The sequence below is a fragment of the Manis javanica genome, chromosome 12, assembly GCF_040802235.1.
Source record: "Manis javanica isolate MJ-LG chromosome 12, MJ_LKY, whole genome shotgun sequence".
Lineage (NCBI taxonomy): Eukaryota > Metazoa > Chordata > Mammalia > Pholidota > Manidae > Manis > Manis javanica.
Genome location: NC_133167.1, coordinates 105545859 through 106699291, shown reverse-complemented (window position 1 = coordinate 106699291; position 1153433 = coordinate 105545859). Strand labels below are relative to the sequence as shown.

Here is a 1153433-nt window from a genome sequence, read left to right as displayed (position 1 = left end):
TTAATGTGGCTTCTCCCTGTGAGTCTTCAGCTTTCTCATTGACCTTTCAGCCTGAATCCAAAAATAGGAGACTTTACCCTAGGATTAGCCTGTAGGCCTATTTTTAGACATATAGCGTCATGACCTAAACTTAATAAAATCAAACACAAAGGGATGAAAGTGGGAACCTTCTTTGCAGAAATTCCTTTGGAGTTATATCCTGCCTTAATTCTACCAGAAGAATTCCCAGAGAAATCAATAGGAGATTAAAATAAATATCAATGGTAGGATACAGTCCAAATTATGAGCTAAAATTTTTTAAACATGACAGGTTAATTGTTTCACAGGATGATTGGAATTTTGGGGCAGTATTTTCATGAGGGAAAAACCAACATTTTAGCTGTAGATAAATTAGTACATAGCACTTATCTATGGGAATTACATCCACCCGTTGTTTTATGACATTGGTTTCTGCCATTTTAAAGGGACATTTTCAGACCAGGCATCCTGATTTTGCATTAGTGGGTCAAGTTTCTAGTATGCTTTTATTTTAATTAGGATAAACAATATATAAAGTGAAAAAGGTTTTTTCTAACACTCCTTGCTTAACCACATTATTCAAAAATTATTAAGAAAAAATTATATTACAAATGAGAAGATTCAAAGGTAAGATTGAGTAATGAATGACTTGAAACCCACTGGCTATAAAATGTTACAGCTAGTACATAGGTATAGATAGTGTTCAGGTTGCCAAACTTATCATCTAGAATACTTTGAATAGAGTTTTGTGTAAAAGTCAGATTTTGCATTCATTAGTGAACTTTGCCACAATGCCATATAACAAATGCCCAGCCTTTGACACTTCAGCTTCTCTGAATCACCTTTTCTTTTTCTGAGAAGTGGATTAACAATGAATTTCTGAAAATAAGAATGAGATTAAAAAAAAAGGCAACATAATCTACAAGGGTTTAGTGTTCTAGTAACTAAAAGTCAGGAGTTAGGCACCCATGGGCAATGATTCAGCATTCCGGTGATGGTAAGACTAGTTGCCCTCAGAATCATGTTTCTTTTCCTCATCATCACAAGGTGGCTGCCACAGTTCCAGATATGTCTTTATTCAAGGCTGGTTGTGGGATAAAGGAATGATGTCATTGATGCCTGTCCCTTTTACCAAAAAATTAAATAAATTAATGAAAGATTTTCCAGAAGCTCCCGTGCATCTATCAACTTACGTTTCCTGTCTAGAGCTGTACCATGTGACCAAGCCTAGCTGCAAAGGAGTCTGGGAAATAGGGTAGAATATTTCTGGCAGAAGCACAATTGGATTGTATGGCCCCTTATATAATTTCTTTTAATTATCTTAAAGATATTTATCAGAGCTACAATAATATTTTGGGTAAAGAGGGGCACAGAATAGATATCCACTAATCCTCGATGAGACCAGTATCCTTGCTTGTTTTGTTTAGTCCTGTAACTCCACTGTCAGAGCACTACATCTGTAGGAACATCGTTATATGGTACAGTGGTTGACACATATGTGGCCAATAAATATACGTGGCTGAATCAGTAATATTAATTTTAAAGATGATATTCAATTCGGTTAACATTAAATAAGTGCCTATTATATTCCAATTATAGATGATAAATGTAGTGATTCTAATAACGCCCACACACTAAAGGGGACTGTGACCTGACGTGCAGGTAAGCTTGAATCTGACCATGTTGCCAAGTCTTGTGTGTTAGGAGCATAATTAGAGATTTAAAAAAAAGCATCCTGAAAATATAAAGCAATAGCAATTATTTTCCACTGGAAATTAATTGGAGAATTAAGTGGAAGATTGAAGAAGAATACTGGGAGGGGAAAATATAAGAGGAAAGGATCAACTTGGGCAGCGCCAAAGATTAAAATGACAGTGAGAAAACTTCCCAAAGTGGTTCACAGTCATTTGGAAGAGAAAGAACAGTCCTGTGAGTGAATCTTCTTGAAACAGGACAAGATTAGTTTTGATTATTTAACAATTAAAAGGAAGTAAAAGTACTTCTTATATAAAGTTAAAGGATTCTAATATGAAGATAACAGAAAAGAAATACATGGAAATTAAATGAGAAGTGTAGTCCACAAGGAAGACTAGTTGGTTGAAATGGAAGCATTTTTTTTCCTGTGAGAACCAAGACCTTAAGCAGTAAAAACAGTAAAAATTAAAAATTAAGTACTAGTGGAAAAATGATGTTTGCCCTTATTAACTTTAAAAGCTCAGCACAGACTGAATTTGTTATCAAGGAAAGTGTAAGAGAACTCCAAAGTAAGCTAAAATGGCCCCAAGTTTATCTTAGGTTGCAATTGGTCTAATCGAAATTTTTTTCCTGTACTATGTGGAAAGAAAATCTCCATCTAAAGCATGTTAATGTTGCGATATTAGTTTTCTTTAATATTAGTTTCAGCAGGTATTTTTAAATGATTCAGGCATGAAAATCTGCCTGAGATTAAAAACCTGCTGTTAGCCCAAGGAATGTAATAGTAAATGAAATGTCAGAAAGAATTCAGTGTGCATGTTTGAGCTGTTAAACAACAGTGTTCAAAGGAAATTAAACTGAGAAAAACTTCTGTTTCAATATAGCCAATACATGACTTTATTGGACGGCTTGTAAAGCTCCTGCTCAGTGTCTGCATCATAAATGCTCACTGTATAAGTGTGCATTCCCTTTCTGTGATGCTAAGAGCTAATGTTTATTGAGCACTTACTATACACCAGCTATGTGCTAATTATGTTACACATTTTCTTATTTAATTTTCACAGCAACCTAATGAGACAGAAGCTATTCTTAATTCTCTTTTAGTAATGAGAAAACTGAGAAACTGCAGTCTGATGTGGTCATATAGCTGTTAAACAGAAGGCAAGACTTGGGCCCATGAATCTTTCCCACCCTTAGCCACACTCTCACATGCTATTCCTGTTTGGATTCACCAGGTATGCTTAAAAAAAAAAAAGACATTGGAAGACTAACATACTCTTGATATTAATATCCAGAACTTTATCTTATTCTTGTTACTAAATTCAAAGTGCCAGTATTCTCAGATCTATAAAGAAAGGCTTCCTTTAAACATTAGATATAATTGTTTGGCCAGTTCCCACCAAGGAATATGTTTATCTCTGGTAATGAGTCATTCTCAATGTTTGAAAAGATTTTATTTTTTGTGCTAGGGAAATATAAAATCTGTTTTATGTTATAGTTAGTAAGAGTTTAAGAAATGTATTAAAACTGTAGTATTCAAGTGTGTTCCTGTTTACATATGCTCTTTAATGTTTAATTAGGAAATCTTTGGTTTGATTTTCCTTCTTTAAAAGGAGGATGTTCTTATCCTAAAGCTATACATTTAACTATTATATTCCACATAACAGTCGTTTTTGAAAGTAAAAAAATACAAACTCAAATAAGCTAGTCCAATAAAATGTAGCCTACATATGAATACTACAATCATTTTAATGACATTGTATTGAAAATATGTTGATAGAAATACAATCTTCTTAATTAAATAACTGCTGCTGTGGTTATTGTAAGCACTTCCTCTCCCACCCTGAGTGTGGCACTGGGGAGCGGCTATGTGAAAGGGACTTGGGGGTGGTGTCTGCTGTGGCAGGATTGGGGGCATAGAACCAAGGGGAATGGAGATTTGAGGAAGGAAGGAAGCAAGGAATGTCTGCAAACTTAAGTCTATAAATCAGACAGTGTGCAAACAGGACCCAAGTCCAGTATCTTACAGAGGGTCTATCAAAATTCTTTCAGTTCCTTGAATTTTGGCAGAAGTTTTGGTTTCTGGTTTCTGTGGTAGAGGACGTAACCCCCTTTGTCCTTTTCCAGTTCAAGACAAACTGATAAATAAAGTGAAGAGTAAGGTTTATGGAAAATTTAAATGTTGCTTTAAAAACTGCAATAAAGAGGGAAATGGGCCCAGTCACTGAATCCTAGAATTAGTCAGACTGACCCACTCGGTCAAGGAATCAGGGGGAAAGCCTGCCCCCCGGAGCAATAGAGAAAGTTTTACAGCTGGGAGCCCCAAGCTCTCAAGAAGGAAAACGGTCGGGCTGGCCCTGCGTGCCCAGGTCTCTTTTGAAATCTGTCAGTCAGATAAATTATTCCATCCCCCAGAGCAGAGTAAAGGGCCAGAGGCGGGTGGGCTTCCCAGTAGCAGAACTGCCCTCAGAGGAAGAAGACATCATCGTCCCTGCAGACATGTCCCGTTCTGCTTGCCTCCTCCCGCTCATGGGGCGGCCTCCTGGCCCCTGTGTAGCTGGCTGGGGGCTCCCTGTCCTGGACGTCAGCAGTCCCAGGCGGGCCGCCACGTTCTCCACCCACCTCACCTGTCTCTCAAAGACCAGCTACTGCTCCATGAACATCTTTTTGGGACCACTCGCAGGCAATGTGCGTTTTGCCCTGAGAAGCCTCCAAAATGGGTCTTCTACTCAAATACTTAATCTACTCCAGGGCTCCTCTATTTAAGGTTGAAAATTTGGTCCCCACTTGACTTCCCATCCCAAATTATGTCCAACCGTACTTTGTAATGTAACATATCACTGGCTTTGCAATGAGATTTAATGTCATTATCACACGATTTAATAAAATACATAAATTCTGCAATAATAAAATTCCAGTAAGCTTCAATAGATGCCCTCTTCTTCTGTCAAAGTCATGGAGAAACAAAGGTTATACCTGCTAAACTTTAAGGAAATTAATGTTTCACAGTTGATTTTGTTGACAATATGAGTTAAAAGTAAGAAAGTAAAGTAATTACCAACTTATGTTCTGCTCAAACTACATGAGGTTTTCTCAGTTTATCTGGATACCTGAGAATGGGACCTCATACATTTTATTAATTTAACACAGCCAGTGACCTGACGAGAGTAGCATTGCACTGCCCCTTACGGCCTAGTTTGAGCCATACACTGTCCTCTGTCTTATTCTATTCCTTAGAAATGAGTCACTGAGTCCAGTAATACCTCAACAGAGGGTATTACACAGGGTTTAAATACCAGGAGCCAGGAAACGCCAGGGCCCTCTGGGGACTGGCCCCCAAAAAAGGTGGTGGGAAAAAAGGCTTAATTTTTGTTCTCACCATGATGCCAGCAGTCAGTCAAAACAAATCAAGTAGACTGTAGGACTTGTTAATCTAAAGTGCGTGGGGTGAATCTCTAGCATAAGGGTTCAGTGCAATGTACCTTCCCCTTCTGGGGGAGACATCTCCCCCTGCAGAGCTGCTTCATGGGCACCCCTCCTTTGATCCTGGTGCCCCGGGTGCCTGAGCGCTGCATGGACAGCAGGGTCTGTGGGTCATAAGGCTCCTGTGGATCTTGGAGACGTACCTTTGAACCCTGTGCCCTAGTCTAATGCCTCTGTCTCTTGTTGTGAAATTACTTAGGCCCAAGAAATTTGCTTCCAGTGATGGTTTTCATCTTGTCCTCATATTTATTTCAGTCAGAAAAGCATTTGCAACATTTTCTTGAAATGAAACTATTCTAGATGCTTCTGAAGCCTGTGCTCTTGGGCTCTGCTGAGACCCAAGACGTGCGCCATCGCACACAGGACACGCAGCTGCCTTGTAGTTTAAAAGCAAGTATAACAAGGTCAGCAGGTTTACAGAAAAACTCCAATTAGCTCCATGACTTAATTCTTGCTTCAGCTGCCCTTGAGCACCCAGACCTCTGCAGCCTCTGGCATCTGTTGTGGTTTTTGCCGTCTATGCATCATGTGCAAGTGTATTTCAAGGTCACAAAGCAACAGCGTAAGCTCTGAGCTGTCAGTGCTGCTGAAGGCTTTTTTTTCCCCCAAGCATCTTTGTCAAGGCCCTTCTAGACTTGCCTCCATAAACAGTTGCCTTCCCTTAAAGAAATATGCCATAATCTGCATTCATAGACCCACATTGAAACACCAGGTGCCCTGAGTTGTAAAGGTGCTGGCCCATGCCAGGAGAGCTAGAGTCGGTCCAGTATAAACCTCAAAGTATTTGCTGCAAACCTTAGGGTGAAGACTCCGTAGGGGTCACCGTGCTCTAGAGTGAGTGGGTTGCGCCTGCCTTCAGTCCTGGCTGTGGGATCTTGAGCAAAAGCTACTAAACTCTTCTCCTCCTCAGTTCCAGCATCCGTGAACAGGCACGATCAACATAACGAAGGTGCCTCGCAGGGCCATGAGGAGGATTCAGTGAGAATAGTGCCCGGAGTGCTTCACAGAGACGGCCCCGAGCAGCCAGCCCGCATGCATCCCACTACTTTGCGTGTGCTGGTGCTGCCTCCGGGCTGTCTCCCGATTGTGGCCCTTTTATCCCTGCTGCCACTGCCTTCCTTATTTCCTCTTCTGTTCTCACGCAGGGTATGGCCTCTGACCGGCCTCCTTGTTTATACTTTCTCACCCTGTAAATCCACCCCTCATACTGTCACAGCAGCTTTTCTTACAAAACTGCAGAATTGCTCGTGCCACACTGTTGCTTTAATGCTCTGGTGGCTCCCCATGGTCTACGAGATGATGTTCAGTCCCTAGCATGACATCTGGGCTCAATAATCTGCTTACGGCCTGCATTCCTCATCACACACAGACGGCAGTCATGCCGGATTCCTCACTGTGCCCGAGTTCACTTTCATAAACCCAGGACTTCCCTGCAAAAAAAAAAAAAAAAAATCCACCAGCCTGAAATTCTCTGTACTGTTCATGCTTCAGATAAGAGCTAAAAGTTCTTCCCTTTCTGCTGGATTAGCGGCTATTCCTCCTATTGTCCTCGCCATTTTTCAGCCTCATCACAGTGGCTTAACTGTTCATTTCTGCAGCAACACTGTCCGCTCCTTGGGAAGAGGGGCCGTGTGCCGATTCTTTGGACACAGTTCTCAGCCAGCAGCGCACAGCAGATGACGAGGAAACACTTATGTAAATGAACTGGCAACCAGTGACACTCTAGGCTGGGATTTTTTAATTGTGAATTCTGCTCCTTTGCCAAATTAATTTGTTTATGTTTTGATAATTATTGGCCTCTTTTCTATTTTGGTGTTCCTGTGCAAGGAAACACATGGCCTCTTCCCGGCAGCGTGCCGTTTGCTTGCCTGGGAAGAACAGAGGGAAGGTGGGAGGCAGGATGTTCACAGTAGGGTAATTAAGTTGTTGAAAATTAAATCTGAGATAGAATTGCTAGTTATGATAAGTAAACAAATCAATATAAATTTTTAAAATTAAAATAGCAAGAACATTAGCAGCAGGAGCCCAGATGGAAGGTGTTTTCTGAAATTACTGTTGGTCTCTCACACTCTGAGAATCATCAGTTCTAACTTTTCTTAGAAATAGTTTCAGGTAAAAGAAATTCTGCTTTCACTGTAGAATTCAGCATATGCCTTTCCAGCGTTCATGCAGTTTTATGTCGCAGTCTCATTTATTTCTTGGTTTTATTGAAGTTCTAGGCGCAATGTGAGCCCTGTGGAGTGAATGAGCAGAAGCCTCCTTTTCTACCTCTGCTAACACTGGACTGCAGGCTGTATCACAGTGAACACACCTCAGATTCTTAAGCACGCTGCCCATGTGCCCTTCACTCCTTTTAGAGAAAATGAGGAAAGGCACCTCAGTGTCATGTATGGGAACCGTTCCAGGTCCCCGAGTGCCTGCTACTGCAGTCTACTCACTTTCAGAATATATGAAAACCCCTCTCACTTGGCTGAAACATAATTTGTCTGTTTAAGCCTCTTCTTTTAATCATTTATCCCACCTCATAATTCCTGTGTGGTTCTGGTGTCCTAAATGCATATAAATATATAAGCAATTCTTTGTCTCTATTTCAAGTAAAATCTTCACTGTTCTCTAAATATAAAATCCATATGCATTACAAAAAATAGAAAAAAATACAAAAACAGAAGGGATATATTTTACCCTCCAAATATATCTAGTCTTTGTATTATAACCTTTCTAGATGTTTTCTCAAGTGTTTTACAGCCTTGCATATAGTTACAATCTGCTCAATCGATCTTGTAGAGTTGTGTCCTTATTTTGTCATTTAACATTATAACACATTTTCCACATTAATAAAACTATGTAAAATTTAATGATCATCTGAATATATCATCATTTACTAACCATTCCCTTATTATTGGGTATTGTAGTGTGTTTTAAAGTTTTAGTCATTATATGTAATGACTCTGTAAACAGTTTTGTGTCATAAAGCTTTTCTTCACGAGTGGGATAGACAGAAAATCTGTTTTTATAACCCGCAGGTCTTCTGACTTCATAGAAACAAAAGCCCATTTCCTGTGGGGTATCAGTTTCATCACCCCCTTGACATCAGTGGCAGCCGTACATGAGCACACGTGGGCCTGGGCTTCAGAACCCCAGCCCACTGTCCTTGGCACTGGGGTTGGTTCAGGGTTGAGAGGCATGTGATGCAGGCCTGGACAGAGTTTTTCCAGGACTCGTTGGCTGGGCTTTTCATTCAGGCTGCCAAGTTGGGAGGCAGCTTTGCTCATTGTTAGGAGGGAATCTGCCTGAATGATGGAGAAAAAGATAGAGCTTTGAACTATATCATTTAAGCTTTGCTTGCTTGAAAAGCCCTATGCCACTAATTTTCAGTGTTTTGTACCAGTTACTCAGTTATTTTAGCTTAAGCTAGTTTCACTTTGAATACTACTAGAAGCCTGAAATAGTGCTGACTAATAAAAACTGGATCTTTGCAGAAGTTAGCAAGATAGCTGAATATGAAGCCCCGAACTCTGCCTCCCACAGAGATGCCTTTACCTTTGTGAGAAATCCGGAAACCAGCTACGAGACCAATGAAAGACAACAAATAAATAGTAGGTCCTGCTCTATTTGTAGTTCTTTTAAATGTACATGGATTAAACTCCCCATGAAAAGATACAGAGTAGCTGAAAGAATTAAAAAATAAGATCCAACTCTGTACTATCCTTATTCCATTCTCAAGGTAGTAGAATTGAGAGCCCAGAAGTGAACTTATGCATATATACAGTCAACAGGTCTTTGACAAGGGTGCCAAGAATGCACAACAGGGAGAAGATACTCTCTTCAACAATGGTGTTGGGGAAACTGGATATCCACACACAAAAGAATTAAATCTGACCCTTATCTTACACCAGACACAACAGTCAACCCAAAATGGAGTACACATGTGTCAGACTGCAACTGTAAGATCCCTCAAAGAAAATAGGGGGAAAGCTGCTTGACACTGGTCCTGGCAGTCATTTCTTGGATATGACACCAAAAACACAAGCAACAGAAGCAAAAACAGTCAAGGGCGACTGCGTCAAACAAAAAAGCTTCTGCACAGCGAGGGAAGCAATCAACAGAGTGAACAGACAGCCTATAAAATGGGAGAAAATGTTTGTGCATCATTTATCTGATAAGCAATAAGTATCCAAAATATATAAGGTACTCCTACAACTCAACAGCAAAAAAGCCAAATATGGGTAAAGGATTTGGACAGATATTTCTCCAAAGAAGACATACCAGTGGTGAACAGGTAATATGAAAGAGTCTCAACCTTACTAATCATCAAGGAAATGCAAATCAAAACCACAATGAAAAACTACCTTTTACCTTTTAGGATGGTCATTAAAAAAAGGTGTTGGCAAAGATGTGTGGAAATTGGAAAGCTTGTGCACTCTTGGTGGGACTGTAAATTGGTGTAACCACTGTAGAAAACGTTATGAAGGTTCCTTAAAAAAGTAAAAATGGAACTATCATGAGATCCAGCAATTCCACTTCTGGCTACTTATTCAAAGAATTTAAATCAGGATCTTGAGGAGTTGTCTGCACTCCCTTGTTCATTAGAGCCTTATTCACAATAGCCAAGGGGTGGAAGTAACCTGAATGTCCAGTGGTGAATAAATGGATACAGAAAATACATACATACAATGGAATATTATTCAGTCAGTAAGAACAAGAAAATCCTGACAGATGCTACATCACGGATGGACTTTAAAGTCATTATGTTATGTGAAATAAGCTGGTACCCCAAAAAAAGAAATTCCACCTATAGATGTATCTTAGTACTCATCAAAGCAGAGGCTGGAATGGTGGTTTCCAGGGGCTGGGGTTAGGGGGAAATGGGGAGTTGCTGTTCAATGGGTATAAAGTTTCAGTCATGCAGTGTGAAAAGTTCTAGAGATGGGCTGTACAACATAGGTACTCACAGTGAACGATACTGTACTGTACTTGTAAAAATTTGTTAAAAGGGTACATCTCATGTCGTATATTTTTAACTATTGTAAATAGTTAAAAATATACATCTCACCAGTAGCATTATTGAATCAGAGATACGAATATTTTTGTGTCTTGCTAAGAGTCATGAAGTTGCTTTCCAAAAGTCTCCTATCAAATTGTATTTCTATAGCATATAAGACAAGAGTCCCTTTTAATGCATTAGTGTTGAAATTAGGTATTCTCCTTTTCAAGTGCTGGTTATATTTTATTGGCCAGAAATGGTGTACCCGTTCATTTCTGTATCTTCGATATCCTGAAGGTCTTCGTGGTACATTAGTTGCTCACTGTTGCCCCCTTGTGGAGGGGTTGGGGTGGCCTGTAGGCAAGAGAGAGTAAAGAGGCAATTCATTCTGAAACTTCCTATTTTAACCCTGTAAGTTTAAAAATTCAGATGGTCAGTCTTTAGAATGCTTCCTTTCTGATTTCTTCTCCTTTCTACTAACACACTGGATAGCATTCTGGGAAACAACCTGTATTTGAAATCTACAGTTGATTCTCTTAATTTTCAGGAAGCCCAACCCGCCATTGTGCTGACCCCCCGCAGGAACATCTCTCGAGGACGCTGGGAGACTGACAGGTCCGTAAGCGCTGAGGTTCTGCTTTCTGTACTTCTGGTTGGCCTGTTCTTCGGAAGAGAAGTTTATGACATAAAGCTGGCCATAGCTGTTCCTGTGATTCCCTCTATTCTGATGCAGACGAAGGTCCACACATTTCTTGAAGGTGGGGATCTTGTCTTTGTCCACAGTGCATCTCAAGTGCCCATATGTTTATTATGTATAATTTATACTCCTAACTCAGATAACACTGAAACACTCGACTTCAGAAAGATACTGGGGTGGCACGAATGAGTAAGTATTGTGTAGCCATACATCCAAGTAGAGCCTTAAGTACTGCACCTTATGAAAAGGCATGTAAGAGAATTGTGAGGACACTGAGATTTTTGTGTGTGGTGAAGCCAAGTGAAGGCACATAATCTTCTGCATGTAAATTTGTATATATGTAAATTGAGGTCACATTTCAAGAGCTGAAAAACAACTATAGCGTAGTAATACCAATGATTGAAGGTTTTACATGCATAACTTTTATATGCATCTATGTGTTTAACAGATCCAGGTATATAAAATTTTCGATCATTGGTCTTACTACTGTGTAGTTGCTTTTCACTATTGAATTGTGATTCTCATTTTCTAAAATAAACAACATTGATACAGTTCATGTTTAAGGAAATAACCTTTGCAAATCTTTTTCTTTCATAGGTAGAACATTTTCCCAATGTGCTCGTAATCAAGAAGTATTAAAAATAGATTAAAAATCTTTTATCCCACCTGCTTTTATAGGATACATATCCTAAATGTTAATGTTTTCCCCATGAGTTTTGTTTAATGATTTCAGAAGGAAAATAATTAAAATGTCAAAATGCTAAACTTATTCATCATGAAATTACTAATTTTATCTTTTCTTGCTCTGAGTTGATTAGTATTGATAACTTTAAGCTCTACAGTGATTGTTCAGCATAGATGCTTATGAATTTCACTGGTGACTATAGCATATTTTTCTGTACCAGTATAAAGAATTATATGGGAAACATATCTTCATTTCAGATGTATGTTTTTGCAGTCAGAGTGTAAAAGTGATAAATAAATAATGGAGTCCACGTTTTTGCCACTTTGGGGTCTACATATGCTCTCGAGAGCTCTCTCCACTCATTTCTGATACATCTCTTGTCCTAAGAAACGCTGAAGAATTCTGGGGCTCCTATAACTGGCTGGGCAACGAGGAAAACTGTGTGATAAATTTTATCCCCAAATAGCAACAGTTCTATGTAGTTTTGTTTTCTAGACATGAAAGAGAACAAGCATCTCCAGGAACACCAGATCAGTATTTTGGAGCAAGGGATTTATAGCTGATGCCTCTACATTCTCTGCCACTTCACACATATTTTTATTTAATTCAAATATATATTCTTTTTAATTAGTAGATTAAGAAACAAGGAACTGTTTTCAGATAAAAGATGTTGAAGCAAAATGAGGATTTGGGTATTTTTACTATTGAAATTCTTGTTATTAATTCATAATGCTTCAAACTGTTACTTCAGTACAGCATTTACCTTGCTCCAGGTTTCAAGATGGCCACATGCGTAGCACTGCTTGCACATCTAATCATGAAACACTTACTGACTGTTTACAGACAGTTTTGGACAGTCTACCCTGGGCTAGGTCCTGGATTATCAAATGAATAAGAAACCATCCTCTAAAAGGGCTTACTTCATGGTTGGTAGAGAGAGACATGTAAACCAACAGGTGCCATTCAACTTTATGTGTGTCCAGGGCTCAGCAGAAGGAACAGGGTGGTAGTGGTCAGTTCTTCCTAATGGAGCTCATGAAAGAATTCACGAGAAGTGACATTCGATCTGTGTCTTGAAAGATGTGTTGCATTTTGCTGGGCAGATGAGTGTGAGGAGAAAGAGGCAGAAACAGAGACACAGGAATGAAGTAAGACTTAAGAACAGATGAATGCTAATTGTTCTTGGTGATTGGACTGTAGTGAGACTTCTAGTAGGAGAAAAATGAAAGAGTCTATCTTGTAGGAGTATGTAGTGTACCCTGGATAAAATATTTTATGTCTTTGGTAAAACCTTACTGAATTTTTAGTAAAAAAGTTATGGATTCAGAGTTTTGAATGGAAGGTTCCAGATTCTGAAACTGAGTTCTTAGAGCAAGTATACCACCAACTGCAAGAATTACAGTTGCTAAAGATTATGCAATATTAATCTATCAAAATGTGGCCTCCTGTTCAGAGGGCAAACAACAGTGGTTATGTGGACTTCTATTGGTCAAGAAAAAACAACCCCATGGGGATCCACGTTGTTTTCCTAAAAGCGTATTTTCAGTAGTCCACCTCAGAATCACCTGGCATGCCTGTTGAACATACTGAATCCTGGGTCTTTCACCACGAGACTGACTCGGTGGGTCTGAACGTGAGGCTGTGGACTCCGCATTTCTAATGAATTCCCCATGGATCGGTGTGTCCACTGAGGCATAAGAACCAGACCCCCTCCAGGGAAAATGTTTTCAGTACTAGTTTTTGTGAACTTTAAAGCATAGTCATGTTCTTCAAATATATTTGACTGAGAAAGTGGGAATTATCTTCCAGTTAGATCAGCCTGCCCGTAACAAGACGTGGCTGTGTGAGGCCATTCCCCAGAGAAAGCATTTTCCACATGGGCAGCAGCTTACTGTGATTGAAGGCAAACTCCTGTTGATACCAGTGGTCCTGAAACCATAGATTATGAAGCAATGGGAAATACAGCTTCTGTGCATTTGCTCTTTGCAAACATTCAATTTACATGTTCACCACATGAAATATTCCAGTCAGAAAATGCTGGATTGGTTTTCCTTTGAGCTAGGATCGCTCTTTTCAGATGTATCAACAGGCAAAAAGTTAAAGAGTTAGGAGAATGGCTTAATTGCTGAGACACCAAAGAGCAAGCCATGATCTCTCTTTCCGGGGGTCTGGTCACACTGTAGAACACCTGGTAGAGGCGTGGGCATTGTACCCTGCTGCACAGTATTTGCTTAGGCAGATCTGTTTTGGTTATGTTATATTTTTAACGATGATAAGGAAATTATTGGCTTCGTTTAAAAACATTGGGGGTGTTGCAGATCTGATATTGAAATGTAAACTTCGAAATGATGGGGAATGGGGAGATCAAATGGCTCTCATTCTTTGCTCCCTGAATCCCTGCTGCCCTTCAGCACCTTCCCTTTGTGTTATCTTCTCATCTATGGCTGGTTTGCTCCACTGGCCCATCATTCCCTTTGCCTGCTGTTCAAACAGGGAACAGCATGGCAAACACACTGAGATTCTCTTGAACGTCGGTGTTCATGTTTCATGATCTGATTATTTTCCAGAGTGAGTTTATGATGGATGACTCAAAGTTTGCCCTCATATTCCAACTACTACAGTAAATAATCCTTACAGCTTATCTGTTAAGTTTCACATTATATATTTAAGTGGTGATCATTGATAGTTAATGTGTAAAGATAATGCATTTTTTAATTTACATGTTCAAAATTGTACTTAGAAATAAGATTGTTATTTGTTCTTCTCTGAAGAAGAATCAATATTGTTTTTTATATTTTAGTTGCCAGATTGGGCAAACCAAGAAATGGCAAGAAACTACTTTTTAGACTTCCGTCATCTCAGGTACTGATTTGGTGTGGCGGTTTTCCCTCAGGGGGTTTCCTTAGCAATACCACAAACCCCAGCGCATTTCAGTCTATTAAATTGCAAGTTGTAGAGGGTTTTACCGTGGTGCTTGTTTTATTTTTGTTTTGGTACCTTTGTGATTATTCTAATAATATTAGAAATGGATCAGAAGCCCTGGAACTTAATGTAAGACTGGATCACACTAGATGGTGCTGTTACCCTGACAGCCATCGAGCACTGGAAACAGTGCTGGAATAGTTAGAATAAAGCTGGAACAGAGGGCATACTACTCGGGGTGCATACTGGATTTTGTCTTGCGCCAGAGGACACACTACCATCAGATTATATAATTCATTCCCACAGCATTTGCATTTCACTCAGAAATAACTTGCTAAAGTTTTGGCCTAGCACAGTCTTGTTTTAATAAATATATGTGGTTGTGTGTACATGTGAACACATGTGTACTTGGGATGGGGCAGGTGTTCAGGTTTTATCTGCTTTCATTTCCGGTTTTTATCTCCCACGTCTTCCTTAACGGAGCACTGTGTTCCACTCAGACTACCCCAGACGTGGTTACATCTTCCCACCTCCTTGTCTCCCCATTTCCCATCACTTTTTCCTCCGTGCGGGCCATCTCCATCACCTGTTTCTATGTCTTGCGTATCCTACAAGACCGATGTCAAATGCAAAGCCGTTCCTGGTTGCCTCATTCATTCTCTCTTTGCTCTGAGTTTTCATAACACTTCCTTGTGCCTCCCTCACCCTGCCTTGGCTATTTGTGTTTTCTAACTCCTTAAGAACATGGACAATTTCTTATGCAATGTTTGTCTCTGCCTTCTTCCTTATCAGCTTTTATGTAAAGTACTATATCTTGAATGCAATTGGTGCTCACAAGTGTGCATGCGATGATGGAATGAACTACTGAATCAGTGAATTGCTGTTAGAAAAGCATTTGTTCTGGATATACTTCTGGCTGCTTTGGATGCTGAGAAGTTGACCTGTATGAGGGGCAGCATAAGAAATATGAAGGTAAGAGAGAAGAAAAGTAGAAGAATTTATTCTGTCAGCAACTCCTGAGCCAGGCCCCGGGCCGGCCGCGGTTGGCCCGCTCTCCGTAAGGCCTCCACAGGTAGCCCGCAGCCACTTCCTTCCTTCGCCTCTTCAAGCCAAGGGGTGGTAGCTCGCTGTCCCTTATTTACCTGAACTCTGTCTCTTCGTTAGACTCTGCCTTCACCTGTTCTGAGCATGCCCATCTGTGACCCATATGTGAACTATGACCCATGAGAGATCCTTAGAAAATGAGTTGGCCTATAAGAATTTATTTTTTCTGATAATGAGACCAGAGTATCACATCTTAAAGGATTATTCATGTAACTGAGGCTGGATTTCACCTTCGCTCTCAGGTCAGAAGACAGCTTCCTCTGACGCACACACACATTCTTACTCTTTGCTTTTTGAGCATATTTACCATGGCCTAGAAAAGAAGAAATGATCTACAGTGATATTAATGAGAGCTTTCCTTGTACACAGCTTAGGTGCCATTTACCCATTTTCTCATTTTAAAGCATTCCGTCTCTTATTTTTCTGCTAAGACACAGAATCACTGACTCAAAAAACTAAAACAGGGGTTTTCAAACCATCCTCTGAGAGACCTAGGATTCCCACCTTAAATTTTAGCTTCAACATAAAAAAAAAAAATGCAGTTGCTTTTTAAGGTTTTAGTGAACATCTGACCAAGATAGGCATCAAGGTATCATAAATTATCTTAAAGTGACAATTTTAAACAAGTCATGTAATAGGATTCAGATGAAAATCTTTTCTGCTTCCCAAGAAAAGGGTTATACTGGCTGAGAAATCTGGTCATTGATTCTCTTCCAAAACAGGCAATAGCTCTGTGAAATTTTTCCAGCTATAAAGTAGTAGTGATTTATGTAACTCACAGAAGCTTTAAGGCAATTAAATGGCATAACATATATACAGCATCCTGCTCAGGGCTGACAGAATGTGCTCCATGTATAATGGTTTTCTTTTCCTCAGAGTCACACAATTACTTACTGGTCACTTCAAAGCCCAGGCCTTCTGACCTCAAGCTCAGGGCTGGTCCTGCCCTACTGATGCTGCCCCAGCTGCTTTACATACGTTAATTTATTTCTTTGATTTTGGTTCTCTTTTTTGCAGGTATGTAGAATATAGCATATCAGGAAAACATAGGCTACAATATAGATTTTACTCTATATTGGAACTTCTATGATTATTTTGTTATACATTCATCATTTTAGACATATGTTCATTTCCCTTCTGACACTTGGAAACCATGGAATAAGAAAGCCATAGCTTGTGTGATTAGAGCCTTTGATCTTTCATTCATAATTTGCTATCTTTTTTGATTGTGAATTAAATGACTCCTTTGACTGCGTTTGTGTTTCTGGCCTATGCCTTACAGACACTACTGACCAGTTTCCTAACATGGGCCACCAGAACTCTGGAAGGATGGCATGGGATGGCATGGGATGGCATGGGATGGCATGGGATGGCTTATCTCCCACAATTGCAGGCATGCCAGCTTTCAAGATGCCTCTTCCTTCTAATCTGACCCCTTCCTTGGATAACTAAGTCATAGGTCTGACATTGGGAGATAAAGCAATTCTGGGGAAGATGAGGGTCTGAATTTGTTTCAAATGTAGGAATTTGAGTCAAATTATATTGCTGATAAGAGGAAATCTGTAGTTCTTGGTTAAATATTCAGCCCTGCTTGAGTTGAAACCTGTCTGATATTTTCACTCTTTGGATATTCAGAAAGGGACAGCAACCACACAGAATTAAGGGAGAAATGTGAACACACCATATAAAATCTGAATTTTAGTCCCTGAGTAATAGAATATGGCACAGTTGTGATTATAAGAGCATGTTTTACGTGTGTGGATCTATGTAGATATAGAGAAATAGGTAGATGATACAAAGATATTTTCTCACACATACTAATTTTAAAATCCTTCTTATGTTTTCTAGCCCTGATTTCTAGATTTTCATGGAGAAAAATTTGTCTTGGTGATAAGGCATCTTGGTTGACATTGGCATATGCGACGAGTAAAAGGCAATGACCATTTTCAGTGTAGAAACCCTCAAGAGATGATTTCATCTGATGCATAAATTACTTTCCCAGAAGTGCTGTTACTTACAAGGTGAGTCATAAAGTACAAGCCCTCCTTTGAGAGCACACCCAGACAGCTAAGGATGGGATGTACTTGGACACATCTTGTTGTACTAACATGTCCTTGGATGACTGCTTAAGGCCCAATAGCTACTTTCAATGAGACAGAGATAAGAAAGACGATGTCCGAATCATCTTGCACCTTTATCACACCAAGGTTACTTGAGGAAAACTAGGAGAACCAAGCTCAAAATGAACCCTGTAGTATGAGACAGCGGAAGGGAAAGGACCTGCACTGAAATAAAAGGTGATGCTCTTGCCATGCACACTGCAAATATGATGTCTACCTGTATGTGAAGGATCATTGTACACATGAAGGAGGGTTCTGGCTGACGTGGGATTCTTTTCCCCTGAAAGGAGAGTGTTTTTCTGTTCAGTGATAAGACCGATTGGGCCAACATTTCTCTCAGAATATGCAAATGGTCATTTGAAAATAATAATTGCTAACATTTTTGAGAATTTGCCACATGCTAAGTGTTTTGTATTTTCACTTAAACACTCACTACCACCCAATGATGAAGGCATTTTAATTTCTTCTGTTTTACTCAGAAGGCCTAAGGAGGGCAGGACACTAAGCAGGTCAGACATCATTAATGGTGGGCCAAGAGTGTAAATGGCTATCGAGTAACTGTGCATAATCCTAAAATGAAACGATCCTAAAATGAGACTACCAGTAACACATACACTTCCCACTTACAACTGAAGATACTCATGAGCTAGAAAATAATTCTTGAAACCAAGATGCTTATCAAAGCAATCTTTCCACACCAATTGGCAATAAGGATAAAACAGGAAGGTCCCACAGAAGCATATTAAATGGCAATGACTAATTTCGACTTTTTAAAAATTAACATGTTTTGTCCTTGCTGAGTACAAAAACGACCTTGACTCTTGTCTACAGAAAACAACATGAGCTTGAAGCTAGCAGTCACTAAATGATGCTTCATATCTGGTTGTGCACACATGGGGGCTGAGATCCTGATGGTGAGATCACTGTTCTTTGAGTGATCTTTGCAGGTGCAATTGAAGAGCAAATGTAGATCCTAGAGATATGTTCAATACAGTTGCATGCCATTTAAATGTCAGAATAAAACATGAGGTCAGCCAGATAGGGTAAACATGAATTAGTTGAATCCAATCCAGTTGTGTAGTGATTTATGCAAGGACCTTGCAGATTCAAATCAGACTGGAAGATTAGGTAACGTATTGCCAGCACCCAGAGACAAAGTCTTCCAGAGCACCCATGTACAAGGCATGAACTTTGAGTCCCTGTCAGCACTGCAGCTAAGAGGCTTGGCTTCTTATTTAAGAACATACAAAAAATTGAATATATACACATTTTTTTGACCCAGAAAAAAAAAGTCTCTCTAGTCAGTATGAAACTGAATTATCTAAGATAACCCCGATTTTCTTGGGATAACAGTCCCAGTTATTGAGAAAATAGAATTACTTCATTAATGGGTATTACAGATTTCCCTGGGTAACCAAAATATCCATTTCCTCCTTCTTTGATAACTGGATTGGCTCAGCTTTAGCTGGGTTCACAGCAGCCATCTAGACTTGTCTAACTCCCTTACCATTGTAACCATATCACTAAATGTGCATGTGGAAAACATGATGCAAACAGCAGTGAGTTACACTCTTTCCTGGCCTTTCCATCAAAATACTGGTGTACTCCCTTGCTATACCAGTTGCTATACACAAAATACTGTGTGCTCCATGGCTCTTTTACCCTCTTCCTATTGGGCAGGGGATAGTTGTACCTGCCTTGGACTTAAGTAGAAAACAGATTTTGGAGATGGAAAATTCAGTGCAGCCGGCCTATAATGGAGGAGCCACCCCACTTCCCATCTCCTTCTAAACTCTTGTGTGAGAAAATAAGACTATACCTTGTTTAAGCAAATTAACTCTAAACAGCTTTGTTGAGATATATTTACCGTAAAGTTCACCTGTTTTAAGTGTACAATTCAATGGTTTTTTAGTATATTTTTAGAGTCATGCAACCAATTCCATGATTTTAGATCATTTCTACGATTAAGAAAATTTAATTTTAGAACATTTTTGTGAGCCCCAAGAGAAAGCTACCAATGGTAAGTTAACCTTATAACCCCCAGGCCCTCAAGACCCCTCTTTCCCTAGGCAACCATAAACCTACTTTCTGTCTCTATAGATTTTCCTATTTTGGACATAAATGTACACGATATAGATAGACACAGATAGCATGTGGACTTTTGTGGCTGACTTTCATTCAGCACAGTGGTTTTGAGGTTCATCCATTTTGTAGCATTATCAATACTTCATTCCTTTTTATGGCCAAATAATAATCCATTGTATGGGTCTACCTCTATGGTTAGGCCCTCCACTTTTTGGCTGTTAAGAACCATGGACATTAGTTTACAAGTTTTTTATGTGCACCTGGTTTTCTGTTCTCTTGGGTATATGAATGATAGGGGTAGAATTGCTGTGTCGTATGGTAACACTATGGTTAACGTTTTGAGGAATTGCCAAGCTATTTTCCGAAGTAGCTGTAGCATTTTGCATTCCTGCTAATTATATATTTTTATAACAAATGTCTTTTCAAATTTCTTGGTTCTACCCAGAAGTGATACTCAAAATATTTAAAAACTAATGCCACATATACAACAGACCAGTGTCGTGGGGCAGCCTACTTAAACTGGCTCATGAGAGCCAGCTGTTAAATATTCAGGAATTCGATGAGCCAGTTATTAAATCTGTGGCAGTTTGCAAGGGCCTGCTGGTCAGTATTTTCACCACAGAACTTGGCAAGCGCCACAGATGAGGGCTTTTGGTTCTGGAGACCTGGTTTACCACACCGCTGGGACCAGCCAATCAGAAGGGATGCTGATACGGTGAGAACAGATGCCAGCTGAAGATGACACTTCCCGCATCAGTGAATTCCGCTCAACTCTGTTTATTCCCTGATTAGTATATTGGGTTTATGGCTGAACTCCATATAGAAATGATAAGATACATTTAAATAAAAATTAATAATTTTGTAAGTTTAGAAATTATCTTGATATATGTGGTATTTAAGTATTTATAACAGAATTTGGCACTTAGGAGAATGTAGGGTATTTGACTTATGGTATAGTTTATAATGTAATTGAGCAATTGATTTAGACTCATGATTTTAAATTAGAAAGCATGAGACAATTTTATCATTCATAAACAATGTCAAAAGTTTAGGATTACCTCATGCTCACTGTATTTGTAAATCAAACTTATTAGATTTATAAGCCTTAAAAGGCTTTGTTTATAAGTGGCATTTGAAGTCTTTCAAAAGAAAATCAAACACAATAAACTGAGAGATGCAATTAAACATTTTTACTAAAATATCTCTCTGGATGCTTGTGAAAATTTACTAGATTACTGAATAGACTAAAACAATTTACTGGTTGAACTGCAAGGATCTAGGAAAATATATATTTAATATTTGATTTAATAATCAACATTAATTTTTAAAAATTGAAGTCTTTCCTTGTTATTAAAGATGCTCTCAAGAACATAAAGGACATCTGTGACATGCAGAATCTATTGGGGCAGGTATTTCTAAGTTCCTGACTCAAGCACTATAGAAAAATATTTAAGGAGATTTGCTGAGAACGAGTCTCTCTGCTAGAAAGAGAACCAAGTGCCTACACCATGTAATTCTGAGTTGTTCCATTTCTGTTTCCTCTTCAGTGGGCATTAGAGTGACACTCGTCTTCGTGACCGGGAGGCTGAGCCTGCCCAGGCCTGGCGCCTCCCCTGCCGTTCTGAGACTTGGCTGTACTCCCAGTTGAAATATTGATCTCCGAGCATCTAGTGTCCTTAAAACTATTTTCAGATTCTCCATTCTGTTGATATGCAATTGCTCAAAGTATGCCTCAAATATTAAACATTTATAAATAACTTCTCATACAAATTTAGAGTGCTCTGGAGGTCTCTGTTTGCCAAGTCGGGAATGTCGTCATGGGAATGGCTGTCTTCCCAGGGTCGGCCTCTGCGCCACGAGCTAAATCCGCAGCCCCTTCTGAACTGCCTGTCTCGCTGCAGCTAACAGGCTGTATTCCACATTTTCTCATGAGGAGAGTTCCCTCTGGGCTTGAAGTGCAATTTGTAAAGAATAAATCCAGCATTAAGATTCTTCTTCTTTTACACAATTTAGCATCCCTCTTGGTAACAATGGTTCAGGGAAACTCCGGTTTGTATCTTTATTTTTTTACGGAGTTTTTGGCTCATTATAGTGAGGATTGCTGTTATCCCGTAGGTTGAACCTTGATATCACATAAATGACAAGAACAGTGCTTGGCTGTGGGACCTAATTCAGCATCCTCTGTTGATGCTTCCAAGTTTTAAATGTATGTTTTTTTTCTGTTTGTTTGTTCTTTTAGGTTTTTTTTTTCTTTTTTTTCCTTCACAAGCAACTTCCAATCTCACATTCATGGAAGGGTATCTGTAATGGACACCACTCTGTGGTTTTCACCCCATCTATGCTTCAGTGTATGACCCTTGATGTTCCTAGATTCAGTATACTATTCTCAGAACTCCTTGAGTCATTTTCAGAATCTGTTAATATGCTAATATTTCATGTCTAAGAAGATAGATAGTAAAATATTTTAAATGTATTTATTAACTGGAGAAATCAGTCACAATACTGGTTTGTCACAAGAGAAACTAGACCCAACTCCGTCATCAAAGTCTGTTAAAATCCTGTTTTAGTAAGCTAGAAAGTAGAAAGACACGTCATGGATTCCAAATGCCTTATTGGGTGCTTGAGATATTGGCATCGATTTCCCAGACAACTGAAGGTCTACTAATCCTGGACATATTTAAGCTGTTAAGTGGCTGCATAGTTTTGATTGACAAAGTCCCAAATTAAAACATTTCTGGAAGTGGTTTTATTTGGTTTGGCATTAACAGTTGCTGACTACTATTGCACTGCAAGACAAGACCGTTCAAGCTTCACCAAAGGCAGCTTTGTCCTGTGCTTTTTCGCCTGGCAGGACACCTGCAAAAGATGATGCATGTGGGTTGTTCCGGAGCACTGCAGTGTGCTAAGAAATGGAATGACTGCAAGCCAGGTATGGGGAAGAAATGCTTTCAGATTCCCCTAAAATTTGCCCTCAGCGATATTGAATGGGAGTGAATTACTAAGAAAGAACAATAGCATGTAACAGTTAGCCTGGAATAGAGAAATCAGGGGTAGATGACTTCTTCATGAGTATGTTTAGACATGAATCTAAGGGACAGAGGCAAACAATTGTTAAAAAATATTCTGAGAGTGGTTTGCTGCCCAAAGAGTGCATTACTTTGTATATAATGGAAAATACCATTAGCTTTCCTACTGGAACCATGCATATATATAGTGGCATACTTCAATAGGATCACTGCTGTAATTTAAGGATCTTAATAATTGTAGTTGGTGAGTTAAATCAAAGCAGGTTTCTATGAAACCGTGTAATCAAGTTTTTGAAATAAATTGCACTTGGATCCATTACTTTAGCTCATATCCCAAACTCTAAGCTCTTGGGTTTTTGTTACTTTTTTTAAATGTAAGGCTTCCATTTCCTATGGAGACATATGGCTGTAATAGCCTCCTTCTTCACCTCTCTCCAGAAAGCCTGTTGGTCTAAAACCTGCCCTCTCGATTCTTCTGGACTTATGTCCTATACAAACTGATAATAATGCAAACACATTACAGTTAAATTAACACTACAATAAAATTCTAAGTGATATGATTCGGTATCCTCTACATTGCATATAATTCTATGAATCTACCATGACAGAGTGAGAGAAATATCACCTTTAATTGGTACATAAAAAAGTTATGATACATGAAAGTTAAGATGTTTTGGAAAAATAGAAGATACTGACAAATGGCTGTGTGCAGACATGGGCCTTCCAAAGCGTGCACATGTCAGCCTCCTGAGAGCTCTGCGCTGCCTCGGCACATCAGAGTTAAGTCGGGATGGGAGGGGAAGGCTGTGCAGCAACCACACTGTGTCTCACTCCTACTCGTATCTGCCTTCTCCGGCTCCCTGCTGCCCCCCACCCCCCCACTCTCTTACTATCTTTTGCTCAAGCCTAAACCTTAACATTATTGCAATAACGTGGTTTTCTTGTACCAATAACTTTCTCTTCAGGAGACATCTGTTCTGTTATGAAAAGCCTCTCCTACCAAAGCATCAATCATTTCTCACTTGTAAAGCAAAACACATTTTTTCAGTCCCAAGGTAGCAAAATACTGCTGAGAAAACAAACTGTGCAGAAACACTAACTGTGGCATATTAATACATGTATTCTGAGCATTCTTTATTTGTTTATTCTTGGTGCCATGTGATTCTGACAGTGTGGGCTGGTGGCCCCTTGTCTTTAAAACCACAGAGGACTCATGAAATGTCCCCCAGAAAGCTTTATTAATGGTCTGGTTGCCACAGAGATCCACGCAATGAGAAGATGATGCGGTATATTAGGCCCTTTCCTCTTATATGTTAAAAACGCAACTTAAAACTGTTGCATCTGAGTGTCTTCCATGTGGCTGCATAATGTCAAGTGACTTGGAAAGTTTAAGTCAATCATCTAGGCTTTGCGTCATGGGCATAAAACATCTGCATGATGCTTTGCTCTCCTGCTTTATTCTTGCATTTATTGATATGCTCGCTGTTAGCATTTATAGAATAGGATTCTCTGCTTTGAGGCCCAGATCATTACTTTCCAAGTTCCACTCAGCCTCCTGCGTTGCAGTGAATTGAGAAACATACTGCGCCTCACCTGCATCAAGGCGTGAAGTGGGGGTACAGAAGATCAATTAATATAGTTCGGGTCAATACTTCTATACCAAAAACTGCATTGGATGTTAGAGCTAAAAGTAACCTGTCAGTTAGTGTCCCAGCAGGAAAACGAAGCCATTCTAAGTGTTACAAGCAGAGGAGAGTTGGACACAAAGGACTGGTAAGGACTGGAGGGGCAAAAGGGAGAAAGAAGGGGAGGAAATAGGGAGGAGTGATGTGCGCAGGTCAGGAACATGCAGATCCCCCGTCCTGCACCTGAGCTTTCCCTGCAGGTTCTGCCTTTGCTGCCGAGGGGCTGCTGAGCCCACTGCAGCCTGTCTCCGACACCCCGACAGTGACAGTCAGTAGCCGCCAGCAATGCCCACTGCTGTGGGAGCCAGGAGCAGACACTCTTCTGTCCTCCTGACCACGCTTTCAAATGCCAGGCAGAACGGAAGCCAGGTGACACTGGGGTGTGGGAGATGTGGTCTGCAGACCGGCAACTCCCAAAGCCCCAAGCAGGCTACCGAGGGGCAGGCAGGAACCAGAGACGCCAGGTAAGCAAGCCACGCGAATGCCCAGGGACGGCAGTGGCATGGTGCCTGGTCAACACTGTACACATCAGATCAGATTATAATTAACATCCAACACAAGATACAAATGTTGGGTGTAAAGGGAGATTCAGCAAAGGGATGGTTGTCACAAAAGCACAGCAGCGATCTGTGGGGCCGTGAAAGGAGGACAGATCCTTTTCTAAAGAGCCTGTTGGCCTGCCTTTTTTTTGTTGTTGTTGTTATCATTAATCTACAATTACATGAAGAACATTATGTTTACTAGGCTCTCCCCTTCACCAAGTCCCCCCCACATACCCCTTCACAGTCACTGTCCATCTGCGTAGTAAGATGCTGTAGAATCACTACTTGTCTTCTCTGTGTTACACAGCCCTCCCCGTGCCCCCCACGCAGTATACATGCTAATCGTAATGCTCCCTTTCTTCTTCCCCCCCCTTATCCCTCCCCTCCCACCCGTCCTCCCCAGTCCCTTTCCCTTTGGTAACTGTTAGTCCATTCTTGGGTTCTGTGCTTCTGCTGCTGTTTTGTTCCTTCAGTTTTTCTTTGTTCTTATACTCCACATATGAGTGAAATCTGTTGGCCTGTCTTTTTATGTAAATTTAGGCACCTGAGTTTGAAAAGAATTAGTACTTCTAAGTTTCTGAATATATTCTCCTCATAAGACATTAAAATTCATAGGTGCAGGTTAATGCTCGTTTGATTACCAAGCCAATCCTAGTTCCTTTCCCAGAAATAACTGTCAGTTTGATATGTACACAAAAAGGCTGAAATATCATTCAGTAGGAAAAATGACTGAAGAAATGTAGCATCCTTACTCTATAGAATATTTACACTGCTTTTTAAGAGAACAAAGCAGATGCATGAAGTTTTCATGAATAGCAAGTGAAAAATTTAATTTGCAGGGTATACTACAACGGTATGTTTTTTGTGAGTTTTCTAAAGAAATACAAGGTCAAGTATTATTTCCGCTCTAGCGCGTGGCTCTAACACGGTCTCCGCCCTCCTTGCCCCTTGGTGTGAATTAGGTCATGGCTCAGATGGGCCCCGCGCCAGCCCCTCCCCCGGCCCCGGCTCCGTTCCTCTGCTGTATCCCCGTCGCACAGCGAGCAGGGAGAAGAGTGGTAGGAACTGGGAGCGAGAAAATGAAAGGAAATGGAAACAAATAAAACATAGTTATAGTTAACATCTTGGAATTCTTTGTTATCACAAAAACAGAGTCATAGAGAATGGTTTCTCAAAAATGCCATGGATTCTCCGAATCTGTCAAGGAATCAACATATCTGTTTTGACTCTGTCCTCCCCTCCCTCCCACGTTCGCCCCCTTACTTCCCCTTCCCTCCCTCCTTCCTTCCTTCTTTCATTCTTTCCTTCCTTCCTTCCTTTATTCTTTGGTCCGTGCTCAGATCTAGCTCCATGTAAATAATGAAGGTGTCAGTAAATGGAGATACTTTATAAAATATACTGATCAATCTTTGAGTGAAATGTTTGCTAAGTTCCTAAAATAACGCCTAGGGAAAATATCCCTGAAAAAAATGAAAACGTTTCAGTTGTGTTGAGCATCTTTAAACACCCAGGTGATGCAGGCACTGAATAGTTTTACCCCAGGTCTCCCCAAGGCAGCCCTGAGATAAAGCTTGTTTCCGGGGAGCATGCTTCCGGGGAGCAGGGCCGAGGGACTGGCAGAGTGAAAACCTGGACAACTAGGAGGGAGAGACCGCGAGTCGGCACCATTCTGGGAGCAGGACAGGAGCCAGAACAGGCTAGGCGCTTTGCGGGTCACGGGCCCTGCCCCCCGTGTTCGGGGTTCACTCCAGGCAGTCTCTCCCTCCTAGTTTTCCTGGCAAAGTCTGCCCATGGGTCTCACTGATTTGTCTTTTTCATGTCTACCCTGTTCAGCTCAAATCTTTGAATCATAGCATGAAAATGGTTGCGAAAGTTGAATGGGGCCGAGCTAGCGGTTATGCAGTGGCGTCTGGAACTTGCTATGGGCCACCCGGAATTCACTGTTATCCTGCCACTGGCTTCTCAGTAAATGGGCCAGAATTCAGAAAAAGTAATCATTTAAATGAGAACAGTCCAGTGCAATGCTCAATCAGCTAAGACTGTGTCTGCTGCTTTGGAGAGCCCCATCTGAGAAGGATGCTGGCTTCCGCTGTTGGTCTGTTTACACCGAACCGACTTGATATTTTTATCTGTTTATGAAGTGGTGCAAATTGTTTACATAGTAGTGACCTGGTTTCTGGGGATCTGGGAGTGCTGTTTGCAGTAGAATGTTTTCTAATCTTCTGCAAAGCTCTAATCGTTGGCATTTAGGGAGGCCTCAGATCCCATTGATGGGAGCTGTTTGGAGAATGGCTCCACTTCCAAACCACTCTTGTTTTCTTGGTTTCAGAAGAGATCCCCATGTAGCAGACTGCTTGTCTTTTACTTCAGATATGATTCAAATTAAACACTTCGGATTTCTGGAAATGTGTGTATTTTTAGCCACTAGGAGTTTGGAATCCTGCCTGTACTGTGCAATAGCAGAAAATAAACTAATAGGGCTTCTGGTTTGCCCCGATTTTCTCTGCACCAAACTTTCCACTGAAGAGTAGCAACCTTATCTTTGGTCCATATAAATTGTTTCTGGGCCTGTCCCTGGAAAGCTGCACTGTTTCTCTCCATTTGCCCAAGGCCCCATCTCACAGGGACAGGAAACTTCCCACTTCGGGATAGGTTGTATATCTTGTTAAGAAGGAAGCGAGGCCAGCCTGGCTCACCTTGCAGGGCACACGGGCCTGTCAAAGGTGGTAAAGACTATGACAGCGCTTCCGAGGCAGCGTGAAACTGCGCTGGAATCGGGATCCTATCAGTGTGCGCGGACTGGGGGCCCGCCCGGAACTCTATCACCTGACTTAAAATTCATTAGCAGGAAGTGGAATGCAGGAAAAGCTCTGAAGATGGAAGTCACAAGCCTTGTGTTTTCAACCACTCTAAGAATATGAATAATATTTGATAAGTCACGTATCTTCTCTGGGCCTCCAAATCTTCCCTGGCAAAATTTAGTGGCTGAGTTAAGTGATCTCCAAACCCCTTTCAGCGCTGTAATTCCCTGTCGCTGTAGTAGACGTGGCTGATAAGGTAGGAAAGCCTGATGTCACACTGCCTAATTATGAAACAGGATCCTAATTCATTTTATTTTCAGATAACTGCCGTGATCAAATCCCATTTTAAGTGACTTCAAGGCACTTCCTTTGCCAGCTATTTCTTAGAGCAAAATTATAATGTTGTTTTGGTTCTGTGATATGTTATAAAAAAGGTATAGCAGATTTTTTTTAAAAAGTGAGGGACAACTTCTTTACCTAAACCAATCTAGGTTAAATGATTTTGAGTAAATATGGGCTTTATTTGGGATTCTACAAATTAACACACACCTCCCCACTCTGCTCTCCCCCTTCGCTCCCAGCCCAGCCCCAGCTTGAGCCACTGGGGCTGGGGAGGATTGGGGACTGGGGAACGGGGGGATGTTCTGATGCTCTTAACTACCCTTCTGACCACTGTTCCCCAAAGCTTGTTTCACAGAACACTAGTTTCATGAAGTATTATACATAAGGCATGAAAAAATGTTGTATGATTAAATGAGTTTGTGAAATATTAGACACATATAAACAGATTTGCTTACTCTGGGACCTTCTCAGAACTAACTGTTAATATGCTAACGTGAGCTCTCCATCTCCAACAGAGAGACGATCAGCACAGTGCACATACCTGCTTGACGAGGAAACTCTTTCACCTGAGGAAGTGTCCCAGGACTGGGTTCCCTAGAACATACGCCAGGGATTTGGTTCGTGTTTGTAAGGAGCCTAAATTAACTGAAGAAAGTAAATATCCACTAAGATCCTCAAGAAAGGGAAACTTTACGGCTAAGGTAATTCACTAACATGTGCTGCTGTGATGACAGAATTGCATCAAATGGAACAATATTAGGTATTAGTTACTGTTTTCTATCTTCCTAGAACACACTACACCGGTTGTATTAGTTTGCCTGTATGGTGCCCAGTGAACCACAAAAGGCACGGAGACATTTCATAAATGCTTTGGATGGTGAAGGTAAAAAAAAAAGTTTGGGCTGTGTTTGTAATTTGTTAGTAAAAATTTTGTGGCTGCCCAATTCCTTATCTCCTTCCCTCCTCCCTTAGGCGAACATTGACCAAGTGCCTAGTCCAAAGCATTTCCCAAGCTGTAGCGCTACGTCATCGGCCACTAAGACACAGATCCTGCCTTTATCAACAAGCCATGATTTAACAGGAGGAGCAAATGTGTATTTTAAAATTGGAATACAATGTGACAGATGTAACACTGAAGCAAATACAAAGCAGACAGGAGGAGAGAGAACTGGGAGAATGCAAAGGAATGTGTCTAGAGAGACATCTACCTGCGTCTTGAAAGCAGGAGAGAAGTTTGCTAGATGCAACATGTCATTTGATTGTAGCATTAAGATTCACAATATCAAAGGCAAGGAGCTGAGAAACAATTTGATGAGTGTGGGAAAGTATAAGCAATCGGTATTATTGGAACACGAAGTACAAAGCAGAGTAGAAAGCTACAAGGCTTAAGAGCTTCGCAAGGGTCAGATTATTAAAACTTCATGTGCTTTGTAAAAGCTCAGAGTCCGACCCATGTGATAAAAAATGGTGAGAGGTTTTTAGAAAGCGGAAAGCCATGATAAAGCAACGACTTGAAAGCTGACCTTTGGAGCAGAGCAGAGGGGCTAGAGGTAGGGAAATCAATTAGTAGGTCTAAAAATTTTCCAAGTGAGAGATGATAGGATCCTAAACCAAGGCGTTAGCAAGCAACATATTTGGATAGGACATATTTGAGGTAGTGATAGGTGTTGATTTAACAATACATGTACTAATTGGAGTGTATGGAGTGATGGAGGAGTCGTGGATGGCTTCCAGGTGTGTGGCTTCCTGCCTGGCAGATTGGTTAGATAATAATGTTTGCAATGAGATAGGAAATACAGAAAAAGGGACCTTATTTTCGAGTGTAAAAATATTTCTTAATGCATATCTTGTCATATATACAAATTGAAGACCCTTAGGGATATATAATCAGGATGAGATGCTTAACAGATGAGTGGGTTATAAATATAGTAGATGTTTGCCTTGAATTACACAAAAGGATTTTGTTTAAAGTTAAATATTCACATGAAATCAGCTTTTAGGTGGTAGATACCTAAATATTTAAAAATATACACAGCAAGCACCTTGGAAGGCATCAAATGATTAAAATAGAACATATAGTCTTAAAAGATGGTATGCCAAGATCTAAGAATGTAATGTGTGACAACATAGAATAATAAAATTTTAGAGGGCATTATCCAAGAAAAAAAAACAGAGGCCAAATGCCTCAGAGAAGTATTCTGAGATAAGGCTGAGACTTCTCTTCAGATTTGGCAACACTGAGTCATCAGTGACCTTTGCCGGAATGATTTTTGTAAAGGTAGATCGCCTTAAGCGGTTGAGTTATAAACATGTGAGAACAACAAGTTTTGGTCATTTTTTTCAAAAAGTTTGGTTGAGAGAAAAGGAAGAGAAAGATAAGACTATCTAGAGGGAGATGATGGGTCAGGGAAAAATAGGTTTAAAATGTAGTTCTCTGTGTGTGTGAGAGAGACAGAGAGAGAGAGAGGGAGGCAGAGGAAGGAATCATCACACATGTCCACAGGCTGCAGGTCTTTCAGCCTTGATGCTGCTGTGGCCGAGGTGACACGTTACCATGTGCGGTTCAGCTGTGGGGCGCGGAGGGCCTCGAGCACTGCGGGATATTCAGCAGCATCTGTGGCCCCCATGTGCTGGGTGCCAGGAACACCCCACTGTGGCAGTCACAAACATTATCAGTGTCTCCAGACATGCCAGATATCCTGGGCAGGGAATCCTTTGACACCGAAATGAAGGAGAAAAGGAACGTAGGGATTCTTGGAAATTTGCATTTGGGGATGGAACAGTGATCAGGGAGTCAAGGGATGACTTCTGTTTCTTCTGTGTGTTAAAGAGATTCAGTCATCTGGTAAAAATGACCAAGCAGCAAGCTGAACAGGAGGAATAAGGAAGTGGACATCACTCAGGATGATAAAGCTGGAGTGAGTGCAAGGGGAAAGCCCAAAGCAAAGACAGGCTTGAAGAATGTAATCAAGGCCACAGAATTGGAAATCTTGACTCTGAATGGGTCCCGATTCCAATACACCAGTGTTTCTCCCCCTAGCCACATCTGCCCTCCGTTAAAGAAATGAGGAGGGCTGCCCGTATGATTGCTACAGTGTCGGATGTTTGCAGGCCAGAGGGTGTAGGTGTGGTGGCAGGTGAAATAGGCTGGATCACAAAGACAAGGTAATCGCCCAGAACTTCAGAAATTAAAGGATTTTAGGCAATTTCTAGTTCAGTGGGTTTCAGCCTACAATCGATGAAATTTCTTTTAGAAAATAAAAAGAACCAACGGACAGTGCTTTGATCCTTATCTTTAGAAGTGATGTCTGAACATTTGAGTAAGGTTGAGTATATTTCAGATTTTACAAGCTGTTTGTGTTGTCTTTTCTGTGTACAGTATCTTCATATTTAACTACTTAACAGTAATAGACTTAACTTTTACTGACTGATTTGTAAGATAGCTTTACATGTTAAAGAAATTAACCCTATGAGATAAGTACTGCAAATATTTATCTCAGTCATCTGTTTGCCTTCTGGCTTTATCTGTGGTTTTATTCAGGAATTCCTAAATTATTATGTATCAAATGCATCAGTATGTCTTTTTGTAAAACCACGGAAGTTTTGTGATAAACTTATAAAAGGGTTCCCATTCAGATATGATAAAAATCTATGTTTTTTTCCCTAGAATTTTATGGTTTCATGGTTTTCTTATATTTACATTTGTGGGTCAACTGGAAATTTATTTTGCCTTAATAAGTAGGTAGGGGATACAATTAACTCATTTTTTAAGAGGTCATCAGTCACCCAAACATAACTTTTTAAATACAGTCTTTTCCCCATTGTTATGCAATGCAACTTTTTTCATAAAATAAATGCATGTAGTTATTTGGGTCTGCTTATATACCTTCTATGTACTCCATTGATCTGTTTGTTTATTTTTGCATTACATATATTTAAAAGCTCATGAGTAATATGCACATGATGGTAGAGTCACTGATTGTTTGATGGGGCCCAGAGTATTTAAGCGGCTTATCAGAGATTGTCCAAGTAGTTAGTGGGGAAGCCTACTAGAATCCAAGACGCATGTTTCTCTGTTGAGTTCGGATCACACACTAAAACCTCACTAGCTTCTTACAGACTAAAGAGTTATACTATTGCGTAGCCATTGACTGGATCTGAGATGAGTCAATCACTTTGAATGCATGTGCCTTTAATCATTATGGTGATCGGATTAGGGTGTTCCGCAGATGGCTGATGGGAAGAAAATGTTTGGGGAAAATGACTGTTCACTAGTCATGAAAGTGCCCTATTTTTCATATTATGTTGCAACTGAGGGCAGAGTATTATGACTTTTGGAGATATTGAGCTGAGAATGTGTGGCCTTGAAACTGGAATTTGGAGATGTACCCAAAGAAGAACAGATAGATATTTAACATAAACCGTGAACAAATTTTCAATGACTTGTGTGAAAGTGTATCTTGACAAAAATATGCATTAGTTTCAGTTCATGGAAAACTTTCTCCTTTGTGCTAGTATGAAGATAGAAAAAAGCATTCTGGTGGTTAGTTGTGCTTTTGTGGCTTTTACTTCAAAATTACAACATCAATTTGACTTTGAGTTTTCTCAATTTACAACGTATTAATATTATTGAACAGATAGATATTGGATGTATAGTTCTTGATATATAGTTACTTTTCAAGTTTAGGAAAAGTAAGTGAACCACACAATTTTTAGAACCATCCTGAAAGATAGATTATTTACAAGTTTGTATATGATTAACAAAGTACCACAGGGGTCTTTGGATAAATGAAATGCTAGTTACAGATGTACTCTGTCAATCAAAGTAGGAGATAAAGAAGTGGTTCAAATCCTGTAAAACTAAACAAAGATATTGGCTGATTCCCAGCGAACATGTACAGATACATGGGGAATAGTAGAAAGATGAGCTGTGTAGACTTTACCCTTCTGGATAGGAACTATCACTGTTACATTTAAATTAAGTGTTGGTTGAATCAGCCTCACATAGTGGAATTTTCAGGGGAGATATTATTTAGTCCAGGTCTTTGCTCTCCTTACTTAACAGAAAGCAAGTAGAGTAAAAACTACAATGCAGAGACAAGAAATGCATTTTGAGCATAGACTCCATCAACAAATCTATATTAAACATGGTAATGTTTGAAACTTGAGCCAGCTTAACAATTTGATGCCCTCTGATTTGCAAATTGCTTTAGTGCTTCCAAAAAAAGTGTGCAGATAACTGCAGGAGTAGATTGAACCTCTTTCAACCATGGGACATTTATTTTAATTCTCTGTAGGAGTCTTAGGATTCAAATTAAATCCTAAAATGATAGAAGTTAGATGTTCCTTGTGGACTATGAGTTATCACAGAAGTATTGCATTTCAGTTTTAGATGCATCCTTTTTTGGGCAAAGAGGACAATTTGGGGAACCTCCTGATTAACAGTTCTATAGCTGGAACTTTGAGTAAAGAATTAAAGATACTGGAATCAATGTGTTATTTAAGCCTGGAGCAGCTGAGTCATAAGTGTACCAGGATGTAATATATGGCGAATATTATGTAACTGCTGAAGACTTAAAAGACAGGGTTCTTTTCCTTTCTTGGAGGATACTTACTAGATAGTTCTTACCTACTTGGAGTCGAATTTAGTGAAACTTTTGTTGTGTGATTGTAGCCAATAGTAGTGGCATTTCAGAGTGACATCAGCTATGTATGTAAATTTGTGGACACTATCAGTCTCTGAGTAAGGAAGGCAATACTTATTGACAGAGTCTTAACTTACCACATGTAGTGATGTCGTCAGGATCTGCAATGCACCAGAATCTTTTCTTTCCAGACACCTAGAGTTAATGCCACTGTGGATAAAACCACTGGCTCCATGTGGCAGCTCGAGTCTGCAGCAGAAGTTCTTTGGATAAAAACACACCCTCCTAGTTTCCACGTGCTATTCACTTCCCATATCAAAGACCTCAGCCTCTCCCACATCCTCTGCCTTTCCGTATTAATACATGTCCTCTGGAAGGATCTAAGACCAGCCATTTATAAGTTAACAAGACATTACTAAACTATTGTTTTCCATGTTAGTTGCATTTAAAGTACTTTTGAAATTACAGGTTCAGAGTATATATTATCTCCTAAAAATCATCAATACTCACATGACACAGGCATCCTTATGATTGAATTTATGATTTATGACTTATTTTGGGAGTTTTGAATAGTTTCTTGAGAACCTTATGAGTGTGTGTCTGTGGTTTTGTTTTGTCAGATATAGATATTAAATCTAATTTCCCTTATATTTGAATTAATGTATTATAGTACGCAAATATACATAAAAGAAAGCCTTTCATCTATAAGCTAATTATTTCCTCAAAACTGTCCCCTATGGAGGCAAGCAAGAGGTATAATTAATATCCTTTCTTTATATGAAGACCCTGGAGCCCACATCAAGACAAATCTAGGCCTAGGTTGTAGTGTTTCTAGTGGAGTTTCTTCCTCAGTTTTCCTAAGAGTTATTAGAATAAAAATTCTAAGGGAATAACTATTTGTGATTTCCATTAAAAACTCTTCTGTACCCATTTGCTGAAAGGAGGTCCAGTCAGAAAATTAGGCTATCGAGTTACGGAAAGTACCGTTATTAAAAATGAGCTGTGTTGAGATCTTGTGAATGCTTCCTTCACTTTTCATGTACCCACAGAATTTCAGGGGTAGCCACAAAATGATGACTCTTGCAAGCTATGCTGGAAATACTCACGTTGAAATCTTAGTCACAGCCAACATCACTAAAAAAAGATAGTGAATTGTGGCAAAATCATGAATCACAAAGGAGGTCCATGACTAAGCTTATAGAATAATTTCAGGCTGGGTATGCTGGGTAGTAGAGGGGAGGAAGGGGCAGGGACAAGTCATTACAGGCAAAACAGCTCTTTTTAAAAACATTTGGCAAATGTAATTGTCAAAACCAGCAGAAGAAAATGTAGCTGACTGTAGTTTAGCACGTGCAAGAGCTATACAGTCTGTGTAAGGAGAGACCCCCTGGATGGGGCCGGTGGTAGCACTGCAGGGCAGGATTGTGATTTGCAGGGACCTCTACTTGTTTATAACATCACCTAACCAGATACCAAGTGTCAGTTTCACCTTTCCCCAGAGTATGGATACATTTTAATTTGAGGTTGAGCAAAGTGAAACAAGACGCCATCGCATTAAGAAGCATTACATTGCAGTAGACATTGAACAGCACCCTGGAAGTCTGGAGTAAGGGCCGCCCCCTAACAAATGGACATCAACCAGAAAGCGCATGGCACTGTCAATAGATTGCAAGATCATATGTCTTCTATGGAAAGTATCATTTTTAGACAAAGTAAAAATCAACTACAAAGGAATTAAATGGGACAAAGAGGATTATTTAAATGTTAACCTTAATAAAACTCTGTCTATTGGTATCTCATCAAAAAGACATTTAAGTACCATTCTAAAAATAAATGAGAAACAGAAAACATGAAAAATAACGGTCTTTATTCAGTCGTTTGAAAAGGAGGAATTATATCCTGAACAGTCTAAAGATCCCCATAATCAAAAGTTTCCTTATCATGGTAACTGTCTCCCTTCTTTTTATTTCCAAAAATATCCAATATCCCGTTATCCAATCTCCTCCTTTCCCCTCCTTCCTCCCCCCAAAACAGGAGGATTCTGGGCAAAGTAGTAGAACTTAAACATCGAGAACAAACTCGATGTGGCCTCCCTAATAAAACATCAATGCTGGTTAATCAGAATGGACTGGCTTGAAGAAATTTTTGATTGTGGCTAATTTACATGGGATTACTATGTCTGAAGTTTATACAGCATTTTTCTACCCTAAAAATCCCTAACTCTAATGAGCAGAAGCCCAGGATAAGTCACCATGAACATGACTGAAACACTTGATTTCCACGTCTGAACTGGTTCACAGACCAGACCTGAATGGAGGGGAATCATAATAAAATTGCTTATCAGTTATTGAGTACTTCCTGTTTTGTTAGCACTCAGCTAATTCCTTAGTGGTCATTAAGTCACTTCATCTTCAAAACCATGCTCTGAGATCAGCATTCCTCAGTGGTGAGTTGTGGCTATCAAAATAACCAATTCAACATAACATGTCTTAATTGAGAACCAGTAGCTGAAATTAGGCAGATAAGAGTCTGGCATTACATTGTACAAACCTGTTATCATGTCCAGGCAACTATGATTATTGAACATCTCTGATATTGATGCTCACACTGGGTGCATTCAAAGGAAAATGAACAGGTCTGCAAGCCAGGCCATTCTAGGCCTCCATTTGTTGAATTCTTATGTTGAAATTAAGAGTAGAGTTATTTTTGTATTTCCAGAGAAGAACTGGGAAGAGCTAAGAAGTTATAGGGAAGAAAATTGCAACCATTATAAGGACATTTTTTTCAATAATTAGCATGGTTTAGCCATGGAAGAATCTATCTCTACAATGAGGGGTCTTGCTGTCCTTCCAAAGTCCTATAGTGGCAGCCAGATGTGATAGGAAATTTGTAGTAAAAGTTCCAATAGTGGGATGTTGTTGGGCTGAACAATTTCCCAGATTCTTTTTGACTCATAGACTCTGTTTCTGTGCATTTTTGGCATTAATTGCAACAAGGAAAAGGTGGCAGTGATATAAGGAGGCTGGTGGTAACAAAATTCAAAAAAGCAAGTTTGTTTTGTGGCTTCACAAGATTCCTCAATGATCCAAAAGAAAGTGAGATGAATTAAATAATTTTCATAACAGATGTAGACATAGGCTTAGCAAGGCATGAGCTGAATGGTGATGAATGGAAACAGTGTACATTAATGTTGCCTATCTTCTCTGTGCCTCTGTTCCCTTACCTGTAAGATGAGAGTGATAATATTAACTTATTATAAATAATTTATGTGAAACACTGTGCTTTGTACACATAATAAATGTTATTATCCAAATATACACTGTATAAGAATGCAGAAACATGTAATTCCACAGCTAACATTTGGGTGAATGACCTATTGCATTCTGACGGTTGTTACACATGCCATGAGAAGCACATTGTGTACTTAGGTGAACACACCATGCTCCAATGCATCTCTAAGAAGTTTCCAGGCATTTCTTCAAGCCAGGAAAGAAAGAAGACAACAGGAATAATGTTTTCTCTTTTTTTTATTTCAATATATCTGGTAAATCTACTCAGAGATTCACTAATTTACTGGTGTGAAAGAAAATACTGATATAATATTGAGTTTATGAGGTGAAAAGATAGGATTTGTGAAATGAAGAGAACAATTTGCAGTCCAAAGACACAGAGCTAAATTTCTGCTCTACTATTTACCTGTGGCCTTGGGCTGGCATAGAGCCAGCTGAAAGCCTGGTTGTCTGTTCCATAATACAGGAACAAAAATGTCTGGTGTGCCCATTTCACAGAAGAATGCATATACTAAGTCCCTTACAAGAGGAAAGCCCAGCATCAGAATTTAGAGGTCTTCTGATAATGTTGTGGGGTTGAACTAGCTAATTTCACTAAACAAAAATTAAATTTCTGGTTCTCTTCACAATAACACATATATGTTGCTACCTTAACTAATGTGAACGGAGTACTAGTCTATAGGGATTCAGGCAGCAACATCTATTGTTGGCAGACACCATCACCCCACTTAGGTTACCTGTGCCCAATTTGGAGTTTTCAGAATGAGCAGAAATGTTTGGGGCAGAGAAGAATGAAGAGGGAGAGAGAGAGAGAGAGAAAAAGACATTGTTCCCTCACACTTCCTGTGCTTGAGTCAGACCTGAATTTGTGTGTGTGTGTGTGTGTGTGTGTGTGTGTGTGTGTGTTGGGGGTGTGGAGGACAGGGGAGAGTTAGATAGGCGAGAGAGACGTTTCTAGTTTTAAATCAAGATATAAGACTAAACATTTTAATACCTAAAAATGGGACTGTTCTTTAATATGTTTTGAAGGACATAGGATGCTATGGCATCTTTTTGAGGTATTTCCTAGGGACCAGCACAAGGAAGCCTTCAGACTGAACATGAGGGGCGGCAGGAAGGAGGCAGAAGTGTTTTGTTCTGTGCAGTCCTGAATGCAAAGCTCATCATTTGGTTGCTAATCTAGCCAGGTATAGAACTCTCAGTTCAAAATCATTTTCCTTCAGAATATTGAAGGCATTTCAACAGTATCTTCAAGGATTCTGGGCTGTGGATAAGAATTAGGAAGCCAATGAGATGTTTGCTTTTTTGTAATTTTTTTTCTCTTTGCAATCTCCTAGGATCTTTGCTTTATCTTTGATGTGCTAAAATTTCACAGAGAGATGCTCAACTGTTTTTCACCTAGTGGAGTTTAAGCTCCATAAAATCAGGGACTTTGTTCACTTCTGATTCTTAGCTCCTTGTACTGTCATGCCTGACACATGATGGGAATTCAATAAATAGTCCCGTATGGGACACCTGAAAGATGCATTTAATTGGAATACTCTGTCCTTTACTGAAGAAATCCCAAAGTTCATTTACATAAACTCCCCTCTCTTTCATTCACCTTTCTTTGAGGGCAGTATTGAGGTCAAGTCTCTCAGTTTGTTGAGACCCTATGGTTATCTCAGCAATCCAGATAACTGAAATAACATTTGTCCACATGAGTACTTTTGTTTTTCCTTTTAGTCAGCTAGCTTCATTTAATCAAATAAGCGGCTTTTGGCATCTATTCATGCAGAATAACTGGGTCTTAGGGTAGCTATCAGTTGGTGGTCCCCAGTCTGCTTTGTTATCAGCCATGGAATCTCTTGCTCAAGTAAAGCAAAAGGAAAAAATATGTAAAAGTGATTTCTTCAGCAAGGATCCAGAAAAATCAACTCACTAATGACAGTCATGTGATTTTCTGAATTTCAAAAATATTCACCTTAAAAAAAGTGAATGACCTGTGGGGACTGTATAATTTCTAAGTTTTCATTTTTCCAGGAAATGATATTTTAGAATGCCATTACAATCTAGGATTGCCTCGAGTTCACTTAAAATAGTAAATTTCAATCCCTAAATTTAGAACATAATCTGAAAGAAGGGAAAAAGTCATAGCATTAAAAACATTTGTACTTTTTTTTTACATATTCCTCTTTCTTTATTCATTCATTGATTGACTCAGCCATTCATTCACTCATTTCATTTCCTGAAATCTTTTCCTGTGAATAAGAGTGTGTCTGTGTTGATCACTGACATTAAAATAAACACAAACAAATGAACAAACAAAATAGCTCCCAGTGGATTCAGCTCAGAATTTTGTGGCTTGCTGGTTTCCATTTACAGTCTTTTGCTGTTAATTCAACCTCAGGAGATGTAAAACACATCCACACTCTCAGAAGATTAGCTCCATGATGACTCTATTAAAGTACCAGCATTAATCCAAGACATGGAATTGGAGTTAGAGATGACATTTTCCTACCTTTATTTTAAAAGACTCCCTATTTCTTGGCTGAGGAAGAGAAAAAGGCAAAAGTAACATGGAGAGTGATGAAAGCAAAGTGAAGCCGTAGCTGATTCTCCTGGGATATTTTTCAAGAACATTTTATCCTTTAAAACATGTTGCTCTTGTATCATTGCCAAGTTTAGTGATAACTCGGATAATCCTCGAGGTATGCGCTGTTTAAATGTGACCTGGCAAGTAATCACTCCTTCTGTGCTAAGTTAAAAAGTATTTGCAACATTTCTCATTCACGATAAGTAAAAATGCATTTTACCACACTTGTTCAGTTTTTCCTTCTCTTTTATGTTCCAGAAAAAGACAGTAGATACATTTTTCTCTTTGAAACTGGGACAGCACAAATGTACTTTGGAGGCTGTGAGGAGGAACTTTACACTTAAATTTGTCTAAAACGTAGACAGAGGAGTGGGTGGATTTGAAATGATTCTCCAGCAAAGAAAAAGCAACAGCATTTTCAAGAAAAATATGCAGAAGGAGTTAAAAAGAACTAAAGAACTACAGAATTTGAAAAAAACTTAAAAAATGCAAGTAATTGGCGTGGAGACTAAAAACAAGCAATTGTGCATGTTGCAGAGTGACTGCCCTAGTAGCAAAGGATTTTTAGATGGTTTGGGGAATCTTAGACTGTTCTCCTATGTCCTTAACTGAGTGGCTTTATTAAAGGTATCATTCCTTCGATCCCACCCACCGTCCACTCCGCTTCAGTGGAGGAAAGAATGGCCCCAAAGCAGGATGATAAATCTCACACTGCAGTAGGTGCCGGGGCCATTAGATGGCTCAGGGTGAGTAGGGTGAGTGACCCTAAGCGAAGCCCCGTGTAGCGAGGGCGACGGCTCTCCCGAGACTCCGCGGCGGCTTCCGGACGGCCTGGGCCAGGGCAGCGGGTGGACGGCCGCCAGGGCCGGGTGCCCCAGGCCTGGGCCCCGCGAGGGGCCGCCGAGAGGTGGCGCTCTGCGTCCTCTCCGGCCGCAACCCGCCGGCCGCCCCGCCACGAGCGGAAGCGGAAGCGGAAGCGGAAGCGAAGGGGGCCGCCCGCGCTCCCGGCGTTCCGCGCGAGGACGACGCCCAGGCCCGCCGAGGGGCGCGAGGGCCGGCGGCGGAGCGCGCGGGAGAGCTGAGCTTGCCGGCTGGCCGCCCCGCGCCGGCCCGGGTGGCGGAGGGGTTTGCAGGCCGGCCTGGCCCTGCCGCCCAAGGAGAGCCGCGCGTCCGGACGGAGGAGGGACCCCGGTGTCGCCAGCACAGCGCCCGGGGCCCGAGGGTCGCAACGGCACGAGGCCCGTGAGGGGCCGCAGGGCGCGTCGCAGGGCCCGCGAGCCCGGCGGACACGAGGACAGACGCCCCGCGAGCAGCGCCTCGTGCCTGCTGGGAGGCCGGGGGCGCCCAGGCCGAGGCGCGGCGGCCCTTGGCTCTCAAGTTCCCACCGCCTTATGCTCCTGCCTCTTCCGGGCAGCTCGTCTTCTGCAGAAGCTTCGAGACGCGCACAGAATTGTGTTCCTGTGGTTGCAGCTCGGCACGAGCGAAGCCTAAGAGACACTCCTTGGTGTTCAGCTGATGGAAAAAACAACAGCCAGAACGCCAGTGTTTCAGCCTGAAACCGCCCGTCCTAGTTGGGGGTTGTTAGGGGTTCACCCGTGTCTCCCCAGAAGATACGCTGCGGTCTAACCCGTGGGCTGCAGTGAGAATGGGGTCGTTGCAGATGTAGGTAGTTAGGGTGAGGACATGGTGGAGCAGGGTGGGCCCCCTTAATCCACTATGACTAGTGTCCTTGTAAAAAGGAGGAAATTGGGACTCAGACGAAGACAGAAGGCCGCGTGGAGATGGAGTGAAGCTGCCACAGCCAGGGAGCACCTGGGACTGCCGGAAGCTGGAGAGAGACAGAAAGGATCCTGCCCTAGAGGTCGCAGATGCCATTGATTTCAGACTTCAGTGGGAAAATGCTATTTTGTTGTTTTAAAATACTCATTTTGTGGTTCTGTGTTACGGCAGGGGTAGGAAACAAATGCAGGGATGTTTTAGATGAATTTAATAAAAAAAAAAAAAATGACCTCTTCAAAACCTCCAGTGTCAAGGACCCTAGGAATCCAAGTATGGCTCCTGCTTTTCAGATAATTTCAGATACTCACCCTGGATAAGGGAACAACAGAGCAGGAAAAATGAGGCTCCCTGGCCCAGCTGCTGTGTGCATTGCCAGCTCGAAAGCTGGTGACCTTTGAGGCTGCTCCTGGCAAGCAGCTGTTCTTCCTTGGAGCTGATGTGTACCCGCCTCTTACTGCAGCATGCACCCTGAAGGAAAGATGTTTCTGCAAATGGTGAGAGATTTCCGTCTGCGAAAGGAAAAAGGGAGTCAAATGTCTCGTATATTTAAGAAAACCTGTGTTTCTAGACACTAATTACATACAAGGTAATCCCATAATATTTGCTGTGAAATTCAAGCATAGCAGCTGTTTTCTGTGATTCAAGATGAATCAAACCTCACTTAAGACATTCAGCACATTAAATGGCATAACAAATCACCATAAAAAGAAAGTTCACATTAAATAGATCAGATACACGGTCTCTTAATAAAATGTATTTCAAAAGGAAAGATGCACTAGTCAGCTAATGGTTTTGAAGTGGACATTGACAACCACAAGATTTCAAGAGAAACTATTTTCTTGCTTTAAACGATTCTTTAGCCTCTTCCTACTATAGAGAGCATATTCCCTAGACAAACCTGGTTACACAAAGCAGAGATCATTTTGAACTCTGTTTATGGAATTCTCTTTCCTATAGAGATCTAAGTCAAGCCTAAGTTAAGGCTACTTTTTAGAGAATATTATCATCTCAGCAGTGTCCTTCATGGTAAAGACCTTCTGCTAAGTAACAAAGACCCCAAATTGTCTGGGTTTGCTTAAAAGGTCTGTTCCTGATCTCTGCAGCTACACATATTTGAGGTCTTAAAACTGTATTTTTGGTTGCATCTTTCAACTTCTATCGAAACTTTATGTTACTATTATTGTTCCTTTTTGGAACTTTACTTTTGGGGTCATTATGTGAAAACCTTTTTTAGGATTTGTTCACTCATCCCCAACTCCCACCCAAAAGTATATTGCTTACTATGTACTGTGCCCTGAGCCTTGTAAGAATTATAGGATAAGTAGGCTGGACCAGGAGTAGTTTACTCCATCAAGAAGTTAAAAGCTGTTTTGGGAGATAAGGAACAAACATAAATATCAAAGTGTCACATTAAATTGGTGTCTGGACTCCACAGTCACTGGTAATTCAGACACATCCAGGCTCGTCTGGAGAGTCAGGGAGGCTGGTGAGCGGAATGCCTGAGGACAGACTGCTTTGAGGCCCGCAGGGACCTCCTGTGATCAGACATCCTGACAGTCTGCGAACAAGTGGTCCTTCTGTCTGTAGAGTAACTCTGCTTTTGACTTGATCGCGGTGTGTTGCACATTAATGCAGAAGTGAACTATTACAGGTAACATTTCAGATAACCATTGGGCCTGTAATTTCTGGGTATAACTAAAGCCAAAATTGCTCCATCAAGAGGTGAGACAGAAAGACAACATGGCCGTTCTTAATTTCTAATGAGAAGGGGAAGTGTAACCCTCTCATGTGCTGGAAGCAGGACAGATCGAAACGGGGAGGCCTGTAGGAATGCTCACCAGCCCGAGTGAGCACAGTTATTTTATAGTCTGTGTCAGGTTATCCAAACATGTTGAGTTTCTGTTCTGTTACTTTGATAGCATTATGTCACGGGGATTTGTTTACTTACGCATCAGGCGGTTTTTGATGGAGTGATGGTCACTGTAGTTGAAAAATTACTTCTAAGAAATTTTGAGGCCTAATGAAACTGTACCATATTGAAGAGACAATTTTCATTAGCTTCTGCCAAGCACCTCTAGGTACTACTAGTCTAACAAACAGTAAGTAAAAATTACAGCGTAAGAAAATACAAATTTGGGTCTGAGGTCTGCACAAAGGCTGATTAATGTCTAGTTCAGAGCACCCCTCGCTGTACAGCCCTTGCTTCCCAGATTACATTGGAAGAGGATGCACACTAATTTTCTATGTTATTTCTATGTTTCTGTTTCTATGTTTCTATTATTACAGAGATTTGTTCCCTTCTTCCTGAAAAGCCACCCAAACCAGAGTGTAGTTTGATAGTGGTTTTTTCTGAAGAGAGATTGCCGTTGAGGCAAAACAGTTCTGTGTGCTAGGCTAGAGTATTGCCCTTGTTGAGGTCATTGCCTGTTTCCCATAATTCTTCACTATCTTTTCAGTATTTTGAAAAATATTGCCTGATATTGCATTGACTTATAAATTTGTTGTCAGTGGGAAGGTGAGTTAAACTGTATCATTTGCCATGAAGCAGAAGCTCCTCGATCAGGGTTTTTCAGTCACTGTCCTGTGCATTGTAAGCCACTCAGCAGTATCACTAACTTCTGCCAACTAGAGGCTTGTAGCTGTAGCAACACCCGCTTCCCCTTAGTCATGACGTCAAAATGCCTCTGCACATTGACAGATAGCCCCTAGGGAGCAAAATTGTCCTTGAGAACCAATGCCATAGAGTATTGATATTCAAAAATAAAGATTCCTGAAACTATTTGCAGTATATTATGAGTTAAGAATAATCGTATTTTGTGCATTTGCTTCAGATTTCAGCTTTGTGATACTGAGGAAGAGGGCCTTGAAAATCCAGTGGGAGAGTGCTGAACAGTGTATGTAGTAGAAAGAACTTCAAAGTCAGACAGAACTGGATTCTAAACCTGCCTCAGCTACTTACTCTGACTGACTACTAATGGTATGGCCTCAGGCAAGTTACTTAACCTCTTCACCCTTACTTTCTGCTTCGGTAAATTATGATCCTTAAAGGATTGTTTGTAATTTCCTTCTCATTTGGTTTGATTATTCAATCAGAGCACATAGAATATGTAATGTTAACTTTTTTTTTTCAGGTACTGTCTGAATTATAGCTTCTTTCACCAAAGCCTATATTGTTAAGTTGAAAAAAAAAAAGCCCATTGAATTAAATATGTTAGTGCACAAAATATTTTACTTAACTTGGATTATCAAAGAGTCTTTGAGGAAAGCCTCAGTTGCAATCTTTAAAAACTTTTTATGGGTTCGGAAAAAAAAGGCAGAAACATTTTACCTAAGGTTAAAAGTCATGTTTGAAAATTTGTACTTTTTGTTGAGGTGTGTTTTGCCATACTGCGTACAGATTGAAGAAGATTTTTTATTTCCTCATGAAATACTTCCCACGAAATAATGTTTCTTGATGCAAGACAAGTAACACAACTTTTATTAGTTTCCACATCAACTGAATAAGAGAACTCAACATTTTCTTGATAGTTATGCAAAGAAAAGTTATTGAGCACCAGTTGCCAGGCACCACAGTTGTGTTTTTTATGTTTTACTGCATTTCATGTTCATTTAAGCATATGAGGTCAGTGCTATTCCCATTTTACAGATTCAGAAAGCTCACATACACTGAAGTTATATATCCACGTACATCCGGCTTAGAGTGAATCACCCCAGCTCTCACCGCCTCAGATCCAGTGCTCTTGAATGCATCGTGCTGCCCCTGATAACCAAATGCAAGAGCAGAAATAAAGGTGTGTGGCGACCAGCGGATCGCGTCCTATTGGAGGAAGCATGAATTCCACGAAGTACAATGGGAAGAGTTCTTGAAGAAAGCCAGAGGTTCAGGATATAAAAAATATAAAGCAGAAATAAACATGGGAAAGGGGGTGAAGGGTGGGACCAGAGGCATGGGTTTATAGAAAACTGCTAACATTTATCAGGTTAAAGGAAACATCTTTGTTTTTAGTTAAACAGAAAGTCCCACAACATCTATTCAATTTTGTGTGTTTAAATGTAGGATTATAAATGATACCCTCCTGCCCACCAAGAGTTTACTTACGGGAAATGAACCTCCCTTTGACAAAGAGACAGACATCTCAATCATCAGATAATTCTAGCATTTGGACATTTTTGGGACCAGAGAACTATATTTCAGAGCTTCTGCTGAGTGCAGGAGTGCTCAATGGGCATTTTGTTTCATGAGAGGCAGAGATCTCGGCCAATAGATCTTGGATAAAAAAGACCTCGAAGGTCTCAGGTGGGTTTTCCTGCCGGGCAGAAGCAGGAAGGAATGCCGCTACGCAGAGCCCCCAAAGAGCCCACGCAGCCCAGCTGCTCTGCAGCCCCAGCACTTCACATGGTATTTGTCAGGTGAAGATTAAGTAGATCCTAAGCCTGCAGAATCCTGCTCCCATTTAATGGTTAGATCTTTGTTTAAAGCAGATGCTTTCTCCATGAATGACGATGAAAGTGACAATGGACAAAGAAAACTGTGAGCATATGTTTAGTGTAGTTTTTCCTGGCTGGCAGCTACATGTTTCTGAATAGTCTGGTTCCATATTCACAGTCTGGTAATAGATGGAGTTTAGGGTCAGATGCGTGGACTTTCATAGTAGCTTCTTTTATAGTCTATGAATGCGTGTAGGATGTCTTCAAGAGAAGCCGAAAGTTGATATTTTGATGTGATATTTACCTGTTTTACTTATTTGTAAGTAGTTCCAATATTTGTAACTACTATAGTTCACCGTCATTCTATCATCTGAGTAGATTTAAGGGCTACCCAGTTTGACACCTGAGGCCAACAGAAATTCAGATGAGACTGAGTTCACTTGAGCATTCTGTCTGACTGTTATACTGGAAAGAGAAGAAAGAATAAGATTTGGAGCCATACTGTTTGGGGAATTAATGGCTATGTACCCTTGGGCTAGGTACTTGATCTTTCTTGTTCTCTTTTTCATTATTGGAAAAACAGGGTAATGAACCTGTCTCACTGGCTTGTTATAAAGAATGACTAGTACAGCTCACACATGTAGCTCAGTATGTGAGCTGTGTTAGTCTAAATGAGCATTGGCTCACTCACATTTCAGTTCTTCAGTAGGTTCCAGAGATGACCTATTCATTCAAAGACTGAGCAAATCTTATTTTGGCAACTCAAGTAATTTGATATCTACAGAAGTGTATGCAGAGAGTAAGAAAGAAATGTTATGTGAGAATATGAAAAATTGGGGATAATGTCCCCATTTCTGAATTAGAAGACAGTTCTATCTGAATTCAGACTGTTTCCCCATTCCCTGGTGGCCTCAGTGAGCTCAGCTTCCCAAATCATTGCCTTAGTACCTGTCATCTTTGGGGGGTTGGGGTCTGATGACTGGCACTTCAGGACCCTGCTGGTCACCTTTGTTCTGACGGCAGCCTCAAGCTCCTCCCCAGCCAGGGCAGCACTGCCCTCTACGCAGCACTGCGGCCTTGGTGCTGGGTGCTGAAAGGGAGGACGTGGGAAAAGCACTGCCAGACTCTGCGGCACTTGAGGAGCCAGGAAGCTGAGAAAGCTGGTTCCCAGCAGCAGAGTCACCTCCCTCTGCAGGACCGTCACGTGGCTGTGTTGGAGACCACTAAGGACCCGGTGCCTTTCTTAGTTCTTAGTAATTTCCGAGAGATGTGGGGAACTGTGAAGGGAAAGCCACTCGTGAACAGGGGGCAGACTTTTTTCCAAGCTAGGGTCTAATGCTGAAAACAGTGTCTTTGGAGTGGAAAACAGAATGAAGTACGAATGATGCTCTTTAAAGAAGCAGATTGGTCTCATGAGACCTTAATACTTTAAGATAACATGAAAGCATGAATTTTAAAGTTTATTTTAAGAGAGTGTGTGTGTCTATACATAACCACCTACACAACCACCTACACATTTTACTGCCAAATTATAAAATTCTGGCATGCTATAGAATATCTAGAAAGTCCATACACTACTTGAAAAAAAAAAATCCTCTTAAATGTAGGTACTATGTGGAATCCAAATCTATTTCAGGAAGGTGAAACAGATGGCAACTGAAAAACACCCAACTGTAACTCTAATTAGTATCAGAGTTCAGTTTGCTGCAAAGCATACAGGTAGTTTGTTTCCCATTTGAAAAAGCAAGTTTAAAATAAATTTGAAAGTAAAATGATACAGATTTGAAATATTTTTCAAGCAGTTTTCCTGATGTGCTAAACCTTGTCATTGATCAAACTCCTTGCTTTTAATTCATCCTGTGCTACACTTCCTCCAGAACTTCCTCCAACTCTGTATTTTGATGCTTCATTCATACTGTTATGTTTTTGGTATTTGCTGGATCCTGTTAGGCTAACAAGTGTCTATTGGCTCACTGAATTTCAAGTAAATTTTACTTTGTTACTTTTCAGTTTCCTGTGCCTTAGTTCCAGAATGTTCTCAGCTGGAGGCTCTGTCAGTTGCAATGTGTTGGATATTGGGTTTCAGTCAGGAGCGCTGCTTAACCATGAAAAAACCTCTGTGTGGCTCTCCAAGAACAGGTCATTATTGTGAACCAAAGGTGAAAAGCAACTCTTTCAGCAGACATTTGAGGTAAGCATTTTCTTATAAATACAACTCTTATACACAGAAGTAAATTTGAGCAAACATTGAAAAGATGCCTTTATCATGTAATGAGGGAATTAACTTATTTCTCTAATATACCTCTTTTAATGATTGGGAAAGGGGTGTGACAATAGTTTAATAATACATGTTGGAGGGGAATTTGGAAACATTTCTAGTTACAAGACCCATGAGACAGCAAAACAAAAGCAGTTTCATTTTTATAAGCTATTTGCATTTTCTGTACCTCACTAAGTCATAATTTTAAGAAGTGAAGTCTGGTGTGAACTTGAACTTGTATGTTTAAGTTAAAAATCTTAGCCAGTGACACATTGCAGAAGATAAGACTCCAGCTTCCTCTTCCAAAACATGTATGCACCTCACCCCACTCCTCTGGCTGCTTGTCCCATTTCATGGTAGAGTTGAGATATTTCAAGCTAAGATAACAAATTCAAATTCAAAGTCTCCCTAGTACAACTTGGGAAAATGCCAAACATAGCAGCATGTTGTTCTTGACAGGTATGACTCGGTCAGTTTCTTAAGGGAGAGAAAGATTTGCAGGACATTCCGTAGGGAAAAAGAGCAAATGCCTTGTTGAGCTACAATTACTGAATTATGTTCCTTGGCACAGTGTGTTTATATATCTTTTAGAGAGCCACAAAAAAAGATAATGGGACTGAATATGAAAGCATATTTTAGGAGAAAGGCTGCTACCTGGTCCATCAGTATTATGAGAGATTAGAAGATGGGTGGGACTTAACCCCAGAATGATTATTTTCTTTGAGTTCTTACTAGCATGTCAGAAAAACACAACTGTGAATGTAAAGAATACTGCTGGACTTTTCTTGTTGCAACTAACAGACTTAACAGACTGGAAATACCTTTAAGGATATTTCCAGTGTGCTTGGTCATGTGTCACCGTCAGAGTCCAAGGCCATCCTAGGAGTGGGCTAGTTATTTCTGAATTGGTCGTACAAAGTGTTTTTAGTCTGTGTCATCTGCAGGTAAAGGGTAGGAGCTTCTCCAGGGATATAGGCTCAAACATTTGTCAGTCAAACCTCAATTTATCTGAAGTTTTAAAGTGAAAACTCACAGTGAAAAGATCAGTATTGCTTTTTCTTGCTATAGCTGTCTTAGTCTACACTGCCCAAGAAAGCAAAAAATTTGGGGAAATATCCATTTGCACTAGTAGAGTGTTATTATATTTAAAACAGGGGAAATATGTTTAAGGAAGAAAAAGTTGCTTTCTTGTATTATTTTTAGGCATTCTAGGCAGCTTCTAGGAAACTGCTGGGCAGATGGGAAACTAGGCTATAAAGAATTATCTGCTGAGAAACACACTTCACAGCTGCCCATTTACCTAATGTGGTTTATTTATAATGTCATATTTAATGTATTGGTTATTACTTTGCACAGACAGTGCCAAATGCAAGCCCACGATCATAATAATATATAATTATCTAGGAGAAATATTTTTAACGTAAACAGTCATCCCCAGGATCTATTTTTAAACAATTAAGTGAATGTATACCCATGAACATTTGAACAGTAGGTTGAAATATTTAAAATTATTATTAAAGCAACCTACCCAATAAGAGAAATTCTAGGAGAAATTATGCACGATGAAATGTAGGCACAGGTGTGTAGGGACAGTGTTGGCAGGTGTCCTGCTCAGTGCGTGGGGCTTGGCTGGAAGCGATGTTGGCATCTGCTTCATTTTGCTAATCCAGTGGATCAAGCCCATGACCTCAGTAGTACTTGAGGCAATGCGCACAAAAGGCTGTGTTATTCCTGTTCAAGGGGCCTTGAAAGCATGTGTGGGTGGACTCAGAATTCCCGCTTGCTTGGCTGGGTTCACAAGCTTAGCCCTCTCCACTCCCGAAAGCAAAATTCTAGAAATACCAAGAACAGTGAGACGGGTTTCAGCTAATGACGGCCCTTGTTAAACTGCCACAGGCGACTTCTCAGTCTTTACATAGTTAAAGCTGGATGCTCAGCGATTCGGGACTAGGTCTTCATTCACTGTTTGGTGATCCTACACAGTTGGGTTTAATCACCGAAAAAATGTCTTGAGCTATAAATATGTGGCTAGAATTAGTCATTCCAAATGATGAACTTTTGCCATCAAAAATTATTAAAGCAGAGGGAAGTGAGAAATACAAAACTGTTTTTGCATAAAAGTCATACTTAATCCAACTTCATTGCTCCATACATTTTGTATAGAAAAAATAAGACCTAACTGAAATTCCATGACCCTGATTACGCCGTAACTGCGAGATTATATTCCATCTGTGACTGGGGACTTTGCTTCAGAGTTGGGTGGACCCACTTGGATTCGATCCCCAAGGAGGAGATAGATGAGGAATATCAGGAAAAGGCTTCGCTTAGGGATCAAGCAGGTCTGGTTTGAGAAATTGTTTCTCCCACTTACTTGCATTACAGCCTTGACATTTGCTTCATCAGTTAACCCCAGTATCTTCACTTTGTAATTCCATTTTCCTCATGTGATAATTCTGACTTGCAGAGTCACAATTAGAGAGAGAGCATATGGAAACAGCTGGCACACAGTTCACCCTCTGAGAAGCAGTTTAATGCACTAGCTAAGAGCACAGATTCTAAAGCAAAATGCGTGCGTGTGGGTCCTGATCTGCCGCTTACCTCCTGGAAGAGACAGTGAGGAGCAGCGACAGGGCGTGCCCTTTCCCTAGATGGCTGCTGTCATTCAGCTCTCTCTTTCATGCGGTTTGACTTCTGTAAGGAGCATTTCTTTTTCACACAATGCCCAGAATAGATCAGCGACCACCACTGCCTCCTTGTAATCATGACATTTTTTTCTTTAATCACAGTGTAAATAATTAAAATTCTTAAGGGAAAAGACTTTTTTCTATTTTTTTTTTGGCATTATATCTCTGGGATCTAGCAGAGTATCTGGTACATCATTCCAGCTCAATGCATATTTATCGAATGAGTGAAAGAAATGATTACTGTATAATCTTCTGGGCCAGAGAGAAAAAGTCCCAATTTCCAGAGAGATTATAGGAAATGGAAAGAGTAGAGAATAAGAAACTCTGAATATGTTGTTCAAATTTGGTTGAAACAGAAATTCTAGGAATATTAAGTGGATTAAGTCATCTGGAATCAATAGAGCTCACACATCCTCTGGACTCACTCCCCAGCCAAGCCCCCATCCTGTCACGAACAGTCCAAAACACAAATGTCTTAACTAGTGAAACATTCTTTGGTTCTGCACCACTTGTGGAACGTTAAAGTCTTCGAGATCAGAAGGTGGAGTCCTGTTGGGAGCATTCACATCCTCATTTCCCTCTGTCTGCGTCTCCTTGGTGCACCCGCGCTGGTTAGCATTGTGCATTTACATCTGCCAGGGATGCACCCTGGCGGGGAAGCTGCGAGGTCTGCTTCAGATTCTGGGGAGGATTGTTGAAGAAGAAACGGGACGTTGCTACTGCTCAGTGCTGTGAAACACAGGAGGACGTTTTTGTCGTTTTGTGCCAGCTGTGTGTTCTTGATTTGGTCACTTCAGGCTGGGGATGAATCTCTGCGACAGTCAGGAGCAGGGAGTCTTAAGGGGTAGAAGTCCTTTTCTGTCAGCTTCTTACTCATTCACTGTCAACTTCTCATCTGAGAGTGAGAGACAGCCTCAAGCCTACCACTGCTGGGGGTTTGTGGGCTTTCGTGTGCAGTGCTTGCACTCATTTGATGGGTTAGTTCCAATAATTTGTGTAAGTAATTTACTTTTCCACTGAGTTAACCAGTAGTTTAAATTAGGCAAAACTGGCTTGTAGTTTTGGTGTTCTGTAAACAGAGACTGTTCGTGGATTCAAGATCAATAGTCAGTTTGATAGATCACCTAGATTGAAATATGTATCTCATAAGCCTGGATGGGAAGAATATGTGTAAAGAGCATTGGGTCATCTTCCTTTCCTGAAAGCAGTGAGGACTCTGAGCCCATTGGGAACATCCTGTAGAGTGGAAAAGAGACACACAAGACTGTATAAAAGTCAGAACTGGTCTCCTTGAATGACTCAGTGTTCTGCAGGAGAGCGGATGAATGACCTGGCATGTTCACATAGAACTGCAGCACAGTCGGCAAGGCACTGAATGGAGTGTGATGTTAGGGCTGAGTCTTAGCCATATAACACCAACGTAGAAACATAAAGACTGGTAGAATTTTAAAATAACCCTTTTAGGGGTGTATATCTTAAAACATCATAAAAATGCGTGTAAGGCATCTGGATGATGACTCCCTTAGGCTGCACGCAGGCAGAGTGATAGGGTGGGGCGAGGGGACTCACAAATTTAGATGTGTGCTGTCACTTTAAAATCGTCATTTTAGTGCCCAGGGCCATGCATGTGTCTGCTCATATAGTTCAGGCATTGCCACCAAATCGAAGGTGAGGGTCAGGGCTCACGTAGAGGCCATGGTAGCACTGCTGCTTGTGGCCAGCAGCCCCGCAGGTCCTGTCCTTGCACTAGACCCAGGTACTGGGAACAAGACCCCATGTCTACCCCTGGGGCAAGTAGGCCAGGTACAGGTAGATGGGGCGTCTGCTGGGCTGCCCACCTGGCCAGCTGACCTCTGATCTGGGTAGTCTCGGGAACTGGAGACTTTCTTGACAGGGTCATCTGACCTCCCTGTCACCAGTTCGCTTGCTCTGGATGCTGAATGGCCCTCCAGCTACCCCCCGGTTCTGGCAGCGGTCACCGGGTGGCCCTGAGGGTGCAGAGCTGGGTCGGAGTGGGCCAGGCACTCCAGGGAAGATGAGGCCCTCTGGCAGCTGCACCTGCTCTGGATGGGGTGTGCCTGGGGCCCACCACACAGATACTAAGCCAGGTGGGCAGCAGTGGGGGCAGCTGGAGGGGGTTGGCAGCAGGTCGATGCAAGGAACTCCAGTCTTCCATGTCCTCGTTCAAGTCTCTGGTGCTGGGGGTGGTGGGTGGGGGCCCAAGTGGGCCAGGGGTGTCTCTGGGGCCCCCGGAGGCCTGTCTGCCCTTTTGACCTGGCGCTGTGTCCTTGACACTGTGGAGGATGTGGGTGGTGGTGCAGGGGCTCAGCTTTGTGGCACTGAAACTCACAGGGTGACCTGAGGCTCAGGTCCACACGGCCTGAGGAAGCTCGTGGTGGGGGCAGTGGTAGGAGCACCTCTCAGAGAATATTGGGGTGTGGTGTCACATACCATGGCAGCATTTTCCAGGGTTCCCCAGGGAGACCCCTGGATTCGACTCTTGTCTCAAATGTTCAGTCACCACCAGCAGAGCAACTTCTGCAGGGCCCAGCGAGGGAGGCATTTTGGTGACCGTCAGTAGGCCCTCCTTGGCTCCAGAGGGCACTGCAGTTCTGCCTCTGATTGCCAGTATACTGGGACCAGAGCTGTGCACAGAGCCTGTGGAATGTTCTGTCGCTAAGGAAAACAAGTGCCTGGCGAGCTGGGCTGGGTGAGGGAGGGCAGCCAAGGCTGTAAAACTGTTTCGCTTTGCTCTGCTTGCTGCACACAAGGAGATGATGTTACTTGTATAGGCATTTGAGAAAATGTGAAGCGCAGGTTGCAGCCAGACCCCGGCCTGGAACTCTGGCCTAGAACCGGGTCCCCAGGAATCCCTCTGTTCACCTTCAACCTGGAGTCAGAAAAGGGCCTATGAATGTCTGTGGGTAGGGCTCACCCTCTTGGTTTCTCCTGGGGTGGGAGCATGGCTGCCAGCGTCTGTGGGCACAAACCTACGCTGACTTCCCACTGCTGGCTCAGAAGGCGCCCCAGAAGGACATGGCACCACCCAGCTGTAGAGGAGGGTGCAGAGCAGGGCCAGGATGACCCTCTTCCATGGCCTCCCAGCAGCCGGACCTCAGGGTGCCATGCGCGGTCATGGTGCAAACAGGGAGTTCCTGGGCCCCGAGGGTGAAGGTGGTTGACCAGCAGAGCTGCGGGGAGGGGCCTCCGGAGCTCAGGGCCTGTTACTCACACCCTTGTGGGAACCATGTAGCCCACGGTGTGGAGCTGATGATGACCGTGTGGTTTGGCAAGTCTGAAATCCATATTTTTTCATGTATAATTTTACTTCAGATACACCAGAAAGGAGGAAGACTTTCAAAAGAGGACCGAGAATATCGACTATAACAGGAAAGCATAGGTAGAGTAAATTGGAAGAAAATAATCTATTTCGGGGTTGACAGAGATTTACAATTCACAGATACCACCCACTGCAACTCGGAAGGATAAAAGAAAGAGACAGGCGCCCCCAACAGACCTGCCTCGGAAGCACAGTGTGGATAAGGGATGGCCTTCCTCCGCCCCAGGGCTCCTGTGCAGAGGCCCCCGGGCAGAGCTCTGCCTCTGGCAAGGTCCAGACTTGCCCCCATGGTCATCGTCTGCCCCAGGCCTGGGCTACATGGTTCCCACAAGGGTGTGAGTAACGGGCCCTGGGCTCCGGAGGCCCCTCCCCGCAGCTCTGCTGGTCTAAGCACCCTCGGTGCTCAGGAACCTCCCCTGTGTACCATGGCTGTGCATGGCACCCTGATTCAAATGTTCAGTCCTTAGCTTTCTGGCAGGCTTGAGAAATGAAGCTTGCCATCGGCTCTGGTCTGGGGGAGTAACTGCTCCCACCGCAGGTCTTTTTTTGGCTTTTTAAACTGGAGTTATAGGGGTTTCCCAGCAGAGCGGAGTTGTGACAGAGCATTCGTGCTGACGCAGGAGCTGTTGACCTGGCTGGCGCCAAGGCCTCCTTGGAGCAGATTTCCTGCAACGTGTTGGGTCAAGGAAAGCTTTTCATTGATGCTTAATTTATTTTGTATGATCACATTGCCTGCTTCCTTCTTGGGGAGTGCCGTTAACAAAATACTCCGTAGCACTTGCCTGAATGGTGCTGACTGCCCCAATGTGAGAATATTCTCAGCTTCTTTGTGTAGCCCTGGTTTGCATGTTGAGAAGGATGTTTTGTTATTTCAGCAGCCTTCAAACAGGTAATAAATAAATTTCCACTGGGTTGGCACTTCCTCTCATTTCCTGAAGGAGGGGCTGATTGTTCTGACAGTTCCCTGGGGGTATTCCAGGCTCTCTCAAAATGTGACCACTGCATCCTTCCCTTCTGTGCACTGTCACATAGAAAATCCAGGGATGGTCATTTATAATAGCATCAAGGCTGGGAGTATCTGCATTGGAATTTCTCTGAAACTAAAGAAACCACCAGGTGGAGTTACTGTCGAAAATGGTAGAAGAGGCTTAAAACTTGTTGAGGTGTGTTTTAGAATACGTGGCTTGCCCAGTGTCATCTAGGAAAATCAAAAAGCGTAGTTACTTCTGAAGAACCTGAGGACAGTATGACTTCTGACTGAAGCACAGGCAGTCCTGCCTGACACAAGACAAGAAACTATTAAATAAGTCTTGCAAAGATAACAGTTTTCTGGAAGAGGACTGGTTCTCTGCAGCACTATGCATTGCCGTTGGATTTGAGTGCATGTAAATAAGAAGTGAGCAAAGGCACAAAAGCTATACTGCTGCCCATCAAAATGGTTACATGATTGTGCAGAGGAAGGTTCCTCAGAAGTGTGGGATGTGCAGAATTTGACTACTTCCAGACTTGAAATAAGGACTATAATTTGTCAGTCATGTAAATTGACATCTTTTTGAATAGTAATGCATTGCTCATTTTGTAAATGAACCCCGAATTGTCAGTCCTAGTAACTCACTAAATTTTCCAAACACCCTAATATCAGGGATTTAATCATATAATTAAGAAGTGATCAAGGTAACACTAAAAAAATTGAACATAAATAATCTTGAGGGTTCAGTGGGTCTATCTAAAATGGTGACATTGTTGGAATTATTATTAACATGAGTTTATGAAATATTCATTTCTGTATGTGCTCCAAATCAAGATTCTCTTCTAAGCTTTTCTCTAAGGATAGGAAGACAAAAGAAAAGGTCCAGACAAAAACAGCTCTTTTTATGTCTTTCCTGTCCAAAATTAAAGCTGATTTGGTCACTTGGTAAATGCTGTATTTTCTCATTTTTCACTTCAAACAAAAGTTATTTACTCCTTCTCTATTACCAGATTTCTCAAGGATATTCTAGAATACTTAGAAAATACAGATAAAGTAAAAAAGTAAAATATCCTGAAATTCCAATCCAAACTGTCGAACTTTAATTTTATCATGAAAGTAAGTCCCAGTCCAATTATATTAAATTCCACAGATACTCACTGCAATATAGCGGTGGCAAACCTTAGCACATTAAAGGTATTATTCCATGTTCTCAGTGAAGTAGGCTGAAAGTGAGGACTGGGGAAGAAGTAGTAGAGGTTTGAAGGTAGAGTAAGCGGACAGTGGTTGTCTAGGAGACAGAGAGGTGCACGTGTGCAGATGAAGAAGAGAGGGTTGAGTTTAACCCCATTTGGAGTTTTGCCAAGAGACCATAATGGGGAATAAGGATTGATCATAATTGTTCCTTATTTGCAGTCACAAAACATAAATGTGAGTAAAATTCTTCTTTTATGATGTTTTCTTAATTGATTATAATTATGGACCATGAAAATTGAATCAGAAGGGACATGATCTCCCATGATAGGAGGTGCTCGGGTCAATGGATGGGAACTCTCAGTGGTGCTGAAGTATACTTTTAATCAGAATCCTGGAGGAAATACCTGGAAGGATTTCAGAGAATAGGATGTGTCAAGTTGCACTTAGAGAAGGATTATAGACATTTATAATAACAAGGCCTAGGATATGCAGATGGGAATGAGAGAATGGAATAGGAAGGGGTATGATATCCTTCTTTAATTTATTAGCAAATGTTTATTGTAAATAAGATCAAAGAACTGAGAAGACAAAGTGTTAGGTAATTCATGTGAATATGGGGGTTGAATATAGGGTTAGAAAGACAGAGAGTCATCCAAGAAATACAGATAAAAACAATTAAAAAATGTTCCCAGGTTTATTGAGATATAATGAACTTAGAAAACTGTGTAAGTTCAAGGTGTACAATATGATGATTTCATATACATGTATATTGTGAAATGATTCCACATTTTTTAGTTAACGTATACATCACCTCACACAACTACCTTTTTGTGTGTGTGTGTGTATGGTGAGAACTTTTAAAATTTACTTTCAACAAATTTCAGATATAAATACATTAGTATTAACTGCAGTCACCATGATGCACATTACTTTTCAGAACTTACTCATCTTGTAACTGGAAGTTTGGGTCTTTGACCACCTTCACCCATCTTCCCCACCTTCCTTGCCCCTGGCAGCTGTCAGTCTACTGGGTTTCTACGAGTACTTTGTTTTTTGGTACAAGTGAGATCATAGAGTACTTGCCTTTCTCTGTCTGACTTATTTGACTTAGCATAATGTCCTCAAGGTTCATTCATGTTGTTGAAAATGGCAGAATTAATTTCTTTTTTATGGCTGAATAACATCCCATGTCTGTGCTGTCAGTTGTAATGGCTCTCTTTTCATTTATGATTTTAGCTAAGTGGTCTTTCTTTTTCTTTGTAAGTCTAGCTAATGTGTCAATTTGCTTATCTTTTCAATGAACTGTCCTTCATTGTTACTGAGGGATAGTAACAATGAGAGTTCATAATTGCTCTTTGTTATTTATTGTTTTCCTATTTTCTATTTCTTTTATTTCTGCTCTAGTCTTTATTATTTGCTTTCTTCTAGTTTTGGGATTAGATTGTTCTTCTTTTTCTAGTAATGTTAGGTTGCTTATTTGAGATCCTTCTTTTTTCTTAATGTGTGCATTTATAGCTATACACTTGCTTCTTAGAACTGATTTTGCTGTGTCCTATAAGTTTTGGTATGTTGTGTCTCCATTATCATTTGTTTCAAGATAGTTTTTGCTATCCCTTTTGATTTCTTCTTTGATCCATTGGTTATTCAGGAGTATGTTGTTTAACTTCCACATATTTGTGAGTTTTCCAGCTTTTCTCCTGCTAATTCTAGCTTCATGCCATCATGGTCAAAAGAAGATACTTAATATTGTTTCTGCCTTCTTTAATTTGTTAAGACTTGTTTTGTGGCCTAATATATGATCTACCCTGGAGAATGTTGAGTGTGTACTTGAGAACAGTGTGATTCTGCTGCTGGGTACAATGTTCTATATATATACCTGCTAGGCCTGCTTGTCTGAGGGGTTCCTTACTGATGACATCACTTTCTTTATGATGCTGCCTCCTAAAAATCCTTACTGAGAGTTTAGTAGATGACCACCATGTGGAGGGAAATGCATGGAGTGTTTGGTGATATGTAAGCCCAAGCTGGGGAATGTGGGGTAGTAGGAAAGAGAATGGTCTGAAGAGCATTGTCAGTCTTGGTTTGCAGGTATTTCAAGGGATGTGGGAGAGGAACAATTTCTTCTTAAGAGATCTGCTAAGGAAGCTATGTTTTCTTGAGAAAGTCACATTTTTATTAGAATAAAATTTGAAGATATAGGGGATTTCTCTTATTACTGACTTTAAATTCTAATGTTCAGTGGAAGAAGGAGTTTAGGTGTTATTGAAGAATGGAAAGTGTTCAGGAAGATAGATTAGAGTCTGGGGAGTAAGGGATGACCCAGGAGTCCTTGAATTCTTGTAGAGAGCAAGGACAAAGGGCGTAATGAGATGATTCCTAGTAATCTGAAGGCAAAATCTGGTAGGAAGGCCAGGATTGTTTGGGGAGAAAATTGAAGTCCTTGTTAAGAGGGCATGGAGTCCTGTAGTGTCCTTTTCACTCTTAACAATCATGATGTGGAAGCCAAGGAATGAATTTTCAAATGCAGAAGACAGAGCTCTTGAGATTCCTCTGGGCTCAGTCGATGTAACACGGCTCCCAGGAGAACTGGCTGTTGTAATATAGGGAAGACAAGGCAGAGCCGGCGTACAGCCACATCCTTATTGGTTGAGAGCCCGGTCAGGTCTGACCCTCACGGCGACTTAATTTAGACCAAGGCTTCTCCATCTTCTCACTAACAGTTTTGCTGAGTAACATAGTGTCCTGGGGGTATTTTTGTGAGTCGTGAAATATTTAGCATTATCCCTGGCCCGTACCTGCTGGTTTCTAGTCCACTGCTGCAGTCGTAACAGCCCGTGGTGTCCCCACATATTACCACATGTTCCCTAGGGACAGAGCAGAGTCCCCACATGATACCACACATTCCCTGGGTATAGAGCAGTGTCCCCACATATTATCATGTGTTCTGTGGGGACAGAGCAGAGTCCCCACATGATACCACATGTTCCCTGGGGACAGAGCAGAGTCCCCACATGATACCACTTGTTCCCTGGGGCAGAGCAGTGTCCCCACATTACCATGTGTTCCCTGGGGACAGATCAGTGTCCCCACATGATACCACATGTTTCCTGGGGACAGATCAGTGTCCCCACATATTACCACGTGTTCCCTGGGGATAGAGCAATGTCCCCATATATTGCCATGTGTTCCCTGGGACAGAGCATGAGAATGGTCCTGTTCATTGTTGACAGTACATATTCCAAAGCATATACAATCTTCAGCAACTGTTAGATTCTCAATTATACTTTTAGAAAATATTTGAGCTCTTTTAATACTGTGCCTTCCCATCTTGTTTTTATTTTGCTAATATGTCAGTGCATTTTTATGTATAGTGTATTGCATACCAAAATTGGTTTTAAACTCAAGACCATGCTTATATAAAGACAAAATCAAGATGGTACATGTACTATCATGTAGAACCACATGATTGACTGTACAGCTTTTTTTCACCCAGAATCTTGGCCTGAAGTGGATATAACACAAAATGGGATCTTCAGACAGAGTATTCAGACTTCTTAAATTCTGCTATTCAGACTACTAAATACCAGAGCCTATGCAATGGACTGCTCTTCTTATCATTCAGAACGTTTTTATTTTTGTGACCAATTATCACTTAGTTTTCAATGTCTATTGTTTTATGTTCTGAAGTAAGTGAGAGTAGCATGATTTAAAGTTATTTTCACACCTGGAATGCAAATAGTTCCTTCTGAGTCTCAGGCACCGCTCAGCCTCTTTATTCCCCAAGGCGGCTCTCTGGGTGGCCTTCATCTTGATATCTGGGGTGACTTAGTCAGGTGATGATCACAAACTGAGCAAACTGGGGGAAAGTCACTTCGTCAGGCTCATGATGCAGAGGCATCCCTCATGTCACGTGGTTTCCTCCTTTTCCATCCAAAAGATTAGAGAGTGGTCGTTTGGAGCAGTCTGCCAACAGTGTTCTGCTCCTGAAGTACATTTTAGGCAATTGGAAATACACGAGGGTACGGTGTTACTACGTATGGTAGTGTGCCTTTAATCACAGCAGATTACTTAATAGTATTTTCTATGCATAGGTTCCCCATAGGAATTTCTCATGAAGGCTCTCCAGTAGTGCTTTCAGCTTAGGGCTAACAGTGTGTTGTAAAATCACGAATACTATGAATTTTTCCCACTTATGCCTGTGAGACAGCACCATTTAAAAATCACACTCTAGGACTTAGCTTTTGGGGAGAAGGAATGGATACACTTTTTTGTCTCTCTGAAGACAACTAAAAATCACAACCCTTATATACAGAACAAACTCTGAAAAGTGGAAGGAAGAAGGAAGACTGGCTAGGAACCTTCGGGCCCAAGGATTAGCACAGGTGTGTGTTCCCTGTGGGTTTTCTTTTAGCCTCTTGTATCAGACTTGGAGATGAGCAAGTCAGCAATCCAGACCTGCCAATGGGTGCAGACCAAAAAAGCCCAACAAAAGCCTTTTCTCTGCCACCAGAGGACCAGGAAAGGGGCAGCCTTGCAAGAAAACCTCTAGACAATAACTGTACTACTCTAACCAAATGCCACAGAAAACACCGTGGCCTCCACTCCCTCTCATGCCAATAAAGGTTGAGGGAGTAGCCCAGGCTGCCACTCTGAGCAGACTGTAATGCCGTACCCAGCCCACCTGCCAGGGTGGTGTCCGAGAAGGTCAAGTAGGGAGCTCGGACTTCATCTCTACCAGGTGGTAAGGATGCTCGGGGCGGGGGTGGTTGAGGTTCTGGGGCTTCCTATTCCATCTGTCGGTACTGGGGCATCCCTTCTACCTCCTGAGGAGATGATGTCAGTGGAGGATTTTCACCAGGGCCCAGGGGCAATAAGACACCATTCTAGGTTGTCACTGGGTGACATATGGGGATCAGTAAAGGAGGAATTCCTACCCCTCCCATCCATGCTGATTATCAGTGGAGATCTAGAGGGAAGACCGAACTTCCACCCTCTTCCAGGAGTAATAAGGAACCTCTGCCTCTCAACCCCGACCATGGCCCAGTGGTGTCAGTGGAAGCTCGGTGGGGAACCTGGATTTTTACCCCCACGGTAGTAACCAGGTGACACTATTTGTACCGCTGAGGCAGTGTCAGAGGAAACCAGCTAACATGGAAGGTTTAGGTAAGATCCGGAGTCTCATAACTTCATACACAAATTGTTCAGGTTTTACTTGAAAACCACTTGTCATACCAAGATCCAGGAAGACTACAATTTAAATAAAAAACAACCAATAGACAACAACTGAGATGGCAGACATGTAGATAATCTGACAAATATTTTAATGCTGCCACCAGAAAAGTGCTTCAGTGAATAACTATGAACATACTTAAATGAAAAACAAGAAGCCTCAGCACAAAATTCAAAGTATCAGCAAATAAATAGAAAATATGAAGAACCCAGTGGAAATTTTGAAAGTGAATAATATAAAAACTGAAGTGAAAAGCTCAGTAGGTGGGATTAAGAGTAGAACAGAGGCAGAATCAGTGACCTGGGAGATAAAACAAGACAAAACCCGGTCTGAAAAACAGAAAGTAGAGGCTAGGGACTGTGACAAAATAGCTAACATTTGCATCATAGACGTCCTGGAAGGACGTAGGAAAGAGGGAGCAGCTGACAAGAACTGGAACAAATAATGGCTGAAAACATTTTACATATAGCAAGACATACAGAGAGCAAACGGGGTGGAGTCACGCTGCCCGATTTCAAGGCATAAAGTTATCGCAGTCAAGACTGTGTTGTGCTGAAGATACACAGATCCGTGGGTCCCAGGTATACACACAAACAAATAAGCCCAACTGATTTCTGACAAACATATAAAAGCAATTAAATAGAGGAAGGATAGACTTGTCAACAAATGGTGCTGGAGCTATTGGACATTCATAGGCAAAAGATTGAACCTCTCGTCAAATCTCACACTCCATGAAAAAATTAACTCAAAATGAAACAAGGAGTTAAGTGTGAAAGATTTACCAAAAAAATGGGAGAAAATCTTTGGGACCTAGGGCAAGGCAAAGAACTCTTGGATTTGACCACCAAAAACACAATCCATAAAAGGGAACTTTGAAAAACTGTACTTATCAAAATTGCACTATGAATACCCATGTGAAGAGAATTGAAAGCCAAGAGCCAGAGATGAAGTAAATATTTGCAGATGACATATCTGACAAAGTACTCATACCTAGAATGTATAAAGAACTCTTAACATTCAACAGAAAAAAAAACACAAACAGTCCCATTAGAAAATGACTATAATCCATGAAGAGATAGACAAGGAGATACAGATAGCAAATAGGCACATGAAAAGATACTCAGCATCATTTGTCACTAGGGAAATGAAAATTAAAACCACGTGAGATAACACTATACACCTATTATGATAGCTAAAATAAAAAATGATGGCACCACCGAAGGTAGGCAAGGATGCAGAGACCCTGAATCACTCACACCTTGATGATGTACAGAATTTACATTAGTATAGCTACCTTGGAAAACAGTTTGGTATTTTCTTAAAAAGAAAACATCTGGACTACTGAGCTCAAGGACACTGATCCCAGGGAAACAAAAACATGTTTGCACCAAAACCCTGTACACCAGTGTTCACTGCAGTTTTATTCTCAATAGTCCCAAAGTGTAGGCAACCCAGGTGATCTTCAGGGAGAGAGTCATTTAACAGCTGGTACATCCACACCGTGGAACACTATGCAGCAATAAAAAGGAGTGAACTGTTGATACACACAGACACTTGGATGCATCTCCAGAGAACTATGCTGAATGGAAAAATCCAGTCTCAAAAGGTTATATACTATGTGATTTCATTTAGCTAATATTATTAAAATGACGATGTTACAGAAATGGAGAACAGATTAGTTGTTACCGGGGGTTCTGTATGGAGGGGACAAAGGGGTAGAGGGTAGGAGAACCAAAGGGAAGTGGGTGTGGCTATAAAAGGTCAACACGGGAATCCTTATGGTGATGGACATGTTCTGTATATTCACTGTATTAATGTCAGTATTCTGGTTGTGATATTATACTCTGCTTTTTGGGAGAAAGTGGTAAAAGGTGCTTAGGATCTCTTTGTTTTATTTCGTACGGTTGCATGCGCATCTAAAATTCTCTCAAAAATGTTTTAAAAAATCATGATTGGTTTTTGTAGTTCCTATTCATCATATTTTCTGTCTGCTCAGCTCAGTTTAAGTACTTTTGCTAATTTAAGGGTATTTTCCATCTTATGAATCCTGCCTCCTCAAATAGAAGACAGAAAACTTAACTTTCTCAAGCTCTTTATCAAAACCATAGGCATTAGATAATGTACCTGCATGAGAGTTTAAGTAGGAATTGTGTAAATTGAACAAAAAGGTCCATGCACACTCCATTTTGCTGGTGGGAATGAGGATGTAGATTGGGATAGAGGCATTTGTTTTTCAGGGCAAAATTGATTATACTGTCAGGTTTCTGACCCACATGTAGCATTGGCACATGTGAGGGTGGCAGTAAGCCCATTTCACTTGAGAGCAAGCTCAGTGTATCTGAAGTTTGGTGGCAGTGACTAGGCTGTCCTTCATGCAGCCACGGAGGCATCAGAGCGCTCGAGGCTCAGCTTTAGGCCTGCATTTCAATTCCTTCTAACAGTTTTGTCAGCTGCTTGATCAGTGGTGTGCTGGGGCGAGCTCAGGGCCTCTCAAGAGAGCAGGAGAGCCGGTTGTACATGTCTCTTCCCAACTGTGCTTTCATAGATGCACTAATTTGGCCAATTTAAAGGAAAAAAAACCTCAAATTTATTTTTAATGATTTCCCCCCAAAATTTTAAATCTCAGTAGTCACACTATATATATATACATGTGCCTAAAATCACTATGACATGTAAGTGAAGTCCAAAATATTTCTATTTTTTCCTCAAAAAAATAAAAAAGAAGTATTGGGTATAAACTACACCAGATGAAGTAGAACAAAAAAGGCTTTTCCTGTATTTGGCAAATCCACTAGGTTTAACAGAAGTCATTAGCTCCTGAATCATCAGCATGTTTTCAAAGCTGATTTGAAACCTTTCCTTAAAAGAGCACCGCATAGAAAATTGAATGCTGTGCTTCTCGGGCTGTTGTGGAACATCTGACATGTTAGGACACATGGTCTCTCAGAATTCAAAAGACTTTCTCATGGATACAAGGTAGCAATCTTAGAAAGTCTTTTATTGCTGGGCAGTTATAATACAAACACAGATAAAAAGGTTATTTTACATTTGTATGTCTATGGATTTCTCTTACTTATCAGTAATGTTATATTAAACATTATAGAGGAAATAATTAATTTCTTAAATGTTCTTTTTTTTGAGCAGAATAGAATTTATTCTAATAAGATGAGAAGGAAAGAAAAAAAAGATGAGTTGGGTTTTTGTCATTTAGACAAAAGCTCATTGTTAAATTAATCCTCCAGTTTTTTTCTCACTGACATTTTCTGTCCTTATGAAAAGGAATTGTACAGTGCATTATATATATGCTGACCAAGTTTTCAGCAAGTTGGGAACTTGATGTTTTTTGCTGCCTATTTTGTCCATTTTGAATTGGATATTGCTTTGTGATCTGTAAAAATCACTGTGAATCAGTGTAAAAATCTACTTACCAACCTCACTTATTACATTTTTTCTTGGCCTTTAAAAAATGGTATCAGGAAACTCTACTGAGTAAACAAAATGTCTAAAAGTTGGCCTCACAATTTGTTTAGCAAACAATATTATCACACTCTTTCTTTAATTGCTTTAGTCTTCATCCTGAAAGTTGATTTGGGGACAAATTGTATCAGCATACACTTTCTCTCTTTTTCACATTCACACCCTTACCAAACTCAAGACCCTTCCAAGTCCTGTTTTCATAGACATATGGAGTTACATAGAAATATCTATAAAACGTGTACAAAGATTGCCAAAGCATTACTCCTCTGCAGCCTACTGAAATGCCGAGAGCTTCCGTACATTTGTACATTCAGAGGATGTATATGTTCTGCAGCAGAGAAATCCATTTTCAAGTGGACACAGTGTTAGGGAAAGGCTAATAAGTTGCAGAACATCTCAAAAGTGGTATTTTTATCTTAGACCTGTTGAATTTTTATTCAAATGAAGGCAGATTTATGAACTGCTGAATTGGCACTCATGAAGAACAAATTAATCTACTATCTCTCACCTTAAACCATCTGTCCAAGGCCACACAGTGTTCTGGAAGGGAAACAGAGAGGTATCAGGGGCTTGGTTTCAGTGTGCTCTCCCACTTGTTAGCCACTAAGCACACCTTAATATTTTAATTTCCTTATCTTGTAAACTTGATAATATATGCTCTGCTAGTGCCCTACAGATTTAAAATAAATCAGTGCTTATTATGTAGTTGGCACTGTTCTGAGTACTTCACGTGTGTGGTAGAATAAAATTGTAAAGACTGAATGCATTGTTCACGTCTGGCATTCCCAGCTCCCTCTGTCATTTCCCCATGCACTTCTCCACTTCAGGGAGCAGTGGGGGTATGGTGTCCGTACTGCCCTCAGAGGAGAGTTGTTGTTTTAAAATAGACTCTGGAACCTCAAGGCAGATCACATGTCATTGAGAAAAAGCTTTTTTTTGGAAGGGTAATCTCTATCTCTAGAATAGCAAAAGCCAAGTTTCCCCATCTAAATAATAAAGAATATGCACTAAGATCTGGGTTTTTCTCCTCAACCGCTGAGGTCATATTTAAGATTCCATAGCCAGGAAAAGGAAGAAACATGGGAGTGGAAAGAAGAGCACCGGGAGTGACGTGCACAGGGACCATGGCTGCTCTTCACTCCGCCTCCTGGGAAGTGGTCAGTGGCCTAACCTTCAATTGAGAAAATGTGCCACAGAGAGATGCTTTCAGCTTCTTCAAGAAAGTGAGCAAGCAGGGCCTGAGGTGTGCCAGGCTCTTGCAGCAGCGGAAGTTTAGGGATGTCAGCATGACTTGTTGAGAGAGAAAAGGCTTGATAAAAACTCGTTGTCTCTGGATTTTTCAAAATCGTATCTGTGCTTCTCAACATCGCCAAAAAGACTTGTGGCTGGCTGACAATGAGGTCCTGCAGAGTCAAGCCAAGGAAAATGTAGATCGCATTGACGCGCAAGCAGAGAGTACCAGGACAGCAGAAATCTCAGCACATGCCCGGTGGTTGTGGACCGTATCCAAGGCTTGGAAAGCACAGTGACTCGCAGAGGTTTCAGTGTGAACAGATGTCAGTATCTAGGAACAGGTGTACCCTCTTAATGCAAGAGGTTATGTACATGTTAGCAAGATGGACGGCTAAGATGCTTAGTTGAATTTAAAGTGTGGGATGACTTAGTTTTTCCATAGTTGGCCAATATTTATTTATTTTTGTTTCAGGCACATATTGCTTCAAAAGAGAGAGAAAATCGTATTACAGAAAAATATTACATTTTTTTGTATTACTGAATAAATGGAATGAAATTCATGCCAGTTATACATGCATTACTTTAATGTCCACAACAGTTATGTGAAGAACAAATTATTATTTTCCCATTTTTTAAATGGGGAATCTGGGTCTTTGGTTAAGAAACTTGCCCAAGATCATGTATACCATATATGGCAAAATTGGGAATCCAAATTAAATAAGTCTGATTATGGATAGAAGCTAAATTCCTATTCAAAAGAAATAGTGAATGTATTACAATTTTCAAATAATGTCCAACAATATAATGGAAGTTAATGTCCCATATTTATTTCAAAGTTATTTTTGTCATCTGTGCATCGAAGGACACAAACAGCAGAGTGAAGAGTAGGATGACATCAGTCGGCTGGGCTGTCGCGACAAGATACTGCAGACGGGGTGGCTTAAACGATAGGGGTTTGTTTTCTCGGAGTCCTTTTCTGAGGTTAGAGGTCCAAGACCAAAGTGTTTGCAGGTTTTGTGGATCATCAACAAACTGATTCCAAACTTAATAAGAGGTGAAAGATCCAGAATAGCCAAATATGGAAGAAGAATTGCAGCACTGACACTATTCGACTTTAAGGATTAAGCTACAGTAATCAACACAGTGCGATATTGGCAAAAATAGATAAAAGGATCAGTGGAACAAAATGGGCCAGAAATAGACCCCCCTAAATACAGTTACCTGATCTTTGACAAAGGAGCAAAGGCAATGCAGTGAAGCAAAGAGAGTTTTCAGCAGTGGTGCAGGGACATCAGAAAAGAGAATCTAGACCCCAAATGACACCTTACAAACATTAAACATTACTAATCTCAAAATGCATCATAGACCTAAATGTAAAATGCAGAACTATAAAACTCCTAGAAGACAAATGAGCTTGGGTAAGTCAGTGACTTTTTTGAAACAATGAAAAAGGCACAATACATGAAAGAAATAATGGATAAAATGTACTTCATTAAAATTAAAAACTGCTCTGTAAAAGACAGTATCAAGAGAATGAGAAGACAAGTGATAGATTGGGAGAAAATGTTTGCCTTTAAAGTACACATCTGATAAAGGACTTTATCTAAAACATACAAAAAATTCTTAAAACTCAGCAGTAAGAAAACAAACAACCCAATTTAAAAAAAGGCCATGTAACTTAACAGACACCTCACCAAGCAAGATACACAGATGGCAAATGGACATATGAAAAGATGCTGTATGTACATCATGTCATAAGGGAAATGCAAATTGAAACAGCAATGAGATGTCACTGTACATTTATTTGAATGGGCAAAATTCAGGACACTGACATCAAATGCTGGCAAGGATGTGGAGCAATAGGAACTCTTACTCTTTGTTGGTGGGACTGCAAAATGGTACAACCACTCTGGAAGATGGTTTGGTTAGGTGATTTCTTAAAAAACTAAACATACTCATACCCTGTGATCCAGCAATCATGCGCCTTGGTATTTACCCAGCTCCAGAGAAACAACCAAGGAATGGGGGGTAAAAAGATACATTGTAGAATATTTATAATGTACCTGCTAATGAAAATACAGCTTATGAGTTATGTGTGATATGACATTTTAAGAGAATATACCACAGGACAGTGAAAAGGTCTTCCAGAATAGTGCATCAAAATGATAACTGTGAATATCTCCTGATGATAGAATGGGAATGAATTTAAAATTCATTTGTATGTTGATTTTCTTGGTGTTTTACATGAAGTTATATTTCTCTGGGTTGATTTGAAAAAGATTTCGAGAGAAGGTGGTATTACTGGTAAATGTATCAATAAGGTGAACAGGAATGGGATAAGTGTCCTGAAAGGGAAATAGCACCAAGAAAGCAGAGGGTAGAGAAAATAAAGAGATTTTCAGGGGAGTGAAGGGTCAATTTCATACTTAATCTTAAGGTCTGGATAGTACTGGAAAAATCCTCCTGGGGTTTTTGTGGAGTGCTTTGAAATGTAAAGGGAAGGTTCTGCTTATGATCTAAAGGTAATATTGTAAATGCTGAGGCAAGTAATACAATCAGAGTTGTGTCTTAGGAATATTACTGTATTTGTGGTACTTAATTTGAAATATAGTAGAACATGGGGGAGAGGAGACTGGATAAAATAGTGTTCAACTATTCTTTACTTACAAGAATAAATGATACTTGGTCCTTTACATGGTCTGATTTGAGAGTCAAGCCAGCTTTACTGAGGATAAGGAAGAAAAATAATATAATAAATGACATCTAACCATACTATTTTCTTTCTGAATAAAAGACTTGGATGTGTCTCTGTAGATCCTATAAAAACAGCATTAATTACAAAGGATTTAGTTTCTATATTCCAGGTTTTCCTTAAATAAAGTCCTTGTCACATAAATTAGTTTTAAGAATTAATAAAGCTTCCATAGTAACTTATTAATTGATGCATATCTTCTGTGATTGGTACTTTGGAATACTGGTGATTTGGCAATCGAAATACAGAACTCATTTCAGCAGGAGAGTTAGTTATGTGACTTAAGTTCTTCTACTGCAAGTTCATTGGACAATTGAAAGAAATAAGCAAAGCATCAAAGAGAATTTGGACAAAATATCCAAATAGGAAAAGAATTTGCATTTACCTCTTGACAGCTAATTTTAAACTTTACCTTAATAAATGTGACTTCTTCAATCTAAAAACAGGCATTTGTTTATTAAGAATCATAATTCTAATTTTTAAGTTTGCCTACATTAAAAAAAATTAGAAGATTTCCAAGAATTTGAAAAACTTATCTTTAATTGGGGAAAAAAATTTAGAGTTCTCCTCAGTAATGTATTTCTAAAGTCCTCCTAGCTATTTTTCCTTTCCAATTCATGATAGAATCCAGCTATGTGCTTCCAAATTTCTGGAATAGCTGCAGATGATTCAATGTAAATGCCAGCTTTCTCTTCTGATTGAGTGTGATTATTTTGGTGGTAGTTTCTGATACCTGGTGCTTTTGAATCCTTTGTAGGAGAAATGCAGTTTTTTACACTTCTGATTTTTTTGGGGAAAATGCACTTAAGGCATGTTTTTCAAAGGTGTGTGTGTGTGTGTGTGTGTGTGTGTGTTTTAAGTATCAGTGGAAAAAACCCCAGAAACATCTGTTTTCCTTCAAGTCTTGTGACTTTCCATGTCCATTCCTTAGTTATTACCAACAACTGATTGTGAAGTGAGTGTTTTTTCTAGGATGCTCTGTGCAGAAGGACAGGAATAAATAAACTCGGGAATATGATATTTTTGAACCCATAAGATATGCACTTTGGATTGTCAAGTACTTCTCAGTTCTTAACGAAGGATACTATGACCTGGATTAACTTGGTATTTGAATCTGGTTTGTGCTTATCTCAATTCATCAAGCTGTCTGCATGCATTTTGAGGGTAGAAACATTTGGAAGATGTGGGAAAGACTCTGAAGGCAGTATAGCTCACAGGTTTGTGTAAGACTTCAGGATTGCTCAGCAATAGGAGACATTGTTCTGAAATTTTCCTGATCCTGCCATGAACTTATTTAATGATCCTGGAGGAACTTCTTAGTTATTCTCAAATTTCATCAGCAAAAGGGGAGTAAGTAAGCTTACTTACATCATTGGAATTTCTGAGCCATGACAAATAGACACTAGTAACTTTATAAATTAACACAGAAAGAGATCTGATTAATACCAGAGTCTACTCTCCTGAAAAATAAGATTGTTATAATAGTAATAAAACATGTCCAGGGCTTATTGGCATTACCCTTGAAATCAAATTTACCAGACATCTATTATTTTTTTCTTTCTTGCATGTCAAATTTTCCCATTAAATGTACATTGATATTAACTGGTGTAACCCAACAACATAAATACTGACATACCCCAAATTCATTTTCAGCATTGATCTGCTGGTGATTTATTGCACTGCTGTGATCTGAGTATTACTTGCCATGCAGTGGATTCTCAGTAAAAGATGCAGACTACCTGCCATGAAGGGGGTGAAGTGAACTTGTAGCCCACCTGCAGTTTTATGTAAGAAGGGCAGACAGAGCTTGGGGATTTATTTTGAGTGCCCCACTATGTAGAAAGCATAGAGCTCTATATTTTTTACATTTATTATCTCAATTAATTCTTACAAAAACCCTATGGGATGTGTATTATTTCCTCCTCTTTCTTTCCAGATGTAGAATTTGAGGTTCAGTGTGATGAACGGATAGGTCTTTTATCACAGAGCTGGTCAGAGACAGAGGTGGGACTCAGGGTGCCTTCTGGCTCTGAAACCCCGGCTGCACTGATACGCTGCAGCTCCTAAGAGTTGAAATTGGCTGTCTAAATAGGAAGGAATGAAGGAAATTAGTGGATTTTGTTGTTCTAACAATGTGGTTCCATTGATGTCCCAACCTAATCACATGAACTTTTAAAACGTTTCTCCAGCTGATTGCAGAAGAGCAAGTAACGTTGATTCTAAGTGTGAGGAGGGTTCCACATCAGGGAAGCTAAGGCTGAGATGGAGTCACTGGGACAAGGACCTAGGGTGGCCTCCAGAGGAACTGAATTCTGCCAAACAGCACAGATGAGCTTAGAAGCAGGTTCTTCCCCAGAGCCTCCATATTAACTTATTTAATAGCCATTAAGGAGTCTAGTCCAGCCAACACCATGAACTCAGCCATGTAAGTCTTTAAGCAGAGGAGTCAGCCCTTCTGGACTTTTGACCTATAGGAATAAAAACTAATAAATAGGTATTATTTTAAGCTGCTTAGTTTCTGGTAATTTATTGTGTGGTAATGGAGAATTAATACGTTGAGTAAACAGTCACATTCACATTGCTTGCACTTGGTAATATATGCCAGTATCAGTGTGCACACAATTTTCAGTCATGAACGTCTTTGCCTACTTGGCTACTTGCACCAATTTGTTATTGTTCTGGTGAGATTTGCTCACATTGTTCTCCTTTATTTGAGCAGGTTGATTTGTGCCAAATCAGATTATTGTATCAATTCTGTCACCTTTCATTTTTTTCTGTTTTTAAACATTGTTTAAAAAGGGGAAGGAGTTTGGTCTAAAACCCAATATTTCTTATATCCGCAAAAAGTGGGCCATGTTTTCAATAAGAGATGGAATGACCCTACCTGGTGGTAGAATGCTGCCTATAAAATGCATGCCTGAGTTTATTGAGGAAACAAATTATTACAGAAAAAGCAACGTGTATACTGTTAAGAATTAAAAATGCTTTGAATTCATTGGAATATCTGGCAACTTTGCTATAAAGTCTTGTTTTCGTTAAAATGGTTTGGGCTGAACCTGAACCTTTCTTTGATGATTAAAAATTCCTTTCCTCTCCATCCTTCTTCCCTCCAGGCCCCGTGCTTAAAACATCATTGGTATTTTGGCAAATCAGGTGGGCTTAAAAACAAACTACTTGCTTCTGTCCTGTCCAGCATCTGTCCCTAACAGTCACACAGAGCCACGTTGATGGGCTCGCTGTCCGGCGCTGCTCCTGTGCACGTATTGGTCGCGCCGTTACAGCCCCTGAGCTGGGGATGGTGCAGGTAGCACGGACTGGCCTCATCAGTGCTTCCCAGGGGCTTCTATCCCATGAAAAGCCTAATTGCTGAAACTGTTGAGCACGTAAACAAAAGCATTTGTGGAGCTGGTGTCTGCTCATCATTCCAGTGTTTCCTTAGTCACTTCTTTGCTTTTTTCCTCTTTGATCTCTCCTTGTTTTGGTTACCAGTGCTATGTAACAAACCATCTGTATTTATTACTTTAAAATTGCAATAATTAGCCTGTGTTCACTGATTCTGTGGGTCAGGAATTCAGCCAGGGCACAGCCTGGATGGCTTTTGTCTGCCGCATAATGTCTGGGGCCTCAGCAGGGAGTTCAGATATCTGAGGGCTGGAATCATCTGGAGGCTTCTTCACCCACATGTGTGCTATCTGGGTTGGTATGACTCCAAGGCTAGACTCAGCCGGGATGTGCATCTACCCATGGCCACTCCATGTGGGTAATGACACAGACGGTATGGTGGCTGTTCTGGGAGGGAACATACCAGTAGGCAGTGTCCAAAGAGTGACGGTCTCAGTGACCTGGATGGCGAAAGCAGCATGGGATTTATGGCTCAGACCCAGAGTCACAGGGGAGCCTTGCACGGCGCTGTATTGATTGAAACAGCCGTGGGCCCACCCAGGCTTAAGGGGAGGGTGGAAGACTGCTCCTCTTGGTGGTAGAGTAGGAAAGCACATTTCAGAAAAGCATTTGGGAGGGCAACTGTTTGGTGGCCATCTTTAGGATACAATATGCTACAGTTTGCTCTCTGGCCACAGTTCATTTCGCGCAGCATGCACAGTATGGTCACTCTGTCAGGATCCCACAGTCTCATCCTGTTCAGGCTTCCTTCTCAGGCATGTCATCATCTTGTCATCTAAATCGGCCAATATGTAGGTAAGATACCTTAAATGTCGGTCCTCAGGTATTATTTCTCTCAGTCTGACCTGTGAAAGAAGAGACTGGTTATCTGTCCCCCAAATAGCCGTCTACAATGTACAAACAGATTTAGGATCACCATAATTGACTCTCCTATTCAAAAATAGAATTATTTTCCCTGGCAATTCTGAAATCCAGCAGGGAATGTGTTAGCAGTTCCTCGATGAAGGCTCAGACCTCCACTCTGGGAGAGGTTCCTGCGGCGCTCAGACCTGTTTGGGCTTTGTTCCACCCTTGAGTTTTTCTTCCTTTTTTATAACCTGTAGCCTATCTTTATAGCTGAGCAGGTTTGTTTTTTTTTGGTTTTGTGTTATATCTTGTCTGTAGAAGTTTAGGGATTCAGGGAAACTTTGTTCATTTTGTACTATCTCTGTCCCTTTTAGTCTCAGTGAATGGCAGTTTCTTTCTAAACTTTGTGGATTGGTTATATGCCAATTAATGAACCTAATCCTTCAGACAGAATCTGTATTCACCAATCTCTTAGAGACAAGCCCATTTCTACTTTGGGCTCCTTGTGGGATTTCTGTGGAATAACAGCCATAGGATTTTTAGAAAACCTAATTTTTTTTTCATAACAGAAACATGTCCTGAAGACCATTAGAAAGCTTTTGTCACTTTGAATGTGTCTGTAGGTCATAAATGCAAATCTCCTGAGGTCTTCGGGAAGGGTTTCACAGTCATACCTAAGGTCTCATCTTTACTCTGAGGCAACGTTTTTCTGCTGGTCCTCTGGGCTTAATATTTGAACTAAAGATCCTTTCTTATTTGAGAAACTTTCTCTGTCTAGAAACACTTTCCTAAGCCCTGTACAGTTGCTCTTGAAAAACTGACTATAGCTTTCTTTTTATTACTCTCTGCTCTCCTCTTGGGCCAGAGCCAGCTGAAGAAGCCATGCTCACCTCGGCCCCTTACCCAGCTTTTTGAGCTCCTTTGTCTATTTCTTATTTCCCACATGGCCACAGGGGACGGTGTCGCCAAGCTTTCCACCACTACCTGTTAGTGTCCTTTCCTCTGGCTTCCAGAACCAGTCCCCTCCCTCAGGTTCAACCTTCACTGGCTCTTTTAGAGGTTGTATCACTCTCCTCTGGCTGCTCTAACAGTTTACCACAAGCTGTGATTTTTAAAACCACATGAATTTATTCTCTCACAGTTCTGTAGACCAGTCTAAAATTAATTTTACTGGGCAAAATCAAGGTGTGGCTAGGACTGTGTTCCCTGGAAAACTCTAGTGGAGAAAGCATTCCTTGCTACTCCCGCTCCTGTGGTCGTGGCCACATCATCCCACTTTCTGCCTGTTTCACGTTTGCCTTCTCTGTGTCAAACCTCTCTTGGATAAGCACACTTGTGATGACATTGAAGACCCACCTGGATAATCCAGGGTAATCTCCCCATCAAAAGATCTTTAATCATGTCTACAAAGAACTTTAAATAAGGTATAAGTCCCAGGTTCGAGGAGTGAGGATGTGGATATCTTTTGGGGGTAGTTTTTCAGCTTTTCACAAAGCCTTTCAGACTTCTACCCGACACATAGTCCAAAAAACAAATGCTGCCTGTGAAGGTTTTGTTTTGGCAGTGCCTCATTTCCAGACACCCAATTCTATTTTACATACTACTGCTGCACAGCCAAAGCGCCTCAGACTTTGGGAAAAAAAATTCCCAATCATCTTATTTTCCTCACAGATTCTGTGGTCCAGGAATTCAGACTGGGTATAGCCAGATCTCTGCTCCATAATATCCAGAGCCTCTGCTGGGGTCCATTTGAATGACAGCCATTTAAGATTACATGGAGGCTTCTTCTCACATCTGTCTGGCTGGGATGGATTGAAGTGGGACTCAGCAGGGAGTGCTGACGAGGGTGTCACGTGTGGCTTCTCTGTGTTGCTCAGGCTTCTGGGAGCATGGAAACCCATCTATGCAAGGCTGCTTCCTGAGAGAGCATGTAGAGAGCCCTTGACTCCTTTGTGCTCCGTGGTTGGACCAGTCACGGCCCACCCAGGGATGGGACTCTTGATGGGCAGTTGCAAAGTGCTTTGTAGAGCATGTGAGATGGAAATACTACTGTGGCCATCTTTGGAAAATGCAACCTGCCACATCCCTTCTTTGTGATGTGCTTAATTGTAGGTGTTTATAATGTAAACTGAGTTGAGTGGTTTTCTTGTTTTTGTTTTTACTCTTTTTCTGTTTGTAGGCCCCTCCCTAAAGTATATCTTCCCTCTTTAGGATGAAGGGCAGGAGAACCCAGGATTCAGCATTCACAGTGAACAACTGTTTACCCCCATTTGTATGGGGAATCCAGAAACCAGTATCATGTGCAAACAGCCCTTGAGCTGAGATTTGAGTCTGCATTTAAGGAGACCAAAGTACAGTGTAAATGCTTTTGCACTCAGTGGCAAGGCAGTTCAAAGAGCGAGCTTGGGAGCCAGGTGCCGTGGATCATATCCCAGGGATAGCATTCGTGAGCTGTATAGTTTACGGAAATTCATTGTGCCTCAGTGTGCTCATTTCTAAAATGCAAATGATAGTCCCTACACCACATGGTGTTATGGGGATTAAATTATTATCTATATGCAAAGCACACAGAACAATATAAAAAATAGCAAGTACTCAATGAATAGTTTGTATTAAAAACAACTTTAAACTCACCATTCCTACCAACTGGCTAAGAACAGATACATATGCAGATCCCCTCCCCCACAGCACAGACATAGGCACATACATAACCCTTGCAGTTCCTTGCAAAGCAAATAGTTAAGGAAAAGCTTGCAACTCTCTTAAGTTATGAGACTTGAGCATTCATCAAGGGATTACTTGTCACAAAATTTGAAAAGCCACTGAGGAAAGGGAAATTCTTTAAAATGCTGGAATCGCATCCTTCTTTCTTGCCTTAATAATTCTGCAGAAGCTGGACTTGTTGGGAGGCCTGAATAACTGCCCCAAGGCACCTGGAGGAATTTCCAGTATCATCTGTTCCTCAGAATCCATTTTTTTAATGACTTTGATTAGTGAAATTATCTCAGCTTTGTGTTTTTGAACTGCAACATTTAAAGAGGGATTGAAGAGTGTACTATATGGTTATTTCACAGTTTGTGCCTGTGGGAAATACATTGAGAGGTTACAGTGAAATGGGATTTAATCATAGATAGATGGTAATTATTTACTTGGCATATTGTTTTTCATTGAAAATTTGAAAGAATTCTCTTTTTATGGACCCAAACTAAACTGTTTAAAGAAAACTCACAACCCTTTTGAAAATGAAGAGTAAACATTATGATGGCAGAATATTATTACCATAATGGAGTTGAAAAAAATGTACGGGAGGGAAACACAGTAAATGGCAAGGCCAAGAATTTCCAAAGGCAGTGGTTTACTCTCTGAGTACTTTGATTACATTTTTTCTCTTATAGAAAGTTGGTCTCAAACTTATCTGGGTGTAGTTTTGGACTGTCAAGACTGGGGTGGGTAAGTTTTGGTTTTCTCATGATCTTTGACCTTTGGTAGCACAGGTTTCCTTAGACTCCTGCATTTCCAAAATCACATGCTAATGTCATCCATGTTCTTTCAGGAGGACTGCTTCTCCCTTTCTCAACTTCCCCCTGCCTCTGACCTCAGTATGGAGGCACCTTTCAGTTTGGAAGTCTTCCAGTTACTCCCCAGGACCAGTGGGCTGCTTTGTCACTCTTAAAGTGAATTGTTACGAAAGAGGTAATTTTGAAACTTATCACATCATCATCATTATTTTCATTTTTGTCCAGTCTAGGATGGTTGGAGTTCTGTAGCAGCAAGAGGTCTGGCCGCTTGAGTCTCATCTGGGGTTGCTTTGCTGCGGGCCAGCTCCCAGGCACCTGTACGTGTTCTTGATTGGTGGGATATATCTCTGCCAACACTTTGGTTTATTTTCTTCTGTTGACATGTATGAGTCTCATTATAGCTGTGAGTTTGTTTGGTGGTATGCGACCCTTGAAATGCTCTTTGTGTGCTTTGCGGTCAAAAATCTAGGGTGGAAACCGAACATTGTTCTCTGTGATTTGTAATGACATGGGAGTAAGATTAGATCTCTCACATAATTATTCAGGATTTGAAAGATTCTTGAACTGAATTTTAGTGACTAGAAGGAAAAACGCCTTTTTGAGCAAAAAATACTGCTTCATCTTCTTTATTTTAGAGAGTTTTTGCGCTCAAGCAGCTACAATATGTATGTGAATGTATGAATGTAGTCAGTGTTGCTAAGCAGTTAGAAACTGCCTCTTATTTCTCTTCAGCTTTGTTAGGAGAGTGTTCCAGGGGATGTTCATCTTGCCACCTTGAGACAAAACCCTAACACTGGAAATACTTTGTGCACTCCACAGTATTCTCTTTATCTCCACGGGCAACTGTGGTTTCTTGGCCTCCACCCTGAATTTTTACTGTAATCCTAGACTCAGGCACTAGTGGTGTCTCCATCTCGCTGATGAAAAAACTAAGGCTTAGAAAGGTGAAAAATGAGTTATTTTGTCTTCAGAACATATGATTTTAATCACTAGCTTCTTATTCTCCAAATGGGAACAATTACAATTAAAACAGGATTTCTGAAGAATTTTTTAAATTGTGTAAAGCACCTAGTGTAATGCCTAAGATATAGTAGGTTACTTTAGTTTGCAAAAAGTAGCTAAAAGGGACTTTGAGATGAAACGTTGCCTGGATTGTGTATGTTTCCGTATCATTTTAAGTGCAATCGTTAATTTGCCCCTTACATACTAAGCTTTGAAAAGACAACAAAATTCTGATTCTGATCTTAACTCAGCTACTTTCATCAGGAATTAGCATTTTCTTTATGTCAGGTTGTATGATACAGTAGACTAGGGCCTTTCACTGAGCAGTGTTTTGTGTATGTTATGACTTTCTGTTTCTAAGACTGAAAGTTCAATAGTCAAATACGGTATTTCTCTAAAATTTGGTTGTGAAAGTGATGACCTAAAATCACTTTTTTTTTCTGCTTATTTCTAACACCAAGCTTTTTGCCTCTGCTGGGCTATAAAACATAATCTATATGAAGTAGAATATAAGTAAGGCTTTTGGGGTTCTGACAGAGACATGGAGCAGGCTTTCCACTCTGTTGGCTACTCAAGAGACTGGGCAGTAGCATCTCAATTTGGGGACAAAGACGGAAAAGCAGAGTATATTGAAAATGGCTGGCTTTCTGAGATCTGTGGAGATGTATGGGAAAGGCTGTCCCACTTTACTAATCTGACTCTCTCTCAAAAGCCAGAGAAGGAGTGTAATCTTCCTTGTCTTAAGTGTAGGGAAGGTAGAATTCTTCCAGGTGTTTCTGCAGAAACACAACTTCCCACCTAACGGCAATGAGCCATAGGAATTAAAAAAAAAAAAACCCTGTGATTTCCCAACTAGATAATTCTGTAGATAAATTGCAAGAGAGAATGATTACCTTTGAAGCATAAATTATTTGACTGCAAGATCAAGTGCAAAGGTACTTCAAAACTCAGAACAAGAATATTAAACTCTTGAAAATCATGATGCAAAAGAAAACACATTTGGAAGGATTTAAGAAATGTATGACTAATGGGACAAATCTAAGGAAGAAAACATAAAATGGTGAAGATAAAATAAATAAGTAATACTGTGTTAAACTATTTCTTTAAATTAGTTACAACTGATTACCCTAAAACTAAGTGGCTTAAAATCATACACATTTATGATCTCATAGTTTCTATGGGAAAGGAATCCCAGAGAGGCTTAGAGTGTGGTTCTGACCTGGGGTCCCTCATGAGATTTTAGTCAGCTGTGTGCCAGGGCTACGGTGTTTGGACCTGACTGTTGCTGAAACATCCACTGTAAGCAAACTCATGGCCTCAGAGAAATGACAGTAAGTAAGCAAGGATGCTCGCACGTAAGCAGAGTCTTGTAAGTCAGTTTCCGAAGCGGCACCCCACTGCTTCTGTTGTGAGCTGCGGCGGGCCAGTATCAGCACAGTGTTCGAGCGACCTCCACAACAGTGTGTGTGAATGCCTGGGGGCAGGGATTGCTGGGGAAGACCACCTTCAAGACTTCCTCAACAAATGCAAAAGGAACACCTGTAGAGTTAAGGAAAACCTGAATCTGAAATTTCGAAGAGCTCACTCCATTCCAGGCTGACCAAGGAGGAAACCTGCATACATAGTCTGCATAAAAGTCTTGAACGGTAAACAGCAAGTGCAAATCAAATAAGCTACACTGTTAAACTCATTTGTTACTACAAAAAAAATTAAAAAATGAAAAATAAGCATGAGACTTATTGCTGCAAGAACACAGACCAGAAGACAGTGGGCTAGTACCCACAGTCTAATGAGAGAAAAGGACAGCAGTTCAGAATTGCAGGTCAAGCCAAGAGAACATAATACCTAAATAAAATACAAACAGGAGTTTAGAATGCACAGCATTCATCTATCCCAGGAGAAAAGCAGTTGAGAAAATACATTAACCAGTCGCCACATAAGCTGTTACACAGAGTTCAGGGAAGGAGAACATGCAGAGAGGGAAGGACAGAGCACTAGTGTGCATGATCATGAGAAAACAAGATGCAAATGGCAAAGAAGGGCCCTTCAAAGAGAGGCATCGAATAGGCTATATTTTGGTAACAAACAGCCCCCAAATATCTGTGGTTTTGTATAACAGAAACTTACTTCTCGCTTGTTTTAATCTTCTTTACCTTGGGCAACTCTCCCAGACTGCAGACCTCTAACAAGGCCTTTCAAATTTGAAGCCACTTAAATTTTGTGGCCCTACCATCTTAAGGAAAGTGCTTCTCTACGATTTTCCTGGGAGAGGAAGAAAGGGCTTGCAAAAAGTGCACCAAGCTGATTGAGGGTAGATTAAAGATGGCGGCATGAGAGGAGAGACAGAGGCTTCCTCCTAAAACTGGATACAATTAGAAAATTGAATTGGTGCACCTAGTCCTGAGAGAGCAACAGGAAAGAGCACGGCATCACACTGCACACACCTGGAGAAAAGAGCAGACCTCAGCGAACGGGGTAACATACCGGAGCTGTGGCTCTGCGGGACCCGAGCCCCTCCCCCACCCCAGCTCACCCGCGGGAGGAAGAGAAACAGAGCAGGGAGGGAGTGGAAGGCCTGGGACTGCTGAATATGTAGCTCCGGAGATCTGCGCTGGGAGCACAAACCTACATTTCATGGTGCTTTCATGAGCCTCACATGACTACCAGGTTGGACAGTTAATACAGACAGAGTTCCTGGGGAGACTGGAATCCCGGCTGCTTGTGGAAAGCAGGGATCCATATCCGGCTGCTCTGGGACAAAAGCTTATACCTGTGTGCCCGGCCCACTAGCTCAGGCAGTGGAGACAGGCACAGCAGCCAGGAGGCGGGGAACAGCTCTTTCCTCGCCCCAGGCACCAGTACCTCTCCCCTGCAACCCCCGACATTGCTTCAGGGGATCAGCAGCTCCAGAATAGAGCTTCTGGACACTAGAGGGCGCCATATACAAACATGAAACGCCAAAGGAACCTGGTCCAGGGTAAAATTGTTAATATAACTCCCGAGAAAGATTTAAATGATATGGACCTTGTGACTCTTCCTGAAAGGGAATTCAAAATAAAAATCATCAACATCCTAATGGAGGTACGGAAAGACATCCAAGAACTCAGGATAGAATTCAGGTCAGAGATCCAGTCGTTAAAGAACATGATGGAGGGTATTAAAAGCAGGTTGGATACAGTGGAGGAGACAATAAATGAAATAGAAACTAGAGAAGAGGAATACAAAGAAGCTGAGGCACAGAGAGAAAAAAGGATCTCTAAAAATGAAAAAATATTGAGAGAACTCTGTGACCAATCGAAGTGGAACAATATTCGCATTATAGGGATACCAGAAGAAGAAGAGAGAGAGAAAGGGATAGAAAGTGTCTTTGAGGAGGTAGTTGCTGAAAACTTCCCCAATCTGGGGAAGGAGATAGTCTGTCAGGCCATGGAGATCCAGAGATCCCCCAACACAAGGGACCCAAGGAAGACAACAGCAAGACACATAGTAATTAAAATGGGAAAGATCAAGGATAAGGACAGACTGTTAAAAGCAGCCAGAGGCAGAAATAAGATCACATACAAAGGAAAGCCCATCAGACTAACATCAGACTTCTCAGCAGAAACCTTACAGGCTAGAAGGGAGTGGCATGATGTATTTAATGCCATGAAGCAGAAGGGCCTGGAACCAAGATTACTTTATCCAGCAAGATTATCATTCGAATTTGAAGGAGGGATTAAACAATTTCCAGATAAGCAAAAGCTGAGAGAGTTTACCTCCCACAGACCATCTCTGCAGTCTTATGGAGGGACTGCTATAGATGGAAGTGTTCCTAGGGTTGGATAGCTGTCACCAGAGGTAGTAAAATCATGGTAGGGAGGGTGGAGCAGCTGATTGCGAGGCAAATGCAAAATTTAATTGATTATCCCCAAAGTCAATCAAGGGATAGACAAAAAGTACAGAATTTGATACCTAATATATAAAGAATGAAGGAGGAAGAAAAAGGAGGAGAAATAGAAAAGAACCTTTAGATTGTGTTTGTAGCAGCATACTAAGTGAGTTAAGTTAGACTCTTAGATAGTAAGGAAAGTAACCTGGAACCTTTGGTAACCATGAATCTAAAGCCTGAAATGGCAATAAATACATACCTATCGATAATCACCCTAAATGTAAATGGACTGAATGCACCAATCAAAAAGACATAGAGTCACTGAATGAATAAAAAAATAAGACCCATCTATATGCTGCTTACAAGAGACTCACCTCAAACCCAAAGACATGCACAGACTAAAAGTCAAGGGATGGAAAAAGATATTTCATGCAAACAATAGGGAGAAAAAAACAAGTGTTGCAGTACTAGTATCAGACAAAATAGACTTCAAAACAAAGAAAGTAAGAAGAGATAAAGAAGGACACTACATAATGATAAAGGGCTCAGTCCAACAAGAGGATATAACCATTATAAATATATATGCACCCAACACAGGAGCACCAGCATACTAACAGGACTAAAGGAGGAAATAGAATGTAATGCATTCATTCTGTGAGACATCCACACATCACTCACTCCAAAGGACAGATCCACCAGACAGAAAATAAGTAAGGACACAGAGGCACTGAACAACACACTAGAACAGATGGACCTAATAGACATCTATAGCACTCTACACCCAAAAGCAACAGGATACACATTCTTCTCAAGTGCACATGAAACATTCTCCAGAATAGACCACATACTAGGCCACAAAAAGAGCCTCAGTAAATTCAAAAAGATTGAAATCCTACCAACCAACTTTTCAGACCACAAAGGTATAAAACTAGAAATAAATTGTACTGAGAAAGCAAAAAGGCTCACAAACACATGGAGGCTTAACAACACGCTCCTAAATAGTCAGTGGATCAATGACCAAATTAAAATGGAGATCCAGAAATATATGGAAATAGATGACAACAACAACACAAAGCCCCAACTTCTGTGGGACGCAGCAAAAGCAGTCTTAAGAGGAAACTATATAGCAATCCAGGCATATTTAAAGAAGGAAGAACAAACCCAAATGAATAGTCTAATGTCACAATTATGAAAATTGGAAAAAGAAGAACAAATGAGGTCTAAACTCAGCAGACAGAGGGACATAATAAAGATCAGAGAAGAAATAAACAAAATTGAGAAGAATAAAACAATAGAAAAAATCAGTGAAACCAAGAGCTGATTATTTGAGAAAATAAACAGAATAGATAAGCCTCTAGCCAGACTTATGAGAAAAAGAGAATCGACACACATCAACAGAATCAGAAATGAGAAAGGAAACATTACGATGGACCCAACAGAAATACAAAGAATTATTAGAGAGTACTATGAAAACCTATATGCTAACAAGCTGGAAAACCTAGAAGAAATGGACAACTTCTTAGAAAAATACAACCTTCCAAAACTGACCAAGGAAGAAACACAAAATCTAAACAAACCAATTACCGGCAAAGAAATTGAAGCAGTAATCAAAAAACTACCCAAGAGGAAAACATCCGGGCCAGATGGATTTACCTCAGAATTTTATCGGACATACAGAGAAGATATAGTACCCATTCTCCTCAAAGTTTTCCCAATAAAAGAAGAGGAGGGAATACTCCCAAACTCATTCTATGAAGTCAACATAACCCTAATACCAAAACCAGGCAAAGACCCCACCAAAAAAGAAAATTACAGACCCAATATCCCTGATGAACGTAGATGCAAAAATACTCAATAAAATATTAGCAAACCAAATTCAAAAATACATCAAAAGGATCATACACCACGACCAAGTGGGATTTATCCCTGGAATGCAAGGATGGTACAACATTCGAAAATCCATCAACATCATCCACCACATCAACAAAAAGAAGGGCAAAAACCACATGATCATCTCCATAGATGCTGAAAAAACATTCAACAAAATTCAACATCCATTCATGATAAAAACTCAGCAAAATGGGAATAGAGGGCAAGTACCTCAACATAATAAAGGCCATATATGATAAACCCACAGCCAACATCATACTGAACAGTGAGAAGCTGAAAGCTTTTCCTCTGAGATTGGGAACAAGACAGGGATGCCCACTCTCCCCACTGTTATTTAACATAGTACTGGAGGTCCTAACCACGGCAATCAGACAAAACAAAGAAATACAAGGAATCCAGATTGGTAAAGAAGAAGTTAAACTGTCACTATTTGCAGATGACATGATATTGTACATAAAAAACCCTAAAGACTCCACTCCAAAACTACTAGAACTGATACCGGAATACAGTAAAGTTGCAGGATACAAAATTAACACACAGAGATCTGTGGCTTTCCTATACACTAACAATGAGCCAACAGAAAGAGAAATCAGGAAAACAATTCCATTCACAATTGCATCAAAAAGAATAAAATACCTAGGAATAAACCTAACCAAAGAAGTGAAAGACCTATACCCTGAAAACTATAAGACACTCTTAAGAGAAATTAAAGAGGACACTAACAAAAGGAAACTCATCCCATGCTCGTGGCTAGGAAGAATGAATATTGTCAAAATGGCCATCCTGCCCAAAGCAATGTACAGATTTAATGGAATCCCTATCAAATTATCAACAACATTCTTCAACGAACCGGAACAAATAGTTCAAAATTCATATGGAAACACCAAAGACCCCGAATATCCAAAGCAATCCTGAGAAAGAATAATAAAGTGGCGGGGATCTCACTCCCCAACTTCAAGCTCTACTACAAAGCCACAGTAATCAAGACAGTTTGGTACTGGCACAAGAACAGAGCCAGAGACCAGTGGAACAGATTAGAGACTCCAGACATTAACCCAAACATAGATGGTCAATTAATATTCAATAATTGAGCCATGGACATACAATGGGGAAATGACAGTCTCTTCAACAGATGGTGCTGGCAAAACTGGATAGCTACATGTAAGAGAATGAAACTGGATCACTGTCTAACCCCATACACAAAAGTAAATTCAAAATGGATCAAAGGCCTGAATGTAAGTCATGAAACCATAAAACTCTTAGAAAAAAACATAGACAAAAATCTCTTGGACATAAACATGAGTGACTTCTTCATGAATATATCTCCCCGGGCAAGGAAAACAAAAGCAAAAATGAACAAGTGGGACTATATCAAGCTGAAAAGCTTCTGTACAGCAAAGGACACCAGCAATAGAACAAAAAGGTACCCTACAGTATGGGAGAATATATTCGTAAATGACAGATCTGATAGAGGCTTCACATCCAAAATATATAAAGAGCTCACGTACCTCAACAAACAAAAAGCAAATAATCCAATTAAAAAATGGGCAGAGGAGCGGAACAGACAGTTCTTCAAAGAAGAAATTCAGATGGCGAACAGACACATGAAAAGATGCTCCACATCGCTAGTTATCAGAGAAATGCAAATTAAAACCACAATGAGATATCACCTCACACCAGTAAGGATGGCTACCATCCAAAAGACAAACAACAACAAATGTTGGCGAGGTTGTGGAGAAAGGGGAACCCTCCTCCACTGCTGGTGGGAATGTAAATTAGTTCAACCATTGTGGAAAGCAATATGGAGGTTCCTCAAAATGCTCAAAATAGACTTACCATTAGACCCAGGAATTCCACTTGTAGGAATTTACCCTAAGGATGCAGCACTCCAGTTTGAAAAAGACAGATGCACCCCTATGTTTATCACAGCACTATTTACAGTAGCCAAGAAATGGAAGCAACCTAAGTGTCCATCAGTAGATGAATGGATAAAGAAGATGTGGTACATATACACAATGGAATACTACTCAGCCATAAGAAAAGGGCAAATCCTACCATTTGCAGCAACATGGATGGACCTGGAGGGTATTATGCTCAGTGAAACAAGCCAAGCGGAGAAAGAGAAATACCAAATGATTTCACTCATCTGTGGAGTATAAGAACAAAGGAAAAACTGAAGGAACAAAACAGCAGCAGAATCACAGAACCCAAGAATGGACTAACAGTTACCAAAGGGAAAGGGACTGGGGAGGATGGGTGGGTAGGGAGGGATAAGGGCAGGGAAGAAGAAAGGGTGTATTATGATTAGCATGTATAATGTGGGGGGTGGGGGAAAGGGGAGGGCTGTAAAACACAGAGAAGACAAGTTGTGATGCTACATCTTACTATGCTGATGGACAGTGACTGTAATGGGGTTTGTGGGGGGGGGGGACTTGGGGTAGGGGAGAGCCTAGTAAACATAATGTTCTTCATGTAATTGTAGGTTAATAATAACAAAATAAAAAAAAATCAAAAAAAAAGTAAGAACATTGTGCAGTTCTAAATGTACTAAAGTATAAAGCTTTTTACCTTCTCCTGTGTTCAACTTTCCATGATGGCATTTACTTGCTATGTAATGTTGTTATAAGTAAAGAAATACTAAAATTTAAATTTTAACATGAATTTTCCTCTTTACTTCTTTATTGTGCAATGATAATTTTAAATGCAAATATGAGCAGTTATTTCATGTGTTAAATCACATGATTGCACTGAAATAAATTCTTATTTCATAAGTCAAAAAAAAAAAGTGCACCAAGGTTGTCACTGATCAGCCATTGGGGACCTGTATGACTTCCACTTATATTTCTTTGGCCAAGACCTTACATGGCCTCAAGGGAGTGAATGGGAGCTAGGAAGCAAAATACAGAAAATAAAGGGGAACCTCACAGTGATGAGCACTATGGGTATTCACATACCATTAAATGATTTTAGCAAACTAAGAAATGGGAGGGACTGCTATTGTGGGGGAAGGCAGGGGGAGGCAGGTAGGAGAGGTTAGGACTAAATTTATTTTAAGTTTGTCATCTAATGCATATGTGCAGGAGGATTATGGATCTTATTAAAGGTGGTAGTTTTTAGCTTGCCTTTATGCAATAGTAGGATATACATCTGTGTATGGCAAAATAGAATGTGAAACTAATAATAAAAGGAGTGGACATTTGAAATGAATTTTGTTGATCATACCAAAAAAAAAAAAAAAGGAAAAGGAAATAACAGTATAAAATAAATTATAAAATAAGGTGGAAAAATAAAATCAATTATGTTGGACATTAGATGTGAACTAAATGTGAGCAATCAAACTCTTCTATTGAAGACAAAAATTACATGCTATTTTCACAAAACAAGCCTAAAAGAAGTAGGTCAAGAAATACTAAAAATAGAGATCGTTGCAGGAAATTGTAAACCAAATGAAAAGAGTGGAGATACTAATATCAGATAATGTAGTTCTTTAAGGTTAAAAAATGCTTAATAGAAGAAAGGGGATATTGTGTAAAATATTTCCATAATAGACTTAAAAGCACATCTCTATAGTGGTCAAAAATATATTCCTCATACTTAAGCAAGTAGTTGAGATCAGAGTAATTAACTTGGTATCTTGACCATGTATACAAATTGGTGCTAGATGACATCAGTTCAAGTTGTATTCAGCTTGGAAATTTTCTGGTCTCAAGCAGTCTGATACTCTGATGCCATGTTCTTCAGGTTGGTAGGTGGCTTTGGGTATAGTATTTCCAATATAGAAATAGATCAATAGTGATGACCGATATTTCAATATATTTAATGATGTAAATGAGAAAACATATACTGAATTTCCTCATTTGTCAATTGTTTGCGTTTTGAGCAGTGCCTTAAACCAAGTCGCCAGTCCAGTGACAAAGGTGCTGTTGATCAGCAGAGCAAACAACACATTTGAACCTCCCAAATAATGATGGCATTGAACCTCTCTTCCAGTAGTTCAATTTTCTTATTCTTCCTATGGCTTGAGCTGAAGTTCAGTGGTGACAATTTAGTTTCTAATTAAATCAGACTTTGTGTTACACACAATAGTTCTATCAGTCAATATATTGAAAACAGGAAGCATTTAAATGAAACCCATTCCTTTAGTCAGAGGCAGCTGAGGTTTTCTTTTTAGATATTATCTCCAAAGTTAAGTTGTTGAGTTTACTTCACTATGGAGATAACATTGCAGAGAATATGAAATTACATGGAAATGTCTAGTTTAATATAAATAGAACTGTGTGACTCAGAAGCTCATGAGGCCACAGGACATTTAAAGTTATTTTGTTGTTGAACAGCAGACCAGGTCAACAGGCTACACACAGAAAAGAACAAAGTCAGTCAGGAAAATATGAGGATTGGCACCCTGGCAGTATCCTCATAGGGCTCGCAGAACACAAGATGAAAGGTGCTGTCTGAAGTACTGAAACCATTGTCATTCATAATAAACTTAGGGGCAGAACAATAATCAGATTCCTTTGGTGATAAAAAATTGGTAGACTGCATTAAATGTTTTTAAATTAAGTAGTTGAATTAACCTTTGAATAGTTCAGTCTAAGGGACACACACACACACACACACAAATAATCATTTATTAAAAATTATATGTAAGATAGAGCTTGACAGTTTTAAGACTATGTTTAAGGAAAGGGCTCCACAGTCAACGGGTGCAATCTGAGGGCTCTGGAGGTCTCAGAACTTTCCCCCATGAGATAAAATACTAAAAGAGGAAAACAATAGGGCAAAATAGAAAAGTAAAATTTGAGATTATTTTTCTTCTGTGGTCTTTCCTTTCCAATATGACTATTGTTCATAACATTTTGTGGACAAAAATACATGGAAGGTTGCCAGGTATCATGTTTTAAATGTACTGTGTTACCTACAGCTTGCTTGTCTTCTGTTTGGAAAATGCAAATGAAATTGTAACTGAACAGGCCGTCTTGTGGTTCAGAGGTCAGAGGTTGTGTTACTGTTCATTAATTTTATCCTGAGTAGATAAAGCTTCTAACAGACATTATTCAGCTTTTAAACAGACACATTATTTTGAAGTCCCGTATGGATAAGCTTGGAGCTGCCACTTAGGAGTTGAAGTGTGGAGAGGGTGGGGGCAGGAAATGTAAAAATGACCAGTGAAGTAAAAGTTTCAGAGAAAGGAAGCACATTAATCTCAAGCATTTCCTGGGTACTGCAAAGTCACTGGAAGGATATAGTGAGAAGATGCAGAAAGACCACCAGTGCTTTCAAACTTAGACTATTAAATTCCATATTCTCTATTTTCGAACTTTTGGATTGATTTTTAAAAAAAATACATACTTAGATGCAGTCTTCTTGAAAAGTGAAAGAGCGACTTTGAAATATCATAGTCCATAGTTTGAAACCTTTTAGTAACACACATGTCTGTATTAGTTACAAAAATGGTTGCTTTTATCAAGCTAATGGATTTTTATGATTCAAACTTGGTTGGCTCAACATTGTAAATTACTATATGAATTTAATGGATGCATATTTATTTATCCAGTGTTTTCCATTAAAGTTATCATAATACATGGAAAAATCAATATGAACTCTAAGAAAATTGAATGTTTTAGAAAGATTTAGTCAAGGAGAGTCACTTTAAACAAAGATTGTTCAGTTAGGTTTGGGCAAGGTTGCTATCAACAACAGTGTTTGCGATGAATGTAACAAAAAATCATTTTTCAGATTGCTTTGCAAGTGACTTTAATTTCTCAACCCCTGTTAACGAAATAAAATCTCTAAAACAGACAAAGCACTGCAAGGATTATATAGGCAAGAAAACCAATATCCAACTCAAAGGCAAGGGCTTGTTCCTATAACGAAAGTCTAGTGAATCAGTATGCATGCATCTAAAAATCATACTTAAAGCATCATTATATTATGCTTAATTCTCTTCACTTTAACTTCTTAATCAACCACCACAACTAGAAGTTTGTGGTAAGAGCCTTCCATTCCAATAGATTTCAATCTTCAGTCATCTGTTACACCACAAGCAGAGTCTAAAGACCCGTATTATTTTAATATCCTTAATTTTGGGAAGTGAAATTTAAGCACCTCCTACATATCATAGTTATTGCCAAAGTTAATGCCAAGGAACATGTGTAATTTGGCAAAGAAACTCGGTTGGGGTTCTGTGAGACTTCATTCAGAGGATGCCCTTTTCCTCTCCCACCCAAATTATTTTTGAGTTTAAGAGGCCATTAAAAAGGAAGAAGTAATCTTAGATTGTTCTTAGTAGAAAACATCTTCACAAGGATTTGTGAACCTTTCCCTGGGTGGTGACTGACAGTGCTGGTGTCTGTCCTGTAACTATCGCTCAGTGTCCCTCTCATACAGGAAGTGGTAAAGGCCATTTCCAAGTTCATGCGTGCTCATCCTCAGCATGTTGAAAAGACAGATTGTAAGATCTGACTGCTTCCAGTAACTGTGTTCCATAAACATCACATTCTTAAGAAGCAGTGGGATTTGGGGATAAAATTCCACCTGCCCCACGAGTAGACCATCACTTCTCTTGACTGTGACAATATTCTTATGTAAACCATCAAAAACTGACACATGATAGATAGTATCTGGGAGGATATTTACCTAAACCAGAGGTTGAAACAGTTATAGAAAAAAAAAATCTGGTCTTTAAAATGCAGTCTTTTGACTCTGAAAAAGAGCAGTTGGGTGAACCTGAATGAAACAGAAAGTCACAGCGTGATTCTCCCTTAGTGTGACAGCTGGCTCACAAGGTCACCAAGGGACAGGCAGCCCTCCTCTTCCAAATTGGTGCTAATTTTGAGGTGATTCGGCTAGTACTCTCCCCTTCCTCCATCTTTATACATTGTTTAGAGATTATAATTTCCAGAAGATGCTGGTCAGGGAGGTAGTAGGGTGATTGATAGTATGTTTTAAGAGAGAATCTCTGTGACTTTGAGGAGCTAAGAAAATTAGGCAAAGAAAGGAAATGAGGGGCACTTGCTGGACCTACTGAAAATTAAAAATGGTTCAAGCTAAAATATTACAGCACTAATGAAAGGATCAAAAAACAGATGGATAAAAAAGGAATAGATGGCTTTGGAAGCAACCAGGAAATACCAAAGAAAATATATAACAACAGATATATAGAACAGTAACATCACACACACACACACACACACACACACACACACACACACACACACACACACACAGGAAATACCAAAGAAAATATATAACAACAGATATATAGAACAGTAACATCACACACACACCAAACCCACAAGAGGAAATAATTATTCCAAAATACTGCTAGGCCAATTAAATAATTTGGGAAAAAGTTAAACTGAAAAAGTTAAATATTGTCAATGCTACCATTAAGGAACCATTTAGGTGTTTTATAATATAGTTTTTTCTAAGATGAAATAATTGACATTTTATGTCATAGATTCTCTTATTTGTAAGTTTGTTTTGTCCTCTGGATGGTTTTACTTCCTTACACTGTATATTCTACTACTGTAGCAATTTCATAATCTAGGAACAAAGAATGTCTAGTGAGATGATCATCAGTGTGAGCCAGTCGGAGGAACATCAGAATATGCCTGCCAGGAAAATCAGATGCCATTCTCGTAGAACCATGGAAGGAAAAGGGGCATGAACCACTTGCCAGGCTCACACTGAGAAGAGAGATTCCATTCACATCCCAGCTGCAGTCTCACTGCTGCCTTGTAGAAACACCTTCCGACTACTGCAAGGGAAGCACGCTAAGCATGAAATGAATGAGAACTAGGAAATAGAAAAAAATGGTTTGACCCCATAAAATGTTTAAATGTCAAAAAATTTTAAGTTAAAAAAAATGGTAAGTAGAAAGTCAAAATTTAAATAGTGTTATTTAAAAACCTCATGAAATTTATTAATTATAGCAACCCAATAAAAATTGAAAAAGAATGAATAGAATTGTCTCAGAGAAATAATTTGTTAATAATATATGAAAGCATATGGTTCCTCACTCTTAATCAAAAGAATTACAAACTAAATCAAGCTATCTTTTTCACTTACAAATTAGCTGAGATTCTTTTAAAGATAATATAAGTAAAGTTGCAGGGCAACTTAAAGCTCTCAAAATGTTAGTGAGAGGGCCGACAGCCAGAGTCCTAGGTAAGGCAACATTGGGACTAGCTATCAAGATCCCTAGAAGAACTGTTAACCCGTAGTTTTCAGTAGGAACTAGCCTAAGGAAATAGACAAAATGCATAAAGAATTACAGATATAATCATTGTAACAGGGTAAAAATTATAAGCCAGTTAAATGTCCAGATATAATAGAATCATGAAAGAAATTTTTGTTCAGCTCTGATAATTATGTGGTTATGCAAAATCGAAATATAAGAAAAAGGTGTACACAAAAATCAGTGCTAAATGCATGAAACATCTGTATAAATCATGTCCCAGTTTTGTATATCCATGAAAGTAGTCATAAAAATATACATAACATATGATTGTGTGTGGATAGTAAAACAGGCCACTGTAATTTTCTTACAAATATGTACATTTTTAAGTTTTCTATAAACATGCATTTTTTTCTAGAAATACTACTTTTAAAAAGAGACAGTAGATAAATAATAGAGCGTATTTTTTTTGCATTTAGTTTTATTTTAATAACCTAAGAAATACATAATTTCTTTGCCAGTCAAAAAATATGTAATGTATTAACAAATAACTGTATTCATTTCATTCATTTTAATTAAGTAATACCTTTTATAGGCATTTATTTACATATGTAGATTTTCATTTAATGTGCTATTTAATTAGAACTGTTCCTGTTATTATGCAACATACTTCTTTTTTTAACCTAAAAATATGTCCTGAATATTTTAACAGTAAATTTAGGTCTACCTCATTTTTTAAAATGCTGGCTTGCATTCAAACCCTAGCTTAGCCACTTAATATGTCTGTGGCCTCCCACAAGATACTTTATCTCCTCTTTAAAGTGGAGACAGTAAGTGAAGACAATTGTTGTGAAGATTAACAGAGTGTATGAAAAATAGAGCATAATATTTTTAAGTGAATTCTTATTTCATGTTATCTGTAGTATCTTCTATCCTGCAAAGTAAGATTTGCTCCTCAAAATCTAGAATTTGATATTTTTCTCTTCTGCCCTTCTTCCCTTCCCACTTTGTATGTACCGGAAGCAAGTACAGACTGATCTAAATGGAAAGACCTGTGGAATTTGATTAATGGAATCGATATTTATGCAAAAGAGTGATCAAATCTGGAGAAAAATGAAATAGATATCAGTTTATGCTATGCATACACACATAATGCCTGAAGTTTTGAGTAAATGTTTACAGGTCATTCTTTACATGAAAATCTTCTGTACGGCCTTTACATACACTGAGGCACTGACTCAGGTACAAGAACGCTGATATCAGTGCGGATTAAGGGATTGAGGTTTAAAGAAGTCAAGTGTTCCTACAGCTTTTGAGGAGAGTCAGAATTCAAACTGTCCTGTCCTACCATATCAAATGACTTCCGTTATAACGGATGATTTTGGTTAATCTGTTCTTTGCATTTCGTAGTAAAAAAATGAGGTGTGTGTAACTGATTGTGTGGGAATTATTTAATCATAGGTTAAAAATACTGTTACTCGTACATGTAGGTATTTTTCCCAAATGATAAGATTGCCTAGAATTTTGCATACCCAGCTACCTTCAAAGTTTGAAATATAGTCTGTGAGGTTTTGGGGATTGTCTAATCAAAATTCGTATGGATGAGTGTGTTATTTCAAGACCAGCGTGTTTCCCTAATGTGCGCAGAGTAAGTCGTCATGGAAGAGGTTCGTGTGGTGAGAGTAATAAAAGTACCACCTAAAAGTTGAATTCTGTTAACATGTAGGATTTCTTGGGATTTGTAGTAGATGGAGGATGGTCCTTATTTTTTATTAACAGTAGAGTGCTGTTCTAATTTGCCTATTAGAATTTTTACACTCTATGGTCTGATGTTCTTTGTAGTTTTATTTTAAAATTCTTACCTACCCTTTTCCAAACTCTCACAATTCTACACTTTAACCTTTAACCTTTTTCAACAAACTATGCTTTGAACCCTATTGATTGAGCCTTCTGTTGTTCATCTTTTAGAAGAGGTACTCTGAATTTCAGTAGATCTCCATAAATTTCTTTTGAGGCAGGGAGGAGTAGAAAATTGAATTCATACCTGCTAGAAATGGATGAGAATTCTCAACATAACTATTTCTGAGTTATGGTATTTTTTTCTTGAACAGCTGTTTAATGCCTACATGTAATGTTCAAGTTCTATATTAAGGATGTAATGTCGCCTCCTTTGTTCGGTTAGGGCACAGGAATATTATGCATTGCTCACCTGATATTTTCCAGATCATATTGCCTTTAAAAAATGCAGTAAGAATTCTCTCATAGTTCATGTTTGAAAGTGCTGATTTAAACTGAATTTCTAAGGTTTATAAGTAAGATGCATTTTCTTAGAAATGAAAGAAGTTCCTACAAAAATTATATGAGAAATTCCTACTCAAGTAGAAATTTGAATACAAAGTATATTTCTAACCTAATGTCATTAATGTTCAGTTGTTTTAAAATTATTTTGCACATTTGTTTCCTTTTTCTTTCTATCTGCATTTTTTACAAAAATGGTTTTTTTTCCAGTTAAGTTAAAATCCCCCTTCTCCCCATTCTGGGAATATTTATCTTGATTTTTCATAGCTACCAGCCTCCAGTATTTGTGTGCCTTTTTACATATTAAAGGACAAAGTTGGAATTGATATATTTAAAGCGCAAAGTTTTATGACCTAATTTGACAAAAAGTATGATTGAATTCCAAAATGTATTACAGCATTGTTTTATATAATGACAAGTGATGATAAATTCAGATTCTTAACTGTGGTACTTGGCTGAATATTGACATTTTCTCAAGATTTTGCTCTCTCAAAACTTTGTTGAAATTTGTATATGCGGCTGAATTTGTGGACACTTTAATTCAGTTAGTCAGAGGCTTTGGCATTTGAGGCTACCAAAGATTATGGAAATTACTGAGGGCTTATTGTAGATCAAGCACCAGCCTGAACACGAACATATTTGCCAGTTTTGCGAGCAGCAAACAAGGAACTGGACAATTTCTCTGCCTCAACAACTGTGGCTTTGAGCCTTGGACACCTGTGGGATCCCTGTGCTGAAGGGGGTCATCAGCTCGTTTCTTGCTGGGAAAATCACTTACAGGTTGGCACAGTTCTCTCTTGAGTACCTTCTGCCAGTTTGATAACTGTGGTGGTAACGTGTGAGAACACCAGGCAGTTTGTTCAATACAAGCTTATTTCAGTACCAGGCATCTTGAGGTACCAACTGTATAGGCAGATATATTTAAGACCCAAGTTGGGAGCAAAATCTAGTTTACACATGCAGGTATTTTATCATTTTTACTCACAACTCAGTTGGGCTTTTATTAAAAAACTCAGGTGGAGTTTCAGGTATGACCTGAATGTTGTTGACTTATTCACTCTGCAGATCTTATTGTGCTTTTCTCTTGTACCAGCACCCAACACCATTCAGACACTCTGTTCTCTTGGATTCCTAACTTTGGTAGCAAAATGTTTGATTCTTATTCAACTCTTTCTTGCCAGTTAAGATTTGCACATAGAGAAGGGCTATGTCCTTTCCAAATGCTTATGTTGAAGCCCTAACCTGCAATGTGACTATCTGGCAACAGAGCCTTTGGGGAGGTAATTACGGTTACATGAAGTTGTAATGGTGGGGCTCTGATCTGATAGGGCAGGTGTCCTCGTAAGGAGGTGAGTCACTAGAGATCTTGTTCTGTCCACACATGGGAGGATGTGGGGAAAGGAGGCACAACAGTTGTCTGCAAGCCAGGAAGAGGTCTCACCAGAAATTGATGCTGATGGCCCATTATCTGGGACTTCTAACCTCCAGAACTGTGAGAAAATAAATTTCTGTTGTTTAAGCCCCTGAGTCTGTTATTCTGTTTTGGCAGTTGACCAAATTATGACAGGGCAAAATGTTTAAAAATGAGATGAGTTCATATCAGCCTTCTGACAAAAGTTAGGCATGTCTAGATGAGGAAGGCTTCTACTTGCAGATTTGAAGTCCTTGGTAAAACAGCTCTTCATAAGGGAAGAGAGAATGATGGCGTATGAGTTTGGTCCAAGAATCCTGCCTTGTGGCTGAAGGGGAGGGATTCATTATAACCCAGCGCAGAGGATGTTCCAGCCCAGCCCATGTTTGTGCTTTAGTCAAAGCTGTCAAATCAGTATAAGTTTTTTAGAACCTGAATTAAAACCTATTTATGTTTTCCTGTACATTCTGTTTTACATGTTATTAAGGCAGGGGCACTTTTCATGAGGGTTCAGAACCCTTCCCTGATGAGAGCGTAGTGACCTTGTTTGGTGTCAGCAACACGTTGGTCCTTGGTCAAGGAGAGGCACTTTAATGCTGAAGGATTTTGGCACATCTCCAGTCCAGCCATGACCACACCTATGGGAGATGGTGGCTTTGGCAAAGAGCAAGAGGTGGTTACAGTAATTCAGTAAAGGTCATTTTTTAGAGCAGTAATTTGAAAAAGGAATTTGTAAAGTGCATTTGAAAAAAATAGAATCCTTTCCCCTCCTATATCTGGACAGATAAAGCCTGGCTGCTCTGGTGTAAGGAGTGGAGGAGGTCTGGTGCCACAGCAGGACTCCAGAACACACACTGATTGTCATTATAGGAGTGACACGAATATTACACTAACCATTATTTGCCCTGTGTTTCCATACACACTCTGCCCCTCAGCTGTCTGTCCCAAGAGAAATCTTCGGCAGTTCAGAACTACAGATACTTTATTTGTAAAAGTGAGGTGGACTTACGTAATTTCTTAAAAACCTGCTCTAGGTCTAACTCAAATCCCTGGAATTGTATCAGATGCAAAGAGACTGGATTGTTAAAGGGAACTCTGCATCTGCTCATTGAAGCTCTAGATTCCCAGAGCACAGGGAATGTATGCACCCACACGTATGGATCAATGGATCAAGTTTGTGTCCTGTAGGGTGTATCATGGCAGCACACCCAAAGGCGGCAGGGAGAATAGAGCTCGTCATTTTCTCACACAGAGCAGACCAATCATGTAACTTGTTAGGAAAAAAATCACATTGAACTTCCTATGTGATCTGACATTGCATGCAGAAATATGAGCTTTACATCCAGAGATGAGGAAATGATTTGTTACCTTGTATCGTTTTCAAAAGCAGTTCACCGCTAGGTGAATGATCGTGAATGATGTGGCATTCAGAGTGCCCATATGCGCAGGTAAAGATTGCTGTTTCATGCCAAAGATCTTTTCATGTTTAACTTCAGACTTTTCCAATTGATTTTTTTCAAATAACTATCATGGTATTTACCACATTTACTTAGTAAATACCAAAATCCAATTCCAGAACTACTCAACAGACAATTGTAATTTCATGCCATTCTTGTTCATAAGTGGCAGAAACTTTTCCTATGCAGTTCAGGAGATTATCACACCTTCCCTGCCCTGTTTCAACAGGTCATGATAAATCTTTACTTTTTTCAAAAAAAAAATTCTAGTGTGCCTGCTTTTTCTCTTTCATTTCCCTTTCTGAACCTTTTCTTTTTTTTTCTGTTCTTCCTTCCTGTTTTTGCCTTTTCTTCATTGCCTTCTTCCCTCTTACTAGCAATTCTAAATGCCAGTCTATGATCCTTTATTTACTGTGTGCTCTGTGAAGAACATGAGCTTCCAAATATCATCAAAATTAAGAGACAGTATCTTAAAATGGAGGTCAGTCTATCAGTCCAAAGCCTGGGGCGGAACCACGGAAGCTGGGGGCGTCCAGCGTGACATGTCCCCAGCAGTCGGACTCCTCGTGTTTGCTCCTTCCCGTCAGACCAGCGGCAGTGACAGAGGGTGGGGACAAGCGGAGAGACAACCAGGGTCTAAACGCCTTTGTTTAAGCTGCATAGGAGATAGAACAAGGTAGTGCCTTGAAAAATGGGAGATAGCACTGTGAGGAATGGGCACATTAGTCATTTGTCACGCTTTAGGAAGGGTTCTGTGAATTCGCCATGGCACCTATTTAAAGATACAACACACCTGTATTGAAGAAAAGAGTTTTTAAACTCAGTGAACATATCAGCCACATAGATTTGCTGAGGTGTAACAATCTCAAAATTTTATACTGAGTTTAAATATATACATTTGTTTGCAAGGAAAATTAATTTTCAATAAGATCAAGAATATGTGCAGCTGCCCTAAAATGATGAAAAAATTCCATGACTTTAACAACACACTACAAATATAAAGTCATAGAAAGTTGTGTGTATTGAATGTACATGAAACATTTTTTCTTCTCTTAAAAGTATTTATAACTTTTATTTGTAAAATTAAGTATTTCTCATGGAGATAATTTTAAATTCTTTTTTATCCAGCTAGTTATTGTTTAGTAGATTTAAAAGACGTTTTTAATGGGGTCTCACAATTATTTCTATCCAATCAAAACAGTTATTGCTGTGTGGACAGTCATGTCTCACCAAGCCTGATACATAATCATCCCTGGTGGGTGAGTCCATGGCAGCATCTGGGCATTTTGACCTGTATAGTTGCAGATGATATAGATGCACGGTCCCAGTGGTACAAGCCCGATAACTAATGAAATCCTCTCATCATAATTCCAGATGGTAACAAGTCCATTTCTGGTTCAGTGGTCTTGCCTGGATGAAATACAGTATATGTGCATCTCTCTAAGGTCTGGAAACAGAGCATGGGGAGTTTAATTTTTGCTTCCTTGTGAAAGTGGCTTGCTTTGGATTTTAAGGTTATTGCTTATTCCAAGAATTGAAGGAAATTTCCCAGTGTCTCCATGTGTGACCACCTTTGATATGAAGAAATCAGTAAGAACAATGCACTGAGCTGTCGAAATTAATTTGAATTTAAGTAGAATTAGAATTACAGTACAAGGGAGACAAGTTTTTCATTTATAATTTCTTACATGAAATAAAAGATTAATATTTCTTCTTGTTGGGGTCACTGACCTGAAGAACGGAGCTTCCCTGAAGTCCTTAAAATTTTTTTTCAGATTTTCAAACTATCAGACCCCATTTACACTCTCATAAAGGATGTTTCTCAATTTTTTGAGAATATTATTACACCTCAACAAATGTAACTATGTGGCTGACATTTCATTCATTAAAAAAAATGCTTTTCTTAAGTACATGTGTCATATCTTTAAGTACTTGCCATTGGGATTTCACTGAGCCCTTCCTTATGTGTAACAGATTCATCTGCTAATTTGTTGTGGTTGTTTTTCTGTATGTAGTTTAGTACAAACTTCATAATTTTAGAGGCAGGACTCATATTTTAGAAATCTATATAAAAATTAGACACGTCAGCACTTGCTCTTCTACTGCAGCAGAGTGAAATAGTATTTTTATGTCATTCTCATTTTCAGTTCAAAAGGTAAACTCCCCTAAAAAGCATCCTTTGAAAAAATCTGAATATAAGCTTAGATCTTGGGGGCAGCACAATACTGTAGATCAAGTGTGAACCTTTGTTGAGCTCTTACCCCAGCATTTCCCAGGTGGATGAACATGGGAATCTACCCTCGTGAGGAGCTGCAGAGATTGGCAATATGCCGAAGCAGCTGCCGCAGTGTGAACTCTCTCGCCCGCTGAGTGGAGCTTCCTCAGAGCGGGGTACCCCCTGGGAACGACGAGAGTGCATGGAGGAAGTGAGTGGCCCTTCCTCCGCCTCTCAGAGAGGTGCCTTCTGGGTACGCCACCGAGTGCCGCCTGTTGTCACACTCACACCTCCGTTCCAGTGCTGTGCGTAGGGAGGACAGAGGTTAGTTTTAGAAGTTCCAATAATGCAATGAATTGCACTTAAGCAGTTAGCAGATGTCAAAACCCACTTCCAAAAAAATATCTAGACATTAAATCTTATACAACTGCTTACCAAGCATTTTTTTCCTTGAGTCATTTAAACTGAATAGACAGCATTAAGTTTCTACACATAAAATTCTGTGTATAAATTTCCTAAGATTTGGATATATTAGCTGTTGGTGTAAGTTTTCAATGTTTTCTCATCTTTATCCTTTAGGTTTATCTGGATTGGTATCTTGGGACTCTTGGAGAGTTTATGAACATGGCTGAATCATATTTGCTAATATTCTAAATAATCGTTTAGCTTTATCTCCAGTCCATCTTAACTGGCACAATGAAATCCCATTTATTATAATGTAGTGAAATGAGAATTTTATGGTCCATAAAATTGTTTGCGAGTATCTCTGTGAGGCATTGTCTTTGTCCTCGCCACTCTTGCTTTTGATCAAAATTAGTCCATCTTCAGGGACAATGTCATGTTTTACTGGCATGTGTCACACTGGAATTTTTGATCTAGTGATCTTTTTTGGCTTACCCATGTATTCTGAGAAACTGATTGTCAACACATAGTTTAGATTTTTGTAAGCTGTTAACATGCATTTTATCAGCTATTTTTAATATTTTTTACATAGTTTTAGGGGGCTCAGTTGAAACTTAGGATGGATTTTTTTTCTAAATTAGCTAAAAAAAAGAATATATTTCAAATGTGTCGAAGCTAAAAATGACTGACCAGATCGGCAGAACAGATTAAACATATATATATATGTTTGCTTACATTTTTGATTGACACACATGTGATGAAAAATGATTTGAGTTGAATCTCAGCTGAATTTCACAGATGGTTACCATTTTATTTTATGCACAAGGGATTGTACTTCCCCATGAGGCGGAAAGATGTTTTTTATTTTTATTGCATTTTTTCCTTTTGTAGTCACCCATTAATTTTGTTCTGTTAGAGAACTTTTCATGAAACTGTAGCTGTTGCTAAACTAATCTTTTTCCTTTGTTTTACTATTAATATTACTATTGGTTTTTGCTGTTCTTAAGTGGGAAAATTACCTAGACCTTAGCTGGTACACAGAATGTACAATGCATGTATTTTCTGTCTAAAGGCTTCAGAGTTATCTTTACTAAAAAACAGGAGGATGGTCCAGAGAGAATTTCAAAAGATGATTTTTTTCCCCCAGTACATGAAAAATCTTTCTTGATGAACTACATGTTAAAGTTATGCCGAGCATATAATTGGAACTGAGTAAACATTGTTTTTTTAAAGTCAGTAGTGAAAACACTCAGAATGTTTAAGGAATCAATTTTCTAATTAAATATTTTCAAAGAAAATAAGTTATTTTATATAGCAAAACATGATGACACTGGCATTTTGTATTATACTGAGTAGATACCATTTTTAAAAAGTTGCTATATGAAATTTGCAGTCTTACAAAACGTATCTTTACATAACTGTATAGAATTTTTTTTTCTTGTCAGGACTAATTATTTTTATGTATTTGTTAGTGGCTATATTTTTTTATGTATTTGCCAGTAGCTGTTTTCATTTCCTAGTAGCTTTGTCATATCAGCAAATAATCAATTCTCTGTCAACAAGCAAACCACTTACTTGGTTGCATTTATGTAGGTAAAATATTTGCTCCTAGATAAAAGTATTTTAGTGATGCCTTTTAAAAAATGAAACAAGCATTTCAGTTGTGTGACTGAAATGTTTTCTTCTTAACATATATGAGCATTTAAATGTTATTTCCAGTTTGTTTTATATGTGTTGGATAGAAACACTGCAGCTAACAAAAATATTTTAGCTGGTCGGAAGTTAAATATTTAGAAGATTCTTTCTGAGTAAAATATTTTAAAGCCATTCAAATACATTCTGAGGGATATTATACCAAGAGTCTGAATCCTCCAGTACACTGAATAACTTTTAGTCACATGGACACGCTAAGCAGACTATCTGATAAGATGATAAGTTCTGTATTGTTTCATTTGGCTATAAAATGAAAGCATCATGTGCTAAAATATTTATAATCATTAAATAATTAAGAGATGGGTTTAACTAAAAGATAATAGCAACTGTTGTCCCTGTGAAACTTTCTTGTACAGAATCACACATTTTCATAACAGTCAAAATCTGACATCTTGTTAGAGCATAAGGACAGGAGGATATCAATGTTTTCATAAAACCAGGTTTTGCTTATAGTGTAAGATGGTATGGACTGAACTTACCAGCTTGTAATACAACTTTCATTTTATTTTAGACATATTTTGCATGATACAAAAATATTGATCACAGTGAGCTTTACCAATTGTTATTGCTATAAAAATGAATGCAGAAACAATATTTTTAGTGGAAATAAATTATATAGTCATTATTTCTTTTTAAATCAGAAGAGAAACACCTCGATTGTATGGTCGTTGGCAGAAAACCAGTCTTTAAAAGAGGTCTTTGGCAGAGGAGCCCCAGTCCGTATCTGTAAAGTTACCCACGTGTTTCAGAAAGCACTGCCCCTTGTCTTTGTTACCGTGGTCCCACAAAGGCCTCTCTGCGCATAGACAGTTCTAAATAGTGGCAACAGTTCTCCGTGACAGAAAAATGACGAGCTGGAAAATAGTACAGTCTTAGTTCATATGCGGTCTTTTCCAGTATGAGGGGACACAGCGGCAAACTTCTTCACTAAATGAAAGCCCCTGCTCACAATGCTTCAGCCGGTTTGTACACGGTCTCCTGTAACAACTAGGAAAATGAAGAGGGATACACTTTGTTCAAGAACAAGGCTGTGCACATTTATTATACTGCAAATGCAGATACGTGATTTTCTAAATTTAAACCTAGAACAGAGCTACTCATTTTATCATAAAATTGCTCTTAGCTTTATATATTGTTGAAGTTTGTGCTTAGAATTACAAAATTTAGGAGCAATAGAAAAACCTTAAGTCTAGCTTGCTTTTATAGCAAATGGGAGAATGAGATGCTTATAAGCATTAGTTCTTTTGAAGTGCTGTCTGCTTTGGGGATAAAAGTAAAAAACAGATTTGAAAAGTGAATGTTTAAGGTCTGCCAGTTTAGTATGTTTGCAGCGCATGGCAGACTTCACAGCCTGGGACCTGTACGGAACCCACACTTGGCGGCGGTGAAGCCCGGCCGTTTGGCAGGGCTGTGGTCCTCAGTGAAGAGCCCACCCTCGCTCTTGTCTCTCTGCTGGGCTCCATGTGAAAAAAATGGGGTCTGGGGAAAGGGAGGAGGGGGACTGCTCACTGTGGGGCTCCCTCTCCTCCCACCCTGGACTTTAGTTTCTAGTAGTGGTGAACGGACAAAAGATGAAGCAGGCAATGGTGCCGGCAGCCCTGTCGCCCCCATGAATCGGAGCCCCCTTTGAGGGGTTTGGAGTATGAGTGCCTAATGTGTGAATGGGTGTCCAGGAGAAATGCAAGGTGACCTGGCGTGGAAATCAAAAGAGCACTACAGAGGGGCTCCAAATATAATTTTGGAACTCCATTTCTTGTCCTCTAGAAAAGAAAGCTCATCTAGTTAAAACAGTTTTTTACTTCTAAATGCAAATGCATTGTTATGACCACTGGTATTCCTGTACAAAGAAGATACGGTTCTCATTGATCAATGGAAGTTGCTGATTAAGGCACTGAACCAAAGAATATGTATTTTGCCTCCCACACTTTGGGAATAAATATTAAGACAAAATGAGGAGTACATATTTTTTCAAAGTATTAACCTATCTTTTTTTGCTTTAATATATGCATAAAGCCTGGAATATGTACACTTAGAAAAATGAACATAGGCAGAGTTTCAGTAAATGGAAAGTCTACATGAAATGATATATACTATTAGATATAAATGATAGGAACTGTTACTACTAAGTTAATAATAAGAATTCTGTAGACAATTATGATGACTGGTTAGTCTTATATAAATATAAACATTTCAGGTTTTTCAGTATATACAAGGTTCATCCAGAGGTATTCAATTTAAAAATGGTTTAGTAATATTTAATACAGTTTAGTATCTATATATTATTTTGTACTTTCAAAATATCTTTCTTGTAATTAGGGACATACAAGTAAAATTGGAATATAGTTATTGCTGAAAATAATTTAAAGAGGAAACAAAAGGATTCCTATAAGTTATTCTGAAACAATAATGGAAGAAAAAATATTTTCATCAGCGAGATACTTGAGTCACTGACATTTTCTTACAACGTAGCTAAAATATTAGTGCGGATGGATCATCAGAAATATAAAATAAAAGGGGAACATAAAACTCTAGAGAATCAAAAAGATGAACACCTTTAGTGAGAAAAAAATAATGATGAACATTAATGCAAATACAAAATTGTAAATAAATGAAATGTAAGTTTTAAGTCATGGGAATACTAGTCTTGTTGAAAAGGCCTTATCACCATCCTTACATAGCGGGCTGGAAAAGAGGAGCCCGTGAAGGTGAGGAAGAACAAATGTCTGACAACGACAAGGACAACCACGAGAGTACGGCCAAAAAACAGAGGAGCACTTAAAAAAGACAGAGGAAGGACCAGACCCACGGAGACCACCTTGTCCACTGGATTTGGCGACTAAGAGCCTGCTGATACCTTATGCGCACTTTTTCATGAGTTTGTGGGCATTACCCAGATACAGGAGGTTGAATCAATGAGAGAGGAGAGGTGAACACAAATGCCAAACACCTAGCGTCGGAAAACGTGGAAGACAAGGACAGAGCGTGGTTGCCCAAGTATGCTCAGCATCACAGTACAATGCTAAGAAAACAGAAGAAATTGGGGAAATTTTATAAATTGAGGGAAAAGGAAGATAGAGTTGCAGATGCCAAGGACATGGAAGAGAGAAGGCAGAACTGGGACAATGCTGAACATATATGGGAAGAAATGTCAGAAGCTCAGATCTGTCTTAATTGTAGACCACCTCATTCTCAGATTAAAGAAGTTTAGGGATTACCACTGAAAGTGAGTCTAACGGCTTTGTTTTTTTTTCTTGGTGAACAAGGGGGCAAAATCAAGGTTTAAGGAATCAGTCTCGAATAATCTTTAACAACATACTAATTTACTTCTCTAATTCTATTAAATGCTTATTTTTTATTTCCAGATATAATCCTACAATAAATGGTACTACCCTATGCTATGTAAATTTAGCACAGAATTTTCTGCACTTAGAATTGGTGTCCTAATTTCATCCGATGGTATCATACTTTTTGGTGGGGGGCAGTTGTGCATTGCCTGGATGTATTTTGAAAATCCTTCACAGGCGACTTCTGTCTCCCAACTTGTGTTAAGCACCACTACCTTAGCCTCTGGGACTGGGATTTAGAGTGCATTCTGAGCTTAGATCTGATTTTGGGGCACCTCTCCTGCCTTTTGGGGGAGCACACACAGCCTCATGAAAGGTTCTTATCAGTTAAAAAAATATCAGAATTCTGTCTTCCAGAATTTACTAGTCTCCTAACAAGCAAAGGCTATTTTGGTTGAGAAAACTGCTTTTGGTTTAGAAACTATTTCCAGTAACAGAAATGAATACTATTTATGAAGATTTCTTACCTGCATGTTTGATGTTGAAACTTCTTTCCTTTTAGGAAGCATTTCTGTGAATTTTCTGTACATTCACAGACACATTTTCCGGGGTTCAGGGGTTGATTTCTTGGGCAGGTTCGTTTACATATGCACTGGCATGTGTTTTCATCAAATTCTCTGTTGGCCCCACATGACTTCGGGAAAAGTTTGTTTTTACAGACACACTGGCATGAGTTTCTGTCTAGTTCTTTGTGGGGTCCACAGCTGGAGGGCTGAAGTCCTCTTCTGCAGACACATTGACAGGTGTCTTCATCCAGCTCCTTGCTGGGTCCACAGATGTCAGGGAATCCATCTGCAGAGTCTAGACAGGCAGACATCTTTATGGCAACTTACTGGGTTCTGGGTGTGGTATGAAACTTAGAAGCATTTATAGTGTTTTTCTGTTTATGTTTTTCATTAAAGGGATGTGTATAAACAGGGACATGTCTTCCTTTACAAAGAAATGCCAAATAATACCAATGCAAAGTATGACCTGTTTTGTAGTCACTTATTTCAAAGTCAATGATATGAATATTGTACATGTGATTTTAATATTAAAATACTTGTTAATCAAATAGAGACACTTGGCATTTAGTCTTTAAAATGCCATTCTGCTTACCATCTCCAGCACTAGAAGAAAAAATAAGATCTTGCTGAGCCAGGCACCTGCAGATGTGATCATTCCATATGTAATCCGTGGGACAGGTCTTGTTTGCAGGCTGGCACCTTTGGAGAGACAGACAGGTTAAGCAATAATATAACGGGTAGAAGCGATCATCTTTTTTCTCCCCATGTAGTATAAAATCAGTATATGTGTGTAAAAAGCTTCAAAATGATGTAACGGTATATGAAATGTGACAGTTCCCTCTTAAACCACCCCACCCACATGTGCTGTCAAATTTTGAATCCCAGAGGTGAACACTGTTAGTGATACGGGTCTGACCTCACTCCAGACTTTTAGCTTTTTAAGGCAAATCCATCTACTTGTATAGTCACATAGTGTTTTAGTTTGTGCAAAAATGGGATAAACCTTTTATATTATTCTGAAATTTCCTTTTTCCACTAAACAGTATATTATGGACATGTGTATATGTCATTTCATCAAGTTCTCCATTCTTTTTAGTGGTTGTAGCGTAGTTCATAAAGTGGATGTACTATAATTTATTTTATTAAGCTATTGAAGTTCCTTCCAATTTTTGGCTTTTCAGACAATTCTACAGGAAACATCCTTGTACATGTACCTTCACTGACTTATTTCTGAAGCACAGACCCCATAACTGTAAAGGATCCAATAATACAAAATTCACACTCACACTCCACGGTCAAGGAATATGAGTTTTTGTTTTTCTTCCCTCCTTCCCTCCCTTTCTTCCTCATTCCGCTTCTCCCATCCTCGCATCTTCCTTATTTATCTTAGTAAAAATGATAAACATATGGGCTTCAGTCAGGTTCACCAATGTTCCTTTGATGTTCCAGTCATGTCCCACTGTTGTCTAATTAGGACCCTTCCTGTTGGCGTCTGTACAGCACGACCCCTTCATTTAGACTGTTTCTCTGCTTTCTGGAGTGAATTGATATCACAGGATCATCTTGTCCATTTCTCCTTCACACCAGAATCAGCCATTCCTTCCAGGACCCCTAATTCTTTTTGTTGGAAGATGGCATTTAAACGCTACCATTTGGAATTAGGTGTGTTCTATGCCATCAGAAAACATTACCTCTAGACCTTTTTAGGGGGAGAGCTAGATAATGTGGGTATACCCCACCGAATGTGTCCCTGGTTAATGTTTACTTGTTAGAAGGATTGGTAGCTTTTCATATCCTAACTTACACAATATACAGAAACCTCTCACTATCTCATTTCCCAGCTGATGTTAATAATGTAAGGCCAGTATCTATTTACATCCTTCACACTCCATATAATATTGTAAACAACATTAGAAGTCTTCACAAGTGCACTGAGTGTAAACTGATAGGCCATGAGCTTTGGACATTGCTGAGAAAAATTCAGTCATACTCAGTGTGGTGACACAATGTTACACCTTTCTTTCAAAAATAGCCTGATTTCTCTTACAGCATCAGAGTAAGGAATTTTTAAAATTAAGGTATTATTGATGTACACTCTTACGAAGGTTTCACACAAAAAAACAATGTGGTTACTACATTCACCCATATTATCATGTCCCACCCATAACCATTGCAGTCACTGCCCATCAGTGTGGTAAGATGCCACAGAGTCACTATTCATAGCAAGGAATTTTTGAACAGAAGTATAAGCACATCTCCATTTTGTAACCATTTATTCCTTGACCTCCACTTCTGGGAATTTGTTAAAGCTTTACCATCTACAAGTCTCTACAGCAGCTCTAGGACTCAGAAAATTTCTATTCATTCCTTTCCCTAGACTGTCCCTGGTCTCTCACCCACACCATTATCTCTCAATGACTGCCTTCATCTCATGCCATTCTCCCTTCATAATTTTCTTCAAATGTCATGGTCATGTGTCCTTCAGCTTGGTGAAAATAGTCTATTATGGGACATTTCCTTGAATTTACTTTGATTTTTTAACAAGTTTTTGATTGTTGTGTATTATTTGCTATACCATATCATAAGCTAATAATTTTTCATACAGGTTTCAAATAGTCCATGTAACCACATACAAAACAATCCTGTATAAATACCATCATACCTGATTATCAAGGAATTTTGCATCCTATTATGATAGTGTTACTTTTCTACAGCATTACTGTCTTTTAAGTTATTTTTAGAAAATTGGTTATGTTTGGGGCTTACCTACAATATTTTGTGAAGTATTTGTGACGTTTCAAAGACTGTGAAGTTTCATTTTGATTTTGTCAAGTTCAACCAAATCACACTGATGATTATTTTTAATAAATGTCCACATTGTTATTCCAAATCCACCAGTTATTTTCTAAAAAATTTTACTAGACTTTTGTTTTTTTAATCAGTGTTAGGTTTACAGAAAAACTGACCAGAGAGTACCAAGAGTTCCCATATAGCCCTTTACCCACTCTCCTAGTTGGCTCGGTTATTAACATCTTGCATTAGTGTGGTGCATTGGTTACACCTGATGAGCCGATATTGGTATGTTATTAACTAAAATGCACAGCTTATATTAGGGTCTTTTTCTTGTATATTGTATGGATTTGGACAAATACTTAATGACATGCATCCATCATTATAGTATAATATGAATGTCTCACTGCCCCCAAAGTCCCCCATGCTCCCCCTCTGCAGCCCTACCTCCTTCCCTGGCACCAGCCAGTCATTTTGGTGTCACATCAATACTCTGATGCCCTCAACACATGTTCTTTTGTTGTCATTGTCTTGTTTTTGTTTTCCTCTCAATGAAATATGGCTGTGGTAAGATAATGAGACCAGTGGGTATTGTTGAGGGACAATTTTACTACATTTCTTGTTACTTACCTTTATTGATTCTTTGTTCTAATTCTGTTCATTTGAACTGCATATAGAAATAACCAATAAGCTGATACAGTAACTACTAGATTTCCATGGTTTCAACCTACCCTACTTCTGTCAACCTTGTGTATCCAAGCATATTAGAAAAAAAAGAGAAGAACACAGGCTTCTAGACTTATCCCGCCCTCATCCCATGCTGCAGTGCCCCAGTTCTGGTGGTCATCCGACTCAAAAATAAGCAGGCCTGTACTTGGCTAGCCAGTTGGTGACCACAGAGTGTGGCTCATGTTTTATGTCCAGGACCCAGACAGTGGCTAGGCTTTTGTATATGACAGGTTACTGCTTTACAACAATCACTTATATTTATACAAAAAGAAAAATTAGATTTGTAAGCCTAATTTTTTATATGAATGTAACTATTTCATCAGCAATTAAATTATTGAGTCTGGAAATGTAGGAAAAACCATGGAATTTTCAATTATCAGTCCTAATTACTATCTACTCCTTTTATATCCTAACAAACCCCAACTCTTGTCATTGTTTTTCCTGTCGGTAGCCTAACAGAACACAAGCAAACAGTAACATAAAAAGGTAGAAGCACAAATTAATGTGAAATCAATAAAAATACATACAAGGGAAGATAAGCATATGCATTTTATTTAGATATATTTCTGTTAAACATGTTCCTTTTTAAGGTAACGTATATATAGCCTTAAAATGAATATAATTCTGATTTGTATCCATAGTATTGAAGAAGTTAAACTTACTTAAGAACATTGATATGCAGTTTTTTCCTTAACCTCTGTCTATCCAATATTAGCCACTATTGCAAAAATGTAAGCAATCAACAACTGTGCAGATAGTCAGGTGTATTCAAGGACCATGTGTGATGAACTCAAGATGAACACAATAATCAAGGACTTTTTGGAATAGAACTATTGAAACATTTTACCCAAAGCTCTGGGGCCCTGAGAAGGAAAAGATACAGTTACTAATTCAAAATTATAGTTCATAAAAGGGGTCTTTTTCTTGGCTTTTCAAAAACTGTTTTTGTTGAGGAATAATTTACATACAATAAAATGCTCCTATTTTAATTTCATTGCCTTTTTACAAATTTATGCACCCAGTAACTGCCACCACGATCAAAGGACAGAACATTTCCATCACTCCCAAAGGCTCCCTGTGCCCCTTCCCAGTCAGTGCCCACTGCCTGCATTTTCAGGCAGCTACTGAATTGCTCCCTTTCAATCTAGATTGTTTGTCTTTTCTAGAGGTTCATGTAAATTGAATTGCATAATATATTTTTCCATCTAGTTTCTTTCACTCAGCTTAATATTTCTGAGATGCATTCATGTTGTTTGTAGCCACAGTTCATTCTTTTCATATTGCTCAGTAAAGTGTCACTGTATGGGTACATTACAATCTGTTTATGCATTCACCTCTGTTGCATGTTTGTGGGGAGGGGTTATAATATAAATGGTGGGTAGCGCTATGATAAAGGGAAATATTTCAAAATAATACTTGGTTTTACAGTTATATATGGGTTTATAACTACATGTAAAGTTACATAGTTATCTACTTTAAAACTATATATACTTTATACACACACATGAATATTACATGTACACATTCTTATGTTTGTACTGGCTTGGAATATAAAATACATTTCTTATTGTAATTAATGGTAAAAACACTAAAAACAGAGAGACAAGGAGATGAATTAGACATGAACCTTAGGGATAATAGTAAATCTGCCTTTCATGTCTATCTCTTGGAAGCCAGACCCTGTACGGAGCCCCACATAAGCATTCAGTGTTGTGCTCAATCCTCTTTACATCTTTACATGTCTATACTGCTGAAGCAGCTGAGGTCCAGGGATGTGAAATACCCAATCTTAGAGGGCTGAGTGGCAGCACACCTGGATTCAGGTCCAGAACTGCTTGCCCTGTGGTCCCGGCTCTTTTTGCTCTCATTTTTTGTCTTGTCTTGGCTTCCATGTTGTATACTTGTATGAATATGTCATGATGAAAATATGAGTAAAACATGCAAATGCTACAAGATACCTATGGATAACTGAGTTCCCTTACATCACGAGCATTAGTTGATCACTGCAGCGTATTGTTAGCCCCCACTTCTGGAGTGTGATTTCCCTCTCATCTGTAAATCAGGCTGATACTGTGACCAACTTAGCAGATGATCATTTTGAGGCTTAAAGGTGACAATGTATATAAAGGGCAGAAAGTACATTAAGGGCTCAATTACTTTCAAGTACTATTAGCTGGATATTACAGAGAAAATAAACCTACTTGAAATGTTCTCACACTCCAGTTTCACTGACCTAGCCCTGTAAACCCATGCAAAGACCAAGTCAATACAGTAATAGCTGTGGGCTTTCAAGAAGCAAAGGTAGCCAAGGTATTAAGGTAAGAAAATGCAAGAGAAAGACCTTTATGTGAACTCTGAGAAGTGGATAGGGCTTTGGAAAGACAGAAGAGAAAGGAAGTCTATTTTAATCAGGGCCAGAATAGAAACAAGATACAGAACAGGAAATGAGCTTGGTGTTGAGGAAATCAGACTTTGTGAATAATCGGAAGCAAACAAGAGAGGAAGCTGACACCAGTACAGGGAGGTGAGAAATTTGTGGTCAGTTCTGCAAGTGATTGTAAGCCACTGACAGTTTCTGGGCAGGTGAATGAAGTGATGCCTTGTAAGTTTACTTGTGACCATATACAAGAGTTGAGAAAGAATCGAGACAAGAAAACTAGTACTGACACCATGAATTAAATCAGACGTGAATGCAGAGTGAACTGGATGGAAATTAAATACAAGTTTAGGTTACAGCATTTTATGTACCCTCTCTCCCAAAATATCAGAAACAGAAGTAATTAATGACAACTATGTGATTTCAAGGCCTCAAAGGGTACCAGAGAATATTGCTGTGGACAATGTATAAGTATGGGATTTAAAATGTCTTAATAAAGGGATTTGGTTTTGTACCTATTATATCTAATACAGTTATAAACAGCAATATAAAGTAGATTTTGTTATAATATTATAAGTCAGTCTTGAATTATAACTTTGGAAAGCACAGAGATAACTTTAGAAGCACAGAGATATGGCTGAAATATTCAGGATGGGTGAGTTGCCGAGGGAGGCAGGTGAGCACAGCCCTCGAGCTGCATGGAACACATAGAAACATCTGGTGGGGGTGTCTCCACACGTATTAGCATGAATTTATTCACAGATGCCTGTGATCTTTTCATTCTCACATCAAGGAGAACAGAACTCTGTTAAATTTGGCTATCCTTGAGTTTTTCCTAAAGTGTCCCTGGAAAGAAAGATAAGACCTCCTATCTGACACGCTAATAAGTAAAGTGGCACAGAGAATCGATTAGGAAAACTGCTATTAGCATATCATATTTATTGTCAAGTTCCCTAAAATGCAAGGTTTAAAAATTTTTTTGGCAATATATATGTGTATTTGTATTTCTGCCCATCTGTTTATTTATATTATTGTTACAAATGTTGGAGTTATGCAAGTTTTATTCATATGCATATTCCACAAACCCTGGATACCCTGAAGAACAAAGACCTGCGTCCTCGTTCTGGGCTGAAAGTAACAGTTCCTAGGGCTTAGATGGCAGTGCGTAACCAGTCATTATAAACTATTGAGAGTCAACGCTTGGGGTTCTCTGCAGGTCCTTCTGTATGGAGGAATAAAGCATATGTGGCCATATACCAAACTAAAAATCTGGATGGGAAGAAAATTTGAATAACAAATGTTACTTTGAATGTTAAATTGAAGGTAAATTAAGAGAAAATATTATCAAGAAATTAGTATTTCAAAATTCAATCCTTGCTGAAATAAAAAATATCAGTAGATATAAAAAGAAAAAGTAATTGAGATTGAAGAAAGGCAACTGAATGCTGACAGATACAAAAATTATTTCTATGTACTTTCTGTTCTGGAGCATAAGTCTTATTAAGGCTTAAATATTTTTAGCTGTAACATCATTTTTAGTCTCCACAGCTGACTTCATGAATGTCATATCCATTTTAGGCTGTTACTGTTAGTGTGAATACGGGAAGGATATGTATTATATGCCACAGCAATATTTCTTTTAGATTGTGAACTACTTTGTCTATAAAATGGGCTTCCCTGTTCAGTTTAATTTTATTTTCATGGTGCACTATTAAATTTGTCTTCTCTTTTGATGCAAAGTATATTACAGCAAATTTCACAATTCTTTTAATGAACTATGTTTCCTTGAAAATTTGTATTAGATGTAGAATATGTAGAAAAAAACAGATTGAATTCATACTCACTGTGGTAGTGTTGCTGGCAGGGAACGTCTAATAATTGAATGAACTTGTCTGTAAACATCCAATTTAGACATGCATCGGCAGGAAGTGTGATTGGCAAAACTGATTGTTACTGGTTTGGGGCCTTGAGAGAGAGGCACTGTAATTTCAAACAACTACAAAGGAAGGGACAAAAAGAAGAAAAAATTATACAGATGCTAGAAAGCATTTTTATGGCAAATGTTGGAGTCCGAAAAAGAGTGGGGTTAACTCTGTATGATAGGCAGTGCTGCAGAGTATGTGCTGGACATTGAGGTTTTTGTGATTACAATGTAAAAACTATTTTGTTTCTAATCAGTATCCTTTATCAGAATAATAATAGACCATATGCTTGTCTCATGTCACTATAATAAAGCATATTAGAACTTTGATAACCAACTAATGATTACAGAGCAGAGATGTACTTGATCGATGTGTTCCAGGGAAAATAACTATTTCGGAGTCTTAGATTATCCCAGGGGTTTAAAAAGTGGCCCAGCTATAAATACATTTTTGATATAAGAGCAAAGCTTATGGCCACACACAATGTAGGTATGTTTGGTTAAGTCCTGTTTTATGTAAACTGAATTCATAGACATAAAATACTTAGATGTAAAATTGACTTCTATTCCGAATTACATTTCCACCTCAAAATAGCTTTACATTGGTCGAGATACCTTATGAATTTGATATGTTTGAAAGAAAAACACACACATTCATTACTTAATAAAGCTTTGCTTCTGCTATTTTGACAAAGGCATTATGAAAATAATAAGCTTAAAATACGATATGATACGTGATTATGAGTTAGTCTCAAATTTAGCTTATAAAGTCTCATTCTGAATGCCTTATTTATGGAGAACTTCAGTTATTCTCTTCCTTCTCCAAAACAGTTTTAAATTAAAATATACAAATAAGTTAGTGATTAAGTAGACCCTAAGTGGATTTAAGTGCCTCAAGTTCTTGAAATCTAATTATCAGTAATAATGGTAGAAGTGAAATACTGGCCATTACCAGATTGATAAGATCACTTTGTAGTAATTTAACTGTAGTTGGACCTTGTGTTATTTGTGTCTTTTGGCAATCTGAGCAGTGCTGAAAAAGATAGATACTCTAGAGCCTTGTGATTCCGCCCCTTGGTATTATTTCATGCCAAAAGATGAAGATCATTAAAAATATTTAGGAAGTACAATTAGTTGCCAATTTCGCCTCTACTTACAGGGGGTTTTATTGAACTGAATTTTGAAGAATGAAATACAGACATATCTAAATTATAAAATGTACATTTTGTTCATTTGAAATGTATTCATTATATATTCATTTACAAATTCAGAAACTTTCTTAGCGTAAGTGCCTTGGGAGGAAAGGGCGCAGGATCACACCCAGACAGGGCACTTTTATTAGCAACCCTTGTAAGTTGTGTGAACTAAGAAGTCATTTTACTTCTTTAAGCTGTATATTTCTTTAGAAATCAGTAAACTGAGGATAACATTTGATCCATTACTTCATGGCACTGTTATAAAAATTATAGAAGCTAACATACATAAATGTGATACATAAATTGAGTATGGATGTATTTATTAGTAGTTGCATATAGTACCAAACTTGCAGATTTTCTCTAGAATACTAACCATTCTAGATATAAAATGTCAACATATGGCTTCAGTGAATCCCAGTATTATGTTTTTAATCAGTTTCTTTTTTAAAGACATTTGTTTTTACAGTTTGGATGGAACCTTTTATTAGGTGAAATGTCATACTAGTAGAAATCCTTTGCACTATGTATGACTATTTTAAGAGGATTAATTCTGCAGTGTCTCTGTACACTACAGTTTTTCAACTTCTTATGACATCTTTGGGCCCTACATTAAGATCTAACATTATGGAAGAAATGTAAAATAGCTTAGAAAATACACAATTTATAATAAATAGCTTAATTTTTTATTTACATAATTTATGAATTATTTATTTAAACTAACAGTGAAAATGGCAGGAAGATGTACAGGTCAGCTCACAAAACTCTTTGAAGAATTTGTCTAATAGGCAGTTAGATATGTGTGTGTGTAGAGTTTAGAAGAGTCATTTAAAAATCACCAATATTAAAGTTACAATTGAAGTCTTGGACACTGATGAGGTTACGTGGTGAGATCATCCTTTATGACAAGATAAAGTGTCTAATAAAGACACTTGGGAGCAAATACACTTAAGCGGTGAAAAAAAGACTGATAGAGTAGTAAGTATGTCTGGGGAGAATCCTGGGTGTCTTGGAGATGGAGAACAGAGGGGTATTGTTAAACCAAGGGAAGCCAGAGAGAGGAGAGCTTTCAAAGGTGTGCGGGGTCACAGGGTCAGATGTCTCAGGGCAATCCTGTATGGTAAGGATGGAGTGGGGACAGCTGGGTACCCGTGGCCGGGTGGGAGCTGGAGGGCCGAGCTGCGGGGAGACGGGAGACTGGAGGAAGAAGGGTCAGGGGCTGAGGCCGCAGGACCATTTTAATCACTGTGGCTTTGGCATTGTCGCAGTGACAAGGCAGAGCAGAGCCTGGCAGGGAAGGAAAGGCTCTCTGAGATGCCAGCTCCTGCACAGGAGGTGCAGACGTGTTCCCACCCTCACCCCCTCAGCAGCCGCCCCGCTCTCAGTGGTGGCTGCTGTTCCAGATCCCCCCTTGGCACGTTTCCCGAGGGGAAGAAGCACCGGGAGCTGCCCTGGGTGGGTGATGCACCGGGAGCTGCCCTGGGTGGGTGATGCACCGGGAGCTGCCCTGGGTGGGTGATGCACCGGGAGCTGCCCTGGGTGGGTGATGCACCGGGAGCTGCCCTGGGTGGGTGATGCACCGGGAGCTGCCCTGGGTGGGTGATGTCCATCATCAGGATTTGCCATAAGCACCGGATGTATCTTTAGGAACAGGGGCTTTGCAAAATGTTCTAGGGACATGGAGAACAGCCCAATGCACATTAAGAAAGCATCTTCCTGGACAAATAAGCCCAGCTCTATACTTTTAAAGGGTGGAAGAGATTTGTGTTGGTGAATACACCAACCGAAGGAGTAAAGGGATAGGTGTAGAAAGGCATCAAAAGAAATCACTTCTTAGAAACTTTCTTCCTGTAAGTTTGAGTCTTTCATATGTCCCCCCTCCCCAAATAAATATATTTCAAATAACTGACAACTTCCCTCTTCTACTAGAGATAGAAGAATAACCAAAAACTTAGTCTTAGAAATAGACAGACATTAATTAGAGTTCTGTGCCTACAATTTATTCCTTCTATGACTTGGAAAAATCACCTAATTTTCCTTAGTCTCCATTTCTTCATCTATAACATAGATGGTAGTGTTGTTTGGGTGATGATGGTGATTCTTCAAAGTTGAGTTGAATCTTTGACACAAGAATTACAAAACTTTTTCTTTGTTCAAAATTTTTCCTTGTTTAGTTTTCAGTAATTTATTTATTGAGAACCTGTAAGATGCAGAATGCCTTTCTAGACTCTCAAGATAACAGTCACAGATCACTGGCTCTAGCCCTTACGCAACTTACAGTTAAACAAAATGAACAATGAGAGTGAATTAGAAAAAACTATGTATATATTATGTATACACACACATATATAATGATACTATGTTAGAATTTTTTAAATATCAAATAGTTTAACACAAATGCTATAGTGAGCAAGAACTTGCAGCTTAACTCTTACTGAAACCTGTGCTTGTCATAATACAAAGATTTGAACCAACATAGTTCATTTTCTCTCAAGAGTCAAGGTCTACCCAAACACATCAGTATTGAATACATAAGTAGTTTCTTTATATTTTAATAACAGAATCCTTGTACTATCATCAGCCTATTTTGTCCTTTATTGTACACACAGAAGGATTTAAGCTCATATAGTGAAAAATTTATGTACTATGTTCAGCATTAGCTAATTAATAATTCCATATATATGTGTGTACTTAGTCAATACTAATTGAAGATGGCAATTAAAATTTGGTATTTTGAACATGATAGTTCTAAAACAGTTTTATGCTATAAAGAGAATTGTTCTTGAACAATGTATCTAGGATCTAAATACTAATAAAATTCATTATGGAGACTGATGCTATACAGTATATGCCTATTAAAAGAGTTGCTGGTTTTGGAGAACATTAAAATGACTTATATAAAATTTATACTTAAACAAGGCTGGAAATTAAAAAAAAATCTAATTGTGTATTCTGTAAACCCGTAATAAAAAAGAGGAAATGACAAGCATTTCCAATGGAGAGGTTCCCAGTTGTTATCTACTGGCATTCTTTGATAAGGATATTTAATAGTCATTTCTCACCAACAAGAATGGAGTTCAAAAAGCCACGTTGTGAAACAATAGGTTGTTTACACCAGTATAGCAACAGTTGTAAAGCAATAATTCTTATTTCTACTTACATTATAGGCTATTCAAGAATAAGGTGTAGAAAGTCCTTACTTAGAAGATCCTAGATTATAGGTCAGTACTAAATTTTAAAGGGGTGTTTGTGTAGGTGCAAATATGAAACAAAATGATTTTTTTACAACATCTTTATGCCCCAAAATATAATCAGTTTCTCTTCAGAGCTTAATATCTCACTACCATACATAATTTAAATATTTCAACCTTGAGTCCATTCAATTAAGTATAGAAACAATCTGTGGCCTCTGGAAAGTGTGGTGAATAATTGTAAAATCAGATGGAAAAACCACACATTTAAAGAAATAATCCCTAAAAATGGGAAAAGGAAAAAATTGATGGTTTATTGTTGGCATATCAGCTGAGTATCTGCCAGCTATCAAGGGCCAATGGAAGTTAAACTGGGCCTGGGAAGAACACAGGAGAGCAGACCCTAACAGATTTACATCTTGTACTGAATTGGTTTTAATATACTTTTCTACATAAACTATCTATACAGAGCTACAATTAAAATAAAAATGCCAATTCAGGAGTTTTAGAAATACTGAATACAATTTTCCAACTCAGTCAGTACCTTGGGTTGGAAAAAAGTAGCATTTTAAATAGATGCATTAGTTTTTCTCTTAGGGCAAACATTATTCCTAAAGAAACTTCTGATAATTGGTATTGGTGTAGAGTTCTTTTTCCACATCTGGATAAAACCTGATTTCCATCAACTGTGCTTGTCAAACATTAATTAGCTAAAGATTCCAAACAAATCACATTCCATTTGTTGAATACATATGAATGTAATAAATTAAACTTTCAGACTGCCAGTGTTCTGTTTAATTAATGGAAGAACTATCTCTGTCCACAGTGCAAAATAATACTTCTATGTTCATTCCAGAGTTGCACATCTTACTTAGGCTTTGATAAATTTGGTGTAAAAGAACTTTTTAGGAAAAACACTCGGTTTAACTCAGATATTATCTGGAATGTTTTTGCTAACATATATGCTCATATTATTTCTTTATAAAATAATTAAAAAACAGGATAGTTGTTTCTTGTTTAGATGGCAACATAGAATTTTAAATAATGCTGTGCATATATACCACAGTGACATGGAGACCCTGCCTCCAGACAGACGGAGCAGGCGCCCTCGGCGGGCACTAAGGACACAGCCGGCAAACTCTGCAGTTTCTTCAGCTCCGACCCCAAGATGTCCAAGGAAGCCCCATGGACTTGTGTTCTTCTTTTGCTCATTCCTACCTTCAGCAGAACTATATAAGGTAAATATTAACATTTAAATAACTTTTTAATCCAAATGTTTGGCTCAAAAACAAACATTTGGATTTTCTTCTCCTACTTTTGTCAACAAATAGTTTACATTCTGCAAAATTGACTTTCTACTTTCTGGTTATACCTCTTAAATATACAGTTTCTCATTAGAAAATATACTGAAAGCTTATGTTTATGAAAGAGGTCAAAAAGACATCCAATGTACTTAACTTCTCAAAGTCACTTGGCTATTAGTTGGGGAGGGCTTTGAGGCAGTTGTTATCGATTCCTTCACTGGAATGCCTAGGGCATCTGGTTTTACTTCTCAGCTAATGGGTGGTTTCCTCACATGTTCTGATAACCTGCCCTTTACTAAGCCCCATTATAAAAATTCTGGGAAGTTTCTGTAACAAACTTGGGTTTTACTTAAGGTACATTGTCCTTCGATTCATATGATTCTAGTTGGTGAATTTTGTTGCTGAAAGATGTGTCTGAGACTCCTTTAACAAAACAGAAACTCCTTTTTTCCTTAAGAAAATAGAGCAGTAGGAAACTGCCTTTTACATTTGAAAGAAATCATCACATGCTCCATTTCGATTACACTGAAAATAAAAAAATAAATGAACTCAGGTGTTACTTAAGTACAAGGTTTTACAAGCTGCAGTATTAGTAAAAATGTTAAACACACGTGAAAACATTGCCTTCAGGAGTTTCATGCCCTCTTGGTTTGTAAACCTTGATAGTCATTTCGATAAGTCTTTGCACTTCTCTTTCACAACACAGTCTCTTTTTAATTACGTGGTGTTTTTCCCTGCTCTGTCAGTGCAGGGTCCATACATCACTGTGTAGCCGTGGTTCTTCGGAGTATGAAGCACCACAGAGTAGGTGCTTCACCACGCTTGCTTAATTGAATTTAAAGTGAAATTATGCCTCTTACTATAAAGAAAATCTGAGTGGACTCTTTGAGTCGAAAAGGCCATCATATTACGAAATCACGGAGACCCTTGGTGATTGAAGAGTGGTTTTCCCAGCTTTTGCTTTTCTCTCCTGATAACACAAATTTTCTAAGTAATGACAACCACACCAGGGCTTCAAACAACATTTATCAATATGTTGTTTAGTCCCAAATCTATGCTAAAGATCCAGTGACTGCTACAGAATGCTAGAATTATGTGCCCAATCTTCTTCTGGTATCTTCACTAAATACCACTCAGATTCTTCAAAATCAGCATATTCAAACTCTACCTTTGACTCCAAATCCGTTCCCTTTTATTTATGTATTCAATCCAGTTAGCGCCTAGTATTTACTATGTGCCAAATACTCCTTGTAACTCAGGATAATAACCAAACACAGTCGTTGTTTTTCATGGAGTTTAGAGCCTAGGGAATAAAATAACCTGACACATAAGGTGGTGATGGTAGAATATGGGCAATAAAGGCTGCCGTTGGAGCATACAACAGGATACCTTGGCCTAGGGATGAACAGACATTAGCTAGGTAAGCGGGGCTTGGGAATGGTGTGCAGGAGATGTTTCAACACAGGGCTCAGCCCTGTAATGATTCGGAAGTAAGAGATACTGACATAATGAGTAAAAGAACTTGGGTACTTGTGGAAAGTACCATGTGAGGGAACCCGTGGTACGGCTGAGGTTGCAGATTTAGGAGCAGCTAGACAACAGCAGGCCCAGTAAACCATGTCACAGGATTTAACCTAAGGAAAGCACCTAAATGAGAGTGCCCTTCAAAATACTCAACAACTTAGAACATTTGCATCAACCAATCAGAACCAATGCCAGCCTGAGTATCCAATCAGAAATGACTTGCTTATCTATAGCCTGGTGCTGACTCAGTCTCAGTAATGAAGTCCTGCTCAAGAATTTTGAGCAGTATCTCATTTATCATTTAGAAAAGAAAAAACTCACTGCTGCAAATGTGGCAAATGGATTGAAGGGAAATAAGAATGGTGTGTGCCAAAGCTCTGGGCAGCAGTGCGTGGTGACCCCAGCAACTGAAGGAAGCCTAGAGCATTGGAATCCCCAAAAATAAGTCCAAGGGATAGTTATGTGAAACAATGCTGTGTAGGAAGGCAGAGGCACTTTAAGTTGTGATAAAGATTTTCATCTTACTCTGAGAGCACCAGACTTATGTTTTTAAAAATATCACACTTGGGGGCAATTTACAGACTAAATTAGGAAGGGGGTCATGGAAGCAGGGGTGCAGAGAGGATGTTATTTTGTTAGTGGGAAAGAGCATCAAAAATGTCTTGGACTTCACTATGATGGTAGTAGTCATTAGGATTCAAGATATTAAGAGAGAAAATTAACCTTTGATTTGGTGATAGACTGGATTTGTGATAAGAGAGATTGGCAAATATGACCCGTTTCTGACTAGAGATGAAGTCATGAAATGAGAGGTAAAATTGGAGACCAGGTGCTTTTCTAGTGTTGCTGTTTGGGGTGGGTTTGATGTTGGGGAGAAAAAGCCTGTCTGAGGAGCTATTATACACAATATTTGGGCATCAGTATCTAAAGGAGATATATTTCAAAATATTTAATTTAAATATTAGAGTAATAATGAATAAATATTCGCTATAAAGCTTGAGATTTTTATTACAGAAGATTCACTTTAAAACAGTTTCTCTATAATAAGACAATAGAAGAATTTGTGGGAGAAATTAGTAATGAAAAATAGCTTTGGATATTGTCAGTTGGCAAATAATTTTCACCAAGAAAATAGACTAAACATTAAAAAAAACCCAGGAATCTGAAGAAATGAGCAAACAGAACAAGAAAAAGCTCAACACTACTAGAGTTTTTATTCAACTCCACATTTTTACAGTATGAGCACTTTGGAAATAAAAGCTCATTTAACAACTAATTCCAATATGACATATTTGAAATAACAACTAACGAGCTTTAATGATTATATTTGTTGATTAAATAATTCTTCAGAATCTTGTCTTTGAGTCTATTCCATGGCATTCCATTTTTAAAGGAGACACAGCCCTTTGATCTTTGGAGAATGCAGTTGGTTACTAGGCGTTTTGAGGGTCAGCCAAACTGATACTTGATTTAAATCAAACCATAATAATAAATAGTATGATATAGATACATATCAGATTGCTTAACAGAATTATTTAAAAATATACACTACTAAAGGTATTCCAAAAATTTAATTCCTAAATCACCCATATTTATTTTCTCTCTAAAAACAAAAAGACTTTTTTTTTTAAAGAGTTTAAGGAGGCCAAAAATACTTTTATGGAGTTTGGCTTGAATATAAAAGCAGCAAAATTTTTAATATTAGTATCTTTTTGAAATCAGTGTTACTTTTTAGAGAATGTCCTACTGGCATCTGTATTTCTATGTATTTACTAAAGGATTTATATATTTTTAAGAGATTTACTTATTAAGATGCTTATTAAGAAGTTTTTTCAAAAAACAGTTTTACTTCAAGGTTATAAGATAAACACGTAATATTCAGTAATACCTGTTCAGTTAGTACTGTTCTATTCAGTATAATACACAATATAAATTATAATTTCTTAGCTAACAAATTCATGATTACTGGTAGCTTTGGGAGAAGAGGGGGATGAACAAAGGAGCTGTTTTATTGTCCCTCAGCACTACAATTATATGTTTGTTTTCTACTGAAGTATAGTTGATATACAGCCTTACATTGGTTTCAGTGTATACAACACAGTGGTTCAGCAGTTTCCCATATTATTAAATCCTCACCCCCACCAATGCAGTTACTATCTGTCAGCACAGGAAGATGTTATAGAATCATTGGCTATATTCTTCATTCAATTATATATTATTCCATTAAAATATTAGAATTTTGTCTACTACTGAAACATTACCACCTTACTTGCAAACATGTTCTACTGATGACATTTCTAAATGCACGAATGGAGCCCCAGTGCTTTTCTTGTCAGCACATGCACGAATGAATCCTGTATTATTTGGCATACTTAAAGGAAATTATAGAGAATAAACCACTTCTGGCTATGCTTAATTAACTGTACTAATAATAGGAATGATGAAAGATCCCAAAACATCACCTTTTTACTTTTTTTTAATATTTAGAATTTAGGCAGATGCAAGTTGAACAGAAAATTCAGGTTTATAATTTATTTTTTGTTTGCTCTTATAGGTTTTAGTATCTAAAATGGCTTGTTCCTTAAGTGTGTGAGCAATATAAAGAAATACAGTTTTTTTCAAAAAAGTAATTTGGATTGAGTAACAGTATCTCCAAACTCAGAGACCAAATGATTGTTACAGTAAAAGTTTTAGAAAGTTTCAAGCAGACGGGAAAATGCAATTGAACAAACTGAAGTAGTAATCTTTTATTTTCACTTAATTATATAAAATACGAATAGATTTTATTGATGGGAACCATGTAGATAAGCTAAAGTTTGTATAAGATGAAACTTTTATTATGTGTTCTAAGTATAGACATTATTTAAATAAAATGCTAACTTGCCTTTATTTCTCATTCTACATATCAAATCTGATATCCCATTTTAAAAATAATTTCATGTTTCTTTCTAAAGGCCAAAGGACAGTTTTGAATATAGCCAGATTACCTATGATACTCCAGCTCTCACAACGGATTGGAAAGGCCTTTGAGCAACCCAGTTTTGTCTTTCAGGAAGAAATCTGCATCAGCCCAGCCCACAGCCTGGGCTTCTCCAACATTTCTGTGCAGAGACCAGTGGCACTTGCCATGTTAGACAACATTGAATGACTGTCATAAGCACATAAACCTGCCCTCGGACAGTCAGCGTCCTCTTCCCGTGCAGATTTGTGCTTCTGCTCTGAAAATCACAGATCCAGTCTGAACCACAAGATAATTTTCTTGGTTATTTATAGATTCTTAACACTGAAAGTGATGGGACTTTACAGGTTATTCAAAATATTTGAGATTTAGTGTCAGAATATTTCCTTTGCTTTCTAAATGAGCATACTGAATATGCTCAGACTCAGGGCTTATTTCAACAGCACACCACTATTTCACAGAACACATATATGCAATTATGTATTTTGAATATATAATTTGTGCTGTATTTCTATAATCAGGAAACTTAACTATTTAAAAGTAATTTATTGCCAAATGACCATGTTTACCTTTAGAAGTCAACGTGTTGTCATTCCATTTTTAAAAGAGATACAGCATTTTTTAAAGAGATATAGCCTGTGTGTATATGTACATACACACACATTCATATATATATTTATTTTCTTCACATGGCTTTAATAACACTGTGTGAATACGGTTCATAAAGCATCAGTTACTTTCTATATGATATTATATTATCAAAACCACAAAATATTGAAAAAGTAACTTTATCCCCCAAAGAAGATAAAAGAAACTCTGAATTGAAGTAAGTTGCTTTAAAGGGATCAGAGTTTAAGGGTTCTGACCAAGAGGGCACCCAGGTGGGGCTGAAAGACCTACCGTCTTGCTGAGGTAGCCTGTGCTGGTGTTCATGCACTGTAGCCCCTCGCTGTTACAGCAGCCTCCACATCTGTAGACGGACACACATGGAGGTTTAAAGAAGGTGTTTGTGGCTGCTCCAAACTCCTTCCCCACATCTATACACACCTCACGTGGCATGCATTGAGTCTTTCTCCACTCATTATCAATACCTGTCGGGTCATAGGGAAGGCTATGAGTTATACAGAAGACACCAAGGGGGAAAAGCCCACAGTAGTTGGAAGTCACTCACATTTGATTTCAGATTTCAGATTTAAGATAACACATAACTTTAAAGAAAGATATGACGGGACTCTAAATTGCCTTGTGAACTGGAATACAATATAATATGTAACAGTGGCTAAGGATATTTTCTTTGAATTTCTATAGCCATGTAACAAACAAAATCAGGGCTGTACTTTCTTGAAATTACACCAGTATTCTATAGCACTTATGTTTGATTTTCTAAAGAAAATGAAAATTCAGTCATGCTCATTTGCTGTATGGTATGTAGTATTTTTGTGGTCTCAAAGCAAATATAAACAACAAAATTTAATTTTTCTTTTTAAACTGAGATGTAAATGAGAAGATGGCTATGATTTTGGACTCAATTCAAACATCATTTTCAAGCAGGCTGTCTGGCAACTTTGGGTAATATCATGGTGGTAGCTACTTGAAAGGCAAGGGCATTTTCCAGCAGCTGACGTGTATCCTGAACTAAGTGTTTTTCAGGGAAGTCAAATTTTCCTGTTCCTTTTACTCTCACTCTTGGGATTCTGTTTCCAGTGAACTTTTTACCTATACCACTGTTGACTCTTCAAATACTACATTACAAATGATGAACTTCTTAAATATTCTAGTTTCTTTTCCTCATATCACCCTAACATAAAATTTTTAGAAAAAAAGGAGATAAACTTTTGGTTATTCAATATGAAGCCATTTTGTTTGTATTTACTCTCAAAATAATTTGCAATCTTTATTTAAACTTTATAGCAGTTAATATCTAACAACTGAAGGGACTTGATTTTTAAAAGCAATCCACCAATTTTATACTATTCCATTGTATGCAACAGCATAATTTTTTGTGACATTCTTTGCTAGATATCTCAGTAGTTTTATGAAAGTTCAGCTTACAAGCTGTTTACCTATGAAGGCAACAAGTAGTATTTGAAAAGATGATTTTGGGTGACAGAAATCAAGCATTTCTAAATCCAAATCAAGAAAAACAATATTGTACAATTATTTTGTAAGATCCAGAATACTGAAGTGATTAAACTGATATAGTGTATAAAATACATCTGTATGTTTTTGAAATTCTACAAAGGGATATCACCTTGATTAAAAAATTGAAGGTGTGTTGATGTACATGCACCTTTCTGTCTTTAAATTTCAAGAAGTTAGAAGTTAGTCACTTAGAGTGAAATTATAAAACGCTTATTTTGAAAGTCTTTTGTTTTCCATTTTCTTTACTTAGGGCCCTGCCTTAAAGGTGTTCAGTGTGCAAATGCTGATATTCAAGGAGCAAGCTGGCAAATTTCAGTGGCCTGACATATAATTATATATTTTCTTTGCCATACTTACTTTTCAGGATCTCTGCATTGTAATGTGCTGCAGCGAATTTTACAGTCTCTTCTGTTCTTGTATTGATGTTGGGCTGTTCTTCATTATGCTGCCAGTCCCCTTTCCTTAACTGACACTTGTACATTTTCCAGTATTCTGGGTAGAGTACTGTCATGAGTTCATCTACACTGGACACTGACCGCAACTGCTCCTCCAGATCTTTGTCTGCATAAGCCTGTCAAAGAAACATGCGAGATTAGTTACTTATCAGATTAACAGATTTAGAAACATGCACTAAAAAACCCTTAGGTTTAGTGGTATATTTTCTAGATCCCTATTAAAAATATTAATTATCCCTGAATTACTTAACTTTTCTTGGTAAAATTATATTCATATCTTAATTTAAATCAATACCACAATTAAAATAGAATTAAATATTACAGTTAAAATGTAAAATATATATTTGGCTTTTAAATTTTGTGATATATACTTTTTAAGATAATTTCTGACATCTTGTTTTAGCTATACTTGTTTTACATAACTAGTGAATTTACATGTTTGAAAATTTATACGAGCTTGTATTATCCTTCAGTATAGAAAAAAATTGAATTGAAATCCACTCTAGTGCTGTGCTTCATTTTTAGTTGTTAGCGTCAACAAAATATAATTAAGCAGGATGGTTGTGATCAGCAATCTCAGCTGACAGAAGATATTTTAGGGTAAAAAATCACATCAAGAATGGGATTTTAACAAGAGAATCACAGTGTTTATATTTTGGCAGAACCTGTCAGTATTTCCAAAAAATTTGATCAACATTTATTCTGCTAATGAAAAAGACATAAAATAGTTCAGAGAAGATCTATTCATTCTTACAAATAATTGTCTATATTACTGTGTCCAATTAAGTAGAATAATCCCAGTATTTTCAAGGTGTTTACCATATCTAAGAAAAAACACAATTGTTTTATCCATTATACTTTGAAATTATGGGAAATGGGACATTGTTTAACTTTATCAGCAAAGTGAAATACAACATCAAATGTTTATTTTATATTGTCATGATTATCCCAGCTTTTAGGTCTAAATGTATAAGTAAATACTTTGAACATTGTTCTCAAAGTTTAGTATGCCCAAGAATTACAAATGCAGTTAACTACCCCCCACCTTCACCACCACACCCCCAAGCCAGGTTTCTTGGATGGAGATCAGGAGTCTACATTCTAAAAGGGTATTTATCCCTTTCTAATTTTTGAAGTAAAAAAATTAATGTATTGGCTTTGATAATTAAAATATTATTTCATGTGGGATCAACATATAAATCAAGTACAAAAATCAAATGAATATTCATATTTGACCTGATGGTTTATAGGTCATATTGCATGATCAAAACCGAAAGTTTCTGTGATGACTGCCCTTGTACTGTTCACCATGTAAGAATTTATTCACTCTGTAAGAATTCGTTCACCATGTAAGAACTTGTTCGTTATGCTTCAGAAGATTGGAGACTGACGAGAATTAGGCTTGAGATGGATTAATGATTGTACATTGAGCATTGACCCCCCTATACTGAATTTTATTGTTGTTAACAACCATTTGATCAATAAATATGAGAGATGCCCTCTCAAAAAAAAAAAAAAAAAAAAAAAAAAAAAAAAAAAAATATTATTTCATTGACATTCTTCTCACCTATATTTTGAATAATGCAAATTATTCTGATGTAGGTGATTTTTGTATATATTTTTAGAAACATAATCTAACATTGTTTTCTTATATTATTACAGCACCTCCTAGGCAGTAGATTGTGACATGTGCTCCTTCCTACTAGATGATAAAATTGGCTATGAATTTTAGAGTCTCTCCTTTCTTCATTTATTGTGTGAATTGGGTATATCATGTAATCTCTTTAGGACTATGTTATAAAGTACTGATATTAATCCATTACTTCCTGGAATATATAGGATGACAATATGCCATTTAGCTATACAAATATAATTCTATTGAACTGATGGAGGGTAGGGGTGGAGAGGAACTTAGCTTGAATGAAAGCGACAAAATATCCTCACACTGTTACCCAGTTAATTTTTCAACACAACATGTACTTTACCCCGCCCAGTTAAATGTTTAGGAAATATTTGTCTCAGAAAAATCTCACAGATGACACAAAATTTACGAATCAAAAATGTTTTACAATCTAAAAGGACTGCAACTGGAGAGGAAGATTACGGAAGGGTGCAGGTGTATTGTGGTCGCTGCCGCTGGCAGGGTAATGTCACGCGTTTTGTTTGCCTACGCTTGCTTGAATAGCCCATGAACACAATCAGCAATGTGGGACCATATGACCACTGGGTCCCTGGGATTCTTTTCACCATAACACAGCCAGAATTACAGTCAAGTTGCACTAAGCTGATCACACAAATCTTACAAAACAGGTGTGAGTGTTCACTCTACCAAGAGGAGCTGCAACTCAACAAGACAGTGTTACATGACACAGTGAAAGATACACAAACTGTTAAGAGAAAGGGTAGTGGTGAAGAGGTACTTTCAATTAAGTATTCAAAGTCTGAAGGCAAAACTTCAGTGCTTCAAAATTTAGAAATGGAAAATAAGTAGAACATAAGTATATCTATAACAGAAAACATTGTAGCCAACAGATCAACAGAAGAAAAATATAAGCATTCGGTTCATAATAGAATGTAATTTGAAAAAAATGAAAAAAACATACTCGTAGAAAATGAAAGTTAGGCTGAAAAAAAAAGGGCCTTCTAAACGTGAATATAAAAATAAAATGTAAACTATTGTTATGGAAGAAAATATTATAAACAAAATAAAAGACATTAAAGTAAGAAAACTATTTGCAATATACATGACCGATGGAAAGGACTAGCATTAAAGTACTGCATGAACATGTCAGGGAGAAAACAAACAGGTACTTCAGAAGAAAAATGGTCAAAGAACTTGAGCTGAATGTTCACGAAGAATAAATACAATTAATATATATTCTGGGATGGCAAAAGTGGAGGAAACTGTAATTATTTTCAGTCCCGGTGTGAGTGTAAATTTGTACAGCTATTCAAGGCAAATGTGCTATTTCAAGTTGGAGGGGCTTAACAAGCTCCATTTTAGACAGCAAATTCACTCTGGAATTAAATTTGCTATTCAACAGAAGTGGTAATGTAATTATGTCACATACATGTGCAGATTCATTGTGAAGTTGTCTATAATGGTGTATATAAAAAACCTATCAAGACAATAATAAAGAATTGATTAGATAATATACAACAAAGAGAAATTAGCACAGAAAGTAATGTAATGACACTGATAAAGATGTGAGAAAGGGTTTGTAATATGTTCTATGCACAATTTATACACAGTATACACATACAATATTCATATATATTGAATAGCACAACCTTTTCACAAAATAAAATTTATAGATTGCATATGTGTGCATAACTTATAAAGAGTAAAATATATGCAACAAAAAGGTTATCTTCTCCAAATTGCAGGGTTAAAGTAGTTATTATGTTCTGTTTTTTTATTAGAAGAATTACTTTCTTCTAATAAAGAAATTAGTTCTGTATCTTAAAATACAAAAATACATTTCTGTATTTAAAATTTTCAATAATGAACATAAAAAATTTTTATTATTAGAATAAAACTTTAAGAGGAACCATCTCTCTGCATAGTGGCCAGCCGTGGTATGTACCCTCAGTCAACCTTTATTTACTTTACAGTTCATATTTCCGCATGGAGCACACCTTTGATATGCTATTTAATTTATAACAACCAGTGGCAAAAGCAGAAGCTTTAATGGCCAAAATGGTATAAAAATAGCTTGATTCTGAGCAGTCATTTACTTATTCCCGCTAGACTATTATTATATATGTGTGGCAAAAAAGCAGATGGTACTAACAAAAGACCTATATTTCTATCTTGGCTACAGATCTTATTTGAGTAACTTAGATTTCATTTCTTTGAACTTCATTTTACTTTTTAAGATGGGAATAGGCATACCTTCCTTAGAGTTTTTTTTTTTGGCATAGTTAATGTACAATTACTTGAACAACATTATGGTTACTAGACTCCCCCTGTTATTAAGTCCCCCCCCACATATGCCATTACAGTCACTGTCCATCAGTGTAATAAGATGCTATAGAATCATTACTTGTCTTCTCTGTATATACTGCCTTTCCCAGGTCCCCCCACCCTGCTACATTATATGTGCTAATCCTAATGCCCCCTTTTCCCCTTCTCCCTCCCTTCTCAGCCATCCTCCCCAGTCCCTTTCCCTTTGGTAACTGTTAGTCCATTCTTGGGTTCTGTGATTCTGCTGCTGTTTTGTTCCTTCAGTTTTTGCTTTGTTCTTATGCTCCACAGATGAGTGAAATCATTTGATTTTTGTCTTTTTCTGCCTGGTTTATTTCACTTTACATAATACCCTCTAGCTCCATCCATGTTGTTGCAAATGGTAGGATTTGTTTTGTTCTTATGGCTGAATAATATTCCATTGTGCATATGTACCACATCTTCTTTATCCATTCACCTACTGATGGACACTTAGGTTGCTTCCATTTCTTAGCTATTGCAAATAGTACTGCAATAAACATAGGGGTGCATATGTCTTTTTCAAACTGGGCTGCTGCATTTTTAGGGTAAATTCCTAAGAGTGGAATTCCTGGGTCAAATGGTATTTCTATTTTTAGTTTTTTGAGGAACCTCCATACTGCTTTCCACAATGGTTGAACTAGTTTACATTCCCACCAGCAGTGTAGGAGGGTTCCCCTTTCTCCACATCCTCACCAACATTTGTTGTTGTTTGTCTTTTGGATGTTGGCCATCCTAACTGGTGTGAGGTGATATCTCATTGTGGTTTTAATTTGCATTTCTCTGATGATTAGCGATATGGAGCATCTTTTCATGTGCCTGTTGGCCATCTGAATTTCTTCTTTGGAGAAGTGTCTGTTCAGCTCCTCTGCCCATTTTTTAATTGACTTCTTTGCTTTTTTTTGTTTTTTGAGGTGCATAAGCTCTTTACATAATTTGGATGTCAACCCCTTATCGGATATGTCATTTATGAATATATTCCCCCATACTGTAGGATGTCTTTTTGTTCTACTAATGGTGTCCTTTGCTGTACAGAAGCTTTTTAGTTTGATATAGTCCCACTTGTTCGTTTTTGCTTTTGTTTCCCTTGCCTGGGGAGATATGTTCATAAAGAAGTCGATCATGTTTATGTCCAAGAGATTTTTGCCTACATTTTTTTCTAAGAGTTTTATGGTTTCATGACTTACATTGAGGTCTTTGATCCATTTTGAGTTTACTGTTGTGTATGGGGTTTGACAATATTCCAGTTTCATTCTCTTACATGTAGCTGTCCAGTTTTGCCAATACCAGCTGTTGAAGAGGCTGTCATTTCCCCATTGTATATCCATGGCCTCTTTCAAAGAAGAAAAGAGGATCAGATCCAATAATCAGAAGAAATGATTGCTGAAGTTATTCTTCCCTTAAAATAGCAAAGGAACTTACTTATTCATTCCTTCTTACTTAACAATGGCAGTTGTATGATAGGTAAATTTGTGGATCGTTTTTTTTCTTTCAGCTAACTCTCCATGCTATGCAAATTTAAAGTTTTAAAAGTATATTTTAAAGCAAACTTTGGGCTAGGTCAGTATGGAGAGGGTTTTGGATTTGAGAAATCTTTCAATACATAATTATAAAATTCATTTTTAAAATCATACTTTGGTAGAGAGTCATAAAAATGGAAAATTAAATGGTATCCTTCTAAGGAGAAGAAATTTGTAAATGTGTTTTACACAACGTTAGCAAATCATTTTACCTAATGTTTCAGTGAAGGTGTCAGTCAGAATTCTTTAATCTACAGGTCACGCCATCATTCATTTCTATACCAACCTGAGTGCCACTGATGGGTAACCCTGGAGGCAGATATTTAAATTTTACTTTAATATTGGAAGTAATCAGAAATTTTAAGTTTTAAGTGAATTTCTGCCTAATCCTCTGAAATCTTTATTGTAAAATTTGAAAACAATGCCATAATAATGGACTCATAATTCTTATATCTATTACTGATAGCATAAGTTGTCTATTTTTTAAAAAGTCAGTTTTTTGCTTTATCACTATATGAATTAAAATAAAATATTTACTTCATCAAAATCTAAGACTCAAAATATTTTAAACACTCATTTTTAATTGTTATTTTTGAGACAACTTTCTAATTTAATGCCAAAGTAGACAGTTGCTCTCATTTTCATAATTAACACAGTGCACAACAAGGTACTTTGATATACAGTAATTTCTTGCACTCAACACTGAAAAACCACCTGCTTGTCTCTTATTCATTCATGGGATTGATCTTGCTTCCTTATAGCCTGGCAGAATGATCTCAAGAAATACTAACTCCAGCCTTTGTCCAGATAGGATAACAGAAATAGCATCAGGTCGATGGAACCAAAAAGTACGCATGTGTGCACTGACTACTAAGGGAACGCCAACAATCTAAGACTTGTTACTCAGATATTCCAGCATGTATATGGTAGAGCAGTGGCTATCAGCCAGGGATGATTTTTCCCCCGGGGGACATTTGGCAATATCTGCAGACATTTTTGGTTTTCAGAAATGTGGAGATGATCCTTCTGGCACACGAGGCCAATAAGTTGCTACATAGTCTAAGATGCACTAGGTAGTCCCTGTGCATTAACAAGAGAAAAAGAATTTTCCAGGCCAGCATGTCAGTAGTGCTGCTGTTGGGAAACCCTGCAGCCGAGTATGAGTGGGCTTTGTCATATTAGCCTCTTAAGAACATCTCAGAAGGCTGACAGTTTGCGTGAATTTCACTTTATAAAATACCTGGAGACATGTGGATGAATAAATGAATGGATCTAAAACACCACCACCAGCAGGTGGACTTGGTAATTGTAACATTCTTAGGGAGATTTATCTATTGGCCAGGGTAACTTCTCATTTTTCTTTTTATATAATCATTTCTTAACAGCATTCCTTTGTTTCATAATGTGAAGAGAATGTAGCAGTTCAGACACAGCCTTCCTAGGTAAGTAAATTAAAAATGTTTCCCCATTTTCCTTTGATTGCTTATAATTTTGTTTTAGTGACGATTCAAAAACAAGTTTTACATATTTTTCAAAAATGCCTTTTAAGAAAATTATTTTGAAATTATTAAATATAATCGTTATAATTCTTTTAGTAAAATTTTTCTTTGGTATTTTAAAGACCACTTTATGTTAGTAGTATTTAATACTCGAAGTAATATTAATAATACTTTAACAAATCTTTAATAATATTCACACAGCAAAGTAAACAGATTACAAGGCCATAGTTGGATGAGTTTTTTACAAATTGAACAAACCCTTGTAATCATACCCAGTGATTAGAGCATTGACCACATTCCAGAACTTTCTTTGTTCTTCTTAGTTGTAATTCTCCACCAAATGTTAGCATTTGTTACATTCCTGCTTTTCTCTTTTCTACCAATATAGTTTTCACTTTTTTAAAGTTTACATAAATGATATTCTGCAGCATAAAGTATTTAGTTGGTTCTTTTTTCTCAACCTTATGTTTGTGACATTCATCTTTGTTGTGTGAAGTAGTTCGTTTTACTGCTGTCTCGTTTTCCGTTGTCTCAACTTCTGCAATTTATTGATCTAGTCTACACTCTACATGTCTTTTGATGGACATAGTATGATTTTGGGGGATATTTAACCGGAAGTAGACTTGATGGCTTATGAAGTGTGCATATACTTAGTTACTGATATGGCCAAACCATTTTTGAAACAGTTGAACAAATTTACACACCTGAGGCCTGTGTAAGAAGTCCCCTGGCTCCATATCTTTGCCAGTGACTGCTAGTGTTTTTACATTATAGTCATTCTGATGGGTGCATGATAACATTTCATTGTGGTTTTAATCTGTAGTCCCTGGATGACTAATGATATTGAACACTCTTTCCTGTCATTTGGACATTAGGTTATCTTCTTACAACAAGTGCCAACTAAAAGCTTTTTATTCATTTCCGTTGGCTTTCTTATTTGTTATTGGTTTGTAAGGGTTATTAATGTATTCTGGATATAAGTTCTTTGTCGAATATGTGCATTGCAAACATCTTCTTTCACTAAGAAAGTTGTATTTTCTCTCTTGATTTGTGTTTTTTGATGAGTTAAAGCTAATATTATTAATATTAATGATGTCTGAATTTTCCCTTATGGCTAGTGCTTTTGGTGTTTTCTTTTGAAAATTTTACCTACCACAAAGTCAGGAAAATATTATCCTGTGTTATCTTCTAGAATCTTTATTATTTTACTCTTCACATTTTTACCTATAATTAACTTATAATTGATTTTTGAGTGTAATGTGAGGTACAGGTCAAGATTCTATTTTTTTCTTGTATCTGATTGATCCAGCACCATTTATTGAAAAGCCCATACTTTCGCCACAGCACTGCCCTGGGCTCTTTGCTGTGAATCATGTGGCTATATATGTTGGGTCTGCTTCTGGACTCTTGGATTTGTTTCATTGGTCACTTTGTCCTTATGCTAGTACCACACTGTATAATAGGTTTATAATTAATCATGGTATTAAGTATATTATTTGGTTTATACCTGTGATGTCACAAATTTTAATATCATTGATAATACAAAAATTATTTGCAGTTTCATTCCTCTTCTGTGATGCATTTCAATTATAGTTTCTGCAGTAAGCTTAAGGTACTTGATTGCATTAAATAATATACATCAAATACATAGCTAAGTGTCTTGTATATATGAAGGACTCAAGGATGGCTACAGGTAGTAATAGTAGTAAATATGTGGGCAACAGTTATATTAAAGGCTATTCATTAAGCTACATAAAGGTTCAAGTCTCAAAGCATTCGTTAATATTCTTATTCACTTAAAATGTAAAATCTCATTTGCCCAATCTAGGTATTACGTAGAGTGACATGTGTACACAAGAATCCTTTTCTGACAAAAGTATCTAACTTAATTCTGAATTTTCTAGGAGGGATCATGTTTTGGAGAGACTACACATGTATAGTACAGCATGTTACTAAGAACATGTGTTTGGGGCACAGATATACCTGCATTTGAATCCCAGCTTCTCCACTTACCATGTATATGACCTGTGAGGCCCATTTCCCCAAATGAAATATGAGGATTGCTGTAACAGTGAAGTGAGCTACTTTGAATTAAGGTATGTAAATAGGCCAGTGGTTGTTTATAGCAAGTTTTTAGTAATGTAGATGATGATAATCATAATGCCTCCAAGCCTGTGGTTTCATATATAAAATACTGATAATCAGATGTTATCTTGTAAAGCTGCTGTGTATGTAAATAAAATAATATCTGTAAGGCACACAGGCAGAAAGCTGTACACTAGGAAGTCACGTGTTTCTAATAAGATACCTCAGATACTTGAAGTTTTTATGACTTTTATTGAATGATTACTGTGTGCCAAGAACTGTTCTAGGTGTTCTAGGCATGCTGGCTGTAAACAAGATCTCTCCTTTCATTGAGTTTACATGCTAGAAATGATATGTATTTATTTTAAGAGCTGAGAATATTAATTATAAGGTCCTTAAATTTGTTCTTTGCCAGGAATTTGCTAATTTCAAGGCATACCTATCTTGTATATTGCAATTAATTCCACATGAATTTATTGTTGCTTATGTGCTTCTGTGTCTAAGAGATTCCAGATTATTTACTCAAGTAGCAGGGAGAGGAATTTGTTGGTGTTAAGCATTCTTGAGTAAAACAAAGTTGAATTATTTAACCAGAAGTACTGTGTATCTGAAAACATAAAAATTCCATTTTGTGCTTTTCTATTTTAAAGTTCAAAAAGAATAAATGTTATATATGCTTTTATTTGTAAATTCATTTACTCATCTCCTTATTTTCTGTTACTGATTTTGGACCATAGTTGTATACTGTGTTTCTGGAAGGGGTGTGTGTGTGTGAGTGGTGGTGGTGGGTGGCTGTAGTATGCTGAAGATACACACTCAGCAAAGCAAGCTAGAAAAATGACTGAAGGTTATCGCCATACCTAATTCACCATTAAGGATTTGTAAAATTTTCTGAGGTCAGCCCTGACAAAGTCCCAAAGCATAGTTTTCCTTAGCATTTTAACAAGTGTCAGAATAATTTTTTCTTTAACGATGTTCACCACCAGCTCATTCATTTTATGCTAATTTATTCCCATGCTAAGCCATTCAAACCATGCCCACTTCCTTCCCTCATGCCTGTGTTCAGTGGACACACTTGCCTCATACCTTATAAAGAAAACAGGTACTCGCTCATATACATGCACTCTCCCAGTCCTTTATCCTCCCAATCTTTTATTCATTTCAGGAGACGAGTAAAATGCCTCTCTTCATTGTCTCCAAAGCTGGTGTCTCTTCAGGTGCTGGCTCCTTTCTGTTCTTGGAGTAGCAACACAGCTTGTCTTGCTACTTCCCTCTCTTCAGCGTCTGTCTTTCTCTCTTCCCAACGTGTAGTGTTCCTGTTAGCACGGGAGCCTCCTGCTCCCGTATTAAACAATAAACTCAAACATATGAAGAGGGAACATCAACAGCAGAAGAGAACTCTAAGTCCACATCCCTGTGGAGCTACTGCTGTTTTTCTGCTTCAGTTTTCGAAAGTCAGTTTGCACTATTCCTCACTTCCCAGTCACTTGTCAACACTCCAGTTTGATTTCTGTCCCATTCCTCCGCTGGAACCAAGTCCGCCAGCTTCCACGGGAGCTCTTCTTTGTCCCGTCACACCTCACCTCTCTCCTGGGTGAGCCTGCCGTGATTCCGTCAAAACCATGGGCTTGTTGTGGCCCTGAGACCATGTTCCTCTGCTGTTTCTTCTCCCCAGTAGCTATTACTGTCACTAACCTTTGCTGGCTTCTCTTATACGTAATTCCAAGTGTTTGAGTTCTCAGGGCTCTGAAATAGTTCCACTTACATCCTTCTCATACTCCTTTCTGGGTACCCTCATCTGTCCCCAACAGCAAAAAATCACCTGGGTTTGCTAGAATGTGTACATCCAGACCAGACTTTTCCTTAAAGTTACCTGCCGTTGCAAGATCTCATTCTCAATGTATCTAAAATGAAATCTATGAATTTCCTCTCCAAATCTATTTCCTTCCCAATGTTTCCCACTTTATTAAATCTTACTGACCTGTCACTCATTCAAGAGTCTGAAAATTATACTTGCTATCTCTCTGTTTCTCCTAATTATAATCGGTCATCAAGTACTAAAAATCTTACTCTAAAATACGGCAATTTTTGTCCCTTTCCACTGCCAATCTCGTAGTTGAAGCAGCCAGTACCCCTTGCCTGATGTACGCCATTACATTCATGAATGATCTTCGCAGCCGCTCTCCTAACCCCTCCAGCTGACTGTTCACACACATCAGAAGAATCCTTTAAACGCCTACTGAATTAGGCCACCCATCCATTCAATCTGCCTCAGTCGCTTAGCATTATACGACCAATAACATCCAACTACCCACTCAGCTGGGTGATCTGCTCCTGTTAATGTCATCTCATACTGTTCAAGCCCTCACTCACAGGAGTTTGGTATCTTCAAAACTTCAAGCTTTTTCCAAGTTTAAGACCTTAGAAAAAGCTGTTCCCATTCCTATTATACTGTCCTGGCAGTATACGTGGCTGGTGCTTTTTCTCCATTAAGAGTTGGACTGGAATGCCACATAATTCCTGCAGCTTTCTGTCACTGTAACTGAAAAACCCGACTCCCATAATCTGTTTCAGCACCTTGCTTGTTCCCTTCGTGCCGTTGCAGACGCTGTGAACACTAGCTTGTACTCCTCTTTCCCTCTGACGCACCTGCTTAGGTGCGTGCAGCATCCTCTCCCCGGCAGGTGGGGTTCAGCGAAGGTGTGTGGATGTGAGAGAGCAGGACGATACCAAGTTTGCTGTCACTTTTCATGTCATGGAATAACTCTAAAAATAGTGCTTTCCTAAAACCAAAGAGAAACCTTAGAAGAATATCTAAAGGTAATTTAACTCAAATCTTGTTAAAATTGCCAAAAAGTAATTACTGAAAATGATGTATTTTCTTAAGTTGACTAAGGTTTTGTTTAGGAGGTTGTTCCCTGATTAGTCTGAATCAAGAAATAAGAAAATAAACAGAATTTTCCATTTCAAAACAACACTGAAAAACCAATATAACATTTGTACTTTAACTGTTTCATCATGCTAGTATTCAAATTCTTTGCCTAGGTTAAGTCAGGGGTAACTAGGAAACAGGAAATTCATATCCCTATAATCTGAATATTTTTCTCTATTTTATTTTAACACATAAAATCAAGTGTGAATAGTCATCTCAGGAAAAGTTTAAAAACAGAATGCAGGAAAGACAAAAAGAAGGAAAGAAAGAAGAAAAAAATATGCTAATCCAAACAGACTCATAAAAAGTAAGAAGTGTATATTCATGAGTAAATTAATGAATGAAAGTTGTATTAAAGAAGATCCCATATATATTGTAAGTGGAAATTTTCCACTTAATTGCATTTTTTCCCTTCATATAATGCAGTTTATTAAAGCACATGGTCTCAAAAATGCATTCTGAAAGTCAACAGTTTTCAATGGGCATGAACAGGAAAGACAATTATATGTCACTGAAACGTTACCCCTCCAAGCTCCTCCTTTTCCCGTACCACACAAGATATCAAATTGATCATAGAGCTCTATAAGGCTGCCACTGATTTATTATCTTTTTGCTTAAGCTCTGGAATCTAAGGCCAGAGAATCATCTTCTTTTTACTGCCTAGAAAGTCAGGTCCTGCCTTTTTTTACTGCCTCTGTATCTCTAGGTCATCACTTACCCTGTCTGGCCCTAACCTCCTATTAGATAAAAAAAAAAAAGAATTTACAGCTGTCCCCATTTCATCTGAATGGAAGTCCTTCCACATAACAAAATGAAGGGGAAGGGGATTTAGGGACAGAGGTGGTGGCAAAAGACCCAAAGCAAAGTCAACCACCATAAAGTCTACAGCAAATTTGGGTTAAGAACCATGAGTTCAGTGTCAGTATTAAATATTTAATTTGTATTTCCTTCCCTTTGTGATGATAAAACATCACAGACAACATTTTTCTAAACATAAATTCTTTTTTTTATTACAGTACAATTGATAAACAATCTTACATGGGTTTCAAGTATACAACACAGTGGTTCACCAGTTATCCACATTGTTAAATCCTCACCCCCACTAGTGCAGTAACTATCTGTCAACATAGGAATATGTTAGAGTGAGTGGCTATACTCTCCCTGCTGTACTGTCATCCCCGTGACCAACTTATATTATGATTGGGAATTTTTGTGCCCCTGTATCCTCTTCATCACGCACCCACCTACCCCATCCCCTCACCCATGGTAACCACTAGTCACTTTTCAGTGTCTATGAGTCTACTGTTATTTTGTTCACTTTGTTTTAGATTCCACAAATAAGTAAAAGCATATGGTATTTTTCATTCTCCTCCTGGCTTATTTCGCTGAGCATAATAATATCTAGGTTCATCCATGCTGTTGCAAATGGCAGGATTTCTTTTTTTAATGGCTGAGCAATATTCCATTGTCTTACACATCAATTTTTATATCAGTTAATGAGCAACAGCAGTCATGAGTCATGACAGATACATAATGAAGTAATATAAAACCTCTTCATCTAGCTGGTCTTTTTCCTAGATAATGATGTTTTTACACATTGTGTCAGGTTTTTAAATAATATTTACTGTACTGGAGTTAGTTAGAACCAAGTCAATCATAAATGGAAAATTAATCTTTCAATTACTAGTTAAATTTTGCAGATGTACAGCTCTGCTCCCTCCCCAAACTTTACTAAAATAAAGTAAATGTATGTATATGTACTTTTAGAGGTAAAAATAACAGAAAAGGATCTAATGGTAGAGGAAAGATATTGATGTATTTTTTAATATGAGAAATACATAGAGGTTATTAGGAGACAGAGCTGAAAAGCATGGGCCTATAATCCCAGGTAACATCATTAAGTTGCTAAAGCAAATTATGCAAATTAAAATGCAAGTTATCATTACATACACCTCTAGAATGGCTGTAATCCAAAAGAACAACAGTACCAAGTTTTGGTGCAGATCTGAAAAAAATGCAATACTCACATATTATTTACCTAAATGTAAAATATATACAATTTTGGAACTTAGTTTGACAGCTTCTTAAAAAATTAAACATTTATCATGTGGCCCAGTAATTCCACTGCTAGTAAAATGTCCTTCCAGACACTCGTGTGTGAATATTCATAGCCATATATAATGAATAATGATTCATTATAGTCCAAACTGGAAAAAATTTAGTAATCTGCTAACTGGCTAAAGGAATAAGCAAAATGTGTTGTATCAATACGATGGAACACTAGCAAGTCAAAGGAATAAACTGATAGAGGCTGCAACATGGGTGAACCTCAGAAATATTACGCTAATTGACAAAAACCATACACAAAAGACTATGTACTACATAATCTCACTTATAAGAGATTTCTGGAAAATGTAACACTATAGGAAATGAATATAGGAGGTTGCCTGAGCCTGGGGATGAGAGCAGGGATTGAACACAAGGAACTTTTTGGGGGTAGTAAAGATATAAAACGACTGATATTTGCAACAATATGCAACTGCTTTATGAGTAGAAGAAGTCAGACTCAAAAGACTACATATGTATGACTCTGTTCATACAACCTTCTGGAATAAGCATATCTGTAGGGAGAGTCACTGAGCAGTTAAAGGCTGGAGGAGGAGAAAGAAGTTGACTCCAAAGTGGTACAGGGAATTGCTTTGCAGAAGGGCAGTGATCAAACCATTCCGTATCTTGACTGTGGTAGAGGTTACACAGAAGTATATAATCCATCAAAACTCACTAAAAAGGGTGCATTTTTATGTATGTAATTAGAACAATTAAAAAAATGGATCCTAAATCTAACAAGAATTTATATATAAACTAAAGCCTAAATAAAAATTTAAATTTCATCTAAATATTTGCACAAATAGAAATTACAAGGTCAATTTAAAGAGGAAACACAACCTTAGCACTATCAATTTTTTCAGCAGTAAAAAAGAATTTAAACAAAAAAAATACAGTTTTGCTTTTTCTTCTAGAAATGAATTGCTTGGTACACATAGGACTTGATGAGATTTCTCTTCATATGGCATGGTGTTACCCTCTTAGTTGACAGCAATATTGTATTATGGTGAAGGAGTTGAGAAAAGTAGTAATCTGTGGTCAAATTTGTGCTTTGTTACTAGCTAAGCAACTTTGGAAGAGTTAATAAAATTCTCTGCATCTCAGTTTTCCTATTAAAAAGATACTATTTTTAATACTGTGTAAAATGTTCTATTTATGTTTTTATAGACATAAGCAAAATACAATAACTAGAAGATTGAATAAGAAAGTGTAATCTACTTCAAGTTTAGGTGGCATCTACTTGATGGTCTGCTATGTTATCATCTGTGATTTTAGCACATATTTTTCAATTAAAAACACATTTAACAGTTACTGTAATAAATGAGTTACATAAGTGCTCAGTCAGTAGAAGTAACTGTCACATTTTTATGTTAGAAAACTCATCTCTGTAGACTGATAGAAAAAACACACAAGATTTTCTGAAACAAACGTTTATATTTTTTGACCAAAATAAAACCTTATGGGTTATTAAAGTCTAATGTGAATTCAGCATTGACAAATTGTTCTTAAGAAAACTGAGTGAAAGGAATTTGTAGACTATAAGAAACTGGTAAAAATTGCAAACATTAAGTAAAACTTTAGAAAGCTAAAAGTATAAAATTATTTGAAAGGACAATGTTTAGAATGTATATAATATTTGTATTTATATATACATATTACATACTCATTATATACTGATATGCAAAGTGCAGGACTTCATTCATAAAGTGGCTGTGGAGAAATGTTCACCCAATTTGTATGTATGTGATTTTGCAATAATTTAAGAAAATATTTAAAATACTGATAATTTTATTACTTTGTATGAAAGTAGAAATACAGTTGAGAACATTCAGTCAATTTGATGATTGGGAAGGCAACTATATAGATCTGTGCTGAAGACATAGTCTCATAGTTGAAGGGGCCATTGTCTGCTTTGAAAGAAAATATTTCCAGTGGATTCCTCTGTAATGGAATTTTGCTGATTGTTCTCAATCTATTGGGAATCTTTTTTCCTGCACTACACAGTCCTCGCTTCTCTGGGAGCTCCTTCCTACATCACTTACTAACTGTAAATAGATTCACATATGCCTTTTAAATTCCCAAGTTCTGTTAACATTTCTCAAAACTAGTCTGTCAGTACAAATGAAAATTTCTATTCTTTATTGTCCTTCAGATATTTTTTGAATACCATCCTTCTTTATCCAGCACTTGTACTGATATTTTTAGGATCAAATATAAGATAGTTTTGTAATCTTGTTACTTCATTATGATAAGATTAAACAATTTAAATTGACAGTATAAAATTACTTTTATTATACAGAACAGTGCAAATCTGTCTACCCTTTGGATGTAAAAATCTAGAATTCTGACTCACAGGTCTTTGGTCTTTGATCCAGTTCTAGTCTTTACATATTATGAAATAGGAAAGAAAAAGAAAGAAAATATTAGTAGATAATATACCATCACTTCCTTTTCTTTTTCAGCACTGGGTGCTTGGACAGAGGCTTTTAGGGGAAATCTTCCCAGAATTTCATTCTTTTTTGACTATTTTGGTGTGCAGGAAGAGTTCAGTGGAGCAAGAGATTGTGAAATGTCACATTTAAGAGCTTGCAAATGCACAGTTCTGAATAGTGACATTTAAAATAGAACAGTGCAAGGTTTAATCTTGGAGGACCTACATTTTCCTGTAAGTATGAGTGGGCATTGGCCCAAGTAGCATCACGCCTACTGCTTCAGAGGTGCCTGCCATTTAGATCACTTTCAAAATTACTATTTTGAAAGGACTATGAAATTGTTTCAGTGAGGTATGTAAAATTCTCTTATAATCTTTTGAAATCTTTCTTACATAGATTGTCACATTGAAGTAGCCTTCGGTGATATCTAAAATAACAAAGGCTTTGGAAAACGAATTGGCCTTAATTGAAATAGATGTTCATTAAAAAATGGACAAAAATCCATCATTTACTTAGAGAAAAATGCCTCATCTCCACTGTGGAGACTCATGCCTTAATTTTTGTAAGCAGAGAAATTCTGTAAGGGCTTTAGGCCTGAAAACTATTTTTTGAATAAGAAGGAAATATTGGAATAATTCGCACCCAAATCACTAATATAAAAATAAAAGGTTGTATGCTCTTGGACAACAATAGCTTTGAATTTCACTATTGGTTAAAGTTCACCCATTTTTCAAACAAGCTTTCATAATGAAGCAGCCATATTTTGTGTAGTTATTCCATAGTTAAAATTTGCAGTGCTTTCTTTGGATTTACAACTTTAAATAACTGTAAGTCTGTCTATGCATTCAGTATAGAAGTTAAGAGCACGGTTTTTAGATATAGCCTCAGAAGTTAAAAACTGCTGTATATACATTATTTTGTCTCTTTGTGCCTCAATTCTACTGTAAATAAGATGTAATAAATGCATCTGCCTCATGACTTATGATTAAAAGAGATTATGTGTATATAGAATTCAGTATAATTATGGGTATATATAATGAACATTGCATAAGTGTAAAACTGTTTTCTCTGCTGCTCTGAGAGAAGTTTGCATCTTGAAGTTAAATTTATATAAGGGATGAAAAGACTTCATCTTGGATATAAATATTTATTTCAATGAGTATCTTTTCTGGTGATTTTTAAGATGTTTCCTTTTTGCAAAATTTAAAGTATTTAATAATTGCTTTAACATTTTTCATATTCCTAATAGGGTACTGTTCACCAAGTTGGTAATGACTTTTAGCTAAACACAGAGATAGAAGAGAACTATAGACTAAATATTTACCAATGAGCTATCCATTGAAGCATAACATTTTATTTTTAAGGATGCATTTTAAACTAATGATCTTTCTAATTCAACAAATGATGACAATTGTTTTTTAAAATCTATTCTTAAACAATAATATCCAATGTATCAGGCTATAAATTTTAAGTGGTTATACAAAATATGTACTCTTTACAAACCTGAGTGTTAATACTGATTAAAAGAACACCCACTTTGTCACATTAATAAACACCCTAAAATAAAATATATACGAACATTGAAAGAGAAATGTAAATTACCATAAAATTCATTAATTAAGGGAAGGAATTATTATGAAAGAGGCCTGTTGGAGAGCAATCTAAAAATATTCTGTAATTGTTAATTTAACACAGAAATGTTAAATTTGAGACTTTTTCAGATCAACAAGATACAGGTTAATCCAGAATTTATTCAGTATTTCTTAAGAAATTTGTCTTTTAGTGTTCATATAATTCATGTAATGCTCATAACATTTGAAAACTTATTTGAAAAGAAGGAATACCTTTCTTCACTTGATAAAAAAGGCTCCAAATAAGAATATAATTTAGTTCTAAAACAGTCAAAAAGACAGTCAAGTTAATAAAATTTTGTAGTTTCCCAATAAGATTATCCTTGGGAAATCATATCAATTCTTTGTACCTTATCTTATCATCTTTTATTCCTGAATGATTATTTAAAAATAATCAATGATTCTCATTATATATGATTACCAAATTTAAAATATAATTCTTCATAATCTTCAGATTTACTAATCAGAAAATAAGAATATGCTTTGCAAACTCTGAGAGATATTTTTCTGCATTCTTTGGTTGCTGAATAAAAGTTTGTTGGACATGAACATAATAAATTGAACAATAGCCTCTCTAACGTCCATCTGACAAAAATAGATACTACACACAGGCAAAGGTGGAAATAAACTACAGCTTGAAATCTTGACAGGAAGGTTTTGAAATCTGTTAAGAAATAAAACTACATACATAATGGGCTGAAGCTTTTGAGTCTAGATGCCAGGCTAATGTGATGGTATGTTTTATAATTTTAATACCTTATGATAAACAGGTAATCATGGACAGGCAACCCAGGAGAGATTTTGCCCGGTCTGTTCTGGTCCAGAGAGCCTCCCTGTAGCTGGAATCAAGCTCAAGTCAGTTTGTGGATCACCCCATCAGAAGAAATTGGAAACTGGAGTTTTGGTAAATGCCACATTTAAATTACATGACTTAGTAGTTCCTGCACTGATTCATGGCACTGACCATTTGTTTAAAGGTTGATGACGGTAAGGCTGGTTCTCAAAGAAAGCAACCTGAAGCCTACTTAATCCAGTGCAGAGAGATCCAAGTGAGCCCTAGGGAAGAACCAGTGTTGCTTTGCTTGTAAACTGTTTGGGGGTTTGTCCGAGAGGCTGTTAAGAGATCTAGGAACACACCAAGCCCACAGGTTTGAAACTGATTACAGAACACAAAAGAAAAGATTGTGTTATCATTTTATGTGGTTAAATAGATACTTTAATCAAAAACAACCTTCCTTAATAATTGGATACTCAAATTATTTACAAGACTTAGCCCCAAATGACTTTGTCTGTGATTCTATTTGGTATCATTTAGATTATTCAGAAGAAAAAAATTGGTACAGGTTATGGAGACATTTTCAAAAGTAAATATTCCAAAAATGTCTTAAAGCAAACTTTTCACTTGTCCCAAGTTCAGGTGATTTTTTTCATTGTACCATAAACAGTTCTTTACGTGAAGTAGGACCTCAGTGAATATGTATTGAGTGAAATAAATAAGGAAATGAATAGCAAATACCAAATGTTTGGCATATAAAGTTATTAATCTGTTAATTAAAGAGATTTATGAACACTCTGAATTTGAGAGATAAACCTAAAAAAAGGGAAGCTAAATAATTAACATTTAGCTTTACATTCTGTTCTGTTTTTCTAAATGAGAATCTTTTTCTTTTTTTTTAATTGAAGTATAGTTGATACACAGTATTATATTTGTTTCAGGTGTACAACATAGTGATTCAAATTATGTACATTCTAAATGCTCACCACGGTAAGTATAGTTACCATCTGTCACCATACAAAGATATTATGTACTGACTATGTTCTTATCAGTATGATATGTTGGATCTTTTTTGCCACATGGAAGAGTCCTAAGCACTCATTTTAAACCAAAAGCTCCATTTTGATGGTTTATCTTTATGCAAAATCATCATCTTACAGTAAACTGTTAAGTTACAGAACACAGCAAAGGTCGTGCTTATTTCACTCAGATCTAACACTGTAGCATGGAAGCATTCTTAATCTGTGCAACAGAAAAAGATGCTTATGCTAATTCCAGTTGATTTAATTGTTAGAATAATGACTTAGTTTATGTAAGTCACGTTAGAACCCAGGGCTGTGCCAGTTGGACAATCAACATTGATGAAGATTGTACTGGGACACTCTGGGGGCACAGTAAAACGTGAGAAATCCAGGCCAGAGTCTACTTTGGGCCTTGATTTATCTGGTCTGTTTCTGTTCAGTGTCATAGCAATTGGGAAACTGCCAGTTGCTACTGAATTGTACAGTGTCTGTGATGCCTTAGACCTCTAGTCCCTGATTCTAAACTAATAGAGTGTGCAGTGTCCCATATAGCCTAAAGCATACCATGCTGTGAAAAGTCAAAAAGATAAAGTGTAATCTTTACTTGAAAAACCATTTATTGTACATTTTAAGTTGAAATGTTTGGGGCAACTGTTACTGATTAAATGCTGCTCATTAGAAAAGAATTGTGGACTATATATACCCAAGATCTGCATAAGGGGAAGAAAAGGGGAGCTACAGTTACCATTATTTTTCCTGGGCTGTAACATTTAGGATGAAAAGCTATGAATGATGGAGTATCAAATTAATTCTCTTCGTTAAGTGCCCTCTCTTTCTGTCTTTCTCCATATCTTTTAAGTGCATGGCTTAAGGGAACATGATGAGTTTGGGGTTCAGATAGACCTTGGTTCAAACCTTACTTCTTCCACTTACTTTTGAGTTATCAAGTAATTATTAATAATCGTTCTAAGTTTTATTATGTTCAAAGTGTTTCATAGTAACTATCTTCAGTGTTCTGAAGATTAAAAGGCTCACTGTGGTCCATGACTGTGTATCACTATCTTCATGCATTCTGTTGGCACTTTTTCTTGTAAAATTCTAAAAACAACTCTACTCTAAATCAGTTCTTTTCTCCCATGATTGGTGGTGTGAGTCTTGCCATAATGATGTGAAAGGCCAAGTATTAAATTTATTCCAAATATTTATTTGGCAAGAAGTGGGCCTGGTGCTGGAGATGGCAAGTAGACTGTCTGCTCAGCTGAGAAAGCAGTGGTGCTGGTATCAAAGCAACCTGGGTCAGCTAACTACGGAAGGGAGCCCAGATGGGTGTCAGATAAGGGAAGGAGAAAGAACCAGATTCTTACGGCCAGAATAAAGGATAGTCAATAAAGGATCGGTAACTCAGGGAAAGGAGAGGAGTCGGAAGGTGCACATGGCCACAGGCACACAGCCGGCCGAGCACTGCTGCCTGTCCGCACTTGGCGTCCTCCTCCTCCGGCCTGGAAAGCCCCTGGAACTCAGAGGACCGAGGACACAGCAGACGATTAGAGCTTGTTTTTAAAGTAGCTTTTTTTCATATTAATAAAATACACATGCTTAAGATTTCTGAGATAAAATCTGTAATAGTGTGTCTGTAGGTAGGTATTTGATATGCCCTGCTTAATTAGCAAAAAAATGATATTCAATGAAAAGTTACACAATAGAATCATGAAATAAGGTTAAGTGACTGAAAGACTTTGGATGACAATAGACTAGAACAGATGGAGCATGCACAATTAATTACATAGTCATTATGAATTCTATATTATATATATATAAATAATATATGTAAAGCAATGTTACAATGATATAGTATATTAATAATACATAAAAATAAATATATATTAAAAATAATAAATATAGTGCTCCTGGGTTGAGAATCCTTGTTAAATCTTTCCAGCAGTAATGGACTGTTATTTTGTATTTCTCTTTCTATTGTTTCATTAATTTGAATTACAAGTATGTGTGCACATTTAATATGTTATTCAGTGATTTTAAAACATTTACTCTGCAAGCTAAGTAAATGTCACCTTTCTAAATGCTTCATTATACCACAGCAATGCAAATGTGCAACTAATACTGGTTCTGACTGATGATTCCAAATGTCTACGTGTACTTAAGTCACTTACCAAAATTTCGATTTTCAAAAATGTTGACATCCAGAAAGAAAAAAATAGCCAGAGTTTCAAGAAACCTTTGTTACTCTATTTTACAAGTTTAGTCATCCATTCTCAAAGTCAATACCTACTCAAAACTGTTCAGGGTTAGGGCACTAATAAAATCTGAATGTAGAAAAAATTCCATCATAAGAAAGAAAAATTACTTTATGTTGAAAATGTTTGACAGTGATTAACCATGGGTATTTATTCCTATGAATTCATTATCTCTGGTCATAAAGTCACTGGTTCTATAAGTATTTTAGTGGACTAAATTGTATAATACCAGCCTCTGGTTTATAAACATACCTAATTTATGGTGAATGGAATCTGATGAGTGAGCTTTTGAGCTAAACTACAGAGGGCTCCGAGCATCTAGAGAATCCAGGGCAGCAGGTACACATTTTAAAGAGAAAAAAATCCTGTTTTTCTAGAAAGCGTAAAGCCCTCCATAGCTAACATTTCCTTATGAAAAAGCAAGATCATTTTCTAAATGAAAAGTAACTTCCATTCCCTTTACTACTTAGTGTCCAAACGTAACAGGCCTGCAGGTACAGAGTTCAGTAAGGTAAGGCCTCTTTCTTCAAGGCCATGGGATCAGATACGGTACTCAGCAGGAGAGATGGCAGCATCTCCGACCCAGTATTTTGGTAACACGTAATAATGAAGTTGTTGATGAGGAAAGGGATACTTAACAAGCATAAGCTTATCACAATAGTACGTATGTGTGTGTGTACATAGATAGTAGCAATATATATAACCTTATAATAGTAATAATGATTAGTATTTTCATTGTTGGTGATCATAGTCTATGCTAGCTTTAAAAAATGTTACTTTTCCAGTGTTTTAGAAGTTTTTGTTATAAAATATATATCTACTTCCTTTCGAGAAAAATATAAATTCCTAGGTCTTCCTCCTGTAGACCCTGATTTCTGAGTTCTTCATCGCCGGACAGGCATTGCACATGACTCGGATCTCTGGGCCACTCTCCCAACAGCATTCCCTGTGCAGTGTGTTCTGGGCGTATCTGCCAGGAACTGTGAGGCTATTTGTTCTCCCCACTGCCGGCCTGTAGAAATAGACAGACCTTGGTTGGGGACTATCACGTTAGACCACATCCTCAAATAATGGAGCAGACATCTTGGCCTAACAGTTCAGGTGAAGAAGTCTGGGCATTTGAGGTATTTACATGTTCAACCAAAGCCAAAAATGTGGTGTTCTGGGAAAGCTGCGCTGAGACCTGCCTGGGTCTGTCCTGGGGAGATCACAGATGGAGCAGTTTGTTCAATTTTAGGTGCCTCATTTTAGGACAGAAGAGAATGATCCAGAGGACAACATTAACAGTAAGAACAGTGAAAGTCACACTGTGTAAAGTGTTAAGAGCACTAGAGATGTATAGCATGGGAAATAACAATTCAGAGGAAGATACATGTTTTTGTAAGTAGTTACTGTGTTGAGATATGGAAGGTACTTTCTTTTACTCATGGGACAGAACTAGAACCAGTGTGCAGAAGGCAAACTGGGTTCATTCCAAGACATACTTTTCTAAGATACAGGGCTTTCCAAATAATGTAAAGTAGTGAGGCCAGCTTCGTACAGAAGCAAAGTAATTTGGGCTGAGGTGGTGTAGAGAATATTAACACCAAAGATGGTACCGTAGGGCATTCGCCTACCACTTCATAAGCAGACAAGCAGCATGTCTCTTTAGCTCAGAAGAACAGAGTCCCTTGCACAGGTAAGTCTGTGCCACCCTTCTGCTCTGGGCCCAGAGAAACTCGGTCCTTGCTGGACTAGTAAAGTTCACTCCTCTGGGGGTCCAAACTTAGAAAACACAGAGGTGGTTGCTCTTCAGAACCAAACACTCTGAATGGAAATATGTTAGAGAGAAAGATGTGAAGTTTTACTGCTGAGATCTAGGACCAGACAGGAAGCTCCCAGAATTTAGCTGTGCAGTTTTTACTTGGTTCTCTGCACTATAGTATCAATATATTCTTAAGGGGAAAAAAAATCCCTTTTAACTTAAGCTAGGTGTTAGTAAGAGTCTGTTTTTGTTAGTTGCTGAATAATACACTTTTGGATATGTTCCACTCCCTTTCAAAAATATAATTCTTATATTTCATTGCCTTCTTTTCTCTCTTGGTCCTTGGACTTCGGAAAGTTGTGCTAGTTTGGATCTGTGTGAAGGAGCTAAAGGCTGTGTGGACTGTGGTTGATTGATGCGGTGATTGATGTATGAGTAAAGCAACCAAGAGGAACTTAGTTTCAATATTAAAATGTATGCACAACAGCACACGGTGTTAAACCACTACTAAAATTCCAAGTAACCACGAGAATTATGAAAGGTCACCCGGCATCCGTTATTCATATAAAGCCACTAAAAGCAGATGCCAGATGTTGATAAATTGTTGTTTGCTTAATTTATTAACCAGATGCAGAAATTTGCTTATTGCATGAGTGCTTAGATCCCACTGAGACGTCCACTTTAGGAATATGTAGCCTGGGAGATAAACAGCATCATTTGGCCATGCATCATGCTTCATGACAATGCATGAACATGTGGCATACTTCTGCTTTCTGGTTCCCATTTCATAACTCGGAGCTTTGACATCATGAAAATGTATCATGGGATTGTATCCTGTGGCATCATGTGTAAAATTTAACAGCATGGTTACATAGCTTTGAAATTAGAAGCATAGGGAAATGAGATGCACTTAAAAGCTAATCAAAGTGGATACAGATTGAAGATATAAACTGAATATATTCTTCTGTACTAGGGTGCTGTGTTAAAGTGATTTGAATTATTTATACATAAATGAAGAGGCCAATCTTGTTTTGAATAATTAATAACAGTAAAAATAGAAGCAGAAACAAATTAGATAAAAACAAACCCACTAGTAAAGAAATATTACAGAGTTCATATCACAGAGAATGAACTAAAAAGTTATAAAGAATGTGTTTGCAAGCCCTGAGTCCGAAGGAAAAAAGACTAGACTATTTAAGTACACCATACAAATAATGACCAAGTTCTGCTTTAGAAAGCAGTTTATAAGGACGGAGGGTGAAATGAGGGTCAGGAGGAAGGAAGAATCTGCATTGGACTAAAGAACATTCACTTGGCTTTGACACACCTTGAGTTTAACCTCATTTTTAAAAATATTGAAACAGTTCCTTTGGGACTGGCAAAGGCTTCTTACATACATATTGAGGCATTTAATATGTAAGCCCCAAATCCTGGGAGGGTTAGAGCATGGTAAGCCTGCCTCAGATTGGTTTTGTATAGATCCCATTATCGTGTGAGGAGACACATGCAATTTGTTCTAAAATAAGAGGTTTTCTGTATTTTAAACATAGCTCAGAGATAACTGTTGATATAAAAAATTATTAATTTAGTGTAAGAAAATAACAAGGCAAGTCAACATAGTAAATAGGACATGGCTTTGGAATAACCCTGAATCTACATTTGAGCTTTACAGGGTTATATGCTGTAAAATCTACTACACCTTGAGGCTGTTCCTAACTTCATTAAATCTCAGTTTCTTAACCTATAAAATGAGAACAATAATACCCATATATTTGGGTGATCTGTGAATTAAATATGAAACAATTTGTTGAGTGTGTTTGGGTATTTAGGTAGCAGGTAAATGGCATAAGGTCAGTGTGAAAGAAAAAAAAGAAAAGAGGGAGACAGGGAGAGAAAGGGGAGGAGAGAGAAGTGGTAACTAGATGAATGAATTTCACATTTCATTTTATGTCTTCTGCCTCAGTATCCTCACCTATAAAATATGACTCACCTATTTAATAACTTATATTCTGTAAAGTTCAGTAGAAATTATTATTAAACATGAAATTATTTTTGAAATGTCCACTAAATTGTGTTAAAACTTTTCAACTGGATCTTTCCTGTGAGGTGCTGGAAAAATATAGAGCACAATTGATATGGAAAATAGAAGCTAGAAAATTAAATCCTCTTTGAGGGGTGTGGTGTGGGTTTTACATAGCTTATCCTGGCACTTATAATGGCCTTCTGACTTCCATAATCAAGTATAATAGAGGCAAGATCTTCTGGCCCTAAAGATACTAATGACACTGCCAAAAAAACTTCTGTCACTTCATGACAGTATAAAGTCATTTGAATTCAGGAAGGGATGAGATGCAGAGAATCACTCATTCTACTCACTATTTAAATGGAAAGTTCCTCTGAGTCTTTCGTCAGTTCAGTAGGCTTGGAAAGATGACAACATCCTCTTACAACAGTTTTCCACATAAGACGTAAATGTGCACATGTTGTAAACCAAAAAGGGTGCTTCTCAGACATACCTAAGAAACTGAAACTTCCCACAGAAGAACTGGAACTTGGCTAATGGTGAGAAGGTAGAACAAAATACCTTGGACTTCTGAGTCCATCAGGTATGCCACTTACTAGCTAGATTGTTACCTTTGAAGTCTTGGCTTCCTCGTTTGTGAAATAATACCTGTGGGCTGATGTTATTTTAAGAGCCAAAACTACAGTGCATGCACACAGTTTGTTCAATGAATGGGTTACATTACAATTTACTGATGGCGGGCAGGGACTAAATGCACAGAAATAGGTCCAAAACAGCTAGCTGGCACTGACAGCAGTGAACTAAAATCCATAAGGAGGGGACATTTTGATACCCTGGCTTGTCCTTCTACCTCCGGGCCTGATCCTGCTGAAACACTGAGAGAATGCAGCTGTGGCATTCTTTAGGGCTGTTCGATGGTTGTGCTGTATAAAAATCAGACAGCAAATTGTTTATTATTGTTTTGATTGGGGCTTATTTTTGGAAGGAATGGGAAAGGGCACGGAGTGTCAAAGAATGATGTATAGCCTGTGGGATAAAAACCTGAGCACCAGTGGTTTATGTCTAGGGCAGAAGAAGAAAGCAGCCTGAAACCACACCTCATGGGATCCATTAGCTGCGTGGGTTCCTCCCCCCTGAGTCGGGGGCAGCCTGGAGCACAGCCGCCCGGCTGCTCGGCGAGCCTTTCATCAGAGATGGCTTCTTGTCTTCTGTGCCCCAAAGAATCTTTGCGAACATTAAGGCAGATGCAAAGGAAGGCTCAGAACACTATTTTGCCAAAGTTTAGAAAAGCTAGAATCAGAACACAGCTTTTTGTAATGCCTCTGAAGTGAATGATGCAGTTCTATATCTGACAGTCCACTGAATGTTTTTATTCCTACATAAATGAACTGTTTAAAAAAATTTTTAAAGGGTAGAAAAATGCAATTTAAAAATTATGATAGAGAAGTAACAATGATATTTTTCACTCAGTAAGTAGTCAATCTTCTAACATAGTTATGACTTGTTCATTGTAAATAACTGTATACTTCCTAATTTGGTTCAGAAACACTAAGAAATGTACAAACTGACTAGAATTATGTGGCTTAATTTGTATCTTTTGAGTTTTTGATTTCTAAGATTGTTTTTGGCACTACTATTTGCTAGAAAAGCCAAAAAAGATCGCATGTATTATGTAGTCTAGAATGTACTTTCATATGATTATGCAAATTGATACTACAACAAACTCCTGAGAGAAGCAAGACAATTGTTATTGTCACTACATTCTAGATGATGAACTTAAAGCTAACAAATTAAATGATAACTGAGATCAAATAAGAGTGATTAGGCAGAATTCCAAACTAGTGCAGCTTCCGCAAATTTCACATTCTTTCTGATGTTCAAAACACAGCATCTGTCAGTTCACATAATCTAGAATATGAAAATTGCTATATATTTTTTTAAAAAGTCAAATTTTTTTGCTTGAGGCAACCTTTCATCTGTGTTTTTGATTAGGTAGCATATTAGTTTTTTTCTGTTGCTGCTGGAGTAAATTATCACAAACTTAGTTGCTTAAAACAATGCAATTGTATTACTTTGTAGTTCTGGAGGTAGGCAGTCTGAAGGGGTTCTCACTGGGTTAAAATCAAGGGCTCTGTATATTTACAGAGGCTCTACAAGAGGGAATCCATTTTCTTGCCTTTTCCAGCTTCTAGAAGCTGCCCACATGCATTGGCTAGTGTCCCCATTCCATCTTCAAAGCCAGCAGTGGCCAGCTGTGTCCTCTTCACATCACATCACCCTGAATATGACTCCCCTGCCTCCTCCTCTCCCTCTGTGGCAACACTGGGCCCATTCAGGTCATTCAGGATAATGACCTCCCATCTCAGAGCCTTCATCCCATCTGCAGAGTCCCCTCTGCCATGTAAGGTGACATAGTCACACATTCCAGGAATTAGGACCTGGGCATCTTTGGGGGCCATTTTTCTGCTACCACAGGTCTGTCTGAATTACCAAAAAATGATGTGCTTATACCAGCAGGGTTAGGGGTTGATAAAAATAAAGAGAAATATGGGATAGTTTGTTAGGCTATCTACTGATTGATATCTTGTCCTAAAGAGGACTTTTATATATTAGATAAGTATATAATTTTCTCAAAAATACCTAAAATTCCTGAAATACAGAATGTCACATGGTTTACAATGTATACACTCTGAGAAAAGCCAGTTAAGAGTATTATCTGTGTATTCTATCTCTTCTATTACATCTAAGTAAATCCTACATTTTAGTCTTCATTTAGCTACTTTTCATTTGTTGGTCCCAATTCATACAGATTTATACATGTACAAATGCACATAACATCATATACTGTGGACAGTGTATGAGACCCTGTCAGCATCCTGTCTGTATATCCATGTCCTCACTATTTCAGTGAATACCAGTCCAACTTCCAGCTGCAATTGCATTTTATTGCGAGGTGCCCACCTTTACTGCCAGAGCACATTCAGGCCCCTTATGGCAGGACATTCTGGGAATCATCTTCAACAGAAATCCTTAGCCGAAGATTAACAGGAGCTCATGTGCCATTGGGTGTACCCCAGCTCCCATGCCCCTTGGTTAGGATAACTCTAAGGTGCACATTCTACACTGATTCCCAGAGTCCAAGAGGAAATAAACTCCAGACACTCACAGTGATAGGCCTCCTGAATAATGCACCGTTTACTGGGTCCTCTCCTAACCTGTCTCCTTACCAGTGTACCCTGGGATCAGCTCTCAAAAAAAACTCCTTGCCTCAAACTCCCATCTCAAAGACTACTTCTAGGAAAACCCAAACTATGATAGAAATAACATGGTCCCACTGAAACACATGTAGTCATAGTCCTGTAACTATGAATTCCAAATCCATAAGTTAGTATCTCTATGATGAATGAGTTACTGCATGATTGTATAGCCAGTCTTGATAATTTTAGGTAATTCAACTACCCAGATGAATTATGTATCCAGTTAATTTAAGCTGAGTTTTTATATAAAGACTATTATTTGTAGATGCCTTCTCTAATATTGTAACTTAAGGTGGTATAGAGTATAGGAACAGCTACAATGTAAGGTGCTTTAGAGATTAAAGACTATAGGTACAGTTCTATTGTCTGACAGAGCTGACTTCAAATTCTGCCACTGAACTCAGTAGATAACCCTGGTCAAGGAACTTACCTCCCATATCCTTGAGTTTTAAATCTGTTAATGACAATAGCAGCATTAAACTTACAATAATACTCTGAGAATTATAGGAGATAATATTTTTTTATTTACTAAAATGTACTAACTGCTTATAAACATTTTTGAACATGGGGTATTATTCTAGGTTCTGAGCATTCAGCTATGAAAAGCCCCTCGAGTTTTTAGTAGAGAGATGGAATTAAGACATAAAACAATAAAGGAAAAAGAAAGGGAAGTGGTGATGACAGTATACGGAAGGTCGTGATAGGAACTGGGTGGCTGCTCTCGAACGGCCCGCTAAGGAAGGGAGGTCCCCTAAGAGTTGGTCTTGAAGCTGGAACCTCAAAAAAAAAAAAAAGAAAAGGAGCCAGCAGTGCTCATCTATGCAAGAACATTCCAAGTTCTATTGAAAGACTATGTTTACGTGGTACCAAAAAAGGAGGGAAGGGATATAGTCTTTCGAAAAGAGATGGCATGGCAGGTGTAGTGGGGAGGAAGTCAGAGGTGGGAGCCAGATCGTGCTGGGTCTTAACTATATAGTCCATGGTAGGGAATTTGGATTTTACTCAAAATGTGGTAGGAAAAAGCCATTTGTGGCTTGAGATTGAAGAATGATATTACCTCATTGACAATTTTGAAAACGCTCTTGCTTTCATGGGTAGGTTAGATTCAAAGGGTGTAAAGAATGGCAACAGGACAATTAAGTTCTATTACAATCATCAAAGCAAGGGGTGAAAAGTTAGGAGGGTAGCTACTGAAATGCTGTGAAATCTGAATCTGACTCAGGATCCATTTTAGAGGAAGAGAAGCCTGATTTATTAATAGAATGCTGGAGGTTTAGACAATAAGGTAAAATGAACAATCCAGGATGTTTCCTAGATTCATTATATAAATGATACATAAAGTACCAGTTCAAAGCCTGGCACTCTTAAGCACTCAGTAAATGGTAGCTAGATGGTAAGGACGGTGGATAGACAAGTGAATTTTTAAATGTAGACTGATATTTAAATGGGCAGAGTATGGTAATAGGCAGTGGAAATAGCTACGTGATAGAACAATGAATCATTAACAATACTTTTTTTTGTCTGACTACAATTTATCATTCACAGCCACATAACCAGATTGTGAATGTTAAGGGTTCTAAAAGGACATAAACTGATACCAGTCTTGATGGCAACACATATTAAATGCTAGGCAATAATGGGCACACAGGTATTCAGTAGACAGAGGATCTCTGCATCTGTGATAGATTTAGAATATCAACACAAACATTTTTTGCTTCTAATCTAAGTCACACTATGCCATGCACAGGACATTCAACTGTAATGGACAGTTTGATCTGTTAACAACTATTTTAAATAGACAAGAATGAAACACAAGATTATCTGCTAACATAATAACCTTAGTGAAATCAGATAATTAAATTCTAAATTCTAAAGTGTATATTACCAACACTAAACGACTTGGAGTATCAAGCAAACAAAATTTTTTATTTTATGTTTTATATTTTATTTAATTTATATCTTGTGATCTTTATTAACATTTTTTTATGATTATTCATCATTTTAAGCTCACTTTTTAAATTCTCTCCTCCTAGTTGAACATAACCTTCTGCTTGCTTTCTTCAGTATTTTTATCAGGTTCCAATTCTTTTTTTCATGTTTCATTCTCACATACTTATTCCTACGTTTAAAGAGCAGCAGTACTCTTTAATCTACCTGAAAATTAACCCGATTATAGATTCAGTATCTTTTTAGGAAAAAATATTTCATTGTGTTTAATATATTGCTTTTTCCTTAATATTCATAAAAGTGAAAGCATAATTTCACTGGACATTTTCTATATTTCACAAACCTGAAATTACTATGTATTCTGTGTCTTGTCACTATTTGTTATAAATTATTCATTCAGTAACACATATTTGTTGATCATCTGATTATGTGCAAAAATTCTTTATTTTAACCTGTAGGAGGGATTAGGAGTAAATGATTTGACAAAGTCCATTAGAATGATAAATAAAAAGTATTTTCAAATAATACATACTAGTAGAAGGAAAGCAAGATTTGCTACCAGAGCAAATAATATACCATCTATTTGAGATCTCACTTTTAAAGGAGAAATAAGCTTACTTGCTATACAGTTTTTCTTATTAAGGCTTATTCCTCATCATTCTGAGGCGCCACACTTTAATCACCTTGCTGTTCTGAAATAACTGAATATCCAGAAGTTCAGGGCATTTCCCGGTAGTGAGCTTGTGTTTGGATGAACAAGTGCCAAGAAGCATCAGCCATACCAGACATTGGCCGGGGCTGGGACACGCACCCTTCAAGTCTAGAAGACGTCCTCTTGCTGAATAAAATCGAATTAAATGTGGTTATCATGCTTGACCCATGTCAGGGAGGTTATAGGCACAGTAGTAAGAGGTCTCCCTGATAGGCAACATCCCAGACTTGGTGGTGCTTCTTGCTTTGGGTAACTTGTCCCCAGAAAATGGGCTGTAATTTTGTATCCAGTCTGAAGTTTTTCCATGATGTCCACTGCTCGCCACACCCAGGTCGCATTCCAATACCAGACTTCATTTATATCCAGGCTTTTCTCCTTAGACGCTCAGTTTCTAACTCCTCTGCAACTATCCTATCACATGGCCTTTCCTACAACAGTCCCCTGGTTTCTTCCATGTATGTTATTTCATCTTCCGTGTATTTATTTAGGCATTGCTGGGCGCTACCCCAGCCTTCCTGAGCTCATGCCACTGCTGTCTGGCCCATCTTCATGTCCAGTGTCACTGAGTTACTTTAATGCCGTAGGGGAGTTTCCTACTGGAAGGACTAGGAGACTCTCTGAAACACTAGGAAACTTCCTCTAGGAGGACAATATTCATTGTCATTAAAATTACCTACCTTCCCAAAAGACAACCAGTGAAAAGTCATAAATGAAGAGTAAAAATTCATAAGTACACAAGAAGCTAAAAATAGCATCTTACCAAAGTAAAAACTCAATAACTACACTGTCAGGATAAATTTTGCTTCATTTATATTTAGAAATAAATTAATAGGTTTCACTTTGAAAAGACTTTTTTGACCTGGCATTTTTGGGGTTGAGCCCACTCATTGAAGAGAGTGGGGGAGAAAAAGAGGTACTTATGGAAAAAACTATTAGGGAATTTTTAGCATTATTTAAAAATGAGTGAAGCATACTGAAACAGTTCATATATATCAATATCTGGTGTTTTGCTTTGTTTTGTTTTACAGTCTTGTATATTACATATATAAGTGGTAACTTGGGTGTTTATAACTCCATTCCTCCAAGATTCTCATTGAATGTGAATATATAGAGCTTTAATTGCAAAAAGCAAGGATAGAATTAAAAACTCTACTAACTTTATTTTGGATCTAAGATGTTTTAGCCAACAGAAACTTACAAATTTTCCAACAAAATCTACCTCAAAGCATGGTCAGCACTGACAGTAAAGTAACAGATAATTATTTCAATGTATTTCTGCTTTTTAAAAATTACCTACAAAGATCTTACGTATTTTCTATATTTAGGAAAAAATTCAAAATAAAGACTATTTTAATTGAATTTATGCATACATTTCAACTAGGTTACTGAGTAGATAGGCTTTTCACTAATAGCTGCCCCCAAAGAATAAAAAATTTTTCCAGGCAAAACCATCTTTTAGTGATTGGTAGGTTTAACCTGATTCATGACTAGGTGAATTGTCTTCAGATGCTTTTAGGCTATATTGTGTATATATTTTTAATTAATATATATCAGCCTTCTTAACTGAAGACTCCACAGAGTAGCAGGTAAGGACAAACTATAAGAAGAATGTCAGACTGTAACAAGCTTGTACTGTTTCTGTTCTGTGTCCAACACACCCCGTTATATGTCCATTCCAGAACTGTCGTCTACAACCTAAAGTTGCTCTGTGAAACATGGAGTCAAATAATTAGTCTTTTCTCAGGCATGGGGTTTGAAAAAGTCCTATTTGTTTCTCAGAAATATACCATTCATTAATAATCTGATCTCCAAAACAAAGTATTATTTTTTAATGAATTGAACAAATACCATAATTGAGGCTGTTCCGAATGGTATCAGTCTCAGTTAGGATGTTGTCAAAGCTTATTATTACTCACAGTACCAGCAGTAGTTGTTTTGCACATGGTAAAATCACTCAAAGTCTATACAATGAAGTTTGGCATACAAGTGCGGCCTGGATAAGCAAGGTCAGGGATTTGTTCCCTCAAGTGGAAAAGCTCTCTATTTTCCTGGTATTGATCTACCAAAAACAAGTGACAATTTTTGAAAAAAATTAAATAGTATTGTGATTACTTATGCTCTAATGGAATTATTCTAAAATTGTTAGGAAATTTAGTAATACAATTCATAAGCAAGTATATTTACTTGCCACGATCAATACCTTTTTCCTCAAGTATCACTGAACATTCTAAGTATCTTTAACCTAGTATCAGTGAATATAACAACAATTAATATCATATAAACTCTTTAATGACTAAATGCACATGTGAGTTTTCTGGGGAACAAATGTGTAGTTTTATAGGTAGTCCCTAAAAAACAAAAGCAAAAAAATTACGTGATAGATTTTTAAGATTTAGGAATTGCCAATGTTGAATATTGCATCAAAGATAGCAATAAATTAATGTGTGTGTATCTCCATATACAATGAGGCTCTAAAAATAAAAGACTCCTAGGAAGCCAAAAATAAAGTGAAAGAGAGAAACTGCATACTAAGCAAGCATTCAAGTGCTGTTCACCCTGGGAACAGGTGCTCTGGTTGGTGAACTCCGGGTTTGAAAATTGATCATGTCACACAGAGGCAGAGCCCAGAGCCTACTAGACGGGGAAGTCTAGTAGAAAATGCCTGCCTTAAACTAGAACCGCCCACATCTGCAGTGTCCTCTCAGTACATGGCAAATGAGAAAACACTGACATCACAGGAGACAGCAGGGACATTTGCAATCGCAACGTTTGTTCTGGATTGAGGGAGGGAAAAAATCTGCTTGTGACATAAACACAAGAAAGCTCTCATCCTGGTCTGTGTTCTCAAATGATCTACCTGTGTGGTTCAAGCAGCCTTAAGCCAAAAATACCTCTGAGAGCGCTCTGTATTTGTGGTATCTGCGGGTGCCGAACAGCAAAAACATGTCTGCTCTGGAGCAACTTGTCTTCAACCCATTCAAATACAGTTCCAAGGAAAAAGAGCCTAAAGTGAAAAATCAGAAAATATACCATTCCATTCATAGGAAAATACATACTTGGGGGATATTTTTATAATGTAATCTCACTATATTGAAAAATGAGTGACTATGAAGGAATTACAGCTACAAAATATCAACCTGGATGAATTACAGTGAGTTGATGTCAAGCTGCAAAGGAAGCCCTATAACATCACTCCATTTATATGAAGTTCCAAAGCAAGTAAAATCAATTAATATTTATAAGGAATATATATATTCAAAACTCTTAAGAAACTGGTAATATTCTACTTTTAACTTGAGTGGTGGTACATTGCTATTTATTGTTATAAATCTTAAATATACAGTATTAATATTTCTAATCAATATTTAATAGAAACATCTTCAAGTGAATTAGTTAATATTCATGGGGAGTAAACCAAATATTTTTAATTTCAGAAATGCATGATTTAATTTTACAGATTTCATAAGGTTTCTGTATCATGTTAGCATGTTTATTAAATTTGCTATGTGATGATTACTGTAATAATTTCTTTATGTTCATTTTTTCCAATTATGTAAATCTTGTGAAAAGTCCGATTTTCTGATTATAGATGACAAAATAGAGTTTTCAATGGCTAATCTTCTCAAACACAGTGAGCGGCAGTTAAACCATGAGCCCATCCAAACCCTTTGTCCCCTTAGCTAATGAGCCACCCTATTCCTGGGATAAGGTGGCTTATCAAGGGAGCCCCACTTCTGACCATGAGGAGCAGCATGCTCCTGCTGAGAATGAGAGAATGTGAGATAGAATTATGAACAAAAACAGAAATACCTATTTGAAGATATAACTAGAGAAGCCAAGGCTTCAGTGACCATTATCTTGTGTAGAAAAGAAAATTCAGAAAATTCAGAATGGTGAGCTGATGCATTTTGAGGTCTCCTAACCTTGGGTAAATATGCCAGTCCTTGGAACAGGTAAGAGGCTGGAGATCCAAGCAAAGAAAAGCAAAGAGATTAAAAAAAAAAAGGGACTCTGGCCTTCTGTTGGGCTGTGAGGACAAAGCACTGAAGTTTGGGGCTGCAGAGGAAGTCGGACTTGAGGGGCTCAGATCCTGGAGAGAAGGCCAGACAGAGGGGCAGTTCTAACAAGGTTCCCTCCCGAGGCACTGGTTAAATCCTCAAACTGTCCCAGGGAAAAATCTGACAAGTACAAGGACGTCTGTGCCGTCACAGCAAGCAGACCACAGCTGGGGTTCAGGACTCGCCGAGAAGAAAGGATCCCAGAGCTCTCACATGCTCTCCTGAGTGACAGCTGCCGAGGAGTGGGGTGAACCAGAGCAGACCGACCCCCACAAAGACTGCAGACACGCCTCGAGCTCTGTCACACTCTGACTGAATAGGGGTGATCTGTCCCCATTTAAGACGGTAAACCCTCTCTGGAAGATAACAGCATCATTCTGACAGTTACAATTTTTCATATACAATGTCAGACGATCAAAAATTTTCAACCATACTTACAAGTAAGACTAAAAAAAACAGAAAAAGTAGATGTTAAAAATAAACCACAAATGAGCAGCTAAGGAATATTATCAGATAAGTGGAATTTATTTAAAAAAATTTAAGAACTCTAAAATGTGACAAAATCGATCTCAGTAGACTGGGTTAGCAGGATCAGAGCAAAGGAAGTGTGTGTCGGGGAAGAGGGATGCTCAGATGCTGCTGAATCGCGTAGTGGGATGTATGTATTTGTACATATTTTACATTTTTTTGGTGCACATTTATATGTGTACATTTCTTCTTTTCTGTATATTATGGTTTCACATCCTAAAACTAACCTTTCTCTCTCCTGAGGAGAGACTGTGCCTCTGAGCCCAGCCAGTTCTTAAGAGACCCTGAAGAGCTCAGCTGGGAGCAAGCCTCCGACACACGAATGAACTGAATCCAGAGCCACACCTCTTCTCTATCACCGCTGCACCACAGAAGCGGTATCGCCCTGATCATGCCAAGGTGCCAGTCAGTTTAGGGACTACCCCCTTAGCTCAGAGCCCACCAAACTGAATTCAGTCCAGCCAGCCCTGAACTGCTCACCCTGCCCTGCCTTTCCTTTCCTTTAGGAAACCCCAGTAAAGGTACCAGTCAGGTTCCCTGCTCCTGCTTTCCGCCTCCTCATCACAACTGGTGCAGCCACTATGGCGGTTCCTCAAAAAACTAAAAGTAGAAATACCATACAACCCTGTAACTCCACTTCTAGGAATTTACCCAAAGAAAACAAAATCTGACTTGAAAAGATATCTGCACCCCTATGTTTATTGCTGCATTATTTATAATACCCAAGATAGGGAAGCAGCCAGTGTCTACCAATATATGAATGGATAAAGCAGATGTGGTACATATACACAGTGGAATACTATTCAGCTATAAAAAATAAAGAAATCCTGCCATTTGCAACAACATGGATGGATCTAAGGGTATTATGCTAAGTGAAATAAGCCAGGTGGAGAAAAAGAAATACCATATTACTTCTCTGATACATGGAATCCAAAAACAAAACAAAGTGAACAAGGAGCAGTAGACGCGTGGACACTGAGAAGTGACTGGTGGTTTCCATGGGGAAGGGGTGGGGGTGGACAAGGGGACTAGAAAGGCACAAAAATCCCACCCATGATATAAGTCGGTCACTGGGCTCGAAGAGCAGCATGGAGTACACAGTCAGTGGTTCTGTAACGTCTTTCTATGTTGACAAATAGTAACTGCACTAGTTGGGGTGAGGATTTAACAATGTGTGTAGCTGTTCAATCTCTGTGACGTGTACTCGACACCAATATAATGTATATCAACTATACTAAAAAAAAAAATGCACTTGAAAAAAGAACAACCCAAACCTGTGACCCTGTGTGGCATGTGGTAACCCCATCCTGTGCATATAACAGACTGGCTCTTCTTGTGGCCACACCAGACTGACCATCAGTCACATAAAAAAACAGAATAAGGGGTTCTGATCATTGTGCAGTGGATTTGGCAACATGGGTGTCATTGCTGTCTTGAAAAAAAAAAGCAATGTGTTATTTATATTTAATATGTTTTTAGCTAGCAGATATGACATTAATAAATGTATACTGGGGTAAACTTTATTCCATATGTGAGCCTTTGATCACAACTTAAGGACTGTGAAGGCAAGATTGTGAACTGCACTGAAGGAGTCAATGATTTTGACAGGCCCTGGAGAGGCAACTAGTGCTTTTTTGGTGGCTAACAGGAGGCTGTGCTTTAAAAGAGCTCTAATAGTGCTTAGGACCTACTCTGTGCCCCTCAGTTTACAGTTGAGACCCTCACTCAAAGGCACTAAGATCATACAGCTCCGAAGGTACAGTGCTCAATTCAGATCCAGCTCTGACCACAAAGTTGGTGCTGTTTCAGCTGCCCTATGCTCTCCAACAACAAAATAACATAGAACGAGTAAGGCAAGCAGGCTTGAATTACTGGGGAATAAAACCTGGGCCAATGTACTCCCTGAAAATTTCCTGGTAACCCATGCTAAAAAAAATAGTAAAACATTTCTCTTATAGGGCTTGGGGAGAAATGTCTATGTACTAGTAAGAACTTTTCAGGCAACTTAAAAAATGTCTGATAGTTATATATGATTTTGAAAATAGTAAATCTGAAAGCCAAAATACAAGTAGGTTAAATATTCAATCTCCCAATTGTAGCTGGATCTTATTCCCCTTCTCTCATTCAACTAAAAATATTTGTAAAAGTTAAACTAACAAAAACTAGGTTAACTTCTCTCCCCAGCTTCCTAATAACTTCAGTACCATTGCTTAAAATTAATAGGCTATATTAAAAAAACTTTATATTGGTAAAAATCTTTTCTTCACACATTTAGCAAGTATATTTGGTTACCCATAAAGTCTTTTTTCAGATGGGACAAGTCATTTCCAAAGCAAAAGGGTAAATCCTAATATTACCAACATTGTTACTGCAGGAACAGTTTAAGATATCAATCTGTAGAATGATTTTCTAAATATATTTAGCAGGTTTATTTTGTTACATGTGAAGTCTCTTTTCAGATCTGACATGTTTTTTCCAGTGACCTGAAAGGGTATTTCCCTAAGAAGTCAGAATGGAATAAAGTCTCAAGGAAGACTTTCCGAGAATGAAAATAGCATCTAATATATTTTAAACTTTGAAATGATCTATTTGTTACAGTGTTCTCTGGATGACTGCCTCTGAAAAATTGACCTAGGCTCTCTTTTAGCAACAGACACTCTTGAGTTGGTTTAAAATGGTTAGGATGTAAGGTTCAGTGAAAGCTATGAGAATTCTCCTGCAGCTGGCATACGTTCAGGCCTGTATATAATTTTGCTTTTCCTGTGATGAGTACCTGTTCATTGCCCCTCCACTGGGGCAGTCGATTCTGACTTCACTTCTGAGGTGCCTTCTAAGGATACCCATTCCTTCTCTCCCTCTGCCTTCATACAAGATGCATACTCTCATTTTTCATTCAGATGAAAGTGCAAATAACCAATAAACATGCAAACTTTACTTCTCTCAAGGAAATGTACTTAAAACAACAAGAATCAATGTTTGAAACCAAATGATTCTAATGTGGATAATTTTGAAACATGAGCATATATGACAATTGCCCATAGGGCACATCAAGAGGAATCATTCAAAACATTAAGGACAAATAATCAAGTTGCAGGGGAAAAATTTAAAACACACTGGTCATGTCTTAACAGTGTGTCAGATGATCTGTGGTAATTAAGGTAAATACTCAAAGTTCAAATGCTCTTATAATAAGCAGTTTTCTTCCCTCTGCAATGTCTTTTCATGTCAAATTACCATTACTTTTGATACATGGTCTACTTACTGGGAAAAATATGTTTAACATTTATGCAATTATAAATTTGAGTAATAAAATCAGTAAGGTGAAATACTGAGGAACTAAGCGAGAAACGTACCCAAGGTGTCAATTAGCTTCAGAAATGCACTAAGTACATTTTTATGAGCTTATAGTTCTCCTTTTTCTTTCTCAGTGGGTAAATGTATGAGGCAAGAAGAGCGGCAGCACTGTGGGCGCGTGTGAGGCTTCTCTAACCAGTAGTGATGCTGTGGACACTCCACCCAGAAGCAGTGAGCGCCGCCTCCCCTCCGATCGGAGTCTGAACCAGGTATTTCTTTTCGTAGAGTGACGAAGTTCTGATTACCCGTCTCCCTCTCACACTTAGCTTTTGTCATTATCACCCAGTGTGTGATCCCTGAATCGACACAGTGAGGTCAGGATTATGGTATTTTCTGTCGGAGTAAACCGTGATCAGATCAGGGCCTCAGGGAGACCCTTGGGTGAGGAAAAGACAGACTGGAAATCCCCACCGACACCAGGTTGGTCTTGGAAAAGTCACAGCTCACTGGGGGGGAGAGAATGAGCTGCTGAGGAGCGCCTTGCTACGGTTCATGCATCACGCAGTGGCGGGGAATCCATTAGAAAGACGTGACATCGGAAAAGGGCCTATTTCTAACTTCACAGAAAATAGAGTACAAGTAAGATCAACACCAATATATTAAGAGAAAACATAAAACTTTGAAAATGTTGTATTTACTTAATTTGGTGTTATTTATCTTATACTGAAATAAGAAATAAGTAAGAAATTTGGGGATAAAAAGCTAAAAATCATATTGACACAATGTTATAAACACTGCTACTCAAAATACATTCTCCTTTTCTTCCTTAAGAGGAGAGCCCCAGTATCATTTGAAACTGCATGTACTTTATTTCTCAGCTTCTCGCGCAGCTGGAGATGGTCCAAAGACAGTTCTGTCCAATACGTGTAAGTGCGAATCTAGGGATTTCTCAGGAAGCTGCTGCTTCCCCGTTAAGACCCCACTCTGTTTCCTTATTCTCCCTTCCTTGAGATCGGACATCATGCTGAAGAGGAGTCAGCCTTGTAACAACCATGAGGGAAGAAAAGCATGGGAGTCTGGGACTGGCCACAGGACGGGCGTCCCCGCTATGCCAGCGCTCGGCTGCCCCTGGCGGGGAGAGATGAGCTCGGACGTGCTTGAGCCCGCACAGCCGGGCCGGCGCTACCTGCAGCCAGGTCGCATGTTGACCGATACTCTCAGGAATGACATTCTTCTCTGGGATGGCCGTAGCCATAAAAAACAAAAAGACACCTCGGAAGCATCAAAGAACAGAAGTATAGGAGAAGTCTTATGGAAATAAGACAAAAGAGAGAATAAAAGCAAAGTTTTATCAAGAGCAAAAAGGCAACTGCAAATAGTGAAAAAGTAGTAAAAAACGGTGGCAGAAGGAGCAGTGGGAGCTGAGTCACCAAGACGAGTAATGTTCAATATACTTCAGTCAACCCCGTAAACATTTTACCTATTATACTTAAAAATCTCAACAGTCCAGAAAATTCACTTACAAAACAACTTCCTTCCTTTAGCACACTGAATAAATGACAAGTGTATGTACTCTGCTTGTGGAATTTCCATGTTCCAAGCACACTGCTAGGAAATAAGATAAAAATAAAATTGGTAATACATATTATACAGCTGATGATTTATGACATGCCATTACTTTCAATTCTTAAGTAAATTATGTTACAGGACTACTTAATATATAATTTAGCATATGATTTTTAATAGAATGAAACTGTCAAATAAAAATTCTTATTATTTTGAATGGTTAAACCCAGTAATAATTGTGAAAATTAACATTATGAGTGTTAGGTTTTAAGTGTGATAGAAAGTGATATGTAGTTAATAACGTCAGAAGCCAAAGTCAAACAATCACTTTCGCTTGTGACTCAGCAACAGTATTCACTTATGCCAGGTGGTCTGCACATGCGGAGCTTGTCAAACATTTGTTTTTGTGGCAAAGAAGCTATCTTTGCATATTTAAAATGGCTAAAGCATATAAAACAGAGGGATGTGAAACTGAAAATTTCAATATCAAAGAATCAAGAAATGGGAAAATATGACTAGTTGTAGAAAAGTGATCTCCCTACATAAACTCAGTAAGTAAAAATACACTTCTTGGTCCAGATAATGTCTTAAAGGAATACATTAGAACACACATTTTACTTAATGTTACTTCTTGGACATGACATATCTTGATTTATATTCTCTAACTTGTCAGGTAAGAACATCCTAGACACCAACTGGTCCAGCCTCAGACCAGAACCACAATTGATTGCATTTTAATAACTGATGTGGTTAAAGCGCCTGTAGGGAGTGTGCTGCATGAATGCTGCTAATTCACAACTGATCTAGTAGCACCAGATGGGAAGGAACATCGAAGAAGTGAATTGAAGACATTTACCTGGGAGTGGAAGGTAATAAATCCATAGCTCCAGGGGGAGGCAAGTGACCTTCAAGGAGAAGGCTTGTCAAATATGGAGTCTTTAATCATTGCACATTACTATGTGTTGGCCTGTGGGCTCCAGCTCCTAAACCTTACTGCTGAGAAAAAAAATCTGACTGAAAGGGACATACGTCGTTTGTAAATAAAACTACAATTAGAAAAACTAAACTAAGGTCATGTATCTCTTACATATTATTTGATAGTGAATTTTTCCCTATGCTTTAACCTGAAACTCTTCATCAGTACAAAAGGGATTGTACAGAATTTGTTTTGGACAGAGCATTTCTTGAGTACCCTGTATGTTAGCCAATCATATTTTTGGAATCACCTCTAAACATTCCACTGAGTTTTATAATTGTAGTTAAAACAGTTCATGTGGCATCTGTAAGTACTTGTTGACAGATGAGAAGAGAGGCATATATGCCATATACTGTATTTCCATCTGTTTTAAATTTAAATTAGCATTCTTCCTAATTTCCCATCTTGATGCTATGACGACAAATTCAGGCTTGTAAAAGCCTAGAGTCAAAGTTTTTGAATAGTCCACCTGTTTAATTATTCATTAATGTGAATGAAGGTCTGAAAATATTTTTTCATTTGCACATTTTTTTCCCGTCAGTTCTGAGACTTCCCCAGCTTTCCCCCTCTCTCTCTCTCTATCAATCCTACCATAATTTGCTTTCTCTGTTCTCTCTAGATAGCATTTTCTAAACAATTAAGAGTTTATAAGGGTCACTCCTAAGCTGTTAACACTTCTCACAGTGGAGGGACAAAAGAAGGGACACAAGAAACAGCCCTCCTAATAGAACTTTTATTTATTTGAAATGAGGCTACTGCATAAGGCTTCTTAAAGTACTTTTACATAATATAAACACAACACTTACACGAATTCATCAGCCAGACAAAGAATGCAGGCTATAAAGATATAAATTATTCTGGTTCTAGGGGCAACAGATTGAGAACTAGAACAAATTTCGAAAGGCCCTCCATAGTCATGGCTCACATTCATAATTGTGAACATGTTAGTCCACGTAAGTCTAAAATAGGTCTTTGGATAGGACATAAGGTAACTTTTAAATTACACAGGATTTTCTGATTTCCAAGGAAGAAAATACAACAGGAAAAAAGGTAGTGCCTTATCATCCAAGTGAAAGTTTTCCCACAGATCTCGCCTGGATTCTGTCTTGTATTTCATTGGCCAGAAGAAATCTCCTGTGGTGACGCTAGAGGCAGAGAAAGCAGAGAAATGTCTTTTCTTTAAATTGAGTACACAAGACCCCAATACAGTTGGGCCCTATTACTTTTACAGTTTCTAGTTAACCCTTTGAATCACACTAAGATAATGAATAGGAGCCGGCAGAGCCAAGGCCTGATACACAACACATGACCGTGTCTGTGATGAGAGAAAAATTGGTACTTCCGTGAGCTGTGTGCTATTTCATGGATTTTTGTCAAGATCCCCTACAGACTAGCCTTACAAAATCTGCAGCAAGGATGGGGCATGGAAGGACAGAGAAGAATCATCTCTGCCTGAACCTGACCTGTGGCCCAAACTCTAGACCCAGGGCTGTCTTTTCTTAAGTAAAGCATGATGCTGATCCAAAGATTATGGCAAAAACAAAAATTTTACCATTCATACAAGTTTAGGATTTTCTTTTATTTTGTTTGGTTTTGCCTTTTTGTGTATATCAAAATGAACAGCTTGAATTTGTTATAAAAGTTTCAGAAAGTATTAGTTTTTATAGTTATTAGATTTTTTTGTCTTTAATGTTTTAAATTATGAGTAACCCAGTTACTGTTGTTCATTTCGTTAAAACGTATTTCATACTTTGATACTTATTATTTGGCATCACTGGACAGGAGATGTTTTAAATTCACCAAATTTTTAAAAAGAGCTGAATGGGCTTTCAAGTAGCTTTTTCACTGGCCTAGATAACTGCTTGTTGCTTTTTGCTGTCGTTTAAGTTCTTGTCTGTATGTCTCATAAAAACTGAATTACTATTATAAATATGAAACTTTTAAGTACATAATGCAGTTTACATCTTGGAATCTTATCAAATTATTTTACTCAGATGTTATTTAAACACTGGCATGCAGGAGGCAATAATTTCTTGGTGAACAAATTAAATGTTCTGAAGAGACAGAAACAGATACAAAAATTACTTTTGGTATATGTAAGGTATCCATTTTACAGTCAGAATGTGCCTAGAAATTTAGTTCTTTAGGTTTCTGTGCTCAGCGTTACAAATTCTAAATAATTCTTCAGATCTAAGAACTTGATGTCTTTTCTGTTTATAATTCAAAATGAAACAGCTTGCCCATAATGATAATCAAATACTGAACTACGATCAGAATAATACATAAATGGGAACAAGACAATAGGGAGAGAGGCCAACAGACTTCCCCTGCTGATGCTCTGGCTGTGGCCAACTCAGTCTTCTCATGGAGGACATACTCCTGGGGGGCACTGGTGGACCAAACCACGCTGGACGTTACAGAGAACTTCTGATATTTGCTCGCAATTATAATTGGAAGCAAGAAAGATAATGCCAAAAGCAGGGGAAAAAAACATATTGAGAAAAAGCAAACAGGACGCTTTTCTAGAAAAGAATGCCACTAGAGGGAAAATTGTTCTATATGGTGCCCAAAAATCAAAGAAAAAAGGTATTCTTCCTCCAGTGATCAACGCTGGTAATCCGAAATTATTTAGCATTATGACATCTATTATAATCAAACGTTGATTCAAGTAGGAATTACCTAATTAAATAGTTTTGACCAAATCATCGCCCTGAGAGCAAGTTATTTTGTTGAACAACTAAAGACATAGGGCTACTGTACATTATATTCATCTCTTAATTAGCACCTCACTGATAGAAGTCAAGTTCTGCTGACTAAACTGACCCAGATGCGTTTTGGCCATGCCTCATCGCCCTGCTGCAAAACATTTGCTTTGATCCAAGACACCCTCTCTTCTACAAGCAAAGAACTTGACCTGCTCAGTTTCCTGAGACTGCCTCATTTTCAAATAGTCTTTCTGTCCTTATAACCTCCAGATATATCCCAGAAAATTGTCTGACTTCAAATTGTAGCAATGGGATGAATCAGTTTAACAGAATATTATAAATTTATATGTTGCTGAAGACAAAGAATTCAAAGGAGAACATGATCCTGGATTTACTGCACATTTTTCATACAGCATAAAGGACACCAGCTCATGGCAGTGTGAAAGCAAAGTAACCAGACAGAAAAAATGGATTTAACTAAACTGGTAATAGCTTAGGCTTAGAAAACCAGAAACTGTTCTGGACAAGACTGAACAAACATGGTCAGAAATCAGTGTTCCAACGTACTACTGGTTGAAAGCATGCAGTTTCACAGATTGATGTACCATTCGATCCAAAGAAAACCCAGAGTGACATGTATTGAAATCCATGTTTATGATACCTTAGTGACATTTTATTAAAAATCTGAAGGTTTTAAACTTACTCATATTTAACTTGAACTCTTTGAAGTTCAGACTAATGGCAACTGAGTGCCGGGCACTTTGCAGAGGGGTCTACGAGAACTCGTTTATGACTCATTCACTAATTAGGCAGGGATTTTTACTTATGTGCAACTCAGTGCATATAGTTCATCTGAATATCACAGACTTAGTTTTAGCACATAAATATCTCAGTTCACAAATTACCAATCGGTTTTTGAACAGCAAGCCAAATTTGTATTAGTCTAGGTCAGTCCCGACTGGAGGAACCTGTGTCCAGCCCTAAGAGGGGAAGAGCATTTATCTCAGGCAAATCAAGCAGATGAGCTCTCATCACATGACAGACACTTTACGGAGGTGTCAAAAGTTAAAACCAACACCAAGGTCACCTTTAATTAAAAAAAAATTGGTGTACAAGGCAAAATTTGACTTTGAGGTGCTTTGTGCTGCAGGAAGCTGGAGAGTCCTTGCTGTGTCTGGTGGCATTCATGCTAACATTGTCCCCAGTTCAGGACTGCAGAAGAGCCTGTGCTGTCAAGTAAGCATGACACAAAAGTGACACAGATTTTAAATATTTTCATCTTTAATTCACTAAGTTACGTGTCACCACGTGCTGTATTACAGTAATGTAACTATGCTGTGCCCCTGTGGCTATGGCACAAAGATGTGTTTTTCTAAAGCAGGACAGAATCAGTCTCCAACAGAGCGGCTTCACTGCCACCAGAGCTCAGGAGGAAAAAAAAAATCATTTGAACTAAAATTTATGACATCATTATTTGCTTAATGTGTGTATCTAGAGCCATTTCAAATTACCCAATTTTAAGTGTAATAGTCATGACTCATGAATAACTTTGGCCTTAGTAAAATTCTGATTTGGCATGGATGGACACCAAATTTAAAAGACAGACCTGCAATTCAAAGGGCACAGACAGTGAATCACCAGCATCTCCAAAACTAAAATTTGGCTCTGAGACAAAAGGATTAGCTTGCTTTTCAGAGACATCATGAGTGTCATGACCCATAAGCAAATATGAATCTAAGTAAGTGTTCCATTTTTTCAAACATAAACTTGGAAGAGGACTTTAAAAAGAATTAACTAAATACACACAACCAATGTGAAAAAAAAAATAAGTAAAAATATTCCACGTAGGCAATGACACTAGTAAAGTAAAGCATAGTGCTTTAAAACAGCCTCACATCTGGTATTTAATACTAACTCGCTATTTCCAAGCAACTCTGAGTGAGAGGAAATAACAATCCCTTTTACAGATTATAGGAATTCAAACAGCATTCATGGCAGCTGTGTGCTCACTCCAGTGAAAAGATCAAGACCAATTTTCTTTTATGATTTAATTTGCCAAATTTACTCTTTGGGGGGAAGGGAGAAAAGACTCCATTTAAGTGTAAACAAAGAAAAGAAAAAAATGTACTATTGAGGAAAAGTTATAGGGCTTTTACCAAAACATCTTTTTGAGTAAGGTAATTATTTTTGTCATATCAGAAAATGACATGAAAATTTGAATACAGTTGGCTGGGGAGGTGATGAGCAGTAAGCTCCCCTACTCCCAGCCAGTCCCGGGAGAAGCGTTATCTGTCGCCCAGTGGCATTCACTCAGCGATGCAAAAAATCTTTCCAAACAGCCACACTGCCAAAGCCCACTCTCTGTTTCTGGAAACTTCTCATCCATTTCAAGTATTTTAGCAAGTTGGAAGAAAACCTATTAGCTTCATGAACATTTCCTGTACAAATAAAATAGTATTAAGTAAGCCATGCTAATCCAGTTTCTGACCAAAAACTAATAATAAGCACAGAACTTTTATTAGAAAAAAAGAAATTAGTGTGAGAATGAAAATTATTGTGAAGAAAATTACTTTAAAATTTAAATATGAAAATGTAACTGGGGAAATACAATAGCACTTGAGTATAGAGCTTCATTTTATAGAATCACATACAGTTCTAATCCTGGAATGGAGATAAGATCACTTTAAAAAAAGATTTAAAAAATAACAAAAATTAAAAAAGATCATACCAATATCCACATATAGGTTCATACAGATCATGGATATACATGGATATGTGTAGATTTGTATAGATAATATATTACCTCTCTATTCATTACACACTATCTCCTTGGTGTTCAATCCTTTGTTCCAGATGCACCAGGAAAAATTTCTGTTCAGAAATATGGTATCTGATCAAAAGTTCCTAAAATACTCCCAACTATCACCTGTAATGGAATCCTAAGGAAGTGAATGCTTTCAAGATGTTATTGAGTAAAAAGTACACGGTTAACTCCTGAAGAGCTGGAACTCATGGCTCTTATTTTGCCTCCTCAGGTCTGCTTGCACACCTCCAACACTGTCCCCTCGCTGTCTAGTGTTCAGCACCAAGACATGCATAGTGTTTACTGACTGTCTAGCAAACCAGCAAATAGAACCATCCATCTGTGAGCAAATTAGGGCAGACACATGAACTAGACTTACCCAGGGGAAGGCAAGTATCTACTCCATGATTGAGCTCAGTGCCAGCACAGACAGCACAGACCCTGTGGGGGCCATTCTGGAAGAGCACCCCAAAGGAGCAGTGCTATCACATTTTTTCTGAACAAATTTATACAAGTTTAACTCGTGGTGTCACATTCTATTCTTCTATTTTCTTTGGTTGAAAATATTTTAACTCTTTTAGATCTTCTGGGATGGTTTCACTGTAAATTTAGAATGCATATTTATATTTCTCCTTGCCAATTAATAATATAAGGACTTGAGCTGTTTACACATTACAGGGGGCAACATTAGTTTGTTTCTTTAATAGAGATTTAAACTTTAAAGTCTTTGAGCTTGGAAAGTATTCAGGATGCGTTCATGTAAAGTCATATAACATTACAACAATCTTGTGTACACCAAAGACCAATGAGTTAGTAGGGAGCATGTCATCCCCTATTCCTTTACTTGGTGGCCTGTGGGCAAGGGCTGCCACCCTCAAGGAAAGACACAAAGCCAGGCACACAGGAGAGGTGGAAATGTATTATAAGTAGATCTCCAATACATAGCTACACACTGAATGATTAAACATCCCAAATCTCCCCCAACTGTCCCAAAGACAAACATCATATTACATATCTTGTTTCCATATTTTAGAAATCAGGAAAATTGTCTGGAAGCTTATAATAAAAAACATGTAACACATTAGGTGGAAGGTGCTGGAGAGTCACTCAGACAATGAGTCGCTTCCTATACCTGTGACATAGTGCTTAGGCTTCATCACCAGGAAATACTCCAGCCGTACCTATTTAATGGAAGTTTACAGAATGCCTGCTGTGCACCAGTCATGGTTCTGAGGGAGATCTTGCACCATGTATGTGCATATGTACAATATATGTGTGACTTTACAATTCGTATGTGCCTTTAATCCTCAGAATAACCTTATGGGGTAATCATTAACTGTCTTCTTTTTACATAGAAGGAAGCACAGAGGAGCATTTCGGTAGCTAGCCTAAGGTCACGGGCAGGGTGTGAATTCACATAGCTGAGGTGATTGCTGCAAGTCATGGAGACTTCCATGGCTCCCACTGCGCTGTGTGTCCGTCTAAAGAGCTCTGTGACTGGAACAAGCAGGTGTACCGACAGTGAGTTCTTCTAGGCAAGACCAGGAGTAAGCAAAGTGTACAGGTTCTGCAGTCAGAAAAAGAGCTAGCTGTGTTTCAGGCTTCACTACTCCAAAATTAGTACTGCACAAAAGGTGGAGAAAGTGGTAATTTGGGAACTGAGTTTTAAGGTAAAATAAATGGCTAATTAAAACCTTTACAAGTATAGAAATCACAAGCCACATCTTTCTAACTTATTCCAAAATAAATGTCTACTTCCCTCCCACCTGTCCAGGCAAGGGCAGTGTTGAAGCTGAACTTGCTGAGAAGTCTGCCTTTTAAACTCTGAGGTATTGTTATTTACCTGAGGCTGCACATGTGAATATTTCCTCTTTTGTTACGTCCATTTTCTGATAGGTGTCTTTTAAGTTCAAGTTAAATTTTTCTGCCCAATTAAAGAAAACTTTTATAATAGTGATTACAAAGTAATTATACTGTTTATGTGATAGCTCATTTCTGCCCTCTTTTCCAGTCTCACTCTTAGTAGGAATACCTGTAAGCATATGTTTTAAAAGAAGGAATTGCTCAGAAACTTTGTTATCTCTCTCTCTTTAATTGCCAGCTGACCAACCAATAACTATATAAACTGTAGAGAATCTAGTTCATACACTGTGATATTTCTTTATATTCTCTTTCAGTGGACTGTCTAGAAATATTTGGCTAGGCAGAGAACACATGAGTCACGGCTGGCAGTTTGAAGAACCATGAAGAGGAGAGTGAGGGTGAGTGAGTGTGTGTGTGTGTCCAAGCATGACTGCACTGACATGACCCCCTCTGACCTTTGCTCTCATACTTCAACATAGAACCGCTCCTCCCGCCTCGTTCTGTGACCTGCATTCCCTTCTTCTGCACAGAGGAGCTAACATCAGCCCACCTTTCCCATGCCTGCCTGCGTGACCTCCGGAGCCTAGCCAGCAGCTTCTGGTAAATCAGGAGGCTCTCTTACAAAATCTCTTATACTATCTGCATTTGGAGTTTAACTCACTTCTGGTTTTTTTAATAAGTTTCTTGTTCTTCAAAAGATTACATGCTGGTTACAGACGGGAATCACTCACTCTGCATTCTCTGCATCCCTCACTGCACTCTCATTTCCTGCTTAGAACTGAAGCTGCTGCTCGTGAGAATTAATTAAAATACCTCTGAACTGAAGTAGATTTAAATATGAGAATTTGAAGCAAAGAGTACACAAACCTGATGCCAGTGGACAAAGTGGAATTAGCAGTGTCCATAGGGCCTCCTTCCCGGGTGCCCCGATTTCCTCTCCCTTTGCCACCCACACAGGTGGTCGCATGACTGAGGAAGACCTTTGGAGAAGAAAAATCCAATCTCATACCTTAGCCCTGTGGGGCTGCATGACTGCAGATTGCAGAGTCTTTCAGGGAACCTGGTGCACATACATTTTAATATTCAGCCCCCACCCCAGCAAGTCCATGCAGCATTTCATAACTATATATATATACACAGAATATGAAGTTTAGAAATATTCTAACTTAGAGGATGAATAGACTATAAATAACCTTATGTCAGGTCAGATCAGGATTATAGTACAAATAATTCATGAAAGTGAGCTTTTGGGTTTCAGAACTACGAAGAGGAATTGTGGATTGCTTCTAACACTGGGAAGCCCCTGGGGCGCTGTCAGAGCAAGGAAACAGTAGGAATCTACCAGTGGAAAGCATTTAAGGTATCTGACTTGATTGATTTTAGGATGGATGCACAATAAAGGAAATGAAATAATCGCAATCTCTTCTCTCACAGTTAAACTACAATTGAGAATAGGAACCACCTGAATAATTTACATGTGTAAATTTTGGAAGAACAATTACACGGACAAATCTAAATTTTTCTGTAAATTTTAGAATTACATCATAAATCAAAGGAACTATCATTCCCTTGTTTAAAGTTCTCTACTACATCTGGTTTTTATAATATGAAAAATCAATGAATCCTTAATTCACAATTTATACAAATCTGATTTACAGATTTGTATTCTGCAACAAAAGGTAGGCCTGGTGATTTTTACAGAAAGTGTATCTCCCAGTAGTGTTGACTGACTGGTGCAAGGTACGACAACATATGCTTAGAAGTTGGAGGAGGTGTAATACTTCTGCCCACTGAAGTGTGTTCTTTTCCAGATCCAGTTATTCCTGAAAGGCCATTTAGCTTAGGTAAGATCACAATCTTTCACTGAAGTTACATCGGTGCAACTTAGAAACACTGTTTAATTATTGTCAGGAGTTCTTGTTAGGCCTCCAGCTAGGCAGTCATTCTTACAATAGTCTAGAATGGATTAGGCCATTTATGATATGTCTTCAGTCAGAGGGGCACCATGTGGTAAAGGCCTGGAAGGAAGTCCAAGTTTATTTCAGATTTGTCCCACTGTGGGGAACTGGGATCTAAGCAAAGGTAACATGGGGCCCTAACTGCAGCGCACCCCCTCTCTGCCCCCTTACACGCAGCTGTGCCCTGCCAGAGGACGGGAGCAAGATCATGGGTCTTGTGCAAAACTGTAAGTCCCAAACCCATCACCACCCTTTTCTAAAATCCATGGTGCAAAAACTTTGGAAAAGAGAAAAACTTCTATTTTTGCTACTGGTTAAATCACTTGAGTTTTAGGTTCATCATCATTAGTGAAGTATAGTAACATCCATCTCACGGAGGGATGGTGAAAAACAACAAACTAAGGCTCTGAGCGCCGTGCACAGCACACACAGGTGGTCAGGGTGCTGCAGATACAACCTGCGAGGCAAAGGCCTACTCTTAATATAGAAGGTCGTGTGTGGGGTCTGGAGGGTGACCTGAGCCTCTGAAGTGCTAAGGGCACAGGAAACTCTCCTTCCTCTCCCGGTAGCTCCCGTGTCCCAAAACATCCCAGGGACAAGCAGAACTCCAGGTCGGGCCATGCTGGAAACAGGAGGCCAAGACCAGCTCCCTCGCTGAAGCCCCAGGATTGGTGGGCCAGAAAGAAATTTTCCAAATCCACCACCCTCCACCCTTCACAGATCAACTCAGGACAGGAAGGAGAGACCCGCTGGTCCTACTGCCAGGGCACTGACATCAGTGACGAGCTGCGTTCTCTGTGACAGTGTTGATGATAAGCGTCTTGTCTTGTGAACAAATGACTACCAATCAGGTGCTCACAGTGCAGAAGGAAGACTACGACGTAGGAGAAACCAACTGAAAGATGATTTGAGCTCCGTGTGTCCAAAGCCATCTATCCCAGCGCCATTCAGACTGTGTGAGAAATCTCTTAAAAGACAGGAGGTCGGCAAAACACTTGCTCATACGCTCCACAGCAAACTGGCACCAGAACAGCTGTGGACTTGCCATGGAAGAACCCGATACGTGGGTGGCTAACGGGGACACGCGTCCAGCCCGTCGGTCATGTCTTTCACTCCAGTTCGAATGGGGCTCCGAGGAGTCAGACTGAGCTCTGACAGAGGCTGATGGAGAGAGGAGAGGTCAAAGCTCTGCACCTTCACAAACACCTCACCCCCAGTCCTGAGCCTCCTGGTAGGACTGGCAGTTGGCTGCTGACTGTATGTATGGGAATCCGGAGTTAAGTCAGTGAAACGTCCTGGTAGTGCACCACAAAGCCCAGAGAAGGCTACAAGTACATACTACGTATCACAGCCACGTGCAGGGCTTGTTTCACTTGAGTACAATCTATCTTTTCATTTTTAATGCAGGATAATAGGACATGCATTCTGTTCACTTTCTTTAGGGATTGTAACACTTGTCAAATGCTCAGGCTCAAGTATATCTCACGGCTTAAGTCCTGTTAATCCTAAACAGTTATTTTCCTTTAATGGGATATAAATTTGTAAAGCTTATTTTGCTTCTCTAGAAGATTCCTATGTCTAGTAAAATCTTAAGTGATTTATGGAATAATGCCTTCATCGTCCATCATGCTCGCATGAAAACCAGTCTCCTCTACTCACTGCAATGCCCTAATCCTACAGGTAGGACCAACATTTTCTGATTAAAACAGTGATGCCAGGTTCATTCCTCCCACTCCCTAATCTTTCACATTCATTGGTCACTGGATCTAGGGGTTCTTCCTCTGGAACAACTTTGCCCTCTGTTTCCACTGCCATCACTGCTCTAGTCACCACTTCCTTCCTAGACCATTCCTGCTGCTGCTTGGACCATGCCAGCAAAGTCCCTCTGACCTCTCATCAGTCACACAGATGACCAGTAGTCTTACCTGTGTCTCTCAGGAGCTCAGAGCATGAATAACCCTCTGTGACCCACAGCACGACATTCAGATTCCTTAAACTGGCTCAGGCCATGTACAGTGCGACTGCAGCCCCTCTACCAACTGCCCTTCCTCTGGAGTGCTCACTCTGACCCTGCGTAACCCCTCGGCCCCATCACACCGCTGTTTGCCTTCTCACCTTCTCACCCCACTGCAGACAAGGGATTCCTGGTCTTGGTTTAATCATCTACTGGCAACTCTCATCCAAGTGACAAGGCAAGTTCTGCTCTATGTCAAGGCGCCCAGAGGGGCAAGGCTAAGGGGCGGACACTCCCATGACCTTCAGGGCACAGGCGGTGCTCTGGGACCACTCCCCATACCTCACAGTATTTCTGTGCTTTAAGCCTTTTTCTACCTGAATTGTACGCTCCCTGAAAACCAGAGAAATGGCTTATGTTTTTTAAAATGCCCCATGTCTAACAGGTTAACATGCAAACTCAACAATAATGATGAAATCCATTGCCACACACCATAGATCACTGAGTGTAAAGCTGTCATTGTGCAAGAGAAAGACTTAGGATGCTAATTTAAAAAATGTATATTCCAAAAAAAAAAAGTATATTCCTAGACCCAAGCCCAGAGGTTTGGTTGGTTTCAGAAAAGAGAGAGAAAAAAAAAAAAAAGAATTAAAGGCCTCTAGGGAATTCTGATGCAGTTAGCACACAGGTGGAATTCAGAAAAACATGTCCATTGACTAATTTGAAACAGTAAATAAAAAATAAGTACAAAAGAATGCAGAATTATGAACGATGAAAAGACAAAATCATTTAAACATAAATGTAGAGGATATTTAAAGTTATGTAAACAGAAAATACTTTGTTTACTTAATATTTAATCTAGATTATTCAATTCATTGACACAAGACTGTCAATATTTAAGCTTTCTTAAGTTGAATTTGATCTGTAATAAAGGCATTTACAGTATAAAATATTCTCCCCTTGCATTTATTACTTTAAAAATATTTAAGGATTAGGTATTTATACCCCAGTCTAACCCACTTTTTCAAATAAAAGTATGCCTCATGATACTAAGTTATTCTTCCTTTTTAAAAAAACCATAAACCGGCTTTACTCTTAAAAATCAAACTCCTCAACTACAACCAGAGTGAACTCAATCTCATATTGGCAAATAACTATAGGTAGCAGTCTAGCATTCTTTCTAGGTTTTGCGGTCTTTAGTTTGATGATAACTTAAATCATTTCCTTTTCCGCATCATATTCAGTTAATTCTAACGCTGTAATAGGCGACACTTTGCTTGCCTCACTTTCCTGATGCTGACTTGCCCATACAAACATCCTATAGAGAAATAACTCAGGATTGTTTATTGAGTCATACAGCCACAAACAAGTGCAAAGAGGAACCTAACAGATGCAAGTAGAAGTTGAGGGACAAGACCATCCTGTTTCCATTTGTGATTTTACCTCCAATTTTTTGTATGGCTTTAGGGGTGGGGTGGAGTGGATGGCTAACCTAGATGCATGCCCTGTGAACTATTTTGTGTTTTTTTAATAGTAAACCTTCCTAAGTGTAAATAATGAAAAATTTGTATTATGGAGGATTATGTATATTTAGTGTTTTCATTGACCTTCTAAAGTCTCTTTTTGGGGTTTGTGTAGTTCACAGAAAATTAGGTCAGTTCCTCTCTAGGGCTTCCATCTAAATGAGGTGCTTGTTTAGGCCACTAGAGAGAGACATGGAGTCACTGGACCGTGTCTCTTGGCAGTTTCAGGGCAAGGACATAGTTTCAGTGGAGGCATTAATGACACATGCTCAACCCCTGAGGACATTGTAGTGCAGGAATAAAATACACTGCCTTGTGGTCTATTGAACTCAAGAGACTTAAAATGGTATTTCATCACATAGAAAAGAGCCCTTATCATATAAGACTATCAACCCATATTCATTATACAGAATATAAAACACAGTTAAATATGAAAAGCAAAAACTGCATAAAGATTTTCATGGCAAAGGGAAAATCTGATAACATCACCAATACAATTTTGAAAATCAATAAGTAACAACCTCCAGCTGCACATCTATGCATAAGACACATAGACACACACGCATGTACAAGCACTGATACATTCACTCAGGACAGACCCAGCAGTGAATGACTCTCATACCAGCTCTGGGCTTATCAGGAAAGTCTTCTGATTTTACTCTCTACCTCACATCTTACTGTAAACTAAAGTACCTTATCATAGGCAATAGAGAGGTGTTGCCTAAAGTCATACTTTCAATAGCTTGATTTTGTATAAACAAAGTGAGTAGATATTGTGAAATTCAAGGCATTCAAAATACAGGAAGTGTTAGTGGGTCCAATGTTACATTTTTGTGGCATTTAAAGACAGGAAGACATTCTTGTGACGATAGTGTTACCAACGTAACTATTTGCATTGAAATTTTGCAATTCACATAATGCACTGTTCTGCAATTTAACACAGTTCTTTACTCAAAAGGTTCTTTTCCTTGACCCCCTACACTGAGTCACAAATTGACACTAAAAAAAAAAAATTCCCCAAATTTAACGGCAGATATAATGTGGTTTCTAAAAAATTAGTCTTCTCAATTTTAAAATGTATTTCAGTATATAACTGGGAAGGCGATTTAACTTCTACACATTCTGATTAATCAGTAAAGTGAGTCAAAGTCAACTCAGAGTTGACAGTCACACACCACTGGCACTTCTCCACTTATCAGTTGGAATAAAGCGCTGCAGTCTCGTTCCAGCCAAGGGCACTGCAAGCGTCTGAACTGACACCTCCCATAGTATGTTCCATATAAGACAACTTCAGGAGTTCAGGAAAGCCATCCAGCCTGCCATGTGTCAGGTCCGAACTGACTTTTTAGGAAAGCAAGTAAAAGCAGGCACAAACACGGTAGCTCCTTTTTGATCATCAGAATGTCTCAAAAGTAGGCAACATTGTTAGGCAAAGAGTTAAACATCTGTTACTTTAGAAGCAAAACAAAAATCCACCTTTTCCGAATTTTACCACCAGAATTCAGGAGTAAAATGCAGAGCATGCAGTTTATGGAACTGAAAAGCCATGCATGCCTGATGCGATGCACGCGAGATCCCGCTGCATCTCAAGTTTGACCAACTTCTCCAAGTGGCTGAAGCGGTGAAGCCCTCAGTTGCTAAACTGCTTTACACTTTCTCTGAAATCGCGTACAGCGCCCAGCGCTCCGCATAAAGGGGACCCCGAGGAAAGGCAGCTCGCGGTTGGCGGGTCGTCCTCGGCCCCGGAGCTGCCCCCATCCGCTGGGGAAGGACACGAGCACGGCCGCCCGGCACCGACCGCCGCTCCCGGCGGGGTCGCTGCTCCGCCACCCGCCACCTCCCGGGCCCTCCGCTCGAGCAACTTGCTTTCTACTCAGTTCACAACTTTTCGCGCAAAAGAGGAGGAAACCGTCCCCCAGGACGCGCGCCCGCAGCCCGGTCGCCGCGGAGGCAGCACACAGCCGGCGCAGCAGCCCCGCGCGCCCCGCGCAGGTTCCGGGGGCGCAGCCCGCAGCCCCGCGCGCCGTCCGCACCCACCTTGGCCTCGCCCGCGTCCGGGAGGCCGGGTCCCGGCTCGAAGGCGGCGGCGGCGGCGGGCGGCTCGCGCGGACCCGGCAGGAGCGCAGCGGCGAGCAGGGAACACGCCAGGGCGAAGGAGCCCAGCAAGTGCATGGTGGACGGGCGGCGGCGGCGCGGGCGGGCGGGCCCCCTCCCCGGGGTCTCCGTGGGCCCGGCGAGCCCCGGCGGCGCAAGCGGGTCCGGCCGGCGCTGCCCACGCCGCGCGTCGCGCTGCAGCCCGGGCCCGGCGGGCGCGCGTCAGGTGGCGCCTCACAGGAAGCCGGACGTCCGAGCGCCCCTCATGCGGAGCCGCGAGGTGAGGCGCGGGCGCGGGCGGACGCTCCTCGGGCCGCGCTCCCGCTCGCGCTCCGGAAAGGGGGGCCCCGCCGCGACGCCCCGCGCTGCGCGGCCCTCCGGCCCCCCCGACCCGCGTCGCCTCCCCGCCCCCTCCCCGAGGCGCGGCGGCCGGGCGGCGGGCGCGGGCGGCGGGGCCTGCGGAGCGGGGCGGCGGCGGCGGCGCGGGGCGGGCATGGCGGACGCGCCCTCCGCCGCGCGGCTGCGAGGGAGAGCGGCGCGGAGGGAGCGCGCGGCCCGGCCGCCCCCCTCCCCGGCCCTCGGACGCGGCCCCGCGGCGCCCGCGCCTCCCCCGCCCCACCCCCCGCCTCCCCGCCCTCCGCGCGGCCGCCGGGGGTACGCGGGCCGGGGCCGGGGCCGGGGAGCAGCCCCGAGGCCCGCGAGGTCCGCGGGAGTCGCCGCCATGGCGGAGACCCCTCCTCCGTCCGGAGCGTGGGCCGCCGGCGCGGCCGCAGCCGCAGCCACAGGGGACCCCGCCGCGGGGCCGGGGAGCCCCCACCTTGTGGCCGCGGGGGAGGCCGAGCCCGAGGCCTCGGAGGGTAAAGGGACGGCGGCAGCTGCCGCCAGAAGAGGGGTGGGGGCGAGCCGGGCGGCGGCGGGCACGGGGGGCAGGGCGCGGGCGGCGCGGGGCGGCGGCGCCCCTCGGGAGACCCCGGCGCCCCTCGGCCCGCGGCGCGCAGACCGCGCGAGCCCCGCTGCTGACCGTAAGCCCCGGGCAGAGGCTCCCCTGACCGGCGACTCCCCTCCAGGTCGGAGCCCCCGCCCCGGCCCCCAGCACCCCGCAGCCGCCGCTTCCGCGAGGGCTACAGACCGCCCGGCACTGGGCGCCGCTGCCCGGGGTGGCGCCGGCCCCTCTTTGATGGTCAGCGTTGCTGAAAAGCGTTTCCTCCTTTCTAGCCATTGCTTTCGACTTCTGGACTTCACACAATAAATCTAACTGCCAGATGCGAGCTCTTCACATACTTGAAAACCATCTGCCACGTTCTCCCAATGGCAGCTAAACGCCCCCCGCCCCACTTTTTTTGTACAGAACAGCTCCAAGCCCCCTCATGGGCCGTGGCCGAGTTTCCCCATCCCATGCCCTTGGCCTAGTCTACTGCCCGGAACACGACCCGGGACCGCGAGGGCGCCAGCGCCGAGCGGCCCGCCCGCCGGCCCGGCCGTCGGCTCCGTGGCGCGGCCTTGCGTCGGGCTAGTTTCCCGGCAGCCGCATCGCGGTGTCTGGTCGCACTCCGCCTGCGCTGACTGGGCTCCTCGAGAGGTTTTCATGTGGCCTGCGGTTTAGTCGCGTCTGCAGGGCCCGGCATCTCCTGGGCCCGGGGTGTGAGCTTTGTTCCTTAGCCTTAGGACGGTCCATCCCCTCGTGAGCCCATCATCGCAGCTTGTTGACATGTTTTGGATGCTGCTGCCCTCAGTGTATTACTCATCTTGCTGTTTTCCTGCTATGTGCGTGTTGGATCAATTTGCCACATTTCTGTTCAGATACTACTGATAAAGCTGCAAAAAAGGAAGCTCTAAGGACAGTCTGTAGAACTTAAATAGAAACTGAAGCTTCCTTTTAACCATTCCTTGGTCCGGTGATTCACAACTTTGCACCCGGAATACCAAAAGGAGATTGCACACACACACACATGCTTGTGTGCCCCATCTAAGATTCTGCTTTAATTGGTCTGGGGTAAAACGTGCACTGCAGGATCCTCATAGGCAACCGAGTCGAGAATCGCTGGCATTTCCAGTACTCATAGGGCCTAAGCGTAGTGTGAAGACTGCAAAATAGACAAAATCAAAACATATACAAAATGCAGCCTATTAGCTATATATATTTCATTTGAAATACAGTACTAGGTGCATACAGAATTTCTTTTTTTCCCTCTCAAAAGTATCTTCCTACTGTTGTTATTGTTTTAAGTAAAGGAAATGCTGGCAAAAAGTATATTTGAGAAATAAAAAACAACAGTCTCAGAAGACAATCCTGCAATAGTTGTTTAAGGGTGTTGTGAAGTTAAAAAAGGAGAGTGGCCCTACTGTACCTATATTTGGCACTTTGGGCCTGTCCTGCTTTGTTTGGCAAGCAGCTGTAAATTTATTTTAATTTCCTTATAATTTTTTTCTGTAACTGAAAAGTTATTATTTTTTGGTTTACAGGCATATGGAATTTTTTATTTCAAATTTTATTTAGTTCTATAGATGATGTTGATTTTTGAAATGCATTGAGATTTCCTTTGTGATTTTGTACATAGTTGATTTTTGGAACTAATTCTGTGTGCTTTCCTTGTTGAGATTACATTTGAGCTCATTAACTCCAGTATCAAATTGTGTGGGAGTGACTTGTTAAAGTTTTGAGTTATAACTGTTGACTTTTTTTCTGGTTCTGATTATTTCAGTTATACCTTTGTATAACTTGATGCTGTATTGCTACTCTGAAATGTTCATGATGATTATATTTTAATCTAGTTTTCATTTTAGTCATATACACGTTTTTGTAACTTCTGATGTTTTTACTTGAAGCTGTACTTTTTCTGATATTAAAATGATAGTCTTTGAGAATTGAGACCGTCTGTGAACATGACTTAGACAAAATGATAGACCACTATGTTAACATGATTTAGTTGTTCCTTCTAGGAAACTTTAGCTTGGGAAAGATAAGATTGCAAGGTAATAATTAAATGTGCTCTTTGCTTCAGGGAATGCCCCAGATCAATATATTAAAGACAGTAATCTTTGGCAAACAGCCTGCTTATCAATATCAGCTTACTTATCAAGAGCTTTTACCTATCTGTGTCAACCAATCCTAAACTCCCACATCATGAACTTTGCCCAGTCCTACTGAATTCCCCACCTTGAAACACCCACCATGACCTATTCGAGTCCAGATCCCAAAGTCCTACAGTTATTCTACTCTGACTGGCTGGTTCTGAGACACTGATAAAACTGTCAAAATGTTCTCCCTTACTGCAGTAAGTTCTACTAAATGTGACTTTTGTTTAAAGGTCGTCTGATGTTTTGGGGAGTCCAACAACCTGGAAGTCCCATTGCAATCCTCTTGCTGCTGAAGTCCAAGACCCTCAATTCAGAACAGGAACCACTGCAACCTACGATGATGGGGTAAGTCTCCCACGAGATCTCAGTTCCAGCTTCTTTTCATCAAGCTACCAAATGCAAAGGGTATTTTGTCTCCTAAAATTCCCATTCAGGAATTCTTTGATCAATTTGAAAATGTATCCCTGGTAGAAAGCTGCCTGGTTACTGGCAACATTGCTTGTTGTCACTACACTTTTTGGTATTTTCTGTTGGTAGTTGGCAGCAGGAAGCTCTCGTCCAAACTTAGGTCTTCCAAGTTTTTCAAGTTTGCCGTTGGAGACTGCCTCCCCATTAGGCTGGGGAGCCAGGGATGTAGGGCAGACAAACCACTCATTGGACTGAGCGTCGCCAGATTGTCTTGTGTGTCTCAGACTCCACTCCACTTCGTCTCCTGCAGGCCTCTTCAGTGTCTTTACGCTTAGAACTAATAAGTAGGAGTCTCTTTCTAAATGGTGTAATTTTACCAATAACAGTTGAGAATTGCAGTGGCCATCTAGGGAGGCTTTTCGTAAGAACAAAACTGGTCATTTGAGAAGTGTCTTAGAATGGAAAGGGAGTAAAATTGTGAACATTTTATAATCTGTATTTTTTGATTGGTATGAGAAACCGTGCCAAGAAAAATTCAGATTCCGTAATTGTCTCTCTAAACATTCTGCAGAAGAGACAAATAAAAAATGCGAGACTTTCTCTCTTTTAGATCTGCCCAAGTCACAATTGAACTTAAAGGCTTTTATCTTACAATTCCTCTTGTCCCGTCTTGTGGCCCTCTATCATCCCCTGATCCAACACTCTTTCTGACTGGCTCCCCTTCCCTTCTGGCCAGCCAGAAACACTGGATTGGCTCTTAAGGGTAACTAGATCATACAGGCCCCTTATGGTAGAAATTTAGCTGTGGTTATGGTCTGAGCTGAGAGTGATTTTCAGTGATGTTCCCAAGCCTATGCAGGGTAGGTAGAAATATAGAGAGCAATTTCCAATAGTTCTAAAACATGTAATTTAGTGTCCTTTGATCTGTATCCTTTGATTATATGTTACTAGGAACCTCATTTGCAACACAATTCAATGGAAAAGGTGCTGTGAATACCCTGAGTACGACTTAGGAGACCCCAAATTCCATAATTTAGGAAAATTATAAATCCTGGACAAAATTTTGGATATCACGCACCCAAAGAAGCACACACACGAACAAGATGGAATACATTGGAGGCTTCAGGGTAGGCTCTTTTAACACCTTTGGGAAACTTTGAGGTGCAGTATCCTGGAGCAGATGTGACCATGGCTCTCTCCTCACTTTCTCTGAATGGCCTCAAGTTAGAAATAGGCAAGGTAATATACAAGCAAAAATCAGAATGGGAAACAGCCCTGTTGCTAGGCCTTCAAACCTTCACGGGGCAAAACCAAAGGGAAGAGAAGAGGTGGGAAACGAGTGAAGTGCTGCAGTCACGTATCAGCACTTGGTTCCCCTGAGCCTTACACTCCCAAGGACTCTTACTGAGGAATATCCTTTGTGACACAATACCTGCTTTAAAGTAGAGAAGAGTTACCGAGAAAAAAATGCATGAGGATAACCTTTGTCACCTTCAAATGGCTGCTTGGCGTCACCAGAAGCCTTCAGTGGGAATCTTGCAAACATTATACACAAAATACCCACCCCCCAGGAAGGCAAATTGATCGCTGTACTTCATCTGTGTTGGTGAAAAAAAATTGATTAAGGTTGCTGAGGATGTTTCTGGTTGCATGTCTCTCTGCATGAAATTAATCCTGGTGCAACTGTAAAGATGGAGCAGGGACAAGAGCCCAAGTTTCAGGCTGCCTTTGAGCACTTACAAGTGGGTGCATACATTTACACCTTGCCATAGAGTTTGAATATTTGCTTATTTTAAACATGGAACATAAAATGGCCAGTTTCTACTCAAGACTTATAGAAATAGAATTAGATGATGGTGGCCGTGCTTGAATCTGCATGCTTTTTAAAAAAATCTCCTTAGTTGTATTCTTTCATGATTATAGGCTTAAGATTGTGGCTACATAACCAATGATTGTTATTTCTTAGCCAGTGAAAAGTCAAGGTCTCTAACTTGAATATTGCTTTCTCTGTCTTTAGTCCCTCCTTGCTGTGACTAAAATACTGGGAGAAATGTGTGCATGATTTGTCAAAAAAAAAAAAAAACCATAAAACCTCTGTGTTTTGTACACATTTCCCTGTGAGTGCCAATCAGCTGGTGCCAATCCTTTATTATGAAATACTTGGTTTCATCCGTAATTGAACTCATTTTCAAATTGACTTTTTATGTGGAAGAGAATGCAACAGGACAGGTAACCAAAATTAAAAACTCCTTAAAACCATATTCAAGGACCATTTCTCAGAGATACTGTCTGTAAACAAGCTTTCATGGAAGAAAGAGTCAGAAAGGGAAAAAGAACAGATGGTTCGTGTTTAAGACCTGTCTCACATTTACAAACCTTGAAAAGGAGGCTTCCTAGGAGGTGACCCTTGATGGCCTATTAGATCTACCCCGAGTGACCTTTGGTGAACCTCTTCGCCACATGGAGTTTATGTGAATACTACATTATTTAATATATATAAAGAACTTAAAATAATACTTGGTATTTAATAGTTGCAATAAATTTTGGATAGAGCATACATATCGATGATGACTTAATGTATAATTGTATGTTATTAATATCATGTCCGATAATTTTAATCTTTTTTCCCTTATATTTATAGTTTTATTCCAACCTGTATTTAAATAATTATTCAAGTGAATATAAAATTCTACCATTGGCTATCTTTTCTTAAGCACTTTGAGAATGTTCTTCCATCATATTCCTCCATCAAATATTGCTACCAAGAAATCTGAGAACAATACTAGTTTACAGCTGTTACCCTGCCTAATATGGGTCTGGCTGTATTTTTATGGATTCTATCTATTCTAATGAATTTAGAATACACATATTTTAATGTGTACTCCCAACAAATTTTTATGATCTGTATTATGTAAGTGAGTAAAATGAGGTATGGAGAAGTAAAATATTTTGTTTAATGTTAGAACTAGAGCTAGTGTTTGACTAGGCCCTGGATTCAAAGTGGGCCCCCACATCCAGGAAGATTAAGCATTGCCCCCTGCCTCCTGCTAAAGAATGTTGATGTGATGTTTTTCCTGAGAGGTTGTTGTGGATACTTAACGTGATTAGTATAAGGGAAGGGAAAGAAAGTATAGAGGGAGGAAAACTGTTTCTTGACTTTTATTGGCCTGATGGTCTACCCACCGTACTCTCTGAACTAACTCTCTTTGGCTATTCAGGTTCTTTTGAAACCCCCTTATACCTGTTAGGATATTACTCCTGCAATTTGCTTGGACTGTATGGATTCATTACTTTTTCAGCTGATGGCTTGTGACTTATTTCTCAGCTAGATCACATAATGCCCTGTAGGACTTCATAATAATGTACTGACATCATCAGGCTTCTACTTTTAACCAATACCATTACTACAGTGCTGAAAATGTAAGAGTTTATGAGCAATAAGAGTCTAGGTACAATTATAGTTCAATCAAGAGAGAACCTGAAAGTCTAACCAGGATCATGGCAGTCAAATGGAAATAGGTGGATCGATTCAAGAGAGTTAAAGTTTACAGATCTTTGTGTTTATTAGTCATAGGAATGAACAAGAAGAGAGTTTTAGGGCTAAATCTCAGGTTTGGCTTTCACTGTTGGGTTGATGGTGGTGTCATTCAGCATGAATGCTGAGTAGGACCCGGTGTTACAGGAAGATTGTGAGTTCCATGTTATCCGTGTGCATTTTCAGTCACCAGTGATTCATACACATGGAAATGTTGAAAACAGTTGATATAAATACGGGAGCCCAGAAAAGAAGCCTGGGCGGAAGATAGAAGTTTGTGAGTTCTCAATGCATGCGGATTACAGCTGTCAGAGTGATCACCTTAGAGAAAGTATTGAGTGAGAATGCTAAAGTCTGGGACCAAGCCTTGGTGAACACTGTCATAAAAGTTAACTAGAAGAGGACGGGCCTATAAAGGAGCATGGGGTGTAGCCCGTGAATTAGTAGGAGAGCTTGGAGGGAGACTGGTGGTCTGAGAGAGGTCAGGAGAGGTGAGCACAGTAAAGTGGAGGTATCTGCTAAGTGTCAGATTCTGCCGAGCAAGTCAGTCGGATGCGCACCGAGGAACAGTCAGCGGAGCGCTCCGCCGACCCGATCGAAATGTTTTGGTGTAACTAATGTAAGAGGTCAAAGTCCTATTTCAGTGGGGTGAGAAGAGAAGGGAAAGCCAGGAAATAGTATGGAAAGTGCTTTAGGAAAATGTGGAAAGGAAGGAGAAGAGAGTGTTCAGGGGTAGTTAGATGGCGATGTGTATAGAAGGAAAGAGAGATTAAATAGTAGAATAGTGGGAGGGGAGCCAAATTAAAGTTGATTGAAACTGAAAAGATGCTTTAGATGAATGTAAATTTGGTTATTCCCCTGATTGCAGTGGCCTCCCTTGATAGGTTTTAAACAGAGATGTGACATGATGAGAAGAGTGTTTTGGAACAACACATTTTTATCACTATTTAAGGTAGAATGAAAGTGTGTTGAGAGAAAGAGAAAATGGGATTGAAGGTAGAAAACAGAATAAAACCTTTTTCCAGCAACCTAGGGAACAGGTGGCAAGAACCAAATTAGATTGTGTTGATTTTAAGAGCGAGTAAGGATTCTTTTATTTACTGAACATCCACTATGTGAAAGGTAGGAAAATAGAGTGTTCACCAGTATCACTCATTTCATCCCAGCAATCCAGTGAAGCGATGGATTATTATCCTCTTTTCTATGAATACAGAAACAGGATGAGAAATATTAATTTGCCTGGGTTCACACTGTTCTTCAAAATTCATGACTGTCTGCAAAATATTTCTTACTATTCTAATCATCATGTGATAGAAGACAAAGTGAAGATAAAAGAACCAGATGAAAAAATAGAGAAGTAGGAAAGGTGAATTTTGGACCTGCCGAAACTGAGGTGGCAGCAGGACACAGAGGGGACACAGCCGCGCGCCGGTTCTTGCTCAGGTTTGTGTGTTTGTGTTTTGCACCAATACACCAAGGTACTAACAGACACAACTCAGTAAATTTTAAAATGGCATTTTCTGAATCCAGTCCTAAGTTTTTATTACCCACAGTTATTGATGGAAATTCTCTCTTTCCTCGCGTCCTCCCTCTTTCTCCTCCGTGCTGTCGTCCTGCCCTTCCTTGCTTCTCGCCCCTCTGCTCCCTCCCTCCTGTGCCATCTCCACCTCTTACCTGTCTGTCTGTGCGACCACCCATATGGGCAGACATCAAGCTATCCGCCTGTTACCTATTTTTATCACTTTTGTCCAACAGAATGTGTTAGTTTACTATATATATAAACAGTATATAAATTAAGGTCAATTAATGAGAAGATAAGGTGAAGAATGAACCAGGAGAGAATGTCACATAGACAGTATGTGAAATGTCACATAGGACTGAGTGAATTACTTTTTCAATGATCGTTATTTGTACTTGGGCAAATGGTTATATGTGTTTAAATACAACCTTACGTTCATGACAGAATACGTTTAATCATTTTTAACAGGTTGTTTTTGAGATTTTAGTTTTTAAAAAAACAGGCATATATAGTAATTTCATTGTAACAAAATGGCATACCTTTAAATACAGTTGTTTTAAAATTAGAATGATTTCATCTGTAGCTATTATATTTTAGGATACAGATAAGCTGCAAAAGAAATAACAGGAAGTGACTCTTTTCTGAAAGAATACCATAAAATGCTATAGTTGACATGACCTGCTATTTGTGTTGAATAGGTCCTTAAGAGTTGACAGCATACATGAATAATTGCAGTTTATCTTGTATTATTCTACAGTAATCTATTGTTTATCAAAATAATATTTATTTTGAGAGAAATTCACATTTTGAATGTTGTAGTATTAAAAAATAATCCAATCTAATAAGGCATTAATAATTCTGGATGTCTATAAATTAGTTCAACAAGAAGTCAAGCTGGTAAATAAAAATTCCTTTAAAGTTACTGAGTGGCAGAAAAGTATGGCATGAATTTTATAATTTTGAATTAAATTTTCTGAGCTTGCACCATCTCCCTCCTTTTCCCTCTGTAATCTGAGCTCCTGAATTCGCACAGATGTAACCAAAGAGCGGACAGTAGGCAAACGTGCAGGTGGGAAATGCACATGTCACACACATGGATTCTGGGGAAAAGTCTGTATTCAGACCACTCTGGAGTTAGGATATATAAATACCCGACCTCAGAAACAACCTTGGTAAGCTTCATATAATAACTATCCTTGGGAAGAATTATTTCTTACATTTGTCTATATCTTTTCTTCAGCATTTCAAAATAAATTTCACCTTGAATTAATTACTCTTTGCAGAAGGTAAAAGAATATCATTGTTTTTAAAGATCATTTACTCAGCCCTCTCTTAGTCATCTGGGTAGCTTACCTTTAGCTTTTTCTTAATTTTCATGGTCCTTTGCACTTTTTAAAATAAATCCTACATCTTTATTGGCCTTTATTTTTTTGTCCTTAATAGCTTATATCACTTAAACCTTTACAAACTGAACTTGAAATTGGTTGTTTCTATTTTCATGTTAATCAAAGCAACCTTTATTTCTAATATTATGGAACTTATAGTGCTACTCAGTTTTAACTGCCCGGTGGGACTTTCAGTGGGGACTTTTCTCTCTAGAACAGTGTGCTCCTCAGGGTCTGGTTCCCAGGTCAACAGCACCAGTAGCACCTGAGAACTTGCTAGAAACACACATTCTCAGGTCCTGCTCTAAGCCTACTGACGCAGAAACTCTGTTGTGGGGCATAGCAATCTTCACTTCAACAAGTCTCCCAGATAATTCTGATGCAGAGTAAAGTTTGAGAACCCCTCGTTTAAAAATCCCAACACCAAAGCTGAACCCCAGATTGATTACTTGAGAATCTTTGGGTGGTATCTCTTAGATATCAGTATTTTTAATAACTCCTCCGATGTTTATCAACATGTTTATCAAGCAACCATGATTAAGAACCACTACTGGAGGGAAAATTCCTGATATCTGATATGCTGAGTTTTGATCCATTGTGATGTCTGTGTCCCTACTAGCTTGGTATCCTCGGCACACAGCAGATGACAGGAGCTCTTGTTATACATGTCAAGGAAATGCACTAGCCTGTTTAGACAGCTGTAGCAGTAAAGCTTAGAGGAAACAAATATTCAGAACTTAAGTTCACCTTTTAACAGTCAAACTTCCATCAGATCACGTTTGTTTATTTTCAGCAACCAAATCAGTCTGCAAATTTTACCTCTTGTTGCTCTAATTTCCTCTCCTCTCCAAACCACATGAATTCTACATAGTCTAGCTTATCTTTTTACCAACAGGCTATAAATTTCTTCGTCCATGCCACTGGTCTTTCAAATACCCAGAGCCACTTATGTTTCTCTTTTGCTTAAATCCTTTCAACAACTCCTTATCATCTACAAGATGAAATACACGCATGTTTGTGTGGATATTTGCTCTCCACTCTCCTCAGCATGCTCTATCTCCTAATGATATTGAATCATTTGAAATTCTTTAAATAAGTTTTTCCTTAGTTAATGTTGAGCACATTTTTAAGTCCTAATAAGTGTTACTTTAATGAATGCAAGTGACTACTACTTAGTGTGTTAAAATATAAACAGTGGGGATTTCTCCTTTTGCTAATGGTGGAGGGCCTTGGTCAGATTAAGCCAGCTGTAGATAACAGTTATAAAGTCCATTCTATCCCCTAACTCCCTGAAAATCCCCAACTATTTAAAGTCAGTGAGAGAGTTGCCAAAATCAGACAGAAATTAGAGGAGTATCTCCTCTTGAACGACAAACTGAAACAGACCTACACTTTAAGAAATGCTAATAGAAGCTTGTTAGGCTGGAAGGAAATTACATATGAGATAGTAGCTTGAAACTGTAGGAAGGGATGAAGATCATCAGAAACCTAAGGTAGTCAAATATTTAAAGATTTAAAAATATGCAAATACACATCTATCTTCTCTATTTCCTTAACAGACAAAGCAGTAACTGTAACATATTGGGGGATTTATAATATGAACGGTTATAGCATATATGACGAGCAGCACAAAGAATGAATGTAAATCAAGCTATACTGCAACAAGTTTCCTTTATGTGAAGTAGTATAATATTAACACTAAGTAGATTGTGTTAATTTAAAGACGTATATTGTAAACTGGAGTAACACTTAAAATAACATAAAGCACTCAAGTACTAACAGATAAATGAATGTGAAATACTAAAAAGAATTGAATTATCCCAAAAGAAATCAGAAGGTGAGGAACAAAGGAGTAAAAAAAAGTTAGACACCTCACCAAAAAAGCAATATTTAAATCATATTAATAATTACATTAAATGTAAATGACTAAACACTGAAGTTAAAAGACAAAGATTTTCAAACTGATTCAAAGAAAGAATATAAGTTTTATGTTGTATGTAAGTAACATACATTAATTGCACAAACAGGTTTAAAGACACAAACAGGTTGAAATTTAGAATTTGGAAAAAAAATATGCTATGTAGACTCTAATAATTAAAAGCTGGAGTGGCTTTTAATTGGAAAAATTGACTTCAACACATTTTACCAAGGTAAAGAAGGACATTGAAAAATGATAAAAGTGTCAGTTCATCAGGAGAACATAAATGTTATAAATATGTATGATCCTAGTAAGAGAGCTTCAAAATACATGAAGGAAGATCTGTCAGGATGAAGTAAAAATAGAAAAATCCACAGTTATTGTCGGAGACTCCAGTACCATCTTTTCAATAGAACAAGTAGAAAAAATAATCAGTAATGATATACAAGATGTGAATGACATCATTAGTTGTGGTGGAACACACCCACACCCACACAGACCATTTCTAATAACTGCAGAATGAAATTCTTTAAGTGAACATGAAACATTCACCAAAATGGACCATATGCTGTGCCCTAAAAAATGTCTCAATACATAAATTTCAAAAGATTAAAATCTTACACAAGGTATGTTCTTTGACTATAATGGAATTGGATTAGAAATCATTAACAACTGATATAAAAAAGTAGAGAAGTTCAAAATTTGATGAATGATTGTCTCAGACATTCTTTGAGTGAAGAAAGGTGGTATAAAATAACTCTGAAAAAGTAAATCCTGTGATTCCATTTATATGAAATTCTAGAACAGGCAAAACTAAGGAGAAAAATCAAAACAGTGGTCTTTGGGGTATGGGGCCTTTGGGAATAGAAAAAAGGACATTTTCTGGGGAGACAGAAATGTTCTGTATCATGATAGGTTTGGGTTACATAGCTGTATCCATTTGTCAGTATTTTTCTGCTAAGATTTCAAAACTTTCTAGTGTAATTAACTTACACTTAAAGATTTATAATAGCAGTAGTCATTATTCGTATCCATAATGAATTGTCATTATCATTATTGTTAATGTTATTGAGTGTAAGTGGAAAGTCAGTTAAGGTATAGATATAAGAATGGCAGAATGTTTATAATTATTTGAAACTGAGTAATGGTGAGTGGAGAGTCTTTATATTATTCTGTTTATTTTGTGTATGATATTTTCTATAATTAGGAGAACATATAAACAGTGACCATCTCATACTTTTCTTTTTAACATTTTTCAGTAATTGGATCATATGAAGGATATTGTCAAATTAACACATGGGAACATTAATGGCCCTTTTCCCCTCAATTCCTTCTGTGGGTTGAGTTACCTTTTTGTTTCAGGAAGCTTTTTTTTGTTGCTGGTGATTTGAGGTTTAAGTCTCAACAATTACTACAATAAAAACGAGACTAATAGTCTAAGGATTAACCAGCCAGAATTATGTTGAGATATCCCAGAAGAGACCACATACACATTGTATACAAATTCACTGTGCTCCACCAATATTTCATAACACTTCTCTGACCCTTGGAAAGGTTCTGGAATAAGCTGTTTTTATTACATATTTTTCCATTTTACAGAGACCAGTATATGATATAGAAATATCACCTTTGTGAATGGTTATGTCAAGAATTAATAAATTTACCACTGTTGTTCAAGCCCACTGGGTGCTTCATTCTATTATAAAAGTGAATTAGATTAACACTGACTTTCTTGTTCCTTACAATTCATAGTAATTGCTGCCCAGTGTATAATTCTGTTAAAGGTAATGTCAAATTGAATCTGTAATTTCATTTTGTAAAACTTAAGAGTATATTTTATGGTCTTTTTATTTCTCTACATGATACCTTATGACAACTAGGGATTGCACTGTACAGTTACCAATCCAATATTTATTTATTTTAAATACAATAGTAGAGGCACAGGATAAAGTGAGAAAATACACTGTCATATATCAAAACCAGAAAAAAATAATGGGTCATCACTTCCACAATACATCGCGACTCATGGTCATTCATAACTTCCTTCTCTCTGCATTTCACGTTTGCTTTGTCTTCAGGTAGCACCCCAGCTAGTCGGGGTTTGTTAGCAGATGTTATGACCCAACCATTCATCCCAGCAAATTCTGAGCACTTTTTGGTCCTCTTTGTGTGAAGTTGTGATAGTCTTCAATAAACTTTTACCTTTCCTAAAGAAAGAATGTATCTTTTAGTTTTAAGCTTAAAATAAAATTGGAGGCAGGTAAGAGATTTCCCATGTACACCTCACCCCAACACAAGCACAGCCCTCCCCCTCCCCCATTATCAGCATCACTCATCAGAATAGCACATTTTTCATTAAGGCTGAACCCACGCCAATGCATCATCACCCGCAAAGTCCACAGTTTACCTTTGGGTTTACTCTCTGGTGTTGCACATTCTATGGATTTGAACAAATGTGTAATGACATACATCCAGCATTATAATATACTAAGTGTTTTCACTGCCCTGGAAATCTCTGTGCTCCACCTGTTCATCCTCCACAACCCCCAGCAACGACTGGTCTTTTGTCTCTGTAATTTTGCTTTTTCCAGAATGTCATACAGTTGTCATCATACAGTATGTAGCCTTCTCAGACTAGCTTCTTTTACTTAGTAGTATGTATTTAAGGCTCTTTCATGCCTTTGTGGCTTGATAACTCATTTCTTTTTAGTGCTGAGTAATATCCCATTGTCTGGATATCCCATGGTTGCATTATATATTCACCTATTGAAGGGTATCTGAGTTGCTTCCAACTTTTAGCAACTATGAATAAAGTTGGTATAGGCATCTGTGTGCAGATTTTTGTGTGGATGTACATTTTTAGCTCCTTTGAGTAAGTACCAAGGAGCATGATTGCCAGGTTTTAAGCTGAGTATGTGTTCCTGTGAGCCTCTTACCATCAGATAAGGTATTAGTAGGAGGTGCTCAGAACCTCATTAGTTCAAAGGGAGGTCCTCCAACCAATGGCCTGAGCGTCATCTAGGAGCTTGCTAGAAATCTGGGATTTGAGCTTCATCCCAGACCCACTCCTAAATCTGCATTTTAACCAGATTCCCCAGGTGATTCATGCATTGACTGTTTCTTAAACATTGCCCCTAGAGAATCATCTGAGTCCTTGGAGTTCCCTGCCTTTGTTATATAGTAGCAGCCCTATTTCCCCTCAGGAAGCCTTATACACTCTCACTGACATGGTGTCTCCTTGAGGTCACATTATATTTCTGAGACAGTTTATCCAACATGGAAGTCAGGGGCGCTCCTAGTCAGAGCAGAGCAGCAGCTCTCTAGGTGGAGAGAACTGAGGGTTGATGCCCCACTACTACAGGAGTCTGCAGCGGTGGTGAGTCCTGCTGTGCAGAGAGCTGGCGTGCTACCAGGGTGTGCTACTCAGCAGTCACTGTGGAGGGTCAAAGGCATCACTGAGGCAAGGATAGCATTAGTTATTATTGTTAGTTTATGCCAAGTAACAGAAAAAGGCAGGTAACCAGGAGCCATTAAATAACGTGCAGTTTTCAGGAGAGGTAATAGATTAACCCCTTGTCATTTATCACTTCCAGGAACTAGTTTATTAATTACTTAGAGAGACCGGAGTGCTGAGAAGTTAGTTTAGAAAGTGAATTTTTAGTGGGAAAAGGTGAATAAGACTGACCCAACTTTAATCTGTAATAGGGAAACCTGGACAATTGAAGAATTATTTGCAGGGCCAGATACGTGTAAGAATATTATTACTTAAGGGGGCCATGTTTGTAAATATATAGATATTAAAGATTTTTTAAAAACTAAATGTCCTCTTGGATAAACAATATCATGATGGTGTGTTCTTTTAAAAGAACCACAGAAGGAATTTTTTTCAGTCTCACTATTAGAAAACAAACATAGTTTGCTGAAGTAATTGGTTTATTCTTCTCTCAACGTCACTTTGAATATTTCATCAGTGTGTTTCCCTCTTCTCTCTCTTTGTTATAAACAAATACTTTGGCCTATCTCTATTAACATGAAACAATTATTGTTTTATTGGCCGGGCTTTCCCTTAGCGTCATATTGTTTGACTACAGTTATTTTCTCTTTGGCTCCTTGCTCTGCTTTTACCTGATGCTACATATCACTTTATATTTTTAGTTTGCCTTATTTTATCAATATTTTTCTCTAATGATTAATTATGACACCACAAAGAAAAAGGTGTCTACTTCAAAGAGAATATTCTATGAAATTTTTATTTTTAGGAACAGTACTTCTGTTTTTAATGTGGAAAAGGGCATAAAAAAACAACTATTTTAAAAAAGGGGCACTGTTCCATCCTTTGGGAATGTGAACCGTGACTAGTGATTGTGGGAGTTGTGTTAAAAGACTGGTTGTATTGGAGGTTGCAGCTTAAAATCAGCTGATGTCTAAAATTAGATGCACACATTCTATTAGGGCAGATTAATTAGGGGCTATGTGTATAGAAATACATATTACTTCAAAGTTTAGATTTTTATTTAGAACCTCAAATAAATGCATAAAATTATCTGCAACATGGTTCACGACCCATCTTGACATCCTCATCCCAGGTGTAAATGAATCTAAGTAGGAACTTGTTTGGGGGTGCAGAAGCGGGAAGAGGGGTCAGTAGAGTACTGTTAATTATAGTTTCACTCCCCAAGTTTATAATCCCATACTGATCCCAACACAGGATCCGGGAGGGGGGGAGGGCTGAAGCTTATGTTCTTCTCTGGCCAGCACACATCTCCTTGTAATAATTTCATGTTTTCTTACTATATCATAAGGCCACATAGCAAATCATGAAAATAAACTAGCCCTGGCTTTTTTATGTATCAAGAGTCAGTAGGAAGAACGGACATAGGGATTTTCTGAAATCATTTAAACTTTTAGACTACTCAACAAAGAAATATAATGTAAGCCCCAAATGTGAGGCACAAAGGTAGTTTTAGATTTTCCTGCAGCCATCTCAGGACAAAATTAAAGAAGCAAGTGAAATTAATTTCAGTAATACTTTTGATTTTACTCATATATCCGAAATAGACTCCTTTCATCCTGAAATCAATATAAAATTATTAATTGGATGCTTATTTTATAGTCTTTTTACTGTACTAAATCCTCAATATCTGGTGTGTATTTTACAGTGACAGCATATCTCGAACTAACTACATTTCAAGTTTTCTTGAAGCCAGTGGCTGCCGTAATGGACAGCACAGTTCTAGGCCATTATCCTTTGCCCCAGTGGTGACTCCTGTGTCATCCAGCCACATCTATTTTGCTCACTGCCATATACTACTCCTTAGAGTGGTCCACGTTACTTAGTGACTTTGCATCCCCTATTCTTCACATCAAATGAATTCCATGTCCTTTCACAGGACACAGCAAGGACTACATTCAAATGGAGCCATAACACCTCTGAAATCTTTTGATATGCTTCTTTCTGCCCATGACCCCCCATTCTTCCCACTTGGCCAGTCCCTCATCTTTGCTTTTCGGTGACTTTGAAGGCACAGCCCCTCAAACCATCTATTTTCTCCCTTTAGCCCCTCTCTTCTGCCAGGTGACATTTATTTACTCAGCATGGATGGCATTAAGTTCACAGAGCCAGGTCTGAGGATGGTCTGAGGAACAGGTGTCTTATAGAACAAAAAGTCATTCCTAGTAATGTGGCATTGCCTCCCAGTGGGTGCTTTGCCTGCACCCTCTTTACTGGTAGACCTCTGATTGACCTGTTCAGCACTATTTAACCTCAAAGGTTCTTAGACATATCTGCATGGTAGGAAAAGCTCAACTTAGTCTCAAGCTGCCCCACGCCTGTACATCCGCTTCCTGGGTGCTTTTATTGGCCCTGCGCCTTAAGTTTCCTGCACCCTGCTAGCAACAGGATCTGCACTTCCTATTCTGCCTTGTCTCTTTGGTTCACATGTTTCTTGTGTCTTACTTGATTCCTACAGTTGTTGTCTTCTCCCTGCTCTTCTGGCATTTTCTTCCTTGTTTGATGTCTTGTTCTATCATACTCACCAAATAGAAAACTGGGAGTCACCGTTTGATGATTTTATCCCTTTCAACTCCCTGTCTGTCAGGATGAGATCCCCCATGAGAAAAACTTCATGATCTCTCCTGCCTTGTAATGTCTGTGTACCAATCTTCCTTAAGAGAGAAAATGGGATCTTGATCCCTTCTTTCTTTGCTCTTTTGCAAAGCTTCCCGGGAGATACTGGAGTGGGGCAGTCAGCCGCCCTCATCAGCGCCAAGAGCTTGCTCCCTCCGGCTGACTGCTGTCAGGAGGGGGTCTGAGTCAGTATTCCCGAAGGCAGAAATCTCTCTGGAGCCAGTCTTAATCCACTTGGCTAATGTGAAGAACATGGTTTGTGTTTAATAGCCAGGCACAAATCATTTTTTTCGATATGAAGGTAGGAATCCAGACATCTAGAAGTATCAGTGGTCACAGATGAGTGTTACTGGACGAGGGAAGAGCAAGAACAACTGCTCCCCTTTACCTTCTCCCAAGGGTGCCTTCCAGAGGTCATGTTAGATCAGCAGTGAGATGACCAGACTCGCACAGCGGTGAGTGGGAGCCACATGCAGCACTCTGCGCCTGCAGTGGTGACTCTTGTTCTAGATGTTTCTCCATGCGATATGCGCAACCAGTACCGACCTGTGTGTCTCGTTTCCATGGCAATGTCAGGACAGCTCTCTGATGCCCATGCTGTGGGTAGTGGTACATAAAGCTGGACTTCCCAGTAATCATCCTTGTAGTCTCTAGCTTGGCAGCACCTTTTCCAGCGTGACCTATGAGCGCCTGTGCTTCTCTGACATCCCCAGCAGCAAGGTGGTGGTCCTGAATTCTGGGAAAGCCTCTAATTCCGCAGCAGCAATGTCTGAGTTACGTGACTAACACTCCCGAGTAAGTGGGGTTGTCTTACAAAGTCGATCACATTACTTTTATTAATGAAAAAAATGTGGTCTTACTGATCTCTCACCTAATGAAGCAGCATGTAAGGGTTGTGCACATATTCTCATAAATTGGATTTCATAATTGTATAGGACCATGATACTTATCATAGATTTATCCAGTAAGAGAGAATATGCTTGATTCAATAGGATATTTTAAAGGAATACACCACATGTACTTTCTTGCTTAACTTGGACAAATTATATCTAAACTTGAATTGACAAATATAATAATAAAGTCTGTAATAAGTTTAATGACAAATATATTTATGTTAGAGAATGACATAGAAATTTTAGCAAATCTGTTTACCTACCAATCTTTTACATGCAGTTGATTAAGAATTTTACCCTGTGCTTGGAAACTATATACTATATAGTATACACTGTAAGGGTATCTGAGTTGCTTCCAACTTTTGGAATTTATCTATTTAAAAACATTTAGTATTTTGACATTTGATTTTTCTTAATGATTTTAAATAAATGTTCTAAACTAAGATAAGTAATCTTCTCTCAAAGAAAATGAATTTAAACAAAAGCACCAACTGCACCTTGTCCTTGAAGGCAGCCACTGGTCTGCTAAAGCAGCAGTAGTTGTACTGTTGGCCCTTAAGTGTTCCTGTAGCTGTTTGGAAACATTGTATCTGCCATCAGTATCCTTGCTATGGTGTATTTCAAACTGCAAAATACTTGAAAGTGATGTTCCTGCCTTCTAAATGACTATTACATTTTATAGTGTGGAAGTGAATAAAATTTCTCTTGTAGTTAATCATCAGGATACATTTTATCTAGCAGCTCTAGGAATGAATCTGGGGTATTTCCCCTTGAACCTGGAGCAGGTTCCTTTGGTGGTGCTCAGACCCACCAGTTACCCTCACATTAGGTCTCTTCCCACGTGTGTGTGTCTTCCCACGTGTGTGGCGATACAATAGAGGTTTAGGCAAAAGAGCAGAAATCCCTCCAGCCTTTGCTCCTAGAGTTTGTAAAGGCAAAGAAAAGTCAGAGCTCTCCAAAGCTGTCAGTGCCGAAGCATCTCAGCTCAATTCTCTTTATCCAAGATCAAGTAAGGAAGGCTAATCTTTTTTTCTAGACACTTGATTCATTTTCCTAGGCATCTTTACTTCCCATTTTGCTTGAGAGTCTCTTAAAGAGAAAATCTTATTTTAAAGTGACTAATGATACAAACACAATAGTCCTGAATATATCGGTGTCACAGTAATTGTGTTCAGAAGTTAAGATAAGCTCTGAACTCTGCAAAGAATGCGTTCCTCCCAAGTGGCATTAAATTCAAAAGGCACACAATTTTAGTGACATATTCACTGATATTTTTATCTAGGGGAATGGTCACAGGACAGCCATGTTAAATTGGGATTTGAAAAAAAATATATCAATAATAGCAATAGGAAACACATTATTTTCTTCAGTACTTATGGGCATTAGAGATGTTCCAGAAAAATACAAATTTAGCCCCCTTTTGCTTATAGTTAAAATCAGCTCAGTGGGATAAGGGTTTCATTGCGGACTAGAGGATTTTTAGATCGTAGATCAGTGGCTCCCGCTTCCACAGCTGCCAGGTTCACACATGCCACTAGACTTCCTGCAATACCCTGGAGCCCACACTCATTGAGCACACTTTCTCCTCTGAGTTATGTGTCTCTCTACACAGTGTGGATACAGAGCATTTTAATGGTATTATAAGATAAAGTCCATTTTTACCTTAAAAGTTGACTAAGCAATTGATTAGTCAACTAATGGAATAACTAGTGGAATAAGCAATTGACTTAAGAGAGTGGCAAGATTTATTTTATCATGATCAGATGCTTTGCAATAAGTATACCTGAACTTGGATCAGAGCTCTGCCTGTGACTTGTTTGGTGAATTTAAGGGTGTTACTTGTTTCTACTCTTCAGAAAGTGGAGAGAAAACACTGAACTTTGAGGCCAGTTTAAATGACAGTGCTGTGGACTGAATGTGTCCCATCAGAAGTCACATATTGAATTACTACCCCCAAGATGATGGTATGAGGAGGTAGGGCTTTTGGACAGAGATCTCTGGCCTCTTCTGGCATCTGGGGATACAGAGAGAAGCAGCCATCTGTGAACTAGAAAGCTGTCCCTAACGGACACCAAATGTGCCTGCATGTTGACCTGGCACTTCCCAGCCCCCCGAACTGTGAGAAGTGTTTGTTGTTTATAAGCAACTCGGGCTGTGGATTCTGTTAAAGCAATCTGGACAGTCTAAGACAACCACTGAAGCCAAGGTGCTTTTTGAAAATGAAGAAGAGATTGATATTGGCTTGTGTAAAACACATCATTGAGTTCCCAGAACACCTAGAGAAAGGTCTAGACCATGTCTCCTCCTCCCCAGAACCCTGTGACCTGATCTAGTTCCTTCCACACTCCTCACCCGCCGCTCTCCCTTTCCGTGACCATGCCCAGAATTCCTACGTCTTCCCCACCGATCAGCCACTCCAGGAGGCTCACACCTGCCTTGGGCTGGTTGTGGAGTGCTTTTTACATGGTCCCTGCCTGCCTGGCATCCTCTCATGTTCCCCTTTGCGAGTCCTCCTAGTGACCCATGTCTAGTCCGAGCTTGACAGCCCCATGGTGACTCTGTCTGCCACTGCCTGGTTTCAAATTCAGGTTCCATTACATATTAACATAAAGATTATTTGCACGCATTCTGCACTAAAATGTAAGCTGCATGAGAGCTGGGAGTTTTTAAAATCAATTGACTGATTCCCGGTGCCTAGTGGTATCCAGTACAAGGTTGGTCCTCAATAAAGATAAGTTCTTTCCTCTCATATCATGGAATAAGTATGTACTATGAACAAAATGCAGTGTTAGTTCGGGGAACTAAAAGATCTAGTGTCAAGTCCCTGTCTAATTTGCAGTCAATGAGGGAGTCAACAGCAGTTACAGGGATAGTAACAGGACTTATCTCCTAGGACTGCCTTGGTGGTCACCAGATAGACACAGGTGGGGCACTTAGAGTGGCTCCTACTGGGTGTTACTTCCCAGTAAATGATCAGACATTGTATCATCTAGTCGTCTCCTTCATTTCAGAGTCTAGGAGAAAGGAAACACATTATTTCTCTATCAAGAAATCTAGAAAAGGTGAAAGTCTTCTCTTTACATGGGAGAATATCAAGAAAACCTTCAGGTTCTACAACAAACTCTAGATACGAGTGTGAGAAATAATTAATTAAAGACTGTTTCTCTCCAAGCTCCCCCAAAGTGGAAACGTCTTCCTTTATGAGTATAGAAGAGACATTATTGGGTCACCAGACACTCCTACTTATGCCGCAGCCCGCAGCGCCCCAGCGCACAGTGAGAAACAAAAGGACTTCTGAGCCACTCTAGAATTTAGTTTTTAAAAATTTTGTCAAATTCTTTGCAAAGATGTTTTTAAACCTTTGCTAAAAGTGCTTATATTGAAAGGTGAAAAAAAAAATACAGGCAGAGAATTAGTTACCAAAGTATCACATTGCACACACAAAAAAGTACACTGGCTCTAATCATAGTTTTAACTTCTTTATGCTAATATGTTTATAACTTAGTGTATAATGAGACAATGGGGAAACAAGTACTGTATTACTGGAACTATAAAATTGACTTGAGGATCATTTTTATATGTTTATACCAGCATATGATATTTACTTGCTTTCCCATAAAGACTGTCAACAATGAACTACTGTAGTCAGCAATATGGGCCGGAAATTTATATTTATCATGTTTCTGATATAAGAGGCTGTCGCATACTTTATATACATCCATGCTAAAATTATTTATTTTATGTCAAGTGTTTTTAATAATTTTCAGAACATCAGTGACTAATTTTAGGGAAAAGAGACATACTGTGTGGTACATTGCTATTGTCCATAAAGTGTTCTAGAAATTTAATTCAACAGCTTCTCTTGACTTAAAATACCAAACAAAATAATAGAATGTCAGCAAAAAAAAAAAAATTCCCAAGTAGCTCACAAAAACCTTTGGTTGGTTCAGACATGGATAAAGTTTACTTAGAGAATGTCAGAGAAAATGTTGGAGTAAGGAATTCAAAAGTCAATCCTTCCATAAAAGCAACAAAAATCCTGGAAAAAACTATCAAATTCAATATTCTCAGAAATCTGGAAGCTAACCAATAGCTTGTAGCAACCCATTGAATGTTTACTCAGGAAAAGAAAAAATAGACCAAATCTCAATAAGAACATAGAGCATTGTGATATTTTACCCTAGTCCCATTTCCTACTGACCACTTTGGTGGTGGCGTTGGAGATAACAGCCACATTCCTGGTAACAGATGCCAGTACTGGAGGGAACAGAAAGGATCTCATTTGCAAAGAATTGTGGTTGTTTGCTTCAACTTGGGTGGTGACTCCCTGGAGAGCTGGCTAAAAGGGCTCTGTTTGTTCAAAAGCATTTACAGGCCTATATATTAGTTTTTGCTGCCCTGGGGCAGTGAATGAAAGCAAAACACACAGACACACACACACACACACAAACAAAAAAACTGAAGGGCTTAGGAGGAAAGTCGGGGGAATAAGGACTTTAAAACTCTCTGACATATTCCTGAATCTACAAGGCCATGTACGTGTCCAGGGCAGTGCACTTGCTCAGAAAGACCTGAGAAGGCCCTAAACTCTTGCCTCTAGCTCTTAAAGTCACTCTTGAAATTGCTGTAGATACTAAATTTTAAGACCTTCGTGCTCTGCATGAGCAGGAAGTGAGGCTAAGGCAGAGTTCCAGCTGCCTAAGTGAGTGCTAAAGATGTGCTCAACACACGCAGGAAGTGGATCTGCTGACACTGTCCCATTACTGGCTGACCACTACACTAACAGAAGAGAGACTGCAGTGGCCCAAAATGACAAAGATGACAGACTTTACAAAAATCAGTTTGGAAAAATTACCAACCAAAGAAAGAGCAACTACAGTAAGTAGCAGAAAACAAACCCTGGGGATGGGAGAGAATCATATTTTCAGAGTTGTTGCATAATAATATTGTAAGTGTTCAGTTTTCAAAAAAAATATGTGGCATACAAAGAAAGAAGAAAGTATGGACAACACACAGGAGGAAAGCATTAAAGACTTTAAGTCACCTATTTTTAATTTGTTCAAGTAGATAAAGGAAACCATGGCCAAAGAACTAATAGGAGACCATGAGAGTTATGTCTCACCATGCAGAGAACATCAATGGAGAGATGGAAATTACAGAAAGGAACCAAACATCTGGAGTTGAAAAGTACAATAACTGAAATGAAAACTTCACTAGGAAGACTCAACAGCAGAATGAAGCAGGCTAAGGGAAGAAACAGCGAACTTGAAGACAGGGTAATGAGACTGTCCAGTCTGAGTAATGAATATAAAAAAAAAAAGTGAAGAAAAATGAGCAGAGCCTAAGAAACCATCAGATACATCAACATGCATGTAATGGGAGTCCCAGAAGAACAGTAAGAGAAAGGAGGCAAAGACAATATATGAAGAACTAATGGTGAAAAGCAAAGATACATTTTACTCCAATGTTGAAAACCAAAGGCAAAAAAGAGAATCTTGGAAATGGCAAGAGAGAAGCAACTTACCACCACGTCCAAAGGAAGAATCCTCAACAGAGTAATATCCGGTTCTGTCTCAGAAGCCATGGAAGCGGTGGCATGACATATTCAAGTGTTGAAAAAAAAAATAATAACCTGTCAGCCAGGAATTCTGTATCCAGTAAAATTATCCTTTAAAACTGAAGGTGAAATTAGACATTTCCAGATAAACAACAGCAACAAAGTGACAGAGTTCATCGCTATGAGACCTGACCTACAGAGGGCTAAAAGTAGTCTTTCAGGATGAAGTAGAAAGATGCTACACAATAACTTGGATCCACCTGAGGAAATAATGAACACCAGTGAAGGTAACTGCTTAGGGGAATATTAGAGTCGGTCTTAATGTATTTTAGGTTTGTCACTCCTATTTTCTCCTTTCTAATTAAAAAAGAAACTGTGTAAAGCAATGGTTATAAATCTATGTTAATGGACACACTGTGTATAAAGTTGTAATTTGGGACAGTAACAAATAAAGGAAGAGATCAGACTATACAGGAACAAAATTTTCATGCTATTGAAGATAAGTTGGTATTAACTTGAACTAGTTATAAATTAAGATGTTAATTATAATCCCAGGTCAACCTCTAAGAAAGCAATTCACAAATATTTAGTAAAAGAAATGACGAAGGAATTAAAATGGTACACAAGAAAATATCTACTCGATGTAAACAAGTCAATAATGGAATAATCAAAGAAAAAAGAAGATATAAGAAATAGAAAATAAGCAATGAAATGGCAGAAGTAAATCCTCCTTTATTGATAATTACATTAAATGTAAATGGATTTTACTCTCTAGTTAAAAAGATAAGATTGGCACAATGGATAAATAAAGATTATCCAACTGTATGCTGTCAACAAGAGACTCAATTTCAATTCAAGACACAAGTGTGGGATAAGCAAAAATATGGTAAAAGGTATTCTATACAAACAACTGGCACAAAACATAGTGGCTGTGCTAATAATATATAGACTTCAAGGCAAACATTTTAATGAGACACAGGAGGACATTATGTAATGATAAAAGGATCAATCTAACAAGGAAATATAACAATTATATATGTTTATACACCTAACAGAGCCCCAAATATAAAAGCAAAAACTGACAGAGTGAAGGGAGAAATAATTCAATAATAATAGTTGAAGACTTCAATACTCTACTTTAAACAATGGGTAGAAAAACTAGAGAGAAGATTGGCAAGGATAAAGATGGAATGGCATTATAAACAAACAAAACAACAGAAATTGATAGAATATTCCACCACTGAAAGCAGAATACACTTTCTTTTCAAGTGCTCATAGAATATTCTCTAGGATAAACCATATGTTAGGCCACCAGACAAATTTCAATACGCTTAAAATGATTATAATTATTCAGGGTATGTCCCCTGACCACAGTGAAATGAAATTTGAAATCAGTTAAAGAAGGAATTTTGGAAACTTCACAAATATGTGGAAACTAAACAGTGCACTCTGATATGACCAATGGGTCCAAGAAATGATCACAAGAGACATTAAGAAACATCTTAGTTTAGTGAAAGTTTATCAGGACTTATGGAATGTACCGAAAGCTGTGCTCAGCAGGCATCTATTCCAGTAAACTCCTATATATAACCTGAGAAAGATCTTATCTCAATAACCTATTCTTCCATCTTAAGAAATTACAAAAAGGAAAGCAAACTAAACCTAAGACAAGCAGAAAGAAGAAAGTAAAAAAGATTAGAATGGAGATAAATGAAATAGGGAACGGAAAAGCCACAGAGAAAAATCAAAATTTGGTTCTTTGAAATGATCAACAAAATTGATAAACCTTAGCGAGACTGACCAGGAAAAAGAGGGAGAACATGCATATGATTGAATTCAGGACAGATGCCAAAGACACACAAGACATCATAAAAGAAAATGACTACTAATACCCCTTATGGATATACTTGCAAAAAATCTTTACCAAAGTACTAGCAAAGTGAATCCAGCAGTGTATTAAAAGAATTGTACATTACAGCCAAGTGCTATCTCCTGAATTCAAACGATATTCCACATAAGAAAATCAATCAATATAATATGCCGTATTAGAATAAAGGAAAAAAATTATCATCTCAACAGACACACAAACTAAAAGGATTTGACAAAATTCAATACTCTTTTATGATAAAAATATGGAATAGAATGAACTTTCCTGAACCTGATAAAAGGACCTACATCCACGATAGGCCTACAGCTAAAATGTAATGGTAGAACTGAAAACTTTCCCCTGTGGCCAGGAATAAGACAAAGACGACTGTATTTGCCACTTTTAGTCAACATTATACTGGAGGCTTTAGCCAGGGTAAAAAGTAAAAAAAGAAAGAAGTCCAGATTGGAAAGAAAGAAGTAAAACTATGTGTGTTCCTAGATGACATGATCTTATATGTAGAAAGCCCTGAAGAAGATACACACACACACAGACACACACACACACACACACACACACAAGACACACACAGACACACACACAGCTAAGAAATGAGTTCAAGGTTTAGGACACAAGTTCAACTACAAAACTCAGTTGTATTACTACACACTAGCAATAGACAATCTAAAAATGAAATTAAGAAAACAGTTCTATTTATACTAGCATTGAAAAGAATAAATTACCTAAGGAGTAAATTTAAATGAGGAATTGTGGACTTGTAATATGCTGAAAACTACAAAGTACAATTGAAAGACATTAAAAAGACCTAAAAAATAGAAATATCTCGTTTTCATGAGTGAAATACTTACTATTACAAAATGGCAATACTTCACAAACTTATCTACAGACCCAATACAATCCTGATCAAAATTCCAACAGCATTTTTTGGTAGAAATAGGCAAGCTAATCCTGAAATTCATATGGAATTTCAAGAACCGTGATAGTTAAAACAATTTTGAAAAAGAATGAACTAGGAGAACTCACACTTCCCAATTTCAAACTCTCCATTTTATAATGGGAGAAAATATTTGCAAATCATTTGTCTTCTAAGGATTTAGTATCCAGAGTACATAAAGAACTCTTGCAGCTGAGTAACGAAAAGACAACCCAATTACAAAATGAGCAAAGCGCCTGAAGGGGCAGTTCTCCTGAGAAGCTTTACAAATGGCCAGTAGTACATGACAAGTTGCCCAATATCATTAGTTTATTAGGAAAATGCAAATCAAAACCTCATTGAGCTACCATTTCATACACAATAGGATGGGTATAATAAAAAAATCCAGAAAATAAGTAAGTGTTGGTGAGGATATAGAGAAATTGAAAGCCTCATAAATCGCTGGTGGGAATATATAATGGTGCCACCCCTGTGGGGAACAGTTCGGCCGTTCCTCGGAAAGTTAGACATGGAGTTACCGAGTGACCCAGCAATGTCATTCCTACGCAGATACCCAAGAGAACTGAGAACAGGTTTTCAAACAAATACTTGTATATGAATGTTTGTAGCAGCGCTATTCACAACAGCCGAAAGGTAGACACAACCCAAGCATTAATCAACTGAGAAGTGAAGTGTGTTGTATATACATAGCGGGGTGTATTCAGCCGTAGAAAAGAAGAAGTACTGATGCAAGCTGCGACACGGATGGGCCTTGAAGACTTACTCATGGTGACTGAAAGAAGCTACACAAAAGGTCATCTGTTGTTAGATTTTGTTTTTATGAAACATCTCGAATAGGCCAATTCAGAGAAAAACCAAATTCAAAGAGGCAGAAAGTAGTTGCCAGGGGCCAGGGGGAGGAGGGAATGGGGAGTGTATGTGGTTTCCTTATGGGGTAATGGAAATTATCTGGAATTAGTGGTGATTGTTGCACAACATTTTGAATGTACAATAAACCACCGAAATGTTACACCTTAAAAAATGGTTAAAATCATCAATTTAAGTTATGTGAATTTTACCTCAATTTCTAAACTCTTCTACTTGAAGAAAGACCTTTGCTCTCGGCATTCCATCTTCTATTTTTGGTCCAAGGCCCACCCTTCTCTCCAACATTTCACCTTTCCTACTGATAACTTATGGGAAACAAACTGCTTTTCCAAACATTCTGCTAAAATTCAAGGAAGTGAGAGTTTCATGGTTTCTTTGAATCAGTTTAAAGCATGTTATGAAGATGAAGCAAATTTGAGTAATTCTGAATAAATAACTGTGAAATAACGACCTTTTTGTTGGTTAAGTGCAGGGAAAATAGCACACTACTAAATTTGGATCCATTTAACCTGTTCTTTGTGATAGTTGCCAGACTAGCTATTTATGTACCATAACTTCCTCAAAGTTTCTTCATTTTAGTGAAAGATTTTTTTTTCCATCTTCTGATCAAAGCGCTCAGCCTGACAGGCATTCACAAAATACGTGTGTCTGTGCCTTCTCCAAAACGCCTTCGTCTGCAATGTCGGTGGGGCCTTGTCATCCTCTAGTGGCTGCTCTCAAAAGCTGCATCCCACATCAGTGGTCACTCGAGCTCTAGCCGACAGAAGCCCCCCCAGTATTCACCGCAGCGCTCTGAGCAGTGCAGCCCGGATGACTTCCAGATGAGCACATTTCATGTTCAGGGAGCTGTTTTAACTTCGTTCTGATGTAAGGAATTACTCTGTTCATTTTTCTTTTCTTTCACCTGTTTATCTATGATCTTTATACCCTGTCAAATGCCAAAATATTCTATAATTTTCTATTCTTTCTTGAGATACAACTTGTCATTATTTGATGTGGAATTATATAATAGTGTAGATTCATGATATATTTTTCTTAATAGCTAGAAACAGTAATGTTTATAAAGCAACCTAAAATATTCCAGTTATCATATATATGAACTTCTTCATTACACCAAAAAGCCATAGCAGATTCTTTTACTCCAACTGCAGTCCTCTCAAAAAGCATGTATGTTTTGGATCCTACAGAGAAATTTATTGAGACATCAAGAAATAGGTTATATTTATAAAATTTTGAACTTGGACTTTGTTTTTGTTACAAAAAAAATAAAGATGTAGAGGCAAATTCCTTCAAAAAATCATTTTATGAAAACAGAAATTAGCCTTTTTGAAGGGCCCCCACCCATAAGATGGCGAACTTCCTGCTTCTCTGCTGGGTCCTCAGTTCCCGCCGGCGCCACCTGAAGCCCAATCACCCCTTGCCCCCCTCCCAATCCCAGCACCTAGCCAACAGCCCCCAGCCCCGTAGAAGTGACACCTCAATCAGCTCATGCCCCTTCCTATATAACCCAGCAGCTTTCCCTAAGAAAGCGAATTCTCCGGTGAATTGCTGCTGTGTGTCGCTCCTTCCTTTCACTTTTGATTTGAAATTTAATTTGCATGTAGTAATAAGAATAACGAACTTAAATGTCGTATGAAAAATGTGGGGATAGCATGTAATCTTAAGCAGCTAATGAACTGTTTGGAAATAAATAATATTTTTGGATTAAAGATTCTCTTTTGGAACTAGTTCAGTATCATCTTTTAATACCAGAGAGGTCCTAGAATATCACTGAAGACATCTGGAGCTAGACTTTTGCTCAATACTAACACAGTAATAAAAATAAATTCTTTAAGAAATTCTTTTTATTTTTTTTTTTACTCAAAGGAACTGCATTTGCATACTTATTTCCAGTATTCTATACTACTGCTGTTACAGGACCATTACTGTAAACAGTTACACATAAACCCAGGAAGAGCAAGATCTGTATGTGCTAATCTAAGTAATATTCTACTGGCTTTTTGTCAAATGCCGCATTCCCAGTTACTTACATGTAAGTCATCTATGTGTTTTGCTCAGTGTCTCACTCTTGCTGGACTCACAGCCTTGGCAGACTGGGACTGTGCCAGTGAAATTGCCTCCGTGAAAGGAAGATAGCTTAGATGCTACAGCGTGCCTTAAGAGGTGGGAGTAGGTATTCCCTTGCTTTTGATGATCGATTTTGCTTGCTAAGACATTTGAGGATTTAAAATGGTGTTCAGAACAAGACTCTACCTTCGTGACCCAAAAAGTTGCACAGTCTGCTTTTTAAAGACTGTATTAATGAGCCAATATTCTGCTTCATGTCACAGATGAGCACTCAGATACCCCCCATTAGGTTAATGCCTCTGTTGATTCCCTGACAAGCTTCCCAAGGAAAGGGGGATTGTTTACATTTGGGCCTGTGCTGTAAACACACTCCTGTTTATTCCAGCTAATGAGAAACAGGCTGTCTGGAAATGTGTCTTTGAGGAAAATACTGAGCAAGTCTTTAGGAAGTAAAGCTCTCTAGATTGATTGAAAAGACAACATTTGGTAACATGTTGTAAGCAAAACATAGTAGCAAGTTGAAAAGAAGGCAAATCAAATATAAAATTTCCTTGGTCGTGAAAACTTGGGCTTCAGACCTAGAGGGGGACGAAGTAATGATCTGAGCTTTTCGCAGATACCTGGTTGGCCCCCTTGTCCCCCCGCTCCCCACCCCAGGTTTGTGCTCCTGCTGGGAGTCCTCCGGTTGTCTTATCTCTCCTTGGGATCAGCCGGGCTGTCTCTTCTCTTTCACTTCTGTTATAAGCTGTCTAATAGTTTATAGCCTTTTAATCTTACGGCTCTTCCTATAGACAGTTTCGAAAAGCTTCTGTAGCTGCTTTAGCTCCTCTAATTTGAAAAGCTACTAACTTTTGAATAGTAGGCTTCATTATTGGAAAGTTTTGCGATGTGATGCCTTACTGAGCATTGATTTTTGTCCTGGGTGAATACTTCTATCTGAAATAAAAATTATTTTGCTTAGGGCAGAATATTTGAAAGTAAACAAGTGACAAGGCTTATTTATTTTTCTATGGCTTCTCTTCAGACTTTGTATCTCTTCACTCACTCTTGTGTATATTCTTCACCTCCTTGAGAAGACATGAACTCCTGACTGGCCGTTAACTTACATATGAATGTAAGTTGGACTCCCACTTCAGTACATTCACTAATTCTTTCTAAGAAGTAAATTTGTTTTACTCATCAACTCCTTTCCGTCATTTGCCATCACTGTTTGGTGGTTTTCCTGAAGCTAAGTCTCTCTCTTTTGTGTATGTTTATCCTTTTATCACTAACATACATCACATGCCCAAGGAAGTCTTTTCAACTCCTTTCTCATTCTTTCCACTTCCTACATTCAGTTGATCAAATAATGCTGTTAATTCTATCACAAAAATGTCTTTCATATTTTACTTCTCCTTATTCCCATTGCTACTGCATTTGTACAAGTCCTCATTGTGAACTGAATTGTGTCCTCACAAAATTCATATATTGAAGTTTTAGTTACCAGTGTGACTGACTGGGAGGCAGGGCCTTTAGAGAGACAATTACATTTAAACGATGTCATGAAACCCTGTTGGTCTAATCCAGTCGGATCAGTGTCCTTACAAGAGGAAGAGATGCCAGGGACACAGATGCACCAGGAAGAGGTCCCGGGAGGACACAGTGAGAAGACTGCCATCTGCAAGCCACAGAGAGAGGCCTCAAGAGAGCTGAGCATGCCATCGGAGAAACTGAACTTTGACCAAATACATTTCTGTTGTTTAAGCTGCTCAGTCTGTGGTACCTCGTTATGGCTGCCCTAGCAAATGAATATAGTGCTCACAATTTATCATCAAGGAAATTGAAATTGTTCTCTAATTTTTCCATTCCCCCTATCTTATAATTGGGAGGGAACCTCCAACTCCCTGTCTCAGGGTTTGACGAGGTGACTTCCCAGTGAGGAGCACAGCTAGCTGGACGTTGTCTGGTTAGCAGGCCTCCCTTCTCGTTTCTGTTTAAGGAAGGTCTCAGGCATTCGGAAGAAGTTGACTCTGGGAGATGTCCAGGAGTCCCTTAGCTAGGCGTTTGCATCAAGCTCCTCCTCCTAAGTCTTTTATTATTGTATCTTTTATTGACACAAATTACATTTTAAAAGACATTTGTATACAATTGTCTCATATGACTTAGTCCTCAAAACAAATCTGTAAGGTATATCATAAAAACCTCCAGTGCAAAGCTGAAGAAACAGACTTAGGGGTGAGTAAATCGCTCCATGTCTGACGGGCACTGAGTGGCAGGAGCAGCCTAAAATGCAGTGTTTCTGATTGAAAGCTCATTGTTCTTTCTACTCTATCACATTTAAGAATAACACATAGATTATATTCATTTACCGTGCAAAGTGGAGTTGCAACAAACATGTATTCAATTTATTTGAATTAAACTGCAAAGAGAAGGCCCAAGTTAGAACTCATTTAAATTAAACATAGACTCTCGTGTCAGACACCTTACTCAGCAAGCATATGCCCTGGGCAATGGAGTCAGTCAAGCTTGAAAAAGTCATTTGCATTTGGTGAATCCTGTGAACAAAAATGTTTGATTCATTTCAAAGGTTTTCAACCCTTTAAAAGAAGAAAAATGTGCTGTTCAACCTTAAGTAAATTGATGATGATAGAGAAATTGAATAGATTAATTTAGGGCCATAGAGAATCATTTGTTAAGGAAAAGATGTTTTGATATATAATTGGTAGAGTTATTCCCTCTTTGTAAATTTCCTTTGGAAAATTAATAAATTGACCATTCTAGCCTCTGTATCCTTTGAGTGAGATGGTTTGAATAATGTGAATGGGTCTCCCAGTGCTTGATCACCTCCCATTAAACCGAAGTAACTTAAGTAATCAAATTCTAGCTTGTAAACTGAAGAACAGGAAATGGATCCTGGCTCTGTGTTAACTTACCAAGACACACATGTACCACTTGGTCATGCTGGTTTCCTCTGTCTTCTCTACAGTAATCAGCAAGTCTTGCAAGTAAAGAAGTTTCCCACCAATTTTCCCTCACAATTGTGATGATTAATTTTATGTGTCAGTGTGAGTGGACTACACAGCTGGTAAAACATCATTTCTGGGTGTGCATGCATGAGTGTTTCCAGAAGAGTCAGCATTCGAATCAGTAGCCGGAGTAAGGATCCTCCCTCAGCAGTGAGGGTGGGCATCGTCCGGTGCGTCGAGGATGCAACACAGCAAAAAGGCAGGCAGGGCAAGTTCTCTTGATCCTAGAGAGCTCCACCTTCTAAGGCCCTTGGAGATAGGAGCTCCCGGTTCTCCAGACTTCAGACTCAGAATAAATTCTAGCCCCGGCCTGCTGGTTCCACAGTAGCAGACAGCAGGCTGTGGGACTTCACAGCCTCAGCAATGCCTGAGCTACTTCCTGTAACGAATCTCCTCTCAAATGGGCCCCTTTCTGCCTGTCCTGTTGATTTTCTCTGGAGAAGCCAGACTAGTTCACAACCATTCTGCTTGTTAAAGCCAGAACTATTGCCTAACGCATGGTGCCTGTCCACTCTACAGTCTAGCCCTTGGATTTCTGATCTTGAAATTTTAAGATGACTGTTTTAGTAAATAATGAATCAGAGCAGAAGTAGAAGGCAAAGCCGTTTTATGAATTGATGCATACTTTGATATGTTTAAACTCGTCACAAACCACCGAAACGGCATTCGTAAGGAGCCAGCGCTTCCTCCTTTCCACATGTCGTATGGTCTCCCATCTGCTCTTTGATCTTTCCGATTTGTTCTTGTACTTAAGGATACAGTTAAATAAAGGACAATGACAAATCTCTGTCTCAGTCTACTTGGAAAATATTTTACCGTATGTCCACCTTGCCTCCCTTTTCTCAGCTACCCAATTGCTATACATTGTGATCAAATTGAAAGGAAATGAAATGCTGGTTCATCTGCTTTTATTTGATTCCGGTCTCTTTATTTTTATCTTCAGCCAGAGAAAAGACAAATTGTCATTTTCCAATTTCCTCTTGGAAATATTTTTTTCTAAAATAATAAAATATTTTTGATATTGCTGTGTGTTTTAATGTTCTGATGTGTTTATGATGCCTTTTCTGGATATATTTCATTTCCTGTGCCTGAGTATCATAATGGGCAGTATAAATATGCATTTTTATACATGTGAGCTATACGTAAGAGTAATGTGAAGGGCACACATATCTAAAACCAATGAAATAGTTTCTCTGTAAATACTAATTTTTTTATATTATAAATCAAAGTATTATCACTTAGTACTATTCCTAAATAGACTACAGCATTTATTTGAGTCCATAAATGGCCATGAGTATATTATGTTAGAATACTGAACAACTTTCGGAGAATATTAGGCATTTTTTGGTAGCAGTTGTTCTGTTTATTAGAAGAGGAGTCAAAGGAAAATCATGCTAAGTGGTGTGGGTACTGTGACATTGTTTATGAGAGAATGCTTCCAATGATTTGTGACTGAAGTAATTTTGCTGGCACATTAAAAAAAATTCCACTGAATCCCAGGAATGATTCTACTTTAGAAGTTTGAATCATTAATACAAGTAGAGGATTGTTTATTTTCATTTCAAACCATGGTGGAGATTTTTCATTCTAAATATACCAAGGTACTATATTTTTAGGCCAACATAATGAGTATACTGCAAATGGCTTTACAAAAGACCAAAGGTAGAGTCTAAATGATTGATTTCTTTACTTTTTCTTAATTTAACAATTCTCTCATCTAGATAAACTCAGTTTTAGGTTATCTTTGCATAGTTTCTAACTGTAACTTTCTATTTAAGAAAAGGAAAGTAGGCATGATATGCTTGGTATCTTTTAAACTGTATGATAACTACTACCATTTTGAGTACTGGTCACAAAAATGTTACAATTCTAACAGCTTTATTCTTTGAGTGACCAGAATTTGTTAGTTAAGACTTAAATATGGTTAATTAAAAGTTGTTCTTGAAATTATTAGAATACTAATCATCCTGTTAAATTTGCGGATATGATAAAAATTTCTTGCCAAATCTTTAATTTGACTGTAATGTATAATTTTATATGAACTTATAATATGGCTTCTGATTAACTGAGGATGGCAGCAAAGGAGTAAACATTTTTTAAGAACCCCTTACTTAGAACGTATGGCATGAATTGCATGTAAGCTCCCTGAATACAGTAATGAGAGTGTTAACTTATTTCCAGTTTAAAGCATTCCACTTGAATTACTCTCTGTTTCTTTGTTTGTGGTACAATCATGGGAAGTTCACCTAAGGGTAGAGTGGTAAGTGTAGAAAATTCTGTCTGATTGCGACACATGGGGACTAAATTTGGCCTTCCAATAAAGGATTACTTGGTCCAGAAGTTTTAGCATGCAGCATCTGGTATTCAGGATAACATCATGTTTTTCTAAAAACCCTAGTCAAACTTCTGGCTGAATAGCACCTCAGAGTATTTGCAGTACCTCTGCCAGCTTTTCATGCCCAGGCAAAACTTCACTGTCTTCAAGCTCGTGGTATCAGATTAATACCTGTTAACAGCCTGGACGCTCTTACAGGCCTGCAAGGATGAGGCCTTTATGGGATGGGAATGGTCATGAGCCTAAACCATAATTAATAAACAGCCCACATGAATGCCATGAAAATAATGGCTTCGTGAGTCCTTCACATCTAATCTAGCATCAAACGTTCAGTGTCAGAGCAACAGCTTGACAGCCAGTTGAGTTAATTTTAAATTAGATAAGGAAAACACAGAAGCTTTCCTTTTATTGAATATAAATTAACTTCTAAAACATGGAAAAATGACCTTCTCATGATTTTGTGATTGATGATCACAATAGAAAACTGTTCACAAGTATTGGAAGTACTGATTCGATGATGGAAAATCTTTGAAAGCTTTTATTTTTCATGTCCCTTGGATAACCCAATTCTCAGTTATTCTTAAAGAATATAAATGCATACGTTGTCATGTGGATTCAGTAAGAGCGACAGCAGAAAAGGTCTCTGCATCAAGATAGGCGTGGGTTTAAATTCTGGTCCTTGACTTGTAGTAATCACTCTAATGCCAACGTCCTCCTCCTGACATTGGGTTAATAAACATGTACTGTCTCTTATTCACATTTATGAGATATAAAAACCACTGAAAACGATTTTTTTCTTAGTTGGCAGCAAAATCTGGTCTGACCTGAACCCATTGTCAGCAAACCTGGCCAGAACTGCTGTGCGGTTCTTCATAGCCTTTACTTACTCCGTTCTGTATGGGTGTTCATACATTTCGCTGAGGAAATATTAATGCTCTTGATCGCAGGAAGATGCTTCAGACCCTAAAACTGGAAGGTGTCTGAATTCTAAGAAATATTTAGCCTGAGAGATTTCCCGTAAGGGATCACGGGCCTGTTGTACCAACTGTCAGTGTTGATTTGTAGAGTGAGAAAGCAATGAGTATGAATGCACAGTGCCCGGCACACAGTAGGTATGCCGCAAATACTGTCTTCTCTGTTCCTTCACAGAGAAATGTCTTATGCGAAATTACATTCATGTTAGACAATTCATTTCCCTCTTGTCGGCCCCCATGAAAGTGTGAGGTCATGATTATAAAAGAATACTTCAGTCTCAATCTGCGAGATACAATAAGCAAACTGTAGTCCGTCACGGTATTGCAGCGCTTCTAAAGGCTGTGCCAGGGACCATTTCTAATTGCCTTATGTCCTTGGACACTCAGAAAATGTGCAGGATATTGTGACCAACACATGCTGGTAGATTACTCAGCCCCTAAAATGCTAGAAATAACTCCAAAGAAAAGAAACAGTAAGAAGTTAGACAATGGAGGAAATTATTTAGAAAGAATGCCTAAATTTTTCAACTGTCTGTTTGACAAAAAGGATAAATAGAACAGTCTAAAGAGCACATACTTGGTAAACAACTAAGCTAATGTCAGTGAGAGAACCACTTACATAATACTAGCATGGATCACCTTCGACACGTTACTCTCATCCATCAATTCAGAGTGACAGGAGGACCAGGTTGTCATTAGTGCCCACCAATTCTTTGACGTGGTGACTCACAAGCCCCTAAGATGTTTCCTTATATACTCCTAGGGATGTCTTAACATGAACTTGGAGAAATATTGTGCAGTATCAGTGTGATGGTTAGTTTTATGTGTCAAGTCATCTGGGCTAGAGTATCCAGTGATTTAATCAAACCTGTATCTGGATGTTGCTGTGAAGGTACTTTGTGCGTGTTGTTAACATATACAATCAGGTGACTGTAGTAAAGAGGATGACTAGATGATTTGTATGGGCCTTATCTAAACAGTTAAAACTCTTTCTAATAAAAATTGAGGTTTCTTGGGGAAGATGAAACTCCACCTCATTACTGTAACATTAACTCGTGGTTGAGTTTCCAGCTTACCCTTCCGCCTTACACATTTCAGTTTTGCAAGCTTTCACTATCATGCAAGCCAATTCCTTAATTCTGTTTCTCTGGAGAATGCTGACTCATATGACTTTCAATCACTTTATTATATTTCATACTTAGGAAATGTATAGATGGGAATCATAGAAATTTTCAAATGCCTGACAGTAGAGCCATTTTCAATCTTTTGTTGTTGTAGATTACCTTAAATTTGTACTGAAAAGACAGGGACCTACATAAAAGAAGATAGGTGCATTAGACTGATTTGACTGGTCTCTGAATAAGATTTGAAGACTTTATCAATGAAAATTTGTCTTTCAAATACATCAGAAAATTTATTCAATTACACATGGTCCTTTGTATTTTTTTTAATAGTAACAAAAGTTGGAAACTCAAGCTATGTTTATGTAACACCAAATATCTGCAAGAAAAATGAAACAGTGCAGGTACATGGCACTGGTCCAGCATCCAAATAATATAAACGTTGCTGTAATCATTTAAGAGACATTAAATACTAACACATTTAAAAAAGTCATTTAGGTTTCCAAAAGTCCTCTTATTTAACTTCACTGCTATTTTGAGTTCAGTACAAATCATGAAACAGCGTACAGGCCACCTTTCTTGGTGTCGCTGTGTAAATGAGCGTGAGAGAAAGCTTTGGAGTTGAGCAGGCTGGGGGGTCCCGGTCGCTGCTGTCCATCTGGGGAAGCCAGGGTGAGTCAGTCACTCCTCGTAAATGGGGATGAGGGCCCCCACCTCAAAGCATGGTTGTGAGGACGGCTGAGATGAAGTGATGTCACAAGTACTTAGTAGTGACAGCTTTAATCTAGAGTCTTACTGTCCATTGTAACCTGCCAGTCCTACAGCATCTCTAAGATGGGTAGAAGCAAGGCCCGCGAGCATGCGGGAGCACCGTCCCCGGAGCGGGAGCACGTCTGAGCCGCCTTGGGGCCTCGCTGCCTGTCCTGGCTCCCTCACTGCCTTCTGGCCCGCTTCCCCTGGCCTTGGTTCCTTCGTGTGGTGTGGTTCCCATGCTGGGTTGTCTCCAGGTCTCCTTTCGGTCCCCCGGTGGGCTTTGACATCTGAACTAGGTTCTCACGTCAGGTTTTTTTCCTGCCCTGGTTTTGTTTCATTGATTTGTTACTATTTTTCCTGATATAATGCGGTTAAAATGTAGCTCAAGATGCAAAGCATTTTAAATTACATTTCCATTCAAATTATTAAATTAAAGCTTAATATCATAACTTCCCCTTGCTTTACGTTTCATTATAAAAAGGGCCTAGATTTTTAATATTTGAAATAAATGGAAAACCTACATGAGCTGAGCAAAAATCACATGTGTGTACTAATGAGTAGAGTACATTCTGTGTAACTTCTACAGTGGTCATGTACCATATATACACAGGTGTTCTAATATTTAATGTTTAAACTATATATGTGCATGTGAATATATATCAAAAGCATTATTCTTCTTAACAACTACAAAACAACATTGTTAATCATTTCAACAATGGCAGTATTCAATTTTTTTCCTGGAAAATGGTATTTTGCTTAGTATGACTAAAATAATACTAATAAACAATTTTTCTTAAGATATGTAACAGCCAAAATATTCATGGAGTGCCTCATCATCATTTCCTGTTCATTCTTTCTCCTTATATATTCTTCTATCGTTAATTTTTTACCAATTCAGTCCTACTTAGATTCAAACTTTCCCAGCCACCTGTCCCTCATATTCCTTGGCACACTAGCCAAAATTAGATAAGTAAAATTTTCCTTTGGTGAAGGGATTCTAGTTCTTAAACCAAAAACATTATATTTAATAAATTTTTAGCATTAAATCTTTAACAATTCTTTTAAGAGGTAAAAAATAACCAAGAAGTTCTTTTTTAAGGGAAATAAAAATATCAGGGGTAATGTGAAGTAAATATAGAAACAGAGCTGAAATCGTTGTTTGATAACTAAAATTCATTGAAGAGATTATATTTTTGTCTTAAAAAAAAGGAGAACATTTCTTTTTTCTGGGTTAAATGCTATCAGAGCCCTTAGCCTCTATGCAATAGATAGCTTCCTCAGGCAAATGACTTAGAGTGGCAACTCTCTAAATAACAGAAGCTTTAAAAGTTCCACCAGGCATTACGAGTAAGGTTGGGTGACATCATTCTGGTTTGATCTGAATGGAATTGAGCTTCTCAGGGAAGCCTGTTTCACCAGTTCAGAAAATGCTTGATAAGTCACCTTACATGGGATGTGCCTATGCTACAGTACAAAAGAATGTCTACAGTACTTTAGTGAGACTCCTTTCTAAAAAAGTACTCCCTTGCTGACTTGAGAGCTCTTTCATTAACATGCAGAGAATACACAATTCTCAGTGACAAAAGCATGGAAACTCTTACACCTAAAATTTCAGTATCAAGCTGCTCTGCTTTTAATTGAATGGGAACTAGTATTCTTTCAACTCTTAAAGGCGGCATTGTTGATGCAAAATTAGAGAAAACTATTGGAGAAAAAAAAGGTTTTCCTTTGTTGTCGTTTTTCCTCATTGCATCAAAAGAAAAGGCTTTAACTTAAAAATAAGCTGAGTGGGTAGAGGAACAATCAGGAGAACAGTATACTTTAATGTATTTAGGGAGGGTGAAGGGTGAAGGTAAAAAGAAAAAACGTCAACTATTTTTAATGTCTCATCTTACACATCTTCCCCACTCAACCTGTGTCAGCTGAATATCCCATAAGCTTTTATGTGAGAATAGCATCACAATGATGAGTCAGTGGAGGCAACCCGATTTAAAGTGGTTTATTCTAAGTTGCACAGTGAATAAATAGATATTTATTGGCTGGAAACAAGCACCCCATTACACAGACTCCCAGCATATCTGAAAGTAAGATGATTTTGTTAAAATGTCAGAAAATTGTGTGAGAACTAGATTACTTGTTTCAACCAAAAATCACTACAAAGAAACCATAACATAACAGAAGGAAAGAGGATGATTTTAATTAATTATTACAGAAAAGTAGAGGTATTTTAAATAGCAAATAATTTATGCAATTTGGTTCATTTGCAAATAACATTTCTTTCTCTAGAATAGGAAAGAACATTTTAAGTGACAAGAGGTCTCAAGGTCCTATGGTCTTAGATAGGAAGAAAGCATGAGGTGTGTCTACTGACACTCTCTTAGTACTTGACCCGTCAGTACACAGACTGAGCCCTTTTCTTCGTTGGCCAGGATCTGTTCGCTTCAAAACCATCAACCAACAATGTAGCTTTTTTCTTTTTCTAAAAAAGATGTCAATGAAAGGACAAAAAAGGTTTTCACAGTTCTCTTTATCAAAACTCACTTCAAGACCCTCACCTCATTGCCTCCACCAATTCTAAACTTTTATATAATGGATTTGCCCTGTCTTAGTCAGGTTTTGCATTGAAAGCCCCTTCTTGGGCTACTTGACCCTCAGTTTCCCAAACCCATTATGACCCATCTCTGCCCTCCTCTTTTGAGACTGTCTAGGTGACCCTCTTCCTTACTGCAGAAGGTCCATGAACAAAGCTGTGTTCAGCCACAGGCTCTTCTGGTAGTCTTTTTGGACAGTGAACAGTTAACATTCATAAACAAGCACTCTAACCACCTGGCCACCCACACTTGGCACAGTGGAGTCCAGTGTACGCGAGGCACATTCAGATTAGGCACACTGAATGGACCACTGCAGTTGGCCAAGGGCGCCCACCAGGTGATTTCTTTTCATTGTTAAGGTGTGTGTGAGCACAAATGTGCCTGCCTCGTCCCAGAGAAAAGGACTGTCCCTAATTTGCTTTTTATATCAGGCTGACCTGCTTCTGGGACATGAGGCCACCAATAACATACATAGCTTAGCTGTCAGCCATGAAGACAGATGTCACTTGTGTCAACGAACTACCATTTGTTCTGGGAAATAGTTTATAAATAGCTTCTCTGTTTGACTCATAAAATTCTTGAAAACTGGTTTTTTTGAAACATAGGACTCTAAACAACCCCTTCCTCAGGATAGTAGGTTCCTCACCAGAGCTAAAAGTGAGAAGTGAATTTGGGTAGGGAGATTTCTAATCAAAGGTGGGCACCCACTTATCCTTACTTTCCATTTGCTGTCTCTTCTCTCCAGAATCTTGGTCCCTTTGCCAACCAGGAAACCCTTCTTAGTCATCGTATAGTAGAAAAACCAAATTCCTTGACCGTCACTTGCTAAATATTCCCTTCTTACTTGGTGAGTGAGAGCAGTATACAGTGATGTACTGCATGGGCTCAAGTGACAGACTTGCCAGCATTCTTGTGACGATTGATTCAATGAATGAGTGTATGTAAAGCAGTTGGAAGATGGGCACCAATAAAAAGCATTTGCTATTAAAATTATGTGTAGCTAACTGATGTATTTCAGCTCTTTTCAGTTTGCATAATTCCACCCAGAAGTCAGTGCAGCAGGGAGCAGTGGGATGTTTCAAATTAAAGGAGGCAAATATTCTTGTATTTTAGAATTAATTAAGATAAAGTATATGAATGTACTTAGCATATAACATGTTTTCATACTATGGAAAATAGGATTTAGAATCAGAGAACCTGACTCTGAATTCCTGAATGTTGAGACCTTACACACAAAAAATTAATCTCTCAACTTCATGTACATTTTATGAAAATGGGTAAAGTAACACCAAATTCATAGACTTGGTTCCAGGGTTGAGTGAAATAACGCATACAAGGAATATGACTGTTAAAAAAATTTACTTCCTTTCTCTTCCTTTTACTTCTCTAGGCCTTGTTTTACTTTTCTGTAAAAGCAGAAAGTCAAGTTAGAGTATCTCTAAGCCCTAAAATTTCCTGATTCTGTACTTACAGTCATAATGCTCTTTCCTTTCTCTGAAATTTTAGAGAAGCACTTTAGATATATGTAACCTTCAGTTACTTAGCTCTTAAATATATGTGGTCTGGGATCATTCTCAAGAGGTGCTACATGAGTCTATCATATCTTTCTTGAAAGGTAGGCAGTACGTTTTAGGTTTCTCTTGCGCAGTTTGCTGTGCCAAATAGTGCTGAGCATACACTTGTCACTACGTACTTACTGACTGACTTAGTATCATAAACCCATTGCCCAGTGAGAAAACACCCACTGAAAGGCACATGCTCTGAGGGGTTGTTAGTGCTGCGTAGGTGAGAGATTGATTTCGTTCTGTTCCAGACATTCTTGAACACTTTCTTTGAGTCACTGAACGGATTTAATGTGTTCATTTAAGAGCCGAGCAAGCCCCTTTCAAGGTCCAAGTGATCGATTTTAAGCAGGAGTACAGTGGAGGGGTCTGTAGGGCTGAGCTCCGAGCAGGAGGTAAAAGGTCGCAGCTGAATGCATGAAAGCATGACTTCTGGGTCTTCAAACCTTCTGGCTTAAATGATACTTTATCATTTTACTCTTTCTCCAGCTTTGTTAGAAATTTATCATTTTAAAAGTGACTGAGTTTGGTATTTTTGATGAAATTGTATATTATCTCTTGTTTCCTAATCTCCTTCCTAGGCTCAAAAATATGAAAATATAATAGATAAAGGATCAGGCTTGCTAATATAGATGTAAATAGATATACATGCTATACACGTAGAGAACTGTTTCAGTGATTTAGAACAGGGGAAGTAGAGCTGGGGGATGTGGGGGACTCCAGATTTATTACCTTTTAAGTTTGTACAGATACTTTTCTTCTCCTGATTTTTCAATGCTTAAATTCTAAAGTTGGATCTTTACATCATAAATGATAATCTAACTGGTGTAGTGAATCTTACTATATAACAACTAAATTTTTACAAGAGTAATTATTATTTTAAAATAAAATAGACCTAATTTTTAAAATGATTTGTTTACAAAATTAGTGCAAAAATGGTAGGTTTGGTGTAAAGCTATTATATTTTCCAAAGAATATCTTGCTTTGATATCAAACAACCATGAAAATGATCTTACATCAAACATTCCCCTGGATGTTGAAAATACTTCGCATTCATGTTCCAAAGCTAATGAGTCTTTCTAGAACCTTTAATTTCATTCTTGTGAACACAAAGAAATAGAGTAACTACAGTGGCCAGAAAAAAGACAACCGAAGCAGACTGAGGGTTCAGCGCAGGATTTCCGGAAGAGGCGAGCTGTGGGTCCCGATGAATGTCAGTAAGTTTGAAGGCGTGGGAAGAGGAGAAGATTTCCATATAAAGATAAGTTACCTGCATGAAGGCCTGAAGAGCAAGGCCAGCGCGGCACAGGTGAGCGGCTGAGGGAGCCTCGGGGAATCAGCGCCGCAGGTGTCAGTGGGTGTCAGTCCAGAGAGTCAGCAGGGAACAGGTGACCATATGCCCGTTGTGTGAAGAAACAACTGTTAGGAGGCATTTAGGCTTTGAGCAGGGGAGTGAGATGATATCAAATGTAATTTAGGAAGATCACTTTGTGTGGATGGTGGAACGTGGGGCAGAGGTGGGCAGGCTGGGCAGGCTGCCCAGGTACAGGGCCATTGAGTGACCCAGGAGAGGTGATGAGGGCCTGTTCCAGAGAAGTGTCAGTGGGTTCAGGGAGAGTACCTAGGGCCTGGGACACCGGTGTGGCCACACTGGCAACCTAGATATGGAGTCCAGGTGCAGCTTGAGGGAGACAGAGGAATGAGGAGGGGGCCAGATCTCTGGCCCGGGGACCAAGCGTGGGCCGAGTCTTTCCCTGAGACAGCTGTCATAGTAGGAGGTTTGGGCAAGAAGATACGGTTTCAGGTTTGGACACGTTTCACTTGCTATGCCTCTGAGGTGTGGAAATGGGATTAGCGAGCCAGGTGTAGATGCCAAAAAAAATCTGTGTGTAAGAGTGAGAAAATAAGAGGGCATGTGACAGACCCCTGGACAATACCACATTAGAAGGGAGGCAAGTCTGGGGAGACTTTGAGGAGCCTCCCGGAAAAGAACGCAGAGGTGGGAGGCAGAAGAGGCCGAGGAGCACGTGAAAGAGCAGCCGGGGGACTGTGAGCCTGTCTTGCCGGATCACATGAGACGGGCGTCAAGAAACATTCTTGGTGGGCTGGGAAGGTCGAGTGGTGGGAACAGAAGATAGACAGCAGGGGATAAAAGAGGGACAGCTTGTATTTTCTCTTTAAATTAGGCAGGAAAATTACTGACTGATAGGGCTCCTAGAACGGAAATTTAAAATAGCCCTTCTGAAGACCCAGAAATACTGCTGAGAAGAGAAAGGAGGGGTCAGGATTGCTGTGCAGTACCCGACACCCATGTGAACTGAGAGTCCACAGTCTCATTCTAACAACTTTTCAGTCATCCTGTGCCTACTGCATTCTTTTCTTCTGTAAGTTTAGTACATCAGAGAAATTTCCATCAGGAACATAGAACCTATCTTCTTCTATAAAGCATTCCCTAATTAATTGGAAGAAAGGCATAGTTCAAAATAAAAGAGACATACAGCATGTGTTTGTAGTTGCGCAGCAACAGACCGAAGTGTGGGAGCTCCACCATCCATCTGGGAATGTTTTGCTAGTGTTGTTTCATTTTGTTTTCCATCACAAAGTCTGCTGTTGATCCCAGAGCTGGTCCTTCCATGACCGTCCGACCTGGGGCCACACTGTCAGTCAGGTCGGCACTCAGTCCTTCAGCTCTGAGACATGTCTTGGTGAAGGAGACCAGGCTGCTGGGGAAGCCCAGAGTTTGAGTTTGTCTTAAGTGGACCCCTGATTAAGGAGGTTCAAATGTAGTTTGAAAGAGAATGCCGTATGGTGATGCAGATAACTTTTTACAAATCTTCAAACATTGTAAAAAAAATTGGTGTCTACAATAAAGTCCATTGTGCTTGTTATTATAAAACAATTAGCAGAGACTTGTTTGAGGCAAGGAATAAACTGAAATTGGTCTGCATTTGCAATCCTCCAGGGTCAATTCATCCAGAAGATTGGAGGAAGATCCTAGTTCCCTGAGATGTTAAAATCACGGTTTCCTGTTCGTTTGAACAGGAAAACAAAATCAGTGTCCTTAAGTAACATGCCAGGTCTATAGATTTAAGATAGATAATAAATTTCCACTCCTTGTGATTTTTTTCAGAAAGAATAGTTTATCAGGGAAAGACGAAACAAAAACAACTCTGCTCAGAGTCCCCTTTCAGTGACAGACTGCGTGAGCTCCTCCGCCTTCTGTCAGGCGGGGCATAAACTGGTTGTTGCTTTGGCACGGCTCTTCCCGGGGTTTATAAAGTCAGTGAATGTAAGATGACGTAAAGGCAAGCTGCACAGCCCTGGAAGCTCGTTTTAAATAAGGTTGTTTGAAAGACTATTTTTATTAGCTAAAAGAGAAAGACCTTTTCACAGGGAGATCTAATTTCTTTTAATCTCTCTTGTTTGGTCCTTCCTCATGAGTTTTTCTAGAATTACTGATTGTCAGTTCAGGTTCTGTTTGTCTTGTACTCCTTTCCCTAGTCTCTCTTTTGATTTTTCCATCTAAATAATTAGATCTTAAACTACAATAAATCCATTTTAACCAAACTTTTTTTTGAACGTTTTCATCAACAGTGTAAAAAAGAATTGACTGAACTTGTAACTTTAGCAGTAGCACTTTTTAGATAATAAACTAGGAAAAGACCTAAAAGGTAACTTCAGAGTGTAAATTAGGCTTTTTTTATCCACTGCCCAGTAGACTGAACTGAAAAACCTGAGCACCTCTCTCCCCTTAGCGCTCTGCTGTGTGACCCTCCCCAGCCTGCGCAGTGAGCCTAAGAATCTCATTTGCAGCTTCTTTCCATATTCAGATTATAAATATGTGTTGTCTCCACTGGGCCCATACTTGGTAAACTTTACAGCCAAAGGCTGTTTGTTTCAGTCCTTGTTCTGTCTTAACAACTTTTCAGTCATCCTTATGCCTGCTGCAGTTTTTTTCTTAGCTAAGTTTAGTATATCAGAGAAGTTTCCATCAGAAAATTAAAACCTGTCTTCTTCTCTAAAGCATTGCCTGATTGAATGGAAGAAAGACATAGTTCAAAATAAAAACCATGTACAGCATGTACCCATAGTTCCTAAACAACAGGTTGAAGTGTGGGAGCTCTACCAATCCATTTGGAAATTTTTTGTTAGTGTTGTCTCATTTTGTATTTGTGGAGTTGACTAATTTGGCAAATTATTGTATGGTCTAGCCAAGGCTGTGTTGCATATTGCCAACCAACTGGTCAATACATTAGCAAATCATTCTGATGGATTTTTTCCTGTTATGAAGACAATGCGATTCGTTGATGAGCCTTTTCATTTTTAACTCAAGATAATAGGCGTCCTATTGAAGATATGTGGAATCTTTGCTTTTACTATAACAAAAACTTTTAAGCAGTGTTCTGACTGTCACTTTTTTAGATGTTAGACAATTGTTTGCTTGTAGTATTTCCACTTCTTATAGCTATTTGTTTACAAATAACTTAGCATATAGTAGATGCTTCCTAAATATTTATTAGGGTGAAAATGACATGCCTTTTCTTGCTCTTCTTAGACTTTAAATTGCTAGATTGCATCTGTTAAAATTGCTTTCCAGATTCCCAAAGAATAGGAAAATTATTAGTCTTCTCTCTCCTTTACAGAGACATTTCATTTTACATATTATATGAATGATTCATCCAGAAAGTCTTCAACAAGTGCTGATTACATGAATGGAAACTTTGCCTGGACTATAATTTACTAATCTTTACAATCCTCACATTTTACAGATTTACAAACTGAGAATCAGAGAGATTAAATGGATTGCCCATGGTCGTGTAATTTTTAACTGACAAAATGTGTGTAAGCCTGGATTTTTTCATAGTAAGTTTATAGTAACCTGGAATAATAAAACCACAATGTTACTTGATTTCAAAGAAGCAAGGGAACATTTTGTAGTGCATCTGTGAGGGAAAGTTTCATGAGGAAAGTGGCATTATTTAAATGGATGGGCAGGACTCAGGAGGCAGGAATAGTGTGTGTGTGTGTGTGTGTGTGTGTGTTAGTGGGAGCACAGTCAAACTAGAATGAACAGCATAAGCAAAAGTGTAGAGATGGGAATGCATGTGGCAAATTTACACAACCTATCATGTATATTAGATTATACTGGAGAGTTGGGCCTTAAAGAAAAATTGGTTTTAGACTCCAAATTCCATATACCAGATGGTACATTTCTTACTGAGACTAAAACTACATTGACATGTCACAGTCACCCAAAGTCCATAGCTTACCTCAGGGTTCACTCTTGGCATGTCCATTCTATGGGTTTGGGCAAATGTATAATGACATAGATCCATTCTTACATCATAAAGGGTGTTTTCACTGTACTAAAAATCCTTTATGCCCTTTGTTCATCATTTATATGAGTCAGTGTTTATGGAATTCCTTGGAAAATCAGATAAAGTATTGAATTCTAGGACTGGAAGAGATAATGACATTTCATATTTTGCTAGTACATTTTCTTTCTCATTTCCTAGAAAGAAAAACATTTGCTTTATCTCCCCCAATAGCATCTGTTTGCCCCTAATTCTGAGCTGATAAGCACACTTCATATTTTCCTGGGCAAATAGAAGCTATTTGCTATTATTATTTAATTATTATTAGATATTTATTATTATATTATCTAATTCTCCCACTATCAAATCCACTGGCCAGCCTGCATCTACCTTCAGCTTTGTCAAGACAGAGAAATTAATTCTCTCTTTTTGACCCTGTTACAACCCCTTCTTCAGACAGTTTTTTCCCCTAGTTTCTGGGGAATCGCCTCCTGCTCCCTGGCCACTCTCTTTGCTCCTTGGCTGCCTTGCCCTCCACCATCCTGTCTATAAACCTCGGATCGTACCAAGGCCCTTCGTGCTCCTCTTTCTCTATAGACACTCATTTCTTAGCAAGTCTCCCAAGTATGTGGATTTATACCCAATGAAGTCCCTCTCCAGCCCTTGGAGTTCCTTAAATCCTACATTATTTGACATTTCTACTTTCATATCTGAAATATCCAAAACAGGACTAGCGATACCCACGTCGACAGATGCCTTCCTCTGTTTTTGCCCTTCTCCATCTATGGGGTCGCCGCCCACACACTCACGACAGTCATGAACCTGGGAAGCAGCTGAGATTCCTTTTCTTCCTTCTACTTCTAAATCCAATTTACCAGAAAATGCAGTTGATGCTACTTTAACCACACATCTTAAATATAGGCAATTATCCCATTTCCCCTGCTGCCATGCAGTCCAAGTGGCTATTACCTATCACCTGTATCACCATAACTTCCATCCATTTCTTGTGCTTTCACTTCCCTAAATTACATTCTCCACCCCAAACCCAAAGTTACGCCATCATTAAACTATTTACTGATAATCTACCAGACATGTAATATTGTCCTGAGCATTGGAGAGAAAGTGATAAGCAAAGCAAAGTCAGCTCCGGATTTCTGCTGTCTGTCCATTTATATGTTTTTGGGGGGATCTCAGACAGTAAACACACATATAAACATATATAGTATTTCATATGGTGATTAAAAGATAAAGCAAGATAGAGAAAATAGTGCAGGGTGAGGTGGAAAACCATGATTTTGGGCAGGGCTACAAGGAAAGGATTTGCTTGTGAGGTTGTATTTTTATCTAAGACCTGAAGGAAAGGAGGAGCAAGCCATGCAAATATCTGTTGAAGGAGCCATCCGGGCAGGACCAATGCTGAAAGCAGAGGCCCTTCTGCGGAAGCATCACGGTGTGTTTCAGGAGCACGGAGGAGGTGGCTGTGGCTGGAACTGGGAGGGTAGGAGGGCGCAGTAGTTGGAGTGTAGAAGGTGGAGTCAGAAGCACCAGGGGGCCACATCATTTAGGCTCTTGAAAGTCATTTTAATACCTTTGATTTTTGCATTAATCCAGTGGAGGGTTTTGAACAAACAAACTTTTTTAAGATTTAAAGTATAGCTCAGTCTACTATGTGAAGAATAGCGGGCATGGAAAGAGACAGCTGGTTGAGAAACTTTGTCCCACCACAATCAGATGCCAGGTCCTGGTGGTTTGGGCCTGGTTGCTAGTGCTGTTGGAAGCCGATTGGTCAGAATTTGTATATATTTCATAGGTAAAGCCTACAGGGTTTTTCTGGTGAATGTCCTAAGACACCAGGGTCTTGGCCTTAGCAACTGGAAATGCTTTTTTACCGAGATGGGAAACCCTTGGATGAACAGGTGTTGAGAGTGTGGACTTCAGACAAGCGCCTTTAGATGTTTAAATGGAGAAGTCTAGTAGATACTTAACACGAGTCTGGAGTTCCAAACAGAGGAGGGACTGCAGACAATGATTTAAGAGGAGCCAAAGTACGGGTAGCATTTATAATTGAAACTGGATACAGTTACTTAGGGCCTAAATATGGAAGGATAAGAGAAGAAGTGGAAGGCATGACTTTTGAGCACTCCATCATCTGGAGGTGCAAAGATGAGGGGTGATCTACATGGACATTATTTCCTTATCTCTTTTGACATATTTATTGATATATCTTATTTTCTAATTTTGTCATGGGTGTGATGAATGTCCTTCTTGGCCTCTGTTTCTTCCGCTTCCCGATAAATAATCAAAATGAGTCAACCTTACATTCACATAAGGGTTTATTGCCTTCAATCAATTTATGATTAATATGCTTTATTAAATCACTTTCAAATGACTATTAATGATGTAATTAAAAATGAACACATGATTGAATAATTTAAAATAAGCAAACTTGAGAGACAAATCCTAAATCTTCAATACTGGGAAAAAATAGTGTAAATGAAATAGGTTTTCATGCAGCAATCAATAGTTAATTCCCAGTTTGTACACTTCATAGAAGGTACAAGTTGTAGATTGGTAGAAATGTATGCCCCTGAGAGTAACAGAACTAGTGAGTTTTTTGACCTGAGATCTATCATTGGGAAATAAAACCATAACTGCTAAAATATTATGAGCCACTTTAAACATAGAGCTTTAAAATAAATTCCACATTTCTTCCAAGTAAAGACCACTGGTAACTTTAAAAAGTAAAATTTATATTGAGAAGACATTGGGAATAAGGGAACAAGAGGAATAAGAATTCAGTTCTTACTAAATTTGAACACTGATACATTTTTCTCCCCTTATCCACAGGGGATATGAATCAAGATCCCTAGTGGATGCCTGAAAGTATGGGTAGTACTGAACCCTAAATATAGCTTTGTTTTTCCCACACATACATACCTTCGATAAAGTTTAGTTTATAAATTAGGCAAAGTAAGAGATGAATAACAATAGCTAACAATAAAATAGAACGGTTGTAACAATATACTATAATAAAACTGTGAGTGTTATCTCTATTTCTCAGAATATCTTGTACTGTAACCGCCCTTTTCTTGTGATGATAGATGATAAAATCCCTACATAATGAGGTGAATGACATGACATGGCATTAGGCTGCCTCGACCTTCAGTGGGGCTACTGTACATTCTGAAAGAAGCATGGTCAGCATTGTCACTTCAGGAGTAAATGATGAGATTCCCCGGGAAGCTGGGCACTATGTCAACTCTGGTGTTCTCTGTGTTACCATTTCAGCTTTCATTTTCCATTTTGAAAAAGGACTTAAGTTTTCTTTGGTTAATTTTAGGAGAACATCTCCAGTAAATATGGTAGAATGTGAGAATTTAATTTTAAATATAATAAACTCTACAAAATCCTGCAAGATCTGACAACCTTGCCTGTCTCCTCAACAATTTACACACTGGAGTGGCACGTTGGGACAAATGGAAAGTTTAAATCTTGACAGAAAGATCAAGAAGTAAATAGCAAAACTGTAATGCCTGGGTCTCTGCACAATTGATCTCTCCTGTATTGCGACAAGCATGTGTTCTGTGCTGTGCACTCAGGGGAGTATTTTGCTGCATAGATATTTATAGCCAATGTTTTCAGAATTACATTAAAAATACAGGTGTTAAGGACACCTTCAGATATTTTTTATTTTGGAAACTAAGTTCTTACTTTATGCCATTTTGCTCTTTTGGGACAGATTTATATCTGACTTTGCATCATGTTAAAAGAACATTCCTAGTTTCACAAATCTCTGTTCTATCACAGTTGTGATAGCACTGATATTAATATTTGTCAAAGCAACATAAAAAACACCCGCTCCTGAGTTGCTGTTTCTTAAGTTTTATGATCATATTTCAGTCATTTCAGCAGATGGTCTTTAAATCTGTCTTTGGGGACCAACTTTGTTTCCATTCTTATTTTTTTAATGAAGTACCTTAACAATCCCTTTTTTTAAAGAAGGTAATTTGATTACATTTTTGGAAGTTCTCTAAAATGTTTAAATTTGACTTAGATAACTTCTATTGAAATTTAATACTATATTTTATCTTGGTTTCTTAAAGGTTTTTAAAACTCAAAACTCCATAAATAAATTTGTCTGTGGAAATTCTAAATTTTCTTGACTGCTGTAATTCATGGATATTCTGGCATGAAAGTAAAACAGAATGTAAAGAAAAACTATTTAAAGCACCAAAGAAGTCTTAAATTAGAATGGTGTCTTAAACTTTTAAGGTGATCTTGGAGTATACACTAGTCTAATGTTAATTTGTTTAATATGAATGGCAGTCTTATTACACAATGGAAATTATTGGAAAAATAAAATCCACCCTCCTGTGGCTAATGTCTTGAAGTCACCCATAATGATGAGCTCTTGCAAGTCTTTTTCTGAATGTTCTCTAATGGGCTTCCATTCAGAAATAAATGATATGACAGGTGGAATATTTCCACTCTTGATTTAATATACTGTATTTCAGAATTTTTGTTGCCATGTTTTCTTTTGTCATTTTCAGTAGATAGCAGCTGTAGAATTAATGTGCACTTTAACTTTTGAGCCAGTATAACATTAAAAAATGGAAATGATAAAATCTATACAGTTATTTAGCCAAATGGAACATCTAGAAGTTACTACACTTATTTAGCCATCTAGAACAATGCCAAAAATGGAAGTTGAACAGAAAGAGAAAAAAAAAGATTAGAAGTTCTCTGAGCAGCTGAAATATTCATGAAAGGCCATTATATTATGTCTTTCTGCTTTTCTCTGAGAACCATTTGGACAAATAGTCTGGATAATTGTACATGCTTAGTAGCAGGGGCTAAATGGATGACACTTTATACCTAATACTAAAGGACACTTTAGCTGACTTCCTGGTCCACAGAAAATAAATAGCAAAGGTGTCTAAGAGATGAAGGAAGAAGGACCTGCTACAGAAACATGTCTACAATGGGGCTGGGAAAGGGAGAAAAATAAGTTCATAGTCTGGGAACAAGGGGGAAAATTAAAAAAAAAATTTTTTTTAATAAATTGATCTAAGAACTATAAAACCAAAACAGCTTTGGACCTAGTATTGGTGGAAATGACCAACTTGGGTGACAAAAGACTAGATTTTATTCTAAGTCAGCCGTATTCTATGCCAGTGCTGTCCAGTATAAGTACAATGTGAGCCATATACGTAATTCAAATTTTTTTGGTAGTCACATTAAGCAAATTAAGTGAAATTATTTTTATAATGTATTTTGTTGAATCCATATGTCCAAAATATCATCATTTCAATATATAATTAAAATTAAAAATCGATGAAATATTTTATAAACTTTTTGGTATTGAATCTTTGAATTCAGTGTGTATTTTATAGTTACATCAAAAATATCTCAATTCAGCTGAGAAATATTCACCTGAAATATTTGATCTCTAGACTATAAAGCATGCAGTTGAGAAAGTAGACTTACACACCGAAATTGTTGTAAACACACTTAAATGTTTTTTAATAATTGTGTATCAGTTTTTAAACTTAATTAAAATTAACTAAAATTAATATTTCAGTTCTTCAGTTTCTCTAGCCATGTTTCAGGTGCTCAGTAGCCACATGTATGTGACTAGTGGTCACAGTCGTGGGCTGTATGGTCCTATAGGAATGTCTTTGGAAAGTTTACAAAGCTGAGGTTTTCCCCACAATTTCTAAAGAGTCAAACTGCAGAGTATTCTTAGTATTTCCACTCACTCCATGTCATTTAGAGCCAACAAATAATGATGTATGTAATGCGATAAAACAGTGTATTTTACAGAGAGGACATGGGGCTTAGATAGTTTTGGAGAAACAACAAAATCTCTTACATTGACCTAATTATTTTAGCTTCTTTCTAGAAAACTTTTCTACATGTATTGTTTTTCCTGACCGCTTGCTTATATAGCCCTAATGAGTTTATCTTCAGGGCAGCAGTGTAGCTTTGAGCGTATGTAGCCTTTAGAATCTGGCAGCCATCACCACGCTCACACCTGGTAACAGGGGTACTTGCTCAGGACCCCAGGCTTTTGTGGTCAAAATGCGACTAGAGTGTGAGAAGCACTGCTGTAGAAGGCCCCTCTCTCTGGTCCTCCTCTAGCTGGGGGGCTCCTCCTCGACAGGGTCACCACAGCTTCAAGGAAGGAGCCGGACCAGTTCCCGTCCTCTCTCACAGAGCACGCCCCAGGCACCTGGACTCGAAACTCCCCAGCAACTCTTGGTCGGCTTCCAGGACCCGGACTGGCGGCGTCTCCGAACCTGTCCTTCCTGCACGGGTCACGGCACCGATAAGATTTCTTAAGTGCGACTGTGCGTGGTATGTGTGAGTGAGCGTGGATTTGACAGCTGGGACGCCCGCGTGGGTGTGCTTGTGGCCACTGTGGGGCAGGACACATGTCTGACTGGGAGGAGAACAGGCTTTGCTCCTGGGAGTACAAGAGTCTGAAAGATCTAAATTTGAACCTGGCCTTCTAGGTCTTTATGAAGCAGTAGTTATTATGGTAAAAGTATATGAGATGTTTAATCGAAAACTTGATTAGTCGATTTATTTAAAAATTTAGATGTATGTTATATAGCCTCCATTTGTACCTTCAATCTGACTCTCTTAAAGTGTGAAAGGCAGGTCCTGCATGCAGAAGAGAATTTGTATTCTAGTTCAACAATTCAAGTAACTTCATAACCTTAAGCTAATGCTCTCTACAATTTGCTGCTGCTTCTGGCGTAGAACAGGGGTAGTGATAGCATTGGCCTCGGAGGTTTGGTGACCAGAATCACGGTGGGGGTGTCTAGTGCTTAGAGCGTTAAGTGTTTTCTTACCTAGACATGAACAACTATTATCAATTTTTCCTTCTCATGAGTTTAATGCTGATTTTTTGGCGCTATGATCATTGTTATAGATATAAAGAAGGCAAAGCAGATTCCAATTAGTTTAGAGTGGAATATTTCTGGGCTACAAATGACATGTTAGCTGACAGTCTTAACCTCTAGTTACCTGAGCATATCTTCATTGGTGACTGAGTGATAGGACCAGAGTGGATGATGGAGCAACGTTTTTGAGTTTCCTTCCTATTTCTGTGAGAAAGAAATCCATTTAAAGCAGGAGTGAATGCAAGATGCGGGAAGTTCTTTTTCAGGCACTGGCTATGAAGGGCTGTTACATCCATCAGAGTCTCCGCACTTCCTTCTCTTTCCAAGCAGGGAATGTGGGCGATCCTGGAGCCCAGGTGAGATCCAGGAATCACAAGGACGAGGAATGGTGTTCCTAGGGAGATGGGTATTGAGGGAAATATCCAAAAGGAGAAGAGTAAACAGACTTAAGGAAAACAAGAGGTGAGGTCCGGGCAATGAATCATCTGTTGGGCTAAGCTGAGGAAAGGGGATGTACAGCTGTCAAGTAACCTCTGGCAAAAAGTGACACTGCCTCTCTGAGGGAGTGTGGGGTGTGTGTGTGCGTGTGGTACGTGCCCTTTCTCTTTGTGTATGTCTGCAGAGGCTGCCAAGTGTGGTTAGCATTGTGGTGTGGGCAATAGCTATTTAACATTCGTGAGCCCCTGGAGGAGCTTTAAAAAATGTAAATTTAGCACAAAATTCTTTACAAGGAAAGGCTTTATTTTTCATTTTATAAAGAAATGTTAAATGCTAATGAAAAAACTAAGTCTGTTTCTAGATATTCCCATATAACTTTCTCCAAAAATATTTTAATAAACCTTTTATTTCTGACATCTTAGAATTTTTCTCATACCGAATTAAACTGTAATTTCAAGGAACACTTGTAGCTTGAAAAAAGATTGTCCCTGTGTGACTACAGCATTAATCAATGCCGTATATTAAGGTGTTAACTGACATTTTAAGCATGATCTTTGGAGTGCAGATTTCTGTGACAGCCCACTTGGGTTTGAGGTAAACTTGCTTAGCATTACATCTGGAATCTGAACTTGGAATTTTTATTTAATTGGGCATTAATTCAAGGTGCTTATTATTTAGAGGATGTTTTCCCCCACATCTGGTATACCATATATACGAAATTCGGTTCAGGACGTAGGCCCCGCTTCCCGACTACCCGAAGCATATCATCAGGTAGCGTATCGATGAGCTTATCGGTCATGTGACAATGATCAATGTTAAAATGCTTTTTCCTCATAAATTTGAAGGAGACCTCCTTACTGTCCGTACCCACGGAGAGCCTCACCCCTAGCCCTGCCCAGGCACAACACTGTAGAGCTGAAACCCCGGAGAGAGTCGCAGTGACGCTCACTGATGGCCGAGTCAAGGAGAACTGCAGCCACGCTGCTGTGAAATTGTTACATTAAGCAATGAACATGCTGATGTTTTATCCCATTTTCAGTGGGCCTTTCTGGAGCCTGAAGCAATGTGCCTCATAAAGCTCTCAGGAAGGAATGAGGTAGTATGTGTCACCACATCATTTCTAAATGTTTATTTTTCTTATACATTATAACAAATGTTAATAATTTTAGTAAGTATTACTAAAGCAATCTACTAAAATGTGTTACCAATGATACTGTTTTCTAATGACTGTTATATTTAATACTTTTCTTATTAATACATTTCTTTTGTTGACTTACTTATTCTGTCAAACTCCTTCTAGTGTGATTTTGCCACTGGGCTTTCACAACCAAGGTACCCGGATGGCTGGTAAACACAGGGAACAGTACCGACGAGTGTTCAGGGAAGTGCAAAGTAAAATACAGCAAGATACTGCTGCACTCAAGAATGATAAAAATTTGAAAAAATTATCAGTACCAGGTGTAAGGATTCTTACCGCAGATTAGTGTGTAAATTTGTACAAATATTTTAGAGAGTTGTTTGTCATTATGTACAAAGATTGTCAATGTGTGTACTCAGTGACTCAGCGATTCCACTTCCAGTTATTAAATAACCAACAGAAATGGGTGAACATGTGCATCAAAGACGTGCACAAGCAGGTTTAGGGCCGTGTTATTTATAATAGCACCAAATTACAAGTGATGCCAAATATCCATCAAGGATAAATGAATGCATAAATTGTAGTATATACATGTGGAATTTTAGGAGCATAATACTGGGAGAAAGAAACTGTACCCCCAAGAATGCATACTGTCTGGTTCCCTTAATAAACAAATGCACAACAGCAGAAACTAGAGCATTAGAAGTCATGGGAAGAGTCACCTCTGGGAACGAGCAGAGAGATGCGGACTGGGAAAAGTCGTAAGGGCAGCTTCTGTGGTGGCCCTAGAGGTGCCTGCTTTCCACTCATCCAGTGGGCTGTGCATTTCTGTTTTTATGCTTTTCTGAATGTGTTACCCTTGGATCAGCTTCCTAGGGCAGCCATACAAAGTACACAAACGGGGTGGTTTAAAAAAGCAGAAACTGGTCATTTCCCAGTTCCGGAGGGTGAAAGCCGGAAATCAAGGTGTTAATAAAGCCCTTCTTCCTCTGAGACTCGGGGCTGAATCCTTCCGTCGTCCTAGCTTGGTGGTAGCTGCTGACCCGTGGCGTCGTGGTGTTGGCTGGCTCGCATCGCTCCAATCTCTGCCTCTGTTCACATGGTGTTCCCATCTTCATATCATCTCCAAGGCACCAGCTGCACTGGACGGAGCCCATCCTACCCCAGCATGATGTCCTGATAACTAATTATGCCTGGAATGACTGTGTTTCCAAATAAGGTCACATCTGAGGTGTTTGGGGCTAGGACACAAACCTATCTTTTGGGGGAACACAATTCAACCCATAATTATTAGGTCACCCAGAAGAAAGAGAAGAAAAGTTTTAATCTCATCACCAAGCTGTTAATTTTATTTATACTTTCAGGTCTCTCTTTCCCCCCACCTCGCCCTTGTCTGTTCATAAACCATGCTAAAGACACTATTTTGGATCTGTTTTTTATTTTATTTTATTTAACAATACATTGTAATCTTTCAGAACTGTCACATTTTAGCACCATATTAATGCTACATAATTTTTTTCTAACCAGTTCCCTATTCTCATACACTGGAGTATTTTCCAATCTTTTTAGTAATTTGAACACTTCCAAGAAGAGCCTCCTGAATACTCAGTCCCTGACTATGGGTGTAAATATAACCTTACTTCAAAAAAATTTTTCGAGGCAAATTCCTGTATGAAGGAATTTTCAGGGAAGTAAAGCATATTTCTATGTTTTTGACAGCCATTAACAAGCAGGAGCCTCATATGTTTGTTGTCAGTAACCATCGCTCTCAGCGGCGTGTGGCGAGGCCTGTTTCTCACGCCCACCACTCCACACCCAGTGTTAGTACCCTTTTCATTTTCACCAGTTTTGACAACGAAAATGTCATCTCACTGTTTTAGTTCACATAATGCTTCCTTTTCAAATCTTTCTTGCAAATATGTATGCAACTTTTCCAGTTTGTGAAGGTTCATTGTTCTTCTTTGCACATTGCTTCCTATACTTAATTTGGAAAGTTTGAAAGGCCAAATTTCTGTCACTAGGTTGATCATTTGAAATAGTTCCTAGGCTTTTTAATTTTATGACTATCAAAGGAAAATCAGAAATGACAGTACATTGTCAATTAACTCATCCCCCCGTGGTCCAGTAAAGACACGAAATGCCAACCAACTTAAAAATATATATTTTTACTATTGTTTTTTTAAGTGAACTGTTTTAAACACAAAAATATAATGATGTAGTTTCAAATTTAAAAATCGTTCATTGCATTGAATATTTATTAGCTTTAATGAATCTTACTGTAATTGTTCTTGTTTTTCTTATATTTTGACAGATAATTGAAAATATCATTGTGGACTAGCCATGTTTTTTAGATTAGTATAGTAATCTTACAGCAATTATACCACTGCACAGCCAGCCATGTGAAAAGTCTGTTAAGGTGACGTTTTGAAGGCAACTGGCAGTTTTTCCTTTAGTTCTTGTAAGAAAGACACAGTGATGTGTTTGGAGTTGGGATACTATCAGTCTTGGCAATGTATGACTATGCATATGTGTTCCTAGCATTATGATTATGGCCTTTTATCTGTAAGGAAAGCCTAACTGTCACTGGGACCTGCCGTTAGATCTCTGAATAGCAGCCAGTGCGGCTAAGAGAGCAGCCTCAGCGTGGAGGGAAGGTCCCTCGCGAGGCCGCGCTCGTTGACTCCCTTGGAAAGCCCTCTAAAAAGCATTTTTCCTCCCCAGGCAGTTATCAGAGGCCATGAAGATTCTGTACTGTAGGTGTCCCCGGCGCTGAAGGAGCTGCCTAGTTGAACTTATTTCCATTATTGCTTTCAAATTTCAGTGTGTGAACTTGTGTTAGCACGTCACGTGTCCTCTTTCTTTCCCTGCATTTTTCCAGCTTTTGTTACCTATTAGGAGAGAGTATTTTTTTCTAGTGGAAATTGCCTTTTGCTGTCTGATTGGCAAAGCCTCTGTAGACAAAAGTAAACAGTTCTGGCTGCTGGTTTTTATCCTTAGCTTTTATTTGGCCCATTGCCAACACACATTCTCCTATTACATTTTTCAAAATAATTCAAGTGTATTGTGGTTAATGCCAAAATCAACATGAAAATAAGGCACAGCATATTCCATTTGGGTTGATAGAGAAATAATATATTGTTGTCTTTTTTTTCTGTCTGTACACAGCCTTGTCTTTATGCACTTTATCTCTTGCACGTCCCCCTAAATCATGCTTCCTGGTACAGGCTTTGTGCTTCTCTGGGTCCCTTTGGCATTAAAACATGTATTCTGAGGAGCTGCTGTAGGTTCTTCTTAAGCATTTATTCAAATACAAAACACATTTTCCCCACAAGTCATTGTGCGTCAAGCTCAGTGATGGCCAGTGGCAGGCCCGTGCGAAATGCACAGTAGATAATTGCTGATAAATCTGTTTTACAGATTCACAGGAAATGAGTTAATTTGCTCAGTAATATCTTATAAAGTAGTTTTAACCCCATTCAAAAAGATACCCTAAATATCTATAACCAAGAAATTTTATAACATCTCACACTTAGGCCATTGTTTTGCCTAAAATGTGCTAAGCCTGTAAAAAAGCATTTAGGAAAGGTTTTACCTTACATGAAATCATGTCAGTTTATGGTACTTGAACAACAAGCGTGTTAAAAAGTCAGTCTTTACATTTGGAGTAACTTCTTCCAGGATGTGTGTCCCTTTCCTGAAAATCCACAAAAGAAGTTGTTAAGTTGCTGTAAGTGAATTTATAATGTTTAACAAATACTAGAATATTTTTAAACTTGAAGACTCTAATGATTTAATGATTAATAATTCAGAGAGGATGAAGAATTCCATCCTCTGACCTGGAAGAGGGAAGGTAGCAATTTAACAAACAGCCCCTTGAAGAGAGAAATCCAGGAATTACTGTTATTTCTGATTCCCTTCACTTGCTCTCGAGGGAGTGTGACACCCATGGCATTCAGAACTTATTTTGTGTCCCAGGACTAGGACACAGCAGGAAGGGCTGGCCGCTGCAGCGCCACTCATCAGTGTACCCCTAAGTCAGCGCGTGGGGACAGTCAGGGTGCCTTAGCAACCTTCATACTGCCATATTTAAGCCAACGCGCCCACCATTTGCAAGTGGAGCATTGTATTTAGGACATAATGGGGAATTTAGGCTGGTGCTTAGATTTGTTTATCTGTGTACTACTTATTAGATTTGTTTAGTTACATGATATGGAAATTGATCTGACATTCCCCACAAGCTGGAGTCTGTATATGGTATCTGGTTAAGTGAACTTTCTTTCCAGTTCTATTTCATATCCATCCTTTGAACACATCTGATCTAGAAACAGAAAATATCATCTCACGAAAATAGCTATGTACTTTAGCTAAAATGAAGTTTGTAATTGTATGCTTTTCTCTTATTTATAATATGTGTTCTTGTAGAAAATAATGACAACAAAATCTATTTCTGGTACACGTCGGAATGAGATAGCTGTAATCCCTGTCTTTAGCAGTTTGTAATTTCTGGAATCTGTCTTTTCATTTGCTAAAATCTTTTAAACCAGTTCCCAGTTGGTAAGGATTTATGATGTGTTAAACTGATTTTGTTATTTTGTAATTAAATGATTTAATTAGTTTGTGTGCAGAGTTAATGAATATCTAAGAGAAACTATCCGGTTCGCCTACTCTGGATGGCGTCAGGTGCTAGGCAGCAAAATTGGTCCTGACACATCAAACGTAAATTTGATTTTGATGGTAGAAAGGCCACTCCCTATCCAAGCAAGAGTGAACTTCAGGGAATTTCTGCCTCAGTTTGAATATTGGCTCTGAAACACACTCCTGTGGGGGGGAGAAGTCCTTCGGCCGCTTCATCCTTCGGCTTTTCCATCTGCCGCAGGAGGGACTGATGATAGCATCTCTCAGGGTTGTCGGGCAGGCTGGGACAGTGAACGGGAAGCCCTGCGTCACGTCTGACTCAGCTCCTGGGTCGGCGCTCCGCCATTCTTATATGATGCTGCGCGTTGAGACAGTTGTCTTGAAATAAGGTAAAAGGGAAAATTGAGTACAGGAGGATGAAAATGGGGTGTATTCAATTGTCGTTTGTCAAAAATGTATTTTTGTACCATCTAGATTTCAGACTCTGCTGAAAACTGGAATATAAAAAGTAGAAATCTGCTATTCAAAGGGGAATAGAGGAAACATATTAAACAAGTACTTGGATAAAAATCATAAGTACTCTAGAGGAAGGAAATACAGATATACTTTCTTTTGCTTCATCTTAAATTATTGAAATTTATACCCCTTTAGTTTACCAGAAGTCATGAAGATCTACTCCAGGTTATTTCTGGACAAAAGTATTTACCTAATCATATGCCCATTGCTACCATAGAAACCACAAAGATAATGGGCTCCAGCACATAAACATTTTGGAGATGATTTAAGAGAAGATACTGTCAAAGACATGAGTTTCCAGTCTCAGCTCTACCGACTTGAGACTCAAAATGCTTCATCTTGTAAGATCCACATTGGAAGAAAATACAATTGTATTTCCTGCTTTATGATTCTATTGATTATAATTCTCCTTCTTGAAGTGCATCTAATAATGACTTTTAGAAATTTTTAAACCCCCCATGCCTCAGGACATAAATATATGCTATGGAATTAAGCTGTATTCTTTCCTATGTGAGTCTTGCACATGAGAACAAATTATTTTATTTAGTTCATTTCCCTGGAGTAAGAACATTTTAGATCCTGATTCTACAAGAAAGGACAGTTTTATGTAATATGTGGAAAAGATTAGTTTAACTATGATTACCCCCAAATTCTTGTTATTTGTGGTGGAAATACCTCTCCTCTGATCAACGATGAATGGAACAAGATCCAGGCTGTCCCCTGGCTTTTCTCTTTTTACATATAAAACAAACCAGCACATCTTTAATATTGGATTTGACTGACAGACTCAGGGAGCAGAGCTAAACTGCAAAAGCAATTTGATTTCAATGAAAAAGAATTGTCAGGCTCGGAAAAACCACAACCCTATTACTGTCCTTTAAAGCCCTGCTTTTACTCAATGATAACCCAGCTTCATTAAGAGAACGTTAATTATCCTGCCTGAATTAATTCTTATTATCCCAAAATATGCACTGAACTCCTTACTGATTGTTTTTTTCATATTTTATTAAATTTTAAAAATATATGTGTATTATAACATTTGTTTTATAAAATCAATGAGTTTATACAAGCAACTTGAAAAATTATTTGGGTTTGTACTACCAACTCCTTACAAATATTCATTTACTCCAGTAAGTTAAATCCCATTACAAGTATACACAGAGAGAATTTTTATGATAGGAAAACTGAAAGATACAGCGCAGGCCCTCAGCAACTCATCATGTCATCAAGTTCATCACTATAGCTCTAGGCTCTCCTTGTACCCAGACCCTCCTGGGAGTCTCCATCCGTGGTTACAGCGGCAAATTTATAGAAAAGGATTCAGCCCTTCTGTCTTAGTGAGAATATGTTTGTCAACATTGCTGTCTGTCCTGGGCAAAAGAAGAAGCAAATTATGTTACATATTTCTATGTCAGTAAGTTTTCTTTCCATTTTTTTGGATTTAAAGAAACTACTTTAAAGGAAGGGTTCTGATTCATAGTACTCAAATTTAAACAGACTTGACTTTTTTTAACTTTAAGCCCAATTGTAAATTAATCCTCTTTTTTGCTCTTGAAGGCAACATAAATTTAATAAAATAGACACTGGTTCTCTCTCTTAATATCTATATGATCCAAAGGAAATCACCATCTTGAGCTTGATTTCTCTTGTATTTGAATAATATATCTAGTAATATATAATAATAATGTGTGCATTTAATATTTAACTACAGAATGATTGGCAGAAAGAAACTAAGTTATTTAAGCAAAGTTGTTTTGATTACATTTTATATTGTATAAGTCTATGCATTTAAAGCATCATAATTGTCACTAACAATAAGGGGCAGAAGTTTTTATTTTTATTTTTCTTGTATTTCTGTAATTTTCAAAACAAAACTGGGAACTTCAGGAGATTCTCACTGAGATCAATCTAGTGATAACAAATGATTAACATGAAATTGTATCTGAAAATACTAGAGATAAGTCTGGAAAGAGGTTATAATAAATGAATAATTAGGGAAGAACTATAACATAGTTGATAATTTTAAAATAATTTTAAAAATTAATATTGAATAGCCTGGCCTCCTCTACCCTTTTCTAAGACATGATTTATCAAAAGTGTTCAAATGAAGTTGTTTCTGAGATCAGTGATCTCAATATTGACCTGTAAAATAATAGACTATTGATCTTAAGGTAAATAACTATTGAATTTTAATCACTTCAATAGTGATATTTGATGATAATTTGAACTGAGACTTTTATAGTGTTAGATTTCGGCTGTATTTCCAAGAACTGCATTCCTAAACTATTTTCTAGGGAAATCTGGTGGACTTGCTTGTCTGTAATATACTAAATCCCAGAGTAATGCTAAGAGATATCACATTTTCTACCAAGTCCTTTTTCAGATATACTGTGTCATAAAGCTTTAATTTTCCTATATTTAGTCCTATTAGGCACCTAAACAAAAATCTGAGCTTGAGGCTGGGAAAGAGTATTATTGAGTATATCTGATTCATAGCCACAAGGCACAGAATTAATCTAAGACTCAAATGCTTTGGGGAGAGATATAAATCATTCACAACATATATGCCAGCTAATCGGGATCGGGTTCGGCAGATGTCCAGAAAGCTCTTCCCCGACCGCGGCTCAGCCTTCCCAGCATCGCAGACCTCTTTTGCTTTCTCAGCCGATTTTATATGCGTTTATGCATGTGTGTTATATACGATATGTAGTCAGTACGTGTCATATCACGTGCTATTATAATATGTCTAAAAATAATCAAGGAAAAGTTCCATCACACACACATAGACACAATTTTTGACTTCTTTATGAGCAGGCACCCCTCTACTTTTCTGCTCTTGTTAAATTTTTCTCTCCTAGCCTCTGTAAGTATTGGTTCATCTTCCTTCACCTGGAGAGCCTGTTTTGTGCCGCGCAATATCGGGTTGGTGATGGTACAGAGGGAGGAGGAAGAGAGGAGGGGACAGGAGGAAGGTGCCTTTCTGTCATCATAGGGTCCCTGTTGTTCCCTCTGTCCTTCCCATCATGAGTTCTCTTCAGTGCTGAAGAGTTTGTATCCTACAGCGTTTGTCTGTGGGTAAAAATATTCATCAGCCTTCCCTTTATCATCTATTTCTTATTCATCTACCTATCTGCCACCTCTTTAAAAGGAGATTTAAGGCAAGTTATCAAAATTACACAACAGAATTCAAGTCAGAAAGATGAAAAAACTGGTTAAAGGGAAAATTTGAGTTAGGGAAATAAAATGTGGATGATGACATTTTAAGTTCAAAGCATTGCTACCTTTTTGCTGAAAGTGGGCTATGATTTTGCCTCAGGTTTCCTAACAACCATATAAAGAGAAAACCCCACCTTATGAGATTGGCAGCATCTGAAATACGCCAGGTAAGGATGAAGAGGGAAAACAGGAATAAAAGAGAAGGCCTAGAAAGCGGAGTGGAAGGCTTCCCTGTGCTGCTCCTCCACCCCCATCGTCCTCAACGCCCACACCGAGGGAGGAGCTTGGCTTGCTGGAGGCAGGGAGCACGGGGATGGCGCGTGTGCCCACCCTCCTTTCCACAGACACTGGCCGGAAACCCCAGTTCCATCCTCTTCCTTTTCTCTCCCACAGAATCCGTCCGTATTTATCGTCCCAGCAGCCATGCATTCTCTGCCGTACTGCCCCCATACCAGCTCCTCTCACCCGGTTTCTTGTTTCCTGACGTGAGTCTCTCACCTCCCTACATCATCTCTTCCCTTTCCTATGTCAACACAAAAATCTGTCACATCAACCCACGTGGTCACACTGCCAGCAACATGGATCAGGGGAGGTCCCCGGGCCCAGGGTCACGGTGGTAGCTAGGTGTGGAGATATTTTTTCTAAGATCACAAGTTGAAATTGTGTAAATATGTTTGTTCTGCCTGGCCAGGGAAAATGATACCATCTGTACATTGCCAGAAGTCTAGGGTATGTGCAGAGGAATTCTTTGGCATTCAGCTGACTACTTTGAGACTTCGTGGTTTGTCCTCCAATTATGTTACATGAAGTGCTGCATGGATATTTTGCAAAGCACGAAGGGTATGGCTACGAGCATAGTTTCCCAAGGGCCTGAGTTGCTCTGTATCAGCAAGAACTGAAAACCCAACAGCCTCTCTGAGTTGCTTTGGCATAAGTACTATTACTTTTCTCCCTCCTGCAAAACATAGATTGTGGTGTCTCTGAAGACTTAACTAAAAAATAAAAGAAGAAAACAAAAAAAGAGGAGAAAAATAAATGATAAACTATCTTCTCTCTGGCTTTACTCCTGACTTTCTCAATAACCTAATGAAGGAAAATATATAAGTATTATTCACATATTTTACCACAAAGTTTGTGCTTCCTGAAATATCTAGATGATTATCATAGCAGTAAAATTTTCCTTGAGGTATTGCAAATTTACTTTCTCTATTTCTTCCTGTTAAAACACACAGACTCAAATTGTATAGAATAATACTTTATAATTTATGATGAAATAATTTTTAAAATTAAAATGAGAACTTTTTTTCTCATCAACTACTCAACTCTTGCTTTCTTCATCCTCAAAGAATTGCTTTTTCCTTCAGCAAAACAACTGAAGCAGTTTATCTTTAACCAGTCCTGTGCTCGGCCATTACCACCATCATCACCACCGAACCCAGCTGTGTCAGCTATGTCCATATTCACCCTCACTTCTTCCCGTCAGAGGCGGAGAGAAAGCACCCGTCTGCTCACCGATGCACCTGTCACTCCATCCCTTCCTCGCCTCCCTTCTCCAGAGCCTCGTTCATCCACACCCCTTCTCTCATCTGTATCTCCTGTATATTCTCTTCGCCTGTCCTAGCTCCTTTCTGTCAGCATGGAAGAGGCCAAGAAAATGTGAGCCTTTAAACTATTAAAATAGGAGCTAGTTTAAATAGCTTTAAAGGTTCACATTTTCTTGAACGCGTACGTGCTGACAGAAAGGAGCTAGGACAGGCGAAGAGACTGTGTAGAAGATACGGATGAGAGAAGGAAGTTGTTGAATGAAATCCTACCATTTGCAACAACATGGATGGAGCTGGAGGGTCTTATGCTCAGTGAAATAAGCCAGGCAGAGAAAGACAAGTGCCAAATGATTTCTCCCATTTGTGGAGCATAACAACAAAGCAAAACTGTAGGAACAAAGCAGCAGCAGACTCACAGACTCCAAGAAGGGACTAGCGGTTACCAAAGGGAAAGGGGATGGGGGGAGGGGGAGGGGGTTAAGGGGCATTATAATTAGCACACATAATGTAGGGGGGGCACGGGGAAGGCAGTACGGAGAAGACAAGTAGTGACTCTACAGCATCTTACTACGCTGATGGACAGTGACTGTAATGGGGTGTGTGAGGGGAATCTGATAATATGGGTGAATGTAGTAGCCACAATGTTGCTCATATGAAACCTTTATAAGATTGTATATCAATGATACCTTAATAAAAAATAGTTAATATTATCAGTGTTCTACAGTACTGTAATCCTGCAGTACTATAATCCTATAGTGTTTATAATATAATGCCAATAGAAATTAAGATAGGAGAAATAAACTTTGTGCATTATCCTGGCATCAAGAAATCAACCTATTCTAACATTTTTTGTGTGTTTTCATTCAGTCGTTCCCCACAGACTTCATAATTTATACAGAGTTAAAATCAAGGGCTAAGAATTTTGAGAAGCAGCATGGTCATTTTCCTATTCCATAAATGGGTGATATTAAAAGATTAAAAATCTTATTACATGGTTAATTTATGAAGTAAATGTTTTAGTCTCAAGGAAATACTTATAGATTGTAAAGAAGGAATGGTTTTCTAGTAATGCTTAATAAACAAGAGATCCAGGACTGCACAAAAATGCTATGTGATTTTATTTCTTAAAGTTCGGGCTACAGACTTTTGAAACTTATTTTCCATCACTCTTGTTCATATATTTGTCATATGCATGTCAGGACTTCACAAGAACTAAGAAAGCCAATTACTATAATTTTGTTTCCTTGAGTTTATTGATTGTGCAACATATTCATTAACTCTTACTTGTTCAATTATATTTCTAATTGAAATGTGTTTTAGCAAATTTTAGTAAATATTTTGTAGATTATAGGAAAAATATTCGCAAATGCATAATAAAGAAAGTCTACATATTTTAAAAAAAAGCTTGACTAGGTTATGGTGGGAGAAATAAGCTGGTATTGCAAGTATATATGGTTGCTATCCCTTGCATGCTATCCGTCTATGTGTTACCAGAATCAGAGGACCCTGAATTATCTGGAGTTGGAGGCATCAGGGATGATGGGTGAAGAGAAGGGGTCATGGGGGGCAGTCGACGAAGTTCTGTGCATGTGTGTGTGTGCGTGTGTGTGTGTGTGTGTGTGTGTTTTCTTGTGGTGTCTTTACTATGATAGGTTTATAGATAGGCTTTTTAAATAAATTTTTTACCAGAAAGTTAGTTTACCTCTTTGTACTCGTGTATGAGAATTTCTCAATATGCCAAAATGAGGTATGTTTTATACATGCAAGGGAAATAGCTGATAGAGAAGAAAACAAAAGAGCTGACGGATGAAACTGGGTGTGCATCACATGTCTCTGGAACAAGATGAATCTGTCTCCCGGAAGTATCGACTATCGTAGGTACGTAAGAAGTTCTAGAAATAAAGCCGAAGAGTTACAGACCAGGGAGAACTGATGGCTGTTATGTTTTCCACTGAAGTTTCATGTTATGTATGAATATCAGTGACTATGTGGGTAGACACAATTCAGTATAATTATTTAGTTATTACAAGGTCAAAGTTTTGACCTTCTTGAATTCAAGGTGACTAGTGGTTTTAATTAATAATGATAGTGAAATTATCATAATAATTCTAATAACTACCAATTATCCCTTGTTTCTTCGGCCCAGGTACTTTGCTGTATATGTTTTCATTTAATATGGTGATAGTACACTGAAGCAGACGTTTTTACCTTTGAGGTAGACATGAAAAACCTAAGGCTTAGCAAATTCACGTGACTGGTAAGCGGTGGGTCCGATGACGCCGGGAGCCTCTGGTACGAACCGCACAGAGAGGACACAGCAGGGTGATTGCTTGGTTCCAGCCTTGTGTGCTTGTCAGTGAAGTTCTCAGAGGCTGCAAGGGTGAAGGCATGTGGAATAAACTTACATTCTTAGATTAAGGGATAATAATAGCCAGAAAAATAAAGATTAAACTAGAATTTAAAAATTTATAAACATTATTGTTTTAAAATTCCAGCTTATATCTGTCTTTTTATGACCTCTAGGTAGTTATTAATATTTTAGCTGTATTAATAATTATAAATTTTATGTGAGTTTTAATTGCCTCCTCATAAAAATAAAGATTTAGATGATCTCTACCAAGGGTAACAAATACCATCTATACCAAGATTTTACCCAGGAAGGACCATAATGGCATGATGGCTTCATGATGACTTCAAAATACGAATTTTTGAAGTTTAATATAAAATTTTTAAGTTTACTATAAACACATTTTTTAAGTGTCTGTTATGTTACTGACTGCCATGCTGTCTCTGATTTTAAAAGATCTCCAAGAGGGACAAAATGTCTTTTAGTCATTAAGTGCCTTCTGCTTGTTTGTTATACTTCTTTTCCTGCTTGATCAGGTTCTCTCATTTTTTTGAGATCTGTCAGATTCCAGTGATACCAAATATTGATATTTGCCCCTAGATTTATATGTGTGTGTATGTGTGTGTATGTATAAATACCTTACAAAAATCAAATGCTTGTTAATAAGTGTTTATCCAGTTAACACCTTTAATTCTTTTATCAACATAAATTTAAAAAAGCTTTTGGTCCCAAATTACGAGATCTTAACATTGTTTGTCCCAAGTAGGCCCTGGAAACATCTTTCTTTTCACTGGTACATTTGTCTTTCATAGAGTCTGGAAAAGGGAACTTTCCAGAGAGTCTATTTCCCTTACATGGCAGTTCATGGATCAAATACGTAAAGCTAAGCTTCATTCGGTACACATTGTCTGGCGTCATGATCTACTGTTGGTAACTTAAGTTTTATGCTGAACTTCTTATAAGTCGTCACAAACAAACATCTTTTTAATTTTTTTTAGGACTGAGGTGGTTTTTTCCAGAATATGTAGGCATAATTCATATTTGGCTAAAGTGTTTGGCTTAGTGTTGTAAAATTATGACAAATCATCCGTTATATAGAAAAATACATTTTTTGTATATGTGGCATATAGAAAAAGAAAACTTAGCTAACTCCTTCTGAAAGCCATAATGAGGGTGTCTCTACTTAGTCCATTTGTTTGACGTTTCTTGACCTTTGGTATCATGATGAGCGCCACCTGTTTTAAACATCTACGATAAGAGACATTTGAACATCAGAGTAAGTGCACATAAATGGTATTCCTGCCAAAATCATACATGACCTTAAGTAAAACTGGGAGTATGCATCGTCTTACATTTCACAGTATAGAATCCAAGAGTCACATTAACATGAGGCTGAGTGGGACAAAGCCCTGCTTAGGCAAACAGTTCAGTTGAGTGATGAGTTTGACCCATCACCTATGAATCTTGGAACACAGAATAGAAAAATTCAGGACATTTGCTATTGTGCATTTGCAAAAAAAAAAAATACTTCAAATATATATTTTGAACTCATTGTTTTTCAACTTATTTATATTTGACATAGAGATGACTAATAAAAACTGTATATTTTTTAATGTGCCACATGTACAGAGTTTAGTTATTGACCAAAGCATAAAATTAGAAGGGAGTAGAAGAGATTGGTTCAGATCATCTCCAGGCAGGCCTTGTTTCAACATATAGAAGCTACTTGAAAAAAAAACAAAAAACAAAGTGCCTGCAGTCGATGCTTTGCTGGGGTATTGCTGTGGCCTTATAATGCAGTTCTGGAACTTGAGCTTCACACTACTGTTAGTTCACATGATGCGCACAAATACTACCAAGCACAAATATTATCAATTGAGGTACTGGAGGTTCAGGAGAAAATAGCTAGTGGCGGGAGTATCACTTATGCTTATATTTTACAAATTTAAAAGACATTTTATTACAATTAAACAGTAAGTTACTGCTAATGAGTAAGATACAGTACAATCAACAACCATATAACCTTACTTCACTGTAGTTCAATGTAAAATAAAACACATTTCTTGCCTGATTCCTAATTGCTGTCTTCCCTTTCATTTACCTCCAATTCTCAGTACATTTTGTTAAGCTGATACCATTTACTTCCTTGATTTAGATAGCCTACTATTGCTAGTTGAGTCCCTTGACACTTCTAAAAGAAATAGACAAAACACAATCTCTCCAGGAAATTCCTAAGCTCCAACCTTTCAGGGTCATAGAGAGCAGCAGTTTGTTGTTTTGGAAAGTGATCTCAGTTCAGCTCTTCTCCAAACAAATCTTGGGATGTTCTCTGTGTCTTGTCTCAGGAGGCTCACAGAGGTCAACAGTAGCAGTGCTTTATCACCTCCCAACTTTCTGTGAGTGGTGTTCACAGGGCAGGGACATACACATCATGTAGAACCTAGAGATTCTTGGGGACTTTTCCAAAGTTACACAATTGTTAATAGAAACCTATAAGAAATCATAAAAATGAAATATCAAACTCAAGGTTTTGACTTTGAATTTCTAACAAAATCTATGCATTTACAGTACTTGAATTCAGTGATTAACATTTCTCCCAGTAGCTGTTCTGAAAGACAAAAGTTGCAAAAAAAAAAAAAAATCTTCCAGTGTTTTAAGTTGAGAAGATGTGTTAGGGTATTCTAAAATTGGGGAATAACTTCAGTGTCTGCAGATTTTTATAGATAATTAATTTTAGAAGTTTTGCAAAATAAATTTTTAAAAATTTCACATAGCATGAGATAGGCAGTTTGAGAAGATTTATTTCCTCCTTTGTGAAGTTTAATGACATAATCGCTCATAAAGTCAACATGGCTTATTGAGGTTGAGGGGAAGCTGCCGCGATTTTTAGAAGTGTGTTAAGAAAACATTTTGACTTCTCTCTGTCTGTGCTTACAAAGCAACTTCACAAAGGTACTTGCTGTTTTATGCATCATTTTCCTCCAAAAGGCCCAAACATGAAGATTTAAATCTGGCCCCAGCTGTAAAAGCACATCTGCTAGTTTAAATTAGATTGACAGGTTCCTACAGTTGAGGAGCAAGCTTCCAGCCTCAAGAAAGTCACATTCCAAATTAAACTGAAAATTTTAGGTTTAAATCCGTATCTAAAAATTTAGGACACTTTATCAAATATATTGTTGGTGCATAACTTTAATATATATTATTTCTATTTTCTCCATCATACAGTGTGATTTGTTTTTAGTTTATTGACTATATATAAGTTCCATTTAGATAATTTTTAACACATTAAGTTATATTATTATTTGGAATATGATGAAATTTGGTAATCGGTAACCAACAATTAATTTTGTGCGCTGTCAAAGAAAACTTGAGTTATATAATTTACATTTTCAGTCTAGTATGCTATTCTGTGGCAAACACAGATGTGCCAAAGATGTGACGGCATAATTTGTATATGTTTTGTAAACAAATTATCTAAAACTCTCTAAAATTAGACATCAGGCTGCAGAACCATCTGGCTTTTTACCAGAAACAGTTGCCAGATGATCCTGCGTCCTTCACCCACTTACCACGACTCCTGCCTCATTAAGGCGTCCTTGGTGACAATCTTACAGGCTGACTGATTTGAAAACTGCGGTGGTGTTTAGGTATAATAACATGAAGCAATACAGTGTAACCGTAACAATATATAACTATTTTTAGTAGTAAATTCTATGAAAAACCCTCTAATTGTTTTTAATGTAGTGATTTCTTACATTGCTGAATAAAGAGCACATTTTGAACTTCTGTTCTTTGAATCAGCAGCCTAATTTCATCACCATGTTTTTTTGCCTGGTTTTTTTTTTTCAAGTTTCCCTTTATTCTTCTCACTTTGAATGGACACAGTGTGTTCCGTGCATGCTTCCTACCTCTTGGTGCAGCACTACTCTCAAATGGTAAAGACTTAATTTTTTCTCAAAAATATATTTTTTTCAGGAATAAAACTGTTCTTTGCTTTTTCTCTTGGGAACTGTAACCTTGACAGGACAAACTGAGCTTAAAATTTAAGAATTTCACTTAAGGAACTTCTTTTAATGCACCACTAAACCAAATTAGCTTTTGAGGCAGAGGTTTTCAGTTGTATTATTGATACGACAGTGTCTTGGTGTCAGTGGTGGAGGGCAATGCAAGTGATTTCTTATTAATGATAAGGAGTAGGACTTTGTGACTTGGTTTCCGGTCTCTGTCACAATGATGGCACACTTTATCAAATACATCCCGGAGTGTGCTTCAATAGAGAGTTAGTGTAAGTGTGCTGGGAATTGTGTATTACATAGAAACCACCTTCTCCATTTGGAGGCTGGAGTGAGTAACCAGACTGGAGAGTAGCATTAATGGTTGATGAAATTATGACTATTGTAGGCCTTTGATGTCCTTTAATAATTTATTCTGCTTTTTAAAAAAATTGTTTATGGATAAGATACTAATAAAGGACAAGACACGAAGAAAACAAGAATAATATCAAAATTTCCCTGGAGTTCCCACAAAAATCTCATGCATGCTAAGGTGTTCTAACAATAGTTGAAGACCGCAAATTGTCATCAGGGACTGCTTGAATGATTTGTAACCATCATCCTTGAATAAGTGAAAGAGAACATGGGGAACTTTGAAAGTTAATTATAACAATTTGAATGTATAAAAACATTGTGGTTATTTCCTATGAAGTAAGTGATACCAAGAATGATAGCAAAATTCACTAATTCAGAAGAAAAGTAATGATGTAATTAAGTATTTACTGTTTCTATTCATAGTAAACATGTTAAAAAGCTTATAAAAATGTTGGTTTTCTTATAAAGAGTGACATATAATTAACTTACTCTCATTTTGCAAAATTGCATTTGCTTTATTAATTATAGACTGAATTAAAGGCCTAAATGAAATTATTTTTAACTTTCAGTATGGAAAATGCCAAACATAAACCAAAATAGAATAGAGTTACAAAGGTACATACTCTACTCAGCTTCAACAATTATTGATTCATGGTCAGTCTTATTTTATCTATTCCAGCAACCAGTTCCCCATATCTATATTATTTGAAGCAAAGCCCAGATTATATCATCCCATCCATGACTATTTCCATATGCAACCCCAAAAGATAAGAATTCTTTTCTCATGTAATCACAATGCAGTTCATGTACCTAAAATCATAATAATTGCCCATTATTAAATATCAGGTCAATCCAGTCTTTAAATTTCTAATAATCTCATGAATATTTTCCATATTTGGAAAACGATTTAGATACATGAACATTTTGCATTGGTTCAATGTCTCGTAAATCTCTTTTAATCTATAATTCATCCTTCATCTCTCTCTATCTCCTTTTTTTTCTTTTCCCATATGCAATTATTGTCGGAGAGGCCAGGGAGGAGGTTGTCCTGCAAAGCTTCCCACAGTCGGACGTTACAGATTTATATCTCTGTGGCATAGCTTCATATGTCTCTCTGTCTTCTGACGTAGAGACATGATTACATGTGGATTTGATTTTTCCACACATAAGTAAGACTGGGTTCACAGGTGGTACTGCGAGATTTTCATCAAGCTGCCTATGATACCTGGATGTTGCCTGTTTTGTGATGTTAGCAGCATTTTTGTTCAATGCCAAGATTGTTCAGTGGGTATTAACACTGTATAATAAGGCTGTTTGCATTCTATTATTCCTTCTTTATTTATTAATTGAAAAACTCTAAAAAAAGATATCTATCTACTATTTGTTTATCCAGTGGCACAGTATGTTTGGGAAAAGGCTGGATAAATGTTTGATTTCTTCCCTTTAGATACCAGGTCTTCATAGGAATAACTCAGTTCCTGGTCCTCCAGGGGAGACCAATTAGTTTGTTGTTGTTGTTGTTGTTGTTGTTGTTGCTATAGTATCTCTACAGACATTTGAACATAAGCATTAGTTTATTCATCTATCTATACTTAAATTTTCCATAATGGGCCAGAGGAGCCTGTTCAGGACAGCTGCTGAGCCCTTTTGGCCTTATACTTTTAATCATTTATAATTTTCTTGATAACAATCCTGAAAGATCGTCTAGGATATTCTTGACCATTTCTTTACTAACACCTGGAATAAGCCATTTTATTACAAGGATCTTAGCCCTTTTAGTAGAAACGGATCTTAAAACTTAGTAGTAAATCTGGATCATATCAGGGCTTCTTGTTCTTGGGTTGGTCATTGTTTCTAGACTACTTCTGTGGAAGGATCTAGGAAATAAAATTTTAAGATAAAAATGCATCACTAGTTTATATTGACCCTTACAATTCAAAACCAAGACTGTGGAGTTTGTTTAGCCTCTTTTACATTGCATTTTTTTCTTCTTTCTCCCGAACAGAGAATTCTGATTCTTAACTCTTGTATCCTTCCTCAAACGTGATATCCCTTAAGTAAAAATAAAAAAGTATGCTGTGGTGTGTTTCTTTTAAGGTACTCTCAATTAAGTTAATTTGATGCAGTTCAACTGCACATGCTATTAAGCAAGAAGGAAACTTTTCTGCAAATAAGCAATAATTAAGTTAAGAACTTAAAAACACAATCAAAAGTGCCCTCACACCAACCCTTTGGCAAAAAGTAAATAAAATGACTAAGCCAACTACTTAGACAATAGAATATTTACTTGAAAATGTAGCATGTACAGAAAATAAAAAAGAAAGTATAATTTCAAATTACCTGGATTCATATTTCACACCACTAGAGTTCATATCTCAGTGTTACAGAGAAATTACAGTGATTTGCACATCATTAATAGGTGGTCTAGATTGAAAAAAATTCTTATGTGTTTGATTATGACCCATCAATAGAATTCCAGGGACCTGCTATTTCTCAATTGGAATGGACATTTTATAGTAATAATTACATGTGTTTTACAGGAACATTAAATTTTGTTATGCACACACATATACAAAGTCTACAATTCACCAACAATTTAAGATTACAAAATTTTTTAAATCTTTTTTTTTATAAAGTAGCAAGACCGGAATTAACATTTCTATTTCTTGCCATGAGGACACTATTTACAATAAATTTGAGATGTTCTCTAACGTCCTGATTCATGCCTCACATCAATGCAAACTCTTTTTCAGACAGTCAGAAAAGATGTGAATCAGATTTATGAGTATTTTTGTAATTGTCTCTTCTTGAAATGAGGTTGAGGAATAGGGAGGGCAAGATAAGAATATTTATCAAATGTATTAGTTGGAAGGAGAATGTAAAGAGAACCTAAATATTTTATGTACTCAAAATGTTTTCTGCTTAGAATCACAATTTGTCTTAATTCTTTCTTTTGTTTTCTCTCCTTTCCCCCCCTTGTTTATGTACTTTATCTTACACAAACTGAAAAACAGATTGTGTAGAGAGAATTCAAATTCCAAAATATTAGTAACCAACTTCAATTGAGAATATACAGTAGATTACTGGTTTGTTCATATTTCAGGAAATCTGTTTAGCTAATTGTTTAAAGAAACTGAAATACATCATGACTAGTTTATCGTGACATCTTGAATATTATAAAGATCTTTACCCCAGTTATCTTAAATGCTTCTTAACCTTTTCAAAATATCTCCTGTCTTTTCCCTTCCCACAAATATTAAAGCAGGAAATAAAAATCAAAAGGTTTTAATATCATGCATAATTCTTGGTTTAATAAAAAAGCTTTTAATGTGATGAAAAGTAGTCAAATAATAAAACTATTAACTCAAATTTTAAAATAAATGTATCTATCATATATGTGTACACTGAGTAAAGATATAAGCAGATCAATGCAATGTTTCTAATTTAATGTCATTATGCTTTTTAATAAAAACTAAAGTTTCATTTTTCAAGATAAACTGCATTTTTACAGTAAAAATAATTAACATGTTCACATTTTAGTTTTTAATGTAGACATAAGTAAGCTTAAATGGATTTAAACTTTATTAATATTACATTTAAAATATATTACAATATTTTTATATAAAATCATGCAAATTACTCTGCAGTGTCAAAAAGACTTTGCTATTTAGCATCTGTTTTCTGTTTTTATTTCATGTTCAAACTTTGATTATTTTTCTATAGGCTGCTCCAATTTACTTCTTCTTAAACAACATCTATCTCTAAACAAAACTTCAACATTCTAATCAGTGATCACTTGGTAGATTTTAAATGATCAACCACTTTTAGACCATTACATATATTTTAAAATGCACTGTCATCTCACTTACCTTTAAAGAAATCTAGTTTAGTTATGTCTAACATACAGATTTGTTTTGATTGCTCTTAGAAATCCCCAAGTTTTGTGCTTGCTTAAAAAATGGAATGCAAATGCTTTAGTATGTACATAAACAATATTATTATCATCCCTAATATTGCCTTCAGGACATATTTAATCATTCTTCAATGTTGTTCATTTATTAATTTATCTTTTAAATATTTGTATAGGGAATTGACTCTTCTCAATGAAGTAATGGCAGCTGTCTGATAAGAGGAGGAACAATCTCTGTCCAGTGCATGAAGAAGGGGATGGAAAGGATCACAGATCTACTAAGGCAAGCCATTGGTGTTCCTTTATCATGGTCTGCTTTTCCCATTCAAGTCTTATTTCAGTTTTATCTTTTCAAGGCAAAGTGCTTAGTCTCTTTTCTTTCCTTTGATTATTGAATTGTGATCCTTGAAGTTCTGTAATTCTATGACTCAGTTCCTCAGTTATGAGAATGAAGTAATGACTAGGTTTTGTGACTGTTTTACCTGGTTTTTGAAGCCAATTAATCTTAGTGGTTTTAGGAAAGAGGAAATCCATTGAGATCCTCAGGCTCTAATCCTAAATTTCAGTAGCTCAAGTGTGATCTCAGGCTAGTCAGCCAACCTCCCTGTACCTCAGTCAACCTTCTGAGAATTTGCAGGACAAATGCACAGGTTCATGCGAGTCCAAGACATGCCCAAAACATTCCATGAGATTTGAAAATGAAAAAAAGTTAGATTATAAATGAGATAGAAAAGGCTAAGAAATAAATGATTAAATAAAATGTATTGTATGTTAACTAGTAAGAACTGACATGATTCTTCTGTGCTATTCACCCTCATCTTTCTAAATCTTTAGAAAAACATTTTACCTTTTCTCAACAATCTTATTGCCATCAATATTGGGAAAAATTAGGGAAATGTGAGGACATAAAATACATCAGGAAACATATTTGCTATTTAGAGAAAACTTTCCTGTCTTCTAATACAGTCATAGTGAAAGATTCAAAGGTATCATTCATTCACTGACTTCTTCAAGACCTAGTGGTAGCATTGTTGCTCTTGCTCTTGTGATCGTATCCGGTATGTTAATCTTTTTTCTTCATTGGTAAACTGAGAATTATAATTGGCAGCAACCTTGTAAATCTGTTATACAAATTGTGCTTGAATGCATGCAATGCAGTTTAGAAAGTACATATATTTAAAAATAAGTGTTAGGAGAGATAAGAGGGTTTAAATAATTACAGGCGAAGGAAGCATTGTGGGCATTCAAAAGAGGAAATGATTTCTTCCAAATTTCATCTGGTGCCTGCCTCCTTCTACTGTCTTTGCTTTTCCTCTTGTCACCTGAGGATGTAGCCTGAGGATGGGGAAAGGAAAGGAGTTCCCATTCACACAGACCTTGGCTAAAGTCCACTCCATGAGGATGCTTCAGCAGGGTCCTCGATCTCTCCAAGACCCGCTTCTTGCTAGATGTGTAAAATGTCTGATGCAGAGTCGGTCATCCGTGCCTGGGCACTTGTAATTAAGAGGCCCAGGTATAATGTAAGATTGAGTGATTGGTGTTTTGCGATGTTAAGACAAAGAAGGTTTTGAAAATCAGAGAGAATTCCCTAAGATGAAAATGACTCAGTTGATTTTATTAAAGCATAAAGAATAAATTTAAGAAAATAAGGATTATTTAAAACTTATCACATTGAATCACTCAACAAGAGCTATATGTATAATACATGGTGAGAAAAAATCGTGAATGTTCTTGTTAAATACTTTTTAAGATATTCAAAGAGGCTAGATGATCTCCTTTCTCAAGTCCTGCTGCGGCTGCGGCGTGGGTCGCATGAAGCCAGGTGAAATCAGTGCTCCTGGGCGCACGAGATCGAGATCTAAGGCTTCTGATCGGTTTGAACCACACCGTGTCTGAACTAGTCTCGCCTGGCATCTCTGCCAATATTTGGCCAAGCTTTATTGTAATACCTGGTAAAGGAAAGGAAATATTTCTTTAGCAACTTCTGTCATTTCCTTAAATATCCCTGGTTGCATGAATGTTATCTGAATTACTAATTTCATTCTCAAGAATGATGGTGATATTCAGTGTCAGATTTTGACATCTTGACTACTCTTACGATCATTCTGATTTTCATTTATAAAATTATCTCAGTATGTGTGTGCGCTCTGTCAGAATGTGGGGGCATCCCACAGATACTGGAATTTATAATTATTTTTGTTTATAATTGTTAAGAATGGAAATGACTATTTCAGGCCAGGAAAATCAACCAAGTTCATGATGACTTGTGACTATACATTGCATTTTATACAGTGTATATGTGTATCTAAATCTTATCTGGAATAAGACAGAGAGACATAATGAAATATACAGTAACTTACTAGAATTTTTTTTTAATTACAAGAAAAGTAGGCTTTTAAAAATTCAGTGATGGCACAATAAAGTTCTTAAAAATTAATTTAACATTGAAGCTTAGGGAAATGATAAAATATATTAGCCAAAGAATATTTGTAGTTAAATATAAATATTTTCCAAGGACAAATATATTTCCAGTATTGTTGTTCTTCTCTATCTAGGCACATCATAGGATTGTAATATTTTTAAGTGTGATTTTTTTTATTGAAGTATAGTTGATACACTGTGTTGTGTACTTGAAACCAGGATTGTAATTTTCTAGCCTCTGTGGCTGGATATGGGCAAATGTAAGTCGAAGAAGAGCAGCTTTCGTGTGATGCTCAGTCAGGTGCAGACACAAGACGGAGCACAGGAGCGGCTCAGGAAAACCGAGTTCACTATGCCCACAGGTCCCCGAGGGTCAGTGCCGACCGAGAAGGGGCCGCATGGGGGGGGCGCCAAGTGTACTCAGCCCAGCAGGTGGGGAGCTAGCTGAAAGAGACGAGCGGGCGGACTAGGGCGGAGGGAGTAGGGGGAGACCGAGGTAGGTGCCTGTACTGGGGATCAGGGTGGAGTACACAAGCCAGAGGCATGAGGGCATTTCCTGGGCAGATCTGAGGATGCTGGATCACAGGTAGGGCCAAAAGGGTTACTTGTGTCAGGGACCACCCTTATCGCACTGGTGCTCCCAGTGGTCTGTGTGGGGTTCTCACAGCCTGTTTATGGGATACTGAGATAGCAAGCAACTGGGAAGTTTTAAAATTTGCAGTGCACAAGCATGTAATCAGTTTTCATTTTCTAAATTGGTGACATGTAGCAGATTTTACCTACTCTGTATTTGCAACATTCCACTATGTTTAATAATAATGGTACAAAAGTAATATCTGCAAAAGTAAAATGAGTTTTACTTTCAATGATTCCTTTTTTTACTTCTTCAAGTCCTGTTTAGATCTTTTCTCAAATACGTTTATTCTTATTGTACTATCTTTTTCCATTATGATTTCTGTCGTTAATCTATCTGAACACTCTTTTGGACACTTGGAGATTGTTGTGTCATCTTAATCTTAAATCCATGGAGCTGTAATCCGTGACCGGGTTAAATTTACTGACTCCTGACTCCAGTGGCAGGTAGTCTAGGTTTCCATTCTGCATTGGCCGCTTGCAACCTGTATGACCTTGGGCAAGTTGTGTACCACCCTGCATCTCCATTTCACATTTGTAAACTGGGATAAGGATAGTGCCTGCCTCAGAGGCTTGTCATCAAGATTAAAACAGTTTTTGTAGTAAGCGCAGAGGACCTGCATGAACCTGTGGCATGTCAGCCCTATTGAAGAGTCTGCAATGATCACTAAGTCTTCAATCCCCTGCGACTGGCTTCTCCTACCTCCCTGTTCAGGGTACCTGAGCATTTCTCTCTTCTTACTTTAGCAAAGCCATTCATTAAGCATGTAGTATTTTATCTAGAATTGTTAGGTGTTTGTGGTTAGAGGGCTCAGGGTAGCCAGGCCATGGTGCTGGATGTACAATTCATTCATTTGGATATTTCTTAAAATTATCTGCCAGGTTCTACTAAGATATCTGTACCAGGATAAAACTATATAGGTCCAAACAGCAAAAGAGAAGAATTTAAACTAACATAATTGAGGCAACCCCTTTTGTATTTTCCAGGATTATGTAATTGGTTCTTTCAATTTAAAGAAATTAAGTGTTTTTATGAAAATAATATCTGCTCTGGATATATATTTTTATAGAAACAAAATAAAATTACCAAAGATATTTACAGCTTATATTTTTAAAAACTCTCATCACACTCAGTCTATTTTATGCATATACTCAAAAACAGATTTTTTTTTGGTGAAATTCATTTTTAGAGAAATTAAGGTAAAATTAAGGTCAAAATACTTGCAATAATAAAATAATTTAACAGAGACTTTACAATCACTATTTATCCTAATTGTCTTACAAATTTGTCAATAACCTGTTTTAATAAACTACAAGAGATTTTATTCCTCACTTTATCTTCCTTTCAAAAAAAATTAAGTCCATCCATTTCTGCCATTGTAAGAACTATTGTGATTAAGTGTTCTCATCAAGTCTGGCCAACTCTGGTAATATAAACCATATAGTTTACGTACTAAGGCATTTCCTAGTGATGAAAGTTTCTCTTCTGAGATTTGAACTGTAGAAAAAAATCATGAGGATGCTAACTAGAGAACACAGCATGATTAGAGACCGATCCTCCTTAAAAACAAAAGCTTAATTTTTCACATGGTGCAACTTTAAACCATTAAATCGGCTTCAGTGTTTCACCTTATATCCCAAAGAGTTTATGAATGATTCAGCCACACCAAGGGGCAGTATCTAAGAAACAGCAAATAATAGAAGCACCTTTTTCTCAAGTATAATAAGTAATATTCCATTTTATTTTATGTGTGTATGTGTATATAAATAGATATAGATGTACTATCTATTATATATATTTTATTCATCTGGGTTAGTTCAAATTCGTGTTGTATCCTGCAGTTTATTATTTGTCTGTGAATGATTGCCTGTGTGCACTTAACAGACCTACTATACTGCATTTATCCTTAGGAATAACACCAGTTAATTTATCATGTGCAGAATAAAAATGACATCCATAAAGATGTCATACTATTAGGAGTAAAATAAAATATATTTTATGGGTTTGTGTGGGGAGTCAGCAAACCCTAAACTCCTGTTCTAAATTCACCTCACAAGTGAAGTCCTCAGATGCGGAATCCGAATCATTATCACATCCGCACCCCCTCTCCCTGCTGCCCCACGTCCAGGCAAGTTGTAAGAGACCCCACATCCCCCCTCCCTTAGTGCCGCTGGGGAGTCAGGCCACTCAAGTCCTGGCCCCAAAAAGGGAACAGTCACCCCAACCCGAGCCCTTAACCACATTAGAAGCCCAGGCAATAAATACCATGAGCAGAAAAGAGGACCAAGGAGGCCAAGGAGATGATTCACTGCTCCTGCTTTTTATCGTGTCTCCTTGAGACATTATTTTCAATAATGAATTCAACCTTTGTTGAGAATGACTTAACTTCTACCTAACTTGTAGTCACAGATCAACTTTTATTTTTACATAAAAATAGCAATTTTACATCAGCAGATAGAGACTGATGTAAAATATTTAGCTAGGCTAAAGTTATCATTGTGTCTGTAAGATACGAAGGAATCATTCACTTGGATTTGGGAGGGGCTGACAGTCACTTGGGAATATGTGACAAGCTAGACCTTCCGAGTGGAACTGTGCAGCTGTGTTTAAGGCTGTCGAAGTCTCCTGCTTCTTGATGAAGTTTTACAGTACATGTTATTCAAGAAGAGCTGGGATAAAGTCTCGTAATTGATCTTTATCTTTTAGATCAATGTCTGAAAATCCTGGTATCCACATCATAACGAAGACAATTAAATAAAAGTCGAAGAGCTGGGTTCCAGGCATCAGTAATTTTTAAAACTCTCTCTGTGATCCCATTGTGCATCCTAGGAAGTCCAGATGTATCACTACGGGTGAAATGAGAGTAGTAGAGAATAAGCAGTATTTAGGTTTTAATTTTAAATGTATCAAACCTTGTTTCTGAATGGATTTAAAGTATTGTATATGGCTCTGCTGATTAAAACATAATTGCTTATCTTAACTAATTGGAACTTTATAAAATAAAATATAATAATAGCCTTAAAATATCTCCATTTTAGTTATAAAAACTGAGGCTTAAAAGGATCAAGTCACTTTCCCCCAAATGCACAACTAATGAATAATGGAGAAGTAATTTTAAAGCAAGTTTTTTCTGATAACTTTCATGAGTTAATTACCTAGGCAGCACGGCTCAATGAGCTGCATGTTAGGAATCCACAATTTTGAATATTCTGTTCATAAGGTACCCCTGAAAATTTGCTATACTGTTTCCCCTTCTCTCAAAATATATGTAAGGTAATATTAAATTGTGGAATTTTTAATAAGACATGATTCAATAAACCCTTTAAATGTTTAGAGGTGTCTGTGAAGAGGTGACCAATAGCCTAGGAATTTTATTATTAGGGTAACTATCTTTATATTCAAGTAAAAGTTCTAGTATTTTTGCCAAACAAGCATGAGCATTTTAAAATCTGTTCTGTTTCCCATATTCATAGCTTCTCCTTCTGAGAAACAATCATAACTTTAGACAACTTCAGATATAATATCTGACCTCTTACAACAATAGGTTTGACATTTTAGTTATTCTTCACTTACTAGGAGGAAATCCCCCGAGTTTCTTTTTTATGAAACAGATAAAAAATATTTAGCTCAACTGCCTTCAAAACATCATCTGTTAAATTTTTGTTACTCAACTACAAGGCCCTTACATTCTCTGAAACCAGGGATCACATTCTATGAAGGAAAAGTCAAGCCCTTCCTGGAAAGTTTTCAAAGGAGAATTAGCCTTAATGCCTTAGTATAACTAATGTGATGATTCATGTGCTAAATTGGATTTACAACTTTGTATCACCATAGAAGTTTTATTTAGGTTACAAAATTTCTTGGAAAACAGTAAAAATATACTTACTGAAAAAAATACTAAAATCATATCTTCTAAATAATTAGATTTTGGCTGAAATTTCTGACTTAAATATCAGCTATTACTGATATGAATAATGACTCAAATTTAGCGGCATATATTCCTTTAACATATGTAATAAATGTATTGTAAATAATTTTTATTTCAGATAACTTCTTATTCGACAGTGAAGTATGAGAGGCAAAGCTGATACCCAAAAGTGTTTGGAACTCTTGAAATGAAATAAGAGAAAGAAAATTTTTCTTGAAGTGTTTCAAATACTGTTTTTCAAAATTCTTTCTGAGTCTTTAAAATATCTTCATCTTTCCTCCACTAAGATGTAAAAGCTAAGAATATTAATACTAGAGGTTATATTGGGTGAAGAGTCTTATCATAGTTTTAGTCAAATGTATCATAGAAGTGATAATGGAATACTCTAAATTACGAAGTCAGTGCTTATACTGCAAAATCCTGGTTTGAGGGGTTATCCTTACTGGTCTAAGAGTAGTTCCATCCGTTTGCCAGTGATTGGTCCAGGAACCCGGTCCTAAGCCAGTCCGTGCACAGCATCACTGATGTGTTGGTTCAGATGCTTAGAAGAGTACCTGGAAGAGAGTAAGTTGTCCAGACGTGTCTGTTTAAATGAATGCGTATGATAAGGCACGTCAGTCAGTACTTACACACATGCACACGCACGCACTTTCAGAACACCGCAGGAAATACCCAGCTCTGTGGTCCTCACTTGAAACTGCTCAAATGGTCATAATTGATGATCATAAGCCTCCTTTTTGCATTGCTCATTCCCTATTCCTCTTGCTCTCCTGACCTGATAAGGTGGAGCAAACTTTTATTTCTCATAAACTGGTCTGTGCTTCATAGTTTTTTTCTGGGCTTTTGTCATAAGACATGGGAATATTAAGTCAGTCCTTAGGAGATCTCCTAAATTCCAGACAGACTCCCCTTGCTCATTATGTAGTGATGCCCAGTTTCTCCATGTCCCTCATGCTCAGGTTCCATTACCCTTGCCTCCTTTGCTTGTCGGTCCTGCGGCCCAGAGGAGGGGACCAAAGTGGCCAGGTGGCGCTCTCAGTTCCACATTATCAGAGTCATTGCTGTGTCCATTATTGGACGCATTCCTCCTTTGGGGATCAAGACTTCTAGAGAAGCTGAGCCCAAAGCTGAGGGTACAAGGAGCAAAACTCCATCAAAGGAGTCACTCTGACTTCTATCTTTTGATTCTTGGACCTGTGGTTCCCAAAACAGCACCAATATATTGGTCACTGATTCAAAGTATATATTACATCCTGGCAAAATCTCTTTACCCCTATAAAGTATTGCCACCCAAAAAAGTCCCTTCCACCATTATATAATGCTAACTGTTCCGGGGCAAAGGGAAACAGAATAAAACCAGTGAATTCCATAAGCATGTGCCTGTTGACATACTTGAGTTGCTGGGAAATGAGATCCCTAGTTAGATGTAATGCCATGCAGTCTGTGAGAGTGAAGAAAACGTTTGGTAAATCCACAGATGGTAGTTTGAGCAGAGGAATTCATATAGAGGAGGAGAATCCAAATTCAGAGCAAGTATATATTGTGAAAATAAACCACTGCCTTCCATAACAAAAATACATGGGCGTGACTAACGTGCTGTGCGGTGGCTTGGGTGGTCCTCTGTGAAGGGTGCCTTCCTGGGGTCAGTGCGGCTTTTGCTGTTGGCAGGGTGGGTGCTCAGTAGTGTCTGGAGCAGAGGGACCTTGGTAAAAATGGAAGTCATGTTGATGAGGCTACGCCTAATGGCCTTCAACTGTGACAGTTTTGTTTATGAGCTGAATGAGAGTTCTATTTCCATCCATACCCACACATAGGCACATACACACACAAACACACAACCACAACTTTAGGAAACATATTTTACTTACCTATATATTTTGAATATTTGTATTATAAAAATTATAATTATGAAACAGTTTTTAATTATTGCATAGTGTTCCATTAACTGTTTGTAGTAGATTTTATCTAATTCTAGTTTTCGAATATCTAAGATGCATCCATTTACTGCAGCAAAGAATATCATTGTAGTTAAATATTCATATTTATCTTCAATTATTTCTAGAGATGAATTTTTCCATTTCTAGAAATGGAAAACTCAAAGTCCCTTATTTTTTTTAAATTATGAAATACTGTATTCTAAAGAAAAAGAAAATAACGGAGTATATACCTTGATTTCCACTTTTTTACTTGCTGTTCATACAAGATGATAATAGCCATCGTATATAGGTATATGCATTTTTTCTTATTAACATAATGATCTTAACATAACTGGAGTTATATTTAATTTTCATTTCTAATTAAATAATTCCATTTTCCTTAATAGTGGTTTAATAATGGCCCTTCAGGTTAACATAATATACATGATGATATCACTTTATGCTCTTTATATTTAAGTTTTATAATTATCTTGAACTTCTAGCCTCCAGAACTGTGAGAAAATAAATACCTGTTGTTTAAACTGCCCAGTCTATGGTACTTTGTCATGGCACTTCATAGTCTATTAAAACTAGTAAGTACACAAAGTATATATAAAGAGGCAAAATAAACAGCCAAGTCTTTATTTAGAGAAGAACAACAATGTAGGAGGGCTTGCTCTATCCAATATCAAGATTTATTATAAAGCTAGGATTATGAAATTAGTAGTTATTTCTATACTATGAAGGTAAGGCCCTCAAAAGGGCAGTGATAATCTGTTAGAGAATGACAAGGTTTCAGAATTTTCTAGCTGTCTCCCCAGGTCACTTAAGCAAAAACGTTAAATGGGTTAAAACACCAAGAAAACAATAGCAGATTCTTTGAATCAGCACCATTGAACACTCTTTAGACTTTAGTATTAACATTATTAGAAAAATGTTTTCAGCATTAGAATTTACATTCATCTCCCTAGATTCCCTTTTACTGAACTAATCGCCCTCTGTTGTAAATCCTTTAAAGACTTTTGACAATTTTGGTCTCTCCAGAAGTCTTTAGCCAAGGATTGCATATTTTATTTCTTCCCTCTTACTATATAAATCAGTCCCTCTAGACTCTTAATTGTATTTGCTGTTCTTTTTTGAATTCCGTCCAGCTCCTCTGAGCTCTTCAGTATAGAAAAACAGAAAATGAATGCCATTTCACAGTGAAGTCTAGTTCAGTTGTTCTTTCTTGTTTGGTAACATCATGTGGCCACCAAAATGATTTTAATTTTTTTTTCTCAGCTTGTCACAGCATTTCAGTCTCATCTAATTTATTGTCTAGTATCCTCTCTCCTCTGTCCTGTTTGCTTTGACTGCTTTCCAATTGTACCCCTTCCACTGAATATCTGTTTCTGATTATTTTTCTACAGACATGCCCCTTCACGTTATTTCAAGTTGAATCTCATTTTCTTATTTTTTTTCCACAATACTTCAATCTTCTCTAGGCCTTCTCTCCCTCATATTCCATCTGTGTGAGCGCTTAGCTCACCCCTACATTGAAAAACCTCTGCATGTCTTATTAACGCTTCATCAATTCTAGATATCCTATGAAAGCATTTACATAAGACAGGACTTGAAGCAGATTCCCACATGCACAGTCATTCTCAGTAATAATCTTTCTCAGTATCTGCTGTTTGCCAGCATTCTATCATTCCATTATTTCAAGTCATTCTGCAGTAACCTAGGAAGAAAACAAGACTCTCATATTCTCACTGCCCTCCTGTTTGCTAATATGTTTGTTTACCCCCAGATTTCTTTCTATCTGTGAATATTGTGGTTAATCCAAATAAAGTTGGGTCCATTATGGTTTGTTTAATAAATATCACTAAGCTTCTGATTACATTTCTGAATATTAAGCTATGTTCCACTGGAGCCTGAGTAGATTTAGGCAGGACTAAAATAGAAAACATTCCATAGATAGTTAAGGTGTTCAGAGGGAAATATCAGTCTCCTGTACCAATAATTCCCCATGATCCATCTCGCAGATCATGAAATTAATCTGAGAGCATTGAGATATTTTTCCCATAAAAATCTGGGAGTGCTCCTTTTTTAAACAGAAAATAATGTTTTGGATATATAAAGGTTAAATATATAGACTGTATCACTGTTCTGGACAGTATATCAAACAGTATGCAGTCCAGCTCACTCTCTTGAGACAGAACCTTACCTTTTTGATTCAATCATGGCTATTCTGATAGAATTTACCATTACTAGGCACAGCATTTCTGGAGACTTAAAAGAAAACAACAAGAAAAAGATGCTGTTCTCTAAGAACTCAAAATCCACCCTGAGGACCACCATCTAAGTCACAGTCCGCAGGAAACGTAACACATGAGCCGCAGTGTTGCTTGGGCAGAGGTACAAAGGGCAAAGGCCAAAGAGCACACTCGGTGCTCTTGCTCTTAGGATTGGTTGTTTGCCACAAAGAAAAAAAAATATGGAAAATGAAAACTGTTCTGCTTTCACAGTGCAAAAGGATGTTTTTAATGCTGCAATATGGGAAAGCATAATACAATTCAGCATTTCTTGCTTTTCTGTATAAAATATGTAACCTTTTCATTAGAAGAATAGCCAAACACAAATATGCAAAGATTGCATACAATCTAAGAAAACCCTTGTGTATTAGTGTTCTATTCCTGACTTAACAAATTACCACACATTTAATGGTTCAAAACAACAAACGTATTATTTTCCAGGTCTAGGAGTAGGGGTCTAGTACAGACCTCACTGGACTAAAACTAGGTGTGAGCGGGACTCTTCCTCTCTATGGGCCGTGAAGAATCCTGCAGAAAGAATCCATTTCCCTGCTCATTCAGGGCTTGGCAGAATTTGGTTCCATGAGATTGTAGGACCAAAGCCTCTGTGTCCTTGCAGGTTGTCACCTGGGAGCACCCTAATTTCTACAGTCCTCTTTCTGGTCCTTTCTCACAGTCCCTTACATTTCAGAACCAGCAGTGGGCCAGAATATCCTTCCCATGCTCCCATCTCTCTGACCCACTTAGATGCCCTTGCACTTTTAAAAGCTCATGCAATTAGATTGGACCCTCATGTAATTAGATTGAATGATTCAAGATAGTTTTGCCATCGTAAGGTCCAGATAGTCGTATCTGCAAAGTCCCTTTTGCAACAGAATATAAGATGGACAGGTTCCCAGACTGGGGCATGGCCATCTTTTGGGGGGAAAGATACTCTATTCACACTACCTTGTAATCTAGAACTCAGCTGCAGACCTCCAACAAGTACCAAGGCATCTAGGTTAAAATCTTTGAATTACTTAACTATCCCCTCTCCCCATACTTCTTGTTCATCTTGAAGAATTCCGATTCCCAATATATAGTACATTACTTCAGTGGACGTTTTCGTAAAAGAAATTTCTATGTTTCACTTACCAATTGTATAATTAATTCAGTCATGATCTAAAACCGTATAAACTCCTGTTCTGTTTAAATAAGGTAATTTTAATATGTGTCCCATATTTTGATCCTGCTATGCCGGTGCTAGGAACAGTTTGTCATGTCAACAAATAAACTGTATTTTCAGTTTCATGTATTGGCAATTGTACACTACTGAATCCTCTGAACAATCCCTGACTTATACCCTAACCTGGACTTCGTAAGCCTGTAGGGATCTCACTGCTTCTAGGCACGTAATACTGCTGTTACTCCATGCCTCAGCCTCGACCCCACTTCCCAGACTTGCTGCCAGAGCCATCTTTGTCCCCGTTACTGTCCTGGCTGCATTGCAAATCATCTTCCCGTTCCCGGCCCATTACAGAAGGGTCTGGGCCTTATGAAAATGAAAAAGCACTTAAAATACCAAACAGTACTCACATTCTTTATGTCTTTTCAAAAATAGTCTTAGAAAAGTATAAATAATTTAAATTAGTTTGAAGAATATATGTGGAGTGACAAATGCATGATTATAAACATTTTCGGCTTAGATGGCTTACAAGAGAACAGTCATTGTCTATATCTGGCAGTACTACTTAGTTGGAGCGCTTCATTGTTTGCAAACGAAAATTTGGAGTGGATTATCTTAACATTTAGAAATTCACTGGGTAAATTCTGATAGAGATTAAAAATGTAAATATAAATAGAAGAGAAAAAACCATTATAGAGGTTAAAAAAGGTGATCATTTAGTGAAAAGTTCAAAGATTGACCAAGAAATAATATGAAAGTAAAACCACCCCTCAATAAACAAAAATATTTCATAATATTTGAAGGATTAAATTAGAAATATAGTCCAGCTCTTCTAATATCATTAATAAGTTATGCTCACTTGCTGTTTTAATAAAATCTCTCATAAAAGGCAAAGAGCAGATTTGCAGGAACTTTATTAATGGCAGTTTTGTCATAGTCAGTTGCTTTTGCCATAAATCTCTCCGCTGAACAATAGCAAAGGAAGAGACGGGGGGGAAAGATGAGCCCTGGAGACAGAGGAAAGGAGGACTTACGGACTCAGGTGTTTGACAGAAGTTAAGAATGTTTCCTGTGAATATAATTTGGTAATAAAAGAAAGTGTTTTTAGGTTTAACTCTTTTGATGTGGCTGATTGGCAGAGGTTGCATCAGAACAGTGGTGACATCAAAAGGTATGACTTCATTTTAAATCATGCTTTTTTCCCATCCAGTTTTCAGTCTTGGTGATAGGACATGCAAAGCAAAATCTTTATTTGAACATTCCCCCATTAAGGATGGGCGTCTGCATGGTCTGTTTTCAGCTTTGACGGCAATCATGGCGTAAGTCCTTGTGCTAAGCAATACCTGGGGTTATTCTGTATAGACATTAAGTTGCCTCTGAAAACAGGCGTGCTATCAGAGGTCCCCAGCTCTACACATGGCAGAGATACATGTACATGTAATCTATAGATCTGAAAATTCATTACCTTTTATTATGGTTTCAGGAGTAATCTTCGAGGGTCTTCAAAGTATGTCTTTGTCTTACTTCAGGTTTTCTTTTCATCTTCTGTCCTGCAGGCTCTACAATAAAGCACCTGGCTTTTCAGGATGCATTCCAGTTATCAGAGCTAATGTTAAACACAGACACCTAATAATCTTGTATTATAAGCTATAATTAATAGAACAATTACAAATATTAAGGCTATTACATGTATTTTTTTAATGGTTCTTCACAGTTCTTTATTGAAAGGCACTTTTTAAAAAGTTTTGAAATGTAAAGCATAAAGAAGTAAAATATAACCTCTGGTAAATAACTGAAACAATACAATAGGTACTACAATTGTTCAGTTCCCCCCCCATCTAACCCTAGTTTCATTTTTTAATTGAAGTATCATTGATATACAATCTTATATTGGTTTCAAGTATACAACACAGTGGTTAAACTGTTACCCATATTATTAAATCCTCACCTGCACTAATGCGGTTTACATGTAGTTATTTTTAAAAGTGTTCTAGCTAATCACCAGTTCATCGCTTCTTACTTGCTTTTTAAACTTTCAACTATCATTTTTAATTCAAGCAGTAAAAGAATATTAATGCAAAGGAAATAGATCCTTAATTGCTATCATCTAAGACATAGACTAATTTTTGTATATTTTTCTGTTTTCTATGCTTACCATGTCCAATAATGCAACAGAGATTTTAACATCATAATGCTATATAATCTCTGAAAATTCTTCAAATGTTTAAAATCTTGAATTTCTTCTTTAAATGGTAGTGCCACAATGTATCAGAATATCTGTTTGTTGACAGCACTAAGTAATAATCTGTGCCCTTCTTGTAATTCAGAGAATTTACTGGCATCTTCTATTTTTAAAATAGCTTATTTTGTCTCCTTTAGTGGCAGCAATGGTTGTTTCTGTTTTCTCTACCCTAAGCAAGATTATTATTTCATATGAACTTGTGGTTTAACTATATAGTGTAATTTATATTCTCAAGGACATAACTCAGCTTTAATTAAATCTTTCAACATATACCTCAAAACTAAATAGTCAAATAGGATTACATCTTTTGGCCCCTATTTAGATGTTTGCAGCTCAATATAGTTTAGATTTGGGGTTGGGTAAAGCCATTTCTGTCTTTAATAATGAAACACTAATTAGAAACTGGAGTTTTGGCTCCTGTTCTTTTCTGCTGCTAATTTACCAGATGCTAATGGGAATTCAATTCTCTCTCTAAAGAACATGATGCACAGTGACGGTCTCTGATAATTTTGTGACGGCAAGTCTCCTCTTACTATCATCATGTCTCCAAAATAACTTAGAAGTTGACTTACAAAGGGTAAAAGAATAATTCTAATTAAAAAAAAATACATTTATCCATGTAAATTTCTAAATCCATTTAAAGTTAAGTCCATTTACTGTAAGTCTCAGTATCTGGCATAAATAGAAAGAGAAAAGAATGGGTGGAAACACATGGCACCTTTTAATGCAGTCAGCCAGTGAGAAGTCGATGCAAAAGGGCAGAAGCAGGAAAGGTGTAGAAGCAGAGAACTTGGTGGGTATGTTCTTCTAGTTATTCCATTGCGTGAAACACCTGGAATACCCACCAGAAGATGACACCTCTTAGCTGACCATCTGTGCTTAGCCCAGTAGCCTTTCACAGTTGAATGCATTCTTGTTACCCAAAAGGCTTTTCTCTGATAAAATGTTGACCTAAAATTAGAAGAGCCTATTATGAAACATTTGAATGTCCTTTAAAAAAGAAGCAAAACTACATATGTTTTAAAGTAGAAAAGCAGAGTATCATAATTAGAGAACAGCCTGGAAAGGGGGCAAAGATGTAAGGACACTGGCCAAAATATAAAAGTCAATCAAGAAAGAATGAAGCACAAAAACAGTCAAAATCCAGATTGGATAATGTATTAAAAAGTAAAATTGCCACTAGAGAAAACCAGCTAGCATAAAAAATAAAAGGCCAGAAAGTATAAAACACTTAGAAAGACGATTGAATTTCTGGAGTAGAGAGAATGGACATCAAATCACAACAGAATAGACGAGCCCAAGGATGGAGCTAGGATACTAGAAGCAGACAAACAGTAAGACACATTCTGAAGGCCGAGGTTGCATGCATCCTTGCCCCCAGTCAGGACCCTCCGGTAGCTCTTCATGATGTTTTCAGTGCTTCCTTGATTGCACTGCAGTTCTGCCCTGGCACAGCCATTTCCTTAGCCAAGGGAAAATGGAAGAAACACAGTCCTTTCCACTCTGGGTTACCTTTTGCTTATTCTGGCACTCACAGTCATAGCCGCACTCCTACTTACCCACCACATGTCGGAACTTCTTCTAAAGCGTCACTTCTACTTTCTGTGCTATTGTGTGTGGTATTTTTCTTGTTAAAGGGCATCTATCCCCAGTAAATCAGCAATTTAAAGCTGTCAGTCTGTTTCATGGTTGCTTAAACATATGTTACGTACTAAACTGAATCTTCAAGCAGCTACTTTCTATCCAGTATATTGTGAGGGTAACATTATTATTGGTAATCTTATTTATAAATAATTATGATTGAATATAAATTTTTTTAACTTTAAGAATATCTTTCATTTAATCGAATACACCTAAAACATTACCATTTCAACATATAATCAATACCAAAGTTATTAATGAAATACTTTACATTGAATAGAAAATTTTAAAAAGGAGGCCAGAATACAATGTCATTCTATTTTTATTGTCTCCAGCATTTTTATTATGTTAATTGACATACTAAGAAAAGAGGGAAAAAAAGCAAACATATGGTCTATTTAAGGTCAGTAGTTACCACTTTTGTCATTTGGATAATAATATGTTTATAGTCCTAATTTAAGTTAACATTGTCATTACACATTAAGTCTAGAGTATGTGTTTTCACAGTGACCTATAAACAAAAAAGTATACTCCATTGAACTGATTTATTTAAATTTCTGAAAATGATTTAACATGTTTCACATTTCACTGTCCTAAATACAAGGCTGCCTTCTGCTGTCTTACGCTATTTCTTCCTACTTAAATCTTATAAAAACAAATGAAATGATTTAATAACAGTGAATTATGTATACTCTGGTGAAATAATGACATTTGTTTATCAATATCAAATGAGATTGTTTGAAATATATTATCTGAGCATAAGTCTCTATAGTTTTTTCATGGGATTCAGAAATACGCTTGGATTGATTTATCGAGTACCTGAAGTCTAAGTATAATGCTGGCTATTTCTAAGAGAAATGATTGGTTTATCTATTCAGCATCTCCAATATTTAGATTACACATTAACTGCAGCAATGACTTAGTTCTGATTACTAGTTTAGATATTATATGATCAGAGCTAGACAATCTAGGCAACATCTAGGACTCAGACCTAAGTAATACTTTCTCCTTGTCCTTTCTGTTTGACAGCAAGAGTTCCACATACATTCCAAGAATCACCTGAGTAAAGCAATAATGTTATTTTAAGAAAATTCCATTCAATAGCATCAATACTTTGGTAAACATGCTTCTGTTTTCTTATGACTTTCTGCCTTCTGGTGATCCCTGGTCTCTGCAGTAGTGTCAGCATATATATCATAAAATAACACAAAATAAAGACCAAAGATGTCAAACAAACCTCCAATTGTAGTAACAGAGAAGAATAACTAGAGTTCAGTAGGAAATGGCCTCACAGCTACTTTCCTAGGTTCTGACAAACAGCAGTTAGCTCCTGTCAATAAAGTCTTTCTCATCCCTGGTCACTAACTGAACACTTCTCATGCAGGCTGTTCTCTGGAGGCTATTAAACACACCTCTGAAAGAAACAGCACAAATACCTGTTTATGCCATTGATAGCACTGAAGCCAAAAGCAGCAGACAGACCTGATGTTACAACTTGACCAACAAGTAAAGAAACAATTCTAGAGTTTCGTGAGGTTTCCAGTACATTTTTCTTGTAAGCCTTGCTCTTTGTAGACACAGTGTTTGAAATACATTTCCAAACTTAAAGCTATCTTGAAAAATAAAACAAATAGAATCTTTACTGAAAGCCTGTAGCACCAAATCAGCTTTTTGAATGGAAAACATACAAACAACGCTTCATGTGGAAATGAAGGACCTGATAGTTTCAAAATGACTTTACTAGATTCATCTCACAGCAACTTAGGGCAAGTCTCCAAAGCAGCTTGAGGGTTCAGAGAGTGGCTTCTTTTTGCTTTCAAGAAGGTAACCTTCATTCAAAGAGCAGCTCAGTTATTTCTATAATTTCAGTCCCATGTGTGGAGACATTATCTTCAACCTTTAACTACTGTAGACATCAGCTCGAAGGCAGTGAAGAACGTTAAGGACAGCTTCCTGCTCACATCGACAAACAGAACAACCTGAGAGGAAGATGCCTGGGTGTACACACATCATGGGGCCCAAAGTACTTGTCCCACTTCTTTCTAAAGGGGATAGAGAAACATTGACACCAGAACCTCTGTTGAATGATGGGTCACTTCTTTAGACTTCTGATTTCTTATTTTAGATACTCCCTTCTCATGTTACTTTTTAAAATCTTTATTAATCAAGTATTCTTATGGTTCCTTTTGTGATTTGTCATTTAGATAAACTTATTCAGTACTGAGTATTTGGAATTTGTATACAATTGAGCTAGTATTTGTGATTTGATCTCAAAATAACACTTCCATGGGCTCTAAACATTTTACTTGTTTTTTAACTTTTTTATGCATCTACTCCTTAAAGACAGAGTCAAGTAGAAACAATTTTGTTTCTGCAACCATTCATATTGCTCTCCAGAACTTAATATGTGAATGATGTGAATTAGCACTGCATCTTGGAGATAACTGTGTTAAATTTTTGGCAGTGACTTAGTTCTGTGCTTTGAGGTGTTGGTCTTAATGCTGCTTTTTCTTGTGCTAATTTGTTGACTTATTCTTCCAGCAGTTGTGAAAATGAAAGAATATTAGCAACAAATAATTTTAAGTGGTGTGCAAAACTGGTAGAAATTTTAAGTACTTACATTAGGAAGGATAAGAGTTTTCCAGAATTTTCAGTTTTCTTTTCTTTTCCACACTGAAGGGACTCAATGGACTGGTTCTAACAAAATTTATCAAAAGAAAAGTTCAGACAAATTCACAAGCTATTGCTAGAAGATAGGTAACACTGTGATAAAGCGTACAATTAGGCTTTTTTCTCTTGAAAAAAGCAAAAGAAAGAAAGCTACTATGTTGTGTAAACCCAGATAAAATAAACAAAAGCAGCAGAGGATGATGAAGAGGGAAGCTCATTACCTGTTGATAACAGGCTCGGTGAGCTTAAGAGGATGTAGCAGTGAAAGAGCCTGCATCTAAAACAGCCTGAAATTATGAGGCAAAAGTTGATAGAACTAGGAGGAAATTCTTGAAAGATTTTAATTAATTTTTAATAATTATGGATAGGTAAACAGGCAAAAGACAGAATATCTAAAAAAAATACGCTTCACAAGAGTGACCCAGTGGATATATAGAGTTCTGCATCCAATAATTTTTAAAATGTATTTCCCTCCTCTAATGTTCAGAGCATTTACAAAAAATGATTAATATTAGGCCTTAAAAAGTCTCAGATGTCGGTGAATACATTATCACACAATATGTGATTTTTATAGGTCAGAAGTTAATAATGAACAGAAACTGCCTTTTCAGCTCTCAGAACTCAAGGTAAATGCAATACAGTAATAACGATCAGAGTCAACTGCCTTATTTTTGTTTGCTCTTTCCATTTGTTTTGTTGCTGTTTTACCATTATTGCATTTTTTCATAAATGGTGAGAATTTTTGTCTGTCTTCTGTCATTTGTGTATTGCATGCTTTGTTACTTTACTACCTGTTAACCCTTCCAAAGTTTCCTGCTTAAGTCTCATGTTGCTTTTCATTTTAAATGGTAGAATAAAGAGTTTCATGCTATCACTGGAATGAGCCCATCTAAGCTTGGTTTTCCTATGTTTCTAATATCAAAAGAAAGCCAAAGAAAGGAAAAAGGTAGAACAAGACAAAGGATAAATTCGCTGGGTTAAAGCAGTTAAGAAAGTTAAGTACCAATGTATACAGGCCATCGGTGCATATTTATTTATCATTGAAACCAATAATGGGGAAATTGGAAAGCTTGCAAAAATATAAATTTAAAATCAATCAGTATCCTATTTTAATCTCAGATTCTGCAGAGGGTAACAAAACCAAAATATTGTGTATGATACGTGATTTCCATGATAAATGCTAGTGTCCATTGTATAACTTAGTCAACAAAATAGTCATCTTTCCTTTTACAAAGTAGAGTTTTTAGGTAAAACCAAAGAGGAGTGATTAGCACTGCTGGAATTATTTAGAATTACTCTTCTTATCCTTTGTTCCTAACAGTTTTAACTTTACTTGTTCATTGCCAGCTGGAAGGTAAATGGGTCTACAGAAACCCTCTTAGAAGTAAATGAGAATTCATTGAGGGACACTAAGCTTCTCTGGCTGGTAATTTGCTTGATTAGTTACGTAGTGCATATGTGTCTGTGTTATTCTTAGATTTCTCTTGTGCATACTTGCAGATCATGTGTCCTTTTTTCCATATGTTTCTTATCCTTATCCCTTCTTCCTTTTGGAAGGATAAGGTTGCCTATGACAACTGAAGTTATATTTTTAGTTAATTTATATTATTTGTGTGAACATTCTTTTTTTCTTCCAACATGGGATGGAATGTAACCAAAATGTATTCCTGCATCAGCCAAATGTCATTCTCACTTCTCTCCATTAAAAGTTGTGGTTCACTTTTTAAAGATCTGTGCCAGAAACTGGAGAAAATTTAAGCTAGAGTCTCCATTAAGATAATTTACTTTTTCTCAATCCAAAATCTCAATCAAGATTACTTTGCTAGATATATATTGCAAACACTTGATGTACATACACACACACACGCACATGTACATGCACATGTACAACATGCCCTACCCTGTGAACACACATGTATTACAAGAAAAAAATTATCTATTTAAGAAATCACACATATTATGTTATATACTTACAAAAAAAATCCTTAAAGCTAAAGCTTAATTTTGTAAATTAAAAATGTCTTAGAAAATACAGGATATATGTTCACAAACAACTCCTATTACAGTTTAAACCTACTTTGGCTTTTCTCTTTTTTTATCTCTGTTTTTCATAATGAGAACAAATTTCCACTTGGAACTTAAAGGACATGATTTCAAATTCATTTTATGTTGTCCACATTTTAATTATGTTGATAATAACCTCCATCAAAAGAAAACCCTAGAGTGCATATTAGTTAGAAAACATATGATCCATTGTCTTATTTGGTAATACATATGTCTTTGTGCTAGTTATTAAGCTATTTTCTCTCAGTTTCAACTCCTGCCTTCTGTACTCAGTGATGCTAAGGTTGGCACTCTGCAAACCACGGTTCCCTTTAGCGAGATGGTTCCGGCTCTGCCAGTAGGAGGTGTTAGGAAGGCGGCAGGAGGCTGGAGAAGGGAGCTCTTCATTCCTGTTTGCCTTCTGTCCTCTCAGTCACCCAGCAAGTCCCTTTCCCACCGCAGTGGCAAATTGGCAGTGTTTCCAATACTTTGAGAATCAATTTCAGTATGCTCTCTAAGGAACAGTACCAGTGGGCTGGCTCACCCTACCGTTTCCCCACACTTCTGAGGCACCACATCAGCCAAGCAGGGCGTCCATCTCGGAAATCTGAGTCTCGGCTCCTCCAGATTTCTGTTTCTAATAACCTCCCTCTGTTCTCCAGCCCTAGTGATAGCTGCTGGTAGTTACTTCCTGAAATTACCACCTCTGTGATGCCCTAGTGTTCTCCTTGTTGCCTTTTCTCTTCTTCGATATGTTTCATAATTCTTTAGGGTAAATTACCCCTGGTGGAATGAATGGTGTACTTTCTGTCCCTTGATTCTGACATACTCTTCTCATGTAAGATCAGAGCCTCCCCCATTTACTGAGTTGTAGATATTCTAACACCTCCAAACAATACATACGTATAACCTAAGTAACACCTACAGGTGACATATAACTGTCAGTGACAGTTTCACGTACTTCGAGGGAATGAGCGTTTGTGTAGACACGTGACTTGGAACCTGTGTGCGTCTTTTACAAGTGTCAGCTAGAATTGAAAATAGTATTGTAGTGAACTGGCTGAGTGACTCCTCAGTTGAATCTGTTAGATGTGCAGGAGTCACGGGGAGGAAGGTGTCATGGCTCCTCCTCCTCCCCAACAGGGAGACCTTGGCCCAAGGCCTGAGGAAAGCAGTAGGAATGAAGACACGGGGCTTGGTAGTCAAACACGTGAGAGCGCGGCCAGCCAGCGGGGCCGGGGCCGTTGCCTGCAGCTCCCTTCAGAGCCTTCCTTGCACTGGCCGGGCATGGAGTCTAGTGTGAGGAAGCCTGTCAGGAAGCTTTAGTGATCGCCTGTGCCCAGGCCTGAAAGAGCGCAGGAGGTTTCTATTCAGGAGCTAGACTCCTCAGAGCTGAAATAATGTCTGCGTCCACTTTTACTCTAGGGGCCAGTTGATGACACTAGTCAGGTACAGGAGGCTTAACATCTAAGATCTGAATCCCTGGAGGATGCTGCTGGAGGAACAGGAACTAACAGAGTCTGGGTACAATTTCACAGCCCCAAGCGTGAGGTTATTTCCCTGAAAATACATGCCCAGGTCTGGGCTTTATGGGCAGGAGCTTTAACAGCTAGGCACAAAACCTCCAAAAAGTGTAACAGAGCTGTCAACACAAAAGAAAATAATTACAGGTTAGAGTGTGAAACTGGGAGGGGTCGTGGGAAATATCCAGAGCTCTTGGTTGAGTCCAGGTCAGAGTAGAAGCAGGGTCAGTGCTAATGGGCCTGCAAAGGAGCAGGATTCGGAGCAGCGGAAGGTGAGCCTCTACTGCTGCAGCGTAGTGGGAGGAGGATAAACACGGTCTGCAGGGATGTATCGCCTTAAGCCTCTTTTTTGACCACAAAATAACTAGTATATAATAAAATTGCTAGACCTGACAAGGACTTCAAAATAATTATGATTAGTATGTTATAATACTAGAAAAATAGTTGAAAGGGTGGAGATTTCAGCAAAGAATTGGCATCTATAAAAGAAATAGACTTTTAAAACTGAAAAATAAATTATCAAAAAGATTTTTAAAAAAATAAGAGGTCTTTGAAGAATGAAGATAGAAGACAATATTACTGATATTGGCATGTGAATACAAAATTTGAAGGTGAAGTACAGAGAAAAAAGATGAAAAAATAGGACAGTTGTAGGAGATTTGTGAGACAAATGAAAGGTCTAACACGTGTGTAGCTGAAGTCCTAAAAGGAGACAAGGAAAAATAAGTCAGAGGCAGTATTTTAAGAGATACTGGCAAGAATTCTACACATCATCAAAGACTGAAGACTGAAGAAGTTCCTCAGCCTAGGCACCTGAATGCAGAGAAAACCATACCTCCTAGTAAAACTGCAGAAGCGCAAAGATGCTGAGAATTGCTAAGCAACCTGAGGAAAGGAAGCCTTACTTTTAAAGGAAAAATGAGACAGGCAGCTGGCTTCTCAAGGGGAGCTCTGGCAATCATAAGATTATAGAAGTGTCAAAATATAACAACTGCCAGCATAGAATCCGTTAATCAATAAGAGGTCGTTGCTGTTCAAGTGGTGTTCATCAGGGAGAAGGCAGTGTACCCTCGCCCTCTCGGGGAAAATAGATAATGCAGTAAAAGTGAAATACATTTTTTAAATAACTCAGGAAAATAAAAATGAATATTGAGTGTAAGTGAAACAATAATGGTAATGTCTTGTTGATTAAACTAACAATTCAGTGTTAAAATGCATAGTGATAATTTTACAAAAAGTTGGGTGGGGGGGTTAAAGTTCAAGTGTCCTAAATAAGGATTCTAGCATAATAGTGGGCGTGGTAAAAGCAGTGATTTTTCTTTTCAGATTGTAATGTGTCAGAATTATATGTAATATGATTGTTACTAAAAGAATAATAGAAGTAAGTTGAACAGTTTAATAGGGCAACATAGAATAATGATAAAATATTCAATTAGGCAAGAGTCAAAAAGAAAAGGGTACTAAAACAGGTTATGTTAAAAACAGTGGTAGAGTTAGATATAAACTTAGATGTGTCAGTCATTTGTTAAAAAGAAATTAATTAAATTCTCCAATTAAAAGAGCAAGGAGTACCAAGCCATGTGTATGGTGGGGAACTATGTAGAGGGACATTTTTATGGCATTTTTATGACATTTTATTGTAGATATAGGCAGCCAAGTCAATGTCCTGCCTTTTCCAGTGGGGGAAGAAGACACCCGAATTCACTTATTAAAGTCAAGCCAGGGCTCTTTGTGGGGAAAAGAAGTAAATGTGAACTTGTGGGTGAGGTCTTTGGGCCATTCAACCTGCTACCATTGCTTCTACTTGTGCAAAGCACTATGCAATTGTGATTGTCCTCCGCCCCTCATGAGCCAAAGGGGATTCTACCGATGGAGAGACGCTACACATGCGGGTAAGTGTTGTGAGACACATTCCCCGGCCATCTACCCCCAGTGGAAGTGTCAGAGGACAGTGTGAGTGCCTCTGTGCTCTCATTTTAAAGTCTTTATTTACTGATCATGTCCTAGTCGATGGCAAATCAAAAGCTTCAGCCATAGTAGCCCTGATTTCAGAGATATCACATCTTTGCTACTAGGGGTGGTTCGTAAACTCCAAGAACATTCAGGATCTTGCTCCATGAATGCACTGTCTTAGGACTTTGTGGGTGAATTTGCAACACTCAGTCCCTCCAGAAGTCAAAGAAAAACTGATCTTTCTTCAAGCCTTCCACAGCCAAAAGGAAAGCCTTAAAACTTCTCAGACTCTAAGTATCAGGTATACTTTGTGTCCCACTGGGGCATTCTCTTAGGTCATTTATGTTGGGTAACATGAAAATCACCCTGTGAATCAGTTCCAAACCAACAGGACCTAGGTGCTCTCCAGCAAGCCGAAGCTCTCTGGACCCCACAATTTTAGTGATCCGCTTGAGGTGTAAATGCTTGTGACTAACGGTTTTGCTGATTGGAGTCTCTGGCCAAGAGATGCAGCTCAAACCAAAGATTCTCCTTTTAGTTTAGAACTGATACAGTTGCCAGGTTCAGTCCATTTGAAAAATAGCTATTAATTTGCTACTTGACTCCTGTCAAAATTTTGTATCTGATCTATAGAGGCTCTGGTGACCCTCCCTTCTGATGTTTCAGAGTGGGACCTTTGGGTTTAAATCGATCATCTTGCTGTTTTTCATCCACTTGTCCCATCTGTTCTTCATTCTTTTTTTTCTCTTTTAGTATGTTTCAAGTATTTCCTTTTATAATTGCATTATTTTTCCTTTGCTGGCTCACTTCCTATAACACTATATGATGATGTCTTTGTGATTGCTTTAGGCTATACAGTCTGAATCTTTAATTTATTATAGTCTACTTCACACAATATATTACTTTATACAGAGGGTAAGAACCTAAAGATAATAGACGTCCATTTCTTTTCTCCTGGCTTTGTACTGTTGTCATACATTTTATTGCTGTATATGCTATGTATCTCATTACACTGTTGTTTTTCTGGCTCGGAGCAGTCTATTGTCTTTTAAAGAGATTTATAGAACTAAAAAAAAACCTTATATTTACTCAGTTCATTACCATTGCTGTCACTCTTTATTCTTTTGTATAAATTCATATTTCTGTCTGGTATCATTTCCTTCTACTTGAAGGAAGGTTTTATTTTAATATTTCTTTTAGTGAAGAACTGAATTTTCTGTCCAAAGACTCATATACAAATATTCATAGTAACTTTATTTGTTTGCTGCTAAGTAGTATTTCTTGGTGTGGATAAGCCAATTGTGGCATATCCACACCAAGAAATACTACTTGGCAGTAAAAGGAAATGCTTAGGGATATATACAACAATATGGATATATTTCACAGTCATTATTCTGAGTTAAAGAGGTCAGAAAGAGTGCATATTGTATGATTCCATACAAAGTTCTAGAAAATTCAAGCTAGTCTGTGGTGACAGACAGCAGATCAGTGATTGCCTGGGATTGAGGCTGAAGACAGAAGGATGGGTTATAAAGGGGAAAAAGGAAAATTTTTCTAGACTAGAAAGTATAATTGAAATGTTCAATATCTTGACTGTGATGATGGTTTTATTTGTGTGTGTATTTATATATATCAAAAATGATCAAATTGTCTAACTTAAGTAGGTAAAGTTTATTGTACTTTTATTTCAATATAAATCGAAATAAAATTATATCAGTTTTCATCTGGATAATCTAGTATTCAGTATTTTTTTACCATATTAAATTTCAAAATGAAAATGTTAACATTTAATAGAATTTTTCTGTACTTACTGTTTGGTACTTTCTACTTTTTCTCCTTAAATTATTTAACTTTATCTAAGTGTTAGTAAATTGAAGTTGCTGATGATTTGGGCACATAGGAATTTTTCATTCTTTTCGTATCTTCAGCTATACATATAAATGAGTGGCTCTCAAGCAAGCATAGGGTGTGATTTTGCCTCTTTCCTCTTCAAGGGATGTTTGGCAATGTCTGGAGACATTTCTGGTTATCCAGCTGGGAGGGTGTTACTGGCATTTAATGGGTAGAGGGCAAATTGCCACTGACTATCCTAAAGTGCAGTTGAACAAAGAATTACCCAGCTCCACAGTCAGTAATGTGAAGGCTGAGAAACATGATATAAATTATTAATTCTTTCTTTCTTTCTATGGTCAATGGTGAAGAAACAAACAGAAATGAACTAATATAAAAAATCTGTTTTAAATGCAGAAAAATATAGTAAGTAATTTCTTTCTTAATAATAGAATACAGTGAAAATTTATAATTTAAGCACCATAGGAAGTCCACACATTTAGAGTAATGCTGTAGCATGGCACCTTTTTAAAATACAAAAGGCTTTTTCATTCTAAATAAAAGTGACTCCTAAAGAAACTTAGAATAACTCCTAAAAGTATTTCTTATTAGCAATTACATTTTAATAAAGAGATGACACTTGATTATATTTTTAGTAATTTAAACAGTGATAATGTCCTTAAATATCTAAAATGATGGAAATCTTAAATGTGAAACACTCCCTCTTACAACACATATCTATCACACCTTATTTCTCAGCAAGTTTTTTCATGTAAAGAACATAAGGGAGTCTAAGGAAAATTATAGCACAATAAATAGAATAAGAATTCACAAGATGTTACTGAATATTGTGGCATTTTTCTTTTATTTTAAAAAGTACATTGTTAGCATAAATACAGCATTTTACAGTATAGTTTAGTAAAGATTTCATGATAATGAATTCAGTTATTACTCCTTAAATTTGGACATGTTTTCTCATAGTGAATTTAAAAAATCTGTATTCTTAAGACAGTCTGAACCTTCAGAAATGTCTGTATTTAGTTATTTTACTTCAATATGTGAGTTACTTGCCTTTTCATTGTTTTGTTATCATTCTGTAATAGTCATTTAGGGGAATGTCATAGCTTTAACTCTGTTGATGCGTTCTAAGCCCACTCTAAAGTTTAGACATAAACACAGTAGCACAAGACTAATTTAAGATTAGATATGGGGTATCTTTCTAAATGTTGTTTTAGTTTGCCCACTGGGAAAAGAGAAACTCCGAGCTTAATCCTGTTAATTAGCTTTTGGCAAATATAACTACAAACAGTTTAAAAATCCTATCTCACTCTAGTGTATGGAGGTTTAATAAAACATGCTGATAGCAGAGCTGGCCCTTACTGTTCTCATTTTAATCACTCGTCCAACTCATTATTGCTGTGGCTTCCATTCTGCAAAGCAGAGGATTAGAGGGAAGGTGGGGCTGGGGACTATTTTTAAGAGTCAACTAAAAATGCTTTTTTAAAAGGCTAACCGTATAATACTAGCTCTACAACACCTTAAACCAATTTATAGTTTCTGTCTATTGTGGAATCTGAAGTGACTTTATGAAAATAATCTGCAGTGCTGACTCCCAGGAATGGCACTTTAAAGGTGCAGAAGCTCTTACTAGTGTAATCAGGGAAAGAAAGTGAATTCACTGGCCAATTAGTCAAGTATTGCTTAAATTGAATCTAGTTCTTAATGGTTAACCGCAAAGAACACTGTAACTCAGTTTGTTTAAACCAAAGGAATAGCTGATGGAAAACACCACAGTGAAAGTGATACGGGAAGAGACAAACCTAGGAATATATTGTGGTTGTGAAAAGAACATCAGGAAATGTAATTCTCATGAGCTTTGTCTGTTCTGTAATTATTTTTAGGCAGCCAGGAACAGTCTTTACTTTTGGGATTTGGATGAATATCCTTAAAAGAGGGGTGTATATGTATATATATATATAATGTTGTAAATAAAATCAGTAGGCCTTTGATAATAGGGTTAATTGCCTTAAAATAACAGGACAGTCACCAACATGTTGTGGGCAGCAAATTTCTGTTACAAATTTCCCTTAGTCATATTTTTACATCATTAAAGTATATTAAAAATAACCCTGCACATGAATTTCTGTAACCAACAATATTTCTGATGTTTCTATCTTCCTCTTTTCTCTTCCTGTTCTCTTTTATTAATTGCTTCCCAGTTGATATTTTGGTCTCTTCTGAATTCTTCTAACATTTATTTAGAATTTACTATGCACTAGGTCTTAAGAAACATGCTCACTAGTCTGAACTTAGTAAGTGGGCGTGGAGACAAAGAAAACAGTGGAGCGAGGCGTTGAAGACAGTTTTGCAAGATCAGGTGTGTGGTGAGGCACACTGAGGGCCGTCACAGCACGCAGCTGATTCCCTAGCACACCCTCCCTGGTTCCTCATTGGCTGAGTACTACAGGGTTCACATTCTTTCCCGGATGTCGCCTAAGCAAGTTATATCCATAATAGGCTTTCTTTACATTTGTGTTAATTTTATTGGCTGGTTTAAAACTTTTCCTGCATTTTTCTGAAGTGACGCACAGCCCGCTCTTTCTAATCTCCCTTCTCCTCCCAGCAGGAGTGACTCCTGGTACTTGTTCTGACATAGGTTTCTTGTCAGTATGCTTTTGTTTAAGCATTAATTCCTGTGGGAATAAATCACATTTAGTTTTATGTCATTTCTAACATAGGTGTTGTGTTAAGAACTTAAAAACGTACTTTTTCCCTTTAATTCCATGACAATCTTACATGAAGTTACTATTCCACACCACAGGGTTGTGAAAAATGAGGCCTGCAAGGTTAAATACTCAGCCGCTCACCAAGGAAGTGACAGAGTTTAGGCCTGTTTGTCTCCAGAGCCCGAACTGCTCGCCCAGCACTTTCCCTGTCACCTGCCCCGTATGCCGCTTCCCCTCCACAGTGCCTTTCTTCGCCTGGATGAAAGCAGACAGTGTGGCCAAGTGAACTACCTAGATTCCTTTTATATCAGAAGCAACTTGCAAAAGACAGTAGATAACTTATTTATGTATTGGCTGTATAGCAAAACATGATAAAATATTGCCAGTATTTTTACTATAAACATGTTTTACATTACTTTTGCAAAGCTGAAATTTGTCTCAATTTTTAAATTTAAAAGTAGTTACTGACCTTGTTACATCAAGGGGAGACAGAGATTATTCCAAGGATATTCTAAGCTTTTGATATTTCATTTATTTGCTTCATTTTTATTATCTATTTCATTTCTCCTCACCCAAGAGAAATGCCATTACCAAAACCAGTGCAGATACTAATGAAAGGAAGAAAAGGGTCACTGTGGGCTCCACCTACTGAACGTCTGTCAAATGCAGGGGTAATGGAGTTACTGGGACCTGATGCTTACACTGTATTCATTAATTCGGAGGCTAGAGACCTAATAACTTAGAAACAGATGTGGCTTCCTGGAGGAAATACATTTGGTTCAACAAACATTTTCTGAACAGCAGATATGCTTGTTCCTTTTCTAGGGAATTACACCATCTATTGTGATTTCCAAATAAGTCAGCATAGTGTGAGTCTATGAATGGCATTTGTATATTTTAATTAAATATTTTATCATCATACATCATACATGGTTATTGTATATGGGACACTATAATGTCCTCAGCCTTCCGTCTCCTCTCCTTGCCTTTCTCTAACCCAAAGCCACATGGTAACCACCACCCTGCATCTGCATTAAAATAGACGAAGCTTCTTGTAGAAAGGAATCCTAACTATGCAAGGCCCCAGTAGTTTTGTTCCAGAGTTTTATCTCTGAACTTTATTAATGGTTTAAATATCTTAGACTTAGATAACCCAGAAACCGGTGATGTAACCAGCAAGTGCTATCTTAACACGTTGTTTGCTAATGTCTGCTGTTAACTCTGTATTTAAAAGAATGCTATAATGGGTAAATAAAATTTGAAAGATAAATTCATTATTCCTTAAGAACTTACTTCTGTACCACAAAAGACTTCAGTACTGTAAAAGTGGCTGCATGTGGGTCATATATAACATTAAACAGTGTAAGTGACAGCCAAGCGATCTGAATAGTTTAGGTAAAAAGGAGGAATTGTTTGATAAGATCACTCATGTGATTAAAGGGGGGGCAAACTTACAGCTGCACCTCAAGAACTACAGGAACAGAAAAAGTGCTTTTATCCTCTCTTATACCGGCTCTGTTCTTCTCTAAAGCAGGGCAGCTTCCAGCAAATGACTGGAAACATGGCTTCTGCCCTTCACCTCAAACCCATGAGTCCCCTACCAGAGAAAAATTGACTCATGCCCAGTAGGCCCAAAGAATGACTCAGACTCACCAGCTGGAGTCACATGCCCACCCGTAGATGAAGTAGCTGTGGCCTTGCGGAATGTAGCTTGGCTCTTAGCCAGTGTACTAGAGTGCCTCCAGTGGGCACAGTAATAATGGCTGCCTTCACCATACATCAGACGCCATGAGCCAGGTGCAGTTTAAGTAATGTGCATATACAATAATGGACTTACTCTGACATCTCTGTAAATTGGGAATTATTATGCTCATTCTATGGATGAGAAACTGAAGCATAGAGATCGTTTAAGTAACTTGCTCAAAGTTTGACTAACTTGTACAACTGAGTGGTACAGTGAAGTTCCCAACCCAGGCAGTCTGAGCTTTAGTCCCATTTGAAAGCAAATGGAGCTAAGGGCTTTGGAGATGATTAGTATAGTGCAGTCTGCCACTATTTGCAGTGGCACTTGGTGGCATAGTGTTTTTTACTAGTCTGTTTTACTGAGTACTGTCTTTTCAAGTCCTGGCTCTGTTTGGAGCTTAATTGGACATCCACACTTGTGCTGGCGCTAGGATTTGTCTCCAGTCCTCCGTGTGTTTGTCCCAATAATTCAAAACCTCCAAGCTGCAAGGGATGTGCAGATGTCCTCAGGGCAATTATTGGCTTTAGACCGTGGGTGCTTTTGTGGATTATACCTTCGTATTACTTTTGATCTCTCCTTTCTCCATCCCAGATGTACATTTAAATAAATTTTATGATATTCTATTCAGCATAAAAGTAGGTCTTTACCAGTAGGAATTTCCAAAAATGAAGTTCTATGATATATATGTAAATAAAAACAATTATTGTTAAGGGTGAACATTTAGTGAAAGTTGATAAACCTATTATGTTATGCAAAGATATGCACCAAAAATATCTCATTCTTAGCAGAAATGTGATTTCAACATAAATCAATAGCTGTAAAAACTCCACATTAGTAATACTCTTCAATTTGTAGACTTGTAAACTGTTTAGTGCTTATCATGTCAGGAGTCTGCTGTAGAATCTAAATATAGAGGTGGTATTTTTCTCTTTTTTTAATCCTAATATAGCACTCATCTATATTTTTTAAATTTGCCAAGGCATGTCAATGGATATTTTCAGATTTAGGTTTTGTCCAAGTGTATTGAGGTTGGGTAATTTGTGTCTGATTTTCTTGAAGATAGGTAAATTGAGAGATGAAGAAAATGAAGGAATAGTTATTCCAATAACTTGGAAATAAGCAAAAGTAGAAATAATTTGAGAAACTCAGAGTCTATTCATAACAGATACATTATAAAATAAATAGGAGCAACTGTCTTTTTTAACTGATGTGTAAATGACATACATCATATTAGCTTCAGGTGTGCAAAATAATAATTTGACATGTATATACATTGTGAAATGATTACCACAATAGGTCTAGTTACCACATGTGTCACCATACAGAGCTACAAGTTTTTTTCTTGTGATGAAAACTTTGAAGATTTATTTTCTTAGCAACTTCACAAATGCAATACAATATTATTGACTTCAGTCACCATGTTGTACATTATATCGCCATAACTCATCTATTTTATAACTAGAATTTTGTGCCTTTGGTCCCTTCCACCCATTTCACCCAGCCCTTCACCCTCCTTCCCTCTGGCAACCACTAATCTATTCTCTGTATTGATGAATTTTGTTTTGTTTGTTTATTTGTTTTGTTTTTTTAAATCAACATATAAGTAAAACTGTATCGTATTTGTCTGAATAATTTGTTTCACTCAACATAATACCCTTATGGCCCATCCATGTTGTCACAAATGGCTAGATATCACTCCTTTTTATCGCTGAATAATATTGTTATCTATATCACATCTTCATCCATTCATCCAGCAGTGGAAATTTAGGTTGTTTCTAAATCTTGGCTATTGTGAATAATGCGTCAATGAATGTAGGGTGCATGTATACTTTTGAATTAGTGTTTTGGTTTTCTTTGGTAAATATTCAGAACTGGAATTGCTGGATCATATGGTAGTTCTATTTTTAGTTTTTAGCAGGCTCTCCGTTACTGTTTTCCATAGTAGCTGTAAGTCCGTGTTCCCATTAACAGCGCATTAGAGTCGCCAACACTTGTTTTTCCTTGTCCTGTTGATACTAGTTATTCTGGTAGGTGTGAAGTAATTGTTGTGGCTTCGATTTGCATTTCCCTAATGATTAGTGATATTGAGCATCTTACCATGTACCTGTTGGCCATCTGTATGTCTTCTTTGGAAAAATATCTATTAAGATCCTCTGCCCATTTTTTAAATTGGATTGTTTTTGGTATTGACCTGTACAAGCTTTTTATATATTTTGGATATTAACCCCATGTCAGATATATGACTTGAAATGTCTTCTCCTACTAAGTAGGTTGTCTTTATATTTTACTGATGGTTTCATTTACTACATGCAGAAGCTTTTCAGTTTGATATAGTCCCTTTTGTTGCCACTGCCTCTGGAGTCAGATCCTAAAACATCCCCAAGCGCAATGTCAAGGAGCTTACCGCCTATGTTATCTTTTAGGAGTTTTATGGTTTCTGGTCTTACATTCAAGTCTTTAATCCATTTGAGTTAATTTTTGGTTTTGGTGTAAGATAGTGGTCCAGCTTCATTCTTTTAAATGTAGCGGTCCAGACTTCCCAATACCATTTATTGAAGACTGTCCTTTCTCCATTACACATTCTCGCCTCCTTCATTGTAAATTAATTGATCCTATTTACTTGGGTTCATTTTGAGCCTTTCCATTCTGGCCATTGGTTTATATGTCTGCTTATATGCCAACACCATATGTACTGCTTTGATTACGAGAGCTCTGCAGTAGTTTGAAATCAGGATGCCTGATTCTTCAAGCTTTGTTCTTTCTCAAGAGTGTTCTGGCCATTGGGGTTCTTTTGTGGTTCTACACGAATTTTAGGTTTATTCTATTTCTGTGAAAAATGCAGTGGAATTTTGATAAGGATTTGTATTGAATCTTTATATTGCTGTAGGTAATGTGAACATTTTTACGGTATTAATTCCTCTAATCTGGGTTATCTTTGCATTTATTTGTATCTTCTTCAGTCTCATTCATTGGTGTCTTGCTTTTCAGTATACAGGTCTTTTCACCTCCTTGGTTAAATTTATTCCTAGCTATTTTATACTTTTGATGCTGTTCTAAATCAGATTGTTTTCCTAATTTCTATTTCCAATAGTTCTTTGTTAATGTATAAAAATGCAACCAATATTTGTATACTGATTTTGTACCCCAAAACTTTCCTGGTACTGTTTTTTTAGTTCTAGCAGTTTTTTGGTGGAGTCTTTAGGGTTTTCTATACATAAAATCATGTCTGCAAATAGTGATAGTTTTACTTTGAAATAATTGTCTTTGAGGCACAGATTGGCTCACAGTTCCTTTGGCTGTAACGCAGTTGATGAAGTATGATTCCTTTCCATTTTCATAAACATGGTGAAATATATTGATAAACTAAACTGATGTTTTTGGTGAAAGCAGCTAAGACTTTTATATAAAGTCTTCTTAATGTATCTCTATGTTGGCAAGAAAGTAAAGAATACTGAGGCTAGGGCCTGAGTGAAGGTGGGAATACTGAGAGGCTTTGAAATTATTTTTTTTGAACCAAGTGAACTTGAATACAGGTTTTCACATACTTTTCAGAGTTTTATGATAGAAGTCATCAGACTCCCCTAACCTCAATAATTCTTAGACTCCAAAAAGGTCATAGCCTGAGGAGTAGAGAGAGCTAGAAATAACCGCATTCTACCACAGACTACTTCAAGGAAAAAGCCTGCATCGTCATTTGTGTCCTGAGCAGAGGGGGGAAAATATTCCCTTGAGAACACGTCATGATAAGCCTGTCCTCGCAGGGAATGACAGCCTGAACTCGCACTTCCTGAGCAACACACGCACAGACTAAAGCTTTGAATTTGGCTTAGTGAGTCTGGACTGTACCTCTATTCTAAAAGAAAAGTCCCGGGCTCCAAAGTATTCCCACATGTAAAGTTCTAAGTTTACTGTGAGAGAACCTCTTAATGAAATAAAATCACAAAAACATATGAAGAAATAAGATACCATGAGCAACACCAGAAGAAATCACAGATGGCGATATCTGCCTGCAAAGATGCTATCATGGGGATCATAAGCATTTTATAAAAGTAGAAGGAACTTTAAAGTGACCATAAGAGCAAGAAGATTGGGGGAAGAATCAAAAGAATTAAGAGAAAAACATAATAACTCCTGAAATTTAGAATTTTATTAAGTCAAACAAAAATAAAGAGCAGAATTCAGACCAGAGAAATAAAAGAATCAAAAGCGTGATGAAAAGACTAAAGATATAGAAAAGTTTAAACACTTAAAAAGTTCCACATAGAAAAAAGGCAGAGAATGAGGCAGAGATATTATATAAAGGTGTGATGGATGAGAAAGTCACAGAATTTGAAGAACATCAAATCCAGATTGAAGAAGCTCAATGGCTTTTAGATAAAAATACAGTATAAAGATAAACAACTAAGAAAACAAATAAATCTACACATAAACACATGATAGTGAAATTAAAAAACAGTAAGATAAATACCAAACACCTAAAGCAGCCAAAGAGAAAATAGGATTATTGACAAAGGAGCCATAATTAGACTGACATTTGTCTTCTTTACTGAAAAAGCAAAAGCTTCATCACAATGGAGAAATGTATTCAATAAGCTAAATGAAGATAACTGTCAACCTAGAATTCTGTAGCTACTAGTGAAAATAGTGAAGAATGGTCTTTTTCAAGAGCTGAGAAAAAGTAAAGAATTTCAGATAATCAATTCTAAGGTTACCACCAATCAATTCACATTACAGAAATTCTAGACAGTAAAAATAATGTTGCCAGACAAATGGGCTGAGATTTTAAATGTTATGAAGGTAAGAAAATCATGTGGTGACCTCTGAGGAGACATTCACACGCAGAAGCTTTAAAGGGTTATTGTGAGGTTGGACTCTGAAGCCAACAGTCTCCAATGAAAACCTGACTTTGTCATTTAACTCGTGTGATATTCAGAAAATTAATTAATCTCATTGCAGCCTTATTTTCTCCTTTGTAAAATAGTGATAATAATACTTTTTCCCCTATGAGTTATTATAAGGATGGTATGAAAAAATATATAGTAATGTATTTAGAAAATATCTGGAATATAGTAACTATGTTATGATTATTATTTCTACTGTAGAAAACAATGGCACTGCTGTCTGAGGTTAAAAATACCTTAAATTACATAAAATATTAATAGTCTTAAAGCCAGGACTGGTGAATATAATTACGTTGCAGGCTAAATCCACATGTTACAATTTCTAGAGAAACCACCAAAAGAGTAGAAATAGAGTGAATACTTTCCAAAGCAGTAAAGAAAAAAATGGGATGAGAATCTACTCAGAAGCTGACTTGTGTGTGAATTCAGCCAGGGGGAGGCATTGCCAGGAGATTGGAAGGTGACAGGAAGAGAACTCAGGGAATTTATCAGCTTCTCTTTCTGCTGTGGAGTGTGATCTCAGATGTGGTTGCTTGTCTACGTCCCCAATCCCCCAACTGGACGGACTCACTGTGGTTCCGGTTCTGGCCAGTTGACCCGTTGACTCCCCCAGCCTGTCTTCTCCTCCTCCTTCCCTCTAGCCTGGGGAAGGCGATGACTTCCTACTGTGGTTAATACTGTCTCCTGGCTAGTCTTTTCTGCTACCTGTGTCAGCATGCATTAAATTACATCTGTTCAACACTCTGTCGGTTTCTGTTACCTTTGTGGATTCCTACCTAATACCATGATAACAGATCCATCAAGATATGATAGTAAAAGATTGTAAGTATTTAATAACTCCTTAATTCCTTAATTCCTCTTGCTCTTGATTTCTGTTCATTGAGTAACTTACTCTAAGATTTTTTCCAAGTGGCTTCCTTGAGAAAGTGTAACTAGTTATGCCTGAAGAAGTATTTTACTCTTTTAGGCAGTCATGTTCTTGAGTTGCTATAAACTTTGAAAACAGACCTCTGCTCTGAAAAGGCAAATCTGCCATGAGTACTGATACTCAGATGCCTGATCTTAAAATGTTAAAGACCAGACCCAGGAGAAGGGTTAATTCTGTAAATTAGACATTTTAACTGATAGCCACTTGGTCTCTCCCAGTAAGCCAGCAACCAATACATTTACTTAGATTTTTTATGCAGATAGTGTTTTTGTTTGAAAGAGTGCTACTTTCTATAGGTATTCTGGGACAGATAAGTAGAATTTCTGGTAGAAAATTCAGAGAATGTTCATTTCCTGATACCAGTGGAAGTGTGGCTCTTGGAGATAATAAATGCTCTTTGTATCTCTATATAGTCTAGTAGAAAAAACAGAAGTATTTTTAAAATCTTAAATGACAGGCCTTTTAATATTTTAGGAAAATAAACCCTTAAAAAAAAGGCCCTTATCTTCTTATTGGGCAATCTAAAAATTTCCAACTCTAGCTATTTTATTTATATAAACAGATGGAAAAGGTGATTTCACAATTAAAACTGAACTTTGTTAAGACATTTGCAACTCTTAATTACTGTGTGAAACTTGAATGGCAGTGTTCAGTGTATTTTCAATACATTACCGTCCACAGTAGATTACTGGTGGCAGTCAGGAAAGGCCCAAGAGACAAAAGTCAAGTATTCATGAGCTTCTAAAATGATGTATTCCTACGCCATGGCCAAGAATTCTCAACACAAGATTACGTGATGTGAATAACTATTTCTAGTAAAATATTAAATTAAAAACTTTTGTCTTTGAGTTCAAAATTGCACAATACTGTTTTTAAGGCACCTTGTGGAATGCTAGTACCTCTTAAAAAAAGATAAAGTTTTAGAGCTCTCCATGGCAGATAAAAACATTCAAGATTTTATATTATTATTATAGACAACTGGACAGAATAGAGAAAATTAGACTATAAAAGTAGAAAACTCAAAGAACAATTTTTGTAAAATACATGAATTATTTGAAGAGGAAGGAAGACGTTTATGAACTCATCTGATAATTATTTAAATGATGGGATAATATGGGGAGGCAGAGGAGCCATTGATTTAGTAAGCAAGATGACATCTGCCACTTTAGCTATTAAAGAATCCAGCCAGGATTGACTTAAACACATTTTGAAAGAGAAAGTAAGTGTTGAAAGAGAAAAGGAAAGAAAATACACCAATATAAACTCATAGAGGGTCAAAGTATTAGAGATGCAACTAGAGAATGGTTTATTTTCAACAAATAAATAAACTCTTCCATATCTAATAGATGAAATTCAGGGAGAAGGAACTAGATCAGCTGACTAGCGGCAGAGCCCAGTTGGGAGCTCGTCCCCTCCTTGCCCTCCAGGTAAGATGCAGGAGCCGGCAGCAGGTGGGATCACCTGGGAACTCGGTAGGAACGTGGGAGCCCAGGTTCTACCCCAGATATGGTCTACCTGGCTGCATTTTAACAAGACCCCAAGGAGATTCTAAGCACATTCAAAACTGAGAAGCATTGCTTGATAGTCTTTCCTGCCCCTTAGTTGTTTTGCACAGCTGCCTTGTTGCCTGAGCATGTAATGCTCCCCACAGGCAGGGATTTGTTCTCTGCTTATTTGTGTATCTCCTGGCAAGAATTTAATTAGGAGCAGGACAACATCTTTTCTTCTTTAGTCATTTATTTTCAGCGTACAACAGAATATTTTGTAAAAAAATATAGCCTTTAACAAATACTTGTCGATTTATGAGCAAGATTATTTTCTTAACTCACTAACTGAAACATTCCAAATATACTACATCCTGGAGAGCAAATCCCTTTGAAAGAAAAGGAGTAGCCAGTAGACTAGTCTTGCTTGATTGTTTAGATTCTGTAAGATCATGATGATTGGTAATGGGTGGAAAAAACCATCCTGAGAAAGTCACTTCACTTTTGGAAATAAGGAAGATGTAAATAAATCATTTAAAAAAAAAACCTCATAAGTTTGGGACACATTGTACACTTATCAGATACTTGTTAAATGGATAAAATTGTGAAACATTTTTACTGAACATGTCTCTACAACATCAACATATTAACTAAAGTTAGGAGAAATGAACTCACTGATCAAATGTTTCTGTGCCTCCTGATTTTACGCCCATGTTGTCTGTCTTTCCTGACAAACCAAAGAATTTTAGTTTTCTTAAGAGAACAAAGCTTATATGGTTAATTTTCTCTCACTTCTGTGTCTCATCTGCAGACTGGTAGGTTTGTAGGTGATACTGAATGCCCAATACCCAGAACTCTATGAGGAAAATATGGCTGCGGGATTTTGTTTATGTAGTTGTGGATTTAGTGAGAAATATGCTGGTTTCAGCAACCAAGAATAAGAAGTAACTAATCAGCCATTTCCAAAGCACAGACAGGAACACCTGTCCACTGTTTCTGGGCCGAGCTGGTTTTCACAGACTTTTCTCCATCTGATTCCCTGCCTGGTGCCCTTGTGCTTCCAAATACCTCTTCCTTGAGCTTACTGGATATAATCTATAATTATTCATGCAAAACATTTTAATTTTAATTTTCTCTTCTTTAAATTGTCTTTGAGAGGAAGAACACAGGGTGGGCTAATGTTTCACACCAAAAATAGTTATTAGGATTTTTTCTTAACAATAGACTTGTTCTCTTCCAAAGAAAAAAAATTCTCCATCAGTGTAAGGATTAGAAATCATGATATATTTCTAAATGTGTTCCCATAGCAAAGGCCAAGATTGTGCTAACTACAGTAACTACTAATACTGTGCTACAGTCAGAGCATAATAGGAAATAAAAAAATATTTAGCTAAACAAGATGTATGAATGTGATCCTATCACCAAAGTCTAATTATGGCCCAAGACAGATAAGTAAGTTCATTGAATAATATGAGGAGAAAAAACTAACGGATAATGGAGTAGTCAGTGAGGTTGAAAAAGGAACCGTTTTGCTCAGCTTTGCATTTGAACAGGTGAAGGGAGGTGGAAGATAGCCTACGTGGAGGTTAACATCATGGAAAAAAGATAAAGGGGAATAAATTATCATGCTTGGTTGTGGAACAGTTTATAGATTTATAGTGTTTCCAGTCGATAGTTACCATAGTTTCAGTAAGAGGCACAAGATATATACATTTTATATTCAGATACATCTAAGTCATAGATATGCTTTGATAGTTTTCAATATTTAAAATGTCCCTTATTTGATCTCATCCACTGCTTTCTAAATTGAATTTAGAGTTTCTAGCAAAAATTGTGTCTACTAAGTTTTCTCTGATGTGTGAAGACTGAACGAATGCTTAGTGCCGCACTACTTCCTGTGTGCAGTGTTGAGAATACTTCGGGCGTCTCTCATGCTGAAGCCAAAATTAGTGTGGCCTTCAGTCTTATATACTGTCTCATACTCTTCATTCCCAAGTATCCTTCTACATATATTATTTTACTGATCTTGAAATAACATTAGATGAAGGGAAAAATGAAAGCAAGAACAAAAAAACCTTTAAAAGTGAACATTTACCATAACCTCTTAAGTTATTAAAAGCTCGCTTGTGTGCTGGTGAACTGCGTCGCCCACTGAAGCTGGACATTATATTGAAGGAATGACAGAAAACAAACATTATTTTTACTGACCCTCATTACACTCTATTTTTTCAAGGAATTAGAGTCAGGTATATCTTTATCATGGATACATATGAGAAAGGTCCTAGGACTGAATAAGACTGTTCCTAAAGTCAGGTTTGTCTTATCCTAAATAATTCGCTCACCTACTACAAAAGAATCTGAAGTAGTGCCAGTTTCAGATAAAAGCTTAAAGCTTTGATGACCAGAGGGGAATGAATTCTGACAATTTAATATTGCTTTTAATGAATTCTGACAATTTTAATACTGTTAGTAATAATGAAAATGGAAAAATCAAAAAAAGACAAAAGTGAAGACATGCCTTTTAACTGGAAAAATTAAAAAGAATTTTTATAAAATTCATTGAACGTAAGATTCCAAACTTGTGTTAACTTTTAAGTATTTTCCCTACTGCAGTGACACATTTTCAGAGCAAGCACTCAGAGACTCTAAAGTCAACATAGTCTATGGGGAATTATCTAAGAAAAATGGAGTTTTTAAGATGTGTCTTTAAAGTATGCCTGTGAATACTCACTTTTTAAAAACTTTCCAAGATTTCAGATGGAAGGAAATTTTTACTATTGGAAAATTGTTTCTTAGACTTTGCTTTACCAAAACAGTAATAAGTATTATTCAATCCATTTTCTAAGGAATTTTGGCAAAATTCTGCAGCTCTCTTCATGTGATTTAATGGTAGTACTCAGCTGAAATGTTTTCCTTTTACTCCAATGTTTATTGTTATTAAAATTCATTGTAAATCAAAAGCAATTTATTTTCATGCCAGAAACAAAATTAAGTGTTCTAGCTTTATAGATACTAGAATTGTATCTATCAAATGACATCAATGAAAAGGTAAAATTTTTTACTGAAATGTGTTTCTAGTGTTCCTTTATCTCTACCAGGCCATGTAAGCAGTGCGAATAATTTTTAAGCTTTTTTTTTTCTGTTTCACAAAAGTAATTCCTGATATTTATATGAGTACTTTCAGCAGTAAAGGTTCATTGACATATGGAGGCTGCATTCTTACCTGTTTGTGGGTCCTTCATGCAGAGAGACACACATTCTCATGTGACTTTGTGTGCCAAGGGGGTTGGAACACAGAAAAGGATAGCAGAACACTTGGAAATAAAGATACTGAGCTACAGTGCCATTAGATCAACTTTTCCATCTGGCCCAATTTGGCGACCATGTTAGTGTCTCTGTTTTGCCAAAATATGACTAAATTTTAAACATGAAATTTTCCGGAGCTAAATCTTAGGCAGACCAAAGTGATCTTAGAAGGGGGAGGATGTAGTATATTTCTAATTAAAGTAAACTCACTATTGGTTAAGATTCTATTTCCAAAGTGTTATGAAAACAATTGGCTAATAAGGTTGTTGCTAAGAGATTTGTAAATTCAACAACATCTACAGTTGTGAGCCAGTATCTTGTCCATGATAGTGATGCAAGACAATAGATTCCCCTGATGTGGTCTCACTACTGGAACATTATCACTGAGGAGATGACTTTATTCATTATTTCAGAATGATGCATATAAAAAAAAGTCTGTTAGCATGAAACCATTTATAATCCACGAGCTGAAAGAAAAACTATTAGCCCTATTATATTTAAACAATGTATTAGATATAATTGGTTGGCTTGTGATTCCCAATCAAGTAACCTTTACTATTTTTCTGCCTTGATTGATTTATATCTAATAATATAAAGAGTGCTGATAATGTGGGGGCTTTGATGGTATTGAGGAGAGAGCTCTAGCCATAAATTCTGCATAAACTCAGCATACATTTCAGGAATTTATAATCTGTAAAAGTTAAAACTTCTTTGCCTACACTTCCATGGGGTGGCCATATAGATTAAATATAAACATATAAATATAAGGACCTAAATAACTAGCAGATCATTTCTTCCTTGCTTAAATATCTTTTCATTGCTTTACGTTTCCTTACATATGAATCAACTGGTTCTCAATAAACCCAGTAATTATGCTTTAAAAATAAAAAAACTAAACCTATGTAAAATAAATTTATAAAGGATATATCAGAAGGAAATATATCTGCCCCATGAATCTGTATCCATGAAAGAAAAAGACCTCCAATACATTTTTCCTAGCCTCCAAGGATTAATTACCCTAAATCAGGAGGGCTGCTGATCTGATTCATCAGAACTTGAATTATTAAGTCACAATTTATTAGTACTCTAAATAAATTTACACAAACGTGGGAACCTCCTTAAGATTACCAGAGGATTTCTCAGCAAAACTTTGTAAGCCAGAAGGGAATGGGCTGATATATTCGGAGTGTTGAAAGAAAAAAAACTGTCAACCAAGAATAGTGTGTATGGCAAACTGTCCTTTTAAAAAAGAGGGAAAAATTAAGACTTTCCCAGAAAAAGAAAAGCTGAGGGAATTCATTACCACTAGACATGCTTGATAAGAAATGCTCAAGTGAGTCCATGAAATGAAAATAAAGTGATTGTAGGTAGAAACATGAAGCTATATATAAATATAAGATTCCAGTAAAGGTAAAATACATGGACAAATATAGTATCCTATGTCATTATAACTTCAGTGCATAGAATTTAAATAACAAAACCAAAAATACTATAGATCTATGTTAATGAATATATAAGATACAAAGATAGAATTTGTTATATCAATAATGTAAACCATGCGGTGATCGAAAAAAGATGGCTTCATGAGAAGTGAGGCAGAATCCGCCTCCCAAAACTACATATAACACAAAAATACAGAAAATACAACTAATTCTGAAATAACAACCTGAAGACTGCAAAGCAGACTGCTTACATGTGGCAAAAAGAGAAGACCTCAGAGGCGGAGCCAACATGGTGGCATGAGTAGGACAGTGGGAATCTCCTCCCAAAAACATATATATTTTTGAAAATACAATAAATACAACTAATCCTAAAAGAGAGACCAGAAGACACAGGACAACAGCCAGTTTACATCCACACGTGCAAGAGCCCAGTGCCTGGTGAAAGGGGTAAGATACAAGCCCCGGCCTAGTGGGACCCGAGCGCCCCTCCCCCCAGCTCCCGGCGGGAGGAGAGGAGTTGGAGTGGGGTGGGAGAGGGAGCCCAGGACTGCTAAACACCCAGCCCCAGCCATCCGCACCAGAGCACAGACACAGTGCATGCGTGGAGGGCTGGAAACTAGGGAAACAGGGCAGCAAGACTTCTGAGCAGGTCCGGAAGCTGATGCCCCTGTGACAAAGAAAAGCGAGTGCTTTTTGAAAGTCTTAAAGGGACAGAGACATAACAGCTGGATGGAAACAACACAGGTCACAGTCCAGCAGCTAGAAATTACAGGGAAAACTGGGCACACTAACCCCCTGGGAAACAGCTCTGAGACCCCTCATGGAGATAAACAGCCAAACAGCCCCCCCCATCCATTACCCCTCTGGGGCAGGCAAAAGCAGAGAAGCAGCCTAAGGCTGGCCACGCCCTCAGCAGGGAGCTTCCTCCATACACGCTGGGCAAGATACAGAGACCCAGTCTACACGCAATTGCCCAACACAAGCCACTAGGGGTCGCAGTTGTCCCAGTATAGAAAGGCCAGTAGCAAGTGGAAAGTTTGGCCCTCACAGCTGACAGTCAATAGACCTGTCAACATGAAAAGGCAAAAAAATATGATCCGGACAAGACTAACCCAGACAGCTTTGGCATCTGCTACATCTTGCCCTGAGAAGGAACCTGGGGAGATAGATTTAACCAGTCTTCCTGAAAAAGAATTCAAAACAAAAGTCGTAACCATGCTGATGGACTTGCAGATAAATATGCAAGAAATAAGGAGGGAGAATATAGAAATTAAACAATCTCCGGAAGGACTTCAAAACAGAATGGACGAGATGCAAGAGACCATTAATGGACTAGAAAACAGAGAAGAGGAACACAGAGAAACTGATGCAGAGAGAGATAAAAGGGTCTCCAGGAATGAAAGAATATTAAGAGAACTGTGTGACCAATAGAAAAGGAACAATATCTGCATTATAGGGGTACCAGAAGAATAAGAGAGAGAAAAAGGGATAGAAAGTGTCATTGAAGAAATAATTGCTGAAAACTTCCCCAAACTAGGGGAGGAAATGGCCTCTCTGACCACAGAGGTACACAGAATTCCCATGAAAAGGGATCCAAGGAGGGCAACACCAAGACACATAATAATTAAAATGGCAAAGATCAAAGACAAGGACAAAGTATTAAAGGCAGCCAGAGAGAAAAAAAAGGTCACCTACAAAGGAGAACCCATCAGGCTATCATCAGACTTCTCCACAGAAACCCTACAGGCCAGAAGAGAATGGCATGATATACTTAATGCAATGAAACAGAAGGGCCTCGAATCAAGATTACTGTATCCAGCACGATTATCATATAAATATGAAGGAGAGATTAAACAATTCCTAGACAAGCAAAAGTTGAGGGAATTTGCCTCCCACAAACCACCTCTACAAGCATCTTACAGGGACTGCTGTAGATGGGAGCACTCCTAAAAAGAGCACAGAACAAAACACCCAACATATGAAGAAGGGAGGAGGAGGAATAAGAATGGAGAGAAATAAAGAATCATCAGACCGTGTTTATAATAGCTCAACAAGCGAGTTAAGTTAGACAGTAAGATAATAAAGAAGCTAACCCTGAACCTTTGGTAATCACAAACTTAAGGCCTGCAATGGCAATAAGTACATACCTTTCAATAATCACCCTAAATGTAAATGGACTGAATGCACCAATCAAAAGACACAGAGTAATAGAATGGATAAAAAAGCAAGATCCATCCATATGCTGCTTACAAGAGACTCACCTCAAACCCAAAGACATGCACAGACTTACAGTCAAGGGATGGAAAAACATATTTCATGCAAACAACACAGAGAAAAAAGCAGGTGTTGCAATACTAGTATCAGACAAAACAGACTTCAAAATAAAGAAAATAACAAAAGATAAAGAAGGACATTACATAATGATAAAGGGCTCAGTCCAACAAGAGGATATAACCATTATAAATATATATGCACCCAATACAGGAGCACCAACATATGTGAAACAAATACTAACAGAACTAAAGGAGTAAATAGAATGCAATGCATTCATTCTGGGAGACTTCAACACACCACTCACTCCAAAGGATAGATCCACCAGACAGAAAATAAGTAAGGACACAGAGGCACTGAACAACACACTAGAACAGATGGACCTAATAGACATCTACAGAACTCTACACCCAAAAGCAGCAGGATACACATTGTTCTCAAGTGCACATGGAACATTCTCCAGAATAGACCACATACTAGGCCACAAAAAGAGCCTCAGTAAATTCCAAAAGATTGAAATCCTACCAACCAACTTTTCAGACCACAAAGGCATAAAACCAGAAATAAACTGTACAAAGAAAGCAAAAAAGGCTCACAAACACATGGAGGCTTAACAACATGCTCCTAAATAATCAATGGATCAATGACCAAATCAAAATGGAGATCGAGCAATATATGGAAAAAAACGACAACAACAACACAAAGCTCCAACTACTGTGGGACACAGCAAAAGCTCTCTTAAGAGGAAAGTATATAGCAATCCAGGCATATTTAAAAAAGGAAGAACAATCCCAAATGAATGGTCTAATGTCACAATTATCGAAATTGGAGAAAGAAGAACAAATGAGGCCTAAGGTCAGCAGAAGGAGGGACATGATAAAGATCAGAGAAGAAATAAATAAAATTGAGAAGAATAAAACAATAGCAAAAATCAATGAAACCAAGAGCTGTTTCTTCGAGAAAATAAACAAAATAGATAAGCCTCTAGCCAGACTTATTCAGAGGAAAAGAGAGTCAACACACATCAACAGAATCAGAAATGAGAAAGGAAAAATCATGACAGACCCCACAGAAATAAAAGAATTATTTGAAAACCTATATGCTAACAAGCTGGGAAACCTAGAAGCAATGGACAACTTCCTAGAAAAATACAACCTTCCAAGACTGACCCAGAAAGAAACAGAAAATCTAAACAGACCAATTACCAGCAACGAAATTGAAGCGGTAATCAAAAAACTACCAAAGAACAAAACCCCCAGGCCAGATGGATTCACCACAGAATTTTATCAGACATACAGGAAAGACATAACACCCATTCTCCTTGAAGTTTTCCAAAAAGTAGAAGAGGAGGGAATTCTCCCAAACTCATTCTATGAAGCCAACATCACCCTAATACCAAAACCAGGCAAAGACCCCACCAAAAAAGAAAACTACAGACCAATATCCCTGATGAACGTAGATGCAAAAATACTTAACAAAATATTAGCAAACCGAATTCAAAAATATATCAAAAGGATCATACACCGTGACCAAGTGGGATTCATCCCAGGGATGCAAGGATGGTACAACATTTGAAAATCCATCAACATCATCCACGACATCAACAAAAAGAAACACAAAAACCACATGATCATCTGCATAGATGCTGAAAAAGCATTTGACAAAATTCAACATCCATTCATGATAAAAACTCTCAGCAAAATGGGAATAGAGGGCAAGTACCTCAACATAATAAAGGCCATTTATGATAAACCCACAGCCAACATTATACTGAACAGCGAGAAGCTGAAAGCTTTTCCTCTGAGATCGGGAACTAGACAGGGATGACCACTCTCCCCACTGTTATTTAACATAGTACTGGAGGTCCTAGCCACGGCATCTGACAAAACAAAGAAATACAAGGAACCCAGATTGGTAAAGAAGAAGTTAAACTGTCACTATTTGCAGATGACATGATATTGTACATAAAATTAACACACAGAAATCTGTGGTTTTCCTATGCACTAACAATGTACCAACAGAAAGAGAAATCAGGAAAGCAACTCCATTCACAATTGCATCAAAAAGAATAAAATACCTAGGAATAAACCTAACTAAAGAAGTGAAAGACTTATACTGAAAACTACAAGTCACTCTTAAGAGAAATTAAAGGGGTCACTAACAAATGGAAACTCATCCCATGCTCATGGCTAGAAAGAATTAATATCGTCAAAATGGCCATCCTGCCCAAAGCAATATACAGATTTGATGCAATCCCTATGAAACTACCAGCAACATTCTTCAATGAACTGGAACAAATAATTCAAAAATTCACATCGAAACACCAAAGACCCTGAATAGCCAAAGCAATCCTGAGAAAGAAGAATAAAGTAGGGGGGATCTCACTCCCAACTTCAAGCTCTACCATAAAGCCATAGTAATCAAGACAATTTGGTACTGGCACAAGAACAGAGCCACAGACCAGTGGAACAGACTAGAGACTCCAGACATTAATCCAGACATATATGGTCAATTAATATTTGATAAAGGAGCCATGGACATACAATGGGGAAATGACAGTCTCTTCAACAGATGGTGCTGGCAAAACTGGACAGGTACATGTAGGAGAATGAAACTGGACCATTGTCTAACCCCATATACAAAAGTAAACTCAAAATGGATCAAATACCTGAATGTAAGTCATGAAACCATTAAACTCTTGGAAAAAAACATAGGCAAAAACCTCTTAGACATAAACATGAGTGACCTCTTCTTGAACATATCTCCCCGGGCAAGGAAAACAACAGCAAAAATGAACAAGTGGGACTATACTAAGCTGAAAAGCTTCTGTACAGCAAAAGACACCATCAATAGAACAAAAAGGAACCCTACAGTATGGGAGAATATATTTGTAAATGACAGATCCGATAAAGGCTTGATGTCCAAAATATATAAAGAGCTCACATGCCTCAACAAACAAAAAACAAATAACCCAATTAAAAAATGGGCAGAGGAACTGAACAGACAGTTCTCCAACATAGAAATACAAATGGCCAACAGACACATGAAAAGATGCTCCATGTCGCTAATTATCAGAGAAATGCAAATTAAAACTCAATGAGGTATCACCTCACACCAGTAAGGACGGCTGCCATCCAAAAGACACACAACAACAAATGTTGGCGAGGCTGTGGAGAACGGGGAACCCTCCTACACTGCTGGTGGGAATGTAAATTAGTTCAACCATTGTGGAAAGCAGTATGGAGGTTCATCAAAATGCTCAAAACAGACCTACCATTTGACCCAGGAATTCCACTCTTAGGAATTTACCCTAAGAACGCAGCAATCAAGTTTGAGAAAGACAGATGCACCCCTATGTTTATCGCAGCACTATTTACAATAGCCAAGAATTGGAAGCAACCTAAATGTCCATCGGTAGATGAATGGAGAATGAAGATGTGGTACATATACACAATGGAATACTACTCAGCCATAAGAAGAGGGCAAATCCTACCATTTGCAGCATCATGTATGGAGCTGGAGGGTATTAAGCTTAGTGAAATAAGCAGAGAAAGAGAAATACCAAATGATTTTACTCGTCTGTGGAGTATAAGAACAAAGGAAAAACTGAAGGAACAAAACAGCAGCGGAATTACAGAACCCAAGAATGGACTAACAGGTACCGAAGGGAAAGGGACCTGGGAGGATGGGTAGGTAGGGAGGGATAAGGGGGAGGGAAGAAGAAGTGGGGTATTGAGATTAGCATGCATGGTGGGGGGTGGGAGAAAGGGGAGGGCTGTACAACACAGAGAAGACAAGTAGTGATTTTGCAGCGTTTTGCTGTGCTGATGGACAGTGACTTTAAAGGGTTTTATAGGGGGGCCTGGTGTGGGGGGGAGCCTGGTCGGCATGATGTTCTTCATGTAGGTGTGGATTGGTGATAACAAAAAAAAAAAAAAGAGAGAAAGGGGGATTACTCCCTGATAGGTTAAAACTGACTGTTAGTCAATGATTAATGCATACTTTAAATAACCTTAATTTTGATCACTTAAAGGGTGTCAGATGATCAGCTATGGAGGTACATTTTTCTGATAATATTCCTTTCTCTTAAAAAAAAAAAAGCAGTTCCTGTGTGGTCACCTCCAATGAGTTCTACACAATGGTATAAAGGGCATATCAAAGTGTGGGCAAAGGGTCTGTTTGTGTTTATACAAAGGATCAAAGCCTAATTTGGCTACCAAGAAAATGAACTAAGATACAATATGAAGAAGAACTTCCAACATCAGCACTCTCTGGAAGACTCATACCAGAAAACAATCATCAAAAAACCTCAACAAAGATCCAGGTGCTGCTACAGCTGTAGCTGCATTCATCCCAGCAGTTCCTGGACTTGCCATGGGAATGAAGAAGGAGATATCTAAGCTGGCCTGTGCATACAGTAAAACAACAAATTTGACTGGATCTATACTGTTGGAACTCAACCAACAATTAGGAGAAGTGCAAGTTGTAGCGCTCCAAAATAGACTATCTACTGTTAAAAGAACATATGGGATGTGAACAGTCCCCAGGAATGGGTTGTTTTAATTTGTCTGATTTCTCTCAGACTGTTCAAGTACAATTGGACAATATCCATCATATCAGAGATAAATTTTCACAAATGCCTAGGATGCCTAACTAGTTTTCTTGGTTTCACTGGAGATGGCTGGTAATTATAGATGTGCTTTGGTTATGTAACTGTATTCCTATTATGTTAATGTGGGTGCACAATTTAACTAGTAGTTTAAAACCTATACATGTTTAAGTTACTCTACAAGAAGATATGTCAAAGAAACAATCTTCCCATGTTTTCTTCCGTCTGCTACCTCTATAGCTTTTCTTCTTCCTTCCTAATTTCAACCCTTAAATAGAATTCGTGCCTCATATCGAATTTACTGAGTCTCATAATTCCTCCAAGTGGTAAAGATATCTCAAGACAAATGCTGGGCATAGAAGCCACAGGGCATAAATCTGCAAAGAAGTAAAAAGCTAACTTTTTCAAACAATATGGCTTCTCTCTCACTTACCAACTTTACATTTCCCTGTATGGCCCCGGAAGATGACTGGTTAGCCAGAGACGGGTAAGATTCCTCAAGGGAGGAACAACCTAAGACAGGCACAGTCGCAGGGGGGTCATCAGGTGAGAAATTGGGGATCCATGGAGTTGAGGCCTAGAACCTCACCCCCCTGTTTTGAGAGAAATCTTCTCCATCTGTGGATGTTTTATTGCCCTTGTCTAGCTTGGATTAACACATAGTCTACAGGCACACACCTGATCATCTACATTTGCTCTCTGACAACACTAAACTATGTTTTCTACCTTTATCTTGCATCTACCTACCACGTCAGCATTTTATTAAAAATAATAATAAAAGTAATAATAATAAAGGGAGAAATGTGGGATCCACATATAAGTCAAGTGTAAAAATCAAATGAATATTCATATTTGACCTGATTGTTTATAGTTCATAATGCGTGATCAAAACCGAAAGTTTCTGTGATGACTGCCCTTGTACTGTTCACCATGTAAGAACTTATTCACTATGTAAGAATTCGTTCACCATGTAAGAACTTGTTCGTTATGCTTCAGAAGATTGGAGACTGACGAGAATTAGGCTTGGGGTGGATTAATGATTGTGCATTGAGCATTGACTCCCCTATACAGAATTTTATTCTTGTTAACAACCATTTGATCCATAAATATGAGAGATGCCCTCTCAAAAAAAAAAATAAGAGAAGACCTCACAGAATAGGGTAATGCAGCAAAGCTGCAGTACGGCAGGACCCAAACCCTCCCCCAGCCCCAGCCCACAGGCAGGATGAAGAGAAACAGAATGGGGAGGGAGTAGAAGCCCAGGACTAGTAACCCCCTTCCCTGGAGGTCTTCTCTGGGTGCATGAAACCACATTACATGGTGCTTAGGAGATTGGTGGTGTTGGAAAGCAAATATGGGCAGAATACTAGGAGAAACTGAGATTCCAGCTGTTGGTGGAGAACAAGTGGCCACTCTGGGACAAACAAAAGGCAGGCACTTTGAAAGCCTTACAGTGAGAGCAGTGCTAAAAGGACAAAGATTATACAGAGCTCGCTGCTCAGGAGAACGGGCAGGTGGACAAAATCATCCCAGCACACTCAGCCCAGCAGGTTGGGAACTTTCAGGAGCTTCAGACATTCCACCCCCCTGACTGGCAATGCAGCCCCAAAGCCCATTACTGTAATATGCAGACTGACACTCCATCCTCTATGCAGGCACTGCTCTACATACCTGCTGCCCCTGTCATTGTGCCTGGCCAGCCAGAGGGTGGCCCTGCCTACAACAGCTACAGGGATGGGATGCAGAGGCTCTTCCCTGGCTCAGCCCACTGGCCCAGGCAGTGGAGACAGGCACTGCAGGTGCTGTTACTACATGGCAGCAAACCCCTGCCATTGCTCCAGGGGCTGGGAGGCTCCAGAAAATAGAGTCTCTGGGCACTAGAGGGTGTAACCTACACAATGTTATTATTCCATAGGAATCACACAAAAAAAATTTTCTACAAACAAAAATTCAGCAAACACCAGAAAGAGGGCTAAGTGAAGCTGAAATCACCAATATTCTTATTAAAGATTAAAAAATAAAAATCATGAAAATGCTCACGGAGCTACAAAAAATATTCAACATCTCAGGGAGAATGTCAAGAAAGAGAAACACTGAAAAATACACTATCTGAAATGAAATATATAATGGAGAGATTTAAAAATAGGTTAGATGAGGTAGAGGAGATGATAAATGGAACATTTTCCAGAAGAGATCACATACTAGGCCACAAAAAGAGCCTAAGTAAATTCAAAAAATTGGAATTGTGTCAACCAGCTTCTCTGACCACAAAGGTATGAGACTAGAAATAAATTATGCAAAGAAAACAAAAAAGCCCACAAACACATAGAGGCTTAACAACCAACATGCTACTAAATAATCAATGGATCAGTGACCAAATAAAGACAGAGATTAAGCAATATATGGAGACCAATGAAATCAAGAACGCAACACCACAAAAATCTATGGGATGCAGCAAAAGCAGTTCTAAAAAAGAAAGTATATTGCAATAAAGGCTTATCTAAGGAAACAAGAACAATCCCAAATGACAGTCTAAACTCACAATTAATGAAACTAGAAAAAGAATAAATGAGGCCCAAAGTCAGTAGAAGGAGGGGCATAATAAAGATCAGAGCAAAAATAAATAAAATTGAGAAGAATAAAACAATTGAAAGAATTAATGAATCAAAGAGATGATTCTTTGAGAAAATAAACAAAATTGATAAATCCCTAGCCAGACTTAAGAAAAAAACAGTCTACACACATAAACAAAATCCGAAATGAGAAAGGAAAAATCACTGCAGACAACACAGAAATACAAAGAATTAGTAGAGGATACTATGAAAAATTATATGCTAACAAAGTGGATAACCTAAAGAAATGGACAACTTTCTAGAAAAATGCAACCTTCCAATACTGACCCAGGAAGAAACAGAAAATCTGAACAGACCAATTACCAGTAATGAAATTGAACCAGTAATCAAAAAACTACCCAATAACAAAAGTCCTTGACCAGATGGCTTCACTGCTGAATTTTATCAGACATTTAGAGAAGACCTAGTATCTGTTTTCCTTAATGTTTTCCAAAAAATAGAAGAGTTGGGGAATACTTCCAAACTCATTCTATGAAGCCAGCATCACTCTAATACTGAAACCAGGCAAGGACATCAATAAAAATTACAGACAAATATCACAGATGAACATAGATGCAAAAATACACAGCAATATATTAGGAAACTGAATTCCAAAATACATCAGGAAGATCAAGTGCAATTTACTCCAGGGATGCAAGGGTGGTACAATATTAAAAAATCCATCAACATCATACACTGCATCAACAAAAAGAAGGACAAAAATCACATGATCATCTCAATAGATTTTGAAAAGCATTTGACAAAACTGAACATCCATTCATGATAAAAATTCTCAACAAAATGGGTATAGAGGGCAAGTACTTCAACATAATAAAGGCCATATATGACAAACCCACAGCCAGCACCCTACATAATAGCAAAAAGCTGAAAGCTTTTCCTCAAGATCAGAAACAAGACGAGGATGCCAACTTTCAGCACTTTTGTTCAACATAGTAGTGGGGGTCCTGGCCATGGCAATCAGACAACACAAAGAAATAAAAGGCATCCAGATTGATAAGAAAGAAGTTAAACTGTCCTTTTTTTGCAGATGACATGACATTGTACATAAAAAAAACCCTAAAAAATCCACTCAAAAACTATTAGAACTAATAAATAAATTCAGCAAAGTTGCAGGATAAAAAGTTAACACACAGAAATCTGTTGCATTCCTATATTGTAATGATGAAATAGCAGAAAGAGAAATCAGGAAAGCAATTCCATTTACAATTGCATTAAAAAAAATACCTAGGAATAAATGTAACCAAGAAGGTGAAAGACCTATACCCTGAAAATGACAAGACTGTCATGAGAGAAATTAAAGAATATACCAATAAATGGAAATACATCCAATGCTCATGGATAGGAAGAATTAATATTGTCATAATGGCCATCCTGCCTAAAGCAATCTGCAGGTTCAATGCAATCCCTATCAAAATACCAACAGCATTCTTCAATGAACTAGAAAAAATAGTTCTAAAATTCATATGGAACAACCACAAAAGACTCCGAATAGCCAAAGAAATCCTGAGAAGGAAGAACAAAACTGGGGAGATTATGCTCCCTAACTTCAATCTCTTCTGCAAAGCCACAGTAATCAGAACAATTTGGTACTGGCACAAGAACAGACCCATAGACAAGTGGAACAGAATAAAGAGCCCTGATATAAACCCAAGCATATATGGTCAATTAATATACAATAAAGGAGTCGTGGATGTACAATGGGGAAATGACAGCCTCTTCAATAACTGGTGTTGGCAAAACTGGACAGCTACATGTAATAGAATGAAACTGGATTATTGTCTAACCTCATACACAAAAGTAAACTCAAAATGGATCAAAGACATGAATGTAAGTCATGAAATCATAAAATTCTTAGAAGAAAACAGAGCAAAAATCACTTGAATATAATCATGAGCAATTTTTTTCCTGAACACATTTTCTTGGGCAAGGGAAACAAAAGCAAAAAGGAACACATGGGACTACATCATGCTAAAATGTTTCTGTATAGCAAAGGGCACTCTCAGCAGAACAAATGTCATCCTATGGTATAGGAGAATATATTTGTAAATGACATATCCAACATGGGGTTAACATCCAAAATACATAAAAAACTCACATGCCTCAACACCCAAAAAACAAATAACCAAATTAAAAAATGGGCAGAGGGTATGAAGAGACACTTCTGCAAAGAAGAAATTCAGATGACCAGCAGGTATATGAAAAGATGCTCCACATCACTAATTATCAGGTAAATGCATATTAAAACCACCATGAGATATCACCTCACACCAGTTAGCATGGTTAACATCCAAAACATAAGAAACAACAAATGCTGGCGAGGGTGTGGAGAAAGGGGAACCTTCCTACACTGCTGATGGAAACGTAAATTAGTTCAACCATTGTGGAAAGCAATATGGAGGTTCCTCAAAAAACTAAAAATAGAAATACCATTTGACACAGTAATTCCACTCCTAGGAATTTACTGGAAGAAAACAAGATCCCTGATCCAAAAAGACATATGCACCCCTGTATTTATTACAGCAGTATTTACATTAGCCAAGATATGGATGTAACCCAAGTGTCCATTGTTGCAGGAACTATGTGAAATATGAGCAAGGATTCAGAACACCTAGATGTTTGGTGAGAGGCAGTGTTTATTAGTGCCGACACTGGCTCAGTGGATTCCTATCCAAAGGCTGAGCCCTGAGTGTAGAAGGGCCATGCCTTTTATACATTCACTGCAACATTAGCAGGGAGTCAGCCCCCAAGAACCATTGCAGTGGGAGCTATTAGTTCACTATAGGTGTATTCAAGATGCTAGTTATATTTTAATCTATCTGTAAAAGGTTACCCGGATACCCTATTCTAAACTAATAGGCCTCCATGACTATGATCAACAAGCTGTTCCATACCACTGGCTACTGGTGGGGGAATACATTGTTACATTGTTTCAATCTCAAGCATGCAAGTACCTTGTGATTCCTCTACATTCCTGAAGCCTCAACAGAACGGTTTTCTCCTTGGCTTCCTACCACACCATCAGTAGATGAATGGATAAAGAAGATGTGGTACATATACACAGTGGAATATTATTCATCCATAAGAAGAAAACAAATCCTACCATTTGCAACAACATGGATGGGGCTAGAGGGTATTATGCTCAGTGAAGTAAGCCTGGTGGAGAAAGACAAGTACCAAATGATTTCATTTGAGGATTATAACAATGAAGCAAAACTGAAGGAGCAAAGCAGCAGAACACTCACAGACTCCAAGGAGGGACCAGCGGCTACTAAAGGGAAGGGGCAAGGGAGAGCGGGTGGGGAGGGAGGGAGAAGGAGATTGAAGGATATTACAATTAGCACTCATAATATAGGTAGGTCACGGGGAAGGCAATACAGCACAGAGAAGACAAGTAATGACTGTATAGCATCTTACTGGGCTGACAGTGAGTGCAGCGCAGGGTAAGGACTTGATAATATGGGTGAATGTTGAAACCTTCATAAGATTGTATGTCAATGATACCTTAATTTAAAAAAGTAATAATAATGTAAACTGTGGGAATAAGTGGAGCTGTAAAGGAATAGTTTTTGTATGTGATTGAAATTGTCAGGTCTAAAATAGAGTATTATTTTATTATGTTTTATATAACTGCAATGGTAACCACAAAGAGAGTATCTATAGAATATACACAAAAGGAAATGAAAAAGAAATCAAAACATGTTACCACAAAAAAATCAACAGAAAGGGAGTAAGAGTAGAGAGGAGAGATAAAAGTTGTAAGAAGTATACAGAAAACAACAAAATGCCAAGAGTAAGTTGTTCCTTATCAGTATTTACTTTAAATGCAAATAGATTAATTCCTCAATCAAAAGACAGTAATCAGCTGAATGGATTAAAAAAAACAATTCAACTACATAACTGTCTGTAAGACTCTCACTTTTGCTCTAAGGATACACATAAGCTGAATATGAAAGGATGGAGAAATATATTCCATGAATATGGTAACTAAAGGGGAGCAGAAGTGGCTAATATCAGACAAATAAGACTTTAAAAACTTTTACAAGAGACATAGAAGGACATATATAAAGATAAAAGTATCAATTCACCAAGAAGCTATAACAGTTATATTTATGCACCAAACCTCAGAGCTTCTAAGTATATGAAATAAAGTTTGAAGAGAGAAGTGGCAAGGAGTCTTCACTGCCCACAGTAGTAGATAAAAACAACCAGACAGAGTACCCATAAGTAAGAAGGGAACCAGAGCACTAGAGACCATCTGGACCTAACAGATAATATGCAGAACACTCTACCCAACAACAGCAGAATGTACATTCCTTTCAATGTAAATGGTATATTCTCCATGATAGATGACATATTAAGGACAAAAGTCCTAAAAAACTTAAGAAAATTAAAATCATACAAAATATCTTTTCTCATAAATCAGTCACAAAACACAAATAATATTTAAGTAAAATTGATCAGTCTCAAAACAAATATTTTCCACTTAAATTTCACTTAATAAACATAGATTCCCCTTAAGTGAGGTATCTAAAGTAGTCAAATTCATAGAAACAAAGTAGTTGGTGGTAACCTGGGAGTTTATTTTGGGGGGTGGTAAGGAGAGTTCTTGTTTAATAGGTGTAGTGTTTCAAATTTGCATGATGAAATAGTTCTGGAGATCTGTTTCACAATGATGTGATTATACTTAACACTAGTGTACTGACACTTAAAAATGGTTGATGACAAGTTTTACATTATGTGTTTTCAATCAGAATAAAAATGTAATAAAAAACTGGAAATGTGAAAATAGAGGGTAAGGAAAATGAAAATAAAGTACTTATTCTGTGACAAAAAATATTCTGTGATTTTGTATCATTAATTTCCTTTATTACTCTAAACAATATTTTGATTTGAGTATTTTTTTGGTCCATTATTATACAACTCATAGTTGTTGCAACTGGTATTTGGCCAGGTCTGCCTGCCTCCCGTTCTCTGTTCTCTCTCCTATGCTATGCTACTGAAAAATGACTTCGGAAAATATTTACGAAGATTTCAGATAATTTTTAAATATTTTCTTCAAGAGTGTAATCTAGCTGCATCTGTATATTGCTATTCATCTTAAATACAAATTCACTTAATTTTCTTTCCTTGAACACATTCATTGGGGTTATGAAGTTTCAAACAGCCTGCTTAGTATTTTCCTAAGATAAGATGTAAAATAATTGATACTGCGAAAAACAAAAATTTGGGAAACAAAGTTTGAGGTCCAGTATTTTACTAAAATAGCCATCAGAGAATAAGCAATTAGAGTCATATTAATAAGATTTAATTTATAAATACTGAAACAGAAAGATTTTATGGGTATTGACTTATGTTAAAATACAGTAAAATGGGGACCAGGCTTCAAAACTCCCCAAGCAGGCAAAACTAGTTAAGCCACATAAGCAAAACTTAATCTAGTTTATTTCATGTACATATGTGAAATTTAATTTAGGTTATTTCTTGTAAATGCTTCTAATAATCATAAAGGAAACACAAGTTGTCCTCCTAAAATAGTATAAGATAATTACTTTTAACCAATTCCCTGCTGTCTAAAAACTGCACTGTAATGACCACTAGTCATGATGTTTGAACAGCTCTTCACTACCTCACAGGCTGTCCTGTAAGGATGCCCTTGATCCTCGGTCTCTTCTTGGGTTTGAGGTCCTCCTGTTGAAGAACAGTTTCTTGCTTAGTAAAATATTCATGTCAAGTGAAGCTCCATGGATTTTCTTTTGACACTTAGATGGTAGTTAAAAACAGTATTTGCAGAACGTTGGCTCTCTTTTGCAGCTCTTTTTGAAAGCTTTTTAAATAAAATTAAAGTATGCTATAAGAGGTAGAAAACAACTAAACAGTGCAGATAAAAAAATGAAGTAGTGAAAGTGTGAATAAGAAACACAATTATTGAAAAAGTGTAATGCTTTGCGGATCTATGGAACACTGAGGAAAAATTAACAGTATTTTTTGCAGTACTTAGAGAAGGGCGTGGAATGGCAGCTAAGGCCCTCAATGCTGTGTGCCGATTCCGAGGTCGTGCCGCACTTGAAGAGGGGAAGCCGCTTCCGATCGTTGCCCCTGTGCACGCTGTTGTTTTACAGTTTTCTGACTTAACGTGATGATGATTGTTTTAAAACATAGACTGTTTTATTTTCTTGATTGTAATGTCTGAAAGTTGCCCTACATTCTTTGGACAAAGTCAAATAGACTGTTTAAAATTCACTTTAATTTAAAAAAGCCATTCCCTGCCCTCCTGCTGTGGGTAGCTTACCTTTTCCAAGACTGTTGCTACTCCCCGCTTCGCTTCTCTGTCAACATGAGTTAGTCCCTCTCTATCCTGTCATTGTCATTCAAACTGACCCCCCTTAAAGATGACAGAGAGAGTCTGCCTTTCTTCTCACATAGCAGCTCTCTCTCAGTTCCTTCCCTTGCTTGCATAAATGAATTTATCAACAGCATTACTTACAAATCACATTTCTCCTTGCTCCTCTCCCATTCATTCTTCAAATTGTTCCAGTCTGCTTTGGTCAAAATACGCAACAGAAACTAGTGTTGTCAAAATCAACCAGCAAAGCCCATGGAGTACCTGCCCGTCAGAATCAAACCCTCTGCTAAGATGCCCTAACAGTGCTCCTCTCTCGGCATTTCATGCTGCCTGTCCCCAGGGTTGCCCTCCCCGTTACTGGCGGCTGCTTCTCATTCTCAGTGCTGGTATCAACTCTTCTCCTTGACCTGAGGATCAGCCTTGACTTCTCTAATCGTACCCACTTCCCTGTTGACTGCAGTCAGTCACGTGCTTTCCAATATGACTGGTGAGGTGGCGAATAACACACCGATCTCCCCTGAAACTCACAATTACTTATTGAACTCCTACCTGATATTTCTACTCGGACATCTCACACACATCCGAAACTGACACAATCTTGCTCTTTTCCTAGCCTCCAAATCTGTTCCATTTCTAGTTTTCCTTTATAAGTGGTATCACCATGGAACCATTTGATTTGGCTGGAATCATCCAGTGAAATGGAATCATCCTGGATTTGTCCTCCTTTTTCTCAAATCTTCCATTGTATCTTTCAACAAATCCTGCATTTGTAACTCCAAAATACATCTGAGGTCAATCTAATTCTATCTTCGCATCCACTTCCGTAGATTGTGCCATCATTGTCTCTCACTTGAAATCTATAATAGCCTATGGATACAGGATCCCTGGTAGAAATAAGAACATTGGAGTTTGCTAAAAGCTCTGTCTGTGTTGATACAAAGACAATGAGGGATGGCACAGTACTCTGAGATAACAGGAGGGTGAGTTACCAGAACCTGGGGGGATCGCTGTGCGGTGAGGGCCATAGGGCAATGGTGCTTTGGCCTCCCATAGAGGGACACAGTGCAGTGTGGCAACCCAGCAGAGAATGAGTCCAGGGAATAGATCCCTTGATCTTACTCATCTGCCTTTCTTATTTCCTGCCCATGATCCCCACAGGCCAATGTAACTCCGGGGAGAAGATCCCAGGGCAAAATAATTTTGAAACTGAAATCAGTCAAAGGAAGAAATAAAGTTTAAGAACCCCGTTTATTTCTTACAAGCAGTTGTCCCGTCTCTTTCTTGACCAGGCGGCAGTAGAAGAGACCTCTACCCAACCTCTCCAATCCACATAAGCCCTCACATGCCCTTGTAATTACCTGTTGATGTGGAGATGGACCACTTCTCTCCACCCCTTGAAAACACCTGTTGATATGCAGATGAGCTATAAGCCAGACAAGAGATTCTGGAAATATTACAGTTTTACCCACAGCCAAGAAGAGCTGGAAGCAGCAGGAAAAGGATTCTGCTGGGTGTTGCAGTCTATGCAGTCAGCCTCCTGGGGCCCAGGAAGGGGTGAAGAAATTGGAGAGACAGTCTGTGGGGTCAGTAGGAATATATTTACTCCGTTCTTCTGTCTGGCTTCTGATTTCTGCTCTTAGTCCTTCTCCTTTTAGCTTCTAGAGTGATCTACTGAAAGAGCAGATGGGTTTTTACCAGTTCTGTGCTTGAAAGCCATCGCCCTCTTCTTCTTGAACTTAAAATCCAGAACTTCCTGTGGCCTGCTAGACCCAAGACCACTCGCCTCATGCCTGCCTCTCATTTCAATTCACTTCCTTATATGCTAATCCCATGGAAGTCACCTGGCCCTCCTTTTGTTTCTCTAACAAAGTGCATTCTTTCCCACCTGTCTGGACGACTCTGCCCTGCAAACTTTTTCCTGCCCTGCCCAGAGCTGAATCCTTCATCCTTAATTTCAATTTAAAGTGTAGACTTCCCAGAAGGACCTCTCTGATTGTTCTGGCTTCTGCAGTCAAGGTCTCCTACTTCTTCGTCCTTTATCATAGCATTCGGTTTGTTTTCTAAATTACTTCTAGGCTAATTGCTCTTTACCTGGTTTGTATGCTGATTAATTTTTATCTCCCTCACTGTAACATCCATGTACTGGGGACTCATGGTTACCTTGAGCACTTTATACCATTATGGCCTTGAATAATGCCTGACATACATACTGTGAAGAACCACAAATATAGTTAAATGAATAAATGAGAGAGCAAATGAATAGTTGCACATCTTTACAGATTTTTGGCAGCAACTGGTGGGGTGATCTTCTGCCAAATAACTGGCTCAGATGGAGTCCAAATTTGTAAAGTTGACCTCATTAGCACCACCCAACCACTGACTGATAGAGATTCATTGTTTGGAGTTCTTACAAAAGAAATACTCTGGTAGCTTAGCTACAGAAACTCCCTTCTTTTTCTTGCTGTGGGAGTGAAAGGAGAGTGGAATAATGCAAGTGAGGAAGGGTCAGACACCTCAGAGCTGCAAAAGATACAAGATAAGTCTTGTGTGCTGATAGTTTATTTAACTCATCACCTCTACCAGTTGGGGAAAAAAAAAAGGATTTGAAGTCTTCACAGCTAGCAAAACTTCTTCCCTTCCTTCAAACTTTCTGTCCAGAAGAGCACCAATTTCTTGTAGATTTATGGTTTATAATCTCCAGGCTATTAAAGAATGGGCTATTCATAAGATTCTAGAGAATTTAAAGCCAGTTCAATATTTGAACAGTTCTCCGTGACCCAGAGTCTTCTGGGGATTATCAAAGATGTAAAAGAAAAATGCAGTTTAATTACAAGTTTCCTAAGGGGTACAGTTTATTCTGTAACTGACAAATGGAATGCTGATGGTGCAAGTAATATATTTCTGCAATGGCAAGGTCACAGCACTCCTTATTTCAAGAGACACAATCAATCTTCTGCAGCAAGTAAAGAAAGCACCTGTAACAATGACCAAGGGCCTGCTAAGGGATGAAAGCCTCTTGTCATGATGGTAGAGGATGATAATGCTTGTTTAATAGAAACTAATTCCCCCCACTTCTGTGTGTGTCTCTGTCTTTGTGTCTGTCCGAAAAGTATCTTCTAAAGGAAAACAAACAAACAAAAGCGAGCCCTGTGGGACTTTCCAGGCTGTGGAATATACTATATAACCTACATCAAGCTATTAGGATATTTTTCAACTCAGCTGAAAAATTGAAATGGTTTTGTTTTCTTGTCCTTAACACCCCCCCCTCCAAATCATTATATTTTAGAGAGGCCAGGGGACTCAGTAATGAACAATTCAGAAGGTACAAAAAAGCAAGCAAAAACAAAACAAAATGACTGGGCAGTTATTTAACACCAGCATGTACTGAGGAACAGGCAGTTCAAGCAGTTCTCCAGCTTCAAAACAGTTTTAATTGGTTCCAGAGAAAGACTGGCCTTATGTACATGTACAGTGACCTGTTACCAACTCAATTCAGTAAACAGGTCCAAAGCGATTATGTCCACAGAGCCATCAACTTTATTACAATCAATTTCTGACACAGCATCTTAAAAAATTTATATGCAAAATGAAAGTGTTTATATTTACAAAGATCAGTTCGTGGCTGAAGTGAGCGAACCATTGAATAAAGTATTTAAAATCAGTTTGTTTCATATTTGTTCTCATTCATTAATGTTCTGAAATAATTTTCCTACAGAAATCCTAAAGAAAATTAATGATATTCTTGCAAAGAATTTGACAGTTCATTTAGAAAGGAAAATTAATGAGAATGTTTTGCTTTTATAATTAGCCAAAAGGTAAGTTCTGAAAAGGTATTTTTTTTCCACCCCAAAATGTTGGCAACTATAAATAGATGAGCAAAGAACATTCCTTTATTATTATTCTTTTTGTTGATGAAGGTGAGAGAAGTGGCTGAAGCCAAATTCCCCAAGTGACTGAAGAAGATAATACTTTAAGATTTTGAAAGTTACTAAAGTAAACATCTGAATTTTCTGAAACAGATCATATATCTAGAAGTTGATGCAGAGAAGTAATCTCATTATGTATTTTATACAAATCAACGAAAAATGCGTCAGTTGCTTTTTACCAAAAACCTCTGTTTTATAAACTAGGAAACACCTAGTGTGCCATCAATCAGTTGTGTTTATAAGTGAATCATAGTCAAGAACTTTGAAGGATATGAGATTTTAATCAGTCACTCTGCTGCTGTTTCACTGATGCTGGTAGAAGACATGAGACTCTAGGATTTGAAACAAATTACTCTTTGTGTCACAGAAACCAGCACGAACTTGGCATGTTCCAGCTCTCCTAGCTTCTCAGTTTAATGGGGAGATGCAGATGGGTGCACGTGGATGCACAGTGCAGTAGGTTGACATCACAGCAGAGAACATACGCACATAACCTGAATCTGTTGTAACAGACAAAAGCAAACCTGTCCTTTGTTGTCACAGAAGACATTATCTTCATTACACTGAACAGAAAGAAAATCTGCCCTCGGCTCTAAATGGAGACACTCTTATTTTTCAGGGCTCTTTACTGTACACACATTTTGAAAAGATAGTGTGGGTGAAAGGGGTGGTTAGTACTTTGCTTGAAAAATATGCAGAGGTACAAGATATTAATGGAAAAATTTCTCCCATCAATCAGGAGTGGGCTGATCTTGAAAATAGCTATTAAGGTAACTCATATAATTGTGTTAAATGTAACTTATATTTTACTGAGACATTTTGCCCTCTTTTAAGTTGTACCTTCCATAAATGATAAAGAAGCAAGCTTATTCTGTAACTATGCCAGTAGTAAAAACAGAACTGTATATTTCTTGTGAATTCATTGTGGATTTTTTTTGAAGTATAGTTGATATTACAATCTTATATTAGTTTTAAGTATACAACTTGTTCATACTTGAAATAGTTCACCAGTTCATCATATTATTAAATCCTCACCCCAACTAGTGCAGTTACTCTGAAAATGTAGAAAGATGTTACAGAATCATTGCCTATATTCTCCATGCTGTACTACCATCCCCTTGGCCAATTTATATTGTGACTGAGAATTGTTGTGCCCTTTTATATCCCTCCCCCTTTCCCCCCACCCATTGAACCCCTCCCCGATGGTACCCACCAATCACTTCTCAGTGTCTGTGAGTCTACTGCTATTTTGTTTATTTTGTTTTATTTTTATATTCCACAAATAAGTGAAATCATACAGTATTTCTGTTTCTCCAACTAGCTTATTTCATGTAGCATAATACTCTCTAGGTCCATCCATGTTGTCATAAATGGCAGGATTTATTTCTTTTTAATGGCTGAATAATATTCCATTATATATATATGTGCCACATCTCTTTACCCATTCATCTACTGATGGACACTTTGGTTGCTTCCATGTCTTGGCTCTTGTAAGTAATGTGGAAATAAACATAGGTGTGTATCTTTTTGAATCAGAGAGTGTATTTTTGGGGGGTAAATTCTCAGAGGTGGAACTACTAGGTCATATTGTATTTCTATTTTTAGTTTTTTCCGGAACCTCCATACTTCTTTCCATAGTGGCTGCACCAATTGACATTGCCAGCAACAGTGCAGGAGGGCTCCCTTTTCTCCACATCCTCACCAACACGTGTTGTTTCCTGTCTTTTGGATGGTGGCCATTCTGACTGGTATAAGGTGGTATATCATTGTTGTTTGGATTTACATTTTCCTGATGATTAGTGATGCGGAGCATCTTTTCATGTGCCTGTGGGCCATATCTATTTCTTTGGAAAAATGTCTGTTTAGGTCCTCTGCCCATTTTTTAAATCAGGTTATTTGTTTTTTTGGTGTTGAGTCCTATGAGTTCTCTATATTTATTAAATGTTACCCTTTATCAGATAAATTGTTTATGAATATATCCTCCTATACTGTAGACTGCCTTTTTGTTTTATCAGTGGTGTCCTCTGCTGTACAGAAGTGCTTTAGTTTGACGTAGTCCCACTTGTTCATTTTTTACTGTTTCCCTTGCCCAGGGAGATGTGTCCAGGAAAAAACTGTTTGTGCTATGTTCAAAAGATTTTTGCGTGTTTTCTTCTAAGAGCTTTATGGTTTCATGTCTCACAGTTAGATCTTTAATCAATTTCAAGTTCACTTTTGTGTCTGGTGTTAGGCAGTAATCCGGTTTTATTTGCTTGCATGTAGCTGTTCAGTTTTCCCAACACCAATTGTTGGAGATATTGTCTTTTCTCCATTGTGTATTCATGGCTCCTTTATCATATATTAACTGACCATATATGTGTGGGTTTACATCTGGACTCTCTATTCTGTTCCATTCATCTATGGGTCTGTTCCTGTGCCAGTACCAACTGTTTTGATTACTGTAGCTTTGTAGTATAGCTTGAAGTCAGGGAGCATAATACTCCAATTTTTGTTCTTTTTTCTCAGGACTGCTTTGGCTATTCAGGGTAATTCATGGTTCCATGTGAATTTTAGGATTATTTGTTTGAGTTCATCAAAAAATGCCATTGGTATTTTGATTTTTAGAGATTGCATTGCTTAAACTGCCTTGGGCAGGATGGACATTTTGACAATATTCATTCTTCCTATCCATGAGCATGGGATAGATTTCCATTTATTGGTGTCTTCTTTAATTTCTCTCATGAGTGTCTTGTAGTTTTCAGAGTGCAGGTCTTTTACCTCCTTGGTTAGGTTTATTCCCAGGTATTTTATTCTTTTTGATGCAACTGTAAAGGACTTGTTTTCCTGATTTCTCTTTCTGCTAGTTCATTGTTAGTATACAGGAACACAGTGGATTTCTGTGTGTATCCTGCAGCTTTGCTGAATTCAGTTATTAGTTCTAATAGTTTTTTGGTGGAGTCCTTTGGGTTTTCTATGTATAGTATCATATCATCTGCAAACAGTGATAGTTTAACTTGTTTCTTAACAATTTGGATGCTTTTTATCTCTTTAATTTGGTTGATTGCCATGGCTAGGACCTCTAGTACTATGTTGAATAAAAGTGGTGAGAGGGACATCCTTTTCTTGTTCCTAATCTTAGAGGAAAAGTTTTCAGCTTTTTGCCATTAAGTATGATAGCTGTGGGTTTGTCATGTATTTTCTTTATTAAGTTGAGATATGTTACCTCTATACCCATTTTGTTGAGAGTTTTTATCATGAATGGATGTTGACTTTTGTCAAATGCTTTTTTGGCATCTCTTGAGATGATTGTTTGTTTTTTATCCTTCTTTTTGTTAATGTGATATATCACATTGATTGATTTATGTATACTGTACCATCCTTGCATACCTGGAATAAATCCAACTTGGTCATGATGGATAATCCTTCTGATGTATTTTTGAATTCACTTTGCTACTATTTTGTTGAGGGTTTTTGCATGTATGTTCATCAAGGACATTGGTCTGTATTTTCTTCTTTTTTTTTTGTAGCCTTTGGTGTTGGTATTAGAGTGATGCTAGCATCGTAGAATGAGTTTGGAAGCATTCCCTCCCTTTTTTTTGTAATACTTTAAGAAGGATGGGCATTAGCTCTTCTTTAAATGTGTGGTAGAATTCAGCTGTGAAGCCATCTGGTCCTGGAATTTTGTTTGTTGGGAGTTTTTTAATTATCTGTTCTATTTTGTTGCTGGTAATTGGTCTGTTCAGATGTTCTGTTTCTTCTTGGTTCAGTCTTGCGAGGTTATATTTTTTCTAGAAAGTTGTCCATTTCTTCTAGGTTGTCCAATCTATTAGTATATAATTTTTCATAGAATTCTCTAATAATTCTCTGTATTTCTGTGTGACTATTCCTTTTTCATTTCTGATTTTGTTTGTGTCCTCTCTCTTTTTTTCTCGATAAGTCTGGCTAGGGGTTTGTCTGTTTTGTTTGTCTTCTCAAAGAACCAACTCTTGGTTTCATTGATTTTTTTCTATTGCTTTATTCTGCTCTATTTTATTTCTTTCTGCTCTGCTCTTTAGTATGTCCCCCCTTCTACTAACTTTGGGTTTCATTTATTCTTCTTTTTATAGAAAGTTTATTTAATTGTGAGTTTAGACTTTATTTGGGATTGTTCTTATTTGCAGAGGTAGACCTCTGTTGCTATGTGCTTCCCTCTTAGAACTGCTTTTGTGGCATCCCACATATTTTGAACTTTTGTATTTTTGTTTTCATGTGCATGTATTGCTTGATTTCTTCTTTGATTTGTTTATTGATCCATTAATATTTAGAAACATGTTGTTTAGCTTCCCTGTGTTGTGGGTTTTTTGTTTTCTCTATGTAATTTATTTCTAGTCTCATACCACTGTTATCTGAAAATATGCTTAATACAATTTCAATCTTTTAAAATTTATTGAGGCTCTTTTTGTGTCCTCATATGTGATTTATTCTGGAGAACATTCATGTGCATTTGAGTAAAATGTGTATCCTGTTGCTTTTGGGTGGAATATTCTGTAGATCTCTGTTATGTCCCCGTAGACTTGATGAAAGATTATAATGAAAGCAAATCTCAGATGAAGTCTGGCACACATACACACATATTAAATTTTTATCAATTAGACAAGAAAAATTACTTTATAAACTTGTTCCATGATCTTTGATGGAGTGCTAGGTCTGTGTTCTTGTAAATGATTCAATCTCACCTTGCATAAAATATCACTGAGGCCAACTAACTCCAGTGTTCTAGCCGTGGGATCCAGTTTCCCCTATAGTCAGAATTTTCCAACTCTTGTGGCTTAATGAAAAACCATTTGGTGATCATGCCTTTCATTCCATTTTGGTTACAATGCTTATTTGAGTCTCACACCCTGTTTGTGCAGTTTAAGGTATTTTCTATAATATTTTAGAATCCACATGTATTGAATGATAGTTTCAACAAAAGAGAACCCATCTATAACTATGCTGACTTACAAGACTCAATTTTATCAGCAAAAATCCATTTTAAAAAATTCCTCTAGTATTTATCAGAGATAAAAATAATGGAACCACTTCACAGTTACCTTGGCTGGAGTATAGACTTTCTAATAGAATGCTAGCAGCCCTCCATTCTCATAGAATGGACCTATTACTGAATGGAGTAATTGATGACATCTAGGGCTTACCTTGAACATACTCACAAATATCATAGGTCTGGACAGAAGTATTTTAAAGTGAATTACAGCCATCTTATAACTGAGGCTGAGGTGCCTTGCAGTCAGGGACTTATAACTACTTCTGTGCCCAAGTGATGCCCTTGAATCTCTGAACAGGCTCAGAGGCCCCGTGCCAAGGGCACAGGTCTCCTGGACACACAGCTCTCGAGGTCATCCTTCGTCTCCTGCTGTCCACTTGCTGCAGACTCCTCAGTGAGTCCTTGCTTGGAGTGGCCTCTGACTAGCTTCAGCAAAGGCTTCTGAGGCAAAGGAATCAAATAATCCTAAATATTTAAATAGAAGAAAGAAAGAAAATACAAACAAAATAAAAACTAACATGTCAAATATGTCAAAAGTAATTTTATAATGGTGAAGGAGGTTGAGGTCTGAAAATGAACTGAGCTGAGGTCCAGCAAGTAGAAGTAACAGTCTGGGCCAGGACCTGACCTGCTAGCATCTGTACCGTAACAGAGCCCCAGGGAACCTCATCTGAGAAACGAGGACTGGCAAGTAAACATTCAAAAAATGAATTTTAAAAGTATGAGGATAATGGATGTTTTAGAGGTAGAAGCTGCATACTAGCATCGCAATGGTTCTTACAGTCAGTCTTAGGAGGAGCCTCGGGTCGGCCCAGCGCGGCTCTGATCCCCCGTGTGTCCCCCGTGTCGACTACTCAGCGCTGTGTAAAAAGGACTGTGTGCTCGAATTAAGTTGGAAACCATTTGGTTTCAAAAAGTGAACTCTTCGGTTTGCAGCAGATCTTCTAGGGAAAGACAAGGTATCCTTTTGCCTGTCACGCAGGCACATTGCTCTTGCCCTCTAAGCCTCAGCTCCCGTATTGGCTCCTTCATTAGCCTTTCCCGACTTGCCGGGAACCTTTCCGCAGCCTGGGCTTCAGCTGAGCCGACACACACTCCTCAGGACAGACGCCACCATCGGTTGCCAGCTCATCTCTTGTCCAGCTGCGTGGTTTCTATCTTTGTATTCATATTCTCCCGTTTGATGTCTAGCACACAACTCATGCTGAAACGTATTTGTAATTAACATTTGCTGGCCTGATGGAAAGGGTCCATGAGTGGACGGGAGAGGAACCCAGTAATCATTCCCTTAGCGGATAGAAGGAGGAACGTCTTTGCTTCTCTCCCTGTGGTGATAAGGGAGTAAGGCTGCAGAGCAGATGGGAATAACACTGCAGGTGTGGGCATGGGACGTTAAAGGGACTCGTTCCTGTTGGGCTCTGCTCCCTATCGCAAAATAGGAGGCACAGTGGATGGAGTGTGTGTTAGAAATGGGTAGAAAGCATTAGAAGGGTAGTATAGGTTTAAAATAGTTGTTGTGGCATATGGGAAAAAGGCATTGCTAGAAAGACAGAAACTAATTTCTCAGGGACCTTGTGAACCTACCAGCAGCTGGAGAACGTTAATTTAAAAAATGATAATACAACAGTGCTCAAACCACTTGGGACAAGCATAAAGATATTCTCTGTTCAGTAAAATGATCATTGTCTCAAATATATAAGAGGCTACAAGCTCTATACTTATAACTACACTCATCAAGCAACCATTTCCCACATTAACTATTCATAGCTCATGGACAGTTCACAAGAAGAGAATGTAAGCAATTAATCCATAAGAGTTTTTCCAATAACATCTGGCACTCAACCAGCAGCCATATTTTTGAAAAATTTACACAGATAGGAAGTTACCCTCTATCCTGTGAGGCGGTTCTGATAGTGAAATGGGAGATAGTCTGTTGTGCTGAGGAAGGCCCAGCTCCTAGAGAAAGGAGAGTATGAAAAATTGCTTTTGGTCTAAAAGTGTGACATGAGTTAAAATTGTATACCAAATATCAGACGTGAGTTATGATTTATTCCACATGCAAGATATTATGAAAGCCCTAAATAGTTATAACATTCACTTTTCATAAAATTGGGTAAACATAACATTATTTTGCATAACTTTGGAATAATATTTTACTTTAGAAATGTGAAATTTTTATCAAGAAAAAAGATATTTTCCACACCTCCTCATGCTTGAAAAATGTGATTAATAAGAGTTACTAAATATTTCTGTTGTTCTTTTTTATGTAAGGGGAAGTTACTAAAGAGATTCATTTTTAGAATTGCAAACAGGTGGATAATCAACATCAAGTTCTTATCTCTTGCGTAAGTTACAAGTTGAAAAATGAAACCTTGTTGTCTTGTTTGTGTGTCCCTGAAAGAGGGCCTGACAGTGATTTATATCACTAGATATTTATGACAATTGATTAAATTCTACTGGGACTTGCTGAGATATTAGTAACTCTCAAAATAAAACAAGTTCTTTCATTACTATTCCAAGAAATTTTAAAGTATGCTACAATCCACATTTTTTTCCTAGTACATTCCTAATTGAAGAGGAAATCATTCAGTGAACTTAAATTATTTTCCATGGCCAATCGTCTATTTTCTTTGCTTTTAGTTTCATGTTGTCTAGTCCTGAGCAACATTTACAAAATACGCAGCAGAGGCCTTTCGTTCTGGGAAATGTGTGATGTGTGTCAGCTTATTAGGGAAGATATTACGCGGAGGAAGCATTCAGTCTCCCTTGTCATTCATTACAAATGTGTTTCTCTGCTCGCCATGTTTTACCTTGGCCAAGGACCTAAAAGGAGGTAAAATCCAAATCCACATTTCTGTTGTAGAAAGTGATTTCCGGGCATCTTAGCTTAATTGGTCCAAGGTAAAAAAAGAGTCTCCACTATATACTTGTACTTAATACTGTGACTTTTAGGGTTACAAATACATTTGTATCCACACAGAAATTTCAAATCCTTCCATACAGTGTGGAACAATTATATGAAGGAAATATGAAAAATTACTTTAATCATGTCTTTATTAAAGAAGCATGGTACTCACCTAACCCAGCTCAGCACAACTGTCCTCCCAAATGGGAAATCATTTCAATGTAGAATTGACAGACGGTGGTCCGTTCCGGGCCTCAGCGGTAGAGTGCCTCCACTTCCCACACTCAGGCTCTCACACTTGCACTGAAAGGCCTCTCTTTCCTTCCCAAATGTCACCCACAGTAAATCACCCTTTCCCCATGTCCCTTCTCTCCCCTTCCACAGCCTGTGCCAAGATAACTACCCTCTCACACATTGAGCGCTCAGGGCCTCAGAGAGACAGAGGGGACAAGCCCAGAGCTCTTCTTGCACCCCTGGTTAGTATAACATCTTCAAGACACGAAACTTGAGGATGTATCTCCAGACACCCCAAAGAAGAGCTCTGTGCGAGGGCTCACCCTGCCCCCATGCACAGCGCTGTGAGCCCACACAGACCGGCAGAAAGCATATACCCTTAATCCAGCCTGAAAGAATTAGAATGTGCAGAGGTAACCCCCTCCCCACCAATCCCCCTCCCCACCAATCCCCCTCCCCACCAGTAGGGTATGTTCAGCTCACCGGTGTAAACACAACTACGGGACAGGTGAATTTTGGTATTTCTGCACTTACTGAACAACACAAATGAACAGCAGATTGGTAATCTGTCAGGCTAGAAGACCAAAGTCATTGACACTGGGTGCTTTATCCCCAAAAGAATGTCTCTTCTGATGGGGAATTACAGTTTATTCCCAAGTAACTGTGTATATGTGTAGGTGGCACAATAGTTGTAGGGAGATGATCTGAGCTATGGTGATAATTATAATAATTTACCAACATTTACCAGTTGTCTTTTATGTATTAGCTAATGTGCTAGAGCCTTTGTATTCATAATTCCCAATCCATAACTTGACCAGGTTACTTGTCCAGTAAGTGGCCTGAACCAATATATAAAACTGTATTTCTATGATCCTGAAACTTATCTGCTCATTGTACTCGCCAGTATTCTTTCAAGTCTCAGGTCACCAGTACACTTTTAAAAATGATTGAGAATCCCAAAGAGCTTATGTTTATGTGGGGCATAGCTATTAGTATTTATCATATTAGAAATTAAGAATGAGAATTTAAAAAATATTTTGTATGTTAAGTGATTTTAAAATAGGTACATTAAACATTTACATGTTAACATGAATAAAATATTTTATGAAATAGTCTATATTTTTCCAAGAAAAATAGTGAGAGGCATAGCATTGTTTTCTATTGTTGCAAATATCTAGCTTAATAGAAGATAGATATACTCAGATGTGCTTCTGTATTCAGTCTGTTGCAATATGTTGTTAGATATGTAGTAGGAAAAGGAAAGAGTATTTTAACAACATTTTCAGATGATTGTAAATATTCTTCTTGGATACTGTTCAGGCTTCACAATTGGTACATTCTTTTAGCTGCACTGTGATCTCTGGAATTACATCAGTAAGCGGCATTACATCAAAATCTATTAGTCTGTCTTTCATTTTAATGAATTTATGACCCATAAATACTTTTTAAAATATTACTCATTGGCCTTTGGGAAAAATGTTAGTTCAATGAATGGTTTAGATAGATCTTGTAAATGTTGGCCCTTTTTTTATAATATTTTAAAGTTGTATTTCAAAATATTACCAGTGACATCAGAAAAGTCTCCAAATGTTAGGAAGTTGTCAAGCTATTGATGATGATTATGTTCTAAAATTATGATTTTCACTTGAAAGTTTGATTTTTCCTACTGATATATTCTATCTGTTGTTTTCTATCCCTGGCATTTTTCAAGAAAATATGTGTCCAGTGCCTACTTTGGAGCAGTGTGTCAGTGTCATATTTTTCATGTAAAAATGGTGTTCCGTGAAAAGAGTGAATAGTTTAGCTCACAGTGCAAATAATCATTAAATGGCTCTTCTAGAGACAAATATCATACTTCAACACAGAAGTGCTTTCTGTGGAGTTCCATTTTGTCACACAGAACATTAAAAAGATGTGTATCAAGAGTTAAGATTCAGTGGAAATAACCATTTTTACTGCTCTATAACAAGGGACTTCCCTAGGTGAAACTGACTTTCCCCTTCCTTTTGGTGCCTGGCAGTGAAGAATGCAGATCACATGCATTGCTGGTATCACTCTTTCCTTTGTGCAGGGGCACCAATGCTTTTCCCTGCCGTTTCTTCTGCACCACTCAGTGCAAGTGTCAACACAGCGAGAAAGCTCGCCACGTCTTTCTTGCACTTCTGCTGCTGCTTCTCCTTCTTTTTCTTCTATTATTATTATTATTGTAAAAGCTTTGACTTTGCAGACCCCCTGAAAGGATCTTGCGGACTCTGAGGGGTCTGTGGGCCACTTCGAAAATCAATGCAAAATACCATAATGATGTGTTTTAGGGCTTTCTCCTTTCCTTATTCCCTCCCTCTCTTCTCTCTTTCTTTTGTCTTTTGCCAATTCTTTTCATTTGAGTTAGATATGGCAAAATATTTTAATTCCTGGTTGTGTTAGGTGGTAGGTCTCAGCTACTTGTTAGCTCTGAGGTGTCAGTTGGCATAAAAAACATGGTAAGGAATGGTAAAGACCTGGTGCTTTATTTTCGGATGCATCAAGATGCCCTGGTCCCCCAGTCTCTAGGTTTACTCAAAGGCTCCCCTTCTGGATGTGAGTTGTGAAGGTGGTAGTCACTAGGCCTTCTTGACCAGTTGCACGCTCAGAATGTGCCTAGTCTGAATTGAAATGTGCTCTAAATGTAAAATACCCACCGGATTTTGAAGATACATGAAAGAAGTAGGAAAAATGTCTCTCAACATTTTCATATGTTTATATGTTGAAGTGATTATAGTCTGAATATATTGGGAAAAATAGGAAATGTTATTAAATTAGTTTCGCCTAGTTTTATTTTTTAAAATTAATGTGGCTACTAGATTATTTAGAAAGTATATTTTCTTCTTGATATATTTTTCATTTTAAAATGAGCTGTTTGAATCAGACACATTCAAAATGTTTACTGTTTTTGTAAAGTGAAAGTTAAAAAGATACTGGGAAAAAATATATGTGTGCATCCATATTGAACATACCTAAGGAATTTTGTATTAGAAATTAATTATATGGATAGATTGACAAGTCTAAACCATCTAAAATCCATTCAGTCTGTAATAGTCAGATTGAAGTAAGTACGTTTTCATTCCCATTAGCCCATTTTCATCACAGAACTCATTTTATAGGAAGTGTGGTGACACGGGAGGGGAAGGAAGCACAAGCCAAACCTACCAGTGGGTGACTGCATCTTTAAGTCTTGGTTTCCCAAAGCAGATACAATGCACCTGTTTCACAGGGTTTTTTGAGTTTCTGGACAAGATGGAACCACCTACTTGAAACTTGTAGTATAGTTCATAGGGTGCCTGAAGGCCTATTTCAACAGAAGTTGCTTGGAAGAGGTAGTCGCTTTCCCCACTTCACTACCGCAAAGTTAATAAAATAGGTACCTTTCCTGACAATGGCTTTCATTTCTACATTTATCCATATCTGCTCTTTTGACCTCAGGAATCTCCCTTCAATTCTCTTCCACTCTTTTTTTTCTGATTAAAGTGGGTTTTTTTTTCTACTTTCTCTCACACTCACGTGTAAGCATACGTTTTGTTCTTTGTGATAAATGATCCCTTTTAATTCTGGCTCTCAGTTCAGAGTTTACTGTCCCTGTTCTCTGATGTGAATTGTCCCTTAATTGTGTATTATAGGAACTAAGAATGTTGTGAAATTCACTTTTCAGAAGGAACATACAAATCAAAGATGATATAAAAATTTTTATTTTGTTTTGTAATTGCTAGAAAATGTTTAGATGGCTGCTAATGGACTTTTGATAATTTTTAAAGTATTTAAATAAACATGCATGAAGTCTTAGGATTTGGTCATTTTTTAACAGGATGCAAATTACATTAGCCACATTAGCAAATGGCCAGATGGTCAGGGCTTCAGAAGTTTCAGACTGGAGCCAGAGACCCCAGGCAAAGTAAATGATAAAGATAAAGGAAATCAGAAATTAAAAGTCTCATAGAAATATGATAACTTATGTATTATACCTATTTTGTGAATTTGGCAGGCTTGATGAAACACTGACTTTCCTACACACTTAAGAATTTAGTCCAGGCAGATGCATGTGCTCAGAGAAATACCCGAGGTTGAGATCATCTTGAGCAGGTCAGGATTAGCATCAGAAAATTTGGGTAGGGCCAAAACAAAGAATTGGTGGAAGTGTTATAGGAGCTGAAAACATTTTTGTTAATTGTTTGAGGCTGCATTATATAATAGGGCACCTTAAGTTTTACTCTATTTGGTATTTTAAAAATTTTCTCGGAACATGTTACATATTTCACATGTTCAAATTAGAAATGATAACGTGTGTGTATTCCAAATCACACCCATTCTCAGCTTCCTATACTCATCCTAGTTAGTGCTTGGAATAGTGCCAATCTGACAGGAGTAGACATAGTGCTCTTTCTCACCAACCCTTTACCATAAATATACACATTTTATCTGCTCACTGCTATGGGAATTTCCTATGTGGACACTTCTCTGTGAGTTTCTCAAAGCATTCCACTGCTGAGAAACTATCTGTGTCACTACTAGCAGCACATATTTCAGTCTAGTTAATATTTTCCAAAGCTCGCAGGATGCCTGCCTGTTAGGGGAACCTTTCTTGCAAATACCCCTGCTGTTCTGTGTTTCATGTATCTAGCCAGCTTTTAGGCTCTGTGTGTTTGACTGATTGTCTTAGAGATGTTTTTTACCAATTCTTGAGACTATTAAGGCACTTTTGGGCTTTTTAATTTCTTTTGATTTGATGCTTACAGTGGCATGCTTTAAACAAAATTATTTCTTCATATGATAAACTCTTAAACTTTCTCTATTTCCTGATATCCTTTCATGTACTCCAAATTATATTAGTTTATTTTTCTATTAAGCATTTGTTTATAAAATAATTTTTGTTATCATTTAGTTTCAAACATAACACAGTAAACAGAGAACTATAATGATGTCAAGCACCAACATCGTAATGAGTAGCTTCACCAGGTCAATTAAATCAGTCTTTCAAGTATCCATTAGCTACATTCTAGGTTTGTCTTCATCTCATTTATATCCTGGAAATATTTTCATTTCAGTTATATAGAAAAAAGTACTTTATTTTGTATGACTCCATTAGGAATGCCTGTGATATTTGTGCTAGAACATAAGATATTTCCCTATATGTATTCCTTGCAGAGAAGCTAACAAAATTATTAAGTAAAAAAATTTCACTTGACCTGCAGAGACTGACGTTATATATGTCCACCTTTACTTGGACCATTTAACAGTTGCTCTAACTGGACTTATTACAAGAGGATTGAACACCCCTCAATTTGTTCCCCATCCACACGCCTTCTCAGAGAAAATAACCCAAAAGTTGTTTGGAAGGAGTGGTAGAATATACTCATACCTTACATCTCTACTGAGTTCTCATTATAGTATTAGCTATGTTAGTCTTTGGAAAAGCTTTAATTTTAATTGTTGGCATCTAATTATTTAGAGGAATTGTTTTACAATTAGAAATATTTTGACCAAGTGTTTTTGTTATATTCTGCTGTGTAGTGAACCATCCCCAATTTGGTAACTTAAGAACCATAATTTATTTTGCTCATTAAGGCACATTTGGGCAAGGCTCCTAGGTCACTGCATGTCTGCTCCACACAGCATCTCATGAAGAGGCTTCTTGGCAAGAGCTAATACCCTTCCCAGGTAGCTCTGCCACGTGGTTAGCAAGTTGGTACTTATCTTACTAAGTACACATCTGATGATGTCAACCCCCTTTCTTAAGATTCTTTGTAAGCACATCACCTTAGCATAGTTATTAGCCCCGCCATGATGCAGCTTAGTGCAACTTCTGGTTTCATTATCATCTTCTTACCCTTCCTTCTCCTGAATCCTGGCTGAAACAGACAACTCAGACAATTCACAGTTCCTTTAAAGATGCCTAAACGCTCACAATTTGGACTTCATACACTTATCTACTCTTTCATGAAATTCCTTTCCCCATGCCAACTCTGAAAAACCCCCTCTCATCCCCTAAAGACCAAATTCAAAATACCATAGGCTTTATGACCCTTGGCCTGTCAGACAGAATCAATCCTCTCCAGTTTGTTCCCATGGTACCAAAGAGCTCCACAGTGGCCCTGACTGATCATTTCCATGAAGGTTCCCCTACTACATTAGACAAGGAGAGTGTCTTATTAATATTTATATTCTTATTTCATTGTACAAGAGTGACATATAGGATGAATAAAAAGTTATTAAATGTTAGTTGAATTAATTAAGGGTCAGATTAAATAGTGGCAAAAATACACTTCTTTAATATAGTTCTGAAAGGATTGTGAATTGGTAGACCATTTTAAGAATCAAGAACCTTTACTATGTTCATACTTACATTTTTCACATTTGGAAATCCATCCTAAGGGAATTATCCTCAGTATGGGAATCATCCTAAATATGACAAAGAAGACAGCAAATTCCTCAAAACCAATTTTTGTACTTACTGTTAAACACAGCACTTTGCATAGTGTTTAACATAAATTACTTATTAAATCAATCAACTAATTAAATGATATTAATCCAAATTGTTTATTTTAACTTAATCTAAATGTATACATCTTTATGGACATGGTTAATTTTCATGTATTTAGTTTATGGTATAGTATGCAGTTGTTAAGAAAAAGCTGTTCATTCTAACCTTGGCCTTTAAGGAATGCTGGGTTCGCCATGCACCGACCTCCAGTATAAAGCTTATGGAAGGATTAAGTCCCAGCCTAACTTTACCCAGCGTAACTGGCAACTTACCTTGGGATCGGACTTGTCCTCCTGTCCTTTGGGTCTTTGTGTTGTTCCCCGTATCTACCCAAAAAATATTTCTTTGGATGATTGTTTTTCTAATTAACTGAAAATAACTATCCTATTACTGGTACCAATACTATCACTCATAATAGATAATGAGCATTGAATGCTTTCTATATGCTGGGTCTTACGTAGGTATTTTTAATAAATTTTCTGGGTTTATAATGGAATTTCTATAAAGGATATTTAATCAGCATTGAAGTGAACACCCTCCTTAAAGTATGGGAGACTAGAGTCACACTTGTCTTGACAAAGATTTATCTGTCTTCCATTGTTCTCCAGGATTAGAGACTTGTAGAAATCTTTATCATCTAATTTATACCACCCTAGCATAACTTGTAGCCCTTTTATCTGTTTGCCTTCCTTATTTGCTTCCTTGATAGGTAGAGTTTATGTAGTTTTGATATTTCCAGATGTAATGATGCTGGCTGTGAGTGGGACCTAACTCTTGGCGCTGTGAGTGGGACCTAACTGTGCAGGACGCAGCAGGAGACTGGTCTGTGTGTCACAGTATCTGCTGAGAACTCGCTGAGAGAAGGCCGCACCACTGCAGGAGAGCAGTTCGCACATGCCTTTCCCAGTGCGGGGCATCAGTAGCATTAGGTCGTTTATTCCCTGACACTATGCTCAGTGCTTGTGTTGAAATTCATTACAGTGTTAATACTGGAAAACAGATTGTGGAATATTGCCATGGATATTCAAGTTTTAGAAAATATTTACCTTCCATAATATTTTCTTTTTCAATTATACTTATTTTTATATATTATTTCTCCCTTCATTTTCAACATGTATTTCCACTTAATTTAAGTGTTTGCTGCTCATCCCCTCACATGGCACACACTCAGGACCAGGAGGTGAACTGAGAGGTATAGGTGTGCTTAGCATTCTCGTAGCTTTTTGACCATTGCCACTAACTGTTTCAGATTAAGAGTAAGTCTATTAACTCCCATCTGCTCTTCTGCAATCCTCCTGTCTGTCTGCAATGTTCTTTCCTCGTTATTTCTACTCCTGACTCCAGGGAAAACTGTATCCTTAAGGTCAGCCAGATTTTACTTGGTTCTAAGGCATGGAAGGTGTGCTCACTCAGGAGGGGGAGGGTGTTGGGGAGTTTGCCTGCCTTAGGGTCCTAGTGGGCAAAGGGGCATCTAGGACATGAAGAAGAGGAGGGACTCATAGGAAAGGCTCGTTGCTGTATAGAGATGACACTACAGGCAACCACAGTGACTTATGTTTTGGTATGAGGGAAGGTATCTCGAATATATTGAAATCGTAAGTGTCATGGTGTAATTAGCTCTCTGCAGGGTTTCTTTTACTCAGAATGCCTGGGTTGGATGGATTGTGTTTCCAAGAGCAGTGATGGAGTAGCTGCAACAGCAGCCCCGGCGGTGAGGCCGACGAGGGAGGGAGGCAGGGAGGGCTCCCGAGAAAGACAGTCAGGGTCTGAGTCCATTCTCCTTCTGCAAAAGCTGTTGAGCAGTAGAACAGGGATTCCACCCCCCCCCAACTGAAAGCCATGCTATTTCTTTTATGTTTCTCTACACTGTCCTTTCCAAATGTTGAAGAGAAGAAATGTATATTCCACCAGCCCCACCTTAGTACAGGAGAAAAAAATAATAAGCTTGGTCAAAAGCAACAGGAAACTTGAGATGCCCAGATAATAGCAGCCATGGAAAGGTCTGGCAATGGAAGTCTGTAATCCAAGTATGGGAAACTGAGGCACAGAAGGAGAAAAACCTAACTTGCAAGAATGTCCTTTGGAGGAAATACTGATTTCCAAAGGTCAGAAAGTAAACAAAATTAATTTTTCTCAAACTGCGACCTTGAGGTTAGAAGGATGTTGGGGCAGGGAGCCAGATATGCCTTTAGTTATGGTGGAAAGAATATTTATTTGGTGTCTAACCTCAGGGGTTCAGCTTCCAGCTCTTCTTGCTGTTAGCTATGTGATTCTGGATGGGTGATCTTATCTCAAGTTCCTCTAAGCTGCCGTTTCCTTAACAATGGGGAAGGGTAATATCTTCTGCATTAGTGTGTCATGAAGAATACGTTTTCTAATTGCAAATATAAAATTTGTACAATTTGACACAAGGGAGGCTCTACCATGCAATGATGTCTGGTGTTCCCGTGCTCAGTTACCTAGTTCGGCTCATCTCCTAGTTTCAATACAGCCCTACTCTGATTCATTCCATCCAGAATGAAGTCTGCGTTAGTCTGATTCTCAGGGAGTCTCTAACCTAGTTCGAACCTAGTTCCTGCAGTGTTTGTCCACTGAGTGTGCTGCTCTGGCTAAGCTGGTGCTTTGCTGTCAATCAAGCGCTTGGCTTTCATCTCTAATCCTTTCCCTCACATGATTATTTTGCAGCACACAGAGATCTCAGTCCACAAATTCAGCTTTCAGGAGTTACAACTTGATCACACCCAGATTTAGTTTTGTTAAAAGACTTTATTCGGGCAAAGAGTTAGAAAATAAATCTCAAACTGTCCTTCCCTCTCCTCCTGAAACATGTAAAATTGTTCCTCTTTACCTCCCCATGAAAAAACTTTTTTTTCTTTAATCCAAGGTTCCATCTACTTTCAAGAGACTTCATCCAGTCTGAGTAAGCTTCCAGGCAAGCTAGCATTTTTTGGCCTCCCAGTTGTCTTTCCAATACACGGCCTGTGTGATTCTCTACTATTTCATGTCTCTTTGGGGAGGTTGAACTTCACTCCCTCTGGAGCACCGGGAATTGTTTGCATCTTTCTCAGGCTCATCAGCCTAAAATTCCACACTCCTTCTACTCTGGGGTTTTATTTTCCCAGGAAATTCTTACAAGTATAAGCACAAATCTCTGTTTTCAGAAACCCTAAAGCTAGATAAGATTAATGAAAGGGCCACTCCATCCTCAAAAGTGCACTCACTTTTTGATTCTCACCTACATCCATTACTTTCCCCAACTTAGAAGAACTTTACTGGGGCTAATGGTGGGCAACAGGGAGGCGCGCACTTATTCATCTCTATTTCTTATATGTCTGTAGGCTCGGATGCAAGCTCTACATATTCCTCTTAGAGTTTTGAAATACCCTCTCTTCTTCTGTTCTCTCTTCCTGAGAAAATCTCTGTAAAACAGCTGTGTGCGAGGATAGAAACCTGGCATTACCCTTGGAGTGACCTAGTCCATGTCACAAGCCCCAACGTGAGGATTCGGTTTGCTTGAAGTGGTAGGTGGGAGGGAGCGGCCCCCGGACCTTAATGTGTGGTAGAGTCACAAGCCTTGGTAACCTGGGGTCCACAGGATGTTGTGCTAGGACCACATGCATTAGCTACAAGATTAAGAGAACTGTTAGGAAAAACTGAATTTTGGAGTGTTGGCCACTCTTTTGACTCCCAATAAAGTGACTGAAGAAAGAGGATTACTCTAAAACAGGTCAATTTGAAGGAAAAGAAGGGAAAGAGTACATAGCTCTGCTAAAACAAGTGGTCTCTGCTTGCAAACATAATCTCCAGTGCCCACATTTGTAATTTGAAATCTGGTGGAATCCTAAGAGCCAAATACTTTATCTGAAGCTAAAGTCTATGTGAGCAGGGGCAGAGAGGCTGTTGTAAAAATGTTTTTAGATGTTCCTGGGTTTTTCTAAAATCAATAAATATGAAAACAATCATTTATTTCAATCAAAGAGTAGTTTATACTTAACTCTTAAACTGGTGGTTTTCAAACTACAAGGTTTCCTGGTCAGTTCTTTAAGATGATCCATTTCTCTCTAGACACTGTCTTTAGAGGCTTCCTCAAAGGCTTGATCAACCCTCTGAATCTCCTTAATTACTGAAACTCATTGACAATGAGGACAGTATGAAATCTAAGCAATAAAAATCGGTCATCTAAGATAAAGATTGTTTTTAATTTGATATGTTTCTTCGAAAATATCTGAGGATTCATACATTTTCCATCTAGGATTGCAGAACATAAAAAAATGCATTGTGTGGTTGCAAAAAACCCCAAATATTTAGAAAATTTTCTCTATGTGTAAATATTGATCTCAAACTGGTTTTGCTTCGTCCAGTGAAGCAAGAGCATTTAGGGTCATGACCTAATTACAGACCATTTGATTTTCTCTGCTTAACCTCATAACTGTTCACCAGAAATCCCTGAAGTAACATTTATCTTTATTTTCTTTAAGTGTTCTGAAAAGTAAATATTAAATGAAATAGTTTCATCATATCTTGCAGCTTGTATATTTTTTCTTGCCCTAAAATGCAAGTATTATAGCACAGACCAAGCCAAATATCTCATAGAAAGTTTTAAAATAATGTATTCAGTGAAGTAGCCAAATATCTTGTAAACAAACTGATGTTGTATTGACATGTAATTTTTTTTTATGTTATAGTCTGGAAATTGCCAGTTTTCCTTAAACTCTTTCAAAGTATTTTGTTGTTCCTATTTGTAGTCAACAATTTCATGGGGAGTTAACATCTGTTGTATTTCAATGCTGGATCATTATACAGGTTTTTTTTAATGTCACCTGTTTCCTGCTATTTTTCATGAATCACTTGTTAATTTTCAAGACAGTGGACTCCTCAGCCTGGAAGCTCTCATCTTTTCACCCCTAATCTGAAAGGCTCCAAAAAGATGAGCATGAATGAGCTAATTTTTGTTTTCCTTTTTCTCTTTATTTTTAGTCTCTGAATATTACTGAGTTTTCTATAAAAGTCCGTAAATGGCCACAATTTACTGGCACCATAACAAAAGTGGTTTTAAAACAAAATATTTCTATCCATTCCACTCTGGAATTTCTAATCCAGGAATTTTTTAAATCATTAGTAAGTATGTTTGTCATAGTTTTTTTTTCTTTCTTTTTAATTTAAGGGACTCTTTTCCATAGCTGCCTTCCAGAGATATGACCCCAAGGCTGTACAGTCAGTAAGTCCTCATTAGGATCTGAGCCCTTAGTGGCAGCAAAGCCAAGCTGACGTCACCAAGCTGGGGTGGCTTTCCCCCCAGTCTCTGTCATTACTCTGCCCACATGCTGCTAACACTTTGGTGGGACGGTCACCCAACCAGGCGATGTTTGGTGTGCACCCGGTGTGATGGTCAGGGAGGGCTGACAGCGCAAGCCTGCTGGGGAGCTCACGGAAGGAGCAACTCTGGTCCCTCTTTCAAGTACAAACACACTTTTTTAGAAGGCCTAGGAAGGTTGTATTTTTTTTCTGGAAAACAGGTAAGATTTTTAAAAATGTGGTGTTCCCTTCATACAGTCCTAAATGCCCTGCAGGCTGGTGCCTGTCCCTCCCACCGAGGGGCTTCATTCTCGGCTGCTTCTCTTCTTGTGCGGTAGCGTGTGCAGGGAGGGTGATGCCCGCTGCCTTCTGCTGAGCAGCAGGCATAAGCTCACTGAACAATGCCAGGCATCTATCGAGTCTTTTTTTCTTACACTATGTATATTTCCTTTGTTTTCACATTTTTACCTCTGTAACATCACAGATTGGTAAAAATGGCAGCAATCTTTAGACTTCTTTTAAAGTTAATATAGAAACCAAAACAGTCTATGGCCAAGGACATGCAGATGCTCAGTCATCAGGGCCAGCTGTTCCAACTTTACTTTAATAATCTCCATGAAGAAGTGACTGTCAGTGATTCAAGTGCACGTGATTCACTTGGGAATTTGCATAAAACAAGCCCATTCCCAGTGACCCTGACTCAGTCTTGGGCAAAGCCCATGAATTTAACAAAAACCACATATTCTGAGACAGACCTTCTACAGACCATGTTTTGAGAAATACTGAACTAGACCTCTTATATGTCCCTAATTTTTATAGATAGCTGGTTTTCCTAGATCTTTAGATTTCATTTTCTTTTTTCTGTATAACCCTAAGCAATGTAGTCAGTCTCCTTAGTTTCTATGCCTTCATCTGTAAACACTAAGCATTGCCTACACAAAATCTGACTCTGTGTGACTTCTCTAATTTTATGAACAAAAACATGCAGCATTTGTGTATTGTAGTTAGTTTATGATGCATTTCTCAAATGCATTATTACTTTTAATCATAACCAGAAATAAGCAAACTGTCAGAAAGATCCTCTTACGACAGGGCACACATAGGAAGAAAATAGGCCTTGGAGACTCGGGGGCAGCTGGTGAGGGCAGGACCTCTCTTAAACCTGGATTTTCTGCCTTCAGATCCAATCCTCACTCTGCTACATACTCTGTCATCAGAAGCTTTTCTCAAAATTCTTACCCCATATGTTTTTAACTAAGAAGTAAAGGCATGCTGAGTTCTCCCAGTGCCCCAGGGAACTTTGGTCAAACTCAAGGGAAAACTCTGGAATGTTTTCTCTTTTCTTCATAGTAAACTACCTACCTTCTGCAGAATGTTCTATACATGTCATCAGGTTTATTGTCTGGGAATCTGGGGACCCACAGTCAGACCAAAGTGTGACTGTTGCTCTAGTTCAAATCAATCTCTGCCCAAGACACAATTTGAATGTGGACTCTAGTGACAAGATAGACTTAAGAGTTTTTCTGGCTTAGAAACACACTTATTTTTAGTCTGATATAGAATCCCAGCAATTATAATTGACCAAAATGTCACCACGGTCCTCTTTCCCCTACCCTGTGAATCACAAAATGGGAAGATTGCCTCTTTTTGATGTATGCTAAGGCACCTTAAGTCGGAGGGGGTGTTGCAGGTATGGGAGTATTTATTAACAACTCTGTTGTTATGCTTTATGGGTTGAGAAAGCACACTTCCCAGTCCTTTTAACTTCTGCGTCTCTGAATACTGCAGCAAGAAAGTGTGTAGGGAACACGGATATTAAAGAGCACTGTGGCTTTATTTTAAAGTGTTTATTGTCCTAAGCTTATTGTTGCACAACTGAAAATAAAGGAGGGCTTTAGAAGAGAAGGGATATTCAGCTATAATGAAGAATAAGCAGATTAAGTAAACTGAAAGTGGCTCCTCTGTTTAAGAAAAAATAAGAACTTTTCCTCAAGGTATTCCTTTTTTCTGTTTTGTGAGAAAGTAGGCAAAGAAAAGTTTAATTTAGAGTTACTAGCTAAGTCCAACCATGGAGAGAAAGAATATACTGAGGCAAAACCTTATCATACATCACTAGATTTTTCAAATCAAAATTTTGATCAGAACAGAATTGGAGGCTGACTTCTTTCTCTCCTACGAACTGTCCAGAATAAATTAAAAAATGACTTCAAAACTTCACAATGCAAATGAGCAGGAAACATAAGAGATGAAGGACATTTTCTAAAAATTTAGTACCCAAAACATAATGAAAAATTCTGAGTAAAATAGTTGCCCTCACTGTGGAATGATTAAGCTAAACACAAAGACACACACACAAGCCCTCACACAAGATACACCATCTGCAGGTCTGATGAGTACATAAATCTGTTGAAATAGAAGATGCGCTACACAAGCATGTGACATTAATTGTAAGCAGTTTTCATTTTATTCAATAAATTTCTATTAGAAGAAAGAAAAATATAAAGCACTCTGCCCAGCTACAATCCATATTTTTATAATACTTGATCCGAGACTACCTTTATATACTCTCATGTATTCTTTTATTGAAGTATAGTCGATTTACAGTATTATATTGGTTTCAAATATACAACATAGTGATTCAACAATTACACACATTATTAAATTCTCAGCACAACTAGTGTAGTTATTATCTGTCTACATAGAAAGATGTTGCAGAACTATTGACTACATTCTCCATGTTGTACATTCATCCCCATGACTGATGAATGTTATGACTGAGATTTTTTTGACTCCTTACCAACTTCACCTATTCCACCCACCTATGCCAACCCTTCCGCTATGGCAGCCAACAGTCATTTCTCAGTGTCTATGAGTTGATTGCTTTTTGTTTATTTTGTTTTTAGATTCCACATAAAAGTGAAATCATATGCTAATTGTCTTTCTCTGCCTAGCTTATTCCACTTAGCATAATACCCTCTAAGTCCATTGATGCTATTAAAAATGGCAAGATTTCTTTCTTTTTCATGGCTGAATAATATTCCATTATATGTATGTACCACATCTTCTTTACCCATTCATCTATTGACAGACTCTTAGGTCGCTTCCATGCTTCGGCTATGGTAAATAAAGCAACAATAAACATAAGGGTGCATATATCTTTTTGAATCAGAGATTTTATTTTCTTTGGGTAAATCCAGAGGTGGGAATACTGGGTCATATGGTATTTTTATTTTTAGTTTTTTGAGGAATCTCCATACTGCTCTCATAGTAGCTGCACCTGTTTACATTCTCACCAACCATGTAGGAGGAGGATTCCCTTTTCTCCACATCTTCACCCACACTTGTTTCCTGCCTTTCGAATAGTAGCCATTCTGACTGATGTGAGATGATATCTCACTGTGGTTTTGATTTGCATTTCTCTGATGATAAGTGATGTGGAGCATCTTTTCATGTGCCTGTTGGCCATCTGTATGTCTTCTTTGGAAAAATGTATCTATACTAACTTTTAACTACATAGCTTCTTATCATAATAGAAACTTGGTTTACATTTATTCAATTATTGTTGTATGTTTGTTTAAAAAAATAAATCATTTTTTTCTCTAGAGCAATTCCCATATCATTTGTCAATATTAGCAACACCTATTCAATATGTCTTTTTTCTCCAATAAACACCTCTTCCAGAAATGCCATTCTAGCTTTTTTTCCCTCAATGGCCGGGATAGATGCCTGTGGTAGTTTCATTTATTATTTTTCTTTGGCCCAACGCTTTCTATTTTCTATCACTTTTACCTTTTTCTGTGTTCTGGGATCTGAGTGTTAAGTGCATAGATGAGGCTCCTTTCTGGTAAGTTCTGGTTACCACCCACAGTCAGAGGCACTGTCAGAGTCTGGAGTGCAGGAGTCTGCCCCCTCCCGCTTGGTTCCTTCCCTGCCTCTGGCCCCTACTGCATGGTCCAGTTTTTACTGGACTCAGAAAATTAATTCTTTAGCTCTGGAATCATAAAAGCTTCCATTGTTTCTGGATTCAAAGATAGCTTTTCCTCTACATAATAAAGAGACAAAGTGAGAATTTTACCAGCTGCTAAGTATAACTATTCCAGCTTTGCATTCAGGAGCTGGACAAGAACCACATGATGTTTCCATGGGCTCACAGAACCCACTGTGAGGTGACTTCTGCCCCAAAATGCATTTGCCACCCGACTTGCCAACTCTCTTCCCAACCCTTACAGTCAAGAGACCTTAGCAATGCATTGAGTCATCAGGAACTAACTAAACTCAAAGCCAGTGTCAATAAACTCTTAGCAGATCTAGGTATTTACCATTTTCTAGTTCACAGTTACCTGCTAAATGTTTGTTGTGCTTCTAGTGAAGACAGAGATGAAAACTGAGAGCATACATTTAAGGTGTGTTTTGGGTTCCCTCCTCAAGGGAAGATGATCTCTCCATCAATGAATGGACTCTACATTCATGAACTGGTTCAATTCTAGGAGCTGAGTTAAAGATACTGAATTATTACTGTGATGATCCTAGGAGATTTCTGTCCACCATGCTAGGTCAAGCAGTACGTACTAGGCTCTCCACTGAGTATCATGGGATCCAGCAAATCATAAGGCTGAGCCCAAGCATCATCATTCCAATAAAAAATGGGAATCCTCTGTATGAGACAGTCCCAAGAAGTTCCAGATAAAGCACATGGAAGGTGAACGAGCAGGTATCCATACCTGCTCCTGGTGCTCTGTGGTCTTTTTCTTAGCCCACATCTGTGACTTGTGGGACAGTCCTCATGACCAGTACTGCTAGCTAGCTGAAAAGGAAAAAAAATTCAGGCGTAGTTTTTTGTTTTTGTTTTTGTTTTCTTTTAGTGGATCTGTATCATTATAAGTTGTTGAGTAGAAGTGGATGTAATGGATTACAACCCTTTGAAAAGTGTCCTCGACAGATGGCTGTGAAATGAGATTTTCCAGTAGGAATAATTTGGGGCATATATCTGGTTGTCCACATTGTTCTTTAGAACAGTAATTTGAAGTATGAATTTATACTGAATAATGAATATTGGATAATGGTTTGGCCAGTTGATAAGAATAAGATTAGTGACAAGGTGAGCTTTTGACAATGTGTTGGGTGTGTCTCTTGGAATAGGCACTATAGTGTACAGATTTCTGTGTGTTAATTGTGAATCCACAGCAGGAGATGCTCTCAATAGTCACATGACCAAGAGAAACTCATTGTCTAGGTATGGAGTAACTTCTCTTTCTCACTGGGAAGGTAGGCTGAGCGAGGGATCTAAATAGGCCCAACATCATGAAAGTCCCCTCATGATTCAGATACAGCTACTGATGATGCCAAGTGCCCTACCTTCCCAAAGCAGGTATCAGCACAGAGCCTCCAGCATGGCACCTTTCCTTAGAGTGTGTGGGTAAAATTGCAATATGTCCAGAATTTCCCACCTGGCTTTAGTGCATCTGCATTATCAATTGGTGTTTCCAAGGAGTGGAGAGAAGTAGTCCATCTCCATATCAATAGGTATTTACGTGGGCAAGGGAGGGCTTACCTGGACCAGAGAGGTTGAGTGGAGTTCTCTTCTGCTGCAGCCGGGTCTGGAAAGAGACAGGGACGACTGCTTATAAGACATAAAAGGGTTTCTTAACTTTATTTCTCCCCTTGGCTGATTTTGGTTTCAAAGGTATTTTGCCATGGGATTTTCCCCCTGGAGTTACAGAGTGATCCGGAGAGGTCGGTTACTATCCAGCCACATGGTGGCAAGTTGATTACTTTTGCTCCCTTCCACCATGGAGCCACTGCAGTTTGTCTTCATCGGAATAGATACATATCACAGAGATTTGCTTTCTATGTCTGCACAGCTTCTGCTGACATGACCCCTTTAGAGAATGCTCTGTTATGATAATCTGTGCACCATGATTCTAAGGAATTTACAAAATAGTTGCTTCCTGTCCGCAACACCTTGGGCTTTGAAGGTTTAGGGCTTCCAGTCCCAAGAGATAACACCTTTCACAGGGTTAAAGCCCTAGTTCCTTTAATGTAAATGCTAAAGACCGCTTTCCACCCATTTTAAGCTCCTCTGATTAGTGAGCAAATGGGCAGAGATTGAGCCCTGTTAGTAACAGGACGTTGATTGCTGCTGTGCAGTAGGGAGGGAGTTCCATGGCTAGGCTCCGGGGTATTGTTTGGAATAACTCTTAAAATTCCCATGATCATTAGTAATACTCCACGGAAAGCTGTGAAGGGACAAAGTAAGAGAGTCTCTAAATTCAGGTTTTTGAGGTTGGAAAAAAATCTCCTTTGAGGAACAAAGTTTGATTAAAACTTAGCCTTGAGGCAAGGATCAAATCAAGGCTAAAGCTGTTTATTCCCATTATTAAAACTCTTTGAATGGATTAAGGTAACACACAGTAAATCCTTTCGATTTGGATGAAGTAGTTTAGGGGAAAGAGATTGAGGTGCGGACCTCCCTCCTCAGCCTGACGGCCTGAGGCCTGTAATTAGGTTGAGAAAGAGAAAGAGCGGGCAGGAAGCAGAGAGATGCTATAAACCCAAGTCTAGGAAAAGTTCTAGATGTGGTTTTGACACATATAACTAAATCAAATAATTTTAAAGCTGATAAGGTCTTAAGAGGGTTTACTGCGGAAGAAATCATGTGCATGGATAAAAAATAGGTATGCCTGTCGAAGAATTAAAATGATCCTTGCCCCTAAGTTTTTGGAAGTCTGCTTAGCCTCCAGTGAGGACATAGCATCAAAGTCTCCATTTCCAATTCAAATGTGACCAAGAAGAATAGTAAAAAAGGTACATACTCAGGGTACAAGATCCACAGATGGGCCCTTCTAGGAACCAGAATTACAGTCGAAAGCAAAAACATTCTCTGCTCTCTTAGCAAAAGGGCCCCCAGGACATAGGTCTGACATGATTTCAGGGTGTTTATAGACCAGTGCCTTCACCATATTTCCCATTTATCAGTCCCTGACAGTGACAATGATTCATTCCTGTCCTACCACTGCATATTGGGATTGGCAGTGGGGGGCCTGTGGTGGATGATGACTTGTTTGGTACAAGGAGGAGACGGGTCTGGATGAGTAGACACTTAGCATCACTTGGAGATTGTGGACCTTGAGGTAGAGCCATGATGGTTTGGGAAATGACTCAATATTTTTTTTTGTTTCTTTGAAGGAAAGGAATTCAAATATGTAGTGACCAGGAGGACTGACTATTTATAGTCAGACATTCATCACCACATACGCAGTTTCCTCACATTTGGGCACATGTATCAGATTATACTTCTTGGACAACTTAAAGTTGTTTTGACCAATGAAAGATCAGCTGAATTCTGATCTTTCAGAATTCTGTCTGTCATTCAGGATGGAAGCTTTTGCATATCAGTGCACAATTTGTCATGTCCTCTGTTTTTCTCTGTCATAGTTACTAGCAATACTCCATAGAATATATGTTCTGTTGTCCTGAGGATACAGCCGTGGGTAGCCTCAAGCTCACCCATAGTGGACATTTGGCATGAAAGAGAATCAAATCATTGCTTTTTTTAAGCCTCTAAGATTTAAAGTTATTTATTATCATTATTACTTAGAACATTCTTTCGTTTATTTATTCAAAAGGAATCATTTCCAGACTGCAGAGAATCTGTTATTTCCATTCAGCACATCATTTCTCACTCTTTGTAACGTCTCACCTTTACTTTTTCTGTTGAGGATCCTGGAGCAGACAGCACTCTCACCTCAAACATCTGCTCCTTTAGTGAAATGGTTACTGATTCCTCTTAATTTAATATCTCCTAGTTAACATTTTTACCCTGGCCACATTGACATTAGTCATGCAGTATATTTCCTTTTTAAAAAAAATTTTTACTTTGTATACCTTTATTTCACAAACTTGAAATTAATCTAAATATTGGGCATGATTAGATCTATTAATGTAGGTTGCCCATTTAAGGAAACAACCTTTTTTTTTTTTAGTTATCAAATATTTATTTAAAATATCATTCATATACAATCTTATGTTGATGTCACAGTGGTTCAACAGTCTCCATGGTCAACTTAGTTATCAAATATTTATTTAAATATTATCAAATATTTATTTAAAATATCATTCATATACAATCTTATGTTGATGTCACAGTGGTTCAACAGTCTCCATGGTCAACTTATATTGTGATTGCACATTGTTGTGCCCTTTATTCTTCTCTCCCTCCCACCACAGCACCTGCCTGAACCCCTACTCCTTGGTAAACACTAGTCACTTCTCAGTGTCAGTGAGTTTACTGCTGTTTTGTTCCTTCTGTTTTGCTTTGTTTTTGTATTCCACAAATAAGTGAAATGATATGGTATTTGTCTTTCTCTACCTGGCTTATTTCACTGAGCATAATACTCCCCTAGATCCATCTGTGTTTTTGCAAATGACAGGATTTCTTTTCTTTTTATGGCTGAATAGTATTCCACTGTGTATATGTACCATTCATCTACTGATGGATGCTTAGGTCGCTTCCATATCTTGGCTATTGCAAACAGTGCAGCAAAATAACATAGGGGGAGCATTTGTCTCTTTGTAGAATTACTTGAACAAATGGTATTTCTATTTTTAGTTTTTTGAGGAAATTCCATATTGCTTTTCCACAGTGGTTGCACCAATTTACATTCCCACCAACAGTGCAGGAGGGTTCCCATTTCTCCACATCCTCACCAGCATTTGGTGTTCTTTGTCTTTTGGATCTTGGCCATCCTAACTGGTGTGAGGTGATACCTCATTGTGGTTTTAATTTGTGTTTCTCTGATGATTAGTGATGTGGAGCATCTTTTCATGTGCTTGTTGGCCATATGTATTTCGTCGTTGGAGAAATGTCTGTCTGGTCCTCCACCCATTTTTTGATTGAGTAGTTTTTTGGTTGTTGAGGCATATGAGTTCTTTATATATTTTGGAAGTTAACTCCTTATCAGATGAGTCATTTATGAGTATATTCTCCCACACTCTAGAATGCCTTTTTTGTTCTGCTGATGGTGTCCTTTGCTGTACAGAAGCTTTTAAGTTTAATGTAGTCCACTTGTTCATCTTTGATTATTTCCCTTGCCTGAGGGGATGTGTTCAGAAGAAAGTTGCTCATGTTTATGTTTAAGAGATTTTTGCCTAAGTTTTCTTCTAAGAGTGTTATGGTTTCATGATTTACATTCAGATCTTTGATCCATTTCAAGTTTACTTTTGTGTATGAGGTTCGATAATAATACAGTTTCATTCTCTCACATGTAGCTGTCCAGTTTTGCCAACACCAGTTGTTGAAGAGGCTGGCTTTTCCCCACTGTATATTTATGGCTCCTTTATCATATATTAATTGACCATATGTGCATGTGTTTATATCTGGGCTCTCTGTTCTGTTCCATTGATCTATGGGTCTGTTCTTGTGCCAGTACCAAATTGTTCTGATTACTGTAGCTTTGTAGTAGACCTTGAACTCAGGAAGTGTAGTCTCCCCAGCTTTGTTCTTCCTTCTCAGGATTGCTTTGGCTATTCAGGATCTTTTGTGATTCCATATGAATTTTAGAACTATTTTTTGTAGTTCATTGAAGAATGCTGTTGGTATTTTGATAGGGATTGCATTGATTCTGTAGACTGCTTTAGGCAGGATGGCCATTTTGACAATATTAATTCTTCCTATGAAAGAGCATGGGATGGATTTCCATTTATTGGTGTCTTCTTTAATTTTCTCATGAGTGTCTTGTAGTTTTTTCAGAATACAGGTCTTTCACTTACTTGGTTAGGGTTATTCCAGGTATTTTATTCTTTTTGATGCAATTATGAATGGAATTGTTTTCCTGATTTCCCTTTCTGCTAGCTTGTTGTTAGTATATAGGAATGCAACAGATTTCTGTGTATTAATTTTTTATCCTTCAGCTTTCCCAAATTAAGTTATTAGTTATAGTAGTTTTTTGGTGGGTTTTTAAAGGTTTTTTATTTACAATATCATGTCATCTGCAAACACTGACAGTTTAACTTCTTCATTACCAATCTGGATGCCTTATATCTCTTTGTATTGTCTGATTTCTGTGACTAGGACCTCCAGTACTATGTTGAATAAAAGTGGGGAGAGTGGGCATCCTTGTCTTGTTCCTGATCTTAGAGGAAAAGCTTTCAGCTTTTTGCTGTTAAGTATGATGTTAGCTGTGGGTTTGTCATATATGACCTTTATTTTGTTAAGATATGTACCCTCTCTACCCATTCTATTGAGAGTTTTTATCATGAATGGACGTTGATTTTTGTCAAAGCTTTTTCAGCATATATTGAGATGATCATGTGATTTTTACCCTTTTTGTTTATGTGGTGTATTATTGACTGATTTATGAATAGTGTACCATTGTGGGAATAAATCCCATTTGGTCATGATGAATGATCTTTTTTATGTATTTTTTTATTTGGTTTTGCTAATATTTTGTTGAGGATTTTTGCATCTATGTTCATCAGGGATATTGGTCTTTAATTTTCTTTTTTGTGGTATCTTTGTCTGGTTTTGGTATTAAGTATATTTCTAAATAGAAGTCATTCTTTAAATATAATAAAACTCAAACCTTTGAGAGAAGTGATAAGATTAAAATTGGTCTTGAACAATTATGTGTGGTGTAGTCATAGTTAAATGGTACATGCATTCTTCTTAATTAAGTCAGCTATATAAGAGTTAAGATTAAAACAACTTGTAGGCCATCTGTCTCAGATGTGAGTTTCTTCAGTCACACAACGCACTGAAAAGAAAGGCCATCACTATAGTATCATATTTTATTGCCAAAAACAAAGTTCTAGCCTCTTCTTTTATTCATAGTCATCTTTCTACTCTATACCCTGGAGCATCTTTGAAAATAAATCTCTCTCCTTCCATTTTCTCCTTCTTTTCATCACCAGTGATTTATATGACTGTAAGTGGGAACAGAGAAACTTCAAACACATGAAGAAACTACAAAAAGAAAGCAATCATGGACTTGATTTTCATACTTTTACATTGACCAGGAAATGGAAGATAATGTGTTGAGGAGATGTTCTCTGTGGTTTTTAATGAATGACACAGTGTGGCAAATTTTGGGTGGTCTTCAAATTTTTGCACTGCAGTTCCTTCTGCATTCCCAGTACATGGGCTTAAGGGATACCAGCAGTGCCCCTGCTGTAAGTCTGCAGAATTAGAGACCTCTAGGGACTTACCTGCGACTCAGACTGACACTGGCCAGTCATTTTTGAAAGATCCAGTTGGTGGTTCCAATTCCTCTATGCAGTGGAATCTCCTGGTGAGCTTTCAAAGAAACTTGATCCTTCAAGATTACTTGATCCTTCAAGATTACTTGATCCTTCATGCACTAGCTAAATAAGAATTTTTTGTCAAGAGCTCTCTAGATGATTGTCAGGAGGTAGCTCAGCTTATATTAATATTGGGGACTGGTGCTTTAGTTTTTTAGCAGACACTGGATTTCGGTGCTTTCTAACTTGGCGGTAGGTTCTTCTAGATTGCCTTGTCCACATAACCCCAGCTTTCTCCTTTCCCAGTACATCTTAGAGACATAAGGCACATTTTCAAGGTTTCAGAGTTTATGAACATGTCAACATGCCCCTAATCTTAGTTCTATTTTGAAGTTCATTTATGACCCTGGTGCTAGTTGAAGATATGGACTTTGTTGTATAAACCGCATTTAACCTGGCTATAGTCACGGCAGCTTTCTCCTCATCAAGGGCGTGGAGCACGTGCCCTGTGACAACGTGAGCTTCACCCCACGATCTCAGACAAATTCTGCAGCACTGCTGCTCCCTTCTGATGAGCCAGCAGGTCCTGTTACCGCCGCATCCATCCCTCAAACCGGCGTTTGTTCTCTGATTCTGTAATGCTGACTTCCGTATCTTTTGTACCCCGACATTAGCTTTTAATTCCAACTTGCCACTATTGGATGTAGGGGTGGTCCAGTGTGTCTAATTTAAAAAGTCTCTTATTTTTCTAAAGACACTTCTGTAAGGGATTGGTTATTATTGTGAAATATTAGAGATTCATCCCAAGGACACGCAGAGCAGGATTCTAGTCAAGTTTAGGTAGGTCTGTATACAGACATCTCTGTGTGTTAATGACCCTGTAATACTTTCCAACATTCAAGATAAACATAAAATTAGTCATAGTGTTATAACATCAGAATGTTCACTTTTCTTTCTCCCGCTTGAGTTTCTCGGGGGCAGGAAGGCCTTACCGTAATCACCTGAACCACAAGGGTAGAGCTGGGACAAGTGTGGCCTGGAACAGACTTGACAAGCTTGGTAGGAACATCTCTAACTCTCACTTTCCCCAGTCCTGCCCCACTTTTTTTGGTGTGCGTGTTTCTGACCAACCTGATGCCCAAGTGCCAGCTCCAGTTGTGTTCTAATAGTGGATTAAGGTGTCAGTCCTCCCAGAGTTATTTGTATTTTAATAGTGAATTCAAAGAATCACATGAGTTTAGGAACTAAAAGCCTAAAGCCTTCTCACTGGAATGAGCCCCCTGCCCTTCCAGTGTCCTCCTGTCTCCCCAGCAGGGGCTTTGATGGAGGTCTGTGCTCTCCGTGCAGCCTGAGGTGCATTTGTCCTCATGGTTGCTTACACCGCACGCCTGGTCAGAAGGTTAAAGGGTCAGGTGATTATAGTTCATAGCTGCTGGCTGCAATTACATGACAAGTGTCTGTCAGAATAAAAGATAGTCAAGAGACATTTATGTCACCCTTAAATATATTAAGTTGTTAAAGCATATAGAAATAATACTTCAACTAATACCACTTTCAGTGTCAGGATACAGATATAGAGAGAGAGTTCATAATTTTACACTTAATTAATGTGCAGTAATTGGCTGCTTTTCCCATAATTGAGTAACAGCCCGTGCTAAAAACTAATTCTTCTGACATGCTTTGGGTCATAAGCTTGAATGGCCTTGCTCTGATTAGTTTAAAACATACCTGCTAATGCCTTTTTTTCTTCTTGCGCAGATATGGGTGGTTTAACAGAGTATATAAATGTCAGGGAAGTCCTTTGGTTATGAACAATGACTCACAAAATGGTTATGGACATCACAGGTTATTTATTGTGGTTCTAGGGCATTTTGAAACTGTGATCATTAACATAATACGGTTGTGAATCTTTTTGGTCTCTATGTCTGAGAATTATATGAGAAAAGGCCATCAGAGCACTTTTCATTTTCATGCTTGACTACATAAAGGAATCCTACATAAAATAAATCCAAGTTTTATGGCTTAAGTTTTGGGGATAGTTAGTATTTTACTAAGATGCTTAGCCTCTAGAATTACAAAGACAGGCAGAGATATACAACCATGAACCAAGCCTTTGCTTTATCCCGACTGATCCAGATTAAAAAGGTAATAAGGTTCATTACTCGTTTTCAAGCACATTTGGTGTGTTATAAGCACTGTACATCTATTATGTCATTTGATCCATTTAAAACAAACCACGAACAAGATACTAATATCCCCATTTAACTGTTGAAAACGTTGAGGTTTTTAAAGACTAATTTGTCTACATTTCAGCTCAGGATCCCCTAAGTCAAAGCCCACACCTTTTTCTCAGTGCCACACTGCTCCTCTAATTATGGAATCAGTGTGGAAAAGACAACAAGAGTAATTTAATTTGACTCAGGCTTGGTTTTCCATCTAGTTGCCAGCTCTTTACTACGTACTTGATTAAGGAAGCGAAGGTTGGCTTAAAATAGTGGTCATCAAGCAACTGGTGTTTATTATCCAGTTTTGCAAGGGATATTGATGTCTACCAATTTTTTCTGCTTCTAACAATAAAGCGAATGAACAAGATCTGAGATAAAACATAATAGGAGAAAGCAGGTTATTATTATAACAGTTGTTAAGGAGCATACATGAGCTATTCATTAATGCTCTGCAAGTTGAATTTTTATCATAGATTGAATACAATCAAAATTCCCTGGACATCCTGAGACTCCTTTGACACTATCACACATTTAAAACAAATGCATTAGTACAAGTGAGGCAGTCTCTATAGTATCAATACAGATTAGTTTGTAAATGTATTGTACAAATTAATTCCGTAATTTAGGGGGCTTATGTATAGAGCTTAAAGACAACATTTTATGCCCTCATGGGTATATTAGAAGAATACTTCTCTACATTATTAATTTATTTTTGTTTTGAGCTTCTTGGAAGTAGAACACTTAACAGATGAAGTTGATTTTTACTTAAAAGGTTTTAAACATCATGTATCTTCTCACTCTACCTGTTTTATATAGAAAATAATTATTTTATGAAAAAAATTTATAATATGCTTTGTCTAGAAACCTCAGATATCAGCACGTAATATATTCTCAGATACCAAGTTCTAGTCATATAAAAACAAGTACAAGATGAAAACCATGTTTTGCTGACCGCCTCTTAAGGCAATAAGCTGGTTTAATGTATATTGAGCAATGGAATGCTTTTTGATAGGTTTTTTAACACATCCATAAATTTGTGTTTTCTGAAGAAATTCAGAATGGGAGCATACCTCACTCACATCCCTAAGTTCTGTAATGAGGCTAAACTAAATGGAGTGAAGGTTTTATTATCTGGAAGAACCATTGGCATTTCCTCTCATAAAAGTCCCTTGTTCTAACTTTTATATTCTTGGGAAGAATGTTTTCATGTTGATTTATCTATCAGTTCTTTAGAAAGCCTCCAATTTTACCTTCCAAGTAAACAATGTTCCCTCTTGCCTTGATCTTACTTCTCATCTTCATGTCATCAACCTCCAACCCTTGTCACCTATATAACAATAATACAATCCATCACACACCCTTTTCTGATGGGCTTCTTCATGACCTCACATTCTTAAAGTGACCCTTCTCTCAAACTTATTTTGTTCTTTCTACAGGCTTCTGTGCAACATTTTTTAGCTTGAAAATGTGAGGATAGCCAAATTTTGTTTGGTGTTTGTTAAAGCACACCAGTTTATTTCTCTAACTTATCAAATGCACAGAAAATACTGTATAATATTTTAAGTTTGAAATGATAAAAAATATTGTTTTGAAATTTCTATTTAAAGTCTACAGTGATATAATTTAAATCAGTGGATCTCTGCAGAGATCACACATCAAATTTTATACTGTGTTATAAGTATAAATATTATGAGAATAACTTAATTTCACATATATTATATATGCACATATTATTGTATTTTGCCCATACATGTTTACTCTAAAAAAGCTGAACTTGTAGAAACTCAGAGTAGAATGGTAGTTACCAGAGGCTGGAAGGTGAGGGAAATGGGGCAATGATGTCAAACAGTACAAACCTGCAGTTAGAAAATGAGTAAGTTCTGGAAACCTAACGCCATATATATATATGCACATATATTTCATATGTTCTGTGAAGCCAGATGATTAAATACCTGCTGTTTGGGCAAGGTAGGAAGGTGACATATTTTGTTCTGTATTTCCATTCGCTGTCACCTGGAATTTCCCCCTCTCTTGATTTTGCCATTCTGGGTGTGGGCTGGAAGAGAAATAGAACACAAAGCTGGAAAGAAGGGAAGAACGGGAATGAGTATGAGTTTACCCATGGTCACACTTCTCCCACATGTCATGAATCTTGTCAACCTGCGCAGCTCATATCTGAGGCTCCTGTGATTGTTCAGAGTCCCCAAATGACCAGCCACTTTGCTATATAGGACAGATGTCTTTGAAACGGAATTTTGCACTCTATTTCTGTGTCCGAGAGAAGTGTGCTTGTGTGGAGTTGTGTTCCCTTTGGTCCCCAGCCTCTGTGCTGACTGCTGAGGGGAAGCAGCTCTCAGCAGAGAAGGGAATCAAGCTGACACAGCTTTGGCCCTCTTGCAGTCGGTAGGAACGGCTCCCCAAAGGGCGACCACCTGCAAAGGGGCCAAGGAGGTGAAGACTTCACACTTCAGAGGTTGAGCAGGAATCAGCGACATCTGGGGGGAACCTCAGTTGGGGGGAAGGCCGGATTAAGCAAGAAGGGCATAACTAGAGGAATCCACTGGAGAGACCCCGAGGGGAAGCAGGACATGAACCTGTGAAGAACGGTTGACTGCGGTGTACCTGGACGGGAAAATAAACTGGAATCATCATGTTATGAAAAAAGCAAAGCAGAGAGTCAAAAAAAAAAAAGGCTGAGAAGGAAGGAAAAGAAAGGAAAAAGGAAGCAAAAGATATATATACAAGAAAATAAAAAATAAAATCAGGAAAATTGTTTTCATACACCTATACTACACTTTATTTGATTTTCTTGGTGAAGAAAGGGAAGATGTAAGGAAACTGTTTATGAAAACCAAATAAGCATCAACGTGCTGTGACTCACATATGTGATCATGGTAAATGCTGTGCTGACCTGTCGTCTTTGGAGGGAATCAAACAACCAGAAAAAATAAAAGCTGTTAACAGACTTAATAAATATAGCCTGGCCTTCAATATACACCTTCCAAAATTTTTTTATTTTTCATTTTTTTGATGAGTTAGTAAGAACAGTGATTTTAATCTGATGCTGTCATTTGCCGCTTATCTGTGGCTAAGGGGCATCCGCCATCCGGGCGCAGCGCCGTGGCAGTGGAGGAAACGGAACCTCCCTGAAGTCTGACCAGCAAGTGACCAGGCCCCCGGCCAGCCCACCCGAGGGGACAGTAGCCCTCAAAGTCCTCAAAGTAGTTTCTACAGACAAGACTTTTCACCCACAGTTGTTCCAGCAGCTGTTCACTAGGAGCTGGCTCATGCACGTCCAGTTGTGTAAGGAATGGATGCCCTTGACCATTCACCTTTGAGTGGGATAAACTTCCTATGTGAAAAAGAACTCACCATACAAAGGAGTTTGTTCAGCAGCAACAAAGGTGACTCTGATGGCAGATGTGGCCACATAAACCTGCAGGCATTTCCCCTGAGGGCATTTCCAGATCTGTGAGAGAAACCCTCCTCAGGTCTCCACACACTGCCCTTCAACTCCTGAAGTGCTGTGATCTCTTCCTAGTCATTGTCCATGTGTAACACCATTTCCCCAGATAAATCTGACATTGTATTACTATAAATATGGATTCCCATTACGAAATATTTTATAGATCACAAAGAAAAGCTAAGGAGCAAAGATTCGAGTCATCTCATATGTTATTATCCCTTGTGGGAATGTGGCCTCAAGACCACACATACAAACAGATGTTCCTTATTTATTTATTTCAAATATTTGTATTATCAATGTACTGTAGACATCAAACTTGTGACCAAACTAATAAAATAATTAAAAGGAAAAAATTTGATACAATATTATTGCCACTTCTCTCAAGTTATATAAGGATTCACACTGGCTCTTAACAGGTATGTCTTTTCTATCTTTAGAATTCTAAGTCTTCAACAGGATATTTTGGTTGTTTGTTTTTTGTGAGTGTTACAGAATTTTTATATGCTTTGAATATATTTATACTGCAATATATGTTCCAATTATATTATACATTCTCTTTTGAATTATCTACTAACGAGACAATTTAAAAAAATTCTGTCTCCGTATGTTAAAGAATGGAGAGTATTTAGATACAACTTTTACTTAAAGTTCATCTGATTAAAATGACACAGAATCTTTGAAATATATGAATACATTTCTCTAACAAAAAAACCACTTTCCCTGTTGTTTGAAAAAGTGGGCTGGTGTATTCTTTTGTTATTGTCATTGATGTAAGGAAAACTTTAGTAAAAGTGTTTACTACAAATATTATCTTAAAAATTCATATAAATTAATTTTCTAAGAATGCACTTCACTTTCTCAGGTTTGGTAGTAAAGAAAAGGGAAATTATGCATTATGTAATGCCTATATGGTAGTGAGGTACCTAGACTGACATGAAATAGTGAAGTTTCCCTAAAAAACTAACACATAACTTTGAGTCAACCTTTGAGATTTTTAAATTTTATTTTTGTTATAACATGCAGTGGCTAAGCAATGAATTGTAACTAAGTTGTTCGTTAATACAACTAAAATAGTTAGATTGACCTCCAAATAGCCTTCTAGTCAACTGTGAAGGCAGGCCTGTACATCTAGGCAGTAATTCAGTCTCTGCCTCATTAAATTACTAAGCGGTGATTTTATATATGCTACATAAAAACAGCCCAAGGCTTAGCTGGCCAAGCCAGAATGTCGATTCTCTTAGGTCTTATCATTTATCTAGTCCAGGGCCTTGTGTTATATGATGGTCATTCACTGTTTGCTGGAAGAATGAATGTAGCACAGGTAAAAACAAAAATCATAGTTTGTACCTATTTTATTTATAAACATTTGGATTTTATGCTTGACTTAAGTGGACAACTAAGGAGATATCAGTATAACTATCAAATTCCAGGTTAGTAACACACTAACCACTCTGTTAGACTTCAAGGTTGTAAAGGAGATGAAATAGTGTGAAGGATTATAAGACAATATTTAAAAATTAAAATCCTTCACATATATGAATAAAATGTGAACCAACTGAAAATTTTGTGTTCTTTTGTTCTGTAAAAATGAGCACAAAATTAGGACTCAACATCAAACTAAGATCAAATGCAAGCATCTTGGTAACAGCAAATAGTTGCTCTAGCCATTGCATCTTTATAAATAAAAAATTGAAAGACTTTCTCATCTCTCTATCACAACTGAAATCTTCCTTCTACCCCTTCTTTTTTCTGCTTTGCTGTTCTCTGGACCCATACAATTTTTTTTTTTTTAAAGAATAGAATCACAATGTAGTTGGACTGAGTATGTTAAAGAGTAGCTGAATTATATAATTAAAATATAATAAACCAAACAACAACAAATGTTGGTGCAGATGTGGAGAAAGGGGAACCCTCCTACACTGCTGGTGGGAATGTAAATTAGTTCAACCATTGTGGAAAGCTATATGGAGTTCCTCAAAAAACTCAAAATAGAAATACCATTTGACCTGGGAATTCTACTCCTAGGAATTTACCCTAAGAATGCAGCAGCCCAGTTTGAAAAAGACAGATGCACCCCTATGTTGATCGCAGCACTCTTTACAATAGCCAAGAAATGGAAGTAACCTAAGTGCCCATCAGCAGATGAATGGATAAAGATGTGGTACATATACACAATGGAATATTATTCAGCCATAAGAAAAAAACAAATCCTACCATTTGCAACAACATGGATGGAGCTAGATGGAGCTCAGTGAAATAAGCCAGGCGGAGAAAGACAAATATCAAATGATTTCACTTATCTGTGGATTATAAGAACAAAGAAAAAACTGAAGGAACAAAACAGCAGCAGAATCACAGAACCCAAGAATGGACTAACAGTTACCAAAGGGAAAGGGACTGGGGAGGATGGGTGGGAAGGGAGGGATAAGGGGGAAGAAGGGGCCTTATGATTAGCTACATAATGTAGCAGTGGCGGGGGGCACAGGGAGGGCTGTATTCACAGAGAAGACAAGTAGTGATTCTACAGCATCTTATTACGCTGATGCACAGTAACTGTAATGGGGTGTGTGGTGGGGACTTGATAATGGGGGAGTCCAGTAACCATAATGCTGCTCATGTAATTGTAGATTAAGATACTAAGAAAATATATATATATATATATATATATATATATATATATATATATATATATAATAAACCTTTTCTTATGCTATATTAACATGTATTCATTTAATTAAAAAAAACTCTGAATGCCTTTAAACTTTGCATTCCACTTCATTCTTGTGTGTGTGTTTGTGTGTGTTCATTACTATTTCTGACTATGGGCAAAAGTAGACAGTTAATACAATTCTTATCATCGAAAGATCTTTAGTAAAATTACATCTCATTAAAACAAATTATCTTTATTAGTTCTGCACCTCTTCTTCATTCTTGTGAGACTAATATAACATAGAGTTGAAAATTCAGTAACTAAGATAACCATGATCAAGATGAAATTAACATTCTGAATGCTGCACATTTAAATCAAATTGCTTATAGTTTTTGCCCCAAAGACCAGTGGCCCCAATCATTTAAAAATAATAATCACATTTATTTATTTCAAAGTACTTGTTAAAAAGAGTAAACAATTACAAAGTCAGAAGGATTATCAGTGTTAATCAAGATATTTTAATCAAGGATTTTCACTGTTTGCTCATGTTACAGTATCATAGAAAGGAACAACATTCCATTCAATCCATTTTTATTTAGCAATATTTTCATTATGTTTTGCAAATTTAGGATTTGTTTTGTAGTCCATTTTCTTTTTAATCTGGAGTAAACTTGCCTAATATATATTTTTCCTTATTACAAATATTATTACTATGAAGGTTGTGTGCATAAAGCTTTCCTGTACTTTATATTATAAGGATGGCTTCCTAGAAATGACACACTCTAGCCAAAGGGTATGTATTATATTTGGATTACTCTATGCCAGCATTAGAGCTAATTATTTTTTGCATTATCTTTTAATCTCTATAAAACATTGTGAATTAAGTTCTATTATAATCACTATTACAGTAGAAAAACATGAAGATGGAGGGGTTTGTTTGTTCATGATCAAATTCCTAACAGGTGACAACATCAATAGTTGGAAGTCATGTCTCACTTCATAGCACTAGTTCTTAATCAGTTCAAACCATAAAGTGCTAATATATGGGACATTGAAAGGAAGATGGGCAGATTGTCTTTTTTTCTAATTATGTTCCTAAAAATATGTTTTGATAGATATTACACATCAATGGAATCATAAGTTTTAGTTAAAATACTTTTTAACTCCACAGTTTTCTGAAACATTAGGGTGTCTGTCAGTCCTTTCACTAGTCACACTAGTTGAGCTTAAATTAGTTAACACATATCAACATTAAGTAAAATGGACTCCCCACCCAATACCCTTGAATCTGAAAATAATACATGCACAATTCTAGCTGTTGTGGTCTTCAGAATCAGGAGTGTAGTTGTCCTTAGGAAACTGGTGCTAGTTTAAGGGAACACAGGCCGTTTCTGGAGTGATGGTAATGTTTAGTTTTTTTACCTGGATGCTGATTACCTGTTTGCATTTGTGATGAAATCCCTTATGTTATACAGTTGTGATTCATGCATTTTCTATGTGTATGTTACAGTTTATTTAAAAGTTTTCTTAACAATTAATATATGCACAGCTGCCTATGTAAGCCTTTCTGTATTTAGCATTTGGATACAGCATGCTGGAATGATTGATATAAACATTTAATTCTGGAAATGCTAACCTGTTGGACTAGTGATTGGTTGGTTGTGACTACTCAACATGCATTTCTATACATAGAACTGATTTTTTCTTTTGAAGTTCCTGTTAATTCTGATGGGCAGCCAGTGACCTTGGTCTGTGGCCAGGGCACTGGCATGTGTCAGAGGGAGCAAAGTGAGAGAATGCCAGGGGCTTTTGACTAAACTATGTTTCACATATTTTGTTTTCGTGAGTTAAATTTGGCTTTTGCCCAAATGATAGTTAATTTTGAGTAGGGATTTAAACATGAAAGAGATGCCTCCCACTAAGTAGCTGTGAGTTACTAGGGTAAAATGGCAATACTGATAGTCACCTAGCTGATGACTGTGTTGGTGTACAGAAAGCAGACACACATGGTTATCATTACATGAGTCATTCAACAGATAAAGCAAACAGACACCCATTCCAGTGTATATATTAAATTCCTTGGATGCTAAAAGAAAAGCATCTACCTGAATTAATTCATGAAGTGATACTTCTGGACCACCAACCCAGATTTTTCTTTTCTGTTCTCTTAAGAGCAGAAAATTAAACTTCGCTGTCGCACTGTTCATATTATTGCAGTGTGAAATACCAGATTGCTCACACAGCTCGAATGGAAGTCACTGATGACCATGCTTCAGTCTACCACATTTATCATTTTGAATATTGACATCTGATCATTCAGCTGCAGTCAGGCATTAAAAGTCTATACTATTCTAATCATATAGGTATTTGATACACAGACTGAGAAGTTTGGCTCTAGGTATAAAGTCTGACCTCCTAACATGTTTTCAGAGCATTAATGGGGTCACAGTATCTGGTGTTGAAGAAGATGTAAAAGAAAGGTATAAAATACAAAGAAGATGTAAAAGAAGAAGGTGTACAAGAATAATAAAGTTTTAATGTAGAGGAAGTTAGCAGCCTGTCACCCTGTTCATCTCATCTTTACACCCTTGTCATTGATCTTGTTAATTTTTAAGTGTACAAATAATGCCTGATTTGTCTGCTGCTTTGCAGAGGTAGTTCAGTTACAACCAATTTATACATTTGGGCATGGATGCAATGAGTACAGTAGGCATAGCTTTATAGCTACAAGTTAGGATACAGTGAGAAGGGATGCTGTTATTTATGAATAGTTTAATATACCCATGGAACTATTCATCAGAATGAAAATGCAGCTTTATGCCATCATTAAAAATTCAGCATAGTGAACAAAACCTGGAAGTTATGAGTTAGTTTGTATTATGTAAAGGAATGAAATGTACTCTTTATTCTGGTAATAATATAAATATATTCCAGAGCACCCATAAATACATTTTTCAGTCTTTGAATCATGAATATATGTTATGATTGTCAATATATGTTATGATTGTCAATATCATTATTTTAAAGTAATTCTTAGAGGAAAGAATGAAAAGTAATACAAAATCAGAATTCATTGCTCTTATTTTAAAACTTCTGGAAAAAAAAAGAATGAGTTAAATCGCTGTCTTCAGTAAATTATTTTTTTGACTTCTTTTACTGATTTGAAATTCTCTATACATTTCACAACAATATAATGCTCTGATTAAATATTACCTATTCCCTGTACTTACAGAGGATTGTTTATCAATCACAATTATTTTTCATGTAAAATGCACCAATAACTTTTGATTCTTGAGTCATGGACAGCAGCCATATCCTTGAGGAAGAAAAGAAAGAAGTACCAGTAAAATAAAATACTATGTATGCATTTTAAAATAATATATCATCTTTCATATGTCTTTATGTTAAATTTTCTTTCAGACTTAAACTCCAAACCTAAAGAAAAGTAGAAAACAGAGACATATGAATGATCTAAATTTTCCAGAAGAATTCATGCACCAACAGCAGATGCTCTGAATAAAGAAATTTGGAGTTTTCTTTATGTGGAGTTCTGTGGGTTTTGTTGGCATGCTGTTAAGGAGAGCAAGTGTGAATTAAGCCAACACCTATTTCATCATTTGGATAGTTAAGTCTGAATTGAACATTATAATGTGCTGTACATTATGTCAACCAATCTGGTGATACAGAACCAGTGCTAGTGAAGTAATGCACCATTTTGGCTAGATTTTCTGGTCAAAACTTCAGTCATCTATGCAGAAATGTGCTCATGATATCACTAATCTCAGGAGCCAACATAAATATGTACTGAAGACATCACTGCTGCCTCCAATGTCCTATAAACTTTATATAAAAATGTCCGGTGGTGCCTAATCCTGTCTTACTGACCTAACAATTCTCTATCTTTCCAAATACTTATTTCCATTGAGTAAACACAAACTGTCAGTACTAACTGAAGCATTATCTACACACAATGAAATGTGATGTCATGGATTGTTAACATTGAAGTATCCAAGGGGTTGTTCTGACAGTAAATTCAAAAACACCTGTTAATTATAAATAACAATACATCATATAATAAAATTGGTTATGGAATTAGAATATTAATTTCTCTTCGAATAGACAATGATGCTTGTTACTTGTCAAAGATGTCGGTGGACTGAATTATTTCATAGATTAGTTGAAAGCGATCTTTAATGTATTATATGGCCATACATATAGCCATTTATCAATGGTCATGAAAGTCACATTTGTATCCATTTAAATAACTATTGCTCTTTTAACTTACTCATTTTATTTGGGCCTCTGCTTTCTCATTTGTAAAACAAAAAATCCTTAGACCAGAAGACTCAAATATCTTTCCTGTTAGGTCTCCTAGATATTGCCACAAAGATATTTCCTTCTTCATTCTTATATTTTTATGCTGTCATTGATGCATTGAAATGACAATCTTATCTTAGAATTTTATTTATTGAGTATGGAAATAAATGTATGGCAAGTTACCAAATAAAATGAGTGAAATTCCCAAACTTTGGAAGTCTGCCAAACCTGCTTTTAATTCAAACTGTATTCGGAATGTGTGGGACACTAGTACTTTATTTATAGGATAGGAAAATGACCCCTTTCCTGATTTTCCTTATTTGTTCCATGTTGGAACATCATTTTCTGATAAGTAAGACTTCCTTCATGTAAGTTTCCCAGAGTCATAGATCATAAGATCGTGTGTGTGTGTGTGTGTGTGTGTGTGTGTGTGTACACACACACATAAAGAGAGAAAGAGACCCAACATATGACCATAATAGGAAAGGGAATGTTGCAAAAAATAAAAATAGACATTAGTTAGTGAATAGATAGATAATTTATTGGGGTAGGAGTTAAAGATCTGGAGTTTGTCTCAATGTTTTAGTGGACAAAGCTTGACCTCCAAAAAACCATCCTTATATGCTTACATTTCTCATACACATAAGATTATAATATACTCTTTGTTCAAGGTTTCAGATTCCATTTCCTAAATGTCCTTATTACATTCTCTCAGAAATTACTGTTTTTTTTTAATGGAAAACTCATACCTCTAAACTCATTATAAGCTTTTTGGTTAGGCGTAATCAAGCAAATCCTGCAAGGGTAAGAAAACAAGAGTGAGATGGGATATTCCATCTTAGTGGGATAAAAAAAGATGGATTATATTCACTGGCCTTACTTCTCATTTTTGTATCACTTCTTTCTTGTATGAGTTACATACCTTTGAGTGTTACTATCATTTTTGTTTTTGATTATAGTTTAGACTAACTAAAAGTGTTTCATTTAACCTCATAATATCATGGCTCCATATTTATACTATGGAAATTGTGGCCACACTTATTGTACTATGGCAGAGTTTAAAAATATTTAGTAACATAGGTGAATATTTTAAAATGAATAACCCAGAAATATTATCAGTGTAACTTTGCTTGTAAAGCTTGGAAGTGTTTGACTTAGCATAAACTTTAATGTTAATTTTATAGTGGCAGAAGGTAGAATTCATTCTACAGTGTTTTCCAAAGTTAGTCGGAAGTGAGAAGATAAAAATAGCAGGTAGAGAAAGCTTTTTCATCAAGTTTGTATCTGAATAGGAAGAAAGAAATTGGGCAGTGCCCAAAGAGGAACATGGAGGCGTATCCACTGAATTTAGCTCTTGCAAACATCTCTCTCCTTTTCCCAGACCTGTTTTCCATCTTCATATATAAATGAGGTAATTCACAGTAAGCATATCTATCTAGACATTCTAAGTATTCAGTAAAGATTAGTTCAGGGATTCACAGTTTAGTTAGGAAACTTTTGGCTGTCCATGAAACTTTTTTGGGGCCGTGAAGTCAAAACTATATTCATAGAAATACAAGGACATTATTTGCCTTTTACACCCTGATTCTTACCTGAGTTGTGCAGTGAGTTTTTCATAGGCTATTTGAGGTGTGAAATGGTAAGCAGCTAAATATAAAGGCAGATATAAGGATGCATATCTCTTCTATTTAGACAACAATAAGGAAACTTGCAAGATGTTAAAACAGTGCCACTTTTCTCATTAAATATTTTTGTTTTGAAAAATGTAGTTATTCATGTAAACAAGAAATGAGTTGATTTTTATTTTTAAATAAATGTATGACTAATTTTTCATATTCTCTCCTGTAATTCTGCAATATTATCTCTTGTAATTTATGATAAATATAAAACAAATGAAAAAAAACCCTCCTTGGGATTCTCCACAATTTTTAGGAGTGTAAGGAGGTATGAAAATCAAAAGGTTTGAGATCTGCCTAATTAGTTGCTACTATAATTATTACTTTATGTAATTGTCTTTTAAAATCCAGTATCTAGGTTTTTGTAGATCAATAAGCAGAGGAAAATTTGATCCTAGACTTTAAACCTGAAGGAACTATTTTTCTTAAACGTATTTATGCCTTTTGAACCTCCTATTATTTACTTACATTGCTTATCTTCCAAATGAAATATAAAACAAATAATGCTTTAGGTAACTGGTGAAAGCTAGACTGTTCAAAATGTTCTGATATTGAGTGAAGATAGAATATTAAAGGGCTTTGTTATTCATTGATTGTAGACCTCTCAATAGGTATTGTCATGCATCCATCCACACATAGTAAATCAGTTGTAAGCACTCAAATCTTAAGGAACAGCACGGTATCACAAGCCCTTCATGAGGAATGTACTGTCGCACAGTAGTCACCAAAGAGGCAATGGCCTGGAGAAATTGACAAGTGACTGATTATCTTTTTAGATCACCAAATGTGTTACTCTTTCATTTTCATCATTATCAAAGATCTGAATTTAGACTGAATTGACCACATTGAGAGTAGATAATATATTAGTGCTTATTATAAGGCCCTATTTAAATATAGATAGGTAGATAGATATCAATTAATCTTCCCAACAAATCTAAAAGATAGATATCGACATCCCATTTTATGGATGAGGAAATTGAGACAGGATATTTAAGCAGTTTGCTCACAGTCACACACCCTGCAGCTGTGCAGCTGAAAGCAAGGTCCATACACCCTTGACCGCGAGGCTGCTCGCTTGCACAGCTCAGCAACAGCTCCTGCGCTGTCCAAGTAGCAGAAATGCCTGACATCTATCTCAGCCTACTGGGAAAAATCCTCACGTCCTGGATCTTTAGGATAGCTTACAAACAGGAAGATGTTAACACTGAGAAAGAGAAGATCTTTCTAATAATACATAAAGTATATCCACTTGTTAAAACACATTCCTAGACCTGGGGGCCCAAAAGATACATTTCTTCTGTCTTATTCATATTTTGTTGTATTAAAGTCTGCAAAAATGTATAGCATACCAAGGGCAAAGAATATTATGTCAAAATTTCTCTTATATAATCTTTAAATTGACTGTGACAGAATTCTAAACCAATGCCAACTAGATTTCATGGTGATAACGCTGTCAATTTCCAAGTCTGCATTTCCAGACTGTCTCCTCCTCACCACAACATACAGATATTTTACTTTCTAAATCAGGAAACAAACTTTAAAAACATTAGTTTGCTCTTAATAAAGGTCTGGCTGATTGCATCATGCATTCTACAAATTACATAGTGACCTTAAATAGTTAAAAATATCCTGACTCCATAGATTCATTGATTATTTACTGTAGGCTCATATCTTTACTTCTGAAGTTAAAGTATTTTATATAAGGAATTGGGAAAAGAATTCAAAAAAATTATCTCTAAGTAGATTTTTAGCATTTTTAGTATTTAGAGGAAATGGGTAATTTCTTACTGAGCTAAGACCAAGGAAATTAATAGAATATTGGCAAAGGTATATTCTGTGCATGAGCTTTATTTCTGAAATTAAAACTACATAATATCACCACTCCCAATACATATACATATTTCTTGCATAAAATTATATCATAGAAGAGATGGCAACATAAGACCTTAAAATTTTGACTAATATAAATTACAGAATAAGTTTCCTCAAGGTAGTTAATATTTACATAGTTAAATGATTAAGTCCTTTGGAAAAAGGAATCATGGGCTGGAATGATAAGAGAAAACTATGATATTAAGTCATCAAGATCTAGCCAAGAAAATATGAATGTAACTATTTACTCCAAGATCAGATGGCAACCCAATGAAGCCTCCAGAGAAAATAAACATTAAGCCTTTGTTATTTAACAAAACAGTAATGTCTCCAGAAAGCACCATTATATTTTCCTTTCTTTATGCTCATGTCTATTGCTTTATTTCAGTCATTACATATTCTAAAATCAGGAAGTTTATGTTGCTGGTGAATATTATATTTCACTGTTGGGCTTTGGGACTGAATTACTCATTTTGTGTTAAGAAATTTTCCTTCAAACCCAAGTTCAGATTTATTCAGAATTTTTATGATAGAAGAAAGGTGAATTTTTATATCTTCTTAAAAGTAATTAAAAAGATTGTGATTTATCACCTTTGACCTACTGTGTACAGAATTTGATTAAGAGGTACCGTCAGATTATACTTTAAAAGGATCTTAAATATGCCATGTGCATTTTTATTAATTTCTGAAACAGATTTTATTTTTTATTTTATTCTCTGGCCAGTTTTCTAATAGCGTTACAGCAGTTCTGTGAACAGGTGAACTGAGAGCCCACGTAGTCCTCAAATCCGTGCAGTCTGTCTTTGCCCCTCACTGATTCTTAGTCTCCTAATTATCAAGTAGACCCTATTCATCTTTCCTCCTACTTGGATTTTTGTCTGTTAGGTGACTTCACTTATTGAAACTTGATTTTGTCTGGACTTTCTTGCCTTCATTGGTCGTTCTTTTTATGAAGTTTGCTTTGTGTGCCAATCCCTTAAATACCAGAATCTCTTAAACACACTGAAACATAGGCTACCACTCATTTAATTCAACTGTTCTCCCTGAACAGTTTCATCCAATATCGTATCTTCAGGTCTTAGTCACAGGGTGGTATCTCTATACGTATATTTATATTTCTGTGTCTCCAGGGTGCCTCTCCCCTGAGCTCCCAGTCTATATGTGTGTATGTATAAAATTATCAACTTCCCAATGACTATATTACCAACATATTTCAGAGCATCCCAAAGTCACAATGTTCTTCCCACCTCTATTCCTCTTTCCATGTTCCTAATTTTCCATCCCTCAGATGTTTCAAGGCAAAAACTGGAATCACTTCTGTCATTTTGTTTATCCCAAATAAACACACCCAACTGGTCACCAAACAGTTTGACTTCTGCATCATGAACGTTTTAAATTCCTGTCTTTTATGTCTGCCACTTACTTTCTGAATTCTGTTTTTATCTAGATTTTGCTATCATTTTCTATCATTTCTCTTTCTCTAGTGCCCTTGTCCCTAATCTATTTCTCTTCTTGTCATAATCTTAATTTTTCTAAAATTCTGACTTGATCATATAACCCACTAATGTATAATACTTAATACCCATAAAGAGTTCCAAGTAATCTAGAAGAAAAATTAAAAGACCAATTCAAAGTGGTATGCAAAAATACGTATTACAGGGTAAAATATGAGGTAATCATGTCACAAGTAAATTAGAATAGAAAATTTGGTAAAGGATTCCAATTTGGCTCTAAGCTTCCAACTGGTACAAAGAAAGAATATGTATATCATATAAAAGATGAGCCCTTTTTCACAAGATTTTTGTTTTCATTAGAAAAAGGTAGGTACTTGTAACATTGTGTCTTAATAGAGATTTCTCCCATGGATTCCCCACAAAACCAGTGTTATGCTATCAAATGGTCAGTATCATCAGAAACAGCTCCATAATAAAATGCAAATAATTTTAATATAGCATAATGCCAATGTGAAATTCTCTAGCAAAAAATGATTGCATGAGTTGTCAAAGCACTGTGGTCTACTTGGTTCTCTGGTGAACCAGTTTTATCCAAGGATAAAATTTAATGTTTTTTAATGTAATGTTTTTAAATTCTAATTTAATATTTAACGTGTTCTACAAGCAATACTCCATGGGTATCAAGCTTTTGTAGGATTTAAGATACAGCAAATTTCAAGTTGTACTTTCTAGCAAGTACTTTTTGTGACATTTTCTTTTTATGGCTTTAAAAGAACAAATCTAGTGTCCTTGATGTTGAGCTTGAAGGGTGGTAAGATTTAAAAGGACATGAGTTCTTTTTGTGTTAATTAGAAAGACAGACTTGTATCTGAACAGATTACTTTTTAATTCCCTACAGAATTTACCAAACTGAGTGCCTGCAGACAAGATCAATATTTCCCTCAGAAAATAGGTTGAGGTTTTTCCAGCATCCTAATTGGTAAGTACATAAATTGCTTGGGACTTAATATACTAAATGTGGGTAATAGAAACAAGAAAAGTATAATTATAATACCATATTGAATGTAATTAATAGTGATTTAAGCATGAAACATATAAAAATTTGCATGTGTTTTTCAATTTCTTATTCTACAAAAGTTTGTTCTCCTTTACCTCAAAACTTCTAAAATTTGACTTACCTAGTCTTTGTCTAGTTTTTTCTCTGTCTCATTCTCGCTAAAAATGAATATGATGACTGCACAAAAACAGTCAAATTTACCATATTCATAATTAGAACTGAAAACTTGAGATTAAATGCAATGTTCTATAGTTCACAAAGGAGTTATTCATGTCTTCTTGAAAGACAACTATTGACAAAATAAATACACGGCTTCCAAACCACATGAAACATAATCAATAAACTTAGTTGTATGAACTTCATGATAAATACCTATATAAGTCTTCCTCGACTTATGATGGGGTTGAAAGTACTGTAAATTGAAAATGTATTTAATACACCGAGCCTACCACACATCATAGCTTAGCTGGCTGACCTTAAATGTGCTCAGAACACTTAGGTCAGCCTACAGTTGGGCAAAATCATCTCACACAAAGTCCATTTTATAATAAAGTGTTGACTATCTCAGGGAATCTGTGAATTCTATACTGAATGAAAAACAGAATGGTTGTATGGGGGCAGAACGGTAGTCAGTGCGCCAGTTGTTGACCCCGGTGATCGCGCGGCTGCCGGGGGCTGCAGGTCACTGCCCTGCCCAGCATCACGCGAGGATCCGCCCACGAACCACTCGCCTGGGAAAAATATACAAATTCATATACCAAGGATGATTTCTACTGAATGCATATTGCTTTCGATCCACCATAAAGTAAAAAAATTCTAAGTAGAACCGTCATCTAAGTAAGTTTTGAGGTTGCTTGGTTTGCTGAAAGGACTATTGGGTCATCTTTAAGTTTTGTGTCTTTCTGGGGAAAAAAAAATCACTCCTTTAAAATATGTACGCAAGTCTTCAGCATGATCATCTGAATGATTTCTGACTTAGTTTTTGTGCATGTTGATTATTAAGATGGCCACAATCTCAAATAAGCTTTGGTACTAAAGCTAAAAATAGTGTTCTAAATGTGATTTAAAGATTATATCAATGCTCATGAAGTAAGGGCTATATATTAAATTTGAAAGAACGTCCTTAACTTAGTACTGTGTTTACCAGTTGGCAGATTGGTTCTTCCGTATATTTTAGATGAAAAACATGTTTTGGACTGTGCTAAAAGGCCTCTACTACCACATAGACTGAAAATATCACTGGCTTGTTTATTGCCCTTGATCACCCTGTTATCTGCATATCTAAGGCTCACCATGGAACTTACTGTCTAAGGAGGGTTTAGTTAACCAGTCATATCAACTGGAGTTTGTTAAAAAGCTGCTTACACTCTGAGACATTGATGAGAACTGAAGTCTTGTGTTAAAACATTGAAGGGTGTACTCTACAAGCCACACACTGTGCTGCTAGCCCTTTAAACAAAGTTCATGCCTTACAACGTAAATAACTGATGGTTCGCAAATTACGCCTTGCAATGGGTCTCCTGCACATTTGGTTCTGTGTCCTTGGAGTGATTTTCAGCATCATTAAGTAGAAAGCACATCATTTCCCAAGTAACAAGGAATGAAACACATACAGAGATTGACTTGGCATCTATTACATAAACTTTCTGTTTTAGATTTGCAGAATTTACATAACACTGGAACAAAACATTACCCCACAAACATATTTGTGGTGTCAGTTCAGTTTCTCTCCAGTGCCATTCTGTGGTCACCCTGCCAAGAATTTATGTGGCTATTAAATTTTATGACATGATTTTCTTTAATGCAAAAGAAATACCTTTCACTTAAAAAGAATTTTTTTAGAGTTATTCTATATAATGCTAATTTGAAATTAAGAAAGATTGGAAATTATTTTACAAATTGGAAAACACTTTTATAATTTCTTTGATAATCAGTAACTTTTGAAATAAATTCTCCTACTGCAAAACTAATTCCATCTAAAACTACATAAAGGGATTATGATTTATATATAGGAGTTTTATATATATAAAGGTTTCATAGCTTTCAGTAATCCCAAACTCAAAGCCACATTTAAAGATCTGTTAAAGATTCTTTTAACAGTTAGTCACAGCTTTTCACCTTGTACCATGCCACCACAAAACTATTCATTGCAGGTGCACAAAGATGTTCTCTAATTCTGAAATAAATACAAGGAATACAAGTATGAAAGTTTAAAATTACTAAGTAACAATGTTCATAGCCTTCTTTTATTTTTTTAGGTTATCTGTATGTCAAAAAAACCTACTTTTAAAATTTCGGCACTATCAAGCTAACAATTTTTAAGTTTTCTGTATTTCATAAATGTGCTATACATATAAATTAGTTACATATTTAAGGTATGAAGGAAGAACTGCCAATAGTAATAAATTGAATGTATTCATTCCTTAGCTATTTCTGATATGAAAGCAAGAATTTTCATCATTATGAGAACAGAAAAGATATATAATCTTTTCTACTCACTGACTTAGGTGAACATTAGAAATTAGGAAATCACAAAGTGAACTTATAAATAGATTAGTCTATTACTGTATGAGCTAATAGAACCAAAAGTCAAACATACTGGTGGTAGTCTTTTCTCCAGATAGGAAGATAAATTGGCATTTCAGCGTTATTTGAAAGAGGTTCTTTTTATAACCTAAAATTTATACCTAAGAAGACATCTTCACAGTCATTATAATTAATAAATTCAGATCATCCTTATAGCCAATATGAATAAATTGAATCAATTAATTTTTTTGACTTAATTTTCACAACATTGGTTTCTTTAAAGTGATTCTAACATCACAATCTAAATGCAAGTCCACCACTGGCCAAAATGGAATGCTGGATACATTGAGCAAAGCACCTCATCCTCTGGAGAATGCAGCCCCACACAGGGCCCACAGCACAATCCGAGAAGCCAGTGTCGTTTAGCTGTACTCCCCAGGTCAGCCTCGTGCCCCGTGCAGGCTGCAGACTGTACGCCCTTGCACAGCAGCTTACCAGAGCTGCTTCCTTCAGGCTGTGAGCACTTACCCTCACTCCCCACGCTGTAATTTTCAGTCTCAGTATAGTTGGTGTTGAGCTCATCATCTTCTGGGAAGTTACTACTTCATGACACAGAGTGGTCACTTTGGATGGGACTGAGAAGCTGGGGAAGCATTTGGTGGCACCCTGATATTTTTAGTATATCTTACTTAACTTAGGGAATTATATGGCAGAATTAGGCTAATAATCAATACAGTGCCAATGTTATATGTAACATAATATTAGTATTTTCCTTCTTTCCCTTCTTCTTTGGCTTTACTGGAATATTCCACATGCTTTCAAGCAAGATGTTTAAATGAAATTTGAATTACATATGCTTTGCCATCAGAGTACTGAGGATGCCCAGGACTGCATTGACCTACCTGAAATCTCTCCTTGAGTCTGTCTTACTGAATTACTTCAGTACTCATGCAGATTTCTAAAAAACTTCAGTCTAACTAATCTTTTGAGGGTATATGTACCGTGTTAAATGTGCCTGTGCTTCAGGTGTAGTAGCTAAAACAGCGAAACACGGTAACGAAGGTTCTGTCCCTTACGGGAAGGAAGAAGGGAAAACATGGTCCAGTGCCTGATGGTATTTCCTCCTCCTGCTTTATGTAGATCAATTTCCCCTTGCAAAATTATTTAAAACAAGTAGTTGAAATACTCCACTGAGAGGCCTGGGCCTTTCCGCTCCAGAGCTGCCAGTCAGAGGAGTCAAGACAAAACCCACCAGCAACAAATGGGGGCCAGAAACTCCAGCCTCTCCGGGTTCTTCATTCCTGTTACTTTCCTGACTTAACTTGGGTGCCAGTGAACTCAAAAGGGCTCTTGTCTTCCCAGCCCTGGCTGATGCTGTCACCTACAGGGCCTGCCCATCTGAGCTGCCGGGAGGAAGATAATGCTACCTGGCATGCTTTTACTCCTGGAGAGCCTGGCCTGAGAACACCAGCTTCACTTTGTATCATGTTGATTTTGACATACGCCTATTTCCTATTACTGAGGATCAGTGCTTTTCGTAGTTCTCCCTTTGAATCATATCAAAGACTAGAACCATTACCCACAACTGCTGCCGTGTATTCCCGTAGAATAACAGCCCTGGAGCTGTGCCCGTGACTCTGCACTTTGGACAGTCAACCTTGCCTTTACCTTCCAGCAAGAGAAAGACATGGCAGGTTGAGCTGAACAGTCTTGGTGGATATTGTGAGATTTGGGGACAAAGCGAGAGTATCAGATATGGCCTTTTATTTGAGGGGGAAGATTTTCTGGGATTTTTCTCCTCTTTCTGCCTGGCTTATGCTCATGGGCGGCCTTTCTTTCTGAGCCTGAAAGCTCCGAGCTGCGGGACCCAGCTGCGCCACCGCGTGTTCAAGCTGGCGACGTGGCAGCGGCGGCATCCTGTGCCCCTTCAGCTGCCCACGGGCTGGTACCAGGGAGTCCCAGAGGTTGGTGCCTCAAAACAAACGACTTCCCTTTTCTTTTTTTCTCCTCTGCTGCCAGAGAATCTCACAAATCAAACTGTCTTACTTAAGATTTTGGATCAGTTTTCACACTACCTGGAGAGGTTTTAAGGGATTTTATCAGACATTTTTTAAATCCCAAATCCAGATTGTACCGTTCTTGTTCGGCAAGTTTGGTAAAATCACCTGTCACTTGCCATCTAAGTCTCAGCTGCTCAGCAATGAAACATGGCCACCAAACTCTATTTGCACGTAGAGCAGAAGACTCAGTGCATGTCTCTATATTGAAATGTGTTGGCTTTGCAAAAGAATATAATACAGCGAGAGTGGTATTCTTATTGTATGCCAGTTGTATTCTTGTACTCTAATTTCACTGAAAATCTGATCTTTCTAAAGGTTACTTTCTTTCATTGCATTCAAAAGTACTCTGATTTTGTAAACATTTAGGTACCCAGGTTATAAAGAGTAGGAAATGTTCGCTAAGACAATTTATTATCTAACCTCAAATATTTGAAAGTAAGTTTATGACTAATCCCATTAATAATTTGAAAAGCTGAACTTTCCTTAGTTTATAGTTGATTTTTAATTGGTCGTCTTGGCCCAACATAGTTGAAATGAAAAGAAGTCTGAGAGGTTGTGTATGATTTGAGTTTATGCAATTTCAGTCAGTATTAGCAAGCTTATTTTGGTCTCATTTCATTTTCTGATTTATGTTATGTAGAAATGTTTGTGGTTTGGGGAAACTACAAGTGCCATTTTAAATCTTTTGCAGACTATTTAATGAAATAGTTCCAGTTTAGTATCATTAATATTTTAAAACATAAAAATGTGGTCTTATTAGAAAATAATAAAAATTGTAACTAATTTAGGAACTCAATGAAAGAGCATATTTATGCCAAGTTGCCCATCCACGGGTTACAACTAGAGTATTATTTTATAGTTTGAACCAATATAATTGTTCATATAAATGTATGTTTCCATGGCAATGACTTCTGTGACAAAGGTTACTGCCTTCCGAATCCATCCTATTTTCCCTCAAAGGACCCTATAAACAACAAGGTCATTATTTACATCTGTTTGCCTGCTTCTGAACCTGGGTCATGGATTTCTGGATCATCAAATAGTTTATGACAGGACTGTGGGCCCTGCCAGTGCGGACTGTGTGAACGTCCAATTCATGAACTCTATATTTAGGCACTGCTTGGTCTACAAGTTAGAGAATTTCCAACCTTGAATTATAATTTCGCTCTATTCCAATTCATTGGTTCATTTAACCAGTACTTACTGAACATGTCTTCTAGGTACTGTCCTAGTATAAAGCTATGAACACAAACACAAACCCCATGTCTAGTTTACAATCCATTCAGGGGAGATGGACTAAAAGCGATTAAACAAGTAAATAATTGTAAAATCTTAGGTCATCCTAAGTACAGACAGGGTAGTGTGGCAGACAAAATTAGATGAACCCTGAATGTTGCGATGAGATTAGCCACGTTGCAGACCCAGGTAGGGCCTTCTCGGCCACCGCACACAAGGACCAAGGATGCCAGGTGTGAATGAGCATGGCCTTCTAGAGACAGACAGTGGACAGAGGGGCTGGAGGGTGATGAAGGGCAGAACACGCGTGTTCGATGACACGCAAGGACCATCTGTGTAAGCCTTTCAAATTACAGTGATGATTTCAGACTTGATTCTAATTGAAATGGAAAGTACTGGAGGGGTTTTGGTAGCAGAGGGACACGTTTGAGGTACATTAGCACAATCACTTTGTAATTCACCTTGCACACTCGTCTAAATTTCCTGAACCCTGTTTCACACTTCACAGTCTAATTTCTCTAATTTCCTAAGAATCAGGTGACAATTTTCATGAGGACTCTTGACCTTCCGCAACATGGAAGCAGTGAACTCTTCACATCTTGCTCAGCACAACTTCCTTCCACATACTTGGTGCTACGTTCCAGCTTTTCTGGTCAGGATCTTCCCAAACACATTATTTCCTTTCTTGCCTTCCCAGCCCTGCCCATCCCACCTCCCCTAAACCCCTCTGTGTCTCATTTCTTCTTCCAAAAATTCTTCCAGTACTGTTCCTGACAGGAGCTATCTGAACATCTGTGTAACTGCTGCGGATCATTCCTGAATAAACTGTTCTCTCCTTTACTCCCTGGCACTTTGTGAAGCATAGCTTTATATTTTGTTACATTAGACCAACTCTAATGTTGGTATGTCGGCTGATCAGCCACCATGACTTTATATTTTTTTCTCTCCCATCACTAGCATATAATCCTTAATAGAATGGACTCACTTCAATGCTTAAAAATATAGTGATGTAACTCGTCATGGACCAACATGTGCTTATGTATCTAAACTTTTTTTTCGTTTTTCTAAACTCTGAAGCAATAATCACCTTTTGAGATGGCTAGCTGATCTGGGGTAGAATCCATGATTATGAAAGAGAAAAGAAATTTTAAATGCATAGAGGGAATGAGCCAATGGCCTTGAACTCACTGGCATGACTTTTTAGGTTGCTCTCTAACAATTCTGAAATGCTGTGTTTTTCTTTAGGGAAATAAAGAACAACATCCATAAAGGGATCTATTAATTTGTATGAGATAGCTTCACCTCAGGCCCAAGAATTTTATAAATGAGTGGGATGAGTTTATTTTCCTCCTGGATATCTATTTGGAACACAAAGCGGCCACTTACTTGCTGGAATTCAAAAATAATCAACATAGTCAGCCATGGCCTTTTCCAGCACTTTTCTTCCACTTAAGTCAATGAAATAGATTTAATTAGCTTATTTTGCTTCAAAATAAACTACAGGAGTCTTCAACATTGATGGCTCTATTCTTATGGCTACAAAGAAAAATCAATTTTGCTGAGACGGAGAACCAAGAAGTGAATGCTTATAATAGACTCAGAGGCCACAGAAATGTAAGAACCATCCGGGCCAAGTGCTGGACTGACGGCAGCTGAGTTTTTCACTTTGATTTTAGGAACATAGAGACTGTTAGTGTACAGCCTGCTGCCCATTATTATAGCATGCAGCTGGGAAAACTGCAGTGACTTGTGGACATTTAATAACTATGCATGCGATTCACTGAAATACAATTTTTATTAGTGATGTTTGGACTATGTAGAGCATAAATCATCCCAAGAAATTAAAACACCTTAAAACTAACTAGATGATATCATAGATGGTCAACACTCTTTTATATTTAGTACAAGTGTTTCAGTTAATGAATCTCAAAATCACTTGAAATAACTTAGAAATGCCCCTGGGCCATGGTATACAAGATGTGCACATATGCACATGTGAAAAAAAATCTCATTCAGTATCTTGCCTTGCTTTTGTATATTTCTTAATCTCTGCTTTAAGAAAAAAGATAAAATACAAATTTAAGTGGGAAAAAAGGGATGGGTTTCTGATGCTGTGAATGGAACCTGTTTGTGTTCCACTAAACAGTTTTTACATGAATGTAAATGAAAGGAAAATCCTTTCTTCCACAAATGATCGCTCATATTTTTCATGTACATCACCAGAAACAGGATGATGAAAAGGTCAAATTCAACTCATCTGGAAAACCACACTTCTGAATATTTCTGTAGTGATCGTCTTTCTCAGGTCTTCTGAAGAAACTTCTGTCAAATTCTGTCAAATGGGAGGAACATTTTCTTGCTGGGACTCAGGCTTCCCAACTGGATGTGACATTGATCTGTATGTGAATGAACGGCCGAAAGTATTACATTAACAGTTTAATAACAGACAGAAATACAGTTTTTCCTTTGTAAATGTCTATATTTAGTGTCTCTATTCTGACATTTTAGGGGATACAGAGTTTGTCTTAGAAATAGGCTTGGTTGTTCTTGTCTCCACAGTTGAAACAGATGCCTAGTGCATGTCAAACCTACTCCCCAGATCTTTCTCATCGTCTATATCCTAATCTAAGTCTTAGCAGGGCTTTGGAAGATTGCTGGAAGTTTTAAGCCCAGAAAATGTGCCTGTAATTACCACGGCCATTGAACCCAGGGATGACTCAGGCAGTAAACTCCTACTTGCACAGAACTTGATTTCCTACTTGAAATTCCTTGAGTTGAGTAAAAACATTTCCTCCTCATATACAAGAAGACCTGTTTTATTTTCTGAAGACTGAACTTCTGCAGGATTGTATGAAATCTAGCTGCTTTATTTATTTTTGAAGCATGGTCAACACACAGGAGATTATATTGGTTTCAAGTGTAGCACACAGTGATCCGACAGTCACGTCAGGAGGTGCTCACCCCACCAGTGCAGTTACTCTAGCTGCTCTTTTAAGGCGGTTTTGATACCTGACACTCTACACCTTTGCCCATCATATTAAGATATATATCATGATTTATATCTTAATATATATATTAAGATATATATATATCTTAATATATAGGATTAGCTTATTTCTTTACCACTTCCCTAGCATACAGTACAAAAATAAAAATTCTTTATATCCTGCTGCTTGTTAACACCAAGGAACAATTATCCTATTTTTCATTAATCAAGTGATACCATTGTCCATTCTTTTTTTCCTCAGATTTTTTTTGGTCATTACTATTTTTAATAAAAATTGTATATATTAAGATATATATCATGATTTGATACACATATATATTGAAATGATTGTTACAGTGAAGGTAACAACAATCCATCTCCTCACATGAAAATATAATTAATCCCCTACATCCTTAAAGAAAATAAAAGACAGGCAGTAACTCCTGAAAAAAATATTTAAAAAAATATTGTCTTCTCAGTATATTATTTCCTTCATTTATTAATTTAGCAAATATCTATTGGATGCTACTGTTATCCAGGAAATGTGCCATGTGTTTTATAAACAAAACAGTGATAGTGTTTTGTGCATATTACATCTGATGACTTAATTTTAGAGATGGAACCCATGTGATTTTTAAAATAAGTTCAGCACATAGCTGAGATGAAATATAAACTAAATCCTATATGATGAAAAGAATATAATAGCTAGAGACTTCTGACTTGCATAATTGGAATAGAAGATTACATGTTCAAGATACCCAAGGGAACAACTGCCGTGATTTAACACTGCTGGCGACCAGCAGAGCACGCGGTATTATAAACCCAGTCATTGAGCACTAAGACTCACTTGCCAGTTTCCTTACCTGAGCCAAGAATCTGAATGCTATACATGAATCCAGAAAAATAATTAAGGTGAAGTGAACCCAGAACAAATACTGACATACTTTTCTCTAGCTGTGTTCAAGGTTTTAACGAAAGAGTGAAAGTAATGGAAAGAGTAGGTCTGTATAAGCTGAGAAGGACCCGGAGGGACAATGATACTCAAGTTCTCCGGCCTCATTTCCTTACGGCCTTCCTCAGATGTGGAGGATACCACATGAGTAAGTGTTATCTGTTACAAATACATGATCACATTTGGATTTATGCATAATTATATAAGACATGAGAGTAAGATAACTTAAAATGCTAACCATTAAAACAAAGTCATTTTACTACAAGAAAAAAATGTTACTGAGGTGTAATTGTGGGTCAGTGGGCACCACCACGTCATCCGGAATCTTGGGAGCAGGTTTCTTATTGTAATGCTCATCCTTCCAGGACAGGAGCACCCTGCCACCTAAAGGTGGCACTGTGTAAGCTCCCCTCTAAGATCACCCAGATGCCGCTCAGAGCTCTTCACCTCCTGTGATCCCAGAGAGACTGGCTGTGCGCAGCCTCCCAGTAATACTCATCCTTTAGTACATGACCTACTCCTCCAGCTTCCTCAACAAAGAAGATGATTCCTTATATATTAATATGAAAATAACTAAGGTGATAAATATTTTCTATTTGTTTCACTAAGGAAAAAAAAAATCCTGACCTCAGAAAGGCTTTAAGTCCTATTTAAATACATTTATACTAGATAGAATAATTTCACATTCTTGAGGAAGTTTATTGAATTATTTATTTAGCAGTTTGTGTTTTCAGATCATAAGTAATATGGACTCCATTTGAATGAATGTGAAAGTATTTGATTAGATTGTGATGTTGCCTACTTTGTCTGAAATACTTCTTTCCATGAGCAAATTGAGAAATTAATGAATATAGAATATAGAATATGGTTTGGCTTAACAAATCAGTATTAAACAAATGGCAAAAATGATTGGCTTCCATTTCTGGATAATAGGATAAATACATATATTTGCCTATCTCCCTTCTAAAACATATTAAATTTTAAAAATGCACAAAATGTAATAAAAATGAGCAAATATAGTAATACTGTGGTAGTCCTCACATTTCTTTTTCGCAGCCAGTGCACTCAGCCCCAAGCTGCTGCAAATACCTGCTGTTGATTGGTTTATAGCTGTGTTTCTCACAGGGAAACAAATTGTACAATGAGAATATGGATATGGATCAATCAACAGAAATCTGGCATTAAGGTCTCCATTACCAGTGGTGGATGGAGAATGGGCAGCCCAGGCCTGGTGTAACAGTGCGTTTGTCAAAACCTCCATCATTAGTGGCCTGGGATGGGATGGTGGTGGAAGAAAGTACATTAGCTAGTGCAATATTTCTGCACTTGAGAAGTATGGGGGAAATTACTGGGTGGGTGGCTGTGACCGAGTGCTGTCAGTTCAATGAAGAGAGACAATGTCTGGCCAAGGATGATTAATCACCAATTAAGGACAAACTCTGAAAGCCAAAGGACCTTGTTGCCACCATTTAAGGGAGCCCCAGCTCCTGCAAATGGACAGCAGACAGAATGAAGTGCTGGGCTCAAGCTAAATCGTAAAAGTAGAGATGATTCAGAGAAAATTAAATACTGCAGTAGTTACAACAGGATCAGATAAGAAAAAGACACAAGATTCCATAGGGCATGTTCTCGCAAGCTTTGATAAATGATACAGTAGAGTGGGAGACAGCTTTGTCTCTGGACTGGGCCTCCAAGATTTGGATGAACTTGATTTTGGGAGAGCTTCCTCCAAGTTTGCAGTGGGGTCCTCTGATTGCTTATAGACCCATAGCCCACTCAGACTGCATAACCAGTTATGCCAAATATCAGTAAACAAACTAGCCTGGGTCCCACCAGGGATTTCCAAACTTAAACAGCATGTTTTAAATCATTAGTTAGCCTCCTACCGTATCTGACCAAGAGTCAGCACTGTACTTCCAGGTGTCCCGAGAGGGAGGCGTAGGATGGATACAGTCCATCTGTAAAATAACTCTATCCTGCAGAAATATGTAGCTCCAGCATGTGCCTGGTGCTGAAGCCAAGTCCCTAACAGAGAGGGATGGGACCCTGAGAGTTGAGGTGGGAATATCTTATTAGATGGAGTTTAAAGCCTTGGGCCCCAGAGGCCCCTAATCCCACTGGTCTGGCAGAGGCGGCCCATAGGTCACTAGAAGATCCTGGCCACCCAGTGACATCAGCAGCATATGAACATTAGACAACCCTCGAATTCATCCCCCCTTAACAACTAAAATCTGGCATTTATCCATGAACAGAAACGCCTCTGTGGGGGCCGCGGGATCTAGCCTCATGGAAGCGGCTTGCCCACCTGTGCATCGGGGAACAGGCGGACAGACCTCCATGTGGGCCAGCGGGCAGGAGCCTGTGAGTGGCCCAGTGGCTGGCAGCCATGGTCCGGGCACACCTGCAGAGTGCCAACTTGGGCAGACACCCACGGACCAGAGAGCCTTTGGGGAAGCCCAGATTTCAGAGGAGCAGTTCCAGCACTCCACTGGAGAAAATGAACTAACTAACTAAATAAACACAAGTTTGGGCACCTTGGGGAGGGCGAGAGGAACTCTGCCAGCATCACCCTTCCCTGCAGGGAAGCACAGCTCAAATCTAGGGGAGGACGCAAGTGAGTGCCGGCTTCCCAGGTGCTCGCAGTTCACAACTCCAGGAGAGTCAGAAGTCGTGGATGAAAATAATGTACAGGTATAAAGTTAATTGAAACATCATAATTTTAATAATAATAGAGGAATGTAAGAAGAGATTATTTGACACTGATCTAGGTATAGCTTTACTGAGGCAACCCAGCAATGATGAGGGTTGGACTTTAAATGAAAACAGTGTCATCCTAGCGCATTACTTAGCTCTGAAGAGAAGAACATTTACTGAGCCACAGTCATTTTGATGCTATTTTATTGATCTTAAATTTAGAAAACTAACCAACAGATAAATCATGACGAAAGTGTAGCTACAAACAGGATAGAAATACAACCCACTTAAAAATAATTCCTTAAAAATAAAGGAATAACCGACAGACTCTAGGAGGCATTTTTGAAGGAAAAAGGAGACTACAAGGATAAGGAGAACTAGGGAGATGTGATTTGATATCAACTGGGATAAAATACAGAAATTAAAATATATTTTTTAAATTATATAAAAATGAAGGACAGATACTGTACCTATTAAATCATCTGGAGGCAGAGCCAAGATGGTGGCATGAGCAGAGCAGCAGAAATCTCCTCCCAAAACCACATTTATATATGAAAATATAACAAAGACAACTCTTCCTAAAATAGAGACCAGAGGACTCAGGACAACATCCAGACCACATCCACACCTGCGAGAACTCAGTGCCTCACAAAGGGGGGTCAGATACAAGCACTGGCCTGGCGGGACCCGAGCGCCCCTCCCCCCAGCTCCCCGCGGGAGGAGAGGAGTCAGCAGGGAGGGAGAAGGAGCCCAGGATTGCTGAACACCCAGCCCCAGCCATCCGGACAAGAGCGCAGACGTCCTGGATACTAGGGAAACAGGGTGGCAGGACTGGTGAGTGGGTGCCTGAGGCCGACGCCAGAGAACAAAGAAACAGGAGCAGCCATTTTTTTTTCCCCTCTTTTTTTTTTTTTTTTTGGCTAGTGCTTTTTGGAAGTCTTAAAGGGACAGGGACCCCAAGACTACACAAACAGGGCAGCAAGACCAGTGAGCGGGTGCCTAAGACCGGCACCTGAGGACAAAGAAAATTGTGCATTTTTCTTTTTTTTTAATCAATCAATCAATCAATCAATTAATTATTTATTTATTTTGTTGCTGCTGTTGTTTTGGTTTGGAGAGTGCTTTTTGGATGTCTTAAAGGGGCAGGGCAGGACACTTAGTCCAGAGTCAGGGAATCTGGTGATCCCTGGGCACTCTAACCCCCTGGGCAGCAGGGAGCACAGAGGCCCCTTACGGAGATAAATAGCCTCCCGGCCGCTCCCCTCCAATGGGGCTCCACCACTTTGGAGCAGCAGACCGAGCCAGGTCAGGCCCACAGCAACAGCGGAGATAAACTCCATAGCAGCCGGGCAGGAAGCAGAAGCCCTGTCTGCGCGTAGCTGCCCAGCACAAGCCACTAGAGGTCGCTGTTCTCCCAGGAGAGGAAGGCCACAAACCAACAAGAAGGAAAGCTCTTCCAGCCGTCACCTGTGCCAGCTCTGCAAACTATCTCTATCACCATGAAAAGGCAAAATTTCACGCAGACCAAGATAACAGAGACAACACCAGAGAAGTAGACAGACCTAACCAGTCTTCCTGAAAAAGAATTCAAAATAAAAATCATGAACATGCTGACAGAGATGCAGAGAAAAATGCAAGAGCAATGGGATGAGGTCCGGAGGGAGATCACAGATGCCAGGAAGGAGATCACAGAAGTGAAACAAAACCTGGAAGGATTTATAAGCAGAATGGATAAGGTGCAAGAGGCCATTGAAGGAATAGAAACCAGAGAACAGGAACGTATAGAAGCTGACACAGAGAGAGATAAAAGGGTATATAGGAATGAAACAATACTAAGAGAACTGTGTGACCAATCCAAAAGGAACAATATCCGTGTTACAGGGGTATAAGAAGAAGAAGAGAGAGGAAAAGGGATAGAAAGTGTCTTTAAAGAAATAATTGCTGAAAACTTCCCCAAACTGGGGGAGGAAATAATCGAACAGACCACGGAAATACACAGAACCCCCAACAGAAAGGATCCAAGGAGGACAACACCAAGACACATAATAATTAAAATGGCAAGGATCAAGGACACGGAAAGAGTTTTAAAGGCAACTAGAGAGAAAAAGGTCACCTATAAAGGAAAACCCATCAGGCTATCATCAGACTTCTCGACAGAAACCCTACAGGCCAGAAGAGAATGGCATGATATATTTAATACAATGAAACAGAAGGGCCTTGAACCAAGGATACTGTATCCAGCATGACTATCATTTAAATATGATGGCGGGATTAAACAGTTCTCAGACAAGCAAAAGCTTAGGGAATTTGCTTCCCACAAACCACCACTACAGGGCATCTTACAGGGACTGCTCTAGATGGGAGCACTCCTAAAAAGAGCACAGAACAAAACACACAACATATGAAGAATGGAGGAGGAGGAATAAGAAGGGAGGGAAGAAAAGAATCTCCAGACAGTGTATATAACAGCTCAATAAGCGAGCTAAGTTAGGCAGTAAGATACTAAAGAGGCTAACCTTGAACCTTTGGTAACCATGAATTTAAAGCCTGCAATGGCAATAAGTACATATCTCTCAAGAGTCACCCTAAATGTAAAGGGACTGAATGCACCAATCAAAAGACACAGAGTAATAGAATGGATAAAAAAGCAAGATGCATCTATATGCTGCTTACAAGAAACTCACCTGAAACCCAAAGACATACACAGACTAAAAGTCAAGGGATGGAAAAACATATTTCAGGCAAACAACAGTGAGAAGAAAGCAGGGGTTGCAGTACTCATATCAGACAAAATAGACTTCAAAACAAAGAAAGTAACAAGAGATAAAGAAGGACACTACATAATGATAAAGGGCTCAGTCCAACAAGAGGATATAACCATTATAAAAATATATGCATCCAACACAGGAGCACCAGCATATGTGAAACAAATACTAACAGAACTAAAGAGGGAAATAGACTGCAATTCATTCATTTTAGGAGACTTCAACACACCACTCACCCCAAAGGATAGATCCACTGGGCAGAAAATAAGTAAGGACACACAGGCACTGAACAATACACTAGAACACATGGACCTAATAGACATCTATAGAACTCTACATCCACAAGCAACAGGATATACGTTCTTCTCAAGTGCACATGGAACATTCTTCAGAATAGACCACATACTAGCTCACAAAAAGAGCCTCAGTAAATTCCAAAATATTGAAATTCTACCAACCAATTTTTCAGACCACAAAGGTATAAAACTAGAAATAAATTCTACAAAGAAAACAAAAAGGCTCACAAACACATGGAGGCTTAACAACATGCTTCTAAATAATCAATGGATCAACGAACAAATCAAAATAGAGATCAAGGAATATATAGAAACAAATGACAACAACAACACACAAAGCCCCAACTTCTGTGGGATGCAGTGAAAGCAGTCTTAAGAGGAAAGTATATAGCGATCCAGGTACACTTGAAGATGGAATAACAATCCCAAATGAATAGTCTAACTTGACAATTATCGAAACTGGAAAAAGAAGAACAAATGAGGCCTAAAGTCAACAGAAGGAGGGATATAATAAAGATCAGAGAAGAAATAAACAAAGTTGAGAAGAATAAAACAATAGCAAAAATCAACGAAACCAAGAGCTGGTTCTTTGAGAAACTAAACAAAATAGATAAGCCTCTAGCCAAACTAATTAAGAGAAAAAGAGAATCAACACAAATCAACATAATCAGAAATGAGAATGGAAAAATCACGACAGATTCCACAGAAATACAAAGAATTATTAAAGACTACTATGAAAACCTATATGCCAACAAGCTGGAAAACCTAGAAGAAATGGACAACTTCCTAGAAAAATACAACCTCCCAAGACTGACCAAGGAAGAAACACAAAAGTTAAACAAACCAATTACGAGCAAAGAAATTGAAACAGTAATCAAAAAACTACCCAAGAACAAAACCCCGGGGCCAGACGGATTTACCTCAGAATTTTATCAGACACACAGAGAAGACATAATATCCATTCTCCTTAAAGTGTTCCAAAAAATAGAAGAGGAGGGAATACTCCCAAACTCATTCTATGAAGCCAACATCACCCTAATACCAAAACCAGGCAAAGACCCCACCAAAAAAAGAAAATTACAGACCAATATCCCTGATGAATGTAGATGCAAAAATACTCAATAAAATATTAGCAAACAGAATTCAACAGCATATCAAAAGGATCATACACTATGACCAAGTGGGATTCATCCCAGGGATGCAAGGATGGTACAACATTCGAAAATCCATCAACATCATCCACCACATCAACAAAAAGAAGGACAAAAACCACATGATCATCTGCATAGATACTGAAAAAGCATTTGACAAAATTCAACATCCATTCATGATAAAAGCTCTCAGCAAAATGGGAATAGAGGGCATGTACCTCAACATAATAAAGGCCATATGTGATAAACCCAGAGCCCATATTATACTGAACAGTGAGAAGCTGAAAGCTTTTCCTCTGAGATCAGGAACTAGACAGGGATGCCCACTCTCCCCACTGTTATTTAACATAGTACTGGAGGTCCTAGCCACAGCAATCAGACAAAACAAAGAAATACAAGGAATCCAGATTGGTAAAGAAGAAGTTAAACTGTCACTATTTGCAGATGACATGATATTGTACATAAAAATCCCTAAAGACTCCACCCCAAAACTACTAGAACTTATATTGGAATACAGCAAAGTTGCAGGATACAAAATTAACACACAGAAATTTGTAGCTTTCCTATACACTAACAATGAACCAATAGAAAGAGAAATCAGGAAAACAATTTCATTCACAATTGTATCAAAAAGAATAAAATACCTAGGAATAAACCTAACCAAAGAAGTGAAAGTCCTATACCCTGAAAACTACAGGTCACTCTTAAGAGAAATTATAGGGGACACTAAGAAATGGAAACTCATCCCATGCTCGTGGCTAGAAAGAATGAATATCACCAAATGGCCATCTTGCCCAAAGCGTTATACAGATTTGACGCAATCCCTATCAAATTACCAGCAACATTCTTCAATGAACTGGAACAAATAATTCAAAAATTCATATGGAAACACCAAAGACCCCGAATAGCCAAAGCAATCCTGAGAAAGAAGAATAAAGTAGGGGGGATCTCACTCCCCAACTTCAAGCTCTACTATAAAGCCATAGTAATCAAGACAATTTGGTACTGGCACAAGAAAAGAGCCACAGACCAGTGGAACAGATTAGAGACTCCAGATATTAACCCAAACATATATGGTCAATTAATATTTGATAAAGGGGCCATGGACATACAATGGGGAAATGACAGTCTCTTCAACAGATGGTGCTGGCAAAACTGGACAGGTACATGTAGGCGAATGAAACTGGACCATTGTCTAACCCCATACACAAAAGTAAGTTCAAAATGGATCAAAGGCCTGAATGTAAGTCATGAAACCATAAAACTCTTAGAAAAAAACAAAGGCAGAAACCTTTTAGACATAAACATGAGTGACCTCTTCTTGCACATATCTCCCCGGGCAAGGAAAACAACAGCAAAAATGGACAAGTGGGACTATATTAAGCTGAAAAGCTTCTGTACAGCAGAAGACACCGTCAATAGAACAAAAAGGAACCCTACAGTATGGGAGAATATATTTGAAAATGACAGATCTGATAAAGGCTTGACGTCCAGAATATATAAAGAGCTCACATGCCTCAACAAACAAAAAACAAATAACCCAATTAAAAAATGGGCAGAGGTACTAAACAGACAGTTCTCCAAAAAAGAAATACAGATGGCCAACAGACACATGAAAAGATGCTCCACATCGCTAATTATCAGAGAATTGCAAATTAAAACTACAATGAGGTATCACCTCACACCAGTAAGGATGGCTGCCATCCAAAAGACAAACAACAACAAATGTTGGCGAGGCTGTGGAGAAAGGGGAACCCTCCTACACTGCGGAATGTAAATTAGTTCAACCATTGTGGAAAGCAGTATGGAGGTTCATCAAAATGCTCAAAACAGACCTATCCATTTGACCCAGGAATTCCACTCCTAGGAATTTACCCTAAGAACGCAGCAATCAAGTTTGAGAAAGACAGATGCACCCCTATGTTTATCACAGCACTATTTACAATAGCCAAGAATTGGAAGCAACCTAAGTGTCCATTGGTAGATGAATGGATAAAGAAGATGTGGTACATATACACAATGGAATACTACTCAGCCATAAGAAGAGGGAAAATCCTACCATTTGCAGCTATATGTATGGAGCTGGAGGGTATTATGCTCAGTGAAATAAGCCAAGTGGAGAAAGAGAAATACCAAATGATTTTACTCATCTGTGGAGTATAAGAACAAAGGAAAAACTGAAGGAACAAAACAGCAGCGGAATTACAGAACCCAAAAATGGACTAACAGGTTCCAAAAGGAAAGGGACTGGGGAGGATGGGTGGGTAGGGAGGGATAAGGGGGGAGAGAAGAAAGGGGGTATTAAGATTAGCATGCATGGGGGGAGGGAGAAAGGAGAGGGCTGTACAACACAGAAGACAAGTAGGGATTCTACAACATTTTGATATGCTGATGGACAGTGACTGTGAAGGGGTTTGTAGGGGGCTATCTGGTATAGGGGAGAGCCTAGTAAACATAATATTCTTCATGTAAGTGTAGATTAAAGATAAAAAAAAAGAAAGAAAGAAAAGGGGGATTACTCCTTGATAGGATAAAACTAACTGTAAATCAATGATTAATGCATGCTTTAAATGTCCTTAATTTTGATCACTTAAAGGGTGTCAGATGATCAGCTATGGAGGTACACTTTTCTGATAATATTCCTTTCTCTTAAAAAAAAAAAGCAGTTCCTGTGTGGTGACCTCCAATGAGTTCTACACAATGGTATAAAGGGCATATCAAAGTGTGGGCAAAGGGTCTGTTTGTGTTTATACAGAGGATCAAAGCCTAATTTGGCTTCCCAGAAAATGAACTAAGATACGATATGAAGAAGAACTTCCAACATCAGCACTCTTTGGAAGAGTCATACCAGAAGATGATCATCAAAAAACTGCAACAAAGATCCAGGCGATGCTGCAGTTGTAGCTGCATCCATTCCACCAGTTCCTGGACTTGCCATTGGAATGAAGAAGGAGATATCTAAGCTGGCCTGTGCTTTCAGTAAAACAATAAATTTGACTGGATCTATACTGTTGGAACTCAACCAAGAATTAGGAGAAGTGCAAGTTGTAGCGCTCCAAAATCTTACAACTATAGACTATCTACTGTTAAAAGAACATATGGGATGTGAACAGTTCCCAGAAATGGGTTGTTTTAATTTGTCTGATTTCTTTCAGACTGTTCAAGTTTAGTTGGACAATATCCGTCATATCATAGACAAATTTTCACAAATGCCTAAGGTGCCTAACTGGTTTTCTTGGCTTCACATAGATCTGTTTTGGTTATGTAACTGTATTCCTATTATGTTAATGTGTGTGTGCAATTTAATTAGTAGTTTAAAACCTATACATGCTTAAGTTACTCTACAAGAAGATATGTCAAAGAAATAATCAATCCTCCCATGTTTTCTTCCATCTGCTACCTCTATAGCTTTTCTTCTTCCTTTCTAATTACAACCCTTAAATAGAATTTGTGCCTCATATCGAATTTTTCGAGTATCATAATTCCTCCAAGTGGTAAAGATACCTCAAGACAAATACTGGGCATCGAAGCCACAGGGCATAAATCTGCAAAGAAGTAAAAAGCAAACCTTTTCAAACAATATGGCTTCTCTCTCACTTACCAACTTTAAATTTACAGGCCCCTCGGAAGATGACTGGTTAGCCAGAGACGGGTAAGATTCCTCAAGGGAGGAACAACCTAAGTCAGGCACAGTCGCAGGGGGGCCATCAGGTGAGAAATTGGGGATCAACAGTCATGAGGCTCAGAACCTCACCCCCCCTGTTTTCAGAGAAATCTTCTGCATCTGTGGATGTTTTGTTGCCCTTGTCTAGCTCGGATTAACACATAGTCTACAGGCACACACCTGATCATCTACATTTGCTCTCTTACAACACTAAACTATGTATTCTACCTTTATCTTGCATCTATCTACCACTTCAGCTTTTTATTAAAAATAAAAACAATAATAATAATAAAGGGAGAAATGTGGGATCCACATATAAATCAAGTATAAAAATCAAACGAATATTCATATTTGACCTGATTGTTTATAGTTCAAAATGCGTGATCAAAACCGAAAGTTTCCGTGATGACTGCCCTTGTACTGTTAACCATGTAAGAACTTATTCACTATGTAAGAATTTGTTCACCATGTAAGAACTTGTTCATTATGCTTCAGAAGATTGGAGACTGACGAGAATTAGGCTTGGGGTGGATTAATGATTGTGCATTGAGCATTGACTCCCCTATACAGATTTTTATTGTTGTTAACAACCATTTGATCAATACATATGAGAGATGCCCTCTTAAAAAATAAATAAAAATCAATCAGTCAGTCAATCAATCAATCAATCAATCAATCAATCATCTGCAGCAGTGGAGAAGGAACCCTGGTGTGTGACATGAGATGGAGCCTCTTCTCTATAGCAGGGCATTAGATGTTTTTGAAAGCACATAGCATCAAATGACCACATAAACTTGTTCTTGAGAATTCTAAATAATTACATAAATTCTTTAAATAACTTGTAACTGCTTGTGTTTAAAATATTTTAATGGACTCAACAAATTTGAACAAACATTCTGAGCACAGATAATTAATTGCCCTCTAGATGTCAGATTGAGAACATAGGGTTGAAGTTGCAATAAAAAAAGAGTATTTTGTGGTTGCGTAAAGCATTTAGTTTTAATATTGCTAAAATCTTTGTTATATCAATTTATGCTACTAACTATGATGATAACTTCGATTTTCTTAGTGTGGAGATAAATCTCTTGTAGGTATTATGTGATTCAGAACTGTGTTTTTAAAATCCCAGTTTGTAATCAGAGAGATTAAAAGTCATCCTGCATGTTTATATGACGTATGGGTAGTCCGAGGTCTGTTCAATGCAGAGTTGAGAGTTTCTTTGAGATGATTATATCCTGGTTCTGTTCCTTACTACTAGCTCTGTGATCCTGGCCAATTACTTAATTTTCTTTCATTTCAATTTCTTCACCTGCAAACAGAGAAAAATATCAATTCTTACATAACAGTGATTGTGACAGTACAATAAGTGAAGTAGCATAAAATTACTCAAAGATTTCCTAACATATAATAAGCATAATTAGTTAGTTATTGTCATCATCCTAAAGAAGGGATGAGGCTTTATGAGTTTAACCTAGGACCAAAGTAACTATCCAGATGGCAGTGGTGTGTCATGGCTACTATCATAGCGGCGTCACCCAGCTTGAAACCAGCCTTCTGGGTGCGAGTATGTATCAAAGGGAGAGAGAGATTGATTTAAAAATAAAGAGTAATTTTTCTAAAATCTTAAAACAGTAAGATACAAACAATACTGCTTTGTATCTTTGTGACTTAGAAAAAGTCCCGAGTTCCCCAGTTGTACCTTGCACTATTACAGAGATTGGCACAGTGAAGCTTCTGGGTAAAGACAATGGCCTGTGTGGTCAGTGGAATGGCAAGAGAAATCAGAACGCTGACAAGCTGGTCTGCAGTGGAGTCATGCCCAGCAGGCAGGAGTGTGTGATGTAGCAGGGGGCGAGAGCACCAGGGGTGGGCACTCCTCTCCTCTCTCTCAACCCACGTTCTCCCCCGTGGCTACCTCTCCAAAACATGTACACTCTTCGCAGTCATATTCTTGGCAGCAACTGATGGCCCCAAATATAATCATCACTCCAGAAACTCAATGTTAGAATTTCTTCTCAATTTATAGCTTTCCAAGTCCCCAGAGTAGTTCAGGACACATATAGGCTGAAACGTTGTTTTCTTTTATCTGGGTTCACTAAATTCCCTCTCTGCTAAACACATGCATGAGTTAAAATCCATGGTATCCAACACTTTAGGCTCTAGTATCAGACAAAATTAAAAATGAAATCGGTACTTCAGGGAGAGGGACTGTTAGAACATCACCCTGTGTGATAGTCTGTAGATTTAATCATGGAAGATAAATTGGTGGTTCTAAACATTTTATAACTATTAGAAACCTCAACTTGCTTCTCTGTCACAATTAATTTAAATGACATTCTTTCAATACAGCTCAAATGTATTTTTCTCATTAAGAAAACTAAGGCTAAATTAGCTTGGATTTGAGTTGCTCTCCAAGACAGTTTTATATTTGTATAAAATGCTCACATTGCAAACAAAATCCCATTTTCCTTTTAAATCCTGACTAAAATACATAGCATGTAAGCTGAGGAACCATGAAATGGCCTTCCTTCAGAATTTCAATGTAACTGTTTCTTGGATTTATAAAACCATTTGGGGATTTGTATTGGTTAATTAAAAAATATTTTTCTCAATAACTGAAAAGACATAATGAGTTTAAAAATGTCAAATCAAACAACTTTAGTCCATTTCTTTCTACTCTGAACTTAGAAAAATAAATTTAGATAGTATACATTGATTACAATCTAAGGAAATTTTCAATTATACCTCTAAACAAAGAACCACCTTTCTTTCTTTTTTAATTTTTATTAAGGTATTATTAATATACACTCTTATGAAGGTTTCACATGAAAAACAATGTGGTTACTACATTTACCCATATTATTAAGTCCCCACCCACACCCCATTGCTGTCACTGCCCATCAGTGCAGCAAGATGCCACAGATCCACTATGTCCCTTCTCTGTGCTACACTGTTCTCCCCGTGATCCCCCACACCATGTGTACTAAACATAATACCCCTCAATCCCCTTCTCCCTCCCCACCCGCCCTCTCACACCCTCCCCTTTGGTAACCACTAGTCCCTTCTTGGAGTCTGTAAGTCTGCTGCTATTTTGTTCCTTCAGTTTTGCTTCATTGTTATACTCCACATATGAGGGAAATCATTTGGCATTTGTCTTTCTCTGCCTGGTTTATTTCACTGAGCATCATGTCCTCCAGCTCCATCCATGTTGTTGTGAATGGTAGGATTTGCTTCTTTCTTTTGGCTGAATAATATTCCATTGTATATATGTACCACATCTTCTTTATCCATTCATCTGCTGATGGATACTTAGGTTGCTTCCATTTCTTGGCTATTGTAAAAAGTACTGCGATAAACATAGGGATGCATATGTCTTTTTGAATCTGAGAAGTTGTATTCTTCGGGTAAATTCCAAGGAGTGGGATTCCCAGATCAAATGGTATTTTTATTTTGAGCATTTTGAGGAACCTCCATACTGTTTTCCACAATGGTTGAACTAGCGTACATTCCCACCAGCAGTGTAGGAGGGTTCCCCTTTCTCCGCATCCTCACCAGCATTTGTTATTCTTAGTCTAAGAATTCTAAAGAACCAACTTTCTTGATCAGATACAAATCAGCATATTTTTATATGTGAGATAAATATTTTAGACTAGGCTGAAAGTGATCATTTCTTTTTAAAAATTTCTCACATTACTAAGTGTGACCTATCCATAAGCAGAACAGTGATATTATAAGGAGAATGAGATTTAAATGGAGCAGGATTCTCTCCTAGTTCACAAGTAATCTTTGGAGAGTTTAAGAATCTGTAACGTTCTGTTTGTGCAATCTTTGGGAAAGCTTCCTGTCCTAGTTAAGTTTCGACATATTGTTGTCATGCAGAAACAAGCGTTGACTCCCCTGTCATTGGGCAACCACAGAACTGACCATCTGGACTCCTGGTCTGATAAAAACTTTCAGGGAGCCAGAAAAATTCTGGCATGTGAAAGAACATAGCTGAAATGGAACTCAGAAAAATTCTCAAAGTCATCACATTCAATCATTGTTTTATAAACAATTTCGAGTTTTCACACACACACAAAACTTAAAATTCCACTAGGAGGCTTTGCATTCAACAATTAAGGATGATGATGTGGGTGACCATGTAACTTACTGTCCTAATCAGTGCATTCTTTAAGCATGGAAGGAAGTATTCTAAATTGTTACACAGGAAACACCATAAGCCAGGACAATCTTGACAAATCAGATGTTACAGTCACCCTAATGATAATGAAAGGAGAATTGGGAGATGGTCTGTTGGCTAAATAAAGCCATAAAAAGATTAATATTACTGATGGTTGACAATTAATTCAGTCATAGCTGCATTTCTGTTACCTCTAAACATAACCTATTCCAATATTCACCCTAACTATGATCTAATAATTTCATCTATTGTTAGTTTTGACCAGTTTTCCAAACCTGCATAGGCTCAAGAGAAAAATCATTGCCAGGAGATTTATTTGGCTCTTGCCTGATGTGGTAGGACTCGATCCAAATGAGTGATCACAGTGTGATTCCTACAGCATGAACTCCACGTACTCAAGAGGGAAGCATTATCTCCTCGCAGCTGAAAACTTATTCAAACTCAGTATGCCAATCGAACAATTAATCTTGAGCAGTCTTTCAAAAATACTGAGTTGTTAATTTGGAATTTCTCACTGATCTGAATAATCTGGAGGAATATGGAAGTGATCTTTTAGTCTTCCACTTAAAAGAACGCATGCAAGAAGGATGCATGCACGGGCCCGGGAAGGGAATGAGGTGTTTGCTTTGTGAAGAATGTGGAAGAGGCCTGACCCAGGAAGGGGGCGAGTCCTTGGAGACCAAATGAGAGCAGGGGGGGTGGCAGCCAGTGGCGCCTGAACTCAGGGGCCCTCTTGTAGGCCAAGGTCAGAAGATAAAATCTTCTTGAAAAGACAGGGCAGCAGTACTTTCTGAGACGTGACAATAATTACAGCAGTATTACCATCCTTAGAAACATTCCCTGTGGCCACACCGGAATGGAGGAGTTGGGGGCCATGGCTTTCCTTATGTGAACAGGTGGTCTGGGCTGAGCTGTCTTGTGCCCAGCAACACTTGTCAGCCTGTACTTTAGTCTTTACTGCAGTAAACCTTGGTACCACTGGTTATCTCCTGCTTTTTGTTCTGGGAGATGGAACACGTTGGCACTCAGGCATGTATAATTATAAGAGTATGAGAGAATTAGGAAATGAAGGGGCAACCCTAGACCGATGGGAGGCAAGTCAGTGGATATATAATCTGTCATTTCTCGAGCTGACGATTCTAATGTACATTCTACAAAGCTCCTCAGAAATACAAGACTGACTTCCACTTACGAACTTAAAACGTATCCTGGGATTGACGTTCCCTCTTTCTCCAGTCCGTTCTCAGGTCCTTCCACTTTTTTCTTTTTCTCTGAGGTAGCTTCTCCTTGCTGCTGCCTCCCCCGAATAGAACCTGTTGCAAAGGATAAAAGCAGTTGAAATAATAGTAGTTTTCTCATCAGATTTCTTTCATGTGACCATGGAGACAAGAAGGAGTGACATGACATTTTTTAAGTACTGAAAGAAAAGAATCATCAACTCAAGCCTATGTGCGGCAAAAATATCCTTCAAGAATGAAGGGGAAATCAGGACATTCTCAGATGAAGGAAAGCTAATAGAATTTGTTACCAGCAGACCCACCCTAAAAAAGTGGCTAAAACATTTTTTAAAACAGCAAGTAAATGATAAGAGAAGGAATCTTTGGACATCAGGAATTTTAAAAGGACAACTGAAGAGTAAAAATAAAGGTAACTTCAAGACTTTCTTTTTCTCTCGAGTTTTTAACTTATGTTTGATGGTTGAAACAGAAGTTATAATACTTCTGATATGATTCTCAAAAATATACAGGCAATACTTACAACATTTATATTATAAATGGGGGAAAGAAAAAGGATATAAAGGATGGTAAAATTTCTTCCATCATCTCACTCAGACTGGTGTAGGCACTTTGTTAAATAATTGCCAAGATCTTAAAACATTACACAGGCATAATGTATATTGTAGTAATCAGACTCCTGGGCATTGATCCTAGAGAAATAAAAATTTAAGTCCACGTAAAAGCCTCTACACAAATGTCTGTAGCAGCTTTATCTGTAATATTAAAAAACAAAACCGTCAAACCTATCCAAAGATAGGTAAATGATTAATCACAGTGTGGCCCATCCATGCCCTGGACTACTACTTAGCAGTGAGAAAGAATGTGGCAGTGATTCGTGCAGCTACTTATATGGATGTCCAGGGCATTATGCAGAGGGTAGAAAAGTCAATCACAAAAGGCCATGTATTCAATTTATATAACATTTTTAGAATGACAAACTTACAGATAAGGAGAAATAAATTAGGAGTTGCCAGGCATTAGGGCTGGTGGGGGGGCAGGGGTGCCAAGTGTAGACACATGGGCTCACAAAAGGGAGATCTTTGTGATGGGATAGTTGTGTATCTTTATTGAGGCGGTGGTTACACAAATCTACATGAAACACAATGGAATGAACTATACACTTACATTGCACTGCCATCGGTCTCCTGGTTTTTATATTGTTCTACAGTAACTTAAAATGTACCCTGTCTGTACTGTCCTTCCATCTTCCTATGAATGTGAAATTTTTTCAAAGTAAAATTTAACGAAATAATCCAGAAAGAAGGTTCACTGTGGCAACCACCTGATAAGCTTTATCTCAGAGTAGGAGACCTAAATGTTCACTTTTCCATCAGCGATTGGTTTCTTCGTACATGCTTTATCCTTCACGGTGACCCTGCTTCTCCCAGAGTGCGTCTTCACACAATTGATCTTCCGTTTTGCCTTCACTCCTAGTAAGGTTTCTTTTCCTAACTTTTCATTCTTTTTAGGAGATGAACATTCTGCTCACTTCTATTTTCCAGCACAGAACATGTGTTTTTCTGCTGTTTTAGTTAATGTGGAACAGCTTCAAGAACCAGTCTCCCTAACAGCACTAAACCACTAGCTCCTTTTCAGTTTTGCCTCAATAAAACCATTTAAAAGTAACTATATTATTTAAATAGATTTAATATTTTATTTAAAATTTTAAAAAAATTAACAGTAATTTTTGTATGTCTATACTCTATATGCATGTAAATTAGCCACTAATAGTGTATGTCTGCACATATGTGAGTATGTATATATATATATGCACATATACATATATATAAATTAATGCAAATTAATGTGGCCTGCAGAGAAAATACAGTTTGTTAAAACTGAGGAAATGTAAAGCAGAAGTATTATTAGAATAATTATGCTAATCAAAAATTTGAAAGGTTCACTGAGATAGCATACCAGCGTCCAAGACATAGTTAAACTAGTAGCCAAGGGAAGAACATAAGATAAATTATTATTATTGCTCAAACATGTCAAAAAATTCTTCAAGAAAACCAACTCCACAATTCTATATGTAACTCCTTACCAGAGACAAAATCAAATTCCCTAAAATTTAAAGCTTAAATTTGAAATTGAAGCCCCCTTAACCTTTCTTATATGGCATCATTTTATCAATTGTCAGAGTCTACCAAAAATGTTGCTGTTTTGGGAGATGATCCCAGGTGCACTGAATGGGAATACATATATTATTCATTATATCTACAACTTCAGAATTGATAGGGAAGTTCTAATGCACCAGCTCAGAATATGACTCAGTCCTTTTAAGTTTTTTTCCACAACTGTTCTGTCAGCAAAGATAAATGATATTAATTAAAAATTTTTGAATGGTAAATTGTCACTAGGATTACTTTGGAAATATCTTTGCCCCTAAATATTGAAGGTAATTTGAAGGTGATTGGAAGTAATTTGACTAATGTGAAATATTATTACATTCAAGAAAAAAAAAACTTGAAAATATGTCTTACCTGAATGGGCATAAATCTTTCAACAATGAGAATAGAACTAACTGAATTATTTTTTTTCTTCATCCTTTTTGTTTCTTCTGCTTTTTTTTAATTAAGGTATGATTGATATACACTCTAATGAAGGCTTCACATGAAAACAATGGGGTGACTACATTCACACATATCATCAAGTCCCCCCCATACCTCACTGCAGTCACTGCCCATCAGTGTAGTAAGATGCCACGGAGTCACTACTTGTCTTCTCTGTGCTACACTGTCTTCTGCATGATCCCCCCACACACCATGAGTACTAATCCTAATACCCCTCAATCCCCTTCTCCCTCCCTCCCTACCCACCCTCCCACATCCCTCCCCTTTGGTAACGGCCAGTCCCTTCTTGCAGTCTGTGAGTCTGCTGCTAGAACTGACTGAATTTTGAAAGCAATACTGTCATGAAGGAAAAATGTGAAAGAATGGAAAACCAAGCACCATAATAAAAGCAAATGAAGACAGATTGGAGCAGAATAATGCCTCATGGACATTTATTTGCTTAATCAGCACTTTAAAATGGATATACCTTTGTCAGGAAAGAGAGTGCTGAATTAAATACAGGAAAATTATCTATACAATATATTAAAAAGACAACAACAGTGCTTCATAGTATAAAAACACATGAGTTTTTCCTTTTATAAACTCCCATCCAAAAGAAAAAAATAGAGGCTGAACTTTAAACAGGATGATACTAACTGAAAATTTAAATTCATACAAATAGTTTGCTAAGTTCAAAGCAAATATTGGAGATACAAAGATGACTATGAATCTGTTTCTGCATTCAAATTACCAGGGATTTAGTGACTAATTAATGAAGAAAATTATTTTTTCATATGGAAGATATTCTAAGATTCAAAGTGTATCTATAAGGAGTCCTACTTTGGTTCCGTGTGCTAAGCCAAACCTGTCATTTCTAAGAGCATCTAAATTGGCAATTTTCTGGATCAAACTATTCCATGTTTAATTAGGTTATTTTTTTTAATTGAGGCATAGATGACATATATTAGTTACAGGATTACAGCATAGTGATTTAACAATTACACACATTACAGAATGCTCACCATGGTATGTGTAGTTACCGTATGTCACCATACAAAGTCATTACAATATTATTGACTGTATTCCCTGTAGTACTTCCATCCCTGTGACTGATTTATAACTGGAAATTTGTACCTCTTAATCCCCTTCACCTATCTCACCCACTCCTCCACCCCCTCTAATTCTATTTTTCAGTTCTGAGGCCCTCCCCCCAGTCCTGTTTTTCATAGTGGCTGCAGGGCTGGCATTCCACCAGGAGTGTATGAAGGGTTCCCTTTTCTCCGCACGCTCACCAAATTGTTATCTGTAGTATTCGTAATACATTCTTTCTGGCTCAGGGCTTTGTAAGGACTCTGGAAACATTCTTACTCAAATTTTCCATTGCTGTGAGCATAGGGAGATGAGAGGTGGGAGAGAGTTCACCTTGAGGTTTCCTCTCGCTTTAGGAGAGGGGGGGCTGACGGAGAGGCGGACCTGAGTGGTGGAGGCTCTCTAAGGGCCGAACCGCCGAATCCACAGGCACGGACACCGACGACCCTCTCCTGCAGTCCCTCTCCTCCTGAGGACGCGCCTCAGGTGCTCCATTACACTGCATTCCAGGCAGAGGGTGTCTGTCACCAGGGAGCAGCAGGGGGCTAACAGACCCCTGAGGTGTAGCCCTGCGGCGGGAGGGGTGGGAAGAGTGGCACAGCGAAGGCTCGGGTAGGACAGAACTGAGACCCAACTTCCAGGCCTGCAGACCCCAAGATCTGTACATCGGCTCTCAACCGGACATTCAAAGACGCTGTAAGCACTAGGCGTTTCCCTGTCAGTGTCCTACATGTATTAAAAAGATGAAACTGAAAAATGCACTGAAATATATTGGTTGCTTACAACACATCCTGAACATGTAGATGACATAGTTAAAAAACCTTAATCTCATTCAAATTATCCCTGCAGTACATGAACTTCTTTCACTTAGTATGAAAGGCACTGTTTTAAAGAATTCAGTTTGCGACTCAGTTTCTCAAGCTTCTTCCAAGTGTGCAGGCAGGGAGCTCTGCACCGCTGACCCTCGGACCTCTTCTCTTACTGGCCCCTTTCTGATTGTCTGTCCAACATGCCCGACGTGCTCATGCACTAAGGTCTTTGCATAGGCTTCTCTGCAGGAAGCGAGTTTAAGAACCGTCTCCTCTAAGTACCTGTTCAAGTGTCACATGCTCAGCAAGTTCATTGCCTTATATATAAAAGTGCGACCATCCTTCCGCTGACACCCCATTCTCGGCTGTCTCCTACCTGCTCTTTTGTTCCTTTTTGCATTTTACGTATCATTTACTTGTATACCTTATAATTATCCCATTTGTTAGATCTGATTTTCCGCTTTTTCATCTGTCCTTCGTCTCTTCTCCAGCTAAGCATAGGCTCCATGGGGAAGGAGTCTTTATATCTTTATTTTCTGACATATGTCAGTTTTCCAGAAACTCATGTGCACAATAGGCACTCATGATCGATAGAGATCTGCTGAGTTGATGAATGACTGGATGAATGAGTGAACCTCTCACTCATTACAAACTAATGGATTAGTTTTATTGTTAAAAAAAAAAAAAAACCAAAAAACTTTAGAAGTCACCCTAAGGAAGTGCCTGGGAAAGTCGAGATTTTCCAAATTATTTCAGTTTGTACACGAGCAGACATATTTAAGACCACTGGCAAAGGAAAGAACTAGAAGGAAATTATGGAAGATACTGGCAGACTGCTCACCGTATCAATTTCTTCTTTTTCTTTCTGAAAATTCAGCTTGTTACTGAATCCATGTTACAGGGTCCCAGAAGGTGGGAGAAACTGATGCGTGTTGCTTCCAGAACCAGTCCTTTACAATGCCCTCCTGTGGTTCCCCCTCACTGGCACGGTGCAGCTAAGCATGGCAGCCCAGGCAGCCACCTGTTGAACATTGTGGAGCCACCAGATGCAGGAAGCCTGAGTCCGACAATCATTGCTTGGAAAGAGTTGCCTGCCATCCTTACGACCTGTTTGGACTTGTCAGGATTGTGCAAGATACATTCTATTGTTTTAAATTACTGAGAATTTGCATTTAAAGAATTATGGTACCCACCATTACCTTATGTAATACAGGTATGTTTCCACTGTGTTAAATAGGAACATTTTGCTTTCAGGGACTAAGTTCCAGCCTAGTTAAACATGTAGAATCCAGATTCAGATGGAAGTCTGAGAACCCAGAAGATGTAAAAGACGTTTTTTGTCGCAGTGCAAGATCACATATGGTGAAGGCTCCAACAAATGTTTCTAATAGGCTTCCTCTCATCTTCAGAACTCAGCCGATGTCTTTACGACAGCAGGGAGAACAGCTGGATTGTTTGAAAAAATTGCCTCTCGGAAAGGGATGAGACAGGAAGCTTGTGGGTGAATCGAGAAGGCCTTTGCTGTACTGTCATGGGACCATTTTTAAAATGCTGACTGTTTTCAGAGTACTCATTCTTGAATCAGATTCGGTTTTCAGCAGACAATAGCTTACCTAAGCACGACCTCTAAATTTTGAGATTCCAATCATTATACAAATCCACTACATGAAGAAGCCCTTGATAATGATTTTTTTCAGTTGCAGTAAGTTTTCACAAGCTAAATGAATAACAAGTCTTCAGTGTAGTGAAAGGATATTTTGAAAAAAGAGTCAATTCCAAAAATAATACATATATAAGTCTGGCTCATCTGGAGCTTTAGAAGAGTGTTAAACATAATGAATCTTTTTCTAAAAAATGCATAAATTCATATGTCCTAGAATAGAAACATCTGTGAAACACAATTATTTCATTCATATTTGCTGGTGTAAAACTAAGAAGTGGTCAACTTAAGTTGTCAGCTGCCTCTGTGGACATTAAAATGACATTCTGAATTGACACTTCCATCTAAAGACACTGTCTATTTTTCTCACCTAAGATAATGATACCCTCTTCAGAAAACTAAGGATAAATATTCAAATAGTGGCGCACAAGATTATGACACTTTTCTGTCATTTTCCCATATTATATATCCTCATATAATACATAGTTTACTTTTTTATACCATGTGAAAAGATAAATTGGTTCCATAAAGAAGCAATGATTTAGATCAACAGAAGCACTTTTAAAAGTTTATGTCTCTGAATCTTCAGGAGCAAATGTTGTCTCTGCCTTTAATGTCCCTCTTCCCTTCTGTTCACTGTCAGAAACTCAAATATCACTTTTGTAATCACCCCTATTTCACTCTTTACACATAATCACTCCTTCGGTGCTCCCTGAGAACTTAGTTTGTACATTGATTTTAGCATTTAGAATACTGGATTATAATTACTTACATTTCTGACTTGTCTAGACAATGTATGGAAATTAAATAATGCCCTCCTGAACAACCATGGGTCAAAAAAGAAATCAAAAGGGAAGTCAAAAAATATTTCAAATGGAAACACTACCCATCAAAAGCTGTAGGATGCTACAAAAGCAGTTCTGAGAAGGAAATTGCAGAGATAAGTACATATTTTAAGAAAAATAGAAAGAGCTCAAATGAACAGTGTAATTTTACATCTGAAGGAACTAGAAAGGAACTAAACATAGGGTTAACAGAAGGAAGGAAATAATAGGTCACAGCAGAAATAAATTAAATAGAGGTTAGAAGACAGTAGAAAAGATCAACAAAACTAAGAACTAGTTTTTTGGAAAGATAAACAAATGGACAAACCTTCAGCTAGACTAAGAAAAAAATAGAGAAACTCGTAAATAAAATAAGAATGAAAAAAGAGGCATTACAGTTGATACCTTAGATATACAAAGGATCATAACAGACTAATGTAAACAATTATACACCAATATTTGGATAACAAAGAAGAAATGGCCATGGCTGAATCATGAAAAAAAACAGAAAACCTGAACAGACTGATAATGAGTTAAGGAGTTGTAATCATGAATCTGAAATCTCCCAAGAGAAAAATCCAGTACCAGATGGTTTCACTGGTAAATTCACTTAAACATTTAAAGAATCAATTCTAATCCTTCTCAAACTCTTCCAAGAAATTTGAAGTGGAGTAAACATTCCTAAACTCATGTTATGAGGCCAGCATTACTGTGATAACCAAAGCTAGATAAGGACACCACAAGAAAAGAAAACAGCCTAGTATCCCTGATGAATATAAATGCAAAAATTCTCAACAAAATAACAACAAACAGAACTCAACAGCACATTAAAAGGATCATGCACTATGACCAAGTGGGATTTATCCCTGGTATACAGGTTTCAGCGATGGTTCAATATATGCAAATCAATAAATGTGAAACACCACAATAAATGAAAGAGAATCATACGATCATCTCAACAGAGGCAGAAAAAGCATATATAACATCCCTTCAGGGTAAAAGCCTTCAACAAAGTGGATATAGAAATAACCTACATCTACATAATAAAGGCCACATATGGTAAGCCCACAGCTAACATCATACTCAATGGTGAAAGGTTGAAAGCTTTTCCTTTAAGATCATGAACAACACAAGGGTGCCCATCTCACTACTTCTATTCAACATAGTTCTAGAAATCCTAGCCAAAACAGTCAGGCAGAAAAAGAAATACAAGGCATCTAAATAAGAAGAAAGTAAAATAGTCTTTGGTGGTAGAAGATATGACTGTATTATATATATTATATATTTATAAAATCTTCAAGATGCCACCAAAGAATTGTTAGGTCTAATCAATTCAGGAGAGTTGCAGGATACAAAATTAACATTCAAAAATTAGTTGAGTTTCTATACACTAACAACAAAATATATGAAAAAGAAAGAAAACTGTTTCATTCACAATAGCATCAACAATGAAATATTTAAGAATATACACTGAAAACTATAAGACTTTGATGAAGGAAACTGAAGAAGACACAAACCAATGGAAAGATATCCTGTCTTCATGATAAGAAGAATTAATATTGTTAAAATGTGTATACTACCCAAAGCCATTTATAGATTTAGTTCAATCCCTATCAAAATTACAATGTCATTTTTCATAGAGCTTAAATAAATAATCCTAAAATTTAACCATGAAAGACCCCAAAAAGCCAAAGCAGTCTTGAGAAAGAAGAACAAAGCTGGAGGCATCACACTTCCTGGTTTCAAACTATCCTACAAAGTGGTAGTAATGAAAACAGTATGGTACTGGGATAAAAATAGACACATAGACCAGTGGAACAGAATTGAGAGCCCAAATATAAACCCTCACATATAAAATGAACTGATATTGACATGGGAGCCAATATGCAGTAGGTTCTCTACAATAAATGGTATTGAGAAAACTATATGACCACATGAAGAAAAATAGAATCCTTGAGATGGATTCTCCCCTCATAGCTGATCAAATTCTTATTCTCCACCATCTGCCAGGAGATATCTAATGACCTTGACCTGCCTTCCTCCAGAATATGTCAAGTCTGTTCAGCTGAAATCTCCCATTACCACTGGGTATTAGTGGAATTACCACTAAGTGGAATTACCACTAAGAAAATTCCTCTTAGTAATTTTCTATCCATTGACCCATAACCTGCCCCTTGGTATTAAAATCACACTTGTCCATACTGTATTCAGAATTAATACCCTGAGGTCTCTTTTCCTCTATTGCAAGAGTTTGTGAGTAAGATAATTTTTTGCCATTTAAACTGTTGTCCAGTTCTGGTTTTCTTTCATGGTAGGTTAAAAGTAAAAGGAAATAAAATGATGTGCCATGCAAACAGGAACCAATATCTAATTAATATCAAATAACACTGACTTCAGAGCGAGGAAAATTACCAAGATTAAAAATGATTAAAAAAATCAGTCCATCAATAATACGCAACAATTTTAAATGTGCCTTCATCTAAAAATGATGAATTGAAACATAAATACATAAAGCAAAATTTGCTCAAACTGAATGGAAAATTATACCTATTTACTGTTGGAGACACTTTCTCAGTAATAGATACAAATGGTAGAGAATCAGCAAGGATATAGAAAATATTTTTAAATTGGACTTAATCAAAATCAAACCTTCTTCTTTGCAAAAGACATTGTTAAAGAGTGAAAAGACAAGCTACAATCTGGAGAAAATAATTGCAAATCACATACCAAACAAAAGGTTTGCATCCAGAATGTAGAAATAACTTTCAAAGTCAGTGGTTATAAAAATTTTTTTAAATGGGCAAATGATTTGACAGATACTCCACAAAATACATGTAAATATCAAATAATATATGGAAAGATGCTCAACATCATTTGTCAAAAGGATTGACCATAGTAAGAGTTGTAGTGGGGCCTTAAAAGTGAAATAACATTCAGTGGGCTAAACTGTTTAAATACTAGAATAACAAATATCAAAATACCAGAAGAAGCTCAATGTCTTACAATAAAGTATTTACAACTTTCCCTTCATTTTATGTTGTAAAAAGATAAAAACAATAGGAATACCTTAGAGTGCAAAGTTTTAATATAAAAATATGTGTATTTTCTATATCATTATGCCTTCTATTTTTACATTTGTTGCTGGTACATTATTATGATCAACAAAATAAAGTTGGAGTAGCTAAAGTCAAAGGTTCATTTTTCTCTATGCCATTGGCTAAAGAAAAGTATACTTAAATAATTAAGTGATTAAAAATAATTTAAAAAATCAATGCTTAACACAGAGTATAAGAAGTCCAAACTCTGAGAATTCTAATTACTTGCAAATATACTGCTGTTAGGATGTACAGAACATTTTTGCCAAGGAGAATTCATTCTCAGTCTAACTCGGCTTAGATCTTGGCAATTTTTTTTTTCAATGCTAATACCCTGTACTGGTATATTATGCAGTTAAAGACACTCTCATGTACTTCTAGATGGAGTGTGTATTAGTTAAAAAAAAAATTCTGAAAGATAATCATCATTATTTAACATAATTCTATAAAAAAGAATCACCTTGTCTTTAGCATATAAGTTTTAACAATTATTAACTAATTTTGAATGCGTAATGTATTCTAGGCACTATGGCAAATGCACGGAACTCATTATCTTCATGAATCATCTCACAAGAGTATAAAGTAGACAGTATCTGTGTTCTGCCCGCTGCGTCTGTGAGAGCGCTGACTCAGGGAGCTTGTCCGTGGCCACCCGGCCGGTACAAGTAGAGCCACAGCTGCTGAATATGTGCAGAGCCGTTAGCATCATACCTCTCTAATGTAACAGTAAATGCTTAGCAAACAAGAGGGTTTTTTTTTTAAGTAACTTTAAGTGATTATTTTAATACTTTAAAAAAATCCTATTAAAATCTCATTTCTCTGGATAAAATTTGGAAAAAGGATTGCAGATATCTCCTGACAGCACTGTTTGTGAGAGCAAATTCAATGAAAACAATGTTTAGTAGTGAATATTTTGTGGTGAATCTGCTGTTGACCTCAGAGGATCTCTGAGGAGAGCAGGAACATTTCCAGAGGCCGGGGGAGGAAGGAGGCAAGGCCTTGATTGGAAAGGAGAGAATTAAATTCTTCTGCTCTGGCAAGAACAGAGATTGTAAAATGTTACTACTATGGTCACACATCACTTGATCCTTTGCTAAAGATGAAGAAATGGATGGAGCTGGAGGGTTTTATGCTCAGTGACATAAGCCAGGCAGAGAAAGACAAGTACCAAATGATTCACTCATATGTGGAGTATAACAATGAGGCAAAACTGAAGGAACAAAACAGCAGCAGCCTCACAGATTCCAAGAAGGGACCAGGGGTTACCAAAGGGGAGGGGTGGGGGAGGGCGAGTGGGGAGGGAGGGAGAAGGGGATTGAGGGGTATCATGATTGGCACTCACGGTGTGGGGGGGGGTGTCATGGGGAAGACAGTGTAGCACAGAGAAGACAAGTAGAGACTCCATGGCATCTTACTACACTGATGGGCAGTGACTGCAGTGGGGCATGGGGGGACTTGATGATATGGGTGAATGTAGTCACCACATTGCTTTTCATGAGAGACCTTCATTAGAGTGTATATCAATGATACCTTAAGAAAAAAAAGAAAAGAAAAATGAATTCTGTATTTCTTCTTCTACATGCTTTCCTTCTCTTACCATTTTTTTCAAAATGGGAAAATACTAACTGAAATACTTTTGCTGAAAGAAACTGTTCTATTTGCTTAATACCCATACTTTCCTCTTTTCTGAATTTCCAATTTAAATGCCATTCTAATCCCTAAATTTCTACCTCCCCATAATGGGAGACAGGGAACATTTCCAAATCTTCATAATAATTTTTTTAATGCAAACATCCCGCTCTGTATTTTCACTCTAACAAATGAGCTTAGTGAAAGAAGAGCTGGCTGGCTAATACCTGATTATAGCGGCATAAATAGTAACATTAGCACCACCTCTGTTTTCTTGCACTGTTGCTCACCAGGTACTTGCTGTGACCTCTCGTCCATAGACAAGAGGTCATTGATTAGTAATAACTGCCATTAATTAAAAAGACCGGAGTTTGTGTCTTAATCTCCTTTAGAATAAATGGCCTGGTGTTAATTGCCTTACTCTTTTGCACTAGGTTAATTTTCCTTCCAAAATGGCAAAAGTAAAGTTGCATACTAGCAAAAAAAGTTTATCTTCAGCAGAAACTACTGGCGTGAACTGTTAAACATTTCTTAAGCCTGTCTTACTACCCTCGTTAGTTTGCCATTAATCATTACACTTATAGAAATGATCAGCAAAATATGAATAAAACTTCTCTTTTAAATTATGTGACATATTAAATATGGTTTCAGTGATTCCCTTCTATAATATTCTCTTCAATTCTGTGCCAAATAGGAGGATTATATATCTTAATCTGAGCTGAGTTCTCAAATATTAGTATCTCTTGATTTCTTCCTCCAACGAATCTAGTTTTCTCTCCTAGAAATTCATGCTGCTCATGAAAAAAATCTTTGTTTGCAAACAGTGTCTGACTAGAAGAGCTTCCTGTGCGGCATCAACCTTGTCTGCACCATCTATATCATCCAGAAATCTGGAAAGATATTTTAAAAAATCATATTGATACTTGCTTTTGAAGCAGCCAGAGTACTTCCTTAATCCCAGGAAGCGAAAGAATGGAAAGTGCGAATGCAGGTGAGAGGAGAGAGAATGGTGATCACAGAACGCAGAGCACAGTCCTCGCCCACCAGCCAGGATGGGAAGCCAGAGGTCCACCCAGGAAGAATTTTGGACACAGCCTATCATGTGTTCCTGGTTCACAAAGTGGCCAAAGTGTCCCACTTCAGAATCGCTAAATGAATGTCTAGGAAACATCTACTTAATGCTGTCCAAAGAATTGTCCATTCTTTCTCTTTATTTCTAAGAAAGGAATTTCACCCAGACTTAATCATCCAGTGAGCAATTGAAAGAGCAGTTTACACTACTTGTCTTTTCTAAATACATCACCAAACTAAGTCACTCCTAGATCAAAACTTAAGGAATAACTATACAGTTATTTAAACAACACTATGCAAAAATATTTTAGAGCAAGAGAAAAGAAGAGTTCCGTTAAAAAATAGTGTTGAATGAATTACTGGAATGGTGTGGGTATTATTTATCTATTGATATTTTATCAAATGTCCATCACAGTGGTTCAACAGTCCCCCTTTTCCTCCTGCCCCTGCCTGCTCTCCTTCCTCTTGGCAACCACTAGTCACTTCTCAGTGTCAGTGAGTCTAATGCTGTTTTGTTCCTTTGTTTTTTATATTCCACAAATAAGTGAAATCATACGGTATTTGTCTTTCTCCACCTGGCGTATTTCACTGAGCTTGGTACCCTCTAGCTCCATCCATGTTGTTGCAAATGGTAGGATCTGTTTTTTTCTTATAGCTGAGTAATATTCCATTGTGTATATGTACCACCTCTTCTTTATCCATTCATCTACTGATGGACACTCACGTTGCTTCCATTTCTTGGCTATTGCAAACAGTGTGGTGGTAAACATAGGGGTGCATATGTCTTTTTAAAGCAGAGATTTTGTTTTATTCAGGTAAATTCCTACTGGGTCAAATGGTATTTCTATCTTAGTTTTTTGAGGAACCTTCGTATTGCTTTCCACAATGGTTGAACTAGTTTACATTCCCACCAGCAGTGTAGGAGGGTTCCCCTTTCTCCGCATCCTCGCCAGCATTTGTTGTTCCTTGTCTTTTGGATGGTGGCCATCCTAACTGGTGTGAGGTGATATCTCATTGTGGTTTTAATTTGCATTTCCTGATAATTAGTGATGTGAAGTATCTTTTCATATGCCTGTTGGCCATCTGAATTTCTTCTTTGGAGAAGTGTCTGTTCAGATCCTCTGCCCATTTTTTAATCGGGTTATTTGCTTTTTGCGTGTTGAGGCATGTGAGTTCTTTATGTTTTTGGATGTTAACCCCTTGCCAGATATGTCGTTTACGAATATATTCTCTCATACTGTGGGGAGCCTTTTTGTTCTGCTGATGGTGTCCTTTGCTGTACAGAACTTTTTAGTTTGTTGTAGTCCCATTTGTTCATATTTACTTTCGTTTCCCTTGCCCGAGGAAATGTGTTCAGAAAAAAGTTGCTCGTGTTTATATTCAAGAGATTTTTGCCTATGTTGTCTTCTAAGAGTTTTATGGTTTCACGACTTACATTCAGGTCTTTGATCCATTTCGAGTTTACTTTTGTATATGGAGTTAGGCAATAGTCCAGTTTCATTCTCTTACATATAGCTGTCCAATTTTGCCAACGCCAGTTGTTGAAGAGGCTGTCATTTCCCCATTGTATGTCCATGGTTCCTGAAAGTCCCCAACCTGCTGGGCCGAGTGCGCTGTCCTTTCTCCTGAGCAGCAAGCTCTGTGCAACCCTTGCCCCTCTAGCAGCCCTCTTGCTATTGGGAAGTCTCTCAGAGTGCCCGCCTTTCTTTTGTCCCAGAATGCCCAGTTGTTCGTACCTGTTCTCCGCAAGCAGCTGGCATTTCAGTCTCTCCAAGTACTCTGCCTTTCTTAGCTTTCCAACCCCGCTAATTCCACAGCACCATGCACTGTAGATTCGTGCTCCCAGAGCAGATGTCCAGGGCTGGGTGGTCAGCAGTCCTAGGCCTCGACCCCCTCCCCGCTCCATTTCTCTTCCTCCTACCAGTGAGCTGGGGCAGGAAAAGGCTTGGGGCCCACCGGATCACGGCTTGATATTTTACCGTTTTCTGTGAAGTCTGCTCTTTTCCACAGATGCAGGCAGTTGTCGCAGCCTTCTTTCCTATTGCTCTTTCATGACTAGTTGTATTTGCTCTATTTTCATATTATATGTGGTTTTGGGGGGAGGTTTCTGTCTCACCTCTCATGCTGCCATCTTTAAGCCAATCTCCTATATGATTATACTTTACTTATGAAAGTTTGCTCAAAAAATGAGATAGATAACTTAAAGCTATCAATTATCAATTAATTGATAATTCCTTAATTTACAATACCACCTGGTTCTGAAATCCTACCCCTTTTGCTGGACATAGAAAAGACCTAATTTTAAAATAGTTGATAAGCTAATCAGTAAATTATATAAATTCTGATTAATATTTTTGAAAAGAAGTTTAATCATTCTCTTTTACCTTGCTATACTCAAGATAAAACCTATGCATAGTTAGCTTTTATTAAGTAATGCTTGCTTCTCATGCCTGAACTGTGAGTATATTCCTATGTTGATTCTGCATTCACAAATATTTACATGCAGTTAACACCTAATAAAATACAGAAGTTTGATATTTTAAAAAGTTAGAATAGTCAGAAAAAATTGTGAAAAATTCCATCTTCATAACTATGCAGCTGTTGAATTGGGCAAACTCTTCATCTCTCTAGGTCTCAAATGTAGTAGTAGTTTGAGCTGGAGGCAGTCAGTGTGTCTGCTGTGTAGGTGAGCTGTCAGTAATCAATAGGCGACCTTAGCTGGTCACCTAATTTAGTTCTGAATCTAACACACTATGATTCATGTTTAATAAGATTCTCTGAAAGAGAGCATCTCAACCTGTCTTTTGTTACTAACAATATATGGAATGCATCATTTCCTCCATACTTTTCTTGAATAATCAATTATCAATTAATTGAGAACAGAGGAGTATATTTCTGGTTTGCCCAGCATCAAATGTATTGACTTTCATTTGTTTGTTTAAGGTTTACTTTATACACCCCAAGCCACAACTAATAAACCCTGACGTAAGTTTTCCCAGACCTAGTAATCACGTGACAGATGCGCGCTGTCCAGGCAAACACTGTCTCGTGAAGGATCGCTGCAGACGGAGGGCTGAGGAAGCCCGACCAGCCCCTCTTAGATTCATAGCAGAGTGTGGGCTCCATGCTGCGCTCTCACGTGACTTGGGCTCTAACTGTATTGTTAAGGGAAGTTTAAAAACCTTCCTTTGATATATCAACTATCTACTCAAAATTTTCACTTGAAATCAATAATAAACATGAATACAAAGCTAAAACTTTAAAACTTATATGAGAAAGCATAGAGAAAATCTTCACAATCTACTATCTTAGATGGGACAGCAAGAGTTCACAATAAAAGGAAAAATATTGATAAATTGGACTTGGTAAATTAAAATGTTCTTACTTAAACACAGTATCAACAAAATATAGTTTCTCCTACATATAGGAAAAAATGTTTACAATACGTATATCTCACTAAGAATTGAAACAATATATATAAAGAACTTTTTGGACATCAACATACAGCAAAAAAAAAAATCTCACAAATGATTTGAATAGATCCTTAGCAAAAATACATATATATGAATGGTCAATAAGTTTATTTAAAGATGCTTAACATCTTTAATCTTTAGGGAAATGTAAAGTAAAATCATAATGTTATATCAAAACAAGTGTTAGAATGGCTAAAATGAAGACTTACTATAAAGTCAGGGGTGTCCAGAGAAACAGAACAAAGAGGATGTGTGTGTGTGTGTGTGTGTATAAGATTTATTTTAACAGATTGGTTCATCTGATTACTGAGGCCACGAATTCCCAAGATCTGTAGTCAGCAAGCTGGAGACACAGAAGAACTGACAGTAGTTCTAGTGAGAGAATGAAGGTCTGAAAAAGAGGATTGTTAATTAGTATAAGTTCCAGGCCTAAAACCAGTGGGCTCAGGATCCAGGAAGAGCTGACGTTTTAGTCTGAGTCCTAAGGCAGAGAAAGACCTGTGTCCCAGCTCAGGGCAGTCGCACCGCAGGCCTCGGAGGACCTTCTCTCTTACCTTGAGCGGGTTGGCCTCTTTGTTCTCTTCAGGCCTTCTGCAGATTGGGTGAGGGCCATCCACTTTAGGGAGAGCAGTTTACCAATTCAGTTGTAATCTCATCCAAAACTCCCTCACAGACACACCAGAATAATACTTGACCAAATATCTGGGCAACCCATGGCCAGTGAAGTTGACTCATAAAATCCACCACACCGAGTTGCCTTGTGAAGGGAAACGCAGTGGAAGAAAGGCAATTTCATACAAAGTTTTAATATACTTACCTTACTATCTAGCAATTACACTTCCATGTATTTGCCAGAGAAATGAAAATATATGATAACACAAAAACTTGTACATAAATAATCTTAATTCACAACAGGCAAATCTTTATGATTTCAAAAGTTTGGTCAAAATATATGACCTGACTGCACAAATATTTGCACATAAATGATCCTTATTTACAGTAGTAAAAAACTGGAAACAACCTATATGTCTCGCAACAGGAAAATGTCTGAAAAGTTGTATAATACTCATACAATGGGATGCTTCTCAGTACAATAAGAAGGAATGAACCGGAGACCAAGAATGATTGGTAGAAAAATGACTATGATTCACTGATTATTTACTAGGTATCAGACATTGTGGTAAGCACTTTAATGCTTTTTTAAAATTTTATGTTTTTAAATTAACCCAGGGAGTATTACTGTTAATCCCCCTTTACAGGTGAGGAAACTAATGCCTAGAGAATGTATGTTCCTAGATGATGTGCATGTTACCACACCCAGTTAAGTGGCAACACTAGGCCCCATTTCCAGCCACATGTGACTCTAAACCACTCTTATATTTCACTGCAGTCTTCATTATATCTCTTAAGGAACAAGAATAGAACTATCAAGAAAAAAAAATCTTAGAAAGATTTTATATTTAGAAATAATAGTGTGCAATTGGGAAACTAAGATTACATTCCACATACTTTTAGTATTGCTTAAGTATTGCTAAGAGTTTGGAATCCTTTTCTAAACATTTGCTCTGTGTCTCAGCTGACACAAACATATGAGAAATACACAATACAAAGAAGTGTTGTAGTACAAACTGCAGACCTCAAACTTCCAAAGGAAAGTGGTTTACCAAATAGCGCAGTTAGCTGTTGCCCATCGTAGAGCAGAATGAATGTAGTAGAATGGTTTTCATGCCACAGATTTGCATCTGACTTCAGGGCATCAGTCCGAAATCACACTGAATACGAAGTTAAATTTGGACCGCTCCAGAAGTTGACCTCAGTTGATTCGGTTATTTAGTGGTGTGGGGTCATGATCTGAACTAAACCCAAAGGCCTGCATTCCTTTGTTATCCCTGAAACCACCCCAACTCCCTTAAATTCCTTCAGATCAGTGAATTTTCTAGAACCAAGCTGACCTTGAAAGTTATTTGAAGCAAACCTGATTCTGAAATTAAGCATGACCTCACTAGTTTTTCACTAACTTCTAATAGAATATGCCTGTACAATATTTTATTATTATTCAGAAGAGTAAAAATATACATGTTTTGCTCCCCTCATTCCATTGCTCTATTCTAAATTCAAGACTTCATAATTCTAAGATTATCTCATTTATCAAATGACATTAGAACCTATTTAAAGATAAAGTTATATTCCATGAAGAACATATGCTGTCTGCCATAAATTTAAGTATCATTACTTGAGTTTTAAGAAAAAGAATTTAGACCTCTGTTACTGGACAAATACTTGCTTATAAACAGTAAAACATGAGGGTTTTATGGATTTTTAAAATATTTCTGTGGGGAAAAATCATTGCTCCTTCAAAAAAGTTCTGGTTAGAATTCAAGTGAAAAACACCAATTTTAAAACAGATTTAGTGTATTCAGCTCTAGCATTGCGTATAAAGAAAATTCTTCTCTCAGATTTTTTTGACATTGAAGTACCCAGTGGCTCAGACCTTGGTCTTTCTCTTTCCCTGTGTGTATCCACTCCACGGTGATATCATCTCCCTCCCGCCTTTACATACTGTGCATACGTGGACCCTCCCACTTTCATCACCCCGTCATGTTGCCGTGCTGTGTTGTATGTCCAATTGCTCATTTAACCCCTCCATTTGACCCTGCAAATAAACATGACCTCACCAACTCCACTGAAACATACTCATCTGCACCCTCCCTGTCTGACCTGATTGCAGCTCTGTCCTTCCAGTAAAACAGTTCAAAAACCTTAGTTACCTTTAACTCCTTACTTTCTTTCAAACCCCCATCCAATATGTCTACAAATCCTTTGGCTGTACCTTCAAAATGCAGCCAGAGTCCGACGGTTTTTAGTACTACCGCCACTCTATCCTGAGCCAAGCAAGCGTCTTCTCTTGCCTGAATTCTTCACAGGCCTTCTGTGTGGGCTTCCTGCTCTCTACCCAGGCCCCACTACACTGCAGTCCGTCCTACAGAGAGCCTTCCCTGTCCTCTTAAAGCAAAAGAAAGATCCTTTCATTATTTCGCTAAAAACACTTGATGGCTCACCCAGCTTAGTCATTGTAAAAGCCAAGGTAGTGACATAGTGACAGAGTTCAAAAGGCCTCCATTATCTGCTTGCCCCTCTTTACGTCCTCAGTCACACCATCCACGTGTCTGCCACCCTGAGCGCTCTGCTTCCCTCTTTGCTGTTTCTCAGAAGCACCAGACAATCCCACCACCTCTGGACCTGCGCTAGCAATGTCTTTTGGCTAGAGAATTCTTCCTATACATATCCAAAAGCTAAGACCATTGCTTGCTTCAGATCTCTCCTCAATGTAACCTAACATCATTTATTAAAATTGCAAATCACATTCTTTTGGCGCACCTCATTTCCACTGTCCTGCTTCATTTTTCCTTTGCCACACATCTTCAGAAAACACTATGTAACTTATTATACATGTTATTTATTACTGGTTTCTCACATGAGAAGGTAAGCTCCGTAAGAACAGGAATTTTTCTTTTTGTCTCTGCTGTATCCAGTGAGCTGAAAACAGTGCTTTATACCAGATACATAGCTTATTAATTAGTTGAACCAATAAACTATGAGATATGGAATTTCCACTGATTCATTCAATGCATATATTGAATGCCTGCTATGTGCCAGCCCCTGTACTCACCATTAAGATACAGTAGAAAGCAAAAGATACATAGTCCCTTCTCTCATGGAGCTCGCAGCTTACTGAAAAGACAGTCACTACAGAAATATTTATAAATACAAGTGTCTAAAGGAAACTAGGAGAAGGGCTATAAAGGAAGATTACAATGTTCCGTAAAATATAATGGAAATGCCTTAAATTGGAGGTTCAGGGAAGACCTCATCAAAGTAAGAAAAATATCAGATGAAAATGGAAGGCTTAAATAGCAATTGAGATGTTAAAGATTATACGAAATACATGTGCAGAGCTCCAAAACTGTGAAAGATTAAAAAATGGCTGGAACTGTGGGAACATAACTAATATAAGGTAGGAAAACAGCGCTAGATGTGGCTAAAGAACTCAGCATGGACTGGATCACATCAGGCCTTGTTGGCTGTGGAAGGATTTTGATTTTATTCTAGATGCAAAAAGAAGACTGAAAAGAACGAAACAGAGTGGCACTGCAGAGAGGCGCTGTGATTTGCACTATCATTCTGCCTGCTGTACATTTTGGAGTGACTTAGAGCAGAGTTAGAAACGTCAGGGCCAGCCAGAGTGCAATGGGCCAGAGTGCAATGGTGTGCGTTCCAGTGAGAGATGACTGTGTAACATACAAGTGTGACCTGGGTGGTGGCCACTGAGAAGAAAAGTAAGAGATGGATATAAAGTATATTTTAAAATTAGAATGTTCATGGATTAGATATGGAAAGATATGGCTTCCTAGTTCCTGTCATAAGCAAATGGACAAGATGCGCTGCAAACGTTAGGATAAGAAACAGGTAATAGTGTGATGAATCACTACCTTTGTGGGGAGACTGTGATTAAGACAGGTGGCAAAAAAATAGGCCCATTGTTCAAATTTATTTAAGTTCACTTTTGTGATTATTCTGAATTTTATATATCCTGTCTTGAATTGTCCCAGAAGGCTCTGCAGGAATGCCTGAATCCCACAGTTTGCACAGAATGATCAATGGGCTGGATGTATCATGCACAGGAAACCTATCAGATGGTGTGTGATATGCATAATTCTGAATATCATCTTTTTTGGTCCTTAGACCAGTGGATGTGTACCGTCAGTCCTTCTCAGTTCTCATGTTCAGGGTTCCAGTTGAGAAAAAATCTCAATCTGTTTCTTTTTCAACAGTTAGTTGTGATTTTCTCTGGGCCTGGGTAGTCTGGGTGGGACCAGGTAAGGAACAAGGATTTGGCCTACAGCAAAGTTTGGGAAGAAATGTAGATGTTCTAGTCCTAAAAAAATAAACCCAAGAGCAGAATGTCAATGCGGATGAATCATTAATATGGCAAACCTGAGGAAATGACAAGAGTTAAGTATTCTAGCGGTCCGAGCTTGGCAGTGGACACGTTCAGAAACAGTGCAGGTACACGCCTATGAAAGGTACATACGCAGCAGAGAAACCACAGGCAGATAAGATGCTCAAGAGTTCAGCTAAAGGTTGCGGCCATGCAGCGTGAGCCAGTTTTGGAAAAGCAGATTGAGGAGAGCATGCAGCGTGGCGAACGAGTATCGTAAAGAGGTCTGTACGGTGAAGCTGCGTGTCATTGCAGAGCAATTCCACCTGCCCTAGTTGCCAGTACCCTTCCTGGACTGTCCGGTGGGAACTGACAGATGTGGACCAGATGAAACCAGTCTAAGCCAGAAGCATGAAATACGCAGACTGTTGACTGTAGTGGAGAATGGGCCCTTTGGTGAGCTTTGCCTTGTATCCTCTTCTCTGCTGAGTATCTTTTCTTGGCTTGACAACCAATAGACTGATATTCTCTTCATTCTTTTAGAGTTTTGAGACTCTACCAAATGAATAGGTAATATCTTATTTGCTCTTTTCTTACCTTTAACCATAAAAGTTACCTAAAAGAATGACTATGACTACTGTACTCAAGGCTTTGAAATAGTCATTAGTAAGACATTGATACAAATGTGGACCACCCTCCCATTGAGGAAAATAGCAAAAGTATAGGCCTCCGTTTCAAATTCTAAATATCTATTTCACATTGACTGCATGCTGTCAAGTCACAATGTCTAAGGCATTACAGTACCATTTAGGAAACTATTGTGTCTCCTTTAAGCTGAGATGTATTTAAAACACTGCACTATCACTGTATTAAATAAGATGAGATCTGTTTTTTTCATATCTCAACCTAGAAGTAGTCAAATTGTTTCTCAAATTCCAAAGAACGTTGCGCAATACCAGATAGCGTAAGTATGCTCCAAAGCCAAGAGCAAATGATGTCTGGAATTTAGGGTCCTGCCAGTTTTACACATCTTGAAGCAATATCGTTCTTAGCAACAAAGAGATTATCTGTCACAACCTTCAAGTGGCAATTTGGTACAAAAAGGAACATAGTTTTCACACATACCCTCCATTCCAACTTAAGTGTCTTGCCCTTATATATGCTGGACATATTGTCAACACATTTACCTGTTTGTCAGACATTTCTTCAAAGGTAGTAACACATGTATTTTAATATAGTAGTACTCATGATTTTGTTTATTTATAAGCCTTTTTGTTCCAGGAGCACAGAATAATGTTAAAATTAAGCAAAAGAATTAAGACAACAGAAAGTAAGTAGAAAGATTCTGCTAAGACTAGGAATGAGGGAAGTGCAAAGTGCAACACCCCCGGAAGGCTGCAGGGTTGGTTTTAGTTTTCTGGAAGCCAATGAGATTATAAGAGCATAATTAGTTACATTATTTCTCAGTATCTCAGTGTTTAAAAGGTAAATACATATTTATAAAGTAAATGTCTTTTAAGTGTTTGTAAGATTAAAACAAATAGCAACTCAGGTCACGCCCACCCAGCTGTCCCCAGTACCAAGTCAGGAGGAGCAGTTTCCCCTTAGGTCCTCATGGACAGGCTACTGCCTGGGAAGGAGTCTCTCTCCACCTGGGCCCTTTCCTATCTCTTCTCCATTTTTCAGGAAAACCATCTTTTCACAGTAAAATCGATGACATTGTCCTGATGCTTAAATTCCTTAAATGGTTTTCTGCTGCTTTTGAAATCAAAATCAAAATCTGTAAGGTTACATTTAAGGTTGAATTCTGTGTGTTCTGGCCCTGTGTGCCTCTAAATTATATCTCAGTTGAGTCATGTTCCTTGTTTATGGGCCCTCAGAGAACCAGGTGTCTTTGCTCCAGGACAGCTACCTTGGCTCGTAACTCTCCATTTACTCATGTGATCGCTTGATTAATGCCTGCCTCTGTGCTGTAAGCTTCAGGAGACTAGATTCTTTGTTTGGTTTTGTTTCTGTTTTCTCCATGCCAACAATATTTCTAGCTCAATCAACATTTGAATGAAGCAAAGTATGTATGTTAAAGAATAGTCTCAAATCAAAGTGCAGTTTAAGGAGGGGTTTTGCATCCCACATGAGGCCCTTCAAACACATGACTATGATTGTGTAACTTACAGATGATTTCAGAGCCAATAGGAAAGGATGAATACATGTATCTATCAGGTAGCCCTTTGAAACTGTTTTGATCACACCAGAATTTTAATAGGTGTTGAGCAACTGTGAATTTAAAATATAAAGGTATAACATTTTAAATGTATTAACATAATACATTACAGTGTTTTAACATGCCTTAAGTATCAAATATTAAGTTTTGACAATCACCCACCCTGGGTGATTATCTATGACTGACTCATTAAGAAACATCTCTACTTAAAGACACTTTGATTTAAATGTCCTGTCTCTTATATAGGGTTGGAAATCAGAGTTGCCTGAAAGAATTCTATGTGATTATGTTTCCAAAGCTCATTATTTTAGAGGATAAATGTAAAGGGCACTGAAAAGTAGTAATTATATAATTACTTCCCTACATTGGTACAATTCCTTTTAGAAATAGAATTTTTTTCCTGTGAAAAATCTCAACCTGTGTTAGTAGAAGTTTGTAACAAATTTAACCTGAATACTTTTTCACTAACTGAAAACTTAACCAAAAAAAAGCATAGTTCCATGTTTGATTTCAACCTCAACATGCCTTTTCCTGGAAAGCTTATAAGCTTTTCTCAATTGTTTATGAGTTATTATAAGAAAAAAAAATGTTGACATTTGTAATATTTGTCAGTCTTGGTGGCTTGAGAAAAGTCCAAAAACAGTTGAAATCATTTCCAGTTAACTTAAAAAGTCAAGGGCAGGCTCTAAAAACAAAACAAGGATTCATTGAAAGAATACTGAGTTTAATTGAACAGATCTGTACTATTTGTGGATGTTAAATTGTAGAGAAATTAAAGATATGTTAGCAGTTGAAGCAGAATAAGGTTAGCAAACTATTAACCCCTTCCGCAGGCTAGATTGCTGGCTGCGCCAGTACTGCGCACGCTGACGTTAGAGGGGGAAGCTCATCTGCAAATGGTAGCTTCATTCTAGATTATCAAGGTGTTTGCCCAGTCCTGTAAAACAAGAGGAAAATGAGTTTATATTGCCATAAAATTTATGATATAAAGTGAGATACAGATAAAGAATAAAAATGAAAGAAGAAAACAGGAAGCAATAAGTATCAAGACAAGTCTGACTTTTGCCAGGAACTACGAAAGGAGGTGCACACACTTCTAGTGCTCTTATTGTCATTTTTTCTACAAAGAGGGGGGCCACTTTTGTCTTTGCTGTCTTCTTGTGTCCCCTCCACACTCTTTGCATCCTGTTTCTGTCCCTCCTCCTGAGAACTGGGATCCTGCTGCTCGGACAAACGGATGGCGAGTGGGGAAGCCGAGCTCAAGGACGGCCAGGGCCCCGGCCCTGAAGCTCCGCTGTCCGTCAGAAAGTGCATGTGGCCTGGGATTTTTCCCTACTTTCCAGTTAACCAGCTAGCTTGTTACTATTTCACAAATGCTAGCAAAAAATCATGAGACTCCTGGATCAGTGCCAGAAGACTTTACTCCTCCTGGCAAAGGACTGAGCCAGAGCTCCCTGTCGGTCCGCATTGGTTCTTGCCTCCGCAGGCCCCACGAGGCCGCGGCCGAGGGCACCCCCCAGGAGCTGTGTGCCCTGAGAGGGGCCTGAGCTCCAGGGCCTTGCTGCTTTTACAGTAAGAGCAAGCATGCCTGACCTGTGTCGGGGGCAGATATCCCCTCATCCCTCGTTTGTTCACCACAAATACAACCCCAAGGGATGGCCCCAGTAGAGAGTATTCAGGACCTTGCATTCCTTGAAATCCAAGGAGCACATCTGGGGACACTCAGGGCCAGTGGCAGATTGCGTCTCCCAACCCCGGCGATGACCCAGTCCTGACTTAGCCTTTCTGCTGTGCATCTGAGAATGGTTATAGCTATATGCCATCTTTGGAAGAATCAAGCACTCAGTGACTTGAATTACTTTTGAAGTTCTGTACTTCAGATTAGGAATAACAGTTTAAAAAGGTGATGGAGAGAGCTCACTCTAGGCTGTGCCATCCCTCACCGGCCAGCCTGTGGGGTGCCCACCTTCTCTCAGGGGCTACCCCCCATGCTGTTTGCCACCACAGTCCGTCTCATTCACCCTTGGCCCACCACCAAGTCTAACACCAGTAGATACAGTAGTGAAGGGTGTAGCAAGGACCTCACTGGTAGCTTATGACCCCTTCCTCAGCCCTATCTTTTTCTTGGACTTGAGTTTATTAATCTGAATTATTTTAAAGGACACCTCTTATTTCTTTTGCTTGTTTCTGTAAAAAGGAAAATAGAGGACTTGGGAAATTATGTGGAGATTAATACATTCCCTAAGACAAAATTTTTATAACATTCTTAGCTAATTTTTATAATATGGTGACTTAAGATAGTTCATACATATCTGTGAGGTTATGGAAAATATGTTACAAGAACATTGTTTTCTGATAATAAATATTAGAAAATCTAGAGCAACAGGCAGATGACAGATCCCACACAGCTTCCTCCTAGTATCACGAATCTCAGCTAGAGTTCCAGGAAATCCCGGATCAGAGGCAACTCAAATCTGACTGTTCTGACTCGAGACCCATATACTGTCAGCATCAGGCTGTCAGAAGGAGAATTCCATTCCATTATACAGAATCTGGAACTTGACAAATTGTTGGTCCTGGGGGCTACCCCACTTCCATCTGATGTTGACCACAGGCTGTCTGAAAATAGTTTAAAATATTTTTTCAAAAAGGGTCTTTTAAAGATATTTGAGCACTGATAGATTCCAGTTGAGACTCTGTATACATATACAGAAGAATTACTTTCATCTTGAAAAAAATTTCAGGCCATTTTATTCTTTAGCAACAATTACTGCAGATAATAATATATCTTAATTTCTAAGAAAACCAGTACAAAATCTTAGCATTTCTGAACCCAGGACTGAGCTGGTGGGTACCGGGCAGTTGAGATCTATATGGCCTGCCTTCAAGGAGCTCCACTCAAAAGCCTTCCTCTGTGCCCCGCCTCACCTGCCTCCTGGGAAGTCTAACCCTTCCAACAGGAGGTGTACTTTCATTGTAGATAACATTCTAAAGAGAAAGCAGACTCAGCAAACAAAGTAGATATTTCAAAACACCCAAGTAGAGTGCTCCCGGAAATTCTTTTGGAATTGTACTGGCTTCCTACCTAATTTAATCGCAAACCCAAACCATGTATGTTCATTACATTTCTGAAATGAGTTGTGATAATGGTATGATCTTTTTCTGCAGCTTAGTTTTCATTTTCCAAGTTCCTATGAAATCCAGAACTGTTTGGGCTTTCTTTTCATCTTTTACAAATTCATAGAGATTACAATCTAAAACTGAACTACTATAAAATTGAACTTTGCTTTCTCCTCTCTGGGAATGCCTCATGAGCAAATAGCATTGTCCTGTAATAGTAAGCTATTTACAATTTCTCCAACCACTAGAGCCATTAAAATACAAAGTTACTCTTGTTTTTAATTTTCATGAACCAGGGAAATGAAATATGTTTCCCAAAGCTTTCCCGAAGAGTTTAATGATCTTGCATTAAAGGAAATAAAACTGGGCTAAGTAGCAGTTGTTCACACTAGACTTCTAAAAAGAATGAGAACTTCTAAGTGCCTTAGGTAGGAGCCCCCTGCAGAGTCCTCCACGTATGTGGTAAACGGAAAGATTTGTCCATGGCCCAGCTGCCATCATTCCTGCCGCCACCACCAGGGTCATGGGCTGGGGAGGAGTCAGGAGGAAGAAAAAGTGTTACATTATTTGTTGCTATAGGTTCCCAGAAGCTCATTTTTATGCACGCCTCCACCTTCAACCATGAAAACATGGAGAGGACAAGCTGCACTGCATTCCCTCATCTGCCCTTCTCCTTTCTAGTGTAATAACAATTTCAGCAGAGCTAAAATTTAGAGATTATTTATTCTATCATCATTCACATAAGGAAATTTAAACTAACACAGGTTATAACTTCTCCAAGATTAAAACTAGAGATGACTTTCTATGCATTAAGATGCATTTGTTAAATTAGTTTTTAAAAGAGCCTAATGTATATTCACCAGTTTGTTTTTCCTGATATTTAAATATTGTAAACTTCAAAGAATATTTCTTTGATGCTTTCTACTATATGCATGTAGCACTTCTTAGATGTTCCTGAGTTAGAATGCTTGACATCAATTCCTTTCTTCCTTCCTTCCTAAAACAACAAGCTATGAAAATGCTGCAAACACTACATTTGTCACTAAAAATTGGCCAAAAGAAAAAGAAAAGAAATAAGGAATAAGTTTACCCTCAAAAAGAATGGGCAAATATCCACATCACTGAGGTTTTGTGCCATAAAAGGTGAAGTTGCAGTTAATATTCTCTCGCACAGGTATTTTATAGGTTCTTTGATTCAGAAGGAAATTACACATCAGGTTAGGTACTTTCCTTTTGCTATATATGGCAGTTAGTTTTTACTGCAAAAAATTAATGTGAAAGTAGAAAAGTAATGGAAAACACTTTTTATAGCTGACTTTGCAGAGCATTACATCACAACTTGATTAATGTACCTAGTTAACATTTAACTGTCTTAAGAGAAATATTTTTCTTGTTTACAGCCCACATTTCTTCCTTCCCCCAAGCTCAATTTAATGCAAAACTCCCACTGATATAATTGTTAATTCTTGAGAATTTTTGTTTCTGTTCACAAAGCATGAGATAGATTTTTATGTGCTGTGTGCTATATGTGTTGAAGCAGCAATAACATTTCTCAAAGCCTTGCAAAAAATAAACTGTTGTGGTGATTTCAACAGCAAAAATCCTAGATTTAATTAATAACAAAGAACTACTCTTCCAAAGATTAAGTGAAGATTTTTTTTTAAGTCCAACTCAGCAAAGAAAATTGGGTTCTTAATTGTTATTTGGTGTCTGTCATGTAGATTCCTAATGACTTCATTTTATTATGTGGTAGAAAAAGTTTACTTAAAAGTAATTTTCTGACTGACTTGCATTTTATGACATATGAATTGTTTAAAAATAAAGGTTAATTAATCAGACTTTTTTGTAACCAGCACTGTGCATATTGCAGTCTACAAGATGGTCCTCACAGGCAGTGCAGGTTACCTGGACTCAGGTTGGGTTTGATACACGTGAGAAGTATACTACTCAATAAGGAAATAAAGGTTTCTTTTTGTAATGAAACTTAAACAAATGTTTAGTATGTTTGACATTTTTTGACAAACTCAAATTTATTAATTATAATAACTGCCAATAAGAGGTTACTTCCTATTTCTTGTAAAAGAGTTGGAGGCAGACCTCATCTCCCTGACAAAAACAGTATCAGTGCATTTAAGAAATTCTTACCTGCAATCAACTGAAATTAATGTTGACTCAGCTCCTACTCTATATAATATTTTCTTCGTGTGTTTTCAGAGTTCCTAAAATGCATTCATATGAAAAGATCATTTGAAATACTCAGGAAAGCATTCTTGTCTTTAAATAATAATGCTATGATTAGATGAAACAAAGAAATAAAATATTTAAATGTAAAAAAATAAACATGACAACTAGCAGGATTTTTTGAGGATATTAGTTTAAGTTTTTATATTTGAAAATTCTATATTCTCTCTCTTATGGAGCAACATTCCATATGTGGGTTTTAGTTAAAAAAAGAAAAAGAAAAAGATGGAAAAAAGACTAAGTTAGCTAAAGTTGGTCTTGCACTGATAGGACAGAATCTCACAAATAAGTTAATATAAGCCATTGATCTAGATATTTCCAATGAGATATGTTGTATTCTTCATTTTATCTCTTCAAGGAGACAGCCACACACAGGAAGAAAAAACAGCTTATATAATGAAAATGTAAACATTCATATAAGAATGTGCACACACATACACACATTTGTTTGGGGAATGAGGAATATCATTTTGCCTGCTGGAGTACTCACCATGGTCTGGGTACTGTGCTAAGTGTTTCACATACATTATTTTGCTTTTCTTCACAAATACAGTGTATAATAAATAATCCTCAACAGAACGAAAAATAATCCATGCTATCAAAGATGTATGTATTTAGAAATGAAGAGTCATGATGTTTGCAAATGATTCAGATTCACATGTGTTTGCGTGTGTGTGTATGTGTCTAGGTTGTGGCATACAGTTGATTATACAAGTGCTTGTTATAATAGCATTTCAGCTTTTCAATATTTTGACACGTTCATAGTCAATATTTAGAGAAAAAGTGACAGATGTGAACACTGCCTAAGTCATATTCCCTTTCCTCCCACCAGCAGCGTATAAAAATTCGTATTTGTCAGTGTAATGGGTATTAAGAGACGCCTCATTGTTGCTATGATTGCACATTCCTACTCACAATTTCTTTGAGCATACATTTATGTTTTTTGGAGATTTGTGAAAATTAATGAGAATAGTCACTTTTGTGGACATTTGTCAATATATATTAAAATTTCATACTCTATGACTAGGCAATTCCTCTTCTCAGTATTTGCCCCAGGGAGAAAATTAATTCATGTGCACACAGAGGTCTGAGCCTGGCTGCCCACTGCAGTAGTTTGCAATGGAGAACAATTGGGACCAACATGCTGTCAGTTCATGATGTCATGGTGAAGTAAGAACACCCACACTTTGAATTCATAGGTCCAAGCGTATTTAATAATCGTGGTAAAGACTGAAAGCTGATGACAAAATATACTGAATGATCCACATTTTAAGGAAAGTCTGAGCAGGTGGAGCCCACCATCTTTCTCGGGGCTCCAGGAAAGGTCAGAGACTATCCTGAGGCGTCTTCTCCTGGGGCCTCGCCTTCCTCTCCACCCTGTCCTAGGCACGCGTCCAGGAGATGCACACAACGCCCAAGCAGATGTGGACAGGTCGCCTTATAAGGAGGACAGAGTGTGCTTGGCAGCTTCTCCTCACGCAAAAAAACCATTTAAAGACAGAACATGTTTGTGAGAAGAGAGAGAACTGGCATTTTGTCCCCTAGGTCAGAAAATGTGTCAGATTACCTTTAAACTCTGAAGAAAGGGAAAGGGAGTTGGAGAGAAGTGTCTTGATAGGGGACTGGCAAGGACAGAGGAGGCAGAGAGAGTCCCCTTAGGCCCCCAGCTCCCGAGAGGCACAGACGGTGGCAGAGAAGAAGGAATCCCAGGGGAGAGACGATTGCAAGTGCCCCCAGCAGGACAGGCAGACATGGTGAGCAAATCCCTCATGAGAAGCTGCACAAAAGTAAAACCTCTCAAGAGCATAATGCCCTGTGTGGTGTCCAAGTCCAGACAGGGTAAAGCAGCGCAGCCAGCCAACCAGAGTTAACACCTCAGCCAGTTACGTAAAGAGAAGCCTACTCCTTCCCTTTCCCCCCTACTGGAAAGCACAAGGGGAACTAGCACAGAGTAAAAGTGGGAAAATGAGTCGAGTTCAGACCATAATGCCTCCCACTTTGGGATGTTGGGGCAGCGGTGATTGGGGTCAGCTGACTTCCTGGCAGTCCCTGAGTTGCATATATTTGTCAACGGCTTCAGGCCAAGAAACTCCAGTGGCTTCTGCACCCAGCTGTGCTCAGCATGCCTGGGTGATACCACACATCCCAGTGGGAACCTGCAGTCATGAACGTTTTTTAGATTTTAAGAGAGGATACAAAGTGTAATTGCTCACCATAGCTAATGCCACATATATTCAACTTTTCTGATTTTTATGTCACCATCTTTGTTTTGGAAAATCAATAAGCAACATGAATAAAAACCTCTGAACTGGGAGCAAGAAGTTCTTGCTTCCGCCTGTAGTTATATAGCTTTTGAAAAAAAATGTATTTAAATTTTTTGGCCTCATAATCCTTATTTTTACAGATTAAGGTTTGTTTAGATCAGTTATTCTAAAATTTTCTGAGTCATGAACTACTATGATCATCATTGAGCCTTTATCATTACACTCTCAGAAAATGGTGGACCTTCACACAAGACTTAATGCTCAGACACAACAAGCTGATAAAATTTTATAGGATATTTGGACAGGTGGTGGATTCTTTAAAGCTGATGCAGATTAAGAGCCTTTAGTCAATCTGCTAGATATTTTAATCTCTAATTCCTCACAAAATTTATACCTTTTGAATCAATCAAAGATTTTCCTCGGAGGAAAAAAACTGAGTTTTCTATAGAACTTAGAGATTGAAAAATAAATCACTCGATAAAAAGATATGAATAACCCTAATCTTGGGTTTGGAGGTTTGCATTGTTTAAGAATTGCTTGAAAATAAAAATCCCCAGTGATCTCTTAGATCAGAAGTTGGTGAATTTTTTCTCTAGTTAGTAAATATTTTATGTTTTCCAGGCAACACAGTCTTTGCTGCAGTTACTCACCTGTGCCATTGTAGCATGGAAGCAGCCACAACAACATGAGAACAGCTGAGCTTGGCTGTGTTCCAACAAGACTTTATTTACAATAACAAACAGTGGGTGAGGTTTGGCCCACAGATTGCTGACCTGTATTTGATGGTCAGATTGTCTTTAAATTTCTCACTCAGCTTTACTTACAATCTCATTAATATTTTTGCTCTGAAATTTAGGTATAGCAACATTAACAGTCCAATTTATTTTGGTCCTAATATTGAGGTATAACAATACCTGTAGTATAAATTCATTATTTTTACTATACAAGTGCATAGTTGGGAAAACATGCCAAAATGAATATCCTTTTATTTTTAAATGTATTGATCTTTTTAGACATGTTAAAGGTACAAATTCAAAACATTCAGTGATTCTAATTTGTTTAATATTACATCCAAATTTCTTTTGTTCTTTGCTTCATGAAATTATATTTGAAGAAGGATTTACTGCCAGACATTGCTTATATAATAAAAAGTGACTTTAAGAACTAACATGCTTCTGTCAATTTGGTTCATCTAGATTCATAATTTTAAAGAAATAGGTTGTCAAACAGCTTAGAGGAGAAAATAATCCCTCCTGGGGAACTTGTCTATGTTTGGAATACTTTCCATGATAAAGGATGGATGACAAATGAATCATAGTTTTAAACATGCAGCATTAACATCTTGCCAAAGGTAGCTGCACTGGACTTGGTAGCTGCACTGGACTTGGTAGCTGCACTGTACTTGGTAGCTGCACTGGACTTGGTAGCATTGATCCAAGAAGCTGTTATTCTGTTTCTGTGCCTTATTTTAATAATGTAGTTTATCCACAAGTCTCTCCATTCTGTATATAAGCTTGATTTTTCATGAATCTGTCCTTAAGGAACACTGCATTCTTCTGAGAGTAAAGATTAATGACGATATAAATTAAATTATTTTGGTTTTCACAAATTTAACACTTCATTCTGGTACATGAAAAATCCAAGATTCACTTCTTTGGATGTCCTTTGTATACCATACTTTTACAACGTCAGTTATTTTTATTTCATACTTTATCCTGAGATAAAGATGTTGAATGCTAATTAAATATCAGGTCTAGTTACTGCCAAGGAAAACTTAAACCTTAAACCTTCTTTTTCTTACATACATTCTTTTGTGGTGGCAGTTTAAATAATGTCTTACATAAGGTGTCTTCGAGAGGAGAAATACCCTTGGTCCTTAGAAATTTTATGCTAAGTATTATTTTTCCAGATCTCGCAAATCTGCTAAGAACTTTTCACTGACAATTTCCCTTTTCTCCCTTCAAGAATTTAAACTGTTATTTATCTGGAATCTTTCCCCAGAGCCCTAAATTTTATGATAAATCATCTCTCTTCCTGTTTGTTTCAAGGTCCTAATTTTCTTCATGTCTCTTCTTGTCACGTGCTGCACCTCTTTTGCTCCCTGCAATACTGATTAGAAATAAAAGGTAAACAGCTAATAACAGCTACCAGAGAAATGTACTGGTTTGCAGTCTTTTGACTTTCCCATTTGCTTTATTATCTCTTTTGTAAATGATCCTAGTATTTCTTCCATCCGTTTAGCTGATTCAACACTTCTTATTTCTCCAATCTCTGAAAGCTTGTTTTACTAGGTTTCTGGGATTAGCATTTTCTCTCTATCCTACTAAAAAGTACTTCTTACTGACTTTGTTTTTTAGTTGGCCTATCTCAAATGTGGATTGCCCCACATTGCTCTTTATCACAGTACGACTATTTATATCTAGACATCCAAGGTAGCAGTCACTGGCAATGTTTTTACATATTTTAGATGCATTTTTAATATTAAGAAAAAATAGCCTGTCCATAGTCATCACAGCGGTATGGAAGATCACATTTGAAAACAGATGTATTTCGCACCCCAATTGTCCAAAGAGTATACACAGCAGGTCATGTCACAGATTTCATTCCACTTCAACCTTCTTCTTTCACTTATTTGTTTGTTTGCTTGTTTATTGTAAATCAAGGAAACTTTAGTAAGTCTCTGTAATTTGTTTTTTAAATTTTTTTATATTGAGGTACATACAATAAAATGCACAACCTTACTCTTTCAACCTTCTTCTCTTAGTAGAGCTTCTCCAGTAAAAGAGGGTAAGAATGCACATCTGTGTGCACAAACATACATGGGGTAATCTCATGCACAATCTCAATTTGCATTTCCATGTAACTTCCAGAGAATGATGTTGAAGATGAATAGTTAAGTAGCTGCTTAACTGTAGGTGGGAGTGTAAATTGGTGCAGTTACTATGGAAAACAGTATGGTGGTTCCTCAGAAACTTAAAAATAGAACTACCATGTGATCCAACAATCCCAGCTGTATTTATCCAAACAAAGCGAAATCACGATCTCAAAAAAATGTCTGCACCCCCATGTTCACTGCAGCATTATTTACAATAGCCAAGACATGGGAACAACCTGAGTGTCCATCCACAGATGAATAGATTTTAAAAATATACATGTATACACAACACTGGTGTATATGTGTATATATATATATATATATATATATATATACACATATACACACACTCAATAAAATATGCAGGTTAAAAAAAGAAGGAAATAGTGCCATTTGCAATAACATAGATGAATCCTGAGGGCATTATGCTAAGTGAAGTTAAGTTATACAAAGACAAACACTGTATGATGTCACTTGCATGTGGAATCTAAGAAAACTGAACTCAGAGAAACAGAAAAATTAGTGGTTGCCAGAGGTTGCAGGGAGTTGGGATGGGGGTAGGTGAACATGGTAAAGGATACAAACTTCCATTTATAATTTGAATACATTTTGGGGATGTAATATACAACATGGTGACTATGATAACAATAGAGTATGTTTGAAAGTTGCTAAGAGAGTAGATCTTAAGTGTTCCCATCACAACAACAATTGTAACTATATGAGGTGATGAATATGTTGACTAACTGTACTATAATAATCATGTAGCAATACACACATATTATCAAATCATTGTGCATTTTAAACTTACATACTGTTATGTCCACTTTGTCTCAATAACACTGAAAAAAATTTTAATAACACCAAAATAAATAAAATCTCCCAAGGTATTCTGTTCAAATTTACTGAAAATGTGTTACATTTTGATGACATCTGTTTAAAAGTCTTGAAATTTGAGGTGCATTAAACAATTTCAGGTTGTCCAGTCTCTAAATGAAAGCAGCCTAACTGGCAGTGTAACCTCTTGGGACCCCAAATAAGATTTTATGCATTCAGCTGTCCCAACTATAAATGCTAATTTAAAACCATTTTTTATAGCTTATCTTTTGTCCATGTTGAAAAGATAACGAGAGCTTCATTTTTTGACTTTACTTTTGCTGAGAAATTAGTTATGTTTTCACCCATCTCAGAGCCAGAAAAACTCCTGGATTCAGCCAAGGCTTATCTTGTCTGTTGTGTTTAGTTATTTAAAACAGCCAACCAGGACAGCCCAATATTTTACACCAGTGCTTTTAACGGTGCATGAGGGGGGCTCAGACAGCACTGCCCCCGCCTCTGAGAACCATTCCCCCGCATCTGCACCAGTGCTCTCAGGTCACTGCAGAACATACATTTTCAGATTCACAGCATCTTAAAAGCCTCCAAGACTTTAAGCTTTGAAAGCTTTGAGAATGGTTTATCAATCTAACACGCCTGTTGGGAAGGTCTAATTTATGTTTCCCAGTTATGATCGCATTGTCTGTAGTAATCCATAGTCTTCTGTCTGTAGTAATCTGTATTCTTCTGAACTTTGACAACTTTATCTTCTACTACACTTAGTATCTTCACCTATTCCATCATTTCAGACGTATTTTATCACAGCTAAAAACCAAAACAAAACAAAACGGGGAGAGGCACATTATACACAAAAATATTATTATTTCTCTTATTTATTTAACTAAGGTAGATGATGTAAATTTCCTATTCAAACATGGAGTTAATAAGAAACTTAGTTGACTACAATTAATACAGTTTTTTTTCTAGAATCTCAAAAGCTAATCGACAGCGAGTTAAGCTTCAGATAAGGAACTGAACTGAGTTTGAACAAGTTATTATATTTCAAAAAAATTAACAAGTGAAAATTAATTAAACTCCAAAAAAAAAGTATTGTAAGGTACAACTCAGTGTCATTGCACCCATACCAAGAGAAATGTCAGCCCTTATGGTTTTACTTCTCGGTGTTTTGATTACTTTATATGCATTATATATGCATTTGAAAGTTTATTGACATTTTTGTCACTGAAACAAAGCATAACTTGACAACAGGTAATAGCTCTGGAATTAACTGTCCCATCCATGTATATTAAGGATAGAAATGAGTGACAGCACAGATCTTGCAATACAATAATAAATATGATTTTAAAGTTAATGGCATTTTTTATGGCTTATCTTTTGTCCATGTTGAAAAGATATCGAGAGCTTCCTTTTCTGACTGAACTTTTGCTGAGAAATTAGTTATTTTTCAACCATCTCAGAGTCAGAAAAACTCTTTGATTCAGCCAAGGCTTATCTTGTCTGTTGTGTTTTGTTGTGTTTATCCAGGCTATATTTGTTAGATTCACTAAAACACTGTTCTAGAATGCCTTTCTCCCAGTTAAAGTCTATTATTTGAATAGCATTAAGAATTTTATCTTTAAGAGATGCCTGTTACTGGTGTGATGAAGCACAGTCTATCCTCATGCAATATATGAAATATAAAGCCCAAGTAAAAGTGTTAAAATGCCAATTATGTATATGAAGTTTTAAGCCTTTCTCTGTATTTTATTTATAACACATGTCACAATTTACATTTATTTAATTTTTGTTTTTGTACTGATTGTTTTCTTTCCTTTTATTTGACTGTTAGCTCTGAGATCACCTAGATCTTGCCTATACTGTGGTTCATAATGGCACGTCCCTGACACAGACTGGACTCCTGTTAATGCCTTTTGAATGAATAGTAAAAAGGGGCAGATGTGTTGTCAGACAATTTTTTTCATGGGTCTGTTGCAAACCTAGCTCATTAGGACTTCAGCATCCCCAAGATATGCCAAGAAAGAGTGTGAGAAAACCAAAGATTTGGGTTTATTGTTTGGTGATGCTGCACAGCTGTGTGGGAATTTCACTGCCCTGTTCCCAAACTTCCCCCTGACAACGATTACTGTCTCTACCATCTCACATAAACCCGAAAGGGAGTGGAGCTGGAGCTGCTGCAAGAGTCCTTCCATTGTGAACAGGAACAATAAAATGAGAAATAATAACTACATTACAACCAGAACCTTGTCAAGGGCTTGTTTTATGACAAAATTGAGTCTTCATGCTAAGAAAATGAATTGTTCATAATTGTAACTCCATCCCTGGAATTAATAGATCTTAACTGCTACTATTTATTAAAATACTAATTATTGACTAGTGATTTCCAATTAGACTTCACGACATCACACTATGCCTGCAGACCGCCACCCCACTAATCCTGATGTGGCTTCCAAACTGTCCTTAGCAGAGAAATCCCAGTTGTCACTATTTGATCCGAGTTAGCACTGGAGCCGTAATCTGTTTTTTATCCTTGTATCCGTCACTCTCTGAATGATGGTATTTTTGCCAGAGTTGGGGGGACATGTTCGTTCTAACCAGAGTGAAATAACTGGTGTGACTCACAGATACAATGTTGCAGGGAACTAAAATGCGTTCCACATACTGTTGTAAGGCCTATAGAAAGCGTGTCAGGAATTGTATAGAAACAAATTTTAGAACATTTTTCATAATGTGGAGATTGGATCAAAATAGTAATGTTTATCCTATTTCTAGGCTAGTGTATAACATATAGTAATCTTGAGATACATAAAATACTTTTTGGGAACCAAGAAAGATGTGCAGAAAAGATGTATCTCAGTGATAAGGACTCCTTAGTAAACTAATGTTTTTGAGGAGAAAAAAATGTGTGATTACTAATAAATTGATTTCTTTATCTGGAATTTTAACATGATTCTAGGCTAAGTGTACAGAAAGAGCCCTGCAGGTTAAATTCATTGATGGCCCAATTCAAAAGAAAGCAGTTACAGTCAACTATTTAAAAGCCAGAATTTTCAGAATGCCATCCATGTGATTAGTTTTATTTTATTTTTCTAACTTACCATTAGCCTGTTTTGCACCACACAGCGCCTCAGCAGTTGTCTCATTATTCGATCATTCATTCTTCCAGCATATGTGTATTAAATTCATAACATTTGAGGAGCTTAAGATAAATTGTGTGTTTTACATTCCAGAAGCATAGTGTTCCAAATCTGTAACAATTTTTGTAATAATCAATAGTAAAACACAAAGCAGAGTATTTTGAAAAAAACATTTAATTGAACTTCTCAAAGAAAAAGTGACACTTCACAATAATTGAGAATGTAATATTTAGAATAACAATTTATATAAAAAAAGCTTCCATCATTTAAGTATTCTTTTTTTGCTGAAAATAATAAGTCATTGCTTTGTAACTCTGTTTCATCCATGTTTAGTTGTATAGTGATGATATGGTGACCATGGAATTGAATTATTGAAGATATTCCATCAATTCATTTTTATGATTCGAGTCTATTCCAAGAGCAAGAATTTAAAGTAGTATCAGGTAACTGTGGCCTGTCTGTCTTCTGCATGAAACACAATAAAAAATTAGATTCTTATTGCTTCATAAAAGTGTACAAATATTAACTTTTAATCTTTAATTAAAGCCAGTGTGAATTTTTCATAAATATTCATAAAATTTCATAAATATTTCATATAATATTTGTTATATCAGATATGTTATATCACATAGATAACATATAAGAATTTACATTCTCCCATGGAACTGAATAAAGCCTTTTTATTTTGAGGAGACAAAAACGTGTTTTATAAATTTGTGCAGTTCCTGAATCAGAGCTTATTTTTTTTTAAAGTTACTCAACAACAAGCACCTAGTTTAGGCTTCTAAGAACCATTCTCCAATGAAAAACAACCAGAGCTACTCAGAGAAATGCCAGATTCCACGTCTGGGCAGAGAAAAATACAAGGTAAACCTGGGCCATCTGCTGGTGTCGGAAATGAAGTTTTCGAAATACGGGAGGCTGGCAAAGGGAAGGGAGAGCCACCAGACGGAGGTCCCAGTGGCGGAAGGAACCATTTGAGTGAGAGCTGAATGAACTATTATTGGACTATTACTTGTAGAATACATATCCATGAGTCCATACCAATGTGAACACTCAACTGAGATGATAAATAAATGCGGAAAAGAGACAACTCTTCTTCACAGAAAAAATTCAGAATAATAAATGTAGAAGAAATGAGAAAAAATAAGATCACCAATAGGCAAATATGACAGTAGCAAAATCCACCAATGCTAAAAGTTAGTAGGGAAAATTTCAGGAAGAAACAGGGTATTACTATAGTCTCAAAGGACCCTTCCCAAAGTGTGGATCGACTGAAGGAAAAACAGCAACTATATAGTGAAGAAACCAAGCGGACACCATCCTGTTGGTGTGGTCACAGTTGACATGACCAGTAATAGGACCATGCACCCTGAGAAGGACCCAGAATCACTTTTGTGTGGTTTCTTAGTAAAAGTACATAACAAAAATCTGGTCATGGGAAGATATCAGAGAAACCCAAATTGAAAGACACTGCGCAAAATAACTGACTAGTTCTTATCAAAAGTATCAACGGTTGAAAAGACAAGGAAAGAAGAGGAACTGCCACATATCAGAGGAGACAAAGGAGATAATCACAACTGAATGCAGTGTAGGATCCTAGCTAAAATCCTTAAACAGTGAAAGAACACTGGGGGTGGGGGAATGTAACATTCTATGAAAATGTGTAGCTTAAGAATACTGTATTGCTATTAATGTCTTAGATTTTATATGTGCACTAAGAGTATATCAATTGCAAACATTGGGAAGTTAAGCGAAGGGTATGTAAGAACTTATTGCCTAAGTTGAAATTTTTCTGTAAGTTTATGATTATTTCAGAATAAAATGCTTTTTTAAAGGGTACTCATATATGCTAGACACATGTATATACATATAAATATATATGTTTAGCATACATAGCGGATCTACGTGAAGAACATTTATCATGATGAAAGCCACTTTTATTAGTACTGTGGAGAGAAGAGATAAATGAAGAGCATTTCAAAGAATGATTTAGCAATGAATTGAATAATGCAAATTCTATATAGAAGTCGACAGCTGCAGTGCTTCTAGAATGATCTCAGTAGAAGAATAAATGTTGACCATTTTATTGGAACAGTAGACATGAAATCATCCATGTGTATACATAAATGAAATAATTAATAAAGATAGCTGTTTACTGAACCTTATTTGTCAGGCACACTAAATCTCCCAGCATGCTGAGTTAAATATCCAATCTGACCTCCTCACACACAGTCGAAGAGCTTCCACAAGGTCACACAGTTAACGAGAAGCTGAGCTGCAATTTTAGCACAAGCTGATGAAGCTCCAAGCCAGCACACTTAACCACAAGGCTCCATGAAATAAATACCTGTAATCTCTGAGCTTTAAGTTTATTCTGTGGCAGAAAGGTTTGCATTTTACCGCTTCCTGTGACTAATGAGGAGCAGTTAGCAGACATGACTGGAGAAAAGCCGCAAGTTTATAGTTGCTGAGCAGGTTTTCTCCTTGAGAAGCCAGGAATAATCGTAAGCTTGATTCATGGTTACCATACTCTTACCCACTCCACTGAATTGGCCAGAGGACTCTGATGTCACAGACGTGCTATGACAGCAGTTCAAGCCATCTGAGCCACGGGGCGCTCTCCGGAAGTCATGGATGCAGTCTAACACTAGCGGGCGCCGTGCTGAACCACATTCATACAAGCAGGGAGGGAAGGAGGGCACGTCGGTGCCCTTTCAGCACATGGTTTTCTGTTTCATAAGTTCGTTATTTGGAGCTTTGTTCTATGCATGTAGGAACCTCAGTAGCTCTAATTTCCAGTCTCTGGAAATTCTAAATAGAATTTCTAAAATATGAAGGTTTCCATAAATCCAGCCTATAATTATAGCAGTCTCAGTGTTTGTTACACAGCACATAGTTAATGAGGAATTTGAGAGAAGTACCGAGTTCTCATCACTACAGAAAATAACACATAAAAATAGGAAAAAATAGCAAAGTTGACCATGAAATAGCTATATCTTCTTCTACTAATATTAGCAACATTAGCTTTCTTATAGGTAAGCTTTGCTGAACATGCCATAACCATGTTGAATAATATCTTTTTAAATCTAAAATTCTGGCATTTGTTTCAAATTTATAAAATAGAAAGAGGGAGTTTCCAATCCACAAAATATGGGGAAAAAAGAAATTAACATGGGTACTTAGCCAAAAATGATCTGAACATTCCTCACCCACTGGACTAAAAAGTCTTAGAAGCGCTAAGATAAGCAGTACCTAGTGGTGGTGGCCAGACTGGACAGTTCATAGCAGTACTAAGCCAGTGTTAATTCCCAATATTCCCACTATTTAGATCTCTGATGGAGGGAATGAAAGGGTCATCTTTGACTATTAAGGGACTTTTTTTCTAGCAGTTGCTGCCAAAGGTTGAAAAAAACAGTCACGTGGTTTCTGGTCAATGTAATGAACTTATGTGAACCTCAGAAAACATTGCAAGTTCATTTCAGTTTTGTGATCTAATTGAAAGTGATTTTTAAGTAAAAAAATATTGTAAGTCTGTAGAAATACATTACACTCATCATTGTTCCATTTGCTTTTATACGGAAGTATGATATCTGAAGAAGTGACAGTGTGAATTTATTTGACAATATTGTAGTATGTTTTCTTCAGCCTTTATTTTATCTGTTCCAAATATCACCACCTCTGTGACTCCAGAATCTCTGATTAGGTGCTAAGTAGCTCACTGCCTACGGGCAAGTATAACTCAAATCTTTGGCTTTGGTTTGTTATCTGTGAAGTGGAAATTTCTAAGTAGGTAAATTTTAAAGCACAGTTCAGTTTTGGAAAAAAAAAACAGGTTCTAAATTTAAATTTCGTATTTACACAAAATAGATTTGACATTTTAGGGCTTATGGGAATGTATTCAATGTTTTTTATTTATTAAATAAAATAAATAGTTTTGAACTATTACAGCTTTGTTTTTCTTTTAAATGGTTAAAGAAGAATTCTACAGGTAACTAGAAAGAGGTGTTAATCAGCATACCCACATCAATAATTGATGAAAGAAAAGTAAGTTTGAGCATCACACTGAAAATTGGAAGCTCCAGGTCATATTGAATGCTTTGTCTCTAGCTGCCCTGTTTTGTGCCATTCTGTATGTATAAAAAGACCTGTCCCTAAAGGTCTTTCTTGGGCACTAAACACATGATTAATGAAGCTGCATCATATGACTAACAAGAAAAAAGAAGTGGAGAAAGGAAATATTTCATTTATAATTGAATCATGAAGTTATTCTTTAGATATGCCTTCTAAAATTGTTTGCTTCATAACATTTAATCAAACCAGTCCACGTATAACTTGTTGCATTTCCTTCCTATCTGTTTCCATTTTTTTCTACAGTCCTCTAATTGACTGTCCTAATTGGCTATGAAAACACAAACATGTGACTGGACGTAAGTCTCAGAATAAAAAGCCAAGTCCTTATAAGGGGAACGGAGAAGGTGGAGTGTCCATAGGGCTTCCATTCTGTAACAGCCTGGCAGTTCTCCTTTTCCTCCCTTTTTGGGGGGAAATAGGGGTTGAGCCAGGATTATGGAAGGTTTTGGTAAATGTTTTTTTGTTTCCAGTGTATTTTAGAACAGGTGTAGATTTTCAAGTTTCATAAGCCGTGTCCAGTACCTGATTTCTGTACCTGACGTTTCAGTGGCCCTGAGCAATTTTCAGGCAACCTCCCCAACAATTGAATGAACAGAAGACCACTCCGATTCCTAAACACTCCTCGTGTTTATTCATGTAAACTATTTAAGAAGCTTCTCGATTTAAAGAGAACTCTCCTTTCACTGATTATAATTCTTTTACTTTAAAATGACTGATTCTACCATCTGTGAACAGTGACATAGATGCTGCCAGGATGGCAGCCATTCAGGGTCCACTGGAGCCGTTTTCGGTTCTGGAAATTTTATTGGCGGGTGGCCTTTCCCACTTAGATATCTAAATGTACTCTCAAGCTTGATAAACGTTGAACTGAATTGATGCCTTCCCAGCAATGTCCTTTGACTCTCCGAACAGTGATTCCCACAGGCGCTCTATATTCCAGCAAGCGGCGGTGCATGGAGTCGCCTCCAACAGCCGCCTCCCTCGGGTTCACACCTGCTCCCCGGGTCCTTTGCTCATGGTGCCTTCATTTCTTCTCCAGATCTCTTCTCCAGCCACTATGTACATTCATATCCTGACACGCTAATTTATTCTCCCATCAATGAAGTAGTGCTAGTAACATTTAACAGAGGGAAGCAAGAGGAAAAGGTAAAGAATATGTTATTTGAAGAGAGAAAGAAGGAAAAAGATGGAGACAGCAAATACGGGGATAGAGTCAGGGACAGACGAGGGACACAGGTATGCTGCACACATAGGTCCAGACACAGGCTTTTCAACAAGGTGGCTCTGATTTTTTTCTTTGTAAAGTCAGTACCAGATAAAAAGTCAGGCTTCTTTTATTATTATTCTTAGAGTTAGATGTTTTCATTGTCTTTGAAAGCTCCAAAGAAGCAAGGAACTCCCAGCAGTTTACTTGAACAAATGGCTTCTGTTCAGCATAACCAGTTCTTAAATACCACTTTTAAAACCTGTGTTAAAGAAAGCAAGTTCGCTTTATTCAAACTTTTACTGAGCTGCGAGGGGCTCTCTTGCTGTTTAACCAGATTTAGAGGCTAGTATAATTTGTCTGCAAGGACCTAAGTCGTACAGAGCAATTAACCTGGCAGGCAGTTCACGGGCCGGAAGTGTTTTTCTTCTTTTTTGTACTAGAAAAAAAATAGTCTGTGTAAAACGTGTTTTGCTCAGGATTCTTTCCTGTCCATTTATGATGAACATTTATATGTTTTTTAATTGAAAAGTTCTAATTTATTCCATAAAATAATCACATATGACATTGAAACCAGCACAATATTTGGGGGAACAACAGGCCAGCTTTGTGAAGGTTACAACGAGAACAAACTAGAACTAAAAACCTGTGATGCTGGGTGGGGGGGAATGGGAGCAAGAACACAGCACACGCCTATGAATGGCATTTCTTTTTCATTACCGAGTCGATTTGTGCTTTTTTCTCTGTGAACACTGACAATACCTATTGTATCATTATGAAATTAAATTTAATGAGATTTATAAAATAAAGGGAAAAAAATTGCATCCTCAGTGTTTGCTGTATGACAAGATGTGTGACAAAGTGCATTCAGCGGTAACCAGCCAAGTGCCGGCAGTCCCAAGGACATGAGCGGCGTTACAGGGCACCGAGCCTGGGATTTGGAAGTTCCTTTGTAATCTTCGTAATCTCCAGAGTGTATGTTTCCTGTGCTTCTTTCTTTTTTGCCCAGAATGTAATTTTGCTTAAGTGGAGACCGTGTGAGAATAATGGCACTGTGGGAAGAGTATTTGTGCAGTTTTCATTGTAATTTGATCAATATCAGTAAACAGTGTGTCTGAAAGCTCTTGATATAAAAATAAACAGCTATTTAGTAGCTGTCCTTCCAATGTTCAGAGAAGTGAACAATTTACACACAGGGGAGAAAGTGTATTGCCAAAAAAAAAATACAGACTAATAAATTTTCTCCCCAGAAATTGTGTTTCTGGAATCCACCAACCCCCATTATATCAAAGCATCAGAAGAGACTGACAGTGAATTGATGATCATCAATGATTTAAATAAAAATAAAAACTTGGGTTCATTGTGTGGAAAAATCAGGTACAAATTAAAGCAGGAATATACTTGGGTTTAAATTGTCAGGATAATCCAGGAGGTAATTACCTATCAGTTATCAATAAGTAACACCCAAGAGCTACTCTGTGCCTGCCATCTAAATCTTGTTTGTCCCTGGATTCATGTTTATTATTCTCAGTCCTTGAGTTAGAACCTGGAGAATCATATCTGACTTGGTTTCCCTCTCTCTCTGCCTCATTCAATCACCAATCCTAATTTTGCCTCCAACTCACTGTCACTCGTGTTTCTTTTTTCCTGTATCCCCTGGTGCTGTTCTGGCTCAGGTACCATCACCATTTACCCAAACTACTGGATGATATTTTCACTACTACTTGTATCTAGAATCTTATCCCAGCTCACCAAATTCATCTTCCAAACAGGAATTAATGACAAGTGAAATGCAAGTGCCACATTGTCAGAGAACCCTTGCTTAGGTCTAGAATGACACTTGTTGTACAGAACTGCCATGACCTAGCTCACGTATTTGTCTCTTGCTATTCTGTGTCTCAGACATTAATCAGTTAAAAAATATTTAGCATCTACATGCCAGGCGTTGTGGCAATTGTTATAGTAACTCCAGAATTTAGCATAGTGCCTTCAGCAAAAGAACTTACTACATACTTCACATCTCAAATATTTCTTGAACAGACTGACTTCACTCCATGCTCCTGACGCCATTCATCCCAAGGCAGGACCTTGTCTTGATGCTGTAACAGATTCCTAACCTCTTCCTATGTGACCCATCCACCTCCACCACCTTTGGCTGGAAAGATCTCTTAAGAATACGTATCTGACCATGTTATTTCCAACTTGAAGTTTCACGCAGGTTCCTCAGTGAATCTGTGATAAAGGTGACCTCCTGCCCTGGTCCTGGGCAGTGCCCTCAGCCTCTCCCTCTCTCCTCCCTGTGTCCCCGCCCACGTCTCAGTCTAACCACCAATCGCTTAGCATGGAGGCACCTGATCCTCTTGACTGGGGGGAGCTGTTTCTCCCTGCATCACTGGAGCAGTGCTCCGGAGCACCCATCACACTTGTAATCAGTGGTTTAAGGCCTGTAACTTCCTCACAGAGGCCCCCCAGACCCCCTGACGAGAGGAAGTGTCTGTTTTAGACCTCACTGGTATTATACTTGCCCTTAGCACATGTCACAGTTCAATAATTATTGAGGTGAATTGAAAATACATCTCTAGCCATCAAGGAGCTTGGAGGCTCGGCTCCAGCGGCACCTGGACTCCTAGCTAGATCTTTCTCCTGTTTTAAGTCCTTATCTCACCTGGCAGGAACCGTAGGAGCCTTTGCTAATCAAGTTTTACACCCATCCCAGGCAGATGAGGTCCCATGCTCAGCGCTCACGTGATACCCAGTGAGCATTTCTGTCATTGCTCCTATGAGAATGTATTACAGTTGTCTGTTTATGGGTCTGTCTTGTTAGACAGTAGTTTCTTTGTGATTAGGGATGGTGCTTTATTGCTTTATTCATGCTTAAGATTCCAAGAGCACAGGGCCCCACATGCATATGCACTAGGTGAATATTTTTGGAGTGAATAGATGGTTGATTACATGTAAAATGGGAATTGGATGACCTCTTGCTTTCAAGTAATGAACCCTCTCTGAGACAAACGAGGGCCGTCTCCACAGCAAACCTATGTGGACTGAAGGGTCAGGGGCCTCCTGGACGCCTCTCACACACTCACACCCTCGGCTTTCACATTTTATGGACACAACCTTGATTTGACTGAAGTTGTTTTCAAGATGCTTATCAAATTAGTGATCAAAATCTAGACTGAATTCTAAAAAATAAATGTAAGTATATTTATTTTAATCCTAAATCTCTACAATGAGAATTACATTCATTAGATATATACATAGATATGTGTGTGTGTGTGTGTGTGTTTGTATGTGTGTGTGGTGGCAGGTGAAAGAATGGTCCCCCAAAGATGTCCCCTCCTCAGTCTCCTGTGAATATGTTATTGTATATAGCAAAAGGGACTTTGCAGAGGGGATCAAGGTAAGGAACTTAAGAAGAGATTATCAGCATTACCTGGATAGATAATCCAAGAAGTTTTAGGAAAGAGAGAGTGTCAGAGTCGGGAGGGATTCCAAGAAGCTACCCTGCTGGCTTTGCAGACAGAAAAAGGGCCAGGAGCCGTGGAAAGCCAGTGGCCTCTGTGGGCTTGGAAAGGCACGGAGTGGGTTCTCCCTGAGAGCCCCCAGGAAGAACACGGCCTTGCTTGCACTTTCATTTTGGCCCGGTGAGACTTCTGACCTATCAGACTGTAAATTTTTATTGTTTTAAGCAGGTAAATTTGTGCCAATTTCTTAAAATAGCAATAAAAAATGTTTATGTGCATGATAGGTCTACTGGGTTTATTTGTTTGTATATATACGCGTTTGCCAGCAGTCCAGTGCTGTTGTCTTACATTGCTGAGAATCTAGAGGAAGAGACAGATAATAGCGGACAATACACCACTTACCATATATTCACAGCTGTGGGTGGTGCCAAGGAGAAGTGCAGCGATCTGTGCTTTAACACCCATGCTTCCCCTGGTGAGAGGGTTAGAGGCTGTATTCACACGCGCGCACACACATGCGCGCGCGCGCGCACACACACACACACACACACACACATTAGAGGCTGTATTCACACGCGCACACACACATTAGAGGCTGTATTCACACACACACACACACACACACACACACACACACACACACACACACACACACACACACTTTTATCAATGGTCCAAAATTATAGATACAGAATTGGTCATCTATTTTTATTCCAAGAGGATTTAATTTTGTATCATGTATATAAATTCAAAAAATAAATATCTAGAAATAAAAGCATAGAAATTATTTTAATATGCTATTTTATTCGTAACTACACCTTAGTTCTGTATTATCATTAAAGAGCTAAAGAGGAGTCAAACATTTTTTTCTAAAAAAAAGAAAAAATCTCTAATAGAGTTTTCAAAAATAAATTTTCTGGACCTAGTAGAATCTTACAAGATTTTAGCAGTTTAGAATATTTCAGTATCTAATAGGAAACATCTCCCAAGTCATCATATATTGCTCTCCCCATGTCAGAATACAGTGCTAATAAACACCACTGACACCTTTCCATTTACGGTATTTTATTTTTAAGTAGTCAAGATATTTGTGGTCATGTCATTTTTTTTATGAGACTTAAAAATAGACTACTCATTTTTAAGTTAACATTATTTCAAAAACAACAATAATTACATTGGTAAATTGTGTGCCCATTGTAGCTAAACTTACCATGATTGCTTTTATTGTCACAGATGAAACCTACTCCCTCGCTGGCAACCAGTCACATCATTTCAGAAAAAAAATTACCCTAAATTCTGCTGATCACATTGTGCATATTAAAGATAACAAAGATCATTAACTAAGAATATTTACACAGTTGTTATTTGGCACACTCAAATAAAAATTGAAATATACAAATATACCTAAAATTACAACCAATCTTTACCACTTAGTCATAGATTCTGGGTTGTTGTTTTTCCTGGCACAATTGATCCCTTGTTGCATAACAAGAAATATCTGGAAAATTAATGTGAACTGTTTATCTTAGCTTGCATCACATGTTATTCTGTAAAATATACTTCCAGGGAGATATGTGGTGATGCCCACAGAAGACAAATATTAGAAGTGGGGTTTTCTCATGGTTTGTTAAAAAAAAAAGAAGTTAGTATTTGAAATATTAATCTTTTAAAATAATTTGGTCTTTTAGGTCAAAAAAACTAAGGTTAATCTTATTTTTTTCCCTAAGAGTTTATGATAAAAAAGAACTATCTTAATAATTTTTCTGATAATAACAATACATTAAGTGAATGTATTTGTAATGACTTTATCAGTAGGATTATTAAAATTTAAGAAATTCCCATGGTATTCTGAACAAATTATTAAAAAATAACAACCCATAGATGAAGAAGATGTGAGCATTCCCTAAGTGTTCTATCCCATAAAACGATTTTATTAAATATCAATAGATGATATAAAAAATATGTTCTGTGTCAAATATGCCCAAGAAAATCTTGATATAAAATTTTGCTTAGACTTACAGGACTTACCAGAGCCTTACAATGTTAATGAGTGTAGTGAATTTCCCCAAAAAGAAAAGATACTAATTTTCAGCATTTTATCAGCCAGGAAGCTGAGGCCTAGTTCTCTTTGCTCTATAATCCTGAACTTCTGCATCACGTTCTCTAGGAAGATCTGTTAGTTTTGTTCTCTCTTCCTACCAGAAGTTCTAGGTTCAGAGAGTATTCATTGAACTAAACTGTGGATCTAAACTGAAATTAACTTTAGTGGTTTATGGACCTCCCCAGCATTCATCCATACTTATGTGGAATTAACTCCTCGTTTTTAAAGGTGTCCTCTTGTTTTAATCACCTCCTATTCTCCCCATTATTCCCACTCCTGAGTTATGGGGATGGGGTGATGACCAAGTTTATGACCCCTGACACTGGACAGAGGAGCGTGCCAGCAGTTTCTCAGGCATACAGACTCACAGCCAGTGGGAGGAGGACCCTGCAGGCCGCAGAGGGCCACACGGAGGTTGCACCTGAAAGAGAGTAAACACCCAGGGACTGTAGGAGACAGGCTTGTGGTATCAGGGGGTAGAGTGCCCCCTCATTTCCTGCAGGAGGATGTGACCAATTTGTTTGAATAATTCTGCAGGCTGGTAGGGACTGAAATCTACTCCTTATGGACACGCAGGAACTGTACCTGATCCCCTTGCCAAGGAGGGTTTTTTCAGCTAAGGGGCCTTATCTTTTTTTTTTTTTTAATAGATAATTATTTTTTATTGAAGGGTAGTTGACACACAGTATTACATTAGTTTCAGGTGTACAACACAGTGATTGAACATTTATATACATGATAATTCTAGGTACCAGCTATCACCATACCAAGTTGTTACAATATTTTTACTATATTCCTTATGCTATACATTACATCCCGGTTACTTATTTATTTAACAATTGGAAGTCTGTACTTTTTTTTTTTGTGAGGGCATCTCTCCTATTTATTGATCAAATGGTTGTTAACAACAATAAATTCTGTATAGGGGAGTCAATGCTCAATGCACAATCATTAATCCACCCCAAGCCTAATTCTCGTCAGTCTCCAATCTTCTGAAGCATAACGAACAAGTTCTTACATGGAGAACAAATTCTTACATAGTGAATAAGTTACATGGTGAACAGTACAAGGGCAGTCATCACAGAAACTTTCGGTTTTGATCACGCATTATGAACTATAAACAATCAGTCCAAATATGAATATTCGTTTGATTTTATACTTGATTTATATGTGGATACCACATTTCTCTCTTTATTATTATTATTTTTAATAAAATGCTGAAGTGGTAGGTAGATGCAAGATAAAGGTAGAAAACATAGTTTAGTGTTGTAAGAGAGTAAATGTAGATGATCAGGTGTGTGCCTGTAGACTATGTGCTAATCCGAGCTAGACAAGGGCAATTAAACATCCACATATGCAGAAGATTTCTCTCAGAACGGGGGGGGGGGGCCTCACCTCTGTTGATCCCCAATTTCTCACCTGATGGCCCCCCTGCGACTATGCCTGTCTTAGGTTGTTCCTTAAGGGGCCTTATCTTATGAGCAGAGTGGGGTTCAGCTCTCAAGGCCCACCTGGTTTCGGATGTCAAGGCCGCACAGAATATTGGGTACTAGTTTAGGACTTGCACTACATGCGTCTTCATCCCAACCCATGCATATGGTTTAGGGGAGGGTCATCTGGCCCCTAGCACCCAACGAGGGCATGGATCCATCCACAGAGATTGGTTCAGGAGTGAATTTATCACTCGGTTTTGACCAATGAACATCAAGTGAGGGTTTTTTAATGGGACTTTGAGGAAGAGATGTGTTGGATTCAGATGCAACTGTTAACAGCCAGAGTATGAGAGCCTGGTACTCCCAGGGAATATGACGCAAAGCCTGTGAATGAAGCCAACCGGACAGAGCAGGTCTTGGAGATTGAAAGTGAATAGTTGGTGGACCTCACCTGATCTGTGCCCAGTTGTGCCTGACAGCTGTCTACCTTCGGACTTTCTAGGCATGTGAAATAATTCCTTTTCCATTTTTGATTAAGCTTATTTGAATTTAATTAACTAAATTAACTAAACCGAACTAATGCTTATACGGCTGTCCTGAATGGTTTTGGTCAGGTCACTTTGCTTTGTTACCTTTGGCAATATTTTGGAACTCTGCAATTTCGTTGTTCATAACTTAAATGATGGTTCCCTTTCAAGGTCCCCTCATTGGATAGCTCTTCATGCAGTGTTATTATTGTACAAGTTTGACCAGCTTTTCTACTACAACACAGTAAATGATATTTGATGGCCACATGCACCAGAATAAGAACACAATGGAAGTGAAGTGGAGGTTAATTATTATCAAGGCATGGGTCTACTTAAGAAACGAATTGATTTGGTCAATTCGGAGTCAGTTAATATGTCTCATCTATTTATAATTTAAATAAGTGTTACAAAACCTTTTAAATAACCCTCATCTTAATAATATGAAATCAGAAATTAATTTAAAATTCTGAGCAAGCACTCGGTGCTTTTCACTGCATAAGTGAGGCTCAAATCAATGTGATTACTATTGCTTGGCAAATGATGGAAAAACAACTAAATTAAATGTTAGAACTTGTGCCTCTAACTTTAATATTTTCTTAAAGGAAAACATTAGGGGAAATATCGACAATATTTACACACTCTGATATTTTCATCCAGCATATAAATCCTGCAACTCAAGCCACTTGGCAGTGCTCTGAAGAAGCCGAGTTGCTCTTAACATTTACACTTGCTTGATGAGAAAATGTTGAAATATGCACAAGTACACTTGTTAAGTAAAAGAAATGGCAGTGCACACTGACTGTCTCCAAATGTTGACAAGGGACACAGGTAAAGAAGATGGACACTTTCAAAATGCTAAATTGTACCTGAAAAGAAAATAAAGCCAGGTGTCTTGTGTTTTTAATACATTCTGATCTAAATTTGTTTATCTCTCACAAGTATATTTTATAAATATAAAAGGAAAAATACATTATAGGAAAGTAATTGAGGTTAATTTGAATTCAGAAAGTCACATTATCCATCATGACCATTTGCATCTGGTGACTAGAGGCAGTAATGTATGTAATGTATTTATCTGCTAATTTAGTCCTTTACTTGATGGATAGGAGAGAATATTTCAAAGGAATGTTTAAAGGTACTCAGATATACTTTTTCAATATACCAAAAGATTTGGTAAAAACACAGTGTATACAACATTTTAAATACAGTTAGAGTATCAGAAGACTAAGTCATTATAGCTCTGTAAAAGTGTATTGAGGAGGAAAGTGCTATGTATAGGGGGCAGGCAGTATGCTTACTGTAATACAAAGAGCTAAAGTAAAGGGAAAATTACTATGAAATATTCAAAACATGCTTCTCTTGGGCCTGTATCTGCGTTTATTTCATTTTGTGCATTTGGGCCCCAGAAGGTGGGGTTAAACAAGCTGAGAGTGAAAGTATGTGGAATTCCTGGTGATACCTTATAAAGCCCATTTACAATTAACCAATCTTTGAAGGTTTTTTTTTTTCCTTAACAGAATGAGAGTTTCACAAGACATACAAGCCCTTTTTTTTTTCTTTTTCTTTGAGTAAAAGTGCCAGTCAGTGGTGTAATCTTCAGTAGATATGTTTTCAACAATCTTCTGGTCTCATGAACTTTTAAACAAGTATTTATAAGATCATATGTAAAGTAAAAAGGGCACCTGCGGTAGGAAGGTAACATTTCAAGTATAGAGCTGATGGGAAGGTACTGTTTACTGGTTGGGGTGCTGTATTTTAATAAATATATACAGTCTATAGAACAGTCAGCATTTTAATAGTAACACTGCACCTTCTTCAGTTGCTCTGACAACAATTTAAGTTATAATTTTGGTATGGACAAGATTTTTCACAGTTAATTTTTTATGTCAGTGTTTCTCTTGAATTAAGTATATTTTTCCCAAGTAATGCTACTGTCAATCTGGAATCAGAGCCGAGAGTCTTTCTGTATTTACATGGAGAACAGTATTACTATGGCACAGCTACATGGCTTCCACCCAGCTTAATCATGTTCAAGCTGCAAATAAATGCAGATGCTGGATCCGTGGATTCGCAAAGACGAAGCAGGGGCTCCCTCTGCATAACCATCTGTGCATTGCCTTTGTCTTTAGGCTTTATAATACTGATAATAAAGCTAAATTCTCTTTAAGATCAAAAGTAGTGAGTTGGAACATGAGGCTAATTATATGTGATACCATGTATTTCCTAACCACTCAGTGAATTTGAAATGTAGTAATATTGGTAAATGTATTTAAACATGTATTTAAAAAATGTATTTAAATGTGTTTAAAAAATAATCTACTGTTAGGCGACAATGAAAAAGTTATATGACAGTATTAAATATGGTAATTGCAAATGAAAAAATACAACAAGTTACTAAGCTGAAGATACATATAGAAAGTATCAGCTATTCAATGTTCATGTTACATTTTGGTCCAACAAGGAGATAAAATGCAACAAGATTCTGCATGTGTTCTAAGAATGAGAAAAGTACATGAGTACATCACTAATACATAGCGTACCTAGTGTCATCACCAAATGGGTGACTTCTGTGGGTGAATCAACCAGTAATGTAGCTCTCTAGGTGCTCACTGTCAACTCCAAAGATGTTTCGTTTTGTTTTCACTTCTGACAACCCATCCCTGGGTTCTACCTCAAGACTGCAGCATCCTGGCCTGCTTAAGCCTCTACCCTGCCTCCCTGCCCCGGGGATTTTATTCTCAAGCAGGGACATCAACTCTCACCCTAGTTGTCCAGCCTGTCGGCCTGCCCTGCGTAGTTCAGACTTGCAAGACCCCATAGTCACCTGAGCCAATTCCTCAATCTCTCTCTCTCTCTCTCTCTCTCTCTCCCTCTCCCTCTCCCCTCAGACTACCGTAACGAAATGCCATAGATTGGGTGGCTTAAACAACAGAAATTAATTTCCCACAGCTCTGGAGGCTGTAAGTCCAAGAAGAAAGTCCCGGCAGGGTTTGGTTCCTACAGAAGACTCTCTTCCTGGCTGGCAGGTGGTGCCCACTCACTCTGCCCTCACATGCAGAGGGGAAGACAGAGGACGCTCTCTGGGGGCTGCTTTTTAGGGCACGAATCCCATCATGAGGGCCCTACCCTCATGACCTCATTACCGTCCAAAAACCTAATTACCTGATCACTTTGCAGAGACCCCATCTCCAGATATCACCATATTGGTGGTTAGGGCTTCAGCAGGTGAACTGGGGTGGAGAGGACTCAGATCAGTCCCCAGTGCTGTCTGTCTACCTACCTACGTACCTACCCACCTACCTACCCACCTACCTACCTACCTACCTACCTACCTACCTACCTACCTACATACCTACCCACCTACCTACCTACTCACCTCCCTACCTACCTACCTACCTACCCACCTACATACCTATCCACCTACCTACCCACCTACCTACCTACCTACCTACCTACCTACGTACCTACCCACCTACCTACCCACCTACCTACCTACCTACCTACCTACCTACGTACCTACCCACCTACCTACCCACCTACCTACCTACTCACCTCCCTACCTGCCTATGTATCTGTCTATCATCTGTCCATCCAACGATCTACATATATATATCCTATTGGTTCTCTTCCTCTGGAGAAAACCAACAAATACGTTTTATCATCCCTGGAATCCAAACTCCCACATCATCTTTCCAGATCACTCACTTTCTAACTGCCATTTCAGCTGTTCATCATCTACAGTGACACTTCCAACACTTGGGCCGCTTTATTCCTGCAAACCATCGCCTGCCTTCCAGCTTGTTTTAGTTGTCAGGGGTGAGCTCAAGTTATTCCATGGTTTCTTCAAATCACTAAGGTTTTCAATGGCTTTCATTTTGCCCAACCAATCAATACTTTCTGTTCTTGCTTACTTAAGATCTTTGTGTCTTTTGGCCCTATTGATTTTATCGATTACTCTGTATCCCTAGACATTAAGTTTGCTGCAAACATAATGAATATGTAGGGATGATTTTTACTACAAGATGCGTTCTACATGAAGGTCACAGATCTGTCCGTTTTATTTAAGTTGGCATTCCAGCGCCTAGCACAAGTTCTGGTCATTAGAAGATAATAAAAGCTCAGTGAATGAATAAATGCTTTCATGAAGAAAAATTCCACTGCAGTTGATGATGGCAGTGAAATAGGTTATTGTCATTTAAGTACAAAGTCGGGGAAATGTTAAGGCCAACATATTTAGTTAATGATAATATTTCCTCTTTTTATCTTTGATACATGGCAGCTGAGAGTTCCTTTAGCCCCGAGGCATGCTGAAGCAGAGGTACCCCAACTTCATTTTATCCTACAAATTTACAAATTAAGGAAATGGTACATGACTTTTCCTATAGAATGAATCTTGTAGTAAAAGTACCATCTCAGATTCCTTAAAATACATTCTCAGTGAACATGATATCTTAACTGTCAGTGGAAAGCCTACCTGACAGGGAGCAGCAGACCTCAGGGTGGCTCTGATTCTGGCTAATTTGCTATGTTTTCTAAGAGAAATTAGTTAACTTCCTTAAAGTTGTGTCACTACTTGTGAAGGGATGGAATCGATTATTTCTAAGGTCTTTTTGAGCTCTAAATTTTGATTCTACTTTAATGAGACTTACATTTTTAAGGCCTTACTTACTCATTTTTTAAAAATGTCAAAACTCCCATGCAGTAGTTTTTCTTGTCAAAAAAAAAGTTTCTTCAACAGCATTTCAGGATGCTTAGACATAAAACTTTATTCACTCTAATACCAAAAAATGCTAATTTTTCAGCCATTTTAATGTTTTCATCTTCATAAAGTCTGTCATATTGTTCATTATTTTAGTGGGCTAAGCAATGAATAATACAAACTAAATTCTTATTATTGCAAAGTATTTGCCTTTTCTTTTTCTTAAATTAGATGTTATAGTATTTTATGTCAGAATATCATATCAAACTAAAACAATGCAAATTCGGGTATAGACTATCTACTAACACTTTGTATTTATAAGAGTCTTTAAACTCTTGTTGAAAATGATGTCTGTTCACTTTACTATTTTAGTACTCTCAAATAAGGATTAATATACCACCACCATTAATATATGGTACATTTCATTACTTCCTATCAGATTTATAGAGTAACAGTATAAAAAATTCTCAATACAAAAAAATATTTTTAATCCTAACTCAACAGTCAGTTATCACAAGCTATATTTAATGTAGTCATACAAGTATGTTGAAATTAACTTTTTAAAAGTCAGTAACCAGGACAGATATGAAATGTCACATAAAACTAATTAAATTTAATAATCCTGATTTGACTCTCTTAGTCTTTTTTTCTCCATCTGTCAAATAAAGGGCTTAGATTAGATGATTTGAGATAGAGTATTTTGTGACTCCATGAGCAAAGGAGGGTAATTAATGACAGATAATGGGATTTAAGAAAGACCATGAAACATGTAGGTTGTCACAGAAAAGGAGAGAGCGCAGGACTCCAGGCAGAAAGTACACCTTAGATATTCCCTGGCTCATCTCCTTTTTAAATGACAGAGTTAAAATAAAATTAAAATTCCAGGTGCATTGTCCTATATGTTAGCTACTAGCTAAAATATGAATAAATGTGCTAAATGAGGATATTAAATTTTAATTTTAATTTGATTTAAATTAAATTAAATTAATAATTTGTTTCCTCAGTCACCTTAGATCCATTTCAAGTGGTGAGTAGCCGTATGTGGCTACCACAGTAGACAGTTCAGACACAGAACATTTCTATTATAGCAGAAAGTGCTGTTGGTTAGTAGTGAGTCCAGATAATAAAAGAAATGGGGAGGGGGAAGTTCAGTGCCTATTTGACTCTAGTATGTCTGTATCTTGCTTAAGAGAAGATTGAAATAATGTTAGACTTTATTTAAAAATATACAGTTAATTATATTTGCTGAAGAAAAAAGAATAAGATCTATAGTCTTCTCCATCATGCTGAGAAAAAGATGGGAGTTTAGAAAATTATCAACCCAACAGAGTCACAGAAGGAGAAAAATTACAGGGGAAAAGATGTATTTGTTGAGATTGGATTCAGCCACAAGCAACACACACGCACACTACATATGCTGATTTACATAAGGTAGGTGTTTATTTTGTGCTCACATTAATTGCATAAGTGCCCAGAGATAAGAAGTCCAGAGCTTGTATCAGTTCAATGCTATCCTGAGATACTATCCCACTCACCATTCAATCATTCTTGGGGTGTTGTCCTCATTGTACTAGGCCCAGTAGGGTAAGAAGGAACAAAGAAGAAGAAGAAAGAAAGGGCATCTCCCATTGTCCCTTGATGCAGACTCTTGAGGGCAGATATGCATTATATCCTGCTGGCCAGAATTTAGTCATATAGTCTCACTCAAGTGCAGGATGGCTGGGACATATGGTATTTGTTACGGTCAGCCATGAGCCCTGCTAAGCGGTCTGTTCATTCACAGGGAAGTGAGAACAGATATTGAGAAACACTGCCATAGATAATAATCACACAATAAAATAATTTTAAAAATAGCTAAAGTAGATTCGTAATTGTAATACATATTAATGGATCAAATTTTTGAACGGAAAGACAAGAATTGTGCTCTATTTTCTAATCCTTCTATAAACTTCTTGCAAGATATATATAGAAGCAAAAACAACCAGAAAGGAAGAAAATGAAAGAGGGAGAAAAGTATACTGTGCAAATAATTTTTTAAAGACGTTATTACAATTTTATTATTTAAAAGTTTTGTCAGAATTATTTTAAAATTTTATAATTCAGTAAGTATGATTTCTCCATAATTTCATCTACTAGGTTACTTGTGCAGCCACAGTATGGAATGTCTACACCATAAACAGATACTATGTTCTCAATTACAGTTGCTTAAGGAGAAAACTCCTCAAAGGGAGTTAAGAACCCAAAAATTAAGAGTTCTAAAGTTCTTTCTTTTAAATTTTTGGACAATGAACAATTGCACAAAGATTAGAATCAAATAATCTCTAATTTTCTTCCTTATATAAATTATATGAACATTTGTTGGTTCAAAAGTAATGAATATTCTTTCTTAAGTTAATAGCATACTTTATGTTAATATTCTAATTTCATTCTCAAATTTTAATTTAATCCTGCTATTTGTTGTCCTATATGTTTAACTGTTTAAAAGTTCATAATAGGATTTTCATTTATTAACACTTTATACTCATTTTTTGTTACTACAGCATTGTACTTTTGCAATAACAAATAAACATTTTTTATTTCAAAATAACTGATTTTTACTTCAAAAACAATGTAAGGAGAACTTTCACTATGAGTAACATTTAGAATATTTACATATATTTGTAAATGAACATTCAGATTTTCACAGTAAATCCAACTAATGTGTTAAACTCTGTTTCAATATGAAAGCAATCTTTGATATCATGGAATTATTAATCATACTCAAGTTCAGAAATTATATTGAAATTGGTTTGCAGCCATTTAGTGGCTATTAAGCCACCCTTAATAGCTGGTTTTTGCCAAATATCATAGCCAAACAAAAATCTCCACTAAAAATAAAACCCTCTAATAAGTAGGAATACATGTAACAGAAATTACTATAACATGTTGAATAATATAAAGAAGGATTTACATAAATGGAAATAAATCATACTTGATTTGAAAGTCAAAATAGTATAATAAATACAATTTTCTCCAAATTAATTATTTATTTCAATTCAATTCCAAACAAACTTCCAGTGGGCTTTTTCATAGAACTTGACCATTTTATCCTAAAATTCGTATCAGAGATGATGAGACAAAAATAAATTAAAAAGAAATAAGAAAGAGTAAGGTGAGATCTTCAAGGCCATCTTGAGGAAAAGTAATTGTTTCCCACTTTGAACAGTGGAGCCACATGTGTGCCAGGCCAGGTGGGTCTTGTCCTAACAGACATCAAGCCTTATAAAAGTATAAATTAGACCAATGTAATAGAATTGAAAAGACATAAACAGACCTATATTTAGAAACTTGATGGTGACAGAAGGGACATTAGAAATAAGTGGGGTGTATTCTCAATAAATGTACTTCAAGAACAGACTTTGTTATAGCTAATGTAAGTAAAATAAGAGATATGCCTTACAATCTATTCTCAGTGTATGAAAGACTTAATTTGTAAAAGTGTTAAAAGAAAACATAGCAAATCTTTATGGCTACAAGGTAGGGATAGATTTCTTAAGTGTGATTCAAAAGCTGAAAACATACAAGACAAGATTGATGATTTGAAGACAGTGAATTCTAACTTTTCATCTAGAAACCATACACAAGTGAAAAGACCAGCTACCAGTTGGGAGAAGCTATTTGCAATTCATGTAACTGACAAAGGATTAGTTCTAAGAATATATAAAGAGTTCCTACTAATTAATAAGAAAATAAGCAAACAACCAAAAAAGTAAGAGAAGGATATGACTAGGTAATCCATAGACAAACCAATGCCCAATAAATGTATGAAAATACACTAATCTCATTTCTAAATGGGGAAATGTAAAACAAACACTGTAAAATATTATTTCATACTGATCAGATTGTTAGAATTGAAAATATATGATGTTAGCCATTGGTAAGGTTGTGGAAAATAAGGCAGTTTTATGCACTGCCAAAAGTGTAAAGTTATACAAATACCCTAGAGGGCAATGTGGCACTGTTCCAGTACACATGTACATGTACCTAACATTTAACCTTTTTAAAGTATATACTGTTTTAGAGAACCCCAGAATGTGCGGCAAGCAGACATGGCAGGACATTCATGTTTACAATAGTGAAAAATTGCACACAAGACTAACTGCTCATTGAATAAATTGTAGTGCCCTCCATCAATAGCATAATATATAGTAATTTAAATGAATTAATATATATATTAATGCAGTGAAAACTCAAAAACAGAATACTGAAAAATAAAGGCAATGATATTGATATGCACAGTCTCAGACTATTTGTATAAAGACTGAAAATACACAAAACATGACATGTGTCTATGGATAGATCCTCGTGCGGTAATGGCATAAATGTATATATAAAATTACATTCTAAGAACCGGGGTCTGAAGGGAGGGCAAGGGGCAATCTGAGGACGGAGGACTGAACACTACAATTCTTCCTGTAGGTCTTTCCTCTTTTTAATAAAATCTGAGTCTGTCAAATTGTTAAAGATTTGATAAAGCTTAGTGGGTGTTTTCTTGTATGAAGATTATATTGTTTCCATACTTTTCAGTATGTTTTGAAGAAATTTGATGATAAAAAAATGGAGGTTTTACTATGTTCATTGTATAAAGAATGATAATTGAGCCAGTGCTAATGTAACTATCCTAAAAAAAGACAAATGTGGGACAAAATACTAAAGTCAAAAAATAAAATAAAAAGGACTTAGGACAAACACTTCACAATTTTCCTCCAAAATACCTTTAAAATGCCACCTTGGGGTTAGTAAGGAAGGATACCTAAGAGTGACACATGGCCTTATCAAACAACCAGGAAAAGAGGGTATAGTGAGCGGCATTTCCACTGTGTGTTCAGGAAATAAATTTCCTATGCAAAATAAAACCCTCTTGTCCAAAACTAAAATAACGTGATCATGATATGGTTAATGGCTTCATGAATCTAACAACAAAGATGAGAAAGAGATTCCTCTGAAATTCATAAATTACCAAAAGTATGTATGATGATGTAAAGTCATGTTTAGGTAGTAATATAGACTTTATTTTTTAAGATGAAACTTGAAAGTTAAAATTGAGTTACTTTATGAAGAGCATGACATTATAAATACATAAAACCTTTAGACATTTAAATAACTGATCACGTGGCTCTAATTTACCAAAGTCATTTATTTTTCAGGAAACTATGATTATTTTCCCTAGACTTCCAGTTACATTTTCAACTACGTAAGTTCTGATGTTAGCTAGTGCCAACATTTCATTGGTAGTTTCTCCTGTACCCCGTTGCCATTTAACATAGCGAAAACCCATTTGTAAACAAAATGGTGATACATTACGATAGCCAAAGGGCAGAGCTTTACCTGGACAGAGATTCGTCACGTTGTCATGTAGCTCAGCTTGACGTGTGCACTGTCATCGAGCGCTGGGGAAGGTTCTTGCCAGAGACTGATGACTTGAGCAATCACTGAAACTTAGTAACAGCATCAGTGGCTGCCCGTTGATATTGCACACAACACAAATACTTCTTTCATTTTTGTCCATGCTTGTTCTTGGCCAAGTTATACCAATATTTTGACCAGAAAAAATGTTAGAGGAAGCTGCAATCTTATTTATACTTGGAATTATATGGCACTTTGAAATAGTATTAACAAGTACCATACCAAAAACAATTCACTTGCATATATACCCAGAAATGGGGTTGTTGAATCACATGGTAGTTCTGTTTTTAATTTTCTGAGGAACCTCCATGCTGTTTTCCGTGAGGGCTTCACCATTTCACAGTCCCTCTAACGGTGCGGAAGAGTCCCCATTTCTCCACGTCCTCAAACTGAAGTCAGGATCTCATTGAAGTGTTTGTACTTCCGCGTGAATCAGCGCAGCGTCACTCACAATAGGCAAGACGTAGAAATAACCTGAACTCCCACTGAGAGATGAAAGGATGAGCGGTGTGTGTGTGTGTATACATGCAACGCTATTCAGTCTTTAAAAGAAGGAAATCCCGCAGCATGTGACAACACGGTTGAGCCCGGAGGACAGTGTGCCGAGTGGGCTGAGCAGGTCCCAGAAGGACACACGCTGCGTCATTCCAACTACGTGAGACTTCTAGGCAGTCAAACGTGTAGAAACAGAGGAGAGAATGGCGGTTGCCAGGGGACGGGGGGAAGAAGGAAATGGGGAGTTGTTGTTCAGCGTACATAAAGTTCCATTTACACAAGATGAATAAGCTCCAGAGCTCTGCTGTACAACGTTGTGCCCATGGTTAACACTGTTGTGCACTAAAACTTTGTTAAAAGGTAGATCTCATGTTAGGTATTTGTACTACAATTAAATTCACTTGCAAATCAACTGTAAAGCATCATGCAAAAATATGTAAGTGGATTTATCAAGATAGCATTTTATTGGCCGTATGCCACATGGGAAGCACCAGATGGAAACTTAGAAAATACCATGATCTTGGTCATATATGTACTTAACGTCAAACATATCCCCAAAAGCCAGTAGATATATTTAATTCATGCTACCTATAATATACATCTATGAGTTAAATGTGTCAAAGAAAGTGATTTTTCTGTTTTTTTTCTTTTTTCTTTTCCAGAAAATGATTTATTTCTTATTACTGATTTGAGAGTTTGATGAAAATACATTTTTCTGGAAGATGCTTCTATTTGTACTAAAAAAAGATTCTTCTATGCATATAACTCATCCAATTTCAATAATTTCATGGAGAAGTTTGGGAGATGATGGTGTCATCACTGTGAACAAAGCATTCTAAGGTAAGGATACAGCTTCTGTAATACTTGCTAAGTTGTAAATGTAAACCCCACAGTCAATTCACACTCATTTCCTAACTTACTATTTATATCCTTTTTAGAGCTCTTTTCATGTATCTAAAATTTGAGAATACAACTGAATAAAATACAAATCAGCAAGTGATTTTTTAAGTTTAAGTTTTGTTGTGAGCATTATCCACAAAGGCAGGCCATTCACCAGGTTATTTCTTTACCAGTGAATTAATGATAGAAGGACGGCAAGTGTAAACTATTTTGCAGACAGGCCAATAATGGGAACAGAGTAAAGCAGCAAAGCTTGCCAAGCCCTGATGAGGCTCAGGAGAAATTCCTTAACAGATGTTTCCCTGAGCAAATACAGACTTTGCCTACTCTGATTATGATGGTCTTGAGAATTCGTGATTTGATTCAACACTCAGCTACTCTTTAGTAGGCTCATAAAAATATGATTCTTACAAAGAGTATATTCTAAAGTTTCCTTTCCTAAGAACCAATATATATAACATATTTATGGTACTTAGTCCCATATGGTGAAGCAGTGGTCCAACAGCATTGTTATAACACCGTAATTAAGGTTGTGTCAGAATTTTATTATGAAGGAAGGAGGCAAAGCAAAGCCTTTTTGTTTTGTTTTGTTTTCATTATGTAAGCTTCCTTTAGTTGAGTGCCCACTGGCTGCAAATCAGCAGTCCCCCCTTATTTGTGGGGGATACGTTTCAAGACCCCCAGGGTATCCACGAAAGCATGGATAGTACCAAACTCTGTATGTACTATGTTTTCTCCTGTGCATACATACCTGTGATAAAGTTTAACTTATAAATTAGGCACAGTAAGAGATTAACAGCAATACCTAATAATAAAATAGAAGAATTATAACAATATACTGTAACAAAAGTTATGTGAATCTGCTCTTTTTGTCAAAATATCTTGTACTTTACTCACCCTTCTTTTGATGATGTGAGATGATAAAATGCCTGCGTGATGAGGTGAGTGAGGCGAATGAGGCAGGTAGGCATTGTGAGGCAGCATTAGGCTACGAAGACCTGATGATGGGTCAGGAGGAGCATCTGCCCTGGACCGCGGTTGACCGTGGGTGACTGGAACAGCAGGGAGTGAAGCCATGAGTAACGGGGGTTATTGCAATCTGCTCTGAGCACCCGTTTGCCTCTTGCTAAGAATTTCTGGTGTTTTGCTCTTGACTGAATGATTTGTGTGCAAACAGCTTAAAAGAGCTTTCTTTGAAACCCAGGCAATTGCTCCTGGCACCCATGTACAGTCAGTAGTAAGGGTCACAGTTTCTGAGTTCTATCCCCGGCATCTCTGTAGTATTACTGATATCTACTTGTGGGTTTTAAAACCCTAATTATTTCAACTATTTCTTTCTAATGTCTTCCATTTTCTAGTTTCTTTATTGGGTGAAAATATCAAAATATGCACTTTCTAGTTGGGTGACGTTGGGCAGTCAGTTGCATCGCATCCTCAAGTCCCCTGGGCACTTAATGTGAATAAGAAGATTATCTGCTTCATCAGACTAGGTGAGGGTCTGACAGGACAATCGTGCTGGTGTTAAACACAGTGCCTGGTGCGTAAGGAAGATCCGCATCACTTCCACTTTACCCAGAACGACCCGTTCTTAGTTATTATCACCGGCTCCCTCATTCTGCCATTGCCTGAAATAAGCTGCAGGTATCTAGTGTTCTACCCAAAGCCAACACTTTTTAAACATTCTAAGCCTTTTTTCAAATGCAAGCACAAATTAACCAAATTAGTGACTGCTGTAAGATTAATAAATTATTATCTAGGCTTCATGAAGAGGAAAGTCCATGCACATTTTATAAACATAGTGTCTCACGGCCAGCATAAACTTATGTGCTTCATAAACTATTAGTCTTCAGAGCTATGAAATAGTTATGAAATTATGTGTAGTTACACAGCAATTTAAGTGAAAATAACTCATTTTTGAGGCTGTCAATTCAGTTTCTACTATGGCTGATAAGTGAACAAGACCAACTTGCTCTGGTATTATTTAATTTAATAGGTTCTAAATGAATCTAGTGTTGGAACTAATATTAACTCACGCTTTCAACAAGAGGCTTTAAGCTAAAATCGGAAGACATGCCACGCTGCTGTCAAGGTGCGCTGAGAGGCTGCACAGACCCAGCGGATGACAGGGGACCCCTGACCCACCAAAGTCCTGAGGCGAGGAAGAGCTCACTGCATCTCTTCACCCCGGGTCGTGCTTGGCAACACTAGTTACTTTTCAGTGCCTCTTATTGATAAGTCACAGGGTCCCCAACACTCCTAATTTACATCTGCAAAATTACCAGCACCTCATGAGCATTCCATTTAAAGAATAATTGCAACTATGCATAATTAAAAAGAAGAGGTATCTGGCTAATAGTATTTACTACTTATCTTTGGACAATTATGTATTTTTAGATCACCTTAAGTTATGAACAAACAGTCTCCTGTACAATTTGGTGAGAGGCCAGTGATAATTTGTTTGTATCAAAAATTTATCAATGGTGAATTAACCAACAGGGCAGCCTTTCACAGTAACAATAGAATCACTAGCACGTATTCTATGCTATATCCATAGGTTTCCTTTCATTTGCATTATCAGATTTGACAGGTGGCAGATTCAATAACATAGCCTTTAAAAAACTGGCATTAATGCTTTATGAAATCAGAATCTAAATATTTCTGCATGTCCTGATGGGCAAGAACATTCGTATCTTTGAAGCATTTCCCTGTTACTGAGAGATACTTCACATGTGCCACCATCCCTTACCAATTGTAACATCCTCAGAGGTTGAAAGCTGCTAGAATCATTAACTGAGTCTGCATTGCGCCCTTTCTCTCGCTGTCTAACCTGTCACCTCCGTGCTCGCTGCGGTCTTTCCTTGCCTTACTGACTCCTTGGCAGAAATGCCTGTCGCAGTAGCTGGTTCCTTGTCCTCCTTCCGGTCCCGGATGGGCTGCTATTCTGCCGTCTCCCTCCAGGAGGCGCTGCCGCACCGTGAGCGGCCTGCTCCGCATGCCCAGTGCCGAGGTCCGGCCAGCCAGCCCTGGAAGAGAAACTCCCTTTGTCAGAGCAACAGTGCCCGCTTTGACCAGCGCTGTGAGGCCCTGGTTTGCATTCCGGATTCGGGGAAGCAGCTTGCTTATTTGAATCAATAGACACACTGAGCACCCTAAACGTCCTTAGCTCTTCTTCTAGGTGGTGGTTTTGCCAAGAGCATGCATTGTCAGTGCAAACCTGCCTTAGTCTTAGAATTAGCTTTTTATACATACCTTATTTATTTATGTTAAAATATATCCTAATTCTAGTTTTAAATAGAGTTTCTGAATTCAAAAGCATTTTCCACACGGTGTCTGTGACACAAGTAAAGTAGCTGAAACAATGAAGAAAACAGCTGTTAAAAAGAAAGTTTTCAGTCAAAATGTGCTGTTAATCATCATGGCTATCCCCTTTAAAGTGTAAAAAGCAGAAGGAGTGATAATTAGAAAGCATAAACAGCATCATATCACATCCCCACTAAAATTTTGCAATGATTTCTCATTGAAATAAGAATGGTCTGCAGAAGTCTGCTGTCCTACGATGCCCAGCGCGAGTCGGCGCCCTCCTCTTCAGCTTCCTGGTGCGCCCTGCTCTGCGTGTCCCCTCGGCTCCCAGCCCCTAAGCTGACATCACGTGTCTTCCTCTCAGGCCTTCGAACAGCGAACCACGCACCTGCCCCGCGGCGGCCCCCGCTCACGGTTTTCCCACTCTGCCCAGCTCTCTGCTTCTCTCCTTTCCGATTCCAGCTTAAATACCATTTTCTCAGAGTCCTGCCCGGGCTCTCCTTCCATGACACCCTCTTACCTTCCACTGCACTTCTCACATTTGTAATTTTTGATAGACATTGTGTGATTATGTGTCTTTAATTTCCACTAACATTGAAGTAGGGACCTTAGCTTACTGGTTGACAATACGGCTTCTGAAGAGTGGCTGAAATCAGGCTCATGATCACAGCTCTGCCGATTAGTGGCTTTGTAGCCTTTATTCTCATACGTAAAGTGCAGTGAAAATTCAGTAAGTGTGTGTGTGTATGTGTGTGTGTGTGTGTATATAGTGTATATATATACACACACATATCTATATATAAGATATATATATATATATATATATATATATATATATATATATGTATCTTACAAAAGGTCCTAGTAATTTCTGAGTGATAACACGTTTTTTCTTCATTACTATATATCCAGTGGCTACCATATAATAAGCCCTCGGTAAGTATTCACTATCTGAATTAGTGAATAAAAATCTTTTCCTTGTCCTTATGGAAAACTGTACACCCAATGAAGGAACTCTCCCAGTTTGCTGGAACCCGGACCTTAACTTTCTTGACTGTTGTGGAATAAGAATGAGGATGAGAAATAAGAGGGGCAGGGGACACATATGACAGAACTCTGACATCACTTACCATTCCATTTTGCTAATCTTTTCTTCACACTCCAGAGTTTAGAACAAGCCCAGTATATGTTCAGGTTATGATCCATGATAGCCATTTAATTCACTTATTCATCATGTATTTTTTGAGCACCTCCTCTTTTCTTGGTATCATTGTGCCAGGGCTGTAGAAGCAAATATCAGAGAAAAATCTCTGCCTGTGTGGAACTTGCCCTCAGTCACAGTGGGAAAGCTTTGACTTATCTCCAACTTTTATGGACATCTGAAGTAAATGTGATGAAATACTTTGAGGTTTTCCCTCTCTACCCTGGAAAATTTCAGACCTATTTACTCACGGTTCCCTAAGCAGCTCTGACCCTTCAGCTGATCTGGGTCTGGAAGTAGAGCCACAGAGAACCTAACTAAATTGATGCAGCATTTCCCAAAGTGCACACTGTAGTAATGGGTGTTTCTCAAAATGCACCATCCATGGACAAATGTGTGTGAAGAACAATGGTTAAAAAAAAAGCTTTTAAAATTACTGTTACTGTGGCTTTTCTTGCTTTGTCTGTTTCATCTTATGTTGACTCTGAAACCTTCTCACCAACATAAATGTTTAAAAACCAGTTCAGACTTGAACTGCTAGGCATACTTGGGCAAATTCCTAAATCTTTCTATGCTTCAGTTTCCACTTCTGTGAAGTGGTGATAACAGTTTTTAACCTCATAAAATTATTGAGGATTAAATGAGTTAATACACATGTATAGTTCAGAACATGACACATGGTGAGAACTGAATCCATGTTAATTTTGTCATTGTTACTCTTTCTCTATGCCTCCTGATTAACCAAGAAAGTCTTTATTCTGGGAACTGATTTCTAGAGAACACACTTGGGAGATATTGGGCTTCCCCAGGACATTAATGTGCTGAAAATGCCAATCAAGTCGCTCTAGCAACTTCAAAAGAAGTCCTGGGTCATCAGGCACTGTCAAATCAGCACTTATCTACAAAAAGGCAAGTAGGTAAGAATCACCCCCTCATGATACGGGGTGTATGGAGGGCTTCTGCAGAGACAGGAAAACCCTCTTCCAACTGGACAACCTCAGTGACGTTACATTGAGATGTAATCGCACGTGTTCTGTGTGACAAACGGTGGCACAGGCTGACTATATTTAAAGTTTAATATTACCAATAAGATCTCTTAGGTTTTCTCCAAAAAGTGTGAATATAAAAATGGAAGATGCAGGTAGAGTTTTAGATCAGTGACTGCCATTAAAGAAAAAGTTGTTTTCTATATATAATTAATCAATTTACAAAGGATGTCCTGCATCTCAATATCATAAAAGGTAATTCTCTTGTCTCCTTCCCAAATAAGTCACTTTAAATTCTTTCCCCCTAAATTTGCAATGTATCAACTTAAATCTCCAAATGAGCCATCAAATATCATAAAATAACAATCTCACAGACAGGAAAGGTAAGAAGTTTATGTCTTCTGTCTTATTTTCTCATCTGAATCGTTACACTGGGCTGATAGCCAATGATGATGGGAGTAGAGGGCCAAGGCAGTGAAATATCTGGAGGATGAAGTCAGATGAACAATCAGGAATCTGGAAGCACAGATACGCTGGGAATCAAGACCAGAGAGGTAAAAATTCAGTAGAGGTGAGGGCTTGGTTATATGTGTTTTTAGGGTTTGTAAAGCAGGTACGGAATGATGGTTTGTGCTTGGTATAACCAGTTACCCAGCCTGGTTTTGCCTATATGATGCGGTGTTTACCACTGGTAAGCTGGAGGCTGGACTCCCCTAATGCTGAGGTGCCCCATACATGTCCTGGTGGTTCTTATTTGAAGGTCAAGTACATCCCATGTGACTGAGGACAGATATTAATGTATATGCCTGGAATTATTTGGGCATCTCTGATTGGTGATTGCCTGTGATTTCTTTTTCCTGCCCTACCATACCCTTTACATTTATTAAAACCTCATGTGAGTTTGCCCTCTGGATGCTTGTCGGCCTTTCACATAAGCAATCCGGCGTAACCGTGGTGCTAATTTAGCATTCGTTTTCATTGCTAATTTCAAGAGTCAGATATGATGTTTAGTTACATTGGTTCTCCAGCGCTGTCACACTACAAATGCAATTTATAGTTATGTAGTCTAGTCCACAGATGTAAATTCTACTGCAAGAAAAATCAAAGTGGTCTTTTGGTTTATTACAGTATTTTCTCATGTGTCACATTCTGTATCTGTAATTGCGGTCATATTTTGATTTTTATCTTATCATTGGAAATACTTATTTTCAGCAAATTAGAAAATACCATGTGAAATCATGTTTAAAAAATTTTACCTTATATGTGTTAAGGTTATCTCTTCCAACCATTAATCAGCATTGTTCAGAGAAATCTGGAGGATGGAGTGAATCTTCTAGACACTAGATCAGAAGGGAAGATGTGTCCCTGTGACACCATTAATGCCACAGTGCCAGCGAGGGCGGCTGTCTGCAGAAAAGCAGTCAGAGGGCTTTGCCTTGTGCTGGTGTTCTTGTAAGTCAGCCTCTCCTGCACAAAAGGCCAGATAGTAATGGAATATGTGACTTTAATAAGTAGCCATGTTATTTTCTTTATTACCCTTCTAAAGGAGATTCTTCTCCTATCAAAGCATGGTGAATAAATATTCTTAATCCAGAATTACATAGGTTATTTGTATTAACTAGTAAAAGTATGCAAGCTTGAGCTGAAATATAAAAAGCAACAAAATAATGACCACCAAATGAAAACCTTCAAATAAGATATCAGAAAGATACTTTTAAAAAATGGTTTCTTCTCTTATCTTAGACTTCTTTCCTTTCATTGGATTCTTTTTCAAATTATGATTAAATCCTTGCTTAGAGAGATAAACAAGTCTAAATGAAGCAAACACAGTGGAAGTCGGTTTAAGTACGTGCACCTCGGAATCAGATGGCTCTGGGGGCCAGCTGGGCTCTCTCCTGTGGTTTCTGTGTGCTCGATAGTTTTCATGCTGCGTAAGTGCATTTCTCTTTCAGTTGCTTCTTCCGTAATAAAATGAACCCCACAACGTTTGAAAGCCAATTAGCCTACAGTTATATTTTTCATTTTTTTCCCAAAGAATTTCGACTTCAGTTAAAAATACAGTTAATGATAAAAAGAACAACAGCATAAAAGATATTCTTACATCAGACCTATATCAACAAATCCATCAAATCCCCACTGTGTTGGCTAGTAGTCCAGAGTCCGTCATGGGGCCAGCGCGCTCGGCTTGGCCTGACCGCCTCGGAGAGAAGGCACGGCTCTTCCCTACTCTGGGACGGACCGGGTGCACATGCTGTATTGCTAAAAGATCAAGTTGGTCTTGCTGTGTCTGAGATGCAAATATGTTAATAAGCCTTTCACAATTACTGCTTCATTGACTTTAATATATCAAGGATTTATTAGAAAGGAAAAATGCATTGCCATGAAGTATAAAACTAAATATCAAAATCACTTTAACCATGAGCTAGATGCCATTTATTTTCATAATTTAAGAATATTAAACAAAGGAGGGAAATAGGTGTCATAGACTTCAGTCTGGGGGAGTCAGAATCATCCATTTTATGAGTTTCATCAAATATGGTTTATAAATATATGCTATGAGAACTGACTCAAGTATTTACTGCTTACAACTCTCCTTAAAAATAGGTAAGTGTGTTTGATTGCACCAGAGTCTAAGTGTGGCATCCTCACTGGAGGGCTGTGTTAAATAGATATTATGGTTGCTTATTGGACTTAGACTCCACCCTGTCTCTCACTGAGACTTGGGAGAACTGAAAACAACACTTACCCGTTGCAGGTAGGTTTCTGGATACATCACGTTCCTCAGATTAAATGCATTTGAGTGAGATTTGAAGAGTGAAAAGGAGGCCAAACGAATTTTCTTGTCTGTTCTGATGTTTTCCTGGCAAACAAGATCATAGAAATGTGAATGTTTTCTGTCTTGTTAATTGTCCCTTTCCTGCTTCTTGTATTCTGAAAAGGAATCGTATTGGCGGCAGTGGCGGCCCTCCCCTCCTGATTCTGGGTCCCTGATGCCTGCTCCATAGTCACCCCCAGGCCCAGGGTCTTTGGGGCAGGTCCCCTGCGGAGCTGTTCTTGATCTCAGAAGTCATCTCTGATGGTGCAACTAGAATCCTTCCCCCCAGTCTTCATTAATGTAAGCCTATAATTCTCTGTGTTTAATCTTCCTCTTTGAAATATTTACAGTAGACCCTGTCTTTACATTGAGTCCTGATTAATACAGTATCTAGTTGTGCACAAAAATATTTGACAATAGGAATCTGAGAGTGATTGTGAGACATGTTTGGGTGTGAAGCAAGGAGGATTCCCAATGCCACTAAAAAAAACAGAAAACAGATGGCCCGTAGCACACAGGTACTCATCACATTCAGTCACTTGAATAAAGTGCCATCTGACGGGAAGGTTTTGGCAGACCAGATGACTGCTGGGATAGACCATTATAACACATCATTATGAAGAAAACAGAACTCTAGCTACTTCTCTTTACCCTGAAGAGTTTAAAGAGGAAAAGAATAGGACAAGCTCTGGGTTTAAAATTCTCAGCTCAAGGCATGGTTAGAAGAAAAATCTCTCATGATCTCTTGCAGCCATAAGCTAACATTGCCAGAAATCAGCTAGAGGACCAGTTCCTGTAATTTGCTAAGTCACAGCATACATCGAATGCAATGCCTTCCAAAGCTTGGGTGTTTATTAAGAGATAATGGAATCCTGACTGAGGGTATAGGTGAACTTGAGCACTCTGTACTCCTGACGACCGGTGTGTATCTCTTTGCCAGCAGAAGCAGTTCCTTCTCTCCTCTCTGGTGAATGGGCTCTGACTTATTTGGAGACCCTGTAATACCTTCACCTACTGCAATTTTTATCAGAGGGCAAACAAATTCAAGAAATTGGAATATGGATGATTGATAAAATAAAAGTGTCGAGTTAATGCTAACTTTACTGAAAATGATAACTGCACAGTTGTTAAATGAGAATATATCTTTTTCTTAAGAAATAAGTATGTACTTGTAGAGGACCAAGAGGTATGCAGCTTACTCCCAAATGCTGAGAGTACACAGGATAAAGGCTAACGCAAATGGGGCAAAGTATTAACAATAAATGATTCTGGGTAAAGGGCAGTTGGTGCTCTTTGGATATGTTTATTTTTGCACCTTTGCTGTAAGTTTGAAATTATTTCCGAATAAAAAATGATCAAAAATATATTTTGATAAAAAGATACATATAGCATCTTGAATGATGCTATCATGGCTGTCCTGTAGGCCAGGGGAGAAGGTGGAATATGCTGCCCTTGAATTAAAATAGGGTCCCTGGTTTCAGTGAGGATGATTGGATCCCAGAGTGGAAAGGCTAAGAGGCAGCACTTGCCTGCTAGAAACGAGGTACTCATGCTCACACACATCAACAGCCGGGACAGAAAGATAGTCAGAATAATTTTCCCCATAGGATCTTTAGTAGTTGCTAATTAACCGTGGCGTCTCTTGGACTGAAATCGTTTGATGGACTGCTAGGGTCCAACTTGATCTGCATAAACAAACAGAACTCTAGTGTTGTAAGCGAAGCCTGACCTTGACACCAGGAAGGATTCTAAGACATCAGTCACTTCTCAAGACCAAGAGTCACTTCCATAGTGGAGGACAGGTTCCCTTAAGGAATCCTTTGATTGCTAAATCATTCCAGTCTTCCCCGCAAAGGATTTAGGGCCAAGGGACTGGAATAAGAAATTCCTAGGCCTTTCAGGGCTGAGCCTGGACTAATACACGGGATTTTAAAATCCCCCAGTATGCTGTACCTCTGTCCAGCCTGCCTGAGTTCAGAATCATTTGAGGTTTAGACAAAGATTAAAATATATTTTAATACTATAAATATATTGGAGAAGTTTTTGCAGATGTGGTCAAGTAGGTCAAGAATCACCAGGTCCCTAAGCAGGTTCTGAGCATGACATAACCTGCACTCTGACCCATGTGTTATGACCTCAGGGTGGTCTAACTAACAGCTCATTGCAGGCTACTGGTTCAGTTGTCTAAAAGTTTTGAGACTAAACTGAACTGACAATTTTATGACCTGCATGGCCATCTGACCCTTTATCTATGAGTCACTAAGGGGATTCAAGTTATGGTAATTGAACCTTTTGGAGGGTTCACTGAATTAAAAAAAAATAAGATATAGAATTGGTATTTACAAAACAAGTAAGCCATATTTACCTATGGAAGGTTTCAAATTCTATTTCATTTTCAGGCCAGGGAATATATGATGAACTATGAATCATGTCAAAGATATAAAGGGATTACTGATAAAGCAAGATTTTTCAACCTAGCAGCTGTTCAGAAAATGTCTCATAATAATGATTGTACTTAATTACATAAAGAGCAGTAATTCATTTTATCTCAGTAATGAAGCCTTGATTTTGAAGATAATCCTGGCCTTTCTCTGTCAAGGCCAGTATGTAACAATGAATTCAATTCCCAACCCTTGCTATCCTTAGAGAATAAAACAAGAATAATTTTTCACATACATTATGAAGATGAAAAATAATACCTTAGGGCAAATTTTCTTTAAAATATGTACTCTAAAATATGTATACTGATGGACAGATATACAAAAAGAAAAAGAATTAGTCCCTGAGGCATTTCTAGAGTTAACTGTAACACCATTCAACAAAAATTAGATCATATGATAGTCCTTTTTTTTAAAAAAATACACAAGTTTGTTGTATTTTCTAATACTCATGCCTTATTTGTATGAGATTTAGCAATGACTCTGACAACTTACATCTCCCCCTTCATTTCTGGTCAGGTCAGTAGTTTTATGAAAATAATGAGGGAACCCAGTTCTAACACATAAACTGGAGTCTTGAGGTTAATTAAAGTGGAGTGAACACTGCACACTTGTGGATCTCCAATAAAACTCGATGGTCAGGTACACAGACTTCTGTCATCTACTGAAAACACAAGTGAAGAAAGATAGTATCATAAATTCACTGGGGACCTTCATGTTTTGACTTTTTATTATAATCTTCAATTGACATTGACATCTGACACATTATGCTAATGCAGTTTGTAGTTGTTGACTACACTGATTTTATACACAGCGTTCACACATTTCCAAAGTATTTCTCTGTGTTTCCTAATGTGTGGTGAATACTTTCTCTACACATTCTTAAAATAGAAATTGCTGGAGACATTTTAAAATAGACTTACTAATTTCAGTGAAAAATGTCAGATGTCAGCCAACCTAATTAATCAGCCACATCTGACAAAAATTCTATTTCAAAAATTAATTGTTTCCAAAAGTCATACAAAAAGACGGTGGCAATACAAAACAAAACAAAATGAAATGGTTCAAATGGCCTTCTGGGAGAGATTAGGACTAGGAGATCTGGGTTTAGAGCCAGAATCTATTTCTTCAAGGGAGAGTATCTTGAGCAAATCTCAAGCTTTCTAACCCTCTGTTTTTTAAATATGAAATGAATAAAAAGAGCAATAGTTTATTGACATTATGTAGTTTTTATGAGAAAAAAAATAAGAAATATGACAACACTTTATACCATAAAGCACTATGTACATGTTAGAAGTTCATTCTAGGAAACATAACTCTTATCCTCTATCTAAAGCTTTCTATTTGTAATGTGTTACATGAAAGCGGTTTGGTAGGCACAGAGAGTTCTTTCTTCACAAAGTCAGGAATTATGGACCCTTACCAGGTAGTTAAAAGGTTGCAGTGATACACAGCAACAGAATAATGTGTGAAAGTCCATGGATGGTCTAGCCCGTAACAGAAGGTGATACAAGTGAGAGAGAGATCAGTTCTCGGAATGTCCGTCCAAAGTGTGACTCGTGCCATAGACAGATCAGTAAGATATACACACAACCAAGAAAAATACCATCTCAATCATAAAGTTACTTGAAAGATCCTGGGAAATACGGAATCAAGCTAAATGAACGCTAGCTGGTAGCAGGGCAGCAGTGGCTCACAGAGCTGATGTGGATTCCACAGGAGTCTGATGATCAGGATTTTGCACCTACGAACCTGGGACGTTTCCTTTGTGTCAGTGAAATGTTTACCAAGTTGGTAAAACTTACCAAGTCGGGTCAAAGTAAAGCGATAGGGTAAAATAACACCACCATAGCATTGCATTCTTACCCATTCTGAAACCAGCATTGAGGGAGGAACTTGGGAGCTCTTATTGGAATTCAAGAGCATGCACTTGAGAGCATGGGTTTGTAACATCTTTCCTGAGAGGGCAGAGGCACCCCCACTTCATTCCCAGTCACTGGATTCTGAACTCTACCTAGTTCGCTGTTGTGCATGCAATTGTGTTCATAAAGAACATGCATGTAGGCATGTAAATACACACACACACACACATGCACACTTCTTAATCAGATAGGAAAATGAAATTCACTTTCCATGGTTAAATCCACTCTGCTCTCCAAGTGGTTACCTTTCTCATACAAATTTAAGCCCAAATGGTTATTTCCAAGACTACGCAATACCAGGGTACATTAATCCCTGTCTGGATAACACTGTGATTTCACTCATCCACCAAGTCACCTCACAAAGCTCCTCATCCCAAATGAACTTCTAATAATTTAATCCAGCTCATTTGCAGAACAGATATACAGCCTAAATGAACAGGCAGCAAATATCAGAATACACAATTAGTAATGGCTAAACCATAAAGCCATGGTGTTTTGCCATGTAAGAGGAAGACCGGAGGTAAATGGTTCTCAGGTCAGTCCGGCCTCCCAACAGCGATAAGACGGTGGGGCAGCGTCACTGTGAATCAGGCATCCTTCCTTCATGGTCACAAGGTGGCTGCCAAAGATCCAGAACATGTCAGCATGCAACTAACTCCCAAGGAAGAACAGGTGGGGGAGGAACAAACATGTGTATTCCTTTCTATCTGTCTGCTTTTTAAAGAGGAGTAAAATGCTTCCCAGGCATTCCCTGGACGTTTCCCCTTATGCTTCGTCTTCCAAGACTGAGTCACATGTTGCCCCAGACACATCACCAGTGAGCATGAGTGGGATGGCCACGCCTGGCTTTGACCTACACAGCTCATCCCTAGAGGTGAGTGCAGGGGATCTGTTAACAGGAGGAGAACGCCTTTGAATAGGCAAGTACTAGGGTCTCTCTCTCTACGTAGCCTCACTCCACAGACTGGTCTCAGTTCTGAACAAAGTATCTATAAAAATAGGTGTATATTTAAGAATAAAGATGGGTCTGCGAACATTTTCTGTGAAGAGCCAGGTAGTAAATATTATAGGGTTTGTCATGTAGTCTCTGTCACACATTCTTTGTTATTTTTATAACTCATTAAGATGTAAAAACATCTTTAGCTTGTATGGCATATAAAAGTAGGCATGGACCAGATTTGACACTATGTGTGCTGACCCTTCGATGGACATGTGATATGTATGGTTTAATTGTGTTTCATTCCATTAGTTAACAAAACTTTATTGAGTGTTTGATATGACCAGCCATCCAACTAAGTGTTGAGGATTCAGCCATAAATGATATAGAGCATATTCCTCAGAAAAGCCTTCATTGTAATAAGATGCTCAAAATGAACAAGCCCCAAATTTAAGCCCACCCACAGATAAAAATAGGCACAATGTTACTTATAAACTTCTTAATTAAACTGGGAAAATCACAGTTTCTAAGAAAATATACATATTTGAAGCATTTATGTCCTACCTTCAAGGGATATATGAAAGACAAAGCAAGTGAAGGGTAGCAGAATATGCCACCCCAAATATGCTGCTGGGGGTGGGGGGGTTGACAACTTTGAGCTGTAAGCACTTGAAAACTAGCCATGCAGGGGGAGGCTTTCTCTGGGTCCCCTTATCTGCCTGAAGGCAGATCCTCCAAAAGGAAGCAGTCACCATACATCCCTTCCCTGGGGATTTCATCCGCCAGGGAGGATTGGCTGTTGTCACAGGAACGGAGATCGTAGTCCTGTCAGAAACCATCACAAACTATCAGAGCCCCCACCTATTCTTTCAAGCGCCCATTCATCTTTCCTAAAAATCCTTTCCTCTCCCAAGAGACCTATATTCCTCAACCCTTTCCTTATTAAGATTGTATTAAAGCCTGAATTCTAAGCCACCTCAGGGAGTTACTCGTTTTTCCCCGGGCATCTCCCATGTGTGTCTATCAGGTATACATACTAATGAATGTCTATTTGTTTTTCTCTTGCTAATCTGTCTTTTATTACCGGGGTCTCAGCCAAGGACTTAGAAGGGTATAGAGAAATATCTTTCCTCCCCTACAGACAAAACAGTACACAAATGTCCTGAAATACTAATGCATTTAGTATTTAGCTGCTCACAGTACCAAAATCCTAGTAATTTCCTCTCTAAAAAAATAAATACACACACATGTATATACACTAAGGCTTTTAAAACACTATGGTAAATAGACATTCTCTGGGAAAGAAAGAGACATTTAATCTGAACCAATCTGACCGGGTCAGTGTTTGAAGACTATTTTAGCCTGATATGCAAAGTCTTTACCAGCATCACTTAGAGTTCCTGCTAGAGAGACATCCTCAAACCACTGCCCAGAGGCCATCAGAGGATCACTCGGTTGCTTGTTCTTTTCTTTCCTTTTCATGTTGAGTAAAAAGGCACACTAAACACTCCATCTAAGCAACACAAAACAAAACAAAACAAAAAAATCACCGAGGCATTTTGGAAAAAGAATAAAACTGTCCTTTGGAAAACTGAAATTGCATTTGGGAACTGCGTGTTCTGTCTTCAAATGTAGTCAACAAAATTGTTGCTGTCTTAGAAATGCTTTGTTTGTGATAAGTGAGCTTGCATTCTATAAACAAAGCCTCAGAGAAAGTTTACATCACCAACATTTTCTTTCCTTGCACCTTAGAAATTAGAGTCTGCAGATACTTGCCTAAGCAGCACAAAAATGCTTCTAACTTCATGGAACTTTAGGATCCCCCCCAAACTCCCTGGGGAGTGCCCTGAAATGTTTATGGGGACCCTGATCCTCCACAGATGCTCATTAAAAGTTTGTGGCAAATTTCCCAATTGGCCTTCCTAGTGCTTTTGTGCTGAGGAAATTTAAGGCTGTTTTATGATTCTAAACATCATAAAAATGCTAGAGACGAAGTATGAAGTATTCATAATACAATCTTCTGAAAATCACATGACGTGCTAGGTCAGCTCTAAAAACTTGTACAGCCTGTAGCAGCAGCCTGGAGTCATGGAAAAGATAATGGCTCTGAAACCGGGAGATCTAGCTTAAGTCAGAGCTATCACTGATCATCTCTGTGACCTAGTAAAGGTACTCCTTAATTAACCTGTGGGATCCTCTCTTTTCTTATCCGTCTAATGGGGTTAATGTCATGAGCATCGGACATGATAAGACTTTCTTTTATTCTCTCATTCAGTGACTCATTTGAGTCAGGCGTTACTTGTCAGGCTCTAGGCTAGGGGCTGGGGACTCAACTGAAAGATGACAGCGATCGTCCTGTCTTATCGAAGCGAATGTTGGGAATCTATAAAGCAACCTAGCTGTGCTGTTTGCTGTCATAAGAAAGATGCACTGTGTTGGAAATGTACAGCAATAACCAGTTCTACTTCTGATAAAAATAACAAAAATAATCACTCAACACTGAACTAATTTAAAAGAAAATATACACACCAGATTAGAGTTTTCTTTAGTATATGAGGTCCCTAAGATAAATCAGTTTTCTAGGAGGCTATAGAAAAATTATCTTGATTCCTGGCAGAGTCCGATCAGTTCTTTTCAGATTTGGTTACCGAGTGCATCTGCGCAAAGCCACTGCTACTGGTCTTACTGGCAGCGAAATTTTAAAAAGCCCAACCCTGAATTCCAATTGTGCATCGACTTAGATTACCGATGGGATATATAGGGATGTAAATTTTTAAAACTCAAGTAAACAGTTAACCAAAACTTAATAATTGTATACCAAAATTTTTTTAGTATTTCTACCAAAAAACAATTCTACCAAAAAACTATTCATCTCTTGAAGCAGTATAGAGAATTCTTAAGTCCTAATTTAGATTTGTAATTTTTCAAAAAATACAGATATAGATAAGTAATTCAAAATCCATTATCAAAGTAAACTTTTTGCTTTAATAACTAGCATACAATTTCAGGACTGAATCTGATCTTAAAGATAACTTTTAGGTAAGGAAATAGAAGAACAGAGAAGTGAGTTGACATAGCTTTTTAATGGCAAACAGGATTTGAACATGAATACATGTTAAATCTATGTGTTTCTTCTATAAAAGGTTTATTTTAGTTTATAAATAAATAACAATATAAAAAATAATATAAAAATAGCACAACTAAATAAATAAAGAGCATTCTCCATTGTGAGGATTAGTAATGAAATACTATTTCATTTATACACAATCTTCATTCACTACTTGGTTCACTACTTTTATCTGAATAACTTTGTCATAGTCATTTCTGTACATATGAAAATAAGATACACCCTTGACTTGTTAGGATAACCATTATGGAAGGAGATAGGCATATAATCAGGTTATATGAAAGGTCGTATATAAGGACATGAATATATTTAAAGGCACTCTCTAGGTCTGAAGGAGAGCAAATCCATGATGATGCTCTGCTTGCTACCTGTAGATACTCTGAAGAAAAGGAAAATTGGGATTAACTGGGGAATAACAGCACAGAACTGGTGAAAAGCAGGATTTCTTTAGCATGGACTGGTAGGAGATGAAATGGGGAAATTCAAGGCCGTCAGCCTTGCTGTCCTTATCTATAAAATGGCATTATGCCTGGCTCATTAGCTGGTCACAGAGAATAGAAAAAGAGTGCCATCATGGCAATCTTAACAAAACAGCTACAGTACTTCTAGTACCATGCAGCCCCTCCACAAGAACTCAGAGAGAAGGTGAATGGTGACTGGCAGCAGATGTCCCCAAGTTCATCTCACCAGCTTTCCCACGAGAGCACCTCCATTCCTCCCACCCCCACCCTGTCCTCATGTTTTTTATTAGTTTTATTTTGGTATCATTAATCTCCAATTACATGAAGGACATTATGTTTACTAGGCTTCCCCCTTCACCAAGTCCCCCCCCCATCCCCCTTCACAGTCACTGTCCATCAACATAGTATGATGCTGTAAAATCACTACTTGTCTTCTCTGTGTTGCACAGCCCTCCCCACGCCCCCCCCACTATACATGCTAATCGTAATGCCCCCTTTCTTTCTTCCCGCCCTTATCACCCCCTTCCCACCTGTCCACCCCAGTCCCTTTCCCTTTGGTAACTGTTAGTCCATTCTTGGGTTCTGTGCTTCTACTGCTGTTTTGTTCCTTCAGTTTTCTTTTGTTCTTATACTCCACATTTGAGTGAAATCATTTGATACTTGTCTTTCTCTGCCTGGCTGATTTCACTGAGCATAATGCCCTCTAGCTCCATCCATGTTGTTGCAAATGGTAGGATCTGTTTTTTTCTTATAGCTGAGTAATATTCCATTGTGTATATGTACCACATCTTCTTTATCCATTCATCTACTTATGGACATTTAGGTTGCTTCCATATCTTGGCTATTGTAAATAGTGCTGCGATAAACATAGGGGTGCATCTGTCTTTTTCAAACTGGAGTGCTGCATTCTTGGGGTAAATTCCTAGAAGTGGAATTCCTGGGTCAAATGGTATTTCTATTTTGAGCATTTTGAGGAACCTCCATACTGCTTTCCACAATGGTTGAACTAGTTTACATTCCCACCAGCAGTGTAGGAGGGTTCCCCTTTCTCCACAACCTCGCCAACATTTGTTGTTGTTTGTCTTTTGGATGGTAGCCATCCTTACTGGTGTGAGGTGATATCTCATTGTGGTTTTAATTTGCATTTCTCTAATGACAAGCCATGTGGAGCATCTTTTCATGTGTCTGTTGGCCATCTGAATTTCTTCTTTATAGAACTGTCTATTCAGCTTCTCTGCCCATTTTTTAATTGGATTATTTGCTTTTTGTTTGTTGAAGTGTGTGAGCTCTTTATATATTTTGGATGTCAACCCCTTATCGGATATGTCATTTATGAATATATTCTCCCATACTGTACGATACCTTTTTGTTTTATTGATGGTGTCCTTTGCTGTACAGAAGCTTTTCAGCTTGATATAGTCCCATTTGTTCATTTTTGCTGTTGTTTTCCTTGCCTGGGGAGATATGTTCAAGAAGAGGTCACTCATGTTTATGTCTAAGAGATTTTTGCCGATGTTTTTTTCTAAGAGTTTTATGGTTTCATGACTTACATTCAAGTCTTTGATCCATTTCAAATTTACTTTTGTGTATGGGGTTAGACAGTGATCCAGTTTCATTCTCCTACATGTAGCTGTCCAGTTTTGCCAGCACCAGCTGTTGAAGAGACTGTCATTTCCCCATTGTATGTCCATGGCCCCTTTATTGAGTATTAGTTGACCATATATGTTTGGGTTAATGTTTGGAGTCTCTATTCTGTTCCATTGGTCTGTGGCTCTGTTCTTGTGCCAGTACCAAATTGTCTTGATTACTGTGGCTTTGTAGTAGAGCTTGAATTTGGGGAGTGAGATCCACCCCCCCCACTTTCTTCTTCCTTCTCAGGATTGCTTTAGCTATTCAGGGTCTTTGGTGTTTCCATATGAATTTTTGAACTATTTGTTCCAGTTCATTGAAGAATGCTGTTGGTAGTTTGATAGGGATTGCATCGAATCTGTATATTGCTTTGGGTGGGATGGCCATTTTGACGATATTAATTCTCCCTAGCCATGAGCATGGGATGAGTTTCCATTTGTTAGTGACCTCTTTAATTTCTCTTAAGAGTGTCTTGTATTTTTTCAGGATATAGGTCTTTCACTTCCTTGGTTAGGTTTATTCCTAGGTATTTTACTCTTTTTGATGCTATTGTGAATGGAATTGTCTTCCTGATTTCTCTTTCTGTTAGTTCATTGTTAGTGTATAGGAAAGCCACAGATTTCTGTGTGTTAATTTTGTATCCTGCAACTTTGCTGAATTCCGATATTAGTTCTAGTAGTTTTGCAGTGGGGTCTTCACGGTTTTTTATGTACAATATCATGTCATTTGCAAATAGTGACAGTTTAACTTCTTCTTTACCAATCTGGATTCCTTGTATTTCTTTGTTTTGTCTGATTGCCGTGGCTAGGACCTCCAGTACTATGTTGAGTAACAGTGGGGAGAGTGGGCATCCCTGTCTGGTTCCCGATCTCAGAGGAAAAGCTTTCAGCTTCTCGCTGTTCAGTATGATGTTGGCTGTGGGTTTATGATATATGGCCTTTATTATGTTGAGGTACTTGCCCTCTATACCCATTTTGTTGAGAGTTTTTATCATGAATGGATGTTGAATTTTGTTGAATGCTTTTTCAGCATCTATGGAGATCATCATGTGGTTTTTGTCCTTCTTTTTGTTGATGTGGTGGATGATGTTGATGGATTTTCGAATGTTGTACCATCCTTGCATCCTTGGGATGAATCCCACTTGGTCATGGTGTATGATCCTTTTGATGTATTTTTGAATTCAGTTTGCTAATATTTTGTTGAGTATTTTTGCATCTACATTCATCAGGGATATTGGTCTGTAGTTTTCTTTTTTGGTGGGGTCTTTGCCTGGTTTTGGTATTAGGGTGATGTTGGCATCATAGAATGAGTTTTGGAGTATTCCCTGTTCTTCTATTTTTGGAAAACCTTAAGGAGAATGGGTGTTATGTCTTCTCTGTATGTCTGATAAAATTCCGAGGTAAATCCATCTGGCCCGGGGGTTTTATTCTCGGGTAGTTTTTTGATTACGGCTTCAATTTCATTGCCGGTAATTGGTCTGTTTAGATATTCTGTTTCTTTCTGGGTCAGTCTTGGAAGGTTGTATTTTTCTAGGAAGTTGTCCATTTCTCCTAGGTTTCCCAGCTTGTTAGCATATAGATTTTCATAGTACTCTCTAATAATTCTTTGTATTTCTGTGGGGTCCGTCGTGATTTTTCCTTTCCCATTTCTGATTCTGTTGATGTGTGTTGACTCTCTTTTCCTCTTAATAAGTCTGGCTAGAGGCTTATCTATTTTGTTTATTTTCTCGTAGAACCAGCTCTTGGTTTCATTGATTTTTGCTATCATTTTATTCTTCTCAATTTTATTTATTTCTTCTCTGATCTTTATTATGTCCCTTCTTCTGCTGACATTAGGCCTCATTTGTTCTTCTTTTTCCAGTTTCGATAATTGTGACATTAGACCATTCATTTGGGATTGTTCTTCCTTCTTTACATATGCCTGGATTGCTATATACTTTCCTCGTAAGACTGCTTTTGCTGTGTCCCACAGTAGCTGGGGCTTTGTGTTGTTGTTGTCATTTGTTTCCATATATTGCTGGATCTCCATTTTAATTTGGTCATTGATCCATTGATTATTTAGGATCATGTTGTTAAGCCTCCATGTGTTTGTGAGCCTTTTTGCTTTCTTTGTGCAATTTATTTCTAGTTTTATGCCTTTGTGGTCTGAAAAGTTGGTTGGTAGGATTTCAATCTTTTTGAATTTACTGAGGCTCTTTTTGTGGCCTAGTATGTGGTCTATTCTGGAGAATGTTCCATGTGCACTTGAGAAGAATGTGTCTCCTGTTGCTTTTGGGTGTAGAGTTCTATAGATGTCTATTAGGTCCATCTGTTCTAGTGTGTTGTTCAGTGCCTCTGTGTCCTTACTTATTTTCTGCCCGGTGGATCTGTCCTTTGGGGTGAGTGGTGTGTTGAAGTCTCCTAAAATGAATGTTTTGCAATCTATTTCCTCCTTTAATTCTGTTAGTATTTGTTTCACATATGCTGGTGCTCCTGTGTTGGGTGCATATATATTTATAATGGTTATATCCTCTTGTTGGACTGAGCCCTTTATCATTATGTAATGTCCTTCTTTATCTTTTGTTACTTTCTTTATTTTGAAGTCTATTTTGTCTGATACTAGTACTGCAACACCTGCTTTTTTCTCTCTGTTGTTTGCATGAAATATCTTTTTCCATCCCTTGACTTTAAGTCTGTGCATGTCTTTGGGTTTGAGGTGAGTCTCTTGTAAGCAGCATATAGATGGGTCTTGCTTTTTTATCCATTCTATTACTCTGTGTCTTTTGATTGGTGCATTCAGTCCATTTACATTTAGAGTGATTATTGAAAGGTATGTACTTATTGCCATTGCAGGCTTTAAGTTTGTGGTTACCAAAGGTTCAAGGTTAGCTTCTTTACTATCTTACTGTCTAACTTAACTTGCTTATTGAGCTGTTATAAACATGGTCTGATGACTCTTTATTTCTCTCCGTTCTTATTCATCCTCCTCCCTTCTTCATATGTTGTGGATTTTGTTCTGTGCTCTTTTTAGAAGTGCTCCCATCTAGAGCAGTCCCTGTAGGATGCCCTGTAGAGGTGGTTTGTGGGAGGCAAATTCCCTCAACTTTTGCTTGTCTGGGAATTGTTTAATCCCTCCTTCATATTTATATGATAATTGTGCTGGATACAGTAATCTTGATTCGAGGCCCTTCTGTTTCATTGCATTAAGTATATCATGCCATTCTCTTCTGGCCTGTAGGGTTTCTGTTGAGAAGTCTGATGATAGCCTGATGGGTTCTCCTTTGTAGGTGACCTTTTTTTTCTCTCTGGCTGCCTTTAATACTTTGTCCTTGTCTTTGATCTTTGCCATTTTAATTATTATGAGTCTTGGTGTTGCCCTCCTTGGATCCCTTGTCATGGGAGTTCTGTGTACCTCTGTAGTCAGAGAGGCCATTTCCTCCCCTAGTTTGGGGAAGTTTTCAGCAATTATTTCTTCAATGACACTTTCTATCCCTTTTTCTCTCTCTTATTCTTCTGGTACCCCTATGATGCAGATATTGTTCCTTTTCTATTGGTCACACAGTTCTCTTAATATTCTTTCATTCCTGAAGATCCTTTTATCTCTCTCTGCATCAGCTTCTCTGCGTTCCTGTTCTCTGTTTTCTAGTCCATTAATGGTCTCTTGCATCTCGTCCATTCTGTTTTGAAGTCCTTCCGGAGATTGTTTAATTTCTGTATTCTCCCTCCTTATTTCTTGCATATTTCTCTGCAAGTCCATCAGCATGGTTACGACTTTTGTTTTGAATTCTTTTTCAGGAAGACTGGTTAAATCTATCTCCCCAGGTTCCTTCTCAGGGGAAGATATAGAAGATGTCAAAGCTGTCTGGCTTAGTCTTGTCTGGATCAAATTTTTTTGCCTTTTCATGTTTATAGGTGCAGAGGTGAGGTATTGACTCGTCTGTCAGCTTGAAGAGCCAAGACTTTCCACTTGCTCCTGGCCTTTCTTTACTGGGACAACTTTGACCCCTAGTGGCTTGTGTTGGGCAATTGCGTGTAGACTGGTTCTCTGTATCTTGCCTGGCCGGTATGGAGGAAGCTCCCTTGCCGTGGGTGTGGCCAGCCTCAGGCCACTGCTCTGCTATGGCGGGGCCCCGGAGGGGTAATGGACGGGGGCTGTTTGGCTGTTTACCTCCGTGAGGGGTCTCGGAGCTGTTGCCCAGGGGGTTAGTGCGCCCGGAGTTCCCTGGAATTTCCAGCTGCTGGACTCTGACCCGGGATGCTTCTGTCCAGCTGTGGGGTCCCTGTCCCTTTAAGACTTTCAAAAAGCACTCGCTTTTCTTTGTCCCTGGGTGCCGGCCTCAGGCACCCACTCGCCGGTCTTGCTGCCCTGTTTCCCTAGTATTAGGGTCCCTGTCCCTTTAAGACTTCCAAAAAGCACTCACCACAACAAAACAACAACAACAACAACAACAACAAAAGATGTCCACTCACTTTTCTTTTGTCCTCCAGCGCTGGCCTCCCGTACCCGCTCACCGGTCCTGCCGCCCTGTTTCCCTAGTATCCAGGACCCTGCGCATGCACTGTGTCTGCGCTGTGGTCCGGATGAGTGGGGCTGGGTGCTCAGCAGTCCTGGGCTCCCTCTCCCTCCCTGCTGACTCCTCTCCTCCTGCTGGGAGCTGGGGGGAGGGGCGCTCGGGTCCTGCCAGGCCGGGGCTTGTATCTGATCCCCTTTGTGAGGTGCTGAGTTCTCACAGGTGTGGTTGTGGTCTGGCTGTTGTCCTGTGTCTCCTGGTCTCTCTTTTAGGGTTAGTTGTATTTGTTGTATTTTCAAAAATATATATGTTTTGGGAGGAGATTCCCACTGTCCTACTCATGCTGCCATCTTGGCTCTGCCCCGCCTGCCCTGTCCTCATTTTATATGGTCGAATTTTTTGTATCCATTTATAGCCCTGTGGTGGGTTTTTATTTTACAACTCAAAGCTATTTATTGTTTAAATAATTCCACACAATCCCTTCATTTAACTCTTTCGACTCGGGGAAAACTCTTTTCCTCTCTTGGAGGCTTTGGAGACTGTAGCTGATTAGCCCAAAGTCAGTGTGACCAGAATTCAAACCTCAGGACTCTGACTTCAGAGGCCCCGTCGGCCTGATTCAGAGGTTGGCAAACCACAGCCTGCAGGCTGGCCCCACCCACTGCTGTTCCCAGGGCATTCCGTAAGCTGGGAAAGGTTTAATGTTTTTAACTAGTTGGAAATACTACCTTCAACTACTACCAGCAAACTGAGTGGTTTGGGCATTAGCTTTTAGTGTGAACTTGGTAGCATTTCTTAATTCCATATAAAATTCCATGGTCAAAGAGGGCTTATATGCAAAACTTATGCTGCAATGAAGTCATTCCTACAACTAATGCTGTCTGAAACAAAGCAAAGCTCATTTTTCTGTGGCATGCACTATTAGAAACAAAAAGCAAGCTCTCTGTTCCCACATAAATTTGCAGTAGATATCTTTTCTAAGTTCAAACCACAAAGTTCCAGCAGCATTTTGCAGACCTTAGTTAAATAACCCTCCATATTTTGAAGTCCATTTAACTGTGCAATTGAAAATCTTCCATCTAATCTTCCTTTGGAAGGTACTAATATGCAATAGCATGATGTGGTAAAGTCAAATATCAAGAGAAAAATATAATGACATTCTTATATGCCTTCTAGTCAACAAATGTGTTCGATTAAAATTGTTTGCTCTTATATGGACATAGTGTTTGGCAATACCTATCTGTGTGACAAGATGTTTTCAAAGATGAACTACTTAAAATCTAATAATGGATCAACTTTGACATCCTGTGTTACCTCTGATATGGGCAGACTGAACATCTTAGGTTACTTTGTTCAATATCTACTCTGTCCTTGGATAATTCTAATGCTTGCTGATTTTCTTACAAATGGGTAAAAATTGTGTCATGATTCTGTGATATAAAAATATGCAAAAAAACTGAAATTCCATTTCCATGAGTTTTATAGATAGCTATTGCTCTTTCACTATTCGTTTCTATTTAGTCCTGTTTTCTTTTTTTTCCATGAAAGCCTTTTTTCCTTCATTTGGTCTATCTATTTCAAAACTGAGTTAAAACTCAAAAGTGAGTTTAAAGGCTCTTATAGTTTATTTTCGCCTCTATCATATTATATCACATAGCTGATATTTTTTTTCCTACCAATCTTACTTAATGGTAGGGAAGTACCTGTGCCAAAACATTACCTTAATAAATGGTCATCCTTGCCCAGGTTAGCGCCTGAATTTTAAGCCAGTATGAGGTTAATGGAAAATGCTCTGAAAAGCTGTAAACATGTGCTGTATCTCGTGTCACCAGGTGGGAAATGTGGGTTCAAGGCCAGCGAATGTGGGATCAGAAACAGGAGTGGTGAAAGCAGCACCCGTGGGTGTTAATCTCTAATAAACACTTTCCGTTACTGAGAACAATTAAAGGAAAGGGCAGCCCTTTACACTAAAACCTGTAAAGAAGAAAACATGCCAAAAAGATCCGTAAGATTGTTTTTTCAAGTTTTAATAAAGTTTACAATTATTACAGATGGAATTTATTTAAAGAAACACAGCACCTCTGAAGTAGAAGGCACAAGTAGAGCCAATGGCAGCCACAGTCTGCAGATGGCCGGGCCCCCAGCATCATCACCTAAGTGAGCCGGAGCACCGAGCTCCAGGAAATAGGGGCCTGGAGAGAATGCGCATGGATGCGCATGTGCCACAGAAGGCATCTGCGCCTGCTAGGAACAGGGAGCTGGGGGGTTCTGAAACACGCTCCGGAAATGAATGCGCTGCTGGGACCCCTCAGAGATAATGCGAGAGGAGAATGAGGCTGATGTGAAAGAGCATGAAAATTATGAAAGCCCGTAAAGCAAAGTAAGGAAGCACATTTCAGGGGAGTATCACACTAGAAATGGCTAGTGAAAGAGAGAAGAGTTAGGGGCAAGGATCAACTATGAAGAAAACCATCATTATGAGGGAGGCCTCACTTAGAAAGCAAGTGAGCAGAGTCAAGATGTAAACGTGTACAAGGGAAATCAACCACGTTAAACAAGAACACAGTGTAAGTTTAGTTCCACTCCATTAAAAGAACACAGCATGTAATTCAACTTGTGTAAAATTCCGTACTTTACTCCTGCACTGTTACTTTTTGAGTACCTTCCCTCACCTTCTGCAAACACCTGTCCCTGCTCTCGCACAGGCACCACTGATGTTGGTGACCTGGGGTCCTCTAGGTGACGTTAACCTGGACTCACCAACAAGGGTTGAGTTTTGTGACCTCTTGGTGAAAATGTTATAACACTTCTTATAGGACAATAGACTAGTTTGAAAGATAATTAAATTAGGACCCAGGTTCAAGTTTAGTTATGACCTTTACCAGCTTATGTGACTTTGGACAACTAATCTAAAAAAGTTTCTTTAGAAGCAGCTGATTCATCTATAAAATATGTGTACTAACTATTTCTTCAGAGGGATAACTTAAGAATGAAGTCACTTAAGACTGTCCTAGGACAGATAAATAGTAGCCCTTACTTTTTCCTTCAAATCCTGAAGGTACCGGCAAGCCTTGAACTCGGCGATGGTCATCGCTGAGCTCCGTAATGAAGAAAACGGTACCTAGTAATGGGCATGTTGAGTAAATCCATTAATGATGAAAAAGGCAGCTAAAAAGCAGTAGTGTCACTTTCTCATCAGATTTCTGCGGGGAAGGTCCACAGTGTGACAAGCTTTAACTCTAGTAGCTGACAGCAGTGGACAGTATCGCTCACAACCAGAGAGAAGCTCAGTGAGAATAGAGTGTGTAACGACTCAGCAGCAGAACCTGGACAGCGAGCACGTGTGCCGTGCCATGTCGTGCGGTGCCCCCTGTGGGCACTGAGACATGTGACGGTGGTTACGACAGTGATGAACAGGACTGGGCCCCGCAGTGTCTAGAGCCATTAGCGAACAGCCATGCTCTTGGGACAGGGAGGCCGCTGCCATGGTGGCCCTGAGGAGTCCGTTTCCACACCCTGGATCACAGGGCAGTGATTAAGAGTGGAGGGCTTTGAGAAGACAGGAAATGGCCTGTTTTGTGACCCAAATAAAATGCTGACGGTCTCTCATGAAATCTTTTTCAATCTGCCCTGAAACTTATTTACATTTTGGTTTTTCTTTAAGGTTCTCAGGGATACTAAATTATCCCAGGAAAAATTGTTTTGCTGCAAGTTCTGTGTATCAGGGAGCTATCAACTCCAAGATGTATTTTGGAAGTTGCTGTAACTATCTGAGGTAAGAAAACCTTTATTTTCTAATAAGGTATTGGTCAGGAGAAAGAGGGAAAAAGATTAAATCAATGGATAAATAAATGGAACAAGAAGTATTGAGAAATATTTCTCTGTTTTTTCTAATTTCTCTGCAGTGGGCATGTGGCAGAAGCTGCTTGCAACTTGCCAGTATCTATTCTCTCCTTCTTCCTTGCGAACAGAACTCCAGTTTCGTTGGAGATGATCATTAATGTTCCCAGCTTAATATATATATAACTTCATTTCTCCCAAATAACTTGCACTTAGGGAAAGCTATGTTCTGGCCAGTAAGATAAAGGCAGACACTGTCTGGGAAGAGCATCCCTTCTCAAGGCAAGACAGAGATTTATGGGAAAGCCTTCTGAACCTTTCATTTTCTTCTTGCCTGGAATAGGAATGTGATGCCTGGAGGGGCAGCAGCCAAAGTGCAAACATTAGGGCCACACACTGAAGAAGCAGAGAACGGAAATGGGAGTTTTGTCCATTTATATATTTGGATTTAAATTGCTTGTCTTTTTCTTGCTTCATAAGATAGAAATGTATAGTGATCTTAAATCTATTTTTCTTTCTTAATTTAATGATTTTCCTTTACATAACATTTCAGCAACATCCCACAAATTTTCATAGGCTACATTTTTGTTACAATTTTACTCAAATTAAATTTTCACTTATTTGTGATTTTTTTTCTTTGACCTTGATATTTAGAAGGGGGTTCTTTGATTTTGAAATATTTGGGCTTGTGTAGACATCTTATGTTATTGGTTTCTAATTTAAGTCTGTCATTATCAGCGTGCTTTAAAACATCAAGCCTTTCAAATTTACTGAATGTGTTTCATTTGCAACATATGGTTTGTCTTGTGCATTTTACTGTCTGCATTTTACAAGGGATGTTAAAAGCTCATTGGATTTGTCCATTTATGCCATTAGTTTTACCAGTGTTTGCTTGCACTTTGGGAGACCAACATAGTCTCTCTTTTAGGACTCAGCAACTCAGGGCCAGTGATGTCAGATCTGCTCATGATTTCATGTCGATATGTGGACCTCACGTACCTTCTTCGCCTCGCTGCCTTTCTGTGTGTATGAATGATTGGGTGGTTGTTTTGACGCATGAACTTTTGAGCAACAAGCTCTCAGGATGTCATTATTCCCTGAGAACATCCAATCAGAATGTTTTAGGTGTTGCCCAATCAGAATGGGCGCTGGTAAATATCTTGAAGCAGTATGTGGCAGAACACGCTGCTTGTCTATCCAATATCCATTTTCACCTTTGTTCTTATTAAAAATCCTGTACTTTTTATTGGCATTGTGGCCCAAAACAAAAACAAACAAAAAACACCATTTCTCAGACTGTTCTAGCAAAAGCTGATCCGTTGACATGGTTTGGCTAACGAGCTCAGCTGAAACCTACCAGGAATTCCTGTGCAGTTTTGCTCTCCTGACATGGGGGCCGGCCCCTCCTTCCTTGTAGTTGTCTTACTCTTCCTGCCTGGAGCACAGAAGGGAGGCCGGAGGTGTAGGGAACACCATCTTACAAGCGGGAAGTAACCCCGACGATGGGGGAACAAAAAGACAGTGTAAGTCCAGGCTGCTGACGACACCACGATGCCATGACGCCACCCTCACCTCCCTATGCGCAGACTTCATGTAGGAGCAGAAGAGGCCCTACCTGGTCAGTCCACCATGACTGCGTTTCTGTTGCTGCAGCTGAACGTAATCCCTAACACCAAAAGAGAAAGTCTTAAGGAATTCATGACCCTGTCAGAAGGCAGATCAAAACGTCTGGCTGAGAGTTACACTTTTGCATTTTCTCCTCTTCTATAAGAGTTTCTGTAAAGAGTAAACATTTAAACTTTCTTTGTTATCATGCAAGGAACTCAGAGCAGACTTTCCCCCACTGTGCATCATTTTGGGCATCAGGGCTTCTCCGAGCGGTGCTTTTCTCTCTGAAATATCACTACTGTTTCTAAAATGAAACATCAAGCCCAGGCTATCCTGAGGAACACTGTTAGCTGCTCTCCTGTAGAACAATTCAACTTCCTACGCAGTTTGAAAGACATTACAAGGTGAAATTTGTACAAAATGATTTTCATATCTGAAATCTCTGCTAATGTGTTTCTGTAACTTCCTTGGCCTTTTCTGAGTCAATGTTATGCTTAACCCTTTTCTCTGTAGGGGTTCTGAGTTCCCAGTGTGCAGTGCAAATCCCTTTCGCATTGGCACTCAACCTCAGGAGCAAGTTCTAACATGCATGTGCTAGGGATTAATCACAACCATTTACAATCAAGCTGTCTCATAAATGTCCACTGAACCAAACTGCCACATCTGAAATAGACAGTAGTTCCAGTCAGCATTCAGGCTATGGCTCTAGATGCCCTAATTAGTACATAAATAGGATGCAGTGTTTCTCAGGGTTTGCTCATCTAAATAAGAATATTTTGTAAAGGTGAGTCGTTATCGCTGAAAGAACAAAAAACATGTATGTGTGCATACATGTGTGAGTGTAATTGCACACAGGCCATACATACACACACACATCCATTAGCATTTTCAAGTTTCACAAATGAACTGTGGAATAGAAAAAAACAAAACAGGTCAGTATTTAGCAAGTAAGAAAAAAGTCCAGGAGTTTAAATGTCTAATAGCTTTGGTTCTGATAAACCTTTGAAGTCCAAGAGATTAATAATGGAATATAGAGCCTATTGTGGCTTACACACTAGTCCAGATTGGGTCCAAGCCAACCATAATTAGATCAGAAATACCAAAGGATCCTTGATTCAGCTAAACCCTGAACCCGGCGTGCATGAAACAAACAGTATCAAAGTATTCTTCTTTTTAAAAAAGTGGATTTCAAGAAATCTACAAATTATAGAAGGCTGATCTTTTCTGTTGACGTTCGTAGCTGATTACAATTATATGCTCAGAGTTTGGGTAAGAAGTCATCTTGTCTTTGGCTGCCGAAACAGACCCTTCTGTTCTGTTAGGGCTATGAATGCATGTCACCATATTGTAACCATTTTGTGTTCTTATTAAGACATCAAATGCAGTACGTTGGACTCAGTCACCTCTACTTGTTCCACTGCAGAGGTAGAGATTGATACCCATGCAGCTGACAGGTTACCTCCCAGGTGCATAAATGTGACTGAGAAGGTTAGAGCATGCCCAACTGTCTTCAACTAGCTTATTGTATTTCTATCTAACCTTTAGTTAATGATATAACCTGCTTCTATATGGTCTGTCAAGCTCAGAATTGAGTATTTTTACTTAAACTTTGCACACCTTTGATGGCTTCATGTCAGCAAGGTCCATCTGTTGCTGTCATTTCACAGCTATCAATGTCAGTGTCACCTTACTTCGAATCACTCCTCACCATCCAGACGAGCTTGGAGTGTCCACAAAGTAGGCAGCATGGCGTAATGACATAATTCAAGCATTTATGTTTTAAACTCCAGGTCCTTTCTGAGGCTCAAGCTTTTCCTGTGAGCGACTTTCCTTCTATGCAGTGGCCAGAAGAACTTAGCTTAGTTTCTGCTCTTCCTGTCAGCTGCCACCCACCTCTGTCCTTTGCTTCCGCTTCTCTAAATGCCTTGTTTTCCCTACAAACAAGAACACACGTTGTTAATGTCTTAAGAGTTTTCCAGTTACTCATTCATTATGTGAAACCTGCAATCATTAAAAATAAGAAGTATCTTCAAGTGAAAAGACTACAAACCTTTTATCGTCTTGGTCCTTGGTCTAAAATGACTCAGTCCCTGTCTGAGATGCTAGTTAAAACTAGTAAGGTTTCTATTCTCAGCTTTTATTTCTTATAGGGGGCTCCTCACTAAACGCTCCCCCCACATCCTGACCTAAATCAAGGCAGACAACAGTTGCCCCTTTGTCCCAAGTGAGAACGCCGTGTGTCTGAAGAATGATTGCCTGAATGTATCTTGTCCCTGGAACAAATGTGGCCCCACCAGAAATTGTTTATAGTAATTGCCTTCTGGGACCTGATTCCTTTTGTCTTTCACTTTGCCCAGTAACACATAGTTTATGTTGACGTAGTTATTTTAATTCTTTGCATTAATAGCCTGACAGAAATTGTGGGGAAATTGTCTTCAAAAATGGTTGGCGACCAAATGACCACGCCCTGTAAAACTAATACAAAAGTGCTAATGTTCTTAATTTTTTCCAAAATTGTCAAAGGCTACAAATTTCAAAATTCTGCTGTGACGCTTTTAAGCTTATGATGGACTGCAAAAAATATTTAACTGACTAAATCAGCCTGCTTTAAAAAATACCCTTTAGCTTTGGTACCCCTCCTTTTCTTCCCTAACTAAAAAACCTCAGTGTTAGTTGAAATAGAGTCCTTTAAAAGTAAATAAGGACCATATAAAAGAAAAAGGGAAAAACTAGTCCTAGTGCACTTGAGTGAGAAAATACTAAGATATTAGCCAAATAAACTCATAATCTACTAGGAATAATACAGTGTGAATTGGTAGGAATTATCTCAGAATGCTCCAATGGTTAACTGATCAAAACTCTAGCAGCGTAATTCACTATAATAGTGTACTAAAAAAGAAAAATAAATTATAATCGAGATATAGAAAGGCATTAATAAATTTTACACTTATTTAATTATAGCACAAAAGAAACAGTAAGAAAACTGGAAGCAAATCTGATGTCTAACTTGATAAAAGGTTCAGCTAGATAGTGCTTAATGAAGAAATTTTGAGCTCAAGAAGGCAAGAATATCTTATGTAAACACTACTATTTAATGTAGTACTGAAGGCTCTAGCCATCACAGTAAGACAAGGAAAATAATTAACGTGATAAGAACTGGAAGAAATAAAACTGTCATTATTTGTAAATGGAAGATTATCTACATAGAAAACCAAGGAGAATGAAGACATTAGTGTATCTAATAAAGGAGTTAAGTGAAATTGCCAGATACAAGATGAAGTTTAAAGATTGATAGTATTTTTCTATAACACTACTCAAAATGTTGGTCATTTAAAAACTGACAAATATTTTAAATATGTATAATCCTTATCTTTAAAAAACAAGCCAACTCATCTTATGAGTCTCATATTATGACCCCAGTATTTATTTATAAACTGCAATTATGTACTTTACATACAACATAGCATAGAGATCAAGAGCAAGATTGCCTTGGTTTCAAATCTTGGCTCCATCACTTTCTGTGTGAATTTAGGCAAGTTGCATAACCACCCTCTGCCATATTTTTCTTATCTGTGAAATGAGAATACTACTACTAATAATAATGCTTATACCACTCAGGATATTGTGAGGATTAAGTGAATTCATACTTGGAAAGCATTTGAGTCCCTAGCACAAAACTGGTGCCTCATAAATTTGTTACTCTTATTAAAATAGAACTAATGTGTTAATACATTAGATATTATTTGCCTAAAAATAAAAATGTGAAAATAAAAAATAAGCATATACAGAAGTGCTGGTATTTTCTTCTCTTCCCCAGTTGGGTGTACACATTTTGCACTGGGGTCCAGCACCTTTGACAGTAAATACCAACTAAAACTGTAATAGAAACTAATATGCCACTGAAAATGATTAGCCGGGACTATGAAATAACTAGGAATTAAGCCAATAAAGAAAACATAGTATCTTCACAGAGAAACTTATGTAATTTCTAAAGTTAATGAAATTACACCTTAATAAAAGAAGACATGTTAACATTGTAAAACTATTAATGGGTTTTCCAAGTTCATCTCTAAATTCAATGTTTGTAATCAGTATTTCATCAGAACTTGGGAGAACATCAAACATTGATTCTAAGTATGATTTGAAAGCTTAAACATTCATTCAAAGCTAATATAATTATGAGATGGAAGACTAAAAGTGGGAACTCACAAGATGTTAAGACCCATTATAATATCACAGTAATAAAAATATGTAATTGGTACAGGACATAGATCAATGAAACGAGAGAGATTTATATATGCATAGGATAACTTTGCATATAACACTGATGGCTTCATAGATAAAAGACCTAAATGTAAACATAAATGTTTTAGTCAAATTTCCCTAGGATATGCTACATAAAACCACCCCGAATCTCAGTGGCTTCCAACAATAAATATTTCATTTCTCACTCCCAGGTTTATAATGAGATGGGCGAACTTGCATTCAATTGACTAAAGGTAGCCAGTCCTGACATTGGGGTGCTGAAGTCTGTGCCTCTGTAGGAACATTGCTGAGAAGCGAGTGGATAATTGGAACAATAATCAATCTATCATCGTAAAAAAACTTTATTTAGTTAATAGGAAAAAATGTAAGGAGATATTTTTATGACTTTGAGATGACCTTGGATTTGGGAAGGAAAGTACAAATTATAATATAAAATACTGGTAAATCTCAATAAATCAAAAGTAAAACTTTCCAGATAAAAAGGTTAGCCAATGTATGATGGATCAGGAAATAAATTAGCATTGGCCAAGGGATTATTTTCTGTAATATAACAAGGACTCATACAAATCACTAGATTTGTAAACTTCAAGAAATAATTGTGTTTTCCTTATCACTGTTGTGTTGTCCATGCTCAGTAAGTGCCTGGCACTATTGACATCTCCTTACTATTTATTCAATCTCAAGATGGGCTTCCCATCTATCCCATTCTCTAAAACAGATATATTAACTTCCTACTGTGGCTGTAACAAATTACCACACATTTAGTGGCTGAAAACAACACAGTTTTATTCTTTAACTGTTCTGGAGGTTGGAAGTCCAAAATCAGTCCTGAATTCAAGGTGTCGGCAGGGCTGGCCGCCTCTGGAGGCCCTGGGCTGGCGCTTCTCACCGTTCTGGCTCCTGGAGGCGCCTGCGTCCCTGGCTTATGTCCCTCCCTTCATCTCCGGGGGTCGGCATCGCCCCGTCACATCTCTTCATTGACTGCACTCTGTCCTCACATTACCTTTTCCATCTTGGACCCTCTTGCTGGTGGTGACATTGCGCCCACCCAGAAAATCTGGGCCAATCTTCTCATCTCATAATCCTTAATGTAATCACACCTGAAAAAGTCCCCTTTGCCATATAAGGAAACATATTGACAAATTCCAGGGATTAGAGGGTGAAGGGAGGGTGGGGTGGATTTTCAGCCTGCCACACCAGCCTTTCCAGTGTTGGGCCATTGATGCTATTGGCTGGGTACCTCTCTGTTTGCTGGCTTGTCCTGTGCATTGTAAGATACTTAGTGGCTTCTCTGTCCTCTGCCCATTAGGTGCCAGAAGCACCCCTTCCCCCAGTTGTGACCAAATGTCATCCAAAGGGCAAAATCACCCTGGTTGAGAAGGATTGCTTCACACTGTTCTGGTGATCACTCAATAAAGCAAATCTAATCGTGTCTCCTGCACAGAATTCTTGATTTGTTCCCACATTACTTTCTAAACAATGTCCTTACTTCTGGCAGATCATCTTAGATTTGTCATAATCTTGGTCTGCTGACTTCTCTGCTCTCATTTCCTATCCTCTGATCCTTCATGTATCCTTGTAGCTCTAGAATATGAATATTTCCCACATCTCCTGGCTTTGTAACTATTTTTCTCCTATCTGCTGGGAATCTCCTCCTCCAATTCTTCATCTGGTGGATCTTCTACTTATTCCTCCTGAAAATTTAGCTAAGCTGTCTAGAAACCCAGGTGTCCTTCCTGGTGGCGTGCAGCACCGAGTCACCTCTGATTGAGAGCTGCTGTTTCCTTCCCCTCTTCCCCGCACTAGTGTGTGAGCTGCTGATATCTCTGACTTTTAGCCATGGATCTAGCTCTCTTCCTGCAACATACTAATTGCCCAAAAATTGTTTTTTGAATCAATGAGTAAATGGTGAATTCCAGGCCTCAACTTGAATGCACTCTCTGGGGGCTGAGACACATGAATGTTGTCCCAAGATACTATTTTGAAAAGAAGATAATTTTCCCTTCCTCTTTCATGGAGAGAACCCTCACAAAGATATTATTTTGTCTCTTTTGTGAATGTTTAATACTTATTTAGTTACTGTTCTCCCCCCAAATTAAGTTCATCCTTTGAAAATACCTTTACTTGCTTAATAAACTTAAACTTTAAAATAAAGTAGAAAAGTCCCTTCCACAGAGAATTTGGCAAAATGAAGCTAGAATGAAAGCACCATAACCCTTGATTTCACAGCCTCTGCAAGGCTAGTTGCACCAGAGGCTTTGGGGGGTCACCTCGGAGGCTGCGGCACATCTGCAGTTTAGACGGTGACATTGCAGACAAGACTCGCCTGGCACTTCAGCCTCCACAGTGGAACAAAAGTCACTGCTTTGCAAAGTCTCAACATTAGGTGTATGCTTCAAACCATAGAAGTGTCAACATGGGTTCTGCTGCTGTGAATTTTATTCTTCTTCTGTTGGTCTCACGTTAAAAGTTCCTCCTGATGGGCAGAGACTGGAGACTCTTTAGTAAATACCACTGAAAACACCTGCACGTAATGTTCACTAATGACTGCTTCCTCTATACAGAGCGCAAATTAAGAGAACGTTGAGAGAGGACGGATGCTCTCTCTCTACTTGTGAAATATGTTCAGGTAATCTTTGTCAAACACAGAAATTAAAGAAATGTCTGCATGCTACATTTTTATCATTCTACCTAAAAATCTGCCCATAGACTTTATAAGGAGAAGGGTAAAAAACAAAGTTTCATCATCCAAAATATGTCAAAACAATATGCTAAAAGAAGGTTTTTAGATTGCCTTTAATTCCCACATAAGGCTGACTAAAAAGGTTGTTTTTTCTCTAAGCTAGCATTTCTTAACTTTGTGCTAAAAATATTCTGGCTGAAGGCCAGTGTAATATAAATGATGTTGCTGAAAATATTTGGCCAAGACAGTGGCTTGCCTAGTTGAATCCCAGCTCTGCAATCTTGAGCAAGTCACCTAACCCTCTCCGTGCTCTAGTTCCTTCATTTGTGAAATGAAGATAAGAATAGTACTAACCTCAGGGGATTATTGTGAGGATTTATATAATCTGTATTTGCCAAACATTTTCAACACTTCCCAGCACACAGTAGCCCTGTAAGTATCTGGGATTATTTTTAGCAAAAACAGAGAACTTTTGGACTAAGGATTTTTCAAAGTGTTATGAACTTAGCACTGTGTGAGAAACTCTACCCACCTACCCTCAGCAACTGTGATCTGTATAGTTCTGAATGAAGACTAAGCAGTTAAGGGATTCACATCGCAGAGTGGGTTCCTCTCCGTAGTCGGGGTGGGGTGCTGGGCTTCCCTTTCAGTGAATGAGTGCTGGGAGTGCGAGGGCCTGCCCAGCAGTTTCGCTGGCCGCCTGGTGCCCTTGTCTTGGGTTCTTCCTCCACAGTATGCTCTCTAGGAATCTCTCCAGTGTCATCTTCCACTCTACCCCTGCTGTGTCTCATACCAGCACGTATTTGCCCATATTCCTCTTGCTTAGAATTCCTTCTCTGACCTTCCTACTTGCCCAGGGCCCCCCTAAAGGATCAGCTCAGTTTCTGTCTCTCCTCTGGTGTGCCAGAGTTGAGTGATGTGTGTTCCTTCAATGAATCCCCATAGTATCTATATCCTTTCTTGTGCAGAGCATTCCATCTCTTTTCTTTTAATTACATTTTTTCATGCCAGTATCTCTGAACTACATTTTTTCTTTCTTTCTGTAGAAAGCCTCCTCTATGCCACTTAGTATCCCAGAGCCTGGCTCTGTGCCTCCCACATAGCATTAAGTATGTTTTTAGTAATGAAAATCTTTGGAAGTAAAGTTCTTGTTTATTTTTAGTTCCCATGCATCTCATTTTGGCAATTTCTTACCCGTTTTAACTACTTTTTCCACTAGTGCTATGTACCTATTTGCCTTATATTGGCTACTTGAAGTCCTGAAGGAGCTATCTTCTCCAATGTTTTAGACATTTTATTTCATCTACATTTACCTGTGTTGTTAGTGAAAAGAATACTGGCTTAGGAGTCTGAAGATTTGGGTTCCATTTCTGTATATTACAGGTAATCATGTAAAATAACAACTGGTCAGAAACTCCATTTCTTCATCAATAACATGCTGGTATTATCTATCCTATCATACAGGGTTATTGTGAAAATAAATACACATAAGTTAATGTACACAAATGTCTGCACATATGGTTGGTCTGCTTTTCTCAGTAATGCATCAAGGTTAGTGGCTTGTGGATCTAATGAAAAAGGTATGCCATATGGTAACTTAACCTATTACCTATTTTTGCTAGCACTAATTTTAGAAAGGACTTCTGAAAATATAACATCTCAATTCATAAGAATGACACTGAAGATAAAAGATATTGGCAACAGAAAGGTCCAATATTTTCAATCATAAGTTAATAATAATTCAATTCCACAAATATTTGTTGAATATGTGCAAAATAGCATCTTGTGAGCTATGGGAAGTATAAAGTTAGACAGGTCACTCATTCTTTTGTCCTCAAAGAATGAGAATCTAGTCTAGTAGAAAACCAGTATGTACCAATTAACTCTAACATAAGGTAGGTGTGGTAAATGCTATGGAAAAACCAACTTCAGAAGACAAGAGATTAATTCAGACTATATCTGGAAGGCTTCTTAGAGGATATGAATTCAATTAGGATTTAAAAGTTGGGAGAATTTTAATAAACTGGGATGAAGAGACGCTAAAAAAAAAAGTGAAAATAACAGCATGAACCAGGAAACAAAAAGTACAGAGAATAATCTGTGAATAGCAAATGCAAATTATCTTAATTCCTTGAATTTGTAGAGCGTTTCATAGTTTTCAGAATGCTTTCACATATATTATTTGACAATTATAGCAATCATATGGAGGTTTAAAGGAAAAGTTTATTTTACATAGGAAGAAAGTTAATTTTTATGAAAGTATCAATAAATAATGCTTAAGTAGAAAGCATGCTTAAGAGGATTATTCTGGTAACCTATGAAAGGTTAAGTGCAAGGAGGATGACAGTTAGGCAGTTACTGACAAAATTTAAGTGAAAAGTACCAAGAGTATGCACCAGAGAAGGTTTGCTTGCAATGGTGACTACAGACACTGTGGGTGCACAATGCATGTGATTTTGCTCCGAAAATTAAGGGAAAGTTCACTGACATTGTGTTGGGAGGCCAGCAGGGGGAGCTCTGGTGCCCATCACTCCTGGCAGTTGTAGACGGCACTGGAAGAAGAGACTGAAGGAGTCAAGACACCTTGCAAGTCAACTGTTGCACTGCCCAGCAGGAGGAAGGAAGGTTTCTGCCTCTCCCAGCAACAGCTTGGCCAATAAGAGACTGTCACAACCAGCCAATGAGAAGCTACTATGCATGGAACTCCCAGTTTCCTCCAATGGACTTTTTGCTTTGAACAGCTCTCCCCATTGGGCCCTTTCATCTATAAAGGAACATTCCTCTCCTTTGTTCCTGGACTTGGGTAAGGTTTTGCTGGAGCATGCATATCCTTAATTGCATTTCTCTGCTATTCCAAAAAAACCCATCTTTGCTGGTAAAGTAACTGACAATAACTTTATTTAAGGTTAACTGCTCTTTATTAGAAGTAAGGATTACAGAAATATCAGAAGACTCACAGGCTAGTCACATAGAAACAAAACCTAGCCTGGCCTTTCAGGCACAGCAATGAAGTCTCTTACTGTGTTCAGTGTGACTTCTTAGCTCTTAGCTCTCTGAGGAATGGCAAACCTACTTATAACTTAAGATTGTATTTGGTCCAAATGTGCAGCACTACACAGTGCAACCTGAAAAGAAATGAGAAGTCTATGATGGATCAGATTAATAAGAATGTGATGATTTAAAATATGTTCACAAATTATTTGATACTCCTCCCTTCAAGAGATAGAGCTTAATTCCCTCACCTCTGTAGTAAATGGGCTGTACTGAATGGCTGGATTCTAATGCATGCAAGTAGTTAAGGAGTGGCTGTGCCATTTCAGATTCTTGGTAATAAAGGGCAGTCACTTGCACTCTCTCTTGGATCACACACTCTGGGGGAAGTCAGTTGCCATGTCAGGAGAACAGTCAAGTAACCCTACAGAGAGACCCATAAGATGAGAGACCAGGGCCTCCTGCCAACATCTGCGCAAGCGAGCCATATCAGAAGTGGATTTTGTAGCTACAATCAAGCCTTCAGAGGAAAGCAGCCAGCATCTTGGCAGCAATTGCTTGGGAAACGCTGAACCAGAACAACCCAGCCAAGCCATGGCCAAATTCCTGACCTACAGAAATTTTGAAATACCAAATGGGATAATTCTTTAGGTAGCAATAAATAATTAATAAATAGGTAGATGTGGATAAGGTGTATAGGACTTTCTTCCATCAAAGGGCAGAGATTATGACTGAATTGGGTTGGAACAGAGATCTCTCTTGATTGTGTAGTCATTTGACCTAGAAGAATAAACCGCATTTGAACAAGGGAGTAAAGTACAAAAAATCCTGAGCTTGAACCAGCTAACTTTTGACTACTAATCTCTCCCCTGCAAAGAAGATTTAATACTTTTCAAATTCTTGAATTCAAGTTTTCAGTATATTCTAATTCAAGTCTTTAGTATACATATATTATTCTGGTTTAACTACAGTGCAGTTATGAAATCTCTTACAAACTGACATTCTATTTTAATGTGCTGTATTTTAATTTTCAAAGAAAGGAATAGGTTTTTCATTATTTACGAAATTGTGTGGAGTCATGCCTTCACATTTATCTCTGTAAATTTGAAAAGCTATGCATTGCCCTCAAATTTATATAGAGCCCTGCCTTTCATAAAGCAATTTCAAATAGCATTCGTCTCAAGCATCCCAAAACAGAATGGTGAGGTGAATTTGGGTAGGGCTAACTTAGCTCAGCTCTCTAAAAATGAAGGGTTTTTTTAAATATAGATACTAAAATATATGTGGCATATACAGCCACATTTTCTAAAACATACTAAAATCTATAACAGAAGAAATAAAAGCTTCTTGTTCTAAAAAAACCCTCTTCTGAGTCCCTCTATTTTTACCCATGTCCAAATAGGGCAGACAAAAACCAGAGGCCTGCCAGACTGTCTGCAACAACCTTGCATTTTAGGGCAGAATAAAGGACCAAGGTCACAAAATGCGCTTGTGGAGAATAACTTAAGGATAAGGGCAGGCAACGAAAATGAAGTTAGAGCTTCTGAGGTCCCAATTGCCTCTACTATTAAAAATTTAGCCCCATTTTGTGGGCTACACTAACCCTGGGCTGGAGTTTTGTCATTTTGCAATCCTGCCCCTGAGCCCTGAGGCGTGGTCCACTGCGTTTGCTCCGCAGTGTTCCGGCAAGAGCAAGGGGTCTGCCTGGGCGGGGCCGGGCGACCGGCACGCGGTCTTGGGCGGGGCCTGGGCGGGGCCTGGGCGGACTGCACGGGCCTGGGCGGGGCTTGACCGGGACTGCACGGGTCTGGGCGGGGCTTGACCGGGGCTGCAAGGGCCTGGGCGGGGCTTGACCGGGGCTGCACGGGCCTGGGTGGGCTGGGCCGCGGGGAGGGCGGGACGCGCGGGGATTTGAACTTCCTCTGCGCGGAGGTGGGCCGCCGAGCGGAGCGGGAGTTGGATTGTTTCTCGCTAGGGCGGGCGACTAGTGGGCCACACGGGTCCCGCGAGATGGTGGAAGGACCAGGATGCGCTGTAAATGGGGAGAGAATACGCGCTCGGGTGCTCCCGGGCCAGGCGGTGGCGGACGTGCGGGGAAACGCCCTGCAGAGCCTGGGAGGCCCCGGCCTCCCTCACGCGGCCTCCGCTGCCCACGTCTCTCCGCAGGTGAGCGCGTCTAATACTTGCCCTTGGGCCGTGAAGACCCCACCCAGTTTCCAGGGTCCAAAGGAGCTCTTTACTGTGGTCCTGGCTCCCTGGGGTCCAGGTTTCCCAAAGTTTGTCTTTACTTTATAGGAGGGAGAAGCCCTCCCGGGGCGCCTCCGGGAGAGCTGCCAGACCTCCGGACTAAGGCGGTCAGGGAGACATGCCCAGGGGGCTGTTGCTCGGAAGTGTTTTATATCGCGTCACCTTGCTTCTCTATAATCCAAAAAAAGGTGGTTTCCCTATGTCTATAGGTGCATTTTCTGCTCTGTTAATATTATCAGATCTCTGCAACCTCTTACTTGTTTTTTTCCTTCACGTTTTTAAGACAGTAATGAAATTCTAGCTTATTGCTAGCCAAGTATTCTTCAATTAATAAGTATATTATATCTAATATATTTCTAAAATTGTACGTAGGACATTCAGTCACCTTCCCACTCAACTTAATATTGCCATCTAAGGAAGGAGCAGTGAAACCCAGTTCTGGTTCCCTTAGGTGAATTTATTTAGTTTTAAAGTAAATTGTCGCACAGCTTCTTGCCACTCAGGCACTCACTGCAGATAATACGATACTCGTTTGGTAAGAATTTAGAACTTGTACTAAAAACATTCTGATTAAGCCATCATGATTTAAAAGCCCCTTAGATGTACAGATAGATGATTGTGTTTCCTGGACGCATATGCAATATTGTGACTGTGCTGTACTTCCATTCTCCTGCGAACCTACTTTCTCTTTGGTCTTGGAAGAACAAGTCGCCTGCTATGAAGTTAGCATATGCTTACAACTTGAAAGAAATGAGGTTCTACATCTGAGAAAATACATTTTTTAACTTAGAGAAAGAGTAAGTTTTGCCTCTCTTTCCAATGGCCCTTGTATTTGATTTATTTTGACTTTATATGTCAGTAAATACTTTGCACCTCTTTTATTATAGTGTTTCCCCAAATCATTTCAGGGTACCACAGAGATGGATCTTGAGTGGTCTTTTAATAATATTACACCTTGGGAACAAAAACTAACTCTTACCTTGTGTAGCTTATACGTCAGTTGGGAAGATACATAGATGTTCAAAAATAAGAACGTACAGAAGTGTAAATCGACAAATTCTCTGAAGGAGAAGTACATGGTTCTACAAGGACTTGCAGGAAGGTTAGGGAAAGTAACAATCAAACCGAGGTAGGATTGGTGAGGAGAAGATAAGCAACACCTTGGCAGAAGGTTAGCAGGCTGAAAGCGTTAGGCGAAATGCCAGCAAAGGAATAGCTTTTGAACACATGGCTGGAAAAGAGAATAAGAGAAGGAAAGTGGTTTGAAATAACATGATTGGAGTGGCGGGTAGGAGCCCGGCCATGGAGTCTTTGTAGACCTGTTAGGGACTTTTTACTTATCTTCAGAGTAATTGGGTTTTTGAAGAGTGGAGCTTGGCCATGGATATGGCATGAATATGTTTATTGATGTCATGATTTACATCATTCAACAACAATGTATTTTGTGTTGGGTTTTATGCAAACTCCTGGGTATACAAAGATGAATTAAGATAAAGTTCCTGCTGTGAGAATCCAACTTAATGTTTTAAATAGATACCACCTCACTGGTATTTAGGCCTTAAATAGTGTGAGCATTTCCCTTAAGTTTGTGATGAGCTCTAGTGGCAAGGTAAAAACTTCTTTCGAGAATTTTCACATTTCATTTAGTCATGAGAAATAATAACCCTGTGATGAAGGATTAACCTGATGATACAGGTGAGGAAGGCCAGGCTCAGAGTGAGTTTAAGTAAGTTGCCCAAGATCACATGCCTAGTAAGGGCTTGAACCAGTTGATTTTCCTTCTTTCAGACCCCAAGGCTTATCCTCTTAACCAGAGCTCCTCAGTTACAAAAGATTCAATAAGAAAGCAGCTAATTCAATGGCAGAAACACCACATTGCTCAGCATGTAGTAGTGATTATTTACTAATAACAGAAGTGAGACCTTGGGGTTTGGGCTATGTCTGCCACCATTTTTAGTTTTTTTCAGTTTAGTCAGTTCTCTTATCCACTCTGATAATTCTCTTCTTGTGGCTTTCACTCCCATGATCAGATTGCGGAAGAGTGGAGCCTGATAGTGTAATAGAAATGCTTCATTAATGGTTGGCAATTGCTAACATCACTTGGAAGCAATACTAAATAAGCTGTTACCCCTTAAATAAAAATCCGTGCATTGAAAGCTGTTATGTTTAGGATCTTGACATATTAAAAATTGGAATAGGTCTTTATAATATAACCTTGGGATCAGGATCTGGTTCTTTGGGAACTGAACTCGAAAATCAATGTGAAATTAATAATCTCTCTTTGGTTATAGGGAAAGTTGTAAATATATTACTATGGCTTCACTTTCTGAGCTTTTGATCAAAAAGGTTATAATCTTTGTAACCGACCTCTGGCATGATCATTGCTACAAGAGATGCGCCCATGTTTTCTAGGCATTTATGCCAGAGAGTTTAAGACATTTAGCAGTTTCTGTTATGGGTTTGAAATAAGTAGTTTTCATACGGCAGTGTTAAAAAATAAGTTTCTAACTGCATATTATATTCTTCAGAGTATATATTACATTGTTGTATGCATATATTACATTCAGGCTCTGTTACATTGCAGTAAGCATGGAAAAATACAAAGAAGACTTAAGTATCAATTGGGTATTTTAAGTAAATGATTTAACTTCAGATCATCATTATAATGCCCACCAACAAACCACACCTCATGCAGCTGCTGCCTGACGAACCTGTTACTCAGACATTCAGTACTGTTTTCTGTGCTCCCGTCACAAGTTCAGAGAGAGTATATTTTATTGCATGTTTCCTCGTGACAGCTGATCCCCATTTTAAAGTGGGCCTAGCCATAGATGATCCCAGCATCTGCTGGTTGGGTATGCACTATATTATTTCTCTGAATTTTGATCCACTGTCTTGTCAGCATAAAATTATGCAACTGTATAAGCATATTGCATAAAACTCTGCTGGAGCTTGTGAAACCTTATGTTAAGAAACAATATTGGAATGTAAATGAACATTTCTGGTTGATGAACTGTGAAGAGTCAATCCTCCAATTATAATTGTTGGGTGGATACAATATTTTAGCGAAATCTGTATGTAATCTGCATATGTTTTCAATCTAGTTTTACAAAACAGGATATGAAAATTTATAAGCATTCATTTCATTTGAAACATGATCCTGTGGCTCTTCCATCACTCCTTAAGATTTGATACATGTATTTAATATCGTAGCTACTTTTGCTTATCCATATGTCCTTCACAGTGTCATGAACAGAGCAGGCATTTAATCAACATTTGAATGAGGGGCAGAGTTTTGAATTGTGCAAAATGATTAAGGATTAAAAAAATAATTTCAGTTTGGAATCTTTCATTGTGGGTACGTGTATTTTGTTATGTGTGTACTGTGGAAATTCCTACCACAAGAGAATAATGAAGCCACATAGTAAAAGGTTTCCTCCTTCCATCCCCCACTTGATAGTGGGGGAAGAAATCATAGCTCATTTTATTGCTGTCATACGAAGGAATGAGCTAATCCATAGAGTCATTTTCCAGCTAAATGAGGCTTATTCCTTTAAATCCAAAGGGGTTTTAAATTTTTATAAAGCATGCATTATCTACTTCCTTGCCTTTTTAGGTGGATACTGTAGTGGTTTCACTTTAATGACGCGGGATCATTATTATCAGCATTACATAGAATGAATGAACACGAGACAACAGAGTCCAGGTGACAGTCTTACAGATGAGGAAACGAGGGGAGGTGATTTCCCTGACCATTGTACCTTTTAATCCAGCACTGAAATGTTTACTTGGTGTGATGTAGAGGAAAAAATATCTGATATCTTGATTTTGAATTGGAGCTTCTTTGTGTACCTCCTTTTCTGAAGATGTTTATACTCAGGTCTCTGCTTATTTAGTCAAGATTAGATGAGAGGACATGTAAAACTCTTAGCTTAGTGTCTTGCAAAGTAAACTTCCTGGTAATTGTTCCTTTTTCCTCCTAATCAGGGCTTTTTCACTAGACCCATTTATCTGAGGAACACGCTGTTTCCTTATGATGGGTTTGTGATCATTTGGTGCCCTCAAATTATGTACAAAGAATTTAGCCCTTGGGTAAGTGTTTGAAGGCTCTGCAAAACAAATTGTAGAATATGTTTTGATGTGTGGACCTAATGACCTCTATTTTGATGCTTAGAGACCATTTTAAAATTGTGTTCTTTAGTGATTTAAATTGGTAGATAAGTGACCTCTGATTAAGAAAAGCGTTGTTGTATAAGGGGCGGGGTGGGGGTGGGATGGGAGCTTATGGGGAAATATAAGGAGAGACTATGAAAGTAAGTATGGTATTTTTTTTTCTCTGTGGGGAAAATATATAGGTGTGCTAGAGTTGAAGCATTTATCTATGGAAAAGTCTTGTTCTCTTCTGAAAAGTTCATCTTGTTCACCCATGGATAGGCAGGATGAATGGTAATCAGCACAATAAATCATGTTCTGTCTCTGAAGATATATGTTGTTTTGACGATTTCATATTATTAAGCCACTTGAAAATGGGAAGGTGAACCCCTTCTCAATCATACTTAAAGTTGTGGCAAAGGAGATTTTCGTCTCTATTTCAGGAAAATAAAAGGATGAAATGTTCAAATAAGATAGTAACAGGATTGTAAGGGTCAGCATGAGAACGTCAAGTATATATTGGGCAGTTGTGTATAGTTATAGCAAAGATAATAGGCTTGTGGAAATTAATTTTCTAGTTTGGGCAGCTAATGCTTATACAAAGAGGTGATAACCCCAGGTTGTACAGTAGGACAAGTGACTTATCTTGTAAGTCTTAGGATTATTGCAAAAGCCTTATCTAATTAGTATATAGTAGCTCTCAAAATAAGAGGAACAAACCAACCATCACTAGTATACCAGAATTTCCCCTTAAGATGATGTTTTTAAAAAATAGTTAATAATATATGCAGGTGCCGGAGATGGTCAGTCATATTTGAAAGTTTTATTTTATCCTGACTATATTATCCAGAGCTGATAACTTTAGAAATGATGGTGTACTGGGAATCACCTCACTTTGGTTAAGCACCTGCATGGTAGACAACTGAATTAAAAGATCTTTCTGTATAATTTCCCTCAAAACCTAAATGAAGTATTAGAATAGATGCTTTTAAAGCAACCATTTAAATGCTAAGTAAACATCTCAAACAAAAACCAGGACGTGCTAGGACTGGTTGCTGAATAAACGTCAGTCCCTTCCTAAATCCCTCCTTAAACCTTCCCACAAAGTTTGTTCTACTTTGTGGGAAGTTCTGGTTAATACAGTATCTTACTTCTGTCTAGTTTTGGTATCTATGAGAACTTGGACCTCGTATGTTTGAACCTGACTCCACTGCAGATAATTAGAAAGTAAGAGCCTGGGGTGTTAATAATTTTCAAAGAAGATGGAAGAGAAAGGAGAGTCGAAGTTTTTTCTGAGAAATCTTGGGAAAGGTAAAGCAAGATGGAGTGGTGGGTAGGGGACAGTGGGCCTGCATTTTAAAGCCACAGCTCAGTTTTAGCGACCTGATTAATCCCACACTGTTTACTGAAATCCAGGCGTTGTGTGAAGCTTCTCTGATATTAGTTAAACACCACAGTTACTGTCCCCAAGGAGCTTATAGACAAGTACAGGAGCATCACAAGTCACACCGAGTAAACATTCGTTTGGGAGGTACGAGGACAGCGGCTGGTCGGCAGGTAGGAAGCCTCCAGCTGATCCTGCATCCCAGGGGGGATGTTCTAGTGCCAGAAAGAACCGCAGAGCAAGGAAGAGGTGATATTAATACTCAGCTTTCATGTCCAAACGCCGCATCATGTGTTCACAAACTAATTCTGGAACGTATCCGGGCCAAGGTTGCACAGCGTCTGCAGCCGGCACAGTTTCCGCTGCCTGGCCGCGTGTCAGCCTCTGCAGTCAGCGTCTCTCCCGGCCATCCCTGCTCCGGGCCCTGCGGCCCATGTCTCTGCTGCGACACTCTTCGCCAGGCCATAAACGTCTTCTTTCAGGGTTTGTAAAACCTTTAATTTCATGATTGTCTCAACATCTTTTTTTTTTGATATCATATTGTATCTCATTTTAAATTATGGAGAATCGGGTAAAACACCAGTAAAATAGTAGGACGTTGAAGGATTTTGTTTGTGGTTCTCTTTGAGGCTCTGTCAGCCAGAACAACATACTTGATTTTTTATTGACAGCTGTGTGAAGAGATTTAATGGTCTCATGCATTATAAGTATATTGACCTTTATAGTTTTGGATTCATCCTCCCATGCACAACAGAATTTATTTGCAAGGGCACATACTTCTCTTTGTTTTTATAGCCATAGTTTTAGAGGGCCATCCAATGAGACTTCCTTCCGCTAACTATCCAGATTTCCCATGGTCAGATCTATTAGACTTTCTAAAATCTGTTAGTTGACAGCAATTTGGGGAGCACATAGATGTCTGTACCAGGATAAGCTTTGATATCCTGAGGGATTAATCCTGGGTATAAAACCTTTTTCCTTCCCCTGCTCCTCAGCACTGGTCATAGAGGGTGTTTCAGCTACGTGGGGCCAAATCCCCCTGTGTAGCCAGGCCCTTATAGACCCATTTAGCGTGTAGTTAGAAATGCTTGGGAGGAACATTCAGGATAGAAATCAGGATAAGCTAGGTTTGAATTTCTTCCTAACAGATACTAGAAGTGCTGGGCATTTAACTATCTGAGCAAGAAAAGGTGGAGGTTTTCATTAAGAGCCCATCTTTTTTGGCCAAATCTTTTTATTCCAACTGATTTGTTCTGAAGTGTATATTTTAGTGGCTTAAGAATGAGTGGCACAAAAAATTTGATATGAATTGTACTCTTACATACTTTGTTTAGCTAATCACAACAAAACTCTATGATGTATTACTGCTGAATTAAGTTTTGGTGTTTAGACAATAGGGCAGCTTTAGCTGGTCCAGTCTAGCTATTGAACAGTGAGCACTAGTCCTTATGGAATAGAAAACTTCCTTCCCAAAATAACCCAGTTTTCCTGAATGTATAGAATTAAAAAAAAAAAGGCCAATTATAATCCTGGTTAACACAAGATTATATAGGCAAATACACACAGGGTACTTCCTCTCAGAAAATTAACATGATCAATGAGCATTTCATTGATGTAAGTGATTGAAGATACCTGATGTGGTCCTGTACGGGGAGATCTCAGTGAATTTTTTTCATGGATTTCTCCAGGATGGAGGGATGTTGTCGTTTGTTTGGGGCTCTCGGCCTCCACCTGTGAATGATGATGGGACTGGAGGCATGATGCCACAAGCTGGCAAAACTGAGTGACCTGAGTGCATCATCTAAGCTACATCAAACTTCAGAGGATGCAGGGTCATGGAGACTGTCTTTCTCTTAGTTGATGACCTTGATTCCTTCTTTACTAAGAAAGTTGAGTCACCCACAAGAGAATTTGCCCAGCCACATCTCCTTGCCTCCCCACCGGCATCCGTGCTGTGTGATCTGCCCCCTCCGGATCCCAGAGACGACCCGCCCAGCGGACACGTGCGTCCTTGGGCCGTCTTCTCTTGCTGGTAAAGGCGCTGCCCGGCTGTCCTCTCTCCTGCGTGATTCCTTCCCACCGGATCTTCCCTTTCAACATACAAACGTGTCCCTTCTGAAAACAAACTCCTGGGTGTACTTCCCCTTGGCGATCACCCGCTTCTGCTACCCTTCACAGCGTGGTGGGTTCACACTGGATTCACACTGCCTCTCGTTCCTCGCCTGTCGGTGCCTCCTAAACCCACTCCAACCATCCTTTGGCCTGTCGTTTGCTCACTGATCGCCTCTGCCTTGCCAAGCACAGGGCTCAGATCTCAGACTTCATCTTGTTTGGTGTGTTAGCAGCACTTGGCGTGTCCCTTCCTGGAAACCTGTTTTTCTTCGGTGTCTGGGCTCTAACCGTGCTTGATTTTTCCTTTTTAGTGGTCCTGCCTGGTTAGTCTCCTGGGTGAGTCCTCCTTTTCTCGCTGAGGTCTTAACAGTCATTCTAGTTCTTGCCCAGCATCATGACGTTGAAGTTCCCTGGACCTCAGTTCTTGGGCCTCTTCTCTTCCTTTTCGTACGCACTCTCTGGCTGATCTCATCCAGTTTCAAAGCTTTAGAAGCCGTTTGCTGACCGCTAAAGCAGTTCGTGTCTGCAGCCTGGGCCTCTCCCGATGTCCGGACTCCTGTGCGCCCGCCCCGCAGCATGTCTGCGGGCACATGGTGATGGACGTCTCAGCCTGAACTTGTCTGAAACCAGACTCCTGGTCTTCCTCTGCCGTCCTGTCTACCGAGATCTCCTTCCATCCCCCTTGATAGCACACTCCCTTTCTAGTTGTTTAGCCAAAAACCTGCATTATTCAGTGTAACAGATAATCCTCTTTGTTCCACCTTCAAAATACCACCCCAAATCGGCTGCTCACCACCTCTTCCACTAAGATAGTGGCCCAGCTGTCCTTCTTCTGTCTGGATTTGTTCAGTGGTCTTTCCATGCTCCAGCCCTTGACCCCCTTGGCCAGAATTCTACCCAGCAGCCAGAAAGAGCATTTACAAAACAAATGTAGGTCCTGCCTTTCTTCTTCATTTCTGCCTGAGAGCAAGCCAGTCCCTAGAGTGGACTTTGGGGCTCACGTGACCGGGTTCTCGGGCCAGACCCTGGTGCTCCAGCACCCCGGGGTGTCCGCCGCCCCTCCCCACGCTGGGAACACCCACCTGAGGGCCTTCGCCTTGCTGTTCCTTCTGCCTGGATCCTAGCTCCCTCGCCCTTCTCCAAGACTGGCTCAAATCCCATTTCCGGCGAGATCATGACTGCCCCGCTTAACATAGCGGCTTGCCATGCCTCCCCTAAGCTGCATCGCTTTTTCCCAGATTTATTTTCAAAACCATTCCAGTACGCTCTTACTATGTTTGTGGCCTGCTTTCTGCTCTTAGTAGAGTATAAATTCCATGAGGGCAGGAGGGTTTTAGTTGTTTTCTTCCACTGACACACCCCTTGTGGCTAGAACAAGCCTACATAGTAGAAGGTCGGTAAACTTTTCTGAAACAAATGGATCCAATCAGATAGCCAGGAATGGTGCATATTTAATGGGAAGGGGTGTTTTTCTAGATGTCACCTCCGCCTGGGCTGTCAGAGAATGTCAAGGCTGTAGACACAGGCAAGTGAAGGACATGAAGCGGGACAGCTTGGTTTATGAGACTTTTAAACTAAACAGTGTAAGTTCTTATCAAAGCTGTTAATTTAGCAATGTGAGCAGAATTCACATGAGACAGTTGGGACTCATTTACTGTTTTATTAGGTGTTGTGGCAGCTCAGTCTATTTCAAGGTTACCTTGTCTGCCTCTTTGACAGGAGCCTATAAAACATGGTCGAGTCAGAGTTAAGAAGGGGAAATGGGGTCTGGGAACAGAGAAGTACGTGAATGAGAGCAGCTCAGTCGCGTGTTTCCCATTTGGGGAAGTAACAAAACTGGGCAGTTCAATCCAGAGCAGCACAGTGAGAAACAGCGAGGTGGCAGCCGACAGGGGACTTCTTCAATTGGCTGATCAGAGGCTGTGCCTCCCTGGTCACTGGGTGGCCCGGGTGCCGAAGGATGAAATGCAACATGAGTGTGGCCAAAGGTAAAAGGCAGAAACTGGGGCTTGATTCCAGGTTGCTGAGAAAAGACAACATGCACCCCAGAGTCAGGTGGTAGGGTGCTACTTACAGCAAGGGGAGAGCGCATGAGAGCCGTTGCCTGCACTGCACTGGCTCCCGGCAGCCAGTGGGTGGGACCCGCAGGGGACACAGGACGTGGGCAGTGTGGGTCACCTACCCACCTGTGCTGCGCTGGCAGGACCCTGGGCCCTCCTGCTGGGGTCTGAGATCAGGAAGCTGAGGGCCTGGCTGAGAGCCGTCGACACGCAGCTCTGCTCAGGCAGAGCAGGGGGATATTCCAGCCTGGAGCAGGGAACGGTATTCCTGCAGGAGCAGGGGGGGCCCTCCTCTCTGCGCAGATGTTCCACCCGAGGCCCACTTCCTGGGCAGCCAAGGAGGGCAGAGGGTGTGAAAGGCCGCACAGATCGCCTTCCCCAGCCCTGGACAGATGCTGAGTTTGAGATGTAACTTGTGAGACTTGGTGCAGGTCGATGAAAGCGCTGGGGTGGCCGTGGCACAGATGCCTCCCGGCCAGGAAGCAGGGCTGCGCCGGTGCCCATGACTGTAGACCTGAAACAGGACCAGGTTAATCACTTGGCCGTGTCAGGAGCCCTGACAGAAGCTGGGCACTTGGAGGGCATGGCTAAAGCCAGTTGCTAGTAAAGATTAGAGGGAGAAGAGAAGGACTGTAGACATTGGAGTGGTGGCAAAACGTTAATTTAGAAATGAAGGTTTAAAATGTCAGTAAGACCTTAAATCTTGAGAACCCAAAAATAAAAGTCTAATCTATGTTGAGGCAAAGGTTACGCCTAACAGATCTGTAACTGTTTTGTATATCATCATCTTAAGAGTATCCTGGCTAGTTTATAAGAGCTTTTTACCGACTAATTGGTTGTCATGGAAACTACCTTGAAAACTACCGTCTTAATCTTCACTTGGCTTGAAGTGTATAGAAGTGGCAATGTGAAGTCTTTTGTTAGGCAGAAAAAATATCAAGACTTTTGGGATGCTTCTCAATTTAGGGCTCTAATAGATTCATTTATAAAACACGGCAGACGTGAAGGTCTATTTCTTCCCTCACCGAGTACTCAAGCCTGCCCTTCAATGCTTGCTAATCACTTACAGGCCCTGGAGCTCCAGCAGGAAAGAGAGGAGAAATGAGGAAGGTGTTCTGAGGACGTGGTGATGGGCATCCACGGTTCCCTTGCTAGAATTTCCACAGTTCCTTTTGTGATATGGGCAGAACTGGAAGGCTGTCACATTTAATTCTGGGCATTTGTTCACTGATCTCTCTGATTTGAGCTGATCCCCCAGTTCCTGTTATGCAGAGGAGATACGGCAAGCCGGGTCCCTGGACTTGAGGCAGTTAGAAAATTCTGGCATTGGCTGCAGCCATTACAGCTGTGAGTGGATTTAGCCGAAGCCTTGTGTCTGTTCTTGTCCAGTCTACTCCGGTTGCCATAACAAAATGCCATCTGCCGGATGGCTGAAACACAGTTCTTTTCTCACAGTGCCGAAGGCTAGACGTCCAGGTCAGGGTGCCTGCCGGTTTGGTCTCTGGGGAAGCCGTTCTCCTGGCTTGCAGAAGTCCACTTCCCACTTGGCCGTCCTCCTCAGCACACAGCAGGGACAGAGCTGGCTCTCCGGGCCTCGTCTAGCAGTGATCCTACTGGGTCAGAGCCCCACTCTCATGACCTCATGAAGCCTTAATTACCTCCTAAAGGCCCTGTTTTGAAAATGTAGTTACGATGGGGGTCAGAGGTTCAACATATGCATGTTGGAGGGGACACATTGTAGTCCGTAACAATTCTTAATCTTTTTCCCTTTTTTAAAATACCTACTAACTGTTTATCACTTTGAACTAAGTGTTGCATTTGTGTCTTTTTTAACAAGGGCCAATTTGGTAAAATAAAGAATAGCGTGGACCAAACTCCTTAAATACTGAGAATGACAGATGTCTGTAAACCAAAACTTTGAGAATCACTGAACAACATCATTCTACCATAAGCGGAAGGAAAGTTGTGATTGCTCCTACACTGTATTTGAAACTATCCTGTTATTATCTTCCAGACCCCCTCACCCCCTTCCCCACCACAGCCCCACCAAGATTTCATCCAGGATCTTATGAGAATCCTTAGGTCCGTTTGAGAAAAAAGAAAGAAAAGTCTGAAGTATGTGAGGATATTACCTTAGATTAAGAGTTAATGTGTATATAGAATTGTATGTATCTATTGTATCTTATATAATGATTATGCATTTGAAATAGTTTCAAATTTTTTTATTACATTTTGAATACAAATTGAATAATTTGTATCTCAAGAATACAAATCTCAAACGTATCTCAAGAATAAAGAATGATGATACAAAGCACACCAGCATACACACTGCCTAGATTAAGAAAAAAAGTGTCGCCAACATCAAGCCCCAGTCCCATTCCTTTCCCTCCTCCACAGAAGGGCTGATACCTTAACTTTATAATTCCCTTGATCCTTACAGTGTTTAGTATGTATACTGTAATCCTAACACATATTGCTTGGTTTTCCATGGTGGTGGGGGAAGGAGTAGTGGGTTTCTTTGTCCTTTATTCTTAACACTGGTTAGCAGGGAGAAAGGAGCAGGCTCCTAACTAGACTGCGTGCTCAGGGGCCCCAGGCTTTAGATCTGATGCCCGATACCCCTGCGCTGGAAACCGAACCTCTTATTCTTCAGGTCTGGTAAACACCTTTCGATAAAAGTTGGCTTCGGGATGCTGCTATTCTTTGGGTTTCTCTCCCACTTTTACTTAGTTTTGGACCTTTTATTCCATAATTACTAGCTTACTAGTTCATCCTTGCAGGTAAAAATATTTTGTTTTTAGTTTTAGCTGTTTTGATCTGAATTCTCTTTTGGGGACCTTGGCTATATGTCTGGAAATGGAACTCTGTATCCTAGATTTTAGTTTTAAAACATTCACATCATTGTTCTGTGCTCTCTTTTCAGAGCTGTGTGGTCCTGGAAGAAATACATTTTGATTGTGTGCCAATTACTTTTTCTTTTTTTTTTTTTTCCACCAAATTTTTTTGGGCTTTCTCATTTTGAATGACTGCATAGTAATTTGACAAAATGTATGCAAACAGCTGATTATATTACTTGACTTGTTGGAGATTATTCTTATTGAAACGCACCTGGGCATGAAGTAATATAAACAGATTTAAGAATTAAACTGTAATGTTGTTCAGACTATGTGTGTGTTTACATGTGTGTATGTATTTTCTACTAGGCTGCTACACTGAATAATAATAAAGACTACAAGCAGAATTTCTTGAGACTGTTTCATGGATATGTTTACAGCGGTGTGGAAACTTTGGGGAAGGAGCTTTTTATGTACTTTGGCCCAAGAGCTTTACGGTAAGATAAACCTGTACAATACATCTTATCTTTCTGTGTTTAAAGATGTGTAGAAGGCTTTTCCTGCAGCTTGCTGGGTGTCATGTTTAATCATGTAGAAAGTACTCCATTTTTAAGAGCGCTGTAAGAGGTTGAAATTCTATCATGGAAAGCACTAAGCAGAGAAGAATGAATTGTGATGTCATCATTACTTAGAGGGCTGGTTAGTATATTTCTTTTTAAAAAAAAAGCTAGACTGGCAGGGCTTCCCAGAGCTACAGGGGCTTGCAGCCCTGTTTTCTCCTTCCCATGCTGCACTCTCCCCACCCAAATGGTTATTGCACTTAGCAACCCACTTTCTTAATATATATGAATATAAAGTTTAGTTTAAATGTATCTCCAGATTTTTAGATTTTTCTGTCTTCTTTCTTTCTCTGAAGGCTTGTATGGAATTTGAAACTTATTTACAGAACCCAGAAATTTTCTGCAGAGGTAACAGGCTCTCCATTGCTTCCCAGTGCTTGATGGAAATTCACTGCTAATACGTTGGCAAAGAAGGACAAAAAATCTACTACCTGGGTTAACTTAATGTTAAAAATGCTGAAATGTATGTAATTGCCAGAGCTTGATCCCCTATTTAATTTTGCTGGAAAATGAAAAAGGACTATGAGTTAATATGACTATTGAATCTCCATCTTCTCTGAGTTTAGCCTAAGCTATTGCAAACTGTAAAGATTGGAAGTGCTTCCTTGAATCTCATTTTAATTTCTTTTTAAGATATTGAACAGTTGCACCTTCTTAAAAGAAAAGGCCTGTATCTGGAGCTTTTTCTTCTAATCAAAGGTGAATAATTGTCCCAAAGAGATAATGTGACTATTTGTTGGTATTTATTGCGTGTCATCTGCATGTTTAGAGACCGCAGTGCTTATGTAATTGCTTTTCCACTAAGGTGTTTGTTCCCTCTTCACTGTCAGCAGCTGCTGTCCTTGGACAGCATTGTCACTTCATGGTTTTTCTTAGTCTGGAGTTGACAACATCAGTGTGGGTCTGTGTTGCGTGTAGGAGTGACCTGCTGCCAGTGTGTTACTCTTGGAGTGGATTGATGCGATTGAGAACTCTGCAGTCTGAACAGAGTGGGACATGATGGAATCCATGTAAAATAGTTGAGAGCGCTGATATGTGATTGATTCTCTGGGATTAGGTGCAGATTTATTTCTGTAGGGTGGGAGACAGGTTTTTATCACGTGTTCTCCACCAGACTGATAAAGGGGCAATCATTTCTCAGTGCAGGGCTGTCAGTGTGTATTCCATGAAGCTCTACACAAGGGCAATCGCTTCTTCAAACTAAGTGCCCTAGTACCTTCCCTGCACAGTCCCCTGGGTGGGGAAAGTGCTTCCTTCCAATTTCCTACAGCCTTAGTGACGATGTGATAGAACAATTCAAGGTCAATGGCAGATGAGCTGTTTGAATATAAACTGAACAACCTAAAATCAACTGTATCTCCTTTCATAATTTACTGTAAGTTAAAAAAAATACACTCCCAGCCTATGCTTCTTAGGAAATAGTTGACTCTGTCTAAGAAATATGGTCAGTGTGTGAGGCTGCAAGTCTGTGAGCATGATGGAGATGTTGCCTTCGTTTTTGACTTGTTTTTTACCCACCAGGCTGGTCTTCATTTTAGAGAGCATATAGCAGGAAACGTGGTGACGATCGCCACAGTTTTCCTTGAATGCGCAGCTTTTCACTTTTGAAACTGCCTGTGGATTTTTGTGCATCTTATAGGGCAGGCCATGAATCTTTGGGTTCATTTGTTATGAAAGTAGAATATAGGCATAGACCTCTGAAAGAGACCCTGCCACGTATAAAAATCCACACTTTAGAAAGATACAAATCAGAGTGACTGTTTCTGTTTCTCAAAGATGTATCCAAGTATTCAAGTGCTTGTGACAGTGCCACAGAAAACAAAAATTATATGATGTACATTTATTTCAGGAGCACAGTTGTGATGTTATTGTGATTAATACCTATACTGAATTAATACCTGAACACAGAAGCTTTTCATTTATAACAAAACAAAAATCATTCTTAATTTTGTTTTTATATGTGTCACAAATACTCATTAAAACAAACCGAGAAGTAAAGAACAAACAAATTTGTACATTCTGAGTCCTGCTACCAAATACAATCTCTATTAGCTGTGGATTCACATATTGCCAATGCTATGTGAGCCTATCTACAAGTCTGTTCACCCAGATACACCCACCTTATAAGCTGCCATTTTCAGTCAAAATGAACACAGCTGTTACATTGTGGACTAACATTTAAGATATATTTTTTTAATGAATTTCTCTTTCCAAAACACTTCGCTATTTCCAGTTTGTGATTTATATGCCCCTGAATGTTTGCAATTATCATACATACTCAGAAACTAAATCTGAAATATTTTAGAGGTTTTGCCATTTTAGAGAAACTTTATAAATTATCGATTTTGTAAGTTATTAGTATTTAAGTGGTATGATCCTCTAAACAGATATGCAAGACATAATATGACAGTTCTTTTTTGTTTGCTAAGACTTCTTTATGGAAATCCATCGTATGCTACTTATAAAAGGGCTTTATGGCTTAGACATTGTTTTTATAATCTGTCATATAAACCTGTTAGAAAAAATGGAAGGGAGATAAAGACTCTAAACTGAATTACATGCTTTAGAGTAGTAAATACCTACTGTAAGATAAATTCTAGCTGAAATAAGCAGGCAAAGAGAGACAACAAAAGGCCAGGTAATTTATTTAAATACCCCCGGGTGAGGTTCCATGGCCTTCTTGCCAGAGGCCAGAGAGGCCCAGTTAGGGAGGTGGGGCTTATAAGGGGCTAGGAGGGGGAGGAGTGGGCAGGCTGTCCTAGGGGGTGTGGAGAGGTATGATTGGCTAAAGGTGACATAATAGACAACTAGAAACTTTTTTCCTTCCAAGAGGGAGGAGGCTGACATCCGGGTCTTAGTTGGCACATCAGGATGGAATTCAGGGAGAGCTGTCCCCTTTCCATATAAGGCATGGACCTTGGGGTCTGGTCTGTTCTCCCCCTAAGCATCTCTCTGTTCTGTTTGCATGTCCTTGTTTTTCCTTTCTCCAGCCTAACACCTACTGTTTATGTGTCCACCAAGCCTGCTTGTCTTTTGGAGGTAGCATTCCTTCTGCGAACTGGTCACCTGGCCACAGTAACCACAAAGTGCATGTTGAGTTTAATGTAATCTGATGTCACCTTCTCTCTCATACACAGTCATTGGGCCAGTGTGAGTTCTTCTGTGAGGCTTTCTCCTCCGGAGGCTGTTACTTGGCTTGTCAGGTGTGGGGTGATGGGAAGTAAAGCACAGAGGGAACCCCAGAGGCATTTTAGCCCCTTCTTTCATCTAGCTGCTCGGCTTCAAGCCTTCTTGAGCCTCTGTGAGCGGCTAGATGTCCCTTAATGTCTAACCCTTTTTGAGTTGGGTCTCTGTCACTTGCAGTTTAAGAAAACTGACCATTATAAAAAAGATACAAACTTCCAGTTATAAAATAAACAAATTCTGGGGATGTAATATACAGCCTGGTGACGCTAGTTAATAATACTGCATATTTGAAGATTGCCAAGGAACCAGATCTTAAAAGTTATCATCACAAGAAAGAAAACTTTTGTTTTTTGGGGACTATGTAAGATGATGGATGTTATCTAGACTTACTTTGGGGATCATTTCTCACGTATACAACTATTGAATCATTTTGCACATTTGGAACTATTATAGTATTATATATTCCATTTAAAACAAATAAATAAATAAAAGGGAAAAAAAGAAATTGACCATTAAGGTGATGGAGAGGCAGAAGAATTAAACATTTTTAGTTTTTGAAATAGTAACTTTTTCTTGTTTCAGTTACCATAAAGCTTTTATGTGTAACTGGGAAAAGCGTGGAAATCCTTCTCTCATTCGTCTGCTTGCCCTTCTACGCCTGAAAGCCTATAGGGTCTCTAGTTCTGCTCGCCTTTTCTTGTTTCTTCTCACAATATGCATCATTTCATTGCATTTCTTTCCTGATTTTAAATGACATGTAAACCAATTGTAAATCATTAAGATAGACCCAAAAAGTCTAAGGGAAAAAGTAAATACCACCCCCTAATTAACTATCACCAAAAAAAAAAGCACTCTTAACAGTTTTGGTAAATAACACAGATAAAACAGAAAATGCATATACCATATATTTATACTTAGTTTATATTATATAATATATGCATTGTGATATCATATATTATAATTTTTATATAAATGAGAATTTTTAAAATTTATATTTGGCTGTTTTACATGATATGCATACTGCATTGGTCAGTGTCAAAATATACATTTAATTATTATCCCACTGTATGTATATATCATCTTTTTTTAATCAACCACTGCCGATGAGCATTTTCCCCCATTTGTCACTCTAATAAATAACCAGTAACCATCCTTGGGCACATATCTTTTGCCATTTTGATGTTTTCTTAGGATAAATTCCTAGATGTGGATTTGCTGGATCTCAGTTGCTGATGCTTTTTTTAAACATCCATTCAGTGGGCATGTAACAAGGAACCTGTCTCGGGTGGGAAGCTAAGGCACCTGCAGCTGGTTGCAGGGCAGGGATGAGCCTTGCCTGGCCTGCTGGCCTCTGATCGCATAGGTTTATCCATACCTCTCTGCAAGCTTGTAAAAGCCCAGAAACATAAGTCAACTTAAAATCCCTGTGCAGCACTGTAGTACTTGTGGAAGGTGGGGGATCGTATCACCGCAGGCTCCCCTGGCATCTCCTGTAGTCTTTTCTGCAGACAGACCTCTTCTGGCTCCCCTGGTGCCCATGTTGAGATACATTCCCACAGACACTTCTGTATTAGATTTTCCAGTACTAACAAGAAACTGATCTGTGTCCCAAATCCATAAATTCATCAGGAGAACACTAATGAATCCAGCTTGGATGCTGATAGAGCCAGCCTCACTCAGGTGTCCATTCCTGAATTGGCTGTGTCAGAGGCATGGCATCTGAGGAAGGGACCGAGGCCACTCAAGGTTGGGTGTGATGGCCCTTAGTTTAAGATATAGGTTACTTAAAAATAAGCATAACATTTGTTGGTTTGTTGGAGGTGTTATCATGACATTTTTCTATTTAATAAAAACAAAATAAGTTATTTTTATGCACATTTTTCCCTAAACTGAATAGATTTATAAGTCCAAAAAAGGCATTATTTTCAGGGTTCTTATTGGGGCTACACCTGCATTTGAATTTGGTTGTAACCTTTCAGATTTTTTTATGTGGATGCAGTTTCATTATAGGAAGTGATTTAGAATCCACTTTATGAGCCATGCAGCTGAAAAGATTTTAGATATGATAGCTTCTGGGCTTGACAGTTGTACACCTTTCACTGGGGTTGAACCTCCATAAGCTAAATTATGGAGTACTTACAGGCACACATTTTTCCTGTCAAGAACTATGGGGCATGTAAAATGCATTTATGATTGATGGTAGAGCACACAGAGTTTAAAACCTACATTTTAAAAGTTAGACTGGTTAACCTTGTACAATACTGTAATGTGGTGCTTTGGAATCGGAAGCACAGAGCAGGAACAGGTGCTGCCAGAAGAGCCATATTTATTAACTCAACAAAGCTATAAGGAGAAGGATTGGAAAGGCAGAACACAGCATTTCATCCTGAGAATCATTTGTGATCTTCATCATGAGAGGTCTCTCGAAGCCAGCTTTTTCTTTTCTTTTTTTTTTTTACTGGACAATGCTAATCAATCCTGTAAAACTGGAAGGTTATGAATTTTTCATCACTGCATTGTGATTTTTTAGTTAACTGTAAATATTTATAAATCCCCTCTTCCCAATACATATAAAGGTAGAAGAAAATGGAAAGAATTGAAGACAATAGCATTTTGACTTGTTCTCTTTTCTTTTGATATATAAGATTTTGCAAAAAAAAAAAAAAGAATTATTTTATTGCATAACCCAAAGCAAGGGAAAGAAGAGTCTTAAAACTGCAGTTATCATTATTGAATAGGTGAACATTTCCAATCCATTGTGGTAGAAATAAGGAAATTGAATGCTTTGTAGAGTTTATAAAAACACAAACTATAGGCAATGTAAATTTAGCCTTATCTCATCCCAAACCTTTGAATCTTGAGAAAAAGCTGAGAAGCGCTAGACTGTTTCGTGAATAAAAGATTCTTCATCTGACAAGGAAAGAAGAACAGGGGTATGCTTTCTTGGGCTTATTGTTGGGGCCTTATTATTTCTCTGGGAATTTATTTTGAGTGTGGGTTGAAAAACTGATTGTCACATCTACAAAGTTTTACAGGGCTGCAAAGCCACAACAGAAAAATAGATATTAGTTACCATTTTTTTGTTCTGTAAAAGTGCCTATCCTGACTAACATTTGTTTGCTTATAATCCAAAAAGTGAAGTAGAGGAACAAACATTTGATTGATGATATAGGCTTTCTGCCACTCAAAAATAGGTTTTTGTTTTGTTTCAGGATTCATTTTGGAATGAAAGGCTCAGTCATGATTAATCCACTTAAACAAAAAAATAAAAATGGAGTTTCTCCCGTTTTTGAAATGCAGCTCACCAAAGATCTGATTTGTTTCTTTGACTCATCAGTGGAGCTCAGGTAAAAAATAAAATAAAATGGAAGCATTTCAGCTGCAGAAGCACAGAGTTGGGTCTGCAGTTTGGTTTGGGATGATATGAAATACGTAAGTGTAGGAAAAATTTGAAAGTGGTTTATAACTGATAAAACTTCATTTTAAAAGAATCTTTAAGAAATATAGTTTGTTAGGGTCTTTGTTGTTTGTTATATAATTCTTGTGCCCTAATTAACATTAAGTGTTTATATCAAAACTCATTTTAAATGACACTGTGAAATTGCAGCCAGACTTATGATTAATGTGTTTTATACTCTTTTCTATAGAAATTCAACAGAAAGCCAATGGAGAATAAGAATGATGGAGGAATTAGATGTATGTTCACCTAAATTTAGTTTCTTAAGAGCAGAAAGTGAAGTTAAAAAGCAGAAGGGACGGATGTTATGTGATGTGTTGATGGACCAGAAAGTATTGCCTGGCGTGGGGAACATCATGAGAAACGAGGCTCTCTTTGACAGCGGTCTTCACCCAGCTATTAAAGTAGGTTCTAAGTAGTTTTTAAATGATTTCTGTATTTTTAAATACTGCTAAGGGACTACATGGGACACTTAAATCAGTACAGCAGCCACACATGCACCCTAGGCAGGCCTGGGGGCTTTGCTCCCGCTATCTTGTCAGCGAGGCCACACTGACCACCCTGTTTAAGTTACGGTGTGACCCCCACCCCCAGTTCACACTCCCAGTCTCCCATAGCTTGCCTTACTTTTTATTTTTTCCTTACGACTGATGACTTTCAAACATAACCTAATATTTACTTGTTGTATTTATTGCTTAAAACCTGTCTCCTCCTGCTAGAATGCAGTCTCTTACGAGGAAGGTGTCTGTTTTGATCATTGATGATCCAAGCGTCTTGAGTACATGTCTGGCACATAGGCGGCATTAAAGAGGTACTTGGTGGATGTAGGAATGAACTAAGCTCACAACTTTCTTTTTGTACCTCGAATATTAAACTCACACTCTGAACACACACTCATACAGCCCTATTTTTAGCTGTTTGTAACGTGAAAATGCCGTTTCGGAGAAATGGTAAGAATGGAAGTCAGGTGTCAGAAGAAGGAATAAGTGACTGGTGAGAAAACGGAACAGCATTTAGAGCACTTGTTAGAACAGCTTAGACTGGCAGGCGGGGAACTAGAGACCGCCACGGGGAGGAACCAGGACAAGGGCTGGGTTCTGCTGTTTTTTTCCTTGTCTTCAGCTGGAGATCATTTTCATAAAACCCAAATCAGTAGGAAAAAAGTTTTAAAAGAAACCACTTAATGGTTATTTGAGATTAAGTTCTACCTTTTGACCCTTGTAACAAGCTAGTCAAATATCTGTAATATGTAATTATGAAACAAAACAGAATTTTAACAAGAATAGCTTTTTAAAATTACCTAGGTTTCTGTGGAAAATGTTTTCGAAAAGAGAAGCCAGTATTGTTACCCAGAGGATTGTTTTCTGTGATAAACTGAGAATTTACTTTTTATCTGTCATCCAGCTAGCCATTCACCTGGTAAAAGATAGTTTGCCCATGATGTCTGTGGGCTTTTAAATTAATGACATTTTTGAAATTTAGCTACCAGTTGCTAAAAAAAGTACCGTTTAACATTTCAATGCGTGACTGAATATATAGTATATGAGATATGGTAAGCTATCAATGAGTTTTAGAACTGCACGTGTTTTATAAACTTTAAATAATTGAAAAAACATATTTAAAAAAATTGTAAAAACTTTCAGAATGATTATGTTGATGAGATGATTTTAGACTTTATAGTCATAATTACATTCTATTGTATATTGATATATGTATGTATTCAGATACATAAAACAAGGTTAAGTCATCAGACAGAATTTCTTCTGGAATTGCCATTGAAACTCCATGCCAAATGATATTTTCTGCAAGGATAACACTGACATTTATGCCAGGCTCTGTCACAGACTTTTCAGTAAGGTCTGTTTCTGAGTTCTTCTATGTGTTAATAGGTACTCTGATATTAATACATGCATATAAATTCATATCTTAAAGCTTGATAGTGACCTTGATAGTCATCTATTCCTGGCTTATTTTCCCTCCCTTCCTTCATGTTTTTTTGGTTTGTTTGTTTGTTTGCTTTTCTTTGCAAATCCAGCAAGACTTTTCAAGATGACTGATAAACAATGCTAGGCCTTGGAAGATGTCTGATATGGAATAGATATTCAAGAAATACTTGAATTTAGGATTAAAATTCATAAATAAGAATGGTATTTTTTATCTTAAGTGCTATCCCTTCAAAATAAAACCACTATTACTAGTGACATGAAATAGATATGTGAGGAATGAGTTCTAGAAGATACGCATATATTTTGTCTATTTACAGTTCTGTTAGAACTGGTAAATGGTATTATTTTTCTATAGTAACGAACAAATTATGAAACTACCCTCAGTCATTTTTCTATTTTAAGGTTTGTCAGTTAACAGATGAACAGACCCATCACCTTGTGAAAATGATACGTGATTTCAGCATTCTTTTTTACAGGGTAAGAGCCAAAACTTTTCAGCTATGTAGAAATGTCAATTGTTTCCTTCTTGATTGCACCAAAAATGTTCAGGCTGTATAAAGCCATCTGGTGGTAAGAGTATAGCAGTATGGTAAGGGAAAAGGACATGTTGCTGGCATAATGAACATCTTTAAATTTAAAGTCATAGGTTAGTCCAAACTTATCTGCCTATAATTACATTAAATTGTCTTTATACTAAGTTGGGGAACAGTTATGTTAGTATTTTACTTAGACCCTTGTTTTATTTTTGGACTTTTATATACAAGTAAATATTTCTTATATAAAAGTAAAATATGGGAACCCTGGAGAGACAGACTCAATATGTTAGGATAAATATACCTTAATTCACTCAGATTTTGCTATTTACTATTTGTATGGTTTAGGTTATTTAGATAACTTAGGTTTAGTTTCTTCATCTGTAAAATGGGATGATAATCTTCCTTATCTACTGCAAAGACTGAGAATGAAATAAATACTTGATAAACTGTAAATTTTGGAAGTTGTATATTTTTATGCATGTTTATATATATGTATATATAAAGTGTGGTAAATACACTTTATATTTCAAACAAAGTAACATAAATGTTTTTTTCGCATTTATAGTAGGATTATAGTAGGATTCTTTATTAATTATCCTGAAGTATTCATGACCCTCTTGCTTTATATAACTGCCTTGAGTATCTACACTATGTAATATTATATATGCTCACTTATTCTTCCAGGGAAATATGATTATAAACAACTAGTCATCCTCTGCCAAGATTACTGAATTGGGTGTTCAATACTTTTTTTTAAATTAACATACATAGTTTCTTGTAATTTTCCGCTTATATATGGTGAGCCATATTTCTGGGCTTTTAAATTTTCATGCTGCTGGTGTAAATCCAAAACATTCTCTGTGTTAGAGCCTTAAGTATATGTGAGCAGAATAAACTGTGACAGAGAGATCAAAATGTCTTTTGGAATAGAACTTATACCAAAATGGAACATATTCTCTGCTAGGATGGCATTTGAATTTTTATTTTCTTTTTTTGTGAATCTGTAAGATTAGAAATGAAAAATTGTCCTTTGTCAGGTCAACAAAGAAGATGATCTTGTTGAGTTTTTCCCACTAGAAATAATTTTTTTGTCTGTTGAAACAGTGAGCAGCTTCAATGTTCTAAAAATAATCAGATTTAAAGATAATTTAGTCTTTTCTTATAATCACATAATTGTGTTTAATTAAAAAAAATTAAAAGCATGAAAGACATTTTAAATTGTAGAACTTTTACATCCCATTTAGGTAAGAGGGTAAACCTATGCAAAGAACAATTTTGTATGCTAATAACTTACAATGTCAGTTATTTCACACAAAATATTTGACAAATATTGCTGAGTCTTGTCAATACCTTTTTATTATATAAAAATATTGTATGGACATTGGGCAAACATAAATATTTAAAAAATCATTTTCAGAAATGACTTTCAAGAAAATATCTTTGGCTCCTTAGCAACACTTTTGTTAGATAACAGTATAATGTTGCTTGTTTGTTTGTTTATTCATCTTTAGTGCCATAAAACAGGATCTGCTGTGTCCAAACACTATAAGGTTTACAAGCGTCCTAACTGTGGTCAGTGCTGCTGCAAAATAACTGTGTGTCGCTTAGGGGAGAATAACAGAATGACGTATTTCTGTCCTCACTGTCAAAAAGAAAATCCCCAACAGACTGACATATGGTGAGTTATGTAATTTAAAGGTTTACTGTTTGCCCCAATTCTCTAACTGAAAAGCTCTAATAACCCCAGAATGACCTGAAGATGATTTATGGACCACTTCTGCATTCAGTAGAAAATCTCTAGCTAAAATGTTAAAGCCTTTGGTTTTAATCTCGTTTGTAAAGTGATTACCAAGAGGTGTAGATATGTCAATAATTGGAAAAATGCAACTATCTTCAAAAGTTTTTCTTTATTTACATATAAGTGAGGTCTCTTTACAGAATTTATGTCTTGCTGATGAAGCAGCCGATCACTTATATACATACACGTGGTGATTCCTCCGGTGGCTGAGTATGTCTGTTGCAAATGACCTGGGGAAATAACTGAGGATGGGCTTAGGGACCCAGTGTACCCACTGTAAGATGAACGTGAGCTGAAACTTCACGGCACCTGCATAAGCTCTACTTACTGATTGGAGGGGCACAGAGGCATTTTGGATTTCCTGGAATTAATGTCGGCAAAGAGCCGCTGTTGAAGTAGTCCCCTGGAGGTTTGAGTATTTCCTTTTCCCAATGCACAGTTACGCTGGTAGAAGAAGATGAGAATGGTGAAAGGCTGCGGCGTATTGAAAATCTGAAGGTTATTTAAATTATGTTTACTTAATTATGAATAAATGCATCCTGCTGCCCTTCAGAGTAAGTTAGTAGCGGGCAGGGTTTATGTCAAGTAAACAACGTCTATAGAAGGTGTGGTGGTCCATAGGCATAAGAGTACTGAGTGGCGTGAAAAGTTAAGGTAAATAAAGATAAAAGAATCCTAATGAGATGGTGTCTGACTTTCAGTTTTTCTTATTCTATTTATTATTTTACCAGACAAGCCTGAATTTGTGTAATTACATGTAGGCAGTAGAATGTTACAGAAGAGAAGGCTACCTTTGAAAGCCAACTTACATTCTGAAACGTAAGGAACATCACGTGCGCTGCAAGCACTTTTTCAGTATTAATGTTTGGGGTCCTGAAAGGAGTCCCTGCCGCCGCCGAGGCTGCTGACCTGGAGCAGCGCCGTAAGCACTAGGGCTCTGCCGGAGCCGCGTGCAGGCGTTTTGTGTAATAACAAATAGTCAATTAAGGGTTCTAGGTAGAGAATCAGGGTTTATGTGTGTGGTCAGAATCAAGGTTGGTTTTATTGTTTGCTTATGACTATATTAATTAGATATCCTGCACGAAACAGTTTTACCTGAAGGGAGGTAATATAAGGATAGGTGTCTTTTTCATCATCATAGATCAACTAATTGATACTGTGCTCAGTAGATGCCTTAGCGAAACCCAAGAGGTACCTGAACTTCTCAGGGCACATGAAGTGAGTGTGAAGCTTTCTTCATTGTACTTCCAGTGCTCTAATATCTGTGTAACTTTTTTTCCTTTCTAATTTGATTGAATAAAGATATTTTAGTGTTGCTTTGGGAAGAGGACCACTTACTTAAAACATTTGAGAAGTGCTTTCTAGTGCTTATGTCAAATGTTTTTAGTTGGTTTAAAAAGAAAGCACAGCTCTAACTCTAAATAAAAACTTTTATTTATTTTTTCTGTCTTTACAGCAATCAGCAGGCCCAAGTGTGAACATTTATTCTCAGATAGTGAGAACTTCTAAGCAGTAATAAACATTAGCATTATTGGGTAGCATTTGGGTTTTATGCTTCTGTAGTGGTTTCTGAAATGCCCAGAATGTATAAGAAGAAGTCAATAATAAGTCTTAATGGTTAATGAAAAAAATTCTTTTATAGCAAGCTGCCAGCTAGAAACACTATGATCAGTTGGACATCTATGAGAGGGGATCATTTTACGGACCAGGTGGCTCGGAAATCTGAAGAGCAATGGGCATGTGTGGCCTGTACGCTGATAAATAAGCCTTCTTCTGATACATGTGATGCTTGCCTGACTTCAAGGCCTATTGGTAAGACTGAATTTTGATTTTGATTTCGTTTCAGTTCAAGGCTAATTGTACAAAATCAGGTATATATTTTGTTGCATCTTGATATTTCATAACTAAGTAAAATGCTTTCTTTCTGAAAGGTTTAAAGAAACTGCTCGCCTTTGCATGTGAGCAATGCTAATATCTGTTGAGTGCTTTTTTTTTAACAGGGAAGGAAAACATGCTTGTGCTAAAAGAGTATGTGCCTTTGTATCTCGAAAAACTGAGATGATCACATCTGTTCTCTACTGTTTCTAATGAATTATTCAATAAAGCTTTGTTTTATGCAGATTTCAGCAACTTTTGAGTTTGTTATTCAGTCCAAGTGTTTCATAAATTGAAAGGGAGGATTTCTGTAAGAATATCTTTGCAGGTGGAATAGAAAAATGCTGAATATTTTCTCTTCTTTATCCTTCCTACCCCTTGTTATTAAAATCTTTTCCCAGACAATTGTACTGATTTCATTGAAATCCTTCAGAATAACTCTTTATAGCTCACAATTTCATGCGTTCAGAGAATGTGAAACCTCAGAGGAAACCTGTGATTAAGAACCATCTCATTGATGCCGCTTCTATTGTGTTCTGAAAGTGTTCTTTCTTTCTTCAATTAGAGATGAGAAAGTTCATTCTTGGCTTCTGGACCCCACATTGTGTTCGCTGTCGCATTGTGTTTCGTCCTCTGGGCCAGAACCGCAGGCTCGCCTCTCGCACAGCTTTGCTGAAGCGGGAGGGATGGTGCCCTGCTGTCTGCCACCCACCTCACTTTTAGTTGTCCAGCCACAGTCTTTTCAGTCTCCACACTTACTTCCGCACTCTCACATGCCTTTGCATATCTCCTAACGGTTTTCTTGTTATTTCTTCTGAGTATGAAAGACATACATCTTAACTACAATTTAGAATAATTACAGTACAGATTCCAAAATCCTAGGGTTCTTTGTTGAAACCTTTTTAATAAATGTTAAGTCTTTGCAATTCATCTTTCACTTTGTCTTCTCATTCACGGAAATATTCTTGATAATCTAGACATAGGCCTCTAACGGCTGACCTAAAGCTTTGTAGGACATCCCCTCTTAATTACCGCTGTGTTGATACTCTGCCTAGTGCAACATCGATAGCTAAATAACTTTTAGATGCTTGAACATAATAGGAAGTAAATATAATTCTTTGTTAAACTCACCCGAGTCCTTAAAAGTTGTTGAAATTTTGTACTTTATATATTTCATTTCTAAACCAAAAGATGGTTAATTCTGGATTGCCCAAGCTAACTTTATATTACTCGTTCTTTGTATTAGTTCACTGAAGTAAGTAAACTAAATAAATATTTTAATCAAATATAAAAAGATGTTTCAAGTTGTCAATGTGTTACATTTATAGGAATACCACCGAACTGTTTATCTCTCCTTCCAGATTCAGTACTCAAGAATGAAGAAAGTTGTCTTGCTCCTAACAACTTAGTGAACTACCCGTGTAACAGCTTTGGGAAACCAGGCACAGAAGTGAGGATCAAAAGGAAAACTGCCTTTGGAACTGCAACACTTGTGTTGACCGATTTTAGCAATAACAACAGTGCTTTGGAAGGACAAAAAAGCCCAAACCAGAGACCAGAAGGGGAATTTCAAAACACTCTTCCTCCAAATGTTTGTTTTAGTGATAGGCTGCACCCCTCCAAGGAGAGAACAAGCCGTCTAGCTCAGCTGTCTACTAAAGTCAGTGTATCCTCGATGGTCCGCTCCCCGTCTGAATTATGTAGTCCAGCATATAAAAAATTGAAAACTGCCCATTGCTTGTCACGAGATGTCAAAAGTAGTGACCCTGGGTCTTCAAACAGGTATGACGCTGCTAACTTTGATCTGTAATGTGTTTGAATTAAGTTTTAAGAAGACAGAAGAACTGTCCTGTGCTAAGGAAGTGGAATTGATTTTGGTAGTGTACATCAAACCCTGAAAGATGATTCTCTTAATTTGCTTTCTTCTCTCTGGCTCATAATGTTAGTGAAGGGAAGGGAATGAAAAACAGAGTCTCCTACATTGGTCAAAAGTTATTTTTTTTTGTGACTGTAACCATATACATGGTCAGTATAGAATATTTGGAAAATACCAGGAAGTATGGGAAAATGTTTAAATCCCCCATAATCTTACCTGTTATCAGTCACCACTTTTAGTGCTTTTTAAAACATGCTTCCTTTGACAACCTTAACAATAAAATAGTTATTTTACCAGCAAAATGAATTTATTTGGGAATGGCAAAGGAATTGCAATTATATATAGACAAGCAAACTATAGCAAACCATAGAGAAGTCCAAAGAAACAAAGGGAAGGTCAGCTTTTATTAGATTTTAGGAGGAAATTGGGGAGGGCTGTTTGACAAAAGGTCAATGGAGGAGAATGAGACTTTGAGGCCGTGGTGGTTTCTTGTTGGCCGGGAGCCGTGATCAGTGCCTGTTGCTGGGCAGGGAGAGATTGTCCTTCATCTTCTTAAAAGCAGGAGATAAAATTCCCATGTGATAAGTGTCCTCTTGTCAAGATAAGAATTTCTTCCCCGTTTCTGCTCCCTCGATGCCTGCTGTGAGGAGCGGTACTTGCGTGAGAGCTTGCCCGTCAGGGCTTCCTGACTTATTTTCACTCCGTCCAGTGAAACAGTTTTCTAGAAGGGAAACTATGACCACTTTCATGCTAATTAATATCTCGTGATGCGAGTTCATGGAGGCCCTAGTTGAAAGTGTCTGAGTTGGGATCCTATCCCGTAAGAAAATCTTCTATTAGCAGCCTTTTCTGCCCTGTAGCTTAAGAGGAAAGAAGTAGATGTCATTATTTAAAAATAATGTGGCACACATTGTACCCAGATGAAATATCTTGGCATATTTTTATTTCCTTAGTGCTTTGTAGGGAATCTCAGACAATCTAACTAATGAATTAGGGATTTAAGAAAACATTACCATAACCTTAAATGTAAGTGATTTATCCATAAACCATTAGTAACAGGGTCGTCTGACTGATCACACCTCACAGCATTATTTGGAAACACAGCAGTATGTGTATGTGCTGGATGTAAGGACCCCAGGACTGAGGCTCTAGAATCAGTCAAGATCAGCTAGCAGAATAAATGCCAACTGATGAAACGCATTCACCCAGCAACCCTTCTGCACCCAGCTACTTTACAAGGAATAAATTGCAAATCACTGTCATTTATTTCATTTCACTCCTTGTCTGGCAGCTACAGTGTTCATCTTGTGGACAAGATGTGGGGCAGAAGCTCACAACGTAATATGATTAAAGCAGGTGGTCCACTCAGAGTTTATAGCCAGTTTATTTTTTCTTTAATAATTACATGGTAATTACTTTGCCTTTTGTTATCTTAATTACTGATCTCATCACTATATGATACATGCTATGCTGGTGAGGCATATTTTCAGATTGGTCTTTAGATATACTCAAATTTTATCTAGCTACTGGATTATAGTAAATTAGATGATTGAACCAGTATTTAAGTGGTTAAGAATAAGTGCTAGAAACAGTTTTAAGTTTTTGACTGGATTATTGTAAATACTGAGCAATACATAGGGTGCACAGTCAGAGAATATGTGTTTCAGGTTTTCCCGGAACTGACTCCGGTAGAGGTTCCCATAGATGAGTGAAATGAAGCTAACAGAACCGCTAACGTTTTCTCAAGTCTGCTGCCATCAGAGTCGTGAGAGTTCTACCTCTAATCATCAGGGAGGCTCTGACCCCTTTCCTGTGCTGCCAGGCCACCTTCTGGAGTTCTCAGTCCCTCAAGGACTGTATGACAAACTAAGCCATGATAAACAAACTGATCATTGAAAAAATAATACCCATGCTAAAATTACAAACCTGTGTTTGGTAAGATCCTCCCCGATAATAGTTTTTTTTTTTTTTAAATATTGAAGTACATAAAATAAAATGCACAAACCTCAGTGTCCAGCTTAATGAGTTTTGACATGTGTATATATTCATGTAACCACTGCCCAGATCATGATACCAAAAATTCTCACTGATTTTTTTTCCCCCTCACCTATTTCACCCATACCCCTCCCTCTCTCTCAGGGCAACTGAAAGTCTGTTCTCTGTGTTTATGAGTCTGTTTCTATTTTGTTTGTTCATTTGTTTTTTCAGATTCCACATATATGTGAAATATAAGTGTAACAATATAATATTTGTCTTTCTCTGTCTAACTTACTTATTTAGCATAGTACCCTCTAGGTCCATCCATGTTTTCACAAATGGCAAGATTTCATTCATTTTTAAGGCTGAGTAAATAGTCCATTGTGTATATGTACCACATCTTTATCCATTCATCTCTTGATGGATATTTCGGTTCTTTCTGTATTTTGGCTATTGTAAATAATGCTGTGATAAACATAGAGTGTATATATCTTTTTGAATAAGGTCTTTTGCTTTTCTTCAGGTAAATTCCCAGAAGTGGAATTATGGGTCAAATGGTTTTTCTATTCTTCATTTTTTGAGAAACCTCCATACTACTTTCCACAGTAGCTGCACCAGTTTGCAATCCCATCAGCAGTGTACGAGGGTTTCCTGTTCTCCAAATCTTCACCAACCCTTGTCATTTTTTCTCTTGGTGATATTAGCCATGCTGACTGGTGTGAGGTGGTACCTCGCTGTGATTTTGATTGCATTTCCCTGATGATTCGTGATGCTGAGTCTGTGTTGGCCATGTGTATGTATTCTTTGGAAAAATGTCTATTTCAGATCCTCTGCCCCTTTTTTATCAGACCTTTGGTGTTGAGTTGTATGAGTTCTTTATATATTTTGGATATTAACCCCTTATCAGAGTTATCGCTTGCAAATATGGCCTCCCATATGGTAGGCTGCCTTCTCATTTTGTTGATGGTTTCCTTTGCTGTGCAGCATTTTGGTTTGATGTAGTCCCACTTGTTTATTTTTGCTTTTGTCTCCCTTGCCTGGGAAGTTGTATCAAGAAAAAAGTTACTAATTTGATGTTCAAGAATATACTGCCTATGTTTTCTTCTAGGAGGTTCATGGTTTCAGGTCTTATATTTAGGTCTTTAATCCACTTTGAGTTTATCTTTGTATATGGTATTAGACAATGATACAGTTTTATTCTTTTGCATGTTAGCTGTTCAGTTTTCCCAGCATCATTTATTGAAGAGACTGTCTGCTCATTGTATACTCGTGCCTCCCTTGCTATTTATTAATTGACCAAAGAAGTGTGGGCTTATTTCTTGGTTCTCTATTGTGTTCCATTGGTGTATGTATAAAAATACTTTTTATGCCAATACCATAGTGTTTTGACTACTGTAGCTTTGTAGCGTAGTTTGAAATCAGAGAACATGATACCATCAACTTTGTTACTATTTCTCAAGTTTGTTTGCGCTATTCAGGGTTTTTTGTAGTTCTATACAAATTACAGGTTTATTTGCTCTAGCGTAGTAAAAAAAACCATTGGTATTTGGATAGGGATTTCATTGAATTGTAGATTGCTTTGGGCAGTATGGCTATGTGACCAGTATTAATTCTTCCTATCCATGAACATGGAATAGCTTTCTTTACATTTGTGTCTTTAATTTTTTTCATCAATGTTTTATCACTTTCAGTGTATTGGTCTTCCACCACCTTTGTCAAATTTATTCTTAGGTATTTTATTCTTTTTGATGCAACTGTAAATGGAATTGATTTCTTAATTTGTCTGTAAGTTTATTATTTGTATGCAGTAATGCAAAATATTTCTGTATATTGGTTTTGTGTCCTGTGACTTTACTGAATTTATTTATTATTTTGGTAGACTCTTTAGGGTTTCTATTATAGTATTATAGTATCATGTCATCTGCAAATTAATGACATTTTCACTTTTTCCTTGACAATTTGGATGCCTTTTATTTCTTTTCCTTGACTGATTGCTATGGCTAGGACCTCCAGTACTATATTGAAAAAAAGTGGTGACAGTGGGCATCCTTGTCTTATTCCTGATCTGAAAGGAAAGTCTTTCAGCTTTTTGCTAGCTGTGGTTTGTTATATATGGCCTTTATTATGTTGAGGTATGTTTCCTTTGTACCCACTTATTGAGAATTTTTATCAGGAATGGATTCTGGATTTTGTCAAAATGCTTTTCAGCATCTGTTGACAAGATCTATAATTTTTAGCCTTTGTTAATGTGGTGTATTACCTTGGTTGATCTGCAGATATAGAACCATTCTTGCATCCCTGGAATAAATCTCATTTGGTTGTGGTGAATGTATTTTTAATACATTTAATGTGTTTTTGAATTCAGTTTGCAAATATTTAGTTAAGGATTTTGGCATCTGTGTTCATAAGGGCTGTTTGTGATTTTTTGTCTTTGTTTTGTCTTTGGTTTTGTTATTAAGGTGATGCTGGCCTTGTAAAATGATTTGGAAGGTCTCCTCCCTCTTAGTGTTTTGGAACCGGTTCACAAGGATGGTTAGTAGCTCTTCTTTAAATGTTTGGTAGAATTCTCCTGTGAAGACTTCTAGGTCTGGGGTTTTGTTTGTTAGAAGTTTTATGATCCCTCTTCAAATTGTTTACTAGTCATTGGTCTGTTCAGATTTTCTGTTTTTTCCTGGTTCAGTGTTGGGAGATTGCATGTTTCTATGAATTTATCCATTTCTCCAAGGTTTTCCAATTTGTTGGCATAAATTTTTTCATAGTAATTTCTTATAATTGTTATATTTCTCTGGTGTCAGTTGTAACTTTTCCTTTCATTTCTGATTTTTATCTGTTTGAGTCCTCTAATTTTCTTGCTGTCTAGCTAAAGATTTATCACTTTTCTTATCTTTCCAAAGAACCAGCTTAGTTTCACTGATCTGTTATACTGATTTTTAGTTTCTATTTCTGATAGATCTTTTGATATATCTGATCTTTGATAGTAGTTTTTAATCTGATCTGTTTAATGTTACTTGTTTATTAGTAAGTATATATTGAGAACCTATTATACATCAAGCATAGCTCTCATTTCTAATGACCTATACCTCAGCAAACTACAGCCAGTTGTTTTTGTGGATAAAGTTTATTGGAACACACCCTATTCTCATTGGTTTACATATTTTCTGTGGCTTCTACTCATGCTACAGAAGCGCTGTTAAGTAGTTGCAACAGAGATTGTAAGACCCCCAAAGCCTAAAATACATGCTATCTGAGAAGGCAGTGTAGGAAACAAGGAAAGGGGAAAATACCTTTAATTTTTAAGTATTTTTAAAAATAACTTAAGAATGGTATTTTGTTCCTTAGAAATTAATGCAGAAATGAGATGGGATGAACTTTTTTTGTCATTAAAACGTTTTAAAATAGGGATATTAAGGGAAAGGACTTCTGGTTTTAATTACTGGGAGCTCTTCTCCTCTTCAGCTGCTTTATTGAAAAGACTAACTCTTACGAAGGCATTGTTAATATAGGTAAAATATAAGAAATTTTAAATAGTAATGAAGCTCCTTTTCAAAGAGCAAGTTCTGCCTACACAGCTAGTAGAAGGCAGCCTCGTGCGCTGTGCACAGCGGTACCTCCGGGCACTCGGATCCTGATGGTGGAGGAGAGTAAAGCTGCTGAACTGGCTTCACAAAATACGCATTTATGCTCTGCCAGGCAGCCCATTCTTTGCTGAAATATGATTGCAACTATTACAGTGGCCTTGATCAAAGAAAAGCATAGAGAATTGTCTTTAAAGTAGGCAGTAGAAAGAATTATCTCAGTGGCCTTGTCAGAGCCATTGATGAAAGTTGGCTGCCAGTGAGAAAGTGATTAGAGAAGGTTGTGGCTCTGGTTACTTCGTGGGTGGGGGAGCAGCTGACCTGAGAATATCTTAGAGGAAATAAAAGTGGTCACACTGTATTGCTGGGTAACGGAAGAACCACATATCACAAGTGGAAACTAAGTAAATTGGATGTACTGGGTGCACAATTTAGCTCTTTTTTTTCTTGAACATTTAAAAATACATACTTTAGGCACATAGGTAGATTGGAAGTAAACGAGTGAGTGTAATTACCTACTGTTGACCATGGGCCACTTCTTTTTTTTTTTTTTCCCCCTCCCTCCCCACCCTTCATGGGCCACTTCTTGATACCATTGTTTTGTACAAGTAGAATTCTAAGCAGGGGGTGACGTGGTGTGACTGACCTGTTTAGTGCTATTATGCTGCCATTATTGTGCAACCTGTCGTTACAGTGAACATCAAGTCACTATGACAGATGGTACTTGCACACTCAGAGCTGGCAGTCCTCGCTGCAGTAAACACAACCGCCTCTGCGTTCTCCGAGTTGTGAAGAAGGACAGTGAAAACAAGGGCAGGCAGTTCTACGCTTGTCCTCTTCCTGGAGAAGCACAATGTGGATTCTTTGAAGTATGTAACGTATAAAATTTACAAGTTTACTATAGTGTAATTGAGTAGTTCGGTTATTAAAATGTAACAAATAGAAATCCTTTTCTGGTTTTACTTTTAATTTTAGATAGTAGCTAATTGACATGTAGTCTAAATTTTGAATGTTGAATGTCTTAAAATTCAAAGATGTTCATCAGAAGCAGATAAATGAGCCAAGTAATAACTGTTAGATTATTCGAATACATCATATCTGTGACCACAAACACAGAAGTGTTTCTTTGTTAATAAGGATAGAAAGGTATTGATTGACTTCCTGGGTGGCTAATAATCCAAAATACAAATGCATTCTGCCTAACTTCAAAACTATGTCAAAACCTTTGGTTTATGCTTTGGATAGAGGTTCACATGAAAAAACCATTTCCATGCCTCAGATTTACAATAAATATAGCAAATCCTGCTACACAAGCTTGCTCCTCAAAAAAGGTATGATGCAATCACAATTAGGTAGAGGCGATGCCTCACTCCTTTCTGATCTCTGAGTGCGTCCCTGGAAATGAATGTGAGAGGGACCAAGCATCTAGGGTCTCTTAATTCAGTGTCACCTCCACATTCCTCAGCACGGGAGCATCTTGCTAGAATAACGTGGTTCTCATGTTTAGAGGTGCATATTTTTCCTATTGCTTCATCTGGTGCATATCTAAGAAAATGCCCATCTGTTTCAGTGCTAGAGCAAAAATTTTCTGGTTGGTTTTGTAGAGAAACCTTCATTGTGGTACCTTTCTAAGGAAATTCTCAGGGAAAATTGGACAGTGATTCTAGAACTTAATCCCTGCACAAGATGTCACTCCATCCTTCTAAATCAAGAAGTTTTTAAGATTTAATGGTGAAAATATTACTAGCAGTATTAATAATACCACAGCCTGGTTTACAGCTCTCTTGAGGCCAAAATCAGTAAGAATTTTACAATGGAATGTACCTAAATTAGTCCGGGCAATTCTGTATTGGATTATCTCATTTCTTAAGAGACTGAAGACATTTTATATCAAAATCATAACAAATCTTTGATCTTAGTAGTTGTAACTATAACAGACTATAGTAGGAGCATTGGTGACTGCTTTACAGCAAGATTCTGATCAGGAAATTCAATTATTCTGGATAAAATGAAGGAACTTGTGCAAACATGCTTTTAGACAGAGAGCAGCTCAGAATTACGGCAGTTTTCTGCATGATTTACGGAGATTTGTAAGAGAGCTGCTTCTTACAGGATATAAACTTATTTGAGGCCCGCAGTGACCTGTCTATAGTACAGCGTCAAATTAGCAGTGACGGCAGTGAAGACAGTGAGGCACTCGTCAGGTGCGCCCGGTTTAGCTCATGTGCCATTCTGAGTGCCGTCTGAACTTGACCATCTTTCTTCTGTTTGTCGCCCGTAGTGGGCAGATTTGTCCTTCCCACTCTGCTGCCATGGCAAACGCTCCATCGTGAGGACCGTGTTGAAGATTGGACCTAATAATGGAAAGAAATTTTTTGTGTGTCCTCTTGGGAAGGCAAAACAGTGCAGTTTTTTCCAGTGGGCAGAAAACTGGCCAGGAATCAAAATTACTCCAGAATGCTAATATTCTCTCCTTCTGTAGGATACCTGGCATTTAATGTCTTCAAACTGTGTATAATGTTTAGTCCCCTTTTGTTTAATGGAAAGGCTTTAGAATATCTATGGCACATTGTAAAGTTATTAAAGTATTTGAGAACTGTTCATTTCTTTTATGTGCGTCATCTTTCCATTCTGTGGCTGTGTATTTTTTTGCCTTGATGAATACTATATGTGTTTCACCAAAACACACATATGGTATATTTCTTTTAGAATGTATATTTAATGCATTTAGTAATGACAATAAAGTATTTTCAGCGTGCTTCTCCTTGTTTCTTATAACATCTTTGGCAGTGATATTTTTTTAGAGGATTATGCATTACAATAATAGATTTTGTCTGTAATGAATAATTTTCTCAGGTATTGCCACTGTTCATAATATATGATTGAATATATTTGTTTTCTTAAATGAAACTTAGGAGATGAGCTCTCCTTCAAGGAGAAGAATATTTTATTTTTTTATTTTAGTTAACAAACATCAAGTTCCTGTGAGATGCTAGAGGTGTGCCAAATACTTGTATAACTTCAAATGCATTTTCATGGAAAGCTATGGGGATTCAGGATATAAAAGTAACATTTAGGAGCAGAAGAAGTCTGTATATCAAGAGAAATTGATTTACATTTTTCTAATCTTGATTTTATATCTATTTTAAAAATAAGTCAATTCCAAAAGCTTAATAATGTGCTATTATTTTTTATTTGTTTTTATTTATCTCTTTTAATCTTTCAAAATTATTCCAGGTAACTGTATAATTATTTCTTAAAAGCAAAACCTTAATCTTAAGGTATTTCTGCATGTTTATAGACAATTCCATCTATAGCTGGCTCAAGCTATTTAAAAAAATAAATAAATTTGGAAAGGACAGCATGGAAGATGGCTTGAGCCCCTTTCCCTTTCTGTCACTAAATTGTCCTTGCAGAGCTTTAGACGTTGATAGCATGTGAAGTCACCAGCAGTGACAGAGCGTATTTCATTGTCTTACCTGAACTCTGCGTCTTATTTGAACTCTACAGAGGAGGCAGAATCACAGCCAAGGTAATCCCAGTGATCTTAACCCAGAGAGCTCAACAGGGCGGTGACTGCACGTGTCAGACCAGGAACTGGGCCTGGCCACTGGTGATCCCAGTGGACCGGATGTGACGTACGTGGTGCGCCTTCAGGAACTGCACACTAAGTGTATGACAAGAAGGGACCAAGCCCCATGCAAGACGTGCTTCTGTGAGTTCCAGGCTCCAAAAATAAACAAATTAATTATAAGGAAATGCAGGCCAATGAGACACAATCAGTTTCAATATGACACATTAGGTAAGAAAGGTGCACAATTTACATGAAGAAAATTTAACTGAGAAGCGTCAAAGAACCAGATAGATGGACAAAAGAGGATCTTTCTTAGAAAGGATGAATGGTTAAAAAATGGCATTCTTCCAGACTTAATTGTTGAGAGTTAATAAAATTTCTCTTGAGAATCTCAAGTTTTCATGCCATTGTGGAGTAAGCTCAAACTGAGCTCAATTTTAGATTCTGGACAACTGGAGTAACTAGATTCTGCACAAAATCCAAAGCAATATTGGAAGGTGAACAAAAGCAGGCATATTTTGGAGGGATGTAAAATTTAGAAGGAGAGGCCAGTAATTTTCCATTTTTTGCAGTTTTTTTATCCACGGGTAGAACAAAGTCAGTATCCAGCAGGCTGGCAAAACTTGGGCATGAAACACACAGTCCTTCTGGACTGAAGAGCCAGCGGACGGTCTGGGCAACCACAGCCTGTGGAGAGAGGGGAGACATTTGGAGACAGGGAGCTCCAAGTTCTGCGTTTAAGCTCTGCCCATCTCTGATGCCTGAACCACACACATGTGGGTGGGGCAGACTCAACCCAGTGCAGCCACAGATAAAAGAGCCGAACCAAAATTTGATGTGGCACCCGAAAGAATTTGCAGTTTGAATCCAGCCTTCAAATTAATCGCCTACTGAGCCCAAAACATCAACGCTGTGTGGAGGGGTATACCAAATCAGAGGACCACAGCATTCAGGATTTAATCCGAATCAGGCAATGTAAGAGGAACCATAATAACGTGAACCAGTTTCAGAGAAAAGACTGGCAAACCAGACTGACTTCAAGATGACCAAGATGTTGGCATTAGCAGATGCTTTTGGGTTAGCTACTGCATCTCTGCTCACTGAAGTAAATACTGAAGGGAAATGATGCCAGATGGGAATTCAAATCTTCAGGAAGCAATACAGAAAACCTGAAATGACAAATACCTAAATGAATGCAAAATAATTGCTTTTGTCTCTTAGTTTCTTTACAGTACATGGGCCTGTTTAAAGCAAAAAATTATAACATTGTCTTGTGAGATTTATAATATATGCAGATATTACAAACAGCATTGGCATGAGGGCAGAGAGGTCAAAGATGCTATATGATTGTGAGTTTTCTACATTTTATGTGAAGTGTGTTTTCACAGAATTTTACCAAGTATTGTGCATTGCACACAGTAGAAACTTGGTAAACATTTATTGAATTTAATACTTGAAGGTTTACTATGTCAATCTATTGAACGTTTTTAACCTTGTTAACCACGATTCAAACTTGAATCCACTTAAATGCCTTTGAGAAGAATGTTGCTGACTTATTATAAAAGAAATTCCTCAGTGGCTAAGAGCTGTTCAATCTTCCTAGTAATTTAAATGAAAGTGTCTTTTTTTGCCATTGCACAGAAATTTGCTTCCAAATGGACAGGCCAAAACTAATTAGATCAAAAGATATGCATTCAATTGAAAAGGAAAGAAGATATAAAAATAATGCTGCCTCACTGCTACACTGTATTTAATAGATTATGGAGATGAAAAAATGTACTTCCCACAAAGCTCATGAGCTTAAACCTCTGCATTTTATAGGAAACCAAACCAACTGGTTTAAATAATGTGTTAGCTTTGAATTCAGTTAATCTCTTATGAGCACCTACTATGTGAAAAATTCAGTGATAGGCATTTTTAAAGAAAGCCTCGCTAATACACAAATGAGGTAGTGAATGATAAGGGATAATAGCCCTGTGAGCAAGCGTGGAAGGGTCTGGGGAAAGAGCTTACATCTGATTCCTGAGCTTCGGGAAAGAGCAGTTTAGAATTTCACCTTGATGGAGATGTGCATATGCACAAGGGCATTTCAGACAGTAGGCACAGCATAAGCAAATGGACCTAAAAGCAGCGGTCCAGGGAGTGTGGGGGATAGCAAGTAGTCCTGTTTGGCTGGATCCCAGGGTATGTGAAGGAAAACACAGGAAGAGAAGAAACCTGTGAAAGGAGTACCAGTCCCACCTCACTGTTACAGATGGAGTCGCTAAGATGGGCTACTTCTGTCTTCTGAGGATGTAAAAATAAATGTCAGTCTTTCCCCTTAAGGAGCCCATGGGTAGATAAGCAAGCCAACACATACTGGGACCTGCGCCAGATTAATCGTGCACACAGAGGGCCTTTTGAACAAATGGAGAAAGGAGTCTCTTCTGCAATGGTTGCCGGAAGCAGTACGTATGATGCTTAATTGCTCAGTTTCTTTAATGAGTTTGAGTTCTTACTGCTAGTTCAGAGACCTGCCCCATCCCTTACCTTGACCATGTGACCTTGAACTCAGTATTCTGTTAAGCTTTGGCTGTTGTGTGTTAAGTGGCAGTTACCTCATTGGTTAGATGTTGCTAATAGTGGTGCTCTCGTAGTGTTGTTTTGAGGAGTCAGTGCTGTATCCATTTAAAAGGCTTAGTACAGTCCCTGGCAGTTAAAAAACTAGAGTTCATTTTATTATCTTTGTTATTCATACTGCTCCTCCCACTACAATCACAACTATTATCTTAGGAGGTTTCAGTGAGGAAATAGTAATGGTAGTGGCCTTGCAGAAGGACTTGGGTTTCACCAGACAGAGGACTCATGGTAGAAGGGAACAGTGTGAGGAAAGCATGGGGAAGTGCATGTGGCGTTTGAGGAATACAGAGCCTGGAACTTTTAAAACAAGATATGGGGAAGAAGATACTGGGGTGAGTTTTATGTTTACAGTGACATTAAAAATTTAGGAACAGAAAACATGAACTATTCAGTCTTAATTCATGAAGAATTGAGAGGTTGAAAGGTCCAGAGTAGTTCAGGCATACATTACATTCTAGATAGCAGCCATATACCCAACAGCGAGTATCAACCACTGTAGGGGAAATGGAAGTTCCTTGGCCAGGGTTCTGATCTGATCCTGGTCTTGCTCATGGTGTCCCTGCAATGATCAAACACTCAGCCTACTGCACAGGTCCATGCTTGGCAATAAGCCTTACTGCCAGTATTGCTCTAAAGAGCTCCCCTGGTGTGAGGAGCAGAGCTTAGAGAGCAGAAGCTAGGGGGCAGGAGAGCTGAGGCTGGGAGCAGAGGCAGTGAGTGGAGCCGAGGCTGAAGCCGAGGCAGAGGCTGAGAGGGGTTGCTGCGCGCAGAGGCGGATGTGATTCCAGCACTTGACCTGCCACCATGAAAATAAAGCAATAAAGCTTGGTATGAGCCCCCTTCCCTCCGTTTTTTATTAATGCATCATTGATACACAATCTTATGAAGGTCTCACATGAGCAACATTGTGGTTACAACATCCACCTATATTATGAAGTAGCCCCCACGCTCCGTTGCAGTCACTGTCCATCCGTGTAGTAAGATGCTCTAGAGTCATTACTTGTCTTCGGTATAAACCACATTTAACCCACAATGTTCCATTGTCATTTTTCGACCTCACCAAGTCCATAGTGAACTTTCCCAGGGCTGAGACCCTCAGGGGAGACCACCGCTGTCAATCGCGTCGCTGGGATCCCACCTCCCTATTTCCTTCATGGCAGAAGAGATTATGGCGTTAAGTGCATGGAAACATTGCATCCATCTGGCAAAGGGGTCATAGGATCACATTTTCACCCAGAGTGATGGGCCCAAGCTGTCCACAGGTCCCATTCACTGAAATCTGCTTTAAAATGGGTAAATCCAATGCTGAAAAAGACAAAGAAAGGCCTTGGGCGTGCAGAGCATGGAGGGGCCCTCATCTTGGAAGTCGCAGAATGAAAGCCCGGGGTTTTGGGGTTGAAATACTTTTCTGCTTATTGTTTGAATCCTGTTGGCTTCTCTAATGAGAGTATTGAGAGAGAAAAAAGGCAGGAAGTTTAAAAGGGATGAAGAAATGAAAACGTGAGGATATTAAAGCAGACCTGCGAATAGAAAGGGGGAGACGCAGAGGAGCAGCAAAGCTGCGTGGACAGTCCGCATCCGTTCTGCAATCAGGCACAAATGGATGGATAGGTGACAGAAGAATCTTCCGAATTTTAAAAACTACACACTAGCTTTATGGACTAAATGCTGTCATAACATGTAAAACTGCAAAGCAGATTAGCAGTCTGTAACTCCAGGGAAAGGAAATCCCGGGACAAAATACCTCTAAAACCAAAATCAGTCAAAGGGAGAAATAAAGTTTAAAACCCACTTACTGCTTACAAACCGCAGTCTGGGGCCGTCTCTCTTTCCTGCTCCGGCAGAAGCAAACCAGCCCACCCTCGGTTGCCCAGGCAACTACCCGTGGGTATGGAGATGAACCTTTCCCCACCCCTGAGGACCGCCTAATGATATGCAGATGTACTAAAGCCAGGCGAGATATTCTGGAAATATTACAGTTTTACCCACACAGTCTTATCACCACAATTCCATATCTACCTTCCTTATGAACATCTCTGTGTCATGGCAATCGCTAGCATTGGCGTTTTAGTTTTACGTGTTAATAAATATTGTCTGCTTTTAATATGCATTTATTTTTCTCATTATTATGTTACTACATATCACTCGTTTGGCTGCATTTAAAAAGAATTTATTTTGTTATCAATGGCAGAAATCAATTTACAGAACTGAACAGAGCAGGAAAAATGTGAAATCTAAGTATTTGGGTTGGTTATTGGCTCATTAATAACTCTCATTTTTCTCCAAACTTGTGTAATTTAAATGCATCTGAAATGATACAGGATTACAAAGTACATTATTACAGTGATAAGTACTGTATCTAGGAGCCGAGTTTGTTGTTATCACTTATTTAAAATAAACAAGCAAATTCCATTGAGATATGGTCTCATTTTCAGGAATGGACTGTTAGTAGGCAGCAGTGAGCACAACAATTAACCGTATCAGCACATTAAAGCCTAATGTCTAAACTCAACATAGCAGCAAACACACATCCTACCATGGCCTATTAAGTAATCAGAAATGATTGCAGATAATTAGCTTGTGAACAGCTGCATAAACTCAAGTATTCCATTTTTTATCAGACGTGGAGGCTTACAGTATGAGAAAGGTTTATCAGCTATGTCTTGAACTAGGTCAGAGAGTCACTGTGAAATGAAACTGGGGACTGGTTCTAATGTTTGATGGCATATTGTCATTTTAAATTTTCTTCTGGTAATACTGATGTTCATGTGAATATAGTTGTACTATGGGAAAAATATGGAAACACAGATAACTAGCAATGCCCAAAAAGTTCTTGTGAAACAGAATAATTTAGAAATCAGTTAGTAAAATGTTTTTAATGAGTGTGTATCATTCATACTTATTTGTATTTTTAGTTCAAATTTGATTTGCACATTCCCATATATCCCATCTGGATGAGATTGTATTCAGATATATGAATGATGATATTCAATAAATATTGCATTTGAATAACTAAATGTACTTGAAAGGTATTTGTTAAATTAAAAATACAGTTTCCTTTTTTCTATAGCTTTTTTACTAAAGATAAGATTGGGTGGAACATGGTAACTATCTTTAGAAATCTGACAGACTATTAGGAAAAAGAAAAAATATATGTTTATTCCATACAGGTACAGAAAAGCAGAATAAGAGACATCGGTTTAATAGAAAGGATAAAATCCCCAAAATTGGAGTTCTTTACACTGAAATGGGTACACTGTGAGGTGTTAAGTCCTGCCAGGGATGTCATCAAATAAATGAACTGACCGACCTACTCTAAGGTAGGTGTGGTTGGAAGGGGTCTCAGGTTCTATCAAAGGTTCCTCCAAATTGTGAAATGCCAAGGACTAATCCTCCCAAGGACATGGTTCAGCAATAAATGAATGTATCTTCACTGATGGTGCTGAACTTTTAGGTGTTACCTTCTGAATACGTACATTGAAGATTTTATATTTTGTGCAATTACATTTGACACATTTATTTTGGACAGAAGTTAGTTTTTATTTAAGGGCCTACCAAGGGTAAAAAGTTTGGTAGATGATTGATAGATGATAGATGGTGATAGATAGATGGATAAAGGATAATAAACATGTAATTAAGAATCATGAGTTGTAATCACAGAGAATTAGTTCTGTTGTATGTATATTTGTTTTCTCTCAGTTACCTTCATTTTTATAGCATTAATTAACACATGCACCTGTTGCTGTGGTAGTCTGAGAGTATAGATGAAGAACAATGCTTCAAGGAGTTTAAGGTCTGAGAGACACAGGGTGCAGAGAGGAGACAGGAACAGGAATCCCTATAGCAACCTGAGAGACGCCTCAAGGCTGCTTGCAGGAGGTACCCCTGGAGGTGAGGAGTTTGCCTGCGTCAAACAGGCAGAGATCAGAAGGAGCCTTCAGGCAGAGAACAGTTGGTAAAAAGCGGTTTGCCATGGGAAGAGGCTATTGTGTTATACCTATGAAAGGTAACTAAGCTAAAATCAACCAACTTTGATAGCGGGAATTATTTTCATGTTGTTCATTCATTGTGCATTATTGATTACTCTCACCCAAGTTTCCAAGAGTGTGTTTCTGTAACTACTGTCCATTTCCTAGAGCACTGCTAGGAAAAAATACTAATGAACATGTGGACCAGCTACTTCAGCATCCCCTCAGAGCCTGGTGGTCACCCAGGACCAAGGCCCCGCAGTATTTGCTTTACCTGGCCCTCCTGCCAGCTGGGTCTGTGAGCCACTGTTCCAGAGCGGAATGCTTGCTTGGGCTTTACAAAACGTTTTGATTTACTGTATTAGAAGAAAAAACATGTAATACTTTTTTAGAATGGGTGTCGTATAATTAGGTAAATTAATTTGAAGTAGAATAGGAATCTGAGATAAGGCAATGAATGGACTGGGAATCAGGAGTCCTGGTTTCTGATCCTGACCCTGCCACTAAATAATAATAATAATAATGATCACCATTAAATAATGTGTAACTCTGCCAAGATCCTGAACTTCCCTTGGACCAATCTTCAGCCATAAAACAAGAAGGTTGTATTGGAATGTCTTTCCAGGTCTAAAATACTGTGGTTCTGAACAGGCTTTAACATTCATTATTTGCATAATTAAATAGTTTAATTGTTCCAGTCTCTGTGCAGATCACCTGCAAGTGTTTTCACTTCCTGTGTCTTTTGAAAGCCAGCTGCCCTTGCTCCTGACTGTGTCTCCTGTCCATCACTTAAACCCGAGTAGTTTCTGCCTGCCTGCCCTCTTTGGGGTCCGTACTTGGTTCACCACACAATTATTTAAAATGAGATACTCTGACCCTTATACATCTTAACTCCCGTGAAGGCTCCATGATTAAAAGATATTTTGAGATGAAAACAAAACAAACAGTATGCATCTCAGAGTGTAAACGTCCTGTCATGAATGCCAGCTGAACGGCCCCCAGGGATGGCAAGTAAGGGGCTCTCAGGATCACGGACTCTAGACCTGGGGGAAGAAATTACCCTTCCCTTGGACACTTTGAGTTCCCGCTCCCTCCTTCATTCCTCCCTGTCTCAGTTTTGTGAGTGTGTGTGCAGATTTTCTTTCTGCTGAATTGCTTTGTCACCAAATCTTACATATGCTAAACTGCAAACTCCTAAAAGGCCGGATTCAGTATCACCCCACCCCGTAACACTTAGCATAACATCCCAAACAAATAATTTCTCAGTAAAAGCTTAAGCAATACCTGCTTATAGAATCAATGCTTAATGCCTTATGGTCCAGGCCACAGTCAGTAAATTGGTTTTCCTTACAGTCACTGGTGCTTCCTTCCAAAATATTTTACCTGTATTTTGCAAGGAGGTACAGGTTTTCTATCTGCCTGTTTGCTGCTTCATCTGCTCCTGCTCCTTTTCTGTTGTGATCTGTGATGGGGGAGCTAACATAGGCCGGCACTTCCGTTGTATCTTACACAATACAGGGTCTTAGCACTCCATGTTTTATGCCCTGGCACTCCACTGCTAACTCGTCCTTGGGTAATGCAGCTTCTGCCTAGGTGCCCTTGAGACCCACTTAGAGCATGTGCATGGTTGATCTGAAACTTTTCAATAACCCTTCTCTGCCTCAGATAGGAAATGACAGGAGAACGCTCTGTTTCAGTATCGCTTTGCAATCATTGCACCTTTAGGCCTTATGGTCTTGCATCCCCGAATTGGTCTTATCTGCAGGAGCTGATTGTCCCGTGCTTCGCAGTGGGGCTGCGGCCATTACACGTTTCCCAAGCTCTCATTTTGTTTTGGAGTGAACATTGATAATTTTGATCCATGGTCAATTCCAGTGGTGTAAAATCTTCAAAGTTGCTATTCTAAAAATATTGTAAATACTTCACTCCTACATAGTACATCACCTTTGGAATGTAGATTACCTGTAAGCTCTCCTGGTGCCACTCATCAGGGAGCATAAGCAAAAGTCTTTCTGAATAGTCTCAATGTGGGTAAACTGTTCTGTCACAAATCAGTTTTGAGCTACTTATTGCCCCTCACTTTACTCACGGTGTTGATCTAATTTCACTCTCTCAACTTGTGCTTACCCTTGTCTTTCCCCGTCTCTTTCCCCTTTATAAGATATGCATAAATCAATGAAAGGAAGTCTCATAAAAGCTTTCTCTAAACCTCAGATCAGTTCAGGGCCCTCTCTGATTTTTTTGTTCCAGTGAATGTTGTATATTTCTTCTAGAAATAATTACAACCGTAACAAGATCATTTATTGTATAACTAGCTGAATAATATCTGTCTCCTTTTTTAAAATGAATGGTCATTGGCATGAGGACCCTAGCGAGCATTCTATGCATGGTTGTCGAGCTGGTATCCCATTGCTTTTTTCATTTTGGCTGTCATAATTCTGTAAACGTAACCCTTTGGCCTCAGAGCTGGTAAGACCGGCTGTTTTGCTGATCAGTGCACCCTCTGCCTGCAGGCCATCCTGCTGTGGATAAGAGTTTGGAATCCAGACTATGGAAACCTCACTCCTGCCCCATCCGCAGAGTGGAGTGATTGGCAGCTGGGCTGCCCACGCTGGACGGAGCAGAACTCACACAGAATGCGGCCACCTGTGCGCCCGCGTCTGTGGGTCAGATGCCACACCAACCCTCAGCACATTCTCTCTTAAGGTAAGTTGCAGTACAATTGATTGTGATTAGAGCACTTAATCTGTTCTCTATAACTGATTAAGTTCCTGCTTGATTGTGTTACAGCTTCATCCATTTACTTTGATTAGATTGTTGCTGGAAATATGTGGGTACTATCAGGCTTCTGCTGTTGTCGAATTCCTCAGGGCATTTCTAAATTTCTCCACCTAATCTTCTCTGCTATTCCTTAGGGTATGTCATTTCTACAGGTAACTAATCTCATCCATTATGTTTTGAGCCTTCCTGATTTTATTCTTGGAGGGCAACTTTATCTCAAACCCCCGGGGTGACTTTCCTGTCCTCGCAGGGACAGCTGCTCCTGGTGTAAAATCTTACATATGCTAAGAGGGGACAATGCCACGTCCTCTTTCTTTTCCTGGTCCCCGTCTCAGAGGAGCGGTAGCAGAGCCTTAACTCATGTCAAGGAGTAAGAGAGCTTTCCCTGCATTTTTCCCTGGGGGCCTGCAATGTAAGTTGTGTCAACATCTTCCAAGTATTAGAGATGCCAAGCAGGCAGTAGCACAGGTTGTTAAAAAATAACAAAAGTGTCCACTCCATGTTACACATTTTTTCTGAAGTATTGTTGACACACAATCTTATAGTGGTTTCAAGTATACAACACAGCAGTTCAACAGTTTCCCATATTATTAAATCCCCTCCCCCCACTAGTGCAGTTTCTATCTGTCATCAATGGTATACATTTTTTAAAAGCCCTGCAAATTGGTTTATATCCAGCTGCTCACATTCAGGCTCACTTTCTCCAAGGTGAAGTGGGCCTGGTGACAACTCCGGCCCCTCCCTCCAGCCACCCGGCTACAGGGGCACGTTCAGGGACGCAGATGCTTGGGGACACCCGTCTGAGGCCCCATGGTGCCCTGCGTTTCTTCTTTTTGGGTGTCAACAGAACAGTGGAGTAGGCAGAATTCGTTTGTATATTTGACTTTACGGAGACTTCTCATTTGGACGGACAGTGGAAGGATTTCTCTAGATAGTCACAGAAATCAGATATCAGAGGCTTCCCTAGGGCTCCCCTAGAAGTATTATAGTCTAGAGAGGCATTATCTATAAAACCTTTTTCTCTGAAAGATTCAGTACAGTATGAAGGATCTCATGGTAAATATCAGTGACTGAAATTCTCCTAGTTTGTGAATAATGACTGCCCTGGCCACCCCTTCCCTGTACACTGTTGAGTCATTTCCAAGTGTGGCAGTCCTCGCCTTCCGGCATCTTAGGCAAGCCTTCCGTTTGCACAGTCGGTTCCACCGTGTGCCGTCTCCAGGCCCAGCTCTGAGGGGAGAGGCCAGCGGCCCAGGCCGCTCCGACACCCCCCACACAGAGCCGGCCCCCGTGCTCCAGGGCCTGCTGGGTTGCCCAAGGCTGCCATGTGCAGGGTCTGGGCACAGGCCACACGAGAAACCTGGGTATGCTTGCCTGCTGTCTGATCAGCTGGTCTCCAGGTGCCAGGAAGGGACCTAAGGGCTTGGAGTCAGTGGCCCAAGGCACCTTCTGTGCCCGCTGTGGGGCAGGCCATTCACAGAGCTACCTGCCTGCGCTCTGCCTGCCATGGGGCGGAGCCGGGGCTGCTGTGTGAATGTGAATGTGCCAGGGACCGATCCGGCCTTGCCTGGAACACTGATGTAGAAACATTTTATACAGAGACTCATTAATAATTTCATGACTGAGTACATAGCAACGTGCGTGTATATGTCTGTGAGCTATTAATCTTATTCATTGTCATAAAATCTGGAAAATGGGGAAACATTTGCTAATTGCTTTCAAGAGAGGAGAGGTGCAAGTTTATAGTTAAATGTATGCAAAACACATTTTTGTTTTATGTCTTCATTTATGCTTGACCTATAGAAAAATGTAATCTCTTGGACACATAACCTAAACAACTTTACTTCAAAGGGAAAAACAGAAGTATGAAAAACTCTATGAATGACTTTTCTGATGAAGAATGTCATCATTCCCAAATGGTGTCAAGTAGTTCTTTTCATCTAAATGAGTGGCCACGATATACATGTACTTCTGAGGTTGAATAAAGTTTTAGCGTACCTTTCCATGCCTCACTGATGGATGTAATAGCAGTGTATGCAGTGGGCACATGTAGGTAGAACACTCTGAGGTGACCAGATATGCTTCTGAGTAGATAAAACGTAGGTCTCCAGGTTTGGGCACTGAATGTCTATAACTTCTTTTGGGGTTGAGCTCCTACTGCATTAGAGATGAGGATCAGATTCTAGCCTATTTGCTCTTTGTACATTATTTTCATAAAATCGGTTGTCTGGTGATCCAGACCTCAAGAGACAAAAGTAGAAATGGCAGGTGGGGAAAGAGGGTACTTATTGGTGTTCACATTGATAAAAGCAAGAAAACACAGAGAAATGCAGGAAACTACAAAAAGCAGAGATCAAGAATTCAAAATATAAGGGGCCTTCCTATCTCATTCAGTTTTAAAATTCTTCCTTTATTATAGCATAGAATAGTAATTGATGTTCATAATGATAATATTGAATAATCAGCTTGGTAAACATTAATGATAGATGCCCTATAGCCAGTACATTTTATATTCACTTCCTAGTACATTTTCTGGTACGGACTCAGGAGTTTAACCACTAAATGTTGAATGATATTGTGAAAATGAACCTCACAGAAACATAATGAAATTAAGTACAGTGTATTTGTGTATGTGTGTGTGTTTTATAGGGATATTTCAAGAGAAGGGTATTAGAAAGTTTAAAAGATACCAAGAATAAAGCAAGTGAGCTGATAACAAAGAGTGTAAAAAAATAGATGAAGAAGCCATCAAGGATTATAGGAAAAGGTCAAGAATATAGAGCTTTGACAAATGCAGCGGTAACTTAGTGTAGCAGCAGAATTTGAGGTCTTTTGAAACTCATAGATTAAAGATTTAAGAAGGCTATAAATGAGGTCGAGGTAGTATTTGATATAGGAAATGATTAAGGTATAAATAAGAATCTCAGCATAGCCAAGACTCTGGGAAGGGCATATATTAGAGATGTTCAGGAATAGATGACAGACGAAAAGGCAGGGGAGGAAATGGTAAGTTCAAGTCAAGGATAACGTGACTATTTTGTGCCCTGGGAGCAATATAAAATGAGAAAATTTGCAGGAAAAATGAGCAAAACCAAATTACTGTCTAGCATAACTAGAAGGTAGGCTGCATTCTTTAAAGGATGAAGAATGAATTGGCATAAAAGTTCAGGAAGGTAATAGACTCAACTAAAGAATAAAAGAGGCAGAGAGAATAGTTTGAGAACAGTATAATTGTTAAATATTGTCATCGGAATTACAGAGGAGATCCGAACTGAGGTTTAATTGCCCTCATGAAGGGAGTATTTTAGGAGTTAAGACTAGAGAAAAATGCACCAAAATAGATAGTTGTTCCTTGGACAGAAGGGCATGCATAATATGACCCAAGTGGCATCTTATTACTGGTGGTTTACCTCCACGTTAAGGGGTATGTGTCTCAGCTTCTAGTAAGTGTACTTCCACATCTTCTAATTAACATGTGTTCACAAGAGGGGATGATACCTAAGGACTTTGACAATGTTTTGAGAATACATTGCAGTCACTCATAACTTATCAATTAGAATTGCTTTTCCAGATCTTCTAGCTAATTATAAAAATAGGAATCATTGTACTTGGTGCTTTATAATAAATATTCAAGCAACCAAATCTGTAAAATACAACCTCGCAATTTAAGTGATGTCTTATAGCAGCCTAATGCTTGAGGCAATCCTGTTAACTGAAAACTTGAAATATTTCAAGTAAAATATTTAAAGAAAAGACACTGTCTTTAGATGAATAAAACCAACATGGCTGTAGCTGAGAAGGGCGGCTTCCTCTCCTGCCCGCCTCACCACACCAATGTATTTTCTCTTAGACGAATTTTTCTATCCATTTTCTGTACTTTTTTTGTCACATTTTCTTTTGATTTAAAGGTACTCTTTCTATCAGCTTAATTAGTCTGTGGTATTGTTATAGGCTGGAAAAAGTTTCTCCAGTTACTTATGTGTCTTTTGTCATGGCATATGCTTTTGCACATGCTGGAATTTTCTAGTTTAGTGTATTAAAATATGACGCTTTTTAATTTTATGGCCTTTGTTTTTGTGCCATATTTATAAAAGCCTTCACCTTTGAGATCATACTAATATGGTTTTATTATTACATCAATATTTTATCAACTTGGAACCTATCCTTAGGTAGCTCGGTGGGTATGCTGACCTTTGATGGCCATCATTTATTTGGTTGTTTTTCTTTTCCCTAATTGAAATGCCACTATTACCACATAATACATTTCCATATATTTTGGAATATGTCTGGAGTTTTTATTCTATTCTTAATGATTGCTATGTTTATTCATGCTTTAATATAAAAAAGCTAGTATTTTAACGTTGTTTCATTTTAATTTTCCCAGTAAATCTTTGGGTTAATTTCTTAGTTCTAAAAAACATCTTGTTGTTATAGGGAATGTATTAAATATTTATTATTGAAAAATTTAAATCTCTTGAAGTTATTACATTTTGGTTCTTCCTGATAAATTATACAATTATTTTACTAAGTATTTTTTTCTCCAAAAATCCTTTAGGATTTTGATTGTATCATTAGTGACATTCTAGAATGATTTAGAAATAATTTACACATTTACAATGTGGAGATTTCCTTTCTAAGAACTTGGTATTTGTTTATCTATTTAATCAAATTTACATTTTTTTCTTCAGTTGCATTTTATAGTTTAGTCACAAGTACTCAACTAAAATTAACTAAGTAACCTGTGGATGTCTTTGACCACCATAATAGAAGGTCTAGCCACTTTTTCCAATTTCTCAATATATGTGTTATTTTATTCTTTTGCAAAAATATTTAGGATATTAGGATAACTTTGGGAAAAAAGAAGAGAGGAAGTATCTATTGGGTTGAAAAATGCTGAATTCCTTTTTTACCCTTCATACCAAATGAAATTCCAGATGGATCAAAGATTTTAAACATTGAAAAATATTTAGATATCAAAGGTATAAAGATATCAAACTAGATTTTTGAAATATGCCCAATCATGTTAGTAAACTTGGCATAGAATGATCTTTCTAGTCATGATAAATGATCAAAACAAAGAAAAATGATTTATTTACACAATACATATGTATTCTTTATCAAAGTATATCTTAAGAAAGGCCAAAGAGAAAAGGGACGTTGGAAAAGTACCCGTCCTTCCCATCTGTCCAGATAACCCTTTAGTACTTCCAAACAGCAGTGTTTCTGGCCACGCCAGACCTCAGATTAGCTGAACCTACTGCCTTTTCAGTCTCGCCTCCTACCTCCGTACTGCACTCCTTATCCAACCTAAGTTCACGGTCAATGCTAACGACCAGCAGTCTGCTTGACTAGATCATATTCCTGGTTAAATCCTTCTCTATTCTGTGTATCATTATCTCTGAATCTAAATGTGATTGCATCGCAGTCATACTGCAGACCTCACAATAAATGTATAATTTCTAATATCAAATGAGTTTCTTCATTCCTTCCAGCCATCGTGATCCGTTCTTTCCTGACCCTCTTTGGGGTTGTTTCTTACTCCCTCTTCTCTCCTCCAGTCTCACACTCTCTGACCACCTCCTTCTGCAGCCTGACTTTCATCTCATCACCTTGTGTCCTCGGTCACTAAAGAATCAGAAGCAATTAGAAGGGAACTTCCACAGGCTTCCATTGCCAAACCTCCCTGCACTGACCATGTTAAATCTTATCGGTTTGCCTCCTCCAGAGAAATTCTTCATTGCCAGTTAATTCACTATATTTTTCAGTTGTGCAGAGAGGTCTTAACTGACAATCAGAAGATCTCTTATAATCAATATGTTGGACAAGAAACCTTTACTTTGATCATTTCATAAAATTTCATTATTCCACTGTAAGTGCTATTCATACAGATAGTCGAGAGCCCTGGTTAATTAATCCAGCATCACACTGCATTACGGAGTTAGTGTTAGTGCCTCTCCGGGCCCGATACTGCCTTCAGCAACGACTCTCAGCTATGCAATGTGCAGTGATCTTCACATACAGGGTGATTTCCAGGATGCATCTGAGGCTGATTTAAAATTATTTTCCCCCAGATGGGATCACAGTATGAACCCGATAATAAGAAATCCATGTCATTTAGTAAATTTCTTGAACACTGACTTTTTATGTCCATTCCTCAGGAAATGGAACGCATGTCCTTTTGCTAGAGGCCCGAGAGGCAGCCTGTGCGCATCCGATAACATACGACTGTACACAGAGCCACTATTCATGAACCCCGTGAGCACACAGGGGTCGGAAGGACAGTCACAAGCTAGTAGTCAGGGAAATGTTGCCTTAGGTCTGAGACTATCGGACTCCTCAGCTGTACTTGGAGAATGTGAATACTACAGCTGAAGAAAGAAGTGTTTACTCAAGGAGAGAGGTGTTTGTTTGTTTGTTGATTACTCGGTCTGAACATGCTCTTCTTTTTTCAAGAGTGGTCTGTGATAACTGACTTTGCCATTCTCTACACGAGAGCAAAAATTCAGTGGCAAAATCAAGCTGGTTGCTTACTGGTCTTCTGTGAATAGCATACCATGACCAACCTATTTCAGAGACAATACCCCAGGCCTCACATATGATGCAGATGTAACACGGCAATTTGATTTCCAAGCAGCACTTTGCAGGAGGCATGGGTAGGCAGGAGCAGCTTGCCAGTCCGCTCTTGGGAATGCATTCTAGCAAACCTACTGAAGTGGCACAGAATAAAGGGAAAATGTCAACTTTCTGAAAAACACATCCCAAAGATTGAAACTATCTTATTCTCTATAACTTTTAGGTCAAACACTTTGTTCTTTGTCCTACTCTGAACATGGTTTAATGCTCTCAGACCCCAAGTGTAGGAAAGAGATCCTCCTTTATGGCCTCAAACGCCACCTAGGAGATCCTTTATGGCAGGTTTCTCTGTCCTACTCTTACGGATGTCAAGCCTGGGAATGTTCATTGTATAACACATTCAAGACTAAGGTGATAAACAATTCAGTGGCTGTATTCAGACATCCTCATCCAGTGGACAACAGACAAAACAATACTATTAGCTAAGTTATCACAAAGAATTTTTAGATAAGATACAACTTTATCAGAGCAAAGCAGGATTTAATTTCTAATGCTCCTCCGCAAGGCTTTCCCTTCTCCCAACCACTCAAATATCCTGGGGTGTGTGCCTCACACCCTTAGAGAAAGCCTTGACTCCTTGCTTTAAAATCAGAATAACTTCCTCCAGAGCAGCCCAGACATTTGCATCTTCCTTTCTGTGGGTTGGAGTCAAATCTCTGGTTCGGGTCTGTCTTCTCATGCAGTATGTTCTTTTAATTGAAGTTCCCAAAGAAAACTGGCCTCACATACCTGTGTGGTTGGAAAAGAGAAGAGTACTTTAATTGCCTTTTCAGACAATTTTGGATTTTCTTTGATACAATGCCAAGTCTTGACAAGTGTATCTTCTTTAAGGCCATATGCAACATAGAAACTGATATTGTCTCAATGAACTTCTTTTCCTCTGTTACACTGAAATCCAACCGTTCACCTTGTACTTGAATGAATCTTTTTTTTATGCATGTGTAATATTGTAACATCATTCATTGGTCAGTGGGAAAATATTGATTAACTGATGAACATAGCTCTTATAAATGCTGATGATTTGTTACACAGTATCAAAAGATAATATCATAACTACTCATCTCATAAGAAAAGTGTTTAAGTAGTCAGAAGCTTAGTCTCAGTTGTGGGTGTAAGTATTCCAAAATTTAGTTTTAACATGAAAACGCAAATGTTATCATTGATAATTTGTAGTGAGTTGTTATCCTTTGCAGAATCCATCTTACTTCATTCATAAAAAAAAAAGTCTGCCAGATACCCAAATCTGTATAACCATAGTTTGCCTGTTTAGTTACTCTTTCAGACAAAAAAGGTGTTTTACAAAAACATTGGCTAGCTTTAGATCACAACTCAAACAGCCACGCAAGTGTTTTTCCTTAAGACGTCATGCTTCAGTGTGCAGCAGACACACTTTACACATAATTCAATTTTGTCACACAGAGTATCAGACATAGTCAAGGGTTGACAGTTAATGAAGGTAGTAGTATTTTCTGCTTCGTCGAAGACATACTTAAGAGAAATGGGCTTTTTTTTTAAGTGCAAGTGTGTGGTGGTGAAAAGTACGGTGACAATCAGTATAGGTTGGTGCCACTGTCTTGATTCATGCTGATCAGCTAGGTGTGTTACCCGTCTATGCTTTTACTCCATCGCTGTGAGTTTCCATACAGTGAAAAAGGCAAATGATGCCTTCGTACCACAGTAAGTACTGTGACTTCCTGGACCATGCGGGAATGTCTCAGGAACCCCCAGGGTCCATGCACCACACTTGAAGTGCTGGCCTCCCAAGAGAGGGGACTCCCAACCCTGGTTGTATATTAAGAAAATGTGGGCAGCTTTAAAAAAATACCTGTGCTCAGGCTCCAAGCTGGACCAATTAAATCAGAACTATTGAGAGTGAGGCCCAGGCATCAGCATTTTTTAAAAGCCTTCCAGATGTTTTCCACTGTCAGCAATGTTGAGAAATTTTCCTCTGGTCTTAATGGCATTCGAACCTGTTTTCAAATCAGTGTGTTTTCCTGCTTCATTATTCGGACTTTTCCCAAGGACTTTGATATGCTGAGAACACTTACCTGCCTATCTCTCTTCTAACATCTTAAGTTCTGTAAGAAAACTTTTCAAACTTCAAATAAAGAAGTGATAAAAGAAGGCATTAATGAAGTATCACCTGGCTTAGGCAATTAATTGGTGATTTTTTTTTTTTACTGTATTTCATTGCCTTTTTTTAAAGACATATCACCATAAAAAGCTTACCTCAATTTTTTTTCTTTAAAAAAAAGTCAAGTGACAAACATGGTGTAAGTATTGATTTAAACTCCTTCTCCTGTAGTAACTCACATAGTGGGGATGATGTTCAAAAGGCTGATCTCTCACGGCAGAAGTATCTGAATTACAGAGAAGAGTGAGTGTCGCTCTGTGCTGTGCTCAGAGAAATACTAGTGCACTTGACGTGTCTAAAAGTGGATGTGTTTTTAAATGTTTTCTTCTTAGTCCAACACAATACTTTATCTTGTAGCCATTTGGTTTGCTGACAACTTATTCTGTTCTTTCCTTTGGTTTTTAAAATGATCATTGAGTACTACATAGACTTGTTCTTAGGAAAGAATCTACATTTTTTATATTAGCTAATGCACATTTGCATAAATAAAGAAAATTATATTGCAGCTTATTAAATTCCTTATACATAGCATTTTGCTAAGTTTCGGATTTCACTGGATAGGGTACTCTGGCATCATGTGGACAAAGAGTTAAGTTTATTGCTATAAATTACATAATAGCTCAGAGACAGAAAACATAAGAGACAGAATTTCCTAATAAAAATTAGACTGTACAACAAAGGTTATCAGTAAGTATTATAAAAACAAAGTTTTCTGATTCTGACGTCTTTCCCTATAAAAAATGGTAAACCCTATTAGAGATAAGCCATCATCTTTGATGCTGGCCCTCTCATATCTGAGCTCACTCTTTCATTCCCCTCTTAAAAAAATTCAAGGACCAGAGCCTCAGATGACATATGACACAAGGGAGCTGATGTCAGAAATCAGTGGGTCCCGCTTACACGTTGCTGGAACTCTCCCCAGTGACAAAACGACAAAATATCATTTGAGCTCTTTACTGTATAGAACTTCAGGTGAGATTTGGGGGACAAAGCATTTTTCTCCCTTCACATAGATTGTGGCATTGCACTGTTACCAAGTTGTCTGGCAGAACAGCAAAGACAGACCGCTGCTCGGAGTCTGAATAGAAGCAGAAAATTCCTCCAGGTCAGAAGAAGAGGATAATGATTTTCTAAGAGTCCAGCAAGAGATTGATGACAAGAAGGGGAGTTTCAGGCAGGCAAACGGAGTGGCTGGAAATAAATGTGTCCAGCTTTAGTGGTTTTCCACAGTTGTCTTTCACAGCTGCCACGGGGAACAACTTCCCAGCCTTATTGGCCGTGAAACAGTTGAAGTTTCCATTAAATTTGCTAAATTAACTCTCTGGATGCTTTTGGACAAACAGTAAAAGGTCAGGTCTGAGGTTTCAGTAAAAAATTAATAATATCTGCTTTTCTTTTATTTATTATCATTATTTCACTCTCTTTAATTATTGTTGTTTCACGTTACATTATCAGTACCTCCTACCGTTAGGAATAGGGGAGGAATATCAAAGCAGCCCGGTCCTGGCGCGCCACCTGCCTCCTGACTGCTGCCCGGGATTCCGACTCCCCTCCTGGGCCGCTGGGCTGCAGCGGCCGAGCGCTGTCCGTCTCTGCTCACTATACTGTTTTCTCTGTGAAGGTGCCACTTTGGGAATACCCTGGGGAAAAAGCTGAATCTGCACGCAATTTTGTATTTTGTATTGTCTTTTCTTCCTGGCAGGTAGTTATGTAATCCTTCATTAACTTGCCACATTAGTCAGTGACTGTTTCAGTCATTTCTACTAGTTTACTTTTTCACATCTCCCTTTCATGTTAACTGAAACATTTTGATGTTCAATTTGTTTGACTTCCCTTATACTACAGATTTCATACTTGAAATACCCTGGCTTATTTCTGTTTTAAAATTCCTTTTTTTCCTCCATCTCTTTCCTCTCCCACCTCCTTCTTTTTTCCCTTCCTCCCTCCCTTTCCTCTTTGTTGTTCACCCCCTTCCTTATTTCTAGGGAAGGGTCAGGTTTCTAACCATTATTCAGTACTCACCATGTTCTATGCACAGTGCCGAATATATATATATCTGTATATATCTCTATCTCTATCTCTATCTCTATCTCTATCTCTATCTCTGTCTCTATCTCTATCTCTATCTATATCTATCTATCTATGAGTGTGTGTGTGTTATATATGTATACACACACATCACACATATATGTTTCATTTTCACAACCATACTCTGAGGTAAAATTATTCTTTCCCCCATTTTGCAGATATCGACCCTAAAGCTTACAAAGAACACATGAATTGATCAAGTTAGTAAGTGGCAGAGTCATCCATGGAATGAAACTATGCAGCCTTTCTCTGTCGAGTGAAATTCTGAATTATTCTGCTTGTGATCTGACCACAGCCGCAGTGTCCTTCAGAAAAAGGAAGGCTGCCTGTCCTTGATGAGACCAAGCTCAAAGCATGAGAGCGTATTCCAGATACCAGGAGCTTTTCACACTGGTCATTTACCAGGTGTGATCTGTCGATGCATCCCAAGCCACCTTGAAGTCATTTATTTTTTTATACTTTGCATCTCACAGAGTAGAATTTTCCAGAAGTTTATTATTCATCCAGTTGAACTGCTCTTTCTTTAGACCTTAGAAACTTCTCCCACTCATTACTTGGCTTCATGGCATTCTTCTGACCTGCTGCCTTCATCTGCATTCACGCCCTTTCTTCCTGCATTATCGGCACCTGTCTTGGAGCAGAATCTTGGCTCTGACTTTTCTGAGAACTGGATTACTTAATCTACTGTCTACCCTTTTTCTTGGTTCCTTTAATGGTCGCCTTTGGATCCTTTTCCCAGCCATGATATTCTTCTGAAAGAACAGATCAAACAGGCTTCACCCATTATTTCTGGTACAAGAGCTTTGCTTGGGAAGATTATTTTGGAAGTACTGTGAAGGATGGGTTGAAAAGGAAGTGAGTCTGAAAGTGTCAATGCTCTTGCATTAATGCATTAAGGGGAGATGAGGCCGTGCTGGGGGAGAAAGTGGGCTTTGATGAAAGATACAGGGATTAAGCTACAACCCTTAGCACCTGCCAGCTGGGTGGCCTGAGGCAAATCATCGAAGGTCTTTGAGGCCTAGGGCTCTTTTTCCCAGGATGGGAGCTGTAATATCTACCTTGTTTCGAGCATTAGAGGAAATACAGTTGTTTTGGTTTATGGGAAGTGCTCTAGAAGTTACAGTTATGAAGGGAGATGCAGGGAATGAGGGAGAAAAGAATAAGACGGATTCCAAGATGTTCAGCCTGAGAGATGGGGATAATACAATACACCTTGAATTATTTCTGGCTTTCTAGATTTCTCGTTTGTCCCTCACCTGCCACAATATATGGGTTTTTTTCTCAGTTTTCATTTGGAAAAACTTACCATCTTTGAAAAGATATATTTTTGACAATACCAGCCTATTAGTTACCAGGTACCTATGCTGTCTGTGAGATTTCGTGTATGGGGAGTTGGGGAAGAGGAGACAGTGACAGGTGGGAGTAAGAAGGCGGAGTAAGGCAGAGAGGTAGGCAGAAGACGGAACGGACCGAGGCCGAGGCAGAGATGTCGGGACCTTTCTTTTTGATTCATCCGTGCACTTCCCTGGGTTTGCGCCTGGTTGTTTTCACATAGAGCAGATTTCCCGCTGAAGACTGAGTGCTTCATAGTACCTGTATTTCATCATAGTGTTGTTTCCTCCAGTTGACTAACCAAGTGATAGATTTCTTAAAAGGTTCACTTCTCCAAGAAGACACTGATTCCTATTATATCACGGCTTAACTCACAGACACTTCCAGCCAAGGTTTCTGTTCACTGCCCGGGTCCAAGTCTACAGCCATTTATCCTTTCCTAAATTACTTTTAAACCCAAAGGAAAGATTCCCCCAATAGCAGATGGGTATAGGCTTTTTTTTTTTACAAATAATTTCTCTGTTTCTAAGTTTGCATCTCTCCCTATCTCTGTTCACATGTCTAGCTTAGAATATGTTATTCTTGTCAGGTTTCTGTAATATATTCCCTTGCCAGTTATTTACAATACTCGATGGACTAATGCACAGCACAGTTTACACAGAAAGATTTCGACGCTGTGCTGGCCTCTGCTTCCCCTTTTGTCTGCCAAGCATCTGACGTTGCCGTTATGTCCTGGCTTTCCCTTGCTGCCGTGCGCCCTTTTCCTACTTCAGTGTATTGTCATCTGGGCTTTTCACATTTGTTTGGAAGAATTTGCCGACTGCGCTTTGCTTTTCTGCTTCCCCCGCAGTCCAGCTGACTAACAGAATAAACAGTCCAGTCCTCCCTCTTTCCCTTCAGTACTCTGTGACATTTCCTCAGTGCACTGAACTGAACCTCTTTATCTAAATCTTACATTTTCTTAAAAGCTGATTTTCCAGAATTTTTGTTGGATGGAGGGAGTGGGTAGAAAACACAAATTCAATCAAATACATAAAAGCATGTGCCTATTTAAAGTGTCATTTTCTTTCTTCTTCCTGTGGTGTTACTCAGCGTGATGTATTACGGGGTGATTTGTATTCATCATGAAAATTTTTCCCAGTATTATTAGACCCCATTGTGGGATGCTTAGGATTGTCTAAAGTCATTCATTGTTCAGAATTTATGATAAAACTACTGTTAGGCAGCTTCTAGACACTCAGTCATATTTACACTTGAGGAAAGCAGCCTAGTGGAGAATGTCTGGTTAGTGACCTTGATGCTTTCATGTTGTGCTGTTGTGGCAAATACGATTAATGCCACACTTATTAGATTAGTTCACATAAAATTTGAGTTACATCAAATTTCCGGTTTTTTGGTCTGCAACAACTTTTGGATTAGCCAACCTTTTTGAGCCTAGGCAGAATTCTAGTAAATGTTCCCAGGAAAAACATACATATGTCCTTTTTATCATCAACTCCGAAAGAATACTTGTATTTGTTTCTCATTATTAATGCAGATCATACGCGTAGTGCCATTTCCTCTCTGTTCCCTGTCCCTACATTCCTGCCCATGTCACAGTTTCCACGGAAGCAGATTTCCTGGAAGTGGAATCTGGGGGCTCGCAAGTGCGGCTGCCCCGGGGTGGAGCTCCCCAGGAGCCACGCTCCTGCCCGTTGGGGGCCACCCGTCTCCCTGCAGGGGACCCTTCCCTTCCGCCCATGGCCCTGGGGGTTCCTGACTCTTCTTGCAGATGAAGCCTGGTCACTCAGCGCCTGCAGTGCGTCGTGAAGGAGAAGGAAGGGCGTATTTAGGCGAAGGTGTCGGCTCACACAGAAAACGCTGCTCAGTGTTGCCACGCTTGTCTTTATCGCTCTGCAAGCTTCTTTCTTTTCCCTGTTTATCTACATCAGTTTCTTCAGGTCTGTTTCTCATGACCAAAGAAGTACATTGGTTTCCTGTCTGTCTTCCTCTTCTAGCTCACCCAGTATTATCTCCCTTTTCTGTTTGCTAAACCGAGAGTGATACAATGACTGTACAGTCAGTGTGTGGCTGCAGTAAAGGCCCTGCTGCTGGCCCACTGGGTTGAGGAGGCCGGGGTGCAGACGGGGCGAGCGGTCCGGGGAGCTCTCTGGCAACGCGCAGGCCCGAGCTGCCGACACTGACGAGCAGAGGTGAGTGTTTTAGACCAAATAAACACTCAGAAGAAGGCAGGCCAGGAACTTTAAACGGGGGATGTTGCATTTCAATTGAAATGTTAGTAGTCAGCTAAATTAGAATTGGGGCCCGAAATTATTTATATTTGCAGGAATTCTGTCAATAAAGGAAGAAATATATCCAATTTGGTGCTGCAAATGATTCAGAAATGTTTAGTTTTGACCGAAAAGGATTGACAGATCAAGTGATCTGCATCCTATCTAGAAGTCTGATCCATTGTAGCAGTTCAGAAACATTTATTGTCTGTAGTTTCTGGTCTGTGAAGAATTAAGGAAGAGCCCTAGCTTAAACCAAAAAACCTTATTTAATGGTTTTATATCACAGTGATACCTTGATATCACATAGACATGGATAATCCCTAAGGCAAAGAACTTTGATACCTAGTGGTCACATTCTGCCGAGTCCGTGTGAATGATTCCAGGGCTTCCTCGTTAATCCTGACCTCTGAGCAGTTCCTTCCTCTTACTCACAAAGTTTTGAGGGACGCCTTGCCTCAAAAATATGGATAATACTTTATACTTTAGCTGTGATTCAAATTCTCCCTATGAGGTTAAAAGATAAAGGTTATTCATCAGGAAGAACGGGGCAAGTACATGCTACAAATAATAATAAGCTATTATGAAACAAATACGGAAATAAGAGAAAATAAACTCAACTTCTCCAGGTGGTCAGCAACCGCAGGCAGTTCTGTGTAATTAAAGGCTTCGAATGAGTAACAGGGCCTTACACCTTCTCTCACCACCTCACAACGCTAAACAAACACAAAGGCGCACATTTTCACCAGATACTCACCAGCCATTGTCTCAAATCTTTCTCCCCGTGGCAGTGAGAGCAGGTCCTCCTGAGGCAGGACCTACTGTCGGACAATATGAAAAAGCGGAAGGACTCAAGTGCCGTGAAGAGCACCTTCCAGCCTAACTCCCAACTGCAGAATGAAATCTGGAGGGACACGGCACTATCTCAATTTATGCCTTTTCTAAAGATAAAAGTTGACATTTGCATGGTAATCTTTCAGCAAATTTGGCAGAAAAAAAAATCCAATTCAAATATTTCAGAAGAATTCTACCTGTCTTAAAAAGACATTCTTGGAGAGGAGACCCTTCAGTGACAAGAAGTACCTCACAAGCCCTTCCTCAAACGCTGTCACACTTACCCGGCGACATGTTCTTCTACTTCATATAACTTACCTGACACAGTAGTGTATCGGCGATATACGAGTGGGGAGATAATTGGAATCAAGGAAGCTAATCCACATTTCTGCTTCAACTGCCGGAGAAAAAAAAAATGAAGTCACAGAAAATACTTTAAAAAGCGCAACAGTGGAATGTCAATTTCCTGACTCAGCATCCCAAACGGAAATAGCAAATGTGTTCACAAAGCTGTGAGAGCCCACAGCATCTGGTGTTGGATGGCATCATGTGTGTTCATAGCTGACTTGAATGGAAGTTGTAGGAAAGAAAATGTGACGAACTCCTTGCCCCAGACTCCAAGCCCAGGACCCGACACACTTCCTGAGAATATTCTACCCACAGATGCAGCCGACTTGCAGTATAAAACCAGTACTTGGGTCTAAAGAGCGAAAAGTTGCAGGAAAGTCATTTCAAATGCAGGAAAGGACAATGATTTCCAAATAAATCTTGAAGAAAGCAGTATCACCTGGCTGCAAAGTTAATCAGGGAGCACAGTGGACCCAGCACAATCTTAACACAGTGATACTCATGACACCCCATCTTCCTTAGGCCCTGAAGCGAAGAGTCCTGTACTGTAGGCAGAACAAACATGCTGACTGTAGAAACTTCCCTGCGTGGAACACAAATATCTGACTTAATGAATATATTGTTTCTGTTTATGTCATGAAAAGAAGCAAATCTTTGAAGGTATAATTATTTTGCCAAGGACAAACCCCACAAGAGCTCTCTCTCTCCATCTCCCCTCAAACCTCTTTCTGGGCATGAGGTACCTGACTTAGGAACTTCTCCCCACCTTACCAAGGTTGTTGATGTACTCTTCTAAAAGTTGAAGGATGTTATTTCAGGGAAGAGAAAGTACCTAAACATTCACTGGGCCAGCAGCCACCATAGGATGTTCTCTCCTTGACAGGTGGCCGTACACAGGTGTGGTGAGATGGGCCACAGGGAAGGCCCTCACTTCACAGCAGCCCACAGGGCCAGGTCACGGGAGGTGGTGTTAGATGCTGAAGTTGTTTCTTGAAAGTCCAGAAGTTAATCAAAAAAAGAAAGTTCGGATTCCTTTATTTTGATTTCCACTTTGATATTAATATACTTAAAGGAAAAGCATTTAGAAAAAAAGATTTTTGAGTTTTTAAATTTGAAATACACTATTTTATAGGCTGGTTGAGAATCCTGCCCCCCTTTGAGGTGGCACCCTGTCATCACACCTGTGCAGAACACCTGAGGCATGAATTACTGCGGGCCGACTCACAGCCTCTCACCTCTTCCCACTTGGTTGTAGACTGATGTAAACAGAGACCATTTTTGGGTCACTAATCAATGTGTTTTCATTATGAGAGCTTTCATGTAATTAAAGCAAAATCTGTTTGCCAGCAGGTAGTTAATAAGCCTGCCCTCCCTGCCTTTTAAACCCTAAACCACCATCGTCAGTCGTAGCTGCCATAGCATCCTGTGCTTGTGCAAAATCCCTCTACGGCCGGTTCCAACACTGCTCCCCGTAAGAGTTTCATTGCCTCCTTCCTCCTTCTGTATGAAAATACCTATTGACTTCCCGCTATGGTTACAGAGTTCCACCTGGAACTGGGACGGCAACACTTTCTCTCATCATCGGGGAAGGACAGTGACAGGCTGAGCCAATCTGACGTGCTAAGCGTCAGGATGAGGGTGAGCCTTCAGGAGGGGACGCAGTCCAGGCTGGGGAGGGAGGGAAAGCACCCCTGCCAGGCCGTAGGAAGCGATGCGTTTGCGATGGCGGCAGAGGGTGAGGCGTGAGGCATTGTCCTGGCACTGAAGGGGGTGAGGCTGGAGAGTGTGAGCAGGGGAGGGGGTGGGGGGTTGCTGGGAAACAGGACAGTATCGTGCACGTCTTTAAACTTAAAGATGAGCCTCTAGCCTGGCAGCAGAGTAATCACAAAAACTTTATTTGTGATCACGTTGGGGTTATAGTGAGACTGCCCTGGGTGGAGTTAGAGACTGGGTCAGGAAGAGCCTTGCGTAGAGCTTAGAAGACCAGTTAGGCAGCTGTGTTGGAAGAATCTGCACGAGAGAAAACGGTGGCCCACCTAGGGAATTGCTGGTGAGGATGGGGAGAACATGGGGATTTGAAATATTTAGGAGGCAAAGTGGATTCCGTGACCGATTTTATGTCTGGTGACAGAAAAAACTGTGTCCAGGTCTTGAACAACTGGTTGGGCAGCTGGATGGATGGTGGTGTCATTTCCTAAGACAAGAAACGTGATATAATAAATATATTGTGGGAGCACACTTAGTTCCGTTTGCATCTGATGAGTTCGGGATGACTGTGAGTCAGCCCGGTGGCACTGTCTTGCGGGCACGTTGACCTATGAGTCCAAGTCTCAGAGAGAGACAGGGAGATGGTTGGAGAAATGCCTCTGGGAGCTGCTGCTTTGCAGCTCAGACGTGGCGCCGTGGAAGCGCTGCGAACTGTTTCCAGTGGGGACACTGCACCGACCCCCGGGGCTGGACTGTCCGTGGCGTCCCCAGGTGGACCGTGCCCAGCCCCGGGCCCCAGGCCTCCGTGTGAGCAGGTGTAAAGCTCCCCACCGCCTCCGCAGGCCGCACGTCAGGTGTGGGTCTGGTGGCCCAGGGCTCTGGGAGAGCCGTGGTATCCTCCAGGGCAGCAGCTGGTGCCGGTCTCCGGCCCCTGTTTTCTGGTCGCCACACTTGTGCAAGCGGCTCCTTCACTGAAGTCTCTGCATTGATCTGATAGGGGGTGAAAGGCGCCCCCCCTGGGAGCAGGACTGACACAGCTTTCAAATGAAAATGTAGCAAAATCTCTTTCAGAAGTTGTTCATCTCCGTTCTCACTGCTTCCCAAGACACAGCGCCAGCACCCCGCCCACCACCCGCGCCCAAGAGCCCCTGGCCCGGACCCCGACCCCCTGGCACGACCCCCCTCCGGCTCCCCTCCTCCGGGAAAGGCCGGCCTCCCCCCAACGTTCGGCTCTTCCCTTCTGCGCCCCGACTGGCCGCCAGCTCACTCCATCGGCAACTTGTGTGAATGTCACCAGTGGCTTCTGTGGCCCCAAATTCAGAGGCTATTACTCATTTCTCACCACAACATGCCCTTTGAAATGCATTGTTTTCCCTCTGCAGATGTGAGGAGAAAAACAAAAACAAGAGGCTCATCTTCTCTGCTGAGAAGAAGATTCATCCTTCTTTTCCTCAGGAAAACCCCTAAGTGCTTTGCCCTCTCCTTGAAATGTATATACTTCTTTTTGAAGACTCGATACACATTTTGTCAGTTCAAGGACCCCAAAAGGTCTCTGTCAGGGACCTGGAAACCATCTCCTGCGAGTGTAAACATCTGGAGGGACGCAGCCCTGCCTGCCGGCTTGCTTTCCCTGTGCGTGAGGCGGGCGGGCCAGCGTCGGTGGTCACCCGGTCGCCAGGTGAAGTTCGGGAGAACTGTGCAGAAGTACAGGCGCATCAGGTCCTCCTACAGGCCTAGTCATGTATCCTGAGAATGGGTTGTAAGCGGCTGTGTCTGCTTGGCTGCAGCTGAACAGCTGTCTCGTGCCCAGTCTTTCCTGCCCTCGCTGGCAGCAGCAGAACAGGCCTTGGGCCGGGAACACTTCCCTACCAAGAGGTAACCGGCCTGCACAGCCTGGGCGGGAATGTCTTTCCTTATTGCAGGCGCAGTGAATGCTCTTTTGTCTTAAAGTGTGTGCATCATCGTGCCCCTGGGCAGCCCCATGGCAGTGTCTGTCCTGTGTGAGGAGGGGGCAGGCCCCTCGGCTGCACCACGAGAGGAGTGCATGTAGGAGAACCGCCCTGGGTTGGCTGCCACCAAGATGCGGTGGCAGACGGGTCCAGACTTGTGTTTCTGGGGGCTTCTGGGGGCTGCATTGTGACCACCTTTGCTATCTTCTGTGCAATCGGAGTCTTCCCCCGGGATTGGTACACTGTGCAGGGGCCTGTTTTCCTGGGGTTGATGTCCAGAGCCAGGACTCCGCTGGACAGCACAGACAAGTCTGAGACCTCATTCTGCCTCCGCACCTCTTAGGCGGTTGCCTGTGATATGCATCCTGTGTTGCTTTAATGCTTGTTCAGTAACAAAAGGATTTTTCTTTCTCTGCTATCTTTGCGGAGAGGATTTCTGGATTGGAAGAAGGCTTTGTTTTTATTTCCCTAACATTGGTTTATCACCAACACCCCTGCTTTCCACCAGTCATTTGTCACACAAATGCAAAATGAATTTTCAAAATGTAAACTTGATGACGTTAAAGCCAAGGTCCTTCTCTTTTCCTGTGCCGCGTGATTAAAATATTTCAGTGACTCTTAAGATAAAAATTAAAACCAGCAAGACAGCTCACAGAGGTGGCCATCTCGGGCTGCATCTTGCACTGTTCTCTTTGTCTCCGGCCACACTGGTCTTTGGTTTCCCAAACATGCCATAGTCCCCATGTGTGGAAAATCCTCCTCTCCTTACCACTCCTACCCGTTTTTGCCTGATGAACTCTGGCTCACCGTGACGATGACCTAAGTTTTACTTTTTGGGCTGTCATCCCAAAAAGCTGTCATTAAGGCTGGTCAGATTTTCCTGGCATCGTTATCAGAGCACTATGGGCAACTATTTTGATAAACCTATTGCACATTTGTTGTGGAAATATTTGATTGCTGTCTTTCTTTTCCATTTGACTGTAAGCCTCAAGAGGACAGGATCTTTATCTGTTTTTATTTACCATTGCATCCCAGTGGCTTTAGTACAGTGCATGGCATAGGGTAGGAGTTCCAGAAATATTCCTAATGAAATAATATGTTGCCATTTGTATGCAATAAATGAGAAAAATTTTAGGAAGTTCAATATTAATTTGTTTTTTCAGTTGTTAGCTTCTTCTTGAGCTTTAAGTATAAAGGTCTTTGGCTAAGAAATCAACTGCTATATTAAAATATATTTCTTAGGTATTCCACTTGCAAACTCCGTATTGACTTTTGACTTAAATTACAGCTGTTTATCTATTGTTGTGTAACAGATTAATACAAAATTTAGTGGTTTGAGGCAGAGGTTAAACTTCTGCAAATGGTCATATAGTAAATGTTTTAGACATCTCAGTTGGAATTACTCCCCTCTGCCATTGAAGTACAAAAGCACCATGGACAATACATGGATAGGTGAGTGGGCTGTGTTCCAATACAAATTTACTGGTGCATGCTGACATTGGGACGTCAGATGATTTTCTTGTGTCACAAAATATTGTTATTTTGATTTTTGTCAACTGTTTAATAATGTAAGATCTAGTCTAAGTTCACAGGCTAGAAATAGGCAGTAGGATGGATTGGCCTATGGGCCATGGTTTGCCAACAATAGTTTTATCATCTTTAACCATTTGAGGGGCATAAGGCTTAAGACAGACCTTAGCACAGTGGTTCTCCTGCCCCTCTTGATGTTGACAGAGGTCACTTGGCAGCGCTTGGTTTTGGGTATGCTGTGGTGGCCTGGATGGTCTACGATGGCTTTATTCATACATCTGACACCTTGGTGGGACTGCCTGGAGTATTGTGCTCGGCTGGGATTGTGACGGCAGCTGCTGGAATGGCTTTCAGAGTGATTTAAGACTACCCACATACATTTTGATGGAGGGTAAGGCATTTTCCATATGTAAAATGAGCCTGGTTTTGAGAGGAAGGAACGATGCTTATCAGCACTAATAGAGTACATGGCGTAAGTTTCTTAGGTTCCTCCTAAGAAAGTGCTTATGCTAATACACACTGTCAGGTTTTGAACAGCTATTCACTTTTCATCTGATCCTTTCCTTTTTTTCTTCATCCTTCAATTGCCTGTCCTTTTCAGTTCAAAACAAGCCTGCAGAGTAAATGCTGAAGCATGATCCTGTATTCATTTATGGTCCGTGGTGTGGCTTACTGGAAATGAAACGCTCTGGTTGCATGAAATCCTAATCACTTTCACAGCCAGCAGGTGCCAGAGTTAAAGCATTTCCAGTGAAGTGAACAAGAACATTAAATAAAACCAATGCTGGGGACTGGATGCATTTAAGTCAGCAAGAGGAAAGTACCATGCTACTGATCAAAGCGGGGCCAGGGAGGCAACTCTATTTGGCTGTAACTCAGTAGAAAGGCAGTAACTTCAAATCCATGGTCAGATCAATTCAGTTTATGAGAGACTTACCCCATTATTTCCGTATTGCATATCAAGTAGAGAGGTTCTGAGCAGGCTTATAAAAATCTCCCAGGTAAAGGAGATATATAAAAATTGTCCCCTATGCAAGTTCTTTCAACTACCCCTGAACCTTTGAGCCATTCTCCCAAAGCAGATCAGAATCTCAAAGGCAAAGAGACTCCCAGTAAGGCGTCTGTGTTAGAGTGGGCAGCCTGGTCCCGTTCCCTGTAGAAAGCTTACCTCTGGCATGGCGCGGCACGTGAAGGTGAAGGCCCTCCCTGTTAACTGCTGACGAGGAGTTGCCCGGATGAAAGGGGACAACACAGACCTAGATGTGCTGGGATTGATGAGTTTCCTGAATATACAGTAACTGTGAATGATTTTTCTCAAAACTAAGAACAATAGAGGTGAGGACATCTTTAACTGCATTGTGAATCCAGAATAAGATAAATTAAGGCATAGTTTTAAAGTGACATAATTAAGCCTAGTTCTGACAGTCAGTTACGCCAATCCAAAACAACATCTCAAAGCTGGCAGAAACTTTACATTTCTCCTAAACTGCCGAGGGCTGTTAAATCCTATAGAATGGTGAAGAGAAATTGAATGGTAAAAATAATAATCAAAAAAATTGCTGATGCAGTATTAGGTTGGGAATGCCTGCTATGAATATCTTGGCAGGAAATATATCTTCTTAATGATGTTCAACTTTAGTAATATTAGAATCAGCTTGCTTTCCCTGAATTCACCTTAAGGAGTCATGCAGAATCTTGCCTGTGTTTTAACTTTTAGTTTAATCTTGGTTTTGAATGCCAGTTTTACTTAAGAACGATTTAAAAGGCCATGTAAAATAGCTCTGTTAATGCATCAGTATGACAGCATAGACATTTTAGAATACTAACATTGACTTCGTAGCACGTCTAGCATTTAGATTTAATACTAGCGTTGACTTGCTGCCACCTCTAAGTTTAATACAGTATGTAGAAATACCTTTAATTACAAATATAATAGCAGTCACCTTAGCCAGTGGGGCCATCCAAAGGTGTGTATACAGGAGACGTTTGTGTATGTTGAGATATGAGCCGAGAAGGGACTGAGGAGACAGTCGCAAGTCTGGTAGGAATGGAAGGAAGTGGGTGAGAAAGAGTATGAACTAGGCCAGTGTATACTCAGGCATGAATTCTCTGGGTAAGATGAAGATCCAAGAGGGGAAGAAACAGGAAGTGGTGTCCTTGTGACAGGTAGGTGATGTGTGTGCTTGTGTCTTCTGTTCCTTCATACTGACTAATGAAATCGTTGTCTAGATTTGCAAGGTGACAGATGGAAATGCTTCAGAGACTTTTGCCTTCTATAACTTGTTAGTCTATCATGAAAGAATAGCTACAGGAATATTTCAGTAGCAAAGCTCTCCAATCCCCTTCCCTCCTGCAATCAGTTTTGTTGGAATCATAACACAATTCAGTTTTAAAAAACAAAGCTGTTCTCCAACATGACTGCTAATGGGCCATTGAGAGCCCTGTTCATTTTGACAAGCCAGGTAAAAACAGTGTTTGTGGGCATGAGAGCATCGTTTGTTTTTATCTGCATCCAGGCATCTTATCCCAGAAAAGGTTTTGTGTCATGATTTTTTAAAAGCAATACTGTCTTGAGTTTTGACAGTGTTCTGTGCTGATAACCCTTAACCAATTAAAGAGCGCCCACCAGAGACCTTGTTCATAAAAGATTTACAGAAAAGTCACAATGTAGTTGAATTCAGAATGAAGAGTGTAAAGATAAGTGAACATTTTTAAATAATAACATATTCAGTAAAAGACGAATGTATCAGCTCAAAATACAATGGAACAGCATTAAAAAAGCTATCTTGGGAGACATTTCTTTCCCCTAACAACTCTTTAGAATAAACAGATTTCTTCAGGGTTACTTTGAAAGACTAAGAACACTTACTAGATAATTGGGCCGACAGTTGCCCCGTTTTTGAGACGGCACTTCAGGGATACACACATCTTGCTCCCAAACAGCAGCATTATTTTGATAATTTGAAACACAAAAGTGTTCATGTGATTGTCTGCGGCTGAACTGGCACTGCCAGAGATGCCAGTTTGTTTCTAGGGGATATTGCACATCAAAGCCTGGGTTAATTGCATTCACTGCCACCCAGAGAAGTATTAGTTTTTAGAATCTGATGTTACTTTTGCAAGATTTGGTCCTTTACATTTATTTTCTTAAGTTGGGGATAAGGGCAGTAGGAGATGAGGTCTGTGGCAGGAAAGGAGAGTCCCAGCATCAGGGGACTCTGCAGTATCATGTTGGTTGTGCAGGAGAGAGCAGGCAGGGAGGGGAATTGAAGTAAATTCAGTCCCTATTGCGTGCCAGGCACTGTGGTGCAGGCGCACTGTAATTGAACAGCACTACAATGGCCTTATAAAGCAGGTATTAATATCCCTATTTGACAGACGTGATAGACTTAGGGGAAGTCAACTAATTTCTCCAATGGCACATAGATAACAGGGTAGCAGAAAAAAAATTCCTGCTGAGGGCTATCGAATGCCAGCCTGTGTTCTTCCTAAGGCAGGGGGCTGACTCCTCAGGGAGGGGAAGGTGGCATTGTCTAGCTGGGTGCTGCTCAACTCATCCTGTGCAGGAGTGCAAATGCAGCTTCTGATTCATTAGGTATGGGGTGCCTGAGGGCCTGCATTTTAAAGTTAGGTCCCAGGTAGTGCTGACGATATTGGTTTGGGGACTACGCTGAGAGCAGGCAGTTTGTAGCTCACCTTCTTGGGTTCTGCTTAGAGATTAGGAGCCTGAGAACTCAGAGCGAGATAGCGGCAGGGCTGAGAGTGAGTCCGTGGCGAGGCAGAAAGGTGGCTTGGGAGGAAACCCCTTCTTAGATTCCAGCAGCCGCCCAAAGTGACCATGCAGAGAGGCGCTTGCTCTGCTCATCAGTGACTCGAGCTGCAGGAGCCCAGAACAATGCTGCTTTAGCCTCATTAGAACTAAATTGAGTGAGCTTGGGTTGTCTCATAATGCTTTTATTCTGAATTTGTGTTTGGTTTCATTTTCAGTTGGCCTTAATTACAATGAACAGAATGAGAAAGGAAGACAAATGGCACTGGTTTTATTTAGGAATGGAAAGAAGTATTTTGACATTTATGGTGCTTCAGGATTTTGCATTAGTTTGAAAGAAATGGAGATGGATTGCTAGCACTTGGAAGGGGCTTTGTGTTTCCACATCTCTCCTAATATCTGATTTTCTCATAAATATTGTATGTCACCATCCACATTATAGGAACTAAATTTTAATTAAAGAAAATGAGCAGCCACATCTAATGCGCAGCATTAAAAGGTCACAAGTTTAAATCAGTTGACCATTTCTTTAGTGCCCTGTCCGTGCTTTCGAACTATAAGTGACTTCTTGTCCCTTTAACTCAGAAGCAAATAGGTTGATTGTGGCAGTTTTAACTTCCTTTATATTCTCTTTGAATGTGGCAATTTTTTTATCCTTCAAATGGGCAGGCTCTCTCCAAATACTGAAACATAGCACTGCCTTACTGGCTAACCCTGGGTTGCATGAGAAAACATTTATCATAGAGCACATATACCCACAAACAAATAATTTGTATTTGTGTAGACCTCATTATCTCATCTTCTTAACTTCCTAAAACAGGGGTTGAAGGTACTCCAAGTTAAAATTACAGTTGATTTTTGTCTTATTTTTTAGCTTCTTTGTAGTTTTTCAAATTTTCTACAATGAGTATTACTTTGTAAATTGATAACAATCATTTTAAAATAAAAATCAGTCTATAATCCTTCTAAAAAAAAAGAAACTATGCCAAGGAACACATAAGCAGCACAATACTCAAGAAAACAAGGAAAAATTGCAAACATGCTTTTAGAAGCATTTTAATGGTCTAGGAATCTTAAAAAAAAAAGTGACCAGTAAAGTGACATAAATAGATCTTAATTTATCGTCATAATTAGCATTTGGTTAAGATATATATTTATATGTCACTAGTTTTCTTCAAATGAATTTAATTAAACTATTGAGATGCTAGATGAGTTCAATTGTTATGTCCTTAGCTCCAGATTCAGTCACCAAGCATGAGATGTAATGACATTTTAAAAAGAAGTTCAACAATTAAAACTTATGGACTCTAAAATTAAATTATAGGCTGTGTATGATTTCTAAATTAAAAATACATTATGCCTATTATTTACCTTCTGAAACCAAAAGGAATTGCTTAATGAGGGCTGGTATTGGATTAGACCTGATTTTTTATTTATTTGTATGGAGCGTGCATGTCTATTTCTAACAACTTCAGGTCAGCAGCCTGTGAGAGTAAGTCAAGAGCTAGTAAGAAGAGTCTGAACAGGGGAGGCATCTTTTTTGGGAAATCTATAGCCATCCCTTGGCGTACACTGTTTAGTAGTGCAGCTGGTAGAATCTGAACTATAATGTTGCTGTCTATTTTATTTGAAGCAATGAGGTAATAGTTAGGTGTTTTAGATAGTGTTCCTGAATAGGATAGGCTATCTTTTTGAAATTTTATTGCAATTAATTCAGTGTTCATTGTGTGAACAACCTCAGAGGGGTGGTCCTCGGTCTTCATTCTTGAGGGTTTGTCCTGGTAGAACTGCAGTCTTTGTTGTAATCTTGACTTACTTCAGGTCTACACGTTTTACCCCAAACATTCAAGAGACAGTGAATAACAAAATCAGGGATTTCTTACTAATTACTGTTGATAGTGTCAAGAGTTGTGAAGAGTCAGAGATTTTACCCTACCTGCCAGCTAACAGGTTAGCCTGCCAGTTTCACAGAAGCCAGCGGAAGACCAGGGAGACCTGGGTCAGACAAGGGGCTCGCTCGCAGCAGAGCAGGCAGTGCATCTTCCCATTCGGGGCCTGTGTGGTCCCCTGGGGACAGAGAGTGGGGCTCAGGGATAGCGCGCACGGAGTCACTGCAGCCGAGGAACCTCAACTTGGGAAAGGCGAATCCTCTCAGCCGCTGCACCAAACCCACCTACCTAACCTTAGCCTCAAAGGAAGCGATCATCGTTATTATCCTGGACAGCAAACAAACAGACTCTTGCCCAGGCGGACACACAAGCTCAGTGTGCAAGGCTTTGGCTACAGAAACAACCTTGAAAACATAGTCCAGAGCGAAAAGCAGCACACCTGACAGGATTGCACTGCCACCGTAAAACATCTGAAGTCGGGGCACAGTGGTGGCCTCCTCGTTGGCTTTTGATAGACTAAAATGAGGTAATACACTTTAAAGTGCCGAGTATCATTGAGTCCTCAGTCAACACAGGCTATTATGTGATAATCTAACACATATTTAAATGTAAGTAAGATCTCTAATACTTGAGCTTCGCTTCCCTAAGAAATAATATATGCCTTTTTCCCTTTCAGACTGCATTTTTAAGAGTAGTTTTATTTTTGGAAAAATTGAGCATTAAATATAGAAAGTTCATTAATACAGCAGCCTGAACATACGCATGGCTTCCCCTACTTCGGACAGCTCTAGTAGATAGTGCTTTTGTTAAAATCATTGCATCTACATCGATACACATTTACCATCCAAAGTCTGTAGTTCACATTAGGGTCACTCTTGGTGTTGTACACTCAGTGGGTTTGGACAAAAGTATAATGATGTATCCATCGTTTTAGGGCAGTGTCATAGCCTCCTCACTGCCCCAGAAACCCCGCGCTCCACCCGTTCATCTCTCCATCCTCCCTAATCCCTGGCAACTACTGATTTTTTACTGTCACTATAGTTTTGTCTTTTCCAGACTGTTGTAGTGAGAATCAAACAGAATATGTATATGCCTCTGATTATAACAAGGTAATTCTTAAGAAAAAGTCATTCATTACTTTCCTACCCAGTAATAACTTCAGCTTTTTTATTAATTTCTAACCAGTATCTTTCCAGGTGTCCTTGTCTGTTTTTAAATTACTATCGTCCTTTGGAGAGTTCATTTGTCATCAGTTTAGTAACTGCCACGAAACTTCTAGCTATTTAGGCATAATTTATATGTCAGGATAGGGTAGTTTATGCTGGGTCAGACAGCAAAGGCTTACTGCATGTGTGAGTGCCCGTCACACACCACTACAGGCACGCACGGTCGTTCGCGGACTCGGGCTCATGGGGCAGCCACGCTATGTAGCCACACCCGAGATGGAAGTTCAGGACGGTTCCACTCTTCAGATTGAATCTCCTCTCTAGAACCGGTCACGTGGCTCCCCCGCATCACAAGGGTGCTGGCAAGGGCAGCCCTACCATGTGCAGGTGGCCAGAGCTGGAGATGTCTGGTGAACATGCCTCAGGGACTTCACAGTTTACACTGTGGCTTGCAGAAGTAAGACTCAACCTAGAAAAGTCATTGTTGGCCTATTTAAATACAGTTAAATAACTCATCTGGAAAATTTTATTCCAGGTTTTAATCAAAGCAGACAAATGATGAGCATAAAATTACCAAAATCTTTTATTACGTACTTGTGGTAAAGGCTTTCCTCTTTTACCACTGTGTTAAAAATACCAAACACTTGAGTGAAGTCTGCAGTTTCTGGGGGTAATGAGCAAGCCATTTTGATATTGCTGATACCAAAATCACTCCCTTTTTATAATTGCTAACTGAGTTAAGATAATGCTCAGTTAAAGCCTGCTAAACTCCTTCATCCACCAGAAATGTTGCAGGAGATGGAGGGCATGACCTGAGGAGGTGAGAACGGAAGCAGGTGGCAGCACTGGGTCTACATACATCTATGTTTATGCAGTATAGAAAGCTTGACCTGTTAAAATCCAGTTGATAGTATTAATGACCTCAGAATCTGTTCAAGTTGATTAATCCATGTTGCTAGAACAACTTAATTTTGTCTATATTATAGTAGGCAGGTCATGGGATATTTTCTATAGGGTCAAAGGGAAAAACCAGAATGGGAAATGAAGTGTTGCATCCCTGTCTCTCACCTTTGCTCCTAGCTGAGAGCTGTGCAGGCTGCGCAGGACTGAAGCAAACCAACTGCTGTTTACCACAGACAATTCGATAACGATCAGTGTTTCCAAGGTTTCATTTCCAGTTTTTTTGCTTTTACCAAATTTTAGTGAGCCATTTCTAAGTTCAATCTGTGATTGGCTAACAACCACTTGGGAGAACGTGCTGCGTCACGGGTTTCCTGGCCGTCTCCCCTGCGCCGGGGGACACTGACAGCAAACACCACCATCACACAGATGAGCTCCCTCTGCGCACATCACGGCCGGGGAGGACGAAAAATCACTTCTGACTTTTCACAAGAAAGGACAATACATCTGCAGCATTTAATATTACATTCAAATCTAGAGCTTTAAAAATGTATTTCCAAAGCACATTCTGTCTTTCCACATTAGATACGTAGGGAAAGTATTTCCATCAGGAAGAATGCAAGTTATTTCAGAGATAATACCTTTTGGTAACACGTGTGGGGTGTTTTTGTAAGGCACACCGCTGGGGAATGACAGGCCACGAAGAGTCTCAATTTCATTTTCCTGGTGGCACACGGCGGCTGAAGGCGTTCATGGACAGCACACACACGGGCAGGGCGTCCATCCCGATATGTACTCAGATGGAAGTGCAGCTCCCTTTCCCTTACCCCAAGGCCCAGGATCCGTTTCAGGCAAGTCCACATACCTCATGGGAACGAACTCTCGAAAATTAAGATTTTCTCTCCTGTTCTGTTGAGTATGAAGCTATCGGATTATTTCCTATTAGCTTTCACGCTACCATTAGCAGCTGCTATTCCCAGATTTCAGATCTCACTTGCGAAGAATATGATTGGGTGGGCTGGAGCACAGGGCAGCTGTGAAGGGGCCCCCCAGATAGTGATGACTCATGGTGGGGCCCGAGGATAGGGACCTAAATGGTTCTCGGCACCGGCACCTAGCTTCTTTGCCCTCAGTTATACAGAACATTTCATAGTAAGATGAGAGGAGGAACCCAGCAGACAAACTGAAGCTTGAGGGCAATAGTGTTTATGTTTATTAATGATTCCTGGTGTAGAAGGTTAAGATTCTGAAGGAAATGCTGAGAAAGCACACGAGACGCTAGGTATCAGGCAGATGACCAAGCGCTCCAGAAAATATCACCACGGTAGGCGGCATTTTGCTGCCTTATTTCTAGCTGCAACCACCAGCCTCTGCACATGAGGTGAGTAAAACCACAGTATTGATCAAGTTCCCTAAATCATTTTCAGAGAAAACTATCAATACTAAAGGACCAGAGATTTTTGAGGCAAAAGAACCCTCATACAATGAGAGTTCCATTAGGGGGAGAAAACCAAGGAAAACCAACACAACTGCTCATCAGAAGATTGCCCACGCTGACTGACCTGTGCAAAACAGCAGCAGCCGCCCTTCATCAAGCTTGTGGGGAGCATTACACAAAACTGACCGCCAGTGATAGGACACACATCCCCGGGAGGAACTGCCTGACAGCCAGGACTAATCCTGCTGTGACCCATTATGTCTGTCTTTGGGTCTAAAAAGTTTGGATACTCTGATTCTTTTAAGTATCCAAATATCCATGATTTTCTTTTTATGGGGGGTGGGGGAGGGTAATATGTCACTATGGAAATAAATCCCCAAAGTAGCAGTTTATTGAAACATTGAGCATAAATCTAAGTATCATTTAAAATTTAAACATATGCAAAATACATTCATTTTTAGGGGATATATAAGACTTAAGTGAAGATAATAAAAAAAATTCAGATATGGAACATCAAAGCGCTACTTCAGCACAACTGATTATTTTGCTTATTTTACGCCAAGAAGTTAGAATACATGAGGCACATTGCACGATGATAGTAACCTTTTCAGTCTTTGTTTCTTTCTTCTTTAAGTAAAGACGCTGACAGAAAAGATGGCTTAGATGCAGTCTACTTTTTCCTCAGTTGGCTCATTTTTTAGAGAATTATAAACCATGAAAGTAAACTGAGTAAATGTTGGCAGTTTATTGCAAGCAGCACCTGGGGCCAAGAAAAGAGAAAGGTATTTGGTCAAATATCGAATGCACACACTACAGCCAGTTCATACCTGGCGCATTCGCCGCGACACTGGCTGATGGCAGCTGCTGTCCAGCCACGCCACACGGAAGGACCCTGAGCCGTCTTCCTTGGTGTGGGTCAGGGGGTCACCACCAGAAGACAGTGGAGAGGCCATATCTTTGAATCTCAGAATGGAGGCTGATTTTTTTGCTCTATACACATGCTTTCATTGCCACAATTATTTTACTGTTTTCATATCCCATTCTTAGCACAAAAAAGTTTCAGGCACATGCTCCAGATTTTATTTCTCTGGCTTCTAGAACGTTCCCATCACCCCTCCATGTAATCTGCCCCCCCTCCCCATGCTCCGTGTTCCTCCCTATTCTTCTGCTCTCATAGAGGAGCCACTTGTCTGGAAGCTGTCTCACCCGCTTCAGCTTGGCGGTTCTGGGTCCTGCCTGTGTACGACAGTGGGTTTCTGCTCGTTCCAACCCCAGGAAGGGCCTCTTTTAATGCCATTACTTTTAATATAAGGAACTAGTCAATTTAAAATTCATCTATGATTATATAATTATCATATCTATCCTGTTGAATCCAACTTTGAGCCTTTCAAGGTTTATTTTCTAAGAGGTAATCAATGAAACTGACTACATTTTTTACATAAAGCCCTTTCCCCAAATAACTTCTGTTGAATTCTGTGTCTTAGTACTTAAAAAAGGAGAAGGAATTCCTCAAACAAGTGTTTTAAATATAGGACTGTGAGAAGTAAAAGATCAAAGAACAATAATAAGCAGTCTGACCTAATAAGTCCTATTGATCAGTAAGCTGTGTATCTTCCCCATCTGGAAATACACTAATGAGAGGCAGTAATGGTTGATCTTGAAATGCTTTGAAATTGTGATAGGCTCCTTGAGAAAGTAAATGAAACAAAGTAAATGAAACAAAGGAAGTGCTAAAATAATTCTGCTAATCTCTTTGGTTAACTAATTAGTAATCGTTTTTTTACCTTAGAGTCCCAAGAAGATCTAAATAACTAAGACATTTAAATAATGGATGGAAAAGAAGTAGGGGAGATAATTTATCCCTGTCTGCTTCTAATAAACGCATCTGAGTGCACTGGCCCATCTCAGCAAGCACTGGAGCCAAAGGCAGACTTAGGACAGATGCCAAGGAGAAGGATTAAGAGCTAAAGACCCGACTGTAACTACCAGCCCTCAACCCAAGGTATATTTTTAACACTTTGGGGGCCCTAACAAATCAACAGCTAACATGGACCCAGTGCCTACTCTGTCATAGAGTCTCTACTCCTATTGAACAGTAATAAAATACACTATACTATTTTATGGTGTATGTTTTCATCAACACTTACAAATTCACACAGATAGGAATTCCAAGGAACACTTACCATAACTTCCAGTCACATTGGCACATACAACAGCCCCAAAGAAGCTTGGAAAATGCTGCTTAATTCTTGAAATCACTTTTTGGCAAGCGATGGTTGGATCTTCTCCTCCTCTCATATATTCTACAGCCTGGTAGCTGATTTAAAGAGGCAAAAAACCTTAGCACATCACAGAATAAACACTCTCCAAATTTGGTTACTCAAGTTAGTTTTAACTATCAAAACTTTTGCATTTGACAGAATACATAAATGCCAGTAAGTCCTGTGAAAGCAGCAACACGAAGCAGGGAAACCTTGATACAATGTCTCTTTTCAATTAACCTACCCATTAATATGAGAAAAGGACTCTTTTGGCATTCACTGAATAATGTACTCAGTACTAACAGCTGGAAGTCATAAACTGGAGAGATTATATTTAGATAAGAAATGGGGCTACAATCAATGGGGAGCATACTGGGCATGTGTAAACATCTAGTCGTAATGATTACCTTTCAGTACTTAGCTGTACACAGTGATTGCCTCTCCTATTTTCATCATCAATTATCACAGATCCTTTACTCAATGGCCTTACATAAATCATTTAAGTGGATGTAAGTATTATCCTCTGTGAAGCAGAGTGAGAAACATCATTCTATTTTCAGATGACTATGATTAAATTTTTACCATCAAAATGATAGGTAAAGTGCCTATAAGCAGCATTTCGAAATAACTCTTGTACACACAAATTCGGATTATACGGCAGTTCCTCCTATTCTGACAGACAATAGCTTGTCTAGGGATCTCTAAAGGTCATAAGGCACAGTCACACCTTGGCAGAAAGCGCATCAGGACGTCGCCATCCCCGGTGGCCGCGGCCGCCCCTGCAGCGTCGTCAGCATAGGCCCCAGCTCCAGGTATAGGGGAATCTCCTATTCGGCTTTGTGAGGGCAGAGTGTGTTTTAGGACAGGTCAAGTGTAGACACTAAAATGCTTTATAAGATGCTTCAACAATAGAGGATATTTCTACTTAGCCAACAATTACTGTCTTAAGTTCATCATCAGAACACAGAGTAAAACATATTTTCATTAGTTTTTCAACTTACTTTCCACAAATGTACATTTGTTACATAAGAATTAGACAGCCGCTGGTGATATACCCAGATGGTACAGATTTAGTGACTATTATTACTATCCCTTATCATTTAACTTCTGGATTATCTCAACAGATTCAACTGCCTTTCCTCTCCTATAATCGATTCCTCCTTTCTATCTAATGTGCCAAAACTTCACCATTTTTCCTTGTAATGAATCTTAAGTGCTTTCTATTCAGAAATCATTACACTGTGTGAGACAGTTTCCATGAACCGTGGGTGTGCCGTGCCTCTGTGGGGTGTCCCCTTCCCTCCCTAAGGCTCGGGCCCCCCTCTGCATCTCTCTGCTGGCTCCGCAGCTGCCCACCCCTGCCTCCCCAGACCATCACAGCCATCCCTGAACGCTACAGCGTCGCTGGAGATGCCCTCTCCTTTGGCACCTGGCAGATGCTAATTTATTTTCTCTCACATTTCTTGATCTCAGCTGTGAGTGAGGGTAAGGCTGTGGTTTGCATTTTGAGTCACCATAGCACGTAACATATGCTGGTTTAGTCAATACATATTTGTGAGATCTGTTCTTTTAGAAACACTAACCCATGTATTTTGAATTTTATACCATTTGTAGATGTACCAGCAGCAGTATGTCCCATCTTATGGATTACAACCATGCCTAGAAGTTAAAAAAAATATATCATTGTAGGTATCAACTCTAAAGTTTACCCCAAATATAACTAAATAATTGAGCAGTTGGTAATATAAGTATCCTCTTTCAGTAATTTCAGGTAGAAGAAAATAGGAAACTTGGGAATACTGAAAATTACACCAGTGGTGTGATTTGTGCTTTTTAGTGACCTGGCTGCATAGTATGATGTGGTAGACTTCCTGTATCTTCACTCTTCAAATTGCTTAGTTATTTTTCAATGGCTTTTCAAAGGTAATTCCAAAGAAATGCACTGGTGCAGACAAATGGAAACTTTCAACATTATAGCCTGGGATGATCAGTTGAATGATCACTTGAATGTGGCAAACTACATTAAAATTAGTAAAGAACTAAGTATCAATAAAGATTTAAAAATCTACAAGTCAGCAGTCATTAGATTTTAGGGGACTCGTATGAGGTAATTTACCAAAGTGTTGTACAGATGCTATGAAAAACGTGTGTGTCTTGGAAGTTAAAGCAATCAGAATCACCTCCTGCTACATGAATTGGGATGAAAAAGTTAACTACAGGAAGGCAATTACAAATAAATGACTGAACTGTAACCATAAAAACTGTATAAAGAGCATTACCAATAGTATCATGGCCATATTTATTTCCTGTTTCTTTATTGGTAGAGCCATCTTGCTTTAAGATACTAGGCGGTTTGTAGGGTCCACAGTGTTTTGAAGGATCTGGTATAACATTCTGTAAACAAGATTTAAGTTTAATTTTTTAGAAAGGGTGATTTTAGAAATCAGCAAGTAGTTATGTACAATCACTAAACATTAGTAAGAAACTAAAAGGACATCTGGTAACTGAAAGATAAGAATTTAAGGCCAAAAATTAGTTAAGTCTTATGTGAACAGATGGATATAATTTTACTAAATACCTAGTCTAGTCTCAGAATTACATGATAGGGAGTAGACATCTGCATTGTCTGGAAAAGATTGTCAGTTTTTCTCTTTAAATGAAGATTTTTATTAGACATTAATCCTCAAAGGCATTAAGTATACAACCTGGCCTTTAAATTTCAGAATTTCTTCCCTGGCCAAAGAAGAATAATTCTGAAATTTAAAACTATCTTTTTTTTTTTTTTTATTCAAAGGTAGGTTCATGTGAACATATTCTAAGCTGTACTCAGATTCCTTTATTAATCTAAAGACTCAGGAAAATCATTCAAATTCATACCGTTGAGTCATCTAGGTGGATTAGTATTAAACCAAGAAAGCTGCTCGTTCTGTGTTACTCGTTAGTGCGCGAGTAACTGCCCAGCCTGGTTCGTTCGGTAGCCTTGGGTTCCAGCACTGACCTAAGACTCCCTGGTTCCTCAGAGGTAATTAGGATTTGGGGCAGAAACAGGGAAGAGACTAAAATAGTCCACAGAAGGGCTCTAGATGGCAAAGACAAACCGAATCATACTAAAAGTCCCATTGATTTAAAGACATTATCCCATTAGTAGCACAGAAGACGCCTAATAGGATAAATCCTCCAAATAAGGGCAGGATACTGGGTATACAGCACATAGATAAAATCTATGAAATATTTTAGTTTAATGGTTTCCTGTGACTTTTTTAGACTTGGAACTTTTTTGTAAGGAAATACAGGCAGAGCAGTTCTGATGAGGCAGCCTGCATTTACCAGAGCACAATGTTCACAGCTTGCAAACTGTTGCCAGGGACCAGTTGCTTTCCCCTGTGGACATGCATTAGATGCAGCTAAGGAGACTTCAGTAACACCTATGCCTAGAGTCAACCTAAATCGTTGGTTTTAAAGCACAATTAGGGTGCTATCCCACATCTTAGGCCAGAAAGCAGAAGGGATGTCACTTACTATTTTCAAAATAATTCACTTAAAAAATTATGTATATATACCCTCCAATAATTTGGCTGACAATTCTGAGTAAGCCAATTTGAATGAAGAGCTCGAGAAATATCAGTAGATAAATCTTCATTGATAAACCCCATACTCTCGGCAAACATGGTGGCTGGAGATTGGGAAGAAAAGAGAAACATAAATTAGTGAAGTATTGTCTCCTAAATAACATATATATGTAGGAAGTGTTCTCAGCTGGCTGTTTCTAAGAGGGGTACAACCCCCCAGGGGTACACAAAGACTTTCAAAGGAGGATCCAGACGCGAATAGTGTCAAGGGCATCAGTTTCTAGATCTGTTTCCATATGTCCTCCTTAAATCTGATCTGCTGAAACCCTCCCATCTCCTTTCTTTAGTTTATTAGGTAATTTTTAAATCCTATTTTAAAGATGAAGTCAAGTGAGAATTTAGAAATTAAGCAACTTATCCAAATGAAATGTATTATTAAGAAAATAGCTGGAATTTGAACTTAGGTCGGCTTTAATCCACTATTTTATGAGTCCTTTTTCACAGTGAAGAATAGAGACAAAGACTAGATAAATGAAAATGTACCTGACTCTCCTGCTAGAAGAGCGTGTGTTGTATGTTCCAGCACTTTTCGTGCCACCCCAATAGCATTTTTAATTCGTCTGAGATCTCCTACTGCTCCTACGTTCATAGTAGTGCTGCAGGAATAAAAGCCCAGTAAGATTTCTTAGGGCACTTTCATAGGTTCATAGATTAAAAACGTACTGTTGTGCTCCAAGCAATAGCATTTTGTAGGATTAAACTGCTACCATCTTACAGAGAAGAGACAGCGCATCTGTCAAGTCCATATAAATTCCCACAATGAGAAACTGAAGGAACAGATGGATATTCAATTTACCATATACTCCAACAACACCAAAAGTCTCTGTTTTTCCCGGCTTATTTTAAAATACGGTTTTTTTTTTAAGTTTTAAGGTGTCATATCTGGCAAACTACAGCATTTGTGGATGGAAGTTAGAAACTGCGTACCAGGTCAGAAACGTGTATTTGTAGCTTGGGGTTCTCCCTGTTTTAAAGAGACTACATAATTCCACGTGTTACCTCTGTTCTCATGGTTTGGGGCGAGAGGGAAAGTCCTTGTGTTTGGAAAGGCCGAGCACAGGAAGCTAGGAGTCTGGACTGTGACCAAACTTTTGTGTGTCCTTGTTGCTGTCGGTGGAAGACTATAATCAGCTAAGAGCGTGTCAGCATGAAGCGCAGGTGCCGCGGGAACTAGGGCCTGGGGAGCGCTCACCCATCCATGATCATGGCGTCCAGGGTGGTCTCTCCCAGCTCGTCGGGGCTCCCTCCAAAGCCCACGGTGCCGTCGCACTGCTGCCTCTCGCACTCCGCGCAGCCCCGCTCCACCGCGTCCAGCGGGGAGCCTCCGGACGCCAGGGTCCTCCACGCTGTTCATCAAATCCCCAGGAGTGCTTGTTTACATACCGAATTTTTTTTTAATGCCAAATTCAACAAACCAGGCACATTTTCGAAAACTTGTATTAAGAAAATTTTTTGCACTTACTCTAAAGCTTAACTTTTAGTTTTATCAAAGACTAAATTATATAACGCAACTATTTACTGTGAAGAATTCAAAGACTTTGGGTATTAATGCAAAGTGAGTTTTTTCACTTGTTAATACTTTTTCTAGTGTGTGCGTGTGGAAAAATACTCCTTTCAATTTTAAAAGTCACAACTGAAGCTAGTAAACAAGTTAAAATGAACTCATTAAGTCATATAAATTTCTTCTGCATCTTTAGATTAAAAATATACATACTTTGAGCTAAAACCACTGCAAGTCTCAATAACAACGTAACAGCAAATAATTACAACGTGGACTTCACGTGAATTCATTCATTTAAACTTCACAGTAGCTCTTTAGGTAAGTACTGTACAGTTACTGTCCACATTTTAAATAGGAAACAAGCCTGAGGCTGAGTAACTTGCTCAAGGTCACACAGCTCCTCGGTGGTGCTTTTAAGTATATTTCAGTAAGTTCCCCTGGTCCTATAAGCAGCATACACAGCACCGGTCCCCTGCCCCAAACGCTGCATTTCTCCTGCGTCTTATTACCACCAGGAATTGACTGATTTTGCCTGAATCGGAGGCACTGTCTGCGTAACACACGGATTTAGCGCCACCAAATTCTGGAGCCAATTCCGCCCCCAAAGCTCTGCGAGAGCCTCAGTCCGGGGAGAAGGGTCTGAGGCCACCCCTGGGGCCGTGTCGGGGCCCCGCAGGGCGGGCCGCCCGCCCCAGCCGCCGCCCCGCACCTGCTTCGGTCGCGTTCCTAAAAGGCCATGTGTTGAGCACCAGCGGCAGAGGGCCGGCGCTGCGCACCAGCGCGGGGCCGAGAAAGAGCGGCGCGAGGAGCGCCAGGAGGCTCGGCCCGCGCGCCATGGCTGCGCCGGGCGGACCGGCGCGAGAAAGGTCGCGGCCGCGGGCACCGGCTGCCAGCGCCCCGCCCACCACCCCCTCGCTGCTCCACTGGGGCGCGGTCCGGGCTCCCTCAACTCTCGCGAGACGTGTTCTCCCAGCGGCCGCGGGAGGTTCCCGATCTCTGTGTGCGGTCGCTCGCGGCCGAGAAGCGTTTGAGCTTCTAAGCAGTCAACCGGGTTGTTGGGTTCTGCGTGATTAAAGGCAGATTGGGCTTTGTATTGGAAAATTAATATGAAATTATGTCACTGGATGCAATTCTAGGAACTCTTTACAACTTAAACTTTTATTTAAAAGTTAGTAAGTTTGGCAAACTCCGAATATACTCAGGGATTTCTGTCCCGGGAGATCTGGGACGGTTAGTGGGTGTCAGTGCACTGTGCTCGGTGTGTAAGATGTCCTGCCTGTTGTGAGTCCCTGAGTGAAAGGAAAGGACTAACCCCCTGCACAGCCCAGGGGAGCTCTGTTCCTTTCTCAATGAATTTTACCTTGTACTCGACACAATGAAGGGCTACATGAATGTTTGAATACAGGGAGAATGGAGACTTTACATTTTTAAAAGATAAACTGATTCATGTTAAAGGTTTTGGAAAGTTTTTAAGTAGACATGCTATAAAATATAATTATTGCTTCAAAGTTCTGTCAACTTTTACATCTATTTAACTTGTTCTTAATTATATTTAGATTACTCATGAAAATTTCATGAGATGTTAAAAAGCATCTTGTTATCCTTGCTGACAAATTATGTAGTAGAGATAACATGAGCTATTTGACTTTCAGTAAACCTCTATAGAATAAAAGTATTGTATTTAGTGCTGATAAATGTAAAAATATGCCTATTATAGTAAAAACAACTTTTATTTACTTAAAAACTTAAACCAGCTTTTATTTACTGAAAGATTGACCAAGATAACAATGACGCTGAAAAACATTTGGCTAAGTTTCTATATTTCTCCAAGTATACTTGATTTTTTGTAATGGTTGTCTGATTTTAAGCCAATTAAAAAGCTTTTTACAAATTTATTTTTACAAATACCATTTGGAGGTTAAAAAAATCAGATGTATAACATACCTAATAATTTTTAAACACAGATGCAGAGATCTTACAGATTTTATTTTAACATTTTAGCAATGAGACAGGTCTAAAGATGCACAACTCACTGGTTCATAAAGAACAGTTGGGTTTAAGCTGTGTTTCTGGAACATGTAATAAATTAAGGTTACCTGTTCAGATAGGTTTTTACTAATATTTGTTAAACTTTCAAGATTTCTCATAGTCCTTGTTTCCAAAATAGCCTTTTTCCTCCCTCCTTCTACTAAGAATTACTGGGAAAGAATTAAAGTCCCACCAAGGACTTTTGTTCTCTACGTCCAGATCTTTTATAATAGCTCAAGTTTTTTGAGATGAACCGGAATTTTTGGGATTGGTGAGAAGGCTAGGTGGGCTTTGAATTGTTTCTAGAGCTACGTTTCTGTTCTTATAAATACTCAATTTGTAAGAAAAGTACAGTTGTACTTCCTCAAATAATTGGGCTCATTGTGAATGATACCAGGATACTGACCCATCCATCCAACTGCACTATCCTCAATTTGCATCTTTATATAAGCGAGATACTCAGCTAAGATGGAAATCAAAATATTCCGACGTTCTAGTTCAGAACTGGGTATTTTGGCAGTGTTTTAGTAAGTGTGGGTAAAATTGTAATATTTCCAGAATATCTCTCCTGCCTTTATTACATCTGCATATCAACTGGTGTTCAGAATTGGAAAGAAGTATGACTTTAGTGCACTTGCATCTTTCCTCAGGGGTGGAGAGTTCATCTCTGTATCAATGGGTAATTACCTGGGCCAGGAGGGCTTATCTGAACCTGAGAGGTGAGGGGAGGGGCCGGTGTTGCTGCTGCTGGAGCAGGAGAGAGAGATGGGCCGGGCCGCACTGCAGTTTTGTAAGCAATAAACGGGTTTTAAATTTTATTCCTCCCTTTGACTGATTTCAGTTTTTAGAAGTATTTTGCTCCAGGACTTCCTTTCCCCAGACCCACGGTAAGTCTTCCCCAGAGGCTTCAGAATGTTCTTTCCGTCTGGGTATATAGTTTCATGGTAGCTTAGCGGACAAGGCCTAAAAATATTCCTGTCAGGCTTTGATTATCAGCTTCCAATTTCGCAAACTTCTGATCATAGAGTTCCATTAAAACAAACAACTTTTGAGTATCTTGTCCAGTGTCAGCCAGGATAAACAGTAAATATTTCTGGCAGTATGGAACAACCCCTTGGATGGAGAGGTGTCCCCAAAGAGGTGCAAAAGATACTACCCCTCCCAAGATCCAGAATCACCAACAAAGATAACCAAAAGAAAGAAAGAATCAGTTTCCCTGAGAACTGGAAGCAGTTGGTAACACCCGGTTGCAAATGTGGTGCAACCCACATTTCTGTACGGCCATATTTTGGGGAGGGAAACGAGACAAACCAAGATCTCAGGACTCAAAACAGGCGAACTAGAAGGTAGCAGCTGCCCCGGGAGAGAGAGGATCCGCCATCAGTGGGTCCCTGAAAGCAAGTTCCCAAGTCACAGCCGACAGACCTGATTCTTGGAGACGTCTGTCCCCTGCCAGTCTGAATTTGGAAGGGACGGTGTCAGCTTTACCCTCCCCGGCGGACCAGGCACCCCTGGGGGAGATGCGGGGGCGCTGACCGCACGCTCACCCTTCGCGGGCTCTGCCAGTGTTCTGGGACCCCATCTGCGGGCTCGGGGAGGTGCGGGTCCCCGTGGGCGGGTCTTAGCCTGGGCCCCGGAACCAGCTGTGGCACGTGCGTGGCTGGGCCCCCTTCTCTCTGCGGCCCCTGGATGGAGAGGCGCCCCGGGGTCACGTGGCCCCAGCGGCCCGGGCGCTCAGGCTGGTCCCCGGGGAGGCCTTCCTGCGTGTCAGCCCCGGGCACCCCCCACCCCCGGCCGCCCTAAGGGGCCGCAGTCCGGCTGCGCCGTTTCCGGGCCTCCACGGAGGAGGACGCGCCCGGGGTGGGGGTGGGGGTGGGGGTGGGGGTGGGTGGGAGCCCGGAAGCCCCGGCGCAGGGGCCGCCGAGCCGCCAGGAGGGTCCCGGGCGGCCCAGGTACCGTCGCGCGGCCGCTCGGCGTCGGCTCAGGGGTTTATTCCAGGGGAAGTCCGTTCGAATGGGGGGCGTCCCACCCGGCAGGTGGATGGGGGCTCCGGGGGCGGCGGGCCTGGGGGCGGGCAGCCTCTGGGGGGGTCCGCTGGGGGCGCCGCCGGAGCCCTGCTGACGCTCAGGCAGGGGGCCGCCGTGCGCCTTGGCATAAGCGACTCCATTTTGGGGGCTGTTGTCTTGTTTTTAATAATATGCATGATTGCGATTGCTCGTTTTGGTGTTTCCTTGTCCGGGCAGATAGGAGAGCAGGAACCGATATTCAGTTTGGAGCCCTGAAATGCCTTCTTTGTCAAAGGAAGCCGCATAATCAATTATGAGCAACATCCATAAATCTATGCAGACTTTTAAAATATTAACTTGGTAGGAAAAACCTTGAAGGCTCTTATTGCTATGAAATTAAATACACAGTTTAAACAGCATAAAATAGCCCGGAAGAGTTCTTCCAAGGCAAGGAAGTGTTGAAAAGGAGGTATGATTAAAGAGAAGTGTTACAAAGTTCTACGGCATTTTGGAAGAAGAGAAAGTCATTTGCTGGTAGAATGCAAGGTAAGTTTTAAGAGGGGGTGAGACGAGGTAAGAGAGCAAGGGAAACATACCCTGTACTTTGAATTATCTGATAGAGCTTTAGGATTTTTGGTACAACCTTAGGTGCCAGGACACGTGTTCAGCAAAAAGTTATATAATACAATCCGTGAAAACCTGCCCTCGTGCTCCCAGCTCTGTGTGGTGCCCCCTCCACCCCCTTAGTCCTTAGGGCCTTGGGGTTTCTGCTGGCTAAGAGAGTCTGAGCTTTCTTACCTCCTTCTATGTCCACTCCTGTGTCCTAAATTCCTCTCTCCCTTCTTGAAAGCAAAATTCCTACCATAAAAGTTCAATTCATCTATTGGTTGGAGGAAAACAGCTGAATTATACTATAGTGGGGAAGTCTGAGAAAAGGATTCAGTAAGTCAGCTTCCTCAAGGGTATTTATATTAAAAATAATCGATATGCCATCTCAAAGGAAATCTAGCTTATATTGTGGCTTTTTAGCATCTAGTATAATACACAGTGGGTCCACTATCCAGTTTGCCTAAACTTAAAGCCACATCTGCAGCTATGTCCTAAAGGTGTTAAATTTGTATATTTTGGTTCCTCCTGGATTAATTTTTCTTCAGCTAACGCTTGGAGAGTACTTTGTTTCAGTTTTGGATGTCACCTCATGTTACTCTCAGGTTTTCATTCAGGCCAATGTGAAACTGTATCCTTACGCCTTTTTTTGAGGTAAATCTAAATGAAAAGAGGTGTCTGTTAGTTAGGTACTGGACTTGTAAAAAATTGACCATAGTTTTCCCAGCATCTTTTCCAGATTTTCATTCTTTAAAATCATTTATTATACATAACAGCATAGGTAAACAGCATTATCGATAATCAAAAGAATGAGTTATAAATTATTTTCATTTATGTTCAGAATGCATTTCAGTTTTCTTTGGTAAAAGGTTTAGGTTCCCAAATAAAACTTACTTATAACTCTACTTGTATTATACTTACAAAATACTTCAGGGAGATTCTCAAGACCTGGATTTTAAAATGTAGGGCACAGCCTATCAGCCGTGGTTAGCTCGCAAACCTTCATGCTTTCCCTGTCTGGGAGGTGGAGAAAGCAACAGTGTTCTTTATCTCATAAAGTTTTGTGGATGAGGTAAAGAGATGTGAGAGAATGGTAGAGTACAGTGCAAATTAAATAAAATCCTGTTGTTTACTTTGCATTTACTAAGCATCCAACAATTGATGTCAGGATGGTGGCAGTCCAGAAACATACAAAGCAGCAAAAAATAAATCAATTTGAGATCCAGAAATTTCCACAGGAAAAATAGAAAGTCGGCCAATACTTAAAATGCATTTTAAAGTAAGCACTTAGAGTTTCCTTGATTGTCTTAAATAGGAATTAAGAACAATGTTTTCTACCTCCTGTGAGCTGTCTCAACTTTGGTTTAAATATTTACAAAGCTGGTCCATGGCAGGTTGTGCCATTTCTGCATGTCTTAAAAACAGCATCCTCAAGTCTTCCCAAGGAAGCCTCAAATGGAACCTTAAATGATGTTACAAATAGAGCCTTCCTGTGCGGGGGGAGAAGGTGGCTGGCTGCAGGCTCCCCTCTGTTTCCTCTAAACTTCATGGCTTTCAATTTACCAGTCTCAAAAGGATGAAGACTTGAGTCTCTCCTGATAGCATTTGAAGCTGTGGTCCACAGAGGATTTAGGGCTGTAGTTGCAGGGAGTCTAGGTATTTCAAATCTGAGGCTTAAAAAACTAAGCCATCCCCTCCGGCTCTTGCACTGATGGTGTGAAATCCATTTGAGAAACATGCCCATGTTTTGCTACTTGTTCAAAGCTGTAAGCGTGACTTGGCATTGAAATAACAATTTCTGTTTCAAAAACTCCCACTGAACTACTACCTGGGTTATCTAAATACAGGTTACTTATTTGATCGGCATTTGCTCTTATCAGTTTCACAGACTGTAATTATTGTTGCTCATATTAGAGCATTGGGTACCACGTTTCTAATTTAAATCATTTTTACATTTACCTGCGAACACTTGATTTTACTACCTGACTATACTTTCTGGATGAAATTAGAGTATATTTTATTATACAGAAATAAGTGTGATCTTATTATTTTTTTAAGTGAGAAAAACTATTCGTCCTCTTTGAAATATTCTTACTGATTCATGCCCTTGAAACCATTTGTCGAATCAATAGCAGATTCAAATCATAACCTTTATTTTTTATTTTGTCTTTTTAACTTTTAAAAGTCATCTTGGTGATAAGCACCAAGACTGTGTAGTAGAGCATTGGCCTGTGTAGTAGAGTGATTTCTTCTCCAAATAAGTCACATACAACATATTTTCAACTTACCATTTCAATACTCGGCCACTGCTACAATAGTCATGGTAACAAGGTTATAGTAGAGCATTTTAATGAAGAAATTTAATAATAAAAGCAAATTTCTAAAATAACAGTGACTTACAGTAAGTACTCTCACCATTAAAAATAATACTCATTTGTTGATCATGGTTTAAATAGAAAAACACTCTAATAATGAACAAATGTATCCTATGTATAAGCAACCAGTATCTTATGCTACCACTTATCAAAGATCACCGATCTCGTAACATGTTGGTATGTACATACCGTTTGCTGAAATATCTGACGTTATACACACTGCTGTATTACCTGCTTTTTTATTTAAGATACCGCTAACCTTTTTGCATGTCACTAATGTTCTTTACACTACTTTAAGCCCATTTTATTCTGAAGTTAACATAAGTATAGAAAGGGGCATAAATCCACAGCTTAAGGGATTTTGCATAAAATGAACACCCATGTAATCACTCATGTCAACAAATAGAGCATATTGAGTACCCCAGGAAAGCCCCTAACTGCTCATACTTCGTAATTTTTAATGCAAGTATAAAATTAATTCATGCATGAAAAAAATGTATTGTTTTCAACCGTCTTTTAAATTGTAGGTCTTTGTAGGTAAATACTTTTTCCAGAATTAACCTGTCAGATACTACATTGAGCTTGTATGATACACTGTAGCAATTAATGTCATGTACATCATGGGTGGAGGTCGGCATTAGGAATTCAGGACTCCTGCACGGCTCAGGTCATAGCTCAGTCTGCGCCTGACACGTGGGCTTCTGAAAAGTCAGGGAAGATTTAGAGATTAGGCAAATCTCCGAATTCAGGGCAAATTCAGGGTGCTGGGTGGTCAAAGGGCTTGGTGTTATGTGAGCCCTCATGCTGAGGAAGGGGAGTTTTGAACCTCTTACCATCTTTATCATTTTCTTCTGGGCAGAATTAAGTAGCTGTGAGCCTACAAGGTTTTAATTGCATTGAAGCCCTGGTGGCTCACACACCATGTAGGCACTGTGATTACAGTGAAGTCTTCCATCATGTTGTCTTTAAACTCTTTGCATTTCATAGATTTAAAGTTATGATGACTGTGCTTCTGAAATTTTGTATCAGTTTTAAGTGCTTTCAGTGTCAAATAACAGAAAACTTGACAGATGATTTAAAGCAAAACAGATCTACTTTTTGTAGAAAACAAGAAGTAGAAGGCTGCCGGCACCGGTTCAGTAGCCCCAACATGTCAGCCCTTGTTGATTCTGGTCACGGGATGGCTCCTGTTGCTGTGGATATACATCCGCTTTCACACCAGAGGATGGGAGAAAGGTCTGAATATCAGCCCTGTCTTTCCCTTCTTAGCACATTCCCGGGTGCTTCCAGCAAATACTACTTCATTCTCAGAATGTCACATGGCCTTTCAGTAATACCTACAACACACATGTTTTTGTGTTGTTTGTTTTGAAGGAAGGTCTGGGCATACCTCCTGGGTCGGTGTTGTAGGTAATAGGAACGGCACTAATGGGAAGAGGTTAGATATTAAGAAGATCTGGAGAATTCAAGACCCTTGTAAATTTTGAAACTTTTTGAAGGACTTTGGACTTCATCAGAGTGTAAATTTGGAGTTTCAGTAGAACTTATTTGTATCTTAACCATCAAAGAAGCCTCATTCGACATCAGAATCATAACCCTGGTGCTCATTGGGAGATTGAAAAGAAAAGGTCCATTCTCCTAGGATAAAAAGATGGTTATGTTTAAGAATAAGAGACTAAAGGAAAATGGGGAACTTAATGCCTGACGACCCTGATCTTCTCCAAGAGTAGTAAAAGTCGCCTGCCAGGATTGCAGTGCGTGTGAAATGGACTTGGTGACTAGAAACTGCTGAGGGATTTGAGAAGATTCATTATGGGAAGTCTCAGGAAGACGGGCACTAACTGACCAAAAAAGATTGCAGAGAATGAAAGATGATCCATTTGCAATCTAATAGCCTAGATATTACTGAATCCTAGCTTCTCTGTCTTTGGCCTTTGTCCAGCATCATTTTAAAGCATGTAAATTATAATTTAAAAAGTGGGAATCATGCCCTACTGGGGAGGCAGTCTGTGTGGTTGACGGGGAATGTATTGGTGTTGCTGCTAGAGGTGAAGTCCAGAATGTGAGTGTGTGTGTGTGTGTGTGTGTGTGTGTGTGTGTGTGTGTTTAGTGGAGCCAGCAGACTGGATGAGCGGGAGGCTTTGAGTGGCTGGCAGTCCTAGTGGCCCTGGAGTGCCCATTTTAGCCGATGTCCACAGCTGCAGAGTTGGAAAACGAGGTCATGATAAATGACAGCAGCGCTTTTCACAGGCTGCCGACTGTTGTACTCGAAGCTGCACAGGCAGGTTCAGTTCTCACGCTGGGCGGAGGGCACTTGCGCCTGGGGCGACCTGAGCCTTAGCGACCACAGCCATCTTGCCCGCCTTCTCCTTTCCTTCTTTCCTTACATCTTTTTTCTTCCTTCTCTTCCCACCCTCTTTTCCTTCTTTCTCCCCCCTTCTCCCCGCTTCCCTCCCCTCTCCTTCTTCACTTGTTCTTTTCAGAAGTATTTGTTGGCTGCTTGCTCTGTCAGCAGTGTTTTCCTTTGGTACAGATGCAGCAGAGAACCAAACAGATGCATTCCTTCCTTGATTGAACTCACCGTCACTACGCAACAAACTGTGTGTTGAAATGTGGTAGAAGTCATGGAGGAAAATAAACCAGGTGATGGAATTCTCAGGGTAAAACTGATGAGAAATGGTGATGTTCTAGATGGATTTTGAAGGAAAACCCTGTGGACTTGCTGATGATTTGGGTGTGTGACGTAAGAGAAAGAAAGGGGTTCGGTTTGGGACCAGGGTTTAGCTGTGCTGGCTGGTTGGCCTGACGCGATGTAGGATGGGGAGTGGGGTGAGGGGTGCATCGGTGGCTCTGCGTGCAGAGTGGCCTCAGCGTCGGTTTAGTTAACGTGGTGCTCTGACACATTTCTGAGTCTTGGGAGGGTAAACCCTCTGTTGCCATGTGGTCTCTGGACACTCCCAGGGAGCGATTCCTGGTGTTGGGGAAATGGCTTCATGAAAGAAGCGGGGGTCCTGCCGAACTGCAGGTCCTTCCTCCCCAGAGGAGAGTCCTCCCCTGGCCCACCACACGTGAATGTTTAAGTCACCCGAAGGAAGAGGGCCGGAAGCCAAGGGCTGCGGATGGTCAGGGAGACATGCTGCTGTCTCCTGGCTCGTTGACGGTGTGCACTGAAGCCGTGCCTCCCACTCTGCGTGGCCCAGCTGCTGGACAGGTTCCGGAAGCCTGAGCTGGGCGGACTCACCTCCCCGTCTTCCCCCTGGAGTCTGAGCTGCTTCTGGGACTCCCCTCACCAGGCCGGCTTTGGCATGCATGGCTGGGAAAGTTGGCCAATTTGGGTTTCACGTGAGTAAGCCCATTTGACTCTCACAGTTGGGGTATCCACTGACTCACCCCTATAATGAAAGTGATCTCAGGCCTCTGTCTGCCCCTCCAGGAGTTACATTTCAGTTCACTCAGACGCTGGTGAACAAGAGTTTTGCTTGAGTTCCCCTGGGGAGGCAGGCGGCAGTAATGGCCACACCACCTCCTCTGGCACAGCGTTTACCGGACACACTCACACCAGTATGTGATCTCATGTGTGCCTCCCAGAAGGCGTGTGGAAGGGTTGAAGCGTATAGCAGTTAAATGACAAGACCAACCCCAGTATTACTAGAAGTAGCAGGGAGATAAACATCCAGGTTCTCATACTACTGAACATAATGCTTTTTTTTTTTAATATCCACAGCTACTTTGGATATATACTAAGTGTTTTCTTGGAGGCGATAGGGTAGTTATACATTCATCAAGCTTTGAGCAGCAGCAGAGGGAACCTCTGTCAAATTGTGAAAATACAAAATTCATATTTTAGTGAAAACCTTGCACATTTCATTCACCCTTCTCATTTGAATATGTCAGTTTTCATTCATGTCTGAAATGTATTCAGATACATTTTGTTCAGAGTTGCCCTTTGTGGAGTTTTTTTTTTTTAAGAGTGCTGAATTTTGACATTAATTTTGTTAGGTTTGCCATCTGATGATAATTGTGACTCATTTAGGAAATGCTTAATACCATCTCCAAATTATTGAAGAATTTCTGTAGTAGCTGCTTCCTACCAAGTACCTTTTAATTCCTCCATCTTGGCAGAATGCAGTATCTATTAATTATAACAAAATTTTAGAAGTCTCCAGCTTTACAATGAAAACTATATTGTACTTATTTTTATGTGAAGGAAAATCTAACATGGCGAGTACCCCAGAGAGTCACTGTGGACAGATAGTGGTACAATATGAATGGCACTGGAATGTTTCCACGTGGCAGTTAATTCTTATCTTCAGCCAAGACCCATCAACACAAATAGAAGGAATGTGAATTAGCTGTTGAGCCTGTGCATTTACTATTAAGAGCAACTGGACAATCTAGTTTTCAAGACCCATGCTACCCAAACACATTTTTCTACATTACATAATGCTATCATTTAAATATTGTCATTCAAATGTGAAGACCAGCTGTGCGTATAAGGACACAGCTGTCGGGCTGAGGTGCAGATAAGCCATCTGGTGCTTGGTTCTGGGTGGTTAAATTCCAGCCGGAGATTTAACTTCATATCCAGCTGTGATAAAGTAAATTGAAAGCTGCATATTATTCTTCAGAAATCACTCCTCTGGGATATTTCTCAGAAATAAATTTTAACCAGAGGTGTCATTGATAGGTTTTACACTCTCAGTTATACCATTTTCCAAAATAAAACCAAACAAAAAATGGTGCAGCCATTTCATTTTCTATGTATGAAATAAAGCAAACTAGTTAAAGAGAATAAAGCTTTTCGATCTTCAAATTATTTGTGTACGAAGACAGTCTGCAGTATGACTGGCTGGCTTTACTCGTCTCTCTGAGCGGTGAAAAGAAAAATCAGGTGATCTATAAAGGCTGAATAAGATACAAAGGTGGTCATTAGCCTGATTCCCAGAATCATTCTGTGTGTAGCTCTGTGGAATAGAAGAAAGTGATAAAATTTTTCTCAAGAATCATCACTGGGTGTAGACACACCTCTTTCTCAGTTCCAGATGTGCTCAAGGGAAGGATCTTAAAATGCTGCCTTGACCTTTTGTATGCGTGGTTAATAATGAAGTCCTGAGGAAGAAAAAGACCTTGAAAAATTAGGCTGTCTAGTATCTTTTGGCAGTTCTGTGTGTAACTATCTATATTATGGAATTTATCAGTTTTTAACTTTTTCAGAGGAGCAGACTTTTACTATAACTTATTGCAATAATTTAGTTGGGAATGCTTTTTTTTATAGATAATCTTATTTAAGGCAAGTAACATTAGTATATATTAATTATTAAGTGAGATAGAGTTATGGTGTATATTAATGTGTGTTAGCTGTCAAATAATTTAGCCAATACTGAGATAAAATAGTTTCTTCTTTCTTTAAAACCCATCTACTTTATGTTATCCTGTGGCTTCTGATTAGAAAACACAACCTTTTATGTCTAGTTGGAACTTTCTTCTGGGAGCTATACTTGCTAATTTAAACATGTACCAAATTGAATGTTGGTGTGTGTAGAGAAATTACTCAATAAAGACACTTTTCTTGATTTTCTTTTCAAAGCGTGTTTAGAGAAAATCTTGTGGTGGGAGAATGTGAGTAACCAGAACCCAGAGATAAGCATAGTAATGCAGACTTCAGAGGCATATGTACTAGACTCCCTTTAAGCATGAGGGTGGAACAGAATTGTGCCATAGGCAGAGATTGTTAAAAAATAATTTTACCATAAGCCCATTCTCAGTCCAAATTCTCTGTCCCAGAAAAGGTAATACACACAAACAGTTCAGAATAGCTCTGTTGTTACCTGCAGCAGCTTTCAATCCTTCCCTGCAAAAAATAGGAAGCATGCAAAAATTCTTTGTCATACAACACCCCTGACTGCTGTGAGAGCAATACCAGCCCTGCTCTGGGTCTTGGGACCTTTACCCGCAGGCAGAGAAAGGAAAAGCAGCATAAGTCATGTGTGTGCATGTTTAGGAATTGCATTTGATAAGGTAAATGCATTGGAAACGTGTTTTTGTTTGGTCTTGGGCTCCAAATTGATCTAGTGCAAAGTTCAGAAGACCCTAAAACCTGACTCAGGAGTGGCATCACTTTTTTTCAGTTGTTCAGACTAAAAACCTGTGATGTGTCCTCAATTTTCTTTCTTTGGATCCACCTCCAATCCATCAGCAAGTCCTGTGGGCTCTTGGTGAAGCATTCCGAGTGCAGCAATGCCTGCCTCTCTCTGCCCCTCCTGTCTGAGCCGGAACCATCTCCCCCAGCGCTGTGGTGGCCCACTGACTGGCATCTCGCTTCCAGAAGGCGTTGCTGCTTTTGACATGTTTCCACAGCCCATCATTCCTGCTGCAAAAATAATTCTTTTCTGCAGATATAAATTAGATAGTGACACTCCTCTGGTAAAAAACAGACAACCCAAACCAAAACAAAACAAAGCAAAAACTTCCGAGGACTTGCCATTATACTTAGACTAAAAGCCTTTTTGGCTGATAAGGCTCTAGACTCTCAATCTCGACTGCACTTTAAGTCACCTGGAAAGTTCAAAAACTAACTTGTCTGGGCATGTGGTATTTACAGCTCCCTGGGGGGTTCCAGTGTTCACCCCAGATTGCAAGCTATTTCTGTAGGACCCCTTCTCCCCCAACTCCCTTTTTCCCCCTCTCCTCTTCAGCCCCAAATGCCTCCTTGCTGTTTTCTGAGCATACTAAGCTAATTTTTGCCCCCAGACAGGGATCACTGTTCCTACAGATCTTTGGGTGATCTACTCATGCACAGATCTGGAGATCTGCTCAGATATTAACTTGACAGGAACATTTTCCCTGACCGGTCTACCTAACTGCTCTCTATTTCTTCATTCTGCATATTTTTAGCATTTATACGAATGCATGTTGATTTCTTATTTACCTACTAATTATTGCTCTTCCTCACAAGAGTATAAACTTCATGGAGATGGAAACTGTCTCAGGCCCTAAAACCTCTTCAGCCTGGCATGAAGTATGCTTGGTATTACTTCTCCAGTTACTATATCTTGAGTGAATGAAAGGGTTCATCAAGATTCTGATATCAGGAATTGCTACAACTGGGTAGTTGTAGTTTGTGGAGTTCTTTATTTGAAAGGCTTTTGTGGTTTGCAGCCCTAGACTTCCCCTCCAGACACAATCAAGGCGACTTTTATTTGCTTACCTATGTTGCTATGTTTTTATGTAATGCTTTCCTTTCTGAGAAACAGACCATCTTGTTGGACTTCAAGTGAGTTGGCTGGTTCGAGGGGTAGGATTCTTCGCTATATTCCTCTCTGCTGGAAAGGTGCAGAATCCCCCATTTCTTTTAGGAGAATGGTACAAGTGGTAACACTGCCCCGTTGCTGAAAGCCAGTCACCCCTCTCTCAGCGTCTTTATTCATGTGTCCCCTTTGCACTTTTTGATATGAAAGTGTTGCTCATCTTCCTTCCTGATCTAGTGGTGCATCTACCAACTGGGGACTTAAGCAACAGACATAGACCTTCCACACATTTGCACACCCCTGGCTTAGGTCTGGGGTCCTGGTCACTCACCAAGAGGCCCCTGATGCTTGCCTTCCAGTGCCTAGGCAAATGTTGGAAGACTTTCTCCTGAGTTAGAACTCAGTTTCCCTATCTGATTCTGTTAATAAATGTCAGTGGATTTATGCCAGTCAGCACATTTTAAGTTCAGATGACATTTGTTTATTGGGAAAAGTTACAGAATAGAAACTAGGACTAGAACAGCATGCCTTCAAAAGAAGTACATTTCAGAGGGTCTATAGTTCAGGTGGAACTATAAAGATAGTAAGGTGAAATCTTTTGTGGCCTTATGAACAAAAAGACCTGGAACAACCAAGTTACCCTTTTGAAATTTTTCTTAGTTAATTCTAAAAATAGATCATTATTGGTGTTAATCTGGGAAAAAAATGCTCATGAAGTAAGACTGTGAGCTCCTTAAAGATTAGTATTATCACAAAACCTAACAAAGAACCTCCCACATGGTGAGCATTTTGGGTTAAAATAGAAAAAGGGAATATCTAAAATGCCAGGCTTTTTTAATAATGTCAACACAGATCTCATTTTACCTACTGTAAATATTGTTTTTCTCTACTCTAATCACTAAAATAACACAAATATGTATTTATTCAGTTTATTTGGCTTATGTATCTTTATTTAATTATGACTATTGTACCCATTTAGAAAATTTCTATGTATTTTAAGAGTTTAATATATTTTCTGTTTGTTTTATTTCCTGACTATTGGCTATTTTAAAAAATTTGTGTTGTAAATCTTCTATATCCATTTGCATAATAGTTTGAATAGATTTTTTTGTTAGCTTGTAGATCCTTAGCACCACTTATATCAGTGTCCTCTAAGAAAACAAATTACACAATCCAAATAAAACAATGTTTAGAATTCTAAACCTGTTTATAACTTAGGGACATCTTATAATGCTCCATTTATGGGCTTTAATTCATAGTACTAAACATATATGAACTATACATTAATGGCACAGAAAGAAAGAGGACATGTGCTTTCAGGTTCCTCTGGAAAATAGCTAAACAATCCCATAAAGATGGCTGCATCTCCCAAGGGAGAGCTTTGCCACAGTCGTTCTCAGTAACTGGCTTTGTTCCAAACTAATCTAGTCCAGGCTCTACTTAGTAAATCTGCATTGCATTTGGGTTTCCTTCTCGATCTCTTTCCTCCCTTCAATGAGAACTTACTCTTCTGCTATTCATCAGGAAATCTGGGCCCTGAAGTAGAGCCGGGCCGTCGTCCCTGAGATGTGGCATCCATCCTGCTCAGGGTGAGGCATAGGATTGAACTTAAGTAGTGGCCAGATCCACTGCCTGACCAATTCGTTTTTCATGAGATGCTTGTATATTTATATTTTTGTTCGTGTACGTGATATGATTCTTGTGCATCGTTAACTATGGAAAGGTTAAGGAAGAGAAAATGGGAAGTCGGAGTTTAAAAATATATAAGGTTAATTGGAAGTCCACATTCTTTTGCAATTAAGGCGGTTCTTACTCAGTTTGGTGACAATGAAGCATTCTTTTGGTTTGTGTTATGCTTTTGAGGAACAAATCTTTTATTCTGGTCCTAATTTTGCCAAAGATACCAAAGACTCAGAAACAATTTCATTTCCATTTGGATATAGTTAGTTTCTTTAGTATAAATTTGAGAGAGAATGTGAACCCTCTAAAGCTGGACCTTTTCTCTTCCTTTCCTTTCTAAAAAAGAGACCATTTCTCTTCCTTTCATTTCTAAAAAGGAGATGGCCAGTGACAAGCACTAAATCATCTTGAACTGAAAAATAAAGCTTTAATTAAAGAGCATCACTTTCTTGTCCTGCAAGAAAATAAAACCATAGCTCTGAATATAATCTTATGTAGATGGTTAAGAGGTTATAATGAATATTGGTATATTACAAATAACTTTCTTTTTTATGCATAAAAAAGTTAAGCTGATGGATTTTAATTATGATAAGACACTACTGAATATGTCAATAATATGAATTTTTATTGGCTTCTGGATTTTCTAGTGAATGCTACATGGCATATGAATATGTTTCTAATTAAATTAATTCATTTAGAGGGAAACACCTCATCAACCAATTCTTAGGAGTACTTCCATAACCTTATTTATTAGTGTGGGTTTTTTTTCCTTTTCTCTTTTTAGTTTTAGGAACTAGGGATTTATTATCAGTGTTTGATAAACAACACAAGTTAATAGTCACCAATGGTTTGGTTAAGTAGTTTACATTATTAGTGATGCTAACAGTGAATAGTGATACTGTCTAAGTCAGTTTCCAACTTTGCCACTTATTTCCTGTGTGACTAAGGGCAAGTTATTCTACTTTGTTTCCTCTTCTGTAAAATGTCTTTTTGTTTGCACTTGTATAGATTAGCAAGAGAAATAATAGCTGCTTCTGAGGATTGAGTTAATATAAGGCACTTATAACTAAATATATACAATATGTGTTTATATTTTTTCTATTCAGCAGAAGTTATATTTTCAGCCAATTGCTTTTCCCTAATAGATACATCCCAGTCAATATGGAGTTTTTCCTTCCTTCTTCCCAAGGATTAAGTGTGTATTCTGGGAATTTAGAGAGTAACAGGGCTTTGGGGCTGCTGGAGAGAACAGATCTGACCCTTAATGTCTTTGCTGATACAGTCGTTTGCTGAGGTCAACTATCCATCATCCTGACTGAGCTTCACCACCTAAAATTTTTGATATATATCTGATGTGTTTATTTCTCATCTGTCCCTGGTCCCAGAGAGAAAGTGCAGGACTGTTGACACCCCATCTGTGCAGATAGCCTCTGCCACCTTCTCTTCTCTGATCGTTTTGCTGGCTTGGGGCTCCCTGTCTTGAGAGACCCCAGCCTCCCCGCATTCTCTGGCCTCACAGGTCTATCTGGCAGTTTGCATGTGTAAATATGGTGGATAATGGAACAAATTTAGAAGAGAGAAACATAATTATCTTTGAGATTTATCAAATTATTATTCTGAGTGAACACTTCCAAATTCTTTTTTATTTTGGAGGAAAAAAGGGGATTGAAGATAGTAATCAGGCTACGCAGAGACATGACCGGTAATCGTGGACTCGTTCTCTGACTCAGGCCAGGGGACTGTCCTGGACATTTGCTTGGCTGACATCATAACCATTACACTAGAGAAGCCAGCATGAGGGGTCTGTGCCCTGACAAAGGGACTCCACAGCGGTTAGTGCCGTGCTGTGAATATGATCTGTTAATGATTTGTTCACGTGGGAACAGTATTAGGAGATTGTCAGGATGGACAAATCATTTCTGGCTGGTAGCTGAGAAAAAGGGAAAAGAGGAGGAGGAATTTGATTTAAGGAAAGGAAAACTGGGTGGGGTTTTATGCAAAGATAAATTTTTCAAAAAAAAAATGTTATTGCCCCTTTTACCCAACGCTTCTCCTTCTCATCTTCTAGTTCAATCAGCAGAACAGCGTTTTTGCGCTGGAAAGCACGTGGACTTAGGAGCCATCCGACTCGGGATTGTCACCGGGTAACTGATGACCTTGGAAATCAGTCTCTGGGCCTCTGTAAGATGACCGTGCCGACAGCCTCCCCGGGTGAGAGACCAAATGCTGATGCTCACACAAAGCCCCCCAGTCCGGGCCCGCACCTGGAGTGGCTCAGTAAGTGACATTGCCTTCCCTTTCCTGCTTTGGAGCCCTGGGCTTTAACGTAAAGTTTCTGTGGTGTGTACTGGGGACCTGGGTAAAATTTCCTTCAGGAATCAGATTCCATAAATAAGTACTTCATTAGAAGTCCACTTTCGCCTTGAAGGATCTGTAAAATGCAAGACTCAGTAGCATTGACACCTAACCCAAATGTGTGTAATCACCAACTGCAACACAAAACTGGTGATAGACAGAGCTTAAAAAGAGAGATCTGTTGGACTTACAGGGTTTTTATTAATCACTAAATTCTGTGGAGAGCTATTTTAAAAGGAAATACTTCTGCAGAGCTAATGTATAAAATTTTGCAAGTGGTTGTATTTGGTGGAAAGCATAATTTTTTCTTCCAACTGACCTCTTAGGATGAGGTCACTGGGTATGCTGTGTTCCCCCTAATTAGGCTTTGAATGCATCTACTTGGACAATTAAGTTCCTTTGCTGGTCTTTTTGCTCCTATTATATGAATGTTAACTCCAGCTTAAGACGAATGAAGCAGTTACTGGGGATGCAACTGAAAGATCTGCTAAATTTTAGGAAAGAATGTGGAAAGAGTCCCAGAACCGGCTGTCCTCAGCTACAGAGGCCGAGCTTGGAGGTGTAGGATTCACAGATGTCTGAGTGGAGGAGAATTTCTAGCCTTTGTGTTATTGCATGTGGGTTTGGGGAGAGGAAAATTAAAAGAAAAAAATATGTATTGTAATTGGAGAAGTCAAAACACTGCTCTATAAAAAGACCGTCTGATTTTGACTTTTACTGAGGTGAAGCCCTCTGTAATCATTCTCTCCAGCCAAAAGCCTGAAATAAGTTTGATATCTCACAATGGCAAAATTCATGATAAATGAAAATCATCTTGGATTAGCCCTAAATAAGGATATTGTAAGAGAGCAAATAATTGAATTTGAATAAATAACTCATTAATGAGGTCTGCATGGCACCACTGAGTGCCAGCAGTAATAGAAAGAAAACTGGTCAGACTGACTTTTGACTTGGTTGTTATCCCACATAATTGAGATCCATCTCTTCTGAGCATGATTTCTTTCAGTGTAAGGAAGGCATCTAGCTCACGTCATGCTATCTGGCCTGGCTCTAGTATGATGTACTTTTTTGTAGCTGAGCTACCTTTTTCATTTAAACCTGATAGGTTTAATATTATGGGGGGTGGTGGAATGAGTTCACCATTATTGTTTTTAAGTTATCCCATTCATGAACACTATTGGGAGTCAGTTCATTTTTGCGTGTTATTTCACTGGCGTGCATTTCATTTGGCCTGTGTTGGTCACTCTGACGCTGTTCTAGTGTTTATTCCTTGACTGAGAGCCATAGGTTGACGGGGCTATCTCCTGCCACGCTGTGTGTTCACGTTGGTGTCCTGCTCTGTCTGCCTTGTCCTCATCTTTGACATGCTCCTCTTTGGAGTGGCCTCCTGTTTTACTCATTCAGATTTTGCCCTGCTTGCTGTGATTAACAGAATTGAGAGTTCTTTGGTGGTTCCACTTTATGATACTGCATTTACAGTTAGTACAAGCCAATATTACATACATATTTTTACTTTAGTAGAAACAGTCCATCGAAGTTAACCAAGAGAGTTGTTATGCATAAAATGATATTTTATACAGTGTTATTCATGTTTTCTCTGAACTCTCCCAATAACTTGTACATTGCTTACAGTACCTTGTAGTCTACCTTTCATCTACATATTTTCTTCCCCTACTAGTTACAAATACTAAATCTGATTTCCCTTATATCCCTAAACCTGGGGTTCACAAACTCTGGCTTGTGGGCCATATCTAATCAACCACCTGTTTTTGAACTGTGAGCTAAGAGTGGCTTTTGAATTTCTTAATAGTTGGAAAAAACTCAGAGAAGAGATTTTGAAATATGAAAATTCTGTGAAATTAAAATTTCAGTGTCTGTAAACCACCTTTTATTAGAACACAGCCACTCTGTGTGCACATTGTCTGTGGCTGTGTCTGTGATGTGACAGGGTTGCTGGGGAGCTGTAGCTCTGACTGTGCCCCAGAGAGCTGGAGGTGTTTACTGCCCAGCCCTTTACAGGAAAAGTTTACAGAGCCCTAAAGTGAACTATCGGAGCATTGTTTTTCATAGGAGCCTCCATAGAGGCCTCTAGAATGAGTAAATAAGCATATATTAAATTGGGAGTAATTATTAATCAATTTAAGCAGTTTAGATAATTTAAGCAATAGAGACAAGATAAGAGCAGAAATTTTCATTGGGATCTGAAGCCGAGAGCTAAAACCACATTCTCTGCGGCTTTGTTTTTCCTGGATCAAGGCTGACAGGATGTCGTGCCCATGAGGCTGACCCAGCCTTTGAGGTTCCGGAAAAGATCGAAAAGATAGACAAATCGGAAGAACAAATTCCCAGCGTGAAATTGAAACTTTTAAAACCAACTGAGAAAATCCAAACACCAGTTTCACAATTTTTAATAAATGGCATTCAGTAAGAAACATGCACTAACACTCAGACTTGCTCTTAATCGCTCGGTCCCTATTTCAGTCAGTGGGTGTGCATGGAGTGCCTTCTGGGACGAGCGCATATCACCAGCTCTCTTCTCCCTTTTCCTTTGCCTCCTGTAGTCAGCTTGAAAAGAACCGTCTACATAAATGTAATAAGGAGCACATGCTGCAGGTATGGCCACAGCGACATGAGTCCAGAGGAGAGGGAAATTCTGTCTGGCTGGGGTAACCACTGAGGAGTTAGTGATGGACTGGCTCTCGAGAGACTTAAACTGGGGCAGAACTGGGGATGAACAACCCAAGCAGAAAGAATGATAGGACAAAGTCTGTGAAGGGGGCAGAATATGAGATGGTTTTAGAAAAATGATGTATAACAGATTATTTAGGGACATAAAGGGGAATAAAGGGAATAAATCCCCATGTTAAAATACAAATGGTATCGCAGAGGCATGAGATAAAGTTTATATTTTCGTGTTTAAAATCTATACAGATTCAGGTTGGAGTGAACACAAAACACCAAAAGATTCACAGTAGTTCTGGTATAGAAAATACAGACTACAGTGAGCATTAGCATTTGAAAAAGTAGTGATCCGCATGCTTTCCTAAGACCTGCACCGTGACTGTTACTAGGCTAGGGACAAGTTCCGTTAGCCAGTGTGCCCTGGGCAGTATCGTCTGGAGGTTCTCCTGCCAAAGAGAAGGGAGGAGTCGGGCCTTATCCGAGTGACTGAGAAGGAGCAGAGCGTTTTGGTAGGTCTGTGAACGTTTGCTACCACCTGCTCAGTTTGGTAATTGCCCCCAACCTCTATTTCCCTGTGTAGGTAAAGTCACAGATACTTGGTTACAGAAGCATAAAAATAACGCATTTATATAACTTTAATTTGAGGATTTCTGAGAAGAAGGCCCAAAGAGCAAAAACTTTGGAGCAAAGACTTTTGGATATCAATATTATATTCTGCTCATTATCCATCACTAGCAGATTCATCTTTATTATAATGTAATCTTCTTGTAGAACTCTCCAGGGCCTAGGCTGTAGTCACTGTGATATCTTACAAGTTCATGAAATAGTGACTTCTGCTTTGACATGATTTTGATAATGAGAAATAATGGCAATCAATTTCCTTTTACGGGAAAAGTATAAAGTTTTTGAATTGGGTCAAATCCCAAAATACCATATGACTTTGTAACACAAAAATGAAAACCATCTATTGTATTCAAACCATGTGTTAAGGCTAAAAGGTAATGTTAACTGGATTTCCTGAATCCAGCCTAGGAACTTTGATATCCTCTGTGCCATGTGAGGGCTTAGAAGTCTCTGCCAAGGGAGGTGCAGACCATCTTTCATCAGCCTGGGTTGCCCCTTATTCAATTTTCCCCTGTTAAGTTCTGTTGCAGCCCTTTCTGGTGCAGGCACAGAAGTTAGCTCTTCTTTCCTTTCTGTCATTTTTATAGTGGTGTGGCTCAACCTGCTTCCGAGTATTTCAGGAATAAATAGGCATTATGAACCAAGAAAAGAATAAGAATAGCATTGTGAAGTTGACCCAGCTATGAGAGAGTATTTCTCATGATTAGCTTGGAAGAATACCTGCTTCAATGCCGTATGAGACAGGAAGCCTAGCTTTGGAGGCCTTAGACGTCCTGAAATATGACGCAGATGATATGGAGAAGATGCAGGCACGAACTTCTAAAGCTCCGTGCCTGCAGATTTTCATCTCTTCCTATTACAAAGTGAAAATGGTCGCTATTCTCTTATCTGTGCATGTGGTAAACGTTAACTGATGGCTGTTCCTGCTGAATTACATTCAGTCTATTGGGGAAAACCCATATATAATCAGTTTAGAAATAGAGTGAGTTAGAATGTAATGTCACAGATGGGCAGTGAAACTTTAATTCGCATTTTTATGATCTCCAACTTGGATTACAGTAATTCTCTGCCTCCAGGTCTCCTTCCGGGGTCCCACTGGAGAAGGAACAGATAGCTTGTCCAAGCGTGCGACCCCGGAGATTTTAAGCATGCAGAGTCTGGTCAGCGTTTGCCTCTGTTTGGAGACTGGTTCTGGCTGCCAGTCAGGTCTGGGATTGATTGTAAGAGGTCCTAGGGATGTGTTTTTGAAACACTGTGTGAATCCAAATGAGTTTCAGGTTCCCTATCGTCCAAGCCCAATTTTGTTCAACTGTAAAAATGTGGGGTTTTCGTTTTTTCAGAACTATTATTATAAATCACTATGCCCCATAGCTTTTTCAAGCAGTTGTGGAATATATTTTTCCTATACAGATTCAGACTATCACACCTGTCATTAAATTTAGGTCAAGACTAAAGTGGCTTGTTTAATTTGCTTTCTTCAAAAGTACTGTATCTTTCTGTGTATTCTGTAGCTTTGCCAAGATTTTTTAAAGCTACTTTAAGATCTCAGCATTCTAATATTTAGGACTCCTTTTTCAAGTAGACGTAGTTGATAAAATCTTGCTAAAAGTATACTAATCAATGTGCATGCTCTGTTATGCACAGTAACATTGTAGACATAACTCCCATGGATTCCTTGGTGAAAGAGAAAAACAAACTTTCTGTACTTTCCTTCTAATGTTAGTTTTGTTGTATGGGCTATTTTATAAAAGTATTTGATCATTTTTCACAAGTATTATTTTTACGATAGAGTTTCCAAATGGTTGTATTTGTGTCAATCGTATTTGAAAATAAATCCTCAAAATGCATTCTCATCTTTTTCTCCTCAGTATCTGGAAATTGAAATAGCAATAAGGGTCTTTATTTCTGAATGCAGTAGCATAATTCTTTTTTATTTTTAATCTACTGGTATTTTCCCATTTCTCTTAAACACGTTTCTTTTGCTGTCTAGACACACATTTGTCACATGTATTTTAGTCAGTGTAATTATTCTCCCTTTTTGCCTATGGGCCATATTGAGCATGTGAAAGCAGTTTTATGCAAAGTAAATATCAGTAATGCCTGTTATAAGGAGAAAAAATATACTATTAGTGACTGACTACCTTCATTTTACTCCTCCTGAGCATGGGCTCTTCCTAGCTGTATAATTCAAGGCAGGGTGGAGTGAGAAGTAAAAACAAGCTTCGGAACCAGGAGATGTGGTGGTCACAGACAAGTCAGTTTGCACTTTGAGTTTCCTCTCTATCAACCAGATTAGTGTAGACCATATCTCACAGGGCTTTTGTAAGGATTAAAATAAATACAAAAGTAGTTCAGATATTATAAGACTATTTGAAAATATTACTTACAGTCCCGCTCTAGAGGAGGAAAACATTTATTGACAAGAAACAAAGGATTTAGCAACTTGAGTATTTAATTTTAAATCGCAAAATTTCTTCTATTAACAATTAACCTTTTTTTTTTTTTTGCTATATATTCTCTTCTATTTGGGGGGCTTAGTAACTATTATAGAACAGTGCATATGCATAACTTCTCTATTTTACCTTAGTGAAAATAGGATAAGAAACAGTTCTTGAACACATGCAAAAATACAGCAGTAAAGATGAGAAGTGAAAATATGCCTTATTGAGATTCTTGTGAAATACTTCCTCTGTAAGTTCATGATAATCACAACAGTCACCATGTATCCAAATAGCCACAGATACACTTTATATTGGGATTACTACATAAACCACTTCTATATTTTTAAACGGCTTTTTTTATGTTAGAAAAATTAATATTGGATTATTCTTTTTCAGGTGATTTAAACTCGATTTCTAATCTTGTCTCTGAGCTTTTCCTAGTCAAGGAAGCTTGAAATCAAATGCCTGAATGTCCAGATGGTCCTGTGAGGTGTGGGATGGGGACATGCGATCTGATCTCATCCCAACTCTATCTTGTTAAAGTGCCATTTTTTTCTGAGAAAGACTAAAAGCACATATGCAGCTCTTCTTAGGGCATTACTAACGAGCTCCTTTAATTTGTGGACCAAGTCCTTTTGCAGTCCACAGAGAACAGTTAACCTAGTGACCCAGATCCAAACAATAGGGCATCTTTTCCCTTGAACTATTTTAAGCTCATAGCTTCTTGGCTTCTTGCTTTATTGTGTTTTCTCCCTGACCCTTTCACTCTTGAGTTTTTTTTCTTCTCTCTTTTGAGTTACACGGTAGGCAAGCTTCCATGCACTCATTTCTTAAAAGTGGAACATTTGTAAGTGGGTAGACTTGTCTCAGAGATGAACCGCTGATTTATGCACATCCATGTGGGGCTCACTCTGCCTGAGAGTAGTTCTGTGTATGAACAGTAAAAGTATTACAGAATGGTGCAAACAGTCACAAACAGGTACATAGTGGAAGGAAAGAGAAACAGCTAGAAAATGCATTTATATGTAAATGCCTGCTTGGACTTACTTCTGTAGACTAGGATGAAATAATATAGGCGTGCCTTACAGTAAAATAGCTCCTCCAGGATGTTTCATTTCACACAGAATGGATTCTTCTCTATATGACCCAATGCCGTCCCATCCTTAAGTCAGTAGTTTTCAACAAACATTTACAGAACATGTGTTCTGTGGCAGGTGCTGGGGTAGAAGCTGGACACACAGTAGTCCCTGGCTTGAGGAACTCATAAATGAATTATTTATTTGACTAGAATATTTCAGTGTAGGAAATTTATTTGGGGGGATATTTCTGTCCAAATAACAATGAAAGTAAATATTTATTGACTTGTAGAGGCAGCATAGAATAGTAGTCAACAGCTTGGACTCTAAATTTAAGCACTAGAAGTGCTGAACATGGGAAAAGTAGTTTCATCTTTCTGATGTCTGTTCATCTACAGGAAAACAAAAATAACAACACAATCTACCTCACAGGGTTGTTGTAAGGCTTAAATGAGTTAGTATTTATAAAGTACTTAGAGCCTGGGTTCAAATAATTATTTTAAAATAAATGAAATACTTTGCTTATCCCAAGGAGAAATCTAACATGAGAAAATTAGAGATTGTATTAGTCGCCTACTGTTGTGTAACAAATGACCCCCAAGCTTAGCGGCTTAAGACAAATGTTTATTCTTTACCGACTCTGGTCGCTGAGACATCTGGACACGGGAAGGCGGTGTGTATGTAATCAGGGTCTCTCATAAGGCGGCAACCAAGCTGTCCATGGAAGCTTCAGTCTTGGTGAGGACCTGAGACCTGCCAGTAGTTGTGTGGGGAGCTTTGAAGCTGATCCCCCCTATTCAAGGCCTGTCTTCCAGAGGACGGGCTCCTAAGCCCACCCATGTGACTGTCGGCAGGCCTCAGACCCTCAGAGGCTGTTGGACAGACACAGTTCCATGCCACGTGGGTCTCTTCACAAATTATTTTGTGATACGGCAACTGACTTCCCTCAACATAAAGGACGGAGGGAGTGAGAAAGGGCAAAATTCAGAAGCTGCTGTTGTTTTGAGGAAATGATGCTCCAGCACTTTTACTGTTTTCTGTTCAGTAAAAGCAAGTCACTAGCTCCAGGCCCCACTCAAGAGAAGAGAATTTTCACAGGGGTGTGAAATGAGGAGATGGATTTCACTGGGACCATCGTAGAGGCTGCCTATCGTCAAGATGATTCACACTGTTTTAACCTATGAATGCAAATAGAGTATACTTCCATTAATGGAGAACCGGAAGCCTCCTGAAATCTCCAGAGGCTTGGCAGTCTTCAAGTGTACGTCATTTGGCCAACATGTTTTGTCTCAGATGCCAGATTATTAGTTACTTTTTCTGTTGGCCCATTGGTTTTGAAAGGTACAAAAGTCTCTGGTTACTTTAAGGTTGCCAGTTGTCCTCTAGCGCTGCAAGTTGACAGTTGTTTTTTTTTTGACTCTTTCCCTTGTCAAGCGTAGTAGTGGGCATTGATTATCCTTCCCAGGGGAGGACTCCGGCTCCGTGGCGAATAGCGCAGGTCTGCACTGTGCCGACCACCGGGAACAGAAGTCCAAACGCTTCTGACTATTGTACCTTAGTGTTGAAGTTGCCAAGGAAAACACAAAGCAGTCCAGCACTGGATGGAGCAGGGCTTTCCTTAGGAAGAGGCAGCACAGACAGGCTTTAATAGTGGGCATCAGCTCCCTGTGGCTGGGGGTCCCCCGCAGCCGCCATGGGCAGCTCCCCCACACGTATCCCTCTCTTGCCACAGTGGAAGGTCCGCAGCCCCTCCGCACGGGGGAAGGTCCGCAGCCCCTCCGCACGGGGCTGGCCAGGTGCCCGGCGATGCGCGTGCTTCAGCAGAACGAAAGGGGGCGCACGGGGCCTGAAGCAAGGGAAGATATTTGCACACTAGGAGGCAAGCGTGTGCTCTCTCTCTGTAAGGGAGTGTCGCGGACCCAAGGCCTGTTCCGCTGTGACTCAGTGGCGGCTGGAAGGTCGCCAACATGAGAGCACCTTTCCCCAAGTTCCTGTGTGCGTGCGGCTTGTTGTTCCCACTCTGATTTGTGGATTTGTGAAATAGAATTCAGTTGAGACTATGGATTTTGGAAGAGTTCTCAGGGAAACTCAAATACAATGGCTCTTTTTGTCCTCAAGGCCCCAAAAGTATGACTCACAGAGCATTTTTACCTTTATGAGAAACCCTGTTATTCTTTAAATCATTGATTTAAAACCAAAGAGGATAGATCACAAAGTGACACAAGGAGAATGCCTGTTGAACCCAGTGTGATTAACCTACGTCGCTGAGGACACAAAGAGGGAAATAATGTTCTAAGACAGGGGTGCTATGATCTTATTTGGCTCCAAAGTGTCCAGATAATATTGTTTTGCTCAGATCAGTTCCATCGAACACACATAATTGAGATTATGTTGCCAATTGACTTAAGTTGTGTGGACTTAGGCAATTCTCCTTGAACCACATGCTTTGTGTGAACCATTTCTGAAGTGTATTTGGAAGAGAAAACAATTTTAGTCTTTATGGTTGTTTTCAATTAGAATTCCTGTGCTTATATCGTGCTTGACCTCTTTCAAAACCTTAATTTAAATGAGGAGTAAAGAATTCAGCATTCTCTTGCAAGGCTTATTCCAGCTGCAGCAGTCTTCAATTCTGCGTTTCAAAAAGGGCCAGAGTTGTTCTGAGTTGCGATCAGAGCAGCGGTGAACTCTCGTTCTCCTGGAAGGTGAGCCGTAGGCACGATCTCCTGACACCATCGCAACACAAGAACATTACGGTGCTATATTCCTTCCGATGAGCAGAAGAGGCAGAGAAACTTAGTTGTGAGAGATTTATTCACTGAATTAATTTTTAAAACTACACAGTAAATGAATTTTTGTTGGAAGAATAATTCATTCTCTCTTGTCTCTGGTGAGACTGTCTGTCACCGCAGCTTCTCGCCCTCATTCCCCCCTTCTACCTCGGAACCCTTCTCTCGTGACTGTCCTCTCTCGGCTGCATCTTCCATTTCTCCCTCCTCACTAGCCTTTCTTCCTCTGTCTACACACGTGCCACGTCTCCCCTAGTGAGGAAGAGAAAACAAAATGGACATTTTCCCTTGGCCACGCTCTTGTGCAGGGAGCTTGCTGTCCTGTGATGCACCTTTTAAGTAAACAAACTTTTTGAAAGGCTCTTTAGACTTTGATAATCTGCCTTCCCCCTTAGCTCCCTGACAACTGATGGGCAATCTTGCAGGTCCCCTGTGGTCGGGTTATAACATAAACAATGGGCCTCTGTCAGTTTTCGTGCCCCTTGATAACTTAAGTTGTGTGGACTTAGGCAATTCTCCTTGAACCACATGCTTTGTGTGAACCATTTCTGAAGTGTATTTGGAAGAGAAAACAATTTTAGTCTTTATGGTTGTTTTCAATTAGAATTCCTGTGCTTATATCGTGCTTGACCTCTTTCAAAACCTTAATTTAAATGAGGAGTAAAGAATTCAGCATTCTCTTGCAAGGCTTATTCCAGCTGCAGCAGTCTTCAATTCTGCGTTTCAAAAAGGGCAGACCCTAACACTAGTGCCCCTCATCCCTTTCGCAGAAATCAGTCACCCAGGTTTGCTTGGCGCAGCCTTTGATGGCCCTGCTGTGTTTCACTGTTGTGTGTGTTACTCTTCACTTCCCCTCTGTTGCTCCAGAAATGACACCTGGGCCACCCTTCTCCTCTGTAGCCTCCATTGGCATTTATAGCCACTCTCCTGACTTTAACCATTTTTCTTTTCTTTCTTTCTTTTACTCACTAGTCCCAGTCTCTCCCCTGAATTCTTAACCTCACACTTTTGATTTAGAGAAATTTTGACATTAAAGATGTCTTCGTTATATCGATTACTTAGTCAAGAAATTGTCAACAAGAAGAGATGGTAAAAACAAATCATAGTATTGTTGTAAAGCTATGTGCTTGTCATCTACAGCTGAGTACTAAACCGATCGGGGAGTTTAAAAGCAGAAATAAATCTAGGGAGTACGCAGCTCTCATGACATCCTGAAAACTGAAGTCCTGCGGTGAGTTTTCCTGAATGACACCCCATCCAAGTGTCTGTCTGAGGAGGCTCCTGCCACCACCGCCCCTGTGGAGCTGCCCAGTAGGCAGTCCGTCTGAGGAACCCAGAATACACTGCTGTTTCCAGCTCACTGGGTCCTTGGTTTTATTCTAATCTGCGTCAGACAAAGGAGTGATTTGCATCTCCCCACATAGATTCATTTCTAAGCAGCATCTTGAGTGAGCTGTTTGATTGGCATGCTTTAGATGACACTGAGAGCCATAGACGGAAGGCAGTCTGGGAAGAGGGCGTTTAGCTGTTCCCGCCCAGCAGTACAGGAAGGCATGCGAGCACGGCTCTCGGACTGGCCTTGAGGGGGCCAGTTCACGTGCAGGCCGTGCTCCTGGTCAGTCAGTGACTGTGCACTCCCTGCTTCCCATTCTTAAGCTTCTAAAAAACAGTAATAGATGCGAATGAGAAGTGCCCTTACCTAGCCAAATACTCTTCCTCATGCAAACTGCAAAATATACTTTATCCAAAGAGGAAATCTGAAGTATTATTGGTTCCTTTGTCCATTTTTGAGTGATATCCATTCCTGCCCACCATCCTGTAAGCCGTGAACCACTACTTGCAAAATTGAAGATCCTTCATAGAACGGTAGCGCAAAGGGAGAAAGGGTAAAGAAGGAATATTGCATGTTTGAGGGCAATTCAGAAAGTACTGGTAGTTTCTACAGCCCTAGCGTCCTCCAGTTTTCATGAGGACATCAGAAGAATTCATACGCCTTCCTTTCGCTCCCTGCGTTAGCTCGGGTTCTCCAGTGAACCTGGGGGACCAGCTTCCATCTAACTGTCTGTCTATCAGAGGTTATTGTAAGGAATTGGCTCACGTGATTATGGAGGTGAGAAGTCCCAAGATCTGCAGCCAGCAAACTGGAGACCCAGGGAGCAGATTCACAGCTCTTGTCCAAGGGTGACGGCCTGAAAGCCAGAGAGCAGGGGCTGTGAGGTCCCATCCGAGAGCCTATGAAGCCTGAAGACATAGGGGCTGAAGCTTCAGTCTGAGTCCGAAGGCTGGAAAAGCCCGTGTGCCCTGAGGAGCCCTCTCAGGACAAAAAGGAGCCGGTCTCTTTGCTCCTTTGAGGCTGCCGCGTGATTGGAAGAGGGCCACCTGTGTTAGGGAGAGCATGTTGCCTTACTCTGCCTACTAGTTCAGATAATAATCTCACCCAAAAAACACCCTCTACACATACCGAGAATAATGTGTGACCTAGTATGTGGGTGCCTGTGGCCCAGTCAGGCTGACACAATTAACCACCGCACCACCCATTCTAAACTCCTTTTCCCTCCAATAACACATACACAAACCAGAGTTTGACAAGTATGACACAGAAACAAACCAGGTCTTTCTTGGTGACTCAGATCTTCCTGGTCATAGCAGAACCGGGAGGCAACCCAGAGGATCCCCAGCTGCCCAGACATACTCTTTCCTGTCTTCACAGTGGAACAGTTACTTTATTTCCCCTTAGACTGTATCAATCACCCCTGGAAACAGTACTCCCCCTTTTCCCTCTGTTGATCTGTGTCATGTGGACCCCTGAGTGGCCGGATCCTATCTGCTCATGGTTGAAAGCACTTCTCGTCTGAGTACTGCTTCAGTTACAATTCAGGCTGACCTGCTATACTGAAGAAATGCCAAAAGGTAGTGGCTCAGACAGGAGAGTTACTTCCTTGTAACATGAGTCCAGAGTTGGAAGGTTAGGACATGAAAGTATCTGTTTAATAAGATGTTCTGGGGTTTTTATCAATTTTGTTCCATCTTGCTGCTCAGTGATGCCTTAGGATCTTGTCTGCATGGTCAGAACTTGCTGACCTGCATTACATCTGTGAATTTTAACCCATAGGAATGTGGAAAGAAGGGAAGTGAGCTTCAGGCATTTCCCTTTTTAAAGGATTTCCTGTCTAAAGACTGCATGCATCATTCTCACACCTCATTGGCTAGAACTTAATCACATGACTGTGTTGATGCAGCATACAAGTGATACATGTGGACCCTAACTGGGCTGAACAAAAATACTCAGGGTATTTTGTTGTTAACACGCAGAAGGGGATAATTGGCCTTGGGGAAATTACCGGTCAATGCTACAGGGTTAAAACCTCTAAAAAAAAAAAAGAAATCAAGATACCAAAGTTCCAGGAACGGGAGCACAAATACTAGGAGAGGGACAGGAGGGGTAATTGTGAAGCATGCCACTTCTGTGCCCTGGCTCCCAGGCCTGTGTATTTTGGCTTGGGGACACTTTGCATCATATACTGGATGACAGATCAAAGCAGAGATCACATCCCAAAGGACACTTAGCTCCCCCACCACACTGAGATTGGTGCCCACTGGGAGGATGAGTCTTCCCTGCTGGTCCTGAAATGCTGTGCCTGTCCACCGCTACGTGGTTCTAACATACCGTGGGTGTGTAAACCAAGGCCAAGTGTTTTCTTAGTCAACTGGCAGAAATACTTGTCACATGACTGTATGAGGGAGAGGAGCAGTACGGTAAGGGTAGGGCCCATGAGAATTTGAGACTTCTGCTCATGTAACTTATTCCTGCTGATATATAACCTCACCAGTGTATTTCTTGATGACTTAATAAAGGGACCAACTTCTGGGCTCCTAGAAGACAGAATTAAGAGTTGGGTTGGTGGTTTAGCATTAAAAATCTAGCCGAATTATTTATTCTCCCCATTCTTTGTATTCTTTTTATATGACAAAAAAAATCCTGGTCCCTTAACTTCATCCTGGATGGTGACTGAATCTAGGTTTCAACCAACTAATCAAGTGGACAATCAGAACTTGCAGCAGGTACTTGAGTTGGCTATAAATTAACCAGTCCCAAGATTTTGTTTCTCTTTTTCTGGTTTAAAATGCTCAGAACTTTTAAGAGTGTGAGTTTCCCAGCCATATTGTCTAGTTTTGAATCCAGATTTATGCTAACAAGCTGAGTGATCCTGATAAGTTGCTTAGTGTCCGTATCTGCAAAATAGGTACAGCGTCTCCTCACAGAATGAGCGGAGCACATTCCGAGGGTACAGACTAGTATACAGCTAGCACACACTGAATACATGAGAGCTCTTAGTTTTATTGAATATAGACCAATATCTCTAGTTTGCTAATAGAAATCCTTTTTCTTTCTGTCAGTCTAAACTTTCACTGTTGTTTTACACCGATCATGTTTCATTTTTGCTAAGCTGGACATCATGTTTCCTGACAAGCCTCTTACTTTTGTGTTTGACACCTTTTCCTGACATGTCCTTTCATGGAGCACTGCTTATTGGATTTCACGCATCTCATGATGTTCATGTCAATGGCTGCTGCCATTGTGAAATCTTTCTTAATAGTTTCCCATCTGACCATGATCTTTCTTGCAAGAAATCTTCATTGCAGGTCATGCCTTTTTCAGGATGCCTCATTAGTTAATTAACTGATTAAAGAATTAAATACAGCTTAAATGAATATCTACCATGTATAAGGAGATGTTTTCACTCTGCCAAGGAGCTTGCAAATTTATAAGAGAAACAGACATATAAATAGATGAATTCCAATAGACTGGTTTTATGTTATTAGAGTAATGGTCAGAGTTATCTGAGAATTCAGAAGATAGGTTACTTAGCTCCCATTGGAAACCCAGTGAAGGCTTCCTGGAAGAAGTGATGCTGGAACTGAGTTGTATAAAATGTTTTGAAGTTCACCAGGTAAAACAAAGTTCAGCAGGAGGGAAAAACATAAACAGTGTTAGCAAAGGATTGTGCAATTCAGAATTTCTGAAATGTCTCAGCTCACATGGGGCTGCGGTAGGGACGATACTGTAAAGGCAGGTCCCAGGGGACTATGCATCAGAGTAAGCAGCTTGGACATACTCCTTTTTTTTACTTAATTAAAGTATCACGGATATACAAATTTTATGAAGGTTTCATGTGAACAACATTGTGATTTCAACATTCACCCATATTATCATGTCCTCACCCCCTTCATTGCCGTCCCTGTCTATCAACGTAGTAAGAAGTTGCAGAGTCATTAATTGTATCCTCTGTGCTGTGCTACCAGCCCTGTGACCTACCTATATTGTGATTGTGAATAATAGCGCCCCTTTATCCCCTTCTCCCTCCCCACCTACCCTCCCCAACTCCTCCCCTTTTGGTAACCACTAGCCCCTTCTCAGTGTCTATGAGCCTACTGCTATTTTGTTCCTTCTAGACAGTTCATCTGAATAGTAGCTTAGATATGGGGCTTTGGAACTAAGAAGACAGTTAAAAGTATATTACCATCCTCCAGGGGAGAGCAAAGTAGAAGCAGTAGGGGCATAAGGAAAAGAAGGAAAATTACGGCAAATTATTCATTCATGAGCAAAATTAGAAAGACTTCATGATCAGTTAATTCTGAGAGATGACGAGGAAGGAGATTATATGTATCTTTAAAGTTTTAACAGAAGTAGCAAGGAAGTTGTCCATGTTAAAGATTATCACGTAAACATGAAACAGTGCAGAAGACAGAAGAGCAGGCTTACAATGCCCAGTGTCTGTGTCGTTTCCCATACTGTGCCCTGGCATTTCCATTGGCACAGATATCACTCAGATGGAAGCTTAAATACAGAAGATAAACGGGGGAACATTATATATATATATGTTAAAATAATCATGTCTTGCAAAGTCTACAAGCCGACCTGTTGTTCATACCATCTTATTTGCTATTGATAGAGAAAACTGCTAAGGTAGAAAACTAGAAAGCACCCCAAATTATGAAAAATAACTTTTCATTTAAAGGCAACTAATCTACCTTCATTCTTTTTAAAAAAATAATTTATGTGATTTATTCTATGCTATAGGTACATTTTTCTACATGGAAACACTACTAGCAGAGTAATGGGAGATGTGCTAGATTAGGACCCCAGAAACTCAACCCTGTCGTAAAGTTGACTGGACTAGAGACTAGGCTCTTCATAAAAGTAAGCATGTTGTTTGTGGTCTCTGAAATCTATCTGTTCAACACTGTGGTTCCACACCGAGGCCTAGACTTCCTTGAATTTTTTAAGTCATTTTCTAGTTGAAAGTTTTTGACATTTACGATCAGATTCATTGTAGCTCTGAAATATTTGCCCCCTTGTTCAAAAATGCTTGAGAAAAGAGAAGAAGAGCTTGGAAACTGGGCTGAGATGTGGCTGCCGCGGCACCTGAGCCAGTCAGCGACAAGGACCGATAGGCGGTTGGCCCCTGAACAATGTGGGTTTGAACTGCGTGGGTTCTTTTGTACATGGATTTTTTCAGTGAATATATTGGAAAGTTTCTTGGAGATTTGTGACAGTTTGAAAAAACATCATTTTCCTTTCTCTGCTTATTTTGTTGTAAGAATGCAGTGCATAATATATGTAACATACAAAATATGTCTTAATCAACTGTTTATTCTATCAGTATGGTCTCCAGTCACAGAGAGGTTTTCGGGGAGTCAAAAGTTATATGGGGATTTTGGACTATGCAGATGGTCAGGGGCCTTACCACCCATGTTGTTCAAGGATCAGCTTTCTAAGCTGAGGCTCTGGAGTAATTTTAATTTCCATCTCTGCTGACCTTGAAGGGATTATACAGATAAAGAATGTCTTAGACTCCATTAACAGTCCATTAAGACGTCTCGTCAGTAAGTTAAAGGGTTAAGATGATAAAAAATAATGTACTAGTCAACGTCAAGGGACAGAATGAAATGAAATGGAAATAGGTTACTCACTATGAATGTAATTGTAAAGTGTTTTACAGAGTAGGCATTTTATAAATACAGGTTGAATGAATGTATGAAAGAGCCTGAAGTCTTGGCTTACTTTTTGCTCTGTATTTATATCAAAATTTTTATTATTTTTAATGTTCTTCTTGAGAGGTTAATCCTGGTATTTGCCGTTAGCAGTAGAACAACCCAGATTTCCTTGGTCTCTCATCTGTAGTTACCCTGTAAAAGAGTACACATTCATCTGTAATTACAGGCACATGAAGAGGCCAGTATTGTTCAGTTTGGCTACCTGTTACTAAGAAACTCAAGCTATTGTTTGAGGAGATTACTTTTCAGTTGATTTTACACTATGAATGTTGAGTAATGCTAACCTTAAAATAAAGGTCTTTGAAAAGAAGAAATCCTTTCTGGAGGAAATTTTTATTCACTGAGATGGAAACAATACTAAAGCTATGATTTGCCCAGCACAAAACAGTTAAAATTAGATTTTCAGAGTGTTTGTATCACAACTGGCTTTCAGAATTCATTAAATTGCACATTAACTGATGTAAAAATGAACAGAGGATTAATCCAAGGAAGAAGTAATACTGACTGACTGTTCATGAAAAATTTTTTGGTAGAGGTTCACATGCAATCTCTATAGAAGTAAGGGAGGAAATATGTTGTTCGCAAAACTTAAATTCACTGGGGGAACTGATGAGATTTTTGAATTTCTTTTTAGTTTCCAAATAACTTTCCTCTTTGCAGACCACCATGTCCTTGAAAAGTTAATTTTGTTTTATCTCTGGATACAGGAGACTTCACATGACAATGGAAGTTGAAAGCTTCCCAGGTAAAGATCCTTCAAAGAGTAAGTGACTCATGATAGGGAAGGATGAAAGTCAACAGTTTATACCACTGGGTTGCTTTTAAGATTTTCATCAAACGCATCCCCTGCAGTTGAAACTTACTAGAGAAGCTTTCCAGCAGAGTTAAAATCATAAAACAATGACAATGTTACCTTTGTTTTTCCGAGCTTTCAGACAGAACAGATGGCAGCTGGACTGTATGTATCAGCTGACTTTCTTCCTCCTTTGGTGTTTGAGTGAAAAAAATTCATGCCCCAGAGGTACATGGCCTTAGCTACAATTCAACCAGAAGATACTTAGTTTTTGCTATCAGATAGAAAAATACAACTTTATTCTAAAAGTGTTTGTATTTTATGGATTTTGGTATGAATATGCCATGTATTTACTCAAGGACAAAATGAAAACACTAAACAGTTCATTGCGATTTTTAAAATAAATATTAACTTGTCACTTGTCATTTCATCAAATGGCTAAAATTTTATTTTTAAAAATACTGTGTATGTTGTGGCATTAGTGATAGTGTATTGTCAAAAAGCATTTGCAAAAACTAAGGGGGCTGTATTTTCTTATTTCTGGGATGTTGCCAATCCATGACTTCACGCTGATGTTTGCCCCAGGGATGGCCATAGTGGAAAGAGGCTTTTGTCCATTCCCGCTTGTGTATGACTTGCTCCCTCGGAGGAAAAAAGTCCTGAAGGGAGCCTCGTATGATAATATCTGCAAAGTGCAAAGTACAGTTTTGAGTAGAAAAGCTAATTTCTTACAGTCTACATTGTAGCTGCACCACCAAAAAGGCACAGCCTGCTGTACAAGACTTGCTTTATGCTATAAGTGCATCTAATGTAAGTTGAAATTGGTTCTTTTAGCTCTTCACTTAGTAGAATGACTTGCTGTTGCCTTTCTGAGATTTTAATTTTTAAAAATTCCTCAGTATTGGCACTGAATAAAAACACTGCCATAAGGTTCATTGGGACAAGCTATACTAATCTGGCTAGATTTCAACTGGGTTAATTACATTTTGCCTACTTAAATTTTTCAGGGTATGATACTTCTCTTTATCCACATAATGCCGTGTTCTGCGGAATATTTAACATCTGCTACATTCCATTTCTTTAAAGTTTCTGAAATTTAGAAACTGACCATATCAGTTTCTGGGTAAATGGTTTTGATTAGCATTAAATCCAAGATAAATTATTATGCTATTTTGTTATAGTCCCTATAACATAGATAAATACATCCATTTATAAAATCCAGAAGTACACAATATGTATTCTACTATGGCTGAAATAATACTGAAGCCACAGTTTAAAAGTTTCATGAAGAATGAACAGTTGATGCACTTGGCAGAGGTACCAAAGCATACACAATTTTCACCATGCCGTCTCAGCCATCTCCAGAGGAAAGGTTGTATTTGAGGAAGCTGACATCACTTGTCTACAAAAAGGACAAGAGATTCAACAAGGAGCTGGATGGCCCGACAATTCTTTTCATTGTTTCCTGGGGACCCTAAAATGTTGCTTGGACTTCATAGTTACCGTGGCGGCCTCAGACATCGGCCTCTCGGCAGCCTTATCTCCGAGGCCCCTCAGCTTCTCCCCTTCAGCAATGTCACCAGACGTGACACCTACAATGACTGCTTTTGGCATTTCGTTCCCGATTAGGTTTTATAAACCTTCCTTCCTAGTACAGCCAAACTCATGTGGCTTCTAGAGGGCCTTAGATGTCCTGTCCACCAGAAGTTGCCTGGGATCAGGGCAGGACAGTCCCGCGCCTGCCCCCCACATCCCTCTCAGCTCTCCAGGCACCTGCACAATGACGATGGAAATCAGCCTTTCGGAATCTGATGTAAAATGTGCCCGGAGGCATCTGTGGGCACTGCCATTTCTTTCTGTCTGAACAGCTTGGCCCAGTGTGCCTGCTTTTACGGCACCACTTCTGGAGAAGTGCTCTCGCTCCCATCCCACCGCGCCGGCCGCCCCTTGGACGGGGACCCGCACACTCTGCAGCTCTGGGGCAGATGCCAAGGGCCTCAGGGGGCATGGCCACTCCAAGGGGTCAGAGCCACAGAGCACGTGGGTGCTTCCCAGAAACCAACTCAGACGCCTTCCTAGGCTCCCAGCAGCGTGGAGGGACTGCGTCCCGCAGAGGCGAGCAGAGCAGAGCCAGTGCCTTCCAGGCGTGTTGTTAATAACAGGAATCAGTGTGTAGGAAAGTTAAGCGGCCCACGTCACTGATACTTGGTTAACTGTCTGGGCAGCTGAAGTGAGAAGTGCTTCCCTTGAGTCAGCTGCGCCCCTGCGGAAGAGCAGAGCCGATGCTGCTTGTTCAAGGCCATCAGGGTTAAAGGTTCTCCGGCCTGAGCCTGCGTCACAGCCTCCTGGAGGGCCGGAACGGTGGACTGTTGGGCCCACCCCGGGTGTCCACTTTCCAGGTGTGTTGTAGGGAGTTTGCATTTCCTAAAGTCCCAGGTGCGCTGCTGCTCGTACCTGGTCTGGGGCTGACATGTGAGAACCGCACCCCCGCCCGTCAGAGCAGAGGCGGCCGGAGTTGTAGCCGGGCCCTAACCGGCACAGCCGAGAATCCCTGGCCACCCCGAGCCCTGACTCGTCACCGAAGGGGGCAGCGGGGCGTTTTGTCTCTGCAGTTCTTCTGGAGCAAGTGCAGAGCCAAACAGCTTTTGTCACTATTATCATTTCCACTAATACTGAAGAGGAAAATAGTTAGAAAGTTGGAAGTTCGGTGTTACCTGGTTATGTTATGCAGAGGTGGGTTCTTCGCCAGTGTTCTCCAGTCTAAGGCCCCTACAGACTTTTAGCCTGTGCTACTGAAATTTTCTGCATCCTGCACATGTTTTTTTTTTTAATTGGGTTAAGAAAAATCGTTGTGGGGCCTCTTATAGTTATAGAGAATATTGAGTCACTTAGGTTCTGTTTTAATTAGGGACATTGCAATTAAGTGGCACCCCCCAACCATCACGATAGTAAAACCGGACCCCGTGGAGGCCAGAAAGCGATTCCAGCAAGTTCTGCCGAGTGGCAGCGATCCTTGGCCTCCCCTTCGCAGTGGCGTGGGGAGCAGCGAAAGCTTTTCTTCCTAACTGTACATTCAGGGGCTTCCAACTGATAGTGTCACATTGTCCAGGATGGGAGTGTTTACACCACAGAAACTGTCAAATTGTCAAATGCTGCAAATTGGTGTTCTCTTCCCACCTTAGTTATTCATCAGTACAGCACAGGACTGCCTTCAGCACTCTGTCTGCTGCTTCTCATACTTGCAATCTTTTCTCTTCTTTACAGTTTCTTTTAAAGAATAATTTCTTGCGCATGACTCCTCCAACCTTCCCTCCATTTTAGCTCTTTTTGAAAATTGTCATGTGGTTTCTGTATATTCCAGAAAGAACTACAGTCTGATTCTGATACTTGTCTTCTTTCCCTGTAACTCGAACAACTTGTGAATAGGTCAGATGCTCACCTTTAAATCTTCTGCCTCCAAACCGGTGTCATACTGTCCAAATATTATACTTTACGCAGCTGTAGCCAGAATCGTAGGAGGCAGACCCCTTAGAAGAGACAGTTGCAGCATGTTAGAAACCATAAATGATGCATTTATATGAATATGTTGTTTCTGTCCGAATCAAATATTGTTTTATTAAGCTCATTATTTTAGTCTGTAGGTTTTTATTTTGCTCCTTTTTACATGGTGACTCCTACTCAGTACATTTTTAAAACTGGTCCTATTTAATATGGTCTTAGAATTTGTTGTGTGTCTTTTGTCTCCATTTAAAGACGGTGGTAAAAATGATGCCCAGGATGGAGTTGGAGCTACGGCACAGTGCTGCAAATGTAACATTAGTAGCAAACAAAGAAATAAACTGACAGACAAGACTTGGACACAGCTTGTCTGGTTTTCCTTGAGGATGGGTATCTACGTATAGTATTCTAGAAATAGTTCGTAATTTTATGGAGTGCAGGAATTAATGGCTCCTTTAAATTCCTGGCCAGAAGCTCATCAGTAGTTCTTTGTTGCTGGGATTAAATTCCACGGTTCCTCACGTGACCCCTGTACCTCTGTGATGGGCCTCAGCTAAGCCTCCTGCTTTAGGTTCCCAGGCATGTTGTGCAGAGAATAAGTGATGGTCCATTTCCACATGCTGGTCATCAAAATGTAGTTATGCTGTGACTGTCCATGCAGGCTGCTTCCTCATTATTATACCGTCTTCAGATAATGCAGCATATGGCGTGGGGAGTATGCAAGAAATTGTTCCTGGCACCTGCAGTTAGATTCGGGTCATTTGGATTATCAAAGTTGTTTGCTACCGTAGTAGGTAAAGCTGGCAAGGCTGTCTGGGCACTAGGACTCTCAGCTTGTTTTTGGCTTTCCTTGTCCCAGCATGTGTCCTTCCTGGATGGCTTAGAGAGCAGCACACTATAGCATCTTCCATGAGGAAAGGGGCGACGTGCTCACGGAACACCCCTGGCTGGACATGGTTTGGTTCTTTGCAAACATCTCTATACCTTGAGCTAACTGCTATAAAATGCAACTTATATATAATTCATGTATGAAAGTGCCGATTTTCATCAAGCCCTAAAGTGACTCTTTAGTAGAATTAATTCACCAGTTTCCACAATTGGAGTACTTGGGTTACAACCTACATTTCTTCTGTGTCTTGTTTTTTCAGCATCCATTTTAATGGTTCTTCAGCCTCCTCCCAGTTGCTGATTTTCCCAGGCTCTAGGCAGTTTTGTTTATTGCCAGACCAGTGTGACTGGCCTTTGGAACTAAATCTTTTCAGGCATTGCTCAGGCTCAGACAGGTCCAACTAAGCTCTGTCCGTTTCTGACTTTTAGCTCTGTATTTACCAGTCCTTCCCCAGTGCTGCCGAAATTCCTGACCCCCTCTTCCCTTCATGCGAGGACCTTCAACTTGTAAGACTTGCCCATTGTGCCCATCTACGCATGCTCTTCTGGGCCCCCTTTCTGTCCTAGCTGTGTTCGCGCTCTTCTGCTTGCCCTACAGGTGTCTGGATCCATTACCCTTCTCCAGCCCTCCTGCCTCCGCCCCCACTCCTCACCCCGTTTATTCACTTGAACTATTACTGTTACGGGACTTGAGACTTCCTGGAGGCAGGTGGAGAGCTTGCATTTTGCTCATTCTTGTCCTTCCTGTGCAGTCAGGACATGACACCTGGAGGCCTTTCCTAGACCTGAGCTTACACTCTTCCTGCCCCAGAAAGCCTCTCCCTTCTGTATAGTCCTGCCATCCACTGTCAGCGACATCGCAGCTCATAGCCTGTAGTCCCAAATTTGCCGAGTATTTTCTCATTCAGAATACAATGAGCATCTTCCACGTGTATACTGGCATATGATATCTATTCTATAAGAAAATGCATAACTGAAGTAAACATACAGTGTGGTTTCATCACAGCCTTATATCCTGATCATTTTGGTATCTGATTTGATTATCCTCACATTATTTTCTTTTTCCTCAGATCTTTCCACCTTTTCAACGATGGTATAATATACACTCTGAATATATTTCAGGTATATATACTCAACATCGCTTATGCACAGATGCACATACTTCTTATCCAAACTCACATTCGTAGAGTCAGTGTGCAGAGAATCAGGGTCTATTTCATCAGGTATGTGTTAGCGGCCTCCGTGGAGGCCTGCGGTTGAAGGATCTCCTTTTGTGTAGGATTTGGAAGACACCTCTGATTATTTATAATGACCAGAAAATAATTGACAACTGGACATAGTAGCTGTGGTAATAGTAGCTTGTACACCTACCGGTCATGTATATAAAGGTAACAAGGTAGTACACTTTTATAAATTGATAAGGGCATCATTGCATTTTAGTATTCATTAATCGAAAGGAGAGATGGCAAATACGTAACTACACAAATATATATATATATATTATTGATATATAGTCTTGTATTAGCTTCAAGTATACAACACAATGGTTCAACAGTTACTCATGTTATTAAATCCTTGCCCCCATTAGTACAGCTATTCACAGAAGTATATTGTGAGCAGTAATAGTGGAAGTTTTATGTGCTGTTTGGGATTGGGACTTGCTTAGACTTTTCATTTGTTTTGTTTTTGGTGGATCTCTTAAACATTGGCAGTCTCTTAGTCATTTTTCTTTTAGCAGATCTAAAAGAAAAATGACTTTCCATCTTTGGAATGTAGGGGAAATAATCAACTTGAAATATATATAATCTCATATGCCTTCTAATTAACATCTTTCTTTTTTTAAAATATGAATTATTTAATAGCATGAAGCATTTTAGTAGGCTATTTAAAAGATGAAACATTTTCTATTTAGAATATATAACATTCAGGAGACATAGATTTATCAGGTAGATCGCATCCTTCTAAGAGTTATTGTCCACAACTTAAATCAAATTTATTTCTATCAAAATAACTGGCAAATTAGGATCAGTCAGCAAAGAAGGGAGCAAAGATGAAGAGATGAGGAATACGGGAATGAGGAGAAACTGTATCATGAAATGGCGTGTCAAGGCTGTATGCTGATTTTAGATAATGAACCTGGATTTTATCAGGCAAGGCCAGTGAGAACAAAGGTACTGAAGTTACTCTGGTTGCCACCGTATAAAACAACAGAATAATGAAAGCCACACAGTGTAACATGAATGACTTGAAGCCTGTGGGAACATGTTGGATTTAGTTACATAAGATAATTGATTTGTAAAATGTGTTTAGTTGAAACCATTCACAATTTTTTAAATAGAAAATTAGAAAATCCTTGTAGTGCCTGTGAGAATTTCTTTTCTTTAGACAAGAGTCTACTAATCGTAATATATAGGGTTTTTACTTGAATGAGCCAGACCTAAAGAATTCCAATGAATAATAAAACTTCAGAGAAACAAATTTGGTTTGATTCCAAAAGTTTTCTGATGATGGTTACAATCACACGTTAAGTAACAGTATCCATAAAGTGTTTTGTGAGAGAAACTTAGTCATTAAATCTCAAAGGGCACTTATGGAAAGATCCGTAATTCATGTATTGAACAAACCTTTTGCAAGCTCTTGTTATGGGCAAGGCTGCTTGCCAAATGATGGGTGGGTAACAAGACTGAATATGACATAGAGGCTGTATTCAAGGAATATGCACTGTTGATGCTACAACTGAGAGAGAGCATTGGGCCACTAGCATGCAGAATCACAGTATTAACCAAGTATTTTTACAAATTTAATTTGCAAGGTGAAAGCAGCCTAAACTTATGCACTACAGCTGGAGCCTAGATCCAGACAGAAACATCTATAAACACAGAAGGATAACAGCGATTTTTACAGTTACTTAAGACAGTGAATCAGTTTTTACATTCTTAGATTATATAAATTAGTTTATGGCCATGCAAGATTGAATTCTCTGCTACTACTGAAAATTGTGAGGGTTAATCACTACATAATAGGAGCTTAAAATAGTTTTGATACATTCTAAGTAACATTAAAATATTTAGAATGAAACTCAGCAAACTTTCCTGAGAAAACTTTAGGTTACACAAGAACCTGCTGTCTGTTGGTAGTTGGATGAAGTGTGTGTCTTGTACAGGTCTCGTGTGGGTTGCCTGCCTCCAGGGAGGGGAGTGGACAAGAAGGTAGAGTTGGTAAGTGAGCCAGGAAATCTCTGATCGGGACAATGCAGCTGCCATTTGGAGGGATGGATATGATGGCATAATTTCTATAATCCACGCCCTGTTAACCTCTTCATGGTACTCTGATATTCTAACTGGACATGTACACCAGGTAGTAATGCAATAGAATATTCTAAATCAGTGGGGAAATGCAGTGTTTCTCTCTGAGTGTAAGATTTGGGGGAAAATATTTTTTTATAATTAAGCATTCTGCAAGAAGATACACTGTTTGCATCAAATATACAAATCAGTTTAAAAACCTCCAAGAATTTTCACACATGTAGTGGCCCCCACTCCCCACTTGATTCCTGTGGGGCACACTGGTCGGTCTCCTGCTCTTACAGGGACTTGAACGGATCCTTGGAGAAGTACCCAAGGTACCACCTCATCTAAATTCACAGTGGCCCTGATCTTGCAGGGTTGAAAAACACTCAGAGAAGGCAAGTGATTTGTTGGGCTTCAGAGTAGAGAATCCAGCTCAGCTACAGCTCCTTCTCTGACCTGAAGCCTCCCTACAATTTTAAAAGGACTTTCCTCTCCATAACTTCCCTTACATTTCACAACTACTGTTGAGTAGGTATTACAATAATTTCCATTTTATAAAATGTCAAGCCAAGGCCTGGCTCTGATGTGACCTACTCTCAGATGTAGTCGGCATCAGAACTAAAGTCAAACCTAGGGTCCTGTTTTCACAGGACAGGGACTTTTCCTATGACACCAATGTGATCACCTGTGAGCTGAGTATAGCCAATCAGCTCTCAGTTTGGAGACGCAGGTCCCATTGGCCAGATGTAACTGCCATGCTCGTAGTAGTGTAATGGTTATCAGTGTGATGCCTTCCATTCCAAAGCTCTTCTTTGCATGTATTAGCTCATTTACTCCTCCCAATAATCCCTGTGGCAAAAGAGCTCTATTAGTCCATTTAATAGAGAGGAAAGTGAATTAATCTTCACTTAGCTTCTACTGGGCACAATACTAATGTCTTAAGTGATCCCATTTTGCATTCATAACCTCATCATATTATCTTTCTGATTCTCATATGTTGAAAAATTGAGGTCCCAAAGTAGTTTATCATCATTTGTGTATCTAGTAAATATAATAAAATTAAAATCTGGTAAAATCAAGTAGAACTCTAATGCAGTGATCAATGTCTTTTTTTTCAACTATATAATATTTGTCTCATAATAGTTAATTGGGGAAGCTTTCTTTCCTGCCTTGCTCAATTCTCATCGATGTTCCTGAAACAGATGACATATCCTTACTAGTTCACCTCCTCTCAGGGGATGCAGGGCATATTCCTCTTATTCAGGAGAGAGTCACTTCCTCTGGGGGGAGAAAGTTTATGTTAGAATTACTTCCTTACGAGTGATTTTCACCTTCTCTTCTTCTATTGGTCTATCTCTATAAGATGTTTGAATATAACAGGCTGTTTATATCTCCAGCTGATCATTAATACAAATAAGTTTCTCTTTGCCGTATTTCAGGCAATGGGACCAAGCAAGTGGGAGATTGGCAGAGAGACTGAGGAAGGCATTTGGGACACTGGGCAGTTCCTAGTGACTGAAACCCACAGGTTGTAGATTGTGAATCACTCATCTTTCCCATTCTCCTGAGTTTGTCCATCCCATGACCTGGTCACTGGCTGGACAGCAGATGAGGTAGTTTCTGATTAAGCTAATATGCACAGGGACCAAGTCTACTCCATTGCATTAACCGTATGTGGCCTTTCTGGGGAGAGGCAAATACTGTCAAGAGACGTGGACTGGAATACTCACATACTGAATATGTCAACACTGACTCAACTGGAAGAAGACACTTTCAGTCAGGTAAAGATAATTGCAGGAGAAGTCGTATCTGAGGTTCTCACTGAGTGATCTGTAATTTTTTAGCAACATGCTGTTTAACATGTTTAGTAAAATAGTTGATTTACAGCATTTATAAACTCAGTGGGGCACATCACTCCTAAAAAGCTGAGGTGCTTATGAGGAATCAACTTTCATTAATCAGCAGTATTGTTGTGTGCCTCCCTTGTGCACAGGCCCTTTGTGGTGTGATGGCGATTTGAATATGTATGACGTGACTTCTATTCTCTTTGATGTTTCCAGTCCAGCTGGACAATGACGAATGAATGAATAGACAGCTTAATGTCAAGTTGATGTGAAAATGCCAACAGAGTAGAGTGGACAAGAAATGCTCTGTGATGTCTATAAAAAAAGTGGTAGCAGCTATGACATAGAGAACCTAGTTCATTTGATCATCAGAATCATCCCACATGGTGAGTGCTAGATCCCTGTTTTACCTAGGAGGGCAGTAAGGCATAGAAAAGGTAAGAAACTTGCCCAAGGGCTTAGAGCTGCTACGTGATGGAGTGTGGATACCAAGGCAGGGGGTCTGGCTTTGGAGTTCCTGCTCCTTGCTTCTCTGCCTGTCTTTGAGATGCAGTGGAGATGGTCAAAGGTCTACTTCAAATGTTTACTTCATTGAAGTTCATCACAACATAAGCTTTCACAAAGATATATTAAATATAAAATGATAGTTTAATTTAGAGACAGTGCCTTCTTTCTTTTCTCAACTTCCAAGAAACAGTTTATTCAAACTCTCTCGTGTGTTTTTCACAACAGGAATCTTTATCATTATCTGACCTTCATTTTTTAGAGCAGATTGTCTTTAATTTCATCTAAGTTGTCTAGGAAAAAGCCTGTTTTAGAAGGCTTGCACGATGCCGTCACTGGAGAATTTATCCCTAAGCAAAAGTACCAATTCACATTTTCATTTGTTCTCTGGCTATAGTTTTGTTATCTACAATGGACTGACTTCCTGCATGCTCTGAAAAGGTATGAGATCAGACCGCCAGAAAACTGAGGAAATTTCGTTAAACTTACTGTCTTAAAAAAAAAATTGACATCATTTGGGGGTTTCTGTAAGCATCTGACATTAATATTGATAGAGGTCATTTCAGTCTTTCATGTTCTTCCCTAATAATTCCGTAAGTACTTAGGAGCCATTTCACCATGCGGAAGCCTACGTAAGGACTTAAATATAAGACAATTGCTTGTATGTGGGCAAGTATGGTAGCCTGAATGAATTTATTGAGGCAATTAAAATAGGATCAGGTAAGGATTTAATACAAGTGTGAAAAGAAGGAGTTACTTAAGGATACATTAAGAAGGAAAAGTTGTCAGACATTTTTAACTGGTAAACATGGAGGAAAGAGAAAGAGGATGTTTGGTGATGGCAGTGGTGACCAGAGCTACCCTACGACTCTCCGCCCACGACTGACCTGCAGCGAGCCCTGCTTGTAAATGTGGAGCCCAGTGGCTCACTCAGGGATGCACGAGTCAAACCCTGTTTCCCTGATGCCAACCCCTATGCCCAATCATGCTGCTGCTGTTTTTTTTTAAATTTGTGCTCTTTCCACTTGGCCGCATCAATTTTACATGCTCTGCAGGCTGTCTGCATCAAATGTTCATAAACATGATACACAGAATCAGCTTCAAGGCAAAATGTGTACAAAGAACAAACCTAATTGTATGAGTGAGATTTTGGTTTTGGTAAATAGATACTTTGAATTTTTATAGGTAATGAAGACATTACCTGAAATGGGGTGCAAGCAGATGGTGGAATTTCTTAGGCTCCAGTCCCTCTGGCCCTGCCCAGTGTCCGCATTCACATTTTTGGCCTGGACAACTACAACCCCCAATCCTTGAATGGGCCCACCTCTAGGCTGCTCAGCAGAGCTGCATGGTTTTTTTTTTGACATATTAAAACAAATGTTAAAATGTCATATTTTTGTGGGAAAAAAAAAACAACTACAGACATTCCAATGTACTTAGACATTTTGGAGACAAACAAACAAACAAAAAGAAAGAGAAAAATTACCAGTGGACCAGGGATTGTGCTGGTCTCTTGAGATTAAAAAAAAATGCAGAATTTCTGTCCTTGTGGAGCTTGCTTTTGTATGTTAGACAATAAACAAGTAAAAAATAATTAAAACAATTACAAGTATTATACATTATATAAAGAAAATGTGTTAAAGTAAGCGGTTAAGAGAGAGCCTGGCTTAGAAGAGATAGACAAGAAAAACGGCTCTTTGGTTTCCCCAGACAATACGAGGAAGAGCCCTCCCAGAAGTCTCTCTCTTTGCCCAGTAGTCGTTTCCCACTTGTAGGAATGGGTTTCACTTTGCTTTGGGGAATCAGCCCTCTCCCGTGCAGGGTCCGTGTTCCCTGGCGCTGGCCGGGCTGTCAGTGTTCCATACCTATGGCTACAGTAATTCATTTGAGGATGGATGTTTAACCTGCAATAGGAAAATGAATGTCTGGCCTTTGAGTCTATTGGGAAAGCAAATCTCTCTTCCTGCTGGGCTAAGTTGGGGGGATGTGAATGTGGGGCAGCAGGAGGCACCAGTGCGGTGAGAGCCTGATGGGGAGGGGGCTTCCGGGGGGCAGGCGCAGGAGGGCAGCCTGCTCACACGCGGTGGCGCACCCGAGGTCTGCCTTAAGGATTCACCCAGTGCCCTGCTCCTGCCCTCTTGTTTTTAAACCTTATTGGTTTGGTAGATGATGACTTTACTGTCAGATATGTGAAATCTGAGGTATGCCGGTGACCCAAAGGAGATCTCGCCGCTCAGCTGTTACAATGTAGGACTGTGACTTCACAGTAACACAGTGGCAAAATGACCTTGTTTATCAGTATATCTACATTAATATATCATGGTTTTAATAATGAGTCGAGATACCCTAGGGTGAGAATACACACCCACACATCCACGTGGTACACATAGTGTATGTATATATGAAATATGTATATACACAAATACATATTTTATTCACAATTTAGATATATATCTACATCACACAGACATATATATGTATATATATGTGGCTTTTAACCCCGTGGGACAATGTGCTTAGCTCTGATGTGCTCTTATGTTTTTGTCTAGAGAGAACCAAGCTCTAATCTAGATTTAGTGTATAGAAAATATAGAAATTCTTCCTAGAAAATAGGTATAGAAGCATAAAAGAGGCTGGAGGAGACATAGGATGTCTTAGAATAAAGGAAAGAAAGGTTTTAAGATACAGTTGATGACCAAAATTGTTATCATCGCCTGTGCTGGTGTCAGGATCTGCCGTTATTATTTATCCTCCAGTTGGTGAGTCCACTTACATCTTCACTCCTCCTTTCCCAGCGGGCCCAGAGAGGGGCTCCTGCTGTCGGCACAAGATGCGAGAGCACCCTGTGCCCGGGGAGCAGATCCCTGCGCCCTGCCGGCAGCCGCTGCCCAGGTGCACACGAGCCCGACTCTGTGCGCTCTGTCGCCTAGTGCTTCTTGGACTCGGTCTCCTTTGTTTCCTGAGTCTATGGTGCTCTTTGGCTTTGGTGCCCACCTGACACTTGAATGGGCTACTTAACCTCAGTTTTTTAGGAGGGAAGGTATATCTGGTCCACGGGATGAGCTGTCTAGGAGATTAATGTCATCTAGCCTCTGGTCTTCTTAAATGCTGCTGTGTTTACTCTGCCCTGGGTCACCTGTGTCACCCTTCTGTTTGTTCGCTTGCCGACTATGGTCTGGCATGGGATACCAAGTATGAGAAATAAAAAGGACAATTAAGATGCAATTGGTGACCATTAATAATCCCACTTCAGGAGAATGAAGGGATTGGAAACACTGAAAAATTCTTGATTTCTATTACATTCTTGATCATCTAAATGGGAAGATTAGAATCATAATAAAAAAGAATACTGAAGAGAAGTATATACTGATAGTGAAAGAATAGCAAGATGTAAAGGGGTGATTTGCTCCATTTGTAGTGGGAGTAAAATGTATGCAATGAACACTTCTTTTTTGGGGGAGCTTCTAAGTAGAGGGTGGGTGTAGCAACTAGCCAAACAGGAACATGAAATTGATTGCAGCTTGTCGAGCAGGAGGTGTACAATACATGATGCGGCCATGACTGAACAAGTTCCCCTCATCGTAAAACCTGGTCACATACCCTGTGTAATGTATATTTAAATCTTTTAGGAATCATGACACAAATACACCCACCTCAAGCGTTCAATTGTCAGTTTACACAGGGCGTCCGCGGGGCTGTCTGGCTGATCCGTGGGCAGCCCCTGACCTAGAAACCCCGGACTCTGAGACCAAGCTCCGATTCGAGAATTCTAACTTGGGGCTGGGTTGAAAAGAGGGTGGATGAAGAAGTCAGAGGTGAGAAGCAGTAGAAAGCAAAGCTATGTAATTTCGCAAAAGCCCCAGATCACATGCAGTTTGTGGGTGGGGAAGGGGAGTCCACAAGCCAGAAGGGAGGCGGGGGAGTGAGGCTCAGGCAGACGGGATGCGAGGCTCGCAGGGGTCCTCATCCTCGCCTCACTCTTGCAGAGCCAGAACTTGAGATCTGGGTTGAGGGCAGGCCGGAACGGGGGGACTCAGGGTGCGCGTTAGGGGGTCAGATCTTCACCCGTTTGACTTACTTGGATCTCAGGGAATGAGAGCAGCAGGGTCATCATACCTGCCCCACTTAGCCAGGCCCTTGACGGGAAAATAAATTCAAACATAAAAATTAATCAACCTGTACTTCGAGTGAATTCTTGTAGCAATCTCCCAGGTAAAGGGATGGCCCTTTCTCCTTAGGCTTAATTTCTTGTGTTTCTTCCTATCAGCTACTTTAAGTGAAGGCATGTTAATTAAACTAACCGGTTATCATGTGCTGAAGTGCCAAGTACTTTACACCGCTTCCTTAATAATTCTTAAAGGTTTTGCTTATCCTCATGTTAGGAAGAAAGAGAGTAATTGATTTTTTCCAAAGTTATTCTTCTAGTAAATGGTAGATTACAGAAAGACCATGTTTTTTTTTCCTATTTCTCACTCAAAAGGCCATAAATAATTTCTGACTTACTAGTCTGCCTTCAAAGCACCTTGGCAAAGGAGAGTTCATTTAACACTCAAAGTCTGATCAAGGCAGCTGCAATCAGAAGAATGGCTGTTATTTCATGTATGAAATAGACAGAAGATAGGTTACCCATAGATGTGGAAAATGGAAAGAAGAAGAACAGAACCCATATCCTACTGTAGTGGCAGAAAAATGACACAAATCCTGAATTCCTGGGCTGCTCTGAATTAAGGTGCTTAGAGGTCCCTCAGGTTGGAGAAAATGGTGAAAGAGCACCCAGAAGATTGTCCCAGGTGACCCCTTCCCACCACTCTGCCCATTCCAGACATGACTGAGCTTCCTAGGCAATGCCTGACGCGTCCTTTCCAGGCAGATCCTAGTGCTGTCCCAGAGGGACCATTCACCTGCTTGAGAAAGTTCGGAGGGTGAATGGGTGCAGTTCTCTGCATGATTCTGTTCTATTTATAGCTCAGACTCAGATTAGAATATACTTCTAGGAGCTAGTATAGCTCTGTTTCTTTAGGAATCCTAATTTGTTACAAGAGTTGCCAACTGTGACTTTCCTCTGAGAATCTGACTCCATTTACAGTTGAGAGGGGCGACGAGGCTGCTGGGCTACCTTCCTACATTATCCACTCAGACTGGGCTTGCCCTAGATTGCACTGGGGAGAATCCTCTTGTGTCCTTCTGTAGGGGGTTTGGGGTTCCATATTCCAGTGGAGGCAGGTGGTCAGGTCAGCTATCATCTCTCCTCTGCCCCGTCCCTGCGCATCCCAGATGCCATCCTATGACAGGTGAGTGACAGCAGGGCAGCCGGACACAGAACCCAATGTTTTATTGCAGTTTTCTTCTGTGTAAAAATACTGTCCATTCTCATAGGAAGAGGATGGCACTAAATTTAATTTACCTTTTATTATAAAATAAGGTTAGTAGTTATGGTAATTTGTATTTCTTCAAAATGCTTATACTTTGTGGTAACAGTTACATGAGGGGGTAAAGGGTGTGCATCTGTCCTAATGGACTTAACCCCACAACATTTGTGCCTCCCCAAACTTACCAGCTATTCTGCTTCTGTACGTCTTTAATATCAGTTGCATTCTGAGGAAACCAGTATTTTCAGGATCCTTTTTGCCCTTTCTTAACACTGAGTTTTGATGTTTGAAAATAAATTTTCTTCTTTTTTTAATACCCTGGCTTTTAACAATTACCCTCGAAGCAGCTGTCTACTCTATTCACTTTAGTATCTTGGTTCCTTCAGAGCTATCTTTTCTTAACTACCTTTTCTACAAAAATACAAAGCTAATATAATTTATCTTTTAAGAAATAATTAACTAAAATCCTGGCATTGCTGGACTTCTTGTGTGCTTTCTCACATTGTAATTTAGACCCTCAGTATTAAAAGTCAGATAGAAAAACTCATTTTTTAACTTTTATGAACAGACTGAGCTACTCCTGGTCCCACAATAGTTTACAGTCATTGGGGGTAAAGTTGCCACTTGCCACTTGCAAATATGTTCCTACTTGGCATTTTAAGGTTGCTGTTGCCTTTGGATGTGGGAGAATGTCTTCCGTTGTCAAAATAGCAGTGGGAGGCACTGATGACAATCCCTTTTCCTTAAGATTTGGGACTGCACAAAGCTGTCAGTTTTAAAAATGACACTGTGGCACTGCATTTTTTTTAAGGTGGTACCTTTCGTTTTTGACTCCTGCTGTTTCTGACAGTGGAAATGGCAGCAGGAGGCAGAAACTAAAGTAAGTTCTCTGGGCACTTGCCCTTAGGTAGAAATTAATAATAGAAGAAGCAGGTCTGTGCTTAAAAACAGTTAATGTCAGATGTCACGCAATGGACTGTGACCAGTCCCCTAATGAGGTGACCCAAACTGTCCATAATTTCTAAAGCTATGCTTAGTTCTCAAACTTGCTTGCAATGTTCATCTGTGTTATATTTGGAGATCATTTGGTATGTTCTAGAATATTAAGTTCTACTTCAAGAAAATGTCAAAAATTGCAACTATTTATCAGTACCCTAAATTACTTGACTGCTGTGAATTTTATAAATTGTGTAATGCATTTTTTTCTTTTTACTTTGACTGGGTTTCTGATTTCTGATAAATTAATATTCACATTTTTTTTCATGTAGTAGCCTTCTGTGCTATCAGATCACTCTGCTGTTTTCAACCTAAGTAAGTCCATGGCTTTACAGATTTATTGGAACTGTGTAGGCTTTCCTAGCCTACTAGTTTATTTATGAGTTGTTGGATTTTATTGTATCTCTTCTTTGTCTGATGCCTTCGAGTTCTGCACCATCAGCTGGTTTGTACCTAATATTTGCAATTCCTTACTTTGTGGATGGATGATGTATTCCCAGGACTTGGGATCTGGACATATGATGGAATTTAAATGATCCTCTCCTAAACCCCACTTTGCTAGTTGAATTCCCATATTCAGCTCTGGGAATAAGCCAGGGTACTTAGCTATGTGGTTATGTATGAGATACACATTGCATTTTTGCTCAATAAATTTTCATATCAGTTCCTCCAGTACTTGAAAAATGCCTTAGCATGTACTTTAAACTTTTGCACGATCTCTCCTTCCTCACACATCGTTGATGCATATTGATTTATTTATCACTTCCTTAACTTCATTTTATAATCTTTTTAGCTCTCCCAAATGCCTCTTTCTCCTCTTGATTACTTCTTGTTTTTCTTATCTATCAATTTTGGTCCATTTTACTCAGGGCATTATCCTTACTAGATGAGCCTCCTAACTCTGAGGCAAGGTAAATTGTCCTTGAACAATTTCCCTTTCCTTTGATTTTGTATAGATTATTGGTCATGTATTTTTAATTCCACCTATTTTGTATAATCTCCAAAAATTTTCTTTATGTTAACTATTCACTCTTTTAATGTTGCTTTGGTAATAATCAATTGTAGTCAACCTAACTCTTCTGTGTATTCCAAACCTGTCATTCATATTACTATAAATCAACTTAGGCATTGCTCTATTTTTGCCATTTCATGTTAAGAAACAGTATTTTCCCTATACCCACAAGTTACTCATAAAATCTTGATTTTTAAAATTAGACCTAGATTACATCTGATGTTTTAGTTTGTAGGAATGCACTGACATACTTGTATTAATTTCATTAAATATTCTTCAGTGCCTGTTTTTTCTTTGCATATATTTGTTTATACACAATGATAGGTGATCTCTCTTTGCTCTAATGCAGGGGTTTCAAAACTTGGTTGTGTAGCAGAAATCACCGGGGGCCTTTGGAAAACTGCAGATTCCCAGGGACTCATTCCAGACCTACAGATCTGATTTCCTGGTCAAGATCCCAAGAAACTGTATTTGAATTGAGCCCCCACTGAGAATCTTAGGTGAGTCAGTCAGCATTTGTCTTGAGATAGGCATTTAGTACCAGTGTGAAATGGTTTTCCATTTGGGATTCAGTGTGTTTGAGGGAAATGAAACGATGAGAATAGGAGACATGCTTGCATTTATGAGCTACTCAACAATGATTGAGGAGTTGGATTTCAGTCTCCCTGTAGAACTGTTATTTCTTTGAGGTTGTGAGCCCAGGGTTACTCATTGTTAAATCCCAATACCTGGTCTCCATCTTGACACACATGGACACTCCACACCGATTTGCTAAATACAGACACTCTCTGAACTGCTTCTTGTCAATGGCCTTGGCTTTTGTAAGAATCTGTCAGGTTAAGTCTGGAGGCAATTCCATTTAAAATGAGAAATTATTCAAACCAAAGAGAAATATCTCTAGGCAAGCAGGACTGAGTGGAAAGAATACATGATAGGAGAGGTGGGGAGGAAAAGGTAGATGTTTGAGGCATGCAGGAAATGATTTTGAAAGAACTAAAATTTGACATATAGTGTAGCTTCCTTTATGGCCACGTAAAGAAAATATCCCAGCGTGTTGAATGCCCCCCCTGCTGTAACGGGATGGCGCTGCTCGTGTCCTGTCTGTCGTCCACAGAAGTGGAAGTGAAACAGATATCCTTGGTGAGAATTTTAAGTTGTATTTTATATTTCCAGAGAGAAAAGCACAGTCATGTTGTGCTCTTTGAAGGCTGTGCTCTGAAGGTTGATATAATTCATTAGATCCTGCAGCAGTAACAAGTGAGGTTTCTGTCGTGTGTGCGTGAGAGATCTGTTCTTCATTTTATGGGGCGGATCAAACATAATCGTTTCAAGGTTTGTATTAGCTGGACATAGGTGCATATGCCTCACAGTTTCTTAGGAAAAAGTGCATTTCTGATCACTGAAAAACACCAAATTAAAAACAAAGAACTTGCATTAGTACACTGAAAGAAAATGAGTTGAAATATACTGGTTTCAGGGTGAGTGTCTTGCGTTCTGGCCTCAGCCATAGTTTACACTCAGTGCGGCAGGTGCCCCACACAGGGTCTCTCCGAGGCTGCAGAGAAAGCGCTGCAAGGAGCTGTGCTTCCTGGTGGCAGCTGTAGATAGGCTTCCTCCTCCTGGGGAGCAGGCACGTGACAGGAGGAAAAATCGCCAAGTAGAGGTGGCGTAATTGAGAGGTCCTCCCACCTGTTGTTAACTTTCTCAGTATTCAGCTTCTTTTAACCAGTGAAATGTGAGCAAATGTGACTGATGTGCCTATGGGCAGAGGCTTCTGGCGGGTGTTTCTCTTTCTGCCATGTAACCAGCAGGGCTGCAGGGAGTGGCTCCTCTGCCGGCTTGGGTCCAGGAGTGAGGATGGTGAGCAGCCTGGGTCCAGGCAGCTTGCAATGATCATGCAGTACGGGCAAGTCATAAACTGTATTATTTAATGTCCCCTGAGACTGGGGGAGCTGTCAGTGTCTGCATCTCTACCTTAATATTAAACAGTATCAATAGATTGATAGGAGAGGTAAATCTTAGTTTGGCAATTCACTAGTTGCTAATGCAGAATGTGTCAATAGGTTTAGTTATTTCAGAAAATACATTTTTTCCAAGGCTTAAAAACATAGTATAAAATTTGAACATATATTGTCAACAATTTTTAAGAAAAATAGGTAATATAAGAACTTATTCAGTGACTACAAAATACAAAGTCATTGAAACTGAACATACAAGCAGCCCTTAAAGCCCCTTACCTATTTTACTGCTCTGTGCAGTTGGGAACATCCCTAAACATGGTCTTTCCCGTCTGCAGTTATTTGGTATCAATGTATCTTGGTGTCTTTTGGGTCAGCAAATTCGAATGTTGAAAATTATAATTGTTAGACTTTCTTAAATTTGGAGAAAATTATCTTCCTGAAGGTTAAGTTCTACTCTAATAGAAAATTGTGTTCTGAGTCAGCCAGTTCTACAGTTGGACACCTATAATTAATAGGTAGGATTTTTTTTTTATATTTAGGAAAATCTTTTCCGTGTTACTTAATTTTTTTTAGCAAGTTCTACCCTCAAGAAAAACTTACATTAAATCCATACCATTGTTCATATGGCAATTCTTAAAAGATTTGGAGATATCTGTCATGTCCCCCAAAACTCAGTTCTCTAGCCCTAAATATTGTTTCTTCAGCCATTCCTTACAGGAAATCCTTACCACATCTTTTGAAGAAATTGATTGCTCTCTCCCAGACAACTTAGTTTACATATCTCTCTTTTAAAGTACAGTATGAATGGATGATATGCCAGAAAGTATACACAGGTTCAAAGGATACAAGAATTATTCTTCCTGGGTAGTTTTACTTCTGTTACTATAGCCTGTGATTACATTAGCTTTTTTGGAAGTTCAGTCAGGCGATTGGATCATCTAAATATCCCAGGCCTTTTGCTCATAATCTGTTATGAAACTGAGATTCCATTTATCCTTTTTTATGTAATGATATTTTAGAAAACAATATAGGACTTTATTTGTAATAACTTCCAAATTGTTATTTTAAAGTAAACATTCCTTGAATTTCTTTCATAGTATGACACCTTAAACATTTTAAAATAAATTAATATTATTGATAAATGAAATATTTCTCTTTTCCCTCAGTTTATTAGATTTTTTAAAATTCCATATTGCTATAATTTTCTAACTATGCAACATAATCACTGACATACTTGCTTTAAATATATGAGTTAAATAATTCATTGGTACATTTTTGTGTGAGTTATTCATAGAGGTTTTCTGTTCTATTCATGTTCCCTCTAAGAAAAGTAATCTGCTCAAATGAAAATTATTTAAAGATATTAAAACATTATCAGCAGTAAAATGAAAGTGTATTATTTGATTCGTGAAATACTGTATGAAGCAGAAAACCAAACAAAAGGTAAACTATCATATTTGGTGTTAGGAAGGTGGTTGCCCTTGGGCTGTGATGGGTTGTGCCAGGACAGGGAAAGGGGCCACTACTAGGATTCTGATTTTACTTTGTTTTTTTTGATTTTTGAAACTAGATACATGGAGGAAGAAAAGCCATCCATCTGTATACATATGATGGATACTCTTTTCTGTGTGTATCTTATACTACAATAGAAAGTTTACATTAAACATGTTGAATATATTTTACTTGGAATTATATTTCTCTAATCTGTTAAATCAATTCAGCAAACTCTTAGAAATAAAACCTGTTTTGAGAGTTTCACCTGGACGAAGTGTTAAGTCATCTACAGTGCTGACCTTATTTTGGTTACAGGCAGAGAAGCATTGTGGAATTGGTATGGTTTTATCACTGCTGAAGTATTAGGCCTGCAACTGACATCCCTTCCACAGAGCTTTTCAAGTGTGATGGTCCCCCGTGGAAGCGGAGTTATTTTTGGGAACTGGTTATGATTGGGTAGTAAGGTCTCTTCACTCTGCCCCCCCCCCCAGTTCGCCTCCCGCGCCCCCCAGTATTCCTTCACACCTGGAAGATAAACTTCTTTCCCTAACTGGCTGAAGACCATTACCTATCTTTATTCTATTGGCTACAGGCCTGGCCTGATGCTTACATGTATCTCTATTGAAATCTGTTGGAAGTGACAGAATGTGCCCATTATAAACGATTGATTGCCACTTTGCTCTCAGACACTGCACCAAACCGTAATTAATAGTAAGTTAAAGAGAATGGAGCCACCAGTTCTGGTGACTTAGGGTAGAAAAAAATCAATGAAGAGAAGCAATGAGATACAATAGGAGAAACAGACAAGGGACATTAAATAAAGAAGACAGAAAAGCAGAAAAACTGAGGGGGAAATGAGAACTGAAGGGACATGAAGGGACTGGAGAGGGGCAAATAGGAGCACATGTCCCTTCCCTCCACCCCCCACCCCCCCACCGTCACCTGCTCCGGCCAGAACCGCCTTCCCGGTTTCTTTGTCTGCAGTTTGGCCCGGTCCCAGCAGACGGCTGCCCACTTTGCTCACTTGAGAAATTCTTCTCTTTATTCTTAACTGCTTTAATGTTTTAACACTTACTGAGAGCCAGGTGCTCTGCTTGGCTGTGGGGCCATTGGAGAACGCAGCCCCCAGGTCCTGGTCCTGGGAGACCCGCCTCCCGCTGGGTCACCTGCAGTCCCCTCCCCCTCCCCCGCGAGGCCGCAGCCCGGGGGGTGGGGGTGGGTGCGCCTTCCCCGTGTGCTGTTCTCAGGAGGGTCCGGCTGGATCAGGATTACTCACTCAGATTCATAAGTTTCTTAAATCAAACCCAGTCTTTTAAAATTCTGTATATGTACGGATGTTTAATTTTGTAAGTATATATATTTTGGGTTTAGTTTGCACATATGCACATGAACATCATTATATCTAGTTTTGGGTTTATGATTGTTTTCAGTCTCTGTTATTCTGTTTTAAAGGTCAAGATGTAGAAAAACAAACATTCCTGAAGTGCCTGTTTTAATGTCAGTGCCTTCCTGGAAAAGTAGGATGGTATAAACAAGATGCAGTACATTCTAGAGAGGAGTTAAACGAAGAAAACAAAAAACCTCACAAATGCCTATATCCCAGATATCTAATTGAGGAAACCATTTGGCTGAGGATCCCTGGTGGATCTTAATTTAACTTTTTAACTGTTGAAATGATTGACTTTTCTTACATTATGTGTGACATTTGCAGCTCTAGCTAGCTTTAGTTTTGCAGTCACAAAATTTGTTTGGTGTGGCAAAAGCAGCCAGCAGACTAGTCTCCTGGGATCAAGTAGAGTTAACAAATATTCACAGGTAACTTTTAATTAGAGTGCATGTAAGCAGGTAAACAGTGCCTCACGTAGCAGCGGCACATGTGCCCACGAGCGCCGTAGCGGATTTCCCCTGGTGCTCTGACATCAGCATTTGCTTACTTTCAAGAGCAGAGTTGAGCTCTGTGGGAGCACATTTCTTCTTCTTAATTGTTTTTTTCTGCTATCTCAGGATATCCCGTGTGATATTCTGACTGCTTTAGAGGCCTGGGCAACCGCACCCCATTCATCAGCATGAGTGACAAGAAATCGACACATTACATCCCGTTAAGGGTATTTCTTTATGCCATTTTTATGTGGCACTTTAAATCAGAGCCAATGTGGTGTATTTTCACTACATCTTCATATGTAAAATTTCCACCTTTCCTAAAATAAAAACAATATTATAATGAATTTGATTCCATAATAATGGACTTAAAAAATAAAACCTTAGAAATATATAGCATTTAAAAGACACACTATTACAGTGAATGATTTAGCAATTTTAATAATTAAATATTGTTTCCTGACTATACTCTTACATGGCTGGCATTTTAATGCAGAACAGTATCAGTTGTAAATAAAAGTTCTTTTGTTAAAGACTTTTGATACTCTAACTAACATTGAAGTTAATTCTAAATAAAAAGTCAGTTAGTGTGTAGTTATTGGAGGAAGCACTGCATTTCCTGTACATATTCCAGAGCTAGGGTAAGTATCTAACATACTTCCCTTTCTCAGTCACAAAGAAAATACAAGGGGGATAGACAATCAAGTGATTAACTATGTGTACTTGCCAATGATTATTGCATACACTTCCTGGTTATTAAGTGTGCTCCCTAGAGAAGGCAGGAGGAAGGGGGGCTCCCTGAGAGCTGGAGTGCAGATGACTCCTGCTAGGTCACGCCAGACTCAGGTTAGTAGAAGAAAGTAGGAAAGGGATTTTTGGCAGGCCTGAAAGCTTGTATTGAGTAAGTCTTTGAGGGAACTCTTTGAGTAGAGCAATGGTACCTGTCAGTGCAGCAGGGGAGGGTAAGTGAAATCGACAGCTTGGGTCTAGTCTTCAAGAACCTCGAAGACCATAAAGACTAACATAGGCAAGAAGAAACAGATGGGCAGGAGAAGGAACGTTTATTGGTCAGATGTGACAAACCGTAATAGGTAATACTTATTACCTATTACAGCCTGTGACAGCACTGTTTGAAGAAGTGTACATAATTTATATTATTCAATCCTCTGACCAGCCTGTGAATAGGTATCATTATGATTTTTATGCTAAAGATAAGAAAACGGAGACGCACAGAGAATAAGTCACTAGACTATGTTACACAGGTAATATGTAGAAGACCTACGATTCAAACCCAGACCATTTAGCTGCCAAGGCTGTACACGTACGCTTCCATCCAGTGTCACAAGGAGCCTCGAGGGCTGAACGTTTACACAGCCCTGTGCAATAGGTATCATTATCCCGATTTTCTGACTGATACGTTGAGTGTTCATAAGCTGTAATTATGTCAGTTCTAGCAGAAACTTCTACTTACTGAAGTGCAGTACGATGCTGACTCTAGTATTAACTGCAATAAAAGGAAAATATCTGAACAAAACATTCAACCAGTGATTGTAGACAGCAGAGTACTATGTGCCAGGCACTCTTGGAAGTACTGAAGGTACAACTTTGGGACTTTGTAATTATCTAAATATTTTACTATGCATCCCAACATTTATCTATATGTGTTTTACAGTTACTCAGCTACCTTTTTATATACTACTCAGCTAATAGTACTTCCTCACGACTCTCAGTGTTTGCTTTGACTTATTCTGAATTCGGCCTGACCACTCCCTATACCTCTGCTTTGAAGATGACACAGGAAACAGAGACACAAGAGCCCAGTACTGCTGGAGATAAATGGCAGTGATAACTTCCTCTGGTGTGGAGCCAGCTGGTAGGGCCTGTGAGAACACACTGTTCAATATGCAGGAAGTGCGGAGCTCGTAGTTACACTGTTGGTAGCTTGGATTTAGCCATACTGGGGTGTATCTGCTCCACAAAAAAAGGCAAACACTACAAAACAGGTCTTTTTTTTGTTGTTTGAATCCAGTTTCCAGCACACCACTGCCCTACTGCTCCTTTATGAAATCTTTGAGCTCTTTTAAATTTAAGTTCCGTCCTTGTTCTTTCAGATGCCCAGTGCACCTGCCATTTGCTTCCTTTTACTTACCAGGGGGATCTCACAAGGATGGATGGGGAAAAGGAACAGAGTTAGTTTCTCTTGAGCGACTGCTATATATCAAGAATGATGCTTTTTCTTCATAATATTTTTATTTATGACAGCTGAATGAGTTATTACTCCCATTTTCAGACTAGAAAACTGGCTCAGACAGGTTAAGTTACCTCCCCAAGGTCAAACAGATTATAAGAAATGGAGCTGAATTTCTGTGCAAGGTATGCATGATTTTAGAGCCCATAGTCTTTCCACTCTATCCTACTGACTCTGGCTGAGGGGAAGTCAGTAAGTTACCCTGCTAGGTCTGTTTATAGTAACTAATTTTGAAATGCTTTAGTAGGTGATTAACTAGTTGCTTTGTTGACTAGTGCATTCACTGATTGCATAAGTACTCAAGGAGAAGTATCTGGGTCCCGACCCGACATTGAGGGACACATTTCATGCCATAAGGTGGTCATGAAAGAGACAGACACCCAAACAGGAAGAGCGGTGTGTAGAAGGCATTGCTTCCTGTCAGAAGCATTTCAAAAAGCTTTTGGGGGCAGCATATAGAGGCTTTTTGACACCCCCAAAATCCTACCACATTCTGCTTTCAGTGAAATCTGAGCCTGAAAGTAGTACTTAGTACCTTTTCTCAGAGATGCCTCTGTGCCATTTGCATTATGAACTTAATAATGGAGTCTTTATATACTAGAGTCAAAAAATAAATATCTTCTTAAAAATTTATTGTTCAGTTCTGTTTTGCAAATAAACATGAAGACGTGCCAATGGTATATTTGTTCTAATAATCAAATTTTGCTGTAGATTTGTTAGAAGTGCATGTCTCCCGAATCCCAGCTCTGCTATTTATCACTTACTTATTAAACCATTAAGTTGATAGTTCACTAAACATTTGGTCCTACTTTCCTCTTCTATAACTTAATTATAATAATAATACTATGCATTATACATATTATACAATAATATACAACATTTATAATCATTAATATATAATGATTGATTAATCAATATTAATATAATACAATAATATATGATATAAACAGATCATTATACAAGTACAACAAACCATTTTAGAATATAATATAGTACATATACTAAGATATTAATATATTAACTGAATAATATATTAATATAATATATACAATTATTATAACATGATCATAATAATAACATAAGGTTGAGGGACTATAGATAATGCATACAATCTTTCCAGTGCATAATCTTTACAATCTACCTTTCTGATCAAATTTTATCACTTTCCTATACAACCTTTAATTTTAGTAAAACTTCTGTTCTCACTGCCCTTTGATGGGTCCTCTGGGCTTCCCATTCCTGAAATGCCTTTTCTCTTCGTCCCACCAGTCTTGTCCAGCTCGACATTCCAGGTTTCCCAGTCCATGGTATCTCCCTAGAACTCGCACGTCTAGTCTGAGTTCAGACTTTATTTTCCTCCTCTTCACCTGTTTGTGATTATATGTGCTGGGTGTGCTTTCACATTAGTGTTTTCCCCTACCTTTTCCTTTTCGTTCCAACAAGATTTTAAATGCCTAGATGTTACATTTCTCCTCAGTTCTCATGGCAGCAAGCAGAGCGTTATGCACCTGGACAGTCTCGAAGAGCAACCACATTAATATACACTAACATTCAGAATCTGCTCCTGGGTGGTTGGTATACAACTGTGCACAGCGTGAATGCTTAATAAGTATTATGGGATAATTACTTACATTACTTCTGTTCTAATTGTAGCATGTTCGAAGAATCCAACCTTTATAGCAGCTTTGCTCAGTTTCTTGAGCTGAATGAATTTCTCTTGAAAATGAACAAAAACAGTCATTATGGACTGAATTGTATTTTCTTCAAATTCACGTGTTGAATCCCAAATTCCCGGTACCTCAGAATGTGACTGTATTTGGAAATACAATCTTTACAGAGGTAATTAAAGTTAAGTGAGGTTATTAGGGTGGACCCTAATCCAGTATGATTAGTGTCCTTTTAAAAAGAAGAGATCAGGAGACAGACATAGAGAGGAAAGACCTTGTGAGGATCCAGGTAGAAGGAGGCTGTCTATAAGCCAAGGAGAGAAACCTCGGTACTACTGGGGCAGCTGGAATAGACTCATAACCCATCATACGGAGGAGGTCAGGATTGACCCCATCCTTCCATTACATCACCTGTTTCCCTTTGGGAGTGGCCCTTCCATTTAGGTTTTGGGAGGAGCCAGTGAGTTTGTTTGCCTAGTCAGCTGGGAGCGTGCAGAAAGGCGTGTGCTCTGGTGGTGTGATGGATCCCTTGCTATGCAGCCAGCCTTTGTGGCTGTGCATGTCGGTTTTATCCCCTATTAGGTGTATATTCTTGGGTAAGCTAATTGATTTCTCTTTTGTCTCAGTTTGTTCACCTGAGAAATGGAGATGATAATCACATTTTCTCAGAAGGATTCTGTGAGAATTAAATGACTTCAAATATACTAGTGCTTAGAACAGTCTTTGACACATAATAATGAATGAATTCCAGCTATTATTTAAAGATATTTACGTTTACTGTTGGCATTATGGTTTAGAGGAAAGTATTATTTGAAGTTGAAGTTATTTATTGTTGATAAATAGAATTCTAACCAAACAAATTTTAGCAGTGGAATTTAGGGTCCCATGGTTTTAAAAACATATTCCTAACATACTAGAAACCTCAGTTATTCATCTCTTTATTGTGTTTATGCACACACACACACACACACACACACACACACACACAAAACACACATTTTTATTGACCTGAGAAGAACTTAGCTGTTCATACTCCCCTTGTCAGAGGGAAACACATACTTACATGCACTGTCAAGTTTCTTGGGGTTCGTGTGTCCCTTTTGTCAGGCTACCTCAGTCAGTGGGTCTTCTTGGTACCATGTTAATGAGGCAAACTGTGTAGTCTAGTGCTGACGAATGTCCAAAAAAAAATGATTTCAGTTGAATATTTTCCTTTTTATTATCCATGTTTTCCTCCTAAATTAGCGCTATAAAATCAAGGGCACACTTTCAAAGGCACTTCTGCGATGTGAGATTATTGCTGTTATGGCCCCTTAGCTTTGTTTCCCAAGGGGCTTGTAGAAGCGGCTGCCTTTGCCCCTTGTGAGCATCTCATCTGTTATTCTATGCCAGCGAGTTTTACTATGGTGTGTGCTTGTGTTCACAAGCACAAACCTTATTGTAAGTGTCAAAATAATTCAACGCTTAATGTATCCCCTGTAGTGATAGCATTAATAAAGGCCATGGGAGCAGGTACTGTAGGTAGTTATTTCTTAATGGACAAGGATCTTTTTGCTTTTTGATTCAGAGATCAAAGCCCAGAGAGACAATAGCCAGCATTTTAATTTCAGGGTATGATGTTTGCTGTCCCCAGAGTATAGGAGAATTTCCCTTGAAAAGCTTCACTTATTAATCTACCGTGACAGTGCCAAGGACATAATAGATTTTGTTTTTTACTCATAATTGTTAAATAAATGAATAAACATATTTATCATTGCGTTACAGTCATATGCCATAGGAGCAAAAGTAGCCTTTGAATTCATCGAGCCTTGTACCATCGCTTTGCAGATAAGAAAACAAGGTGAAGGTCAAAGAGGTTGAATGACCTTGGGCTGACTGAGTCAGACCTAGAAACCAATTCATTTGACTCCAAGTCTAATTTTATTTTGGTTTTAAGTATACCATCTATAATAATAATTTGAAAAAAGGAGTCTTAATTGTTAGACTTCATTACATTTTACTAAAAATAGTATTTTTGAGAAATGTACAGAAAATATAAAATGGATCTAGTTAGTTTGCTATTCACCCAATTTAAAGATTTCTGAGTATAGTTGGTGCCATTTTTTTTTTTTTTCAACCTTTGGTCAGGAAGACACTGCCCCTTATTTTTGTGCTTCTTCATGAATTACACAAGACAGCCAATCACTAACTTTAATCAAGATGGAGCTTAAAACAAAATGCTGCTCAGCCAGAAAACCCAGCAGATCTGTAGTTTATATTGCCACCAGGAGGCAGCCCACCAAGCCATCCGATCTGTTTTCATCTGACCTTCAGGAAGGCTGACAAGGAAGAGTATAGCATCGCATAGGGTTTTATATAACCCCAAATTACATCACCTCACTGGCCCTTTATGATCTGGCTTTAAACTGTGATGACTTAGTAGTTCAAGAGGACAGCCTTAAGTAGCAAATAACAGGAATTCACATTTGGAGACGGGCCTTGTGCCCATACCTGTGATATTCAGGTTAAGGAAGCAAATGTTCTACATATCTCCATTTCAGCTGTGTCATATAGCTAATTCCTGGAATAAATCTCCTTTTAGATGGCATTATGGTTTAGAGGAAATTATTATTAAGGCTTGAGAAATCTTGGCTCTTTTCCTTGAACTGTGAGATCCTGGCCTCTTGGCCTTAATTTTCTAATACATAAAAGGGGGGACATGTTAAGTAGGTTTTCTCTCTATGATGTCTGTATTGAGATAGTCTATGTTTCTAAGAGAGGGTGGGCTTGAAGAAAATGTGACATTTCCTGTGGTGCTGAGACTGACCAGAAATCTCCATGTTTCTGTGTAGTAGGACTCCAGTATCAAGATAATAATGGCTGAATCAGAGCACATCTGCTCACAAATATGACACAGAGTTCCTTAAGCCTGGAACGATCCGGGCAGAATACACACTTAGTCTGCACATCACAGTAGGTTTTAACATGTCTAAAGCGCACTTCCTATCTGTAGACTTTGAGGTACTTTGATGGAAGATTATTTCTGATATTTAGAAAACTGGTAGGCCGCCTCTTGGAGATTTGTAGCTGCTGTGATTGACAGCTGGTTTCAGATACATCTTCTCGTTGCTTTGGTAGGGTGTGAGTATATACCACAATGAATTACTGAGTGTTATTCAGTGAAAGGAAAGCAGGGATTTTTCTACCTGTGTGATCTCTAAAGTTCTTAAAGGAATCGTTTGTAAAGTAAATTGGCTAAATATCATTTATAACAGTCCAAGTGAAGGTTTCTTTTTTATATACAAAAGAGATGTGGGAATTAAATTGGATGCTTTTAAACTGAACATGTGTGCCAGTTCGGGGGTAAGCAAACTGCTATTGAATTTTTCCTTTATTGTCAGTGTTTTAAAACTAACTTATTCAAATTAGTAGATGCTTTCTTTGTTAATAATGTTTACATGAAATGAAGTTAAATGTGCTTTAAACCAGCCCTCTATTTATTATTTATTTGCATGGAGCTTTAGTTACTATTATTTTCATTAAGGAAAACTAATATGCAGGAATAGTAAAGATTTGGACAAAATGTGAAGACACGATACTGACTTTATTTAAATCTGTGAACTACCTTTCAGGCTTAATTTACACTGTTGAATATTTTTAAAGACTTATTTTCAAGGTAAAGAATATATAAAAGGTTGGAAGACCAAACAGCAAACATGTCTTTCTCTTTCCTTGAGGGATGCTTGGATTCCATTAAGGTAAAAGGCATTTTCTGTTGAGGCAAGTATACCCAACTAGTAGCCAAACTATAAAACTTGTATTTTTCTTACTGTTGCTGAACTTGGAAGCATGTAACATCTGCAAAACAAAAAAATTCAAACCTTTTCCTATCAGTTTCTCAGTGTGTAAGAGTGGAGGTGATTATGTAGTGAGATTCTTTTCCTTCTTGATTTTGAAGACTGAAGCGCCTGTATTTCCAATGGCAGTAAGAAGCCCCTTACCTCCATTTGCTGTGACCTCTTGGTCAGTCTCCCCAAACCATTATGTCCCTGGCCAACCAGCCAACAGAGCAGCATGTTGTAATGCCCCCTATGGCAGGTCCACACAGCTGTTTTCGGAGAATTAACTAATGCTTGAAAAAAGAGATTAGAGATCACTGCGGGAAGGAAACCTGAAGCAGTCAGAGGCACCGTGCAAAGGCACCAGATCAACGCAAGAACTCAGTTGGGCTTGCAAGTCAAAGGAAGTCAGGTGTTTCTTCTTTTTCCATTGATAAGAGACCAGACAAACACTATTTTTAGCCCCTTTTAAACTGTTCAGTGCATCAGTGCAGTAAGATGCATCATTGTTCCTTAACAGCTGTACTGCGAAATATGTTGGTAGGAAATGGCACTAGAGAGCATGTTGCCTTTACCTGCATGCGCAACCTGTTGAGACCACATCCTCATTCTTCATCTTAGCATCTACCCCAAATGTGGGTAATGGTGTGTGAAATTCAGAGTATATATCTTAATACCATTTCCTTTTATTGGCAAGAATTTCAAAGTTGAATTTAGACTTCAGAATTTACGACTGGTAACAGTATATAACACTGTGAAATGAACCAACTGCTCTTTATGGTGCCATACTGCTGCTTTATCTAGTTTTCTTGCTGCAGATTTCCTTCCATCATCACAGCGATTGGGCCTGTGGGGTACACCTTGAAAGCCTCCCTCATAATTAAGGAAATAAAGAAATTTCCCTCCCTCTTAGAGCAAAAATAAACATGAATAAACAATAATAAAGCCCGCTAACGTGCAGGTGTGGCTTCCTGTTGGGTCTGCCCTGGACCAGCTCCTGGGGCTTGGCCCCCCTGCTCTTTCTTCCCTAGGAGGACTGCAGGCCGGTGACCGTCTGACCTGCTCCAGGTCAAAGCTGCCTCCTCAAAATTATGCTCCTGTTCTTCTGTCCCATTTCTGTTATCTGTTGCTTTTAATACTTGCTGAAAAGCTGAAAAAACAGGTCTCTGTTTGGAATGTTTAGTTTTGAATATTTAAGACCCACAAATCTTGTTTGTTTTCTAGACATGCATCATGCACACAGAGTTCTTTTCTAAAGTCATAATCTTTTAGATGATATAGCACAGGACCTCGGGCAAATCTTTGAAAACTAACTGGAAGTATACATGCAATATATTCCACATTAAGTAACACATTATAAATATTTGTATTTCTCTGCCAATGAATGAATGTTATTTATAATTTCATTTTTTAAAGTTTTTGTTTTCAGTTACTAATACAAAGTTTGTACTAAGTGTCTCTATATCGTATTAAGAGCACTAAGGAGGAAAAAGGCATCCAGAAAGCAACAAAGAGTGGGAGACCTTTGTGACTATGTGAGGAACACCGCTACACAGATCCCGAGATAGCCTGATCCGGGGAGCTGTCAGCCTGGCTCCTTTGGAGGGGTCCTCTCTTCCTTGGCCAAAATCTCTTCAGCCCCCAAGTTTCTGGAAAACGCCTTTTTCTTCATAAAAATCAAGGATGAAGAAAAAAAAATCAAGGATGTAACACTAATCTTTGAAGGTTAATTTGATAAAGTCATTTCTATAGGGACCTAAGGTAAGATAGTCCAGACACATTGCATTCCAAAGACCTATTATGCAAATAGAGCTTAGAGGGTCTAGAACAACACTGTCCAACAGAAATATAATGCAGGCCACTTAGATAATTCTGAATTTTCTACTGGTCACACTAGAAAAAGTAAAAAGAAACAGGTAAAATTAACTAAAATAATTTGTTTAGCCTAATGTATCAAAAATATGATTTCAACATATAGTAAATACACAACTCTTAATGTGATATATGGCATTTTTTTCTTTGATACTCCAGTGTGTATTTTACACTTAGAAAATATCTCCATTAATGCCTGTGATATTTTCAGTGTTCAATGCCTGCATGTATGTAGTAGGTTTGAATTGGACAGGGCAGTTCTAGAAGAATGATTGCCTGTTACATCCCTTCTACAGCAACTTTAAAAAATTACGTATCTCCAGTACGTTTGACTAGTGCTGGATGACGTTTGGATGGTTGATTCTGTTTAGGTAGCAAAATTGTATTCTTTCTGTAAGTTAGAGGTCCAGCATGTCTACTCATTCAGAGAGATAGTCATTCTACTTAGGCAGGAATCCACATTCTGATAGGTTATTATATTTTTTCCCCCCAGTTAGGGTGATGAAGATGATAGTTCCTTGAATTATCAATGATTGTTTATTTTAAGAGGTGATATTTGAACAATCAATACCTCTGATATTTAAGTTGTCACAACCTTCAAGACAATGTGTATCTCTTACGATACTTGAAGTAAGCTTTGCAAAATTTAGATTATTCCTTTTGAGAATTCCCTGTTATAGAAATTGATTTGGTGATACATTTAAATCAGTCAACGTCCACATTTCTCTTGCCATGTTAACCCATAGAATGGCACACTTAAATGTAAAATAAAGAGACAACCCAAGGGTGTACAGTACAGAGTAAAGGTAGAATGACTGTGTTCTATGGAAACAAAAGTAGTAAGTTTAATGGCGGAATTCCCTCAGAACACCACACAACTTAACATCTTATTCTTGCCAAGTATCACGACCTCCTTAAAAGCTCTCATCTCATTTCCAAAAGGAAATAGAAAATCAATGAAAACATCAACAAGTAAAGTAAGCCATGTGCTTCAAAGAGGAAATAGAAAATCAATAAGCACCCAGCAAAATGAGTTCTATAGCAGTATTTGTAAGGAAAATTAATATATGTTAGAAGGAGAAAGTATACATACATATGTATACATACAAAATGTACAGAATCCCCTAATGCAAACTATTGTAGGAACGTGAATTCCTCAGAGACTGTGTGCTGACATGCTGTTCTTGATTTGCTTTTGAAACAAAGGGCTAGAATTAACAATAATGCATCATGATATAATTAGCTATTGGTTACGTGATTGTAATTTAAGTTGTATTTTTACTTACTGATTCTTTTCGTTCTGTAGTACTTAAATTGAATTTTGATGCAAAATGGTTGTAAGATGCTGAAGCCCAGAAATTTCATTCTCATGTGTCTTTCCGGCATTCAGACCATCTGACCAGATACTGCACTTAGATTTTTCTTCTTTGTTTAGTTGCAATATAAACCTTACCACTATTTCATCCACATATTTAAAACATTTTAGCTCTCCTAGAAGACTTCATATATTTATAGAACAAAGCTCAACATATGAATAAGAATCAAATTCATTTGAAATAGCTTTTAATCTATGTAATTTATGATGACTTTTAAATCACTTCTAGATATTTTTTAATGGTAAGACCTTTAGAATTGTGAGATTGCATTCTAAGTTGAAGATAGATGATATTTTAATTATTCTGCTATTGTGAGATGAGCAATAAAATAAATGTACCCTGAAGAGATTTTAAATTTCCATTTTAATCAGGAAAATCTGAGATACTACAAAGATAACTTTATGGCTGTTAAAATAAATTTTAAAGCTGCATTTACTTTGTAAAATAAACTTTTCACTTTAGAGTAGTTTTATATTTACAAATTGTGAAGATAGTACAGAGAGTTCCCATATGCTGTACATCCGGTTTTCTCTATTGTTATCTTACGTTAATATGGTATTTTGTTGCAATTAATGAACCAATATTGATACATTATTATTGTAAGTATGAACTGTATTTATTCTCATTTCCTCATTTTTCCCTCATGCCCTTTCCCTGACCCAGGTTCCCACCCAGGGTACCCAGCATGCCTCCTTGGCTCTTAGGGGCTGTGACCATTCGTCAGACTCTTTGGTTTTGATGACCTTTGGCAGTTTTGAATTACTGGTCAGACATTTTGCACACCGTCCCTCGGTTGGGATTGTCTGATGCTTCTCCCTTGGTTGGCATGAGGTTATGTGTTTCGGGAGGGACCCACAGTGTGCCATGTGTATCACCACAAGGGTGCCCGCCAGCGGTTAGTCACTAACCACCGCGGAGGGTGACAGGCCTCCTGGCTGAGAACTGTGCGTGGTGGTCTTCTCCACGGCAGCCGCGGGCTTCCCCTCCCCTTTCCGGTGCTTGCCTTGGCAAGTCAGTATGCCCAGCCCTCGCTCAGCAGGGAGTCGTGCCCATCTCCTCGCAGGCGGAGTAGCTGTGTAACTTACGGGACTTGTTCTGCACAGACTTGTCCCCTCTCTCTCATTTATTTAATCATTTATTACTGTATGGACCTGTGGGTGGTTATATGTGTTTGGGGATGTAATTCAGTATTCCTTTGTTTTGTTGCTTAGGTTGTTCCAGCTTTGCCCCCTGGGAGCTCTTGGTTGGTTCCTGGGTACCTCTGACATACCGACATCATGGCAGTGTTTTTCCTTCTTTAACTGTTTTGAGCTTACCCTTACTCTGTGCTACATGGTGTTCCAGGACCTCTTGCCCTCCAGGCTCCAGCCCTAGAATCAGCTATTTCTCCAAAGATCCCTCATTCCGTGTATTTTCGAATCACATCACAAACCAAGATATAGGGACTCGACATTGTTGCTAGTGTGCCAACCATGGCTTCCAAGCTCTGAGCTGACAGAGCACATGTCATATACTTTTTGTTCCCTATTTTCCTGTGGTTTTTGGCTGTTTATTAGTCCCAGCGAGGCTATCTTGCTATTACCTCATATTCATGGGCTGCATCTTTTAATAGGCTGATAATGCTATGCTACTTGACATCCCTTCTCTTCTGCACCAGCCTTGTTTTATGGATGGAGTCCCTATTTGCCTATTTTTGTTTTAAATGGTGAATTTTTTTAAACCTGACAGATGTATTAAGGTAATGGTCATGGAACATACAAAGGGTCACAATAGAGGTTTGCACCAGTTTTTATACAAGCGTGAGACAAGGGAAATTAGCTTAGCCTGACTTACTTCAATACACACGTACTTCTGCTTGGCTTGGGTCCCTGTGTGGTCTTCTTCCGAGAGCCAGGAGGTTGGAGCAGCTTCCACGGAGCCACTGCTGGCCCGCTGGAGAGCGGCCGTGAGGACTGGAGGCCCCCTGCAGGCCCTCTGAAAGCCTCTGCTGGGCACGTGAGCCCCCACGTCCACAGGCAATGAGTCAGGCAGCAGCGCGCTCCCGCAGGAGGCAGTCACAGGCAGAGGGGCAGAGAAGCATTGCAGGCGCTAAGCGAGGAGTTGGAAACAACAGTCCAAGCTCCCAACCTCTGCCTACGTATTTTGTACTTGGATTGCGTTGAGCTGTATATATCAGAAAAAAACTTTTAAAAAAAGGTGGGGACGTGGGACTTACAAAAAAATAGAAGCTTATTTTTCTCTCACACATAGAAGCTCAAGTAACTGGTCTGTGGTCACCAGCACTCCAGCTCTCAAGACCAAAGTCCTTTCTGTCTTGCTTCTTGGCTCCTGGTGACTCGGGGTCAGGATGGCTCCAGGCAATCGTCTGGGAGAAGAGAGGAAGGAGGACAGACACCTTCTCTTTTTCTAAAAGTCTAAAAAATCACTACATAGCTTTATTTACATTTTACTGAACAGAACATAGTCACATATATGAACACAAGGGAGTCTGGTAAATGTTTTGTGTCTCTGTACCCAGCTAAAATTTTTTACTACTACAGCAGTGCAGAAAGGTCATGCTAACAGGACTTGGGGCAAATTGCTTTGGATTAATCGGATAAATCTGGGGATGAATGAATGAAGGTGATCTAGGAACACCAGAAAAAAGGCAGAAGTAAGTAAAAGAAGTCCAGAAAACAGCTGTTCAGTCTAGTAACAAAATGCGAAGAAGTAACAACAGACTGAGCAAAGGAGATGTGGTTTGAGGATGGAAAAATCTTCATTTTTGAAGTATAAGGTAAGGTTTTCCAAGAGTTAAGTTTCAGGACATTTCTGGTACAATAGTGATCCATTTTAGGAATATTAAGTGAATTAAAAAGTGCCCCAAACTTCTTTCATTTCTTATGATCCTTCACTTTTATTTGTTTTATTTCCTCTCGTATGCTCGTCAAGTTGCTGAAAAAGGATCTCAGATTCCCGGGGCATGCTCAGCTGTTCAGGTATTTCCCGAACAAACTAACGGACTTGCAGATCGGACGAGAGAGGAAAAGTCAGGCTGAAACTGCGTATGTGCTCTGTGAAGCCAGAGAGTTCAAGGATGTTCTGTGTGCTTCTGAAAGATAAACCGAGGCATATTTAAAATTTTAAGAGTTTATGTGAGTCAAAAGAGATTGAAATCTGGCAGTGCAAACCGGAAGTTGTTAGGAGCGCCCCACTTAGGAAACTGGGGGGAGGTTTGCATGGAGAGAAGGTGGAAGCGAGGAAGGAAGGACTGGTCGCCCGCGGCTTACCGTCCGCTTGGTTGGTTGTGATTGGGCGTCCTGAGCGTTTGGATTGCGACCTTCAGGTATTTACAGGCCCACGCAGGCTGCCGTGGCTCTCGAGCTACCTGACCCTGTTGCGTCCTTACTCACTTACGAGTACCAAAACAGGGACTTAGGACAGTGCCGGTGAACATGCCTTCTAATAAAAACAAGCAAATGTTGGTTTAAAAATAATAGTATCCTATTATAGCATAATGGGAGTTTTATGCTGACAGTTTCATTTGTAGCATTTCACTGAGTAAAGTTTTCATGTCCATTGGCACAGTAGATATATTTCCTATCTATGGCACTTTGATACCCATTTTTCATCTTTTGTAAGTGCTATTTAAGACATATCCTAATATTTCTGGAGATTGTTGAGATACTTCCAAAATGTGTGTGTGTGTGTGTGTGTGTGTGTACATGCACGTGTGTAAATCACCAGTTGGATGGAATGGTGTGATGCACGTTCTGTTTGAGAATGGCATTGCAATTGTGGCTGGTGTGAAGTAGTCATTTTCTGTTTAGTTGGTAAAAAAAATGAAAGTGCAAGGATTACTACATGCTTCAACAGTCCTAAAGTTACACTTCAAGTTTATTTTTATTCACCCTTTTGTTCTTTTATTCTTTTATGTTAGCATATGAAGTGAATGCAGAAAAACTTTTACATTATCCATCTGGGGGACTACCATGACCTTTAGAATAGCAGCATCAAAGGGATCTAGGGAAAGATGTGCTAGGAACATTTAATAACACCAGTACCGTGGCTTAGTGAATATTTTCACGCTTCTGTACTATGAAAATATAGCATGGGGACCATGGTTGAAAAGTTCAAAAACACAAAAGTTGAAGAATACGTGGTGTTTCAAGTGTCTGCATTAACTGTTCGATGCGATGTTTGGCTCTACTTTGTTAGAGTTGGGGATTATTTAAGTCTTGGTATTGTAATTTATTACAAGGATGAACTGATGATTATTTAATATTTGAGATGCCCATATAATGTAAAATGTTTTTAAATACTCAAGTTCAATCAATATTGTATTAATATGCGAAGCAATTTTATAAGGTGCTGTTAAAAACTCATGATCTGTGTTTCAGAAATGACCTGAATGAATTCTTTTGTATTAGCTGTGTTTTGACAGTTTTCTCTTTTGCCCCTCTGACAAAGACCTTAGGAAGAATGAGTTCCTCCATCCCCCTTTTCTTTTAAAAGCTGTGATCAGGAAAATGACCATTTCTCCCTTGCCTCTGTAGCTGATAGCAGCATTTATAGGGTAAATAGCACTAGGGTTGCTGCACATTCCTTTCCCAAATAGCTGTGCCTGCCAAATAGCTTTGACTTTGCAAACACATCAGATTGTTGGAAAAATGCCCAATATTAATCGTTCTCAAACTTTGAATTGGGGAGGCAAATATGTGGAATCTGCTCAGGGCCATTTGCCGTAAAAGACTTCAGATCTTCCAACCAGCCGTGCAGATTCTAAGCCTTTGCCACAATTGTAGCCGCATGCTTTGCTTTTTTGACAGCAGGAATAGCTCTTTGGCCCACTTTCTCTTCTAAACTTTAGCTAAATTTCAAGCTTCTGCTTTTTTTCCTCTTTAGCTAAAGCCAGTGATCACATGCTGAGTAAATAATCTGTAGACCATGATCTGCTGTCCTGGTGGGCTTGTTATCTGGACTCCTCACCCCCAGTGTCTGAAACCTGCCTGATAAGTATTCCCAGGTAGGCTTCTTAACTACCTGCCCCACCAAGTATGTATCACTGCTTACATACTTAGAGAACTCCCTCATAGCACGTTGACTATATTTGGAAGAACTAATTGGTGGTTCTGGTGTCTTTGTTAGGAAAAAGTGACACTTTTTGAAGTTAATAAAAATCTCTTCAGCTACAGCCTCTTATCAGATGTAACGAAACATTGTTTGAACAAATATACTCTCAGTAGTAGTGGCAGTTCATTTGTGCTTTTCCTAGCTGTCAACAGCTTACGAAAGAAAATAGTAAAAGTTCCTTAAGGCATAAAATTAATTTTTGAATAATGGCCATTCCTGATAAAAAATTGCTTTTCAAATCAATAACTTAATTAAATTAGGTTCCGATTTGATTCCATCAGCATCTTTAAAATATATATTTAAGTAATATAGTTCTCAGTTGTCTTTAAGCAACTTTTAGTATGTATTTCAATACTATATGGTTTTCATTATATTATTGACTGTCTTTTGTAGGAAATCTCACATTTAAGAAAATGACTGATAATTCAGGTGTGACATTAACAAAACTAAAAAGAATTCCCTTTAGCCTTTACTAATAGAATTTTTTTAAGAGAATGAGAGAGCGGGAGAGATGAAGAAAGAAATTATACTCTGTGGATTGAAAGTTTATCTCAGAATAGAACTTGATATATTCATCAGTCACTGACAATTCAGCAAAATTAGTTTTTCAATATTTCAACTCTAATAAAGACGTACTTTAAAATTTTTGCTTATTGCCCATTTGTAAATGCTGAAATGCACATATTCTTTTTCAGTGGAAAAAACAACAAAACAGGACAAATATAATTCCTTACCCATAATGCACCACCTCTGGAGATGGGGTGGGTCAGTCATTTTCCCCTTGCTCCGTATCGTCAACTACTCTCAAGTCAGCCGCGTAAAACATGAAGCTTCATTACAATAGATTGATAACCTTCAGACTTTTTCCAAAGAAATTCTCAAATTAACCACTGATTATATTACAGTGGTTAGTATTTGGACAGTATGAGAAAAGAGAAAAGTCTAGTTTACTCATACAAATCTACTGCGCTACTTTTTAGGAGTTTTTTTTTTCTTTTAAAAAATTTTGAGATTAAAAAAATAAGAGTAGAACATATTAAATAATCTATTAAAATTTTTATTTTATCATTATAAGAACAATTAACATGAGATCTACCCTCTTAAATTTTTACTTATGCATTATTGTTGACTATAGGTACAATGTTGTACAGCACATCTCTAGAATTTGTTCATCTTGCTTAACTGAAACTTTATGTCTATTGATTAGTAACGTCCCATTTCCCCCATTTTTGCCTCTCCCCCAGCCCCTGGCAGCCTGCGTTCCATGTTTTGATGCAATGAACTTGACTATTTTAGATACCCCATATAAAGTAGAATCGAGCAGTATTTGTCTTCTATGACTTGCTTATTTCACTTGGCATGGTGGCCTTAAGCTTCATCCATGTCACATAGTGCAGAATGTTCTCATTTAAAGGCTGAATAGTGTTCTGCTGTTTGTATGTAACACATTTCCTTTATCCATTCATCTGTTAATGGACATTTAGGTTGTTGCCAAATCTTGGCTATTGTGAATAATGCCTCAGTGAACGTGGAAATGCACATAACTCTTTGAGATCCTTATTTCCATTCTTCCAGATATTTACCCAGAAGTGGAATTGCTGGATCATTTGATAATTGTATTTTTAATTTTTTGAGGCACTTCATACTGTTTTTCATAGCTGCTGCATCATTTTACATTCCCCGTAAAAGTGTTATTGTTCCAATTAAATGTGTTAAAAATTCCAGTTTTTCCACAATGTGTGCAATGTGGAATTTTCATACTCAGGAGAAGCAGAAGAAGAAAACCTTAGAGTGAAATGGTGGAAGCTGTACTTCTAAAACTCTGAGAGAGAGCCGAGGCATCAACAATGGGAGGAGGGTGGAACGTAGGTCTCAAGCCTGCAACTGTGAAGCTAAATATAACAAGAACTCTCAAGGGCACAGCTAAGTAGAGGGTATATTGGAAATAAAATTGTGTTTAGTTGTAGCGGTTTTGCAGAAATATAGTCATGTAAACTGCCTGAACTCTTTTAAGTGTTGGAAAACCAGTCTTCTATAACAGATCAAATGAAAATGGTTTAAAAATGAACATAATGCTTAATTGGTGTGCATTTGATGAATAGGTCCATACTCTAGACGCACACACATAACTCATGCCCCTGATTAGCCTCTACTGTCCTGCTCTCTCATGCTTTCAGATTCCACTCACACATGCACAACTCCTTGTCTTTTCCCCTAGAGTATAGTATTTATGACCTATACTAGCACCTTTTAATACAGAGGCTGTTGGGAGCATTTTTGAGAATTATGTACGTAAGTAATGGAACAGAGAGCCCTTTGTGTGTTTAGGGTGACAATTCAAATTGTCCTATTTGCTTATAGAAAAAAATGTAAAGATTAGTACCAAACATACACAATCATATGTTTATATGTCTATTGATTAGTAACGTCCCATTTCCCCCATTTTTGCCTCTCCCCCAGCATAGGTTATTAATTCAAATGATTTAATGTTCAAAGAATAATCTGTTTATTCTGAAGTACTTTGTATTTTCAGTACAGCTGGCTGTCAAAATTTACTAAGCTTCCCAATCCAAGGAATAGGATACAAACTTATTTGTTTCATCTTAAATACATGTATTTAAACTATTTTCTAGCAATAGATACTGTTACTGAGATACACAGTGCTTAACAATAAACCGAGCATTGCACAGCTTTGAACAAAAAACTGATACTGTTACATCATGTTTTGATATCATAGGTCATCAGAAAATGGCATTAATGTTCTTTCCCAAAATACTATTCATAAAACTCAAATTTCTTTTTACCTCAGTCTTTTATTTGATACATTAAGATGATGCTTATTGGAATTTTGACAAAATTGAGACATTCACAGTTGTTTTTCAAAGAAAGTAAGCTCATTTATTTAAAACTCACTATAAGCTATAATTTGCCAGAAAAAACTGGGCACTGGATTGGTGACTTAGGTGGCAGACTCACCAGCAGCCAGTTTTCTCTGCATCTGTTTAAACCTTTCTTGGCTATACTGGCACCATCTCTCTCATGCCTGCGCTCTGCCAGCCCTGCTCTTCCTTTCCTGGGTGTGATTTTCATGGACCATTGATCACCTTTTAATTGCTGGGATGGTTTGCTTGTTTGTTGTGTATCATTGACTTGTCAGTTCCCTCTGCTGCACACTTGAGGATCAATGAATTTTTCCCAGTCTCTATTTCTAAATTGAAAAGTTAACCTAACTGCCAAGGATGACTTAAGTAACCCTTCTGGGGGATTAGTCTTCTCTTTGCTCAAAACAGTGGCAAGAGGAAACCTTGGCTTCCGTGCCAGTGCTGGGAAGCCCTGAAGATGCAGTTGCCATCAGCACAGCTGGAACCTGCCAGGCCAAGGCTGCAGACCTTAGACTCGGCAGTCCACCATTCTTGTACATGCCAGAGTATTATCGTTGAACCAGCTCATATGATTCTGTTTCATTTCTAATCACCTAATTCCAAATTAATTAGAAAAAACAAATCCTTAATTCCTTTGAAGTCCTCTCAAATCCTTTTGGAAACAAGGTCAATATAAATAAATGCATAAACTTACTGTTGAATATACTTTCGTTTCCTACCTTTTTTTGGGGGGATTTTTGCTGAGAGAGGATTTTTCCTTAAACAGCAGTGTGTTAGGATTGTTTTACTCCAGGGAGGTATTGCACTATCCAGCCTCATGGTCCCTCACCCACCATTCATTCTCTGCAAGTGCACACTAGCCTCTTGAAACATGGAGGGTGACTCTGTAAGGCTTTGTACATCCCCAAAGCCCACCAGCGGTGTGTGGACAGTAGGGAAAGCCTGAAGGCTGTGCTTTCTCCAGTTCCTTTAGTACTATTTGTCCTAATCTATCTACCATTTGCTCCAAAGGTTATCTCCTGAGGTCACTGACCAACAGCTAGCATTTTCTGCCTTCCAAGGTATGAGTCCTGAGACCAGTGCGGTCATACTCTGCAGCAGGAATTTTCGGTCTTGAGCATGAAATCTGAAATCAATATTGTTGATTAAATCAGCTTTATTCTATTTTTTAAAAAAACCAGAGTAGTATAATATAGGACAGAAGGTAATGGAACAGACTGGTATGGAACAGAATAAAAGTGCTAGTATCAGCTCTGTAGTAAGGCTAACAATTGCTTCATTAAACAGTTATTTCAGTTGTTTAATATTTATAATAATCTATGTATCATGGGGTCAACAAAGAGTATGCTGTTTCTCTAGTTTGGGAATTCTTAACCAAAAAGATAGGAACTTTAGAGCTTTTCATAAACGTGTTGGTATTGTATGCGTGGTTGAGCATATGTATTATATATATGCATACCATGCATTATATATATGTATCAGTGTGTATTATATGTATTTATATATAACTTACTCTTGGGGCTTGGAGCTCATGCGTTCAGGAACCTCATCTCCAGGAAGAGGTATCGCTCATTAGAATTAGCGTCCAGCCGACTTGGGCTTTTCTTTCACACGAAGGAAAGCCGTGTTTTGTTGGTTTATTTGTGAGACTTGTTAGTCTTAAAAAATTGGATGTGTTTGATTAGGTTATAGGAAAACAGAACCTTCTCTTGTGAAGGTAGATACTTTCCCTGTCCCTTAAACTTCACTAGATAAAAGCATCTGTTTGAGATGGTTCATGTCCAGGCCGTCTCTCTAAACCTCAGAGACTCACACATCCATAATGCCCATTCATTCTTAAAGTCCCAGCTGCCGGGCACAGGTCTAGTTGAACTCACAAGATTGTCTTACTTGGTCCTTAACATAAACCTCAAGGAGGAAATAGTAGAATTCTCATTGGGGGAAGTAGAAACTTAGAGAATCTTGGAGATACTTCACAACCATTGGCTTCATAACAGACAGAGCTAGAATTGGAGTGTATGCTGCTTCTGAGTCTACTGTGTCTCCCAGAATTCAGGTAAAATGGGTGCATTGCTCTGAGGGGAACCTGCATTGCTCTGTCCCACTTCTCTTTCCATGCCCAGGTTGTAATTAGTTCCATTGAGGCAGGTATGCCACTCCTCATAAATCATCGTCAGTTGATCATTTAATATATTGTCCAAACTAAGTACACATTTGAATGCAAAAGGTGCTCTACTACTCATCACTACCATCCCAAGCAAGCGAGGACACACAGTTACCCAAAGCGACATTCACGCGTCTCATTGGTGCTCCGTAGGACACTGTAGAACTATCAGAACAGCAAATTTGCATATTCTGTTTTACCATATAGACAATTGATTTTGTGTATGTCAGAGGGTTTGTATAACTCTTCTACAGGTTTCTGTTAGTGAGATATGTCCATATTTACTATAAGTTTCTTAGTTAAATAAAGTTCAGGAATGATAAAAGAATTGAAACAGACATAAAGGATAGATACAAGTGTCTGATTCTCTGATATATGGTCGTCATATCATATCATTCTTGATCATCATAGCAATAATTATTCCAACTTTCAGTATGATGCTTTAAGAAGTTATTGAACAAGAATAATTAGAAATTACACATAATTTTCTTCATTGATTATAAAGATAATAATCACTATGATAGTGGAAATAATTATTTTCTTGGAATAAAAAGATGTTGGCTTGAATCTTGCCTATACAGTTTAGTAACCTTGAAACTTCAGACAAACTAATTAATGTCTTTACATGTGACTTCCTCATTTGTAAAAGGATTATACTAGTTTCTGCTCTGCACACTACCAAGGAATGCAGCAAATATGAAATTAGATATATAAGTGCTTTGGAAGCTGTGAAATACATTAAATATGTATGTATGTATGTATATATACTTACATGTGAAATTTCATGTTTATGTTTCCACATAAATTAAAGTTTGTATTATTTTGCTTTATAACAGAACTTTAGCCAACACATTTTATAATTAAAAAATATACACAAAAATATCTATATCTTTAAAATCATAATAAACCCATCAAATCCTTACTTCATAGAGCTGTCTTCTAAATCTGTCCTGAAGATGGCACAGTAAGTACAGTTTGGTGCTAACTTTATTAAATAAGAGGTTATAAGAAAAATATATATGAGCTTAAAACACTAAATTTAAAACAAGCCTTTTTTAAGTTTGTGGGAAAGAAAATTTCTGAGCCTTTTAACCAATTCTCATTTTTTAAATGTTACAAAGTCATTTGTTTTATTGTGCCTTACAGACTGTTTTAAATGGGTAACTAGTCAGAAACCTGGTATGGCTGGATGTTGCTGATGAAAGGCAGCTTAGTTCATGTTGTACAGGTTTATCAATAAATTTACCCTTGCAGTTATAGAACAGCTGATACACTCATCTGTTATCTTCTGCATCATGTACAGTCTGTACCTAAATGCCAGTTTTTATTAGACACATTAAATATTGACAGATTGCATTATTTTTGAGGTATAATACAAGTTTTAAAAATGTGTATTTATATAATGTATATTCTACAAAGCTGAGCTAGAACTTACAGAACTATAGATAGTAGAAATATGGGTGCCTTGTTAGATACACAACTGTGACGATATATCTGCTGTTTGTATTGAGTATTAAGGTCATGGTTCCTAGCCACGTCTAAGAATGATCTGTTGCCACACATATTATGTGTGCCACACATATGTCACACATATTAAATACTTACAGTGTGTATAGGGTTTGGTCTTTACCAGTTAAGAGTTAAAATCTAAATGTGACCAGTAATATATTCATTTGCATATAAAAATTGGACAGAATTAATGTTATATTTACATTTGTTGTGAATATGTATCTATATGCATTCTCTTACAGAATGTTGAATGAATGCATAAGTGAAAAACTATTTTTAAAAGTAAATTCATTTCAGAATGTTTGGGGGGATGAGTTGGTGTTTTATGGGTGCTGGCAAACTGTCAAAATGAACCCCACAAAGTGGGAACTTTTCTGCCTAAGCTGTTGAAAATTGAACTTTAGTCCTAACAAAATAGCCATTTGATAAGATTAGAATTTAATGACTTACTATGTTATTCGGATGGCACTAGAGTGTTCGGATGAGATACTAAAGTGATATTAGCAATTTTGATAATACAGTGCTGATTATAAACTTATTTGTCCTGTGGCAACATCCCAAGACTGCTGGAATTTTTTTCAACATCAAAAGTGATACTGTTTTGGCCATTAGTAAATCATAGAAAAGTCAACACAGTCTTCTCAGGTTAGGTGGATTGTTAAAAATTTCAATTAATCTAAGTTAGAACACTTGAAATTTCATCATGATATAAAACTAGAAACTGAAAGTCTTACCATCTGTCTTGAAATTTTCTTCTTGTTTTTTGTTTTTGAATAAGCTATTTGCTTATTTGAAATGTTTTAGTAGGCCTTTTACATTCATAATCCATAGATAATGAAAATGGCAGTATAGGTTTATAAAATTATAGATAGTGATGCTTATAAAGATGTCTTAAGTTATCAAAGGAACAATAGTTCAAAAATGTCTAAATACTTATTAAGTTTATTGTTAATAATATTTGACCTGTATAGATCAATATGACAATGTGCTTTTAAGGACATCAAGGTACATATTCATGAATATATATAAAAATGTTTTCAAAATTATCCATGTATAACTGAATCTAAGTAAGCTTAGCACATTTTTCACTGTTGTCTCCATTGTAAATAAATTTTATTTTAAAGAAATAGGCAAAAATAATGAACATCTGAAACAAGCAAAGAAAACACATACAAAATACTTTGTAACTTGTTTTTAATTTAATATGACAGAATCGAAGAATTAGTCCATTGTTTGGAGATTCTCAAAAGATTGTTAGATCTTATTATTTGATTGAAAGGAAACATTGCTTTCAGTCATAATGTTCATATTTCATTGAATTCAAACCTTTTTTAAAATCGTAGGATTGATGGTAGTTAGAATTTGTGGAACTATAGAGTTGTTAAGCTTATAAAATCCTTCCCGTTGGTATTGTAGCATGGCCCATGGCCGTTAGACTAACGAGACAGTCCCTTTTCTTTCAAAGGAGCAAACACATTATGATGTGTTTAAGTTCTGAGATCCACAGACTAGAATCCAGTGATTTAGAAGATTGTCACATTAACCCAAAGAACAAAACTGTGTCATCTGTATTATGATGAAAGTATCAATACATATCTGTACATGGACAATGTTGGTTTTAATGATTACTTGGAAATAATAAAAAGTGGTGGAAGTAGCTGAAAGGGGGCTGATTTACCGTGGTGATACTTCATTGTAGTTATTTAATTCATATTTTCCTTGAATAAAAAATTGATTTCCTCTGTATTACATAGGAGATAGCACTAAATGAGATCAAGTCAGTTGTCATTACACCTTGTTAATAAGATCATTTGTATTTCTTAACAGCATGCTTTTGTAAACCAACCTTTTTTGTGGTCACACAAGAATATGTATAACAATGTTTTAGGTATTTGTAAAAGGAAAGTGGCGAGTTTCAAGGAAAAGTGTTAGAAATTTAATTTTATCCTAATTTTCTTCCCTTAATTTGTTGTAAAATTTTAAGAATGATGGTTGTCATGGTTGTTATTGCATTTTTGAACTTTGTCTATGTTGGTTTTCTTATTCTTTATTATGGAGAGTATACTTTCAGTTGTCTTTTTCTATAAAAACAGCGATCTGTAAACCAGATCTATTTTATTATTTCTGAGGCCATCTGTCAATTAGAGAGTATGCCATCTTCTGTTCCCAAAGAGTCATTATAATGATTTAGATGGGACATCACATGAAAGAGAGAAGGCACCGTGAATGATCGCCACAGGTTTCTTACGGATTTAAGCCTGTATGATTTTCTGAACGAGGCTGGGTGGTCCCAGAGCAATGCCATTAGTCACGGTAAGCTAAATTATTCATAGAAGCCATCTCCTTAGCTTGTCTGAGTAGTCCATGCTTGCACGTGTGAAGCTTACGGACATCGACAGTGTGCCCCTTGGCATAAGTAAAGGCGTGAGCAGAAGGCACAGAGCCTCGCCCTGCGTCTGTGAAGAGTCATTGTTGAGCTCAGTGATGTCTTTTTAATTTGTGAAAACTGCAGAATGCCTGCACCTTCCTTTAGTGACACTTCTCTGAGGCTCTCTCGGGACCCCACTGACACCCTCACGCCAGGCATGCCTCCTGCAGCTGGAGCGCCACCCGGCCACGTTACTTTGCTCATCTGGGTGCTTGTGGCCAAGTGTGGTGCAGGGGCCTGGTGGCGGCCCTGCCCCCTCTGACCCCGCCTGCCGCTCCCTCCAACTCACCTTGCGCACTGCTGTCAGCTGAATCTTTCTCCAGCACTTGTGTCCTGACATATGGGGAAAGGTTATTTTCTTCTGGCTCATCACTGAAAGTTATTTAACCTAATCTGTTTTCTTTTTTAAGTAAGAAAATTAAGAGCTAAACTCATAGCTCAGTCAAATAATCACTGCCCAGCTGCTGTTGAAAGTACTGTGTAGCCCAGCCACTCTTCCTTCTGTTTCATTAAATTCAGTAAGTCCATTAAATTCATCAAGCAGACTGCGTGGTTTTATTCCTTGATGCCTAATTGTGTGAACTACTTCATGTCCTCATGGAGAAAGGTGAAGCGTAATTCTTAAGCAAATATATCTCAGCCTTTGGCTGAAGAACTTTAAATGTCTCAAGATTTCCTACTGTATCAATTCTAAGTTCCTCCGTGTGGTTTACAAGATTCTCTGCTCTGCCTGTTTAATTTTATCTCGATGATTTCTCAGTGTTCTCTCTGCTCTAATTAGGCCCATTTCCTCAGGTTTTCTTGGCTGCTGTGTCGTTCTCACCTTTGCTCTCCCTGGAGCCTGTCATCTCACCTCTAATGCGCTCTCCTTTTCCTCACTCCTGTATAAATCCCATTGTTCCATCCTTTAGGGACAAGCTTAAACCCTACTTCTTTATGAACCCTACCCTAATTATTCATGGATCTCCCCTTTAATATTAAAGTTTTCAGTTTCTGTGCTACAAAAAATAGTCCTTAAATTAGTCATATGTTTTTTTCATCAAGTTGTTAACAATATTAATGATTTCAGAACTTTCGTGGGTAGGGATATGTCTAAAACTTCTTAGGTTCCCCTACAGTATCTAAAATTAGCTTGAGGACTGATTTAATAAACATTTTATGGTTGAGTTCTGACCTCTGTGAACTCTTTCATATATTAAAATTGTTAATATCCGTTACTTAGGACACCCGGCAAACCCAGGCCTTCTCTCTGGTCCTCGCCATTCGCTAGCCTTCTACCCTGTGCCAGCTAGTGAAGTGGAGGCGGACATGAGGTGTCGCCTCCAGCCGAGGTAGACACCAGCTGAGGTGCCCCCCCCCCCCACTTCACTGCCTTCTTTGTCGACATCAGAGACACATGTTCCAGATGGCAGTGCTGGATTTCAGGGTGTTGGATTTCAGTGTTAGATTTTAGGTGGACAAGAAATACACCTGTATTGTTTTAAGCCATGAAAACTTTGATGTTTGTCTCTTGCAGAAACTAAATTATCCTGGAGAGTATGGGGTTAAAAATTATTATATGTATGCTTTACAGAATCTTCAATTAGATGTACATATGTTTTATAGTCTTTGTAGTTCAGAGCCTTTTAATCCAGAGATAGATATTAATCTGAAACTGTGTAGAGTCCTCCACCTCCTCAGGAATTTGAGTGCGTTATAGTTGCTCCTGTCTCCACAAAACAGAGGCACACATTTCATGATTTTCTTAGCTTCAGTGAATATTGGCCCTAAGGCCCTAACTTCATTTGACATTAAACAGTGTCAATACCGTATCTGAAATCTGAAAGGTTATATTCTTACTTGGAAATACTATTGGTTAGTGGTTGGCCTGGTGTTTGGGGTTTTATTCAAAGTTCTTTTGGTCTTTAAAAAAAAACTCAACTGAAAGAACTTGTCCCATGTTAGGTTACGTTGAAACATGACAGAATTTACAGAAATATTCTAAGGGAATTCTACAGGAAGTTCATCACTAGTCTCAATATGTAACATGGTGGAAAAAAACCATGTGAGAAAGTCAGGAAATAGAGGTGAATTTGATATTCTGTAACTTCATTTTCATTCTTTCATTATATTCCCTTATTAATAGAGCCTGTGGATGGTCACTTGGTAAGGGGTGTCCAAAAACCTCAACCATTGAGGAAAGCTATACCTTTTATAATCATCTCACTTGAAAATCAAATTTTTAAATTTCAGGCTTAAAAAATTGTTAACCATGGTATATGCTGGTTTAATGAGAATTATTACTATACATAATGTGACTGAGAACCTTTTGATTTACTCTGCATACTCAGAATGACAGGTTAGACCAAGATAAGAAAAATCCAGGTAATGAAAAGATATAAATATAATAATAAATGCTTAGAAGATGGAATTTCTTATATTGATAAGAGTATATTCTTTCTGGAAGGCAGTTTGAAAGTTGATACCAAGATCCTTAGAAATTGTTTGTATACTTTCCTCCAGTAACACCACTGTTCAAAATCTATCTTAAGGAAATAATCTGAGATAATATCACACACAAGTGTATGTGGATTTTTTTATAGTTTTCTTTTTTTTTAAGTTTATAAACATTGTCCTAGTCAGTTTGGGCTGCTTAAATCATCCGTAGTCTGGATGGCTTAAACGCAAAGATTTTTTTCTCGCAGTTCTGGAGATGAGGAAGTCTAAGATCAAGGTGCCGGCTGGCGTGGTTCTCGGTGTCCCTGGTTCGCAGAGGGCTGCCCCCTCCCTGTGTCCTCGCCTGGCCGAGAGAGCAGGTGCTCTGAACTCTCTCCCCTTGTTGTAAGGGCGCTGCTCTACCCAGGGGGGTCCTGCCCTCCTGACTCCATCTAAGCCTCATTACCTCCCAAAGGCTCCACCTCCAGGTGCCATGATATCAGGGTTAAGACTTCAACATTTAAATTCTGGGAGGACAGTTTAGTGCAAAACAAATACTTAATTGTGAAAAACTAGGGGCTTCAGGCAGTATATTATGATACATTTCGATGATGTATTCCTGTCACTAAAAACATTTTTTCAAAAAAAGAATTTAAAATGTTTAATGACATGGGAAAATATTTACAATGTTAAGTAGAAAAAATAGTGGTTCTAATTTAATAAAAAATCATGTAGTCATGTTACAAAACAATGAAAAGAAATATGTAGAAATATTATGAATTATTTTTGTATGATGAAATTGCTAGAGATTTAAAAAAATATTTGTGTATTTCTATATCAAGGAATGTCTGTATGTAGAAATGGAGAATATAGAAGAACATATAGAAACTATTAAACTTAAATCAGTTGTTTGGGTCAGTGGAAATCACCAAATCCTGCTCCTGTTCTGTGGAACTCAACGTTAGGGTCTTTCTGTTCATGCGTCAGTTACTTCATAATAAGCAAATAACAGGAATATAAAAAACTATATAAAAACTATTGGATTAGTTCACTTCATTTTAGCCATCAGGGACCACTGCTAGCAGAACCCACCCTCACCCCCCTCGGATCTGGTGATAGGTTCTTTCCCTTTGCTCCCATTACATTGGTTGCACCTCTGTATCATGGTATTGAAATGTAGCTGATTTTCTTGGCTGTGTTCCCTGCTGGACTGTAACCTTCTAGTGCTTCTGAAATCTCCAGTGTCTTTCACTACCATGTTCTCAGAGTTCTTGCACAAAGACTGGCTCATAAAGCCAGTCGGTAAATGTTTGTTGATTGAACAATGATCGCAATGATTTATTATGGGCAAGTGTATCCAGGAAAGTGAAGTGGTCTCTTGAGGCAAGTTCAGCTCTGCATGTGATTTTGTTCTAAATTGCTGCAACTTTCCATCTAGATACTCTGGAAACCCTATCTTAGAAAAAAATAAAAGTTACACATCAACTCTTGCCAATTAAAAATGATTTACAGAATTATAAACATAAGATTAAAGGATTTTTAACATACTTTTATACATTTTTCAGTGATAAATTTGAGCTGCTAATCAATCCGAATAACTAAATTTAAGCTTCTAAAGCCGGGATGTTAATAATAAACCAAATTTAAGCTTTCAGAAACAGAGATGTTAATGATAGGCTTTAACAAATTTCCCACCTTTATAGAATCGGTTATAAATTGTAAAGTGCACTGGTACTAAACTTCTCAACCCAAATCACAGTCATGTTTCATAAATTTATTTGATAAGGTTATTCATTAATTTGTGTGAGAAAGACAGTTGTCATGGTAATAGCTTAAAAGTAACAGAAACACAGACCTGGTCACGTTTACTAAACCCGTCGAATCTACTCTACTGCAGAGCAATTGTCTAGTTTAAAAATAACTGAAGCAAAATATAAAAGGAATTAAAATGAACAGTTGGGAGTATTTTCACTATACAAATATTAAAAAATTAAGTTTTGGAAATCCCCGAATTTGGAAAACCGTTCTGTTAGCATAATTAGCTATTCAGATCACTGACTTTTCCATAGTATGCAGATTTTATTCCGAATGATGTAGGGCAGTGCAGTGGGACTTGTGTTTCATATTCAAAGGCTGAGTTAATAAAATGGCTGGGATGTGTCTGAAAAGAAGGCAAACAGATAAGATGATTTCTGTGGACAAAATGTGTTATCTTTGATTCCCTACCCATGCTATTTAGTTTGTCGTAACTTGCCATGATGCTAATTAGGTGACAGAATGAATGAAGTAGCTTTCGTAGAAGAATGGCTGATGCTAAAAATAATAAAAAAGCCAATACCTAAGCTTGAGTAATTTCATTATTGTGCATTCAGACAGTTTTGAAATCTTTGGAATTCCTGCTGGGAAACAATTTTTCCTTACTGAATGGATCATTAAAAAGTCCATTTGCTACAACAAAACACATGTTTTGAATGTCTCTCTCTATATGTGTGTGTGTGTATATATATATAAACTTGTAGATATTTCTTTTCAACTATGATGCTTAAATTTATTTGATACAATTTAAAGAGTTAAACATTTTTAATACTGTTATTTTTTTAAGGTTGCTGTGTTCAGATAGTATTAACAAAAACATTGCTTCTAGATTGCTGTGTAGGCAGATAAAATATTGTCTCTCAAATTGTAAGGTATATCTTATTATTTACTTGAAAGCTTAATGATCTTAACAGTTGTATTTTTAACAACATATATTCAGCAGCTTAGAGTAGCAGTCATCTCTGTATTTTAGAGCCAGAACTTCAAAACAAATCAGGCTTATATGTGTTAAATATGTACATATTTAAATCGCTGCATAAAATACAAATATATCTTTCATATTTTACATAATCTCCATTCCTTAAAAATTATTACAGTTATTTACCAATTTCCAAGGTTCAAACCATTGGGAGGTAGATGAAAAATGAAATTGTACACACAAAAAGTTGCCTGGGATGTCATTTGCATTTTAATTCCAAGAAAAATCAAATATCATAAGGTGCATTTTTCACTGCTGTACTCATAATGGAAGATAGTTAGGTAGTTTTAAACAAGAGTCCAAAAATTCCAACCAATTCATATATAATCTTGCCCACACAACACTGAATGTCTGAATAAATAATTAAAATTGAGCCCTAAAATATAGTTATTTAGCTATAATTTCCCCTGTGTGATATGAAATGAGAAAATAGTAAGTAATTCCAGGTGATTGACTCCATTCCTTGGGCTCAGTATGTGATTGTTAGTGTTGAAAAATAAAGAACTTAGATGCTTTAGTTTTTGTGCACCTTAAGTTCCTATAACCTCAAAATGAGGACAAAAGACTAAAAAGCTAAATTCTGAGTGTTGCTTCTGTACGTGAGGGTTTAGTTATACAGTAACAATGATGATTGCTCTGTGCAGTATCTTTAAAAATAACTCTCAGAGTGCTGATTTTCACAATTAGAAATAAGTACAATTAAACTAGTAATTAAAATGGAAATGTTAACAAACGCTCCGCATTGATGCCTCATTTGCAAGTACAGTTGATGATCTCGGTTTTGAGGCTGTCTGTCTCTGAGTTCCATCCTTACTGGAAAATTTCCCTGAGGATATTCCTTTTCTTGCAAAGTGAAGTGAATTATTTCAAAAAAAAATATCAAAGTGCCATTTTCCGTACTGTTCTTTCAAGGAAATGGACAGTTATTTGCAATATATTAGGGAATCAGCAGGAGCAGAATTAATTTATTACAACAGCACCCCTCACACTCAATAAATACACTTTGTGTCACTTTGTATCTAGCACACGGTATTTGTCATGAGAAAATTTTCAGATGTAGTATTCACTAACGTTAACATTACCCTGCTTTGACACTAAAATGTCAAATTTCCCTTGAATCATTAGAACAGTTAGTTTTTTTTGAGCAAAGTATACATTTGACCACCACACATTTTCTTAGGGGTAGGCCCATATACATAATGCATACTCATTTTGAGACCCACAAGTTTTGTTACATTCTGTAAATTTAATAGGTTCTTTTCTTTCAATCTGTGATTTTTTATTATGCAAACATTTTCATCTATAATGAAAATTTATTAATATTTTATGATGAATGTAATCTGTGACTTTTCTCCTGTTACCGGTGATTTTTCTTCTGGCTTAAATCATCTTTACTAAAATAAAATGGATTGAATCAGCTCTTACATACCATGCCACTGTAGACAAGTCACGTGAATTAGACATACATACAAGACCAGTGTCAACACACTTGGCATAAGGGAGCCATCCGAGTTTAATTCAGGAGTTATGGGGAATTACGGAGGCATTTGAGGTTAGGATAGAAGCTGGTGAATTAGACATCCCAGATCGGAAAAGACACCCCCCTTCCCCACCCAGCCAGTGAGGAATTGAGGAGACACCCAAGGTCAATCGGTGATTGAACTGGGGAATTATACTGTTCATGTACACTGTGTGACCAGTATGTGCCCTGGCCATTGTGCATACACTTGGGGCATTAGGATATTCATGGTCAGAATTCATACACCTGGGGAATTAGGGAGCCATGTCAGGCAAGGGTAAACTCCTGGGATGTTAGAGACACGTCAAACTGAAAAGTGAACTGTTTGTAATAGGAGTCTCAGTCCTCTTTACAGTTGGTCTTCCATGTGACTTTTACCACATCATTTATAACATGATGTATTAAATTGATGGAAAACGTCCTCAAGTTGGTATGTTTTTTTGAATAGTGCACTCAAAGCCATATTAATGTAAGAAAAAATGTGAATTCCCTGACTACTGTGATTTTGCTTTATATATAAAACTTCAAAATTCTTTTTAAAATTTGTTTTATAGTATTTATATTTGGTTAAATTTCAGATAAGAAAAGAATACATTTCCATGGCTTTTTAGAAAACGTAGTAAGTTTGATGTCTATGTATGCTTTATTTTAATGTGAACACAGAAAACTATAGAGGTTATTATTTTTATCCCTTTGGAGATAAAGCAGTTGGGTAATGGATAACGAACCACCTGCCTTCTGTTTGGAGAACGTGCTCCTGTGGCTTCGTGTTCAAAGAAGCCCTCCTGGTACCCATTGCTATGTTTGTTCTATGTTGTAAGTTAATAAAGTCACAGTCTAATGATCTTATTGACTAAAGTACACTTCAGAGGATCTTTTGCCCAAAGGGTCCTCACTGTTATAAAGCCATTCCCAGTATTCCTTTGATATTTTGCTTTACTGTCCTTTCTTGTGGATAAATTAAGAGGAACAGTGATATCAACTATTCACTTCCAATGATGGGTCCATTGCAGCCAGCCAGCAGCCAGCCACAGTTAGTACCTGGAAGCCAGTCCTTCCTCTCTCGGGTTTAGTAAATCTGCAAAAGCAAAAGCTAAACCAAACAAAATCCCCATTTTATTAATGTGCAAGTATGCTTACTATTTATTTTGGAGGCTTACTCAATTTTGCGTATTTCTTGACATGTTTTTCTTGTGGAAAATAAGTATTTATTTTCAGTTAAGGCAAAATAGTCATCTTTCAAATATGTTATCAGTTAAATAATTTATTGAATTTATGCATACATCTTCCTCCTTCATTTATCTAAATTTACTAATGGCTCACAGTTAAATGAAGTCATCAGTAGTCCACTGGATATATCTTTTCCAATTTCAATCTCACTCTTATTTAGTCATGACCACTAAATTTACCCACCTATCATTACTGAGATCATGTTGGGGAATAACAAAGAAAATGAAATTTGATGTACAATTTTGTATAACTTATTTTCTTATATTCCCTCTTAAAAGCATTGAAGAAAATCTGAACATTTTATGGTATCCTGTCAATTACATCACTGTATTTGGCTCTTTAATAAAAATTTTTTCCCTTCTTTTTCTTCAAGGGCACATCTGTAAATGGCAATTAATATTCATATTTTATTAAACATGTATTTTAAAATCTAGCTTTCCTTCTACAGCTGGATGTCACTAGTATTTTCTCATTTTGTTTTTATGAGGAGTACGTATTTATTAACCACGTGCTGCATGTTCAACTCTGGCAAGTCTTGTTACTCGCCCATGAAATTCCCTCCAGTTCTCTTTCCAGTGGTTGTACAATTAACTATCCAGTCCCTACCTATCAATGCAGATCCCTTATGTGTTTTCGATTTAATTTATCTTGTTTAACCCAATTTCTCTCTGACATAGAAGCTCTCCTCTATGAGTCCTGAAGGTGGACAGAAAGTCCATTTTGATATCTTCTCCCATCTACTTTCATCCTGCTGGGCTCTTAGATGCTTGGATTTCCATTATTGTTGTTTATAAGTGAAAAACAATATTTTGAGTTTTTGTACCCAGTGACCACATAATGAATTGCTACCTGAATTTTCTTCTACTTAAATTTTAAAAGCCATATTATGACTGCTGGTCCATGTTAAAATTTTGAATTCTACTCCAGGAACCTTTATTACTGCTCAGCAGTGTGCATTTTGCTGACCTGGCATTGCTTTTCATTCTTTCAGGGAGAAGCTCTGCCTCCAGAATAAATTGCCTTCGAAATCTGTGAGTGCACAACTTAACCTAAGTTTTATTTGATCTTTATGCCGCCAAAAGTTGTCAATTTTAATGTTTCATTTATTGCCAGTTCTTCTGTATTCCATGAATTGTATGATTTAAAAAATTTGTCAGTGAAATTACATTTTTCGTAGAAAATCTCTCTTTAAAAATCTGTTGAATGTGTCAGTGAACACATCCTAAAATTAAAAAGTAGTACTTTCCCTTACTTTCATTTTTAAATATGGTTTTATATTTCTACAGTAAAAGTTTAGGTACTCAGAATTGTGAGGTTGTTAGCAGAAAGCATTCAATATCCTGATTGTCAAAATACGAGAGGTCCCTCCGTAAAAGCTCACCAATCATCCCAGCGTCCTTGATCTCTTTGCCTGTGAACTTCCCGGCTCTTGCAGTTAATGTAACACACCTTTGTCCTAATTTCATGTTGTTTTGACTCATTCATTGAATATTGGATTTGCCTCCTGAAGTAAATAAGAAACTTTCTTACGACAGAGGTTCTCCTACAATTGTACATTCCCTAAGCTTCTATAATTCCAAAGGCTAAATTATTAATCAAAAGATTGAATTTATTGGTTACTAAATAGACTATCTGAAAGAATATTTATGCAACTGATTAACTTTTACCAATAGCACCATAGAGATACAGGCACGTTAAGTTAAACCTTAGTTTTTATAGGTAGGGAAAATTACCCATAGAAATTAAATGCATGTCAAAAATAAATAGAGGAAAATTGTTCTGTGTTAGCCTTTTTGAAATGTTGAAATGCTATCTTCTACAATGTATGCTTACACGTGTTGTTTATTTGTTAGCATCTTTATTCGTGGATCAACAGAAATAGTATTCTTTTTTATTTTAGATGAGTGACTGTCTAAACATGCACTCAAAACATACAGTTTAGGCTATTTAAAATATGAAACATAGGCAAATGATTCTTCTCTCACCTAAGACCACAATTCGTTAATTTATGACTACAGTGATGGTTTTGATGTGTAACAGACAGCTGACATTCGAATTTAATGAGTGATTAAAACATGAAGTTTGTACTAAAGGAAGATTTCTGTGTATTTTATAACTCTTTCATATCAGATAATATAACAAATTGCTGGTCTAACTACCAGTGTTTCTTTTTCTGCAACCATGTGTGAGCTGTTAGCAAACTCTGAAGTTACATCCCAAAGAAAAGTTGACATTGAAATTTAAAGTGTTAAAATGCATTTTATGTCCTCTTTGTGGAACACGTACACGTACACGTGTACACGCAACTCTGTTGGCATAGCATAACTCACTTAAAGGTATGTATCTACCTAAAAATGTCTTTAGGTTGGTAAAAACATATCCCAGGAATTTGTTTTTCAAACTTTTCCTGTTAAATATGTGTTTATCATTCTGCTTCATTAGTCATTAAGTTATAAAATATAATTATATATGCATTTATTACTCGCACACATGTGGTCTTTGAATCGGTAGGCCTGATTTCTAATAGGTGCTGTGGAATGATAATCCCTCTGTGCACATTTTTTCCTAGCCCACAGGAAAGCAAATGCAATTCCATTTAACAGGTTGTTGTGCTGAATAACACAAAGTGGTGCATGTGTCATAAGTACTTTCTATCTCTGTACAAGAGAGAAAAAATGCATTTTGTTTCCTCAAATGCACATTTACATCTAGTCGTAAGAACCAAAGTCTATGTAGGAAGAAATAGGGAGGGGTTGGGACCACCCACTGCTGGGGCCAGCACCCAGTTGCCTGTCCTCTGGTGCGTCACCTTTCCAGGAATTTAATCTGAAGCCTTAAGGCTGTGGTTAGGCACGAAGCAATGATCTTGTTCATTAACTACACGCCCCTTGATGTTCAGCCCTCATTCAAACAACGTCACTGCGCTTCTTGCAGTTCTTTTTGCTCTTCTCAAACGAACGATGACCTTTAACTGAAAGGAGAAAATTAGTTGTGATACTGTGGCAAGAGATACCTTGTGAGATTTGAATTTATCAGAACAGAGTAGCTGAGTTTGGTGCTGAGAGAGAGCTGACGGTAGGGAAACAAATGCAGTAGGACTATGGGAAGAAAGGTGAAGTGTGAACTATATTTACAATAAACACATTAATGAGAAATCGCCACAGGGAAACAATAGATGAATAGTGCCTGAACATAGTGTTCATTGTCTTCTGTCTCAGATTTTCACTGTGCAAGCTGACAGTAAGCTCCTGTACGTAATGACGAGTGGCCGCTCCGCTGCCTTTTCTTTCTGAAATCGTGCCGCAGGTGACTCATCGGTCCTGATAACGGGGTGCAGGCTCCTCAGTTAGTACTTGCTGGGAGATGTTTGCAAAGGGTTTAATATTGAAACTATATAAAAAAGGTCTTGTAAGCAACCGAAATAGATGGGAAATTAGTAAGGAAATCAGCAAAGGATATAAATAGGCACAAAATGACTGCTGATTATGTGTAAAGTTACTTAGTCTCCTTTATAATCAGATAAATGAAAAATAGAAATAAGGCACTGTTTCATGCCCATTGGATTCACAAAATGCGAGAGACACAACCAGCCGTTGACGAGACGGTGGAGGGATGATACCTGTGGCCTGTAGCGTGTGCGAGCATGCACGGGTGCAGCTTCCTGGTTGAAATACAGAGCAGTGAATTTCATAGGTGCTTTTGCCTTAAAATTCAACAATCCAATTTTTGTTATTATACTCCAGAAAATCTGGCCCTTAGTTCCCAGCAGGGACATACCTGATTATGTTTGTGGAAGTAGAGGATTAGAGGCAGTTCCAGTGTTTATTACTGGAGTGAAAAGCAGCAGAGGTGGTGGCTATGTGTTACGGGACACTTAACTGACATGTCTAATCTTCCAACTTAGTGTTAACCGAAAGATGTGAAAGCATGACTTGTGTAAAATGTTTAATTCAGTTACTTGAACCTGTGAAAAAAATAAAATATCATGTTAAATTATATTAATACATAAGGACAGCTGGTCATAGACATACCTTATTCTATGTATGTTTTTGAAATCCCTTTACAAAAATGAGTAGAACATTCAGTGTCATTCCTTACATTTTTTTGCATATTAGGTTTTAAAATGTTATGCATTTTTTAATATGGTGTAGATAATCTCTTGTTAAAGCGATTTCCTTGCCCACCTTCACAATACCATCAAAAGCACAACGAATACATAAAACATTCCATCAGTGTAATTTGGAAAAATGACAAGTCTGTCATTCTGCTCTTCTAATACTAGCCAATATGTTCACTCTGGGAAAGGAAAACTTACCAAGCCTAGGTCTAATTTGTATAGAATCACACTTTAATTATTTTGTCTGAGGACTTGGGGCCTATCTATTCCTTCTGTGAAATATTTAATGCACAATCCCAATTAGTCCAGTAAGTACTTCCCCACTCCTTCTCAGCCTTAATGTTAAAATCTCAATCTGATGCTTTTATTAAATTAAAGAGTAGTTTGCCAATCTGATGTCCAGGTGTATCCCATACAGTTACTTATTTTCTTTAAAGTCACATGGATTCCTGATTTAACTTCTCTCTGCATTATTCATTATATAGGAGCAATACTGATTGGCAAAGCAATGTGCAATAAAGATAAGGCTAGAAAACACTTCCCTAAATAGTTGAAAATGAGTTATAAAAAAGTGATATTATAATTCTTAAATAAAATCCAAATACCATTAATAATTGTATTCATTTTCCAAGGGTGAAAAAATCTTATTATATAATAATGTAATATAACCTACAGGATAAAGCATCCATGAAAGTAGCTAATAGTTTTCTCAGTATCTAATATTAAAAACTGAGCAGTTAACAATATGGAGTGGCCAGTGGCAAGGAGTATTTGCATTTAATAGAATCTGCACAAATTCATATTCTTCCCTTTTACAAAAATAGAAAAGCCTGATATTTTACTGTGTTCAGACTTTTCTTTGGGGGAATGATTTAGGAATAATAGATTTCATCTTGAGCTCTCTGCTTCTATGACATGGTATTTATTCAAGATAATTTCTAAATTGCAGGAGAATACAAATTATTGATTCTTATTAATTTATTTACCATTCTGTCATTCTTGAATTTTCTAAGATTGTCCTTATAAGAAATGTATGTTTTGGTATCCAGCCTCCCAACATCTTGAATGATATTTAATATTGATATATATCTTTCTTTTTGTCATCCTGGAATTTCAAAATGCTAGTTGTGGTATGTCCTTTGTATGTTATGAATTAAAATACTTGCCATTCTTTAAAATACCATGTTATTCATGATTCACCTTTTATTAAAATTACATTCACAGACTACCGTAAGCATAGCCTTATCACATTTTATTCTCACCTAAATATTTGACAGTATAAATCAGTGTGCTTAGTAATTTTTTCATGTGCTATGGGGAAAAATAACTGGCTTTTAAATGATTTTGTTGAAATTGTAACAACAGCTCCACTTCTTCTCCTGATGGCCTTTTTCCCAGGTGGTCTATTTTTATCCTGACATTTTTGTCCATCCCATGAATTTCATCATGGGGAAGAAACAGCAGTTTGTCTTAGAGCAGCTCAATTTCGATCTCCAGGTGACAAGCTGATATTTCTTTTCCTTTGAAGAAACTTTTAATATGATGGGTTAAATGTCAAGGAAAAAAATCCCATCGTATATTGAACCTTGCTTACTTCATTTCTCTTAATATTAATGACATATTGACATTTGATTTTTTTTTAAAATGTTCTTCCTTTTGTTATTTAACAGATGTAAAGATTTTTAAAATAATGCCTTCATTTTGGTATCTTGTACCCTGGCACAAGTCATTTAGTATAATGCCAGCATATTTGTAAATATGGAGGAAATCATCAGCTTTAAAGTTATTTACTTATCCTCAGCTGTACAATCATCTTGAAAAGTAAAACTTTGAATCTTTAGACTAAAAACTCTCCAATAGACTTTGTTCCTTTAAATTTTAAATATGGTATCTATTATGAACACATGAAAGAGAGAAAAGACTAATAGAGCTGGAAAAAGAAATATTGTCTACTTATTAGAAAAAAGGAAAGTAAATTATAAGTAGAGTCTAAAATTGGTTTTTTAAATGTTAGTGGCTTCTTCAGTAGACTCCACACAACGATGTTATGGAAAATACAAATATTTTGTATTTGTTTAGAAAATAAAATACTATTTGTATACTATCAGTTTACCCAAGGCCATTAAATATACAGAAAATATTAAATGTATTAAGGCACTTGTCAAACCTGAGAAGTGATATCCTTTCAAAGCTTTACAGCATACAGGACATGAAATAAGGCCTTCAAGAGACGAGACACCTGACACTTACATAGCTTTAAAACAAGGTAGAAACATGAGGTCTGTAGCCTATTACATAAATGCCACAGCTACTGCTTACAGGGTGCCCACCTTCCCACCAGTCTCTACACACAAGCACATGTACACGCATGGACACTTAAAATGCTTGAAAATGTTTAAAATACTGTTTTGTGCTTTTGTTATGTTAGCTACTAGCCACATCTAGATGTTGAGGTTTCAGTTTAATTAAAAATTGATGAAATAAGTTCATTTCCTCATTTTCACTAGTGACATTTCAAGTACTCAATAGCCATTCGTGGCTGTTGGCTACCATCTAGAAGAGTGTAATTCTGAAACCTTTCCATCATTATAGAAAGTTCTGTTGGAAAGAGATGCTACTTGATCTCTCAGGGTGGAGAGCTGTGTCTTGAAACACCTTTGATTCTTTCATGATATTATGTATTCAGTATTTTAATATCTAGTCATATGTTTCTGTCCAGTAGTGTAGAGCTGTGTCATGCATCCATGTACAAACCTCTAATTTAACAACATCATCATTACTGTTTGCTGTACAATGAAATAACGGGACAGCTTGTTCACTGATCACATTATGAGCAAAGATTCATTTTCTCAGGATAAATGAAGGGTAAGCATTCATGTTTGTTTCCTTTGGTGGTTAACATTTTAAAAAATCATTTACTTCAATTTGAAGGCAAGCTTTAAAAAATTGTTGCCTTCATTGAAACTTTTCTCTTTGAATAATTTTTCTTCCGAATTTCTTATTTTGTAATTAAAGCAGATGTCTGACATTCTAAATAATCCTTTGAAGAAATTAGCTTTTCCTAATCTGGAAAGTTCTTGGTGATAAAGGCCATGGAAATTTCAAAGAGCAGGATATTTATTATATTAAAACACAAGGGACACAACTTATAAGGCCAGCATGATATACTAGGTGTCATTTTAAAATGATGAAATGCTTTAACCAAAAGTTACTTCTATAAGGTCAGTTCTCTGCAAAGTACCTAGAAGTTACCTCCGTTCAGTAAGTAGTGATTGCAGAGGATGTACGCCGTGCCCACCAGGACTCAAGTCCTGTGCTTCGCATGTACAACACTGGTGTCGTCATAAACTGGCTCTTTCAAAGAAAAAAGGCAAAAAAAAAAAAAAAGCTGTGATCTTCTGTGATGTAAATACACCTCCTATGGCCACATTAAACTACTGGGATTAAGCCTCATAAAATTCATAAATATTTTTTCTGATTCTCCCAGGTTACTTAAATTCAGGGTCAGTTATGTTAGCGCAGAAGCACAAATAATACGAAAATAGATTTGTCAAGGAAACTGATTTGGGAGCAAATGTTGAAAACATCATTAGGGTTGAAAATTTCACCCATATTTTCTCCTCCTACCCTCCTTCACAAACTCAGATTTTGCTTCAAAGAAGTTGGAAGCTAGCTTATTTGGGAGCTACAGTCAATTTTGATAAATCTATATTCATTTACTCACGCATAATTGTAGAGGTCTTAGGCAGTGATTCCTTCATTTATGAGGAATGAAGAACATTTCTAGATCCTTCCTTGGGTTTACTAGTTGATAATTTCTGAAGACAATGCTATTTATTTATTTCTGTAAAGTGGGTAATCTATTTGCATTTGCTTAGACATCTGGGGTCTTATCATTCCTCAGTGAGTCTTTAAATATAATAGGTAATGGCACTGAGATTTAATCTAGCTTCTGTGCTCTAGGATAGATTTCATCAGGTCCAGATGGCTTGAAAGTATGTGGCTGACTGAGTGTTCCCTCCCCTGGTAAACCACTGTTTACAGTTGCTTTGCCATCAGTGTGGAAGTTAATGTGAGAAGTGTGATCACACTTGATCCCTTGGGAAGAGGAAAGAAAATACAGTTTCAAGTCTGGCATATTGGATTTCTTCCTCTGTTTATTTAAAAATATGTGTTAATTTCCTTTGAAGGAAATTGCTTATGCAAAACCATCTTTATGCGATGGAAAGCAGGAGAGGGGAATTAGATTAAGAGTGAGGTCACTGGAGCCAAGGGTCATAGGTCAGAGTCTGAGCATTGTCACTTAGTATCTCTGTGAGCATGTTTGCTCATTGCATTTATGTAATTTTGAAAAATGGAGCCATAAATGGGACCTACCTCACACCCACTTTGTAGGGTAATTGTAAGGATTAAGTGAGTTAATATATAAGTCACTTAAAACAGTGCATGGCACTTGGAGGGCACTATGAGCATTTATTCTCATAGAGATGTGAAATGTTCACATGGGTATGTATCTATCACATATATATTTCCTTTATTCATTCAAATATGCATCCATACATGGCATTTTATTTCCATTTTATGTTGCTGTTTATTCCAAACACTTATATATGTTATTAGTTTCTTAAGAATAAATTAAAATATTTTAAAGGTATGAGTATGACTCTTACACAAATATAAAAAGAATACTTGTCAGATATTTTATTTGACATGTGATTTAATGGGGAACCAACAAGATGTTAAAACTCACTCAGAGGAGGATTCCATACACACAAACACACATATATGTCATCAGCAATGAGGAAACAATTTGCTTGCTGGTCTTTACAGATACATATAACTATATCTGTATATATATGATACTCTATCTTCTACTGCAGAATTTATAATTTTAATTCCCTTGCATTTTGCTATTTATTACATACACTGTTCCATTATACTTGGTCTCTGCATGCTTATAATCCTTATTTTTAATTCATCCTCTTTTCCATTTTATATAGAATAATTTTTGAATTTTAGGTCTGAGGGTACTTGCCCTTTCACCACGGCAGTTCCCTGCAGTGCATTTCATTCACCGTCATCATAAAGCATCTAATAATGCTTTTAGCAGTAGATTGACCTGCTCCCCCTTTTTCCTTCTACTCCGTGAGATCTTTTGTATTGTTTCTCTGGGCTGACATTTGCACTTTTGAAAGGTAATTGCCTTTTCCACGGTTTTTCCCTCAGTTTCCTATACAAAATCCTAGTTGTCAATCCTCTGTTCTTATAGTATCTTAAAATATTACATTGTCTTCTTGTTGTTGTTTTTCTTTTTGTTGTTGTACAGTATACACCCTACAGATTTGTTAACCCCCTTTAGACCCAATGGCCATTTGCTCGTGGCTCGAGGATTTCTCACTTTACCGATTATCTTCTTGAGCTTCCATGCAAAAGTCTCTGTCACTGACACAGAAGACAGTGTCTTTGCTTCTTACTCTACTTCTGGTGATACTTGAAAGATTTCTCTCTAAGAGTTCTAGACTCATTATCATCGCTTTAATTATGTATTCCTATAATTCTTTTGTGAATGTGATTAAGTATCCTCTTTTCTCATTATTGTTCCTGGTACAGCTTCTGAAATCCACATCAGCTGATTGCTTTCTTCATCATTACCATTTAAAATCACCTCTTGACTATTTTCATCCCCCCTGAAATCAGTTCAAAGCTCCCCTTGGAGGAATGACTCCTCCTGCACGGCGAGGGTCTCCTTTCCTTGAGAGATGGATGTGTAGGTAGCCCATGCCGTGATCATCGAATCATGGGATCAGAAGATAATGCCAGCAGTTGTTGGGAGTTGATCCCCTAGATTCCAGATGTGGGGGAGGGTCCTGACTTTCCCACTTCGGTGGTTAGCTCTTCAGAAGGAGATTTGGGAACATCTTATGTGCATACAGTTATTTCTATGCTGTCATGCAGTTACTAAAAGGGAAGGTTCAATTAGCAGCCACAAATTCCAGTAAGTTTAAATCACATTACTGCCAATTATCTTTTGCTGGTATGTGCCGAAAGGGACTATTAACTAGTAAATTAGCATGTTGAAAGTTTCATCCATCTACAAATCAAATTCCAGCAAGGTGTCTTTTATAAGGAGAAAGAAACGGCGTGTATCTTTGCTAACTTTGTAGGACAAGCAATTCAATGAGTTACTGGTATTTAGATGAAAAACAATCTACCTTTTAAATAATTTTGTTTTTGCTCACTATTAATATTTAACTGTGTATTAAGCTGAGAATGTTTCCGGAGTTGACACTCATAAGTTTTCGACCAATTTCCTCCTCTGTCTTGTAACTGATAATAGCTTCCTATAGTTGTGACTTGCCTAACCAGCAGCAGAGGTCTGCTAGTTCAGCCATTTCCTTTTAGGCGGGGGGTGTGCTCACACTGAAATTGAGCAGTACACAAAAACAATTCAAAGAGAAGCAGCTAAATTTTGCAGTGTATTCATCAGTAATACAAAACAGCCTAAGAGCTGATTACCACTGCGTTTGATTTACTCTTTCCTCTCCTGAAATTATCTAACATTCCCTATTCACCTATCGTTGTTTTAGTTGAAATATCACCTTCTCCAAAGGTTTTCTCTGAGTCTCTCCTTTTGGCTTGGCCCCCCCCACCCCAGTGTTCGGGGTATCCCTGCGCTGCATATCTACTAGGCCTTGTCTGTGGGTTAGTCCACTGCATTAGGCCCTGAAGTCCTTTGAAGGGAGGGATGCTTCTTGGTTGCCCCTGCATCCTTGATGACTGGCACACATTAGACGTTCTAAACCACCCATTCCTGTTGCTCTGGTCTTAAAGAAAAACAGTACTAGGTATTTGATAAAGAGGTTTAACAAACTCTCAGGCAGATGCAATACACAAACCCGAACAGAACAATAAAAAAACAATGGGCACAATTCAAAATGAAATAAACAAAAACGAGGAAGAGGGAGGCAAGAGTAATTAAAATAAGTGAGTTTGCTTAATCTTCTGTGACCTGCTACCAATTTGGTAGGTATTTATTGCTAGAGAAGCATAAAGACATGGATAAGTTATCTTTAGTTTTTAAGAGGGACTCTGTAGAGAGGTGGCACCGGGGCGTTTCTGATAGGCCCATCCCAGCCTTGCCATGTGGCTACTTAACCTTTCAAGTGTCAAGTCAGATGGTGGGGGTTGGGGCGAAATTTGATCCCCTGTTCATGGCGTGAGAGGTACCTCACTTTCTGGTTTGAAGCATCAAATTTCCAGAAGATTCATAAAGACCTGCACAGAGGGAAACGTGATCCTCCTAGAAGTTTGTATCAAGGGCTGAAGGGGAAGATGGGACTCAGGGACAGAGCCGAGGGAATCAAGCTGTACTCAGATCCTGCAAGTTAACAGGGCCAGGGGAATATAGATGTGGCTTGGCCAGATCCCCCTGATCTCTGAAAAGGGTGCGGCAGTCTGTTCTGGGCCTCTGTTCTACCAGCCGGAGACGGCAGGGCCGAGGGGTGACGTCTGGTTCTCTTGGGAGTTCAGTTCCGCAGCCATCGCCTTCCACTACGGCAGGCACGCGGCTTTGCTCTCCCCTTGAATTGCTTAAATGCATCTCATTTGACCCTGGAATCTTGACTTTTTATTCAGTTTACCACTTTGGACTCTTCCCTTTGCCATGCTGTGAAAGGTGAATGTTAGTGGTAGAATAACATGACCTTTGAAAATTGGAACCATAACCATAAGGGTAGTAAGTAAAGTTCATTGAGAACACATACCCATGGGAGAGAAAAACAAACTGCAGCAAGAAAATAAGCCCACGGACAAAAATCTGGAGAACAACAAAGAATAATAAGAAATCAATGGCTAAGGAGCTATGCAAGTAACAATGGGGTGAAATGCAAAAGCCAAGTTAGGCTCTAGTGTTTGGTCCTATTCTAAAAATGTGTGAAATTTCAGTCAATCAACAAGAGAGAAACATTTCTGAAGATGATATTAGTGCCAATCATGAAAGGAATGCAAGGGATTTAAGAGGTTTAATAAGACTATATAGTGGTTTGAAGGACTGGATCAATTTGAAAGTTTACCTGTGAAGAAATGATTAAGAGGCTTCAGGATTTTATCATCTATTCTGTTAAGTAAGACAATAAACAATATGACACTATGGACAGTGATTTACTAAATTATGAGATTTGGGCTTATCATTGAGGATCATTCAGAGAATAGATTCAGTGGGTTTGGAGGAAGTGAAAAAATCTCTAGAAGAAATGAGAAGAAACTTTTAGGATGTATAAGATGGGCATGGAGTGAGGGGTATACTGGTTTATTCCACATAGAAATAACAAGAGCAAATTTAAATACCTAATTTGCATAATATAATTTTATGTTATAAGAGAGAATTTCCTAAACATGAGGGGGGGACAAGGGGAGGCAGTATAGCACAGAGAAGACAAGTAGTGACTCTACAGCATCTTACAATGCTGATGGACAATGACTGTAACGGGGTATGTGGGGGGGGCACTTGATAATAGGGGGAATCTAGTAACCACAATGTTGCTCATGTGATTGTATGCTAATGAAACCAAAATAAAAAAAAATTAAAGAACTTCCTAGTATAAGGTTTCAAGATTTTAGAATATATTGCTCAGGATAGCTGTGTCATAGTTTATCATTCAGGTATTTTTTTTTTTAATTGTTTAAATGCCATCACAGATGGAGGCAAGGGGGAAAGTATTTATTTATTTATTTTTCCTTGCTTCATTCACATTTTTATCAGGGTTTTGGTTTTTCCAGATTAAGTCAATAACTGTATTTCACAGAGTTTTTACATTTATTTGAAAATAATTTTTGATAAAATACATAGCTATAAAGTGTTCAAATTTCATGTATATATTATTGGTTTGGGGAGAGAAGTAGGGTGTTAAGTGTTTTAAAAATGTTATTCTTATCTTGACTGTATCTTAGATTCTTCCTTTTAATTAAGGAGCTCACCAGACACTTTTTAATGCTATTCCCTAAGTAGGTCCCTTATGTCTGAATTGTGTGTATTGCTAGGGAGGGGAATCACTTAATACAGGCTTATTAGACAACCAAGCAGCCTGAAAATCCCCCACTAGACCTTTCAGTAAGGTTTAACCAAGCAGGTAAGACCCTGATGATGCTGGCAATTAGATTTACGGTTATTTTTTTAAATGGAGATGCTGAGTTTCAAAATATTAAAATGTGATTGAAATACAGTGATGACAAAATCAGAGGTGCTGTTGTGGCCCTAAATCAGAATCTGCATCTCCCTCATCCTTGTAGCTCATTACAGTGCATTGTTGAATTAACGAGTATTAATTTGCCTCTGAATTACCGTGAGGAATTAAGCCTGATTCAGTATTACCATGTGAATAGGAAAAATAGTTGGGATACTGGTAGATATTCACTGGAAATGATTAAACTCAGTTTTTTTTAGCCTCCACATCTCTGAACTGAATTCACATTTCTCTTTTAGTTATCTCTTTACAAAAATGTATAATTTACATGTTTGTATATATCAGTGTATAAGTAGAAATACATGAATACATAATAAATATGAGCATAGTAAAAAATAAAAAAATATATCAAATATTGTATTATTAAAGGTAGTTTCATTCTTCATTCATTAGGTCTTTAAGTGGCAAGTGTAAGGGCAAAATACAAATTAAATAAGAGGCTTAATTCTTGTTGAAAGCAAGAGAAGAGACTCCCTATTTCCTAAGGCATTTGCTTTAGAAAATTTGTCCTTGTAAGTTCTTTCTCTGTCTCTTTAAAATGTATGTAAATACTCTTAAAAGATCAGCCAATGGCCATCTGGACAATCTGGGGTTGTCTTTCTCAAGGACCCAGGAATCATCTCTTTAAAACGTAACTATTAAGGCAAAAGTACCCCAACTCCCAGGGTCTGGCAGGAGGACAGGAGCCTAACTTCTAGGGGAACCTCACTCCAGGTTGCGGAACTACCCACTTCCATGAAGATATTTGAGCTTTATTTTTTGTTTAGATAAAGCTGATCAGCTAACATTGATGGTCCCCCCAACTGTGTGGGTGGACGAGCGGTGTGACGTGGCCTGTGTGTGACGCCTGGGGCTGTCCAGTCCTCCTGTTTGAGGACTGGCTCGCTGATCTTGAGACCGTGGCTGTAGTGGGCTGCATCTGCTTGCCCGCATACGGGTGCCTCTGTGAGGTGGGATTTCTTTCTGTCTCCCTAGTCTCTGAATGGATTGTATGTGATGCACATCGTATCCTGGATTAATGCTTATTCAGTAATGAAGTTGGTTTCTTTTCTACTTTTGTGGGAGATTTTCTGAGTTGGGAGGAGACTTGTGCTTAAATTCTATTTCTCCATAGAATTTAGACTTCCACAAAACAGAGTTTTTCTATATGTATTTTAAGGATGATTTGTAAATGCATGGCTTAGCTTTTGTAGGAAGGGAGCTATCAGAATGGCTGCCTGGGTTATGATGATCTGAACATATTTGAGTCCTGGAGAAATAGGAAGAAGAGAGACTTTTTTTCCTTTGTATACTAATAATAGCAGGTACCTTTCAATCAACCTAGTAACCTTTGATTCCAAAGAAAATGTCCATAAATGAAGGTGTGAAATGAGTTAGGAAAGGTACTATGAACACTCTATCAAGAAGAAAAACTGTTAGTACTTATCTCTCTACTTATTCATCTTAAATGTTTTTATTTTATGTGTCAGACATTCCATTAGGCACAACACTTACAAACATGAGTAAGTTGGTGCTTTTCTCAAGGAACTCATGTTCTGATGAGAGAATAAACACTATATATAGTGTTTTATAGATGTGAAATCATCAGAAGGAGTTCACAGATGATTGAGCTTAATGGAATTTATCAGTCAGGCAAGGAAGAGAAAAAACCATTACAGGCAATAGTATACAGAGAACAGTACTTGTAGGTAAAGATATGCTACAGTAGAAGTGCTATTCAGAGAAACTGAGGTAGCTTGGACTTGGACTTGCATATGAAAGTGGTGGGCATTGGGAGTAAAGCAGGCCCAGAGGAGAGGTCAAGTATTAAAGGGCCTGTGCCATGTGCTTACAGCTCTGAGTTTAGTATCACAAGTAACAGAAAGGTACTCAACAATTTTAAGGATAAAGACCTCATAACATTACTTGGATTTCTCATATTTGCCTTTCATTCTGTCTCAAGCATCTACTTCCACGAATGGTATTTGACTTTATCAGTAATTATAGCCCCTCTAAAATCTAAATTTCATGCGTCAGTTCTTACCTGACTCCCTATAATGACAGCCCACTCTCAGTCCAAAGATCTTTCAGTATTACCAAGACCCCTGAATCTACCCGTGTTCCTGTCATTTCACTGTCTCTCGCCTGCTTAATGTCTTCGCTCCTTACCCAGCGTGAATTTCATAGTCAATCACTAGTAGAAGTCCTTGCGTATAATTCCAGCATTTTTTCCAAAACCTCTCTTGATTGTACTAGCTTGGCAAACCTACAATCCTGATAAAATCCAACTCTCCACCCAGGTCCACCCGTGTATTATAATGAGGCTACAGAAAACACACAGTCATGCTGACCAGTCTCACTTTGAATCCCTGCCCGTGAACCTCGGCTGGGCCGTGTGGATCATACTGTGTGTCCGGAGTCCATTCCCTAAGGAGACCATTTCATAGCTTTTGTTTTCATGTTCCACAGTTTCCTCCCCACCTCCACTCTCATCTTGCTTTCTTTGACTGAAAAATGGAAGCAATTAGAAAAGGCCCTCCACAGACCCTCGCTGCGCCTTCACTGACTCCCGTGTTGGCCCCTAATACCCGCAGCTTTTCTGCCTCTGACCACAGATGGGATTTTTGTAATACTGTGTGATAACCAGTGAGCATTCCCTTGTCAATACCACACCGCCTGTTGGTTCCTGAAGGAGCTCGTGCTCTAGGCCCCGCCCTCTCCTCCCGCGCTCAATGAAGCACCCCTATCAGGTTTTTACCCCCACCTTTGCATCAGCATTGCCTCTGGGACTCACCTTGTTGGATGGTACCATTGAGCAGCATTGGCATGACGATTGCTCCTCTTTTCTTGATGCGCTGCTTTGTCACATGGCTACCTCAGTCACATGTCCTTTGATTCCGCCTACGTCACTGGACACTCCTTCTCAGGTTCCACTGCAGGTACAGTAGAAAATGAGTCGTTACTTTTTTTCTACGTGAAGGAAAGAATTGCAGATTTGTCACTGGAATAAGCCATTTAGAAGTCAAAAATAATGATGTAGGAATTCAAGGAAAGAATGGTTTCAGCAGTGTCACTGAACACTCAAAAGGAGATGGGATCCTGGGTGACGTGGAGGAGTTGGTTTGAAGTGGCATCACAGACAGATCGGGCTGGGAGAACAGATCAGGTGGGAGCAGATGCTGGGAGGTAGCAGACAAGGGGGTCAGTCTGTAAACATTACCTTGTAACTGCTCCATTTTCTTTGTCAAGTATGAGTAGATGGCGAATTGTAGTGCCCCTTAGTCCCCTTCTCTCTCGCTGCCCACCCACCCTCCCCAGCCCCTTCCTTTTGGAATCACTGGTCCCTTTTCAGAGTTGGTGAGTCTGCTGCTATTTTGTTCCTTCAGTTTGCTCTGTTCTTACACGCCACAAATGAGGGAAGTCATCTGGTACTTATCTTTTTTTTGCCTGGCTTGTTACACTGAACATAATAAACTCTAGTCCACCCATGTTTTTGCAAATGGTAGGATTTCTTTTCTTTTTTTGGCTGAATAATATTCCACTGTTTATATGTACCACATCTTTATGCATTCATCTACTGATGGACACTAGGGTTGCTTCCATATCTTGCCTATTGTAAACAGTGCTGTGATAAATATAGGGGTACATGTCTTTTTGAATCAGGGATCTTGTTTTCTTTGGGTAAATTCCCAGGAGAGGAATTACTGGGTAAAATGGTATTTCTGTTTTTAGTTTTTTGAGGAACCTCCACACTGCTTTCCACAATGGTTGAATTAATTTACATCCCCACCAGCAAGGTAGGAGGGTTCCCCTTTCTCCGCATCCTCACCAGCATTTATTGTTCCTTGTCTTTTGGATGGTGGCCATTCTGACTGGTGTGAGGTGATACCTCATAGTGGTTTTAGTTTGCATTTCCCTGGTGATTAGCCACATGGAGCATCTTTTCATGTGTCTGTTGGCGATCCGAATTTCTTCCTTGGAGTTCAGATCCTCTGCCCGTTTTTAATTGGGTTATTTGCTTTTAGGGTGTTGAGGCATGTGAGTTCTTTATATACTTTTGGATGTTAACCCCTTACTGAATAGGCCATTTTTTAATATATTCTCTCATACTGTAGGTTGCCTTTTTGTTCTGCTCATTGTGTCCTTTGCTGTACAGAATCATCTTAGTTTGGTGTAGTCCCATTTGTTCATTTTTGCTTTTGTTTCCCTTGCCCGAGGATATTTGTTCAGGAAAATGTTGCTCATGTTTATATTCAAGAGATTTTTGCCTATGTTTTCTTCTAAGAGTTTTATGGCTTTATGACTTAGATTCACGTCTTTGATCCATTTCAAGTTTACTTTTGTGTATGCAGTTAGAGAATAATGCAGTAATCCAATTTCAGCCTCTTACATATAGCTGTCAGTTTTGCCGACACCAATTGTTGAAGAGGCTGTCATTTCCCCATTGTATATCCATGGCTCCTTTATCATGTATTAATTGGATGTATATATGTGGGTTTATATCTGGGCTCTCTGTTCTTTTCCATTGATCTATGGGTCTGCTCTTGTGCCAGAACCAAATGATCTTGATTACTGTGACTTTGTAGCTACAAATTGGGGAGTGTAATCCCCTCAGCTTTATTCTTCCTTCTGAGGATAGCTTTGGCTATTTGGGGTCTTCTGTGGTTCTATATGAATTTTAGAACTATTTGTTTTACTTCGTTGAAGAATGCTATTAGTATTTTGATAGGGACTGCATTGAATTTATAGATTGCTTTAGACAGGATGGCCATTTAGACAATATTAATTCTTCCTATCCATGAGCATGGGATGTATTTCCATTTATTAGTGTCCTCTTTAATTTCTCTCGGAAGTGTCTTGTAGCTTTCAGAGTATAGGTCTTTCACCTTGGTTAGGTTTATTCCTAGGTATTTTATTCTTTTTGGTGCAATTGTAAATATAATTGTTTTCCTGACTTCTCTTTCTGCTAGTTCATCATTAGTATATAGGAATGCAACGGATTTCTGTGTATTAATTTTGTATCCTGCAACTTTGCTGAATTCAGTTATTAGTTCTAGTAGTTTTGGAGTGGATTCTTTAGGATTTTTTTACATACAATATCATGTTATCTGCAAACAGTGACAGTTTAACTTGTTCCTTTCCAATCTGGATGCCTTTTATTTCTTTGTGTTGTCTGATGGCCATGGCTAGGACCTCCAGTACTATGTTGAATAGAAGTGGGGAGAGTGGGCATCCTTGTCTTGTTCCTGATCTTAGAGAAAAAGCTTTCTGCTTTTTGCTGTTAAGTATGATGTTGGCTGTGGGTTTGTCATATATGGCCTTTCTTATGTTGAGGTACTTGCCCTCTATACCCATTTTGTTGAGAGTTTTTATCATGAATGGATGTTGAATTTTGTCAAATACTTCTTCAGCATCTATGGAGATGATCATGTGATTTTTCCCCATCTTTTTGTTGATGTGATGTATGATGTTGATGGGTTCTCAAATGTCGTACCATCCTTGCATCCCTGGAATAAATCCTACTTGATCATGATGGGTGATCTTTTTGATGTATTTTTTTAATTTGGTTTGCTACTATTTTGTTGACTATTTTTGCATTTATGTTCTTCAGGGATATTGGTCTGTAATTTTCTTTTTTTGTGGTATCTTTCCCTGATTTTGGTATTAGAGTGATGCTGGCTTCATAGAATGAGTTTGGAAAAATTTCCTCCTCTTCTACTTTTTGGAAAACTTTAAGAAGGATGGGTATTAGGTCTTCTATAAATCTTTGATAAAATTTGGTGGTAAAGACTTCTGGTCTGGGGTTTTTGTTCTTCAGTATTTTTTTGATTACCAATTCTATGTCATTGCTGGTAATTGGTCTGTTCAGATTTTCTGTTTCTTCCTGGCTCAGTCTTAGAAGGTGGATAGTTTTCAAGAAAGTTGTCCATTTCTTCTAGATTATCCAATTTGTTAGCATATAATTTTTCATAGTATTCTCTTAATAATTCTTTGTGTTTCTGTGGCGTCTGTCATGACTTTTCCTTTCTTATTTCTGATTTTGTTTATGTGTGTACAGTCTTCTTTTTTGATAAGTCTGGCTACAGGTTTATCTATTTTTTTTATTTTTTCAGTGAACCACTGCCTGGTTTCATTAATTCTTTCTATTGCTTTATTCTTCTCAATTTTATTTATTTCTTTTCTGATCTTTACTATGTCCCTCCTTCTACTGACTTTGGGCCGCATTTGTTCTTCTTTTTCTGGTTTCATTAATTGTGAGTTTAGACTGTTCATTTTGGATTGTTCCTCTTTCTTGAAATAAGTCTGTATTGCTATATACTTTCCTCGTAAACTGCCTTTAATGTGTCCCACAGAACACATTGGGCTGTTGAGTTGTTGTTTTCATTATCTCCATGTATTGTTTGATCTCTGATTATTTAGGACCATGTTGTTCGGCTTCCATGTGTATGTGGGATTTTTTGTTTTCTTTGCACAATATATTTCTAGTTTCATACCTTTGTGGTCTGAGATGTTGGTTGGTATAATTTCAATCCTTCTGAATTTACTGAAGCTCTTTTGTGGCCTAGTATGTGATCTATTCTGCAAATGTTCCATGAGCACTTGAGAAGACTGTGTATCCTGTTGCTTTTGGGTGGAGTGTTCTGTAGATGTCTTTTAGGTCCATCTGTTCTAATGTGTTGTTCAGTGCCTCTGTCTCCTTACTTATTTTCTGGCTGATTGATCTGTCCTTTGGAGTGAGTGGTATGTTGAAATCTCCTAAAATGAATGCATTGCATTCTATTTCCCCCTTTAATTCTCTTAGTATTTGTTGCACATATTTGGGTGCTCTTATGTTGGGTGCATAGATATTTATAATGGTTATATCTTCTTGTTGGACTGACCCCTTTATCATTATATAGTGTCCTTCTTTGTCTCTTGTTACTTTCTTTGTTTTGAAGTCTATTTTATCTGACACAAGTACTACAACTCCTGCTTTTTCTCCCTTTTATTTGCATGAAATATCTTTTTCCATCCCTTCTCTTTTATTCCGTGTATGTCTTTGGGTTTGAAGTGAGTCTCTTGTAGGCAGTGTTTAGATGGGTCTTGCTTTTTATTATCCACTCTGTAACTCTGTGTCGTTTGATTGGTACATTCAGTCCATTTACATTTAGGGTGATTATCGATTGGTATGTACTTATTAACATTGCAGGCTTTAGATTTGTAGTTACCAAAGGTTCAAGAGCATCTTCTTTACTGTGTAATAGTCTATCTTAACTCACTTATTATGCTATTACAAACACGATCGAAAGGTTCTTTTTTTTCATTTTCTCCCTTCTTTTTCTTCCTCCTCTGTTGTTTATATGTTAGGTAAAATATTTTGTACTCTTAGTGTATCCCTTGACTGACTTTGTGGGTAGCTGATTTAATTTTGCATTTACTTATAATTAATTGTTCTTTCTCCTGAGCAGCAAGCTCTGTGTAATCCTTGCCCCTTCAGCAGCCCTCTCACCATTGCGAAGTCTTTCAAAGTCCCGGCCATTCTTTTGACCCTGAGAGGCTGGCTGTGGGTACCTGTTCTTCACAAGCAGCTAGAATCTCAGTCTCTGAGTATTCTGTCTTTCTTTGCTCTCCAGCCCCTCCAATCTCCAGAGCAACATGTAATGTGGGTCATGCCCCTGGAGTAGATCTCCAGGGGTGGTAATTACCAGTCCCGGGCTTCGACTCCCTCCCCACTCTGTTTCTTTTCCTCCCACCAGTGAGCTGGGGTGGGAGGAGGGCTTGGGTGTCACCAGATCATTGTTTTGCTACTTTACCCTTTTCTGTGAGGTCCTCCCTTTTCCCCAGATGTACACTGTCTGTTGCATCTCCTTTCTGGTCACTCTTTCAAGATTAGTTGCATTTGCTGTATTTTCATGTTATATGTAATTTTACGAGGAAGTTTCTGCCTCACTTCTCTTGCCACTTTCTTTTTCCCCCACCTCTGGGATGAACAATTTTTTAAGTATGAAATGGAAGTGAGAAAAGGAAGGATTAATGAGGCATGTTAGACTCAGATGCTTCATTCACCTGATTTTTCCCACCTTTCTTTGGAGAGTAGGCTTCATTCTGATTGCTTAGAGTGTCCCTGGGTAATTTCTTAAGAAGAGCAAACATACTTCCCTGTGAATAAATGCCAGTATTATTTTTTCTGGATAAAAATGAAAGACACATAATTTTTGTAAGGTAAACAAGTGTATTTTAAATATTTTGATTTTAATCAGTTTTGTATGGTCACTAGCCTTATGCATAATGTGCAGTATATTAGGTCTATCAAAAACTAGTAATGTTCAGTACAGGAACATCAAATGTTGGTCTTCAGCTCCTACTTTCTTATGAACCTCCCGCATCCCATCCAGTCTGAAGAGCTCCAGAATCCTCATGCAACTCCTGGTTCCTGAAGCACTTTGCCTGGGTCCGAATGGACCTGGGTTTTTGTTTTTACGCTTTGTTTTAAATCTCAGAATAGACAGTGTTCTGAACATCCATTTGACTTACCTTGGCAGGATTATCTGCTGATATGCTGACAAAATTTTCCATGCTGATATAGTATTACCTAAGTCTTTACAGTCAACATAACATACTTAGCAGGTAACTTTTAAGATACAACATTTTAATGTTAATGGTGGAGCATTTTAGGCATGAAGGCAAACTAATAAGACATGTTAGTTTTTCAACAACTTTTGGAGCTTTTCACTAGCTAAATCATCGTTTCTTATCCTGTATCTTTGGATGGAAAGAGGATTCATAGCTTGCCTTCAGAGTACCAGGTGTTTTTGAATCATTTGTGACAACGAAAAGCATTTGCAGCAATTTGTATATACACATCTACATATTTTTTTCCTGAAAAGAGTGTCCAAAACATTATTCATATTCTCAGTGACATCTGAGAGGTCTCAACATGTTCAAAAGGTTTGACCTATTTTTAATAACTTCAAAAACACTTTTGAATGGAGCCAACAAAAATACATGCTATAAAAATTAGTGAATAGTTTCAGTGTAACTGTTGTTTTCTCATCCTCAAAATACTCACTGTATAAGTAACTATTTTGTGTAATAATATGGTGTCTTGTTAAATAAATGCAGGCACACCTCAGACATACTTGGTTCCAGTCCACTGCAGTGAAGTGAGTATCACATTAAAGCAAGTCAAATGGATTTTGGTTCCTTAGTGCATATAAAAGTTAAGTTTATGCTATATTGTAGTCTATAAAGTATACAATAGTATTATGTCTAAAAAGTAATGTGCATACCCTAGTTGAAAAATACTTTGTTGCTAAAATTCGCTGAACATCATCTGAGCTTTCAGCAAGTCATAATCTTGTTTCTGTGCGAGAGTCTTGCATTCATGTTGATGCCTGCTGACTGATCAGGGTAGTGGTAGCTGAAGATTGGGGTGGCTGTAGGACTTCCTTAAAATAAAGCAACAATGAAGTTTGCCTTATCAATTGATTCTTCCTTTCATGGATAATTCCTCCGTAGCAGGCGATGCTGTTTGGATAGCGTTTTACCCACCGTACAACTTCTTCCAAAATTGGAAGCAATCCTCTCAAACTGTGCCATTGCTTTATCAAATAAGTTTATATAATGTTCTGAATCCTTTGTTGTTATTTCAAACAACCCCCACAGCATCTTCACCAGAGTAGATTCCATCTCAAGAGATCGTGTTCTTGGCTCATCCCGAAGAAGCAGCTCCTCATGTGCTTAAGTGTGATCTTGAGGTGCAGCAGTTCAGTCCCGTCTTCAGGCTCCACTTCTGTCTAGTTCCAGTTCTCTTACAATTTCCACCACGCTTGCAGTGAGTTCCTCCACTGAAGTCTTGAAACCCACAGTCATCCATGAGGGTTGGAGTCAACTTCTTCCAAACCCTTGTTAATGTTGATATTTTGGCCTCTTCCCATGAATCACAAATGTACTTAATGGCATCTAGAATGGTGAATCCTTTCCAGAAGGTCTCCAATTTACGTTTCCTGGACCCATCAGAGGAATCACTAATCTATGGCAGCTGTAGTTTTATAAAATGTATTTTTTCAATAATAGGCTTGGAAATTGATATTACTCTTTGTTTGATTCATGGGCTGAAGAAATGGATGTTGTGTTAGCAGGCATGGAGAAGACAGCATTAATCTCATGGTCCATCTCCATCTGAGCTCTTGGATGACCAGGTACATTGTCAATGAGCAGTCATATTTTCAAAGGAATCTTTTTTCTGAGCCTTAGGTCTTAACAGTGGGCTTCAGATATTCAACAGACCATGCTGTAAACAGATGTAGTGTCATGTGGGCCTCATTGTTCCATTGATAGAGCGAAGGCAGAGTAGATTGAGCGTAATTCAAAGGGTGCTAGGATTTTCAGAATGGTCAATGAGCGTGGACTTCAACTTAAGAGTCACCAGCAGCATTAGCCCCAGGAGTGCCAGCCTGTTCTTTGAAGCTTTGAAGCCAGACATTGATTTCTCCTCTCCACCTATGAAAGTCCTAGATGGCATCTTCTTCCAATAGAAGGCTGTTTTGTGTATTGAAAATCTTGTTCAGTGTAGCCACCTGAATGGATTGTCTGAGCTAGATCTTCTGGATAACTTGTTGCAGCTTCTACATGAGCACTTGCACGTCTATGCTGTGGGGATGGATTCTTTGCTTAAACCTCGTGAGCCAACCTCTGTTAGCCTCAAACTTACCTCTGCAACCTTCTGCCCTCCCTCATCGTCCACAGAATCGAAGAGAGTTAGGGCTTTATTCGGGGTTAGGCTCTAGTTTAAGGGAATATTGTAGTTAGTTTGATCTTCTGTCCAGACCACTGCAACTTTCTCCATATGAGCAATGAGGCTGTTTCACTTCGGTATTATTTATGTGCTCCCTGACGTAGCACTTTTAATTTCCCTTAAGAACTTTTCCTTTGCCTTCAGCGTGGCTGACTGTTTGGTGCAAGAGGCCTGGCTTTCCGCCTGTCTTGGTTTCAGAGATGTCTTCCTCACTCAGCATGGCCGTTTCTAGCTCGTGGTTTAAAGGGAGAGACGTGTGACTTCCTCAGAGGCCATTGTAGGGTTATTAATTGGTCTAATTTCAATATTGTGTCTCAGGGAATAGGGAGGCCCGAGGGGAGTGAGAAAGATGGGGAACAGCCAGTTCATTGGTAGAGCAGCCAGAACACACACATTTATTAAGTTCTCCCTGTTACGTGGGCACGGTTCATGGCATCCCAGAGTTATTACAGTAGTGACATCAAATATCTCTCACCATAACAAATGCAGTAATGAAAAAGTTTGAAATATTGTGAAAATGACCAAAATGTGACCAGAGACATGAATGAGCAAATGCTGTTGTAAAAATGGTGCCAGTAGACACAGGTTTACCACAGACCTTCAATCTGTGAAAAAATGTAGTATTTGAAGGACAGTAGAGCTAGGCACAGTAAAACGAAGTACGCCTGTTGTTCGCCGCACTTTGGAGCATTTATCTGCTACTCAAATAGAGCTTGTCTTTCATTAATCTGAGAAGCTGAATATCCTCATTGGTTTTTCCAAACTGATTATCTCCAGCAGTTTCTTATCTTACATCACAGATACTAATCTTTTAAACTCACATTATTTTTAAGAAAATCACAGTGTGGTTCAGAACATTTTGTTTTATTTTTGTTCTTTAAATATTTTTATGTGGTGCTTTCGACTTGTCTTCAAAGGATACTTGTAGTTTAAAAACATACCTGAGTTCTGAAATTATATTTACTTACTACTAAGGTAGACAACAGAGTGGACCTAAGCTTCTGACATGCCTGGCCTGGGCATTTGAATCAAGGTTGCTTCATAATACTGTGCAAGCTATTATATCTGATAGTAAATTGATAGAAGATATTGTTGATTTTAACAGAATTAACTTTGTTCTTTGTCAGTGTTTTATATATTTTTAAATACTTGCCCCAGGTTATTTCTAGTGAAAACCAAGTGCCTCACTTGCAGTGAGAAAGCGTGGTCTCCTGGCAGCAGCTGGCAGGCCTACAGACCGAGCGCGAAGAGCTCCGCAGTGTTCCTGCAAAACACAACCGCTCCCTTGGGCACGTTTTGAATTTTTCTTTTTCTTTTTTTGTAGTATATATAAATATAAGCATGCTGATTCTATAAATACCTCTGGACTCAACTTAATGCTACTGCATATAAATTATTTTCAAAAAGGGCATCCAAATATTCATCAGACCAGAGACAGTAGTACTTCCTGTGCTCAGAAGCGTGTTTGCATGTTCAAATCAGAAATGTGCACCAGAAGCAATACTAGGAGTACACTTCTCATGGACCACCCAGGTCTCATTTGCCTTGCTTGATTAGTTGTTCTGGAATGCAATTCTATCATAGTTAACGTGAATTCAGGCCTGTTGCCCAGAAGTCATAATTTTGGAGGGTTAGAGAAATTAATATTCCTCAAAAGCTAATTAATAATCTCTAAAGAATCATTTGCATAAGAGATGTTAGAGTCTTGCAGCCGTTATGTGTTATATGTCACTAATTTGCAGGTGCATTTTCATTATTGCATGTAGCTATGAGGTGACAGGTGTGACCACTCCAAATGGCCACATGAAAGGCCAAATGAGAATTCACTGGGCCTTATTTTATTCAAAGGATCACTTTAGTGTTGCAGGAGGTTCTGTTGAAGGAGAGAAGGGAGGGAGGGAGAAAGGCAGGAAAGAGAAGCCTGTCAAAACAGTGGTGGTGGTTTCTGAACTCAGGCTTCGTTCTGCCATCACCTGCAGAACTGCCCGTGCTCATCTGACTGCTTCTCCGCCGCATCTGCACACTGCGATGCATCAGGATAAGTGCTGATTTCACCATAAACCTGCATGGAAATAGGTTCATTACATAATGCATATTTTTATATTAGCAGAAATAACTTTCCAACTTTTCATTTGTTTTGATGTCAGTTTATTTTAAAAAACTGTTGCCTGGACATAGAGCCGTTGTGTTGCTTTGCCGAAAATTACTGTGCATAACAGCCTTAATATGTTAAATTTGTTTGACTTATTGGCAGAGCCTACCAAACAAGCTTCATACAAGAGAGCGTAATTCTTAGCAGACAGAAGATCCATTCATTATTTCTATTATAATTACAGGGAAAACATGATTGATAAATTGAACCAAAATAATCATTCCTTGAAAAGGAAAGGGCATTCAGCTTTTCAATATCATGGAAGATGCTGTATGTAAAAATCGTGAGCTTGCTCACTCTCAGACTCACTGGGGCAGCCTAGAAATATCAAATGCGACTTTCCACATCATTTCCTCCACCAAACTTCATTTCCACCATCAACAGTGGTGAAATTACAGGCCTTCAAACAGAACATAAGGAACAAAAGTCATTTTGTCTGAATGAGGATGTAACATCAACCCCCCACCCCAACCTCAAGCAAAGGAAAGCAAAATAAGAAGTTTTTATATATAGTTTTGAAGACAATCCACAGGAGGTAAATTTTCCCTCATAGCAACACCCTACTGAAAAGTGTGTGCTTAGAAAGCATTTCAATTACTAGCTAGCTGAACATGATTCACAGTTCTCAAAAAAACTTTTTTCCAGTTCTCTGAATATGTACAAAATTACTTGAAGAAATAACTAAAGAAAATAAAATGCTCAAGTCAGCAGCTGAAAATGGAGAGAGTAGTGTTGAATAGCGTGGCCAAATAAGTTGATCAAAACCATAACTGATACATTGTGTTGGCGAACTCCATATCTGAGGATAATTTAGTGGACTGCTGTCATCGTTCTTAGCTGAGGGCATAAAAGTACCTGCAAGGACCCACATGGAATCAGGAGCCTTTTTAGTGTACATCTGCAGAATCTATTGGTTTGGGGAAATGGTTGTTTTTGGCTTATTATCTTTCCTTAAAATGCCCAAGGCTTTTGCTAAATGTGAATGACCTCATTTCTGATTGCGCTGTGTGCCAGGTCGGTCTGTCTGCTGTTGTTATTTCCCAAAAGTCGACAGTTATTCCTGGCTGTTTCAAATTGTGTTTCTGTTTTCTTAAAGCTTCTCTTCAGAATGCTGTGCTTACAGCCATTCTAGGGCATTCTGGGAACAAAGCACTTCCACAATCTTACAAATACAATAGGAAAATACAAAAATTACTTTATTTGCTACACCACCCAAAGTGTGAACATTTGCTTAAAAATGTCCCTGAATGTTACTGAATATTTGCATCAAGAAAAATCTCTTTAATTACAAAATAGAAAAACAATGATCTTAACATTAAACCTGGGTTTAACATTAACACCCTGGGTTAGCACTGGTTTGAAAAATCCCCCAAAGAGACCTAATGTTCTTACTAAAATAGACAAAAATGCTGCCACGTCTACACTGTAAAAGAGAATAGAGACAATCCCTAGTTTACAGGCTTGCATTCTGGGGATTATATACAAACCAAGTTAGAAGAGGCGACAGAATACAGATTGTTATCTTAAAACCTAGATGTTGAGTTGTAATTCAGTGGGTTAATGTATTTTGTCATAAAAATATATTGTGCTTTCATTTATGTAGAGGTCCTTTTGAAGTTACTGGAAATTATTTGGGTGTTCATTCTTAAAAAGATTTTAGATTGTGTTATTTCTAATAGTTTAGCAGATTGCATCCACGGACGTCAGGTTCATTGAGGGATAGCAGAACATTAATTAATATGTGCAAGGAATACAGTATTTTGAGTACATTAAGTCTACGGTTTGATGCTTTTTTTCTTTGATAACTTTTAAAAATATTACATATGCAGCATCATTAAGATGAGCTCAGAGGTGGTATTGAAATCTATGCATTATGCCTTATCTAGGCACAATATGAAATTCAAGTTTTGCTGCTTTCCATCCACCCCTACTCAGTTACTGATGCTTGTATTGCTTGGATGCAGAGGCAGCAGGAGGCTGTTGAGTGTGATTTTGGGGGAACTGCCAGAGAAACTGTTCATTTAAAAGGGCCATAGAACAAATGGGGCAGTAGTAGAATCGGGAAATTCTGACTTTCCATTTTGGGATCAAGTGCATTTCGTCATAGGGACTATGTAATAGGATAGGCACATTGTGTGCAGTGTAGGAATTACCTTTGTAACAAAAAACATTTCGTTTTTCATGTCTCACAATATGTATGGCTGCTTCGGGGGTCTGTACTCAGTGCATGAGACAAGATTCTGACATGAGAAAAGTGCACGCGGGCTCAACAAAGCCTGTTTTTATTTTCTCATTGTCCTTGCAATTGTCCTAATTTAATATTGTAAGTTCAGAAGACCTAAAGGTAAGTGGTTCTAAGTTATAAAAATAAACTGTATTGAGCTTTATGTAAAATAATTACAATAATGACCATATTATAATACTTATAATGATTAACACACACATTTCTAGAGGCGTCTGTTACAGATACCACAAAGCTCCCTTATCACAGTCAATGGTATTTTCCCACATCCTTTTTCATCTTACTTGATTTCATGCAGCAAATGACAATTGCCCTGGCTTTTCTTCTTGAAACACTCCATATTAGTTGTTCTACAATTTCTCTGAAAATTTACCCTTACTCTCATTCACTATTTTCTCCTGTTCTGACCATGTCCTAAATATTGATGCCTCTTGTGAATAAATCACTGACCGTTATTCCTTTTCTTTACCTGCTGTCGGTCCTCCACCCCCCACCACAGACTCAGACACACTCTACAGTGACCTTGGCTTTCACATGTAAAATGAAAGCAAATCAATGGTAATAATAAGGGAGGATGGGAAGAAGCAGCGAGGTTGATTGGAATTGCACTGATTCTAAAGATCAATTTTGAGATAATTGCCTTCTTAACAATTTTCATTTTTGATCCTTGAACATGGTGTATTTCTTCATTGATCTTAAACCTTTATTTCTCCGAGCAGTGTTTTGTTGTTTTCACTGTATATGTTTTGACCAAACTTGTTAAATTTATTCTGAATATCTTGTTTCTGGATGATATGGTAAGATAAATTAATTTCAATGAATGAATTAAAATGTTTTATTTATACATTTATTTGAATTAATTTATTTTTGATTATTCCAGTTTTATTTCATTGCTTTTATTAAGTGTTTTTTATTGGCTTTATATTCTGCATCTTGTTAAGTTCACTTATTAATAGTCAAAATGGAGAACTTTCTTGTATGGTCCTTTAGATTTTCTCTATACAGGTTCATGAAATCATCCCCAATCTGTTTGAATTTTATTTCATATTTTTCCTTATTGCATTATAACAATGTTAAGTGGAGGAGATGAGAGTGAATATTTTTGTTTTATTTCTGATCTTAGTGGGAAGTTATTCTTTCCACTTTTATTGTGATGTGATGGGTTTGTTTTTTGTTTTTTGTTTTTTTGTAGATGCTATTTATCAAGTTAAGAAAGTTCCTTTCTATCCTTTGTTTTCTGGAAGTTGCTGTCATGAGTGGTTGAACATTTTTCCTTTAGTTTTTCACCAATGAAGTTATATGGGCCTATTGGTTTTATTTTTTTTGTTTTATTTTATTATCTCAAGAAGCTCTTTTTTAATTAAGCATCACAATTTTTACATAAATACAAGTCTCTTCAGATTTCCTATTTTTTCTTGAGTCATTTTTTCATATCTTTCAAGAAATCTATCTCAACTAATTTGTCAAACTTTTTGGCTTATAATTATTCATAATATAGCCTTATTAGTCTTTTGATGTCTCTAGTATATGCAGTAGTGTGACCCATTTCATTTGTGACATTAATAATCTGACTCATCTTTTTTTATCAAGTATGTTCATTTTTTTCCAAAGAATTTACTTTTGGTATCATTTATTTTCATTGTTATCTTTTCATTGTCCATTGCATTGATTTTTGTTCTTATCTTTTGTGGAAGTTTATTTCTGTTCTTAGTTTCTGGAGCATTTTAAATTTTTAAATAACTGTAAGTTCTCTGGTAAGTGGGTCGTGTTCCATCTGCACTCAAGGGGAGGAGTTTGCACAAAGCCTGTGTGCCAGGGGACGGGGATCTTGGAGACCGTCTCAGGACCCTGTCTACCACAGGCGGACACAGAGCCGTCTTCTCATAGGGCTTGTTAAGTGCTGTCACTCAGGCGCTACTCTTCCATGGTCTTTATTGAGCACCCTTTGGGTCCATTGAGGATTTTCTGTTCCAGGTGCTCAGAACGCAGATGCTCTGTTTGCCTAGGTGAGCGTCCTAGGATTCCCCGCCTGGCCCCAAGGACTCTCTTCCTGGCATCTGGTTTGCAGCAGTAGATGCAAGGGGAAGATGCCCGGGGCTCTTTGGGAAGCTTCCCCTTCCTCGGGCTCTGTTCGGGTGTGTCCGCCTCCTCCAGCTCTGATCTCCAGCTCTTCCTCTGAGAGAGACGGGTCTGCCTCCGGGCAGAAAGCTAGGGTTTTGTAGGACCCCTCATGTTTGCTGTTTTTCCTTTAGAGATTTCCTTTCCAATGTCTGAAAACAGTTTCCATATAGATTTTGTCAAATATTTTATTTATTAACAGCAGGAAGGCTCTTTTAGTATCAGGAAATCTGAAATGGCTGGAAGCAGAAGTCTCCGTGCTCGATTTTGAATGAAGGTGTCTGTACCAAAGTAGTGGAGGACGGCAGCCGGCAGCGACAGTCACTACCCAGCCTCGATCAGGGTTTGTTGCTGTGTGGGTAACGGTAGGCTGTTTCCAGGTTTTGAATGCTGGTCAGAAATAGAATTTGGATAGGGGAGGATACAACTTTAGGGTCAGTACAGATAAAGAGCATCTTATTCTGTTAGCATTTGTGTTGTTGGGTCTCTGAAACTTAACTTTTCTCACTTCACCTCAGCAATTAAATAAATTCATTCTTGTATCTATTTCGAAATGTCCATCCATTAGGAAAACTTGGAGGAGTTTATCAAGAGGATGTGACTTCCAGTTGACCCAAGAGCTGGGTCTGGGCAATTGGAAGCTCCTCAGCCCCTCCCACCCGTGGCATGTGTGTTCTGCCCACCTTTCCCAACAGCTGGAGCCGTTTTCAAGGATGCAGCTTTGAGAGCACAGTGTGCTGTTGACACATCTGAATAGCATGTGCGACTGAACCCCGTGACGGCCTGTTATGAACTCATAAGATTCTGGGAGGTAGGTCCGGAGACGCCGACTCCCCTTGCCTTCGGGCGCAGAGGCCAGTTTGCTCACCAGCAGAACTTAACCTGGAGTTTGTGTCATTCACCTACAGAGACAAAACAGCTTGCAGACAAGTAAAGGGCTTAGCTCCTGAGCCAAAGAAGTCCCTGTCGTTGGAGATTTCAGGCAATTTTTGCCATTGCTGGGATTGTGCAAAGGGGCTCACCTATCAGGGAGTGCCTGGAGGATCAGGCCAGACCCAGACTGACTACCAGTCTTTGGAGTCCTTTGTGCCAGCTTTCAGTCCTTCTCTTTTTAGTTCCCGCTCACTGTGCGTTAACTTGGCATCAAGTTCCAATGCTGATCTTGAACTGAAGCTATAATATTTCTGGCTCCGCAGTATTGTTATCAGACATTGGAAAAAAGTTGATTGGCTGTTATTCTCTGTCCTTGGTGTGGTTTTTGCCTATGATGTAGGAGAGCTTACAACACCAAGGTCTGAATGTTCCTGGCTTACAGTGCCAATCGCAATCCAGTCATTTTCTCGATCAGGGGCCCCACCTCAGAATAATTAAAGAATTTCTGGAAGTCAGTCATCAGTAGGTTCTGGAAGCTCCCTAGAAGATTTTATATGCAACCGGTTTTGAGAACCACTCTGTAGATTTCAGTCTTTAGAAATCCCTTATTTTTTCTCTGCATGTCAACTGTAATTGAAGAATGGTTTTGTGGACAGTTCTTTAAATGCCTATAGCTCAAAAATAGTTATATAAATTAAGCTAGTGTTTTTTTCTAAAATGAAACATTTGCTGATTATCTAGAATGTTACATCCAAACTTGTTCAGAGTTTTAACATTAATTTCTAATGGTTCTCTTTTATAGAATTTAACTTGTAAACTTAATAAAATATCCTAAACTTGCTCACCCTCAGGATATGTAAGAATGAGCTTCTGCATTCCTGGAAGCAAATGGCAAATCAGCATTTTTCATGCTGCCTAAGATCCTTTGTGTGTGTGTGTTTTTAAATTACCAACATAGATCAAGTTTCTGTTAATTGTATGAAAAAGCAACAGAGATAATCAGTAACTTTACAAAACTTTAAGTAGTTAACCTACTTCTGAGGCAGCAGCATTTATTTAAGAGTCAGCACCTTAAAGGAGGTAAAACATGTAATAAGGCATTTCCTTGGACTAGTTATTTATTTTTATTTTTTTCCTTTTTCCTTTTGCCAGGCATGGCTGGGTAATACATGTGTTGTTGTTGTGGTTGTAGTGATGTGTTTTAGATCAAATTTATCTCCATCTAAACTAAACGTTTCTTTACATATCTTAAGCAGTCCACTCTGAATGCCTTCTCTTTTCTCCAAAGGTTCTGTGCAGCTCTTAACAGGTGTAGAAATGACACTGAAGTGACAGTGTAAAACAGGCACAAGAATTCTCTTGTGTAAAATTACATGCACAAAAAAATAGAAAAAGTACCTGTACCTTAAAAACTTTATAAGAAATCAACGTTTATTGAATGTATAGTTCTAAACTTTATTGACTGAACCATAAGCCCATCTCTTTCCCTAGAAAGAAGACCCCAGAGTAATGCAAAAAAGGAACAAATCTTAGAAAGGACTTGCTGCATACTTCCTCAGGGGCTGTGTAACATTTTCTGTCTAAATCACACAGTAATTCTCTGCATTATCACAGTGTCCTTCCGAATAAATGTATGGTTTCATCAATGAAAGGGGAGAAACACATCAATTTTTTTTTCTTTATCAAATCTGTGACTGCAGAAGGACCATAGGTCTAATTGAACACAGGTCAATGCTGCAAGCAGCCGCGGTGCTCTGAGATTGATTAAAAGCCCGCAGAGACTTAAAGTCACCACTGCCCTTTAAGGACTAGCGGGGCCCCCTCATACTCCATCCCTGTCTCTTAGTTCCTGACCATCTTGTCACCACACTGGACCTTGCATGACATGCCCACCGCTGACAGGCTCTTAGTGGTGTGTTTGAGTATTTTATTCCATTTCTGTACCACAAGTTTCTCCCTAGACACACGTAGAGACATCTTTCAGGGCATTGTAGACCAAGGCCAGTGCTTATTTTTTTTGTTTTTGTTTTTAAATCATGCTATTTGACGATTAGTTTTATGTGCCATGTTGACTGGGTTAAGGGACACTCAGCTAGTTGGTAAAATATAATTTCTGGGAGTGTCTGTGAGGGTGATTGTGGAAGAGATCACCATTTGAATGTGTAGACGGAGTCAAGGAGGCCAACTTCACCAACCAGGGGTCCCACCTGGGGCCTCAGCTGAGGGGCTGATCAGAGGAGAAAGGCAGAGGGGGCAGGGGGGTACTTCAATCTCTTGCTTGAGTTGGAACATCCATGTCCTCCTTTCCTCGGCCTTCAGGGCTCCAGGTTCTGGGCCTTGGGACTAGGGATGAATCCCACCACCGTCTTGTGTTGTTGGGCAGCTTGCAGACGGCCAACTGTGGGACTTCTGGTCTCCGTGATCGTATAAGCCAATCACATAATAAGTCTCTTTCTCACTCTCTTTGTGTGTGTGTATATGTATGTATGAGTGTGTGAGTGTGTGTATGTGTGTATGATACATACATAGTTTATGTAAGTATAGTATGTATGATTATATGCTACATATATATGCATATGTTTAATACAGGTTTCCCTGATTTTTGAAAGTTTTTGTTGAACCACTCACTTTTATGAAAGACCTGAATTAGTACCTACTTTTGCTAACTTAAAGAAACCTGAAGAGGATTTTTACTTTTATTTAAAAGGGCAAAAGGAAAAATAGCATTCAGTGTCGGTTCCGCTGCGAGCTGTTAGAGAGGCCACGCGCACCTGAGCAGCTGGAGCGGCCCCACCAGGCTCCTTCCCTCGGATGTACGCTCAGCGTCCAGCCGCCGGAGCTTTGAGCTGTGCTGTGAGCACCTGTGCTTTGTCTCAATTTCTTTTGTGCCTCTGTTAGATTTATCTTTTCAGGTATCAGAAAAGCCCAACAGAGGTTATTTTTTTGGTCTGGGAATGTTAAAATTTTCCAAGTAAGCTCATAGTGGCTGCTGCTTTGCGTTAGGCCGTCTCCCCTTAGGAAGGTTTCACAGGAGTGCTTTACTTTTGGACAGCAGAGGAAACCTGTACACATACATGATTTTACATTCTGCATTTTTTAGGGGTGAAAGAAGATTTTGTTTTTAATTATATTTCCCCAAAAATAGTTAAATAAAATTCTTGAAGTCATAACCAAATACTGTTTTCACAGATGAATCTGAGATCCATAAAAGACTTCATACTTGGCCTGTCAACGTTCACAAAGCTGGTCAGCAGCAGAGCCATGATTAGAAGCCACGGCTTCTGCTTTCAACGTAGGGCACTTTGCACAGTCCGCATGGCTCTTGTCCATATTCAAAAGCTTAATTATCTTTGAATGTTCTCAATATGACTAGCTAATAAATCCGGAGGAATCGTTTTTTCCATGCTTCAGTGGAAGTGAATCAGCACATGACTTGACTTTAAGGTTATTGATATTTCCTAAGTGATAGCTTCTCATTGTAATGTGTAAGGACTTATTTAGCCGACTTCATGAAAATTCTATGATTTCTGCACTTTGAGGATGCTGAGTTAGGTGAAAGAAAGAATAGGGGGGCAGGTGCCCTACAAATATGAATGGATTTATTAATACAATTTTTGTTAGTCCAATAGGATATAACATTAAACATATTTACAAGATTAAAACACATACATGTATTAATGTTAATGAAACAAATTCAAAGAAGTGATGCATAGCGACAGTATTGAGATATAATTAAAAAAAACAGATAATAATAAATGTTATACTGCAGTAGTTTTGACTGCTCAGAGTAAATAGACTTGGAATAAAAATGAGATGGGCAAAACAATCTAACTTGTATCAATATATACTGTAAATTACCAAAAAAAAAGTGAATAGTCAGTTTCTAAAATAGCTTAGATGAAAATGTAAGAATGTGAAGATCTGCTGAATCAATCTTTCCTAAGACTGTATGTACAAAAGTCTTTAGAAATTGTACTTGGTCATTTATTCTCATAAAAACAAATCCTTACAAAATACCTAAGGAAGGAAGGCTTCTAACCAGCATTTAGAGGAATTAGATTAGCATTGGCCACCAATACTCTTTCAATCTCTTTTGCTATTATATTAAGTTTAAAAAAGACTTAGGGGCTGAGAAGAAGAAGGGCATTTGAATTAACTATTTTAGTTAATCTTAGTGGGTGAACTTGCCCAAAGATTAAAATAATTGGATTTTATTTTGGTGGGATAAGGGGAAGGATATAGGAACAAGAAAGCCAATAACCTCGCTTAAATGATTTAACCAAAAAGTATTCTATATAATTTACTCTTGCAATGTTCATTTTTTGAAAGTAATGTTATGTATCAGAAATATGATGCTTAGTTCATATCAATATGACATTGTTAGATAGAATGGAAACCGTGAGAAATCCTTTACTTTTAATTTGAATTTAAATTTAAGCAAATGCATATTAATTAGTATTATGTTCCAACTCATTGCTACTTACCCCAAGTGGTTTGTCCCGTATCAGTTCACAGGTATAGCCTGAGTTATTGCTGATTGCAGACCACAGCAATAGAGAGAATATGGCAATAAAGTGAGTCAAATGAACTTACTGGTTTCCTAGTGCGTTGCAGAAATTAAATTTACACTGTACTGTAGTCTGTTAGTTGTGCAATAGTTTTATGCCTACAAAAACAATGTATGTACCTTGATTAGGAAATAGTTTATTGCTAAAAATTGCTAACTATCATCTGAGACTTCAGTGATTCATAATCACGGATCAGAGATTACCAGAACAGATATAGTAATGGAAAAGTTTGAAATATTGTATTACCAAAATGTGACACAGAGACATGAAGTGAGCAAATGCTGTTGGAAAATAGTGCCATTGATAGACTTTCTCAAGGCAGGGTTGCCACAAACCTTAACTTTGTAAAAAACATAGTATCTGCAAAGTACAATAAAAAGAGGTATGCCTGTAATTTTAAAGAGTATACTTTAAACTCATAGATTTCACTTATAATTCAGGTTTCTTCATAAACTAAATGGACATATCCCTCCCCTCCCCAAATTGGTAACATGTAGAAGTGTGAAATTTTAAAAAAATATGAATAATACTTTGTTAAAACTTGTTTCTTCGAGTATTTATTACCTTGACAGAGTTGAGGGAAATACGAGCTATGAACATATTTAAAAGATGTGAATGTACCAATAGCCCTTAAAATTATTATTTATGAATCAAAAAACTCTTCCATGTTGATAATAGATATTATAACATAAAATACCAGTTTATTGCAAATTTGGTAGTGGCAAAGTAGTTCCTTTGTCATTTAAATGAAATTTAAACTAATTCTGCATCTCACAGTCACATTTTAATAATTGCAAACTAGCAGAAAATAAAAAAGAAATGATTGAAGCAAAAGCACAATAAATATTCAGAGAAGCCACTTTCCGCTGGGTGTACATGATCAGTGCAAGAATGGATGCTAATTTTAGGAAATAGAGAACAAATTAAGAAAAAATAAAATCACTTCATGCTCATCAATCACAGATAGCCATCATTAGCATATTTCAATCATATATATTTCTGTTCAGTTATTTTTCTATGCCCAAACTGTGATCAAACTCTAAGTACAACTTACACATAGTGCTTTTCTCAATAGATGCTGTGTTGTGAAAATTTTCTTGTGCCACATAATTCTTTCAAAAAGCCTATTTCGTTACATCAAGTAATCTTTTATATGTATTTGCCCTTAATGACCTAATTTTTAGTGGTTGAAAATGGACTTATTTACATGTCATTGTTTTTTAGCAAGATTTTATTATAGTAAGATTATAAGGGGTACATTTTAATATGTATTTTATGTCCAAATATGTGGTGATACACTTAGGAAGGATATCAGAATTAGAATAGTTTTGAGTTAAATGGTATATACATTTTTAAGTCTCATGATATAAACTGTTGCGTGCTTTCCAGACGTTCAGCCCAATTTGTATTCCTGTACCCACTCATGAGCGCTGGGTAATGTTTTAAGACATTTTCCATATATTAAAGCATGTTTCTCTTCCATTGCTATAGTAACTACAGAAATGGAATATTTCTGTGTATTCATTTAACAACTATACTTTCTTTCCTGTCTAATTACCTATTCATTATTACACTTTCCCATTTTTCACATTTAAGAGTATAAATGTGTATTTGTGTTGTGTACAAACAATATTAATGGATTTTTTCCCATTTTTAAATCTTAATGTTAATTTTATTTATGTTCTTTTTCAGCATTAAGGTGCTTTGGTTATTGTGCATTCACATCTTTTATCACTGCTTTTGTTCTTTTAATAAATAGCAAATTCCTTCCAATTCAGCAATGAGTTAAACATTTCTTCAAATCACATTTTTTAATATTCATTCGTGTCTATTTGAAACTCTTGTTGGTTTAAGGTGTTAACTCTTGAATAATACAGTCATTTTTCAATGGTTTATGACTGTTCCTTCAACATGAAATCAATGTATCTAATTTGTAGGATCTATTTTATGACAATTTACTGTACTCTGTTAACTTGCCCATTAAACCTGGTATTGTACCAGATTATTATTGTATTGAAATATAACACTGGGCGGTTCCATACAGCCCTGTTTTAATTATTTTATAGCTTATACTCTATCTGAATAGCCAGAAAGGCATGTCTTTCCTTATTATTCTCTTTCTCCCAAATTTATAGCTATTATTGCCTCTTTATTTTTCCCGGTGAAGTATAGTTAAAAAAAATGTTTTCATAAGAAAATGACTGATGATATTTCAACTGTATTGAAAATAGAAACTGCTTTAAAAAGAATTACAACATTTGGTCACCTCATCCAGACACATGGCAGATCTCTCCATTTATCTGAGACTTACTTCAGTAAGTTAAGACTAATTTCAGTAATGTTTTGAGTTTTTCTTCCTATATGTTCATATTCTAAGGCATATACCTAGCTATTTTGAGTTTTTTATCTTTCTGTTGGTTTCTGTCTATACAAAGGTATACAATTTATATATTCACATAGAAGAAACAAAATGCTATTTTAAAATGATTCACAATATTTGTACTCGTCATGTCAGTCAGCTTGGATGAAGCTGGCACAGTCTGTATATCTGAGGGTACTCCAAGTGTGGGTGAGAGTACCTGCTCACTCTGGTTTAAGGCTTACACTGGACATACTTGACTTAAGCTTTCAACAAAGCTGTCTAAAGTCAGCGAAACAGCAACTCTGTAATGTAAGTACAGCCATCAGAGAGAGTTTAGGTGAATAGCCCAAGTCCAGCCAGACACACTGGGAGGACTCAAAACCAGGCAGTCTGACTACAGAGTCTGCACCATTAACCAGTAGCTTTTTTTTTTAATACACACACACACACACGTGTGTGTGTGTGTGTGTAAAACCACTTTATCAGATAAAGTTCATATACCACATAACTCACCTACTTAAGTGTACAGTTCAACATTTTAAAAAATATGTTAACAGAGGTGTTTAGGCATTAATCAGTTTTAGAATATTTAGAAAGAGAAGCTTGGTACCCAGTAGCTGTCACTCTGAATTTCTGCCCACCCACTCCCAGCCACTGGCAATCACTGAACTACTTTCTGGCTCCATACAGTTGTCTGTTTGGGACATTTCACGAATGGGATCACAAAATATATGACCTGGCTTCTTTCACTTAATGTGTAAAAGTTTCATCCATGTTTGTAGCATGTATTAAACTACATTCTTTTTTATGGATAAGTAATATTCCATTGCTTGATTATAGCACACTTGCTTATCTGTTAATCATTTAAGGGACTTTTTTTTTTAACCATTTCTGACTATTACCAATAATGCTGCTCTGAACATCCTTGACCAAGTTTCTGTGAGGACATGTTTTCAATTTCCTTTGGTATACACATTAGAGGGAAATTGCTAGAATATAGGGTAACTTTAATTTTATGAATAATTACTGAAGTAATTTCCAAAGTACTGGACAATTTTACATCCTACCAGAGATATATGGGGTTTTAATTTCTCCACATCCTTACCAAATATTGGTATTATGTGCCTTTTTGATCATAGTCATTCTAGTGAGTATGGATTGGTATCCTTTGTGGGTTGAATTTGTCTTTTCTTAGTAATTCAGGACGTCATGTATGTTTTTTGCTGTTCAACCATCTGTATATCATCTTTGGGAAAGTTTTATTCCAATCCTTTGCCAATTTTTAAAATTAAGTTGTCTTTTTGTTGAGTTGTAAATTCTTAACATATTCTAGATATAAGTCCTTTTATTTCATTGTGTAGGTTTTTTTTTTTTTTCACTTTCTTGGTGGTATTCTATGAAGCTCAAAATGTTTTCACTTTGATAATGTCCAATTTATCTAATTTTTCTTTTGTTGCTTGTGCTTTGGATATCATATTGAAAAAGCCTTTGTCTAACCCAAGGTCACAAAGATTTCCTCCTGTATTTCCTTGGAAGTATTAAACTTAGATCCACGACCCATTTTGAATTAATTTTTGTGTGTGGTGTGAGAAAGGGGTCTGACTTTGTTCTTATGATATATAGTTTGTCATAGTACTATTTTCAAAACAAAACTTTTCTTGTCAGTAATTAGCCTCCTGCCCCTCTCACACACACACACACATGCACACACATGCACGCACACACACACACACACACATCTTTTCATAGCTTTCCATTTCTCTTGCAGTTTTAAGGTTCGTCTGGCTATTGGGAAGTGACACATTTACTTAAATACTTGAAGTAGGCAGTTAGCCTTATAGATATGTAGGACAAAAAAAGATTTTTTTCTGGGCAGAAAACCAGTTAATACAAAAGGCCCTCTAATGGAGGCACGTTTGGTGTATCCGAGGGAGCAGGAGAAGGTTATTGTGGCTGGAGCAGAGTGAGTGAAGAACCATCAGGAGCAGAGGTGGCTGGGAGTGTGCGCCCTGGAGCTGCCTCAGGGCCACAGTAGGAATTTGGCACCACTGACACCCAGAGGTGTTTCAGGGTTTTCATAAAGAAGTACCATGATATCGCTTACATTTTAAGTGATCGTTTTGGCTGCTATGTTGAAAATAGACTAAGAGCTAAGGATATAAGTAGGCGCACTGTTCGGGGGTCTTTGCTGTAGATTAGCAGGGTAGTAGGAGGCGAGCTGTCGAGAGGTGCTTGGGTTCCAGATGTATTTTAAAGGCAGAGCCAGGGGATTTCCTGATGAATTGGATGTTGTCTTCAATCTTTGTAAGTTTGTCCAAATCACATTCTAATCTATGAAAGACTGATTCCAATATACTGAAAAAACTTACAGCTATTTCTATTCTTTAGTAACTTTGCTTCTAGATTTAGGGTGTTATGAAAAAAGCCTAGAATAAACAAGAAAAAAAAAAAACCTCCCTGCAATAAAACCTTAGCTATCTTTAACTGAAAAGAAACCCGCTGGCCTTTCAATAACATACTCTGCTGATCCCCTGTTGGCACTAGGGGAACTCTGTCCTTGTGCAGCAGCAAGATTCTTGTCTCCTTTTTTTTTTTGGGAAAATATTACAACTGAATACTACTCCTGTCATCGTCACCTGGCCTTCCGAAGGGGACTCCTTCCTGTGTCACCTCCGGCCTGTCAGGTGGAGGCTGCGAAGGGACACTACTTTTAATTCTCGGTAGTGAAGTTAATACACTTTAATAGGCCAGGTTCCAACATTTTAATAGGACATCATGAAAGGTTTGGAGAAGGAAGAAAATATAAATAAAATGCAATAAAAAAAAATAGCATCAGTGCCTGGTTTACTCAACTATTCCTTGAAGTTCTTGGCACAGACTGCCCTTCCGGGTCTCTCTGCCTGCATGTGCAGTACAGTTTTCATTCCCTCACCACGAACTGGCTTCTGTTTACCTGGGATCCTAGATGTCTAAGCCCTAAAGACAAGGTCCAAGAGAAGCGCTATGGTGTTTGGTGTTGTAAAGTCCTCCTTCCAAGTTACTGTCTCCTCTCTCAGTATCTGTCTCTGCCAGTGTAACAGGGATGTGGCTTTTCAGTGATAACCTCAGGGAAACGTGTCCTTCGTTGGGCCTTAGGCCTACCAGACCGTCTGAACACAAGGTTTTTTTAAGCCTAATTTTTGTACAAGGTAGAGACATAGTGACTGCAAAAAAGCAGGTCATTTTTATTTGTTTTAGTTTGCTACACATGTACTTCTGAGACGACTAAAGTTAATAACTTTTTTTCTAACACATTACCATTAGCTTCCTTCCTGTAATTGGAAAAATGAAAATAATTTGACATACCTATTGAGCTTCTGGGAAACATGCATGTATTTCATTGGTGTGCATCATAAGGACTGATAAAACCCTACTTCGTCCTTATGAGTAGATAAGGATTTTGTTCTTATTTTAGAAGAAAAATAATGTGGATCTTTTATGCAAACCATTCTGAAGATTAGTTGTTTAACAACTTAAGTCAGCTTTGAATAATAAATTAATAACAATATTATAATAATACATAACTATGATATTTGCTTAACAAAATAAGTTTGCCTACTTTGGAGCATATCAGAAGGTTTAATAGATCAGTAAAAAAAGTATTCTGGATAAACCTCAAAGTTTTATTAATCTAAAATTTTTGTTTTAGAAAGAGGTAGTAATGTTTTCTTGGCCAGCTGTACAAAACAAAGTTCCTGTCTTAGATGTTTTCCTATAAAGGAAATGATAATCATAACATTTTATTACTTTATAGTTTGCAAAATGTCTACATTATTTCACTTGAAGGGCACACAAATGGATACATTGCTGACAGAGTCAAGACCATTATTTTTATTTCGTTTTTTTTTAAATTTAGACTAATGATAGGAAAGCAAGTAAAAGTTAAGTTTCTCTAGTTATTTGTTCAAATGGTAATTTGAAATAAGCTCCGTACAGTTCTAAGACAAAGTTTTCCAATGTTAGAAATATTCCTTGTTTGAGAAAAAGATGCATTTCTTAAAGACAAATTCTTTCCTGGCAGACAGAGGGCAGTGAGCTGAAGTGGTGTAGGAAATAGGTCCGGAAGAGAAGTCGAATGTGCCCTGAGGCATAAGGGTGCTAATTCTGTATTATTGGATTTTACTGTAGCTATTAATATATTGTGCTAGAGATTTATGTGATCAATTTATCCTATGGCCTGAACTAATTCCCCCAGTATATTTTATCAGAATATGTGACTTTTTCTAAATTTAACTTTATTGCTCACATTTTTCCATACATAGGAGATAATATCTATGTATTATCTTGTAAAACCTAACAGACTTGTTAGGTTTTACAATAATTTTTTTGAGCATCTAAAGAAAAAAGAAAACCAAAATATTTCCATTGTTTCTTCTGGATGTTTTTCCCCCAATAAACCAGGATTATTTAATAACACTGTTGCATGTCTCTGGCAGTATTGGTTCTTCAATGAAATGACAAATGGATCACAGCTTTGGTTTTGTGCCCTATTGCTCTTTTGATAATATTTGCCTGTGACAAGTAGTTATTTTTTATTAACACATTCAGTCATTGGTAATGATATTTTAATAATGGTGAATGTGAAATTAATTAATAACCCATAGGTGTGGCAGTTGGACAGGAGTGTTTTACATCTCACACACAAAGAAAACAACTGCATCAGTAGTTATAAATTTGCATGTGAATGATCAGTCTATTTGGGATACCGAGCAAAATTATTTATAGGTAAAAGTGCACATAGGCACACTTACTGAAGTTCTCTGTTTATAGACAACTGTCGAGAGGATATTTATCAGTAAGAATTCCTTAGCTAGGAAACTCGTGCTGTGTGTTAGTGGGTATCCATATTGGCATATTTGATGTTATTTAACATGCTTTGCAATTTGTTTTGAGTTCACGTGTGGTTTACAGATACTTAGGATACCTCTGTGACTGTATTTATCTTTGAATGAATAGTTGCTTTGTTTCAAAACCAGACAATTATGTAGAATGCTTTCCTGTTCACTGGCATATAGCTGTGTTTATATGTATGAATTCCTTCCTTCCTTCCTTCCCTCCCCTCCACTCTAGGGACAAGATTGTTTTCTGTAGCCAGCATAAGAAAGAAGAAATAATAAAAACTTTTAATCATATTTTTAAAAACATTTTTAATGTATTATTCCCCTGTATGCCCTTCTAGAGAATCAAAAAGGTCATTGACAGAGTTGAATAAAATTTCTACTTATATTCATATATTCCAAATGCCATTTAAGAATATCCTCATATTTTAAACCCACACAAAATCTTACAGCACATTTGGTCCACTTATTCTATATTATAAACTGTGCTGGCTGATATATCCATTTTAGATATGTAAGAATTCTTGTTATTTTTTATTAGTTACTGGAGAAGAGGAGAAGTCCTGGGAGCTATGGGGCTATCGGTTAAGGCCCGCAGCCCAGAGGGAGGCTTCATTTTTACTCTGAGTGCAAAGCAGGGCACAGCCAGTGGAAGGCGTGAGCCACCGGGTGCTGTGGGTGGGATAACATGTTAAGCTTCCCAGATGAGAACTGGTGGTTGGAGACAGTAAAGGCAGAGAGGCCAGGAATTTGGAGCCTGACCAGCTAATCCAAGCAAGAGATGATCAGGGCCCAGAGCAGGGAACTCGCAGTGTAGATGCCACAAGGCGGTCAGATTTGGGGTATATATTGACAATAGAAGCAACCGTATTTACTGGCAGGTAGATACACAGCTTTAGAGAAAAGAGGAACCCGGAGGTTTTTAAGTCTTTTATCCTGAACTATTAAAAGGATGGTGTTACTGTAAAATAAGATCAGGAAACTTGGTAAAACAGGTTTGGGAAAGATTTCAGTGAAGAAAAATGTGAATGTGGCCAATCACCCGTCCGTGTGGTAGTTTTCAATAATTATTTGATATACGGTAGTGTAGGGAATTTTCTAAGTTGACAAGTTGTCAATTTGTAGCATCATGATTGTAAATTAGATTCATTTTTATAAGATAATAAGATATATTTTCATCTAATCATATTCTTCTACAACTTCTGTAACTTAACTGTTAGACCTCTAGAGAGTCTGTTGATGTGGGTGTTTATTAGTTCTATGATCCTGTTGGATGAGTGATGTACCAATGCTTGAAGAAAAGTTCTATTTTTTTTAGGGAATATTACATGGAGGGAAGCCGAATGATTAATTTCTATTAGGGCTATAAACAAGGATCAGGAGAAAGAACTGTCACTATGAAAAATAATCTCCAGAAAGAAGAATGTGTATAGAAATCAGGGTAAAACTACCAGATCTAGTTTTGAATTTGGAAATCATAAATCAAGAACAGAGGTGGAGAGAATCAGAGTAATGTTTCAAGGTACCAAGCATAGGAAACAGATCTCCAAAACAGAGGAAAGATCCTTCTTCCCTATATATTTATCATAACATGCAACATCTTTATCATAAAACATGACATATGTGATTTTAAATATAAATGTTTTGAATCTATTAAAACTGCATCTTGTTTCTGCACCACGAACTGAAAAAAGAGATTTGAAGTAGTCAACATTTATTAGAAGGGTTTTGAAGTATGTTCTTAAATTTAAACTTCATGACCTTTCATGTACCACTTATTATCTTTTATTATCTACCTCACCTAAATCCTCTGGAAGTTACTTGGGAAATTAAAAGGAAGATACTGAGTATATCAATAATTTTTTAGAGCAGGCATTAAAATGCAGTGGAGTGCAGTAATAGATTTTTTATGGGAGATATTATTTAGCTTGCCCTTATTGCTTCTAGGTATTTTTTCAAGTACAAGGAAAATGTTTAGAAAAGTGCAATGGACGTCCATTGTCCCACAGCCCCAACGCCCACCTCTAAAACAAGCACATCCCCAGTGCAAAAGGAAGGACAGTGAAGAGGGGGCTTTCGCCACAGATTTTAACCCTTTACTTGTGCATTGCATTTTCCACAGCACCCTGAGAATTTTGAGTTTATATAGTGCATAGCAATGCAGTCCCTGGAGTCGTAAAAATCAGTATGTGATTCTGCCACATTTTCCCTGTGTGATCTCACACAAGTGATTGCAAACTTTAGTTTATTCACCTACAAGTTGTATTTTCCTAACATTTACTTTTACTCTAAGCATGAAATAAATTCATGCAAAGTTTATGGAAATATATGTAAAAGGTACATCAAAAGCGCTTTACACATATTACCTATGATTTTAATAGTTTAAAGTTTGGTAATGTAACTCATTCACCATCCGATCAACTCAGTTGGTTTCCCACTACCAGGTAATATTCAAGATCTTTGGCATGCCGTTTAAAGCCCTTTATAGTCTGGTCCAAACTTCTCTTTCCATCCTCACCTTCTGTCAGTACCAGAAAGGATCTTGGTGCGTAAACATCACACCCTTTCTGATAAAGCATCACAGTACTATTCTAAGTGAGTTATTTTTTCGAAAGTCATGATCCATTTGCATTCAAGTTTGCTTTGCCTAGATAACCTTCTCCATTTCTTCAGTCTTACTTCCCATTGTGCATGCATTAAGATCTAGAGAATTCTTACCTCCTGTTGTACACTTTACCAGGTCCTTCTGGTTATTTAATTAGTTTGTCCTTTGTGTTTTTATATAAGTTTTATATGTATATGTGTGTGTGTGTATATATATATATATATATATATATATATATCTATTTCAGTACTTTGATGATCTGTTAATGAGTGTATCTCTCTGCAAAGTTGTAAATTCCTCATGAACTGTAGAGCTTTGAGTTCCCATGTCCTGTGTTTGTCACAGTTCCTAGGACATGGTAAACATTCGGTAATATTTTCAGAAAAGAAATGCATAAATATTAAGAAAACAATAGGAGGTATTCATAGCTAACAAAACTTTAATAAAGATTGTTATGGGCTTAATGAAACTAGAAAAGGAAGAATAAATGAGGCCCAAAGTTAGTAGAAGGAGGGACATAATAAATTAAAGCAGAAATAAATAAAATTGAGAAGAATAAAACAATAGAAAGAATCAATGAAAGCAGGAGTTAGTTCTTTGAGGAAATAAACAAAATAGATAAACCCCTAGCCAGACTTACCAAGAAAAAAAGAGAGTTTACACACATAAGCAGAATCAGAAATGAGAAAGGAAAAATCACTACAGACACCACAGAAATACAAAGAAATATGAGACAATACTATGGAAAATTATATGCTAACAACTGGATAACCTAGAAGAAATGGACAACTTTCTAGAAAAATACAACCTTCCAAGGCTGACCCAGGAAGATACAGAAAATCTGAATAGGACAATTACCAGCAAAGAAATTGAACTGGTAATCAAAAAAACTACCTAAGAACAAAACTCCTGAACCAGATGGTATCACTGCTGAATTTTATCAAACATTTAGTGAAGACTTAATACCCATCCTCCTTAATGTTTTCCAAAAAGTAGAAGAGGAGGGAATACTCCCAAACTCATTCTATGAGGCCAACATCACTCTAATAGCAAAACCAGGCAAAGACACCACAAAAAAAGAAAAGTACAGACCAATATCCCTGATGAACATAGATGCAAAAATACTCAACAAAATATTAGCAAACCGAATTCAAAAATACATCAAAAAGATCATACACCATGACCAAGTGGGATTCATTCCAGGGATGCAAGGATGGTACAACATTTGAAAATCCACCATCATCCACTATATCAACAAAAAGAAGGACAAAAACCACATGATCATCTCCATAGATGCTGAAAAAGCATTCGACAAAATTCAACATCCATTCATGATAAAAACTCTCAACAAAATGGGTATAGAGGGCAAGTACCTCAACATAATAAAGGCCATATATGACAAACCCACAGCCAACATCATACTGAACAGCGAGAAGCTGAAAGCTTTTCCTTTAAGATCATGAAGAAGACAGGGATGCCCACTCTCCCCACTTTTATTCAACATAGTTCCGGAGGTCCTAGCCACGGCAATCAGACAACGCCAAGAAATAAAAGGCATCCAGATTGGCAAAGAAAAAGTCAAACTGTCCCTGTTAGCAGATGACATGATATTGTACATAAAAAACCCTAAAGACTCCACTCCAAAACTACTAGATCTAGTATCTGAATTCAGCAAAGTTGTGGGATACAAAATTAATACACAGAAATCTGTTGCATTCCTTTACACTAACGATGAACTAGCAGAAAGAGAAATCAGGAAAACAATTCCATTCACAATTGCATCAAAAAGAATAAAATACCTAGGAATAAACCTAATCAAGGAAGTGAAAGACCTATACCCTGAAAACTACAAGACACTCTTAAGAGAAATTAAAGAGGACACTAATAAATGGAAATTCATCCCATGCTCTTGGCTAGGAAGAAGTAATATTGTCAAAATGGCCATCCTGCTTAAAGCAATATACAGATTCAATGCAATCCCAATCAAAATACCTACAGCATTCTTCAATGAACTAGAGAAAATAGTTCTAAAATTCATGTGGAACAACAAAAGACCCCAAATAGCCAAAGCAATCCTGAGAAGGAAGAATAAAGCAGGGGGAATTATGCTCCCAGACTTCAAGCTCTACTACAGAGCCACAGTAATCAAGACAATTTAGTACTGGCACAAGAACAGACCCATAGAGCAGTGGAACAGAATAGAGAGCCCTGATATAAACCCAAACATATATGGTCAATTAATATACAATAAAGGAGCTATGGATATACAATGGGAAATGACAGCCTCTTCAACAGCTGGTGCTGGCATAACTGGATAGCTACATGTAAGAGAATGAAACTGGATTATTGTCTAACCCCATACACAAAAATAAACTCAAAAATGGATCAAATACCTGAATGTAAGTCATGAAACCATAAAACTCTTAGAAAAAAATATAGGCAAAAATCTCTTGGACATAAACATGAACAACTTCTTCATGGACATATCTCCCCAGGCAAGGGAAACAAAAGCAAAAATGAACAAGTGGGACTATATCAAACTAAAAAGCTTCTGTACAGCAAAGGACACCATTGGTAGAACAAAAAGACATCCTACAGTATGGGAGAATATATTCATAAATGACATATCCGATAAGGGGTTCACATCCAAATTATATAAAGAGCTCACGCACCTCAACAAACAAAAAGCAAATAAGCCAATTAAAAAATGGGCAGAGGAGCTGAATAGACAGTTATCTAAAGAAGAAATTCAGATGGCGAACAGGCACATGAAAAGATGCTCCACATTGCTAATCATTAGAGAAAATGCAAATTAAAATCACAATGAGATACAACCTCACACCAACATCCAAAACAAACAACAACAAATGTTGGCGAGGTTGTGGAGAAAGGGGAACCCTCCTACATTGCTGGTGGGAATGTAAACTAGTTCAACCATTGTGGAAAGCAGTATGGAGGTTCCTCAAAAAGCTCAAAATAGAAATACCATTTGTCCCAGGAATTCCACTCCCAGGAATTTACCCTAAGAATGCAGGAGCCCAGTTTGAAAAAGACAGATGCACCCCTATGTTTATCGCAGCACTATTTACAATAGCCAAGAAATGGAAGCAATCTAAGAGTCCATCAGTAGGTGAATGGATAAAGAAAATGTGATAAATACACATAATGGAATATTATTCAGTCATAGAAGAAAACAAGTCCTACCATTTGCCACAACATGGATGGAGCTAGCGGGTATTATGCTCAGTGAAATGAGCCAGGTGGAGAAAGACAATTATCAAATGATTTCACTCATATGTGGATTATAAGAACAAAGGAAAACTGAAGGAACAAAACAGCATCAGACTCACAGAACCCAAGACTGTACCAATAGTTACCAAAGGGAAAGGGACTGGGGAGGATGGATGGGAAGGGAGGGATAAGGGGGAAAAAGGGGCATTATGATTAGCACATATAATGTAGCAGTGGCGGGGGGCACAGGGAGGGCTGTATACCCAGAGAAGACAAGTAATGATTCTATAGCATCTTACTACGCTGATGGACAGTGACTGTAATGGGGTGTGGGGGGACTTGATTATAGGGGGAGTCTAGTAACCATAATGTTGTTCAAGTAACTGTACATTAATGAGATCAAAAAAAGAGATTGTTATGGGCTGAATGATTGTGTCCCCTTCCAAATTCCTGTGTTAAAGCTCTGTTAGCCAAGGTGATGGTAATTGGAGGTGGGGGCCTTTGGGAGGTAATTAGGTTTATATGAGGTCATGAATGTGAGACTCCCATGATGGAACTGGTACCCTTACTAGAAGAAGGGGGCAACTTTTCCCTCTCTGTATGCACATGCCAGGGAAATGCCATGTGAATGCAGTGATAAGGCAGTTGCCTGCAAGCCTGTTCTCATCAGGAACCAAATCTGTTGGCAGCCTTGATCTTGGACTTCCCAGCTTCCAGAACTGTGAGAAGCAACGTCCCTTGCTAAGCCGCCCTGTCTGTAGTATTTTGTGACAGCAGCCTGAGCAGGCTAAGACAAGCATTATTTGGTGTTTTCATATTATATAGAGATACATTACATTTTTGATGGAAGCTAGTCTGTTATGAGATTGGAATCTTTGGGTAGAGCATATGATTGTTTTAAAATTAGAAGACATAGAAGTGAATATAGACAAAAATGAAAGAAGAATTTTGGTGATCCAGTGGTCAAACAGGCTCGAGGGCAATATAAGAAAGCTGACTGTAATACAGTGGGTAGTTAATTAATATTTGTAGTTTACTGACTTGCAATGAGTGGATGCATCAGTTAATAAATGAAATCCTAGTAGGCTGTCCTCCACTAAACTTTAACATTGATGTAAGATGTCATATTTTTAAAAGGTCATTTTCCCCTGCGTTTCCCTTACTCATTGGCAATTGAAAAGCAGTGTCAGCTCCAGCAGGTGTGACCTCACAACTTCGCACATTTCTATGGTCATTCCGGATGTGAAATTCTGTTATTCTAATGTCTTAGTAAATTAAATTGTTCATTAATTCTTAATTCAGAGCAAGCTTTAAAGTTATTAATAAGAAGATTAAAAACTAAAGATTAACCAAAGCTATTAGTCCCAAATAAAATTGATTATTATTCCTCAAATGACCAAGATAGAACTATTCAAATACATCCGGGAAGTTGGATTCATGTACATGAATTTGACTACAGATTCTACCCAAATACTTCCTAATATTATTGAATTTTGAGCAGTTAACTATTCATATATTCATATAGCCATGCATTATTTAGGTCATTTATTTTAAATACAATAATACAATACCTTCCAATGATTAATAATTGGATGTTTCACAAAAGTGAATTTTACTTTATTAAAAATCATTAGGATTATAGTAATAGATATTTAATCTACTCCTGCATAAAGTTAGTTGCATGAAGTTACCATCGATAAATAAAATTGTATGTTGTAGGGATTTGAAGTTTGCCTGTATTTCATGTTAATATGAAAAGAAGAGCAAAATAGTCCTTCCCCCCCACCCCAACCAGTTTATTAAAATCTCTGTTGTAATTCAAGCTAAGGGTGTACTGGACCTATTACCAGGCCTGTAGGTTTGGGAAAAAAATAATAAAATAGCAGTTTCCTCAAAATAGATACTCTAATGCCATTCCCAACTCTAACATATAACCTGTGCCTTTATTTTTTACACACCACTACATAAATCAATACTTCTATTTACTTCTTTCCTATTTTTCCTTTCTTCCATAAAAATCATCGTAGTCTATAATACTTTGCTGAGTTTCTGCTCCTAAGATGGGGTATCTATGTATTACTAGGAAAAATACAACAATAATTTAGTATTTATTGCAGAAATGACAACCGAGGAATGAAATGCTTCTAACACTGCATCCGAATAATCCCAGATGAGGATCATTTTCATGCTTAATAAGTAGCTCTATCCACTACATCTTATTTTGTTTGTTTCATATTTTTCCTGTGCGGCAGTCTTGTAATAATTTTTGGCTTGCAAGTGTGCTGTTGTTTGATTTTAATAAGACATCAGCTTGCAGTAAAACTGAGCAGATGCGATTTAAAGTGATCATCTATCTTCAGATCCCCATAAACTTCCATTCCTATTTCATAGGAATGAATAGGAATGAAATCCAGTGCAATTCTAAGTAGAATCATCTATTTCTAAGTTTTTATACGCTGACACTACCACCTCCTCCCACTTCGCAGCAAGCATTTTCTTTGATAACAAAACCTCCAGAAAAAGGAAATTTCTCATGGGCTGATTTCTGTGGGTGATTCTTTGAAAATCTCATGTTCACCACAACAGACTCAGCAGATTCCACTGGCTGAGAGTCAAAAAGTTAATGTTAGATTTCTCTGCATAGTAGACATCAATGTACCTTTTTGTTCAATGAGCTACTTTAGCATATGGAATATAAAGTTCCACTCTGTGATTATGTCTTGAACTAGCTGAGTTATAGACACTTCAAGTACTTTTTGGAGAGTAGATTTTAAATAACCCAGTTTATAGCAGTTAAAATGTTCTACTGACCTCCTGAGAGTTACTCACCCATGGATTTTCAACATAGGCATAATACAGCATCAATAAAGGGCTATACAAATCCTCAAATATTGTGTTCCCTAAAAACCTGAGTATTTTTTAAAGGAAAATAAATTAGTTGTAAATGTTAAATTTTTTTGCAATAATATGTAATTGGTTAACCATGAAATCCTGAGCTGCTGTAACAGGATATTTTATTGCATTAACACTGGAAATGTTACAGTGATTTAAAAAAGCTCTCAAGTTAAATTTCTTAGGGTAATTTTTTTAGTTGCCTGAAGGCGGGTTGTGGTAAAACCATCACCACCGTCATAGGAGTGATGGAAGAAATGGGAGAAAATACAAGAACAGCATCCTACAAATAAAAGTACTATACCAGCTATTTCTCAGCATTCAGGGGTATCAAATTTATTCAGGAGTTGTGTGTAATATGTATTTCTCTTAAGTGAAAACTCACATCATTTAGTGACTTCCACTTAACCATACAAGGTAGCACCTCTCTGACTAAACCTTCTGTAAACAAGCATAAACACTGGATTAGTACATAAAGCAACTTTTTGAAAGCGCAGAGAACAGTGAGGGCAGAGAGAGTGGGAGGGGCTCAGATTCCAGAGTTGGGAGAGGAAGATCTGTGAGCCCCACGTTAATCTTTGTCCTCAAGTGAGGAGGCAGAGCAGGAAGTGAAGGCCTGGAAATTACGGAGGTCTTGTGCTGCGGAGACAGAAATTGGGGTTTGGACCCTCCAAGAATTGAACTTGAAGGGGGAAATAACTGCAGAAAAGTGAGTGGGGGACTGCGCGGACTTTACCACCAAGGCGTCTGACCACTTCCTAAAAACTGTGTGGTGTCAGGAAGAACATCCAGAAGCTGCAGTTTGAGACCTAAAAAAATGAGCAAGTATTTCAACAGCATTATCGTCTAGGGAAAATGAAGCAGCAATGGAGAGATTTAAAAAATTGGGTGAAAAAGCAATAACCTGAGGCAGAGGATATGAAGAGACAGTTCTCCGAAGAAGAAATTTCAGATGGCCAACAGACACATGAAAAGATGCTCTGAACACCACTAATCATCAGGGAAATGCAAATTGAAACCACAGTGAGATGTCACCTCACACCACACAGGTAAGGATGGCCAGCATCGAAAAGACTAAGAACAACAAATGCTGGCGAGGATGCAGAGAAAGCGGAGCCCTCCTACACTGCTGGTGGGGATGTAAGCCACTTCAGACATTGTGGAAAGCAATATGGAGGTTCCTTAAAAAACTAAAAGTAGAAATACTATTTGACCCGAGAATCCCACTCCTTGGTATTTATCCAAAGAATACAACTTCTCAGATTTTCAAAAAGACAGATGCACCTCTATGTTTATCACAGCATTTTTAAAAATAGCCAAGATATGGAAACAACCTAAGTGTCCATCAGTAGATGAATGGATAAAGAAGATGTGGTACATATACACAATGGAATACTATTCAGCTGTAAGAAAGAAACAAATCCTACCATTTGCAACAACATGGATGGAGCTGGAGGGTATTATGCTCAGTGAAATAAGCCAGGCGGAGAAAGACAAGTACCAAATGATTTCCCTCATTTGTGGAGTATAACAACGAAGCAAAACTGACGGAACAAAACAGCAGCAGACTCAGAGACTCCAAGAAGGGACTAGTGGTTACCAAAGGGGAGGGGTGTGGGAGGGCGGGTGGGGAGGGAGGGAGAAGGGGACTGACAGGTATTATGTTTAGTACCCATGGTGTGGGGGGTCATGGGGAGGACAGTGCAGCACAGAGAAGGCACATAGTGGATCTGCTTGCACTTGCTGCACTGATGGACAGTGACTGCATTGGGGTCTGGGTAGGGTCTTGATAATATGGGTGAATATAGTAACCACACTGTTCATGTGAAACCTTCTTAAGAGTGTATGTCAATCATACCTTAATAAAAAAAAAAAAGAATGCAGTCAATACAAACCTTTGCAACAAACCAAAGCAAAGAACACAAGAAGCTCTCAAAAGTTCTGGGAATAAGTAATGAGAGAACTAACAGCATAGCAGATGCAGGACCACGGTGCTCCCTTCTATGATCAGAGCCATCCAGAGAACAATGCTCCTTCTGTTTTTAGCCCAATAAACAAATCCTGGGAATGGAAAAAAAAAGACGGGTGAACCCAAAGAACCCTCAGGGATTTCATTTAAGTTCCCAGAATGGATATTGCCCTAAGAGCAAGGTCTTTCTTTGCCTTAGGGGTAAGATCTGACCAAAGAAATTCCAAACTTCACAAAGCCCCTGACCTTCCCTTGACTAGACCAGGGTGATCTGCCAAAACACTCCATGCCGGTAGGAGGACTGATCCTCTTTTGAGGATCATAGCAGAATCTCTACAATTTTTATAATGAATGATTACCAGGCATGTCTATAAAATGCATGAAAACCAAGATAAAACATACAGAAAATAAAAAAATTTCAGGTGATACCATGTAAGAACTTGTTCGTTATGCTTCAGAAGATTGGAGACTGATGAGAATTAGGCTTGGGGTGGATTAATGATTGAGCATTGAGTCCCCTATACAGAATTTTATTGTTGTTAACAACCATTTGATCAATAAATATGAGAGATGCCCTCTCAAAAAAATTCAGGTGTTACAGATATTCAAGGTTTTATAAAAAAAATGACTTTAAATAATAATTATTATTATGTTCCAAAAAAAAAAAAGGAAAAGAGACTTACAAGGGACCTGGAATCTATAAGAAAGTCAACTAAAATTTTAGAATTGAAAATGTAGAATAACTGAATATAGTAAATGAAGAAGTGGGCTTATTAAATATGGCAAAAGAGAAAATTGGTAAACTTAAAAACTGGAAAAATGATGGCAGGATATTTTGCAAACCTACAAAAATAGGATGGAAAATTCGGAAGAGTGTGAATGATAGAGATGATGCACTAAAAAAACCTAAAATACATGTAATTTGTGTCCCAGAGTAAGAAGAGTATAGAACAGAAGCAAAATGTGAAATACTATTGCCTGATAATTTTCCAACACTGGAAACGTCATGAACCTACAATTCAAGAATGATGATGGACCCAAATCTGAAGAAATACAAGAAAAATCACACATAGGTAGGTCATACAAAAGTAATGAACAAAGAAAAGATAAACTCTTCAAAGCAGCCAGAGTAAAAGTTAAAATTTTCTTTAACAAAATAAAAAAGAGTAGTAGCATATTTTTCAGTAGAAACAATAACAGCAAGAAGAAAGAGGAATTAAATGTTTCCTTCTAATTTTGTCTAGGTTTATTGATATATAATTCGCATATAACATATAACAACTTTAAGGTGTCCAACATGATGATCTGATATCTTTATATACTGCAGATGAGTGCCACAATAATGTTGGTTAACACATGTGTCCTCTCCTCTCACATAGTTTACATTTTGTGTGTGTCGTGGGGAGGAATGTGTTGTGAGAACTTTCCATATTTGTTCTCTTGACAATTTTCAAATATATCATACAGTATTTTTAACTATAGTCACTATACTTTCCATGAGATGTCTAGACTTGCTCATCTTACAACTGAAAATATGTGCCCTCTGACCATCTTTAGCCATTACCCCCACTCGTTACCCTCAGCAAATACCAATCCTCTTTGCTTCTATGAGTTCAGATTTTTTTGATATTCTTCATTTAGGTGAGATCATGCAGCATTTACCTTTCTCTGTTTGACTTATTTCACTTAACATAATGTCCTCAAGGTCAGTCCATGTCATTGCAAATGGCAGGATGTCCTCCTTTTTTATAGGTGAAAAATCACATTTTCTGTACCCATTTTGTATATCCATTTTCTTTATCCATTCATCTGCCAAAGGACTTCTGGTTGTTGTCATGTCTTGGCTTTTGTGAATAATGCTTCAGTAACATCATTTTGAGATAGGGATTTCATATCCTTTGGATATATACTCGGAAGTGAGGTTGCTAGATCATATGGTAGCTCTATTTTTCATCTTTTGAGAAACCAAATAATGTTTCCCATAGTGGCTGCACCAATATTTATTCCCACCAGTAGTGCACAAGGGCTTCCTTTTTTCCATATCCTTGCCAGTACCTGTTTTATCTTTTTGATACTGGCCATTCTTATAGGGGTGAGGTGATACCTCATTGTGGTTGATTGTAGTTCCTTGATATTTAGTAATATTGAACTCCTTTTCGTGTGCCTGTTAGCCATTTGTGTATCTTAGAAAAATGTCTACTCAAGTCCATTGTCCATTTAAAAATTGGATTGTTTTAGTTTGCTATTAAGTTCTGTGAGTTCTTTGTATATTTTGGATATAAAACACCTCTCAGATATTTGATTTGCAGATATTTTCTCCCATTCCACAGGTGGCTTTTTCATTTTTTAGATTTCATTTTATAGATTGATATAGTCCCATATTAATTTTTTTTTAACTTTTGTTGTCTGTGCTTTTTTCATATCATATCCAAAAACTTATTGCAAAACTGAGCTTTTTTTCTGTGTTTTCTTCTGGGAGTTCTATGGTTTCAGGTCTTAGATTTAAGTTTTTCTCTATTGCGAGTAAATTTTTCCGCATGGTGTAAGATAGGGCTCCAGTTCATTCTTCTGCATGTGGGTATCCAGTCTTCACAGCACCATTTATTGAAGAGATAGTCATTTCCCTTTTGAGTATTCTTGGCTCTTGTCAAATATCAGTTGACTGTATATGCACAGATTTATTTCAGGGCTCTAGATTCTGTTCTCTGTGTCTGTATGTGTCTGTTTTTATTCCAGGAATGTGCTTTTTGATTACTAGAGTTTGGTAGCATTGTTTGGAACCACGAAGTATGATGCTGCCAGCTTTGCTATTTTTAAAGAGTGCTTTGACTACTAGGGATCTTTTGTTTTGCCATATGAATTTTAGTATTTTTCTCTCTCTATTTCTGTGGAAAATATCATTGTTCCTTGTTACTGGTCTGTTCGGATTTTCTATTTCTTCATGATTCAATTTTTATAGGTTGTATGTTTCCAGAAATCTATCCATTCTCTGAGTTGTGTGATGTGTTGGTGTGTAATTGTTCATAGTGGTCTCTTATGAGTCTGTATTTCTGTGGCATTTGCTGTAATGTTTCCTCTTTTGTTTACAGTTTTATTTATTTGTCATCTCTTTTTTTGTTGTTAGTCTAGCTAAATGTTTTTCAATTGTTTATCTAAAAGTGCTTTTGCTCTATTAATGTTTTCTCTCTCATTTATTTCTGCTCTAATCTTTATTATTTCCTTATGTTAAACTTGGGTTTAGTTCGTTCTTATTTTTCTAGTTCTTTGAGACAAATAAAACTGACTTTCTTTAATTGAGCTGGTTTTTAAGACCTGTGAGTGCAACTGTGGTACAGTATCCCCCTTATCTGGAGTTCGTATATTTTTATTCTTGGGGTAAGGAGGTTTCATCGATTGAAATAGCTCAGATTTCTCACTACCTTCATGCAATATGCATTTCTTATTTTATATATCAGTTTGTGTGGCTTATTTGATTATTTTCTTTAAACTTTGTGCTGAGAGTGCTTGCCATATATTTCTGATATTTCTACAAGTGTTTACAATAAAAGGAGATATGTCATTTGGTGAAATTATATAAAAATAATCAACTCAGGAAATTTATGAAAAATGTAAGGGTCTACACTTGTAAATTGAATATTTCTTTCTGAAAAGATACACGCTTATAGCTTTGGTTCCACAGTGTAGACTTCTAAAATAAAGTTTGCTTGCAACTTCCTCTCAAAATATTTCACCAAGATAAAATATGGCGTACCTGTTGTAACAGTGATGGCCTGTGTGTATAAAGTTGAAGGCATTTGAAGTGTCATTACTGGTGCTTTGCATTAGATGGTTTCAAATTCTGACAGCTGCCCTGGTTCTTGATCAGTCAGTTCCACATGCACCTGCACACTTTTGATAGAATCTTGGGTCCTGTTCAATTTGTTTTCCACCTATTTAAGTTAAAAAAGTGGTGCAAAAGCACATACTGAAAACTGTACATTCACACTGACACAGATAAAACATTAGCTGAAATTCTGATGGCTTAAAATGATTGAATTAAACTGTTGCAGTTTTGCACATGAAACTTCAGGTGAGTAATATTTATTGGTCTTACTGCTGAAGGCCTATTACCATATTAAGCAAAACAAAACAAGAAATATATTGACTTACTGCATTTATCTGGAACATGTGGGATAAAGTAATCTTTAAGAAACATGGCTTGCTTCATTAGATTAAGAATGAATTTAAGAAAGGGGTTTGCTGTAAGATTTGACTGCTGCTGTCTTTACCAAGATAATTGCGGCTCCTCCAATTGTGTGTTTGGTAGCTAGTGAAACAAATCATGCCTCTGAGAGTTGCAGCACAATACGATGTGTGATTGATTCTCAGAACATTCAGTCTCAAAACCACATGGAGTTGATTGCATACATTTTTATGGGAACACTAAAATTATTCTTTTGTCTCTTTGTTAGTAGTATGTTAGTTATACAGAAATTACAGTGCTGCCTACCATGTTAAATGGCTCCCAAATTATTTACATGTATATTAAGTGTATTCTAATTTGGCTTTTATGTTACTTTTTCAAATCTGGAATATCAGTTTTTTAAAAAAATTGAGTTCTGTTCTGAAATGCGTATGCTTGTCCTTTATCTCCACAGTAAGCAAGCACAGTCATTTTACAACCCGTACCTGCTAATTCTGTCTGGAGTACTGAGAAATTGTTTTTGCTTAAAATTTTGTGTGTTGGTCTCTATTAAGATGTCATGTCTCCTTATGTCCCTAGATATCATAGATTGTGTGCTGAATACATTAGTTGAAATGTTAATATTTTTAATAAATAGAAATACTTGTCAAGGTACTGGGAGATGCAATATTTTTCTAGAGAGAATTCTGCAGTCCAGTTCAGATTCTTAGGGACATTAGAAACACATGATTAACCGAACCCAGTTTCAGAGCATGAGATTTTTTTTGGACCACCGATACAACTCAAAGAGATACTATAGTCCTGGAAGGGCTTGGTTACTTCTATTTATATTTCCTCTTAGAATCCAGCACTTTAAAGCTTCAAGTGTCAACAGGGGTAGTTCACAGTGCCTCACAGTTAATGCACTGTATTCCAGGTCCTGTACTTCTAGCTCCACCAGGTGAAAGTTTCCCACTCATTTTCCCAGCCTTTTGCTCAGCTTTAATTCTGAGCAGAATGGTCCCGAATGCTCAGCTCATCTCACCGATATCCCTTGTATTCCACATCTTGGCCTTGTAGTTTCTTATGACTGTAGTACCTATTTGATTCTTCTCGGAACCATTTTAGATACTGTATTCACAGTTTTGTTTGTTTTGATTAAAGATTTCTTTCAATTACTATAATCAGAAGCTTCCCATTCCACTAACTTATTTAAGGCATTTATTAATTTTTTTGCTGATAGGGAAAACTGTTAGAACTGTGAAATCTCATGAGCTTAAAGCCATTTCCACAATTTTTTATTATTAAAGTTCTCATCACAAGAAAAAATAAAAATAAAAAACTCCCTGATTATAGGCATAGATGGGTGAGATTTCATGATGATGGTGAATAAGGTATTTAATAAATATGCAGATGGTGATGTTGGCAGAATTGACACAGGTAGGGGATGCAGTCGGGTGAGTTCACGTTTTGCTGTGGACAGATCACTGCTGCTGCCGTGATGGTAGAAGTCCGTGCAGTCAGCCTTAATTCACCTCCCCCTGGCTCTTCTTTCCCTCCAGGGATGATGCTGTGTGAAGCCGTGCTGCCTGCTGTTGCCTTAATCCCTGCTGCGCGGCTGTGTTTTCCATGAACCCCTTTAGTGAGGACCAGGTCCACAGGGAAGGGAGGCAGAGGACCCTCCATTGAGTCGCCATCTTTGTCCAGCTGATCACCAAGAGCTTGAACCGTAGATGTACTTTGATGATCAGCCTCATGGCAATTAAAGATGCTTACCCTCAGTTCTTAACACTGAGTATCAGTGCACATTATTTTACTCATTCCTCTATTGTTATTCCTTCCAAGTCAGTGGCCATCAGCCAAGCCATGGGCCACTATGCACACATATCAGTGTAGCTCGGAAACCTTAGCAGCCCTTCCTGCAGGCCAAGGAGACAAACGGGTATCCGGCTGGAGTCTCTTCCTGAGGGCGCTGTTTTCCTCCCTGCCATGCAGGGATGGCCCTTGAGGGTGTGTGTGAACAACCAGTGTTTTCTAGGCTGTGCCAGCATATTGTGGCATGGTCATAAATAACCTGCCCCCACCCCCTGTTATGTTCTTCCCATGTAACTGGTCCAAAGCCATAGGTCTGGATTAAAGTAGAGGTGGTCACAGAAGGAGAGTGGATACTGCAGGAGTCTGAACCATTGATTATTTGATTTCTTCTACCTTTGGAAACACTTTAGGCCTGATATTTTATATGACACTCAGGCTCAGCAATGGAGTACTTAACCTATGCCTTCGTAGAGGCATTGTTACAAGAATATATACAAAAAATGTATATATTTTTTGATAGGCAGGCCAGACACCACAAGGTCGTTTAGTGACTCAAGGTCAAGCCCACCATGAAACCAGCAGCTGTTGTCAAAGGAGACTATGTATTGGAAGAAGAGAGCGCGCCTTTCCCAAACTGCAATGTTTCCCTCATCAGAACTTTGCAGAGGCTGCAATACCAACCGTATTTGCCACAGACCCTTGCAGTGTCGTCGATCTGGTTCTTGAGGGTCCGGGGTTTCGTACTTTGCAGTGTCCTCACCTTGTTCTTGTTCCTGGACCCACAAAAATTGTTAGTCTTATAGTTTAATTAGTAAATAGGTCAAACTATAGTATATTACATAACTTCCATAGTCTAGAGAGTTCTGACTCTTAAGTGTTAAGATTTCAAAATTGAAAAACACCTATTTTGATATGTTTTAATTTTTGGAGAGACAATTTCAACATACTTCAGATAACCAGAGTCACAGAAGCTTTTCCAAGTTGGTTGACCCTTGATTTTCATTTGATTTGTACTCCCTTAGCATTTCTTACTAAATAGAATAAAATAGTTGATTCTTTCCTGATGAACAGGTCTAATCAGCATGAGTCCATATGGCAAAATACTCAATGGCAAAGTGATACCAAGACGATCAGGCTAGAGTATAACAGAGACGGGTATGGCATAACCCTGAGGTAAAACTGGGAAGTTATACTTTTCTTCCTACCAAATGAAAGAAAAGCCATCTTTCTTGCTCGGTGTGGACAACAAAGCATTTTTCGAAGAGAAAGCTTCATCTCAGGTTGCGGAAGTGCTGTTATTTTGTTACCTGCAAAGGTAAGACCATCAGTGCGACCAAGTCTGTTCCCTAATGACGTCAGGCTGTCATTCTCTAAGACACATTTGCCTCACACAAAGGCTAATAGGGCAACTAGGTAGAGCTTTTCATCATTACTTTATTCCAAAATTCCCTGAGAAGTGTACTTTTTAATTTAGGTGACTATTTTGATAGAGGAAGGAAGTCTCCTGGGTTCTACTGGAACCTTTCCATCCCAACCATAAATTTTATGGGTCACAAGGCTGAAAATGGGGTTGTGCAGGTCACATAAGTCAGGGTTTGGGTAAGTGTGCCGTGCCTTTGCTCCGTGGCAGCGGATTGTGTCACTCCCCCTGCATCACTGGGGTGGCGCTCTCTGGTCCTCTGCCCCGTCCCTAGTCGTTCATCAGCAAATGATGCAGGACCGTGGGGAAGAGATGACTGTGAGTGTGAAATCCTCTTAGTGTAGGATTCCCACTTACAGTCTACACGGACAGGCTGAGGACACTTGACTTTGAAAGTCAGCCGACTGCTGACCGTCCGGGGCCGCCGCCTCTTCCTCTCCTGCTCCGCCAAAGGCACAGCAGTTGGTTTCCTGCCTCCTCTCCTGGGGGCTTGTCCCTTTGGGATTCAGCTGTCTTGGTCGCATTAAGACCTATAGATTTCTGGGGAGTTACAGACAAGCTAAACTTTTCCAGGTTATCTTTTTTTTATGTTTGTTTCTCTTAGGATGGTATGACTTTGTGGCTTTTTATGATCAGTAATATTTTTGATGCAGCAAATGAGAGGCCAGCCAAACCATTGGAAAGTTTGAGAAATGAAAAAATATGGAAGCTTAGGGATTGGAAGGAAGCTCTCTCCGTCGTCTTAACTGTGATGGTTCTACAGCCAGTGATTCTAAACAGGGCACCCAGAGCCCACAGGCAGGATCCCCAGTCAGCAAGCTGCGGACTCCCGTGCCTCTCCTCACAGCTGCCACTGGACACTACCACCTTCCACCTTCCTAAAGCCACATTCTTGGCAGTGTCTGTCCATATATCCTGGCAGGAAAGACGTGAAAGTGACATTTTCAGGATTTATGCCTTTGCATACAGCACAGAGTTTAGAAAGGTGTGAAATATGCTGACTATCAAAAAATAATATTGGGCACATCTCAACCCATTAAATTGTCATTTCCAGTATGAGTAAATGATTAAATCTCTGAATATGTGTTTATATGGCTGATCTTTTGAATAAATGTTAGATGCTTTATAATCCCTAAATTATATTTAGAGTGTACTATAATGGCAGTATAAATATCACAGGATAAACCATTTTTATTTATTTTAAAAGTACCAAATGAAAACATCAAAGGAAACTCATGCTAAGCAATTATTGAAATTACCCGTTGTTTGACAGCAGTCATATTAGCATATAGAATTCTATAACTTACTAGCTGTGGGGACCTATGCATTTTTAATAAAATAGTTAAGTGGATTGCACAATGCTTTTGTCATAAACACAGTTGTGATTTTGCTAGATTCTGTGGATATAATATTGTAATGTTATACCAAGTTTTTTTTTCTTCAGTCAGTGTTATGAAGTCCAGTAGAGTCTTTGCATAAATGGGCTCTAATTTCTTCACAATAGGATCAGGGATGAACACTGCTCAGCAACACAAATGAATTACTTACAATGAATGCAACAACACAGATCTCAAAAAATATTAAACTGAGTGAAAGTAGCCAGGCCAAAAAGAATATGTTCTATATGATTCTATTCACGAAACTTAGGAAAGGCTAATACATCTACTGTGGCAGAAGGGAGCTCAGAAGGGATGGGAATCTTCCACGTCTGGACTTGGGTGGTGGTCATGTGGGTTGATACGTTCATCAAGACGTGTTGACGTGCACCAAATGGGTGTGTTTTATATAAAGTATGCTCTAGTGGAGAATATTAAGCAACACAGAGAACCATCAGATGGGCATGAGGTGGCAAGTCAGGTTCATGGAGGAAGGGACTTTAGGATGACTAAAGCGTCAAGGCCATCGGGGACGGCAGGCAAGAGTGTGTGGGCTTCAGGAAAAACCTCTGGTGGGGATGCCCCCCGGAATGGGAGGAATATCTGCGTGATTGTCATCCCGAATCCTGTGGAGCAAGCAATGTTCCTCTGCATCCTTGGAAGCAGAGGGAGGCAGGCGGCTCCTAGCGGCAGAGGGACGCGTGGGGCTGGAGGCGGCGGGGGGCGTGAGTGCAGAAGGGGGAGCAGCCGGCCTGCGGGCAGCCCGGAGGCGCCGGGGAAGGCGAGGCAGGTTTCTTCCCCGGAGCCTCGGGGAGCGCGGCCCTGCCCAGCCCCTTGGAGCAGACCGGCGAGGTCGGAAACTTCACTTCGCGGTGCCAGGGTACCAGGCTCGGGGCGGTTTGTGCAGAAGCAGCAGGGATCTGCGGCAGGGGTGCTGGACGGCGCGGGGGAGGCTGCACGGGGTCTCCGCAGAAGGTTGCCGCGTGCCCCTGAACCAAAGCCTGCATTTCTGGTCCCACTGCCCTGAGGCTGCGCCCTCCTCGGGCCCCTTTCTCATAGTTTCTTTTGAGATTCAGGGACCACGTGGCTGTCCATCGTCCCAGGCAGAAACTCCAGAGGAGTCTGTCTTCGTCACCAGACTGGCCGTATGAAAACTATGTCGCCTTCAGCTGCCGGGCTTTTAAGTATGTGCTGTTGGTTACGAGGCTCCGGCCGAGCCAGCCACCGAATGACCCCGGGAGAACTCCTCGTTGCTAACGGGATGAACAGAAAGTCCAGTATTTTTAACCGTAGCTAAAAATGGAGAGAAAGGGAATGTATACATCTATTTTTCTACAGTCTCATAAGGACATTTACACATATAGGACGGCTAGGACTTTAAAAAGGAAAGGGTGGGATGGTTTATGTTTAGAAAAGTGAAATTTAACACTTTCCACTTCATTCTTGGAAGTGGACATTATTTGCAGTAACAGTCCCCTTTAGGGACCTGTTCCGTGGATTGCAGTGTCTAGTTTTTGCTGCCTTATAATGTATGTGAGCTGAATGTTTTCTTCAGGTGAGTGACGGTGAGAAAGAGAAACACTACAGGTTGAATCACTTCAGTGATAATGAAACCTTCAATTACAATAGCACGTTTGCAACGTCTGTAATTACAAAGGAATGGCTTACAGACAAAATGCTCTATCTGAAAAATCTGTTTTGAGTTTTTTTTGTCATTCTAAATGTAAGACTATACAGTCTAAATGTAAGAGGACACAACCGTTTTAAACATTGCTTTGTTTTCAAGTGAAGGTAGATGGAAATTCTTGGAAGCATTTGCGGCAAGGTGAACTCTTGAGTCTGGTAACTTTCTCCCGAAGAGGATCCAGTGGTGTTGAATGGCAGTGGAGGATGGGAGGCACCGCTAGCTTGCAGAAGAGTGTAAATCTTCCGGAAAGGCCTGCTTCTTGCTGGTCTACACCCAGGGCTTTAGGACCCTGACCCAGCACCCCCCCCTGGGATAGCCCCTCAGCTTGGGCGGCAGGTGAGGAGGGCCCCGCGGAGCATCACCGTCTGCTGACACCCACCTGCGCCCCCCCCTCCCGGGCCCTGGGCGCCCAGCCCGGGGCGCGGCCGCGTTCTCCCCAGGTGGGTGTGATTCTCAGCCCGCGTGCCGGCCGCCTGCGCTTCCCGCTGGGACCCGGGGGCTGCTCGGGCCCTGCCCTCCCCCCGGCCGCGCCCCCTCTCCCCTAAGGCCCGCGGGCTGCGGAGCCTCCCCGCCGCCGGAGCCCTGGTCCTAGAAGCCCCGTGTGACCAGAGCACCCGGACTCCCGCCCCCAGTTCAGCTCCGCGGGACGTGCCGGGACGGCCGGGCCTGGGCCGCGGGCAGGTAGGAGGGGAGGCGCCCCGGCTCCGTTAGCCGGAGAGGAAGGGGCACCGGGTTTGGGGTGCGCGCGTTAGGTCAGCCCGCTTCGCTGGGGGGACTGGTTCCTGTGACGTTTAAGGCCCCGAGTGTCGTCAGCAAGTCCCGTTACCCCTGACGTAGTGGCTCCGTCCCCTGAATGCGTGATGTCCCGAGAGCCGTGACTGTGTCCGGGGCGGCCTGCGCTTTACTGACCCAGCAGCGGGGTGGGACCTGGGGCGCCGGGTGTGGGGCTTTGACCGCCCCGTTTCTTAAGGGGCAAGTGGGGCTCACGCGTGATGCTGTGAGGCGTTTTGAGGCAGGTCAGTGGTGGTAAAACTGGCGATTTCCACCTGCCAGGACGTTCCGAGATGGTCCGAGCCAGGACCAACTGGGCGCGCGCCTCAGGCCTCTCTCCTGCCCCAAACTGTGCAAATAACCACGTAGTAACAGAAAGCACGCCGTGGTGGTCATAGAATGAAGGGATTTCCCAGAGGAGCAGAACCTGCGGGATTGCTGAGCGTGGAAGCAGGTGCGGGTGCACTGAGGAGTGAGACCGCCTGCAGGGGAGAAACCCCAGGTGCTGCGGGCACATCACGTGGGGCACATGCCTGGAGGGGGTGGTGGGGCGGTGTGGGGGGAGGCAGGCCAGCAGAGGGGCCGTCAGGCTGCGGCTCCCGGGCAGGGCCTCCCTCCCTGTGCGCCTCGTGGTCATGGAACAGGCCCGAGAGCAGAGGCAGAGCAAGGCCCCGGGGGCCAGACCCACCCAGCTCCGCGGCCTGGGACTGGGGCTCCCTGGGGCTGGGTCCCCCTGGCGCTGGGACTGGGGCTCTCTGGGGCTGGGGCTCCCTGAGGCGGCCCTTCCTGTTCTAGTCCAAGGGTCTGGGGCTCCCTGGCGCTCCCTGGGGCTCCCTGGGCCTGGGGGTTCCTGGGGCTGGGTCCCCCTGGGGCTCCCTGGGGCTGGGGTCCCTGCTGCTTCCTGGGGCTGGGTCCCCCTGGGGCTCTCTGGGGCTGGGGCTCCCTGAGGCGGCCCTTCCTGTTCTAGTCCAAGGGGCGGAGCCTGTTCAAGGAGGCTGCTGCCTCCCCCCTCCTGAGGCCGATTGCACCAGGAGAAATAGTTAAGTCTCACTGAATAGAGTCTAGGAGTAACTATTGAGAATGTTTACAGCAAACAATTGGTTTACAGCAAATAACTGGTACAAGTTAATAAAAGAGCACTTCAAAAAGCAGGCCAAAGATATGAGTAAGAATTCACTGAGAGGGAAATAAAAATAGCCAATCCATGTGGAATAATCTTCAACCACATATTTAAAAGTTGTAATTTGTTAACAGTAAAATACAGTTTATTGGCAAAAGTCCATGTCTAACAGTAGAAATGTAGGTACAGATTAGGGAAATATGTCTCATAGATTACTGGTGGAGGTGAATATTTTGAACACCTGAGAGAAAAAAAATTGGTTGTAAGAAATAAAATGAAAAGTGTCAGTAACATATGATTCAGCTACTTCAGTTCCATCATTAAAACCTTAAACTAATGTGCCAATAAAATGATATGAAGATGTTTATTACAGCAGTATTTGTAATTGATGAAAAATTAATTATGGAAAACAGATATGCGACACATAGAATAATACTATTGGGTTAAAAGAATTCATTAAATCTACTTTTATCCATGCAAATAGACTAAAATGTAAATTGAAATTATGCAGTTCAACTGGCATATTATCTATGTAAATATAACAGCACAAGGTGTAGACAAAGCTATATATGTGCATAAATACATTCATTGCATAAATTCCCATTAAATATTGTCAAACTCTACTTCCTTAGTAATACAACTCGTTGAATGAATATCTGTACTGTTTACTTCCCATTTTTCCCCTCATTCTATCCTAAAAGGCCTGTTCCTCACCTCTGTTGAAACCACTTTACCCATGTCAGTGACCTTCATCTTGCCAAATACTCTGGTATTGTCATAATCCTTGATTTTCCAACAGCATTTAATGCAGATCACGCCTGCCTTTCTGAAGTTCCTATGCTCCTTGTATTCCAAGATGTCATGCTTATCTTCTTTCAAACACCTCTTTTTCCTAGTTTTTTCTTTCTTGAACTCAAACTTTGGAATCAGTCAAAGGGCCCTTTCCCCCTGGTAGCCTTTCCTTTTATCTGTATTTAACCCTGTGAGCTTATCTTTTCCTGTCATTTTACATACTGTGTATTGACTAAACTGATGCCCCTCAATATTTAACTCCAGGACAAAATTCCCCCCGTGAAATCCAGACTCTTACATTAAATCATTTTTTATCATGTCATCTTCTACCTTATTATGAGGCACTACAGTTTCCCACTTGGAAATTGCATCTTCTAAAATATGTGAAGTTAGTTTCTCAGAGCAGAGACAAAGAAATATTTGAATAATCAATGGCTAAAAGTTAGGCATATGTGAGGATAACAATAAATCCACAGACCCCAGAATTGAATCAGTACCAAATAAAGAGGAACAGATTAAATGATAAAGATACATTCTTCAAAGCAACGAGAAAAATATACATTGCATACAGAGGAGCAAAAATGAGGGTAGCAGGCTTCTTGCCACGAACTATGTAAGGGAAAGAAGGCAGTGACAATTTAAATTTACTGAATAAATGCCAGTCCAGGATTCTGTATCTCCCCAAAATATGACTCAAATGGAATGATGATTATTTAAGAGGAAAAATTGCTGAGAGGATTTATTGCCAGCTGGTTTGTATGAGGAGAAATCTAAGTTCTTCAGGGAAAAATAAAGCATTTTACAGGTATCAGATCTTCAGGATGCATAAAACTGAGTGAAGGGCTCCAGAAAGCATAAATGTGAGCAAACATAAATGGTACCCTTATTTTAAAATCATATTTTTGTATGTGGTAAAATATATATAACATGGTATTCCCCATTACAACCATGTTAAAGTTTAGTTTTGTGACTTTAAGAACATACCTTGTTGTTCAGCCTTTACCACCATCCATCCCCAGAACTTAGCTTTACCTTGGAAAACTGAAACTCTACACCATTAAACACAAAGTCCCTATTCTCTCCTTCCCCTGAGGAATGCAGAACTGCTAGCAGTTAACAACTCTGGTCAAACCCTTGCCCGAGGAGCCGGGATCTAACCAGGCCGTGCTTCTGGCAGATTGAGGCTGTGGGCCTCAGTGACTCCCTCCTGCCCCCACCCACCCACCTTCAACCCCTCCTAGGCTCAGCTGGGAAAATCAGTGTTGCCAGGAAAATTTACTATTGCTTCAAATACCTTGTCTCTACCTTCTAGGTAGAATCATGCACGGAAATTTCGTAAGGAAGAACATTTCACAAAGTAGTCGATCACCAAGAAGAAAGAAAAATCCTAACCACATAGGCACAAAATAAATTTGGTAATATGCATTAAAAATCTGATAGTGAAATATAAAGTGAAATTCAGCGCTTCACCAAGTAATTCACAGGTAGATAAGAAGGAGACGTGTGAAGAGCACCGTCAAGCCACTGTCCCTATAGATGCCACCGGAGATGCTCTGGCTACTTAACACTACCAGCAGGAACCTGCAGCCTGTGGCTTGATCCAGCTTGGCACCTGTTTTCTGAATAGAATTGCCCTGGAGCACAGCCACACCTGTTTTCACTTGTCTAGCGTGGCTTTTACACTTGCAGTGGTAGCACTGAGTAGTTGTGACAGAGAGTGCATGGTGTACAAAGCCTCAACTGATTATCTGGTGTTTTTATAGAAAGCTTGTTAACCTCAATATTAAAGTAATAGGGAATGTTATGTACAAATTTGCAATAATTTATTTAAGCTTAAGTGAAATAGCCAAACTTCCAGAAAGGCATTAAGCTACTATTTTTCACTATAAAATAGACTAATCTGTTTATTTGGGTATTTTAAAATTCCTCTAAGCATGTTTCGTATTTCAGTGTATGTATAAGTCTTGCTGACCTTTTCTCAGATTTATTCTTAAAACTTTTGTATTTTTGATGTTACTGTAAATGGTTTTTAAAATTTTGATTCTCAATTGTTTATTCCTACTATATGTAAATAGTTTTTTTATTAACTCATACCCTGCAACCTTACTAATCTACTTAATACTTTTGATAGCTTTTTTTAGATTGTATCATATTTTCTACATAGACACAGGCACACAACACATAGAGTTTTACTTTTCTATCTCTTCTTTTTCAATAACTTATTGTACTGGCTAAAATACCCAGTTCAGTGTTAAATAGAACAAGTAGGAGACATTTTTGTCTTTTTTCTGATCTTGGGAAGAAAGCACAGTCTCTTACCATTAATACATCAATGTATTGTGGTACATTTATTGTAGGTGTCCTTTGTTATGTCGAACAAGCTCATTTTTGTTCCTACTTTGCTGAGTTTTTTTTTAATCAGAAATGGTTGTTGGATTTTGCCAAATGCTGAGTGTTCTGAGTTTATCAACATTACCACATGGTTTTCCTTTTTCAGTTTGTTAATATGGTGAATAGTATTGTTTTAGTTTCAAATGTGAAACCAAATGTATTCATTCCTGTTAAGGATGTAAATTTTACAATATATTAACCTTTTTATTTTCTATAACTTTTTTAGTATGTTTGTGTCTGTGCTCGTGAGGAGTCCTGGCCTGGACTAGCTTTGGCCCATAGGCTGTGCTGAGAAGCATTACGTACTTCCCCACTTATGTTTGGTGGAATTCGTAAGTGAAGTCATGTGGGCTGATCACTTTTTCTGTTGTGGAGTTTTTTAAATTACAGGCTCAGTTTCTGTAATAGATATAGCACTGCCCAAGTTAAGTCTTTTGTCCTTGAAGGAACTGTCATTGTCAGATCATTAGAGTAGTTGAATATATTGGCACAAAATTGTTCATAAACTCTCTTGAAATCCTCTTTTTAGAATATGCTCTGTAGTTACATTTTCATTTAGTCTTGATATAGTTACTCTTATTGCCTGCCAGCCTCCCCACCCCCCCTTTTTTTTTTGCTGGCCAGTCTGATTAGAGTCTTACCAGATTTCTTTTTTTTTTCTCTGAGAGCCAGTTTTGGTGTACATTGATTTTTCTTTACTGTGTGTGTATGTGTTTTATGTGTGCTCTTATCATTAATACCTCCTTTCTTCTGTTTATTTTGGGTTTAATTTGCTCTTCTTGTAGTTGCTTAAAATGGAACATAAGGTCATGAATTTGAGTTATTTTTTTCTACTACAATTTCATGCTCTAATTTCTGCCTTATATGGCTTTAGTGGCTTTCCACTTATTCTTACATTTTCATTTTCTTTCAGTTCAAAAATACTTCCTAGTTACCTTTTTGATTTTTGCCACTTGATCCATAAGTTATTTAGAAATGATGTTTAACTTCCAATTATGTAAGGATTTTCCAGAGATCTTCTTTGCTAATGATGTGTGATTCTACTGTAGTCAGAGAACTTATTTTGTATGAACTAAATTCTCTAAAATTTATGGAAACTCCTGTTACAATTCAGGATATGGTCTGTCTCAGTAAGTGTTGCATGTACACTTGAAAAGAATCTGGATATTCAGTTGCTGCTGAGTAGACTATTCTAAAATTATCAAGTGGGTTGATTTGATGGATAGTGTTAATGAAGTTTTCCATATACTTACAGGCTTTGTACTTGTGTATCAATTATTGAGAGAGTAGTAGTTGAAATCATCAGCTGTATTTGTGGAAATGTCTGTTTCTCTCTGAAGTTCTATCAGTTTTTGTTTTGTGTATTTGAAGATTTGTTATGTACATGAATGTTAGAATCTTTGTATCCTCTTCGTGAATATATCCTCTTCTTCATTCTTGGTAATATTTTTCTGTAGTCTATTAATATAGTTATAGCAGATTTACTTTGATTAGTTTTTAATGATCAATCACTCCATCCTTTTTTAACTACTTAGATATTAATGTTAAAGTACATTTCTCGTAACGATAAAGTTGTGATTCTTCTTGTTATATATTCTGAAAATCTCTGCCTTTCAATTGTAGTGTTTGTCATTTGCATTTAATGTGTTGGAAATGGTTGGGTTTAAGTCACACTTGAAGTTTACAGTGGAGTATATGACTCGCCATCTTCAACTTCAGCATGGATGAAGGCATATTTATATTCCCACATTTTGTTAAAATTGGAAATGAGAATTTATTTCATCACAAAACTAATTTTAAAAATAAGCATCTACCACTTACCTTCCTATATTTACATTTATAAAGTGCTAACCTGTAACTAACTAGTTATTATAGGTTAGTAGTTAACAAGAGAGACTATAAATTCTGTCTTCTACTATAGGGGTGGAGGCCTAGATTAAACAAATATCAAAAATATCTTAATTGAAATAATTTCAGCTTTTCTAGACATTGCCATATACTATGAATAAAGTTAGTGTAATTAATAACTTAAATTGTACCACTTGTGGTGTTTTGAATATTTAGCCCAACGCTTGTTGGCCTATGCTCCAGCACTGGTTTTATAGAGTCTTGAAATTATGTTAAGATTTCTGGTCCTTTCTAAAGTTTGAGATGATAGTACACTAAGAAGTGACCAGGTCAGTCACCTGCAGGCACAGGAAGACTTTGTTCCCCTTGGTCCCATTCCTAATGTATCTAATCCCAGTGCTGCATTTTATGGAGCCAGCATGTTCAAATTAAAGGAGTGGGTCTCTCACTCCTGACTCTGTACATAAGGAACTTTTTTATTCATCCATCAAAAAACTGTAACAAGTTTCATAAAGATAAAGGTTAAATTATAGTAAAATCAAAAGAATCCAGTGAAAAATTAGATGTTTTTATCTTTTATATTGTCTGATGTATAATTTATACCTAGTGATTAATGTACATTGTATGTATGGTATTTAAGAAAAATTGAACTATTAACAAGACAGTTACCAATATAATACAATATTAAATCTAAGGGCTGTGGTTTTGATATACTTCACTATTATTAACTAGAGGGAATCAATATTATAATTTAATTTAGAAGACAAATTTAAGAGTTGCCTGTGTTGTGAACATAAACTCCTGACAGGTTTCGGCTTACCTGATAGTTACAACTATTTCGGATCACTTACATGCCCTTTAATAAACAATGACAGACTTTTAAAGACATAAAATATTAGATAACTTGGTTATAGTATTTAGAGACCTATTAAGGTAAAAAAAAAAAAATAGGTCCTAGAACATTTTCAGAGAAACTATCATAGTAGCTGTGAACTCCTTGCTACTGAGCCATGTAATTATGTTTACTACTAATAGAAATACCTTTTTAACAGTTGTGTCTGCCTACGGAACTGTGGAGTATGTAGCCAAGACGGTGCTGATGCTTACTTGTCTGGGGTGCCCTGATGTGACAGTCTGAGGACAATCATTATAAACATTACTCCTGATAGGAGAGTTTCGTGGTCAGCTTTTACTCGTCTGGACAGTGGCTGCTTGAGCCAAAGCATGAGGGCAGCTCCTGGGCCTGTGGTGACCACGTCACACCCCACAGTAACCGGCCCTGAAGCGCTCAGCACGGTGATAGCAGCCTCTCACCTTTTAAGATATATGTTTATAAGCTGAGAACCAGTGTCCTGGGGATGTGTTGGGGCATGATTTGGAACTGTGAGTTCCTGGTGCGGGTCACAGGTTCAGATCACATGAAGCCTTCATCCCAAGTAAACGTGACTCTTCTAGGGAGGAGAACGGAGGTAGGGAATCTGAGAACAAATGGAACGGTGTTTGCACAGGATTATATTAAACTAGAAGTTCAGATGTGCTCCTGAACTTTGTTAGTAGGTGGAAAACCAGGTATTTTGACAGAAACTTTATAAATGGCAGCCGATTCCAAAATAATCTCAAAAGCTTACAAGCAGCATATTGGTAGTTGTACATTTTAAATATTATGTGGCGTCCAGAAAATCATGGTGTTGGAATTACTTAATGTTACAACTAATGTAATTAATTTCCCAAGAATTTGGAAAAATTTTCAAATGCAGAATACTGTCAGCACAGTTACCTTGTTTTAGAACTTCTTGTGGGAGATTGGGTGTGCAGCCATCTTTGGAAAATACAGACACACCCAAGTATATGATCTGTATCCTGTGTGCTCTCCTTACAGTGTGGTGTAGACATGCCACCCTGACAGGTGTAGTCTATGCCCCTCCACTCTCCCCACACACCTGGCTGGACTTCTGTGACTTCTTTCACCAATACAATGTAGCAGAATAATGTCTAACTTTGGGGCCTGGCCGTACATGGCAGTGTGGCTTCTCCCTGGGTCTCTCTCTCTTGAAAGGCTCCCCTTTGGAGTGGAAAGACCACATGTGGTATTATTCTGGCCAATGACCCCGTTTAAGCCCCCTGTGGATCATCGGTATCTGTGATCTCACGTGTGAGTGAATGAGCTTCCAAGTGTTTCCAGACCTGGATTTTGTGTTCTGTAGCTGTGTTCCAGGAGAAATTAAGCATCTCCATGTGTCTTTTCTGAATTCTGGAGCAGTGGAAACATAGTAACCATTTATGGCCTCCACGCTGGGCAGTTTGCTGCTCAGTGTAGATAATGGCTGCCTGTCTGTGGTGCTTATGGTGAGATGGCATCTGCCCTCTGTGCTGCCACCTCTCTTGTTCCCAGCCCACGTTTCTTCAGCCCCACGTTTATTCTTTTTCTACAGTGGCAAGTTTTAGGGGCTTGATGTCAGTGCCAGCACCAGTGTCGGGGAAGGAGAATGGGTTGGGCCGGCAACCAGGTCCCAGGAGTAATGGCTGTTCCTGTAACAGTTGCTGCAGGGACGGTGAACCCAGTGGTGAAGGAGAAATGCACTCTGGGGCCCGTTTATATGTAATTGCATGACAAAATTTTGTTTTTGCATAGATTGCTCATGATTAAAATAAACTATATTCTCACTTGATGACCTAAAACATCACTTCAATATCAGAATGCCTTAGCAATGTTTAAACATTGAATTGTTATTGCCGTCGCATTAAGATTTAGAAACATCAGCTTTCAATAGGTTACTTATAGGAGATGTTTATTTGAAGCTGTTGAAATACTTTTTCCCCTAAGATGTTTGGGAAATTAAAAGGTGTATATACAGCGTATTTCTAAATAATCCTAATGAACAATGGAATGAAGTTGTTTAACCATATTTAGTTGACAGTGAGACACTGAATATTGCATGTGTACGTAATGTTGATTAAAAAGTTGACAAGTTAACCTTTTTCTCAATCACTTGAATACAGTATTTCTGCTGTCATGTACTTTACATCAACCTCTAGAGAAAATGCCAGGTTTTATATATCGGCTAACAAATTAGTGAGGAAAATCTTGCATTAATAACTTATGATTCACAAGGGATGTTTATTGGTGACAGTGATTGATGGTCTTATTTTCAGCCAGGTATGCTTATAGAGATAAGAACTATTTAAACTCGAGCATTATTTTCAAATGGGAGGTTGGAAGGAAATGTTTAAACTCAAAGAGTTTTTGTCAATATAGTAGAGTAATACTATAAGAATTCTTGTAAGATTACAGTGATACGATTCATTGTCCAATCTATGTGGCTGTACTTTAGTCTTTCACCACCATGCCCCACAATACCTATGTTAATGCGGTGTGGTCAAAATTAAAACAAAAAAGGCCACTGCCCATACTAAATTTTTGTACAACATGACTTTTTAAATTGGGGTAGTGATGTAGACATTTGCAGTGGTATAGGCAGGTGTGTTCTAAGACGCACCCTGTGGGCCACAGTTCAGGTGTGCTGGCTTGCGTGCCGCCCTGCCAATGGTGCTGGTGTATAACCCATGAATACTGTCTGTCCCCGGTATTTGTATAACACTCTGCTTAAGTGTGGTGATCTGCCTGGAGCACTCAGTACTGAGAATCCTAGCCAGTTGTGCCTCCCCTGTGGAGCCTTCCTTATTTACTCCCATCTGGTCCATTTCACTTTCGGGTAGGCTGCCTGCAATGCATGTCCAGTGTCATAGAATTGTGTGCACACCTCTGCAGCTCCAGCCATGCTTCTAAGGAGTGATGACCCTGGGGAGGAAAAGGTAGTGGGTGAACGGGAGATGAAGCTGGGGAGGGGGAGGGGGCCTCACCAAGCCTTCCTGCCACTGCATCCAAGAGAATATCCCTCAGAAGAGTGGACATCATCTCTGTCCTCTCAACTGTTCCTGTACTTTTTAAACTGTCATACACTATCTGATATTATAGTCATTTGCTGGTATAACTCATCACCTCCACTGAAAAGTTAACTCTTGAAGGCACACTATATATTTCTCAGGTTCTAGAAATGTTTAGTTTTACAGTTGATGCATAGTGGATACTCAGTTATCAGTTAAGTAAATGATGAAATATACTTCATTGGAAGGGCAAAGTGGTCTTGTACAGACTCACTTAAAACTGGATTTTAAAAGGTGAGACATCAAGAAAACAGTGATGCTGAACATTTGTTTCTACTCATTAAGTAAAATTAGAAATCTAACACTAGTAAGGAAATGGTGATGCTTTTCTTTGTGCTGTGAAGACTAAAGAAACAGATTTCAGTTGTTTGCTTATATCAGAGTCGTTCCCCCCTTTGGTTTAATAAAAATATCATTCAATTTTTAGACATTCTAAATTCCAAGAAACGAATTAGTGTGATTTTAAAATACAAGTTGTTTTTAGACCGTGACTTATTATAGCAACTATTTCAAAACAATACAACACATAGGCACTAGGCCGTGGGACCGAGACATCTTGTCATCTTTTCTTTCCCACAGTCTAACATGTTCCCCTTACAGAATACGTTTGAACTCAACTAAACTGAAACTTGTAAAATAATATGAAAAATATGTGTCAACATATGTTTACATACATTATAGTACCAGTACTGGCTAACATTCATAGAAGAGAAATAAATGGAAAACACAAATTAGGATGCTATTACATATAAGGTATTATAGAATATACTGAAATACATAAAATCCTTTACACGCTTTTACTTTAAATGGGACACAGAAGAGTTTGATATGTTAATGAATTAACCACTAGATTGTGACACATTTATTTGCTGTGCCCTCTGCCCGCGCAGTCATCTTTTTGCCCTCTATAGCACCATCCTGGTTTCCTAGTGAAGGGACATTTTTTTCTGCATTGGTGAGGTGGTATATCAGGATGCTTGCTTTTCCATTACAGACTAGTTTGTGTATTGCCACTAGATCTCTTTTCTGCATCATCTACAGCTCAGTAACTGGCAGGTGACCTTGGCCAATCAAACCTCTCTCCTGTGACACTGAATCTTAATTGTTACAGTGAAGAGGTTAAAATGTTCACAAGTGATGAATTCTGTTGAAATGCCTATGTAAGTTTGTGTAGTGGCCCCAGCTACAGACAGTTACATATATGTGTCTGGTGTGGTTATTCAGCCATGAATCCTGTGAGTGATCGTCTAGTCTTTGAATAACAGCTGCAATCACTTAAAGTTAGAGAGCATTGTTTATTCTTATTTTTTAAGTCTTTAAAAAAATCTCAACTAAAATTATTTAATTATTCATAATTAGTACTAGATGGGTTATTTATAATGAGTACTAGAGTAAGAGAGATTGCTCTATGCTGGAGAGCTCTCGGAAAAATTTCCCAAAGAACTGTTTGATATGGTACTTGAAGGATGGGTAGAAATGGAATATGTTAAATAAGACAGAGAACATTTGGTGATGGGGAAAACCTGGTTCCAAATATTCGAAGTTGAAAAATGTGTACTGTACTTAGAAATAAATCATTTCATGTTATAAATGCAAGAGTAGAAAAATAGATTGAGAATGTATTTTTAAAATCTGGATGCTGGGTTTAAGAACCTAGACCTAAAATATATACATTATACTTTAAACATTTGAATACTAAGTCCAGGTTAGACTGCAGAATGGAGTGTAAAGTCCTACTTTAGAAAAGAAACAGTGTATATGCAAATTAATAAAAGAATAATCATTCATTTTCTTTTGAGTTTTTAGTTTGAAGTTAGATAATAAGTACATAAAATATAATTGTTATAAGTCTATAAATCCTGAATATATGTCAATAAGAATATTAAGTATTTTTTATTCTAAGAGAATAGCAAAAAAAGCTAAATTTTTGAAATCTCTTAATGGGATTTGTTAAAAGTGAAAAGGCAAAATTATACAATCTATGAAGACATAGATTTTTGATAATTAAGAGAAACTGAAGTGGAATTTCTGATAATAAAGCAAAAAGCAGAAGGAAATTATATCCTCACATACAATTAGAACAGTATTGACATACAATCCATATAATTCAGGATCCAAAATGAGATTGGGTCTTAAATAACCACTGTGATTTCTATGTTAATTAAATTAACAGGGTAAATTACAGAGCAGCATTTTATTGCTATTGTTAATTTAAAGTAAACATTGCAATCAGTTGTCTAAATGTAATTTTGGCATGGCTTAAGGAAAACATCTGGATTTTGATAGAAATTTTTTTGTTTTCATTATTACTACAAAGTTTCACTCAAGAGATATTCATATTTTTCCTTTTAATTAGAGAACTTATTTATAGATAGTTCTTGACAAGGTTTAATCCACTGAGTTCTATGGTTTTGATGGAAAAATAAATAAATAATGGAGCTTTGGTATTGGGTATCGTGAGACTGGTAGCCATTAGCCATAAGTGGCTACTGAGATCTTAAAATGTGGCTGGTTTGAATTTAGATGTGCTGTAAGGGTAAAATACACACTGACTTTTGAGACTTAATAGAAAAAAAGATATACATACCCAGGACAAAATAAATATGGTTGGAAAAATGTTAATAAATTTCACTTCTTTTTGCTTAATGTTGTTACTAAAAGTTTGAAACTGGGGCAGGCATTGTGTATCTGACAGGACTCCTCTAGAGCTTGATGCAGTGACACCCTTGTAAATGTGGGGAGAAATCCTCCCGCTTCCAGAGCCTATGCTGGAACACCCGGCGGCCTAATGGTGTAGGCCAGTTGCTTGATTGTAACCAGTGGTCTTCATAACCGCTGGCAGACGCCTCTGAGTGTTCCCAGTGCTGCTTAGATAGCTAGGGGTTGGCGGTAGACGTTGGGTGGTGCAGAGCATTGGGTATGTGTTGATGCACTAAAAATTTCCAGGCTCTGTGTCCATCTGGGCCCTGCAGGAAGGAGACCTGCACTGAGTTCAGTGGGTGGTGGCGCTGCAGAGGCTGTCCAGGGGTGTCCAGGGCAGGGGAGCCCTGCCTTCACTCCTGCTATCAGTCGAATAATGGATCCATGTACATGCTAACAGCATGGAGTTGCTTTTGGTTAAAAATAACCTTTTTCAGTGTTGGGTTTGATTCAAGTACTTGGATTGTCCTTTTACTGCAAAACATCAAAATTGGGTTTTGTTTTTGTTGTTTTTTAGCTGCTTATCCTCCTGTTTTCTCAGGGGATGGCTTCAAATTGACCACGTCACCATATGGACAGAAAACGCTATTTTTGAATAAATGTGAACTTGCAGGAATCATTAATCAAATTTACAAGACTGTTTTCTAATATGCTTTGCCTGCCACCCTTCTTAGCACTTCTTTTACACCTCACGGTGAAAACAGCCCATCACACAATCTGTTGATGGGGTTCATTGAATTAGAATTAGGTTTATAATCTCACTTAAAGTGCAGTAATCCAGGGGCTGTGTTATTTAACAGGCAGCCTGTCCACCTGGTGAGTGTGGTGATGACCGCGTGTCCCGTCCAGAGAAGGCATCAGGTGCGCTGTCATCTGCACAGCTAAAGACCAAGCAGTGTATCCGTGAGAGCTCAGTTGTTCTGTATTACAGTTGCACATTTCCAAAGAGTTCTTTGAAGAATAAGCCTATATGTCTTGCATATTAACTCGTAGACAGCTTTCTGTCATGTTGTTCAACATGCACAACCACACAGTGTCAAACTTGATGAAACTGGTAGCCTTTGCTTTGTCAGGAAACTCGCCATATACTTGCCAAGTCTGTGCCACGTTAGGAAAAAAAGACAAGTTAGGAAACTTGCGTCTACGGGGACTCTCAGTCCTCTCTTGTTTAGGTTCCTTGATACCCTGCAATCACCCATTTAGAAAGCAAGCCATATACTTAACCATGAAACATTCAGGTTTTAGGTAGACACATCATTACACATAAAATAAAAGTAGAGGTAAGTACTGTAACACATAATACTGAGATTTTCATGCCAAAGGTGCAATATTCCTAAATCCACTGGAGGCCCTTAAGATGCTGTTGAATCAAGGGGAAAATGTCATCTTCTCAATAGCTTTTACTATTTTCCCTCTACATTACATCTTTTGTTTAAAAAAACAAATGAGTGTGAGTACTTTAGCTTGTTGTAGAGCAGACCTAAGAATGGCAATAAGATACAGTCATTTCAGAAGTGGTTTGTAAGGCTCTTGAATAACAAGAAATCAAGTAACTAACTGTCATAATGTCTACTTATAGTCTGTGGGCAAATTCCAGATGTACTGAGTTTATAAGCTTCTTTGGAAAATTAAGATTTCTTTATTGTAAATCACAAATCTTCAGAATTTATCCATTGGTAGGAAAAACTTTGCAGGTTCAGAAATCTATGAAAACTGCCAGTCTTAATTTGGTTTGTTGTAAAAAACTGAGGAGGTCAATGCAGTACTATTGGGCTAGCAGAGCAGGGTCCTCTTTCCCTGAACATGACCACTCCTTTTCTAGCATATTCTCCTTCATTCTGACTCGTATCTCAGTACAAACAACTGCCAATATAATACGGTAACGATAAATTGCCAAGACAAGAATTAAGTGCTTCTTGAGTTACTTCATTCTCATAACAATCTTAGGAAATAGACACCATATTTATCTCATTTTTTTTCTCAGCCAGTGGAGGAAAAGGCTATGACATATTGTCCAGATTACATGAGTCACAAGCAGGGAAGTCAGGTCTTACGACCTGAACAGAGCCTGTCTGACTCCATACCCTTTAAGTGCCATTCCTTGTAGCTGTTCCCACTTTTATCAGTACCCCTCCCCTCTCTCTTCTTGACTTGATTCAGACATCTGATAGTTAGCTAGGGCAGCCTCTTGATTTCTGTAGCAGTGTGTTGTGCTACTGCTCTCCATAATATTTCTCATCTACTGGCCTCAGCTACAAGTATTCCTTGAAGATTTATCTTTGGTCCACTTCTTCACCTTCCACTGTAATGGCGGTAGCTCTTGTTTCTATGATGATGCTTATTTTTTTTTTTCTTGAGTCCTGAGTTCTCACTGGAGGTCTGTTCTAGTATTTTTAATTGTCAAATGTTCACTTCCATGGGCGACTTACCTGCTCTACTCCCAGGATCATCTAGAGCAAGATTTGACAATAAATAAGGCAATTGATTGTTCCAGCACTTTGTTGCCCGATTCCTAGGTGTCAAATGACATTTTCGTATTCTTAGTGTGCTCTTAAAATAAGAGCAACAAAAACAAGCGTTCACCCTTTGCCCTCTGCATCTGCCTGAAGGCTCAGGCCTGTCTTACCTTGGCCTTTCACTTCTTGGTCGTCCTGCATAGAATCTCCCTCTGTCTCTTATGTCCTCTGCTTTTCTTTTCCACTTCTCTCATCCCACTGTCTAGAAATCTATCCATTGGACATCATTTTACCTTCCCCCCTTCTTTGCTGTGGGGTTCAACACTCTAACCTGTCCAAGTTCTGGTAAACTGTGATGGCAGAAATGAAACCGACACCCTGTATTATGTGGGCGCCCTCCTCTTCCCACCTCAGCTTTTTCCCTGTGAATTGTTGAATCGTCCAACATAACTGTTTAACCTTAGTGTGTTTTATCAAACTAAATTTGCACATGACGCCTTTTCTTTCCCGTGTCCACTTGATGCAGCAGTGCTAAGCACACGACAGGCCCTTGCACTTGCTTGGATGGATTAATTCTTGCTCAGAGAGCAGACATCCATATTTCAGAAAATTGCATGGTGAGCCAGCTCCTTTTCTGTGTGCCGCACAGGAATTCTTTACTAAATTGATACGTGTTACTGTTTTGGTCACCTGGCTTCTGCAAGTACTACAACGAATCCTAATGACAGTAGGGGATAATTTTCTGATTTTAAACACTTTTGAGACCCCAGACCAGTTATGCAGTAAAATGTCCTCAGGTTTTCCTGATTTGTCTTGATTAGAGTAGACCATGTGTATTTGGCAGGAATGCCACGGAAGGATGCTGTACCCTTCCTGTGGCAGCCTCTCAGACGGCACGCCGTTTGGAAATGTTCATCATTACTGATGACGTTCACTTTTTTTTTTAGGAAAACTGAAAAAACCTGGAGTGAAGGAAACTTTTAAAAAATGGCATACAAACACAGCACATTATTCTGAATTAGATCTTTTCTATTAAGAGACTTATGGAGACAATTAAACTGAATGGGATCTGATGCTCAGGTGGTAGTATTGTATCATGTTAACTTCTTGATTTGGGTGATGTTTTGAGGTTATACAGGAATTATGCACAGAGGGATTCAGGGCCACTGGGTACCACTGGGCAATTTACCCTCAAACTATTCAGAGAAAAATTAAGTCTTTGTACTATACTTCCAAAAAGAAAAAAAAAGGATAATTTTCTAAAAACAATGAATTTTAGAATTATTCAAGAACTAAAGAAGAAAAAGATCTGCATGCAAAGTTCAGTTTTCAACCTTAAATGTAAAAGAAGTGCCTACACTTAACCAGACTTCTATGAAGGGCCTTACTTTAGAATTCTCATTTACTTATAACTTTCCCTACCAAGTATATGCTACATAATAACGTTTATATACACTGTCCCCTTTGCACCCTGTCTTTTATCCCTTCATCTGTCCCTGGCATGTGCTGGGGATTAACTGTTACATAGCTGCAATGACTCTTCATATAACTCTGTTACCTGTGGCTTTTCATACTAATTTGTGTTTCTTTTTGTCACTAGAAAGATAATTTAAGACAAAGTTGTAGCTTTATGCTTTCCTCCAAATCCCCTTGTGTATATTGTGACCCATCCAAAGATGTTTCTGATTATATAACTGCATTTACTGAATAAAACCACTGCCTGACAGTGAAAGAGTGTTTTTACCATGTGCAAGAGGCCATTTGTCAAAAGTGACCTTTTATGTGAAACAGCTACAATTATTAGTTGATTCGAGTGTCAAAACCCCATCATAAGATAAGGGAGTCAGCTAGGAAATTTTTTCTTATTTGATAATATGTTTCAGAAAGAGTTATAGGTGGAGTCAGTGTTTTCTGTCCAAGGCTGAAAACTTAGCCTGAAATGTGCCCAGAACAATTTAGATGACCACCTTTGTTGAACTGAGTTATATATCACAATTTTGGTTTCCTTGTAGAGTGTTCATAAAATCGTAATAACATTGAGCGATATCTTATTTTCATTTATCTTTTTTTTCATTTACCAGCAAGTTTTACTAGGAAGAGTTAATTTCAATTTTAATAAAACTGTTACAGAGAATAGAAAAATTATGAAGTTAATTATGCTAGCTTAATTTTGATACCAAATTCAAGCAAAGATATTACCAGAAAAATAATTCCAGATCAATCTCACTTGTGATCATAGGTGCAACAATCATAACTAAAATGTTAGCAATGTATATCCAGAATCTTTTTTTTAAAAGTGATTCATAGCTAATAAGCGAGCTCTCCAGCCAAAACATCCTCCCTTGTTCCTTGGTTTTCATGGTATCAATACCATACATTTGGCTGGTTTCTAGCTGCCAGTGTGACTTCACTCAGTGCAGAGTTGGGGAGAATTGCTGTGTCCATCAATCACTGTGAGGTGACTCCTGTATACAGCACACATGCCAGTACACTGTGTGAATACCAGTGGACAGAGATAATCAAGTTGCGATAATTGACTTCTGTATTTTTTAAGTGAAAATGCATCTCTACCTCACACAAAATCTCTACAACACAAAAAATCGATTTCAAATGGATTATGGATGGAAATTCTTAACATATTTAGAAACTAATATAAGAGAACATCTTTCTGAACTTGAAGTAAAAAAAATATTTCTGAGAGAAAAAGGCACTGACAATAATGGGAAAGATTGATTTTTTTTTTATTATTTCCAAATTAGTTTTTGTCTTCTGATGCTACCATATAAGCAAAGTACAACAAATTTTTTGAAATAATTTCTTGTATGATTATTTTAAAGGACCTATATATAAGTAAGCAAATAGGAACTTTTTATTTAAAGACAGATCATTTAACATAATAGCTTTATTAGTAAGAACTTGTAACTGACCACAAGACTGTGGCAACTATTTTATACACAAAGGAAAAGACAATTCAGGAAGCATGCGAAGTATAAAATCTATTAGAAAAGCTGTATCAGCAAAACTTTCAATGAGATTAACAGGAAAAGTTTCTCAATACTACAGACGATAGACTTTCTTTTACATATATTAGCTCAGTATTTCAATGTACAACATGTGCCAAAATTGTTAGGGCTGATTTTATTAGAGATAATTAAAACAAAACCACACAAAATAGAAGTATTAAAAGAAAATACAATGTTTTTGATTGAGAGTAGAAAGTATAAAAATAACACTCTAGCACAAAAGATCAGACAATGGGAGAATAATGAAGCTGAAGAAAACAGATTTTTAAAAAGCAAAGAGAGATATTTAACATTAAAATCATGGAGTGCGATAGGCCTCAAGCCTGATTCCATGATAAAAACATCCTGGCAAGAAAACTAATGTGCCTTGTCATGCCTAGAGCAGCCCTGAGTCAGCCACATGGAGAGCTAGGAACACGCTGCTTGTTGAATCTGTGTCTGGTGGTGGAGATGTCACCTTGACGGTAAGGAGAGCAGGAACATGAACTTTACAGGAGAAACACGTGTTCATTATGTGTTTGTGGACCTAAGAGCAACAAGGGCTTCGTAGCAAATTATAACAAGTTAGTAAGTTATAATTATGCCAAAAAAATTCTTGATCCAATCTCATTCCAGGCTTTTATCCCTAAAAACGTGCTCCCGCTCCCCTCTCCGGCCCCCATGTGCGTCCGTGTGAAGATACATATGTTGCTTTGAGTGGCACTGTGGAACTGAAAAATTAGCATGTTAACAGAAACTGTGCAAAGTGATTACACTAAGCAATAGGAAAAGTCACACTTTTTCCACGACATCTTCAAAGTTTGGTCTAAATACTAAACATTGCCTTATTGTCATTTAAATATGTACATGGGAAAGAAAATTATTGAATTATTCAGTGCACTGTGATTTGACCCATTAGAAACATTGAGAATTCTCTGTTTCTGTGTTTTTAGCTGACGAACTGCAGTGAATATTGAGCATCATTCTGGCAGTGACGTTTCATCTCTTCACGCGAGGGGACTGGTGAAATCTTGGGTAAGTGTGGCTCGGAGAAACATCTGTGACCAAAGTGCTGGTCCTGGTGCATGACCCCTTCCCTGGGTCTTGTACTTTGCATACCTTCCACCTGCCTGCCTCACAGTCAGGAGGACTAACCGATGACTTGTTTAGCTGGTCGCTACATTTGCAGCCAGCCAGTGTTTGGTGATATGCCTACCAGGAGTATTTTTGAATAGTACTCGGTGTTATTGCGTAACTTGTGATGTGGAATGAACACCCTTTCTATGCGTACACTGCTGTCATACTCCGTGCTGAGGACACTGCTGTCATACGCCGTGCTGAGTTTGGAATAGGTTTCATCATTTGATCCTCTATGCCTGCAATGTTGGAAATTACCGAGTGGTTTTATTATGAAGGTTTTACCCACTTCTCTCCCTTTGACCTCTTCCTGTTCATCACAAGTGCTTTCCTCATTTACCTCGAACGCTCACCGTCACTGAAGTCCTCTGGCTCTGTGCCGAGGGTATCCAGCAGTCCCACAGTCTACATCTTCTGTGGCTCCCTTCTATTTTTATTTGTAATTTGATTCTAATATGTTTCTTTGCTGCACATTTATCTTTACTAGCCAATTCCTCTTTGAGTTTTATGGTTTTATAAAGATGTTACTTGGGTTTATCACTGGGAGACAGGAGGCCAACACAACTGCATGCCTTACTGTCTGCATGAACTGAGGTGCAGATGCGTGGTGACAGATTGCCAGTGAACTTTGAAACATTTGATGTGATTTGGTACTGATTATGATGCACATCTGTTTTTTACACAAGAGTTTGTGTCCTGAAGAGCTGCTGGCAAGGTTTGTTCTTAATGCAATTAGTCAAAGTTAATATAATGCAATGAGTGAAATTTGAACCATTTTGGGGGAACTGGTGTTTCTTAAAACCACAGTAAATGGAATTGGAGCTCATTGGGGGGCATGCCAAGCAAAGACAGCCTGTGTATATCTGTGCACATGTACGTATGTGATTTTATATACTCTGTTGTACTGTTTGGTGTAAACAGTTTTTTGCTATTGTGTAAGCCTGAGATGTTCTCTCAGGACGTAGCTTAAAAGGCAGTAGTAAAGAGGTAACTGGAGATACCTCTGAAGAAATACTTGAGATACCGGCACTGCTCTAGATTCTGTTATACAATGATGTTAGGACTTGCTTTGCTACAACAGTCTGAAGATGCTTTATGCTTTCATTCCCAAGAGTACATTTCATTGGAGAAGAAGGTACAGGAAGCTGGGCTTTGGGTGCAATGAGTCATTTGAGTGTCACAGTTATGAAAGCCCGAATCTTTTATTTATTGAAAGATACCTCATGTGTAACATGTATAACTTTGTGTAAGTTTAATGTTTACAGCATACTGGTTTGATACATTGATGCATTGCAATATGATGCCACTGTAGTGTTAGCTAGTAACTCTAGTGCATCCTGTGATTCTTTTTTGTGGTGACAAGAGGTAAGTCTCTTAACAACTTTGATGCTTATATTACGGTGTTGTTGACTCTAGGTGGTATGCCGTGCATTAAATCCCAAAGCTTACTCATCTCCTGGTTGCACCTGGACCCTTAAGCAGCATCTCCCCAGTTACTCTCCCTCCTGACCACTGGTAATCCCCATTCTATTCTGTCTCAATGAGTCTGGCTTAAAAAACCTCAAATTAAACTATAACTTTATCTCTAAATGACCATCTGAATATATTCTGACAGGATATAGAAAATAGTTTCATTACTATTAAGTTATTAAATACTTTTCTTATATTTTTAGATGCTTAAAAAGAAGAGACTCGAGGCTTTTTACTCCCTGAAAGCTTCTCTTTCCCAGCTTCTGCCACTTGATATCCTAAAACTTCACAGCTGAATGGATCCCACTCATATAAATCTTGACTCTTGCATGTGAGAAAGTGAGGAATCTAAAGGGAAACAAATGCAACTAGGATCATATTAGTCTCAAATCATCCAGTGCAGCTAAAATATTTCTGTGAGGTTCCTTATCTAGAAAGTACATTTTATATCTAATTTAACTTCATGATCACAATAACTCTCTGGAGTTGGCTAGCAGGAATTATTAGGGTCACTGTGCTAATGGAAAACAGACTTCCCCAAGTCAGAGGTCTCCCTGAGGTGGCAAAGCTCCTCATCTCGTTTTGGCCCTGCGGCTTCGTGTGTCGCCTCGCTGTGGCCTTTGTGCGTGGAAATGAAAATGGCTTCCACACAGATTTGTAGAACCTCATTTAGAAACAGCTAAGTAAACCTTTGAGTGATTTTCCCTTCATAAGTCTTCAGCAATCTTTACCTTTTTTCAAAAGGCTTGCAGGTGTTTCTCTAACCTGCGAAATACCACTAAGTAGAATTATTAATTGAAGGTCAAGCAGAAAGCTCTCTCTAATGCATCTACCGAAGGAAAATGATGAGCTGGTTCACTCTGGGAATGAAGGCCATGTCATGGCTGAGTCACTGGCACACGGCTAATGCTGTGCGTGTGGACTGTGTGTGGGGCACAGGCTCAGCTCTCCTGGGCGCCCCCTCATGTCTGCTGCCGTCTGACCCATGTGGCAATGACTTCATTAGCTGGTTGCGTTCTCCCAAGGGCTCCTAAACTTTTCAGACAAGTTTCTACTTCGTCATATACACATATGCACATACTCATAATTTCTTTTCTACCAAAATATGTTACCAAGGCAAGCAAGTTAAAGATAGATTAGAAATTCTACAAATGTATAAAGGAGTTAAAATGCTAATTATGTTTTAAGGACAATATCATTTTTATTTAAAGACTGAGTTCTCTATAGTGTTCTCTGTGGAAAGCAGCCATACTGAAATAAGAGAATGGTTGCTATAGAAATGATGGTGACATTTTCAAAAAAAAATTGACTAGTCCACAACTGTGTACCCTCTGACCTCCCCAGTGTACCAGGCTTAAAGATGGCTAAAGTTTTCATGCAGAAGTTGCAATGTCCACTGCAAATTTGATGTGGCAGATAAATCATAAAAATGCTTGTGAATCTTCTGTGTCAAAGTATCTTAAAATGAGTGGTAAGCTTAGTAGGGAAAAGCCTTGAAGGTATATTTGTGGGATTAAACATTGACATGGAGAATGCTACTGATGGTTACATCAATGGTTACAACTTACAGACTTGTCAACATAGTCAGCAATTGGATTTCCCTTTCTCCTTCCTAAATACAAAAGGTCAAATGATTTATTTTTCTCTGTAAAGAAATTAGTACTGAATAATTCCATTAGAATTTGCATGTTTCAATTTTTATAAAAAAGCAAACTCTTAAGTCTCCATTTACGAAGTCATTTAAATTTATCTTAAGTTTAGAGAATCATAATTTACGAAATGGGCCACTGGGATAATATATATTTAACAGCCTGAGATTTTACTTGGAGTTATCTGTGTGTAACAAGCACTTTGCTCAAGGTGCAGGTTCTTAACCACATATGAGGTTTGCATATTTCCTGGAGGCACACATTAAATCCATCCAACAGTCTAATGACCTTGCCACCAGCGTCCTCCCAGAAAATTGGCATTTACATTTGTAAGGTTAAATAAAATATAGTGGGAAAACCAAAAAAGGAGGAATGATTACGAATCAAAGAAACGTATCATAGATTTGCTCCTCTTCACTGACAGTTTAAACCTTTGTGTCATGATCGTGTCAAGAACAGTATCTGTTCTTGTGAGTTGTCTGTATATTGGGCTTGACAATTCCGGTTTGGTGTGACACACTGAAATAATTGTTTTACACAAGAGATAGGACTTTTAAAGATGAGATTATTCTGGGCTATGATCTGAAGAAGTGCAGTTGACTGTTCCTGCCACCACAGTGTCTTCATTGTACGAAGACGGCTGAAATACTCTGACTGATGGTGTGGTTCCATGTTGGTGAGATATTTTGGGTAATACACGAACAGTTGCGATTCAAATGAAAAATGATTTGTTGACATAATTCTAAGTAATTTATATTTAAGAGAATTACATTTATGAATTAAGGACTAAATTTGTAAATACTTTTGAACATGGTTAATAAATTAAGGATGATTAGAGCACAAAATGATTTGTGGTTATCCTTGGGGATTTAAAAAACTCCTGAAGATATTTTTTGTTCCTTAATAGCACTCGACTCTCATGAACACCCCCATTTTGTATCATATCTCTGTGCCCAGACCCATGTTTCTTCAAATACATTTCAACAGAACTGTTACTGAATCTCTTTAAGGCATTGGGCATTTTAAATAAGTCTTTGTTCTCTATTGTTTCATTAATTTGTACCCAGTGCTGACATTTTTCTCCTTTGAATAATTGGATTGCTCTGTCTAGAACAAATATAAACAATGTTATGTCTTATCTGTCTTCCTTAGGGGATAACTAACATTTTACTGTAATTTTCCTTCTATTTGCTTTTGTCCTTTTTGGTTTTTCAAGTGCTGGACAGACATGTCTGGATTTCCGGACTCTGATGGTGCTGGCTGGGTTCTGTTGCCCACTCATTCTCGGCGGTCTCCCCGCAGTTCCCCCTCCGCTCTGAGCTGCCCTGGCGGGAGGGGAGAGCCTATGTGGCTACATGGAAGCCCCTCTGTGTCCGGTGGAAGTGTTGTCCCCCGTTAGAACTGGCAGGGGTGTGAGCTGGCTTATCTCCTTCAATGTGATGCATTCTAACTCAACTAGTTCCACATTGCTGTCAATATTAACAGAATGATTCATATGGAAGCTCAGAAAGTTTAATAAAATTAAGTCTATTCATAGAAAATTGGTACCAATTATGTAACTGGCAAGCATGTCCTACAGCTTTTCTCAGCGTTGCAGTCCTAGAGCAGCAGGTTATATAACTTCAAGCGGTGGTGGGGTTGGGGAGAGGCGGGGAACCTTTTTGGCCCTTTGCACTCCGAGATGGAGCAGCCGAGCCTGGATGACAGTAGGTCTCTCTTCGGGGGTGGTTACAAATTTCAGTTATATTCCCACTTCTCTTTCTCTCCAGGTAGCAATCTGTCCAGCTTCTTAGACTTAGCCTCATATATCAGTCCCTTTGTTCAAGTGATTTTTAAGCTCCATAGATGATTTGCTTAATTGTTACTTTTAATTTCAGAAGAACTAAATTTCCTAATGGCATATTTCTCTGAACACACAGAGAAAAGAGCCGAGAAATTTATCAACAGAACTTGGTAAAAAGTTTGATTATGGTCCTCAGTGTATTTGGAGTGTGAGTTGGCAATTAAAGTGTGGGGTCGGTGTAGAGAAGTTTGAGTAGTGTCGTGAGGATTAGGGTTGTGACCTGTATCCTCAATACTTTCCTTGATTTAGAGTAAGAATGAAGCATAAGATTGAAGGATATTTGAATTATAAAGATATATAATGGTATGTTAGGAGAGTGTGATGGGGAAATGGCTCTAGGGATAGGTTAGAAGGCAAATTGTGCAATATTAATCATGCAGGTTATAAAGTAGTCTAGCTAGGGAAATACAGTAAGTAACGTATGAGATAGTGAAAAATTGCATAGATACAACTATCCTTTTTAAACCTTAAGAGTTTTAGAACTATATCCCTAAAACCTTTTAATATTTTTTAGTCACAATTATCTATTTAAGAATGAATACTTGGTAGTTAGAATGGCAGGAATTTTTCCCCTTGTGTTACCACTGGGTATGATACAGGGAAAAGTTATTATGTATCCCTGTCCCATAATTTCTTCATCTTGAAATGGGGATGGTAAGTTTTTTTTCATAGATAATCTGTATAAATTAAAAATGAGAACATACATGTAAAATAGAAACTATTACATAGCATGAGCTCCCGAAATGTCAGCTTAGGTTGTTTTCCTATTATTCTGTGCAAATCCCTGGAAATTTGCAACTGAAACCATATTAGCAACACAAGGAAAAATACTACTTGTTTCCAAAAAGGGAAATTGCCTTTTTTACAAATTATACAAAGTAGTAGTAAATAGAACAAAATTGATAGTGTTGGAAATCTGAAACTCCTGCTTGGGTGTTACAGCAAATTTAGAGATGTTTGGAAGCTCTCAGATTAGAACTTTCACAGATTTACTTCCAGTGTGGATATTTGATACGACTTGAAGCAGTTGTTTTTGTGACTCATAATTTTCATTAAATCAAACTTTAATTAAAAAGTTTCTGCCTGGAGACACTTCCTTTGAAACCCTAGGCAAGGCTCAGTTGGACTGTTTGCCTGTTTGTGACAATATTAAATGTCAGGCTGAAAAATGTCAGTTCAGCAGATGGATAATTGTATACTTAAAGACTCTTAATGGACAGATGTATTTTAGTATAAAAATTAATCTGTTGATTAAACCCCGGTTCATACAGGAACAATCTTATTTACATATGCTAATGTATATACATGATGCAGTTATCTAGTACTGGTTTAGTGATACAAATACTAAAGACAGTGAGTATGTAGGAATCACAGTTACTATCTAGGAGGTTTAATGGTGAAACATAAATATCTCAGTTGCATTTATGACATGGCTCCAGCAAGTAAGAGTGAGGAAGCAGAGAGATAGAAGGAAGGACATATGGGAGTATGTTTATCGGTGTCATAGCTGCAAAAGCAGGGACTGAATTTTGCGGGGACTTCTGACGAGATGGTGTTCGGCTGTAGCACTTAGCAGGGATTGGTAGCATAGCCTGGACCGACAGCCTTTTCCCATGCTGGGCTCCCCTTGAAACTGGGAGCCACTTGAGCCTCCAGGAAAGGAGTCGGTAGTATTCTCCATGGTGAATATGCTGCCTCTCAGATCTTAGGGCGCCCATCAAGTGCTGGAACTTTTATTTTCTAGTAGGAGCTCCAGGTGTACAAATTAGTCTTGTGTTGGAGGTGGATCCTGGAATGTCCTGGGTTGTCAGCCCTCGGCCAGCCCCCACCACACCCCCAAACTCCACCAGTATGGAAGGCCTCTGAATGTTCTTAGGTTTTTATTTCTACCCTCTAAGGACCTGCCAGTACACCCTGGTCCAATCACCGTGCACTGAGCCGGGATGGCCTTTTGTGGAGTGAGACACCAGGGCCTGGCAGACTCTATCTGCGTGAGCATGGGAGTCAACACAGCGTTGAGGCAGGACTGTATGTGTGCTGCTCCCTTCTCCATGGGTGAACTGCTTTTTGATGAGGACCCAAGGTTGTATTCGTCAGCTCAGTGGCCACGTCCGAAGTGCCAGGGGCTGTGTGCATCCAGCTCACTGTGCCTGTCACCTGAGGTACGGCTGCTGGAGTGAGGGTGTCTAATGGGTAAGCTGCTTCTGTTCCTTCATCTTCTGCTACCCAGCTGGCTTAGGAAGGCTTGTAAAGTGGGTTCAAAAGGGCTGTGGTCATAGTCACAGTATTTGCCCAGTTGCAGTCGGAGGCTCTTGCTGACCTCTCTGATTCACGTGGGACGTGGTGGTGCCCCTGACCCATGAATCAGGCTCAAGGGCAGCAGAGGCCAGGGCTGCTGCTTGGCTCTTCCTGCCACACAGGCTCTTAATCCAGGGTTAGCGTGTCAGTCGGGGTTTATGGCAGCTGCCATGTGTCTCCATCCCAGTTAGTCAAGGGGGTCCTGGGGTTGGTTCAGACCCACGGGACTTACAGTGAGACAGATTTGGGCTACTACTCCGTTTATCATCCAGTCTCCCTAAGCCCTGCTCTACCCAGGAGGCTACTATGTCTTTTCTGCAGGTGCACGGGTCGTGTGATGAATTCGTTTTCTATTGCGGTGTGCCTAACTTCATGAATTCAGCAGTTTAAAACAAAACATAGGCATTACCTCACCATTCTCTAGGTTGCAAGTCCAGGCACCGTGTGGCTGGTTTCTCTGCTCAGTTTCGCAAGGCTAAGCTCACTGTGTTGTTGGGCTGTGTTTCGTCTCAGGCCAGGGTGTCCTCCCACGGTCCCTGGTTATTGGCAGATCCCCTTTTCTAGCAGCTGCACAACTGACACCTTCTTCCTCGCCCACTCAGGTCCTAGAGGCCCATCTCGGGTCGCTGCTACATGACTCCCTTCAAGAGTCCTCTGACACAAGGGCAGTTTACTTCTTCAAAACCAGCAACAGAATTTGATTTTTTCAAATCTTGTCTTTCAGGAAAGGTCCTGTCCTTTAAGGCTCCCCTGATTATGCCAGGCCCACTCTGGATCATTATCCTAATGATTGATTGATTTGGAAGCCTTAATTAAATCTAAGATTTCTTTCACTTGTCATATAATATAATCCAATTCTGAGAGTGAACTTCATATTCCCAGCCCCAGCCACACTTACAGAGAGGGCGTTACACAGGGCCAGGGTCTTGGAGGTCTTTTAGGACTTTCCTCCTGCCGCATCCAGTATTGTTATCAACTCAGAGTGCATTGAGCCGCCTTTTGGAAGGTTTGAGGTTTTCCCGTGTTCTAGAGCACAGTTACTCTCATAAATGGCTGCAGGTCCCACTGGGGAAGGATTTACATCCCTACTTACATTAGGAGGGCCAGTTTCATACCATGTCTTTTATCAGGCTACGTAGGAAAGCTGTGAACATTTTGGTGGCTATACTGCACCTCACTAGTATGTTTCTGTGCAAATAACTCAGTGGAAGTGATTTGGGGGGCTGATATGAGTAGCACAGGAGGAAGTGTGTCATTGGTTTCCAGTTCCTCGGTGGAATGATACAATAAGCAGTGGTCTGAAGGTGAAAGTGTGGTGTGTGTGTGCCCAGGCACCCACACATGTATCTGTACCCTCTGCCAGCCGTGCGGCACTGAGTGAGTGAGTGTGCTTCCTATGTTTGGTTTGTTATCTGCAAAGTAGATCCTTCAAATTCTAATACTCAGTGATTACACTGTGGATGGTGTTTTCTCTTCTTTGAGGCACCCTATGTGTTCATGCTCAGTATTTCTCTCTTAATGGTGGACACGTTTGTTACTTGAATCACAAGGATAGATTGTTAGTTGGAGAATTTCAAGACCCATCAAGCCTATGGGGAAGGGATTTCAACTGTGGGAGGGTAACTTGCTTGCTTTCGCAGATCTAGAACATAGATAACTACAAGTATAGACTATAGTGTACAGAATTCCCGGTGAGCTGGGCTCTGAAGAAGTGGGAAGCCAGAGACTCCAACCATCTGCAGTAGTGGAGGAGTGTGTGTGCCAAGTCTCTGTGGATTGCAACTCAGGGGCTCCTTGGGATAGAGAAGGTTAAAAGTATATACCTGAAAGACACACTTTCACAGGACAAAGTTTTCTGTGACAAATGTAATTCTCTAGTCTAATGCAGAAATATTTACATAATGTTCACATTTGATTTTAGAGATGTACAAAATAAAATCACTTACCTGTCATTTTTCTAAGGACAGCAGTGATGAGGTTAAGTTCTGGGTCTCAAAATGTAGACGTTCAGCTGCAGAATTGTGGTAGTTACTAGGTGATTTTTTTCACAACAGACATAAGGCCACCAAGATGACAGTTCATTTTGCTTTGCTTTGTTCTGTACTAAGATCTGACCTTATTAGGTAGACGAGGGTCATCTGGGAGAGAATTTTCCCAAGTGGTTCTGAGAAAATTCATCATCACTACCATAAATGGGAGAGTAAATATAACAAAAAAAATCCTATTTCTAGTGGTTAATAGTATCTCATCAATAAAAATACTCAATATTTTTACATTTCTGATAATTTCAAATGCTATTCAGTCATTTTCAAGCTCTTCTATACTATATACTGTAATAATATCAAGTTTTTTTTGCAAAGAAGTATTTTTAGAAATTATACTTATGTGTCTATATAGTGAACTATGTAAGGAATGTATTTCAAATTTCATTCATTGCAGATAATTTATTCTCTACATTCTTTTTCACATAACTGCAGGGTCACTAGATTTGGGGCATGTTAATTGCACAGCTCGGGGATAGTTTCACCAGGTAGCTGTGAGGAGGATGTGGAGGGGAAGCTGAAGGGGATATAGTTGTTCCCTCCCCCCACTATGCTGTTGCCTTTAACAACCCACGCTAATTTTATTGTATCATTTTTAACATGCTAATTTTTATTTCTGAACTCAGCCCTCTGGCATCATAATTCAGTGTCGTACGTGGAATTATATACCACTCTTCTTTGATTAACTTATGATCATTACTTTTTGATTAAATACATATATTACATGTAAGGTTTATTAGCCTTGACACTGAAATCACCAGAGCACAGAGCTATGTTCAGAGTCCCCCTCTAAATTACACATTTTTATAATGCATGCCCTTACGTAGTGTCACGTTCTGGCTTTTCTGATCCCTGTGGGCCTACAGCTTTGTATTTTGCATTCATTCTTAAGCACCGTGTTGTGCTGGGCCCCTTGTGTTCTTTGCTGATGATCTTGCCTGCAGTGCTCTAGTTAAGTGTTATTGCTGAGAGTTGTCCGACCTCCGTTGGGCTTTCTCTGAAATTCAGAAGATTTCCAAAATGATATTCTGCTGAGCCTGGGTGATTAGGTACCGTGTATGCATCTAGTGACACATGTATTCAGCACAAAGAAGACTTAACAATTAATTGTCATCCCTTCATGTCTGAGATTCTAGGAATCTTCTCAACCCTTCTCAAATTCCTCAGCGGCTGGTCATAAAGTCAGGATGTTGAAAGGTCATAACCGCCGTCGTCACTATCGTATCTGGCTGTGCCTCCGCTGCCTCCAGGGCTGCTCTGTGGTTGCGCATGGGCCTCCCAGCCCTGGCGGTCCGAGGGTGAGAGTGCCCATGAGGGCTGGTGTGGGCAGGCCATCTTCTGAGGGTCAGCATGTACTCCATAAACAGCACCGCCCTGGGAATAACAGAGTGGATTTAATCTGACTGGGCTATTTCCTGGCATAGGACACTGAGCAATTTAGCTGCCTTCACTTTCTTTTTCTTGATAAAACAGGTCACTATCTACTTTGTTGAAAAGACGACGGGTGATTTGTGCCAAGTCTGCCCCACAGTAGGCACTGCATAAGTGGTTGGTTTCCTTCCCTGTCCAATGCAGTGGGCTTATTCTGACAGGAGAGTCTCACATGTAATCATAAGCTTCCATGGATAACAGTCCAGAGAGACCACTTCCAGGTTTTCCATTGGTGAAGTTTCTTGCCCCACCACCTCTTGTGGACCCTGAGACTGGAGCCTAAGGCTCAGGCCTCCCTATGTTCCTGGCCTTGACTAGCCTCCGTCCTCTTTTCAGCTCAACTGTACACGTAGTGAATTCTTCCTAGAGTTTGACTCAGGAAATTGGTGTGGGTGGGTGGCTGCTCTCTGGAGAAGAGACAGTCTCCCACTGGAGCGGCCAGTATTCAGTGTACTCCTGCTTTGCAAACGTATTTGACGTTATAGAGCTCCTTTGGGAGAATTAGTCAGCTGTACCACCTTCAGGCGCCGCCCTTCAACCACCCGCACAGACACGGCCCAAAGGGGGGAATGCCAGGCGGCACTGCCCACAAGCCTTTACCCAGAACATTCACTGGACTTCCATGTGCTGTGCAGTTAGGCTGGTGAGAGTGAGATGCTGATTAAAGACACCACCTTGTTTTCAGCATAGGAAGGCTTAAGAGCAAGTTTAGATGGAATTATGAGCTGGGCTGTGTTTGCATACTGATCTCACTGTGATATTTAGGTTGTATTTTTTTGTGTCATGGTGAGTATAGATTAAAATTGCAACTTTTCATATCTAGTCACCTCTTGTGACCACTTGTCTGAAGTTTGCTCTGTATTGTGTAGATTTAGTTCTCATAGCAGGTATTCCTTATTTACTCAGGTAAATCTTACTTAGTGGATCAAAGCAGACTTAGGGATAATTGATGCAGGGCTAGACAGACACAAAGCCTTGAAAGCCAGTGCTGTCGCTTACATATGGCTGTTTGGTAATTAAAATGACTGTCATTGCTTATCATGTTGCCTTTGAATTATGTTACTTTAAAGCTATTTTTAACTTTCCTGTTTATTTCTTCACTTCTCAGACTTCTCTCTGGTCACGGAGACATTAAACAAGACACATGCTGTAATTAAGTTGCGTGCTTTTCATTTAGGTGTAGAAACTGATCTCTTATCACCAACAAACGTTGTGCACTTTTATTGTGCATACAGGTCCACACCCGTGAACATGCGCCACCCCACACCTATGGGGGAACTTCCGGCTGGAAAGCTTGTTTTCAGCAGTGAGTATCACTTTCTTCTGCATTGCTGATCACTTACTTTTTCTTAAAATTGTGTTCATCTACTCCTTCATGCCTGTGGAATTACATACTCAGTTGGAATACTGCACGGCAGCTCTGCAAATACACCTCCAATCTCATGTCCACTTCTTAACGGACTCCAGTCAGTGTCTTGGTACGAAAAGCCTTTCATTACTTACTTCACTCTGGCCTTGTTATACTTTATTTGCTCAGTGAGTTTTATAGTCTGGTTGCTTTTTTTTGTCAAGTGGCTTATATTCTTCCAAGTATAATAGTTCACCATCTAAAATATCTGTAACTTCAGTTCATAATGACTTTCTCCTACTGTCTGTCTCCCATATATTACTTTTTGGAATAACTAATAGAAATGTGCATTCAGCATAATTCCTTTTTTTTTCTTTTTTTCTAAACCAACAGGGACTGAAACATGCCCCCTGTCAATCTCATTATTATACCTAGGGCTATCATTTTAAAAAGTGGTATTTGTGAACAATGGCTATGACAGAAATTCCAGGAAGAAAACGTTTTTTAAAACCCTATTTTACACTGGTCCCACTGTTTCTCTTTTCCTATCCAGAAGACCAGGGCTTGCTCACCAATACGTGCTCCAATACTACTGTGAGCTTTTGATGTGGGGAGCATGTGGGTGCGCTGTCCCGCAAGGCCATACTTTGGTTTGGTTGCATGTTACTATTTGAGGACATCTGCCTGCAGGGAACCGAGATGAGGGCTCTTGCTGGTTCTCACAGAGCTGGCCAGTGTCAGTCAGCCTGTAGTGACGGCATTCAAGGTCAGCCTGGCTTTGGAGATCTGCAGGGATTGAGCCAGTCATGAAGTTTACACAGAGGTTAAGTTAGTTTAGTGTCCGCTGTAGTTAAAGAAGTAACTGTTAATTCAGAATATATGTACTAAACACATTCCATGTTCCATGCTTGAGTTCCATGCTAATAAAACCCAAAAGGCCTTCATGCCAGCCAGCCAGTGTTTTGCATTCTGTCACTTCACGGAAGCCGTTACCATCTTTTACTTTTAAAAGACGATTATTGCTATTATGGTGCCACATCTTAAACTAAATGACTTCCAGATAGTGGTCACCTACTCAACAGTGCATGTGGAGGCTATCTCGCTACTGTATGGCTACTTAAAAACTCCAGTGCTCAAGGGCAGTGTCGCCCTGCTTGTGCAACTGACATTCCATCGTGAGAGGGCCTCCTGTCTCCAGGGCTTGTCCGTGATCCCCACTGCGGCAGGGGAACGTGTATTGGGCACTTGCCTCCCCTGCCCCTGTGGCTGCGTTGCAGCTCCTCCGCAGCGCTGCTTGCCCTCTGCACCGCCGCTGCCTCCGGGGTTAACACTGCGGGAGGCCCAGCTGCAGCACCGGCCGACTGGCCACACCGCCAGAACTCATGAGCATAACTTTTTTCTGCCACCTCATGCAGTGTCAGGGTTTGAGGAAACAGCTCAGTTCAGAAAGGTTCTGCGTGTGCTATTGCTTAGTGTTTATACTTTGACTAAGGTTTTTTTTCATTGACCACTGAAAGCCCAGTCAAGTGGTGTAGTAGTTTTTAGTTTTACACAAAAACTTAACATGAATATTTGAGTATAAGGAGTTAGAGGTTTCTGGATATCTTTCAGCAGAAAACCCTTAAGCTACCTGTCAGTTTTGGCTGGGTTTACTTATAGGGAATATATCCAAACAGATTGTGTTATCTGAGCTTTTTAGAGCTCCCTCGTCACTGTTTACCTAGTTGACAGAAGAGGAAAGCAGGAAGCGCATTGGTCTCTATAGGCGTCCCTGTCTTCAGGCAGGGAAGTTTGGACCAGGTTCCTCGGCAGGATGCCGAGAGTTAAAACCCTGGAATTTCCCAAAAGAAGGATGTTCTTCATGGCAGGTGGACTACGGAGGTAGAGGTGGAAAGAAAGGGTGAGAGAGGGATGCAGAATTTCTGACCTGAATGTGCCCCCTGAGCCCACCTGGTCCTCTGAGACCCCAGCGCTGTGTGGAAACAGAATCGACTTGCCTAGTTTTCTGCACTGATGCCTCCAGTGCTGATGGAATCACTTATCTTTTAAATTTAAATACATATTTCGCTGAAATGGTTCCGTGTGCAACGCTCTGCTTTCCTCTTAGAAAATGGGCCCGTTATTAGTTGTCCAACATCTGCTTCATCACATCACATCTTTTATGATTCTTTTTTCTATATGACTTCTTTTTGGGGTATGATTTATTATACATGCATCAAAGTTTTGGGTTCTGTTCATTTAGATTCACATTTTAGGTGTGCCTTATAGAGAACTAAAACCACCTGTTCATTTTTTAATGAATTTTTTTGTCAAGATCCATTTTAAAACTTGAATTTTTTTCCTGGAGCCGATATGTTGTAGCCATTCCTAAATAAATTGTATAGCCACAAAAAATTCATTGTCCACCTGCTAGAGACTTAGAAGAATGAGTAAAGTCAATTGCCTCAATGAAGAATTTAATACAAGCTTTTCATATGCGGGTCACTCCAGCTTTATTCGAAGCGCAGTGCTGTGTACTATGAATGTCCACAAATGCGAACAGTTGCTTGATGGAATCACAGCTTACTTTGACAGTGATACAAAAAAGCATTAATAACTATTGAGTCTTAATTTGCTTCAATGTGCATTGTTTTCCAAGCCTGTTTAATCAGAGCCATGTGGGCTTTCTTGTCTATATGGGACTTGAAACATCTATATTGTCCCAGTTTTCTAACTGCTATATATTTAGCTAGGTTTATGAGACCAGTGTGTCAGATAGAGCGCCACCACTGAATGCTTCTTAAAAGAAAAGTTATGTAATTCTTTGAGGCAGGAGAAATACCTATGCTCCCCAGCTTCAAGCAGAAATACTTACGAGGCCTGACATTTGAAGTTGAAATCATTCCAATCTCCGTATGACTAGAAGCAGTCAAATAGACACAAGTTCTTAAGATGAAAAATATTTCCTCCTTTCTCCCATGCTGGCAGATGCACATTCCCTTTTAAAATATAGCTGAACAACTAAGTGAACAGACTTCAGAAGAGCTGCATCAATTTCTCCAGGTATTCTTCACTGTTGATCCCACGGAGTGCAGCAAATCAGAGGGAAGATAAAAGGTCCCCGAAAAGAATTCAGTCAGCAAGAACTTACTGAGGGCCTTCCGTGCCAAGAATACTGAGCCAGTTGTCATGGGGAGACCAGAGAGATCAGAGGCATGACTCAGGCCCCAGAGACTGACTGGGGGGATGGTTCAGGATTGCAGCAGGCATCTCTTCTGTAAACCAACATTTGCTCTCTTTGCCACCTCCAAGCTGGACTGCATAAAATAAATGGAAGGTCATCATTGCCTTTAAGAAAACTTTGCCGTTAGAGGATGACCCACATGTGCAGCCAGGAGCGCTGGCAGCGTGCACACATTTTGTCGTTTCACACCACCTCTGATAATACACGGGAATTCCGCCTCCCAGTCCCAACTTCCAGTACGATATACCTTCAATTTAAATTTTTAACATTGCATTTCATTTCTCTGAAATAACAAGTATGATTGCTACTAATAATTGAAGGGTCTGCTGCTTCAGTGTCTTTTCTGTGCTAGGCTCTGTGATACGGGATGAAGGAAAGACACATAGGCAGCACTTCCTGCCCTTGCTTTGCAAAAGTCCTTGCTTTCCAGGCACTGTGTTAATTAAAACTTTTTTTTTTTTACTTTTGGCAATTTGCAAATGCGGCCTGACTTTACACTTCACACTTTATTTCAAAATGTTTGACTCATGGAAAAAATGTAAAGATAGTACAGATTTCCCCTGTACCATCTCATAGTTTATCCCAGTGGTTTCATCTTACATAACCATGGGGTGTTTATCAAACCCAGAAATTTAAAAAGTTGTGATACTACTAGCAAAAGTACCTGCCGTTCCTGGGGTACCACTAGGTTTTCCACCGCTGCCTCGTGTCTGTTCCAGGAGCCACTCCAGGGCACCACACTGCGTTTAGTCTTCATGTGTCCTTAGCCTCTTCCTGTGTTTTCTTGTCTTTCATGACCTTGACTCTTTGGAAGACTACTGTTTAGACATTTTTATCTACTGTCCTTCAATCTGGGTTTGTCTCATGCTTTTCAGTTAATTTGGTGCTACAGATTTACTGGAAGAATGCCCTTGAAGTATTACTGTACACACCATGTTGGGGTATAATAATAACCTTGACCGTGTAGTTAAGGAAGTGTCTGCCAGGATCCTTCAATGTGAAATTACTGTTTTTCCCCTTCCATACCCTAATCACTAGAAGGAAAGTACTAAGTCCCGCCCACACTCGGAGGGTGATGGTAATGGAACTCCACCTCTTGAGGGGAGGGGTATGGAAGATTTGTGAGTGCATGTTACAGTACCACATTAATACTCTATGCATATAAAAACACCCTGTTTGTTAGAGTTTGGAGTGCATTTTAGCATTTTTGCCTGTGCATCTTGAATGCATTGTTCTGAATGCATTCTCTGGTAGCCAGCAGAAGCCAAGATCTTGGTTTTCACGGCCGTTCTACAGTAAAAGGAGCCACACATTGGGGCAGATGGCTGACTCTTGGCTGCAACAGCAAATATGCAGGATGGACCTGGAGTTTCTTGTGCTGCCAGGAAGTAAGGGCTAAGAACAAAACAAAGGCTGACGTTATCAAAGGACAGAGGGAACATGCCACAGTCTCCCACTGGCTGAAGGTGGAATGATTTCACCAACAAAATAAGTTGTGACAATATTGGGTTATAACTCTCCCCAAATAAAACTAATGCCTGTGAGTCCAAACTAAATGACTGAGTAAGTGGGAGAAAGAGACCACCGTTTTCCAGCTCCAACTACTAAATGTAGAAACAATGAAAGAAGTAGAATATTGTTGAGTTACAATTTGATAATTTCCTTCCATTAATATCTACCAAAAATACATTTCTTATCATTTTTATCAAATAGATGAACTATTTTACAAAGTGCTCTTAGCAATTAATCCAGATGCTATTTATGCCATCAGATTATATTTCATTATGAAATTGACATTTACTGTTGGAAATTTGAAAAATTCACATAATTATAAAGAAAAAAATACATGCAATCTAGACCATAAATAAGTCTCTTGGGCTTCTAGTGTATATAGTCACTGTATTTGTTCTTTTTTATGAGCATTTTATATTTATGTACTTTGTACAAAATTTGAATAATATGGCAGATGCTGTTTTGCCCTTTGAATATTTGCTTAGCATCTTTTATGAACTTCTTTTCAGTATTAAGTATTTTAAAATCATTAACTACTGGATTCTATCCTATTACATAGAGGGTCCATATACATTTATCTTAAAAGTCTTTAGATATCTTACTGATGTAACACCCTTGCATAAAACTCTTTGCCTATACTTTATTGTAAGTAAAATAAGCTTTTAACAGGATTAATAGTCCAAAAAACATAAACATTGAAAGCTTTTCTTATGCACTCAAGTGTGACTTTTTAATACTTCACAAAACAAGAATAATTTAACCATTGCAATATTTTGGACACTCAGGTAATTCCAGACACTGATGATACACACATTTTTATCCAAATTACTTACCAAATTCTCAAGCGTCTTAGGTCACTAATACATATGGCTAGATTGATATCCACAATCGATTATGCTATGGCAAATGTCAACCAATGATAATTATTTCTATTTCATGTGCTGTGGTTAATGTTAACTATAATCATTTTCTAAAAATCCTTCCCAATTTTTATATGTGATAAGGGTATCTTTTAATACTTGCTTTTGTTTAAATTTTAGTGGTTTTCAGTGAGTAACATTGAAAAAGAACATGATCTTTGAAAATGAGTTTTATCACATATTTTTATCTAATGGTCTATTAGTTACTCAATACTTTCATTAATTCAGTATAATCAAACATAACTTCAAAGTTTTTAATGAAAGTATGTTATACTTTTCCAAATTTATTGAGGTATGATTGACAAAATATAGATATTTAGGGTCTACATGAAGAAATAGGTTTATTTTGATGGCAGACAAAGGGGACCTAGAAAACAAAACATAACTACTTTGAAAAAGATGAAGAAAAATAAGCTGTGTAATACATCCCATTAAATATTTGAAAACACTTGTTTTTATACTTGTACACATTTTAGTTCAAAAGTTTATTTTCCAAAAATTCAAATTATACACAGTTTGGACGAATCAAGTATAATGTTCTGAGAACAGATAATAAATTCAAAAAAACTTTGTCATTTTAACAGTGTATTGTAAGTAAAATATGGTAGTAAACATGGTAATTCAATAAAAGATGCTTAAGTATCTTTAGAAATACAAGCACTGTATATATCAGTAATTCTTTGGTGGAGTGTATGTGTGTAACCTGAAATGTCATTGCATTAGCCTGTTTAAGCTAGCAGATCTCTATAAGGTAATAAAACACATACTTGAATATGTTCGACTATCTTGTCTGCCAAGAAAAAAAAAACACATTAAAATAAAGTCTTTATTGTTGAAACACCTGAAGAGGCCAGAAGGGACTTTAACTTCTCTCACTGAAGTGCAAGAAAATGCAAAAATTAAGGCAGAATGCACATTTTCATTATGTTAATTTCTTTTATCAGCAAAAATAGAAAAACCATCCATCTGTTGAATTAAAAAACATGTTTGCCAAGCACTTTATTCCTTTTAATTTTAATCCTTGTGTATTTTAGGAGAAATGAAATCCATATGTTTGCTATTTTTACTTGTAGATTCTACCAAAGTTAAGCAAGTTTATTCAAGTTCATTGTATTTTCCCTAAATCTTTTCTTTATCAATTTCAGATTGAGTTTTTTAAGTGCAAGCACAGTAGAAAATAGAGCCTTGATTAGTTACATATATTCTGTTACCACTTTTTCATTAATCTATTCCTTTATTCAATAAAAAATGAAGTGCTAGGGTAAATCAGATACCATTAACTCTTTACCAAAAATTGAGTAAGTCATAGTGTCTGCCATCAAGTTGCTTACACTCGAGTCACAGGAATGGGTGAGGTGACCACAGCCTTGTGAATGACAGTAACAAAACAAACACATGAGTAGAGTTGTCCGTTTTCTTGCTGAATTGTTAACTAAAAGGAGTAACCAGAGCTTCCTCTGACTTCTGGTTTAGATCTTGTCTGTTTAGCAATTCTGGAAATATAATTGTAAAGATATGAAAGCAGACTCAAGACTGTGGCCAATGATAAGTACACCGAGTGAGTAACTGGATTAGTTTAGGGGGATCTTTTACTAAACAGCCATGACAGCTGGTGGCTTTATCCATGACAGGAGCCACTGTTGGACCTGCCCTGTGCTGTTTTCGCTCACAGTAATTCGATAAAGTGGTTGTTCTCCATGCTGTCCAAGGGCTTTGAGGCCAGTTGGACGAGTCTACTTCAGTCGTGCAGCCTCATTCCAGAGGCCGTGCTCTTATTCCCTGTGTTCTGTCACCTTTCAGAGAAGTGGCAGTTAATGAGGCTGAATTGGAAAACTGAACCAGTAACGTTCAGTTTTAACACTCTTTCTCCGGAAACAAAACTGCCGTTATCCTGGCAGTGTGTGGGCAGAAAATTCAGTCATTATCTCACTATGGGTGTTGGTTGATTTCTGATACTTTGACCAGATGACCTACATAAAGTCACAGTTTTAAGTATCTGAACCACAAAGAGTTGCTCTTAACTCTACAACTTAAAGCCCCTGGCCTGTGGTGTTAGCGCACCGCATGATGGAATGGGCCGCTTTTCAGGGCTCTGGGCTTTGTAGTCTGTGACGGGGTGACAAGAAGTATGCGACTGCTGTTAATGGAAGGGGCATGCAAACAAGGCTGCCTGCTTGAAACACATTAGCAAACTAAAATAAAATTAAAATTTTTCTGTTGACAAAGGTCATTTCTGTGATATAATTAAATGTTTAGTTTCCTGTTGGTACACACAGTGTAAGGGAACGAGAAATGCTGTAGATCACAAAGACGAGAGATACAGAATTGACACAAAATCAAGTCTTCCAGAATGCATACGCGTTTAGCACAATGACGCAAACTCTAATTTTCAAATAGTAAAGGAATCTAAAGAAAAATTTAACATAGGCTATATCCAGTGTATTATATTATCAAAGGAACAAATGTTTGACTTGCTTACCCTCTTGGCACTTAAAATTCCTGGAAACAATGATATGATACCTAGATATTTTAAAAGGGAAAAGAAAATGCAGCAAGAATTTTCTGTCTAAGCTCTCATGCTTGTGAAAGCAGAAACTACCCTCCTAAGTGGAGGTGCTCAGGAAATACACCAGTTTCTAGCTGCAGAAATAAGATAATAAAACTAATTATCAAAATATTTCTCTTTAAACATAAATACAATTTTTGCTATTACATAAAATACATTTTGGATGCAATAGTTGTGCAGAGAAAATAAAATGTGCCCACTCTTTATTTTTATAAACAAAAATGTACTGATTAATATTTAAATATAACTAATAATGCATGTTGAATTCACACTTTTGTAAAACTCATAAAATTAAAGGCGTGATATGCACCTCAAAGTAACTGGAAAAGATCACCACAAACCAAGCATAATTAATGCTATTGCAACATATAAAACAAAGGATGAGCAAAGTGGGAAAGCATAAAACTCCAGATGCATAAAGTAGGAGCAGAAAGCCGGCTACTAGCCTTATGAGAGCACATTTATATGGGTCTTGCTTTTAAAGATAGATATTCAACTTCAGTTAAAAACAAAATACACTATTACACCACAGAAGCAGAATTGCTTGTAAAAAGTTAGACATTAGGCAACGACTTACTAAGAAGTAGTAAATATCAGATTGATACTAGCTTTAGACAAATTCAAATTCAAAGGAACTGTATTAAATGCCTAAAATTGTTTTGTTTTACTGTGTTTGGAGTAAATCTCAAGATAGAGTGGTCATGAATCTTTAAATTTGCAACAAAGAGAATTGCAGTATGGAGTAAGGAGATGTTAACTTTGTAATTTGAGTTTAAGAAAAGTTAAAAGTAGAGAATAAATAAAACAGAAAAGCCACTTACTATATAGAAGGGATCTGGTAGACAATTTTAGTGAGATCTTGTAGTTTATCTTTGACATATTAACCAAAAATAAAGAAAATTGGGCTGCTAGATGTTGTTTGCTTACTTATTTGTCTCAAAGTCTTGGTAACAGAATCTTGATACTATAAGCATTTATTTTGCTGTCACTAAAGCCAACTAAAGTATCATATCTCCCAGCCTGCCTTGCAGCTGGTGTGAACATAGAAGTCAGTCTGACCAATGAGATAAGCATGGAGCCTATTTTGCATCTGCGGAAACATAGCCTTCTGGGAAAGTTCTTCAAGAGAGCTGGCTCAGCAGAGGTCATGTCCCTTCAGCGTCATCCTCTGCTCTCTGCAGCTCAGAACACAGATGTGTTGCTGAAAATTCAGTGGCCATATTTGATCAGGATGCCATCTTGAGAAGAAAGTCACCCACGGGAATAACAGGAAAAGAAAGATGGGCTGTCGATGGCAATGAACTGCAGTTCGGACCTGGATTGCAGACTTTCAGAATTGTCTCATGTGAGAGAAAACTCTCATTCTATTTAATTAACTGTATTTTGGATGTTCTGTTTAATGCAGTCAGATGCAATTTTTAATTGAGACCAATATAAAGGCTTTTAGTTCATTTAACTAATGTTGAACCCATTTTCATACTATGCAAATAAATGCTACATCTTTCCTTTCAGTATCTATAGAATTTTTTTTTGTATAGCTGATTTATTGAGGCAGTAGCTGGTTTTAATGAGGTAATATAGCATCATAATACTTCCAGGTGTATACCGTAATGATTTCATATGTATATTATGAAATGATCACCACAAGTCATTAGCATCCATCACACACATAGTTACATATTTTTGCTTGTGATGAGAAGTTGAAAAATACACTCTTAGCAAATTTCAAATACACAGTACTGTTAACTACAGTTAACTTGGGCTATATTACATCCCCAGGAAGTTTGTATTTTTTAACTGGAAGTTTGAATTTTTTAACCACTTTTACCCATTATATCAGCCCCCTCACCCCATCTCTGGTAACTATCAATCTGTTCTCTTTATGAGTTTTAGATTCTGCATGTAAGTGAGAGATCATATACTATTTGTATTTCTCTGTTTGACTTGTCACAAATGGTAGGATTTCCTTTTTTATGGCTGAACAATATTCCTGTGTGTATGTGTGTGTGTGTGCCTTATAATTTATCCTTTCATCCATTGTTGGTCGTTTAGATTGTTTCCATTTCTTGTCTATTGCAAATAATGCTTCAGTGAACTTAGTGCTGCAGATATCTTTTTGTGTTAGTATTTCCATTTTCTTCAGATAAACACCCACAAGTTGGGTAGCTAGATTGTAAGGTAGTTCTATTTTTAACTTTTTGAGGAACCTTCATACTGTTTTCCATAGAAGCTATACCAATTTATATTCCCACCAATAATGCACCAGAGTTCCCTTTTCCCCAGATTCTCACCAGCATTTGCTATGTGTTGCGTCTTTGATGATTGCCATTCTAACAAGCATGAAGTGATATCTCATTGTGGTTTTGGTTTGTATTTCCTTAATGATTAATGATTTTGAGCATTGTTTCATGTACCTCTTGGGTGTCTGTATGCCTTTCTGGAAAAATGGCTATCTAGATCTTCTGCCCATTTTTTAATCAGATTTATTTTTTGCTGTTGAGTTGTATGGATTCTTTATGTATTTTGGATATTAACCCTTTATTAGATAGGATTTGCAAGTTGCAAGTATTTTCTCCCATTTCATTGGTTGACTCTTCATTTTGTTGATGGTTTCCTTTGCTATGCAGAAGTCTTTTAGTTTGACTTAGTTCCGCTTGTTTATGTTTGCTTTTATTGCCTTTGCCTTTGATGTATATATCCAAAAATCATTACTAAAGTAGATGTCAAAGAGCTTACTGCCTACGTTTTGGTCTGTGATTTCAGAACTTACATTCAAGTCTTTATTCCATTTTGAGTTATTTTTTGTGTGTAGTTGTAAGGTCACGTCCTGTTCTTCTTTCTCATGCATCTGCCCAGTTTGCCCAATACCATTTATTGAAGAGATTCTCCTTTTTCCATTGTATATTCTTGGCTCCTTGTTGTAAACTTACCATATATGCATGAGTTGATTTCTGGGTTCTCTATTCTGTTCCACTCATCTATGTGTCAGTTATTATGTCAATACCATACTGTTTTGATTACTATAACTGTGTAATCTAGGTTGAAATTTGATTGTGTGAAGCCACCTGCTTCGTTCTTCCTTCTCAGTATTGCTTTGGCTATTGAGGGTTTTTTTGTGATTACATACAAATTTTAGGGTTCTTTGTTCTATTTCTGTGAAAAATGCCATTGGTATTCAGATAGTGATTGTATTGAATTCTGTACATGGCTCTAGGGTAGATGTTTTCACAATATTAATTCTTCAGATCATTTACATAAAATATCCTTCTATTTATTTGTGTCTACAGTTTCCTTCATCAGTGTCTTATAGTTTTCAGTGCACAGGTGTTTTACCTCCTTGATAAAATTTACTCCTATATATTTCTTTCCTTTTGATGCATTGTAAATGAAATTGCTTAATTTCTTTCAGTTATTTCATTATTAGTGGATAGCAACACAACAGATTTTTGTATATTAAGTTTGTGTCCTGCAACTTAATTATGTAGTTGTAACAGTTTCCTAGTGGGGAGTTTAGGGTTCTCTATGTGTATATTATGCCATCTGCCTATACCAAAAGTTGTACTTCTTCCTTTTAAATTTGGGTGTCTTCTGTTTTTCCGGTTTAATTGCTGTGGCTAGGGGCTTCAAATATTATATTGAATAAAAGTGGTGAGAGTGAGCACTTTTGTTTCTGATCTTAAAAGACAAGCTTTCTGGTTTTCACTATTGAGTACGGTATTTGCCGTGGACTTGTCACATGGCCTTTACAGTGTTGAGGTATGTTCCCTGTGTACCCAGTTCATTGAGATTTAATATAAATGGATGTTGAAAAGACTTTTAAAGAATCTATACTTTAATGCAAAAAAGTTTTACATTTGCCCAACTTTTAGAAACAATGAACAGAATGCAACCCTGGATAGTATCTGTGAATGAATAATATATGCTTAAAGCTTCAAAGAGTTGCAGCTATTTAGATGAAATAAGGCAAAAATGAAAATAAAACTATATTAAATAATTAATAGTCAGAAAAAAAGAAGTTATTCCCGCATTAATGACTGCAAGCTTCTAGGATCAAGAGCCTTTACCTGTCTTGACTACCTGGTGGGGACAGGGGTTCGAAATTCTCTATTCTCACCACCGCCCTGGGAATGGGTCAAGAGTTCCTTTAATTGTGTGCACTGGGTCATATTCTCAGGAGTGATTCATAGCATAAGACACAGTAAGTCCAATTGTGGATATACAATGTAAAAGAATCGTCCAAAATGCAAACTGGGATTTATACCAAAGGATATTTATACATACCTTTAAAAAAATTTTAACAAAACATAGTAAATAATCAAAATGTCTAACAGGAAAATAGTTAAATTATGGCAAGTAGATTATTATTCAATTATACTGAACAATTAAACAAAATTCAGTATTCAACTAATTTGACTTTGTATACACAAACATATACATGTGCAAAGAAAATATACACTCAAATATTATATGGAAGTTTGTATGTAGAATATAGTCAAGAAAATGATAAAGGAAGGACAACACAAATATCAGTGGAGACTTCCAGTTAGTAGGAAAATCAGTGATTATTATTTATATGATTTTGTTTCTAGTTTTCTGCAGGCATAAAATTTTACTTTCATAGAAAACTTAGAATTAAAAAAATAGAACTATGTACAGAAATTAAGATATGTTTGATGAAATCTATATGAAATTATAATCAAAGAACTTGATTCTTTGAGTTGTCTTATTAACCATTGGCTATTAAGCCTAAGTTCTCAGAATCAACAGAGAATTATTTTTCTATATTCTTTCATGGCATTCAGAGGGAACAAAGCATTCTTTTAAATGTAGTTGCTCTTGAGCTGAGGAAGGGTTGGTGCCTGAGAATGAAAACAGCGTAAGAACATGGAAGCACATGTGTTTAGAACCTGAGAAAGGAGAGCTTGGGGGGCCATGGAAACGGTCTCTGTGGCGGAACCAGTCAAGGAGAGAGAAGGTGGGGGGAGAGAAGACTGGCAAGGTGGGGGGAGCCAGGGAGTATGACACGGCGAGGGTCTGCCCTGAAGGCGCGGGAAAGGCAGCAGCTGATTTTAAGCAGGGGCTTGACCTGAACTTTTAATCAGACCTGTTGATTTAAAAGAGAACTCTACCTGTCTACCTGTCGTGAGGGGACCAGGGAAGAGGGGAGACAGGGTGAGGCTGGTGGAGCAGAAACCCCTAAGAAGGCATTACAGGTAGGGGAGAATGCGACCTGGGCTGATGTGACTCGGTACACACAAACACATACGTGTACAGAGTTAAAATACATGGGCATATATGTAAAATGTATATATTTGTATATTAAGTTAATTTCAGGTACTCCTAGAACAGTTAAAAATGGCCATATATTAAACACCACTTTTTCAGGAAATGTAATTTTTTTTTTTTTTGCCATTAGTCTAACAATGCAGGCAAAAAATACCTTAAGTTGCACTGTCTTTTGAAGTCTTATGTTTCAAGATGTTCACTTAGGTTCATAGATCAGACAGAAGGTGGAATTCTTAGTTGAGACCATGGTTAATTATACTTCTGAGGGTCGTGGGTGTTTGCTAAAATGTCAGGAAGTTGTTGCCCGTGTCACTAATAGAAATGGCAGGAGATTTCCTGCGAGGCATGTGAACCGCTGTAGCTCACTGCATGCGATCCCTAGTGACGTAGAAGAAGACCGTCACTGTGTCAGCGCCTTTGCTGGTGGGGTAGACGTGCATTTACAAGTGGAAGACTTAGCCACCTAATGGGCTTCAGTGTTGGGTGGGTGAAGAGAGGCTGAGCAGCGGTGCCAGCTTTAGACTGAATGCATGGCCACGACGTAAACGAGCAGGCGTTAGAGAGTCATCTTCTGAGATGAGCGTGGTTTACATGAAAGGAAAGATAGCAAAGTTGATTCATTGTTGACAAACTGCAACATCTCTAGTTACGTGAAGGTAATGAAAAGGAAAACAATTAGGAAAGATTCACAAAAAGGTTGAATTCACTCTCTGTTGCTACAGAAAAATGTTAGGGCCGTTAAAATCCAGTCTGACTTCTTAATCTAGACTCTGGGTAGTACTCAATTGAGTAAAAATGATAGGATTACAGTGGATGGGAATTTTCTGGCAGGACTGATAAAGGGAGAAATATGGACACCCAAGTTTGGTAATAGCTGGTTATTAGGAAAATTAAAATCAGAGACCTGCATCAGTGAGTGGTGTGTGTAAAACATACACAATTGCCTTGTGAAGTTTGTGTGGAGATCCTTGTGTTATATTCTCCTTCCAGGGAGACCTTGGCAGCCAGATACCATTTGATATCTATCTTACACCTAAGGTTATACATCTCAAAATGTTCTCAGAACTAGTTGAACTAAAGTTGATATTAATATTATATATACAATTATATTTTCTTTCAATTACATATCTACTTTATAAAGATTGTGAATCTACTCTGAAGAAAAGTGCAATTTGATATTAGCTTTATGCATTTTTGCATCCACACGTGCCACATGTATTGGTCTCGGGATTACATGTGTCTGCTGCATCTTGCTGCGAGCAAATCGGACTCAAACCACAGTGGCTTCATAGATTCCTAGATGCTGTGTTTTTCCTCAGCCCACAGCAGAGACAATTTGACCTTCTACAGTACTAAATTGAGTAAAAATGTATAGCTTTTTCCAGCTCTTAGTTTTCACCTCCATATTCATGGGACCAATTTTGTGAAGGTTATATTTTAAGGAACCTGATTTTCTTGGTTCAGATATTTTGGCATCAAATATTTCTGTAGTGAATGCTCCCTTACAGTCTAGTTGATCACATCCCCATAGCCTAAATTACATCCTGACTGCAACTCCCCAAATACTGATACTTTTGATATCAGTTCTGTAGGAGAATACCATTAAAACTGTCATCATCTGAGAGTGATCATACTTCCAGCTATAGGGGTGTTAGTCCAAGAATTAAAAACATCTTTCCTGCTATTTGCATATATTCTTAAACTCCAGAAATCTGAATACTTCTAGATTTTACAATTGCTATTTCCTACTGCTACCTGGTAAACTGTTCTATCTGCTGTGAGTGAAAGTAAAGAGTGCCCTTCCCAGGACAAACCATAGAAGAATCAGCCTTTGATGCTAGCTTTATGTTCTACACGGCGACCAAGAAGGCCGCATACTGCAGGCGGTATGTTGCAGTGTGGTGAGGCCACCGTCTCGTCCCGCCTAGTTCCCAGTGCCCAGAACACAAGTCCTTGTTGCAGAGTGCTATAGGGCTAGCTTGCTGGGTTTGTATGTTTAAGCTGCTGAGATTTGGGGGCTTTTTGCTGCACTGTAACTTTGAAAATGTACAAGAAATAGAAGGTTAAGTGTTCTTACTGCCCTAATAATAATAATAATATTCATGGGGGTGGGAGAGACTCTAGGAGGTGATCAGGATGCTTATGGCCCCCGTGATGGAGATGGTCTCATGGAGGTCTGTGCCTCCCCAAACTCACTGGGGTATAAACACTAAATAGTACAGCATTTTATATACCGATTATGTCTCATGGTGGTCGAAAGAATAGGAAATTTCTATTGTGCCTGTAGATTTTAGGATTGTCGAAGGATGAGTAGCACCTTGGTAAGTGAACTAAAGAGGGAAGTGTATTTGAGGCAGAAGAAAGATACATTAAGGCAATTACAGAAAAACAGGAATATAGCATGCTTAGAGAGGAGCAATTGTTTCAGAATTATTCTCCTCTACTTTCCCATTACTCTCTGTATCTCTACTGTGGCTCTTTCCCTGGTTACCTTTAGAATCAATTTAGAATTAACTTGTTATATACCCATTTCCTTCCTAGATTATGAACTCCTTGTGAGCAAGAACATTTTCTTTATTTTGCCCTGTATTTTATCTCATCTGTTTTGAGTGAAATACCTGTCCAGTGAACAGTTATAAATTTCAGTTACCCTGAATTACAGAAGCTATCAGTTTTACTTTTCTGGAGTGTTTCATTCCTTTATTTAAAACTTCCCCATTCAGAGACACACTTTGAGGAAAAAAATAAAAAAAGCTATAAGAAAGGCACACAGGATTGTCATGTGACTTCAAGCCATATTTTTCTAATAGGACACATTTGGATTTCTGAGTAATTATAAACATTTGTTAAAAATATCCTCAAAATAAAGTCTTTAAAAATGCTTATAACATTAGCAGCTTTCTGTGATATGCATAAATATACACATTAGTAAAATATCACAAGTTAGAGTCCTTAAAAATGCTTAAAGTGTAACAGTTCACACAGCAGTATGCATAAATACACACATTAGGAAAATATCACAGGATACGATTGTTAAAACTGCTTATAACATTAACAGATCTTACTGCGAAGTGCAGGTAGTAAAACTTCACATGATCAAGAAGAGTGCTTATGTATGAGACCTGGGCTTCGCCGGTGACGATGGTGCCGTCTGCAGCCGTACGTGTATGCAGACAACGCAAGTGGTGCCTCAGACATCATATGACCTGAAACCAGTATGTACATAAAATTCTGGTACAAAGTTCTTTGACCCGAGAATATGCTGTTTTATTGCCTCCATAGTCTGTCTGTATTTATTGAACCCCCTGAATGGTTTTGAAGGAGTTACATCTATTTTCTATTAAAAAGTATCTCTTGAAATCTTCTGCATCCGTGGATGTCTTGCTGCCCTTGTCTAGCCTGGATTAATACTTAGTCCATAGGCACACACCTGATCATCTGATCATCTACATTTGCCTTCTTACAGCACTAAACTATGTTTTCTACCTTTATCTTGCATCTACCTACCACTTCAGCATTTTATTAAAAATAAAAATAATAATAATAGTAGGAGAAATGGGGGATCAACATATAGATCAAGTACAAAAATCAAACAAATATTCATATTTGACCTGATTGTTTATAGGTCATATTGCATGATCAAAACCAAAAGCCTCTGTGATGACTGCCCTTGTACTGTTCACCATGTAAGAATTTATTCACTATGTAAGAATTCGTTCACCATGTTAGAACTTGTTCGTTATGCTTCAGAAGATTGGAGACTGACGAGAATTAGGCTTGAGATGGATTAATGATTGTACATTGAGCGTTGACCCCCCTATACTGAATTTTATTATTGTTGTTAAAAAGTATCTCTCTCTCTTTTTTTTTCTCTGAAGTTCCTCTACTACAGAATGGGAGTGCGATGCTCCATTGCTTATGTTACCAAAGGGACTGCTCAGTGATTCTTTTTATCCAGGGCATATATGAGTTGGCAGACTGAGAATTAAAAACTATCAGATCTTGAATCCACATATACAGGACTTGAAAACTCAAGATATGCTAAAAGAAATTGACATTTGGATATTCTTCAGTGCCTTAGCTATAGCTGACCACATACAGTAACTACAGACTACATACAGTAACACGCTTCAAAACTAAGTGGTGATAAGTAAGAATAAAAACCGAATGATACCAGAAAAATATGCACTGATTAAATAATATGAGAATATTTTCTTTTACCTAGGGTTTCCGACAAAGATCAAGTTTTGTTTGGAGTAACAAATAATTTCAGTTCTAACTCTAAATGTTATTTACCTCAGCACTTAATTTTCCATTGTGATTTTTCAACAGTGCCACGTGGAATTATTTCAATGATTATATTTTATTAGAAATTTTGAGACTATTGAAAAGTTGGTATTAAAGGACTTTCTTAAAATATGTAATCCAGAGTATTTTTATACAAGAGTCCTTAGTAACTAAATAACTCTTTGGCTGCCTTCTAAAGAGGCATTATTACATTAATATTTCCATTATTTGTTGTATAACCATATTCCCCATGTTCTTTATTACAGGCCTTTTTGGTTCTATAGCAAAGAAGATTAGGCTCATTATTTGATTCCAACATACTTCAGGTTAATAAAAAAGCCTGCACTGTGTGACTAAAATAGGTAGTTTTCCCCATGACCTCAAAGCTCCTATTCTGTGATAATTGTATGAATAATGCCCTCAGAGTAATGCTTTTTTTGTTAATATGTTCAATATACAAAACTTGTTTGAGTATAGGCATAACTAGCTTTGTTCTTCCCCATGTGGGAAACTACAGTGACCGCATACAGTAATAACAGATTTTATTGTCTCCCCAAAGCCTCTGAACACAGAATAGGGGCAGCCGTGTTTGATAGCGTCAGTCGCACACAAAGGGTAAAAATGCTGTTGGGGGAGATAGAGGGGGGCATGAGGGAGACACAGAGGATTTCATCCAAGGATTCAGTTAGTAAAGAAACTCACTGGTGTATCTATTCAACAAACACCTATTTTGTTCCTAGTACTGAACCATAAGTTCATGAGTTTTGGGGAGCATGGCATAAAAATAATGGTTGGACTAGGAATTTTTGCTCTCAAGAATCTTTTTAACTGGATGGAAAGCTAAATAACTACATTATGACCTTAAAGAGAAGGATCCAGGAATCTTTTGATGTATATAATATTAACTATACTGATATTTATACTCTGCAACCCTCTTTTCTTTCATTAGGGGATAGTCATGGTTCTTCATAAAATAAAGACAAAGTTTTTCTCATATTTGAAAATTTAAGTCCAGCACTTTGACCTCAGCATGTTGGTTTTTCTTTCATGAAGGTCACCTGAACAATGGATGGATGTGTGGCCCATCTGTTTAGATTCTCATTTCAGTTACCCAGTTTGATGCCAACTCAGCACTTCTCAGCCTCTGATGTTTTCCTTCCAACTAAACGTTGATCGGTTTCTCGGTTCTGATTTCTACATCCTGAGGATCTTTTCCTTGCATGACGGTCCTAGAAACAGTTTTTTCATTCTGGTTTGTCTGTCTGGGGGTAGGTTCTACACAGTGATCCTGAACAACATTAATTGCTTTCCAATTGTCGACAAAAAACTTCTATATATGACATACAATATCTTTGTTGCTCCAGTCTATTTTTTTCAATTATTTTTACTTCAGAAAAATTTAATAATTATTTTTAAATTATTTCCTTCCATACTTAGTGTAGTCAATTCTCATTGTTGGTGGCAAAGTTGTATAGAATTGCTGTGAACGCTGAATTAAAGGAGACTGAACCATTTGCTCCTGGGGGAAATACAGGGTTAGGTTCCTGCAAGCCTCTGTTCAAAGTATTTCTGATAACTAAATAATATGCACCTTGTTTTATGTATATTTTCTGTTTAAAGACATGTAATCTGTGTTGGTGGTTTATTAACATTAAATTCACAGGCAACAGCATATAACACGTGCCCGAACAAAGCTTATCTAATAACATATTTTTTCTGTAAGGCACATCACAGCCTTCCTGTACTCAGAAATACCAGATAGCCTTTCAGCACTGCTTGGGTCATTTTACATGGCAAAATCACCAAAGAAATCATTAAAATGAGAAACATGGCACTAAAAACATTACCTTGTGAAAAGGACACTTGATTATAGGATGACAGCCAGACAGGAAGGCAGAGTGTCACCCCTGGTGTGGTTCCCGACCCTGGGAGCACCCTGGATGTGCTCTGGAACCAGCCTCGAATATGGAGGGCACGACAGAGAAAAGGAAGGCTGGCCTCTCCAGATGGGCAGGGGGCAGGTTTAATACGCAAGGGGACTTAGGTAAGAGGCTCGTTTTGGGTGTCTGCGGCCCAGTGGATCCCTGCAGCTGCCTGCCAGCTGGTGAGCTGATAGAGAGGCCTTGACAGGGTGTGTTCATGGACACCACCCAGAGGGTCTCGACGTCACATTGCTGTCTCAAAGCTGCAGCCTGGGGGCAGCTTGCAGTGCAGGGAAGGCAAAGACAGGGAGGGCTGAGGAGTGCCCCATTGCCTGTCCCACTCACAGATCAGCTGGTGTCACATCCTCCCGGTGGCCTCCCCCACCCTGGGGAATATCTGTGTCCTGAAGCCCACACTTCTCACCCATCTGTATGTGCGTCTGTGAATGACTGTGAAAGCATGGCTAGTATTAATCTGGGAGCTTCAATTGATTCCCAATGAGCAGATGAATCTGCAAATAATGAGAGTTGACTATACTTGCTTCCAGGTGATATAGATGCAAAAAGTTGCAAATGCATGAAAAAAGATTGTGTTTTTAGCAGAAGTTGTGGATTTCTTATACTCTGCAGTGTCCTGGCATATGTGCTCAGCTCTGGGGGACTAGTCATGGCCAACATGCACTCAGTTCTTATGTCCCAGGTTCTGTGCCAGGCATTTCATGTACGCTAATTCATTTAGGCCAAACGCAGCCCCCTGAGTTGTGGGGAAAAAGTCCCATCATGATGTGTTAGGCGGTATGTGTGCAGCAATGCCATAAAGTGAACTGGAGTGGGATTGAGGGACCACAGTAGGGTCAGCAGAAAGTATGTCCGCAGATTGGAATGCAACCTCAAACAGGATGTATTGTGAGCAAAGTTACAAAGAACCTCTCATCAAAGATGCATGTATTTGCATATTTTAAAGTCGAGAATTATAACTATATCCTTGAATTGAATGTGGCAGAAACATGACCTTCTTTGCAAAAAAAAAAATCACGTAGTCTGAGCTTTTAAGAAAGGATTGCCTCCAAGAAGTCCACATTATATGCTAGCAGTAACTGCTTCCAAGAAAATAAAAGTTAATATTTTGTACATATTTTTTGTCCTTTACTTTCACATTTTCTTCCACTGCCCTAGTAACTATGTGTGGTCAGACATCCTTTCTCACAATGGGGGAATGGGTGAAATGTGAGGCATTCATCTAGATGGAAAAAAATGCATGCAAAACTTACAATTATATCTTGGCCAGAATTTTCCTGAAAAATGAAATGTTGGCCTGGCCTTATACCCTTCACTCAGCATTCAAGAAAAAATAATTAAATGGATTACCAGTACTTTTAAAGTGGTTCCTTTTAGTGACAACTCGAGGTAGAATATTTTATATATATCAACCAGATGTACCCAAGTTTTCAAGATCATTTCACCAGGAAGCCCTTTGGTGTTCACTGCTGTGGTGGAGGCTGACTTTTTCTTGACCCCGGTTGTGTAATAGTTCCGTGTCCCAAAACTCTCAGCACATACTGTTTGATTTTGAGCTTCCATTTATTCTTCACACCATTGCTGCTTTCCTTAAGGAGAGTCATTATACATAAGCTTGACATTATTTTATCAGGTGGGCCATTGTCTGTCACCTAATTTCATGAATAAATCTATGAGAAAAGGGTTGAGGAAGGCAGTTCTTTTAATTAACAAGTTCCTTTTCTACTACAAAATAATGAAACTATCTTGAGAGCAGATTTAAATGAACAAGTAGGTTAGCTATAAATTGTGTAGCTGTAGAGAGGAAAGGAGTGAAATAGTAAAAACAAATAAAAAAAATTAGGAATGAATATTTTCTTCAAAGGCAGGCTCTATATAGGCTCTGTCTTTCTCTTGTGATGAAGCACCTCCGATGGATGAAAATATCTGATACAGCAAATAGAAGTAAGGTCTTAGAGAAAGAGGTAAATAACAAAAATAATAATTAAAAATCCCGACCCGCCCATTCCTGTCCCGTGCTTTGCCGCACTCTGCTACCTGGCCGTGTCGTGCCTGTTAGTCTTGAGGATGTTTCGCCTCCTTTTTCCATTTGTGGGTCCCTTCACTTCCTCTGCTGTTCTCTGCCTTCTCTGCAGTTTGCAGAAGGAAACCTTATGACTAAAATACTAGTGTCTCCCAGGGGCTAATATCCTCTCTGTTCCTCTTCATTCTGTGGATTTGATGCTTGTTTTTAGGCTCTTTGTTCATTTGGCATTTTTCCCCCAGTTAATCACAAAAAACCTTTATTAACTATAAAACCACAGATTCAGGAAACGCGCACTGTAACAGCTGATTCACTCTTGAATGCCTGAGATGCTACAGCAACCATTAAGTTCCAGTCAGGCAGCCATGAGGAGGTGACAGATAAGTGCCTGGCTGTCACGATGCTGAGTGGCTAGCGGGTCACACACAAAAGGGCTCGTTATTAATTGAGGGGAGGCTGTGAAGGCAGAAACAGGGTTATGTGAGCACACAAGCACAGTGGAAACGCCTGCGAGTTTAAAAGACCCCACCAAAGGGACGACAGAGAAGGTCTGCGGAAGTGAGAGAGGACCAGGAGACTCCCGCGGGCCTAAGGGAAGCGGGGCGGCGGGCTGGGCAGCAGGCGTTAGACGCCCTGGGGTCCCCACCATGGTGCAGGATGAAGCCAATGCGCTTCAACCTCAGGGTGGGTGATGGGAGTGAGTGGCATTTGCCCTCTGGAAAGTCTGTGCTCACAAAAAATCACTTTAAAAAAAAATCAATAAATACAAGAATTACAAACTTCAGGATATAAGAGTAATTTCTACTTTCCATATAAATACATTGCACTACGTCTTTGAATGCTCATTTAGTTTGTAAGCTAAACATGATTTGCTGTCAGTTTTTGAAAGTATTGTTCAGTGTACTTTATTTTACATCTAGTAAATTCAAATAATTTAGATTATATCCCCTGTATAGAGGATAAATCATGATTATCTGATGTGAAAGAGAATGTTTTTTATTAAAAATAATTCTTTATCATAGATCATATAACCGTTGCCCAGGAGGTGTGTGGGTTACAAGTCTGTACTTCCTTCCTGTCTTGGTAGGTGTCTTCCCTTCATTCTAGGGAAGAGCGGGCCACACAATTTGCTCATATTCCTTTCTACTGCTACTCTTCTGTATTAGTTAGATTATTCTTTCTATGATATGCCCTTCAGCAGTTTCCCAAATCTGTAATTGCTGCTTATGAATTTTTCTGCTCAGAAGTGCTTACAGTATCTCGGGCTTCTCCCCCGAAAGAACTGTACCATCTTTTCAAATGATTTGCTTTTTTTAGTAGCATATAGATTGTTGCTCAAACACTGGCACAAAATATTTTGACAATATATAGGAAAGTAATATTATTTATGGAAAAATAAGCAGCTTACCACTCTGTGAACTTATAGTTCCTCTCAACAGCCTTTTGGGTTGGTGACCCCTGATTCAGTAAATATTGGTATACATTTGACTATCTCTGTAATAACCCATATCCTTTTTACCATCCATGAGTGAAAAATAATGGGAAGACTTTTATCCCCATCCTATTCTTCCCATAGTTATCTTTCATTCATATAATTTTATCACAGACCCAATACTATATTCCATGTATTATTCATTTATTAGATTATTAATCAATTGATTAACAATTGATATTTTAAAAATTAGCCCTGTGCAAGGTGCTGGGGTTACAAAGAGAAAAAGACATGGTCCCCGCCTTCAGAGACCTCTCCGTGCTCTCGCGGAGAATTGCATTTAAACAACTAACAAGTACAGCATGATAAATCCGTATGAGAGTTGTGTCCAAAATGCCACTGGAATATGACAGTGAAAACTATCTGGGACAGTATGCTTTAAAAAACAAATGGAATTTTGCCAGATTAGACAGGGCACTACCTCTCTTTGTGTATTTCCATAGGTGATCTAACCATGATCAGATTAAAGTTTTATAAAATAGATAATGGTTCATGTCTTCTCAAGGCTCGGGCAGCTAATTACAGTTTTTATTATGCTGTTGTGCTTTAACACTCCCTTTCGTGTCAGAATGGATCCGTGTTTCCTGAACACTCTCCGTGGCTCACACTTACTGCTCTGCAGTGAATCATTCCTGGGGCCTGGGCGCTTGGTGCCTCATCCCCGGGGCACATTATGTTCAATAACAACACGAGATGACAAATGTGAGGATTTATTTTTTAACTGTGCCACATCACTTAGAGCCTGATTAAGCATCCTTATCAAAATATGTACTGATAAGACAGCTGTGCCCTTCTTTTGTTTTACCAAACTTAGCAAGTATTTTATTTGCAATAAAGAAACTGAAGGGCCATCAAAGTTGTGCGGAGCCATCTGCTTCCGAAATTAGTTTCATATAGGGGATTTGCTCCTTAGTAATTCTCATCTACTTAGGATCCTGGAAATGCATTGTGTTGTTTAAGTCTACAGTTGAGTTAACTGCACACATCTAATTCCACTCTATCACCTTATATCAAGTATGTGAGCACCATTTTCCAAATGGCAAAGACATAGTAATAACTCAGGACTTATGCTTGATAATAAGTCATATCATAGGGCTCAGTATGTCTAAAAAAGTACTAAGAACTCTCCATGCCTGCTGAGAAGCATATGGAGAGACATGACATATGATCCAGTTTGTAGAACTGCAACTTAAAAATTTAATGTAGTTAAGAGCAGGTGGGAATTCTATAAATAATGAGCCTGACTCGATTTATCAACATCTCCGTTGGGATTGAGTCATGTTTTACTATTGCTTAATTTTCCTCAGTCTTCTGGACTGTGGGAAAACCCATTAACCATATTTTATTCGTCCATATGTTCCTAGAGGCATTTTTGACCTATTTTTCACAAAACATGTAATTTACGTGCACTAATGTTGAATATGTGTGTATTAAAAACCAAATGTAATTTAGGATTTTTAAACATGTTTTAAATTCCTTTTAACAGGAGGCAATAAACTGGGAAAAGACACCCACCCTGCCAATCTGTGTCTATTTTTATTGGAGTCTATAGGGTATTTTCTCATATGATCTATAAATAGTCTATCTGATGATCAGTAAATGATGATGTCTTTTACCCCTGTCTTTCCTGAGGCTGAAAGTGCTACTGCTTTTCCTCACTAACTGCAAAGCGCTGACACATTTTAGTGTGCTCTGACCCAAACAATGAGCAGTTCCTGGTTCACTAACAAAATTTCATTTTGCCAGACTGTGTCTAAATAGACTTCTGTGAGACATGAATCTTCACAACTTTGAGTTTAGTAATCCAAATAAAGTCATAGAGTACAATGAAACATATCTTATGTTTTTGAAAATAAGAAATACGTTGCTTTATATAGGAGAAAAAGGCAAAATACACTACAGGTTAAAAAGGCAACATTTGTAATATTTCTGGCACTTGAACTCTTGACCCTTTATGATCTACAATAATTTTCCTTTATCCACTGAGTGTATATAAAGTAGTTCTTTTCACGTGGAAACAAGTGCATTTTGTCATTCTAGATATATTTGCTCACATGCCATATATCCTACATATATTCACATCATGCACAAGGAAAACAGCATCCAAACTAATGAACATCCTCTGAAAACTAATGAAATATCCTTCAAAATACTAGTAAAATGCATGTCAAATTTAATTTAAGAATATCTATTATGCTGTTGAAAATAATAAGTACTTCACAGTAAGTCATAGGGCCCATATTTTAAAACCTTTTATCATGAATGTCCATTGATTGCTTCTTTCAGTTCATTCAAACCATGTTAATAGATATGTATCAGGCAGTGAGGATACGACTCCGACAAAATTAGACATGATTTCCTCCCCTTGGGGGAGATTAAATTATACTTTAGAACAGAAGATGGAAAATAAGCAGTAACAAATATCATGTGAAATAAATACTTTGATTTATAAATACCACATCAGATTGAGAAAAGCCTGTCATTTTCTCCCTTGATTGGTTTAGGAAACAATACCTACTGCATATAAAAACAGTAACTATAATGTACTATATTTAAATATATATTGACAAGTATGTACTGGTAAGGTAAAATGTACTCAGTACTAAATAGACACAATTGGTATAAGGACTTGACTATCAAGACTGCTTCCCACACTTAAGTGCCGTGATTTAGGGATATAATGTGGTAGTTTCTCGGTAAATTCCTGGCATTTCCTCAGTATTTCTCTGAAAGTAATTGTAATTAACAGATGAACATGTAAATGTGCTCACGATGTTCTTTTTCTTTTTTAAGATCAGCATTTTATTTAAAATTATTTGTGGCATAAAAACTTACTATTCTCTAAATTCATATAATGAGCTTACTAAATGCATAGAAACATAGTGAACCTTGACTTTAGAAATACCTGGACTTGCATTCAAAGCCCAGAGTTATGCTGCTAATAGACAAGCTCTACAAATGTCTTATCTCATGCACTTGTATTTCTTTTTCATTTAATTTGAATACACGGCTTTTCTGTTTGACTTACCCCAACTGTTGTACTTCCTGAGTAGGAATTAATAAGACAAAATTTAGAGTACTAATCCCAGTTTGAGATAAACTTGCGGGACCAGGAGCCTAACTTTTCCTACGTTTATAAGCGGACTACAGTCCAAGACCCGAGAGCCGCTCACGCGGTGCTGCGCCTGCACATCACAGCCATAGGGAAAGGTGCCTAATGTCCAAACGACGCCACTTTTCGTGTGGGTGGGGAAGTCTAACTTCCCGAGAACCATCCTGAGTCCGCCCCAGTGCTCGCGGGGAGACTAAAACCAGGTTGAACAGGAATGAAGGGTGTTTAATGCAGCTACACCAAGACTCTTACTGAAACGAACTTGTCTGGTTGTTCGTTGTAAGGACAGCCCTCTCTGAGGGCTCAGCGCTTCCAAATGCAGTGTAGTATGAAGTCACTTGGGTCCAATAATATTCACTAAAATTTCACTAGTCCATGGCTGTAACAATTTTGTAAATCATGTCGATAGTAGAATGTAAGTGCATTTATATTATAAAGATAAAAAATTACTAAGAGAACAAAATTTTATATAATTTAAAGCACAGTGTTAACCTTTTCCTTATATATTCTTCAATCTGATTGCTCTTTGGAGAGAATTAAATACCTCAAAAAATTCGTGAGCTATCCAGTTTCAAGAACTGCTCAAATTATTGTTTTTCTAGATGTTTTCCTAATTCTTGAATTTTTTTTTTTAACTGGTGAAAAGGAAGAGAAAAGCATGGGGAATGGGAGGAACGGGGCGGTGGCAGAGCCTCTAATGCAAAGCCCTGAAGCCTCAGCTCCAGCGAACTCCAGTCTGGGCCGAGTTCCCCTCCGGGTGACAGTGCCGTGCGTGTCAACTGCTAAGTAAGCTTTAACACCGGGTAGCAGTTAATTAACATAATTGATTTTCTTTCCCTCAGTAGAAAACTGCATCTCTTTGTGTACAATTGTATCACGGAGAGAGTTAAGTTTAGACAATTTGAACAAGATGTAATGATCAATGATGGCCACCTTTGGGTCCATGGACATTATTATCTTATAATGACTTCATTTCTTTTCATATGATTATTTGGAAATTATTATAGTCATTGTTCTTCCTAGTGAATTGCAAATTATGTTCTAACGTGATGATGTTGTAATTAAGGAATAAACCGGTCAGATACTCATATCATCCTTAGTATATAAATAAAACTTTTAAAAAATTTGCACATAAAACTTTAAAAAATTCTATGGGGAACAATGAAAGTGATAAAACACAAAAAATTCCTTTTGAATATCACTTGTTAATATTTTAATGGAACTTTTAAGTTTAAGAGATTTTTTAATACAACAGGCTTCGTTATTAGGGAGATATATATGTGTGTGTGTATGTGTATATTTGCACAATGGCATACATTTCAGTCCTTATCACAGTGGGAACAATAAAGCAACAGACCGCAATGCATTAGCATCATAAAGAAAATGTAATGAATGACTTTATAACTGTAGTAAAAGTTGCATGAGCACTAGCAGCTGTACCAGGGACGGTGCTGCAGCAGCTCTTTACGGCCTAACAGCACTCAGTGGGCTGATAATATTATGTGTGTGTGTATAATGCCAGCAGTTTCCAAGGCCTAGATTTCAATTCGATAAATAATTGAAAGCACTTTTAGACTTTTCCATAAAATGTTTAATAAGAGATCAAACCCTCCCTCCCTGTAGTAGAAAATTAAATAGTTTTTATGGGAGCATTTTGTGATGAAATTCTAACCGCTAACGGTGGGAAAAGTGGGTTCTGAAAATAAAGAATGCTTCAACGAGTTGGTATTGTCTTGAATTTGCAGTTTCTTGCACTTAAATTTTCCTGCTTAAGTTTCTGACTTTTGGATTTTGAATACTGCCTGAAGTACCGTGATTTATGGAAGTGAAACGGTCGGGTCTGACCCAGCCATGGAGCAATATGGATGCATCTGACACGCAAAGGACAAGACTACTGCAGTGCGTCAATATTCTGAAAACGGCCGAATGGCTCATCCTTTAGGGTAACTGCAGTAATTCACCATGGTTTCTTTGTGCTGTTGAAGAAAAAAAAAAAGTGAGAATAATTTCCCCATCTCATCCACAGAACAGATGAGATGTGAAATGGGTGCTCTCTGAGTGGATGAAAATTTCATATAATGTACAATCTGGGAGACTGGGATTTGATTTAAATAGAGAAAACAGAAAAATACAGTTTTTTTCCCCTGGGAGAAATTTTAATGGTAATTTCTGCTACCACATATGATTCTTCACCCCCCACCCCTTTTAAGAGGAATGAATGCACAACCTTTGCTTATTTGTTAAGTGCCTTCCTCCTTCCTTTTATTTGGCTGTTCAAAGCCTGAAGGAATGAATGTATACACTACAGCAGTGAAGTGAGGCTTCTACTCAGTTATCACAGACATTGGCTGTCAATTAGTCCATCTGGCACATGTTCTTAGTTAATCAAATATACTTCATTGGTATGCTATCTTCTTAATGTGATATGAAAAGATGAAAAATGATATAAAATAGTGGAATTTCCTCTAAGAAAAGCATGTCTTCAACTGTCTCTTTAGAATGATTTAACAGAAAACAGCCAAACTCAACTAAAAAACAATGAAAAGAAAAAACATTTCAGATAATGGTTGGACTGCATGTGCTAAAATGTCACCTCCTCAGCTGGGGGAGAGCAGCAATTGCCCCTTTCTAGCAACACATTTATACCTTAGTGAGCAAATTCACGCAATCTCAAATAGAAAACTGTACTGTCTTTTTTTGGCTTTATGTCTGTAATAGTTTATTTATTCTGATGATGGCATATATTCTGGGAAACAGAAAGCTGGGAAATGTCTGTTCAAATCTTTTCACCGTTTTTTAAATTGAGTTGTTCATCTTTTTATTGAGTAGCGGGAGTTCCTGCCATGTTCTGGCTATAAGATCTGTGCTAGGTATATCCATTTCTAATCATTTCTCACAATTTCTGATTTGCATTTTGTTTTCTTCATGTCTTTGAGCAGCAGTTTTTAATTCTAAAAGTCTATTTTTAAAACTTTAATGTGCTTTATGTGTGGTACGAAAAATTTTTCTTCCTATACCAAAGTTTGCTCTATTTCATTATGCATAAGTCTATGGGTTTTTTGAAGACTTTCTTTAAAATTCTGATGAAATTCTCTTGATTGCTCATTTGCGGAGAGTTTTTTTTAAGTCATAAATGAAGTTCACCATATATTTTTCTGTATCTAAGACATTATCATATGGTTGCCTTCCATATAATAGATTGCATTACTTCCATCATTTATATTACTTTGATTGTATATTTGCATTTGGTTTGCTAGTATTTCAGATGAGATTCTTGTTTCTGTGCTTGTGAATATTCTTTCCTTCCTCTCTGTCAGATTTTGGTGTAAGAGTTAAACCAATCTCATAAAGTGAGTTGTGAGTATTCCCGTTTTTCAAGAAGGTTTTATGTGACTGCTATGCTTTCTTCACTAAATGTTTGCTAAAGTTAAGCAGCAAAGTCATCTGGGTGTGTAGTTTTCTTTGTTAGAAGTTATTTATAAATTCAGTATCTTTACTGGATATAGAGTGATTAAGGTTTTGTATTTCTTCCTGTCAGTCTCTGTAATTTGTGACTTTCATTAACTTTGTTCTTTTTATCAACTTTTTGAATTTACTGGCAAAACATTTGTTTGTGACCCTCCCTTACTGTTTTGGGGTACACTGGGTATAGAGTGATGAATTTTCTTCCATTCCTGGTATTGGTAATTTCTTTCTTCTCTGTATTGTCTATTCTTGGTAAGCATCAGCAGTTTTAATAAATTCATGCATTTAATTTTTTTAAATGAATCAACTTTTTGCTCTGTTTTGTTTTCATTGTTTTTCTATTTTCTCTTTCACTGACTTTTTTTTTTTTTGATGCTTTCCTTCCTTCTGCCAAGCTTTAACATTCTTTAGTTCTCAGGTAGAGGCTTTGGTTTAAATTTTTGGTTTACATTTAAAGTTGTACAATTCTAAGGACAGCTTTGTTTGCATTCCACACATTTTGACGTGTTTTCATTATCAGTTAGGAATCTTTAAAATTTGCCTTTTGAGTTATTTGATCAAAGAGGTTATTTAGAAGGTGCTAATCACCTTTATAAGTTGGGGAGATTTTAAATTTACTTTTTTGATGTTGATTTCTAATTCTGTTGTGATCATACAACATACTCAGTATCACTTCAATTCTTTTAAAATTGAGTTTTATTCTGTGGACTGGAATCTATTTGTGAAAACCATGTGTACTTGAAAAGAGTATTCTACTGTTATAGTTATGGAGTTTAACAAAAGTCAGTAGGTTAGATTGGTTAATAAATAGTGTTCACATGGTGTGGGGGATCACGGGGAGGACAGTGTAGCACAGAGAAGGCACATAGTGGATCTGTGGCATCTTGCTGCACTGATGGACAGTGACTGCAATGGGGTGTGGGTGGGGACTTGATAATATGGGTAAGTGTAGTAACCACATTGTTTTTTCATGTGAAACCTTCATAGAAGTATATCAATCATACCTTAATAAAAAAATAGTTCCAAATCTTCTGTATCCTTTTTAAAGATGTATATACCACAAGAGAAGCCAAACCATATAACTGTAACTGTAGATTTGTCTGTTTACATCTTTATCTTAAGTTTTGCTTCATTCAAAACCTTATTACAGTAGCACCATACTTAGCATTTTTCTTCTTAATACTGGTATTTTATCTCTGAAATACCCTTCTGTCCAGTACACTGTCTCTCTCTTGCCTCAGACCACCTTGTATGTGTCACCAGCGTTTCCTCATCCGTGTGCTCCCGTCCGTGCCCATCTGCGTGAGGTTTGTGGCCCGTGGGCAGCGTGTTCATGGGCTCTTCCATTTCCTGAACCCATTTTGAAGTTTTTGCTGGTTCCAATTTCAGCTTTCATTTATCTTCACTTTTGGATTATCATTTTCCTGGATATAAAATTTTATTCTGGACGTTTTTTCTCTTTCTTTTTCTTTGACTGGTGGTTTTCATTAGTCCGTGTTATTGCTCAGCTTATTGATGATTTAATTCCACTGTTTTTTGACCTGACCCATCTGGGGTGAGAAGCCAGCCTTCATTTCACTTCTTCCATTGTATGCATTTTCTTTCTTGTTTTACTGCTTGTAAAATACCTGTTCATCTTTCATCTTCAGTAATTGTGATATGTGTGTGTCCTCTTACTTATTCTTTTGGAGTCATCTGTGCTTCCCAGATATGTGGTTTTAAATTGTCTTTAGGTAACAATTTTACCTTTTTTTCCCCAAATGCATTTTCTGCCCATTCTTTTGCTCCTGTCAGTGTGTGACTACAGTGTACTCGTTGGATGATATTTCTCACAGTTTATAGATGCTTTATACATTTATTTAAAATTTTATTTTTCTCTAATTAGCATGCTTTCTATTGACCTGTTACAAAGTTAGTGTAGCCCCAGTTCTGCAATGTCTACTTTGGTGAAATTCATTCAATTAATTTTTATTGATATATTCTTTTATTTCTAGAGAGTCATTCTGGTTATTAGAACTTCCACTTATACTCTGAATTAAGTTATCTCCTCACTCTTTTATGTCCATCTTTTCCTATGAATTCTTTAAAATATTTATGATGTGTGTAAGTTATCTGCTAGTTCCAATAACTTAGCATCTGCGGTTCTGCTTCAGTTGACTGTTTCTCCCTAATTCTGGGACATGTCCTTCTCTGCAGAGCTCTTACTGTCTTTTGTATTCTGTTCTAGACAGTGTGTGTGAGAGAACAGAGGGAAGCCGGTGTAGTATTTTGGTCTCGTTCTATTTTCTCAGAGTTCAAGTCCTCGTCTTGTGTTTACTGTGAGTAAAATGATGTTTCCAAACATCATTTGAATTTGTTGTGGTGGGTTGGCTACTGATTGAGATATTTATTATCTACTTTCAGATTTAATTCTGATGGGACCACTGGATTCAACCACTGTGGGAATGTTTATGACATTGTTTCTCTACTTCTCTCCACCTCATGTTACTTCTCCACCGCCACTTCCTTGTTAGAACTTCGGGGTTGTTTGTGTGGCTCGGGGGTGTGTTTGCATTGTTTTGGGTTATATCTCTTCCAGGTTCCAAACCATCCTGCTACCCCGTTCTGTCCCCCAAGACTTGAATGAACTCATATTATTGCTGTTTTCCTGTGTGTCCAGTACAGGTATAGCCATTCCCAGACACCCACATATACCCCAGGAGTGGAGACTTCCCTGACTCTGTTTATCATTGTAGGGATTTTTTTCCCTCAGGAATTCAGAGCATTAAGGCTTATTTTTATCTATCCTCTTTAATAGCCTCCTAAAAAGGATGCTATTTTTTGATATCACGGGAATGGTGTTCTTTCAGAAACCTCTGCAACCTGACTAGAATAGGTAACTCCCACTTCTTCCCATTTATTTTAGTACTAAGACCGTTGCCTTGGGTGATCACAGGTTTGGGACTCTGAAATCCTATCACATGGGAAGAATGTACAAACTTAGCAAATTGAAAGCTAACTCAAGGCCCGGTACAAGAGGGCAGCTAGAAGGCGTCGTCCTCGGGTTCGGTGTGTCCTTCAGCGTTGCCGTCACTGGCCCTAAAGCAATTCCGAGCATCATTTTAAAAGCTGCATGAGTCCTATACAGTCCAGAACTATGCAGGTTGTTCCTCCAAATGTGATCAGTTTAAACTAGAACTTCACTGTTTCTCTCCAGCATAAGTAGAATAGTAATAGCTAGTGCTTACTAAAGGCTTTCTAATACTTTTCAAAATACGTATTTGGCTTAACTCACTTGTCCTGAGGAGATATGTAATCTTGTTATCATCATTTCTATATTACAGACCAGGAGAACAGCATACTGAAGTCTTACTAATTTGCCCAAGATCACTATTCAAATGGCAGGACTGGAATTTAAACACAGGCTTCTTCCAGGGTCTGCCATTTAAATAGCTCTATTCTACGTTCTCTCCAGAACTTAGCCACCTGACTGGAAAACAGTGAATTAAGCAAATATGTTGTCTCCTTTCCACGAAGAGACTTTAGTGGGACTAAAACATTTCTTTACTTTCAAATGTAGTCTTTCTAAAACTTCACTGTTTAGTACAGCCCTGCCCATGCATTTCAAGATCAGCTCTGAAGTGTTTCGTGTAAAACCAGCCAGCGCAGGTAGTGCTAAAGGCCGCCTCTTGTCAAGTGGCAGGGTGTTCAGATGCAAACACACAGGTACCTTGGGGAAGGTGGTCGCATGCTGCGGCTGACCACAGGTTCCAGTGTCTGCTGCTACAGCTAATGCCTGTGTGGCCAGTCCTGGGCACACTGAAAGTCTCTCTGTAGGTTACTTTAATCCCAGATTTCACTCACTGTCTAATACTGAGGGGTCCCAGCCTCCGCATAAGATGTGAAAGTTTGACACCCTTATTTCCTACCCAGATTTGGGCCAACTAAGAAATGGACAAAGATACAACAAATCATCGTACTGATACAGTGGATAAAGTCTGGGTCAAGGGTGGTCCTAGTCCGTGAACATGGTGTGATTAATGTAGGGAATTGTCCGTCTAGCCTCAGCAAGGCCTTAAAAATGACAGGGCTCCCTCACCAACACTATATGCAAGGCCTGCCCTGAAAAGCCTGCATGAGATTGCAGCATGAAGTGGCTGCAGCCTTAGCAGGACCGTCCCACCTGAGGAAGGTCAAAATAGAGTGTATCAGTCACTCTTCCTATCATGGAAAAGAAGAATTAGGGGCAAGGGCAGATGTGTTACTCTTGCGAAACTTTGTCACCCAAAGACAGTAAAAGTGAGAGGTGAGCATAATTTTCAATAAACTTGATTATGTCTGCTTTATATTGGGTCTGCATGCTTCTTTAAGAAGCTCTCCTTTGGAGGATGTAGGTATGTGCATTAATGTGCATTAATTCTACTTGTATAATCCAAGTACATAGTTAGGCATATGTTGTGTTGCATACACAAAACAGTTGTGAATTGTGTCTTATTTAAGAATTTAAAGTGTGTGTGTGTGTGTGTGTATTTTGAATCCTTAAAGCTTCAAATACTTTCAACTTCTACCTAGCCTCAAAATTTGACCTCAGAAATTTTCAGCAAAATCACCAAGCACTGAACTCAATGGGGAGTACGCAGACATCCTAATTTGAATACTTACAACTTCCATATCCCTCAGAATATGGGGTCCCTGATGGCCCTTCACCTTCCCCACTTATTTCCTTTTAGGAAAGGATAAAAAAAAACACATTAAGCTTAATTTCTACTGCCATCTGAAAGTGTTAATCACCTTACGTTTATTTGAATTTTAAAAGAAGTCAATCATGAAAAATGGCATTCATTTGGAATTTTCAGAGATCAACCAGTGAATGCAAGGGAATAGGGTGATCATGACCTCATTAAAGTCAGAGTCATCTCTGTTGCTCTCTTATGTAGTAGCTCTTGCTTTCAGTTGGGTAATTCTGACTTAAGGAAAGTCATAAAAGCATTCTCCCTTTCAACTAAGGTCCAAAGTCTAGGTCTTAACTTCTTATAGAGTATTACTAGGGTCAGTTTTTAGCAGATTAGATTACTCTTTATTATCATATGTTAGGTTTTTAAGACGTAACGTAATTGGATGCAATAATCTCTAAAGTAAGCTTGAAATGATCAAAGACCTGAATGTAAGTCATGAAACCATTAAACTCATAGAAGAAAACATAGACAAAATCTCTCGAATATAAACATGTGCAACTTTTTCCTGAATACATCTCCTTGGGCAAGGGACACAAAAGTCAAAATGAACAAATGGGACTACATGAAACTAAAAAGCTTTGGTATAGCAAAGGACGCCATCAGCAGAATTAAAAGGCATCCTATAGTGTGAGAGAATATGTTCATAAATTACTTATCTGGTAAGAGGTTAACTTCTAGATATATAAAGAGCTCTCACACCTCAACACCCAAAAAGCAAATAACCTGAGGAAAAAAATGGGCAGAGGATCTGAACAGACACTTCTCCAAAGAAGGAATTCAGATGACCAACAGGCACATGAAAAGATGCTCCACATCATTAATTATCAGGGAAATGCAACTAAAACCACAATGAGGTATCACCTCACACCAGTTAGGATGGCCAACATCCAAAAGACAAACAACAACAAATGTTGGCAAGGATGTGGAGAAAGGGGAACCCTCCTACACTGCTGGTGGGAATGTAAAGTAGGTCAACCATTGTGGAAAGCAATGAGGTTCCTCAAAAAACTAAAAATAGAAATGCCATTTGACCTAGTAATTCCACTTGTAGGAATTTACCCAAAGAAAACAGGATTCCTGATTTAAAAAGACATATGCACCTCTGTGTTTATCGCAGCACTATTAACAATAACCAAGATATGGAAGCAACCCAAGTTTCCATCAGTAGATGAATAGATAAAGAAGAAGTTGTGCATATATATAATGGAATATTACTCAGCCATGGAAAGAAAATAAATCCTATCATTTGCAACAACATGGATGGAGCTAGAGGGTATTATGCTCAGTGAAATAAGCCAGGCAGAGAAAACAAGTACCAAATGATTTCCATCATTTGTGGAGTATAAGAACAAAGCAAAACTGAAGAAAGAAAACAGCAGCAGACTCCCAGACTCCAAGAAGGGACTAGCCGTTACCAAAGGGAAGGACTTGGAGAGGGTGAGTGGAGAGGGAGGGAGAAAGAGATTAAGGTGCATTATAATTATCACTCACAGTATAGGTAAATTCCAGGGAATGTTGTACAGAAGAAGACAAGCATTTTACTATGCTGATAGACAGTGATTGCAACGGGTGGGTGGGGGAAGTTTGGTAATATGGGTGAATGTTGAAACCACAGTGTTGCTCACTGAAACCTTCATAAGATGGTGTATCAGTGATACCTTAATTTAAAAAAGAATGTATAACTCACAATGTAAATCACTAACAAAATACCTGCCGCCCTTTGATTTCCCATCTTGTTGTAAATGATCAAAATAAGGGCTGTCTGGATGACAGTTTTTGGCTTATTTATTTATTTATTTTGCTGCTGTTTTTAAATCCTTTGTAAGAATGCTTGTGGTAGGATGTCTGTTCTTTTGTAACTCTCCGTCGGATAATTTCCTGTTAGAGTGTAGCTACTTTTTGGAGGGGAGGGGAGGGAAATTTACATAAATGATTTCTCTTGGTGGAAAATACCTAAACTACTTTGGCTATCTTTCTTTAATGTCAGGAAATTTATATCTACATATATTACTTTAAAATTCTAAAAAGCTTTGATATATCAGCATATTTACTGTATATGTCTGTGTGTGTGTAAATCCATTCTGTGGACTTTGTTTTAGTTTACCTATTTAAACATAGTACTCTTGCGTTGTGTTAATATGTGTATTACTCTGTACCTTTTTGAAAGACCTGTATATACACAAATTAAATAAGAAAGATAAGAATACAAAAATTTAATTCCTAAAAATTTTGTACTTAGAAGACTTCTAACAACCTGTGTGTTTTTATTTGATAATAAACTTAGTGACACAATTCATAATATATTGATACCACATTGAGAATCAGTTCATTTTCCCACTACGAAATCTTGCTACTGTCAAATTTAAATGAGTATCTCTCATGGATTATTTTCGATAGCTTCTAAAAATGATTCTTGGTCCGTGAATTAGAAGTCTATCCGGTTCTATAAACATGCAATAAATTCGATTTAAAAAGAAATACTGTAGCTTCCCTCTGACACTAAACCCTTTCCCCTACAGCTTATTTCAAAATAAAAAAAGAAATTCTCTCGAATAACTGTCTACTCACTATGTATGTGGCAATTTGCTTTTATATTTGTGAGTAATTTTTCTCATTTTTTTTCCCCAATAGATATGCCAGGCAAATTCAGATGATTATTTTGACCTCAACAGTTCAATTTTGAAGGCCTACAGTGTTCACTTTGACATTTCCTAAAACACCGCACAGATTTGAGCAGAAAATGCTCTCCTCTCTGAGCTTTTGGATAAACCAGGCGAGGCTTTGTCTAGCCATGAAGCCTACACTCAGTCCCTGCCCTATGTCGCCCAGAGCTTTTAAACCATCTCTTGTATTGCCTTGTTTGCTAGAAACCCAAGCTAAAATAAAGTTGTAAAATGTTGCTGTATAATTCAGAGGTAATCAAATTGAATGTAATGAGCTTAAAATCAAACAAACAAAAAAACATGAGCATATTGGATTCTGCGATTCCTTGACCTGACTCTACTTTTCCGTTTACCAGAAAAAAAAATGCATGTTGAAATACTGATAATAACCACAAACATACAAGACATCACCCTTTGTTACTTAGTTACTTAAAGGATAATGGATGTGGAGATGTGAAGATGTGGAGAGGTTCTTGTCTTTAGAATTCTTTCCTTAGGTTTAGAAACAAAATTTATTTCTTGTTTTCCTTTTTTAAAGAAACCTTTTATGTAGCCTGTAGTGCTTTGTAAACTATGGTTGGGAAACTTTTATGCATCATAAAATCAGTTAGGTTGGAAGAACATTTTGAAAATGAAACATAATGAAACTAAAATAGAATAGAATATAGTAAAGTACAGTAGAAAAGGTAGAAATACATTACACATAGAAAGAATAAATGGTAAAGTTTCAATTGTGAGTGTTCATGCAAACTCTCATATAAATGATCATGTACTGGTAAAATGTATTTCTGCATATGGGATAGAAGCCAGAGCTTAAAACTTACTGATTTACTACATAATGGCACATCTGTGACATTATATACTCAACCCATTGTTTAATGTCTAGAGAAGACATTGGTCTACATAACAACAATCCGAGGATAATTTATCCAAGGTATCAAAAATGCATCAAGTTCTGTAACATACCAATCATGTTCTTAGCTCTAACCTTTAAGTGTTATCTTAAATAGTTCACATTCTAAAACTAGCAAGACTGTATTGTCGGCCTCCTCCCCGTCTCCAACTCGCAGATAAAGGAGGCGATGCGATGAGATATAGAAGACCTGAGTAGGCCAGCCAGGGGACTCAAGGCATACCAGCTCAAGAGTTCTATGCACTTAATTTTGGCAAATTGTGCGGTTCTTTAGCATTCCTTGAGGAAGCACTTTCCATAGAAATCTTTCTGAAGGGGGGGGCCTGTAAGTTTAAAGAAAGAACAGTCAAAGCAAATTTTCCCCTATCTGTTATGGCCAAAGGAATTGCAAAAAAGCAATCTTTAAGGTCAATGATAGCCATGTTCCAGTCTTTTGGAATCATAGCCGGAAAAGGGAGTTTGTTGTAAAGGTCCCATAGGTTTAAGAACTGCGTTAATTTGCCTTAAGTCGTGTAAGAGTCTCATCGCGTCGCCTCCTTTATCTGCAGGTCGGAGACAGAGAGGTAGCCGACACGGTATCTTTAAATCTTGGTACTGAGGCTTCGGTAGGATATAAGTAAGGAAATCCCAAATTTGTGTCAATGTTCCTTCCGAAAGTGTTGATTGAAAATGTCCTCTATGCCAGGTACTGATTTAGATACTGGGGATAGAGATGTGAACAAATCCTTCTCTTTATTGAGTTTATATTCTAATGGAAAAGACAGGCAATAAATAGCACCAACAAAGCTAATTTTGATGTTTGTGTGTGAGTGTACAAAGAATAAGAATAATATATAAAAATGACATAAAGCGAGGTGATAGAAATACTGATGGTAACCATGCAAGTATTTTAGGTGGATTCTCTCTGAGTCCTCTAAAGAGGTGAGATTAAGGAGAAAATACAGTATCTGAGAGGAGAAACCATATGTGCAAAGGTAGACGTTGAAGTGAGCTGGGTATGTTTAGGGGAAAAAAGCCAGTGTAGCTGAAATCAGGAGAATGAGGACGGACAGGTTTTATTATACAGATAAAAAAGTAGGCAGGAGCTGGAGCAGGAAGACAGGTAGGGAGTCTGTGTAGACCTTCCAAGAGTGAGCTGCCAGTGCCTTAGCGTAAGGTGGAGAATTGTCGGAAGCTGGAGGGGCTCACAGCACTGCCCAATTTGGAGTAAGAGACTAAGAAATGAGACCAGAACCATTTGTGAGATACTTGGCTTGATTGAATGATGGTGGTGCTTATGAAGACGGAGAAGAACATGGGTGAGGCACGTATGTTTTATTTTTGTTAGTCAACAGTTCTGTTTTAAACTTGGTAAGTAGAGATGTCAAGTAGACAGTTTCATGCATGCATAGAGATGATTTCAGACTTGGGAGTCAAGATGATATGCATATGATCATTTGACTCCTAAGTTTCCAACTTTTATTTCCGAATTATTCATACACAACTTCTTAAACTACTCTTTCTGCCTAGGATCTTAACTTACAGCAAAGGCACAAAAGTGACTTTTTGATGAATTCTACCATCATTTCATATTAGTTCGTGTACTCATTCATTCATCAAGTGTGTATTGAAGTGGTATTTTTAAATGTGGAACTCGAAGAGATAAACTGAGATGAGAGGAGAGAGATAACCGTGCATGGAACCCTGGAGTATTCGGCCATGTGGAGGTCCGACCGGGACCAGACAGCCCCGAAGCAGGAAAGAGGTGGCAGGATCATCCAGGGCTCCGGGAGGCAGGGCGCAGAGTTTATGTTTTATTCTGAGTCATAACAATCTTCTGGAAGATTCCAGCAGGCTGTTGATATTGTCTACCTTAAGATTTAAAAAGATCCCTCTGACTGCAGAACAGAAATAATGCCTGCAGTGTGACTGCACCCTCCAGTTCTCCCATCTCTAAATGAAAGTGCTATACTTCCATGGTTTTTAACAATTGAATTCATGTGCGTTCGTTAGAATGTCCTAAACAATGTACTGCACAAATTAAGTGTTATGCAGATTAGCTATTTACTAATTCTAGGGAGCCTCGTGAGAGGGAAACGAGGCTACCATGTTAGACCAGATTAAAGTTCATGGATTTTGCATTAAAGAGGAAGTGTGAAGATAGTAAGCAATTAATTGAGTAAAGGATTTTGGTGGGGAAGGAGGGAAAAAGATAACCATTTGTTTGAAGATTACATCGGGGGAGTGGTAGGGAGGAGTGCAAAGTTGAGAACACTTAGAAGTTTGTTCTTTTACTGAAATCGCCATGATGCCATTTGCCAGGTGTGAAATACTGGGAAATGATCAGAACTGAGAGGTTGGAGGGTGGGTGCCAAGTCTTTTTCTGAGAGTATTCATTCTCAGAGCCATATTGGATGGCTATGCAAAGATGTCAACTATGAAATTAAATATATCAGTGTCATTCTGGAAAGTGGTCAGATGAAGAAAAAAGAAGGGCCACACCAAATTCTTGATGTATGCTCACATTTGGAGGCCAGGCAGAGAAGGAAGGGCCAGTGGAGGAGATGGCTGAGAAGGCAGTGATAAAATAAGAAAAAATCCAGTGCCTGAAAGTCACTCAAAGAAAGTATGTCAGGATGCCAGAGTGGTCCGTGACCCTGCAAGCAGTTGAGAGGTCAAAGAGCACAGAACAACACAGATTTAGAAAAATGGAAGTCATTCATGATCCTGAACAAATGGCTTCAGTGGAACTGTAGTGAGAAAAGCTTGATTGGTATGGATGTTGGAGTGAATAGAAATTGACAAATTGAAGATAGTAACTGTACACCATATTTTTTGTTTGTAAAATGTTAAAAAGACAGGCTTATACTTATCAAATTTTTCACATCCTTTCCTTCAGGTTGCTAACACATTCCTCCATTATTTTCCATCACAATGATTTTAAAAGAAGTTATTTTTATTTCTTTACTAACTTCCCTTTGATAATTTGACATATATCCCTAATTGCCCTGTTGAAATTGTTCTCTTCAAGGCCTGTCACATGTTTTGCCAACAGCTTTTTTGTGTCTGCATTTCTTGCACTTGACATGTCAGGAATATTTGACACTAGCAATGACAACAATGTTAAATTCCTTCAACAATCACAATTTTTGGCAAAAGAAATAGATGACTTATTTATATAGTGAGATGCTCTGAAAAAATGAACTTTATAGGCTTAAAGAATCTTTCAGAAAACAGGAAATCCCTAGCTTATAGTCACTTCTTGACAGTAAGATAGCAAGTGGTGAAAGATGCCGGGTGGGTCTACAGTGAGGGAAGGCGGTGGTTGATAATGACGGTGATGTATTGGCAGATACAGAAAGTAGAACTTGGCTCAGGAAGAAGTAATTATCACTGTTCACATTAATTTATAGGCTCGGAAGTTGGGAGAGGCCACTACAGCTAGTGGCAAAACAACATTTATGTTTTCCCCAGAACTGTGTGTACTCTGCTCTTGGTGTTTGGCACTGACCAACATTATGAAGCCTTTCTGTTTCAGGTTTCTGAAATTATGGAGCTATTCTCTTTAAAAAAAAAAAAAAACTTCTTAGAATGTACTGAGACATTTAAACCAGTTAGATGAGAAGTGTCTGTACGTCTGTCCATTGCCTGCCCTGCTACCCGGGTTTCCGGACAGGAGGGCGGATGTGCTCTGATTTCAGCCCTGTCCTCCTCCTTGGGGTCTGATTTGATATGGTGAGCATCTTCATCAGTAAAGGGAACTTCTCACCATGACTGTTTAATGGGGCAAGCTAAGATAGCTGGGTTTTTGTGTCATGACTGACAGAGGTCTGCTAAGCAATTAAAAAAAAAAAGTAAAACAAGGCTATAGGGTAGTTATAACAGCTAATGTTACTCCACTCTCCCGAGAGCTTTGCATGCATCATGTCACTTCTCACAGCAGCCCTGGGAAATACACCTTCGTTTCTCTATTTTACACACAGGGAAAATGGCCCTGGGAAGTAACTTGCCCTAAATACCCAATAAGCTACTGGGCAAAAGTGCTCTAAAGTGGCAGAACTGACCGACCCTTGGCTGTTTGATTCCAGAGTCCTCATTCTTTAGCATTCTTTCCCTTATGGGAAAATTCTTTCTAAGTTCTGACAACAAAATTTAATACAGAATACACAGACTTTTGTGAACATGGTCTGTTAGGGAACATCCATGGTTACAAGCTTTATGTATTTGCTCACACTGGTGCAAAATTGTCTCTTATTCTCTCTCTAAAAAATCTCTGCTATAGTGCTAGGTCAGTAGTTTTGGTTAAGGAAGTATTTTTGTGTGAAACAAGTACTCCCTTTATTATTAATTTTTTTATTTACATATATTGTGAAATGTCTACAATAGCAGGTTCAGGTAACATCTACTCATATAGATATAATAAAAGGAAAACAATAGAAAAAAAGGAAAAAATTCTCCTCGTGATTAGAAGTCACGGGATTTGCTATCATCAGCTTTTCCTGTGTATCTCACAGCAATGTTTGCTGTAGTCATCATGTCGTACATTATGAAGTCTGCTTTAACCACCTTCCTCCAAATTCCCCACCCCAGCCCTCTACCCCTAGCAACCACAAGTCTGATCTTTTTGTGAGTGTGGGTTTTGTTTTTTTAATGAGGTCATAGAACATTTGTCTTTCTTTAACTTATTTCATTTAGCATAATGTCTTCAAGGCCTATCCACACCTTCACAAATGGTAGGCATTCCTCATTTTTTATGGTTGAATAATACTCCATTGTATATATGCCACAACTTATTTATCTTTCGTCAAATTAATGAACATTTAGGTAGTTTTCATGTCTTGGCTACTGTAAATAATTCAGCAGTGAACATGGGTGTGCAGATATCTTTTTGAATTAGTGCTTTCATTTCCTTTGGATCTGTATTTGATGGACAGATGGATAAGGCCACCAGCAATGTCACTGGACAAGTGGGGCCCGGTATCATGGTCTTTTTTGGGTCAGGGCAACAGCTCAAGCTCTGAGGATGGAGGCGGGGCAGTGTGCCACTGGCTGGGAACAGCTGGATAGCACTTCTGACTTGGTTCCCTGTCCAAGAAGGCTGCTGGTTGGGCTCTGCCGTCGCTGGATTCTCTGGCCAGGCTTACTGGATGGGTGGGACTGGAAACTATAGTCAGTATTAGACGAGGTTCTGAATTAGCTTTACTGCCTGGCAGGGCAGCAGTGCAGGACCCAGGGCCTGTATAGCTCATTGTTTGGAGACAAGTCAGGCCACACGGACACTGAATTCCCTGGTCATTCAGACCGCTGGCTTTGCGGGTGGGGAAGCCACCGTCAGCATTCTCTGTTCAGATGCCACTGCGCACAGGGTTGTCACATGAGCTCTGCAGCTTCCCATGTGCTCTGGTTAGGTTCCCTGGCTGGAACAAGCTGAAGGCTGAGTTCAAGAAGATTTCCTCCCAGGCACAGAGGGAGAAGGAGCCCTAAAGCTGGTCAGGCTCCTTGTTTGTTGTCTTAACTCAAGGCTCCCTGTACCTCAAGTTCAGGGCCACTAGCTGTGCTTCCCAAACTGCTCTCTGCCTGCCCACCGCTTGGCTTGAATGCCACTGGACTGCTCAGCTTTCAGGAGTTATCACCTGCCCATATGGTCAGATGGGCCCGGAAGACACTCCACAGTGGGTGGGACTGAGATTCAGTTCCCTGCCTGGATAAAGGCAAACAGCACAATTCCTCATTTGAGGACTGAGTCACCGACACCCCTGGTCAGAGTGCACCTCCCACCTTCCATCTGCGGATGAGCAGAGCTGCTGGTTGGGGTAGCTACTTGGTCACTGCAAGTATGAGCTCTGTCTGCCAAGACCCCTGGGCTAGTTGTCGTCAGCCTTCCTCACTTCTCCATCGCACATTTCCAGGGTTTGAGCCCCAGATTCCCCTGCCATCCCTGTGCTGCAAGATCTGAGTGGGCGCCCCTGAAAATCAGTCCGCTATGCTGGGGGAGGCAGTCTGTCCTTCTCGGGTTCTCTCCTCTCACCGTAGGACCTGGAGGCGCAGGGAGACCTCTGTGTGGAGCTGAGCTGGCCTGGGGCGGGTGGGGCTGTGGGGGGCAATGCAGTCAACATGTAGCTGCTTCTCATACCTTCTAATGCAGCCTGTCCTGGGCTCTGTGGTGTAGCAGGGTTTGACCTTCACCCTGAGTTCTAGGATCTTCTCAGCAGTGTCTTATTCTTGAAGAGTTGTTAGTCATCCTTCTTATGAGGGGGAGAGAAGTTGGAAACAACCTATGTCACCATCTTGGTGACACAGTTCTCTGACTTTATTAAAGACCTTTCTTGATACACTTTTCTCTAAAATTTTTTATACTGTGATAGCAATCTCTCCCATTTAACTACTGTCTCATTCTCTCAGTGAGCACTGGGTTTCCCATTTAGGTTATTAAAAAAAGTAACCCAGAGGGAACTGCCTTCCAAACATATTTTCTTTCAAATTACATTGAAACTGGCTTAAGATCCTAAGACCCTAACTTGGAAATGACACAAGGTCCATCTGTCCCTTGGAGTGTTTTACTCCCTTCGGTCAGGCGGAGGATCTTCCGAATCCGAAGCCTGCTCCCAGGGGCCATGTCACTGGCCAGCTTCCTGTCGACATTGCTGTCTCTGTGGCCCTGGCATGACACCGATGTGGCGCCGGTTCAGGTGGCCCGGCTGCAGCCCCTTGGTGCTTGGACCTGGAGACCATGGCTGCCCTCTCTAGCTGACCACTTCCTGCATTTCTCGCTCACACACAGGTGCTGTCACCCAAGGCCTGTCTTCTCCAGTGATCCTGTTCAGGATCTGGAATGCTTCTCTCATGTGTCCTGCTGAAAATCTAAACCTGGGAACTCTTCCAACCCCGAGGGTGTAACCACACATGTGATCTCTAGGGCCAGAAGCTTTGATGGCCACTCCTGAGCTCTAGGGGTTCCATCTACTCGCTTTCTTAGAAATGTAATGATTTTCTCTAAATTGTGTGTGTGTGGGCACCTGAATTTCAAAACTTGCTTCTCAAAAATGAGTAGAAATTTTTAACAGTGGAAGATTCTCAAGTCTCCTGATCAGAAATTCTGATTTGGTATGTTTAACATGGAGCTCAGGAATGTATGTTTTAATGAGTTCTCTAGAAGAATTAGATGCATATTGTTTAAGGACCAAATTTTAAGAAATGCTGCCTTGGGGGCACAAAAATAGCACTATTTTCCCTGGGAGTAAGGATTTAATTAAGCTTTAAAATCATCAAACCAACTCAACTTCTCTCTCAGAGAGGCAGGTGAGAGGGGAAATTCTATGCTTCACGGGCTCAGAGGAAAGAGCTGGGGGCCCATGAGGTGACCATTCCCGTGAAGCAGCACCGGGTGGCTCTTCAGAGGGACACACCAGTGACTGTGATATTCAACAAGAAACCCTTTTCCACAAAGACGTATATTGATTTTTTTATGATTGTGTCTCAAAATGACAAAAGCAGCGATGAGTGAAGCAAGATGTCTTCCTATCAGATTGAGGACCTGCCTCTCATTTCTGACATTCACAGTCAAATCCCAAGGAAAGCCTCCCTGCCTCCGTCTGCCTTCCACTGACCGCTCAAGACCGTATGCTCGCTCTGTGCTGCTAGGCGCGAGCCAGACCCATTCTCCACTCCCTTCCTCTCTGCACAGCCCTGTAGAGCTGCACATCGGCCGCCCCGCCACGCTGGTGGCTTGTGGAGGTGCGCGCTCCCCCTGCCTGCCCTGCGCTCAGGTGCTCCGCGAGGATCCTCCGTCCTGGGCGGTCCTTTCACGTGAACATCCTTTCAAACACGGTCCGGCTCAGGGTCCAGAGCTGGGCTCGTCAGAGAGTTTTATTCTAGTTGCCACTCCTAGGCCATCGGTATTTGGATCGTCTTTGTAAAGCTCTGGCTCCTTTGAGACTCACCATCTCCAGTGCCTCACACCTTGCACACTCTTGAACCTACCCTGTTCTAGATACTATTTTTCATCTCACTTTTTTGAAAGAGTGAAGGTAATGTTACTAATGTCTTCAGTGATCTCTGTATCTTTAACTGCCCCGATGACATATATATACTCTTTGGTACTCACTTGGAATCTTTTCAGAATTAGATACTGATGGCATTTCTTCCTTTCTGAAATTCACTCCTCGAAGCCTACCAGCCACAGGGCTATTTATTATGGATTATTCCAAGTGAACCTCACGTGGGGTGCATACCCAAATTTCACAGGTGAAGAAAAAAACTGTCGAGTCACATAGTTGTTTAAATTCACAGTGCTAGTAAAAGGGATATCAGGAACTTAAACCTGTAACCATCTGTTTGAAAACCTGAGAATCTTAACCAATATATTTTATGGATTTTATGGCCTCTGTGTTTCTTAGGAGGCCCTGGTTCAGCATTACTTGGGGAGAATCCTCAGAACTCTAGAGGGTGAAACGTGGTTCTGGGAACTGGGACACAGTAGGTGGATATGGAAAGAAGTTGGCATTTCCAGTGATAACCTGCCCTGGTATCCTCTGGACCAGGCCACAGGTCCTCAAATGAGATTCCGCTTTCCCAAAGTTTTAGCCAGATACCTGAAATAATGATTTTGTTGAAGGAATAAACCCAAAGTGACAGGTACAAATTTTTTTTTTCCTATTCTGAAGTTCAGTTCCTGATTTCAGAGTCACTCCTCTAGCCAACAAGTGACTTATTTTCTCTGTAGCTGACCTTCTGGTGCACCTTCTTGGTCGCATTTCTTGAGGCCCCTGCATCAGCCTTGCAGCCAAGCATTCAACATTATTTTTCTACTCTATTGTTACATCTGGAAAACTTGATTTTTCTCAACACCTTTCAAAATTATTACCTAATAAGCAAGTTCATCTCTATAACGGATCGATAGTGACACATTCATCTTTAAAATGTATGTGTATGTATAGGTCATAATCCACCTATTATTTTATAACCTAACAAATAAGGTTTGCTGTTTTAATTTCCAATTATTGAAATTATGCTTCTTTCTCACTGTAAGAAAATATTAATTGGGTCAATTAAAAATAGGAATTTGGCCCTATGCTGACTAGACTCTTACCTAACAGTAACTTATGTAGTGCCCTCATGGGTACAGCTTTCTATTATACCACCAGGGAGTAGATTCGACTTTATGATAATTTGGATTATTGGGTTATTTAAAAAATAAAACCTCAGCTAGAATTGTACTTTTAATACAAACAGCATTGCATTATGCTGTCAGCAACCTCAGGAGAGTCACCCTTTCTTTACTGGAAGTACTTTTTTCATTTACACAGCTGTTTAGAAAAATAATTCTAGATAATAATAGTGTCAAAAAGGGAAGGTTAATAACTCTATGCAAAAAAGAAAACAGATGAGAAGGGTATAATTTGAGAAGAATGATGTGACGCCTGTAGGAAGTGCATTTGAACAGATGAAGTATGTTTCATTATTTGTTTTCTTGTTTTGCCTAACTCTGGTTTAGGAACTCTCCTGCAAGAAGACAGGTGCATGGAGATACTTATCAGTCAGATAAGGGTTCATTCAAATTGGGGGTTTATTTAAAATTTTTTTCTTCTTTTGCTGTTGTAGAAATTCAGTTCAGTGCAAGGTCTAGTGATGGAGACAATATGGAATGATAGGAAATTTATATTTTCTCCCACTTTTCATATCTTTTTATATAAGCACATAGCTATAAAACACAAATTTCATATAAGAAAAGGAAATTTACTTTACCCCACTTTTAATTCTATATCAATATTCATCATAAATCACACCCTGGCCCATGAGGTTTTGCACCCACTTGCAAACAGATTTTTTAACTTTTAGGTTCCTGATTCTATTGCTAGCAAAGACATATTCTCTCATAAACATGCCTTAGTTGGGTGTTAAACTTCTTTTTTCCAAATTCTAAGATATTATAAAAGAAAAGCACTATATAAATAAAAGGTATTATTTTTGATCATCTGAATATTCTCTTCTGCAATATTAGAAAGAAAACATGACATACTAAGAAAAATTCCAATATTCTCCTAATATTTAAGGGATGATGAAAATGGATACTTAGGAAGATATGGGAGTAAATCAGTAGTTTTATTTTAAAAACCTATTGTTTAAGATGAGCTTTATCCCTATAAATTTTAAGAAGCACTCCTATACCTCCTGCACAGGGGGAGGCACAGCGTTGACACTGCCGTTTACATAGAAGTCATGACGACCAGGGACCTTACAGAGTGAGTTGCCCAAGGGTCACACAGATGGTATGTGGCCAGTGACCTAAGTCTTCTGATTCCAAAACTAAGTGCTATTTTTATTTTTATTCACCACAGCTGCCATCTCATCATCTACAATTTGGGAGAATAATTGGAAATAATTGGGATTATTAGTAGTATATCTCACATACATGGAACTCTAATTCTGCATGTTTCCCTACCATTAAAACCAGACCATAAAATATGTTCACCCTTCCTGGGGATATTTTTGGACTAAGCAACTTCAAGCGAGCAAGCAACCTGAGAGCCCGACCATGGGGGTTGCCGGCTGGTCTTCACTCTGCCACAGGCAGCAGTTTGGCAGGTGCACCCAAGTCTTGCTGAGAATGTCTTATTAAATTATAGAGCCAATTACTACATCTAGATATATTTTGACTGGTCCTGCACCCATGGCACCTATAAATTGTAATTGGCTGTTGATGGTTATTGCTCTTCTGTATCTGGAACTGAGAACCACACAGTGTAATTTCATATAAACAATACAATAATTATAATCCCGTGATCATAGAGATTGACTCAGCAATGCTCCCTTAGAAATACCCATAGATATTTTACCCAAGAGATTGTAATGACCTTGACTTGATTCTGTAAGACATGTCTTTAAGTAATCCAAGAAAATGCCATCATTTTTATTATCCTCACGATGCCTGGACAAGTAATCCAATTTCCATCCCTGAGTTTTTAGAGATAGAAATTTAGGCATGGGATTACAGACCGGATTTTTATGATCACTGAGAAAATAGGCATTAAAACATAAATAAGAAATCTGTGAACTCCCACCTGGCGGACAAATCTAAGCCTCAGTGTGAGCGGTGACTGGGTGGGGGAGCTACAGCCTCAGTTGGTTAGTTGTTTTAAGAGGCTCAGAGAGTTTCTCAGAGGTAATGAATATTAACAACAAAAGAGAAACTCTTCACGTTGGCAGAGCATTTTGGAGTGAATAGTAATGTTAGATCCCAGCAGATGAGTTGTTCTTTAAAGTCTCTTGTTGGTCAGCATTACTCGCTGCAGCCTGCTGACCTCTCGTCCACAGCTTAAAAGAATCCCGCATCTTTTTGTCAGGAGCCAGGTTCTGTTCGTACTTTTCCTGTATTTTTAAAACGTGTATGGATGTCGTGTAGAGTAGTGGTTCTCAAGCTTGAGCAGACCCCAGAACTGCCAGACAGGCTCGGGCAGTAGCTCACGTCAGTCCGCCTCCAGAGCTTCTGACTGAGTCACTCTGGAATCGGGCCTGATGATTTACCTTCTACCAAGTTCCTAGAGGATTTTATTGGTGTTGGTCCAGAGCCCACCCTTTAGTAACTACTGGTCCAGAGCCATAGCATAGCAGGGCCTCTGCCACCAACCTGCCTAAATTCAAACTGAATTCCACCACTTAATGGCTTGTTTACCTTCAGGGAGTTTTTTTTTTTTTTTAGCTCTCGTGGTCTAGTTGTCTCATCTGCACGGTGGCTCTCGCACTCGCACGCGGCTCATAGTACTGCTGTGAGATGCACCCAGACTGGAGTGAGCAATTAACAAGTTCGCTATTGCAGTTATTTCCAGAGGTCCATTTGACTCTAAGCTCAGGATAGCCAGTAAAAAAGTATTGTCTTCTATTGTACTGATATACTGTGTTCATGATGAGTCCCACTGAATGTAAGGGAGATGGCACCTGAGGTTACATATGTAACTCTAGCAAACATATTTTAAGAAAGGCTTTGATAAAACAGGAACACACACAAGTAAAGGCTTTAAGATGACATCACATGAGGGCTAGTTGGACACGTTTCTGGAGAATGGAATCCATATTAGGGTTCATTGGTTCTCTGAACTTGCCATTAGTTTGACCCCAAAATCATGTTTCCAAATGACAGATTATATTTGAAGTCTAGGTGATTAGGATGAAATTAAATGTGCCTACAAAGTTTGTTGATCATATTTAGTAAAATCTGCCTACATGGCCCCACGAGAAGTAGAATCTTGATTATGTCAGCCCTGCTGCTTAAATACCAGTCTGGGATGACTCTCCTGAGCTGTGACAAATTGGACTGTCCGTAATTTTCTATCATGCCTGATTCTACTATTGTCGTGTGAACATGAGCTGCATTATCTGAGTGCAACCACCTGGCTCACCACAATGCAAAGCCGCTGTTACAGCCAAGACAGCCAGAAGCCCTGCTGGTGAATAGGCTTTTTGAAACACAGAGTAAAGAGAGAAGCAATGAGTAATGATTACAGAGGTGACTCTCCTTAGGGAACGTTATCTGTCACCTAACGTTGCTATTAAAAGTACATTTGCCCTATGTGAAGCATCCACCTTTGAATGTTTGGTGCATAATTCATTCAGTATCTTTCACACTTCTTCCAAATCATGCATTCGCGTTTTTCTGTTTCCCTCCAGATAAATGCATATATGTGCAATGACAAAACTTTGGGTGATATGTAACGTGGATAGATATTAACCAATAAATTACAGTGAAGGACAATATTTAAAGTAACCTTTGGCAAACTATACTGGTATGTGTGGAAAGGGCATAGAGTCAGACAGACCCAGTTTAATGCAAGTTCCTTCACTTACTGCTGTTTGCTCTTAGTGAATTCCGGTAAGCCTTGGTTTCTTGCCCGTGTAGTGGTGGCTAAGTATACCTTGAGCTGGTGATTTTGTGTTACGGGGAAAGGCTCCATGAGCTAGCGAGGGAGGTGCCCCCTTTGATAGGTAGACTTTTAAATCATGTAAAATACAGTTACAGAGATGTAAGCAGTAAAAGGCAGCATGGCCCTCGCTTAAAGCCTGAGTGATGTGGGCATCTAAGGAAAGAACGCTTCTGTCAAAGAAGACTTGATAAGCAGGGGAAGCCCGGACAGGATACCCAGGCAACTCTGTGATGTACAGTCAATATCAGCTGCTTTGCTGTCTTCTGAAAGTGATGCCTTTTGCAGAGATGACCTTAAACATTACCAGTATTTTGTCTTAACTAAACATTCAGCAACACCGTCCTGATGAAAATCATTTTTCCTGTGTAGGTCTGGTTATCTGAGAGTTCAAGTCCCTGTTAGGGTTATCTTTATCATTATAACTTGAAACCTGTGGATTTGGCTAATGAAAGACAACCTGGGAGACTAATCCTCTCATCGTGTGCTATTAGGATTTCTGAGCCAGCCATGATGAGAGCCGGATGTTGCACAAATTCACCAGCATGATACATTTTACCCGATCAGACCTTTTGGGAGAGAACCTGCCAGTATCTTTTGAAGGAAATGCCCTGAATGAAAATTTTACTGCTGAAAGTTTGAAACATCTTAATCTACCTTTGTGGTTTTGAGAATTAGACACAGTGTAAGTGAATCAACCAGAATTTAGTAGAAATTCTTTAATAAACTTGATAGTATTTAAATATAGACTCCTGAGTTTAAAATAGATATTCTTTCTGTATTGTATTTAGGGAAGGTTATTAAGTGAAAAAAAATAATAACAAGGGGTATTAAAAAAGGACTCATGAAGTAAATTTATTAAGTGGTGTCCATATCATAACACAATGGCATGAGTATACTCTGTTTAGAGAATATATAGTATGTGTGAGGAACTATTGAGAGTACTTTACATATATTAACTCAATCCTTAAAGCAACCCTCTAAAATAAGTTGTCAAACTGAATCATAGTAAGATTGAAGTAACTCACATGAGTGTTGAGCCCAGACCCTGTATTATAAGCACTCCAGAATACTGTGAAATGTTAGGGGATGTTTCACACTCTTCATGCCAAGAGGACATTTCCATTATTGAAAATGCAATGTTGTCAGCTACAAGAGACCTTTAGTGATCTTCCTTCCTCTTTAGGTGCCGTCTTCCTCCTGAGGCGTGACTAAATTCTCACCAATGATACAAAAGTCGGAGAATGGCCCATTACAAGGGGACACGTTCTTAGCCAAATAGGTGTATGCATGCATGCACAAACTATATATATGCATGTCTTTTATTACCCTCCGTCCCTTTTTCCCTTGGGTGCAGTGCAGGTGGGAAGGCTGGAGCATCAGCAGTCATTTTGGATCTTGAAGTACCCTCAGGAAAGGCAGACGGACTGGTTTGATTATTCAGTAGAACTGGGTCTCTGGTGAAACAGAAGCTGCAATGTCAAACCGGGGTGTTTTCCTTAGACCTCTTTGCACTTGATAGAGTAAGCCCTTGTGTATTTAAACTAGATGTATTTTGGGTTTCTATTATATGGTTGTATGTAGCTGCCTGACAGCTAATGGGGTGGGTGGTGGTGGAAAAGAGACTATTTTGAATTAGGTTTCTATTAAACCAAATAAATGCAAGTAAGGGCAGTCATGATCTTTCTCAGAATTCCCCACTTTTCTTCTTTCGTGGCTATCCTTGCCTTAATGGAACTTGAATTTGGTAGTGTTTTAGGGTAGCTTCATAAAGCCGTGGTTTACTTCCTTTGGGGTTTAAACAAAGTAACCACAATGTCCCCAAATTAGAAACTTTGTGAGCACGAAAGGAAGCTCTTAATAATGATGACACTTGTGTAGGCCTGTGAGCCGAGGCTTCCTTGGGTACCCCAGGATGCGAGGGCGCTCTAGGCTTAAAGATGGGAAAACTGAAGAAAAAGAGGGGATGTATTGTAATAGGGATAAAGATGTGGAGTAGAGAAGTAGAGACCGATTTTTTAATATGGCTAATTTCTATTCCACAGTACCTCAGAGTTTCAGGAATCATATGTACCATGAAAATTAGATGCTGATAATAGTACTCACTATGGTTGTTATTATTATTACAATGATGATGCCAATTATGATCTATGAAGGCTATTCAGTATGAGCACCAGGTTTCAAAGGGAGCTGATGGAAAACAAACCCAAAAAGGAGTTTCAGATTTCTGCCAATCCTTCGCTGAAACAGCGCATCAGGGGCAGATTGGAATAAGTAAGTCTGCTAGTTATCATTTCTTTTCCCAGAAAACCGTATGGGGTGTAGGTAAGCTTTAAATAGACATGCAATTCTAGTTGACGATCAGACTGCCGATGATCAGATTGCTGCTGGAATTCTGAGTTTCAGGTTTTTATGGCTAAAATGTGGGTTTTTCTCAGTGGTTCACAATGTTGTATACTGCAGCAGAATGAACAAACATGCCTACTTCTCTCTGAAATCTCCTAAATTAGCTCAGCAAAAATCACGGAAGCAGAAAGTAAGAGCAGGAACTCATGAAGAAGATTGCTAGTGAGCGCAGTGGAGGAGGGTGATGATACAGCGGTGTCCTGGTGGTGTCCTGCTGAGGGACGTGATGGGCCCCGCGGGAATGAGCGGAGAGAGCAGAGCCTCTGGCTGAAGATGGAGCTGCTAAAGCCGGGGGTGTGGGGGGGGGGGTGGAAGGGGGGAGTAGCCACTGCGAAGGGAAGAGAACCGCAATGTGAAAACTGAAGGAGAAAAAAATAAAGAATAAAATATGTGCCCTCCCTGGATGGGCAGAAGCTCAAGATAGAAAGAACAAAGTAAAGACTTTCCAGTATACCTTAGTTGGTGATTCAGAGTTAAGGAGTAAAAAAAAAAAAGACTTTATTTAGACTTCTAAGTGCATTTCTCCATTGTGATCCCAAAACACAAGGCTGAAAGAAAGGACGAAGCTGGGTGTGCCTGACACCCGCGGGATTCCAGGCGCCCAGCAAAGAAGAGAGCCGTGCCGCTGTGAGGACTGCGCGGGTTTCACCATGAGCAGCTGCCTAGAAAGTCAGTTTCCAATGAGAACAAAAACACCCTCATTACATTGTGTGCAGGGTGGTAGCACACACGGCATGTGGATGGTCTGACGTCCGGGGGGATTAGGCTGGATCAAGTGCAACCTCCTTTAAAATGTTGATTTCATTCTGTGTCCCAATATGCTCTCTAGCTTATTTTGTTTGGCTTTAAGTGAGATAGAAATACTCTACTTATAAAAGGCAGTGACAGATGATAGAACTCCAACCTGGGCATGTATTACCTCGAGAAGGAAACAGAGACTGTATTTTGAGTAGCACTTCGTGGAAGGAGAAAAGCAGAAATTAAGTTTACTATCTTAAATCTAGCTTTCTCAAACTTTTATTTCTTAGCTTTTAATAATTGATATATGTAATAGTAATATACATTAATAAATATTCTTAAAAATAAGAAAGGATAGCACTTAATATCCAAACCATTTATTTTAAAATGTTTTACTCAAAAAAAAATTTTTTTGGATGGTGAAGCTAGAGATTTGATCTATTTTTAACTATCTCACTTATGATTTTAATCATTTTTTGTTAAAACCAGTAAATCTATACAACTCTAATTTCTTCTTCAAATTCTTTTGTTTTTGTTTTTCTTTTTTTTTTATGTGTTATTTGATACATACAAAAGAAAATAAGAGTTACATATATAATGGAACAAATTTAAAGAGAAGTATGGTGAAATCAATACCCAACTGAACAGTTAGAATGATTGCATTTCTCTAAGTCTCTGAATTCTTGAGCTCCCCGAAAGGATAATTACTAGCCTGAATTTTGTGTTTAATTTGTACTATTTCTGAAAAATAATCTTACTGCATTTGTGTATACACAGGATATTTACTTTACTTTTCTACTTACTCTATATAATAATTGAATAACACTTTAGTCTCCTAGATTAGATTTTTCTCCCTCTCACATACCAGAAACCCCTATGTTGTGTGTCGCTGTGGAACATTCAGTTTTGCTTCTGTGAAACCCCACTGTGTGCATTGGGCTCAGTGTATTAATTTTTCTATTGAATGATATTTCTATTTTTTGTTTTTGATAATGAAGAATGCTGTTATGAACATATTTGTGTAGATCCTCTAATTACATGTAAAAATGTTTCTTAATAAATCTAGCTTTGGGAATTTGTTCCCATAGAGTATATGAATATTCGACTTTAAAGATAATTCTGTATTGTCTGCCAGTGCGGTTGTACCTATTTACACCTTTACTAAGAGGATTTAGGACTTCCAGTTCACCTCCATCACTTCTCATGCTTTGCATTTTCAAGTTTGAATTTTGGACATAGGTACAAAATTGTACCTCAATCACATTTTAATTTGTGTTTCCTGATTGTTTATGAAGTTGAGCACAAATATATATATATATATCCTTTATGATCCTGGCTTTAGACATCTCTTTATTCATGTGTTTTTCAAACATTACATTAGGTTATTAGTTTTCATATTTTTTAATATGGATGGTTCGTTATTCACATAATGAGCTGGGTGGTGAGTCCAGAACAGTCTTGACGGGGCCAGAAGGGAGGCGGCCAGGGGTTTTGATGTCGGCTTCTCGGCCTGTGTGTATGTGAACTTCTCCTCTTACCCGAGGAGTGACACAGTTGAAAGTTGTCCGCAGTGAAACATCAAAAAAACAGCCAGACTCATTGCTCCAGGTTGTGAGTAGGACGCCCGTGGCGTTTGGCCACATGCTGAGGCCGCTGTTGGGACCTCCTTCAGGGAGTGTTCGCTTCTCTCCTGGGATTCCGGCTACCACTTCTGATCTTTGTCACATACCATAGAAGAAAGGGTCTGTGTCTCATAACTTAATCTTTTTCACTGGTCAGCTTGTCCATCTCTGTGCCTTGGTATTTGCTGTCCTCTCAGTAATAACAGCAGTGATGCTGGGTAGGTAGGGCAAGTTCCGGCCAACACTTTTTCTTCATGGCATCTCGTTTATTGATGTCCTTCCTCTTTGTATACACTGTACAATCAGTTTGTCAAGTTGCATTAGAAAGTGGTGGTTTCCTCTTTTGAAAAAAATTACGTCAAATACATGAGTCAGTTTTGGGAAAATTGACATGTACAGTGTAAGAGATCCTATCTATTAATGCAGCCTTATTCTCCATCTACATGAGTTTACTTTAGGCCTTCCAAGTTTATACCATTTTTGCATATAAATTGTACATAAATTTTAACTGGCTCATTCTCTTAGGTGTCCATTTATGTTACTATTGTAAAGCATCTTTTCAAAAAAACTTCATTTTGAACTACATACTAGTGTGTTTAGATTGTGGTTTTCTTGGTCTACTTTCTCAGGCTTTAAAAATGTATGTTCACTGTTTTTTTCCTCATTTATAGTATTTCAATGATATCTGTTCACAACGTAACTATCTCATTCTTATTTGTTTGCTTTTTGCCTTTCTCCAGTATCTTAAAAGCATGCTTATTTTATTTCGTACTTACACTTTTGTCTAATTTTGTAATTCTTACATTTTTTTAAACCTAACACATTAAATGCATTAGATCCCCACCGTACTGGTTTTGACTTCCTAATATGTTGCTGTATTTGCTCGTGCTGCCTGCACCTCGTACCATTCTTCTGGTGGTGTCTTCCTCTCTTGAGACATATGCTTCAGAAGGTCCTTTAGTGAAGGTCCTTTTGCTGTCAACTGCTTTTTTTTATTTAATCTGAAAATGAACTTATTTAACTGTGACTTAACAAGAAAATTTCTGGGCAGACTGTCAGTTAACAAAAATCACTTCTAAGATACTATTTCACTGCTTTCTTGTTTTAATCTTTGCTGTTGTAAAGTTGGTAACTTTTAAAAATAATTTTTTTTTTCGAGCATACAAGAAAGATGTACCTCTGGTCAGATGCAGGAGGCCCAGAGCTTGAAGCACGATCGTCCGCTTGGATGGGGTGCCTCGGTGGGACGTTCAGGGCCCTGTGGCTCAGCTCCCTGACCTTGGCACTGGGGGTAAGCCTGGTCACAGACTTCTGCCTCCCCTTTAGTCCTTATGTTCATCATTCCCAGCTCTGGTTTCAGTTTGTTGTTTGTATGTTTTGATACATTTCATTTATTTATTTGTTCTTGTTACCTTGTTTGTTTTTCCAGAGTATTCTTTCCTTCCAACATGACTGTATCAACAAGTATTATCATGACTTGGTAATCTAAGATCTAGTTGCTGGGTATTGCAGAGTACCTGCATCTCCATGTTGCTAGAAGCAGGTGTCCTCTGCTGAAGATTTCTGTACTAAAAAGACAGTGATTGAACTCATGTCTGTTCTTTTTGATACCATTTTACCCCACTGAGTATAATCATTGTCTTTGAGGAAAAGCTGGAAGTATATGATGTCCCATTTAGCTTGTTTTTCATGCGGACAGAATCTCTCTATGATACACACCACAGTCATGATTCTCATTCCCTCTTAAGTCATCCCTTAGGTCATCAGGGGTCAGCAGACCACATCCTAGAGGCCAAGTCCAGACGCTGCCCTCTGTTTTTATGAAGGAAGTTTTATTGTATCACAGCCACAGCATTAATTTATGTATTATCTATGCATTGCAGTGATGGATTTGAGTAGTTGCAACAGAAAACATATGGTCCACACAGCCCAAAATGTTTACCATTTGATCCTTTACAGAAAATTTTGTCAGTCCCTGACTTAGTTATGTAAGATTAAAACAAATTTGTGTTTGCTACATTATATATACCTACTGTTTGCTGTAAGATGCTTTCAGTTGCAAGTAACAGAACCTCAGTTCATATTTCCAGACATTAAATTGATCCATTCAGCAGTTCAGCCACATTATTAAAGACACATATTCTGCTCTTCACCCCTGGAATCATCCTCAGCATGCTGGCTTTTGTGCTCAGCTTCCCCTGTTCGTGGTAGTAAGATGGTTGCAGATGACCCTGCAGACATGACAGGACATCATTTCCTAATGTTGGTTTCTGATCAAGGACATGCTCTTCTGGAGCCTGTCCCCTGCACACTTCCCACTAAGTCCAGAATAGCCTTAGATGTTCATGCCTGAACCAAGCACTGGCTGGTGGAGTGGAATCACCACGATGAATGTAAAAGTCAGATTTCTGCAGCAGTTTTGTGAAACAAACATTCCCAATATTTCATTAACTTAAACTACAACTATTTCTCATTCACAGGACAGCAGTCAGGTAATGGGGCTTTTACATCAGCCCCACCTGTCAGGCTAAGGCCCTTCCCACATTCTCTCATTGTGGAACTAACGGCTAACGGACCTTTTTGAATGGTGGCAACGGGTGATGACGCAAAGCACACAGGCGACTGACGGCTCCAGACAGGACCTGGCCTGCCTTATTCCCGCTCTCCTTGAGTAGTCAAGGCCAGTCATGGACAGGGTCAGGTCAGCGTGGAGAAAAGCAGCTTGTTCCTGAAGGGGGAACGTTGCAAAGTCCCACAGTGAAGGGAACAGCTGTGTACTTCCATGTAGGGATGGGATTGAGAGCTGAGAACAATCATCCATGCTTCACAGTTAGCTCAGGGCAACAATATTTAACTCTTGATTTGGGTAGAAGATAAAACTCCCAGACGTGTCACCACTACACACGCACGTGAATACAAGAAAGGGCTTTGTTATTAAGGAAGAATCAGGCAAGGTGCTCCTTTATTTCTCCAGCCAGAATGCTCTGCCTGCTATGGCAGGATTTCCAGCCCGTCGAGAAGACGCAAGTGGGTGGCTTTAATAATATCACAAGGATAAATGGTCTTAGAGGAGGAAAATACAAAATATTCAAAATATTTTCTGCACTCCATAACACTTATTGGTAACAAAGCTCTCTTAAACATATTATGCTACCATTTCCTCGGGAAACGGAGGAAGTCTGCCACAGCGATCTCATCCTTCAGTTCTTGTCAGTTAGAAATAGTAACTTAAATATTTTCCATTCCACATGATCCAGAGACTCTCCTATCCTCTTATTATTGTCATTATTCTTATGTAACAGCTACTGCAGTCTTTTCTCATGTATAAAACACCCTAATTTCTTCCTACTTTTTACAAACTGTATTCTTTATTAGTGATGTAAACATTGAATTTTTTTTGTATCAAATTGCTAATTGTTTTTCTTATTTGATCATGTACCAGAAGAAATGACTTAATGACACAGAAGTTGAGCACATATTTGCCTCTTTTCTTAGAAGGTAACTTAATTTTTTAAATTTGTTTCATACGTTTTAAAATGCCATTCAGAATCTCTAAAAAATCCATCTGTCCAATCACAGAGAGTAAAGAAGGCATTTTTTCAAATGTATTTTGTTAATCGGCAGGTGCTTGGGCCTATGCCCTGATTCCTTGGGCTGCAGGCTGTGCCTGGAGCCTGGGAGGCACCCGGGTGGGGCACAAGGACTCTGGTTTAGTGGAGCAGCCTGGAGGGCTTCAGAACCTGAGGATAAGCTGCAAATGGCACTACAGGATGGCCTGCAGAAAATCACGAGAGACAGACAGATGGATGGGACGTCCAATAAAGAAGAAGAACTCTGTAAAATTGCTAATGTGAAAGAATGGGTAGATAGAGTCCTTGAAGAAAAAAATATAAATAAATAAGTGGTGTCTGCAAAAGCTGAAGCAGCAGCTCTAAATCAGTGCGGAAGGGCAGGCCAACCCTCAGGGAGCCTGACTAGTAAAGCGCAGCTGGCATTGGAGGGTGAAGCTAACGTGAACTTTCAGCTCTATTCTAAGTGGAACCCACCTAGTGAGCGGGCTAGAATCGCACCTCCTGTGTTAGGGTCACGGGTGACAGTGAGGGTGCCTGGGAAAGGGAGTGTTGTTTTCTGTTATTAGTGCATTGTTACCTGCATTGAGTAGGTGACCACTGTTCAGGGAATACCCAAAAAAGAGGCGGGCAGTGGCATGTACTTGGAATAGGATTATTTAAAAAATACCTATCCTTAAGATACTAATGCCTAGACTCTGTTAAACTATTGTCAGTACAACTCTTTAATGTATCAGGTTTTCACCAAAACTTAAGAGCATTTTATCTTTCCTGAAGACCTTTGGCTAAAATAGCATGCTCAGAAATCAAGATTGAAAGCCATCAAACCACACAAGAAGGCTGGGGGGGGGAGATGAAGTCAGTATTCTCTCTGCCGTTCCACATCGGGACCGTGAAACAGCTGATGCCAGAGCTGTGTGTGTGTGTTAGGGTGTCAGCTTGCTAGGGCCACTGTGCAAGGAGCCATGAGCACCGTCGCTTAAGTAACAGACGCTTACTGTCTCACGGTTCTGGAGGTGGTGGCAGAGGCCGGGGCACTGGCAGGGCTGGGTCCCTCTGGGAGCCTTGAGGGGGGGGCTCTTCCATCCCTTCCCTTTCTCACAGCTTTTGGTGGCTGCTGGCAGCAGAGGACATTCCTTGACTTGTGGGTGCGTATCTCCTGTCTCTGCCTTCATCTCACCCTGAGTCCTCTGTGTGTGTGTCTCTATGTACAAATTTCCTTTTCTAAGGACGTCAGTCTTTAGACCCTGATCTAAATACCCCATTTTAAATTGGCTACACCAGTAAATAAAAACCTGTTTCCAGAAGCCCCCCATTGTGAGATTTTTGGGATTAGGACTTGAATATTCATCTTTTTGGGAGGGGATGCAGTTCAGCTCACAACAGGTGCAATAGACAAAGGAGTGAGTCTAGTGATACGATTTGTTCTTATATACCTTGTAGAGGTAATCTTCCACTGTCCATGTTTTAATGGTGATAAATTTGAGGTCAAGAAGAGAGAAATAATTTGCCCAAGTGGGATTTTTGGAGTATACAAGATGGGTCTTGGCTAGAAGCAGGTTTCCTGATCCCCAGCGAGGTGCTTTTGAAGCTTCATTGTAGAGGCCACTGTTGCCGGGCAGCTGCATCTGGGGGGGGGTCTCTCCCTGCTCGCTAGGTGATGCACTGGGAGAAACCTCAGCCTGGACGCAGGACGGTTCTTGACTCTGGGCAAGAAAGAATTCACAAACAGGTCAGACAAGAGCAGGTAAGGAAGAAACTCATTAAAGCAAGGGCAGCAGGGAATGGCAGCAGCCTTGCAGACGGCAGAGAACAGGAGAGTGCCGAGGGAAAGAGGGAGAGTTCTTGGCCCAGGGCAGATTCCTTGCCAACTCCCGAAGCCAGGGGCACCTGACATCCTGTGTCCGCCTGGATCTACAGAGCATGGGGACTAACTCCTACCTCTCCGGGAATTGGGGGAGCCGTGGAGCACAGGATGGAGTGAGATTATGTTCTGAGAACTTCCCAAAGGAGATGTTCAGGCAGGCTGCCAGGAGCAGATCGCACAGCGGCAGTTCCGGCCACGTAGATGGAAGCATGCAGGACCAAATCTGAGCTCTTGGCAGCCCCTTGCTACTTACTACGAGTAAAGCGGAGACAGAGTGAAGACTTGGAAATAAAGTGAAATAGCAGAGAGATAAACCACAGTGATTTGAGCAGTGAGAAAGCTTTATTTGAAAGTACACACTTAAAGAAAGGAAAGTGCGGGAGTCCTCAGAGAGCAGGTGCACTGAAAGTTTGGGGTTTCTGTCTTTTAAGGCTTTCAAGAATGGGGCAAAGGGCAGAGGGGGGTTGTTGGGCATAGTCTGGACTTGTGGTCTCAAAGTGCTTATCTCTGGTGAGAGACACCATGTCTTCCTTCCTTTATTATCAGTCCTCCAGCTAATTCTGCTAAATAAACCCAACACAAGGGATTTATTTATCCCGTTCTTATCCTGTTCTTCTCCAAGTTAGTGGTTATCCTCTAGCAGTGGGAACATGTCAGCCAAGACTGCCTGCCCTGCCTGAAGGTAGGCTGTTGGGTTATTGTCTAATTACCAGAAAATATCTCAGGAATTTTACTTCTCAATTCTCTACTTTTTAAAATGGAATCTTAGCCTTAAGATGGAGCCCCTCCTGTTCTTACTATACTGTTGATATCTCAGCATCTTTCATCATAGGCAGGAAGAGTCCATCATGATGCTTGTCCCATGTCGCTGCCTCACCACTAAAGATCACTTTCTCTTTAGATGAGTGCTCCCAAATTACTGGGTCACGTAGTCACTTTGAGACAATGAAGGAATCTTGGACCTTCTCTTCAGAAAATAGCTGGGAACAGAACAAAATCCAATGTTGCACAAATTTTAACAGTGTTGCACATCTTCGAACTCTCTAATGATCCTTTCACTAAATGTCTTTAGAAACAAAATCTTAAGTATGTTTTGGTGAAATAAGAAACTGTCTAAAATTAAAATAGCAAGAACATCATGCTGCCTTCAGGCTCTGTGGAAAAAATGCACATTGACCCAGAATGGAAATTCCCCACTTCTGCATTTTGCACCTGTCCTAGGAGTAAGGGACACAGAGGGGGATAGATTCTAGTCATTGCTCACCTCCTTCAACTTTCTGTGTAAGAGTCAGGGAGGCAGGCTTTGTGTGATACAGCGTGGAAACACTAATACACAGTCACCAGGCTATGGAAGAGTGTTTCATATTTATACGAAGTGAAATTGTCTACTTTACAGTGTATACATAGTGGATTATTTTGTCCAAAGTCCATTGCTGTTTAAATGAGATTTATACTATCCAAGTGTCCAACAGCATATGAATTGGTATTTCATTCAAGAATGGAAACAACATCAGTCAGGTACATGGGTGTTACCTTGGGGATTTATTAAAATTCGCTATTTTTTGGCAGCTCCCTTCTGCCTTTGAGCAGTGGCCCCACCCTGACATAATAGTTCTCATCTGCTTTGTCTCCCAGCAGGAATTTGCTATGTTGGAAGCCTGGGGCACACAGTCAGGGGCTTCCTGAAAGCTGGGCTGGGCCAGGACTTCTTCCAAATCTTAGCACGTGAATATGCTTTGCAAAGATAGCAGCTCACATTTTTATTGCTGCAAACAACGTTAAAAAGTGTTCAGGACGAGGTTTTCTCTTTCCAGCGCTTTCCTGGTTCCACATTGCGTTTTCCAATTAATACAAAGGAGTTGAAAACCCCATTCCCTGAAGCCACCTGCCACCTCCCTTTCTTTAGAATAAATTTCTCACAGTCAAGAGTTTCTATAAGCGCCTGGGCTCTTTTTGAGTAGAAATTAGGTAAAATGTATTTTGATTCTTTTTCAGATCTGGAGATAGGGGTTAGTGTTGGATATAAAATTCCCTGATTATATTTTAGTCCTCATCTCATATCTTTTTATAACACAAACTTTGACACATTTTAATTTGGAATATTGACATAATTTTGCTGGCGAAACATATGCTTTGAGCACGGAATTTGGTTGTATATGCTTTAGGTAATATTTTTAAACCAATCAGAGATTAAATCTAAATACAGGTATTGGTGAGATGGCAATTGTCATTTGAATTCAGGCAAGGAGGCTAATTTGGCAGTTAATTTAGGACAAAAAAAAATTGTTCTAAACAGTAAAATTTAAACAAGTAGTTTACATTCTTTAGTGTACTCTTGATGCCTTTGTAATTCGAACCACCCTGACTTCTCAGTTTCATCCTCCTGTCTGTCCTCCCGAGAACAGCCACGTGAGAACCGCCCTTTGAGTGCGCTCTCTGCCCTTAGACTGAATATGCAAATGGCCAGTGGCCAGCACATGCGTTACAACAGAGCCTTGACCCACAGCCTCTGCGGCATTCGGCCCCGAGTGGTCAGACCTTGATCATTAACTGCCAGCTTCTCACTTTTTTTTGTCCCTGCATTTAATGCAGGAGCAACCATAGAAAGTTAAATATGCTCCTTAAACCCAACCATATAGGATTTTTACATATTCATTGTGTCCTTTACATTTTTTTAACCTTTGAGTTTTCTTGGAGTATTGCGTTCCCATAATCCGAAATGTGGAGTTGAATAGTAACAAGCTTCCTTGTCTCTTTTTCTGGTCTCTCCCAGACTACAGCTTTTACTGAAATAGCTTTTAGACAGTCTGTGAATGTTTCTTAATGTGTTTTAGGACTTCCACTCCTTAGAATGTAAGAGTTTCTTGATTTTCCCCTTTGTGGAGCCCCCATCTTCCCAGAGTCTGAAGAACTTGATCTCACCTTGCAAACCACCTTGAACCTTTAAAATGGTCTGACCCTCAGTGTTAGTTGCCTAGTTATAGCTGCGTATTGCTAACTTGTCATTCCATCTTGAATGTCTTAATTTTGACTGATTTTCATATACTTTTTCCCTTACTATTCTGTGTTCTGTCATCCTTGACTGCATTTCTCCTTCATAAGATCTGGGTATCTTCAAACTGTGCTTCTCACACTTCAGTGTGAATTTGATTCACCCTTGGGTCTTGCTAAAATGAATATTCGCATTCAGTAGATCTGGGCTGGGTTCATATTCTGAATTTCTCATGGCTCCCAGCTCAAGCAGAACACATTCGTAGTGACAGATTTATATTATATTTTCCAAACCTGACAGATTATTTTTAAAAACTGAGAATGTGGATATATACCATATACACATGTGTATATATGTGTGTGTACATATGTGTGTGTGTGTGTGTGTGTGTGTGTGAACTTTTTGGCCATAATCCAGATGTGTGGATCAGTGCTGCATTGATATATTTTTAATTTTTTCTGATATGAATAATCTAACTCTAGTTACCTTCCAAAGGCCCCATCTCCAAATACCATTATGTTGGGAGTTAGGACTTAACATTTTAACATGTGAATTTGGGGGGACACAATTCAGTCCATAGCAATCAGTGTCCAGCAGCGAATGGCCACGTTACAAATGCTGTCATATAGCAGAGTGAAGCAGATGGGACCACAGCAGTGGGTCTGATTTCTCAACTTCCAGCCTGTGAAGTAAATCAGTCGTGGTTCAGTCCTTGTTTGCGTTCACCAGCGTCAGAAGGTCAAGGACCCTGGAGGTCAGCAATGACCCAGACCATCTTTGCCTCCCTCTTGCTGAGTTCTATAGCAATGGTCTCCAGAACACTACATTTTTGAGCTACAAACTTTTTTATATTTTTAATCTAATCTCTAAAGATTGTTTCCTTTATAGCCTGCCTGCCCCCCTGAGGCACATTTTAAGTATAACCTTCTCAAACAGGGCTCATTTTTCTCACACATCTCACATACCTAAAGGTCAGGAGGTGGGCATCCGAATCGCCTGTTTTTTCATTGCTTCTTGATCAATACCATCACTAATGGGGAAAAAACAAAAACCAAACCCTACTTCTCGAAGGTTCTGCTGCGTCCGTGGCCTCACCTTACGCGTGTCGTGCTGACCTGCTGATCACCCCACCGGGACCTTAACCCTTGGTGAATGAAATATGCACGTGGACAAACTGTCCACTAGGGTGGCCTTCTAGGTTTTCGACTTCATGTTCAGGAAACTGTTTTTGTATCCTACCTAAGTTCTCACTCCTATGACAACACCCACATATTAACTCCTGGGGCTGTGGTAACACAGTACATGACACTAGGTGGCTTAAACAACAGGAATTAATTTTTCTGTAGGTCTAACGGCAACAGTTTGAAACCAAGGTGTCAAGGCCGTGTTCCCCCTGAATCCTGTGCATGATCCGTCCTCCCCTCCCCCAGCTTGTGGCTTGGCTTGTAGCCGTCCCACCCCAATTTGTGCCTGCTTAGCATGGCCTTCTCCCTGTCTGTGTCCCGATTTTCCTCCCAGTCAAACTACATTAGCGTTCACCCTAATGATCTCATGTTAGCTCAGTGACATTTGCTGAGACCCTATTTCTAAATAAGGTCTCATTCACCACTACCAGGAGTTTGAGCTTCAGCATATCTTGGTGGGGGATGGAAGTGCATTGTTCCAACCGAAACAGGCCCCAGCATCCTCTCCCTGGAGACGGCTGACACTGTAATCCGATGTCAAGAACTCCCGGTACCACCTTTCATCTTTTTTATCTTAGTTCTTGGTCCAGTACACCCATTGCAGTCTTTCTTCCACCGTTCCATAGCTAGCAGTTCATCGGTCCAGTACTTTCTTGATATTTGTCAGCCCCTGCCTGGCATAGGGACTGCTTTTTCAGCCCCCAGACCCTATTGTCAATACCAGAGCAAAGAAAACATCTGCCTAGTTCTGCCTCCGTCCCTCCCACCCCCACCGGGAGAAGCTGCACAGCTTTTGAACTCCATTCTCTGTCATCGTCCCTGTTACCAACCAACCAAAGAGTATTTCGGAGAAAATCACACAGACCAGCAGTTTTAAGTTTGTGGCCAGAAAGGTCAGGACTCCCGCCCATCTCGCCCCCACCTGTGCACTTTGAGCATCGTGACTGTTTCTCATCCACCTTCATCTCAAAGCTCTTCCATCTCCTCCTCCAGCTTCATAATCAGTTGGTGAATTAACATCATATTTCTTGAGAAACAGAATAGCATAAAATAGGAGTTTCTTCAGAAAGCCTCCAAACCTATCTCCGTTCGCCTTTCTCTACCGAGTGGTTCCCTGAGTCGCCCCTGGGTCCTTACCAACTGCTTGGCCTGCTCCCCATTCTCCCAAATTCTTGAACTAGTTTCTGGCTGGGTTAGTTTGCTTAGGCTCCCATACAAGATGCCACAGGATGGGTGGATTGAGCAAAGCAGTTCGGGAAGCTGGAAGCCCACGGTCCCATGCAGACGTGGTGGTTTCCGGTGGGACATCCACGGCTCATTCATGCTGCATTTGTGGCCGTGGCTGGCACACAGCTCGGGGCCCTTCCTTTCTGCACAGAGAGAGCACACTGGTCTCTGGGCCCTCTTCCTCTTCTTGGAAAGACACCCGTGCCCCTGATTAGGGTCCCACCCTGTGACTTCCTTTAACCTGACCTCCTTTCAGACCCGGTGTCCAAATACAGTCATGTTGAGGGTTAGGGCTTCAATATATGAATTTGCGGGGACACAGTGCAGTCCATAATAGCAGATCATTCTCTTTCCCCACGTGTGTGTTCAGTGTTCTGCCCCATGGTGGTCACATGTATTCTCAGCCATCGCCAGCTCCTTCCCCACTGAGCCTTAGGTATGGTACTTCACGGGAACTGCTCCCAGTCACTCACATTCTCCCACTAAATGATGGCCAGCAGGGCGGCTGCAAACCACATGAGGCTTGACTCTCTCTGTTGGAAGTAAGGGTACAGACTTTTCCCAGCTCCCTCCTCTTAGAGCATTTACTTTAGAAACCTTGTGAGTTCTTTCTTCATCTCTTTGAAATGTATGTAAAGCTTTTTTTTAAAGCTACATAGGCCTAAGCTGTCCTCATGGACCTGAGAACTGTGTTTTTGGAATGTATATAGGGGACATAGAGCCTCTACCTCCCAGTGCCTGTGGGTGGTTAGGAGCCTGGCTCCAAGCTGCCCAATGACCCTCTCTCATGAGGAGATGGGAAGTGCATTTTTCTTTTGCATGAAACCAGCTGCCAGGTGAATTTCTGATGGACTGCGTCATGTATGGTGCTGGCAGGTCCTTGTACGTGAGAACTAGAGATCGTGGATCTTGAGAACGTGAACGCAGTGGGTTGCACCCGCCTGGCTCTCCAAAGGCTGCGCTCTCCGCCTCTGCAGTCTCTTGGTGGATGACCTGTGATGCGCGTCACATTCTACTTGAATGCTTATTCGCCCTTATTCAATAATGCTGTTGGTACCTTTCTCTTCCACCTTTGAGGAGAGGTTTTCTGGATTAGGAAGACATTTGGTTTTTACATATATTTCCCCACCGTCTCACTCAAATTCTTATTTTATGATGGCTCCCAAATTTTATCTTGCCACAATCTCTTTTCCTAGTCACAGTTTTCCTAAATTTCCACCCATATTTCACATATACGTCAATTCCAAACACCCCTAAGTTTTGAGTGTCTCCTAAATCTTGTCCTTGCTGGACTTGTCTTTTCAGTGCATTGTGCGACTACCTAGTGGCTCATGCTAAATATATGTTGTCCTGTATTATTTCCTTATTCTCACACCTGCTATTTTTATTTTATTTTTTGCACTGTGCCAGCAAAACCTCTTGATGTATTTCTCATCAAGACCAATTCTTCCAAAGCAGACTTGACTCCATCCTTTTTTCTGAACCTTAGTAGTCTAAGGTACTATAGCTCTATTGCAGGAGTGGTGCCATACTGCCTAGCTTTTCTTTCTTTGTCCATGTCTGCCCCTCTCTACACCATTCTCCACACCATAACATGACAGGTTTTCTTAACAAGTAAGACGATTCATTTTGTTCCTCATCTTAACACTGCAGTCTATTTGCAGAATGTATTTGAATGCAGGACTTTTTTGTTCTCCTTTCTGCTGAGCTTCTGTTAACATCTCCATTTATTCATAGCAAAAATACTTAATAAGGATGCACTGTGCACCTTAAAGTTTTTACTCTGAATGTAAATTGATAAACACAACACTACAGCACATAATTAATTTTTCTTTGTGAAGTTATTTTATAAAATTAGAATTGATTTACCTTCTACATTTTCAAGTGTAATCCTGTAATGAGATGTAATGCATTCCGTACAATACCCACTTGCTTAACCACTAATCATGCCTATGGCAGCAGGGCCAGGAGGATGCCCTGTGCTCGACCACTTACTGGGTAATTAAATGTTCTTCTGTTACAGTTCTCGCTAAACATCACAAAGGTTCTTTTTCCTGTGATGAAAAGAATTGTTTTTTTAATATTAAGTAGTCTGCTGCTAAATATTCTGTGATATTCCCAGACAATGCATATTATGCAAAGCTAGAAGTTCATTTCAGAAGCATGGACTAGTCAGGAGCAGAACTCTAAGATTCGGACTTGAGTGCCAAGGTTGAAAGAGCCTCCTGTTATATCACTGACAAGGTTAAGGGTTCTTTGATATGTTAAATGAACATTGAAGTATTGGAAGTCGTAAAACAAACTGGTAAATAACATTGCTTTTGGAAATATCAATTTATTTAATCAAGAAGCATTTATGTAGCATCTGGTAGGTTCTGCATTCTGCCCCAGGTGTCTGTACAACTTGTATATCTGAGCAAAATGTGCCTTGTGATCTCACACATCTTATCTATTTGCGCTAGGGGAGACAGATAGTGAAAATAAGCATATTAATAAGTAAATAATGTTTTGGAGACATGATAACGGAAGGTCGTGAGCTAGATAGAAAGCACTTAAAGTGTGGTGCCAGGTTGTGGCTGAATGCAGGATTAAATGAGGTGGTCAGGAAAAGTTTTATCATAAGAGTTAAGGAGAGAGTTGAGTAAAGAATGTAAGCCGTTGGGGTATCTGGAGAAATGTTTGCCACATAGAGCAACAAAGGGAACAAAAGCCCTAAGGCAGGAGCCTGGTGAGAACATTTGAGGAGCTGCACGGAGGCCTGTGTGCCTGCCTGAACTGGGCGAGCAAAGGAGAGAGCATTCAGGGAGAGCCGTGAGCGTGGTAGCCGGCAGCCTGGTCATTAGGCCAGTTCACAGACAGGGCCTCTTATTCCGAGTAACACAGGGTCGGTTATGGGGTATGGAGCACAGGAACACATGCTGAGTGATAACAGTCACTTGAGCTGTGGCGATGCCTGGAGGGATGAAGGAAGAGTCAACGCAGTATGTTAGAGGTTACTACGGTCCGGTCCGGTCCTGCAAGTGACTGGGGAGAGTGGGGCTAGGCAGGGTATTAGCTGTGGATTTGGTGAGTGTAGTTGGTTTCTGGGTATCTTATGAAGATTAAGATACTGATTTGCTGTTTTTTTATTGTTATTCAGTTATACTATTTCCTTGTATATTTTGGATATCAACCCCTTGTCAGGCATATGTATTTGCAAATATTTTCTCCTACATGGAAGGTTGCCTTTTTATTTTATTGATGTTTTCCCTTTCTGTGAAGAAGCTTTTCTCGTTCGATGTAGTCCCACCTGTTCACCTTTGTTGCCTTTGCTTTTAGTGCCAAACCCAAAAATGCATCGTCAAGAACAATGTCAAGGAACTTACCCCCTATACTTTCTTATAAGAGTTTTGTGGTTGCATGTGTTATATTCAAATCTTTGATCTATTTGGAGTTGATTTTTGTTTTCAGTATGAGATAGGGGTCCAGTTTAAATCCTTCGCATGTGGATATCCTGGTTTCCCAGCACCGTTTCTTCAAGAGACTGTCCTCTCCCCAGTGTATATTCTTGGCTCCTTTGTCATAAATTAATTGATCATGTATGTGTGGGTTTATTTCTAGGCTCTCTATTCTGTTCCATTGATCTATGAATCTGTTTTTGTGACAATACCGTACTGTTCTGATTACTATACCTCTGTAATAGAGTTTAAAATCAGGAAGTGTGATGCCTCCAGCTTTGTTCTTTCTCAAGATTGCTTTGGCTATTCAGACTCATTTGTGGTTTCATGCTAATTTTAGGACTGTTCCATTTCTCTGTAAAAAAAAAACATTGGAATTTCGATAGGCATTGCATTGAATCTGTAGATTAGGGTAATATGGTCATTTTTACAATATTAATTCTTTGAATCCTTGGGCATGGGATATTTTCCCATTTATTACTTGTGCTTTCCTCAGTTCTTTAGCATTTTCAGTACCTACTTGGATAAATTTATTCCTATGTATTGTATTCTTTTTTATGTAGTTGTAAATGGGATTGTTTTATTAATTTCTCTTTGTGATAGTTTGTTATTAGTGAATAGACAAGCAACAAATTCTGTTATTGATTTTGTATCCTACAACATTACTGGATTCTTTTATTAGTTCTAACAGTTTTTCAGTACAGTCTTTAGCATTTTCTGTATATAACATGTCATCTGCAAATAATGGCAATCAGTTTTCTTCCATTTCAGATTGAATGATTTCTATTTCCTTTTTTTGCCAATTGCTGTGGCGAGGACTTTCAATACTATATTGAATTAAAATGACAGAAGTGCATCCTTGTCTTGTTTCTGATCATTAAGTGATATTAACTGTGAGTCTGTCATATATAGCCTTTATTATATTATAGTATGTTCCCTCTATGCCCATTTTCCTGAGATTTTTTTTTTATCATAAATGGACATTGAATTTTGTCAAATGCTTTTTCTTCATCTGTTGAGATGATGATACGGTTTTTATCCTCCTTTTTGTTAATGTGGTGTGTGTCACATTGATTTGTGGAACTTGACCCATTCTTGCTTCCTTGGAATAAATCCCTCTTGATCATGGTGTATAATATTTTTAATGTATTGCTGAATTCATTCTGCTAATATTCTGAAGATTTTTTACATCTATGTTTATCAGAGTTATTGGCCTGTAATTTTCTTTTCTCATGCTGTCCTTGAGTGGTTTTGGTATTAGGCTAGTGCTGACCTCATAAAGTGAGTTGGGATGTGGTTTCCTCCCTTCTATTTTCTTAAAGAGTTTGAGAAGAATCATTATTAATTCTTTGAATGTTTGGGAGAAATCTCCAGTGAGGCTGTCGAGTCCTGAACTTTGTTTGTTGGGAGATTTTTGATTAGCCATTTGGTCTCTTATGAGTAATTGGTGTGTTCAGATTTTCTATTTCTTTATGAGTTATTCTTAGAAGGTTGTGTCTTTCTAGGAATTTATCATTTTCCTCTCAGTCCAGTTTTTCATCACATTGTTGTTCATAGTCTCTTATGACTCTTTGCATTTCTTTGGTACCAGTGGTGCTGTTTTCTGTGTTTGATTTTGAGCCCTCTTTTTTTCTTGGTGAGTCTCATTAAAGGTTTGCCAATTTTGTTTGTTTTCAAAGAAGCAGCTATTGGCTTAATAAGTCAATTTTCTATGCAAAAGAAGGATTTTGGTATATGTAAACTTTGAATCCAGCTGCCATAATTTCTGTAAACATTTATGGTATTTTTCAATATTGATATTTGTAAAAATATTTTATGAATCTTTTGAATTTTTTATGTAAATAGTGAAATCATATACGCATAGTGATAACTTTGTCTTCTTTTATGCCTTTTATTACTGTAATACCTTGAAAACCTTAAATGTAAGCCATCATGTAGATAGCTGGTATAAAACAAGTTTTTGGCTGAGATAGATTTTTGTAAAAACTGTCTTAATAAAAGTATATCTACTTAAAAAACATTTTAAAAATCAAGAATGGGTTCAATTACATAAAAAGTTCAGCATCTATGGATATGATCACATCATTTTCATTTTGTTTTTAGTATGTGGTGAAGTATATTAACAGATTCCCTAACACTGATCTATTCCTGTAGGTATAATATACACCATATTACTTTTTACTGCTGATTTCATTTAACTTATTCAAGAATTTTTAAATTATTAAGCAGGGAAATTGAGGCCAACTGAGGCAGAATATGTGAGTACACAGTGTTTGGGAGGGGTGGGCATACAGTTAGCTCCAAAAATTGCTGTGAATTCGGTTGGCTACTAAGCTGCATTGGGAGAGTGAGACATACTTTCCCCTCACAGAACTTCTCATAAATATGCTCCCACGTCTTAAAAATGGCTTTATCACCATCCAGTACTTTTTGGAATTTGTCCTGTATTGGAGAATTTGATTTTTCTTCTTCAAAAATTTTTTTTCCATTTCACCCAGAGACTGTTGCCAAGATGAAAGCCTAGTTATTTTGGTGAAATCACCTGAAAGGAAGCTGGAATATCCTCGAAACTGGAGCAGTGATGCAGTAAATGCTGGCTTCTTGCCCATAAGGTGCCCTGCTGCACTGCCTCCCAGACAAGGGATTCCAGAAGGAAACGGATGAGACTGATGTTTTTTGACTCAGAGGAACTGATCTAGAATGGGAATGCCAGACACTGTAGGGGCACAGACGAAGAGACAGATTTAGTCTAGTGTCCTGTTGGGACTTGCAGGGAGAGCTGCAGAGCGCTGCAGAGATGCCCCCTGTAGGGCCAGCAGACTGGTCCCCCACCTCCTGCCCTGCCCTGCTGCTGTCAGTGCTGGCCTCCAAGGGCTCACAGCTGAGCCCTGCTCACAACTGTCGCTGGCTGAAGGGAGCTTCCTTGCCCACAGGGTTACATTGCCCACCTTTGCAGTGATGGAAGGACCCAGCACCCTGGCCTCAGGTGGAGACTAAGAGGCCCTCACAGCCAGTCAGGGTATCAGCTCTGGCCTCTTACAGTCATCCCGCTAGTCACCTTCTTCTGTCCAGTCTTGCTTTCATCATCCCCTTTGTCAGGTTGTTCCTAAGAGCACCACCAAACGGTTCTGTTTCAGATTGTCTTTTCCAGGAATATGACCCATGGCAGAACCCTACGTATTGAAGATGAAAGGATATTTTTGTATTATATTTCCAAGTAGGTGACCTAAATCAACATTGCACTAAGAAGCTCTTAGAGGAAAAGTTCTTGAAATATACATTAAATGTACAGACTTAGAAAATATAGGACTTCAGTCACTGAAATAATTTGATACAACCTGGAAAATACTCAGATAAGTCAACTAATGGTTATAAAATTGAGCTAGTAGAGATATTTAGAGGGTGAAAAGCATAGTTCACTGTACCCATTAAATCCAATATTATGATTTCTTGCTCAGGCTACAGAGTAGGAAAAAAAATCAACTTATGTGTCTGAAATGGACACTCCACCATTAGCAAGAAGAAATTGATCACTAACTCATTTTCAAAGACCTTCTCTAGAACATGACCCACCAAGGTCATAATCAAATTCATGCCTCTCAGAGTCAGTGAGTACTTTCAATTCTATAACTCATAGGCTAGACCATATCCTTTGGAGTTACTTATTTGACAGTACTTTCCTCTCTTAAATATCACCTTTGTGCTTGAAAGAAAAGTATTTCTTTTTATTTTTCATTTTGGAAAATAAAAACTTATAAGATCCTTTCCATATGAATGTCATTGTTCTTGAGATTCAATGACATAAAAAGGACAAAGAGGAAGCGAAAAGAATGAAGGAATCATGGGGCACAAGGGAATTATTCTGTAGTATTAATGTAAAGTTTATCAAATACTAAATAAATGGCCTGAGGGGAGTTTTTATTCAGAAGTATGTGAAGAAATTATAAAGTTAAACTCTTAGATTGTAAATGTACGTCTGACGCTCAGCAATAACTGATTTTCATAATGCTTGATCTGGCAAGAGACTAGATTTCAGGTAATTAAAAAGAGAGCTAGGATTGGATTTAAGCTCTTTTGTTTAGCAATAACACTGTGTGCAATTGGCATTACTTCCTGAGCGAGAGTAGCCATGGTAACCAGGAAAGATAATACTAATACAGCACCTGACACTATAAACTATAAAAATTATGTAGTATGGTACAATAGGGGATTCACAATTCTAAAATTCCCTCAGAGCAGTGAAAGATCTATTGAATTTTATTTTGCCACATTAAATCAGGTATATAACAGTATTTCAGTTCATGGACTTGGTTCATGTTACAATAAATCTTTTTAAAAGAGAGAATTATATTATCCAGAAGTCCCTATTCTTCAACCATGTATGATCAAAGAGTGGGTGCTGGAGTTGCTTGAAAGGTGACAACAGTGATTTTAAGTCAGGGCCAGTTTTTACAATGGATGAAACCTAGGGTGGTCTATAGCTGTGAAGAATTACAGGCAGACGACATAACCCAGAATCTTGCTTGTCTCTAGGCTTGAAAAGCAATTTCTGAGATTCATTCCTTCAGCTCCTTGATTATACAATCATCCAACTAGACAGGCAGCGCCGAAGGCTTTTGCCCTGGCCTTGCTGCACCAGAAGAGCTGAAGCCTAGTTCAGAGCAGCGCCTTGGGGTGCAGAGTGGAGAAAGCGCAGGCCAGGCGGGAGGAGGGGCCACGGGGCCTGAGAGGCCCCGGCAGCAGCAAGGAGGGGAAGCGGGGATGAGTGTGTGAATCTGGGCCGGAAACTCGTTGTTTTTGCACCAGAAGATACGTTTCCTTTGTCGGACTCTTTGGAGAGGTCATGCTGAGTATTCAAAAAAAATCATTAATACTGAGATTACAGGCAATTTTCTTGCTTTTGTTCTATGTGCTTTGCTGAAATCTTTAAGTTTAAAGAAGTTAATAGACAGTACTTTTAAAACGAGACGCGGGTCATATAAGCCAAACAAAATAGTCCATTATTGTTAATGTAGAGAAAGAAGAAGGGTCTGCTTAGAGATGCCCTGAAGCCCCCAACGACAGCCTCCTCCCGGGCTCCCGCGGGGGCCGCACACCCCCGTCGCCCCAGGGCCTGTGTCCCACAGACGCTGCGGTTCTCAGCCACAGCCCGGACGGCTCCCCGGCTGGCTGCGCAGCCCGACTCGGTCCCTGCCCTGGGTGCCGCCTCCTCTAGACAGGAAGCTAGACGACACCATATGTAATAGTTGTTTTTTCAAGGCAGCTTTTTTACTTTTAATTTAGTCAGTTGTACTGGGATATGATTTATAGAAAATAAAACTGACCAGTTTTAAGAGTACAATTTGATTAATTTCAACAAATGTATACTGTCTGTAGCCACCACATCATGGACCTTTTCATCACCCCTAAAATGTCCCTTGCAGTCAAACCCTTGCTTCAGTCCCTGAATCCTTGTGTTCAGTGATGTTTTTCTGTCACTGAAGTATTGGCTTTTCTAGAATTTAATCCAAGTGAAATCATACAATAATTCTTTTGTGTCTGCGTTTTTCTCAGCGTGATGCTCTTGAGATTACTCATGATACTGTTTATTTCTTTTAATTGCTAAATACAATTCCATTGTCTGGCTATCCCACAGTTGGCGTATTCATTTCCCATTTGATAACATTGGGTTGTTCCTGTCTTTTAAGGCTGCTTTGGTATTCTAGAGCAAGCCTTTGTGTGGGAATCCATTTCTCCCGCGTATACCTGGTAGGGGAATTGTTGGGCCATATGGTGAGTGTATGTTTAACTTCATAAGCAACTAGCAAAATGTTCTCCAAGGTGACTGCTGTTTTTCATTTTTTACTAGCAAAGTATGAATCCCCCAGTTCCTCCACATTTTTGCCATCATTCGGTTCTGGAGATTTTTAGCCACTGAGTGTGTGATGGTTTCTCATTGCGATTTTAGTTTGTATTCAATTCTACCTCATTTTGAGAGAAAACTAGTGTTAGGTTATACAGTGAGTGCAGAAAATTTAAACTGAGCCACCTGCTTAGTTGTAGAATATTTGTTTATATCTTTTAAAATTGCTGTCCGTACTTTGATGTACTTCAACTGATTTTCTTGACAGATTAGTTAGGATAACTTTTATATAAAATGAAATAGTCTGTAAGAATTATTTGGAGATTTTTTAGAGGTGATGTTTTGAAAAATAATTTTATTTACCTATATACTCATAGACTTTATCAAACAAACTGTGTTAGGTGTCATCCTACCAGCATTTGAAATGGTCTTTGTAGAAGAACTGTTTCCTCTATAGAGTACTGTTTGCCTAGTATGAAAACAATTTTGGGAAGCTTGAAAGTAGGAATGTGTTCCTTTTTTGTTTGTTTTATTAATTTAAGTATGACAGAGCTTAAAAAGTAAATGCTGTAGATTCAAATTAAATCACAGCAACTAAAAATATTTCACACATACAAATTTTAGAATCAGTTACTTTGTGTGCATACCTTTTCCATTCTAACATATACTATTCATTAATGAAACAGTCATTCTTTATTATGGACAAAGCAAACATTCCAAACATCACCCTAGAGAAAGACCATTTTGAAATAAACAAACAATGCCTGTAGAGATCTGTAATTTAGCAAAAATGGCCACCCAAGCTTAGTTATCTTTTGGGGAAAGGAAATAGGAGATAAACAACCATCTAGAAGGGAATTGATTTGAAAATAAATTAGACATTTTCCCATGAGCCCTACAGCTTAGAGAGAGATCAAGTATTCGTGAATACCACTCAGCAGCCATTCACAACAAAAAGAACACCCAAATGACATTTAAACAAATGTGTTTTCTTTTGTATTAGTCCATTTGTTAAGTTGCTAAAATTACTCACAATCCATTAAAGATCGCGTTACTCTTGTTACTAATTCAGAATCATTCCTGTATTTTAAACATTTATAATTTAATTATTTCCTTCTATTTCCTAACACTTTTGTAAATCTCATTTTGGATATCAATTTGTATACAATATTTTGTATTTCACTTTTATTAGCATCACTCCTTTCTTAAAGGTTAAGGCAAATGTCTTGTCTTTAAAGGTTTGCCATTTAATTAAAGTCCTGACAATATTTCTCCTGGCTTCCACTTCCCATGACTTTTGCTCTACAGTTGGAAAAAAAAAAAAAAAGGAAATCAAAGAAGGAGATGACATTAAGACTTGACTTTGCATATTTTCATCTTATTTTGGAGCTGTTCATCTGAAATTCAAATAGACCAACATACGGTTTGTAATTCACTGAAACACCGTCATCAAGGTACACGTGTTGTCCTCTCCCCCTGTCCTGGCAACTTCAGCCTCTCTGAAGCCCTAACAGCCGCGCGCGTCGCTGCGCTCCCGTGACACCCTCTGCCGGTGCCTTACACTCAAGTTATTCTGTCCATTCGTCTTGCTCATTCCAATGTTTGTCTTTGAAGAAATACCCAACCAACCAGTTTCACTAATGAAACACCGTGTGCCCGCGGTTCTGCTGCTTGTGCTCCACAGTCAGCCTACTGTTCGTCTGTAGCTCCCTGTTTTATTTCCAGTACAGAAAGGAGGGGTACGCAAGACACAGTTCCACAAAGGACTTGGACTCATTCCCTCTGTTCGTAGCCATTTTTGTGGTTTTGGCCCCAGTGCCTGACCTCTTTTCATGCCAGCAGGATTGTAAGAATATTACTCAAACAAATACAAATAATGGTGGAAGACATAGGATAATAACAGGAATAAGATTGAGAATTTCTTTTCCAGGAACTGTATATTATTAGAGTTCACAAATATTGGTCAATGCCTTTCTTTGTCACATATGCAGAATAGTTCAAGCTCACTGGTGATTAGTCCTTTCCAAACTCTATGTGTTGTCAGATATTTCATTTGATGCTCACACCACAGTGGGAGGTATCTGTTAATGACAGTTTTTCAGATAAAGAAACTGAGTCAAAAGGGAGTTACGTGATTTGCTCAAGATCACACAGCTTGATATGGCATGATTTCAAGCCAGGCACATGGACTCCAAAGCCCTGTTGTAATCACTCATTAGTCCTAGCTCACCAACCTTCAGTAAATGTCAGGTCATGTTGGTATCTAGCAATGTTTGGAGTATCTCTGATGTCAAGACTGGTGAGTGTTCATTAGGGCCAATTTGGCAGCATTTTTCTGATTGATTGATTAATTGATATGTTAAAAGGCAAAAGAAATAAGACATTGAGCCAAGAAAAGACATGGAGGAAATACATACTTTTAAGAAACCCATCTGAAAACACTAAGATTCCAATTCTACAGCATTCAGGAAAAGACAAACATATGGACAGAGTAAAAGCTCAGTGGTTGCCAGAGGTTGGGGCGGGGCAGGGGGGGGTGAATAGTCGGAATATAGAGGATTTTTAGGGCAGCGAAAATACTCTGTGTGACATCGTAATGCTGGGTACCTGCCACTGCACATTTGTTCACACACACAGAATGCATACCACGGAGAGTGACCCTGATGCAAGCTGCGGACTCTGGTGGCAGTGATGTCAGTGCGGACTCATCAGCTCTAACAACTGTACTGTTTGGTGGGGGATTTCCAGAGTAGGGGAGGCTGTACATGGGTGAAGGCAGGGGGGTACATGGAAGCTCTCTGCACATCTGTTCAAGTTTTCTGTGAACCTAAAACTTCTCTTTTAAAATAGTCTTAGGAGTTTATAAGTCACAGAACCTCATCACACCACAAAGTCTGTGCTCTGAGTGTGAAATACACATGGTTGGTTAGCTGATATTCCACCTTTACTCTGCATTTCATGGGTTGACTTTAATCAGTGCAAGACATCTTCAGTTATTATTTTTGAGCAAAACTATACATGTGCAAATCAGATTTCCAGGAAGTCACTGAGTAATTATTTCTTTCTTTCACTTCCCTTCTTATTTAGTTAACCAGCAGAGGTCAGCTAACAGCAAGATGCTGAAGTGCTTTATTTATGATACAGACTTTTTCTTAAATGCATTACTACTAAAGTATCAAACAAAATTAAAAGTTATTATTTTTGTTAATTACTAACATTTGCTATTTTAATAATGCATCAGTCGGAGGTTAGGCAGGAAACAGAATTCACCAAAAAAAAATGCTCCTGAAGAGAATGAAAGGATGATGTACAGTGGTTTGGGGCTGGGCTGAAGGGGCTCATCAGGCCTCAGTATAGGCCCCAAAGTTCAGCGCCACCACCGCAAAGCCGTTACCACCCCCAGGCCTAAAGCAGCAGGAGGTGGGACAGAGTTACTAGACTCGGTGGCAGCTGGAGCTAATCTGGGGGAGGCGACTGCCCGGAGACAGAAGCTGCAAGAGCAGGAAAGACGCCTCTGCTCTCTTGCCTACAGTTGCAAAGCCAGCGGGCGGAGTTGCACAGAGCTCAGAAATGAGACTCTTGGGTCCCAGAAAGCAGATCAGACCGGGCTGGGGTGGCGGAGTGGGACTCACATAAGCAGTGGACATCCTCAAATTAGACATAAATAATAAGTTTCCTCAAAGCTCTCTCTCTTAAATGTCATACATAGCAGGGAGGTTATACATGGGACAAGTAAGGGGAAGGCACTGAGACTACACACTGGAAGGATCGCTGTGTTACAGATTCAGGATGAGAGAAGTGGATTCAGTCATTTTACCATCTGGTTGAAAAAGAAGTAGAATACTTTGCCTTCCCACTGGAAGTGATGACTGGCACGGGGGTGTGGGGGAGTTGGGGAGTACCAGTACATGTTGGCTGACCGCGAATTATTAAAGGAAGAACGGGAGTCTGTAATCATGTGGATCTTTTATATCCTGAGTTTACTAATTTGAGCATGAGTTTGCTCTTTCAGGTAGTTAATGAGATGAAAGTAGGAAAGAACACAATACGATAAACTCTAATAAACTTATAATTCCAAGATTACCTAATAACAATGGGAAGAGGTCAAAGGGTAGTACAAATTCTTGACCTTGTGAAACTAGGCAATCTGAGGCTGATCATCGATTTGAATGTGCTCTGCTCAGCATCAATAGAAGATGACCAAGAATTGCTGTAAAGTCATTCAGCAAAACTGGAGTTAAAGGAGTATTTCCAAAATGATCTATAGACAACAGATGTATTCATCTGTTGATGTCAATAATCTGTTACAGATCCACTGATACAATTTTAAAAATAAGGAAGCACAACAGGATACAACTTACCTTGCAGCTCTTTTTTTGAGGTCTCTCTGATTTCCCAGAATCCAAACCCTAGGAAAAGAGGGCTGCAGTTTATCTCCCTTTCAACATTGCTATTATTGCTACTATCTAAATTGTTAGTACTTTTGCATCATTTTGTGTCTCTTTAATGTGCATCTTACTACTATTATAAAAGATGACCTGTGTAATAATTATAGAAACTCTCCCCTAATGAGAGAATGTTTCTGACCAAGATTCAGGTAGGTCTTAGGTGATGTCTGCTCATGCTTGTCTAGACATAAATTAGAAGTTCCTGCTTTCCACAGGTTGTACATTTTCTTATAAATCTGAGACTTTTCAATTCTCTTAACAAAGAGTTGTAAGTACCAGAATATCACTTTGGTACTTGCTAATTCGAAATTACTAAAAATGTGTTATTTCAGGGAGGAATGCTCTGTTTTAAAATTTTACTTCTCTATTTCACGTCATTGGCCCCCCTCTATAGAGGGTTGCTCGACACACTCTTGGAAGCAAGATGAGGGCTGTAGGAGATGAAGATTTACAGCTCCAATCTCAGATCTTCCGTCTAGCTCCGCATGTGTTCCGTGGCTGAAGCTCAAGGGGCCCCGCTTTAACCGCCACCCTCTAGAAAGCTGGAGGCCGAGGAATAAGCAAACATTGAAAATACCTGCCTTTGTTTTTTTTGCAGAAATGGTTTAATTTAGTTTTTATATCTCAGAAAAAAATGAAAAATTACACTGTAATTAAAATTTGAAAGCAGTCACAGTTGTTCGGAGTGATCTGCTTTTGCTCTAGGGACAAAAAGAAGGTAGAAATCATGATTCCTATTAAAAATGAGAATGTGTATATTCCCTTCCCTTAAATAAATGGTTACTAGTTATTTTCCTTTACTCGTTATATTTTTGCAAACAGGAAGCCTGCAAGATGGTTTACGTCTGTGAGATTGTTTTCTCATCTGTAAACTGAAGGAGTTTATAGTATCTGATCTCTGTGGTCCCATTTAGGTCTAAAATGTTAAGATGCTCTCTAATTCTATGTTTATTTCTTTTAAAGATAATTTAAATGAAAATAAATCAATTTATTTAATGGGTATCATATTTGATAACATTATCCAGAGTTAGAACCATTAACCAAAATGCTGAAAGAATAATTCATATCTTCAAGATTCGTAATAAAAAATGCATATTCAATACCCTCAGGGTATATGGACCAATGTGTGATTAAGATTTTAACACTTTATAACTTCTGGATATTCTTATTTTTTCTTAACACTTATAACCAGAGTTTTAAATATGTAAATATGCTTTGTAGCATCAGTTTAATTTTAATTTTCACTCTTTTCTAGTGGTGTTGCAAATACTTTTGAATTTGATTTAGTTTATTGATAATGTCACTTTAGAAAACCAAGTTTGCCCATTACAATGTACATTAGAAAACAGTGGCTTCCATATAATTACCAAAGTTATAAGATGAATAATCACCAGCCTAACAATTTTATATGGTTGTACAAAATACACATAATTCTTGCCTTGATTGTGACTCTTTACCCTCCATTCATTAAAAAGTACTTTCCCCACATTTATCCATTCTTATTAAGAAAGAATCATTATTTATTTGAAGTTCCCTTGTTCTTCAAAGTTCTGTGTTTATCTAGGGAGGTGGAAGTGTGTTTTCTCCTTTAAATATATTTATCCATAATTGCCCTCTTAGTCAACTGAACAGAGAACTTAAGATGGCCAACTTAAACTTCATTAGAAGTCCCTTTCCCAAATCCTGGTAAAATGAACAAAAACTAGTAAAAGCTAGTAAGCAAATGAAAACAATATGACAAAAAGTTTTATAAGCAAAATGAAATAAGGAAGAAGATAAAACTTGAAATCACGTTCAAAACTTAAAGCTAAGAACAAAACAAGATTCACTTAATTGACTCTTGCAGGAAAAGCCACAAGGAATTACAATTCCTCCAACTGCCTTCTTCCTCTAAAAGCCAGCCTGGTAAAATGAGAAAGTCCTGAGGAATTCCCGTAGCATCTCTCGGTGCAGAGGCACAGACAATGGGCGCACTTCCTTCTCCCGGCCCTGCCCGAGGAGTGGAAGCTACTGACAGCTGGGAAGGGATAGAACCCGGTCAGCGGAACAGCTCTGCTTCTGTCCAGGCTCCATACCAGACTTGGGGGAGGATCTGAAGCCCAGGGGTGTCCTTCTGTGTGAAAGGTGCACCACTCAATTAACTGAAATGGACCCTGCTGAAGGGCATTGATCAAAGGCCGACTAGCGTAGCAAAGATTACATATAGCCTGAAGTTAACTATTGAACTTCAGGGATAAAGATACAATTCCTTAGACAATCACACCAAAAAATACCACCTAAAAGGGGGAGAAATTAGCCTGGTTTCTGACTTCTTAGCAATAGCCAGAGTCAGAAGACAGTGAAATATTATCTTCAAAGAACTGAGGGAAAGAAAAATATCATTCACAGTCACAGTATTATTTCAGTACAAGCATGAAAAAACTTAGGAGGTAAAGCAACATGAACTCTACATTTAAAAAAGAAAAGCAGAATTCCTTGGCAAGGATATCTAGACAATTAGAGATGAATCGAAATAGTGAACCCAGGACGTGAAGCTATTTTTTCTATTATTTCTGGGGAGCATTGAATCCCTTTCTATAGAGAAATAACGGTGATATGATCCTGTTGTGCTGTGGTTGTTAGGAGGTACTTGGCAGTTTGCTAAGGACTTTTCTTCATCTAATCCTCTCAAAATCTATAACGGAGGTGCTATGAATGTCTCTTTTATGGTTGAACCCAGTAGGAGTGCAAAGTAATCAAAGTAACTAATGGCACAGGAACAGGGGAATAACTGCTTTGAACCCAGAAGAGGCAGGGAGATGTTCAGCTTCTTTCTGGATATAACTGCCTAGCCACCCGACAACCACACACATCCTAGTTTCAGAACCCACGGGGCTATCATGGGCCTGGACTGGAGGTGTTAGGGAAGCTGCTTAGCCTTTTGATATGTTGTATTTTTCATTGACCTGATTCAGATCACTTAGAGTGAAGGAATTACCGGTCTGCTTACAGTCACCATCCTTCTTGTCGTAGCTGGCAGGTGTTCCCTGGTCTCCTTCGCCGTCTTTTGGACCAGCATTCTGTTTATCAGACTGATTTAGTTTCCTCCTCTGTGAGCTTGTTAACGATTCTCTCCCGCTGCTGTTCTTGTGGCTGCCCTCCGGATTCCAGCATGCATCCTGGGCACTGGTGTCTTCTCTTTAGGGTGTAATGTAACTCTGTGCTTCTGTGCTCTTCCAGGTAAGGCCTAGGACCCTAGAAGCCCTTTAACCACATTGCGCTCCCTCTGTTTGCAAGGCCAAATCCTAAGAGATGCAGGTGTAGCACATGGACAGGAAGGGTACAAATCATAAGTATACAATTGATTGGATAAAATCTTGTGAAACGAACACACCCATATAAACAGCACTCAGATCAAGAAACAGAACACTGTTCACCTTGCCCCACTGTCGGTCCTCCCCCTCCCCCCCTCCCCAAAGAGATTCCACTATTATGACTTACAGAATTAAACAAAAAATGGTTTGGTCCATTTTAAACCTTGAGAGTTGAATCATGCATTATATATGCTTTCTGGTTCCACCCTGACTGAAGAATCGTCCATATACTTTGGTCTGTGTGTGCAGAGTCTGTCGCTCTCATTGCCCTGGATTAGCATGACGTTGTGTGAGTGACCGCAGTGCTCCAGTTACCCTTGCTGAGTGGTCGACTGGTGGGAGACACGGTGACCCAAAACAGCAGTTGTGTATACAGTACGTGTGGTTTGTATGCACAGGCATGCATGACCTTCACGTACTGGTATGTGTGATCCTTCCCTGCCTTGCTCTCTGTAGCACATCTGTGGGATTCTTAGATGCCTTTAAGATTCTCAGACACCCCACTGTCTAAGGAAGAAGATCTGAAAGGTTTTCTCTAGGATATTTTTAGGTCTTTTTTATGTCTGAATGATTTTATGAATCATTTCCTTCAATATTTCCACAGTCTGAACAAATGATGTTGTGGTCCTGGCTGAGATCCGATCTTTGATAATTTGAGAATGTCTTGCAGTGAGAGAGGCTGGAAATGAGAAACAGTTTTATTTATGTCTTGGCTTTGTAAAGTTTAATCACTTCTCTAGGCTGTGTCTCTCCTCTCACATTTTATCATATCCAGTGAGAAGATGCCGATGGCACTTGAGATATTCTGCTGAAGACCTCCTGGGCCAGTGACCCAGTCCAGTGGGCGCCTTTGCCACCCCACACACAGTGCAGGTGATGGTGTCACCAGTGGTTCTGGGGCTTCTTTCCTCTGGCTTCCAATGACATGTCCTCCCTTGAAGTGTCCACTGTTCACTCCCTTAAGGCCTCTCAGGACTTCATTAACAGGGGTCTCAGGAGGACTTCAGGCTTCTGTCTGCTTTCTGGTCCCAACACCAGTGTCTTAGGCTCACCAATTTCTGGCACCACATTGTTTCAGTTATTATAAGTGCATAAAACAACTTCTTGAAATGTACAGCTCTAAGTTGATAACAATAATTTCTTTTGGTCATAGTCCTGTAATTTGCAGGACTAAGCTGGACCAGCTCGGCTCCAGCTGGTGTCAGCCTGGGCAGACTGACGCAGGCCTAGGGGGTTAGCTTGAAAGATGGCTTACTTACGTGGCTGGCATGCTGGCCAGACTGGCAGTTACAGGCTCCTGCAAAGTGCAGTTTTCCTCCACGTTGGTCTTTCGGTGGGCTGCTTGGGCTCCCTTACAGCATGGTGCCTGGGTTCTATATGCATCCCAAGAGAATCAGGAGCTTTCTGTCCTTTCACAGCTTAGCTTCGGAAGTCAAAGGGTCCCTTTAACAACAATCACCAGCCCACCCAGATTCAGTTCTCCTACCCCTTGAAAATAAAATCGCCAGAATCTTATTTTAGAAAGAGCGTGTTGCTGGGTGATTGTTGTAGTCTGTCATACATCCGTTAGCCATTTTACTATTAAAGGACATTCCTGTATTTTCCTAATTGGGGCTAACTAGCACCATGGTTGTCTTAGTGCGTGTCTTGGAGGACTTACGTTTTTATTCATGGAATTATCTAGGAGAAGAACAGCTGGATGTCAGAATATGCATAGCATTAGCTTTAGCGCACACTGCCAAACTGTTTTCCAAACCGGATATACCATCGTACGCTCCCATCAGCGAAGTGTTTATGTTTTTGCGAATAGTTGTAATTGTGTGGGTTAATAACAGTTAGCAATTATTTTTTGCTCTCTTCCTAGTGAGGGGTGGAGTCTAACTCCCTTCCTTTAGAATCAGGCCTGGCCTTGAATTCTGGGCCAATAGATTGCCGCAGCAGTGAAGTTCCGGAACCTCCAAGGCTAGTCAATAACAGGAAGCATTGCAGCTTCCCTTGGGGCATCCCTGTAAGACCCTTCATGGCGAGGTCTGAGCCACCACCTGAGGACTCTGAGCACCCTGAGGCCACCATGCTGCGGAGGAGCCTGGGTGCCAGAATCTGTCACTCCCAGCCTTCCGGCACACCGCTGTGCCAGCCCCCCAAGTGAAGGCGTCTGGAGTGTCTCTCCCCAGCCCGGCCACCGACTCCGTCAGTGCGGTGCAGAACACAACAATCGTCAGTATAAGGCCACTGGAGTTCTTGAAACAGGAGACATGACATAGAAATCATGAGATAGAAACTGAAGCGCTTTAATCCACCCAATTTTGCGGTATGCGTTTTGCTGCCGTGGATGACGAGAAGAGAACTGTTTCCCTTTAGCCTTTGGGGTGTACCTGGGTTAGTACTGCATCTTGCTTTTAGTTTGCATGTCACTGATGACTAATAGGGCCAAGCAACTTTCTGTATATTTTGATAAACTTTAGTGAAGTGCTTTTTCAATTTATTTTTCTTTTGTCAATTTATATCGAGTTTCTGGTCTTCCATTTTGGTTTTGAATGTTTTATGTTAGATCAAAGCATGTTAAGTCAGGGACTTAAAATTTTCTCCTTTAATTGTTTGTTGCTTTATTAGTCTTTAAAAACTAGATTATAGTTTCATATAGATTGAAGATCGTCGAGTTTGGATTTAGGATTTTCAGATATTTTGGCCCACATATCAGTATTTTTGCCCCAGAGTTTTCTCACAGTGAGCCACCCCGAACTTGACGGCCCCAAACAGTGAGGATATGTCTCTGACAAGCGTCTGCCCTGACGGGCCAGCTTCTGGCCAAGACTGGGCTCCCCGGTGGGTGGGCTGCATTCAGCTTCGAGTCCCCGAGGCGGCCCGGCCCCCACATGGGCGGCGGAAACTGGGCTCTCCTCCCGGTGTCTGTCATGCCTATGGTCCTCTTCTCCTCCATCTGGTGGCTTTCTTTGGAATATTCCAACGATGGCTACGGAGAAGTGAGAGAAAAAGGAGGCACTTGATACTTTTTCAAGCCCCTTCTTGTAAGAAATCTGCTAATATCCTATTAGGTAAAACATGTGTACCAGTCTGGGTCCAATCAGGAGACAGAAAGGATATAGTTATTTGAAAGGGGAAAGTTATATAAATAATCATGAAGCCACATATTAGAACGGCCTGTAAAGATGTAAAGGTAACTCATGGGTACCGTAGGGCTGTGAGAGTCCTCAAGGAAGAACAGTAGAAGTGGGGGGGCCCTTGTAAGGTCACGGGTCAGATCACTAGAGAAGCTGCAGCCCCAGCCCACCTGATGGCAGAGACACGCACCCGGCTGCTCCTGCTGGAGCTGGTCCTGACCCCTGGCCGTCAGGTGAGCAGAGCCCTGTGACTGGTGGGTTGTAGCGGGAGTCGGGCACCGCTCCAGTTGGGAAACTGGGAGCACACAAAGTCCAGGCAGAGGAGGCCACGGGGATGACTGTCCAGGGCAGAGGAAAGCTAATTTCAATGGCTGGCACATGGAGGGCGTCATGGCCCCACTCTGTGCTTGAAGCCCATGGTTCCCACGTCATGAGGGCCACTGCAAACAGCCTTCAGGGTACAGGTGAGCCTCAGTGGGCAGAAGCTTGCTTGGCACGCCTCTGTGGGAGGAGGTCGGGGACACGCAGTGTCTGCGTCCAGAGAGCTTTGGGAAGCACCCCTCCACCATGCAGACACCTTAAGGCTAATGGGCGGGCACCCAGGGGGTGTCAGGGGCTTTCATGGCCATGAGGCCTGGGGCATGCTGGGTGCACACCAGGACGGCCCTGATGTCACTGAGGCCAGGACAGGGCCGCAGGGTCACTGAGGTACTGCTGCTCTGGGCAGAGACTGGGCAGATGTCTCCACACTCCTGACCGTAGGTGCCCGTGCAGCAGAGGCAGAAAGGAGTAAGCACGCAAAGTGCTCCGGCCGCGAAGAGCAGCTTGTCCTCCGGCAGGGTCGCTGCGGTCTCTCGGCCGACAGAGCGCCACACTCACCGGCCAGGGGAAATGATGAGTGTCTGGGCCAGTGCTCCAGAGCAAGTGTGGGGGTGAATTTAGATCTGAGATGCAATAATTGATGACGAACACAGATTATCACGTGGCAATACTTATTTTCAAGGCATGAGAAATAGACACCATGTCTTTAGTGTGAAAGAACGTGAAGTCATAAGACAGAAAACAGGTATGCACATAGAACTGCAGGGCCTGGGTGGTTAAGTTAATCAACCACAGATTAGTTCCTGAACACAATTATTAACAATCTTCCGAGTGAAAATTACAGTCGGTTCTGTCACCAGGGCCCCCTTCAAAGTTTCATTCAATTACATCAGGTTCGTAATCCAGGATCTTGTCATTTATGTCAAATCCCAATATAACTCCTTGTAAGGGTCTCCTCATGTCTTGTAGACTTGTTGACAAATAGAAAACTTTTGCCTGCTCTTCCCATCTTTAACCTTAATGGTGCAACAAGCAAAGAAATAACAATAGGATTTCCTCTTCATTAAAGGGACAGTGGACACGTGGCAGTCACTGTTTATTTAGTATTCGGATATCTAGCTCGGAAAATGTTGGCAGGTTCCCCAAGTTTTGAGAATGCTCTGTATTTTTTACCTTAAACCTGAGCTCCTCTACTCATTTTTCTCCACATATTTTGTCTGTGATATTTTGAACATGAATCCTTCTTGGTTCCACTTCTGGACAACTTCTAAAAAGGATGCTAGAAAATTAGCTATTTCTATCAACCTTCTTATCTTCATTCCTGTCTGCAGAAATATATGGCAGTTTTCCCCCCCTTTTCTTATTTTCATTTTAAACAATTTAAGTACATTTTAGTCCAGCCTGGAGAAGTTTTTCCCAGGTAAGTTTCCTTAGAAACTTTGTGGGTTTACTGTAAAAGTATGATTCCATTACACACCATTTGCCCAAATCCCTTCATACCATTCATACACACACATGATGTGCCATCTGCCTAGATAAGCTCACTTTGGGGACCCTAGGCCACTGCATCACACTGTTCTTAGAGTTATATAAGCCCTTTTTCCCTAGCTGAGGTAATATCCTACACATTGCCTTGAGTAACTCACAGGTCTTCTACTGCCACACCCTTGGTTTGATAATCAACTCCAGGCTTTATTTTTCTTTGGGAATATTTTGCCATATAGAAACTTAGATAACTATATTTTTATATGAAATTCATCAAGCTTTCCTTGTTCTATATTTCCTCTAAGTTCTGCTCTATCTTTTCTAGCTCATCTCTTTCTCAGAGAAGTTTATCATACGTAGCTGTGAAGAACAAGCTTGAGTCTTCAGTGTTTAAAATCCAAGTGTTCATTAGGGATTCTTCCGTTTTCTAATTTAATGTAGGTGAGGTCTTACAATTATTCTCATAACTGTTGCACAACACAGGGCACTGTATTTCAAGCTTCCTACAACAGTTTCCTTACCATTTCCCAAAATTTGCTTCCAGATTGTTTTCCAGTTTTTTAGTGTCTATCCATTGTCAGATACCAAAGTAAATTCCATGTTATAACTTTTATGGCAGCACTGTATTTCTGGGACCAATTTCTTAATCAGCATTTATGTAATAATCTTGGATAACAAATCATCTCCAAACGTAGTGACTTAAAAAGTACTTATATTTATTATCTGTCTAGAGATCTGCTGAGTGATTTTTATGCTCTTTTTTGGTTTTTTTTACAATCCCAGTCAGCTGCGGGTTGGCCCTGGTACTCTGCTAATGTTGTCTGTTCTTTTTCCCACCCCTCTTCTTCCCACGTTTGGAAGTTGTCTGATTGTTGGCTCATCTGTGACGGCCTGGATTGACTTAACCCACCTTTCTTCCGTGTCTCAGGCCTCTAAACTCCTTCTAGAAGGATTTCTCAGGCATGTTCTTATGACTACCATAGAGAAGCAAAAAAGAAGACAAAACACATAAATACTTCATCAAGCCTCTGCTCTGTTCACTATCCTATGTTCCATTTGTTTCACAGAATGGTACAAATAAAGGAGTGAGAAAATCCACTCCAGCTATTTAGTTAAATGATTACTTCAAAGGCCATGGCTCCAGGGAGAGGGGCCCAGTTGAGGTCACCAACACGGTCACTCAGTTATACACGTTTACCGTATGTAATATGCTTCCTTTTCTCTAGTAATGACATTTTTGTGCCTTGAAGTTGTATTTATGATATTAGTGTAGATAGATCCACTTTCTTACTGTTACTATTTTCATGCTATTTCTTTTTCCATCTCTTTACCCTTTCTGAGTCCATATATTTAAGTTTTGCTAATTTTTTTTTTAAAGCAGCAAATTATGTTTGTTTCAAGGCTGATGTTAGTGTCTGTGTGGCATATTTAGTCCATTTTTGTTTATTGGTATAACCAATATTACCCATTTTATTTATTTTTTCTCTGACTGATCTCTTCCACATTCTTCTCATCTCACTTTTTGTCTTTGTCTGATTAACTGAATGTAGCTTATACTGTATTTTGCATTCTGTCAGCTCACTGTTGATTCTATTCTCCTATCCTTTTGCCCCCCACCATAAAGATCACAACGTGACTTGATGTATTATGAGTGTAAAACAAATTATCATTTTTACCACTTCCAGCAAATCCATTACTAACTCTAAACTGTCAATAAGCTCTGTTTGCTCTTCTCCTAACTTTCGGGATCATGAACGTGTTCTCTGATGCACATACCGCTGGACGTCATAGGAAACTGCAGCGGCTGCTCAGCGTGGTCAGCTTCAGCTTCAGCCGCTGGCACACCTTAAGGGTTTTTCATTCTTCCTTGCATTTCTTTCTGTTCGAAGCACATACTTCAGTTTAGTTTTTGTTCTTTTCTTTTAATGCAGGCCTCCTGGCAGCAAGTACTCAGACGCTTTCCTGTCTTTTTAGACAACTCTGTCTAAAAATGTACTGGTTTCTGTTATATTTATTCCTTGAGTCTCTGAGATCACATTGATTTTTCCTTCATTTTTAAAGAGAATTTAAAGATGCAGTAAGTAATTGCTTATGCTGATTGAATCCCCCAACTCTACACTTATTCTGGTAGCTTGCTGGGGCCACAGTGACAAATACTGCCGACTGGGTGGCTTAAAGAACAGAAATTGATTTTCTCACTGTTCTGGAGGTTAAAAGTCTAAGATCAGGGTGTTGGCAGGTTTGGTTTCTCTTGAGGCCTTTATCCTTGACTGGCAGGTGTCTTCTTGCTGTGTCCTCATGTGGCCTTTCTTCTCTGTGTGTCCAAGCTTCCTGTTTTTGCAAGGACACCAGTCAGACTGGAGTAGGGCCCGTCCCAATGACCTTAATTTAAATTTTAACTTAATCACCTATTTAAAGGCTGTGTCTCCAAATATAGTAAAATTCTTAGGTATTGGGGGTTAGGGATTCAACATAAGACTTTTATAGGAAACACGTCAGCCCACAACATTATATAACTGAGCCACTTCTTTAAGTTCAGTGATAAGTGGTTCATTTGAGATATCATATAGCGCCCTTAATTCAATATTGAAAATAATAGTTTCTCATAACAACAATCAGAAAAAACAAGTTTAAAAATTGAAGTGTTTTCCTAAACTTGTAGGCAAGCGTATCATATTTCAGATTTTTTGAGGCATTTTCTTTTCCTTGAAGTTGGTTGACAGCTAAATGCAAATATAGCATTCATCATAAGTATATCGTTGTAAGTATTTACTAGTTGAAGGGTGTTTCTGAGGCCTTAGAGTAATAGTTTCCATTTGTTCTTGTGCTCATGCCTATTTGAGATGTTCATAAAAGTTAATGTGCTCTTGCCAAAAAAATATATAAAAATCAAAATTTTTATCTACATATAAAATTGTGTGTACAATTTAAGGGAGTCCACCCACCTCACTGAATTAGACCTTAATAGAAACAGAACCTGGACAAGAACTAAAATGTGACTGCCGGTTATTAAGTTGCTCATTTTTCTGTAGCATACTTCATTTATATTATAATTCAAAAATTTCTTCTCGTTAACAATTTTGTGTATTTTCTTCATATAGGTACAAAATCAATTATATAATTACTTATGAAATTATTAAGTAATTATTTTATTGCCTTAAATATTTTCAGCTGTTAGGAAAAATAAATTCATGATATTAATAAATACTAAAATGATACGACAGAGTTTCCAGTTCTCCATGTAAGGAATGTGGAAGTTGCCTACTCTGTCCTGACAAAATGAAAAAAGCTGAACAGATTGAAAAAACCAACAACTCTTCTTGGATCCATAAGAGAGGAGGACGCAGGGTAACCCAACGTTGGGGACAGACAGACACATACAGGGAGTCACAGTTCCCTGGAACGCAGGCTCCCAGACCCACCGTCAGAGGAGCCAGTGCTGGGCAGGACGCTGTGGTCTGTAATTGATGGAGTGCTGGAGGCACAAGTGGACAGCAGTCCAGCGGTTCCAGTCATGTGGGGGGACCCCGTAACGTTGGGAGACTGCCCTCTAGGAGCTCAGTCACATTCCTACAGTATCTGAGAAAAATCCTTTCAGGCTTGTGGCAGGGCAGGGGACAGGCAACTGTGTTTAAATACTTGGGAACTCTCTGTTCCCAACCAAGTCGGCTGTCGGGGGAAACTGTGTCAGAGCTCAACCTGCGGGCCTGTTAGCAGGACCTAATCCTGTCTGGCTCTGTAATGACTTCATTCGCGGTGAGCCAGTGAGGACCGAGGGTGCTTCACGACATCTGCATCCTCTGCTTATCACTAGGTTTTGAATGTAGGTCTTTAGACTTTGCTAATAAAACTTCTTTACAGTTGGAAGTATACTTTATGATTTTTTATAACAAATATCTCAAATATAAATATTGTCAGAGCATTACTTCACTGACCTAATGTGTTTCTGTACCTGAAGTCTTATAAATCACTTCATTTTCTATATACCAATGAATCATATGACTTATATTTTTAATAATTATATCTAAAAACATTTAAAATTATATCCTGTTATAGATCATTGTAATGAATATGTTTAAATTTCTGCTTCATGAGTCGGTTTCCTGGCAAGGTGATTCTGCTTCCTGTAGTGTGTGGGGGCAGATGTTATGAACTCTGAATAAATGGAGGTATATGTGCACCTAAATAAATCACACACCTCTCCCCATGTTTTTATTGACAAACCACAATTATTGTTTGTGTATGTGTGGGTGAATTGCCTTTTCTAAAATAGTGCAATGTGTTAGTTCAATATAACAAAACTGGGTCTTCCTGTGTAAATAATACTGCACTGACAGGCATTCTAAACAACAGCTGGAGAAGTACAGGCACATTGCAAGGCAGGGCATTTTTAAGTGTCAGATGAGTCAGGCAGATGGCATCTTTCGGGAAGTAGCTACCCTCAGGGCAGGGGTGCAGAGAGGAGAGTATGTCAGAGCGGTTGTCTGCAAACACAGTTTTAAAGGTTGAGGTTAAAAAAACAGTATGTATCTCAACATTAAAAATTTGATTTACATAAGCTGTTAAATATTCACCAGGGGCATTTGGCCTTTAGTCATAAACCCCTGCCAAGTAGAGTTCATAAAACTGCTGTGGCAAGTTGTCACCATAATGCGTTCTTAGAAACCTGACTGTAGAACAGACTTAAAAAAATAAAATGTATTTCCTCATAGGAGCAATGTTGTGATTTGGCACCATTGGTAGACCAAGCATTGACTAAATCATAGACGTAACTAAAAAATGTCATAAAGCAAGACATACAACTATAAATGTGTATAATAATTTTAAATGATAAAATTATGCACCATGTTCTATTCACTGGGCATGAATTTGCCAGGCACTGTGATAATTCACAGGACCACTGAATCATAAAAAAATGAATATATAAAATACAATTCTGTATTTTGAATTTGAACTAGCCACAAGATTTAGTTAATTTCTCTCTCCTGCGAGGTTCTTGGAGGATGGAGGGGTCAGCCTTCCTTGGCCACCTCCGCGCTTGCTTATTGCGCCCCCACAGGGCAGAGGCCATTACTGCAGCAGACAGATCCATCCCACCTACTGTCACTAGTGATGAAACCAGGTGTGTCTAAGACCAAAATGTGGCAAACATGACATGGCTGTTCGGAAGCCCTGTCCAAATGGAACAGGGGCTGCATGTGCTCCTGTTGACGTGCGTTTGCATGCTGTGTTTGTTTACTTTTCGAAAGGTAACGACATGGAGGAAAGAAATTTCTTTTTCAGTGATCAAAAACAATGTGGAAATACCTCCATCTTTCCCTGTGGTATGGCGATGGCAGCGCCATTGCCAGATGCTGAGCAGGAATAGGCAAGCTGAGGAACTGCTGACTTCAAATATATGAGAAATAAGGGGCATCCCTGTCACAGATGAGAGGCTAAGGAAACACTTGTAAAGGGCTGTCAACCTCAAAGTAGTCTTGGGCATGGCCTCTAAAGTACATGCAAAATTTCTGTATAGAGCTAAGACTAATCTAGACGCTGGCTAAGTAAGTTAATGCCATGTAGGAGTAGAAGAACTGAGAGAGCCTGTGGGAGCTCCTGTCCCCTTTTGCACGACGGAAGCCTTGTGAGGCAGCTTCTGTTCCATCTTCAGCTGTCACTGGTGTCTTTCTGCCCCGTTGTGCCTTCCCAAACAGGAGGGACTGGCCTTGGGATGTAACATACTTACACCGGAAGTATCTAGACACTGAATAATTTTTGTCAAGGGAATTATAAAGGCAAAAATAATAAGATACAACTGAGAATTAATTTGCTGTTGTGGTCTTACACCAAAATATAAGAACTATTCCTATGCTGAAGATAACATGAATTTTTATGTTTTTAAGGTCTGAGTTTTCCTTAACCTGGGATTAAAATGAAAACGTGCTCTCTTTGAAAAGCAAGATAACCCGAGACATTTGATAACGCTGCTTTTTCCTCGGGGATGAGGTTTTGTGGGTTAGAAGAGGGCAGAGCACCCAGTCCCCCTCTGAGATTGGAATGTGCGGAGGGACAAGGAGACCTGAAGGGGGCGAGTGCTACTGGGGAGGGGAGCCGGTCCCCCACTCTGGGGAAGCGCTTCAGAACAGCTAGACTCATGGGTATCCAGGTAATTTTGTTTATTGCTAAAAAATTTGTGCTCAAAGATAATTCACCTTTTTCTAGTTAACTCTCACAGATTCCATTTTTTTTTTACTTAGTATTGTGTAGGGTGGTCTCTTGGATGTTTTTTAGATTTTTGAAATTTTTAAAACATGCTCATCCTGAGGAAAGTTAATATTTTTGGAAGATAACGTAAAATAGCTTCTTAGGTCCCACTATGTTTTACTAATATAATTTTTGTGTGTAAGGTAATGCTTGATTCATTAAACAGGGGAAGGAAATTAGACTTAGCAGAATATTCTAGGACCAATTCATAGAAATGGAGACAAATCGGATGATTTCCAAATACCTGTGATTACTCTGAACTCATTCTAGGCTCTGGGTATATTTCAAAGTACCTTCAGTTTCTTTAGAATTTTGATCAGTATGATACTTTTTATCAGCTGTTTCTGCCTCTTCTACATTCACATTGTTCAATATTTTCTGTAATCAACTATATTCAGTCTCTTACATTTTTTATTTCATTTAACTGAAACAGTTTGGCTAAATAGCATGCTTACATTTCATCCATCCCCCAAATTAAACAGATACACAGAAACTAAAGGGTAATTTTAGGGACTCTTATTTTGCTGAGACACCAGATACGGAGCCGGTTACAAGCCGTCAGGGACGGGTGTGGGGGTGCTGCCTCCCTTCAGGCCCCACAGCATGGAAATCCCACCCTCTGCAAGTCAGCCTACTGCTGGAATTGCTTTCTCCAGGGTTGTTGTTTGTTAACCTGTAGTTGACGAGTCAGCCACCTGTGTCAACCCTCCTTTTCTTTCCTTCCTGGAAGCATATGCCACCGTTTAGTGCTGGTTTGGAACTCTGTACCTTCCCTCACAGCAAGCAGTCATCCCTCTGCTTCCCACAGTCTTCTCACCGCTTCTTACTCTCGTGCATGGGGGTTCCCAGGACTCCGCACTTACCTCTCTCTTTCATCCCCGAGGCTCTTGGCGATGGTCTGTTTTTGGTTCCTTCGCAGAGATGGGTCCCAAAATGTGCGCACTTGGGCTGCTGTCTCTAAGACTCCTGTTCCCCAGTGCCTGCTGGGAATTTCCATCTTGTTACACTCCTAGCAGCTTTCTGCTGGAGGTACACATGCTTGCTTCCGCTATGGCCGTCTAAGTGCTACCTGTTTTCTAAAACTCAGCTGAGATACCCACCTCACTGTGTGAAATCCTCCAGGCCAAATAAACTCCTCCCCCGTTGTGCTACATCACATCTGTTCCTAGAATATATCACATTTATTCTTACACTTGCTTAGTAAGTGTGCTTATATCACTCTAACACTATTTTTAAATTTGCTGAAGGAAAAAAAAATCCAACAGTAAAGTTGTTAAGTATTCAGTTAGAAAGCATTTTAGTAATATGCCAGTAGATATATGTGTATATTAGAGTTAAACTAATAAAAATCAACCAGATTTTTTTTCATTAGACTTTGTGAAAATAACAGTGTTAAAATACAATGACCTTAAGAGCTAACAGTATGACAAGATTGACTCTGTGTTGAAAGTATATACACTATCTCCAGATATTTGGTGTATATACTGCAGATATTTGGTCAGTATACTTAAAGCTGCATCATATAGTTGTAAATATTAAAATGTAAGCAAGACATTTTCCTTTAGCATAAAAAGGAGACCAGTTCTATGTAAGAAGTGTATGCTCCACAGAAATTCCCAGTTATTAATATTGCTACAAAATTTACATTTTAATAGCACCACAAGACAGGGTGTGCACAAAAGGCATCTCCATAAAGAACAGGTTAATGACTTTATGTGACAAAATATGGGGCTGTCTTTTAGTTCTCCTTATGTTAATTTTTTTTTTATTTCTTTGACATATCTTCTTGTATAGTAACTTCAGCATGTATAGGTTTTAAACTACTAATTAAATTGCACACTCACATTAACATAATAGGAATACAGTTACATAACCAAAGCATACCTATAATTACCAGCCATCTCCAGTGAAACCAAGAAAACCAGTTAGGCACCTTAGGCATTTGTGAAAACTTATCTATGATATAGTGCATATTGTCCAACTGAACTTGAACAGTCTGAGAGAAATCAGACAAATTAAAACAACCCATTCCTGTGGACTGTTCACATCCCATATGTTCTTTTAACAGTAAATAGTCTGTACTTGTAAGATTTTGGAGCGCTACCATTTGCACTTCTCCTAATTCTTGGTTGAGCTCCAAAAGTGTAGATCCAGTCACATTTGTTTTACTGTATGCACAGGCCAGCTTAGATATCTCCTTCTTCATTCCCATGGCAAGTCCAGGAGCCGGTGGGATGAGTGCATCTACACCAGTAGCAGCACGTGGATCTTTGTTGTGGTTTTTTGATGATCATCTTCTGCCATGAGTCTTCCAGAAAGTGCTGATGTTGGAAGTTCTTTTTCATATCATATCTTAGTTCATTTTCAGGGTAGCCAAATTGGGCTTTGATCCTCTGTATAAGCACAAACAAACCCTTTGTCTACACTTTTATATGCCCTTTATACCATTGTGTACATCTCATTGGAGGTTACCACACAGGAACTGCTTTTTTTTTTCTTTTCTTTTTATCATTAACCTACACTTACATGATGAATATTATGTTTAATAGGCTCTCCCCTATACCAGATCCCCCCATAAACCCCTTTATAGTCACTGTCCATCAGCACAGCAACGTGTTGTAGAGTCACTACTTGTCCTCTCTGTGTTGTACAGCCCTCCCTCCCCTTTCTTCCACCCCCATGCATGCTAATCTTAATACCCCCCTCCTCTTCCCCCCTCTTATCCCTCCCTACCCACCCATCCTCCCCAGTTCCTTTCCCTTTGGTACCTGTTAGTCCATTCTTGAGTTCTGTGATTCTGCTGCTGTTTTGTTCCTTCAGTTTTTCCTTTGTTCTTATACTCCTCAGATGAGTGAAATCATTTGGTAGTTCTCTTTCTCCGCTTGGCTTATTTCGCTGAGCATAATACCCTCCAGCTCCATCCATGTTGCTGCAAATGGTAGGATTTCCCCTTTTCTTATGGCTGAGTAATATTCCATTGTGTGTATGTACCGCATCTTCTTTATCCATTCATCCATCGATGGACATTTAGGTTGCTTCCAATTCTTGGCTATTGTAAATAGTGCTGCGATAAACATAGGGGTGCATCTGTCTTTCTCAAACTTGATTGCTGCGTTCTTAGGGTAAATTCCTAGGAGTGGAATTCCTCGGTCAAATGGTAAGTCTGTTTTGAGCATTTTGATGTACCTCCATACTGCTTTCCACAATGGTTGAACTAATTTACATTCCCACCGGCAGTGTAGGAGGGTTCCCCTTTCTCCACAGCCTCGCCAACATTTGTTGTTGTTTGTCTCTTGGATGGCAGCCATCCTTACTGGTGTGAGATGATACCTCATTGTAGTTTTAATTTGCATTTCTCTGATAATTAGTGATGTGGAGCATGTTTTCATCTGTCTGTTGGCCATCTGTATTTCTTTTTTAGAGAACTGTTCAGTTCCTCTGCGCATTTTTTAATTGGGTTTTTTGTTTTTTGTTTGTTGAGGTGTGTGAGCTCTTTATATATTCTGGACGTCAAGCGTTTATTGGATGTGTCATTTTCAAATATATTTTCCCATACTGTAGGGTTCCTTTTTGTTCTATTGATGGTATCTTTTGCTGTACAAAAGCTTTTCAGCTTAATATAGTCCCACTTGTTCATTTTTGCTGTTGTTTTCCTTGCCCAGGGAGATATGTTCAAGAAGAGGTCACTCATGTTTATGTCTAAGAGGTTTTTGCCTATGTTTTTTTCCAAGAGTTTAATGGTTTCATGACTTACATTCAGGTATTCGATCCATTTTGAGTTTACTTTTGTATATGGGGTTAGACAATGGTCCAGTTTCATTCTCCTACATGTAGCTGTCCAGTTTTGCCAGCACCATCTGTTGAAGAGACTGTCATTTTGCCATTGTATGTCCATGGCTCTTTTATCAAATATTAATTGACCATATATGTCTGGGTTAATGTCTAGATTCTCTAGTCTGTTCCATTGATCTGTGGCTCTGTTCTTGTGCCAGTACCAAATTGTCTTTATTACTATGGCTTTATGGTAGAGCTTGAAGTTGGGGAGCAAGATCCCCCCCACTTTATTCTTCCTACTCAGGATTGCTTTGGCTATTTGGGGTCTTTGGTGTTTTCATATGAATTTTTGAATTATTTGTTCCAGTTCATTGAAGAATGTTGCTGTAGTTTGATAGGGATTGCATCAAATCTGTATATTGCTTTGGGCAGGATGGCCATTTTGATGATATTAATTCTTCCTAGCCACGAGCATGGGATGAGTTTCCATCTGTTAGTGTCCCCTTTAATTTCTCTTAAGAGTGACTTGTAGTTTTCAGAGTATAAGTCTTTCACTTCTTTGGTTAGGTTTATTCCTAGGTATTTTATTTTTTGTGATGCAATGGTGAATGGAGTTGTTTTCCTGATTTCTCTTTCTGTTGGTTCATTGTTAGTGTATAGGAAAGCCACAGATTTCTGTGCGTTGATTTTGTATCCTGCAACTTTGCTGTATGCCGATATCAGTTCTAGTAGTTTTGGGGTGGAATCTTCAGGGTTTTTTATGTATAGTATCATGTCATCTGCAAATAGTGACAGTTTAACTTCTTCCTTACCAATCTGGATTCCTTGTATTTTTGTTTTGTCTAATTGCCATGGCTAGGACCTCCAGCACTATGTTAAATAACAGTGGGGAGAGTGGGCATCCCTGTCTAGTTCCCGATCTCAGAGGAAAAGCTTTCAGCTTCTCGCTGTTCAATATAATGTTAGCTGTGGGTTTATCGTAGATGGCCTTTATTATGTTGAGGTACTTGCCCTCTATTCCCATTTTGCTGAGAGTTTTTATCATGAATGGATGTTGAACTTTGTCAAATGCTTTTTCAGCATCTATGGAGATGATCATGTGATTTTTGGCTTTCTTTTTGTTGATGTGGTGGATGGTGTTGATGGACTTTCGAATGTTGTACCATCCTTGCATCCTTGGGATGAATCCCACTTGGTCATGTTGTACGATCCTTTTGATGTATTTTTGAATTCGGTTTGCTAATATTTTGTTGAGTATTTTTGCATCTATGTTCATCAGGGATATTGGTCGGTAGTTTTCTTTTTTGGTGGGGTCTTTGCCTGGTTTTGGTATTAGGGTGATGTTAGCTTCATAGAATGAGTTTGGGAGTATCCCCTCCTCTTCTATTTTTTGGAAAACTTTAAGGAGAATGGGTATTATGTCTTCCCTATATGTCTGATAAAATTCTGAGGTGAATCCTTCTGGCCCAGGGGTTTTGTTCTTTGATAGTTTTTTGATTACTGCTTCAATTTCGTTGCTGGTAATTGGTCTGTTTAGATTTTCTGTTTCTTTCTGGGTCAGTCTTGGAAGGTTGTATTTTTCTAAGAAGTTGTCCATTTCTCCTAGGTTTCCAAGCTTGCTAGCATATAGATTTTTATAGTACTCACTAATAATTCTTTGTATTTCTGTGGGGTCCGTCTTGATTTTTCCTTTCTCGTTTCTGATACTGTTGATTTGTGTTGACTCTCTTTTCCTCTTAATAAGTCTGGCTAGAGGCTTGAGGCTTATCTATTTTGTTTATTTTCTCGAAGAACCAGCTCTTGGTTTCATTGTTTTTTGCTATTGTTTTATTCTTCTCAATTTTATTTATTTCTTCTCTGATCTTTATTATGTCCCTCCTTCTGCTGACCTTAAGCCTCATTTGTTCTTCTTTTTCCAATTTTGATAATTGTGACGTTAGACCATTCATTTGGGATTGTTCTTCCTTCTTTAAATATGCCTGAATTGCTGTATACTTTCCTCTTAAGACTGCTTTTGCTGTATCCCACAGAGGTTGGGGCTTAGTGTTGTTGTTGTTGTTTGTTTCCATATATTGCTGGATCTCCATTTTGATTTGGTCATTGATCCATTGATTATTTAGGAGCGTGTTGTTAAGCCTCCATGTGTTTGTGAGCCTTTTTGCTTTCTTTGTACTATTTATTTCTAGTTTTATGCCTTTGTGGTCTGAAAAATTGGTTGGTAAGATTTCAATCTTTTGGTATTTACTGAGGCTCTTTTTGTGGCCTAGTATGTGGTCTATTCTGGAGAGTGTTCCATGTGCACTTGAGAAGAATGTATATCCTGTTGCTTTTGGATGTAGAGTTCTATAGATGTCTATTAGGTCCATCTGTTCTACTGTGTTGTTCAGTGCCTCTGTGTACTTACTTATTTTCTGCCCGGTGGATCTATCCTTTGGGGTGAGTGGTGTGTTGAAGTCTCCTAAAATGAATGCATTGCAGTCTATTTCCCCCTTTAGTTCTGTTAGTATTTGTTTCACATATGCTGGTGCTCCTGTGTTGGGTGCATATATATTTAGAATGGTTATGTCCTCTTGTTGGACTGAGCCCTTTATCATTATGTAGTGTCCTTCTTTATCTCTTGTTACGTTCTTTGTTTTGAAGTCTATCTTGTCTGATATTAGTACTGTAACCCCTGCTTTCTTCTCACTGTTGTTTGCCTGAAATATGTATTTCCATCCCTTGACTTTTAGTCTGTGCATGTCTTTGGGTTTGAGGTGAGTTTCTTGTAAGCAGCATATGGATGGGTCTTGCTTTTTTATCCATTCTATTACTCTGTGTCTTTTGATTGGTGCATTAAGTCCATTTACATTTAGGGTGACTATTGAGAGATATGTACTTGTTGCCATTGCAGGCTTTAAATTCGTAGTTACCAAAGGTTCAAGGTTAGCCTCTTTACTATCTTACTGCCTAACTTAGCTCGCTTATTGAGCTGTTATATACACTGTCTGGAGATTCTTTTCTTCCCTCCCTTCTTATTTCTCCTCCTCCATTCTTCATATGTTGGGTGTTTTGTTCTGTGCTCTTTTTAGGAGTGCTCCCATCTCGAGCAGTTCCTGTAAGATGCCCTGTGGAGGTGGTTTGTGGGAAGCAAATTCCCTCAGCTTTTGCTTGTCTGGGAATTGTTTAATCCCGCCATCATATTTAAATGATAGTCTTGCTGGATACAGTATCCTTGGTTCAAGGCCCTTCTGTTTCATTGCATTAAATATATCATGCCATTCTCTTCTGGCCTGTAGGGTTTCTGTTGAAAAGTCTGGTGATAGCCTGATGGGTTTTCCTTTATAGGTGACCTTTTTCTCTCTAGCTGCCTTTAAAACTCTTTCCTTGTCCTTGATCCTTGCCATTTTAATTATTATGTGTCTTGGTGTTGTCCTCCTTGGATCCTTTCTGTTGGGGGTTCTGTGTATTTCCGTGGTCTGTTCGATTATTTCCTCCCCCAGTTTGGGGAAGTTTTCAGCAATTATTTCTTCAAAGAGATTTTCCATCCCTTTTCCTCTCTCTTCTTCTTCTGGTATCCTTATAATACAGATATTGTTCCTTTTGGATTGGTCACAGAGTTCTCTTAGTATTGTTTTGTTCCTGGAGATCCTTTTATCTCTCTCTATGTCAGCTTCTATACGTTCCTGTTCTCTGGCTTCTATTCCTTCAATGGCCTCTTGCATCTTATCCATTCTGCTTATAAATCCTTCCAGGGATCGTTTCACTTTTGTGATCTCCTTCCTGACATCTGTGATCTCCCTCCGGACTTCATCCCACTGCTCTTGCATTTTTTCTCTGCATCTCATCCCATTGCTCTTGCATTTTTCTCTGCATCTCTGTCAGCATGTTCATGATTTTTATTTTGAATTCTTTTTCAGGAAGACTGGTTACGTCTGTCTCCTTCTCAGGTGTTGTCTCTGTGATCTTTGTCTGCCTGTAGTTTTGCCTTTTCATGGTGATAGAGATAGTTTGCAGAGCTGGTACAAGTGACCGCTGGAAGAGCTTCCCTTCTTGTTGGTTTGTGGCCTTCCTCTCCTGGGAGAATAGCGACCTCCAGTGGCTTGTGCTTGGCAGCTGTGAGCAGACAGGGCTTCTGCTTCCTGCCCAGCTGCTATGGAGTTTATCTCCGCTGTTGCTGTGGGCGTGGCCTGGCTCGGGCTGCTGCTCCAAAATGGTGGAGCCCCTTTGGAAGGGGAGCGGCCGGGAGGCTATTTATCTCCATAAGGGGCCTCTGTGCTCCCTGCTGCCCAGGGGGTTAGAGTGGCCAGAGACCCCCAGATTCCCTGCCTCTAGGCTAAGTGTCCTGTCTTGCCCCTTTAAGACTTCCAAAAAGCACTCCCCTTCGCGAGGCGCTGGGTTCTCGCAGGTGTGGATGTGGTCTGGATGTTGTCCTGTGTCCTCTGGTCTCTATTTTAGGAAGAGTTGTCTTTGTTATATTTTCATAGATAAGTGTGGTTTTGGGAGGAGATTTCTGCTGCTCTACTCACGCCGCCATCTTGGCTCCGCCTCTCCCCCTCCTTATGTTAATTTATATCTTGGTGTTCTGATAGCATTTCACTGGGTGGAAAAAAACACACACCCACACATCATGCTGCTGCTCAGTCAAACCTTTGTTCATATCTTCTTTACCTAGTTTCTCATTCCAACCTAATACTATAATTCACTATTCAGTATGATATAATATCATATTATGGATCATTGTCAACAGCCCAGATGGCATCTTCATGGGAGTTCCAAACAGAGGCATGCTGTGTCAGTATGCCTTACTTCCAGTTGTTGTAATACTGATTTTGTTGTAAAATACATATTATTGCTCTCTATCAGATAAAGGTAATAAATACATTATACCTGTGGACAACAGTATTTCCTTAAAAGTGACACGTGTGTAACCCAACTCCCATAGAAGAATGGAGAGACCCTGAGTGGTCCAACATTCTGCTGATTCTGACATTCATTTCCTCATTGTGAAATAAGGGTGTTTGTTTCACAGAGATATTGGAAGAATTACATCCCAACATTTAGCATAAAATAATTATGCAGTAAGTCTTAGTTTTCTCTTTTTCCTTGGATTACTTAAGACGTTTCCCAAGGCTCATTTTCTGTGAGAATGGTTTCCTAAAGTTCTAGCCCAGAGGTCAGTACATTTTTTCTATACTGCACCAGATACTAAATATTTCAGGCTTTGCAGCCCATCCATATATAGTCTCTGCTGTGATTATTAGACCATTGTATCACAAAAGTTGCCATGAACTAGACAACATGCAAATGAATGAGCATGATTGTGTTCTAATAAAACTTTATTGACTAAGGAAAAAACAAAACACTGAAGTCTTGATTTGGCTTATAGGCCATAGTTACTGAACCCAGTTCAGCCCATAATATCTCATTTCTTCATTAATACCTGGAGTATTTCAGTTAAGTTTTTAGGCTCCCATCCAAACAAAGGTTCGCACAGTAAGGCCCATTTTTTTTCATCTTTTTTCTCGTAAAAATGAGTTTATGTGTAAATCAAGGCTGAAGTTAGAAAAAACCCTACCTTCTGAAGACTCTCCTTAATGATATGTATCCCTAAAGATTTCTTTTTTTCTCCTCCTTCTTCCTCATCTGTGATCCAAACTGATGATTTTCCTTTCTGTTGGGGGAGAAAATATATTCTTTCTATTGCCATTATATAGACATTATTCCTTTTTTCATTTTTTATTTATTGTGAACAATTTTTGTAACTGTGTTTTGTGTAAGTGACACCAAACTTTATTTTCTATGCTTTTCTTTTTAATCAAATGGAAGGTCTCAAGGCAACCTTCTTGCATTATGGGATGCACAGTACTACCGATGCCGCACCCTGTGAGGCTTTTCTGGAGTTCTCTATTCTCACGGCCTGCCTCCTTATGAATTCCTGCTCAGACAAAATTACCAATCCTATTAGTGGTCAGAGCTGCTATTCTACAAGGCACCATTAACTCAAGTTTGAGGCCTGAAGCAATCTTTAAAAGAAGGCTTTGGGACAATGTAGGCAGTCCACCATACATCACAGAACAGAAGTTAATTTAACTTTCATAATAAAAAATATCACTGTCCTGAATTTTCCAGCTCCGGGCAGGGATGTATACCAAACTCCATCAATGTGAGAATAAGTTATTTTGCCGTTTTTAATAATATCTTTTCTCAAGGGGTATTTGCTGCTTCTTACTCATTCTTCCTACTGAAAGGATTATTTTTTTTCAAATTTAGTTTTTAATTACTTATATGGGGATAGAGGATCTAATGGATAAAAAGGAAACTGAAGTCAAACCCCATAATCTTTAATACATATGGAGCTACTATATGCCAAGCAGCAGAGCATCAAAATCTGTTTTAAAAAATACAACTAGGCATAGTGAAAGATATGAACATACCCCCTACAGGGTATTGTTAATTGCACTGACCTAAGCAAATGGCATAATGGATAACTAATTACAATTTTATCTTTGTTTCCAGAAAATGAAAGCATAGGGAATACAAAAGATGTAAATTTAAATGAAAATCAAAGTAAGGTATTCTTCAATTAGAATTTTTTTTTGTGCCATCACACTAGAAGGAATTCAAGGACTCACAAAAACGCAAAACAGAACACATGCTGGAGCAATTGTCTGAGGTGACATCAGCGTCCCTTACACACGCCCGAGACAGCATATGGTCCAGCGCACGGGCGCCTGGAACCACCTTTGTGCTCCTCTCTCCCCCCACTTCTTGTTCTGTATGCGTGGTCGTTGGACCGCACCCCATGGCCTGCTCAGCTCAGGGTGCCCCTCCCTCCCTCCCTCCCTCCCTTCCTTCCTCCCTCCCTTCCTTCCTTCCTGGGTTGTGCTCAGGTGCAGCAAAACTTGGTTCCCACGTTTTCTCACAAGCACATTTGTAAAAACTACAGCTATTTGACTCATTCCAAGGTAAAAAAGAGGGGAAAAAAGCAAAGCAAAATACACAGGCATTAGAAAAAAAGTGTCTGAAACAAAATTAAGCCATCTACAATTAGTATCTGAACACTGATAAAGATTATGATGATGGATAGCTTCCATTGTTATCCTGTATTTTCTCTGAAATGAAATGTTATGAGAAAACACAATCAAAACCTTTTCTGATCATTCTTTTCAGCTCTGAATACCTAAAATGCTCAGGCAACTGTAAATAATTTAAGCAGTTTCTGGAAGAACTTCAAAGTTGACCTTTTCCAGAAAATTTTAGTCTTCCTAGTTTCCAGAAGGAACTATTTAGGTGTCAGTGTTCCCAGAACTAGGGGAGGAAAATCTGAAACTTAGACATGTTATAGCAGGAAAGTTCTGGCATCTCTTTCCACAGGGATATCTTATTGTTGCATTTGTAACTAATTGTTATAGTGGGAGAACACTGCGCAGCCATCCCACTGAAAAAGGATTTCCATTTTCAAGGACTAACTAGCATGCTGTTACCAATAAGCAAAAAGCTACCCGTTTTGCTTATAACTGAACTCTTTTCATAACTACATCCCATATATTCATTCATTGAACAGATATTTCTGAGGTTCTTAGTATGTGTCAGACATTACTTAAGCAGTTGAGATATATAGGTTAAAAAGAAGAAGAAAACGACTCAAAACACTTCAGTGAAATGTCTTTAAAAGAGCTGAGGGTTAAAGGAGAGTTTAAATAACATTTCCTCACATTGTCAAACCAATGTGTTCCTCACTGACGATCAATGAGAATTCCTTATTTTAGCTAAGTCTGCCCTCATGTTTTGCAAATAATGCAATTTTTTAGCAATGCAGAGATCATTGACAAAGATCTAAATATTTCTAACATGTCATTTTCCATGATTAAATGAACTGCATCCACAAAGCAGTTGTTCTTGTCTTAGGAATTTCCAGATGAAAATTCGAATTTCTTTATTGTTAGTGTGCATATAAATTTTTTCTTTCAGTTTCCCATATATTGTAACAAGAAAATAAACTTACTAATTTTCAGAAAAAAATACCCTTTTATATATATTTTCTATAATGCTTCTAAGGACTCCATTTACCAGTGATATGTTATACTTTACAGCCTAGCCTAGTAACCTAGTTATTGACTATATATGTAATTTTACTGATTGCAATTGCTTTAGGTCAGAAGTTCTTCCTTTCTGAAAATACATTAAAGGATTTCTAATTGATGAGTTCTGAAATTTGTTCTATATTCCGGCAGATTTTTGCCAACAAAGTAAATCGACCAAAGGGCTGAAACAGCCATGGCTCCATGAGGCTCAGATGCCACTTCTGCAAAATGAGCTTCAATTTTGGTACATTTACGAGGAAGAATTAGTTTTCTGGCCTTTGGCTCCAGATGATGGACTCATATAATTAGACTTTAAAGTTCTGCATGTGATTCAATCTGCAGTCCTTTGATTCTCCTCATCAAAATACATTGTACACATTTTGAACGTCTCTCTCTTCACCTTCAAGCTTTTGTGCATTTCTCTTTATGTAATCCCCAAACAGTTTAATAGCACATCTATTTTGAGTCCCATAAATATAAATACCTTGGGGAATTTTTTAATAAATGAGATAAGAATTAGTATGCTGGTTCCTCTCCTTATATCTTTAATAGGCTTTTAGGATACCTCTGAAAATTCATACGGTTTATAAGTAGGTCTAGACGAGGAAAGCTTTAGAGAAAGCTTGCACTCCAAGAAGTTCTTTTGGCATCAAGTGATAAAGAAAGCAAACAGTCCTGCCAAAATTAGAAAAGACCAAAGCCAATGAAATAAAATATTGTTTCATTATGTATAGCCCCTGGCATATTATAGTTGCTTAGGAGATGTTCATTTACTTATAATTACAGTTATATGATATTATAATTACAGATAATTACATAAGCATTATATAACTTATTATGATAATAGAAATGACTTGGAGGTGGTGAACAGGTAATCACCAATGCTAAGGCTTTCCTGGAGGTGTCTCCATTTCTAAATGTCCTTTTCTTTTTTATGTACTATTAATTTTACAAGAATATGTGCTTAATAAAGGTAAAGATAAATGAAATAAGAATAAAATACATTCTTTCCCTATATACAAATATGCTTTTTTCTTTTATTGTGGTGAAGTACACATAATATAAAATTTACCATTATAACCATAACACAGCTTGGTGATACCAAGTGCATTCATACTGTTGTACAACCATCACCGACATCCGTCTCCAGAACTTTTTCATCTTCACAAAGTGAAGCTCCACACCTATCAAAGTATACTGATGAATAATATTCCATTGTATATATATATATATATATATATACACCATATTTTGTTACCTGCTCATACATAGATGAGTACTTGGTTTGTTTCCACCTTTTAGCTATTGTGAATTTTGATGTGAACTTTGATGCACAAATATCTGTTTGAGTCCCTGTTAGTTATCTTTTGAGTGTCCAGCCATAAGTGGAATTGCTGGATAACACAGCAATTCTATATTTAATTTTTGGAGTAACCACCATTATCATTTTCCATAGTGGTTGTACCAATTTGCATTCCTACCAGCAGCGTTCAAGTGTTTCACTTTCTCCACATCATTGCCAACACTTGTCATTTTCTTTATTTTATTTTTTTAACAGCCACCTAATGAGTTTCAAGTGCTGTCTCGGTGTGGCTTTCCTTTTCATTTTGCTGATGATTAGTGATATTATTCAGTTGTTTGAACAGAAATGTCAGGTAGATATCCTCATTTTGTTGTGGTCTTAAGGGGAAGACTTTCAGTATTTTACCTTTATTTTGCAATAGTTTGTAAACAATAGGTGTCCTTTTTTCTTTCAATATTTGGTAGAATTCACCAGGGAAGACACCCAATATAGATCTATTCAGATTTACTATTTCTTCTTGAGTCAGTCCCACTAGTTTTTAACTTTTTAGAACTGTGTCCACTTCATCTAAGTAATTAACTTATTGGTGGGCAACTTCTTAATATTCCTTGATAAACCTTTTTACCTCTGTTACATTGGAAATACTGATCTCTCCTTTGTTCCTGGTTTTGGTAACTTGCAGCTTTGCTTTTATTTTCTTGCTGTATCTAGCTAAAGGTTTTTCAATTTTGTTGATTTATTCAAAGAACTAATTTTTAGTTGTGTTTATTTTCTGTTGTTTTCTACTCTTTATTTCATTTAGCTCCATTCTCACCCATGTTGTTTCTTTCTTTTTCCTTGCTTTCAATTTAGTTTGCTGTTTTTTTTCTGCTCAGATAAAAAAACTAGGTTATTGATTTCTGACTTTTCCACTTACTATAGGAATTCTGAGCATTGCTATACTGCATCCCATAAGTTTTAGTATCTTTTTATTTTCCTTCATTCCTAAATATTTCCAATTTCTTTTGTGATTCCTTTCTTGACCTCTTAGTTACTGAGGAGTGCGCTGTTAAAATTCTAAATAGTTGTAAATTTCCAAAAATTTCCTTCTATTATTAACTTTTAATTTAATTCCACTGTGTCAGAAAGCATCTGTATGATCTTAACTCTTATAAATTAATTCAGGAAGGTTTATGGCCTCTAATAGGGTCTGTCCTGTGTATCCCATCTGTTCATCTGCACTGAGAAAAATCTATCTTCTGTTACTGGGCAGAGTATTCCATGGCTATGCACCAACCTGGTGTATCCTGTTGCTTAAGTTTTCTATATCCTTGTCGCTTTCCTTTATAGTTGTTCCATTTTTCATTTAAAGTGGGTTATCGTTATAGCCAAGTATTATTACTGAGTGCTGAATTGTCTGCTTTGTTTGTACATCACTATAAAATTTGTTACTCCTTTGCCTCAGTAACAATTGGGTTTTAAGTCTGTTTTGTCTGATATTACTTTGTATAGTCTTTCTAGTTGAGGTGAGGATTTAATAATGTGTGTAACTGTTGAATCACTCTGTGGTATACTTGAAACAAATATAATGTTATATATCAACTATACTTCAATTTAAAATATATCCTTAAAAAATAAAGGTTTCTTTATCATTTTATTTTCAATTTTTTGTGTGTCTTGGTCTAAACTGTATCTATTGTGGACAGTAAATAGTTTACTTGTCTTTTAACATTTTATTGAAATATAGTGTATTTACAATATTATTTCGGTTTCAGATAAACAACTTCATGATTTAATAATTACATACATTATTAAATGCTCACCATGACAAGTGTACTTATCACCTGTCACCGTACAAAGATTTTAATGTATTATGAAAAATCTCCCTATGCTATACTTCTATTCTTGTGACTAAATTATTTTATAATGTGATCTTTATCCATTTTTATTTTTTAAATACATTCTAAAAATCTGTTTTGATTGGAGTGTTTATTAATTCATTGCATTTAATGTAATTACCAATAAAGTAGCATTTGTATCTTCCCTTTTGTACTTATATGCTATACATCTATCTTTTTAGTCTCTACTCCTCTTCTAAGAACATTACTGTGTTCTTACATGTTAAATATTTTCCAGTGTACAATTTGAATTGCCTTGTCATTTCTTTTATTCTAATTTTTGAGTTACTTTCTTAGTGGTTGCCCTGTGAGTTACAATTAACATCTTAATTTACCTAGTTCAGATAATGCCAATTTTATAGTCTATCTCTCTTCTGTATTGCTCTACTTTCCCTTTTCTTTATGTTCTTATCATTAATATTGCATCTTTATACATCTTAAACCTGATAAGAGGAAAAAATATAAATTTGAGTTATCCTACTTGGAGTTTGAATTTTTTGGATAGGAGATATTCAAATATGGAAAGTTGTGGGACATCACTTATTTAAATATTCTGTGTCCGTTTTTCTCTATTTCTTGGACTCCCATTATGTATATGTGGCTACACTTGATAGTTTCTCACAGATCTCTGAGTTTCTGATCACTATTCGTCTTTCTTTTTTGTTCATTTTCTCAGAAATTTGCCATTGATTGTTTTCAACAAATGACCATAGGAAAAAGTTGCAGTGAGCAAGCTTTCAGTCAGGTGAGGCAGAGACCAGCCCCATGTGTGGTGTTTCAGAGAGCTGTCAGATGATTGGTGTTCTGTGGTTGGGGTCTTTCATAGCTCCCACTCTTGTCCCCACTGCCCCCCTGAAGTGGCTGCTAGGCTGCTAGTGTTCATGAGTCCTGTAATTTCAAAGTTGTTGATTTTCCAGGCTACCATTCAGCGGTGTATAGGAATGGGGCAAATTAAAACACCACAGTGTTCATTGTTCATCCATTGTTTTTCTTGAATAAACACTCGTCAGATTATAGAAACATTTTGGTTAATTTTCAGAGTTGTAATAAAGTTGATTTGCTGGTTTTCATAATGACCTCATTCTTTTATGGAGAAGTAGATTTTTGGAAGCCCTTATTCTGCCATTCCTGGTGACATCACTGCAGTGATCAATTTTAGCTTTTTTTTTCTTCTTCTTTTAAAGATTCACCTGGTGTACAAATTTTGTGATGCTTTAGTGTCATCAATAACTTCAACTCTCAGTTTCTGATTGCATTTTAAAAGGTTAAGTAATGTAATTTTGGTTGTCAAAATATTATAAAGTAACATTTCTTACAAATCTCCTTTAATGAAAAAGAAAAAGGACACTTTTAGTAACACTAGCAAATGCAGAATTAACTCCTTTTATAGACATTGTGACATTCAGACATTACAAGCTTTTCTTTAAAAAAGTTGTAATTCTCCTTTTCATCATTGAAGGCAATGATAACAGTAGGCAGTTTACATTTACATAAATAGAAAATATTCACTTTATGTTATTTTTGTAGCAAACAGAAACCTTGTAAAGTTTCATTACTGGATAAGGATTTTTAACATTCGTAATAACAAGCATATTATGAGCATTGTTGCACTTGAAGTGTTTTTCATAAAGATAGTCTGGGGATTAAAAATGTAAGGATTAAGGCAGTTTAGGTCATTTAATTTAAATGTATGTATGATAGTCTATCAAACAGATTGTTTACTCAGCACAGTAGTAAAGTTGCTTCCTGTATATAGAAAGAATTTATGCATAGTTAAGACCTACAGTCCCAGATACAGTTGAAAAAAATAGAAGAAAAGATAACTCAGAAAAGATCTCAACAGCCTAGAAGCAATTCACAGAGCAAAATTTAATCTGGTTGGCCACAATGCCTAATTTTTCTGAGAAGTGTCTGCTTTCTGATACATACTGTTTCCTCTCAGGAGTGAAAACAAGAGAATGGGCTTAAGGAACTCGCACATTTCCTAAGCACCTTAAATTAGAAAAGGAAAGGGGCACGAGGTTGTGGAGAAGGTCGTATAATGAAAAATACACTGAGCTTGAGTCAAAATATCAGAAATCAAATCCTCTATAACTGTATGTATGTAATATGTACTCATATATATGTTTATGTATTTTTGCATATAATGCATATTATGTACATGTATGTATATGTATATATAATATATGAATATATGTATATTATATACAATATATGTATATAATATGCATATGATATATATTATGTATATAAAATAGCTGTGCTATAATTAGCTATGGGATACAATTAGTGGGACATATTTATTTTAAAGAATCAGAGGTCTGAACTCTAGATAATAGTCATGGCTAACAAGGGAATGAAATGAGAGTATCCAAGAAAGCTGGATTATTTGATACCTTTATAAATGATATAAGCGAGCTGTCAGGTCATCACAATTAAGGTTCTCTGAAGGAAGCTACCGTCTAGTAACAGTGTTTGACCTTGTTTCTTCACTCCTCCCAACGTCAGGTGATGATGGTGCTTCAGCTGCACCTACAGGAATTCCCCATTTTAAGTGCTCAGCGTGGTAAAATGCAGGTCTTCCTGTCTTAGAGTATCTGTACTGCTGCTCATTCTGAGCTCAGCTCAAGAAGTCTCTCCTGCACAGGACGATGCCTGTAGAGTATTTTGGATGCCGCGAAGCAATTGGACTCTTCCTCAGAGTACTCGGGTGATGGTCTTCACTGTAAAGAAAACATTCTCTCTTGGTGCCATCAGCTCCCGCGTGTAGCTTGGAGGGAAGAAAGCAGATGATAGGAAAGGTAGCGGACCTGACAGCTGAATAGAGGCTTTTTCTCTGTGGGAGACTGTTAGTTAGCCTGTTCCCAGAAAGGGTGATTCTTGCTGCACCCAATGCAGTATTAGTGGGAAGCCACCACGGAGCGGTGTGTCCCAGGCCACCCTAGGCTGCTACTTCTCCTTTCTTGGGGAAAGTGCCTCTTTCCTGCCTCTTTGCATTAAACAAAACTGGACTTGTTCAGGATGTAATTGTGGAAAAATATTTTAGAGTTTGAAATTGGGAGGGTAGACTAAATGAAGGAGTTTCCTGTTCAACTTCAATATATTAATTTGTAGAAAATTCAGATAATATTTTCAACTGATTAATTGAGAGTAATTCCTGAGAGTGAACACACGATACTTGATTTAAAATTCATTTCATTTTTTTAAAGTTATTTTTTGAAGACAAAACTTGTTCTAAATTAAGTTAAAGTTATAAAATGTAAATATATTTAAAATTCCGCTTAAGAACTACATAAGGCCTTAAATTTCTTGAATTCATTGTTTACCTTTGTCATAAAACTAACAGAAATGAGAATTTGCTTTGCTTTTGAAGACTTCCAATAATGTTAACTTTTATAAACTTTCATAGTTACATTTTAATTCCCCCTTGTAGGTTTGTTTTCTCTGTTTTCCCCTCTCTCTTGTTTTCCTCCGCTGTCTGTCTTTCATCTCTTCCAAATAAGCCAGGTGGTGTCCTGGCAGCTGGGATGACACAGTCACCACGAAAACATGGTGCGGATCCCACTGAACTTACCGCACAGGAGAGGGCACACGGATGAGTCAGTTGTGTGATAAAATGCAAACTCCCAACTATGCCCATTGATACAGAACACAGATGCTGCTTCTCCAAGTGGCTGTCAACACAGACTGGTAGCATAAGCTGTTGACTGTTATGTCCATTAACGAGAAAATTAGTACAAGAGCCAGACTTTCCTCACATCCAGCAATGACACTTATGGACTGCAAGCTGCAAGCAGGAGAGACAGGGGTCTTGTGATCCTTCCTGCACCGTGCGGTCGCAGGTACCACACAGGCACATACAGTAAACCTTTCTCCTGTTGGCGACAAAAAGATAGATATTCAGGTACCCAAATCAACATTCTCCTTTCATGTTGGCAATATGATAACTTACGAAAATCTATTCTTTGGTGCAGTGTGAAACTATCCTTAATTCCATTTCCTGTTTATATTATTTGTGTTTTTATTTTTCGAAATACTATTAGAAGAAAAGAATTGTACAGTTTTCTTGAATTTTGTACTGTGGGGTTAATAATATTAGATGTCCCAGAAGGCAGGCATGGTTTTGGTTCTTCATCAGTGATTTCTCAGGTAGGTGACTGTATATAATTTAGGTTTTTTTAATTGAAGAAATGGTTATAAACTCTTGGCACAGTCACTGGCACAAGGCAATTTTTTTGTGTTCCAAGAATACAAATGCTAGATTTGTCTGAATTCTGCAAGTCAGGAAAACTTACTTTTATATTGTACAGATGTACTTAAAGTAGTCATTGATAAGGGCGTTTTCCTTAAGAAGCAGAGAAAAATTGATGTAAAAATGTTCAGATTCAATAATGAGCTGCAGTAGACAAAGCTTTATATAAGCTATGAATCAAAGCATAGATATGTTCTCTTTGCCTGGAATGCTAATCAAAGTTGGTAGCAAAGAAATAACATGTTTCTGTATAGTCACAGCTATTTAAGTGATGTTTAATTTATTCAGATTATCTCTGGCTGCTTCTTGACTACTCAAGTACGTTTTAAAAATTACTACCACCTTATTCATGAGTGTATCTGCAAAATGGCATGGCACTTGATTCTTTTTATACAATGTTATGTAGTGATGATTTAGTAGTATTAGGTGAGTCCTCAACCCTGAAGAGCAACTTGCTTTATTGAAGATGAGCAAATAAAAGACATATGTTAAGAAACTTTCTTGATATTGAGAACCATACATGACAACTAAAGACACTGTGTTAGTGCTAGTAAATCCTGTTCATATGGTTAAGACCCAAGGACACGGAATGTACAAGAACATTTTCCAGCCTTTTGGTGAGACTGTTACCTAATGGAGCTTCCACTTACTAACAATTTAGCTTTTCACCCTATTTTATTTAGTGTTCTTTTTTCTTCATGTAATTTCCACATATTTTTGCATTTAGTCGTTTCCATTGTAGGTTATACACTGAAAGTCTTGATGTACTTGCTGAAAAAGTTATTCTAGTTTAAACATTGAAAAGTTTTCTGTCCTTTTGCTGAGACCATTATCTGGTGGTAGATCATAACGATTCTACATAAAAGTAATTCATCTTGCCTTTCTATTGTAATTCTACATCTTTTCTTTGTACAATATAAGAAAAGACTAAATATTTTCAGACTTTTTAATATTTTGCTTTATTTTTTCCATTGTGGGTTATGGGAAGAATATCTTGGACCTCTAAAATAACATATTGTGTAAAAAAAAAAATCATACTTGATCAGACCGTTCTAGCTCTGGTTCACATAATGCACATATTTTTAATCTTTTTGTGGTCATATAAATGTTTTAAAAGCTAATGAAACTATAAACCTTTCCCCAAGAAACTACACAGGAAACAGGCATGCATACATTTTTGCATTCTCAGAATGATCATTGACTTGACAACGTTAAGACATTCTGTAGATGTGTGTGTACATGTGCCCACACATGTTGGAGACAACCAGGCCATTTGACAAGGTGTTCTAGATACACAAGTGCATTGTTTAAAAAATAGAGGCTTCCTAAGTGTAGAACTAGCAGGAATGTTCTGCCATGGGGAGCCAGGATTGCTTGAGAACATGGCATGAAAGATGGTGACCTGGTGATAGGTTGTTGAAGAAGGCAGAAGGGGGCTGTGAATAATTTAGTTAAGAGACCAAAAGAAAATTAGAAAAAAGAGATTCTATCTTGAACTCAAACTATGTTTTGTAGAGAAAATCTGATGCTAAGACTGAGTTATCTTAGATTTCTCAGTTTTATTCAGGGTGAAGCTAAGTGCTGAGGTTTAGCAGCAGAAATACCATGTTTGCTCATACCAATAGATATATTGGATTTTATATGCAAAGTATATTTCTTAAAAATGGGAACAATATAGGAGTTTCTTGCTGGCTTATGTGAAAGTAATTTCCTGAAAATATAGCCAGATTTCTTCATCTCTTGGTAATGGGAATGAGGGCTCACTTCTGTGATTTCCAGGGTGCATGTCTTCGGACCCCAAAGCAACTTACTCAGTGGTCATCTCTGGACCAGTGTAATCCAGATGTTAATTTATACTCCCAAACTATTAAGAGAATGCTATTTAAATGTTAATGGTTCAGTTACTAGGAAGGGCCCTTCATGATTTGGAGACTAATGATAATGTGTATTTCAAGGCTTTAGAGGAATCTGCCACTAGGACAGGAACTCATTTAGTTATTCCATATCCATTTGGACTTTTGTTGGGCAAATCTGTATTTAGATTTCATTACGTCCCTTTAATAGCTTCCTTGCTCAGTTTGACTGCTTAGATCTGCTACTAGGAATGAGAAGGTAGCTCCTGACCAACTATGATCATTAATTTTAAAATATCCTAAAATGGGCACAAAAGAGATAACAGATTTATATGTGTCTTATATCCTAAGTGTAATTTTAACTTTTTATTGGGATTTTCAAAGAAAAAAGTCTTAAGAAAACTACAGCAACCCCCATCTGCCCATCACCTCACTCTAACAGTTACTGATGGTATGCCATATTTCACACATTAATTTAAGTGCTGTAACTTTCTCAGCCACTGGATATACACAGATGATTGAATCAAACAAAATGTGCTGCTCGGTGATGGAGCACACGCAGTGATCACTGCCCGGATGATGGGCGAGGGCATTGGCAGCACCAGGAACCTCTTGCGCCTTCCTGGTAATTACACCCCCACCTGTGCCCCACAGTTACCCCGTATCTTGAGCCTCATGGTAATCGCTTCCTTGCCTTTGTTTATACTTTTATCACTAAAGCATGCATTCTTAATTGCTACAGTTTTGTTTTGTCTATTTCACATAACTTGTGTAAGTAGAACACCAGCCTAAGTATTTCTGTGTGTCTGGCATATTTACTTAATATTGTATTTGTAATGGTCATCCACACTCTTGTGTGTGACAGTTATTCATTAATTTTTACAGTTGTATGAATATACCACAATTTAATTGTTGGTTCCAGTGATAACACATTTTGAGTGAGTTCTAGTTGTGGAATATTATAAATAATGTGTAAGCATCTTGTATGTGTCTTCTTGCACCTTGTGTTTTCATCTCTGCTGAGTAGAATTGAAAGGTCACAAGATACGCACAGAACACATTTAGAAGACGTTGTCAGTGAAGGCAAGTCAAATCAGGTTTGTTAGGCATATTAACACATCTGTATATTGATTTGTCTTTTTGCCTCCTAGTTAGACAAACTGAGAGAAATGTGAAATATATGAAATAGTGAGAGATAAATAAAAAGCATAATTTTTTACAACATGGTGGCAAATAGGTCTGTTTCCTCTTTTATTTATCCCAGTATTTGGTTTTTTCCAGTTTCCTACCCTGATTTTTCTCAGGAGCAAGGTCAGGTTGCTGGTCTCTGAGGTCTACCCTGAGAGCTGGTGTCAAGTCCCCTGCGACTGCCATGCTCAGGAGTCGTAAGCGCTCACACTAGCCCCCACTTGGCCTCGAGCAATTAGCTGAGTACTTTTTACTTGTGTGGGCAGCCCTGCTTCCTGCCGTGCTGTGCCGCAGTTAAAGCGGGATTGCTCTCCTGTTTCTGCTCAGAGGCACTCGCCTAACCTTATCTATTTCCACCCTTTCTTTTCTTCAATGAGGTTTCCCAAAGGTTCCCTCTCCCCACCCCATCTCTGTGTCTGTGTCTCTGACTCTCTCGATTTTTTAACATGTTTTGTGTTTATCTATATATCCATTTTCTGTGTTCTAATTTGCCTTTAATTAAGGCTTTTTATTAGAATTTAACTTAGAGTTTATTTTCTTATGTGTTTCCCAGTTTTCTTAATATGATTCATAAATTCTTCTTTGTATTTCTTTTCTATAATTAAGATATTCAAGAGTAAATGGGCCTTTTAAAGTAAGAGTTTCACTCTAATCCAATGGTTTTAAAACAAAGATGACTTTTAAGTATATGAATTTTAGTTCCATTTAGATTAAATATGTAAGTCAACTTCATTATTTTCATTCACATTTATTTTAATTATAGTTGCAGACTAGGTACAAATGCATGATTGATTTTTCTTTCATGGATATAAATCATCCTCAATTTGAAGGATGCATCTATTAAAATAATATGCCTGTTGTATTATTACAATTCTTGGTATTTTTTTCTTCTTGACTACTAATTTTGAAAAATTTCTATTGATTTCCCAGCATAATTTTATTTCATCAATATATTTTTATAACCCTAATTTCTTGATACAATTATTATTTGTCACATACAGAATTTTTTACTCAGTGTGTTTTATAAATTGTGAATTTTATCACTACAAACTGCCCCTCTTAATACACATAAACAATGAAGATTCTCTCCGTTTTGGTATGACTTCCACTGCTACCCACCTGTGCTGATCTAAAGTGTAAGAGAACTTTCCTTCTTAATAGTTTTAATATTAAATCCCACCATTGTAGGGAACATTTCTACTCAGTTTGTGGTGTTCTTGTATTGGCCTGAAGGAAACATTGTCTATATATTATTTTAACTTTTTAAATTAATGTTTCCAAGTATGTTTCTTTGCAAAATTTAATTGTTGTAATTGGATAATTGAGTCCATTTTCATTTAGTATAATAGTCACAGTTTATCTTTCTATATTTTTAGTATTCATTGTATTTCGTTCCTTAATTTTTCCTTATTTTCCTGTTTGACAGGTACATTCTTTTTTTTTTTAATTAGGGATTTCTGAAGAATTCTTTCATTCCACTAGAGATAACTTCTCTTTCACAGTGTTTATAACCTACCACATATCCCTCTATTTTCTTATGAAATTTTGTAATTCTCTAATTCTTCTCTTTCCATCATCCTTAATAAGATGGGACAAGCCGAAGCCTTTTGCTTACCTATTTCCCCAATCTCTTCCAGTTAGACGAAGATGCCATTACCCTGGCTTGTGTACTCTCGAAGCATCTAGTTCTTCCTGCGATGGATGTTACTTTTATTAGGTCCTTTTATTATTAGGTCCTCTTCTACTATTAGGTCCTTTCCCCTACCATATATTTCTTTAGAAATCCTTGTTTAATATTGAAGCTGCTCAGTGCCATTCTGCGCACACACATCTTAAGGCTGTACGATGTGCTGCTCGCCGTCTTCCCATCTTCCTGTGCACGGTAGTATGAGCTCTGATGAAGTTGTTTAGAATTATTTCTGGAATATTTTTCTTATAAAAATTATCAAAGTTGTTGCATTTCCAAAAGTATCTTTTTCCACTCTGATAACTTAATGATATTTTGACTTAAAACTATACTTGTTAGTTGTAGTCCCTACCACTCTTCGGTCTGTAGATACTATGCAATCCTAACATCTCCTTTCATAGGTATGCATAAGCCAAGGTTGATTTGGACTTTTGTGTCTTTTTAGTAACTTAGTCTTTTTTTTTCCATTTTTTTCTTATACCTTGCAAGACTAGATTAAAAAATCCAATCATTTTCTATCCAGAAGTAAGTTTGTAAGCGTGTGAGCTTGAATTTCCTTGTTTAGGACTGTCTGTGGTGTTCAAATTGTACCTGTCTCTTCAAACCTTTTTTTAACTGTTATTATTTTTTATTTTATTAGATTCTGTCTGTGTGGTGTGGCTTATTCCCCTTGTCTAGGCTGTTGTGTTCGTTTAGGTCTGATCCTCTTCTGACAACTCTCATTGGTCTCTGGTTCCACTAACGGGGTTCGCTGGGTCCCTGAAATCCATGAGCCGTAGTAGGCACAGCAGCTTCCACTCTGCTTGGTCAGTGCTTGCGTAGCCCGCGAGCTGTGGCACCTCTCCGAGCCGAGGACACCGCGCGTCCCCCAGGGAGGAGCCGCGTGGTCCGGGCAACTCTCACTCCAGAGGGAGAAAGTGAGGTGAGCGGCACAGCAAAGTCCCTGCATAATCTTCAATTTCATTTAAATTATGGGTCAATTAGAGGGAAAAAATGTGATTTATATACAAGTTTTTAGCCATCTATTAAGGAAAATGAAATATATCTGTAATCTGCTTAGTACATTATATTTATCAATATATCATGCTTTTATTACTTGGTAGAAACACTTAAGTCAGAAGTTCATTCTCATTTCACATTCTTGAATATTTATAGGATGCCCTTCCTATGCCAATCTATGATTAAAAGTAACAGGGAATTACCTAATATAGTCATTTAATAAAATTTAGACCTATGGACAGAGGAAATTGAAAAATACCAAATTAGGGTATCAAAAGTCTCCATGATGCTAGAATTTGAAAATTAAAATAGGTCCTGAGCTTTAGTCTATGTTACAATGCCTTCTATTTTAGTCTTTATATGTTAGTCTTTTTACATTATAAAGCCTTATGTTCTTGTATTATGCCGTATATTCTTATATATATTGTACATGTAGTGAAGAACTTAATACATAATATAACCAAAAAAATGCTAGATAAACAGGTAAAAATAAATTGATATATTGTGGGGGTTTTTTTTGTAGATAAAGAAATAAGGTTTTGTTGGTAGAAAAAATATTTAACAATATCACCTCTTTGTGTTTTGATTAGAATAATTCTTAGGTTTCTTTTAGGAATCATTTTAAGCATAGGATCCTGTTTGCAAATAAAAGACATATAAACATCAGAAAACAATAACTCATTATAGTATAGCTTTTGAAAAATATTTTAAGTGAAATAACAGAAACTAGTATTTGTAATCTTTGGAGAAATCATATTTTAAGTAGAATTACATGAAAATATCCACTTAAACAAATCATTCTGAAATGAATTTTATAGGCATTTATGCAGTTTCTTAAATTCTGAAGTAACTTCTTTTTGCTAAAAACTTTCTTTGACAACTATCTTTGCAACTGATGTGTGTGTGAGAGAGAATGTGTGGGTATATACATAGAGTGTATAAAAATTTGCAGATTTTATGCATATGTGTCTGTGTGTGTATATATATATAATGTATAAAACTTTGCAGGTTTATACATTATAATCTTTTAAATTATTTTCATGAGTTATAGTGACTGTTTCTTAAATGAGTTCTAATTTACCAAAAGTGACCAGCTGTCTGTACAATACATAATTTTTCCAATTGCTTTCTGTACATACTTAATAGATAATACATTTAACAAAAACAACACACTCTGGGAAGATAGTAAAGGTGCAGGATTGTAAAATATAAAAGAATGTCTTTTTTGAAAAATCACAGACCTCTTTTATGTACTTAACAAGTACTTTTGTAGTGTCCCAGCAATATTAACACATTTAATATTTATAATAATCCTTTAAGGCCCTTACCCTAATTTGCTGATGAGGAAACTGAGGCACAAGGAGGTAACAAGCTTGACAGAAGACCTAAGGGTGGCAGAAGTAAGCCCCTGTGCCTGTCTGTCTCCAAAGCCGTGCTCTGAACCGTCTACCACGCTGCCCTCCTTGCAGAGGCGGGCCAGCCCCAGCTGACTGGCTGGAGAACTCGCAAGCACCGTTTATCCTCCCCCCTGCTATGGTTACAGCTGTTTTAAAATAAGAGATGATGTCTCATAAAGTTTTTCCCAAAAAGCTGAAGTGAAATGATAGAAGTAAATCACTTAGCAGGGTGCCTGACATCTGTTATTGTCTGTTAGCTAATTTTGTTAAACTGAAAGTTAAAAAGTCAAATCTTTGCAAATGTTGAATTCAATTTGACCATAGTAAAACATGTATCTATTGAGGTCAGAAAGTATTCTGGAGAGAGGCAAACGGCGTCATATAAATTGCACTACATTGTCCTCTCCATCTCGAATATTAGGCTTTCCCAAAAGGGCAAGAATAAATCCTGGAAATTATACTAGTACATCTTAATGATCTCCATTAAATCCATCGTTGGATTTTCCTTTTTACATATACAGATGAATATTGATTTCAATAGTTACACAAGAAATACACTTAAAAGCTTGCGGATTATTTGTAACAAACACCCTCTCCTTGTGTCACCATACAGTGTTGGATGGAAGGCTGTTTGTGTGAAAGTTCCATTAGCCCCTTTAAGTCTGTAGTCGCTGTAGCTAGTAGTGAAAAAAGAAAAGCTGCTTTGATCTGTAGTTATTAACTAGAGGGGACTCCAACCGTAGATTTAAAGCCATGTCTGAAGCATCTGTCCAATGAAAAATCCTCAATTACCTTAAGAGCTTGCCTTTACCATGCTTTTACATTTACAGGGCTTTCTCCTTTTACAAAATTTCAGCTTCCTCGTGCTGAGATGATTTAAGCAATTATTTATGATGGCATTACCTCAGACTCATTTTCTCCTCAGCAAAGTTACATCTTTATCAAGACCCAAGTACTGAGAGCCAATTGAACTTGCTCCCCTTTCTTTGCTGTAATCAATAAAATGCATTCCCTTGAGATGGCGCTTATTTTTCTCTTTGGATTAGATGCAGTATCCTTTTACCTTGCACACAGAAAAAAAAAACTGCATTCTAGGATTCTTTTTCCACGTCACAAATTTTATATTTCTGGATTGAGATAAAATTATCAACTAAGTGCAGTTAAAGACATACATCATTAGAATTTGGGTTGATCGGTTGGTTTTGACAGTGGGATGGATATTCATGATTCAGTATGAATTCTGCCAAATAGGAAGACGACGTACAAAATATCCTACCAGCACTTCTGTTTCAACATTGATATTTCTATTAGTTTTGTCAGAAAGTTACCAAACTCTTACTTTGTGAGGAATCTACCCCACAACTACCACATTAATTTTCTTTGGTGACATGCATAGTATAGAAAGCAAAAGTTAAAACCCACATCAATTTTACTATATGTTTTTAAGTTCTGTGGCTTTTGGATAGCAAAAATACAATATATCTGAAATACATTCCTTTGTAAAGCTTTTAGGAGGTGAAAATGATGAGGGCAATTTAATAACATAGTTTGTACATAGCTTTCAGTGCTCCATTTGAAATAGTTTAGCAGAATCTTACAGTCGAGTACTCAGCTCATGTATTCACCTTCATGACTGGAAATGGTACACAGTAGAATTTTGTTCATTATGGCATTTGGTACAATTACTACTGTGTGACAAATCCTTATCCTCTTAGGCCAACTTTTTGAAATCCCTGGTATAGGTTCTCTAGTTCCTATCTTTTCCAACTTTCTAATAAAAATCTTTATTACAAGCATTGGAGGAGGGTTAGAAATGAAACCAAGAGTCTAAACGTTTTATGAAAATTCTAAACCTTGCTTGGCTTACGTGTTAAAGCGTGGGTGAGTTACCAAGCTGATCTGGGTGCTTCGGACGTATCCATCCCCTAGATCACTGGGTCACATTCTCAAAAGGAAACCTGGTTAGATGTCTGAGGTCCCTGAAGCAACCTCAGAGAAGACAATAAATGCAGTTTAGAAGGGGCCATAAAGACAGTAGAAATGTGTACCTGAATGTCGCACTTGGACTCCAGGAGTTGTGAAGCTGAATAGCTACCTGATATTCTCTGTGTTAAAGCGTATAAAATCTAGAAAACTTTGGGATTAAAATGGAGTTGAATCACTATAAAAATAATTACTCAAAGCATTTCCATATGGCAGGCAAAGTGAAAATTAACTGCAGAGATTGAGATAAGAACTGATTCTAAGTACAAGTTAGATTACTTTTTTCTGCCTGCTATGGGACAATATTTAAAGTCTCCATAGTATAATCTAGAAATACCAATTCAGATGTACTGCTGAAATCTCTTTAGTAAAGATTATTGGATGAGTATGAATGTAATTCACTAAAAAACACAAGGTAGAACTTTCTAGATTGCTTTATTCATCAGATTTTCTGAGTAACTGTTTAACTCTTCACTTCATTATGCTTGTTGAGGTACAGAAATATACTGTGTTATCAATACCTCCAGACCCAGACAGGGTACTTGTCTATATGGGACACCTAAAGTGATAGCCAGGCCAGATTATTTTTTTCTGTAACATGTTAGTGATTTCCACATAATTAACTGCTTTAAATTGATGGGATTTTTCACTTTTGAAATTTTCTCTTCACTCTCATTTTCTTGCTCTCATAATTTCTGGAAGAAAAGAAACTGTGAGTGCTGAGTTTTTCTAAAAATCTACAGAACCAGCTTGGTAATACAATGATTTTTCATTCTTAGTAGATAAATGAGGAAATCATTATTCTGAGAAGAGCGCTGAGAACCCTTTGCCTAAGGGACTGTTCCTTAGACTTCCCTCAGTACCCTCCCTCCGCTTGCTTCCTTTGGCATTGCGCCCCCTCTTGCCAGATTGTTGCACCAGCACTTCCCTGGAAGTCTGGGCCTCAGAAGGAGGAATTGGTGGAATGAATCCATGTTCCTGTGGCATTGCAAAACAAAAATGATAGTGAGCGGGTGTGCTCCTGCAAGCCAGCTGCTGGGGTTTGCATATCGGTTCCCTTGGGGACAGCATAAAATAAGCTTCTTAATTTGTTATAGACTGTGATTGCCCAGAGTGCCCACCGTCTGTAGGGGTGCCCTCTGATGTAATAGCTAGAGTGCTGAGCCCTTCAGAAAAAGCCCCATGATCCTCAAGTAGACCTTGAACAATGTTAAGGTGATGTTTTCTGCTCCCGTCATCTCTCCCGTCCATCCAAATACCTTACTATGAAAAACTGAGACCCTTTCCTTACGTGACAGGTTCCAGCCGATGATACTTAAACCAACAGAATTTTCTCTCCTCTCTGGGCATATCCAGCTATAACCTTAGTGCCACTGGATCCCCAGGCACTCCTAATGAGATTGCTTAGCTTGAGCAAAAACAAAATTAAACTTGATCAGTTTTACCTCAGTTTGAATTGCTGCCGGAACAAAGGTTAAAAAATCATGAGTCACCAACATGTTAAAATTATATAATGAAAATTAGTATGTTTTCAAATAAGACACTCAGTGTTCATGAGCTCTTTGTCTTGTTCACCTTGTCCCCCTGTCCGCTTCCTGGTAGAAATGCCCACTCGCTTGCAATTAAAAGTGTCACGAATCTTCAAGGCAAAGGCAGTAGAGATATCCTAGGTCTGTTCTTTTCTGAGAATTTTATCTAAAATAATGAGCTAATTAATCTTTTATGTCCCTGCTTACTACATTTATACAATCTCATGATCTAGTTCATTAATAAGAAACAACCTTGGTATGTATTGCTTCCTTTTGTATTTAACAGGAGTTCTCAGCCGCCTAACCTGGCTGACATACACATGCTCATGCATTTTAAGGTTCACTCCGTCTATATGCGGATTGCATTCTACTATCCTTGGGTCCCTTAAATCTTTACAGATTCTAGGTAGACTTTGTCTCAACTTAGAAATTGGCATGTTTAAGTACCCATATAGGTTTTTTTTTCACTCTAGGGAAAATATGAGTTATTAGAAACATACTAGTTAAAAAGCTTCTCATGCCCTTAATTTTCAAAAAAAGTAGTGTATTCTCTGATGAAAACAAATTTACATATTTTTCCTTCATCACACAACCAAAACAATTACATGAAACATTTAACATGGGCTTAAAGGCCAAATAACGAAGTAAAAGGGAAATAATGAGGTCATAGTCCTGTAATATTCAGAGACAGTTATTATAATCTAAACCTAATCTAAATATAGATTTTTTTAGGACTTGCACGTGTGTGTGTGCGTGTGTTTATTGGTGTTGTATGTATACTGGATTAAGCATTCTATGTGCTGCATTTCACTAAACTACTGTTCAGTCTTGCACTCACTTTGTGTGCTAATATTCTCCAAAGATCCCAGCTGCACTATTCAACTGAAAAATGACTTCCGTCTAGTCTGTTTAATAGTGAGGGTGAGGATATTTTAGCCCTAGAGGATTCCTTCCACTTGACTAATAGATGGGGCCTCAGGTCTCAACCCGAGCTTCAGAAAAGCGTCCTCACTGCCTGAGCCCGTGGGATGGCTGGTAGGACACTTGATTTAGTGGCAGGAGAGTAAAGGTGAGAGCACCCCAACTGTAATATGTACACTAAACAAAAATAAATGTTGTGTTAGGATGAAGACCCACAAGAAAGACCACAGCAAGGCCATCGTTGTCTCTTTCTGCCTCGCACACAAAGTAAGTTGGGGCGCATGGGCACGGGACTCTCAGACCGGATGGTCTAGGGCTTTCGCTCTTCAGAACATTGCCCCCTCGTCTTTATTTTTCATCACATAACATTTAAGGCCAGTTACTGAAATGAGATTAAGAGGGAAATGGGAGAAAGTACAGAAAAGCAAATGTTTATATTCTGATTAAAGATTCACAGTACAATGTTCAGGAACAGAAACTCTCAGCTATTATTTTCAGAGATTGTCAGCCACTCCATCCCTTCACCCAGTTTGATTGTTGTACATCACACCTACAGCTGTGTGATTTTTTCTTTTTTTTATTAAGGTATGATTGATATACAATCTTATGAAGGTTTCACATGAAAAAACAATGTGGTCACTACATTTACCCATATTATCAAGTCCCCACCCACACCCCAATGCACTCACTGTCCATCAGTGCAGCAAGTTGCCAGAGATCCACTATGTGCCTTCTCTGTGCTGCACTGTTCTCCCCGTGACCCCCCCCGCAACCATGTGTACTAAACATAATGCCTCTCAGTCCTCTTCTCCCTCCCTCCCCACCCGCCCTCCCACACCCTCCCCTTTGGTAACCACTAGTCCCTTCTTGGAGTCTCTGAGTCTGCTGCTGTTTTGTTCCTTCAGTTTTGCTTCATTGTTATACTCCACAAATAAGGAAAAATCATTTGGCATTTGTCTTTCTCCACCTGGCTTATTTCACTGAGCATAATGTCCTCCAGCTCCATCCATGTTGTTGCAAGTGGTAGAATTTGTTTCTTTCTTACGGCTGAATAGTATTCCATTGTGTATATGTACCACCTCTTCTTCTACTGATGGACACTTAGGTTGCCTCCCTATCTGGGCTATTGTAAATATTGCTGCAATAAACATAGGGGTGCATCTATCTTTTTGAATCTGAGAAGTTGTATTCTTTGGGTAAATTCCAAGGAGTGGGATGCCTGGGTCAAATGGTATTTCTATTTTTAGTGTTTTGAGGAACCTCCATATTGCTTTCCAGAATAGTTGAACTAGCTTACATTCCCACCAGCAGTGTAGGAGGGTTCTCCTTTCTGCTCATCCTCGCCAGCATTTGTTGTTCTTAGTCTTTTTGATGCTGGCCATCCTTACTGGTATGAGGTGACATCTCATTGTGGTTTTAATTTGCATTTCCCTGATGATTAGTGATGTGGAACATCTTTTCATGTGTCTCTTGGCCATCTGCATTTCTTCTTTGGAGAACTGTCTCTTCATAACCTCTGCCCATTTTTTAATCAGGTTATTTGCTTTTTGGGTGTTGAAGCATGTAAGTTCTTTATATATTTTGGATGTTAACCCCTTGTTGGATATGTCATTTACAAATATATTCTCTCATAATGTAGGATGCCTTTTTGTTCTGTTGATGGTGTCCTTTGCCATACAGAAACTTTTTAGTTTGATGTAGTCCCATGAGTTCATTTTTGCTTTTGTTTCCCTTACTTGAAGAGATGGATTCAGGAAGAAGTTGCTCATGCTTATATTCAGGAGATGTTTGCCTATGTTGTCTTCTAAGAGTTTTATGGTTTCATGACTTACATTCAAGTCTTTGATCGATTTTGAGTTTACTTTTGTGTATGGGGTTAAACAATAATCTGGTTTCATTCTCTTGCATGTAGCTGTGCAGTTTTGCCAACACCAGCTGTTGAAGAGGCTGTCATTTCCCCATTGTATGTCCATTGCTCCTTTATTGTATATTAATTGACCATATATGGTTGGGTTTATATCTGGGCTCTCTAGTTTGTTCCATTGGTCTATGGGTCTGTTCCTGTGCCAGTACCAAATTGTCTTGATTACTGTGGCTTTGTAGTAGAGCTTGAAGTTGGGGAGCATAATGCCCCCAACTTTATTCTTCCTTCTCAGAATTGCTTTGGCTATTTGAGGTCTTTTGTGGTTCCATATGAATTTTAGAACGATTTTCTCTAGTTCATTGAAGAATGCTGTTGGTATTTTGATAGGAATTGAATTGAATCTATAGATTGCTTTAGGCAGGATGGCCATTTTGACAATATTAATTCTTCCTATCCATGAGCACAGTATGTGTTTCCATTTATTGGTATCTTCTTTAATTTCTCTTAAGGGTATCTTGTAGTTTTCAGGGCATAGGTCTTTCACTTCCTTGGTTAGGTTTATTCCTCGGTATTTTATTCCTTTTGATGCAATTGTGACTGAAATTGTTTTCCTGATTTCTCTCTCTGCTAGTTCATTGTTAGTGTATAGGAATACCACAGATTTCTGTGTATTGATTTTGTATCCTGCAACTTTGCTGAATTCAGATATTAGTTCTAGTAGTTTTAGAGTGGATTCATTAGGGTTTTTTATGTACAACAACATGTCATCTGCAAACAGGAACAGTTTAACTTCTTCTTTGCCAATCTGGATGCCCTTTATTTCTTTGTGTTATCTGATTGCTGTGGCTAGGACCTCCAGTACTATGTTAAATAGAAGTGGGGAAAGTGTGCATCCTTGTCTTGTTCCCAGTCTTAAAAGAAAAGCTTTCAGCTTCTCACAGCTGTGTGATTTTTATGTATTTACCTGCTTTCTTGTTTCTTGTCCATCTTTCTCCACAAGAGTGCCATCCCCTAAGGACAGACACATCTCTTTTGTTGTGCACTGCTGTATGCACACTGACTAAACCGCACCTGCCCCTGGAGGAACTCTAGATGCACTTGGATGAGCACATCAGCCCCCAAGTCTTCAGAACAAAAGGACATGTGAATAGGGGAGCCCAGAAGAAATGTTACAAACACCTACATTCTCCTCCTCACAGAGCTTTGCCATCTTAGATAATGTTGTAAGTGACCAGGTATTTAGAAGTACCTGTGGTGAACTTTATCTAGAGTGAGATGTTTTCCAAAGACAAAGGCAAAAAATTATTAGATAACTCAGGTCTCACTTTTTGTGCAGTTGCGGGAGTTGACTCTTGTGTGTAATTTTTGATTGCATGTGCAGTGATGTGTACATATAGTTTCATTGTGAATGTTGATTTACAGAGCATTTCATGCTTAGAAAAAAATATCTGTAACTTTGGAAGTAGGAGTTATAAGAAAGCTATAAGCTGAGGACCTCCTTTTATGTCAAATTGTAAGGCAAAGGTTAATGTATATTTAGGAAGAGAAAATAAGGCTGGAATTTGCTGTTTCCTCTAAGTTACAATTTTGAGAAGGATTAGCAGGAACTTATTGAATGCCAGTTAATGATATGAGGCAGTTTTTAAAGTGTTCCCTAAACAGTGCTTAATCTTAGAACATTTTAACCTTGTTTTATATGCTGAAGAAAAGGCATTATTGAAGTGCTATAAGTCAGATATTTGGCATTTAAGACTTAGCAGCTAATTAACCTAAAGTTGTCTGGTAGTTTTCTTATTGTCTTTGAGCATGTAGTTTACAATATATTTATGTCAAAACACAATTTTATTTATTTTAGCCTAGAAAATCAACATAGTTTTGAGACAGTATTGCTAAGAGAGAGGAAATGCCTTTTTATAATCTTTTCATATACCATCCAAAATCATTTTGGCAGAATCAGCAGAACTTCATTTTCCAACTGGCACTGGCTATACTGAGTGCTTACCAAATGCATTCCACTTTTAATGAGCCTCTCTCGGCTTCGCTGCGTAAGGGCCAGAGGGTGTGGCTATGCAGCTGAGGCCAGCTGGTGTCTCACACGGTGCAGAGAGCCTGTCAGGACAATTTAGTCATGCAGAGCTTGTGGCCTATGTTAGTTGTTAACAGCCATCTGAAATTATGGACTAATTGCGTGTTTTAAAATTTACTTCTCTGTGAGACACTTGCTTTAAAATGTAACTGGGAGCTCCGCCTTTAGCTTTCTACAAGAACAAAAATATTTAGAAATTGTCTGGCCTAAACGTACATTCAGGTCAAATTTGAAATATTCCAAAACAGACAGAGATCTGTGTTCTTTTGGTAGAGTTTACATCTTTGGCATTCTTTGGTCTTTACTGGCAGATTGATTTAAAAAATTTAATCACAATGAAGTTATTAATGATAGACATATTTTAAATGTAGTGTGTCCCATGATATTTTCCAGTAGCATAATACATTTTTTTAAGTTTATTACCTTGCTCTGTGTGTTTGGGAAAACGACTTTAATTTTCTGAACTTCAGTTCCTTCTTTCATAAAAAGATGAAAGTTGGTTTAGGAAGCTTAGAAGTTAAAGACAGAAGTGTTGGGTTTCAGATCCAGGTTAAATCATATTTGTTTTCCTTCACAGAGGTTCAAACAATTTTGAACTAACACTCAACCAGCCTGAGATGTAAGGTCAAAATCCCAATTTGCAGGCTTATTTGGAAAATAGGAAGAGTCACAAACTCAAGACCAGCGTTCTCGCAGGGCGCCAGCTGTCGTGTCGGCCGGTCCGTGTCTGCTCTCTAACTGGCCACAGTTCCCACCAAATTCACCAAATTCTCTTGCCTCATCCATCTGACACTGAAATTAACAATATTTCCACTTGTTACTGTGTTAACAAAATTCTTTTTAAAAAACACATCTTTCCTCTATGAATCTAAGAAATGTAAATTTAAAAGTTAAACCATATTCTTACATGTTTAACATGTAAATCAAGTTTATCTATGTTAAAAACTGCAACTTAAGGCATCATTTCTTCCTGTAGTAGCACTCTTTTTTATTGAAGTATAGTTAACGTACAGTATTATATTGGTTTCAGTTGTACAACATAGTGATTTGACAATCATATACATTACAAAATGCTTGCCCTGATAATAAATGCAGTTACCACCTGTCACCATACAAAATTATTACAATATACTGACTATATTCCCTCTGCTGTTCTTTTCATTCCTGTGGCTTACTTATTTGGAAGTTTGTACCTTTTTATCCCCTTCACCTATTTTACCCATCCCTCTACCCCCTTCTCCTATGACAACCACCAGTTTGTTCTCTTTATTTATGATTCGATTTCTGTTTTGCTTGTCAGTTTTATTTTTTAAGTTTCTACATGTAAGTTCAATTATACACTATTTGTCTTTCTCTGTCTGGCTTATTTCACTTAGCATAATACCCTCTAGGTCTAGCCATGTTGTTACAAATTATAACATTTCTTTCTTTGTTACAGCTAATATTTCATTTCATATATATACATATATATATGTGTGTATATATAGTCTTTTTTTATCCATTCCTCTGTTGATGGACACAGGTTGCTTCAGTAGTTTGACTACTGTGAATAGTGCTTCAGTGAACATAGGGGGGCATATATATTTTCAGATTAGTGATTTTTTTATTCAGGTAAATTCCCAGAAGAAAAACTACTAGTCCATATAATATTTCTATTTTTATTTTTTTGAGGAACCTCCATACTGTTTTTCTTAGTGGCCCCACCGTTTTACATTCCCACCAACAATGTGGCCAGGGTTCCCTCTTCTTTACATTCTTTCGAAAACTTATTATTTCTTCTCTTGTTGATGTCCTCCATTCTGATGGATGTGAAGTGATATCTCATTGTGGTTTTGATTTCTATTTATCTAATGATTAGTGATGTTGAGCATCTCTTCATGTGTCTATTGGCCAGCTGTATGTCTTCTTTGGAAAAATGTCAGTTTACGCCCTCTGCCCATATTTTAATTGGATTTTTTTTGTTGGTGGTGGTGTTGTATGAGTTCTTTATGTACGTTGGTTAGCAGCCCCTTATATCATATATCATTAACAAATATATTCTCCCATTCAGTAGGCTGCCTTTTCATTTTGTCGATTGTTTCATTTGCTGTGCAGAGCTTTTCAGTGTGATGTCGTCTCACTTGTTATTTTTGCCTTTGTTCGCCTTGCCTGGGGAGACAATTCCAGAAAAAAATTGCTAATGTTTGTCTTCAAAAGTTTACTGCTTATGTTTTTTTTAGTTTTAGGAGTTTTATTGGTTTCAGGTCTCACATTTAGGTCATTAATCCATTTTGAGTTTATTTCTGTGTGTGGTGTCTATATTTTTATTTTGTGTATAGTCCAGTTTTATTCTTTGGCACCCAACTGTTCAGTTTTCCCAGCACCATCTATTGAAGAGATTGCGTTTTCCCCATTGTATATTTTGGCCTCCTTTGTCAAGGTTTATTTCTGGATTTTCCACTGATCGTATGTGCATGTTTTTGCACTGGTACCATACTGTTTTCATTATAATAGCTTTGTAGTGTAGCTTGAACTGAGAGAGCACATGACACCTTCAGTTTTGTTCTTCTTTCTTAAGATGGCACGGACTGTAATACTGCATGCTGTACCAAAATTATAGCCTTAGGGAAATGCTTATAAAAGGTAAGGCCCTTTCCAGAAAATATCCTAAAATAAGACATTAGCCTTCCATTGAAATTGCCCTTTACTAGTTCAGAATACCTGTACTAGCTTGGGGGAAGACCCAAGTAACCATATGAAAATAAAGGTTATGAAGTTGTATTTCTCAGTTATTTCAAGGACTGTGACATATTTCCCGTACGTGTACCAAATTCAATACTCACTTAGGCTTTTCTGAATCTATGAAGCACATTTGACTATGCCATCCATTTAATTAAAATATTTAGAGTTTCCTTGTATAATCTGACTTCAATAGATAATTGCCAATTCTGTGCATCCTTTTATAAAACTACCTCCTAAATATAATTAATTAGTAAGCTTTGAAAAACCCCCACATCTCAAGGATGTTTTATAAAAAGGCAAAGTTAATGACTTCAAAGTTTAATTTATATTAAATCAAACTAGTCCCTGTTCTATATAGAAATAACTTTAAAATGCTTTAAAAATTAAAGAAACAAAAATATAGTAACATAGCAAACATTTTACCAATAACCTTTATGCCGAGTGATCTATTGTGCCATTTTTAGACAAAACATTCATTATTCCTGTATCCAGAATGGTCTGTTTAGAGGCAATCCGAAATGCTATCCAAATACAGTTCTGCAGAAATAGAAACATACAATGTCATGGTTCTTGGCAGTGAACTGATGATGCGTTGCGCCAGCACAGAGAGACATCATTCCAATAAAACTTGTAACATTATAGTTCAGGGACTACTTAACCTTTAATACAAATCATTTTTATTGTCCCAATAGAACTCAAAATATTTTATTCCTTATATTTCTCTTTGGTGCTGTGTACCAACTACATTGTTACTCTGTCAGGATGGAAAGGAAAGACATGTTACATCTCATCACACGCAACACATCTGAGCTCCTTAAACAACCCGCACATCTTCACCAAATAGAGCAATGAGGAGAGTCAGAATTCATCGCTGGCGTCAGGTTGTTGATGAAATGAAATTCTCTCTCAGACTCCCCTCTTTCTCTTTATTTTGAAGATCACTTCAAGTTTATTGTCTTCTCTTTACACACTGTCAGTGATGGGCCTTCAGGTAATCCTGATAGAACTGTTTCTATAACACTGAGTAAGAAAAACAGCAGGATAACATTTACTGCTGCCAATTGTTTATTTTTCATATTGTCTATTTGTTAGTATTTACTTACAGGTTTATCTGGCAGAACTCATCAGAAAAAAACGTAAAACCAATTTGTTTCTAATTTTTAAAAATCTCTTGTTGGCAGGGACTTAGGCTCATTTACATTAAAAATATACCTTCTCTGGAGATTGGTTCTCCATCTTTTCCCAGTTGGTTTGCCCTTCAATCGTGTTCCTTATTCTTTTGTTCTTTACAGCTTGCCAGGGACAAAATTTTCAGTAGGCAGAGTACAGGCAAAATAGAGAAACAAAAAGACACACAATATAACAGAATAAAATGCTTTAAATTCCAGCAGGAAAATAAAAATGATTTGTGTTAAAGGTTAAATAGTCCCTAAACCATAATGTTACAAGTTTTATAGGAATGATGTCTCTACATTCTTGTGCAATGTATCATCAATCCACAGCCAAACGCCACCGATGCTGTCTATTTTTTTTATCTCTGCAGAACAATATTTGGATACCACTTACCTCTGAGGTAGTTCTTTTGGAAATTATAAATATATTTCTTTCCAGCGATCAAAAGAATGCACATCAAAATGAAAGATGAAGTGTGGAATCTGAATTCACAGCTGTTCTATGCAATCTGGACAGGGGTGGAGGATTTTTCATTTAAGTTCGCTTTTCAGAGCTTTGTAGATAGAAGCCTAAATGATATATTTGAATTTTTTTTTTTATTCTTTGGCTGTGGAAATGATTGCAATCAGTCAGATTTTCTTTGTTCAAGAACTATGAAACAACAATATGAACTGTTTTCCACATGTAATTTTAGTTGTGCAGTGGACAATGAGTGACAGCTTCACAGTGTCCCGCTGTGGCAAGAATGATATTTTTGGATAAATATTTTTACATAAGAAAAGTTAACTTTAAGTTGGTTTTCTAAGTCTCCTTTGAAAACAGTTTTGAAGGACAGAAGACTATTTTGAAGTCCATTATTTTACATTTGTATGAAGTAATATAATTATTTAATGAAACCATTAAGATATAATAATACATCCCAATAACATAAAATCTGAAGCAAAAATAAATTATGCTGGTTTATAATACAAAAGCATTCTCAAGAAAGTATTGTTGCCTTTTCTGAAAGTGCTATATTAGTTACAAAACAATTTTAAATATTGGCAGAATAATTCTATTATTAAAACTAAACAGCACTAGTAGGATGGGTTATGACCAAATTCAAGAAAATTCCAGTATTTTCTTGAGAATTTGGAATGTAAAGCCACGTTCATTGGAGGTTTTGCACATACACTGCTTCTATGAAATCAAACTAAGCAGCATATTCTAGATTTGCTTAAAGTGTCAAAAATAAACTAAATCCTAAACTGTAAATGCATAATATGTACAATGATTTTCCCCTTTGAGTTGGCTATTACAGTGAAAAACTTTATCCTCAGAACAAATTTAGTATAAAGATCCCTGTGGTCAACTGCAACACAGATCTTGGACATTTTCTCCCCTTGGTGTAAGCAGTTTTCCCCCTGGAGTATAAAATGAAAAATCTATGTCAAAGAAAAAGTTGAATATGAAAATAAAGTGACCTATTTTTTAAGGACATTTACAAACACAAAATATTTTTGGAACTTCGCTGCTTCCTGACTGGAGTTTGCTTGCGCATAAGCAACCTATTTCACATGGTCAGAAAGTGCTGGTGTTTCCGGTGCGCATTGGCTGACGTCATGCTGGTCTGCCTGCCGCGTGCCAAGCAGGAACTCTGTGCTGGGTAATGAGCGGGAAGCACAGCTCCTGTGCTCTGTGGCTCTGCCTCTTCCAAGGCCATGGTGTGTGTGTTTGGGGAGTGTGGGGGGATGACACTCAATAAACTGTATTATATATAATTCAAATTGTGATGAAGGCTATGTAGAAAACAGAAAGATAGAGAGATGGGGATTAATGGAGTGGGCCAATGTTAGTGGTGTTTTCTCTAAAGAGACAACATTTAGTATGAGGTTTGCGCTGTGAGAAGACCCCAGCTCCCCAGAGAGAATGGGTCCAGGTAAGGGCAGAGAGCAGGTGCCTTCCTTATGCCAGCCTGGTGACAATGCTGCCGATGTACAAAGAAGCTCCTCCGAGAGAGCCCAGGCCAGACAGGGCACTTCAGGTTGGAGTGTGGAGCTTGGATTTTATCTGATGGACAGGTGGAAGCTATTCAAAGGTTTAAGACAAATGGTCGTCTCTGTGTTTTAAAGGTACTGTGTTCTGGCCATTTAATGGAAGTTATATAATGTATAATTTGTAGATATTTAAAATGATAACAAAAAATGAGCAAGCTTAGAGTATAAATTGTAATAAATTGGAAAATACAGGCATAATGCACAAACTCAATCATTTTTGGTTTGCTTGTTTGATTTTGACATTGAGCCTAAGGCCCCTGGGTGGACAATGACTGTCCTTTGGGTTGGTGAGTCTATAGTTCAGAGCAGACAATGTGGACATGTGCATTTAGAGACTGTCAGTTCATAAATATTGAATCATCCTCGGGCCGTGATTACCTCCTCTCTAAGGATGAAGTTCATGGAAAGAAGGGTCCACATGGACCCTGGTGAATAGTAAAATGTTGAGGTCCCACATAAGAGGACAAAAACTAGGTTTGACGTATTCTGTCTTGAGAGGGACAGAAATTGTCACATATATAGGAACAAATCATATTTCTTCTTTTTTTATTTTGGTATCATTAATCTATAATTACATGAAAGACATTATGTTTACTAGGCTCCCCCCTTCACCAAGTCCCCCCCACATACCCCTTCACAGTCACTGTCCATCAGCGTAGTAAGATGCTGTAAAATCACTACTTGTCTTCTCTGTGTTGCACAGCCCTCCCATGCCCTCCCACACTATACATGCTAATCATAATGCCCCCTTTCTTTTTCCCCACCCTTATCCCTCCCTTCCCACCCATCCTGCCCAGTCCCTTTCCCTTTGGTAACTGTTAGTCCATTCTTGGGTTCTGTGATTCTTCTGGAGGCTGTGGAGAAAGGGGAACCCTCCTACACTGCTGGTGGGAATGTAAATTAGTTCAACCATTGTGGAAAGCAGTATGGAGGTTCCTCAAAATGCTCAAAATAGGAATACCATTTGACCCAGGAATTCCACCTCTAGGAATTTACCCCTAAGAATGCAGCACTCCAGTTTGAAAAAGACAGATGTACCCCTATGTTTATCACTGCACTATTTACAATAGCCAAGATATGGAAGCAACCTAAATGTCCATCAATAGATGAATGGATGAAGATGTGGTACATATACACAATGGAATATTACTCAGCTGTAAGAAAAAAACAGATCCTACCATTTGCAACAACATGGATGGAGCTAGAGGGTATTATGCTCAGTGAAATAAGCCAGGTGGAGATAGACAAGTATCGAATTATTTCACTCATATGTGGAGTACAAATCATATTTCTTAAAAGCATTTAAGGAGTTCAAGGATAGAAATGATTTTCCAGATAATCCCTTGGTGTTTGCTGAACTTGCTGTGTGTGAACTTGACAAACCGATGTGCCCTCTGGCAAGTAGGGAAAAGAAGGGAAGTTCGGTGTTGCAGAAGCCAGGTGGGGGTGCTGATGTGCCCAGGGGCGAGTACGATGTTCACCCACACTGGAAATGCGTGAAGAAGGGGGCAGGAGGTGGGAGAGGACAGGCGCCCAAACACAGCCTGCTGCCAGCAACCCACGCCGCCTTAGCTGTCACCCCTGTGAATTAACCCGGAAAGGACTTGTGTAGATGGCTGCGCTCACTGAGGAAAGTACGTCGGGGAAATCACGGATGACTCAGAGCCAGACGTCACAGCCGCCCCTTATTCGGGTGGAGGGCCGGAGGGAGGGGAAGCCAGGTGAGCTCTCTTCATGGCAGCCTTTTCCATGTCCTGACCAGGCCACCTCCCGTCTTTCCTGGCATTCCAAGGTTTCTGTACACTAACGCTCTAAAAATCTATTCTCATAAATCTTGATTTCCTGAATCCTGAAGATTTTTCTTTATTCCACTTAAGAGCATAGTCTCATAGCAATAACAGCAGTAATAACAGCTCTCAGCTCTAGACTGCCCACCGTTTATCAGGCAATCATCAGTTTGGTTTATCTAATTCAATCCGCACAGCATAATGAGTTGAGATTTATCTCAATTGTGCAAATAGGAAGTTGGGATTCGCAAAGTTAAATAAATTGCTGAAGCTCAGACAGCTCTTACACCAAGTATTTGTTCTTACCCACAAAGTTTCACCTGCAGATGCCAGGGGCGCTCACACCTGGCTCAGTGCTTGATGCCGGCCTTCCTTCGTGCGCCAGGCTGTTGAGGATAACAGACACAATTGCACTGCTGTCGAGGTCAGCGTGTAGCTCCCCCACGCCCCGTTCGCTGTCCCGTGCTCTCTGGAGTTTACCTGGGCGCTCTCCTTTCTCTGTGTCGTCCATCATTTCCAGTCACTAAAACTGTTGGCTTCCTGATCCAGCGTGCCTCAAAGACAGAAATTAAGTGTTTCTGAATGCTGTACCAGTGACGCCTAAAATAATCACACAAATTACTTTGATTAAAGAAGAAGGCTATGGCTCATTCTCCTCATTAGATTATGTCAATTATGGTATTACAGAGCATCTATTATATTTTCCCCCAAATAAAAATGACTCTGTATGATTATTTTCTTTAGCACTGAAGGGAAAGAGTATTGGTTAGAAGGCTCATTATTAGTTTCCTTTTATAAAATGACTCTTGGCTAATTAGAATTTGTATCTGCTTATAAATATTTCATTGGGGATTTATTAAATAAGCTTAAGCCTTGTCACTGAGGTGAATGGTGATTGTCTAATTTAAGCCTCGGGTTTTATCTGTAACAATGCCTTTGTCTGGTGGCACCAATTCCTATGAGCTTAATGAGAGTGAGTTTAGCTTATTCCGCTTCCCCTTTGTTGCATTGGCCTGACAGTGTTTCTCCCAGAACTAGTTTCTCTTTGATTTCTCTTTACCACGGCATTAGCTATACTGCTGTTTAAATGACTTCTCCGTGAGTGTGCACCATGACCCATTGTGCAGTGACGTATGCCACCACAAAACTAAGTCTAAAATTATGGTTTACTTCTGGTTACTGTGTATTTTCTGGTCATTCTTTGTTTTCAAATGTGAGATATTTAGGGGAAGCTCATAGCAAGTGGAGGTAGCTAACATTTCAAAAAACAGGACATTGTAAGTGTGCTAAGAAACATTATTACATAGAAATACGTCCTGAAATATTTCAATGTCCCCAAGGTCACCCCTATGGTTTAGTACATATTATAGTGCCTATTTTTCAAGTTTTGTTGAAGTGACATAGTGTTTTTTTCCTCCAGGAATTACAGCAGCACACTGTAAGATTAGAGGAAGATCATTTAAAGGCGATTGGTTGTGGGTTCTTCCCAGTCCTGCCTAAAGCACTGACTTCAGTAGGACCTTGTTAGTGTCATTTTAGCTCAAAGGGTATGTCTGTGCACACCCTTCGGCATTAGCACAGTGAAGGGAGAGTGCAGAAATGGCACTGGCCAGCACCTCTGTCTCCAAAGGGAGTCCCAGGTGGTCTCTGCCCCTCTGGGAGGTGAGATTAGCACGTGAATCTCCTTCACGTATGATCCAGTTACCACTCAAACCACTGCCTTTGCTGTAGATCCTGGGGTAAGTGAGCCTGTGCACAAGTCCCCTAAAAGGAGTCTGTTAGAACCTTACAGTCCCCCAAGTTCCTTGGTTGTAAGCCTGGTTTCAAAAGCCTGATGCTTTGGGGCCTTGTCTCTCATGTAAGATACCGAGGGCTTGGGTACCTGATGTGGGGCAAAAACTCCTCACTCTTCAAGAGTAGCTGCAGACCCTCGAGATTCCTACCTTTTGTGGGTCACTATTCTGAGGATGGGGTTTTTGGCAAGACCCCATCTTCTCCTCTCCTACCCATCTTGGTTGTGGAGGGAGCTGTTCAGCTGATTTCCAATTCTTTTTCAGCAGGAATTACTCTCTTTGTTGCTGTAGATTTGATGTGTCCATGGGAAGAAGTAAGTCTAGGGTTTCCATGCTACCATCTTGGGCAGCTGCCGTTCATGCTAAGTTATTTCTAAAGGTGAAGGAATGTGTAACACATCACAAAAACCACATGATTCAAATATTGCTAAAAGGTCATGAAAATTTAGACTTTGTTTATTCAGTTTGCATCAAAATATATTCAAGATAGCTTCTCTTCATACCATGACTAGGATCTTCAATATTCAAAAACATTTTTCATAAAGCAATAAAATAACAGATTATCGTAAGAGATTATTTTGTTTGGCTTCATATAAAAGAAATAAAATACATTGCAGCGGGAAGACTATCTCCTTTACAGTGGCATTCAGGTAATCTGGAGGTGATAGATGCTTGACCCTGCTGAATTTGTGCTAGGATTAGCAATACTTTCCTGATCTTTGGGTGATTTTAGAGTCTTAGATATGAGATATAGCCTTATTAAATTTTCAGTGAAATATGAGTTTATGAAAGTAATTCTGTTTTCCAAATTTCATTATCCATTTTAATAGTACCACAAAGACTCCTGCCTTTGAAGAGTCCTGGTAGCTGTAAGGAAACACAATCTCCTCATTTTCTATACTCCTCAAATGTATTAGCTTTTTCCAATTGGGACTTACCAAGACATATCATTTTGTGTTGAATGACCATGGATTTTTTAAAATGCTAAATGAAAATAAAGAATTCTAGAATTTGATTGCAGTTCAAAATTTTTGTATGCAGGCTGATTTTTAGACCAGCGGTTCTCACGGAGGTAGGGGAGAGGGACAGTTTGACTGTGCAGGGAATATTGCAAATTGTCACTCCTGGGATGAGGTGCCAGAATCTAGTGGATAAAGGCCAGGGATGCTGCCAAGCATCCTACAGTGCCTGCAGCCCCACACAACAGGGTAGGATCTGGCCCATGATGCCAACACTGCTGTGGTACAGAGACCCTGCGTTCAACTGATCGTTGTACTCAGAAGTCGGCAATGATCAAAAGACTTTGTCGCCTTGTAAAACTTTGAGGAAAAAAGAGAAAACTCTGTCCAACCATTTTACATTTCTGACATCTGTGTTGCCTGTGATTGGAGATTCTCTTTCTTCTGAATATCTATTGTGTGTCTCTGTGGCTGCTGGAATAAGAGCCACTTGTTTCTCCAGTAATTGTCGCAGGAAAACTGCCAGATGGTGATACTGAGAGGGGCAGCAGGGGGAGAAAAAAGCACTATAACTGTTTTCTTTCCCACTTCACTTTCTTTACTGGGCTAAGTTGGTCTAATGTTTGAAATAAATTCTGTCCTTCTTTGAGCAGAAGAAATGATGATTCATTTATGCAAATGGCACCTAGACACTGAGCAGACAGAACTTGTCAGATGCTTCTAATGTACCTGCTTTTTTGTCTTTACTCTCCCTTTAACATCCCTGAATGAGGGGAGGTGTTCTTTTGCCACTAAATGAAAATTCCGGTGGGTCCCATGACCTGCTCACTTTTGGACAGTCTTGTGACGTTAAATCACAAAACACAATATGAAATTAGCAATTAAAGCACCGAGCCCTTTATAATAATCATCCTATGAATTTGATATAGATCTCCACGGTGCAATACAGGAATGACTGCCAGCAGACCGACCTGGGAGCAGGCATAGCCGCCTACTGCTCGTTTTCCACTCCCTTTCTCCTAAAGCCTGCCGAGTCGGGAAAGAGAGGGGTGGCCCAGAGGCAGAACGTTGCCCCAAGTTTTCGCTTGACTGGCACTGCTCTGAGATGATCTTGTGTCATCTAGAGCTGGCAGATTGCTATGGCTGACTTTCATTGATTACTAATCTAGTTGAAGCTTTCGTGGTGTCTTAGGGGGGTCCTCTGCTTGGGCTCCCCTCTGATATAGGCTAGGGGTACCATTCCCCTGAGTACTCCTCCCTGTGGGACCCTGGGTTTTCAGAGGTCCCCTCCATGGAAAAACTCTTTGCTTGACTCTCAGGATGAGCGCAGATAATAAATACTCTTAAGCAGCAGTCCCACGGACTCCAGGCTGACTCCTCCCACCTAACACAATGTCTGGTCTGTAGGGAACACCTACCTGTCATTTGCTGTGACAAGATCTACCAGTGGAGGCTACGTTCATGACCAGAGAATTTTAGCAGTACAGCTTTCTTGCCTTTTCAACTTCCCAAGTGGGAGTCAGGACAGGAATCTGCCTCATCTTTCAAACTCCATGAAGCACAGATCAGAGCAGGAATGGTCCCTCTGAGCCACTTCTCTCCCCGGGCTTCCCTTGGAGGTAGTGTTTCCCCAGTTGTTTGCATCTGGCAGTGCTGTTTGGACTCACAGCGCACCAGCGATTCTCTCCAAGGGAATCTTCGTCCCGGTTCTCTCTAAGCTACTGATGTGTCTACTCACTTTGAAAATCTATGCCTTTGCAGCCTCAACATTTACTTGGTTAACCAGAATTTACTGTCGACTGGGGACTGAGTCAAAACTTTCCCATTCTGACTACTAGGAGAATTTAAATCCTAATTTGCTCATGACCCCAAATTGCATAATATTTGGAAAAATAAGTTCAACCATATGGATACCACTTCACTCATATGAGTCTTTCTAGTAATTAAAAAAAATGTCAACATTGCACAAGTAATGAGTGTTAGAAACTTATTCATATCTCAGATTATGTTTTTCACCCAAATAATAACAATGCGTTGCTTCCAATGAGAAATGAGGACAACAATCTATGTTTTGAAGATCATGCTATTGATGAAACAAAGGAGGGATTTTTTTGTAATATCCAGTGAGCATATTACATATGTAGATATGTATACAGAGTATTTTTCATTGTTAAATGGTTTTTAATTGCCCGATTTTCAGTTTTGCATGGAATGTGAATTAACTGGTGATAAGACAAAGAAATTCAGGAAAACTGTTTTGAACAGAAACATTTTTGGCAATGCAAGCCTTCCTCACAGTACGGCTCCAACAATACACAGCTTGTCCTATTCGTGTTTATCCTGCTGATATGGAAGATAAAACTGATACTTCACTGCAGGGCCTGCACTGGCTGGAATGAGACATTGTATTTATGGGACCTATGATCTTTTTTAGCAGAGAAAAGTAATTCATAAAGGGAGAGAAAGGAACCATGCAAGACACCCTCCTTAGATTCTGGAGGGATAGCGTGAGGATAGCCAAGAGGGTGGGCGGCAGTCAGGATGGATGAGGAGCTGCACAAACAGGGCCAAAGGCCAACACTCTCTCCCCAGTTTACTCTTGAGAATATGAAGTGGAGAAAACATGTCTGAGAAGATTTAGTGTGTCTTGAGGGGCAGTTACACTTATCTTTTAAAAAATAAACTTTTAAACTTTTTCCGATGTTTCATGTGTAAACCATCACCATCTGTATTGTTCTTCTTGAATATAAATCTCATAGCCTATTTTGCCTTAAATTCTCAGGGTCGGTGCTTGCTCTCGTGCTGCTCTGAGTGTGTATCTTCATTTCGTCTTTTTCTAGCTTCCCTATAACGTAATGCTTATTATTATGAGATAGAGAAAATATATTGGATTTACCTGTATGTTCACCAGTGTTTCTTTGTAAACCTTTCCCTCTTGCGTCTCAGTCTCTTTTTGAGATTGTTTTTTCTTCTCTGAAGTTATGTCTTCATGGGCTTTTCCAGTAAAATTGTGTTTGCAGTGGTAAAAACCAGTGTTGTTTTTCTGAAGTGCATTCATTTCTCCTTCAGTCTTGAATAATTGCTTTGGTGGATTAAAATCCTACCTGATCTTAATTGTCATGAATTCGGGTTTAATTTGGAGATACTTTATAGGGAGGATTTGTCTCTTGCTATGTGTGGAGATAATAAAGGCTTCCTGACTCAGGACCACAGCCCTGCGTTGAGAGGCACGGTCATCGCGGGGCCGCAGGCTCTGCACCCCCGGGTCTGAAGGTCAGGGTGAGTGAGCCCTTACACTAGAGTTACTGTGGTTTCCCCAAAGATGATTTCTCATGGGAGTATTTTTGAGTTTTATTTGATCTGGCTTTTGAGGTATATTTAAAAGTATTCATGGCATCCTGTGAAAGAGCTACCAAATTTTAGAACATTAAAAAGGGTAATGTTAGCTTACTAAAAAGAAACCTGATAATTTTGATAATGCTTTGATAAGATTGGCAAAACTTTTATTTTCTCTCCTCCTCTGTGCAAGATTTAGGTGGTAGAATTGCTAAGCTGTGGAATGAAATGAATTCAAATTTTAATGTAAAACATAATTGATTAATTAATAAAAATGTAAAACAGATATCACCCTCCAGATTGTTGCGTGGAAATGTCTGGAATGACTAGCTGATGTAATAACGGGTAACTGTCTGAGTTTCAGTGGGGGACGCAAGGGTGAAATTGAGATCTAACACGGAAACGGCAGGTTTGTTATTTAGCAATGGACTCAGAGGTTAACTCTCAGAGTTTAAATTTCAAATCAGAGATTTCATAATCCCCGTTGCTGAATTTGAGTCCCCACCCCAGATTTTTTTGTGTAAATGAATTCTTACAGAAGGTTACATAATGCGCCTCTCATCGTATTTTGTTTGTCCTACAGCAAATCAGTTGATAGTTAGGATATACCTCGCCACTAAACGGGGTCTCATGGCCGGACCGATCAGGCCGCCTGTCTGGGCATCGGCCTCCCTGAAGAGGATGTGGAGAGGTGAGGGGACTCTTTTGGCAAGATTTCTAGTGATCCCACTATTTCTGTAGAGGGAAATTCACATTTGTCTAAAAAAGGTATAATATCTGTAAAAATTACTAATACTTAATATTTGTTGCTATTTTTAAAAGTCCCATTTGGAAAGTAACTTTATAAATATACATTTTAATAATCATATATACCTTTTACTTTTCTTTTTCCTACTTATTGTGACTATCTTAGTGAGAAATGTAAAAAATATAAAAATCATAAAAGACTTAGCATCATCTTACATGTTAGACAGGGAGGTCATTTTTATGTCTTACAGTGAAATCCATTAAAATCCAGGTCTACAATGTTTTAACAATGTTAAAATACATTTCACATAAAAATTAAAGTGAAATAATGCAATCTCTTTTAAGATGTTAAAATATTAGTAACTTCTTTGATATACAAAAAGGGAGGTTGATAGTAATTATGAAGTATAAAAGGTTATTTGAAAAATGCTGAAAAGTTTTTTGTTTTGAGAGATGTATATTTACTAGTTCACTAATAGAATTTCTTCCATTTTAAATCATTTCAATGAGTTGTAATAATACATTGACAGGAAGCAAATTACATAAAAAATAATGGTCTGTTGTAAGGAAAGATGTTTCAAGCCTTTTGAAGTAATTGCCATCCATAATCTGGCTCTTTCCATTTAATGTTCTCATTTTGAAATCTACCCATTTGTAACTTATCAGCTGTATTTTAACAATATTTTTTAATTAAATATCATTGAGAAGCATTTAAAGTACTGTGATTTGGGAGGGAAAAAATTGCTTTGATTTTTCTGCATATTCCACACACTGAGAGCTTTGCCATGTCAGGACTCCCTCTTCTCTGCTTTGTGTGCAGCCCTGTGGGCGTGGCCACCACCCAGGGACCCACAGGGGGCCCACTGAATACTGGGGTGAATGCATGAAGAGTCAGATCGGCCAGATGCTCCCTGGTCATCGGTCAGCTCAAAACTTTGGCTATTTTGTTTCTAGTTATTTTATCTCCTGTCTTAACCTTTCTAACACACAACTTTAAAAGTTACATGCCTTTCTTAACAACTTACCTTTAGCCTTGATTTTATTTTAAAAATGCAAGCCGTTCTTTAAAAATCTGGCTCAAAGAATCCTCAAAGCTGTTGTGTATATAACTATAGATATAGATATTTGCATGCATATAGTAAGAATATCAAGCAGACTTTAAGCCGCCAAACAAAAGCTCCAGCACCTGTCAAAAAACTCCAAAGGCTAACTACCAGGATTTAGCTGTTTATATGTTTATATTGTCTCTCTCCCCTCCACTGCCTATCTAAATAAAGAGAAAAGGAAAGATATTGATTATACAATCCTGTGCTGCATTTTCTCAGGGGCATTTGTGACAGCCATGAACAGAAAAATATAAGTACCAAGAAAGCATATCTTGAGCCATCACTAGCATGTCTTTGGTGTGGAAGTTTAGGAACTTACCTGGTCTGTGATAGGACCTGTTGTCAGCCTGGGAAGGTGACAGTTCTAAATGATACCCACCACCTTCTTCCTGCTTCGGGACCTTCTTATTTTTTATCATGTTATTTATTAGCCATTGCAAGAAGTCCTGGATCTGCGTGCTTTACCAAGTTAGTTAAGTTACTTCCTAACCTGAATGAGTGGCCCGTCTTAGGCTGGCTAATATCATGACTGAAAACAAAACACCAACTAAGTTTCACTAAGATAAGTTATCGGGTTGAATAAATATGCAAATGTTCTTCTGTTATATATATATGTGCAGATAAGCACTGGGCTGCACGCATTTTATATTTGAAAATGAAGCAGAATTGTTGAATCCAAGTAGAAATACCCAGACACACAGAATCTGGAGAGAAAACAGAGGTCGGTTGGAATGACTTATTGTCCTCACGGCAGCACCAAAAGTGGGTTGCGCAGCTCAGTGGGCATTTTCCAGGTCTAGAGAATGTGTCTGTTCTCTCAGGTAATTTTATCTACATACCAGATGAGTCTGCAACACAAATGTGAGATGCAGATGATTAGTATTATCTTTAGCATTATTGTTTAGCATGTCTCAACTTCCCCTACATGCTAGACATTGTATTAAATGCTTTAAAATATGATTTGATTTAATCCTCACTACAAGTCTGTAAATTTGGTATGAATATCAACAGTTTGTATATGAGGATAATGAAGTGGAAATGGGATTAATTAATTTACAATTTTGTGGAATCTGGATTCATGTAAAAGGAGATGAGTTTTTTAAATAAAGGGAATTTGAATGAAAAGGTTTAGAAAAAAGTGCTCAGGACTCAAAATAGATTAAAAATTATATTAACTATCTATTACATTTTAAAATATATTACCTAAGTATTTCAAATATTGCTTCTTAAGTCTCTTAAGGTACGTCCAGGACATGAGTAACCAAAGAAAAAATATTATATTTATATATATATATATGAACAGACTTCTAGACCTATCCTACTTTACTATTTTCCCAACACTAGACATCTAGACATGCTTATTAATAGTTCAGAAACACGCGCCCTGCCATGTTGTATCACAAAATAGCAAAGACTTAAATTGTAACTCCAAACTGACGTGCCAATACATTGTTAATGAAGCCACTGAGGCCATTTAAACTATACTGTATGTGCACTTACAGTGGAGGGCATATTGAAGGCAAAAACTTCTGATTTTAATTCATTTAATTTGGCACAGTTAGTACTGTTCTCTGTGAACTGTTAATCATTTCAACCAATGCAACAAAATGTCAGTGTCTTCATCTGCGGAGTATAACAGGCTTGTATCCTGAAACAATAAAGTTGTCATAGCTTCTCGGTTGCTGGTGGAGCTGTACAGATGCGGCACCTCAAGTGGGTGCTGCCCCACTTTTTCCCAAGGTTCCCTTACACATGCCCTTCCGTGTCAGGAACGTCAGCCACATGTATATTTATTTTTGTTATAAAATCAACTATATAATGTAGATGAATTTTCCATTGCTGTATAATTCACTTTAATTTTCTATTAGTGATATAATTAGTAACTTAAAACAGTTATGTTTGTAATGTCAAGAGAACATTACTTGGTTTTTAACACTACTTCGACAGATTTTTTTTTAATACTTTCTACCGATAGTCATACTCAACTTAATTCTTCAATGGGAAAGGATAAATTCATTTCACTTTACTATCTTCTTTTCTGATTGGTTTTATTTTTATAATGTTGTGAATTTGTATTACTAAATACAAAATGAAACAAAAAGAAAACATTTTGGTAGGTCACTAAATAAATGATTTCATTGCCCAAAAGTTTACAATTGTATGATCAGTTCTAGAGCATCACATATTCTTGCCCTTACCTATTTTATTAAGACAAATGAGGTATAATTATCCAGACAAGAAACCCTTACTGTAAACTCACTTCCAGAGTACTGCTCACTTAGGTCGCACATTCTCATAGGATAACTTATGGTTCGCCTGCTTCCCTGTTTTTTACTTCAAGTATTTCTGTCCGTTTATGCACATGATTATAAAGAACAAATTTAATCTGTGGCACTCACCACTTATTTTCAAATAAATATATGCAGACTAAATAAAACATTCTACAGGTAACCATTTTTTAGTTTATTTAAGAAGAATTTCATAAAATTAGTTTGTAGTTGAACCCATGTGATAAAAAAATAAAATATCTATTTCATGTATTTCTAAACTAAGAGGAATTGTGGACTGCGCTCTTCTCTGTGTAGGCCCAAGTCATCACCTTCAAGTTTTCACGTAAAGCACACCGGCACCACGCCGAAGTAGGCTTTTCTAAGGTTTTGCGGGTGCTGTCACCTAAATTACTGGCATATCTACTGTTCTTTAGACAATCTGCTCAGATATTACTGTTTTGGTGATTGTTATTAGTTTTTGCTTTAACATTTGCAAATTAATACAACATGGGGGAATCGCATATTTCAGACACACACATAGATAATGCACACACATCGCCCTTATTCTGTCTATTAATCCTGAAACTTATTGAATTTGTATTACTAAATACAAAATGAAACAAAAAGAAAACATTTTTTCTTTTTTTTTGCCTATTGGCTTAGTTTGCCTATTGGCTTAGTTCTCCTACCGCCTCTGGGGACCCCAAGCAAAATAGCTTAATCCATTAGATTTTACTATTAACTACAGATAATTAAATGTCATTTTAGTGCTTGCGCTAATAAAGTGATTCAGGCTTACTAATTTAAGTTGTTTAAGGCTTATTAAAATAGTATAAAATTCCATTTATCTGTGATACAAAAATAACACGTTATGTACACTCTATAAAGGAGAGGCCGGGAATTTTTCCTGAGTAGCCTAAATGTAGTGTAGCCACAATGTCCTGTATATTATCTTCATTTCCAAACAACACACATATCTGATTTACTTTACATTTTATATGACACATTTTAACTATTTCATGAAGGAGAATAAAGCAGTAAAACTCGCTAGCTGGTTATACTGTAGCTTTTCTTTCTAAGCTGAAATGCTTCCAGTGAAATTGGCGCTCTACATCCACAAAAGGAATACTTTATTCCTGAGTGACTCCGCATCTATCTGTCTATAGATGCACATGCGCATGGCTGCATGTGTACATGCGTAAGTACTTCCATAAAAGATTTGCTTGAGACAAAGACTGGATAGTGTGTGTGTGTGTGTGTGTGTCAAGGAGCTTTGCCTCTGAGGTTTGAGTCTCTCACTTATAACATAGGAATAATATTACTTCCCTTACAGTATCAGTTTTTCTTATTTCCTATAGAATGATTGTGTTAAATTTAAAATGGGTGACTTTCATAATCTGTCATGCAATAGATGCTTAATAATTGGTAGCTTTCATTAGTACTACTAATAAGGAAGTCGTTGGCAAAGATTTTGTAGCCAAATTATTTCTCTACTACTTTCTAGCTATTTATCTTTTTCAAGTCAATTAATTTCTCTGAGCCTTAGGTTCCTTTTCTATAAAATTGCAGTAGAATCTGCCTCACAGTTATTAGGACAATATGTACAGTGAACAAAACCTAATACAATATGATGGTTCCTATCAACACTTTGATAGTAATGGAGCTCAATGAATGCTTATTGAGTTTAATTTATTAAATGATATCCTCTATGATTTTGCTTTATGCATCTTTATATTTTGTCTAAACAATTTAGGAGAAGAGTATGGGACTATGACCTTGGTTGATAAATATGAAAGGTGATTAGAAATATATTCAATGCTCTTACATGTCTTAATAGGCTAGAAACAATATGTTTAAGGCACTATAGGAAGTAAGCATAGAAATTAGTATAATTGTTAATAAAGCTCTTTGGTATCATGCCTATTGGCTTACAGCAAATCAGTAGGAATTAGTCTTTTCCAGTTTCAGAGGCCTATTTAAAATTTTAGATTTTAATGTGCTATAAGCTTTATACTTTCTAAGGTGTTTTGCAGTGAACATTTGCAAATATTAATTATCCTGAACTTATTCTTGTAATTTGTATTTTTACATCTGTTATATCCTTTTGATATATTACTTTGATGTTATTTTTGGTTCAGCAATCAATTTCAGTTGAGGTCCTGATCATTCCAGGTAATTTAGTGAACTACAAGATACAAAATTATTGTAAGTAAAATCTCCTCACATTTTCACAGTGGGTAGGGGTCAGGGAGAGTTCTCACATGAAATATTTTAGAAACATCTGAGTATAACCCAACCAGCATGTGGGGAAATTACATTATTTCTTAGACTATTTTAACATCAAAGGTAGTTCTGAAGTGAAGGATAGTCATTAAAAGCCGAATTACTGAAAGTGTATCTGGTTAGTGCACTTAAACACATTTCAGAAGACTAAAATAATTTAAAATCTGAAGTGTGACCCAGAATCACATATGTCAATTTGCTATGTTGTCTGTGGTAATAAAAATGCGTGCAGCTGGAGGCTTTAATTATGAGATTTCTCTAACTTGGAAACGCTTTGGCTTTTACTTTTTGAAAAAGTCACCTTTTCAGAAATCCAAGAGAAAAAACCTTTGTAAAATGCACAGCGCCTTTTCCAATCACCTGTTATTGAAAGGCAGAGCAACACCAGAGAGTTATAAAAGCGAAGTAAAAATACGGCTTCCTATGAAATTTGATTATTTGCTGACATTGATTGCTTGGGAAAGGGTAAATCTTTGAGTAGGACTTTCCCCCGTCATTCCCATGTCATTAAAGCAAGTGTGATTCAGTATGTTTGGTTTTACCTTGTACAATACGCCAAGAGTTACACCATGATGTTTTCCAAGTAAATTTTGGACCTATCTTTCACAAATAGGTGATACGTGTTTGTCTTTCCCAATAATAAAGTCTGCAAGATAAAAATTAATACACTATGTTTATATACATATATAATATGGATATTGCCAACTTTCTCATCATGTATCCTATTTGCCACAAGATGCTTTGATTGTAAATAAAATTTGTCATCAGATTATATAAAGGTACATGAGTTGCCTTTTAAATATGAGAGTAACAGACACAGCACTATAGGAACATCACTAAAATAGGGACCTTGAGGAATCATTAAGGCCACCGTCTCTTAAGCCAAAAATAAGCCCCGATAATAGAACGTGTCCTCCTTTCTTAGGGAACCAGGGATATTTAAAATGGTTGTTTTTGTCCTCAGCCCTCAAGTCAGTTTAGGTCTCATGTAGATAAAGAACATGAAATTTCTGAAATGTGTATGTTTGATAAAATCAGTGTCATTTGGGAGATACAGTTCCCTTGGTTTCTGTTTGCTGGAATTTCCTTCTTTTTCTCTTCTTCCAGAATGTCTGGGCACAATATATCTCTTCACACTTCCCAAGTCACCCAGGGACCCTGACCAGGCTCCTGTGGGTTAGAGCAGTTCACTGATTTGATGGTTTGTCCCTTTATAAGTGATTTTTTTTTATCCCTAAAAATGAGCCTGAGTTGACTTTTGCTCAGAATCAAAGAGTGTTGGAATAAATCTCCTAAGTGCCAGGAGAAAAATAAAATGTATCTCTCATTAAATAAAAAGTCAGTGAAAAAAAAAAAGTCAGTGTGAGTTTGGAACTCTCCTTATTATCTACAAAACATGTCTATGGGATCCAGCATGAGGGTGTGGAAGAAAAAAAATGACCCGATTTCCTAAAGCGTTTTTCAAAGGATAGTTGTCACGGAAAGCACCATTGAAAGAGGTCTATCATGTAGACGGGATATTGATATTCTTTATAAGGAAAAGTGACATTCTTTATACATCTGCACATTCAGTCTTTGACCGACATTCTTTTCATTAGTTTCAGGTCTTCAGGTCTTGTTTTTCCTTATAAAAATTTGTGGCCATGTAGGAGTTTGTAATTCTAAATTCACCTTATTCAGCATCAGGTGGCACTTACCCGACATGAAGGTAGGTGGGTTGCTATTCGTTGAATTGCACAGATACCTGCAGATTTGTCGAGGTCTGGAGGTCAAGCCCCCAGCAACGGCCCATGATGCCCCTGTTTCCAGTGTCTCCTTTCCCTCCACTGCCAGCCCCTCCCCACAAAAAGCACTTCATTTCTCATGAACAGTTTCTTAGGTAGGTAATGCTGCTGTTCTCCAGCTGCTTTTAAACCAGAAACAAAGAATTAGTGATTTTCCCTCTTTCTGCCACCTCTCCTGCAGAAGTAGCTGTTATTTGGCATTGTAACGTTAAGCCATGGCAGTTTTAACACTCCCTTCTCAATCAAATGAGCCTGCTGTGGAAGGAGTGAGCACAGGTGTGCACGGATGTGTGCCTCGGGAAGGACAGCCAGACCAAGCCCTCTGCTCATGGTGCTCGTCACGGCTCAAGAGCATTTGTATCACACACACGTGTGTCATGGGTGTATCTGCAAAGCACGATGTTCAAGCTTTGCAGCGTCCTCAAGAATACTGTAGCCTGGGATAATGAAATCTAACAAATTAAAAAAAAAACAATGAATTACACCATTTACCTTAATGTTTTGGGTTTGTAGTTTTAGGAGATTTGTACAAGGAAGTAGTTCCTAACTTTGAATCATACTCTTTATAGCTAAAGAGCATCTTGGAGAACATCTTTTCTAAATTTATTTAGTTGAAACTAAATCAATTGAGAAATGTTTCAAGAATATTTAACATGTTATTGACCCAGCTGAATTGTCTTCAGAGTCATCTAATATTCTTTCTGCTGTACTAGGTTGTATCTTTTAAAAAGGTAAAACTGAGTATAAGATGGGGATTATATTTAGGAAAATCCTTAAAATGTCTATAATCAAGGAAAAATCACTTAGTTCCCACTCTCTTAGTTCATGTATAGCTCATATAAAATCACTCATGTCTGGTTAATGTATATCTGGGGTGGGGAATGCCTGGGCCCCCGCCCTCCCTCTCATAACGAGGCATTTTTGCACCCAGAGGTAGACAGGGATGGGAGCAGACAACCTAGCTGTGCATCTGGTAGTCTCTTACTGGATTTTTTATCTGAGTCCAGCATTTAACCTCTTTGCAACCACTTACATACACAAACTAAAGGCAATATTACTTCCTTACTGCCTCTAGAGGCACTAAGTTATTTAACTATAACTAGTTAAATAGTATTTATAAAATAGTGTAAAATATATAGTTTTGAAAGGGAGAATCAGAACATTAACCTATCTATTAAATGAATCATCAGCATGATTACCTTCACAGGAAAATGGCACTTGAATGTTACCCTACCTTCCACTATATAAAGGCTTTAAATTCTTGCCCCTTTATAAAAATAGCTAAAGCAATTAGATATATAATCCTTAGGTGAGTATTTTTTCTCAATATTCACTTTTTGAGGCAAGTGATACAGCACTGTTCAAGCATTTTAGAGCCAGAGTATCAACTACCCAAACCACTGAGATTCCCAAAACACAAATTTGTCACTGCTTTACAATCAACTTTCCATATTATGACGACAGATAACCCTTGTAACTTAAGCTTCTACCAAAATAGTTTAAGTTCTAACTTACCACATCTTCAAGGTACGTTGTTTAAACCTGACTCAGGGCCTCTGGCATGATTTCTGTCATTTACTGATTTCAGTACAAGGAGCATCTCCTTAGAACTGATAAAACTTTCATACATTTTAATGCATCTACTGAAAATATTGAGCCTTCATCATCAGGTCTACGAAGAAACATGCATGGGAAGGAATATTTCCCCACCCCCCATTTCCAGGCCCCTAGTGGAATTACAGTGTCTTTCCTTCAAATTTATGTAGCACATTCTTGTGTCATGTCATGATGATGACGACACTTGTTTTGTGGTTGATTGGTATTTCTTCAGGTTGTAGTTTTCTTACATATTAATTTGGTATTCATACACATACACACTCAGTTTTTATATTTATTTAATCTTTAGAAATACCCAGTTGTAGCTACTCTTTCCTTATAAGTATTTTCACCATCTAATTTTTAAAAATGTGCAGGCACTCCTTTGATTCATGTAACTGGTGATAAATCACTTGGGCAGGCTGCACACATGTATTCGGCATTGTCAAGGGACATGATTCAGTTATAAGCACATTCAAGCACACACTCGACTCTAAATCCTTAAGAGTGTTCTTGATGGAAGCCACAGGGCCGTGCTGCCCAGCTCCATAGATGACACTCATAGCTATAGTTTTTTAGAGGTTTAAATACATATAATTATTGTGCAGTGCTACATCCTATGTCAAAGGCTATAAAAAGTAGAGCCTTCAGATTAGAAAATGTGCTTTCAAATCCCACAGGCAACAAGAAATATTTATTTTCTGTGTCTTTTGACTCCAAAATCATAAAACGTGGCACTGCACATTTACATATTAAGAATACTTTCTAATATTCTGACCCTAATTGAAAGCTATGTAAACTGTAACTGTGATAACAAGAACACTTATTTTCATACATAGCATTGTGTGAGAATTCCATGTCTTTGTACAGAAAAAATAGGTCCCAATTTCTAGTGGGTATACCTTGCACAGTAAGGTTGAAGAATAAACAAATATAGCTTAAAAGAAGATAAGTCAGTAATATTAAAGAGCTATTTTTAGTCTATAAATAATCTTAGTCATTAATTACATATTACTATTTTTTGGAAATACAGACTAGTAGCTACCATTCTCTTGTGCCTTTTTTTATTTTTTATCATACTACTGTCAGTACTTGATTTTTTTTATTCATTAATTTTCTCATTGTTTACAAACAGTGCCATGAGCATTTTGACTTGTTCTGTCCTGTCTCATGCTCTATCTGTAATGTTCAGAAGGACTATCTGGCATATAGGACCAAATATCAAATTGTGAAAAAAAATAGGATGCATTCCAAAAATTCTGTTTCTGGAATTTTCCAAAACTGTATATTACTTTTTTTTTCCTTTTTCTTTTTGAGGCTTTAATAAAACATCTATCTCACATGCTATTTGTTATTTTAAAATTTAATATTTATGTGTATGTGCATTTGTACATAACCATGAAGTATACTATATTCCGTCTTCTCACATTTTGAAGAAATGGTATAGACTTTTAAGAGGCCTTAGGTAGATAGATAATACCTTCTATTCACTGAAGAGATAAAAACAGGAGCTGACATGAGCAATACAAATAGTAAAGGAAATTCAACAAAGCATGCAACATATTCTTTCCTGAGAAAGAGATACAGACGAAATATTACCTAGTCAGTTAGTTGATTGTTTTTCCCCTTTAAATCTCTTGGGAAGAAGAATAAAAGATAATGTGTTCAAATAAGGACATACATTTTACACGCAAAAAAAATGATTGAAAAGGTATTAATATAAATATTGAACAGGGTGAATGATTAGTTTATTACAAGACTCCACAAATAGTGCCATCTCCCTGGACTATAGTTTTAAGGGCATACTGGCTTTATTCCTATAATTTAAAAGCACAGATTTTATACATCAAAAATATACAAAGAACTCTTAAAGTTCAACAATAAGAAAACAAGCAAACCAATTGCAAATGGTCAAAAGATGTGAAGAGCAGATGGTGGGTGCCAGTTCCTCGCTGTCCTGTGGAGTGTGAATTTGCAGGTAGGCAAGGAGGGGCGGGCAGAATAAGCCACGTGATGGTGAGGTTGGTGAGTAAGGACTCGTGGTTAGCCTGATACAGACGGCTGTGTGTGGAAATATTTGTAGATATGTGTATATGTACAGGTTAGTTACACATACCGATTTCTTTGCTCTGCGACTTGAGAAAGCTTGAAAGAAATGTCACACCAGAAGCAATGAGCACAGCCGGCACCCAGGTCTGAGTCCCAGTTCCCAGTAAAAGGAGCTTTGGCACCTACAGCACAGGTAGTGACTCTGTAAGATGTGTCTGGAGCATCTCGTAGTTCCAGAAGATAAGGAGGTGCTAATGCACGTGCACACACTCATGCATGCACTGGTGAGGCTTGTCTCAGAGACGCAGGGGCCGGTTGGCTCACAATGACCGATGGCTGATGCACAGAACAGTCCGCGAAACAAAATAAAGTAATATCGGATTATAACCCAAAATATAAAACAAACACAAATGAGTCCATCGGGTTAGAAGTAAAGGACAAAATGAATGATCCAGGAGCAGAGGCACTGGTGCAAAGCTGCCCACCATCAAGGAGCCGCACAGCTCTGCCTGCCTGACGCGTGCACTGCGCACACTAGCTGCCTTCCAGAGAGGACTTACACACACCACATTGTTTTACAAAGAGCACCTTTTTTTTCAGTGAAAAAATATGACAGATACTTCCTCAGCTGGATGATGAAGGTCAACGTTAATGGTCATAAATCATGTTGTTAGTTTGTACGCTCGGTATAATGTGATGAATGTGACATTTTATTTGTGCGATCTTCCTCCCCAAAGCCCACAACCCCATCCAATCAAGACAAAATCAAGTTCCAATAAAGGGTCATCCTACAAAATACATGACCATTAGTCCCCAAAGCTGTCAAGGTCATCCAGAATGAGGAAAGCTCTGAAAAACTGCCACAGCACAGAGAAGACGTCAGGAGAGACGACAGCCCTTAACTTTAATGTGTTATCCTGGACAGGGGTCTCTTACAGAAAAAGGACATTAAGTCAAAAAACACAGGAAACTTGAGTAAAATCTGCACTTCAGTTAATAAATATGCATCATTACTCTCTCACTAATTGTTAACAAATATGCCCACTAATGTAAGACATTATGGTTAGGAGAAACTAGGTACAGGGCATATGAGAACTCTGTGCACTACCTTCTCAATTTTTCTATAAACACAAAACTGTTCCAAAATAAAGTTTATTTATAAAAGCCAGTAAACATAAAGGTCATTATGAGGCCACTAGGATACTATTTTTGAACCTGAATCAGTTGTTTTCTAAATCACCAAGTAACATAAAACTTAAAAAGTTATGATGCATAGTTATTTCTCCTGTGAGATCCGTGGTTGTATTTGAGTCGACTGGGAGCCCAGTCGTTCCTGGTGCAAACCGGCAGGACCTGATTCCTTCTAGGTTTCCCCCGCTGAGCCTAGTTCTGTTCTGAGAGAAGACGGGGCAAAGCACAAGGGACTTGAGTCACTGCCAGCGCAGCACCAGGGCCTGTGGGGATCGCTGTGGGCAGCGCTGTGTGGGAATCACAAGGAATGGTGAGAGAGCCTGCCGTTTACTCAGAGCACCGCTTGTCGCTCAGGAGTCCTTCAAAGAGAGGTTACTGTCTGCTGGGTAGGGCACCGGCTTTGGCGTGATGGTTACAAATACAACAAATACAAGGGTTTGATCTGCATAAGCATTTTTGCTAAATCCAGTGAAGACATGTCTCCCACTTAGTAAGAGTTGTACCATAGCAGTGGGTTTCACTTGCTCGGCAGTAACGGAGAATGAAGTAAACACATACCGATTTCTTGTGCTGTGGTGGCTATACCAGCAAGGCAGGCATGACAGAAAAACATCTAAATGCACCTCGGGGAGAGGGCAGGGTTGGTGGGAAGACGGTAGTCTACACCGAGGCACGAGGGGTGAGTCAGGCTTGTGAGGGCAGAGAAGACACGGCATTTTAAGTGGAAGCCACAGCAGGAGTGAAATGCCAGGGCCGGGAAGGGGCTGCTTGGCCCGGGCAAGGCTGGGTGGGTCTGACATGGGAGAGCAGAGACTAGGAAGGGATCCGGTGAGAAATAAAGTCAGAACCGAGCCAAACTGTCTCTGGTGCTGAATTTGCAGTGAATCTACTGGAACTAGTTCCAAATGCAAAGTGGATCCATTAAAAATGTTTTGATCTAACTTGGGCTTTAGGAAGATATCGCTGACTTTCTCTGGCCCAGAATGCTAAGCAACCTACCTCTCTCTTCTTTTTTTCTAAAATAATATTGATATTCATCTGAATGAAATTTCATGAGTATAATATGGAATAAACATTAAATAAACAAAAAATAAATTTAAAACATGGTGCCTTAAAAGAACAAGTGTTGTCTCTGCATAGAATGAAGCAGTATTTGATACTTTAATACAAAGGGCATGAAAATAGAAAAACCCACTCCTCCTCCAGTGGCCAGACCTGTCCTGTATTGTAACAGTTAATTATGCTTTGTGTGAATTATACTTTAAAATCACCAGGGCCAGTACAATATTAATACAAAGTTAAAATAGTAAGAGTAAGATTAAAGGGACATAATTTAGTTCAAATGTGACATCTTAACCTGCAAAACTGTTAGAAATAAATGGTTCTTCATATTGGGAAATATAATAAAGATCGGTTGAATATTCAGTGGTTTAGATACTTTACATCAGAGTTGCTGCCGCATGGGAGCATTGTCCTTGGTGACTGGCCATGTTGGGGAGTTGTGCACTGGCTGGGGAGACTCAGACTGATGGTCCCCGGGGAGTCTCTTTACTGTCTTCTTTCTCGGGCCACCTCTGCTCTCGCTGTGACGTGGTGGCAAAGCCTCATTGGATCAAATGGAAAGAAGGGTCTCTGGATCTCATGAGATGCTCAGGCATCAGGCAGTCATGTTTCTATTACCCTACCCAAGAAGAAGTAAATAATATAGATATTTTTTAAAAACCCTATATCAATGAAAGAAATCAAATTCACAAAATACTTCCCACAAAAAATAACTTAGGAAAGAAATGACTACTCTGATGAATTCCAAAAACCTTTAAAGGATTTCCATTTGAAATATATGAAGACTTTTTCAATACAGTAATAAGACAAACAACCCAAAAAATGGGTAAACGTTTTTAACAATTACTTTTCAAATAAAAAGTTCTATAAATGGCCACAATGCATGTAAAAAGATACTCAAAACCACTAGTCATCAGAGTAATTGAAATTAACACCCAATGACCTAGCTATAAACACCCACTTTGGCTAAAACTGAAAAGATGTGTTGGTGAAAGTGTGGAGCGAATGGAGTTGTGATGCACTGGTGGGGGGTTGAGGGGGTGCAGAATTGTGCAGTTGGTTTAGAGAAGAGGGTAGCATCAGAGATAGTAAATCTAAATTAGCTGTGACTCCAAAATCCCAGCTGTGGAGATTCACCCAAGAGCAAAGCATATACATAGACACACAGCAAGCTGTACAAGACTGTTGGAAGGAGCATTGCTAATAATAGCCAAAATTCAGAAATCCAAATAGTGCAGGTGTCCATCAACTGAGGCTCACCAAATTCTGGTATATCTGTGCCGTGGAGTATATACTAAAATTCATCAAACTGTTCATCTAAAATAAATGACAATTATTGGATATAACTTATACCCAATAAAGCTGTTAAAAACAAAACATTAGAAACAAACCCAGCCATGGACTTAAATTAGAGACTCAGTTCATATATTGAGTCAGTTTTTGTGCTGAGTTTGATTGTGCTGGGTTTTAATAAGAAGTGTCAGTGGGAAATAAACATACTCAGTACTTTTTTTTATTAAAGTATCATTAATATACAATCTTATGTTGGTTTCAAATGTACATCACAGCAGTTCAATAGTCTCGGTAATCAACTTTTGTGATTGTGAATTATTGTGCCGCTTTATCCCCTCCCCCTGCACCTGCCCCACACCCTCTCCCATGGTGACCACCACTCACTTCAGTGTCAGTGAATCTACTGCTGTTCTGTTCCTTCTGTGTTGCTTTGCTTTTATATTCCACAAAGAAGTGAAATCATATGGTATTTGTCTTTCTCCACCTGGCTTATTTCACTGAAAATAATACCCTCTAGATTCATCCATGTTGTTGCAAATGGCAGGATTTCTTTCCCTTTTGTGGCTGAATAATATTCCATTGTGTATATGTACCACACCTTCTTTATCCATTCATCTACTGATGGACACTTAGGTTGCTTCCATATCTTGGCTATTGCAAATTGTGTGGTGATAAACACAAGGGCACATATATTTTTCAAATCAGTGATATTGTTTTCTTTAGGTAAATTCCTTGGAGTGAAATTACTGGGTCACATGGTATTTCTATTTTTAGTTTTTTGAGGAACCGCCATACTGCTTTCCACAGCGATTGCACCAGTTTACATTCCCACCAGCAGTGTTGGAGGGCTCCCCTTGCTCCGCATCCTCACCAGCATTTGTTCCTTGTCCTTTGGATGTTGGCCATCCTAACTTGTGTGAGGCAATATCTCAGTGCGGTTTTAATTTGCATTTCCCTGATATTTAGTGATGTGGAGAATCTTTTCATGTGCCTATTGGCCATTTGTATTTCAGCTTTGGAGAAGTGTCCGTTCAGGTCCTCCACCCATTTTTTAATCAGGTTATTTATTTTTTGGGTGTTGAGGTGTACTTTCAACTTTGGGTATTGAGGTGTTTTTTAATGATCTGTGGGAGAGGTAGGAGATGGCTACAAGTAGGACCAATAATTACATATTTCATAATATAATATAAAAAGTTAAAACCTGGTTGCAGTGGGGAACGAAGGCTAGGAGTGCAGGCTCTGGATGTATAGCCTGAGGTCAAATCTAATCTGTGACAGTTACTGTGTGATCTTCAGAAATCACATAACCTCTCTGTGCTTCAGTTTTCTATAAAATAGAGGTAAAAATGGGGTTTACTGACAAGTATGTTATAATGATTAATTCAGTTTCTCCATAGAAAGCACTTAAAACAGCCCCTGCCTTAGTCTAACTAAACAATGAAGTTGCTGTTAGAAATCTCATTTGTGACAATATACATGCTTTATCTACTTGGCTAATATCAGTATGTCATGCATGAAGGAGGCACACATATATATATATGTGACCAGTTTAAATCAACTTGATTTTAGTGTAGATGTTGATTTAGTTAACTCAAGCCAAAAATTTAGTTTTTTTCTCCAGAACTTCATATTACTCAAAACCTAAGGAATTCCATCATCTGATTGTGAATGACTTTTTTCATGACATTGGTTAAATCTCCATTTAAAATTTGCTGAACACATTAATGAACAAGAATGTGCTATGACAGAATTGGAAAAAAATGAAGTTCAAGAATGAGAGATATTCCTGTGAATGAATTTGTCCAGTAGCAAACATGTTACCTACCAAATAATCCTTTAATATTCTAAAGCAATTAACAAAGTATATATATATAAAAATAACCTCTATGCATACTTATAATGATGTTAAGCAAGAGACTTATAAGACTGAAGGCATACTTTTTAAATGGCTTTCTAAAATGCTCAAAATAGCTTCTTTGTATTCATGGAGAAAAAAGAAAGGTAAAATGGTTGTAAGTGGCAGGAATCTGAGCTCCACACTGGAGATGAACTATATATAATAGTTCTTGATTGTTTAAAAACCACTGATTCCAAAATGTCTGTTACTCGATAGCAACTATTATATTTTTTAAGTCAATAGGAATTTCAGAATGCAGCAATGGGATTGAACTGAGCCTGGAGTAATTAATTAGAATGACAAATGGGTGTAAATGATGAATATAGACCATTGTAATTAGAGACTCACCAGGTGTAGTAAATATGCTCTACTTTCCATTTTCAAAATTGCTTATAGCCTCATGGTAAGATGATTTTCCAGGGCTCATCTGAAATCCCATCTCTCTGCAGACAATGGATGATCTAGTTAGAGTTTCCCTTGCAACAGTGAGTATTCAGCTGAACACACACAGAGGTGATAAAATAAATGTTTTGAGTAGTTCCAGAAAATGAAGATTCTCTGTAGGAGGTAAAGAGGTGAACGGTATAATTAACTTGGGGTTGGGAGGAAAGACAATTCATATTTTGCATTTTGAAAAAGGCTAGCTAAAGTATTTGTACCTGTTTTTTCTTAATATTTTCCAACATTGCCAAAATTCTACCCAAATCTCTCCTCTTTTGAAAACTTGAGATTTGTCCAAAAAATGTGATTAATTTGATAACTTATTCTCCATAGTTTTACAAAATAGAGATTCACAGCTGTTACTAATTACAAGTGTACCCTTCATCAAAAGTAATCCAGTAAAAAATCCAAATTTACTAGAAGGTTAAGTTCAGATGCATTCATCTGAATTAAAAGACACTTAAAAAAAACTTGAGCATTAACAAAGAATTGCATTAATACACTTAACTGATTTGGAAACTCTTAACTGATGGGAAGATTTAGAGAGCAGACAAAAAGGTAGCTAAAATGTTAGGAGTCACTGATAGTGAATGTAAATTAAACTGAAATACCTAAAATTCTATAACCCAAGGATTCCTTTCTTGAAACACTACAATGTCAAAGTGAATACTGCCCTGAGCTCTTATAGGCTGACTTAAGGACCTCTGCTTTGATGTGCACAGCTAATTTTATACCATCCCCAAATACACAGCCTCATTTTCCTTTGAAATCAGTTTTTGTGTTTTAATATACAAAGATGAGAAATCAAATTTGTAAGCTAAAGGCATTTACTTATTTAAATTATAATAATACCTTTATCTCCTACATATAAATGATACAAAAAAGACATGTGCTATAGAACCGCATGCCAGTCACGCCCGAGCCCTGCAGTAGGATTTCCCAGCACTACCTCGGGCATCAGCGAGGGGGCAGCGCAGTCTGTGCTTGGCCAGCATGGTCAGCCGTCCACCCTCTGCTGTGCCTGTGCATGTCTAGTTTCTGCCCCTTTAGAGTAGACACGTACCTTCCTCATCATTGATTGGCCAATTGGCTCCCATACACAAAGGACAAAGACTGAAGAGACAGGCAGACCCCTCCTGACGGGCAGGTGGTAGGTTTAGTAAGCAAGGGAGCTCACCTATGAGCGGCTCCAAGACAAGTGCTGTCTGCAGCACCCTCCCCGCACCCCCCACACCAGCATATGAAAAGCTTATGCAGAGCCCTTAACTGTCTTCAGCTGCTATATACTGTCCAGACATACCAGCAACACCATGCTCCCTCAAGGCTGCATCTTTGAAAATGGCTCTCACGACAGGAATGCTGGGCAGGATGTACACACCAGGGACAGGGTAGGGGAAGGAGCCTCCTGTCGCCTGGGTCTAGCCTGTGAGTCAGCCAGAGGTCATACCCTCTCCAAGACCTCCTCCAACACCCCCACTCCCCCAAGTCATTGGACGAGGATGAGGGCCATGTAGATGATTAGTCTGACCCATACTTTCTGGGAGGTTTTATTGTATACCTACTGGAAAGGTAAAAATTCCTGGACTGTTAATAAATTTGTTCAGTTTCATGTCGTCCTTAAGTAATGTAGCCAAGATTCAAGGCATGTTGAGTTCCAAAGCCTATGCTCCTTCCTCAGGTGGACGTTATCTTTATCGCCTTTATTCTCAGTTTTCCTACTGATCTTGTGGTACGTACCCCAGGGCCGCCGAGCACAAGCACACCAGGTGCTCACGGCCCACTAACCAGGCGTGCCACTCACGCAGACAAATATGACTGCTTTTTCTGGGGGCTGCCTGGTGCAACTGCTTCTGTATCTCCAAGTGAAATTCTGATCCCTCACCTCACTTACTTTTGAACCCAGTCGCTCTTGCATAGATTATGTTAGTGTCCAGAATTTAACTATTGAGTCATTTTTCCAGAGTATAATACCTATAAGCTTTGACCACATGATTTTCTAAAAATGAAAAAAAAATGTATTAAATTCTCTTATAATACATTTCTCTTATAGCGTCTTTCATTAATATTTAGTTTTGTTCCTTTCCTTGAGAGTAATTCCCAGTTGTCCCAGCAATTTATCTTTCAATTTTTCTTTAATTAACACTCTCTTACCATCTTTCTCGAAGTCTACTGGACTATTATTGGATTCTCTAGTGGTGATACATCCTGTCACTGTCAAATTCTCATGGACAGGATTTCTGCCAATTAGATAACAATGAGGGAATAAGCATATATATATTATAACCATGGGGTATCATTTCACTAGCATGAACCTCATTCTTGGAAAGGCAGTGAAGCAAGGATGCTAGATATATGGTAGAAATGTACAGGTGGGTTTTGATTGTTCTGGGAAGAAAACAATGCAATTAAAATCTTTCTTGGTAGTTCATGTTGAGTTGAAAGGCAAAATCTAGAAAGCTGTGGTTTTCCATTTCTTCTAAATACACTGCATTTTAAATCCTCTGATCCTTGAACGGGCTTTTCTCTTTAGTTTCCTCAGTGGTGTTGCAGTGCTAACTGCAGGATGTAAAGCTGGGAGAAAGTTGTTGCTTAACTTCCTTTCTTACAGTCCTGGTAGCTCGGGATTCTGTTGATAAATCGTCTGTTAATCAGCTAAGACATTTTTTGTTTCTCCTTTGTGTGAATATTAGGTTTTGACTGAATGCCCCTATATACATAGATTTGGTGCTCATACTCAAATTTAAAACTCTTCATTCAGTAGCATTAACAGAGGCAATATAATAATTTGGAGATACATCCAGATGTCTTTTACTTTATATGCTTAGCCAATCTCGCTCTGTCTTCTGTAAACTTGAGCTTAGGGGAAAACAAGTGAGCTACCGTAAATTAAGCAGCTATGGATGTGATTTTTCAGTACTGTCTGAATACATCACTGATGTAAAATAGTGAAGTAGAAAAAAGTTCATTAGCATGTGGTATTTTAGGAAAACATTTATATGCTATCCATCAACGCTAAGTGTTTCTCTTAAGGAATATTTGTCTTTGCTATGGTTATAAGAGTATTTTGAGGGTATGGTTTAATCTTGATTTGCATTTAATTAAACCAAAATATACAGAAAATAACTGTTGAACTTAATTTACTGCCTGTTAATTAACCAAACCCACATACTTGGCTATTTTCTTGACTAAAATTAGTACCTTGCAATTGATGGAACTGTTCTATGCATGTTTCTCTTCATTTTTATCACTTTGAGCCCCATTAGACTCCTGTAACCAAAATAAAAGACTAATTTTTTGGAATATGTGAGCACATTTAATTTTTAATTGGTTGAGTTCATCTAGAGACCTGTGTAAAGAAGCTCTCAGTTCACTGCAGTTACCTGGGCATGTTTTCAAGAAGCCGAGCACGCTGGGCCCCTTGTCTGCAGCAGTGTGGACAAGCTCTTGGAAGTGCACAGGGGAAGGCAGTTGCGACAGAATCCCCAAGCTTAAGTGCACCCCTGGAGAACTGGGCTCGAGTGTGAGTGAGCCACAGAGACTGCCTTTCCTAAAGAAACAGATACCCATGTCCTGGGTGAGAACTCTTCCTAAATGGAAGCCTCTTTGCTTTTCTGCATCTGACTTATTTCACTGAGCATAATACCCTCTAGGTCCATCCATGTTACTGCAAACGGCAGGACTTCATTCTCTTTCGTGGCTGAGTAATATATATAGAGAGTAATATATATGTAATGTGTATATATATATATATATACTTGAAAAACAAAATTCAAGTAAATTTGAAGATCTAATGGGCTTTATTGATTCTTGCACTGGACATGATCCTCTCTAACAATTAGGTAGATGCTCTGAAGGGCAATAAAAAGTGAGCGTTTTTTAAAGACAGGACAAGGGAGTCAAAAAGAAACAGGATTACTTTGGGTGAGTTCTCCTTCATCTGGGAAAAAAGGGTCTTATAGGTGAATTCCTCTGGGCGATGGAGAGACACATGTGACATTATCTTACTGATGCAGACGGGAAAATCCCTCCCTGACTACATTTCCAGGGAGGTTGAAACTGCAGTTAAGTCAGGTATTAAGCCCCGGTTTGGCGACATGGCCCCCCAGCAGGGACACGATGTTGGGCCTTCGCCTTTCTTTTTAACATTATGCACCACATCTTCTTTACCCGTCTTCTACTCATGGACACTTTGGCTGCTTCCGTATCTTGGCTATTGCAAATGATGCTGCAATAAACATAGGCGTGCAGGTACCTTTTCAAGTTACTGATTCTGTTCCCTGCGGGTAGATTCATAGAAGTGGAATTACTGGGCTGTATGGTATCTGTTTCTAGGTCTTTGTATTGTTTTCCACAGGCCTGCACCGGTTTGCAGTCCCACCAACAGCATGCGAGGGCTCCCTTTCCTGTGCGTCCTCACTGACACTGGCGATTTCTTGTATTGTTGGTATTGACTGTTCTGACTGCTGTGAAGTGATAGCTCATTGTGGTTTTGATTTGCATTTCCCTGATGACCTGTGATGTTGAGCATCTTTTCATGCGTCTGTTGAATATAGACTCAAAACACACAGAACAGACTGGTAGTTACCATAGGAGAGGGGACTGGGGGATGGGTTTAAATAGGTGAAGAGGGAAAGAATCAGTGAGACTGGTATCTGGATCTAGCCAGTGGTTACATGAGTGTGTGCACATGTCAAAATTCATCACGCTGTACACTAAGATGTGTGCACTTTGTTGTACCTCGATTTAAAAAGCACTAATGTAAAAACTAAATACATGCATCACTTCATACATGAATGAACGAGTGACTGGATGAATGGATGGAGACCTCTTACCAAGTGGGAAGTAGCTGCAGGCAGTTTCCTGAACTATATTCCAAGAAGGGAAAGGTTCCAGGAGAGGAAATTTTAAAATGATACTCCCAGGGAACATGCCAGGGCAGACTGCTCAGCAAGAACAACTTTACATGCCCCTGTTATCAAGCCAAGAAAACCCACCCCTCCCCGAAATACTACAACGGGCCCAGGCTGGGGATCTAAGGGTTGTGCCAGAGGGTCCCCGAACTGCACACACCAGTTTACCAGGGATGCATTTTTGTTTTGCCAGACAATGTGTTGTGATTTGAGATTATGCTTCTGCCCAGAAATCTGTTTTTTTCTTTCTGGTCTTAGAATCCCTTCCTTAGTACATCATGCTTTCTTACTTTAGTCATTTTTAGATCATTTCTTGGTTTTCCAAACACAGTAGCTTTTCAGGGATAGGGGAACATGACCTACTTATCTTAATAACTCCCAAGCTTGCCATAATTACTCTCATATTTAGAAATTCAAACTCTCAAGTAAGTGTTGACATATTAAGTCAAAACACCACTGTGATTAAAAAAAAAAAGTCTTAGTTCAATGATTGAATAAGAATGAATTTTAAGGAGGAAAAAGGTCACAGAAAGAGGAAGCAGTCATCGTAAAAGCAATGTGTTTCTTAGTTCCTCTAGGCACAAGACCTCTTGATCCTTAAACATGGTTTTCCTGCGCCACACACGGGGTGGGGGGATGCGTAGGCCAGAAGGACGCAGACCGGGGCAGGAACACACTCCTCAGCAGCTGGCTTCTTTGAGCAACTCGTCCTGCCTTAGTTTTCTCCTCAGTGAGGATCTTGAGACACCCCCACCTTCCAGTCCGGTTTATCTACTGAGAACTCATCTTCACTTATTTTGATGCCTGAGACACAGTTTGACCTCTCGTTTTGTGTAACTTCATCTTCTCCCATCTAACCGTTCAGGGGTGGGGGGTACAGATGAAATCAGTGAAGGGGATTAAGAGGTATAAACTGCCAGTTTTAAAATAAGGAAGCCCCAAGGATGAAAGGCCCAGCATGGGAGTGCAGTCAGTGGTATTGCGGCAGCTTGGTGTGGTAACGGGTGGTAACTGCACAGACCACGGTGAGCATATTGTAATATACCTAAGTTCTGGAACACGATGTTGTGCACCTGAAACCATTGTATTATGTCAAATACAGTTCACTAAAAAAGAATTTATCATTCCATCCCTTAAACTTATCTTCATCTTAAACTTCATATTTCACTTGAACTATCTTGAAGCCCTTCTTAGCAATATAATGTGGTATTTTTTAAATCTGCATTTCATAATATCAGAAAGCCAGTAAGGTTTCACAAAACCAGAAAGAGTTCCATCTGAAGCATAATTACTTTTTAAAAAAAATCTACCTTGTGTCCATCTATTTGTGCATGTGTGAAAAAGATTTATTTTTATAAAAACGTATTTCTAGTATGTTCAACTTTTTGATCAGCAAAACTGTACTTTTTCTGACTTCCCTGATCTCATTGTCCTTAATTTCAATGCATTTAGATTCCATAATTATGCATATATCCTCATCATATGCACTCACAGGTGTGTGTGTGTGTGTGTGTGTAGAATAAATGGAAAATTAGCAAACCTCAAATGTGTGTGTGTGTGTGTGTGTGTGTGTGTGTGTAGAATAAATGGAAAATTAGCAAACCTCAAATCCTATCCCTGCTTCCAAACATTTACCACTCCCCTCCAACAGTTATGACTGTCCTGACTTCTACAACGTAGGTTAGTTATGTCTTACATATAAAATTATACAGTTTTTTGTTTTTTTAGTAGTTTTGTACCCAGTGTCTTTCACTTAACACAGTGTTCATGGACTCCCTCCTGCTGTTGTGTGTAGCTGCAAGTTTTGTTTTTTTCATATTTATCACATGTTGCATAGCAATACCATGATTTTATTGCCCCTTTTAACATTCAAGGGCACTTAGATGTTTTCCAGCTCTGGCCTTTTTGAACAATGCTCCCGAGAACATTTTGTACATGTCTTTTGATGCACACACATGGGTATTTCTCCTACTTGGAAATTGCTGAATCCTGGTTTGTGCTTAGATAACCTTCGAGGATAAGGGCACCCAGATTTCTAATGAGATGGTATCAATTTAAACTATGATTGCTATACATCCTCAACACACCTGGGCATTTTCAATCCATTTAATTTTAGCCGTTCGTGTTTATATGTCTTGCTATTTCACTTTGGCTTTACTTACGTCTCAACAGTGTTGAATGAGCCCGAAGCAGCTGTGCCGGCCATTGAGGTATTGTATTTTCCTTAGTATTATTTTAGTCCCCGCTTCCTCGTTTCTCCACTGACAGGTCTCTTCGTGGTGGTGTCGCCCACTCACCTTCAGTCCTGTCTCCGTCACACCACCGTTCCCCATCCTCCTGCTCCTCTTTCTTACCCTTATCATTTCCTCTCCATTCCACACACACCCACTCTCTAAGCCTACTTAGTAAAAAAAGTGGCACCATTTCTTCTAGATGAACATCTGGATATGATTTCCAAAGGATAATTCTCAAGTGCTTATGGCAACACCTGTGGACCAGGAAGTTAGCTTGAAATCTCTTGACTTATCTTGTAATGTTTCTACTATAATTTCTACTATAATAAATATTCCATTTGTGGGTGCTTTAATAAATTGTTAATTAGCTGATCAATCGTAGTCTATTAAAGATATAATCATATATTAAAATACTGTTGCTTATCACATTCATTCTAACATTTTTCTTTTCATACCGTGGTCATAAGGTTGTAAGTTATGAAAATAATATCTAATAAAAAATGTAAAACTTATGATAACAAGTACTACCAAATGATAGCAGAATTCAACTAATTTTTAGATGTCTGATGAAGTCACTCTTTTTACCTTGATGAATTACATAGAACAAAAGCCTGCTACCCTTAAGTAAAAACCTAGTAACAAAAAGTCTATGTACGAACAATCAGAGGAAGTCAGTGAGAAAAGAAAGTTGCAGAATTACAATGCATTCCTGTTTTAGAAATGATTAAGAGATTTGAAAAAATAGCTATGTGAAGAGCAGTCATATAGATGGCTTGATAGAGGCCTCTTTTAAATCGACAAATCCTCAGATTCTGTGAGAAACTAGGCATCAAAACCTCAGGCTCAGGTGGCTTTAATCCATTTCTCCTCCAAAAATTGAAAGTCAAGAAAAGCGTGTGCTCGAGGGGCCATGGGGAGAGCCGGCGGTGGGGAGGGTTTCCTCACAAAATTAAGGAAAAGGAAAGGGTAGTACTGATGATAAAGGGAGTTTTATTTTAGCGATTCACATATTATATTATATTATATTATATCATATTATATTTATTTATTTATTTATTTTTATTAAGGTATTATTGATATACACTCGTATGAAGGTTTCACATGAAAAAACAATGTGCTTACTACGTTTACCCATATTACCAAGTCACTGCATACCCCATACCCCACTGCAGTCACTGTCCATCAGTGCAGCAAGATGCTAGAGTCACTATTTGCCGCCTCTGTGCTGTACTGTCTTCCCCATGAGCCCCCCAACACCATGTGCACCAAACATAATACCCCTCAACCCCCTTCGCCCTCCCTCCCCACCCGCCCTCCCACACCCTCCCCTTTGGTAACCACTAGTTTATTCTTGGAGTCTGTGAGTCTGCTGCTGTTTTGTCCTTCAGTTTTGCTTCGTTGTCATACTCCACAAATGAGGGAAATCATCTGGTGCTTGTCTTTCTCTGCCTGGCTTATTTCACTGAGCATAAAGTCCTCCAGCTCTATCCATGTTGTTGCAAATGGTAGGATTTGTTTCTTTCTTATGGCTGAATAGTATTCCATTGTGTATATGTACCAGATGATAAAGGGATTTTAAAAGAATAGGTCATAGAGTCTATGTAGAAGATACAATTTTAGGTTTTATTTTTGATCCCTTAAATATTAACTAATGATTGTCAATAGTATGCGGTGATGTAGGCCCTGACATGGGAATTTTGCTGTGTTTTTTTTCTATTGTTTGAGAGAACATGATTATAATTCAATAAATGCTCCCATTGAAATATGTTTTTTCAGAATGTCAAACTCTTTGAAAATTTAGGGGGAAATTATGTGCTCTCATTTTGCACTGTATCTTTCCATTTACCTAAAAATAAATTGATAAACTGTTATACACATCTTTGCAGTTTCCCTCCTCATAAGGAAATTCAGGCTAATTTATTTTTTAAAATTATAATCTTGCTTTTTATGCCCAACAACCAAGCATGAAAAGATATGGAAATATGTGGACGATACTGATTTTTAGTCAATCGCCTCATTTTTTGTTACCACATTTTTTCCTCTATAAAAGTTACCTTGATGCAAATTCTTGATGTTAGCTCTTATTCTTCTCATGGGAAAGGAACTTCAACTTAAGAAAAGGAGAAGGAGGCATCTTTATGGGTCAGTGATGGACAGAACATAGTGAGATACCCTTTCCTTTCTCTTGATTTTTTCCTGGAACCCTGTGGTGTGGGTACTTAAGGACCATATGACACAAGGCAGCACAGGGGAAAAGTTAGGGAGACAATTGTCCAGGGCCACTTGTGCATCCTGTTAGGACCAGGCCTGGAGTTATTTTTGTACATCCCTCTCCTAGAACGTTACATGATGGCGTTTTAGGACACGCTGATGTCTATATATAGTTAATGCTAATAACAGGGATGTAGGAAAGGAATAGATGCTGGTATAAACATTTATTTGACACCTTAAAACTATCCCTGAACTTTGAAAATTTTTCCTTTCTTCCTCTATGCTGTTACTTTGCAGTAGTGAAAACAATTTAGGTTTTTAAAGTATAGAGATGAGAACGTGAAATGTAAAACTTGACTTTTCTTCAGAGGAAATAGGTGGGTCTGCTGACAACCACGATGTTGTAACTTGAAATGTAAGCCTCTTGAGTGAAAACTTCTTACATGTCAGGCACTTTTGTTTGTTTTGGTTTTGGTTGTCTGCACAAGTTTTTTAGAATTTAAATCAAATATGAAAATAGGAATACTTTTACCAAATGGAAGGGTTGTAGAGAAATATTAAAACATATTTGATTTTAAGAAGACAAAATTAAAAAGAACACTAGCCTATGAAACATGCTGACTCTTTTTGCTTCTTTCACAGCCCTTGCCTGTTTATATGGTCTTTCATGCATGTTATTTAGTATTATCTCTGCTAAATTTAAGTAACATAAACAGTATGACATCTTGGCTGTAGACAGCCTAGCAATCTCACAATACCTTCCGATTTAGCAGTTGTACAATGTGGTATTTCTTATCCTGAAGAGAGCCTCAAGAAGAGACAGCTCCTGTAGGACACCAGACGACTCTGAGTAGAAGGAGTAAGAGATGGAAGGAGGGTCCATTTCAAGTTACAAATCTTTAAGAGAGACTTCCTTGTAGTTAAAATTTTGAGGCCTCGATAGTCCAATTAATACTCTGACTTCTGAATGTTTGTGTTTTAGTTTCTGGTTCTTAGACAATGCCTCTAAGTCTCTTAGTTCATTTATTTTTGCATGTCAGAAGTTCCCCCATAAGGACCATTGATAGTCTATGTTGAATTGGTTTCTGGCTATTTATCAGAGAAAGTGCAAGACTTAGGACTGTAATAAGACTTCAAGTAGAAGTGAGATTTTAAGAAGGGCATTTTGATTTTCAGAGGCAAGCCCATGATAGATACAAAGCAGAACCACTCCATTTGGGCAATGTGTGTGCTTACGAGTGTTGTCTCTGGGTCCTCCGTCAAGCAGGTGTTAGGAAGGGGTCATGTGATCAACAAGCTGACAGATGCACGTCTTTCACAGACAGATGGACAGAGGTTGCCTTCCTTGAGGGTTCTGCAAGGGGCCTAGAATAATTTGGCTAATGCGTTTTCATGACTTGTTACTGACCTAATGCTTTCCAACCATTAACACTCAGGGGTCCTGTTGGATATTTACAGGGTCACTGTCTGCATCCACTGTCTATGGGATCCTCCTTCATATGTATTCAGCAGAAATAAGCAAAGGACAAAACAGAAGCCCTCTATGTACAAAACTGTGTACATAGCGACACACACACACTAAAGCCCCACGAGCAGCATCAGAGTAGACATGGTAATACCACCAGACACCCTCGAATGGTCCAGCGGTAAATCTGAGGTCTGCTGAGTTTGTGTGAAAACCTAAGTTAATTGATAAAATGATGCACCTTCAAATAAAAATTACTTTACATGTAGATCCAGGCTTGAAAATTGGATATAAAAGTTTAGTTTTAATGACCTTATGCAAAAACATTTTTGGTTACAAATTCTAAGATTTAGAATAAATTTAGCAGCACTGCTCAATGGAACTATTCAGAGCTCAGATCATTGTTGAGTTTATCTCACCAAAAATGGTGTTTGGGCATAAGGACTCCCATGGGGTAAGGCTGTTGACCTGGGAACCTCCCGATTCCTGTCAACCCGGTGTCCTTAAAACAAACGTCCAGAGATGCTCTTGAGAGGACCGACCATTCAGTATCTGAAGTGAAAAGGTGATTGTGAATGTATTTCTTGGTTTAGTAAAGTCAGGCAAGGTCTTCTCAAACAGGGTGGGCTGACAGTCTAAGAAATGAGTATTGAGGCTCTTGCAGGCAGGGGCTGCTGGTCTTTCAGAAAGGAAAGTGTGTTGACATTATCTGCAGAAGTGTGGTTACTCAGATTAGAGTTGATTCATGACGCTCAGAGGTATCAGTCTGTTCCTCTCTGACTTAAGAAGCAAAATCCCAACACCGATTGTTTGGCCTGGAAAGAGGTTTTCAGTGATCTGGGTTGTTGCTGATCAACTGAACGGGTTTTCACAGTTTCTGATGGTTACTTGTTATTATCACTATGGAACAATCAATCTTTTCGTCGGCAAATAGGAAATTTTTTCCCCAGTGGCATACTAAGCAAGCATAAATCCGAAAGAGTAATATGAGCCTTTAAGAATGGTGAGAAAAAGCCTATAGTCTCAAATTGAGAAGATTTTCAAAAAATATTAAGAAAAATATAAAATTTAATTTAATTGATAAGTATCTGTTCAGACAAATTATTAGTTGGACCAAATTTTTAAATGACATGAGATTTTTTATTTTAATAGGGAGTCCATAATGAGTCAATACCAACATGATTTTCCCATGACTAATTCTTGAGAAATAACTCTATTTCTTTTTTAATCTTAGAATAATCACTTCATTATATTTATTCAAAAGAAACATGATTATTGTAAATAAACAATAATACAAAGAAGAAAGGACACCAGAAAACCCCAGAAATCTCAAATAGTAATCATTAGAGGGAAAACAATTCCCTGTGCTAATCCGCAAAGCGCACAAATGTGAGTTTTAGTTTTGTACTTAGTTGCAGTCGCTGTTTATCACCAGTCCTTTAATGTCGTTTGCTGGTCCTGAGCTCTTCTGAGGCACATCTTTACTGGCTCACTGTACTGTGTTTCTTGAAATGCACCCATTTCAAGTTGTCAGCTTTTCTCCTGTGCTTGATCACCTTTTTCTTTTGAATGTAATCTCCATGGGCTTCATTTTTCTCTCAGGATGTTGTATGTGTTTTAAAATATTTCTTGTTGTTTAATGTTTCTCTGGAGAAATGTTAGGCCACCCTTAGTTTTCCCCTTCCATGTCACATTTTCTCTTCCAAGGGTGACTAAGAACACTTGGATTCTTCTCAGAGTTGGTAAGGGAGCCACTGTATGTTGCCCAGTTCATTTTAACCCCCTTGACATGTCTTACTACATTCTAAAGCTAGAAGGCTAAAGGTCACATGCTGCGAAGTTCCTGTCTCCCACTCTAAAGACAGGTCCACGTGGGAGTTCTGGGAAGGGAACATGACATCAAGGACGTTCCCTCCTGACAGTGATTCTTGCCTTGTGTAAAGGCCCTGTAGTGACCAAACCTGAGGTGAGGGTCCGCCCAGCCCTCAAGTCCTATGTAGTAGGAACTCTGGGCCGTGGGCAGGAACATTGTATTGGCTTCTAGATTCACGGGCCTCAGAGTGTCTGGGCCCAGAAAGGTTTCTTGACTCTGATAGAGGGTTTTACTTGTGTTTTTTATATTTTTGTGTTCCTCCAACTATAATGAGTCTTTACTTAAGTCTTCAAGGTGACAGTCTGCCATCCCTAGGAATTTGATACTCTATTACCTAGGGGAAACCCACCCAAGCAGGCAGGGCTCGAGGCCTTTCCTGCCACCACAGACCTTCCCTTCCCACACGTGTGCACCTCGTTGTCCTTTATGCCCCAGTCACTGCCGTGCATGCCCAGAGACGTCCCTGGAGAAGAAAATGCAGGATGGTATGAAATCCCGTGTTTTCTGCCATACTTGTTCTTTCTTATGTATAATGAGGAACATTAAATAATTTTGAGTTTTTTCTAATATTTACCTTTCTCATAAGTTTGCTGACTTAATCTAGTCTGCTGGTTATTGTATTGCATTAGCATTGTGACAGCGGGCAAGTGTTGCTGTCACTCTTTTAAAAAGTTAATTATCAGCAGACTTCAATGTGTAGATTCTGTGTAATCAAAGCTATATTTTGTCGCAGATACTTAACCCATTCCCCCCTGTCTGCACCTCGCCTTATTTATATTGGCAATGAAAACATCAAGACCTCCACAGCAGGCTTTTATGCATTGCATAGCTTCCAGCAAGGTGCTCACCCAGGGATTGTGTAGGTAAAGGTGTCTTAGGAAGAAGTCATGTTTCTCTTGATTCTCTGAACTTCACTGAGCAACATGGCTAATGCAGTGCAAGGCCCAGTGCCTGCTCCGTGGCTTTGTGGAACATGTATGTGCAATGTATAAGGATCTCACGGATCTACTCTTGTAGATTATCCATGATCTCAAATAACTCTTGCTACAGTTAGGCAAGAACACATATGTTATGGAGATTTTCACATCAACCGTGAAGCATTAGAGGCCATTTATGTTCATTATGTATTTATAATTATAATATTTTCATTTATCTTTATTCTCCCAGACTGCCTGTGAAGAGTAGTGAGAAGTTAGGATATTTCATTTTTTGGTCATCCACTTTTCAATGTTTATCAAATGAAGTTGTGCTGCTTTTATTGCTTGATCTGTGCTATGTGATGTGTGTGAGCACATGTTACTGTTTTGCCATTTTGTAAGGTATTGAGGAAAGGAGATTCAGTAATAATAATGTTCTCTATCATCTTTACCCAGAAATATTATCTCCTCAAAAATGTCCTGAATCAATGTGTTCTGTAATATATATTTGCTCCATTTTAACCAACAAATCAAGTGGTAGGACTTAGAATTTGACTACTCTAAATAATACTACAAAAATGTATCTTTATATCAATCTTAAATTATTTTCTTAACCCACAAAAACCTAATTGCATATTACTAAGGTTGTTGCAAATTTAAGCATTCTATGTTATAGACGCATTATACATATACAGCCACACCACCATACATGCAGGCATCAATTTCCAGTTATTGTCTTCTTGACTGGCTACTTTGTTGCTTTTTAATTCTAATCATTTTCCTAAAATTTTAGCCAACTTGGACCGTTTTTGCATTCCTTCACTACTGAATTTACGTATTTTATATGTTAATTGTACACTGCATTTTTCATTTTGGGGAATGCCTTATGTCCCTTGGTCACTTTTGTAAGTAACAATTTATTGATTAAACCAATTTTCAACACACCTGTTACAGAATATTTCATGGTCAAATAGCCTGAAAATATTTTTCTTAATTTTTTCTTTAATTTTGTCATAATTGTTTTCTTATGGAGATTTAGTATTTGTTAGAAAACCCTATTAATTTTTAGTTTTTATGTTTTCCTTTGTTTTCATAATACCTAAATGAACATCGTTTACCATTGTAAATAATATTAATATTCCCAAATATTTTTCTTCTAAATATTTTTTTCTTCGTTGACACTTCTGAAATGTGTGTTGACTCTTTATCATAAGCGGTTGTTTTTGTCCACAGTTGTGTTATTCAATACTACTCATTTGATAGTTCTTTTCAAATTGATGCTGTATTTATCACATTTAATAACTCTGGAAATTTGTTGACATTTAATTATCTTTCAATTATCTATTCTATGTGGTTAACAATTCGGGAGAGATCTGCTCTTTCAATTATATTCTTTAATTAGTCTTAGCTAATTTTAACTCTATATTGGCTACCTATCTATATTTTTAATAGAATTCTATCCAGAGATCATAGGTATTTCCTTGAGAATACATCAAACTAATGATTTAACTTGAAAATTGCTATTCATATAACGATTTATTCATCAGAAAATTTTAATGAACCTTAGTAAAGGTCTAGTATTTTTTTAAATACTGTTCCTGAGAATTTCAGTTTATTTTTCATACTACATTGATCTTTGCTAATGTTAATGGACTTTTTTAAATTATACTTTCTAACTGTAAATTACTGACTGCTATTGATTTTTATCCAGAAATCTAAGTAGTCTTAATAATTTTAACAGGTAGGTGATTTGTCATCTGAAAATAAAGAATATTTTATTTCTTCCAAAAATTCTTTATTTCATCATTGCTTCTGGTAAAAATTATGCAAACTGAAACAATGTAAACTGAAATAGTGAATTATAACCATATATTTTCCCCTAATTTTAAGGAGAATGTGGTGTTAGATACTTTAAATTGAAATATAATTTGTATACAATATCATATTGGTTCCAGATTAATAGCTTAGTGATTCATCAGTTATATACATTATTAAAACTCACTATGGTAAGTGCAGTTACTATACGTCACCATACGAAGATATGACAATATTATGAGCTATATACCCCTACCACACTTCTATCCCTGTAACTGTATTATTTTATAATTTGAAGTTTATGTCTCTTTATCCCCTTCACCTTCATCTGTCCCTCCATTCCATGGTAACCAACCATCCATTCTCAATGTTTATGGTCTACCTCTATTTTTTTTCTTTCTTTTATTTGTCAGATTTCACATATAAGTAAAACCATACAGTACACATCATTCTCTGACATTTCACTTAGCATAATTCCCTATAGGTCCGTCCAAGTTGTCACAAATGGCATAATTTATTTTTTATGGCTGAATAATTTGCTATTGTATGTATGTACCACATCTCCTTCATCCAGTCATCTATAGATGGACACTTGGGTTGCTTCCATATTTTGGCTATTGTAAGTAATGTGCAGTGAACATAGGGGTGCATATACATATTGAAATTAGTGATTTTGTTTCCCTTGAGTAAATTCCCGGAAGTGGAATTCCTGGGTCACATGGTATTTCTATTTTTACTTTTCGGAGAAACCCCCACACTGCTTCCTAGAGTGGCTGCACCAACTTGCAATCCCACCAGCCCCATATGAGGGTTTCTTTTCTCCACATCCTCGCCCACAGGTTATTTCCTGTCTTGCGGGTAGTGGTCAGTCTGACTGGTGTGAATTGGCGTTTCTGTGGTTTGATTTGCATTTCCCTGATGAGCAGTAGTCCTGAGCATCTTTGTGGGTCTTTTGGCCCTTGATATGTCTTCTTTGGAAAAATGTCTTTCTGTTTATTTTTACTTTTGTTTCCTTGCTTAGGGAGACATATCTAGAAAAAAAATAATTCTGATGTTGATGTTCAAGAGCTTATTGCCTGTGTTTTGTTCTAGGGATTTTATGGCTTCAGGTCTTACGTTTAGGTCTTTAATCCATTTAGAGTTTATTTTTGTAAGACAGTGATCCAGTTTTATTCTTTTTCATATAGCTGTCCAGTTTTCCCAATACATCAGGAATGTTAGTCCATAATCTTCTTTTTTTTTAGTGTGTTTGTCTGGTTTTGGTAGCAGGTTGATGCTGGCCTTACGAAATGAATGTGGAAGCTTTCCTTTTTCTTGTTTTTTTGGAACAGTTCAAATTCTTTAAATGTTTGATAAAATTTACATGTGATCCTGTCTCATCCTGGGATTTTGCTTATTGGGAGTTTTTTTTAGTAATGATTCATCTTCATAACTAATAATTGGTCTGTTCAAATTCTCTATTCCTGGTTCAGTCTGGAAGAGTATATGTTTCTGGGGATTTATACATTTTTTCTAAGTTGTCCAATTGCTTAGTATATAATTTTTCATATTTTCTTGTAATTGTATTTCTGTGGCGTCGGTTGTAACTTCTGTTTCTAATCTGGTTTTATTTGCACTCTGTTACTTCCTTTTTTCTTCTAAGTTTGGGCTTGCTTTGTTCATTTTCTAGTTCCTTTAGGTGGTGGTTTGCTTGTTTATTGAGTCGTTTCTTGCTTCTTGACGTAGGCATGTATCACTCACTGTAAACTTCGCTCTTAGGACTGCTTTTCCTACAGTCCAAAGGTTTTGAACTGTTGTATTACTGCCTTTGTTCTTCTCCAACTATGTATTTCTTCCTTGATTTATTTGATGACCCATTTGCTGTTTAGTAGCATGCTGTTCAGCCTCCATGTGTTTGCGCTATTTGCATTTTTTTCTTGTACTTGATTTCTATTTTCATACTGTTATGATAAAAAAAATGCTTGGTATGACTTCTTTCTTCTTACATTTGTTGCGACTTGCTTTGTGGCCTAACATGTGATCCTGTCTGGAGAATGTTTCATATGCACTTGAAAAGAATGTGTATTCTGCTATTTTTGGATGGGATGTTCTTTATACACCTGTAATTCAATTTGGTCTCATGTCATTCAAGTCCACTATTTTTTCCCTGATTTTTGTCAGGATGATCTATTTGTTGATGTGAGTGGGTGTTAAAGTCCCCTACTATTATTGTATTACTTCAATATTTTCCTCTATGTCTGTTAATAGTTGCTTTCTATGTTTAGGTGCTTCTCTGTTGGATATAATAGATATTTCAATTGTTGTATATTCCTGCTGGATTGAGCCTCTAATCATTATATAATGTCCTTTTTCATTTCATTTATTGTATTTTTCACCTCTTATTGGTTCCATTTTATTTTTTCTATCTCTTTGTAGAGTTTCTCACTGAATTCCTCCACTCTTCTTTCAAGTCTGGTGAGCCTCTTTATAATCATGAATTTGAATTCTCTATCCAGATTGCTTAACCCCGTTTCATTCAGTTCTCTTTCGGAAGTTTAGTTGGGTTCTATTGTTTCAGCCATATTTCTCTGTCTCCTCATCTTGTTGGACTTTCTGTGCTTGATTCTATTAATCAGTAGAAAGGGCTACTCTCCTGGCCTTGACGGGTTGGCCTTGTTCAGGAAGGTTCCCCAGTGGCTGCAAGTACCTGGTAGCTCTGGCTGGCTGGCTGGAGACCTAGTGCGTGTGAGCTGAGGATGTCCTGGGTCAGGGCTCTTGGGGCACGGTTGGAGAAGAGTGTAGTTAGAGGCCCAATTGGAGGGGTTCCTGCATGGATACCAACGAGGCCTATGCTGGCAGGGAGGCATCAGGCCCAGGTACAGTCTTCCGGAAAGCTGTGCCTCTGGAGCTACTGGTTCCACCCCCGGAGTGCAGTTGGCAGCTCAGCCATGCTCTGCATGGGTGAGCAGTGACTGGCTCCATACCTGCGATGCAGCCCCAGGCCCAGCCAAGGCCCCCAGGGAGGCACCGCCCCTGTGGCTACTGGCTCCAAGTCCACGGTACCGCAGTAACATGGCTGTGTAGCAACGACTGGCTCCAGGGAAATCCCTACTTCCGCAGCTACTGGGTGGGCACCCACAGTGCAGGGGGGGTCCACAGGGACCGGCTCTGTGCCCTTGGGGCAGCTGCAGCCCAGATGTGCTCTCCAGCTGAGACATCAGGTTGTGGGTTGGGGCTGGGAAGCCACCTGGACCGTATTTGAAATTACTGTGTGCCCAGCCCTGCTCCCTGCATCCCTATGAGTATGGGCAAGGAGTGCAAAGCATGGCGCTCGCCAGACCTCATCCAGGGGGAGTTCCAGCTGCTCCTCTGCCCGTCAGCAGGTGCGTTAGTGGTATGAGTTGGCTGTTTTCCTTTATAGTCACTTCAAAGCATGGCCTTTTTCTGTGCCAGGGCATGGAGCCTGTGTCCCAGTCCCTCAGCAATGCCCCTCCTCTCTGTGGGTCACTGTGCTGGGCGTGGGGCCCCTCCGTTACCGTGTGTCCATCTCTCATACTTCTTATGTGATCTTTCTTTCCCTCCTTGTGCAGAAAGTGCCCGCTTGGCCCCAGTTCTTCCTCAGGATGAAACACCCTGTGTGTATGTGAAGGTGGGAGGAGGTGGCTTCTCGCTCTCTACGCTGCCCTCTTCCCTGAAGTCCTATCAGTGTTACATTCTTAACTGGAATTTTGGTTTTATGTGTCATGTAAATATTCTTATCAAGCTAAGGGATTATCTTTCCTTCCTATCATTGTTAAAGGTTGTTTTTTTTTTTTAATACTAATGGACATTGAATTTTTTAATGCCCTCCTCAGTACCTAGAGGCATATGACTAAGTTTATTCTTTGCCCTATTAATGGCATAAATCAATAGATTTCTTACTGTGCATGATCTTTATACCTCTAGGAAAATCTTATCTTGTTCATGATCTATTTTTTTAAATGCCTGGACAGGTTGATTTTCCTAATATTCAATTTAAGCTTCTTCATCATATGCACAGGTAAGATTAGTCTGTAATTTGCTTTTTGAGGGCTCTCATTGAAGGATTTGGGAATTAGTTATTTCAAATGGGTTAAATAATTGGGAATATTTTATCACTTATTCTTTTAAGATGTTTTAAATAGAGAATCATGGGTCTTTTGACCTTTTGATACATTTTTTCTATAAAAACAAAATTATAATTATAGGTAGCTTTTGAGCAATTGTTCCCAAAATATTAAGAAGTTTCTTAGATTGACTCTTTAGTGTCTGATTATTTTTCAAGCATTCCCCCAATAGTACAGAGGGATGAGTTGTTTGAATCGCCTCACTTTCTGATGCTTATCTATATTACTAAGTAATTTGAGATCTTCAGCCAGAAGGATAGCTGATAAGAGTTTATGACAAGTTCAATGAGTTAATAGCCTGATAGAAGACCGTGGAACCCAGGGATTATGTTTAATCATAGAAGGGAGTGTTTGCTCACCATGGTTTTTTTTCCATGCTGATAAGGTGATGAGTCCCAGTTGATCCTTAGACAGGTTCTGTCCTACATTGTTGCCGTGCCTGCCAAACATCTGTAGTCGTGTGCATGTGAGGTCTTCTAGTGCATCTGCTCCAGTGCTGCTCATTCAGATTAACAGTCATGAATAATGATCTCCCCAGCTTTTGTGTATCTTGCCTTTGTATCAGCTCTACTCCTGCAGAATAAGGGGATCTGAAAGGACCTGTTTCCCTGACATTGTGTAGTCTTTTGCAGTAAGTAGAATTACCAAGTAAGGGAGGGAAAACGTCTTTTTGTATAGTATCACTTATTTTAAATTCAGAGGAAATTTATTCAAGCTTCTGAAGGGTGTATGGCATGCTATGTTCATTTTCAGTGTTGGTACAGCTGTTTGCTATTTTTATAGTTGTGGGGTCCTCTCCATGCCAGTTTAGATCAGTGAATTTAGATGCTTATCGTTAAAATGTATTGCAATGAATATTGGGAAACCTAATATGTGAACACATTCTCATAGATTCAAAAGATGGTAACTTAGACAGCAAAAGGTATGTTAACCTATATATAATGACAGAAAAATTGGAAGGATTTAGTTCTACTTGAAAGAGTAAAACATTAAATGTTTAAATTACTCATATACCTAAAACATTTTTAAAGACTAAGGGTATAAAATGACCAGGAGGCAGATTTAGTTACCCAGAAAAGGCTTGTTAGTGATTCTAACTTTCCAATAGTGGAATTGGTTTCATCTTTAAGGTAGTGATGGCTCTACTGCTAGCACAGAATTCCTAGCAGATACTGGATGACCACTGGCAGAGTAAGATCCCTGTATTAGAAAGTATTCCCAATGTCCTTCTGCTCATTTATGTTCAGGTTTCAAACTTCAAGTTATACAATGTTACAGGAAAAAATATTCCTTTGTTTACGTATTAAGGACTTACATTCACTCCTTGCCTTTAGTCTTATCATTTGATTTGTACAGAGACAGGTTAAAACTGAAGTACATTTTACTTCAGTCTGTCTATAGATTTATATAGTTTTATGTTTGTCTCATTATTTTATAGATTATTTTTCCTTATATTTTGCAACTAAAAGGCTCAAAACTGGTTTCTAGCAAATGGGAAACTGAAACATGTGTTGAATAACATGTACCTCATTTTCTGGGCTAGAAAAAACAGATCTATGTAAAATCCAAAGCAAATGGTAAGCTTTTTAATTACCTCAAATTTTAAACTAGTGGATCTTCAATGGCAGGGATGTATTGTGGTTCTTGTACTATTCATTTATCGTGTATTAGTCAGGCATCTCCCGTGTGGCAGGCATCGCTTTACATGCTGGGTATACAACAGTGCACAAAACCATGTAAAATCTCTTTTATATGAGCTGCTAATTGGGGATTTGGTGACCAGCAATTAACATAGAAACAAACCAACATAATGTACATGTGGGAGTATACATGTTTATGGGTGCTGTAAGGCAGAGAGAGAGTGATAGGCCATAGTCCTTCAGGAAGTACTCTCTGGAAGGGTGCAGCTGAGCCTCTAATAGGTGAGGCAAGGACGTGAGTTAATGAGGATGCTAACAGATTTTCAGGCAGGTAAGTTCAAGGTCCAGAAGTCATAGCCTCTTGGGGTATCAGAGAGACAAGACCAGAGGCAGAGAAGGGAATGGAATGGGGTGAGATACACAGGTGTTGGGGGTCAGGTCCTTCAGGCACCATAAGCTCTGGTAAGGACTTTGCTCTTTATTGGAATAGGGAGTCTTGGGGGCATCAGCAGTGGAGACACAGTGTTCAACCTTCATAGACTGAATTTGGCTTCACTCTACATTTGCTTAGAACGGACTTGATGAGGGCGAGTGCTGACTCAGAGAACCATCCAGGCCGGGATGATGGTGGCTTGGACTGGAGCTGATGGGAGAAAGTAGGAGTGGCTGACGCTGGATGTATTTTAAGGTGCACGGATGACAGGATCTGCTGGCTTAATGGACGTCAGTGTGGAAACTATTTGTAGTATTTGTACAAAAGCTATTGAAGGAATATTGGTAACGTTTACATAGATGGGGGAAACTGGAGTAGGAGAATATTTAGAGAGGTAATTTTGAGGGTTCCATTTTAGATAAATATTAGTAAATCATCATGCTGAATAGTCAGAATACCTAGGTGAAAATTCAGGCTCTGCCATTTGCCATGTGCTTTGTGGAAGTTCCTTACTCTTTCAGTTTCCTCATATGTAAAGAGAGAAAAACCATAATACCTACCCACTAGCATTTTTGGGAGCCTGTGTGTATAAAAACACAGAAAATACCTGGTAGAGTGCCTTGGATAGAAGGAAAGCTCCAAAAGAGTTACTATAACTTACAAGTGGAAGTATTGAGTAGACAACTAGATACACGAATCTGAAATCAGGCCAAGTTACAACTAGAAAACTATTTAGAGAGTGCTATGGTGTGCATGTTTGTGCCCCCCCCCCAAAATACTCCTGTGTTTATTGAGAGGTGGGGCCTCAGGGAAGACAGGGCTCTCAGGAGTGGATTATAGAGGCCCCACAGAATTCCTGCCTCTGCCCCCATGTGCAGACACAACAGGAAGGGGCCGGCTTGGCACTGTGAAGAGTGTCCCCTCCCAACCATGCTGGCCCCTCATTTCAGACTCCCAAGCACCCAAACTCATCTCTGTTGTTTATAAGCTAAACGGTCTGCAGTGTTTGTTATAGCAGCTGGAATGGACTGGGGAAAATTATCCATCACCTACATATCACATTAAAATCAAATAGCGGGATGGACATACCTTTGGCCTAAGTGTAAACTGAGGGAAAACAGACTTTAAAGGAAGTTGGGATTAGTAAGAGGACCTAAAAAAAGAGGCAGACAGGAAGCTTTGAGTAGGACTAAAGGGGAGCCACGGGAAAAAGAGAAAGTACTCGAATATGCCTGAGAAGGTGTTTCAGGAGCTCAGAAGTGATCCTTGTGTCCACTGAGGGTGAGAAGTTATGACCATCGGTTTGGGCAATAAGTCTTTCTGTATGTAAAATGATTCTAAGGAGTGGTGAGGATGGATCTGGTTTGGGTTGGCTTATGGAAGAATTGGAGGAGAGGAAGTAGAGCCAGTGAGTTCAGAGACTCTTGAGTTTTTCCCTAAGTAGGAGAAGAAAAGCAGAGCAGGATCTCACCAGAATGTGAATCTGAGAGGTTTCAGTTTGTGCCGTTGAGGTGGTAGGTCACCACCTGTGTGGGTACAGGTGTGCACATATGCACACGTATGCTGTGGGAGCTGCTCACAGGAGGGTTAAAAGCTTATGCTGCAGGGCAGAGGGTGCCACCAAGCAGCCAAGAGGGTGAAGAAGTAAAAGGAAATGGAATCTATTAGATGGTCAGACATGTGACAGAAGAAAAAGCAGAACATAAATGCCCAGTTGCATAAAGGTTAATATCTAGATTGTGCGAGGATGTAGACGTTCTGATTTTTTCTTTCTGAAAGAGTCAGGGGTCATTGCATGAGTACATTGCATAACATTCTTCAGAAAACATAAAAATCAAGAAATACAATCAAATTTTATTTTTAACATTTGCTCAAAGGACAGTAGGTATTTATATGCAATGAAAACTACATGTGGTATTTGAGGATGTAGGAGTTAGCACAGACCCCAAATGGAATTTTTTTTCCAGCAAATGCATGACGTTTGGAATGTATTTAACTTTGAATTCCTCATACAGTCCATGAAGAGGCAGGGACCACCTGATCATTAAGCGTCACACAGGCCAACTTTCTGGTGGCATCTCGTTTCAGAAAGGCTCATCTTTGAGACGGTAGGAAGAAAACCTCTAACTCAGTAACATCCTGTCCAGTGTACCTACTTTGTTTTCCTCTAGAAATGTAGAAACTCTGGGGGAAGAGATGGAAAGGGTAAATGAGTGATTTGGCAGTTGGTGCAAATGTCCCCTTATGTTTGAATCCTGGCTGCAAAAAGAACTGCAATCCTTGCGGAAATTCCCTGCTGCGCAGGCCCAGGTGGATCGGTGGTGGGATGCAGATACGGTGTCATTCAGCCTCCCCGATACTTCCCGACATCCTCATCTTGAGCTGTAATTAGCCACAGAAGCAAGGCAGTTCTTGAAATTTCTTACCTAAGCACAATTTTCTTTTTCATCATTTTTAACACTTATAATCTAAATCAGCCTGTTTTCTATTGACTGTGCCACTAACAGATTATATACGGCATAATGATACACAGTCACGTGACATTTCCCAGCCTGGGTTAAATAGTGGATGAGGTAGAGCACGACATGACTCAGATGCTACTTGAACTCACCCTGATGGTCACTCACTGTATATTCAACACATGCAGGTGTTGTTATTCAGAAATAAAAGCATCTTAACATTTAGGGATGCACCATTTGAATTCAAACTGTCTCGGTGACTTCAGATTTCCTAGCAATAAACAGTTGCTACATTTCACTCTTGTATCTCCTGACTTCCACAAACAGCACTAGAAAGCTAAAGTTGTAAATATTTCCAAATGCAATATTGCCACCTTTTTTTTCCCACTGATGTTGTTTCTGAAATGTTTATCTTTCTTTTGACAGTATTTTTATTTTATTCATAAAATGCAGTGCATGTCTTGCAAAGCAAACTATGTTATAGATGCTGCAACTTTGGAAACTTCAGTAAGAAGCAAAGCGCGCTGGCAGACATTTCAGTAATTGAATTTCTTTAAGAACTGCCTCAGTTTGTCAGCTCCAACTTTACTGTCAAAAGAAAAGAAAATAACCAGGGACCTCATCCGATAACACCAGGGGTGTTTTGATAATTACAAGTCAGGAGTACTCAGCGTTTTTTCAGAAGCGCTTTGCAGTAGGACACGCTCACCTAGTGTGTGTGAGTTCATTTTAGCCTCAGTCTCTGTCATCTGGTGCTTAGGTCTGAGATTAACTAAAGACCTGTCAAATGCAGTACGTAAGGCTTTCTTCCGGTATTCAGGTGCACGCCATCATTGCTTAAAAGGCCCAATATACCGTCCATCAATGATTTCATAAGTGCAATTCATCCTTTACTGCTTCCGCACTTGAATCGCTTGTAAAATGTTTAGTGGTTAATTAGCCTGGAAGGAAGTCCAACTTATGAAAAAACAGGTAGAAGGAAAAATGCCATAAAATCAATGGCTTATTCTCTGGTTCTTGTTTGATGGAGTAATGCTAACCGGATCTCTTTGGAGTTTATCTGTGACCACCATGCAGCCAACTCACAATCAGCTTCAGAATCGTCCACTGTGGGTTCTCCCCTTTGGCCTGGGCTTTTCTCCAAAGGACTTGCATGTATTACGAATAGATTGACAGCTCTCCTGACAACCCAGGCTGTGTTAACACTGAAAGGAAATGCTGGTCTTGAGATTTGTCTGTCCTGAGATCTAAAATAAACAGGAACATTTAAGCATAAATGAAGCCAACACTCGGCATCATGTATTAGTAGATTGGCCTTGAGCTTCCATTAATCAGTTAGAGGAAAACTGATAGAAAACCTATGCAATACATGTACAGAAATACTTAAAAACTATTTTTATCATCATGAAGACATCAAATGAAAGAATTCAATACAGAATACCACTTTGGCATATAAAGTACTTATTTACTATTCCATTTTACTTTCAGGTCTAATTAAAGTACTAGAATATCCTTAAATGAACGAAAATGGTTTCACATTTTTTCTCTTTATAAGGGAGAAATACATTTTTTGTAATGCCCATTTTGGTGAAATCAATGTTGGTTAGCTTAAATGTACAAAATTCTTAAATTATGGTCTGCAGCATACATTACATTCAGACAGTCTTTAGGCCCCTTTTCTGACATGGAAATATAACTGAGTTCAGCTCGGGTAAATGTTACCAAATCGTGTTCCTTTCTACCCTAGTCCAGTCGGCTGTTCCTACTGGGTTGCGTGACTTGGAGTTGCGAAAGGGCCTTTCCTCTGGGGCAGGTATTGTACTGTTCTCCTCATGATGGTTTTAGTGGCCTCAGTCCACGAAGGATCTGCTTTATGTTGTTTATAATGCGGGAATACAAGGATGTGCTCCAGAGGATTCAGATGAATCCAGGACATGCATGCTGCTGCTTAGGTTCATGGGGTGGCATAATTTTCAAATTGTCTTAGGAAAAAAAAAATGTAACGTTTACTTCTATCAAGCTAGAGTTCTGTATTAAATTCAATCTGGTTCCAGTTCTTACACAGAAAGAAATACTATGCATCTGAAATAAACATAAGAGGTGTTAAATTCATCGGATTGTTCTTCATCCGGTGGATGAATTTTCATATCTTCGGTTGGTCAGTTGACTTTTAGCATTAAGACCGATTTACCTTGCCATCAAATTATCTCAGACCCCATGTAGCAAAAACATACTGGGTAATGCGCCAGTACTATTAGTGCATCTATATGAATGAAGTTTCATGTTTTTGCCACATTCTAAGGAGTATATTGGTATTAGTATTCATCAAACACTGAATCTGATGGCTTTATATGACAACAGGAAAAGATTTTGGCAAGATTTATACACTACATTTAAAAAAGACATTTCTGATTTAAGTACTATTTCATATTAGGAGAAATAATAATGACTATTAAGGCATATGTATGCTTTATAGGTCCACTGTAAATTTTTAAAAGTAATAAAATGCAGCACAGAAATTTAGGTTTTAAAATGGAATTTAAAGTGCCCTTTGCTTCACATAATGATGCAAGTTGAAAAAAAAAGCAAGGTAATTATTTGGACAAATGTGAATGTTCTACGTGTGTGTAATAGCAGTGACAGAATAATGCCATCATTTTCTGATTATAATGACCACAAATCCTTTCTGTTAAATATTTTTTTTAATGAGAAAATAAAACTCCCCATGACGCCATTCATAGACATATTTTGATGCATACATGTAGAATTCCCTAAGGAACGTTCTACAGCTCAACGCCCGGTTCTTTGCAGAGCGCGCGGCCGTCCTCGGTGTGTGGAGGACGCACACCCCTACCTTAGGTACTTCTCGCTGCCTTCAGGCCGTTTGGACTTCGGGTTCTCCAGAAAGACCGCACAAGTGGCCCCCAGCTGAGGGCGCAGCGGGCAACCGGGCTGCTCGGGGACCGCACAGCACTACTGGCTCCTCTGTGCACAGGTCAGCTCTTGGGTTAAGGCTGTGTGCCATTGAAATCCTACCAGTTCATTCATTTTTAGTTTCATTTAGCTAGTGCATTTCAGGATTTGATCTCTTTTTATTAATATTGAAAAAGCAGCCCTTACCCCTCAGGAGTCACTGGGCTCCTTGAGTAGCACATCCGGACTTGCTCCCGACGCCCCAGGCGCCTTCTCCGCAGTACTACCAGCCTCGGTGATAAAAGGGGTCTGGGGGGGCAGTGCAGCATCCCTGCCAGCCTCCCCTGAAAGGAGGCAAGGGAAGGGGAAACCCTAAGCATGTTACGTACCAGATCCCACATACTCTTTGTGACAGTGTTCAGTGTATAGTAGTATTCTTTAACAGATGGTAAAAATGAGGCCTGGAAGTTATCCATTACTACAGTGCTAGCAAATGATAATGCGGCTACTAAAACCCAGCCCTTGCCTGACGTCCAAAGTCAGTTTTCAGCCTTTGGAGCACCCATCTGCTCACCCGTGAGCTGTCCGGTCTCATGAAAACACGCAGCGTCTCGTTTTGTTGTGAGCACTTCACCACAGTACAAAAGAAAGAAATGGGAAGGAAGTCACATGCAGGGAAGAAAACTTCGCTGTTCACAGTAGCATCTAACTTCTGTCAATAACTGAGTTGCTGCAGATCTGCCAGTTCCTTTTTGGGAGATCAACAACATAGTGTCCTGGCTTCCTGGGGTGCCAGAATGCTGCAGCTGGCTTGTTTTCAAACTGGGTGATCTGGTGGGTCAGTAGAACGAGATTAAGCTTTATAATCAATGGGAAATAGGTTTTATCCTTGCACAGGCTCTTACTGACCAGTGGGAAATAAGTTTCTCTGAAGAGATTTAGACATTTATAAGATAAAAGTACAAAATAGATATTCAATAACTGTTGCTATTATTATTTACCTTCTAATTAAGTAAATCTTTGGGAGGCAGATCTTCCTTAATCCACTTTGCATGGAATTTAAGTGGAAACTTGCAAGAGCTTCAATCATGTCTAAGAGATCATTTAGGAACATTACATGTATTTAAATACACATACATGCACATTTAGGGATACATGGCAGGAACATATGTATGGCATTCTAAACAGAGAGAGTGAAAAGAAACCCATAGACACTCCCACATTAAAAAAAAAAAAAGATGTTCTGATTCTTCTTATGTCTTGCTCCAGCTCTGTTCAAATAAATTTTTACATCATAAAAAATTAGGAATCTCCCTGGACTACTCACCTCTAACCATGCACAGAGAAGTCCCATGGCCAGATGGCGGCCGCTCCGAGGAAACTGGCCAACTCAGAAATGAGGACGTCAGTGTTTCCCTGTTTGGCTTAATACCGTTTTTTATTGAAGTTTTTCTGGGCCTGAAGCTTACATAATTCCATGGGCAGTTTTTAAGTAAAAGCACAAAATTGCAAATAAAAAATTAGGACTTTGGAGCGAGCCTGGGCTCTCCAGCTTATACATCATCAGCTTTATTGAAGATACAAACAAGTAAGAATAACCGTCATACTTGGGCTACAGCAAAGTTATTATAAATTTATAATCTACGATTGAAATTTCCTCCCCATATGGGGTATCTGCCCATGTGGAGGACTGAAAATTCTTCCCCATGTGGAGAATGTGCTTAGTCCCTATTGCCACTCACTGATAAATACCACCGACAGTGGCTTTTCTTTCCGAGTCTTACCTCTGTTATCACCTTACAATCCGGCTCCAATTTCCTCCTCATATTGTCACACTGTGCGTGCCTTTCGCTCAGTCCCAAGTCTCTACTTCCTCACATGATCATCTGTGGAAAATTCCCGATCTTTCTACTAAGCCAGTTATTATACTAGCTGTCCTTCACTTACGTGGACGAGCACCAGCCAGTATGTCACTGATTCTCTGACCACGCAGTGGTTGACTGTGTGAGGTTTTCAAAAAAGGTGTCTCACACAAAGAAAACCTTTGAGCACTGTCTCTAGTCATATGTAGGAGTTTTCTACAAGAACAAAGCAGAATATGCATTTAAATAGAATGTGGAAAAGTTGAGGCAACAAATGGTTCTATACTTTCTATATTCGTATGTAAATATGAGCAGGTAGTGAGGGTTTGAGAGCAGAGACATCACCAGGTGTCATTGCTACACCAGGCCAAGACCTTAATCATTTGCCTGACAGCTGGGGAGCTTGTATAGGGTTTAGTCCTGTGAGGACTGGTCAATGGTTATGTCTTTATAGGCGCTCTACTGGCAAGATGGTGAGCGTAGATGGTCAGTGTAAGAACTGTAATTGAAGGTCCAATCAGGACTGTGTGAGTAGGAAGAAAAGAAGAAATATCATAGTCATATTCTTACGCTGTAAACTTGGTGGGGCTGGATATTGATTAGAAGTGGAGATGAGGGAGGAAATGTTTATTAAATTATTGATCATGTTTCTTTCTTGACAAGCTAATTGGATGATGGTCCAGTGAATGATATATGAAATTGGTGGGGGAGGATTGCAATTTTAGAGATAGAACACTAGTTTTGTGAGAGCCACTTTTATATTTATAATTGAGTTACTTATCTACAATATGTGATATCAATTGCACATTTTAACATCTGATCTAAAACCGATTCAGATAATTCTGGCCCTCCTCTGTGTAGCAATCTTTTTTTTTTTATTATTAAGGTATCATTGATATACAATCTTACACTCAGGTTTCCCATGAGCAACATTGTGGTTACTACATTCCCCCTATTATCAAGTCCCCACCACATACCCCATTACAGTCACTGTCCATCAGCATCGTAAGCTATAGAGTCACTACTTGTCTGCTCTGGGCTATGCTTCCTTCCCTGTGCCCCCCCTATATTATGTGTGCTAATCATAATGCCCCTTATCCCTCCCTTTCCAATCCTCCTCCTCAACCCCTTTCCCTTTGGTAGCCACAAGTCCATTTTTGGGTTCTGTGAGTCTCCTGCTGTTTTGTTCCTGCAGATTTTGCTTTGTTTTTATATTTCAGAGATGAGTGAAATCATTTGGTACTAGTCTGAGCATAATACCCTCTAGCTCCCACCATGTTGTTGCAAATGGTAGGATTTGTTTTTTTATTATAGCTGAATAATATTCCATTATGTATATGTACAACTTCTTTATTCACTCATCTGATGGACATTTAATTTGCTTCCATGTCTTAGATATTGTATATAATGATGCAATAAACATAGGGGTGCATGTCTTTTTGAATCTGGGATCTTGTTTTCTTCAGGTAAATTCCTAGGAGTGGAATTCCTGGGTCAAAACATTTCTATTTTTAGTTTTCTGAGGAACCTCCACACTTCTTTCCACAGTGGTTCAACTAACTTACATTCCCACCAGCAATGTAGGAGGGTTCCTCTTTCCCCCACATCCTCGCCAGCATTTGTTCCCTGACTTTTAGATGTTGGCCATCCTAACTGGTGTGAGGTGATATCTCATTGTGGTTTTAGTTTGCATTTCCATGATGACTAGTGATGTGGAGCATCTTTTCATGTGCCTGTTGGACATCTGAATTTCTTCTTTGGAGAAGTGTCTGTTCAGATCCTCTGCCCATTTTTTAATTGGGTTATTTGCTTTTTTTGTGTGTGGAGGTGCATGAGTTCTTTGTATATTTTGGACGTCAGATATGTCATTTGTGAATATATTCCCCCATACTGTAGGATGCCTTTTTGTTCTACTGATGCTGTCCTTTGCCTTTTAGTTTGATACAGTCCCACTTGTTCATTTTTGCTTCTGTTACCCTTGCCCGAGGAGATAGATATGTTCATGAAAAAGTTAATCATGTTTAAACTCAAGAGAGTTTTGCCTGTTTTTTCTTTGAGAGTTTTATTGTTTCATGACTTACATTCAGATTTTTGATCCATTTCAAGTTTACTTTTGTGTATGGAATTAGACAGTAATCCAGTTTTATTCTCTTACATAGAGCTGTCCAGTTTTGCCAACACCAGCTGTTGAAGAGACTGTCATTTCCCCACTGTATGTCCATGGCTCCTTTATCATATATTAATTGGGCATATATGTGTGAGTTTATATCTGGGATCTCTATTCTATTCCATTGATATATGGCTCTGTTCTTGTGCTGGTACCAAATTGTCTTGATAAGTGTGGCTTTGTAGTAGAGTTTGAAGTTGGGGAGTGTAGTCACCCGCCCACACTTTATTCTTCCTTCTAAGGATTGTTTTGGCTATTCAGGGTCTATTGTGGTTCCATATGAATTTTAGAACGATTTGTTCTAGTTCTTTGAAGAATGCTGTCAGTATTTTGATAAGGATTGCATTGAATCTGTAGATTGCTTTAGGCAGGATGGCCATTTTGACAATATTCTTCCTACCCATGAACATGGGATGAATTTCTATTCATTAGTGTCTTTAATTTATATCAAGAGTATTTTGTAGTTTTCAGGGTATAGGCCTTTCACTAACGTGGTTAGGTTTATTCCTAAGTATTTTATTCTTTTGATGTGATTGTTAATGGAATTGTTTTCCTGATTTCTCTTTCTGCTAGTTCATCATTAGTATATAGGAATTAAACAGATTTTTGTGTATTAATTTTGTATCCTACAACTTTGCTGAATTCAGTTGTAGTTCTTGGGGTGGATTCTTTAGGGACTTTTTATGTACAATATCATATCATCTGCAAACAGTGACAGTTTAACTTGTTCCTTGTCATTCTGGATGCCTTTTATTTCTTTGTGTTATCTGATTGCCATGGGTAGGACCTCTAGTACTATGTTGAATAAAAGTGGGGAGAGTGGGCATCCCTGTGTTGTTCCTGTTCTTAGGGGAATAGCTTTCAACTTTTCACTGTTAAGTATAGTGTTGGCTGTGGGTTTGTCATACATGGCTTTTATTATGTTGAGGTACTTGCTCTGTATACCCATTTTATTTAGAGTTTTTATCATGAATGGATATTGAATTTTGACAAATTCTTTTTCAGCATCTGTTGTGATGATCGTGTGATTTTTGTCCTTCTTTTTGTTGATGTAATGGATGATGATGATGGATTTTCAAATGTACCATCCTTGCATCCCTGGAATGAATCCCAGTTGATCATGATGTATGATCTTTTTGATGTAGTTTTGAAGTCAGTTTGCTAATATTTGTTAACTATTTTTGCATCTATTTTCATCAGGTATATTGGTCTGTACTCTTTTTTTTGTAATGGCTTTGCCTTGTTTTGGTATTAGAGTGATGCTGGCTTCATAGAATATGAGTTTGGAAGTATTCCCTCCTCTTCTACGTTTTGGAAAACTTTAAAGAGGATGGGTCTTCTCTAAATATCTGATAAAATTCAGCAGTGAAGCCACCTGGTCTGGAGATTTTGTTCTTGGGTGTTTTTTGATTACCAATTCAATTTCATTGCTGCTAATTGGTCTGTTCAGATTTTCTGTTTCTTCCTGGGTCAGCCTTGGAAAGTTCTATTTTTCTAGAAAGTTGTCCATTTATTCTAGGTTATCCAATTTGTTAGCATAGTGTTCTCTAATAATTCTTTGTATTTCTGTGGTGTCTGTAGTTATTTATCTGTTCTCAAATCTGATTCTGTTTATGTGTGTAGTTTATTTTCTCAAAGAACCAGCTCTCCGTTTCATTAATTCTATTGTTTTATTCCTCTCTATTTTATTTATTTCTGCTCTTGTCTTTATTATTTCCCTCTTTCTGTTGACTTTGGTCCTCAAGTGTTCTTCTTTTCCAGTTTCATTAACTGTGAATTTGGACTGTTAATTTGGGATCTTTAAATAGGCCTGAACTGCTATATATGTTCCTCTTAGAACTGCTTTCACTGTGAACCATGGAAGTTAGGGCGTTGAGCTATTGTTTTCATTTGTGTCCAGATATTTGTTGATCCCTGTTTTAATTTGATCATTGATTATTTAGGAGCATGTTTTCAAGCCTCCATGTGTGTGGGGGCCTTTTTGTTTTCTTTGTACAATTTGTTTCTAGTTTCACCCCTTTGTCATCTGAGATGTTGGTTGGTTGGTACTATTTCAATCTTTTTGAATTTACTGAGGCTCTTTTTGTGGCCTAGTATGTGATCTGTTCCTGAAAATGTTCCATGAGCACTTGATAAGAATGTGTATCCTGTGCTTTTTGGGTGGAGTGTTCTGTAGATGTCTATTAGGTCCATCTGTTCTAATATGCTGTTCGGTGCCTCTGTTTCTTTACTTATTTTCTGTGTGGTTGCTCTGTCCTCTGGAGTGAGTGGTGTGTTGAAGGCTCCTAAAATAAATGCATTGCATTCTATTTCCCCTTTTAATTCTGTTAGTATTTGTTGCACATACTTGGGTGCTCCTATGCTGGGTGCATAGATATTTATAATGGTTATATCCTCTTGTTGGACTGACCCCTTTATCATTATATAGTGTCCTTCTTTGTCTCTTGTTACTTTTTTTGTTTTGAAATCTATTTTATATAATACAAGTATTGCAACCCCTGCTTTTTTCTCCCTATTGTTTACATGAAATATCTTTTTCCATCCCTTCCCTTTTAGTCTGTGTATGTCTTTGGGTTTGAGAGTCTCTTGTATGCAGCATATAGATGGGTCTTGCTTTTTTATCCATTCTGTAACTCTGTGTCCTTTGATTGGTGCATTCAGTCCATTTACATTTAGGGTGATTATCGATAGATATTACTTACTGCCATTTCAGGCTTTAGATTTGTGGTTACCAAAGATTGAAGGGCAGTTTCTTTACTATCTAACAGTCTAACTTAACTCACGTACTATGTTATTATAAACACAATCTGAAGATTCCTTTTTATCCCTTCTTTTTCTTCCTCCTCCACTCTTTATATGTTAGGTGTCATATTCTGTACTCTTTCTGTGTCCCCTGACTGACTTGTGGATAGCTGATTTAATTTTGCATTTGGTTAGTAATTAATTGGTCTACTTTCTTTTCTGTGGTTTTGTTTTCTCTAGTGACAGCTATTTTGCCTTAGTAGCAATTCCATATAGAGCAGTCCATTTAAAATGGTTTGTGTGAGGTAAATTCCCTCAACTTTTGCTTATCTGGAAATTGTTTAATCCCTCCTTCAAATGTAAATGATAATCTTTCCAGGTAGAGTATTCTTGTTGGGGACCCTTCTCTTTCATTGCATTGAATATGTCATGCCACTCCCTTCTGGCCTGTAAGGTTTCTGCTGAGAAGTCTAATGATAGCCTGATGGGTTTTCCTTTGTGTGACCTTTTTTCTCTCTCTGGCTGCTTTGATTCTCTTCCTTGTCCTTGATCTTTGCCATTTTCATTATTATATGTCTTGGTGTTGTCTTCCCTGGATCCCTTGTATTGGGAGATCTGTGCACCTCCATGGCCTGAGAGACTATTTCCTTCCCCAGATTGGGGAAGTTCTCAGCAATTGTTTCTTCCAAGACACTTTCTAACTCTTTTTCTCTCTTCTTCTTCTGGTTCCCCTATAATGTGAATATTGTTCCATCTGGATTGGTCACTCAGTTCTCTTAATATTATTTCCTTACTAGAGATCCTTTTTTCTCTCTCTGCCTCAGCTTCTTTGTATTCCTGTTCTCTAATTTCTATTCCATTTACCACCACCTCTAATCTGCTTTTAAATCTCTCCATTGTATGTTTCATTTAGCCACTGTATTTTTAATGTGTCTATCTAACTCCTGAATTCATCCCTTAATTTTTTAATATTTAGCTCCATTAGCATGTTTATGACTTTGATTTCAAATTCTGTTTCAGGAAGATTGGTGATTTCAGGCTCACTGAGCCCTCTTTCTGGTGTTTGAGGGATTTCTGATTGAACAAGGTCTTTCTGCCTTTTCATAATCCTATTGGATAATGAGAAATATTAGGTTTGTGTAGGTGGCACCCTCTAGTGCCTAGAAGCTCTGCTCTTTATAGCTGCCCCACCCTGGAGCGACGGTAGTGGTAGCAGGCTAGCAGTACCAGTGTCTACCCTAAAGAGAGAGTTCTTTCCTGCTTCCTGGCTGCAGTGTCTGCCTCCACTGTCAGGGCCAGTGAGCTGCTCGCAGGAGGTAGCCTCTGCTTTAAGTCATGTAATTGCTGTAGGTGGGGCTGCCCTATGGCTGACCTAGTGCCATGGCAGAGGCACCAGGTTTGTGCACAGGTGCTGGCCAGGAAGAAGGAGCAGCAGGTTGCTTTTCACGGTGGGGGCCTCGGGGCTGCATTGCCAGCAGGGAGATGGAGTGCTTGAATCTCCTGAAAGTTCCCAACCTGCTGGTGCCAGGATGATTTTGTTCATCTGTTCCTTCTCCTGAGCAGCAAGTTCTGTGTAATCCTTACCCCTTTAGCAGCCCTCTCACTGTTGGGAAGTCTTTCAAAGTGCCCAACTTTCTCAGAGCAGACGATTGTGGGAACCTGCCCACCACAAACGTCTGGAACTTCAGTCTCTGATTGCTTTTCAACCCCTGTAATCTCCAGAGCACTGTGCAATGTGGGTTTGTCTCCTGGAGGTTTCCAGGACTGGGTGTTTAGCAGTCATGGGCTTCCACTCCCTCTCCACTCTGTTTCTCTTCCTCCCTCCAGTGAACTACAGTGGGGGGGAGGGAATGTTCAGGTCCTGCCAGGTTGTGGCTTTATTACTTTCCCCTTTTCTGTGAGATGTTCTCTTTTCCCTGATGTAGACTAGCTAATGCAATCTTATTCACTTTTTCAGGAATAGTTGTATTTGCTATATTTTCATATTATATGTGTATTTGGGAGGAGATTTCTGCCTCACTTCTCTGCCATCTTTTTTCCAAGTCTGTAGCAATATATTTATAGGGAATATAAATTAGACTTTGCAATCTCTATTGTAAAATGCTTGCCCTATCATCTCAGGAATCCAGACTCCATTGCTCTTGGCTCATATCAAAGAGTTTGAATTTGAAGTTATTTTTCTTCTTGCAAAGCATAAGCCTGATATTCAAAGAGAGAGAAGTCAAGCACAAAAACCTCTATATCCATCATGTCTCAAATTAGTGTAAATTCTGCCTTTTATCAAGTTTGATTATCAAAAATGCTTACCTTAATGGCTCAAACTTCTGCAGAGATTCCTGCAGATATGCCTGCATTGCATTATTTTTACTGTTACTCCCTTGGCTTTTATTAAGGGTAGATTTAGTAAGTGGACATATGAAGAATGCTCCTAGCTTTGCTAAAAAGCTGCTGTTGAAGACATTGTCCATTAGCCTGTTCTTTTGCATTTGTATGAATACCCAGGGAACACATTACTTTTAGAATTTAGTATTAGAAAACTGTGATTCTTTTAAAAAGCAGGTTTTATATTTTGGCCAGAGCATTAAAGTATGCAACTCAAAGTGTAACTCTAGGAATTCAGGCAAGGACAAATTTTGAAAAGTAATGAACAAATTTAGTTAAAGTTAAACTTAGCAAAAGCCCCAAATGTATACAACACCTATTTTATATAGTTCATTATTCTAGATTTAAAAATCATGAATGAGTTTTGAAGGGATATAATTGAGCCTATAACCAAAGGTAAGATGAGTCAAGAAAGAACAAACACAACTCAATCATGAGCTCCTGAGGGTCATGGCAGCTCTGTGTTGTTTGGCTCTGAGACCTCGCTGCCCAGCACCTGAGGCTGCAGGGGAGCTGAGGGTAATGCCTGATGAGGGAGCTCCGTTTTCTTTTCCCAAGTGTTGACTCTGAAGTTCTGAGCACCTGATTTCTACCTGCTCCATTTTGATTCCAAATATTCTGTGGGATGTTGAGTATAGATGCAAATAGTTCAATTAGATTTATATCAAGATTGGTCTATTTCATTTTCACTGAAAACATATAGCCCCTTGATGAAAGTAAGCCAATTTCACTTTTTTAAAAAAGTCCCATTTATGTTTCCAGTATTCCATGTTGATTTCATTGAAATAATTTTTATTAGGATGAATTACTTCTGTGCAAGTTTCTTCAGAGCATATTAGGGTTTTTTATATCATTAATGTGCAATTACTTGAACAACATTATGGTTACTAGACTCCCCGCATTATCAAGTCCCCCACCCCCAACATAGCCCATTACAGTCACTGTCCATCAGCATAGTAAGATGCTATAGAATCATTACTTGTCTTCTCTGTATATACTGCCTTTCCCATGTCCCCCCCTGCTACATTATGTGTGCTAATCATAATGCCCCATTTTACCCCTTATCCCTCCCCAGTCCCTTTCCCCTTGGTAACTGTTAGTCCATTCTTGGGTTCTGTGAGTCTGCCAGAGCATATCAGTTTTGATTACTTGACATTGTAAGTTTCCATAGGTTAAAATTTCTCAATCTAACATAAGCCTGGGTTAAATTCTTTCATTAATTTGTGATCAATAAACTTTTAATGTGTGTATATTTAGCTACTGTTCTTTTGCTATTAATTTTATTATTTGTACAAAATCTAGTTTGTTCAGTCTTCCATTTGCAGACTTTAGTTGTTTTGTCTGTAGAATTTATTATTTACCCTGAGTTTTTCAGCAGAGAAAAAAAGATGATTGAAAACTGGTTTTTAACCTTAATACAACTGTAAGATCATTGCTTTAAATTTCAAAGTACCAAGATGAATGACAACCACATAAAATTGTCCATAATTTAAATAGAAATGTGTAACTATTTTACTATTGTAGGCAAGCTAATTTGACAAGCTTTTGGAAGGTAATTATCTCTGTTTAAGACAGAAATGAACAAACACTAACAATTTAATTTCTAGGAATCTCTATGGAAATGATAAGATATTCCTGTATTTGTGCTACTGAATTTACATGTACATTTTTTTAGTTATATTTCATGCTAAAAGAAAAAATAATTGGCTTAGTTCCTACATGGAAATTATTTCCATCCATTATAATAATAGAAAGAGATGAATAACTTCTTGGGAAGTGGCTTATTAGTTACAAAATGAGTAAGTTCTAGAGCCCTGTTGTACATTGTTGTGTGTAGAGTTAACAACAATATATTATACACTTAAATGTTTGTTGAGAGTAGATCTCATATTAAGCACTTTAACTAGAACAAAATAAAATTTGAAGGAGATATAGATGAAACATCTTAGAAAGTTAATCTTGATGTATTTATTAACTTTGCTTTGGTAGAGGTATGATAGTTATTCTTACTTTTCCAATGGAAACTAAAGATCTTTCTCGATTTTTGACAATACATAGTCATCTTTAATGATAATCAGTCATGAGGAGTAACCAAATATTTCAGTACAAATGATACCTCTGAACTTTTCAACAGTCATTGGATTAAGTGACTTTGCCACTTGTTTTGGTGAACGATATGAGTGGGGGGTGACTTTATTCCCCCTGTAGGGAACCCTATCATGCAGCGATACCTTCTTTCTGTCTCTGCAATTGATTAACCTGTGATTTTTAAGCCCCTGAGATTTTGGGATTATTTTTTATTTACAGCATAACCTAGTTTGTTCTGATACTGATCTTAACAGTGTTAAATACACTCTTATCCAAGTGGACTTGAATTGATCTGCAGCTATTTTGCAAAATTTCTGTCTCTTCTTGCTTCTTTAACTGTATGTGGTGAATATCTTTAGCAGCACACGGTAACATATTCTTGTCGACTGGCTTTACTAGACCAATGAAATTTCATTTAATTGTCAGTAATATGACAAATATACTTTGTATCTCTGATAATTTAACCCATAAAAGTCAAAGTAACCACTATGACCTTTCTCTAGATCATTCTGAAACTTTCTGATGTTATAAAATACTGCAATAATTGAACTATATAAATGAATGCAAAGAAAACATTATCATCTCCCTCTCTTTCTAGATGTAGTATAGGCTTGATAAGTGGCCTATCTTGTTCTCAGCTTAGCATATATCATAGTCTTATAAATAGGCAAAGTACTATAAATATGGTCAGTAATGAAAAATACATATCAATAGAACTTCCACATAGAACCACTTAGGAGATATTAACAAGGGAAATGTAAGTACCCAGAACTATCCCCAGAGGCCTTTAGAGCTGGTGGGGCAAAAGTCAGTAGAAAGATCTTTGGCTTTCAGTGGAATCTTTAACTTTTTGGAGCCAAAACTCTTTTGTGATGACTGACCAGTGCTGAGGTAATGGTTCTCAGTCAGGAAGTCCTACCTGTATCTGGAAGCTGGGAAAATCTGAGAAGACATAAGATAAATTGATTGCTTTGATTCTCAACCTTAGACATATTTTGACCATATGTCATGCCATCAAATAACTTTGTAATTCTTTCACTTATACTGACTCATTCTGTAAGCATTTTTCAGCATTATAACCAGCAACTAAACTAGCTCGGGAGAATGGCATGAAACAACTCTTTAGGAGCTTATCCTTTCCTTAAAAAAAAAAAGCAAATGCAAATAAATACAATTAAGAGTTCTGTGCAATGTAAGAGATGTTTGAATGGAGCCTATGAATATCAACTAGCGAATTTGGGTTGGCTTCACTATGGTAAGGCCTAGGTGTAGACTGCAGGAGACGTGTTTGCACCAAATCTGGGAGCCTGGAAGAGATGGAAATGGATGTGATCATTTCCACTTGTTGTGACTGAGGTGTGGCATTAAACACTAAATGCCTAAAATCAGAAGTTGCAGTGATGGGAATGTGAATATCTTTGGGAAGCCAGTATTCTACCTACACAGCATCTATTAAGAAAATGTTCTTTGTCTTATTTAAATAATAATTTATACTTTAAGTCACTTTCTATCCCTTCATGTAGTACTAGTTTCCATCTAGTATTACAGTCCTTTGGTATGAAGAAATATTTACTTTGGATTCAGAATTTGAAATAGAAGTGTTTATTGTTCTTACATCACTTAAAAATGTCATTCTTCACCCTCTGGCCTCCATTGTTTCTGAAGGAAGTCATCTATTATCTGTATCACTTACTGTCTGTGTGTAAAGTGTCTTTAGACTCTGACTGCCCTTAGTATTTCTCAATTATTTTAGTTCTTTGAAGTTTCAGTTAAGATGTGACTATGTATGATTTTCTTTGATTTTTGAGTTTCACTGAGTTTCTTAAATTTGTGGCTTGATGCTTTCCATCGTTTTTAGATAATTCTAACATCTCTTAAAAAAATTGTCCCCATTTTCTCTCTGCTGTCATCTGTTTCTCTCGTTACACACGTTAATTTACATACTTGGTGTGTTTATATAATTTTTGTTGATCTTTTCTTCTGCAAGTTAGAATATGAAATTATTTGCAATATGATAGTCATTATTTGTTGTATTTGCATTTATTTCTTTGTAATTCTATATGTAACTTTTCCATTGATATTCCCTACTGATATTCTGTTTTTAGCTTCTCTAACATATTTATTCTTGTTGCTTTGAAATACTTACCTGTTACTTCTTACTTCTCGGTCATCTGTGGGTCTGCTCTCATTGTCTGTTTTATCCCCACTGAATGTGAATCACAGTCCTTGTTTTTCCATGTCTCATAATGGTTGACTACATTCCTACCATTGTACATGTGAGGAAATAGTAGGAACAAAGGTGAATAATAGTCACCCAAGAAAAGCACATACCCCTTCCTCTGTCAGAGGGCTAGTGAAACAGGCCAGTTGCTAACTGAGATGTCACTGTGCTTTGTGGCAGCTTTAGTTAGGCTCAATTCATCCCTGGATTTGACTGTTTTCAAGGCAGGTTTTGGGCTTTTTCTTCAACAAGATTCTGGAGAGCTCTCTGTGGTTCTGCGTCCAGTCACCAGTTTTCTTCTACATGGCTGACTTCTCTCTGCTTTACAGCACAGCTCCTAGCTCTGTGTGTCTTTCTCTTTGCTCTCTAATCTGGGTGTCTGTTCAGGAATGGCAGCACACTTGTGCCTCGCTTACCTATAGGTGACTTGATTGGGTGCCCTCCCCTTGAACTTAGGGGGCTGCTGATGTACATTCTGGGAGACCCTTCACACCTTTGGGAAGCACATTACAGTGACTACCTTCAGTTCGTCCTCACCCGCACCTTATCTCATGCACACTGTGACGGCTCTGTGAGAAAGAATGGGTGGGGAGGGACAGACTGATGTGTCTGCAAAAGTGTGATTTTATAGCTTATCCAGAATGTTTTGTTTGGGAATGATGTTATATTAGGAATCTACATCTTAACTGGAAGCAAAAATACACTTTGGTAAAATTTTCATTTTTCTCTTTGGTGAATTATCAGAGCATAGCTATTACCATTGAAAATGGTTTTAATTCTCCTTCACAGAAAATAATATTCCCTTCTGTGTATATTAACTTAATATGGCAATAGATCACTGCCTTTCTTTTCCAACTGACCCTATCCTGTTCAATGTAGTAAATTTAATTTCACCTTTTTCAGTGGTTAACCCATTTTGCTTTGTGGCATTGAAACAGCTATGTGTGACAATGCCACAATATGCTGAATATTGGGTGTGAATTCTGTACACATATGATAGGTATTGAATATGTAAATCACCTTATGGACTAACATGTGTGGAAGTCACCAGGTGGCAATGAGAACTTGTAGCAAATACCCGTATTCCTGACTCTAGCTCTTCAGTGTCATCGTGTAGGAAATCATTAGGGCTCCAGTACAATATGTGCTTTGTAAAAACCTCACCAAGCATTATTGGTAAACTGCCTTTTGTCAGGAGTGTGGAATTATAAATGCAAAAGAAGAATTTGAATACATTTATGTGTGATAGAATTATTTTAGGAGACAGAAAATATATGTGGATGATCAAGATGGTAAAAATAGGGAGTCAGAAGTTAAATCATAAGCTGTATAAAATGTCTGTACTCTTGTTGCGGTATGAGAACTGAGTTGAATACTGAGCTGTGTGTCAGCATGCTTTTTGCTTGTAGTTAGAGTAGTGGAACTTGCAGAATAAACAAGAAAATTATTTTAATTGCAGAAGCTTTAGATATTTCCAGTGTTCTTTGTGGCTTAGAGGGACCATTTTAGAGTCTTTTGCTTAAAGTTCCAGATAACTGGTGTTTGATCAGTTACTCTTGTTTAGTCTTATCTGAGAGAGGCTTCGATTCCCTCGAGCAGGAGGCCACCCCAGGGTCCACACGGGACCCCAGCATCACTGGCCAGGCTGGGCCGCTCACGGGACCCGGGTCCTCTGAGCCCCGGAAGCGGAGTGCAAGCTGTGTCTATTCCTTCAGACCTCTCACCTCACTGGTGTGCCTTCACCTCTGCTTGAAGCCGTCTCCTCGTTCACACTGACAGTGGTCAGCATGAGAACTCTCATAATTTCACAAGGATCATAGCTCAGTGTTCTCCCAGATTTCAGGTAATAGGTCCATCCTCTGATTCGTCCACAAGTAGAAAAGTGCCATTGGCTCAAATTCTCTCCCAGTCACTGAGGAGTTCACAGGTCCCCTCCCTGAGAACTCACTGTGCACATTTTTCCATGTCTCTCTGGAGTCTCTCTCCACTGGTCTCAAACTTAGGATGCAGTATTGGGTACGCAAAGGTCTCACGTCGGTCTCCAGTCCCTTCCCTCTCTGCCCCTCACCCTCACGCCTTCAGAATTTTCAGATACCCTGTCTTATCTTCCAGCAAAACCCAAAAAGTCTTTTAAAAAACAACTGATAAAAAGTGATTCCTCAGGCCCTCTGTCTCCTCCAGTTAATTAAAAACACTTTGATCAGCTAAAATTCTTTTTAGAATAACCTGGGATAATGAAAGACACAAACTAGATTTTCTTGTGGATTCTTGGAATTTCTGTAAAAATATTTACTACACCATTGGAACTACTCATACTTCCCTTTTATTCTGAATTTATCCATTCAGACCAAATTGATTATGCCAACATATCCCTGTTATTACCATTCTGCAGTAAAGGGAGTTCTGTTTCAAGATACTTTAATGCAAAATTTCTCTGCTGATTCAGCTAAGCATACAACTACATTGTTATTATGTTGCAAAAAAGAGCTCTTGTAATCCCGTTTTCAAGCAACATTCCTCTCTGCCCAATTTGAAATAGTGTATGCTAGCCTGTGGTACAGGAACACTGCTTGTAAACCAATTTATAAAAAGATTTCCATATAAACATATGAGGCTGAAATAGTTACCATTTCCTCTTTAAATGCTTCACATTAGGGTGACGTGAACACCAAAAAAAGAGCAGCCTGATCTATGTGTCATCACCTGTCATTTTCAAGCACAATGTTCACACACACAGCATGGCTGGGAATTCCTGGAAGTGAATCTGTGAGGGGGTCTATTGTGAGGGCGACTAAGGCTGTAACTGCCGCTTATTGGGAGAACTTTGTACCAGAAATCACTATTCTTTGTTTTCTCTCTTGCCAACCTTAAGTCCCTACTAACGAACCATACTTGATCAAGTTTTATCATGGCAAAATACGCTTTGTCTTTCTTTTTTCCTTCAAAATTTCAAGACAATAAAATGACTGTAGTGCTATTTAAGTGGTGAAGAAAGAAACATGATGTTGAGCTGCACCCCAAAGACACGTCTTTTGTATTATAATGCTTTCTTTCCACAGATGTTAGTTGAAAATTGATATAATGGTGTTTCTTGTAAGTGTAGCAGAAACAAAACAAAAAACATTTTAAAAGTAGAATAGATGTAATTGTATGTGATAAACGAGCCTGGTGGAATTGTACTAGAAACCCATAGGGAATAATTATCAGTGGCACCTGCAGAAGAATTATAAGCAGCTGCAGAATTTGATTTTTGAACAAGACAACAGAAAAAAATAAAGACTGGTATTAAGAATTGAGAAGTTAGAGAACAGAACAGAATGATTTAACCAGGACTTCAACCCAAAGTTAATAAGGTGAAACACAGCTCAACATTGAGTTTGAATTTCACACTCAAAATAAGTGTCTAAATTCAGAAATGGGATTGTTCAGGAAGCTGCTATGATAGAAAGTATGGCAACTGAGCACAGAGGCCGTTCCACTCCCTGCCGGGCCGCCTACCGATGATGCGGCCTGGGGAAATTATTCCAAGTTTCTGATCTTTGGTATACATAATCTTGTTGTGAAGATCAAATGAATTTGTATTTGTTTTATGCCTTCTAAAGAGCTTAGTGCTTACAAGGTAGTTAGAAAATGTGGATTCTCAGTTTACCCCTTTTTATTACTTTGGAAATGTCACAAAGCTTAAAAAAGTATTTTTGGGAAGGTAGCTACATAGACACACAGTCAGTTCTCATTGTTCAAGGTAGTTATGCTCCATCAGGTTGCCATGAACGGTGAACCATAGTTCCTAGGGGGATGCACAGGTTCCCGTGAGCCTCTGGTTGCATTCTCATTGACCTGTCAATGCATGACCTTGTTATGTGTGTCTGTTTAGACACGTCATATAATGTATATTATTGATTCATACCTGAATGAGGCCTGTCCAACCCATGCATTTTCTCCAAAAGGCCTTCTTACATTTAGGACCACTGGACAGCACTACATCTGGGGGCTATTTTAAACAAAAGGACCAATTAAAAATTTTTTTTGCAAATCATAGCCCCAAAATGTACTGCAAAAAGGTTCTTTCCAGCATGAGTTCTGAGCACCCATGCCGAGGGTCACCTGTTTGGCCTCAGCCGAGAACATGCTCACTGGGTGACTCACATCTTTCACTCCTAGACCATGTCCACAAGTACCTGCAGAAGTGCTGTGAGAATTGATTTGGGATACAGTGAATTTTTTTTTTTTTTTACAATGAGAAAACTACAAAGGAAAAAAAAGGGAGAGCATTTGGTTCGCTGGTTTTCATCTATATTTACACATTCATTTTATTGTTGAAGGCCTCAAAGTGGCCTCAGCCTCTTCAGGGCTCTGAGCGACCCTAACCCGAAGAAGGTGGGCCACCAAATGCTTTGTGGCTGTTCGTGGAGAGGAGCGGTGGGAATTTCCAGAATTGTTTTGAAGTATGAAAGTGACACAAGCAAACTAGTTGAAAACTAGGCATCATAAGTTCTTACACTAGCTATAAAAACAAAATACTATTATGGAATCATCTAATCTCTTGATTCCCTCCAGTGTATTTTTCATTTCAGTTAATGTGTTCTTTAGCTCTGATCTGTTCTTATATTTCTAACTAACTCTTTGTTATGCTGTTCTTCTCCAAGTTTGGTGAGAATCTTTGACCATTAGTTTGAACTCTTTACATTATCTCCATTTCATTAGGGTTTTTGTCCTGGGGTTTTATCATCTTCTGTATTTGTCTTTATGAAGTAGTTGGAGTAGCTACCTCTCCTAATCTTGGAGGGGTGGTGGTAGGCAGGAGTACTTCTGGGGCTCTGCTGGCTGGGGAGGGGCAGCTGTCCTGGGCCAGGGGGCCTATGGCGTGCCTTGCAGGGTCTCCTTTGCAGGATGCCTGGATCTGGTGTTTATGTTGACCAGGGCAGGCCCTGAGCCACGTCACAAGGACTTCTGGGGCATCCCTAGCCCCTAGCCAGCCATCAAGGTGCCTGGACCCTGCTCCCACAAGCACCAGCACATTGGAGAGGGAACCAAAAAATGGTGTCTATGGACCCCAGAGCCAGTGCCAGTAGTCCTGTGCCCATTCTTGGACACCCTAGTTTATGGATTTCCTCAAGCTACCTTTTCCTATGTCCCTGGGCAGGTGAGCCTGTGCATAGGACCCTAAGTGTTGCTCCAGCCATGGGAAGTGGTGGCCTGGGTGTTGCCATCTCTGTCCAAGAGTATTTTAAATTAATACTGTGAATTCAGTCAGAAATTATAAGGGTCAAAATTGATTAATGTATAAACTTACAACCTAATGATTTGCAGACAGAAGGAAAGAAAAAATGATGGGGACGTAGGTTTTACTATCTAGGTAAACTCATTTAGGTAAACTCATTCACTTGACAGTGGCCTTCTGGTAACGCTTGCAGTTCGGTTTCCATAAACAGTCCCTAGGGGTTCATCAAATAATGAAAATAAGCTATTTCTAAAATAGTGCTGAGGCCAGAGAATTTTATGTTAAATATTTTGCCTCATGTAAAATGACCCTTCCCCTGCCGTCCACCGCAGTATCTGTCCTACAAAGATTTGATACTTCTCATCCAAACTTCTTTAAACTTTTTTATTAACTTACAAGTTTAAAAAAAAACTTCAAAATGTAAACTCATTATCTACAAATAACTATTTTGTCTTTAATCAAAGATATATTAAGTCTATGATCTGATGAACAATGGCTAGAAAAGAAAACCCTGCTTCTGGTCGGTTGATTAAAGATACTTTCACAATGTTGTAGCATTTCAGAGATAAAAGTTCACCTTAATTAACGAGAGGTTTCAATTTGCAAAACAACCTAGAGTAGAAGTAAACACTAGGCTAAAAGTTTCCACATATTACAGAAGTATTTGCATTATTTTAACATTTTATTTCTAGATAAATAAAACAAGTTGGGCTGTACTCAGAAATGCAATTTTAAATCCTAATACATTTGGTAAAGATTGTAAGAATTATCAAGATGAGTGAAAAAGATACACTTTAAGGGATGAAACATGACTATATTGGCATAATTAACCACTTATGTTTTAAATTATATTTATAAAATGACTTTCAGTTAATGAACTTAACTTTAAAATCCTAACTAGGTATAAACATGCAATACCCTATATGCAATAGTACTTAGATCTCTCTACAGATTTTATGACATACTGTAAATTACATGGAAATATATACATTCGGCTATGTTATATATTTTAGCAGCCAGAACATAATAGACTAAATTTAAACTGTATGGATTTTCACCAACCAAAACAAGAACTAGACATCATCAGGTTGACTGGCAAGGAAACATGTTTCAGAATCAAGGATGTGTTTATATCCATTTTAAGTAATTTACTATGCTTTATTTTCAGTTTCAAATAACTTGAAAAAGTACGTTTGAGGTTTACATTTATTTTCAAAGCATGTGTCTTTTTTTTGAAAAACTAAATATATTTTCTCAATCTAAAGGAATATCATGATAGAAAGAAGAGAAGGCAGGGTCTTACATTGTCAGCTCTGCTGTCATTTCTGTAACACTGAAATCAAAATTGAGCTGCTCTAAATGTCCTTGTAGTTGGCTTTGCTACACATCTGCCTAGATAGTTGCAATATAATTACTTGATTGCACCAATTAACACACTTCTTTTAAATATCTTTTCTGCAAGCATTCTTACCAATGTCAATAATCCGTTGTATTATGCTGCGTATTTTCTGCAGTCATTTGTATTTTGACATGTCTGGTGATACTTTGGCCTTGAAAAATGCTTTATGCAAGTTGAATGCATATATCTTCTATAGTTACACTTATTCTCAACAAGATTACATTTTATAGTAAATTTTACAGAAAATTTATCCAATTTTTTTCTTATAATTCTGCTTTATTCCAAATTCTGGATGAGTATAACACTGGTTTTGTAAAAGTTTTGAAATTTCATCTATTTCTGGAAAGTTTAAATATTATTAGAATAATTTGTTCTTTTTAGATTAGGCTATTAAACTGGAATTTCTGTGCATTATCTTTACCTAGATTATCTTTGTTTGATAGCCATTTTTCTAAAATTCATCAATTCCACACAGGTTTGCAGATTTTTTTTGATATTTCAAATTTGTATTTTTTCCTTTTATTTTACTCTTTATAGCAGTTCAAAAGCCAATTCTTTGATTAATCTAATTTTCCTCAGTGAAATAGTTATTTCTGCCGTCCTACTGATAAAACTTAATTCATTCCTCTTTTTACCTTACTGAATTTAAAGCTTAAGAAATATTTGGGTCCTCATATGATTTTTTTATTGTTATTTCCATTTTAATATTGTTCTTGCAAACAGCTGTTTAAAGAAAAACTTTTAAATGCCCTGCAGTGTGGAATTTCATATCTTTATTATGTTTTTTTATAAAAATATAAATGATGGGATATTTGAATGCTAATTGATGCAAAAATAAAGCAGAGAAACATTCCTGCCTTCCTGTAGACTATAGTTTATGTTCTAGCTGGGAGAGAAACCCTGCCCCTCTTAAACATGGTATGCTGTCTCTCTAATGTAAAACATGGTATGTATGGGGGAAGAAAATGAAATGACTAGTTTGAAGGGTCGGCAGTAAAGGTGTGCAGTTTTATGTAACGGTTTTGGAAAGCTTCCTTGAGAAAGTGATGAGCAATGACTTGGAGGGAAAGAGTCCAGACAGAGTAAGTATAAGGCTTTAATGTGAGAGTGTGTCTAACACAGATGAGCAACAGTGAAAAAAAATACTGGTCTGATTGGAAAAGTAAAGGAAGATGTAGTAAATGAAGCCAGACATGTAATGAGGTGAACAGAGGGGAAGACGGTAGTGGAGGAAGCTCCTGAGCTAAGGACACACTAAGATAGCGACTAGGTACAGAGCAACCCCCTCTGGGAAGGTCCAGAGAGTGCAGAGAGGAGACCTGTACCGAGACACCCCATAAAGTGTCAACAGTTAAGATAAAATGCTATAAGGAGATCCAGATAAGAATATCATCTGATTTTTAAGAAATTTGCAGGCCAGAGGCAGTGGCAGAATATATTCAAACTGGTAAAAAGCAAGCATATTGTAAAGGTAGTAGACTGAGCATTTATAAAGCTAGTATGAACATTAAATACAAAAGTAGTAAAATCAACTATATGTACAATAATCACTTGTATGGGATATATAAAATAAAAAGATGTAAATATGTCAAATCAGAAAACATGGGGGGGCGAGTAATAATGTAGTGCTTTTAGGATGTGTTTGAACTTAAGCAACTACCAAGTATATAGACATACACACAGGAGGCTATGAATGAACCTCATGGCAGCCACCAACCAAGAACCTGTAGTACATACACAAAAAATAAAGAGGAAAGAATCCAATATAACACTAAAGAAACTCATCAAATCATAAAGGAAGTAACCGAGAACTACAGAAACAACACAAACAGGCAGTAAGTATACACCTATTAATAATTACTTTAAATGTAAATAAACTAAGTTCTCCATTCAAAGAGCTTACAGTGGCAGAATAGATTAAAAAAGAAAAAAAACCAGCCCCACACAGCCAAAGACTTGCCGAAAGTGGGGGTGGAGGAGAGTTTCTCCATGCAAATGGGAATAGAAGGCTGTGGTAGCAAAACTTCTACCAGATAAACTACTTCTAAACAATGACCATATCAAGGGACAAATCCAACATGAGGATGAGGATGTGACAATTGCACATATCTATGCACTCAACATAGGAGTACTGAAATACATAAAGCAAATATTAACAGACATGAAGGGAGAAATTGACAGTTAATGTGATAATATTGAAGGTCTTTAACACCTCACTTGCATCAGTGGATAGATGACCAAAGTCAATGAAGAAACAGTGGCTTTGAACAACACATTGCATAGATGGACTTAACAGATATATACAGAACATTATATCCAAATATAGCAGAATGCATTTTCTAGTGAACATATAACACTCCCCAGCCTAGATCACGTTAGGCCACAAAGCCAGTCTCAGTAAATTGACGACTGAAATCATATCAAGCATCTTTTCTGTCCACAGTGGTATGAAACTATAACTCAAGTTACAAGAAAAAAATAGGGAAAAATGAAACTATACGGAGGCTAAAAGACCAGTGGGTCTTAACTAAATAATCATAAGGTCAAGGAAGAAATCAAAAAATAATTTGAGACAAATTAAAATGGAAACACAACAGTTGAAATGCTGGGATGCAGCCTAAGTAGTTCTAAGGGAGAAGTTTACAGTCATACATTCCTACCCCAACAAAGAAAAAAAGTCTCAAACAATCTAATTCAATACCCAAAGGAACTAGAAAAAAGAAAAAAGTTAGAAGGAAGGAAATAATACTAATAAAAAATAGTAAATATGCAGTGGATCTGAATACACCTTTTTCCAGAGAAGACTTTAAGATGACCACCTGACACAGGAAAATATGCCCAATATCACTAACATCAAGGAAATGCAAATCAGAATGACATAGCTATCACGGCACATCTGTCGGAATGGCTAATATCAGAAAGACAAGAAGCAACAAGTGTTGGAAAGGATGTGAAAAAGCACTCGTTTACTCTTGGAATGTACATTGGTGCAGCCTTTATGTAAGACAGAATGGCTGTTCCTCAAAAAATTAATAGAAATACCATGCAGCCCATCAGTTGTAGGTATTTATCCAATGAAAATTATATATATATATACACATACACATCCCTGTGCTTATTGCTAGCATTATTTACCATAGCCAAAATCCAGAAGTATTCATTGTAGGAGAATAAAAAAGAGGTCCTAAAATATCACTCAGCCAAAACAAGGATGAAATCTTGCCATTTGTGATCATTTGTGATAACATGGATGGACCTAGGGGTTAATATGCTAATAAGTAAAGTAATTCAGACAGAGGAAGACACATACTGTGTGATTTCACTTACATGTGGAATATAAAATTGACAAGCAAAACAGAAACTGACTCAAAACAAACTAAGAGAACTTCTGGTTGCCAGCCAGAAGTGAGGGGGCATGGGGATGGGCAAAATAGATATTTGTATATCTTAACCCTCTTCACCTAATTATAAAATGAGTAAGTCATGGGGATGTAAAGTACAGCATAGAAAATACAGTAATAAATATAGTAATCATAGTAATATTATAATCTTTATATGGTGACAGATGATAACTACCTTTACTGTATTTCTTAATGTATATAAATATTGAATCGTTATATAGTACACCTGAAACTAATACAAAACTGCATGTTAATTATATTAAAGCACATATACACAAACATACACAGGAAATTTGACCAATTATTTATGTGGTGACCCAAGTCTAACCAAGACTCTGAGAGGCAATTAGCCTTATTTTATGTCTCCTATTGCTGAAGAAAGTGCAGAGGCGCAAGCTGGAGTGGGGGGTTCACCACTGGTTCCGGAGCAGACACACCTGCACTCGAATCCTAATCCAACCACTGCCCACTGACAGCCTCGGAAGCTCGGTCACCGCACTGGCAGGTGTGTGATCCTAAGTATCAAAAATGGCCCCAAATGCTGGTCCCCAGACTAGTGCTCATCTGTGAAGAACGTTTTGCCAGTTTATGTAGAAGTAGCAATGATTTTAAAAGTACACAGTGGAAGAGGTGGATCGTGTAGTAAGGGTTTTGTAGAGTTAAATTTAAATACTTTTTTTAAAGAAATTGTCCTCCCTTGTGCATGTCATAAAAACATATTTTCACTTACAAAGTAATGATCATAGTTTTAAAAATAGTTTTACATGGCAAAATGAAAGTTGGTGAGCCTAACAAAAAAGAAATGTAGTGAAGTAATTTGTGTAATAAATTTGAATTTCATATATATATATGCATATATATATATACACACACATATATATTCCATATAGAGAGTAATATATATATTTCATAAATATAGAAATATATATAAATGCCCTAATGGCAACAGGAAGCCCTGCAGGTTTCTAAGAAGGGTGAAGTGACAGAACTCACAATAGAAGAGGATCATTGTAGCAGGTCTGGGAAGCAGGGGGCTGCATGCAGTGTAGTGGAGGAGGGGTCATCTTGGTTCAGACCAGGATTGTAGAAATGAGAACAAGAACAGGTTGGGTCTGACATTTTTTTCAGAGCAAATCCTAGAGAATTTCACACAGTTCCTGTACAGTATGAAGGAAAGAAATGACAGCGGAGTCCACTCCTGTGTCCTGACGTCCTGGGAATACGATCAGTACCAGGGGAGGGAAGCAGGCACTGTGTGTCCTGAGTGTGCCCATTAGACCCCTGCCTGAAGACCAGAAGCAGTTTGGGGCCCGGGTTTGGAGTGATCACTTGGAGGGAATTAACACCTTGGGGCAGGAAGCTCCTACTGAGGGTTTAGTAAAAGCAGGGGATAGAGGCTTGGAAAGGTCTGATTCATGACATCGTAAGGCCAGGGGACGATGTGGAATCAGGGAAGGGAACAGGAGCAGAGTAAGAGGAGAACAGAGAGAGACAGCCTATCTGCCTGTTTAAGGGAAAATGACAGGAAGGAGGGGATTGGAGGCAGTGTGCTTACTTCCAAGGGCCTAGTCCAAAGGAGATCCGAGTAACTGGAATGTAGCCATCAGAGAAAATGCCCCCCACACCCTGCACCCCCATCTTCCTGTTCACCTGTCCTGGTGAGTCAGAGGTGGCCTGCCCTCACTGCTGTCTGTGAACCCCGGGCCCTGCTGGTTTACTCTAGTCTTTATGTTGCGAGCAAATCTGTGGGCCTTTAAGCAGATTCGGTCACAAAAGCCTTAAGACAACAGCAATGTTTTGAGTAAAAATCTTTCCTGTAAAATCAGCTAGAAATCTTCCCTGTAAAGTCAGCAACAATGAACCCATCCACACGTTAGAAACAAGTTTTCCCCTATCACTAAGGAGCGCATTTAGTGAACTCCTAGGTTAGAGCTAGGGGTTAAGTTACCTTGCAACATTTGCATTTCTAAGTTAGAGTTAGTGGTTAGGCTACCTCACAGCATGTGCCTTTTCTGTCCTTTGTTAAGCAAGAAACACCCTCTGCCCCAGGGGAGTGCCCCTCCTTTGAAGCCTCCCTCTCTAGGGCCCCCGCCCCCAAAATGGCGAACTCCCCGCTTCTCTTCTGGGTCCTCCGTTCCTGCCGGCGCCAACCAAGACCCAGTCACCCCTCTACACCTCCCCACCGGCGCCACCTAAGGTCCAATTATCTCCTGACCCACCCCTTACTTGCTAACCTGTATAAATTGAGCCTGCAAACAATAAACTGTACCAGCTTGATCAGACATCCTGTCTTGCTGGTCGTTCTTTGTGTCCCTTGCCCCATTCTTTTTTTTTTTCAATTCTCTCCTCCAGGTCGTCAACCCCCATTGATAGTCCTGCAGGTCGGGACACTTTACACACATGTGTTGAACCACTCAGCACATATGAAGCAGACAATAACTTCCTGTCTTTCCCGGCTCACTCTGAAGGCATTCCCTCTAGGGATTAGGTTGGGCATATCTGTGCAATTCCTTCTTCAGCCACTTTGATAAAAAGTCATTACAAAATATTTTAAACTTAAATTACAAACTATATCTGTCTCATGATTAAAAAAAGAGTTGTTATTCTGAAACTAATTTCCAACCTATTTATCTGTTATATTATTTAGTGAATCACCTTTTCAAATTAGAATTTTAGCTAAAGGTGACAGGAAAACAGTTTGGCCATTTACTTCACAAGAATAACAGAAATATTAGGTATTGTGCATATTATCATAAATATTTAACCAGAACATCTACTATTTAAAAAATTTAAACCAGATTGGAAGAGATGGCATTTTAAAAATAATCTAAAATAGCCACTTTTTTTTCATTATTTCCAAATATATTATGTGATAAATTCCAATACACATTTTCCACCAAGTTAATTTAAGACCCAATTAAACAGTTCTCCTATTCCCAGTTGGGGTGCATATTTAAATCCCCAGTGTCCCAACCAAGATTTCACAAAGCTTATCCTCACCATCTTCTTTAAGTTATATATTGTACCATTTCTAAGACTCTTCTTTCAGTGAAAGTTGTGCCTTATATATTTAAATATCTGTCAAGGGATAATAAAGATCAGGGCCCTCTTCAAAAGGTGAAATATTTTACCTCATAGTCTATTGTCATTTCATTAAAAAAGAAAGTCATGTTGGAGGTGGAGCCAAGATGGTGGCATGAGTGGAGCAGCAGAAATCTCCTCCCCAAATCACATATATTTATGAAAATATAACAAAGACAACTCTTCCTAGAATAGAGACCAGAGGACACAGGACAACATCCACACCTGCGCGAACCCAGCACCTCGCGAAGGGGCAGCCCAAGCCAGGTCACGCCCACAGCCACAGTGGAGATAAACGCCATAGCAGCCGGGCAGGAAGCAGAAGCCACTAGAGGTCGCTGTTCTCCCAGGAGAGGAAGGCCACAAACCAACAAGAAGGGAAGCTCTTCCAGCGGTCACTCGTACCAGCTCTGCAAACTATCTCTATCACCATGAAAAGGCAAAACTACAGGCAGACAAAGATCACAGAGACAACACCTGAGAAAGAGACAGACCTAACCAGTCTTCCTGAAAAAGAATTCAAAATAAAAATCGTAAACATGCTGACGGAGATGCAGAGAAATATGCAAGAGCAATGGGATGAAGTCTGGAGGGAGATCACAAATGCCTAGGGGGCCTAACTGGTTTTCTTGGATTCACTGGAGATGGCTGGTAATTGTAGGTCTGCCTTTGTTATGTAGCTGTATTCCTATTATGTTAATGAGTGCACACAAGTTAATTAGTAGTTAAAAACCTATACATGCTTATGTTACTCTACAAGAAGATATGTCAAAGAAATAATCTTCCCATGTTTTCTTCCACCTGCTACTTCTATAGCTTTTCTTCTTCCTTCCTAATTACAACCCTTAAGTAGAATTCGTGCCTCATATCGAAATTACCAAGTATCATAATTCTTCCAAGTGAAAAGATACCTCGAGACAAGTGCTGGGCATAGAAGCCACAGGGCATAAATCTGCAAAGAAGTAAAAAGCTAACCTTTTCAAACAATATGGCTTCTCTCTCACTTACCAACTTTACATCTCCCTGTATGGCCCCGGAAGATGACTGGTTAGCCAGAGACGGGTAAGATTCCTCAAGGGAGGAACAACCTAAGACAGGCATAGTCACAGGGGGGCCATCAGGTGAGAAATTGAGGATCAACAGTGGTGAGGCTTAGAACCTCACCGCCCCCCCCACCCACCCCCGTTTTGAGAGAAATCTTCTGCATCCGTGGATGTTTTGCTGCCCTTGTCTAGCTTGGATTAATACTTAGTCCATAGGCACACACCTGATCATCTACATTTGCCCTCTTACAACACTAAACTATGTTTTCTACCTTTATCTTGCATTTACCTACCACTTCAGCATTTTATTAAAAATAATAATAATAATAGTAAGGGAGAAATGTGGGATTCACATATAAATCAAGTATAAAAATCACATGTAAATCAAGTATAAAAATCAAACGAATATTCATATCTGACCTGATTGTTTATAGTTCATGATGCGTGATCAAAACCAAAAGTTTCTATGATGACTGCCCTTGCACTGTTCACCATCTAAGAAATTATTCACTATGTAAGAATTTGTTCGTTATGCTTCAGAAGATTGGAGACTGTTGAGAATTAGGCTTGGGGTTGATTAATGATTGTGCATTGAGTCCTCTATAGAGAATTTTATTGTTGTTAACCATTTGATCAATAACTATGAGAGATGCCCTCTCAAAAAAAATAATAATAAAAAAAAACAAAGAAAGTCATGTTGATTATTACTTTGGACATATCCAAAAATATAAGTAATACACCCTCAGAAAACAAGCTACTCCTATTATTTGATAGGTATAGTTGCAGTAAGAATGGCTATATGAAACTTTACACATTTGTATAGTTTTCTCCAGTACTGATGGGATGGGTGCAGTCAGAACAACAACAGTCAGTCCATGAGCTGGAAGTTACAACTAAAACTACCAGTCTAGTCACATATTCCCCTGCTGCCAGCAGTCTTTTAACATATTCCCAGATTCATATATAAAATACCAGCATTGTGATTTTTTAAATATGGTAATCAAGCTACTAATTAGTAGCAATTAACCCAGACTCCACCTACAAAATGAAGTCTAGCACTGCAGCTCACTTTAGAGGTTTAAGCATCTGGTTAAAAAGAGCCTTGAGCTACTTCGTCCTGCTGCTGTGTTAATTGCAAGTTGGTTGATTGAAAAAACAACTTGGAAAAGAGAATCCCTTCTTTTAAAAAGAAAATCATTTATCCTGACAATCACCACTACTGAAATATCTGTCTATGCCTTTATGACAGTAATGTTTTTAAATATACACATAGACAGAGATACACAGTTACACAAAAAGTTCACATTTCTCCTAAGCTTTATGTCCTACAGTAGGACTAACAGAGAAGAGTGGGGAAAAAGGAAAGCAACACTTGAAGTTACTCTCACATATTCACCTCAGAGTATTTTATTCAGAATATTCTATACATATGAATCTCTATGTCACACTCATAGAAAGAGATACACAGATATCACTATTAGTGGTTGGACTCTGATAATTTTTTCTTTTCAACGTTGTAATGTACAGCAGAATAACCCTAGCACAATTCTCACTTTTAAAGGTAGATTTTCCAATATCGATACACAAAGTACATATATACATACATTTCAAATGCAATTATTGTATTTCTGTAAATCTTGTTTTATCTGATGTGCCTTCTAAATGTTGTTCAATCATAAAGTTGACAAGTCTTTATAATGATTACAATTAATCCTAATATTAAGTATATTATATTTATCAGTTAAATCTATGTGTCATAGTGGAATGACACCCACCAAATAGTCATAAAGGAAGTTTGGCCAGTCTGTTTAAAAAAGGAAAAAAAAAAGAAGATTCTTAGGAAGTACAGATAAATGAATCAAACTTAGTTCCATAAATTAACATACCGCAGATTAATAATAACTTTTAAATATTAATTTACAAAATGACATCTATTGAAATTCATTGCAGAGGAAAGTATATAAAAACCATGGAAATAAAAAGCATGATTTTGATATGTATAGAATATCAAAAGAATATTTACTACTACTCTGCTTACTATTGTGATTAAGGAAACTCTATAATGTCTTATAATCTCTACAATTCTTTAATATCAGTAATATAAGCAGATATTCAAAGATGCTAATCTATTTGTTCAAATTCACACAAATGAAGGATAAATTTTTTTTACTTTTTTTGTAGTTTTTGTTTTTCACATTAACAAAAATTTACAAATATGACAATTCCATGTGTCTTTTCAATCTGTGGGTTCAGATACAATGCTTAGTTGTGAATAATTTTAGGGAAATAATTTAGAGAAGGAAAAAAATAGGACAACTTATTGTAATACAAAACTGTGCAGACAGGCTCATGTAACTATTCTGCCAGGTTCATAAAACTGTTCTCTAGAAATCTGGGCTTTAAGGATTTAGGTGCAGGTTTTCAATACTAACTCTGCCACTTTCCTGCTTCTTGTCCTTACAGCATCTACTGAATGTTTCTGTAGGTAACTACATTTATCTAAAGACTAGGACAGTATTACTACTATTTCATAACAATAAGATACTATTTGCCTTTTGTCCTTGTTGATATCTGCTGCTTGCACCCCCAGAACAAACACATCACCAAACCATACTCATAGCCATGGGACCCTTCACAGCTTCTTACAAATTCACGGCATAGTGAAAATAATATACCGTAATACTGATGATAATAATGAATTGCAATTTCACTTACTGTTTTTAATAAAGTAATAAAAATCATGAATTTTATGAAGTCTTGACTACTGAGTAATTTTTATTCTGTATGACAACTGGGGAAGAAGTAAACAGCATTTCACCATACACAAAAATAAACTCAAAATGGGTTGAAGCCTTAAATGGAAAACCTGAAACCATAAAACTCCTAAATGAATACAGGCAGTAAAGTCGTGGACCTTCAGAGCAGGAGTTTTGAGATCTGTCTTGTCAGGCAAAGAAAACCAACTAAAACAACTGGGAATACGTCAGACTAAAGCTTCTGTACAGAGGGCACCATCAACAGAATAGCAAGTGATACATCCAATAAGGCGTTGATACCCAAAATATGTAAAGAACTCACACAACTCATTAATAAAAAACAAAACCCAATTTAAAAAATGGGCAAAGGGCCTGATTAGATATTTTTCTAAAGAAGACATGCAGACATGAAAAGATGCTCAGCGTCACTGGTCATCAGGGAAACACAGATCAAAGCCACAGTGAGATATCACACCTGTTAGGATGGCTAGTATCAAACACAAGGAACAACGAGCCCTGGAGAGGATGTGGAGGAAAGGGAGCCCTAGTGTACATCGTTGTTGGGAATGCAGGTGCAGGCAGCCACACGGAAATAGTGAATCAAACTGAGTCCCAAATACCATTAAAGCGGTATTAAAAATGGAATTTAGAAAAATTAAAAATATAACTACCATACAATCCAGGAATTCCAATTTTAGGTATTTATCCAAAGAAAACAAAAACAGCAATTCAAAAACATACATTGCACCATTATGTTCACTGCAGCATTATTTACAACAGCCAAGACACAGAGGCAGCCTGAGTTTCCATTATTGAATAAATAGGTAAAAATGATACATACACACGGGAGCATTACTCAGCCACAAAAAAAGAACAGTATCTTGCCATTTCTGATGACTTAAGTGGACTAAATGTATTACGCCAAGTTAAACATGTCAGAGAAATACAAATACCATATAATTTCACTTCTTATATGTAGAATCTAAAATAGAAAACAATTGAACAAACAAAACGGAAACCACTTCACAGATAGAGAGAACAAACCAGTGGTTGTCAGAGGGCGAGCGTGGGAGTATCGGTGAACTAGGTGAAAGGTACAAACTTCCCGTTTCTATCAGAGTGTCACAGGGAGGTGACCCACAGCACAGGGAATATAGTCGGTAACCGCGTGTGGTGAACGAAGTGGCTAGACAATCGTGGTGATCATTTCACAATGTGTAAAAATATTGACTCATTAACTTATACACCTTAAATTAATATATCAATTATAATTCAAAAAGCACAATTAAATTTTTCTAATGAAATTGGTGTTTGTACTAACAGATGTGAATTTAAAAATTTTTCATAATGAAATGTGCTAAAATTTGAATACATAAAGGAAACTGACACATTTTCAATTTTTAAAAGAATAATTCTATGAATATTATGCACAAAGATATATTTAAAATGTTAAACCAATCAGTGGGTTTTAATGTCATAGTGTAGAAAAGTTCATTGATAAAATTTCTGACTCCAGATTGGTTGCACCTCACTTCAACTACCAGGTGTTAATTTCTGGACTAATATGAAAGAAAATTATCCACAGTTACCCAACACTCTATTGAAATCCCTACGTTTACTAAATAATTATTTGCAAAAATTTTTCTTTTTATGTATTAGCCAACTTACTAATGCAGAAGCATGTATTATTTACCCCAAAATTTTCCCATTAATTAAGAAATGAAAGTTCTCAAAAAAATATCGTATGATTTCACTTTTATGTGGAATCTAAAGAATGAAACATACAAAACGACAAAACAGAAATAGCCATAGATGCACACCGCAGCCCAGTAGTCGCCAGAGAGGAGGAAGAGGGAGGGATGGGTAAAACAGGGAAAGGAGTTTAAAGGTGCCGACTTCCAGTCGTAAACTCAGTAAGACATGGGGAGTCAGTGCAGAGCATAGGTCAGTTACACAGTTAATAATGTGCCAACTTTGTGTGGTGACCGATGGTAACTAGATTTACCCTCGTAGGCACTCATATATATATAGATAGATATTGAATCACTATGTTGTACATTTGAAATTAATATTGCATGTCAACTACAATAAAATTAAAAAAATAAAGTTGCAACTCATGCTAAGTAAATCAAGTCTTGGGCCCGTGCAGAAGGTGTTTCTGACCCCGAAGGGAGAATGTGGTCCGTGTTGAGCCCACCCCGGCCACTGCAGCAGCACTGTCCACCTGCCTCCCCGGGGAATGAGTGGCTTTGATTCATGGCCAGCACTGATGGACAGATCTGCCTTAGACTAAACACACAGCCAAACTAACTACGGATCGAACACCCGAGACTGAGCCGCAGTGTAAGCCATGGCCCTTACGCGGTTATGAGGCGTCCAGGGAGGATCACTAGTTGTGCCCAGTCACCACTCTGATGGGGCAGCTTTATAACGGTGGAGGCTGTGAACCTGTCGGGGCAGAGGGTATGCAAAAAATCTTGTACCATTCTCCTCAATTTTTCTGTGAGTGTTAAACTGATCTTTAAAAAATAGTCTTAATTTTTTTAAATCTAAAAATAATGGCGAATCATAAAGAATGAAAAAGAAAGTTTCTCAGAGTTTGATTTTTAATATACTGAAAAGATATTACAAGTGAAAAAAGGCAAATATTTGATATAATAAAAATGTTATAAATAGACATTTATGTGTTCCCATTCTATCAGCTTCCCTCGACTTTGCCCACTGTTACATATGTTTTCAAATGTGTGCAGTAAGATAGAAAATGACTTCTCTTACCCTAAACAATGCAAAAGCCTTTGACTAACAGCCCTAAGTGTTTACCCTCAGACTTTCTTAAGCCTCGAAGGTCATGCTGATAAATTACTTTAAGAGAAAAAGCTACGTAATTTAACGAATACGAATATGAAACAGTGAAGCAGTGTATCATACAAAAAGGACCTTTCTGTCAGGGTGTCCTATCATTGGTGATGTTAACACCAATAATTTGATTAGACATTGTCCACCAAGTTTTTTCCCTTGTAATTTTGTGTAATTGCTAATTGGGGAGAAATGATGTGACATTTTTATGTAAGTATTCTATTCTCTTTCAGCCTTTCAAACAATAACTTTAAAAAACTTGTAAGATTCTTTTCTGAACCAAATCTTTTTCTTTTTCTTTTTTTTTTTTTGAAAGTTGTGTAGTGGTCATTTGCTGACCTTATTATTCCCCCTGTGCTTACTGGAGTTCTGCTGGAAGAAAGGAATTTGGTTTCCTCCTCGTCTTGATCCTTTCCTTGTTTATTATCTGATGGGCAAACAGTTTGGAACGTTCCCTGGGCTGCTGGGTCATTACTATCATTTTGCTTTCATCTTTGGGTTGCACTACATTGGCACAGGGAAGGCTATTCAAAATGGCTCTGCACCACTTTTGACACACTTTAAAACAAAAACACTTGCTTACTTTCTGGCATATCCAGACTCATTTCTACTTACCCTATTTCAGTGCTGGAAATAGTCATTTCCCCAGAGCCTTCATCATTCTTACTGGGGACTGCTTGTTAGGGCCCAGGGGTGTGAGCTGGGTGTACTTTGTTACTGGAGTGTCTTTGCTTCCAGGCCATTTAAATGGAAAGGACTAGCAAAAAAAACATCATTTCGTGACACAGCCACACACACACACACACACACACACACACACACACACACACACACAATCAATTATATACGTACTAAAATTGTATTAAGTATGCATAATTATATTTACAATTAAGACATAGTCCATTTTTATTTTACATAATTTCAGCATATAAAATTTTAATATATAAACTCATCACTTCACCCTGATCCGTCTCATTCCTACCCAACATTGCAGGTTGGCCTTCTTCGCACCACCCTCCCTCTCTTAGTATTTCCCCTTTTACAGCATAAAAAGCTGCCTCCCAACAATATCAATCTTCAAAATATTTTTGTTTTTTCAGTCTCCTGACAATAAACCGTGTGTTTTCAGAATTGTCACCGTGACCAGCAAGTCGGGAAGCTGCCAGAGGAGCCCTGGTACGCAGTAACCCTGCCCTCACCTACGCATCCCTCCGGGGGAAGGACCGTCTCCTCCTGCCCGAGAGGCAGCGACCTGCCCACACCTGCAGCCGTGGGAGGCCGCCGGGGCCCCGGACTGCTGCCCTCCTCCCGGGAACTGTGTCCGAAACACCCCTCCCCGGCTGCCTCCCACTAGCCGGGAAAAGCTAGCCGCCTTTTTTGTCTCGCCACAGCGCGCCTGTCCTGCACTGCACTTCGCTCTGCTATGCTTGAAGACTCATCTTTGTTTAATTAAATTACCATTTGTTTTATTTAAGGTTGATGCTAACCATTATCCATATGTACGCACACACACTGCACTCCTACAAGATGAGTTGACAGGGATTTTTGTTTGTATGTTTGTTTTTAATCAAAGGATATATAGCCATTTATGTTTTCTAAATTACCTGTATTTTCTTTATTCGTTTTCTATCATTCTGAGTGATCGTGGTAGTCATGTGAGACACAGCTAAGGTTCATTTCTGGCTTTTCTTTGACTTTTAGTTGCATTTCCCCATCCTTGTTGAATTAATATTTTTGGACCTGTATAACTGCATCTTCTAAAGTTCTAAACTATGCAAAACGCTATAGTCACAGACGTGTCCCCCCTCTTGTCTCTTTTTTTCTTATGATTGAGTATAAGAGTCCTGCATAAATACTGGACACAAGTCCTTTAGAGACATGCTTTTGCAGATATATTCTCCCGAGTGTACAGCAATAGACAATAGATATGAGAGTCTTGGAAATATGTGTTGTTATTTTCATAACATCTGACTGAAGAGACAATTTCCTTTTATGTAAAAATTTTATGTCAAGTGCAATATCTCATTTTTAGAAATTTTAGGTTTCATCTGCTGTATCCTAAGAATTCTTTCTCAACCACATTATAAATATTTTTCCAGTGTTTTCTTTAAAATGTTTACATGTTTGCCTTTAAATTTACACCAGTATTTATTTTTCATTGATTTTTTAAAATATGGTGCCTGTGGTTTTCCGTTCCTCTAGTACAGTTTGTTTAAAATACTACCCTGTGCTATTGAATTACCTTTGCACCTTTGTCAAAAAGCAATTGACTACATGCATAGGACTATTTCACTGTAATTTATGCTTATGTTTATTCTGATAATATCCCACTCTATTGATTATTGTTGCTTAAATGTAAATTTTGAACTCTAGTGTGAATCCTTGGTTTTATAATTTTTTCAAAACTTTGGTCCATTGCTCTTCTGTATGTATTTTATATCAATTGACAAGATTTACTAGAATCATGCTGGGATTTTTATTGGGATCACAGTGAATTTCTAGATGAATTTTGGGAGATTGACATGCTAACAGTATCAAGTCTTTCAATTCATGAATGTAGCTATCTATTTATTTAGATATTGTTTAGTTTCTCTTATTGATGTTAGAGCTCAACATATAAATCTGAGACATTTTAATTTATAATTATGTCTTTTGATGTAATTGCAAACAATATTGGATTTTAATTTTCAAATGCAATTAATTGTATTGTAACAAGAAATAAAATTGAGTTTTGTTTATGGCCTTGTATCTCGCAACTTTGCTAAACTGGCCTCATTCCCCCTGGCATTCAAAGAAATAACAGAACTCAAGTAACTCAAGTTCTGTTCTTTGCCTGTACTACACATGTGCTCTCACTACTTTGAATGTGGTTTTTACAGTCAGGAATATCTAGCATAGGGTTGAAGACACAAATTTTGTCCAAAATAAACTGGAATGGTACAAATCTAATCAACTTTTATATATTTACATTATATCACATTATATTACATTATGTAATATAGTGTAGATTCTCATCTCAAGGAATGAATAAACTCAAAAATTAGTTAAAAATATGTAATGGGTTAGAGAAACAAGTGTATGTGGTTGAAAAAATTAACACCTACTATAAATACAGACTGGGAAAATTTTTTAAATCGAATTTCTTCTTATACTGATGACAGATCCTGTATCTATACACAAGTGACTTATTAATCAAAGATTTCTCATGTTTTATTTTGTCTGTAAACAGTAATTGGTTTTAAATTTGAATATGAATAAGTTACTTTCATCACAAAGCACTAAATCCATTTCACAGTAATGTGTACCTCCAGGGCATTAAAGTATATAATGCAGGTGGCATATTTGTAGCCCAGTGGGTTCTATTTATTAATGAATTTGGCACCAACTGCATGTTTATTTTTCATAAAATTCGCTCATGAAAAGCACGGACACCACCAATGTTAAATAAATCATATACTTCTTATATACCAAGAAAGCCAATATTCTCACATATAAATGGTACTGCCAAATACCCTGAGAGAATATAGTTCTTATATTACTGTCAGCAAATATCCAAGTTTATTTTAATAGTATTATGCCAGCAGTTGAATTTTCTAAAAGATATAAAGCTTTTACACTATTAGCAAAGCTATAAACAATTATCTGTAACATTACTAGTAATCACGAAGTATTTTTCATAAAGAATTGCTAGTAAATTCAAATTAAAATTACTAGTAATATCAAAAGTAGTATAAAGTACAAGCTTTTAAATCATACGAAATTTGAAAAATAGCACATGTATTTATATAGACTCATTTAGAAGGGTAAAGATTATCAGTAGTTTTAATCAAATTGATTTTATTTTGATTCCATGAAAAACCTGCATATCCCTATACAACATTAAATACACATAAGTAATGTCTTACTCATAACAAATTTGTTAATGTTTCTTCAAAATTATATGTAATTCTAAGTCAGAATTCCTCACTGCATTAGCTGCCTTCATTTCTTTATTATTTAAATACTTTTAAGATGAACACACACCATTTTAGGCTATTTAGTTCCTAGTCACCAGTATTACTTAAAACACAATTTTCCTCATCTGAGTCTCTTGTGTTGTACGCTGGAATACCTCTGGCACAACTCCATGATTCATATGTGACTTACGTGATACATTAAAGAGTCTAACATTCCCAATGACAATTCTAAATTATTTAACTGATACACCAAAATATTCAATTAAGTGTGTTTCAAAAGCACTAATGAAAAAAATCAGAACTTCCTTAATTTTTTTAGTAAACCTCAATATATCTAATGTATTTACAGTAACTTTTGGATTATGGCACTAAATCTAAACATTATGCTAGTCCATCAGCATCAACATTGACTTTACACCGAGACATACTGGGACACTAACTTGCTTTAGAGAATCACAGAGTATTTTGAGGACTTAATCTATGTGCTTGTGTCCAAATTTTATCATAATAATTACTCATTTCTTATGTCCTAAAATTGTGTTACATCTAAACAGAAGATCGTATAAGCAGGAAAATAAAAAACTACCTCCAGAAGACAAACACTGGACATATTTTTATGAAGGACCATTCTACCAAAAGATAATTTTAATTGCAGAAGACCCAACAAATATGCAATGTGACATGAGATTTTATCAAGGCCCAAGTCATCCTAATGCCCGTAAGTCAGGAGACCTTCATGGAAAATGATGCCCCAAGGATGGTACAGCTTTAAAGCAAAGGAAAAGAGGACTGCCACTGGTGTAAACGGTTCTAAATGAAAAGAATGGAACCACAAATGTGAATCTTCAGTTTCCTTAGGGCATATTATTATAACCAGAAAGATAGTAGTGTATTAATGTAGTATTGCATGATGATGAATGTAACCATCTATAATACAAGGCTCTCGACAATATACCAAAGAATGACTTCCTAAAATTAATACAATGATAACAATAAAATTTCCTAAGGAGGAAGTTCCTTCATAATTTATATAAAGAAGATATTACTTTTTCTCACCTACTCCAAATCCATTTGTAGAGTTTTATTAACACTAAACGAACACAGTCAATACTACATGGGCTGAAAGCTATCAACAGAAATGTAAGGATGAAAATAATTGGACTTGAGTGTCTTTTTCTTAGACATTGGAAAATATGTATAATTAAATTCAAAAGAAGTTTATAAAAGAGTGAGTGATGCTCATAGAGGGGGAAAAAGTTGAATTTCACATTGCTTTTGATAGATCGCTTGGTGTTTATGATCTGACCAGAACAAGGCCAGCATATACTAGAATTATAGCTTGTGCTGTTTGGCCAAGAATTCTGTCAGGATTTTATGTTACTAAATCTAAAATAATTACTACAGTTCAATCTTTTTTTATAAGGTGAAACTGTCATTGTTTGCATTACAGAATTCTTTATCTTAGAAGACTAAAGCTTTAATTATTTTAACTACCAAGAGTTAGCTCCTTCAGAAATGTATTGATCCAATCTAGTTTCAAGATTGTTTGTTCACAGAATCTAACAAATGGAAGAAAACAAGATAAAGTTTTAAAAAAAAAAGGCTATTTAAAAATAAACCTGGAACTCTAAATAGCGTAAGTACAGAGATGCAAATGAAATGTTAAATCCTGAATTACAGGTACTTTACACTTATCGAAAACAGAAGAGAATTACCTTTGAATATGGTATCACTTTTTATGCTTCTCTGTTCATAGAGAAACATGAGATGTGCCAGAAATTCAAACTGTTAAAAAAAAAAGTTGTAAATGAAGTAGAACCATTTTAATCATCAAAGGTAATAAAGATATTTTTTCAAAAGCTTACTACTTAACTGCCATCAAGCTTTCACTGAGTCATTTTGGTTTATAGAGCATGTATTTATAGAATCACAAATTGGATAGATGATGTCATCATTGAATATTATATAATACTTCATATATATTTTCCTCTTTAGCAAAAATTTGCAAAGGCTTACAAAAATATAGCTATGCCTACCCTCTGCACCAACGCCCCACCCCCAGCCTCCTAAGGCAATGATAGGTCTGTATTTGAATGAATGGGATAAAATTATTCAGATAGAAAAACAATAGAATAAATTGTCACTGAAGTTAAAGCATAGATTTGGTAATCAGGTAGGGGTTTGCTTCTCCATATGGATTTGGCGATGTTCCTATTAGGAAAATGACTTCATACTGAATCTGGTTTGTTCGTTTTTTGTTTTTTTTTAATGTGTAAAATAAAGCCAAGGCACCATATATCCTTTTGTAATAAAATTCCATAACTTAAGGAATATCTTAAATCATGTTTCAAATTGTAAATTGGGTTGTAGTAAGACAGATTATTCTAGTTACTTCAACAAAACCTACCATATAAAAATTACATTACTCAATGTATGTGTGTGTCTTGAATTAAAATAAAAATGGAAGAAAACCAATAAAAGAGAATGCCCTTTTACTTACAGTAATGGCATACAAGCTAACATGGGCCAGTTTTTACTGAGAACAGTTTAAATTTGTATGGATCAGTAGAGAAATAACAAGGCTAAAATCTGAAAAGGAAGAAAACTAGTATTTGTGACCCAGCATTTAGGGCAACTCTGCACCTAGAACTGTGTATTTTTGAGAAAGGTAGCAAGATAATGAGAAGCTATGCATGGATTTTGTCAGCCTCTAGGAGATAGAATTTGGCTTACCGTGAACGGGGAGGTGTGTGAAAGTTCCAATTGTTTGATTGGACTCTCTGAAGCGATAAATCTTAGAAGCAGGATTTTAAGAGGAATGAAAAACCAGACTACCCTAGTCCTCACACGCAATAAAAAACCAAAGTCATATCATTTTAAATGCATTGACTGGATTATATTAATCCAAGAATGATAATTTAACTATTTCATTCCAGATGCAGAAGTAAATATTATTGGGAGGACTATTATATATAGTCTTATATTGTTTCTGTATAATTTTTTTGTATAAATGTCTATCACTCAATCAGAATTACCAAGCACTGGAGGAAACAAGGTGATGTGACTAAAAGCCCAGAGGAAAATAGGTAACAGAAATGCAACCAGAGAGTATGCTATTATGTCTAATTTTATTAGACAAGACATTAAAATAAAATGATTAAATTGTACACAAAGACAAGAAAAGTTCTTTCAGCAGAGAACTACCATCTGTTAAAAGGAATCAAATGGTAATTCTATAACTGACAAATTCATTAATCAAGTTTCAGAATACAACAGGAACATTGTTAGCAGCATGTTGGGTATAGACAAAGAGGACTAAGGAACTGGAGAGTATATTAATGGAAAATATGCAGATTGATAAAAGGAATCTATGGAATAAATGGTTTAAGAACATGTGAGAAGGAAATCCTGCCATCTGCAATAACATGGGTGTACCTGCAGGACATTATGCTTAGCAAATAAGCCAGACACAGAAAGACAAATACTGTATGATTTCACTTCTCTGTGAAAACAAACTCACAGAACCAGAGAGCAGAGCAGTGACTTGTTCCAGGGGCTTGTGGGTGAAGGGAACGAGATGTTGGTCAAATGTACAAATGTCCAGCTATAAAGTAAGTTAAGTTCTGCAGATCTAATGTACAGCTTGGTGCTTACAGTTAATAAGAATATGGTATACTTGAACTTTGCTAAGAGTTTCTTACGTGTTTTCACACCCAGATGCTAACTATGTGAGGAAACGTGTTAATTAACTTGATTTTGGTAGTCATTTCAACAGTGTATATATAGAGATAGATATTAACTTACCACATTTTACACCTTAAAAATACCATGTTTTACAACCTTAACAGATGCAGTCTTTCCAATCACACCTCAACAAGACCAGGAAAAAGAAGGAAGCATGAACAAAAAGTGAATAATAAAAGTACAATGAATTAAAAAAAAGAAATGTATGGGAAGCTGTTGTTAAAACCTGTAGTTAGAACCTGGTCTGACGGACATTTTAGTAAGCGACAGATGTGAGACGAGAGCAAGGGAAGATTGACAATGGCTAAGAACCTTCCAGAATGGGGGCAATTCAAAAGCTGTAGATTCAAGAAGTGCTGTGAAGAGAATCAATCCCTAAGCACATTGTGGTGAAATTGCCTAAAATTAAAACAAAGAGAAAAAGCTCAAAGGCATTTTCAGTAAAGCCACATACAGATAATTCATCAGCAAGAAACCCACAATTAAGGAAATAGTAAAGGGTATTAATCAAGCAGAAGAACAACAAGAAAAGATTAACCAGAAAGATATGGATCAGTGAGAAAAGCTAAAGAAATCCTGGCTGTGTAAAGCAATGTCTTCTTTTATTTATAATAACATTCCATTCATGTACACAAGAAAGGACTGCTATTTCCATTCCGAGCACAAAAAAACTGCAGGAGAACATCTCTCTCAACTAAAAATAGAAACAGCAGGATAACATACAAAAACAACTTTTGGGAACTGGTCAACAAGCTGACGTTGCACGGCCCTTACGGGTGCTGAATTTCAAGGAGTGACAAGCTCTTAAGAGAGGAAACACAGGCACGAGCAGAGACAGAGGCCACTGTCTGTGATTCAAGAGCGTCGGAACATGTGAAACATGAAAGTCAGATGGACACACAAGGAGAAGTTCTCCGGACTCTGATCTCATGGTCAGTACTCAGGGTGCTGGCTCACAGCCAAAGGGACGTGAAGTCTGAAATGGGCAGTGACAGGACAGAAGCCTGTCTGACCCAGCACGCGTATTAACCAGACCTCCCACGGCACTGGCCCAACAGAGGCAGGGCACACCTATTTCTGCACATAAATCACATACGCCTCAGTCTCATATGCTCTTCTAAGCTTGGTGTCTAAAATGGTACTTTAGTTTATCAGAGAAAAAAAATAACTTTTAATAGTGTAAGTCTGAGGAGAGGAAACCCGGTGCATAATACCTCTAAAAATGAATCAGTCAAAGGGAGAAATAAAGTTTAAAATCTGTTCATTGATTACAAACTGCAGTGCGGGCCGTTTCTCTCTCCTGCTCCAGCAGAAGCAAAACCAGCCCTTCCCTCACCTCTCAGGTGCCCATAAGCCCTCTGTTGCCCAGGTAATGACCACTGACACGGAGGTAAACTTCTCTCCACCCCTGAGGATATGCAAATGCACTAAAGCCAGGCGAGATAATTCTGGGAATATTACAGTTTAACCTACAGTCTTTCCAATAAACAATACAGTTAAGGGAAGACTCTATCGCACTGGAAAACAGGTCAACAGGAAATATTCAAAATGATGTGCAAAGAGAGAAAGAAAAAATACACTGAAGTACCCAAAAGCTATGGAATAGAGTCAAAAAGTTTACATACACATATTGCATTGATAGAGGGAGAAGAAAGAAGAAAATGGCCAAGGAGTTATTTGAAGGGATAATGCCTCCAAATTTCCAAAATAAATGGACTACAAAACACATATCAAAGAAGTTCAGATAATGGCAACAAGATAAACAGATGAAGAAAATATTTGGAAAAAAAAAAGCTGATTTGCTGAAAAATGTAGAGAATATCTTAAAGGCATTAAAGAGAAGTAAGCATTGCATACAGAGGAAATAAGGTAAGAATTTAAACATTTATTTTCAGAAACTATGCCAAAAGCCCATAAAAAGTAGGTATTTTTAAAATGCTGAAAGAAAAACAAATATTTCAACCAGGATTTTATACCAAGCAAAAATATCTTACTTGGTCTAGGTAAACAGAAGAAAATGAACAAAACATGGCCAATAAGGATCTAACATATCAATAGTTGGAGTTACAGAGAAGACTGTGAGATCAGGGCAGAAAAAGTATTTGAATAAAAATGACCATTTTTTCCAATTTGATTTAAAACATCCACTTACAGATCCATGCATTTCGGCAGACAATACCAGTTTAAATACCAAGAAAATCACATTTCACAGTGAAACTGCTGAAAAGTAAGAGGGAAAAAAAAATTGCAAACAGCCACAGCAACACTGAAGTGAATGACAGCTAACTTCTCATCACCTGTCACGCAGGCCACAGGCAAAGCAATGGTATCACAGAAGTGCCCAGAGGTTCAACAGAGAATGCAGGAAACATTTTTTTCAGTGAGGAGGAAATACTTTTATGGTTAAATGAAAGCTGAGGATTTGCAGCCACAGATCTGCCCTGGAAGAAATGCTAAAGAGTGTTCTTTAAACAGAAAGAGAATGACACCTGATAGAAACTCAAAAGTATCAGAAATAGCAAACATGGGAAAGTACACAATATTTCTTACTGATTCCATGAAGGCAAATGTCTGTTGAAGTGAAAAAATAATAGCATTGACAGGTGGGACTTCAACAGTATGTAGAAGGAGTAGATAAGAAAATAGTCAAAATAAAGAGGCCGCAAAGTATAAAGTATGAAATAAGAACAAACAAAGGGGATTTGGAATCATTAAGAGTGAAGTGGAAAGTAGAATAATATTAACTGTAAATAAACCTGTAAGATTGAAGATAAATAAACTCTAAAGAAACTACTAAAATAATTAAAATATATATAACTACATGCCATTAGAATATAAATTAATGAAATAGGAAAGAGTGTCAAGAGACAGGCCTGTATGTATATATGGACATGGCATTTTAATGGTGCTGGCAAGGCACTTCAATAGGCTGAGAATAATATATTCATCAAATGGTGCTGGAACAAGTAGATAACCATGTATTATATATTCTATAAATACCTTTACTTAGCCCTATATGCAAAAATGATAATTACTCTGAAATACATGGGCAACCTACATGCAAATGCTTAGTCTATAAAGTCATCAAGAAGAAAACAGTTGATGATTTCTTATTTTCCTATAGACAGGTAAAAGACTTCTTCAGTAGAATACAAAAAGCGTAAACTATGAAAGAAACATTGATAAAATTGACTTGTTTTTTCCCTATTCAAAATACATTTAAAACATCATAGAAAGTGAAGCTAAAGACCAGCAGAATATATTTCCAAAACTTTTACCTGATAAAGGAATTTTATCCCTATATGTATATATGCATATTATCCATGTATGTGCATATGTCTATAAGTAAAAGAACTGTACAGTTTAATGATAAGTTACTAGAAATGTAGAAAAAATTTCAACAGATATTCCAACAAAAAGAGGGAGAAATGCATGACAAGTTGCTCAACATAAGGTCATTATAGAATGCAAATTTAATGCAAATTAAAACTACAAGATGCCACTATATGCCTACTAGCATGCCCAAAACTGAAAAGTGAGTAAAGCAACTAGAAATCAAATGAAACTCTGGTAGAAATGCAACGTGGTACTGCTGTTTCCCATAAAGTTAAGCACAACATAAAACCTATCAATTCCTTTGCTAAGTATTTACCCCAGAGAAATAAAAACCTATGTCCAGATGACCACTTGTACTGGCAAGTTCACAGCAGCTTATCTGTAATGGCCCAAAACTAGGAAAAGCTGCTGTGGTTGTATTAACGTGAGTCAAGGTATACTTCACGACAGGAAGTACTACCTGAGACAACAGAATCTCCTTGTACTGGCGAAACAATCAGTTCACCAGGAAGACGTAACGGCTGCAAGTTTGTACATCCCTCCCTGATAAGCGAACGTCAAAATATATGAAGCAAAACAAGCACCTAAGGCAGAAAGAGACAAATTCAAAATTACAGGTAAGTGTTTAACTCATTTCCTTCTGTAAATATTAGAATAGACAAAATAAGGTAGAATATGGAACATGTACCAACTCCGTGAAACTTGACTTGCCATTTATAAGCACTATACAGAAATGTACAGGAAACATTTTAAAGTGAAAAACAGACCTTTCATCATAATAACCCATTTTAAGCTATGAATTCCTTTATAAATATATAAGATCTCATATGACATACATAAGATTTATAAAAATAACCTCTTAGGAAACAACAGTGGCTAGTGAGGGTGCGGAGAAAGGGGAACCCTCCTACACTGATGGTGGGAATGTAAATGGATTCAACCCTTGTGGAAAGCAGTATGGAGGTTCCTCAAAAAACTAAAATTAGAAATACCATGTGACCCAGGAATTCTACTCCTAGAAATTTACCTGACCATAACAAGATCCCAGACTCGAAAAGACATATGCACCACTATGTTTATCGCAGCATTATTAACAATAGCCAAGATATGGAAGCAACATAAGTGTCAATCAATAGATGAATGAATAAAGAAGATGTGGTACATAAACACAGTGGAACATTATTTAGCCATAAAAAGAAAAGAAATCCTCCCATTTGCAACAACATGGAAGGACCTAAAGGATATTATTATGCTCAGTGAAATAAGCCAGGCAAAGAAAGACAAGTACCCGGTGATTTCACTCATTCGTGGAATATAACAATAAAGCAAAACTGAAGGAACAAAACAGCAGCAGATTCACAGACTCCAAGAAGGGTCTAGTCGTTACCAAAGGAGATGGGTTGGGGAGGGAGGGGAAAAGGGGATTAAGGGGCATTATGATTCACACACATAATGTAGGGGCTCACAGGAAAGGCAGTACAGCATGGAGAGCACAAGTAGTAACTCGACAGCATCTTACTGGGCTGATGGACAGTGACTACAATGGGGTGTGGCAGGGGGGACTTGATAATATGGGTGAATGTTGAAACCACAATGTTGTTCACGTGAAACTTTCATAAGATTGTATATCAATGATAATTTAATAAAAATAAATAAATAAAATATATAAATAAAAAAATAACATCTTAGTACATTTCCAAGGAGAAGTTTCTACCCAAAAAAGCTTAAAAACTATTAAGTTAGAGATAAATATAAATTAGATACTCAGAAAAATCTCCAAATATTTGGGCATTTAATAACATTCTTCTAAATAATCCATAGGATCATAGGAGAAAATATAACTGAATCTAGATGATATATTGAACTATACGAAGAAGAAAATACAAACTATAAATATTTGTGGGGGAAGCTAAACTGTGGCTTACAGAGACAGTTACAATAGTGCCTGTAGCAGAAAAAGAAAGTTAGTGATTGGACTCTTCCATAAGAAACTAGAAAAGGGAGAACAAAGTAAAGTTAACTTATCAAAGAAAAGAATTAGAGATAAAAGAACAAGATTTAAGAACAAATTTCAATACATTAAAAAGAGACAAATAAGAGAAAGTCAAAACGTGGTACTTTGAAAGGTTAAAAATACTGATGAAAAACAGCTGCACAAACAAAACTAAGTTATCAATGTTATTAATATTAGATAAAACTGTGTCCCGCAGATATTAAAATGATAAAAAGAGATCATGGATAACTTTACCCTAATATATTTTACTATTTAGATAAATAGATAAATGCCTTAAGATCAACAAATTATAAATAAAAGAATCATACATACAAAACCTTGTATCTACTGAAGAAAGTGAATTGTTCTCAAAAGCTTTCCTCAAAGAAAATTGTATATCCAACTGATATACTGGTAAATTCAATTTAGTATTTTAGAAAATATAGTACCAGTCTTTTACACCTTTTAAAGGAAAAGGGAAGGAAATACTTTCCATTTATGTAGAGTGCCTTACTCTGAGATCAAAATTAAAGATATTACAAAATAAGCAAACTATGAAATTAATATCCACCATGAAGAGTCTCAAGTATTCTTCACAAACTATGAGGAAATCAAATCCAGTGACATACAAAACTGTTAACATGCCACAACCAAGTGTCATGATACTTAATGATTTGATCAAACACATTAGACTAAATAAAGGCCAAATATAGCTGGAAATTGGATAAGAAGCATTGGCAACTGATCTGTGGCATGTGCCAGCCCTAAGGCCGCCTGAGAACTTAGCTCCTGGTCAAATATTCCCGCCACACTGCCTCCATGAACCTATACTGGATCAACAGACACAAGACATGGGCTAAACTGTGTGAACAAACTGAACATATGGAACTCCCTGTAGAGATTCACTATTGAGTAATCCTTTACTTTGGTGTAACCTGAAATTAATGAGAAGCCACTGAAGGTTCCCCAGGTCTGATGCTTGCTTTAATTAAGACTGCCTGAATGCACTGAGCCTTATTTCCTACATGCAGGGTAGGCGTGCTGATTAATGTGTCTGGGAGTCACCAGCTCTCCAGACCCTGACTATGCATGTTATGTTGCCTGCTTTATTTCCTTCTTTAGAGTAAAGTTGGTGCTGGCAGTTGCATCTTGTAAATCTGATTTTCAATTCAGAACCCAAACCACTGTTTCTGAGTGAGCAGACCAGCCACTGCAGTAAGATTGCAATAGTATCTACAATTGATCACATTACCCCCTTATACCACAGCAACTCATTTAAAACCGTATAAGACACTGTATAAAAAAAACATTTTAAATCATTTAACAGAAACCACTATGAAGGGTTTAGTAGCCAACCATACAAATCATGCTTAAATTTGACAGAGAAAACAATTTAAGAATGAATGAGACAGTGAATGTCTTGAATAGACAGAGATTTGCTATGTTCATGAGTAGATATTTAAAATCCAATTAAACACTGAGTTTGATATTTTGAATGGTTTGAGAAACTTACTCTAATTTTTATATAGAAGAATGTTGCAAATAAGTCAGCTCCATAAAAGAAAACAAAAATGAGAAGGTTTACCTTAACATAACGCACTATACAGGGCCATAAGGGTGTCTAACATTATTAGGTCAAGAAAACAAATGTAACAATATAACCAAATAGAGTGGTCAAAAATGGTTCTATCTACTTTGTATCCATCCACAAACCAATTTTATGATGCATAATTAAAAATTACAAAATATTGTTAATTGATCAATGGAGAAAAACAAGATTATGAGATAGAGTTGGGGAAATTCACTCAATATAATGGGGAGAAAAAAGGCAAGCATTATCCTATCACTTCAAATTGTTTTGTTCTTGTGCCTATTTAAATTAGGGGGAAAAAAAGCCCTCACCTACACATTGTATGTTTTCACATTGTTTAAATATTTGAAAATAATGTAATTTCTGAAATATTAACTTTTCACTTTAGTCTGATATTGTATCACTTTTCTTCAATATACTCCTTAGCATATTAGTAATGTTGTTTATTTAATATCCACTTTTATACAATTAGGAAAAACACAAAGAAAACTTTAGCAACACCTTTTGGAGAACTAAACTTATTTGAACTACTTTCAAGGGGCATGTTAAAAATCAAGTAGTGATCGAAAATACTGATCAGCTACCAACTTGATTTGATCCTCCAGCTTTCTTGAAAGCAAATAATCGGAAACCATTTCACATGAGTGCCTAGGCTATTCGTTAAAGTCATTCACTTTTCCAGTTTCTGGGACTTCAATTAAATTAGGGTTGTTCACATTTCTTTGTCTTTTAATAATAGCATATATATGTGCCTGGATAGGTAGATGACTAGATGTGACAGATTCTCAATTTTTACAGTAGATCCACTCTATAAAGATGCTGGAAACACTAATTAGCAAATACGGAACCACTGCTTGTAAGAAAAATCCAAGGTCAAGTTTCCTAGCCACACTTTCATCAACTGATCCACATAAAACACATAAAATTTTATTTTATGTGTTTCTGTTTAAAGATACCTTGCTTATTAACATATATTTCTAAAGCCAGGGATTTTGAAGGCCATTTGCCTTGTAAAGCTTGGTTGACAGTGTCCTTGGGAAGCTAGCCACTCTTGGTGTGGAAAAAAACCTGCTTTCCTACACAATCCTTTTTCTGTGTAACACTTACCAGTTATTTAAAAAAATTTTTTCTGGTGCACCGCATTTTTTGTAAAATGCAAGCTTCACATTTTTCAAGCGATATTGCATTTTGAAACATGCAACCAAGCCAACACCAGCCGGGAAGTGTTTAGCATTTTCCTCACCCTAGGAAATGCGACTCTAAATTGTTTTTGCTTGCAGACTCACAACAATGCTGTCTTTTCTACTTTATCAGATATTATCTCATGAATCCACAACTATACTCTCTTTTCCACAGTTTCAATATGCACTATAGATGTAACTTAAGCAATTTCTGGAGGGGCCTCACACACATACAAGGTCAGCAAATGTCCTCTTCTTTTTTCTGGAAATACTACATTATTCATTCATTAACACTGAACTTATGGCCGACAGCTCTGTGACTCATGCTTGAATGCAAATTCATTATTTTACAGCTGAGAACCTCAGACAGGTCCAGCTAATTTTCTAAAGTCACACAGCCACAAAGTGGGAGAGCTATAGACCACAGCTCAATCCACTGAAAAAAAAAAACTGCAAGGAGATTTTATAATTCTAGTTTAATAATTTAACACATTACTACTAATAAATCATATAAAGTCACATGTCCATTTAAGAAAACCAGTATTACATGTATAACATATAAATATATTATTATACACATGTGTATTAAATATATTATACATACATGTATTATATATTAAACAGTAACAATATGTGTTTAAGGGTGCTCATGGTTTTTAGCAGGATATCCTTCACATATACATATTATTTATATATAATATGTTTAATGCATATATAACATATACAGATTGTTGTATGTATATAACATTGTTATTTTCACTGAGTGACTCAGAAGTTCGATGCTCTGCACATGCCCACAAATGACTGTGAAGTACAGCAAACACTGACTTGGAGGCTACAAAGTACAACTTTTGGCTATTGGGCGAATATACAAATACGGAGTCCATGAATAAACGAACATAAACGAACATGCGGTGAGAGTATGTGTATTTATTTGTATAGGTTAATGGCTGGAAATTTTGTTAGCTGATGTGCCAAGAGAAAGTTTCATACTATTTTTGCAAACTGATTTTTTTACTTAACAACAGTTTAGGAATAATTGAGGTCAAATGGATTTGAAGATTTTTATCTGAGTTGCTGACTTCACTCCACCACATATCAGAATTCAGAATATACCAACAGAATATACTCAACTACTCGATATCAAATGAAGAGGGGAATAAAGCCAAACTAAAACAAAATGGAACAAGAGTGAGGCATTGGAGGCCTCAAGAATGCTAAGGTCTTATAAGATCAAAAATATGATTTATTCTACTCTGTATTTTACCCTTTTTTAATGGGAAGCGGAAGGGGATGAGGGAGGAATAAAGAAGAAAGCAGTACCAAGGAAGAGGTGAGGGGAGAGGTGGAAAAGACCGAGGCACACATTTGTCCGAGTGTTTCCAGGCCGGCGGCGGTTCCTGCAGAAGCCCTGGCCTGTGTTCCCTTCATTCTCCTGTAGCTCCTCTCCATTCAGTATCAGTATTTTTAAAAACCATGGAAGTAGCCATGAAGTTGTGGATGTGGAAAAAGTTGGAAATGAATGTTCTTCTCTACTAAGACACATGCTAATGATAACTAAGATATATTGATTGGCGTATAGTTTACAAACTGTGTTTCATACCAATGCGCAGTTCACAAGTATTTCAGGCCAAACCACCTCATCCCTGTGAAATGTACTATGATAGCATAATTTTATGGACAAGAAACCATGGCTCGGACGGTTTTGATTAATTTTGCAAGGTGGCATCAGAGTAAGTGGGAGAGCTATACACCACAGCTAATTCCACCCCATAAAAATGTAAGAAGTTCTATGTTTATAATCAGTTTAATAATTTAAAATTTTACTACTAATAATAAAATCATGTAAGACAATATATTGTTTAAGGGTGCTTTGTGGGCAGGGTGCTTTCATTTAATAATTTCACTGAATTTCCTACTGTCCATTGATATCTTGAAGCATTACTATTCCCACTTTACAAGACAGAAAATTGACACAAAGATTTCAAGTAATTTGCTAAATTTACTCGGTGGCATAATCACCGAGTGATGGAACTCAAGTCACATGCCATTTCATTGATCTTCAACACTTTAGGCTGCACTTTCTATAAAAATATATGAAGATTGGGTCCACATTATTTCCAATACAAGTATATCTGCTTTTTATTTTTACTTTCTCATACTTAATCAGTTTTATAAATCTTTAGGTTATCTACATATACGTATGTGTAGGTTTTACATAAACTGATTTGATTTTGTCCTTTCATATTTTAGTTTTTAATGAGAACATTAACATAAATATTTTGCTAATTTTCTATCAGTCCTCTGTGGAAACGGAACCAGCAAAAATACTTGTGAAGTGTGAAATAGAAATTAAAAAGTAAAAAATGCACAGTTGAATATTACAGCATTTAAGACTTTAAAGTGACTGAAATAAAGTGTGATCACACCTTTTCTAATTTTGATTCTGTCAAAACCTTTATTAGCTTACACAAATCCTTTTCATTGATTTTTTTCCCACCTATTTACAAGTTAACTAAATAAAACATAGAATCTCACAAATAATAATTGCAAGTAGATTGAACAAAGCTAAAAAACCTATTGAGATTTTGAATCATGACTAAAGTATTCTTAGCTGATACATAGTTAAGAACTATGAAGATATGATAGGATCATTTCACTTATTTTTCATTTTCTCATGAAAATAACTGAAGTAGAAAAACTGCTCAGGTGTCAGTTTTGCTCATATTTTAGACACCTTGCTATTTGTCTTATATTTTACAAGTATTAAAAAGAGATAGCAAAATATATAAATTATAGAAGACTCCTGCAAGGCAAGGTAAGTTTAGAGTAAAACATTGGTATGATTATGAGGGACACTTTGTAAATACACAGTGATTAACAACAATTTCTATTCTCCTGCTTGGTTGTCGTAAAGAGTCCTTTTTGAAGTTGCATTAATATGAGCATTGAAAAAGAATATTGATGGCTCTTTTGAATATCCAACATGTTTTGCTTGAGGATTATGGAAATCAGTTCTTAAATTCTCATTAAAAGATAATATTTAAGCTGAACACTAAAATTTCTCAGTTAAAATTCAGATCAGCGAAGCATGGATGCGTAGTAGCACCTTACTGGTTTACTGTGCACAGTGGAATGCTGTATAAATATTCTATGTGCGTCTCTTATGTTTTATATATCAAGTATCTAGGACATCCTTTCTTCCTTTATTATGATATATGCATATATACCTTAGTATGTGTGGCAGAATACTTCCATGCAAATGTGACATCTAATTTGAGAGAAATTATAAAATTTTCAGTGTAGAATCTGAATCCTCAATATAACAAAGTATATGAACACTGTGAGTATATATATGTGAAAACTTCTCTTAATGTTGGAAAAATTAGGATTTGGGAAAAGCCACAGAAATAATTAAGAAGGCCCCTGAACTCCTAATGGACTCTGGCTTGCCTTCTGACCTTTGTGTGAAACAAAGAAAGACTGTTACTACTCAAAATTTTTAAAGAATTAAAGGTCTCTTAGTGTCTTGAACTATTACATGCTTTCAGTAACTGGCTTTGTCAAATTTTATCACAAATTGGAGGCAACAGATGTAATGATTAACAATTTAAAGTCTATTTTAGATATTTTAAAAGGAATCCTGGAAATCATTGATAAATCATAGTAATATTGAGATACATCAAAATAAAACATACAGGAGGTAAAGTTAGCTGTCTCCATACTTCTAAACAAAACAGAAAATTTTCTTTGACACAGGAAAGAAATCAAATTTCACCAAGTGATGCGTGGGTTATAATTTGTAAAAGGAAGCAGTAGTCCTCAAAAGACAAATAAAGCCAAGAAAGAATTTAGGTGCTCAAAACAAAAATCCACTCACACGCTTGACGCTTGCAGTATTTGTTTTCCATTCATATTTATTTACAGAGAATTGACTAGCTTCATAAATATAAAATTATGTTCAGGCAAAAAATATCTACATATACATAAACAAATATCCTTGGAAACATTGCGGATCAAGGGTGCTATGTGTCTGTGGCAATAGATTTCCGGCCTTAAACTTGTTTTAAAAGCGGACTGTATTAACTTCATAATGTGGATAATTGGAAATGCATTACGGGGCATTCAGACAAGCTGAGCGTGTTCACATTTCATTCCTTTGTGAAGGTCTATGTATATTGTTTATCAGAAATGACTTTCCATCTTTAGAACTTCTCAATGATGAGCTACACTTTCCAGAAGGACATTACTGCAATGTTTTATTTTGAAGGGATTCTCATTAAATTGTACACTGTTGTATTGAAATACATGATTACACTAAAAATGCTGATGCAAATATTTTTTCATATTGCTCTTCAAGTTGGTTGATTTTCTGTGTATGTTAAATCAAGGACAAGAGCTTACTCTTCTCCATCTGCATAGAGATGAAGATGCTGCATATATTCATTATTTCTTCCTGCACTGTCAGATATTTATATACTTGGGGGAAGAAAATATCCTAAGGAAATCTTTAATAAAACCGTGTCTTTCTATGGTAGGTAGGCTATTTTAAAAATGACTTATAGCAATAAATTCCTCTTTGTGCAAGCTCAAAAATATCTATGTAAATTGCATATGACTAAGTTAATATTATTTTAAATATTTTATAATATCAAAGATTAATGCCATAAAGTTAAGGATGTGGCTTAATAATGTAGCTCACAGTTAAATTTCTTTGGAAAATACACTCGAATAATTCATGTTGGTATTTTGCCTAAGTGTAAGTTTATATCTAATCCACGTTGGTTCATCAGTAATTGCTATTAAAATTTGTCTTCTTAAAGAATTTAGGTGTTTTTTAAGTGGTAGTGGTATACTCATTAGTCATTGTTTCAGATTGCTTATGGCATGGTACAGAAATGTATGTTTAGTAACACTGAGTGTTAATGAGTTCTTGGTTGTTTTCAGAACATATTTTACAAGTATAAGCATATGAAACATATAATTCTGAAACAATCTGCTGTGATATTTTTATATATTACCTGTCTTCTCTCTCCTATTAAGTCCCTGGAAAGGAGATCTAATGTCTTATTTTTCAGGGGATGGAGGGGCTAAATTATACCATCTAAATCTGTGTGCCTTGGAAATGTGATTGCTCATGTAATAAATATATGAGAGAAAGAATACATAATACTTCTGATTTTGACAATACCATTCCTTATGGTCGTGAATGCTCTGATCATCGGTGAACCCCTGAAGGGCAGGATGGGGTGCCCGGGCGTGAATGCAGGAGGTGCCTGCCTGTCTTGCTCATTCATCACATCACAACGCATTTTGTTTTTGAGGGGAGTTTTTTTTTTATTACGAATTCAATTTCATTGCTGGTAATTGGTCTGTGAAGATCTTCTGTTTCTTCCTGGGTCAGTCTGGGATGGTTGTATTTTTCTAGGCATTCATGCATTTCTTCTAGGTTGTCCGATTTATTGGCATATAATTTTTCACAGAATTCCCTAATGATTCTTTGCACTTCAGTGGTATATACTGTGACTATTCCTTTTTCGTTTCTGATTTTGTTTATGTGTGTACACTTTTTTTTCTTGGTAAGTCTGGCTAGAGGTTTATCTATTTTGTTTATTTTCTCAAAGAATCAGCTCCTGGTTTCATTGATTTTTCTATTGTGTTATTATTCTCTACTTTATTTCTGCTCTAATCTTTACTATGTCCCCCTTTCTACTAACCCTCTTTTCACTTATTCTTCCTTTTCTAGCTTCTTTAATTGTGCATTTAAACTGTTTGTTTGGGATTGTTCTTGTTCCTTGAGGTGGCCTGTATTGCTGTGCACTTTCCTCTTAGAACTGCCTTTGCCACATCCCACAGGTTTGAGGATGTTGTATTTTTGTTTTCATTGCCTCCGTATATTGCTTAATTTCTGTTCTGGCAACATTTTTTTTTCTTTGTATAATTTATTTCTAGTTTTATACCATTGTGGCCTGAGAAGTTGGTTGGCACAATTTCAATCTTCCTGAATTTATTGAGGCTCTTTTTGTGGACTAGTATGTGATCTCTTCTGGAGAACATTCCATGTGTATTTGAGAAAAACGCATACCCTGCTACTTGGGGTAGAATATTCTGTAGAGATCTGTTAAGTCCATCTGACGTCATGTGTTGTTCAGTTCCTCTTCTCCTTACTTACTTTGTCTGGTGGATCTGTCCTTTGGAGTGAGTGGTGTGTTGAAGTCTCCTAAAATGAATATGTTGCAGTCTGTTTCCCCCTGTAATTCTGTTAGTATTTGTTTCACAGATGCAGGTGCTCCTATGTTGTGTGCACAGATATTTTTAATGGTTATATCCTCTTGTTGGCTTGACCCCTTTATCATGATGTAATGTTCTCCTTTGTCTCTTGTTACTTCCTTGGTTTTGAAATCTGTTTTGTCTGAAACAAGCACTGCAACTCCTGATATTTTCTCCCCATTATTTGAATGAAATATCTTTTTCCATCCCTTCACTTTTACTCTGTATATGTCTTTGGGTCTGAAATAAGTCTCTTATAGGCAGCATACAGATGGGTCTTGTTTCTTTATCCATTCTGTAACTCTCTGTCTTTTGACTAGTGCATTCAGTCCATTTACATTTAAGGTAATTATTGATAGTTAACAGTATCAATACTCTAACCTCCCCTCTTGTTATTTGATGGTTTCTTTAGTGTTGTGGTTGGATCTCTCTTTCTCACTCAGTTACTAGACCCAGCTGTGAGAGCCTCTTTTTCAGCTCTTCTCTCTCTTTGATGAGGTCCTTCCTGAGATCAATACTTTCCTGCAGATCGGTGAGCATGTTTATGACTGTTACTTTGAAGTCTTCATCATGAAGACAGGTGATCTCCGTTTCACTTAGCCCTCTTTCTGGTATCTTATCCTGTAGTTTTCTTTGGACTACATCCCTCTGCCTCCTCATTTTGTCAGGCTCTCTGTGTTTCACCCTTTGTACCAGCTGGATCCACCATGCTTCCTGGTCTAGAGAGCAATGGCTTTATGAAGAAGCTGTCCTGTGGTGCCCAGGAGCTCAAGACTCCTTCCTCTCCAGTGCCTTGTTCTCCTTTGTGGTGAAGCCCCTGTTGCTGTTTGTGGGCAATTCATGGGGCTGTCTTACTAGGTAGGCAGTGGTCTAGCTCAGTCCTGCATGGCTGGCAGTTTGCGTCAGCTGGCCCTTTATGGTCAGAGCACTGGCACTTCTACTGGGATCACTGTGCAGAGGGCCTGCCTGCCCTGCAGCAATGGAGGGGCTGCTGGGTTAATGGTGTGGGTGGGGCTGGGGCATGGCCCGGTGCAGGGCTCATGGGCATATGGTGGCTGTGAACTGTACAGTAGTGGCACATGCTCCACTCTTAGTAACATATCCACAGCTCACCTTGATGGAATTCTGTTTATGTACTATTTCCCCATTCTTATTTTTTTATATAATTATTCATGTTATTATTCATATTGTACTAAAACTGGATACAAATATTTTAAGAAATAAATCAGGGTACATGTACAACCAGAAATATACATTTGGTATATACACTTTAATTTCTACAATGGATTTGCTTGTAACACTTGACAATAGCTACTTGTGGAAAAGACTACAACACAGCATTGATCCTTGGACAATACTCTCCATTCATGTGTGCATTAAATCAGTTATCTTATCAAACAACATTAGTATCATAAAGCCAATAACAGTACTATTCCCAATTACGTCGGCATCTAGAAAAGTGACCATTAATAAGAATTATTAAATAACAATTCTATCACTGTTTTTCAGAATTGTCAAATACAAATACTTAGATCATTTGGTTGTGAAATGCATAAATAAGGATCTCATGTTTACTTGTATGCAGTAGGACCAGGAGATCTAATATTGCTTGACAGACCATGTCCTAGGTATTCTTTTAATTGAAGAATTGGTTAAGCTTGATACTAGAAATCACATACTACATTAGTCCACAGACATATAGAGCACTGGAAGCAATGTTATATTGACTCAGTGGACAGGTTGGAGAGAAACAGAGTGGTTAGAGGAAGTATGAGAATACCATGTTGGTATGGCCCCCAGAGAGGCCTTTATGGACTGGGATGTAGTTTGTAGTTTGAGAACATTTCTCAAGTGCCTGTGACTAAGTCCCATTTAAGTAACTAAATTTCCTGAAAGGAATTCATCCTAACACTAAACTAGCCATGAGGGAGCTCTTTCTTTATGGAATAGTTCTGTAGGTTCTGTGTTCTGTTTTATGATTAATTTCTATTATTTAACACTTTTCCAAGTCTCACACAAGCTGATATTCATAGAAAAAGTTTTTAATATTTACCATCATATAATATTCCCTTGTACGTATGAATACACACACGCATACACATATATTATTTCTTCATTCCAATGTTACATTAGTTCTTTTTGTGTGTGTGTGCATAAAAAGTATGAACTGGTGATATATGCTCAGCAGTGGAATTGTTACATCCTAAGATTCACACATAATCAATTTCACTAAGCAATAGTATACTTTTCCAAAGTTCTTGTAGCTATTTTGACTTAACAGCAAGATTTCTTTAAAAATGCATATACAGAGGTTTTGTGTGTTGAAAACAGTATCTTCCATTTTATAGCCTGTCTTAATTTTTTACAGTATCTTTTGAAGAACAGCAGCTCTCAATGTAATGTAGAATTTGGCAGACTTCCCTTTATGGTTTACACTATTTGTGTGTTTTTTAAACAGTGTTTCCAACTCTAAGCTCACAATGGTATTCTACTATTCTATATTGTATTTAAAATTAATTATAAATACTATTGTTTTTCTGTTATACTACCTATCACATATCAAGTTTCCATATGTGTGACTCTGAGCTTCTTATTCTGTTCCATTGATTGATTTTTCTATTTGTTCTTCAACATCCTAATTATAATTTTATGATAAATTGGGATATCTGGTAAGGAAAATACAACTTTCTTTAAAGAATGCTTTAGACATTCTTGAGTGTGGATATAGTTTTAGAAATACCTTCTCAAGTTACAAAATAAAAAAATAAACCAAACAAAAACAATGGCAAACACCTACTGTGGTTGGACTGAATATTTAAATTTCAGAAAAATTTGAATGTTTTCTTTATTGAATCTTTTACAAAGTAAAAGTGATGTGTTTTCACTTTATGTCAGTGATATTTAATATCTCTCAATGCAGTTTTATAATTCTCTCCAAATAGGTTTTGCACATATTTTGATGTATTCCATTACATGCTTTATATTATTTAATCATAAATTATATTTTATTAGTTTTATTTTCTAAGTGTTTGTTATTGTGCATACAAATGCCACTTTATGTACATTGATTTTGACAATCTTGCTAATAACTTCTATTGCTTATAGTAATTTTAGATCCCTTTGGATTGTATAGTTTTTATATTTTAAAAATGGAAGTTAGTGAAGAAAAGTATAAATCACTAGTGACCATAAATAGTTAACAGGGATTTTAAGAGAATACTATGCTACAGACCAACAAATTAAATAAACTGAACATATTCATAGGGCACAAACTATGAAAACTGACTTAAAATGAGAGAGAAAATAGACCTATAGCAAGTTAATATATTGGATTAATAACTTACAAACTTCCTATAAAGAAAAGTCTTCATTGGTGAATTCTACTTGGTGCTTAAAGAAAAATTAATACCAACCATTCATAAACTTATAAAAATTGAGGGAAGGCAAGTACTTTTCAACTTAAACTGTGAAGCCAGAAATTACCTGATACCAAAAGAGATCAAACCATCGCAAGAAAACTACAGACCAATATATTTTTTACATAGACTTAAGAATGCTCAACAAATCGCTGTAATACCATATCCAATACAACCGAGGTGGTCATGCCACGAATGCAAGATTCCTTGCGTGGAACTAACATTCAATGATCAATGAATGTAATATGCCATATTATAGAATAAAGTGCAAAACAAATGTAATTACCTCAAATACAAAAAAAAAGGTATTTAAAAAGCTAGTAATTTTCATGAATGAAACAACCAACTAGAAATAGAGGTATCTTGCTCAAACTAACACAGACTATTAAAAACTCACAGGTACACATAATGTTTAATGGTGAAAGACAATGTACACCCAGATAATGGAATATTATTCAACACTAAAAAGAAATGAGCTATCCAGCCATGAAAAGACATGAGCAAAAGTTAAATGCACGTTACTAACGGAAAGAAGTCAATCTGAAAAGATTACGTACTGTTTGGTTCCAACTATACGACATTTTTCAAAAGGTTAATTTATGGAGATGGCAGAAAGATCAGTGGTTGCCAGGGACCAGGGGTGGGCAGGGAGAGACGATCAGACAGAGCAGAGAGGATTTTAAAGAAGTAAAATACTTCGTAAGATACCATAACGATGGACACATGCCAGTTCACTATACACTCATCCAAACCCTCAGAATGTACAACACTAAGATTGAATCTTAATGTAAACTAAGATATTAGTGATATTTTTGGCTTTTGAGAGTTGTGATATGTAATTGTTGGTTAATCAGTTGCAACAAATGCAACTTTCTGGTGGGAAATGTTAGTAACAGGAAAGGCTGTGCATGCGCGAGACGGACCACACAGGAACCCTCCTTCCCCTCCCCTCAGTTTTGCTGTGAAGCTGAAACTGCTCCAAAAGTTGTCCTAATTTTTTTTAAGAAAGGCAATTATACTTTGTTTGAAATTTCATACATATTATTTATTTTTACTGGCTTAGTGAAATAATGGCCAAGACCTTTAGAATACTCCATTCATACCACACTTGAGTTCTACCTGGGTCCCTTCCAAAATAGGGTGAATTTATTAAACAGAACTCAGAGGGTTATTTCTGTTTAATTTGTGAAGTTATAATACATACAGTGATCAAATGTAACCATAATGTCCTGCATCAAATGAAAATGGGGAAATCCAAAATCATTTGGTTCATGTTCCTATTTTTTTAGCTCTATTTTAATGTTAAATCTATCACTGATTTTGCATCATTTGAGATATGTGTATACTATTTGGTTATATGTGTCATTATGATTCTGTGCTATGAATAGCTTATAATCTTGCTACAGAATTATGGATTAATAATGGCTAGTGCCTATTTTGCTCAGGCAAAATGTGAAAGAAAAAATGCTAACAGTTTCTGTTATGCAGACAATGCAATGCCTACTGTGTGCCAATTTCAAACATCTTTCCAGGTAAATATTAGGCCACCCTTTTGCAAACAAGGAAATTGAAAATCAGATTTTAACTTACCCTGCTAAATTGGTTCTATTATTTTTCCATTTATTCTTTTCAGTAAATTTTTTTAAATCTTCATATGTAACATATATTTATGTTCTAGTTATGTCTTAGGAATGAAAACAAATGTCTAATAATTTGTAAGTCATGAAACCAGATAAAATACAGAAATCTCAAAATTGATTCCAAAGTATTTGCACCAACTTTTTAATTCTTCTAAACAAGCATGTCTCGGATCAACACACTATCATTTAAGGTTTGCTAAGTGTTTGCCAGAATATTTTAAGACTATCTGATAACATTTAAATTTAATAATGACTTTTAAAACATCTGTACTATTATTTTAAATATACCATTGACAAATTTTATAAGTCTGCATTTCAGGTAATGACTTGAATGCATGTCAGAATATTTATAGCTTTAAGCAACTTTAGAATATATTGAGCAATTATATATCTACAATATATTCCTAAAATATTTGCTGAAAGATTTGACCCTAGCAAACACATTTTGTCACAAATTATGCTTCTAAAATTCAGTATGTGTTTGCCTAAATATTCACAAAATAGGAAACAAAGAATGATTTGCAGGTGCAATGTAATATTATTCAGTTTACAGCTAGTAATTTTGAAGAAAAAAGGGTGAAATTTAGTGCTAATTTAGTCTTTTCTAGGAATTTTTTCATTGTCGCATATGATAAAAATTCTCACATTTAAGCACATAACATTTCATGAATCTTACAATAAATCTGATACTACAATAAACATTTCTGACCCAGATTTTATGGAACACAGATGGATAAAAATATGCAAATACACATGTAGCTTGCAAACAGATGGCTTTTTCTTTTCTTTTTAAACACTATTCCTTATTGAAAGTAGCCTGTACTGATACTTTTTTTTGCCATTTTTACATGTTTTAACATTTTGTATTTTTAATATGATAAAAATTAATAGAAGAGATAAGGGGAAGTAGGTCAGTTTAAAACTATACCAACTTACTTTTGGAGTATTACTATGATACAATTGATTAAATGCCATTTTAGAATTAAGAAGTACTTATGCTCCACTCTGTTTCTTTTATATTTACTATTCTTTTCAAAAGCCAACTCAGATCTTCAAGCACTTAATCATTTTCCTCTGACTAAAATGTGAATGGGTTTAGTTTATCCATTTCGATGCAAAATCAGATATATTGATATCACCCACTACTTTTCAGACATTTGTGAAAGCAGGCAGTTTTATCATTTGTAAACATAAAACATTTCTTAAAAGTCAAAAATTTTAAAGCATTATGAAATATGAAATAATTTAAATGGTTATTTCAGCATCATAAATAGATACACTAAAATTTTACCGATAGGTTTAGCATTTAAATGTTAAATGAATTAAATACACAGAAAACAATATGTCCTTGATCAACTTTTGTTCATTTAAATTTCACTTCGTTTATTTAGAGTGGCCACATCACCACATCTGGAATATCTTCTCTTTGTATATTCTAACTTTATAAAATTTTCCAGGTCTCCTCCATGAATCCTATCCTCCCTGTAACTCACACCTACGTCATTCTTTGAGGGCCTTGGGAGAGAGAACCTCACCACTCAAGAAGTCTGAAAGGGACATTGTGCCATCAGCAGAGGGCAAATGGTGAAGAAAGGAGTTGAGGATATAAAGATTTTTCAGAGTGTAAGTTAAGAATGGCAGAGAGAAAATATTTCAGGAGTTGGGACTGATGGAATAAAAGGTTAGAAAAGTTTTCAGAGTCTTAAGCCCTGGGACTGAATTCTGATTAAGATATGCCCAGCTTCTTATGACTGCAATTAACTGGGATACATGTACTGTAATTGATATTGTTGCTACTACTGACATTACTAGCACACATAGGCGTAGGGAGGCCAAAAGCATCAACAGAAAAGGATACTGGGGAGCTTTCTAGAAGCCCTCAATGTTGGAACTCACTCCTCACTACTGCTGCAGGCAGTTCTCAGGAAGGTAGGAAGGGCGATAGTACTATATACACATAAGGTTTTCCAGTGCTTTCCTCCATGGTGGGGCACAGGCAAGTACATCTGAAGCTCGGGGAGGCATGAAGACTCAGAATGAATATCTGGGTGCATCAATTATGGTGTTTGAAGCTCGGGGAGGCATGAAGACTCAGAATGAATATCTGGGTGCATCAATTATGGTGTTTGAAGGTCGGGGAGGCATGAAGACTCAGAATGAATATCTGGGTGCATCAATTATGGTGTTTGAAGCATGCAAGTGGATGAGGTTGCTTATTGTCAGAGATAAAACAGAACAGAAGAGGGTTCACGATCAAACCTTGGACGGGTGAGAAGCAGCAGGAAGAGCCTGAGAAGAATGGATATTGGGAGGTAATGAAATACCGATTATCACAATACGCCCTCATTATATGTAGCCTTACTGTAGAGCCATTGTATCCGCAAGCACAAATCTTGATTAGATTCAATTCTCTAGCACTCCTTGCCCATGAAACTAAATGTGACCGGAAGAACACAGTCATGTCGACCTGGTGACTCTGAATTCACAGACACACAGGACTCTGGGAAGAGGGCAGGGTAGGAAGCGCCAGGAATCCGTCTTCTCTCTAGACAGCAACTGCACTGGCAGATTCTGTCTCCTTTAACTGGAATTCTAGAGTCTATTAAAGGCCTATAACTTCCAGAGGGAGGCTTGGACAGTAAATTAGAGCTAATTTTGGTTGATTTCAGTTACAGTAGCTGCTACCCATTCTGCGACCCCCAAGACCCATGTCAGGCAGTTACGCACACTACAAAAAGCTATAATGATCAAAACAGAGTGATACAGGCACAAAGACACAGACCAACAGAATAGAGAACCCAGAAATAAAGGCTTTCATATGTGATCAAATGATTTTTGACAAAGGGGCCAAGGCCAGTCACTGGTGAAAGACTCTTTTTTAACAAGTAGTGCCACGGAACCTGGACATCCACACGCAAGAGAATGAAGTTGAACCCATACCCGACACCATATAAAAAACAAACTCAAATTGGATCAACGGCCTAACTGTAAAACCTTAAAGTGTAAAATGCTTAGAAGAAAATAAAGGGCAAAAGCTTCAGAACGTTGAACACAGCAGTGATTTCTTGGATATGTACCAATAGCACAATCAGCAAATTAGACCTCATGGATTTTTTTTTGGTTGTGTATCAAAAGGCAGTATCAGACAGGGGAAAAAAATCAATCCACAGTATAGGGGAAAGTTTGCAAATCATTTGTCTGATGAACAAAGGATTAATGTCCAGAATATAGAGAGGCCTCCCAAAACTCAGCAACAAAACAACAGTCAACCCGATTCAAAGACGGGCAAAGGACTTGGATTTTTCTCCAAAGAAGATATACAACTCATGGAAATATGCTCAACATCACTAATCATTAGGCAAATACAAATTAAAACTATAATGAAATAGCATTATATATATATATATATTATATATATATATATATATAATGTAATGGTATATGTATATATAATGTAATGGTGTATGATGGTTCCTTGAAAAACTTAAAATACATATAATTATTTGATCCAGCATTTCCAGTTCTGGTTTTTTATCCAAAGGAATTAAAATCAAGGCTTTGAAGAGCTATTTGTACACCCATGCCCACAGCAGTGTTATTCACAATAGTTAAAGCATGAAAGGAACCCCAGTGCCCATTGATGGAAGTAAATGATGGAAGTAAAATGTGGTATATACATCGGTATATACATACAAAGGGGTGTTAACTTTAAAAAAGAAGGGCATTCTGACACCTGCTACAACATGGATGAAACTTAAGGACATTATGCTAAGTGATATAAACCAGTCATAAAAAGACAAATAATGCATGATTCCACCTACATGGAATCACTTATTTTATTCCTTGGCATTTCCTCAGCATCTAGAACAGTATCTGCCACTTAGATACTCTTGTAAATTTCAGGCATGAAAAAAAAAAAAACTCGAAGAGGCTGGTATTATAGAACGTAAAGCAGTAATCTCAAAAAGAAAGGAGCGATCAAATAAGGGTCCCGGCAAAATAAGAAAGGGGTATTTTTCCTAGATGTCATGGTGTGCTTGCTGGTGACCTGACTTAACACTGCCCAACAGTGAAGGCTATGCAACCTACCTGGTAGGCTGGACGGATCCAAGGAATAAACATGAGATGACGAAGGAGATCCCAGTTAAGACAGTAGTTTGTTTGTTTGTTTGTTTTTTAAAGTTTCACTGCAAAGAGGAGCAGAAAATGGCCACAGTAATTGGGAGGGGATGTTGATATATTTTTTTGTTACAAAATCCCAGTAATGCACCTTGTCAAGGCTATTTCTCTGTCTCTCGGCCCCCACTCACTGGGTAGAATACTTATCAAAATAAGAGGCATTATGCAGATATTGAAAATAAATTGGTATTCACGGTCCCTGTTCTCAAATCTTCATTGTCTAGGGGGTTAAGTAAACATTTTTAAATCACACAACTAAATGTAAAATTAAGTTATTTTGGGAATTATGAAATGTTTCCTAATAAAGTGGCAGATTAGCTGTAACCAGCTGTATGAGCACAATGTCACCCCTTGAAACTAGTTGTTCCAAGTGCATCACTTTTGCAAAACAAAAATAAAAGCCGATGTTGACACAACATAAAATCCTAGGAATGGTCTTTCATTTTCCATAATATGGTAGAATGAATACAGACATATCCCTCAAATTTTCATGTTAGAAAAATTCTTTAGTGATACAAAATTATGGAAAATAATTATTTGAAATTCAATGGCTTTGCTGACAAACAAATAAAGGAAGTCATAAGAGATAAAACTGAGAAAACGGAGGTAAATCCAGACAGGAATGTTTGTGATGTAACTACTGCCTCTGCTGACACCCACTGACTATGAGTCTAAATAGACTCGAAGAAAATTAAAAAATAACAAAAATCTTACAGCCCTCAGGAATCAGGAAGTCATAAAACTAAGCTCCCCCAAATAATAAATCATCAGTATACAATAATGACTACCTCACACATATAAATCTGACCATGTGCAGTGTGCCAATTCACTGGTCCAAGAAATTTGTATTAAATCAGCTAATCTGCATAATAATCATAACCTGATTTTGAGAAGAATCGTGATTGAAGAAATTGAAGCAGAGAGAGCAAGGCCAGGTGTCCGAAGTCACAGGGTTAGTATGTGGTTAGACTGGGTTCCAACCTAGGCAACCTAAGTTCACGACCTACATTTCATTTTCAGACTACGTTGTTGCTCAGCTAGAGGAAAATAAAGTGTATGATCAAGGAAAAAGAAATGGAGATGGTAAGGAATATTATTTCAGGCTTTAAAAAAAAAATAAATATGCTCACCTGAGAATTTAACTATCTCTCATAGGAGGCTTGAATCTGAATTTAAAATACTGTTTAGTTTACAAATGGAGAAAAGTTTCTGTTTCTTGTGTTGGGTCATACTGCCTGTGGTTAGTAAGACACAAAATAAAACTCATTTTAGAAGGAAAGCACCTTCAACTCAGGACTCAAACAGTTTCCAAAGACTAAGTAAAAATGAACACAAGTTGAAAGACAGAAAAACAGTAAATCAATGAGTAGGGAACAGTCTTAATGCATGACTGTCAGCAGAAATAAGCCTCATAATTAGATCTGCAAAGATAAGATTTGGGACTATAAATATATAATCCAAAATAATTATTTTAATTTGCTTCCAATATAAGAAATATTAAAATTATGATGAAAAGAAATGGGCCATCAAAAAGGCAAGACATTTTAAAAATAAAAACTATAATTTCTAGAAATGTGCTAGGGAGATTGGCAGCCTGTGTTTTTTTGTGTGTGTTCAGATGAATGGTTTAAACATCAGATTACATATTACTGAAGATGAAGAGAGAATTAAGGAACTTAAAAATAGAATTGAAGTTATTTCCCAAAATGCATGTAAGAGACAAAGGTATCTAAAAATGTGAGAATTTAGCATGTAACTAAAAGGAAGAATGGACATCAAGTCAGCATCATAGAAGCTGGAAATAGAGAAAACGGAAGAGTAACATTTGAAGATAAACTCTGAAAGTATTTCCCAGAATCGGTAAGTTTCAAAAAGCTCTGCAGGTCCAAAGTAGCATAAAAATAAATCTACAACTAGCTGAACTATCATGAAACTGTTCTATAAATAAGACAAAGAGCATATTATAAAAGCAACAGGAAGAAAGTTACAATTTCCAAACACCAAAGTTGACGACAGAAGAAAAACAATTTCAACGAGCTGAGAGAAAATAATTTTCACATTAAGAATTTAACACAAGCAAATTCACCACCGATTTATCCTAACTAAAAGAACCGCAATGATAAAAATCAGTCTAAGTATATTAATATAAGACAGAAAATAGGTATTTGAATAAAAAATTGATTAGGATATACTATTATCTCTATAAAGCATACATATATATGTGTTAGAAAGTGTTAGAAAAAAAGATTAGCATGATTATAATATCCTACATAAGTAATAAAACCAACTATTCAAAAGCACAAGTGATTTTCATGCATATACTTAATGTTCAAGCAGCCCCAACAAGTACTCAATTAGAACCACCATATTGAGTACATTCCCTAAAAAATACATAACTTAGAAAAGATTCATAAAATGATAAAAACTTTATAAAAAGAATAGCTTCTAAGAAATTATTGAGGAGGATGTCTTAATAGATATTAGGAAACACAAGTAAAGAATAAAAATGCTACCTTAAAAAATGGATAAGATATAGCCAATGAAGTATTTAGAGGGAAGATTACAACTTAGAAGCCCTGTTTACAAAGAGTAATTAAACATTTGATAGATAAGAGTCTCCGGAGGCGACGGCGTGTGCTGCCCAGACCCCCATGTGAATCTGCTCGGAGAGGGTCTTTCCTGACGGACTTCAGATGCTGTCATGTTGGGATCTGTCACAACCCCTGTACCCAGGACAAGGGCACGTCATCCCCGCGCCTCGCAGACAGTGACAGGCCGGGGCAGTGGTGCTCGTACTGGGCTCGGGCCTTCACAGCCCGGGGCAGCTCCAGCAGCCAGTGTTGACTAAGGGACTCCCCACTTACCACCCACCCTCTGCCATTCACGGCTCAGACTGGCATCACATCATGCAGCGGCGCCCACCTATTTCTGCTTTCTCTCCCCATGGTCCTGTGCAGTAACTGGCGAGCATAATTGACCTTGACCGGCAGGAGGAGATGGGGGAAGGAAAGGCAGAATTTTATAGTATTTAGTAAGAGGCGTCAGGTAATGTTCATCTATTTTGGGACATAGGTGTCCGACAACAGTCCTTAGGAGTGGGAACTGTTCTTGGAGTTAGTGCTGCTGGTTGCAGTTTGGGCATAAAAGGTGGTGAGGGTCAGTAGGGGGGCAATCACCCGAGGGTCACCAGGGGAAATGCGTCCTTCAGGGTCTCTCACAAAATCAGAAAGGAACAGAAAAGAGCAATGAAACTGGCTGACTTCTGAGACGGCACCTGAAGACAGATCTCTGCTTCCCGGCATTCACGTTCTTGTATAGCCCTCTCCTCCCGTGAGGGCTGCACCCAGTGAGGACCTCATCACCCAGGGGGGCGTACAACCGCATCCGTGGAAGAGGGGGGCTACAAAAGCCTGCGATTTCCATTTCTCTCTTCCCCCCTCCGCCTCCCCCCAACTTCGTGGCTGGCCCCGCTGCTGAAGCAAGCTGCCACACGGCCCTGGGCCCTTCCCAGGACCACCTTGAGATCTCAGAGGGGGGCTCAGCCACAGTGGGTGCTTGCAATTACGCCTTAAGTACGGCAGTGTGAGAGGTTCTGGGCCAGAGAATGAAGCTAAGCATATACCTAAACTTCCAGAAACTGAGAATATAAATGTGTCACTTCTAGAGGCTAAGATTACGGGTGATTTGTTATGAAGAAATAGATAACTGATATAAAGTAATTATTTAATGAAGAAAAGATTATTCAAAAAAATTATTACAAATACATCTGAGAATTTAGTTATTAGAAAAATTCTTAGAACCAAACCTATAACATTTGACCCAAGAAAAAAATGGAAAAACCAGATTCATACTGTTAAGTATTAGAGAATGGTATTCAGTAGTTAGGGAGATTTACATGAGTGATATGCCTTACATAGAATTTAAATTGATAAGAAAATGTCATTGAAATAACCTTAAGGTGTTAGGCTATTTTTAAACAGAAAACCAAATGCTGCCAAACAACTATTTATCACTAGTTTTATCAGTCAGTGTAATGTATTTTCCCTTTCTCTTCTGCAGTACTAATTTTATCATGAAGTGGTTAAGTGTATTTCTAGACTGTTAACATGATAACTGAGGGCTCTATGTTACATAAATCAATTCTGAATTGCCTATTTGAAATTATTACACCATTTATAAAACTGTCCAACACCACATAAAAATTAAGAAATATGCCAGACATTTAATTATTGTACCTGGTTAAGGTATTTCTAAAAAGATTTCTAGGTTTGATTATGATCAGAGCATTTAAACCAAAGCAACATAGAAAAATGTTCTTGAATGGTTTATATATTTTATGTAAAATGGGCACTTTCCAAGAATATCCTAATTATTCTGAGAAATAACAGTCACACCAGTTATCCTTGTAAATTTGAGATTTAAGGCATAGATAATGAAAGATGAAATACCAGTCCAGTTACTTTGACAAAAAATAGGAAGATAATCAGGTATTACAGAAGTCCCACTAAGCTAAAGGTCATTGAGAAAGACAGACAATATACAATGAGGAACAGATATCTGAAAGGAGATTTTATTTGGAAGAAAGAATTAGAAAATGTTTTTTTTATAGAAACATATACTTTATACTCATAAATAATACAGAGAGCTTTTCTTGGTATGAGTACGTTTTTTTTAATCAGAAACAAAGTACAAACAGACTTCAAACCTGAAAGCGGTATGAAGCTCAGAGGCATGACATCATAGAATGGCTTATCAAGTGACAACGAGGAAGTCATTTAACTTTTACAATGACTGGTTATGACAGTGGAACTTTCCAGATGTCAGGGGATTAGTTAGGAATGATCATATTATACCATTTTAGGGAGACGACTTAAGTTTTGTTCATGATTAGACTTTACAAAAAATAGCATCAGTTTTGATTACATTCATGCAAAAAAAACTAGATTAAGTTTTACTTACATGGCTGAACTGTTTTGTCTGCTTGGGGAATCTTCTAATCTGGTCTCCATTTTATTTTAACAACATGGAGACATATAGTTAATATGAGGATATTAAAAGGGATTTTCTCCTCTAATTACACTAATGCAGTGGTTCTCAACTCGGGGTTGATTTTGTCACAAGGGGCATTTGGCAGAGTACTGGAGATATTTTTGCTGTCACAAGGGACAGTTTCTTCCATATAAATGAAACTGTCCCGTCTCGAATGTCAGCAGTGCCTTGGGTAGCAACTGCCCCTGTAACCTCTCTGCTGATACAGTCTCACTCGCATCTACAGTTTGTATTTCCATGTCTTATCAGAGGATTCCGTTTATATACCCACACTGAATCTCCTCTGCTCCAGCCCTATTTATCCCACTACCGACCTGGTATTTGCTCAACTGCTTCTCAAAGCCACCTGAGTTTATCATCTCACCTGAATTCCTGCCCATGTTTTCTGTCTCTATAAATGGTACTGGTCAGTAACTATCAAATTGAACATTCAGAAAACGTGGCGATGTCTTTTTTGTATTTTCCAGCTGCCGTGTCTCAGGGTTGGGAGGCTGCAAGTTGGAGGAAGGTGGCCAGGAGGTACGAATGACCAGGTGTAAAGTACATAATGCTACGGACGTGATGCATGACCATACTGACTACGGCCAAAGCTGCTGTACGACATGCAGGACAGCTGTTCAGAGTGGATCCCAAGAGTGCTCATCACAAGAAGAACATTCTTCCTTTCCTGTCTTTTTATTATATTTACATGGGAAGATGGGTGTTAGCTGAACCTACTGTAGTAATCATTTCACAATAAATGAAACCAAACCATTATCCTGTATGACTTTAATGGTGATGCATGCCAGTTACTTTTCAGTAAAACTGGAAAAGGGTGGAAAGGTGGGTGAAATGAATGAAGGGCGTCAAAAGGTACAAACATCCAATTATAAAGTCACGGGGATGAAGGAACAGCACGGTGACTATAGGTAACCCTGTATTGTATCTTGGAACATTACCAAGAGAGTAGACCTTAAATTGTAACTAAGTATGGTGATGGATGTTAACTAGACTTACTGTGCTGATCACTTTGCAATGTATACAAATTCATTATATTGGTTCCAGGTGTATAACATAATGTGGTATCAATTATTTCTTAATACAAATTTGAAAAAATAGTTTAATTATGGGCAATATAAATAAAAAATAAAACTTTGTCATGAAATTACATATAAATGGGCCCCAGAGTGCATTTCTCCTTCACCACTGGGTTCACCGTCCCTGCAGCAACTGTTACAGGAACAACCATTATGCCCAAACCCATTCTCCCTCCCCGACACTGGGGCTGGTGCTGATGTCAAGCCCCTAAACCTTGCCACTGTAGAAACAGAATAAACGTGGGGCTGAAGAAACGGAGCCTGGGAACAGGAGTGGTGGTGGCACAGAGGGCAGACACCATCTCACTGTCAGTGCCACAGACAGGCAGCCATTATCTACACTGAGCAGCAAACTGCCAAACGTGGAGGCCATAAATGATTACTATGTTTCCACTGCTCCAGAATTCAGAAAAGACACATGGAGATTGTCTCATTTTTTTCTCCACCATGTCTGGAACACAGCGAGAGGACACAAAATCCAGGTCTGGAACCCTGGAAGCTCTCTCACTCACATGTGTGATCAAAGATGCTGATGGACAAATGGGAGCTTAGCTGGGGCCACCGGCCAGAATAATATCACATGCGGTCTTTCCATTTCAAGGGGGAGCCTTCCAAGACAGAGAGAGCCCAGGGGGAAGCCACACTGCCACATATGGTCAGGCCTCAGAAGTCAGACAATATCCTTCTGCTACCCCGTACTGGTCAGTTGCAGAAGTCCACACAGGTTTGGTGGGAGGGACACAGACCACATCAGTCAAGGGAGGCGTGTCAGTGTTATACCGCAAGTAGAGCATGTAGGATATGTGCGCTATGTCCCAAAGAGGCTGCACATACACAAATAGTAGAAGTACTACATGCCACAAAAAGGACAAGAAGAAACAAGATATTGTGCTGACAGTATTCTAATTTGAAAAATGTCCCAGATATGTGGGAAAGTAACAGTAGTGCAACACCAGTGTTCTCTACACTCAGCATGACATTTAAAATGCACAAATACTAACACATCACTTTACAAGCTTTTGAGTTTGTTAAGAATCAGCTGCCATTTACGTTTCTGTCAAACACAATCTCTGGCCTTCCATACTTACTACCAATGTCCAGGAGCACATGTGGACTTCTGTCTGGTACAGTCCCATTTGGATGCTGTCCTGGTTATCACTCTCAAGTTCTCCATCTCTGTCCCCTGCCCCCTGCCCACAGAATCACATTAAATTGTGGATGAAGGCTTCGTGTGATCTGAACTTGTGACTTGCACCATGAACTCTGTTTCCAAATGATGCATCCTGGCATAACCCTAGGGCACTGTTTCTCAGCACATATTAACCTATAAAAATATTGATAAGCTGCTAGAAACGTACTGATTTCAGGATGTTTTCAGTACCAGTTGCTGTTGGAATCTGATGTGGTTACCACGAGTCCATGAACTGCCCTCTCATTTTGCATAAAGTAGCCACTGTCTAGGTGAGTGAAAGCTGAACATGAGCATCTTCTACCAGGGGTAATGTTGGCCTGTCAGACTGTCATATGAGGGAACCACAGGCAAATAAGCACCCCGATATTTTTGGCTAAATACTCCACAGCTCTGTAGGCTGACGCAATTATGAAAAAGGTATATCTTTTTCTCAGAAATAGAATTATATGGCTCAGTAACAAGGATTTCGCAGATAGTATCAGTTTTCTCTGAAAATGTTCTAGGACCTACTTTTTCTAATAACATAATAGGCCTCTAAATATTAGAACCAAGTTACCCAGTATTTTATGTTCTTAAAAATCCATCATTATTTATAGAAGTGTACATAAATGGTCCGAAATAGTTTTAGCTATCAGTTACACCAAAGGAGATATCCTGCCAGGAGTTTATCTTCACAACACACGCAAATATTAAATTTGCTTTCTAAATTAAATTGTAATACTCATTCCATCTGGTTAGTAATAACTGAGTGAAGTATGTCAAAACCACAGCCATTAGATTTAATATTTTATGTGTACTGGTAACTTTGTTAGTTTAATTTTTCTTAGATGTCATGCATACAATATGCACTAATCACTTAGGTATAAAATGTACATCAAAAATAATATAAAAATAAAATATCAATTTTCTCAGTGGATTCATAAATCATTTTTAGTTGTTCTACTATAATTTAACCTCCATCTTTATAAAACTTGTAAGCTTCTTTTGACTGATATGTGAAAAGATTCCTCACGTACATTGTTAGTGGAAAGAGTGAGAAAATCGTATTTCTTTAATACAAGGGTGTAGGCTACTTTATAGAATGCAGCATATGGGATTGGACAACACTGGAAATGTAACCAGTGGGGGCCAAAGGTCTCCATTATGTACAGATGACTTATCCAATCACGTGTCACTGCACTTCAGCTTCTAACTTTAGAAGGGACCAGAAGCCTCAATGTTATCTTAGGAATCCAGAAAGCCAACACTTTGGGCATGAAACAGTAAGTACTGGGTTAGATATTCAGTAAAACACAAGCAGTGCAACTTCATAAACACTTACTAAACTAGCTTGATACATAGCATATAGTTCTATTAAAGCTAAAAAGTTGAGAATTTTCCAAGATTTTTGGATATTGTTTGTTTAAATAAGGACTCCACCTGTATAGTAAGAGATGTAACTTACGGGCTCTATTGTTAAATATTAGTTACTTATTGAGTAATATTTTAAAAAGGTAAATATAGGAAGGTAGATAGATGTTTATTTTTATGTTCAGTTTTGTGACAGACCGTCAAATTCTCATTATTTTCAATTTTTAACAAAATGTGGAAGTGGAAGCACGCCTTCATCCATGCTGAAGTTGAAGGTGGCCAGTTAGCTCCAATGTTAACTGCAAGTATGACTTAAACCCAACCATGTCAATCACATTAAACATAAATGACAAACACTACAATTAAAAGGCAGAGATTGTCAGAATACATACTAAGGAAAGTCACAACTTTATGCTGGTTAAAAGAAAAGCACTTTCAATAGTAATATGTAAGTAGGTAAAAACTAAAAGGATGGAAGTGATAGACCATAATAGACTAATAAAACTAAATCTTCTGTAACTATATAAACTAATAGGCAAAGTAGACTATAGGAGAATATAACCAAGAATGAAGGTCTTTTCATAAAAAGGCTAATTCATAAGGACACAGAAATCCTAAACTTTATGTATATAATAGATCTGCAAAATACACAAAGCAAAAACTGATAGAACTGCAAGAAGAAATAGACATTTCCACAGCTACAGTTGAAGATTAATACTATTTTCTCAATAATTCATACAGAAAATCCATAAGTGTATGAAAGACTTCAATAATGCTATCAGTCAAATCAACATAGTTCACAATTTTAGAATAATCTACTCCGCAGCAAAGGCACACATTCTTTTCAAGTGCACATGGAACACTACTGAGATAGACCATATCCAAGACCATTACAGTAGCCTGAATATATCTGAAAGAATTAAATAATACAATGTATGTTCTCTGACCACAGAACAGTTACAAATCATTAACAAAGATGTCTGGAAAATCCTTAAGTAATTGGAAATTAAACAACACTTCTAAATAACACATGGGTCAAAGCAAAAATCAAGAAGGAATTTAAAAGTATTTTGAAATGGATATAGATGACAGCACAAAATATAAGAATAAGTGAATGCTACTAATGTCAAACATAGGCAGAAATTTTAGGCAAGAAATTGCATTAGTGAAAAGAACTCAAATTCATGACCTCATGTTCCATTTCAAGCAACCAGAAAAAGAGCAAATTAAATCCAAGATATAGTAAAGGAAATATTAATGATCAGAACAGAAATAAATAGAAAAAAATAAAAAATAGAGAATCACTACACCCCACAACTGGCTCTTAGAGGAAAAAAAGAATCTTGATAAAACTTACATCAGACTGACCAGGAAAACAAAAAGGGCAATAAGATATAAATTAAATATCATGATTAAAAAATAATGTAACACAGATCATTCTTGAGAAATATTAAGGGGATTTCAAGGTAATATTATGAACAATTTTGTGCCGATATACACAACTCCAATGACATGACAATAGCAAAATAATTTTAAGAGAAATTAACTTCAATAGTTCTATTACAGAAAATGAGTTTGTAATTTAAAAATAAAGCTTTCCCAAAAGAAAAGGAATAGGCCCATGTAACTTCACCAGTGAATTCTACCAAACAGAGGTGGAAATATACAAATGCTTCCAATACATTCTTATGATGTCAAAACAGATGAGAAAGAAAACTATAGACCAGTACTCTTCTTGAACACAGACATAAAAATTCTAAAATAATTTTTAGCAAGTGTGAAGGTAAATGTATTTCAAAATACACATCATGACCAGCAATACAAGCTTGATTTTATATTTGAGGCTCTATCAATACTATTTCAGATTAACAAAATTAAATAGAAAAAACATAATAATCTTAAACTCAGAGAAATCCAGAGAAATTAGAATAGCTAAAACAATTCTGAAAGAACAAAATCTGACTATAAGACTTTAGAAGACACAGGAATGAAAAAATGTATTACTGGCATTAACACAGACAACTATATAAATGAAACAGAATAGGAAATCCAGAAATGCACCTACACATTTATACAACTGAATTTTGACATAGGTTCAAAGGCAATTCAGTGATAAAAAGGATGATGTTTTCCATAAATATTGCTAGAAGCTGTATAGTCATATGCAGAAGAGTCAACTTTGTTCCATACCTTGTACAATATTCAAAAATTAAATCAAAATAGATCATGTCCTTAAATATAAAATCTAGAACTACAAAACTTCTGGAAGTACAGGAGAAATATCCTTGAAATTAGGCTTGCAAAGAATTCTTAAATACAACATTTAAAACAATAATGCAATAAAGAAACATATTGATTACAAGGGCTTTACCATTTAAAAAATTTTTCCAATCTTCATAATACAGTTAAATCAAATGAGAAGGCAAACCACGGTCTAGGAGAAAATGTTTCCAAGTTATGTATCTGATAAAGGAATCATATCTAAAATATACAAAGAATGTTCAAACCTCAGTAATACAAAAAAAAAAATCCAATGTAAAGGCAGATATTTGAACAGATATTTCACCAGAGATATACAGATGGCAAAAAACATGTGAAAAGATGCCCAACATGATTAGTTATTAGGCAAATACAAATTAAATCAACAGTTACATTGTAAACACACCTTTAAATTGCCTAAAATTTTAAAAATCTGACAATACCAAGTGTTGGTGAGGATATGGGAGAACTAGAACTCTGTGCACTGTCAATGCAAAATAAATAACCACTCTGTAAAACAATGTAACAGCTTAATACATTCAATGTACCTACCATATGATCCAGATTTTCAATCCTTACATATCTGCTCAAAAGTAAGGAGTATAAATCTCTAAAGAAGTTGGGGTACAAAGTGGTGACTGCAGATTTATTTGTAATAAACACTGGAAACAACCCAAATGTCCATCATCATGTGATTAAACAAATTTCCATCCATACCTATAATGAAAGGTTACTTAATAATATAAAAGAATGAACTATTGATACACACAAGAACATGCATGAATCTAAGAAAAAATCATGCTGGAAAAAGCCATACTGTGATTCTCTTTACTTCGGTTTCTACAGAATGTAGCTAGTCTGCACTGACAGAGGCAAGTCATTGATCATTGGTTGCCTAGAGATAAGAGGGAGGAGAAACGTGTTTCAAAGTGGTAAGACATTTTGGGGGATTATAGACACACTATCCTAATTATGGTGACAGTTTTATGCGGGCACATGTCATATATTGTCACACACACTTACTAGTGCAGTCTCGAGGAAGTCCAACATGGTAACATAGGTAGAACCTGAACTCATTTCTTCTCACAACACAACAAATCTATACAACATACAGAGCAATTCTCCAGAAGAATTGAGGGCTGATTGAACAGCTTCTGCACAATCAATAATCGAGGGACCACAGAGGAAAGGGTGGGAGAGACAGACACCATACTGATGGGAAGCACCCCCCACCCAGGCTATGGCCTCCTGTAGAAGGGATACCCCTGAGGGGTCCACACACTGACTTACCAACCCTGCAGCACAGTGAACAGCTGTCAAAAAGGAAACTAAGCTATAGGTGAAGGAAATCCTTTTGCTAACTCCAGAGCACCTGCCCAACCACGGGGGAACTGCTGGGACTCTTTCCAGGGTCAGAGGCGCTGGCAAGAGCCATTGGTTCCATTCCCTCTCCACCTTGACAGTACAGATAAATCAAGATGCAGGTGCTCCAGCCAGCCTGCTAGGGCACCAAGCAAGCCCCGGGCCCCTACCCTGCTGCGGCCATCTCACCAAGGCGGCCCAGGCATGAAGCACCCCAGCAGCCCCAGCCTAGCTCTGCTCCAGCTTTAGCTGTCTCCATAGGGAAGCCCCAGCATAGGGTGCCCCAGAACCCTCCCCTGACCCACGCTTGCTGGAGCTCCAGCTGTCCAATGGGCAGTCCCTGGGGCAGAGGCTCCCCCACCTGCCCCCAGCCCAAGCCTGCCCCAGGCTCCAGCCAGGGTCACCGGGCACACACAGACCACACGTGAGATGATCCTTCACAGGGCTAGTTCTTTAAAACAGGGAGGGGTAGCTGTTCTGCCTAATTCACAGACACAAACACAGAAAGTAGTGCAAAATGGGGAGACAGGAGAATATGTTCCAAACCAAAAAACAAGACAAAACCTCAGAAAAAGAACTAAACAAACATAGAGAAGCAACCCACCCAATAAAGAGTTCAAAGTAATGGCCATAAAAATGCTCACCGAACTTGGGGAAAGAGTGGATGAACTCAGTGATAACTTCAGCAAAGAGAGAGAAAATATGAGAAGAACCATTCAGAGTTGAAGAATTCAATACCTGAAATGAAAAATACACTGAAGGGAATCAACAGCAGATTAGTGGGTGCAGAAGAATGGATCGGTGATCTGGAAGCCAGAGAAATGGAGAGTACTCAAGCTGAGAAGCAAGAGGAAAAATCAACTTAAAAAAATGAGGATAGGTCATGGGATCCAGGGGCAACATCAAGTATCCTCACACTCACGATAGGGGTTCTGGAAGGAGAGAGAAATAGAAAGGGAAAGAAAACTTATGTGAAGAAATAATGGCTAAAAACCTCCCTAACCTGGGGAAGGAAACAGACATCTTGGTTCAGAAACCACAGGCAGCCACCACCAAGATGAGCCCAGGGAGTCCGCACCCAGACGCATGTAATTAAATTTCAAAAATTAAATATAAAGAGATCATCTTAAACGCAGCAGGAGAAAAGCAGAGTATGTTTCAGAGAAACCATGCAAGGCTATCCGATTTTTCAGAGGACTTCCTGGAGCTTGAAAGGACACCGATTCAGCAAGAGACAATTTCTTTGGATGACATTTTCCCCTCTTCTATGTCTTTTCACCACACTGAGGCAGTTTCCTTCTGGATTTCTAAAAATTCATACTCTATTCTGGATATCCAGGCTCCCTTCAAGGTTTAACTTCCTGAAGCAAATGATTTCCAGTAATGGAGAGCTCTTCACCTTGACGGTGTGCAACAGTTAAGTTCTCCATCAGAGGTTCGGGATTGCTACACGCAGAAGCTGTATCATTTTTTGAGCTCTGCATTGGTGGTCTACTCCCCGTTGTATTTCCAGACTTGCTTTGCCCTAATTCTTATTTCGCTGCCAACCCTTCAACTCCTGACAGATGCTTTGAACTAGGGCAGACGTGTATCCATTCTTTTGCCCCTCTCAGTTCCTGTCTACCTGCCTCACTCTTGACTACTGACAGTTTTCACTCTTGTTTTTCGAGAAAATCCTCACCTGCTTTTCCGTCTTGGTTTTGACCACTGATTCCACTCAGTGATTCACTGTATACATTCCCATCCCCTTAAACTTTTGAGAATGAAATCAACGCATAGTTCCTGCTTTGGATCCAGCAGCTCTTTGCAATACTTTGTTTCCAGATAATCTGTCTTTTATTTTACTGTCACCAAGAGAGAAAAGTCCCATTCTAAAATTACGTATCATTTTGTTACTCAAGGAACTTAGAGCTGAGAAAGAAATACATAATACCTGCCAATTCAATCAAGAAATTAAACATTACAAATGTGACTGAAATCCCCTATGTATCTCTATCTTGCAAATCTCATTAACTTTCTGACTACCTGAAAATAAGCATTATCCTGAATTTATTTTATGCAATGTCTGTACACAACTTTAATACTCTTACAACTTGAATGTATTTACCTAAACATTAAGTAGCACTGTTTCCTCAAATTTTAAACTTTACATAAATGGTATCACATGTTATATCACAAATAGCATTTTCAGTCAACATATTTGGTGTTGATGAATCATGGATGGATTCTTCAAGACCTGGGTTGAGGGTTTGTCCTTTTGGAGAATATGTGCTTCCTCCTACCAAATGCCCCACTGCTAACTTTCAGGGAATAATTTATTATAAATTTGAGCCATAAACCCACATGAAGACACTCTTTGGTTATGAATTCCCAAGGAGCACCCCCTCCACTCCCTAGGCATTTGATTTGGGTAGAATAAGAATTACTTCCCTGACCGTCTCATTTTGCTGGATGGGAGATTTTTCCTAGTCCTTTCCTTTAGTCAGGGGTGTAATAAGGCAAAAGTTCCCAATGAGTATGTCGTCGTGGTGAATAGGCTGCTGGCCAGTACTAATAGCCTCATCTGTTTATACCAGTGTGATTTATTAAAAGATTTTTTTACATTGCTATGGAATGGAAAAAGGCTAGAAATCATTGCTTTAAAGGACCTCACCTATGTGTGGGAGATTTATTCCCAACTTATTACACTGTCTGCAATCAAGGTCACATCTCTTATTCCAAAACATGGTCATTAAAACACAAGCCCTTGGTTACCAACATCTGCAAAAGACTCCAGTGCGTCTATAGCTTCAGGCAGCAGATCCAGTTTTCAGTTTCCTCTTTGTTTTTCCACACTGGGATCTGTCCTATTCAGCATTTCTGGATGTTTTGTGTTATGGTGTGCAAACCAAGCTTCCAGATAACTTATCTACTATGTTGCTAGAAACAGAGCTCTATGTTTATTTTTTATTTTTCCTTTGATAATAGCTCTTAGTTTAAAGAAATTTCCTTAATATTGAAAATGGCTATTTCAAGTGACTATTACTACTTGAAGCTATAGCATATAATATACAACTAAAGAGTGACTATTTAAGTAGTAGTGATAATAAGTGTGTTATAGTGTCTATACTGTTATTTTATTTAATAAAGTGATATGTAAATAAGGTCTGGCTCTAAGCTATTATGGAAAGTAGAATAAAAAACAAGGTTCTCTAAATATTCTAGAAGAAACCTTGGATAGATTGGGCTTCCTTGCCAATTGTCAAGATAAGTCATCTTGTCTAATCAATTTGTGATAAGTTATCTCTCAGTGTCTGTTGGTGCTAAAAGCATTCTCCTGAGAAAGTAGATGGCACTCTCCCCTTGAAATGTTCATCACAATTAAAATGAGATGGACTCACTCTCATTACTTTTTAATGAGGATTAATAATATCTGCCACTTTCACTCTATACTCTGCCCATAATCAAGAATATTGCTACTTATGAGCCATCAGCTGCCAGATGTTCTGACCTAAATTTCCTACAGAGGAAATTTATGAAAATTCCCATCATACATCTAAATTCTTAAAAATTGTATTATTTATAACAACTGAATCAGGCCAGGAATAATTATAGAGTGATGAAAAACTCAGATAATCTACGTGTGTAATGTACAGAACTATCATTTGGAATCAGCAATGGTTGAAGTCGGGGAGAGGGGGACTGATAGGGAGGGGAGTGATTCAACCTGTGTGTCACCTACAGCAGGTAGTGTGGCGCTTGATCAAGCAAGCAAATGAAAACCTAGAAGAAACGATCACCTAGGAAAGAATCCTCACAAACCTGGTATCTCCATGTTAAAGCAAACGTCTCATTAAGGACGTCTCAAAATGGGGAGTATATCCATTCCACTGGCAGTCTTCAGAAATATCTCTTTTAACCTGATTGATGTGTTTAACAAAGTTTTTACAAGGAAGCCTTCAAAATAATAGATACGTGTATCTATCTGTAGACAAATAGCCAACTGTTTCAATGTCTGTATTTACAATGAGTCTTGAAATTGAGTACAATGTGCCTTCTGACATTCTTCAACATTTTTGTTAATCTAGGTAATTTATTTTACTGTAGTAATTTTAGAATGAGGATGCCTATTTGTACAAAAATATTCCTGGGCTATTGTGATATAAGGGTTTATAAGAAATACATATTTGGTCACTCAGATGACCAAAATACATTTCTCAGATGTATTTGGTCTTTATGCACAGGTCTTGATGACACTCCAGAGCCACACAGGTGGCATGGTTATCCTCTTATTAATGATGGTGACTTGGGGGCCCCACCATCCAGCCCCACCACAGACCCCCACCACCCAGGCTCAGGGGGAGGGAGAGCGCCTGGAGAATGCATCAGCCAGTGGCCAATGATTCAGTCAATCATGACTATGTAATGAAGTCTCCATAAAAATCCAAGAGCATAGATTTTTAGATTTCGGTCCTTTTTCTGACAGCTTCCACGCCTGGGGAACCAGAATGCTCTGAGGCAGGCCCCACGCTCCACCAACCGAAGTTCCTTTGTTCGGAACCTCACTGTGCAACTATCTGCATCTGGCTGTCATTTCATGCCCTTCATCACGTCCTTGAATAAAGTGGGAGGAGTTTCCCGGAGTTCTGTGAGGTGTTCCAGCAAATTAATAGAACATAAGACGTCGCTGTAACCTCCAATCTGCAGCCAGTCGGTCAGAAGCACAGATAACAGCCTGGGATTTAGGACTAACATCTGAAATGGGGGGAAGGGGACGTGTTGCAGCACTGAAGCCTAATCTGTGGCATCTGACACTGTCTCCGGGGACACAGTGTCAGAATTGAGCCTAATCCTCAGACACCCTCCTGGTGTCAGAATTGCTTGGTGTTGTGTGTGTTCTATATATTCTGTAGGGTTTTGTAATTAGCAGATGGCATTTGCTAGTGGAGACATTTTCATTTATCTTCCAATGTGAAAGCAGTTGTCTTTGCTCTGCCTCCACTCTGAAAGCTACGACCTTTGGTACAATACAGAGAGTATCAGTGATAAGAGGAGAAATCTTTGCCTTGTTCTTACATGGAGGGTATTTAGTTATTCGCTAGTAAGTATAATGGAAACAGGGTTTTCCATAGAAATCAATTACTTTTTCCTTCTAATGCTATCTTGCTGAGCATTTTTTATCAAGAAGGGTGATTGAGTTTTTACAGATAGTATCTCTGCATCTGCTGATACAATCATGTTCTTTCCCTCCTTGACTATTTAATATGGTGAATAGCATTGATTTTCAAATAAGCCAGACTTGCATTTCTGGGATAAATCCATATGTCTGGACTCGTTTTACATTGGATTTGATTTGCTAAAATGTTCTTGAAGATTTTTATGTCCACGGGCTTGGGAGGACTAGTCTGTGCTTTTCCCTTCTCAGAAGGGCCTAAGTTTTGCTTCCGTAGCTGGGTAACGCTGGCCTGCTAAAATGATTGAAAGCTGCCCTGCGGTGTTGTGTGTTGTGTGTAACTGGTGCTTTTCTTTCAGAACTTATTTAGTCAAATATTGTGGAGGTTTGTGATAACATGTGCACGATAACACATGCACTCAGGTTAACTATTTCATTTTTCAGTGAGCTACAGTCAACTTAAGGCCTTTCTAGAAACATACACATTTCCCCTCAGTTTTAAAATAAATGGTACATTTCTGTACATAATTCTCTTTTACTGGTTATAAGCTTTTTCTGTAAAATGCCAGATTTCAGGTTTTCTGCACTATACATTCCATCACGAGTACTCATCTCTACCAGCCCAAAAGCAATGACAGGCAACATGAAAATAAATGGGCATAGATATGCTCCAAAGAAACTTTACTTGGAAAACGGAGCCGGAAGCTACAGTTTGCTGACCTTTGTTTTATGTATCTGAATCATCTGTGGTAGTATCTGGTGTTTATTCTTCATATTGGTAAGTGTGTTTACTTATGTTTTCAAAGGAACAAGTTTTGGTTTCATTGATTGCCTTTCAAATATTATGGTTTTGATACTTTCATGTCTGTTATTTTGGCCCTCTGCTCACCCAGTGCTCAGGGTGCTCTGTACGCTTCAGGTCCTTACGGTTGAAGTTAGTCACTGGTTTGGAATCTTCTGTTCCGATCTAAGCATCTAATGCTATAAACACGCCCGTGAGCACCACTTTACCCGCATCCAAAAACAGGTATGTGCATTTTAACTTAGCTCACAACATTTTAAATGTCCTTTTGCTCTTGAATGACCAATGAATCCTTTAAAAGTATTTTAAGTATTATTTCCCACTGCTTGATGATTTTTTTAAGTGTTCTCTTTTTGATATCTGCATTCTAAAATAAGAGTTTTTAAAAATAAAATTATTTTAAAAATATTTTTAAAAATAAAATAAGCTAGTCTAGAATATAAACCAATCTTGATGAATATTCTTTGAGTATTTGAAGATAGTATTTTCTTCTAATAGGCAGATCGGTCCCTATATGTTTTTATATAGGTACAGTTGCTTGACAATATTCTTCACGTCTATGTACGAATTTGAGAGAAGTGTTGTATTTCTCACTTGTAGTGTGAATTGTGTAGTTTTGAGTTGTCTAGTTCTCCTTATACTTCTGAGATCTTCTCCACATATTTAAGCTTCTTTGGTATATATACAATAATGATTTTTCTATTTTCTTGCTAACTGACTACTTTATGAAATGTTCCTTCTTATTCTTCTTAGCAATCTCTCTCCTTCTGAAGTCTACTTAGTTGGTTTAAAAACAAGAACCAATCTGAAGCTATCTTTTAGTTGAAATATTTGGTCATTTAAATTTAATATAATTGATATGGTTTTCTTTAAAACCATCTTGTCATCTATTTTAGGTTACCACTGTCCTTCGTCCTTTTTCTCCTTTCTACCTTCTTGTAGATTAACTTTTGAATTTCATTTAATATTCCCTTTTGGCTTATTAGCTATACTTGTTTTATCATCATTGTTTGCAAGAGGTTTATAATAAATCTTTCACTAGGAATAGTGAATATTCAGTAATATGCTACTTTGCATACAGACCAAGAGCCTTACTACTATGTACTTCTGTCTTCCCATAGTCTATTATTTTTCATCTATATAAACCATACAACCTAAGAGACATTATTATGTTTATTTTTTTAAAATTGTGAAAGCATTTTAAACCAAAACAAGAATGCCTTTTTTTTTTTTTTTTTTTTGCCATTTCTCTCAATGTAGTACTTCAAGTCCTAGCCAGAGCAATTAGGAAAGAAATCAAAGGCATCCAATTTGGAAATGAACAACAAAATTCTTTTTGCAGAGAATATGACATTATATGTAGAAAGCCAACAAAAAAACAAAAAAACAAAACCTGTAACTAATAAAAGAATTAAGTTACTGGATATAGGAACACACAAAAATTAATGGCATTCAATCTATCCAAAGAAAATAAAATCATTAATTCAAAAAGATATACGCGTCCCTTTGTGTATGCAGCATTATTTACAATAGCCAAGATACGGGGGCAACCAAAGGATTCATCAATAGATGAATGGATAAAGATGATACGGTACACTTACATGATGGAATCTCAATCCACCATAAAAAAGAATGAATCTCGCCATTTGCAACATGAATGGACCTAGTAGGTATTATGCTAAGTGAAAATAAGTCAGAGATAGAGGAACGCTGTATGATTTCACTTATATGTGGAATCTGCCAAACAAAACAAATCAACCAGAAACAGGCTCAAACACAGAGAACCGGAGGTTGGTTACTGTGGGGGTGGGGAGATGGGGGGAAATAGCAGGAGATAAGGAGGTACAAACTTCAAATTATAAATAATTAAATCACAAAGATAGAAGCATAGTGTAAGTTATATAGCTCATAATAGTGTAATAACTTTGTATGGGGACACTTATGGTAAGCATTTAATAATATATATAATTGCTGAATCACTAAGTTGGTCATCTTTAACAAATATTGTACATAAACTATATTTCAATAAAATAGAATGTACAAATACCACTAACTTTTTAATCATCTGAGAAGGACATTAAGAATATAATTCCCTTTACAGTAGCATCAAAAAGAATGCTCAGAAATAACCAAGAGGCAAAAAGACTTGTATTCTTAAAACTACAAAACCTTGCTGAAAGAAATTAAAGATGACAAATAAAAAGGAATTTTATGTTCCACAGCTTAGAAGAATATTGTTCAGGTGTCAATACTACCCAAAGTGTCCTACAGATTCAGCACAATCCTTACCAAAATTCCAATGTTGTTTTTACCAGAAATAGAAAAATCCATTCTAAAACTCCCACGGATCTCAAGGGACCTTGAGTAGCCACAACAATGTTGAAGGAGTACAATTGCAGAACAAAGCTAAGCTAATCAAAGCAGTATGCTACTGTCATAAAGGCATATAGACCAACAGGACAGAACAGAGAACTCAGGAATAAATCCTTAATATATATGATCAAATGATACATGGTCAAAACTTACCAGCTTCATTTCATGGGGAAAACACAGTCTTAACAAATCCTGGGAAACTAAATACCCACATGCCAAAAGAAAAAAATTAAGTTGGGTACTTACCTTATATCATATGCAAAAATTAACTCAAAATTGAACAAAGACCTAGTGTGTGAGCTAAAATTATAAAACTCTTAGGAGAAAACAGTAGGGAAAAGCTTCATGACACCAAGTTTATCAATTATTTCTTAGATATAACACCAAAAGCAGTTAGCAGAAGAAAATATCAACTGAATGTCAAAATTAAATGCTTTTATGTAAAGAAAAAACCCAAGAAATTATCAAAGTGTAAAGGTAACACAGGGAATGGAGGAAAATATTTCCAAGTCTCTTATCAGATAGCAGATTTACCCAGGATATGTAAAGAACAACAAATCAACAAAAACAACCTCCTTAGAAATGGACAAATTTAAATGAACATTTCTCTAAAGACATACAAATGGACAGTAAAAATATGAAGAGATTCTGAACATCACTCATCATCTGGGAAATGCATAACAAAACCGCATTGAGATATCAACTCATATCTACTAAGATGACAACAATCACAAAAATATGAAAATATTGGCAAGTACATGGAGAAACTGAGACCATTGCACACTGTTGATGGGAATGCAAAGTGGTATAGATACAGAGGAAAATAAAGCAGTGCCTCAAATAACTAGTAGAATTTCCATGACCTAGCAATTCAACTTCTGAGAATATACCCAAAAGAACGATAGTAAAGGCTTGAACAGATGTTTGCAGATCCACATTCATAACAGCTTTATTCACAACAGCTAAAAGGTGGAAGCAAACCAAATGCCCAGCGGTTAACCCAAATGTGGTATGTACATAAAACAGGGTGTCATTCAGCCTTAAAAATAAAGGAAATTTTGACACACACCACAACCTTGTGGCGTGGATGGTAGAGATGGCTATACACTGTGCATGTACTTCATGCCACAAAACTGTAGACTTTAAAATGACTGTAATGTGAAATTATATTATGCATATTTTACAATAAAAAAAGACTTTGAATAAAGATATTGTTCATATTTACTTACATTTTTATGCTTTCCCGGTGCTCTTTTGTTTTGTAGATCCTGAAGATCCTAGTATCCCTCTGGTATTTTTCTTTTTCCCTGCAGAAATTAACATTTCTGATAGTTAAGACCTGCTGGCAAGAAACTGTTTTTCTCTCAAATAGTCATTGTTTCATTTGGAGTTATAGTTTTGCTTGGTACAGAATTCTAGACTGGCACTTTTTTTTCAGTAAAAATGTCATTGCCTTGGTCTTCCCCTTATATAGCTTCTGACAAGGAGCTGCCGGCCTCATTTTTGCTCCTCTGTGCACAATACACATTATTCTAGCTGCTTTAAAGAACACATCTTCAGCACTTAATTTGTGCCTCAGAGATGTCCTCTGCATTTGGTACCGATTCAATTTTGGGGTCTGTCGATTTATTGTTATCCTCATATTTGTCAAATTTTCAGCTATTAATTATTCAAATATTTAATATCTCTGCTCTTTTTCAGAGAAACTAATTTCACATATTTTAGAAGGTGGTTGCAATTTCCAAGTGAGAAATTGTATCTTAATATAAGGTAGAAGTGATGAAAAATGATTCATCACAAGAGTCTGGATTTCAAGGGAGAATTTGGCCCTGGGGTTAAATATTTCGGGTTATCAGTTTATTCTGTATGCAGTACGTAAAATGACAGGAAAGGTGAAGATCACCTAGAATAAGCTTAGGTAAAAGCCAAGATGACCACTGGAAAGCCTTTGGAGCAATCCAAAATTTTGAGTTCAAGTAGAGAGAAAACAAAGAAAATAGAGGTTTTTGAAAAAAAAAGGTTAGTGTGGTATTTTGGAATACAAGTAGTGTAGTAATTTCAAAGAGGAGGCAGCGATCTGTGTTTAAAGCTGGTGAAGAGTAAAGTCGAGGACTATGACAGATCAGAGTATTTGACAAGATGAAGGTCGCTGACATTGGTGGAGTGGTTTCAAAAGAGGTGGGAACAAGGCCTTTTAGGATAGAATGAGGGAAAATAATAGGAAGTACAGATAATTTATTCAATAACTTTTGTTACTAAGGGAAACTAGAGTTTAACAATATTTAAGGGAAATACATACAAGTAATGTTTATACAAATATATTTTGTTCATTTGTGTATATTTACATGAATACTATAATACTATGTTCAACTGTGTCTTTTTGGTAGTTAGTATTTTGTTCTATTTATATTGATAGATTAATCAATTCTTTAAATGAAATAATATTATTCTACTGTGTGCCTGTCTATTTTACTTTTTATAATTATCCTTAATTTGTTGTTACAAATCCTGGAGTAATGAACATCTTTCTATGTATCATTTTGACAAGTTGGCTTAAGGTTTTACATACAGAATTAAGATAGCTGGATTATTTATATTTTAAATTTTACTACATATTGCCAGTCATTTCCTCTGAAGTATTCAAAATAATATTCACCACCATCAGTAATATGGGGAAGTATATTTTCCACTTATCCTTTTCTCTGTCACTACAGATTTGTATTTTTGTCAACAAACTATTTTCACAGATTTTTGCCAAAGTTCAGTTTGTAAATATGTACTTGAGCATTGTTCCATATCAATTTGCTATTTCCTGCCCCCCTTAAGGAATTTCTATTCAGATCCTTTACCCAATTTTTGAGATGTTCTTATGGTTTTCTGATTGATGTACAGCAATATATGTTCATACCCAAATTGTTTGCTGTAAACATTCTCAATAGTTACTCCTAGACTCTATTCAGCCAGACTTAACTATTTCTCCTGGTGCAATCGGCCTCAGGAGGGGGGGAGGCAGCAGCCTCCTTGAACAGGCTCCGCCCCTTGGACTAGAACAGGAAGGGCCACCTCAGGGAGCCCCAGCCCCAGAGAGCCCCAGGGGGACCCCCAGCCCCAGGGAGCCCCAGGGGGACCCAGCCCCAGGGAGCAGCAGGGACCCCAGCCCCAGGAACCCCCAGGCCCAGGGAGCCCCAGGGAGCGCCAGGGAGCCCCAGACCCTTGGACTAGAACAGGAAGGGCCGCCTCAGGAAGCCCCAGCCCCAGAGAGCCCCAGGCGGACCCAGCCCCAGGGAGCAGCAGGGACCCCCAGCCCCAGGGAGCCCCAAGCCCCAGGGAGCAGCAGGGAGTCCCAGACCGCGGAGTTGGGTGGGTCTGGCCCCCGGGGCCTTGCTCTGCCTCTGCTCTCGGGCCTGTTCCACGACCACGAGGCGCACAGGGAGGGAGGCCCTGCCCGGGAGCCGCAGCCTGACGGCCCTTCTGCTGGCCTGTCTCCCCCCACACCGCCCCACCACCCCCTCCAGGCATGTGCCTCCCGTGACGTGCCCGCAGCACCTGGGGTTTCTCCCCTGCAGGCGGTCTCACTCCTCAGTGCACCCGCACCTGCTTCCACGCTCAGCAATCCCGCAGGTTCTGCTCCTCTGGGAAATCCCTTCATTCTATGACCACCACGGCGTGCTTTCTGTTACTACGTGGTTATTTGCACAGTTTGGGGCAGGAGAGAGGCCTGAGGCGCGCGCCCAGTTGGTCCTGGCTCGGGCCATCTCGGAACGTCCTGGCAGGTGGAAATCGCCAGTTTTACCACCACTGACCTGCCTCAAAACGCCTCACAGCATCACGCGTGAGCCCCACTTGCCCTTTAAGAAACGGGGCGGTCAAAGCCCCACACCCGGCGCCCCAGGTCCCACCCCGCTGCTGGGTCAGTAAAGCGCAGGCCGCCCCGGACACAGACACAGTCACGGCTCTCGGGACATCACGCATTCAGGGGACGGAGCCACTACGTCAGGGGTAACGGGACTTGCTGACGACACTCGGGGCCTTAAACGTCACAGGAACCAGTCCCCCCAGCGAAGCGGGCTGACCTAACGCGCGCACCCCAAACCCGGTGCCCCTTCCTCTCCGGCTAACGGAGCCGGGGCGCCTCCCCTCCTACCTGCCCGCGGCCCAGGCCCGGCCGTCCCGGCACGTCCCGCGGTGCTGAACTGGGGGCGGGAGTCCGGGTGCTCTGGTCACACGGGGCTTCTAGGACCAGGGCTCCGGCGGCGGGGAGGCTCTGCAGCCCGCGGGCCTTAGGGGAGAGGGGGCGCGGCCGGGGGGAGGGCAGGGCCCGAGCAGCCCCCGGGTCCCAGCGGGAAGCGCAGGCGGCCGGCACGCGGGCTGAGAATCACACCCACCTGGGGAGAACGCGGCCGCGCCCCGGGCTGGGCGCCCAGGGCCCGGGAGGGGGGGGCGCAGGTGGGTGTCAGCAGACGGTGATGCTCCGCGGGGCCCCCCTCACCTGCCGCCCAAGCTGAGGGGCTATCCCAGGTGGGGGTGCTGGGTCAGGGTCCTAAAGCCCTGGGTGTAGACCAGCAAGAAGCAGGCCTTTCCGGAAGATTTACACTCTTCTGCAAGCTAGCGGTGCCTCCCATCCTCCACTGCCATTCAACACCACTGGGTCCTCTTCGGGAGAAAGTTACCAGACTCAGAGTTCACCTTGCCGCAAATGCTTCCAAGAATTTCCATCTACCTTCACTTGAAAACAAAGCAATGTTTAAAACGATTGTGTTCTCTTACATTTAGATTGTATAGTCTTACATTTAGAATGACAAAAAAACTCAAAACAGATTTTTCAGATAGAGCATTTTGTCTGTAAGCCATTCCTTTGTAATTACAGACGTTGCAAACGTGCTATTGTAATTGAAGGTTTCATTATCACTGAAGTGATTCAACCTGTAGTGTTTCTCTTTCTCACCGTCACTCACCTGAAGAAAACATTCAGCGCACATACTTTATAAGGCAGCAAAAACTAGACACTGCAATCCACGGAACAGGTCCCTAAAGGGGACTGTTACTGCAAATAATGTCCACTTCCAAGAATGAAGTGGAATGTGTTAAATTTCACTTTTCTAAACATAAACCATCCCACCCTTTCCTTTTCAATGTCCTAACCGTCCTGTATGTGTAAATGTCCTTATGAGACTGTAGAAAAATAGATGTATACATTCCCTTTCTCTCCATTTTTAGCTGCAGTTAAAAATACTGGACTTTCTGTTCATCCCGTTAGCAACGAGTTCTCCCGGGGTCATTCGGTGGCTGGCTGGGCCGGAGCCTCGTAACCAACAGCACACACTTAAAAGCCCGGCAGCTGAAGGCGACGTGGTTTTCATACGGCCAGTCTGGTGACGAAGACAGACTCCTCTGGAGTTTCTGAGTGGAACGATGGACAGCCACGTGGTCCCTGAATCTCAAAAGAAACTATGAGAAAGGGGCCCGAGGAGGGCGCAGCCTCAGGGCAGTGGGACCAGAAATGCAGGCTTTGGTTCAGGGGCACGCGGCAACCTTCTGCGGAGACCCCGTGCAGCCTCCCCCGCGCCGTCCTGCACCCCTGCCGCAGATTCCTGCTGCTTCTGCACAAGCCGCCCCGAGCCTGGTACCCTGGCACCGCGAAGTGAAGTTTCCGACCTCGCCGGTCTGCTCCAAGGGGCTGGGCAGGGCCGCGCTCCCCGAGGCTCCGGGGAAGAAACCTGCCTCGCCTTCCTCGGCGCCTCCGGGCTGCCCGCAGGCCGGCTGCTCCCCCTTCTGCACTCACGCCCCCCGCCGCCTCCAGCCCCACGCGTCCCTCTGCCGCTAGGAGCCGCCTGCCTCCCTCTGCTTCCAAGGATGCAGAGGAACATTGCTTGCTCCACAGGATTCGGGATGACAATCACGCAGATATTCCTCCCATTCCGGGGGGCATCCCCACCAGAGGTTTTTCCTGAAGCCCACACACTCTTGCCTGCCGTCCCCGATGGCCTTGACGCTTTAGTCATCCTAAAGTCCCTTCCTCCATGAACCTGACTTGCCACCTCATGCCCATCTGATGGTTCTCTGTGTTGCTTAATATTCTCCACTAGAGCATACTTTATATAAAACACACCCATTTGGTGCACGTCAACACGTCTTGATGAACGTATCAACCCACATGACCACCACCCAAGTCCAGACGTGGAAGATTCCCATCCCTTCTGAGCTCCCTTCTGCCACAGTAGATGTATTAGCCTTTCCTAAGTTTCGTGAATAGAATCATATAGAACATATTCTTTTCGGTCTGGCTACTTTCACCCAGTTTAATATTTTTTTGAGATCTGTGTTGTTGCATTCATTGTAAGTAATTCATTTGTGTTGCTGAGCAGTGTTCATCCCTGATCCTATTGTGAAGAAATTAGAGCCCATTGATGCAAAGGCTCTACTGGACTTCATAACACTGACTGAAGAAAAAAAAACTTGGTATAACATTACAATATTATATCCACAGAATCTAGCAAAATCACAACTATGTTTATGACAAAAGCATTGTGCAATCCACTTAACTTTTTTATTAAAAATGCATAGGTCCCCACAGCTAGTAAGTTATAGAATTCTATATGCTAATATGACTGCTGTCAAACAACAGGTAATTTTAACCATTGCTTAGCATGAGTTTCCTTTGATGTTTTCATTTGGTACCTTTAAAATAAATAAAAATGGTTTATCCTGTGATATTTACACTGCCATTATAGTACACTCTAAATAAAATTTAGGGATTATAAAACATCTAACATTTATTCAAAAGATCAGCCATATAAACACATATTCAGAGATTTAATCATTTTTTCATACTGGAAATGACAATTTAATAGGTTGAGATGTGCCCAATATTATTTTTTGATAGTCAGCATATTTCACACCTTTCTAAACTCTGTGCTGTATGCAAAGGCATAAATCCTGAAAATGTCACTTTCACGTCTTTCCTGCCAGGATATATGGACAGACACTGCCAAGAATGTGGCTTTAGGAAGGTGGAAGGTGGTAGTGTCCAGTGGCAGCTGTGAGGAGATGCACGGGAGTCTGCAGCTTGCTGACTGGGGATCCTGCCTGTGGGCTCCGGATGCCCTGTTTAGAATCACCTGCTGTAGAACCATCACAGTTAAGACGACGGGGAGAGCTTCCTTCCAATCCCTAAGCTTCCATATTTTTTCATTTCTCAAACTTTCCAATGGTTTGACTGGCCTCTCATTTGCTGCATCAAAAATATTACTGATCATAAAAAGCCACAAAGTCATACCATCCTAATACCTAAGAGAAACACACATAAAAAAAAGATAACCTGCAAAAGCTTAGCTTGCCTGTAACTCCCCGGAAACCTTTGGGTCATAATGCGACCAAGACAGCTGAATCCCAAAGGGACAAGCCCCCAGGAGAGGAGGCAGGAAACCAACTGCTGTGCCTTTGGCGGAGCAGGAGAGGAAGAGGCGGTGGCCCCGGACGGTCAGCAGTCGGCTGACTTTCAAAGTCGACTGTGGTCAGCCTGTCCGTGTAGACTGTAAGTGGGAATCCTACACTAAGAGGATTTCACACTCACGGACAACTCTTCCCCACGGTCCTGCCTCATTTGCTGATGAACGACTAGGGACGGGGCAGAGGACCAGAGAGCGCCACCCCAGTGATGCAGGGGGGGTGACACAATCCGCTGCCACGGAGCAAAGGCACGGCACACTTCCCCAAACCCTTGTCTTCTGTGAGGCCAAAGAGCTTACCTGATCCGCTATGAAGGAAAAGCAAACTTTCTCAACACCAGGACGGCTGCTGGGGATCAGCCACTGGGGATGGTTACACAGCCCTCCTTCCTTCCTCCAGGAACCAGGCAGAGCTCCCCGACTGACACACACAGATTGCTGCAAGTTGATGACTAGACTGAATACTATGAATCTACTCTGAAAACGCAATTACTGAAGTTAAGAACTCAGTAAGCAAATATAATAGGAAATGAGATTTAGCTGAACAGAACATTGGCGAGCTGGGAAATAGATTAGAACAACTATCAGAAATGAAGCATAGAAAGACAAAATAATAAAACTACAGAAGAGAGTATGAGTCAGTGAGGCTGTTGTTAGACTTAATATGTATAATTGTGAAAAAATACATGCTATATAGGTAAATTCAAAGTAATATTGTCTGAATAAAAAATTATATATTCTGGTGTTTGATAGTATATGTAGAATTTATTAAGTCAAAAGAACATAAAATATCTAGGTTAACAACTAATAAAAGAGTAAAAGACTATACAACTAGTATACCAAGAGGAAAAAAAATGGAGTGATTAAAATAATCAAAAGAAGGAAAATGAGAAAATATTGGGGACAAATAGGAATAACATAATAGTATCATATAATTAAGGATAAATATACAAATAAATAGACAGTGAAGCATGTGGAAGAAAATTCTTGATAATCTAAATGGAAAATATACACACAACATACACTTGCTTATAAGAGAATTCTAAGCATGCAGAAAATTTTAAGTAAAAACATGGAAAAGATATACCATATAAACACCAATCAAAGAAAACCAATGTACCTATATTAATATAAGTACATTAAATGCAGTACCAGAAATAAAAATAGGTCACTTTGTGGTGACATAAGGTTTAGTTCACCGAAATATATATATTATAACCAGCAAAGAACTGACCAGTCTAGCCAGTCCAAATGATTCCCACTGTAGCAATATCTACATAAATAATGTGTCTTAAGTTAATTGGTGATGTGGTTTGATACACAGACAAATGTGATACTCTCATAAAGAAAATCTGCAGAAAATAGTTCAGGAATATATTAATGGTGACTTGCTCCTTTTTCCTCTTGAGTTTTGGAACAAAATAAAGATGTACGACATTCCTCCCAGTCGTCATCGTACCAGGTCTCCTAAATAGGTCCAAACATGGGCTGAGGGCCCAAGGAAGAAGGCGGGTAGGTGTTCTTATTGTGTGAGGAGGTAGAAGCTGGGTGAGGTTCCCACGGATTGATGGGAGATTGTCTGGTTTGAACCTCCCATCAGTGTATCTAAAAGAAAAGACAGGAGGGGGCGGATTGATACATAAATGTTGATACGAGCCTACTTTGTCACTGCTTAATAAAGGACCCCAGGACACTGGTGCAAAAGAATGGCTCTATTACCTGGATTTCACATGTACTCCTGGTCAACTTTCACACCGGGTCATTTCTAGTGAAGCATTCACTGGTATGTTTTTCTGATTGTTATACGTTGAATTAGCACCACAACATATACAAGAATACTTAGAAAAATGGTGAAATAATCTGGCATTAATTGTATTAGGCAGGTTACAAAAATGTAATACACCATTTCAGTGCACATTGTCTTTATAATTCTAATTTCAATTTTAAAAAATATATTTGAAGGCTACAAATGAACGGACTAATTCAGGGTGGTGGAATCAAAGCTAATTTTTGGTATTTTCCCTAATTTTTCCAAAATTTTCTACAATATGTATTATAGGTGGTATCAGAAAAAAGTTACTTAAGGAAAATAATTTTTATCTCAGAGTGGACTGTGCCAATTTCATTTAGTAAATGATTTAATAAAACCATTTTTTGACTGTGCTGCATATTTTTAACATACCAAAATTAATAATGTCAAGAAATCACACCCCAACTATTTTAATTACACAGCACACCACAAAATGAGAAATTCAACCAAAATAAACACTATAAATACATAGGGACACACAATTAGCCTTTAGTTGTATACAGACATTTGCAACTACATTAAGGTGCAGTAAAAGAATCCTCTAGTGACCTGATCTTCAAATAGAAGAATTCAGGCATTTCTTTATTTTAAATGGTACCCATGTTTAGTTTCACCCCACAAAAGAAAGCAGCTTGGGAACACAATGGGACACAACGAACTCTCAAAACAGAGGGTTTTCCCCCTTACAATACAAACCACGCACAACGATCCACCAAGAATTAATCTAACAAGTGTAGCAGGTTAAAATAGGGACAAAACTCACTGAGCCTTCAGTGCTGTATATTATGGTATATATATTAGGGGGCAACGTTTATTGAAATTTTCATCCCTTGATTTAATTTTCTTGAAGGGACTAATGAGCTCAAAATAGAAATAAGGATTCCATTGCAAATGGAGCATTTTCACCCTGTTCCACTCAACTCTAGTGTATTTATTTTGGGGAAATGAAGTGGATAACATGATTTTCCATATAACTAAATAGATTTTGCATTGTATAAGATGGAGCCTAAGGGATGAAGAAAATTAGTCCTTTTTGTTGAACATGTTAATCCATGTAACTCTTCAGCTATGTCATCCAAACTTCCTAAATCTGTGATGTTTATGGGTGAGAATTTATATTTTAAATATTTTGAAATAGCTTGACCATTAGCTCTTTAGTTCATCATTAGTTGTATAGAGTAAAATGCAGTAAGATGTTTGGTAAGAATATTTAATTTAATAAAATAATCATAATAATAATGTAAGGAACCAGGACTGCAATTACTCAGTTTCTAACTATAATTCATAATTGCTATTAAAACTTTTAAAATGCATATCTACTTCCCAAAGAGGATAAAGGTAAATCTGATCTTTAAAATGTGGAGTAGCTCTTATCATTTCATGTATAATCATAATAGCCTAAATTGCACACATTTTCAATATCACATAATTCATATAATTGCTTGCCTTGGTTAGCCTGAAGAGCGTAATTTCTCTGATTTTTCCTGAGCATGATTCAAAGACAATAAATATCTGGGTTATCAGTAGTATTATTAAGTCAGTATTCAAATAGAGTTAGAGAAATTAGTGTTTTCTGGAGATTTTAAAGGATTTATTAGGGGAAAAAAGCCACTACACCTTTTTACCCCTTTCTTTATTGTAGGAATGAATAAACAGATCATTTGGGTATTAGATTTGCCTCTTTTAAAAAATCAAAGTTGTAAAGACAGTTTATAAAGGTTGAGAAAAATGAAATAAGACTTGTGTTGCAAGCATGAATTTTCATTAATGTTTTTGAATGCTGAAACGTGTAAACAGAGATGGGAATGAAGAGAAAAAATATTTTCTTGTAAATATTTTCCTTTTAGTCATTCTTTAAATTACCTAATTTTCCTTCCATTCACCTGGCTTAAGATTTTATTAAAAGCAATAAAGAGGAAAACATTTAAAATAAGTCAGTACAGGATTTTCGAGCCATTTAAATAAAATTTGAAACTTCAGTGTCGGAGCTCATCTGTGTCTATTCATAACGATTCTGCAATTGTACTGAATTTTACCTTTGTCAACATATGATAGAAGCCAGCAGCTAAAGACTACTACGAATATAGCCGTGGTTGAAAAGATGTAGTTATGCTTAATTTGCAGCAAGTGATTATATACACAAGAATAGTCATGGGCATTTTATAGGAGAGTTAGCAAGGAAACTTTTAGAATTTGGTAGGTGAAGCTAGTCAGAAGTTCGCCTTGGCCGGACCTGGATGGATGTATGAAACAGGCCAAGTGCTGGGAGGGCCAGTAACCTCCTCATTGGAGCACCTGTGTCCACGTGGAGGCCCAGGGACGTTTTTCTGTATTGCTCTTTTATTGCTCAAACCCATGGGTCTGATCGAGCTGATATTAAAGGAGTTTAATGGCAGATTGTGTGTGATGTTCATCATGTCCTTACTTGGTAAATTCACGTGTGAGTAATAAATGAGGCTGTTTTACGAGATGCTGCCTCTCTGCAGTTCTCACCACCAACCACAACCAGCATCCCGTACACACACACACACACACACACACACAGGCTATCACTCCAGGCCATACTTTTATTGTATTAGTTCCCTCTTCTGGTGGATTTTCAGCCTAAACCTGAGGATGGACCATCAGCTCCTGGGGCTGTATTCACTCCAAACTGGTGGCACTGTTCATTCTGTGGATAGTGATCAGGTACTGTGCCCATAATGGTACTATTCTGACCTCTTTAAGCAGAGTTCCTTCTACTTTTTAGAAAAAATGGTCTTTTTTAGTCATCTGGTGTGACAGTGACATCCCATAACCTGGTGATCATCAATGATAAAGGTCTGGGAGATACTATGATTTAAGGAGAAGGGTGTTTACTAATAATGTGGAACTTTGCACCAGCAGGAGGGAAGGAAATAGCTTAGTGGATAAAGAACAAAAGCTTGCAAATGAACGTACCCCAGCGAGTGGCTTCTGCATCTGGGTGGCTTATTCTGGTGGTTTTAGGCAGAAGCACTCTGCCACGTGTGACTGTCAGCTTATCCCAAGGATTCTGGGTAAGATCTCTTCCTGTGGACCATTTACTTCTGAAGATTCACGAGAGAACCTGTTTTGTAGTTTTCTTGTTTGCTTGCTTCCTTTGTTTCATTTTAATTTTTACTGTTAGAGAAAAGACAATGTTGTTTTAGCTGGGAAATAAGTACCCGAAGGTCAATCCATTGGAGTTTAACTACTGTGTTAATTACTCACAGCACCTGTTACCTCCAAAGATGTCAAGTACAATCTTCCTCTGATGATAGCAATTGCTCATAGAAGCTCTTCTGGTGGCTGGCAAGGAAGGTGCTCGCTGTTTGCTGCTGATAAGATTTAATAGATCTGTCAATTTATGACATTTCTTTGCATTATCAAAAATTGGGAATGGTATCTTCTGTTGAGGTATCATATGTAACTCATTTATAAGAACTTAATCTCTATCTTGGGAGTAAACATGTGTCAAGGATATTGAGAACACTGAAAAAAATTCGAGGTCATTTTATTTATCCTGCAAAAATTACTCTGCATTTCATCAGCGGATTGGCATATTTAAACCCAGAGAGAGAAGTCCTTTACGAACATTTCTTGCATCAGTTTTCATACCTAAATATGAATACATTTCTTTCACACTGAGAAGTTTACTATCATTGAAACATCTTTTGCTAAACTCACTGAATGAGAAAGTATGAGGGTGACTGGCCAGAAATGGGGCATGGGAGTGGGGATGGAGCAGAAAGACAGTGTGGGATGGGCAATGGGTACCTGCGGGGTAAAGGATGGAGCTGTGTGGGGTCTGCCCATCAGTCTGCCCCTAAGAAAGGAGAAAGGAAGGTGATGTGCATTCACTTGCCAATAGCATGTGCTCTGATCTGGCTCATATCCTAAACTATCAGACAGCAAAGGACAGTGAGCATTTCCAGCAAATTACCTCTTAAATGCAGAGCTGAGATACGAGGCAAGCAACACCATGAAGAATACTAGGGTCAGCTTTTGTGAAGCACAACTACACATGGAGGCAGGCGACCTGGAGGACAGCGGCACTCCATTTTATGGACCATTAGGAGCAATGGAAATGTGTGCCCCAGAGCAGTTAGGAGGAGCTGGGACAGTTCTTTGATTGTTTAAGAACTGAAGAAGCTCAGGGAAATCTCTTATTCATTCTTTGCTTTAGTATTCTCCTCCATGAAATGAAAATCCCAAAAGCTATCTCACAGAGCTACTGAAAGAGCTCAGAGTATGTGAATGTATTTAGAGCAGTGATCCATTCCTTCATTCATTCAGCAGATATTTATGGAGTGCACAAGGTTCAGGATATAGTGATGAATAAAACAAGGCAATTCCTGCAGTCTGTACTCTAGTGAGAGCAGACAGACAACAAAGAGTAAACAAGCAATACAACAAAAAAATAGTGATACATTAAAATAAGGTGATACAATAGAAAGGGAACCAGTTGCTATTTTAGAATGTCAGGAAAGGCCTGTACGACCAGATGACCTTTAGATGACACCTGAATGATAGGAAGGATCCAGCCAGGTGTACAGATTAGAGTGATGAGTCCACCAAGCAGGCAGAGTATCAGATGCAAAGGCTCTGAATTGGGCTTAAACATGGTGTGTTTGAGGAAAAGAGGAAGAGCAGAAGGATCATATTTCAGTGGATAAATCAAAGGGCATGGTGCCTGGGATATATTATGTGCTCAGTATATGATGTTCTGATTCACTCAATGGACACGTGAATGGGAAGGCAACTGAAAACACATGGTTGGGAAGAACAGGTTTATCGGTGTCTAGAACAATGGCCATGATCTGTGTAAGTAAACCAGTCAACATTAGATTGCCAACATGACTGACTGACGATGGAGGCCCATTCTCCTGTGGACCATCCTGCCAAGTCATACTACAGACACAGGAAGTACTTCAGTTCTGCCCAACTTCCTGTAATTTGCCACTAACTTTCTGCAGCCTCAAGTGTAATGGGAACCAGCCTCTCTTGACCAAAGCACGTTCTTTCCAAGGCTAGACACTGCTCCCCACCCGGCAAAACCTGGGGGCCCTCCCCACAGCTGGCCGAAGAGAAGGAGCAGGACATGATGCAGACAGAATGTCTTTCTGGGGGCAGTCTCCGTGATTATTACCAGGGGAATACTAAGACCCGAGAAACAGGAGCTTTTGAAAAAAAAAGCATATGTGAAATGATTGGCATTAAAGAAGCAGAAACAAAAGTTGGCATTATTAGTCTTGGTCCTTGTGTAACAACAAATCGCTATTGTAGTCACCCAGACGAGCACTGAGATACTGATTTTTGTTTTCTCTGATAAAAATACAGACCTGAACTTTGAGTTTACTTCTTAATGAGAAGCCTTTTATTCCTTTGTGATGACTCCTGCAGGCATTCCTTTTTTGGGGATGTTCATATAAGTTGGAGTTTAAAATGACCACAGTAATGACCGTATACCTCCCCTGGAATGCTGCTTTGTTTTTGACTAGGTCAAAATGGCATATTCAACCTCAAAAGCCAATTTTAAGATATTGCCTAATATGTATTTTAAATCAATAACATTGCTAAGGTAATTACTAGCAAAAGCATTCTAATTTGTGCTTCTTTTAGAGAATATAGAATACTTGAACATATAATCAACATTGCCAATTGACTTTTACTTATAGGCTATTTATGCTGATAAATATGAATTTTGCACACAAGAGGTAGAATTTAATCGAGGACAACAAATGCAGCATATTTTACTTTAACATGAGAGCATGCTCGGAGATTAGTTATGAAAAATAATGGATATAATTCCACAAGTTTGCTATCATGTATACTAATTTGTAATTATACAGGGTAGCAAGGGACACTTTGTTATGCATATCTCATAATTACAGATAATAAAATTTGCATTCTCTAAGCCAATTTATAACATGTATGTAGGTAATCTTGGACCCATTCAACATGGTAGAAAGCACTGTAATTTCTGTATAGCTAAAATACCACTAACAAAGAGACAAAACAATAATTTTATTATTTCTATAAAAAATGTATGAAATCAACACCATGTGGTTTGAGACTGAATAATTTGAGAATTATTCACAAAGCTTATTAACTGGGTTGCAACCCTTAGAGTCATGAGTGTTTTCATTAGTTACCAAACACACACTTGTAGTAGCCACAATTATCTTAGTAAAGGCAGTCATAGTCAAATCTTAAAGGAAGCCCCTTCCTTAATATCCATTCTTGAAAAATCCAAGCCAGGTTTTTTAAAGATTACTTTAGCCCCTATGTTCCAGATAAATGCAATAAGCCAAGATACATTTTGTTTTCTTTTGCATTTTGCTGTAATACAGTAACAGGCTTCCAACCATCACACTAATATTATTCACTTGAATTTTAAATAAGCAGAAAGACAATGATTTAGTTCAATAACCTTAACTCACCAGAACTTCAGCTTATGTCTTATCTGTGTGGGTCAGTGTGAATGTATAATTTTCAATATGTACTTTTGCATTACTTCGAGCTTATAAGATGTAAGACCAAGATTCCATCAAAAGTGTGTGGGTATATGTGGAGCTGATTGATTAGGAAACAGTGAAGTTACCAGGAGAATTTGTCACTATCTAATGCAAAAAGCCACTAATAACAGTTAAAAGGCTTTAACATTTTATACGCAAGCAATCACTGTTACAACAGGCATGACATATTTTATTATGGTAAAATATTTTGAGATGAAGTTGCAAGCAAAATTTTAAAAGTCTATATTGTGTAACCAAAGCTACAAGCGTGAACCTTTTGGAAAGAAATATTTGATTTATGAGTGCAGCACCATAAAATATTTTCCTAAGTATCTCCAGGTGATTACTTGTATATAATTTCACTAAATGATCTATCTACCAATCTTGTAAATATTCCTAGAAATGTCAGAAATATAGGGCAAGAACTCCTAGCAAGGATTTATTAAGGAAAATAATCAAATAAACTACGTATGTAAACATACATATAAAATGAGACATGTATAAGACTTGTTATATGTCTTGCAGGTAGGAAGTAAGAAACTCTGAGCTATCTCAATCTATCAAAAACCTCCTGATAATTTCACAGTGTTACCTACACCCATTGTGTGTGTGTATTTTACACAAAATTTATATTGGGATAAATGAAAATGGAAATACAACCTACCAAGACTTACAGTATATGGCAAAAACAGTTTGAAGAGAGAAGTTTATAGCTACAAGTGCATACATTAAGAAAAAAGGAAGATATGAAATAGCCTCATACCTCAAGAACTATCAGAAGGAACTAACCAAGTCCAAATTAAGCATAAGGCAGATATAATAAAGCTTAGAGCATATATGAATTAAATTTTAAAAAATAGAGAAAACAATAGAAAAGATTAACAGCACTAAAAGTTGGTTCCTTGAGATGATAAACAATTGAAAACAGCTAGACTAACCACAAAAAAAGAGAGAGAACTGAAATAAGTAAAATTACGAATAAAGGAGGGGACATTACAACAGAAAAACAACGGATAATAGGAGACCACGGTGAACCAATGAACTGGACACTCAGAAAATGGATAAATTTCTGAAAACATGTAGCTTGCCAACACTGAATCAAGAAGAAATGGAAAATCTGAAAAGATCAATAAAAAGTAAAGAGATAGGATCAGTAATCAATAACCTCTCAACAAATAAAATTCCAGGACCAGGTAATTTTACTAGTGAATTCCACTAAACATTTAAGAAAAATTAAAGGAAATCCTTCTCAAGCTCTTCCAAAAATTGAAGAGGGGAGAGTACCTCAAATTGATTCTACAAGGCCAGCTTTACTTGATACCAGAGCCACATGAGGACAGCACAAGAACAGAAAAATAAAGGCCAATATCCCTGCTGAATATAGATGCAAGAATTCTCAACAAAAATACTAGCAAGCAGAATTGGACAGAACCATAAATGGACCATACACATGATCAAGTGGAATTTGTTTCTGGCATGCAAGGATGGCTAAATATATGCAATATTTGTGATACATCACATTAATAGAATGAAAAATAAAAATCACATGATCATCTCAATAGATGTAGAAGAAAACTCTCAACAAATTGAAAATAGAAGGAACATACTCAAAATAATAAAGGCCATCTCTGACAAGCCCACAGCTGATGTCATACTCACAGACTGAAAGCTTTTCCTCTGACATCAGGAACAACACAAAGCTGCCAGATCTCACTTCTCCTATTCATGATAATACAGGAGATCCTAGCCAGAGCAATTGGATAAGAAAAAGAAATAAGAAACCCAGATTGGTAAGAAAGAAGCAAAACTGTCTCAGCTTGCAGGTGACATATCTTATATATTGATAACTCTAAAGACTCTACCAGAAAAAAAAAACCTGTCAGAAATAATAAACAAATACAGGAAAGTGGCAGGATAAAAATTTGCATACAAAAATCAATGGTGCTTCTTTAGAGTAAGAACAAGCTATCTGAAAGAGAAGAAAACAGTCCCATCCACAATAGCATGAATATAATAAAATATTTAAGAATAAATTTAGCCAAGGAGGTGACACTGAAAACTATAAGACTATATAATACCAACTTATGAACTATAAGAAATAGAGGAAGACACAAATAAATGGAAAATATATCTCATGGTCATGGACTGGAAGAATTAATATTGTTAAAATGCCCATACTACCCAAAGCCATCTACAGATTCAATGCAATCCCTATCAAAATTAACAGTATTTTTCACAGAAATAGGAAAAATACAATTTTAAATTTCATATGGAAACAGAAGATTCCAAATAGCCAAAGCAATCTTGAGAATGTAGAACAGAACTGCAAAGTATACCTCAAAGCTAGAGTAATCAAAAAAGTATGTTGCTGACATACAAACAGATACTACATATTAAATAGTGTGGGTATTACACCGTACAGCAAAAAAACAATCCCCATAGCTGTTGGGTTCAGACTACTTTCTCTACAAACCCCTCCCTTGAACTCAGGCAAGAAAAGAGTTTGTCTGGGGCCCTGTAAATGAGCTGACCCTCTCTGCACCCCCATTCGTAGCTTCCTGTGGCTATACCCTCCCCATAGGACAAGTTGTCTGTAGGCATAATTTGAAATTACCACACCAAATATCTCCCCTTGGATATGAGGTGAATACATATACAGACTCTTTTAAAGTTGTTTTCATCATTACATTGCTCAGTTAGTGAAAAGTAATGGCTACATAATCAAACTATTAACTTCAAAGATTTATTTTTTTGACATCATATTTCCCTTAAGAACAAGGATCATATTCAGTGTTTACACCACTTTTTTTTTTCACCTGATGCGTGTCTGTGTATGTATGCCTTTTCTCTGGTGGTTGAGTGTAAGCTCATTGAAAAGAGAAATGTGAGTGATTCGTCTGTGTATGATTCCAACCAGCCTAAATGTTCACTGAATGTTCTTCCCCTAAAAACTAGGAAACAGATTTTCAAAAGTCTAAGAACTAGAGCATAGTATATGTTATATGACACTTTCATTTATCTTCAGAGACAGTCTTTTATTAATGATGCTATATATTGGAAAGGCAAGCTGTGTCCTCTCCACACTTGATTGTAGTTTTAATTCATAATTAATATGAGTTTAATAAATAGTTATTAATTTCTTGTTTCAGAAACCCAGGATTTGCTACTGTGTTTTCATGTGGTGAGCTAGTTTGTATTCTTTAAGCCTCCAAATTAATTGCATTTTCAGATGTAGACAGTGACATGGAAATATATATGTAAGACTGTAATTGGTAGTAAAATAACACAGTTGTGTCTGTTTGCATGTAAATTACTGCTATTATGAGCTATGGTGCTTCCTGAAATTGTAAAATAACAGTTGGGTTATAATTTTAGTAGACAGTAACTATTGCAGCCCCTGAGTATTCATTACAGATATCAACTATTTATCTGAAGGATATGGCTTTTTATGTATGAATGTGGCATCTTGACAAGCCTATCTGACAGCACAAAAGTATTTATTAGAAAAGTAGGCACCTGGTTCACATGCTTTCCTTTGTGAAGACAAACCTATACCATTTCAGGGTGCTTCGAATTATTTTAAAAGAGGCAGAGATATTAAATGTATCTTTGTATGACCATAAACAGCATATTGAGAATTGTTGGTAAATCATCCAAACTTTACCCTCTCCCTGAAAATAATATTTTACTTTTTGTATACTAAGATTTTTTAAATGGTGAATTATATTTTATATCAGTATCAATTATGCATCTGGGTTCCAAATATAATTAGGATTATATAAAGCACTACTTGGCTTATACTCATACCAGCAAAGCATCACAAAGTCTTGGTAATTATATTTGTTTTTAACTTCTCATCTTGGTGACCTCTTAGGCATTAAAGCATTATTTTTCATTCTTATTTTAAAAATTAATGATTTCAATAATTGTGTCATTATTAAAAATTAGAAATATATTTCTGATTTTATTCAGCAGGTAGTTGCTATGTATTATTTCCTTTGGGAATTTCCATTTAGACTTTGCCTTAAATGATAGAAAAATATTATAATAAATAATGGTTTTAAATTTTATATTTTATTTGGTTTATATGTAATATGTGATGGAAATACAAATTCTGTCATGGTTACATTTTTAGAAAATGGGTCAAGTTAATCATTCTAAAGTTAAAGGATGGATAATTTAGAAGTATTAAATAAGTTAGAGAAACAGAAATTCACTAAAGCAGAATAAATGTTCTTCAGTAATATGATTTTATGAAGGATTATCCTTCTAGTCAAGTAAGAATGAAACATATTCTAAGGCAAATACTGAAGATACATGCATGTAAGTAGAAATCACTTAGAAAAACCTCGAGGTATCTCCTCTGCCCTTGTTTTCTCTCCAAGGACTGCCCACATGGGGCCTGTGGCCCCTGCTAAGTGTGCACAGGACCTCATGGCCATAAGGGAGTGAATAGCAGGGTTCTCGTGGTCCAGATGTGCCCATATGTGCCTTTCTTAAAGGAAGTTTTAAGTTGGATACTAGAAGACAGGGTTTGTTTATGGCAAATATTAGATTATGGGGTGTTGATTTGAGGCCTTGTGAGCCCTTTCGGAGCAGCTGTGACTGTGCACAGGTGGCTGACATAGCGGGAGGGGCTGCAGAGAAAGAGGGAACCAGCTCTCCCTGAAGGCCGGTGACCCAACAAGAGAGCTGAGGTCTCAGAGCGACTGTGACAGCCCCCAACCGGGATCCACTGGCCCCGCTCTCTTGGCCTTTTATGAGAAACCGTTGAATATTTCTCAAAGTATACTTTATTTTTTTCAAATTGAATTTGCTACAGTGGCTTCTTTTCCTTGAAACCAGTGATTCTTGGTCAAGACTTTTCTTTTCCTCAGCCATTTCGATGCTTCTCCACCCACAGAGAGCATGTATCTAATTTTTGTATATACCGTATAAATTCATTTTAATTTAGATAGTGTTGTAACCTATAAAGAGTTTAATATATTCCATAATAGTAGAAATACACCTATGCTAATAACTTGATTTTGCAGAATATGAAAATCAGGGAATGTTTATGGCGTTGAACCAGATCATACAGATGACCGGCAAAATAATGGGGTCTAAACCTGCAACGGTAGCGAGTACCGGGAAACCTGGGTTTTACCCCAAGTTTCGCAGCAAATTATTAGTCAATTTCAATTTATAAACAGAAAACTGGATTAGAAAATGCAAATTATGAATATTCTTCAATTTACCATTCTATGACTTCTAGGCAAATGCTCTGCATCTTTTTTTTCCCAGCTGACACTCATGTGGTCTTATTGGTGCTGAGCTAGTATATGTTTAGTGGCTGTTTTCCCACAAAAACATGTGTGAATACATAACTTTAGTGTAAATTTTATTAATATAAAGCATTTGTGGCACACATTTTAAAAAATTAACACAATGCATAATATTCTTTATTGTCATTTTCATATAGCCAACCGATTCTTCCTGAATGCTTTTTTGTGAATTTGGCTGGAACTTTGTATCAGCAGGCAACCGACTCTGGCTGCCATTCCTGAATGGCTGTCATTTCAGCATGAATGTTATTTGATATTTTCATGTAAATTAGTGAGTGCAAAAAAAAAAAAAAGAGAGACAATGAGGATCTATGTTTAAAATACACTTCTTCAACAATGAAATAAATAGCTTCTTTCCTGAATTAGGTAACAGTTTTAAAAAATGGGAAGAATATTTCCTCAAATTTGTATGCTATTCTCAATGTAATGGCTGCAGACACAACATCCTTTTTCACTCAAACTGCATTATTAATAATTTCTACATTACTTTCCATAGTTTAGACAGTTTCTGTTTTCTTGAAACCGTAACTCAAGGCCTGATTTGTAGTTTTCTGACTGCTGTGTTATAAATACTCCCATTATGGTTGATTTCAAGTTGTGTCACATTATTTAAGGTCCAGTTTAGAAGAGATGCATCGTAGAACGATACATAGTATTCCCACAATAGACATAAATCATCTCAAAAATATATAATAGTAAAATTATTATAAAATGAGTCTTGAGTATTCTGTTTTTGCTATAACTTAATTATAATTTCATTTAACTTAATTTTTAAAAAATGTCTGTACTTAGCATCCCATTCACAAAAATTCCTTAATATTTAACAATGGGCTCTCGTGAACCATTAGGAGCCAGTTTACCATACCTCTGGGACTTGTGTAGGATAAATAAAGATTATAAGGTCAGACAATGATGTTCTAAAAAACTTACACCTAAGCTAATATGGGTAGGATTGCTAATCAGAATATTTAACTGGTATGAGTTTGACGCTGGCCTGCATTCATGTAATACCTGTGTGAATAAACAGTTACCAGCTCTGGATGTAAGGGTTCCAAAGAGGGAGAGCTCTGCTGTGCAGTGAAGGAGGCCCAAAATGTGGTAACAGCTTGAACATAAGCAGAGACTTAGATAAGTATTCTGAGTTGATAAGAGTGGGAATTATGCACTTGGGGATCTGCCAGGGAGGTCTGAGAACTGGTTCAGACATGGCTTAGAAGGCAGTACAGTCAGTGAAGATTTTAATCAGCTCATCTACAATGCTTGGAGCTGAAGAAGCAAATGAGAATCAACAGTTCCTATGTCCTCAAAGAGCTTTTCACTTAAGCCCGTCCAGGGAACTGTCCACTTCAGCAGATCAGACCCAACAAATATTGGCTAAGGGCATAAATGACTGTGAACACTGTGCAAAGGTGGGAAGGGATGTCATAGGCAATTAAATTTTTCAGAGGGATCCTGGGCAATTTCACCTGATGAACAGGTATTTAAATTAGGTGACAGATAACTTGGTAAGAAAGAGGGTTCTGTGCCATTAAAACCAAAGTGCTAAAGAAGAAAATGTGCAAAGGGAGTAGGTTTCAGAGAAGTTCAACGGGGCAGAAAAGTGGAAAGGTTACAAGGTCAATGGCTGGATATTTAACTAGAAAATAGACCTCAAGCTCTGAAAGGCTAAGGAGTTTGGATTTTATTGTGTGGGAAAGAGGATTTGGCTTTTTAAAAGACTCAACAATTTTGCTTTTTAAAGTAGTAAATTTGCTGGCTATGTGGGAAGGCGTGCTGACCTCAGGGTGCGCTCGAGACCATGTAAATGAGGGATGATGAGAAACGAGACACAGGCAGTGACAGGGGGCAGGAGACACCACCAGGGGAAATGCTCAGACTGAGACGGAACTGATGGGTAACTTTCTTGGCGTGTGAAAAGAGAGTGAAACTCACAGTAAAATGTCTGGTTTTGAGGAGTAGGTCGATGATGATGCCATTGTGAGATACAGAAAGTACAGAAAGGCAGAGGAGGTTTTGAGAGGGCAGTGGTGCTTCCGCTCTCATTAGTGGGGCTGTGTGTGCCAGCTAGACACAAAGATGGGCATGTTCAGAGAGGTGGAAACTGGGTCTAGGATTATGTCCATAGCAGAGGTGATAGCATAGCATAAACCTGAGGGCAGTTTCAATTAGAGCAATGAGGAAGGTGCCAGGAAAAGTAAATTCTGCCTTTCAATCTAACTATCAGATCTAGATGTTCACTGAGAAGAATCCCAAGAGGAGTGTGTGCAACTGGGTATTAATAATTTAAAGTATGACTGGGAACTTCGGAAGTGGCAACACAGCCTCTGTCACGTAGCCTGGTGGTGAAATAAGGGAAGAAGACAGGTGGCTTCATGAAAAGCTCCACTTCCGTGTATGGCTCCCCTTTCCCTATCTTCAGAACCTAGTGGGTCCACATAGGACAACATTTTTGTATAGGAACTGTCACTTCAAGGTGCTTTACGTATCAATTATGACAGCTCTTTCTAAGGTTAACATAAAAACAGTAAATTAAAACAAATATATTCAGAAATGATAGATTGTTAACCTATGATTTCTTCCTAGCACCTTATGTCACTGAGGATGAAGTTTGTAGCATTATGCTTTTAATTATGTAAGTATATTTCAAAATTGTAGGGCAGACCTACCAATTAAATGAGGGCAAGTAAGAATAACTCATTTGCAGGAAATCTCGGGTGAAGGAAAGACAAGACATGAAGTACTAACACCAAGGTTAAATGGTTCTAAGCAAAACAAATCCTTAGGGAAGGATGTTCCCTACTGGGCAGGAAAACACAGATGTGGGGGCTGTGGCTGGGGGTTTTACAATAGGATTTCTGCATGCCTATGACAACACAGTGATGGCGTGGATGTCAGCAACGTCAGCCTGTAGTTTGGCCCATGGTTTCAGGATTTCTAATTATCACTTGCAGAGGATCAGAAATGATGATCACACTTTCTCACCAGCAGCATAATATACAAATCTTTAACTTGTGCTTTTCCAAATTTATAGCCTGGTAATGGTCAAATAATTTTTATAACCATTTGGGTTCCAACTGATACACACATGTATACACACACAATTTTATATTTTACCTACTTTGGGGATCCCTTGTGAATTTTCAGGACTGTGATATACCATCATCATTAGTTCCTTAAAATTATGAGAGTAAAAAGAAAAAAAAGTGCATATTCATTGTATCTACATCATGTAGATAGTCACTTTTGTAGTCATTTATTGAAAACTAAATATTTTATCAAGTACACTAGCATTAGCAGTTGGTCAGATTCCAATAAAATACATAGACATTGTGCATCAAAATTTAAAAGCTATAAACTTTTGGATAAAACATATTCTAAATGAGATAAAAGGGAGATCAGAGAAAGCTGGGAAAATATTGTTCTAGACTGACACGTACCTATATTGGGCTGATCAGAGTTCAAACTGCAATGTTTATGGGTAACGGAAAACCTAGTCTTAACTTAGTCTATCTCTGTTCTCTAAGTAATCAGATTTAATGAGGATAAACTGGAGAGCTTAGGAAAGGACTGCGCAGAGATCTTGTTTGAGTAGTGTTGCTACTACAAGTGTCCTGTTGATTCTGAAAACAAAGTCATCCACAAGGGAAAAGAATAGGATGTGGTCTCCATGAGAGACAGATGGCAAATGCTGTGCAGGAAATTAGAACCTTAACTAAACCTCCTGGAGCTAAAGAGCATTTTTTTTTCACTGAAAGGACTGAAAATTACTTATACTATGTATGAGACTTAGGGCAGTAAAGCCAATTCCAGATAATTTACCTCATTTAGTGAATTCGGTTCTTGATATGCTGCCAGGCTAATGTACTTGGGCAAAGCTGAGCCCCTATAGAGACAGGACAAGCAATTGTGGGGACATGAAGTCAAGGACAAACACATAACTATCTAAACTGTATGATATAGTTGGAGGACAGAAACTACAGAAAATTACTGAGCTTTTACAGAGTAAGTCAAAGTGTAAACAGGAGTCAGACCCTTTGTATTACCAGGGTTCTAGCTATTTCCGATTATTTGCTACCCCGTTCCCTGAAAGAAGAGGGTTATATACCAGTTGCTTGCTGTGGATTGGTAGCCCTTCCTGCAGACACTGTGGGAGAGGGTACTCACTGCAGCTGTTGACCTGGCTCTCCGATTTCTCTTGGTGAATGATGTGACAGTACTGCCAACTCCAGACATAAGCTTTGAGAGCCACTGTAGATTTTATCCAACTCTGTTGTTTTATTTGTGTTATTAATTGGCCACAAGACAGCCTATCACAACATGGAGTAATTCCTTTTCATCCTGAAATGAAGAAAAAAAAAACGGAGCATGAGCAATGTGTCAAGAACTTCAGCCTTTAGTGGAATACACATTTGCTGTTGTGAGCCACTGATATCCTGGCAGCAAAGCTCAGTAGTTTAGAAATGAGTGTAGTTTAGAAGGGCAGTCCTGCTACATAAAAAGCCAACGAACAAAAATTCCACTTAACGATATGGTATTGGCTGTGGGGCTGTACTGTGGACATTAGTAAACTATAGCTGAGGGATGGAAGATGGCAGCTCATTTTATGAATTGATGAAATTGTGCATTAATGAAATTGGTAATAGTATTTTCTACAATAACATTTAAGCTGTCTGACCTATGCAATTAACTTGTGGCTTCTGGCAAAAGGGACAAGGCATAGAACTTCATCAGGTGTGCCTCTGTTATTAGCTGGATTTGATAAAACAAAGATGAAATCAGAAGGGAATTCACTAGTCAGCAAGGAGCAGAAGAGGACTAAGACAATGCAAACAATTAAGGTTTTGCAGGGTTGAAAAATTCAACAGATTCTAATAGACAACCAAGAAGTGATAAAACTTGAAAGTACTCTGAACAACTAAGACTAATTAATGATTATTCTGGAGAAAAGACCAAATGAGAATAATTGCTATCTCGTTCTTGTTTAAAAGTCTGAATAGATTACAGTAGCTACCAGTAAATTTTTTCAGCTGAACAAAATATGTCATAGAAAACAGACCAGGGAGTCTTTACAGTGAAGCCTGATAAACCCCAAGTAACTTTAAGGGGAGACAGAAGAAAGGTGGAGGGCTGCCTGAGAAAGCACTGTGGGCGTGCCAGCTTGCACGTGGAAATTATTGGAATCAATGGATGAAAAGTTAAATTGAGAGATACAAAGCAACTGACAACATTGGTTAAAAGAGACTGGCCATCTGAGATATAAAACAGCTCCTAGGATCAAAATTTTCTACCACCAGTAAGCAAGTCACAAATGAAGGTACATTTCCCAATGTCCTCCTCAGATATGACCAATTGTATAATGAATAAGGAAAAGTCCAGAAGGTAGAGCCAAGAGCCATAAAGAATGGATTGGGGGAACTTCCAGGAAGCAAATTTAGATTATAACAGAGAAATCATTTTATGTTCCTTGAAAAACCTGGCCAACAAAATTTCAGAATTACAATGGGCCACTGAATACTATATGCCATTTCTTTACTCCATTTCTGAAAAACAGTGTGGATTGTTAGGTATCCGTCCTTTATCACTATTTCCATTGAGTACTAGGAATCATACTGCACAGTGTGTGTGTGTGTGTGTGTGTGTGTGTGTGTGTGTCTGTGTGTGTGTGTGTATTCACATGCCACCAGAATAAAAAGCCAGACTTCAACCTGACATAATGATTATCAATAAATTCTGAAACTTGAATCTGACATCATGATCGACTGGATTTTTGGCACACCTTCCTAGGGGAGGGGTTGCTGATATTTAACACGTGCGTAAAAAGAAGTAAATGCGACTAAGAGGAGAGACATTGTTCTTTGCATTACTGTTCTCACTGGTCTTCCTCTTTTCTTTAAATGGATCATGTTATCACTATGTCATCATGTAACTACAATGCCTTCCACTTTTCAGCCCCATGGACATGAACTCAGCTGCCTGACTTATTTAAGGGTCACAAATATGTGAGCAGAAAGCCCCAAAGACCACTTCTCAAGACAGCCTTAACAGTCATGTAGTGGCTTCAGGGCCTAAATTACCCTGGAGTTTTCCCAGAACTCTGGCTTTTTTCCCTCTTCCAGAAAAGTACCATTTCCCATATGAAGTGGGGGTCAGCTTCTCCAGCCTAGATCATGAAATACAAAAGACATGTGAAACTGCCACTGACTGAAAACTCATATGTAATGCAAGCCAAGAAATATGCCTTTGGAGATTTTTTTTGGTCATGTGTTACAGCAGCAAAAATGACCAATAAGACCATAAAACAAAATAAATCAGTAGCTTTTAAGTACACTGTTGATTACATAAGGTATAAAAGAATACTCCTTGAAGTACTAAAGGAATTCACAAATTAGTTTCCAAGTTTGAATGTAAAGGCTTCCAGATAGTCCCAGAAAAAGAAAAGACAACATTTGAGATGGATGAGTTTGAATAGAGTATTCAGGACAAATAAAGCCTCTCATTAGCTTAGATTTGTGATACTGAAAATCGCATGTAGAAACTAAGCCTGCTTATCCTCTACAGGTGTAACTGCTGGCCACACCTTTCATCTTACAATTAATGAATACATTTCTGAAATATTTGTTTGGAATCCCAGACAATGAACTAATAATGCTGAATAGAGCAGAAATGGAGAGAGATGGTAGGTCTGAGCAAGTGTAACGAGGTACTAAACCACCCTTCCCCTTCACTGTGCTGTAATTGCCCGAAGTGCTTAAGAAAATAAGCAAAATATTTCATTACACAATATTTATGACTTCCATTTAGGATTGCTTTTTTTAAAAATTAGAATAACACTCATCAGTCCTTAAACATTTTACAGATATGCTATATATAAATTAAATATTTACATTTATCTAGTCTTATTTTAAATTTGTGATATGTTTTGAAATAATAAGGCGCTATAGTCACTCTGCATTTTGAAAACATGAAGTACATATAGAGATAGTATTAAATGTGACCCAGGAGCGGGAGGATGAACATACACCGTTATTTCAGCCTTCTGCAACAAGAGGTCTTAACAATCACAGTACTTGCTTCAGTTCACATGAACCAGGAAGGGTTGGAAATAGACAATTACCCATATTCAGACTTCGAGACCAGTGTTCCTTCTTTAGTATTAGAATTCATTTTTCATACCAAAATTAAGTTCCTTCTTGGAACAAAACCTTTTTTCCTCACCATATCTGTGATGGTTTTCCTTCCTTCCTTCCTACTTATCTTCTTCTCCCCACTCCTCTCCCTGTTCCCTTCGTGAAGTGATTTGCTCCCGCTATGTCCCAGGCGCTGGCATGACTGCTAAGGACACACAGATGGATAAAAGCTTTCCTTGTCTTCAGGAAGCTTGAAGTTACAGGGACGGACTTAAAGTAACTACAGGAGTGTCAGAGTCTAAGATGCGCACGTCACTGAGGCAGCCGACAAACAAAGACCCCCGCTGAACTGGGTGTTTGAGGAAAGCTTTCAGACAGCGGTGTTAGCTAAGCCTTATCTTCATAGGATCCGAAATTGGGCAAGAATAAAATAAATGCAGTGCAGATCACAAAGGCAGCGGGTGCAAAGGCGGGGAAGGCTGGAAGAGTGTGGCGTGTTCCGTGCGCTGCAAGCACTTACATGACCTGGATGGGCATGGAGAGAGATACGGAGAGAGATTAGAATTCAACCGGATGCGGGATCAGATTGTGAAGACATTGAGCTATTTGTTTTGAAGGCGATGGGGAATATCTAAATGGTCACATGACTGAGAGATTAATGACATGACTAGATTTTTCTGTTTTAGCACTGTGAGTCACGTAGAATATGCTACATTTGGAAGGAATATGGGTATCTTACAAGTTTATATCCCAGAAATATAATCTTCTTACTCTGCAGTGACCCACCTCATAAACACAACGGATTCACAGCCCAGTGTGTGTGGGTTTGTTTTCTTAGGATGGTAAGATTTCTTCGATTCATAGTAGAAATAGTTGATACTACAAATTATTCACCAGTGAGAAGTTTTTAAAAATCTGAAGTGAATGCTGACTCAATCTTAAAAGACTTTTTACATGAGTTCCAGTAGGCTGAATGCAATCGAAGTATCTTATGTTATACCTCGAGTTCATTTTCCTGTTTTCCTAGTTGTTTCTCTTAACATCTTTTTTTTTCTTCTCTTTTTTAAACAGATAGCCTCAGCTGAGCCAAATCCCCCTGGTTACTTGGAGAAGTATCCCCCCAGAGACCAAAAACTACTCGAAACTTTTAAATATTATCTTCTTTCCCTTGCACTTTGATTCTGTCTTTCTCCTAGAATAGGTCTGAGCATTGTTTTCTCAGTTTGGAGCCAACTGGTATTTCCTGGGGGAAACAGAGAGCCATCCATTCACATACTTTAAATATTAATATTTCTTGCTCTCTAACACAAACGCACATTCACGGGTGCCACGTGTAATCTTCCACATAGGGATTTGCCACAAAGTGGCAGGTGAAAGATAGAGGAAAAAACAGATTATTTTCTCTTGGTATCCCTGGGAGGAAAGAGGTGTGGTAATACAAGACGGCCTGTCTTGAAACATAGGCATCTGGAGACGCGTGTGTTGTCTGAAAGCTGAAGCAGAGCGTTGGTTAAAGGTACTGAGCTAACAAGTGTGCATATTCCAAATAATGATCCTAAAAATACAGCGGTGAGTAGCTTAGATTCCAAAAGAAACATCTTTGTGAAAAAGAAGCAAAAACCTCCTAGTGATCACGGCATATTGTATTAAAAAATATATATTTCTTTTACATGCACTAGAGACATCTCTATAATGTTGATAAATACAAATAAGTGCTATATTTGTTATAGTTTTAGTAAAAGCATATTCCCGCATCAGATAGATAAAGACATTGAAATGCTTCATTTAATTGACAGGAAGAACCTGACAAAATAGACCGCAGTTTACAGTGTCTCTGCACACCAGCGGCGGAGCTCCATTTGAATTCCAATCCATCATCGTAACAGAACCTCCATGAAAAGTTAGCAACTTCTAGAGAACAGTTTGAAGACTAAGAGCTTCTGAAACTCATTATTTCTCAAGAGATGAGAACATTACACTAAGGAAACAATTTCCAAATTATTTGATATTCACTGGAAGCCTGGCAGCTGCCCTCTAGCTCTCTGTGCTGCCAGCTTTTTGTAGTCAGCCTTCTATGCAGAAGTAAATAGTAGCAAGATACATCTTCCTGTAAATCCGGATGGCTTCTTTTCCATAATATTAGCTTTTCAAGCCGATGTAAACTGACTGAAACATATACTTGAAATTCAATCACACATAGCTGAGAAACAAAAAATATACTGTAACAAGAGTTGCAATAAATCACAGCATATGAAGAAATAAATGACACTCAAGAAAATATTGTAAAGACAGGAATTACAAATCTCCCAGAAATATATAATTGCATTTGTGCATAAGGTTCCTTAATCTGTACATGAGCTGACAAGACGTATATAGAAATAAAACCTAATGGTGACCATTGTATTAATAAAATGCATTCCTCTTTAATGTTTCCTGCATTCAAAAGTACCTACAAATCATAAAAGGTGCTTAGTGGTTTTGATTTATTCATTTTTAAATGTATTTTGCAACACTGAAGACCTTCTCACAGTGTAAAAATTCTTATATTTTACATCTCTATGCCTGGCACTCAAATTGACAGACATATCCCAAAGCAGATTTTTTTCAATGGGCAGAATGAGGATGGAAATAAAAATCTTCCAGAAGAATTGATTCATAATGGAAAAAAAAAAACGCACACTCTGCCCTTAATGCTGTCAGCTGACTGATAAATCATAGATCCAAATCCTTCCTATAAAATATTGAAAGAAAACCCCTTCAGGCCCAGACTGGTGCTTTAATGATTTGTGCATACTAAAGACTATTTGAATCTAAAATAAATTCAGAAAGTTATCCCAGGATCCAATTTTCTCCAAGCCAAAGGCCATCTGCTCAGTAGGTCCATAATCTTGATTTTACGCGTGTGCGCACACAACTGTGTAGTGTGTGTGTGTGTGTGTGTGTGTATTGGAGGAGAAAGACAGAGATGTGCTCATTTCATGTTTCATATCAATTTCCTCCAGGAAACATGTATGGGTGTTGCATTGCACACACTGTTGTGTTTTCAATCAAGATTAAACATTAAGGGATTAAATTAACAGATTTTTAGAATGCAAACCAATGGCAAAAGTAATTCATTTTAACATATCCTTGTTTTATATTAAAAGATTACTAATCGTAAGAAAGCTATTTCACCAAAATGCCCATGTAATCTATGCAGAGCTGAAAAATCTTGCAAAGTGAGTCCTTTTATACATACTACATTTTCAAAAGCCATTCTTTCGATTTGGGTATACCTATTTCTTTTTTTTCCCCACTCCTTTTCTTTCTTTCTGTTATTCACCCATTGGCAAATTAACCAATTAATAATTAACACCGAATTGCCTGGATAACTTGAAAACACTAATCGAACTCAACACATATTACACATCAAACTCAAGTGTTTAAACTGAGAGCATTTTGTTTTCTCTGAATCCTCCTATGCATACTACAACCTAATCCTTGTTTAGATTTTGCTTTCTTTTCCCCAAAAATGGGGTTAAATACACCACCTTTCTCAGATTGTATCCGGTTCTGCCTTGTGTTTACCAATGATAACTGTTGTTTCATTTTTTTCTTTAAGTCTTTTATTATCCAGCTAAGATTTCTCCTGTAACCTGCTTGCTGAAATAAGAGAAGATGTGCCTAGGAAAAGAACGGGCATGATACCATGGCCATATCTCCGGGTTAACCTCTCTTGCACCTTGAAACCACACATCACTTCTAATTAGCTCTTGGATCCCTTCAGAGAAATGTTTTATAGTATTTTTCAACTTTTCCAGTCGACTTCAGCAAAAAGACTGGACCAAATCACCTACCCTGCCACTCTGGGAAGAAAATCTAGATCGAGCCCCCTTCTGACACACCTGGCTGTATTCAGGGGCTCTGGGAACACCACAGGGAGCCCATTCCACCTCCCGCACCTCTTGTCTGCAGCCTTGCAGGACTATCCGACACCCTCCCCCAGCCGCCAGGTCCAGAAACAGACCCAAACCCTGTCACAAACCAGGGGGGCATCGGCATGCACCCACTGGCTTTGATTTCTCTCTTTGCTTCTGTTCCGAAACAGAATCTCCCATTCTTTTTGAAGCTTAACCATGTACATGTTTTATTGTATTTGTAGTGAGGTGGGGACTCGCACATGTCAATTCAGGCCGGCATCAGGACTGAGCTTTGAAATTTTTTGCACAGTATAAAATCTGCCTTGTATTAATTTTTGCATAGAAATGTATTCTGTCATTGGATTTAAATTCTTTTTCAGTCCTGCCATAGGTCATCTATTTCCTTTTAATTTTAATTTTTTCTTAATGTTCTGTAAAATTTTAACTGGATCCTATTAAATTTTCAACTCAACTTGATTTTCTCAGTGGGATCTTGGGGATTTCATAGAGGCAGTGTGTTCTAGTAAATATTAAGAATGACAAATAAGCTAAATTGTCTCCTGGACTGCAACAGAAATATTCTAGAAATAGACTTTGCTTCTGAGTATTCTTATAACACTTTGTATCCAGTTCTGCCTTGTGTTTACCAATGACAACTGTTGTTTCATTTTTTCTTTATGTTTTTTATTATCCAGCCAAGAGTTCTCTCAAATATTTATTAATTCGCAGACTTTTCTGTAATCTCTACTTGGGGGATAACCCAAATCCCTTTTCAGTTCTATAAATTCTGAATTGCTCAATGTACAAAGCTTATGTGAAGTTCTCACCTACTTAAAGAAGTGTCTGCTACTGTAACTACAACTTGAGACATGATTTTTCTTTGATGGTCTAGTTTTCATATATTTCAAATATGTAAACATTTAAATTAAATATTAGCTCCAGCATGAACTTAAACCCTGGTCGCCATCTCCACTCCAACCTTGTTGGTTTTATTTGGAATCAATCCTGCATTCGATGCTATGAAGGATGCTATGAAGAGCTCAGAAGTACATTTCCATTTTATGAGATGTTCAGTATCTGAGGGAGGGCAGAAAAGTGGAAACTTTGGGCCAGTTCTCTCACCAGGACAAAGAATAGCATGAGCGTTAAAGAATTTAGGGAAGTTATGGTTTCTGACTGAGGCTGACCATGGGTCTTTGAATTAAGGATTAGACACGACAAAAGTAGGTGCAGCATCCTTAGCATCCTTTTAGGGTCTTTTTTGCAAGAACATGTCCTAGGTTAAGTCACTGAGTGAATAATATGCAACTCTATTTAAGGGGAGCAGAATTTGCTACTACAAAGTATGTCTCTTTGGCATAAGGATTATTTTAGACTCATTAGTTTTAAGGAACAGCAGATACAAAAAAGCTCTGAAAACTCGGTACAAGTTACCCTTTTGTATGAGACAATAACGATTATAAGGAAAATCTCCATTTGTGGATGTCTTTGTACCAGGAAGACAAGGATGAAAAATCTCTAGAAACTCTTACAAATGGAGAACGCAAAGGACCTAAATCTTCATGGCAACACGACCCTTGTTTACTGTGCTTTTCTTGAGAGCCTTCCATGATTGGTTCCCTACCCCCCCACCCCCCATCCCCAATGCTCTTCTTGAGTCCTTAGGGGGAGATGGTGTGTAAGAAGGTGGGTTGGACCATCTAAGAAAGTTACTCAGTTTTCCTGGGTCTCTCCATGTATACAGGAGGTGTACATGTTTTTAAACTGTTTTTCTCCCATTGATCTGTCTTCTATTATGGGGGAGAGGGTCTCAGGCAAGGACCTAGAAGAGTAGAGGGAAAATCATATTTCCTCTCGTACAGTATAAATTAAGTTCCTCTGTCTTATACAGTGTGGAGATCTCTAAAGAAATCTGATATTATATAGGTTTTCAGCTAATAACTCATCTGTTTTTGATCTTCTTGGTATTCCAATTACAACTTGGTAGATGTTGTACCAGGGGCATTTGAATTTAATCCATTTTAAGCCAGTAAAAAATAATAACTGAGGCTTGTGGAGTACTAACTATATGCTATTCATTGAGGTAAATGCTTTGAAGAAACATGACATTTTAAAAAGGAGCAATATTGGATACGTAGTCTGACCAACTGTTTTTTCCATATGAGTGAACTGATGAGCAGAGGATTCAGTATATTATAGTAGTGAGTTAGTAGTAAGTAGTAGTAAATTAAGCCTTCTGGCTTCAGAAACTAAGATGTTAAGAATGGTACTAAATTTCTGATCTTCAAAGGCCATTGTATGAAGATCTCTGCAATGCTAGTGAAAATAATAAAGATATGCCACCACTGAGTTCCAGTAGGTGTTTTTCAGGTGTCAAGACTACTGGGAAAAATATGCTCAGCTGCAAATAACTGATAATCTAACTACAGCAGTTGGGATACAGTATATGTATAAATATTTGACATAATTATTTACCAATTCACAACTGGTCTTCTTATATTGGCTAAAATTACATCATATTTTTATTTAAGAAATCATTCCATTTACAGAAAACTGAGACATGACCCTGCTAAATGGAAACAATTTTAAATTCTAATATTTAATATAAAATGTTGAGTAGATTCTTACCTGTAGCATTTCACAGGTACTGTTAGAGTAGGTACGTAACAAGACATGAGCCGGGAAGGGGAGGGGACTTTGGCTGACTGGCTGTTTACTCTCCTAAACATTTCACGTATTTTGTCCTGGGATGTGGGGAGTAAGTATATGGATAACAGACCAGCTAAAACCAGCTGGTTGCAACATGAAGGGGAAGCTGACCCAAACTTCACCTAAAAATACATCATACACTCATCACTGTAGTAAAAACCATGCCTCCCCGTGCCATGGCAGTTCTGATGAGAATCAAATAGATCCCAAACTCCCCTGCCATGCCCAGCATGAGGGTGGGGCCAGCCGGAGCTCCGAAAACACTCCACTTGTTCTCTTTGAAACCTGACCCCACTTGATAAATGTTCATCTCCCTTTACATAAAAAAGGCTCCCAATTTCCTCAGTGCAACCTGCCCATGCCCAATTCTCAGATATGTATTTTCCCTTTTCTCTCTACTCTTATATTCCAAATAAACTCTTAAAGTTCAACCACTATTTTAGGCCCATTCTTGAGTTCTTTCTGGTGATAAGACCAAGAACCCACCTCCTAAAAGGTTAAAGTACCACTATGATTTACTTCCAGTTACCTGTACTTGATAAATGTATTTTATGGACACACTTATTGAATAAAATATATATGATTCTTTTGAGCATTTCACTGAACTGAGATGCTGCAAAATTGTGGGACTTCTTAATTTTATTCTATTTCAATACATAATATACTTTTTTCAATGAAATGTTTTCTATCAGAAGACTCTTCTTGCATTTCAACACTACAAAATGCAATTTAAAAATTTCAACATCAAATTCTGCATGCCTTCTGAGTCCTCATCATATAATTTCTATTGCACCTTCCTTGGTTTCATACAAATGTGCCTCAATGCCTTTCTTCCCAAGTCATATTCTGAAAACCTTCAATCTTCTAAGGTAGTCAAAGGCTGATGTTTTTAAGGCCTTCACTGACTGATGAAAGTCCTCTAAATCATTTTGAACAAAATATACCCATAATTTAATGGACTTCTTCATGAAAAAGTCCACTACCCTTACCCCAATATTATATGGAAAGGGAAAGGCCTTAGAATAGCCAAAATACTTTTGGAAAATATTAATAAAGTAGGAGGACTTGCAATCCCAGGAAGATAAGCATTATTATGTAATTACAGTAATAAATACAGTGTGGAACTGGCTACAGTATAGATATAAAGAGCAATGGAACAGGTAAAGAATCCAGAAATAGACCTATACAAATATGTCAAATTAATTTTTTACAGAGGAGTAAAAACAACTTAATGGAGGAACAAATGAGGCAGGAGGTATTCATGTGGAGCCACACATATACATACAGGCACACACATGCACACACACAGAGTGCAGGGGGTGTGGCAATCTGAGTAAGCTCTGCTGATCTCATTAATGTGAGTTTCCTGATATGATAGTTGATATCAATTTCAATATTATTCTATAGTTACACAAGATGTTAAAATTGGGGATGGCCAGGTAAAAGGCACATGGCACATCTCTCTACATTAATTTTTCCAACTTTCTGTGACTAAATATTTCTGAATAAAAAGCTAAAAATCATTTAACAAGACATGATCAAAATAATCAGTACACTTTAGAACATTTAAGTTGTTTATTCAAGAACACTACTTTTATCATGATGCTGATTCAATCTAATCTTTTAATGAGTACTGTCACTGCAGAAGGAAATGCCTATTTTTTTTTCTGAAGACCTAGCAGCACTTACAACATTCTCAGATGGTTTTATTTTGATAGAATAAATTTTCAAAAGATTTACTTTAATTCCATAATCAGATTTAAAAAGGCAATATTGGAAACAGAATCAATGTTTTGTTTAACTTCAACCAACTCAGGACACCAGAGTATTTGATCATTTGTGTAGTTATTCTGTGAGTGGATCTAAGAGCTACATTAACATTTATACATGCACAAAGAAACTTCTCATTTTCTAAAAAGTGAAATTAATTTGAAGAACAGTTATGCTGCACAGCACAAAAAACTAAATAATTTGCTTTGGGAATAGTTTCCTAAAGCAACTGCTAATTTTTGAACTAGATCCTAATTTTTAATTCTTCAGCTGGTTGGTGTCTTTCTGGTTTCCAAGCAATCAATGTAATCACTGCTTAACTTTTCATTAAACATGCCCTTTTTGCTTTTTGTTCCCATTGCTTCCAAAAATGTGGTGTAAAATTAAATAATACTTGCCAGATGGTAATATGCATAGATAGTATAGATTTTTAAAAAATCAATAAATGACAAACCACTGTAATAAGGATGTATATAGCCTACAAACTAAAAATTATATTCATATTGTGAAAGGGCTGAAAGAATATTAAAAGAGTAATAGTTCGTGATAAATGAAAATTATGTAAAACTCAAATTGGAACGTTCATGAAGACATTCCATTTTTCTCATCACAAAACTGTATAACAAATTATGCTCAACTAGTATTATTGTATTTTGAATTCTGCCAATAATAGTTTATGGAACTGTTTTCTTTCTCATTACATAAATATGTGCATAATATTCTTGATCTTGCATCTTGACTTTCTGACTAAAACATCTGCTATCTGGCCCTTTATAGAAAAAGCATTCCGTCTGCTGACCTGTGTACTGTTGTTTCCTGTGTCCACAGTGTTATGTATTTGTCATTCTCTCCATTGGCTCACTGCCTGGGACCTTCATTCATCCTGCAGCCTTCAGCCCAGCCCTGGCACATCTGGCTGGCACAGCAATGGCCACCAAGAACAACAGCATAAAACATTTCCTCCATTGCCAGACCAGCAGAAATGACACGTCCCTGGCTGCTAATGTTCAAGTACATGTTTCCAAATCAGTAACCGTCTTGCGTGCTACCCTTGAAAGAGAGGTACTAGTTCGTTACCTCTGTAAAGGGCCAAGAGGGAAACAAAGATAGGTCACTATTACTTTTTTTAAATTTAACCATCTGCTTAAAGAAAACTTGATTTTCCCTGTCTCTGTCTCATACTGCTGGCGGAAGCAAGGCATACGTTGGAAGCACAAAGTGGAGAGGTACCAAATGTTCTTTCATTTCATTAACAGGACTTCATTACACTGTATGGGACACGTGTGTCCAAGTGGGTCTTCTCCCTGCCATACAGACACGGTTCATTTATCTTACTAACTGAGAAATCTGAACATTGGCTTCCAAGGTCTGTGCACTTGCTCAGTGATCTCATCAAGAAGCCCAACTCCTTATTTTCGCTCCGCACTTCTTAATCTGTCAGTTGTCCTCATGGCCAAACGATGGGTGTTATACCTCCTGAAATGATTTCCAGTTCCTAGAAGGAAGCAGGCTGAAGAAACCAGTATTTTCTCCTCATGGGGTTTTATCTCATTATTAAAAACTTATAGGACCTTTGCCAACAAGTCATGAACAGATCTTTGGCTTCAAAAGAGTCTGGATGCCAAAGATTTTTAGCTGGGGACCTTCCTGATTTGAACAAAATTAGGGTTGTCACTCTGAGACAGGGGAGCATGTGTTAGAGGCAACTAGCAGTCACCTTCTCTGCTTTACAACTACTTCCAGATTTTTATTTGGACATACACTTGAAGGGTGTTTAGTTTTGAATTAAGTAAGATATCTTTTCAAACCTCATTTGTCTCTCATGATCATTAGAATTAAAATGGCATTTGCTGTTACATTCTGTGTCAGCCCTGACCATGGCTAATATTTGAGGATTTCATGTAATTTAAGAGTATTGTGATCATAACATACCTGCCATTTCCAAGGGACTTCTAGCAGTCAGGAGAAGTATTTTTATTGTGATGTCTCCTATTTATTCTTTAAGTATTCTACCATCTCATAGTTAAATAGTTGGCTAATTCAATTGCATTAGAATACTTTTAACATGACTCCATTCAAAAGATAATTCAATTCACTTTAATACTAACTTTTAAAATTAGTCAAATGCTCCAAAAATACAGCACCTTTTTTAGTTATACATTATTGATTAACTAAATTATGACAATGGCATTCAAATGCATGGATCATATATTTAATCTATGAGTATATGGGAGTCATCCTCTTTGTTTTGAATTAATGTTTGTCTCTTAAGTCTATTATTATCTAGAGTCCTCCTCTATTTTTTCTTTTATTAACTTTGAAAATTATTGGAGCTTCTTCAGATTTGGCAACTGTGTCCTTTCAATCTGACCCTAGTAATTTGTGGAGCACCCTTTGTTTTCTGGTATGCTCAGGTTTTCAGGTTTGTCCTGTTGTTTCCTGTCTCAGACTGGTTAAAACTAAACAAGAACCAAAACATTAATTATAATTTTATAATGAGAAGAATGAGAACCAAAGACTGATGCCTAGTCTGAGAATAACAGTATTTTGTTATTAATAGAATTATGCATACTGTTATTATAATTAAAATATCTACTATTACAATACAATTACATGTATTATCTATTCATGCATAATGTGGATGACATTTAGAAAGATTAAGAGGATGAAGATACTGAATTTGGATATGCAAGCTTTAATCTTGACTTACTTGAGGAACAGGTTCCAGGAGAGATGAAAGGGGTAAATATATTGAAACATATGAATTAAATAATAAAAAGAACTTTGAAGGGAGAAGGTAGTATTGTATCTTTGAAAACACTCTAACTTGAATTCTGAGAAAATAAATGTCACATTTAAACCACCATTAAAAGTTGCAACACTAAGGAGAAAATGGTTTCCTTATGTTATCCATGGATTCACTATAATATATATTTTATGTAATCCTTCAGTTATTGGTATAAAAGGATGTGACCTCTCTTTCAAAGATACAGTCAAAAAGAGAAAAGTAGACTGCTTATTATCACACAATGTAGAAAAGAAAATAGGTGAGAAAAAATAAGATTTTAGTAAAGCACATTTTTAAATAGGTTTCTGCATTCATTACTCGATTATAAAAAGACTGACTATCACAAACACAACAAAACAGATCAATTATGTGTGAAAATGAAATTTTTCAAACCTTAGCACTATTCTTATTTTAGATGCTCCTTTTCCCAATATAATTTAGTGCATATCAACCAGAGAAAATTTGGGGAGTACATATCAGCTCCTTCACTAATAACATGCAGAAAAAATTGCTATTATTTTTGTTTATCATTTATTTTTATAAATATATTAAAACAAAAGTGAGGGGTGGAGCCAAGATGGTGGCGTGAGTAGAGCAGCGGAAATCTCCTCGAAAAACCACATATATTTACGAAAATATAACAAAGACAATGCTTCCTAGAATAGAGACCAGAGGACACAGGACAACAGCCAGACCACATCCACACCTGCGAGAACCCAGTGCCTCGCAAAGGGGGTCAGATACAAGACCTGAGTGCCCCTCCCCCCAGCTCCCAGCGGGAAGAGAGAGATCTGAGCGGGAGGGAGAAGGAGTCCAGGACTCCTGAACACCCAGCCCCAGGATTCTGGACCAGAGTGCAGACACAGTGCATGTGCGGGGCCCTGGATACTAGGGAAACAGGGCAGCAAGATCGGTGAGCGGGTACCGGAGGCCGGCACTGGAGGACAAAAGTGAGCGGCCATTTTTTTAAAATTAATTAATTAATTAATTATTTTGGCGAGTGCTTTCTGGAAGACTTAAAGGGACAGGGACCACAAAACCGGATGGAAGCATCCTGGGACACATAGTCCAACAGCAGGGAATCTGGGGATCTCTGGGCACTCTAACCCCCTGGGCAGCAGGGAGCACAGAGGCCCCTCACGGACATAAATAGCCTCAGGCCGCCACCCCTCCAACGCGGCTCCACCATATCAGAGCAGCAGCATGAGCCAGGGTAGACCCACCGCAACAGCGGAGATAAACTCCATAGCAGCCGGGCAGGAATCAGAAGCCCTGTCTGCGCGCAGCTTCCCAGCACAAGCCACTAGAGGTCACTGTTCTCCCAGGAGAGGAAGGCCATTAACCAACAAGAAGGAAAGCTCTTCCAGCCGTCACTCGTGCCAGCTCTGCAAACTATCTCTATCATCATGAAAAGACAAAACTACAGGCAGACAAAGATCACAGAGACAACACCAGAGAAGGAAACAGACCTAACAAGTCTTCCTGAAAAAGGAAATATCATAAACATGCTGACAGACATGCAGAGAAATATACAAGAGCTAAGGGATGAAGCCCGGAGGGAGATTACAGATGCCCAGAAAGAGATTACAGAAGTGAAACAATCTCTGGAAGGATTTATGAGCAGAATGGATAAGATGCAAGAGGCCATTATTGGAATAGAAACCAGAGAACAGGAACGCATAGAAGCTGACATAGACAGAGATAAAAGAATCTCCAGGAATGAAACAATATTAAGAGGACATTGGGACGAATCCAAAAGGAATGATATCCGTATTATAGGGGTACCAGAAGAAGAAGAGAGAGGAAAAGGGATAGAAAGTGTCTTTGAAGAAATAATTGCTGAACTCTTCTCCAAACTGGGGGAGGAAATAATCGAACAGACCATGGAAATACACAGAACTCCCAACAGAAAGGACCCTAGGAGGACAACACCAGGACACATAATAATTAAACTGGCAAGGATCAAGGACAAGGAAAGAGTTTTAAAGGCAGCTAGAGAGAAAAAGGTCACCTATAAAGGAAAACCCATCAGGCTATCATCAGACTTCTTGACAGAAACCTTACAGGCCGGAAGAGAATGACATGATATATTTAATGAAATGAAACAGAAGGGCCTTGAACCAAGGATACTGTATCCAGCACGATTATCATTTAAATATGAAGGAGGGATTAAACAATTCCCAGACAAGCAAAAGTTGAGGGAATTTTCCTCCCACAAACCACCTCTACAGGGCATCTTACAGGGACTGCTCTAGATGGGAGCACTCCTAAAAAGAGCACAGAACAAAACACACAACATATGAAGAATGGAGGAGGAGGAATAAAAAGGGAGAGAAGACAAGAATCTCCAGACAGTGTATATACCAGCTCAATAAGTGAGCTAAGTTAGGGAGTAAGATACTAAAGAGGCTAACCTTGAACTTTTGGTAACCACGAATCTAAAGCCTGCAATGGCAATAAGTATCTATCATTCAATAGTCACCCTAAATGTAAACGGACTTAATGGACCAATCAAAAGATACAGAGTAATAGAATGGATAAAAAAGCAAGACCCATCTATATGCTGCTTAAAAGAAACTCACCTCAAACCCAAAGACATGCACAGACTAAAAGTCAAGGGATGGAAAAACATATATCAGGCAAACAACAGTGAGAAGAAAGCAGGAGTTGCAGTACTCATATCAGACAAAATAGACTTCAAAACAAAGAAAGTAACACAGCATAATGATAAAGGGCTCAGTCCAACAAGAGGACATAACCATTCTAAATATATATGCACCCAACACAGGAGCACCAGCATATGTGAAACAAATACTAACAGAACTACAGGGGGAAATAGAATGCAATGCATTCATTTTAGGAGACTTCAACATGCCACTCACCCCAAAAGATAGATCCACCAGGCAGAAAATAAGTAAGGACACGGAAGCACTGAACAACACAGTAGGACAGAACGACCTAATAGACATCTATAGAACTCTACATCCAAAAGCAACAGGATATACATTCTTCTCAAGTGCACATGGAACATTCTCCAGAATACACCACATACTAGCTCACAAAAAGATCCTCAGTAAATTCCAAAATACTGAAATTCTACCAACCAACTTTTCAGACCACAAAGGTATAAAACCAGAAATAAATTCTACAAAGAAAACAAAAAGGCTCACAAAAACATGAGGGCTTAACTGCATGCTCCAAAATAATCAATGGATCAACGAACAAATTAAAATAGAGATCAAGGAATATATGGAAACAAATGACAACAACAGCACAAAGCCCCTACTTCTGTGGAACGCAGCGAAAGCAGTCTTAAGCGGAAAGTATATAACGATCCAGGCACACTTGAAGAAGGAAGAACAATCCCAAATGAATAGTCTAACATCACAATTATCGAAACTGGAAAAAGAAGAACAAATAAGGGCTAAAGTCAGCAGAAGGAGGGACATAAAAAAGATGAGAGAAGAAATAAACAAAATTGAGGAGAATAAAACAAGAGCAAAAACAAATGAAACCAAGAGCTGGTTCTTTGAGAAAATAAACAAAACAGATAAGCCTCTAGCCAAACTTATTAAGAGAAAAAGAGAATCAACACAAATCAACAGAATCAGAAATGAGAATGGAAAAATCATGACAGACTCCAGAGAAATACAAAGAATTATTAAAGACTACTATGAAAACATATAGGCCAACAAGCTGGAAAACCTAGAAGAAATGGACGACTTCCTAGAAAAATACAACCTTCCAAGACTGACCAAGGAAGAAACACAAAAGTTAAACAAACCAATTATGAGCAAAGAAATTGAAATGGTAATCAAAAAACTACCCAAGAACTAAACCCCTGGACTGGACGGATTTACCTCGGAATTTTATCAGACACACAGAGAAGACATAATACCCATTCTCCTTAAAGTTTTCCAAAAAATAGAAGAGGAGAGAATACTCCCAAACTCATTCTATGAAGCCAATATCACCCTAATACCAAAACAAGGCAAAGACCTCACCAAAAAAGAATATTACAGACCAATATCCCTGATGAATGTAGATGCAAAAATAGTCAATAAAATATTAGCAAACTGAATTCAAAAATATATCAAAAGGATCATACACCATGACCAAGTGGGATTCATTCCAGGGATGCAAGGATGGTACAACATTCGAAAATCCACCAACATCATCCATCACATCAACAAAAAGAAAGACAAAAACCACATGATCATGTCCATAGATGCTGAAAAAGCATTTGACAAAATTCAACATCCATTCACGGTAAAAACTCTCAGCAAAATGGGTATAGAGGGCAAGTACCTCAACATAATAAAGGCCATATATAATAAACCCAGAGCCAGCATTATACTGAACAGCGAGAAGCTGAAAGCTCTTCCTCTGTGATTGGGAACAAGACAGGGATGTCCACTCTCCCCACTGTTATTTAACATAGTACTGGAGGTCCTAGCCACGGCAATCAGACAAAACAAAGAAATACAAGGAATCCAGATTGGTAAAGAAGAAGTTAAACTATCACCATTTGCAGATGACATGATATTGTGCATAAAAAACCCTAAAGACTCCACTCCAAAACTACTAGAACTGATGTTGGATTACAGCAAAGTTGCAGGATACAAAATCAACACACAGAAATCTGTGGCTTTCCTATACACCAACAATGAATCAATAGAAAGAGAAATCAGGAAAACAACTCCATTCACAATTGTATCAAAAAGAATAAAATACCTAGGAATAAACCTAACCAAGGAAGTGAAAGAACTTTACCTTGAAAACTACAAGTCATTCTTAAGAGAAATTAAAGGGGACACTAACTAATGGAAACTCATCACTGCTCATGGCTAGGAAGAATTAATATCGTCAAAATGGCCATCCTGCCTAGAGCAATATACAGATTCAATGCAATCCCTATCAAACTACCAGCAACATTCTAAAACGAACTGGAACAAACAGTTCAAAAATTCATATGGAAACACCAAAGACCCCAAATAGCCAAAGCAATCCTGAAAAAGAAGAATAAAGTAGCGGGGCTCTCACTCCCCAACTTCAAGCTCTACTACAAAGCCATAATCAAGACAATTTGGTACTGGCACAAGAAAAGAGCCACAGACCAGTGGAACAGATTAGAGACTCCAGACATTAACCCAAACATATATGGTCAATTAATATTTGATAAAGGAGCCATGGACATATAATGGGGAAATGACAGTCTTTTCAACAGATGGTGCTGGCAAAACTGGACAGCTACATGTAGGAGAATGAAACTGGAACATTGTCTAACCCTATACACAAAAGTAAATTCAAAATGGATCAAAGACCTGAATGCAAGTCATGAAACCATTAAACTCTTGGAAAAAAACATAGGCAAAAACCTCTTAGACATAAACATCAGTGATCTCTTCTTGAACATATCTCCCCGGGCAAGGAAAACAACAGCAAAAATGAGCAAGTGGGACTACATTAAGCTGAAAAGCTTCTGTACAGCGAAAGACACCATCAATAGAACAAAAAGGAACCCTACAGTATGGGAGAATATATTTGTAAATGACAGATCCGATAAAGGCTTGACGTCCAGAATATATAAAGAGCTCACCCACCTCAACAAACAAAAAACAAATAATCCAATTAAAAAATGGGCAGAGGAACTGAACAGACAGTTCTCTAAAAAAGAAATACAGATGGCCAACAGACACATGAAAAGATGCTCCACATCGCTAATTATCAGAGAAATGCAAATTAAAACCACAATGAGGTATAACCTCACACCAGTAAGGATGGCTACCATCCAAAAGACAGACAACAACAAAGGTTGGCAAGGTTGTGGAGAAAGGGGAACCCTCCTACACTGCTGGTGGGAATGTATGTTAGTTCAACCATTGTGGAAAGCAGTATGGAGGTTCCTCAAAATGCTCAAAATAGACTTACCATTTGACCCAGGAATTCCACTCCTAGGAATTTACCCTAAGATCGCAGCAATCAAGTTTGAGAAAGACAGATGCACCTCTATGTTTATCACAGCCCTATTTACAATAGCCAAGAATTGGAAGCAACCTAAGTGTCCATCAGTAGATGAATGGATAAAGAAGATGTGGTACATATACACAATGGAATATTACTCAGCCCTAAGAAGAAAACAAATCCTAGCATTTGCAACATGGATGGAGCTAGAGGGTATTATGCTCAGTGAAATAAGCCAGGTGGAGAAAGAGAAATACCAAATGATTTCACTCATCTGTGGAGTATAAGAACAATGGAAAAACTGAAGGAACAAAACAGCAGCAGAATCACAGAACCCAAGAATGGACTAACAGGTACCAAAGGGAAAGGGACTGGGGAGGATGGGTGGGTAGGGAGGGATAAGGGGGGAAGAAGAAAGGGGTCATTATGATTAGCATGCATAATGGGGGGGTGGGAGAAAAGGGAGGGCTGTGGAACACAGAGAAGACAAGTAGTGATTGTACAACATTTTGCTGTGCTGATGGATGGTGAGTGTAAGGGGGTTTGTTGGGGGGACCTGGTATAAGAGAGAGCCTAGTAAACATAATATTCTTCATGTAATTGTAGATTAATGATAACACACAAAAAAAAGAAAAGGGGGATTACTCCCTGATAGGATAAAACTAACTGCAAATCACCGATTAACGCATGCTTTAAATATCCTTAATTTTGATCATTTAAAGGGTGTCAGATGATCAGCTATGGAAGTACATTTTTCTGATAATATTCTTTTCTCTTAAAAAAAAAAAGAAAGCAGTTCCTGTGTGGTTATCTCCAATAAGTTCTTCACAATGGTACAAAGGGCATATCAAAGGTTGGAAAAGGGTTTGTTTGTGTTTATACAGAGGATCAAAGCCTAATTTGGCTACACAGAAAACGAATTAAGATACGATATGAAGAAGAACTTCCAACATCAGCACTCTCTGGAAGAGTCATTCCAGAAGATGATCATCATAAAACCTCCAGAAAGATCCTGGCGCTGTTGCAGTTGTAGCTGCATCCATCCCACCGGTTCCTGGACTTGCCATGGGAATGAAGAGGGAGATATCTAAGCTGGCCTGTGCATACAGTAGAACAACAAATTTGACTGGATCTATACTGTCATAACTCAACCAAGAATTAGGAGAAGTGCAAGTTGCAGTGCTCCAAATTCTTGTGACTATAGACTATCTACTGTTAAAAGAACATATGGGATGTGAACAGTTCCCAGGAATGTGTTGTTTTAATATGTCTGATTTTTCTCAAACTATTCAAATTCAGTTAGACAATATCCATCATATCATTGATAAGTTTTCACAAATGCCTAGGGGGCCTAACCGGTTTCCTTGGATTCACTGGATATGGCTGGTAATTGTAGGTCTGCTTTGGTTATGTAACTGTATTCCTATTATGTTAATGTGTGCACACAATTTAATTAGTAGTTTAAAACCTATACATGCTCATGTTACACTACAAGAAGATATGTCACAGAAATAATCAATCTTCCCATGTTTTCTTCCATCTGCTACTTCTATAGCTTTTCTTCTTCCTTCCTAATTACAACCCTTTAGTAGAATTCATGCCTCATATCGAAAATTAGCGAGTATCATAATTCTTCCAAGTGGTAAAGATACCTTAAGACAAATGTCAGGCATAGAAGCCACAGGGCATAAATCTGCAGAGAAGTAAAAAGCTAACCTTTTCAAACAATAAGGCTTCTCTCTCACTTACCAACTTTACATTTCCCTGTATGGCCCCGGAAGATGACTGGTTAGCCAGAGACGGGTAAGATTCCTCAAGGGAGGAACAACCTAAGACAGGCACAGTCGCAGGGGGGCCATCAGGTCAGAAATTGGGGATTAACAGAGGTGAGGCTTAGAACCTCACCCCCCTGTTTTGAGAGAAAACTTCTGCATCCGTGGATGTTTTATTGCCCTTGTCCAGCTTGGATTAATACTTAGCCTATAGTCACACACCTGATCATCTACATTAGCCCTCTTACAGCACTAAACTATGTTTTCTACCTTTATCTTGCATCTACCTACCACTTCAGTATTTTATTTTAAAAAAATAATAACTAATAATAATAAGGGAGAAATGTGGGATTCACATATAAATCAAGTATAAAAATCAAATGAATAATCATATCTGACTTGATTGTTTATAGTTCATGATGCATGATCAAAATAGAAAGTTTCTGTGATATGACTGCCCTTGCACTGTTCACCATCTAAGAACTTATTCACTATGTACGAACGTGTTCACCATGTAAGAACTTGTTCGTTATGCTTCAGGAGATTGGAGACTGTTGAGAATTAGGCTTGTTCACCATCTAAGAACTTATTCACTATGTACGAACGTGTTCACCATGTAAGAACTTGTTCGTTATGCTTCAGAAGATTGGAGACTGTTGAGAATTAGGCTTGGGGTTGATTAATGATTGTGCAGTGAGTCCCCTATACAGAATTTTATTGTTGTTAACAACCATATGATCAATAAATATGAGAGATGCCCTCTCAAAAAAAATAAATAAATAAAAGTGAGATACTGCTTAAGATATGGCATTGCAATATGCTATTTTCATTCATTCATATATTTTGTTAAATATATTTTAGTGAGTATCCATCTTCAATTAAATATTTTCTAACATCATTTTTGATGTCTTCATAGTATTTCTTCTTACAGATGTCATATAACACATTCAATCATTTCACTATTTGGGGACTTTCAAAATGTTTCAGAATCTTTCATTATTAAAAATATTGAACATCCATGTGGTTAATTCTTCATGTGCAATTTTAAAATTATTTGCTCATGATACATTTCTATAAATGGTACCTCTAAAGTTTATAAGATATAAATATTCTTCATTTGGCTTCCAAAAATCTATGAAAACCAAATGCAGTAAAGACATAACAGTGCATGTTTCCTAGTAATAGGAAATGAGCATGGCAAGAGGAGTGAAGGACACCGGTTTCTGTAAAAACAAAACACCCAGTATTTAGATAAACTTTTCTAACAGGAGTCCAGGAAGGTAACATCATTGCCATCAATACCCTTAATAATACACATCATGGCCTAAATGTTTGTTTTAAAGTTCTTTTAGCTGTAGTTGCTAAAACCATTATTTTTATGCAAATATTTGTATTATAGGCTATTCTATAGAAAAACTGTACATATAGCACAGGAAACAAAGGAATTTTAAATCAAAATAAAGGAATTTAAAAAAATCACATGTGTTGATAATGTCCAATCTCATTTTGTGAACAGTCTTAACAGATTATCATGTGCAATTCCAAGTCCTTGCTTCCCCTGCAGTTCATAAACTCCATTAATTTAATGGATAGAATAAATGACAAATTTGTTAGTGTTAACTTAAACACCTAAGTTAGCCCTTAAAGACCGATTCAGTTGAAACCTTTTTCTTTTCACTATTCACTGTCAAAACAGAAAACAAAGTAGAATACATTTGTGGTTATTCTGCATATATGTTACTTTATTCTACCAAATTATTTGCATTTTAATGTCAGCAAAAATCATGATTGCATTTAGATTTTGATAAAGGTGGTCCCATGGCTCACCAAGGATATCTTAGGTCAAATTGTTCTTTTTTGTAGTATATTTTGTATTTATGCATGGACATGAAACTGTATATGATTGAAAACTGGAGAAATAGAGTTTATCATTCATTCTACAATTCTTATCATCTGCTCAACTTAGTAAGTGAGGCCAAAATATTGCAATAAAAATATAGTTTAAAAGGAATAAATGAGAACACACACACACACATGAGCGTACATATACATGCATATTTATGCATACATATGGATGCTATTTTTAATAGTAAATATATATTTCTCCCATCAATTTTATATTTATACTAAATGTTGTTTTAGAAATACTATTCTTTCCAATGTTATCCTTTCAATTACAAAGGGTTAAAATGACAAGTTATTTAAACTCTCATGCTGACTTTTGTGAATTGTGGCAGTTGTAAAACATGTCTGCCAATCTTTTGACATTCTTTTCATTTAAAGGAAAGGTCTATGTCAATTCCCTGGGGCCTAACTCTGTAACTGCTTGAGAAATATAATACAGTGGAAATTACATTGTACACTTTCCAGTACCAATCCATAACACATTGGCATATTCCAGTTCAGTCATTCGTCAGGCATATTATTGAATCCTAGCTATCATACCGAGGGAGGTCAGACTGACATGAAGGGGGGTACCCACGTGGAGAGAATCCAAGGACGCTGGCCCACCGACTCCCTGGAGCTTCCCATCAACATCATCACCAGCTTGCCCTCATGTGAATGAGCCTATTTTATATTAAGTTTCCAATTCATAGTCAAGCCAACCTAGCTGGCGCCAGTTGAGGAAAAAATTAGTTGTTCCCACAAAGTCCTATTCAAATTTCAGATTTTGTACAAAAAAAAAAAAGATGGTTGTATGTTAAATAACATAGTAATGATTATTTGACTTGAAGTCTCTAGGATTATTGTTTTCAATGTTCTCACAAGTCTACAATCTCTGTTTCTTACCTATAAACTTGCATTTAGATCCGTTCTAATCTGGAATAATTTTAAATGATAGGGAAATAATGGTAAAGTTGTAGGCGACACCACTGAATACTTTATTATATACTTAGAGATACAAAAGGGTAAAGGCTAAACGGGGTCAAATTTATAGATTGTCACTATCGATCATTCATATCTTACTCAGGCACCCAGACTCAGTCAGCTTACAGACAGCAGAGAACCGGTACATTTCCAAAATCATATTAAAACAAAGGAAATTAATCCCTCACCTAAGCTTCTTTCTGTTGATCATATATTCTCTCATACATATTCGCAGCATTTTCCTTTCTGTGGGGCTAATTCTCATTAGCATTTAAATATGCTCAAGTCAATCACATGAACTGGAAGCCTTACATCAACTGTTTCCTATTGCCTCTGGACTTCTCTGTCCGAGAGTGACTTCCCTTTACTGTAATTTAAACATCCCATTCATTCTTCTTCCCGTTCTGACGTCCACTACCAACACATGACCCATAACTGCATCTATCCTAGGTTACATCATAAATATTTCTTTCTGCAGCAAATGGATATTTTAATTCTGAGTCTATCTGACTTTTCCATGGCACACGTTCTTTCTTATCAAGCTCCTCCAGCCTCCACTTGCTGAGCCAATCCCATCTGTATTAGTCTGCTTGGGATGTCATAATAAAACATCACAGACTTGGTGGCTAAAACAACAGACATCTATTATCTCTCAGTTCTGGCAGCTACAAGATGGATATCTAAGTGCCAGAAAGCTTGACTTCTGATGAGATCTCTCCTCCTGGCCTGCAGATGGCTGCCTTCTCAATGATACTAATGTCACCTTTACTCTGTGCATGTAGAGAGAGAGCCCTCTGGTGTCTCCTTCTTATAAGGACACCATTCCCACCGGGTTAGAGCCCCACCCTTATGGCCTTATTTACCTCTTCCTACCTCCGTAAAGGCCCCGTCTCCAAATACAGGCACGCGTGGGCCTGGGCCTTCCACATAGGAATTCTGTGAGAACACCGTTCAGTGCATAATGACCTCTCTCAGCTTTCCTGAGATCAGATTACTTCGTTTCCTCTAACCATTCTGCTCTTTAATCTCAGTTATTATTTAGTGTTGGTGTTCTTTACAGTGCTTTCGACAGACCTCTTTATTTTCATGCTTTGAATGGTCTCCCCCCATGACTTAAATCACTCTTTATACTCTGTACACCCTTGAGTCTTAAACTCTAGCTCAGCTCTCTCACAAGACCATCTGATTCATTTGGCTGCATGTTAGGCAATGCAACTCTATGGCGCACACAATCTTCTATCACATTATCCAAAAGTGTTCTGTGTCTCATGCGTGTGAACCACTAACCAGAAAAGTCATCCGAGCTGGAGTTCCCTGGGTTTCAGCTATTCCCTCTTCTTATCCTCAACAAACGCACCGACTTCAAAATACTCAACATTTCCCTTTATTTTACTTTCAAACTGCGTTTCAAATGTCTTCGGATTCTGAACTTTCTTGGCTCTGTGCTTTTTAAAACATCCTTACTCCACCTAGAATCGGCTTGCCTCATTACCTGGATAACTGCACTTCATTGTTCACGGCTCACCTCAGATGCAATCTGCTCTCGAAGAAGTCCCTGAATCTCTCGACTGGAACTAGTAATGTTAACCAGTTTCATCGTTTCCTCTTCCTACAGTAGCCACTTTTCCAAAAAACGATGCACCTCTACCCCAAATTTGATTCAAATAATATGATGATCACACACACACACTTCAAAAGAGTCTGAAGGGTTTTTTTTACCTCTTACATAATATACAATGAGACTTTATGGGGCGATTAGGACAACTCCCACCCCCCCACCCCCCACTAAAAATCCCTAAGACGGCTTGAAAGAACAAGGAGAGGATTCCCACTGTGGCTGGCAGCTGGGGCTGCCATGATGTGGCCACAAAGTGAGAAGGTTTGAGTGTTTTGAATCTCTCACGCGCACCGAAAGAGCAAAACATCTGGGTTTCTCATCAGCTTGACCAGATGGGAGGCTGCAAGGAGAGTGAGAAACGAGGCTGAAAAGCTGTCTGCAATCAAGCATCAGAACGCAGACTCAGACTCGGTTACACAGTGTGAGGAGCTCAGCGGAGCAGGGAGATGAAGGCAGCGCTGCCAGGCGTCCAGGATGGCAACAGGCCGAAAATCAGAGGTAGGCCTAGACTCACCCACAGTAATGGCATAACCCCGACTCCCCCGCTGCGTTTTCCCTTCGGAAGGGCCCGCTACTGGAGGGTCAGGCAGAAAGCTGCCAACGTGGGGAGCATCTTACTGCTGGGAGCCCTAAAGTACAGTTTTCACACTCCCACGGGGTTGGAGGGCATGAGGGGGACGTGCTGAGATCAGAAATGAACTGGGCACCGTGTCACAATGAGGAATGTGTCCCCAAGGAGTCCCTCCTCCCTATAAGGAAGTCATATGGCCCTTACCATATGGAATTATGATCATATATATATATAGCCAAGAGGAAACAGACCACATTTGATCAAATGATGACCTTCACTGGGCATATTTTAATATTTATCAAGTATCTTACTTTTGAAATATTCTGATATTATTCATTTTTGGTGATTCCCCCTTCTTTTCATTTAAGTTCAACATACTATTTTCACTGGAAAATGTAAGCACTTTTTAATATCTGCTTATGAATATTTTCTGAAGGCAGATGGGAAATTTTTCTAACACACCAGCACTAACATGTTTTTGGCACAACACTCATTAATGTGGAGTCATCATCCAGAGCTCTCCTTTAAGAAAGGATTAGGAAGTAGTTTTAAACACAATGAGTTTCCAAACTGCACAGTCGTGAGATCAAAACTAAATGACGAGCTTTATTCCATGAGCCTTGGTTTTATCATCAGCAAATACATTTCATAAAAATGATATGAAGGCGAAATGAGACAAAGCATAACAATAACATACTCTTTGGCGTGTCGTTGGCCAAATAAGCAATGAACAGATGGGTCAGTGAGAGTGTGTGCTCATTTCTATCCATGGTTCTGAAGTCATTTCATGCTATGAACACAGACTTGAGAACGAGGAGTGGCGCAGCGGGCGGAGGCGAGGATGTGCGACCCCCTTGAGGCTTAGTGTCTCCGTCAAAGACGGAGAAGTGTCTCCCTCCTCACTGCCGTTGGGCTTTTATACCTCATGGTTCTTCAGAAAGTTCAAAATTATCAAACAAGAAGATAGGTGACTTTTTGGGGGGTCTAAAAAGAAGTCTTTCTATGCATTCCTCCATCAAGAAAGGAATCAAATTTATAATATATTTCACTTTTGGTAAAATATACTTTCCTAAATCATTAGCATGACTGGCATGCACCTATCATCTAATCTAATCCCTGTGAGATGTGCACATGATTCTTGACAAAAGTATACACAGGGTCATGGAAGCAATATGGATGATTTTCCCCAACTCTTTTACTTATAAGCATGGACTTACTATAATGGTGAACATGGCATTTAAAATGAATTATATTTCCTCCCAATTTTTATCAATTCTTATTTGTTATCAGGAATTAAAATTAAGGATGCGTTCTCTGCCTCTGAAACACTGACAAATAGCTTAGAATTTAGGTGCATATTTAACCTACCATAATTCAGTGGAAGGAAGACTACAGCAACAGCGTGTCTTAGAAATAAAGGAGTTAATAATGTCTTCAAATATTAGACTTGACTTCAGCCTTAACGCATACGTGAGCCTGTCCAGGAAGAGGAAAACGGAGAATGTCATATAGAGTAGAAAGAAGAGTATGAGAAAGGCCTGGTGTTCTCAAAACTGCAAAATGAAGCTGAAATTAGGCCAGTTATGTATGCATATTCCTTCAATAAACTGTCCTCCAATGTTTCAAAAATAGATTCCAACAATGGAATTTCAAGGACACCAATTTGACAGAATTAGATAGGAATTATACTGAACAAAAACTGGTATTTAATCATAAAGTCCACAGTACCTAATGAAGTAATAATTACAATGGTGACATCATTTACCATTTGCTGAGACCATACAACCCGTTAGTGGCACATCTCTATGGGAACTCTGGTACCCCTGAATCTGAGACTATGGTCTGTCAACTCAAGTTGAAGATTCTCCTTAATTGTTCTTAAGGGAAAATCATGAAAACACTAAAATATTTATTCATAAAAAAACTTACAGTTTTGTTTCCTGTTTGAAAAAATATGCACAGGAAATTTTAATACATTATAAAAAACATTTTTGATAACATATTTTGCATCTAAGCCATCTTTCTTGCTGAGCATATGCATATTGAGAATCTCCTACAGATGGTTTACATGTATTTTTTTGTGTTACATTAATATACATGTTGTTTTGAGAAGCCATCCATTAAATCACAAAGAATTGTATATTTTCTATATAAATGTGCTACATGGCTGTTCTCTGAAGAAATGAACTCTCACATGTTTAAAATATAGTATGTACTCATGACAACTAAATAAGAAATTTCAGTGAAATGCTGAACTGCATTTAGTCTGTATTTTTTCTAGACATTTTGTCTGAACTACTCACAGATTTACTACCTTAACTTGAGTTGATTCTGTCCCAAACAAATTCATATTGCTAACATTTTATGGCAGCTGGTATCTGGGTTCTTTTGGTTTGAAGAGACAGAACTTAATAAAGGTGCTCTGAGTGTACCAGTTGGAAGTACCAGTGGCACTGGGCACCCAGCTAAATGATACAGCAAGTCGGAGCCGGGCTGAACCCACAACAATTTACAACAATTCAATGCTGTGAGCTGTTTCAACTGACTTCTAACTTCAAGAGACAGTTGTTTTGAAAGATATATTTCTTTAGTTGGGCTAAAAAGAACACTTTGTCTTAATTATACTTGTCTTTTCAAAGTTCGTACCATGAATTTTCTCCAGGGACAGAAACAAAACACGTGTCTCCTTTAGAAAGGAGAGTAAAATGAATAAACACAACTACTGTTCTTCTTATTTTGATGGAGCAATTTCTCTAGTGTTTGTCTTTTATTTTTCCTATAGAAAAGCATTGGATGAGTTGCAGCTTAATATCCTCTAGGGAAAACTATTGAAAGGAGAAATATTTTGAAAAATTAAAAGTGAAACTGCTACTGTACAGAGCAACATATTGTGTGTTCCTGGTTGTTCTATGTATTCATTCAGAACAGTTAATTTTCTCTGAGGGGGTAAAATAAAGTGGGTCATGATACACAAAGAATCTGACATTTTTAAGCTTGGAGCATGTCACTTTTTCTTAGCATATTTTCATTACTCACTGCTCATAGATTATTATTCTAATCTACTGTATATTTTAAGTTGGAAATTCTTCTATTGATTATCATGTAATTTTTATCTATAAGTCATATATGAGTATTGAACTGTATTTTTAATTCATGTGGATATAAGCCTGAAGGATTAAAAGATTTCTTCAGGACTGACTTAAGACTATTGTTATAATACAGAATTGATAAAAAAATAAAAATCTATTGCAAATTAAAAAAAGACAAACAAAATGAAAGTTATACTAAAAATACTTCTGAATATTATATCTGTCTACATGTAACTAATTTATCAAATAGTTCATGTAATTATTAATGAGTGTAACTTGACTCTGGAATTAGTTGGTGCTAGTTCAGTATCAATTCTATCTCTATTTTTATAAATGAAACTGATAAGAAAGCCTTGTATTCAAAAGTAAGTAGATGGAAATAGAAGGTGTTACAGGACTATTACCAAACTTTCAAAGTGTTTCTCAGTTATGAGACAAAAAACACTGTGCTATCAAAAGTTAGAATTATATTAGTGATATATTATGTACCTAGATGATCAAACCTTTCTTCAAATTTGTTGAAATAAATAAATTAGAATTCATTGATTTGCAAAATTACTTACCTGCTTGTCACATAATCATTCTCTTCCTAAACTCTTAAAAAGCATACCCAAATTGCCTTTCCCCAAACCTTCTAAATGACTACTAGTTACACTTGGCTATTCTTTCACTCAGAGATATTTGATAATGGGGATACAATCAGGTGAGAAAGGATGGGACATTTCTTAGTTATACATCTGACAAATGACATATAACTAGAATGTCTAAAGGACTCTCCATATGGAACAGTAAGAAAACAACCAAATTAGGGAATGTGCAAAATACTTGGACAGATCTTACAGAGTATCTATGTGACAAAGAAGCACATGTTCAAGATGCTCAACATCGTTAGGCGTTAGGTATATACTCCGTAAGAGTTACCATGAGATATCACTACACACCATTTAGAATGCCTGCAATATACCTACTGGCAATACCAAGTGCTGGTGAGGAGAAGAGGCGACTGGACCCCTCAGAGACTGTTGTTGGGAATGTAAATGGTACAGAAACTCTTTTATGACGCTTTCACTAAAAAAAAAAACTAAACGTACCTGTAAAATAGGAATCAGCAATCAGAATCCTGAATATCTACCATAGAGAAATAAAAACGTATGTTCACACAGAAACTTGTACACAAATATTCATTCATAGCAGCATTAAGTTTAGAAGTAAAATAAACAAATAAAAAGTTAGATGCCCTTCGGAGGGTGAACAGGCCAACAATCTGGTTCGTTCACACCACCAATGCCACGCAGTAAAGGAACAAACCTGATACACCAAAATTGCATGTATCTCAACAGCATGCTGAAGGGGAAAAAAAAGCTAATCTCAAAAGGTTATATATTTACGATCATATTTGTATAACATTATCAGAATGACAAAATAATAGCATTATGCTAAGTAAACTAAGTCAGAGAGGAAAAGGCAAATACTAATTGATCTCACATACATGTGGAATATGAAAAATCGTAACTCATAGAAACAGAGAGTAAATGGAGGTTATCAAGGGTGGGGAATGGGGAGTTGCTGGTCACAGAGGACAGACTTTTATGTGACTTAAGATGAATAAGTTCTGAGCATCCAACGTACAGCATAATGATGCTATTTAATAATATTAAGGTCTTCTCAGCTCTTCCTGAGTACGTGTCTTACCTGGGTCTAAGTGTGGCTTTTTTAATTCTCCCTCCCTCATGGCCACTTTTAAGCGTTTTCATTTTCAGGAGTCTCACCCTAGCTTCCTAGGACCTTTGATGGTCCCTAGAATGCCTCCCCCTGCAATCCCTTCCCCTAGGTGTCCGTGGGGTCAGTCTCTCTGCAGCCTCCCCAGCCTAAACTCTGAGTCAGGTAAAAAGGAGACCAGCCCTTCATGCAGCGCTCAGGCTGGGATGCTTCCAACCAGGTCCTCTCTGTTCCCTAGACTTCAAGGGGGAGCACGGGGGCCTGGCCGCCACCTTCTGCAGACAAGGACTTCATTGTGCTGGGAAGGGGACGGGGCCAAGGACAAGTGGAAACACTGTGACATCTCCTACCTTTACAATGTGGTTTTTCTTGACTCCGTGTTCACATGGTTGGTACAGACTCTAAAGGTTCCAGTGTTCTTGTAAGGTTATTTTAGCCCATTTTTTATTTGTTTCATGTCTCCATGGGGGAACAGGTGCTTGGAGCTTCCTATCCTGCCATTTTGTGGAATAAAAATAAACATATTTTAAAGTATTTACTTAAGTAATTCAACCAAATCCAATACAAAGCAAAAAATCTCTTACACTGAAATAAAATTAACTACATAATGATTTTATAAAACACATAATAAAATAAAAAAACAAGCACATTATTATCTTTTTAACCTAAGGCAACCTATTCAATTCTCTATGCCTCATTTTTGTAACCTGTGTGATGAGGTTAATAACACCTGATAGGGTGGCTCTGAGTATTTAATTATTTCACACATGAAAACTGTATGGAAGTATGTCTAGCACATAATTAAGTGTCAGAGTTTAGCTATTTTTATTTTGAGTATTATTTTTCATACAGAGCTTCATTAGATATATAAAGAAAATCTTAAAACAGATCAATAGGAATTATTTTTGTTAGAATCAACACATAATTTGTACTCCAAATTGACATTTCGAGAATGAATACAACACTATTAGTAATTGTATCTAGAAAAATAGCAATAAACCAGGACCTTTCTGGGTAACCCTGTGCAAAATTATGGTGAATAATTTAGCATTTCTCTAACAGGAAGAAAATCATATAGCAATAAAGCCAGTCATGCAATTAATGAACATGAAATAATATACATTTGAACTTTTTATCTTATAAAAATACTTAAATAATGAAATAAATGAGCTAAACTATATCTCAAGTTGTTAATAAAGCATATTAAACAAAATAGAGCAAGACAAAATAAATTTATTAAAATGACAACAGAAATAAAAACAATAGAAAACTCTGGAAATAAATAAAAAATAATTCTCAAATATAAAGACATTGGCAGTTCTTAGTTACTTTAAACTAATAAAAAATTAATGTTTTAGATTATGGATGGAGAGAAAATTAGGTATAGTAGAATATTTTTTAGGTCAAGTTATAATATATTGTTATAAATCACTACATTTAAAAATCTCAAAGAAGCTAAAGATTTTTTCAAAAATAAAATAGTCAATTACATTCCTGAATTTAGACTAGGTAGTTTTATTCAAGGTTTCTCTTATGTTATATTAACTAATCCAGAACCATACTTCAACTTCTGCCTGCGTACAGACATGCATGCTAGAGAAAACTTACTTACAAATATGAATGCATTTGGTACCACTTAGTCCAATTGAGTATATGCGCATCATTTGATCCAGTGATTCTCCAGTTGAGTTTATATTCCAGGGAAATTCTTGCACAGACATGAAGGGTTTTGTAGATGTGAGATGTTGTCAATTCAAATTCATGACCGCTGATTCTGCTGCAAAATACAGTCCATACTAGTCAATAAAAATGCCATTAAATGCCCTCATCCATAAAATGGAAAAAGATATGACCAAAAAAAGATCACAAAGGAACAAAGGAAAAATTACAACTGACCATGTAAATATTGGAAATGTCCAAGTAGAATAATAAAAGGAAATTATCACTAGAAAATCATATACTCTTGTTTACCAAATTGTAAAAAAGTTTGTCATGTTGCAGACATGTAAAAACATTCACATCAAATCTACAACTGTCTATATATATATATACGTGTATATACACACATATATGTGTGATTATTTAGAGTAGATATAGAGATGGAGATAAATTTACAATATATGAATGAAATGCAATATAATTTCCACAGTAGTCATGACCATAAAAACATTATAGTTGAGTCTTACTACTTATTCTTACATTTAAGTAGTTCACTACAATTTAAAAATTATGTAATTAAAATACAAGAAAATGACAATATTCTAAATTGCTTATGTAAGAATTTACTTTGGGCCTTCTACCAACATTGGTCTCTTAATTACATGAAAGTATACTAATACATTTCAGAAAATGATCAATGTGTGACACTCACACTATTAGAGTAATAGAGTAATAGAGTAAACACTATTTTCTTTTAAAAATATAAGTTCTCATTTGACAAAGAAAATGTAACTGCTGACAACTTTTCTAGGCTCAATTTCTAAAATTCTCTATATGCCTTATTATACATTATAATTTATAAACACACTTCTTAGTGAGAATCATATTTGAATAACCTTTGAGATTGCATTTACACCAACACCAATTTGCACTTTATATCCTAATAAAAATTTTATTCAAGACACTGTCATCTTTATTTTAAAAATACAGTAAGTTTCTATTTCCTGCCAGTGAATGTTAGTATCTAACAGTATCATTTGTCAATGGGCAACAGTCATTTTTTTTCCTAAAGTATCAGATACATAAGCAATTGATAAGCTAACGGTTCGTCAGTGAGGACCAAGTAGATATGGAGGAAGGTGCATGATACTCTGGGGAGTATAACTGACCATAAAACATATTTGCTGCCTTTAAGTCCTTTAAGGGAAGAGAAACACAAACCTGATGAAGTTCTCACAAGGACCTGTGAAGAAGCTTGAAAGCCACAGAATCTCCTTCATAGCGGAGGCCGTGAACTGGGCTTATGTGGGAAGATGAACCTCTAAACCATCTAGAGACTGTGTGGGAGGAAAATGCAAATCTGGCTCATTGAGTGTGGAAGTTGCATGGAAGACACTCAAAAAAAGACTTGTTAGTTTTCATTAAATTATGAGCTTCTAGAGATAGGCAATTGGTCACTTTCTTTTAAATATCTGGTGATACAGTGCATGGCATTCTATTTGGTCTATATTAAACGAAGAACAGGAAATGTTGTGGGCGGGTGGTCAACAGCAGGAGAGAGAAACAAGGACAAAATGGAGGGAAGGAATAGAGACGTAAGACAGAAGGGCTTCAGCATCCCATGCAGAACAGGAGAACAATATGACTGGAGTCTGCTTTTATAGTGACTTTTTGGGTTTTACAATATAAATTCAAATTTTCTGATTTCAAAATAATGCATATGCTTACAATGTAAAATTCTTATTTTTATCGAAAGATCATTGACGTATAATCTTATGTTGGTTTCAAATGAACAACACGGCGGTTTAACAGTTAGAAACAGTTTTCATTGATAATACTACCCCCATATGTGCCTCCTTCACGCTCACCCTTTGATGGCTCCTCTGCGGCAGAGGCCCCTCGGCACACATGCCCCTGCTCCGACAGGTAAGGGGACAGTGTGTCTGTGTCTTCTTGGGTTTCAGGAAGTTACCAGTTTAAGTTTATTATAAATACAAGCAGTTAAGTCCAACATCAATGACACCTTTGTGGGAATCCTCAAATTTTTCAAGAGCATACAACACAAAGCTTGATAACCAGTGACAAAAAATTTCTTACATTCTGACACAATCCGTTCCCGTCTTTTCTTCTTCTGTGTATAGGTGTTATTTAAAAATAGTTGTCATTCAATAGTTGAATTTGGATACAATGTAAAATGTCTTCTTTGTATGACTGCAGCCTCCCAGAGCGAGTGACTAGGAATGTTCTTACACAGCTGAAGGAGGGGGGTGAGGGCCAGTCATCACCATGTGGATTTATTTCCTGCCTTGTATTACCGCTTACCTTTTCCAAATTGTCATATAAAGGGAGTCATATAGTACATAATCTACTGGTTCTGGCTTCCTTTACTTAGTAAAGTTTATTTAAGATTTTATCTTATACAAATTAATGGTCTGTCCCTTCTACTGCTCAGTAGTATTCCATTGCATTGATGTGTTGTTTATCCATTCACCTACTGAAGGGTATTTTTGTTGTATGTAGTAATTTTAATTATTATCAGTTTAAAAATACAATCAATATCTTTCCATGTATGTAGATAGTCTTCTATGATGTTTTTAATGGTTGCAAAGCCATTGAATTCCATTCTCTGGCTATACTACAATTTGTTTAAATGATTCCTTATTGATCATTGATAATTCCCTAGATGAAAGCAAAACTAAAAACAAAATCTTGGAAACAAAATCTAAACTACTTCCATGACTACCTTATTCTAATTTTCTATAAGTAAGATTTGGAGTCAAAAGATACACAAAATTTTAGGGCCTTAGAACTCAGAATTGGATGAGCTTTATCATTTTCCCTCTACTACTCAGTGTGTCTGTGTCTTCTTGGGTTTCAGGAAGTTACCAGTTTAAGTTTATTATAAATACAAGCAGTTAAGTCCAACATCAATGACACCTTTGTGGGAATCCTCAAATTTTTCAAGAGCATACAACACAAAGCTTGATAACCAGTGACAAAAAATTTCTTACATTCTGACACAATCCGTTCCCGTCTTTTCTTCTTCTGTGTCATGATTTTGTTTTTCGAGGAAGAAGCATTAGACTGAGAATGACAGAGACAGATATAAGGAGAGAGGAAATGATATATTATATTTCTCAAATTTTACATGATACAAAATTGCACAACTGGAATTAATGCCAAAATAATACATTAGGCCAATTTTATCAAGCATTCATTCATAGAGATAGAATTATTCACATCTGTTGTGATTAATTCCACCTAAGAAAAGCTGAGTTGTTTCACACATATTCTCACAGGACCACTTGTAATCAACCTACTCCTTCCCAAATTCTGCAGGTAGGATTGTCCATAATAACAATATTCAGGTGTAAATCAATCAGTGCCAACAGACAAAGCAATGTACTCCATCCATTTAGTGAAAACATTAGTTAAATTTACAATTTAATAAAAAAATAAGTGATTGATTCCCTGAATTGTATTTCTTTCAAAAGATTTATTGCTATTCTATAGACACTGTCTTAATGTTCATATATTATTTCCTACCCAGTCTGCCAAGCAAAGTCCACAGTTGGATTCCTATATCATCACCAACATTTTTTTTTCCTTAGTGCTTTGGAAAGTATGAAATCAACAGAACATTTTATGACCACTTTCAACTTTCATTTAAAGCTCCAAGTCCATGGTTAAAGAAAAATTAATTTATGGGTTTTTTTTACTAGCTTGCACTTAAGTCATAAAAATTTTTCATTTTAAAGAGCTATATAAAGTTAAATACTCTATTGAGCTTTATTACTTAGCTCTTAAGTGTATATGCATTTTTTTCTTTTGAACTAAAAGGTGGCATATTGTCAGGAGTAAATGAATCTTGAAATTTATGAACTTCAGAATTTCAGGTCTTCAAATTTTCAGGGAAGCTTGACCTTGGACAAAGGCAGTCACCAAGCCCTACCATAAAATTAATATTCTTTATGTTGGCTTCCAGAACCTTCACTTCCTACAGACACATCATCAATGCAGGAAATAAAGACTGCCATTTATGAGGAAAACACTTGTTAATTTTCTGTGCTAATTTTATCAATTTTCCTTTTTTGATCTATTAACTGACTCTGATTTCTGATAAGACAATGATTATATTTTTCATTCTCCTCAAATTTTAAATATTTAAGATTCTATGTCACCATTAGAAACAAAGGACACTATTCTATATATTAAGCTACCTCAATGATGGACATTCATTTTAAAGTTGTAAGTAAGAATAAAAATTGATCTCTATAATATGGAAGTAAAAGAAATTATCATGTGAAAATTTTGATTATTTAAACTTCAGAACATACTAAACTTAGAGATGTTTCAGCTTGATAATTTATAAAAATATAGTATTTTTAAATGCATATTTGGATCTTGTGTGATTCGTATGAGTGGATTTTATTACCAACAAGTTCTATTGGATAAAAAGATTATAAATATATATGGCACTGATTTTAACAATGTTAGAGGTAAATAAGTCATGCTTTAGGGAAATTACATTCACTCCATTGATAAATACTTAAATTAATGGCATATGGCAATTGCTATCTCCTATTATGCATAAAGGAATGGGCCATAGATCGATGCACTGCTCTGTCATTAAAAATTCATTAGATTGCAAAACTCATCTCAGGTTGTAGGCAGAATTAAGAAATTTCATAATATCTTTAGACAGAACTATAGTTAAGCCACTATCAAGAATTTCAATATACTTTATGCTGTAAAAACACAAATACATTATTTATTTTTGTGAGTATTAAATGCTGAAGAAATATGTAATGAATATAATTATATACTATAATATATAAGAATAATTATAATATAATTTATAATAAAATATGAATTTTGGAGTTGATTTTATGTTAGACAGTGATATGTTTGTCCTCATTACCAAGAATCACTTAAAGTTTTATGTGTGTGTGTGTGTGTGTTTAAGCTTTTATATTAATGATATCATTCTTGGTATGCAACTTAATTTGTTAAGATTATTTTTTAATTTACAATATTAAACGATCTTCTTTAATTGCCTACATTTCATCTCTTTTCATTTTATGGAAAATCCAGAGCCCCGAACATGTCTCCTAGTGCCCATGAATGAATCCCATCGATCCTTCAAACATGCCGTGTAATAAGTGCCCTTCTCAATTTAGGTGTCACTGTGGGAAGAACCCATAATTTGCTTATGAATTCCATTACATCTTTCAGAAAGTTACTCACTTTCAAGTGTTAAAAATCCAGCCACTCTAAACTAAACCTTTGCTCTCACGTCAAACCCAATCATTCCCCACTTAGACACGTGCAGTAGGAGAGAGCGGTTTATTATGCTCAGTGGTTTTCTCAAGCCCCTCCTCCTCTAAGATCTCCTGGCTCCTTCAAATCAGGAAAGGCTTCTTTTCACACCAAGGCATAATAATAGCTGTACTTACCCAGGGTGTTGCAGTTGCTTAACTAGAAGTGCCTTTGGCATAGCAGAGCTTTGTGGGAAGCCCACAGGACACCCCCTCCATCATAGATAGTGCTCCCTGGCTGACACTGTGCCCACAGCGAGGCCTCCCCTGTTGGGGTTCAGGGGAGTATCTCGGCACAGCTTTCTGATTTCACCCATGAGGAACGTGGCGACTTGCCATGACAGTTGCTTCCGGTGCAGGCTGCCCTCTATGCTGTCCCATTCGCTATGCTATTCCTAAATGATAAATGGCCTTTTAATGAATTCATTGCAGATTAATATCTCTATCCTCCTTAAAACACCACAAAAGCTTTTCTATTATTCTCATATTTCAATTACTCTGCCCCATTTCTTGTATGTTACTTTTCTACAGTCCTTCATAATCACTTTGTTTCTGTGCCCTTCTAAATGATATTAATATCCTAAACTTATTAATAAAGTGGTGCCATTCATGTATCCTGTGCTTATAGATCTGATCTGCCCTCAAATGTATCACCTCCTTTACTCACAATTGCTTCTTGAGTTCAGTCTTTTTTGGGGTGCTCCAGTTCCTTGCTTCCCAAGTACATTTCAATTCGTTCTCTGATGAGGTTGTATTAAAGGTAAACCCTCTAAGTCTTCTTTTAAGCCTTTCATTTGATTTTCAGTTTAGATAGATTTTATAGAATTACATGTTAAGCAGTTTAACCACAGAATTTCCTCAGCTTGCCTTTATTAAGAAGTCTCTTGTCAGTGCAATGACACTTCCTTCAACTTTTAATTTTTCTTTGGTATTTTATAACACTACTTTTTTTTATCTAGGTGTACATGGCTTGCTTTTTTTTTTTCTTTTGGTTTTGGTCTTTTTTTTTTTTTGCTAAGGCTATATTAAGCTTGCTGAATCTGAGAATTTATTTATTCCATCACCAACAACAAATAGCCCTTATCTCCATATGGGTCTGTCCAACTCTTCTGTCAACATGTCTGCAAATCCAGTGATGCACACCTTGAGCTCTCTTCCTCTGTTCCGTCTCAGTCATGGCACTGCTTTCTTGGTGATTTCCCTCTTTCTTCCTACAAATTCACCTCTTCTCTCATTAAATGTGTTTAATCTGTGACTTAGCTTATTCATTTGAGCTTTCTTTTTGCTTTAATGGCTATTTTAGTTCATTTTTCAAAGCTGCCTGTTCTTTTTGCGTGGTGTCTTAACCCTTCAACTTTATAGACATGGAAAGCAGGTTATGATCGTAAGTGTTTACTGGTCTAATCTTGCTGCTTATTGTGGCTGTTGCTTCTTGCTTATGGTAACACATTCCTGAACATGACTTTTTTATTGGGTAGCCTGAAATTTGCATAATAGCCTGTTTATTGTTGTTGAACTTTTCCCGGTGAGAATCCCTTTTCTTCTGTTTTGTGGGAGCATTCCTCCAAAGTCATTCGCCTTTGTTTCTTTGTAGCTACAGGTGTTTGATCAACCTGGTTTAGGTTGTATAACTTTTGCACATTGAGGTTTTTTTTATTAGTATAATATTAAATATACTCATTTCTTGTTTCTCTGCCCCCTCTAGAATGTCAGTTTTTTTTGTATCATAAATGTACAATACATGAGCAACATTATGGTTAATAGACTCCCTGCATTATCAAGTCCCCCCCACATACCCCATAACAGTCACTGTCCATCAGCGTCCTGAGATGCTATAGAGTCACTACTTGTCCTTTCTCTGTGTTTGCACATTGAGATTATTTAGCACACCAATATAGTACATGTTTTTAACCAATTTCATGCAAAGTGCAGGTTTAAACCTTCATATTTAAGAGAACTATTTTGTTGGATATGAGACAGAAAGAAGTTTCTTCTCTCTGTGCCAAAAGATGAGGGGTTTTTTTTCCTGTTTCAGTGAGATTTACTCCTTTAAGATTTCTGCATCTGGACACATCTGTCACTTTGCACTTCCTGACTTGGACACCCATGCCCTCACCCCTGCTCCTTGCATGGATATTAACATCAAAGGCTCTTGGTGACTAATCACATCACAGGACAATGACATCAGCAGCTTAAGACCTCAGTAGCTGATGAACAGTTCCCTCTTTACTTCTGGTGGTTGATGAATTTCTTGCAAGCTCAGCTGTGCCATCAAAACAATGTTTATTATATACCATTCTTCTTTTCTAGGTATTTGTAGTAGGAGGAATTTTAGTTTATTTTAGTATACTTTTTTTTTTTTTTTTTACTAAGCCTGGAACTTTACTTTAGTCATAGTTCACAAAGTCTTTACATAATCAACTTTTGTTATTTCAATCAAATACATTTTTCTCTTCAAAATTTATCAAAAGTAACTTAGAGGTATTATTCTAATGGTTGCATGAGATACTACCATATCAAATGGACACTGAATATGTATTGATTCCTTTCTCTATTGAACTCGATTTTTTTTCAGTAATAGTGACATAATAATAAAAAAGACTATTTAAAGTCAGTTCTTTGGATATGACTTCTCCACTATTTGGGTGACACTGGTAATTTTTTATTAAGCACATTATATCTTAATTTCCTCAAATATAACATGAAGAAATGATCATACCTACCTTGCAGGGTTTTTGAATGGATTGTATGAGTTAATGACTATACTGGTCTGGTAAAGTGATGCTAGAATAACATACCAACCCAAACTGCAGTGGCTTGGCAGAAGAGAAACTCACTTCTCACTCACATCAAGTCTGACATGCAGTGCTGGCAATCTCTTCTGTCTGTTACCTCAGGAAACCAGACTACCTTCATTTTGTGAGGCTTCTTTGTTATTCCAAGCCATGTGTTCATGTGGTTTCCAAGGTCCTTTCAGCAGGGGATGAGAAGAGTGGGTGAAGTATACAGGGGTTCCTGATTGCCTCACCCCAGAAACAGCATACGTCAGACCCTTTCATAGTCTACTGAGCAGTCACATGTCCTCAACTTCAATGGTATGAATGCTGGGGTACATGGGGAAGTACATGAGATTTGATGAGTATTAACTGTCTTTACCATAACACGCAAAGGTTTTCCTTGGGCATTTTAAATACCCTATATGCATTGGCTCTTGTGATTATAAATAGGACTGTGATTAATATATTTACATGTAAAGCTCTGCTACAATTTAATTATTTTGTTAAGATTCCTGGAAGAACACTTATTATGCTAAAGGATATAGGTATTTCTGGGCTTTTTATGAAGGTTGTCAAGTTCATTTTGAGAATAAGATTGTTACAAATTTATCACATGCATTTGTATGTCCATTTCATCAGATAAATGACAATAATAAATGTTTTTCCAACATGTCTGTAGATTTTCACATCAACTTTCTAATCTTCCTTCATTTCATTATCTTAAACAAATTGGATTTTCTCTTAATTTGCATTTATTTAATTACTTTTGCAAGGATGAAAGTTTTTCTGTATTTATACTGGTCAGAGATTCTGCTCTAGAGAAAATCATCTGCCTGTTACCTATGCCCATGTAGCTATTCATGTCCTCAGTGTTTTTCCTCACCAATTTGCATTAGCTTTTCAGTATTAAAAATTAATGCTTTTCTTTTTCTAAGTTTTTGTAATCGGGTCTTAGACACTTGATTCAATGCTTTTTATCTTTTACAATATATGAATTGAGTGCTGTTAATTTTCATCTCAGCAATGCTTTACTGGATTTCCACAAATTTTAATGTGTGGCATTTTCATTTTTATTCAGTTCAATGTGTTTTTTATTTTCCTGAGACTTTCTCTGTTAACTGATTTCTAGCTTGATTTCAGCATAGTTGGGGGATATATTTTGCATGATTTCATTTATTTTAAATGTCTTGAGGCTTGTTTTATTGTTCAGAATATGGTCTGTCTTGGTATATGTGTTTTGCCCTTGGAAAGCATGTATATTCTGTGGTGTTTGCGTGAAGTGTGCTACAGACATACCTAATTTTGTTATGTGTTGCTTTATTGCACTTTGCAGATACTGCAATTTTTACAAATTGAAGGTCTGTAGGTACCATTTTCCCAAAAGCATTGCTCACTTTGTATTCTGTGTCACAATGTAATTCACCTAATATTTCAAACTTTTCATTATTATTATATTTGTTAATGGGGGATCTGTGATCAGTGGTTTTTGGCGTTACTGCTGTACCTGTTTTAGGGTGCCACAGACCACACCCTTTAAAGATGGAGAACTTAATGTTATCTGTGCTGTGGCTGTTCACTCTCCCTCCCTGCTGGCCTCCGTTGTCCTGGTGACATAACAGTATTGAAAATAGGCCAATTAATAACCTTACAATGGCTGCTAAGTGTCCAAATAAAAGGAAGAATCCTGTCTCTCACTTTAAATCAAAAGCTGGAAATGATTAAGCTTCGTGAGAAAGGTAGTCAAAGACCACGATAGGCTAAAAGCCGGGCTTCTTATGCCAAACAGTTAGTCAATTGTGAAGGGAAAGAAGCTCTTGAAGGAAATCAAAAGTGCTTCTCCAGAGAACACGTGAATGACAAGAAAGCTTATTGCCGATACGGGGAAAGTTTGAGTGGTCTGGCCAGAAGGTCACCCCAGCCACTGCATCCCCTAGAGTATGAATTAAACCTGCTCCAGAACAAGGCCCTCAGTCTCTTCGGCTCTATGGTGGTTGAGCGAGGAGAGGAAGCTACACAAGAGAAGTTGGAAGCTCGTAGAGGTTGGCTCATGAGGCTTAAGAAAAGAAGCTGTTCTCATAAAATAAAGGTCCAAGTGAAGCCACAAGTGCAGATGTAGAAGCCGCAGCAAGTTACGCAGAAGGTTTAGCTCAGATAATTAAAAAAAGTGGCTTCATAAAACAACAGATTTTCAATGCAGAGTGAAACAGTTACTACTGCAACTTACTCCCCGTGAAAATGCTGTGCAGATTGTTGAAATGACAGCAAAGGATTTGAAATACTATATAAACCTATTGAAAAAGCAGAGGCACGGATTGAGAGGACTGACTCCAATTTTTAAAGAAATTCTACTGTGGTTAAAATGCGAACATCATTACATGCTACAGAGAAATTGTTTGTGAAAGGAAGGGTCAGTAGAGACAGCAAACCTCATTTTTGTTTTATTTTTAAAAATTCCCACAGCCACCCAACTTTCAATAACCACCACCCTGATCAGTCAGCAGCCATCAACACTGAGGCAAGACCCTCCACCACTGAAAACACTATGACTCATTGAAAGCTCATATGGTGTTTGGCATTTTTTAGCAATAAAGTATTTTTAAATTAAGATATATACATTTTTTAGACATATTGCTATTATACATTTAATAGACTATAGTATAGCATAAACATAACTTTTATATGCACTGTGAAGTCAAAAAATTCATTTGACTCACTTTATTGCCATATGCCTTTATTGTGATGGTCTGGAACTGAACCCACATATCTCCAAAGGATACGTGTGTGCGTCCTTGATTAGATCCTTCTGGCTGATGATGTCACTGAGTTCTTTCACGTTTTGGATGATTTTCTGATTTGCTGTTTGTTGTTGGGAGATCAGTGCTGTGGTCTCTAACTCTAAATGTGGATTTGTCTGTTTTTCCTTTTAGTTCTATCAGTTTTTCTTCAGTGTTTTCCAGATTTTTAGTGCATTCACATTTTGGGTTACTATGTCTTCTTGTTGTATTAACCCTTTATTATTATACAATGCTTCTCACTCTGGCAAATTTCTTGACTCTGAGAGCCACCTAACATTAATTAAATTGAGGTTTATTTAGCATTATAGTCACTTCTGTTTTTTTATAATTTTTATGTTATCTATTTTCCAATCATTTTACTTTAAACTTTCTGGTATCGTTATATTTGAAGTTTCTTGCACATGCTTATAGTGAAGGCATGTTTACTAATCCACTGCCAGTGACTGACTTCAAGTAATAATGTAGTTACTGATTTGTTAGAGCTTAAGTGGGCTATTTTAGCTTGTTTTTTATGTTTTTCCTTTCCTTTTCTTTCTCTTTTTTCCTGCCTTCCTATGGGTTACTCGAGCATTTCTCAATGTCATTTTTTTTACCTTCAGTGCATACAATTTTAATTCTTTGTAGAGCGCTTTTACTGTCTGCTCTAAGTTTACATTATACACATAATTTATCCCAATTCACGGGTGTCCTCATTTCACCAGTTTGACTGAAGTATAGAACATTTTCCTTTCCTTAAATTATTTTCCTCTTATTCATTTATAATGTAATTGCTTTAAAACTTTCTCTGCTTGTATTTAGAAACCTATTAGTTTTGTTATTTTTGCGTCAACTGTCAAACAATTAAAAAACTCAAGAGGAGAATGAAAGGCTGATGTATATTACCACACATCTGCTTTCTTCCTGAACTTTCAAAGTTTTTCTTTTAATTTTTTTTCTGTGTAGAGAACTTCCTCTGGCCATTCTTTAGAATCGTCTGCTTATGACAAATTGTCTTACTTTTTCTTTATCTGAGAATGTCTTCACTAACTTGTCACACTGAATTGGTATCTTCACTGGCTTTTGGATTCCCGATTTGTATTAATTTTTCTTTCAGCGCTTGAAAAATACTGCGCCACTTCTTTCTGACTTCCATGGTTTCTGATAAGAAATTCACTGTCATTCAATTGTTTTTTTCCCAGTAAGTAATGTGTTGTTTTTCTCTGGATTTCTTATAAAGTCATTTCTTTTGGTCTATTTGACAATTTCAGTGTACTCTTTCAATTTATTAATAAGACAACATTTAATCCTTATCTCCTGACTGGCTATTAGGCATTACAACAAATAAATGTTTTTGTTTTATTTTTGTTTTTGCCACTGGCTGGAGTTGATTGTGAAACCTCATGAGGTGAGGATGGGATGCTGAATCTGCTTACAAATACCTTCTCCCATACTTAGACAAAACAGTAACTCAAACGTAACCAAGATTTACTCCAAGTAGTTTGTGCATGTATTATTTGAGCTCAAAACTGGGAGCTCACATTTACTCTTAATAATATTTCAGTATTTATTTTCAGCATAATAGTATTCTAGTAAATTTTTTTTCCTCTCTACTTTTGCAACATCCAATTCTTTCTGAATATTTATTAGACTATGGTTATAAGCATCCACCTATCTTTTTCCCACTTATATTTTATAAATTAAAAGAGCGGCTATGGAGCTGAGTCAGGAAAATGTGCCAGTTGATTTATTAGACTCCACATGGGCTATTTATTTGAGCACATGTGGATTCTAATTTCAGTTTGGATGCTGATTGAACTAAGCAAGTTCATTCTCTGCTTCCTCATCTTGAAAAAACATGGTAGGCTTTAAAATCTATGGTAATGTATGGTTATGTGAGGCACAGTGAAGTCGCACATATAGTACCTAGCAGAATTACTAATTAGTTGCTCAAAACTGAATTCCCTTTTTCTTTATGAAATATAGAAAAGTTTTCTACTCTTTTAGTTCATGCATCTACTTACGGGTTTATGAATTTAGTCCTATTAATGAATCTCTTTTGTGTACATATTTCGTAGCCTGCAAAATACATACACATACTTTAAAACTTTGTTTCATGTATCTCATTGTTTTTGTCTTAAAAACTTTTGTAACAACTTTGAATTATACAAAATGCCCTTCTCATCTTAGCACGTGTAACTTTTTCACAGATTAATTATGGTGCTAATAAAATTTACATTTTACTCATAATTAGCTCTTTAGCATTCTCCAAATATATGATATATTGTTACAAATTCTGTACCTATTTATCCATGCTATCCCATCACACTGCAGTCATCATGTGTATTCAGTTACTCTGATTTTAGAAGATAGTTTCTTCTGCTTATCTCTGTGTTCTGAAGAGAGTGTTAAAAAGTAACCATCCCTGTGCTCAATCAATGTCAGTTGTACTGACTACATCTCAAGCTCCTCATGTCTTAAATCAATTTCATAATCTTCATGTAAAACTTCATAAATTGAAATTTGCCGTATTGGCTTCAACATTCAAACATTTTCCAATTCTTGAAACCTGTCTTATCCCTCTATTATCAAGTCAATCAATTAGTTGTTATTTTTTCTTTAATATACATTTAACAACAAAGCTGTCACTCTCTGTAAAATTCTCACTACCGTAGTTCAGCTTCTGTTTATACTTCACCTGAATTATTGCATTCAATTCTGATACCCATGTCGCTAGCTTATTTTCTGCCAACGTCACATATCTCACCATTGCTCCTTGGAAGTAAAAAAAAAAAACAAAAAACTTTTCAGGAAACTTTTCAGGGTATATTATTTGCAAAGATGTTTGCAAAAATTCCTCTCATTTTATGTTCAGCCCTTTTGCAATAGGATTTACCTTAAGGACTTAAGGATCTATTCCCCAAGGCTGAAACTGTGACTCACTTTTTTAATAGACTGGAGCAGAAGTGATGTTTCACAACTTCCAACTTTATGTTTCAAGAAACCTTGTACCTTCTGCTTTTGCTCTCTTGGAGGATAATGCTACTATGTGAAGAAACACAGGCCAGCTTGCTGGAACATAAAATCACAGAGAACAGAAACAGACTGACCCACCACAGCCTTCTGCATCAGTCAGCCTCATCACGAGCCAGCATCTCAGAGCAGGTGCATGAATGTTCCCCTGTAAGACTACCAAGAGAACCATGCACTTCTAACTTTTGTCTAATGAATTGATTTATAACCTGATACATAGACATTCTCAGTATTTATAAAGGGGTTGTACAAATTGAATTAAAAGAAGCCAAGAAAGTTCAAAGTGGAACTAAGATTTTGGATCTTCAACTTCCTATGAACTGGAAACTGCCCAAGAAAGCTATTTGGTTGTAAAAATACAGGCCATTTCTTATAAATAGGAAAATACGTCTCACAGTCTCAAGCAAAGACACAGGTGATTTGCCAAGAGTTATGGAAAATCCTGAATTAGGGAACCTTGTCAGAGGATAAGAATATCATCCTCATTAAGGAACACTCTTTCTCCTTAAAGTGAGAATCTCAGCTGAAGCCCCAGCTGAATGAGAACACGATTAGAAATGAAGACTCAGTTTATGCCTTAGATCAATTCATACAGTATGATATCAGAGCATGTGCATGACCTCAGACAAACTCCAAAAGAAGAAAAAAGAAAAGATGAGCCCAACTTAAATTACAGGGTCACAAAACTGTGAACAAACAGTTCTTGTTTGAAGCCACTAAGTTTTGGAATGGCCTGTTATTCTGTTCCTTTACCCAAGGACTATTACACTTTTCCTTCATAATTAAGTATTTAAGTCCTTAAGTCAGATGCCCAAGGATTCACATTAATATTACTACTCTGTAAATTCTGCCATTCTTTGCCTTGTCAATAGATAGCCACCTAATTGTAATGGTTTTTTAATATTTCAAGTAATCTTTTATGCTCATTGCCATATTTACTGTTTCCCATATTTTCCTGTCCAGTCACTCAAAAATTGTTCTTGAGGATGTAGTTAAATGTCATATCATCTATAAGTTCTGCCTGAAAACTCTGTAGAATGAAATGGCACCTATATTTTGAAATATACCTAATGTGTTGGTAATCATCTTTGCCTTTCTGATAAAATACATAATCTTATATGAATATCAAGTTGAACTCATAATCTTTGAATTACTGTCAGTAAAATATCTACCCTTGAACAGTAAAGAAATTCTTCTGAGTTAAACCTGCTACATTTTTCTTGTAACATAACGATATTCTCTTAAATTATCTTTCGGCCTTGTGCTGAAAAAGATACCCTTTCACATCAGGCAATTAATGATACTTTTAATCCAACTTTGACAATGACAAATGAGTCATATTCCTAGATTTCAAATTCTCAGTCTTTTTCATGCTACGTATTTTGAGAGGTTTTGTGTAAATCATCGGTTCTCTTAACTGGCTTTATGTTGATGATATTTAAGCACTGAAGAAGCACAAGAAATTCTAGTTTTAGAATCTCTACTGTATAAAATTACTGTATAAAATTATCTACAGCAGTCCATTGACTTCCATAAAGAAAAACTTCCTTTATAAGAACAATAAGTAACTTGTAAGCTGGTAAAAGCCACTTTTTTTCAACTAAATAAATCATGACAATGGAAATACATTCTTAGATGGTTGGCGAAGTAATTGTTTGTAGTAAGACAGATGCTTTCTCAAGCTTATTAAAAAAAGAGAGGCAGCCTTTATCTGTTCCTATTGATGGGTTTATCCAACCATAAAAGATGCATTTCTTTGTAGTTACCATTTCATTCTGCTGATTATGACCAACACAGTGAACTGGTAAATGCAAATTCTAACTTGAATATTTTTGAGAGCAAATGAGAAACGAAGTTTGGTAGTTTTTTTAGGTCATTAAAACAAAATGCAAAATATAGCTTGTAAAAAATACTTCTTTAAACAAAAAGGAGATAAAAATATCACAGACAAAAAGACCCTGAAAATGGAAGCCTATGAGACTATATTACACATAAGTAAATGAAATAACTATAGATTTTCAATCTCAGAATGAATAGCCAGAAGACAGCTATTGAAATGTTAGACAGTTAAAACAGACTTAAAGTATGTCTTCTACACAGAGGAATTTTTATAATAATGTCTTTGAATAATTGAGCTATCAAATATTTTGAAGATTATTCCTCAAGTGCAAAACATTAACACCTCAGGAAAAAACATCAGCAGGAAATTCAGATATCATTAATAATTTCTTTGTTTTCTGCTAAAATATTTAGACTCTTAAAATGGCATTTTCATGATTAGAATTCTCATGAATTTTCAGATTAATGTGTCAATATTTCCTTATAATTCCCAATTAAGATGTTTAACAACAAAATCTTATTTACCCATAGTAATGAATGTTGCTTTGGGAAGAAAGTCCACAGATAATTTGATTGAAGGAACCAGCTTTATCCATTTAAAATACTTGGTGAATCTACTATGTACAGATTGTGCACTAGATTAATAAGATTTGAACCCTGCCTTTAGAGGGTAGTGAAATGCAAATAATGACCTCTTCACAAACTGGAGTGATATAATATCATTAATTTATACTGAAATGTATATATTCCATATTCAGTACACTCTTTCCCAGGAAAATTTACTTACTACTTAGAAAATTGGTGAGCCTAGTTCTATAATGTACGCTGGTATTTTATGTACATTATAGAAGAACATAAAGAATTCATATTCACTTCTCTTATGTGGCACTTTCTAGGGATTTGAATATTCCTGATAACCAGAAATGGTGTCTCTTTTGTCTTAAATTATTCTGAATCTTTAACATCTGTGTATGTCAAATAATTTTGCCTTTGAATGTCCACCACAGAATTAAATGCACTTTGTAAACAACAAAGTTGTAGTTACAGTATTTCAGAAAAATACATGTTCAAGGATTTGCTGCCAATAGTGATGAAATGTATTCATAGCAGTATTTTATTTAAAAGTGAGTCTTAATGATCATTTCTTCAACATCCCATGACTTAATGTTCACCCTAAGAAAGCATGATGGCCCAGAATGAGCCTTTTTTCACTTGAGGCTCTTGAGGAAGTGTTACTGGAGAATCAGATTCTGGTCAAAATAAATCAGTTAAAAGCAGTCAAACTCTAAAATAATGAATCTGGCCCTAAAACAATTAAATAGAGCAGAGTGATGGAATCTAGCCTAGAGGATAGAAGTTAGCCAAATTCAAGTTCAAAAGGTCTGAGATTTAGTCACTATCCCTTCTCCTGGTGACTCTTTTCCTATTTCTCTTATCACATTCCAAAATCTCATTTTATTTTCTTTCTCTCTTGCCCTTCCACCCATTGTAAGTCTTCTGGAAGTAATAGTCGAAGCCAGATTAAATCTGGAGAAATACAAATGATTAATAAATATGAAAACAATACTTAACTTCATCAGCAAACTGGGATAAGTGAATTATAAGAAAATATCTTCAGAGAATTTTTTGAAAAAGGAAATAAGATTTTAGTGCATTTTAAAAGATTCCGTTTTTGTGTCATTCTAATTTTCAAGGTGGAATAAAGCTCTCTAAGATGATCCAGATTTCAAGCTTATTAATGAAAATAATTTTGTCATAGTGAAACCATAGTTGTATTTCACTATAAAAGTCATTGTGTTAAAAAACAAATCAGCAAAACAAGAACAAAAAGCCCAGAAGGATAAGAGAAACTTCAAGAGGTACTGGATCTGTCCATTTCCTGGACTGAGATACAGGTTTGCCTGTGTTCAAACTCATCAGATTATTCACATTAAACGGGCAGAGTTCTTTGTATATCAATTATTCCTCAGTAAAGCTATTTTTTTCTTAAGTACTCTACATCAGAATAGCCATAGCAGTGGTATAAAGACTTCAGTGAACTAAAACTAGCCCACAGTACTGTTGAACATTCTTGTATGACTGGATAACTAGATGTTTATATGCAACTAATTTTCAAAATTATTTTCAGCATCAGGGAATAGTTGCGATCACTGATCATATCTTATTGTATGTTAATGAAGACTAAAATTTTACGTCTAAAGTATAAACAGGAAAAGGCTATCAGAGGTGTTCAGCACTTTAAAAGGATTCTTATTTATGCACACAGCTGCTACCAGCTGCCACTATCCTATCTCAAAAGTCACCATTTGCTCATGGACTGCTGAATTTAGTCAGGGGTTCCTGACTAAAAGGTGCAATGAACCCCAGAATATCTTCCACTCCATTTGCTTACTCAATAGAAACTTCCCAACACAGGTTAGAAAGCTTTTGCAAGGTTTGCTCACTAGTCCATGACTTGGAGGATTTACAGGTGATTATAGCTCAGTAATTGACCTGGACAAAGTAAAATATGTCTTTGTTCAATATTTTGTCAGTTTTCCTAAAATGGAGGGAAAAGAACAAAACAAAACAAAAACCAAATAGAGCCATAACCTACAAATCCCTCTGGATGTATATACATGAATTTAAAAAGAGAACTGCATAATATTTTATATGCCAATGAAAAAGAAACATAGGTAAATGCTAATTGAAGCAGGACTTCAGGTAGAAGAGTACAATTTTGAGAAAGGAAATTAACGTATGGAAATTGTGACGCTTAGCTCATTCTGTAGCTTTAATATGGATTCTTGAGGTAGGTTTAGAGATCTCTTTATGAAAATTTAATGGCTTTATTACATTATTTCAGTAGCTTTCTCCCAAGTTCTTCCCCTTTTACTATCCAAATTAACTCCATGCCATCAAAAATACTATTTAAATTTCCGGTGACCTAGTTTCCTTAGGTTTCAAATGTGAATAAAATATCAAAAGCTCTTCATAGGCTTGCTGTGAAAGTGGGATGCAATGAGAAGTGTAAGTTAGATGGATTCCTTGTGGTGTGTACCTCCTTTCTCAACAGGACGTGCTCTCCTGGCAACCAAGTGTGCTGTCTGGAGAAACTATAGCATCTACAACATCTATTCTGTGCCATCACGATCTTGAAGAGTGTTAAGGTCTCTCAACAATTTTATCAATACTTTTCCTCAGTGGTGAGACAATTTCTCTACCAGCTATTGCTTTAGCACAAATAAATAACTCTAGCTCTGAACCTGCTTTATGAACAATTAAAGAATCTGGTTTCATTTGCTTGGTAATCATTAGAGGCACAAGTCAGGCAGAAAACATAAAACAGTTTGCTGGTTTGGTGTTCAGACTTCTGTGTCACCAAGGAGGGAACTGAGTTTAAGTTTAAACATCTAATTGAAGCAGGAAAAAGAAAGGTTCAATATATACGGAGACCTAAAAACTAGAAGCAACGTCTCTGTTCAGAACAACCAGGGTGTCTACTTCAATGGGCATTGATCTTTAAAGAGGAAGCCTCTATTTTGTTGTGCTTTAATAAGAGCACAGAAAAACGAGCCTTTAAGATCTGCAGTGATTAGAACCGGCAAGTAAGCCTCAATCAGTGGAGATCAGTAGCTGTTAGAGGACCCAAGTGTTCTGCCAATATTATCTCTCTAACATTTCTCAAGTCTGTCTTCTGCTATTGCCTTGTTCTGAGCTATCACAATCTCTCACCCGGGCAAATACAACAAGACTCTTTTCTGATCTCTGTAATTCCATTTTTATCCTAACCTCAATGCATTTCCATGCCACAGTCTGTATCCTAAATATGCTGTCTGTTACCACGTTGCAATCCTCCTTAAATCTCGCTAGTAGATTCCTGTAGCCTCAAAGATTCAGGTCTACAAAGCGCTGCAATATTTATGGCTTCCTCTCCACCCCGGCTTCACCCTGGCCTCTCTCGGATTTCTACAAACCTGCTCCCCGAGCTCCTCCGGGCCGTCATTCACGCTCTTCATGCCCCATATTTCTTCCTCTTGCAGAGCCTTAATGTATCTGTGCCCCTTTCTAGAACGAATCCTGCTCCTTAGCCAACCCTGAGCAATGCCTCCACGTCTTCAGATCTTGACTAGAAGGGCAGTTTTTAAGGCAGGACTTCTCCAATCACCCTTAGCCTCCACAGCCATGTTGAATACCCTAAGATCTACCAGAGCTCTGGAAGGCCCACAAAGTCCTGAACCATCTAAGGGTACATTGCTTGACAGTATCGCCTGGTGCTCTGAACATAAAACCACCAGCTGTTTATTGCCTACCTTTCAATATAAATGAAGTGGACACAGCCTCCTCCCAAACAAACAGGTGGGAAAATGTTAAGATGTTGTTAGCCAGCCTGTGTCAAAGGATGCTTGGTTATAGAAATGTAAAACTTTTGGCCACAGTAGTGTTTTTCTATTAATTAGTATTATTTTATGTGCGTAGATAATGGGAAAGCAAAACGAAAGAAGAGCTGATTACTGCAGACCCAGATGAAATATATGAATTCAATATTTGCTATCCTGATTTTTACCTGGATATCAAACTAAGAAAACAACAAGCACATATGGGTGAAAAAGATAATTGCAGCCAAGATATTAGCTATGGTTAATTTGTAGCGCTTAATCAAATCATACTACAATGTGATCTACTTTTTAATATACTTTGTCATTTTACTTTTGTATCCTCTTTTTGTTGACTCTTTAAACATATTTCTCTTGTCAACTGTTTTCTCTTTTGGGAAAAGAGTTTATTTCACTTAATTTTCTTTCTTGTTCCTATGTTTTCTCACTCAAGTACTTCTGTGAGTTCTATTTGCTGTGATTTATCTTCTTTATTTTATTTTATTTTTCTTAACTCAGGGCTAACAAAATTAGCCCTACAAAAACTTCAGGTATGTTGAAATTGAAGAAAAGTACAAGGGCTACATGGAAAATAATGTAGTTCCCACTTCCTATACCAAGTTAAATGAGCACTCCCAGAAAATCACATCAGATGTTAATATATCACATGTTTTGCTATTTGTGAAATTGAGAAGGCTATCTAAAATCCCAGTGACATGACTGAAAGCTCTGAGTCAATTTCATAGTTGACTGAAACATGTAATGATCCCTCTAAAAAACTGCTGAAAGAAACATTTGATAATTATTTGTTCCAACAAAATACTTGATTACTAAAACTGACAATAGTCTCATAACTTTTTGTCTTCTGAACAAAAAACAATCTTTGTGCAAAGCAGAAATCCTATGTGTTTACATAACAAAATTCTCAAGTATTTTAGAAAGTTTCCTGGTTAAATGAAGCTAACACACTTAAACTCAACAGAACAATCAAGTCATAACAATCTTTCAGAGATTAAATATCGTGCACATGTGTTAATTACAAAACACATTTTTTTTCTGTCTATAATCTACTTAAATATTTTCACAGAAGACTATAAGGGGAGTTGATGCTTTGGAATCCAACATTTCAATATATGAAATGGGAACTGAAATTAAAATTCTGCTCTCTCCTTATCTATCACTATTCTCAATTGGAGAAAATGAAAAAAAAAACTTAGGAGATTTGCAATTTAGTCTATTCTAGTGAAGAACACATTTCCTGTAGAATTACAGGGATTAAAATAAATGAGGTAAGTGCCAGGAGGAAGTTAGACATTTCAACTATTTGCAAACAGAATAACCTACAGGAATGGTTATCAAACTGCTGAACAAGCAAGAACTCTACCATCTTGTATAATCTACTGATAAAAAAGAACTTCTCCATATAGGCAATCATTTGTGCCTGTAGCCCTGGGCAAGGTCTTTCCCTACATTTCAAGTAGTACTTTAAACTTCCTGCCAAAGACAGGTAAAACATAGTAAGCCTTGTCTATGTCTTCTTGTTTATGAAATAACCTACCACTGAGTCTTCCTTGAATATTTATTGGAGTGTTGTATGGTTTCAAGAGACAAATGAGTGATTCGCTTAGCAGGAAAGGAGACACTAATCAATACAACATTTTTTTGTCCCTGATTTAAATTCATTCTAGCAACTTCAGCAAAGCCCAGATATGATAACATTTGTAATTCACTTATTGCTAATCAGCAAACATTTCTGACTTTGGCTTATTGTTTTTACAGTTAATATTGAGGACACAAATCACAACAGAATAATGCATGATGGAGGTGTCGTCGTTTTTGATTCTTAGAAAGGGAAAAAAGACAATTTAGATGGGAAAAAGGAGTTTTTGATTATTTATTAAGGTTGTAACAGAGACTTAACAATACCCAAAGCAGAAAAGCACATCTTGAATTTTAGTGTATATTCTGAGTAAACAAGCCATTGAACCCCATCTACCAACTTATATACTCACTCACACCTACTTCTGTGCAAGTACATCTGTGCAAGAACTTTCCTCCTGTCTCCTCTGCACCTTCCCCCCAGTCATTCATTAACTCAACAGAAACACATTAAGCACTTTCTGTATTCTAGGCGCTATGGAGGCAAAACACAGCAACAAACAACTTGTGCTTGGAGGAGTTTAAAGCACCAAGAGGAGAGTCATGTAAACTGATTTTTAACAAAATGGTTAGTGCTACAGTGGATACGTATCCAGTTACTAGAGGGGTTGGAAAGGAGGGTTTTGCAATTTATTGATGGAAAAAGTCACAAGATGGTGACACTTACAGGAAACCTATTAGTATGTGTGTTTAAGTGAGGAGAAACGCAAAGTCATTCTAAAGTAAACATTTTTGGAGAAAGGCAATTCAGGTCAGGTCAGAGAAAACTGCGATGGAGGGAGCATGGTGCTCAGTTTTGTGTGTAGACGTCTCTATACATTGAAAATATTTGTTAAATTCTAAGATAAACTATATTGCCTAAAGGAAAAAAATAATCGAGTCTTAAAAAAGTCAGTTCTACTGTTTTCCTGGTTATAAATAAATCAACTGTAGCCTTTATTTTATGTTTTCTTATTTTGGATTGACATGTTTTTAAAAACAGCCTCTTAAGTTGCAAAGAATGTATTATTCCTTTATATTAAATTAAACTTCTACATGCGTTGCATTTTGTCTGTGCACTTTTACAATTTATTTGTAATGTTTTTGTCCATTTAGAATAATTTGTGATTGTAATATATATATATTACATATATATATATATTACATATATATATATGTGTATATATATATATTTATATATATATATCAGCTCAAGCATTCTATGAGGTTTGCTTATTTTGCATTTATATATGCCTAGTCAGAATTAAAACAGAACAAAACATTTTCAAATAGATACATGTAAATATTCTTTTGCCATCTCAACGCCCTCTCCCCTTTTCTCTATGTATAGATTTGTATCAAAGAGAAAGAGAAAATCTTTCACCACCTTTCACTCTTCTTCCTGGAACTCTAGTGCATGAATGTTCTGCTATGTTATTATAATGATCCTCTTTGACCACAAATTATCTTTAACTCTCTACCATATATCCAAAGTATACATACCTTTTTATGACTGAATTTGTGGAAATGAAAAAAAAAATTCAGTGAGATGCCATACATAGTAACCACTGTTGTTGAGGGAGACCCCAACTTTTCAAAGAATAAAACTGAATGGCAAATGGTCACCACTTAGTATTAGACAATTTATTAAGCTAATGCTAGTATTATCTAAGTTACAGTCGGACTATAGAGACATAATGAGTTTTCCATGTTGGTTCTTCCAGGCTAATTGTTTCCCAAAGACTTATGATACTATACTGATCATCGGTTGTGCTTGTGTTTTGAGCACTCCTTACTACCTTTAGGGAAGCGAACTCTCCACTCTTCTCAATTTGGCTTTTGAGGTGGGGTGACCTCACCATCACCCAGATACATGGTCCTAGTGGCACACACTGATGAAAGCTTGGCCAGGCTGTATAATTCCCTTTCCACTAATTCCACCTGCTTTACTGCAGATATGGACTTGGAACCAAATGAAGCTACTGAGCCTCTTCTAAGGCTTTAGTGGGAACTTCTTGGAAATGAAATTTGTCTTCCTGTTAAAGATGTTGAGCTAGTAGGAATTGGACTTGAAGCTGCTAGTGGTTGTCCTGCCAAAACAAAGATTGGAACTGCCTTTGGGTAAAGTTAATAAGATGGGAGAAAGCAAATTCTAGAGATATTTACAGGGTATCACATTTTGTACACCTCTACAAATATCAGTGCCAGGAGTCAGCTTATTCATCAGATACTTATGTTCAAAGTTTGTTATTTAACAATTTCTTAGGTGACCACACTGTGCTAGGTAATATGCAAGATCGTTGTAACAAAGTGATAAATAAGATACAGAGATCTCTTTGTTCAGTAATGGAGAGAGACAGATACATAAACAAAATCATTAGAGTTTCAGGATATTATGAGATAAATATGTTCAAAAATATGGAGAGAGTGCAAAGAAAGAGGTAGTCAAAACAATGTCAAGAGAGTTAAAAAAATGGTAGTGTTTGAATTTCATAGGATATTTAAAAGGCTCTCTTAAAGCAAATACATTTAGAGGATGCACTCTCTGAAAACGGAGTTTAAAAAACAGGCTGAGGCACAGACGGCAGAATTTATGTAGAAAAAAATCTACAAGTGTTTAATAATTTTTTCATGTTACTATAGCCCTAGAATAAACTTTGTATTATAACCTTTTGATTTATGTCTTTGACTAAGAAGAAATTAGACGTGCAGAATGCCTGAACACCTAGATCAAAACATTTATCACACTCATAATAGTCATTGTAAAATAGAGAGTTCCAAGGGCTGCTTATATTAAATCTACATTGGTAAACAAGTGAGATTTGTGGAAAATAATACATTGACTTTTGTAGTGACTTTCAGAGTCATAATTTATAGATTTGGAAATAAACTAACATTTTTCTTACCAACAGCAGTTGAAAATAGCAATATTGATTCATAGGATAGCCAACTATACACATGTTGGAAGAGTAGTTTCAAGTAGTTACACTACTGCTTTTTCATGAACTGTGAGCAAAACACAATCAGAAAGATTCATCACACAAAATTGTTGCAAAGGTGTCTACAATAATCTGTTGATAAAACTGTAATTAATGTGAATGGTTATAGTTAAATTAAAGAATTATTCTATTAAATGTATACTAGGGTATATTTTTATGTTTCATACTAGCACAGCTAATATAACAAACATTCATTAAATTATGTATTAAACAATAATTATAAATATAAATGGTTTTTATATTAACAGTGACATTATTCAGCAAAAAATGACATTTTGTTTATTTTGGTACTCATGTTGATATATTTCACAATTTATTATGCTTTATATAATAAATAATGTGTTTGGAAAAACTATACATTATCTTAGAAATAAAATCATTAATGGACATCAGTTGGAAACTCAGAGAAATTTAACTCTAGCTTTTATAAGTAGGAGTTAAACAATATGTAATTCCCTCTTATTTACATATAATAGTTACACATCAGTCACCTAATGATCTTTATTCTTTCATTTGTTGCTATTATTAGGAAGCAAGAGTGAGTCTGTTACTTAAAAATAAGCAAAAACTGGGGGCATTAGATTAACTTCTGGAGGAGTTTGGCACTTTTACTCCTGTAGAGCATCCAGTTCTAAAATCAGCTATCAATCCGATGGAGATAATGAGTCCTTACCCCACCAAAGTTAGCACGTAGGTTTTAAAAAAAGTAACTATTTTGACTTTTTACTCTAATTATGGAAAACTTTAAGTTAAAAACTTGAACACAATCAAAATTATTTGATAAATAAAATATAAATTGTGTGCTATAATTTTATTTTACATGTAAAATCATGCAATCTAAACATTCCGTTTATTTCACTTAATTATTAGTGATGCTTGAAGTGAATAGTTAGTAAAGCATAAAGTATAGGGCAATGTTTTTAAAATTACAATATTAAATGAAATAGAAGAAATGCTTCTTTATGACATTAAGCAACAGGAAGAACAGAATTATGATCACTGAAAGAACAGCGACCAGGAAGTGAGTTCTATGATTGCCTAAGTTTCCCGAGTGCATATACATAGATATTTATTTTTTGAGTAGAAACTGTTTTACATATGTATGTGTGTATATAAGTAACAATATCTGCTGAAAAATTGGAAAGTACAATATCTGAAATCAAAAATTCACATTTTCATTTCAGATTAACAATGTATTACACTAGAGAATAAGAGATTAGTGAACTTGAATACATAAAAAGTCTGTTGAAAATAAAGCAAAGAACCACCACTCGTATTAATAAATATCTTCAAATACATGTCAGAAAATATCAATATAAATTGGAAACCTAAGAGGAAGAACATTAAAAAAATACGTATTTCTAAAAATGGTCAAAATATTCCAAATTTGATGAAAACTAAGTGTTACATATCCAAGAAGTTCAACAAATTCCAAACAACATAAACAAACATACATAAATCCACATACAAAAACAAACCACATCAAGAATCATCACAAGGATCCTAAATTGCTAAGCACTGGCTATAAAGAGAAAATATTTGCAGAATGACTCATATATAGGATACAATTTAGGCTAGATTTGTTATTTGAAACTATGCAAGGCAGCCAGAAGAAAATGGACTGATACCTTTAAACAAGTAAAATAAAAGAAAAGAAAACCTGCCAACTAAGAACTGTATAGCCAGTGAAAATATCCAGGCACTAAAAGAGAAAGCTGTAAGATCATTTCAGTAGAGCAGAAAGATTAGTGGACACAATTAAAATCTGTTTGTGATTAAAAAAAAAAGAGAAAAACCCCACAGCCTTTTAGACAAATAGGAACAGAAGTGTACTGACTAACCTTCTTAAGCCTAGTAGAAGCTCTTGTAAAATTAAGAACAGGAATCCTATAAAAATTATATAATAATAGTCATTTATTTTCAGAATTTTTCTTTCTTTCTTTTTTTTTTTTTCCTCACAAAGGGATAAATTACAGAAGGGTAAAGAGTAGCCATCTGTGCATTCTGCTAGCTTATTGAGTCCTAAAACTAGGATTACTAAAACATATATTTATTACAATTATTCAGTTCTAAAATGTAATAAACAAAGGCCCCAAATATACAACTAAAAATAGTCAAAGTTTCATACTGTATAAATAAGTCTGTGTTTATTATTAAGTATTCATTGAGTGTAAGTAAAATGCATCATGAAATTCAGAAGTATACTACAATACATATACATATAAATTGTTAAAGTGAATGAGAAAATGTGAGGTAATTTACAAGCATTTACAAGCTATGCTATATATTTCATGTTTCTCTTAATAACCAAATAAATAATTTGTGGAGAATCATGGAATATAATGCTTATTATTTCAAGAGAATCGTGGAAAAGGATCATGCACTTTTTCTGGAGTTTGATGTACTTAATACTAGGTCATTTTTCTTGTTCCTGCAAGGTTTTTTATGTCTGCATGTATGGAAGATTTTCTTGGGGTGCTTTGTACTATTTTAATTTGCTTAACCTGGGCTACTGTTCTGAACAAATCAGTAAGGTAAGCTACAAAGAAGATTGATCCCCTTTTATGAATCATCAATTGCCTCTTGTTGCAACTGCTAGTTGGATCCAAAGATTTTTTCAACTGTTTTGTGGCCAAATGCAGTGTGAGATATACTTGTGGGGGTTAGGGTGACATGTAGCATTTCATTCTATGGTCACCATTTCTAAAGTACATCTTAGTAAATCTAACATCACTCATTCTCAGCCAACTAATTGACTGTCACTATACTAATGTTTCTCTCAATTACATGATTTGCATTAAGATTGATACTACTTCATTTTGTCCTAATTTATTTATGTGCATAATTGCAGGTTATGAGTCATCACCTACCCAGACATTTATCTTTTTCTGCTGACAACCTCCAAAAAAAAAACTGATTACATATGATGAAAGAAGACTTCAATAAATAAAAGAGAACAAGTGTTTTCTCATATATGTAAATTTCTAATGAAGAATCTTTGATTCTGTTAAATAGCTAGTGACAAGACAAATAGAGTTTTTTAATGTATCAACTTTTAAAAAATAAGTTGATCAATTTTTTTGACATTGTGGATACAGTGATATTAGAAATGAAACATAATTATTATTCTTCCCATTATTAATGATAAGGACTTGATGGTAAAAATATATCTCCAGTAATAAAAAGTAGGTTGATATTAATTAATCAGATAATATAAATTATATCTTATGAGAAAGATAAAAGTAAAACAATGATAGGCTCATAAAAATGTTCCAAAATATGAGTTATACAAACATGAAGAGCTGCTCCACAATTTTGTTTTTATATCTTTTCACAGTCAAAACTTAGAAGGAAATCTTATTAGTTACACAACTTTCTGCATTCATAAGATAAAACCTAGCTACTTAAAAGACTATTTATCTTAGGAAAAGGAAAAATAATTTCTTTCCAACTAACCACTACTAAATTATACTTTTTTGCTGAAACAAAGTGTTCTTAATAACACTGAAAAAGATAAAATGTATTTTATAGAACTATTGCAACAGGATAATTTTCAGATTGTTTTCTAAGATGATTAAAACCTAGCAGTTATAGCAGCTGTATCTGAAATTTTATTCTCTGTATACTGGATGATACATATTAGAATGGTATTATGACAAATTAATTTCATACAATGCATATTTAATGTGACCCAAATGAGTGACAAGATAATAATAATAAACGTATAATTTTTCAAATATATATAAGACATGTAAATCTAACATCCCTAATATAAAGGCTGTGTTGAATGACTTCCAGTGGAACTTTCGAAAAGGCTGATCTAGTTGAGGCTTTTTAATACACAAACTTAATGAAGTTTGGACTTAAACCGTTCTATTTTTCTTGTGATTATGTAAGTCTCAAAAAAGTCTTCAAATTTGGATTGAAAACTTTAAGTAGGCCATGTGAAATTGATTCTCTCTGCAGAAATAAATGTGACTGTTAGACCATAACCATTGTTCTTAAGTACTGCTAAATTCGGTGTTGCATTATAAAACATAGGCGAGATCTATCCTTTCAGAGGAGAAAAAAGTATTTGTAAATCCCGCTTAAAGTCCCTTTGTTGGAAAAGAATTCACAATCTGTATATGTTTTCTTCATGTATAAATTAGGAAGAAACAAAAAACATTTTCCTTTGTATCTAAAGAATGTAAGAGAAATTTGTGACTAGATTTCATAATTAGCCCATAATATCTGAAAGTAATTAAAGGGATTTTAAATACCATGTGGGACTCCCAGTGGGGTGTTGGCTTTAAACAAGATCCACCAGGTATCTAATATTCAACAACAAAAGTCCCAGCCTTAGTACCATTACAGGGATAAAGTGTCCTTTCTTTCATTCAGAGGACTGGACAAAGTGCGGGTAATAGCTAGACAGCAGTTGACATTGCGACATTCAGTAAGTGATATCACTGAAGTGGTCTCTGATTCGTTCTGTCAAGAGATTTCCTAGTTTAATGAGATAAAAATAATCCAACTATAGTCTATTAACACAGGTAAAAAATCCCTAGTTTTGACAGACCACAGATTTATGACAAAACTGTGTAAGTATTGGCATCTTTTCTGTTCAAAGTAGCTTTCAATTGCCTTTCAATTAGAATAATTAGTATACATAGGATAATTCCTTGCAGTACTTCTTTAAGAAGACCAAGAAAATTACAAATACTCATCAATCAGAGAATATTTTGAACAAGCCATGATACAGTCATATAATGGGGTACAAGGCAACTCAGAAAAAGGAAGGGGGTACATTTTTACATGCAACCTATGATGCTATCACAAGACAGTAATAATTAAAAAGGTATATAAAGTGTGCATATTATGCCACTACTTATCTAAGAACAGGTAATATACATATATATACATATTTCTATAATAACATATACACATATACATACATATTAATTTTTATATATTTCTGTACAATATTTATATATTGAAGGATTAATCAAAAGTTTTTCTTAATTTTTAATTGAGGTACTATTGATATACACTATTATGAAGGTTTCACATGAAAAAACAATGTGGTTACTATATTCACCCATTTATAGAGTCCCCCACATACCCCATTGCAGTCACTGTCCATCAGTGTAGTAAGATGCCACAGAGTCACTACTTGTCTTCTCTGTGCTACACTGTCTTCCCCATGATCTCCCCCATAACATGTGTGCCAATCATAACACATCTCAACCCCTTCTCCCTCTATTCCAACTTTCCATCCCATACCCCTCCGCTTTGGTAACCTCTAGTCCCTTCTTGGAGTCTGTGAGTCTGCTGCTGTTTTGGTCCTTCAGTTTTGCTTTGCTGTTATACTCCACAAATGAGTGAAATCATGTGGTACTTGTTTTTATTCACCTGGCTTATTTCACTAAGCATAATATCTTCCAGCTCCATCCATGTTTTTGCAAATGGTAGTATTTGTTTCTTTCTTATGGCTGGATAGTATTCCATTGTGTATACGTATGACATCTCCTTTATCCATTCATCTACTTATGGACACTTAGATTGCTTCCATATCTTGGCTATTGTTAATAGCGCTACGATAAACATAGGTGCATATGTCTTTTTGAATCTGAGAAATTATATTCTTTCGGTAAATTACTAAGAGTGGAAATGCCAGGTCAAATAGTTTTTATCTTTTCAGTTTTTGAGGAACCTCCATATGGCTTTCCACAATGGTTGAACTAGTCTATAGTTTACATTCCCACCAGCAGTGTAGGAGGGTTCTTTATATATTTTGGATGATAACCCCTTGTTGGATATGTCATTTCCAAACATATTCTCCCATAATGTAGGATGCCTTTTGTTCTGTTGATGATGTTGTTTGCTGTACTGAAGCTTTTTAGTTTGATGTAATCCCATGTGTTCATTTTTGCTTTTGTTTCCCTTGCTCAAGGAGATGCATTCAGAAAAAAGTTGCTCCTGTTTATATTCAGGAGATTTTTGCCTATGTTTTCTTCTAAGAGTTATTTAGTTTCATGACTTACATTCAGGTCTTTGATCCATTTTGAGTTTACTTTTGTGTATGGGTTTAGACTATAATCCAGTTTCATTCTCTTACATGTAACTGTCTAGTTTTGCCAACACCAGTTGTTGAAGAGACTGTCATTTCCCCATTGCATGTCCATGGTTCCTTTATCATATATTAATTGACTATATATGCTTGGGTTTATATCTGGGCTCTCTAGTCTGTTCCATTGGTCTATGGGTCTGTTCTTGTGCCAGTACCAAATTGTCTTAATTACTATGGCTTTGTAGTAGAGCTTGAAGTCGGGGAGGGTAATCCCCCACTTTATTCTTCCTTCTTAGGATTGCTTTGGCTATTGAGGGTCTTTTATGGTTCCATATGAATTTTAGAACTATTTTCTCTAGAACTATTTTCTTTAGAACTATTTGTTGAAGAATGCTGTTGGTATTTTGAAAGGGATTGCATTAAATCTGTAGGATGGCCATTTTGACAATATTTTTTCTTCCTATCCATGAGAATGGGATGTGTTTCCATTCATTGGTATATTCTTTAATTTCTACCATGAGTGTCTTGTAATTTTCAGGGCATAGGTCTTCATTTCCTTGATTAGGTTTATTCCTAGGTATTCATTCTTTTTGATGCAATTGTGAATGGAATTATTTTCCTGATTTCTCTTTCTGCTAGTTCATCGCTAGTGTACAGGAATGCAACAGATTTCTGTGTATTAATTTTGTATCCTGCAACTTTGCTGAATTCAGCTATTAGGTCTAGTAGTTTTGGAGTGGATTCTTTAGGGTTTTTTATGCACAAGATCATTTTATATGCAAACAGTGATAATTTAACTCTTCTTTACCAACTGGATGCCTTTTATTTCTTTGTAATGTCTGAGTGCTGTGGCTAAACCTCCAGAACTATGTTGAATAAAAGTGGGGAGAGTGGCCATCCTTGTCTTGTTCCCAATCTTAAAGGAAAGGCTTTCACCTTCTTGCTGTTAAGTATGATGTTGGCTGTGGGTTTAACATATATGGCCTTTATTATGTTGAGGTACTTGCCCTCCATACCCATTTTGTTGAGAATTTTTATCATGAATGGATGTTGAATTTTGTCAAATGCTTTTTCAGCATCTATGGAGATGATCATGTGGTTTTTGTCCTTTTTGTTGATGTGGTGGATGATGTTGATGGATTTTCTAATACTGTACTATCCTTGCATCCCTGGAATAAATCATACTTGATCATGATGAATGATCTTTTTGATGTATTTTTTAATTCAGTTTGCTAATATTTTGTTGAGTATTTTTGCATCTATGTTCATCAGGGATATTGGTCTGTAATTTTCTTTTTTGTGATGTCTTTGCCTGGTTTTGATATTAGAGTGATGCTGGTCTCATAGAATGAGTTTGGAAGTATTCCCTCCTCTTCTACTTTTTGGAAAACTTTAAGGAGGATGGGTTTTAGGTCTTTATGAAATGTTTGATAAAATTCATCAGTGAAATCATTAGGTCCAGGAGTTTTGCTCTTAGGTAGTTTTTTGTTTACCAATTCAATTTCGTTGCTGTTAATTAGTCTTTTCAGATTTTCTGTTTCTTTCTGGGTCAGCCTTGGAAGGTTGTATTTTTCTAGGAAGTTGACCATTTCTTCTAGGTTATCCAGTTTGTTAGCATATAATTTTTCATAGAATTTTTCTAATAATTTTTTGTATTTCTGTGATGTCCATAGTGATTTATCCTTTCTCATTTTTATGTCTGTTTATGTGTGTAGACTCTCTTTTTTTCCTAATAAGTCTGGCTAGGGGTTTATTTATTCTGTTTATTTTCTCAAAGAACAAGGTTCTGCTTTCATTGATTCTTTCTATTGTTTTATTCTTCTCAATTTTATTTATTTCTGCTCTAATCTTTATTATGTCCCTCCTATTGGCTTTGGGCCTCATTTCTTCTTCTTTTTCTAGTTTCATTAATTATGAGTTTAGACTGTTCATATAGGATTGTTCTTCTTTCCTGAGATAGGCCTGTATTGCGATATACTTCACTCTTAGCACGGCCTTTCCTTCATCCTACAGATTTTGTGGTGTTGAATTATTGTTGTCATTCGTCTCCATATATTGCTTGATCTCTGTTTTTATTTGTCATTGGTCCATTGGCTATTTAGGAGTATATTGTTATTCCTCCATGTGTTTGTGGGCTTTTTCATTTTCTTTTTGTAATTTATTTCTAGATTCATACCTTTGAGGTTTGAGTATCTGGTTGGTAAATTTTTAATCTTTTTGAATTGATTGAGGCTCTTTTTGTGGCCTATAATACGATCTATTCTTGAAAATGTTCCATGTGCACTTGAGAAGAATGTGTATCTTGCCGCTTTTGGGTGTAGATTTCTGTAGATGTCTGTTAGGTCCATCTGTTCTATTGTGTTTTTCAATGCCTCTGTGTCCTTACTTATTTTCTGTCTGGTTGATCTGTCCTTCAGCATGAGTGGAGGGTTTAAGTGTCCTAGAATGAATGCATGTATTCTATTTCTCCTTTTAATTCTGTTACTATTTGTTTCACATCTGTAGGTGCTCCTGTATTGGGAGCATAGATATTTATAATAGTTATATCCTCTTGTTGGACTGACCCCTTTATCATTATGTAATGTCCTTCTTTGTCTCTTGTGACTTCCTTTGTTTTGAAGTCTATTTTGTCTGATACAGGTACTGCAACTCTTGCTTTTTTTTGTCTATTAGTAGCATGAAATATCTTTTTCCATCCCTTCACTTTTAGCCTGTGTATGTCTTTGGGTTTGAAGTGAGTCTCTTGTAGGCAGCATATAGTTGGGTCTTGTTTTTTTATCCATTCAACCTTCCAAGGCTGACCAAGGAAGAATCAGAAAATCTGAACAGATCAATTACCAGCAATGAAATTGAACTGGTAATCAAAAAACTACCTACGAACAAACTCCTGGGCCAGATGGCTTCACTGCTGAATTTTATCAAACATTTAGTGAAGACCTAATACCCACTCTCCTTAAAGTTTTCCCTCATTTGTGGAGTGTAACAATGAAGCAAAACTGTAGGAACAAAATGGCAGCAGACTCACAGACTCCAAGAATGAACTAGTGGTTACCAAAGGGGAGGGGTGTGGGAGGATGGGTGGGGAGGGAGGGAGAAGGGGATTGAGGGGTATTGTGTTTAGTACACATGGTGTGGGGGGTCACAGGGAGGACAGTGTAGCACAGAGAAGGGACATAGTGAATCTGTGGCATGTTGCTGCACTGATGGACAGTGACTGCATTGGGGTGTGGGTGGGGACTTGATAATATGGGTAAATGTAATAACCACATTGTTTTTTCATGTGAAAGCCTCATAAGAGTGTATATCAATCATATCTTAATAAAAAATTAAAAATAAATAAATAAATAAATAAAAGAAGTGGTATGTATACTCAGTGGATTAGTGTTCAACCATAGAAAACAAATCCTACCATTTGGAACAACATGGGTGGAGCTAGAGGGTATTATGCTCAGTGAAATAAGTCAGGCAGTGAAAGGCATGTACCAAATGATTTCACTCATTTGTGGAGTATAAAAAGCCAAACTGAAGGAACAAAATAGCAGCAGACTCACAAACTACAATGAAGGACTAGAGGTTGCCACAGGGAAGGGGTTAGGGAGGATGGGGGCAGGACAGGGAGAAGGGGATTAAGGGGTACTGTAATTAGCACTTACAATATAGGCAGGTCATGGGGAAGGCAATACAACACGGAGAAGACAAGTAATGACTCTATAGGATCTTTCTATGCAGATGGACAGTGACTGCAATGAGGGGTGTGAGGACTTGATAATATGGGTGAATGTTGAAACCACAATGTTGTTCATGTGAAACCTTCATATGATTGCATATCAATAATACCTTAATTAAAAAATATATAATTACTGCTTAATTTGAGAGACTTAATTAATGTAAACATTGAAGGGGAAATGCAAAACATAACGAAAAACAAAATCTCAAATTTCCTGTGCTTTGAGATGGAGTTTGACACAGGATATCACTGAGGCTCTCAAAATACTATGTAGCTAGCCTACTGAGAAGTCAGTCAACATTTCTGACTGTGTGGACTCAGTGTTTGAATTTGAAAGAATATCAATTCTGTAAAAGATTTATTTCTAAATACAGTGTCTGTCATATGCTGAGAAATTTTTCATTTCAAAATTACTTTCCTGTTTATATGGCAGTAAGTATTTTTTTCTGGAGCTCAGAGATGTTTTCAGCCAAAAAATATGACCTTTCAAGGCCTATGCTATGTGTGGAGAGCTGATGAATTTATTTATAAGTACAACTGAATCAGAAGAAATTGAACAATTTAGAAGGTCTGATTCTTAGGGATCATTTTATTTTGTTAGAGTATCAAAAATAGTTCTTCCATGGTGATAAATATAGCAAATTTATAAGCATGAATGACTCAGTAATTAGAAAAACATGAATAATTGATTCATCACCATTTTCACAGGTATATTTATGATCTGGATTTCAAAGGATAATGAAGATGAAAGGATATGATATCAATGGTATTCAGGTTTATGGCTCTTATATAATCCTTGTTGAGCACTATTTTTAATACCAATTTGTATTATTTTTCTCAGCAGCTACTGCTCAAATTACAGGGAATACAGTGAGAAATATACTTGATTTACAACCTGAAATATTCCAGAATTAATTAGCCATCTTTTTTTAGAGATTATTAGACTCAACAGAACATAGGATATGTAATACTTTCAATATTCACATTTATTTTCTTTACCCATATAAAGATCATGTGAAATCATGAAAGCTCAGAAGTTTTTTAGAGGCTTTGAAGCACAAACCATTTTAGTGTAATCTTTTTCCCCTTTGATTGTAAAATTGGGTTAGTCTGGCTTGTATATCCCATATATAGGTAGTATTTTGTATCTTATGTCTAAAGCAACAGACTTCAGGGTACTTCTCAATTCTCTTTTTTATCATGTGTTTTCCTAGAAAATGCATTTAAGTATTTAGACATTTGTGAACCTCCTCACAGAACCTCCATACAAAATGCAAAAATTCATAAAAATATTTCCAGCTTCAGTGTAAAAATCATACCTCTTGTTTCGAGTTTTTGTAAGTAAATAGACTTGGACTTACTGTGAATTTTATTATTTTCCATTTAACAAAGACATGGTTCAAGTGGAATGAGCTGCACAATTTTATGATTTTATGAATCTCTATATGGTCACATGCATGTTTACAGTTATCTTTTTTCACATCCAAGTTGTACTGTTAGAGGAGACTTTAACAACGTAAATTTAGACTATCTAACATTGTAAATAAAGTAAGACTGTCTCATAAATGGCCCACTTATTAGAGTATTTATAAAAATAGTTGAGTGAAAATTTCTGTTTCTCATTATACTATTCACAATTGCTAACGTAACTTGCCTTTTTATGTTTATGTTCATTTTCCTCTATTAATAATTAATGATTAAAAATAATATTCAGGGATCAAGAGATTTAAAAGCACTGTAAAATATATATTCTCTACTTTCTAATATTTTTAAAGGAAGTTTATACGGTATAAAAATATTTTAGATAATTTCTGTATTATATTTGCTATACATATATTATGTTAATTATATATTAATTTTGGATACTTTGTATGTTATAAAAACAATTAAAATTACATGCATAATATCTAAAGAAATATTATCTTTTGAAATACCATTTTTTCTTTTTTTGGAATTGATAGCGCTCTTATCTTGTCAAGAAAGTTGTAACTCAAACAGGAAGGGTAGGAAGCAACTATTTTTATTGCTTTGATTAGGTACAGAGTTTTATTAGGTACTTCTACCAGTCCCGAAAATTCAAAAAGAACCATAAGACCCAAATATAAAATTTAAAACACTTAGAAAAAAACTTAGAAAATAGGAAATGCACAATGTGTCTGCATGTTTACAGGGCACTACATGTGAAGAAATGGGCAGCAGATTGGAATTGGTGCTAGATCGCATTCGTATAGCGGATTTTTCATGCCCTGGGTCTCTCACTCCCTCATCCCTTTCTGATGCTAAAGTTGACTTTGTCAGTACACTTAAAGATATAGATACATACAGGATGTGAATAGAAGAAATAGGAACATAATGTCTATGTATTTTGCAAAATATTATCATTTAAGCCCTTGACAGTGTTGAAGAAAACTCTCAGCTTGCAGTTTGTTGATGACTATAGAGACTGTTCTATTATTTGGCATCAGAGTCATCTATGTTTATGAAATGCTAAAACATCTTATTAAATTAAAGAAAAAACATAATTAGGTGTTTCTGGCATAATGTAAATTTATAATGTACTTAAAAGGTAGGTTTCATTTAATGGTTTTTATTGGCATCACTTAAGACATATTAACTTGTAAATTTTCCGAATTACCTTAGAGGAGGTATCTCATCACTGTGAGAAAAAAAAATATGTATGATGAAATAGAAAATAAGGGCCTCTCTGTTTTAGTCCTAGCTCTAACGTTAGATGTACTTCTGAACTTTTTGAATTACCGTATCTTTGCTCTAAATTACTTATCCATAAAATGAGTATCAGGCATAAAAAGAGTCCCTTGGATCTTTTCAGCAACAAGTACATGTAAAGCTCTACACAAGTCATTTGCATTTCTAGGAATCAATCTATGCTTCTAAATATAGCATGAATTCATGTGTATCCTAGGTTTATACCTGGAAGGACCTAAGAGATGGTCTAAGATAAACGCTTTGTTCATAAACACTATTAATGAGATCTATTGAGATCAGTAAATGGAGAACACATTAAATTACATTCCCATTTTGCATAATTATAACTAATTATAGTTATTACACTAATGATCTTAGTCATCAAGAACAATGTAATTGTTATAAAGGTTAAGAAACATAACGAATGGGCATCATTCTATTGTGGTTGTTTCATAACTTTCAGTATATTCATTTTCAGTTTTCTCCCTAGGCTATTTTTCCTGCTTACCCTTTAAGTAGGTGAAGTTCTGCCTCCAACTCTCCACAGTGCAACATTTTCAGTCCTTTCAACTTCTTGTGTTAACCAATGAACACCCAGAAGTACCAGGCACACAGTGGCCATTTCTAAATCCACATCTCACTCCTAAGTGTGTGGATATCTCCTTTGGGATTTCTCCAGAATCTCTATTCCAACATGTCCTTAACAGGCACACTCATCAACTTTTCACAAAACCTCTTTACCAAGATTCCCAGTATCATTTAAAGTTCACAAAAGCCACCCAACCTGATCAAGTCTGTAATATGGATTCTTAGATTTTTCTCACATTCAATTCCCAATTATTAGGCAAGTGATCATTAACACCAGCCAATGCTTCTCCAAACTATAACGTAGGTGTTTTCCTTCTCTCTCTTCTGTACATATCAGGTGTGACTTTTCTTCCTGAGCTTTTATACTAGCTTCATGATTGGATTTCTATCTTCACCTGCCCCTTCTCCTAGCTTTGAGCAGTTTGGATGACATACCTGTGAAGGTATGTAAGGCCCCTCTAGGAAAAAGCTGGCCACCATCTAGATGTTTAATAAAGTGGCTATATAAGAATGTCGTCTTCTACAAGACGACAGCATCTACATGAGGAGATGCCATCTAGGCATCCTCGAGGTTACCTCGCTAACTCAGTTATTTTCTGAGGTATCTTTGCCACATTCTGCTTTGCAACTCAGCACGTTTTGGACTCATTTATCTTAGAGCCTGAAAAGCAACCTGAGATTCATTGTTTTTCTCCTTGAACAGTTACCAGATTCTTTAAGATGGACACATAATTTTTCAGAACTCCTCTATTTACATTTCCAATCCCACTTTAATTCCAAAATATCTGCCATTGGGGAATTCAGAGTGAATTTGTAAAGTCTTGCACATGTACAGAATTTATTTTTGCCTCTCAACTTACTCTGAAAAGCTCACAGATATGTAATTTATATAAAACCATTTTCAGAACAGTATACTGAAAAATAAAAATGACTGACAGATCCAATGAGTAAGTTGCTAAATTACTGTTGGCTAAAAAGTTTGACTGCATAAGTAACGGAAATTTTAATTAATTTTAGTAGAAGAATTACAGAGGTATCCAGTCTTTCCTCCAACTCTACTGGGTAAAGGTTTTCATTTTATTGTTAACTCTAGGGCTGTGTTTCCTTTCAACTAAGAGTAAAAATTAAGAAATACAAATGTCAAAATACAATTTGAAATAAGAATAGTTTCACTGTCAAATTAGCAGATTTTGGAGGCAAAGTTAACAGGTAATTAATATTTATTAATGCCTACATAGAGCCAACCTCTATGTTTTCCTACCTTTTAATCTCACTGTATCCTCCTTATAACTCTGAGGAGCTATTTTGTCTCCATATTAATATGTCATTAAGCAATGGGCACAAATGTTAAATCATTTGCACATTGTCCTAAAAAATCATATGGTACAGAAAGCCTCCTATATTGGTCTATAGGACTCTGCCCACAGATCTTTCACAATGCTACAAAATAATTTCTGATGGTTAAATACTTAATCCAAAATATTTTCCCTTTAAGATAATTTTTTTCCAGAACAACAGAAGTAAAATCAATCAGAATTTAAATAATGTGAATGCATTATATAAGCTAGCTGTGATATTTTAAAAAATAGACTCCTTTTTGGAGCAGTTTTAAGTTCACAGCAACACTCAACAGTAGGTACGGAAGTTTCTCCTTTACCTCCTGTCCTCACACGAGTATAGACTTTGCCATTATGAACACCCACCACCAGGCGGTACCTCTCTTATAAATGATGAACCCACATTGAAATATTATAATCACCCGAAGTCCATACATGACAGTTTTTCTTATTGTCATACATATATACGAGTTTGGAAAAAGTAAAAGGGCACATATCTACCCTCAGTAACATACAGAGCAGTTTCACTGCCCTAAATATCGCGTGTTCCATGTATTCCGTACTTTCACTCACCCCTGGGAACCATTGATATTTTTATTGTCTCCACGGCTTTGCCTTTTCCAGGACGCCGTATAATTAAAATCATACAGGGTGCAGCCTTTTCAGACGGGCTTCTTTCGCTTAGTGACTTGTGTGCAAATTACCTCCACATTTTTTTCATGGCTTGATAGCTCATTTCTTTTTAGCACCAAATAAAATTCCATTGTTTAGATGTACCAGTTTATCTATTTGCAGACCAGATGACATCTTGGTTGTTTCCAAGTTTTGACAGTTATGAATAAAGCTGCTATAAACATCCATGTGCAGGTATTTGTGTGGATGTTTTCAACTCCTTTGGTGAATGAATACCTACGTGGGGAAAATGGAACTTCCTGACCAGGATTCCTGCCTTGCCTTTGAAGCACCCATTGTGTACATAATAAAAGCATGTCTGCACATTTATGGCCTGCTTACTGGCGGCAGAGCGGCTGGTCAGTCACAGGATGGCCAGTCCAGGGTGGGGGGTGGAAGGAAGCACCCGTTCTCTCCTTGCCTCCATTCCTGGTACATAATTAGGCACCCGCCAGTCCCTGGGGTCTCTCCCACAGGGTTGCCCCCAGTGCAGTAGCATGGCCGAGCACAAGCAGGGGCAGAGAGCGGCAGCCTGGGCCCAGAGCAGGGAGTGCGGCCAGGAGGGGTGCCCGAGAGAGCGACCGTGCGAGTTGGGAGAGACACTGTGAGGATAAACCCTTTCCTCCCAACTTCTTGCCTGTCTTCCTTTGGTATCACTGATTCACAGCAAAACTTGCCCCATGTGAGGGAACCCCTTCCTCCCAGAGCTACAGCCTAGGAGCATGTTTATGGATCTATCATAAGACTATGTTTCGTTTTGTAAAAAGTAAAAAAGATAAAGAATCCTGCCAAACTGTCTTCCAAAGTGGCTATACCATCTTTTATTGTATATTGTACTTGTACTGTGACCAGTAATGAATACGTTCTTGTTGCTCCATATCCTTACCACCCATTGGTGGGTCGCTCTTCTCGGTTTCGGCCATTCTGAGAGGAGTGCCGTGGTATCTCATTACTGGTTTAATTTGCAGTTCTCTAAGGACATGTGATGTGGAGCATCTTTCCATCCACTTATTTGCCATCTGTGTCTCTTTGGTGAGGTGTCTGTTAAGGCTCCTTTTTGCTCATTTTTTAACTGGATTGTTTGTTTTCTTATGAGTTTTAAGAACTCCTTGTACATATTTGGATAAGAGTCTTTATTAGATGTTTCTTTTGCAAATATTTTCTCCCTGTCTGCAGTTTTGCTGTTCATTTTCCTGACAGTGAGTGACATAAGAATGTGGTCCTTTCCTTTCCCTACCTCAGGCTCTGTCAGTACAGTTAACTTACCTGTTTAATAAGAGGTTTATGTTTTAAAATGATAATAGAGTATCGCCCAAGGAGATAAAAATTCAACCCTATTCACAGTTAAGTCCTAGTATATTTGGTCAACTCTACTGATATCTCAGTACATCAATTATTGTGTTACCAAACATTCTGCCATTTCACAGTGTATCAGTGGGAGTGTTACCAATAATTTTATATGACATAAAATAGTTTCACATGAAATAAATTGAGCTGTTATATAAGAAGGAAAAACAAAGATGAAAGGAGATGTGTCAAGAGTCAAAAAAAGAGGGAAAATGCCATTATATTACAGAGTAATGAAAGAAATACAAATTGCCTTCCTATCAAATTGAAGGTTTTTATCATCCAAGTTTTTCTTTCAGGGATTGGGGGTGGTCTGCATGACTGCTTATATGAGCCAAGTATGTTCATCCTATTAGCTGAGCATGTTACCAATGAGGAAAACATGAGGACTGTTTCTAATTTAGTCCACTGCTAGCTAGCCAGTTACAGAGACCTCCCCAAAATGAGGTCTCCTAATTCACAGTGAGATATCACTCACATGAAAAAGAACTTTTGAAAGGAAACATTCTTGAATAATGGTAAGTGGCTAAATGCTATTTACAGAAACAGGCTAACAGTCTCTACTGGAACATGTCTACCAGTTGTAGATCTTGAAACAATGCTCTTACAGAAATCCCAGCATCAAAATTTTGTATCTATTACTTTGATTCTTTCTACTTTGGCATTTAAAAGAACTAATATTACAACAAAGTAGAATTATTTTTAATTCTTGATATAAGTAATAGAAAAGTTATTTCTTAAATGTCCACAATTGCAGTAAACCAATATAAGCACAGCACACATCAAATATTAAACCCCTCCAGTATTTTGCTTTTATCCAAAATATATGGATTAGTAAATTTAACAAATTTCCTTAGTTTTCCTGAACTTTTATGATATGAAATTTTATAATATAACTTATGTATCACAGTACAAAGTAACCAAGTCAAATAATATGAAACTTATACTGCAGAATATTACAATTTTCAAATCATTTATGAAAGTCACCATATATATAATATGAAGTCACTAAATATAGTAGTAATATTTTTTATCATCAAATTGCAGAACATAAAATCTACCATTTTAACCATTTTTTAAGTGTACAGTTCAGTGGCATTAAGTACACTCACCTTGTATAACCTTTACCACCATCTACTACTAATACGCATAATCATCTAACAAAACTTGGTAAGAATTTTGTGTTTGGGCTCAATATAATATATCCTTGTTTCTTTTAATGTCTAACTCACACTTTATATTTCTAGTTTGGGCCTGTTTAAGAACATTGTCATTATTATGTTTGTGGAAAGAACCTTAGTCTTAAAATTAGGAAAGTTAGTACACAGACATAAATTTACATGTATGAGCAGGTGTTTAATCTTAGACCTGTTAACTACAGTTCAAGAAAAATGAGCAATCCAAATCTGTCTGGTGACTGACCACTAGGAAACTCAACTCTGGCATGTAGCCAAACCACTGTCTTACCTCTCACATTCTAACAGACCCTCTTTTATTTTACATTTAGACAAAACCCAAAGCCAGCCAAGAAACTGAATGAAAACAAAAAGCAAACAAGTATACACAAAATAATAGTGCCTATTCTGCTGCCATAGTTATGTACCATGATTTATTTGGTGGTACTTTAATAAAAACATTAAGTTAGAAAGGACAAAATATTTACACTAAATCCTCTGGTGCTAAGTTGTATGTATAAATGAACACCCTGACTTCATTTTAGAATATTTGTCATTAAATCAAGCAAATGTGTGACTCCTAGGAATCATCCAGAGAACAAGTTAGTTTAACTATAAATTGGCTCAACTGTGATCAGAAATATTAATCAAACTCCCTCAAATACTATAAAGTTAAAAAAAGCAATTTGATGCTTTTTCAGTTTAGTTTGTTAGTACAGCTGTATTTATTTCATAGCTTTGTGAAGAATGATGACATATCTTTAAGCTTCCGTGAAATTAGAGATAATACAGAAGAGAATGAGGCTGTTTCCTTTATAAACGCTATTTCTTTACTAATCAAGCTTTATTTCTTTGATCACTAGCATTTTCCATTTGAAGCTTTCAAAATAAGTTTTTAATTAAATCAAACTATATATACATTTATTGTAGAAATATTCTATCACTCATTTAAATATTTCATATTACATTTTCCATTAGATCTTTGTACATTCATCGGTATTTGGTGTTCATTTTAATAGGTAATTTTTTATTATGAAAAATACATATTTGCACAACCATGGGAATATTTACTGAATGTTCTTGATTATCACAAAGCCATGAGTTAATTTCCAGATGTAATAAAGCATAATGATAGTGGGATTAGAATTCTGAACATGAAATCTTTTAAATATATTCCTATGCAGAAATATATTATAGAAATAATATATTAAAATGTTTCCTTCCTACGTTAACATTCTATATCAAAAGGTGTGATTTTTGAGTTTTACAATGAGTGAATCAGTTTATTGTACTTATCTGAACCTCTTAATTAGCACTTACGTTTGTGGAGCAAATAGTATGTATATGAATTTTACTAATAACTTTATTCTGTAAATTACCTGATTTCTTCTTCACAAAAATCTTTGATGGTAGATACTATAACCATCACCATTTTACAGATGGGGAAATGTAGACATAGAAAATATGAGTAATTGGGCTCAAATCTCCAAGGTAATGAACACTGCAGACTAAATGCTGATCTAACCTGACTGATAATAAATCTATCAGCGTGGTAAACCGGTGTGAACAGATAGAAGCATCTGTTCTCATTTATGAGTCTGTAATCTTTTTGGAAAGTTAAAGAATGCACAATAAACAGAAAAATAGACATATACATTATATAATAGTCAACTTATGACCCTCATTAAAACTGTTGGCTCCTCTAGATGAACAGGCCATGACTTGGAAATTAGCTGTTCCTTGATAATTGGTTATGATTTGGACAGAAAAAAGGTGTAATCAAAGTGTTTTCAATTTGAGGCAAGTATGTAAAAATGCACACCAAAAAATCCAAATGAGCGCTCATTAGATTGTGAAGACACAAACATGAATGGGAAGACCTTTAGACATTGAGAACTAGGTGGAAAACGATAGAAATTTCCCATAGATTTTGCAAGTCGATTGGTTCCTTTTAAAAAAGTTGATGGAATTGAAATGTCATCTTACAAATTAAGAAAGACTCATATTGAGATTTTAGGCTTAATACATTTCCTGAGGATGGCAAATGGTGGAAGAGTGAGTAATGAAAAGTACTTTCAAAGTAGTATCGGATCAAAGGAAAGTTCAAGCCGTACTTTCCCACATAAGGGGCTTCATAATACAGTGTGATGCAATATACCAGATGGCTCGTTACAAAGTATGCTTTTCGTCTTTTAGTTATACCGTCCAGTACCCTGGATGGTCTGCCATCAAGAGGTCATTGCGTGAGTTCTGAGGAATCACATATGATAGAGGAGTATCTTAGATGTCATCTTTGACTCTAAATAAAATCCCTTAATATTTAGCAGATACTAGTCATAGAATATTTACAAGACCGAAATAACACTGATAGACCAATATGCTAATAAGCCATGTATGCATAGTGTTATTAGTCACACTCTTTACTGGTCAAGTGATGTAGATTAAATGAACTTAACTGCAGGTGTTCCAGGTCAGTATCGTTAACCCTTCCCCTAATTTGCCTCCCCTTGGAGAAGGAAATGGAAATGCGATTAATGATACATTAATAGTAAAAGTTTTAGTTTTGTAGTTCCTCTTTAATTCTTCAACAGAAAGGACTTGAGAATTCCTGCTGGTGATTGCTCTGTAATTATTTCTTTTATAGAAATATAAGGAAATTGTATCTTAAAATAGGGAACTTGCCTCTTTATAGATGGAGACTAAAAGCATCGTTATAGTATGCATTAAGATGAATAAAATACAAGAAAGTTGTTAGTGGTGTACTTGTTTTACGTGGGATTGCTAAAGTCAGTATTCAACTAGCAAACCCTCACATTATGAGAACACTGAAATCAGACAATTGCCCCAGTGCACAATCCTTCACATGTTCCCCAATCCACATTATATTTATAGGAAGGTTGACAACGTGGAAGGAGGCACTCCTTCCTTGTTTCTGTGACATCCATCACCTCATTTTACTCCTGTGTAACAGCTTGCTTCTCTTCTATGTTCTCGACACGTTCATAATCTTCCCACTGGACAGTAAATGTGGGTTTTCTTATGCCTTTCTTCCAGATCCTCATCTTTATTGCAGGTTCTTCACCTAGACAACTTCATCCACCATCCTATCATCACATATTTGCCAATGATTTCCAAATTCATATAGCTCTGACCTATATTTGTGCAAAATGTTTGCTTCCTTGATGTTGCCACTGGATGCCTCCACACAGGAAATCAAACACAGAATGTCAAAACACGGACTGCACGAGCTTCTGCCGAGAACAGTTCTTCTGATGGTCCCATTTAGAAAATGGCTTTAACATTGATCCTGTTCTAGAGGACAGAAATTCCTTCTTATCCTGTTCTGCCACAGCCAATAAATCAGTGAGTCCTTTTTTCTTTGCTTTGATTTCAAGCAATAGTGTCCTTAAAGCCAGGTGGTGGATACACAGATATTTTTTGGGGGAAGTGATCCCAGGAAGCTGTGAGGGAAGGAGGTGGGAGGGAGGTCACACAGACATGGGAGAAAACTCATAATAGATGGGTCAATGGGGAGACGATTGCTGCAAACAATTGGGGCTCAGTTCCTCTAGGAACCAGGAACCTTTGATAGACTACACAGCACACACTTACAAACTGTCTCTCCTCCATGAAGGAGGAAGTATCTGGGTATCCACCCACCACTTTCTTTTATCTGTCACTGGGTGAGGACGGCTCCTGGACATGAACTCTTCAGCTCTGGAAGACAGCGCATATGCCAATGAATGGCAAGATTACATTCTGAAGCGTGGAGACCTGGCGTCCTCATCATGTTTGGAATTAAGCACTGAAGATACCTGCCTTACCTGTCCGTTCACGGCGAACCTCTCTCCATTTCCAGGTCTCCAGCCTAGTCCAAGCGTTTACTCCCTCTTACGTGGGCTCTCAGCTTACCTGTCTTCCCACATACATTGCAAGCACAGTGATCTTTCTCCAAACACATCTGCGATTCCGTCATCCGTGATTATGTCCTAACCAGCCTGATCAAAACCCTTTGGTTCTTTACATTTTGCTCTTAGAACAAAGAGCAAGGAACCAAACACTGACACGCAGCAGGAGGCTCTGCACCGTCTCCTTGCTCCTCCGTCTCATCTGGCTACACTATTTCCCATGATTTTTATGTTCCGGTCATACTGGCTTTTTCTACAATGCTCTAAATATACTATGTACTATCTCATCCCTGACTTTCGAATATCTAATATTTTCTCATGTCCTTTCTCTGCCAGTTTCCGTTCACACTGCATACCTTGTTTATTTCATCTTCAAGATTTGAAAAGCAGCGTATTAACATAATTTCTCTATATTTTTGGTATTCCTAATTTTCCAAAAGACATTAAAAACGGTGCCTACAATGGTGTAGTGACCAGGCACTAATGCTTTTTTTCTTTGGATGTCAACCTAACATCCCTTTCTTGGGGGTTCCTATGACCATGTTATTGTATCAGCGCATTTTCTTCATTGTGCAATCAGACATTCTAATCACACAATATCATTGTGTGAGAATTGTACTGATTAAGTGTGTGAGATTATTGTTTCTTCATTTACTAACTGTATGAACTTGATTATTTGCCTCTTAGCTTTAGAGCACATCTGAAAATTTAAAACAAGTGTATACTTGATATGATTGTTAAGAAGCTTCACATCGTTGACTTTATGTAAATTGCTTGCTTGCACAGGACCTGGCATACAGGTAGATTCCAATGAAGACCAGCTATCAGCCTCCTATTTGCCACCTTCAGTGGCCCATGCATCTCTCTCCTCCCAATGAAATCAGTAATGCCTTCATTCTTTCTCCATTTTCTTTCCCCATCCATATTTTCAGCTGAGTGTAAATAAATGTTTTAAAAAGTTCCTCTTCATACAGCAAAAAACTTAAAACAGAATAAAACAAATGTGTATAGCAAGTAAACTTTCAAAATATATTTGTTATTTAATAACTGCAAAGTGAAAATCATTGGTGATCACATACTGGTATGGTGTCGCCTGATGTAAAAGCATTGTTGCAACTAAAGAAAAGATAAACAATAAATTTAATTGCACTCTGTTAAGCATGTTAAAGCCCAGAAATGTCTCAATGGCTCAAATAGGAATTGCATAGAAAAGTATGAATCCAGTTAAGACTTGAAAGCGAACTGAACACTGTGTCAAAAAGCGTCTTGCACTGATTCAGCCTTAAGTTATTTATCCAATTAAGGAAATAATCACTGTTCCAATACAAAAAATGGTACTTATGTTTTCTCTTTTTTTTGTTTTACCTTAGTTTTCTTCTTACAAAATATGTGAACCTAGTATTAACTCCTTTTTTTTCCTGAAGTATGACAAGCCTCCATAAAGCTCAAAATAAGCCTAAATTCAGTGAGGATGGCAGAGGAATTTTGTTTTTTATCCCATTTTAAATGTCGAATGCATTCTTTCTCAAAGGCATTATGGTAGAACAACTGTCCATGTTCTTTTTCTTGTCAGTTACATATACTTGTATTTAGTCTTTTTAATACAGAATTTGCAAGCTATAATAATTTGGAAGAAAATAAATTGATAAAAGTTACAAGGAATAATTTGCTTGAACAGACCTCAAATGTTTTCTCTTTCCCATTATTATTTGCCCCATTGATATTGCATGTTTGATGGTGTATTCCCCCCCCCCCCAGGACTGTTCTGAATTACTATGTATTCTTAACATTTTCCCTTCTTGTTTGTTTATATCATCTTTTGGAAATAATTTTTTGCTCTTTTGTACTGACACTGAATAAACTCATTTTAAAACATATATGTTTTTGAAGGAAAATTTATGAATACAGTATTATATTCAGAACAAAGAGAATATTTTGTCATTTAGAGTATGATAATTTCCTAAGATGTCATGAACTTATACTGCACAAATATTTTGTTCCATATTTCTTTCCAGTGACAGCATATTAATAAAAATAAAGTTTATGAATAAAATCAAGTGATTCAATAAGACATGATAACTTTGTA

The 1153433-nt window shown here is 38.3% G+C and overlaps 3 protein-coding genes and 3 long non-coding RNA genes across 20 annotated transcripts; 2 read left to right on the top strand and 4 right to left on the bottom strand.

Annotated features, from left to right (window-relative positions):
* Positions 1-101730: 101730 nt before the first annotated feature.
* On the bottom strand, positions 101731-183143 carry VEGFC (vascular endothelial growth factor C). Of its 5 annotated transcripts, none has more exons than XM_073219200.1 (8): positions 167907-171176; positions 167008-167092; positions 125585-125798; positions 123986-124176; positions 112838-112989; positions 105690-105796; positions 105059-105392; positions 101731-102234 (listed from the first exon to the last, which is right to left on the bottom strand). In XM_073219200.1, exons 1-8 carry the CDS (start codon positions 167930-167932, stop codon positions 102120-102122), a joined length of 1224 nt encoding a protein of 407 aa, XP_073075301.1. In that variant the 5' UTR covers positions 167933-171176; the 3' UTR covers positions 101731-102119. The 5 variants fall into 5 exon arrangements, with proteins under 5 accessions (XP_073075301.1, XP_073075302.1, XP_036852205.2 ...); XM_073219201.1 differs by having other exon boundaries at positions 167008-167089; XM_036996310.2 differs by lacking the exons at positions 167008-167092; positions 167907-171176 and adding an exon at positions 182870-183143.
* Positions 183144-199514: 16371 nt separating this feature from the next.
* On the top strand, positions 199515-214708 carry LOC140845252 (uncharacterized). The gene is made up of 3 exons (XR_012124057.1): positions 199515-211902; positions 214127-214216; positions 214669-214708. It is a non-coding gene; the product is annotated as an uncharacterized lncRNA (long non-coding RNA).
* Positions 214709-246577: 31869 nt separating this feature from the next.
* NEIL3 (nei like DNA glycosylase 3) lies at positions 246578-997271 on the top strand. 9 transcript variants are annotated; one of them, XR_012124056.1, is made up of 21 exons: positions 246578-247776; positions 259954-260060; positions 372091-372171; positions 460031-460208; positions 487238-487348; positions 505196-505300; positions 506522-506671; positions 506777-507227; positions 514120-514247; positions 520769-520903; positions 521204-521417; positions 523362-523436; positions 525007-525173; positions 526936-527105; positions 528530-528950; positions 535291-535465; positions 547271-547463; positions 602927-603135; positions 677434-677473; positions 760885-760966; positions 995661-997271. XR_012124056.1 is itself a non-coding variant. In XM_073219198.1 (11 exons), exons 1-10 carry the CDS (start codon positions 500972-500974, stop codon positions 544083-544085), a joined length of 1767 nt encoding a protein of 588 aa, XP_073075299.1. In that variant the 5' UTR covers positions 500870-500971; the 3' UTR covers positions 544086-544109; positions 547271-547408. The 9 variants fall into 9 exon arrangements, 2 of the variants coding, with proteins under 2 accessions (XP_073075299.1, XP_036852198.2); XR_012124055.1 differs by lacking the exons at positions 505196-505300; positions 506522-506671; positions 506777-507227 and adding an exon at positions 468695-468870; XR_012124054.1 differs by lacking the exons at positions 505196-505300; positions 506522-506671; positions 506777-507227.
* Positions 577895-585813, bottom strand: AGA (aspartylglucosaminidase). 2 transcript variants are annotated; one of them, XM_017650038.3, is made up of 9 exons: positions 585626-585813; positions 584608-584761; positions 583899-584011; positions 583347-583459; positions 582066-582180; positions 581392-581445; positions 580514-580613; positions 579709-579842; positions 577895-578285 (listed from the first exon to the last, which is right to left on the bottom strand). In XM_017650038.3, exons 1-9 carry the CDS (start codon positions 585750-585752, stop codon positions 578185-578187), a joined length of 1011 nt encoding a protein of 336 aa, XP_017505527.2. In that variant the 5' UTR covers positions 585753-585813; the 3' UTR covers positions 577895-578184. The 2 variants fall into 2 exon arrangements, with proteins under 2 accessions (XP_017505527.2, XP_017505525.2); XM_017650036.3 differs by having other exon boundaries at positions 580514-580621; positions 581370-581445; positions 585626-585812.
* Positions 932662-1051206, bottom strand: LOC108390737 (uncharacterized). 2 transcript variants are annotated; one of them, XR_012124059.1, is made up of 4 exons: positions 1050597-1051206; positions 1047682-1047759; positions 934226-934435; positions 932662-933307 (listed from the first exon to the last, which is right to left on the bottom strand). It is a non-coding gene; the product is annotated as an uncharacterized lncRNA (long non-coding RNA). The 2 variants fall into 2 exon arrangements; XR_012124058.1 differs by having other exon boundaries at positions 932662-934435.
* On the bottom strand, positions 957775-962521 carry LOC140844825 (uncharacterized). Its single transcript, XR_012123321.1, has 3 exons — positions 961520-962521; positions 959109-959646; positions 957775-958322 (listed from the first exon to the last, which is right to left on the bottom strand). It is a non-coding gene; the product is annotated as an uncharacterized lncRNA (long non-coding RNA).
* Positions 1051207-1153433: the final 102227 nt, after the last annotated feature.

Excerpts from the sequence above, each read along its gene's own strand:
- VEGFC (XM_073219199.1), bottom strand. The coding sequence starts at position 130,995 with ATGGATATACAATGGGGAAATGACAGCCTCTTCAACAGCTGGTATTGG. Across the intron at positions 124,177-125,584 it reads CAATGCAGAGATCCTGAAAA|GTATTGATAATGAGTGGAGA; the intron begins GTAAGTATGGCA and ends ATGACCCGACAG. Across the intron at positions 102,235-105,058 it reads TTTCAACATCAAACATGCAG|TTGTTACAGGAGACCGTGTA; the intron begins GTAAGAAATCTT and ends TCATTTTCCTAG.
- NEIL3 (XM_036996303.2), top strand. The coding sequence starts at position 500,972 with ATGGTGGAAGGACCAGGATGCGCTGTAAATGGGGAGAGAATACGCGCT. Across the intron at positions 528,951-535,290 it reads GACCCTGGGTCTTCAAACAG|TGAACATCAAGTCACTATGA; the intron begins GTATGACGCTGC and ends CTGTCGTTACAG. Across the intron at positions 535,466-536,877 it reads CACAATGTGGATTCTTTGAA|TGGGCAGATTTGTCCTTCCC; the intron begins GTATGTAACGTA and ends TGTCGCCCGTAG.
- AGA (XM_017650036.3), bottom strand. The coding sequence starts at position 585,752 with ATGGCGCGCGGGCCGAGCCTCCTGGCGCTCCTCGCGCCGCTCTTTCTC. Across the intron at positions 584,012-584,607 it reads GACGCCATGATCATGGATGG|CACTACTATGAACGTAGGAG; the intron begins GTGAGCGCTCCC and ends TTATTCCTGCAG. Across the intron at positions 581,446-582,065 it reads ATATGGCCATGATACTATTG|GCATGGTTGTAATCCATAAG; the intron begins GTAATGCTCTTT and ends TTTAACTTCTAG.